The following is a 1,153,433-nucleotide window of genomic DNA, read 5'->3' as shown; positions in this document are numbered from 1 at the left end:
GAGAACATGTAAAAGAATATTCCAGGCAACTTTGAAAAAGGAGTTCTAAAAGAGGGAGTATGCTGTTGTAAATTTCTGAAGTAGCCCAAGAGAAGTTGGGCTTGAAGACAAGTAAGAAGGAAGAAAGTACACACGTTGCATGTCATTGCAACTGACCTTAAAGGATAAGAGACTGTATCACACAGGGGAGCTTGGGGAGCACAGCTTCCTGGATTTACCTTAATTCTACCCCAAGACACAGGCTTGAGCGCTGACCGTCGTCACCCTGCCAGGGGGTAACTGCCAGGTACTGAGAAATAGTAATCAGTGTTTTCTGGAGTTCCTACATTCCGCAGCCACAAATCTCAAAACTCCAGAATGGTTTTGCAAAACCGCTGGATAATGTGGGTAAGCCACATTATCCAGACCTATTATCAGGTTCAATTTCTTGCTATATTGCCATAATGCCATATTGCTGCACCAAACACAGATTAAATGATAATAACTAGGCATCAAACATGTTTGGTTGACCTAAGATAATACAACAGGCCATGTGTGATGCCTGGTTATTATCACTACTCATCCTAAAGCCCATTCTTTGAGGAACTACTGCGAAAATGTAGAAAAGCATGGGCCCTCTTTTCGAACTCCTTTCTCAAAATTTCGGGCAGGCATGTTATTTATCCACTGGGAGAAGCTGAGCAGGTCAAGCCTGGCCATTGCCTATCACAATATCAAAATGTAATATAAAACTATGGGAAATGAAACATTGTGATGTTGGTGAATGTCTGTCTTATTCAGCATTCTTATTCAGCAATCCCTGCAGCATTCTTACAGGGATCCCTGGGCCTCAAACATGGTTAGTCCACAACAATATTTCTTGAATAAATGAATGAAATCTTACCATTTAGAAAGGAAAATAAGGCACACACATGAAAAAGATATAAAAATATAAGTCAGGATATGCTAATTATCAAATAATCCCCACTAAAGTTCAGGAGAATTGGACAGAGGAACTGGGAAAAGCTTCCCAGTGGAGGTGGAAGTAAGCTGGTCCTTAGGGGAATCAAACAAGAGGGAGGAAGATATTTCTGGCAGGATGGAGTCAAGGTGCCAGAAATAGGGAGAGAAGCAGGTAAAACAGAAAGGCTGGATCCAAGGTGTCAAGTGAGGTGAGTGCCAGAGAACATTGGACCAGACTGGAGAGGGACTTGAAGGGTTTGAACTTTTCTTATGTAAGCAAATGGAGTGCCTTAAATATTCTGAGTGGAGCAGTGGCATATACAGAGATAACCTTTTGGCTATTACATCCTGAGAGAGAAAGAGATGGGTTGTAACAGGTAGGATGGGGCCAGGATGACCAATGAGGCCGCTGTTGTGGTACTCTGTGTGTGAGCTGATGGGCGTCTTTGCTTGAGTAATGATTCCTCTCCCATTTTAAACCCATAATTGTAGAATAAAAGCTGTGATTAGTATATACAGCAAATACAAAAGGTGATTTTGAAAAGACTGTGGAAAGAACAAGTCGGGCAGAGAGTATTCCTCACCATGACCCTACAGACAGAAGATCCAGAAATAGACCCAGGAAAAGAAGGAAAGTTTTCCAGGCTACTCCTTTCCCGATAAAAATGATCTCTTTTTAGGTCCTCTGTGTTGGCTGAGGCTAAGAGAAGAAACTTGGTTCATTTCTTGCAAATTCCAGTGTCATTCATGGTTTGTAGGGTTTTCAACTACAAGACAATTTTCCTGCTGTCACTCAGAGCTATAAATTTTCTTCAAACTACAGAGTTAGGGTCAAAACAACACCAAAGTGGGTGAGTATGCTTTTCTCCAGAAACGCCTTTTCAGATGCGATATGAGGAGGGATATTCAAGTAAGATTTTTTCCCCCCATAGCATTTTAATTACACAACAGCTTGAAAATTCTTAACACCTTTCATGTGAGGTGATCAAAAGCAATTTTATTGCACTTGTGGTTTTATTTATATGCAGAAAATCTCTTCAGATTTCAGAAAAGAGTTGATATATATTTGCATCAAAGCTACCCACTCATATAGATGACAATAAGCCATATTTTACCAAAAAATGAAGCCTTAAAATTGTACTGTCATGAGGTTTCCAGTCCCCACGTTGTAACTTAGCATTCCTGCCAAACTTGCCAAGAGAGAAGGTGCCTTGAACTTTTCTGACCCGATTATGTCAAACACATTTCTCATGCTCTTCAGACTTTGTCTCAGTGCTTTTTGACAATCCAGTCTGAGATTTAAGAAATTCTCCACAGGAAAAACCTCAAAACAAGGACCATATCTTCTACTCACATCTGGAGCTATATATCACAACCTGTCCTCACAGGTTCAGTTCAGTTCAGTTCAGTTGCTCAGTCGTGTCCGACTCTGCGACCCCATGAATCGCAGCATGCCAGGCCTCCCTGTCCATCACCAACTTCTGGAGTTCACTCAGACTCACGTCCATTGAGTCAGTGATGCCATCCAGCCACCTCATCCTCTGTTGTCCCCTTTTCCTCCTGCCCCCAATCCCTCCCAGCCTCAGAGACTTTTCCAATGAGTCAACTCTTCGCATGAGGTGGCCAAAGTACTGGAGTTTCAGCTTTAGCATCAGTCCTTCCAAAGAACACCCAGGGCTGATCTCCTTTAGAATGGACTGGTTGGATCTCCTTGCAGTCCAAGGGACTCTCAAGAGTCTTCTCAACACCACAGTTCAAAAGCATCAATTCTTCGGTGCTCAGCTTTCTTCACAGTCCAACTCTCACATCCATACATGACCACTGGAAAAACCATAGCCTTGACTAGACGGACCTTTGTTGGCAAAGTAATGCCTCTGCTTTTGAATATGCTATCTAGGTTGGTCATAACTTTTCTTCCAAGGAGTAAAGCATCTTTTAATTCCATGGCTGCAGTCACCATCTGCAGTGATTTTGGAGCCCCCCAAAATAAAGTCAGACACTGTTTCCACTGTTTCCCCATCTATTTTCCATGAAGTGATGGGACTGGATGCCATGATCTTCATTTTCTGAATGTTGAGCCTTAGGCCAACTTTTTCACTCTCCTTTCACTTTCATCAAGAGGCTTTAAGGTTAGTTGCCAGCTTTTCCTGACAGAAAGGCAAGGCTGTCCATCTTCTGACTGGGAGCTGGCTCTCCTGAGTGCCCTCCCTTTCCGCCTATTCCCTCACATGAACCCTTGTTTCCCATTTAGGAAACGGCTCCCCTCTTGGCACTCTGAGTCCTTGGACTGTCTGCCCCTGATATCCTCAGGGCTCAGCCAGCTTTTGGCCTCAATCTGTGAAGTCAAATTTCTTCACTTCCAAAATATATGCATCCTTTAAAATACTAAAGCCCCACTGAATCAGAACCTTGGGGGTGAGACCCAGACATCAGTTAAATTTTTAAAGCAGCCCGAGTAACATGCAGCCCACATTCACAACCACCATGTTAGACAGTCTCCAAAGCGCTATCATCTTTAACATTCCATGATTCTGGAAGGTGCTAACGGCTCACTAGGATACACCACTCTCCTTTTCCTTTCAAGGACACAGGCCTTGGAAACATAATAACCAATCCTGGAAAGACAAATCATTTCAATTCAAAGCCCTACATACTGGCTTAATAGTTGTCATCTAGAGCTCTTAGGTGAGGGTGAAGGCAATATCTGGGCTGGATGGGAAAAGGTTGTATCAACCAGCAGTGTCTGTCATGAGTGATGGGGAGAGCGAGGCACTCAAGACTTTTCCCAGCCTGTTCTAATTCAAGGAGATCAGTCAGGAAGAGATCTCAGACAAGGAAGTAGATCAGTGTTAGCTCTTATTTCAGGTATGTTATTGCTGTGTAACAGAACATTTCAAATGGAAGTGGCTCAAAGTAACAACCATATGCTCATGGCAATATAATTTGAACAAGGTTTTTGGGAGACAGCTTATTGCTTTTCTGAATGGTGCTAAGGGGGAGAATTTGACTGGGGCTGGAGGAGCCAAGATGGTTTCCCACAGCAAGTCCAGGACCTTGGTTGGGGAGGTTGGAATGGTGGGAGATTGGCTGCTCCCCCCTCTCCTGCAGGGAGATGTTCTTACACGGTGGCTCAAGGCTCTAAGAGAGTGAAAGAGGAAGCTATCAGGCCTCTTAAGAGCCTTTTACAAGGCTCAGAACTGGAACACTATTGTTTCTGCAGGATTCTGTTGGCCAAAGCAAGTCACAAAGCCAGGCTGGGTTCAAGGCGGGGAAAAATATGCTCAGCCCTGTGATGGGAGGCACAACATGTGTATCTAGGGATGGGAGGAATTTTTGGCAGCATCTTTGCAGACAATTTGCCATACTCCTTACTCAGCTCATCAAATGGGTCCTATTGTGTGTCTGAAACCTATATTATAAAGTAGGTGAAGAGAGTATGTTGATATTCCTGATTATCCACCTGTAATTTAAATTGTTTAAATAGTAATATAACCACAAGAACATGCATATTATTAACATAGTCACAAACTCACATATTTAGATCACCATTTTAGTTAATATCTGAATATTGTCAAACATGGTCATTTATTACATTACTATTTTTACCAGTGAGCATTAGAAAGGGATATTGTGGTTGAATATTAACCTGAAAATCCCTTGGAAGGATTTATTTTGTGGTATTTAATATCAAGGAACCAGGGTCTCTTGCATTGCAGGCATGTTCTTTACCAGCTGAGCCACCAGGGAAGCCCATTTAAGAATACACCAGATTCCAGTTTGCAGATAGACAGTCTCTCAGACGTCAGTGTCAGGATATCACACACAGCAACAAGACTAAGAGCAAGAAGTGGAGCCAGTGGATTACAATCCACTTCTAAGAAATTCAACCCAGTCCCACTCTGACCTTTTGCCGCATATCCATATCTCATCTGTCTCCTTTCGGGGACTGTGTTTACTTACTGGGGCTTCCCAGGTGGCTCAGTGGTAAAGAATCTATTGGCCAACATAGGAGATGCAGGAGACGCAGGTTTGATCCCTGGTTTGATCCCTACATTCCTGGGGTCATAGTGAGCATTCATGCCCATTCACTTACTGAAGTCCTTTGAACCCTTTCCCACCATATGATCCCAAAGACTTTGCAGGAGAGCTCCTTTTATTTTAATTAATCTTCAAATACACCCCAGCTCTGGGCTCCGTTCTTGAAATCATGTCAAGAACAGTGTGGCTTGGGACCACAACCCTGAGCAGAAACAGCGATTAACCAATTGAGTTTACTTGCTTCTACGTTGTAGTTTTACTAGTTAAAATTCCAAGACAACCTTCTTTGTTATTTAAACAAAATTGAGACTTGGGGTATTTTTTAAACCACAAGACAATTCATTAGAAAGTCATGGAGACATAGTTGACAGGCTGCTTGTCCCATGAAGTTTACTGGAAAAAATACATAAATAGTATCATAGACAGAGCCACACATGCTATGCCCAATCACTTGCTTAACAAGTGTTCATTGGACACTTACTATGTTCTTGACATGGTGTTAAACACTGAGAAAACAGAGAAAAACAGGACTCTGTTCTGGCTCTAATAGTTGGAGTGGAGGAGGGAGACATATAGTCCCTTACATTGCAAGCAATACATTAAGTATTCTAACAACGACAATGGAAAATATGAAGCACTTACCACGAACCAAGCCCTGTTCTAAATGCTTTAACTTATACTAATCCATTAAATCCTCAGAATAACCCTATAATCTAGATTCTCTTATTATCCCCATTTTACAAGCCCCTAGGAGGTGGTGGAGCTGGAACTTCAGCGCACAGGGTCTGGCTCTGCGATTTCTTCCTTTCACCATCACACAGAGCAGACAGCAGCTAATTGGTCTGGGGGAGTTGGGGATGGTCCTCTGGAGGTAGTGATGCTAATATTTTAAAGGATCGAGGGGCTTCCCCAGGTGAAGAAGCAACTTTTACAAACTTGAGGCCAACTTTGAGGACTGAAGACAAAGCTGTTGAGGCTGTAGAGCTGGGGTGTGGTAAGGAGATGAGGGTAGGGTAGGGGGTGTTTTGATGATGATGAGCCCTGTGTATTGTGGCTGTGAAGGCCAGGGTCCATTTGGGAGGAGCCAGCTTCCCCACATCCCCTGTTTAGAGTCTCACCCCTAATTCAGAACCATGTCCTTCCAAATGACATGTTGGAATCTGACCAAGAGAGGTGGGAAATAATGGCCATAAAAATCTACATGCATCATTTCATTTTCAGAATCAACACACATTCTCTTAACTTCATGTTTTGCAGTTGAAAAAATAAGTGTCACCCAGTAAATTCACCCAAAGCCAGGCCTCAGACCAGCCAGGTCTTTGGACTCCTTATTCAACACCTTTTCCATTGTGACCAACACAGTGCACACCCGTCACTGGACTCCAGAACCTCCAAGGGACCATTCAGATGACCTGGGTCCAGAGAGCGTCTGTCCCACAAAAAGGAGTGCTAGTGACATGCAGCACGCTGAGACTCTCGTGGAGGTGAATGCACCCACAGTGAAAGCGGCATTAGAGTCTTGTCACGATCACAGTCACAATGTGACCCGAAGGTCTTGGCGTCTTCACCTGTAAAGGAAAGGAAGAGTGTTCAAGATGATTTCCAAAGGGCCCGTCCAGACATGCCTTCCTCTGCCTCCATCACCGTCTACACGTAGCTTCATTATTTTAGTCAACTGCTGTTTTTGGCCATCACTGAGTGTCCAGTTCCACTCAAAACAGAGCTGAGTTGACAGATTGTGCCATTAGAGCTAGGGGCTCAGCGTCTGGGATACAGCCTCAGGCGTGTCTGTATCCCAGCCAAGTTCCTCTCTTCAGTTCAAGCTAACCTTGAAGCGCCCAGCATTTCCATGTCCCACTGTGGGATCTGCTTTGTAGGCTGAAATGAGATACGTGTCTCCCTATTAATATCCTCACACTGTCTGAATGCATTTTGAAAAGCTCACTGTGTTCGGCAACCTGTGGGCCTGTTTTTGTTATTGTTGGTTGGAGTTGTGCATACTTGACTTAAAAGTTAGCACCAAATGCAGCTTTATCTGATCAGGGAAGCATGAAATAGAGAAGGAATGGGTAAATTTCCTTTGCAAAGTAGATACCCCAGGATGTGTTTTTCATGCTGGAGATTTGCATCAACTTGAATGAATGACAGTGGCGGTTCTCACCAGGTGAAAAGAATGCCAGTGAGGTCAGGGAGAGAGCAGTACAGTGCACTGCAAAGTTATAACACAGATTGAGTCTACTGGGCCCAATAAAAGGGACATGGGGCAAGGGCCATGCTAGCCTGACCCTCTAATCGTCTCTCCTGTTTATGCAGGGCTCTTTGGTTTTCAAAGCGTCTTTACATTCCTTTTTGCATTTCAATTCATTTGATTGCCATAGCACCTGGGAAGTGTCCGTGGCATAGGTCATTATCTCCAGTGACAGGAAGCTGAGGTTTGGCTAAATGGAAAGGCAGGACCAGAACCCAGGTCTCCCAACACCCCAGTTCAGGGCTCTTTCCTCTGCACCAGGCTGCCACAACCACTGGGATTCAAACTTGAACTTCCTGGGGCTTCCTTGCTAGCTCAGTGGTAAAAAGTCCACCTGTCAATACAGGAGATATGGGTTTGATTCCTGATCCAGGAAGACCCCACATGCCTTGGAAGAGCTAAGCTCATGTGCCACAACTATTGGGCCTGTGCTCTAGAGCCTGGGAGCTGCAACTATTGAGTCCAGGTGCCCCAGCGGCTGAAGCCTTAGAGCTCTAGAGCCCATGCTCCACAGGAGAAGCTACGGCAGTGCAAACCCTGCACACCACAGCTAGAGAGTAGACCCTGCTCTCAGCAACTCGAGAAAAGCCTGTGCGGCGAAGAAGACCCAGCACAACACGAATAAAAATAAAATGCTTTTTAACTTGAAGGCAGAAAATGCCTTACTCATCAATGTATGCCTCAGGACTTGACGTATATATTCAAGAAATTTTTGTTGAATATCTTGAACTCCAGCTTGACTAATGAGAGAGACTGCCTTTTATGAACTTATTTGAGTAGGATTAGAAAAATACAAAGTTACTACAGTACCTGCAAGCTCCTACATAATCTGGTCCCTGTTATCTTTCTGATCTCATCTCCTTCTGCTTCTCCCACTGGTCACATCACTGTGGCCACTGTGGCCTTCTTGCTAGTCTTTACACATGCCAGACATAGTCTGGCCTCAGGGCCTTTGCAATGGCTGGTCCCTCAGCCTATAACACCCTTCCCCAGATACCCTCATGGCTAACTTCCTCACCTTCCTCAGGTCTATGTTCAAACATCACCTTCTCTATAAGGCTTGTCCCAAACACCCTATTTTACATGAACTCTCTCTGACTCCAGTACTTTTAGTCACTCTTACCTTGTTTTGTCTTATTCATTGGCACTATTGTACCCATTTCTTCTTGTTTATCATTTGTCATTTGCTTGCACCTACTAGAATATAAACTCCAGGAGGGCAAGGATTTTTAGTTCGCTAATGTGTATCCTAAGGGCATGGAACAGTGTGAGGCACATAGTAGACTCAATAAATATTACTGAATGAATGGACTTGCAAAGTGACAAACACTTTTATTTCATAGAGAAGCTTTTTTTCTCCAGTCTATCCAAGAGTATATAAGCATAACTGAGGTATAATTGACTCTTTGACACTGCAGGGTGGTCAGGGAGCAAGCAGTTGTGGCCTGAATCACTGATCTGGAAACTTTTCCCACTGAATATGGGCCTTTTGACCTCAGGTGGGGTTCTTGCAAAAAGGGCATAGAGGAGCATATGGAAAAAAAAAAAAATACAGGAAAACACATTCTTCATGATAGATTTTCAGAGGGGTTCTAACATCTCACAATCAGTCAGAATAGCACCAAAAGGGCTACAGAGAGCAGTTCTAGAATTTGAGGAAGGGAGACAGAATGTGGCAACAGGTCCACTGACATTGGAACACACGAATCAAGACAGGGATTCACAGCAGATGGGCAGGCATTGGACTAATAGCTATGGCTTCTTCCAGACCCAGGCCAGCACTGACTAACAGGGTGGGACATTTCCAGGTATGCCAAACCCAGGCACAGATGAGCTAGGGAGCTGGCTTTTAGCGCCCAGACACCTATACGGAGCCTTTGCTGGAGCATTTGCTAGGGTCCTAGGCTGGTCACCTGAGCAAGACCTGAAAGAGACAGGAAGGAGGCTGTGCTGTGCTCAGGCAGGATGGGCAGCTGCTGGTCTGGAGACTTGGGGATCACCTACCTCACCCTAGGCCTGGCTGGAAACTGGGGTCGAGTGGAGCCAAAGGGGAGAACTGGGGAGGGATACGGAGCAGCCCTAGCTGCAAGAGAGGCAGGGAGGCGGGGCAGAGCCAAGCAGGGCTGACCCTGATGCATAAGGCTACATCTCAGAGAGGACCGAAGGATGGGTGCTTTCCAACTGTGGGCTGGAGAAGACTCTGGAGAGTCCTTTGAACGGTAGTAAGATCAAACAAGTCAATCATAAAGGAAATAAACCCTGAATAATCATTGGAAGGGGTGATGCTGAAGCTGAAACTCCAATACTTCTGCCATCTGACATGAAGAGCAAACTCATTGGAAAAGACCCTGATCCTGGAAAAGATTGAAGGCAGGAAGAGAAGGGGGTGACAAAGGATGAGATGGGTGGATGGCATCACTGACTCAATGGACACAAGTTTAAGCAAACTCCGGGAGATGGTGAAGGCCAGGGAAGCCTGACGTGCTGCAGTTCATGGGGTCACAAAGAGTTGGACACGACTTAGCAACTGAACAACAACAGAGAGGACCAGCTCTTTATTTGCTCAGACCTTGTAGAGAGAGAGAGCACAGGCTTTCAGAGTCAAGGTCAATGCCAACATCACTATTTTTAGAGTTAGGCAAGATGTGACCATGTCAGAGCTTCAATTTCCTCACTCTCTTTCCTCACAGGAGTGCTGAAATAACTGATGGAGACAGAGAGCTCAGACAGCTTGTATAGCTCACAGGCTCACTAAGGGCCCCTCTCTGGAAGGAGTGGTGGCCTCTGATTTTTCTACCCTTGCCCAGAGCCAGGCTGGTTGGAGGAGCAGAGGTGGCAGCATGCCCTCCACCCCATTTTCCAACCCTCCCACCCACCCTGTGCCCAGCCAAGAGCAGATTTATTTGAACTAAGAATTTAAATGTAAATATGCAACATCCCTTCCTATCTCCCTCCACTCAGTGGGAGAGAGTGTGTGTCCACCCCTGTAGCTGAAGCAAGAATGCCCTGTGTGCAGAGATCCTATCTTCACCGAAGAGAGCAGAAATATTAGACGCAGCTAAATAAGAAAACACAGATTATTGCCGGAGACCCCTAAGGCCTACTTTGTCTGTGCAATAGTTTGTTTTACTTTTCACAGAATTTATTTTGGCTGCAGCCAGATTGATGGTGATTATATCTGAAATCCCTCCCACATATCTGTCACATAAACACTTCGTTTAATTCAGGTTTGTAAAAGCTACAGGCCAACAGGGAGCGGGGTTTTCCAATTAATTAGCAGATGCTAATACCGGGCATCTTGTCACATGGTCCAACGGCTCAGAGGCTGAGGGTCCAAGGTGGGAGTGGCAGGCAGCCCTGGTCCCTTTCTCAGGAGCCTGATCTCCTGGCCAATAAAGGAAAACCAAGGAAAAGATGGAGGAAGGAAAAGGCCACTCACCGTCTAGCCTGGCTGAGGAGAAGGATTCCAGGCTACAGAGTGGACCAAAGGTGCCCATCCAGGCACAGCCAGAGGTGGGGTATTAGGGGATTCATAGGCGTTTTGCTGTTGCTGCTGCTAAGTCGCTTCAGTCATGTCCAACTCTGTGCGACCCCATAGATGGCAGCCCACCAGGCTCCACTGTCCCTGGGATTCTCCAGGCAAGAACACTGGAGTGGGTTGAAGTAGATACAAAATAAACCCCAGTCTTCCTTGGACTTTCTGTTGATAACATCACTGGATTTGACAACTTTTGCAAAGGCGGAGGGCCCTAGCGGGGCTGAGGAGAGAGGTCTCAGCACAGGCAGCCTAGGCAGGGACACAGAGCCTCCCTGAGACCCCCAGCCGGCCTGCTCCCTAGTGGCCGCTGAGGCCCTGCAGTGCCGGGCAGGATTTCCTTCTGCTGATGGGAGCGTGCCCCTAACAGGCTGCATATGCCTGCCAGCTGTTGCTCTCCTCCTGCCCCCGCAGCTGAGACAAGAAAAGCATTATTTCCTCCGGCCTTCTCATCTCCAGGCCTCCCTAACTTCACAGGCCTTCTTCAGGCATCGTTAACTTGGCGCTGCTTCTCAGGGTGAGTCCCTCTTTGCTCAGAAAAGCCCCCTTTTATTCTCCCCATCCCATTTGCCTTTCAGGTTGACGTGGGGTTCCTCCAGGAAGGGGCTGGGAGTATGCCAAACTTTAACAAGGATATTTGGTTTTCAGAGGCTTTATCTGCATCCTTACTGATTCTGAAGAGGCTGTTCTGTCCACATGCATGATCCCAAGCCTGGAAGAATTCCTGGTAGCCCAAGAACAAACATTTTTTGAGTACGTTAGCCTCTGGTCTTTACATGCACCATCTCATTTTAATACAAAAACCCAACCAAAGAGCTATTTTGAAACTTATTTCACAGATAAGGGATCTGGATGGTGAGAGGGAAAAAGATGAATGGGAGATACCGCCACCAAGAAGAGGCTGAACTAGCCCTGCCTGAATCTATGGGCTAAAATAATCCAGGTCTTTCCACAAAGGACACTGGGGTTGTGCCAAGACTTTCCCATTCTTGCCTTTGCTGTGCCACTATTAAGGATGGCCTGGATCAAGTCCACAGCCCTCCCGAGGCTTTGTTTCCCTCTGTGTCATGGATGGGGGTGGTAGCACATCCCAGGCCCTGCCTTCCAGAGCCTCTGCCTCGATTCCACCTCCGAATAACTGCAAGAACTGGCCCATGCCCAGGCTCAACCTGCAGAGGAACGGGAGGCCAAAACCCAGCTCCAGCCATATCCAGTTACTAACAAAACACTTGTCTTTCTTCCCGACTGAAACTGGATGTGCCTGTCGCTTGAGGCTCTCAAGTTTTTAACCCTTTCATAGCAGCTGATTTTTTTCCCCAAAGTGCATAAAACACAAGGCTCAGATTGGTCACACGTTACTCAGCTCAGATCTCACTCAGAGAGAAAGATCTTTGGGAGCCCAGGCAGGACACATCGTTTTTGACTTAACCAGCGCTAACAGTTCACTTCTGTCCCTTTTTGTAAATGCTGTTTTGGAAGTGTGATTCCTATTTCACTCTCCTTCTTAAAACAAAAGGTACCCTTGTTTAGAAGACTAGAGGTAGGGGGCAGGAATTGGGGTCAAGGATCATGTCTTGGTACAGATGTGCTGTTCCCAAGGTGGATCTGGGGTGTGCAGACTCCTGGGAAATGCCTAACCAATCAGGGCACCCCAAGTCTGCATGGAACTCCCCATTTAACTACTTCAAAGGGTCTTAATTCCTTATTCCTCAGAGCTCTCCTCTCGTGATAAGACTGGGGTTAGAGTTTTGTTCTCCTGCACAGAATCTGATTAGATTCCAAGATTTTTACAGCTCCAACCCCAGTGCCAAAAACCAGACAAACAAACAAAACTGAAACAGAACACAAAGCAACCTCAGGGGACAGTGCTGTAGAAACCAGGAGGATCCAAATTCCAAAAACCCTGCATTCACCTCAGCAGTAAGGATGTGATCATCAGAGCCAGGAAGCAAGCGCGGAGCCTTAATGCTGGCCTCCGGACTCAGAGGCCTAATTGTCAGACTGTGTTTCCAGATGCAAGGTTCTTGTCTTTGGCACGAAAGTTTTCTATAACAAACCCACTTTGGGGTCATTCATCAGTGCATAAATACACACCTGGGAGGTGGGGGACAAGCCCCCAGTTTTCTGGCTTTATAAATACGGAACTCACATTTCTCCCACTGACGTTTGTGGAGAAATGATCGATTAGAGGACCTTGCACCATGGAGCAATTTCAAATAAACGAGAGTCGGCTGTGCGTGCTCCCTCTCTCCGCTCCCTGCAGAGGAAACGAGCCCTCCTTTCAGCCACTTCCTTGTTAGATGAGCAGAAGTAAAGAGCCAAGCCGAGAGGGGGTCCAGCTTCAGGCTTTTGACTCAACAAGATGAGGGGAGGAGGGTGATTCCCATTTCATCCACACGAACTCTCTGTTCCACATGCTGCTCAGCAAATGGGGGAATCGGAATTCCAAAACGCAGGGCATTCAGCCTTTTGGGACCACCTGGGACCAAAGAGATGGAAGTGGATGAGCATCACTGCGGGGTGTGACTTCCCAGTGTCACTAGTTACAGGGACCTTGGGCCACCTCCTGAATGTGGGCCAAGTTGGTAGTTATTCAAATGGAAAGATTTGAGAAATCACTAGCACTGTTGACTGACCCTAAATAGTGCCTGCAGTGACACCATTTGAGATCCATTTCTTTGGGTTGAACATGTTACCAGCTTATAACGTGAGGGTACACTGGGAGGAGCTGGGAGTGGACTGGGGTACCCTGAGAGGAGGTTAGTATACTGGAAGCAGGTAGGAGTGGACTGGGGGTGCATTGGGCGAAGGTGTGCACGCTGGGAGTAGGTGGGGTTGGACCTGGAGGAGGTGTGAGGTGTACTGGGAGGAAGTGGAAGGGCCTTGGAAACTGGTAATAGGAAAAAAAATGCACCAGAGCAAGTGAGGACTCAGAAAGGGCCCTAAGATTAGACCTGGACGTTGATGGTCACCTTAAAGAAGGCAGGTCCAGTCAGTGTGGCCGGGGGGATTGTAAGGCATGAAGTGGAGGCTGAGTGTTGATACCGTCTCTTTTTCACAAGGTTGAGATGGAAGGAAGGATGAGAGGGCTTCAACTAGATAAGCCTAGATAAGACAACTGAATGGAGGGCTTGGGGGCTTAATCTAGACTATAGGAGCTTCCCTGGTGGCTCAGACGGTAAAAAATCTGTCTGCAATGGAAGAGACCTGGGTTGGATCCCTGGATGGAGAAGATCCCCTGGAGAAGGGAATGGCAACCAACTCCAGTATACCGGCGAAGTTCACACAATACACTTTATGTGAAATTCCTTCAAAACAGTAGGGGGCCATGTGGGTGAGAATTTGGGGTTCTAATCAGTAGCTTATAGGAGTAGCAAGTCAGTGGGCAGGAGAGACTGGAGCCTCAGCCGGCCAGCTGTGCCACGCTCTCCTCTTCCACCTCTGTGACCCTCCGCAGCCTCTCGGGGATTCTCTCCAGAACTTCAGGGACTGTGTTTTTTTCCACTTCAGCCATTATACCCAACCCAGGAGATGAAGCCTGAGCCTTGAGTGCCAGGGACAGATGGGTGTGAAGGAGGATTCCTCAAGTCACCTCCTCCTCCTATCAGACCCTCTTTCAATACCAAGCAGGTGTCCAGCACTTGCTGAACTTTTGAGATAAAGACCAGAGTGGTGAGGGGAGGGCTAAGGAAATGGCTTGGGAGGAGAATTAAATTTCCCTCAAGAGGGCTGTCTTCTTGGAATCCCTGAAAGCTTGTGTGACAATATAATTAAGTAGGAGGCCAGGACAGCCTGTCAAATTCGAAGCATGCTTCTGGCTCGCCCGAGGTGGTGGGTGGGTGAGCAGGGCTGGGGGCGTCAGGCCTGCCATCAGCGCAGTAATTCCAGGTATGCACTTCTCTCTGTCAGTTGCTGAGAATCATAAACAAAGTCCACAGAGGCGCTGAGCCAGGAGCCTTTCACAGGTAAGGATGCCAGCTACCCACGGCACCTTTTAGCAGGACAGCGCCACACCTAGGGGAGCTGCTGCCTCCCCAGCCCCACTGGACCTCTTCTTTCTCCGAGATTAGCCTGGTGGTCACCAATGCTAGTTAGCACTTTAGATTGTTTAACTTTCTTGGCCCGTTTGCAGGAGTATTGCCCATAAGTTACCATCACATTTGCCCCTTTGATATGGAAACTGGTGCAGCCAGGAGCAGAGAAGGCAATGGCAACCCACTCCAGTACCCTTGCCTGGAAAATCCCATGGGCAGAGGAGCCTGGTAGGCTGCAGTCCATGGGGTCACTGAGTTGGGCACGACTGAACGACTTTACTTTCACTTTTCACTTTCATGCATCGGAGAAGGAAATGGCAACCCACTCCAGTATTCTTGCCTGGAGAATCCCAGGGATGGGGGAGCCTGGTGGGCTGCTGTCTATGGGGTTGCACAGAGTCAGACATGACTGACGCAACTTAGCAGCAGCAGCTTCAACAGCCAGGAGAGCTTTCGCATCCAGGACAGGGATGCAGAGAGAAGAAAGGGTGGAGGGAGGGGGACCCTCAACTGAGTAACAAAGGGATGTGTGTGTGTTGTGTGCTAGTTGCTCAGTTGTGTCTAATTCTTTGCAACCCCATGGACTGCAGCCCACCAGGCTCCTAAATCCTTGGAATTCTCCAAGCAAGAATACTGGAATAGGTTGCCATTCCCTTCTCCAGGGGATCTTCCGAACCCAGGGATCGAACCCTGGTCTCCTGCATTACAGGCAGATTCTTTATTGTCTGAGCCACCAGGGAAACCCACCTTACTGCTAATTCCATGGCTCAGTTTCCATACCTGTGACTCCACCTCATCCCAGTCCACTCTGCCTTGTCATCCTGGTTCATCACACAGCTGTTTCAACCTGCCTCAGGGTTCCAGTCTGAACCAGTCTTTGGTTGGAAAAACATGCTGAATAACCAACAGTGGCCTCTTAAGCGAACATTATTATCCACTGACAACAGACACTAACACATATGTAGAGATAAATATATATGTGTTCTGTCTCCCAATTGTTTTAAATAAATGTTACCACAACACCTCAGCTATGTAGACTTTTAAAAAAATCAATATTGCCTCAAGCTAGCAAATAAGGAAGGAAATCACTGGGAAATACATTATTCATGAGCTTGCCGGAGTGCTGATGAGTGGCAGTGATAAAAGTCCCAGTGTGAGCAAGTTGCAGTCTGATAGCTCCATATCAAGTCAATCTATCCCGCCTGCTTCCTGTTTTGGGAAGCAGGGATATCAGCTCTCATCACTTTTCTCATCTCTCTCATTTAGGAGAGTGGGGTCTGTGCACCTGTGGGAACTGAACCTGGCTTTTGCTCAGGTCATGACACACGGGGAGCAGGATGGAGCCAGGCAGAGGAGAGGAATGAATTCCCGTCGGGGCAAACCCTGATGAGAACTACTTAAGATTCTGTCCTCTGTAGCGCTTCAGCTCACACCTTCTGGTGGCTGAGAAAAAACCTTTCTCAGCTCTTGAGAATTCTAACTGGCGAGAGGAAATAATCACTGGACATTAGTCAATACAGAGGCCTTGCCTAATGGAATTCTGGGAAAGGTTCCCAGAAGCATGAGCCCAGGGCTAGTTAGGAATGGCTTGACTGTCCCATACACTAGCTTTCCTAGCAGAGACCGGCCAACAAGCCTGGAGAAAGGAGGATAAGGAGAGAGGAAGGGTTTGTGGGGCAGGGACTCCTGGCCCTTACAGATCCTCTGCCAGCCCATCAAGTTGCCTCAGGTGAGATACCCTACTCCACATGGGCTTCTGAGCACCTGCCCCACAGTGTCAGGAAAGAGAGACCCAACTGCTTCTGAAGCGCTGCATGAGCTTGAGTGGGAGAGAGAGGTAAACCTGCAGAGTAAGAAAAAAAGTGTTGTGTTCAAATGAAATTTCAGATGATTAACACAGACTCATGCATAACTTACGGGCACCTGAGAAATGTGTTATGTAAATGAACACAGTTCCAAAGAGCACGAGTTCACATGTGATCATATGTGCAGTGGGTGTGAACCCAGAACAGTAAGCATTGTGCCTGCGCATGGAGATCACTGGAAGAGGGGGTGACGGATCATTTCCAGCCCTGCCAAATCAACCCCAGTCATTTTTGTTAAGCCTCTGGAGGAAAGGAAGAGTCTGTCTGAAGCATTGGTTACAGGCCCCCACTCCTCTCCTTGCCAGACCTCCTAGCACACAGGGAGGCTGGTACTTCCAGATAGCAGAGTCCAAGTCAGAGATCAATGGATGCAGTTCCAAAGGAGGAGGTGGAGGACAGGAGTGGAGTCCTCCTGGGCAAGCTGGCAGGGTGAGCCAGAAGCAGTGCCAGGCAGAGCCCAGGCCTCAGAGCTCAGCTGAGAGCAAGGAGGGAATTACTCAGCACAGCAATGAAAACCATGTTAGAAAAATCACACCATTTTTCATGTGAAAAAGTCAGCCTTACAGACTTGTTTTCTTTTTATGTTACATTGATATTTTCGTGCACACATAGGGCTCTGAAGGAGGTTAAAAAAGTTCAACAAGTAGCAATTTTGTTGGTCCCATTTTACCAAGTAGAGAAGAATCAGCCTTTGTACTCACATGCTTGACTATATTCAAGCACATGTTCCTAAACTGTGTGACAACTGTGCTTTTAACCGAGCTACCTTTGCTCCTGCAGGTTTTTGATTTTGTTTTTAATATGCTGGGACAGGTACCTGAAGGAAATACTTGCAGGAATCTCAGGACAGGACTATCACAATACTCCCTGGGAAGTGGAAGGAATAGCTGAGGAACAGAAAGCTTTCTACTTCACCAAGCCCATACTTTGCACTCTTAGAGGACACATGTCCTCCACCCTCTTGCCCAGATATGGCACCTGAGTGCCAGCGCCCAGGATCAGGAAGCACTGACAGCCGAAGAAATGCAGTGGACACAGCTCCGTGTGTCTGCTTTCTGCGTCATGAAGATCCATTCATTTAATGTGGGGATTGGGAGACACACAATAAAAGCACCTCTCTCCTTTGCTTAATAGTCCCATAGTATGTGCCTGTGCTACAGGACAGCATCAAATAGTAGGACTTGGTGTTAAAAGTCACCCTAAGAGTCACTGGGCTTCCCTTGTGGCTCAGCTGGTAAAGAATGTGCCTGCGATGTGGGAGACCTGTGTTCGATCTGTGGGTTGGGCAGATCCCCTGGAGAAGGGAATGGCTCCCCACTCCAGTATTCTGGCCTGGAGAATTCCATGGACTGTGTAGTCCATGGGGTTGCAAAGAGTTGACACGACTGAGCGACTTTCACTTTCACGAGTCATTAGTCTGTTATTTTCAAAACTGGGGTTTCCCAGAATATTTTTCCTAAGAGATGTTAACAGGTAGCCTGTATGAAAAATGAGTTTGGGAAATATTGAATACTCTGTCCATCTAGTATCACAATGCACCCTGACATATTGAAGGCACTGAGAAGTATCGCGGTAGATAAATCTTCAGTTTGATTTATGCAGCATCTCTCAGATTTATCTAGGAATGGGACACTCTTCTAACAACATATTATGGAATAATGTTATTTTGGTTCAACAGATATCTGTCTTCCTCCTCTCCACCCCCCAGATGGAGCCCTCAGAACACCTGCTTGAATAAGGCAGCTTGTCGTATACGATTGATTCCCTCAATGGCCTCAATTTTCACCCTTCCCTGTATCCACACCCTTTACAACATAACTTTGTGATTCTTCCATGAAAGAGGAGGAGTGTATTCCTCATTCTTGATGCTGAACTGGATCATGTGACTTGGTTTGGCCAATAGAAGTGACTGTGTGCTATTCCCAGCCTATCTGACTCAAGGGGCTGTATGATTCCTCTCGCTATTCCACCTGTGTCACTGCCACGAGGACATGCCTGGGCTAGCCTGCTGGAGGATGAAAGACATGTGGAGCAGAGCCGAGTCACCCCATTTGCCCCAGACAAGGCCAGCCTAGATCAGCCAATAGCCAGTCAACCACAAGACATGTGGCTGAGCCCAGCCAAGAACAGCAGAAGGGCCTGGCTGACTCCCAGCTGACCCCAGAGGGGTGAACAATATGCACGTACTGTTGCATGCCACTGCGGTTTTGTGGTTGCCTGTCATGCATCATGCAGCGTTACTGAAGCAATAGATAATTGGTGTAGCATAGAAGCAAGTACATCGGACATGGAGTCAATTATATCAATATTTATATCCAAATCCTCGCCCCACTCTCTTTCAACTGTGTGAATCTGCGCAAGCCACACAGTATCTCTTAGCTTTAGCTTCCTTGTCTATGAAAACAAAGATAATCACAGAGCATCATTACCAGTCAACAGAGATAACACGAAAACAACTGAAATAGAGTTTGGCACGTGATAGGTGATCAGTAAATGTTGCTTGCTTTGCCTGGAATCCTTTAACTGAACACACAGAACTTTCATCTAAGGCTGAGTACTATCGCATCTTCATGCATTGATTTGAACTGTCTGGAATCAGAACCCAACAGGATTCCCAGGCATAGGGGTCACCCTGATGTATAAAATGTTTAGCAGCCCACTGCATCACTTCAGTTTAGATCAGTCACTCAGTCATGTCCGACTCTTTGCGACCCCATGGACTACAGCATGCCAGGCCTCCCTGTCCATCACCAACTCCCAGAGCTTGCTCAAACTCATGTCCACCAAGTTGGTGATGCCGTCCAACCATCTCATCCTCTGTTATTCCTTTCCCCTCCTGCCTTCAGTCTTTCCCAATGTCAGGGACTTTTCTAACGAGTCGGCTCTTCACGTCAGGTGGCTAAAGTATTGGAGTTTCAGCTTCAGTATCAGTCCTTCCAGTGAATATTCAGGACTGATTTCCTTTAGGATGGACTGTTTGGATCTCCTGGCAGTCCAAGGGACTCTCAACAGTCTTCTCCAACACCATAGTTCAAAAGCATCAATTCTTCAGTGCTCAACTTTCTTTATAGTCCAACTCTCACATCTATACATGACTATTGGAAAAATAATTTTGACTAGATGGACCTTTGTTGGCAAAGTAATGTCTCTGCCTTTTAATATGCTATCTAGGTTGGTCATAACTTTTCTTTCAAGGAGCAAGTGTCTTTTAATTTCATGGCTGCACTCACATCTGCAGTGATTTTGGAGCCCAAGAAAATAAAGTCTCTCTCTGTTTCCATTGTTTCCCCATATATTTGCCATGAAGTGATGGGATCAGATGCCATGATCTTGGTTTTTTAAATGTTGAGTTTCAAGCCAGCTTTTTCTCTCTCCTCTTTCACTTTTATCAAGAGACTCTTTAGTTCTTTGCTTTCTGCCATAAGGGTGGTGTCATCTGTGTATCTGAGGTTATTGGTAATTCTCCCAGCAATCTTGATTCCAGCTTGTGCTTCATCTAGTCCAGCATTTTGCATGATGTACTCTGCATACAAGTTAAATAAGCAGGGTGTGCATCAAGTACAGCCTTGACGTACTCCTTTCCCAATTTGTAACCAGTCTGCTGTTCCATGTCCGGTTCTAACTGTTGCTTCTTAACCTGCATACAGTTTTCTCAGGAAGCAGGTATGGTGGTCTGGTAGTCCCATCTCTTGAAGAATTTTCCGCAGTTTGTTGTGATCCACACAGTCAAAGGCTTTGGCATAATCAATAAAGCAGAGGTAGATTTTTTTCCCCTGGAATTTTTTTGCTTTTTCTATGATCCAGTGGATGTAGGCAGTTTGATCTCTGGTTTGTCTGCCTTTTCTAAATTCAGCTTGAACAGGTGCATCTATATCATTTAGTGATACAGCAAAATTCTTTCCAATATTTTAATTTTTATGTCAATAGTCTTCTACATCCTTTTCAAAGGTCACAGAGTAATCCAGAGAATTAAGACATCATCATTTATTCTGTTATTTGGGATGTTTCCATCATCTTTCCCCACTAAATAAAGAGTAAATGTATATTAAATGATAAGATGGATGAAGTGATATAATTATAAAATAACACATAATGAATAAAACAATAGCAACAAGAAGACAACATCTTCAAAACTGACATTCAAAATAATGGTCCTGAGTCATCAATGAGCACCTAACATCTCTGCAACAATTCTGTTGAAGAAGAGGCACAGGTAATATATTCTTGGAAAGTGTCATGAATAATTAAAATAAAACTGCTCTCTGCAGGAAAAAGCCGCAGTTGCCTGAGAAATGTCACTTCTGAGGTACACCAAAGCTAGACATTCAAATTCACCTGCTGATTCTTAGAACAAAGATGAAGCCCAAACTTTTCAAATTTCAAGGGTTCCAATGGGTGAGATTTGGCTGTTAAAACCATCACGATCTCCACCCTTGTGAACTTATTTTTATTCCTGGTCCTCTCAGTACGTAAACAAGAGCAGCAGCATCGGCCTTTCTCCAAAGCCCTCCATGAGCTCACAGTCCCCTCAAAATGCCATTTCCTCCCTCCCCAAACCTTCCAGTGGAAGCAGTAGGTACATCTGAAAACAGCCAGAGCCAAGTGGTCACCATTAGCCAATCCCGTGCTCTGGGAGGAAGTCATCCTGGCCTACAGCGGAAGTCCATTTCCAGTTATTACCACTAGACAAATGGCTTTTAAATTACATCCTAAAAGCCTAACAGGCCATTTGTCTTTTTAAGTAATGGTACAAAAATACTGTATTACTGCCACCCCAGCCCTGCAAACAGATTCTGACGTGCAAGGGGGAGTTTGAGTGGGTGGATAGGAAAGGGGTCCAGGAGACAGAAACACCTAATGTGAGGTGGCAGGGGGCCAGTGGGTGATCCAGAAAAGCTGGTGGCTTTTCTAGAATGAAATGGGAGGATGCACACTGGCTAGATCTCCAAGAAGGCAAAGCTAGGGCGGTTTTCCCTGGCAGTGTCTAAGATAAATAAAGAAAAGTGTAACTGAGCTTCTGGAATGAGAAAGGTGAGTGAGTATGAAGAGCTTTGGAATGGGGAGAGAGAAAGTCAGGCAATGGCTATGATGGCTGTGACTGGGCCTCAGCCAACAGGCTGCAGTTGAGACTTTATCTTCAGACACACTCCTTTAGGACTTCCCAAGGAAGCGGTCAGGTGCTCTGACTCTGCACTCAGCCTCTGGGCTTCCGGCCTTGCCCTACACTACCCTTGGGAGATCTTAAAAGCCAGGAACTGCTGCCTCCACTGGGCCAGGCGTTAAGTCTCTGACATGTTATGAATAGGGAAACATTAAAGAAAGAATGCCGGCATTCCTTCTGCTGCTGGAAAGCCTTTGTTTACCTTATTAGTCCAGGCCTGTCAGCTCCCCTGTGAGCTGACGGGTCTGGAGGGTGAAGGAAGCTGTCACCGCATGGTTTCCACGCTGACAGTCTGTCTCGCCTCCGTTTCAGCACATAGCCTGCCTCGAGGCACCAAGTCACGCTGCGTCTTTCAGACTGTGGCCTCCCCGGGGCATGGCGGGACCAGAGCCCCCAGTCTGGAGCCCAGAGAATCACACAGAGGGGCCTCTGGGTCTACCCAGAACAAAAAACTGCCAGCTTTCAGGGATGAAGTTATCATCATCTCCTATGGCTGCCCCGCCTCCTTCCCAGGGAGGAGGTGCTATTTCTGTATAACTTTCTCCCTCCTGGTTTCTGCAAGACATCTGAAGTCTCACCTTTCATGGAAACAGTCACTGGCTGTTTAAGATACTCCATATACTAATTTCATGTCCCTCAAACTAGAGTTTCACACTCAGATATGCTCGCTGTACAATAAATAAGCAACACATGTTTAGGAGAGTTGATTTTCATAAAGATAAGGAGCTTGTGGGGGAAACCACTATTTCTATATTGGAACAAACACAAACATTAAGAAATAAAATGCAAGTTTTACATACATTTTTACAGATAACACAAAAGTCCAAGATTCTTATGGAATGGAGTTAAGCCCCTGGATTACTTGGATTTATGTTTCCACTCTTCTCTGATATTAGGTATTCTCTGGTGAAAAGTTTAAGAACCACTTAACTAACATGACAAATTACAAACTAGTTCCCAGTATCCAGTTTCCTGCAAGTCTACAGAATATGTCTGTCTCAAGTTCTTCATTTACAGCAATAATGATAAAACTGTATTTATATGCCAAGCTCTATTAAGCACTTTATGTGAATTATCTCCTTTAATTATGGCCACCAACCAATGACACAAGGACTGTTATACCTATTCAAAGAGGTTAAATGACATATCCAAGGTCATGCAACTTCAAAGTGGTGGGACCAAGATTTAAACCCAGTCAATCAATGCACAGAGTCAGACACAACCAAGCGACTAACATATATGTATATCTATATATGTATGTGTGTATATATATGTGTATATCAATACACATATATATATTTATATATAGTATGACACCAGACCTTCTTTTCTTAGCCATTCATCCATACAGACTTTAAAATAGGGACTAGATCGAGCGATCTCAAAGGCCTCTTTCAGCTTTGCATTTCTCGGGCTAAAGTACGAGAAACACGATCCAGTAAAGAGAAACCCTATCTTACAGAGACAGATCCAAAATGGCCAGGGTATCCTTAGTTTAGTCTCCTTCACTTTTGGTGGGTGGGAATTTCGAGCTGGCTTCACTATCAGAATCAAGTCAGGCAAACTGAAATCAAGACGGCTTCTGGGAGGAAGCCCTTAGCATGGGCTCACAGAGCAAGGACCCCAGAGGCTTTCCAAAGCATACAGAGTGCTGTGGTGAGGCCAACCTCTAGAATGGGAGTGGCTGCTTAGTAGCCGCACTTGCCTACAAAGTAAATGGAGAAGACGGTAGTCAAGTGACAAATGTGTGATATGAGAGGAAGGCGTGTGGCTGAATAGCGTGCTTAAGAGGAAGGCCTGTCTGCCTGTGGGCTCCTGCAGGGTCTGAACAACAGAGCTCTGAAGGATGAGGACATCTGGTACCCACACCCCACCTTCCGTCTCTTTAAAAAAAAAGGCTTTCTGGGCCTGTTCTTACAAAAAGCACAGCAAAGGCAGGCTTAATCCACGAAGTCAAGAGAGGAAGCAGACGACCAGGCAAGAGGTTCAGCAGAAGAGGAGACAAGGGGAGAGGAGCCTCAGTGAGAAGGTGTATGTGAGGGAAGAGACACCCCACCAACCTCATGGCCCAACAACTGCCACACTGGGGACATGGGCTTGATATCTGAGGACATGGAGCTTTTATTAGCACTGATAAGAAGTCTCTCTTTACCCGCTTGTCTCTAAATGTCTCTCGCCCCACTCTAAACAGTCCAGAGAATTCCCCAAAATACTTGGCTCAAAATAACGCTCCCAAAGAAACTGGCACCATGATCCCAAGGATGTGATGCATGGGAGATTTCAAAATATTCGACTCTTGGTACAGCGTGGCTACCAATTGACCAGAACAGGATTCCCATCAGACAACTATATGCTAAGTCCCTTCTACCATCTAGTTTTAACTTTCAGCAATGTCTCCCCATGTGGGGAAGGCAGTCACCCTTAAACTTAGCTTCTTTGGATTTCTCCTGTTGGCAGTGCCTGCCTCTCTGCCCTGAATTCCCCCTCAAGCTTCTCTCAAGTCCTGGGCTCTCTCCAGCAAAGGCCATTAAAGCACATTCATTCCAACCTCCAAGTTGTCACCCAACCCCTGCCCCTGGAAAGTGCCCTCTCCTCCCCTTTCCTGGCCACGTGTCCCAGCCCTGAGCTCTGCCTATGGGCTCCTGACTCCCATAATGCTTCCCTCCATTCCAACCAGTGTTTTTAGTATCTCTTCCAGGACACTTTAGTCTGGACTTGGCATTGGACAATAGGAAGCTCCATCCTCGAGTGAGCATTGCCCTACCATTTCATTTGACTGCTTCATTGATGAGTTCTGCTGCCATACTGAGGCTGTACACTCCTTGGGGGCATGGAGCAGCTTCAGTTTCCTCTTGCAACCCCTTGGAGCCCAGGGCAGGACTGAGCCTCTGCTGGTGTTCAAAACCATCAAGCCACCAAAGTGACCTATGCCTGGATGTGAGTTCTGGCCCAGACACTGGCAGTCACCCCCAACTGGGGGCCTCCATAAACTAAAAGATTGGACTGTGGTTCCCAATCCTGGTATCACATTACAGTCACCTGGGGACTTATAAAAAGTCTCACTAGCCAGGACCTACCCCAGGGCTTTTGCTTGAATTGTGGTGGGTGGGAACAGACATCAGTTTTTGTCCTTTTTAAAAGCATTCCCCAGTGGCTCAGTGGTAAAGAATCTACCTGCAGTACAGGAGACTCGGAAGATGCAAGTTAGATCCCTGCATTGGGAAGATCCCCTGAAGTAGGAAATGTCAACCTGCTCCAGTATTCTTGCCTGGAAAATTCGATGGACAGAGGAGCCTGGTGGGCTGCAGTCCATGGGGTTGCAAAGAGTAGGATATGATTGAGCACACACACACAAAGCATTCCAGATGATTCCAAGTTGCAGCCAAAACTGAGAACCACCTGATTAGATCATCCCAGTCCTGTGAACTCTGTGCTTCCATGAATTGAACTGAGTTGGATGGCAGTCCAGGCGAGGTCATCCCTGAGTGGCTGCTGCTGCTGCTGCTAAGTCACTACAGTCATGTCTGACTCTGTGTGACGCCATAGACGACAGCCCACCAGGCTCCCCCATCCCTGGCATTCTCCAGGCAAGAACACTGGAGTGGGTTGCATTTCCTTCTCCAATGCATGAAACTGAAAAGGGAAAGTGAAGTCACTCAGTTGTGTCCGACTCTTTGCGACCCCATGGACTGCAGCCCACCAGGTTCCTATGTCCATGGGATTTTCCAGGCAAGAGTACTGGAGTGGGGTCCCTGAGTGGGGGTTAGCTTTAAAGCCCTCCGTGACTGACAGGCAGGGAGGCTGCAGGTGGGGCTATAGCAATAGCTGCTGTTGGAACTCAGGATGGGTCATCAACTATTCACATGGCGGGTCCTCCCCTGAAGCTGTTCTTGGGTGAAGTTTACTCCACAGGGCTCTTAGATGCTGAATAAAAGGGTTAAGGCTGCCCCCAAATCTGCCCCCCTTCCCCTCCCTACGTGCTCTTTAGAGTGTCAAGAAAAGTTCAAGATTGCTGTTGGCAGATTGTGCCAAAATTCTTGCCTGAACATATTGGATTATAAAATATGTGGATGTGACAAGCATATCTGACAGATCAGTTTGCTTCACACTAAGACAATGTTTAGAAAAAAGATATGTTTTTTTCACTGTTGTGGTTTAGAGTGTTTTTGGTCATTTCGTGTGTTTCCTGAGCGTTTTCATTCTTTCCTCCTTCTTGAAATATGGTCCTGACTTTGACTTGTGACATCAATTAAAAACTAAGCTAATGAGAAATCAAAACCCATGGGAGTGCATTAAATGCCACTTAGGAAAGTTGATTCCGGCTTTTTTTCCAAGCCTAATCTTGGACACCAAATCATACACAATTACAAACCTTCATTTTTCCTTGGATATAAAAGTCTTTTTGTAACTCTCTCTCTCATTGTGGGGCTGCATAAATGGGGTATATTCATATTCTCTCTCGCCCTCCCTCCCTCCTTCCCTCGCTCTCCCACTTGTTGAAACAAGCACAGTAATTGCATTACCAGATTTCCAGGATTAACTTTTGGTTCAAGGAAAAGAGTTCAGTTTGAGCGTGTATCTGTAATTAGAGGTGGTAGGGTAATTAGCTGCACACAGCTAGACTGTGTCTACAAGGCACCTAGAAGACAGGTCTATTTGTTCTGTTTCATCAAACAATTTAATCAAACAGTGAGTGCCTTGCTCACAGACCTCACAGAACAAATATTTGCTGATTGATTGATTCATCAAACAACTGGTCAATTCAGTTAAACTAGCTCTTTGCTGTCCAGTAATCTAAGGAAAGAAAAATAATTGACCTAAGTCTTTCACTTTTTAAATGGTTGCTTTGCTGCCTTACAGAAACAACGGCAGAACAGCACACGGTAAAGGTGCTGAAATCCACTTCTTTCTTTTCTTTTCATGTCTTTCCAAAATAAATAGCATTTAAAAATTAATAGGCTACGAGATGAAAATCTACAAAAGACTCTCATCACTTGGTCTACCCAAAGGCCCCCTTCTCCGAGCAGCCTGTCTCCTAGCAGTCAAGGTGTCTCCCATCGCTGAGAGGCACTTAAGTCAGTGTACCCCTCGAGGGATGCCTCTCAAGTGACAGGAGAGGATGCAGTCACGTCTCTGGGTATTTTGCTGTGGACACGATGCCAACAACTAGAAGCACAAGAAACACCCAGTCTGGACCCTGGTGTCATGCCCACTTCACAGAGAAACCTCTGATTTCTTTGTTGCTACTAGCAGACAGTAATGACTGGCTAAAAGCCCTGCTCGGTCCTGCTCTGCTGCTACAAATTCCTGGCGGGGAGTGAAGTGTTTCAACACACTTAATTTTCCATTCTGGACCAAGTGACCAGAGGATATTTGTCTCTGTTGGGCCCAGAAGAAAGAAGGTTGCCCCACAGCAAGGCAAGACTCCAGCTGTGCACAGAAATGCCTGGCCGGAGGCTCTCTGCGGAGGCTAAAGAATGGCAGGGAGGCCGTTTTCCATGAAAAGCAATTTAAAATGACATGATGTTAAAGGCCAGAAGTCCAAATAAGGCAAACAGCCCATCACCTGTGAGTGATCCCCTGAGCCCAGTCACATTTTTTAAAAATCCATCTCACAAATTGTTCAGTGTTTAACTTGAAGTCCATTTGTTAATTTGGTAAACACTGGCATGATATTGACAATATGACTCTAATCCAGGCAGGAAGGAAGTATCAGATGTCAGACGACTTCACCCCCATTTCAGTCCCTCCTCACCTGAGGGTCAGGGAGGGGGTAGTGACAGTTCAGACAGCAGGTGGAAGAGCAGGAGAGGCAGGGGCCCCTTAACCCTCTGTGTGCCAGGACACTCTCACTTGGGGTGGAGGGCAGAACCCACAGAGCTTCCCTCTCTCTTGGCAGTATAGAGCAATTTACCACTCATAAAACACTTCTCAGTTAAACCTTCTGTCCTATCCCATGCAGCCAGATGTGACAAATTTTCAAATTAACTTGACTGGGCCATGTTGACCAGCTATTTGATCAAACATTATTCTGGATGTTTCTGTGAAGGTAGTTTATTGGATGAGATTAATATTTGAATCTGTCAACTTGGAGTGAGCAGATTACTCTCCATAATGTGGTGGGCCTCATCCAGTTAGTTAAAGGCCTGAATATAGAACAAAGTCTGACCATCCCTGAGCAAGAAGGAATTGGGCAGCAACTCTTCCCTGAGTTTTCAGCCTGACAGCCTACCCTGCAGATTTTGGACTTGGCAAGCCTCTACAATCACATGGACCAATTCTGTAAAGTCAGTTTCTCTCTCCTCTCCCTTCTGTCAGAAATACAGATATTTCTGTTGGTTCTGTTTCTCTGGATGACCTTAACTAATACACCAGAAATATGATCAACCCCATTTTACAGATGAGGAAACAGCTTCATTGAGAATAGGAACACAAATCAGGCCACTGCAGTGTAAACTGGTCAAAGAGACAGGCATTGAGTCTGTGTTCTCACCTGATGACTTCACCATTTAGTAACATAATAACCCAGGGCTGGAAAAGGACCCAAAAGTCAGGGCTTTAGCCTGATAAGATAAGCATATGTCTTGATCATATCACTTTTGTTCTTAATGATTTCCAGGTATGTAAGCCCACTTCCCACCTCCATCATCCATTGCTTCTTCCTCCACTGCCAATTGGAACAACCTATTCTCCTAACTTAAACCATTTTCTTTGGTGATATCACCACACAGGAGAAAAGTACTGCTTACAAAATTTCTAGCAGGAGCCCTCTGTGAACTAAAATAAACTTTTAAATAGCATGTGACCCATAGCTCAGAACACAATTAATGCACAGAATCAACAAATTAAACAATTGTGTTTATGGTATCCTACAAAGGTGACCTAAGTTTTGTAAACTATAAGGCAAACATACAAATGGAAATCATCGTCATCATTAATGTTCCAGGTTGCAGGACCAGATGAAGTTGAGAAAACATTCAATCTCTCAGGTATAAGGAGCAGACACAAGGTCCGTCTAGTCAAGGCTATGGTTTTTCCAGTGGTCATGTATGGATGTGTGAGTTGGACTGTGAAGAAGGCTGAGCGCCAAAGAATTGATGCTTTTGAACTGTGGTGTTGGAGAAGACTCTTGAGAGTCCCTTGGACTGCAAGGAGATCCAACCAGTCCATCCTAAAGGAAACCAGTCCTAAGTGTTCATTGGAAGGATTGATGTTGAGGCTGAAACTCCAATACTTTGGCCACCTGATGCGCAGAACTGACTATTTGAAAAGACCCTGATGCTGGGAAAGATTGAAGGCAGGAGAAGGGGACGACAAAGGATGAGATGGTTGGATGGCATCACTGACTCAATGGACATGAGTTTGAGTAAACTCGAGGAGTTGGCGATAGACAGGGAGGCCTGGCGTGCCACAGTCCATAGGGTCACAAAGAGTTAGACATGACTGAGCGACTGAACTGAACTGAAGGCACAGATGGTAAACACTTCTGGTTCAAGGTTAAGACTGTGTGTGTGTGTTAGTCACTCAGTCATCTCCGACTCTTTGTGACCTCATGGACTGTAGACCATCCAGCTCCTCTGTCCATGGAAATCTCCAGGCAAGAATATTGGAGTGGGTAGCCATTCCCTTCTTAAGGGGATCTTCCTGACCCAGGGATCGAACTTGGGTCTCTTGCATTGCACGCAGATTCCTTACCATCTGAGCCACCAGGGAAGCCCCAAGGTTGAGACTGCTCCATGAAGTGAGATGACATGAGATTTAATACCCTAAATTTGACTGAATAAATTCTGTACCGCTGGCTCAGACCCTCTTCAAATTATCCAAATCCTTTCCTTTCTTCATAGCAAAATAAATAAGTCCCCTTTTATTAATAGTTCTTTTATTAAAGAGAATTCTTTTGGTTGCAAGAAACAGAAACCACCTTACGTTAAATATACAAGCGTAGGTTCACAGAACCTGAGGGCGAGAGCAATTAAACCTAATGAGCAGACTGGAATCAGAAAATGAAGATCCATGGGGAACCCAGGGGTGATTCCCTTTTTTCTCTCCCAATGACTCCATTATCTCTCTGCTAACTCAGTCCACATCGTGGGGAGAAGCCTCCTTGCTGGTCCAAAATTTGTATTTCTTCTTTGTTTGAAAGTGTTAGCCAAGAATGAAATCTCTTGGTCCTTATTCCAGATTCATGGGTGAGGAATTCTGACTGTGCAGATTTCAGCCAGATGCCTACCCCCTCATCAAACTGATTGGGTCTGGGGTCAGTTAGTACCTTCCACAAGACTGGCAGAGGACCTATGACTATGTACCCCTGTGATCCAAGACAATAGGACGGAGACAGGAAAGTCACCCTTCTAGAGTGTCAACCATACCAGTGTTTCTCAAAGTTGCTCTGCATCCAAACCACCTGGGAAGTTAAGAAAACTGTACATTCTGCAAGCCCAGTCTAGCGCAGAGACCTTGGACCAATACCTTCCAGGTGTCAGCAGCAGTCTACTAGGAAGGGGGAAAGATGAGCAGTACCTTTAGCAATATCCTTCTCTTCTTTTCTTGCCTGGAATCCCATGGACAGAGGAGCCTGGTGGGCTACAGTCCATGGGGTTGCAAAGAGTCGGACACACTGAGCTACGAACACCTAACACTCCTCCCTTTTCCCACCCACCCAAACGATTCTATGCAACTTCCCTTTCTTCCAGAAACCACTGTAAAATATCATCAAGCAGTACAGAGTACGAGACAGAGAACAGTAATCTAATAACCCTATGCCAACCTTTCACCTTGTAGCAAGTGCATCCCACTTAGTAAGTACTCCCTGCTAGCTGGTCATTGAGCAAGGCTGTTTAATAAATATGATCTCGTTCCACCCTCACAATAATCCCACAAGGTACATGCTTCTCATTCTCATCGGACAGGTGAAGAAAGTGAAGTTCAGAGAGGTTAAGTGACTTGTCCAAGGCCACTTAGCTAGTCAGTGACAGACCACTTACCTGTATGCTCATGTTCCATGAGGCCAGGGATGATATGTAGCTGCTTTTGCCCCTCCCAGTACCCATCCATAGCACCTGGTGCCTGACAAAGGACAGTTGATCAGTAGTGTTTAAGGGGCAAATGTAAAATAAACGAATGGCAGTCTGACAGTCTTCAATGAGCCCAATCTGTGTATTCCTATCAGAGCTTCCCAGCCACTTGGTTGGTGCTCTTTGGCAGGTCTTGATTGGTTACAGGTCGACTGAGATAAATAATCCCCCAGGAGCTGAGGCAGCCAGAGCCCCTGGACTAGTAGCCTCCTCTGGCTAGAAGTAGCCGTGTCTACTTTCCTTAGAAATATTCTGTTCAACAATCTTCTGTTCTGCATGTGGTATGACTAGAGAAAGGGTAGGAAGTGCGGCACCAAATCATTTACAGGACTTCCCTGGTGGCCCAGTGGCTGGGAATCGACCTTTCAATGCAGGGGATGTGTATTTGATCCCTGGAGGAAGTCAGATCCCACATGCCACAGAGCGACTAAGGTCACGCACCGCAGCTAAGACTTGATAGAGCCAAATAAATAAATATCTAAAAAAAAAAAACAACTAAATATGTGTCCTGCTCATTAAAAACTTGGAAGACGGGTTATCCTAAATGTCTCTAGTTGTCCTGAGACATTTAGAAAATTGTTCCGCATCCTCTTTCTTGGGAAAGTCCTGGATGACAACCCTCATGACCCAGCAGCCTCCTCCTCCCCAGCAAAAACACCCAAAGCATCCAGAGTAAAACCCAGGCCTATGAAAGACCAGCAGCATCTGGCATTCCTCACGTGAAAGTCAGAGGCCCCAAGCCTGATGCCAGGACTTTGAAATGCCTTTCCTGCCATGGATTATGTTCATTTGCACAGGGTCTGAGACAGAAATTCCAAAGAGATGATACTGGAAACCAAGGCCTCTATCATATTAACAATACAGACAGGAAGGCTCCCTCGGCAGCTGGTAGCAAACATGTCTTACATAAAGATGGGGCCCTCGTCTCAGCCCCAATCCCAGCCAGCCAGCCAGGTCACTTCGGATTGTGAATAGAAACAATGAAAACTTACTAGGTTTATTAGACGCTGTTTAGCCATTAGGTGTCTGCACTTACATGCTAATTTCTGAGTCAAAGAATCAATGATTTCTCCAGGTTAGGTATCAACCACAGCTCAGCAGGCTGCAAAAATCAGGCTGTACTTAACCTTTTTCTTGATCTTCCGTGCCGTACGTGGGTGTAGCTGTGGCTATGGGCAGAGACCAGAGCCAGTGGAAGGCTGGGTCACAAGGCACAGCACGCAGAGCATCAGCTCTACGTTCAGATGCCTTGCTCAGCCAGTCAACAGCTGGGTGCCCTGGCAAGGTAGGACCCACACTGTTAATTGACCATTTTAAACATCAGCCTGCCCAGGCGCCCTTAACCCTCACACACCCCAAACCCTGATTCCAGTTCCCAGATTCCTATACCCATCACTTCTTCAGTCAGCAAGCAAGTTAGCTAAGTGGATGTCAAATGCAGGCAATCACACCTTTAAGTAGTGTGAGTTTAGACATACACAGACAGCCCTTTAGCTTTCCCATCTATAAAATGACAATACTAATAATCCTTGCCAGGATTCTGAACCCTTATGGGTTCATAGTCCTGCTCTGCACCATTAGTTGTGTAACTTGATTTAACCTCTCCTGGCCTCAGTTTCCTCATCCATGAAAGGGAGACTGGACGGTGGAGAGGAGTCATGAGATTTGTATATTTATTCTTTTGCAGATTGCTAAGTTTTAAGTCCATCGACTTTGTATTTTGGAACACTTAACTTATATTGATTTGTAAGAGCGCTTTACATATTACAAACCTTGCCTTTCCTCATCAATGCCACCTTTTTGTGTTAGTGTGTCTTTTATTTATGGCATGTAAAGTGCTCAATGTGGTGACTCTGACATTGGCAGCAATTTTATTATTGAGAAACAGTTTCTAAATGGAAAGTTCCAGAACAAGATGAACTATCATTAGTAATAACCAAGAAGGTAATAACCCAAAGAGAAGCAGCTTCACCTTCCTGGAGAATTGAAGCCAATTTGAGCTTACTGGAAGCAAGGGGTGCTGTAGAAAGAGATGTGGCTGCCTAGGGCTACACAAGAGACCTGAGAGCCTCAGGTGAAAAAGATAAATGTGGAGAGGAACCAAGATCCTAAGAATGAAGGACTTTCCTAGAATCAGACTATATCCGATCCCCACTTAAACCACACATGCACACACATAATACACACACACACAACATACAGACTGCACATCACACACACACATCACACCTCCGCACTTATCACACACACAACTCACGTCTCACATAAACACCCATACACACACATTATACATCGCACACAGATGCACACACGCATCATATATTCTACACACACACCATACTCACATACACATCACACACATGCACATACTCATATCACACACATATACATAACACACACACACGCATACTCATCACACAAACACACATCTCACACCCCTATTTCACACACACACACACACACACACCCTGAAGAGCAGTAAAAAGATTGACAAGAAAGACTGCCCTATACTGTTGCAGCAGTCATGTTCCAGACTGTTCCAGCACTGGAAAGGGGGACTTAAGTTGGGCTTCCCCAGGGCGTCCTTCCCCTCCCCTCTCTTCCTTTCCCCTCTCTTTACTGTTCCAGCACTGGCTGGAACAGAAACCAGGCTGAGAAAGTGCCTTTGTGTGAACAAAGGTCATGGATGCTTAACAAGGGGAGCTTTATCTGGGTGCCTGCATCAAGACCTTGCAGGACATAATGCACATTCTTTGATCCTCAAAGCAGCCCTCAGAGGTGACTGGAATAGGTTATTTACAAGTCCTTTAACAGAAGGGGAAACTGAGGCTCAGAAGTTTCATGTTTTATTTTAAAACACTTAGTTCTCAAATATCAGAACCAGGGCCAGGATCTGGGTCTTTTGATCCCTATTCAAAGTCATTCACTCAACAGATGTTTACTGAGACCCTACTGTGGGCCTGGCTTTAAGCTGTTTTTTTCCTTAACCTCTGGTTATTGAAGCTTTCCGAGTTCCGCAAATCTTTGCATGTTGGCCTAATGCACCCTAGGATTCTCAGAACCAGAGTCTTAGGCTGCAAGGACCCTTGGAAAGGACTCTGGCCAGACTGGCATGTCGCAGGGTTCTGCGAATATTCCTATATCATATGCCTAAGAAAACAGAACATTGCTTTGTTTGCCAGACAGCTGGACCATGGCAGCTCTAATAAAGACCAAGCTCAGGGCCCAAGCAGAATCCTCCAGTTTATTTAACAGCATAAGAGGTTTGTGAGCCTAGGAAATACCTTTGGTCTCACTGCCCCAGTTGGAAACCCTTTTACATTCTAGTTCGTGCTGACTCAGCCAGATGAGCGTGGCTTGGGTTTGGGCTAGAGGGAGAAGATACCTCCTGTCCCTAACCCCAAGTTCCCGGCATGCCAGAACAGCCCCCAGTGGGTTCCATCTCACTTCATTCCTCCAACAAGCACTCCCAACACCACCTGGACTGTTTGGGGGTCTGAGCCGTGATGAGACCACAGAGATCGGAAACATGCCCAGGACAAGCTGCCACAGGGTGCTCACAGCTCTCCTGGCCCCCTCCTCCCCAGTATCCTCACCCTCAAAAACTTCCCCCCTTTCAGGAAAGTCTAATCAACCAGGGCCAGAGCTGTGGTAACTGAGCTTAGACACAGGATCGGATGTCCGGTGGGCCCCCACCATAAACTTCAGGTCACATAATTCAACTCAATCCCTCACTCCATCCTACACTTTATATGCTTCGGGGGACACGGCGGCTGATGGTGAGAGAGATATGTCCCTGTGATGGGGCTGCAAGATGAGGGATTGCTCTCAAATGGAAAAGTTACTTCAGATCCAAAGAGAAGCAACTGGTTCAAGACCCTGAAGTGGGAAGGGGAGGCGAGGTGAAAGAAAGAGAGGGGAGGGGAGGGCCGCCCTGGGGAAGCCCAACTTAAGTCCCCCCTTTCCACTCTGACCTTCATTGGGAAGACTTCTTGCTTGTGACCCAGGCAAACTCAGAACCCTGTTGGGAGGTTTGGGACCCCTCCATTTTCTCATCTGTAACATGGGAAGGAGAAAATCTGCTGAGAAAATGAGATAAAATATCAGTACACATCAGTCCTGGGAGGAAAAACCCTTGAATAGGGCAAGAAGGTTATTTTCCATGCTCACAACCAGATAAACACAGGGTGTATGCTTCATTTTGTTCATAGGCATAGACACAATGGAGTGCGGAAAATGGTGTATGGAGTCGACATCTAAGAAAGCAGTCCTCCAAGGAGCATCAGAAAGAGGCTCTGACTCCCTCCTGTTTTCACAGAACTAGTGCCCCCAGAGCCCAGGAAACCAGGAACAATGGAGCAAGTGGCCCAGGCCCTCTGTCTGCTCACACCCTCCCAGCTCGGGAATCAGACGGGAGGCCCATCCTCCCAGCCAAGGCCTTGCACCTTTGGCTGCTGTATACCCCAGGGTACCATCCACCCTGTCACACTTGAGTCCGGGCTTTTCATCTGCGCAAACCTCTCTCCCCACAGTCGTGGCCAAACAAGCCCAATGGCAGGGCCGCTGTGCAATGTTTAGACACATCGCTAAATATTTCCAGCTGCCCAGAGGCCCCTGTTCTATATGAGGTGAGACTGTGAGGTCTCACCGCACAGGCAAGGACAGCCAAAGGGCATCCCTGACTTCTCTCTACTATCCTCCATTTGATGAAAGACTTGTGGTTAAACCTTTATCTTCCATAAACATTTAAAATGTGGTTACCTTGATTTCCATGTCTCATTTTCGTTTTATTAAAAAAAATGGGTCCCTTGCAGTAAAACATCTGATACTGTGGATGTTCTGCAGAAAACAGATGTTTCTCCCATGTAATAGACATTGGCGGGCCTCCGCATGCCCACCAGGCCTCCCATTCACACTCACACTCACATGCACACATGTGTCTCGTGAAAGGCTGGACGTGGCTGGGTCTCACTGGGGACAGCAAGGCTGGGGTCTCCACGGCCATGGCACCTTTCAGCCCAGAGGCCAGAGAGGCAACAGTGCTGGGACTGTCCCTGGGAGAGCTTCCTGCCTGAGTTCCTGCTCTCCAGGCTCCGCACTCAGCCTCACGCTGCAGAGCTGCTAGGCTCATCTGAGCACTCCAGTTCATTCTGCCTCCAGGGTGCCGGGGCCGAGCGTCACACCGAGCAGGCACCATCTTGATCGAGGGCACACAAAGCAGCCTTGCCAAGTCTCCCCCTAGGGCACTGGGGTGGCCTGGCTCACTCATTCCCCCAGGAATTTACTCTCCATCCCCTCTGGAATTTCCTCTGGAACAGGCTGAGCCAGCTGAGCCTTGCTTCCATCCCAGGGATAGTAGCACTTTCATAGAGACCCTGAAAATTAAAGAGTTATCAAGACCTGAAGAGGTTTCCCTGGTAGCTCAGGTGGTAAAGAATACGCCTGTAATGTAGGAGACCCATGTTCGATTCCTGTGTCAGGAAGGTCCCCTGGAGGAAGGCACGGTGACCCACTCCAGTATTCTTGCCTGGAGAAAGAATCCCCCCCCCAAAAAAAAGAAAGAATTCCAAAGACAGAGAAGCTTAGTGGGGTACAGTCCATGGGGTCACAAAGAGTTGGACATGACTGAAGTGACAGAACATGCACCAAGACCTACTGTTAATGTCTCAGGTGCTCAGAAGCTGTTTCTGGGCAACAGGGGACTTTGTTACGCTGAAGGGGGTCTCTGCCACCTGCACACCATACCCAGAGGACAGTGTTCTAGAACTTGCCCAGCATTGGGATGCCTGGGTTTCCCTTTCAATCTGCCTCTCCTTGTCCCATGACCCCAGCAGCATCACTTCCCCTCCATATACCTCAGGATCACTTAAGGAAGCTGGTTGCAAAGCAAATATCCATGCTGCAAAGTCTCAGTCCTGTACAACTCTTTGCGACCCTGTGGACCACAGCCCGCCAGGATCCTCTGTCCATGGCAGGCAAGAATACTGGAGGGGGTTACCATGCCCTCCTCCAGGGGACTTTCCTGACCCATGAAATGAACCTGGGTCTCCTGAGTTGCAGGCAGATTCTTTACCCACTGAATCACCTGAGAAGCCCCTGTAAAGCAACTGTACCCCAATAAAAAATTAAAAAAGGAAGCTGGACTTTCCTCTCTCTGAGCTCTTATAGTTCCTATGAGCTGAAATTCTGAACCAATGATTCTGTGAAATTACTTTCATAGAATTATATTTATAAATCCAAGTGAGATGTGTAGATACTTACTGAAGTGTGAACAAATTCTTAAAAAGAGAGAGAAAGAGAGAGGAAGACAATGATGATATTATAACAAATGACTGAAAAACAAGGGTAGAAAAAAATGAGAGGAATCCTAGTTACTACACAAAATCTTTGCAAAGGAGGACTGTAAATTTGGGTCTGGGCCTCCTAAATATAGAGCAACGAGGATAATACAGTCAGTTACAAGAAGAATGATATCACTGAGTTGAAAACAGCAAACCATGACTCAGAAGAATCACAGATATTTTTGAGACTTCAAAGCAATTTCTCACAGGGAATTTTGAGGTGTGTAGTAAACCAATTTGTTTTCATCTAGAAAAACAAACGGGTAAGTCTTTTTTTTTTTTTTTTTCCAAATTGAAGTTTATTTTTAAAATGCAAAGAAATGAAACAGACAAAAGAATTCCTCTGGCCAAAGGGGAAAAAATCTGGGGACAAGGACTCCATGCTGTGTGCTGGATGCCAAAGTAACCTCCAGCCTCACTCGGCAAACAGCTCAGCTGGATTGACCGGCCACTGCATGAGTCACAGTTTCCAAACCCTGCTGGAAGGTAGGAGTCCCCTGGAAGGCTCGCTCGGCACACAGAGCCCACAGCCCCACAGCAAACTGACTGCGTTAGAATCTTGAGTGACGAGGGAGATGGGGTGTGATCTGTGGCCCCTGGTGACCTATGTCCAGCAAGCTTTGGAAACACTGCTATAAACCAATATCACAACTATTTGGCTCAATTAGACAGTAAAAGCTTCTTAGTTGGCAAGCCTCATCCCTGCGAATGTGACATCCACTGGAAGGTAAGGCCCCAAAGGGTGAGAGGACGTGGAATAAACTGTCAGGGCCACAGGCTGTGCTGATTTGGGCAGAGAATTTCTCTGCTCCCTCTCTGGAAGCACAGCCCGCATCTCCACACCAGCTGTCCCCTCCATCCTGCACCTCCCTGCTCTCAAGGTGAAGCAGTCTTACTGTCTTCTCCTCCGAGACATGCAAATGTCATGGCAACGGTGCCAGGCAGAGCAGGTGACAAGGCTTCCCTTCTGGGAGGCAGAAGTTGGAAGAGCACAAACTTCAGGAGACCTGATTGGCTGTGGACACATGTTCCATCTTCCTACTCCAGTTCACCCCTCATGAATGAGCCAGACTAGGTTCCCACAAACTTTGCTATCATCAGGGTATCCAGTTTGAAAAGTATTTCCATGGCTTCCCATTGTCCATGACATCTGTGTATGGAATGATATCATGGTAGTTTAGAGCTTGGGCTCTAGAGTTATCAGTTCAGTTCAGTCACTCAGTTGTGTCCGACTCTTTGCAAACCCATGAATCGCAGCACGCCAGGCCTCCCTGTCCATCTCCAACTCCCGGAGCTCACTCAAACTCATGTCCATCGAGTCGGTAATGCCATCCAGCCATCTCATCCTCTGTCATCCCCTTCTCCTCCTGCCCCCAATCCCTCCCAGCATCAGGTCTTTTCCAATGAGTCAACTCTTCGCAGGAGGTGGTCATGGTATTGGAGTTTCAGCTTTAGCATCAGTCCTTCCAAAGAACACCCAGGACTGATCTCCTTCAGAATGGACTGGTTGGATCTCCTTGCAGTCCAAGGGACTCTCGAGAGTCTTCTCCAACATCACAGTTCAAAAGCATCAATTCTTTGGCGCTCAGCTTTCTTCACAGTCCAACTCTCACATCCATACATGACCACTGGAAAAACCATAGCCTTGACTAGATGGACCTTTGTTGGCAAAGTAATGTCTCTGCTTTTCAATATGCTGTCTAGGTTGGTCATAACTTTCATTCCAAGGATTAAGCATCTTTTAATTTCATGGCTGCAATCACGATCTGCAGTGATTTTGGAGCCCCCCAAAATAAAGTCTGACACTGTTTCCACTGTTTTCCCGTCTATTTCCCATGAAGTGATGGGACCCAATGCCATGATCTTTGTTTTCTGAACGTTGAGCTTTAAGCCAACTTTTTGACTCTCCTCTTTCACTTTCATCAAGAGGCTTTTTAGTTCCTCTTCACTTTCTGCCATAAGGGTGGTGTCATCTGCATATCTGAGGTTATTGATATTTCTCCCGGCAATCTTGATTCCAGCTTGTGTTTCTTCCAGCCCAGCGTTTCTCATGATATACTCTGCATACAAGTTAAATAAGCAGGGTGACAATATACAGCCTTGACATACTCCTTTTCCTATTTGGAACCAGTCTGTTGTTCATACCAGGGTTCAGACTCTGGCCTTCTCACTTTTGACTGGTGTGCCCTGGGCAAATTTTTGCCTACTCAGAGCCCAAGTTTCCTCATCTGTAGAATAAGGGTATTCATTAGACAGAATATGCTAGCTTGTGTTGCAGTAACAAACAACCCCCAAATTTTAATGGACTAAAACAACCAAGGCTTATTTTTTATGCAAGCAAAGTTGGCAATGGTTCCAGAGACCTCTGAAAACAATTGCCCCCCTACACAGAAGCTCAATAATCCAGGCTAAATCAACCATGTGCCACTGCTGTCTATCACATGCTTCCACAATTGGAATGGGACTCTGGAGGCCCTTGGAGAGACTATTAAATGCTTCAACCCAGAAGCAATGTACATCACTCCACTCACCAATCGTTGATCAAAACTAGTCATACGGCCCTGCCTCCAGTATGGAGGTATGGAAAGCATAATCAAGCAGTACCTAAGAGAAAAGAAGTAGAAATGAGGAAGCATTAAGCATGGCGGTAATGCATACCAGGGCGGGGCGGGGGTGGGGGGTGGTGAGGCAGGTGACCGTGAGATGCATGGAAAACTTGAGCACACTTTCTGGCACAGCGAAAGGTTTAATAAATGCTCAATATTATCATTATTACCATAGCCTTCCAAAGCCTTGCCTTCTCTTCCATTCCGGCTCTGATCAGTGTCCTAAGGAGCAGTGGCCTATTTCCTAACTTGCAACTTCTTTACCCTCCAGGTTTGGAATTTTGTAGCTCTTCCTTTCCATTAAGCCTAGTATCAGTCATGAGATTTGCATCAGCCATTATAAAAACTCTGGATGGTACAGTGGCAAGAGGCCAAGGATGATTTATCATTTAATACATATACACAGCACGCACATTCTTGGAATGTGTGCATATTACAGAGGTCATTAACTAATGTTTCATTAGCACTATTATCATCAGTGACTACAGCTGGTTCAAGGTCAGGGAGAAGGAGGGGCCCACCAGAGGCAGAGGAAAGAGCATTCCTGAGAAATGAATGAGACCCCCAGGTTCTGAAACCTCAGTGTCCACATCTGTAAAATGTGGCTAAGGATCCTGCCAAGCTCACTGGGGTGTTGAGAATACCCAGCACGAACAAGAAGGCTGGTTCCCTGTGAGGTGTTACCCAAGTTCAGTGCCTAGTGTTGCCTGAAAGGCGCCAAACACTGTGGTGCCTCAGAAGAAAACGTGTACACAAGAGCCCCTTGAAGATCTCTAAAGCTTGTTTTCTGACTCTCAGCATTTGTCTCTCCAGACATCCCTGTCTCCCACTGATTCTTACTCCCTTGATAACCAGCTCATCATCAGATTGCTTAGCCCAGTATCTTTCTCTCTCCAGATGTACAGCGGGTGGGAAGTCAGATCGCATGGGGGAGTGTGTGCAGGTTCCCAGGGCTTTTCCTGCTAGACTTGTGAGCTCTGGGGGACAGCTTATTGCTGCCCTAATCCTAACAAGGCTCACGCCACCATTACACAACTTTAATACCAGTTTTTATGCGGGCATCTGGGGATATTTGTGCTTATGAGCAATTTGTAATGAAAGAAAGCCCAACCTTTAGCAGGCTGGGAGAAGAGGTGCCCAGAGCACCAGGCAAGGCAGGCCCCATCACAGGAGCCGCCCCAGGCTCTGGGGGCAGGGCTGCTGCCCCAGGACATTTAAGGCACTATTTGATCTCTTGTTAAGTCCCACATGGCTTCAATTTCCATGTGTTCTGAAAGAGAATGGAATTAGAGTCAACAGATCCATCATGTCTTTAATAAAGATGTGTTCTTAATCAGGAAGGAGATAGAAGAGGAAAGGAAACTCACATCCATGGAAGGCCTACTATGTGCCAAGACCATGCCAAGAGCCTTATTTCATATGAGCCTCATAATAGCCCACTTAGGTAGGATTTGTTATTAACCTTTGCGGTAGTTCACAAGAAAGAAAAAACAATCCCACAGTATTTTGTACCTCAATCCCCATCAAAAGGTGGAGTCTGTTTCTCCATCCTTTGAATCCGGTATTGGCTATCCTCTGGCTTGGGCCAGTGAGGCCTCTGCAAACACAATGCAAGCAGGGGCTTGAACATGATTGTGTATCAGATGTGCCTTTTCTCTCTGCTTCAAACCATTTCACTGCTATGCGAGCAAGCACAAGTTAGCCTCCTGGAAGATGGGAGACGACAAGGGGATGACCCCAGCTGTCCCAGCTATCCCAGGTAGGGCCACAGACACAGCAGTGAGGCTGTCCTAGGCCACCCAGCCACCGCTGAAGCAGCCCAGACCTGAAACACCCAGCTAATCTAAAGAATCTTAGAAATTACTAAGTTCTTGACGTAATTCTTGACGTAAGCCATTCTGTTTTCAGGTAATTTGTTTTTCAGTAAGAGCTGCCTGATACATCCCTTGTTACAGATGAGGAGTCTGAGGCTCAGAAAGCTTAAATCATGTCTTCCAGATTCCTTACCTGGTTATATGGCTGAGAGGGATTTGAACCCCAGACTTATATTCAGGGCACTGAATTAGCAGGGTGTCCCTACATCATGTTGGCATGTGGAGTGGGACTCCTGAGAGCAAATTCTCCTGCACCACCATCACAAGACCATCACCATCATCATCCACACTCTTTTCATCTTATACAACTGCAGCTCTGTACCCATTAAACATCTCTCCATTCCCTCCTCTCCCAGCCCCTGACAATCACCATTCTACTGTCTCTATGAATTTGAGGACTCTAGGTACCTCATGGAAGTGGAATCATATAGTACTTGTCTTTGTGTGACTGGCTTATTTCACTTACTAGAGCATCCTCAAAGTTCATCCATGTTGTAGCTTATGTCAGAATTTCCTTCCTTTCTAAGGCTGATGAATAAGATAGTGATATTAATTATTGTATAATATATAATATTGTATGCTTATCTATCTACCTGTCAGTAGAGACTTAGATTGCTTCCATGCCTTAGCTATTGTGAATAATGCTGTTATGAACATAAGTATACAAATATTCCAAAGATTAACTAGACCTCTATGGTAGGCCTCCTTTGGCTTAACTACGTCTCAGTTCTCCATTTAGAATCCCACAGATTATCTAGAAGCATCAGTGTTTTTTTCACTTCTCTCTCGCCTGGAAATGACAGTGGAGAGTCTGTTGGTAGCAGCACCAACTAATTCAACAACAATATAAATTGGATTCTAATCAGTCTGGAATTTCACATATAAATCCTCACATCTGTGGTGAGGAAGGAGTTTGTGCTTTGGGATCCTAAGCTACTTAAAAGCTAAAGTCTGAACCTGTTTAAAAATAAAATGCATAAAAAGACATGGAACCTGGAATTTATTTTTGAAAGCAATTGTATGCAGAGGAATTAGGGAGACGCTAATTGATTTCAAGAGAAAATTGCATCACATTACAAACAATTGGATTTTTTTTCCAAATGAGCTCCTTCCCCTGCAGTGAAAACGTCTGGACTCCCAGGGGCCACGCACAGACAAAGTCAAAGCCTCTTGCAGCCCAGGACAGATGACAGGTTTTGCGAGTTGCTGTAGCTTCAAACAAGAAAGGGCACAGGATGGGCAAGTGTGGGATGTTGCTCTTTTTCACCTGGCAAGGCAAATCTAACATGGGGTCATCAGCAGCACGGGATTGTTTAAAATCTCAGCTTCAAGTCCAGACTCCACATGGCATTCAAGGCTCTCCAAAATCAATCCAGTTCCTCGGCAACCTGTAAAACCTGTCCTCTGGAGGCTGGAAGAGGCTCTCCACAGAGCGTGATACTGATGACAGAAGGGAAAATGCTTCCAATGGCGTTGTGGCAATCCACGTGTTCCCCTGCAAGAAAGAAAATTTTAAGAATGGTCACTTGTTAAGTAATCACCAAGAATGACTCAGACACCCATGGTTTGCTCACGGGACACCAGTAACTAGTTATCAAGATACTGCCTATGTAAACATATCAGTTTGGACACACCAGCCAGATGTTTCCCAACAACCAGTAATGGAGCCAAAACTTGATCGTGTCATGTCTGAGTGAGTTGCTACACATTTTTAATTTTTTAATGGTTGTTTTCCCAAAGTAGAATAAGACGACTCACTGGGAATTCTGTGGGAAGCAATGTTTTTGCAGACCATTTTAGCCATAGAATCCTTTCTTCAAATTGAAATGTCACATGGAAGCCCTGTATTTAAAGCTCAAGGTCCACAGGACAGGCGCCTTCCTTTCAGTCCCTTAGGGGCCCATCTCTGGCTCCTTCTTGGGCAGAGGGGTGGGCTTTGGAAGGCTCTGCCCTGCTGTTTCTACAAGCAGATATTCCATGTAAATGGATAGTCCAAAGAGAGGGCCCTCCACACCCATCAAGACCCTAGGAAAGTAGTTGCCCCCAACCTACTCTGGACTCTCGTCCCCTGCCTCCTCCTGCTTGAATCCTCACTGACTCTTTTGAAGGTCCAGAACTCTTCTTTACTGATGAAAGCAGGTAATTAATTCAAAGCTATAAAAAGCTAGGCCATGTGTTGGGGGGTGGGGTGGGCAATACAGTTCTGAGCTTCCCTTGCTCCTATGCTTCACATAAGGGACCACACCCTGCTGTACGGGTGATGAGGATGCTTCCTCCTTCCCCACCCTCTTCTCCCCTCACTTCCCTTTAACCCTTTCCTGCCCACTGGTTGGAAACCCTAAGCATCCATATCCTTTCCTCAGTAGCCCCATCTTTCTCCATTCAATTATCAGTTCCTAACCCCTAAGATCCCTCTCCACATCTTGCAAACTTCACAGACTCTAGCAGTGTCCTCTGACTGTCCTGGCACCTCTTCCCAACCCCGTATCTGCTTTCTATGGAACAAGAGAGGGTGCGCTCTGGTCTTAAGGTTTTCCTGCAACGTGGGGGGAAGATGACAGTGAGACCTCCTTTCCTGGATGTGGCTATCTTCTCAACGGTAACTCACCATCACGAGGATCAATTCCTTAAAACAACAGCAACAGCAACACAACCCCTCAGCTGGTCTTCAAGAGAGATTTATACTCCTTCTTTAATGCAACTTTGACTTATCTGTTGTTGTTGAGTTGCTAAGTCCTGTTCAACTCTTTGCAACCCCATGGACTGCAGCACACCAGGCTCCTCTGTCCTTCACTATCTCCCAGAGTTTGCTCAGATTCATGTCCAGTGAGTTGGTATTGCTGTCTAAACATTTCATCCTCTGCTGCCCTCTTCTCCTTTTGCCATCAATCTTTCCCAGCATCAGGGTCTTTTCCAATGACCTGGCTCTTCACATCAGGTGGCCAAAAGAGTAGAGCTTCAGCTTCAAATCAGTCCTTCCAATGAATACTCAAGGTTGATTTCCTTTAGGATTGACTTATCTGGGGAGAGTTAATAACCCTGGTCATGAATAGCACTATGCCTACATCTCTTCCAGTAACACCCAGGCTTCTTCCTTGCTCACAGAACACAGAGAGAGGAGTTGTTTTGTCTGTCTATTTCAATTAGCTAAAAGCAGAGTTGGTCTTATTAAAATGGTAGAAATCCCTGCCCCTCGAGCCCTCCATTCCTCTGCTGGCATACCTCCTCAATAAGGTTGCCAAATTTAGCAAATAAAAATATGGGATACCCAGTTAAATGTGAATTTCAGATAAACAATGAATAATTTTTAGTATGTTCCAAATATTACAAGGGACAAACCTCCCCCTGCGGCAGCCCCAGGGAGCACGGACTGAACCCACCATGTGGAGACGTTGGCTTCAGTTAGGGGGTCGCAACAGTTGATCTCTAAGATTTCTTCATCCTAAGGACTCTGATTTCTTGTATACCAGCACACCAAGAGTGAGGGGTACACAGAACATGGGTCCTTGTTCCTGGCAGCAGAAGGGCCCCTCCTTCTTGAGCCTCAGGTTCTATTCAGGGCTCTGTCTATGGTACTGTCTGCTCTAGCTCAGGGGTCTCAGACTCTGCCCCTTGCTCTCTCCTCAGCCCCCAAGCTGCCTCCACTTAGCATTTCCAAGCAACCACCAGCGTTCAATAATGGGCTTCAGTTCTGCCTCCAGCAACTCTCTTACCTGCTTTCCTGCCTGGGACTCTCTTCACTAATTTCCTACAGCTATCACACAATACTTCTGATAAGTAGCGTGTGGCCAAGGACTTGGCTAGGAGATCAGGCTCCTCCCAGAGCAGCACAGACCATTCTCTCCTGGCAGCAGAGGGTCCGAGGCTTCCAGAATGAGATCCCTTGTCAGGAAAGTAAACGAGGTGTCCCTTCTTAAAAACAATGAGCCAAGATCACCATACAGGAGAGAGAACCCTGTTTAGTTTGGCTAAAGCCAGCTCTAATGGAGAGTGTGTGATAATCATCTCCAGGCTCAGCTGGGGGATACAGATCGAGGGGGAATGAGAAGCTAGGCAGGGAACTCATGGAATCAGAAGATAACTGAGGGGAAACACAGACTGAAATGCAGGAATGCACCCCACCCTGGTTCACCGGATATGTTGGAGCAAGCTTACAGATCAAAAGATAAAGATGCTGTCAACAGTGCTAGGGTCATCCTCCAAAAACCTCAACTGTCTCTCAAACCAGAAAAGAAACAGAGAGAGAGAGAGAAACCACCTCCATTTCTGTCTCTTTTTAAGATGGGCAAGGGTGATGCCTAGTTAACGTCAGCCCCAGGCATGGAGCCTTCACCCAGAGTAATTAGCTCATGAGCGACAAGTGAGCGGACCAATAAATGAAGGTAGCTGCCCAGGTAGCCCTCCGTCTGCACTCAGAACTGGAACGCTGCTGTGCCTAGTCCCCTCGGTCATGTTCAGTCTTTGCAATCTCATATCTGGGTTTGAATCCTAGCTCTGGTACTAGCTGTGCTATGGCCTTGAGCAACCACTTGATCTCTCCAAAGCCTCAGTTTCCTCATCTATAAAATGGCATTAATAACTGAATCAGCTTCACCAGACAACAGTAAGGATCAAAGGAGGTGACATATGAGGAGAAGGCCTACAAACTCTAAAGCAATTCCCAAGTAGTAAAAGTACTACAAAATGCAATCCCTTCCTTTAAGCAGCTTACAATCTAGACTTGTACAGTCCAATATAGTAGCCACTAGGCACGTGTGCCTACTGAGCATTTGAAATGTGACTGATGGCAGACTGTTTTACACAGGTTGCTAGTATATAATACATGCTAGGGATTGTGCAGGGGGAGGAGGGGTGTGTATTTTAACACAAAAAAAAATAATTTAAAAATATCTTGTTGGTATGTTTTATAATAAACACATGATGAAATGGTACTGTTTTTATACATTAAACTAAATAAAATGGCAGTAGCTTATTAGTAAATAAATACTGGCCAACCAATGTGTCTTGGTTGGCCTCCCAGGTGGCACTAGTGGTAAAGAACCTGCCTGCCAGTGCAGGGAACGAAAGAGACCTGCATTCAATCCTGGGTCAGGAAGATCCCCTGGAGAAGGGCATGGCAACCCACTCCAGTATTTCTGCCTGGAGAATCCCTTGGACAGAGGAGCTTGGCAGGCTAAGGGTTGCAAAGGGTCAGACATGACTGGAGCGACTTAGCATGCACAATGTGTCTTGAATAAGTGTAAGCTGACCATGTGTCTCTCTTCGTCACCTCTGCTGATCAGAAGAGCAAGCATAAATGTTTCGAACTCTAAGTGACCTTCAGGACAATTCAATCCAACACCTTTTTTTTTTTTTTCAAATGAAGAATCTGAGCTCCAGAGAGGTTGGAGACCTAAGCAAGATGACACGGCCCATGAACGACCCAGTGTATTTTCTATTAGACTACAGTGAGGTTTTCAGAGCTTTTCAAATCTTTTTTTTATAAAGATTGCCTAAAATTGAGTCACATGATAATTCTGGGAAATGACAACGTATCCACACTTGGCAGATGAAAAAACTGAGGTTCTGAATGACTAAACAGACACAGTTAATGGCATCTTTGAGGCCAGCACTCTGACCTTTCACCCCATCCTCTCCCTCCCACCGCAGGCTCCCTCTCTAGGCCCGGAAGACGGTCTAATAATATGTAGCATCCCATTCCCCGGTGCCCCTACCACCTCTTGTTCAGGACACGCCTGTGAGCATTCTTCAGCCTAATTAAATAATGGAACCACACTGATCTTTTCTTCCAAGGTCCAGGGGCACTGTTTCCTCTCCACCCCAGTTCTGCTTGGGAATGTTGACTTTGGAAAACGGCACCAAATACACTGACTGCAATTTCCAAATCAGAAACAGCCTCCAAATCCTTATTCAGTGGAGAGTAAAAGATCTCAGAAGGGCAGAGCCTCTTCAGGCCGTGAGACTCTAGAACCTCTTCTGCCCTCAGAGCCTCCAGGGACAAACAGGTCGTTACAAGCCAGCTCAGATCCACACATGGGTACCTGCCGCATGTCCTGGGATTCAGAGATGACTGAAACAAAGCTGCCACCTCTTAATCATTCCAGGCCCAACAGAGAAGATTCACACAAATGGTTAGCTGGACTATGAGGCAGAAGGACATGGGTACCATACTTTGGGGGCCTAGAAATTAAGGAGCCTCAGGTTCGGACTTCCCTGGTGGTCCAGTGGTTAAGAATCTGCCTGCCAATGCAGGCAACAAGGATTTGATTCCTGGTCCGGGAAGATCCCACATTCTGTGAGGCAGCTGAGCCTGTGGGCCACAACTACTGAGCCCGCACCGTAAAGCCCATGTTCCGCAACCAAAGAAGCCGCTGCAGTGAGAACTAGAGACAGCCCTCGCAGCAGTGATGACCCAGCACAGCTTTAAATTACTACATAATGCTTTTAAGAGAAAGAAAATTACCTTTTAGAACAAGGAGCCTCAGACAGGCTTCTTAGCCAGTGGGGTTGGACCCAGTTCTGAGAGGACGAAAAGACATCATAGGCAGAGCAGGGACTGATAAACTTCCCAGGAAGTGAGAGCAGAGATTCAAGAAAAATTTGGTCTTTGAGGACATGTGACACTAGGTTGGCTCATCCTTTCTGGTGCCCTCCAAGGTCACTCTGAGCCAAGCTTTTGCAGCCGCAATACTAATAGTACCTCCTCACCTCTCTGGGATGCTTCATGGCCAATCTCCTTAGATACTCACAAACACCCCAGAAAGCAGGCAGGACAAATGTCACATACCCATTCTCCAACATCAGGGAAGACTTGGGCAAATTAGTGCCCTGACTGGCATCACATAGCAATGAATTGACAGAGCCCAGGCATCACCAAGCATTTCTGGCTTCTTCACCTATGATCTCTCTTCCATACAGTTCAGCACCCAAGAATTGCAAAGCTCCGATTTTCCCCAACCTCCCTTGTCTTAAAGGCTACTCGGTAATTGCCAAGCACCACTTACCTTTGCATGAATGGCCTTGCTGCTGCTATTATCTCAAGGGCTGTGTCTTATCTCCCAAGGTGCTTCTTTTGTCTCTCACAACATCTAGAAAGTGCTCAGACTTGTAGATTCATGGATAGGTAGGCCCAGTTCAGAGATAATATCAAAAGGGAAAGGGCATGTTAGAAAAGGATTTTAAATGTTGCTCTCACTACCTAACCTCATAGACACTTTCTTTGAAGGTCTTTAAAAAACTGGGCTTGCCTCTGTCATCATCTCCTATCCTCATGCCTGTCATGTGCCTACAAACGTCTCTTTAATCGCATTCAACCAACTCACTTCCCTGATATTTTGACTTTCCAGACTGCTAAATAAACACCAATCCATTTAACATCTATACCCTGGGCACCAGTGCACAGGTGTGTGTGTCTATGTGTGTACGTAAGGGGAGGAAGGTGTTGTAAGGAGATACATAGCCATGCAGTGTCCACTAAACCAAGTGTGGCTACTGAGCACTCAAAAGTGGCCAGTCTAAACGAAGCCAAGCTGTAAGTGTAAAATACACCCTGGATTTAAATGATTTAGTGCAGAAAAAAAGAATGAAAAATAACTCATTAAAATTGAATATACATTGAAAAGGAAATCTTTTAGATATGATGGATTAAATATTATTAAAATTAATTCCTTTCTTTTTACTTTTGTTAATGTGGCTAGCAGAAAGTGTTATGATACACCTGTGGCTCACGTTATCTTTCTATTGGACATTACTGACCTTCAGAGGGAGTCTAACCAGGGAAAGGAACAGACTTGTGAACAAGCCACGCAAGTAGGACCCGGAGTGTGGCATCCCTCAAAACCTTAGTCTTATGGGTTTTAATTTCTTCATCCATTTTCTCCACATTTGGTCCTTTAATTTGTCCGACCCGATAACTATTTAAATCTCCGCTCCTCCAACTAATTCAAACACACGCAGTTCAGAATGCATCTCAAAGCCAGCCTCTACCCACACATGCCTCTTGCCCAGTTCCTGCCTTTATCAGCCTCAGGACGAAACACCTGCCACAAGGTAGTCCCTCAACAGTGATGTGAATATGGGGTTGAGAAATGAGTAAACTAATGTAAAGTGCTTAATGCAGACACATGTGTATGCACACACACAGTCCTGTTTGGCTTGCTTGTGTTTACTGTTCCATACACACATCTTGTGTCGTTGACTATGAGAGTTCTGCCTTAAGGTCTTTACTTAAGCTGTAGCCACATCATCTTCACGCTGCTGCTGCCAAGTCGCTTCAGTCGTGTCCAACTCTGTGTGACCCCATAGAAGGCAGCCCACCAGGCTCCCCCGTCCCTGGGATTCTTCAGGCAAGAGCACCAGAGTGGGTTGCCATTTCCTTCTCCAATGCATGAAAGTGAAAAGTGAAAGTGAAGCTGCTCAGTCGTGTCTGACTCTTTGTGACCCCATGGACTGCAGCCTACCAGGCTCCTCCATCCATGGGAGTTTCCAGCAAGAGTACTGGAGTGGGGTGCCATTGCCTTCTCCCATCTTCATGCTAGATCATCAAAATATTCTTGTTGGCTAATAATTCTTTTCTTTTCTAAAGCCAGACAGAAGTCTCACTTCCTTCATGAAGTCTCTGTTATCTCCTTCTACAATGCTCTTCGTCCTGATTCCCATGGAGAGCCTATTCTATACTATGTGGCGATCATGTCTTGTGTTTTCTTTTTGTTTCATAAATGAGTTCTGCATTCCTTTTAGCCTTTCCTCTACCCACACTCCCTGTGAACCATAAACTTCTTTGAAGCCGGAAACTATCTTCTCTTAAAGCTCTTGCACAGAGCCTGAAAAACTGAATTTCCTAAGAGGTGAGAGCTAGGGAAGTGTCTTTTGTTCCATTAATGAGGTAGCTTTTGTAAAGCCCTTAGGTAAACTAAGGATGGGGGTGCCTATTGACAGAGCAACCAACCTTATGATTAGAGGGTAGAACTTTCAGTTTCGCCCCTGACCTCCTGGGATGGGAGAGGGGAGGAGCTGGAGATTGAGTTCAATCAACAATGGCCAATGATTTAATCATCCATGCTTCTGTAAAGCAGCCTCCACAAAAACCTAAAAGAATGGATTTCGATAGCTCCAGGTTGGTGAACATACAGAGGAGATTGGGGAAAGTGGCTCACCTGGAGAGAGCCTGGAAGTTCTGCAGCCCTTCCCATATATCTTGCCCTGTTCATCTCTTCCATCGGGATGTTCCTGAGTTATATTGTTTTATAATCAACCAGCAATCTAGTAAGTAAAATGTTCCTCTGAGTTCTGTAAGCCTCACTAGCAAATTTATCAAACCCAGGGAGGAAGCCACGGGCTCCAGTCTGTGGCCAGTTGACCAGAGGCACGGGTGCCAATCTAGACTTGCAGTCTTCTCTGAAGTCGTTATGTGCTGAGGGGCACGGGGAGCTGGAGACAGTCCTGTCGGACTGAGCCCTTAACCGGTGGGATCTGACTCTATTTTTAGGTGGACGGTGTCAGAATTGAATTAACTGTTAACTTAAGTTAACAGACACACATGGAAAGTCTTGAAAGGAGATGTATTTTGTGAGCTTGGTGCCTGGATCCCTTGGGGCTTGGATCTCTACCGCTAGCATTTACGAAATGTTCATTAAAAATAAAAATAGGCCAAATAAAAACTACCTTGAAGGTAGTTGCAAAGAGTCAGACATGACTGAGTGACTTTCTCTCACTCTGACTGTCCCATAAGATCGTGGAGCCACCAGCAACCCCAGCTGAGACATAAGAGACAGTTTATTCACCATCCTCACTCACTTTTCCTCTGTGCTGTGAGGGGGTGGGTCTTCAGGCTCCCCAGGAAAGCCTATCCCTAAAGCTGCTGTGATGTTTGGGATTGCCCAGCACTGCCCCTGGAGTTCCTAGGGGTCATCCTCCTTCACTACTACCAGGGTCTTATAAAGCCCTGGTGTATGAGAGAGGGCTCTGCACTCAGGAGGGTTTTCATTTTAGCCCCATTTCCAGGAGTAAGGGGAGGAAAGGGAGAAAATAGCCAAACATCTCCCAAGCCTGGGCACTCAGCTTGGTGATTTGCACCCACCTTGGCCTTAGAAGCACTCAGGAGGCCCCTCTCTCCTCGTAGAGCCCCTCCTGGCTCCATGGGAATACTCTTGGGGGTGCTGTGCACACAGTGGGTAAGGCAAGTTTGAGTTCACAGCTTCATTCAAAAGGGCTGTCCACATTCTAAGCTCAGCAAGACTCGGAACAAATTTCTGAGCAGCTCTGGGGCAGCTGAGATTGAGTAATAATTGGTGCATATCCTGAAAAGGTGCGTGATATATGGAAACTTTCTGATCACCAGAACTTACATAGGACTTGGTTTGTTGTACAAGTGTCATGATGCTTCAGAATTTCTTTCCAGGACTTTGCCACTGGTGGTCCAGTGGCGAAGAATCCACCTGCCAATGCATGGGACACAGACTCGATCACTGGTCCAGGAAGATTCCACATGCCTGCAGGGCAGCTAAGCCCATGTGCCACAACTACTGAGCCTGCGCTTCACAATAAGAGAAGCCACCACAATGAGAAACACGTGTATCACAACCAACACTTGGCACAACTACAGAAAGCTCACATGCAGCAACGAAGACCTGATGTAGCCAAAATTAGGTAGACAAATAAATAAATAACTTTAGAAAGAAGAAGAATTTCTTACCAAGGCTCATGCTTGCTTACTCTTGGGGCTAAAGCAAGGCTCTTAGGCCTGGGGAATTGCACACAACCAATGGGTATCTGTATTTCCCACGGACATCACCACCATGTAGAGATGCTGAGAATCACTGGACTGGACTCAGGACTGAAAGCAGGAGAGAATATCTTGGAAACATTACCCTCCACAGGGCCAGCCACATGGTAAATGCTCAACAAAGACTTGCTGATTATAACGCCTTGGTCTCTAAATGGATTTGTCAGCAACCTCAGTACAGGGGACCACAGTCAGGTCTGTCCTGGCCGTGCAACTGGACCACACTGTACCCCCGTGTTCCCCTTCCCAGAGAACAGGCCAAGTCAACAGAGCAGGGAAGGCAATAAAGTGGCTGATAGGAGATCTAGAATGAGGGCTTTCAGACGTCCAGAGGTTGATGTTCATCATGACCTGGAAACCTGATGAATCCATAAAGAGACCCAGGCCGCCAGTGGAGCCAGGGTCAGAGAGGCTGGCAGGCGAAGCAGGTATGGGGACCTTCCTGGGAGCACCACTGGGATCCCAGGGAGGACATGGTGGAGAGCCCAGAGCAGGCTTCAACTCCAGGTGAACTGGGTCCTGAGTCGGGGGGCTGGGCAGAGACTGAAGTTCTGGGGATAGAGAGACACCTCAGAAGAGGTGGCCTGATGCTGGTAGTCCACAGCCCCTGAATCAGCAGCGTGAGCCCCCACATGCAGGGAAGCCTGAGCTGGAGGCTCTGCTCCTGGCCCCTGCAGGAAGGTGACTGGGACACCTTCAGGGCCTCTGCATGTCATTTCCAACAGTGGAAGCCAAAGAACCATACTAACTCACCCTGCGTGTGAGCTGCCCCATGCTCGGTCACTTCCGTTGTGTCTGACTCTTTGTGACCCCATGGAATGTGTAGCCTGCCAGGCTCCTCTGTCCATGGGATTCTCCAGGCAAGAATACTGGAGTGGGTTGCCTTGCCCTCCTCCAGGGGATCTTCCAGACCCAGGGATCAAACTCGTGTCTCTTACATCTGCTGCATTGGCAGGCGGGCTCTTTACTAGTGCCAGCTGGGAAGCCCCAACGCACTCCAAGAGGGGTCAGAAAGTGAATGCACCTGTGCCTTCGGGTATGACCCTGAGAAAGCCCAGGCCAGGCCGGCAGCCTCTCACGCATGTCTCACCATCCCTCAGCCAAACATCCTCCTCATGCCCCTCGCCTTTTCAGGCCAACCGCTTCAGCCCACGTTCTTCAAGTGTGTGTACGTGTGCACACACCCACCTCAGGCATTAGAAGAGCAGGCATTCCTGCTCTTTATTGTCCTCCCAGGCACTTCTATTGAAGTTCCATTTACCTCAACCTTTATTGCAGGTGAAAGAAATGCATAAATGCGCGGTATGGAATTACCGACACGTTTAGGATATACGAGAGGCATTAAAGGCGCTGCTAGGATTTGATGACAGCTGCCAAGAATCTTTTCTACAATCATAAATGAGATAGGCACGAAGCCATGAAGATGACATAAAAATCCCAGTGCGGGCCAGGGCAGGTGCTTCCCTGCTGCAGTTAACGGCCCTGGGGGAGTTTGCTGCAGACCTGGAATGTGCGTGGACACCCCTGGCCCAGGGCTTGGAGGGCTGGGGAGGCACGCATTCTTGATGTCCGTTCTTACCTGCATTTTCCTAGCTGATAGTCCTGCCTGGAAAATATGCCCTCCTGGCATTCATCTGTGGCCACTTCTGCCAGCCTCTGAGTTTCCCAGGCTCAGCTGGACCCTCTTCCTCCGGGGAGAGAATCAGCCTGAGCACCTCCAGTCTGCATTGCTGGCAGAGTAGGGTGTTTCTTCATTCCCTGCAGGGCGCACACTGCTCATCCAGGCCAATATTTCATTGGGCTCTTCTCAGCTCCAGCCTGGAGATATCTCAGTGAACATGGGGGTATCCACTGCCTCTACTGTTCTTTCCTCGCAAACACCTCCTCCCTTCCTTCCCAAAGCACTCTGTTCTGAATTCACATTACGGATGCATCCCACCCTGTTAACAGTTTTTTCCCTACAGAGACCCTTGAGCAGAATCAGTCTCAGAGAATCCGTGAGGTTCACAGAGCTTATCTCAGGGCATGTTTGTCCTTCCCTCTCTCTGCTCCTCTCACCCTGCCCATACCCAGGCCTCTCAAGCCTCTGGGGTCTCACACAACTGGAGAACCCGGAGGCATGGGGAAGGGGTGAGGAGCAGGGCGGGGTGGCTGCCATTTCGGCACTCAACCCGAAAGCAGATTCCTAGCAGTGAGGCAGCAGGGATGAGCCCTCTCTCTGGAGAAGGAACTGTTTGTCATATCCAATGTCTTACTGTTCTAACACACACTGCATGGAATTTTGGTCGAGGAAGCTGAAGAAACTGAGATGATACATAACTTTCCCCTAGTTTACTCTGGAGACAGTGCAGTGCCAGACTGCCTGGGTTCAGATTATGCCTATTTGATCCAGGCAAGTTATTCAAACTCCCTACATCTCATTTTTCTCATCTGTTAAATAAGGATAATAGTACCTGTCTCTTAGATGTGAGAGTTGGTCCATTAAAGAAGGCTGAACACCGAAGAATTGATGCTTTTGAACTTTGGGGCTAGAGAAGACTCATGAGAGTCCCGTGGTCTAGCCAAGGAGATCAAAACAGTAAATTCTATAGGAAATCAACTCTGAATATTCATTGGAAGGATTGATGCTGAAGCTGAAACTCCAATACTTTGGCCATCTGATGTGAAGAACAGACTCATTGGAAAAGACCCTGTTGCTGGGAAAGATTGCAGGCAGGAGGAAAAGGAGGTGACAGGGGATGAGATGTTGGATAGTATCACTGACTCAGTGGACATGAATCTGAGCAAACTCCAGGAGATAGTGAAGGACAGCAGAGCCTGGTGTACTGCAGTCCATGGGGTTGCAAAGAGTCGGACATGACTTAGCAACTGAACAGCAGCACTGAGACACAGGTTTAGCAGACCTTAGAGGATGTGACTCCTAATTGCTGCCTCTATTACATCTAAATCTTCCATTGTGACATAGCTCCATCTTGCATCCCAGTAGGGAAATAACAATCAGCTAAGATGGCAGTGGTCAGGCTCGCTCACCCCACATTCTCTCACTCTTGTCCCACATTCTGTAAACAGTGACTTTGCATGGTTATGTAACTCTGAGATCATTTATAGCACTACGCACACACATCAAACCCATGTAAACATCACCTGAAAAGCCCATGCCGCACCTTGCAGTGGCATCAGCCATCAGAGAACAAACCATGTCTGCCTTGCTACTGCAAATAAAAACTCTGCACTTCTTAGGCTCCTTGCATCTTTTGCCAACGTTTTCTGATCTGCTTCCTAGCTTTCACCTTGCCTACCCTGGGTTCAGCAAACAGCAAGACAATACCAAATGTTAGACTCGCTTGGGCCTCCGTCCACCACATCCTCCATAGCCTTGACTCACTGTTGTGATCAGGGAATAATCTTGCTCTGTCTCCAGGGGGGCATGTACATCACTCTCCTTATTGGAGCAAATCCTTAGGAGAAAATGCCAGTGCAGCAGAATAGAACCATGTCACCTATTCTTTTCTTGGGAAACAAGGTGAAGAAAAGAAGGGCCAGATAAAGACAGGTGGCTTAGGTGACAGAGAAGCGGCTTCTGCTGAGGGTCAGAAGGTTGAGGGGCAAGCCTGGGGTTGCGCCGAGGTGAAGTGACTGCCAAGGGCACTTCAGATGAGCTTCTGCAGGGCCCCTGGGGATCAGTGTGAGAGCCTGGCAAGCAGGAACTACATAAAGGCTGCATGGCCCCATCCCCCCCCCAGAATTAACTGAGAGAACAGGACTGCACTGTGCTGTGAGCCCGTGGGGGTCGGGACGCTTGGAGAGGGGGAGTCCTTCTTCCCTTGACTCCAGGGCTGGGCTCCTGTAACCCCGGAGTGAAAGTGCCCTCTCAGAGCAGTCAGTGATGGCCTTGAGCAGTCAGGGCATGAGCATAAGACTGTCCAAGATTCCTCTCTGAAGGGCAATATACACAAGTATGTGAGTTCTAATGGGGTTCTATTCTTTACTTAAACACCATGCATATGGTCCTATAACCTCGGCATTTCTCGGATTTTTCACCCTAAATTAAAGGGTTTGGGCTTTATGGGCTACACTGAATTCCTATGGTTCATGAGAAACACAGGGGTCTTTTTCAGTTTGTGTTGAATCCCCCATGGACCATTTCAATCATTGTTTGCACCTCTCCATAGTAGCTATACGGATTTCTGCCCACAGTGGGTTTAAATGGATGATGCTCATTGGTCTACTCTTGTGGGTTTACATAATAGCAGTGGGAATGAGATTAACTACCTGGAAGCAGAGGCTGAAACTCAGAGCTGCTGGACACCCCCTCATGGCCACAGGCACCTGTTATACAGGTATGATTTGGCAGGCCATGCTGGGCTGAAATAGGACATTATAAACAGAGGGGTTCAACTCTCTTTTCAATCAAGAAAATGCATTTTTTGTTTGTTGTTGTTAATTTTTTTGGGGGGGTCAACCTCCTATCAGGAAAATGGAAAAGAGAAGGAAAAACAAAAAACAATGTTCCCTTAAGCTTGAGAGTGGCCAGACCTTTTGATAATTCAATTGCATTTTTACAGACCCTTTGGGTGGTTTCCACAAGCAACAGATAATAGGCAGCTTCTCTGTACCTACTTATGATAGCAGCAATAAGTAATAGTGCTTCTGGGATTGTTTGCACTTGGAGAGCCTCTGACATGAATCAGCTCCAGGCTCTGGCTCCCAGCAGGAAGGACCTCAACTCAAAATTGCTCCAGGTTACACACAACACACTCCAGGGAGTTGCCATCTGCACAGCTTCAAGCTTCACACCAAACATCTGTGAGATGGATGGCTGACCCTTCGTACAAGCTGGTATTAGAGGCAGAGATTGAAAGTCTGGTCGGATTCCTAGGAGCCCTTGGCCAGCACTGGGCATCAGATTCACTGATGGTTGTTTCTAAAAGGTGCAATCCCGGGCCTCCCCCCCACAGAGGTTCCTTTTATAGTCCAATCCAAGGCGTCTGTATTCTGCAAAAGCAGCTCAGTGACTCTTGTTTGTCCCCAGAGTCACTATACACGGCTGAACAGTACACAACAGCCCGTGGACCCTCTAGCTCTAACTGTTGGAGTCAGCCCAGCAAGGCGGACAGCTTCCATCCAGAAACAAGCTGGGACAGGATGAAGAAGACTGGCAGGGTGACCCTTTGCTAGCAGTGGGAAGCCCTTGTCAGTTCTGATCCTGAGGAGACTGGCTGGGAGAGTGTCAGGCCACACCCCCTAGAAACAGCTTTAAATTCTGACTCAAAACCTATCAGTCAGCAGGGTCCTGCCCAGGAATGACTAGCCCAGAGGGTGTGGGCTTTTGAGCTCTTTAGAAGAAAACCAGAAAAGAATTTTTTGGTTTAAAGAAAAAAAAAAATACAAGCTTCCAAATATAATGTGCTAAAACTTAGGGGAAAAAGTCAAAAAACCCTGCTGCTTGTTCCCAATAACTGGCCAAAACTTTCCAACAAAGCTGACTACTTTGGTGGTTAAAAGCACTTTGCAGGTGCCAGACTGCTGGGTTCACATCCCAGCACAGCCACTTACTATGTGACCTTGTACAAGTTTCCCTCTCTCTCTCTCTGAGCCTCAATTTTCCCCATAGGGTAGTTATAAAGATTAAGTGAGATAATATTTATAAAGTGCTGAGGACGGGGCCAGGTCCAGAGTGCTGTGTAAATGTTAATCACTTGTTATTACCAGGTGCTGTGTTATCACGACCAATGCCAATCATGCTTAGGCACCAAGACCCCCAAAATAAAGATCTGAGGAACCATCTCAATGCTCCTGATGGCATCAGCAAGATGAAGACTCTCCCCTCTTCCAGACTTTTGGAGAGTAGGGTCTTGGTGAGAAAATGGGTTAGGAAGTATTTAGATGGACTGGTTGAGTCAATGTTGGTACACTCATATGATGGAATGTGATGTGACCATTCAAAAAATGCTGAGTGCATAGGAACAATTATGCAAGACTTGTTTGATACAGTGCTGAGTGAAACACACAGGTAACAGAACAGAATGGCCCCATTTCTGCCTGAAAGTATACATAAGCAGCATGTATGAATCACACACCATAAACTCAGATGTGTAAGAAGGATCACATGTCATTATTTAAATCAACTCAAATCTGACTTTAAGTTTTACCCTGCTGGGCTGGCAGGAAATTCAGTCCTGGTATCACTGGGGTTTCTTCTTCCCCTACCTGGCATCACACAAGAATCTAACATGCTAACATGGTACCCAGAAAGCAGAGGCTGGCATCTAGCCTCCCATCCCTTGACCTCCCCCTGCCATCATGATCAAGCCCAAAGGTCCCTCGTAGGCATGTGGCTGTTCATGAAATGGGGGCATGGGGAGTGCTCCTTAGCAAGGCTGGAGGTTCAGATGCCTTTACCCTGTCCCCTGGAGTGGTCGTTTCCCTCAAGTACCATGTCTCCCTTCAAGTCCTGCCAGGATAGGTTGGGTTCCCTGAAACTTGGGGTCCACCAATCTCCATCCCTGACCAGGATGGGGCTTCAGGAAGCTTGGGCTTTCCTGAGAGAAGAAGAGTGTCAGCATATCCTTCTTCCTCTCCTAGAGGCTCCCCAGGCTAGGAATGCATGGGCTTAGCATAGAGGAGGGAAGGAGCCAGGGAGAACCCACCCCAGTTAGGAGCCCAGGACATTCCTTAACACATTGCATGTGTGTGTAGGGATAAGTCTGCATGTGGGAGCCCAAATGTAGTCTCTCTAGGAGACGGGAAGTTGTGGGCGACTGGAATTTTCTCCTTTTAACTCCTCTGTACTTTATATGATCAATATAAATCATTTGCATAAAAAATTAAAAAGTTTGACGTTGCATTTGGTAAGGAAGCTAGAATTTGTTTAGAAGCCTGGATGACAATTTCTGAAATAGGGGAAACCTAAAAGCAAGGGAATGGAACCAGCCGTGTGAGCAAAACGAATATCATCTGAGTGATTTTACACCCAGTGCATGCTCTGAGCATTAAGTTCTTGTCCACGTGTAAATAACTCCATGTGGTACGAGGCACGCTCAGAACTCTCGGTGGACAAGTCAAGAGCTATTCCCTGGGGACTTCCTCAGTGGTCCAGTGGTTAAGACTCCATTCTTCCAATGCAGTTGGCATGGGTGGGAACTAAGATCCTGCATGCTGGAACATCCAAGAAAAAACAAAAACCAAAAAAGTTACTCCTTGTTCCACCATCCCCTTCACAAGCAACCAGCTTTGCCAAGTGCTTGGACTGGACTGTGCCTGCTAATGTCAAGCAGTGTGTGTGTGTCTGTAAGTTGTCCCCGAGTCTCCTTCCCTTCCGTGCATCTCTCCCTGAGCTGTGCCTCCAGATGTGTGTTTATGCGCACCACCTTCCCTCCCCACAGCCGTCCCCGGCTCAAAACAACACAGAAGAGGAGCGAGAGGGGCTGCGTGCCACTCACTGCCGCTCTGCGGATCTGGGGGACCTAGCTTATTTGTTCTGGTGAGCTGGCCAGCTGTGAACTGTTTGGTTTGGGGCCATAGGATTAGGACTGTTTTCCTTTCTGAGTTTGGTGTAGTCAGGGGTGAGAAGGATCCCAGGTTGAGCACACCAAGGGCCTGGCCTTTCGGCGCTGTGTTCTCAGGGCTGCTGCTGGGAATTCTAGCTCCTGCAATGAGGGTGAGGACACTGCCTTCCCAGGAGGGCAGCTCTTTGGACAGGACAGCTGGTGGTTCCCCATGTCTAAGGGGCCAGCTCCCCTAGCTCCTGGAAGAAAGCCCCTGTGTGAGGGCATCTAGGTAAAATACAGAGGAAACAGGAGGGCCACAGCCCCTCTCTGGGCCACAGGGATTCCCCCTCTCAGACCTATCAAAGGCCATTTCCCCCTCCCCCTCTCAGCAGATTCTCAGCTTCCCCCGGACATGCAATTTGTGGGGAGGATCTTTAGACCCTCAAATCCATTGGAGTGCCAGGACAAAAATACTATGCTACTACCCCGTCACTGGCCCTCGGGAATGACAATGCCTATGCTTTTAATTCTGACTTAGATAACAAATGGCTAGGTTCTATTTAATGATTCCCATACCTGAGATTTTTCCCAAAAATTGATTAGAAGTTCTTTTAGGGTAGACATCATTTTCCCACAGATTAAAGCATAGGGCGAAAAATGACAAGGCACCCAAAACACACTTGTTGATTGACTAGCCTGGATAGGTAGATGGATAGGTGTACAGACAGACAGATGGATAGATGGATGGATGGCAGACATCCATCATGGAAATCTTCCTGTAACAGAAAGTTTTTCTGTGCATTTATCTGAGAAATATTTATTGTGAATGAACTGCATACCAGCCATTGTTTTAAGCCATTGAGTTTCATCAGTGAACAAAAATCAAAAAAAAAAAATCTGTCTTCCTGGAACTTATATTTTATCATGAGTGTTAGTTGCTCAGTGATGTCCAACTCTTGGTGACCCCGTGGACTGTAGCCTCCCAGACTCCTCTGTCCATGGAATTCTCCAGGTAACAATACTGGAGTTGGTAGCCATTCCCTTCTCCAGAGGATATTCCTGACCCAGGAATTAAACCCAGTTCAGTGGTCATGTATGGATGTGAGCGTTGGACTGTGAAGAAAGCTGAGCACCAAAGAATTGATGCTTTTGAACTGTGGTGTTGGAGAAGACTCTTGAGAGTCCCTTGGACTGCAAGGAGATCCAACCAGTCCATCCTAAAGGAAACCAGTCCTGAGTGTTCATTGGAAGGACTGATTTTGAGGCTGAAACTCCAATACTTTGGCCACCTCATGCTAAGAGTTGACTCATTAGAAAAGACCCTGATGCTGGGAGGGATTGGGGGCAGGAGGAGAAGGGGATAACAGAGGATGAGATGGCTGGATGGCATCACTGACTCAATGGTCGTGAGTTTGAGTAAACTCCGGGAGTTGGAGATGGACAGGGAGGCCTGGCGTGCTGCGGTTCATGGGGTCACAAAGAGTTGGACACGACTGAGCAACTGAACTGAACTGAACTGAACTCCTGCATTGCAGGCAGATTCTTTACCATCTGAGCCACCAGGGAAGCCCAGTTTATCAGGAGAAGACCTATAAACAATAAACATTTAAAAACAAGTAATTTCATAGCCTATCAGAAAGTGATAACTACTATGGAAACAAAATAAGTAGCATAGAATAAGGAGTGTTTGGATTTGAGTAGAGGCAGGTTGTAGTGTACACAAGAGTCAGAGTAGTTCTCATTGAGAGGATGACATCTGAGCAAAAATTTGAGGGAATTGAAGGAGTGAGCCGTGTGGCTATTTGGGGAAGGAGCACTCCAGGAGCGTGAACAGATAGGCTATAAAATGGAGCACCCTTGGTGTGTTTGAGGAACTGCCAAGAGGTCGTAGGCTGGAGCGGAGTAAATAAGAATAAAGGCAGCAGGAGAGAGTGCAGAGAGGTAGAGCTGAGATTGGTTGGCAGATCCTATAGAGAGATGGGGAACCACTGAAAAGTTTTGAGAAGAGGAAAGACATGATCTTATTTAAATTTTGAAAGACTCCTTTTAGTTGCTGTTTCAAGAATAGATTGCAAAGAAACATAGGGGGAAGCCATTTGGAGGCTATTATGGTAATCCAGGTGAGACATGATAGCAGCTCTAACCAGGGTGGTAGCCAGGGGGGTGGCAAGCCTAAGCAATTGAAGGATGGGGTTGCTGTGACGATGGAGATGGCTGTGGGCAGAGCGGATTTAAGAGGCAGGAGTGGGCACAGGGCAGATAAGGAGAGCATGCTGAACTTATATCATCCAAGTAGACTTCCAAATACACATCTGAAGCCTGGAGGCATACATTTCAATTCGGACATCAACAGTGATATATGATGTGCAAAGCCATGAGATCAGGTGAGACCACCCCAAAATTAATGTAGATAAAGAAGAGAAGAGAATCAAGGACTGAGCTCTGAGGTATATCAACCAAAAAATATCAAGGGGATGAGGAGGAACCAGCAAAGGAGACCCAGAAGGAGCAACTCACAAGACAGGAGGAAAACAAAAAGTGTGCTGTTCTGAAAGTCAAGTGAAGAATACATAACAGGGTTGAAAAGTGATCAACTTGCGTCAAATGCAACTGAGTGGTTAAGATCAACAAAGTAGTCAAGACAGACCTGCTCACTAAACTCGGCAATATGAAGGTTGTCACTAGTCGTCTGTTGAATACTGAGGCAGGGGGGGGGCAAAGGCTGATTGGAGAGTGTTTAGGAGAGAATGGGAGGAGTCCACACATTTAAGGTCAACGGACCTTCACCAAGTTTGCCAAGAACACACAATGGGGAAAGGTTAATCTCTTCAATAACTGGATATCCACATGCAGAAAAATAAAATTGCATCATTTCATACCACATACAAAATTAACTCAAGATGGATCGCGTGTAAGAAACCAAACTATAACACTGCTAGAAGAAAACATGGCAGGGAGGGGCCTTCTTGACATTGATCTTGGCAATACTTTTTATGGTTACGACACCAAAGTAATAGACAACAAAGGCAAAAATAAAGTGGAACTACATCGAACTAAGCTTCTGTGCAGAATGAAAAGGAGAAAATATCCATAAGCCATATATCTGATAAGGAGTTAATATCTAAAATATATAAGGGACTCCTACAACTCAATATTTTTTTAAATGATTTAAAAATGGGCAAAGGACCTGAATGGGCATTTTTCAAAAGAAGATACACAGAAGACCAATAGGTACATGGAAAGATACCAAACATCACTAATCATTGGGGAAGCGCAAATCAAAACCACAATGAGAGATCACCTCAAACCTGTTAGAACAGCCATTATCAAAAAGACAAAATATAAGTGTTGGTAAGGATGTGGGAAAAAGGGAAAACTTGTGCACTGTTGGTGGGAATGCAAATTGGTAGAGCTAATATGGAAAACAGTATTAAAGTTCCTCAAAAAATTAAAAATAGAACTACCATATGATCCAGCAACCCCACTTCTGGGTATATATCCAAAGAAAATGAAATCAGTATCTCAAAGAGATATATGTACTCACATGCTTATGACAGCCTCATTCACAATAGTCAAGATATGGAAACAAACTAAATGTCCATCAAAGGATGAACAGATAAAGAAGATGTAATTCTATATATACATATTACAATGGAATATTATTCAGTCTTACAAAAATGAAAGAAACCTCCCCTTTTGTGACAGCATGGAGAACATTATGCTAAGTGAAATAAGCCAGACACAGAAAGACAAATACTACATGATCTCATTTATATGTGGAATTTTAAATGGTCAAACTCATATAAACAAAAAGTAGAATAGTGGTTGCCAGGAGCAAGGAGGATGGGAGGCGGAAATGAGGTGTTGGTCAAAGGGAACAAAATTTCAGGAATGAGTTGTGTCGTATGTAGCATGGTGATGGTAATTAACAGTATTGCACTGTATACTTGAAAGTTACTGAGAGGATAGATCTTACAGTTAAATCTGAAATGAAATCTTAAAAGTTAAATCTTCTCAATTACATACACACACACAATGGTAACTATTTAGAGATGATGCAAGAGTTATTGAGCTTGATTGTGGTGATCTTTTCACCATATATCAAAACATCAAATATATCAAAACAATGTATCAAATATACCAAAACATCAAGTTGTATGCCTTAAATATATACAATTTTTACATGTCCCTGATATCTCAAAAAAAGTTGCTTCAAGAGAGATAATGGGAGAAAACTAATTGGAGACAGTGAGTGCAGAGAACCTTCTGGAGATGTTCTGCTACAAATGGGGAGCAAACAAAAAGTTGCAGAAGTGGGTTCAAAAGAAGGATTTTACAAAACGGGAGAAATAATCACAGGCCTGAAAGTTGATGGAGATGATTCAGGAGAACATGAACAACTGAAGATGGAGGAGAGAAGTAGGCAACATGTCTGGAGCAATATCCTTGGTAGGTGAGCAGGGTCCAGAGGGATGAATGGAAAGTTCATCAAGTTACGGCCAAGGAAACAGAGGATATGCGGGAAGACGGAGGCAGGCAGGGAGATGGGGCGGAGGGGTCCACAGAGGTTCTCTTCTGATGACTTCAGCTTTGTCATAAAGAGAGAAACAAAGCTCCATTTTGGGGGTGGGGGGAAGCATTAATGATCTGGAGAAGGAAGTGACAGTGTAGAGCTGTCATCCAGGGTAATGGGGGAGTGAGTGGACTAGCAGAGCAGGGAGGATGGCCTGGCAGCAGCTGAAGGCCGCCCTGAAAACCGTGGGCATAAATTTAAAGTGACACAACTCAACATGGAGGTGCTTTTTCCTTAAACCAGCATGGAGTGAATGGAGAGTTGGAGTCAACCTTGGTTGTGGTTTTGCAAGACAGTACAACCAAATAAGAGGGGCAAGGGAGTGATTAGAATGATTGACCATAGAATTTAAGCTGTAGTCTAGAAAGAAGGGTTTCCATTTTAGTAAATGGGAACATGTGAGGTCTTTCACTTTGCCAAAAGGGAGCTGTGGATGGAAAAAGTCTAAGACTCAGTGCCCTGGAGTCATCATTAACTCAGGGACTCCCTGAGGATTTAATGGAGATGACCTTCTCCTGAACTAGCCCTCACAATTGTCTTGCCAAGAGGTGTGTCAGCACAGGGGTTGGCTGTGGAACAGGGAGGCGAGGCGGTGTCATATTTGTACTAAACTTGTTCTAAGGCTGCCCGAGGAGCACCCCTTTCATCCCAAGACAGAGTCCTCCCTGGACCATCACCAGAATGAGTCCATCAGTCACCTCTGACCTCACGCAGGTCTCTCAGCTCCTCCAGCTGGGCCAAAGTACCCCCACCAGGCATCTGCCTGTCCCTGTCCTCCTTCCTCCCCTCTTGCAGCTGACCTATTCTTGCCCCATTTGTTAGTCCCAGGACAGCAGCTCTCCTCAGCTCATGTCCTTTGAACTTTCAGGGATTTCTGCATTTCTGCTCTGGGCTTATGTGACTAAGTCCTTGGCTGTTCTGCCCGCCATTCCTCCCCACTGAACTGATCCCATCAGACACGCAGACTGGACCTCTGCACACCCACCTCATCAGCCAGATTCATTCTTATGTGCTCAGACCAAATGTGTTTTTGGCTTAGCTTCACCCACCCATTGGCAGACAATCAGTGTCGAGGCCTATTTCCAGAATTATGATGACAATAATAAAGCAACAGCAGTAACAACTGCAGAGTAACTGCTGGGAAGATAAGAACCTGATCTACTTTGCTCACTGCTGTTTCATGTTCTCAGGATTCAGACAGAGCCTTACAACAGTAGGTACTCGGTAAATATCTGAGGAATAAAAGAATCAATGAGTGGCATCTGCCAAGTACACACCAAGCCCCAGGGATGGCACAATATCTTTTTCACACGCGACCTAATTTTAATCCTCCCAACAACCTCCTTCAATGCAGCAGATGGTACTGTACTAATTTTATTAAGGAGGAAAATTAAGACCTAGCTAAGGAACCACATAGCTAAAAAATGGCAGAAACAGAATTAGGACCCAGTTCTGTCCATTTTTTAGCCCACTGTATTATATGGATCCAGCCTGTGTGTCCTCAAGTCACCCTGGTCTTTCCCACCCTTCCCTTAGACAGAGCCAGAGGTTGCAGCTGACAGCACCCAGGCCAGAACCCTCACCAGTCAAACCACATGCTATGATTCGTGGGGTAAGAATGGTAAACCCTTGGCTGCCAGAAGTGTCCTTGGTTCCCCACTCTTGGATTTGGGATGCCAGGCTCCAGTGATGGCCCAGCACCCACGGTTCTGCACAGGGGTACCAGATGATCATCCCGAGTTCTGGCCAAGGACCCCAGAAATTCCTCCCATGGGGACCACCGCTAGTCTCTCCCTCCACATCCAGCCCCCTTGTGCATTCCAGGCCAGTATCTTAGATAAGAGGTGGGACTTCAGTTATTTGGCAATCCAGATGCCCGAAACAGATGCAAAGACTATAAACTGTCAGCAAACATCCATTCTTTATTTATAAGAGAACTCCTAAATTTTAGATGGGTATACAGCTTCCAGTTTTTTATGACCTTATAACTAAATTCTACTCAATAGGATAACACTAGAATTAGTATGTACTTTCACTCAGTCAGTGATTCTCAACCAGAAGTGATTTTTGTCTCCTCTCCACAGACATTTCTGGTTGACACAAATGAAGGGTGCTACTGGTATCTAGTGGGTAGAAGACAGGGATGGTGCTAAACATCCTACAGTGCAAAAAACAATCCCCTGCAAAAAAAGAATTATCTGGCCCCAAATTAACAGTCAACTGTGTCAAGGCTGAGAAATTGTACTCTAGATCATGCCCTTAAAAGAACGTACATGCCCTTCTCCAGTCGTCTCCTCTCTTCCTCCAGGGTATGATTAAGGAAAAACTGAGCCGTGTCCTTGGACCTAGAAACAGAAGCCAGATGTTTGGAGATGGAGAGCCACCGTAGCAGCCCTGGACTTCCTGTCTCCATTATCACCAAGGGAAAGAAATAGTCTCTTTTGCTTAAGTCTTTTATTATAGCAGCTTAGCCCACACCCTAACTGAAACAGTAAATTTTAAGAGGACAGGGACCTGGGTCCCCCAAAACGACTTACACAGTCATCAGTGCTTTGGCCCATACTCCAGACCACTCTCTGTTGCTGTCTGAGATGGTTTCCTCATCCCGGGATAAGTAGGATTTCAATTTAGTATAATTTCATGTTATTCCTTTTCTCCCACATTCATTTTCTCTCTCCCTCTCTGTCTCTTTCTCACCCTTCCTTGCTGCACCTGTTGTTGTTGCTCAGTTGCTCAGTCACGTCTGACTCTTTGTGACCCCATGGACTGCAGCATGCCAGGCTTCCCCATCCTTCACTATCTCCTGAAGTTTGCTCAAACTCATGTCTGTCGAATCAATGATGCCATCCAACCATCTCATCCTCTGCTGCACCAGTCTCCTCATGCCTTCAGTCTTTCTCAACACACCTCCCTAAACACATCTATGGGCTTCCCTGGTGGCTCAGACAGTAAAGAATTTGCCTTCAGTGCAGATCTGGGTTCGATCCCTGGATCAGGAAGATCTCCTGGAGGAAAGCATGGCAACCCACTCCAGTATTCTTGCCTTGAGTATCTCATGGATGGAGGAGCCTGGTGGGCTCTGATCCATAGGGCTGCAGAGTTGGACACGACTGAAGTGACTTAGCATGCACGTATACAAACATGACTATGTCCTAATCTCCAGAACTGTGAATGTTATGTTACAAGGCACAGGGGAATTAAGGTTGCCAATCAGCTGACTAAGGAGAGTATCTTGGATTATTCACATGAGCCCAATATTGTCACAACAATCCTTATCAGTGAAAGCGGAAGGCAAAGAGGCAAAGACGGAGCCATGCAGTATAGGAAGGACTCCACAGCCCAACGCTTACTTTGAAAATGAAGTGGGCGCCGCAAGCAATGGAATATAGCAGCCTCTAGAAGCTGGACTAGGCAAGGAAATGGATTCTCCCCTAGAACCTCCAGAAGGAGAACTGCCCTATTTGATTTTAGCCCAGAGGCCCATTTAGGATATCTGACCCCTAGAACTGTAAGACAGTAAATTTATGGTGTTTAAAGTGTGTGATAATTTACTAAGCAGCCATTGGAAATAAATATTCACCTGTCTTTCTTTCTCCTCTTTTCTCTCTCTTTCCAGCCTCTACTATTCTCTATAAGAGTCTGAGCGAGTGTGGCACATAGACCAAAGGCCAAGGTGGTCAATTTCTGGGGCTTCCTGGAAAGCTCTTACTTGTAAGCTAGAATGAACACCTGGGAGAAGAGTCTGGTCATGCCAACCTGGAGCACAGGATGGGTCCAGCCATTCGTGGTTTTGGGACTAATTCCCTTTATGATTTGCTTTCAGAAACATATACTTCATCTGCCCCCAAGATTCTGCAGTAAGTAGCCCAGTCCTGCTCTTTATGAAATCCAGGTTATCATCAGATTATCTGCAGTTCCAAAGGTGCCTCTGCCCAAAGCCAGAGGGACCACTAGGTGATAGACTGACTGGAGGTAGAATTAGCCAACCCTCTAATTCCAAAGTGTTTAGCTTTGGAGCACAAAAAGTTAAACACCTTCTTGCAACACATTGTAAACATGTCAGTGTGTTTAACATGTTAACCGTCCTCTGTTCTCCTGCCCACGTGTTTAGAAAAGAAACAGGTTATGATGTTTAACTAGTGAATGGATGTATGTGCTCATAGCAGCTAACACTTTTTAAACACTTGTGGATGCTTAAAATTATGATGTGTTTAAGATTTGAACACGTTTGCTTTTCTACACTCTTAATCCAATGAGTGTTGGCTCCATTTTCCCCCCCCTGAACAGCAAGGGTTTGTCCACCTTGCAAAACCCACTCTGCACTAAGTTCCTAGAGCTGCAAATTGCATTGTTTTTGGTATTTTTGTTTGAGCAAGTTTTGTGGGATTTTTTTTTAACATTTTCTTTCATACGTGGATCCCTCGCTTGTTATTATTGTTTAGTGTGTGACTCTTTGCTACCCCATGGACTGTAGCCTGCCAGGCTCCTCTGTCCATGGGATTATTCCAGGCAAGAATACTGGAGCAGGTTGCCATTTCCTCCTCCAGGGGATCTTCCCAACCCAGGGATCAAACTCATATCTCCTGCTTGGCAGATGGATTCTTTACCACTATGCCACCTGGGAAACAATAGTCATTCATTGCAGGATGTCTGGAGTCCCATTCTCTTAGAGAATCTAAAGGGTTTTAGTGGAATCAACTCGAAAGCTTTACCAATTTCGCTATAATTTTAGAAAAGAAAAACCAAAGAGGCTCCTGATTCTGCCCAGGCCTCAAAGAAGTGTGTGGAATACCTCGGGTTAAGCCAGAACTCCAGGTGCCTCCTGGGGCTCCGTCTACTTGTCTTCTCCACTGGCCTGCTCAAACCAGTAGCTGGAAAAGGCATTAAATCCTCCCAGTCCCTTCCAAGCATGGACTCACAGTGTGTAATCATGGAGAGGGTTGTTTGGGGATGGTGGTGGAGCTGCTTTCCTGTTTCACTGTGACCTCTCCACCTGAGGCCTCCATTCTCTCTTGCCTGAGGTCTCTGGTGATCTCTCCACTAATCCTCACCCACTTGCGTCCACTTGGTCCTCTGTGCCCCACTCCCACCACAGTCCCCGTGGACATGGCCTTTGTATGGCCCTTCACTGGAAAAGACCCTGATGCTGGGAGGGATTGGGGGCAGGAGGAGAAGGGGACGACCGAAGATGAGATGGCTGGATGGCATCACCGACTCGATGGACGCGAGTCTGAGTGAACTCCGGGAGTTGGTGATGGACAGGGAGGCCTGGCGTGCTGCGATTCATGGGGTCGCAAAGAGTCGGACACGACTGAGCGACTGAACTGAACTGAGATCCCCTGCCCTGACCAGCCTTGTTTCTTTTTTCTTTTCTTTTTTTTAAAGTTTTTATTTTTACTTTTTTACTTCACAATACTGTATTGGTTTTGCCATACATTGACATGAATCCACCATGGGTGTACATGCGATCCCAAACATGAAACCCCCTCCCACCTCCCTCCCCACAACATCCCTCTGGGTCATCCCTGTGCACCAGCCCCAAGCATGCTGTATCCTGCATCGGACATAGACTGGTGATTCAATTCTTACATGATAGTATACATGTTTCAATGCCATTCTCCCAAATCATCCCACCCTCTCCCTCTCCCTCTGAGTCCAAAAGTCCACTATACACATCTGTGTCTTTTTTGCTGTCTTGCATACAGGGTCATCATTGTCATCTTTCTAAATTCCATATATATGTGTTATACTGTATTGGTGTTTTTCTTTCTGGCTTACTTCACTCTGTATAATTGGCTCCAGTTTCATCCATCTCATCAGAACTGATTCAAATGTATTCTTTTTAACGGCTGAGTAATACTCCATTGTGTACCACATGTACCACATGTACCACAGCTTTCTTATCCATTCATCTGCTGATGGACATCTAGGTTGTTTCCATGTCCTGGCTATTATAAACAGTGCTGCGATGAACATTGGGGTACATGTGTCTCTTTCAATTCTGGTTTCCTCAGTGTGTATGCCCAGCAGTGGGATTGCTGGGTCATATGGCAGTTCTATTTGCAATTTTTTACGGAATCTCCACACTGTTTTCCATAGTGGTTGTACTAGTTTGCATTCCCACCAACAGTGTAGGAGGGTTCCCTTTTCTCCACACCCTCTCCAGCATTTATTGCTTGCAGATTTTTGGATCGCAGAGGTACCACTTCACACCAGCCTTGTTTCTTGCCCGTGTCTCCCTCCTTTGCTATGCTTTGCTGGTCTTCTTTTCGTCCTTGCTACTTTCTGCCCCAGGGCATTTAAACTATTCACGCCCCCTCGAGTTGAGGCAGACCCCTGCGCATAGCGCCCCAGCCATCTGCCCCTTCAGCACCTTGTTGCTGTTCAGTAGCTCAGTCACGTCTAAGGCTTTGCGACCCCAAGGACTGCAGCATGCCAGGCTTCCCTGTCCTTCACCATCTCCCAGAATTTGCTCAGACTCATGTCCATTGAGTCAATGATACCATCCAACCATCTCATCCTCTGTCACCCCCTTCTGCCCTTGATCTTTCCCAGCATCAGGGTCTTTTCCAATGTGTTGGTCTTTGAATCAGATGGCCAAAATACTGGAGCTTCAGTCCTTGCAATGAATATTCAGGGTTGATTTCCTTTAGGATTGACTGGTTTGATCTCCTTGCTGTCCAAGATGCTGGTGCTGTCAAGAATCTTCTCCAGCACCAGAGATCGAAAGCATCAATTCTTCAGTGCTCAGCCCTTTTTATGGTCCAATTCTCACATTCATGTATGACTCCTGTTAAAACTATAGCTTTGACCATATGGACCTTTGTCAGCAACATGATATCTCTGCTTTTTAGCTACCACGTATTTAGGTTTGCCTCCCCCCACAGGACTAAGCCTCCCATGAGGGCAGGGTCTACTGCTGTCTTTTCATCAGTGTATCCCCAGCCACCAAGGCCAGACATAAAGTCAGCACCTAATGAATATTTGTCAAATGGCCAAAAGGACTTCTGGCTCTTCAGCCAATCTTGGGGTCAAGGAAAGAAAGACTGCATTGTGAGTTGGGGGCTGTGAGCATAGCTTCTGACTTGGTGCAAGCTGTTTAATTTTTCTGCTTCTCAGCCTGTCTACACGCTGGATGGGGAACCAGCTCAATTCAGCAAGTGTTTTTGGAGAGGTGCAATATTTAAGGATCCTGATGGGCTTTCTCAGTGCCTGCAGAGATGAAAACCACAAGGGGCTTGCCTTCCTTGTCCTCAAAAAGTTGGTAGTTTAGCATGCGAGATAAAACTTCTACATAAATAACCACTATGAAAGGCAAACTTGATAAAGCTTCCAGATAATTTGAAAGGACTAACGAAAGCATAGAAGAACCCACTTGTAAATGTCAGACTAAGAAAGTCTTGTGGAGGAAAGGACATTTAGGCAGACCTAAGAACAGGTAGGGCTTTAAGAGACCAAAAGGCGGGGAAAATAAGAGGGAGTCTTCTCATCAATTCAATGATATTAAAGGCCCAGAGATGGAGAAGACTGGGACATGCTTGAGAAATGTGTGGGATCTAGCTTAACTGCCAGGTAAGACACAGAGGAGGAGATGAAACTAAAGAGGCAGATCAGAATCAGGTATGACCGAGAGTCGTACATGTCATACATACGTATGAGAGTCATACATATCAGTGTCAGCTCATTTCAAACCAGAGATCATGAAATGCCTCTCAGGCGTTTGGAGCAAGTTCATAAGGCACAGGGAATGCTGCAGGGCTGTGAGCAAGGGAGAGCGCAGTGAGCGGTGCACTTAGGGTAGTTAATCCAGCTGCAAGGATTGGGCTGGGACGATCACTTGGGAGGTAGTGCGGTTATTCAGGAGAGACAGGAGAAGGCAGATGGTGGTGAGGAAGGCAGTGAGAGGAAATAGCTGAAATCAGAGACCAAAGATAGAAGCAGAGGGATTTAGGAGCTGATTACATAAATATGAAGTCAAGGGAGAAAGTGAAGCCCAACAAGGATGCCAAGGTTTCAGGCTGGGACCATCAGGAGCACGATGCTGCAATGAACGAGAACAGAACACAGGAGTAAGAGAGGTGGGTGGGGGTCAGACAGCATGTGTCAGAAATGTTTACTGTGAGTCAGTGATGAAGCTGCCTAGTAAAACACTATAGGCAGTGAGAAATGCAGGGCTTGATACTGGAATGTAGATTAGTATTTTTCTGGCCTGGCTACAGGACTACCGGGAAAATCAAAGGAGATGGTGGGACAGAAGGCATTTGGAAGCATACAAGTCACTCTGGATGTGTATGGCATGATGGCTTGTATTTTTGGTACGAAATACATCTCTAAATATCTCAGAAGTAAAGTTGAGGAAGCTATGTCTGGTCTCACTCCCTGGAGACTCGAAACCTAAAATTATTCCCTAAGTGTTAAAATCAACCCATAAAGCCGCAGCCTGGAGGTCCATGAAAAAGACACAATGGGCTCAGGGCCAGCAGGGAGCGAGAAAAGGACTGAGTTATCCCTGGGGACACAGGAAGGGAGAGAGTGAGGCATCACTGGCCTTCCCCACCCAGGTATCATTTAGGAATGCAGAGGTGGAGCATTTACATCCTCTTGGAAAATCTATCCCTGGCAGCACATGGTTCTCCGACCTAAGTACTCAGTCAATCGATCAATATTGCTGATGCCTGGATTCTGTCACTGGTAAAGCCCATTAATAATTCCCCAGGAAATAAAAATAGAATCTGAGTAATAAAGTCTGGCCAGCCCCCCCCCCCCTTTCCTTTGTACTTAGTCTAGTTTCACTTGCTCACAAGGTGCTGTGGCAGAGGCCTTGTCCCTGGCACCTCAGAACGAGTTCTTGGCGAGAAAGGGCTACATCCGACACCTCAGCTTGGGGACCATGTGCAGAAGCTGTGCTGCTGCTGCTGCTGCTGCTGCTGATAAGTCGCTTTAGTCAGTCCGACTCTGTGTGACCCCATAGACGGCAGCCCACCAGGCTCCCCCGTCCCTGGGATTCTCCAGGCAGGAACACTGGAGTGGGTTGCCATTTCCTTCTCCAATGCATGAAAGTGAAAACTGAAAGTGAAGTCGCTCGGTCGTGTCCGACTCCTAGCGCCCCCATGGACTGCAGCCTACCAGGCTTCTCCACCCATGGGATCTGCCAGGCAAGAGTACTGGAGTGGGGTGCCATTGCCTTCTCCAAGAAGCTGTGTACAACACTCAATTCAAGATGGTAGCAGTATGCCATGTACAGATGCTGCACCTGGCACTGAAGCTGGAGCATGAGCAGCACAGCTCTGCCACCTGTAAGAGCTCCATCTGCTCCCCTCCCAGCTGCCTAGACCACAGCCTTTTATTTAGAAAAGCTATGAAAGTGCTGCACTCAATATGCCAGCAAATTTGGAAAACTCAGCAGTGGCCACAGGACTGGCAAAGGTCAGTTTTCATTCCAATCCCAAAGAAAGGCCATACCAAAGAATGCTCAAACTACTGCACAATTGTACTCATCTCACACGCTAGCAAAGTAATGCTCAAAATTCTCCAAGCCAGGGTTCAGCAATGCATGAACCATGAAATTCCAGATGTTCAAGCTGGTTTTAGAAAAAGCAGAGGAATCAGAGATCAAATTGCCAACATCCACTGATCACTGAAAAAGCAAGAGAATTCCAGAAAAAGATCTATTTCTGCTTGATTGACTATGCCAAAGCCTTTGACTGTGTGGATCACAACAAACTGTGGAAAACTCTTCAAGAGATGGGAATACCAGACCACCTGACCTGCCTCCTGAGAAACCTGTATGCAGGTCAGGAAGCAGCAGATAGAACTGGACATAGAACAGACTGGTTCCAAATAGGAAAAGGAGTCCGTCAAGGCTGTATATTGTCACCCTGCTTATTTAACTTATATGAAGAGTACATCATGAGAAACTCAGGGCTGGATGAAGCACAAGCTGGAATCAAGATTGCTGGGAGAAATATCAATAACCTCAGATATGCAGATGACACCACCTTTATGGCAGAAAGTGAAGAAGAACCAAAGAGCCTCTTGATGAAAGTGAAAGAGGAGAGTGAAAGAGTTGATTTAAAGCTCAACATTCAGAAAACTAAGATCATGGCATCTGGTCCCATCACTTCATGGCAAATAGACAGGGAAACAGTAGAAACAGTGGCTGACTTTAGTTTTTTGGGCTCCAAAATCACTGCAGATAGTGACTGCAGCCATGAAATTAAAAGATGCTTACTTCTTGGAAGGAAAGTTTTGACCAACCTAGACAGCATATTAAAAAGCAGAGACATTACTTTGGCAACAAAGGTCCATCTAGTCAAGGCTATGGTTTTTCCAGTAGTCATGTATGGATGTGAGAGTTGGACTATAAAGAAAACTGAGTGCTGAAGAATTGATGCTTTTGAACTGTGGTGTTGGAGAAGACTCTGGGGAGTCCCTTGGGCTGCAAAGAGATCCAACCAGTCCATCCTAAAGGAGATCAGTCTTGAGTGTTCATTTGAAGGACTGATGTTGAAGCTGAAACTCCAATACTTTGGCCACCTGATGTGAAGAGCTAACTCATTTGAAAAGACCCTGATGCTGGGAGGGATTGGGGGCAGGAGGAGAAGGGGATGACAGAGGATGAGATGGTTGGAAAGCATCACTGAATCAATGGACATGAGCTTGAGCGAACTCCGGGAGATGGTGAAGGACAGGGAAACTTGGTGTGCTGCAGTCCATGGGGTCTTAAAGAGTGGGACATGACTGAGCAAGTGAACAACAACCACCACAGCCTGTGGGGAAAGCCTGTGTTGCAGAGCATGAGCTCGTACTTCTCCATTCTCTGATTCAAGAATAAAGCTTACCTTTGCTTCTGAACCAAGCTTTGTCTCATTCTGTTGGTTCTAATGATACCAGGCAGGAGGATCCTTCCTCAGGTTCTACTGGAAAGGGCTGGTTACAGTTCTATTCCCAGAGATTCAGATTTAATTGACCTGGGGTATGGTCTGGATATTGAGTGTTTTTTTAAGTTTTCTAAATAATTCCAATGTGTAGCAAAGCTTGAAATATATTGTTTAGTGCCTTAAGTGATCTCATATTGTACAATCTTCTCATTTCAACCTCTCTGTGACTTGTCAACAGGGAAAGAATATGTGAGCTAGAAGACCTAGACAGCTTAAACCTCACACCCGTCAGAAGGGATATTATCAAAAAGGCAACAAATAGTAAGTATTGGTGAAGATGTAGAGAAAAGGGAAACTCTGTACACTATTGATGGGACTGCAAATTGGTGCAGCCACTATGAAGATTCCTTTAAAAATTAAAAATAGAACTACCACGCAATCCAACAATTCTACTCCTCAATATTTATCTAAAGAAAATGAAAACACTAATTTGAAAAGATATATGCGCCCCTGTGCTCATTGCAGCATTATTCACAATAGCTAAGATATGGAAGCAACATGGATAGATAAATGGATAAAGAAGATGTGGTGTATATATATTACTTAGCCATAAAAAAAGGATGAAACGTTGCCGTTTGTGACGACATAGATGGACCTAGAGGGTCTTATGCGAAGTAAAGTAAGCCAGGCAGAGAAAGAAAAATATATATTTCTACTTACACGTGGAACCTAAAAAACAAATGAATGACCATAAAATAGAAACAGTCATAGATACAGAGAACAAACAGGTGGTGGCCAGAGGGGAGAGGGATGAGGGCCGAAAAGAAGTTGGAGAGAGAGTAAGAGGTGCACACTTAGAGCTACGCAATAAACGAGTCCTGGGCATGAACTGTACCGTGTGGGGAATATAGTCAGTAGCTGCATAATATTTTAGTGTGGTGACAGATGGTAGCTAGACTTTTCTTGGTGATTGTTTTGAAATGTATAGAAATACTGAATCACTATATTGCGTGCCAGGAACTAACATAGTGTTGTAGGTTAATTATATTTCAAACACCAACCAATCAAAACAAACAAGCAAACTCAGAGAAAAAGAGATCAGTTTTGTGGTTATGAGAGGCAAGGGGGTAGAGAGAGAGAATTGGACGAGGATAGTCAAAGGTGCAAACTTCCAGTTATAAGATACTTAAGCACTAGGGATGTAATGTACATGATAAATATAATTAACACTGCTGTACATTATATATGAAAGTTGCAAAGAGAATAAATCCTAAAAGTTTTCACTGTAAAGAAAAAAATTCATGTTTCTATTTCTTTAATGTTCTACCAGCAAGAGAAGGTGGACATTCACTAAACTGATGGTGCTGATCACTTCCTGATGTATGTAAGTCAGGTCGTTATGACGTACCTTATACAGTACTGTATACCATATATGTCTCAAAACTAAAATAAAAATTTAAACCAGGCTTGGAAAATTTGTTTAAATCAATATAAAATTATTTCAGACATTTTGATGACTTTGGAGCAGTCTCTCACTTCCTGGTTTCTTCATCACTTGCAAATGGATAGTTAGCCCCTCCCACTCACTGATGTCTGAGGTGACTTCCAGATAAAATTATGAACTTGTGTTCCAAACACAATTTAAATGCCTTTCTCCTCTAGCTTTTCTTTTCTTTTTTCTTTTTTTCTGTGATTCCTTTGGAATCTGGTAGTGGAAGGTTGGTTCCCTGCAAGTGGCCTCCCAGATCCCTGCGGTTCCTCTGCAGTTTTCTGAGCCAGGTAACTTTTTGGGAGGTATATTAAAACATTTAAATTTTAGATAATACACTAAATCACTCATATCCTGAGAATAGCACTGCTCAGTGTATCACTCAGTGTCAAAATTTCAGCTGATGCTACCTGCTAGCTTGAGTTAACTGTCCGCTGGCTGGTCCCTGGACTAGTCAGGAGGCCAGGAATTCATGGCATGCAATTCCAAGTTTGAGTCAAGACGTGCTTGATAAATATGGAGTCAGAGCAGCTGAGACTGTTTCCTCTTGCCTCTGGGATGCACAGCCTGGTAGACTTTACTAGTGTCTACTCATGACCAGTTTTCATCCCCTTTCTGGCAACAGGAAGGCTGCACTCTTCAAGCCCCTGGAGGGTGGCAGAGCTCTATGCTCTAAGGGGGGGGTGTTCCAGTATGAAGCACGGAATAGCCCAGGCATGGTTTTCCTTCTCTTCTTCAGCCTCGTTGATCAAGGAGGCTGTGTTTCAGACACAGGGTCCTCATGGATCCCTGAGGACATTTGCTTTGCAGAGTCACTGGGACTGGTGTGAGTGAAAAGTTAATTGTGTGTGTTAAAACATTGAGAAGAATGAATGAGTAGCGAAGACTTCTGCAGAAGGCATAGGCACCCACTGCGTCATCCTGGACAGTGAGGTCCAAGGTTAGAGGTATCAGACTGCTGGTTACCCACAGGCTTCTGTTCAGCTCTGCAAGGATATGATCAGAAGATCGTTAGTGTGAATATGAACAAGTGCACCATTTTCCTGGGTGACCAGAGCCAAGGAGAAACAAACAAATCCAAGCCACAGCTCCTCTGCACAGCAGCAGTGCCGGTCTGAGACCTCATCATCCCCAAGATGAAAATGGATACCAGCCCATGTGGTATGGTCACCTCCCTGGTGGAGACATGTCCATCTTAAAAGACCAAGGCGGCTGGGGTGGGTGAGGAGCAGAGAGAGATGAGCAAGCTGCCTGCATGCAGACATGAGTGCAGGAACCCCAGAATGCTCTCTGCTTTTCAACTCTCTCTTGCTCCTTCAGACTCTGCAGTCTCCTGGTAAGGTTTTCTCTTTTAAATACCTATATCTGAACCATGCAGCTGCTTTTGCTCCTGGCCTCCCTCCCTCCTCATCAGTTTGCCCATTCTCCATGTCCTTATTTCAGCTCCTCCTCCTGGCTACAATTTTCAGATAATGGTTCTCCCTACTCAGCTCATTCCTTGAGACCCTTTCCATTTACCTTCCTTGAGGGAAGTCAAGCCACTCATCACCAAACACTCAGAAGGACTGAATCCCAAGAGAAAGGGGCAGTGCCCTAGAAAACTCTGGGTTGAGGGGTGAGGATGATGCCTCATGGTGCTCATGGCTCCAAGGGCTGCCATAGGGCTCAGCCAGGTTCCCCATCCCTTACCTTCTTTCACCAGGTCCTGAGGCAAAGTCTATTCTCAAGGATGCTGCTTGTCTCAGACTATGAGTGTCTTGTGAAGAGATGGAGCCACTTCCAGCACTTTCCAGCACTGGACGAGACATCACTAGCAGTTTAAAGGTGACCAAGAAAGAAGAGGGAGACAAGGCAAGAGGAAGGGGGGTGGGGGGGTGGGAAGGAGCATGGCCCTTTATCCCAGCCTCCATGCCTCCGTTTATGCTGAAATCTAAGCAGACTGTCCCACGACCACTCCTGCCCTCATTGCCCCCTCCCCCAGCCTTGCCATCACTTAGCAGAGAGACGCCTGTGCCTGCACAGCCAGCCTGGATTCAGCCTGCGGCTGAGTGCTTCCTGTGAGTCAGTCCTGAGTACACACCTCCACTGCCAGCTGCTCCTTGTGGGGGCTCATGGGCCTCAGTGCAGCCCGGATTGGATGATGGGGTGGCCAGCAGCTGAGGCACCCTGGTGGCTCTTGTCGAGGAAAGGGGAGCCCAGGGCACATTCCAGCCCTGTCAGCGCTGGCTCAGCCTGAGCAATGTAAAATCTCACGCCTGGAGCCCCGGGAGCTCCTGGTGCCAGCTGCAATTTTATTGGTGGTCTGTGACTTCAAAGGCCTCTCTTCCTGCATGGCTAAGCCAGGCAGGCTATGGGACAGGAGGCCTTGTGCCCAGGGCACTGGGGAATTCCCCTGGATGGGGCCCTGGACCCAGCTTCTCTCTTGCCTGCCCTGTCGCTTTCTTCTGGATTCATTAAAAATGACTTTCCCAGCTCACTCTGTGACCACAGCAAATGGAGAGAAGCTTCTTGTTTAGGAGATTGATTTCATGGGCCTGTATGTCCCAGTTTGCAGACTAGACACTTGTGACCAAATATCTATTCAATATCCTGGCATTTTTTTCCCTGCGACTTTCCTGGTGGTCCAGTGGTTGAGACCTTACCTTCCAATGCAAGGAGTGTGGGTTTGATCCCTGGTTGCAGTGCTAAGATCCCACATGCTTCGCAGCCAAAAAGCCAAAACAGAAACAAAAAGTCACATAAAGCAAAAGTAATACTGCAATAAATTCAACAAAGACTTTGTTTTTAATTGAGAAAAAAAGAAAACCCCAGTGGTGACAAGTCGGCTGGCTGGGCTGTGGTCTTGGTGACATGGGCACCCACTAGACATCTCTGTGCCTCACCTCATCTATAAAGGGAAGTGACACCCAGCCCCAGCTGCCAACCTCCCTGCACTTGGAGGCTTAGGACAGGTCAAGTGTGGGAGAGCAGGATAAAATCTCTCAGTGAAAGGTAATGCTCACTCCACACTTGCTGGCAATCCCTCTCTGGCAGGCCCAAAACTCAATCAAGTGTTTAAGACGCACTCTGGGCTTGAATCTCAACTCTGACATTTCCCAGCTGTGTTACTTTGGGAAAGTTACCCAACATCTCTGAGCTTCTGTTTCCTCATAGGGATTAGTTAACATTGGGAAACACCTGACCAGTCCCTGGTAGGTACTAGAATAGTGTCTGTGATTGTTACTAGCATCACACACATACCTCGTCTTGCTTGTTAATTCCACACAAATGGGTGTGTCTGACTGTGAGACGAGAAGTTTCCAGTGTTCCTTCCTCCTCCCTGTGACACACACAGGCACACAGGCAGCCCAGCCTGGTATGGCAGCAAGAGCAGCCCCAGGGTCAGATCCTGCTCTGTCATCTGCTTGCTAAATGAGCTTGTGTAAATTATGACACCCCTGCAAAACCAGCTGACTCCTTTATGATGAGGAGCCAAGAACAACCTGCTTCACAGAGCAGTAGAGAATTTACATGAAATTTCAGGAAAGCTAGCAGTGAGTATTCATGAAGCCCAGCGTCTAGCCTGTAGTCAGCATTTTAGTGAATCTTCTAGTCTCAAGGCTGGACATACCATAGCTCCACAAACACCCACAAACACCGCTGGCCTGTGGTCAGTTCTGCACATGTGTTAGACTGGGAGGTCATATCAAGTCACTACCTCCAAGGCTACACCTTCCCTGATGGCCACACTTAGAACTGAAGGGAGTGAAGCCCTTAAGGGCAAGGACTGACTCTTCTCCCTCACACTTGCCAGCAGCTGGTCTAACTCGGCACTTACAATGGGAGACACACCCCCCAGAAGTGACCCTGGCTGCCTAAAATCCTGTCCAGAAGAAAATTATTGAGAGAAAGCTGAAAAAGGAAAAGCTGCCCTCCAACATACCCAGAATCTTGCTGGAGATGGAAACGAACAGGGATGGGAACATGACAGCAGAAAAGTACAGGCCGTTCTGAAGTCTGCCCACCTGGGAGTCAAGCCACATTGAAAATCAATAAGGCATCAAGGCCGGGAGCACGGAAAGCAGACTGGATACCTGCTTAGACCTCCTTTAAAGCAAGGAAGCCTTTGAAGTTGCAGACTACCAATAAAAATACAGCTGGCATTTACAGCTTCTACTCCTCCTGCCTCTGCTTTTCACCAAGTACCTCAAGCTGCAGCCACAGTCACTCCAGGCTGGAATGTTGGCCCAGGACCACAGGGCCCATGCCGTTGACAAGGCCAGCGGCTCCTGGCATGCACTGGCTAGGGACTGGTGATTAACTCTAGGCATGCTGGCACTTTCCCAGGACAGCCCTGGCTGGGGTTCTGCACACCAGACGCGGTGGCTGAGGTCCCCCTGGATTACTTTAGTAAGGTGAGCTCTGTCAGAAGCGGTGAGTCATGGCCAAGTTGAGTCCCGGGGAGGCTGTTGTTTGCATGGGATGCTTTCCATCCATTGCCTTGTTCTGTGCTCTCTCCTGAAGGCCTGTAACACCAGAAGGATGAACCTGCGAGAATGACTCCCTTCCCCCTTACCTCAGAAGATGGAGCCATCCAAACAGAGCAGGTTTAAGCAATTAGCGAAAAAAGCAATGGAAGTTATAACGAAAGCGCCCTAGAACCCAGCTCCCAGCCCAACGCTGAAGACTTAGGGTGCTGCAGTTGGAGGCCCTTCTCACTTCTCTCATTTTAGGGAGCTCCGTAACTTCGCTGTCCTGTCAATAAGCACATAATGAGTTCTCAGAGCTTGAGGCTTATGGTCCAACCCAGGAGACAAAACTAAGAGACAGAAAATACCCCCCCCCCCCAAAAAAAGTGATAAAGGAGTCTTAGAATGAATGGAAGATATTGTACCGTACAAAGTACATGGGCAATGTCAGGCCTAATGACCAAGCTGAGCTAATGTAAATAAACAGAGAACTATTAGGAAATTCATTAATCAAGGTCTTGTTTATACGCCTATTTGTCAACTAAACTATTTGTTTGACTTGTGGCCTCCCTGGTTTATTACGGTCATTTCTGTCATCAGCAGAGCGGGGCTGCTGGAATTTCACACATAGGCAGGGCCTGCAACTGTCTTCCTATGTTGTCTTGGGTGCCTTCTCCAAGAACCAGAGCTCTCATCAGGGGCCAAGATCTGTCTTCAGTTAACAAATAGCTGCTCTTTGTAATCCAATGGCTCACCAGACCTTAATGAATTGATTTGCTAATCACTGTTTCCTGTTTCCAGAAGTTGACCTCTGAAGCACCCTCCAGCTCTTAGGGGAATGTCATCAGGAAGAAACTGCAGGCTGAAAAGCAACAGCAGGGTTGAAGGGGACTAGCAGCTCTCTGAAGACACCTGCGGTCCTGCCCCACCTGGATGTGGTCTTATAAGGTCGTCTCTCACTACCACCTCCCTCTACCCCGTTCATTTCCTTCCTGCCGACTTGGCTCATGCTGCCCACCCCACCCCACCCCCAGCCCAGAGATCAAGCTCCTCTAGAAAGCCTCCCCAAGACCTTGAAAGCCAGAAAGGATTTTGTCCCGCCTCAGGCTTTCAAACTGTGTGTGTGTGTCTGTGTGTGTTAGTTGCTCAGTTGTGTCCGACTGTTTGTGGTCCGATGGATCCCACCAGTCTCCTCTCTCCTTGGAATTCTCCAGGCAAGAATACTGCAGTGGGTAGCCATTCCCTTCTCCAAGGGGTCTTCCTGGCCCAAGGATTAAACCCAAGTCTCCCTCATTGCAGGCAGATTCTTTACCATCTGAGCAACTAGGAAATCTCTCCAGCTACTCAGTCCCAATGATTGTCTCTGCTCTCTTCTGTTGGCTCTGTTCCTATTCAGCTTTGCAAACTGCACTTCAGCTAGTAGCTACTGGGTAAGTTTTTGAGGGCAAGCCAACCTTAAGGGTTTCACAACTTTGCATCCTTTCTCCTTGGCCCCACTACCCAACACATACACACATAAAACGTGGACCTGTGAGAGTACCCTGCTCTGTTATGAAATGTAACTTTCATTAGGGGTTTTACTTCCCCCCAGACCCTAAGGTACCCCTGTGGAAGGCCCTGCCCACAAGCAAACAGAAAATGATAATCACCTTGGCAACCACCTTCTCTATTTTCATCTCCTAAGCTGAACTAATTTCTGGGGTTTCCACCTCCTCTGAGCCAGTGCTTCCTGTTGAGGAAATAAATGTCAAATGATTTCACCATTCAGAGTGATGATCACAGTGGATTTCTGGGTAGCAAGCAGGCAGGGGAGGCCCCCTTTAAAAAGTAGACATCCTTGATTACTTTGAAGGGAAAAGGGTGAAGGGCTTTGAGGGGAGTGGGACGAAGGGTCAGATTTCTCCAGAATGACTCAGAGTAATACCTCCTCTCAGCAGCCACCCTATGAATTCTGACACATCTCAAAAAACAGGAGTCTGGAAAAAGCAGTCAGAATCTCTTACCTTCTGCAAAAAGCTACTGTGCACAGTCTGTCCCTTTGTAGTTTGAGTTTTTTTTTTTTTTTTTAAATCAAACCATCTTGGAAAAATCAAAAAGCAGATGCACCCATAATTGAAGTTGGCAAGAGCAACAGAAACCTTGTTATAGGTGTTACAGGCCCTCACACCTCAATTAACCTGGGGGTGCGGGAGTGGAGGGGCTGTGGGTTTCTCTGCGCAGATGTCTCAGGGGAGAGGCCCTGGTGGGCAGGAGATTTAGGTACCCTGAGATCCTTCTGGAAACTAAGGCCCAGGACCCTCGGCCAGTCCTGATGCAGAAACACTCTCCAGCATTGGGAAAGCCACATCCAGGGGAGTCCTGGCCCCGGGATAGTCTTGGAGAAGCAAGACTGCTGTGCGGCTGCCAGCCCACCCGAGAGAGAGCGGGGAGTACCCGCAGCCACGACCCGGGCCGAATTTGACTACCTGCCGTTTACCATTCTGACGGGAAAACAAATTTGAAACACCTGGGCATTTATGTCTCTGATGGGTCGAGTTGCACTGTTCCATTATATTAAATAATCCAGGCGGTGTGCTTCAAAGGCTGCCATCTCCAGGAGGGCAGGCTCGGGAAGAGCCTTGTGCGGGTTCAGAGGTGGAGGCTTGCAGAGGGCCCAGGGTTTTCACCTGGGACCCATGGCCCCTCCAGGCCACACCCTGGCCCTGCCGACACACCCCTACCCCAGACTTAGTGGCAAAATGGGATTTACTACACATGATCCGGTCACATAGCTCCATAGGTCAAGGTGGGCGCTGAGCAGAGAGGAGGTTGGGGTCAATAGAACACTCAAAAGGCTAAGGCTGGATGGCGAGAGTGGGTCAGAAGAAGCTGCAGAAATGTTTCGGACACATCTGAGACTTGGGGCCCAACAGACCTCTGAGGATGGGGCAGCCAAGAGCAACATGGTGTTGGGGGTGGCGTGGGGGCAGTGCTCTGGCACCCTCCAGAAAGGAGCCCTCAGTATTGACATTGACAGTGGGTGGGGGGTCCAGGGCTTTTCCTGAGCTCAGGAGGTGAAGACCACCTGCCCAGGAACCAGGCAGATGCTTGGAGACTGAAACCAAAAGACTGGTTTATGGGCTCACAAAAAATCCACCTTGGAAACTTCCAGAAAATACCAGAGCAAGGGTAGGGTTGGGCTGTGAGCTGCTCTGGGCCTGGAGTGAGGGCTAAGAAGTTTCTCAGCATTTGTTGTCTGTCTGTGAAATGGAAATAAGGCCTCCTGCTCCCTCTACTCACAGCCCTACTCTGAAGAGCAGAAGGATATTTCTGAAAGCACATTGTAAACCTAGGATGATACAACTGAAGGACTTCCCTGTGGTTTAGAGGTTAAGACTCCACACTCACAATGCAGGGGCACAGGTTCCATCCCTGGTTAGGGAGCTAAGATCCTGCATGCCACACAGTGCAGTCAGAAAAGAAATGATACAGCTGAGTTCCTATTAGCGCAGTTATGGACACAGAGCCTGAAGAACATCTCACAGCTGCAGCAGCAGGAAGAGAAAGGCCGGGAGAAGGGGTCTCACTCCCAACATTTTTGCCGTCCAGCCCCCACCCTGTAGGGCCCACTCCCTCCTCCCTGTACCTTCTCCCAGCATCTCTGCATGTCATGACTCCTTCCCAGTCTCTGGTGCCATCCAACTCAGCCACAGCACCAGGGTGTAGAGAAAACACCACCTTGACGTCTCATCTCTGTACAGCTAAAAGGTTTGCTAGAACAGGCATGCGCTTCAGTTTCACAGCTGCTATGTGGATATAATCAGCCCATACACACGTGCAGCAGAACATTTAGGAAGCTGCCTGCCTTGGACCAGGGCTTCAGAGGCTCAAGTCCCAGACCTGGGTCTGCCTCCATCTAACTGTGGCCTCCAGGGAACACATCACTTCACCTCCTCCATCTTGTTACTTTGCAAGTGAGTTCACAGGGCTGCAGTTCATGAAGCCTCCCAACCCCTTCCATGATTCTTGACTTTGGCAGCACATGTGAGTCATCTGAGGGACTTCGAAACAGATCTATTGCCTGGGCTCCACTCCCAGAAGTCCAGAAGTTTCTATGTAATAGGGCTGGGATGGAACCTCAGGAGACTGCATCGTGTAAGCACAGGTGGGGATACTTGCGTTACTTGCTGGGAGGATTTTATTTAAGCAACAGTCCAGTCTATGTGGAGTGACCAGGGGCCCGAACCTGGAAACCCTAAGAGGGAGCCCCTGGGAGTCTCATTTCCCCTCCTGGAATAAAACTCTTGAGAATTTGGAAGCCCTGAAGGTGATTTCATCTTCCCTGGTGGCTCAGGCAGTAAAGAATTTGCCTGCAATGTGGGAAACCCAGGTTGGATCCTTGGGTCAGGAACATTCCCTGGAGAAGGGAATGGCTTACTCGGGTATTTTTGCCTGGAGAATTCCCGACAGAGAAGCCTAGTAGGCTACAATCTATAGAGTCACAAAGTCAATGGAGTCAGACATGACTGAGTGATGAACACTTTCAAATGACGGTACTAAAGGCTAGGCCACCAGCTGTCCTATGTAGGTCTGTTAAGAGTAGGCCCAGCCATGGCCTCAGTGTTAGTTGAGTTCACTGGACACAGAAATACAGCACTGAACTACCTGGTCTCCTGGGTAGGACAGGTCTGTGCTGGAGAGACCCCCAAGATGAAGGGGCCCTTTGAATCCCCAGGCCATCCAGGCAGCCTCTGTGACCTCTGTGTGGTCAACCATCCCTCTAGGCCTCAAGGGAATCAAAGACCTGGGGGCCATAGTTTGCTCTCCCACCATGTAGAACGTCTTCTGAGTGGACATAAGAGAGACCCCAGAACGTCACTGCTCTGTGGACTAGAAGGGGAAGGACTTGGGGAGCAGCGAAAAGTTCTCCATCAATGAGTTTAAAAGAAATCCTCTATTAATCTTCAAGGATACCGAATGGCAGATGTTGGAGCTCAAAGCGGCCTCAAGGAGCACCTACCTGCTGGCAGGAAGGTTCCTTAGCCCTGTGTTACCTTTGCCATAAAAACCCAGAGGAAGGACTGATGATATGTAGTCCATTGGTCTGCTCTAATGAAATAGAGTCATTTCTAGTTAACCAAACCCCACCTGAATGGATGCAACTGACATGCTTGGAAAGACTTCCTTTCTGAAGTAATAACAGTAATACTTTCCCTTGATTGCATGTTCGATTCTAATGTGCTTGCACAGAATGACACTTCACATCCTCTTTAGATAAGTGAGGCAGGCATTAATATTAATGTCACTGTTTACAGACTAGGCACCTCAAGTCAAAAGTGACAGGGCAAAAGCATTCTGTTAACCGGATCTTCCTGAGTATCTGCCAGGGACTCATCTCCATCTCATGTTGCTGATAGCAGTTCTCTCTCCAGCTACAGCCAAGCTTATACCATTTGCTTGTTCAGGAATTTTATTTTTAATTTAAAGGCATATGTTGTGTCCTCACTTATAAAGCTGTAAAGAATGAATAAAATTCTGTCTAAGGTATGTTCCCAGCTTTGCAAAGATGTGTATGCATGTGTCACTCACATGAAATAAAATAACCAAAATAAGATAATATTATAGATATTAAGATATTATGGTCCATAGTTATCTATAGACAACGAGACTGTGGTTAACTTTCTTCCTTTTCCCTTTCTCTACATTGTAAGCCCTTTAAAACAAGCACATGTTGATTCTGAGTTTTGATACAAGGTATTTTAGAAACAGAATTTTGCTTTAGTGAACTGTGCAAGAGTAAGCTTCAGCTTGGCCCCACCTGCATCATCGTGAATTTCAAGATGGCACCTATCCAGTTGGGAATGACAATCACCAAGGGAGGGCTTGTGGCTTAGCGCCCCAAGCGAAGCCCCACATTTATGGCTGTTAGCCATTACGGTGGCCGATTTCTCAGGGATCACTCCAATTAGGGTCTTCTCCACGGCTTACAACACCGCCCTCTGACTTCAGACAGGGAGCATCTGTGGTACAGCTGGGGCAGCAGGGTTGGAAAATCAATCACTGCCCAACAACTGTGCGGCTGATGGCCCATCAATCAGAAACACAAGGCATGCGCTCCATTTATAAGACACGTACATTCTCCGGCAAATCTGCAAATGCAATAAGCAGCCCCAGTGATGGAGAAACAGCAGCACCAGTCACTTTGGACTCACAAGGATCACAGACCAGCACCACCAATGAAGCACGATTGGCCCTCCGAGCCCCTGCCATCCTCAGGGACCCTGAGTCCTCCTGACACCCACAAGCAGGGCTGGCTTTGAGATTTTTATTGGCCCTGAAAGCTACTTGTGCTATAACTGCGGGAATGCATCCGTACTTGAAGAGTTTCTTTGAGACTTTCTAAAATGCCCATTTCCTCCTTTCTTTCTTTTCCCTTTGCCTTCCCTTTCTCCTTCTTTCCTTCTTTCTAACCTCCAAATGTTAAAGGAGAAATGTTTGTTCCCTAGACTATGGTCAGGTGATGACCAGATCTGTGGGACTTTAATACTCACCCACATATGAGCAGACTTCTGGGGTGAATTTACTTTCTTAGTAGCCAAAAGACTTTGCCACAGGGCCCGTCTGTACAAGATATGATTCACATAGTATTTCTGAGGCCCTGGGTATATAGGTTCTGAATAAATATATAAATAAAACAATCCAAGTTCACGTGGAAAAGCACCAAAGCTGCTTCTCTTCCCCCCAGGCCACCCTGATGCTGCCTGGTGATACCTTCTTCGCTAGCCCCTGGAGGAAGTTGTTGCACTTTGACTAATGTCATGGAGAGATAGTCCAGCTATTATCATTGGTCCCTACCAGGATCACTTAATACATTTCTCTTCGAATAATAATAACGAACATTATATGCTGTTGTGTGCTCTGTAGATGATCTCATTTGATCCTAAAATTCTTGTGAAATAGTCATTGTTATTATTACAGGTGAGGACTTTGAAATGGAACTAAGGGGAAGAATATTTCACGAGGATCTCTCAGTGATGGGCCTGGCACCATGCTAAATGAAAATGAAAGAGTTGCTCAGTCGTGTCCGACTCTTTGAGACTCCATGGACTGTAGCCCACCGGGTTCCTCTGTCCATGGAATTATCCAGGCAAGAATACTGGGATGGGTTGCCATTCCCTTCTCCAGGCGATCTTCCTAACCCTGAGATTGAACCCCAATCTCCTGCATTGCAGGGAGACTCTGTACCATCTGGGCCACCAGAAGCACTTTTCAAATGTGAGATTATATATTTCTTAGGACAACCCTGAGGAGTGTGGCATGTATACATTATTAGCCCCACATTATAAATAAGGAATTAAGGCTTGAAAAAGACAAAGAATCAGAGAGGTTGCAAGACATCCCAAGGTTATAGGACATGTGATGAGGCAAACTAGGATTTAAATCCAGGACTTCTGACTGCAAATCCTCAAAGCTTTCCAACTACAGATTTTGAACTAAAGTATGGTAGAGGTGTGCAGGCTTCCCAGGTGGCTCAGTGGTAAAGAATCCGCCTGCAATACACAAGACACGGGTTCAATCCCTAGATCGGGAAAATCCCCTTGGGAAGGAAATGGCAACCCACTCCAGTATTCTTTATTTTTTTTTAGTAATTGTATTTATTTGGGGCTCTGCTGGGTCTTCACTGCTGCACGGGCTTTTCTCTAGCTGCAGGGAGGGGGCCACTCTAGTTGTGGTGCATGAGCTTCTCATCGCCGTGGCTTCTCTGGTTGGGGAGCACTGTCTAGGATGCTCAGGCTTCAGTAGTTGTGGCTCCCAGGCTCCAGAGCACAGGCTCAAAAGTTGTGGCTTGTGGGCTTAGTAGCTCTGCAGCATGCGGGATCTTCTCGGATCAGGGATCAAATCCATGTCTCCTGCACTGACAGGCGGATTCTTTAACACTGAGCCACCAGAGAAACCCCAACTCCACTGTTCTTGCCTTGGAAATCCCATGAACAGAGGAGCCTGGTGGGTTAAATAGTCCGTGGGGTGGCAGAGAGTCGGACGTGACTTAGCGACTAAACAGCAATGGAAGGGGCATAGCTCTTTAGGTCATCTGAGCTTAAGGAACGGAGGAATTCTTTTTAGCAACAGAGGGTTGGACCAGGAAAACCCGAGTGGTCCAATCTGAAGTCCAAACTCACCCTGAGAAGAGTTCCCCACGACCCACCCTAGTCTATTTCACCATCAGGCTGGAACGTGGCATTCTGGGGATACCATAACTTGCATATGCTACACCAGGCCATGTCCTCTTGGTCCCTGCCCAGAGCCCAGAACTACAGGCTCTACTTGCTCCCCAGAGGATGCTTCCTGAAGCCCCAGGATCCCCTCCCTGCATTGTTTGGGAAAAGAAATGTTGAGCTGCCTTGCCCTCAGCTTTGGGGGCCTTTCTTTCCCTCTGTGAGCCCGGAGCACAGGCCATGGGCAAGAGTGAGTGCTACCGGGACTCCACTCCCCTTCTGAGAATCGTAACTGTCATATTACTACAGGGTCAGAAAACTCCAGGCAGCAGAACCAGACTGCCAAACCACCGTATGCCTTGGGGCAAGCTATGAAACAACAGAGCAGGCAGGGCGCTGGGCGCCTGGCTGGGTTAATGGTGTTCAGAAATAATAATTGTGGTGAGCAGTTATTGAGCATTCACATGTGCCAGGTGGGAGAGTGATTGAACTTTTCAGTATGGTTCCCAGGGGAGGCATGAGGCCCACTGGGAGGAAGATAAAGGGAGACAGATTTCCAGCTACATAACATTCAAAGGGCCGCCTTGAAGGCTCGTGGCTCCTCCTCACTTGAGTTGTTCAGACATAGTGTGGACAGTCCTTTGCTGTGATGTTGGAGACAGGATCATGGAATAAAGGAACACCGAGTAAGATCTCAAGATTTTAACAGGCCTTCCAACAATGAGTTTTCTGCAATTCTGCTTCTGTGTTTTAGCCATGTGCCTCCTCTCTTCCATCCTTCAAACCAAGCACTCATTAATATTCTCCAGCTCTTCTCGGTAAATGCCACATCCCCAAAGCTCCTGGAGAGGCCAGGCCATGAGGCCTTCTTTTCCTGTGTCCCCCTACAAAGGTTTAAGACTGTGCCCCACAGCTTCCCATCATCTTGGCATTAACTAGTTCATGCATGGAGGCCTCCCTGTACTCCAAACCATAGCAATGTTAGATACAACAGGCAATGAAAACATTACAAAGACCTAGTCCTAATAGCTCAAAACCAGATACATACCTCTGAGGACTTGAAAGCAAATAGAAAGACAAGCTAGCAAACAGGCGGCAGCTTAGCTCTTGCAGGATAACAGGGTCCAAGAGTGCTGCAAGTAGGTCGATAGCTGGAGCCAAACTCAAGGTCTGAAACCAGGGGTGGGGGACATGGTGCAGCCTCACAGGCCAACAGGGGCCCAGCTGCCCACTGGCTCAGGACAGGAAAGCTGGGCCACAGACACCAGGCCTGAGCCTAGATGGGATTCCTGGGACACTGTGTGAGGACCCTTCAAAACTGCTAACAGAGGAAAGAGTGCAGAGAGAGATAAAGAGACCTAAATTTCAAACGAGCTTGTGAACAAAACTCCCCAGACCTCAGAAAAAGAGGCTGAAAGACCAACAATCAGGAAATGAACTTACTCCAAATGAAATGAAAATAAAAGAGAAATCTGAAAGCAGATTTTGAATAAGCATGTTTAGGGAAGGAGGTACCAGAAGAAAATGAAGAAAAAGCAATGATATTTTAAAATTTGTGAAACAGAGAAGAAATAAATTAAGAGGGAGAGGAAAATAAGCAAAACTATAACCTTGGAAGTAAAAATAAAGTTGATGAAATAAAAAATGTAAATTCTACATGGGATACAGTTAAAGAGAGAACTAAGAAATTAGAAGATAGCACCAAGTAGGAAATAGCAACCTCACTCCAGTATTCTTGCTGGAAAATTCCATAGACAGAGGAGACTGGTGGGCTACAGTTCATGAAGTAGCAAAGACTGAGACACGACTGCACACACACATTCTGAAAGGTAATTATTCAGAATGCAGCATAGGGAGAAAGAGAAATTTTAGGTATCTGTTATATACAATGTATATATACATATATACTGTTTAAGAGACATAGAGGATAGATTTACACATATATATTTTAATATTTATTTACTTATCTGGCAGCACCAGGTCTCAATTGCAGCAAACAGGATGGGCTCTTTAGTTGCAGCATGTGAGATCTCGTTCCTGACCAGGGATTGAACCAGGGGCCCCCCTGCATTGGGAGTGTGGAGTCTTAGCCCCTGGACCACCAGGGAAGTTCCTCAAACATATATTTAATAGAAGCTCCATTAAAAATAATAATAAAATGAATAAGAGGAGGAACATTCACAGATATGATGCTAGGAATTTCCCAGAATTGAAGAGATAAAACTCCTTGGCTGAGAGTCATTACGGAGAACAGATCAGGATCAAGAAAACCAACTTGACCCATCCCCATGCCCATGCAGATCCTAGGAGAAGAGCGACATCATCAGAAGCTCCCGGAGCCTGCCCCGGTAGAGTTCTGCGTAGGCACACTCAGGGAAGGCCGGGCCTAGGAGTGCTAACTTCTTCCCTGCTCTCTATAACAGGAGCCAGCTTGGTCCTCAACACCAAGCAGGAACGGGCACTGTCCTGCTCTCAGGTCCAGCCTGGTGCCCAGGGAAGCGCCCACAAACCCACGGTCCTGGGGAAAGGTAGTCTGTCAGCTTCCTTCTGGGAAGCTTGTTTCCCAATCCAACAAGCTTTTTTTTTTTTTTTTGAATAAAATTTATCTATTTGTTTATTTGGCTGCACCAGATCTTAGCTACAGTATGCGGGATCTATTCCCTGGCCAGGAATTGGATCCGGGCCCCCAGCATTTGGAAGTATGGGGTCTTAGCCACTGGACCACCAGGGAAGTCCTGAACAATTTTTTTATAAAACCTCTGAGAGTCACAGTTAGCCCTCTCTGACATTTGCAGTGAACATGGAATTCAGAAAATTTCTCTGTCACTGAAATCATGTTTCTTTCCTGGTTCCCAAAGACATGTGTCTTTTGGAAGGCACTGGAGTCCTTCTTTCACTTTTACCAATTGCTGTTTTTCTTTACCTTGTAACTTTTGGTTTTTCCCACAGTATGTCACTCTGGAAGAAAAATGTGGAAATGGGGCTTTCACATGTCGGAGACAGAAAGCAAACTCTTGTTTGGAAAAAAATATCTCCAACCTGGAGCCGCCAAGCCTGAGTCAAACTTTCCACAGAATCAAGATCCCTACTTGCAACTTGAGAGGTAAAATTAAGTTGTAATATTCCAGCAAATAGCTATTGCTACTCAGAATGCTACTCCTGGCTCCCTGGCTGCATCACAAACCGATGAGGAGGCAAATTTAATTACCTGTCAGGAACTAAATAAAAGGTTTGCTTCATCTAATACTCCCAGCGTGCAGGACAGCTATGAAAACAAGCCTGATGCTCAATCGATCTGCTGTTTACAGAGGCCCAAAGAGAAGCCGAGACATACAAGTGGGCTGCTTGAAGCTTCTGGAAATTTAAATATTCCTAATGCATTTGTCTACTGTTCCCTCTTCCTCAGCTATCCTCAAAAAAAAAAAGGGGGGCGGGGGAACAAACCACTGCTCATGCACAAGGACTCTTCAGTTATTCCTTAAAAATATCCCATAACAATCTTTCTTTTTAAATGTCCAAGATGGCTAGTAAGGCAAGCCCTACTCCATTAGCTTATCCACACAAGAAGGCTCATCTCTCTCTGAGAGAAGCTTGTTTTCTGGGGTCTATTGTCTATTCATCAAGACCTTCAGGCTATCTTTTATCACCACCAGCATTGCCCATCAGTTGAGTCATAATAGAAAGAAACTTTGGCACCAGGACACTTTGGTGAGGTAGATTGGCTAAGTTCACATCCATTGCTCTAAACTTCAGTTTCCCCAAACACAACTCGGAGAAAACTGATGCTGAAGCTGAAGCTCCAATACCTTGACCATGTGATGTGAATAGCCAACTCATTTCCCTGATGCTGGGAAAGATTGAGGGCAGGAGGAGAAGAGGGTGGCAGAAGTTAGATAGCGCCACCGACTCAATGGACATGAATCTGAGCAAACTCTGGGAGACAGTGGAGGATAGAGGAGCCTGGCATGCTGCAGTTCGTGGGGTTGCGGAGTTGGACACGACTTAGAGACTGAACAACATCAACAACTCTACTCGCAGGGTTGCAGCAAGCCTACGTGTAATGATGAGGAGAAACCAGGGCCAGCTCTGGAGGTGCTATGATTGTGGTTAATATGGATATTAATCACTGAGAAGTTGGACAACCAGCGGGCAGGGGGAGAGGAGAATCCATTTTCATGGAAGCTGGAGGTGGAGGCTGTGGGTAGCGCCACTGAGAGCAGAAGGAAGGGAATAGACAGGCGCAAGCACAGAGCAGAACCCATGGCATGAGCTGGGCAGGAGACAGCTGGTCCTCGGCTTCACCGGGATGCTCCTCCAAGGCTCTACAGAGAGCAGAGTTGGCCCATTACTGCTGTTTCAGGGGAGATGCCGAAGAGGCACAAAGCAGCAGCTGGTTGGTAATAAAGGGCAACGTCAGGCCTAGGGAGCAAAGTTTCTATTTTTAAAAAACTTTCCTGTCTAGGGCCAAAAGCCAGCTGAGCTGGTTTGTAGGGTCAGACTCTACATTGCCAGTCCCTAAAACACATTACTTTTAACTTCTCAGAGCCTTGACTTCCTGATCTATAAAATAGATTCTGAACCGGTTTATGACCTTCTTAAGTGAAAATCATTCTGGAAACCATGATTGCACTTTGATGGGTTCTAACCCCTCTTCCCTAGGATCCTGGAGGACTTTGACGAGTAAACTGGGTTCGAAGTCCTCACTCTGGCCTTAGGAGGGATGTGAGAGAAAGGGGAGCCTGGAGCTACCCCAGAGGCAGTGCCAACCTGGATCTGGCTCCTAAACCTCAGGTCACTGGTCAAGTGGGCACATTTTTTTTTTCAATTTAAAGGCCCCAGGCTCTCGGCGTGTGTGTCCTAGAACCCATCTGTCCCCAGATCTGACACCCAGGCACTCCCCCGACCTCCAGCAGAGCTCTTGGGACCGGAGAGGCTTCGTGTCCTTTCTCCAGATGCCTTCCCCCTGCTTCCCTTCTTGTCCCAGACAAGTGCCAGGACTGAGGTGTGACTCACCACCTCTGCTGGCACTTCTGTCACTGGAGGGGCCCCTGGGCTCTATCCATAGGGAGCATTTCCTCCAGGAGCAGCTTCTCAGCCTCCGTGACCTCCACTCCTCCACCTGTGCCCCCGCAGCCCCCCACTGCGTCAGCTCTCAGCACCCAACAAGCAGGCGAAGCCTCGCGGCATGTCTTCAGCTGCCACGCTGTTAGAAGTAACTGGAGAGAGAGGCTCGGGTCAGCCCCACAGGCCTGCTGCCGGGCCTCCCTCCCCCACCCCCATCTACACAGGCACATGGGCGCCCGATGGGGGATGGGGCATATGGATGGCACTGGAAGCCCCACAGGCCACCAAAGTAGTGTCTCACCCCCAGAGCCCTCAAAGGGGCTGAGGACAGTCTTAGTCCTGACCTGGCCAAACTCAGGGAGGCCCAGGCTGTCCTAGCACAGCTGACCGTCTAGTTAATGATGGAATAGGTAACTGCTTTTAGAGATCCTCTAATTCCTTTATCCAAGAGCAGGGAAAAGAAAGCTGCTCCTGCCGCAGCTTTAACGATGCATTATCAGGAAGGCACGGCATGTAAAATTTCTCTCCATAGTGTTTTCTTTTCTTTCCTTGCTAATAAAATCTCTAACCCACGTGGCAGCCCCACTGCTCATCAACTATCAGCTGCCCTCAGGCTGCATCAGTCTGTTTATATTATAACTAACGGCTGAGATATGCTTCTTGCTCAATGCAGGCTCCTTGGGGGCCAATGGGGGAGCGTGGCCAGCCCCTCCCTGCTCCCTCCCACCCCAGCTGGGGGAGGCATGGCCCAACAGAGGCCTTGCCTGAAGCCAGCTCCTTTGGACATTAACAAACCACTACAAGGATCTACGATCCATTCCTAGAATCCTGGTTTAATTATTTAGGAAGAGTGCTTTTGCTGCCCCCAAGCTCTGCTCCCTGGAGCCTGAAGAATCATTGTTCAATGCTTATTACAGCTAGGGCCCCCAGGCACCGTGTGCCAGAGACCTCATTTCAATATTTACCACTTAGATCACTTAAGGGCTGTCAGCTTTAATAACATTTTATCAACTGGATACTTATATTATTCACGGCTTCATAAAAGTAACAAGACCTGCCTTGGCATTTCAATCATAGCTGGGCTAATTTCAGTGACTGCTCAGGGATTTTGTTGTTATTAACGTTTAGATCTTACGTGACTGCTTCTCTTCCTGGATGCATAGTGTAAGAGTTGGCCGAGTGGTAGACAGTGGAGAGTGGGCCGCACAGACCTCTGCCCGGGGCATGTGGTCAGCAAAGGTAGGAGCCAACATATCCACAGGTCAGGCTGAGATGTTTTCCCCAGTTATGTGACTCCTGCGTGGTGGGTAGGGTGACCCAGGGCTCTGTCGGTTGGGAACTCTCTGCTTGCCCTTGACTTGACAATTGGGCCCCCAATTCACCTTCTTCCTTCTGGCTCCTAGGCTGCAGACACTGGGGACTGTCCCAAGAGCCCCAGAAAGCAGTGTTCTCTTCCACAAGACTCAGTCTGGAAAGCTTCTGCTCTGTCTTCCACCTGCAGAACACTGAGCATCCTTCCAGTCTCACCTCCAAGATCACCTCCACCATGAAGCCCACCCTGCTCCCCAAAAGCCTGCATCGTGGTGGCTGCTCGGAGGGGCTCTGGAGGCAGCCTGTGCCCATGTGTCCACTGTGCCTCAGTCTGTTCATTTGTAACTTAGGGTTAGTGATACTTCATAGGATCACTATCAGGATTAATAGATGTGAAGTCCTTATAACAGGGCCAGGCACACAGTAAGCCAACTACTATTATTGTAGGTTTAGAGTGGCCTTCTGCACTTTCTACCGAGAAATTTGCCCCCTCTCCTCTGCACACACACACTGCCACTTCTCTCTTCGGTGGCTGGTCGTCATTCACCGCTGAGCCCAGGAAGGTGCACTCAGCAAAGCCGTGACTCCCTTACTTTTGTGCGGTTGTTGTAGCTGACCAAGCAGAACTCACACCTAGGGAGCCAGGCTTTCTTGCAAGAAGATGCTTCTCATTCTTATCTACTGCACGAAGACAGACTCTCTGGATCCCCCAAGAAAAAGCCTGTTCTTTGTAACGGAGACTTACAGGAAGTCAGTTTCTCACAAGTACTCTCAAGAAAAGGTTGTGGCATCAGCAGGCCCCATGGGGCAACCTGTGCCCCTGGAGAGACAGGGAAGGGGAAGCCTGGAGCCAGCTTCTCTGGTCCTTCCACCAGGAAGATCACAGCCCGGCCTGCCACTCTTCCCCTGGCAGCCATTCTCCATACATACACAGGCGTTCCAGAACTGTCAGGTTCTGTTTGTGATCCAGAAACTGTACAGTTTCTGCCGGTAAATTTCTCTATTCCTTGAAGCTTCTATTTCTATTAGAAAGACATTAGATGCCTCCCAAGAAGGGGGAGGGCTCCAGGGTTTCCAGGGTCTCTGGGGCAGTGTGTGTGTGTGTGTGTGTGTGAGGGGAGCTATGTGAAGTAAGACCTGTCCCTTTTGACATCCTGGGCTGCCTGGGTTCTGTCCTTCCAAATGTCCTAAATTGCAGGAGAAATCGCCCTGACAGACCCTCCCACTGACAGACAGAGTCTTTTGTTACAGACAGAGGTGTTGATCCTTCTCTAATCAACAGCTTAATTAGGTCTGCTGAGATGAAAGAGTCATTTTTACTTGGGGAGTTAATATTTATAGACAACCCTCTCCCCAGCCCCGGCACTGGAGGTGTTAACAACTTGAGGGCTAAATCAAATAAAAATTATAAAACTTATTTCTCCACTCTACTAAAATCACTGGCAAACTCAGAACTCTCCAGACTATGGGCTGCCTACAGAGCAGCTTCGTTTGTGGCAGGAGAGCCCAGCAGAGGTTGGTGGCACATGGAAAGCACTTGTTGAATTTTGAAAGAGTAGAGAGCCAGCTGGATGGTTTTCTTCTCTAGTTGGAGTCACTAGGACACTGTGGTTAAAAGTCAGACAGACCTGAAATTGAATGCTCGCAGCCTGGCCACTCAGCTGTATGGTCTTGGACAAGTTGCTTACCATCTCTGAGTTTCAGGTTCCCTGACTGTTAATTGGGACAATGATAATAATACTTAATTTATAGGGTTGTTACTCTGAAAGCCTGTAGCACGATTTTTGACGCATAGAAGCATCTTTGCACTGGCTGCTAGGAGCAGAGATCCGGGGTAGAGGGGGAGGTGACAATTAAACCTTAGAGTCTCTGTTTCTAAGGAAGGTCTCTGGGCAGCTTTTAAGCTCTCTCATTTCATAGACTTCTCAGCTCTGTTAAGAATATATTAGGCTCCCTCACAAGAGAAAAGAAAATCAAAACCACAATGAAACACCATTTTATATCCACTAGGGTGGCAACAATAATTTAAAAAATCCAAAAAAACAGAAAATAGCAACTGTTGGCTACAACATAGAAAAATTTAAGCCCTCATATATTGCTGGTGAGTATGTTTAATGGAGCAACTGCTGTGGAAAACAGTTCGGCATTCCTTAAAAAGTTACACATATAGTCACCATATGACACCATCCAGTAATTTCACTCCTGGACATATACCCAAAATAATTGAAAACAAATTCAAACAGATACTTGTACATCAATGTTCATAGCATCACTATTCACAATAGCCAAAAAGTGGAAACGACCTAAATATCTATCACCTGATGAATGGAAAAACAAAAGGCAGTATGTCCAAACAGTGGAATAGTATTCAGTCATAAAAAAAAGAATGAAATGTAATACATGCTATAGCATGAAACTTAAAAATATTATGCTGAGTGAAAGAGGACAAAAGCTGGACCAAAAAGGCCATGTGTATTGTATGATTCTATTTGTATGAAATAGCCAGAATAGGGAACTCTGTAGAGACAGACAGTAGATTAGTGCTTGCTGAGGTTACCCACCTCCAACTCCCCACACACAGCTGTGGGGTGTAGGTAGAGACTGCTGATGGGTACAGGGTTCCTTTATGGAGTGATGTGAATGTTCTGGAATTGGTGGTGATGGTTGTACATCACAGTATACACTAGGGACTACTGAATGGTGCAGTTTAAAGTAGTCAGTTTCCTATGCTGTGAACTATATCTCAATTAAAAAAATGAAACAGAGACTGCATTGGGCCCCCAGTGGCCTTACTTTCAACACATCCATATGTACATGTCCTGAAGGCAGTCTCCTTCATCACCTAGTTGTCTGAGACCAGAACCAATGACTGTTTTCAAGGTGAAGCCTCTACAGTATAAAACTTTTACGAACACTTTACAATTTGCAAGCCACCTTCCAATTTGATCCTTATGCCAGCCACGAAAAGGGGTATTATTTTCACTATTATAAAGATGTGGAAACTGAAATTCAGAAATATGAAGCAAATTGGCAGATGAATAAGTAGAAAAGTTGGAACTGGAACTCAAGCCTTCAAAGTCCAACACCCTCTCTTTCCCCTACCAATGAAACACAAATTGACAAATGGTTCCCTCAGATCACAACAGTGAGCCAGTTCCCAACAGTGTCTGGATTACCTGTGACTTCAGCCTTTCACCTCATCTATGCGGGCAGCATTCCTGACTCCATTCGTTCCGGGCCCCCACAGTGCAGACTCTGCAGGTCAGAGAGCCTCACACACAGGAGCAGCTCACCCAGTTCCCATCCCACCCGGGCAACGAGTTTGTGACTCATGCAGCTGCCAGTGAGCGAGTGAGTGAAAGTTGCTCAGTCACTCTTTGTGACCACATAGACTATACAACCCATGGAACTCTCCAGGCCAGAACACTGGAGTGGATAGCCTTTCCGTTCTCCACGGGATCTTCCCAACCCAGGGATCACACCCAGGTCTCCCGCATTGCAGGCAGATTCTTTACCAGCTGAGCCACCAGGGAAGCCCAGCTGCCAGGCGCTTCCCCAAATGTCCTGCTGCATTTGACACTGACTGTGCACCGACGGGGCGATGAGGAAGTCCCTGGTTTGGGTCATTCTGTCTCCTCCCTTCCCTACATAAGCCTTACTCTATTTGGAAGAAGCCTTCTCCCGAAGTTCAGAGGCTTTTAGATACAGAGGTGAACCAGGTTTTGAGAGCATCATACCAGGGAGTCAAGAAGAAAAGGACGGATATGAAGGAACTGAGAAGGGTGAGGAAGGCTTTCTGTTCTGCACTATTGGGATGGGAAGTGAGCGAAAGGGAGAGAGGGGAAACCAAAGAACAGAGTGAAAAATGTGTGGAAGGACCCCTGAGGAGCCCAGCCTGCTTGGAGCAGAAAGGGCAGAGATAAGGCTGGACAGCAGAGGGTAGCCGGATTTAATCTACAAACAATAAATGCAGGAGAGGGTGTGGAGAAAAGGGAACCCTCCTACACTCTTGGTGGGAATACATATTGATACAGCCACTATGGAGAACAGTGTGGAAATTCCTTAAAAAACTAGAAATAAAACTACCATATGACCCAACGATCCCACTACTAGGCATACACTCTGAGGACATCATAATTGAAAAAGACACATGCAGCCCAATGTTCATCACTATTTACAATAGCAAGGATGTGGAAATAATCTAGATGTCCATTGACAGGTGAATGGATAAAGACGTTGTGATATGTATACACAATGAAATGTTAGCCATAAAAAGGAACACATTTAACTCAGTTCTAATGGAGTAGATAAATCTAGAGTCTGTTATACACAATGAAGTAAGTCAGAAAGAGAAAGACAAATATTGTATTCAGTTCAGTTCAATCACTCAGTCGTGTCCCACTCTGCGACCTCATGGACTGCAGCACACCAGGCTTTCCTGTCCATCACCAACTCCCGAGCTTGCTCAGACTCATGTCCATTGACTCAGTGATGCCACTCAACACATATGTATGGAATCTAGAAAGATGGTACTGCTGAACTCATCTGCAGGGCAGCAGTGGAGACGCAGACACAGAGAACAGACTCGTGGGCACAGCAGGGGAAGGAGAGGGGGGACAAATGGAGAGAGCAGCGCTGAGACGCACACATCACCACACCCAAACAGATGGCCAGTGGGGAGTTACCGCCCGACTCAGGGACCTCAACCCTGGCGCTCTGTGACCACCTAGAGGGGCGGAACAGCGTGGGAGGTGGGCGAGTGGCTCAAGAGGGAGGGGACATACACAATACCTATGGCTGACTCATGCTGATGTACAGCAGAAACCCACACAATATTGTAAAGTATCCTCCAATTTAAAATAAATGAATAAAGGGCCATGGAGTTTGGGTGGCAAAAAGGCTTTAAAAAACCAAGTTGAATATTACTTCTGGAGGAATGGAACCAATGGTGTATAATACTTTTGAGCAAAACTTCCCAATACCCCCTTCTTTATTTTACCTCCCAGTACCTCATTGGAATAGACACTGACTCCCTTTGGAATCAGTCAGATTTAATAGGTGCAAAGAGAATGGCCTCATCACTTTTTTTCTGTAGTCACAATAAATTATTTCTTCTTAAAGCTGAATGTGACCTTGAAGTCATTGATACTTCCACGTTGATACTTTCAGTTCCATGCTGAAGCTGAAGCTGACGTTCTAAAGTCACATCCTTACTAAACTAGTATAGCCTCTGCCTGCACACCCACAGTGACAGGGCTGTCACTGTCTATTAGGTAACCTTCTCTAGCTTTAGAAATATCTGGCTTTTTAGAAACTATTCTTTGGATAAAGTAAAAACCTGACTTCTTGTGGGCTCCTCTCACTGACCTCATTCCACTTCTCAGGGCCATTTAGAAACACATTTGCTCATCCTTCCACATGATGCCCTTCTATGTTTTAAGCCATCTATTAGATATGCTGATGATACCAATCTAATAGCAGAAAGCAAAGAGGAACCAACAAGCCACCTGATGATGGTAAAAGAGAGTGAAAAAGCTGCCTTAAAAGGCAACATTCAATAAAACTAAGATCATGGCATCCAGTCCCATCACTTCAGGACAAACAGATGGGGGGAAAGTAGAAACAGTGACAGAGTTTATTTTCTTGATCTCCAAAATCACTGCAGATGGTGTCTGCCACTACAAATAAAAGAAGCTTGCCTCTTGGAAGAAAAGCTATGACAAATATAGATAACATTAAAAAGCAGAGACATCACTTTGCTGACAAAGATCTGTATAGTTAAAGCTATGATTTTTCCAGCAGTCAAGTACAGTTGTGAGAGCTGGACCATAAAGAAGTCTGAGCACCAAAGAATTGATGCTTTCAAACTGTGGTGCTGGAGAAGACTCTTAAGCGTCCCTTGGACTGCAAGGAGATCAAACCTGTCAATTGTAAAGGAAATCAACCCTGAATTTGGAAGGGCTGATGCTGATGCTGAAGCTCCAATTCTTTGGCTACCTGAGGTGAAGAGCTGACTCAATTGGAAAAGACTCTGATGCTGGGAAAGATTGAGGCCAAGAGGAGAAGTGCATGACAGAGAATGAGATGGTTGGATGGCATCACCAACTCAATGGACATGAGTTTGAGCAAACTCCAGGAGATAGTGAAGGCCAGGGAAGCCTGGTATGCTGCAGTTCCCTGGGGTTGCAAAGAGTCAGATACGACTTAGCAACTGAACAACAACAATTATATCCTCAGTACCTACTGGATGAGCCTTCTCTTTGTATTTCTTATGTGACACTGATTGGAAGCTCTAAGTCCTAGTTAGCTCACTTTTTTTTTACATTTCACTTTCTAGAGAAGAAAAAATTCATATTTTGCATTTCTTCTGAGATACTTCAGAATTTCCCTTCCATGGCTCAGCATTGCATCGAAAACTTTACAGTAGGCATGGCTTTATCTCCTTCTCATCCTCCAAGTGTTACATCTCAGAGCAAGGCCATGCATGGGTAGAGAGCCACATTGGGACCTGGAAGCAGACCCATCAGCTGGGGTGTAGCAGGTTCTGGGAGGAAGTCAAGTACAACAGCAGAAGGTGATGTTTAAAGGGCATGGAGACAAGGAGCAGCAGCCCTCAAGGAGTCAGTCCAAGAGGGAAGGAAGGTCTCAAGGAAAATGTCCCCACAGATCCAGTGATGGACATTCAGGAGCAAGCGATACCCCAAGAGCCAAGCAATAGTCTGCTCTAGGGAAGTTTTGTAACAAGTGGCCAAGCCTCAGGCCCAGGGCCCCAGTCTGGTGAAAGCCATCAGGACATAGGCACAGAGCCCCAAATCTTGGTGTGAGTGTGGGGCTTGTACTTGGCCAGGTGGTATGCCAGTTCTGATTCATTGGTAGAGAACCCTGGGGCACCATTTTGAACCAGATTCTGGTCCCCTTCTGCTGGTCTAGCCTCTTCTCTGCCCTTTTTGCTCCAGGCAGGCTGAGGTCCTCAGGACCCCCTCTACACACCCTGCACATTCTCCACGCCACTCCTCGTTTTTCTCTTCCTCCCATTCCCTCACTCCCCATCCCAACAACCTGGAATAGGAAGCACCCCCCCCACTAGCTCTTTTCAGCTTCACATCTAGCTTTTCTTCTTGACCCAGATAGCTGGATGCCCCAGTACCTGATTCATCTAGATTCTAAGATAAGATTCTAAGACTGCTTCCAAAAAGTTTCATGGTTGTGTTACTTCAGACATAAGAGGCAAGAGGAGGGTTATTTCCAAACTAGCTACAAGGTCGTCTGCTAGACCTGGGGCCAGGGTAAAATGCGAAGAGCATCAGTTGGTACTTGACACTGTGGATCAGAGATTCTTCAATCCCTCCTGCTGATGAACGGGATCCAGGGAGTAGAGTACAGTATAGCTGAGCCTGCACAGGTCTGGGGAGAGAGAGTCTGCTGAGGCTGGGCGGACAGGCAGTCCTGACAGTCACAATCTTCAGGCCCCCAACACGAGGCTCTGGCTGTATAAATCCCCCAAATCATGCTGATTCTTGACTTTTCTCACTTTAGGTGGTAAAGTTAGGCAATCAGAAAAGCATTCTGCAGAAGCAACTGTTACAGTGAATAAAAGGAGAATTCCTATTTATGTAAAAAAAGGGAGGGAGATGTGGGGTGAAGACAGTGAATGTGAAGGTGGAAATAGTAATAGAGAGATAGACTCCTATCATAGTACTTGGCAAAATATTTGAAACTTACAAATATTTAAAAGTTTCATATCACTACTTGGAAGGTAATCCTGCATGTGAAACCTGTAAAAGAAACTGGCTGGATTTTCTCTGAATGATTTTATTGTAAAAAATCCACATTGCTAATGAGGCACAGGAAAGTCAGAGGAGGCCACCAGGATGGACCATGGCAAAGGAGGACGGGTGGCATATCCTGAGATGTTTGGAACCTGTCAGGACATTTGAGTAGGATTTTATGCAAATCCAATCAGCTCCCAAATCAGATCACAATTATTTAACCCATTATCGCTGGTCCAGAATAGTGGCACACACATTATTCTTACCAGTCCTCACTCTGTCAAGACGAGGAAACACAAATTCAAGTGTTTACTTTGATTATTATGCATCCTGTTATGAGCCCCATCGTCGCTAAGTGCATGGAGCACCTTTAACTAAAGAAACTAATTGCAAGCCACTTTCAATATCTCTCGTTTTTTAATTTAATGCCCTCGGAGAGATATAATTGGGCTGGAGGGAAGAATTTTCACTGAAGTCATGAATTTGCTATATAAATACAAACAAGAAAGAAAGCTAATACAGTAAGGGAATATGGGATTAATTTTGAAATTGTCTGATTAGTGGATTGCTGCCCATCAATAATTGCCTTATATTTTCCCAAGGCCCTCTCTTTATTAGAGTCTGGCACCGCATCTGCCCACAGTCTGTCAATCAGCCTGTGCAGCTGGGAGGGTCTGCAGAGAGACCACAATTGGAAGCCTGCTGGGGCGCCTTGTTAGACAAAGCAATATATCCCAGACGTGAAAACACTGCCATCTCGACTCTGGCTGCTAACGTCTTTACACTCAATCCTCCCATGTTGGAGAAGGGACTCACCGTGATTAGGTTTGATTTTTAAAAAGAATAAGAAAAAGTCACAATTGTTTCTTTACCTGTGGTTTACATGCCTGGGCTCTGATGGAGTTTGAGGTCACAAATGCCTTCCCCCTCACAGTAGTGGCTGAATTGCCTATAATGTCATTAAAAAGAGCTTGGCAACAGCTGGAATTTCTAAAGCAACATTGGTGTCATGGGAGACAACTAAACATGCTTCATACATTCACAAATTATGAAAGATTATCACAAGGGTTACGAGCAAGTGTGCAGATGGTGGGTTTCTAACTTAATTAATGCTTAAAATCTGGAATGTTCCTCAAGCTCCCAGAACCCTTCCTGTCTATCCTCTCCAGGCCTGATGTTCCCAAGTTCTTAAAGACTCTTGATCAGAGAGAGATGAGGCGGGTCTGTTGATTGAACTCACCATAAACATCTTTTCAAACCACACAGACACACACACAAAGTTGCAGCCTGGCTAATGATATGTTTATGTCATGTCCATTTCCAGAAATATTTATGTCTATCTTGCCAGCAATCAGTCAAAATATACAAAAATGGATTTGCATGTAAGGATGCTTCATTTGGAAGACAAAATATGATGATAATAGAGCAAAGATGGTTCAGAGCGTGCTCTTTTCTTGTTTTTTCCTTATCATCTACTGTTTTCCTTTTCTGTTTGGTAAACTGAGCGTTTGTTTTAGATTGGGATTTTGTTCTTGTGAGGTAGAAAATACTGGAGCCAAGACTCCTACAGCACCCAGAAGGGTTTATTAGCTACTGGAGTGCAATTTCCTCTCAAAGTCCAGGTCCCTGCTTTGCCCTGTGGCCAAGACTAGCCTTGGCACCGTCCTCCACTGGGCAATGTGGACCTCTAGGCCTGCCCCTCAGCACGTCGGCAGCCTGTGAGGCTCGGGGGCTGAGGTCTGGAGGACGGAACTGGAGCTCCTCCGGTCTGGCGTGATAGAAACACGGCTGGGACACTGAGGACTTGGAGGGTTTTCATTCGGAAACCTTGTAAATGCATCGATTCTCCTTCCCTCGAGGTTCCATTTGAGTCCTGGCCCGAGGGTTGCTCACACCTCCTTCCCTCATGGCTGTGTCTCCTGCCCTGAAAGACTAGTAGGAGCAGGCTCGCTGGCGCTGGCGCTTGGACGGCCAAAACCATCCCGGTGCGGCTTGCTGCCCAGGTCCACACTGCCCTGAGTTAGCAGGCCCAGGGCCGCTCTCAAGATGTCCATCTCCTGCCAGGTGTGAAGGCGAATTCCTATGGCAAAGTTGTGAGAATTAAGAGATAGAATAGGGTGGAAGCGATTTTTAAGCTGTAGTGTAGAGCTTTCTGCCCAAGTAAGGGGCTATTTTGCTATTAACAATGCTAGCATGGGAATTCCCTGGTGGTCCAGGGATTAGGACCCTGTGCTCTCACTGCTAAGGCCTGGGTTCAATCCCTGGTTGGGAAGCTAAGGCCCCACAAGCTGTGTGGTGAGGCCAAGCAAACGACGGTACTAGCGAACCTCTAATGACTGCCCGTGTGGCAGTACTGAGGCAGCTACCTTGGCCGCTTGCTGGGCTTTGGGGGGCCACCAGCTCAGGCCACAGGGACACGGGGGCCTGGCTCATGCCAGCAAACTTCCTGGGCCCTAGATGCAGCCCCGGAGAGGGTGGAGTGTCTTCTCTGCCTCTGTTCCGCTTTTCCAATCTGCTGCCTCTCCAAGGCCCCTCAGATACTGGACCTCTTCTCACCCTAACCTCGAGGAAATCACAATCCCTTTCCCTTCTGAATCACGAGCCCCCGTAGAGTGAGTAGTGGCAGGCACAGTCTTCCTTTCAGGGCTTCAGCTGGCTTCATGGACCACCACGGTGCTAATGGCTACTCCCCACATGCAGCCGCCTTTTCTCTCAGGTTGATCTCATTGCCCCTTCAGAAGGCCTCAGGCTCTCATTTGTCTACCTTCTTGCCTCACCTATGATACTTCTCTGATGTCCTCCCGTGGCCCAGACCTGTCCCTCTTTAAAGCCCATCCATCACCTCATGGCTTCCAACTTCATCTCGCTCCATTTTTTCCGACCACACCAGCCCTTGACATCTCCTCCTCTGGGACTCTTGTGGCATTTGTGTTGGGTAGTTGCCACTAGACCCACTCCAGTGTTCTTGCCTGGAGAATCCCAGGGACGGGGGAGCCTAGTAGGCTGCCGTCTGTGGGGTCGCACAGAGTCGGACACGACTGAAGCGACTTAGCAGCAGCAGCAGCAGCAGTTGCCACTAGACGATGGTCGGTGGGCTTGTTCCATTCTCAAGTGTTGAGAGTCTCCTAGGTGCTCAGCACAGTGCCAGAGCTGATCCACACCAGAACATATATCCTGATGTCATGTCTCATGTGATGTTTGTGATGTTCACCTGTCGGGCTTGATTTTAAGCTCCTGGAGAGCAGGAACCATATCCTACTCTGTATTTTGCAAATGTGCACAGTTATCTGTAAATAAACTCTGAGGGTCTTTGGAAAAGGCCCTAATGCTGGGAAATATTGAAGGCAGGAGGAGAAGGGGAAGACAGAGGATGAGATGGTTGGATGGCATCACCAACTCGATGGACATGAGTTTGAGCAAGCTCTGGGAGTTGGTGATGGACAGGAAAGCCTGGCGTGCTGCAGTCCATGGGGTCACAAAGAGTCAGACATGACTGAGCAACTGAACTGAACTGAACTGAAACTTTGAGTGAGTGAATCAGGGATAACCAGGTGCTACAGAGGTTGAACCACAGAGAAAACACAAGGGTGAGCTTGAACCACAGAGAAAACAAGGTCTAGAATATCAAAATAATGGTGCTCTAGTTAAAATAACAATGTCCCTTGCCTCATAGATGGCCTGCCCCATAGTCTCCAAGCACATAGCATGTCCGATGAAATTAAAAAGTCACACCATATTTGTATCCTTGATCTAGAACAAAATAATCAATTCTGTGGTTCAGATGCAAAATGGAAATGGGCTGATGCCCTTGGTATCATGGTTCTTGGTCCAAAGGCAGGCTCCTCACTTGCAAATGAGGCCATATAGCCACTTGAGACCTAGGGCTCTGGCCTAGAAGAGGCTGTCAGGACCTGGCTAAATTCATGAGATACTCAAGGTCACTGTGGGACAGGAGCCTTAGTCACCAACACATAAGGCTTAGTTCTGGACTGGGAGGCCCAGGAAACCAAATGGAGACTTTCACAAAACTGCGAGACTGGGGTGATGAGCTCAGCAGCAGCTCTTCTTCCTCTTCCAAATTGATGAGTGCTGGATTGCCCCATGCTCAGTTCTTGGACCTCTGCTCTTCTCCATCTACATAACTCTCTGAGTAACTCTCTCCAGTCCCACGGCCCTGATATGACCATTGTACTGAGGATGCTGTATTTACATCTCCAGGTTTAACCTCTTCCTGAGCTCCAGATACTCAGATTTCTGATAGCATCCCAAAGTTCCCATGTCCAAACATACCTCCTGATTCCCACCCCAAACCAGCTCTGCCTTCTCCCCTATTCTCAGTAAATAGCATCACCATTCACCCAGCTGCTCAGACCCAAATCTAGGAGTTTTTGAGTTCATTTATTCTCACACCTGACATGCCACTCCTCAGCAAGGTCTGTTGGCTTTATCTTCAGAAGAGATGCTGAGTTTGATGAGTTCTCACCACCTCAGCCCCTTGCACAGTACACGAAGCCAGCCAACACTTCTTGCCAGATTGCTGTAGCCATCGAGCTGGTCGTCTTGCTGCTCTCTTGTTCTCTACTCTCTGTTCTCCACACAGCAGTCATGGTGATGTTTTATAATCATAAACCAAAACATGTCGGTTCACTACCCCAAATCTCCTGGCTTTCCCTTAGACTTAAAATAAGATCTCAAATCCCTACCTGATGTGGCCTTATTTCCTATCCAGCCCTTCTTGCACACTGGACTTGAGACATATGGGTTTCTTGCTCTTCCTTGAACTCATCATCCTGTTTCTTGCCCCAGGACATTTCCACCTCCTTAACATCCTTCTCTGGGATCTCTGGATAGCTCCCTGCCCCAATTCACTCTAGCCTCCACCCAAACGTCACCTTCCAAAGAACATCTATCCTGTCTACAGCCCCCATAGCCCCACATCCTTGCTGCTATTCATCTCCTTTCTTGCTTCATCAGTCTTCACATCAACTGTCTGAAACTATGTATTTTGTTGTTGACACTGCCCCATACAAGACCCATGAGGGTAGTGATTTTGCTGCTTTTGTTCAGTTATAACCCCTGTGCCTGCATTGTACTTGGCACATTAAAGGCACTCAGTGAATATCTGTTGAGTAAATAAGTGAATGGATAAATAAATAATAAGCAATAAGCTAACACAACATTGTTACCCTTATTAGCATGTATACAGTAACTCTCAAGGAGTAATTAAAAAAAAAAAAAGGGTTTGTGAGGGGGGAAAATGGTCCCCAAAGAAACAAAAACACAGAGGGTGATGCCTGGACAGATAGATTATACAGAGAGCCTCTAGCTCCCCTAACAGAGTGAAACCCAGATGGCACAGGTTTGGAAAAGGATATCATGGGGAGGTATGACCTCTCTTCCACCAGCACCCCCACTCTTGCCTTAAGAGCTCTGAACCATGACTGCTTTTATCCCAGCTTTCATTTATCAAAGCAGAACGAAGACCAGATTGGAACATCCGAACAAGATGTCACCAAAGGGCCAGGGGGACTGAAGGAAAGGCTTCACCAGGAGCTGTGAGGGCACGCAGAAAAGGAGGAAAGAGCTCCAGTTATGACATTTCGCCAGGGCCAGTCTCGCTTCCAGGATGGCCTCTTTGAAAAAGCTAATGTAAGCTTCGGTTGGTCGCAGAAGGCCTTAGAAATGGATGTGGGAGTGTGCTTCTGCTTTTACTTGTTCACTTCAGTCTCTCTCACCATCCATGCAAGCATTATTTAATCCCAATTTTTCAAAAGCAAACACCGTGCTTAGAGGCAGGAGTTGAAATTAGGTCTGCATGACCAGAAAGCTTTTTGAAACACCTTGGGTTACCTTTCCACCAGAACCCACTGAACCAAGGTCCCTTCTCTTGCTGGCACCTCAAGAACGTTGCATGAGTTCGTTTACATCCCATGGTCTTAAAGAATCTACAAACATGTGTGCTGGCTTGTTTTAAAACAAATGCTATCGCCCTGATTCCCCAATGAGTCACACAAAAATGGGCTGGGGAGGGGGGAGAGGGGAAGGAAAGGGGATGCACAGGGGATGGAAGGCTCTGAAGCAAAGCTACTCACTAACGATAGGCCAAAACCTTGCTGGAAACGTGACTGATGATGTGATAAGAGGGTGCCCATGCCCTACCGTACTAAATGCGAAACAGGAGTTGCAAGGTAACAGATTGCATATAAAGGAATAGGTAATGGACTGCACATTAAGAACACAGTTTCCATTTAGTCACTTGGAACAGAACAATCTGCAGCATAAAAGGAGAGGAAAATTTGGCAGGGCTCACTGGGAGCTGGTAAGGAGGCATGAGTGGAGAGAATTCCTAAAAGAGAACCTAACTTAATCAATCACTGGAAGCAGGAGACCAAAGGCTGCCTTCGGAAATAGATCAAAAGAGTTCTATGGGCCCAGGCGTGCACACACCGTATCAGTCTCTGGCCCAGGCATGCGGGCTCCAGGCATCGCCTCGGAAGCATGCCCAGAGCAGCCTGGTTTCATTTGTAAATGCACAGGAAAAGCTTGAAACAATCCCAGAACAAGACTGGTGGGGCAGCGGCCAGGTGGGGTAGGAGTCAGGACCAATCGGAAATTTCCTCTGGTTCACTTTCTTACTGATTTCATTCCCATGGAACATACACCAAATACATCTTTAACCTGACAATTAGTGGGACTCCATCTAAGAAATGGGAAAGGGCCTGAGGCAAGAAAGACCAGCCAGGCCTGGCTCACACCACAGACAGAGGACCCGCCCCTACTTCCTGAATCCACATGAGCTGGACTCCAGTGACTGAGGCCATGCCTGTGACCCATCTCACAGTTCCAGACTGGGCCCAGTGGCCAGCCTTTGTTCACCTAACATTCTGCACAGATAAGCAACCAGCTAGGTAGCTTTTATGTTTACACAAAAGGGATTAACTATGCACTTCATTGTCCATGTTTTCTTTTTTAAAAAATAGTCTGTTTATTAATATCCATTTATTTGACTGTGTCAGGACTCAGCTGCAGGCTGCAAACACTTAGTTGCATCTTGTGGGATAGAGTTCCCTGACCAGAGATCTATCTCCAGCCCCCTGCATTGGGAGCAAGGAGTCTCAGCCGTTGGACCACAGGGAAGTGCCTGTTGTCTATTTTGTTTTTCTCACTTGAGGCCTGAAGGCCACAAGGTATAATATGTCATGAATGGATGACCCAGGTGAAGAAAGACTGATGGAGTGTTAACACTGTAAGGTGAATTATAACTCACCTAGTCCTGTACTGATGGACAGTTGGGTTGTCCCCTCACCCCACTTTTCCCCCAACTATTACTAATAATGTTGCAGTGAACATTCTTGTAACACAATTTGGTGAACTCTTGCAGGTATATCTGTAGGGTAAATTCTCAGCTCTGAAACTAGTCTTTGTTGCTGTTGTTCAATTGCTCACTCATGTCCAACTCTTTGTGACCAAATAGGCTGCAGCATGCCAGGCTTTTTCCTGTCCTTCACCATCTCCCTGAGTTTGCTCAAACTCATGTCCATTGAGTTCGTGGTGCCATCCAACCACCTCATCCTCTGTCATCCCCTTCTCCTCCTGCCTTCAGTCTTTCTCAGCAACAGGGTCTTTTCTAATGAGTTGGCTCTTCCTCATCAGGTGGCCAAAGTATTGGAGCTTCAGCATCAGTCCTTCCAATGAATATTGAGGATTGATTTCCTTTAGGATGGGCTGGTTGGATCCCCTTGCAGTCCAAGGGACTCTCAAGATTCTTCTCCAACACCACAGTTTTAAAGCATAAATTCTTTGGCGCTCAGCCTTCCTTATGGTCCAACTCTCATATCTGCACATGACTACTGGAAAAACCATAGTTTTGACTAGACGGACCTTTGTTGGCAAAGTAATGTCTCTGCTATTTAACATGCTGTCTAGGTTTGTCATAGCTTTTCTTACAAGGAGCAAGTGTCTTTTAATTTCATGGCTGCAGTCACCATCTTCAGTGATTTTGGAGCCCAAGAAAATAAAGTCTGTCACTGTTTCCATTGTTTACTATTTATTTGCCATGAAGTGATGGGACCGGGTGTCATAATCTTCATTTTTTTTAATGGTAAATTTTATTTTTTTAATATAAATTTATTTTAATTGGAGGCTAATTACAATATTGTATTAGTTTTGCCATACATCAACATGAATCTGCCACGGGTGCACACGTGTTCCCCATCCTGAACCCCCCTCCCTCCTCCCTCCCCATACCATCCCTCTGGGTCATCCCAGTGCACCAGCCCCGAGCATCCTGTCTCATGCATCAAACCTGGACTGGCGACTTGTTTCACATATGATAATTTACATGTTTCAATGCCATTCTCCCAAATCATCCCACCCTCGCCCTCTCCCACAGAGTCCAAAAGACTGTTCTATACATCTGTGTCTCTTTTGCTGTCTCACATACAGGGTTATTGTTACCATCTTTCTAAACTCCAGATATATGCGTTAGTATACTGTATTGGTGTTTTTCTTTCTGGTTTACTTCACTCTGTATAATCGGCTCCAGTTTTATCCATCTCATTAGAACTGATTCAAATGTATTCTTTTTAATGGCTGAGTAATACTCCATTGTGTACATGTACCACAGCTTTCTTATCCATTCGTCTGCTGATGGACATCTAGGTTGTTTCCATGTCCTGGCTATTATAAACAGTGCTGCAATGAACACTGGGGTACACGTGTCTCTTTCATTCTGGTTTCCTTGGTATGTATGCCCAGCAGTGGGATTGCTGGGTCATAAGGCAGTTCTATTTCCAGTTTTTTAAGGAATCTCCACCCTGTTCTCCATAGTGGCTGTACTAGTTTGCATTCCTACCAACAGTGTAAGAGGGTTCCCTTTCCTCCACACCCTCTCCAGCATTTATTGTTTGTAGACTTTTGGATAGCAGCCATTCTGACTGGCATGAGATGGTATCTCATTGTGGTTTTGATTTGCATTTCTCTGATAATGAGTGATGTTGAGCATCTTTTCATGTGCTTGTTAGCCATCTGTATGTCTTCTTTGGAGAAATGTCTTAGTTCTTTGGCCCATTTTTTGATTGGGTCATTTATTTTTCTGGAATTGAGCTGCAGGAGTTGCTTGTATATTTTTGAGATTCTTTGTCAGTTGCTTCATTTGCTATTATTTTCTCTCATTCTGAAGGCTGTCTTTTCACCTTGCTTATAGTTTCCTTTGTTGTGCAGAAGCTTTTCATTTTAATTAGGTCCCATTTGTTTATTTTTGTTTTTATTTCCAATATTCTGGGAGGTGGGTCATAGAGGATCCTGCTGTGATAATCTTCATTTTTTGAATGTTGAGTTTTAAGCAGCTTTTTCACTCCCCTCTTTTACTTTCATCAAGAGGCTCTTTAGCTCCTCTTTGCTTTCTGCCACAAGGATGGTGTCATCTTCATATCTGAGGTTGTTTGATATTTCTCCTGGCAATTTTGATTCCAGCTTGTGCTTCATCCAGTCCAGCATTTCACATGATGTACTCTGCATATAAGTTAAATAAGCAGGGTGACAATATACAGCCTTGATGTACTCCTTTCTCAGTTTGGAACAAGTTTGTTGTTCCATGTCCAGTTCTAACTGTTGCTTCTTGACCTGTATACAGATTTCTCAGGAGGCAGGTAAGGTGGTCTGATATTCCCATCTCTTTAAGAATTTTCCACAGTTTTTTTGTGATCCACATGGTCAAAGGCTTTAGCACAGGCAATGAAGGAGAAGTAGATGTTTTTCTGGAATTTCCTTGCTTTTTCTATGATCCAGTGGATGTTGGCAATTTGATCTCTTGTTCCTCTGTCTGTTCTAAATCCAGCTTGAACATTTGGAATTTCTCAGTTCACACACTGTTGAAGCCTAATTTGGAGAATTATGAGTAATACGTTGCTAGCATGTGAGATGCTTTGGCACTCCTTTGGCACTGCCTTTTTTTGGGATGGGCTTCCCTGGTAGCTCAGACAGTAAAGCATCTGCCTGCAATGTGGGAGACCCGGGTTCGATTCCTGGGTCGGGAAGATCCCCTGGAGAAGGAAATGGCAATCCACTCCAGCACTCTTGCCTGGAAAATCCCATGGACAGAAGAGCCTGACAGGCTACAGTCCATGGGGTCGCAAAGAGTCAGACACAACTGAGCAACTTCACTTTCTTTCACTTTTCTTTGGGATTGGAAATGCAAACTGAACTTTTCCAGTCCTGTGGCCACTGCTGAGTTTTTGAAATTTGTTGGCATATTTAGTGCAGCACTTTCACAGCATCATCTTTTAGGATTTGAAATAGCTCAGCTGGAATTCTATCACCTCCACTAGCTTTGTTTGTAGTGATGCTTCCTAAGGCCTGCTTGAGTTTGCATTCCAAGATGTCTGGCTTTAGGTGAGTGATCACACTATTGTGGTTATCTGGGTCATGGAGATCTTTTTTGTATAGTTCTCCTGTGTATTCTTGCCACCTCTTCTTAATATCTTCTGCTTCTGTTCGGTCCATACCATTTCTGTCCTTTATTGTGTTCATCTTTGCATGAAATGTTCCTTTAGTATCTCTAATTTTCTTGCAAAGATCTCTAGTCTTTCCCATTCTATTGTTTTCCTCTATTTCTTTGCATTGATCACTGAGGAAGGCTTTCTTATCTTTCCTTGCTATTCTTTGGAACTCTGCATTCAGATAGGTATATCTTTCCTTTGCTCTTTTGCCTTTTGTTTCTCTTCATTTCTCAGCTATTTATGAGGCCTCCTCAGACAACCATTTTGCCTTCTTTTTTTCCCTTGGGGATGGTTTTGGTCATCACCTCGTTCAAGCTGGATTTAGAACAGACAGAGGAACGAGAGATCAAGGCATTAGAAACTGAGTATCTTGCTTCTGTTGGCATGTTCTGAATTCATTGTAGCTTGAAGCCATAGGAGAAATGACAATTCTTGTTTAATAATTTCACCCTATAACTATTGTCAAGAATGCAGTGCCTCTAAGAGCAAGGCTTGTGAGAGTACACAAGGGACAAATTTATGAAAAGCTCTGGCTCTTATCTATCTTATCTATACCCACCAGTCTTAAGAATTTTAGTATTAACATTTTTAAATGATGTATCAATCTGCCACAAATCTTTCTGAATTCCCACCTTTCTTGGTGATAGAATTGGGAGAGTATTCCCATTTAAGGCATGAATCATGCCTTAGTCCATTTCAGATGCATTTCTGCATGATTTTGGGGAGGAGAAAGGGAAGCAGTCCACACTAATTTCCAATGTTTCCAGAAGGCTAGTGTTGCATCTAAAAATGAAATATATATCTAAGTTCAGGTCTTATGTTTTCTTGAACACTTATTCAGACTGGTAGGGGAATCATTTTCATTAATTTTGCCAAAAGATGGTGGGATGCTATGAACTAATATTTGTTTGTTTGGGCATATGTCTCCTTCTCATTGTTGCTAGTCAACCACCTGCTAATCAATTATTCTTTTCACCATATAGTTATTAGATTTATATTATTACATATAATAAATATTTTTTATTTATTTTAATTTTTTTACATTCCCAGGACATAACAGGAATGTTATATTCTACTGTAAATAATATGTATAGCAACAATGATTAATAAACTTTTTATAAGTCCTTCACTTATTGATGGTCTAATACTTTTCTTTTGTTATTAATATTACTTTTCACAAAGTAATTTAAATTGTGTTCTTCAAAATAGAATATCTATGAGAATGAAAAGACAAGTCATACTGAGAGAAACATTTGCAAGGCATATCTGATAAAGGACAGCCACCAAAATAAACAAAGAACACTTAAAATTCAGTAAGGAAACAACAACCCATTAAAAAAGGGGCCAAAGACCTTAACTGACACCTCATCAAAGAAAATACACAGATAGCAAATAAGCATATGAAGAGATGCTCCACATAAATGCAAATTTAAAGAACAATGAAATACCACTACACACCACACACAGTCCAAAACACCAACAACACAAAGCGCTGGCCAGGATACTAACAATACCAAATTTTGGCAACAGGAACTCTCATTTATGGCTGATGGAAATACAAAATATCACAGCTGTTTCAAAGACAGTTTACTTCGGTGATTTCAAAACTAAACATACTCTTCCCACGAAATTCAGCAATCTCACTCCCTAGTCTTTACCTCGGAGAAGGCAGTGGCACCCACTCCAGTGCTCTTGCCTGGAGAATCCCAGGGACTGGGGAGCCTGGTGGGCTGCAGTCCATGGGGCCGCTAGGAGTCAGACACGACTGAGCGACTTCCCTGTCACTTTTCACTTTCGTGCGTTGGAGAAGGAAATGGCAACCCACTCCAGTGTTCTTGCCTGGAGAATCCCAGGGACTGGGGAGCCTGGTGGGCTGCCGTATATGGGGTCACACAGAGTTGGACACGACTGAAGCGACTTAGCAGCAGCAGTCTTTACCTAAAAAACCTGAAAACTTAAGTCCACACAAACACCTGAACATGGATATTTATGGTAAACTTAATCATAACTGCCAAAATTCGGAGACAACCAAGATGGTCCTTCAGTAGGTGAATGGATAAATAAACTGACATATCCAGGCAATGGCATATTATTCAGTACAGAAAAAGAAATGAGCTATCAAGCTATGAAAAGACATGGGGTAAACTTAAATGCATATTACCAAGGGAAAGAAGTCAATCTAAAAAGGCTATATATTGTGTTTCCAACACTGTTGCAATCCAGAAAAGGTAAAACCAAGGAAACAATAAAACTGTCAGTGGTTGCCAAGGATTAGAGGTGAGGGTGAGATGAAGTGACATAGCTTTGGTGGATACACGTCATTACACATTTGTCTAAAGCCACAGAATGTACAATACCAAGAGTGAATTCTAATGTAAGCTGCAGACTTTGGGTGATCATGAAGTATCAATGTAGGTTTGACAATTTTAACAAATGTACCACTGTGGTGGGGGATGTTAATATTGGGGGACCTTATGTAAGTTTAAGAGCTGGGGATATATGGGAAGTCTCTGGATCTTCTGCTCAGTTTTGTTGTGAACTTTTTAAGTAATAAAGTCGATTAAAAAAAATAGAACATCTACCATTGTACAGGTGTAGGATAAAATGTTCCCAAAACATAAACTAGAACATAATATCCTGAACTTTACAAAACCAACTTTATTTAATTAGAGGTAATTCCTCCTTCTCATATTTTGATGTGATTTAATAATATCAAACACATAATTATAAACATGTTTCTTTTCAATCATTAAATAAATTACTAACTTCATCTCTAACATCTGTCAAGTATCCAACTCTGTCCACATTTTAAGACATTTTAGGATGTTCTAGAAAACTGAAATTCAGCCTGATTATACTTTGTTCACAAAGGATTTATAATTTCCAATTTTGTCTTTCTTTTTTAAATCTCAGTTTAACAAATTTAAGCTATAAAAATGAGATTTATCTAAAAATTACAAGAATAAGTAACAGAAACTTCAAGTCTTGGAATGGCTCTTTTGGCAAAATTATGAGAAATTGAGAAAAAGAAAGATTTTAAAGGTGAGGAAACAAAGTTTTTTGCAAACTGGGTAGTTTCTAATTCCTGCGTTTCAACAAAATTGAGGGAGGATCTAGTCAACTTATCAGTGATAGACCATTAAAAATAATATTTGATTCTGGCATATAACTTAAAGGATTTCCAAGACCTGGTTGACATTATAAAATAAAACTCCTTGTATCTCCATCTAGTTATTTATGTAAACATGGGTTCTCTGCTCTGATAGCTAAAAAACCTAAAAGGAGGACCAGAATTGATGCCAAGCCTGTCTCAGGCTTGACATTCTGAAAATGTCATACATGAGTATTTACCTGTGGTTACATGAACTAATAGAGAAATGCCTCACCAATATCATTATGTGATACCTTCGAACAACTTTAATTAACATTTAGGAGACATACAGGAATAGGAAGTTAAAACAAATTAAGAAATGTATATTGAGGTATAATTGACATATAACATTATTATTAGTTTCAGGTGTACAACACGACAATTTGGTATCTGTATATATTGTAAAATGATCACCACATAAGTCTTGTTAACATATATGATTTTTATTGCAGAGTAACATGATAGGGTAATCAATAAAAAATTTTCAAAGTAATGATGTTACATTAAGATAAAATTATATGGAAGAAATGGAAAGGAAATGTACGTTGAAGGTAAGAAGGAATGATGTACAGTATTTGACTACTAAAGAGAACTTATTCATGTATTTTGGTGCACATCAAAGCATTATGATGTTTAGATCTGAATGGATAATTGAAAAGCTATGTAGAGCTGGGTTGTAGTTCACTGAATCTTGGTCTACACCTAAGAAAGTGATAGAGAAAATGTAAACAACGCAGATGAAACTTACAAATATGTCCTGTCTGTAGACATTGCATTGTGAATAGCAAAAAAGGAGAAAACAACAAAAAAACCCAAATGAACTATTTTTACAATATTCAAAAACTGTCATCCAGTTCAGTAAAGATGTCACACATGCCACACAATTGATGAATGAATGAAATGCCAACATGTCTTCACTGTTTCCCTTCCATCTCACTTGTTAACATTAACAAAATATATTATTCAACATCCATGTTGAAACTACACTTGCAGAGCCAGTTGTTAAATATCAGCAGCATGCTCTATACTGAACTTAAATATGTGGTTCTTTAGTTCATTTCCTCGCGTTTGTAAAACAAATTTGGTCTTGAGGTAACTTCTGCCACCAGCTTATCCATTTTCCTCTTGTTACTGTGCCCCAAGGATTTAGGTCTTACATTTCTGGGTAAGTCCCTCAAATCTGAGAAACACACTTGGTAGTTTGCTCTGAAACCTGCAGGCACAAATCCTCTGCTTATCTCTGCATGCTCTCCTGCTTGAGCTCCATAGCTTTTTTGTTTCATCCGGACCAAATAACCTCTGCCTTTTAATCAAGATACTTATATTTAAAATAATTATTAATGTATTAGGGTTTACAACCACTATCTTACTATTTGTTTTCTATTTGTCTCATCCATTCTATTTTCTTTCACTCTTCTTTACTGCATTTTTAAAAAAAGTTTAGTCAAATACTTTTAATAATTTTATTTCCTTTTTGATAAGCTTATTAATTTTACATTATTTTACTATTCTTTTCATGGTTAAAGATTATAACATGCATCTTGATTTGCTAGACTCTAACAAATTTGTATTTTTACCAGTGCCAAGACTACAGAACACTTTATTTATGGTTTCAATATCACAGTAATGCTAGCCTCATAGAGGCTGAACCAAAATATCACACAACATTTAATAATTGCAAATATACTTATTATAATTTACAGATTAGTTAACAGTTATATATACAAGATAATTTTATAAAGTCCCAACTAAAACTGGTTACATTTAAATCATTAGATCTGAAGAAGCCAATTTAGAAGTCTTCTAGTCCCCTAACTTTACCTTCCCTAAATTATAAAAAAATAAAATCTGATAGTTTTGATTTCAAGTTAAAAATGATGAGATGGGTGTTATCACATTTCAATACTCAGAAAAGGAAAATTTACTTGTCTGCACAAAGCCTTTCATGTGCTACATTGATATGTAAAGCACCATTCCAAGATTTTAAGTGTGTAAAATGTTCAATTAAAACTTCCAAGGATTTTGTTTTTAAGACTGAAGGTTTAACTTTGTTCTAACAACTAGGATCTGGACAAAACTGATAAGAATTATATTTCCCTTGTCCAGCTTTAAAATGGTCCCTTTGGTCCTTTCTCATTAATGTCTGATCACTTCTTTTAAAGGAGGGTAGTAAACGGAAGAATTCTTCACCAAGCTTTTACGTATTTGGTAGTGAGGTTGGAATCTCAAAGGAACAATTCTCCAAAATCCAGTAAATGTCAAGTGTTAATCGCTCAGTCATGTCTGACTCTTTGCGACCCCATGGACTATAGCCAGGCAGGCTCATCTATCTGGCCATGGAATTCTCCAGGGAGAATACTGGAGTGGGTTGCCATTCCCTTCTCCAGGCAGAACTGGTAAAATTTCTTTCATTAAATGTTTGGTTAAGTTTCCCATTGAAGCAATCTAGTCCTGGAGCTTTCTTTGTAGGAAGGTTTTAAATCGTAAATTCAATGTCTTTAACAGATAAAGCATAATTCAAGTTATCTATTTCTTCTTGAGTGAGCTTTGGTAGTTTGTGCTTTTCAAGGAATTTATCTGTTTTATCTGTTGTTGAACTGATCGGCATAAAGTCATTCTTTCACTCGTATCACTTTTAATATGAGTAGGCTCTATAGTTACATTCCTGCTCTCATTCCTGATAATGGTTAACTTGTATTTTATTGTTGTTTTTGTTTTTCTGATCAGTCTGGGTAGAAGTTTATCCTTTTCTCTCTCAAACAGTCAGTTTCTGGTTTCATTGACTTCATTGTTTTTCTGTTTTCTAATTCATTGATTTTTGCTCTTGTGTACTACTTTCTTTCTTCTGCTTGTTTTCATTTGCTCTTCTGTTTTTTAATTTATAAAGGTTGAAGCTGAGATCACTGACAAGACTCGAAGGGTAAGGATTCCAAAGAGAATGGTGGTATATTCTGCAAAAATTTCCTTTCAATGAATTTGCTGATCTTAGCTTATGTACCACAGGGAAAGGACCAAAAGAAAGAGTGTCAGCTAGGACCCTAGGAAGTCAGTCAGATCCTTTGGCAATCCCTCAGACTGGGTGGCAGAAATTGTAGAGATCAGTGCCCACCAATGAGAAAGGGCCCTCATATTCTGCCCAGACTTCCACTCTAGGTGTATGGCTCAGTAGGAAATAGGGCAGTAGGCACAAAAGACTGAAACCTACCTTCAAACGAGCTCATCCCAGGTTGGCTTAACACGATCTGTGTCTACTCTTACTGACTGCTAAATGGCAGGTTAGTCTTCTCTGATACATTAGCCAGGGCCTCAATTTATATATAGTTTTCCTTTCTCATGTATGGCATTCAATCAAAGAATTACCAGACATGCTATATGTCAGTTCAAATGTGTTATACACAATGTTTGTGGTCTTGGCTGACATTTAGAAGTGAAAGTCACTCAGTCGTGTCCAACTCTTTGCAACCCCATGGACTATACAGTCCATGGAATTCTCCAGGCAGGAATACTGGAGTGGGTAGCCTTTCCCTTCTCCAAGGGATCTTCCCAACCCAGGGACTGAATCTAGGTCTCCCTTATTGCAGGCAGATTCTATACCAGCTGAGCCACAGGGAAGCCCAGTACTGGAGAGCCTATCCTTTCTCCAGTGGATCTTCCTGACCCAGGAATCAAATCAAGGTCTCCTGCATTGCAGTCAGATTCTTTACCAACTGAGCTATCAGGGAAGCCCATTTAAGAAATTGGCTGACATTTAAGAAATTAAAAATAAAACTACTATGTGGCCCAGAAATTTTAGTTCTGAGTATTTATCTGAAAGAAATGAAAACAATAACTCAAAAAGATATATGTACCACCATGTTCATTGCCAGTATTATTTGACTAGAAATAACTGAAGTGTCCATTGATGGATGAATGGATAAAGAAACTGTGGTATGTTCATGTCTATGGAACATTATTGAAAATCTTGCCATTTGCTACAATACTGTTGAAATTAGAAGGCATTATGCTAAGCAGACCGAGAAAGACAAATATTGTATGATCTCACTTGCATGTGATATCTAAAAACAAAAACAAAAAACAAGCTCATAAAAGAAAGTAACTGTCTTATTGGACCCCAGAAAGGTTATCTTCATGAAGAAAATAGATTTTATTGAAAGGTAGCATAGTGAAGAAAATGAATGTTTTAAAGTTATGGTGAGGGACTTCCCTGGCAGTCCAAGGGTTAAGGTTTTGCCTTTCAATGCAAGGGGTGTGGGCTCTATCCCTGGTTAGGGAGCTAAGACCCCACATACTTCTTGGCCAAAAATCAGAACATAAAAAAACAACAGAAGTGATATTAACAAATTCAACAGAAAACTTTAGAAATGGTCCACACTGAAAAGAATCTTGAAAAATTTTAGTGAATGTACATACTGTATATGCTTCCCAGCTGGCTCAGTGGTAAAGAATCTGCCTGAGAATGCAGGAGACCCAGGTTTGATCCCTGGGTCGGGAAGACCCCTGGAGGAGGAAACGGCAACCCTACTCTGGTATTCTTACCAGGAATATCTCATGGATAGAAGGACCTGGCATGCTACAGTCCATAGGGTCACAAAAGAGTCAGACATGACTTAGCAACTGAGCACATTTACTGTATATATCGTATATAATCTTCATAAAATATATATATTGAAAAGAAAAAAGTAATTGAAAGCTTTGGGGGGCACTGTACAAGAAATGTAGAGCAACAAAATCAAGGATACTTTTCTCAGAGGATAAAAAAGACAACTTGTTTGACATGATACTTGGAACATTTTCCTCTATGAGTTAGTGGTATAGGATTATGCGTCTTTCTCTGAGGCTCCAATAACACTATTTTACTCCGTGGCTCACAATATTTATACAGTCCATAATAATTTAACCAATGTCTATTTTTTCCATTTTTAGACTAGCTTACAGACAAAAAAAGTACAGACACTTAATTACAGTTACAGAGAAGAATATAAGTGCCATGAATCTTAGTGTAGTAAAAATAATGGAATACTAGCAGATGTTGCTTGGCAACAGAGAATAGAGAAAAGAAAAACAGAGAAAAAAGGAAAAGGAATTGTAGATATGTTTATTTTCTTAGTTACAAAGAAACGAATCAAAATATATATAGTCTAAAGTTGATGGACAAGAAATAGAGGTTTAAATATGTTTGAAAAATAAAAAGAACTTAATAATAAAATGATCAATCTCTCATTTTAAGATGGAAAAATTAAGAAGTCTCTGACTGTGTTACAAACTGAATGCGCATGTCCCCTGCCTCCAAATTCATGTTGAAACCCCACTTTCCAATGGCCTTTGGGAGGTCATTATTGCTAGAAGAGGTCATATGAGTGGAGCCCTCATGGATGCAATTACTCTTTAAGAGTCATGAGAGCTTTTGCTTCCTATCTCTTTGTACCATGTGAGGACATAAAAAGACAGCAGTTTGCAATCCAGAGAAAGTTCCTCACTAGAACCCAATCATACTGGCACCCTGCTCTCAAAAAAATTTCCAGCCTCTAGAACTGTGAGATATAAATTTCTGTTGTTTATAAGCCATCCAACGTATGCTGTTTCTTATAGAAGCTGGAGTTGACTAAAACTGAATCTGCTTCCTGAAACCAATCTGAAACAATAAGAATAAAAATGGAATAAACACTCCATTTAGGAAGAAATCAGGCAATACTTTTGCCCTAAACTTTAATATATATAAAGAGGAGCTGCTGCCAAGTACGTGAAAATGTGACCAGAGAAAGAACCCCAAAAGACAATACCCGTGGTTGCAGAGCTCAGGTAGAGTCAACAGTTTTCCAAGGCAAAAATCAAGTTCTTTGTTTGGGAAAAAAAGGCTGAGGCTTGCAAAATGGCTCTAGAATTCTCCATGATCTGTTTTGAAATTATACAGGCATGACATTCTGCAAAAGAAAAAATTTTGAGGTAACAGAGAAGCCAAGGCTAATGAGTGACCCTGAAGCTACCAAGTGTAGTCATTAAAATTTTGTGAAGTCTCAATACACACTCACACTCACAATAAAGTCCATTAAACCTTGTATATGCTTTATTTTGAGTTAGGACAATGTCTTGTTGGTCCAGAGGTTGTTCAGAGCCTCTTACATCTCTCTCACATTTTCCTTCTCTCTCTATATATATATAACTGGTCCAGTAAGGAAAAATGAGAACAGAAAAAGGAACCAGGAAAGGTTTCATGACTCTCTGAAAGTACTTAAAAGTACTGAATTATACACTTTAAGTGATAAGTTACATTGCATGTGAATTGCATTTCAATAAAACTTTCGAAGGAACCAGGAGACAAAATCATTGTAAGAAAAAGGCAAAGGAGAAAAGAAAAATTCAGCATTCATCAGATAAAAATTTATGGTGGAATACTTGAAAACTGTGACCAAAACCTTCTTTCAGATTCAAATAATTCCGTGAAAAAGTGGACTACATGAATAAAAATCCAAAGCACTGATAAAAGAACTGAAGAAGGAAATGATAAGGTTGACCTGAGTGAACCTAGGAAAGACATAGAGAAGTAATGGCATACAGAAATGGAAATTGCAGGAAGGAAAAACACTTGTTGTTGAAAACAAGCTAAAGAAATGGAGGATAGGCTCAAGAAAACAGCAAAAGTAAAGGAGGAAAAAAAGAATTTTAAGGAATTACAGGAAAAAATACATTTAAGACAGACTGGATGTTCAGTTATGCATTCAGAAGACAGAACAATCAAGCACACAAAAAATATTCCAAGTATAATTCAAGAAAATTATTCTGAAATAAAGGACTTGAATCTGTACCTTTAAACAAGCACATCATTTTCCAGAAGAACCAACGCTAGAACTAGAACATATCCTAATAAAGTTACTGGACTTCAAAGATAGGATCTTTCAGACAGAAAATCAAATCACCTCAAGGGGAAGAGAGAGAAATCAAGCTGTTTCATACTTCTTTAAAGCAACATTCAACATTGTAGCAATTTACTGCCTCAGTATTCTCAGGGATCCTATGACCTAAGAATTTTAGTTCCAGTCAAAGTATAGTTTAGGCATAAAGATAACCTGCTGCTGCTGCTAAGTTGCTTCAGTCGTGTCCGACTCTGTGCGACCCCAGAGACGGCAGCCCACCAGGCTCCCCCGTTCCTGGGATTCTCCAGGCAAGAACACTGGAGTGGGTAACCTGCAGATGATTTCAAACATATAAATCCTCAAAGAGCATAGTTCCTATGAATCTTTCTTAAAAAAAAACTATGCCAAAAATAGTTTGTCAATTGACAGACAAATGAAAAAAAGTAAATAATTAAGCACTCAAGTTAATGAATTAGAAAAAAGAACACAGTAAGGAGATATTAGCAAAGGTAAAACCAAGAATTGAATAGAAAACTATAGAACAAATAAACATATCTTGAGAAAGTTCTTCAAGGAAAAACAAAACAGTAAAAATTGACCAAAGCTAGTCAAACAATATAAATTAAAAAAGAAGCACATATATAGGTTTGAAAAATGAGTATAGAAAAATAAGCATAGATACTTAAATGTTAAAAATTATATGAATATATTGTTCAGCTTCATGCAAATACCACAAATAGGGAAATATAAACTATTAAAACTGACCCCAATAAAGGAAGAAAGTTGTAGATAGGTCAATTTTTAGAGAATTTTATAAGTGAATTCTATCAAATCTTTATGGAACATGTAATTTTAATATTACTTAATGGTTCCAGAGTATTAAAAGGAAAGTTTCAAAAATCGCTGAGTTGTGTCTGACCAACTCTTTGTCATTCCATGGACTGCAGCATGCCAGGCTTCCCTGTCTTTCTCCATCTCCTAGAGTTTGCTCAAATTCATGTCCATGGAGTTGGTGATGCTATCTAACCATCTTATCTTGTGCTGCCCTTTCCTCCATTTGTCTTCAGTCTTTCCCAGCATTAGGGAATTTTCCAGGGAGTCATCTCTTCGAATCAGATGGCCAAGTATTGCAGCTTCAGCATCAATGAATGAATACCAATGAGTATTCAGGGTTGATTTCCTTTATGATTTCTTTTACAGATTCATTGACGATTTCCTTGCAGTCAAACAGACTCTCAACAGTCTTCTCCAGCACCATAATTCAGAAGCATCAATTCTTTGGTGCTCAGCCCTCTTTATGGTCCAACTCTCACATCCATACATGACTACTGGAAAAACCATAGCTATAACTAGACAGACCCTTCATCATCAAAGTGATGTCTCTGTTTTTGAATATGCTTTCTAGGTTTGTCAAAGCTTTTCTTCCAAGGAGCAAGTGTCTTTCAATTTCATGGCTGCAGTCACTGTTTGCAGTGATTTTGGAACCCAGGAAAATAAAAGCTGCCACTTCTTTCACTTTTTCCCCATCTATCTGCCATGAAGTGATGGAACCAGATACCATGATCTTTGTTTTCTTAATGTTGAGTTTTAACCCAGCTTTTTCATTCTCTTTCACCCTCATCAAGAGGCTCTTTAGTTCCTTGCTTCACTTTCTACCGTTAGAGTGCTATCATCTGCATATCTGAGGTTGTTGACATTTCTCCAGGCAATCTTGATTCTGGTCTGTGTTTCATCCAGCCCAGCATTTCTCATGATGTACTCTGCATATAAGTTAAATAAACAGGGTGACAACATACAGCCTTGTCTTACTCCTTTCCCAATTTGGAACCAATCAGTTGTTCCATGTCTGGTTCTGTTACTTCTTGTCCTGCATACAGGTTTCTCAGAAGACCGATAAGGTGGTATTCCCATCTCTTTAAGAATTTTCCACAGTTTGTTGTGATCCACACAGTCAAAGGCTTTAGCGTAGTCAATGAAGTAGATGGTTTTCTGGAATTCCGTTGCTTTCTCTATGATCCAGTGACTGTTGGCAATTTGATCTCTTGTTCCTCTGTCTTTTCTAAACCCAGCTTGTACATCTGGAAGTTCTCGATTCACATACTGCTGAAGGCTATCTTGAAGAATTGGGAGCATAACCTTACTAGCATGTGAAATGAGCACAACTATACGGTAGTTTGAACATTCTTTGGCATGGTCCTTTTTTGGGACTGGAGTGGAAACTGACCTTTTTCAGTCCTGTGGCCACTGCTGAGTGTTCCAAATTTGCTGACATATTGAGTGCAGCACTTTCACAGCATCATCTTTTAGGACTTGAACTAGCTCAGCTGGAATTCCATCACCTCCACTAGATTTGTAGTAATAGAATCTAGTGGCACATAAATCAAATATATGTCATAATTAAGGAACACTCACACCAAAAATGCAAAGATGGCTCAATATTAATGAATATATTAAGCAATACAGCTTAAACATGTATCAAAAGAGAAATACTATGTGAACATTCTTGCAGATGCTGAAAAGGTATCTAATAACATTTCAATATTCCTTTCAATAAAAAAAACCTTATTAAAAGTAGTAATAGATGAATAGTTAACATGAAAAAATACATATATCATTAGAAATGCCAAAAACTATACAGTGAAACACTAAGTTGTATTAAAATCAGAAACAAAACAAGACTGCACACTATGGCCAGCATTATTTACCTTTGGCCAATACTAGCCAACGTCATTAGAGAAAGAGAGGGAAAATTACAAGGAAAAGGAAAGGGAAGGAAAGGAAAAGGAAGAAAACATTAATTCTTTGCAGGTGAGATAATATTATGGCAGAAAATCAACTTTAAAAATCATTACAAAAAAATAAATAAAAAATAAAAATAAAAATAAAAATCATTACAAGAGTTAGACAATTTAGTAAGGTAGCTGAGAGCAAAATTAAAACATGATCAATAATTTACCAATATATGAACAATCACCTAGAAAAGTATTCAATTTACAAAAACAAGAACTACAAGAGAATACCTAGGAATAAATCTAAGAAATGTACAAGATTCACATGAAGAGAATCCACCAGGGTCATGCACCTGTTGATGTCACTTAGCAGTGCGGTCAAGATGGCTAGTGGAAGCTGAAGCCGCACTTCCTGCATAGCCTGTTCTGCCAGCTGCGTGCCTCAGATGAGAGCAGCACCGAGGTCAGTGCCCATAGCTCAGCCACCAGCAGCGGCTCCCCCGTCTGCCGCTGGTTCCCCTGCGGCTGTTCCCCAGCAGCCAGGTCTGATGGCCCGGATGGCTGTGGGTTCTGCCGTGGGCCACATTCTTCATCACGTCATCACTGGGTACTTCAGTGGGGAAAGCAGTGCTGAGCCCTCAAGCCCTGACATCACTTACCAGGAACCTCAGGGAACCCAGCTGCCACAGCTGCAGCAGAATGGCCCTTGCTTCTATGAGGTGAAACAGTTTTCGGAGTGTGCCCAGAGCCAGGGAGACCTTAAATTTTGTGACGGTTTCAGTGAGGTACTGAAATAGTGCAGATTGGCCAATGCTTAAACAAGAAGTTCGAACTCAAGACATGAAAAATCACCTCTCGTGACCATGTTGATTTAGCATTTAAAATATAATTAATAATGAAGATATTAAAGCTCAACATTCAGAAAACTAAGATCATGACATCTGGTCCCATCACTTCATGGGAAATAGATGGGAAAAGAGTGGAAACAGTGGCAGACTTTATTTTGGGGGGCTCCAAAATCACTGCAGATGGTGACTGCAGCCATGAAATTAAAAGATGCTTACTCCTTGGAAGGAAAGTTATGACCAACCTAGATAGCATATTCAAAAGCAGAGATATCACTTTGCCAACAAAGGTTCATCTAGTCAAGGCTATGGTTTTTCCAGTAGTCATGTATGGATGTGAGAGTTGAACTGTGAAGAAAGCTGAGCGCCGAAGAATTGATGCTTTTGAACTGTGGTACTGGAGAAGACTCTTGCGAGTCCCTCGGACTGCAAGGAGATCCAACCAGTCCATCCTAAAGGAGACCAGTCCTGGGTGTTCATTGGAAGGACTGATGCTGAGGCTGAAACTCCAATACTTTGGCCACCTCATGCAAAGAGTTGACTCATTGGAAAAGACTCTGATGCTGGGATGGATTGGGGGCAGGAGGAGAAGGGGACGACAGGACGAAATGGCTGGATGGCATCACCAACTCAATGCACATGCTGCTGCTACTGCTAAGTCACTTCAGTCGTGTCCGACTCTGTGTGACCCCATAGATGGCAGCCCACCAGGCTCCCCAGTCCCTGGGATTCTCCAGGCAAGAACACTGGAGTGGGTTGCCATCTCCTTCTCCAATGCATGAAAGTGAAAAGTGAAAGGAAGTCACTCAGTCGTGTCCGACTCTTTGCGCCCCCATGGACTGCAGCCTACCAGGCTCCTCCGTCCATGGGATTTGCCAGGCAAGAGTACTGGAGTGGGATGCCATCGCCTTGAGTTTGGGTGAACTCTGGGAACTCATGCCAGGGATGCCTGGCGTGCTGCGATTCATGGGGTCACAAAGAGTTGGACATGACTGAGCGACTGAACTGAACTGAAAGTATGAAAACACCCATTAAACCTCTCCTTAATCATTAATAGCTTTTGTGCTTCAGGACTGTGGTGGAAGAGGATGTTGTCACTAGGCAGAAGTTCATTGTGATGGTATTGAGTTTGGGGTTGGGCAGAAGAGGCGGTTGTGGTCTTGTAAACAGTGCTTTTCTGACGTTATTGTTTGTGAATTAATTAGAATAAAGTGATTTTCTTTCTAAAAAAAAGATTCACATGAAGAAAACTTTGAAGGACTTCAAAAGGTCATTAAAAAGTTCTTGAATAGATGGTAAGACACACTTAAATAATGGAAAATAATGGCAATCCTCTCTAAGTTCAGTTCAGTTCAGTCGCTCAGTCGTGTCCGACTCTTTGCGAACCCACGAATCGCAGCATGCCAGGCCTCCCTGTCCATCACCAACTCCCGGAGTTCACTCAGACTCACATCCATTGAGTCAGTGATGCCATCCAGCCATCTCATCCTCTGTCGTCCCCTTCTTCTCCTGCCCCCAATCCCTCCCAGCATCAGAGTCTTTTCCAATGAGTCAACTCTTCACATGAGGTGGCCAAAGTACTGGAGTTTCAGCTTCAGCATCATTCCTTCCAAAGAAATCCCAGGGCTGACCTCCTTCAGAATGGACTGGTTGGATCTCCTTGCAGTCCAACGGACTCTCAAGAGTTTTCTCCAACACCACAGTTCAAAAGCATCAATTATCCAGCTCTCAGCTTTCTTCACAGTCCAACTCTCACATCCATACATGACTACTGGAAAAACCATAGCCTTGACTAGACGGACCTTTGTTGGCAAAGTAACGTCTCTGCTTTGAAACCTCTCTAAATAAATATATAACTTGAACTTTTTCAAGAAAAATACCAACATTAACATTTTGGGAATAAAGCAAGAAAATAGTAATAATAGAGGACTAGTCCTTACCAGATATTGAAAAAAATCATGAACATTATAGTAATGAAAACAGTTTAGTACCAGCTCATGGAGAGAATAGATATCCCAGGAATAGATGCAAATAAATACTGGGATTAGTTTCTGATAAAGCTGGTATTTCAAATCAGTGGAGTAAAATGATATATTTAATAAACAGTATTAGGATAAGAGGGTAGCCATCTGGAAAATATGAAATTGGATTCAGTCTTTCACTTACACCAAAGTAACTTCTAAATAGAGTATTAAAAAAAATTAAGGTAACAGAAATGATATACCAGAATTTGTAAAAATTTTCATTTTCTGTATGGCATGGCAAAAATTTTTAACTATATTTTTCATTTCCAAACATTCATTCGGTTATCAGACCTATTTGATCACTTTAGAAATTTTCTTTTTCCTTATTCAAATGGTTTATATGTTCAACCTCATCTTTCATTTAACTATATTAAAAGTATTTATTTTATAATCTGTATCTCATAATATTAATATGGGAGGACTCTTTTTTTTCCCCTGTTGTCTTATCACAGTGGTTTCTTATTTTTGTTTGGTTTGGTTTTAAATTTTTGACTGTGACAGCTTATTCCTTGGACTTTTGAGAGAATTCTTCAGTGAAGACTTGCATTTAATTCCATGGATGCCAAGGGGCACAGTCATTTTAAATAATATTAAATGAGTTTGAGACCACTTGGTAGTATGAAACCAGCAGTGCTAAACAGTATTTTTTTTCCTAATTCTCACTTTGATTGCTTCTTTGACAGATGAGTTATTTTTAAACTTCACTGTTTTTTGCTACCCTCGATTATTCTCCATGAGCATTCTGCAAGTGAACCTTTATAAGTACAACCTTACTCAGGTCTTGGTTAATCTCCTGCCTAGTGTACTAGAAAAACCAGTATGTGTGGTCTATAGCACCGATGTCTCTGCACTTAGGGGAGAATGCTGTTTATCCTTTGTATGTGTATGTATGTCTTTAAACTGTATGTAGTGGCATGTCTAATCCAGATCTTACAAAGTTATTCTAGAGGAAAATTTACAGACAAAACCTCCTAAGGAAGACATCAGTGATGAACTGAATCACCTAGTTTCACCTGAAAACAATGGAGTCCATTGAATCAAGGCAGTCAAACATGCCTCCTCCGAGGACACAGAATTGATTTAATTTCTGAAAGGTCATCTGCCCTGGGAAAGGGAAGGGGAATTCTGCATTCTTGTCCACGGTCTGTAACCTCATCCCTGGCAGCTGCAGGGACACGTGCACGGGAGGACTCGCTCCTTTCCCTCCTCCCACCTCCTGCCTTGCATTCACACATAGCTGTGTGGCAATTTTCTTTTATCACCATGGCCTGGGATGGGCTTTACTTGCTAGGCATCATGTTCTCCACAGAGGCTTCCCATGGGAAAGTCTTTCTCAGGCCCCTCAAATCACCAGATCAGGCATTTTTTTCCCATCTTGAGTTCATTCTCGGATTGACCTCAGTGCATCAAGTCTTGATGAGTGTACCTATCCATGCCCAACTCTGTCTGAGTCAGTGCCTTTTCATACTGTCTTAGACATTCCCAGTTCCAGAAGGCAAAATACAAGGCAATAGAGCCCAAATCAAGCCAAAGCCAGGCTCCCTTGAACTTGCACCTTGACTGCTGCGACTGCCTCCTAACTTACCTCCCTGGTTTCCATTCCTGGGACCACTCCAATGCATTTATGCATGTCTGCAAGAGTAACTGTCCTCAAATTTAACTGTACATACTTAAATGACCACCATCCCCTTTCCTCCACCAAGAATTTTCGGAGGATCCTCTTTGCTTAGAAAATCAGGTACAAATGAAGAGTGCCAGGAATGATGGAGAAAAAGGTTACTATAACAAGCTCTATAATTGGAGTTTTTTGCTTTCTTCTTCCTGCCAGCAAATTTGGAAAACTCAGTAGTGGCCACAGGACTGGAAAAGGTCAGTTTTCATTCCAATCACAAAGAAAGGCAGTGCCAAAGAATGCTCAAACTACCACACAATTGCACTCATCTCACACGCTAGTAAAATAATGCTTAAAATTCTCCAAGCCAGGCTTCAGCAATACGTGAACTGTGAACTTCCTGATGTTCAAGCTGGTTTTAGAAAAGGCAGAGGAACCAGAGATCAAATTGCCAACATCCGCTGGATCATGAAAAAAGCAAGAGAGTTCCAGAAAAACATCTATTTCTGCTTTATTGACTATGCCAAAGCCTTTGACTGTGTGGATCACAATAAACTGTGGAAAATTCTGAAAGAGATGGAAATACCAGACCACCTGAACTGCCTCTTGAGAAACCTATATGCAGGTCAGGAAGCAACAGTTAGAACTGGACATGGAAGAACAGACGGGTTCCAAATAGGAAAAGGAGTACGTCAAGGCTGTACATTGTCACCCTGCTTATTTAACTTCTATGCACAGTACATCATGAGAAACGCTGGACTAGAAGAAACACAAGCTGGAATCAAGACTGCCGGGAGAAATATCAATAACCTCAGATATGCAGATGACACCGCCCTGCTGGCAGTAGGTGAAGAAGAACTAAAGAGCTTCTTAATGAAAGTGAAAGAGGAGTGAAAAAGTTGGCTTAAAGCTCAACATTCAGAAAACTAAGATCATGGTATCTGGTCCTATCACTTCATGGCAAATAGATGGGGAAATAATGGAAATAGTGGCTAACTTTATTTTTCTGGGCTCCAAAATCACTGCAGATGGTGATCGCAGCCATGAAACTAAAAGATGCTTATTTCTTGGAAGAAAGTTATGACCAACCTAGACAGCATATTAAAAAGCTGAGACATTACTTTGCCAACAAAGGTCTGTCTAGTCAAGGCTATGGTTTTTCCAGCGGTCATGTATGGATGTGAGAGTTGGACTATAAAGAAAGCTGAGCACCGAAGAATTGATGCTTTTGAACTGTGGTGTTGGAAAAGACTCTTCAGAGTCCCTTGGACTGCAAGGAGATCCAACCAGTCCATCCTAAAGGAGATCAGTCCTGGGTGTTCATTGGAAGGACTGATGTTGAAGCTGAAACTCCAATACTTTGGCCATCTGATGCAAAGAGCTGACTCATTTGAAAAGACTCTGATTCCGGGGAAGATTGAGGGCAAGAGGAGAAGGGGACGACAGAGGATGAGATGGCTGGATGGCATCACCGACTTGATGGACGTGAGTTTGAGTGAACTCCGGGAGATGGTGATGGACGGGGAGGCCTGGTGTGCTGCGATTCATGGGGTCACAAAGAGTCAGACACGACTGAGTGACTGAACTGAACAGTAATATAATATGATAACAAGAATAAGTTCAAAAGTGGGGAGAGACAATAGAGTTATCAGGAGTAATGTTTCTGTCTCACTGGGAGTAAATTCATTTCAAAGCAGGTTCTGATTAGATGTACCTGGTAAGCCTAGAGAAACAATAAGAAAATAGCTCCAAAGAGCTCCAAGTAAAGAAAACTACAGACCAACATCTGTTATGAATACAGATGCAAAAATCCTCAACAAAATACTAGCAAACCAAATCCAAGAATATATAAAAAGGAGAATATATTGTCTAAGTTTGCTAGGGTTGCCATAACAAAGCACCACAAATTGGGTGGCTTAAGCAACAAAAACTTATTCTCTCTCAGTTCTGCAGGCTAGAAGTCTGGATTAATGCATTGGCAGGACTGGTTTCTTCAGATTCCTGAGGTTATCTGTTCGAGGCCTCTCTCCTATTTACTTATAGTTCCACGGTTTGTGGCAGTGTAACTCCAATTTTCAAATGATATTCTCCCCATGTGCATGTCTAGGTCCAAATCTCTTTTTATAAGGACATCCATCACATTAGATTAGGGACCACTGTAATTCAGTATGACCTCATCTTTAATTATATCTACAGCGATCCTATTTGCAAATAAGGTCACATTCTGTGGTCCAGGGAGTTAGGACTTCCACACACACATTCTTCCAGGGACACAAGTCAACCAAAAACAAACACCATGACCAAGTGAAACTTATCCCAGAAAAGCAAGACTGGTTTACCATTTAAAAATTAATTCATGTAATACACTATAATAGAATTCAACAATCTTCATGATAAAAATATTAAAGAAACAAGAATAGAAAGGAACTTCACCAATCACCAAATAACAGAACCCTCACAACTAAATCATACTTAATAATAAAAGACTGAATACTTTCTTTTTCCTTAAGATCAGGAATAAGACAAGAATTCCATTGTCACTACTTCCATTCAACACTGTATTGGAGGTTCTAGTCAGAATACTCAAGCAAGAAAATTAGATAAAAGGAATTCAGATAGAAAAGGAATAGGTAAAACTTATCTACATTCATAGATAGCATGACCTTATAATCGACCATCCTAACAAATTCACTAAAAAAACTATTACAAGTAATGAATGAATTCAGAACGTTTGCAAAATACAAATCAATATAAAAAATCAATTGCATTTCTATACACTTGCAGCAAACCTTCAAAAAATGAATATGTATATGAAAACAATTGCATTTATAATTGCATCAAAAAGAATAAAACAGGAATAAATTTAACAAAAAAAGTACAAAACTTAAACTCTGAAAACAAAACATTGTTGAAAGAACTTTAAAGAATACCTAAATAAATGGAAAGACATCTCTCCCATGTTTCTGAATTGGAAGATGCTATATTGCTAAGATGCAATACTTCCCAAATTGATCTATGGATTCAGTGCAATCCCTATCAAAATCTCAACTGATTTCTCTACAAAACTGGTAAGCTGATCCTAGTATCTTTACCAAATGCAAGACATCCAGAACAGTCAGAACAACTGTGAAAAAGAACAGAGTTGGAAGACTCACAGGAAACAATTTCAAAATTGCTACAAAGCTGCAGTACTCAAGACTGTGTGGTACTGGCATAAGCGCAGACATAAAGATCAATCAAACAGAATTTACCTACATGTCTATAGGACAGAACTCACGGTCAACTGATTATGGATAAGAATGCCAAGATAATTAGATGCGGAAAACAGCCTTTACAACAAACAGTGCTAGGATAACTAGATATTCACATTCAAAAGAATCAATTGGACCTCTGCCTCAGTCCATATACAAATTAACTCAAAATGGATCAAAGACATAATTGTAGGAGCTAAAATTACTAAACTCTTGGAAGAAAACATCGATGTAAATCTTTATGACTCTCAGTTAGAAAATGGTTTCTTTCTTCTTTAAAATTTTATTTGGCTGTGCCAGATTTTAGTTGCAGCATGCGGGATCTTCACTGTGGCATGAAGGCTCTGAGTTGTACCATGCACGATCTGGATCTCCAGTGAGGGATTGAACCTGGGCCCCCTGCTTTGGGAGTGTGGAGTCCCAACCACTGGACCACCAGAGAATTCACTAGCCAATGATTTCTTAAATATGACAGCAAAAGCACAATCAGAGGAAAAAAATAAACTGGATATCATAACAATTTAAAAAAACATTTGTTCTTTCAAGGACACTTTCAGGAAAAATTATTTAAAAGTCCAGAAGTTATGATAAAGTTTTTACAAATCATAGATCTGATAAAGGACTCATAGTGAGAATACATAAAGAACTCCTACACTGTAGAAAAAAATTACCTAATTAAAAAGTGGTCAAAGAGTCTGAACAGATGTTTCTTCAAAAATAGATATACAAATGACTAATAAACACATGAAGAGATGCTCAATATTATTATCCAGGAGGGAAATGCAAATTAAAACCACATTGGGAAACCATCTCATACCCACTAGGATAGATATTATAACCCTTATACATTGCTGGTGAGGATATAAAATGCTAAAGCCAGTTTGGAAAAAGGTTTGCCCCAAAAGTTAAACACAGTTACCATTTGCCCAACAATTCCACTATTAGGTATATACCCAAGAGAAATAACAACAGGTGTACACAAAAAGCTTGTATGTGAATATTCATGGCAAAAAGTGATAAACAATCCAAATGCCCTCCAACTTATGAATGGATAAAGAAAATGTGGTATATCCATACAGTAGAGTATCATTCAGCAATAAAAAAGAAATGAAGTACTGGTACATATTACAACATGTATGAACTTTGAAAACAGTATGCTACATGAAAGAAGCCAGTCACAAAAGGCCACATATTATACTATTCCAATTATATGAAATGTCCAGAAGAAGCAAGTCCATACGGACAGGAGTAGATCAGTGGCTGCCTAGCGCTGAAAGTATGGAGCAAGTGCTAATGGGTACAAGGTTTCTTCTTAGGGTAATGAAGTAAATTCTAAAATTTATTACAGTTATGGTTACACATGAGGAACACATGTACACCCATGGCTGATTCATGTCAATGTATGGCAAAAACCACTACAACATTGTAATTAGCCCCCAATTAAAATTAATTTATACAAAAAAATTTATTACAGTGATGGTTGCAGAACTCTGCGAATATACTCAAAATCATTCATTTGTACCCTTTAAATAATTAATTATATCTCAATTAAGCTGTTACCAAAACCAAAACTCAAACAAGAGCAAGGTAATGTTCCAAGAGACAAATATTTCATTGCAGACTATTTTCCTTGGTCCTGGCTCTAGTCACTGGGGCCAGCAGACTTTATTCGTGAAGAATTGGCCAAAGCCCAAAGAAAGTCTCTTCATCTGTGCTTTGCCTTGAGCAATTTATTTTTAAATAACCCTTTGTCAAATTAGACATACGCAGTCTGGTTTTGCATATCCTCTCCTAGGGTTTTTGATGTTTTTATCTTGGGTGGGGCACTGAGGGTATGTTTTCCTTTTTAAAAGATGTGATGGGTTAAGAGCCAATTAATTGTCAGTTTTAGTTATCTTGGCCCCTGACTCCTGTCCATTTGCAACTCCAACAGCTTCCAGTATCAATCACACAGGAGCCAAACTCTCCATGAGGCAGAGAGATTTTCCCACTGCTTGAATCTCTAATTTCTTCTTTAATAGACCTGCAGCTTCTGCTCAATGTTCTTAGAGATCTAGGTGGGAGGGAAGTAATCTAATGGGACCTTGTAAACCATGAAGGAACAGAGGTTTTTTGCATCTAGGTTACTGGGCGCTGCTATAAATTGTGAAGCCAGGGCTGGGGAGGTTCTGGGGCTGGTTTGCTTGAGAGCTGGTTGGGGAGCCTGGGAGGTGAATTTCATATGTACAGAATAGCAGCAAGGGATGAGAGGGGGAAAAGAAGGGGACAGTGGGTTCATGAGCCAGCGGATCACGTAAGCCAAGTTAGTTTGGAGAAACTTCAGTCCTAATGCTCTACCGGCTGTACTGGACCTGTTTATGAGGCTCCCAGATTCACTCACTTCCTCCTTAGTCAGAAACTCCATCAGAAGCAGTTTGCAATGGTTCATACACTTACCATGAGACACATAAAGGGTACTGATATGGAAAGATGTGTATGCTATATTGTTAAAAAAAAATAGGACAATATATATATAATCTGACCCTGACTTTTAAAAAATCTTTATATATGGAGTGTATGTATAGAAAAAGGTTGAGGATATACATAAATTATAAAAGGTGACTACATCTCGAATGACAGGGGCTTTTTTCAACTTTTATACTTCATTATTTATACTTTTTATACCATATGTATTTCCAACAAGGAAAAGTAGAGATAAAAATAAAGTTATAATGACCAAAAATAACTTCAGATGTTTCCTGTAGGTGTTACTACAGGTAAAGTGACAGTATATCTTACTTAAAGTTGTTTTGGTTATTGAAGTAGCAAATTATACCAAATTTGACTCAGTTGGCCTTTTGACTTTTAGCTTCACAGAATCATTTTAACCCTGTGAAGCAAAGAATATGAACAAATGTTGGGTTTGACTTTGAATGCTTCTCCTTCAAGGCCAAGGGACTTATCCTGGGAAGCAGGCAGGCAGATGTCCAAAGATCAAAGAACCAGCCACTGGGGTGGAGAAAGGCATTCAAAAGCTTGCTCCTTTGAGGAAACTTTCTGAGTTACTGTGGACCTGGCCATAAGGAGATGGAAAGTTTGTCAGAAGTAGGCCATGTTAGGAAGCAGGATGTCAGTCTTCTGTTACCTGACTGCTTTTGCAAAATACTGCAACAAATCTGGAGACATACTTGGCCTAATTGCGTGGATAAAACAAGACTTGAAACTTGAGACAAAACAAAGCTGGGCTATTCCAATGCTTTCTCCCCCTCCTTCACCCCATCTCTCTCTATACCACTCTATCTTTAGCTTTTTCTGTAGGACTGAGCTACGTAACATTTCAGACCTGTCACATTGGATGAGCTATAGAGTTTTGACAAATTCTCTGGTATTTGAGAGGTTTGCCTGTAGTATTGAGATTAATCACTTATTTCCTTTCTTCAGCGTTAGACTCTTTTCTTTAAAAAAACATTTAGTAGGAGCATACTAAATCTTTTAGATTCTTGATATGAGGTCAGAGAATAGCAGATCTTTTCTGGGGGTGGTTTTTAAATTAATTTCTAAAAAGGTAATTTTTACTGCTGACAGGACAAGAGTCTGCTGATCCCACTCTCCCTCTAAATAATAAATGCAGCCATCATGCACAGAATCATCCTCACCATATAAAATGAGTGAGTGGGAAGAAATCTATATCTTTCTTCCTGTGAAATGGACTGCTCTGGCAGTGAGCCCAGTCATTCAGGAGTTCTCCATGATCTGTTATTTAAATCCAACTCATTATGACTGATTTTAGGCAGGAAGCCAAAATAAAAAGATCAACTATATATTTTTTTGGTTTTTCCATCCTATCCTCTTTCCACCTTCAATTTTAATACAAGTGCTAACTCTGAGGTCAGGGTTAGATGTACAGACACCTCAACACAAGCACTCCATTAATCCAAAACCAAGCATTCCAAAAGGGTCTCGTGGCTTCAAATGAGATGGGATGACACTATATTCTGAAATAGACAGCAGCCAAGTTTAACTCCAAAATGCCCATGATATTTAACTTGAAATATTCTTTGCTGCAGCTTAAATTCCAACTCCTCTAGGCTGCAGACATCAAGATACCATGTTCATCTTTCATCCCCAGTACCTGGCACAGGGTCTCAAGCGAAGAACCCAACAAAGTCTTTTGAATGGAAGTTTTAAATCTATAAGGCCATATTTCCTATATTTTTTCTTGCATTCCATAAACATGGCTATTTAACCACTTTTTAAAGACTTTCTGTGTTTGCTTGTTGTTTTTTTAAATTTTTATTTATGTTTAATCCATCTGGAACTATTTTTGTGGTAGTGTGGCAGTATGATTTTGCCCCAACCTGACATGCCACTTTTAACATATATAAATTCCCCTTGATTTTGAATTCTCTGTTTATCCCTCTCTTCTGTTTATCTATTCCTGTGCTAGTACCACACCATTTGAATGAAAGTTTCGGAGTATACTATCTGACAGGACAAATCCCCTGTATCATCCAACTTAATTACTTTTTAAGGATACTGATTTGACCTTTTTCATACTCTTCCAAACAATTTTAATTTTTAAAGCTTAAATAAACAAACATATAAAAAGCAAAGGTAACTGAAATGATGACTGGAATTTTGGCAAAAGTAGATATATCTATCTATCTAGACATGATAATTTTTGAAGGACTGATCTTTCTACAGTATCATGTCTTCTAGTCCAGGGACATAATGTACTTTAATATGTAGTCAAGTTTTATAATTTTTCTGCATATTAATCTTATACATTTTTATTTTTAGATATTTTATAGTGTGGTGTTATATAGGAACTATTTCATCATATTGTTTTACATGCTTAAGGAAAACTAGATTTTTCTGAACACTTATATTAACCATTTTATTGAACTCTCTTATTAGCTATTTATTCATCTAATCAATCAACATTTGGCGAGTACTTATCACAAGCCAGGTGTTTTCCTATGTAGACGGGTAGGGACAGCACAAATCTTATGTCACAGAATGTATTTTGCTGTAAACCTCTGTTCACCCCCCAACAGCTGAAATAAATGTAAGAAGGTTTTGTTTTTCTCACACAGCATTAAGTCCAGAGTAGGCAGTTAGTTCAAGGTTGCTTTAGTAACTCCACAATGACAAGACGGATTCAGGAACTTGCTATCTTTCTGTTTAGCAGTCGCTATCTAGTGCTGGAGATGCACTGTCTAGCCTCCAGCACCTCTACATTCTATGTGCACTCCAAGCAGGAAGGAGGGCCAGGGCAAAGGATAAGGAAAGCATGATAGCTGAGCCTGACCTCCTCACTCTTTCCGGCCTTCTGTAGAACTCCAGTCCACAGCTTTTTCCCATACGCTCTAGCCAGAGTTACCTCACATGGCCACATGCACATTATTAGTCATATTACTGCTCCCCTCAGATGAGAATTCCTTTAGTAAGGAAGAAGGGGAGAATTCTGAATATACATCTAGCAGGCTCTGCCCCTACAGAGACATTCAAATAACTTATAGCTGAGTGTCTTAAGATTTCCAGCAACCCAGCCCTTGATCTCTCTCTGCTCCCTATTATTTCTATTCATTCCATTGGTGATCATATTCAGTCTCATGGCTATAAGTACAGTTATATGCTGGTGACCACCAAATACACATCTCTATCCCAGCCTTCTCTCCTGAACTTCAGACTGAAATAGCCAACTACCTATTTGTTCCCTCCACTTAAATGGCTAATAAGTATCTCAAATTTAACCTGTCCAAAATGAACTTCTTTGCTAAAATTTCCCTCCCATCTTAGTAGATAATACTTTCATCCCTCTGGTTCCTGTCTGCCTCCCATCTTTTATCCAAATACCCCAGGAAACCCTGTCTGACTCAACCTTCACCTTCCAACTGTATTGGGAATCCTACCACTTCTCACCATGTCTAACACTAACATTCTGGTCCAGGTCACCATTATTTCCTACCTGCATTACTGCAAAAATCATTATCCACATATAGAAGACCCTCCTCTTCTCTAATGAGCTTAGCCTTGTTCCCCTGCCTCTGCTACTTACTCCCATGATCATTCCCTATCCATTGTTACAAAACTACCCCCCAAACCTCAATTTTGGAGTGAAACATCCAATTTTTCACAACTACTCTTTCCCAACCATTACACCCTCTATTAATTCCACCATAACATTGCATCAGGACCTATAATCCATCATCAATCCTATTCTTTCTCACTGCTTCTCACTTTCCCCTCATATTCTTACTTTTCTTCCTACTGGGCTTAAATTTCATGGTCAATAATTTCTTTGTTCACATGACTTCAACCTTCTCGCCCTTCTATTGTATTCACTTGGCAACCCCCCAAACCTGATTAGATCCATCTTTCTACCTAACCTGGACCTGTATCACCTAGCTGATATAGCTAAAGAAATACATAAGAAAACTAACTAATCCTACATTCAACTGATCACTAACCCAGTAGACCATCTAATACTGCTTAGAAATCATACTCTATTTCCCTGGGTTTTTTTTCACTTTTTTCTTATCTTTTCTTTTCTTCTCAAACTTTCAACTCCTTTCCCCTCTGAACTTCAGTCTCAGTCTTCTTTTGCATTTCAATGAGAAAATAGAAGCAATACAAAGAGATCTTCCATGAGCATCCACATCATATCTTCCTAACTATATACATCTGTGCCCACATATTCAGTCTTCTCTGTTTTATTATGGATGGACTCTTTATATCCCTATCTTAGACCAATCATGTGTACACTAATCTATTCAATCTCATCCACCCAATGATCCCATTCCAGTAATTCTCCTCTTCATCTTCTGTATCAAATTTTCCTGGATCTTTTCTATTTGTATATATTATTATTTCTTCTGTTTTTTAAAAAAGATATAATTCTCCCTGTACTCCATTTTCCCCTTCCAGCCACTCTTCTATTTCTATTTTTCCTTTACAGCAAAAACCCCCTGAAAAAATTATCTATATTCACTATGTCCAATCTAACTCCTTCTACACTCTCTCAAACCCACTCCAGTAAGGCTTTCATCTCCACCATTTATCAGAAACAACTCTTGCTGAGGTCAACAAAACATCTGCCCCAGTTAACTTCTAGTCATTTTCACATCTCAGTTAAACCTCACTGAAACATTTTCTAACTTTTCTGTAAAGGTCAACTCATCTATTATATGCTGTCACTATTATATTGCTTATCATGCTTGTGATTTTACATTTTCATATGATTCTTAATGAGCCTTTTTTCCTCAATAAACTTCAAGCTCCATAAAGGCAGGGATAATCTCTATTTTTCTGTAACGATTGTATGGTCAGTGTCTAGGACAATGCCTGGCACACAGGAGGCCATCAACACAATTTGAAAAAATGAATGCTTCATTATCATCATCCCCATTTTAAACTTGGGAAAAGAAGGCCCAGAGCAGAAAAGGTACCAGCTTAAATGCACACTGTAGATTATTGGTAGAACAGGAATTAGAACTAGCTGAACATACTGACCACCAAGCATCATGCTACATTATGGAGTTATGAGATAAATGAAACGAGCCCTCTTCTCCCAGAGCACTACCATGTTTGGGCTGAATAGGATAAATCATGAAACCTAGTTCAGTATCAAGTCCTCCTTGGGTCTCCAAGGACTTAGCTACCAGGTCAACAGAGATGAGTTACACTGTTGACTACTCTGGTTCCTGTATTCAAAGTGCCCAGGGAGAAGGCCCTTTCCCTGAAAGCATTTGTTCGACCAAGTATGGTGATAGGTGTTAACCAGACTACTTGTGATCATTTTGCAATATATACAAATATCAGATCATTATGTTGTATGCTTGAAACTAAATATAATGTCATATGACAACTATACCTCAAATTTTTAAAAAAAGCATTTGCTTGAAATTACATTGCAGGCTTCAGAATAAGACTCTTCAGGTGCATATCACTCATCAATGATCTACAAGCTACGAACCAGGAAGAACACAGGGAGGAGTGAGCAGGAAGGCCAACTTAAAGTTACAACATTAAGATCCACTGTTAGTTGAAGACCACTAAGAAAGAGAGAAAAAGCATTTCAGAAATGAAATCGTCAGGCAAACAGGAATTGCATTATATACTTTTAAGGAACCCACGACATTAAAAAGATCTACATAAACCAGCTGGAAGGCTGCCAATTTTGAAAAACATGAACCATGCATAACTATCAATAAACACAGTGTGATTTACCACTTTGTAAGGGACTGTTACTATTAAGGGCTTCCCCGGTAGCTCAGATGGCAAAGAATCTACAAAGATGATCATATGATTCATTATATAGAATGGGGTACTTTGGAAACAAAAAGAAGCACTATTTAAAATTATGCCAGGGTAATGAGGGTTTATCCGGACTGACTGTCCCAGGTAAATAAGCAGGACTGGTCACCCTCTTTAGTAACCATCTACTCATTATGTATTAAAAAAACAAAAACAAAAACCAGGTACTTAATCTGGTATATAAATGACTCCTTCAGGGAAATCAACCACAGCAGCCAGAATGGACAAGATACCAGTCCAGTGTGGGCTCTGTTTAAATCATTTTTACCCTCTATGATCCTGCTAATATTTACCATCTCTACTGAAAAAAAAAAAGGAGAGTTAAGAGTCACTGGCTTTATCTACTTGTTTTTTTGTCCCTTCGCACCTGATATATTCAATCTATAGGAGGGGGCCATTTCTATCCCCATTTGGAGTTTAATATTTATGCTTATGAAGGAATATGCCTTTCTGTGATAAGTCAAACAGAATGTCATTCTTTGGATTTCTAGAGATTTCCATTTTCCCCAAAGGCACAGCTGGCTTATACAAAATTTGTATGAATATGTGCCATATTTACTTCAATCAAGACTGACTCTTAGATAACTCACTGAATTAACACAGCAAAAACAAGATGACTAACCACAACATTTTATTGTAGAGATGAATACATATATTCTGAGAAATAATTTGAGCTATTCACGTGATGGTTATGAACACATCAGGATCTGTTTAATTGGTATATTTTGGTTTGCTAGGCAAGAGAAAAATCACAAGTCAAATCCAAAAGGCCTGATTCTTTTTTTAAGTCTATAAAAAGAGAGGATTAAATACTGCCAGCTCTACTATCAAGAAACATTATACGATTTAAATTACGAAGATAACTCCACGTAAGTCCAGCAAGGAGTGTTGGCAAGTAGAAGTGAAACAATCTATTATACAAAATGCAAAAGGATACAAAGATGGGTTATAAAAAATAAAATTTTGGTCAGAAAACTACATGAGGCCACATAAAGGTGTCTGTGAGCTGCTTTTTTTAAGGGGAAAAGAAATCAAGCCATTAGCTCTCTATTTATTCAAAAGGAAAAATAAGGAAATGTTTGGAAAATACTTCTGATATTAAGTGAGTTCTTTCTCATCTGCCATCCAGAGTTCACAAGCATCTAACTTATTCTTGCCAACCTATAGAAGTGAAGGAATGAAACCACTGTCTGGCCATCAGTGGCACACTCACAGCACCCGAATGAGATCCAGGGTAATCCTAGATCGGGGAATGTCAATGTTGAGTACTCGGACTTCCACTCTTTCTCCAGGGCCCAGTCCAAGACTCCTTCTCTTCTTCGTCTTAGAAAGTTTTGCTTCTGTTACATTTCGTATGGGAATCAGCCCTGATCTCCCCACTCCTATATCCACAAAAATTCCAAACAAGGTGGCATTCTCGACTTTGCCTGTAAGAACGGTCCCAACCTGCAGGTCTTCCAAGCAGACTATGCTTCTTTTGAAATCAGGTTTATCGAAATCTACAACAAAAGGGGAAAATGGACAGTGTGTATAAATAATTGTTAGACACAACATAATTTAATGAGTAAGTACTGAATACATATCAATTGTGTGCCCAGATCAGTATTAAGCATTGAGGGGAGACATAAAAGGAGCTGAAGATATATGCCTGCCTTCAGAGAAAAGGCATCCTAGTTGGAGAAACAGCATGTGCAAAGCAGAAACAATTCAAGACAGTTTACTCAAACACCATCTTCTCAAACTCTATCTTGCTAACCTGTGAACATTAGCACATACATAAGGGACTTAAAAGAGTAGAGTGTCTTATTTTCTTCTTTATGAAGAGGAGACGAGAAAATACATTTGCTCAGTGAATATGCAAGGCTAAATCACAAATACTGAGAAAATAAGACCCTTGTTGACAGAAGAATGGGAGCTTTCCTCCAAGTGACTGAATTCTCAAAATGTTTAAAGTGGGTAGAACGTCCATAAATGTTTATAGTTAAATGTGCTGAAATTTAAATGTTCTTTCTCACTTCTCCCCCCAAATTTTGAACTCAAGGATCAATTCCCATCCACTTTGAATAAATTTATCCAATCAAAAAGAATGGATTCTTGATTATCTATTGCTCAGAAACCCAGATGGGCCAGTACCTTATGTCCTTTCTCCTCTTTCAATTCAATTCATAAAACATTTATTAACTCCTATTAGCACTCTACCAGGTACTCAAGAAACAAAGATGAAGCACAGATCTCTACTCTCGAGTTCTGATAGCCCTCTTTCCCTTGTTTGTGCCAGTGTACCAATACATTTCTCTGTTCATTAACACTACCCCCCACCAAAGACAGGCACAAAGCCTGCTGAGGAATCATGGCTTAAGTTAAAACAAAACAAAAACAACAACAAATGTTTTATGATGGAGAAGGTTACAACTAACAATCGAAACAGGGCTTTTGGATTATCTGTGGATTCCATTTACCCATGCTCCTCTTGGCCTCCTTTCCTAGGATTACTGAATGTTGATTCTAATAACAAAGAACACATTCTATGCTTGGATCTCCTTTTACTAAGACCTCATTTTCCCCTCCACCCATTCCATTTCCTTTTCCTCCACAGCTGTTGGCTTTATCCTGATTACTTGTTAAAACTATCCTTTACATTTGTATTTAGCAACTGGTCACCTCTTGGTTCCCCTCCCCCAGCCTAACCATACTGAAATCAAGGTGTTGTTTTTTAAAAAATCCACTTTTTACCTTTACAACAAAACAAAACCCCTCTTTAAACCTTAAATCTCATTTTCCTCATAAAAAGGAATACGCTAACACTAGAATTGATTGTGTAGAATTCCATCTGATGCGCAGATGTGAATTCCAAAAATAGCCCACTGAATACGCCATTACACTGGGCAAGGACTGTGTCAAAGCAAAGGGAAACCAAGTTGTTGATCATGGTCAGAGGTAGGATGGTCTCTGAGGCCTCACAAGTATTGTTTTTATACTTAGAAACTCTCCCTCTTTCTTACAGAGGTCCAGCAGCTACAATTCCCAAGGGTTTCTGATCAGCTGCTTAATTTTGCATGGAAAATCGGAGTCAAGAACTACTTAACATACCCTGGGCCACTGAGAAATCAGAAAAGCCTCCATGTACCAGGCAAACTCTAACACTTTGATTGCCAAGGCTACATACTCAGTGCCCTGTCACCAGGCTGCTTCTGATGAACACAATTATGGAAACCAACTGGTGACCAGAGTGTTAATAACATAGAGTGGATTATATCACCAGAGAAACAGAAGACAGGATGAGTATAAAGAAAGAATGAGGCAAGAAACGAAGCAATTTTGAGACAATGGAGCAAAGAAAAGAGATATAACATAAATGCAGAAACATTCAAAATACTATCTGCTCCTTTAAACGTATGACTGTCTGCCTTTCTTCCTGATGATGTATTTAGTGTTAAAATGAAAGTTCTCAGACATCTAGAAACCTGTGACTTATGCTAGGGCAAAAGTCAGTTCCAAAGAGATCTACTGGAAATTTCTCTTGAAACAATGCTAAATACTGCAGTAACTGGTAAGCTCAATTCAGAGCCCAGGTGTATGTTTCTGCTCAACTAGAGGCCATCATCAGGTAAAGACCAACTTAGCTGTTGGTTGTCTAACTCAGCTATGTAATCTGAGGGCTGATCTTTGCTCTGAGTCTACAGTGTAACTGAGATCATGGAACAATCAACATCAAGACCAAAAAAACAAAGATGGACAAGAAAAGCCAGAACAGAGCGTATTTGCCAACTTTCTAATGTAGTGGTTTTAGGCATAGTACTCCCACCCTGCTTGAAAGCCACTGCTCACTGCTAGACAACACCTATGGAATTCACACCTAAGAATAACTGCAAAGGGTGAGGGATTTGTCCACGGAAGTACTCACTTTGGACGGACCACCCAGAAGGCTTCTACTACATTTTTGGCATAGGTCTTACTGTATGTTTCATTTTATTTTTCTCTGACCTTAAAATTAATTTCAAATTTACACAGATATTGAGGGAATGGTACATTGAGCTTGACAGATGAACACAAATTCCCCCAGACCTTTTCAAAGAAACCACCTCAACACAGCATAACCCAGGATGAAATGAGCCAAGCCCTAAACATGGTATCATAAAAATGCTGTGAGACAAGCACAGATTCATTTAAATCTCAGAGCTTCCTAGTCAAATTTCCTTGGGAAGTAGGTCATTTGATACCTTAATTCCTTCTCACTGGGGCATTGCTCTCAACAACTATGGCTCTTAAACTTCCTTCACCATCTACCTGTGCTGAAAGCCATGAGACTTTTAATTAGAAGGAAAATCAACAGAGAGATAGTATCTTTTTTCTTCAGTGTTCACTGACATAGAATCCAGGAACCTGGAAGGCTGTAACTTAGAAAGAAGACTCACTTTAATTTGTGAACTGAATGCTTTACCTTGGACTTCCGACTCTTATGAGGTAGAAACAGTTACAAAGGGATTCTGAAAAATGCATGTCTCCATGAACATGGCAGCACATGCAAGATGTTTTTAGTCTAGTGTGATGGGAAATAAGCCTGGGAAGAAGAGTCTAGAGGCCTGGCCTCAACTTTGGCTCTGGATACTTACTAGCTTCAGTGACTCTGAAGGAAGGTCACTGCGCTCTAGTTTTCTCATGGAAAGGCAGAACAGAGGATCCTGTGGCGTAGGACCACTGTGAGCTATTCAAGTGAACGGTATTCACACTCATTGTTTACCTGTTCGAAAGTCAAAGCTCTCGGGCTGGCTAAGACCATCTATGATGACCTGTAAGGTGTGTACTGTTGTTTGCAATCTTTCTGCAGTTTTCTCCATTCCTTCTTTTTCGAGGAATGAATTTATTTTTTGTTGCATTTCTGGTTTTCCAATCTCATATAGTGTCCCTCCAACAAATGACAAAAACCTGCAGAGAAAAAAAGAAAAAAAAAGAACCCCCACCACACATTAATAATATTACTTATTTTCCAGTCTCCTTACATAAATCACTCCTCTTCATCTCAGATCCATACATCAACCAACCAACTGGTCTTTACTGGAAATCTACCGTGCGCCCCATGCCATAAAGGTGATCTGTCTTGGGAGAAAAAAGGAAAGGGATGATCTGAGGTTTTTGAGTTACTTTCCAAAGAAGCTCCTGCTCAGAATCAGCATCAGAAACGTTTTACAGTGCAATGTTCTTAGAGTTCAGTGCCAGATATATTTTCTAAATAAGGACACCTACATCTGTTTCATGTATCTCCAAATTTCAGTTAGGAAAATGTTCTGCATTTAAATTAGCTATTAGGCAAACAATGAATTGCTGCTATCAAAATCCAGCAAAATACCCAACAAGGATTGCCTGCTTTTGACAAACAAATCACTTTATCCATATGCCGTATCTCTTGTTCTTTACTTCTGTGTACCCATGATGACAGTGTAACCTGTGCAAGCATATGCTCAGTCTAAGAATTCTCCATCAATGGTTATGCCTCACATGGATTAAATCATATAAAGTATATTAAGGATTCAGAAGTCAAGAGAAAAAGGATGAGAGGATGATCAAAAAGTGACTTCTTCCTCAAATAGAAGCTCTGCAAGGAAGACCTCTACATAATCTTAAGGTGAATATTACTTTATATACTTTATATATTGCATACCTGTAATATTTAGGAGACTATTTGCCTTTCTCAATTTCCCTTTGCTATGTTTACCATTCCCCGTGTTTGTTTAGTCACCTCTCAATTATTTAGCTTTGCAGTTCAGTAATGAGTTAATCAAGAAAAAAACAAAGGGTTAAAGATGAATTTCCCTTCAAGCTCATCTGAATATTAAGTAAGCTATAGCTTACTTTCTTGATATTCCTTGGCTATGTACCTTTCCACATCATTAAGTTCCATTTCCTATGATTAACGGCTCTTAAAAAATGTCAACACAGTAATCAGATAGATAGCGATACTAATGCCCCCAAATCCTTTCCTCTAAGGATGTCTCTGGAATATAGGTAGGGGAAAAAGAAACTGTTGGAGGCTTGTCTACATTTAGAATTGGGATGTATCCTATTTGTTAGGTTACTGCATGACCACAAAAGGAATGCTTGTTATTTCCAGTCTCCCCCCCTCCCAACTCCCCACTGTTGTGTTCAACTAGAGAGGGCCTCTTCAGTGATAATCTGGTAGTGATAGTTTGTTATCTAGTGGAGAAACTCTCTCATCTCTCATTTAACCAGGGTATCTCTTTGAGCTCAAATGTGTAATCCTTCTACATTTCCAAAGTCATAATTTTGGTCAAAAACAGACTGATGAAAATCCAACCTATTTTCTTTAATATATTTTGGTTAAGGGTCTCACGAAAGACTAAGGAGTTAGTGCCTAGGCTCCTTTTTTTTTCTTTTAAATGAGCTTCCATCCCAACTGGTGGCCAGTGAGTTACACACTTTATGTCTGTGTGTCCATGGCTTCCTGGGCCCACGGACAGGCAGTGGTATCTTTAGTGCTGATAGGTATCTGTTAGTAGCATATAACGGCCCTGGTGACAGGCAACAGCTGCTACAGCTCTGACTGACGGGGCAGATGACACATGGCAACCTCTGTCCGCAGCCAACTTCCTTGCACAACTTCCTAAATAATACCGGCCCTGCTGAGCAGACTTCCCTGGTATTTACCCTCTTGGCTTGATTGGTCTGCAACTGGCTATTCAGCAGAACATCTTTCAAATCCCCAAGATTTTGGCTTACAATCAACAATTAAAAGGCCAAAAAAGTGTATTTGTGGGTTGAAGATTCATAATAAACTTGAATAGCATTTTATAATTAATAAAATAACTAAAAGAAACTTCCCAAAGTACTGCACATGTCTTGGCCTCAGTAGCAAAAACACTGGCTCAGGAGGCCACTTGGAGACTTAAGGTTTTGTGTGCGTGTGTATATAACTAACTGATAGTAAAGTCACTTCCACATAAAGGATTCTGTTTATAGTGGCTGCAGATGCACAAAGATTATTGGTCTGTTTAACCTGGGTGCATATTTCATATATCATTTTCATCCTCACACACACAAGCCTGAGGGCACTGGTAATTAAAATCAATAAAAAAGCACCAAATTGAACTCCTAGCTAATGCTTCATTATTGATCAACCCTATTTTTAAATGACTATGCAACAGAGTCAGATGCTTTTTTTTATTTTGAAAACTTTCTTAAAGTTACAACAGGGTTGCAGAAAATGGAAACTAACAAACAAAAGGGAGACTATAAAATGAACTGGGAATAGCATTGAGTTTGACCTCTCTTTAATTTAATTGCAAAAATATTCAAATGTAAACCATAGGAAACAATGTTTTTTGCTCAGTAGCCACTTAATAAACATGTGTTCTTTAAATACACTAAGAATAACTTATTCTACATTATTCTGAATTTTTACTCTAGAATCAAGTTGATAAATAATATCTAACATACGGCTTCATTTTAGAAATAAGAAATACTCAACACAAAGTATTTTCTGGCTCAGAAGTATCATATAAAAACACAGTGTACTTTATGAAGCTTAGAACTAGAATGTGAGTGAACGTGTTCTGAAAAAATAGTGCTTGATAGATGTTCTCATTTAATCTTGACAATAATCCTAAAAGGTAGGTATCATATCATACAGAAAGGGAAAAACAAGCTTTAGGGAGGTTAAATAACCTGCCCAAGGCCACATAGCTATTTTCACTAACTGGAGTTTCATGCTATACACATCAGTGTATGTCTGTTTATAACTGCAGTTATGTCAAAATTAAAGTGTTATATTTGGTTAAGATATAAAACAATACTTTGGGTAACATTTCACCAACACGATTTAATGGCAGATTAGTTTTAAATATTAGAGAGTTAACATTGATGAATCCAACAGAGAAATTATTACATAAACGTATTTAAGTAGACAATTCTCTCAAAAGTCCATGGGTTATTAAAATCATAGTCTCATTTTCTTTACTGTCTCTGAAAGGCTTTTTCAGTTTGCTAAGGACTGCTGTCTGAGCTGCTGTTTCTATTTAATATGTAATTTCATCCATCTTACTTAAAGTAAGAAAGTAGCATAAATGCAACAAATAAGCACATCATGTTCTTTTAGCACACATCTGCACAAAGTTAAAACACAGACCTTGCAGCAGAGAGAGGCTGCTTGTTTTTCAAACAGAATGCTATATAAAACCTAAAATCGCTGATATCTTCAACAGAAACTTGTTACAAATGCAAGTTCTCCTCCTCAAAGAATAAGTCTTTGTAATATTTTTCTTGAAGAATAAGAAATTCTCAAGATTCATTAGACTTCAGATATAGCCATTCAGTTTTATGTAATCATTTCCAGCATGGAGAGAGAAATTTAGGAGCCCAGGACTCATTACATTAAAGCAACATGATATCCCACAGAGCACAGAAAAATCATGGTGATGCAACTCCATCACTTTAAAAACAACTTAATATTAACATGTGCTTTGTGGGCTAAACACACAAGATTTAAGGCTCCACAAAGAACCATGCTGCTAGGGCAAAGTACTCCTAGCTGTCCATCCACGCTAGATACTTTTAAAAGAGACTTTCATACTTGTTTATTTTTATCCATTGGTTTTACTCAGTCTTAAAGTAATCATATCAATAAACCAATAAAGGCAAGAGCACAGTCATTTTAGAAAAAGTAGTTACAGATAAAGCAGAAAGCATCATCTGTAATACAGGCAGACATTCAACAATTTAAAACAAAAGAGGTAACCTGTCCTTCTTACCTGTGATTGTGATTATAGAGCAAGTGGTAGGACACAAATGAAAAGTTCAGTTTGTTATACTGAAGCCCACACATCTATGTATTTAAAATGTATTGCTTTATATTAAAGACAATGTAAATTCCAACATGGTAAAGGAGGGAAACCCACTACTCCTTTACGCTACCTATGGGAGCTGAACTCACCTAGGTGAGCATGGAGCAGCGCACTTTAGTTTTGCTTAGAGCAGTGTGGCTTTACCACATCTGCTGTTTCAGTAGTCAAATCAAAGGGGTGGCAGTGTGAACTGCACTTTAATCATCATCAAAGAATCTTTTCAAACCTCTATTAAACCAAGAAACTGAACTGGGCCAGAATCCTTCAAAATCTTCACTGATGTAAAATCCACAAATAATGGTAAATTCAAGTAGAGGGCATTTACAGAGAAGCCCACAGAACAACATACTGGGCTCAGAAGCTAGCAGGTATCTAGTGAACGTAATACTGAAGTGGTTTTTGTTAGCATATCATCAACCACAGAAAGTTACAGCAAGTAATTTTTCATAAAAATGTAACAGCTTTTGAAAACTTACACATTGCAGATAAACTTTTGAAAAAATGTAACCCTTTCAGAAAGGGTAACCAAGGTATTTCTAAAACTCTTTGGGTAGCAGGGGGGGCACGTTTAGTGTCATTGCTTGGTACCATTTAGAGTGTCTTTGGAGTACTTCCTCCATCTAAACACACTCTTGGATCTATGAGCAGCAGAAAAAAACACAAGAACCAAAAAGAAACTACCACAGATTAAGGGATGCAGTCTCTCTTCCAAAAGACTTGGTTTATAAGCATCAGACTGTTAATCTGATTCTAACTTCTGAAAAACTTAGTAAATGTTTCCTCCTTTTTCAAAGGTCTATTACACATGCATAGAGGCTGGATACCTGATGCATGCTGCATTAATTGTGGGAGAACATACCCTTAGAAAGCGGTTTTATTTTAGCAGTTTAGTAAAGGGAATGAATTTTGTTAAAAAAAGAAAACAGTTAAAGTGAGCTTATATAGACATGCTCTAAAAATCTGAGATTAGAATGATCTCTTTAGAAATAGCTGAAGAAGACATGCAGTTACAAAATACCTAAGATCAGAGAAATAGTAACCAATACCAAAAGCCTTGATTTTTGTGTAGGTTTTCCTATTTCAGAACCACAGTATGATATACTGTGTGATCATGATATAATTAAAGCTATAATTTAAAAAACCCAATGTATATATACATACATCCAAATGCACATGAAAATACAAAAATCGAAAGGAATCATGTATTGAAAATGTTGTGATTACTGCTCTAAAGATTTCTAAAATCCTGTCTTAGAAATAAATTTATAAGTGACAAAGGAAAATCAGTTTTCTTACACTTGTTAAAACAATAATCTCCTGTCAAAAAAAAAAAAAACCCACAGAAAAAACCCCCAATAACCCAATTGCTCAGTTTGATCATCCTCTTTCCCTTGAGTCTGTGTTGTTTTAAACATACTCATACACACAAACACATCTTCAAATGATAAAGATTTGTTTAAATCAAGGCTCTTCAAAGGCTTGAGACAAAACGCTGAAGTGAATTAATAATAATTTAGAAAATCATTCTGTTTTCCTCAATAAATATTTATTTACTGTGGAAGAAGACTCTGTGAAACATGATAACAGAGACTGCCCTGAATGAGCTTAGTCTAATTTAAGTAATGACAGTATATCAGAATTAATTATCTTCCATTTATATCTGCTGTTTTAGAGGTAGGATTTTACATGCAGACAAATACTTTGAAAGTGCTCAGTAAAGATGACTTCATTTAATTCTCTCATAAATTTATTGTGGATACAGATTTGCAGATAAAGAAATTTAAACTTGTATAGATTAAGTGACCAGCCTAAAGTCACACAGCAGAGACCACAAGGCTGTGGCGAAGGTAAAATTCGTTATATACCACATCTTCATTAGCATTGCTTACTGCTTAACTCCGGGAGATTTTCAATGTAGACAGAAGATTTAGGTCCCAGATAAAATCTGGCACATAGTACCACTGCCTGGGAGTAATTTATTATTATTTTTTAAACCAAATTCAAAAGGAAAAAGTTTGGCTCTTTTTGAGTTACTGAATAAGAGTTGTACAAAATTAAGTTAGTGGTTTCAAAGGCTGCAGACTCGCTACAGCTCAAAAGCACTGTGTTCAGAATTCATATAATTTAATTTACTGTCTGTAAAGCCATAACGTGGATTAGTGCCTGTGAATATTTGAAAGAGGAGGGCAAATTAAAAAGCAGTATTTTAAAAAACATACAGGCTCGTGATAGCAAAGCTGAAATGAAAAAGCTCTGGCACTACTAGGGGATAAACTCCATCTACTGGAATAAAGAATTTTCTTCCTTGGGAAATAGCCTTTATACTATGAAATCCATCCTGTCCAGGAATCCTTCTTTCAAGAAATTTGAAAATGTTCAACACCTGCCCTTTCCATAAATCTCTCCAATTGTCCTCTGAATGGGCAGAGCCATTGTCATTCCATTTAAAGGTTGGGCAATTGAGATCAAAGTAATTTGCTTATGGTCACACATAGTCAGAAGCCACGCTAAGATTAAAATCCACAGTGAGAGTGGGGACAGGAACGAGAGAAGGGAGATAATGGGAGACTAAATCAATACCTGACTGAGTTTCAGGCTCCAGACTGAGCAATCTAAGCCTGAAGAAGAGAGGAGAAGAGGAGAAGGAGAAGGGCAAATATGCTGGAGATAGAACAGACAGAAGCAAGTACTATGGCTGGCTGGCAACTCCCTCTCATTGACTACAAGGTTTCTCCAGATATGCAGGAGAGAAAGCAGTGTTTTTTCAGTTCCAGGACCCAGTGTTAACAGTAATTAACAATGTTAAATTATATTATAATTTAATTATACCTGGATCATATAGTAAAACATTTTTTTCTCCTGGGCAGCCAACAGCTGTAAATCAGCCCCACTCCCCTTTTCTGACTCAACTGGACAGCCCCTTCTTAATCACAACAAAAATAACAGCAATGACTAGAGCAGTAATAACAGCTTACTCTCTCCCAGGTGCTAAGATTTCTATATACATTTAGTCATGCCATCCCAAGTAGTTGTTGTTCAGTCGCTATGTTGTGTTCAACTCTTTGTGACTCCATGGACTGCAGCAAGCCGGGCTCCTCTGTCTTCCACTATCTCCCAGAGTTTGATCAAATTCATGTCTATTTAGTCAGTGATCTAACCGTCTCATCCTCTGTCACCTCCATCTCCTTTTGGCTTCAATCTTTCCCAGCATCACCATCTTTTCCAATGAGTTGGTTCTTGAATCAGATGGCCAAAGTACTGGAGCTTCAGCTGCTGCAAAAGTCCTTCCAGTGAATATTCAGGGTTGATTTCCTTTAGGATTTACTGGTTTGATCTCCTTGCAGTCCAAGGGACTCTCAAGATTCTTCTCCAGCATCACAATTCGAAAGCATCAATTCATCAGTGCTCAACTTTCTTTATGGACCAACTCTCACATCTCTCATCCAAAGAGACAGGTAACATTATCCTCATTTAACAGACAAGAAAAATGACATATAGGGAGGTTGAATAACCTAGGCAGTCTGGCACTGCTCTGCCTCCAGAGTAAGCTAGCAGGAAGTTAGGTACTATCTCAGGTTCTTCAGCTTCCTATTTACCTCTGCCAGCCTTGCCCAAAACGTCATGTGGTGTGTGTTAGAACAGTGAGTAAGACACTAGACATGACAGTCGGTTCCTAAGTATCCCACATCCTGGTCATCTGATTCTCCAGTGGGTAGAGTCTCTTTCATCATCTTTCTCTTGTATGAAAGCATTCTCAAAAATATGATGAATGCTACTTCCTGGGAATTATAGTAAGCTATCTGGGTATTTAACTAGAGTACTAACAAGGAAAAAACAAACACCAAAAATTGCTTTCCGTAATCTGTCCTTTTTATGATCTTTGTATTTTAGGTTTGGTCTCTCTTTTGTGATGTTATGTCTCTTTATGAAAAGGCAATATAATATTGTCTAATCATAGCTCCATAGAAGAAGTTAATGTGCAGTAATTGATATATACCCTAAGACATCACTTATCAAAAGCCAGAAAAGATTCTGCCTTAATTTTCATGTCTGAATGCTGCCAACTCTTGTGAGGCAAGTCCAGAAAAACTTAAGATCTTTCAAACTTACAAATTACTTCTTAGGTCTGTTTACCTAATCTTCATTTATTTTACAGCATTTGTAGCTGGGTTTCTTTTCAGGCAAGTCTCCCACAAGGAAATATGTTTTTATCATTGTAAAAGTTAGTTGGCACGCAAATGCTGAATAAAGCTGTGGTGAATTTTAGATGTGGGAGGTGTGTCAGACATACTCATTAAACTAAGTGACTTACCCTCAGAAAATTACAAATCACCACAAGTCAGGGGCCTTCTGAGTTGCTTACAGTTGAAACTATGAATACCAATGTTCTACCGCTGCCATTTTGTTTTGTTTTTAAATAAAAACAACCTCAACTTCCTGTATTACAGCTGCTTATTAGCTACAAGGCTTCTTGCTGGGCAGAAAGCTGAAGTTGGAAAGAATGTGATAAAACCCCTGAAAGCAAGGCTAAAAAGAAAAAAAAGAAAGAGTTCAGAGGCGCTCAATCCTTGAACAGGAATGGGAAAGAAACAGAGTTTGAGATGTGCTCAGTTATTACAGGTCTTCCGTATGGGCCATCAAGCTCTCTGGTTTGATTTATGTTAGCCCCATGGCAGTGCACAAGGCAGGATCTCCACAGGGACTCTCTAGCTCTTAGGCCCCCAACTGCTTTTAGCTCAGGAGCAATAGTTGGGATCCATTCCTTGCTGAGTTAATTCTACTTCTGTAGGCCTTTCTCTCATCAGCTTCACTGAGATATAATTGACATATAATAGTGTATAAATTTAAGGTGTACAACTTAAACTTATAAGCTAAGGTGTACATCTGATACACTTATAATAGCAAAATGATTACCACCACAGCCTTAGCTTAATACCCTTATCGTGTCACATAATTATCATTCCTTTTTGGGGATGCAACACTTAAGATCTACTCTCTTAGCAACTTTCAAGTTTATAATAGAATATTAACTATAAACCACCATGCTGTACATTATATCCCCAGAACTTGTTCATCTTATAATTGGAAGTCTGTAGACTCTGATCAACTTCTGGTGTTAAAACCCAACACAAGTCTCCCCCACCCCCACCCCCCCATAGATAAAGAATAAACATTGTTTAGCTTTCGTACAGATCTCCTGTCCTCAAGAAAATATTTTGTGAGGTTAAATGATTATTCCTGTTCCAGACCTGAATTTTAAGTTGGTGGTTGTTTACTCTCTGAAAACATACTTCTCACACTGATCCTAAGGGTCAGAAATAGGAATATCAGCAGTAATAAAAGAAATATCACGTTACTAATATAACAGTGCAAATACTGATGTAAATAATCCCTTGATATACGACTTTCCTAGTCCCTCACTCTGGTGCTGTATGCCATATTCCTGCTAGAAACTAACCTTTTAAAAATTTTCCCTGATGACCAAAAGAGAAATAACAATTAACTACTAGCTAAAGCTTTATCAAAATGAGTGCGGAGTGACAATCCTGACATTAAATTTCCTGGCATTTTTCAAGTTAAACCAAGAACGTAACAACTTTCAAGCTTAGCTATTTGGAGTGAATCAAATTCTTAATGCAGCAGATTCTCTGGGAGAGTGCCAGGCCTCAGTATGATGTGTACAAATCAGCATAATCTCAGCACAAAGCACTGCCTCCTGGCACCTTATTTAAGAAAAAGGGGAAATTGGACACTTGCCTTTGGCTCTCCTGACCAACCAGAATGGCAGGACAAAAACTGAGGAGGTGTGGGGAAAGTGGCAACCCCTCTACAGACTGCTTTTGGGCTTCATTCTACTCACAGCAGCAATTTTATTCATGGCCCACAACAGCCAACATGATGAAATCACTCACACATGGAGACATCGTCACAATTTCTGGATGATGGCAGAAAGTGGGAAACAACCCTCTTTCATGGTCAATGAAAAGAAGGAGCGCTGAGACATATGTTCTAGGAGGAAGTAAGATTAAAAGTGGTTGCTTTTTTTTAGCTTTCAGGGAGTGAAGAATGGGAGACCAGAACGTTTCTAGTCTGTAAAATCTAGGAAGTCCTGCACTCCTAGACACAGTACTGTATGGAGGCATGGGATTCAACATGGGAAGGTCATAAAACCCCTTCGATCCACAAAGGATTCTAAAAGAAGCATTTATTCAACACAATGGCAGAAAGGAAGACGGAGACCTTCTGGCAACAGTTTTGCTCACACAACTACACTGACCTCAGTCAGTTTAGACTGAAGAAAAAATATTTAAATTGGAGTAAAGCTAGACACTTCATTTTCCTCTATTAAAATCATCAACTCCTAAATATTAGTTCTGTTTCCTCAATCTTCTCCTATATAGTCATCTTTCATTCTCTTTTTCTATCTTTTATTCTTTTATTAAATAAATAATGCCATGCCAATCTGTGTCCTAAAGCCATAGGATGAGGAGAAATCACTGAGTGGGGGGCCTGCTGATCCAAGTTTAGTTCTTTAACTTATCTCTTTCCCATTCCCCTCCATTACAAGTTTTCACTTCACCTTCCAGTGTCTCTGGTATTCATATTATTTTTTGTCATTCATATTTACAATTACTGTCTTTCATACCCTTCATTCAACCTGTCAGCAAATAGTATTGACTCTTCTTTAAAAACTTCTCATCAACTCTTCCATCATCTTAGTCTCAATCATCACCAGCTTTCACCTGGATTGCTGCACTTAAGTCTAACTGGTCTCCCTGTTTCAACCACAACTTCTCATGTCCTTAATTCAGCAAACAATGTATCCTTTAAATGTATAAATCAGAGCATGCCACTCTTCAGCATAAAACAATGCTGTGGCTCCTGACTTCACAGAATTAAGGCCAAGTCCCTATAATAGCCTCCCAATGCCCTTTTGACCAGATCTCCTATTTTTCTCTCCCTTGCTCACTCTGCAGTAGCCACCCTGGCTTCCATGCTATTCCTTGACCTTGGTGGGCCAGCTCCCACCTTAGGGCCTTTATACCGTCTCGTCCCTCTTCCTGGAACATTCTTCCCTCAGATATCTGCATGCACAGCTAAATCGTTTACTTCCATCAAGACTTTGCTCAAATGTCACCTTCTCAATCTGGTCTACCCTGACTACTCTACTTAAATTTGCAAGTTCTTATCCATAACCCTGGTAATCCTGATCCCCACTGCTCTGCTCTTCCCTTTTCCCCCCACTGTTCTTATCACATTTATCATACGGTTTATTCATCATGCTTATTGTCTACTGTCTGTGACCTTGAGAGCAGGGATCTTTGAATGTAATCAAGATTACAGAACAGTACCTAGAATATGTCAGGCACTCACTTGGAAGGTATATGTTTAATGCATAAATGAATAATTTGTTAATTCTAGCTCTGACTAATGGGAAGACAGTTGTGCCATTAACCATTCATCACGGGACAAGAGGGGAAGACCAAGCCTTTTTGTTATTTGTCTGTCTTGCTTTTGTATAGGGCTAGTGAAGAGGACTGATGGGAGAGGTGGGAGTTATAAATGTAGGGAAAAAGAGGATACAAGTTGTACTTTTAGATATATTGAGTTTGAGTTGTTAAGATATTCCTGAGGAAATCTCTCACAGCCAAATGGAAAGGGAAAGCTAGAATTTAGAAGAAAGGCCTGGACTAATGTGGAAATGCAGGACTGGAATTGGCAGTGGAGGAGTGAGAGATGAAGACAGTCATATGAGTGGATGCATTCAATCAGAGAAAAATAAAGAATAAAGGGAGAAGGTGAATAAGGCAAAAACCTGAAGACTATTTACCTTGAGAAGGCCAGAGGAAGAAGAGAAGTCAGAGAGGATAGACTGTGAAAGCAGTCATGGAAGATCAGTAAGCTAATAGAGTCAAAAGCAGAATAGGTTAAGTAGTTTAAGGACAGAAAGAGGCCACTTTTTGACAGTTAGGAGGTTATTTGTTGAGAGAGTGATTCCAGAGTGGTAAGGACAGAAGCCAATCTATAAAGGCTGGGAGAGAACAAGCAGTGAAAATTAGAGGCAGATAATTCTTCTGAGACGTCTGGCAATGAAAAGGAGCATTGAGACAGAAGTTCTAGGAGGAAGTAAAAAAGTGGTTGCTTCTTTGCGCTTTTAGGGAGTGAAGAATGGGATACCAGATCAGCAATAGGTCTGTGGGGCAAAACAAAAGCAATAAATGATGGAGACATTAAGATACAAGAGACAGTCATAACATTTTACAAAGAGAAATAGAATCAGGAGATGGAAGGGTAGGTCGGGAAAGTGTGGGACAGAATGAGTAAAGATAGGGAGATAATCTCAGGAAAGTGGCTCTGATATGGATTTTCTTACTATGCTTTTAAATCGACATTTATTGAAGACCTTGCATTATTCCTTACTCTTTCTCGCTTACTTAAAAACATTTTCTGGCAGAGGTGAGTACAATGCTAGGATGAATATGCTACTGCTGCTCTTCACCCGCCTCTTCTCTTAAAATGATGATGACCAAACGCTGTCACTATCAAGCTGCTTATTTTGAAATGTACATGTTTCATTCTAAAAAAAAACATAACGAAAGGAATTATTTTGGGTGCAGTACTCAACAAAACATTGTATTTGCAGCATAACAGCATAAAATTCTGCATACTCTACATGAAGAATCCATTTCTTACAGAACCCTTAATAAAATAAAAAAGGCAAAGTTTCCTTTACCGGAGGAATAATGTTTTCCCCAGAGGAAAGACAGTCTAATCTCATGTGATGATACAGAAGAACACCCAAAGACAGCATATTCCAGATACTCTTTTTTTTTTTCCTTAAGAAGCACACAAAACACAAGTCTTGCTACATTTTTGTGCTGAACACAGACTATCTTTAAGGGTATGATTCCCTTAATCTGAAAGACCATTATGATTACATTTAAATCTGGCTCCAAACTAGCTTTTTAATTGTGAGCTCAGGTTTTGGAATGTCATAGATCTGGTTCAAATCTTGGTTTCACCAGTTGAATTATCTTAGGCAATTTACTTCACCCATCTGGGACTTTGTATACTTAAAGGAGTGGTAATATTAATAGCACTAACCTTATACAATTGCTGTGGGGTTTAAACAAGTTGATGCTTCTAAAGTGCCTGGTAATGAGGATATACTCCATGAAAGTTTGTTTTTATTAACTGCTCCTCAAATCTGACCTGAGCTATGTTTTCCTATCTCCATCTCTTTTAAACATCTCTTTTCCTCTTTCTACTGGCTGAAACACCTAGCCCAAATGCCATCTCCTGCATGAAACCTTGTAAGAAATTCCGATCTGGAAATGAAATCTTTCTCCTGTGAACAAGTTTGTGTTTCACACTTAGTGAAAAGGGAACTCTCTTACATTGTTGGTGGGAATGCAAACTAGTACAGCCACTATGGAGAACAGTGTGGAGATTCCTTAAAAAACTGGAAATAGAAATGCCATATGACCCAGCAATCCCACTGCTGGGCATACACACCAAGGAAACCAGAATTGAAAGAGACACGTGTACCCTAATGTTCATCGCAGCACTGTTTATATAACAGCCAGGGCATGGAAGCAACCTAGATGTCCATCAGCAGATGAATGGATAAGAAAACTGTGGTACATATACACAATGGAATATTACTCAGTCATTAAAAAGAATACATTTGAATCAGTTCAAATGAGGTGGATGAAACTGGAGCCTATTATACAGAGTGAAGCAAGCCAAAAAGAAAAACATCAATACAGTATACTAATGCATATATATGGAATTTAGAAAGATAGTAACGATAACCCTATATGTGAGACAGCAAAAGAGACACAGATGTATAGAACAGTCTTTTGGTCTCTGTGGGAGAGGGCAAGGGTGGGATGATTTGGGAGAATGGCATTGAAACATGTATATTATATGTGAAAGGGATTGCAAGTCCAGGTTCGATGCATGGGACAGGGTGCTTGGAGTTGGTGCACTGGGATGACTCTGAGGGATGGGATGGGGAGAGAGGTGGGAGGGGGGTTCAGAATGGGAAACACATGTACACCCGTGGCATATTCATGGCAATGTATGGCAAAACCACTACAATACTGTAAAGTAATTAGCTTCTAATTAAAATGAATAAATTTATATTAAAAAAAAACAAAAGGGCTGTTAGCAATTATTGACTTCTGACATGGGTTATCTGTGACTAAGTTTCATCCTCCTTGTTTTGGTAGGCTCCCTGGGACCATAAACCACCTCTATTCATTTTTATATTCTTTAAGCCCTACCACAGCACTCTCTACATTCAAAGTGATGAATGAAATAATCACCAATAAAATTCATAAGAGTAAAAAAATGAAACTATAAAGAACATGAAGAAAATATGGGGACACTGAATTCATCTTAGAAATCCGGTGTCTTAAGAAAAAGAATACAGTTACTTCATAAAAAATTAAACATTCATATTTTAAAACATATCTGCATTATAAGCAGATACAAAATTAAATTAGAAAAAAATCTCAGTCCATATAAAACACTTTAATATTTAATAGAGAATCCTTACACATAAATACAACTTTTAAGTACTATAAATAATAAAAATAGTTTAAAAAAGTAGACTTTTAAAAACCACTAAATGCCTAACTTAGGTTATAAAATACCATGATCTCAGTTTTCTAAAATATGAATGTGAGAGAGAATATCATAAGTACAAAAGTAAAAAGACTTAATGGCTTCACATTTTGGTGTACTTCTGGCAGTGACATCATGGTAGGGTAGCATTAAAGCCCTTTATGTTTCTACTACTTTCCTAATATAACTAAAAATGAAATTTACTGCAATGGAATTTACTTTTACAGGACTGAAATCAAACCACTGATGACCTAAGTGATTAGGTCCGTAATGGGCTTCTCCTCCCTGGGAAGACCCTTTTGTAACACCGTATGAAAAGTATGACATACCTATGTTGAGTGATGTCTATACTAAGTATAATAGAAAGTTAGAAACCACTATCACAGTTCCAAAGTGGATAACGGGGATGGTAAGCAAATTTAGATAAATTACCATTTTTTCCTCCAGATTTTAAAGGTCAAGAGTGGAATTTCATGTAGAGAAATTTTCCATGAAACAGTCCTCAAGTACTCTGCTTCTGAGAGACAAGGCTACTCCCAAAGAAAGCAGAGAGAAGGATGAAGTCACTGGTAGGGGTTTTCATGCTCCAAGTGCAGAAACTAGCCTGTGTGAAAACTGGCAGAGAAGTCCTGTCTAATAGGAGAAATTAAAGATTTCTCAAGCTTGAACATTGCTGGTGGCATTATAAATCAGTATGTTACTTGGCAATGTATATTGAGAGCCACATAAACTTTCAAACCCTTTGGCAGAGTAATTCCACTTCTAGGAATCCATCATAAGGAACCGCTACTAGTGTGACTATTGGCTTCCCTGGTGGCTTAGTGGTAAGAATCTGCCTGCCAATGCAGGAGCTGTGGGAGACTCAGGTTTGTTCCCTGGGTCGGGAAGATACTCTGGAGAGGAAATGGTAACCCATTCCAGTATTTTTGCCGGGATAATCCCATGGACAGAGGAGCCTGGTGAGTTACAGTCCATGGGGTTGCAAAGAGTCGGACATGACTAGGCGTGCACACACTAGTACTACTATTTCTAAACTACAGTCCAGTCATTAGATGGAATATTATTTAGCCTTTTAAAAAGCAATATGCAGAAACCAAAAATGTGTGCTTATGTTAGAAAGAAACTTGAAGAACATATAAACCACATTTGAACTACATCATGGAACCAAACAAAAGTGTATATTAAAAAAAAGATACTGGCTTGCATACAGCAAAATGCTAATTTGGAGATGGCAACTCTTGCAAAAAGTCTATAAATCCATGTGCATACATGCATCTTTTCAAACAAACACTAAAAATACAATTACTGTGAGACCACAATTTTTTTTAATATTAAAAAAATGAGAACCATGTGCTAGGATTAAGAATGGGACAAGGATGCCCATTCTGACCACTCCTATTCAATACAGTACTGAAAATCCTGGCTGTTGCAATAGGCAAGGAAGAGAAACAAAAAGCATGAAGATTAAAAAAATAAGTAGTCTATTTATTTGCTGATAATGTAATCATTTATATAGGAAGATTTAAAGAATCTACAAACATCTACTAAGAACTAGTAAATGAACTTATCAAGGTCACAGGATACAAAGTTACTATTAAAAATCAATTTTGTCTTCACATATTAGCAGAAAACAATCAGCAACAAATTTTTAAAAATTCTATTTGCAATAGTGTTGAAAAGCATGAAATATATTTAATAAAACATGCACAAGACTGCCACACTAGAAACTAAAGAGAAATGACAGAAGTTATAAATAAATGGAAAGATTAAGTAAGTCCATGAACAAGACTCCATAAATATTATGAAGACATCAGTTGTTCCTAAATTCACCTATGGACTCAATATAAGCCCAATCAGAATCCTACCAGGTTTTTTTTTTTTTCATGTAAATTGACAAGTTCATTCTACAATTTATAAGAAAATCAAATCCTCTAGAATATTCAGAGCACTGTTGGAAAAACAAAGTCGGAGGTCTTACACTATATGACTTCAAAATTTAGCATAAAATTATAGTAATCAAGATAGTGTGGTACAGACAAAAAGATCAATGAAACAGAAGAGAGAGATAGAAATAGATCCATACTTACACAGTCTTCTGATTTTCAACAAACGCACAAAACAATGGGTAAAGAGAAGTTGTGTTTTTGTTATTGTTTTTTAAAACGGTACTGGAATAACTAAATGTTCACAATGAGGAAAGAAAGTGAACCTTGACCCCTACTTCCAATCATACTAACTTCAGATATATCACTGTATGTAAAAGCTAAAATCATCAAGTTTTAAGAAGAAAACACTGAAGAATAGATTCATGACTTGAAGTAGGCAAAAGATTCTTAGCACATACAAAGTAGTAACTTCATATGGAAGAAAAAATGGATAAATTAGACATCACCAAAATTTAAGACTTCTGCACATCAAAAGACATTAATAATAAAATAAAGAAGTAAGCCACAAACTAGGGCAAAATATTTGTGGAACATATATTCGACAAAGGACTAATATACAGAATATGTTTTTAAAATTCTCGTGACTGAATAATAAAAAAAGCAAACAACTCAACTGGAAAATGGCTAAATGATATGAACAGAGGGTTCACAGAAGAAGATATACAAATGGCTAATAAGCACATGAGAAAGTGCTCAATGTCACCAGGGAAATGCAAATTAAAACCACAGATACACTACCACATACACAAATACACGAGAATGGCTAACATTAAAAAGACTAATACCAGATTATGGCAAAGAGAACTGTTAGCATTGTTGATGGAAGTGTGCTAAGTCGCTTCAGTCGTGACCGACTCTGTGTGACCCCAGAGATGGCAGCCCACCAGGCTCCCCCGTCCCTGGGATTCTCCAGGCAAGAACACTGGAGTAGGTTGCCATTGCCTTCTCCAGATGGGAGTGTAAAATGGTACAATTAATTACACTGGAGTATGGTCTAGAAGTTTCTGTAAAAAAACTAAACACTCACCTGATTTATGACCCAGCGAATCCTCTCCTAAGTATTTTTCCAAGATGAGTGCAAACAACACATGTCAACAACAAAAATTATACAAGAATGTTCAAAGTGGCTTTACTCATAATAGCCAACTTGGAAATAGGCAAGGTTCCTTCAAAAAGGAGAATAAACTATGGTATAATCATACAATGGCACATTATTTAGCAATAAAAAGGAACCAGCTATTTGTTTATGTTACAGCATGAATTAAAAAAAATCTCTAAATGTTGAAAGAACCCTTATACAAAAAAGTGCAACTGTATGATGTCATTCATATGAAGTTCAAGAAGAGGGAAACTAATCTTTGGCTGAAAAATGTGAACATGTGGTCAGCTCTGAGAGGCTAGAACAGGGATTATGCTGGAATATGGGATTATATTAATCCCAGGGATTATCTGGGAAGGGGTACAAAGGAACATTTTAGGATGGCGGTAATGTTTTTCATCTTGATAGAGGTTTGGGTTACCAGATGTAGGTAGGTATTTATTTGCCAAAATTCAGCTCTTGTATACCTAATATTTAAATGTATGTGAATTTTACCTCAAAAGACAAAAAGATAAAAAACTACTGAATTCTAGTTAATGATATACATGCCACAGTATTAGCTGAAAGTATGCTGATATCTACAATTTTCTTTAAAATATATATAAAAAAGAAATGGACTAACGGACAAAAAGATGGATGAGTGAAAACACAGGCATAGCAAAATATTAATGATAAAATCTAGGTGACAGTATATTGGGATTCATTGTAAAATTTTTTTTCAACATTTCTCTATGTTTAAATTTTTTTATAATAAAATATTGGGAGAAAAAGATATCACTGCTGATGTTGATAGAATATTCTTTACTTTTTTTCTATTTTCTAAGTTTTCTATAATGTTTATAGAAATTTCTAAAATGTTTACAATCTTAAATATTTTAAAAGAAATTAAATTACATTTCTTAAAATACTCAAACATAAATTATTTTAAAACAAATTAAAAACTTAGATTCAGTGAAAATTAAAATGTCCACTATTTTTAAACTATTTAGTTCACTAGAAGCCTTAAGTATGCAGTTGTGTAGCAAGTCACTATTTTTGAACTAATTAAAAACCGTGAACTGATCAAATGTGGTATTAAATTTTTTTCTTTTAATGTCTAATTTTAAACTTTCCCTTGTACTCAAACCTTTCCCTGTGTTAATTAATGTATTCTCATTAAAAGTATATCACTTCTTAGACTCTATAATAACTAAGCAGGGCAATATTTCTTATGAAATCTGAGAGCTGGCTGTTTACTAAAGGCCTTTATCTTTAGATAAGCACAAGCTTTAAGCCAGGTGCTAGTCATTTGTGTCTTATTAATTTCCAAAACAAACAGAGGAGAGTGCCATGCAATTTCCATTACACACACTTCACCATTAGGACCAGGGTTTATTAGCTTGACACTGCTCCAGGAATAATGGTTTCATTCCTCACTGAAATAAAATAATGTGCCACACAACTCAGCAATGCGGAACTTCTCAAAAATGTTGTCATTTTAAACATGGTCATATTTTTAAAGTCTCCATTATGCCATAACAAAGGCCATTTGCTGTAGAGAACTCATTGTGAGCATAGAGAATTCCCACAGGGGCCCCAGACTTACCTCATTGCTGTGTCATACGATTCCGGGTGAATACAAGTTTGGTCCAAAGGATTTGGCTTTAGTACAACATTCACTGCAGTTTTGCTCCTTTTCTTGCCTTGCTTCTCATTTGTGACCTCAACACCTGCTGAAGCTGTTACAGCAACTCCCTGAGTTTCGCCTGCAGATTCAGTTTGCTGACTACTGTAACCATTTGAAACAGAAAATAACAAAATTCTGTAAAGCAATTATCTTTTAATTAAAAAATAAGATAAAATAATACTATCTGTCATAAAAAAAATAAACAGTATGGGGGGATGTGGGAGGGCTAGAGGGCGGGCAGAGGGTTTTAGAGTCTTTCATTAAAAATGAGCTTATTTCTCTGCCAAACAAATATAAACAAACAGTCACCAGACTTTGACCATGCACTTCACAGAAATTACTACTTATTTGTTTAAACCCATTAATAGGACTTTCTGTTACTTAAAGCCCCAACATTAATTGATCCTGCCTGTGTAATTGGCATTCTAGGAGAGAACAGAGAAAAGCAGATGAAAATAAATTAAATGAGAGGAGAAGGAAAAGGTGATTTCTCAGAGCTGAAAAAAACACAAGCTCCCCAAAGGAATCTACTGAGTATAAAACAGAATGAATGGGAAAAGAATAACTAGAAAAAGACTCACATTTGACTTATGACAGGGAAACTTTAGAATTTTAAAAATTAAGAGATAAAAATAAAACATTACTTTGAAAGGAACTAGAATCAAACTGGCATCAGTTTTCTCACTGACAAACACAGATGCTGGAACACAGTGGAACAGTATTCTAACAGTCTGAGACAAAATGATTTTGAATCTAAAATTATATACCTAGCAACTAGCAGACAAGTTAAAATCACTTTCAGACATGTATGGACTGTGGTACAACCCATATAATATACTCTCTCTGAAAAGAAATTCTTAAGTATAAACTCCAATAGAAACACTGAGTTCAAGAAAAATGGTAACGTGGGCTATAAGAAACAGTGATGAGCACAGAAACCATAAAAATCACTAGGTTAAATAACTGCTCATGAATATTGTAAAATATATATAAAAACAGTCTGAAACTAAAATCCCAGATTATCCCACCATAGGACACAGCATTGACGAGAGGAAGGTTGGGAAGAGACCTTTGGCTCTACTTTTCTCTAGGAGCAGTACAGAGACACCTATTAACTCCAGAGACCAATCCAAATCAAATTTAAAGATAATAACCAGAAGCATAAAAGATACAAAAGCTGGAATCACTAAGAGGAGATAAAGATGAGTAAGGAAGACAATCTGATTTCGGTGTTGGCCATATGGTGATGTTCATGTGTAGTCTTCTCTTGTGTTGTTGAAAGAGGGTGTTTGCTATGACCAGTGAATTTTCTCGGCAAAACTCTATTAGCCTTTGCCCTGCTTCATTCTGTCCTCCAAGGCCAAATTTGCCTATTACTCCAGTGTTTCTTGACTTCCTATTTTTGCATTCCAGTCCCCTGTAATGAAAAGGACATCTTTTTGGGTGTTAGTTCTAAAAGGTCTTGTAGGTCTTCATAGAACTGTTCAACTTCAGCCTCTTCAGTGTTACTGGTTGGGGCATAGACTTGGATTACTGTGATACTGAATGGTTTGCTTCAGAAATGAACAGAGACCATTCTGTCATTTTTTGAGACTGCATCCAAGTACTGCATTTCAGACTCTTTTGTTGACTATGATGGCTACCCCATTTCTTCTAAGGGATTCCTGCCCACAGTAGTAGATATAATGGTCATCTGAGTTAAATTCAACCATTCCGGTCCATTTTAGTTCACCAATTTCTAAAATGTCGATGTTCACTCTTGGCATCTACTGTTTGACCACTTCCAATTTGCTTTGATTCATGGACCTATGCAATACTGCTCTTTACAGCATTGGACCTTGCTTCTATCACCAGTCACACCCACAGCTGGGTGTTGTTTTTCCTTTGGCTCCATCCCTTCATTCTTTCTTGAGTTATTTCTCCACTGATCTCCAGTAGCAGATTGGGCACCTACCGACCTGGGGAGTTCATCTTTCAGTGTCCTATCTTTTTGCCTTTTCATACTATTCATGGGGTTCTCAAGGCAAGAATACTGAAGGGTTTTGGTCATTCCATTCTCCAGTGGATCACATTTTGTGAGAACTCTCCACCATGACCCATCCATCTTGAGTGGCCCTACATGGCATGGCTTAGTTTCATTGAGTTAGACAAGGCTGTGGTCCATACGATCAGATTGTCTAGTCTTCTGTGATTGTAGTTTCAGTCTGTCTGCCCTCTGATGACCTCTCTTAGCACCTACTGTCTTACTGGGGTTTCCAAAGAATAGCAAGAAGAGATAAGAAAGCTTTCCTCAGTGATCAGTGAAAAGAAATAGAGGAAAGTAATAGAATGGGAAAGACTAGAGATCTCTTCAAGAAAATTAGAGACACCAAGGGAACATTTCATGCAAAGATGGGTATGGACCTAACAAAAGCAGAAAATATTAAAAAGAGATGGAAAGAATACACAGAAGAACTATACAAAAAATATCTTCATGACCCAGATAATCATGATGGTGTGACCACTCACCTAGAGCTAGACATCCTGGAATGCAAAGTCAAGTGGGCCTCAGGAAGCACCACTACGAACAAAGCTAGTGGAGGTGATGGAATTCCAGTTGAGCTATTAAAAATCCTGAAAGATGATGCTGTGAAAGTGCTGCACTCAATATGCCAGCAAATTTGGAAAACGCAGCAGTGGCCACAGGACTGGAAAAGGTCAGTTTTCATTCCAATCCCAAAGAAAGGCAATGCCAAAGAATGCTCAAACTACCACACAATTGCACTCATCTCACACGCTAGCAAATGCTCAAAATTCTCCCAGTCAGGCTTCAGCCATACGTGAACCGTGAACTTCCTGATGTTCAAGCTGGATTTAGAAAAGGCAGAGGAACCAGAGTTAAATTGCCAGCAACTGCTGGATCATGGAAAAAGCAAAGAGAGTTCCAGAAAGACATCTATTTCTGCTTTCTTGACTATGCCAAAGCCTTTGACTGTGTAGATCACAATAAACTGTGGAATATTCTGAAAGAGATGGGAATACCAGACCACCTGACCTGTCTCTTGAGAAATCTTATACAGGTCAGGAAGCAACAGTTAGAACTGGACATGGAACAACAGACTAGTTCCAAATAGGAAAAGAAGTACGTCAAGGCTGTATATTGTCACCCTGCTTATTTAACTTACATGCAGAGTACCTCATGAGAAATGCTGGGCTGGAGGAAGCACAAGCTAGAATCAAGACTGCCAGGAGAAATATCAATCACCTCAGATATGCAGATGACACCACCCTTATGGCAGAAAGTGAAGAGGAACTCAAAAGCCTCTTGATGAAAGTGAAAGAGGAGAGTGAAAAAGTTGGCTTAAAGCTCAATATTCAGAAAACTAAGATCATGGCACCTGTTCCCATCACTTCATGGGAAATAGATGGGGAAACAGTGGAAACAGTGACAGACATTATTTTTGGGGGCTCCAAAATCACTGCAGATGGTGATTGCAGCCATGAAATTAAAAGACGCTTACTCCTTGGAAGGAAACTTATGACCAACCTAGACAGCATATTAAAAAGCAGAGACATTACTTTGTCAACAAAGGTTTGTCTAGTCAAGACTATGGTTTTCCCAGTGGTCATGTATGGATGTGAGAGCTGGACTGTAAAGAAAGCTGAGCACCGAAGAATCGATGCTTTTGAACTGTGGTATTGGAGAAGACTCTTGAGAGTCCCTTGGACTGCAAGGAGATCCAACCAGTCCATCCTAAAGGAGATCAGTCCTGGGTGTTCATTGGAAGGAATGATGTTGAAGCTGAAACTCCAATACTTTGGCCACCTGATGGGAAGGGCTGACTCATTGGAAAAGTCCCTGATGCTGGGAAAGATTGAGGGCAGGAGGAAAAGGGGACGACAGAGGATGAGACAATTGGCTGGCATCACTGACTTGAGTTTGGGTAAACTCCAGGAGTTGTTGATGGACAGGGAGGCCTGGCATGCTGCAGTCCATGGGGTTGCAAAGAGTCAGACACGACTGAACAACTGAACTGAACTGAAGGAAGACAAGGAGAAAAACAGGGAGGAGCCCTGTTAACTGATAAATGTAACAAATTGCATGAAGGCATGAAGAGAAAATATATAAGATGGAAGTTCAAACATATCAATATGCATAATAACTGTGAATGGATTAATATTAAGCAAAACCAGAAAATCTATGAGTCATATAAAAAACTAAATGTCATAGAAAGTTTGAAAATAAAACATACCAAGCATATTCTGAAAAGGCAGATATGGCAACAATGCTAGCAAACAAAATAGATTTGAAAATAAAAACACTCAATAAGATAGCAATAGTCATTCTGAATAAAGGCATGACCTATCAAGGAAATATAATAGTCATGAATCTTCAAGTCCTTCATTACCAGTTGAAAAAAACTAAGGCTTTAAAATAACCCAAATGTTCACCAACAGAGCACTGATTGAATTACAGTCCATTTATAAATTAAATACTGTGCTGGCATATATAAAGAATGATATAAATCAATATGTAATACATGGAAAGAGATCCAAGATATATTACTGAAACAAAATAAGTTTCAACTAGTTGTATACCATAAGTTGTTCTGTATGCATTTAAAAATAATAGACACATATATATAAGCTTATATAAGTATAAATTTATTTTTGGAAGCAATATATAAAAAACTATTTTGAAGGGACAAGTTTCACTTTATTCTTTTTTATACTATTTGAATTTACTAACCAAGTGTTTTACTGGTTAATTAATCGATTTTCCCCACTATATGAAATGTCACCTTTATCATAAATTAAATTCCCTCTGTGTTTTAGTGTATTTCAGACTCTGTTCTGTTCTACCTATTTCTACATCAAAACCAAACTGTTTTAATTACTATGGATTTATAATATATTCTGCTTTTCAGAGGGGCTGGTTTTCCCTCAGTCTTTTCCAGAAAAAAAACAAATGATTGTAACTTTCGTGTCAGAAGAAAAAATACACAATGAATGAATCAAGTAGTTCCAAAGAAGCCAAGGCATAAAAGCTAGTCTTTTATGATTACAAAATGCTAAGAAGTTTACCCAATTTCTTTGCTTTTTGTGCTACCAGGATTAGAAAGCAAGAATTTAGCTCTTAATTTACACATCTGATAATTAATGCCTTGGCCAGTTTTCACTGAGGAAGAAGCAGGGAAACTCAATTATGCTGCCCTTTTTTTTTTGGGCGGGGGTGGGGTGGGGTGGGGCACACTTCCATGGCATGTAGAACTTCACTGACCAGGAATGGAACTTGTGGCCCTTGTAGTAGAAGCACATTGTCTTAACCACTGGACCACCAGGGAAGTCCCTCAACTATGCTTAGGGGAACAGCTGTCAATATGAAGTGGTCATTGCAAAGTCTTCTTTGTAGCCTCATGTTGTACCAGTCCTTCCACTTGTGGTGCTCCGATCACATTGGCCTTAGCTTCTTTTCTTAAATACACCAAAGTGGTCCTGCCTTAGGCTGCTGCACACATATTGTTTGCTCTGCTTGAATGCCTTCCTTCTGATCCCTATGTGACTGGCTCCTTCACTTCATTCAAAACTTGGCTCAAATAACTTTTCAGTAAATAACTCATATAAAGCAGTTTATTGCTCCCTAAGATAGTGTCATATTGCTTTGTTTTAATTTTTATAACACTTACCTGAAACTGTTTTACTAGTTTATTTTTTGTCTGTCTCATTTATTAAAACCTAACTCCATGAGGCCAGTGAATTTGTTCATTTGTTCACTGCTGTATTCCCAGTACCTAGTAAAGATTAAGATAGTCTACACATATGGAATGAAGGAATGAAGAAATGAACAGCTAGGATTTATGCCAGTGAGAAGGATGGGTAACAGTACAAGAGGAGGAGGTTAATATTAGAAAAAACAGCATACACTTTAATAATCACCTGCAAAATGTTTGAATATAATCCTGGTTGACTCTGATGAAACCAGCACATTGTTGGAAAGATTTTGGACCCAGCCCTTTCACTTTCTTCAGCTGTTCTCGGTTGATGAATGGCCCATTTTTCTCACGCCATTCAATAATATTTTTGGCTCGGTTGGCATTGAGTCCAGCGATATGCCTAAAAAAATAAACAAAATGAGTAACGTGGCCAATATAATTGTTCTAAGACAACTGAAAGAAAAGATGGCATGTAAAGAAACATAAAAGACTTGTCCTATGTCTCTAAGTTCAGTTAATCAAAGGTGGATTATGTCAAAAAGACAAAGGGGAAACAGTTTTCCAAGAGGAGTGAAGGACAGTAGAAAGCAAAATAGTGACAAACCAGGGCTGTCATAAAGACGCTGGCAAACTGGTTAACAGAGGTCTAAGAAAACTACTTTCCTACAGTATTTCTACACTAGTTACATTACTTATGTTTCTAAATCAAGTAATAATTCTGCCTATTCCCAGTTAGCTTACAAAGTGATTCAGGAGTAGAAATTACCACAGCTACAGCTGGGTTGTACTCTCTTATTTTTTTGTCAGCCAAGACTTAAACGGTGGAAAGGTACTTATCCATGACAAAAAAACTCTGTCATTAGGTAGTTGACTTGATGTTAATTAGAGAATCTGAATTCTATTACAGAATTCCATACATGGAATTATGGAATATTTATTACTATGGTAGAAAGTTGCTGTTGTGTAGTTGCTAAGTTGTATCTGACTCTTTGCGACCTCATGGACTGTGTAGCCTGCCAGGATCCTCTGTCCATGAGATTTCTCAGGCAAGAATTCTAGAGTAGGTTGCTATTTCCTTCTCCAGAGGATCTTCCTGATACAGGGACTGAACCCACCTCTCCTGCTAGGCAGGTGGATTCTTGACCATTGAGCCACCAGGGAGGCAATACCTTAAAATGCAAGGGATTATTTTCTGCTGTTCTAATTTCAAAGCAGAAGAATCTAGATTTTTTTCCCCAGAGGTCCAGAATTTCCGGACTTGTATAATAAATGCAAGATTAGGAACAAAAGAACAGCTCTTCTATAACCCCAGGGGGGAAAAAGAGCATGTAAGATGTGATAATAGTATTAACATGATAAAGATTTTGATATGTAACTTGAGGAATCAAGGTAAAAATATGGTAATCATATACCGTTCCCTCAGAATTTATCTTCTGGTGATGGCCAGCTTTGACGGATGTAAGCAAGAGACTGAACTAGTGAAAAATATCTCCTTATTACGTGATGGGAAATGGCTCTTTTCCATGTTAACCTTATTTAAATTCTATTAGTGACTCAATGGAGAAGGCAATGGCACCCCACTCCAGTACTCTTGCCTGGAAAATCCCATGGATGGAGGAGCCTGGTGGGCTGCAGTTCATGGGGTTGTTAAGAGTCAGACATGACTGAAGTGACTTAGCAGCAGCAGCAGCAGTGACTCAATGGAGAAGGCAATGTCACCCCACTCCAGTACTCTTGCCTGGAAAATCCCATGGGTGGAGAGGCCTGGTGGGCTGCAGTCCATGGGGTTGCTAAGAGTCGGACACAACTGAGTGACTTCATTTTCACCTTTCACTTTCATGCACTGGAGACGGAAATGGCAACCCACTCCAGTGGTCTTGCCTGGAGAATCCCAGGGATGGGGGAGCCTGGTGGGCTGCCGTCTATGGGGTCACATGGAGTCGGACATAACTGAAGCGACTTAGCAGCAGCAGCAGCAGCAGTGACTCAACAGTTATCTTCATTTTAGATTTTCCATATTAAAAATGATAATATATATGAATTCTTATGATTATTTTCTTAAATGATGTCTTCCTCCCTGACTGATTACTTAAAGCAATGTATGAACTGATCGATTTTCTATACTTGGCAACTTCACACATATGTCCCCTTGTTTTAACTGAGTTTGGACAGTCAGTAAAGAAACTCAAGATTCTGTAATCTTTAGCCAGACTTCTTGTCTCACCTTAACAAAACTTCTGAACAGATGTTAATATCCACTCCCACAAAACTGACACATTCTTCTACAACACTGTCCAGTGTTGCCTTGAGCAGGGTCTGAGATACATCGTGCTGAAAAGAAAGATCAAACATCAATCAAAAGTAAAGAACATGGAATTCTTGGACTTCTCCATTACTTTGCCTGTATTACAGATAGCAGGCTCAGTTAAGACACAGCAAGGTCAATTTGTTCATTTCTCTTAAACACGGTTTGCTGATGTAATTGACCTAAACTTTAGGAATCTGTGTTTCATACTCTCTACTTAAACACTTGACTTGAGTACAACAGCACTGGTATTTTTCCCTTAGCTTGCTATAAAAATTACCTCTCGAGTTCGTTAAAACACAGGTTGCTGGGCCCCACACCAAGAGTCTTTGATTCAGTAGGTCTGGGTTGGGGCCTGAGAATTTACATTCCAACAAGCTCCAGAGCAATGCTGCTGCTGGTTCTGGAAGCACACTGAGCCATGCTGGTTACTATCATTTGCACGCTGCTTTGAAGTCTTATCTTCACTTGCATGTGTATTATGACCCTTTGTTCTTAAGAGAAGAGTGAACAGGAAGGAGAACATGAATATTCAGTAAGTTTGACAGTAAACCGAACTCTTATATTTCATGAAATTGAAGAGACTATTGCTTATAAGTCTTTTTTTTTTTTTTTTTTAAAAAGAGATGTCCTTTTCATCATAGGGGACTGGAATGCAAAAGGAGGAAGTCAAGAGATACCTAGAGTAATAGGCAAATTTGGTTATGGAGTACAAAAAGAAGCAGGGCAAAGGCTAACAGAGTTTTGCCAAAAGAACGTACTGGTCATAGCAAACACCCTCTTCCAATAAGATAAGAGAAAACTCTACACATGGACATCACCAGATGGTCAATCCCGAAATCAGATTGATTATATTCTTTGTAGCCGAAGATGGAGAAGCTCTATACAGTTAGCAAAAACAAGATCAGGAGCTGACTGTGCCTCAGATCATGAACTCCGTATTGTAAAATTCAGACTTAAATTGAAGAAAGTACAGAAAACCACTAGACCATTCAGGTATGACCTAAATCAAATCCCTTATGATTATATAGTGGAAGTGACAAATAGATTCAAAGGATTAGACCTGATAGAAAGAGTGCCTGAAGAACTATGGACAGACTATATGTTACAAACAGACTATATGTTACAGACTAATGTTACAAATTATACAGGAGGTGGTGATCCAGACCATCCCCAAGAAAAAGAAATGCAAAAAGGCAAAATGGTTGTCTGACCAGGCCTTACAAATAGCTGAGAAAAGAGAAGAGAAAGGCAAAGAAGAAAAGGAAAGATAAACCCATCAGAATGCAGAGTTGCAAAGAACAGCAAGGAGAGATAAGAAAGCCTTCCTCCATGATCAATGCAAGGAAATAGAGGAAAACAATAGAATGGGAAAGACTAGAGATTTCTTCAAGAAAATGAGAGATACCAAGGGAATATTTCATGCAAAGATAGGTACAATAAAGGACAGAAATGGTATGGACCTAACAGAAGCAGAAGATATTAAGAAGAGGTGGCAACAATACATAGAAAAACTATCCAAAAAAGATCTTTATGACCCAGATAACCACAATAGTGTGATCACTCCCCCAGAGCCAGACTTCCTGGAGTGTGAAGTCAAGTGGGCCTTAGGAAGCATCACTACGAACAAAGCTAGTGGAGATGATGGAATTCCAGTTGAGCTATTTCAAATCCTAAAAGATGATGCTGTGAAAGTGCTGCACTCAATACGCCAGCAAATTTGGAAAGCTCAGCAGTGGCCATAGGACTGGAAAAGGTCAGTTTTCATTCCAATCCCAAAGAAAAGCAATGCCAAAAAATGTTCCAACTATTGCACTCATCTCACATGCTAGCAAAGTGATGCTCAAAATTCTCCAAGCAGACTTCAATAGTACGTGAACTGAGAACTTCCAGATGTTCAAGCTGGATCTAGAAAAGGCAGAGGAACCAGAGATCAAATTGCCAACATCCGTTGGATCAACAAAAAAGCAAGAGAGGTCCAGAAAACCATCTACTTCTGCTTTATTGACTACACCAATGCCTTTGACTGTGTGGATCACAACAAACTGTAGAAAATTCTTCAAGAGATGGGAATACCAGACCACCTTACCTGCCTCCTGAGAAATCTGTATACTCAAACTGAGTTAGTACAAGTTATCTTTCAACTGAAAATTTTAAACTTTGAAGAAAAAAAAAAAAAGAACAATAAAGCAAGTTCAACCACCAGATTTGGTAGTGAAAATGTTGACTCCACTCAGCAATCTTTGACTTTATTTGAACCACATTTTACATATTAAAAAAAAACTTAATTTTTAAAATGATTTTACAAATATGGAAAACAATAACAATGACAGACCTATTATGGTAATAATGTTCTTAAACATCTTCAAAATTAAAGGCCAAATAAAAAGTCCTTATCAGAATAGCTAAAATGAAAAAGATGAAAAATACCAAGCATTGATAGGATGTGAAGCAACCAGAATGCTGAAAATGTCATCATGATAGATGCACGTTAGGTCAGATATACAAGCAAGGCAGTTGTATGGAGGATTTATTTTGTATGGTTTAAATGCAATTTCTCACATAAAGCTGAAATCAGATACTTGCATATAATGTAAAAATGTATTATTGTTCAATATAAATTAAACTAGATAAACTGGAAGGAATAAAAAGCAAAAATTCTTAGAAATAAAAAAAATTGCCAAAACTGACTGAAGAAGAAATAAGAAAAATGAACAGATCTATCAGAAATCTCCCCAAAGAGAAAAATCTAGGATTGGACATCTTCACTAACGAATTCTACCAAATATTTAAAGAATTAACAGTAAATCCTTTTAAAGCTCTTTCAGAAAAACATATGAGGAGGGAGCATGTCTTAACTCATTCTGTGAGGTTAGTTGATATCAAAGATACCACCAGGTAAGAAAGCTATAGACCGATATTCCTTATGAATACAGGTGCAAAAGTCCTCAACAAGACACTAACAAACTGAATCCTACAACGCATTAAAAGGATCTAACATCATGAGGTACAATCATGCACTCAGTGGATGTAAAACTCAAGAAATACATTTTTTTTCAGTTGAAAAACAATTTCCCTCGCCTTTTTAAAACTTAACTGTGGTTCTAATGAGGTGGATGAAACTGGAGCCTATTATACAGAGTGAAGTAAGCCAGAAAGAGAAACACCAATACAGTATACTAATGCATATATATGGAATTTAGAAAGATGGTAACGATAACCCTGTACACGAGACAGCAAAAGAGACACAGGTGTATAGAACAGTCTTTTGGACTCCATGGGAGAGGGCGAGGGTGTGATGATTTGGGAGAATGGCATTGAAACATGTATAATATTATATATGAAATGAATCGCCAGTCCAGGTTCGATGCATGACACAGGATGCCACGGGCTGGTACACTGGGATGACCCAGAGGGATGGGATGGGGAGGGAGGTGGGAGGGGAGTTCAGGGTGGGGAACACATGTATACCCGTGGTGGATTCATGTTGATGTATGGCAAAACCAATATAATATTGTAAAGTAATTAGCCTCCAATTAAAATAATTTATATTTTAAAAATGCCAAAGTAAATGTAGAAATGGAAAAAAAAACTTAACTGTGAAATAACTTCAAGTTTAGAAAAAAAAAAAAAAAAAACCCTGCAGGAGTAGTATAAAGGATCGCCTCATAGCCTTTTTTCAAACAAATACTTTAGTGTGCATTTCCAAATAATAAGGACACTGTATTATATACCACTGTATTAATATGATAAATAAAATCAGGTAAGTCATCAGCAATGTAATATTATCTAATGGGCTTCCCTGGTGGCTCAGTAGTAAAGAATCTGCCTGCAACACAAGAGACTCAGGTTCTATCCCTGGGTTGGGAAGATCCCCTGGAGAAGCAAATGGCAACCCAGTACAGTATTCTTGCCTGGAAAATCCCATGGACAGAAGAGCCTGGCAGGCCACAGTCTACGGGGTCACAAAGAGCTGGACATAACTTAGTGACTAGACAACAACAATACTATCTAATGCAGAGGCCAAACTCAAATTTCATCAAATGTCCCAATTCTACCTAACAGCATTTTCTTCCCAATCCAGAATTGAATCCAGGGCCACACACTGCATTTGAGTTGTCTTATAATTTTATACTCTGTGCTAGGCAGCTTCCGAGATGGTTCCCAGTGATCTCCAACTCCTGGTATTCTTGCACTTGTGTATTCTATCTCTGAGTATAGAATTCACTGATGATTCTTGCCTGTATCAGTGGACACATTCATTACTCTTTGCGACCCCATGGACTACAGCCGACCAGGCTCCTCTGTCTATGGGATTTTCCAGGCAAGAATACTGGAGTGGGTTGCCATTTCCCTCTCCAGGGGATCTTCCCAATCCAGGGATTGAACCCAGGTCTCCTGCACTGCAGGCAGACTCTACCATCTGAGATTATTTTACCACTTCCAAGATTATTTTACCACTCTCAATTACCTCTTTCTGTGAAAAAGTATTTATCTTGACTCAATCAAAATTTATAGGTTCACCGTCTTCATGTGTTCTGGACTGGAACAAATTTATGAACAACTTATACTACCCATGAAATCTTTATGAATGTTTTTATTTGAGGGTTAAAAACCCTTGTATTTAAATATAAATAAAAAACAGTGTTTAATTTTATCATAAGTAGTAAGGATAAGTATTATATTGAGGAGCTATTATTTTGAATTATGTTTTACTGTATAGAGTGACATATACATATATGCAAACATATGTGTGATGAGTATCTTGATCATGGTATAAAATATATTTTCTACTATGTATCATGATCAAAAGGTATAAAAAATAATGCGCTAAGCCAATATCACCAGTCTCATTCCACTTAACCAGTCATAGGAAATAAAATGTGAAGGTATATCTTCTGAGGCTTTCAGAAAGAGATATCCCTCTCAAATATAGACCCATGTCTTTTCTTCTTTTCATTCAAGTATGCCTCCTGCAGCTGAAGTAAGCATTATCTTATGTCACCAGGACTGGCTTGAGGATCAAGTTGACTCCCTGAATATGGCAGGTAACACATATGCAAAGACTCTGGATCTTCCTGAAATCCTGTATTGACCAGTTCTGGATTTCTTGCCCACTCTGCCCCCGTCCCAACACACACAATGACCTTCTAGCAATGACATTTCCTTATTGTTTAGTAAAAGAATAATAAATTTCCTTATTGTTCAAGCCACTTGGAGTTGGGATCTCTGATGTTTTTCTAGTTGAAGCAGTTATTTTATTTAGGAGCTTGATGTCTAGTGGTAAGACTGCTGCTGCTGCTGCTGCTGCTAAGTCGCTTCAGTCGTGTCCAACTCTGTGTGACCCCACAGACGGCAGCCCACCAGGCTCCCCCATCCCTGGGATTCTCTAGGCAAGAATACTGGAGTGGGTTGCCATTTCCTTCTCCAAGTGGCAAGACTAAAGCAACAAAAACAACAATACTACCAAAGTCCTTGAGATTTTACTGTCAGGCACTGTTATAAGGCTTCTATAATATTATCTAATTTAATCCTCACAACAACTGTAAGAAGTTTGTGCATGATTTCATAGAATTTATTCTAAGGAAATAGCAAGACTATTGTTCAAAGGTATGTACGTATGTGTGTGTACAACCTAACAATTCACCCAGAAGGTACTGATACAAATAAATTATGAAATAACCACAACACGAATTACTATGAAGTCATTACAAAGCATAAGGCAGAACAGCTATATTTTAAAAAAGCCCTTTAAAGAAAATTGGGAACACATGTAAGAATTAAAGATTTTAAAATTTAATAAAAAAAAAATAAAAAAAAAAAAAAAAAAAAAAAAGCTAATGCTTAAAAAAAAAAAAAGGGTATGTCCAAGATAACAACATACTAGGTTGAAATACTTTTTAAATCCCTCTAGCAGTTAGACTCATGTAATAAAAATTTTTGCTGTTATCTATAATCCGGGATTTTGCCTATATTCTTCCCCAACTATTTGCTTACAAAAGTACTAAAGAGTTAACAGTATTTTCTAAAGGTAAAAATCATATATGATTAGGGGAGGGAATACTGAACAGAGTTCCACATTGTTCTCATAATAGTGTCTTTGACATTAAATCAGAGGCATTGATATCTGCCATTCTAAAAACATTTTCTAAGCAACTATTATGTACCAGACACTGTGTTAGCTGTGCTCGGTATTGAAAGTATAGTAAAAACCATATGAATTTCAGGTCTTCAAGAAGCTCAGTTTACATCTGCTGAAAGCTGGGCTGTGACATACCACTCTATTGGTAGTCATGAGTATTAGAGGCAAGAGGATCCCAGGAATGATTGTGCTAATCGTCAAGGACTTGATGCCAGGAAAGATGAATTGTTCCTTTTTTTTTTAAGGTTACCTTATTCTGAATTCCAGGGCAAGTTATTTCAATTTTATAAACAGACTGTTTCAAATTCAAGGAAATATTGTTTGGGTTATTAGATTTTTACCTAAAATTTACAGGATTTTTAAAAAGGAATATAAGCAGTCATTTATAATCATCAGCTTTTTTTGAGGTCAGAATCCACATTGTTATTATTGCTCTACCACAAACTTCTAAAGAATTGCTGATCTAAACTGCTCTTTTTTCAAAAAAATTGGTCCTAAGCACTAAAATTATCTCACAATTATTTTAAAAAATCCTCCCAGATGGAATACTGTCTGTAGACTATAGCAACAAAATTTCACTTTGCATATTCCATATAAACTTTAGGTTTATTCCCAAGTGGCTTTCTCATGCAACATTCTTGAGTATTTTCTTTAGCAATTATCATTCACTCATGTCCCTTCCTGTTTCTTATTATTGTCAAAATGCAAAATGCACTTAGAAACTAAAAATGTAAAAACCTTTACAGGAAAAGTCTAGCCAAATTTCTAATAAGGCAAGTTCATTTCCTCATCTTACATCTACTTTTCTTTGGTTGACATGTGACAGTTTAAAAGTCATCCAGAAATGTGTGGGTTGAATGACCCATAAAAGACAGAACTGACAGAAGAATGGAAAACATTTGAGAAAACAGAAAATGTGTATTTAACAGTAGTTCCTCCTACAATTCTTCAAGTCTAGTATACAAGAGGTCTTTATATACTTCTTTTAAAGACTAAGACAATGGTCAGCAGCATAGAAATACTGCATGTAACACTGTTTTACTAAAAGTAAAAATCAGATACATTTAGGGGAGGGAATACTGAACAAAGTTCCATATTTTTCTCATAGTATCTTTTTAAAAACTTATGTGTTCTCTACTGGATCATACACGTTTACAAGTAACAGACAAATACTCTTGAAAAGTCTTGAAAAAGACTTTAAAAATATTTCTTCATAAGCAGATTCTTTTGAAAACAGATACTAACACCAGCAGAACATCTTTGTTTTTTTAAATGAATAAACCATAGATACAATGAACAACTCACTGTGCCTATGGGGCTCTAGATGGCAAAAGGCATTTCAGCACTACTTTTCTAAAAGATATGGAAACAGATTAAAGTATAGCCAGTGGTTGTAATGGGAAAAGATAGTCTAGAAAGACATTCTCTTTGTAAATCTTCCTCCTCTGATAAAGCATATGAAGAGTATGCTGGAGACTCCTTTACTACCAACTCAGTATTTAGGCACCCAATTTGCATAAACTTATACCACTCAATTTAAATCAGTTTATTCGAGTTAACTTGACAGAAAGATCGCTAGGACAATGACTGTTTCTCTGTTCTGCAGAAGACAAATGGAAACTAATTTTTAAACAAATCAACCTTCCACTCTGACTCCAGGGCTAGAGTAGCTCCACTCCTAAGGCTTGGATCTTCTGGGTCTCAAAGGAGTCCCCATACTTGGTCAGTGAGGTCTCCCCACTTCTGGACAACCAGAATTTCTGTTTCCAGGACACTTCAAAATCTCTGAAATCTCCATTCAGCACAAAACTCCAGGACTTTTTATATGCTGGCCTTAAGGAGTCTTGGCCTAAATATGTGCACCTTAGTATCTGGTCAAAGACATTTTTGTGAAAAACAAACAAGACTTCTACTTTTAGCTGTAAGAGAGTAATTGGTACCAGAGTACTTTTCCCACCATTAACAACTATAAAACTGGCTAAATACTTGGCTACATATACCCAGGGCACCAGGAGAAGACTCTACAAACCAGGCAAAAAAAGCAGCTGTCTGGGAGTTTGAGGCTATACGGAGATTTCTGTGACTGCGAAGTCCTGCCTGTCACTGTAGGGAAACCTCACTGATCATCCAGGTATTTTGCTGATACCTCTGAAAGGTCAGGCCTTAGAAATGGGGCTATTGAAGTCCTAGAGTAAAGGTTACTCTACATCCATTTTAACAAACTTTATAATAATCCTTTTCAGACTCATTCATTCTACCAAACATTTAAGGAAGAAATCATACCAGTTCTCTACAATCTCTCCCAGAAGATAAAAATAGTTTTATTCATAATTGCCAAAACTTAGAAGCAACCAAGATGTTCTTCAGCAAGTGGATGAAGAAATAATCATGGTACAATCAGACAATGAAGTATTACTCAATACTGAAAATAAATGTGCTATTAAGCCATAGAAAGACAGGGTGGAAACTTAAATACGTAACATTACATGAAAAGAAGTCAATTTAAAAGGGCTGCATACTGTTTGATTCTAACTCTATCACATTCTGGAGAAAGCAAAACTACAGAGACAATAAAAAGATTAGTGGTTGCCTGGGGTCAGAGAGGAGGGAGGACTCAATCAGCATAGTTCAGACTATCTTTAGGGTAGTAAAACTATTCTGTATGATACTACAATGGTGGATACATGTCGTCATGCGTGTGTGCTCAGTTACCTAGCTGTGAATGACTTTTTGCGACCCCACAGACTGCAGCCCGCCAGGCTCCTCTGTCCATGGGATTTCCTAGGCAAGAATACTGAAGTAGGTGGTCATTTCCTCCTACAGGGGACCTTTCTGTCCGAGGGGTTGAACCCCCATCTCCTGTGTCTCCTGCACTGGCAAGCGCATTCTTTACCACTGTGCCACCTGGGAAGCCCACATGTCATTATACATTTGTGAAAATCCATAGAATGTACAACATATTTCGAGTAATTAGCCTTAATATAAAATAGGGGCTTCCCTGATAGCTCACTTGGTAAAGAATCTGCCTATCATGCAGGAGATCCCAGTTCAATTTTTGGGTTGGGAAGATCCGCTGGAGAAGGTGATAGGCTACCCACTCTAATATTCTTGGGCTTCCCTTGGGGCTCCGCTGATAAAGAATCTGCCTACAATGCGGGAGACCTGGATTCAATCCCTGGGTTGGGAAGATTCCCTCGAATAGGGAAAGGCTACCCACTCTAGTATTCTGGCCTGGAGAATTCCATGGACTGTATAGTCCATGGGGTCACAAAGAGTCAGACACAACTGAGCGACTTTCACTTTAATATAAACGGTGAACTTTGGGTAGTATGATGTGTCAGTATATTCACTGAATGTAACATGTATCACTCTGGTGTGGAATGTTGATAGTGGAGCGAGTGGAGGGGGCAATAGTGCATACATAGGAGCAAGGGGTAATGGAAACTGTCTTTCCACTCAATTCTGTTAAAAAGACATAATAACCTTTATAAGATTCAATCTGATCTGATAATAAATTTACTGATTGCTAGAATAAAATTTTAGACTAGAGATCTCTTCAAGAAAATTAGAGATACCAAGAGAACATTTCATGCAAAGATGAGCACAATAAAGGACAGAAATGGTATGGACCTAACAGAAGCAGAAGATATTAAGAAGAGGTGGCAATAATACACAGAAGAACTATACAAAAAATATCTTCATGACCCAGATAATCACGATGGTGTGATCACTCACCTAGAGCCAGACATCCTGGAATATGAAGTCAAGTGGGTCTCAGGAAGCACCACTATGAACAAAGCTAGTGGAGGAGACGGAATTCCAGTTGAGCTATTTCAAATCCTAAAAGATGATGCTGTGAAAGTGCTACACTCAATATGCCAGCAAATTTGGAAAACTCAGCAGTGGCCACAGGACTGGAAAAGGTCAGTTTTCATTTCAATCTCAAAGAAAGGCAATGCCAAAGAATGTTCAAACTACCTCACGATTGCACTCATCTCACAGGCTAGTAAAGTAATGCTCAAAATTCTCCAAGCCAGACTTCAGCAATACGTGAATCATGAATTTTCAGATGTTCAAGCTGGTATTAGAAATGGCAGAGGAACCAGAGATCACACTGCCAACATCCACTGGATCGTTAAATAAGAGAGTTCCAGAAAAACATCTATTTCTGCTTTATTGACTATGCCAAAGCCCTTGACTGTGTGGATCACAACAAACTGTGGAAAATTCTGAAAGAGATGGGAATACCAGAACACCTAACCTGCCTCTTGAGAAATCTGTATGCAGGTCAGGAAACAACAGTTAGAACTGGACATGGAACAACAGACTGGTTCCAAATAGGAAAAGGAGTATGTCAAGGCTGTATATTGTCACCCTGCTTATTTAACTTGTATGCAGAGTACATCATGAGAAATGCTGGGATGGATGAAGCACAAGCTGGAATCAAGACTGCTGGGAGAAATATCAATAACCTCAGATCTGCAGATGAAACCACCCTTATGGCAGAAAGTGAAGAAGAACTAAAAAGCCTCTTGATGAAAGTGAAAGAGGAGAGTGAAAAAGTTGGCTTAAAGCTCAACATTCTGAAAACTAAGATCATGGCATCCGGTCCCATCACTTCATGGCAAATAGATGGGGAAACAGTGGAAACAGTGGCTGACTTTATTTTTGGGGGCTGTAAAAATCACTGCAGATGGTGACTGCAGCCATGAAATTAAAGGACGCTTGCTCTTTGCAAGAAAAGTTATGACCAACCTAGACAGTATATTAAAAAGCAGAGACGTTACTTTGTCAACAAAGGTCCATCAGTCAAAGCTATAGTTTTTCCAGTTGTCATGTATGGATGTGAGAGCTGGACTGTAAAGAAAGCTGAGCACCGAAGAATCGATGCTTTTGAAATGTGGTGCTGGAGAAGACTCTTGAGAGTCCCTTAGACTACAAGAAGATCTAACCTAAAGGAAATCAGTTCTGAATATTAACTGGAAGGACTGATTTGCTGAAGCTGAAACTCCAATATTTTGGCTACCTGGTGTGAAGAACTGACTCATTTGAAAAGACCCTGATGTTGGGAAAGATTGAAGGTGGGAAAAGAAGGAGATGACAGAGGATGAGATGGGATGGCATCACCAACTCAATGGACATGAGTCTAAGTAAACTCCAGGAGTTTGCCATGGACAGGGTGGCCTGGCATGCTGCAGTTCATGGGGCTGCAAAGAGTCGGACATGACTGAGTGACTGAACAGAACTGAGAATAAAATTCAATACTCTTTAAAAGAAGACAACAAAATCTGCAGTTACAAAAACATAATATCCACGATGTCCACCATACAATAAAAAATAACTCGACACAGGAAGAAGCAGACAAATATGACCCATATCAGAGTGAAAGTGTAGAACAGTCAGTCAATAGAAACCAATTCAGAATAACCCAGATGTTGAATATAGCAGACAAGAACTTTAAAGCAGCTAAAACTTAAAGGAAAACATGATCATAAATGGACTAATGGGAAACAGCAGCAGAGAAATGAAGCTGTAATAAATAACTAAATAGAAATTCCAGATCTGACAATACAGTACCTAAAATGAAAATTTTACTGGAAAGGTTTAACAGCAGCTTAGAGATGAATAGAAGAAAGGGTCAGTGGACATGAAAGTGTATTGGCTGATCAGTCGTGTCTGACTCTTTGAGACCCCATGGCCTGTAGCTCACCAGGCTCCCCTGTCCACAGAATTCTCCAGGCAAGAATACTGGAGTAGGGTGCCGTTCCCTTCTCTAGGGGACCTTCCCATCCCAGGGATTGAACCTAGGTCTCCTGCATTGTAGGCAGATTCTTCACCAACTGAGCCACCAGGCAATCAACCAATAGAAATTATCCTCTGAAGAACAGAGATAAAACAGAGAGGGAGGAAAAAGCAGAGCCTTAGTGACCTGTGAGACAATATCAGAATATCTAAATATATGTATACAGAGAAAAAGAGCAAATAGGGATGATAAATATTTGAAAAAGTAGTGGCTAAAATTTCCTCAATATTTTCAAAATCATAATGTATACATTCAAGAAGCTCAGTGAACCCACTACCAACAGACCTAGACTACAAAAAATGTTAAAAGAAATTCTTCAGGCTAGAAAACACACGTACACATGAGTATATGTGTATTCTAATTTACTTAAAAGACATATGACCATTTAAAGCAAAAATTATAGCACTGTACTTTGGGATATACGTATATGAAAACAATCACACAAATAACAGTAGAAAGCTGGCATAATATTAACTCTAAATAGACTGTGAAAAGGTAAGAATATAAATTGCAATCCCTAGAGTAACCAATAAGTAAAAAATGCAAGAAAGTACAGGTGAAAAGTCCATAAAAGAATTAAAATGGAAAATTAAAAATTATTTGATTTTCTGCCAAAGTAAGGCAGAAAAGAAAAAACAGGATAGAAAAACAGATGGGGCAAATAAAAGAAACAGCAAAACTGTAGACCTTAATTCATCTCTCTTAATACTTACATTAAATGTTAATAAGGTAAATGCTTCAATTAAAAGGCGAAGATTATCAACCAAGATATAGCTATATATTGTCCCAAAGAGACAGAGTAAATATAAACAAATAGGTTGGAATTAAAAGAATGGGAAAAAAATATGCAAACGCTAAGACTGCAAAAACTAAAGTAGCTATATTAATAGCAGACAAAAAGAGATTTCAATGAAAGAAGAATTAACAGAGAAAATATGTCTTTCCTAACTACAAAGCTTCAAAACATCTGCAGCAATTGAACTACTAAACATTTATCTAAGGGAAACTTTTACAATAGGCCTCCCCTCAAACCTTGTGCACAAATGTCTGTAGCATTTTTATTCACCAATAGTCAAGAACGATAAATAGTCTAGGTGGCCATCAATAGGAGAAAGAATTTTTAAAATGCATAATTTCATACAATGGACTACCATTCTGCAACAAAAAAAGAACAAAATGCAAAAACATTGATGAACTGAAAAAACTTGGATGCAATGAAAGATGAATTATATAATGTCATTTACATAAAATTTCAGAACAGACAAAACTAATGTGTGGTAGAAGAAAACAAGAACAGTGCTCTGTGTGTGGGAAGGGGCAGGAGTGAACTTTCTGGAATGACAGAAACATTCTACATGTGAGTTATGCATTTGTCAAAATTCATTGCAGCCATTTTCTATATGTAAATGATACCTTAAAAAAAAAAACTATAAATAAACAAAAACCCCATCTAAGTTTCTGAAACTGTTAGGCCAGATGATCATTTTAGGAGGGATCACTAATGCCCTTCATTACATATCTCTCTCAAGATTTACAACTCTAGGGCAGCTATCCAGGGTTTTTGGTTTTTAGTATCTGATAATAGATATCCTCCCCAGATGGCTCACCTTTTAAACCCAAAAGGTAAGTCTTTTCTATATACAGTAATTTTCAAAGTCAGAATCATTCTCAGCATCACTTTGGTAGATCACATGGAAACTTAATGAAAAAAAGCATGCAGTTAAATGGCACAAGTGTGCTAGTTTGCTTCTTGTTTGGTTCTCCTTCCATAATTATCAATATAAGATACTGATCCTGCCTTAAGAAGTTTCCAATGATGATTAAAATTTAAACAAAATGTATACTTCTTTATGAATCATGAAGCTAAAAAATAAGTCTTTTCATAATCTCAATTGTCCAGTGTTTAAATTTTAATCTAGGCAGGCTTTCATTCTGTCTTTAAGTAGGTGCTCCTATGTCCCCTAGTGGATACAGGTCGACACGGTGTAAGAAAGCCAAGTAATATTGGCTAAGTAAAGGCCCATAAATCCTAAATGTCTGCCTTGCCCACAGACTTTTCCAAACCAGTGCCTCACACCATCTAATTTGCTGTAAACAAAGGAAAACATTAACACATCTAACTTAGGCCACACCTATTTGTTCCATGTGTGGTCACGTCTAGGGCCTGGGCTAGCACATACTCCTGGCTTATGACATATGCATGAACAAATGCATACCAATTAGCTAGACATTTTGACCTAACATAATACGAAGGACTCAACATTTCCACTATAAATCTCTATTTTTAGAAATTTATAGCTTAGTCATAAATGTGAACTTTAGAAAAATTTAGGGTGCAAAGATTAGCCACAAGAGGGAAATTTCCCTTCTAATAAATTAAAACACGGTGTGTAGAAAGTCTGACCTGAAACTATTGTGTATGTGGTGCATATACGAGAGAGGGCGAGAAATCCTTGTGCACAGAACTTTTGACAGCCTGGTGTTTAAACTAGAGGTGAGGTACAGGGGTTAGGGTTAAAAGGAGGTATTACTGCAAAGTAATAAAAAAGGTTTTTTCCTCCCCAAATGGTAGAAACTAGGTTCCTTATGGATATTTCCAGTAGTAAGTTCTAAAGATATATTTTCTTTCCCCAAATACACATACATATACTCATACGTGGCCACACATGCAGCTAGACACAAATTGGCTTCCAGTCCATTAATATTCCAGACAGTAAATTTTCCTCAGTGACACCTGAGGCTGACACCACAAGCACAGCATCCACATTAACAGGTTTCCACAGGGCCTGAATGTTAATATGTGAGGTAACGTTCCCTTTTGTGGGCAGGTCTGCTGCCGCTACGTGACTATGACAGCAGCAGGCTCGGGAGGTCAACGGAAAGTGAGATGATTACTCTATACCTTGCCTCCTGCACTGGTGGGAGTGAAGACAGGGATCCAAAATACTGCCACCCAAAACACTCTTACCCCATTTCCAATTTTATTTTTACCATGATACTTATCATCCACTTCACATAGGTTTGTTGTGTAAGTTAATAAAATATTTACATTTTGTTCGCTGCTACATCTTAGTACATAGTAGGCACTCAACTGATCGCTGTTTTAATGTGTATTTCCTTGAAAACTGGTTTAATTGAGGATCTCGCTGTGTGTTTTCTATCCATTTAGACTTTTCTCTGCACTCCCCCTTACTAACGCTATGCTTCTTAGCACATGGTAGATACTCAATAAATTAGAACTTGACAGGATAAAGGAAGGAACCCCAGAAACAAATCTGTGGCAATTTTGTTTTTGCATTCTTCTTACTGAAGTTGGAAATTTGGTTTAAGAGAAAGAGTTGCCTTAAAATAAAAGGAGGTATTAGTGACACGGAATTGGTTGAGGGTATTATAGTAATACAACTTAAATTCATATTATAGAATTTAAGGAATCAATTAACAGTAAGCTCAGAAGGTGATATTTAAAAATGAAATCTAAGGTACCCTAACACAACATGTTAAGAATGACTATAGCCACAGGCTCTCTCACTTCAAGCCACCAAATACTCTGGCAAATAGTTTCTGGTAGGTTTCTAGGTTAATAAAGAGTACTGGTTAACTCAGACATTACTCAGAGACTAATCTCTGATGTTTCTAATTCGAAAAGCTTAAGTATTTTCCTGGAAATTGAGTTAACCTTAAGCTTCTTTCATTTTGAACATGAGCTAAGTACAAGCATCCTTAAAAGAAGCCAAAGAACCCAGGATATTTGGACCCAGAATGCAAAGAAACCCTCAGGAAGAAAGTCCTGATTTGCCACCTCCCAAGTCAAGACTTGTGAGACTCATTCATCGGACTCCATTTACCACAGACAATCTCACGGTCAACATGATTAGAAAATGATTAGGCACCTCTAGCAGAAAGGGCAAAAAGCAAACCTAGGTATGTACCTTGATACAACCAAACGTTATTTTTAGACAATCTTTTCTTTAAGGCTCAATATAGTATAATGACTCATTTTCCCCAAGTATCTCTATGAGTCATGGTAGAATTGGGGAAAATCAAAAATATTTGATGCATAGAGCAACTACACCATTCATGGACACGGATTAGGTTACAGAGTTCAAGAAAATACAAATTAGAGAATCTGTAAGAGGGATACAGATGTTCCTAACTCCTCTTTACCAAGTAAAGAATTCTAGGGCATAAGAATTAAACACTGGTCCTTATAGGATCAACTATGCAAGCAAGACCCAAGTGCAAATAATTCATCTTATTCATTCCTCAAACCACCAAGGGGAATATTCTGTTAGAGTAAATCTCAGTTTGGAACTGACAGTTTATTTTAAATAAATTTGGGTTTTAGAGTGAATTAGCAACTCATTTCCATTTTAGTATGAAAGGATTTAATTTTTTTTCTGATATTGAGAGGAAATGGGAGGAAAAGGTAGTCTAGCTGCCTTCTTTACATACCTCCCTCTTATAATATTCTAAAAAAACGTCTTTCCTTCTCTTTGAGGCAGGAGTGTCTTTTATTCATAAGAGTAGGTTTGTAATTGGAGAAGGAAATGGCAACCCATTCCAGCGTTCTTGCCTGGAGAATCCCAGGGATGGGGGAGCCTGGTGGGATGCCCTCTATGGGGTCGCACAGAGTTGGACACGACTGAAGCGACTTAGCAGCAGCAGCAGCAGCAACAGGTTTGTAATAAATATCTGCTGTTCTGAATGCAAAACTTCAGAATCAACCAAAGTCCTTCATTCCAACGGGAAGCAGTAGTAAGCTTCACTCCCTTTAATAGTCACTCTGACCCAGGTTACGTTTAAAACCAGCTTGGCTCAGTCATGTGGCTCAGTTGCGTTCGACTCTTTGCGACCCCATGGACTTTGGCCTGCCAGGCTCCTCTATCCATGGGATTTCCCAGGCAAGAACACTGGATCAGGTTGCCCTTTCTTCAGGAGACTCTTCTTGCCTCAGGGATTAAACCCGTGTCTCTTGCGTCTCTGGCACTGGCAGGCAGATTCTCTACCACTGAGCCACCCAGGAAGCCCCAAGAAAACCAGCACTTTTATAATTAACTGCTGTAGCAGACAGACCCTGTGGTGACCCCCATGACAGTCACCTCTTGGTGTTCACTCCTTGTGTAATTCCCTCACCCTGAGTGTGAGTAAGACCTGCCACTTGCTTCTAAGCCGTGGAATACAGCAAAGGTGACAGGCACTCACTTCAGTGATGAGCTGAGGGTGTAGAGGAAAGGCAATTTTCCTAATGTCTTGATGAAGTAAGCAGTCACTCTGAAGAAGCCCATGTGTCAAGGAACTGTGAGTGACCTCCAGAATCTGACAGTGGACTACAGCCAGCAGCTGGTAAAAAGCTGGGGTTCTCAGTCACTCAGTCAGGAAATGAACTCTGCCAATGACCTGAATGAGCTTGGAAGTGTTCTAAAGAGACTCAAAGCAACCTTTCTAATGCTTCTAAGAATTCACTCACTCACTCATTCATTGAGTGTCTACTTTGTACCTGGCCTTATTCTAATTAATGAGAGTACAGCAGCAAACATATAGAATATATCATTAAATAAATGAATAAGAATGACAACTTGTGATAAATGTTATAAAGGAAATAAACAGAGAACCATGATAGATCAAGGAATTAAAGGTGGCTACTGGGGCGACTGGGAATTGATTCTTTGAAAAAAATATATTAAAACTGACACTTGAGGAATGAGAAGGAGCCAGCCGTGGAAAGAGCCGGAGAGATTATTCTAGACTAGAAAAAAAAAAAAAAAGTGCAAGAGCCCTGAGGTGGGAACAAGATACAGTGTTCATGAAACTGAAAAGAGGGCAGTGTGACCAGAGCTCAATGGGGGTGAAAAAGTGGTCAGAAATAAGACTGGAGAAGTAGACAAGGATTGCACAGGTCCCATGGCAAGGAGTTAGAATTTTATTGTTTTATTTTATTCTTCAGCCGGTGCTGAAGGTGAAGTGCCAATACTTCGGCCACCTGATGCGAAGAGCTGACTTACATTTAAAAAAAAGCATGATATAGAAAATGGGTTGAAGAAAGACAGAAATGGAAATAGGGAGTCTTGATAAGAGACTTTTTTAGCAAGTCAAGAGGGAGATGATGGCTGTCTAGAGTAAGGTGGTTGGAATGAAAAGAGGTAGATGAAATTAATAAAGCAAAAAAGGAAGAATCAGGGATTTTCATAAAAGTGATTTTTTTAAAACAAGACTAGGATTTCGTTTTAAACTTGGGGGAGGCAAGGAGCTGAGTAGAGGGAGGTCAAGAGTTCTTTTCTAGATATGTTAAGTTTGAGAGGTCTGTTAGATTTCCAAACTGAAAGTTCAGGTTGGTCAGTAGATAAATGGAGTTTGGAGTTTGGGAGACAGATCTGTGGTGGAGCATTCTAAGTACGAACCCCCTAGCATGCAAATGGGAGGAACATAATAAATACTGAAAACCTTGGGAGGGACGCAGAGCTTAGGGAGAAGAGCTGGCAGCATCAAGGAGCACAAGTGGAAATGGGCATACTGCGATTAGCTAAATAAACAAAAACCTAATGTGATTTTTTTGCAGTCCCCATGTGCAAATAATTCTGAAATGCACCTTTTAAAAAAAGAAGTAACTACCTACTTGTCTTGTAAGGAATGGTGCTGTCTCCAGAATCCTTCTAATGTACACCTAATAACTTTCATTGGATGAGGTGTGTAATCTTTAATGACAGGTATGGCATAAGTCAATGTCTGTGACAGGGTTGAATTTTCATAATTCGGTGCAGTTGATACTACCACAAAGGGGCAAAATATAAAGTATTACAGAGAAGCTGTTAAAGTTCTTCAAAAGCCTTGTAAAAGAAAACTCATTTTATATAATAACACCAGAAAATATTTATATTGGGTGCCAATAGGTATCAGGAATTTTACAATGCTAACTTAATTCATCTTCACAATCCTGTGCTTGTTACGTTATATTGTTATTATTTCCATTTTACAAAAGAGGAAACAGACACAGAGAAGTTAAATATGTCACCCAGTGTCACACAACCAGGGAACAGTTGAAGGCAAAGTCTTGACCTGGAGCTCTGAACACTACGCCCCTCTGTTTCATATAAGTAAAGCGGTATCAGCTGATCTAGCAATGCAAATTCCAGCTCTCCTGAAAAGAAAACCCATTGACTTAAACTATTTTTTAAGGAAAAGTTTCAAAACAATCTGGAACACATTTTTTTTTTGTTTACAAGATAATGCTTTCTCTTCATTTATAAGGCTTACTATGGAGCCTGCAGATCTCTTCCCTTCTGTGGCCATCGCTGAAACGCTAGTGGCCAAAATGAAGTTCAATCCCTTTGTGACTTCTGACCGAAGCAAGAATCGAAAAAGGCATTTCAATGAGCCTTCCCACATTCGCAGGAAAATTATGTCTTCTCCTCTTTCTAAAGAGCTAAGACAGAAGTACAACGTTCAATCCATGCCCATCCGAAAGGATGATGAAGTTCAGGTTGTACGAGGGCACTACAAAGGGTAGCAAATTGGCAAAGCAGTCCAGGTTTACAGGAAGAAATACGTCATCTACATTGAACGAGTGCAGCGGGAGAAGGCTAACCGCACAACTGTCCATGTGGGCATTCACCCCAGCAAGGTGGTTATCACCAGACTAAAACTGGACAAAGACCGCAAAAAGATCCTCAAACGTAAAGCCAAATCTCACCAAGTAGGAAAGGAAAAGGGCAAATATAAGGAAGAAACAATTGAGAAGATGCAAGAATAAAGTCATCTTGTCTACAGCTTTCATTAAAAATTGTTAAAATGAAAAAAAAAAAGGCTTACTATGACTAAAAATAATCTGACAAAATAGACATGTTTTAAAGATTCTGTATCACACTGTTCTTATTACAAATCTTATGTAAATGGTAAGAGTGTCTATGCAATAACAGAAAAAAAAAAAAAAGGAGATTTCTGAAGGAAGTACATGGTACCTTGCTTTGACAGGACACTTGTCTTTTCTATCATGAAACTATAATTTACTTTCTCCTGTTTCCTTTCCCTCTAATTTTTCTATCCCTCTGTCACTAAGTGGCATCCACTGCAGCATTTTACTTGACAGGCTGAAAATAATTATGATTTGCCATGTAACCAGCTCAGTTATGAATGACAGGTGCACTTCTTTCTCAAAGAAAACCTTGAGACATCTCCATTTCTACTTGGTTCCTTTACAGCGGCAGCACAGTAAGTATAGAGACTGGCACAGTAGGCACGTGTCAGAGTCAGAAGAAAAGGATTATGTCCCTTCCACCGGCAGTTCTCTCTCCTTCTCCTGGAGGGGAAAAGCAAAATTTGAAGATTACCCACCTTCCTTCTGTTGGCAAAGAGTGCAGGTGAAAAGAAAGATGTCCAAAGGTCTATTGCAATGTCACAATTTTAGAAATGGAAAGGTTTACAAGAGGTCATATATAGTATAATCAATCAATTCACAGATGAGAAAATCTAAACCCAGATAAGCTTTATCTGTTAATGTGCTTTCTACCATGAAAAAGAACTACAACTTGAGTTTCCTCAGTTTGGTTTTTCAAAAGAGAACATATTTCCCTTTATTCAAGCAAACACTTGAGGACACAAAAGGCGGCAAAATTGAAAGCTACTAATTGCAACACAGTATGATGAAACAGAATGGTTCCCAAAATTCAGTTCATGACAGAGTTTTCAGTGGTCAATAACAAAATGAGAAAAAGAACAATGTGAAAGTTTTTCAACCAGATCAATTTATTCAATCTAAAAACTGTCCCTTACCATAGTATTATGACATTCCTACTATTTTGGTACTAAAATAGTCCTTATAGTACTAAAACAGTCCTTTCCTTATTTGTGACAAGGAAAACATGTGGAAACATGTCAGTTCTCCACAGCTCTACTACACTAGTTATCCACTGATGTTTATCAAATTACACCAATACTTAGCAGCTGAAAGTAATGAACTTTTATTATCTCACAGTTTCTGAGGGTCTGGAGTCTAGCAGCAGCTTAGCTGGGCACTTCTCTCAGTGAGAGTCTCTGATGAGGCTGCAGTCAAGATGTCTGCTGGACTGAAATCATCTGAAGGCCTCAGTGGGTTGAAGGATACGTTTCTAAGATGCTCACTCATTATTACTCTTGGCAGAAGGCCCGATCTCCTTATATACTGTCGGCCAGAGGTCTCAATTCCTCTCTATATGAGTATCTACCAGGGCTGCTCATGACATGGAAGTCAGCTTCCCCTCTTCCCATAGGGAAGTGATCCAAGAGAACAAAAGCATCTAAGACAGAACCACATGTCTTCACAACTCTCAGGAGCGATATACCATTACTTCTGCCATACTGTACTGTCACAAAGGCCAGTACAATGAGGGAGGAGAACACACCAGAGTGTTAGTACCAAGAGGCAGGGATTATTGAGCACCATCCTGGAGACTGGCTGCCAGAACCATAAATGTTCTAAAAAATTATTTTATCAGTCTTTGAAACCAAAAACTGTAGAAAGGACATAAAAGTTAAATGATTATTGTTCTAGTTGTAAGTAAAACACAAGCTAGTGATGGATAAGTCATCTCATTTTTAGGCTGCAGTTTCCTTAGACTTAAGAAGGTTGGGTTTGACAGTCCTTAGCTGCCTTTTGGTGCTTAACATACCACAGTTGTACAACAGGAATGACGATGATGGTGACGATGATGAGTACAACAAACCTGATACGTTGCCCAAGGCCAGCAAGCTAATAAATGGGGAAGCCAAATTTTGAACTCAGGCAGCTGGACTGTGCGGTCTATCCTATCCTAACCTTAGGAAACAAATGACGATGAAAAGTAGTGAGGAAGACCAAGCAAGTCACATAACATATTGCTGCCTTACTTTCATCAACTGTATAAAGGAAAGGATAAATACCATCCTATCCCTATTAAGTACTTCATAAACACTAATTAGCCAAAGCTATGGTTTTTCCAGTAGTCATGTATGGATGTGAGAGTTGGACCATAAAGAAGGCCGAGTGCTGAAGAACTGATGCTTTTGAACTGTGGTGCTGGAGAAGACTCTTGAGAGTTCCTTGGACTGCAAGGAGATCAAATCAATTAATCCTAAAGGAAATCAACCATGAACATTTATTGGAAGGACTGATGCTAAAGCTGAAGCTCCAATAATTTGGCCACCTGATGTGAAGAACTGACTCATCTGAAGAGAACCTGATGCTGGGAAAGACTGGAGGCAGGAGGAGAAGGGGACAACAAAGGATGAGATGCTTGGATGGCATCACTAACTCAATGGACATGAATTTGAGTAAACTCAGGGAGATAGTGAAGGGAAGCCATGTGTGCTACAGTTCATGGGGTTGCAGAGAGTTGGACATGACTTGGTGACTGAACAACAACAACAAAACACTAATCAACTTTGCCATTATTACTGACTGAAGAAGCTGAAGTTGAATGGTTCTATGAAGACCTACAAGAGCTTTTAGAACTGACACCCAAAAAAGATGTCCTTTTCATGATAGGGGACTGGAATGCAAAAGTAGGAAGTCAAGAAACACCTGGAGTAACAGGCAAATTTGGCCTTGGAATGTGGAATGAAGCAGGGCAAAGACTAATAGAGTTTTGCCAAGAGAATGCACTGGTCATAGCAAACACCCTCTTCCAACAACATAAAAGAAGACTCTACACATGGACATCACCAGATGGTCAACACCGAAATCAGATTGATTATATTCTTAGCAGCCAAAGATGGAGAAGCTCTATACAGTCAGCAAAAACAAGATCAGGAGCTGACTGTGCCTCAGATCATGAACTCCTTATTGCCAAATTCAGACTTAAATTGAAGAAAGTAGGGAAAACGACTAGACCATTCAGGTATGACCTAAATCAAATCCCTTATGATTGTACAGTGGAAGTGAGATGTAGATTTAAGGGACTAAATCTGATAGAGTGTCTGATGAACTATAGATGGAGGGTCGTGACATTGTACAGGACAGGGATCAAGACCATCCCCATGGAAAAGAAATGCAAGAAAGCAAAATGGCTGTCTGGGCAGGACTTACAAATAGCTGTGTGAAGAAGAGAAGCAAAAAGCAAAGGAGAAAAGGAAAGATATAAGCATCTGAATGCAGAGTTCCAAAGAATAGCAAGGAGAGATAAGAAAGCCTTCCTAGCAATCAATGCAAAGATATAGAGGAAAACAACAGAATGGGAAAGACTAGAGATCTCTTCAAGAAAATTAGAGATACCAGGAGAACATTTCATGTAAATATGAGCACAATAAAGGACAGAAATGGTATGGACCTAACAGAAGCAGAAGATATTAAGAAGAGGTGGCAAGAATACATAGAAGAACTATACAAAAAGATCTTCATGACCAAGATAATCATGATGGTGTGATCACTCACCTAGAGCTAGACATCCTGGAATGTGAAGTCAAGGGGGCCTTAGAAACCATCACTACAAACAAAGCTAGCGAAGGTGATGGAATTCCAGTTGAAATTTCAAATTTCAAATCCTGGAAGATGATGCTGTAAAAGTGCTGCACTGAATATCCCAGCAAATTTGGAAAACTCAGCAGTGGCCACAGGACTAGAAAAGGTCAGTTTTCATTCCAATCCAAAAGAAAGGCAATGCCAAAGAATGCTCAAACTACCACATAATTGCACTCATCTCACACACTAGTAAAGTAATGCTGAAAATTCTCCAACCCAGGCTTCAGCAATACATGAATCATGAACTTTCAGATGTTCAAGCTGGTTTTAGAAAAGGCAGAGGAACCAGAGATCAAATTGCCAACATCTGCTGGATCATGGAAAACAGCAAGAGAGTTCCAGAAAAACACCTATTTCTGCTTTATTGACTATGCCAAAGCCTTTGACTGTGTGTATCACAATAAACTGTGGAAAATTCTGAGAGAGATGGGAATACCAGACCACCTGACCTGCCTCTTGAGAAACCTGTATGCAGGTCAGGAAGCAACAGTTAGAACTGGACATGGAACAACAGACTGGTTCCAAATAGGAAAAGGAGTACGTCAAGGCTGTATATTCTCACCCTGCTTATTTAACTTATATGCAGAGTACATCATGAGAAATGCTGGGCTGGAAGAAGCACAAGCTGGAATCAAGATTGCCAGGAGAAATATCAATAACCTCAGATCTGCAGATGACATCACCCTTATGGCAGAAAGTGAAGAGGAACTCAAAAGCCTCTTGATGAAAGTGAACGAGGAGAGTCAAAAAGTTGGCTTAAAGCTCAACATTCAGAAAACGAAGATCATGGCATCTGGTCCCATCACTTCATGGGAAATAGATGGAGGAACAGTGGAAACAGTGGTAGACTTTATTTTGGGGGGCTCCAAAATCACTGCAGATGGTGACTGCAGCCATGAAATTAAAAGACGCTTACTCCTTGGAAGGAAAGTTATGACCAACCTAGACAGTATATTCAAAAGCAGAGACATTACTTCGCCAACAAAGGTCTGTCTAGTCAAGGCTATGGTTTTTCCAGTGGTCATGTATGGATGTGAGAGTTGGACTGTGAAGAAAGCTGAGTGCCGAAGAAGTGATGCTTTTGAACTGTGTTGTTGGAGAAGACTCTTGGTGTTGGAGAGTCCCTTGGATTGAATCAACCAGTCCATTCTAAAGGAGATCAGTCCTGGGTATTCTTTGAAATGACTGATGCTAAAGCTGAAACTCCAGTACTTTGGCCACCTCATGCGAAGAGTTGACTCATTGGAAAAGACCCTGATGCTGGGAGGGTTTGGGGGCAGGAGGAGAAGGGGACGACAGAGGATGAGATGGCTGGATGGCATCACCGACTAGATGGACAAGAGTTTGGGTGAACTCCAGGAGTTGGTGATGGACAGGGAGGCCTGGAGTGCTGCAATTCATGGAGTCACAAGAGTTGGACACGACTGAGCGACCGAACTGAACTGAACTGAAGATAAACCTGTCTTATCAACTTGTAATAAAAAAAGAATGCTTCCTGTAATGCAAAATTAACACTGTAAAATCATCATGCTTACTACTGCTGTGGTATTACTCAGATGATTTTGGTAAAGAACACCCAACAGCCAGCAAACCTTGTGTGCAAGCTTAGAATGCAAAGTGGGGTAGATAATTTTTAACCTTGGTATTTTTCTTTCTTTTTCTTAACAACTAGTTTTAATTTCACAGAGAAACTTCATAATAGCTTAGTTTTTGAAATAAATCTTTTATTTTGGTTAATATTTTTTTGAGAAAAACATCAAATACTATGCAAATAAATGGACCAAAGACCAAACTATTCAATGTAATGGTTTTAAGACGTTAAACTACAATGGTTTTAAGCTCTTTATCTTTCTCTTTTCAGTTAATAATAATATACATATGCTACTTGGAATCATATTCAGAATAATTTCAGTTATGTCTTTTCTGTATTTCCTCTGATTGTCCTCAGTTCCCCAAATACTACATTCCCCTGCACTAGAACTAGAAACCACTGGGGGAAATCCTTTGGTACCAATACGAAACAAGGAAAATCTATGACTCTGTAATTGTTTCACGTTCAGTAGAGGCAACTTTCTGGCATGAAAGCAAGGCCAGAAGTCAGTATTTGAGAAACAATGAAGTGAAATTTTTCAAAAACCTCGCCAGAGGATGAACACGAAAAATAGGGCCAAAGGAACATTATCAAATTTGCTCTCCATTTTAGGAACTCAAGGAAGACAAAAGGCAATTCAGGAATAGTAGACAACGTTTCCCTTGCTTTTAACTGTGACAGTAGGAAAAAGCATTTAACGTTTCAGGCATTCAAGAATGACAACTGTCTTTCAGACAGTTGGAAAGAACTTGGAAAAACAGTTGTTGGAATAAATGGAATGTATCTTGGCTTCTGTGGTCAAAATTTCTGGGACTCAGCTGAAACAAGATTCTGGCCTAAGACTTATATGGTTTTCATCACCCTATAAACATTAACATTATTGATGCGAACCTGTCACTTGAAATATTTTACCCATATCCTCAAGAAAAAAAATTTTCTTTTTACTCATTCATCTCTAGTGACAAATTTGTGGCACTTACAAATTTAAAAGGCTGTCAAAATCTAATAATGAAATCTTGGGGGAGTCACGTGGGGACACAGATCAGAAAGAACCAAAATTAATTTCAGAGGATTTACTACATAGGTTAGGGGTCACAATGAGGTGAGTTTCTCCCTACAATGTGAAATACACAGAAGCAATACCTTCCTAGGAGTAAAGAAAAAGTAGAAAAGAAATTAGTGCTAGCCAAGCCATGGCATGAAGTTAGAAACACATTATAGAGACCAACACATAGACAGCGTAGAAAACCACATGTTGTCAGTGACTTAAATCCATGCCCAGACCCATGCTTGTCTTAACAATGGCTATTACTAACAGCCAGATATACCTTTAAATTATTGATAACTCACCTAGGAAGCTTTTCTCATCTCAACAGGGATTGAATTTAAAGGCTTGAGTTCTATAATGCTTTCCCAGGGAAGTGTAACAGATGGAAAGATAGTTCAAAAAGAAACAAAGCCAAGGCTTTTTCCTTTCCTGTGAAATACCTCCTATTAGAGAAAAGTTCAATGGCTAAGAGAACATTATCTTCAAGGTGTCCTCTGGCAGAAGGGGGAAGTCGCAAGCTGATGCATTCACTCAGGAGACACAGTTGAGGGTAACTTACGAGGTGCACTAAGTCGGGGAGAACCTCTAGAGAGGCTCTGTCCTGGGATATGTCAGAGATCACATTGTATAAAGCCTGGGTGGGAAGAGTCAACATGTCATAGACTGATTCCCAGCAGGCTGACTTCACACAAAAGGAGATGGCCTTTAGCACTGAGCATTGTGGGAAAAGTAGCCCAGTGTTTAAGACAATCCTGAAAGAAAGCTGAGGTGGTAAATCAGGCCATGACCTCAAAATGTCCCCAGTGCTGGAAATGCCAAATCTAGAGTGCTCAGTCCTCTTTATCACACTGGGGATGGGCTAATGGTCCCCCAAACACAAATGCCAGCTAGCATAACAAGAGCGGAGACAAAAAGCTCTGCCACACTCCACCATGACTGAGGCTCCCCAGGCCTCATCTATACCAGAGGAAGGGACCATCCATGCCTACTCTTCAAACCTAAAATCTCACAGCCTAGGGATGAGGGATCCTTTTCCCAAGCCTGAGTTTTCAGGTGTTCTGGTCCTTTAGAATTCTTGTGTACAGTCCTCAGATGCAACAGGCTAGGAGGTAACAGATGCTGTTCAAAGGTCTGGTGGGTACGCTGGTCAGGTCATTAAGGTGAGTTTGCTGCACATCTGTTTTGGTTTCATAGGGTTACAGAAAAAAATTACCACAAACTGGGTGGCTTATCCCAATAGAAGTTCATTCTCTCACAGTTGTGGAGCACAAAGGTCCAAAACAAGGTGCTGGCAACTCGCTCCCTCTTGAGACTCTGAGGGACACTGTGCTCCACGCCGCTCTCCTAGTCCCAGCGCTGCTGGCGATCTTTGGCGCTCCTTGGCTTGCAGCTGTATCACTTCACATCCTGTCTCCACCTTCACATGGTATTCTCTCTGTGTGTCTGTTTTCTCCTCTTACACGGACACCGGTCACTGGATTAGGGCCCACCCTAATCCAGTTATGACCTCTTCTTAACCCGTTATACCTACAAGGACCCTATTTCCAAATATGGTCACATTCTGAGGTCCTGGGTAGACATGAATTGTGAGGAGACACTACTCAACCCAGTATACTTTCAAATTCTCCACAAGCTGCATCCAAAATGTTTATTCCACCTTTCCAGCCAAATATTTACTCCATCTTTTCTTGTCAAAAAAGAAAAAATTGTAGGGTTCTTCACTAAAAAAACTAAAAAGTTTGCTCTGAAGAAAAAGTCTTCTGAAATGTGGCAGGTAGACATTCCAAGTTTAAGAATAGCTATCTTCCCTTAAGAGATCTTGATAAAGCAAAACCTGCTAATAAAAGAAACTCTATTGCATATAGCAAAGACAGCATATTAAAAAGCAAAGACATCACTTGCCAACAAAGGTCCATTTAGTCAAAGTTATGGTTTTTCCAGTAGTCATGTACAGATGTGAGAGTTGGACCATTAAGAAGATGGAGTGTAGAACTGATGCTTTTGAACTGTGGTGCTGGAGAAGATTCTTGACAGTCCTTTGGACTGCAAGGAGATCAAACCAGCCAATCCTAAAGGAAATCAACCCTGAATATTCGTTGGAAGGATTGATGTTGAAGCTCAAGTTCCAATACTTTGGCCACCTGATGCAAATAGCCAACTCCTTGGAAAAGATTCTGATGCTAGGAAAGATTGAAGGCAAAAGGAGAAGAGGGCGGCAAAGGATAAGATGCTTAGATGGAATCGCTGACTCAATGGACATGAATTTGAGCAAACTCTGGGAGACAGTGAAGGACACGGAAGCCTGGCATGCTTACATTCCATGGGGTAACAAAGACTCTGACATGACTTAGTGAGAACAGTAACAACAAACTCTTACATAGGAACAGATTACCAAGATTCTCCAAAGAAACAGAGAGATGAAACAAATGAACAACAAAAAAAGCAGGAGAAACAGGGATAGAGGGAAAATCTCTTTGGTCTGTATTTTTAGGAAAAGTAAACACAATATTACACGCCCACAAAAAGAACCAAAAATAAGAAAGTAATATTATATAAAAGGGGAATTAGAGATCAAGAAAACATTTCTTAGAAACGAAAAATGATTACCAAAATAAAATATTTAAAATAAAATGACTAGAAGATAAAATTGAGGGCTTTATCAGAGCAACAGCAATGACAAAAACCAAGAGCTGAAATTTTTAGAAAAGAGAGACAGAGAGGTTCCATTTAAGGGGCTCATTCCTACCTTATGGAACCAGAGAAAACAAAGAACAAGAAATCAAATCAAATCCCTTATGATTATATAGGAGATGACAAATAGATTCAAGGGATTAGATCTGGTAGACAGAGTGCCTGAAGAGTTATGGGTTGAGGTTCGGAACACCGTACATGAGGCAGTAACCAAAACCATCTCAAAGAAAAAGAAATGCAAGAAGGCAAAGTGGTTGTCTGAGGAGGCCTTACAAATAGCTGAGAAAAAAAAGAGAAGCAAAAGACAAAGGAGAAGGGGAAAGATATACCCAAATACAGAGCACAAGATATTTTCCCAAAGTTGAAGGAGACCTTCAGATTATAAAGGTCCAAGAAGCATCCAGCCCACAGAACGAAAAAAACCGAGTCCTATGTATACAAAGGAAGACGCAAAAAATCCTGCAGAGATGTAAAAAACAGGTCACTCTCAAATAAATCAGATTCAGATCACCACCAGCACCAGCAGACGACAGAAGACAATAGAATAGATGCAATATAATCTCTGAAAAAATATTATCTTCAACCACCCAAAATCCTATATCTTGTGAAAATATTACTAAAGTGTCAAACATCTTTTCAACACACACTATTTCAGAACATTTACCTCTTACATACCTCCAGTTATCCATGATTTTAATTACTTCTTTTTCTTTTTTTTCTTCTAACTTTCCATGTACTACTAGCATGATAAATGTATTCATCATCAAAGTTTTTGTAAAATTATAATTATCAAGATATTTATAAATGTTTGTTATCTTTATTATAAAAGTATTTGCTTAATGAACACCCTTTCTCTAAAGAGTTTAAAGCAGAAGTTCCTTCTACAATTTTCTTCCTATTCCTATCACTCTTAAATAATTTTTTAAATTTATTTTTCATTGGAGAATAATTGCTTTACAATGTTGTGTTAGTTTCTGCTGTACAACAATGTGAAATCAACTGTAAGTACATATATATCCACTCCCTTTTGAGCCATGACACAACATATTTCCTAATTGGGATTCAGATATGACAGTTAAGTGACTTAACCCTCATAAGATTATTATACATTCTGGAGATCATATTATTTTTCTTCCATATAGAAACCAATTTTCTACCTCTAATCAGAATCTCTCAAATTGGTTTCTTTTGTCAAAAGAAAATCAAAGGTGAAACAAAATATATCTGAGATAATAGGCATTAAGTATACAGGACTATGAAAGTTGGATATCAAAGTATTTACCAGAAAGCTTTGTTTTTATATACTTAGATAGTGGAGGGGTTATGTTATGTTCCTGAGTATGTTATGTAACAAGAAATGAGCATATCAGAATTACATATTTCTATCAATATAGTTGTACATAAGAAATAGGTATACTATTCCTTAGTACAAAGAATAACATTTGTACCAAGTTTTCATGGTATAACCCCAGTATTTCCTCTCTATATCTTAACACATAGTGTATAATGGCAAACTAAAAATGAATTAATGTGGTTTAATAAATTATCAACAATAATAGTAAAACCCCTTTCTCTTTAGTCTGTAACATGCATAAACAAGAATGGCATTATTACTGTACAGTCCTCTTGTCAATAATATAAGCAGCATGGTTCAAGATTTGCAGTGACACTAAAACATAATTGTGAATACAAGTTAACTATTAAGTTAACTTTAAGAGCACTGAGTTTGACTCTAAGTAGATTTAGCTTCAATTCTCACCTCTACTATGAACAGATTCTTAATCTCTTTCAGCTTCAATTGTTTCATCAATAAGATGGGGGAAAAATAGGACCCACCCCTAGAACAGTGAAGACTAGATTATATGATTAAGTTTTACTCTAAGACTGGCACTAACGAGTCAACAAATGGCAACTGTTAATGATCAACATCATCTCCACTACTGCTATTATCATGTATTGGGTGGGCAAAAACAAAAGCCCAACACTGAAGTGGCCCATTCTCCTAGTGACAGAAGTGCTCAGGATCAGGCACAAAGCTGTACAAACAAAACATCTGCATCTCAGAGGTCTGGAAGATTACATAAATGTATGAATCAGGCCAGGAATGAGAGATGGGTAGAGGCTGGTGGTACATTGGAGAGGTTTGTGCCCTCTCCTAAAGGCATGCAAACAAATTATTTTAAAATTCCAGTGCTAGCCAAGCAAAATCCTCTGCTGGTAGAATATGGCCTATGGGTGACTGCTTTTCACCTCCTGAACTAGGACCATTACTCAAGCTGCCCTGAATGAAATTAGAAAACAGGATTTCTAGATTTCAACATGTCACTACTATTTTTTCCCCTAGTTTCTCGGTTATAAATCTGTTTTTGTCCCAGAGGATAAAAGTTACAGGTTTTAATTATAGCAAATTAGGAAAGTACACAGGTGCATAAAGGAGAAGAAAATAATACACACAATCTTATCATTCAGAAGCAACTCAACTTGTAGGGATTTTTCCTTCAACTTTTGCTCAGCAGATTTTTTTCCATAATACAAGGATGAATCCAGCTTTTCGACAGGATATTTGAACATTTTATTTAAGACTCTTAGAAATTAAATATTAAATAGTTGTAGACTGCTCAATTACATGGACACACTTAATCCAGTCTTTTTTAAAAATTGAACATTTTCTTTTTCTCAGTTCAATTATTACAGGTAGTACTATATAATATGTTTATACATAAAATTTTAAATTAACTTGCTCCCCTGGGACACAATTATTAAAAAAGAATTGGTCAAGACAAAATAGGACATTTTAAGGTCCTTTATACATAGTGTCAGTCTACACACTGACATAGTTACAAAGGTTGACGTGCAACAAAAAGGACAGTAGAATGCCTTTCTGGCTACCTGTTCACTAACTATAGGTCTATGGGTATTCTTAATACATACATCAAATTAAGTTACCAAAATTGTTCCTTTCCCATCATCAAAATAGGGAAAATTGATTTTAACTCTTATTTAAAAAGTGATTCTGAAATTAATGTCACTGTGACTTCAATGTTATATTATTTTTACTAATCATGCATTAAAATGTATTGGCTCTCTGAAATCCTCTATATTGATACAAATGGATATGGTATGATTTTATTTCAGTTATCTAAGTTATTGGGGGAGCAAAACCAGGGTGAGACATTGAAATTTAGGGACAGTATCAAAATTATCATTTTAGCCAATATTTTCCCTGAATATCAACCCTGAATTTCTGTATCAGAGCTATAAGAATAAGTTAAAACACTGAGTCTTGTAACATACTCAGAGGGCATTCTGTCCAGCATTAGCTCACACTCTTGTGTATACGCTACAGAACGTAAAGTCTAGAACTGACCTAAAAGTAAAGCAGCAGCAACATGCCAGCTTCAGTTAATACAAAATGAATAATCATCCTGAGTCAGCTGTTTAATTAAATGTGCAATGGTATGAGTTGAGAATTGTGAAGATCGGTGCTTCAGAAAAGTGGTCAGGATCTACAGTGATTATCTGTCTCAGCTCTCTACCTTAAGACAGGTGAAACCAGGTATCATGTGTAGACGTTCAGGGTTAATACCTCCACATAACACAGTAAGTAGTGCCCTAAACTTCAGAAGTAAAACCGTTGTTTTACATTTCCCAGTAGATAGCACAGGACCACAAAAAACCCACAAGCCAAAGATACTAAGTTTCCTAATTTATCCCATAAAACTGTTATATGGAAACCAAATACAAGAAAAACTAGGCATTTGAAAAACTAAAAATCATTGCCACTAGATGTTAATAAACTGATGCGCTTTGAAGCACTAATAATCAGTTAACTATAATCATATATGGAATTCAAAGTTCCTTAAGGGCAGGGATCATGTATTTTGTGACTCCTATGATTTATAGCATACTGCTCTTGAAACTGAGGGCAGAATATAATTATTTGCTAAGTATATTAATAATATTAATAAGCTATATTTGTATAGTATCATACACATAATATTTTTCATAGTATTTTAACATAATCAATTGAATTGTTAAGTCCTGGTAGCAACATGTTTATAAACATATTAGCTCTTCCATACTGAGAGAAACAATTGCAATATTCCTAAATTTTTTGTGCTCTGTAACATTAATTGCAAAATAAGTTCTTCTCAATTAACATCATAAAGTAAAGCACTGTCCTGGTCCATTAGATGTTCAAGGGAGGGAACAAGGCAATGACTATATATGTCAATTAAAGCAATTACAGAACAGAAAGATGTTGGGATGAATATCCATCAAGTTAGTTTTAGAACATATAAGAAGCATCAGAGTTTTGGAGGGGGAAAAAAGGCAAAAGTGCCCTATCTTGGCTGAGTAGCACTATTAAATTCAGATGCAGGGTTCTATTTAGTTTGGACAGGTCCCAGCCACAGAACAAAGTCAGTCTGTCTTAGTACCATAACTGAATTCTACAAGTTAACAGCTTTTCATGAAAAGCTGCCATTTCAAAATGTCAATCAAATCTGAGCATAAGTGGGAACTCCTGCAGAAATAACCAGCTGCAGGTTTGAAAAACATTTTTCACTGAAAGTGGAAACACAAAAGATGTTTGAATGGGATCTCTTTTCATTCCTGTAACAGTAGACGGCCATTTTCACAACATCAAGGACAGAAAACAGAGGACAAAATTGCAAATAATGTCTTGAAAGGACTGTTTGCAGGGGTGATGACTGATGCAAGTTACAAATGACAGAATTATTGGCAAATGGGAACTCATTAATATGAAACTGTTTGTTTCTCATTAACTGATCACAGTCCCAGATTATTCTTTTAATTGCGCCTAAATGATTATGCCATACAGACTGAAATGTAACCCCAAGTTTTGACATTTATTTCAATTTCTTTACAGAAATTGATGAAGGTATTGCCTGAATTTCTGGGAGGGGGGTGGAAATCCACCAACTGTAGTTTATGAACAAATAAAAAAGAAACATTATTTCACTTTTCAGAAAGTCAAAGATGGTAAAAAATATCACGCATAAATAATGCACATTTCTTCCAAGGAAAATTCCCTTGTAAGCAATGATGCAATAAAGTGAAACTAAATAACAGTGTAGTAAATATGATATACTATCAGAGTTTACGCAGAAAGGAGATGGGACTTACTCAGGGAGACGAACATTAGAAAACAAGACTCTACAGAAGATCTGCCACCATGCTACGTCTCCAGAGGCATAAGACAGCATAAAGATCAATCAGAAAATAACTTTTAAAGATTGTTTCACAACTTGAAGTTATACAATACAAATATCCTCCTTTCTTTTTTACATCACACACTTTAACAAATCATTTTTTTTTTCCGTTTGTTGGCAGCCAAAAGAAGAATTTAAGTTCATAGTAATGATGATTCCTCTTAACACCAATGCAACTGTCTATAACACCAATGCAATCATCTCTCTATGCAGCAGAGATGCTATCAGTGCTGATTTCCTTTTATACAAATGAAAGGTAAAAGTAAAAGTAGTGTAAATGTCTCTATCCATACCTTAAGGTTCTATCAGAATTTGGGGGGCTAATCTCCAAACAGTTGAGATTTAGAGAACTTGTTTGAGCCTTATTTATTGTACCCATGTACCCTTGTTTATTTAATGTAACCTATACTGTCACCTAAATATAAAAACAAAAAAGTAATTGAGAAATTAAGACTTTCCAACCTCAGATAAATGCTAAAAATTGTTCAAATCAAAAAGTGCTTTCATATGGCACAGGATAATTCTTGGACAATAGAATCTGTCTTCTTTTACTTCATAAAAAAAGTTAATTCTCTTTCATTTTCAGAAATTCAGACTTTGTTTTTATTGACACAAAAATTAACACACAACTATCTCAAACGCAGATTTATTTAGTTTTAGTAAGTATGGTCTTATTAACATAATTATCTCTAGCCCAAATTATGATTCTAGCCCAAATTGTGGTTTCACTCATATTTGTATACCTGGAAATTTCTCTTGGGCTCATACTCAACAAGAGCCAAGCCTCCAAATAAGCATCTAATGATATTTGTATAGAAAATTAAGCAGAGATATAAAGTCTCACTAATCTCTCTCAATCTTTCCAAAAGAGCTTCATTCATGTTCAGAATATATTATTCACATTCTCCATTTTAAAGAGAAAATACAAACTTTTATCCTAATTTGAGTAAATGAATTCAATTTTAATATATATATGTGTTTCCAAATACATGATAGTGAAGCCTTGGCTCAACAGTACCTTCTGCTTTAAGAACTTTTCACCTAGTATGATAGCATTTGTAGGTCTTCCTAAGAGAACATTCAATATTTAGTTCCAAATGCTTTTAATGCTTGTGCTCAAACAGCTGTATGAGGTTGTGGCGCTTATTAAAAAAAAAAAAAAACAACTGTTGGGCAGGGGGAGGGCATGAGTTGGTTACCAGTTGTCACCCAAAGATAACAGTTACTTTTATTGGGGTATTACAAATGCAAATGGTTAATGTGGTATAAACTGTATACTAGATTTTAGTTAGAATGTCTAAAGCTATCACACAAGGCATTCATCTGCGTTCCCTGTTTATGGGAATGAAATATGTAGTCATTTGAAGTCCACAATATGTATACTGTGTTTGTAATAACTGCAGATTTTACAAGCACATTATTCTTTCCATTAGGATTAAAACCTCACCGAATAGCAATTTGTGAAAGAATTCTAGCAGGGCCCCGAGCCCAGAACTCTGACCTCTGATGAGATGCTTGGCAGCAACAAACTCTGGGTCTAGGCAAAACATCTGGTTTGAGTTAGACTTCCTGAAAAAATAGCCCCTGTACTGGGGAAACTGGTATTCACTCAGCTTTGTATATATACTTTGACTGACTTCAACACTGCTATAGGAAAAGAGAGAGAGAGAGAAAGAAAAGACTTTACCAGAATGCTTGTCAATCACGACAGACTTCTTGGTGGCCTCTCTAGAATTAAGCTCTTATTAGCTAGAACAGTCTTTCTTTCCATATTTCTTGGGTATCTCCCCCCACATTACAGCCTAACAGAATGTAAAATAACTTCAAAATAAGTTCAGATTTTTGACTAGCAAACACAACAATACATTACTTTTCTTTTAATCACTCAAGAGGAGGAATCTCTGGTTAATTTTTACTTATTCTATTTATATACATGGAGAGGAAAAAGGTAAGACAGTAGTGATTTGAGGGTTCCTATAAATCTGGTAAATATTAAAACTGAAAAAAATTAAATGGCTTCTAATCAAGGTTCCTTTCTTCTAAAATGATAAATGTAGTAAAATGTTTGCCTTCTCTGGTGGTTCAGCAGTAAAAAAAAATCAACCTGCAATGCAGGAGATGTGGAGATGTGGGTTTGATCCCTGGGTTGGGAAGATCCCCTGGAGGAGGAAATGGCAACCTCTCCAGTATTTTTGCCTGGAAAATCTCATGGACAGAGGAGCCTGGCGGGCTATAGTCCAAGGGGTTGCAAAAGAGTCAGACACAACCGAGCGACTAAAACAACAAAGCAGGACAACAACAGTGAGTATTTATTGTGAAGAGGTTCTTTGAATTTTTGCAAATTTAATAAAAACAATTCAAAATGATTCTTCTGATACATATTCTAGAGAAAAATGCTCTGGATTAACATGAAACAACAATTTGACAACAGGGGATTATTTGAAAGTTCTCCAGCAAACTTTCATTTTCTGATCAAATATGGAATGGAAATCCATTCACTGCAATTAACAGTTCACTTAAACTCATTAAAAGGAGACCATTAAATTATTTCACATTCTTATACATACTATCTATTTTTAAAAAAATATAATTGACTTGTAACATTGTGCTAGTTTTGGGTGTACAGAAAAGTATACATCCACTCTTCTTCTAGATTCTTTTCTCATATAGGCCATTACAGAGTATGGCGTAGAGGTTTTTGTGCTGTGCAGTAGGACCTCCTTTCTGATTATATATTTTATATATAGTAGTGTGCACATGTCTTTTGAAGCACTGTTTTTATATATCAGACTGAAACTGACCCCAATCTACGTATGGTGCTAAAAAACAAAAGGCCAGCATCAGGTGAGTTGTTACAGCCAAAGGTTAATGTTTGGACCTAAACATAAAAGCAAGATATTCCAATGCAGTACTCTCTACCTTGACTGTGACTTGATTTGAGTCTCTAGTAAAAGCAAATATATAACCCAATTTATACCATTGCCAATGTATAAGATTAAGGTCATATGGGATTATAATTCAAAGCATGATTTCAACTTTGAAGAGCCTGGGAGAGTTCTGTCAGTCTCAGAGGATGGTAAATTGCCATTTTACCTTTCTATATATCATTTTAATTTAATTATTACCTTTGTGAACAGAACTACAAACTAATTTATATTTAGTCTTTGGGAGAACAGCATGGGACAGAATGCAAATTAATAGTTGTACAAATTTACTTTAGGTACAAATTTACTTTTCTGCCCAGTGGCATTGCTAAGGACACCACTGAACAGGAACACATTGCTTCAACATGTATGAGCAGTCTGCAAACCGTACTTTTACCAAACTTCAGGAAGCTATTCATGAATAACTAAAGGTTATTTATGCCCTGCTTAAACATTAAAAATAAACTCTTATTGATCAAACTCAAACCAGAGTCTGCTCAATGCTCCTCAGGACCGCATGAGACAAATGTACGTGTCTGCTTACTTGTCACAAAGTACATGGTGTTTAATGTATGTCACAGCCATTATTCAGCAAATTATAAACTTGGTACTATCTCCAAATGATACAACTTTTAAAAATTGATATTTCTACCACAAAGTCTAATAAATTCTGTCATAATCAGAATCAACAAAATAATCATGGAAAATAAAAAATTTTGCTTCTCCAAGCTCTGTTTCTTCAATCCATGATTTTTATACATTTTAACATGAAATGTTTCTTTGCCAACTTTGACTAAAATACCATAGAGCTTAACTTCAGCACTTCCTTTCTCTACACCCTTGCAACCTTCTTTTGTACATACACCATATACACAATCCCTCTAATTTCTTAGCTCACTATGAATTGAAATGTTTCTTTGAGATACTCATTTTGATACAAAATAACAGTTAATAATGAACAAAGTGACAAACTTCTCATTTAAATATATTTTTGAGAGAATATGTCATAAAATTAAATATAGATTAATAATAGCAACTTTCTGTAAACACATATTTACTTTTCCACTCAAAGCAAGAATAAACTAAGGCTATAGTGTTCATTTTAGAAAGAAGGAAGAAGCATTTTTAAAACTGTGTAAGCATGCATGCAGAATTAAACATATTTATATACTGCAGGTATACGGTAATAAACTTAAGGATAAAGTTTTTAAATATAATCATTACCTAGGATGCACATATAAATTATTTTTCAAAGTCTGCTTTTCCGTAAACCTGACCATGAAACAATTCATATCTGAGTCAGAGCACAAACGTCAAGGAATATGATTCGACACCTGCAGGGGTTTTGTCTGATGATGATAAAAGAGAGTTATTATCCTAATTCTGAAGGCCACTTTGAGAAACCCTCTGAAGCACAGGGAAGGGGATTCCTCTGTCATCCTCTTTATGACAGAAGTAACAAAGAAAACACTCTCCTCCTGACCAAACTTTGGAATATACGTAGTTCAATCCTGAGAGCAGAGATCTAAAAACTGAGTATGTTAATGAATAGTAACAAAAACTAACACTGGCGATTTTCTATTCTGGTAGTACTTTTATACTGGAATTAACCAGCAATTTTCTTTCCAAAAGGCATAAAGAGCATTTCACTGCTAATCCCCTGCATTTTTTAAAGCTATGACCACAAAGGCACATTTATAAAATAAGCCCCCACTTGTTAAAACTGTAACATTGCCACCATCACTAGAGTTTCACCTTAGTGACTTAAACAAATATAAATAAAGTAATAAACACTATATGTTTTATAGAGTTCTATGAACCAGCAAAAAAAAAAAAAAAAAAAAATCACCTTACAAAATAACCTCTTGGCAAATGCAAAAGAAAAGCTAAATTTGGTTTGCCCATATTTTCTGAGTTCCCAGAATATAAGAAGCAGCTAGGGGAAACTTATTTAACTGAAAGACTTTTGCTTTTTTCATTTTCCACATTAGCCTTTTTGGAAAGCAAGGGGAAAAAGTATTAAATAGGAAGGGATGAAAGAAGTAGAGAAGGGCAATCGATGTGCTAAGAAGTAAATGGGAGTTCAAAACTAGGTATCTTTCATATTTTAGGTTTTAAGATGACCTTGATAGGAATCTTTTTACTGACTGAGGTTAAATGTTGAAAATGAGCTCTGTAAAAATCATACATGATGACTTGCTATGCTGAGTGGTCAAAATGTTCGGTAAGTAAATAACTCATTTTGCTTTCCCATCATATGGTAAAGCTCTTCATGTTACTGCTATCTGATGGCTGTAGTGTACACTGTTTCATTCAGAACTGAGGAATAAAAATTTTAATGGCTACTGTCATATGAACAACTTAAAAAATATATTGTTTCAGACTTGTTAATATACTAATGGAGATTTTATAGAGTTTAAATATAATTTTTGAGTCATCACCTGTATAACAGCAATAACAACAACACTTATTTTATATAACTCCAAATTATATACAGTTGAGTAAATTTTAATTTGTTTTCATTTAAGGTCTTCTAAAGTTGAGGCCAGCACGTTGAAGAAAAATATTAAACTGTCTATAACGCTGTGTCAACATATGATGCTACTGGGAATGGTAAGTGAATTAATTTTCCAAGGAAAATTAATTACTTATGACTTACAGTTGTAAAAGCAAACAACGTAACACTGGATTAGGGCACATTTAATTTCTGTTTGTAGTAGCGATTAAATTAATTTTATATAATTCATGGTATGTAATGGAAAGCAGAACAAAAATGAAATTCTAGACAATGACTGACACAGAAAATGTATATATTTATGAAGCCGATCCAAAAATAAAGGTCATGGATATTAATCACTGGATAATAAAACAGTAATTTTAATAGCTCTATAATAATGGATTTTTAGCAGTTTTTGAGAAAGCTTTACTGAAAAAAGCCTAACAGAGAAACAAAAAACTGTAATAATACCCTGTAACATCTCCTGAATTTCTCCCTCTCCCCCTTAAAAAGGCAGTCAGAATAAGGTTTTGCACATCTTTTATTTATAGTGATAACTTTTGTTCATTTAGATTTTGGCTAAATGAAATATATCAGTTAAAATTAAATATATCAGTAAATAACTGGGGGATGAAGTTCTTAAAATTACAACTAAACTCTCTTCCCCTGATACCCAAAGAGCAAGGTGCTTCTGAAATGGATCATCTGTGATTCATTTAATTGAATTATGTACCTGAGTACTACTAAGATTTTGGCTAATAGGGCCCTAAGAATACATGTACAGCTGTACATATAAAAATATTCATCTTTATACCCCACTACATCCTACCTGTTCCAGTTAAGCTAGACATAACCTTTTAAATTTGGACTCCATAGTACAGTTCATGTATTGAAGAATTAAGTCTTGCCCTGATACTAATTGTAATTAAATAGTTTAAAGTAACTATTAGAGAATGAAATAAAAGAGTATAAACGCATCCAAGTAACAGGAATAAAAACTATACATAAATATATTTTAAATATTTTAAATATATTTTTAATATATATTTAAATATATATAAATATATTTTCCTTAAAATTTTACCTTTTTACAAATTTTAAAGTATTCCCTTTTGTAGTTATACCATCTATCACAAAGACAGTATCCCATATTATTTTTAAACTATATATGTATTTAGAGAAACATTATTATTTATGTAATGCCTTTGAGAATGAAGAGAAAAAATTACTGAAAATATTCTAAATTCCATTTTACTCTTAAATCTATCAAAGGAAGAAGAATTTGTGACATTATTTTAGAGTTAATGAAAATAAAAATTTGTGGCACCATAGTTTTTAAGGGATTTTTTTGGGAAGTAACTCAGTACTGTGAAAAGATTCGTTAAGGAGAGAAATCTGCCATTCACAGAGAAGCTGTGATTTAATCATGATTAGAAAACGTTTTTGCTCTATTCTGAAGAATAAAACTAAATAAAGCAATAGAAACCTCACCTTTCTGGCTTGTCTTCCTAAAACCCAGGGTTACTCTTATTTCAAAATGGACCTCACTCAGCCTAATCCAGATTGAAAGGGGTTCGTTTATAAAATGTTCTCGATATGTTCTCTTTGGGGTAAGAGGCACATTCAGCCTTTTTTTTCCCCAGCTAGTAAAGCTATCCAAGGAGGCTGTAACATCACCTTGGACTCTCAGAAAATTTAACTTTCCTTCCATTCTTGGCTTCCACATTGAAACCGGGTTGTAAGAAGACAGAAGAAGAAAGAAAAAAGGAACAAAAGTGTGTCCTTCTGCACGAAAAAGAAACCTGTTGTGGTGCCCACATCAATCCTGCCTTAACACCACTCAGGAAAAGAGAACAAAGGCAAGAAAGACAAGGAAGAAGACAAGGGAAGGAAAAAAGAAAAGGAAAAGAAGGGAAAGAAAGAAAGGGAAGGAAGGGGGGGGGAGAAGGAGGAAGGAAGAAAAGAATGAGAGAGAGACAGAAAAAAATAAGAGAATACAGAATCCTTTTCTGATTGGCAGTAGAGTCCACAAGACAGGGAAGTTACACTGAAATTCCCTCGTTAGAAGGCACACACAAAACACTCTCGACATTCTCTTAAGTCTGAAATGAATGTCAGAACTCTCCTCGAGCATCCTTCTTTTATTACAACCCACATCCATATTTCAGTAGAATCACTACAAGGGAATCACTAATTTTTTTATCTAAACTATGACGTTTTGGCAAATGCTACACAACCAGCTATTAATCTACAAGCCTCAAATACTAAAGACTTGGTAATTATATGGTGAGAAACAGCTTGATTATGGGTAAGGCAAGGCAGGCTGTCAACAAACAAACAGCTGTTTCTTATTGACAACCCATAACCAAATTGTGCATCCCAACCAATGGAGGAGTTTGTTTCTGTTGTTGCTGTTGTGTTTGTTTTTGACTATTCTCCCTTCTTTTCCTCCCACCTCCAAAACAGAGTCAATTTAAACATTAGATGTGAACCACAACAGAAGAATCAGATACGCAAGGATAACAAGTAAAGCACTACAGACTTAGAAAACATTCTCTAGGTAATAACTAACAGAAGTTTAAAGTGTACTTTCCAATTCAACTTCAAATGCCTATCTGTCCCTGTGCCACACGTCCCATCATTACTATTTATACGAGGCAGCTCAGGCAATGGGCCTGTTTCCTCATTCCTGGATTATGACCACAGCAATGCCGCCACTCCAATTCTTTGTTCTGGAAGCTTTCCCCACAGATTCTTCTGTCCTCCCTTCTAGCAGAGGCCATGAACATGCTTATACCTGCCAGTGTGAAGTAAATGACCTCTAAGGTCTCCTGTGGCTTGAAATGACTCTAGAATACTTGAGAAGATTTGAATAAATAATAGGAATAAACACAACCTTAACATAAAAGGGGCTTCCCTGGTGGCTCAGATGATAAAGCGTCTGCCTGAAATGTGGGAGACCCAGGTTCAATTCCTGGGTCAGGAAGACTCCCTGGAGAAGGAAATAGCAATCCACTCTAGCACTCTTGCCTGGAAAATCCCATGGACGGAGGAGCCTGGCAGGCTACAGTCCACAGGGTCGCAAAGAGTCGGACACGACTGGGCAACTTCACTCACTCACTCACTCACTCACATAAAAGATTTAAAAACAAACCCACCAGCATAAATGGAATCTGCTTACTTTTTATTTTTGGCTGTGTAGCTTGTAGTTCCCTGACCAGGGACTGAACCTATGCCCTCAGCAGTGCAAGTATGGAGTTCTAACCATTGAACCACCAAGGTATTCTCCGGAATCTGTTTGATGGTTCCATCATATGAAATAAAATCACTTTCACATTACACCTTCAGGCATTTTCATATATATATATATATACACACACTCTGTTTAACAGTTATTCAGAAACCATATAGGTAACCTGATTTTATTCTTCAACAAGGCATTAAAAAAAAAAATTACTTTCCCAAGGTCATGAAGCAAATGCAGCTAAACCAAAATAAGACCACAGCTCCCTTTGGTGCCCTGGGGCTTTGTGTTCCACTTCAAAGAGCCACACTGAAATGAGGAAAGGACCAGCAAGAATGTTTATGCAATTTCAGTTTAAGTTCCCTTTAAACACACCCTGAATTATAACTACCCAGCAGAAAGGAGGGGCATATGTCAATGAGCATAGTTACGTGCCCCAGGTATGACTAAGTATTTGAATCTAGAATCCAAATTTCCTTTGCAGACTTAATGATAAACAGCATTTATCTACAAGAAAATAGCTCCTGTCTCCCTCTCAGTATTCAACTTTATTTAAACCATGCCTTTATTCCCTGGTATCTCAGTTGGTAAAGAATCTGCCTGCAATGTGGGAAACCTGGCTTCAATCCCTGGGTCGGGAAGATCCCCTGGAGAAGGAAATGGCAACCCACTCCAGTAATCTTCCCTGGAGAATCCCCATGGACAGAGGAATATGGCAGGCTACAGTCCATATGGTCGCAAGAGTCGGACATGACTTAGCAACTAAACCACCACTACCATCAAGCATAATGGGCTGGATGTCTTCCATGTTCCGCTGCCATCATGGGGTCTATGTGCAGTTAATACTACTCTGGTAGCATGCCCATGAATTCACTGTTTGGAAAACTCATGAAGTTGCTTAAATATATCAACACACATCTGAGTAGGTTTCAAATCATAAACGAGAGCAGAATCTTTTATTTTTTTAGTAATGTCTGGTTGTATTTCACATCATATGAAGAGAGGGGACTTGAATAAGGGACAAGGGAACAGACTACCTCCTCAAAAAGCAGCCCACCGGAGGGTGGAAGGCAGACAAAGAAAGAGCTACAAAAGCAAGAGGACACAGCAGGAGAAAATGCAGAGAAAGGCAGAGAAGAATGGAGGCCACACATTTGGAATCAAGGTTCCGCCATGCTTTTAAAATAACTGGTGTGCTCCACATTGGTTTGAGCAGGACATTTAGGAGGGGAAAAAAAGTCACAGACTTAACGCCAATCCCGAAGAATAATTTTTAAATCTCAATCTTTTAAAAAGTAACCAAACCATGATGAATTCATGTGGTGTCAAATATAATGTCTCTTGGAGTGTCCAAAACATGAATTCATTCTACTAGTGAGGATACCTGGAAGTTTTGAGAAGCCCAACCAATGTCACTAAAATTAGGTTTTGCCTACAATCCAGTTCCTTTTAAAATTAAGTTCCTACCATAGTGTGGGACTGTGGATGGTCATTACTAATCACTGTGGCTGAACCAGTCTCAAAGTGCACACATTCTCACCAGGACTGACAGCGCATGATGACTAACAACATAACCAGGGGTGCCAGGGTCCCCTCCCAGCCCACCCTGTTTACATAAACCACAGGCCTGGACCTCCCTCCTCTACACTGCCTCTAAACTATACAAATAATGCTTCTCCTGGCTTTTGCCAACTCTCTGGGCAAGCACTATGAGGGAATGACATAATTTTTACAGCAAATTTAAGGCTCTGAAGAGATACGTGGTGTGGCATTCCAAAGAAGCAGAGATAAAATATAAAACTGATTGTCACCCTTACTTTCATAGCGTCTTGTAATATGCCAGGTATAAAATGCTTTAATGAATTCTATCAGTTAAGACTGATTTCTGAATTTTTCTGTGTATAAGTGGTTGGTACTTGGCACATCTGGAAAAACGAAGGGGTCTTTCAAAAATACCACCAGGAAGATGACCTATTTTCCACCAAGTTCTCATCACCTGATGATGCTGGATATGGCACAACTCCAGATAAAACAGCCTTTTCTTGGTCTCTCAGTGGCTGTTTATGAGTATACAGCAAGTGCTTTATACCCCTGCAAGCTCATTAGATGGATGGCTCTTCTTCTGGTTCCATTCTATAGTGTGTGCACTTCCAGGTGGCATGACATTCTCACCACTCCTACTTCCAAACAAACATTTGTCAGACACTATTTTACCGCAGATTAATTTTCTTTTCCACTATAGTATACGTTTATAAATGCATCCAACAAAAGGAAAGAACAGGTGCCTCACTTTTCCTTAACTAGCATCTGGTATCAGACAGTCATCCTCATTGTTGGAGGGTTTAGCAGACTGATTTACTCTATGGAGTCCTCCTCTGAAGTATGTGTGGGCTACCTGGAAACCATAAAGATGTTACCCACTTCCCTAGTGCCCTAACACATAAGCTCCTTCTCCCTCCTACCCCCTGCCCTTAACTTTTCAGTAAATACACAAAATAAAGGAAAATTTTTCAAGTTTAAAATTGGGCAAAAACATTAGGTGGGGGGGAGAGGGAGCCATTTTGTAGATAAACTTCATGCTCTGCTGTTGAAAGTTAAGGTCCACAAATCAAAAAGCAGTCATTTCTACAGAGCTAGGCTTTTCCACCACTCTCTCAGTGAATCACGCTGTGGTTAGTTGAAAGTGCTGTTCACATAATAAATTAACCACCTCATTTCCTTCATCACCAAAATATACATAGCACCCCCATACAGATTTGTTTTAATAAAAGTAATAAAGCAAGCCCAGAGGTTATGGCTGTTATGACATAATCACACCTCTGAGATTTAAAAACACTCACTTGCACATCATGCCTCAAAAAGTCTTTGCAAGCACCTCCCTCCAACAAAACTTAACTACACTCATACTCTCTGGCCCCATTTACTTCAAATAAATAATGAAACAAAAGCCTTGTATACACCAGGAGAAAATTCTCCCTTTCAATTAGACATTTGAAAAGAAAATACATCTTTTTAAATAATACTGTATAATAAACAGCTTGGATAGGCTGATCTAGATTATTAAAGAAAATATATCACCAGAGTTAACGGTGCACAAAGAAGGCAACCAACTAGCCTACTGTGTGCATGCTCAGTTATGTCCAACTCTTTGTGACTCCATGGACTGTACAGCACACCTTCTGTCCATGGTGTTTTCCAGGGAAGAATTCTGGAGTGGGTTGCCATTTTCTTCTCCAGGAGATCTTCCAGAGCCAGGGATTGAACCCACATCTCCTGCACTGGCAGACAGATGCTTTACCACTGAGCCACCTGGGAAACTCGACTAGCCTACTTACTATCTCACATCAAACCTAAGATAACTTCTAAAGTTACTTGTTCAAAAAGTAAACAACACATGTATTTCCTTCTATGTAAGTGAGAAAAAAATCTTCATTTTTATACATATCCAGGCAACTTAATTTTTCTTTTCTGTAATATTTAAAATTATGGAGAATAACCCGGGGGGAAAAAACTTCTCATCTATATCTTTTCCTCAAATATAGACATTTCCCCTTAGAATGCCTTTCCACAGTTACCAGAAGAAAGACACTGTAACACAACTGTCCACACCATAAAAGCTTTGGTGGACAAATGTGCCTGCCATGAGTGAACTCATACCATAATTTAACAAGGCCAGTTTTCCTATCTCTGTACTGCATTACAGCCACTTTGTAGGCAGTTCATTTCTGATCTAAATTCTGTCAAACTCACAGCCCTTTCCATAGGATCATGCATTTAATGCACATTATCACTGTGATGATGAAGCGTTCACTTGAATTTAAAATATAATATTACTAGTAATTAATTTTGGAGAAGGCAATGGCAACCCACTCCAGTACTCTTGCCTGGAAAATCCCATGGACAGAGGAGCCTGGTAGGCTGCAGTCCATGGGGTCGCTAAGAGTTGGACTGAGCAACTTCACTTTCACTTTTCCCTTTCATGCATTGGAGAAGGAAATGGCAACCCACTCCAGTGTTCTTGCCTGGAGAATCCCAGGGATGGCAGAGCCTGGTGGGCTGCTATCTATGGGCTCTCACAGGGTCGGCCACGACTGAAGTGACTTAGCAGTAATTAATTTACCAGTGCAATTCTTAAAGCCCATGATCAAAATCTACCCTCAACACACATATTTAGAGGAATGAGTTGATAAACATTCGTGAACAATATCAGATACTCAGAACATAGTTTTTAAATTCTCAGAACTGACCTTCCTAATATTTACACATTTTATTTCTCTTCCCAATCACTATAATTATCTAGTACAATCTAGAATCTGAGTTTTCAGTAATTCTTTTTAATAGGAACATTATTATATTCAGACAGTAGTTTTTCTCCACTGAAAAAGAATTACATCTCAGGTTCTCTTTTTAGTATGCCAAACAATTATCTACACATAATTATATTCAAATATTCAGCAAAATAGATAGTAATATGTACACAAATGCCAGAAGTAAACACTTTTTTGCAACACTTGTATTCCACTATTTTTTGTCTATAAACTATCCATGCACATATAACAATGTCAGATCTACCCAGTATACTAAAAACTTCCTAGACCTCTGTAGAAAATAAAGATGAAATTTTAAAGAATTCCATAAGCTTACATTTTAATAGATAATTTCACTTTAAAAGAAAAAGTCTGTTTCAACAAATTTCATGGCAACAAAGTTTTTTCATAAAGATATTATACTACATTAATCAAAGATCCTCAGAAATACTGTTGTACTAATTTAACCACAAAGAACATTCCTATGTAAGTATGCCCTCTGATCAAAGTATTATTTTCATAGAAAAAGGGATGGTCTGTGTTGTCAAGGGGGAGAAAGGAATGAAGAGATACACACTATAAAGAAACTCTGGTTCTTTCATTCTCAGCAATCCTTTACTTTCCATAGTCATTCTCACTCTAACCACATGGCTATTCTAATGCTTTCTGCTCCTAAATTCTCAAACACTTTTCCAAAAAAGAGATTCATTAAAATACTTGTAACCAGCATTTTTGGTTTACCACACAAAAATTTTAAGTGAGAGGCTATAAAAATTCAAGCTATGTTCACAACAGAGTTAAAAATACAATAAATGAGCAACTATACTGATGATCTACCATTTGTTCATCCATTCAGCAAATACTTATTGAATATCTACTGTGTACTAGGTCCTGGGAGCCGTGGATAGAGGTGGAAACAGCTTGAGAAACACATTCCACTAAAGGAGAGACGGTAAACGAATACTGTGATTTCAGAAATCTTAAAACTTTAAGTTCTTTTTTGGGGCAAGAGTGAGGGGTATAAAACAGGAGGCGCCTACTTCACAGAGAAAATAAAACTAGTCTCTAGGCAGGGGGGCAAGCTCTTCCTATTCTGCTCTCTTCACTTCTTCCCAGATACCCACCATCCCACAAGGTTCTCTCTTCTGAACTCCTGTCAATTTCCTTTCTTAGTCTATTTCTTAGTTTAAACTGTGGGTGTCATCTCAGGCACTGAGGTTCCTTTCTCTCTGACATCTTCCACTTCTCTACTTCTACCTTCTTCCTATAACATCTAAACACTTTTAAATTTCAACCTCCTTTGAAAACTCTCTTTAAAGAACTATACACCTGTTTCTAAGTGCTCACCTTTCATTCAGTCCTACTTCTGATTTCTGCTTCCACCACTCCAGTGAAATCATTCTTGTTATGGTCACCATCAACATTTTTAAAAAACAAAATGTGAAACACATTTTCAACTCTTAACCTACCTTTACTCTTTTCAGTGTTTTACAGTATGTATTTTTGCTTCTCAAATGCTCATCTCCCTTAGATACCGGTGTGTCCTAATTTTCCTTCTATGTTACAAATACTGTAATGTGCATTCAAAACACGTGGAAATCTTGTTAAAGTCAGATTCTGATTCAACCAATCGGGGTTAGGGCCCAAGAGACTTTTAGTAGGGCCTCTTGTTACTCAAACTGTAATTCTCAAACAGCACTGATATCACCTGGGAGATTTGCAGAAACACAGAATCACATGCTCCACCTTAGGCCAGCTGAATCAGAATCTGCATTTTAATGAGACCTCATGAAGGTTTTTTTTTTTAATTGTACATTCAAGCTTGAGAAGCATTAGAGATCAGAGGTTCTCAAGCCTTAACCATTAAAACACAAATTCCAGTGCCCTACCCATTGATTTTGTGATCCAGTATGTCTCAGAGCAGGTTACAAGAATATGCATTTCTAACAAGTTCTTAGATGATATTGATACTGCTGATCCAGGGGCTGTACTTTAAGAACCAATGGTTCTCAATCCGGCCTATACATTAGAATCACCTGTGGAATTTTAAAAAGTTTGTTGATGTCTAGGGCTCACCCCAGACCAATTAAACTAAAATCTCTGGGGACATGGCCTAAAGGCTGGGATTTTTAAAAGCTCCCCTGCCTAATCTTAAGGTTTCTAATTTAGGTAATTTAGGAGCGTGTTGGTTGAGAGGGGTAGTGGTGAAAAGAAAATAGTAAAGGATGAATGCTAGTCATATTATGTAACATTATTACAACACATTATACTATAACTCCTTAAACATCTGTTCTACCCAACTCTGCCCTGTAAATAAACACTAGAAATTATAACAGTCTACAGGTTTGTCCTAGGCCATGTCTCAAATGATCATTTCAAATAATGGAACAAAACAATATTTAATTCTTAAAATTCAGAGAAGAATCCAGTATTTGCGAAGTGAAAAAAAAAATCAGAGATAGTGTTAAAACTCTGCATTAAAAGTATTTGATTTGGTTCAAAATCAAGAGTCTTGAAGATAAAAATTTGAAAGAATAGCATGAAGAGAAATGTAGCCTAATAGGAAAAGTATTTTTTCATTTTCACTGGGAAATGAAAACAGCTGTATTTTTCTGATTATATAAATCCTCACTGTAAAATACACACACACACAAATGTATAAGACAGAAATTAAAACTAACTGAAAGCCAAAGTTGCTGAGATAAAACAACTTTATCATTTGACCCAGCTTTCCTGCATCTTTTTATAAAACTGGACTTATTTAACAAAAGATTGCAGAACATATTATAAGGGACACCATGAGCCTACCAAACAACTTAAGAATAAACACAATATAAACAGAGTAGAAACTCCTGCTGCACCTCTCCCAGTTCTCAATCCCCTCCCATCTCATGCCCCACTCACGGTAACCACTACCTAGAATTCCAGTGCTTATTTCAATGTTCTTACTGTATGTACTGGTACTCACAAACAGTATGTAGTATTGTTTTTCATATTATAAATTTTTATATTGGTCATATACTACTAGACATATTCTGCAACTGCCTTCTCTCCTAATGTATTTTATGAGGTTTATCCAAATCAATGTGGGTAGCTCTAACTGGGCCATCTTTGCTCCTATGTGATATTCTACCATCTGAGTATACTACAGTTTATTTTTGTTTTTCTGAAGAAGGAAATACTGTTTCTAAATTTTTTAGTACTATAAATAGTGCTTCAGTGAATTTCTTGTAAATGTCTTCTTGTGCACATTTAAGATAATTTTTCAAGGCTATGAATACCTAGCAACAAAACTGTTAAGCTGAAGAGAAGCCCCATCTCCCACTTTGCTAGCTTCCAGTTGCTCTTGAAAGAGGTTATCAGTTTATACTTCTACAAATAAAGTGTAAAATTACCAATGCTCCGCATTATTGAAAACATTCAAACTGTCAGATTAATTTTTGAAAACCTGAGAGGTTTTGCATTGAAAACCATGTTGACTAGTAGTTTGCATTTCCCTAACTACTAGAGTAATAATTTTTTTCCTATCTTTATTTTACGTGTGTGTCTCCGCTTGTGTCAATTACCTGTTTGTGTCCCTTGCCTATTTTTCTGTTGAACTGTTAAACTTTTTTCTCTTAATTGTAGATCTTTATAAATTATGGGCTCTTTATAGATTTTAAGTGATGCAAATACCTTCTCCCTGTTTGTGACTTTCTATGTATTATTTTCTGATTCAGAGACATTTTATATTCTAATACAATAGAACTTAAAAATCTTTTTCTTTGTGGTAGTACCTTTAGTGTCTCATGTGTAATTTTCTTTCAGTCATTCATGATAAACCTAGTTTTAAACACTGTGAAAATACTTTAAAGTTTTAGAAATCCTAACAGTGATTTTTGTGCTAATATATGAAACCAGAAAGTGAACTTAAGTAGAAACTGAAATTGATCTAGTTTCACTGTCCGAGGTCAATGACAGACAAAATGTAAGTAAACAAAAGATAAAGGAAATTAGATATTCATTGTTAATAATTCAGGCACTATTTGTAACAGGTTTCTCGAATCACACTAACACCTCACATTTCTTTTAAAGATAAGTAATGGTGTTTTACTAGGGTGTGTGTATATATACCTGGCTTATTACATCGGCAGTGATTTCCAAGAATCTAAGAAAACTATAGTTAGTATTTCAACATAGGGAGGATAATTCTTCCAGAAGTGAAAAAAACACACCCAGAAAAGAAATTTTAAAACTTTAAATTTAGGAATAACTAGAAAATTCTAATATATAAATTCATACTCCCAGAGAAGGTCAATTAATTACTTGTTTTTGTTCAATTATAGAAACAGCTACGTTATGGTAAAGAGTAAATGAAATACCTGAATTGCAAGACTAAATTTGAATTTCATGCATAAATACTTGGTAAATCAGAGATTCAAGCAGAGCTAGTATCCTGGGATCTAAAGTTGAGGGACAGGATTGTGAAAACATTTGGCAAGGAACTCATTTATGTGAATAATGCCTAATTTCTAGAACAATTTCCTCTTATGTTTCTTTCACCTTTGTGTTTTATTGATTTCAAAATATTGATTTAATATTGCATAGAAGGCAAAAATCCAGGTAAAGTCATCTAAGTGGATATGCATGGGACAGAGTTTTTTCTATATACCATGTTAAAGTAACACATCATTAATGAATTAAAATGTTTAAAATGATTTGGACAAATAATACAGGACAGGTGAGAATCCTTTACATATGCAGTAAAACATTTCATAATCCTTACAATATTAACTATAAAATAATTTTTTAACAGAGTAATGACACCACCGAAGAGTGGGTTTTTGGGGGTCTTGTTTCTCTCCAGAACTTATCCTACAGAAGGGGTGGGGAAGTAAAGTACAAATTCCCACCTTTGAGGTTTAACTATGAAAAATTTCAGCTGGGAAGATGATTTTCCTTTTACAATGACTCCTCATTATACATAATAATGAGGAATAAAGATGGCCTGGATACAGAAAATCCACTAAGGATTTCAGAAACTCATTTTGGAAAACCATTTCACTCTCTAATAATGTCAAATGATCTAACAGAGAGGCACAAAGGAGGAAAGGGGACTGCCCTGTCTTTCCTACTTTACTGTGAATGCTCATGAACAAATACAGGTGTTAATGAGCATGAAGCTATCTAAAACACGATCCAAGGAAGAAATAAATAGCAAGTAAATCCGACATACTCAAGGTCTGCTCTCTTGATACGACAAGGCCAAACTAAATCATCATTCCCCATGTCCCACAGAACTCAAACAGAGCCAACCCAGCATCATCGTGCTCTCACCCTGGAGTGTTTTCTTGGGAGTAACACCAAGCCACTTTCCAGCAAAGTCTTTAGGGGTCAGTTAGGGATATGTTGTCATTCGACCACACTGGCTGCCTCTCTCTCCAGAAATAATGACAGGCATGTGTTTTTGAAATCAGCTCTCCCCATTTTCTAAGACAAGGATTGGAGTGCTGCCTTGAGCATTTTAGCTGTTATTAAACCAAAAGTATTTTAGTTTCTATTGAAATAATAATATTACAGTTTCTATTATTTCATATAACTATTTAACATTCTTTCGTTGAATAGCTTTCATTTTTAAAATCGACAGTGTTTGTCCAGCTACTCATAATTTAAATCAGAATAAATACAAGTATTAAATTTACACTAAAAGCACTTATAGGTCCCAGCTAAAAAGAAATACAGTCCCATTTTGGTTGTACTGGAAGTCTATTTTATCAAGGCTTAAAATTAAGTGGCCCATTGACTGGGAAATGGAAATATTTATTTTACAACACAGTTTTCCTAATATGTAATCACTACAGAAAGTTCGAAAAAAGGTAAGAAAAAAAAAAGAGAAAAATCCCTAATCACACCAACAAAGATATAAATATCAGTCAACAACCAGTTACTTTTTTCCTTCAGTGTAAATGCACATCTCTAATTCTAAAACACAAATTGGTTTTATTCTGTATCAACAACTTTTCTGCAATTTAAAGATATTAAGAGCAGTTTCTCATGGTGTTAAGTCTAGCTGGAAAGCCTGAATTTTTAATGGTTGTATAATATTTCAACTGGTAGATGTACCATAACTCATTTAACTCTTTTCCTATTGTAGTTGCTTCCAACATTTGTTGTAATGCAAACTTATATGTGAATCTTAGAAACAGTTTTTATTATTGCAGCAGAAGAGACTCCAAAAGACAGAAATACCAGGTCAAAGCAATGCGTATTTTTAAAATGCATTGGGATAGGTATTAACTATTTACTAGAAATAACAATTTATATAACACCTGCAGTATTTATGAATGTTCCTTTTACTGTATCTTTTTCATTTGCACAGATATTTATCATTTTATTACAACTTTACTCAATTATTAGGTTGAAATAAATATCTCTTTGTCTAATTTGGGTTTTTCTGATAGAGAAAATTTATATATATTTCATCCATATAAATGGTATGTAAAGTCTCTATAAAATTTTGTCAATGTACTTTGGGAACCAATAAATAAATGTATACAAATTATAAGAAAACACCAAATTATAAAAATAAAATATGTAGTTATCATATGTACATATATATTTGTGGCCAATAACTTCCCTACTTCATCATTTGGCTTTAAACTGTAACACAGCAAATCCACTCTAGGTATATATTCAAGAGAAATGAAAATACACATCTTAAAAATTTGTACACAGTTTTACTATAAGTTCATATCTCTCTAGATACAAAGCCAGTAGACTAGATTTGGATGGATCCACTAAACAATGCTATCTCACCTAAGAACTGAATACCTAACAGTAATTTCTTGCTGCCTGCTAACCAATACCTGTTTAGAAGTAAAATAAAAATAAAATAGAAACTTGTACACAAATGTTCATAATAGCATTATTCATAAGAGCCCCAAAGTGGAATTAACCCAAATTTCCGTGGCCTGATAAATGGATAAACAAAATGCGGTATATATACATACAATGAGGTACTGTCACCCACAAAAAGAATGAAGTTCTGATACATGCTATAGCATGGATGAACCTTGAAAATATTATGTGAAAGGAAAGAAGCCAGTCACAAAAGACCACACACTGTATAATTACATTTGTATGACATATCCAGAACAGACAAACCAATAGAAACAGAAAATAAGTTAGTAGTGGCCTAGGGCTGGGGAAGGAGTCGGGGCTGGAGAGTGACTGCTAATGGTTTCTTTCGGGGTAATGAAAATGTTCAAAAATTAGACAGTGCTAACAGTTTCACAACCCTGTGAATATACGAAGCATCTTTGACATGTACACTTTAAGTGGATGAATTTATATATTTATGTAAGGTATATGATTATATCTCAATAAAGGTGTTTTTAAAATATATGTGTCACTATACTGTGGTCTGTTAAAGCCCCCACCAAAAAAAGTGAACTTGTCTCTTGCTCTAATTTTCAGAAGTGTTTAACACTGCCTATTTTTCTGAAGCTATGCTGTTAGCATTCTATAATGCTCAGAGCAATTTTATTTTCTTGGGATACTGTTCCACAATTAATATTAAATAACCCTTTTTGAACTTGACCTTTGATCTTAAATGAATTTTGCCTTAAATTCTATTTCATCTCACATGTTGATGCTGCTGAGTTTTCATTCATGTGGAATATTTTTCTCCACATTTGAAATATCAAGGTTGCTTCTTTCTTGAACACGTGTACACCCATGGCAGATTCATGTTGATGTATGGCAAAACCAATACAATATTGTAAAGTAATTAGCCTCCAATTAAAATAATAAATTTATTAAAAAAAAAAAGAAGTACCTCTTGCACATATAAGCTTCCATGGTGGCTCAGTTGGTAAAGAATCTGTCTGTAATGAAAGAGACTGCTTGCAATGTAAGAGACCAGGTTTGATTTCTAGGTTGGGATGATCCCCTGGAGAAGGAAATGGCAACCCACTCCATTCCTGCCTGGGAAATCCCATAGCCTGATGGTCTACAGTCCATGGGGTCGCAAGAGTCAGACACACACATCTCAGTGCTATATTTCATTTGTAAAAGTCTGAGATTCTATTCACAGGGAAATTTAACACTTTCACTTTTACCTATTAGTACACTTATTTCTGTCATCATATTTTTTTTAACTATACTTTCTTATTTTCTTTCCTCTACCTTTGGTTGGAATGTTAAACTTTATTTATTTATTTTTTTACTCTCATGATTTATATTAATTGTCCTATGTGTGGTTATTATTCATATATTTCAGATTATGTTTTTCTAAAAAATTAAAGAGTTAATCTATATTTGAATCATTTTCCTGAAAAAGAGTCCTAATATTCTATCTCTTCTTTTTCTTCTACTCTCCCATGTTTAGTTGATCTGCTCCTGACTAATTTAAAGATGAACCTTATAGTTAAAAAACTATGACTTAACAATACAAATACACTTTACTGGATATGTGTGTATTGTAAAGCTCTCTGCTGTTTCCTTACTTTGATACCGCTTCCTCAAAACATGACCTCCACTTTTTGGACCTCCAATACCACACCCACCCCTCCCACATTAGGCAGGAGTACTAGCATAAATAATTCTTTCAAAGAAGGTCTGTAACAATCAGAGAAGCTGAATCATTACAGATCCAAAACTATTTTTATTTTATTTTCCTCTCACACTGAATTGCTGGTTTGCCTGCATACAGAATTACAGGTTCAATATAAATTTTTTCTCAACTTCAAAACTACTGCATTTCTATCTTCTATTACCTCTTTTTACCAATAATAGGGCTAATATCTACCTGATTTTTTCCTTTGTTGGTAAACTGTGTTTGCTCTCTGGAAGGTCTTAAGTCAGTTCCTCCTTATTACTAGCATTCTGAAATTTCACAGGAAGGCATCTGAGTGTAGGTCGTTTGTCACTCTTTTATTCAGTATTCAGTAGGCCTTTTTAGATGGAGAAGGCAATGGCACCCCACTCCAGTACACTTGCCTGGAAAACCCCATGGACGGAGGAGCCTGGTAGGCTGCAGTCCATGGGGTCACTAAGAGTCTGACATGACTGAGCGACTTCACTTTCACTTTTATGCATTGGAAAAGGAAATGGCAACCCACTCCAGTGTTCTTGCCTGGAGAATCCCAGGGATCGGGGAGCCTGCTGGGCTGCTGTCTATAGGGTCGCACAGAGTTGGACAAGACTAAAGCGACTTAGCAGCAGTACCAGCAGGCCTTTTTAGAAGACTTGTCTATTTTCAGCTTGGAGAAATTTCATCCTATTATTTCTGGGATTATAACTCCCCTCCACTCTCATTTATTTGAAGTTCTATTAGATGAATGTAGAAGCTTTAGATGGAGAAGGAAATGGCAAACCACTCCTGTATTCTTGCCTGGAGAATCCCATGGACAGAGGAGCCTGGCAGGCCATGGTCCCACAGGGTAGCAGAGGGTCAGACACGACTGAAGCGACTAAGCACAGAAGCTTTAGAAGGTACTCTATAGTGTACGACCTTTTGCTTATGCTTCCTACCTTTTTAAGACTACACCCTGAAGAACCTAACTCCATCTTCTACTTCATTAATTTGCTTCTAGCTGTGTCCACTCTATTTCACCTATGTGTTGTTTTTTCTTTTTTAAAATCTTAACAATTAGATTTTAAAATTCTTAGATTGGTTTAATTTCATTCTATTCCATGTTTGTTTTAGAAATGTAATAACCTTTCCTATGTTACCATGAATGTTAATCTGACTTATTTCAGAGTCTGTTGCCTGTTCATTGTTTCTCTGAGTACTGTTTTTTTCTTAAGGTTGGAGCCTCGTTTTTCTATCATACGTTTTCCTCAAACATTTAGTGACTCTTGGCAGCAAGGTCATTTCAGAGACTCTCTGTGTCTGTCTGTGTATAATGGTTCTGTTCACTACCATGAGCCTCAAGTAAAAAATGTGGGATATGAGGCCAGGTGTCATGTACATGTCAGGAGTTTGTCTTCCTAGGAAGAAACTCCTTGAGCTTTCTGACAATCAAAGGCTACCTGAGGGATCACCAAGCCTCTCTGGCCTCTGTATTATACTCAATTGAGATTCACAGAAAAGTGAGGGAGAGGGGTCACCACAGGCCTAGCCATTCTATATGTAGCTCCTTATCTAATCATACAGACCCCCCACTCTTTGAATATGACTCCGGTTAGCGAACACTACTGGTCTATATATTTGGGGGGTGTGGCTCCACCATGCTTTATTTTTCTGTGGATGTGACTCATCAAGCTTAATATCTTTTAAGAATTCTTATAATTTCGATCCACTGGTGGGACCCTTTCTTGTTTTCCCAGACTATTATCAGCTGATTAACATAGTGAGTATTTATATAGGTACAGACATGTATGCACACTTCTCCTGTCCTCTTATGGAATCTGGAACATGACAGCGGCGGTGGTAATGTAGTTAAAGAATAGCATGAGCTCAGCCTACTGTCTGGATCACTTTCTCAGTGTCACTGTTTGCTCAAGGGTATGTACTCTAGTGTTAACATGGCTGTATCTCTAAATCTCAGACTTGTATATCCAACTCTGAGCTGATATCTCTTCCTGTATTTCTTACAGGCACCTCAAATTTAACATATCCAAAACTAGATTACTCATCTCATCCTCACCAAATCTGCTCAGGCATCCTCATGACCCTTGCAGCAAATTCGTCACAACTCCTTTTCACTCATATCACCAAGTAGTCCCGACAAAATATATTTTATTTCTTTCCATTTCTACTGAGTGCCATTAACTTTGTCCCAGCCATTACCTTTCACCTAGAATAGTCAGTCAACATTCAAAAATACAAATCAAATCATGTCATTCCTCTGCTTAAAACTCTTCCATTACTTCTCATTGCTTTTGGAATGAATTCCACAGTTTTTCCACATTAAACACTACTCTGAATCCAAATCTGGTGACAAGGTCCCTGCTATTTACTTAAAGACCTGATGCCAACAGGTTATTAGCCTCCTGGGTTATATAAGTTTGACTTTCCCTTTCCTTTGTTCCACCATCTTGCTGAAGTATTCCATAACTTCACCTTAATGTAACTTCTCTTAACTATGATGCCTGTATTATAAAACTGCTATAGTAGGGATACTCTTTAGATACTAGGTATTTTATCTATCTGTAACTAGATCAGTCCCTTTAGGAACCATCCTTGTTGAATGAACAAGTCCAGTTAAAGCTTTGGATGCCTCTTGGTTCAACTTACTATAAAATGGGAAAACTCCAGTTAAGTCCCATATATGACAGGTTAGTCCAGGCTTTGATAGTGTGAGCCTGGGTAAAAATCCTAACTACTCTTGGACACGGCTTCTTTTCCTGTCAAATGAGCAGGTAGGGTTGGATGATCTCAAAGGTCTCTCTCTTCCATTTCTAGTGGTCACAGATCCTATGATGTAATATAGTATTTTCTTAGAGAAAGTACAGTACCTATCACTCAAATTTCATGAAAATTATACAGAGGGTAATATTCTCCTTCAGGCCTAAGTGGAACTTTCACCAGAGAGGAAAATAATTCAACTTGAGGTTTCTGGAGACCACTTAAACCAATATGGATTCATTTCATCCAGATTAAGTGTCGCCCTCAACTGCCTAAGGAATACAAACTTAAGAACTGAAAATACAATAGCAACAACAATAAGCACTATTACTACTATTATTGCTACTACTACACAGTAACAAAAATGCGAGCTTTTAGCTCATACTGGGAAATGACAAAAACAAACTATAATAATCTAATAGGAGTGAAAAACAGGAAAAAAAAAATAACAGTAAGTACCAAAGGCTTCTTCCAGAAAGATCAATAAAGATCAATAGTTCATATGGGTTTACCAAAAGAGCCAACATACTCCGCTTTATCCACATCCCCTCCACTTTTATAAAAACATTAAAAGGAGAGGCTCTTCAGACTTGCATCTAACATTTTAATACTGTCTAAACTGATTATAACTAATTCTAAGTCTTGATCAAAATCATAAACACCAGAATAAAAAATTCACTCCTTCCTTAGTAATTTATAATACCTAACTATCGTTCTACAAACTGTATAACTGTTGAAAATGGGAACTTATTCCCACTGACAATTACTATACCAAGGTTTGAGTACTGCTCTCTTTATTGATGGATTTCATAAATTAAATGATCCACATTGCTTTACCTGATACATTCCAACTCCGATGTGCTTTGGCTCGATTTTCACTAGCTCAGCTAATGGATCTTGTACACGCCTTGCTATGGAAACTGAAAAAACAGAATCAGAAAACAAGTATGGCTTAATGTGAAAAGCAGTATCCAGATAATTACTATTTTAGTTTCTTATAATACAAGCAGTTATCCCTCTTTATTCTTCCCCCTAAAAGACCAACAGTTTAACCAAGTTTCAAAGTCTCGCCGACCCATACAAAAAGTGAATGCAAAACTTCAGGATTGATTATGTCACCAAAACTCCTAGGCATTCCTAAGCTCAAATGCATTGAAAGGGTTATATATTTGGAAAAACAAGTAAAACGGTTGCTATATTTACACAATTGCCTGTTCATTCATTAAATACAGTATGCAAGGACACCTCACAATTTAAAAAACAAGTAGATATTGTTTTATTTTTAAATAACCCTGCCTTACTATAAACATGATATACATCTTTGCATTAAATATGCTTATTAAGACTACATCTTGATAATGATGAGTAAATGATAGAATCATATCTTACTGCAATCAGAGATCAAGTTAGCTGGCTAGTGAATATACTTGTATTGCCTTGAATATGACTGCAAGATTAGTCTGGGAAGTGATCTGCATGTTAACTGCTTGGTCCTAACACACGCACAGTCCTAATTACATCCCTTTCCTGACCATCACATCGCATTTTTGAGACTTGAGAGTTAAATTCAAATATTGCTTTACTTGTGTCATGATTTTTACTTAGTCATCATTTATTATCACCTTTTTTTAAACAAAATCTCATAACTAATTTAGCTTATAAGACGAATTTAGTTGGAAAAAAAGAAATTTAATATGAATCTTCAGTTCAGTTCAGCTGCTCAGTCGTGTCTGACTCTTTGCAACCCCATGGACTGCAGCACGCAAGGTTTCCCTGGCCATCACCAACTCCCGGAGCTTGCTCAAATTCACGTCCATCAAGTCGGTGATGCCATCCAACCATCTCATCCTCTGTCATCCCCTTCTCCTCCCGCCTTCAATCCTTCCCAGCATCAGGGTCTTTTCAAATGAGTCAGCTCTTCACATCAAGTGGCCAGAGTATTGGAGTTTCAGCTTCAGCATCAATCCTTTCAATGAATATTCAGGACTGATTTCCTTTAGGATGGCCTGGTTTGATCTCTTTGCAGTCCAAGGGAGTCTCAAGAGTCTTCTCCAACACCACAGTTCAAAAGCATCAATTCTTCATCAATATGAATCTTAAGGATAATTCAGGCAACTCTTTTTTTTCCCCCAAGTAGCATAGATGCACTGAGTGTTTACATATGAACAGGATTCATTTTCTAAACACATGAAAGTTAGTCAATGTCACCTACTCATTTAGAAGGTTGGATGAAATATAAATTCATTAAGTGAAAACATTAAGGATGTTAAAGGAAATTACATGGCTGTTTTTGTGTTAAACTGTTCAAGGACTGGTAAAAGAAGGCACCTCTTAGAAATGACTATCAGATTCTCCTGATGTGTGCCACCTCTCATCAGAGATAAGATCCACTGTAAACATCAAGTTCACTGCACAGTCATTCAAGTTTTTTTTCACATCTTTTACTAGTATTGCTAAGAGATAGTGACAATGGCAACTTGCAAAATAAGCTTAGAGACCAATATGCTGGTATCTTATAATCTGCCTATTTCTCCCACAGAAGAGATGGGAATTCCAAGGACTTCACATACACCTATCTTATCAAATTTCATATAAAGTTAATTAGTGCAAGCATGGAAGTATAAGTGGTTTCTTCTAATAACCACATTTATAGTTACACATTGAAACATATGTCACTAGAGACATACCTAGTATCCTCTAAAAATAAAAAAGTCAGCCCTCCACATCTGTAAGTTTCACATTCACAGATATTGCTATGGATCAAAAATGTTTGAAAAAAAATTCCAGAAAGTTCCAAAAAGTAAAACTTGAATTTTCCGCATTCAGCAACTATTTACATTGGACTTACAACTGTTTACATAACATTTACATTGTATTAGGTACTACAAGTAATCTAGAGATGTTTTAAAGTATACTGGAGGATGTGCATAGCTTATATGTAAATATTACACCATTTTATATAAAGGACAAGAGCATCCTTGTGTTTTGGTACCTGAGAGGTGTTCCTAAAACCAATCTTCTAAGGCTACCAACGGATAACTGTATTATTTCTTTATTCTAGCCTTTATATATATAATACAATAAGAATGAATTTCAAACATATACATACATTGCCAAAATACTTTCAGATTAAAGAAACAACAATTAACTCACAACAGTAAACCAAGTTAAGGTAACAGGCATCAGAACATATGTTGCATAGGAAGGCAATATTAGAAATTCAGTAAAAGTATATCAATAATACATAAATCTTTCAAAAATACACCTTCAGGAAAACCCACATTATGAAAACCTAAAACTCAGAAAGTGGTTACAGCATTGTGTATAATTGGTAAGTATGAGTAGATCCCATATTTTAACATTTCTGAGATACATAAAAGGATTTTCAACTATTTTCTACTGGATTCCCTTCCAACAGTTCACTGCCAGTGTATCATTTGTTCATCCAAATATTGCTAAATATTAGCAATGATGGATTGAAAATGATGGTTTCTAGATGACATTAATTCTACAATAAGTCCCAAGGGCTTCTGGAGTTACAGTGTACCCAGTAAACAACCCTTGACAAAGATCTAATATTTCTAGGATTGGCATTTCACTTTCAGATGCTGTTCATTCTATGAAGTATAAAAACCAAATATGGAAGAGACAGAGGCAGGAGGAGAAAGACAGATGAATACTGTTTAAAGTAGAATTTGAAAAGTAATATGCTCAAGCTTTGAAGAGAAGATGGAGCTGTTTTTCTGCTGGCAGGATAACCAAGAGAAACATTATGCAACAAACAGTAATAATGATCAGGCTAACAACAGATTTCTGCAAGTTAGAGACAGATAAGTAGCTCAGGCAAAAGGAGTCTAGTAGATTGCTGATTAAGAAAACGAAGACAGAGTAAGGGTCATGGCCCCAAACTTGCGGCACACTCACATTTGAGTTAGAAAGGAAAAGGAGGAAATGGTGGCAGAGGCAGAGGAGGAGTGGTGAGGCAAGTATAGTAAAAGGAGTAGAAAAGACTTCTGGAACATGCTGAACAGAGTCATCCTGTGTCCCCGAGTTTTTACTTCTAGGTACATGCTCAAAAGAAATGAAAACATCTGTCCAAATAAAATCTTGTACATGGATGTTCATAGCAGCATTACTCATAGTAGTCGAAAAGGTGAAAACAACCCAAATATTCAACAACTGATAAATGGATTAAAAAAACATGGTACACACCAGTATGGTGGTACATTATTTGGCAATAAAAAGGAATGGGGTACTGACAACACGCTAGAGCATGGGTAAACTTTGAAAACACTATACTAAGTGAAAGAAGCCAGTTGGTCACAAAAGACCTCACATGGTAATGACTCCATTTCTATGATGTATCCAGAATAGACAAATTTATACAGACAGAAAGAAGGTCAGTGTTTTCCAGAGACTGGGAAAAAGAGAGGAAGGGGTACAAACTGCTAATTGGTATGGGGTTTCTATTTGAGGCAATGAAAATGCTCTAAAATCGGATACTGGCAATAGTTACACAACTGACTATACCAAAAAATGATGACATACACTTTAAAAGGGTTAATTCTGTGCTATGTAAACTGTATCTCAATGAAGTTGTTATGTATTTTTTAAACGCAGAATGTCCAAATGTATGGCAAATGTTACCTATTTTTTCCCACATATGATGCCAACGCTTCTCTCTGTCATTGTTACTATTCACCACTGTTCAGGAAATTCTAGTTAACACAACTGGAAAAGAAAGAAGACACGATTACTGAAAAGACAGAAACTAGATTACTTATTTGCAGATGATGACTGTCTTCTTAGAAAACCCAACTAAGTCAACTGAAAAAAATATCAGAACTAATAAGATTCAATCAGTTGGCTGGTTTCAAGATACCCACACAAAAACTGATGCTCCATCATATGCCATCAATAACCAATAAGAAAATATCATGAAGGAGAATCCATTCACTGTTTCTGTGTGTATGTGTGTGTGTACTGCATATAAGAAAAATAAAATGTGCATAACCTGTGGAAGGGAGCCCAGACTGAGTGAAGATTACCATCCTAAAAGGTAAGCAACCAGAGCTACAGCCATGTGCAGTACCACTAAAAGCAGCATTCTCCCCTCATTTATAAGGTGTCTTATATACAAAGCATAAAAGGAATTATATTGGTTTTGGTCTTTAGATCCATGAAACACATAGAATCTTAAAGCTTCCAGAGCAAATAAATGTATTGCTGAAAAGACTGTACTAAACTGTGCTGTCTTTAAAATTTTCTTTATTCTGTTACCTGAGACTATAAAGTGGAAACTTTTCAAGTCCAAAACTCACTTCATTTTTATACTTCTCCTTGCCATCAGACAGCAACAGAGGAAGACAGGTTAATCCCCATGCTGTCTTATTTCATTCAAGAACTCCAAATTAGAATTTTTTCACTAGAAAAAGCTGATTAAAATGTAACTGCAATGCTCTTAATGCACATCTTGATCCTCTAATCAGTAATTGCATGTTTCAAAAAGGAGCTGGCAAATCTGTTGACCTAATATAAATAGTGTGTATCTTGACTGCAGCACTTGTGGTGCCCTGACTAGCATAAGCTTTTAAAAATTCATAGATGGTATACCTAGAAAGGGTGAACTTATTTTATGTAAATATACCCTTAAATGAATGAAGTATCTTTTCTCTAAGGATATCAAGCTTTTTATTTTTCTTCTTTCTACACAGTCTCTATTTCTTCCATGTAGTGTATACACTCCACCCCCTGCCTCATATTTTGGCGTTTAACAGTATAAATTTTCCTTACATGCTAAGTGAATGATGACTTTCCATCAGAGGCAGGGTACTAAAAACCTGACTATAAGTGCTTTGCTCAAAGGTGGGGTTTGTCAGTTGTAGGCTTCACTACAAGGTAATTTGGCCATTTCTCTGTGAAATCTCTGATCTCAGTTTCTATATGTATTTTCTCTTGTGTTGGCTAGAATCCCCTAATTTCCTGCATGGAGGTTTTAGTCCTCTCTAAGGTATCTTAAAGCTCAACATTCAGAAAACTAAGATCATGGCATCTGCTCCCATCACCTCATGGCAAATAGATGGGGAAACAGTGGAAACAGCAGCTGACTTTATTTTTGGGGGCTCCAAAATCATTGCAGATGGTGACTGCAGCCATGAAATTAAGACACTTACTCCTCAGAAGGGAAGTTATGACCAACCTAGACAGCATATTAAAAAGCAGAGACATTACTTTGTCAACAAAGGTCCGTCTAGTCAAAGCTATGGTTTTTCCAGTAGTCATGTATGGATGTGAGAGTTGGACTGTAAAGTAAGCTGAGCGCCGAAGAATTGATGCTTTTGAACTGTGGTGTTGGAGAAGACTCTTGAGAGTCCCTGGGACTGCAAGGAGATCCAACCAGTCCATCCTAAAGGAGATCAGTCCTGGGTGTTCATTGGAAGGACTGATGTCGAAGCTGAAACTCCAATACTTTGGCCTCCTGATGTGAAGAGCTGACTGATTTGAAAAGACCCTGATGCTGAGAAAGACTGAAAGTGGGAGGAGAAGGGGACGACAGAGGATGAGATGGTTGGATGGCATCACCAACTCAATAGACATGAGTTTGGCTAAACTCCAGGAGTTGGTGATAGACAAGGAAGCCTGGCATGCTGCAGTCCACGGGGTTGCAAAGAGTGGGACATGACTGAGAGACTGAACTGAACTGAAATGAAGGTATCTACAACATCAAGTTAATAACTATTTAATCCTTTTTTTAAAAAAAATAGGTATTCCCACTCTTGTGTATAACCCATGTCTTCTGGTGCAGAAACCTTCTATTTAATCCTCTCTAGAGAACAATTTTCCAGTTTTCTGCAAAAGTGGAGGGAGAGTTACTCAGCTTTGTGGACTAGGTCTAATTCATTTTTTTTTACTGATGTGAAATTCACATAACATAAACGTAACCATTTTAAGGTGTAACTCTCACTGGTATTTAGTACACTTACAATATTGTGCAAACCACCACCTCTATCAAGTTCCAAAATATTTTCATCACCCCTTACAGGAAACCCCGAACACATTAAGCAGTCCCTCTTCACTGTCCCCTCTTCCTAGTCTCTGGCAACCACCATCCAGTGCTCTGTGTCTGCAGATTTGCCTATTCTGGACATTTCATATATATATATATAAAATCATACAATATGTGACCATTTGTGCTCAGATTCTTTTGCTTAGCATGTTTTCAAGGCTCATCCATGTCACAGCATGTATCGTTACTTCATTCCTTCTTATGACTGAAAATATTACTTCATCATACGGACAAACCACATTTTATCTATTCACCTGCTGATAGAGATTCAGCTACTGGACCAATGCCAGTTTTTGGGTATTGTAAATAGTGCTGCTATGAATATTTGTGTACAAGTATTTGCTGAGTACCTATTTTCAATTTTTTGGGTATATACCTAGAAATGGGATTGCTGGGTTATATGGTATTCTATATTTAACTTGATCTCATTGTTTTTTTAAAGAGACTTTTAATCCATCTTCTTATTTTAGACCCATTCTCAGCCCTACCAAGATACTTCTAACAGTGCTTGGTGTATTCCCTAAGTCCTCAGGGTTTCTGTGATCTATTTCAGGTTAGTTCTGCTTTCAACAATGCTGTCTCAGTATTCCAATTTCTCAAGCTGGCTAGATCTCAACTGATTTCCAGCTTCAAAACTATTGTTGCTATTTTCTCTTCCCCATTCTCCTTGTTCTAGTAGTTTATGCCTTCATTCTATTAAGTTATTGTCATTTTAATGAGATTTCAGAAGAGAATGAAGGATATTTAAACTTCATATTAAATCAGAAGTCCAAAATAAACATTTTAATACCAACTATCTACCATTCTACTCATCCAATTTAAATCCTGTCCGTATAATGAATTTTTATGAGGGGAATGAAAGTATATATAAGGATAACTTCTATTTTCAATAAGCTGATAAACTGGTCAAAAAGATAGTAAGATAAAGGTCATTTTCTTACATATGTTTAACACTTGTAAGAATGTTGAGGTTCTCTTATATTTGATACAGTAAACTTATGGAGGGTTGAAAGGTAAAACCCATACCCATAGGCAGATCTCAAATGAAGTGTAAAGTCATCCCCAGCATCAATCACTAGGAAAGAGGAAGACTCCCAGTCAGAAAACAGGAATTGAAAAGGAAGTGGGGCCCTAGAAAGTCAAAAGTGGAGACTCAGTTTCAACATTTGATTCCAGGTCCAGACACCATGAAGACTCAAAATGTCTAGGGAGGTATTTTGAGTTGATATGGATCAAACAAAGTTGTTGCCAACATGGAAACAAGTTAGACAAAGAAAGAAGGCACATCTGCAGTGAATCACAAACCGAAGACACAGCTAGGTTTTGAAATCAGAGTAATTAGGACTATATACCAATTCCCTTTTTTATTATTTGCTATTTTCACAGTCTTATTAGAGCATTACAGTTTTGTTCCCTCATAATACTGTGCAGTCATGGATCCACACAGGCCAGTGGTGGAAAGGAAACAGCAGCAAAAGGGAAGTTTGAGGGACTGCCACCACCTATGTAACATTTTTATCAAATGCCCTGTTAGATGACTATCTTTCAGTGCCAACTTGGGAGGGAGGCTCTGAATTTTATTTTCTGTAAAGTATTCCTTTATTTTACAAGTTAATACACAAATATTATGTACACACTTACTTGGCTATGCAGCCTCTTTAAGCCTTGGTTTCCTCATCTGTAAAGGGGGAGTAATAAATGACTCAGGGCAATTGTGAGGATTAAATAAAATAATCCTGGTAATGTATTTACCACAATGTTTCACATATATTAAGTGCTTAAAAAAGATTAGCATTAGTAGGTCCCACTATGATTACCCTAGCTATTCTTCCTCTTAGTATTTTATTACTATTTATTTTTATTTTTATTTTACTAGGCTAAGAATTTTATTTATCTTTGTCTCAAACTTTATTCTTAGGCTTCTTCAGCTTCATTAGCTGCAAAGAATGAATTGTATATAAGCAAAAACTGAAAAGAGCTGCAGTGTCCAGGGGCTTAGGCTTAAAAATATTAGAGATCTAGATTTTATCAGATCCATAAACAAAATTTTAAAAAGCAGTCATAATATAAAATAGCAGCTCCCAGTAACTTCTTCAAGATTTATCTTCTTCAGAAGTTAACTCAATTCAGTTTGCTTCATTCTGGGAAGCCTCATCAAAATTCTCCACAAGATCTGGAACTTCATCATCCTCCTCCTCTCCAGTGGCAAGTGGTGCTTTTCCATCCACAGATTGTTTAGGCAGAGCTTCAGCCAGTCTCCTTAAACTGGTCAGACTGTCGGCAGCAAGCTGGTTTAAGATGCTGGGGAGCATTTCAGTCAGTTGCTTTGTCTCAGTGTGGCCCGTAATGGTGAAAGTGTTTGCTGCCAGAGATGCCTGAACTTTAGGGTTGTTAAAGTGGATCACTGTTCCTTGATTTGTGAACATATTCACCTCTTCAATACCAGAGATATTGTTTACCCCTAACTTCTTTAAAGAGAACTGAAGTTTTTTGTCATCTGCTGTGGCTGTTCTATGAACCACCTTCTTTCTGCGAGCAGTTCCTTTCCCACCAATGCGCACTTGTGCCTGCAGTTTGGCGAGTTTCTCCTGGTTCATGATAGTTTCTTTCATCTTGTTGGAGCGGAAATGGGGCCGCGCGGGGGACTAGGGTTGGCACTCAGACGGTCTCGGGCAGACCAGCTGAGGTTAGGCGCACACACGCGGGGAGGCAAGATGGCCGCTAGAGCTTATTACTATTTATATAAGGCAAGTATCAAAAGAGAACATGGCAAGGAGGCAGAGACCCCATTGAGTTGGTGTGACAGGAAAAAGTTTCACTGAAGAAGCAAGAATTTGAGCTGGGATCTGAGTTTGAAGAGATGATCATTGTAGACAGGTGACTGTATCATAGAATGAACAACTGAAAGGAAACTACAAATTCTTTTGGATTACAAAAAAAGTCTTTAACTTTAGATTAATGCAAAAATCTTCAAATACCTATCTACAGGTATAAATTTCAAGAACAGTCAATGAAATTTGATGAGAATCTTTTAAGGGGAAAAAATTAAACAAGAAGTCTATTTCCCCTAATTTCCCCATTTCCTAAAACTGGGGAGTTATGATACACAAACTACTAAATATAAAATAAACAACAATGATATATTGTACAGCAATGGGAATTATAGTCATTATCTTTTAAGAACTTTTAAGGAGTATAATCTGTAAAAATACTGAATCACAATGCTGTACACCTAACAAATATAACACTGTAAATAAATGATACTTTGATTAAAAAGTAATAAATCAATAAACACACAAGTCCTTTCTAACAAAGCAGTCTAAATATCCACCTATTACACAGAAAAATGCTCTGACCAGATCTAATTACTTTAATTGGATGTCTCAAAATATCTTAATTCCTTCATACACAAGATTTAAACTATTCCACAACACAGAAATCAGAGCAATTTTATACAACTAAAATCAAATAAGGCTGATTGAAACAATACACTAATGGCAATTCATATTAGCAAGACAAGAGAAACTGATCATTCAGCAAATATTTTGCAATGGACTGAAAATCTTTAACTGTTTATGCATTTGCACTTTAAATATTTTTATGTTAACATATTACTTTCCTCCAACAAAAAGCTGTAATATTTCATAATAATAATGAGAGCTGAGAGTGTTTTATTGTACTATTAACTCTCCAGCATTTAGTTTTACTAATAATGTTTTGGGCTAATTTTTCACCATCTCTAGAATACTGTGCAATGTTCCTTAAAAGCAGTTTTCTTCCGCCTCTTTTCCATAATGCCCAGTATTATTCCATTCAAACACTTTCTTTCTAATATGCCCATAATACAGCTTCTAAAATTTCTTAGATATTTAAATATTTTGTTTGCTACAAATTTAAGTCCAAAATACTAAAATCACACGCTTTTGTGATGGTCCATAGTTTCTTACCTGCACTTCTCAAATTAGGGTCCAATCCTGGCATCTCTTTGTTAGCTTCAGGGCTGACACTGTAGACTGATGCTCCTGCTTCACTGACGATACTGAGAAGAAAGAAAAGGGGAATATCATTCGCCAAACTTTCTGCCTGCCCCCAAAAAATGAATGAACGAGAGTAGGTATTATAAGAGAACTGAAGAGCAAAGCATTCTCTTTAAATTTCAGTGGTATCCATACCACTTGATTATTCATTAACATAAGTGATTAAGCAATGTTTTTTTCTTCACATAGGAAATACACAGGCTTAAATCCATAATGAATTCATTCAGTTGTTTTCTGTCAGTAGTAATAAGAGTTTATAAATGAACACAATGGATACTCCTCCATGAGGCCAACAAAATTTTCAGAATACTTAGCTTCCCTTGTGCTTATAATCTTTTATAGACTGACATTTATGACTCTTGTCTGAATTAATCATTCTAAAGCATGTTGGAAAGCACAGACATGTATGTGGATATGTGCATATGTGGATACACACAAAAACTATTTCTATAAATGCTGCCCTGTTGTTGTTGTTTAGTTGCTAAGTCACGTCTGACTCGTGGGTCCATGGACTGTAGCTCACCATGCTCCTCCATCCATGGGATTTCCCATGCAAGATACTGGAGTTGGTGGCCATTTCCTTTTACAGAGGATGTTACCAACCCAGGGATTGAACCTATGTCTCCTGCTTGGCAGGCAGATTCTTTACCACTGAGCCAACTTGGAAGCCTTCACCATTATTATTACTTGGTTATAATTAACAACAACAATGTGAAAAGGAAGAAGGTCAGACACCCCACTTCTTTTCAGGAGGGTTTCAAGTCATCCTTTCAGTAAACTTGAAACATTATCACTTTAGGCAGGTTTTAAACCATTTCTTGTTTCTTTTAATCAAGCCATCATACAACCTCTTTTTTTCTTCTCTGGCTCCATATACTTTACAAACCACACTGGCAGCACTCTCTTACAGATGACAGTTGTATAGAGGTTGACTTCTGTACAGTTTATCTAACATTTTAAAATTATGGGCTTTCTTTATGATATATAAAAAATCATCTACTTTAAGTATTTACAATACCTTTGGTTCTCTACCATGTGACTATCTAGGTGTCAAGATTCAAAAGTAGCACGGTGGTGCTTAATTTTTAATCTACTCTTAGGAACCTCTCCCTTTCTTGCTCTTCAGCAGTTACTTCAATTATGAGACAAGTTGAGCAGATAACTTCTAACATATTGCTCCACTGTAACCACTCAACAATGATAAGTAAATGTGAAACAGTTAGTTTACTACTCCAAAGAGTTCTTTGCAGAACTCCTAATTGAACTTTGATGGTTATAAGCCACTGAAACTTGAGAGGATTACTTGGGGCAACAAGAAGATTTATATATTTTTTGCAAACAAGATCTATTATTCCAAATTTCCTAACAGGGAAAATGAACACTCTTCAATTGGAAAGCGAGGCTGCTCATCTTGTTCCTCATCAAACCCCCATCAAGATACAGTAAGAGGTACATATTATATACAAAGCACAAAGCCAACCCCTTTGTGAAACTGAGGATAAGTAAGAATATTCAGCCACCAGCCATGGAAAATTTAGTTTCAAACACAAATGAACACTCAGCCTAACAAAGTTCTTTTCCAAAAAAGAAAAAAACCCAGAGTATCTGTGACGTGCAGGCAGGACCAATTATTAAGAGAAAAGAGTATTTTAAAAAATCTTACCACAAATTTATTTTCTGTCATGGCCAGAAACCTCCAAAATTACCACTATTTGAGCAAAGGGAACTTAAACGGTAAATAAAAATTCCAATTAACTGTGGGCTTTAGCAATTGGGTACCTGAGAATTTTCTGGGTGATTCACTGTCTCTTGGAAGTTATAATTCTCAAAAGACTGAGGGAAACTGTTGCAAAGAAAAACACTCAGATAATAAATATTCCTCCAAATACCATACTGCCACTTCTTTAAAACAGAGGAATACAAAACAGATGTGACACGCTGCACCCAAAGATTTTAGATTAACATTAATATTAAATCAATACAAAATGTAGTAAATTTCATATGCTTTAGTTACTAGATAGCATGGGTCCAATAAACAGTTCAGAACTAAGCGCAGATCAGGACGCTTAAATAATCTAAACGAACAGAAAAACCTCAACACTGATTACTTCAATATAAAACATATAAGGATCTGAGAAGTGTATGTAGCAAGAATTAAATGAAATAAATCAAGCTGGGAGTGGTGATGATTTTTTCCAGGAGAAGCTGCTAAGAACAAAAGTTACAGCATTTGCCCTCTTCCTTTTTTTTCTTTCATATTTAGAGTTTAAGGATAGATATTATATGTGAGATTTTACAAGGCGCTCTTCTTATTAGGAAGTTTCCCAATAAACTATTAAAAAATTATTCCAATTATCTCTAGTATATTTTAAGGAAAGCAAAAGTAAACTTTGCACAATATCCAGATATCTAACATTTAATATGTATCATATATCACAAAACAAATTTCACTCAGGTGTAAACTAATTAGGCTCATAATCTTAGCAATTTGATTATTTTATTTATTTTGCCATAAAACAGACAAGACTTTGAGTAAAATTTATAATTTTGGGGAAATTTAACTAACACAGTTCTATCTAAACTCAAAAGTTTTAAGATTATTACAGTGCTTAAAATACCTTCAAATTGCTTGTTTTGACAAATGCATAAATAAATAATATGGTATCTCAAACTTCAAATATACAAAACTACATTTCAGAAGCTACCACTGCACTTTTATATTGTCCCGGATCTATAAGTTAATGTGCTAATTCTCTAGAATGAAACTGATCATTCTTAAAGCACTTTATCTAAATCAGCACTATACTAGAGTCTTTCTAGGTCTTTTATTAAAAAATTATATATATATATATATATATATATATATATAAACCACACACTCATAACCTAAAAATCCAAGTGTAATGCCCATAATATAGATGCATTTACTTTTAAATTCATTTAAAATGTTTTAAACAAAAAGTCTGCAAGTGAAAAACACTAATTTTTGTTATTGCAAGTAAAAGTCAATGCTGTTACATAAATCTGTAAAATAAATTTACAAAAATAAATATAATTTATTAAAAAATATATTTAGACCACATAATTTATTTCTACACAGTTTATAAGTCTCTTCTACCAAGAACCGAACTGAGCTGAATTGAACCAAGAAAAATTGTACATTGATGACTCTTTTAGAGCCACACTTGCAAATATTTTTCTTACAGTGACTATTCATTCTGATAGTAAAAGAATGGTAATTCCTTTTGCCAAATTGAGATGAGAGAATTACTTTCATGAGAGAGGAAAATGAGCTGTTTGGTTTTTTTTGTTACTGGGCTAATAGTTTTGACATTAATTTACAAGGTTGCTTGAAGCCTCAGTATGAGTCTCCTCCTCTCTTCTTATTTCCCAGATATGAAAATAGCTTTTCTGTTTTTCTTATTTTAAAATAAACTGCATGCTTCCTATGTTGAAAATTTAATTCAAAGTTAATCTACTTAAATGAAAACACAATTAATATTTAGTAAGACATCAAAAATCACCCAGGACATATTTGCTTAAACTAACAAAAGCTGATGTTTTCAATTTTTACAAAAGTATACTAGAATTTCTTATGTTTTATCAATATCTAGCAGTTTCCTTTTCCTCCCTCCTTCTGCCTACCAAAAACATACGTACTAAAAAGTTCTGATGCTAAATGCATAGCTCATTTCACTAAAGTCTTAGAAATAATTTATCTAAAAGTAGTTCTTCTAAATTTTCAGACTGAGAAACATTTATATGAAAAGCAGGTAGGTAAATGACTTCAATTTCTCAACAAGTAAGACAAAGTGTCTAAAAAAGTTAATCATTTGCTTTGCTATGAGGTAATCTGTTCTGAAGTATGAAAGAATAGTTGTTTGTATTTTGGGGATAGGAGTCAAGGCCAAAAACTAAATCACCATAAATAAGGATTTACTGTTTAAAGAATACTTTTTTTTTTAAAAATCAATTTTAAATTCCTTTATTTAGTGATGAACTGTCATTTCAGGGAGTCTCAAATGAGCAGTATGTAGTCACTTTAAAAACTGAGGCGGGAATGCCCTGTGGGGTCCAGTGGTTAGAGGACTCTGTGCTTCCACTGCAGGCGGGATGGGTTCGATCCCTGGTCGAGGGAACTAAGATCCTTCAAGCCTTGCATGCGGCCAAAAAAATATAAACTAAGGTAATCTGGTGATCCTAAGGATGCCAGGAAACAAGATCCCACACTGTTAAGGATGTTTAAACTGTAAAACTCTTTTGGATGGTAATTTGAAAATAAAGATCAAGTCACAAAAATACCCATTCTTTCTGAACTGGCTAATATATTTTTAGGAACTTATATGAAAGAAATTTTAATTTATACAAAAAAATAAATAGTGCTATGAATCATAGCATGGCTCTGAATGAAAGAATCTGAAATCAGAATGCCCATCATTAAAGGGTTCTTTAATGAAAAACTATACTGTCATCAGAAATTATTGTTGTGAAGCATTAAGTGGAAAGGCTGGTTATAAAACTATGACATAAGACCAATTTTGATATTTTTAAAATATAGGTAAATAAAAAGAAAAAAGAAACATTTATGGTAATGTTAACAGTACTTAACTATCAGTTATTTCTTTAAATGAATTTTTGTTTCTTTAAATTTTTCTGCAATAACTATATTTATTTGTAAAAATAAAAAGTTTATAAAATTCAAGTTTCAAATGACCATTGTTTACCTGGCCAAGAGATCTGATATCACATAATATCCAACATTCGTTTAAACCAAACTTTCTTTGAAAATTATGAAAGTTATTTTGAACTTAAATATGGGTAAACATCATTGGTTAGTAATAACTTCCAAACTTGGCTCCTGTGAGACCTAAAACAATAATATGATATTGTTTTATAACAAGAAAGACACGTGACCAAACAGAAAAGTCAAGAATAGCTCTCAATTTGTACATACAGGTCAAAAAAACAAAGGCATGATGAAAAATTTTACAGTATAGAATATATTTTGTGTCTTTAAGTTATAACTTAGTCTTTGGCCTGTGAATCTATCCACCAAGCGCATCAATCCACCAAGTGAATCACCACAGCAAAATCAATTCACTATCTACCACAGAAAAGATGTGAGGCGACTTGGTTATACACCAGGAAAGTAGTGTGTGGAAAAAACACACACTAAAAGCAAAGTATGGTGAAACAGGAAAGAGCAGAAACACACAATCTCAAAATTACAATGACACCGAAGGAATTTACCTGTAGGTATGTAACACTAGCACCATCTGGTGGAAGACCAGTTAGAAGCAATTCTCCAACTATCACAGTTTTTTTAGAAAAAATTCTGAGTTATCTTTCAAAGAATGAGCATTTTCCAAAGAGAATGAGTCTAGCAACGGTAGAGTAATTACACAGAGGACCCATAATAAGCCTATGAGAACTTAAAATGTCTACCAAACAGAGGGTGAAATGTACACTGGGATGGACATCTCATCATATCCACAAAGCAGAGTTTCAACCATACAGAATTCTCTGGGCTACTTTTCCTTCAGTATCTCATATCATATCAGATGAACACTGTTAACCCACAAAAGAAACCTAAAAAGGACAAACCCAAATTAGCAACTTCCAAACAGAATTGTAATTTGGAATTTGGGGTTCCTCAAAGTACCAGCTACCTACTCTCCTGGCCTATAAACTCAACAACGGTACTCAGGCCACAGGAGAATCTAATTCTGGCTTATGTTTACAATGACACTGAGCTGCTACAATGTACCACAACGTGTCAAAACAATTACATTTAAATCACTTTTACTGTTGTCAGTGGGCTATTCACAGATAAAGATGACAAAAATCACTGGTACCTTCAAATGCCGTCATGGGGAAAGCCAATCAACAGACTGAGGGACAAAGACACAGAGCTTCTCTCCATTTGTAGGTGGTTGGGTCCCTCTACCGAGGCAAAGCAGTTTCTGACAAAGAATAGAACCAGCAGAAATTGTGGCTCTCTACCACTCTCCAGGGTAAGCATTCCTTTCATTTCCTTTCTCCCTTCCCTTCACTGTCTTCTGTTTCCCTTGGAGGCGAGGTGGTGAGGGGGGCGGTGTTGGGGGTGTGGGGGGTGTGGGTGGGAGCCTCCTTTCTGCCCACCTCCCCCATCTACATTTGAGTCCAACATGAAGCTGATACAAGTACTGCACAATATCACTAAAGGAAGCTCATGGAAAAGACAGTCACAGGAGCAACCAAGCAGCAGGCCTGATGCTTAAGTGAGTTTACACTGGGCACATGGAGAAGGGCCCCACTGTACCAGGACAAGAAAAGCAGGCTCAAAGAGTAGAACACTAACGATGGAATAGGCTGTTGTTTGCAGCAACCACGTTCGCTACTAACAAGTTCCCAAAACTAAGAAGCCAAGGAAGAACCATTCATCTAATTTTACAATTAACTGTGCTTTGGTCACCATTTTGAAATGTCCTGATTTTAAAAACATGATGTCAACCTCCCTACCATCCTTACTGCCCAAACATATCAAAAAGCGTGCTTCTCCTGATTCTTGCGGTTAACTTCAAAACTGTCAGATTTTAAGGCATTCGATTTGTATTTACTCATATAATAACAGATTATCTGTTTGGTTATTCTTGTTCAAATATAATTCTACATTTAGATATAAATCTAAGAGTATGAATTAGCGTTTTCTTACAAAGGGAGGTTTACTTTTTCTTTTTTATGCCTTCTATCTTTTTTAAGCTTAAATAGATCTTTGGGAATTTATTCACTAATAAAATATGTGGAATTCAGACTGCTATAGCATAGACTTTTTTCAGAATGTAACTTATGGCAAGATATATTATTCCTTTATTATCCATCCAATAACAGAAGTCAGAATGAGAATTACCAACTTAGAGGGTTATAATATTTTGCTAATAATAATGCTGAATAATACAACTGAACTATTAAAAGTTTAAAGAACAAAAAACAAAAGGAGAGAAGCAAAGAGAAAAAGACAATGAGAAATAAAATAATTAGAGAGAGAGACAGAAACTGAGATATACTTTACCAGCAGCTAACAGCTCAGTTCTTTTTACTTATAGTTGAATAAAGTTTTGGAAAAAAATGATGGTTTGTGCTACATTTCCCAATATTCTCCCAAATGCTATTGCTGACAATCTCAGTGAACTCCACTAATAAATCATACATATTTTATCATTTTTAACACCATTACTCATTCCTCCTTTCCTTCCTTGTCTTATGTTTGTTTCTACCTCAAACCCCCCACCCTGCCAATCCCTCCTTTCCTCTGAAATGAATTTATACCTCTGCAGAAGTCATCCCACCCCCCGTTTAATGGTGACCTTATCTACAAACTTCACCTAACACATTCACCAACAAGCAGTCTCCAGTTTGAATCATCAGACCCTTTTCTGAGACAACCAAAAAACTTCAGAATTTCTTTGGGCCACCCAGATAAAGCTCAGGGCAAAAGAAAGAAAAAACATACAAACCCTGAAAGCACACGCCAAATGTAAGATGACGACTCTAGATTAACTGCTTTTTCTAATCGCGCTTTTCAAAAGTACACTGAACAGACAGAGGGAGAGAAGGAGTTATTCAGTTCAGCAGGCTGCTCCATTTACTTCTTTATCTATGGTCAGATCTTTACTTTTTTGGGATCACTGCATATTTCTGGCTCTGCTATATTATACTGTGTAAATATTTAGGAGAAATAATTCCTTTCAAGGATCTAAACTTCCACTGTCGTTATGGCAAATGAACCTGTTTATGCTATGTTCGTTAAGTAACAGCAAGTCTAAAAGAACACAGGGATTTACTAATATATGTGGTACACAAACATCACAATCATAAAGCTTCTCATAGGGGCATATCAAGAACATGAAAGGCCAGTTTATTTTTACTCCCACTGCCCTGTAATTTTCTTTAACTCTATTACAACAGTCCTTAATTCAAACCTTTCCTACAGTTACAGTAACAGGGTAGACTGAATATATGTAAGCTGTACCCAAACTACCCACATCTCCATTTAACCTTCTTTGATTCTCATGTGGTTCTCAAACTCAATGCTGCATCAGTCTGCGGAAGGTTTTTAAAGCACACATGTCCAGAGTTCTGGCTTTACTGGCGTGGAAAATTTGCATTTCTAACAAGTTCACTGGTGATGCTGATGCTGCTGGGACCATACAGGTTTTAAACCTTTACTGAGGTATAATTTACATTTCATAAAGTTCACCCATCTTAAGTATATAATTCAATGTTGTATGACCATCACCAAAATTCAATTTCAGAATATTTCCATCCCCAAAAGATCCTTTGGTGCCCATTTGCAGTACTCATCTCCAACCCCAGGTATTCACTAATTTACTTTTTGTCTCTAGACATTCACCTGCCTGGACAAATCATATAAATGGAATCATAAAGTATGTGGTCTTTCTGTCTGGCTTCTTCACTTATCATAATGCTTTTGAGATTCATTCATGCTGTAGTATCACTACTTTTTTATTGCTAAATAGTATTCCACTGTTCTAGAAATACTGCATTTTGTTTATCCATTCATCAGTTAAAAGAATTTGGGGTTGGTCCAAGTTTCTGATATTGTAAATAATGTTGCTATAAACATTTATTTACAAGTCTGTGTGGACATACGTTTCATTTCTCTTGGACACATTCCCAGGAGTGGAAATACTGGGTTGTAAATCCATGTTTAATTTTTAAGAAACTGCCTCAGTTCAGTCACTCAGTCGTGTTGGACTCTTTGCGACCCCATGAATCGCAGCACGCCAGGCCTCCCTGTCCATCACCATCTCCCGGAGTTCACTCAGACTCACGTCCATCGAGTCCGTGATGCCATCCAGCCATCAATGAATAAAGACTCCAGTTTGTTCATTTCCTAGACAATACTTGCTGTTGTTGTCTGTCTTTTTGACTACAACTATTCTAATGGTCATGAAGTGCTATCTACTTGTAGCTTGTTTTACATTTATTATTGATGATGCTGAACATTTATTCAATGTCTTTGTTGGCCTTTCCTAATCTTCTCTACTGGAATATCTATTCAAATCTTTGCCCATTTTTAATCGGCTTGTCTCATCCAATTATGTGTTCTTTGCCTATTCTAAGTACAAGTCCACCATCAGATACATAATTTGCAAATAGTTTCTCCCAATCTTTGGCTTATCTTTTCATTTCTCTAACGGTCTTTTAAAACATAAAAGTTTTAAATTCTAATAAAGTCTACGACTTTAAGAACCAGTGTTCTAAAGCCTCAGGGAGGCGCGCCAGGGCAGGTGCTTAGCAGTTGCGCGGAGGAAGGAGGCAGAGCCGCACAACTGCTGCCTGGTCGGCTCGGTCCAGCCCGCCCACCTGTCTGCCCGCCCAGCGGTAGGGCCTCCTCCGCCATGGGAGTGCAGGTAGAGACCATCTCCCCTGGGGACGGGCGCACGTTCCCGCAGCACGGCCAGACCTGCGTGGTGCACTACACGGGGACGCTGCAAGATGGAAAGAAATTTGACTCCTCTCGAGACAGAAACAAACCCTTTAAGTTTGTGCTGGGCAAGAAGCAGGTGATCCGAGGCTGGGAAGAAGGGATTGCCCAAATGAGCGTGGGTCAGAGAGCCAAGCTGACTGTCTCCCCAGACTACGCCTATGGGTCAAGAGGGCACCCAGGCATCATCCCACCAAATGCTACTCTCATCTTTGATGTGGAGCTTCTAAAACTGGAGTGACAGGAATGGCCTCCTCCCTGAAGTCCCTATTCTTCAATGTGCCATGGAAAGATACTGCACCTCCAGCTGCCTACGAGTCTGTACGGAGCTTTTCCTGATGTTCCACTGCTCTTCCTATAACCATCTTCCCTAGTTGAATGTTTTCTGTCGCTAGCTTCACTCTTCCCTCTTTCTCCTCATATGTGTGCTGACCTGAACTAGTTGACATAAACCTCAAGTTACTCATTTTAGTTTGTTTTTGTTTTGGGGTGAAGACTGAGTTTTAGTTCTTTGGCTCTAGGTTTTCAGTTAAGTATTGGTCAGGTATTAACACCCACTCCAATGTTCTTGCCTGGAGAATCCCAGGGATGGGGGAGCCTGGTGGGCTGCCGTCTATGGGGTTGCACAGAGTCGGACACGACTGAAGTGACTTAGCAGCAGCAGCAGCAGCAGCAGCAGGTATTAACAGCACAAGTAATGGAGTAAGTTCAGAGCAGGAACTGGTGTGTGGAGTGGGCGGGACAAGGATATTATTTAATTTTACCTTGGATGAAAGTCTTCTCTATTACATATTAAACATTCTTACTGCTGCATTGCAAAGCCATAGAAGACCTGAGATGCTTTTCAGGGCCAAACTATTCTCCAAGTTGAGAGATGTCCTTGGGCTGAATTAAAAGCCCTACCCAAAACTAAGTGGGAATGGGGAGAGCCTTTGCCTCCACTGCTCTATCCCCCAATCCTCCCCTTAAATCCTCTGCCTTTTGAAAGAAAACTGTTTTCACTGAGATGTTGGACACCACAGGTGTCTGTTCCAAGACCGACAGGGACCTCTGATGCCTTCTTCAGGGCCTGCCTTTTCTCCATCCTGTGCTTTTTTGTAATGGCTATCCAGGACTTTTGTAATCTCATAGTTATCCAAGCTCCACTTCCTAAATTTTAAGAACTTTAATCAAAAGTTAAATTTAAGGTGCTGTTTGTAGACACTTAACACCCATGAAAGCCCAGGCCATCATGACACGGCCATGACAAATCCTTGAATTCTGCCTTAAGAAAATGATGCTGGTCGTCACAGCATCTCTTGTGTTTTGATGGCCAGCTTCCCCTGCTGATCTCAGAGATTCCTGGCTTCTCCCTCTCACCCTTGTACTGTCCTATGTAGTGATTTGGTGAGAGAAATTGCTGCTTACTCCCCTACCCCATCCCTGCACTACATATGAGTTTCAAGCTTTATTACTGCAATAAAAGTGCATGATGCTGCTGCTGCTGTTAAGTCGCTTCAGTCGTGTCCAACTCTGTGCGACCCCATAGATGGCAGCCCACCAGGCTCCGCCATCCCTGGGATTCTCCAGGCAAGAACACTGGAGACGGTCGTCATTGCCTTCTCCAGTGCTTGATGCTGGCTTTTCTTTAAAAAAAAAAAAAAAATAGCCTCAAAAATTCAAAAGAAATAGTAAACCCTTGAAAAATGTGAAAGCTTAACAGCTTCCATTCACATAAACAATATGCAAATATCACTCATAGTATCGGCTTTTCTGTTTTGTTTTAGCAAAGCCTATCACAACTATCATCCTAAACATTTAATCTTTTTAGAAGAAAGAGAATAAGGAACTTGCAACTAGCTGGCTTTAATACATTATAAAATGAATAAATTCAGCTGCAGGTGGGCCTAGCTACCACCTGAGAACAGTGGATGGCATGCTGGCACTAAAGAACATGGACCTCTGTGTCAGGGTTTTCAGAGTCATTCGTCGGTCAGATACCATTCTTAAGAATATAAGTATAACTCAAACAGGGGCTCTGTATCAACCTAGAGGGGTGGGATGGGGAGGGAGATGGGAGGGAGATTCAAGTGGGAGGAGACATATGTATACCTATAGCTAATTCATGCTGAGGTTTGACAGAAATCAAAATTCTGTAAAGCAATTATCCTTCAATTAAAAAATAAACTAAAGAATATAAGAAATATGTCCACCTTACAAACTAGTAGAAATAAAGATAAATAGTGTACCACGGAAGACAGTATAGAAAAAGAGTATATTATTTGAAAGAATACATTTATTTTGATGTTTCTATTTTTATTAGTTTTTCATATCAAGCTTTTAAAATAATTCATATATAAGTACAGCCCTTTCTTTGTTGAATATTTACTGTACCTTAAATGAAGAAGAGATTGCAGATAAAATTCAAATCTTATCTAGGATCATAACTTGCAAATGCATAAAACATACTTCAGGAATATACAGGATATGTTTGATTCAGGTAGAAGCAATTTAAGATGATTCATTTCAAGGGTAAAACCCAAATTACTACATGCTTATTTTATTTTTTTCTTTTTTCTTGATAACTTTAAACTATTTTGTATTGGGGTATAGCCCCAATTAACAATGTTGTGGCAGTTTTCTAGGTGAACAGCGAAGGGACTCAGCCATACATACACGTGTATCCATTCTCCCCCAAACCCCTCTCCCACTGATTATCTGCAAAAACCGAATTGTAAGATAAACTTATATGAATAAGCTTACTATTTCCATAACCATGACCTAACATGCAGATTCTGTGATTTTATGGAAAAACTACAGCAGTAAGAAGGATCCAGTTAAAAGATTAAAACCCATTTAAATTTGCAGAAGAATCCTTCTTTATATAACTCAAGCCAGTCGAGGACTCAAAGCAAGTAGCTTTGTATACTGAAGAACTCCTAGGCCTCTACTATAAAATGTTTTCAAATATTTATGTTCTAATTCATGGACCCTGTTCATAACATAAAAGCCACTAGTCCTCTTTACCTTTCAGTTGCTGGAGATGGATTTTATTATTTTATTACTCTTCATAAATTACAACGAACAAGTCTAATGGCCAATACTCATTCTCCTTTTTGACAGAGCCACCCAGAACCACTTAAGAAGCTGTCCAAACAGATGTCAGAGAATACAGTTTCATAAAAGATCCAAAGTCTCTCAAAATGGTCTGGCTCCTAATAAAAACTTATAAGGCATCTTCTCCAACCACTTTACATTTTCTGTAATTCAAAATAACTAAGAAGTCATTGGAACATCTTTCCCAAATTACACAAAATTAAGATTACCATCTCTGCAACATTACTGAACTTGAGATCCTAGATAAAGATCAAGGCATAAGAAATAAAGAATCAATTAAAAATAAATTTTTAAAAAGAAATAAAGGAAAGAGATTACTCAATAGCCAACAACCAATTATAATTTATCCATAAAATTGAAAGGTAAGAAAAAGCAAAATAATAAAATTTTTAAGCCTTCATTTTATAACAGTGTTCAAGCCCCTTCTTCAACCAGTTAGATTCCAGTTACTAGCAGGAACAAACTCAGCAGGTTACCCTACTTTTCCTCCTGTCCTTACTTACCAATCAGTCTTCTGATCTTAGAACATCAAGGCTCAACGGAAAAAAAAAAAAAAAAGGAAGCAGCAGCAGCAGCAAGGACCTCAAACAGGAGGTCTTACTTTGACAGTTATCTGTGTGTGCATCTGTATGACAATATGATCGTAAGAGAAGCTCATCCTCTGAAATCTACAATTTCCTAGTGAGGTTCTTAATAACAATAAGGTGCAAGGAGAACTGCATCCCTTGCCCCCAACTCTCACCATTTATCCTGTGAAATCCAAAGGATAATCACTAAAACCTTTCCTTATACAAACAGCAAATTAATATCACACATAATAGGTACAAAGGAGAATAAGAACACATAAACACCTTTGATGCTTTTTTTTTTTACAAATCTGGGTGCCTCTCTCCAAACTAACAGAACTGTACTACTATAGCAATTCATCCATCTATGAACAAATGCCCTCAGCCTATTTCTGAGAAAGGGAAGAATGATCAGTTATATCTGTCTTAATCTTGTCTGAAAATCTTGACATTTTTCAGCAAGTAAAGGTTCCAAATGGCAGGTGTCAGAATGTCTTAGCCTCACACGTGGTGCTGGAAGGCAGGAAAAGCAGCAGCAGCATGTGGTCATGTCAGAGCAACACAGAAGCTGCCTAGGGAGCACATTCTGAAAAGAGCAAACCTCAGACTCGGTTAAATCAATCTAGTGCCAGATGCCACTCTCAGAACAAAGCTGCAGTGCCAAGGACTAGCTGCCCAGAGAAACATTCAACTCAAGGCTCTCACAAAAGGGAAAATAGCTGAGTGCAATGGCACCTGTCTATATCCTGTCTGATAATTTGGTCAAACTAGCTCCTTCAATGCAGAGGCAAAAAATGGTCAAAGAATTCTTTGCTTAGTCTACAAGTGAGTATTATTTCCTCAAAGCCATTTTCAGTTGATCTGAAATCAACAACATGAATCTCTTGCAATTCTGTAGTATTTATAGCTTTTTGTAAGTGCTTTAAGATCTAATTCCTATAAGGAAGTCAGAATCTTAAGTATCCTCTTCATTTTACCTGTGGGGTTAGAAAGAACCAGAAGTAAATAAAATTAAATCAAGATCACCTGAAATTCAAACTCAAAAAGGAAAAACTGGTCTCTGGACTGTAAGGCCAGGCTTCTACCAACTTAAATACCACCCTCTGTTCACTTCTCACAGCCCAATCATCTTTTCACAGGTTTTTTCAATAACCAGAAAGCTCTGGGGCCTTTTGAAAGTTTTTTTGTGAAAGTTAATCAGTAAGCATTTTTGTTCCCAGAGGTTCACATATTGGCCTGATGGTCTACTTTATTTCTCCTCCTATCTCAGTCTAAGAAGAAATGATTTGAAGGAAAACTCAAAGCAGGAGATACTGTACATGCATAAGTGTTAGTCAGTCAGTCGTGCCGACTCTTTGCGACCCCATGGACTACAGCCCACCAGGCTCCTCTCTGTCCATGAGATTTTCCAGGTAAGGATACTGGAGTGGGCTGCCATTTCCTTCTCCAGGGGATCTTCCCAACCCAGGGATGCATAAGAATAGGTTATTTGTTTAGAAAGGAGCATTCACTGTCAAGTCATCTGGTTAGATACAAGAGAAACTGAACAAATTGGGATCCATTCAGATGAGTAGATCCATTCAAGGAGCCTGGTGTGCTGTAGACCATGGGGTCGCAGAGAGTCGGACATGACTGGGCAACTGAACAACAGATGAGTGGTACACAGTTAATGGTATAGCCATCCATGGAAAAGAACATTCAGTATCATTTAGGTTTTTATATTCTATTGAAAAATACAAAGGGATCCTTGGGCCAAGGACTGATACCTCAAAACACCTGATTTCTTCCCATGCCTCTGAAGACAAAACACAAATAAGAACCAGGACTTCCTTGGATATTCAAGTTAAGTATTTTAAAATAAAATAGTGTCCAAGTGAGAACCTTTGGAAGCATCCAGAACAAGCATGGTCATCCAATTCTTGCACAAACTGGTTCCTTCCTCAACATTTCACTCCGTGTCTACATCACTGAAATGTATTTATTTGCCGTACCCCTTTAGTGCATATTTTCAAACTAAAATAATTCACCAGAGTCTACATTATATTGTCTTGCCTTTTAAGCAACTGTAGATACTATTCTTCAACTCTGTGCAGCTGGCTCAAGTAATTTCTTTGTAATTTTCAGATCTGAGGCCAATTAACATAAATAGCACAGAAAGGATAAAAGTAAATACGAATTAACACAGACCTACAATCAAATAAGGACTAAGAGTACTCTCAGATACATATTCTACAGTCTGAAAATCAAATGAATAAAATTAATTATTAAATAAATGGAAATTTCCTAAATTAATTTCTTATTCACCACTTAGTGTGCAAAATTTCTATTTCTATAAAAAAGGTCATTTTGATATGGTCATTTTCCATGTCTGCTGTCTTTTTCCTACACACTTTCCTAACTTAATTGATTCCAGACTTTCCAGCATCTCATGTTTTTATGCTTTACTCATTGAAATAAGAAGGATTTGTTTTTTTCATTAACATGGATAAAAACCAATTTGGGTTCATGTTTGGAATAACGATGAGTGTTGGTAAAAACAAAGTGTGATGCTGTTGTCAAGGAATGTTTATTGTTCAAAATCATGCAAATGATAAACAGACACATGAAACGGACAAGCTTTGTGCTGGCATCAAGTTTAGTATATATTTCAACTGAAATAAAAGCAGAACTAGGACAAACCAGAAACAGATATCTCATAATTTTCAACGTCATTGTAAAGAGTCATGCTAAGTCATCGTTTTTTTTCACTCCACCAAAAAGCAAGAATACAAGCTAGGGTACTTAAATGTTAGTTGGTTAATGACACTGACTACAACCTCTTTAATTAAGCCTATGCTTATTAAAGTCCCTGAACATTCTCTTAAAATCTTCTGATCTCTTTTGGTACCCCTGGAAATTTTAAATCTTGTTTTGGGCCTTCTTTTGGGCAAATGTATTTTATCTCTACACTGCTCAAAGCTAAAATGAAATCATAACTGGGGGTGGGGGGGAGGATCCCAAAACTGTGAAAAAATATAACCTCCTGGTCTAATCTTACCTAAAAGTAATGACATCTCCCCTATCCCTTCATAAAGTTTCCTGCTCCAAGTTCTTAAAACCTGGCCAGTAGATATTTATACAATTTTTAAAAAACAGTATACTAAAGAAAACTGGAAGGTTGTTCGGATACTTAGTCCTGCTGTAGCTTAAAGGTATAAATTCTTGAAAATTAAAAACAAATATAAAGATAACACAAATAAAAAGAAAGCTAAAGCTGTGTTCTTGAGATTCCCAAAGGTAAGAAAGGAAAAGAAAGTTACAGCAGTCACTTAATATGTTCTCAACATCATGTGTAAAGAAAATCTCTGATATAATCTGATCCTGAAGAATTTAAACTACAGACTTCCTGATTCCCCAGTGCTGACAATCACATCCAACAGTAACTATGCACAATGGCTGAAATAACTTTTAAAATTATTTCATTTTTTTCCTAAGTTTAACTATGAAGTCTCCATTTCCAAAGTAAATTTTAAATGACTTGATGTTCTGAAAATATATTTTATATCAAAGGGCTCCACTGAATTTTTCCTGTTAATTTCTAGTTTACTAACTCAAGCATAGGACAATTATTAGTAAAATTACAATCTCAACGTAATATTAATGTTTCATATCACACATCTGGCATCATATTTCAACATCATTTTCATCTGAAAGTTAAAAAACAGAAAGATGTTATAATACAAACCCAAGTATATCTGTGTTGGAGTAACTTTGAGTTTTTATTCCTAGAAGAAAACTGAACAGTGTTTGTTCTTTATGAGAAATTACAAACAATGAATTGTTAGATATCATAAGTGATTTTACTAAAATAGATATAAAATCATAAATCTTCAAGAAAGAAATTATTTACAGTCATAGGCATTCTTAAACAATGATATGAAAGATGCTTTTCTTCTTTTTCCCTTATTTAAATGAGAGGGAAAACAAGAGAGAAAAGGAGGGAAGGAAGGAAAGGGAAACAGACAAATATTTTCAGGGAAGTGAGTGAGCAAGCACACACATAAACATTTATGACTGGCAAATCCATGAAAACATTTTTTCTCTCTTAAATATTTTTAACTTAATTAAGTAGGATACAAAGTAATAATGACTTGTAAAGAAGTAACAGAACATAACCAATTGACTCTAAGTAGGCTACTTCTCCAAATTATCCACCCAACCCAATACCAAGGAGATACATTGATCAGTGAAATGAACATATTTTCCTCATCTGGAATAAATAAATCACCTCCATCATGACGGTCTGTCTAGTCAAGGCTATGGTTTTTCCAGTGGTCATGTATGGATGTGAGAGTTGGACTGTGAAGAAAGCTGAGTGCCGAAGAAGTGATGCTTTTGAACTGTGGTGTTGGAGAAGACTCTTGAGAGTCCCTTGGACTGCAAGAAGATCCAACCAGTTCATTCTAAAGAGATCAGTCCTGGGTGTTCTTTGGAAGGACTAATGCTAAAGCTGAAACTCCAATACTCTGTCCACCTGATGTGAAGAGTTGACTCACTGGAAAAGACCCTGATGCTGGGAGCGACTGGGGGCACGAGGAGAAGGAGATGACAGAGGATGAGATGGCTGGATGGCATCACCGACTCAATGGACATGAGTTTGAGTGAACTCCGGGAGTTGGTAATGGACAGGGAGGCCTAGCATGCTGCAATTCATGGGGTCGCAAAGAGTTGGACATGACTGAGTGACTGAACTGAACTGAACCATCATGAGCAAGTTCGAGAGTACCATTTCCAACCTTATCTACTGGTTAAAACACAAGACCGCACATATTAGAAACACACACACAGAAGGAACCAAAAAAGCACTCTTTACTGTTCTATCATCTATTTCCCAGGTTTAGAAAGCAGGCTTCTCTCAGCAGATATTTTTCAAACACCCACTTCAGTTTCAATTTGGTCCTTAAAATATTCTCCAAGATACTTGGAGAAACATAGATTTCTAAGATAATTTTTCAGAAATAAACTACCATGCATGCTTATGTATTGTGTATGCACGATTTGCTTCAAGCTTTAACTTCTCCGATTAAAAACGTAAATTCTCTATCATACAGAAAGAGATACAAACCAAGTAACTCATATCTGAAATTAGTCTCTTCCACTATTTTCAAAGGCCAAGGGAAATTTTTTTAAAGAAACAACACTTCTGAGTTAGAAAGATGTAAACTATGACATAACTAAAAAGGCCAAAAAAACTTACATATTTTATACCTAAATTTATTGTCCCTATGGAATGTTGTTTTGTCACACAGATCAGTATTTATTGCATTACCCCCACATCCTAATATCTATAGAAAGAAGTCTTTCAACCATGTAGGAGTACTTTAGGTGAAGTTCCTATGAAAACACCTGCCAAAGATCTTGAACTATCATATGAAGTGGATCACAGGGTTTACAAAGTGCTGCAGGCGTTCAAAGGCATTCCCTGCCCTGAGTATCACAATCATACTGAGAGACTTCAGGCACATGCCTAAGTCGTTTCCCTGAATTGTTTCTTGTCAAATTAAAATGTCAAAAATTAGGCTATCAAATGCTGTCCCTGAAGACTCTAGCTCAACCCAAAGAGCAGCTACCAATTAGTAAAGTCGGGTCTTTTAAGGGGGAAAATTCTTCTTTTTCTATTGGTATCTGGAATTAGCAGGGCCCCCAACAAAAAGTTTCATCTCAGCAGTCAGTTTAAGTGCTACTGATAGCTATAATCACATGCAGGCTGCAATTTCTTTTGAAAGGCTTTTCAAATGAACAAATACAAAGAAAAAAGAGAAACACAAGTGTTTTCATAGTGAATGACTGCCTAGGATGATAGAGGTATAAAAAGCCAAGGCTAGAGATCCAGATATACATGAGTATTGTGAACTAACAAACCAAAGTCAAATGAAATCCTTGCTCACTCTTTTGACAAGGTCAGTGCACTCATCCCTTAGCACAATATACAATTGAATTTCAGGTTGTAGAAGGTGCTTCAGGAAAATAAAACCCACCACAAATCATTTAATGTTTCTCGATTAAAATACTCTAAGAAAAACATTTCCTGTTCACTTTTTTCCCCCCAAAGCTGCATATCTCTCAGAGACTGCCTTGGTGAAGTGTTCATTTGTTAGTGACATAAATGTACAGATGTGATAGATGTTCTTTAGTAGCCAAATCATACTGTAATTTTTCCACCCAATATCCAGATGAATGTATATAGTGCAAGATGTATAATTTATTCACAGAAGAGAAAATCATATTCATGTGCTAGAAAGAGCTACTGGTTGCCCACGAACTTCCCCCAAAAGGTTCTAAAACTTGATTTCAAAGGACAGAAACACAAGCAACAAGCCAAACATGCTCACAGAACATGACTATTTACATGAGGTATGCATTTAAGTTGCCTAGGCCTACAGTTTGGCAAAAATCATTATATTACCTGTGGCTACTAAAGTAATTAAAAAGGTCAACTTGAACTGTGGCAAGAGACAACATTAAAAGCAAAAATTTAACACTATACAAATATATTCCCATGTATACAATCCTTCTTCACTTTTCACAAAAAGCCTCTTTGATTTCAATTATCAAACATTTCCCAATGTTGTGGCTTTTAAAGCCTTCATTCCCAGACACTACGTTTCTTGGCTTTGTGGCTCAAGCGATGACAAACAGATCATTTCCTATTCTCTCCACTTACCTCATCATCAACAAGACTGTTAGAATCCAGTTACGTTAAGAATTATTTTTAACAGCCACCTTCAATTACAAATGTTTGACATGATCACAGACTTCCAATGCTAATCCCCTTTCAAGTTGAAATACCCACAGAAGGGCCCTTTGAGACACACAGCATGGCTATTTGCTTTGCTTTGCCTTATCCTGCAAAGCTGCTGAAATACATTTGAATCCTTTCTCTCCTCCCCCATCACTATCATACATTTCTTATGCAAAGTTACGTGCAGACCCACATGTTTTTGTCTGACAAAGCAGTTTTCATGGATAAAACGTTTTTCCTGTATACCTCTAAACCCAAAGGCTGTTTTTAAAGAAAAGAAACGTTTCATGCAATTGACTCTCATTTCCCCAAGTTCCCTACCTATAGACTATCCTACCTTAGTTTACATATATTTGTATGACCTGACTATATTTAATTTTCAGAACTTTATTGCTAACCACTCGGTTTAGAAACTTTCTGTCTTGTATATTCAGGAAGAAAGTCTACCACTTAACCCAATGTAAAGAAAACCTGAATCTATAAAGAATAAAACTATCAACAAACTAAATAATACTTATCTTACTTGAGGAGAGATTTTTAAATTTCAAAGAATAATACAATTTTCCAGCACACCAAATTCAGGCATTTATACCAAAGGCACAAATCTAAGTCTCTACTATTTCCAAGTGACAACCAACTGGGGTTTTGAACAGAAATCAATGTGTAAGTGGACTTACTAAAATCTGTTCTTAACTTGAATTTTCATAACTCAAATTCCGTTTTAAATGCAACAAGAGAGCTCATGAGCTAAAGGAACTATGAAGTGAATTTTTCACAGTGCAAAGAATTCACTGGTAAAGCAACTGGTCATCCATTCAATTAGGAACTTTTAACTTTTGATTTTGTGTTTAGAGTTTGCAGAAGTGAGTAATACTTTTCTTTAAGCCTGTATCCTATCTGTGTTAATCATGGAAACAAGGACCTGTATGTTCTACTATTAGAGCAAAGATAGCACTATGCCCTTAACCTACATCTAGTTTATGCTCCCAAGGGAACTGGGAAGAGGTGACCACATCCCACTAAAGACCAAGTGAAAAAAAAAATTTTTAAAGACCAAGCGAGAATACAACAACCATTCACAAATTACCCTTGGAGTATACTCCTCAGTTAACAGGAAGCAAAATTAGAAAGTGGAGGGAATCAGGATATGTTACTCCATGATATGCCACTTTGACAGAGTAATTATTTTAAGCTGAAGGAGTGTGAGAAATGGAAAGACTCTCTGACCTTCCCTTTCTACCCTGAAGCAGGTCATAAGACTCTCAAGTGAGAGGTGTTGTCCTCATACTTGGAGGAAAGAAGCAGCCTTATCTCCAAAGATGGAAGAATGTTGAGAGGAATTTAAAATCACAGACCCTGCTGTTTCCCCCAGTTTACTAACCTTCGCTAAAATCCTTCATGCCTCCTATTATATTTATTTCCCCACAACTTTCTACTCTTCATCAAACCCAGTATAAAAATGCTCAGGCTTAACTGTTTCTTTGGATTTTTTTCCTTATGAAGGTTCCTGTGTCATGTAAAACATAATTAAATACACTTCTATGCTTTCTCTATTAATTTGTCAGTTTAATTTTCAAGCCCAGCTAGGGGCCTTAAGACAGTCAAGTAACCATCCCCTCTTCCCCCATTTGTTTTCTTCACAAAATAATAATTTTAAATTCTTACTAAGAGTCTTATTAACTCCTGTAACTTAATTCTTCACAAATTCCCAGTTGATGAAACTACATTCTATGACTCAGTAACCTACTGATAAAGCATGTAAGCCGGGACAACTGATTGCGGAAAGGCAGCAGTGGGATAACCAGCGGTGCTAACTACAAATATAACTTCACAAGTACATGAGTATGAAACTCAACAAAAATAAATATGAGAAATAAAAGTTATCTGGCAACCCATCCATGAAAGAAAAGGAAAAACGGCTACATGGCCACATATTATTTCCTAAAGTGCAAAAACATTCTTTGAAAACACATCCCAACACAGATAATTTAACTATGACTTATATTTAGCTAACTTTCAAAGTAAAATTAGGCAGAAAAATAGTTTTCTTAGATGTCTGCACAATCCATGACTGAAATGAAAACACAAACATGTCACACTTCTGGACTCTTCTCAGCAAGAATAAAGCGGAATGGGGGAGAGAGAGTGTTGGGACTGAGACCTTCTAGCTCGGTCACTATGGAAATCAAAGAAGAGTCTGATTCTAGGTTTCCAGACGAAGTATCTATTTTCTTCACAGTCTCTCTGGAACAAATGCTTTTCAAAGAGTTCGAATTCTCATTGAAACTGCTTTAATAAGTATTAACAACTTTCTAATACCTTCAAAATTATTAGCACAATTTCAAAGCATTTCAACCAAAATTCCAAGTCTGTCTTAGATTATTAATAGCTATGATGAATCGTATTTTTTAATCAAATATCCTTATTGCTTTAATCACTGCATGTCACTCTTTAATTAAAAAAAAAAAATCTAAATCTCATGAAAAAACATACTTCCAAGCAACGTAACACCTGGAAACCAGGAACTGTGATTTTTTTTAGTAAACTTTGTCTTGTCTTTTTTGTTGCATATCTTCTCTATTCTAAAAAAAATACTCCTAATCAAGTACTCAGCCTTGATTTTAAACACAGGCAAAAGGAAAGGAAGAGAATGAATAAGCTCATTTGAAAGTATCAGAACTTAATGAGTTCAGTTTGTAAAAAAAATTTGAGATAACACTACTAAACACTGGCTAGCTTATAAAAGCTTGCTTAAAACTCAACATTCAAAAAATGAAGATTATGGCATCCAGTCCCATCACTTCATGGCAATCGGTGGGGAAACAATGGAAACAGTGACAGACTTTATTTTCTTGGGCTCCAAAATCACTGCAGACGGTGACTGCAGCCACGAAATTAAGGACACTTACTCTCTGGAAGAAAAGCTAAGACAAACCTAGACACTGGATTAAAAAGCAGAAACATGACTTTGCCTACAAAGGTCCATATAGTCAAAGCTATGGTTTTTCTAGTAGTCATGTATGGATGTGAGAGTTGGACCATAAAGAAGGCTGAGCGACAAAGAATTGATGCTTTTGTATTGTGGTGTTGGAGAAAACTCTTCAGAGTCCCTTGGGCTGCAAGGAGACCAAACCAGTCAATCCTAAAGGAAATCAACCCTGAATATTCATTGCAAGGAGTGATGCTGAAGCTGAAGCTCCAATACTTTGGCCACCTGATGTGAAGAACCAATTCATTGGAAAAGACCCAGATGCTGAGAAAGATTGATAGCAGGAGGAAAAGGGGACAACAGAGGACCAGATGGTTGGATGGCATCACCAACTCAATGGACAGGAGTGTGAGCAAACTCTGGGAGGTGATGAAGGACAGGGAAGCCTGGCGTGCTACAGTCCATGGAGTGGCAAAGAGTCGGACACGACTGAGTGACTGAACAACAACTAAATATACAGACTGTACCAAGAGTCAAAATAAGAATCTTTTACACTTGGGAAGGGAGAAAAGTAGACACTGTAATATAAAAACAAAACTATAAGACAGTACACTATTTTTTTCAAAAATAAGTATTAACACTAGGGGTAACTAGTAGTTAAAGCTGTTTTCACAGGTGGGAGCCATGTGCTTAATAACACCCCTGGAAAGAAAAATCCATATTCTATAAAAGAACCATAAAATATGTACATGCAATAAAATGCCATTCGGTAGTCCTTAAAAATGATAAGGAACCCTCAAAACCTACATTTATCTATAACACATCAAAAAGTAGGGGGAAAGACAGGTATTCATTAATGTTGGATTGTATAACATACACATATACAATACAGAGGTATCTGAGATCATGTTCACCAAAATAATAATCATGACCTTTGGATGGTGGAGTAGAGGTTATTTTCTACACTCTTTAGACTACTTTTTCTGCTCTTTAGACTACTCTGTACTGTTTGAACTGCTTACAGGAGTACATATTTACACAGAAACACAAAAGTGTTCATAATTTGTAAGTATTTAGTGTATAGATATAGAAGACACCTTACAATTTCACCAAAAAAATGGTTAAAAAAAAACTAAAAACAAACAACTTAAGAAAGAAGTTGTACCAATTCTCTATACTCTCTGTTAGAGAACAGAAGAGGGAACACTCCCTAACCCATTCTATGAGGTCAGCATTACCCTACTACCAAAACCAAACAAAACACTACAAGATAGGAAAATAACAGTACCAGGATTTCTCAAGTACATAGATACAATGATCCTGAACAAAATATTAGCAAATAAAATCTAACAATGTATTTACATAATGAATAGGATATATCCCAGGAATGCAAGGCTGTTTAAACATTCAAAAAACAATACAGTCCACCCATCAAGATGCTATAAAATATCATCACAGTAATAGATGCAGAAAAAGCATTCCACAAAAATCGAATACCCATTAATGATATAAAGTCTCAGTAAACTAGGAATAGAAGGGAATGTCCTAAATTTGATAAACATTATCTACCATTAAAAAAAAAAAAGCATAGCTAATATTATACTTCCTGGTGAGAAACTACAGGTTACCCAGTAAGATCAGGAATAAGACAGGGATGTCCCTCTCACCAAGTTTTTTTCAACATCACACTGGAAGTTATATCTTACACAACCTGACAAGAAAAGAAAATGTACACAGGGTGGGAAAGAAGAAATAAAATTATCTTTGTTCACAGATGATATGAATGGGAAAGAAGTAAAACTGCCTTTGTTCACAGATAACATCATTACCTATGTAGAAAATCTGAAGAAAACTAGCAAAAAATAAAATAAAATTCCTGGAACAAATAATGGCCCCAGCGTCCACACTGGGATCCTGCTCCAGGTCCTCCTGCTCCGATGCTATCCCCTATAAGGCAGTCTGCCACTGCCAACAGTAAGCAGTACACATATTTGGAGAGAACAGAGTTGCCTCGAGCCACGGCCATGCTATGACCAGGGCAGAAGCAGTCATTGCTGGTGCACCTGGCCATGTCTGAGCACACACTTGGGAACAGCAGAACCAGCTCAACAGTGCAGCTCCAACCCCTCTACCTTCAACCCAGCCTCTAACCAAAGGCGCGCACACCAGGGAAAAAGTTGAAACAGCTCGGCAGTAAATCCCAAGGCCTCAGGCCCTGGACACCCCTAACTGAGGCAGCATCATACTCCGCCTGGGAGAAACTCAATCCCCTCAGGGCTCCTGCTCCATCCCACTGGGCCTGAAGCCTACCCACCACTGCGAACAGTGGAAGCCCTGGCTTGCACCTGGATCTGTCACTGGCCCCTCCAACTCCAGTCCATGCTCCTAGCAAGGTGATGGCTGCCAGCACATCCCAGGGGAAGATGCAGCTCGTGCTGACTTCAGACCCAGCCTGCCCACTAAAGCCACAGGGCACACATAGGCTGCCAAGGAGAACTCCTGTAACAAGAATACACCTTCCAGACCTGGCTAGGTATCTGCTTCACCTAATTTCATAGAGTCAAGAAAGATAAACAAAATGTGAAGAGAGAGGAGTATGTTCCAAATAAAAGTAGACGAAGGAAAAAAAAAAAAAAACTAAAGAAACAGAGATAATTAACCTGATAAAGAATTCAAAGCAACAGTAGTAAGGATGGTAACTGCACTGGGGAAAAGAATAGTTCGACACGATGAGAATTTTAACCAAGAACTAGAAAATACAAAAAAGAACAAGACAGAGTTTAAGAATACAAAAACTGAAATGAAAGATACACTAAAGGGAATTAACAGCAGATTAGGTGATACAGAAGAACACATAAGCTATCTGAAAGAGAATAATGGACATCACCCAAACAGAAAAGCAAAAAGAAAAACAAATGTTAAAAGATAAGAATAGTTTAAGAAACCTCTAAGACAACATCAAGCATATTAACATTTACATTATAGGGTCCCAGGAGAAGAGAGAGAAGTGTAGAAGACGAGAATTTTAAACTTTCAAAATTTCATGAAATTATGACTGAAAACTTCCCAAATCTGAAGAAGGGAAATGATATCCTGATATAGAAAGCAGAGTCTGAAACAAGATGAATCCAGCGACTCACATCAAAACATGTAACTAAAATGTCAAAAGTTAAAGAGAGAATTCTAAAAGCAGCAAGAAAAAAAAAATAACCATATAAGGTTATCAGCTGATTTTCAGCAGAAACTGTGCAGGCCAGAGCAAGCAGCATAACATATTCAAAGTGATGAAAGAAAAAACCCAACAATCTAGTATAGTCTCTATGCAGCAAGGTTATCAGTGAGCAGGGTGTTAAAATCCTCCACTGTTAACCATATTAATATCAATTTCTCCCTTTCCATTGGTTAACATTTGCTTTACGTATTTAGGTGCTACTATATCAAGTACATATATGTTTATGAATGCTGTATCTTCTTCTTGTATCCATCCCTTTATTATAAAATGCCTTTATTATAGACTCTGTTCTAAAGGTTACTTTGTCTGACATGAGTATTGCTAAACAGCCTTCTTTTTGTTCCCAGTTGCACTGAATATCATTTTCTATCTTCTCACTTTCAATTTGTGTGTCTTTTGCTCTGAAGGGAGTCTCTTGTGGACTGCTTATAGCTGGGTTGTTTTTTTTTTTTTTCTATCCAATCAGCCACCCTTGTATTTTGATTGGACAGACTCACAGATACAGAGAACCAGGTAGTGGTTACCAGGGGTGAGATGGGGATAGGGAAAGGCAAAATAGGGGATGGGGATTAAGAGGTACAAACTACTAGGTAAAAAATAAATTAAAATATAGAGATGTCACATGAAGCACAGAGAAAAGAGCCACAATTTTATAATTTTAAATGGAGTATAATCTATAAAAATATTGAATCATTATTTTGTACAATACTGAAAACAATATTGTAAGATAGATTTTAAAAAATTATATTATCCAAAAACAAAATACTTAAGTAAAAATTTAACAATACACACATAAGATTCATCTATAAGTGAGTAAAACTACAGAACTCTGATGAACAAAATCAATGAACTAAATAAAAAGGCATATAGTCCATGTTCATAGATAAGAAGACTCAATATTGTTAAGGTGTCACTTTTCCCCAAAGTGATGTATAGATTCAATACAATCTCAATTCAAATCTCAGCATGTTATTTTATAGATATGAACAATCTACAGTTTATAGCTGACCCCTGAACAACATGGATTTGAACTGCACAGGTCCACTTACACACAGATTTTTCTTTTAAATAAATATACTGGAAAATATTTTGGAGGTGTGCAAGAATTTTAAAAAACTCAGCCTAGAAATCGTTTAAAAATTAAGAAAAAGATATATCATGAATGCATAAAATATATGTACATGCCAGTCTATTTCATCATTTATTACTATAAGATAAACAGAAGTCTTATGAAAAGTTAAAATCACACTTATAGACTGTATATAGTTTTATTCCTAGTCAAGAGAAATATTAAATCTTAACTGCAGTAATACAGTACTACTGTAATAATTCCAGAGCCACCACTTGTTGCTACTATACTAAGAGAGTACCTGTTTAAAACACTGTGTGATGGTAATCATCACTGTTTGAGTATTTCATCTCTCCAATATATTGTGTATCACAGTGAACAGTGATCTCTTGTGGTTCTTGCATATTTTTCATTGTGTTTAGTGCAATTCCATTAACCTTGAATAACACCACATAAGGTGCAACTAATGATGATGGAAGTGCTCCCAAGAAGCAGAGATGTCATGGCATTACAAGAAAAAGTTGAACTGCTTGATATGTACCATAGACTGAGGTCTGCAACTACGGCTGTCCATCACTTCAAGCAAGGTAAAGGAATCTAACATAAGGACCACTGTAAAAAAAGAAAAGCAAGTTTGTGAACCCATCAATGCAGCCATGCCAGCAAGCACAAAATCCTCACCCTTTTTGCAAAATACCTTTTTCATCTCATACTGGAAATGCAGCTTTTATGTCAGTGTACATACCTATAGACTCTAATACGACTTGAGAAAAAGTGAAGTCATTGTATGACAACTTAATGCAAAGGGGAGGTTAAAGATAGAATTTAATGCTAGCAAAGGATGATTTAATAATTTTAGAAAGAGGTTTGACTTAAAACATATTAAGATAACAGGAGAACTAGCTTCTGCCAACCAAGAAGCAGCAGACAAGCTTCTAAATGCCATTAAGAAAATTATTAAGGAGAAAGGATATCTGCCGGAATAGATTTTTAATACAGACCAAAATGCTCTATTCTGGGGAAAAAAAATGCCACAAAGGACATTTACTAGTAAGGAAGAAAGGCAAGCACAAGATTAAAGGCAGGAAGGAATAGGCTAACTGTATTGTTCTATGCAACAAAACTGCCCTTATCTATAAAGCAGCTAACCCCTGAGCCTTGAAGGGAAAAGATAAACACTAGCTGCCACTCTTTGGGTTCTACAAGAGGGCTGAGGCAACAAGTATCCTTTTTCTGAATTGATTCCATCAATCCTTTGTCCCTGAGGTCAGGAATACCTTGCCAGTAAGGGACTGCCTTTTCAAGTTCTTTTGAAATTGGACAATGCCCCTGGCCACCCAGAACCCCATGAGTTCAACACCAAAGAAGTCAAAGTGGTTTACTTGCCCCTAAATACAACATCTCTAATTCGGCCTCTAGATCAGGGGGTCCATTAGGACCTTTAAGGCTCATTACACACTGTATTCTATGGAAAGGACTGTCAACACTATGCAAGAGATCTCCAATAGAAAGATCATAAAAATCTGGGAAGGAAGATACCACTGAAAATGACTTTGTTACAGAAAAATCCACAAAAACCATCAGGTCTGAAACAGTAAATTCCTGCTGAAAAAAAACTGTCTAGACATTGTGCATGACTTCACAGAATTTACAACACAATCAAGGACATCATGAAAGAAGATTGTGGATAGGGCAAAAAAAAGTCTGGGGGTGAAGGGTTTCAAGATATGGATCTTGGAGAAATTCAAGAACAAACAGACACCATACCAGGGTAATTAACAGAATACTTGATGGAGGTGAGTACTTCTGATCCAGTGCCAAATGAGGAAGAAGATACAGAAGAAAACTAATTGACCTTATACAATCTGACATAAGGGTTCCAATTATTCAAGACTGCTTTGGGCTTCTTGTACAACATGGACCTTCTATGATCAACAGACTCTGAAACTAAAGCAAACAAAGGAAGACGGACTGGTGCCATACAGAAACATTTTTAGAGAAATGAAAAAGCAGAAATTACAATGTGTTTCTATAAAGTGACACCAGTATGCCTGCCTCTCCTGCCTCCCCTTCCATCTCCTCCACCTCTTTGGCCTCTGCCATCCCTGAGAAAGCAAGACCAAGCCCTCCCCTTCTTTCTCTTCCTCCTCCTCCATCTATTCAACATGAAGACGACAAGGCTGAAGACCTTTATGATGATGATCCACTTCCACTTCATGAAGAGTAAATAATAATTATACCATACAGTGAAGAAACTTATCTGTTGTGTATGTGTGTGTCTTTGTGTGAAAATCTACAACTGTACAGCAAAAACTGTTTGTGACATTTTTGGGTCATCATCACCACCTAAGAATCCACAATGTATAAAACACTGTGTGCAAGACTCTGTATTGAAGTGGATAACCTACGCTTAAGGAGAGTGATATTTAATATAAAATTAATAATGTGTTAGTTTTCTTACTTTGCTCTCACAGAATTTCATTACTGTATAGTGTGCCAGTCTTTCTCCTAAGTGGAGAAACTGCATATCAGCCCACAGTTACAGGTACGTGGTTTAAAAAAATAAGTAACAGTATTTCTGATAATGTATCATAAATATAACTGTATTGGTATGATGCAAAAATTTTATAACCATTCATTCATCAGTGTACAGGCCAGGCCACTGTGAAGCAATCATATTGATTACACTAAACTACCATAAAGAAATCATATTGCTACTTCTTTGTTATCAATGCTTGAATCACTATACCTATAGATATGAATTTCTTTTTTACGTGAACTTTTCACTTTTGATGTCTAGTGTTAGTAATACTAATTATATAACATTTATAATATTTTATATCATATAAGATGACATTGATGTAGGTACTGATAGGTGATTCACCTTGGAAACAGATAAACTTAGAGTATCAATACAGTACAGCACTATAAATGTACTTTCTCCTCATTATTTTCTTAGCATTTTCTTTTCTCTAGCTTACTTTATTATAAGAATACAGTGTATAATACATACAGCACAGATGACTGACACATCAATCAACTGTTTATGTTAAGGCTTCTGGTCAACAGTAGGTTATTTAATAGTTAAGTTTGCTGCTGCCGTTGCTAAGTTGCTTCAGTCGTGTTCAACTCTGTGCAACCCCATAGATGGCAGCCCACCAGGCTCCTCTGTCCCTGGAATTCTCCAGGCAAGAATACTGGAGTGGGTTGCCATTTCCTTCTCCAATGCATGCATACATGCTAAGTCACTTCAGTTGTGTCTGACTCTGTGCAACCCTATGGTTAGCAGCCCACCAGGCTCCTCTGTCCACAGGATTCTCTAGGCAAGAATACTGGAGTGGGTTGTTTTCCTTCTCTAATAGTTAAGTTTAGGGGGAGTCAAAGTTATACATGGCTTCCTTTGTGGCTCAGCTGATAAAAAGTCCGCCTGCAATGTGGAAGACCTGGGTTCGGTCCCTGGGTTGGGAAGATCCCCTGGAGGAGGGCATGGCAACCCATTCTAGTATTCCTGATTGGAGAATCCCCATGGACAGAGGAGCCTCGTGGGCTTCAGCCCATGCGGTCAGAAAGATCTGGACACGACTAAGCGACTAAGCATAGCACATAAAAGTTATACATGGATTTTCCACTTTGAGAGTGTGTTTGGTGCCGCTAGCCCCTATGTTATTCCAGGGTCAAGTGTATATGGAGAGGCAACCAACACAATACTGAAAGAGAAGATCACAGTTGGAGGACCGATATTACATGACTTCAAGACTTACTATAAAGCTACAGTAATCAAGACAGTAAGGTGTTAGTGAAGAACAGACAAATAGGTCAATGAAACACAAAAGAGAGCTCAGAAACAGGACCACATTAATACAGTCAACCAATCTTTGACAAAGGAACGGAGGCAATGCTATGGAGTAAGGACAGTCTTTTCAACAAGTAGAGCTAGATAAACTAGACTTCTACATGCAAAAAAGTGAACCTAGACACAGATTCTACACCCTCACAAAATTAATTCAGAGTGGATCATAAACGTAAAACATGAAACTATAAAACTTCTCTAAGGTAATATAGGAGAGATAACCTTGGGTATGGATATATGACTTATTTAGATATAACACCAAAGGCATGATCCATTAAAGAAACAACGGATAAGCTGGATTTCATTAAAATTTAAAATTTCTGCTCTATGAAAAACAACATCAGAGAATGAGAAGACAAGATACAGACTGAGAGAAAATATTTACAAAAACTATCTGATAAAGAACTTTTATCCAAAATAGGCAAAGAATTCTTAAAATCCAACAAGAAAACAAACAACTCTATTTAAAAATGAGCCAAAGAAATTACAGGCACTGTACCAAAGAAGGTACACAAATGGCAACTAAGCATATGAAAAGATGCTCCACATGATATATCATCAGTAAAAGGCAAATTAAAATGAGATTCCACTACATAAATGTAAGAATGGCCAAAATCTAAAATACCAACCACACCAAAAGCTGACAAGGATACAGAGAAATAGAAAACTCTCATTCACTGTTGGGGGGAATGCAAAATGGTACAGCATTCTAGAAGATAGCTTGATGGTTTCTTATAAAACTAAAAATACTGTTACTGTACAATCCAGCCATCACACTTCTTGGTGTTTACCCAAAGCAGTTAAAAATTTATTATCCATAGAAAAACCTACACACAGATGTTTACAGCAGCTTTATTCATAACTGCCCCAAACTTGGTAGCAACCAAGATATCTTTAAACAGGTGAAAACAAATAAACTGTGGTATACCCAGACAATGGAATACTATTCAGCGCTAAAAAGAAATGCACTGTCAAACATAAAAAGATACAAGGAAACTTCATGAGTAAGTGAAAGAATCCAATCTGAAAAAGCTATATACTATGTGATTACAATTAAATGACATTTTGTAAAAGGCAAAATTATGTAGACAGTAAAAAGATCAGTGGTTGTCAGGGGCTGGGGAGAGGCGGGAGAGATGAACAGGGAGAGCAGAGAGAATTTTTAAGGCAGTGAAAACTACTCTGTATGATACCACAAAGATGGATACATGCCATTATGTATTTTATGTATTTGTCTAAATCCACAGACTATATACAACACCAAGAATGAACCATAATGGAAATTCTAGACTTTGGTAATTATGATATATCAATTTAGGTTTATCAATTTTAATACCCTCTTGGGAGATGTTAATAACTGGGGAAGTCTGTCTGGTGTGCAGGGGCAGGGAGAATAAAGGAAATCTCTGTGCCTTCTTCTCATTTTGGTGTGAATTTAAAACTGCTCCCCAAGACAAACAAACAAAAACTAGGTACTTCTACCATATGTCAATATATGTTGTAAGAAATTTTAAAACTGCTCTGTACAGGAAGGCAATTTGTTAATGTAAATGCAAGGCAAGATAAGTTCTGGTTATACAGAATCCATACATTTAGTCAAGAATACACCTGTGCTAGACGCTGTCCTATATCCAGAGAAAACATAAACAACCTCCCCAACATCCATAGAATTATATGTTAGTAAATATTTATTAACTGTTAAATTGAAAGAGTATATAACTCAATACCTAAAAACACATATACTGATACTCAGTTACAGAATACCATAGCAATAAAAAACCACAAAATTTCCACCCCCCAAAATCAATAGCTGTCTATGAGAGTTATACTAATTCATACACACTACATCAAACACAGTATACGAAGATATCTATCTCACTACATACTCATCAGCATTAACTATTTTATTTAAATTTAAAAAATAAATTTAAACATTATCATGGAGAAGACTCTTAAGAGTCCCTTGGACTGCAAGGAGATCCAACCAGTCCATCCTAAAGGAGATCAGTCCTGGGTGTTCATTGGAAGGACTGATGTTGAAGCTGAAACTCCAAAACTTTGGCCACCTGATGCGAAGAGCTGACTCATTTGAAAAGACCCTGATGCTGGGAAAGACTGAGGGCAGGAGGAGAAGAGGATGACAGAGGATGAGACAGTTAGATGGCATCACCGACTCAATGGACATGGGTTTGGGTGGACTCTGGGAGTTGGTGATGGACAGGGAGGCCTGGCGTGCTGTGGTTCATGGGGTCGTAAAGAATCGGACATGACTGAGCAACTGAACTGAACTGAAAACATATTCTTCCTATTGCTTTGCTATGCTTACTTTATCTTTTAAATAGCCTTTTTGGAATTTTCTGTTGTATTCAGTGATCTCAATTCCTATTTTCTGAGTGCTTTGTAATATGTTTACTATCAATATAGCATTTCAATGTAGGAATCAACTTTTACATTAATGAAAGTTGTCATTTTAACAAATTGTGATAACAAGCAAGTCTAAAAAACAAAGTAGGTTTTAGCAGGGCAACTAAAAGCAGGAAAGTGCTAAATCTCTCAGAAGAGATGACAGCTCTTTTAGGGCAAAGAGAAGCTGGTATGACAAGCTTTGAGTAGGTCTAGTGAATTCACTGAGCAATAATTTCTCAGAAATTTCCCACTGACATTACATAAAAGTTAACTCTTGAACTAAGTCTTTGAATGTAGTTTTAAAAATAACTTGATAAGTTTGATATTTTAACTTTTTATGTGTATACAAAAGTAAAATATGGTAAAAAATGTAAGTCAAGGAAATTCAAAAAGCTACTTGTATGTGATGATACAGCACAATGTCATAATTTATCACTTTTTTCCCTAAAGGTACATAAAAAAATGGTGTGTTTTAAAAGTGATTACATCTTAAATTCATTAAAATATAATAATATATTTAGCCCCCACAATAACCCTACGAGTTAAGTATTATTATTGTGAATATCTTTACAGATAGGAAAACTGAAATGCTAAATGCAAGAAACGCCGCAGGAAGAAGGAGCCACCCCTATGGACCGTTCAACAGGGCCTTTTATTGGGCGGTCGCTCTCAGGCAGAACTCCCGGGGGCGGGTAAGCAAGGAAGCAAGGGGTGGGGAGGGTCCACCAGTAGCATTAGGAAGGCCCCTGACATGGGAGCCGACCCAGGGCGAGGTCAGGATGAAGGTCAGGGCAAGGTCAGGCATGCCTGAGCATGCCCGGGCATGTTGGGACATGTCCCAGCAGAGGGCGCTGCAGACACACCCCGGAGACGGGCCGGCAACCAAGCCGACCAATCAGGAGTTTTCTTCCTTATATGGGAGGCCCGGCCCGGGCTATAAAACGCCTTCCCCACCCCTCACACTTCGCAGACTCCTTTTCCCCCGCAGACTCCGCAGATTCCCCCGCAGACTCCGCAGATTCCCCCGCTGACTCCCTTTGCTTCGCAGACCCCCTCTCGCTTCCCTGCTTACCCGCCCCCAGGAGTCCTGCCCGAGAGCGACCGCCCAATAAAAGGCCCTGTTCAACGGTCCATAGGGGTGGCTCCTTCTTCCCGTGGCGTTTCTTACACTAAATAAATCACCCAAGTATATAAAACTAATAAAATATTAAAGTTAACCTGACTCTTCTGTGCAATACTGACCCTTCAAAGAATCTACTGAATATTTAGGTGATTATCCACAACACCTCCCAAGTTACTTTAGTCCTGCTACATGAGATTATTTTGAGCAGAATGAATAGGACAACAGTACTGTGTAGTAATTTCCAAGCAAGACTGGCAGCACTCGTCAACCCAGGTATTTGTGAGCAGAGTGAAAGGGCGAAGAAAGAATGGAGGGACAGGCAGAGGCTTCAAAACCCCAGGCCATGCCTCTCATTACCTTAATCCACAGTACCTTGTTTGGAAAACCACAGCTAAGGATGGGGTAGGTAGTAATCTTCCACTTTACATTTTTACGTGCCCAGGGCTTTCTTAAGAATCAATCAAGGAAACATCTTCTTTACATTTCTGACACTCTATAAAGGAACAGTTTGGAAATGGACAGATTACAGAGTAATGACCCCAAATTTTTCTATACAAAGAACATAGTTGTATTCAAGCAAATAAATCATTTTAAACACAACTCTCATTGACTATTTGTTTACATTAATGAGTCAATTTACAAACTGTCAAAGCGTGTGTTTTTTTTGTTTGTATACCACTGAAAGAACTTATTTCAATTTCATTTTTCCCAAAGAGAAAGGACAGAGTTAGGTTTTCTCTATGATTTTTTCAGTATGACCTCCTGAAAATGAACAAGGTTGAAAAAAGAGGTAAGGAATGGATGGATCCTAGTTAAAGCAGGGCACAGAAAAAGAAAATAAAAATTTTACTTTTCTCAAAAACAGAAAAGTAAAATTATCAGTTGCTCCTAGAAACAACTTTACCAAATTCTCATATTCAAGCGTGCTCAAATCTACAACGTGCATATCCCTCTGCCCTTACTGCAAGCTCACCTCATATTACACCTCTTTCAGACGAAAGCTTGGCTTCCACTGGCCCAGGAAAAGGAATGCCTTTACCAGAGCAAAAGCTGCGCTTCCAAGGATCTAGATGGCCATTTGGGTGTACAAGGTTATCTTTGACTAAGGTTGATTTTCACTGTGCTTTCCCTCCCCCTCCATTATACTTTTATTTCCTTAAATACATTCAACATATGTACACTATATTCTTTATGTGATAATCCCAACAACTGCATGTTTGTTGATTCAAAAGCAAATTTATTACTTCTGCTAACTTAGGCACATACATTATGTGATTTGTGTGTATTAATTTGCTCTGGAATTTTAGCTCTAAAAATCTTTGATGCCTGGGTTTAATGCATTTTCCCTTCAGAGAGGATGAAATCTGCCTTTGCTACATAGCAGAGGATGACCCTTCTAAATACTTAATATTTAATCCCTGGAACAACCTTATAAAGTTGCTCTTCGTGTTTAAAAAAGATATATCTAAAACATAAGACACAGAAAGGACAGAAGTAAAAGAATGGAAAATTACATCCCAGGCAATTGCTAATCAAAAGAAAGCATTTCCAGATGTCAGTTAAGGAGAGCCCAAAAACAGTCAGCAGTGCAGAATCAACAGCGGCAGGTTCCGTGGCACCAGTGGTACTTCTGGGCTATCGCTGGGTTCAGTTAGGCCCATACCTGCAGAAGTGTATTTGCTCAAGTTATGAATCATCTGCAGAAGTGTATTTGCTCAAGTTATGAATCTGGCTTTATTGAAGAGTATCTGGAAGAGATACCCCTGGCAGCCAAGGATACCTTGTGAGAAAGTAGATTCACACCTGTTCATACTGACAAAGAGCAGTTTGCTTTAGGCATCTCTGATGACAGCTACAAGATCTCTACATTCACTACCAGGATGCAGCCAAAAAGCTGAAAGAGCTGGAGAAGCAGTGGAAAAGAGCACAGTTCTAGGATATATAAATAACTCCTACAAGTCAGTAACAAAAGACAGACAAGCTGATTGAAAGCAGTAAGGCACCTGAATAGACTTTTCACCAAAGAAGAGATACAAACAGCCAATAAGCAAATAAAAAGATGCTCAACATCATTAGTCATTATGGAAATGCAAATCAAAACCACAATGAGGTATCACATCACACCCACTAGGAGTGCAATCATCAAAAAAATAAAAGAGAAAAGGAAAATAATGTGTTAGCAGAATCCTTGTGCATTGTTGGTAGGAATGCAAAATGGTGCAGCCACTGTGGAAACCATTTTGGCAGTTTCTCAAAAGTTTAAACATAAAATTACCATACTATCCAAAATACCTGAAGGCAGGGACTTCAGATATTTGTACACTAATGGTCACAGACACCATTATAAACAATAGCCAAAAGGCAGAAACAACCCACATGTTCATAACAGTTGAAAGAATAAGCAAAATGTAGTATATACAAACAAGAGAAAATTATTCAGCCATATAAACGAATTAGGTTTTGACATATGATATGGCAGAAAGTGAAGAAGAACTAAAAAGCCTCTTGATGAAAGTGAAAAAGGAGAGTGAAAAAGTTGGCTTAAAGCTCAACATTCAGAAAACAAAGATCATGGCATCCAGTCCCATCACATCATGGGAAATAGATGGGGAAACAGTAGAAACAGTGTCAGACTTTATTTTTTTGGGCTCCAAAATCACTGCAGATGGTGACTGCAGCCATGAAATTAAAAGACGCTTACTCCTTGGAAGAAAAGTTATGACCAACCTAGATAGTATATTCAAAAGCAGAGATATTACTTTCCCGACTAAGGTCCATCTAGTCAAGGCTATGGTTTTTCCTGTGGTCATGTATGGATGTAAGAGTTGAACTGTGAAGAAGGCTGAGCGCCAAAGAATTGATGCTTTTGAACTGTGGTGTTGGAGAAGACTTTTGAGAGTCCCTTGGACTGCAAGGATTTCCAACCAGTCCATTCTGAAGGAGATCAGCCCTGGGATTTCTTTGGAAGGAATGATGCTAAAGCTGAAACTCCAGTACTTTGGCCACCTCATGCGAAGAGCTGACTCACTGGAAAAGACTCTGATGCTGGGAGGAACTGGGGGCAGGAAGAGAAGGGAATGACAGAGGATGAGATGGCTGGATGGCATCACCGACTCGATGGATGTGAGTCTGAGTGAACTCGGGAGTTGGTAATGGACAGGGAGGCCTGGTGTGCTGCAATTCATGGGGTCACAAAGAGTCGGACACAACTGAGCGACTGAACTGAACTGAACCACATGGATGGAGCCTGAAAATACTATGGTCATGAAAGAAACCAGACAGAGAAGGAAAAATATTGTGAGTCCACTTATTTAAGGTATGTAGAATAAGCACATTCATAGCAGAAAAAAGGTTACTAGGGGTGGGCAAAAAGGTGGTAGGACAAATTCTTACTTAATAGGTACAAAGTTTTGGTTGTATATGATGAAAAAGTCTTGGACACGAATAGTAGTGATTGTTACATGACATTGTGAATATATTTAATACTAATGATTACATACTTATGAGTGATTAAAATGAAAAATAACATGTTATGTATACTTTAGAACAGGTAAAACAAATTTAAAACAGCACTGGTGACAAAATAAAAGTAAATAAATAAAAACTAAAAGGATAGAAAAAACATAAAGTATGTTCTACAATCAAAATAGAATAAAATTAGAAATGATAAAGAAATTTGGGAAATTCAAAAAAATATGGAAACTGAAAAATACACTAGTAATTAACTGATCAAAGAAAAAAATCAAAAAGGGAATTAAAAATAGTCTGAATGAAAATAAAGACAAAACACCAAACTTCATCAGATAAAGCTGAAGGATTGCTTAGAGGAAAAACTACAGCTATAAATGCTTATATTTTTTAAAAATGAAAAAATAAAAATAAAAAAACTTAAATGTCCACCCAAGACACTGGATAAAAAAGAGCAAACTAAACCTGAAACAAGCAGAAGGAAAAACATTAAAAAGAACATAAATCAATGAAACAGAGAAAGAGAAACAATAGAGAAATTCAATGAAATAATAAGTTAGTTTTTAGGAAAACATCAAGAAAATTAACAAACTGTGCGCTATACTAACCAAGGGGAAAAAGATGAATTAAATTAATAAAGTTAGAAAAGAGGACATTACTACCTATGTTAAAAATATGAAAATAACTTTAAAGGAATAGTAAGAAAAATACCAATAAATTAGTTAATTTAGGTGAAATGGACAAAATCCTGAAAAGACAAAAACTACTGAAAATGTATGACTGAATTTGATTATACCAAACACTAAAAAAAAAAAAAAAGAACACCAATCCTCATAAACTTCTCTACATGGAAGAAGGAACACTTCCCAACTCATTCTATGGGGGCTGTAGTTGTACCCTGATACCAAAAGCAGACTAAGACAGCAACAATAAAATACAGACTAATGTCTCTTACAAATGAGGATGTACAAATTCTCAACAAAATACTAGCAAACCAAATTCAGAAACATATAAAAAGAATTATACACCAAGACCAAGTGAGACTTACCCCAAGAATGCAAAATGGGTTCAACACCCAAAAATCAATTAATGTAATGTCATATTAACAGAATAAAAAAAATTCATATGATTACCTCAATAGTTACAGGCAACTAACAAAATCCAACATACATCCATGATAAAAAAAAAAAAAACTAAAAAAAAAAATGAGGATTAGAAGGGAACTTTCTCAACCAGATAAAGGGCACATAAAAAACAAAGCAAAGCAAAAAAACCCTCATAGTCAACATCACAGTTGATGATGAGAGACTGGATGCTTTTTCCTAAGAATGGGAACAAGTTAAGGATTCTACTCTGCCCACTTCTATTCAACACTGAATTGGAGAATCTAGCTCGGGCAATTAGATAAAAATAAGATTCACCCAGGCTGAAAAGAAAAAAATAGTATTATCTTGATTTATAGGTGGTATGATCTTATATACAGAAAATCCTAAGGGATACACTAAAAAACTGTTAGGACCAATTAATATGTTTGGCATGTTTGTAAGATACAAGATTACAAAAATTAGGCCTGTTTCTATACACTTGAACAATCTGAAAATGAAGTAAGAAAATTCCATTTACAATAGCATCAACAAGAATAAAATGTCTAATAATAAATTTAATAAAAGAAGATAAAATTTTACTCTGAAAACTACAAAACACTGTTAAAAGAAATTAAAGAAGATCTAAACAAACAGAAATACACCACATGATTGGAAGACTTATTGTTAAAATAATAAAACCTCAGTAATCTCCAAACTGATGTACTCATTCAATACAGTCTATATCAGAATCTCAACTGATTGCTTTGTAGAAATTGTCAAACTGAACCTGAAATTCATATGGAATTGCAAGGGATCCTGAAGAGCCCAAACAACACTGAAAGAGAAGGACAAAGCAGAGGACTCACATTTCCAGATTTCAAAACTTATTATAAATCAACGATTATCAACATAATGTGACAAGTGGCACTAGGATAGAGAAACAGATCAGTGAAAAAGAAGCCACAAGTAAACTTACACTTTTTTGGTCAACTGATTTTGATAAGGGAGCTAAGATCATCCAATGGGGGCTCTTACCATATATAAAAAGACAGTTAACACATAAAAGTTAACTCAAAATGGATCAAAGATCTGAATGGAAGAGCTAAAACTATAAAATTCTTAGAAAAGAACATATGAGTAAATCTTCATGACCTTAGATTTGGCTAAGGATTCTTATATATGATCTCAAAACATGAGCAACAAAAGAAAAATAAGACAAATTGGATTTCAACAAGATTTAATACTTCTGTGCTTTACATGTGATCATCAAGAAAGTAAAAACACAATCCACAGAATGTATCTAAAATTTATAAAGAAGGCTTTAAATGCAATAATAAAAAATTTTAAAAATGAGCAAGGGATCTGAATAGATGATATGTATTCAAGGAATTTATACAAATGGCCAATATGTATATGAAAAGATGCTTGATGCCATCAGTCATCAAAGAAATGCAAACTGAATCCACAGCAAAACACCACTCCATACCCACGAGAATATCCAGAACCAATGAGTCTAATAAGTGGTGAGGATGTGGAAAAAGTCAGAACCCCCATACATTGCTGGTAGGAATGTAAAATCATACCAACACTTTGGAAAGCATTCTGCAGTGCCTCAATCAGTTAGAGTTACCACAGCAATGCTCCATATGTCTACACAAAAAACTTATACATGAATGTTTATAGCAGCATTATTCATAATAGCCAAAGAGTATAAATAACCTACATATCCATCAACTGATGAATGGATAAACAAATCATAGTGTATTCATACAATGGAATATTATTCAGTCATAAAAAAGAATAACCATGTAAAAGTGAAAGTCACTCAGTCACTCTTTGAGACCCAATGGACTATACAGTCCATGAAATTCTCCAGGCCAGAATACCAGACTGGGTAGCCTTTCCCTTCTCCAGAGGATCTTCTGAACCCAGGGATCAAACCCAGGTCTCCCACACTGCAGGTGGATTCTTTATCAGCTGAGTCACAAGGGAAGCCCAATAACCATCTAATACATGTTACAACACAGATGAACCCTGTACTAAAAAAGCAGACAGTTACCAAAACCGTATATGCTATGATTTCATTCATATGCAATGTTCAAACCAGAGAAATCTATAGACACAAAAAGTAGACCAGTGGTTACTTACAGTTGGGAGGAGAGGGATGGGGACTGATAGCTAAAGGAACAGGGTTCTTTTTGAGATGATGAAATGTTAGTGATGAATTGATAGTGGTAATCACTGTACATATCTGTGAATATACTAAAATCACTGAATTGTACACCTCAAATGGGTAAAGTATACAGTATATAAATTACAGCTCAATAAAGGTGGTATTTAAACAAATGAATTGAGACTGCCAAAAAAAAAAACCTGTTTTTATGTCCACCAACTCTAAAATAGAAAAATATTGTATAATTAATGAATCATAGTTATATATATACATATACATACCAAAATGAATGAGTCTACGAAATAATCCTGAGTAAGAAAAGCTACTCACAGAAGAACAGATGCAATAGGATTCTATTTCTATAAAGGAGCCATTATGCAAAATAGGAAGGGAATTATTAACACAGAGTTCAGCAGAACTACTATTTCTGGAAGGAGTGATGAGAGGTGTACTGAAGAAGGGATAGACAGAGGGCTTCGAAAATACTGATAATGTTATTTGTCTTCCAAGCTGAATGGTGAGGACACAGATCATGTAGTCATTATTTAAATTATATATTTTCTTTTGTTTGTAGGGTGTATTTTCAAAATATTTTTCAATGTATTGATAACACTTTGGTCTAATCTGGAAAACATACCTTTTTTGTATCCTCCTTAGCCCTTATAGAATTATGTATGCACATAAATACACATGTATACATACTCTCCATATACATATCTCCCAGGAGGGAACGGTTACCAGTTTTAAATCAGTTCACACTTTTGAATACCAACACAGGCAAAACACCAGTCAAAGTACTCTTCTAGAAGCATCAACAGCACAGTCTCCCTAGCCACAATTTGCCAAATAACAGTTACACAAGTAGAGCAGTATAAAGAACACTGTGCTTTATGTGTCACAGTAGAAATACATAGAAAGTCTTATGAGAATATGAAGGAAAGCAAGATTAGTTCCAACTGCAGATACTTAAAGGGTTTCATGGAGGATGTGGCATCTCAGACAAGACCTGAGATACAGGCATTTTATCTCAGACATCTCACACTCATCTCAGACAAGCCCTGAATATTGCCCTGAAATTCAAGCAACAACAGAGGATGAGGAAAGGGTATTCCATAGAAAGAAAAAGTATGAATAATAATAATAACTTATTATTATTAAAATATAATTTTTCTTATACATTTAGTAGTTACAATAAAAATGTCATTGGTGTTTAGTCGCTAGGTATTGTCTGCCCCTTTAGAGCACCACAGACTGTAGATCGACAAGCTCCTTTGTGCATGGGATTTCCCAGGTAAGAATACTGGAGTCGACTGCCATGCCCTCCTCCAGGGGATCTTCCCAACCCAGGGATCGAGGCTGTGTCTCTTGCATTGGCAGGCAAGTTCTTTACCACTGAGCCACAAGGGCAGCCCAATAAAAATAGTAGCAACTAATATTTACTGATTGGATACTATGAATCAAGCACTATTTTAAGTATTTTTAAATGTATTACTCCATTTAATCTTAACTGAAATCCTACAGTAGATACTACTGTTATCTCCACTTTAGAGATGAAATAACTTGTCATTGTGGCAGTAAGAAATGAGGCTATAATTTGAATCTGGCTCCACAGCCTGTTCTTCAACTACAAAAGAGGCAGGAAAAAAAAAATCAAACTACACCACACATGTTTAAAGAAAAATATTCCAATTTACTTGGCATTTAAGAATTCTTGATAACTGAGGACACTTAGTAAGAAGAGAAAGGGCACTTAAGTGGAATCCACTGAAAACAGGAACTAAAATATTGTAAACAAAGCAGATCAGAGGACATAAATGAGGCTACCCAGCAAAATAAAATACTGAAAATGGATATATTTTGCTTATATTTAATAAAATATAAATTATAACTATGCTAATTTTTATAATGAATCAACTGTGGATTATAATATTAAATTATATGAGTCCTTAATGAATGGCTGGAGAAGGAAATGGCAACCCACTCCAGTATCCTTGTCTGGAAAATCCCATGGACAGAGAAGCCTGGTGGGCTACAGTTTATGGGGTCGCAAAGAGTCAGGCACGACTGAGTAACACTTACTTAATAAACAGCATCAATGGCATAACAAAAAGATAAACTGTGTAGACTCAGATTACAAATGCTTGAAAGATCATGTCTTGGGTTGAAAGGGAGTATAAGAGATTTACATTGGGAAAGTAGTTTGAAGCCAGTTTATGACAGGCTTAAACTCTCAAAGGAAAAAGACTGGCAAACAGGAGACAATGAAAGGAAGAAATAGGAAAAAACAGACCAGAAAGAACTGACAGGACTTGCTGACAGTCTGAATGGAGTATGTAGCAGAAACATAAATTAAAGATTACCAATTTTGTGACCAAGGAATTGCTAGACCATCAACAAAGGAAGAGCTAACAAAAGAACAACAACAACAACAAAAAACACATGAGGAAAACTGGCATTGGGAGCCAAAGCAAGGAGTTCAATTTGGTTGAAACAGAGGGGAAACTCAGGAGACTGGCAGTCAGCCACTGAAATTTGAGTCCAGATCTCTGGAGAGAACTTGAAACTAAGGATGTAGATTTAAAACCTTCAAATGCAAAAGGAGCCTCATAAGTAGATGGAGAAATTATCAAGGAAAAGATATACAGAAAAGATAAAGGGAATGAAAAAAATAGTTGGGCATTATCTAAGAATAAGAGATACAAAGATGCATAGAAAAGATGACTATCGAAAGCAGAAGTAAGACATTCAAAAGCAGTGGTACAGATAACAGACTATGAGACTGAGGAGTACAGATGAGCTGGATCAAATATTAAATGAAATATTTCACTTCTACGTTATAGCAACAAAAAAAGGGATGCTATTGTATACACCAGATTTTGGAGACAAATTTTCCCTGAAAATACTAAATTCTTAGAAAGAGAAATTAAGAAATCAGTCCCATTCACCACTGCAACAATATCTAGGATCACATATCTAGAAATAAACTTACCTAAGGAGACAAAAGAACTGTACACAGAAAATTATAAGGCACTGATGAAAGAAATCAAAGATAATAGAAACAGATAGACATTCCATGTTCCTGGGTAGGAAGAATCAATATTGTGAAAATGACTATACTGCCAAATACAATCTACAGATTCAATGCAATCCCTATCAAATTACCTATAGCATTCTTCACAAAACTAGAACAAAAAATTTCACAATTCATATGGAAAAACAAAAGACCCCGAATACCCAAAGCACTCTTGAGAAAGAAGAATGGAGCTGGAGGAATCAATCTTCCCAACTTCAGATTATACTACAAAGCTATAGTCATCAAGACAGTATGGTACAGCACAAAAACAGAAATACAGACGAATGGAACAAGACAGAAAGCCCAGAAATAAACCCATGCACCTATGGGTATCTTATTTTTGACAAAGGAAGCAAGAATATATGAGGCAAAGACAGCCTCTTCAATAAATGGTGCTGGGAAAACTGGACAACTACATGTAAAAGAATGAAATTAGAACACTTCCTAACACCATACACAAAGGTAAACTCAAAATGGATTAAAGACCTAAATATAAGACCAGAAACTATAAAACTCTTAGAAGAAAACATAGGCAGAACAATCCATGACATTAATCAAAGCAAGATCCTCTATGACCCACCTCCTAGAGTAATGGAAATAAAAACAAAAGTAAAGAAGTAGGACCTGATTAAACTTAAAAGCTTTTGCACAGCAAAGGAAACTATAAGTAAGGTGAAAAGACAACCCTCGGAATGGGAGAAGACAATAGCAAATGAAACAACTGAAAAAGGATTAATTTCCAAAATATACAAGCAGCTCATACAACTCAATACCAAGAAAACAAACAACCTAATCAAAAAGTAGGGAAAAGACCTAAAAAGACATTTCTCCAAAGAAGGCTAACAAACACATGAAAAGATGCTCAACATCACTCATTAATTAGAAAAATGCAAATCAAAACAATGAAATATCACCTCACACCAGTCAGAATGCTGCTGCTGCTAAGTCACTTCAGTCGTGTCTGACTCTGTGTGACCCCACGGATGGCAGCCCACCAGGCTTCTCTGTTCCTAGGATTCTCTAGGCAAGAATACTGGAGTGGGCTGCCATTTCCTTCTCCAATGCATACATGCATGCTAAGTCACTTCAGTCGTGTCTGACTCTCTGCAATCCTATGGCCAGCAGCCCACCAGGCTCCTCTGTCCACAGGATTCTCTACGTAAGAATATTGGAGTGGGTTGCCATTTCCTTCTCCAACCAGTCAGAATGGCCATCATCAAAAAAGTCTACAAACAATAAATGCTGGAGAGGGTGTGGAGAAAAGGGAATGCTCTTGCACTGTTGGTGGGAATGTAAATTGATACAGCCACTATGGAAGACGGTATGGAGATTCCTTAAAAAACTAGGAATAAAACCACAATATGATCCACAGTCTGACTCCTAGGCATATACCCTGAGGAAACCAGGGTTGAAAAAGACACATGTATCCCATTGCTCATTGCAGCACTATTTACAACGGCTAGAACATGGAAGCAACCTAGATGCCCATCAACAAGTGAATGGATTAAGAAGTTGTGGTACATATACACAATGGAATATTACTCAATCATAAAAAGAAATGCCTTTGAGTCAGTTCTGATGAGGTGGATGGAACCTAGAACCTATTATACAGAGTGAAGTGAGTCAGAAAGAGAAAGATAAATGTCGTATTCTAACACACATACACGGAATCTAGAAGAATGGTACTGAAGAATTTACCTACAGGGCAGCAATGGAGGAACAGACATAGAGACTAGACTCATGGACATGGGGAGAGGGGAGGAGAGGGTAGGATGTATGGAAAGAGTAACGTGGAAACTTACTTTACCATATGTAAAATAGATAGCCAACAGGAATTTGGTGTATGGCTCAGGAAACTCAAACAGGGGCTCTGTATCAACCTAGAGGGGTGGGATGGGGAGAGAGATGGGAGGGAGGTTCAAAAGGGAGGGGATATACGTATACCTATGGCTGATTCATGTTGAGGTTTGACAGAAAACAAAATTCTGTAAAGCAATTATCCTTCAATAAAAAAATAAATTAAAAAAAGATATGAAATTCAACAGAACAAATTCAGTTTACATTTTTCCATCTAATAAAAACCTGTCACTAAGGAAAGGTAGCCAGAAGGAAGACAGGAAAGAAAAACAGCAGTAAGAAAATGAAAGAGGATGAAGAAATCAAACCTGAAAAACCTAAGATACTTCAAAAGTCCAAGACATTCCTAAGAGATTCTCAGGTTAGCTTTCTCTATCTACTTCTCATAACTGCCCACCAAAAACCATGAATGAGAAAAATATCAAGTCTCAAATTGGAAAATCTGAGCTGAAGTTCTTAACATCCTATCTTTCTGCACCCAACAAAATTTTATTAAAACGGAAAAGAAGACCAATTTCCTGGTAAAAACTTTAATTATTAGTCTTTGCACTAAAGGCTAAGCTAACTAAAAGTAGCATTTCGTATTTAGAATCAGACACAGAGTCTCACAAAAGGTTAAGAGGTAAGGGTCCTCTAATAAAGCAATAAAGATAAGAAAGAAAATAGGTTCTTCTTTTATGACCAGTAAATTTTAATTCAAAATAAGTCCTGGGAGACAAGGAAATCACTGAATCCTAGTGGCCTGAAGAGAAAGGAATATCCTCAAAGTATTTCTCATTATACACTGAAGACATATTGTAGAGGCTTCTTCACATTTTTATCTTTCCTCAAAGTTTTTGCATTTTGCCCACACCAACATCTTAATTCTGAGCCAGAGACATCTACAATATATTACGAAGTGTCATTTAAAATAGCAAGTAGAATATGATAATGACAATGATGGCAACATCATGATTTAAACCATGGAACTGTCTGAATTTAAACCTGTTGGGAGTTGGGAATATAGTCTAACTTCTTATGGTCCCTTCTGTGGTTCATGAACCTTGTGTTGAAAGGAAAAATAAAAATACTTTGAAGAATAATAAAAATTTTGGGTAAATGAAGGAAATATAAGAGTCAGTCAAAAATACACTGATCAACTGCTAAGTCTGACTTGCAAGTTCAAACTGTTTATCACTAAGTAACTAATGAATGTCACTTATAACCCTTCACTGTTGGTTCTTACCAATCAAGCTTTACATTAACTTATAGCTAATAAGTTTGAATACTGTGCAGCAATATTTAATAATAAGTACAATAGTAGGGCCAAATCATGTGGTTTTTAACAATACTGTTTATAAATCAGATAGGATGCACAAAAACTCCAAAAAAAGTCAAAAGCATTAGTTACTATGTCAACCAAAGGCCTCCACAACTCTGCCTCAGGAAAGCTAAAATGCTTGCAAAAAAAGATCCTGATAACTTTTTTTTAGGCAGCTGCACTGCTCCCAACTGCCTATGACTATGATGAATCATGTCAAATTATTAAAGGAACCTAGCTTGTATGCTGAAAAAGATGCTGTTAACTGTGAAGGGGGGATGCATCAGAGGTTGAAGAAAGTTGTGCCATGAATAGAAAGCCATACATCTTCCAGCTTTCATTCTATTACCTATTTCCTAATATTCATTTCTCTCCATCCCCAAAGTCACTCTTCCTAATGCCAGGGGTGAGCCATATATGGCTTACAGGAATGGCAGCAAGTTCTGCATTTCTCATATATCAACAAATGGGCAAGATAAACTTCCTCCACCCCATTCCTTAATCACAGATTCAAATGCCATACAAACTAAATACACTGCTTACTTTCAATATACACTTAGTAAACTATCTCCTTTCAGGAGACCTCTGTAGCTTGTTCTATATTGACAAAAATAGAATGTCTGTTTGTCTGTCTCAAGTATCTGCTTTCCTTATAAAGAAAAGGCCATTATCAAACACCTATATGTCAATGGTAGTGCTGGTTTCTTATATTATAGGCAAAATGCTTTAGTACCAAGACCAGGTCTGGACTGAAATTTATCCTCCCACCATAGGAGAATAAAAAGTTAGTTAAGCATGGAAGTGCAAACAAAAGGATTAAAGAATTAATTAAACAAAATTAAAGAATATCCAGAGAATATGCTATTTTTAAAGCATTCTAATACTACACAAATACATTTTGCATGTGCGCTCAGTCATGTCCAACTCTTCTGCAACCCCACAGTCGATAGCCCAGCAGGCTTCTCTGTACATGGAATTTTCTAGGCAAGAATACTGCAGTGGGTTGCTATTTTCTTGTCCAACAAATACATTTTAACAGATACTAATTACAAGAAAAGTTTTTATTACAATGGATTTTAAAAGACTTCCACAAGTCAAGTTTATGTTAGTTAAGTTGAAAATACAAATCTGAAAACAAGTAAATTTCATTTTATAAGACATTCTGTAACTCCTATTCTTTACTATTCAGATTAAGATGTTGTTTAGTTGCTTAGTTATGTCCGACTCTTTTGCAACCCCAAGGACTGTAGTCTGCCAGGCTCTACTATCCATGGGATTTTCCTGGCAGGAATACTGGAGTCGGTTGCTACTTCCTTCTCCAGGGTGAAAATTAAGATAATTCATGGTAAAGATGATAGGAACAGATCCACAGACAATCCTTGTAATTATTTAAAAAGCAAAAAGGTTTTAAATATTTCTTAAGTAGAAGAAACACCCAACAAATATTTGTGAAACAAGGAAGGAATCAGTTTCAAAACTGAGCTATAGGAAGTTCTACCCCATATATTCAGCCTAGAACAGAGACAATAAATAGACTCTAAAACACTGGTTTACAGGAAAATAAATATTCCACAATACCTATGGCAAGCCTCTTCTGAGTCCTATTTCCTTTGTTCTTAAGACTCAGTTTCCCACATTACTATGCTTAAAACCTTTTCTCAGATAACTCAGTAAAGAATAAACAGGCTGTGAAGTTAAACTAGTTAAAACAATCTTCTGAATAAGATACTGACATTGCCTTTTATTCTTGCTTTCACAGAGGTCTGATGAATTCTCTTTGGACACCTTCTTCAGTCTTCTTATAACCCAGATGAGTACCTTATCACTCGGATCATAAGCACCACACTGGACTAAACACTACCCAACCCGAAGGAAAACACAAAAACAAACCATCTTGGGTGGAGCACGGCTGAAAAAGAATATTTCCTTAACTTCTCATTTACTTTCTTCTCTAGCTAACCATTGCCACCCAACCACCACCACAACTGCCACCATAACACACTCCACCCCCATCAAGACTTGAAACAACTGCTTTAAATTTCTTTTAGTGCAGCAAGCAATAGCTTGTAAAAGGATGCAAACCAGCTGAAACATTTGACAGACAGTGTTAAATACCAGGGAATTCCTATCAACCATTTTACTTTAAAAGGTACTTTGATGTTGGCTATCTTTCATGTACCTCTTTCATGGCACATTAATAAAGAAAACGGAGCTGAAGTAAATCAAGTCCCTAGGTCACATCTAGAATTACAGCACTGTAGGTACCTGATGAAATACGGATTAATGCTGCATGAGTAGTGAATAAATAAAAGCTCTTCTACCCACCAATCAGGCAAGTTTTACAAGTGCTTCTGAACTTTATTCTGCAACTAGACCTGAGACATCTTTAATCCCCTATGCCCCTGAAACCTAATTATCATAATGTGAACCCAAATGTTAGGGTCCCTTCAAACTGCAAGTGCTGTGAAGCAGAAAAGTAATAGGAATTAAGCTGGGTGTAACCTTAGAAATGTACAGATGTGGAGAACTTGAAAGTGGTATTTCAATAAGTTAGGAGAGCGTAACACAAAGATTTAGCCATATAAAATACATTAGAATCAAAAGGTGCCCCCCTCAAAAAAAAAAAGTTTAAAACACAAATAAGGTGGATTAAAAAACTACTGTTTACAAATAGCAATTTCTGGTCCCGTAATCTTCAAGTTCTATATAACCAAATGAAAAAGATCTCAACAACAAAGAATTCTAGTACTTTTTTCACCGTTTTAATGCAACTGAAACGTGAAACAGAGCCATAGTATTTCTGCATAACCCAAACAGTTCTAATTTAAAAAATTTAATGTTCCCAAATAATCAACTGAATATATTTTTTCAAGTACTGGTCAAATGTGAGGGACAACAGCAAGCTGTTTAATGCCAAAGAAAAGAAAAACATGAATCAGAATAAGCCAGAGTTGACAATCTCAACATAAAACTTGTTCCATTAGTAACCTGTTGATAAGGCATTCACACATCCAATTTATTCTAGGAACTATGATCAGAAAGAGTTAAAATTACATAATATAAATATATTCTTTTCATATTCACAATACACTGGTGTTCACTATTACACAGAATTCAGCATAAATCGGCTCTAATCACAGAGACAGGTTATTTACAGTCCCAAAAGAGCTATATTACAACACTATAATATGGTTGCTAACTTCAACAAATACATATTTTTTGAAAAATCAATGTAATTATTTTGTCTACCTATTTATAAGCATGAGAATCTTAAAAATATTTTTTCTACTCAACCATGTATTGATGACAAAATAGTGTTTATTTGACGTATGCACTTCAAGAAATAACTGAACCATGTATATATAAAATTGGTGAACTCCACTCTGCTTTCAAGATCACAGTAAAACACGAGCATAGAGGAGGGTATAAGAATATAAGACTACGTACACAAACCAACATGGGCAGAGAAAAAATGTAAAACAATTGCTCAAAATAAGGCATTGTTCCTTCCATTTCTAAAGGTTATCAAAAACAACATTCCAAAGCTCATCAATTCTTACATTAATGTTGAACATATTTAATTTACATTTTTGGTTGTTATAGCAAATACACTTGTCTAAACAGAACATCTGTTTTGGTTATAATACACTGTATCTTTGGCAAGAACCTACAATAAAACTAACAAAAACAATCAAGACTCTTTATTGGATCTGGCAACAAAAGCAGATTTGTAACCAAAAACCTCGAGACATGAAATGACCATCACTGGGCTTGAAGCCAGTTCTAATCTAAGTCAATAAACAAAGATGTGCAAGAGTTAAGGGGAAGAGAGGGAAGCTGGGGTAATTCCTGCAGATACTTAAGTTGGACTTGGGGATAGAGAAACACATGGATTACAAACTGCTAAACCATATTTTATTTTGATCAAAAACTGTCAAACTGAATCTGAAACCTAATAGTATTTTAAAACCACATACACACCATAATTATTCATTCCTCATGCCTCCCTTTCCAACATACCTCACTGAAATGGTCTCTCTATACAGGTATACTAAAAAAAAATATTAGGCATTTCAACAACATGAACATAAATTATACTGGATGTACAACAGTTTTATTTTTAAACTTACTCAATGTCACAAACATCCTAGAAAATAAGCCTTATAAACAACAGTCTAGTATTTATAATAGTCAAAGAATTGGAGGAAGAAATACCAGTAGGTGAAAGACAACAAAACCCTAGAATATCACAGCACATTTTCTCAAGCCATCACTGTACTCTGTCCATGGGATTTCCCAGGCAAGAATACTGCTGTGGGCAGCCATTTCCTTCTCCAGGGGATCTTCCAACCCAAGGATCGAACCTGTATCTCTTGCACTGGCAGGTGGATTCTTTACCACTGAGCCACCAGGGAAGCCTTTCCTGTATCCTATCCTTTTATAGTACACCAGTTGGGCAATTAAACTGTTTTCCTGAGTTCTTTGGGTCACTCTAGCAAATTAATCAAGCCTGAGGAGGGTTTCCAGAGGTTGGGAACTCCAATCTACAGCTAGTCAGTCGGTCATAAATACAGGTGACAATCTGGGGATGGGAGCAGTTTACAGTCACATGGGACTGAGCCACTGGCCTATGGAATCTAAGCTATCTCTAGGTAGATAGTATCAGAACTGAAAGGCAGGGCATCGAGCTGGTGTCAGAGCACTGCCTGTCATACACAGGGGACTATACATGGGGAATTCCCCCAAACTTTGAGATTTGGTGAAGGAATTCAAAAGAACTCAACCCAGTACAAAATACATATATGCCACTAAAACAAATATTCATGAAATCATACTTAGCCTTTTCTACTGTTTCCTATTTAATTTTTTTTAATGCTGCTAGGACCCACTACTGCCTTCACCTTCCACTAATGGGTTGCAATCTACAATTTGAAAAACATGGCCTTACAGAGCCGTATGACATGGAAAAGATGACAATAATGACACAAGTCTGGATAACACAGATAAACAAGGACATAAATTCATCATGCTTTATTTCAGCCTGGGTGGTTTCCTTAAAATATATCTCATACATCACACCACACACAGAATTCCTATCACTAAAAGACAAGAGTATTTGTTATATCTATCTCTACCAAAAATGTCACTTCTTGTCCCTCTCTATCCACTTACCTTGCTTTTAATTCTCTATATAGAATTTATCACTAATTGACATAGTATATAAACACACACACACATGCAGACACACATGTGCCCTTATCTTTTCATCTGTTTTCCTCCCTAGAATAAAGGCTTCAAGAAGGCAGGTACCTTGTCTGTCTTGTTCACTGCTCTTACTCCCAGCACACAGTACTGCACCTGTCATACAGTTTGGGGAGGTACATACTTTGCTGACTGCATGAGAGCACCTCAGGTGGAAGGATCCCACTTGCCCCATGTCAAGTGATGGGGCTTCACTAGACCAACATGTGAATATAAGAAGGAAAATAGATGTAAGAACAAGCATAGGAGAGAAAGAGAATAAAAAGGGGGAGAGCTGCACTCATCTGCTGATCCCCCTTTCAGAGTAAGCAAGGATGTATGAGCCAGATAGGTCTGAAGGAGGAAGTAGGAGGTAAGCCTGAAAGAGATTCTGTTTAAGAGGTGTGTGTGCACTCAGTCATGTCTGACTCTACAAACCCATGGACCATAGCCTGCCAGGCTCCTCTGTCCATAGGATTTCTCCCAGCAGGGATACTGGAGTGGATTGCCATCTCCTCCTCCAGGGGATCTTCCCTACCCAGGGATTGAACCTGTCTGTGCCTCCTGCATCAGCAGGCAGATCCTTTACCACTACGCCACCTGGCAAACTGCTCTGCCCCAGAGGGCTGAGTAGCAAAGGATCCCAGAGAAGAACAGCCTGCCTAAAGCCTGGGTCTAGAGAAGGAGAGTCATAACCAGAGATGTCTGCCAAGTCACAGGGATCGCAGTTCAAGGATCCTATTGGTGAAAATCTCAGAAAACAAAAGCAAAAGTTTTTCAAAAACACCCCATAGAACAAAGGATCAGCAACAGTAAAGGTGCCACTGAGAGGACTCTCTCCTCTAGAGTCTAGAGTCTAGTCTAGAAGGACTAGGCTTCTTTTCCCTATTCTCAACTCTGAGAACTCAACTTGGAGAAAATTCAGCTAGTGAATTAGAGAGGAAGAGAAAAATAGCAAGAAGGGAAAAGGAAGGAAGTTATGGCTCCTGCAAAATCCATTAGTACAGCAGTATTTCCCAGAGTGACATGGAATTTAATTTATCTCAGGTTTGGAGCTTTGATTATTACACTAGAGAAGATATTATGATTGCTAAAATGAGACTACCCTAATGACTAAAAGGAAATGAAGAAGCTGAGATCTCTCCATTATTACAGGCAAGAATGAAAAGAACTACTCCAAACATGATTATGGAGCAAGAGAGAAATAAAAAGTTTTCTTCTTGCACTGTCTTGAGTCTATCTCATTCAATTAATCATCCACATATGATAAATATTTGTTGAATGAATGAATAAATAAAGTAAAATAACTAATAACAGAATAAAATATAATAAAATATTAATATCATTCTCTGAGTGGTGAATTACAAATTATTTTTATTTTCCTTCTCATATTTTCCTGGACTTTCAAAATTCTTCCAAGCATACTTTTTTAAAAAGGTTAGTAAACTGACAAAGAACAATATCATGTACATATTTCATAAGCATTCATACCCAGAGGAAAGAGGAAAAAGAACCAAATAGTTCTTAACCTAAAAGCATAAATTGAGGGAATTCCCTGGCAGTCCAGTGATTAGGGCTCAGCAATTTCACTGCTGCAAGTGGCAAGGTCAAAACAAAGGAAGTATAAATTGAGATGATTTTAAATGATCATCTTCTAAATCTCACACCAAATTTTAAATTTAAAGCAGACTAAGGACAGAAAATTAAGTAGCAACCATGTTGCCAGTAATACGGAAAACTGGTTAGCCGCATCAACAGTTTATTGAAAACAAATACAAATACTAGATATAATACATCTTCTTAATGCATTAGCGAGTTGGCAAAAAAAAAAAAATACTCTAGCAAAAAAAAAAAAAAGGGAAGATGAAGAACACAGGAACCTTGATTTCTGAAGCTTACTTTTACCTGAGGGCATTGCTGAACCAGGTGAATTTTATGGCCTCAGAGAGCTTCACAGAATGAGAGAAGAGCTTCACAGAAGACAAAACCCAGGGTCCACCTGGGTTTTAGATGGTATTAACAAATGATTCCTCCAACAACCCTCCCACATATAAAGCTGACATCAAAAAGTGTTAAATCTGCAGTATATGGGTCAAAGTATACCCTGTACCCTAACCCCAGGACACTGCAATGACAATGGACTCTCTCAGACCTTGTCACAGGAGAAATCTCTGATGCGAACATGGAACCATAAACCATCTCTTTCGTTTGCAGCCGAAATTCACACTCCTGGGTGGCCAGCAAAAATAAAAATCAAGCCGAGAATTTAATTTAAATGATCCCAAACTGGCAGTGTCTACAGGAGCCTGACAGAAGGAAATACAAATCCTCTTTGAAGAGACTCACAATCAATCCAAGCCTCAGTGAATTCCCACAGACAAAGTTCCATGAAAATAAGGAGTTTTCAATAAAAACTAACAGAACAAAAAAAGGAAACAAAGCAGAACCAGCAGTAACAACAGACGGCAGAAACAGACTTGCAAGGATTTTAGATATTAGAATTATCACAAATAACAATGCTAAGTATAATTAAGGAAATAAAAGACAGGTTTAAAAATATATTTAGGAACAAGTGAAAAACTGTAAGATGACCAAGCAGATTTGAAAATAGTTTCTAGATATAAAAAAATAACTGAAATCAAAAATTAAACAGATGGATGTCAAGTCTCTACAAATTACATTATAGAATCAACTCCCATGCAAAATCCCAGCATGCCCATTAGCACAAACTGAAAGGCTGATTCTGCAATTTATGTAGAAGTGCTGTGGACACAGAAAAGCCAAACAATTTTGAAAAAGAAGTATGAAATTGAAGGGCCACACCATCTAATTTCATCACTTATTAAGCTATACAAATCAGCACTAGTAGTGTTAAAGACACAAAGATTAAAGACATATAAGTTAATGAAACAGATTCTAGAAACAGATCCACACATGTATGAGCAGCTGATTTTCAACAAAGATGTCAAAGCAATTCAGTGGGGAAAGGAAAATCTCTCAACAAAAGGTACTGGAATAATCCATAGCTATATAGAAAAAAAAACTCCTTACCATATATAAAAATTAACTTTAAATGAATCACAGACCTAAACAAAAGTTAAAGCTGTTTCTAAAACAAAACACACAGGAAAATCACAGTGACCTTAGTTTTTTTCAAACATTACTTACATAAGACAAAAGACAAGAACCATACAAAACAAGCTGATAAATCCAGCATCATCAAAACTTAAAACGTTTGCTTTTCCAAAGACCACGTTAAAAAACGAAAAGAGTGGAGACTGGAAGAAAATGTTTACAAAACATGTACTTATAGGCTCTGAACTCAGAATAAATATTAAAAAATATAAAATACTCTTAATAATAGGAAGAAAAATAATCCAATTTTTTTAATGGGAAAAAGATCTGGACAGATACTACACGAGGAAAATACATGGATGACAAATAAGCAAATAAAGATGCTCAACATCATTAATTGCTGGGGAATGTCCATTAAAACCACAATGAAATGTCACTACACATCCACTAGGATAGCTAAATTTAAAAGACCTCTGGCCAAAGCAAGTAAATTGATAAGGATATGGATAAGCTGGAACTGATACACTCCTGGTGGGCACGCAAAACAGTAAAAGCACCTCAGAATACATTTTGGCAGTTTTTTAGGTTAAGTTATGCCTACCATACCACATAGCCATTCTACTCCTACTTACATACCCAACATGAATGAAAGCATTTTGTCCACACAAAGACTTGAACAAGAATGTTCATACAATTTTATCTGTAACAGCCAAATACCAGCAACAATTCAAATGTCCATCAACAAGTAAATGAACAAATTATGATTCAACCATACAATAGATTACTCAGTAACAAAAAGAACTATTGACAAATACAACATCATGGATGAACCTCAAAATAATTACACTGTATGACTATATACTATGTGATTCCAATTACATACAAGTCTAAACTGTGCAAACTAATCTATAGCTACATAAAGCAAATCAGAGGTTACCTGGGGGAGGGAGGGTTCAGGGAAGGCAGGACAGATTACAAAGGAATATGAGGAAATTTGGGAGGTGATGGGTATGTTCATTATTTTAATTGTGGTGACAGTTTCATGGGAGAACACATATGTCAAAACCTAGGAAACTGCAAAAAACTAAATATGTGCAGTTTATTATGTCAATTCTGTCTCAATAAAGCTGAATAAGTAACAAATAGGACTTCTAGAAGTGAAAAACTACAGCTTCTAAAAATGAAAATTCAATGGATGGGTCTGAAAGCTAAAGAAAAAGCTAGTGAATTGGAGAAAAGGTCTGAAGAAAGCAACCAAAATGCAGCCCAGAGAAATAAGAAATGGAAAATGAAAAGAGAGAAGTTAAAAAACATGGAGGATAGAGTGAGAAGGGTGAGTAGATGTAAACAGAATTTCAAAGGTAGAAGAGAGGGTAAAATGGGACAGAGGTAATATTTGAAAAGTGATGGCTGAGATTTTGAAGAACCAAAAAATATCACTCTATCTATTTAAGAAGCCTAGGAAATTTTAAGTATTAAAAGAACAAAGAAAGCAGTATAGAATGCTACCTATAGCAAAAAGGAACAATAAAAAATTTGATATTTTATTTCTTATCAACATATATATATCCTTCTGACTGAGTTGTAAATAATAAATTTGAAAACAGAAATGTCCAGAAGAACTCTCATTGGAAAAGACCCTGATGCTGGGAAAGACTGAGGACAGGAGGAGAACAGGGCTACAGAGGACGAGATGATTGGACGGCATCACTGACTCAACGGATGTGAGTTTGAGCAAACTCTGGGAAATGGTGAAGGACAGGGAAACCTGGTGTGCTACAGTCCATGGGATTGCAAAGAGTCTGACACAACTGAGCAACTGAACAACTGTCTCCTCAGCTCATTACAAACACCATACTAAACATGCCTACAAATAAACATTGAAATTGTGGTCAAATATCTATACTGACAGGCTTAAAACTAAAGATACATCAAAGATAGGAAACAATCCAGCTGTCAAATGAAAGGAGATGCCAAAATATGATATGACTAAACAAGAGATTAAGGGAGAGGAAAGTGACAGATATAAGGAGGGAGGGAAAAAGGAGAAGAACGAGGGAAGGAGAAAGTAAAGAGAAAGGGAGGGGACGGGGGAAGCAAAGGAGGAAATCAGGTGGCTCTGCTGTTTACAAAACCGCAGAGTTGGCAAACAGGCCTGAAGGGAAACTGGCATCCTTCCATATTCAAAACTACCCTGAGGTTATTTCACAGCCTTCTACTTTCTATTTCTGTTATCTAAGCTTATTGAAGTTCTCTCATTAATTTTTGGTTTCTTAGAGAATAAAGCTTCAAAGCAACCATACAAGTAACTGAGAGGATAATGAGGTTTTGTGACTTCAAAACAAAAATCAGAAGACAGAAAGAAAAGTTTCAAGCATGATACAAAACTCGTAAGCCATAAAGAAAAAGATAAATAAACTGAAGAAAATAAAATATGAAATTCTACATGAAATAAAGCTCAAATTACAAACACAAAGATGGGGAAGTGATTTGCAAGATTTGCAAAAATTGTTAACAAACTAATCATTAATATAAAGACAATTTACAAATCTGAACAAGATGAGCAATTATGAACAAAATGAAAACTTCCAAAAAAAAACCAAAAATGGACAAAGGATATGAACAAGCCACTCACACATACACAAAAACTACAGAAATAGGAAATGAATATATAAAATTATATTTGACCTCATTAATAATGATGTGCTGTTCTAAGCACATTATACTACATATATAAACTCATTTAACCTTCATGATAACTCTGTAAGATGAGTACTTTTATTAATTCATTTTGTGCATGATCAAACTGAAATAAAGAGATTTATTGGTATGAGAAAAAGAAAATATACGAAGTAGGGGAAAGGTTATAACAAATGTACAGTGATCAAAGTCATTTATAAATTGCAGATTTTAGAATAGGAACACTTAGAGAAGGTGTGAATTAACAGCACTAAATTCTGTTTTCTATTTTCTGCTCCCAGGTTTAAAGGGGCCTCATATAGTGTTCGGAGAAGGCAATGGCACCCCACTCCAGTACTCTTGCCTGGAAAATCCCATGGACGGAGGAGCCTGGTAGGTAGGCTGCAGTCCATGGGGTCGCTACAAGTCGGACACGACTGAGCAACTTCACTTTCACTTTTCACTTTCATGCATTGGAGAAGGAAATGGCAACCCACTCCAGTGTTCTTGCCTGGAGAATCCCAGGGACGGGGAAGCCTGGTGGGCTGCCATCTATTGGGTCACACAGAATCAGACACGACTGAGGTGACTTAGCAGCAGCAGCAGCATATAGTGTTAACATTAATATTCAACAATTCAAGTTAGTAAATATTTATTGAGATGCATCTATAAGTATAGAAATACACAATGTGAAGGAGGCAGAGACAAATAAAACATGGTACCCTGATTTAAGAAGGTATCAATGTAGGAGAAACCAGATACAGTACATAAAAACATAAATGTTTCATAAGAAGCTAGTGATTTCTACATTTCAATAAATTTCACCATTACTATATAAAAGGAAACACTTTTTTTTTTTTTACAAAAGGAGAAACAGGAATTGAAAAAAAAACAGAAAATAATCAAGTATGACATTTTAAAATGAATGGGAACAAATACTCAGATATTCAAAAAATAAAGTGATATCTACTATGGGCCAGAGAATTGATCAAATCATTCTAGCACATACTTAAAACAAATGATACATGTAATACTGTGTAATTCCTTTTCACAAACACTTCCAACTTTAAACATGTGTGACAAACTAAGTTCCAACATGTTATAATCTATAACTTAATCCAGATTTTTTTTTCCTTTGATAACTGAGATTGAAGCTTTGGATGATTTTCTCCATAGAAGGTATAAGTGCCAGAGTTTATTTCAAGAGAAATGACTGAGACAGAAGTTGGATAGATGGGTCAGAATGCATGGGGTTTACAAATTAGCAGATAAATCATGCTGTATGTTAACCTATGGCAGATAAATCAGGGCAAAAGTTGTTAGAAGAAATAGATAAGAAGGAACGTGCTGGTGGATTGTCAGGAAAAGGTTTTTCAGGATAAATAAGTAGCTGACAGAATTATAGGAATGCCCATTAGATTATCTGTTCAGGAGTATTAAAAATGACTGCCAGAGAAAGCTTGGAAATTTCAACTTAAATGTAGCTTGCAATGTCATTTCAAGGCACTGGATGAGAAAATATGGTTTCTTCATAAAGGTATGTTGAACTGGCAAAATGATGATAAAGTGAAATTGAACAGCTGATTTTCCTAAAGCTCACACTGTAAATTCTGATTATGTATTTGCACCATTTGAGGATTTCAAAAGCACATAATAAAATACTAGCAAATATATTCCAAAAGTACATTAAAAGAATGATATAGTATGACAAAGTTCACATTAGAACTGCAAAGATTGTTCAATTGTAGGAAATCTACTACTTTCAGAATTCAGCATATTGATCAAAAGAGAAAAAAATCCTCTTTAGAGAAAATCATGGCAAAATTCTGAAAAAGCATTAATGTTATCTTTTATTTTTGATTTTTTAAGTATAATAGGAATCTGTATTTTTAAAACCCTCATAAATAAAGACTATTTCCTTTAAATGATTTTAAAATATATATACAAAGGCAGTAACATACTTAAGGGAAATACTAGAAGCATTGTAATAAAACTAAAGGAAGGGAAAAAATCCACTATTATTACTATTTAATAGCCTTTCAAAGATACTGCATGATTTAAAGAAGAGAAGAAAATAAAAAGGTTTACAACTAGAAAAAGAATTGATAAATTCAATACCTTTTATAAATGATATGATCATATATTCTCTTGAAATCCAAGAAAATGAATTGAAAAACTAATTATAAACAATGAAAGAATTCTGTACTATGGTTGGGGAACAAAATTAACATCCTTTATAGAGATACAAAGTAACATAGTAAAGCAATTCTTAATATAGCACAAAAAGAAATATTAAAGAAAGTTTTAATATTGAATATGGAAATAATTATAAAGAAAATTTCAAAATGTTACTACTGAAAGCAAAAGCATTCCCTATTTCTTTCCATTTTCTGGTCTATTTACACATTTACTGCATTTTTAGTAGGCCAGGTATTAAAGCATTCCCCATTTTAATGATGAGGGAAAGAGAAGGCCGGAGAGGCAGAGTAAGCCTTCCAAACACGCATAACTAGCACATAATGACAGCAAAAGACAGGCCCAGATTCTTCTGGCTCCAAAGCTCACCCTCCTCCTACCACCACACACTGCTGCAAGTTCAAGACAGGGGAGAGTCTCTAAGCAAATTCAGATAGAATCCAACAAATCTTCAATATTTAATGTCTTTAATAAAGTTCTATTTACAATCACTGTAAATGTATGCAAGATATTTATATCAAATTAATGTGAACAAGTTAAACAGAAATCAGAGAAGTTGCCAGAAAGAAAGTGAATTAGCTATGTCAGGTCCTAGTCTTATGTTCTCAAAAGGACTGAGTGTATGTGTGCAATTCCCAGAATAGGGAAGATTCACAGTACTTCCTAGACTGACCTAACTAACATGGAGAGGGAAAAAAGCTAAGACAGACAATTCAACCTGATTCTATCCTGAATCATGATCCCATATCACCTACAGATTGACCCTACCCTTCTAATCCCCTTTGGTTACCCTGAATTTGCTTTTCTAACATCTTGATTATATTCCTGGCATAGAAAAGTGAAAAAAGAAGTGAAACGGTCACTCAGTCGGTCCAACTCTTTGTGACCCCCATGGACTGTAGTCCACCAGGCTCCTCTGTCTATGGAATTCTCCAGGTAAGAATACTGGAGTAGGTAGCCATTCCCTTCTCCAGGGGATGTTCCCAACCCAGGGATTGAACCCAGGTCTCCTGCAGTACAGGCAGATTCTTTACCATCTGAGCCACCAGGGAAGTCTCTTGGCACAAAGAATATACTACAATACAATTCCACATACCAAGGAATACTACACTAAATAAAAGCCACCATCTTTTGGTCTATCAGAATGGATCCTAGCATTCTTCTTCCTGTACTGGGTTTTGTTTTGTTTTGTTGATCCTGATCACATACTTATTAGCTGAATTACATTTTTCAAAAAGCAAGGGAGATGGCTCTTACATGTTTTCCCCTAGATATCATCCATTGTAACTATCTTCTCTTGAATTAAACTCTAGGATTTAGCATTCAACCGTACTTTGGAAAAGGGAAAGATGGCTATTTGAGGTTTAAAAGGAAAGTGAGGAAACAATGGTGAATGAAAGCAGAATTACTACAGATCCAGGAGCAGAACTACTACAGATCTAGGTCCTGCTAATCCAAAGCTATTTAATTCGCAGACATCAAATTGAAACACACACATTACCATATATAAAATATAATAGCTAGCCAGTGAGAATTTGCTGTATGACATAGGGAGCTTAAATCTGGTGCTCTGTGACAAACTAAACGGGTGGGATGGGGTAGGAAGGAGGTTCAAGAGGGATGGGACGTAAGTATTTATGGCTGATCTATGTTGACATATGGCAGAAGACAATATAATACTGTAAAGCAATTATCCTTTAATTAAAAATACATAAATTAAAAAAAAGAAAAACTTTTGGAGAAGAAGGCTAAGCTATCCACAGTCTACAGCTGCTGGGCCTGGACATCATTCTACTTAGTCACTAGTTAGCTACAGCCCTCACACAATGTACTGCCTGAAAAATCCCATGAATCCAAGCCCTAAGTTGCTGCATCTATAAGCAGTTTCAGGATACTGAAACTCAAATTTCTCCAAGAGACAGACACTTTACATTGTCCTTCAAAGCTCTTAAGAATGGGAAGAGGTGATATATGATGACAAAAAGATATACATCTTAAGAGAAAGAAGAATTTATCACTATCGAACTTCAGAAGTTACTTTGCCTCTCAAAAAAAAAAGAGAAAGAAACATTTCTAACAACCTTACCAGTAAACGACATCCAGTGGTGCAAAGTAGTTGTTCATTATCAGGTCAGCAAAGTAAGCTTCTGTTTCCCGGCAGGCAGTTCCATTTCCAATCACCACTGTGCTGCAGCTTGAAGAAGAAACAAAATGAAAAAAGGGATGAGATCAAGGCATGCTTATAAATCAATCAGGAGAAAATGGACAGAATGCACAAACAATATTATATGATGCTCATATTGTCTCATATATCCAGACTTATGTAGAATAAAAGACAATGCCTCTGCATTTGGTATTATAGGAGGTCAAGGAGAAATGTTTTATGGTCACACAGTCTCAAAAACAGTCAGCTTTCTCCCCACCTAGCGGTAACCAAGTTTAGGCAAGAATAAGTGAACAGTTCAGTTCAGTCACTCAGTCGTGTCCAACTCTTTGCAACCCCATAGGCTGCAGGACACCAGGCTTCCCTGTCCATCACCAACTCCCAGAGTTTGTTCAAATTTATGTCCATTGAGTCAGTGATGACATCCAATCATCTCATCCTCTGTCGTCCCCTTCTCCTGCCTTCAATCTTTCCCAGCATCAGCATCTTTTCCAATGAGTCAGTTCTTTGCATCAGGTGGCCAAAATATTAGAACTTCAACATCAGTCCCTCCAATGAACACCCAGGACTGATCTCCTTTAGGAGGGACTGGTTGGATCTCCTTGCAGTCCAAGGGACTCTCAAGAGTCTTCTCCAACACTGCAGTTCAAAAGCATCAATTCTTTATCTCTCAACTTTCTTTATGGTCTAACTCTCACATCCATACATAAATACTGGAAAAACCACAGCTTTGACTCTACAGACCTTTGTTGGCAAAGTAATGTCTCTGCTTTTTAATATGCTGTCTAGATTGGTCACAGCTTTTCTTCCAAGGAGCAAGTGTCTTTTAATTTCATACGTGCAGTTACCATCTACAGTGATTTCAGAGCCCAAGAAAAATAAAGTCTCTGTTTCCACTGCTTCCCCATCTATTTCCCATGAAGTGATGGGACCAGATGCTATCATCTCAGTTTTTTGAATGTTGAATTTTAAGTCAGCCTGTTTACTCTCCTCTTCGACTTTCATCTAGAGGCTCTTTAGTTCCTCTTCACTTTCTGCCAAAAGGGTGGTGTCCTCTGCATATCTGAGGTTATTGATATTTCTCTCAGAAATCTTGATTCCAGCTTGTGCTTCATCCAGCCTGGATTTCACAAGATGTACTCTACATACAAATTAAATAAGCAGGGTGACAATACACAGCTTTGACATACTCCTTTCCCAGTTTGGAACCAGTCTGTTGTCCACATCTAGTTCTAAACTGTTGCTTCTTGACCTGCATGCAGATTTCTCAGGAGGCACATCAGGTGGTCCTTTAAGAATTTTCCACAGTTTGTTATGATCCACACAGTCAAAGGTTTTGGCATAGTATTTCTGGAATTCTCTTGCTTTATCTATGATCCAACAGACGTTGGCAATTTGATCTCTGGTTCCTCTGCCTTTTCTAAATCCAGCTTGAACATCTGGAAGTTCTTGGTTCACATAATGTTGAAGCCTGGCTTGGAGAATTTTGAGCATTACTTGGCTAGCGTGTGAGATGAGTCAATTTTCAGTACTTTGAACAGTACTGTTGCCTTTCTTTGGGATTGGAATGAAAGCTGAGCTTTACCAATGCTGAGTGTGGCCACTGCTGTGTTTTCCAAATTTGCTGGCATATTGAGCACAGCACTTTCACAGCATCATCTTTTAGGCTTTGTAATAGCTCAGCTGGAATTCCATTATCTCCTCTAGCTTTGTTCATGGTGATCCTTCCTAAGGCCCACTTGACTTCACACTCCAGGATGTCTGGCCCTAGGTGAGTGATCATACCATCAGGGTTATCTGCGTCATTAAGATTTTTTTTTGTACAGTTATTTTGTGTATTTTTGCCATCTCTTGCTAATATCTTTTGCTTCTGATAGGTCCATAATGTTTCTATTGTGCCCATCTTTGCATAAAATGTAATTGAAATGTAATATAACTGAAGTAAGAGAACATTCTAAGCCATAATAAAGAACTATGATTGAATCATGTGGTATGTTTTCAAGTAATTTCTGAAGCTTCCAACTACTGCCAAATCCATTCCTCAGATCTATGAAAAAGAAAGAGAGGGAGGGAGAGAAAAAGGAAGAAAGGGGAGGAGGAAGAAGAGAAAGAGAAAGCCCAAACTGAAGAATTAAATGGTCACTTTTGCTTATACTACCAACTTTGTTTAGGTAATTTTGAAGGCTGCAGAAGCAGGCAGCATTCCTCCAGTCTCCAAATAGCAAAGTTCTCCAGCAATTTGCCCCAACATGGTTTAACACAGCTCCTTTTCTCACACCAAGGCACTTCCCTTAATACCCCCCTCCAAATTAGGAATTTCAAAGGTTATCTCTGATTGGCTGAGCCACTAAAGTACTCAAAAGGTTACTTATTTTCATACTTGAAATTCAGCAAAAGCCTCTTTATTTTCTCTGCCTCTCGGAAGCCTTGTCCACAATGCAAGTATACCACGTCAGTATGAAGTATCTGACCTTAGGAAAAAAATAAAAGGAATAAGCCATTTTGTAAGAAATTACAAAACATAAAACACCACTAATATGATTAAGCAAGTTGAAACTGAAAAGCAAACTGATTTATCTTTTTTTGAAATGCAGTCTGAATCTTTCTTTATATATATATATATTATTTCTTTTTAAAATGTATTTATTTTTAATTGGAAGTTAATTGCTTCACAATATTACGCTGGTTTCTGCCATACATTAACTTGAATCAGCCATAGGTATACATATGTCCCCTCCCTCTTGAACCTTCCCTTCACCTCCCACCCAAACCTACCCCTCTAGGTTGTCCCAGAGCATCAGTGTGAGCTCCCTGCATCATACGGCAAACTCGACTATCTATTTTACATATGGTACATATGATTCCATGCTACTGTCTCAATATTCTTTAATCAGATACCACCATAAGGACTCTGAAATTTTGTTACTTTTAGAGTTACTAGGACTCTATTTTGCTACACAAAATCACTACTAACTAGATAATATGCCATGATACCTAAAAGAGAAATGATTTTTAGTAACACTTAATATCAAAAATAGTAAAAGCTAACATTTCCTGAAAATTTATTATATATCAAAGTGTTATAATACTATTCTACTTCTTCCTTTGGGTTATAGATATGTAAATTTCTTGACCTTGTGTAAATTTTTTAGCTACTTACTTGTGAAATGTGACCTGTTCTGTACTGAACAATATTTCAGCCAGAAATACATTTTAAAATATGAGGGTAACTACCTAAAGAATAGAAGCGATGAGCTAAATGACCAACTTAGGAAGTTAGGAAAAGGACAGGAAAATAATCTCAAAGAAAGTATAAGGAAGAAAATGATAAAAGTTAAAAAAGCAGAAATAAATGAAACAGAAAAGAAGAAAACTCATATAACAGAGAAGATCAATGAAGTTTAAAATTAAAAATCACCTGTTAAGAAAAATACATAAATTTAGCAATACCAACCAAGAAAAATAAAGATGATACAAATAAATTGTATTAGAAATGAATTTAGAAGATGCAGAGAGAGTACTATAAAAACTTTATGTCAATTTAGATTAGAATAAATTCTGGAAAAGTCTTAAAACAGACTGAAAATATATATGTGTATATGCATGTATGTATGTGTGCATAAAATTTTAAAAAGAACTATCCTATAAATAAATACAAATACAGTAAAGGATAAAAGCCATATGAGAGCTCAACAAATGCAGGAAAAAACACTGACAAAATACACTACCCATTTACTATAAAAATGCATAATATAAAAAAAAAGAACTGGGACAGCAAAATTAAAAACCCATGAATATATTTATAAAAAAATTTATCCCCACAAAACCCAAAAGATGAGCAGGTGGGAACAATGAACCAACAACTCCAAGGTGGATGTGTATCAGCATTTCTATCAGATGAGGCAGAGCAAAACATTGGAGAATCTCATGGACCTGAGATCAGAAAAAGCCTCAAAATATCAGAAGGTACTTCCCTGGAACTCAAAACTGGTTCATTTGACACCAGGAAGTAAAACTGAAAAAAACTTTTGCATACTCTAATTTATAGGTCAGTATAAACATTGCATAGTAAGTTCAGAAAGGATTGGAAAACTCTGATCTCTGAACTCTTGAAACTAATCCATAGGATATTCAAGACAAAACGTCACAGTGAGAAAAAAACTGTTCAGAATCGTATCCACACTGGGCTTCCCTAGTGGCTCAGGTAAAGAATCTGCTTACAATGCAAGAGACCTGGGTTTGATCCCTGGGTTGGGAAGATCCTGTGGAGGAAGGCATAGCAATCCAGTCCAGTATTCTTGCCTAGAGAATCCCCATGGACAAAGGAGCCTGGTGGGCTAGTCCTTGGGGTCACAAAGAGTGGGACACGACTGAGCACACAGCAAGGACAGTATGGGTGAAGGGGGCAAAAAAGTCTAGATAAAAGGGAAGAAAGCAAATTTTAACAAGTATAAGGCTATCTCTCTTTCCAAATAGATATAAAAGTTTTTCTTCCGAATAATTTGGAAAAAGTAGAAATGACAGTTCTAGAGATATGCAGCTACCCTAACCTAGCCTTCCATCCTAAAAGTTGAGGAAAACTCATTTTATGTAAAATTAAGCAACAGAAAAGCATCACAGCAAATTTCACACAGAATGATTATTTCTTAAATCAGGAAACAAAAAAGATTAGTAGGATATCCTTACAGAAAGATGTGCCCCCAAACAGAGAAAAACTGTAACCTAATATATAAAAACAAACAAACAAACAAAAGATTATAGAAAATGAGAATAAAATAAATCAGAACTAGAAAACGTCAGAAATAAGATGAAAGAATACAGGAATGAATTAAATGTGAAAGAAAAAGTTATTCCAGAAATGGAAAACTTAAACCAAAAGAAATATGAGAAAAATGTAAATAATCAAAAAAATAAAAGGTGAAGAAGTTCACCATGGAACTATAACCCATTTTTTTATGAAGAAGTTCACCAAAGAACTATAACCCATTTTTTATAAGTATGAAATGGAAATTCACAAACTTAAAAACATAGTACCTTAAATAACTCAATGGATGAATTCAATAGCACATTAGACATAGCAGAATAAAGGATTAGTTACAAAGACAGTCAATGGAAAATAAAAGAATTGGAAATAGAAGAAGAAATTGAATGATCTAAAATACATGTAATTAGAATTTCAGAAAAAAGATTCACGAAGTACTACAAACCTCAAGCACAATTTCTGTTCTCCTCCCCTCAAAACAAACAATACATACACACAAAGAACTAATAAGTATGTACAAAAACTTTTGAAAACCGAAAAGAAAAAATTTTATCAGTTAGAGGAAAAAATTATTACCTTCAAAGAAACAATAATAAGATTTTTGGCTGACTTCTAAACAGAAACTATAGTAGTCAGAAAAGAAAAAAAGACATCTTTAAATTACTGAAAATAACTGCCAATCTTGAATTCTATACCCAGCAAAATATTTTTCAAATCTGAAGGCAAATCAGAAACTTTCAGTCAAGAAAAAAAAAAAATTGACACAATTTTTCACTACCTGATCTACATTAAAAAGTAACAGGCTAGGGTTTTGGGAAGAAAGAAAATGATCTCAAATGGACATAGAAATGTAGAAAGAAATGAAGATAATAGAAAGGGCAAATAAATGAGTAAACAGGAAAAAAATACTGACTGAACAAAACAATAAAAATGTCTTGTGGTATTTAAAATATATACAGTATTAAAATGCGTCATATATAAATGCATCACAACAAAATATTTTTCAAATATTTTGATAGGGGATAAATAAAATTATTAATGTTTGAACCCAGTTAATCCTCAATATCTCCACTGTGACCCAGGGAAGGGCATAAAAGTAAAAGTTGAGTGTTTAGGTCAACAGGACAAATAGGAAGTATGATTCTGATTCCCATATCCCTTTTTGTGAGTAAACCATCTTCTATTCCTTGAAAATTAAGATTATTTCCACATTCTCGTGAAATACATGAAGTGAAATTTACGACCAACCAACTTCTATACCAAAAAAAATGAAAGATATGCTTACTAGTTGGAGAAATTACAGCTAATTTGCAACCGTGTTTATAACCGGGATCCACTCCCATCAAGGTACGCCCTGGGACAGGGCTTGTTAAAAGGAGCTGACGAAGATTCCGTCCAAACATCATTACTGACTCCTTCTCTGCATCTGATGTTAGTTTGGCTCTTTAGAAACAGAAAAGGAGAAGAAAAAAGATAAAGTATTCAGTTTTTAGTTCATTCAAATTTTCTTCCAGAAAAAGAACACAATTTATTTTGTACAATTATTCCTCACTAGTGCATTCATTATAACAAAGTAACTTAAGAGAAAAAAAAAAATCACATACAAAATTGCATTGAGTCTCTTTTTGCTAATTTCAATAATACATGTACCACAAACAACTTTGTGGCATCAAACCTGCAGAGTTTGTCATACTGCCCTTCTTCTCCATCTGCTCTCCCTTATATAAGTAATCTACATGTACACAGATATTTATCTGTGTATATGATAGAGACAGAGTATATCAAGATTTGGACATTACATAGAATGTCAAATTGAAGTTTATCAGCTGATTAAAAATATAAACATATGATTAGTGATAAATTATTGAACCCAAGTAGCCTCCTCCATCAATACTTAGTTTTATACCCTTCACCTAAATATCTCTCAATGCCATGTTCTCATTCTATTCCATCCCCTTTGGCATTCTCACAGTTAAGTGACATGATCACAGATACTAATATCAGTCCAGAACCATACCTCATACAAATAACTCTCCAATTTTATCCAGAGAAGCTTTTAAAAGTCTAATTTTAAAACTTTTTCTAGGATAAAAACATATATGTCTGTACTGGACTTAAGGGCTTCCCCGGTGGCTCAGCAGTAAAGAATCTGCCCGCAATGCAGGAGATCCAGGTTGTATCCCTGGGTCGAGAAGATCCCCTGGAGGAGGGCATGGCAACCCACTCCAGTAGTCTTGCTTGGAGAATCCCATGGACAGAGGAGCCTGGCGGGCTACAGTCAATAGCATCGCAGAGTCAAACACTACTGACTGAAGCTGAAGCGACTGAGCACATTGGACTTAAGAGGCATTTGGAAACCAAGTTTTACATCATTCATCTACTTAACAAAAATTCTTAATGTATTATCTACTGAAATTCAAAAAGAATCTATAAAAAGTATCTCTTCTCTCTTAGACAAGGTTCAAAAAAAAAGTGCATGCCAATGGCCACAAAAACAAAAGCAATTCAGAGCACAGATCAGTGTTGAGATAGAATTATCTACATATCTAAAGGTATACATAGCTAACTAAAGCTAACAAACATTTGTTTTGGGGGCTTAATTCAGTTTCTTAAGGGTTTTCCCTCATTTTGTCTAATATTTCAACATCATTCTCCCTGTTTTCAGCCAAGCAACATGCAAATATCATTATAAGCATTTCTAAATCTTCACTGTTTATTTACTGAGTGAGCATCTGTATTCAGTCTTACATAAGGTACTGTGATCAGTGTGAGAGATACAAAACTAAAAAAAACAAAAACAAAAACAACCCTGCCCTGGAGATCACTGTCGAGAGAAAGAAACAGAAAAATTAAACAGATGAGTACAATATACATGACAGGGATGGTTAAATTAGGAGAACTTCCTAAAAGAAATGTCTTCTCAGGTGAATCAAGAAGGATAAGTAATAGTTAAGCAAACAAAGGTAGGAAGAGTGGCTGAAGAGCACAGGAGAAAATATTACAGGCAACAGAAGCAGCATATATAAAAGTTCATGGCTCATTTACAGAAAAAGCAAGTAATATCACACAAAAAAGTAAAAAGAAATATCAAGACAAAGGGCTACAGAGGAAAGGTTTTTCTAAAGAGCTTGGATTTCATTCTGGAGACAAAGAAGATCCACTGAAGGATTTTAAGTTAGAAGAGTGTGAAATAATCAGATGGGAATTTTAGGACAGCAGTGTAGAGTATGTATTAGGAAATTCAAGGCAGAGATCACCTATGACCCTAGTACAGTTATTCAGATAAGAAACAAGGATATCCTGAACTAACCATGGATATATTTTCTCCTAATAAAGATGGAGATAAAGAGGAGCCAAAATCAAGATACAATAAAAGACAGTATAGAAGACAATATTTGATAATACTGATAATGTAGTCTTGATGAAAGAGGTATGTATAAAAAAAGGAAACGTGGATAACTGATCATGAAGTCAGGGAAACAAAAATGTAGAAGCAGACTATGAATCTCAGTCAGCTGAGTAAAGTAGCTGCAAAATAATATAGTATATATGATCTCTTTTAATATGCACACATGAATGGAGAAAAAGTCTGGCAAACTAAGTAGTGGAACTACGTGCTTTTTTTTTTTTTCTTTATGTTTTACTGATTCTTTCATTTTTCTACATTTGGACAAATTTCTTTTTAATTAAAGAATTAATATAATTTTCTTTAAGAAACAAATCTTAAGGGGTTTTCTCTCTCAACTGCTGTTAAGGTAATTACAAGTGTTTCTACCAAGTGACACATCTGTAGACAATGTCTGCAAACCAGCTTATGGACTGGAATTAAGATATATTTTTTTAACTACAGGCATTTTAGAAAAAGAGAAGGGAAGTGCTCTCGCTTGCCACTGCTAACGAAAGTCAGAGAAGAATTATACATTAAATATCCCACACCAAACGAAATATATTAAATCTCAATGAGATTATTCCACAGGCAATAAAAATACTCACATCAAATATATACAAAAATATCAAAAGCACCACTGGATGTTATATGCAAATAAGAAAATGATAAATATATAGCAAAAAGGGAATTTTTGTAAGATAATTTTCTTTTTTTTTTCTTCATTGAGAACAAAAGCCCTTTTTAAAAACATTATATCCCAGCACTCAAAAGCAAGTTATGTTACTTCACAGACTTGAAATGAGATAGAGTTCCAAAAGAAACAATATTTTTAAGGGATGTCTGGGCTAAAAAGGATGAATCAAAACAATGAACAACCTTGATAAAAAGAAGTTGGACAGAAAGAAGCTATATGTCCTTTTTAAAAGTATCCGCTCACTCCCTACTGTAATGCCTCCAAAGTCAACGGTCAAGTCCAGGAAAGGAAAAAGAGACAAACACAAAGGCTGCTATAAATTCTAGTGAGGCTGAAGAGATGGCTACAATTTCTAGTTTCTGGTGACTCTTGCTAAAACCTTTAAATAAGTCAGAATAAAGAAAATCTATAGCACAAAGGAAAGGATATATGAAGGCATGGCTGGCGTCTAAAGGCTAACTACCAAGATAAAGGTTAGAGAGAGGCAGAAGAGAGGGTTTTTACCTCCCAACATTTCTGTCCATCTCCTCCCCTACAAATAATTCAGTACCTCACCTCTTTTGCAGTTTTTTGTAAACCTTAGTTCTTCTGCTAGTCCATTTAGATGGTCACTTTAAAAGTCTCATAATATTTGCTCATCACTGCTGATAATTATTCCTCCGAACAACTCCCATTTGGAGTTTAAAACATATATATTAGCTTTCTCTCACAGTAACATATTCATCACGCACTCTACTGATTTCCTTATGCCTTTTTTGGCTCTCTTACCTCTGAAACTGCTGCCAACTAACTTCTCTATTAACTGCTTAGTTTGTTTCTCCCAAGCCAAATCTCTCATCAATAAAACCATTTGTTTGGCTTGGTTGTCAAACTGAAAGACTGGTATTGCAGAACTGGAAGGGGTATACATTAAGTGGTCAAGATTTGAAAAGTATACTGTAATTAAGAGCTATGTTTTATGATCTATGCATGTGAATGCCTCTACAGATTGAAATCTAGGCTTTAATTTAAGACTCTGGGATTCTGACTCAGTTCTCTGGCTTGGTTAATGGATCGACAAATATTTACTGCACGCTTTAATGGGCCTATTACCATACATAAAAGTAAACAGTACACAAAGTTAAATAACACAAGATGCATACCTGAACTCTCTACAAAGGAGAGGATAAATAAGGCGTTTAAAGGAATCATCCAGTGAGTTGTATAAGATCTTCATTAACTCTGGCCTTGCAAAGCCACGTGGTCTCCACCTGCAAAAAAGAAAAGCCTATTCTAACACTGATGTAACAAGAATAAGACCATAAAAGGGCTCCTGGAAGAGGAGAGAGGAAGTGGAAAAGAAAAGGGGGAAAGAAACTTTACTGAAGCCAAAGTAACATAATCTGTGAGGAGAGGCTGTGATGTCTGAAAATTATTACTATGACATCTGGAGTTCTTATTTTTAAAAACCTGGTAACCATGGTCACACACAAAACTTAAGGAAGGAAAAATCTATTCTGAGGAGAGTCCCCAAGGCATTATTAATAATGGCCAAAATTGTTAAGCTATAAGAAAGTCACAAAAATTACTGAAGCACTGCTATAGACTGAATTATGTCCCTAAAATTAGTATGTTGAAGCCCTAACCCCTAAGTTGGATGGAGATGGGGCTGTTGAGAGATAATTAGGTTTAGATGAGGTCATGAAGGCAGGGTCTCCATGACGGGATTAGTGCCCACATAAGAAGAAACATCAGATACCCGCCTCTCCACAATGCCAGGTGAGGACATAATGAAAAGGCAACTGTCTACAAGCCAAAAAGAGGGTTCCCATCAAAATCCAAGTCAGCCTGACCTTGATCTTCGACTTCCAGCTTCCAGAACTGGGAGAAAATTTCTGTTGTTTAAGTCACCCAGTCTATGGTATTTTGTTATGGCAGCTGAAGCTAAGACAAGCACTGTATCCTTCTTTTACTATTTCTTAATCTCTTCCTGAGAGTTAAAATAGATTGAATAAAGGAGAAACTCTATTTTATTCATTGCCTCTTGTCATTCTTGAGTAGAACTCATTCTATTCCTGAGGTTGTACTGCTCTATTAGGTAGCATATCTGCATACATACTGATAAATATAAATATCAGAGAACCCATCATTAGTAGAAATTTGCGAAGGAATAGTAAGATAAAAACACATGCTAAAAAGGACGAACAAATTCAGCCCTACCCCTTCTGTGTACTCTACAACGACAGCATTTCTGCCTGCATCCTTCAACAGCTCTTGAATAGAAAAATACTAATATTTTATCAATCATTCTTAATAAACCATTAATATACTTTAGGGACACTGTCATCTCCCTTACTTATCTCAGCTAGGAAATTAACTAAATTTCAGTGAACAAATATTTAAGCATTTATAATATGATTCAAGAGCTTCCCTGGTGGCTCTGCGATAAAGATGCCTGCAATGCAGGAGACCTGGGTTTGGTCCCTGGGTTGGGAAGATCCCTTAGAGAAAGGAATGGCTACCCACCCCAGTATTCTTGCCTGGAAAATTCCATGGACAGAGGAGCCTGGCAGGCTACAGTCCATGGGGTCACAAACAGACACAACTGAGCGTGCATGCAGACAGACACACACACACAAAAGGCTACATAACAACTAACTGAATCCCTTCCATAGAAGGGTATTACTTGAGTAAAATACAGTTTTGCTTTTTAATTTGAATGAATGCAATTTTACATAGAACATATATCCTTCCTTCCATCCAAACCTTGTTTCTCCCTACTGTCACCTATTCCTGATGTCGTAAGAGGTAGAGAGAACTAAGATGTGAATTAAGACACAGTTATTATTTTTATATTCTGTTGCTGTTATAGGCATACCTCAGAGATATTGTCTGTTAGGTAGGTTCTAGACCACCACAATGAAGTATCACAATTAAGTGAGTCACATGACGTTTTTGGTTTCCTAGAGCATACATAAGACTAATGTTTATACTATACTGTAGTCTTTTAAGTGTGTAATACTGTTATGATGATGATTCTTCCTCTAACTCAACAGTTAAACATCTCTGAATAAATACTAAGACAGGCAGCACTTTAATTAAAATCCCACAATACAAAAGATATGGTATATAAGATGTGTACAATGAAGCACACAGATTAAGACAGAGGTCACAAACCTCAAATTCCTACATGGGTCAAGAAAGTACTGTAAAACTGGGGCTCTGTAACAACCTAAAGGGGTAGGCAGGGGTGGGAGGTGGGAGGGAGGTTCAAGAGAAAAGGGACATAAGTACACCTATAGCTAATTCATGCTGCTGTATGGCAGAAATCAAACCAATATTGTAAAGCAATCATCCTTCAATTAAAAATAAAGAAATTAGAATTTAAAAAAATTTTTTAAAGAAAGTACTATAAACAAATGAAAAAGACCCAGGGCTTACATGTGTGTTTTTGACAGAGACATGCTTTGCCTACCCCTTTAGACAAAGAAATATACTCCACTTTGGCAAAGAAATACACTCCCCCTGATTTTGTATCTATAGATAAAGGTAGGCTCTCTCCATCTAGCTTTCATCTTCCCATATTTAAAACAGAAAAGGATATCCCTATATAGCTCCCTTTAAATCTACTACATGACAATCTACTACAGAACCACTCTAGTGTAGCATTTTCTCAAAGTGATGACAAACATCTGGGGACAGAATGATTTGCTATAAGACTATCCCATGCACTGACACTAAAAGCTAATTTTAAAAAATAAAAAAGGGTAGTGGCTAGTCATTCATTCATTCATTACTCATATGCTATCTGATAAAATTTTGTCTCAATTATCCATAATGAACAAAAGACTTCAGATATACTATACACAGTATGTTTCTGTTAATTCATCTTTTTCAAAAAAGAAAAAAACACTCTTTATAAAAGATTTGGAGAAGGCAATGGCAACCTACTCCAGTACTCTTGCCTGGAAAATCCCATGGGTGGAAGAGCCTGGTAGGCTGCAGTCCATGGGGTCACGAGAAGTCAGACACAACTGAGCAACTTCACTTTCACTTTTCACTTTTCTGCACTGGAGAAGGAAATGGCAACCCACTCCAGTGTTCTTGCCTGGAGAATCCCAGGGACAGGGGAGCCTGGTGGGCTGCTGTCTATGGGGTCGCACAGAGTCAGACACAACTGGAGTGACTTAGCAACAGTAGCAGCAGCATAAAAGATTTATATGATACAGATTAAACTGGAGGTCCTTCTTCCCAGAAATAGCCATTATTAATAACTCTTACGTACTTCCCAGATAGTTCCTATTTCAACACACACGTTTTATAAAAATGTAAAAAGGATACACATCTATCCGTTTATTTTTTTAACACAACAGACATCTTTCCATATAGATCTCGATAAAGCATTTTAAAAATGAAAGAAAGAAAATTCTGCAGAAACCTATAAACAGACCTGTTTTGTATGCACCACTTGCAGAACTCTTTCTTTACTCCATCAGGAATGTTAACCTTGACAGTCAGTATCTTCAAATTCTCTCCACGGTTAATTGCCAGAATCTGAGTGCAAACATACAGAGCAAAGAATGATGATCCACAAAATATATAAATGAACAATTTAATCAGTCAACACTTGTGAAACAAATTGGGTGGTTACCCAGGTTAGAGTTCTATCAGTTGTGCATTCATTTATTTACCAAGAATGTATTCAAAAATACTCATTTTTTAATACTTTTTACCAAAATAAAATAGAGCTACAAAGCCTATGACAGTCACAGGAAGAGACTTCGGTGATCTAAAATCTCATTTCAGATTCTACTAACTGAAAGTTTTTGATCACCTAGAGCTCCAAAATCACTGCAGATGGTGACTGCAGCCATGAAAATTAAAAAGACGCTTGCTCCTTGGAAGAAAAGCTACGACCAACCTAGACAGCATATTAAAAAGCAGAGACATAACTTTGCCAACAAAGGTGTGTCTACTCAAAGTTATGGTTTTTTAAGTAGTCATGGATGGATGTGAGAGTTGGACTATAAAGAAAGCTGAGTGCCAAAGAACTGATGCTTTTGAACTGTGGTGTTGGAGAAGACTCTAGAGTCCCTTGGACTGCAAGATCAAACCAGTCCATCCTAAAGGAGATCAGTCCTGAATATTCATTGGAAGGACTGATGCTGAAGCTGAAACTCCAATACCCTGGCCACCTGATGCCAAGAACTGACTCACTGGAAGAGACCCTGATGCTGGGAAAGACTGAAAGTGGGAGGAGAAGGGGACACCAGAGAATGAAATAGTTGGATAGCATCACAGACTCAATGGACATGAGTAAGCTCCAGGAGTTGGTGATGGACAGGGAAACTTGGCGTGCTGCAGTCCATGGGGTTATAAAGAGTTGGACATGACTGAGCGACTGAACTGAACTGAGAGCAGAGGTTCCCAACCTCTGGGATGATCTGCAGTAGAGCTACTGTAATAATAATAGAAATACAGTATACAACAGTGAAGTGAATTTGCTCAGTCGTGTCCGACTCTTTGCAACCCCATGGACTATAGCCTACCAGGCTCCTCCATCCATGGGATTTTCCAGGCAAGAGTACTGGAGTGGGGTGCCATTGCCTTCTCCAACAGTATACAATAAATAGAAATAATAAAACAAAGCAAAGTATACAATAAATAGAAATAATAAAACAAAGCACACTATAAATGTAAAGGGCTTAAATCACCCTGAAACCATCCACTCCACATCCTACCCCATCCCCACACCCCAGGCCTGTGGAAAAATTATCTTCCACAAAACTGGTCCCTGGTGCCAAAAAGTTTGGGGACTGTTCACTAGGCTTAGAAGGATATATTTCCTTTATTTGTTCAAAGACATCACTAAGATAAATACAAATATGCAAAACTCTAAGTGGAATATTTAACAACTACTAATCATTACCATTTATTGAGCAATTACTAATTGTCAGGTCCATCTAAGCACTAAATGTTATCTCATTTATCTTCAAAGCCACCAGTAATGCATGTGCTATCATCTTACTTTTATATGATAATTCTTCTAAAACTAACTTGTCCCAAATCAAAAGGCTAGCAAGGATCAAAGGAGGAATTTAAATTCACATCAAGCTGTGCCTGCTCTTAATTAGTGTATTAAAAGAATAATTATTTTAAAACACATTAAAAACACTCCTCAAAAAAGAGCAAACGAAGCAAACCTAAAGCAACCAGAAGGAAGAAAATAATAAACAATGGAAGGGAACTAAATAAAACAGAGAATAGAAAACAACAAAAAATATCAACAAAACCAGAAGCTAGGTCTTGGAAAATATCAGCAAAATCAACAAGCCTTTCACTAGATGACCAAGGCAAAGAAGGAGACATTCCAGTTATCAAAATCAGGAATGAAAGGAGCCATTAATCTGAATATTACAGAAATAAAAATAAAAGGGATCATAAGAGAATACTATGAACAACTATACGCCAAATTAGGTTAATCAAATGGACAAATTCCTAAAAAGACACCAACTTCCAAAAGAGAACAAAAAAGAAAGAGAAAATCCAAAATGATCCCTAACAAGTAAAAAGATAGAATTAATAATTTTAAATTTCCCACAAGGAAAAACCCAGGCTCCTATGGCTACACTGCTGAATTCCACTAAATATTTAAAGAAGAATCGATACCAATTCATCACAAACTCCTCAAAAAATACAATAGGAACAAAAAAAGCGTCCTGTTTCTGTTTACCCTAATACCAAAACCAGACAAGAACACTGTAAGAAAAATGCAAAGACTGTTACTTCTTATGAATATAGATGTAAACATTCTCAATAAAATACTAGTAAACCAAACTCATAAACATATTTTAAAAAATTATACATGAGGCTCAAAAGGGATTCATTCCAGGAATGCAAGGTTGATTTAACATCCAAAAAGGAGCTAACATAATACATCATTAACAACAGAATAAAAAGCAAAAATTACATGGTCATGTCAATAAATGCAGAAATAATATTTGAAAAAATTCCAGCAGTTGTTCATGATAAAAAATACAGAGTAAACTAGGAACAGACAGCAAACTCTTCAACATGATAAAAGGTACATACAAAAACTCCACAACATAATATTTAATAGCGAAAGACTGGATGTTTTCTCTCTACGATTACAAGGGTGTCTCCTCTTGCACTTCTAGTCAACACTGTATAAAAGGTTCTATCCTGGAAAATTACGCAAGAAATAAAAGGCCTCTAGACTGAAAAGAAAGAAGTAAACCTATCTCTATTTGCAGATAATATACTCTTGCTTACACTAAATCCTAAGAAATTCACTATAAAACTACTTGAACTAATACAGTTCAGCAAGGTTGCAGGATAATCAATTTCTACACACTAGCAATAAACATTATGAAAATAATTTTTAAAAATTCTATTTACCATACCACCAGCAAGAATAAATTACTTAGGAATAAACTTAATAAAATAAGTTCAAAACTTATACTCTTGAAAACTATAAACACTATTTTTTTTTAATTGAACCCAAATAAATGGAAAGACATCCCAGGTCCATGGACCAGAAGGCTTAATATTGCTAAATGGCAATAATCCCCAAATTAATTCACAAATTCAATATAAGCCCTATCAAATCCCAGTCAGTTTTGTTGCAGAAATTGAACAACTAACTCCAAGATTCAAATAGAAATTAAAGGAATCCAGCATAAACAAGTCAATCTTGTTTAAAAAAAGAACAAACCTGGAGGACTGTCACTTCTCAATTATAAACTACAGTAAACAACTGTGTGGCATTAAAGATAAACATACAGATCAACAGAATAGAACTGACAGTCCAGAAGTAAGTCTATACATCTACCATCAAGTGGATGTCAACAAGGCTGCTAAGACAGTTTAATGGGGAAAATAGCCTTTTCAATAAGTGACTCTGGGACAATGGATGGTCACATGCATGGATATGAAGTTGGATTGTTTCCATACAACATACACAAAAATTAGCTCAAAATTGATCACACCTGTTGGTATAAGACACTTTAGAAGAAAATACATGGGAAAATACATAGTCTTAAGTTACATAAAGCCTTAGGTAAAACACCACAAGCATAATCAACACAAGAAAAGAACTACACAGATTACTTCAACAAGATTATACTCTATACCTCAAAGAATACTGTCAAGAAAGTGAGAAGAAAGCCCTTAGCAAAAAAAAATTTTAAAGTTTTGCAAATCATACATCATACAAAGGACTTATACCTGAACATACAACTCATAACTCAACAGTAAAAAGATACAACCTAACTAAAAATATTCAAAAGGGCCACAGACATATTTTTTCAAAGATAATATAGAAATGTTCAATGAGTACATAAAAAGATGCTCAACATCAGTTTTTACTAGAGAAATGCAAATCAAAACCATAATGAGATATGACTTGATAATAAAATGGCCACAATAAAAAAGACAGAGAGTAAGTATGGATTAGGATATAAAGAAACAGAATCCTCATAAACTGTTGGTGGAAAGGTAAAATAGTGTAGCCACTTTGGACAACAGTATGGCAGTTCTTCAAAAGGTTAGAGAGATACTATATAATTCAGCAATTTCACTGCTACATAAAAAAGGAAAAGTATGTATCTTTTTGAAACTTTATATAAATTTTAAAAGCATTTTCAAGTAAAATGTTAAACACAGAACAAATTGTCAAAATTTTTAAAACTATAGATACTTTAAAAATACTTTAAATATATTTGAGACATTTCTAAGGTAAACACTGGCAGAAAAAAATCACTTAAAAATAAATTTTTAATGCAAAATAAACTTTATTTGGGGCTGGACAAAACCTTCAATGTCTGCCAGCTCTCTAAAATAGTGAAAGGAACACTCAACAGTAAATAAAAGTTCTTTATCCAAAGATTTATAGATAATAAATTCATTCATGCAGAATATAATAATAGAGTAGAAGAAGTTATTTAATCTTTATTTATAAAAATATACTACAAGGCCATTCTCACCTTTGCTCCAGAAAAAACACCTAATTCTGCTTTATTGACTATGCCAAAGCATTTATCTGTGTGCATCACAACAAACTGTGGAAAATTCTGAAAGAGACGGGAATACCATATCACCTGACCTACCTCTTGAGAAATCTGTATGCAGGTCAAAAAGCAACAGTTAGAACAGGACATGGAACAGACTGGTTCCAAATCAGGAAAGGAGTACATCAAGGCTGTATATTGTCACCCTGCTTATTTAACTTATATGCAGAGTACATCATGAGAAATGCTGGGCTGGAGGAAGCACAAGTTGGAATCAAGACTGCCGGGAGAAATATCAATAACCTCAGATACGCATATTACACCACCCTTATCACAGAAAGTGAAGAAGAACTAAAGTGCCTCTTGATGAAAGTAAAAGAGGAGAGTGAAAAAGTTGGCTTAAAACTCAACATTTGGAAAACTAAGACCATGGCACCCAGTCCCATCAACTAATGGCAAATAGACAGAGAAACAATGGAAACAGTGAGAGACTTTATTTTGGGGGCTCCAAAATCACTGCAGATGGTGACTGCAGCCATGAAATTAAAAGACGCTTGCTCCCTGGAAGAAAAGCTATGACCATCCTAGACAGCATATTAAAAAGCAGAACTCAAAATGGATTAAAGACATAAATGTAACACCAGAAACTATTAAATTCTTAGAAGAGAACATAGGCAGAACACTCAATGACATGAATCAAAACAAGATCTTCTATGACTCACCTCCTACAGTAATGGAAATAAAAACAAAAATAAACAAGTGGGACCTAATTAAACTTGAAAGCTTTAAAAGGTGAAGACAGCCCTCAGAATGGAGAAAATAATACCAAGGGAAACAACTGATAAAGAATTAATTTCCAAAACATACAAGCAGCTTATACAATTCAATACCAAAAAAACAAACAACCCAATCAAAAAGTGGGAAAGGGACCTGAAGAGATATTCCTCCAAAGAAGACATACAGATGGCTAACAAGCACATGAAAAGAGGCTCAACATCACTCACTATCACATAAATGCAAATCAATAAAACCACCATATAACCCAGCAATACCACTTCTAGGCATATACCCTGAGGAAATAAAAACTGAAAAAGACACAAATACCCCAATGTTCATTGCAGCTCTATTTACAATAGCTAGAACACGGAAGCAACCTAGATGTCGATTGTCAGAAAATGGATAAAGAAGCTGTGGTACATACACACAATGGAATACTACTCAGCCATAAAAAGGAACGCATTTGAATCTGTTCTAATGAGGTGGACAAAACTGGAGCCATTATACTTTGTGAAGTAAGTCAGAAAGAGAAATATAAATATCATATACTGACACATATATATGGAATCTGAAGAGATGGCACTGATGAATATATTTTCAGGGTGGCAATGGAAAAATGGACACAGAGAACAGATCTATGGACAAGGTGGGAGGAGAGGAGGGAGAAGGGGAGATGTATGGGGAGAGTAACAGAAACTTACAATACCATGTGTAAAACAGATAGCCAATAGGAATTTTCTGTAAGACTCAGGGAACTCAAACAGGGGCTCTGTGACAGGCTGAAGGGTGGGGTGGGAAGGGAAATGGGAGGGGGGTCTGGGAGGGAGGGGAAATGGGTATACTTATGGCGGATTCTTGTTGATATGACAGAAAACCACAAAATTCTGTAAAGCAATTATCCTTCAATTAAAAAAATTTTTTTTTTTAAGCAGAGACATTACTTTGCCAACAAAGGTCCATACAGTCAAAGCTATGGCTTCTTCAGTAGCCATGTATTGATGCGAGAGTTGGACTATAAAAAAAGCTGAGTGCCGAAGAATGGATGTTTTTGAACTGTGGTGTTGGAGAAGACTCCTTGGACTGCAAGGAGATCCAACCAGTCCATCCTAAAGGAAATCAGTCCTGGATATTCACTGAAAGGATTGATGCTGAAGCTGAAACTCCAATACTTTGGAAACCTGATGCCAAGAACTGACTCATTTGAAAAGACCCCGATGCTGGGAAAGATTGAAGGCAGGAGGAGAAGGGGAGGACAGAGGATGAGATGGTTGGACAGCATCACCAACTCAATGGACATGAGTTTGAGCAAGCTCCAAGAGTTAGTGATGGATAGGGAAGCCTGGCGTGCTGCAGTCCATGGGATCGCAAAGAGTCGGACACGACTGAGTGGCTGAACAGAACTGAAAGACATACCAGAATTACTGTAGATGACAGCAGCACTGAATGTAAAAGAGGTACTGTTAAAAGACACAGAAAGTGAGACATCAGTGAAAGAAGCTATTATCAAAAAAGAACGGGAAGGCTGAGTTACAAATCCATGTTGTAGAAAGGAGCACACTAAGGACCAATGTACAAAAAAAAGAAAACAAGATGCAGCAAGAATTCATGTAAATTTAGTAGACAGCTACAACAGCTCCTCCCACGGTATTTGGAGGAGTTCCAGCCTCTGTTGTTCCTTTGTCATGGTCTGTCATCACCCTCCCTTGCTGCTGTCTTCTGGGGTGCTATATGCTTGGCTATCTAAGTGGAGGCTGAAAAGCACAGTTTAGAGTTGGGGACATGAGGCCTTAGCATCAGAGGGATTGAAAAATCATCTTTCTGAGCTGTCATATCATCACTCTAGCCTCCAAGATAACTGAAAAGCTCTCAAAACACAGGGCTGTTCTTCAAAACTGACATTCCCAAAATGCTCTACTTTCTCAGGTTTTAGTATTGTCACTTAGAAACATCTGTCAATCACAAACTTCAATGCAACAACAACTAACTCAGAATGTCATATGTGCTACACATACTAGTTAAAATGCAGAAACCAAAATGTTTTTAAGCATTGAAAAAAAAGTATTATTCATATTTATTAACAGAATAAAACTATTTTTTCCAAAGCTGCAATAAAATTAAATCAAATAAAAGGAGACAATATCTAACAGCACAATCATTTCTGCAAAAGGAATTTTAGTAGTAACTGGTTTTACCAAAAATTATTTTTCATTAGGCTCTATCAGTAGACAATAAGTAGGTAAGTAAAATTTCACTCTAACAATTTTTCCAATTATCAGAAGTATGCACTTTACCCCATGTGATACAGTGTACACAAAAGTAAAACAGACAACTTAGACATAACAGTGAAATACTTCAAAAGCTCAAGAGCAGGGACCATGTCACCTATATACCCTAAGAAGGAACCAATGCACAGTTAGTGTTCAAGAATATTTGTAGCATAACTGAAGATTCTTTGTTGTTACACACACACAAAATAAAAATAAACATTTTCACATGTATACCACCATAAGTTTTGAAAAATTTTAGTGATGATAATTAAACATCATTATAAAAAGTAACACATTCTAGTCTTTTTCATTCAGTTCAGTTCAGTTGCTCAATCGTGTCCGACTCTGTGACCCCATGAACCGCAGCACGCCAGGCCTCCCTGTCCATCACCAACTCCCGGAGTCCACCCAAACCCATGTTCACTGTGTTGGTGATGCCACCCAAACATCTCATCCTCTGTTGTCCCCTTCTCCTCCTGCCCTCAATCTTTTCCAGCATCAGTGTCTTTTCAAATGAGTCATCGCTTTGCATCAGGTAGCCAAAGTACTGGAGTTTCAGCTTCAACATCAGTCCCTCCAATGAACACCCAGGACTGATCTCCTTTAGGAGGGAGTGGTTGGATCTCCTTGCAGTCCAAGGGACTCTCAAAAGTCTTCGCCAGCACCACAGTTCAAAAGCATTAATTCTTCAGCACTCAGCTTTCTTTATAGTCCAACTCTCACATCCACACATGACTACTGGAAAAACCATAGCCTTGACTAGATGGACCTTTGTTGGCAAAGTAATGTCTCTGATTTTTAATATGCTGTCTAGGTTGGTCATAACTTTCCTTCCAAGGAGTAGGCATCTTTTAATTTCATGGCTGCAATTACCATCTGCAGTGATTTTAGAGCCCAGAAAAATAAAGTCAGACACTGTTTCCCCATCCATTTCCCATGAAGTGATGGGACCAGATGCCATGATCTTTGTTTCCTGAATGTTGAGCTTTAAGCCAACTTTTTCACTCTCCTCTTTCACTTTCATCAAGAGGCTTTCTAGTTCTTCTTCACTTTCTGCCATAAGAGTGGTGTCATCTGCATATCTGAGGTTATTGATGTCTCTCCCAGCAATCTTGATTCCAGCTTGTGCTTCCTCCAGCCCACCGTTTCTCATGATGTACTCTGCATAGAAGTTAAATAAGCAGGGTGACAATATACAGCCTTGATGTACTCCTTTTCCTATTTCAAACCAGTCTGTTGTTCCATGTCCAGTTCTAGCTGTTGCTTCCTGATCTGTATACAGGTTTCTCAAGAGGCAGGTCAGGTGGTCTGGTATTCCCATCTCTTTCAGAATTTTCCACAGTTTATTGTGATCCACACAGTCAGAGGCTTTGGCATAATCAATAAAGCAGATGTTTTTCTGGAACTCTCTTGCTTTTTCAATGATCCAGCAGATGTTGGCAATTTGATCTCTGGTTTCTCTGCCTTTTCTAAAACCAGCTTGAACATCTGGAATTTTAAGCTTCACATATTGCTGAAGCCTGGCTTGGAGAATTTTGGGCATTACTTTACTAGCATGTGAGATGAGTGCAACTGTGCAGTAGTTTGAGCATTCTTTGGCATTGCCTTTCTTTGGGATTGAAATGAAAACTGACCTTTTCCAGTCCTGTGGCCACTGCTGAGTTTTCCAAATTTGCTGGCATATTGAGTGCACCACTTTCACAGCATCATCTTTTAGGATTTGCAATAGTTCAACTGGAATTCCATCACCTCCACTAGCTTTGTTCATAGTAATGCTTCCTAAAGCCCACCTGACTTCACATTCCAAGATGTCCAGCTCTATGTGAGTGTGAGTGATCACACCTTCATGATAATTTGGGTTGTGAAGATCCTTTTTGTACAGTTCTTCTGTGTTTTCTTGCCACCTCTTCTTAATATCTTCTGCTTCTGTTAGGTCCATACCATTTCTGTCCTTTATTGAGCCCATCCTTGCATGAAATGTTCCCTTGGTATCTCTAATTTTCTTGAAGAGATCTCTAGTCTTTCCCATTCTGTTGTTTTCCTCTATTTCTTTGCATTGATCCCTGAGGAAGGCTTTCTTTTCTCTCCTTGCTATTCTTTGGAACTCTGCAGTCAACTAGGTATATCTTTCCTTTCTCCTTTGCTTTTTGCTTCCCTTCTTTTCACAGCTATTTGTAAGGCCTCCTCAGACAGCCATTTTGCTTTTTTGCATTTCTTTTTCTTGGGGATGGTCTTGCTCCCTGTCTCCTGTACAATGTGTTTTTCATTATCTTCTCCTTATTATAGGAAAATTCAGAAAGGAGGACAAAATAAAATTTTTAAATGATTTCTTGAGGAATTCCAGGTTTAAAGAACATTGTCACTGTCTTGATTCCAAATCTCCCTCATCCTTCTATAACCCAATAAAGTAAAGGAATAAACAACACAGGACCCATATCTTTAGCACTTCTAGAAAACAGAAAATGAGACTGACATCTGATTTCCAAAAACAAAGAAGCAAATAAAAACATGCAAAGCAAAACAACAGAGAAACAGATTTGAGAAACATAAGGAAAGGAAATGCAAGCAAAAAATATTATACTGAGCCAAGCTGTCCTTCAAGTATCAAGGACAAAGGAAACAATTGTGACTGTGTCATAAAGTCAGAGAATACAGGTGAATCTCAGAGATACTGCAAATTCAGTTTCAGACTACTACAATAAAGCAACTATCACAATCAAGCAAGTCATATTTTTTGGTTACCCAGTGCATATAAAAGTTATATTATACTGTAGTCTAGGTAAACAATACAATATGTCTAAAAAAAATGTAATTTAAAAGCAGCTATCATCAAAAAGAACACAAATAACAAATGCCGGCGAGGATATGGAAAAGGGAACCCTGTACACAGCTGCTGGGAATGTAAACTGGTGCAGCCACTGGGGAAAAGAGTATGGAAGTTTCTCAAAAAACTAAGAGTAGAACTGTCATATGACCCCACAATTCCACTCCTGAGTGTATATCCAAAACAAAAACACTAACTCAGAAAGACACGTGCACTGCAATGTTCAAAGCCAAATTATTTACAATTGCCAGGAAATGGAAGCAATTTAAGTGTCCTTCAACAGAAGAATGGATAAAGAAGATGTGGTATATATCAACACCACACACACAGCCATACAAAAGAACAAAATTTTTGTCATATGCAACAACATGGATGAACAGGGAGGGTATTATGCTAAGAAATAAGATAGAGAAGAAAAATATTATATGATATCACTTATATGTGGAAGATAAAAATACAACAAATTACAAAATACAGCAAAAAAAAGATTCGCAGATATAGAGAACAAACTAGTGTACCAGTGGGGTGGTGAGGGAACGGGGGAGAGGAAAAGATAGAGGAAGGGGATTAAGAGGTACAAACTAGGGACTTCCCTGGTGGTCTAGTAGTTAAGAATTCACCTGCCAAAGCAGGGTACGTGGGTTCAACTCCTGGTCCAGGAGGATCCCACGTGCCATGGAGCAACTAAGTCTGTGTGCACAGCTACTGAGCTAGGGCTCTAGAGCCCATCCTCCACAACAAGAGAAGTCACCACAGTGAGAAGTCCTTACACCACAACAAAGAGTAGCTCCTGCTCTCTACTATTAGAGAAAGCCTACATGCCACAACAAAGATCCAGGGCAGTCAAAAAAAATGAAATAAAAATAGACAATTTTTTTTTAAAAAAGGGTTACAAACTACTATGTATAAAATAAGCTACAAGGATATACTGTACAACACAGGGAATATAACCAATATTTTATAATGACTATAAATGGAGCATAAACCTTTAAAATTTGTGAATTGATATATGTAACCTGCAATTTATATAAAATTGTACAACTATACTTCAATAAATATTTTTTAAAAATGTTAAATACTTCATTGCTAAATAATATTAATTCTCATCTGAACCTTCAGCAAGTCATACTCTTTTTGTTAGTGGAGGGTCTTACCTCAGTGTTGATGGCTGCTGAATGATCTGGATGGTGGCTGCAGAAGACTGGGGTGGCTATGGCAATTTCTTAAAATAAGACAACAATGAAGTTTGCCACATCAATTGATCCTTCCTTTCAGGAGCAATTTCTCTGTAACAGGCAAATGCTGACAGCATTTTACCCACAGTAGAACCTGGAATCAATCCCCTCAAAACCTGACACTGCTTTCTCAACAAAGCTGAGGTAACATTCTATTAATAAATCATCTGTTGCCATCTGAACAATCTTTCCAACATCTGTACCAGGAGCAGATTCCATCTCACAGAAACATCTTTCTTTGCTCATCCATAAAAAGTAATTCCTCGTCCATTAGTTAAGTAACAAGATGATAACAATTCTTTCACATCTTTAGGCTCTACTTCTAATTCTAGCTTTCTTGCTATTTCTATCATAGCTTCAGTTATTTCCTTCACTGAAATCTTGAACCCTTAAAAGTCACCCATAAAGACTGAAATCAACTTCTTCCAAATTCCTATTAACATTGATATCATCTCTCTTCCCACGAATCACAAATGGTCTTAATGGCATCTAGAATGGTGAATCCTTTCTTGACGTTCAGTCGCTCAGTTGTGTCCAACTCTTTGAGACCCCATGGACTGCAGCACTTCAGGCTTCCCTGTCCTTCACCATCTCCTGGATCTTGCTCAAACTCATGTCCATCGAGTCAGTGATGCCATCCAACCATCTCATCCTCTGTTTGTTGTCTCCTTCTCCTCCTGCCTTTTATCTTTCTCAGCATCAGGGTCTTTTCCAGCTCTTCACATCAGGTGGCCAAAATAGTACTGAAGCTTCAGCTTCAGCATCAGTCCTTACAATGAATATTCAGGGTTGATTTCCTTAGGATTGACTGGTTTGATCTCCTTGCAGTCCAAGGGACTCTCAAGAGTCTTCTCCAACACCACAATACAAAAGCATCAAGTCTTCAGTGCTCAGCCTTCTTTGCGGTCCAACTCTCACATTCATACATGACTACTGGAAAAACCATAGCTTTGATTAGATGGACCTTTGTCAGCAAAGTGATGTCTCTGCTTTTTAATATGCTATCTAGGTTTGTCATAGCTTTTCTTCCAAGGACCAAGCGTCTTCTAATTTCATGGCTCCAGTCACTGTCTGCAGTGATTTTGGAGCCCCCCAAAATAAAGTCTGTCACTGTTTCCATTGTTTTCCCAACTATTTGCCATGAAGTGATGGGACCAGATGCCATGATCTTCATTTTTTTAATCTTTGCCCAAATCCATTAGAGGATTTTCTATAACACCTATAGTCTTCTGAAATGCATTTCATAAATAACAAGACTTGATAATCAAAATTACTGCTTGCAGAGTGGATGCTGCATTAGCAGGCATGAAAACAACATTAATCTCATTGTACATCTCCATCAGAACTCTTGGGTGACCAGGTGCATTGTGAATGAGCAATAATATTTTGAAAGGCACCTTTATTCCTGAGCAGTAGAACTCAACTGTAGGCTTAAAGTATTCAGCAAACCATGTTGTAAGCAGATGTGCTGTTATCCTGGCTTTCTTTGTTGTTCCATTTATAGAGCATTGGCTTCAATTTCAAGTCACCAGCTGCATTAGTCGCTAACAAGAGAGACCGTATCCTTTGAAGCTTTGAAGCCAGGCATTTTTTCCTCTCTAGCTATGAAAGTCCTAGATGGCATCTTCCTCAAGTATAAGGCTGTTTCTTGTCTATAATGAAAATCTGTTGCTTATTGTAGCTACCTTCATTAATTATCTTAGTTAGAGTTTCTGGATAACTTGTTGCAGCTTCTACATTAGCATGTGCTGTTTCACCTTTTTTTTTTTTCTTTTTTTGGTTGAGTTGAATAGCACACAAGGTCTTATTTCACCAACCAGGGACTGAATCTGTGCCCCCTGCAGTGGAAGCATGGAGTCCTAACCACTGCACCACCAGGGAAGTCCCCACTTTGCACTTTTAAGTTATGAAGATTGCTTCTTTCCTTAAATCTTCTTTTCATGAACCAACCTCTGCTAGTTTCAAACTTATCTTCTGCAGCCTCCTCAACTTTCAGTCTTCACAGAGTTAAAGGTAGCTTGGCCCATGCTCTGGATTAGGCTTTGACTTAAGGAAGTGTTACTGCTGCTTTGATCTTCTATCTAGACTACTGAAAATTTCTTGATATCATCAAAAGGCTGCTTTACTTTCTTATCATTCTTTGTTCCCTAGAGTAGCACTTTCAGTTTCCTTCAAGAATGTATCCTTTGCATTCACAACTTGGCTGCCTATTTGGCACAAGAGGCTAGACAGTGGCCTATCTCAGCTTTTGGCTTGTTTTTCTCACTAAACGTAATCATTTCTAGTTTTTGATTTAAAGTGAGAGATGTGCAACTCCTCCTTTCATTTGAACACTTAGGGGCCACTGTAGAATAATTATAAATGGCCTAATGTCAATATTATTATATCTCAGGAAATAGTGAGGTCCAAGGAAGAGACAGAAAGGGAGACAGCTGATTGGTGGAGCAGTCAGAACACACATGGTACTTATCAGTTCAGTTTTCTGTCTTATACAGGTGTGGTTGTGGCACCCCAAAACAATTACAATAGTAACATCCAAGATCACAGATCACTATAACAACATTTAGATTTTTTTGAAACATTGTGAGAATTATGAAAATGTAACATAAGAGACGTAAAATCAGCAAATGTTGGAAACTGGTGCCAACAGACTTGTATGACACACAGTTGTCACAAACCTTCAATCCATAAACTAGGCAGTATTGGCAAAGCATAATAAAGCAAAGCACTATGGAATAAGGTATGCCTGTACTATACACATAAAATCTTCTTGAGAAAACATTAATGTAAGAGCAGAGGCCAGCAAACTATGGCCCATGGACCAAATCCAATCCAACATCTGTTTTCACATACAGAATTTTGTTTAAAACACACTATGCTCATTCACTTATGTATTATCTATGACTGCTTGCATGCTACAATGGCAGTTGTGAATTTGCAGGAAGAGCCATCTAGCCCACCAAGTCTAAAATATTTTCTCTCCGGTCATTTACAGAAAAGTTTTGCCAACTCCATACTAGACTAGAGAATGAGCTTCAGTCAGCTAAAGGAAGACTAGAAATTTTTAGCAAAAGAACTAAGGGCAAGCATTTCATATAATTGAAAAGTTAATATTAAAACAAGGGTGGAATCAATTTTCATTAAGAAAATACAAGTTGCAATCCTGATGTCAAAGTAGACTTCAAACTAAAAAAATTAAACAAGATAACACTTTATAAGGCTAAAGTCACATGCTGGTTTTAGAACAGAACAGGGGAATACATGCTGTTAAATGTGGTATCACCAAAGTGGCAGAGGAGGAAATTCTAAAATCCAAACCTCTACAGAAGTAACAAGCTAGCATAAAACTGTCAGATTCAATTTTTTCTTAACTCTGAAATCTAATGAAAATCTTACAACAACCAGAGGAACACAAAAAGAAGAAAACTTATAACAAACTGAACTGAACTGAAAAGAAGAAAGAAGCTGCAGAATTTTGGTAAAACAGCACTTTTAACGTACCCACTTACCATCCTCCACTCTCCAGTTCAACAGTGGTGGTACCGATAACAGCCTACTTTTCTGGTGCAGGTTGCTAGTACTAGAGGGAGCAATATGGACCTTATTCTCAAAAAATTGTGATTATGTGTTTTGATCTGTTTCATGCTTCCTGAGGGTTTGGCTCAAGGACTTGCCTTTGTTTCGCCTGTCTCAGAGCTTCCCCAAGACATATGTCATTTCCTGGGTGGTATCTGTCCAAAATATTTAAAGGCAATGTGTTAGCTGCAGTCTCAAAGGTAAAGGAACACTTGGGGATAAGGAATTATAATTAGAGCAACATCAGACAGACCAGAAAACTGGGAAAGGAAGAAGCCAGTAAATGAGACACTTGAGGGAAAGAGGCTTTTTTAAATGTCTGCATATTTTAGGGAATCTTAGAGGTCATGTGTCTTGTCTAGCACTCAGCACCAGACAAGACACTTGGTCTGAGAAGACCTTAAAAAGTTTTCACTTCTGTCTGACCTTAGCGTTCCATGCAAAGAGGAAGTGAAGGCTAAGGTAGAGCTGTAAACACACTCACTAAATGTTGATGAATGTCCCAATGAGAGCAAATATGCAAGACTGGGAGACAGTTATTTGTTTTTGCTCCAGGGCTTAAGTAAATCTCTGTCAAGTAATCAGATGTCAACTAAGCTAAGGGACCAGAGACTTCAGTGTATTCATGATAGAGAATACAGACTACAGAAACAATTTAGAAGTCCCTAAACAAACCACAAAACAATAACAGAAATAACAACAAATGCTGGGGAGAAAGAGAACTTGATTTTCAGTGTTGACAATCAAACTCCAAGTTTTAACAACAAATTACAAGGCAGGCAAACATTCACAGGAAAAAAGAAACTAATAGAAACTGTCTCTGAGGAAGCTCAGACCTTGGCATTAATAGACACACTTTAAATTGTCTAGTCAAGGCTATGGTTTTTCCAGTAGTCATGTATGGATGTAAGAGTTGGACTATAAAGAAAGCTGAGCACTGAAGAATTAATGCTTCTGAACTGGTGGTACTGGAGAAGACTTTTGAAAGTCCCTTGGATTGCCAGGAGATCCAACCAGTCCATTCTAAAGGAGATCAGTCCTGAGTGTTCATTGGAGGGATTGATGTTGAAGCTGAAACTCCAATACTTTGGCCACGTGATGCAAAGAACTGACTTTTTGAAAACACCCTGATGCTGGGAAAGATTGAAGATGGGAGGAGAACGGGACGACAGAGGATGAGATGGTTGGATGGCATCACCGACTCGACGGACATGAATTTGGGTAAACTCTGGGAGTTGGTGATGGACAGGGAGGCCTGGAGTGCTTCAGTCCATGGGGCTGGACACAACTGAGCAAGTGAACTGAACTGAACTGAAACTGCTATAAACATGCTCAGTTAAAGGAAATCATAGACAGAGACCTAAAAGAAACCATGAGAATGTTGTCCCAACAAATACAGAATATCAATATAATCGGGAATCATAAAAAAGAACCAGACAAATTCCTGAGCAAAGAAATATAATGAATAAATGAAAAATTTACTTAAGGGTTTCAATAGTCAATTTGAACAAAGAGAATAATCAACTTGAAGATATGTCAATTGAGATTACAGTCTGAGAAGAAGAAAGAAAAGAAATGAACAGAGCCTAAGAGACTCTAAAGCATGCCAACATACATTTAACAGGAAACTCAGGAGAGAAAAGGGCTCAAAGAATATTTGAAAAAATAATGGCCATAATTTTCCCAATTTTGATGAAAAACATCTATCTATACAACCAAGAATCACAACAAACTTCAAGAAGAATAAACTTGGAGATCCACAGCAAGACAAATTATAATCAAATTGTCAAAAGTTAAAGAGAATCTTGAATGAAGCAAGAAAAGTAATTCATCATATGCAAAGGCTCAGTAAGATTAACAGCTGATTTCTCATCAAAACCATGTATGTCAGAAGATAGTGGGATGACATATTCAAAGTGCTGAAAGAAAAAACTGTCAACCAAGAATTCTACATTCACAAAAGCTGTTTTGCAAGACAAAAAAACAAAAAACCTGGAGATTGGTTGCACAATAATGTCAATATACTTAACATTACTAAACTGTACCCTTAAAAATAGTTAAGATAGTAAAGCTTATGTTATATGTATTTTATCACAACTAAAAATCAAGCTGATTTTAGAAAAGGCAAAGGAACCAGAGATCAAATTGCCAACATCTGCTGGATCATCAAAAAAACAAGAGAGTTCCAGAAAAACATCTATTTCTGCTTTCTTGACTATGCCAAAGCCTTTGACTGTGTGGATCACAATACACTGTGGAAAATTCTGAAAGAGATGGGAATACCAGACCACCTGACCTGCCTCTTGAGAAACCTGTATGCAGGTCAGGAAGCAACAGTTAGAACTGGACATGGAACAACAGACTGGTTCCAAATAGGAAAAGGAGTACATCAAGGTTGTATATTGTCACCCTGCTTATTTAACTTCTATGCAGAGTACATCATGAGAAACACTGGACTGGAAGAAACACAAGCTGGAATCAAGACTGCCGGGAGAAACAGCAATAACCTCAGATATGCAGATGACACCACCCTTATGGCAGAAAGTGAAGAGGAACTGAAAAGCCTCTTGAAGAAAGTGAAAGAGAAGAGTGAAAAAGTTGGCTTAAAGCTCAACATTCAGAAAACGAAGATCATGGCATCTGGTCCCATCACTTCATGGGAAATAGATGGGGAAACAGTAGAAACAGTGTCAGACTTTATTTTTTGGGGCTCCAAAATCACTGCAGATGGTGATTGCAGCCATGAAATTAAAAGACGCTTACTCCTTGGAAGAAAAGTTATGACCAACCTAGACAGTATATTCAAAAGCAGAGACATTACTTTACCACCTGAGGTCCGTCTAGTCAAGGCTATGGTTTTTCCTGTGGTCATGTATGGATGTGAGAGTTGGACTGTGAAGAAGGCTGAGCACCAAAGAATTGATGCGTTTGAACTGGGGTGTTGGAGAAGACTCTTGAGAGTCCCTTGGACTGCAAGGATATCCAACCAGTCCATTCTGAAGGAGATCAACCCTGGGATTTCTTTGGAAGGAATGATGCTAAAGCTGAAGCTCCAGTACTTCGGACACCTCATGCGAAGAGTTGACTCACTGGAAAAGACTCTGATGCTGGGAAGGATTGTGGGCAGGAGGAGAAGGGGACGACCCAGGATGAGATGGCTGGATGGCATCACGGACTCGATGGACATGAGTCTGGGTGAACTCCGGGAGATGATGATGGACAGGGAGGCCTGGCGTGCTGCAATTCATGGGGTCGCAAAGAGTCAGACACGACTGAGCAACTGAACTGAACTGAACTGAAGATTTTTCCAGAAAAACAAAATCTGAGGGGGTTGACCCACCCTACATGAAACATAACAGGAAGTCCTCCAGGCTGAAATAAAATCTAGATAGTAACTCAAAAGCATACAAAGAAGTAAAGAACAGTGGTAAAGATAGCTACACAGGTAAATATAAAAGTTAGTGTTACTGTATTATTGGTTTGTAAAAAAAAAATTTGTTCCACAAGTTAAAGCAACATTCCACATGTAGCTATATAACCTATAACTACAATTAGGATAAGAATTAGTAAAATGAAAAATGAGATTAAAAGATAGATATAATGACTATAATTTATATAACTAGGAGAGATTTCTCATACTTTATTCTAAATCAGGTATCTCTAATTTATATTTCAGATGGAAAGGATCCAGAATTGAGCTCATATCCAGATCAAATCTCTTCCTGGGAAGGAAAGTCTAATAAGAAAGATCACCTGCCACAGAGCCAAGGTACGTAGTGTTATACTGTTAGCTCTGCTAATAATTCTCAGTGTCATTTACTAACTTCTGTGGGTCTTGAGATTCCCGTTTGTGAAATGCAGAGGATATAAGAAAATTAGAAAAATTTATATGAAGGAAAAAAGAAAATAGCTGATTGAAAATTCTTTAAGTCCTTAGTAAAAAAAGTAATAAATGAATCTGAAGAATTATCATTATTACTATTATCAGCATGAATAAGCAGTTTCCTGATTTACCTGATGATGTTGGATGTTTCTTATATTGCATGAGAAGTTTTGATAGAGCTGAAACTTATCAATATCTTTTTCATTTACTTTTTTTGAGGACACTTTTGCCAAAGATGACTGGATATGAATATATCTATCTTGGCACCTGTTCAGATACACAAGTATTCAACCACAAGTAGTTATTAACATGTATTTCAGTAAAGAAACACATTATACAGAGAAATAAGATGAGCAAAAAACTAAACGAGAATTACCAAATAAGATTTTTTTAATATGATGCTCAAGTATAAAAATGATACTGACCCATGAAAAAAGGACTCCTCACTTATTCATGCTAGCATAGGTCTCACATATCTAGCACAGCACAAATCTATTTATGTATCAACCCAGTCCTCCTGTAAAATATCTAAATGAGTTTAGATACTACCTGCAGTTAGCCAAGAGACCAATAACTCTGGCCTAGATATCATCGTTTTCTAATCACTGAGTTAGGGAGTCAGAACCAATTAAAAGCTAAAAAAGGGAAACGATAATATGTCAGGACAGCTTCCAACGACAATTTATGAAATTGAACCAAATTTCAGCAGTATGATTACTTATAAAAACACACTTAAAAACCTGGGCAGTTCTTCTACTTCAGCTCATTTCTGTGAGGGCCACTGAGAAAACAGAAAATTTTTCTCCCTTATATCAACAAAAACCCTGATAAGCAACAGTAGTCAACTGGTTCATCTCCACCTTTGCTCTCCTCTGCACAGTTCACACAGCTAGAGATGTTGAGAGAGAGGAAGAACAGACCTCTGCAAAAACAAATCAAAACTGTCTTTCGATATACAGAAGAAAAGGAAAGACAGAGTACCTAAAAATAGGGTTTTTAAACAATGTCTTTTTTTTAGAAGGCATAAAATCCATAACCCCAAGTAGTGTCTAGGTCAAAAGGTTTTACTTTCTTATAAATTGGTGTGATAATATGGATAAGCTGCTCTCTCCATCACCTAAAATTCATTTTGAGGTCATCACATTTATCCATACCTCATATTACACATTTCCAAGGTAATCCAACCACTGGTAAATACCAGAAATGAGATATTATAAAATGAAGTACATACATCACAATTTGCTTAAAAAGCAATGCCACCCACTCTAAATAGTTATGAATTGCTCTCTAGCATACACTGCACTAGGCAGTGGTTTTTAAACCATGTTCCTCAGAGGCCTCTGCTGAGGTGCTTCAGAATAAGGAGGATGAACAGGCAGAGTTCCAGGATCCATGCCCAGAATTCAATTAAAACAACTTTACTTTTATCTGTTTCATGTACTCGGGTTCTGTTATTTGAACAAAGAATTCTGCTACTAAAAAAATTTTACAAAGTTTTAAAGTCTGAAAGTAAAGTTTTAATGAGCACTGGAATTAGCACTAACTGTGCAACCCTTAACAGCATGTGTCCACAGAGCAGAAAACTCTCCCAAAGTTACTCACAATTTCCGAATGAAGTCAAGTGTGTCTTTGTCTTTAGCAATCATGTCTGCTAAAATATGCTGCACTCCTGTTTCAATATCCTGGAGCGCTGAAAGCCCTTTAGGAGAAGGGTAAGAAGGAAAACAAAAGCAAGAACTAGAGATTGGTTTTTAAATCTATAATTAAATCACAATAAATTTTTTCCAGTCAAAATAAAACCTTAAATCGACAAATTTAAGACAGAAAAGTATCATAGCAGTGACAAGCTTCCCTCAGCATTGAAAACAAGCCTCCAAAAACAGTAATACAGGGCCTTAACATACCATATAACCTAGTGGTAAAAAAATGCAAGTCTGGAGCCAGGTGCCTGATCTAACCCTGGCTCCACCATCCACCAAATGTGTGCTGGGTAAGTTACTTGTCCTCTCTGTGCCTCAGATTCCTATAAAAATGGTAATAATAGTATCTACTTCATGAACTATTTACAAATATTAAGTGTGGTTATAGGAAATACATATTAATAGTAATATCCCAAGGTATACTACTTCATTCCAGTTATAAAAATTCTCCTTTACAAGGAATTTTATTAATATCCCAGTTTTGTTTATGAGGCATTTATTCACATTTTCAGTGACCTATTTGAAATAGGTCTCAAATCTCAAATAAGCACAAGAGTCATTACGTGGCTATTCATCTTTAAGCTGAACTGTCTACGAATGGTATGTTAAGTTCTCTCTGAGTGCTTTCAGTTTGCTAATTTACAGCAGTGTGTCTTGTATATTATGGTCCCTGCAATATCAGCTTATATACCAAGAAATCATTTGCAAGGCATTCCTTTATTTCTTTTGTCTTTATTGTTCCATTTCCATTAAAGCTTTTTCTTGCATTAAAGCTTCAATTACACTAGCACTGAGTATCATGTTTTTCTAAGAGCACAAATTTAATGAGTAACAGGTACAAAAGACAAAGAGAGCAGGAGGACAGACTTACAGAATAATTAATAAAGAGGAAATGTCTTGTTGGGTCGCAGAATGATAACTGATCTTAACTAATGATGTAATTGCATTTATTTCAAGGAAATTTGGTAACTGAAATCAATAGGTATCCTGTTTACATTTTAAGAGAATTTCCCTAGGAGGCAATTTTCAGGAACAATCTGATAGGTGGAAGGCTATGTATATAAGAACTTTGAACAGCTATGGCACATAGTAAGCAGTCAGTAGATGTCTGTTCTGTGTTAGCTTTCTTGCTAGACAGTCTTTATCCTAGAAAACTACTCACTATGCACTCATTCCTGGAGTCCAAAAGTACTTCAGAGTATCATCACTCAAAGTTTAATGAGACTACCAGGGTGAGAAGTCAGTAGTAAAGGGGGAACCTACAATGAGATCAATTAATGAGAGAGAACAGAAAGAGGAAATTATATATTTGGCGATTAAGTTTTTGAAAAGTTCACATCATTGAGGGAGATGCAGTTTGTAAACCTTATGTATTTAATGAACCATATGTAATTAAAATTATTCAAAAGCTCTAGAACAATGGATTGTATAGTCTAAGGACCCTAAAATAAAATTATATTACATACTTGCTAAAAATATAGATTCTAGACTGTGGCATTTTATTGTTTTACAAAGCATCCCAGATGATTCTGATACTCATTAAAGCTTAAAAAAAACCATTGGTAGGGAGGTACACTGAACTACCTCAGAGCCAGAGTGCTTAACAGCAGGTAGAAACATTCAGCCATTTCAAGAGCTCATCCAAATTACAAACCCCCATCTCAGTCCAACTAGGGAGAGAGAATTGGAAGAGAGTCTTGTGTGTTTTAAAAAAAGCACCTTGTCTCATCAGAGAGAATTGTTCATTGGGGCTTAATACAGCCAAGGATAACAAGAGTTCAAAAAGTTTAGCATCTCAGTAAAATCAGGAGAAAATAATGTCCAGAGAACCAGAAAATCATATCCCTTGCCTTGCAGTGCCTTGCAGTGCCACACACTCTTCAAACCTCCAAAATTAAAAAACTGGCCACTTCTCAGCTTATCTGCACTAACACCACCTCATCTTACTTACAAAGGGGTGATTAGCCACTCCTCCTTATAGAGGGATATTCTGGATCTTCTAGGATACAGTCCATTTGCAGCACAGCCTATCTTTCTTTCAGACCAATTCTTGTTGGTCTGTAGTAATTAAAAGTGCCTCCTATGTTGGGGGGGTGGTGATACTGAAATATTTGGTTTCTGAAATACTTCTTTGAGGAATGATGGGAATAAGGAAAATACTTATTTGGAAAAATAGTAAGGAACAGAGAGTGATCAAGAGGATGTATGTAGCGTAAAGAAGGAAAAGACAGAAGGGAAAAACATTCCAAGCAAACTTTGAAAAGCAATTCAAAGTTGTTTAGAATTGATTACAATACTACGTTTGTGATTAGAGTAAAAGAAAAAGGGAGAAAAGCAAACAGAAAAGTTCTGGTATGTGTGCTAGATGGGCTCTGGTATGTGTAACTGTGCTGGGCCTGACCTACCCCATTATCAGAAGTACACCTAGTACTCATCATCAGATAGTGCATGAGCATCACCCCATAGGACAAGTAAAAGATATAAGATTATCAAACATACTGAATAGGAATGTATTCAGTACCAGAGGAGGTGAAGAGTAGAAGGAAAGGAAACAGACCAGAAGATAAAAATAAAACAAACCATAAATCACTGTGCATCTAACATTTTGAAAGCTCCAACATGTATAATAAAACACACCAACACTGGGCTCAGACAGTTTCCACTGTGGCTAACCTCAATGCTTGCTTAAACAGTTGCAGCTAACATTAAAATATTAAAGTTGCAACCATTTGAAAATATAATGGGAAATACACATTAAAAATTAAACTTGAATTTTACTCATTTCAATCCATTTCTAAATTCAAATAATACAAATTTGCTTTTTCTTATTACTGCCCTTTTCAATACAGATATTAAGGTGGGTGTATTTGGGTATGAGCAGATATTCATATTTTCACAGACACACATACTCAATTCTTCCAACTGCAAATCCGTATTTGCCAGATTATTTAAAAAAAAACACAGGTTTCAGTATGCTGCTTCTCTACAGTTTAGTACATCCTGCAGATTTTGTTATCAGAGACTGCCCCCTACAGACAATCTCCCAGCCTGAAGAACAGAAGGTCAAAAAGAACTAGAATGAGAGTAGTGATCACTAGAGCATCAATCTCCCCATTCAATCCTATCAGAGCACTCCCTGAAAAGAGCCATCACTCTTACTTAAAAAGCTCTCACTTCAAGGCTCATTTTGACAATAAAACCAACACACCTTGACATGTATCATTTGTCACTTTTCTTGGGTTTTTCTTAGAAATATCTCTCCTTTACCCCTTTCCTCTTTCATCCTTTCCTGTACATGTACACACACTGAGATAAGAAGATACACTTCAGAAAAAGACAAGCATTTTACTCCTGGAGAGCAGATGTGTGGGAGTAGGACTTTCTTTTACAATTAATGTCTGTCTGAATTGTTGAAATTCTTTCTAAAGAGTAGATATGACTTTTCAATTGTAAAATTTTAATAAGTTTTTAGAAATAGGATAAAGGTTTTAAAAGAATATAGGAGTATCTGTATAATCTTGGATGCAAAGGGAATTCTTTAAAAAGAAAAAAAACCCAATTATCTTAAAAGATTAATAAAATTGAAGATAAATAAATTAACTATGATAAAACTAAGACTCTATTTACCAAAAGATAGCATAAACAAAGTGAAAAGAGAAGATACAAGTTGGGAGAAAAGATCTGTAACACACATAACTCCGAGAGAGAATATCTAAAAAATACTCACAAATTAATAAGAAAAAAGAGAAACAACACAACAGAAAAATGAGCAAAAGATAAGAACAGGCACTTTATCAAAAAAGGAAAGCTAAATGGCTAAGAAAGATATACTGGGATTTGTTTTATTAGAATAATTTTCCCTTTATATGCTATACTATTCTTTTGTGTTACTTAATGAACCAATTTTTTTACCTAAGTTTTTAAATTAGAAAAGAAACAGGAGAGACCTCTTTAAACAATTAAGTACCTTTCACATTGGGTCTAATATAAGAGAGCAGACTCAGCTCCCCCGGATTCTCCAGCAGTGTCCTGGCTGCTCCTTCTAATCCCAGCTGCTTTGCTCTCTGGGCTTTGGTGCCTTTGCTCCCAGTTTTATATGGCGCTGACTAGGGTAAAAAATCAGAAAACATACCAAATCAATCAATTTTAAAAAGAAAAAGTTAAAATTAGGACACAAAATGAGAGGACATGCAAGAATGCTAAAGACATCCTCTTTTCAACTCTTCTTCCTTCAGAGAGGAATAATACTAACAAAGAATACAAGTTGTATAAAAAGTTATTCCTTATCAAATGCTTTATACTTTCCTACATGCTTGCTGCTGCTAAGTCACTTCAGTCGTCTCCGACTCTGTGGGACCCCACAGACAGCAGCCCACCAGGCTCCCCCGTCCCTGGGATTCTCTAGGCAAGAATACTGGAGTGGGTTGCCATTTCCTTCTCCAACGCATGAAAGTGAAAAGTGAAAGTGAAGTCGCTCAGTTGTGTCCGACTCTTAGCGACCCCATGGACTGCAGCCTACCAGGCTCCTCCACCCATGGGATTTTCCAGGCAAGAGTACTGGAGTGGAGTGCCATTGCCTTCTCCCTTCTCCTACATGCTTACAGTTAGCTATTTGCTTGGATTCATTCCCTTTACAAACTCAGTGCTTGGGCTGCAAGGACTACAAGTTCTCAACTCAAGCAAGCTCCTCTAAAACATGTCCACACACAATGCTTCTACTTCTGAGTATATATTCACTACTCAATCCACCTCCACCTGGCTTCTCTTTCCATACACCTTGCTGAAAGTGGTATCACAAAGAGCCATAATGATCCCCTAATTACCAAATAAACATTTTTCAGTCCTTATCTTGCCAAAACTCCCTGCTCTATTTAATTACTTAACCACTGATCATTACCTCCTTCTATCCCGTCCTCTACCCATCTTCAAAAGTTAGTTTTTCTCAATGGTCTACCCTGACCTGCTTACCCTATGATCTTCCCTTGAGTGAAATCTTCCATTTTCATGGCTCCAAATACCAACTATATGCTGAAGACATTCACATTTGTGTCTCCAGCTTAGCACTCTCCCTCAAGCTTCTCACTTCTGTTACCCACTCTTTTTTCTTACCCAACTGGGAATTCCTTGAAGACAAGGACTATATATTAGTCATCTTTGTAAATCCAAGTGCCTAGCACAAAAAGAAAGGCTTAAAAGATGTTTACTGAATGAAGAATATTTTGTTGAATAATGATGGTGGCTGATGACTCTGGGGCTTTTTACTTCTGGCTATTTTTTAACTATAAAAAGACACAAATTATAATATATTCAGGTAGGTATTACATTAAATAAAAAGGGTTCCTTACCACATGTTCTAGTTCTTCAAAAGTCTTACAGTTCAGCAAAGCTTTTAACAGGCACTCAGACATCTTCCCCTCCTTTTTAATTTTTTGGATTGTACTATGAGCCTTCTTTGCAACAGCCCTGAAAATAAAAATTTTTGTAATATATAATAATATCGATATTATGGGCTTCCCTTGTGGCTCAGCTGGTAAAGAATCCACCCACAATGCAGGAGACCTGGGTTTGATATTATATTGATATATTATATTCTAACACTCAGATCTCATTTAAGTTTTACTAATTGTTCCTATAATGTCTTTAATACTGAATTCAGCTAACAATGAGCTTTATGTAATTGCTATGTGTCTACAATCTCCTTCAAGCTGAAATAGTATTTAGTCTCTCCTTGATTTTCAAAATCTTGATATTTTAGAATGTATTATTATTAAAACCTCTCATCCTATTTTATTACCTATTATTATTTATAATCTGTCTAATAATGGTACTGATAAAATGACAGGCAGAAAGTTAGAGAGATGATAATATAAATTAGCAAAAATGATTGATGGAAAAGAAAACTAAATCTGCTTATGAAAAAAAAAAAAAACCCAAAGGCAGAAGATTGTAAGTTAAACCGGAAGAAATATGCAGTCCTTCGATCACATCTCTGTGTCTTTTACATTCCTGATAGCCCAAGATTGCTTTCAGAGACTGAAGTCTACCAGGATCACTTTGACAAAAGGCCAGGAGCCACTGACTTGCATATAAGGGAGAGGCGAGGCATCTTCAGAGGAAGTTTACTGTCTATAACCACAGTCATTTTTTAATTCACTTTTTTAACAGGGACTCTCAGTAAGAAATATATTTTACCCTGCAACCCAATATATACACATATAATTTCATATTCATTAGGTTTGTGCAAAAGTAACTGGGGTTTTCAACCACAAATTTTGAATCATTATAACTAGGCTCAAACACATCTTTATTAATCAAAATAGGAACCATTACAATCAACACATTTTTAACAATGAGAAATAAGCTTGCTCTTTTGTGCAGCATAAAAATCTGTGCTTTGGGATTTGACAAACTCTCAAAAAGCATTTTCTGTCTCCTGCTGGTTGTGGAAGCATTTTCCCTGCAAAAGCTGTCAAGATGCTTAAAGAAGTGGCAGTCAGTTCATGAGAGGTTAGGTGAATATGCTAAATGAGGCAAAACTTCATAGCGAATTCAACTTTTGAAGTGTTGGTTGTGCAACGTGCAGTCAGTTGTTGCTGTAGAGAAGAATGGGGTCCTTTCTGTTGACCAAAGCCAGCTGCAGGCACTGCAGTTTTCGGTGCATCTTACCAACTTGCTGAGCATACTTTGCAGATATAATGGTTTCACCGGGATTCAAAAAGCTGGAGTGGATGAAACACCACCAGACAGTGACCATGGCCATTTTTGGTGCAAGTCTGGCTTTGGGAAGTGCTTTAGAGTTTCTTCTCAGTTCAACCACTGAGCTGGCTGAACAACCACATAAAATCCACTTCTCATCACACATCACAATCTGATCAAGAAATGGGTCACTGTTGTGCACAGTAAGAGAAGAAGAGAAGACAACACTTCAAAACAATGATTTTTTAAATTTTTGGCCACCTAATGAGGTACCCACGTTATCAAGCTTTTTCACCTTTCCAATTTGCTTCAAATGCCGAATGACCATAGAATGGTTGACACTGAGTTCCTCGGCAATTTCTCATGTAGTTTTAAGAGGATCAGCTTTGCTGGTCCTCTCAATTGGTCATCGTCAACTTTCAATGGCTGGTCACCACACATCTCACCTTCAAGGCTCTCATCTCCTTTGCGAAAGTTCTTAACTACCAACGTGCTACACGTTTGTTAGCAGTTCCTGGGCCAAATGCATTCTGATGTTGTAAGTTATCTCCACTGCTTTATGACCCATTTTGAACTCAAATAAGAAAATTGCTCGTTTGCTTTTTTCTAGCATCTTTTCCATAGTCCAAAATAAATATAAAATAAACGGTAAGTAATAAGTCATCAGCAAAAAAACATAAAGCGAGAAATGCACATTAAAAAGATGTATAACCATAACCACATTTATTAAGAATGTATTTCAATATCAAACAGCAAATTTCAACAATGCAAAAACCACAGCTACATTTGCACCAACCTAATAATAAAGTTATATAAACATATGACAGTTTCATCAAACAATATTCACCTTTACTACAGAAACTGCATTCATATTTCCTATTTTCTATTTCATTTTTTGTTAAAGTGGTAATGACCCACTAAATTAGTTTCACTACTCATTGATGAGTAGCAGTTAACACATTGAAAACCATGCTCTAGTCATAGGAAAAGCTTAAGAAAAACAGATACCATACCTATTACCAAAAAGAAATCTCTGTATGACATAAAAAGATCTTCTAAATCACTACTAATCATTACCACACTTACTTAGAGAAATAGTCCTCTACTAATATTTAATGTATTCCTTTATTAATAGATGCCCAGAAATTGAATTCTGTTGCAGCTGAAATGCTTTTTAGAGAAAAAGAAAATAATAATAATAGTAATCTTGACATAAAGCTCCTGTCCCTCACTCAATAAAAAACTAATTGGTAGAATACTTTTAATTTTTTTTAAGTAAACTATTCCTGCTTTTTTGTGACACTCTCCCCAATTTCACACCCCCAAATCCTTAAATTTTCTTCATTACTTTGCCTTCAACCAGAGAGCTTACTTCAGAATTTGTAAACTGCTGAATTTCTAGACATGGCCTGTAGATGATTTTGCTTGACCTACAAAATTTTTTACATCAAAATTCAGATTACTGGTTTTTCAAAAATGGGAAGATCCAGCAATTTGAGTAGAGAAGACTGCATACTATGATCTGTTGGAGATGAGCAGTGGTTGGCCCTCTTAGGACCTGTCATCTCCAATTTGCAGCCCTTTATGCTTGATTATATTAGACTAGCCCTGGAAGATCTGACTCTGAAACCACTTGATTAAACTGTCATTTATATTTCTGGGTTGGCTAATTGATTCTGCTTCTCAATGAACTATAACTTCCAACAAATTAGCATTTGAATCCTCCTGGCACCAAAAGAAATCCCACAAAAGGGACAGAAATGTTAGTGAGATGCAAGTCCCTCCAAAATTATTAGGCTTGTTCTATTAATAAAAATAATCCTTAGCGCTTTTAGAATGGCTTGATGGTAAGATTACATCCAATTTAAATCAGATCCTTGTTAAAGAACACAGGTATCAACAACACAGCACCTGGCAGGTAAGATACATGTAGTAAATAAATGAATGGGGAAGAGTGTTTAAATAAACTCTACTGAATAATATAGTTAGACACTTATAGTCTCTGGTATGCTTATTTCTGAGTTCTTACAATAAGTCCAGAGGAATAATATTTTTAAAGGGTGTTTTCCATTCTATAATCATGAACAAGTTACAATCCACTACCATTAAATTACTATATCCTTTAAAAGAACAGAAAAGGGAAATATACATTATTTCCTAGCAAACTCGATACAGTCAAAGAACTCTCCATTTAATAGGGACTTTAAAGTTATTAAGAGGACAGTTTTACAAAAGCTATTGAAGATTTAGATGAAACTGTATTTTCCTGAGTTTCCTGCTGGTAGTTCTAATTTTGCATTATGCAAAATCACTTCTATGAGAGAAGATGACATTCAAATTCATATTAATAATGCAAACCACCTTGTGCAGATTCATGCCCAAGCTATGCATGAACACACCAGCAGAGGGACTCTGAATACCTCTAAATAAGTAAAATGAAGTTGGCTTCCTCTTTTAGGAGGGGATTGATTATATTCAGATTACAATAAATCAAGAAAACAAAATATCGAAACTGTTAAAATAGACTATCATTCTCTTTCTCACTGTTTCCCCTCATTGGCTCACATGCCCTCTTTCCCCTTACACAAAGCTCACCCCTTCCCAGCTTTCTTACCGTAGCTCCTCTAGAGTTTGTTGAACTTCTCTCAAGGAATCAGCATCAAGATTATTAATAAGCTCTCTTCGATAACGTATAATGAAGGGAATTGTGTTATCATCATTAAAGAGACGAATAATATTGGCACAAACCCAAAGTTCAATATCAGTTCTCTCAGATAAAACCTGAAAATTAAGCACATTTAGTGATTTAAAACCCTGAAAAGTAAACATCTATATTATAACATATGGTTTAAAATATAATATCAAATAATGTTTTCCAGTCACTTAGAAACTAACTGCTGTGGTTTAAAAAAAAGAAAATTGCATGAAATATAGAATATATATTGATAATCACAGAATAGTCATTCCACTAATTCAATAAAACCCAATAAAAACCACTTTGTATCATCCAAATTCTACAGGTCTCAACGAGATAAGCATTTTTAACCTTTCAGATTGACATCAAAGATTAAAAAGTTGGTAACTCATTGTGTTGGCATAAATGATGGGAAAAGGCACTTTCAATTATTGCTAATGAGAAAGTACAATGCTATAACCTCTGGAGGAAGAACAATTTGCAGTATTTATCAAAATTTATAATGCATAAACTCTATGATCCAGCAATTACACTCCTGGGAACTTTGTTCTGACATATTCATACTTCTGGAAAATGATACTTATTTACAGTGATATTTTTTGAAGAACTTTTTATAGTATGGTAGAAGTCAGCAAAAACAGTCTACAATGGGGAACTGGTGAATAAATTATACACCCATGGAGAATACCATGTAACTTACTCTTGCATGAACTGACATGGAATGAATTACAAGAACTTGGAACACGGCTTATTTGGGGGAAAGGTAAATGGTTGACTTAGAGCTAGGGCAAGAAGATCCTTCTGTGTCTTTGGCATTTTCTGATTCCCATTTACCACATACTCAAAATAATTATTTTTTAAAAAAAGTCTATAGGTCTCAGCAAAAGGTACATGTAAGCAGAAAAGTTCAGAGAAGTTAGCCTGGAGAACAGAAAAAATAAAATGCAATTTCAGTCACTGTTCTCAAAAGCTAAGTGGATTTTTGAAGTAAAGCATGAAAGGCATATGTTTTATTATTATTTCAATCCTACTGCTTGAGATATGCCAAAAATTAAAGAAAAATTCAAAACTTATTAAAGAACTGTCATTATCAACTTGTCAACGAAATTAAGGCAATACATAAAACAGACTGAATTTCTAAACAACAGATGAAATAAATGGCTGAACTCCAGAGACTATTGAGGATACTTTCATTCTTCTGTGTACCTGAAATCCTTTAGGCCTACATCTTATTAGGTATTCTGATGAATTAATACCAAGTCTCTGGGGAGAAAGTCAGCTTCATATCTCCAGCTCTTGCTCTCTTCCGCATGAGCTCTGGACTCATTTAAGTAAGCTACCTGATGTATTCTCTTGAAAACCTATTAGGCATCTCAAACTGCAATCATAGAAGTATTACTCTTCATTTCTTCCCCACAGCCCAGATTGTCTTTTACTGTTCTTGCAGGCTTCCCAGGTAGCACAGTGCTAAATAATCCACCTGCCAATGCAGGAGGTGCAAGGGACATGGGTTCAATCCCTGGGTTGGGAAGATCCCCTGGAGTAGGAAACGACAACCTGCTCTAGTATTCTTGCCTGGAAAATTCCATGGACAGAGAAGCCTGGCAGGCTATAGCCCATGGAGTCGCAAAGAGTCGGACACGACTGGGCAACTGAACTAAACTGATTTTCATTTTACAGATATAAAAACTGATGCTCAAAGAAGTCAAGTAAATGGCCAAAAGTCCCACATGCTATTTTACCACTTCAAAAATTTGATTTGTGGGCAAAGCAAGATGATATTCTTCAGACAAAAGTACAAATTAATCAAGTTGTCTCACTTCTCTTCCTGAATCCCACTGCAGAGGAGACATGGTGCCGTCATGGTATCCAAAACCCCTAACAAAATGGCCTTCTCTCCAAGTGGTCTGAGAATCTACTCTTCAAAGTCTATATTCCCATCTTCTCAGTTAAAAAAAGAAAACTTCTGGGTATCAACAACTAAACTATTGCTTTAATAATCCAGGCAGCACCTGCAGTTTAAAATAACTTATATCTAAATTAAATAACACTTAAATGACTAGCACTGAGAGAATTTTTTATTCTTTCAAAAATCAAACCAGCAACTGGACACCTCCCTTCTGAAATGCTCTCTATTACTGCTGTTCTCTTCACCCTAACCTATTTAATTTATTACATCACTTATTTTACCACACAAATAAGTTTCCTAAAGACTGCAAAAGGAAAACTATGTATGATGTTAGAAGTCAGAAGAGTGGTTTTAGGAAAGGGGACACAGGATTAAGAAGGGGTATGAAGAGATTCTAGGCTGCTGTTAACATTCTGTTTCTTGAACTGGAAAGTTATTACATGCTTACATTTTTGAACACTTAGATACCAGACCACCTGACCTGCCTCTTGAGAAATCTGTATGCAGGTCAGGAAGCAACAGTTAGAACTAGACATGGAACAACAGACTGGTTCCAAATAGGAAAAGGAGTACATCAAGGTTGTATATTGTCACCCTGTTTATTTAACTTATATGCAGAGTACATCATGAGAAACGCTGGACTGGAAGAAACACAAGCTGGAATCAAGACTGCCGGGAGAAACAGCAATAACCTCAGATATGCAGATGACACCACCCCTTTGGCAGAGAGTGAAGAGAAACTAAAAAGCCTCTTGGTGAAAGTGAAAGAAGAGAGTGAAAAAGTTGGCTTAAAGCTCAACATTCAGAAAACGAAGATCATGGCATCTGGTCCCATCACTTCATGGGAAATGGATGGGGAAACAGTGTCAGACTTTATTTTTGGGGGCTCCAAAATCACTGCAGATGGTGACTGCAGCCATGAAATTAAAAGACGCTTACTCCTTGGAAGAAAATTATGACCAACCTAGATAGCATATTCAAAAGCAGAGATATTACTTTGCCGACTAAGGTCCATCTAGTCAAGGCTATGGTTTTTCCTGTGGTCATGTATGGATGTGAGAGTTGGACTCTGAAGAAGGCTGAGCGCCGAAGAATTGATGCGTTTGAACTGTGGTGTTGGAGAAGACTCTTTGAGAGTCCCTTGGACTGCAAGGAGATCCAACCAGCCCATTCTGAAGGAGATCAGCCCTGGGATTTCTTTGGAAGGAATGATGCTAAAGCTGAAACTCCAGTACTTCGGTCACCTCATGCGAAGAGTTGACTCATTGGAAAAGACTCTGATGCTGGGAGGGATTGAGGGCAGGAGGAGAAGGGGACAACAGAGGATGAGATGGCTGGATGGCATCACGGACTCGATGGCTGGATGGCATCACGGACTCGATGGACATGAGTCTGAATGAACTCCGGGAGTTGGTGATGAACAGGGAGGCCTGGCGTGCTGCGATTCATGGGGTCGCAAAGAGTTGGAGACGACTGACCGACTGAACTGAACTGAGGTATATGAAGTTGAAGTGAAGTACTTTAGTACAATTTTCTCCATATATTATTTCAGAATGTTTAAGGTCCATCATAAATACCTCCAGCTAAATTATAAAAAAGCAAGGGTCAACCCAACTGTTTCTACTTAATTCCTCCTAACAAGTGACACATGCTTATGTGTAAAAGTGCTGTGAGAAAGTTAACTCAGAGACGTTCGTCTCCTTCCCGTCCCACTTCTTTCCCCTATTCTGTCACCCCGTGGTCTTCCTCACCCACATTATTGCCACATCATCTCTTGCAAGAATGGGGAAAATGGCTAATAAATAGGTTTTGCTCACTCTTCTTCCCTGATTTAGCAAACATTACTAATATATTGCATATGGCTCCTCTACTCCCACCTCCCTCAAAATAGACTACATAATAGCAATCACCACTTCAGGGCATTTAATTTTCTCAAAAACTGCTTGTAGCTAGTCATCTCTTCAAATTCTTATAAAGGTTATGGTATTCACAATGTATTTGCTTAATGATATAACATACTTTAACAAAAACTAATTTCTTAAGGCAACCACACATTTGCAGTTTGCAGAAAAGCAATGAAGTAGGTTGTTTCTCCCTGAGGAGTCTGGTGATCCCAGAACCTCATCAGGAAATAGATACAGAGTGTGTTTATAGGTAAAGTCCCTCCCCAAACAAGACAGTGATGCTCCTGAAAAAGTTATGGAACTTTAGTGTTGAAAAAAAAAAAAAACCACCTTGAAAGGAAAAAGTTAAGAGGATCAAGTTATCATGGTGGGCAGGGTCCATGGTCCTTAAAATGAAGGAAATATAAATAACATTTCCCTTATGTTCAAGACTGAATAATTCCTATACAGTTAATTTCCATCACCCATTCCTTACTAATGAGGTACTTGTCAGAACTTTCCCAAAGAACTTGAGCATACATTTCATTTTGTGGTAGTTAATATGTATACCACATAGTATACACTGAGTCTCACTCAAATGTTCAAAGCCTTCCTAATTGTCTTGCTGATTGACTTGGCATTGCTGACTCTCACTCTGCTTTGCCCGTTTCCCTTTAACACCTGCCACTATTCTCAAAATGATTCTCTCTCCTGCTTATGGAAAATAGTATAGGACAGAAAGTCCATGTATATGACAAGATTTAAAAGTAATTCAAGATTAGACAAGGATGACTGTACCTGGTTAAATCTTTTAAAAACTCAAACAAGTAAGTCACACCTACAGTTCCCCAGGCAATTTTCCTAAACCCATCTAGAAAATGCTGAGCTTACTAGTGGTCCTCAGGATGCTCAGCAAAGGTCGCAGCTGAGGCAACCACTTCTCCCAACTCACATGCAACGGAGTGGCACATTCTGAGAACGGGCTTGTTTGAGCTGCCAAAAATCACTATTAATATAAGGAGAAAAAAATGCTTAGAATTGAAAGGAAAGACAAGCACACTCATACTACCCAGATAATACGGTCAAAGGCCATAAAATAGTTCTAGACCTGAAAGCTTACTTCCATTTGATATTTAAACATCACATGGACATTCCTGCTACCGGTTTACAGATGAAACTTTTACTCTTGGCTGCTCTTCTTCTGCCACTCACCTTTTGGCAGCTGGGGACCTGTTCTCACCTTACACTTTTCCCTCTTCACTAGCTAAAACGAATGGTAAATGAATTGTGGGGCTGTCATCTCCCACCTTTCGTAAAGAAGTAGGGAAATCTGATCTGCTTTCTGATTTGCCAAGAGAAAACAACAACTCAAACACAGAAGGGGTGAAAATGGGTGATCATGAAATCTCTGAAATAGAGAAAATTGAGAAAATGGCTTCCTCAAGTCTTCAGTTTTCCAATTTCTGGTTCAAGGCCTTAGGAAACTTGATCACACTTTGTCCCTTGCATTCTTCGAAAGGCCCCTGCATCCTCTTTTCTGCTTAAGCTCATTAGAAGCATGATTCTATTACCTGTAAACAACTGTCATAGGTAGGGTTATTTTCATTTCTTTCCTTTACACAGATTATGAGATATGGGTGTGAAGCAGAGTTTCATAGAATAACTAACCCGACTTCATTTTGCAAAACTTATTTCCATAGTTCAAGAGACTTCCTGTGCTTTGAAACCTTCCCCCTCCTTCCTACTCAGGGTCAGCTACTAGAGGTAGATCTATGTCAACAGCAGAGAAAGGCTGAGAAGCTAAGGCGAAGAGAAGGGAAGTGGGACACACCCACCTGCCCTTGTAGGTCTGCACTGGAACCAAGGGATCTGCATGTTAAGAAAACCTTCAGGGTGAACCTGATGCAGCCTGTTTTAAATGTCTTTTAAAACATTTCCTTGTAGGTCTAAGTGAAAAAAAGAAAACGAAGGCATAGAAAGGAGCCTAATTATGCTGTTTTTCAATTTTGGACTGTTCAGGGATGAGAAGAAAGCTATGAGGCAACATTCTATTCCTTAATGAGTCAGAGAGAAGAAAAATCATAATTAAAAGTTACTGGCAATGTTCAACTAGTAGGTAATAGAAAAGGCAGCATGGGTAAAAAGAAGTTCCTCTAAAGAGAAAGGTAACACACAAACAATTACAGACTGAGAAGTGGTATTTCCCAGCAGAGGCACTGGACTCTACAGCAGTTTTCTCCCAGCAGAGGAAGGAGCACTCGTCAGAATCACCATGCGTCAGACAATAAGGAGGGAGGCGATCCCCATCCGCCCTGAGGGGGTACTGCTATGATTAAGTCTGAAATGTTCAGAGAGTGTGTGGGGGTGGACAAAACATTGGGAATCACTGTTTAATGAGTCACTCCTCAGGTCTTCTCTACCATCCTCAAAGCTAGTCAAAGAAACTGGAAGAAATACGATTTCTCCTATAGTAAGAAATATAATTATGGGAGCCCAAGTTGGAATTTGGATAGAAATTTCCTTTAAGAAGTTACTAGGCCTGGTTCATAGTATATTACAACATTACACTAAGAGCTAAATAGATGTACTAACATCCAATGACTTAATCACTTGCACTGCTTTTATGGGGCATTACAGTCCAAGTACAAAGCAAAAACTTACCAAGGAACTTAGGAGGGCCCAATCTGTTGAGGTGATCTGTCTACAGAATACATGTTCATGTTCACTAGAACACCATGGAAAGAAATCTGCTTTCCTGAGGTCACAGCTTTTAACTGAAGAATTAATGACAATAAGCTATAATACCGAACAACGTACCCAAGAGCCAAAGCCTACAGGAACCACTGGCAAAAGTGACAAGTGAACTGAAAACTCCCAGGTCTCCCCTCAGTCAAAGAGAATCAAACTGAAGTGACAGAATAAGGCTGTGCATACCTGTACTATGTCCCAATTCATTTCCACCTCCTCAATATTACTGGTATCTGCCAGAAGCCTGACAGGCTGCCCCTGAGGACACGTTTCGGTCTTCACTTTCTTCAAAGGAGACTGACCACATGTGAAGTCGTCTTTGTTCTCCTCCTCCTTGCACCCACCTTCCCACGTGGCGCTAGTGGACGGCATCTCTGTGCTATTATTTCCGCTCTCTAAGCTGCTGGCTTTGTTGGCTTCTTCATCAGTTTTCAGCTTTTTAGTCCTCCGAGCTGAAGGTGACTGAGCTGAATTTTTCCGTTTTGTCTTTGCTGTTTTCAGAGTCTGCCCAGTCTCCAATTTGTTTTTGTCTTCTAAATCAACATCGGCAATAGCGATAGAGTTATTCTAGCAAACCACAAAGAGAACAGATGAGAATTAGAAGATTAAAAAAAAAAATCAATGGCCCTGGAATATTATTTAGCAATGAAAAGGCACAAATTATTCACATAGACAGTAATTTGAAAGAATCTCAAGGAAACTGTTAAGTGGAAAGAAAAAGACAATCTCAAAAAGTTACATACTGTACAGCTGTATTTATAGAATATTCCTGGAAAAAATTAATGGTTACTTGGGGGCAGTCAGAGTTGGGGGTGGAAGTTGGGGGAGAGGTGGGTGTGGCTATAAAAGGTCAATCCTAGGGATCCTTGTGGTGATGGAATTGTTCTGTGGGGTGGATACAGAGACCTACACATAGGGTAATACTGCATAGAACTAAACCCACATATACACATACATGCATACAAATGAATACAAATAAAACCAGAGAAATCTAAGTAAGATCACTGGGATTTTATCAATGTCAGTATCTTGGTTGTGATATTTAAACTATAGTTTTTCAAGATGTTACTATAGGAGGAAATTGGATAAAGGGTACATGATATCTTTCTGTATTGTTTTTTACAACTGCATGTGAAATTACAATTATCTAGAAATAAAAGGTTTCTTTTTTTTTTTTAATGAGTAAAGGAAAGGTATACACCTGGCAGAAAAAACAAGATTTAACATCTGCAATCAAAAATCAACCCTTTATGAGAGAAGAGTTACACAGGCTCATAAAACTCAACAGGCTACACCTGCTACCCGTTTTGCTGAAAGAAAACATGGCAGGACAGCATGGTAGTACCAGGCATTTTTTCTTCGTAGGAGCCTGCAGTGCAGTACACACAGGTGTCCAGGGGTTATTCTCTGGACCACCCACCTGCCGGGTGACAGCTCAGGAGTGAAGCAAGGACATTTGGCACTTGTTTTGACACTAGAGTGGGAAATAAAATACAGACCTTGCCCCATGGAATTTTCAATTTCACAAGCTAGCCTGTTTTCAGTTACCTGAGTGAAGCAGATGGCACAAACTCGAACAAAAGAACTCCCAATTAAATGTCAGTAAACATTCACTTTCCTCTCCTAGCAGATATTTTTTCCCAGCATTACTGACTACTGAAAATACTAGAAACTACAAACCACACCCTCATCCTAACGCCCACCCATCACCACCTAACCTGGAAATTATATACATTAAATAACCCTCTCAGTATTGCATTTGTAATTGGAACAAAATGGATAAGAATAGAGGTACAAAAATAGAATTTCCCCCGAAGTCCATAAGAGCTGATAATAACCTGATCAAATTGACATAGCTAAAGAAGGAATATGTAAATCATACAAGAGTCCTCAGGCCCAGAAGAACAGAAAAAGGAGATCTGTAAAAGGCAAATATGATCAGCATTCTACTGCTGTGCTAAGTCACTTCAGTCATGTCCGACTCTGTGCAACCCCATAGACGGCAGCCCACCAGGCTCCCCCATCCCTGGGATTCTCCAGGCAAGAACACTGGAGTGGGTTGCCATTTCCTTTTCCAATGCATAAAAGTGAAAAGTCAAAGTGAAGTCGCTCAGTCGTGTCTGACTCTCAGCAACCCCATGGACTACAGCCTACCAGGCTCCTCCATCCATGGGATTTTCCAGGCAGGAGTACTGGAGTGGGGTGCCATTCCCTTCTCCTGATCAGCATTCTAAGTAATGCACAAAGAAGAGAAAAAGTCAGAAAACAGATTTTGAATAATTTGATTCCAATGGTAAGACTGGTGTCTTGTGAGATAGATAAATCAGACTACCTTAGATTTATGCAGTTAAAACTAGTGTGACAAGCAGATACCTTGACCACATTAGGTATTCAATGAACCCCCAAAATTTATCTAATTTTCCTAATCTGAGCCCATGCTCATCAAGTAAATTTCTGATTATTATTTCTCTACTTACTTCATCTCTACTTCATCTCTAACTTCATCTCTTACTTCACTTCCATCTCTACTTTCTCTATTTACTTCAATGAGATGAGAGCACTCCGATGAGAGACAGTGCTAGTCACAGGAACTTAACTCCTTGTGATGGTTATATCAAAACTATGCATTATTAAACCATCACTCTGGTCTTATACAGGCTTCCCTGACAGCTCAGTTGGTAAAGAATCCACCTGCAATGAAGGAGACCCTGGTTCAATTCCTGGGTTGGGAAGATCCACTGCTGAAGGGATAGGCTACCCACTCCAGTATTCTTGGGCTTCCTTTATGGCTCAGCTGGTAAAGAATCTACCTGTAATGCGGGAGACCTGGGTTTGATCCCTGGGTTGGGAAGATCCCCTGGAGAAGGAAAGGCTACCCACTCCAGTATTCTGGCTTGGAGAATTCCATGGACTGTATAGTCAATGGGGTCGCAACGACTGAGCGACTTTCACTGGTCTTATACACTATTATGACCATGGCTGGTATAAAAACATCCGAGATAGAATGGTTCCTGAAATGCTGAAAAAATTCATGTTCCTGACTTAGAAACCCAGTTCTATGACTTATTATCTGTGGTTCACGACCAAGTCACTTAACATCTCTTGCCTTGGCTTTCTCGTCTATAAAACCAAGACAATTACAGCATCTGACAACAGGTTGTGAAGAATAAGTAAGATCATGCAAGTGGACTGTTGAGCATGTTGCCTGGCTAAAGATAAGTAATCAAATATCTGCTGATACCACCATCATTATCATGGCTACTACACCCAAACCAATTACCAGGAGAGAGAAAAGGAAGTAACTGAAGAAATAAAGAAAAAGTAAAATGACTTAAAGCTGGGAAGTTCAAAATAAGAGAAAAACGGTATCTTCAAGTACTGGAGTCTTCAAGTAAATTTTATCTAATGTTTATCAGTGTTGCTCACAGACACAAGACCCTTTCAAGAGATCTGCAGGTTCACAACTATTTTCATAATACTGTCAAGGCACTTGACATTTCACTAATCGTACAAGAGCAATGGTAGCAAAAACCAAGACAGTGCACCAAGCCATACTAATAATCACTGTTCCCTTCACTGTCACACACTTGCAATAAAACAACTGTCACTTTCACTTAAGAATGAATCAGTATAAGTTATTAATTTTTAAATTTTCAGTCCCTGAAAACACACCTTTTTTGTATTTATGCTCTGTACTGAAATGTACGTAAAGCACAAATGTTCACATAAAGAACTTCTGCTGCAGGCCAATGCATACTGATGTGCAGCGGTTGTCTCACAGTAAATCTGTGAACCAGTATTTTCCAAATGTTGTTTAGTTGCTAAGTCATATCCAACTCTTTGTGACCCCGTGGACTGTAGCCTACCAGGCTCCTCTGTCCATGGGATTTCCCAGGCAAAAATGCTGGAGTGGGTTGCTATTTCCTTCTCCACAGGATCTTCCCAATGCAGGCACTGAACCCACATCTCCTGCACTGGCAGGCTGATTCTTTACCACTGAGCCACCAGGGAAGCCTCATCATTTGTCTAATGACAACACATGTTACAAGTTCATGCATGGGTAAAAGATCCATTCGAATAACACAGACCAACAGATTTTAATGTAACAGAATATAGTGTCGTTACAGATTCCACAAAGAAACTTTTTAGAAAGTACCACTTACAGAGTTTGGATATAGTATCAAATATACACAATTATCTAAAAAAGCTATTACAACATCAACATCATATTACTTTTCCAAATACATACCTGTGTAGAGGCTGGGATTTCTTTTTTATTTAAATTATCTTCTATCTTCTATATGTCAGACATTAAAGATAATTGCAAAAATGTAAAACAACATCATTCTTTCCATTAATTTTTGGTTGTTTTGAAAATATATACCTATTTTTCATTAAAACATGTTATTTGCATTAACATGAAATAGGTTTAATAATATTTTTAATCAATTATTTTCTCATTTTTAATTTCTAATATGGTATATATTTACAGATATAAACCACATAAGCAAAAGTCCCTTAGGGTCCTTAGTAAGTTCTAAGAGTGTAAAGAAGTCCAACGACCAAAAACTTTGAGAAAAGGTGAATCTAAGCATGTTTAGATCAAAATACAGATCAAAACCGTATGGCAATATTGCTCCATTTTTAAAGCTTCTAAGACTCTACAGCCTTCCCCAGTGACATACTCAAGCTTAACAAGCCATGAAAATATTTTTTCTCCTTATATTTAACCTGAATCTTTGACAGACTGAATAATCATAGTACATTTTCTTTTGCCTTCAGAGGTTTTTAAATCACTCATAACGCTTCAAATGCTAATTAGGTAGCCTATGAGGTAAACCAAAAACTCCAGGAAGAATCTGACCATCCTTCTTTATACTGTCTCTGAAAGTTGTAAACTGTCTAAATCAAAAAAGTGATTCATTATCTTTACCAGTTGAATCAGTCAGTAGGCCTTGGCCTTAACAGCCTTATCTTGTACTGTGTGAGCTTGATAGCTAACTGGAAAGGGATATGGAGTGAAGGGAGCATTTTTATACTCAGAAACAATTGAGGAAGAAAAGCTGACAAGAGAAAAGAAAGGCGATAACAGAGGGAACAGAGACCCTATATGAGAGAGGATGAGATCATAAGCCCAAGAGAAAAACCCATCCTTGGTACGAGGAATGACACTTACTCTGTGGCAACAGGATAGAAGGTGAAAACAAATATGAGCAGATCATTATTTAATTGGTCATTATTATTTAATTGGTCTCAGCTTGGTCATGGGAAAATGAGAAACATCATATATTCTCAAATAAATAAAAGGCAATGGCATCAGCTGAGTGAGAGAAGGGAAAGGAACAAAGGAAGTTTAAGAGAAAAAAGTTGAAAATCAAACTTGGTGGAAAAAAACGGTAAGTCTACCAGGTATTTCTGATGCAAATCAAGGGTCTGAGGTTATGAATCTACTGTAGAACAAATCAAGTCATCAGTGAAGATGTTTTCTGCTCAGTGCAGGCAGAAGCTATGGCTCACCTAGTGCCTCAGTTTAAGTCAGCCACGTAGGATCAAATAAAAGGACTGGAAAAGGTCAGGTTTCATTCCAATCCCAAAGAAAGGCAATGCCAAAGAATGCTCAAACTACCACACAGTTGCACTCACCTCACACGCTAGTAAAGTAATGCTTAAAATTCTCCAAGTCAGGCTTCAGCAATACATGAACCATGAAATTCCAGATGTTTAAGCTGGTTTTAGAAAAGGCAGAGAAACCAGAGATCAAATTGCCAATATCCGCTGGATCATGGAAACGGCAAGAGAGTTCCAGAAAAATATCTATTTCTGCTTTATTGACTATGCCAAAGCCTTTGACTGTGTGGATCACAATAAACTGTGGAAAATTCTGAGAGAGATGGGAATACCAGACCACCTGACCTGCCTCTTGAGAAACTTATATGCAGGTCAGGAAGCAACAGTTAGAACTGGACATGGAACAACAGACTGGTTCCAAATAGGAAAAGGAGTACGTCAAGGCTGTATATTGTCACCCTGATTATTTAACTTGTATGCAGAGTACCTCATGAGAAACACTGGGCTGGAAGAAGCACAAGCTGGAATCAAGATTGCCGGGAGAAACAGCAATAACCTCAGATATGCAGATGACACCACCCTTATGGCAGAAAGTGAAGAGGAACTATAAAGTCTCTTGATAAAAGTGAAAGAGGAGAGTGAAAAGGTTGACTTAAAGCTCAACATTCAGAAAACGAAGATCACGGCATCCAGTCCCATCACTTCATGGGAAATAGATGGGGAAACAGTGGGAACAGTGTCAGATTTTATTTTTGGGGGCTCCAAAATCACTGCAGATGGTGACTGCAGCCATGAAATTAAAAGACGCTTATTCCTTGGAAGGAAAGTTATGACCAATCTAGATAGCATATTCAAAAGCAGAGACATTACTTTGCCAACAAAGGTCCATCTAGTCAAGGCTATGGTTTTTCCAGTGGTCATGTAAGGATATGAGAGTTGAACTGTGAAGAAAGCTGAGTGCCAAAGAATTGATGCTTTTGAACTGTGGTGTTGGAGAAGACTCTTGAGAATCCCTCGGACTGCAAGGAGATCCAACCAGTCCATCCTAAAGGAGATCAGCCCTGGGTGTTCTTTGGAAGGAATGATGCTAAAGCTGAAACTCCACACCTCATGCGAAGAGTTGACTCACTGGAAAAGACTCTGATGCTGGGAGGGACTGGGGGCAGGAGGAGAAGGGGACGACAGAGGATGAGATGGCTGGAGGCATCATCGACTCAATGGACACAAGTTTGAGTGAACTCCGGGAGTTGGTGATGGACAGGGAGGCCTGGCGTGCTGCGATTCATGGGATTGCAAAGAGTCGGACACAACTGAGCAACTGAACTGAACTGAACTGAAATAGTCTTACTATTTACTATTCAATAAAAAGTGATTACGTAATCTAGGCTAGATTAGGTAGGAAAAAATGGGGCTGATGGACAATGACAGAGCTCTAGAGTCAAAGGATTAGGTAGTGGATCTCAACTCTGACTATACATAACAATCACATGAGGTGCTTTAAAAAAGTAATACCACTGGTACCAAGCTCACCTCCAGAATTCTTTGGAAAAGGGGGTCTAGGCATTGGCATTTTTTCCAAGCTCCCTAGGCTGAGAACTGCTAAGAAGTTGTGAAGAAACAGGAAACTTGTGGCAGTGAGGGCATCTGAGCAAGTAGAGTGGTAAGACAGGAAATGGTGAGCTGATGGTACAAAAGTGAGATAGACACAATAGAAATGTCAGAGGTAGCACAGCTTCTGGTCATGACAAGATTCAGGTTGAGACCATGAGACGGAGAGTGAAGGCAGAGAAGAAAAAATCACTGGAGGTGTGGAGGTTAAAGAACCGGGAACACAGGGTACTAGAAGGCTCATCAAGTGGAGAGGGAAAGCAGTGAGAAAAATTACAGAAGATGGCAGAGAGGAAGACATGAAGCTGGAGCTAAATTCTTCAAATGAAGAGGAATGGCCAGTGGATTGGCAAAGTATAGCAATATGAAAAGGAAGAGACTGAATAATGATGGATTTTGTCTATGATGCTTGCTAGCAACAGATTTTAAAATTATTAAGACACTACCAATTCTAGCTCCACCCAAAATAGGATTTTCAATTATTTTGTTCATTGGTGGTTACACCAAGGCAAGATGAAAAACCAATGAAATGAAATCTTCTCAAATGCTCCATGTGTTTTGACTGAGCTAGAAAACTAGCTCAATATCCCTTGAGATGCTTCCCACTGAATTCTCTCTTTCCCTTTAAAAAAAATATACATACATCAAGCATAACGGAAAGGATCAAAAAGTCGCCATGACAAGCGTTCTTAAGTTGTACACTCTTAAACTTTAAAACTTAGAGGATGGGCATGTGCATGTGTTCCTGAAGAGAAAGTTCATAGCTATAATCAAATTCTCAAAGGTTTAGTGACCCCAAGACAAAGAACCACGCAACGAAGATATATTTCCTAATTAGATGGCCAGGCTACTTTTAAGTGTAGCTATGCCACCCTTTATAAAAAACCTCCAAACTCTTCTAACAAGTCAATACTTTCTTCAGTTCAACTCAGTTCAGTTGCTCAGTTGGGTCCGACTCTTTGCGACCCCATGGCCTGAAACACGCCAGGCCTCCCTGTCCATAACCAATACCTGGAGTTTATGCAAACACGTGTCTATTGAGTCGGTGATGCCAACTAACCATCTCATTCTCTGTCTTACCCTTCTCCTCCTGCCTTCAATCTTTCCCAGCATTAGGGCATTTTCAAAAGAGTCAGATCTTCATATCAGGTGGCCAAAGTATTAGTTTCAGCTTTAGCATCAGTCCTTCCAATGAATATATCAGGTGGCCAAAGTATTAGTTTCAGCTTTAGCATCAATTCTTCCAATGAATATTTAGGATTGATTTCCTTTAGGATGGACTGGTTGGATCTCCTTGCTGTCCAAGGGACTCTCAAGAGTCTTCAACACCACAGTTCAAAAGCATCAATTCTTTGGCACGCAGCTTTCTTTATAGTCCAACTCTCACATCCATACATGACTACTGGAAAAACCAAAGCTTTGATAAGATAGACCTTTGTTGGCAAAGTAATGTCTCTGCTTTTTAATAAGCTGTCTAGGTTGGTCATAACTTTTCTTCCAAGGAGCAAGCGTCTTTTCATTTCATGGCTGCAGTCACCATTTGCAGTGATTTTGGAGCCCAAAACAATAAAGTCTGTCACTGTTTCCATTGTTTCCCCATCTATTTGCCATGAAGTGATGTGACCAGATGCCATGATCTTGATTTTCTGAATGCTGAGTTTAAAGCCAACTTTTTCACTCTCCTCTTTCACTTTCATCAAGAGGCTCTTTAGTTCTTCTTCACTTTCTGCCATAAGAGTGGTGTAATCTGCATATCTGAGGTTATTGATATTTCTCCCAGCAATCTTGATTCCAGCTTGTGCTTCTTCCAGCCCAGCGTTTCTCATGATGTACTCTGCATATAAGCTAAATAAGCAGGGTGACAATATACAGCCTTGATGTACTCCTTTTCCTATTTCAAGCCAGTCTGTTGTTCCATGTCCAGTTCTAACTGTTGCTTCTTGACCTGCATACAGATTTCTCAGGAGGCAGGTCAGGTGGTCTGGTATTCCCATCTCTTTCAGAATTTTCCGGTTTATTGTGATCCACACAGTCAAAGGCTTTGGCATAGTCAACAAAGTAGAAATAGATGTTCTTCTGGAACGCTCTTGCTTTTTCAATGATCCAACAGATGTTGGCAATTTGATCTCTGGTTCCTCTGCCTTTTCTAAATCCAGCTTGCACATCTGGAAATTCACAGTTCACGTGCTATTGACACCTGGCTTGGAGAATTTTGAGTATTACTTTGCTACTGTGTAAGATGAGTGCAATTGTGCAGTAGTTTGGGCATTCTTTGGCATTGCCTTTCTTTGGGATTGGAATGAAGACTGACCTTTTCCAGTTGTGGCCACTGCTGAGTTTTCCAAATTTGCTGGCATATTGAGTGCAGCACTTTCACAGCATCATCTTTTAGGTTTTGAAATATCTCAACTGGAATTCCATCACCTCCACTAGCTTTGTTCGTAGTGATGCTTCCTAAGGCCCACTTGACTTTGCATTCCAGGATGTCTGGCTCTAGGTGAGTGATCACACCATCGTGATTATCTGGGTCATGAAGATCTTTTCTGTATAGTTCTTCTGTGTATTCTTGCCATCTCTTCTTAATATCTTCTGCTTTTGTTAGGTCCATACCATTTCTGTCCTTTATTGTGCCCATCTTTGCATGAAAAGTTCCCTTGGTATCTCTAATTTTCTTGAAGAGATCTCTAGTCTTTCCCATTCTATTGTTTTCCTCTATTTCTTTGCATTGATCAATGAGGAAGGCTTTCTTATCTCTCTTTGATATTCTTTAAAATTCTGTATTCAAATGGGTATATCTTTCCTTTTCTCCTTTGCTTTTCACTTCTCTTCTTTTCATGGCTGTTTGTAAGGCCTGGTCAGACAACCATTTTGCCTTTTTCCATTTCTTTTTCTTGGGGATGGTCTTGATCACTGCCTCCTATACAATGTCACAAACCTCTGTCCATACTTCTTCAGGCACTCTGTCTATCAGATCTAATCCCTTGAATCTATTTGTCACTTCCACTGTATAGTTGTTCAGTTCAGTTGCTCAGTCGTGTCTGATTTTTTGCGAACCCATGAATTGCAGCATGCCAGGCCTCCCTGTCCATCACCATCTCCTGGAGTTCACTCAAACTCATGTCCATCGAGTCGGTGATGCCATCCAGCCATCTCATCCTGGGTCGTCCCCTTCTCCTCCTGCCCTCAATCCCTCCCAGCATCAGAGTCTTTTCCAATGAGTCAACTCTTCACATGAGGTGGCCAAAGTACTGGAGTTTCAGCTTTAGCATCAGTCCTTCCAAAGAACACCCAGGACTGATCTCCTTTACAATGGACTGTTGGATCTCCTTGCAGTCCAGGGGACTCTCAAGAGTCTTCTCCAACACCACAGTTCAAAAGCATCAATTCTTTGGCGCTCAGCCTTCCTCATAGTTCAACTCTCACATCCATACATGACCACTGGAAAAACCATAGCCTTGACTAGATGGACCTTTGTTGGCAAAGTAATGTCTCTGCTTTTGAGTATACTATCTAGGTTGGTCATAACTTTTCTTCCAAGGATAGTAGTAAGGGATTTGATTTAGGTCATACCTGAATGGTCTAGTGGTTTTCCCTACTTTCTTCAATTTAAGTCTGAATTTGGCAATAAGGAGTTCATGATCTGAGCCACAGTCAGCTCCAGGTCTTGTTTTTCCTGACTGTATAGAGCATCTCCATCTCTGGCTGCTAATATAATCAATCTGATTTCAGTGTTGACCATCTGGTGATGCCCATGTGTAAAGTCTTCTCTTGTGTTGTCGGAAGAGGGTGTTTGCTATGATCAGTGCGTTCTCTTGGCAAAACTCTGTTAGCCTCTGCCCTGCTTCATTCTGTACTCCAAAGCCAAATTTGCCTGTTACTCCAGGTGTTTCTCAACTTCCTACTTTTGCATTCCAGTCCCCTATAGCAAAAAGGACATTTTTGGGTGTTAGTTCTTGAAGGTCTTGTAGGTTTTCATAGAACTGTTGAACTTTAGCTTCTTCAGCATTATTGGTCGGGGCATAGACTTGGATTACTGTGACACTGAATGGTTTGCCTTGGAAATGAACAGAGATCATTCTGTCATTTTTGAGACTGTATCTAAGTACTGAATTTCAGAGTCTTTTGTTGACCATGATGGCTACTCCATTTCTTCTAAGGGATTCTTGCCCACAGTAGTAGATATCATGGTCATCTGAGTTAAATTCACCCATTCCAATCCATTTTAGTTTGCTGATTCCTAAAATGTCTATGATTACTCTTGCCATCTCCTGTTTGACCTCTTCCAATTTGCCTTGATTCATGTGGGCTGCCGTCTATGGGGTCGCACAGATCGGACACTACTGAAGCAACTTAGCAGCAGCAGTACCATGTACCTAATATTCCAGGTTTCCATACAATATTGCTCTTTACAGCATGGGACTTTACTTCCATCACCAGTCACATTCACAACTGGATGTTGTGTTTGCTTCGGCTCTGTCTCTTCATTCTTTCTGGAGTTAGTTCTCCATCAATCTCAGTAGCATACTGGGCACCTACCGACCTAGGGAGTTCATCTTTCAGTGGCCTATCTTTTTGCCTTTTCAGACTGTTCATGGGGTTCTCAAGGCAAGAATACTGAAGCGCTTTGCCATTCCCTTCTCCAGTGGACCATGTTTTGTCAGAACTCTCCACCATGACCCATCTGTCTTGGGTGGCCCTACACAGCATGGCTCATAGTTTCATTGAGTTAGACAAGGCTGTGGTCCATGTCATCAGACTGGTCAATTTTCTGTGATTGTGGTTTTCTTAGCTATAGGTAAAACCTACTCACCTACCCACTAAAAGTGTGTTAGTGAAAAGTTGGCCTGTAAAGATGAAGAAACAGAGGTACTGGCTCATAGGAGAAAAGATCAATTCAAAAGCCTGATAGAAGGGCACAGCAAGGTGCAATGTAATTCTCCCTCTATCCACAATAAATGAGTCCTGGGGAAGTCAGGCATTCACTGCATATTAAAAGAGTTATTGTTTTAAATGAACTAGGGAAGCTGTTATTTTTAGAAATACCACAGGGAATGATTTTTAGAAATGCATAATTCTTTTGATACTGCAACAAAGCCTATAATTTATTGTTGTTGGTGTCTTTTAATCCAGATTGGTGCAGATACAGTGTTTGCTTATGGCAAGACAGACATATGTGCCAGGTGATAAAATATTCTTCTTCCTCCAATGTGATAGATCTGATGGTAAATACTATTAAGACCCCTGGCAGAGGACACCACTGTTCCGCAGTTTATGCCATTTACCTGGTTTTTCCTAGTCCATATAAGGAGAAAGTAGCATCACTAATTAAGAAGACACTGCAGGGGGCTCAGCCGCAATAAACACATGTCTGCCCTCCAAAAAAAAAAAAGACACTGCAGGGTTCCCTCTATCCAGCTAAAGTACCTACCAGCTCCTCCTTGACAGCCATGTCTTCTGAGCCATCGCTGATCTGCAGCGTGTTCTTCACTCGTGGTACTCTCTTTGGTTTGGATACCTTGGAAACAGGTAGCTTACGGCTTCTGGGGACTTTCTTTTGGGGTTCCCAGGCACTGTCCTCCTTATCATCTTCAGAGGCAGATGATCTGGGAGTAAAACGACAAAAATTTTCAGGAAACGGAAGCCAAATGCTAAAGGTTTCTGAAAAAGAGACATATGCTTCTTGAAAAAAAAAAAGAAGGTAGGAGTTTAAAATAAAATGTAGTGCTGTGAATTCAGACTATGAACTGAACCAAGAAATTTGACCAGAAATACCCTCACAGGTATAAATAAATAAATAAATAAATATAAATAAATAAATCACAGGTCTCCCTTCATTTTCCTCTTACCTAACCAATATACACAACCATATACTCAAGACATAGGAAATCATTTATTACCTTAAGTAGTAAATAGTAAATGGGTCATGTCACACCATAGTCATGGTGAGGTTTTCCATTTTTAAACAATATCTAAAGACATTTTTGATTGTTACTACTCAGGTGGGGGAGGGGGAATATAACCAACTAATGGGTAGAGACCAGGGATGCTGCTAAAGATCCTACAAAGACAGTTCCTGTATCAAAGAATTATCTGGTCAATAGTGCTAAAGTTGAGAAACTGTGCTCTAAATAAACATAAAAAACTCCTCTACTCCCATGGATCGTATATTCTAGTGCAAATATTATATTATATACTTAGTTGGTCACTTTCTCCTTGTTCAACAGTGTATCATCAACACCTAAACAGAGCCTGGAACACAGCTCTGTTCAATAAATACAGTGAGTTCAATAGATATTTGTTGCATGAATGAATGAAAAAACAAAGCTTTCTTCCAAAAAAAATGACTTCTTAAGTTAGTAAATGACAGAATGCATATCCCTAAAATGTACATCATTCTCCCACACCATATAAAACAAGTATGCTTACAATTCAGAGAAGGAAGAGAATTCATCTTTGGATATCACAGTCTGGACCTTTGCTTTTGCTCTTCTTGGCAATGATGACATCTGGAAGAAGAAATATAACATGAAATCACCATGATTTAAATCCCCTGAATGACTGATAACTTATTTTGTCTACAAAATGATGTGCCATTGAAAACTAACACTCCAATAGCTCTTCCGCTAGAAAATGCCATAGGAGGAAAAAAATGACAATCATTCACAAGCCTGAACACTTGTTTTCCCTTCTATGGCTGCCAATTATAAGGGCAACTAACAGCCTTCCAATAACTTCAAAAGCCTGGTGAGTGTGGGCCATCTTTGGAAAAATAAAAGTCCTATAGGGTGAGAACTCTTAATTTTTTTTTTCAGAATTATAGGCTTGCATATACTCGAAGTATTATTTGATAACTTATCAGTCAGCAAATAATAAAGTCCTTTATTAAACTGTATCTCAAAGACAAGAAATGTCTTCCCTCTTCTTTATCTTCTTAAGAGTACAGTTGATGCCGATCTACAAAGCTGACAGTCAATTACATGATGCCGATTGACTAAGCAGCCAGGTTGTTCCCAAAACAAGATAATCTAGTCCCTTATTATAAAATTTCACAATATTTAAGTAGGATAATAAATCACAAATGCCACTAGAAAGTATTTCCGAAATTCAAAGGCCCAGCTCTAAATGGAAAAAAAAAAAAAGAGTCAAACAGCCAGAAATGTCATACAATACACAAATTTTGCTTTAGCTGATAATTTTACTACCTAAAGAACATATATCAAACCTAAAAACTACACTGGACTCTACCATGCTTGTAAATCTTTCAACAAGTTCCTAAACGAAGCCTACATTATAATGCCTCTGTTCTAATTTCTTCTGGGAGAAGGAACACCTCCCATAAATACCAAAGGGGTTGTCACCAAAAAAGGGAACACATCCTCCTGGCAGCTACCCCCCAACTCAGTACAGTGGGTACAGAAATACTGGACAGGAAAGCACCCTGAGGGAACCAGAACAAAAGGAAGTAGACAAAAAATACTCCCATCTTCTCCTTCACCCCCTTTCTGGAATTTTATGTTTCTCAAGGCCATCATTCCTTAAAATAAGTGCTCCTTGATACTGATCACAACGGAATAGATAACTTGTGATTTCTGTGTTGAATGTATTGTACCACAACACAGAAACAGAGGAAGTCAGCGTATGATACGGTGGCATTTCAAACCAGGACAGAAATGAATTATTCAATAAGTAGTATTACGACAACCAGCTATCCTCTGCAGTAAAACAAGTGTTTAATTCTTGCTTCCACACCATGAACTAAAAATATTCCACACTGATGATATAAAGGTACCAAATTAAAAAAAAAAAAAAACTACAGTACTACAAAGAGTAATATTTTCATAACTTTGAGTGGAGATGGGAGAATAAAGCTTTTTCTAGGCATGACTCAAAATTCCAAAAGCCTAAAAGATTAGATTTTACTATGTAAAATTTAAACCCCCAAGTCAGCAGTGGGCGCATTTCAGAACCAAACCAATTTTCTCTCCTGCTGCTAAGTCGCTTCAGTCGTGTCCGACTGTGAGACCCCATAGATGGCAGCCCATCAGGCTCCCCCGTTCCTGGGATTCTCCAGGCAAGAGTACTGGAGTGGGTTGCCATTGCCTTTTCCGAATTTTCTCTGCAGTATCCTCCAAAAAAAGCACAGGACACAGTATCTGATACCTCAGAACTAAGGGTAAAGTGAGTAAGAGCTGGGTGTATGCTGTCTGAGGCAAAGGAATGTCTCCACAATTTCTACTCTGCTTCATGAATTTAACAAACGCCCCAGGAAAGTCTGGAGGTTTCTTCTCCGGAGAAGGTAAAACAGAGTCTCTAAACTAGGGGATACTAAGTACAGCTGTTGGTAGGGGAACCATACAGAGATTCCCGGTCCCCTTCTCCCACTGTGCTCCCAAAAGATCCGCCAGACAGATTCCTACCATCTAGGGAGTAGTGTGTAAAGACTTCCTTGTGAACCTGACCCGCCCAAGAATAAAAAGCTAAAGATACTAAGCTTCCCACAAACAACTTAACCAGATCAGTGTGCCCCTAGGCACAGAGCTGAGGATCCAGCAGGTTCTGCCCGGGACATGATCTGAGAGTCAAAAGAGCGCTTCCTACCCCACCTCCGCTCATTTGAGGTATGAAAACCATCTAGGTCTACCTGGCTTTCCCATAACTGCGCTTATGTACTAAGTGCTGAAATTTGACTGAGAAGACGCGCCAGGTGACACGCAGCAGCTAGGATGGGTTTTCCGAGGGGGTAGGGTATGGGATACTGCAGTAATATGTAATGAAACTCCTCACTTTAAAAACGGATGTTATTCCCCTAGTGATCGCTCAGAACTTTTTTAATGGTCCCAAAAATATCGGAGCCCGGGCACCTGGCTCCAGCGAGCCCGCAGAAAGCCCGCGAAGGCGGACGTTCGGCTCACCTTCCCGCCCGGCGTGTCAGAAGCTCCGTGATTCTGTGTGCTAGACAACATCTTCCGGTTCCCGCCGGAAGTTTTTCAAACGCCGGAAGTCCCGCCTGGCTCCTCCCGGACTCGCCGCTTAGGCGCTCATCTCCCAGAAGGGGGTGGAGCCACGGTGAACGGAGGCGAGGCTAGAACGAGGGTCTCACTGAAGCCCTGGGGTGCACCCCTTTCAGGGCTGGGGGCGGGGCTCGGCTAACCCGAACCCGTCGGAGGTGGGGCCCGAGGTGTTTGGAAAGGCCAACCCACCTCCCTGTCTTTCTTATTTCTCCTTCTCTTAATCCGCTTTGTTTTTATTTTCTTCTCTCCTCTTTTAAATTTTTTTCAATTATGTTTCTGTTTATTGCATTGTCATTTTCAATGGAAAAATGAAAATCAAGTTTTAGTCTTTCTAACGTGAATGTTAAATATCGGTTATTAACTTTTCTAAGGGTGTTTCTTAAACCCGGAGATAAGGGTTTGCTATAACCTTACGGGCATATCCAAATTTTCCCTCTTCTGATAAGCCCTCAAAGGTCCGTCTTTGCCAACAAAGGTCCGTCAAGTCAAAGCCATGGTTTTTCCAGTAGTCATGTAAGGGTGTGAGTTGGACTGTAAACAAAGCTGCGCCCCCAAAGAATTGATGCTTTTAAACTGTGGTGTTGGAGGAGACTTTTGAGAGTCCCTTGGACTGCGAGGAGATCCAACCAGTCCATCCTAAAGGAAATCAGTCCTAAATATTCATTGGAAGGACTGATGCTGAAGCTGAAACTCCAATACTTTGGCCACCTGATGTGAAGAACTAACTTATTTGAAAACACTCTGATTTTGGGAAAGATTGAAGGCGGAAGGAGAAGGGGATGGAAGAAGATGAGGTGGTTGGATGGCAATACCAACTCAATGGACATGAGTTTGAGTAAACTCTGGGAGTTCGTGATGGACAGGAGGCCTGGCGTGTTGCAGTCCACGGGGTCGCAAAGAGTTGGACAAGAGTGAGCAACTGAACTGAACTGAACGGAATGGATAAGCCCTCACAGGGTCCTTGAGGTTTATGGGAGGGTTTAGCCCTGGTGGGGCATTCCTGGTAGCTCAGACGCTGAAGAATCTGCCTGCAATTCAGGAGACCTGGGTTGGATCCCTGGTTTGGGAAGATCCTCTGGAGAAGGGAATGGCTACCCACTCCAGTATTCTTGTGGCGGTCTATAGTCCATAGGCTTGAAAAGAGTCAGACACTACTGAACAACTAACACACTTTAGATCTAGCATCATTACTCTCTTACTTAGGTATCTTAGGCAGCTTAGGGGAGACACCTATCAAGATGGTAGAATGGTCAGTGAGAGCACCTCTTCCCACAAGTACATCAAAAAAACATCAAGGAAAAGAAAAATACATCTAAGATTCCCCTGGTGGTCCACTGGTTAAGAATCTGCCTGAATGCAGCAGACACAGGTTCAATCCCTGACTAGTAAAGATTCCGCATGCAGCTAAGCTGCAGTGCCACAACTACTGAAGCGCTTACACTTTAGAGACTGTGCTCCGCAACAGGAGAAGTCACTGTAATGAGAAGCCTGTGCACATTAACTTGAGAGTAGCCACTGCTGGAGGCAACTAGAGAACCCATGCTCAGCAATAAAGACCCAGCACATCCAAAAATAAATAAGTTAAAAAAAAATTTTTTTAATGTGTGTGCTCAGTCATGTCTGACACTTTGTGACCCCATGGACTATAGCCAGGCTTTTCTGTCCATGGAATTTTCCAGGAAAGAGTACTGGAGTAGATTATCATTTCCTACTCCAGGGGATCTTCCTGACCAAGGGATTGAACCCGCATAGCTGCATTGGCAGATGAATTCTTTACCAGTGCACTACCTGGGAAGCCCAAATACATCTATAGCTGGAATAGTTCTCACAGAATACCTACTGACGCAATAATTCAAACAGCCAAAATTGAAAGAAAGATCTCCACATGACCAGGTAGGACAAAAAGGGGAAAAAAAGAGGAATCCCAGGTACACTGCCAGGCACACCAATTTGGAAACTCAGTTTACTGAAGAACTTTCTAGTGTTCTGGGCAAATGCTTTATGTCTCTGGATTTTTTTTCCCCACAGTCTACCTCTCTATCTCACTCCTTACCTGATAAGGTACCCTGCACATATGAGGGGTGAGTACTCATGAATTAATTTACTCGAAGCAAAGGCAGGTCCTAGTTATGTAACTTTCTTGGGCGAGATAGAAAAATTCCTTTCATTTTTAGATTCTTGAAAAGTGCTGTGTGTTAAGTCCTGATAACCTAGTATCCTAGGTGAGATGTCCTCCAGATCCACCAGCTTCATTCCCTTCCCACAAAACACAAAAACAGCTCCTGCATTTTATTTTGATGAGGCCAAGTATCTTAACCCCACTTCTATACTCTAAGCCCCACTTCTTTTTATTAACTGAATTTAAAAGTTTTTATAAAGGCCTCCCAAGAAATTCTTATTTCATCTTACCTTGAATATATTTTCTCATAATTAGTCCTCATTAGAAATGAAAAATGACGTTTTTGGTTGTTGTTGTTGTTGTATTTTTTTAACTAGGTACATTAAACTCTAAGTGCACAGAAAGAGCCCAAGAACTTAGACTGAAAATTAGGGAAATAAGACTGCTCTTAGTCTAAATTAGAATTAAGCAAATCAAAAGCCCAGGGATTTGTCTTAGAAGACTTTAAGAGTGACCTTCCATGCTACTCACTGATTTCTAGCAATTCTAACATATTGAAGAGCTGAGCAAGCTTCAGATCCTTTGGGTGCTAAGTGAACATAATTTTTATTGGATAATTTTTGCAGTGGGGAGGAAAACAGGACTCTAACATTATTCAGGGCCATTCTTCTATATCTAAGATACTGGGCAGTAAGGATCCATTTCTGAGATTGATTAGGGATTTTTTTTTCTTAATTTGAAGCCCTAGGTTGCCTTTTATAATAGTTCCAGGAGATCTGGAACTCTGCTACAATTACAGTGGGTTCCACAATTTCTAATTTTAAAAGACTACTAGAGCACACATTACAGTTTAGATTTTGGGGAAGTGAAACCAGGTCATAATCAACAACAACAATTTCCTATTTATCATTCACCTAATTTTGATGTTGAATTGTGCTACACAGGTTTAAGGTAAGGGTAAATCAAGCTGAATCAATATTCTACAAAATCTTTTGACATAAGTTCTGCCCTGAAGGAATTTTCAAACAAAGCTGAGGACTAGATATAGTCACAAGAGACTACAGACAAGACAATCTAGATTCAAGGGCTAGGTTGTGCATGGTAGTAGCCACATAATCAGTGAGAACAAAAGTAGGGCTTGGCCCCCACTGTGTTGGACCTTGACTCGCCTCTCCTCCACCAGGGATATTAGTCTTTCAGCTGGGAAAGAAAAAAGATTACTAAGTTAAAGTAAATAACCTGGTAAAGTTTTAGATATCAGACATCAGCCATATGGGGCAAATAAAAGCTAGGGCAGAATCCTCTAAAATTAATGTAGGTGTTGACGTACTCCAAAGGCAAATAAGACAGTCCAGAACATATTTCCCTTGGAATTTTGCAAGAAAGCCACTTACACTAAAAGCTGTCAAGGGAAATTTGTAATCACTAAGTATAAACCAGACTCCACTGCAAAAACTGCTTTTTCTCTCTAAGACCTTGCCCAGTGTGTTGTTTAACTTTGGATCTTAAGTGCTGAATTCCAAGAAATTCGTGGATTTAGTTTCACAGCCTGGAATAATCTGAACACCCACCTGAGAATAATGCAGTAGAGTTTAGGAGTAATTAAAACATGTCTTGGGTTTTCTTGGAGGTTGTTTATTTTCTTGTTCCAAAGCAAATGGCTCATCGTATGATATTCATTGGTATGCATTACTGTAATAATAACAGTAATAACTTACAGTTATTCCTCATCTACCATGTTCCAGGCACTAAGTTTATACTTTTACATTATTTGTGTATTTTATTAATATATCAGCTCAATGAGATGTTGCTATTATCCTCTTTTTATAAAATAAGAAGGCCAAGGTATGGTAAGTTACATAACTTTTCTAAAGTCATGTCAACTATTAAATTGCAGATCTGGAATTCAAAACCAGTGATCTGCCATACTCCTATCCAGTACTCTTCATTAAAGATATCCAAATATTACCACCAACTTGAAGCAAAGGTCTTTTCTTTCTCCATTATGGTGGCCAGTATAAGACTCAGAATCTTTGAGATACTCAAGAACCACTGAATCTCTAAATGCACTAAATGAATTACTATCTTCCCACCTAAAATAGAACAAAGCCAATCTCCCTATTAACTTCAAACTAATTTAAGTTCCATGAGAAAAAAAAATTTTAATATAGATGCAACGGTTTCACCCACTAAATTGTAAGATACCTGGATCTAAGTCCTGGAACTAAGTCTTAGTCATTTTGGTCTCCCTTTCTCCATTTTCTCCCTCCACTGACACAAGATTTAATAATATTGACAAATACTAGGTACTCAATAAAACAGTAGACTAGCTCTTGGTCTCAAGAATGTGCCTGGAATAAATAAAAACCCTTCCTTGTACTAGAAAAGTAGTCTAAAGTTCCTGCAACACTGAAAGTGGGTTACCATTTTAAAAATCAGGTGTACTTTTGGATTTTGTTACTTAGAGCCAGTCACCCAACAAAATCAAAAAAAGGGACTGTTTCAGATTAGAGGATGTACAAATTGAAACTGAGCTTTATTTCATAAATTTGTGTGTTGCTTCCTGCCCATCCACTCTCCCACTGTCAGAAGTTCTCATTTCTAAACACTAAAACTAACCGGATTCAGGACTTTCCTGGTGGTCCAGGGGCTAAGACTCTGCACTCCCAATGCAGGAGACCCAGCTTCCATCTCTAGTCAGGGAACTAGATCCCACATGCTGCAAATAAGAGTTCGTATGCCACAATGTAATCTCACAGGCTGCAACAAAGACCCAGTGCAGTCCAACAAACACCTAAATAAATATTTCAAAAGCAAAACAAAACAGATTGGCTTCAATGAGCTTCTCTCAATAACTCAGTCAGGAACTTAGAAATTTCCTGCAGGATCTAAGAGACTGGGAAGCAGAAAGGAAACTGCCTCTGTTTCCCAGATGAGAAAAGGGTTTCTTGTCAAGTGAGGTAGACTAGGCTGGTAGATAAGTTCCCAAATTTAGACTTTCCTGTTACTCTTTCATTCTTACTGGGAACAGCACCGTAGTTCCAGAGTGCTAGTCTGGTAATGAAGACATTGTTCTAGCCCAGAGTGAGTTTGTTAGCCTTTCTTCTGTGTAAGAGTAAAAGATTTAAGGGATTAAAATCCTGAGTTTTGAAAAAATATTAAATTGATCTTGAGAAGGCATCAGTTAAGCCAGAGGAAATTAATTGTCCAGATTTTTCAAAGAAATTGTTATTCAGGCATCATTCATAAGAATTACATACATTTAAATTTATTTTACATGAAGTAAAATTGTGGGCTTTACTTATTACACTAGAATATAATTTTAATCTTTACCTGAAAACTGAACTTTGCAGTGTTTTGTTCACTTAATCTTTTATAAATCCTCAAAGTAATTTTTGTAATAAATGTAATTAAAAGCAACATTAAGAGGGAAGAAGTCTGAATTATAGATAAAATACTGTATCTATTGCATGGCCCACTGTTCCATCTTCACCTGTCTGGCAAATTCACTAGCTCAATTGCTGACGCTCAATCAGTTGCTTCCATGCACAGACAAATTGCAAATTTTTCTCCTGGTGAGTTTCTCATCCTCTAGTAGTATCCAGAGACCATCTCAAAGACCTAAAATATCCATTGACTAGCCTGAGATCCAAACAGACACCCCAGAGAACTCTTTAGGATCCTAATGATGGCATGGCTGGTTGAGTTGTGGGGAAGGAATGAAAGGCAGTATAGTGGGCCCAGATTTATTTTGTTTTTCACCACAGGAAGCCATGTCTGAAAACTCTATACATCAGAACCAGTACTTGGTTTCCAGTACCGTGAATTCATCCTGCAGCTTAATAAGCTGGAACTATCCTGCAAGGTGCTTATTTGAAACATTCATTCAGAACTCTATAGTCAGAATTTTAATACTGGAAGCTTCATAGATGAACTGAAATTCAAATTTAGAAAAACATCATGTGTCAGACCAGTCTATGTCCAAATTTGTGTCTTTTTTGTTGTTGTTGTTTAGTTGCTAAGTTGTATCTAATGCTTTTTTGACCCCATGGACTATAGCCCACCAGGCTCTTCTGTCCGTGAAATTTCCCAGGTGAGAATACTGGAGTGGCTTGCCATTTTTCTTCTTTTCTTTCTTCTTTCTTTCTCCATCGACCCAGCGATGGGACTGGCATCTCCTGAATTAGCAGGAGGATTCTTTACCAATGAGCCACCAGGGAAGCCCTCTTTTTGTTTTTAAGTCAGATTTATTGAGTATAAGTTACATAGAGTAAAACTCAACTTTTAAATTTTGACAAACATATACATTCATGTAACCACCACTCAGTTCAGTTCAGTTCAGTCGCTCAGTCATGTCCAACTCTTTGCGACCCCATGAATCGCAGCATGCCAGGCCTCCCTGTCCATCACCATCTCCCGGAGTTCACTCAGACTCACATCCATCGAGTCAGTGATGCCATCCAGCCATCTCATCCTCTGTTGTCCCCTTCTCCTCCTGCCCCCAATCCTTCCCAGCATCAGAGTCTTTTCCAATGACTCAACTGTTTGCATGAGGTGGCCAAAGTACTGGAGCTTCAGCTTTAGCATCATTCCTTCCAAAGAGATCCCAGGGTTGATCTCCTTCAGAATGGACTGGTTGGATCTCCTTGCAGTCCAAGGGACTCTCAAGAGTCTTCTCCAACACCCCAGTTCAAAAGCATCAATTCTTCGGCGCTCAGCCTTCTTCACAGTCCAACTCTCACATCCATACATGACCACAGGAAAAACCATAGCTTTGACTAGATGGACCTTAGTTGGCAAAGTAATGTCTCTGCTTTTGAGTATACTATCTAGGTTGGTCATAACTTTTCTTCCAAGGAGTAAGCGTCTTTTAATTTCATGGCTACAATCACCATCTGCAGTGATTTTGGAGCCCAAAAAAATAATGTCTGACACTGTTTCCACTGTTTACCCATCCATTTCCCATGAAGTGATGGGACCGGATGCCATGATCGTTGTTTTCTGAATGTTGAGCTCTAAGCCAACTTTTTCGCTCTCCTCGTTCACTTTCATCAAGAGGCTTTTCAGCTCCTCTTCACTTTCTGCCATAAGGGTGGTGTCATCTGCATATCTGAGGTTATTGATATTTCTCCCGGCAATCTTGATTCCAGCTTGTGTTTCTTCCAGTCCAACGCACTACTATCAAGATATAAAACGTTTCTATCACACACACAAATGTCCCTTGGTAGTTAACCTCCTCCTCCATAGCCAGCCCCCTGGGAACAAATGATTGGTCTCTGTCCCAATAATTTCACCTTGTCAAACTGTTATATAAGCAAATTCACATACTATGTAGTCACTTGAGTCTTTTTTTTTCCACTTACTCGAAAAGTGAAAAAGAACCACTTACTGGGTCCTTGTTGCTGCACGCGGGCTTTCTCTTGAAGCAGCAAGCGGGGGCTACTCTCTAGTTGCAGTGTACAGGCTCTAGAGTGCACAGGCTTAGTTGGTTGCAGCTCACAGGCTCTAGAATGTGGGCTCAGTAGTTGTGGTGCGGGCTTAGCTGCCTCACTGCATGAGTGATATTCCCCAACCAGGGATCGAACCTGTGTCCCCTGCACTGGCAGGAGGATTCTTAATCACTGGATCACCAAGGAAGCCCAATAGAAGGCATTTCAGATTAATCTATATTGTTGCACGTTTCAGTAGTTTGTTTCTTTCTATTGCCAGTGAGCATTCCATTGTGAGAATGTTTGTTTAGCCATTTGGCAACTGATGAAAAGTTAGGTGTTTTCTTTCCACATTTTGGTTCTCATTAACAATGCTGCTATGAATACTCACATACAAGTTTTGTGTGGACACAGTTTTGTGTGGACACAGTTTCCTTGGTAAATAAATACCTAAGGAATAGGATTGCTGAGTCACACAGTGAGTGTTTAGCTTTATAAGAAACTACTAAATTGCTTTCAAAAATGGCTGTGCCATTTTGCTTTCCCACCACCAATGCACCAGAGTTCCAAATGCTCCACATCCTCACAAGGATTTGGTATTGTCAGGTTTGTCTGTTTGGTTGTTTTTTTTTTGCCATTTAATAGGTGTATAGGAGTATCTGATTAGAATTTAAATTTGCATTTCTTTAATGTCTAAATAACACTTATTGGTAATATGTTTATTTGCCACCTACATATCCTCTTTGATGAAATGTCTGTTCAGATATTTTGACATTTTCAAGTTGGATTTTTCATTGTTGAATTATGAGTGTTCTTTACATATTGTGGATGCTAGTCCCTGATTAAATATGACACTTAGCTTTAAGTGCTGTGAGTTATTGTACGCAACTGCCATCATAATGGCACACAGAAAAATGATTCCTTCTCTGATTATGAAGAAAACTCTACCACAGCCAAGTGTTTTTCAAAAGACTAGCTAACAGATGGTATCAAAACCACCAGTCTTTTTACATACATAAAATTTCCTGAATCCACCATTACCACAGCCAGAAAACATTTTTTGTAGAAAAATGGCCTAACTTCACAGTGAAAGATGATCAAAGTATGAGCTTACAATACCCTAAGTATTTGTTACCCTAAAGGAATCCTTTAAAATTGAGAAAGTGCCACCCACAAGCTTTAGCAAATAATGTGAAAGTTAGCTAAACCATAATGTTCATACAACATAAGTGGGTGTTTTGTTTAGACTGGACCATGACCTGAGTATAAGAAAACACAGTTTACTTAGAAACTCCTGTTGGATTCTGAAAGTTAGAGAGTTTAGCAGAAGTAGGTGTTGCATATATAAGGGTCTTTCATAACTTTCTGAGTTTTTTGTTGGTTGGGGAACCCAGATCTATAGTTCCTATAACTTTTAGGCCTGTTTCTAGAAATCATTAGCTAGTATTTCTCAAAATTTTGTGCACATTAGAATCACAAGCAGAACTTCTTTTTAAACAGTGATTCCCAGTCCTTGTGGTGGTGCTGGAGCAGATTCTTGAGAGTCCCTTGTACTGTAAGGAGAGCAGACCAGTCAACCCTAAAGGAAATCAACCCTGAATATTCACTGGGGGGACTGATGCTGAAGCTGAAGTTCCAAAAGTTTGGCCACTAGATGAAAAGAGCTGACACATTGGAAAAGACTTCGAAGCTGGGAAAGACCAAAGGCAAAAAAAGAAGGGGGTGGCAGAGGGTGAGATGGCTAGATGGCATCATCAACTCAATGGACATAAATCTGAGCAAACTCCAGGAGATAGTGAGGACAGAGGAGCCTGGTGTGCTGCAGTCCATGGGGTCACAAAGTGTTAGACACAACTTAGCAACTGAACGACAACAATAGTCTAGCACCCAAGATCCCAACTGAGTGATTGTGCCTGATGAAGGTGTTTATACATTACTGGAAAAACTGACTTAATTCTTAACGTGTACTGAATTTAGAAAACTTAGAGGACTGAGCTATAGCAGTATACTTCCTAAATATAATGTTTTATGGTGCTTAACCTTAAACATTGCCATTCTAAAGATGGACCAAATAGCTCCTGCTAGCCACACTGACTGTTGTGGTGTGTGTGTGACTGTTGTGATGCGTGTGTAACTGTTGTGGTGTGTGTGTGTGTGACTGTTGTGGTGTGTGTGTGTGACTGTTGTGGTGTGTGCTAAGTCACTTCAGTGGTGTCAGACTTTGGGCAACCTCATGGACTGTAGTCTGCCAGGTTCCTCTGTCCATGGAATTCTCCAGGCAAGAATACTGGAGTGAGTTGCCATGCCCTCCTCCAGGGGATCTTCCCTATATAGAGATCGAGCCTACATTTCTTGTCTCCTGCATTGGCAGGTGGGTTCTTTACCACTAGTGCCACCTGGGAAGCCCGACTATTGTGGTATAATTTATTAATTGAAAATAGCTTTCACTTAGGGATTGCTTAATATTTGTGAGATATTGTGGCAATTACTTTATAAACTTTTTCATTTTGTTTTTAAAATTATTTTGAGGCAGTTGGACGATATATTTATTTCCATTTTAAGATGATAAAACTGAAAAATTTAGTTTTATGCAAACTAGCTTTATATCTACAGCTAAACCCTTACATATTAGTTATCTATTGCTGCATAGCAAATTATCCGATAATATTTTTTTCATTCTGTAAATGTTTTAAATAACCTCTTGGTAAATAAACTGGATGAATTGGAGCTCAGAAAGAGAGTCTGGATGAGTAAGAGTGCATATTCAAAGACTATATTTGTCAATCAAATTAAATGACATGTTAAAAATAATGTTCCCAGACTATTTTATAACATAGCAAAAACTTCCAGTTAAAAGACAAGTTCTAGGAATGTAATGGACAACATAATGAATATAGTGAACAATATTATATTGTATATTTTAAAATGATTGAGTAGATATTAAAAGTTCTCATCACAAGGAAATGTTTTATGTCAGTTGCTTGTTAAATAATTAACCTTACTAAAAAGTAAATTTATATAAAAGTAGGTCTGTCCTAATTCAAGCAAGTATTTTTTCTGTACCCCAGCACACAAACCACTGAAAACTGTTCCTTTTACTAAGGGGCCTTTAAACTTTCTTCACCTTGCACCAACCTGTTGATAAGAGGGAACCACAAATGCCAACAAGAACTAGTGGTAATCACCCTGGAATCTGTTGTTATCCATGCCCAGCCAGCACTAGTTGGATCCTATCTACATCAAACGGGAAAGCTTTGGCCCTGAAAATTCTTCCTCTATTCTGTATTGAACTTTTTTAGCTTTTTTTTTTTTAATAGGCCTGACATCTCAGCATAGCTCTGGTAGCTACTATTTGCCATCCAGGATTGCTAGAATTGATTTTGCTTACTTGAGATTTAACACTACTTTTGTGTGTAGAAAACATTCAGAGTGGTGTGGGAAGTGGCTATTTGCATTTCTAAATAACATCATCAATGGGAATGAATCAGCAATGCTGGTTTAGTGACACGGATAACCGCTAGCATCTTAGAGTCATTCATTGCATCTGCCTCCTGGTTTATTTAGCAAACACCATGTATGAGCTATCATGGTAATCTAATGGTTGCCAAGTGCTTTGGTGCCAATTAAAAAAATTTTTTTTTCCTTTCAAGATATATCTCTCCTCCTCTCCCTAGATGCTGCTAGATGATTCTGCTGAAAGTCAACATCTCATAAAAGCAGAGCATCTGATATATTTATGCTTTGCCTTATGGAACAATTTCATCAGTAGAAATGTGAAGGAAGCAATGAGAGGGACAGCTATAGTGAACTCAATTTTAACCAATAAAGATCTGGTTGGTGATTTGAAAGTGACAAAAAACTTGGGGAAAAGGGATGATGTCAGTTGGAGAGTGCCTGGCCAGGCTCAATGCCAAACTTGGGTTGAGAGTGGGGTATATGATGGCACAGTCATGACTAGGAACAAACACAAAACTGTACAAATCTGAACAAATATAATGGTGGCAGGAGGATCCAAGTGCTGTTGCACTTTTAGAATTTGAATTATTGTTCAATTGTTTCATTTATTAACATAATAATGTGATTCAAATAGTGAAGGATACAAAAGGGAATGCAATAGAAATCCTGTCACCTCTGCTCCCCAGTCACTTAGTTTTCCTCCCTTTGAGCAATATTTTTTTACCAGTTTCTTACAAATTCTCCTAGAGAAACTTCTTTGCATATGCAATCAAAAGAAATAATATACTTTACCAAACGTATAATCCCGTTGATCACATAATGTACCATTATTATGCTTATATACTATATGTATATAAAGTATGGAGCTTCCCCGGTGGCATTAGTTGTAAAGAATCTGCCTGCCAATGCAGGAGATACAGGAGATGTGAGTTTGATCCCTGCATCAGGAAGATCCTGTGGAAGAGAATATGGAAACCCACTCCAGTATTCTTGCCTGGAGAATCCCATGAACGAGGAGCCTGGCAGGCTGCAGTCCATGGGGTTGCAGAGTTGGACACAGCTGAGCGACTGAGCATAGCACAGCATACTATATATCAGTCAGTTCAGTTTAGTCGCTCAGTTGTGTCTGACTCTTTGCAACCCCATGAATCGCAGCACTCCAGGCCTCCCTGTCCATCACCAACTCCCGGAGTTCACTCAGACTCACATCCATCGAGTCCGTGATGCCATCCAGCCATCTCATCCTCTGTCGTCCCCTTCTCCTCCTGCCCCCAATCCCTCCCAGCATCAGAGTCTTTTTCAATGAGTCAACTCTTCGCGTGAGGCGGCCAAAGTATTGGAGTTTCAGCTTTAGCATCATTCCCTCCAAAGAAATCCCAGGGCTGATCTCCCTCAGAATGGACTGGTTGATCTCCTTGCAGTCCAAGGGACTCTCAAGAGTCTTCTCCAACACCACAGTTCAAAAGCATCAATTCTTCGGCGCTCAGCCTTCTTTACAGTCCAGCTCTCACAAGTGTATATGTTCTATGGTATGCTATATTATGTGGCATATATTATGCATACACTATAATTATAGTACGTTATACTACTAGAAAAGAAAAAAATTAAAAAGCACTACCAAATAAATTACTATTTGCCATCAATACAATGAATTCTAATTTCAGAGACATCCAAAGTATGAAAATGCATGCATTTTAGAATCAATGAAATATGCCCTATATTCTTTTTTCCAAATTTTACACAAAAGATTGTAGCCTATGTTTATGATTCTGTACTGTCTTGATTCACTCAACAATATATCTTGGAGGTTATTTCATATCAGTACCTAAGGTATTTTCTCCTTTTTTGTGTGGGAGAACTGTGAAAAGAAGACTTTAGCAAATGTATTTTAATACAGAAAGTGAAAAAGAAAGGAATAGGACATTCTTTGGAAAAGACAGTGAATAAAAATAAACTGCAGATGACTGAAATAAAACACATAACCACCCTTATTTTGCTTGTTTCTTCTCCAAGGATAAAGTTATTGGAAAGTTGGATAGGATAAACAAGGATAAACAAATTGGAAAGTTAAATGAAAAAGGACTCATGTTTGCCATAAAAGTTAAAAAAAATAGTAAGACAATGTCTAAATAATTTACAGGAGCTAAGGCATTTGAGCCTGAACAAATGTAAACATAGTACTAAAAGAAACATATAGAGGTGATAAAATCACTTTGGGTAATTCTGTGAAATAATGAATGCAAGAAGAGGTGACTAAAGATGCAGTAATGGATTTTTACAAAAGGGGAAAATGTAAGTTACAGGCAATACAGGCTAGTAAATTTTCCTATTCACAGGTTTTAAAATACACAATTAAAATATGATTTACTAGCACTTAAGAAGTACAAATGTCATGTGTGCTTAATCACTCAGTTGTGTCCGACTCTTTGTGACCCCATGAACTGCAGCCTGCCAGGCTCTTCCATCCGTGGGGCTTCTTCAGGCAAGAATACTGGAGTGGGTTGCCACGCCCTCCTCCAGGGGATCTTCCCAACTCAGGGATCTAACCCAGGTCTCCCACATTGCTGGCAGATTATTTACCATCTGAGCCACCAGGGAAGCCCAAAAATGTCATACTTGTTTTCAAAATTAAAAAAAAAATGAGGTGATTAAAAGGAACCAGAAGAGATTCACTGGAACTGTTATGCCACAGCTAGGTTGTGACTCTGGTGAAGGGGAAAGAACTGAAGAGAAGCTTGCTGTGCAAACAAACTGAACAATTGCCTTGCCAACAGTCAAGTGACTGTGCCCTACACCTCTGCTCCGAGTGACATGAAGAGCAACAAAGTGGGAAATGGAACTGGATTCAAGTCCTGCTGCTGACACTACCTAGTAACCTCGGAAAAGTCACTCATTTTATTTTTACTTATCTAAAATAAGACTTCATTTGTTAATTCCTAAATTTCTTTCTGTGAATTATTTTTTTAACTATTAATCTGGTTATAACTATATTTTTGTTGTCTAATCACTAACTCGTGTCTGACTCTTTGTGACTCCATAGACTATAGCCCACCAGATTCCTCTCTCCATGGGATTTTCCAGGCAAGGATACTAGAGTGAGTGGCCATTCCCTTCTCCAGGGGATCTTCCTGACCCAGGGATCGAACTCATGTCTCCTGAATTGGCAGGCAGATTCTTTACTGCTGCGCTACCAGGGAAGCAATAACTATATTACAAAAAGCTATATACTATCACTATAATCTAAAAAATTTGTAAGATCAAGAGTTTGTTGCTGTAGGCAAAATGTCTGATGTCTTTCATGATACCTTTGGGGAAATGATAAAGAAATATGGGTTAGGTTCCCATCTAGTTCCAACCAAGCTAATGTTTCTACACAATAGGTTGGTTAATAAATCAAATAAAGACATAGGATTTGGAAAACCAGGGTTCAAAATCACCTCAAATTTATGAAAAAGTACCTGAATTCAATAAAGGGAAATTTAATAAAGTTGATCCTGAGCTCCTCTATTTTGTTTTGTCTTTTGCTGTGCCTGTTTGCATGTGGGATCTTAGTTCCCTGCCCAAGGCCTGAACTTGAGCCTCCTGCATTGGAAGCATGTAATTTTAACCACTGGACCACCAGGGAAGTCCCTCCTCTATTTTGATTGTTAAAAAAAAATGTTATTTATAGTGTGGAGAAATTAGAACCTTCATATGTTGCTGGTAGAAATGTAAAAACTGGTGCAGACGCTGTGGAAAACAGTTCCTCAAAAATTTAAACATTAGACCTGCCATATGCTATGCTAAGACACTTCAGTCGTGTCTGACTCTGTGCGACCCCATAGACGGCAGCCCACCAGCCTCCCCCCCGTCCCTGGGATTCTCCAGACAAGAACACTGGAGTGGGTTGCCATTTCCTTCTCCAATGCATGAAAGTGAAAAGTGAAAGTGAAGTCACTCAGTCGTGTCCGACCCTCAGCAACCCCATGGACTGCAGCCCACCAGGCTCCTCCATCCATGGGATTTTCCAGGCAAGAGTACTGGAGTGGGGTGCCATTGCCTTCTCCAAGACCTGCCATATGACCCAGCAATTCCACCCCTAGATTTATACCCATGAGAAATGAAGACGTGTTCATACAAAGACATGTACATTAAAGTTTATAGCAGCATTTATAATAGCAGAAAAGGGAAACAACCCAATTGACTATCATTTGACAAACAGGTGAGTAAAATATAGTATATTCAGACAATGGAATATTAATCAGCCACTAAAAGGAATGAAGTATTGATATATACTACAAGATAGATGAACCTTAAAAACATTGTCCTCAGGGCTGTGTGCTTTATTTCCTAATTGGAGGAATCTATGAATAAATTAGGCAATCACTTAACAATTGATTTAGATCATGCGAATTCCGTTTTACTGCCAGAGAGGGTTAATTAGATCAGATTGTTTTGTGGCCTTTTCTAGACTTCCGTACCACTGACATTTTCTCCCCCTTTGTGTTCTTCTATCTTTTCCTTTCATTATTTTCTTTTTAATCTCAAGAAGTGCATCCCTTTGTCTATATTTTAATTTATAAGAAATTTTTTTCCTTTTGTTGAATTAGAAAAGTTGACAATAAATAATTCTCCAACAACAACAAAAAATTATCCTCAGTGAAAGAAGACAAACACAAAAGGCCACATATTGCATAAATGCATTTATATAAAATATCCAGAATAGGCAAATCCATAGAGACAAAAGGAGATTAAAGATTGTCATGAGTAGGAATAGAGGCAATGAGAAATGACTGCTGAGAGGTATGAGGTTTCTTTGGGTGATAATGAAAGTGTTCTGGAATTAGATCGTAATGATAGTTATGCAATCTTGTGAATAAACTACACACCACTGAGTTGTACATTTGAAAATGATAAATTGTATGGCATGTGAATTTTATCTTAATATAAAAAAATAATTTAAAATGTATTTACAGAAAATCAGTATGGCAGAATAGACTTCATAGTTTAATAAGATGAAAAGAAAACTGTAATTTTGAGTTGGCTATGAGCTCTTAATTGAATTATCAGGCTGAAATAGCTGCTTAAGAAACTATGCCACCTTGAATTTTGTTAACACTTCCTGAGAATGTATTGGGAATTAGCCAAGCATTTCCAGGATCATCAGAACAATTCTGTAAATGGCTGTTGTTATCTTCATTTTACAGAAAATGAACCTGGAGGTTAAGTGACTTGCCAGAGAGCAATCAGGTAGGAAAGAGAGGGGCAGGCTTCCAGGGCCTACATACTTATGTATGTGGCAACTGCACTATACTTGTGTTAAGAAAAGATGAAAACTGAGATCAATAGAGTGATAGCCTGACAGCCAACACACTAATCACACTTCATCTTGGCCATTGTGGCCAGGTCTGAAAACCACGGTTTTAGATTATGTGCACAAGCTCTTTGATGCTGCTCCCTTCAAAAGGTGAAGCCAAACTCCCTCCTTGAATGTGGGCAGTGCTTTGGAACTGGCTTCTATAGAATAAGAAGGAAATAATAGTGTGTGATTCTGATATTAGGACATAAAACCTATTATATCCCTCTTGCTTTCTCTTTTGGATCAGTACCTCTAGAGGAAGCAAACTGCTATATGTTGAGGACACTCAAGCAGTCCTATGGCGAGGTCCACACAGTGAGGAATTGAGCCCTTTAGAAACTCAGGCCTCCTGCCAAAAAGCAGCAATAACTTGCCAACCATGTGAATGGGCCTTCTTAGAAGCAGACCTTCCTGTCCCATTCCAACCTTCAGACGATTGACTCTTGATTGGGACCTTATGAGAGACCTAGAGCCCAGAACCACCCCTAAGCTATTTGTGGATTCCTGACTTTCTTTTTGGAACGATGAAAATGTTCTGGAATTACACTGTAATGATGGTTGCACAACCCTTAGTGAATACATTAAAAATCCCTGAATTATATACTCAGAAGTGGTGTAAAATAATATACAGTTAAAGCTTCAAACAGCTAAGTTTTAGAGTCATTCGTTTCATAGCAATACATAACTTTAAGGGACACTGAAAAACCTAAATGTTTCCTGAAAAGGACAACCAGGAGGTCTCTTGGGTAAAAGCTCTATCATATGTGGAATGCACTCTAGGTATTTTTGTCTGGACTAGGGGAGTCTGATGAGGACTTGGCTTCTGTATGCAAATATCTTCCAGGAGGCTGACACCAGCATCAAGGCTGAATAAGATGCCCCCTCATTATGTCCCCTCAACGGCAACAATTCAGTATCCATCCATGGACAAAAGTGCCTTGTGGGAACTGTCGGATCCAGCATCATGACAAGGGACCTGGGAGGAATTTTGCACACTTGTGCATCAAAGTAATAAGCATATAGACCTCAAAGCCAGGAATGGGCTCAACCTTTCTTGACCATGGATTGAGAGCCCCTGGAAAATATTGTCTTAGACAAACACCTATGGATGAGAGATTCTTTGTGGAAGTCCAGATTTCCAGAGGAGGTGTATCAGCAAGCAGGTGGAACAAAGTAAATGAGTTGGACACACTGGAAGAGGTTAGTAAAGACTGGAGGAGATGAGTGTTACTTCAAAAACCAAAATAACGATGCAAAACTTCACAGAACATGAAAAATCATGGAAACATGACACTACCACAAGCTTATGATAATTTTCCAGTAACTGACCCCAGTGATATGAAGATCTATTCTTTTCCCAACAAAGTATTCAGAATAGCTGTCTTACAGAAGCTCAACAAAACTAAGAGCTGTTTTTCTGAAAAGATAAACAAAATTGACACATCTTTAGCAAGACTAAGAATAAAAGAAGATATTCAAATATATAAATCAAAAATAAAAGAAGAAACATTACAGATGATATCACAGAAACATAAAGAATCATAAGAGACTGAATAATTATACATCACCAAATTGGACAATCTAGAAGAAATGGATAAATTTCTAGAAACACATAACCTACCAAGACTGATTCATGAGGAAATAAGAAAATCAGCACAAACCATCATGAGTAAGGGAATTAGATCAGTAATCAAAAATCTACCAACAAAGAAAAACCAAGGACCAGATGCTATTCCTAGTGAGTTATACCAAACATTAAAGAAGAATTAATGCCAATCCTTGTCAAACTCTTCCAAAAAATTGAAGAGGAAGGACCACTTTCAAACTCATTTTATGAGGCCACCATTACCCTAATACCAAAGCCAGATAAGGACACTACAAGGAAAGAAAACTATAGGCCAGTATCCCTGATGAATATAGATGCAAAAATTCTCAATAAAATATTAACAAACTAAATTCAACAAAACATTAAAGTATCATACGCCATGACCAAATGGAACTTATCGCTGGGATTTAAATAGTTCAATATATGCAAATTAACCATCCGCTGGATCATCAAAAAAGCAAGAGAGTTCCAGAAAAACATCTATTTCTGCTTTATTGACTATGCCAAAGCCTTTGACTGTGTGGATCACAATAAACTGTGGAAAATTCTGAAAGAGATGGGAATACCAGATCACCTGATCTGCCTCTTGAGAAACCTATATGCAGGTCAGGAAGCAGCAGTTAGAACTGGACATGGAACAACAGACTGGTTCCAAATAGGAAAAGGAGCACATCAAGGCTGTATATTGTCACCCTGCTTCTTTAACTTATATGCAGAGTACATCATGAGAAATGCAGGGCTGGAAGAAGCACAAGCTGGAATCAAGATTGCTGGGAGAAACATCAATAACCTCAGATATGCAGATGACACCACCCTTATGGCAGAAAGTGAAGAAGAACTAAAAAGCCTCTTGAAGAAAGTGAAAGAGGAGAGTGAAAAAGTTGGCTTAAAGCTCAACATTCAGAAAACAAAGATCATGGCATCTGGTCCCATCACTTCATGGCAAATAGATGGGGAAACACTGGAAACAGTGTCAGACATCATTGTTTTGGGCTCCAAAATCACTGTACATGGTGATTGTAGCCATGAAATTAAAAGACGCTTACTCCTTGGAAGGAAAGTTATAAACAACCTAGATAGCATATTGAAAAGCAGAGACATTACTTTGCCAACAAAGGTCCATCTAGTCAAGGCTATGGTTTTTCCAGTGGTCATGTATGGATGTGAGAGTTGGACTGTGAAGAAAGCTTAGTACCGAAGAATTGATGCTTTTGAACTGTGTTGTTGGAGAAGACTCTTGAGAGTCCCTTGGATTGCAAGGAGATCCAACCAGTCCATTCTAAAGGAGATCAGTCCTGGGTGTTCTTTGGAAGGACTGATGCTAAAGCTGAAACTCCAGTACTTCGGCCACCTCATGCGAAGAGTTGACTCATTGGAAAAGACCCTGATGCTGGAAGGGATTGGGGGCAGGAGGAGAAGGGGACGACAGAGGATGAGATGGCTGGATGGCATCATTGACTCGATGGACATGAGTTTGAGTGAACTCCTGGAATTGGTGATGGACAGGGAGGCCTGGCGTGGTGCAGTCCATGGGGTCGCAAAGAGTTGGACACGACTGAGCGACTGAACTGAACTGAACTGAACATGTGATATAACACATTAACATAATGAAAGATAAACATTATATGATCATTTCAGTAGATACCGAAGAAAACATTTGACAAAATACAACCTCTTTCATGATAAAAGCTCTCAATAAATTGGGTATAGAAGGGATGTACCTCAACATAATAAAGGCCATGTGTGACAACCTCACAGCTAACACTATACTCAAAGGTAGAAGGCTGAAAGCTTTTCCTCCAAGGTTAGGTAAAAACCAAGGGTTCCCACTCTCACTGCTCCTATTCAACATGGTATTGGAAATCTTAGCCAGGACAGTTAGCCAAGACAAAGAAATAAAAGGCATCCAAATTGAAAAGAAGTAAAATTTTCTCTGCAGATGTTCTGATCTTATGTGTAGAAAACCCTAAAGATGCCATCAAAAACCTGAGAACTAATCAGTGAATTCAGTAAAGTTGTAAGATATAAAGAAATCAGTTGCATTTCTATATACTAACACTGAGAAATCTGGAAGAAAAAAAAAAGAAATTTTTTATCCAGCCTATGAAGGAATGAGCAGCCTTTCTCTATGTGACTCTGGCAGCCAAACAAACAAACAAAAAAAGGTAGATGTGGATTACAATTCTTACTAATGAAGCATTTGTTTACAGTCATAACTGACCCACATGAGCAGGGATCAGAGAGTAAAGTTAGAGAGTTAACAGGAGGGTCCCACAAAATGTTGCTGTGTGGGTTCCCTCATGGGAACCCGGGATATCTCCTTGGGGACATCTGAAAGCACCACCACCACCCCATTGTATAGTATCCTGTTTTAGGATATTCACTTGCAACTCAGAGTGGACCACAGCCCAGCCGTTAGTGTAAATGGGTATAAAGAGCTGTCTTCTGTACATCAAATCATAAGCTATTGGAGTTCAGGATCTCTGACTAGGGCTGAGGGCTGAGCATGAGGAGATGGCTAAGGTGATGTTTCACAATAGTATTATTTACTTCCGCACAGGCTTCTAGAGTTTTCAGTGTGCTTTTACATTGTTTGATCTCTCATTTAACTTCAACACTGCGAGTAGGTGGCAGGGATGACTCGCCTCTTTTGTACAGAGAAGGCACAAAACCATTAAGTGACTCACCCAGAAGCACACAGCTGGTAACTGGTCAGGCAGGGACTCAGAACCTGGATCCCGTCCAAGTTCTAAGAGAACTGTCACAAGGAAAGTTGAACTACAGAGAAACATATCCTGCTGGGCAGTGTTCAGAGGAGATCTGGTAAACTCTAAAGCTAAATAGAGCAAACAGACCAGCGAAAGAGAGACCAGTTTTACTGTGTGTTCCCAGAATGTTTTCAAGAGACTGTCTTCCACCTGCCTCTTCTAAACCAATCAAATTACCTGAAGGAACAAGTGTGTGGTTGCAGGAGTGAAAATCAGATAGTTGAACAGTTTCCTTTCCTGGGAAAGAGCAATTACCTCCTAAGTGAGATGAGTGTGAAAAGGAACCATCATTTCCCAGACCGTGGGGTGCAGGAGGGAAATTGGTGACAATAACCAATAAATTGGAGGGTTTAAAAACGTACACTCTTCATGGTAGGCTTAATCCCTTTTCTCTTAGAAGTGTAGCTGGTGCTTACTGGGAAATTTCTTGTAAGAACTGGAGGGAAATGGAGACTCTGGCTCTGGTCCCAGTGACACTACCTGAAAGTTAAAAGCCCAGTTCAAACAGGGTGAATACACCTCTTCCAGGGCAGCGTGTTCTGCAGGCTGAGGGTAGGTGGATTGGAGCACAGGGGAGGCGGAAGAGGAGAAGTCAACAGAACTGTCTCTTTTTTCAAATAGACTTTTGGTTCATTCTCCTGTTCACCAAACCTGGGTTGAAACAAGCTCCAAAGCCTGAGATAGGCAACTGCCCTTATTGTTTCATTTTTGAGTGATCCATGGTTCTGGGGTTTACTGAGCAGCTCAGGTCTCTAGAGGGCGATGTTAAAGCTCTGTCATTTCATCGTCAATGTGGCATGTCTTCCTTAAGCAATGAGCCCAGCCCCATTTCATCAGAGAGTTCACTGCTCCCTTCTGAACACATTCTGCTCTTACTGTGAAGGAAGTGACCGAGAAGCCGGCATCTAAGGCATCTCACACTCATTCTTTGCCCTCAGTCTTGAGCCTTTCCTGACTTCCACTGGGAGGCAGCATTTTCTTGTATGGAAAACAGGCATTGGAGCCAAACAGACCACCATATCTTGTTTCCGTCACTTAGAAACAGTGTGACATCATCCCCCTCTGAGCATCAATTTCCCCATATGAAACTGGGAAAGATACTACTACTTACCTCATGTAATGCTCATGGGGATTGAATGAGGTCATACATGTAAGGCACCTAGCACAGGCCAAGATCAGAGGACCTGCACAATAAACATGAGTCCCTTTGCTCTCAGCTTCCATTCCCAGCTGCCAGTACCTCCAACTATGTCAGTTAACTGGGAAGGTTCCCCTAGGAGGTAAGGTATGAATCTTCCAAATATGTTCTTGTAGAAGCTGGAAGGCCCTTAGAGAGACAGGGCCCTCTGAGTGGTACCCCTCTTCATGAAGGAGGAAAGTTGGTACTGAATGATCTACCACTACGTAGCTGCCTCTTTTATGCCCAAGGGTGTGTGTGTAAAAGATGAACAGCCAAGGTGAGGAACAACGTCTACAGGCAGGGTAGGAATGAAACATGTGACTAGAAGGAGTTCTGAATTCCTCTTCTTTTTCAAAATTTATCTTATCATTTATTTATTTATCTTGGTTGCACTGGGTCTTCGTTGCTGCATGCGTCCTTTCTCTAGTTGCTACGTGCAGGGTCACTGTCTAGTTGCAGTGTGTGCTCTTCTTATTGCAATGGCTTCACATGTTGCAGAGAGCACAGGCTCTAGTCTCCTGGGCTTCAGCAGATACAGCCTGTGGGCTCTAGAGCTTGGGCTCAGTAGTTGTGGGCATGGGCTTAGTTCCGTGGCATGTGGGCTCCTCTGGACCAGGGATCAAATCCATGTCCCTGCACTGGCAGGCAGATTCCCACCCACTGGACCACCAGAGAAGTCCTGACTTCATCCCTGAATATGGATAAGGGACAGGCTAACTGGCTCACTTAGGGTTGAGGCTGGGACTCTGAAGAAAGGTTGACTCTGGAGAGGCAGTGGATTCCTCTTCATGACCTGCAGGCGTCCCTTCCTGGGTCTTGATTTCATTTAAATGCCCAGGAAGTGTGTGCCACCTAGCTTGCTTTCCTGTGGCTACTGCAACAAATTACCGTAAATCAGGAGGTTTTAAGAACCAGACATTTCACGCTCTCACATTCTGGAGGCCACAAGTATGAAATCAAGATAACCGCAGTCCCTTATTCCCTCCGGAGGCTCTAGGGGCAAAACGCTTCCCCACCTATTCCAGCTTCTAGTGGTGTAGGCATCCTTCAGCTTTCTTGGCTTGTGACTTCATCACTCCAATCTCTGCCTCTGTCTTCACATCACCGTCTCCTCTGTGTCAGTCAATCTCCCTCTGCTTCCCTTATAGAAGGGTATTTGTCATTGGCTTTAGGGTCCACCCAGATAATAGAGGATGGTCTTCTTATCTCAAGATCTTTGACTTAATTACATTGCAATGACCATTCTTCCCCAATAAGGTAACAGTCACAGTTGTAAGAATCAAGTTCCAGAGATTAGGATATTAGGGGGTCACTATGTAACTCATTACTCCACACGAACCCTTTTAGAGAGCTGCCCAACTAACTCACAACAATGTGAGTCCAAGTATTAATCCTTCTCAGGGTCTTTGCATTATAAACATATTAATCTAAAAGAAATGGGCAATGATTAATTCAGAAGGAAAAATAATCACTAACAGTAGTATTTCAGATACTATCAAAGAACTGTTTCTTTTCATCATTTTCTCCTCAGAAAGTGCCCCAGAAGATACCCCTCACTCCCAACTCTGGCTGTATAGTTTTTTGGAACTTTAAAAAAAATAATTTTATTCATTTATTTTTAGCTGTTCAGTGATTACTTTTTCATTAAAAATAATTTTTTTCTCTCTGTTTCATTTTGGGTTATTTCTATTGCTATGTCTTCAAATTCACTCAATCTTTTCTTTTGCAATGTCTTCATTGCCATTAATTCCACCCGATGTGTTTTTCTCCTCAGATACTGTAGGTTATATCTCTAGATGTTTGTCTTGTTCAGTTCAGTCCAGTTCAGTTGCTCCGTCATGTCCAACTCTTTGCAACCCCATGGAATGCAGCACACCAGGCTTCCCTGTCCATCACCAACTCCCGGAGCCTACTCAAACTCATGTCCATCGAGTTGGTGATGCCATCCAACCATCTCATCCTCTGTCGTCCCCTTCTCCTTCCATTTTCAATCTTTCCCAGCATCAGGGTCTTTTCAAATGAGTCAGCTCTTTGCATCAGGTGGCCAAAGTATTGGAGTTTCAGCTTTAGCATCATTCCTTCCAATGAATATTTAGGACTGATTTCCTTTAGGATGGACTGGTTGGATCTCCTCGCAGTCCAAGGGTCTCTCAAGAGTCTTCTCCAACACCACAGTTCAAAAACATCAATTCTTTGGCACTCTGCTTTCTTTACAGTCCAACTCTCACATCCATATATGACTACTGGTAAAATCATAGCTTTGACTAGATGGATCTTTGTTGGCAAAGTAATGTTTCTGCTTTTGAATATGCTATCTAGGTTGGTCATAACTTTCCTTCCAAGGAGTAAGTGTCTTTTAATTTCATGGCTGCAGTCACAATCTGCAGTGATTTTGGAGCCCCAAAATAAAGTCTATCACTGTTTCCATTGTTTCCTCATCTATTGCCATGAACTGATGGGACTAGATGCCATGATCTTAGTTTTCTGAATACTGAGTTTTAAGACAACTTTTTCACTCTCTTCTTTCACTTTCATCAAAAGGCTCTTTAGTTCTTCTCCATAAGTGTAGTGTCACCTGCATATCTGAGGTTATTGATAGTTCTCCCGGCAATATTGATTCCAGCTTGTGCTTCTTTCAGCCCAGCATTTCTCATGATGTACTCAGCATATAAGTTAAATAAGCAGGGTGACAATATACAGCCTTGACATACTCCTTTCCTGATTTGGAACCAGGCTGTTGTCCCATGTCCAATTCTAACTGTTGTTTCTTGACTTGCATAAAGATGTTTGTCTTGGGTCTTTTTAATACTCCTCTCTCTATTTAAGCTTTTGAATATATGGCATTCAGTTATAATAACCATTTTAATGTCTTCATCTGGTAATGTAACATCTTTGCCAGTTCTGGATCAGTTTCAAATGATTTTTCTCCTCATCATGGAACTTATTATTTTTTTTTTTTTTGCTGCTTTGCATACCTGGTAATGTTTTATTGGATGAACAATCAAAATTTCAGCAGAATTTTTGGCAGATATAGGCAAGCTGATTCTAAGATATATGTGGAAAGGCAAAGGACCTTTGAAAAAGAAAAACAAAAGTTAAAGGACTCACATTACTTACTTTTGAAACTTATCCTAAAGCTAAATGATTGAAACAATGTGGTACTGGTGAAAGTTTAGACAGGTAGATCAATGGAACAAAATAACAGTCTTAGATCCTCATGAGTATGATCAATTTTTTTTGTTAAGATTGTTTTGTTAAGATAAAATTCACATATCACAAAATTTACCATTTAAATCATTTTAAAGTTTATAAAATTGATTTTCAACAAAGGTTTGAAGGCAAGTCAGTGGATAAAGGACAGTCCTTTCATCAAATGAAACAAGAAGACATCCACTTACAAAAAAAGGAAAGAACTTCAGTCAAGACATCAGAATATAATCTATAGGAAAATTAATTTCAAATGGATCATAGATCTGAATGTAAACCAAAAAGTATAAATTTTTATTTAAAATTATGTGAGAAAAAAGTTAAGCAAAGAATTCTTGAGAAAGTGAAAGTGTTAGTCCCTTAGGTTCAGTTCAGTTCATTTTAGTTCAGTCGCTCAGTCCTGTTCGACTCTTTGCGACCCCTTGAATTACATCACGCAGGCCTCCCTGTCTATCACCAACTCCTGGAGTTCACTCAGACTCACGTCCATCGAGTCAGTGATGCCATCCAGCCATCTCATCCTCTGTCGTCCCCTTCTCCTCCTGCCCCCAATCCCTCCCAGCATCAAAGTCTTTTCCAATGAGTCAACTCTTCACATGAGGTGGCCAAAGTACTGGAGTTTCAGCTTTAGCATCATTCCTTCCAAAGAAATCCCAGGGCTGATCTCCTTCAGAATGGACTGGTTGGATCTCCTTGCAGTCCAAGGGACTCTCAAGAGTCTTCTCCAACACCACAGTTCAAAAGCATCAATTCTTTGTGCCCAACTCTTTGTGACCCCATGGAATGTAGCCCACCAGACTCCATGGAATTCTCGAGGCAAGAATACTGGAGTGGCTTGCAGTTCCCTTCTCCAGAGGATCTTTCTGACACAGGGATCAAACCTGGGTCTCTCACATTGCAGGTAGATTCTTTACTTATGTCTGACAAAAGAGAAAAAAAAGATCCATAAAATAAATACAAAGGAAAACTGGACATCACCAAATTAAAAGTTTTTGTTTGCAAAAGACATTGTTAAGAGAATTAAAAGGCAAGCTACAAACTGGGAGATAGTATTAACAAATTATATATCCAACAAAGGACTTGCATTCAGAATATGTAAATAACTTTCAAAAATTAACAGTAGGAGAACAACAATCTAGTTTAAAAATAGGCAAAAGTTTTGAACAAACACTTCACCAAAGAAGATATACAGATGGCTGACAAGCACATTGAAAAGATGCTCAACATTGGGGTGGGAGGGATAAATTAGGAGTTTGGGATTAAAATATACATACTACTATATATAGAGTACATAACCAACAAGACTCTACTGTAAAGCACAGGGAACTATGTTCAATATCTTGTAATAACCTGTAATGGAGAATAATCTATCTATATATACATATGAATCATTTTGCTATACATCTGAAACTAACACAACATTGTAAATCAATTATATTTTAATAAAAATTTTAAACAGGAAAAATGCAGCTTCACTGGTCATTACGAAAACATAAATTAAAATCACAGATATTACCATACACCTACTATTATAATGACCAAAGTAAAACAAAAACAAAAACACAACTGGAAATATAAAGTGTTAGTGAGGATGCAGAACAGCTGGAACCTTCGTACACTGCTTATAGGAATGCGAAATGGCACAGACACGCTGAAAACAGTTTGACACTTTCTTCTAAAGTTAAGTATGTATTTACTATATAATCCAGCAAGATCACTCTTAGACATTTACCCTTAAAAAATGAAAACTTATGTTCATACAAAAACCGATACATGAATGTTTATAGCAGCTTTATTCATAATTACCACACACACACACACACACACACACACACCCCCCAAAACTGGAAACACTCTAAATGCCCTTCAGTGAATGAATGGCTAAGTAAAACATAGTCATCTATTCAATGACTCTCTACTCAACAATAAAAAGGAACAAATTATTGATATAGTCAACAACATGGATAAGCTCATTTTTCTAAGAGAATGAAACCAGTCTCCAAAGGGTCATATTATATGGTTCCATTTATACGCTAGTGCTGGTGCTAAGTCACTCTCAGTCATGTCTGACCCTTTGCAACCCCAAGGACTATAGCCCCCCAGGCTCCTCTGTCCATGGGATTCTGCAGGCAAGAATACTGGAGGGGGTTGCCATGCTCTTCTGCAGGGGATCTTCCAGACCCAGGGATCAAATCATGTCTCTTATGTCTCCTGCATTGGCAGGCGGGTTAAGGCAACACTATTAGGATGAAGATCATGGGAAGCAGAATTTCAACAATGTTAAAATAAGGGAATGTTTTTTGGAGGGTGGTGATGATGGAACTGTTCTGTGTTGCTCAGGGTGGTGGTTGTACAAATCTATGCATGTGTTAAACTCATAGAAGCATACACACACACAGAAGTACACCTCACTCTTTTAAAATAAAAAAGAGGTTACAAATATTGAAGATATTGTGCTCACATGTTTAAAATGTTAAAGATGCACCAGCAAAAAAAGTCTGGAACTGGTGCAGGCCCCTCATTTTCCAGCTGGGAAAGCTGAGGCCAGAAGGCAGAAGTAACAGAAGTCCAAATAAAAATCAATTACAGGGGTAGACTTTCTCTTGGGAAATATCTCTGATGCCTATCCCTTACTGCAGGCCCACCCAGGCAGGTTTAAATGGGCCTCTGTTTTCCTTCAAGCAGTTTCTAAATTCAGAGTTTTCTGTGAGAGACATCCCTTTACCGACAAAGGTCCGAATAGTCAAAGCTATGGTTTTTCCAGTAGTCACATATGGATGTGAGAGTTGGACCATAAAGAAGGCTGAGTGCTGAATAACTGATGTTTTCAAACTGTGGTGCTGGAGAAGACTCTTGAGAGTCCTTTGGACAGCAAGGAGATCAAACTGGTCAATCTTAAAGGAAATCAACCTTGAATATTTCTTGAAAGAACCAGAGCTGAAGCCAGAACTCCAATACTTTGGCCACCTGATGCAAACAGCAGGCTCATTGGAAAAGACATTGGTCCAGGAAAAAGTTGAGGGCAGGAGGAGAATGGGGTGACAGAGGATGAGATGATTGTATGGCTTCATTGACTCAATGGACATGAGTTTGAGCAAACTATGGGAGATACTGTAGGAAAGAGAAGCCTAGAGTGCTGCAAAGAGGGGTCCCAAAGAGTCGGACACAACTTAGCAACTGAACAACAACAACAACAAAATTCAGAGTTTCCTGTGGGAGACAGAAAAGAATCATGGTCATATGAAAAGTTAAAACAAAATCAATCTGAATGAAAAATATATATATATATCTTGTCTTACAGAGTATGTGGTCATCATGAGCCTGGTTCCTGGTAGACAGACCTAAGGGGAAATGTTTGCAGGATGCCTGAGGTTGCAAAAACAAACACACAGATAGACTCTGGGCCCCTTGTGTCTGAAACCAGGCTCTGCAACCTACTAGCAGTGGGACCCTGGTTACATTGCTAGTTTTTCTCCAGTTTACTTGCTTCATCTTTAAAATGCACCCTAATTTAATATACTGCATTGCAGGGGGATTCTTCATCAACTGATCTAACAGGGAAGCCCAATTTAAAGTGCTACTATGAGATAAAAAAAACTTTCACTAGCCATTATAGTACAACATAGTATTTTCTTATCATGGATCTTAAAATGTTAAAGTGTAATTTTAAAACCATGTCTTAGAATGGGAGAAAAATGGTAATACCTATTTCATTGGGTTGTTTTAATGATTTAAAGAGTTGTTATATGTTAATGCCTGGCTCAGAGTTTTCACCCAGTAGAAAGAGAACCATTTTTATTATTAATATTGCTGCTATTGTTACTACTACTACCATTACATTAAGAAGTGAATAGTGGGACTCACGATGCAATAAATGGTCACTTGCCCTTCCCATTCCATCCTGCCTTTTCACATGCCCTAGCCTCTTTGCTGTTGAATTTTCAAGTTCTGGCACAAGCAAACTCAGAATGCATGGACTCACCAGAGGACAACATGAGAAACAGTTCCCACTTCTCCATTCTTGCTTGAGAGAAACCACAACGACACGCTCTGTGCTGCGCTGGCAAGGTCAGTTCTTGCACTGGCATGTACCCTGGTTCTTACCAGATGAGGGAGTCAGAGTGGGAGCCTAAACAAATTGAGCAGGGTGTGTAATTGTGCACTGATGGACAGGGGAGGGGAGGCCATGTCCAGGGTGGCAGGAGGAGCATGCATCTGGTCTGCACTTTGAGCTCTGCCACCTGCCCCAGCTCGCCCTGTGTTCCAGAAGCTCAGCTATGCAGGTAGCCCGACTCTGTTTCTCTGAGAGACACAGATAAATAATCACTACTTTCAGCCATCGAGGGTTCGAGTTGGGTCAAATGGCTGGAAAGCTCAACCACAGCTGCAAGTGGAAGCTGGTTAGCCGCATGATTTGTTTCCTTACTATTTGTATTTTTCTTCAAGTTCCTGAATGTTTCCTGAAGTCCTCTGTCTTACTGTGGGGAGGAGCGGTAGATAGAGAAGGGGGACTCCAGATCTGGCCTCAGGGCCATTCTTAGTGGAGTGCTGGACCCAGGGCAAACCTCTTTGTGTGCCTGGACCCTTCATATCAAAACCCCACTATCCAGTGGCCAGGTCTGTCAGTGCTAGAGAGAGAAAAGATTTTTTTTTTTAATATTCCTTAGGGAGTCAGTCTATAAAGTAGTTTCCCGAGACCCACTCAGAGGCAGGCACTGTACCTGGCTGTAACACAATGCCCATTGTCATTCTATAAGGCGGTTGTTACAAACCCCTGTTACCTTTGAATCAAGCAGGGCCCCCTGAAAGGCAGATTACTTGCTCAAGATCCTAGAACCAAGTCCCTGAGCTTCCAAATTGGACTCCACCGCACTCTGTGTGGCTTCCCTTGTGGCTCAGCTGGTAAAGAATCTGCCTACAATGCGGGAGACCTGGGTTCAATCCCTGGGTTGGGAAGATCCCCTGGAGAAGGGAACAGCTACCCACTTTAGTATTCTGGCCCGGATAATTCCATGGACTGCACAGTCCATGGGGTCGCAAAGAGTTGGACACGACTGACGACTTTCATGCTTTTTCTTTCCACTCTGTACTGTGCTGAAAGGACCAGCCAGCCTGTCCAGATTGCCCAGATGACAGGGCTGAGGGCTTTTAATGAGAACCCCTGGTCTTCCAAGCAATAACTAAGGATCTTTTCACTTAACAAACGTTTATTGAGAGCTTAGTCTTGTTCCGGGCCTAGGAATACCACCAGCGAATCTGACACACAGTCCCTGAATCAGGGAGCTAGCTTGCAGAGTAATGGGAAAGATAGATATAAAAGCATCCTTAAAAATTCCAAGTACAGAATAGCCTTACAGCTGATGTTTGTGCCTGGTGACTTGCTCACCACCCCACACTTTCATCCCACACTGCACTGCAGCTCCAAGGTTAACTAGAGGGAAGACCTTGACCAAGTTCACTTGGGGGTTGAGTGGATGCTCCCCGACTAGGAAACAGTAAGTGATGTTTCCCTCCACGCCACAGCATGCACTGAAGTTGAGGGGAACTTGGACTGTTAATGGGCAGGGAGGGGGCCATTATTCTAGAAGGTGATAGCCTCTCTAGACACCAGCACCCTGCTTTCTCCTGTTTCCTCATCTCTACTTTGAGTTGCACTTGCATCTCTTTCCCAAACTGCAGTGTCTCTATAGCTCTTTTTAACACAAAAGAATGAGGCAAATGAAGAATGGATGAAATTTGCACATAGGTTAATCCAAATGGATCCTCCTAATCTCCAGTAAAGCAGGAAGAACCAAGTGGGAAATATAGCTCTTTGCTCACCAAAGGGACACGCTCTCCTCATCCTAGACTGGTTCCCAGACTCCCTTGCAGTTAACAAACACATGGCCACGTGACTAAGTCATAGCCAACGGGATGAGAGCAACCTGGCTTTTCTGGCTCCATGATCCTTCAAGATCTTTTCTCTTTCTGGATGGGTCCATTGGCTACAATCCCCAGAGTGACTGCTGCAGCCTGGGAAGAACAGGGCCACCCCTCGGACCTGTTCTCCTTCTTACTACTGTTGGGTGAACAAAACATAAACGTCTGTTGTATTTGAGTTTTTGTACATTTGAGAGTTTATCTGTGAGAGTAGTTAGCCTACCCTAATTTAAACAGAATTATATAATTATATTCAAACAGAATATAGCCCACAAGTCCTGCCACCTCCTGGAAGCCCATCCTGATTTCTCCCTTCTTTCTACCTCTTAGACCTCTATCAAAGGCTACTTTATGTTGCCTCTTAATCATTTCACAGGAACGTACACTAAAATTTAAACTAGGGACTCATATCTTTCTTCTTTTTCAGTTTTACATCATGTGTCACAAAGAGATGCTTAATAATTTTTGATTAAATTTTTTCTTCCCTCGTGCATTTAGTGGCATATTCCTCCACCAAGAATGCCCTTTCTCTTTGATAATGTACCCCATGTCTGTGCTCACTTTCCATCTCTCTTCCTCCAAGGGGGCTTCCCTTACCACTCTAGGTCACAGTGATCTTTTCCTCTTTCAAGGTTTACAGCACCTTTGGTCACTCACCTGACATTTTCATCAAGAAAATATTTGCATTGTCTTAGCATTCTGCTTCAGATGGTAAAGAATCCGCCTACAATGTGGGAGACCTGGCTTCAATCCCTGGGTTGCGAAGATCCCCTGGAGGAGGGCATGGCAACCCACTCCAGTATTCTTGCTTGGAGAATCCCCACAGACAGAGGAGCCTGGCGGGCTACAGTTCGTGGGATCTCAGAGTCGGACACAGCTGAGCGACTAAGCACAGCACAGCACAACATTCTGCAGGGTAATTATTAAATAATATTTCACTTAAGAGATAAGCAGAGGAAGAGAAGAACAAAAGAAACTGAAGAGGAGAAGCCGTGGAGGTAAGGAGAACATTTTGGAGAGCTCAGCCGTCATGGAAAGAGAGCATTTCCAGGGGAAGGAAGCATTTCAAGGAGGGAGGAGAAAACAGCCTCCTATGCTGCCAAGAGAGTGGCCAAACCAGGTAGATTCCAAAACGAGGCTGGGCAGGGTGGGAATGACTGGAACCCTCCACGAGAGAGGGCCCAGTGACTCTCAGGGCACAGGTTGAGGGAGCGGATTGTAAGGAAGTAGAGAGTGTGAGAGTGTGTCACGCTTAACTTTAGGGAGGGGGCAGAAGAAGTTTGAGAGGTAGCTGGAGAGAGATCTGAGGTTACGAAGAGTGCAACGTATTTTTCAGGATGGGTGAGACTTACTGAGGGGAAAGAATGGTGGAGAAGGCGAGGAGCAAAAGGTGACCAGCAGCAGTCTCTGAAACGGAGGAGTGTGCAATGGATCCAACACAAGTGGGGGCTTGAGCTGGAGGGACCCGTTTCCATGACAACTGGTGGGATGGAGAAATGACACTCCTTCTTTCTCGCTTCCTAAATGGTTTTGGGTTAAGTGGCAAAGTCGAGTCAGCCCCCAGCTGATGACATCTGTGTTTTTTTTCATACAAGGAAACCAAGTTCTGTGCTGGAATGAGGGGAGTAACCTCTGAGGGGACCTCAATGATCTGCTGCTCCCAGTGTGTCCCACTGTGGATGTGACTTTTCCTGTGTGGTTCCCTGGCCATTTCTCATGACCCTCACCTCAGCTTCAGGAACTGACTTGCTGTCTTAAGAAAAAAAGCAGGGCTGGCCTCTGGCCAGTCAGGAGGCCCTTTGAGTTCCTGCTCCTCAAAAATCTGGACCCCCATCTCCTTTATTTCTGTTTTTCCTGGACCTAATATGGGTTTAACTGGCAAACGGATGGCCTATTGCTCTAATGCAGCGATAGGAACAGAATTCTTTACTTTGAGAAGCCTAGTCCTTAAAAAAAAAAAAAAAAAGAGCACAATATTCACAACACTTCATACAGCTAGTGACTGGATCTCGCCCTTGCTCGCGATGGGCATGTGGATAAAGCCAATGGTCACATACCATGTTGTCAGCCCCTTGACCTACCCCTTCAACTTTAAAAGATATCCTAGTGCTCACAACTCTTGGAGCCCCAGCCCCGCGGATTCCGAGGAAGCAGCGGCCATCAAAGCGCCGGAGAACCGGGCTGGGCAAGCTTACTTCCGCCAGAGGGCGCTGTCGGCTCGCGGAGCCCGGCGCCGTAAACGCAGGCTCTGAGTTGCCACCGCGACCCGCCCAGCGTCCCGGGGACTTCATCACTGGTTGCCTTGGCGCAGAGAGACCCAACCATGGCCAAGGACCTTATCTGGGTAAGGAGGGGTGAGGCTAACAAGATTTGTGACACTCTTCTTATTTCAAAAGGCCATCCTTGGGACAAATACTTGCAGAGTGCAAAGTTGTAGCTACTATGTCCAAGATACTGGGGAACAAGTATGGAGATGCTTGCTCCCCAAACTGCATCTCCAAACTTAGAGACTTTTTAGAGAAAGAACAGAGTTAAGACAGATACCAGACAGGAGACTGCAGTGCTGGCCTGGCGATGAGAAGTGAGGAGGAGGGGAAGGGCAGTTCAGGGAGGAGAATTCATAGCATCCGCTGGAGGAATAAGGTCTGAGTTCAGAGAGGGTTTGGGTATTGAAGGGGAGAAGGAATTGCCAATTATGCATTGCACATTAGTTGCAAAAGAACCTGTGAGCTTACCCAGCTCTCATTTTACATTTGTTATACCTATACATTTGCCATCCTTATCAGTGATGAGAGGCAATTTCCCTGCCATGGAGCCCCAAGTCCTTGATCCTGAAAAGTAAATTAGAAATTCAGTTCAATTCAGTTCAGTCGCTCAGTCGTGTCTGACTCTTTGTGACCCCATGGACTGCAGCACGCCAGGCTTTCCTGCCCTTCACCAACTCCCGGAGCTTGCTCAAACTCATGTCCATCATGTCGGTGATGCCATCCAACCATCTCATCCTCTGTCGTCCCCTTCTCCTCCTGCCTTCAATCTTTCCCAGCATCAGGGTCTTTTCCAATGAGTTGGTTCTTCACATCAGGTGGCCAGAGTACTGGAGCTTCAGCTTCATCATCAGTCCTTCCAATGAATATTCAGGACTGATTTCCTTTAGGACTGACTGGTTTGATCTCCCGGCAGTCCAAGGGACTCTCAAGAGTCTTCCCCAGTACCAGGTGGAAATGGCTTAACCAAATGTCCAGAACATGTTAGTGATCTACAACCTAATCTGAGCAGTCAGATCCATCATTCTGCTAATTGATAAAATATCCACCGGGAGCCTCAGGAAACAGCTGTTACACTTGATGCAGGTATCATAAAATCATATGCTGAAAATTCATCTGACTGCTGTTACCAGAGAAGACGTAAAAAAAGAGAAGTTGAGGAATAATAGAGTCCTTTTGTTTTTAAGATGTGTCACCAAAACAACTTCAGGAAGAACTCTATCAATATTATAGTTCTCCGAGAATTCTTGTTGTCTAAATGTTGTATTTCACCAAGGCCAGTTAAACTGCAAGTCAGTACGTGAAAACAAACTTGGATGTTAGGTTTATAGAAATTTTGTTTCCAAGGAATTAAAATGGGATTGGGGTTATTATCACTACATGGCATTGCATTAGTTCCACTATGACAATGTAGAAGAAGAGTGAACTTAAACTAGGAAGTTCAAGCATTTGTTTGGACCTCTAAGTAGTGTTTAGGTTATTACTATTATTTTTTAAAATTTTCTTGTGTGGCAAGGCAGTTAACCTCTCTAGGACTGAGTTTCCTCATTTAATAGAAGAATTTAGTAAGAATTTAGAATATAGGCCAGGTGATCTCCCAAATCCTGCAGAGTAAAGCAAATGAATCTTAGTTCTGTTGAGTCCAAATCCTTCCTTAGTGCTGACTCAGATCTGAAGTCACTTGAAGGACCTGCAGGTTCTGAGAAGTTAGATGTATCAAGGGAAGAACAGGAGCTTAGGAGGTTGCTAGTCTGGTAATTGGATTCTCCAGTTACTGGAAGATTCTGTATGCAGTGACCCAGAGCCATTGGGTTGCAAATAGTCTAATTGTGATGCTCATGTGCCCTTAAATCACCACAGAACTTTCTGACTGTGCCATTTATCTGCCATTTACCATGTGCTACCCTGAACTATCTCTGTGTACCCGTTATTTGAAGAGTGTCTAAGGCAGTCTTCAGTGCTATTTGTCAAATATTCCAGGCTCCTCACCCTGCAGGTGGGAGAACTTCTCAGCTCACTTGCCTATGAGGAAGAGAGGCCATGTGACTGGTTCTAGCCAAAAACTAGTGAGCAGAAATAGAGGTGAGCACTTCGAGTGGGCTATTTAATTGCCTAACACCCTCTTGGGGTTCTTTTGCTCTCTGCCTGCGACCAGCTAGGTTCCAAAAAGTGACTTTTCTGTTGGTCTACATGCAGGAGTGGGAAAGGTGCTGATGTGGACAACCCCGCCATGGACTTACAGCCGTGTGAGAAGAGATCTTTGTTAGTTTTAGACTTTGGGATTTGGGGACTACTTATTACAGCAGCATGAACTGGCCCATCCCAACTAGTAAAGTCATTATGTGCCATCATCTTTGTTTCTCCAGTGGTCTAAACGACATGGTATTCAATACCGACTGCTGAATAAATGAATGACTACCTGAACAGATCTTCCTATCTCCCCAGCCAGAGCAGGAATCATCAAGGAGCGGGAGTATTTATTTGTTCTCCCTAGAGCAGTCATGACATCTTGTCCCATCACTTCATGGGAAATAGATGGGGAAACAGTGAAAATATTGTCAGATTTTATTTTGGGGGGCTCCAAAATCACTGCAGATGGTGACTGCAGCCATGAAATTAAAAGATGCTTACTCCTTGGAAGGAAAGTTATGACCAACCTAGATAGCATATTCAAAAGCAGAGACATTACTTTGCCAACAAAGGTCCGTCTAGTCAAGGCAGTCATGCGTGGATGTGAGAGTTTTCCAGTGGTCATGTGTGGATGTGAGAGTTGGACTGTGAAGAAAGCTGAGCACCGAAGAATTGATGCTTTTGAACTGTGGTGTTGGAGAAGACTCTTGAGAGTCCCTTGGACTGCGAGGAGATCCAACCAGTCCATTCTAAAGGAGATCGGTCCTGGGTGTTCTTTGGAAGGAATGATGCTAAAGCTATAAGCTCCAGTACTTTGGCCACCTCATGCAGAGAGTTGACTCACTGGAAAAGACTGATGCTGGGGGGGATTGGGGGCAGGAGGAGAAGGGGATGACAGAGGATGAGATGGCTGGATGGCATCACCGACTCAGTGGACGTGAATGTGAGTGAGTGAACTCCTGGAGTTGGTGATCGACAGGGAGGCCTGGCATGCTGCAACTCATGGGGTCGCAAAGAGTCAGACACAACTGAGCGACTGAACTGAGAGCAGTCAATCCTAAAGGAAATCAGTCCTGAATATTCATTGGAAGGACTGGTGCTGAAGCTGAAGCTCCAATACTCTGGATGCCTGATGTGAAGAACTGACACATTGGAAAAGACCCTGATGCTGGGAAAGATTGAAGGCAGGAGGAGAAGAGGATGACAGAGGATAAAATGGTTGGATGGCATCACTGACTCGATGGACATGAGTTTGAGTAAGCTCTGGGAGTTGGTGACGGACAGGGAAGCCTGGCGTGCTACATTCCATAGTGTCTCAAAGAGTCAGACAAGACTAAGTGACTGAACTGAACTGAACTGAGAGCACCTGCCCCAGTATTCTGAACATAGCAGTTCTCAATAAAGATGGAGGGATGAATTTATGGATTTCAGAGTCCCAAGGTGCAGCCCAACATCAGAGCCAAAGACAATGTGGCATGTGATATTATCTTCCATATGGCACCTGAGAGAGTAGGGCTCAGGGTCAAGGGTGCTGAGGAGGGAGGGATAGCAGGTCATTTCCTACCCATTATGCACTTTTAAGTTCTATAGAGTTCCCTCCGATCCTTCCATCTCTTTGTAGAGTGTGAGTGAAGCTTGTCTCTGGGTCACTGCAACAGAGTTCAGAGCAGAGACAGGGCCAACATAAGCAGACGGCAGGCCAGACATGGGCCAGCAACAAGAGGGCGGGCCTAGGGTGGGATTAGAAGCTGGGCTGGAACTCAGGTGGGAGTTAGGCCAGGGCAGGGCCAACCAAATTCTACATGGTTTTCGTTTTGTTGTGCTACTGCACGCATGTTCCCATCACAGGGCTCAGATGGTTGAATCTGCTCCAGAGCACATGTGGAATCTAAGAGAGACCCTAACCAGGCAGACCTTTGCAGAAGCCATTAACATCCCGCAAATGGCAACGACCAGCAGAGCAACAAGGCTGTGAATCTGAATGTGCTAGTCTAAGGTTCGGACACTCCTCCTTGATTCCTTCTACTCAGCTCAACAATATCCATAGACTGTTTCTTTTATCAGATGGAGGGTAAAGTGTCCTCAGACTTGGATCTTCTGTCTCCCTGACATCCTGTGTTTGGGGTGAGACTTCTGGAGGAAAATTACAGAAGTACCCATCCCTGAAAAATTGCTTTTTAAGAAGTATTAACTCCAATTATGCTGCTTCTCCACCTTAGAAGGATCAGTGTCTCTCAAGGAGGAAGTTCCAGCTTCCTTTATAGGCTCTACAAGGCCTTAGTTATCCAGTCCAGCCTAGCTCACCTCCTCTCACCTCAAAGGCCAGGTATACCCAGCTCCTTACTCATCCCAAACAGCCATGCTCTTACCTACCTGAGCTTTCTACACTCTGTTCCTGTTGCCTCCAATGCCCTTTTCTCTCCTCTTTGCTTTTGAAGAAACTCCTGTTGAAAAAGCCTAGGCTTGGTGGGTGATGCCTTCTCAGGCAACCTCAGGCGAAGCGCTGACTCTTCTTTCATGCACTCCCAGAGGCTGGTACAGCCCTCTATTTGCAACTTATCATACTGCCCTAGGGACCCTTGCTCCACCAGTCTTTTTTCATGAGCCTTAATTTATCAATTTATTTGTAAAGTTTTACTTTACATTTTTGGCTGTGCCGGGTCTTCATTGCTGTGTGCAGGCTTTCTCTAGATGCGGTGGGTGGGGTTACTCTTCATTGCAGTGTGCAGGCTTCTCATTACGGTAGCTTCTCTTGTTGCAGAGCACAGACACTAGGTGCCCAGCTTCAGTATTTGCGGCAAGCAGGCTCAGTGGTTGTGGTGCATGGGCTTAGTTGCTCTGAGGCATGAGAGATCTTCTCGGACCAGGGATTAAACCCGTTTCCTGCAGTGGCAGGTGGATCCTTAACCATTGCACCACCAGGAAAGTCCCTAAGATCCTTAATTTTAGAAGGAGAGAGTCATCGTCCTTGTCAAACTCTTCTATCATTTTTCTTCTCTTCCTCTTCCCTCTCCCAAAGATAGCAAAACAACCAGGCCATAGTTGGATTCTAAAGGGTGTTTTGTAGTAGGCTCAGTTGCTAAGTTGTATTCGACTCTTGGCAACCCCATGGACTGTAGCCTGTGAAGGATGTTTTTTACTCATGGCTACAGCCAGGGCTGTCCTGTCTTTCAGGACTATACAGGGGCCAAGAGAAGGATGAAGTAGGCAGTAATTATCGATTGGAATTTTACATTCTAAAACCTCTGCCCTGCAAGGGCTTGTTTTTCTTTTCATATGAAATCTGGAGCAGTGGGTTATTTTAGATCCAACCGCCCACCCGCAGGTAAATTTAAAGGTTTTCCCCTAAACAGACTCACATCTGGCATCTCCATGGTGCCCCTAGAGGATATATATTTTCATTTAGCCAAGTTTGAGAGGAGAATGGTGAGAGATTGATTTAGAAATAAGCATGTAATAATTGTCAGGAAATTAGCAATGGTTTTCTATAGACAACCAATATTCTCCCTTTTTATTTAAATATTCTTCCAACAGAAAACAGAAAGTTTGTTTGGCCAAGTCTTTGAGTTACCCTACCTTCGTCCACCTCCAGGCAGAAAGACTTGCAATTGAAAGGAAAGGTTGCCCTGGGGTTGGTCACATCTGAGGATTGCAGTACGATTTATTCGATTTATTCACATGGTGCTACAAGCAGTCTGTTAAGAGGCAGATGCAGTCTTTCTGTATCCCTACCCCGGTCCAGGGAAATGGTATTAGAAGCTTGTAGGTTATTGGTTTTAAGAATGCCTAGTCCCTGAGACAGCAACAGGCCTATTTAATAACACTGGGGTTCTTGCCTGGGGAGGAGGAGGGGAACATAAGATGCTAAAAGTTCAAATTTAGTGTGTCTTTAATTCTAAATATATTTCCTGTTACAAGCATTGAGGAGGAAGGATTTTGACCACTGTCTTCAATCTTTGTACTTGTCTGTTTGCTGGTAAGATAGGACTCAATCAGAAAAGAGTAGAGAAAAGGTATGAAACACTCAAGAATTCCTCCTTCATGAAATCTATGCCGTTCTCTAGTGTCTCACAAAGCTGGGGCTGGGGCAAGGCAAAGGAAGCCCTCTTCTCAGGCACAAAATTTCAGGGGTGCCCAGAAACTCAGCAATACAAATACTATTTTAATGTAATATCTAAAACTATTTTAAAATGTGGATATTGTGTTCATCTTGGAACTCTACATTCATTTTTATTTTTTCAAAATATCATATTAAAATATTATTTATCTTGATGGCCAGTTTGTTGGTAGCCCTTCAATTTTGCCTCTTTTGTCAGGCATCTTATGAATCTTTCTCTAACTCTTGCTTGGCTTCCAAATGCATTTGTAGATCAAGCCCATCATATGGCCCCTGAAGGGGGAAACATGCTTAATAAGAATAGAATGGTGGTAGTAAGAAGCGAGGAGGAAAAAGTTCTGATGATCAAAGAAGTTAACAGCGATGAGATATCCCACCTGTGCTTTGTCAAACTGACAATTTTTAAAATATGCCTCCAGCTGGTGGGAGTGGCCCTGGAAGGCAAAACTTTTACATCCTGACTTTTTCCAAGGGAACGGGACTCTTCTGTCTCTGATTGTATGCTAGCTCTCTCTACCCTGCTGCTCCATCTAACCTGGAGGGCTGCGAGGAATTACTGGTAAGCTCGAGAAAGAGCAGTAGCTGCAGGCCTTCGGAGAGGATCTGCCCGGGACTTTTCTGATCATTTTTGCAACCTGTCTGCGGCACTTGGTACCCTGTCGTTCCAGGGGTCTGTCTCCTTCTGCGCCTTTAAGCCTTTGTAAGCCTCTAAGCCACAGACAATGATAACTTTCCTTTTTTTTTTTTTCCACTGAGAAAAAGTGATCGAGAGGTGGGTTTTAAACTTGGGCTAACCAGAGTCGAAAGATAAACACAGTTTACCACGATTCCTACAAACTCCCTGACTTGACTTGGCACGCGGGCGAGGGCCGAGGTTTTCTTTTTCCGTTTGCACAACAACCCCCCCCGCCCCCCCCGGCTCGCAGGTTGCGGAGACGACCTCTTTCCAGGGCTGTCCTCCTGCAGTTCCAGGCAGGGCCGCGCCCCGGACCTCCGCGCTCTCTGCCCCGCCCTCCCAGGTTCGCGTCCCCAGGCGCCAGGCAGTCCCTCGCCCGGCCGCCTTCCCCGTCCCCGGCTCCCCGCGGAGGAAATTCTTCCCCAGCAGCCCAGGGCCCGCCTCACGTGATCAGCTGCTGCCGCGGCTCCCAGCAAGAGTTTAAAGGTTACGGAGGAAATTAACACGGACACAGCCCACAACCCCCAGTCCCCGCCGGAGGACGCGCCCCGTTTTCGCGCAGCTGGGGCGGCCGCTGTCAGCGCGCTGATCAGAACCCTGTCCTCCGCAAAGGGCACAGACTAGGTCTAGAGTAAATATGAAGTCACTTTGTAAAATATAAACAAACACACGAACCGAGCCGGGGTGTTACTAAGCTTTCGCTTGCCAACAAGTTCTAGCAGCCCGAGAAGTTTGGGACAGACCCCCAAAAGGGAGAGTGCCCCCAAAGAAAGGGAAGAAAGAGTAAGTGTTTTAAAACTCACACAGAGCCTTGCACGCCCCTCCCTTCCCCCCTTCCCCCACCACCGCGGAGCGGAGCGTCTCCGGACAGAATGACAGACAGACCGACCAATACTCCGCAGGCTGCCCTGGCCAGCCACGGTCAGAGTAGGGGTGGGGCCGAGGGAGGGTCTCGAGTCCTCTGCAGCAGCGCGACCCCTGCCACCTCTCCACCCGCTGCTGTAAAAGTGCTGGCCGCAGAGCCTGGAAAGATGCGTGGCCCTCTAGTCTCCTGCGGGAGACCACAGACCAGGTATCCACAGCCAGCGGGCTCGCATCCCCCTGCCCCCAAGGCCGCTACTCCCCCGGGTCCCGTGCGGGGTCCCAGTCCCGCTCCCCCGCCGGCCGCCGCGACCCCGAAAGCCTCGCCAGTTCTCGACAGTCCTCTGCTGGGCTCACTTTTCCCGTATTGCTCCCCCAACCGGCAAAACTTTCTATTTCCCCAAACACCAGGGCGCGCGCGCGCGCGCGTGCACACACACACACACACACACACACACACACACACATACACACTGACGTCTTTTGCGCATTTCCTGCATTAGAGGGAGGGAGACTCGCTCGCACACCGACGGAGGGAGAAGAGACCGAGGGGGAGAGCGGGCGGGCAGCGAACGAGCGGCAGCTGAAAGCCGGGACGCGGGGAGCGCGGCGGGCGGGCGCCGGCGCCCGGGAGGTGGGGCCGCGCCGAGTCGCAGTCCCGGCCCCGCCGCGCTGCGCACCGCCCGGTGCCGGCCTGCGCCCCAGCCGGAGCCGCGGCCACCCCGACTCTCGAGCCCGCGCGGATGTGAGATTCCCGAATCCTGGCGCCTCCCGATCGCCGACTGCGGCGCGGCGCGGCTTCGCCCAGGAGGAGGCGGCCGGGCTGGCCGTGTGGCTTGTGGATTTTTTTTTTTTTTTTAAATTTGGCTCCGAGGAGGACCATTTCCTCTGGACATGCATCCCTCCGGGTAGACTGCACATCCCTGGGTCCATCCCCCGCCCCGCGCGGTCAGAGGCAGGCGCTGGGTGTGCGAAGAGGATCCGGGTGGAAATCTGCGCCCCCGTTCTGGTCCCCGCCCCGTCTCACCGCCCCCTCCCCCTCCTGGAGTCGAAATTTCCCGGGGATTATGTTTCGGAAAGGTAGGTAAGCGCCCGGCGCGGCGCCCACTTCCCCGCAGCCCCGACCCCGAGAGCCAGCGAGGCGACGAGACAGCCCCCGCGGCTTTTGCAGCGGAGCCGACAGCTCGTCTCCTCTTCTGGAGGTGCTGCTGGTGGTGGTGGTGGGGAGAGACTTCTCCAAACACGGACGTCCCCCAGCTCTCCCCCCTCCCTGTTTTCCGTTAGGAACCCGGCGAGGAAATACATGCACTGGCTGAGAATCGCCCGCGCCAGGGCGCAACGCTACAAGGTGTAGGGAGAGTGTGGGGTGGGGCGAGAGGGGACCCAGGAGTCCCGTGCTCGGAGCGCCGCGGCGTCGGTTCTTCGTTCCTGCCCTCTGGGCGGACGGAGTGACCCCGGCCCCCACTCCCCGCCCCGACCATGGTAGTGTTCAATGGCCTTCTTAAGATCAAAATCTGCGAGGCCGTGAGCTTGAAGCCCACAGCCTGGTCGCTGCGCCATGCGGTGGGACCCCGGCCGCAGACTTTCCTTCTCGACCCCTACATCGCCCTCAACGTGGACGACTCGCGCATCGGCCAAACGGCCACCAAGCAGAAGACCAACAGCCCGGCCTGGCACGACGAGTTCGTCACTGATGTGTGCAACGGGCGCAAGATCGAGTTGGCTGTCTTCCACGATGCCCCCATCGGCTACGATGACTTCGTGGCCAACTGCACCATCCAGTTTGAGGAGCTGCTGCAGAACGGGAGCCGTCACTTCGAGGACTGGGTGAGTTGGGCGCCTCCTGGTCCAGCAACTAGGCTTTCGGGTTCCAGGGGCAGAACTCACGACCTTGGCTTTGGTCGTGGGGCTCAGGGATTTAGTGCCATTTGGCGGCTGTGTGTGTGTCTCAATTACCTTGGGGAAGCACATTCCACTTAGTAGTTGGGGAGAAGTAGCCACTGGGGCATGGAAGATGAGTCTTGGGAAGAGAGTAAGGTCCTCTGCCCTGTCCAGACAGCGGGCGCTACAGGGACCTCGAAAGCTGGGAACCCCAAACTGCCGGTGCTGAAGGTTGGCGGAGAAGCCGGCTCCTTCCGCCAGGCGCGTGGTGGGCTGGTTGTGTGTGGGTGGGTTCCTCGGTCCTTGGAGAGGCACGTGGAACCCTACACTGAAGGCTTCTTGCACGTCCTGGCTTTGTCCTGAGTAGCCGAGTGAGGAGCTGTTTTATTTTTCCCTCCGGGATGAAGCTGGCTCATTTCTATTCTGTTGTCTGGCAGTTAGTTCATCTTCTGACATGCGGGGAGAAAAATTTCTTCTCCTCTAGTCCCCTCCAGGGTCCCAGAAACATGGGCCGAGCTAGTTTTGCCCAATGCATTGTCCATCCATCCGGAACTAGCGCTGTATTCTACAAACGGTTCTGCTTGTGATTAATTGGCAGTCAGTGCTTTGAATCCGACTTAAAGTTACATGTTTCCCTGTTTTGATTTTCAAGACACTGTGCAATGAGATACTATTTTTGAGACCAAGTTAATTGATTACACTGTCAAAATATTAGGGACTTGGTAATAGGCCTTCTGCACACACTCTAAACCAAATGCATTCAACCTTGGCACTCAGAGACGCAGGGAGAAGCAACCTTGTTTTAGCTCTGTTTTAGAGGGAAGGTGTTAAATTAGGAAATGGTTTTCTTTATTTTTATATTTGTTACATGTTTCCAGGGAGAGCAGATGTGACTCTGGGTGTATATGGTTTTAGGGTTCTTTGGTCTACACAGAGAATACCTGATCCTCGTGGAGAGATGTTTAATTATTGAAAACAAATAACTTCATGATGTCCTATGGTCAAAGGTTGCACATGAATCACCTTGGCATATCACCTTACATATAAATGCGTACATACATACATACATACATATATATATACCTACCCACACATATGTATATATACACACACTTTTTTTAAGGAGATGGAATTTTAGGGGAAAATAGGAAAAAGCTTTTTGTCTTCCCTTGATGCTCCTGGCTGTGATGTAGTCTGCCCGAAACCATGGTTACAGGGCTTACAAGGAAGCTCCAACAAACCACACCAAGTACAACCGTGGGAGATTTGTGGCTTACACTTTGGGAAGCAGGCAAACCTTTATGGAATCCCAAAGAACACAGTGTCATTCCTTTCCATTCCAGTTCACCAATGGCCCTGGCCACTGCTCCCCTCCCACCACCGGAGTTCCCACTCATTTCCCATTTCCTGTCCACCCGCCTTCAGTCCTTTCACTCATGAAAGTGGTGCATCTCAGAGGGGGAGCTGAAGGGATAACTAATTTCAAAGCCAGATCTTAACAGCAAAACCTGTGGTTTTCAAGTTGTTGTTTTAGGACAGGAAGGGGAAGAAAAAAATATGATTATGGTAGTGAGGAAATGAGGCTTTTTGCTGTGTATTCGATGGAGTTGGACAGTGAGTCGGAGAGCAGGTAGGGTGAACAGCTATCTGCTTTTCTCCACAAAACAGATGCTAGTTGAAGGGAAAGGTGTCTGAGTGTCTCTGATGATGCTTTGCCGGGGCCCACCCAAATCCTGGGTACACTGGCACATGATCCTCACTTTGGAGCATGTCCAGTGAGGTCTGAACTGGACACTAGTCTTGTTTGTCTGTTACTCTCTAAGATATTCAGATTCACATTGGACTTGGCCCTAGACCAGATCATCCAGTGATAGGCAGTTTTCACAGCCAAGGATGCTGAGTCCCAGAGCAGCTAAGTGGGCTCCTGAGGTCACAGGACAAGCAGAAGGGGCAGGGTTGGAAGGAGGGACCACAGCTCCTATTGCTCGCAGCTTGCTCAGTGGAGAACTAGGTCCTCTGGTCTCTCTAAGTCTTCCTGCAGATTCATGTGCTGTGTCCCCGATGTTTTTATTGTACGTGATAATTTAAAGTGCTTTCAGAATCAGCATCTCTTTTGCCTTGTAGCAAGTGTGAATTAGGTGTTGGTAGATTAAAAAACTTGAGATACTGAAAGGCCAGAGTCACAGGATGGATGAATCCAGTAGTGGAGCTGGTTCTGTTGTTCTGGGGTTGTTTTCACGAGGATGATCTGGCCACACTGGTTCTTCCAACTGAGGGTGAGGATGCAGTGCCAGACGTGACCGGACCGTGGAAGCAGACAGGTTGCACCTGGGATGGCTAAGGCCACCTTTCCCATCCCTGTCAGCCAGGGGACACACACAGAATCACACCTTTGGGTAGAATTTCCTGGGCTTCAGCCTCTGCTCTCTTCACCTGGCAGTAATGAAGAGGTGTGGCTGAGAAATCTGGCCTGGAGTAAGGAGATCCAGAGGGCATGCAACAGCCACCTTTCTCATCGCTGTGGAACATTTCATTCAGCTGCGTGATGAATTCCCAGGTATCCACTGAGTTCCTATTTTGCACTCAGATCCAACCAGGAACATTTAGCTCTTTGGGTAATCCAGGAGTGAAAGAGACCATGGGTGACTCTCAGGAGGCTTCATTTCACTAGGGAAATAACACTGAATAGATACTCATGGACACTCAAGTAGCAATTAGGCTCTAAATGAGTGGTGCCTTAAGTATGTTACAGGAGTTCAAGAAGGGAGTATGCTGGGATGGCTGGAAGAATCTAGAGGTTCCTGGAAGGAGGCTTGAATTGGGCGTGAAATGATGGGTAACATTTAAAGAGGTATTTATGGGAGAAGACAGTGTTCCATGGGTGCGGACATGCTGGAGTAAAGACGGAGCGTGCCTGGGTCAGAAATGCGTGGCTGAAACTGAGGGCGCCTGTCAGGAAACGACCAGACAAGGCCAGGCGCCCCAAATTTAAGACTTTCATCTGAGTACTGCCAGTGCTGTGATGCATTTACTTAATATTTTAAAACAGTAACTCTTTGATTTCCCACTTAAGCCTCAGTATTTGTGAAATCACAGGTTTGGATATGGTAGTTACAGTTTTTCGGTATTGACATTAAACTAAACGTTTGTCTCTAAAATGAAAACGAAAAGCTTACCTCAGGTGCCTCTTAAAATCATTAGTGCCATGGGGGCTAATGATTCCACCCTTTGGAAACCGTGGGATAAAGTTTAGAAAATTGAGGTGGATTCTAGAATGTTTAAAACCAAACTGAGATTGTCATTCTCCAGACAATGAGAGGCATACCTGTTATGGTGAGAAAAAGGGCTGCTTTAGAGAAAGCTCATTACATAGAGATGGGAAGATTTCACCTGTACTTGAAGCAGAATACCATGAAACACAATTGCTATAGCTCACTTCCCCAAGACTGTTAGAGGTGATAACTCTCCTCAGACTTTGGTGGGCAAGAGTCACTGGGTGGGGTCATTAAAAATACAGGTCCTCCTGCCCCACTTTCAGAACTTTTCATTCTGTTGTTTAGGACAGAATACTCATTTATAACAAGCTGTTCTGGAGATTCTGACCAGCCCATGCCTTGAGAAACACTGAACTAGAATAGAAATTGCAGGCAGGGAAAGGCTCCAGATAATGAATATACCAATATTTTGTGCATAGAAATGTCCTGAGATTTTTGAATAGATTTGTTTTTTACGTTCGTCTAATTTTTTAAAGTTTATTTTTAATCGGAGGACAATTGTTTTGCGATATTGTATTGACTTCTGCCATACAACCACGTGAATCAGCCACAAGTACACATATGTCCCCTCCCCCTTGAACCTCCTCCCCACCCCTCTAAGCTGTTACAACGCCAGCTTGAGGTCCCTGTGCCCATACAGCAGTTATCTCTTTTACATATGGAAGTGTATACATGTCAGTGCTACTCTCTCAGTTTGTACCCCCCTCTTCTTCGCCCATGAATAGACTTTTATAATTCCTAGTAGCTCAGTTGGTAAAGAATCTGCCTGCAATGAAGGAGATCCAGGTTTGAGTCCTGCACTGGGGAGATCCCCTGGAGAGGGAAACAGCAACCCACTCCAGTATTCTTGCCTGGCCCACCTGGGTAAAGCAAGATTTGTAAGCAGGATTGGGTAAACTAGAAGCATTGGGATTCCTGAATGGATGCTGGTTGGAGCAGCACTCGCATTTAGGACAGATGGTGGGGTGCTAGGGGAGTAGGAGGATGGCAGAGAGGGTGGGTAGAGCGTGTGGGTTACAACTGTCTGGTCCTGTCACACTCTGGAGTCTGCTTGCTATAGCCTTTGCTCAGTTCTCTCCTCCCTGTCCCCAGGCTCTGAAGTTATCTTTGCTGGTGTCGCTCCCATGCTTCATGCTACGGAAGAGGCCCTCATCACAGTGGCAATGACAGAAAGCCATTTTCTCACAGGTGGTTTGGTGGGGCACCTGAGGGCAGAGCTCTGGAGCCCGGCTGCTTGGGCTTGAATTTCTATCACCAACCACTTGCGAGACCTTTAGGGAGCCATTTAACCTGTGTTTCTGTTTCTGCCTCTGTAAGAAGTGGGCAGTGGTACAAGTCCCCACCTATAATGCAACGGGCTTGTCCTGAGGATGGAAGGAACAGGTAAAGCACATCAGCCAAGGGCTCTGTGAATGTTTAACAGCTGTAGCTATTGTTGTTATGTCCCCCTAAACCTACCATGGGTAGGCCCTAGAGAGTGGTCTTTATTGAGCTGAATATTATACAGGATCTAAGGAAGCCAGTTTTTCATAGCCTCCAAAATGTTTTTCATTCGGGGAGTCTCATTTGGCAAGGAATGGGGCACTAGTGTTTCTGTTTCATTTTTCCAAAGTAGCCCATTGACAGGGTCTCTCAAAACTATCCCACCCATGGAATTTCCATGGTGGTCCAGTGTGTAAGACTTCTGCTTCCAATGCAGGGGATGTGGGTTCGATCCCTGGTTGGGGAACTAAGATCTTATATGCCTCATAGCCAGAATACCAGAACATAAACAACAGAAGTGATATTGTAGCAAATTCTGTAAAGGCCGTTAAAAATGGTTCACATGAAAAAAGAATCTTTAAAAATTGAGGGGAGTAGAGAGATGGTGAGATGTATAGAGAGAATAGCATGGAAATTTACCATATGTAAAATAGATAGCCAATGGGAATTTGCTGTATGACTCAGGAAACTCAAACAGGGACTCTGTGACAATCTACAAGGGTGGGATGGGGAGAGAGATGGGTGGGAGGGGACATGGCTCTTGTTGATGTTTGACAGAAAACCACAAAATTCTGTAAAGCAATTATCCTTCAATTAAAAAAATAAAGTGGCAAAAAAAAAAAAGTTATCCCACCCTGCTGACACTGGGAGATAGGCTGATACCCCTTTTGGAGAGGTTGGATTCAGGGGGATGGGGTACCCCCTGGACCCCAAAGACCTTGGGGAGAGTCTTCCAATGTAGAAGCCAAGGAGAGGGTCCTAGTGGCCCAGATGCTATACCCTGGACAGAGCCTGAGGACATACACATGTTCTGCTGAAATTACCCTAGGAAATTACTCAGGTCTGTGCTGGTGGTGGCCTGAGCACGTGTGGATATAAACAGCTTAAAGGCCCGTCTCTGTCTTCAGGGATTTTGTAAGGCAGTCTTTCAGAGGATCTCTGAGACCTCTCTTATCATTTAGACAGAGTGAGGTGGGATTGTCCGGAGAGCAGTGTGGAAGGACTGGGAGGAGTCCACACCCACTTTGTGGGCACCTCTGCCTTGAACTCTCCCAGCACCTGGGGCTCCAGGCATCTCCCTGCTGATTCCCTGCTGACCCCTATGTTGTTGTTGTTGTTGTTTAGTCGCTGATCTTGCCTGACTGTTTGTGACCCCATGGACTGCAGCCCGCCAGGCTTCTCTGTCCATGGGATTTCCCAGGCAAGAATACTGGAGTGGGTTGCTATCCCCTCCACCAGGGGATCTTCCCCACCCAGGGATCGAACCCATTTCCTGTGTTGGCAAGTGGAGTCTTTACCACGGAGTCACTGGGAAAAGCCTATAATACTTAACATCTAAGGAAACATTGCTTCGCATGGTACATAACTGGTTATTTAGCAATGCAATTCTTGCCCCAGAGCTCCCACAGAACACTGACAGTGGGTCCCTGAAGTTAAAGGGCCGCAGGCCTCATATGCTGTCGGGCCTTGGCTGCCTGTCTTGTTCCTCTTTCTCTGTGTCTGACCAGCAGCAGATTTAGTGAATATTTGAGACCCTTAAGCTCCCTAGCTCCTCAGTAGGCCTCTTGCCCTGAATCCATGAGCTCTAATTGCAGGATGCCTGGATCACTCACTAGCTGTATGTCTTTGGGCACCTGACTTACACTCTTGAAATCTGTTTCTCCCTTTGTACAATGGGAGTATAATAGTTCTTACCTCTTAGGGTTGTTGTGAGACATAAGGGAATCTGTGTAAAGTTCTTAGCAAGGGGGTCAGGCTACTGTACGTTCTAACAGTTTTATTAATATTTAATGGGTTGTATTTATGTGTTCATAGTTTTAGAATCTTAAATCAGAACATACGGTCCAGTGAAAGATATTTTTCCCTTTGTATTTATATGAGAAATCTCACATGGTCTAAAAATATACATATAAAATGTACTTATATGAGAAGTCTCACATTGTCTAAAAATAATGTTAACTTAGTTATACTTAACAATTGGATTTTTGGAAATTTAATAGTAGAATTACTTGAAATGAAATTGTTTTGGAAAGTCTAGAACTGTGGCCGCTGGAGTCAAAGGTTAAGTATTTATTGAAGCATATGATTAATTGGAAATAGGGATATTTGGGAGCTGCTGTTTTGGTTTTGCTGTACTGAATAATCTAGTTTCATGAATTTAAATACATTCCCAGTGCTGCTGACTCTTAAGTTCCTAATTCCGTCCCATATCTGCCCTTGAGATTCAGAACTCATATAGGTGACTGCCTTCTTGTCATGGCCATTTGATTGTGTAAAGGGCATCTCAAACTGTATGTTATGCCCCAAATTGTGTATGTGATGTCTCCTCTCCCCATTGTAAGCCTTTCATAATTTTCCTCATCTCAAGAAATAGCAGTTCCACCCTTCCAATTGCCCAGGCCATTCCTGACACCTCGCATTCTCATCCACCCCATATACAATCCCTCAGCAGTGTCTGTTTTCTGGGCCTTCAAAATAAGTCTCAAGTCTGATCATCTTTCCATACCTCTGCTGATGCTGCTCTGGCCTAAGTCCCAGCCGTCTCGCACCAAGATTGTTTCAACAGCCTTCTAACTGACTCCTGTCCCCTACCCCAACTCTATCAGATCATGTCACTCTGCTCACAAACTTCTTGGTAAAAACCCAAGTCCTTATCACCATCAGTAAGGCCACCACGGCCAGGCCTCCTGTTACAACCTCTCTGACCCAGTCACCAGGTATTCCTCACCTGTTCGGTTCTCTCCCAGTCATATTCACCCACTTGTACCCTTACACTTACTGTGTTCTTTGCACCTGCTTTGCACCTGCTATTCCATCTTTCTAGAATATTCCTTCCTCAGATACACTCATAGTTTAAATATTTATTCAAATATTATTGGTACATTCTCAGTAAGGCCTTTTCTGGCAATCTCATCTAAAATTTGACCCTTCTCCTTGGCACTTTACATGCCCTTTTCCTGCTCTATTTTTGCTTTTTAGCTCTTATCTGTCTTATAGAGTATATATTTGCCTATCCTCATTGATCATCTCGAACACAAGAACAGAGGTCAGATAAATGCAGAGGTTTTTGTTCACTCCTCTGATCTTGGTACTCAGTTCCTGGCACATTGTTGAATTAAAGAAAGCTTTTAATCAAACAAAGGTGTATTCCCCTAGCATTGACTGTGGTCTAGTGCTGTGGTAGACACTGGGGGCTTGGGAAGACAAAGTAGTGGACACTGTCATTCCTGACTCTGAAGATCAGGAAATCTAGTTGGGAAGACCAGTAGGATAAGCAGTTGAGTGAATTCCTTAATCAATCTTTCTGTATGGTTGAAAGAAGTAAAGAAACGGTAGAAGAAAGGGATATTTTATTTTATAAAAATCTATGGGATCCTGAAAGGTGTTTTTATGAGAGAATGCTGTATTATTTCCATGAGGCAGTTTGCACCAAGCTGAAGCATCTCCAGCAGGTGTGAGGTTTCTTTTTTCTTTTTTGATTTTTTTCCTCAGCCTACTGAAGTATGTGTGTGTGAAATTTGCTTAGTTGTGTCTGAATCTTTGTGACTCCATGGACTGTAACCCGCCAGGCTCCTCTGTCCATGGGGATTCTCCAGGCTAGAATACTGGAATGGGTTGCCATTCCCTTCTTCAGGGAATCTTCCCAACTCAGGACTCCCGCATTGCAGGCGGATTCTTTACCATCTGAACCACCAGGGAAGCATAATTGACAAATAAAAATTGTATACTTTTAGGGTGTACAATATGATGATTTACTATATATATATATATATATATACATACATTGTAAAAGCTCAAAGCATTATTTATTTATTTGAAGTATAGTTGATTTCCAATGTTGTATTAGTTTCAGGTGTACAGCAGATGTATTCAGTTCTCTGTATATTCTTTTTCAGATTATTTTCCATTATAGGTTATTATAAGATATGGAATATAATTTCTTGTGCTATACAGTAGGTCCTTGTCAAACCATTTTTACAAGTGGGAACTGTCACAAAAAAATAAAGATTCCAAATGCCAAATACCCATTACAGAGCAAAATGATGGTCTGAGGTTTCTGAAGGAGGGAATTGTGTACCCTCTGGGTACTGAGGACCCCTGCAGAGTGCTGTGATAGGGAGAGAAAGAAAAGACCCACTTGTTTTCCCTTTGCAGAGTTTAAAATCAAGTTCAAATTCTCCTAAGGGCTTTAGAGACAACACCTTTTGTAATTGGCAGCAATGAGAAGTAAAATTTCACATTCCCGCACCTGAACTCAGAGCTCACTGAAACACATGCAGACAAAGCTTCCAGAGTCTTCACTTAGAACTCTGGAGCAGGCCTGCAGTATTTTACATAAATAAAAGCTACATTTGGCAAAACATTGTGTTTCTCTCCAAGTCCCTCCGGTATATATGGGCTTGTTAAGTAATTACAATCTATTATAATGCTAATCAGCAGGCTGCACCTGTTTGAAATCTAATTTTCTGGCAGTAACTCATGAAAAGTGGGCAAAAGTCTGCATTGTGCTGGGAGAACAGAGAGGACAGGGACAGGCTATTGTCTTTGAACTTTGCCGACCTCTAAACAGAATGGAAATTCCGGACAGAGTATGATTGATCTCTGTAGTATTTATTGCCTGGGAGGAGGAGGAGGGTCACAAGCCTGTCACCAGATCCAAGTTCAGGAAAGAAGACCTAGGGAGTGCCTCATCTCCCCTCCAGGTCCTGTCAACCTCACCTTGAAGTCTCAGAGAGGTAGTTTTGAAGCTACTGAAAGGTCACCTTCCTTTGCCCACAAGGAATAAACTCATTGAGCTACTGTCCCAGGTTCTGGAAATAATCAGATTCAAGAAGAATTGAAAAAATCATTGTGGGTGCACCTATGATTAATTATTGAGGTAAAAATAGACTTGGAGCTTGCTTATGACCTTCTTGAATAAATGTGTTTGTTTTTTTCAGATGAGAGCACCTCTTGGTGCCCATTGTCTTTCAGATGTAAGTATCTTAAGCAGGTGTCTTCCCCACCAGTCAGAATACGAGCCACTCAGAAGAAGCAGGCTAACGTACTCACTCATCCGTGGGTTGAGTAAAAGGCTGCCTGTTTGGAGTCTCAAATAGACAGCACTCTTTAATCAGACTGACTTTGATTCTGCACCTCTTAGAAACTCATCTTCCAGTCTAGTACTGAAAAGAAAGATGGTGGAACTCACAAAAGATTCTAACCAGTGGACAAAGAGGAGTCTTCTCCATTGTTCCAGCCATCCTTTCAGCCAGTTAGCAAATATTCATTGAATACTTTGAAGCTGATCCCTGATCTCATGGAGTATATGGTCTAGTGGAAGATACAATATCAATCAAAGAATAACATAAATATACTGGTATGGAGAGTTACAACTAAGAAGGAGAGTTGTGCACAAGTCTGGGGACCCCTAAACCTCACCTCTTCAGGGTTGGATTGACTAACACCTTTTTCTTTGCCCAAGAAATTCACTGAATGGTGAGTCAGGTGAATTCTGTTATGCAGTAGCATTGGGCCTTAGATTTCTTATGTGTGAGAGCGGGAGAGCGTAGGCTGGAGACTTTGTAAGGCCTCTGTAAACAATGGTCCTGACTTGGCTTTCTGCATCTGGGGCTTTGACTATGTTCAACTAGTGCAGGATACTATTTTATCTTTATTGTTTTCCATGAAGCTAACTCTCATCTCCTCTGAGAAACTGTCAGTGTCTGATTTTTCCCCTTCTCATCTTTCTTTGTTGTTGTGATCAAAAGCACAAATGTATTTTGAAAGCTCACTTCTTTGCCTAGTGTTCAAGGCCCACAAAAATACATTTATTAATATTTTTAAAATGGAGCCCTCTCTCTGTATCCTTGAGCCATTTGAAAGATATTCTGTAAACAAATAAAGCAAGCAGAATTTATAGAATGCAGGGTCTATGAATCCGTCTCTCTACCTTCCAGACTGATGAGCCTTTAGACCATTTTGGGAAGCTAATAGAATCATCAATCAGCCGGCAAGGATGGAGCATGTGATCGGCCAGTATTTGCTAGCGTGTTTTTCAAAACATTGGAATCTTGTAATGTTTTCAGGTTGCTGTGATCAAAGAATTCGGGAAATGTTACAGAGTCAAATATACATGGATGTATAACTCTGTATATAACCATCTATTCCCCAAATTATTTTGTCACAGAATGCTCTTATTTGTCAAAATTTATTAGCACCATAGAACTAGTGTTTTGTGGACAAATTTGGAAAGCATTATAATTAGAAAAAAGAAGGAGTGGACTTTCTTCAAGTGGGTCATTTGGGGATTCAAAAGTAATACCCTTTTATGAAACAGTGAAGTTGAACTGTGGGACTTGGAAGGAGACAGGGAATCACTGTTGATTCTAATAGATGGCAGGGCTTTCTTGGCAAGATTTGGATCTAGTCCTCATAGAAAATGGAATCTGAATAGATGGACAAGGGAGTCTCTCTAAGTTGAAAGAAGAGCATAAAGAATGTTAGGCCATTTCTAGCATTTTGGGTTATGAGGGAAGTCAGGAAATTAGTGAGATTAAAGTAAGAATGCAATCCAAAAATAATTGCTTCACTAAAAAATATACACACAAAACTCAAACAATAAGATAGCCAAAGAAAGGGAACAGTGCATAGAACCTGGTATTCATTCATTAATCTATCTGTCCATCTAGCCCGCCAGCCAACTAGCCAGCCAGCCATTCAACAAATATTAATATATGTTGAATTCTTTCTATGTTTCAGGAATTTTGCTCAGAGCAAAGTGTTGACAAAATCACTCATGATGTATTGAACTGTTTATTATCAAGGAAATCTATCCAGAGGCCTAACCTCAATCTCTTATGCCATATTTCCAGTTAATTTTCTATTGTTTGTTTCTTGATAGACTTAATAGAGATGAAGAATAGCTTTGTAGCATCCTTCATGTAATTGAGTAGTGGCTTGTCCAAATTCATGAATGTTAAAAACTAGTGTAGTCTTTGGAGTCAGTCCATCCTAGACTGAATTCTAGTTTAATCAGTTTTGGCTGCATGCTATTGGGCAAATTATTTAACCTCTCTGTACCAGTCTCATTATCTATAAAAGGGAAATAACAACTATCTTGTAGAGTTATTGTAATATTAGATGAGCAAATATAGTAGGTTGGCCAATAAGTTCAGCTTTTTTCATAAGATCTTATGGAAAAACCTGACTGAACTTCTTGGCCAAACCAATAAAAGTGCCCAACTTCTAGCAAATTTAAAAACATAATAGTTAATTATTATTGGTAAATATCTGCAATGAATATTTATTACCAGATACAGGTAAAATTATGCTTCTGTCCTAAGATTTTGTTCAGGAATACTCAACTAAGGAGTCTTAAGCAAAACCTTTTTTCAATCCTTACTTCCCTCCCTCTCTGAAATGAGCTAGCAACAGGAATTTGAGGTTTGCTAATTCCAGGTGTGCAGAACTAGAACCCCACTCTTGGCCCTTCTTTAGGCGACCCCCTTGGGGTGGGAGGTGCAGGAACATAGATGACCTGCCCTTGGACTCTCTTTGGTCCTGATGGATGGACCTTCCCAACACATTGCTCCCTCTTGTCTTTTTGTTTTTTTTGGCATGCCACACGGCATGTGGGATTTTAGTTCCCCAACCAGGGATCGAACCCCTATCCCTGCATTGGAAGGGCAGAGTCTTAGCCATTGGACCACCAGAGAAGTCCCTCTCTTACCTTTTTAAAAAGCATAGACAGCATTGCATTTTGATCTGAACATCACCTGCTTTAGCTTGTGGGCCTAATGTAGTAACTGAGTCTTGAAGGTTTTTTAACAGCCAGATTTGCTGTGGTCCAGGGCTCATCTCATAGCTCAGTTGGTAAAGAATCCACCTTCAATGCAGGAGACCTGGGTTCGATCCCTGGGTTGGGAAGATCCCTTGGAGAAAGGAAAGGCCACTTACTCCAGTATTCTGGCCTGGAGAATTCCACGCACTATACAGTCCATGGGGTCGCAAAGAATCCGACATGACTTTCACTTTCAGGTGTACCCCCATTTCTCTGGGCCAAGGCAACTACCTTCATTGCCCTACTGCGTGTCTCTTCTGTAAGCCCAGCCTTCAATGCAGTGCACACCGACTGCTCTGTTGTCCCAGCTTATAGGCAGCACCCAAAGCTACTCCACTTAGAGAGTAGGACATTGCTTTTGATCCAGACATTGGAGTTGCTGGGCTTCCCTGGTAACTCAGCTAGTAAAGAATCCACCTGCAATGCAGGAGACCCTGGTTCAATTCCTGGGTCAGGAATATCCGGTGGAGAAAGGGATAGGCTACCCATTCCAGTATTCTTGGGCTTCCCTGGTGGCTCAGCTGGTAAAGAATCTGCCTGCAATGTGGGAGACCTGGGTTTGATCCCTGGGTTGGGAAGATCCCCTGGAGAAGGGAACGGCTACCCACTCCAATGTTCTGACCTGGAGAATTCTTTGGACTGCATAGTCCATGGAGTCTCAAAGAGTCAGACATGACTGAGTGACTTTCGCTTACTTACTTACCAAGAGTTGAAGAATAGCCAGTCTTTTGAAAAGATTGTATATATACTTATATACTTGTAAGGAACATTGACTTGTTAATTTTCTAAGACCCTGGTCTTTAAGCTCAGATTTCATTTTATATAACTTACATTGAAGTAACAGAAATAAATGAGGCAGATAGCTCATCTTCCCTTCTTTATGGATCAGTTTTCAGAAACTTCCTTTTTCTTCTCGTCAGTCAGAGAAGTTCTTTCCTTCCTTCGAGTTTTTCTTTAGACTTCACCCAGGAGCAGGAGGTAATTTTTGTGGCCTTGTGACTTTGTGAAAATTCACTTAACGGCCTCAACCTTTAGTTTCCTAGTTTATGAAAAGCATTAATATTATTTTTCATCTTAGAGAAGACGATAGCATTTAAGTTCCAGGTGCCTGAGTACTAACTCATGATGATAGCGTTAGAATTGGTTTTGTATCTTTATTAGTCTGGATCTCTGGAATCCAGAGGATTTGTGTGGGAGTTGTACAGTGGTACTAAATCCCCTTTCTGGGTGCTCAGAACCAAGGACAGTCTCCCTCCACCCCAGCAGCTTATAGGATAGAGTCCAGCCCCATTATCCTGCCAGACTTTAAAAGCCCTGCATGGTTCCCTCCCTCTCTCTGCCCCGTTTAATGGATCCCACATCCTCTGTGCTGGGAACTGCCTCCATGAGGGCTTGTTTCTGTCCTTCATGCCCGATGTTTCATGGTGCTTTGATCCCCCAAGTCCGTCTTCTTTGGTTAGTCTCCACCCAGCCAAGTCTTGTCCTTTTTGGACCATTGTTTCTAGAACTCTCCAGGCTACCTTTTGACCTTGGGAATCCTGGTAACATTTTCCACTTGTGCCCCTCAGTTACAAGTATTGCTGTCTAGTGTTGACGATCGCATACTCCCTATGTTCTCTTACAGAGGTAGCAAAGGTCCCAGAGGAGAGGAAAAAATGCCATTTTGTGTTAATGCTTGGCATGTTGCCTTGAATATAATAGATACTTGCTGGGTTGGAACATTTTAACATTAAATACAATAAGATTTACCTAAAAAAATAGATGCTCTTTAGATACTTGTTCTGGAGTATTCTCTTTCCTCCTGTGATAGAAAGGAATGTAATATTTAAAGAATCACACACACACACATCTGCATGTGCTTTAAAAAAGAAAAAAGCAAGAGAGGGTGCTGATACATTGGGAAGACTTTTATCTTTTACTTTTGTTCAGCATTTAAAAAATTAATAAACTTTATTTTTTAGCCAGTTTTGTTGTTGTTGTTTAGTCACTAAGTTGTATCTGACTCTTTGGCGACCCCATGGACTGTAGCCTGCCAGGCTCCGCAGTTCATGAGATTTCCCAGGCAAGAATACTGGAGTTGGTTGCCATTTCCTTCTCCAGAAGATCTTCCCGACCCAAGGATTGAACTCAAGTTTCCTGCTTGGCAGGCTGATTCTTTACTACTGAGCCACCAGGGAAACTCTGGAGCAGTTTTAGGTTGATAGAAAAATTGGAAAGGCAGTACAGAGAGTCCCATAAAACCCCTCTGACCTCCAACCCCAAGTTTACCCTATTATTTTATATATATATTGACTTTAAGAAAAAGGGGAAAGATGCAACATAGCTACTGCACGTTGAAGCAGGTGGTGTCATGGTTAAATGCTGAGGGTTTGCATTAGAGGGAGGTGGGTTCTAATTCTGGTTGTACCATTGAACCAGCTGTGAGACCTTTTGACAGACTGGGTAACCTGTCTGAGCCTTTGATGCTTCATCTATAAAATGAACTCAGTAATATCTATCTAATTGTGTCTTTGGAATAAATCATATAATGAATGGAAGGTGCTTAGAAAATTGCTTGTCACATGATAAGCACTTTAAAATGTTAGCTACTATTGTTATTCTAATTCTATTATTAAAAAAATATTCATTGTAGATTATGTGGCTTGGGACTTAGGATGTTGTCAGAGTCCAGCTGATTTGATTCTGTTTGTTAGAGCGTGGCTTCAATGTGGGATTGCTTTTTATATGAGGGTTATATTCAAATAGATGGTAGTTTTCGTTGTTATGGGTGACGAGGAAAATGACAGTGGTTTGCCAAGTCTGTATTTGCTGTCTGCTTTCAAGCATTTATAGACCAGCATACATTCACAAAATGCTGTATTCACAGTGGCTTATTTGTCCTTTATCAACTCAGCTCCACCGCTAATGAGCTGTGTGACCTTGGGAAAGAAATGTAACCTCTCTGAACTTCAGTTTCCTCTGCTGTCAAATAGGAATAGTCTTATTGCTCTGCTTGCCTTGTGGGGTTGAAAGTCATTTACTCTACCTCTGAAAAGCAAAACATGTCACATATGTGTAAGCAGTGATGAGCCGCTTTAGGATTGGGGGAGGGTTGTGGCCGTTCATGGGAAATTTCCAGATGGGATAACTGAGGATAGAGGTTGTCCCCCGGCAGGGACTAAAGTGGGTCTTATCTCCCCAAGTCCCTGATAACACTGAGTGGTGAGCAGCATTTGAGTTTCTGAGCCAAACAGTCTGCCTCACTCTCAAGTTGTTGGCGCTGAAGATTTAAAATTGATCTGCTGGCTTTGTTTCTAGGAAATGGGCATCTTGGAAGCCCACCCCCACAAGCAAGAGAACACATCTCTCTTTCTTTGCTTCCTTATCCCTTCTTGGCTCTTTAAATTTTTCTTTATCACTGCTTATCATATGACTGGGCACAGACACCAACTATTTTAAGGGGAAAAGGGGAGGAAGACAGATAAGACAGTGATTCAGAAAGGATCAGCAAAGTGGAGTCACGTGGTTGTGACTTACCCGTGTGGGTAAGACGTGCAGCAGTTTTTAAGACTGAGAAGGCCTCCTGAGTGCCTGGAGAATAAATTAGGTGCGTCGAGAGCGCATTTTAAAGCCCTTCCCCGTTAGGAGAGATTCAGAGCCCAGGCAGAGCACACGAACCACACGTGTGTGACCTACTGCCCTGCTCTGTCTCTGTGTGTGCTGGGTGCAGTGGGGACTCCAGAGAGAGGTCTTGGCACCTGCCCCCAGGGAATAGGAAAGGGAGAAGTAATGCCCACTTGAAAAGACTGATCACATAAGTTTCAGAGTGAAAGGAAACTGGGTCTTGTCCTAACCTTTTTGGTAGAGGTATAAATTAGTGAAGTCTTCTTTTTAGAGAGCAGCCTGGCAGGTGGGATCTGTAAAAACAAAAATGTATATTACAAGGTATAATCCCGGTAATGTGTATAATTGACTCCATTGATAGTTATCAGTCATGTGGATACATTACATTGACACTATTTGAGATCCAGATCATAGCTTGTCTCTGATGGCTGAAGGGGTAGCCCTATGGGTGTGCACATATCCTTAAGACTGCTGTAGGTCATCTCTGATGGGATTTGAATTTTAGGCACGTGGGCATCATTTGACCCTTTCGGATCTGTTTGTTTTTAATGGGAAAAGACATGAGATAAGAGGATAACACCTCTTGATGTTGTTGTCTTGTTGAGTTTTTCAAACTAAGGGTCAGGCCCTGTCCATTGAGGTCATGAGATCACTTAGATGGCTCTCAAACAGCGATTTTAGAGTTGGAAAGAGAACAATATCAAACTGATCAGAATGCATCACAGGCAGTAAAGGTAAATATTACTTTAGAAAACCTCTGCTTCCATTTTATGTGAGTTTTATTTATATGATGACCTTAATTCTTACTGTTAGGCTGTGAAAGTTGCTCAGTTGTGTCTGACTCTTTGCAACCCAACGGATTGTAGCTTGCCAGTCTCCTCTGTCCATGGAATTCTCCAGCAAGAATGCTGGAGTTAGTAGCCTATCCCTTTTCCAGGGGATCTTCCCGACCCAGGAATCGAACCCAGGTCTCCTGCACTGTGAGCGGGTTCTTTACCAACTGAGCTACCAGAGAAGCCCAATTCTTACTGTGGGTCCTAGTAAAAAAATCTTTAAAAATTGGGAAACATTGGTCAAGAACACAATTTCTGATTTAATAGGCTTGTGATGAGTACCAGTAAGAGGGAGATGAAAAGGAAAGAAGATAGGGTTCTCTCTATTCAATAAGCTTCCAATTTTCTCACCTCCAAAACTCCATAAAGGTGGTGACTATTGAAGAATGGGATAGACTGCTTCTGAAAATCCTGCTTTACTGGTTCCTCAGTGAACAAAAATTCACAGCTATGTAGGATGCAAACGTGACCTGATGAACCGAAATATCTTGTGTTCTCCAAGAGTTCCCATCTCCTGACACCCCTGCGAATGGCGTTCAGTATTAGATAGTGGTGCATCAGGGTTCATGACTTTGAACCATCTGGAGTTCAAGGTTAGAGAGCTCAGTTTGTGCCCTGTGACACGTGATGGGTTTCTCTAGAACTGGCTTCAGCCAGCACAGGACAGTTTTACACTTTTTGATCAGGAATGTAGGGTCTTGTGTGACACTGCATAAGGTTAATACATTTATTAAAAAACCTGTACTTTTCCTCTTGATTCTCCCATCAAACTTGTAGAGTAGTAAATACATGTTCTCCATCTTAACTTGACATTTGAGGAAAAGACTCAGGGAAGTTAAATGATGAATCGGAGGCTGGGGCAGATGAATGAGTACCTGGGTCTCTTGGTTTTCTGGAGAAGGCTGTTTAGTACACATGTGCAGGTATATTGTCTCCCAAACGCACTGGTCTTGGAGGCCCAGGGCCTGGTTCAGAAGGTATTGATATCAATACCATTATACATTTTATTTATTTATTCATTAATTTACTTATTTGGCATGTGGGATGTTTGATTATTTTTTTGGCACATGGGATCTTTAGTTGTAACATGCGAGGTCTTAGTTGGGGCCTGTGGGATCTAGTTCCCTGACTAGGGGTGGAACCCAGGCCCCTTGCATTGGGAGCTCAGAGTCTTAACCACTGGAGCACCAGGGACGTCACCACCATTATACATTTTATACCATTATGTATTTATACACTGAAGCTCTATTCAAAAGGCACTTGAATGAATGAAAATTCCCTTTTACCTTCCTTTTCCCCCCCTTCTTGCTTCACCACCTCCTCTCTTTCTTAGAAATGAGCAAATGGAGGAAAGGTTCATGGAACATTTTTCCTCTAATTGAAATTTTGCAAAAACTGCTCTTTAATAATAGATACCCACTTAATCCTTATGTATAGATGGAAAACTATAACATAAGTGATTTGATCAAGGTAAAAACTCCAGTAGAGACAGAGAAAATATGAGAAAACAGGTTTCCTGATTACTAGCACAGTGATTGCATAGCTATACCACATTGGATCCAACCATCATCCACTACCAGGCTTCCACCATGTGTCATTATACACCTGTCCTGTTTACTGTCATAAGTTAATGCCAGTACCATGGGTCTCAAACTTTTAGTTAGGGAGGTTGATTAATTTATTTATCTTTTCAATTTGTTCTTCAGCTGTTGACTGAGGTTGGGGTAGATGATCAGACCACCATTGGATCATTGCTTGTTTGGTGAGCTGACCATTTGCCTAGCTCTCTGGAGTTGGTCTTTACATGTCAAGGGGATGTTAAAAACTGCAATGAGGGGTAATTGTAAAGAAAATGAGTTCCCTTTTTCTTCCTCTCACTTCCAGAATTCTCTAGAGTGTCAGGATACATTGACTTTGTAATTCAGCTTGCTGTACTAACAGGATCCTTCCTTTCAAGTTGGAGTAGGTTTTTCCAAAATATGTTCTACAGAATAGGAGAAGTTAATAGAATATGTACATTCAAAAAAGGAATGCCATGTCAAGAAGATTTGGCAAACAACGGATTAAATAAAACTGCAACATTTATTGCAGGACTTTTCAGAGCCTTTAATAGGATGATTTCCATTAATCTTCAGGATGGCAATTGGATGAATAGTGTTCCCAAACTCATTTGATTATGCACCACTCTTTTGGGGACAGTCCTTATATCTCTTGAAGTACTGTCATTTAGGAAGTACTAACTGAAATCTGGCCTCTGTATTTAAAGCAAATATATATTTGGGGCTCTTGACCAAGGGAGACTGATACGGTGAACAGGAAGGGATGGATCCTTATTAGTTTTTGTTGATCTTTTAATAAATAAGTCTAAACCTTTGTTTTTAAAAATGGAATCCCAAGTGTTATTTATAGGCCTCTGACCCTAAAGAAGGGAGAGAAGCTTAGGCCTCTGACCCTAAAGAAGGGAGAGAAGCTGAGGCTGGACAGTTGTTTTTACATGAAAAAAGGAGAGCAAATCGGGGTCTCCTTTGTAGGATTTTCTACATGGTATTCTAATAGTTCATCCTTGCTCTGTCTTTAGACAGTGACATTTATAAAGCAGTCGCCAAGCTAATGTTATGGTTCCTGAGATTGTTCATATAGAGTTACATGGGCTGAGATCAGAGGCCCATGGTTCCTCCTTCCTGACTCAGGTCAGGATGAATAGTAGCCAAGTGCAATTTAACTCTTGCTCCTTCTCTTCAGAAATCATTTGTCACTGGGTTATTGCTCCCAATTAACTCTATGGTGGAGGCATATTTTAATTTTTCATTTTCTTATGTTTATTAGAAGAGATTGGGGGAAAGCTACATGCAAAGATCTGAGTGTGATCCTGGGAGCTGACCTGCAGGTAAAAAACATGAGGGAGGCAAAGATTGTTTCCAGGTTTTCGTGTCTTTGAGGGTCCCTCCAAGGCTGGGGCCCAGTCAGGGTTCCTGGGTTCCTCTTAGCTGACAAAGCCATTTACACTGGGCTGTCCACGCATAATGAGTTATACAGACTGCAGAGGAAGCGATCCTTCACCCAGAGGGTGACATCTTCGCCTCTGGAATTTGCAGATGTCAGTGATAGGTGAAGATGAGCTTTTTTGGCCAAGAGAAATCTTTCAAGCCAGGGACTCACCTGTGACCAGGCTATTACTGAGACTATGTCAAGACTTCATGTAAACCTTCAGCTGTGGGTGAGGACCCAACTCACCTGTGCTGAATGGATGTATTTCTAGATTACTTCACATTTTAAATACTTGTCACCCGCATCTGTGAGGGATTAGTGCTTTTCCACTTTAAAGGAAGAACAGGCCATAAATTACTGAGGAATTTTATGGGACTGTCCAAAGCACAGACTGGAAGCCAAGGGAAAATAAAAATCCAGCTTCTTTATGGAAAATCAAATGGAAAAGAGAGAGTGCTTCCTGAAAAGAAAGAAGCACTGTGGGAGTGGAGGGATAAGAGACTTAGGAACTCCTCTTCTGGTGCCCCTGCGGAGTTTAGCAGAACTCTGGACCTCAAAACGATTTGAAGGCAAAGGGAAGCAGGTATTTGAACTGTTTGGAAAGCGGGTGAGAAGAGTGATTATTTTTGGTAGCAAGATTTTTGTGTTTGGATTGTGCCTGTTAATAGATCCAGTATCTTAATTTACATGTGCCTTAGTAAGGCAAAGAATTCCCCAATTCATTCATACACCTGCTTCTAATTCAAGGTTCATTTAGTATTGGAGAGGGAAAAGAAGGGGTGGCATGGAAGTTTTCTGAGGCTGGCCAACCAGGGACAAAGTGAACAGATCCTGCGGGCTTGACCTCCTTATAAATTACAGACAAACAGAATAGTCTAGAGCACTGTATATTGCAAAGCAAAAGAGGACCAGTACAAGAAAGCACATCATATACATACATAAAGCAGTGTCCTTTCTAGCAACTGTTTCCCAAACCAGGAAGACCCAACAAACCTAAGCCTTCAACGCGTCTCAGCTGAGCTTTTCTGACAGCGGCTACCCATGTCTCTGCTTTCATGCCTTCATCCCATCTCAGAAGAGGTGGGGAGATTGTGACTCGTTTTGGGTGGGGAATGGTAAATACAATCGTTTCACTGTCATTTTTTCGTTTCAGATTTGGAGTGAATCTAAATGAATCATAACAGTCGCATTTAATAAATTCTCTTGGGTATTGGCTAATTTTAAACTGGTCTGACAAGTTTTAAGATCCATGTGGTTTGGGGAAATTCACTGGTGCATTTCCTCATTTGGTCACCCCTTATTTCCCTCCAGCCTCGTTCCTTTTCAGCAAGCTGATCTACTTGGCACGGTTATCTTTGATCATCTGAGGTTGAGAGGAGGGGAGGCTGGGGAGGGGCTGAGCTGAAGCTCATGCAAGAAGCATTCAGGGCTCTCTTGTGAGCCAGCACCCCTGGGAATTGCACGGGGTCTCTGGGAGCTGGCCTTCAGCTCACAGAGGCCACCAGGTGAAAGACCACCACTTACCAGGAGGCTCCCACCTGGCAGATGGGAGCTGGAGAGGGGGCAAAACTCTGATTGGGGAAATGGAAGGATCTCAGCATTTTGCTTTTCATCAAAGTCACTGCCTCCACTCCAGGCATGAGCAGCTTTAGCTGGCCTATCCACAATGACTTTCTGCTTTGGCTCCATTATCATGGTTGTTAGTGGATGCCAGGTGTGTGGTTTGTTTTGTTTTTTTTTTTTTGGTGGGGGTGGTGAGAAACTATTTATTATCAGAGTGAGATCTTCTGGGCTATGGGAAGTTCAGGGAGCCCCGAGACAGCTTCATTGAAGAGGATCATTACCAGAATCATCCCCAATCTCAGGTTGTCCGCCTCTCCCCTCCCTTCTCTGCTGGATGTTCAGCCCTGTGGATGTTTTATAGCTCACCTGGGCAGGTTCCCCCAGTAACCTGGGTTTTGATAATCGTTTGCCTCACAGGGCAAGCAATACAGTGATTGAAATATTCCTGTGACGATTTTTAAAAACCAAAACAAGAACAACAAAACCATTTAAACCACTGAGACAATTTAACAGTGCAGAGCCCTTTCCTTGCTTAACACATACAGTTCAGAATGACATCCATGAAGACCATATTTTTACAGTAAGAGGAGAACTCTGTTCCAGGCCGGAGTGTGGACAGAGAGGATGGTTCTGCTTGAAGTAAATTCTGACCTGCCCACCAGAGGAAAGCCGGGAAGTGGTGCGGGTAGGTGCAGATACCATCACCTTCTGCATTCTCTGTCCGACACCCACATTGTTCTATTGTGATGGAAGATTTGCTTTAATGAGGAGGGCAGTGAAAAGCTCAGTGCAGGTTCTCAGGAGGTTTCGAGTAAAGGCAGCATTTGCCCCTCCTTCTGTGGTCCGTCACTGCTAGCTGTTGAAGGAGGGGGGTGTCAAGCGTCTCTGTTCTTTCCTTTTCTCTTCCTCATTTCTAGATCATTAGAGCGTTCACTTGTTCATTCAATAAATCATTAGAGAGCCCCTGCCCTGGGCCAGGTTTCAAGCTGGGTCCTGGGGGTATCACTAGGGTCATGACTGATCTATGTACGTTGACCTCTGAGGGCTTCTAGTTAGATGGGGAACAGATAAGTCAATGGGCAGTTATATAATATGAAAAGTGCTGTGACGTTGGCCGTGGGGATACTTGAAAGGGACCTCAATCTAGATTGTGGGGTTGGGGAGGCTTTTGGGAGACGGTGACGCTTTAGCAGAGGCCTGAAATGAGAAACTGAAAACATGATTGTGTTGTGAGATGGGGTGGCTGGTGGGAGTGGGTTGGAGGCGTGGGCTAGAGTAATGTTTTTTTTTTGTCAGCTGGTCCCTCCCTCCACCACCCTCCCTCTCTTGCTGTCTCGCTCCCTCCCTTTCTCCCTCTTTCTTTCCCTTCTTTCCTTGAGAGTTAATCTTTGGACCATGAGGAACTGCTTCAGGTGCATAGCAATTTATGAGTTTGGATTCTATTCTGGGGTAACAGGGGAGCGAGGGAAAGGGTTTTAAACTGAGAAATAGCTTGACTAGATTTGATATTTATCACCCTGAAGAATGGACCGGAAAATTAGGGGAGGGGGGTAGTTAGTTAGCAGGTTAGAGATGCTGGTGGTCTGGAGTGGGAACTGGCAGGGCTGCTAATGATTGGAGAAGGCAGAACTGGTGGTGGGTGGACTGTGGGGAGTGAGGGTGTCTAGGATCAAAGATGAACCTCATGTTTCTGACTTGAGCAGTGGGGTGGCTCTGGGTGATCTCTCCTGAGATGGGTAATTCAGAGAACAGGTGTCTTTGTGGGTTTTTGATGGCTGCTTTGGGGAATTTCATTGCGGAATAGATAGGGCCATTTAAGTAGTGAACATGAGGACAACTGAAAGGTCAATTAAGTGATGGAAAGTCTGAAGAGATAGTGGGAACCGAGTTGAGCATATCACTAACTTCTCCTGCCCTTTTCTCTGCCTCTACAATGTGACTATCAACCTGATTTTACAGGAGTCAGAAAAATCTTTTAGAACCAAATCAATCAAGGTGGTGGTTCATCCACTGATCCAGGAGAAAAGCTTTGCATCTTTGTTGTAATGAGGGAATTTCCACTTACCTGACTTTTCTGCCTTCCTTATCTCTTTTTAGTTTTCTTGGATTCTGTGTGTATGTAAATACTTCATATTGAAATTTTGGGTTTTTTATTTTTTTCTGTTTTGCTTAAACTTTTAGTATTCTGGCATCTGGCATGTAATGCTCAGTCATGTCCAACTCTTTGTGACCTCATGGACTGTAGTTCGCCAGGCTTCTTTGTACATGGGCTATTCCAGGCAAGAATACTGGAGTGGATTGCCATTCTCTTCTCCAGAGGATCTTCCCGACCCAGGGATTGAACCAGGGTCTCCTGCTTTGCAGGCAGATTCTTTACCATTCTACCTGTGTTCAAATACATTCGGAATATACAATATAATTCTTTTGAATTATCTAGGGCAAAATGTTCTTAAAATGTCTTTTAAGTTAAAAAATAGAAGAAACCAAAGTTAAGATATTAAATTTTATTTTGGTGTCTGTTAGTAGTATGATGGAAATTTTGGTAGCATTATTGAGAGATCAGGTTTTAAAACTCTCTCCTATGTTATCATGTTCTGCAGATTGCAAATGTGTGCAACTCTTGCCAAATTAAAAAAAATGCACATGTTATTTAAGGGGACCAGTTGTTTCTAAACTTTTCTGGTTTTAAGGGCATAGAATGAACTTGGGTAAATCAAGTGTTAAACAAGCATTAGATGAGGAAATTTTACAGATGTGAAGTTAGAAGGCAAAAAAGTTTATATTGAGGGAAATTTGGAGGGAACTCTTCTTCCAAGATAATTAAATTATTTACCATCCAGAAACTTATTCTGAAGTTATCTGGAAATTTTTTTCATTTCTCTGAGTGTAAGCTCAGGCTCAATGGATTCAGATCTCACAAATACAATGTCTTTTTAAATTTCAGAAGTCGTGTATCTGTGGGCATTTGTGAGACAGTGCAAATAAAATGAATAGATACATATTTCAATTTTTTTCATTCTATTGCTTGTTTCTCCTTCTATTATCTCCTTATCAACAAGATTCATCCTTGATGAAGCCTAGACAAGTGGAAAGTTTCTCATTTTGAAGTTTAGTTGTTTTCTAATTGGTCACGCTAAAGAAAGGCTTACATTGATTTTGAAAGACAAAACATGTCATTGTTTTTTTCACCCATGCCCAACTTCTACATGGCTGACTGGATATTGTTCAAATTTTCCAAAAGAGAAAAAGGAGAGAGAGAAACACCCTCATTTTGGGTCAGAAGCCAGTCATGGAAAATTTCATCCCCAAAGGATAATTTTTCATAAATATGCAAGCAGCAAATGGCAATGTGACTACAACAGAATCCATCCCTGGATTTCCATAGACAGTCTCTTGCTGTAAACACTCAACCTCAGGCACACATATTAGGTCCAAAAAAAGAAAAAAACCCTGCAGTATTGGAAGCCTAATTATCCTTTTCCACTGGGATTGAGACTTCTTCCTCTGGGACCCAAGTTGGGGTAGGCGCAGGCCCCAATTTTGTTTTTATTCCACATTAATTCATACATTTTTAGAGCATGTCTACTATGCAAAAGGTAGTTTTGCTAGGGAAAACTCTGCCCTCAGCATTTGCAATCCAGTTGGGAAAATAAAGTGCACCTATATAAAAATCTAAGTCCATTTGTAGTAAGTGCCAAGCATGTGATTTCTGAGAGGAAGCATTGTCAATTTAAGAAGCTCAAGCTCATGGGTATATGGGCTGTAATAGTCGAGGAAGTCCTCCTGGGAGAAGTGGAACTCAAGTGATAGGTTGAAAGATGGGGTGGATTGAGGCACAAATGCGGTATTTACATGAAGAAGTGGTGTGGGAAGCAGATGACCACCAAGAGCTGGGAGCCTGGAGCCTGCAGATGTACATGAGACGCTGGTATGGGTTTGTTGATTGACTTAAATAGGCACTCTGCCCCCACTTTTATCTGGGTTCCTGCCACCTGAAGCAGAGAGGCCGGCTCAGCTCTGCTCTTTCAGGTCTGACCCAAGGACTGTGCGACATGAAGTTGAAATCCTTACAGAGCAGAAGTCATGAGAAGTCTATTTTGCAAATCCAAGCTCCGCTTGTTTCCTGCACTTTTATTTCATGTTATTAGATCTGGGAAGAGGTTGAGCATCTCTCCACGTTAATAGAGGACTTTAAGAGAGATTGTAATAACTGTTGAGAGAGTGAGGCAAAGAGCAAGAATCACAACAGTGTGTGTTGAGATGAAGAGTGAGCTTACAGATTTGAAGCAAGCATTCACAGATTTGATGATGGCTGTTCTAGAAACAACAAAAGTCACTAGACAAATAAGGAGGGGTGGGTTGATATTGGAGCTGTAAATCTCTAGAAGTTGCCAGCTTTGTTGAGTTTGAATGTGAGTGCTAGACACCGCAGCAGACCTCACTGCAAGATTTGTTCTTTCCAAGTCAGGAAATCCTCGTGTGTTCAGGCTGATATAATAGGCTCTGTATGCCCCTCTCTCCCCTCACTGGGAGGGAGAATGGAAAAGGAGGCTTATACTTCTGATATCCCAGATACGAGCTAATATATGTCAGGGATGTTCACCCTTGCCCTCTAGGCTCAAACCTGTTCCTTTGACTAATAGTTTTATGGTGCCCAGAGTTAACCATTAAAGTCAAGCTATTTACATGCACAGGACATGGAGACACAAACTGGGGAAGTAAAATAAAGCAGGCTGATAAAGCATGGCCCACTTCTGCCATTAGACCAGAACTCATGCACTCTCAGATATATATACACACATCCATAACTAAGGCACCTTGCTGTTGAGTGATTTTTCAGAATAGAAAAACCTTTGTACAAATGGCCATGTTGCAGAGATTTTCCAACAGTCTTCTACATTTCAGCTCATGAAAATAAACAAGATATAGTTGTCTCCAGGTGCTTATAACAAAAATCTGACTAATACATATAAAGCAGAGTCTATATATCATATTTGTTCTTCACTCAACAAACCTTTATTGACTACCTACTGTATTCCAGGCACTATGTTAGAGGTTAGAGATTTTAAACCTCTAGTAACTTAGATACAACCACCTATAAAATGTAATTTAAAGGCAGAGTATTTTCTTCCTATGCTTTTTATAACCACTGTTCATTTGTCTCATGATAGGAAATAATTGTGACTGAATACCTAGGGCTATGTAGTTATTTAAGATTTTAACCAGGTGGTTTTTTAAATTGTCATTTAGAAATGTGTCCTGTTATATTTACCTGTAAACCAAGTCATGGAGTTTTCAGAGTGGCTGAGTGGGCATTTATGTGCCTGACTAGAGGCCAATCAGATCTGTTTTGGTTTTAGTGTTTATACTTAAGGTTAATGCCCCTTTAGACTGGGCAATTTCACCTGTATTATTATATGCCAAAATTTATTGAGTTCTGTTGGTTATCCCTCCATTGGCCTGGGGCAAGACCAGGAATGCCAGAAGCTAGGGTCGTTTCTTGGTGACACACTGCCAGGCCCACGAGTGGACAGGAATGGGTAATGCCTGTGGGAATCCAAACACCAAGACTGTGAAAGGAACGCACAGCCTGTGTTTAAAACAGCTGAGCGGCTGGACTCCCCCTAAGTGAATACAGTCAGCAGTCACTACTCCTATAATGTGTATTGTCTGGGTCACTCATTTGGCACTTACTACATCTTGTCTTGGGTTATTAGTAACTGTTGCATGTATCTGTTTTTTTTTTTCGTCCCCAGTTATACTACCCCATCATTGTGGATACAGGCTTTCCTCCTTATTCAAATTGCTAACCAGCATTCTTTATGGGGAGCAAACTTGATGGGTTGTTTTTATTATGAAATAGAAGTATTTCATTTATTAAAATATAAGTATTTTTTTCAAACAATTACAAATTGACTAACTGGACATCTTTTTAAAAACGAATTTCTTGAGGCATTGTTGACATATAATAAACTACATGTATACAGTTGATATAGAGAAGGCAATGGCACCCCACTCCAGTACTCTTTCCTGGAAAATCCCATGGGTGGAGGAGCCTGGTAGGCTGCAGTCCATGGGGTTGGTAGGAGTTGGACACGACTGAGCAACTTCACTTTCATTTTTCACTTTCATGCATTGGAGAAGGAAATGGCAACCCACTCTAGTATTCTTGCCTGGAGAATCCCAGGGATGGGGGAGCCTGGTGGGCTGCCGTGTATGGGGTCGCACAGAGTCAGACATGACTGAAGTGACGCAGCAGCAGCAGCAGCGTACAGTTGATAAATGTACCACTTGATAAGTTTGGACTCCATAACCTGAATTAAAAAAAAAAAATTCAATGGGCACCGACTTTGTGTAGGTTGCTGATCTACAGGTGTGAGTTAGGAATTTTCAAAGTGACACTTACGTGGTGGTGAAGGGGTGATTTGGCTCCCAGATGACTTTCCTAGTGTAGTTTTCTGCCTTGGTGAGTTGAGCTCCTTGCACTCAGTGGATGTGTGATAAATCTTCCTGATGGTCATGTGTCTATAGTTGTAAAGTCTTTATCCCTGTGCCTGCCCTTTAAAAAGCAATCGTTTCCATCTTTTATTTGCTTACTTTTTAATAGAGGATAGTTAAAAAATTTTTTTTCCCAACTGTATTGAAGTAAATTGACAAACAAAAACAGGACTTCCCAGGTGGCGTTGGTGATAAAAAAAAAAACTTTCCTGCCAATGCAGGAGACCCAGTTTCGATCCCTGAGTCAGGAAGATTCCCTGGCATAGGAGTGGCACCCTACTCCAGCATTCTTGCCTGCAAAATAGCTTGGGCAGAGGCACCTGGTGGGCTACAGTCCATGGGGTCGCAAAGAGTCAGACATGACTGAGTGACTAAGCACACACACACACATATTTAAAGCATACAAATGATGGTTCAATATATATTGTGAAATGATCACCACCATTCATTAATGTAACTGTCACCTCACATAGTTACTTTTTAATTTTTTAATGGAGGATAATTTCCAATGCCCTCAGCATTTTGTCCTCTTGACAAATCCAGCAATGATGTTATTTCCTGAGTGCAGTGATGCTGGCTGGCCATCTTTGTAGGAAGATACAGCCAGAAAGTATGTGGATATTCTTGTGGCTGCAGAATCTCTTACTCTCTGGAGCCCTCTTTGATTTCCATAAGGGCTGAGCGAGTCCTGTAAGAGAATTGAGTGCCAGGGCAGACCAGCTGAGTTTTAATTGATTCTAATTAGCACCCCCATAGACTGTAGCAGTTTTTTCTTTTTTGTTTTCCTTGAAGCAGTCCGCCAAGTAGCGTTAGGAGAGGTGAGATGTCTTTCTGTGGACGCGAGGAAGAGGCAGAACTGTTTTCAGGCTCGGTCTCTGCAGGTCCTGCCTTTCTCAGGAGTAGGGACGAAGTGAGATAAGTAAAAGAAATACCTGAGGAGCAAGATGCCGGGAAATATTCACTCTAAACCTAGCAGTGCGCTTAGTACAGCAGGACGAAGATGCTTCAGGTCTTTGCACTCAAGTACCTTCCAGTTGAGTTGGAAAGAATGAGCGATGAGATGTAATCAAGCCTTAATGTTTCTTGCAAGCTAGGGAAATGGTTCTTGGGAGCAGTATTTATGGACATTTCAGAAAGTGTTTTCTTACCTTGAACGAGTCATTAGAGCTGCTGCCAAAAGAATAAGTATAAGAAAATGAACAGTGCGCAGACAGTCCCCAGTACTCCCTCCCCTCGTAGCTGCACTCAACAGGGACCCAGTGCCTGCCTGTAAGAGTAGGTGCTCCTGTTTTCCCATCTCTTGGCCAGGCATATGGTTTCCATTTATGGGCAGCTCAATTTGCAGCCAGTTGTCAATCCCGTGTGGTGTTCTGGGGACAGAGGTAACGTGGGAAGCTAGAGCCCCCAGTCAACCAGAGGCCTTATAGTCAGAAATTTCAGTCTTCCGTGCTGTGCAACACCATAAATGACTTCAGGGTACAGCTGGCTTGGTCTTTTGGGGCTTGGAGGGATGGAAGGACGAGAAGTTACGCCAGTGCTGGACAACATTGTGAAGTGAGGTGGGATAGCTTCATTTCCCTCCCCTCCTTTCCTTAATGCAGTGATTTTGATGGTCACTTCATCAGAACTTGGTCTTAGACACATCTGCTGTCAACCATTTAGACCTCAGTATGACAGTAAGTCTGTGGGTTCCCATTTTAAGGAAATTTGCCTTTGAAACTGGGTCTTTTTGGTGAACTGAGTCCTGGGCTTCAGGTGAAGGAATCATAAGGAGGTGAGGAATGGGCAGGCCTGCTTCTGAGATTTCACGTGGGAGGACAAGGCCTGCCTCATGTGCACTCAGAAGACCACCACAGGCAAACATCAGCCTGGGGTTTTCAAAGATTTGAGCTGGACCAACAGTAGGAAATACTTTCTGTCTTGTGACACAGGGTACACACATGAGGAGGAATAGATTAATACCTATCTTCACTCTGTGAGAGGTACCTGATCATTTTAATAATCTATGGCTTAATTTAAATAATCTTGATTGGATCTACTAAACTGATTTCACAACCCACATGTGAGTTAATGGGCCAGGCCAGGCTGTGTTTTGGGTTTTCTGTACCAGGGTGCATAGTCAGGGGATTGGTGGGGGCTAAACCTTGACTCTCATTTCTCTTGCCTAGCAGGTGCCCGTACTTAGCACTGGGTCTCCCAGAAGAAGGGGTACATTATAGAATGTATTCATGAAGTGATCCATGTGCCCAAGACTTGTATGCATGGTACCTGTGTGCTCCACCCAGCACCATTTGTAATTCACAAATAAGATCTGTGTGGCTGGTAGTGTCCTGTCAGTAGTCATCTTGCAGAAGAGAGAGAGAGAGAGTAGAAAATTACAGGTCAGGAGAGGCTAGATCCAGAGTGAGAAAGGATGCCAGATGTGGCTTGGGCACTAGTGAGAGAAGAGTTGAGGGGGACTGGCTCCGGGCCCCCCAGAGATACCAAAATTGGCGGGCGCTCAAGCCTCGTATACAAAATGGTCAAGTATTTGCAGTGTGTAATCTACACACATCCTCCTGCATACTTCAAGTCTCTCTAGATTACTTGTAATACCTAATACAATATAAATTATATGTAAATAGTCATTCAGTTCCATTCAGTTCAGTTCAGTCACTCAGTCGTGTCCGACTCTTTGTGACCCCAAGAATCACAGCACGCCAGGCCTCCCTGTCCATCACCAACTCCCAGAGTTCACTCAAACTCACGTCCATCGAGTCTGTGATGCCATCCAGCCATCTCATCCTCTGTCGTCCCCTTCTCTTCCTGACCGCAATCCCTTCCAGCATCAGGGTCTTTTCCAGTGAGTCAACTCTTCACATGAGGTGGCCAAAGTACTGGAGCTTCAGCTTCAGCATCAGTCCTTCAACACAATGTGAATGCTGGGTAGATGCTTTACCAGCATGCAGCAAGTTCATGGTTTTCTTTTTGGAACTTCCTGGGATTTTTTTTTTTTTAATGTTTTCTATCCACGGTTGGTTGAATCCTTAGATGTTGAATTCATGGATATGGAAGTCCCAACTGTATCTGCTCTCAGCTTCTTCCTCTCATCCCCTTCGTTTTGTGATCTGGAAGGTGCCCAAGACAAAGGGGAAGGAACCCATGTAATTTAGACACTGGCCACTGCTTCTTAGATTTCTCTGAAGGGAGGAGCTGAATTTCTGTCTGTGATGGAAAAATTAAATGTGATAAGGAAATAAGGAAAGAGCAATAAGGAAAAAATAAATGTAATTAAAAAATGAAAGTAAACAATACATTCAACAAATGTCTGTTGAAAACTTTCTCTGTACCAGAGACTGAATCAGATACTACATTGTTTAAATAGTTTTTTATATTCACCGTGGATTAACTTTTTAAAAAATGAACCCATCTGCATGAGTGCCCTCATTTGAATTCTGTGATTTTTCTTCACTTCTAGCTAGTCACTAAGCATAAGTTTCCTGAAAATAGAAGAGAGTCAACTACTGTTATTCAAATAATGACCATTTTGCCAGGAGGGAGTGTTGGGGAGTTGATTAAAGGTAACAAAACCATTGCCAGGTTTCCTAGATTAAGAAAAGGTTTTCTTTACCCCTGTGCTCTTGAGAACACTGTGGACAACATAGAAGACTAAGAGGCATTTCTTTTGTGTCACTCAGAGTTTCTCATTCAGGAAATTCTTGTTGAATATGCAGTGTGTCTCAGACACTGACTAGGCGCTTGGCATTATGCAGGATGGAGAAATCCCTGACCTCAGGGAGCAGAGTTGAGGGGAAGGTAAGGCTTACTCATGAGCAAGAAAGGGCCCTGAGATGCCCTTATATGGTGGTCACTAAGGGTCCTACTCAATGCGTACCATTCAGGAATAAGTGTGTCTGCATGTGAAGAAGGCAATGGCACCCCACTCAAGCACTCTGCCTGGAAAACCCCACGGACACAGGAGCCTGGTGGGCTGCAGTCCATGGGGTCGCTAAGAGTCGGACACAACTGAACGACTTCACTTTCAGTTTTCACTTTCATGCATCGGAGAAGGAAATGGAAACCCACTCCAGTGTTCTTGCCTGGAGAATCCCAGGGACGGAGGAGCCTGGTGGGCTGCCGTCTGTGGGGTCACACAGAGTCGGACACGACTGAAGTGACTTAGCAGCAGCAGCAGTAGCAGTGTCTGCATGTGATAGAAAACCTAAAAGTACAGTGGCTTAAAGACACTAGGTTTTACTTTCTCAAAGGTTAGAAGTTTTGATCAGAACTGATGTGGTATTCCATGATGCTTTCCGGGACTTAGGCTCACTCGTCTCACCTCTCCATCATCCCTAGTGTGTGGTCCTCATTCACACGGTCCAGTGTGGCTGCTAGAGCTCCAGCTATCACTTTGTCATTCCAGGAGAAAGAGAAGGAGGGCGTACTTTCTCCCTTTTAAGGATGGTTAGGAAATATATTCTTGATTCTAGCCAGTCATATGCACAGCTAAAATTCAGGAGGTTTATTACTAAAGAAGAAGGGGAGATGGTATTGAGGTAGGCAGCTAATAACATCTCAGGCACGGGGTACAGGGGTGAGGGAAAGCTTTGTAAAGGAGATGGGATGTGACTCAGGCTTTCATGGACTGGGTAGTATTTGAAGATTAGCGGACACTCTGTTCACTGTACACTAGACCCCTCTGCTGTGGCAGATATAGTAGAGCTTGTGAAGGTCCTGCCGTGGCAGCTTGGTTGCTACCTTTCCACTGATAGAGCCCTGACCACCTAGTAGCTCCAAGAGTCAAGTTGTAGCTTAGCAGGTTTTGATTATTATTGTTAGTTAAAATTTTAAGTATAGGAGATTTTGTAGGAAATCATACTTGGAAGTTCTTAGAATGGAATCTCAGTTACTTATTATTTATTTATTTTTTTGTCATCCACAAAACATACACCTGACCCTATAAAGCATGGCAAGTAAAGGGGAGGGAGGAGACTTCCCTGGAGGAACCGAGGTTAAGACTCCAAGCTTCCACTGCAGGAGACAAGGGTTTGGTCCCTGGTTGGGGAACTAAGATCCAACATGCTGTGTGGAGCAGCAAAAGGAAAAAGGTAAACAAAGTTAAAAAATAAATAAATAAAGGGGAGGAGAAGACAAGCTGAAATCCAGAGACACTCAGCAGGGGCAGTGCAGTTGGATGGTCCTAGAGAAAAGCTTTTCCTTCTTCATAATTCCTTTGCTTCTGTTTCACCCACATCCCAGAGCAGAAACTGGCAATTTGATTTTCTCCCTTTTTCTTCTCCTCTAAGGTTTGCAGAATACAGACAAGCAGGATTACATGAGTGTCATGCTGCCAACAAATTAAGGATGTCTACTACCAATTGCCTGTATTAAAAGATTGTTCTGTAGGTACTAGCTGATGCACTTGGACAAGACAAAGTACACATATGGAAAGCAAGAGGTGGAATTATAATTATGTGCATATTATATACTTATATACTAAATGATACTGTTTATTGGGCTTCCCTGATGGCTCAGTGGTAAAGAATCCACCTGCAATGCAGGAGCTGCACAGGAGGTGGGTTTGATCCCTTGGTCAGGAAGATCCCCTGGAGGAGGGTACGGCAACCCACTCCAGTATTCTTGCCTGGAGAATCCCATGGACAGAGGAGCCTGGGAGGCTACAGTCAATAGGGTCACAAAGAGTTGGACGCGACTGAAACAACTTAGCGTGCACACACATGCTATTTATTATAAAAAACAAGAGAATACAGTAAGGTAGTTTGACATGAAATTAATATGCAAAAAAGCTTTAGAGAAGAACAAACTGGTAAAAATAGTAGACAGAATAGAAGCAAACTCCATTCATAGCAAGGATATGTGAGAATAATTAAGATGAATTAGTTTTGTAGGATATTACGTGTTTTAAATATGAATATATTGTACATATTTAAATAGTATAATACTGACAATTGAATGGACAGGAAGATCAATAGTATAGAATAGAATCCAGAACTAGATACCAACATTATATTAAAACTTTGTCTATAAATGAAGGTGGCATTATGGATCAGAAAATAAAATGATAGATTTTTCAATAAAACAGTTTGGGACAACTGGGTAGCCATCTGGAAAAACAAAAATTGGATCAATACTTCACTTCTTATGCCAACATAAATGCCAGATGGATAAAAATTTTAATATTAAAAGTAGTTGAAGACAGAAGTTTTAAACAATCTTGTGGTAACACGGTCTTCCTATGTATAGTACAAATCCTAGAAATCATAAATTAAAAGGTTGATATATTACATTTTAAAAAACTAAAAAAACTCATACCTCATGGAGGCTAGGTCCCTAATAGGTTCATGGACCATCAGAAAGTCAAGAAACAGTGAACAGAGAATTACATATAAAACCCAAGGACTAATATCCTTTATCAAGAGCTGTAATAAATTAATAGAAGATCAATAACATAATAAAAAATGGGGAAAAACAAGAATAGAATATTGACAGAAAAAAGAAATAAAAATGACTCATACAGAAAGATACTCAACCTGAAACAAAGTTGTTTTTTTTTAGACTATCTGAATGGTAGTTAAAATTTTTTAAACTAGCAGAATGATAAAAATTTATCATTGAGGGTGAAGGGAACCAGACATTCATGCATAATAGCTGTGTAAATTGGAACAACTTTCATGGTGGGTGTTTTGATTAATCTTTATCAAAATGAAAAGTACACATTAACTTAATAATTCCATTTCCAGAAATGTTATCCTGCAGAAACATTTTTAGAAGATTCGTCGCTACATCTCAATGTCATCACTGCTCTGTGTTTCGTTTTGCTCATCTTTGAAGTGGCAGTAAGGGCTGCTCAGGTGGCTCAGTAGGTAAAGAATCCGCCTGCAATGCAGGAGATGTGGGTTTGATCCCTGGGTTGGGAAGATTGCCTAGAGGAAGGCATGGCAACCCACTCCAGTATTCTTGCTTGGAGAATCCCATGGACAGAGGAGCCTGGTGGGCTACAGTCCATAGGATCACAGAAAGTGAGACATGACTGAAGAGACTGGGCACACGGGCATGCATGAGGTGGGAATAATAATTCTAGTTTCCTGATGCATGAAATGGCTGGTGTAAGAGTACCTCAGGAACAAGCTAGGCTGCCTGAAAGAAGAAGAAAGGTGGTCTTTAAGACATCATTCTGGTGTTTCAGAAAAGGGGTCCTAATTATAAGGCAATTGCCCTGTGCTTTGCAATACCGGAGCTAACCTTACACCTGCTTTTCTACTCTGGCATCAAGAGTTGTGTTTGGATGCACCTGGAAGGCTTTTGGAGGCCAGTGTGATGGGGGTGGCTGGCAGCCTCTTTGGCACAGGGTCCCTAGAGATGGAGCAGTGGGTCCGAGCACCCCTCACCACATCCAGTCTCGCCTTCTCATATGCCTCAAGATGGAAGATCTCTTAGGACCATCTTCCTGGGTGCAGCATGTGGGGAGCCTTCAGATTTGACATTATTTTAATACCAATGTTAATTTGACTCAGATAATGATGCAACCTGTTACACAGCCTATCTACATAATTTTAGGTAAGGAAATTGCTCAGGGAGGTCCCTGAGTAGTTGGAGGCCAGAAAGAAATATTTTCAAGTAATTAACAGGTGGACAGGTAAAGACTTTTATTATTTAAAAAAATGGAAAAGTCCTAGAATAGCATGTTATAGATCATATCTGTCCAGAAAAGGGTATCAACAAGAAGAAGCTGAAATTCATGGATGCAGAAACTTTGGCTTTAATTCCTTTTCTTCTTTAAAATTGTAAAACTCCCTTGTTATAGTTCCTTGTTTTTTTCCCCCTCAACTCCCAGATAAGGCCTAATAAGATAACCATTCTGAGAGGCTAAAATTTAGCAAAATGAAGAGAATTTAACTTGGATGAATACATTATGCATAAGAAATAGAGCCTCAGTTTGGGCTTTCTTAATGGCAAATGCCTAAACCACGAAATGATTGTGTTGCTTTTGTGGGTTTCTTGAAAGAGATAAAACATTTAACATCTCTCGGACTTGCATAATACTTCAGCTAGTGCATTGGTTAAGTCAAGAAAAATAAGGCAAGCAGAATGGGATTTCCAATAGAGCTTCCTATCTGGGTTGGAAGAATACACTCTAATGATTTGCTATGATCACTTTATAAATTGCACCTATAGCAAATGCACCTTGGGCCTGGGGTCAAGTGCATTAGCTGAAAAGGCTGTCACATCCGAAGGCTTTTGAAATGCCTGCATGAAGTATAATTCATTAGTTGAGCATCAACAACATAAGCGAATTGGTGATGACCTTTTGGGAGCTCATGTTTCAAAGCAGATCATGCTGATGTGGCCAGAACCTAAGAACACAAGAGAAAATGAACCAAATGTTGCAGCACTGATGAGCCATCTGTGTGCTGTTTAAAGTAAACCTCATAAAGGAAAAACAGGGTGAAAGAAACCTAAATTAATTAGGGATCATTGCTTTGCTTTTCACGAAGGGAGAGATTTAAGCACAACTCTTGTAACACCTTGGGAATAGAATTTGATTACAAAAAAATTTAGATGTCAGATTCCCTGTTTTAAGCATGTCTTATGAATGAAATAAAGAACAGTGAGGCCTCATTTACCAGGGAGTAGATTTCAGGTCACTCTGGGAACCGGAACAGGCCCATGAGTATGGAAATGGCTGTTCTCTGGACCTTGGTTTCCTCATTGTTGAAATGAAGGCGTTAGTCAGTTTCAAGATCTCTCTCCCTGTTAAAAATTTTTTTTAAAATGTGCAATCTTTGTTTTATTTGTGTTTATTGTTTGTTGTTGTTTAGTGGCTAAGTTGTATCCAACTCTTTTGTGACCCCATGGACTGTAACCCACCAGGCTCCTCTGTCCATGGGATTTCCAAGGCAAGAATACTGGAGTGAGTTGCCATTTTTTTTCTCTAGAGGATCTTCCCAACTCAGGGATCAAACCCCACATTTCCTGCTTTGGCAGGCGGGTTCTTTACCACTGAGCCACCAGGGAAGCCCATTTATGTTTATGCATTTGTGTATTTATAATATTTAAAAAAGGTTTAAAGAATGTACTTTGTAAAGAATTCAAACAGTAAAAAAGCAGATGGCAAAAAATGACCTTCCTCTTATCCCAGACTCCCATCTCACTCTGCAGAGGCAACCTTTATACTAGCTCCTTGTATATCCTTCCAGAAATATCTTTATAGGCGTATTACGTATGTATCTTTTGAAAGTGAATGAGATAATTGTCATGCACACTGTTCTGCTTCTTCCCTTTTTTGCTTAACAATTTTGAAAACTTTTTACTTTATACTTTTGGAAGTTGTAATTATAAGCTTGATATTTATTTTCTCTTGCAGACTGGGCAGTATGATAATCCGTAGTTCAGTCATTAGTTGAACTAATGTCTTGCTGATGAAGAGTCAGATTATATTCATAGATCTTCAGCTCCCTATAGCTCTACATTTCTATGACTTTCAACTTCTTGGGGAAAGATATCTGGGTAAGAAGAAGTACAGCTGTTACAAATCACATGTGCTGCTCCTCTTGGGAGATAAAAGCCCACCCGTTATCAGTCCTTGACCACAGTCACATATAGAATGAGATGGTGGGTGAAACGCCAGTTCTTACGTCATCGGAGGCAGGAGATGGAGGAAGCAAATGGGATCTCACAGGGTGGGCCTCCTGCACCATCTTTTTTTCTTTTTTCTTTTTTTAATCTTTCTGCAGTGCTCCCTGGCATGTTGGATCTTAGTTCTCCTACCAGGGATGGAACCCAGCCTCCCTGTATTGGCAGAGGGTGTCTTAACCACCGGACCACGAGGGAAGTCCCTGCACCTTCATTTTTACCCAAGTGAGAACCTCTGTTCCTGTTGTGGGCTAGATTATTGGTAAAAGGGTGAATCAGATTGGAGACCAAAACTTCACTACCTTTTAAATGATATATACCTGTTAGAGATTTTGCATATCAGAAAGTTAAAAGAATAATCTGTGGTTGCTGAAGAAGAGGTTCTTTGGCAAAGAGGGTTGAGCAGATAGAGTGGGAGCCGGAAATAAGGGCGTTCAGAGTTAGGGTTGGTGGGGGTGGGGCAGGGTGATTTTTTTCTCTGTGTCTAATGATTAAGTGACAATACCCCTGCCCTCTCAGGGTTGGAGAGGAGACAGTGGAAAGGCAATCTCGGACTGCCCGGGTATTTACCAAGAAGCTTCAAAGTAGTCATTGTGGGAAAAGCCTGAACTATGTTGAACTTCCTTCTCTTATGGCTTGGTACTTGTTTTGTTTAAAATCACACATGAGGGGAGTGCTAAGTTTTTAGGACTGAGGATCTAAAGGCCACACTCAGCCCTAAGAGGGAGCTTTAGGCAAGCAGCAATCCGTGTTCCCCCGCCATGGCCAGGCTGGGCGGTTCTCCTTTCCAAGCTGGACGGTTTGCATTTGTGTGGCAGGATGAGGAGCAGATTCTACAGCTCCCCCCCACCCCCAGACCTGATTTTCTCACAGGAGCAGGACTGCACACACCTGCTGTGTCTCCAGAGAGGTTGTGGGTTTTCACTGTGACTCACGAGTCTTATTTATGACCACCGCGCTGGTGGAGACAGACAGACAGAGTGACGCAGGCTCACAGAGTGATTCCCCTCTTTCCATTCAGAGATTTTTCTGGAACACCCCCAGCATGTTGGTTTTCAGCATGCAAGAAAGAGAAAAGAGGAAAAACTCATTATTGGGCAAATTCAGCCACCTTCTCCCCACCCTGTTTATTCACAAAAGGCCTTTGGTTTAAGGGTCCACTAGTTGAATTCCAAGCATTTCGGTGTCAGCATGGACATCTTGATAATTATGCTCCGCTTCACTTTGTGCGTGAGGAGAGCCAGGGTCCTTATCAGCCTCCAGTCCTCACACCTCTTTTAGTAAATCTTGTCTCTGCTGGCTGGTATTTGAGGTCATTAGCTTAGTGAAACTGGGCTTCTGTGGTGGGTCAGGGTTAAAGAATCTGCCTGCCAGTACAGGAGATGTGGGTTCCATCCCTGGGTTGAGAAGATCCCCGGAGAAGGAAATGACAACCTATTCCAGTATTCTTGCCTGGGAAATCTCATGGACAGAGGAGCCTGGAGGCTACAGTCCATGGGGTTGCAAAAGAGTCAGACACAACTTAGCAACTAAACAATAACAGTTGACAATAAGCTTAGTGGAACAGGACCCTGTGCTAATGAGTCCAAGGTCACAACTTTGCATAGAGGGAAGCTTTGCTCTCCCTTTCAGGGCACCTACCAGCTGCCCATGTTTCCATCAGGTTCAAGGAGGCCATGAAGAGGGTACAGGTGGCTTAAACTCAGTCCATCTCTTTTTCTTTCTGGACACAAAATACAGAGCGAGGTTCTTGTGATTGTAGGTCTGTAATTCTGTCCTAGGAAATGATGGTTTAAGTATGCATTTATATTCAAGTCTCAGGGATTAATGTTTGGAAAAATTTGCACTCATGGCTAGAGTTCCTCAGTGTGCATGGTTCATTTTTGTTCATGAAGTTAATGAGTTTCAAGGACTCTGGATACTGAGACAAGACATAGTTCCCACCTATGTTAGTTTCCCAGGGCTGCTGGAACTAAGTGCCACAAACTGGGTGGCTTACAACCGCAGAAATGTATTCTCTTGCTGTTCTGCAAGCTACAAGTCTGAAGTCAGGGTGTTGGCAGGATCAGGCTTCCTGTGAACCCTGGAGGGGACTCCCTCCTCCTCCAGCTTCTGGTAGCCCTGGGCCTTCCTTGGCTTGTGTCAGCAGAGCTCCAAGCTCTGGCTCTGTCTTTCCAGGGCTATCTCCCTCCTTCTGTTTTCTCTTCTTATAACGACAACAGTTATTGGATAGAGGGCCCACGCTAATGACCTCATTTTCACTTGATTACATCTGCAAAGGCTCTATTTCCAAATAAGGTCACATTCACAGGTGTCAGGGCTTAGGACTTCAATATACCTTTCTGGGGACACAATTCAACCCACGACTCCACTTGTCCATAGGTATCTTTTAATTCATGGGGAAAAGTGTTGGAAAAGGATGGTGACCTTAGTACTAAAAGAGACCTAAGCAACTGTGTTGTAAGAGTCCAAGGAAGGAAACACACACACACACACTCCAGTACCAAACATGCGACTATGGAATGATGCAGAATGGGTAAGTTATAAAGACTCTCTTGGAGAAGTTTTCCTGGGCATGTGGCCTTGAAGGATAGGGTTTAGTACTAGAGAAGCAGGCAGTGAAGGGAATTTCAAACTGAGTGTAAGCAAAGTTCTGAAAGTACCCTTGTTTCAACCTGGGAAGAAAGATACTTCTGGCAGAAATGTGAGGGCAAGATTGGAGATCTGGAGACTAGAAGCCTAATGGGAGATTCTGTAGGAGCCTCAGGCTCACCAGAAGGCCTGAACTTAGAAATAGTTGTGGGGTAAGAAGTCAGGGACAGATTATAAGGACTGGGGTGAGGGTGGGGCATTGGTAGAAGGTAGCAATGGATGGTTACAGGGAGATGTTCAGGGGAGAGATGGCTTTCAGTGTTCTGGTAGGGTCGACTGGAGGGAGGGTGATGCCTTTCAACAGGAGGGGGAGCTTAGGAAGAAAGCACATTAGAAAAGGAAGGTAAATTTGTAAATATGTTGAGTTTGAGGTCCTTGCAGCTCTAGGTGGAGACGCTCAGCACAAATGCTAAAACTTGAGGCATTCTGGAAGAAGAGGTCCAAGTTGGAAGCGAGAATGCCAGCATGCTGATTAGAACCATGGGGGTGGATGCAGTGACCTGGAGAGAGGGCACAGAGGCAGAGGAGCAGTGGGGCACGGCCCATGCCTTGGGGAATGCCCAGGAGACGGACAGGGTTAGGAGACAGTTGACAGGCCGAGAGCGGAGAGTTCAGAGCGGACAGGGAACCCAGCAGGGCTTTGTCGGCCTCACACTAGCCGGGGGGACTGTCAGAGCTGACAGCAGATGTTCTGTCTGAAGACTGATTGGGAGAAAATGCTCTCAGTGAGGTGATTAGGGGCAGGATCCAACTTGTAGGAGGTTGAGGAGATGAACGGGAGATGTGGCAGGGAGGCAGCAAGGGTAGACTGTCACTTCTTGGCAGGATGAATCAAGAAGGCAGGTCACCTGAGGAAGCAGAGTAAAGAGAAGGAATAGTCAGTCAGGAAGACGGAAGAGAGGATCATTATTGGATGAAATGAGTTCTGGAAGAGATAGCAGGCTGTGGGGTGGGTGGCCAGGAAAGAAGTTTAACTGAGATTCTCAAGGGAATCATGTAAGATTCCTTGTATGAATGCAGCATGAATCTTGTGGGGATTTTTAATTCATGAGGATCATTCACAGCCCTCCCTGAAGACTAGAGACTGGACGAGTTGACCTGTGGACACAGAATTTTGTGACTGTTGGCCTCTGCTGTGCCCTACTGGTGTGGAACTGCAAGCTCACACCCAGTTCCGGAAGCTTCCCCTAGAGAATGTATAGATTGATCTTTTTTTGCCACACTGCATGGTATGTAGGATCTTAGTTCATCAGCCAGGGATTGAACCTGCATCCCCTGTACTGGAAGCATGTAGTCTTAACCGCTGGACTGTTAGGAAAGTCCTGAGATTTGTCATTTTCTGGCTGTTTCCAAAACTAAGGGATAGCTCTACCATCCCAGATAGGCTTTCTCTGACCTAAGGATTAAAGTGTCATCTGGGTATATAGAATGGCTATAGGAGGATGGCCTGGAAATAACTATTTCCCCTCTGTTAGTATCCAGGGGAACAATTATGTGTTTTTCCTCACCCTCCCTCTCCCTCGATTTCAGCCTCTGGATCTGGATCTGGATCTAGGGAATGGAGTGAAAGTACAAGAGTTATATGAGAAATGCACGTGTGCTAGTTTTGTGGTTCTGAGGGGAGAGGCAAGGTTGGTGTTGGCTGCAGTGGTTGAGAAAGGCTTCACGGAAACAAGAGTGGGACTTTGAGTGATGGGATGTTTGCACAGATAGATAAGAAATGCAGTAGCATCCTAGGTTGATGGTCAGTGTACTGGAAACAACATGATGTGTCCAGGAGACAAAGAGAAGACTGGCCAGACTAGACAGGATTATATCTGGGCGCAGACGTGATCAGGAGGGAGGCTGGAGTGTGGAGGGCTTTGAAAGAAAGGCTGAAGATTGTGGACTTCATGCTCAGAGTGAGTGGGAGCTACAGAAAGTTATAGAGCAGGGGTCACGTGGGCACGTTGGTGTTTTGGAGGGAGAATTGCCTCTCCTTTCTCCTTCAGTTTGGCTGTAGAGCTAACTTGCTCATGCAGGAGGCTTGGCCGTGTTCCCCGTCCTGGTGGAATTCACCTACAAGAAGGGCACTTCTTCCATTCTGTTTCTTCTTGCTCTGTTAGGAAACATCCCCCTGGAGCTTGGGTTTATTCTTCCAAAGTGCAGAATGCAAGTTACTGTAAAGCTAGAGGGGAAAAACCTGTTTTTCAATTTTTCTCTTCTTCCTCCTCCTCCCCCAACATTGGTCTTTTGCCTTAGCCTTTGAGGATCTTGACACTATTTTTCCTATTCCCATAATGAGTTTTCTAAAATCTTCACTCCTAGAAGAGAACCCCAACCCAGACTGGAGGTGGAGAGGCCGATTGCATTCCAGTCTTTCTCTCCTTTCCTACAGGGAGATGGTATGTGTGTTAGATAAACGCACCTCCACTTAACAAAATAGCTGCCCATCACAGAGCTCCTTGAAGAAATCCTAAAATAACAATAATAGAGCATGTCCCACACTTGTGGGAAGCAAGGGCTTTGTGGGGAAGGGGGTGGGGAGCAGAGAAAAGAAACAGATTTTAATGTCAGGCTGACAAGAGTTTATTATACACATCAGTGGTTAAAATAATTACTTTTTTAAATTATGAAAAAGCCTTTCTGGGGGCCCTGTTAAATATCAGCTGCAGTTCCTCACAGTAGAGTTACTGGGGCCACAGAAGAGACACCTTGCTTTTTCAGATGCCTATGGGAATTTTGGCAGGAGGCAGCGAAGAACACCCACTCTCTTCCTGCCCTCACATTTCGGATTTTGGTTGCAATGCTTTGTGTGTCTTTACTCTCCTGAGGGTGTCTTCAATTTCTCCATCTCCCATCTTGAGTTTGCTACTGCTTCTCCAAGTTCTCCCTGCTCTCAGGAGAGAAGCCAGAGGGCCATAGGGCAGAGGAAGGTGCCACTTGGCATCCTTTTTCCTTTTCTTTGAAAAATTTAGGCCTTTTCTGGAATAACCAGTGTGACAGCACGCTGCTAAGACAGTCAGGGTGAGTGCAGACCTGAGACTCGGATCTCAGTTTTCCCATCCAGCTAGTATCTTCTCACCGGAAGCTGAGAATGCTGATTGTCAGATTGTTCCACGCAGTGAAATCTGGCCACGAAGTGGCTTCTTGTTCAAGTATCAGGCCTTTTGTGACATTTTTAGACTCATCACAAAACTTGAAAGCTCTAAAAATTTAAAATCTTGACTTTGCAGGTAAGGACCAGGAAGTGGTTGCTCAGGACATGGTTTGGTCACATGACTGATCATGTGACCACTGCTCCCTGGTCACAGATCTCCGGCTCTCCCCTTGGAAATCTGAACCCCACTTCCTTTTAATTCTGAGCCTCCTTTCTGCCTTGGCTTCTGTACCTGCCGAAAAGGGCCATGCTTGGTGCACAGCTGGAGGCAAACTCTTTTATGACTGCTCTTCCCTTCATGCCCAGGGTGATACCGAGGATTATCCCCTGAGATCAAAGGTGGATTTTGCTCTAATGCTCAGGAAGATGCCTCTGTATAAAATGAAATGTTCTGGTGTAGCTTACAAGTGATTACTTTCTCCTTTCAAAGCCTGGGAGGTGGGGATGGGAGTGTCACGATTGCCCTGTCCTCCTGGTTGCCCACCTGCTTACATTCCGCTTGGCTTTGATCCTGAGGGTTTTGTTTTGTTTTTATTTTTGAGGTTCAGAAAATTCTGGTCTGGCTCACACTATTGCCCTTTCTGCCTTCTAATGGGGTTCTGATTCTCTGTTGGTCTTGGTATTAATAAAAATATGGGTATAAATCCATTTTCTTCATTTAACCAGGGCAGATAAGGACTTTCACAGTCAAAAACAAAACCATACACCAAAAACAAACAGACAAAATGAAGCCAAACAAACAAAACCAAACCGGAGTGGAAATGACAGCTGGAACCTCCCAACAAAAGCAAAGAGTTTGGGTCCAACATAGGACAGGCTCCTGCTCTTTGCTCCACGTGGCCTGGCTGGCACATGGATGGGGCATCTCCAGCCTCTCTTTTTTTTCACTCCAGTCCTGGTTACATCACACCTTAGGCAGCTTCCTGCAGGTGCCAGCTTCACCTGGAGGTCCTGAGACCTCACCTACCTCCATTCTCAGGAGCTGACCGGAAGGAACTTCCTGTTTCCCAGCCCAGCCCTTCCCTTGAGGGTCCCATTTCCAGACTGAATGAATTTCCAGACCAGCCCAGCTGACCACCCCAATTGCCAGCAAGTTTTTTTTTTTTTTTTTTAATGAACCAGCACCTAGATACTCCTGATGGTTGATAGAATTTGTCCCCAGTTTCTTTTAATTGTATATGTATTTGTTTTCTACATTGAAAGAAGCTGAGAACATTGAAACTCTTGAGCATTTCATTCTCAGCCACTGTGAATGGAGTGCAGGTTTTTGAGAGAAGAAAGAGACCAGTTTCCAAAGAGCTGTGAGCATGTGTCATCTCCCTGTAGACTTATTTTTAATTTCCAGGCAGCTGCAATTAGCGTGGACATCAAGCCTGTGTTGGCTTTATTTTCCGTAGATGCTCCATTGGGTGCCACATGCACACGTGGGCAGCCCACTCTCGTTTTGTGGGCAAGCTTCTGGACAAATGGTTACAATAGGCTTTTGTGTGTGATTATCTACTTCACAGATAGGCAGAAAGGACCTAGACTACGGGTGGATGAATCTGATGGAACCTTTTTTCTATCAGAATCCCAAAATGTTATTTGGATTAAGTAAAGTTAATATAATCTGGCTTGATACAAAACATAAATCTCCAGTTGGAGGCTGGGAGTGAAGGGAAGGGGCTGTTTGGAGGGAGTGTTCTCCCTCTCCTTCCTCCTAAGTTGGCACAGGGATATGGCTCCCTGGAGGTGGGGGAGGGGGGTGACAGCTTTGATTTTGCCCAACATCTCTGCTAACGATGTGGTGCTCAAGTAAACAGCACGTTAATGGACTTCCCAGATATGTGAAATTCAGCAGCTGTTGCAAACAGCAGTGAGCACAGAAAAAAAAAAAAAACTATAGAGGAAGAGAGCAGGGAAGAGGAAAGAGAGGAAAAGGAGGGGAGGGAGGTCAGCAATGTGAGCAGGAAACAACAAGGATGAGGTTCCGTCTTTCAAATCCAAATTCTTGTATCTGGGCATGATTGTAGATGCTTGGAGCTTAGGAACCCATCTGCAAAGTCCATCAATCTGAGAAAGTCCCTGAGGGCAACCAAGGGCAGTTGTGTGGCCGGGAGTCCTCTGGGTTTCTTAGGAACAGGTTGTGCACATAGAGATGAACAGAACAGGCATCATATTGGGAGACATGCTTGCTTATGCCCCTTTTGAAAGAATGAACATCCATGACCTTCAAAATTCACCATTAGTCTTGTGATAAGATTTATGTGTTGTCTAAGGCATGGTAACAAATTATGCCTTGTCAGTTAATTATAAGATCCTTTATAAACTACCCCTCTATTTTATCTTTTTAGCTTCATCTATTTATATTTTTACTGGATACCCTACACCACAGGTGAGTGGTGTGGTTTATTGTTGCCATAACATCTTATTCTTTCCCTTGGAAACTCTACCTTATGACCGCCACCCCTTCCCACCCTCCTCCCTGTCTTATTGGCCTTTGCAAGCGAAAGAGTGAAAGTGAAAGTCGCTCAGTCGTGACCGACTCTTTGCGACCCCGTGGGCAGTACAGTCCATGGAATTCTCCAGGCCAGAATACTGGAGTGGACAGCCTTTCCCTTCTCCAGGGGATCTTCCCAACCCAGGGATCAAACCCAGGTATCCTGTATTGCAGGTGGATTCTTTACCAGCTGAGCCACCAGGGAAGCCCAAGAATACGGCAGTGGGTAGCCTATCCCTTCTCCAGTGGATCTTCCTGACCCAGGAATCGAACCAGGGTCTCCTGCATTGCAAGTGTATTCTTTACTAGCTGAGCTACCAGGGAAACCCTGGTAAGCAAAGGAGGGGCTTCCCCAAAGCCCCAGAGACTCACCCCCATACTCCTTTTGCTCTTACCTCTGTTGGGGCGTTCACTCTGCTGTATTTTCATTATTTGATTCCTTGTCTGTGTCTCTCTAGCATCTCTAAGATGCTGAAATATAGGAACAAGATGGACCTCTGGTTTTTTTTCCCCTCTATCAATCCCATTGTCTTAAATTGTCCTTTGATACTGTAAGAACTGAAAAAGGTTGGCTGAGTCAGGGGTGGGGTGTGAATGGGTTATGAGTTATAGAGTGAAAGAGAGAAGCAACGACCAGGTGGTTTTCCTTAATGGTTCCACACAGAGACCTTTGGGTTGATGGGCTGCTGGTGGGGCTGAAGAACCGGGCCCCAAGCTGGGTTCCTCTAGGCATAGCTCTGCTGTCCTCATCAATACACAGGCCAAGTTTCCTTCAGCCATGGTGACTTTTTGTTTCGATCCATTTTGGGGTGTTGGGTCTTCCTTGCTACCTGCAGGCTTTCTCTAGGTGCAGTGGGCAGGGGTTCCTCTCTACTTATGGTATGCTGGGCTTCTCATTCCGATGGCTTCTCTTGTTGAGGAGCAAGGCTCTAGGGCTCAGAGGCTTCGTAGCTGTGGGGCATGGGCTTAGTTGCCCTGTGGCACATGGAATCTTCCTGGACCAGGAATCCAACCCATGTCCCCTGCATTGACAGGTCGGCTCTTATCCACTAGACCACAAGAGAGGTCCCATGGTGACTTTTAAAAACTGATCTCAGGGAAACCTGCCGTGATTTTGACGGTCCTGGAGAATTTCAGAAGCAGACTGTTGTGTGTAGTGCTCAGGGTTGAACAGGCTGTTAAAAGTATGAAACTGATTCCTCAGAAGGTAGTGGCTTTGAGGAGATGTGTGTGGCTGCCAGCTGATGAGGAAGGTGTGAAGTGGAAACACCCTTTAGGCCTGGAAAGCTCTAGTGCCAATGTCGCCTCGTGTGTCTGGTGGGAGGGAAGACACTTGGTTTTCACACTGATGAGGGCTGAATGCAGGGTAGGGGGAGCTGTGGAGTCAAGAGGGTTGTGCTGGATGAGAGCTCTCTGGTTGTTTTCAGTGGTTGGCAGCCATAGGCTGGGCTGGAGTGGGGAGGCTGTCTGGGCCCAGCCTGTGAAGGAGGAAGGCTTAGGTCACAAGGCTAATGATTGCCCTCAGCTAACCAGGCTGCTTGGGGCTGGAGGTGAAATGGTTAACTGAGGTTTCTTTCCAAGGACAGAGGACTAAGCTCTGAGGCCCCACTAAGAGCCAGGGGCTGTGCTAAGAGTCAGGAGTACAGCTGTGAGTGAAGCAGGGAGGTGCTCCAACTCAGATGGTGGGGAGAGACACCTATCAAATAATCCCCAAAGAAATGGAAAATTGCAACAGCGATGAGGGCAACGAGGAAAGGAGAGATGGTATGAAGACATTTTGAAGTAGGAGATTTTGACTTGGGAGGTCAGAAAAGGCTGTCTGGGGTCAGGTGTTTGAGCTCCTTGGAGCAGTTGAGTCAAGCCAGAAGAGAAGAGGTCTGAAGCTCAGGAGCCGCAGGAGAAGCACGCTGCTGTCATCTTTGATGTGATGGACTTCTTCACGGTATCTGTGCTTCCGCTGCCTGGAGGTAATCTAGGATGTGAAACTGAACCTTGCTTTGACCAGAACCTTGCAGGACCTTGGGGCCATCACTCTCATAGGTGGGTATTATGAGTTGCATTGTGTTCCCCCCACCCCAATAAAGATATGTTGCAGTCCTAACCCCTTGTCTGTCAGAATCTGACCTTGTTTGGAAGTGGGGTCCTCACAGGGGTAATCAACTTATGGTGAGGTTGTTAGAGTGAGTTCCAACCCAATATGATTGGTGTCCTCATAAAAAGAGGACAGTTGGACACAGAGGGAGACCCAGGAAGAAGTGGGCTACATGAGGATAGAGGCAGGGATTGGTGTGATGCTACCACAGCCAGGGAACATCTGGGGCTACCCGAAGCTGGAAGAGGCAGAGAAGGAGGGTGCATGGCTCTGCCAACACTTTTATGTCAGACTTGTAACTTCTAGAACTGCAAGAGAATATATTTTTGTTGTTTTAAGCCACCCAATGTGTGGTTCTTTGTTGTGGCAGCCCTAGGAAAATAATATAGAAAGGGAGAAAGAAAAATGAAGGTTTGTGTTAGAGATTAATATATACTAGTATATATTATTAATATTATTATAATATTAATAAAATATATAATGTAAAAATATTATATTCCAGGAACTATTGTTATCTTACAGGGTGGATTCCATTTTGCTTTCCAGGTTTGTGTGTGTGTGTGTGTGGGTGTGTGCACGTGCACACACGTGCTTTGTGTTTCTTTTTGTAAAAACTGGAAGAACTGAAGTCAAATTGGGCTGCCTTGTAATCCAGTCTTTTTGATCATCAGAAAATTCGCACTGGAGAAAGGCCTTTTGAGTGCAGTGAATGTGAAATCAAATAGTAGCTCAGGTCTGTTTGGGTATCAGAGAGTTCACACTGGAGAAGGGGCCTTATGAGTGCAGCTAAAGAGGAGAGACAGCGCTGGCATTCGTGGAGTCTGCAGTGACCCAAGCGCAATCATCAGGTAGCAAATAGACCATTTCTAGGGAGAAATTTGAGGCACAGAGACGGTGTGTCTTCGAATTGTTACCTCCCAGCAATGGACAGATATTTGGGATTCAGTGTCAGGTTGTCTATTTCAGGACAAAGGCAGTCTGGTCATTGTGATCCTCTTTCCTTTCCAACCCAGCTTTGGGAACTCAAAGAATACCTAGTCCACCCTCTGTCCCTGGCCTGCTCCTCAAGTGTCCTGCTCATACACTGCACTTCATGCTCGGAGGTCACAACTACGCACTAGGAAGCAATATTCCTGGTGTTCCTGTGAATGATCCCATTATCCACCCGGTAAAGCTCTGTTCCCACCCCCTCCATGCCACAGCACTGCAGTGGGTTTAGGGCAGCCAAGAGTGAAGAAGAGACTTGCATGATACTGTATGATATCTCTTATGTGCAATTTTAAAACAATACAAGTGAATACACATGCAAAGCAGGAACAAGCTCAGGTTTAGGGGCTTCCCTGGTGGCTCACTGGTAAAGAACCTGCAGGCCAATGCGGGAGATGTGGGTTCGATCTTGGGTCAGGATGATCCCCTGGAGGAGGAAACGGCAACCCAGTTCAGTATTCTTGCCTGGAGAATCCCATGGACAAGAGATCCTGGCAGGCTATAGTCCATGGGGTCGCAAAGAGTTGGACACGACTTAGCAACTACACAGATATGGATGGTAGCTACTATAGAGAATTTTTCACTTCCTTATGCTAAAAAAAATGCCCCAGTCAGTCCACTTATGGTCAGATCTCCAGCCCTTTATAAAAGGACAGAACTTTAAAATGCATCTGCCCTGGGAAGTAAGTCTCAATGACTTGCAGAGGCATTAAGGGGTAAATAATTCCTCAGATCTCTGGGGGACAGTTTTGATCTAGAGAGGGGAGAGTGCAGAGCTTGCTAGGGCAATAAAGGCCTGCACTGCAGAAGAGGCCATACCAGAAGGGATGACACAGTGAAGAGAGCAAGTGTTGTTCACCTCATTTTGGGTTAACCCAGGCATGGCCCCAGGTGAAGGCGGAATTCTTATTGGTCCAGGCAGCTTCCCATTCCCACTTATATTCCAGGATGATAAAGATGCATCTTTTACATGGGGTTTTATTAAGCACCTGGATTCTTAGAGACATCGATGGGCCTGGATTATTTTCTTCCTTCCTTAGTATCTGAAATTTAGGAATGACCTCACAATATAAAATCACAAAGCAAACACAAAGGTGAGCAAACCTGAAATGGGGAGTTATCCACTGAAGTCTGAATCAACCTGGTTTTGGTAGCTGGCGAGAAGGCTTTGATGTTAGGTGGCCTGGGAGCTCTAGTCCCAGCACTTGGACAAGTTATTTCCTTTTGTCAGTGTTGATGTCCTCATCTGTAACATAAGGATGGTAGTACCTACCCTACATACAGTCCTTGTGCTGCTGATCAAATAAGAACATCTGTAAGGTATCTGTTGGTTGTTGCTATATCTACTCTGAGATGTGGGATTTATGCCTCCTGAAGGCTGATCTCTGGGATCTAGTTTTTCTTTTTTTTTCCTCTACTTTTTTTTTTTTGCAGGTTTGTTAAAGTATAGTTGACAAAAATTGTACATATAGGTATTTCTTGACTTATGATGTGGTTCCATCTGATAAACCCATGCTAAGTTGAAAGTATCAAGTTGAAATGCTTTTAATATACCTCACCTACCAACATTGTAATTAACCTTGCCATCCTTAAAGGTGCTCAGAACACTTACAGTAGCCTGAAGTTGGGCAAAATCATCTAACACAAAGCTTTGTTGCCGTTCAGTCACTAGGTCGTGTCTGACTCTTTGTGACCCCATGGACTACAGCACACCAGGCTTCCCTGTTCTTCTCTTTCTCCAGGAGTTTTCTCAGACTCATGTCCATTGAGTCTGTGATGCTATCCAACCATCTCGTCCTCTGTCTACCCCTTCTCCTCCTGCCCTCAATCTTTCCGAGCATCAGAGTCTTTTCCAATGAGTTTGCTATTTATACCAGGTGCCCAGAATATTGGAGCTTCAGCTTCAGCCTCAGTCTTTCCAGTGAATATTCAGGATTGATTTCCTTTAGGATTGACTCTCATATCATCTGTTGACTACTGTACTGAATGTGAAAAATAGAATGGCTGTCTGGGCAAAGAATGGTTGTAAGTTTATCAGTTTTCTCCCCATGTGATTGAGTGGTTGACCGGGAACTGCCACTTGCTTCCCTGCCCAGGATCATGAGAGAGTATATACTGCATACTGACAGCCTGGAAAAAGATCAAAATTCAAAGTACAGCATCTACTGAGTACATATTTACACCATCATGAAGTTGAAAAATTTTTAAGTCAGGTCTGTCTGTATTTAGGTTATGCAATGTGATTTTTTTAAAGGTGTACAATGTAATGTTTTAATATATGTATACATTGTGATCATTTTGAAATGACTGTGAAATGATTACTGCAATCAAATTAATTAACATATATATCACCTCACATGTGTGTGCGAAGTCGCTTCAGTTGTGTCTGACTCTACGACCCTATAGACTATAGCCTGGTAGGCTCCCCTGTCCATGGGATTTTCAAAGCAAGAATATTGGAGTGAGTTGCTGGAGTGCCCATCTGGAGATGGAGAATGCCCATCTCCAGACCTCACATAGTTAACTTTTTTTTTTTATGGTGAGAACACTTGAGATTTACTCTCTTATCTAATACCAAGTATATGACATAGTGTTATTAACTCTAGTCACCATGTTGTACATTAGATCCCCAGCATTTATTCATCTTATAACTGGGAGTTTGTACCCTTTAACCAACATTCCCCTCTTTCTGCCAACCCACCCCCAGCCCTTGGCACCACAGTTTAACTTTCTGGTTCTATGAGTCTGACTTTTTTAGATTACATATATGAGAGAGACCATACAGTATTTGTCTTTCTGTGGCTTATTTTGTTTAGCATAATGTCTACCAGGTTCATCTGTGTTGTTGCAAATGGCAAGATTTCCTTCTTTTTTGTGTCTGAATAATATTCCATTATGTATAAGTCTTCCTTATATTCAGGGGATATGTCCCAAAACCCCCAGTGGGTGCCCAAAACTTTAGAGAGTATCAAACTGTAGGTATACTGTTTTTTTGATACATACATATCTGTGATAGAGTTCAATTTATAATTAGGCACAGTAAGAGATTAACAACAATAACTAATAATAAAATAGAACAGTTACAGCAATGTGAAGTGAAGTGTCAGTCACTCAGTTGTGTCTGACTCTTTGCAACCCCATGGCAAGCTCCTCTGTCCATGAAATTTTCCAGGCAAGATCTTCCCAGCCCAGAGACTGAACCCATGTCTCCTGCATTGCAGGCCGATTCTTTACCATCTGAGCCAGGAGGGAAGCCCCAATTATAGCAATACACTGTAATAAAAGTTATATGAATGTAGTCTCTTTCTCAAAATTTCTTGAGCAAATTTAAGGCTTTTCTATTGGAAATAAACCATAACACACACTATGGCTATAGTTTTTGCAGTTTGAGGTGTGACAGCAAAACTAACACAAAATTTTTTTTCTTCACAGTTTTGCACAAATGGAAGTTTCATTCCTATCATAGGTCTTAGCAACCTCAGCATACGATGTTTTTTCCTTATTAAGTTGAGAACTCTCACCTTTTTACTTAAAGGAGGGCTTTATGACTTTCTTTGGCATATCTGAATTGTCAGCATCATTATTCTTGCTGGCTTTGGGGCCATTATGAAGTAAAATAAGGGTGAGTTGAACATCAGCACTGAGTTACTGCCACAGTTGATCTGATAACCAAGACGGCTACTCAGTGACTAAGGGGCATGATACACTGGACAAATGGGCAGTATGGAGTGGGATAGCATGAGATTTTGTCATCCTATTCAGAGTAGTGTGCAAATTAAAACTTATGACTTGTTTATTTCCGGAATTTTCCATTTAATATTTTTGGAGCACAGATGACCACAGGTAACTGAAACTGCAGAAAGTGAAACCATGGCTAATGAGAAAATGCTGTTTTTTTAAATACACATATATAGTTGATGGACAGGGAGGCCTGGCGTGCTGCAATTCATGGGGTCGCAAAGAGTCGGACATGACTGAGCGACTGAACTGAACTGAACAATATTATATAAGTTATAGGTGTGCATTATAGTGATTCATAATTTTCAAAGTTATTGTGATCATAAACTGTTAGCCATGTTGCCATGGTGTACACTATATCCTTCTAGTGTATTTTGTGCATAATAGTTTGTGCTTCTTAATCACCTGCCCCTGTCTTTCTTTCACCCCCTCCCCTCTCCCCACTGGTAAACACCAGTGTGTTCTCTGCAGCAGTGAGTCTGCTTCCTTTTTGTTATATGCACTGGTTTGTTGTAATTTTTAGATGCCACATATCAGTGATATCACACAGTATTTGTCTTTCTTTCTTTGACTTATTTCACTAAGCATATAGTAAACTGTGGAAAATTCTTCAAGAGATGGGAATACCAGACCACTTGATCTGCCTCTTGAGAAACCTATATGCAGGTCAGGAAGCAACAGTTAGAACTGGACATGGAAAAACAGACTGGTTCCAAATAGGAAAAGGAGTATGTCAAGGCTGTATATCGTCACCCTGCTTATTTAACTTATATGCAGAGTACATCATGAGAAACGCTGGGCTGGAAGAAGCACAAGCTGGAATCAAGATTGCCAGGAGAAATACCAATAACGTCAGATATGCAGATGACACCACCCTTATGGCAGAGAGTGAAGAGGAACTAAAAAGCCTCTTGATGAAAGTGAAAGAGGAGAGTGAAAATGTTGGCTTAAAGCTCAACATTCAGAAAACGAAGATCATGGCACCTAGTCCCATCACTTCATTGGAAATAGATGGGGAAACAGTGGAGACAGTGACAGACTTTATTTTTTTGGGCTCCAAAATCACTGCAGATGGTGACTGCAGCCATGAAATGAAAAGACGCTTGCTCCTTGAAAGGAAAGTTATGACCAACCTAGATAGCATATTCAAAAGCAGAGACATTACTTTGCCAACAAAGGTCCGTCTAGTCAAGGCTATGGTTTTTCCAGTGGTCATGTATGGATGTGAGAGTTGGACTGTGAAAAAAGTTGAGCACTGAAGAATTGATGCTTTTGAATTGTGGTGTTGGAGAAGACTCTTGAGAGTCCCTTGGACTGCAAGGAGATCCAACCAGTCCATTCTAAAGGAGATCAGCCCTGGGTGTTCTTTGGAAGGAATTATGTTAAAGCTGAAACTCCAATACTTTGGCCACCTCATGCGAAGAGTTGACTCATTGGAAAAGACTCTGATGCTGGGAGGGATTGGGGGCAGGAGGAGAAGGGGACGACAGAGGATGAGATGGCCGGATGGCATCACCGACTCGATGGACATGAATTTGAGTGAACTCCGGGAGATGGTGATGGACAGGGAGGCCTGGTGTGCTGCTATTCAGGGGGTCGCAGAGTCAGACATGACTGAGCAACTGAACTGAATACCCTCTAAGTCCATTTATGTTGCTGAAAATAACAAAGTTTCATTCTTTTTATGGCTAAGTAGTACTCCATATATATATATATATATATATATATATATATATATATGTATATACAGACACACACTACATCTTCTTTCTCCATTCATATGTTGATGGACGCTTGGTTGCTTCCATATCTTGGCAATTGTAAATAATGCTGCTGTGAACGTTGATGTGCACATGTCTTTCCAAATTAGTGTTTTAGTTTTCTTTCATATGTACACCCAGGAGTGGAATTGATGGGTCATATGATAGTTCTATAAGGGACCTTCACACTGTTTTCCATAGTGGTTGCATCAGTTTACATTCCCACCAACAGTGTACAAGGGTTCTGTTTCCTCCACATCCTTGCCAACATTTGTTGTGTTCTTTTTGATGACAACTATTCTGATAGGTGTGAGGTGATATCTAATTGTGGTTTTGAGTTGTATTTCCTTGATGATTAGTGATGTTGAACATCTTTTCATGTGCCTGTTGCCATCTGCCTTGTCTTCTTTGGAGAATTGTCCGTGGAGGTCTTCTTCCCATCTTTTAATCAGGTTGTTGGTTTTTTTGATGTTGAGTTGTATGAGCTGTTTGTGTATTTTAGATATTAACCTCTTATCAATCATTTCATTTACCTGTCATTTTAAAATCAATATCCTTTAATGGGTACTTAGGTTGTTTCCATATCTTGGCTATTTAAAGCACCTAGCTTTGCATCTGGTTCTATAAATATTTATCGAATCACTAATGAATGAGATTTAGCCAACGTTCCACAACAGTGATATCCAAATTATTATTATTTCTTTTTAGTAGTAAGAATCCCCCTCCCCCTTTTTCCTAAGTAAAGCTCTAGGGTAACCCCTGCAGAAACAGTAAATCCAAGAGGAGCTTCTCTTATTGAGCGCAGACAAGGGCTGCCTCTCTCTGTCTCCATTCTTTCCTTTATCCTCCCCTGGAAACACCCTAGAAGGAGCCATCTGAAAACCTTACACTGATGGAAGAATGGAAAGCTCCAGTACAATTGGAAAGGATTTTTGCTTGTTCAGGAAGTCGGTCCTTACTGCTAACTAAAAAATCTTAAAATTTAGCTGTCCTTAGTGAGGCTGGAATGTGTTGCACCTCAGCATCTGTGTCATTCTTTTTTGCATTCCTGGTAATTATTGTTATGTCCCCCTAACTGAGTTAGAGACCACAACACCATTTCCTTTCCCCCTAAGTTGTATTCTCCAGCCTATAAATGAACAATTCAGTTAGAAGCTCCTGGAGGGCAGGGTTCATGTGGAATCTTGTGAGTACCTCCTGCTTGAAGGACACACAGAGACCCGCTGTCTATGGAACTGATTCTTCTTTAGATTTTCTTTTATTGTCCTAAATAGAAAGCTTCATTTGTGCTTGTAAAGATTCTTTCCTAGAACATTTATTTTGTTTTGTTTTTAAAAAGACAATAATTGGGCTTCTGTCACAATCTTTGGAAAACTATCTTTAACTCTGCAGCCTGTTCACTTGCAACAGAACATTCATATTCTTTCCTCCATATGTTCACAGAAGATAAAGCTAAAATAGCTTGACTTATATTACAAGTATTAAAATGACAAATATGTCTCCAAATATCAAATGACTGGAATAGCACAGATTTAAATTCCACTTAGATTGGGAGGCATTATTACTGACAACAGTATTATTCCATCCATTCATCCACCCATCCAGCCAACACTTACTGAGCATTTATTTGGTGCAGGTCCAGAGACTCATGGGTGATACAGACTTGCATTGAAAAAGGCCAAGGAGGCAGTGTTTAATACTTAAGATTATTAGCATTTTATCTCCATTTAATTTATTTTATTGTTTTTAGAATTAAATATAGGAAAACCATCTGTATGTATCTCTTCAGTATAGTATATCTGAAGGCCACTACTGGATTGCTATGTAGGAGATAGTTTTCTGGCTTATAGATGATTCTACATCATTCGTTCCTCATCCCCTGATTATTCTGTACTTTTGGACCATGACTGTCTCTTTTCAGAAACTGGGCTGTTGGAGAAGGATAGGAAAGGAGGGACAAGTCTTTAGATTTTGTTAGCAAATCCTGAAGTGATTTTTCTATGTGAAATGTTACTTGAGGTCTTTGAGTTTTCCTGAGCCTGGCATTCTGATGTGAGGACATGGCCTTTGCTACTTAAAGTACCCACGGGAAGTACTTATTCTGCCAATTACAGGCACACCTTGTTTTATTGCACTTTGCTCTATTGCACTTCCCAGATAAATTTTTCTTTCTTTTTTCTTTTTACAAATTGAAGATTTGTGGCAACCCTGCATTGAGCAAGTCTATGGGTGGCATTTTTCCAGCAGTGTTTGCTCACTTCCTGTCTTTGTGTCACATTTCGGTAACTCTCACAATATTTCAAACTTTTTCATAGTTATTAGTTTGTTACGGTGATCTGTGATCAGTGATCTTTCATGTGACTGCTGTAATTGTTTTGGGGAGCCATAAACCGTGTCCATATAAGACAGTGAACTTTACCAATAAATCTGTGTGTTCTGATTGCTCCACTGACTGGTTCTTCCCTTTGTCTTGCTCTGTCTTTGCAGGCCTTATTCTCTGAGAATTATTCTCTGAGAATCTATTGTCAACAGTATTGACATTAGACCAGTTAATAACCCGACAGTGACCTCCATATGTTCAAATGAAAAGAAGAATTAATCAATATGGCAGATTTCATTATTACCTTATTTTAAGAAATTGCCACAATCTCTCCAGCCTTCAGCCTCTACCACTCTGGTCAGAAGCCAGCAATATGGAGGTGAGATCCTCCACCAGCAAAATAACTATGAACCCCTGAAGGCTCAGATGGTGTTTAGCATTTTTTAATCACTAAAGTGCTTTTAGATTAAAGTATGTCCATTATTGTTTAGACATAATGCTATGCATGATCAATAGTCTGCAATATAGCATGAACATAACTTTCATATGTAGTGGGAAACCAAAAAATTCATGTGACTTTCTTTATTGCAATATTTTCTTTATTGTGATGGGTTGGAACTAAACCTGCAGTATCTCTGAGATCTGCGTGTACGACCTGGGTTATCTCATCCACTTCCTCTAAAGGTGGGTGTCGTGCTTCCAGTGTTGTAGAAGTTTTGTGAAAATGAGATACCTGGTATTGTGTCTGGCAAGTGTGGATGCTCGGTAAATGTCAGTCTCTTCCTACTAATTTGTGAAAATACCAAACAAGATAATCGAGTTTTAAGAAACTTTGTTAACATAGTTCAATGCCATATTTTAAGATTCTGTTGTAACTCCTATTCTTAACGATTAAAAGCTATAAAACTTGGCCTGGGAGGACCAGGGTTCAAGAGGGTGGTCTTGAACTTAACAACAGTAATATAACCTGACCTTTCATCATTCTCTTAGAGAGAATGGTGGCTCAGACGGGAAAGCGTCTGCCTGCAATGCGGGAGACCTGGGTTCGATTCCTGGGTCGGGAAGATCTCCTAGAGAAGGAAATGGCAATCCACTCCAGCACTCTTGCCTGGAAAATCCCATGGACGGAGGAGCCTGATAGGCTACAGTCCATGGGGTCGCAAAGAGTTGGACACGACTGAGCAACTTCACTTTCTTCACTTTCATTCTCAGTCCCTCTTTTACTTCCATTTTACCATCTGTCAGATGGGATCCAGGAGGGCTGGCTCTTTCTTAGCCCCAGGGAAGCCACGTGGTGTGGATGACACTGTGGGATCAAGTATTTTGAGAAGTCTAAAGCTTACAAGTGCCTACAACTTGCTGTCATCACTATTTGGATAGGTTGAAATGAAATTTGAGTCCCTCATTCACTGTTACTTTTGGAGGAGTATCTTTTCACACCACATTTAATGCATACTTTGTCCCTGGATCTCTGGAGATTGGCCCCCTGTAACCCTAAGGACCTGAACTATTATTGCTATATTCACAGGACATAATTTTATGTGGGGTTGGGGGGAGTAGCAGCCTTTCTTTCACCTTCTTAAAACCCTAAGTTGCAAAAAAAATTGGCCCAGACTTTCCAAAATAAATTCACCTTTGGATCAAGTCCAGGAGTGGAAAATTTTAGCTGGAAACGATGGCTTGTCAGAAAACATAGGAGTGACTGCAAGCTTGGGCATATGTGCTCATCAGGGTAGGCTGGGTGTAATCTCATCCATACCATCCTCTGTCCTTCCCCTGAGTCTCACTGTATAGGTTACAGGTTCCATGGAAGGAGGAAGGCAGGGGAAAATCTCAAAAACTGTCTTTTTTCCCCTTTCAGATCAATCCCAAGGCTCTGGCTTCTGGACTGATGGGTGGCTTGCTTTCATTTTGTGGCTTTGATGGCATTTGACTCTAATTATTCCTCTCAGCCGAGTACCCCTGACATGATGGTGGTATTGGTGGCTTTACCAGACATAATTCCTATCCATGGAGTGTCAAAAGAAGGTGCTTATTTTCAGATCAAATGCTGCTGACCTGATTAAGCCTCCTGTCTTGCCTTGAAGCAGAGGATAATCAGTTTGTCTGGCTCAGTGGCTGGTGGGACCTGGGGCTTTTTGAAGATAGTTCTGAGATTGGATGCTGAGCCGGCCTATGTAACCATCAGACGTGTCAAGTTAGATGTACACTTTGGAGCTCTGTGTCTGGCTTCCTATGCTTTGGTCATTCGGTTCCATAGGACATTTTTGCAGATAAAGGAATCTCTGGTCCTCCTTGAATTTGCCATTGTTTGAAGACCAGAAACTGTTTCTTCCAGGGATTTCACCTGGACAGAAATGTGTCAAGATCAAGGTTTGGGGGTGGAGTGGGTTAGGAGAAGAAGAAATGGAAGCCTGGGGACTTAGCGGGTAGGGTTGGGGAGGATTCTGAATTGATGCCAGGGTAGAAATGCCACAGGGCTGGCGGGGAGGCTAGGACTTAACAGCTGCTGTCATAGTTGGCAAGAAAAGTAGGCTATGAAGTGAAATATTACACAGAATTGCCCTAGACTCTCAGTGGAAAACTTTTTCCCCCTTCAAACAGAGGAAATAAGTGCATGGTGATGGTAATGAGAAAATAAGCCGTGGAAAGTGTCCTGTTTTTCTTCATTCTCATCTTTCCCTTCTTTTCCCTCTCTGCCCTTGTTTCAGGTCTCATCCAATCTGTCAACCAGTCTGGAAAGGTATTTGGAAATCTGGGCTCAGCCCTGGCAGGAGTCAGCCTGGAATACAGAATGATCTTTGCTTTTGCTTTGAATGAACAGTTTGCAGGTGTCAGTTGGTTGCTGCCTCACTCCAGCAGTGTCTTCTCTTTTGTTCATTTCAAGATAGCATTTTACACTGGCTGCAGGATAGCTGGGTGCCACCACCATGAATTAAATTCCAGCAGAAGGAGAACAGGGACCCCTGTCTTTTGTGTGTGAGAGGATCTGAGAATGCTGCAGGGAATTCATAGGGAAGAAATTTGATGATCGATAGCAAGAAATACCTTTCATCTGATCTGTATCTTTTAGTTGCCAAAGTGCTTCCCCATTCTGTACTCTTGTGAGGAATAAACAGGCATATCAGGGTGGTTAAATATGCAGAAGATCCCCAACCAAGTAAGTGGTGAGAGGCAGAAACCTGTTTTGCCTTTCATGGGTCAGTGGAAAGTTGAGTCGGTTTTCCACTTTTGCTTGGGAAATAGCTCCTTTCCCCCAAGGACTGGGGTCCAGGCCAAGTGTAGAAGTCTGATTTTTTTGACTGTATATTCCTCACAGTTCAAAGATAAACAGTACCTGAGTCTGTGAGAGTTGGCTTCTATGCAGTGGAAGTGCCTCACGGATCACGGTTCACTCTTTCATGTGCACATATTTCTTGGTTAGAGCATGTGTCCCAGAACACACCAGGCCTATGTCTGGCACAGGTTCCTGCCTCAGGACCCATTTCTTAAATGTGGAGGCTGTTGCACTGCATTGAGATGGAGGCTTCTCCAGATTGTAATTTTTGTCAAACGTCTGAATTTGCTGGAGAGGCAGGACGGGTGAGTGCATAATAACACCTTATATTCCCATGTAAAGTGTTATACTTTCCAGAGCCATTTACACGTTGATTATCTCATTCTAACTTCAGAACAGCTTTTATTATCTCCATTTGACAGATGGGGAAAAAAATGGAGACACAGAGAATCTGTCACTTGCTCAAGGTCATGAAGCCAGCTAATAGCCATGCTTGCTTTTTGATCTTTCCCCTCTGTTGGCCCCTTGGCTTGTGGTGGGGCTTGGTTTCTCCCCTGAAGTCAAGAGTGTTCTCACCGACGTTTTTCTTGGCCCCCTGCTTTTGAAATGCTTCACTGGGCGAGGAAGAATGCATCTCCTGGGGCTTCTCACGTCTGTGGGACACAGTGCATGATGAATATGAAATAAAATGGAAACAGCTCCTGCTTCCTTCCCACACAGATGAGGTGAGAGTCTGCCTCTGACGTGAGAGCTGGGAATGGGGGCGGGAGGTGGGGATGGCTCTGGCTGTCCCCTTCTCCGTGCTCCTCCCGCTCCCCTTGCACAGTGGTTCAGGGAATCCCAGGCGTGAAGCTCTGGTGAGTCAGACCATAGTGCTCCTGCAAGACGGCTGGTGCTTGGCACCCCTGCAGGCCCCAGGCCTCCCTTCACCCAGCCCTGTGCTCAGCAGACACATACATAAGGGAGGTTTGCTCAGTGACAGGCCACACGCGAGGAACGCTGCTGCACAGCCACCACACAGTCCCTGTCCTCGATGAGTTCCTGGCCTGGTACAATCTGTTGCTGTCACGGCTTCCTGCATGTCATAGCCTGGGCATTGAGACCATCGGATTCCCGTTATAGTCACCTGGGCAGAGTAATTCACCACCTTAAGCTGGGGCTCCAGACCAGGACTATCAAGTGCCACAGAACAAAGATGTGCCGATGATGATAGCAGGTGGCCTTTGTGTCCACCAAAGCCAGTTTCTTCCATTCCCTGGGCAAACACCTAGACTGTACCTCTCAGCTTCCCTTATGGATGGTGTGGCCAGGTGGCTGAATTCTGGCCAGTAGAAGATAGATGAAAGGGATAAGTGACTCTTCAAGGCTGGCCTGTGAAACCTCTGGGACCATGCCCCATGTGCCTTCCCCCTCTTTTGGCTTGAATCAGCCAGTTATAGTCATCATCGGGACTGTGGGTTGAAGGTGTCAGAGTCACAAGGAGGAAGGAGCTGTGGTCTCCACACCCCATGTGGATGGGTGCACACGATGGGACTGAAGATTGCCTTGAGCCCCTGAATATCTGGGTTTTCTCTTGTTTTCCTAATAAGGCAGTTTTATGAACAGAGTTTCTGGCTTGAGTCAGGAACACAGAATCAGTCTGGATGAGACAAGTAAGGCTGTGGAATTTCTTGGGCTGCTTCTTCTAGACTCGTGCTCGGGCCTGGAGCCACTACCAGTGTGACTATGTAGGTGGTGAGGACCTGTAGTCCCCACTTCCGAGAGAGAGGAAGTTGAGCCTGAGGCCTCTGAGGACTGCCAGAGCTTGGTGGCAGGTGCTGGTCTGGAATAATCTGGGCTGGGGCCAGTGCATGGCAGACCCTGCCAGGCCTGGGTGGCAGCTGCTTCAGCCTTGCCGAGACCTAGATGCTGGGCTCCCAGCCTCCCTGGGGCATGGCCAGCAGGCTGAGGTGGTCAGAGATGCCCCAGATCCAACATCTCTTGGCTCTTCCTTCTTTCCCACACCAGCCAGCTTGGACAAGGCCCTCCTCTAACCCTCAGCATGATTCTTTTCCTGCCCAGTGGGCTGGGTGTGCACTAGATGATTTTGGATATTTCTGAGTGTGAATTTTGAAAACTTTAGTGTAAACCATACCCCAGGGATTTGAAGAGTTCTTGGGCCATGCCACTCCATCCTGGATTCCAATACCCTGCCTTAGGATAACTGCTGTGGCAGTAGTTGAATAGTGCTGCAACTTTTCCCATGATGCCAGATCAGTAACTGCCAGCTTTTAAAATATCTATACTCTTTTTAAAAGAAATAGAAGCATCTCGTCCCCAGCCCGGGCCTCCATGGACTTGGATATGATCGTGTCCTCAACTGTGAGAGGAGAGATGTCTCATGTTTCCCCAGCCTATTTATCTTAGTTAACAAGCATACACACAGCACTGTCTAGGTGTGATACACTGTTCTCAGAACCCTCTGTGTATTAACTCACTGAATCCTCATAACCTGATGAGACAGGTACTGTCATTATCCTCATATAACTAGGGGGAACGCTGAGGTCTAGGAAGATTGAGGAACATGCCCCAAGTCTCTTAGCTAGTAAGTGGTCAAGCTGGGATTTGAACCCAGGGAGTCTGACTTTGAAGTCCATACCCTGTGACATGCAACCCCTTTTATGCACTCCTTCAAAGTCCCTCAGAACCTGTAACCTGTGCTCGTGGTGGTTTTGCCCTCCTGCTTCAGAATCACTGCCCTAAATGGCCTCGTCTTGGCCAAACCCCACTGAATATATTTTTTAGCTGTTTCCTTCTGTAAAGTTTCCCACATGTTTGCCTCCTTCGGAAGCCTGTACATAGACAAATGGTTACATGGCCAGGCCCCTGGCCAGGACAGCAGAAGGCTCTGGACTCTGCGGCTCCAGCCTGGCCCAGAGTGTGCCCGGGCCCTGGGGCACTGCTGTCACCGGGATTTACAGCTGTTGCTAACTGACATCTTGTTTTTGGCAAGACCAATCAGTGAAGCCCAGGCCTGACTGAGATGTCATTGTTTGCCATCCCCTTACCCTTACCCCCAAGGGAATTGGGGTGCTTTATTGCCCAGCTAACAGGCCTGTCTTGTCTGCCAGGCTGAGCGGGGGTGCTGGGAGAGAGGGGGAAGTGTGTCTTCTCTCTTCTCTGCTTAACATTTGGTGGGAAAACCTACTCCAGCTTCTTGCCCACTGCTCTCGGCGTTCAGCCTTCCTCCAGGTTGCTGCTCCCTTTTTCACACTTTGAGAATGAAGGGAGAGGGGAGAGCAGTTAAAAGCAGTCTCACAGACCAGGATGCAGTTTGCATGTCTGCCATGTACTGTAATAGATGTGTGACTTTGGGCACAGTGCTGGTTCTCTCTGAGTCTCAGTTTCTTTGTCTGCAAAACAGGCACAAAGAGTGCCTACCTCCTAGAGTCATTTTGAGGACCAAAGTAATACACAGTGGCTGTAAGGTAACTTACCACAGGGCTGAGGCATAACAATCAGAAGACAAAGAAGGGACTGGGGTCAGACTGCCTGGATCGAAACCACAGCTCCATTACTTCCTGCCTGTGTGACCTGGGGTAAGTCGTTTAATGTCTCTCTGCCTCAGTTTCCTCATTGGTAAAGTGGGGATAATTAAAATACTTATTTTACAGCATTGTTTTGAGGATTAAATGGACTAGTATTTGTAAAGTACTTAGAACAATGCCTCATACCTATCAAATGCTATCTAAGAATTAAAAAAAAAATTTTTTTTTGGCTGCACCATGCAGCGTTCAGGATCATAGTTACCCGACCAGGGATTGACCCTGTGCCTCTGCAGTGGGAGTGCAGAGTCCTAGCCACTGGACTGCCAGAGAATTCCCTAAGTATTTGTTAAATAAAATATGTAAGTTCTCAATTTATGTTGGCTATCATTTTTATTCTATTTTCATTATTATTAACAACTTTATCATAGCCCCACAAAGGAGGCAGGACAAATACTATTATTTCACTTTGCAGGTGAAAGGTTAAGTGAGAAGGGCAGACCTCCTGTTTAGCTCCCCCTCTGTCACTTGTCTGAACAATTACATGTCCTCACTGAGCTGCGTCCCCAGGCGCTCCTGTTAACTGCTAGCCAAATCTCCTGTTTAATGGTCCAATGGCGGTGGCTCCTGTGAGTGGCCTTCAGAAAAGTCTTCCCTCCTTAGCGACTCCTGTGAGGCCCTTGGCTAGCTGGCCCTCGCTGCTCTCACTTTACGTCCGCAGTCCCTTCATGGTGTGTCTCACTGCCATGGCCTGGGCGCACTGTTCCCTCAGCCCAGAATGACCCTTCACTTCTGCATCCATCGAAGCCCTCCTTCAAATTATAGCTCAAATGCCCCCTCCTCCTTGTTCCTAGACCGTCAGGCTGTCCATCTCTGGGTTCCCAGCTGCATGGCTCCAGAATTCCAAATGCAGTACAGATTTAAGAGACGGTCAACTTGTTCAGGCCACTTTCTTTCCTTGATGGGGAGGAACCATGTGTCGTTTATCTTGGTATCCCCCCTTTCCCACATGCCTGCCTGCTTGAGCCTGGGAGAACAGGTGACGCTCGGTAAATACTCAGAGATCCTGAATGGAGGCACGGTGATGGGAATGGCAGCGCTGTCGCCCTGCATCTCCAGTGTACGGCGTGATTTCAAGGCTCTCACGCCTTTGCATTTCCACCCTAGTCCTAATCTGGTGCTGACTCACAGAGCTGTCTTCAGTAAGCTCACTCATCTCCTGGGCCTCAGTTTTTCCACCTGTAAATGACCTGCTGCTGCTGCTGCTAAGTCGCTTCAGTCGTGTCCGACTCTGTGCGACCCCATAGGTGGCAGCCCACCAGGCTCCCCCATCCCTGGGATTCTCCAGGCAAGAACACTGGAGTGGGGTGCCATTTCCTTCTCCAATGCATGAAAGTGAAAAGTGAAAGTGAAGTCGCTCAGTCGTGTCCGACTCTTAGCGATCCCATGGACTGTAGCCCACCAGGCATCCTTATCCCACGGATCTTACAGGAGTGAGTGCTTGCTTTTTGAAGAATGTGTTTGGAAGGGAGCTCTACACATACAGAGGGCATCATTGTTTTGCACATCTTGCCCTTGGCCTCTGCAGCCCATCGCCTGGCCAGATGGGAGCAGCCTCAGGAGAGCACAAGCCCGGGGGTGACTGATGATGCGTGCCCTACGTGGTTGTGTAATGCATGGTGGAAATGGAGAGCTGTAAAGACTTATTATGTCCTGTGTCGCTGCAGGGAGAAGTGTCCTCTTCCTCCGTTACTGATCACTGATTGCGAGGCTAGGTCCCCCGAGGAGCCATCCAGTACACAGGTAAACCCTGTTGTAAGAAGACTCAGTAACGGAACATCTAAATCAGCACAACAGTGGGGGATCATTACTGTAATAAAAATGATTCTTCAAAAGAAAGGATCCATTGGCATTTCCTTAAGTAGGAACCCATGAATGTTTATGGGCTGAAAAATTAAAACATACATAATAAAGGGCTTGGTAAGGAAAGGGGAAGGCAGAAGACGCTAAAGCTGTGACGTTAGTGTTCCCTGTTGGGGTAATGAGAAGTGAAGATAAAACACCTCTGAGAAAGTGAGTCTTTCTGGAAATTAATCTGAATTTGCACACATTTTGTTTACAGGTACTTGTTTCAGAAGCAGGTCTGTGGTTTTAACAGAGGGACCCCAAACTATGTTCATTTCACAAAATGAGTTATTCTATAAAGCATTGATTTGTAAACGTTTCTTTTAATTTGGTTGCACTGCACAGCATGTATGATCTTAGTTCCCCAGACCAGGGATCGAACCCTGCCCCCGGCATTGGAAGTGTGGAGCTTTAACCAATGGACCACCTGGAAAGTCCTGGTTTGCGAATTTTTGCATTTCTTGAAACAATAAAATGACTCCTCTCTCTCCACCTTTCTCCCCCGCCCCCCAAAGGGGAAAACATCATGCTCAAGTTATGCTCTTTTAATTTTACCAAGCAGTGATTTAAAAAATAAATTTACCATTGTAATTACTTCATAAACAAACAGAGCATTTTCATTCAGTGATTAGATAAGCATTTATTGAGAGCTGGTATGCTCCAAATGCTGTGCTAAGTAGTGGCTGTTTAGTGGCAAATGAGACAGAAATGGCCCCTGATCTAATGGGACTTAAACTTGAGTGGGGGATTGACATAAAAGAATCCAGTAAATAAATAACATGTTCTAAGAAGGGGTTTGAAGAAACACAAGGGGCTAAGATTGAGGTGAAGAGAGGAGGTTGCCTTCCAGTAGTATGTTCTGGGAGGGCCTCCCTGTGGAAGGAACAATGAAACGGAGACACAGAGGGAGAGAAGGAGCTAGAAGTGGAATGGATAATGTGTTCCGGGCAGAGGAAACTGCATGTGCAAAGGCCCTGAGGTAGGAAAGGACTTTGTGGGTTCAAGATAGGAAAAAAAAAAAAAAAGACAGGAGGACTTCCCTGGTGGTCCAGTGGTTAAGAATCCACCTACCAATGCAGGGAACACAGGTTCAATCCCTGGTCCAGGAAGATCCCACATGCACCGGGGCAACTAAGCCCGTGCTCCACAACTGCTGAGCCCATGAGCTCTAGAGCCCTCAGGCTGCAACAAGAGAAACCACCACAATGAGAAGCCCAAGCACAGAAACAAAGAGTAGCCTGCTCGCCACAACTAGAGAAAGGCCTCTCGCAGCTACAAAGATCCAATGTAGCCAAAAATAAATAAGTAAAAAATGAAAAAGTAAGACATATCACAGAATAAAGGATGGCCCTTTAAGTTAAATATATTCAACGTTATGAAAAACTCAAAACCATGTCTGACTGTCTTTGTCCCTCCCTCCCTGCCTAATTTTACTGTGGCCTAGTAAAAACTTTTCTTGGCTAGCCACTGTTAAAGAGGTGATGTGCTTTCCAGGTGGAGAGTGCAGACTGTATGGGGAGGAGCCTGGCAGAATCCAGGTTAAACTTAACAGATGACCTCTCTGACTCTGGGGATGGGCCTTGAGGCTGTTGAGTCTGTCCTAGAATCTCGGGGCATTCTTGGAGTCTAATTTCTGTGTCCCTAAAACCAAGGCAGACCTGAAGCACTGCCACTGGATTGAGTATTAATACCTGTCACATCTGTGAGTCAGCGGGTCGCTGCCTCATGGTCTGTGTGTTTGGGTGGCGCTGACAGACAACCACTGGGCAATTCACCTCTCGGCCTCAGGGTTTCCAGCCCTTTCAGCTTCCTTCCCAGGTTTTGTTGTTTGCCCTGAAACAGATTGGAATTGTTCCCTGGCAGGAAAGGAGACTGGGCTTCGCAGAGCTGTGAATTGAATGAAGAACTCGTTCACTTCAGTTAACAAATATTTTTGAGTGCTGACTGTATGCAGTCGTGTATGTGACTTCATTGGCCTCCCTTGATCTGCACTCTGTCGTCCTTTGCCATGAACTTTCCCCCTGTATGGGCTGCCAGACGTAAGCTCTGCCAGGAGGAAGCTTCTCTTGACCATCTGTTCTGACTTCCTCAGCACCTGGTGCCCTTTGACACCGCCAGGAGGAGTTGGAGAATCTTAAATTATGTCACCTGCTTCCAGATCCTCAGGGAAATCAGTGTCCTTAAGTCCATGGTTGATTTTCTCTCTGATCAATTCCAGGTCTTCCTCTTGGAGGAAAACCCTCACCACCTGCTTTCATCTATCCATTGTCCCTCGCTGTCATGGAGCTTCTGAGGAGTGAGGGCAGCCTGCTGTCTCTCACAAAGACTTGGCATCTTCTGGAATTTTCTAGGAGTGTCAGTCAACTGTCTCCATAGAAACAGACTAGTATATTCTAAGGAGTTGGCATCTCTTTCAGAAATAAAGTCTGAATGGTGAGGGGATGAAGATGGGACGGAGAAGGACCATACATAGATGGATTCTGAGTGCCCCCTGCTTTACTCATACCACCTGGGCTTCACAGCTCTCGAAGGAAGGCCTTGTCACCATCTTGCAAAACAGGAAACTGTGTCTCAGGAAGTGAACCACATCTCCTCAGATCACTCAGCTTCTCTGTGGTGGAACCAGGCTCTGAGCTGGGTCTCTTGGGTTCTGGAGCCCTTGTGTGTACATCACACCAGGGTGCCTCCTTTCCTGAGCTAAGAGCTCTCACTGGTTCCTGATGAATAATGGCAGTGTGTGTGTGTGTGTGTGTGTGTGTGTGTGTGTGTGTTGGGAGTGGAAGAAGGTTGCTTACTGTTCATCAACGTGGCCTAAGCCATCTTGCTCTCCTACTGCTAACTCTTGCCTTCTAGTTCCACTTTCCTTCCTTCTTGCTGTCTTTCCTCACCACATAAACTGCCTTTCTCTGCTGACTCAGTTATTTCCTCTTGCTCCTGTTTTTGAGACAGGATGGGGTCTGATGGTTTGGGACAGGTCGAGCAGTGTTAGCTGAAGGCAAACTGAAGTCCATAAAGCCCATCTTTATTGCCCGTCCTCCCTCTCTGCACTTTGTCCCTGGAGCCTCTCACTTCAAGGCACCCTGAACCCCTCCCTGCTGGGAGGAGGCACATGGGCCTCTCCTTTCAAGGCCATGCCCCACATTCTCAGCAAAGTTCCACCTGTTCAAATCCGGTTTTCCGTTTTTAATCTGGAAAGTGCCTTTTGAAGCCTGCAAACCCTCCTTTCCCCTCCCTCCCTGTTCCTCCTTTCCCCTCCCTCCCTGTTCCTCCTTTCCCCTCCCTCCCTGTTTGCACTCATGTCTTATCCACCTTCAGCTGTTACATAGAGGCAGCATTAGAATTCTCAGGAAGGGTCGTTTCTCCAGTTTTCAAAGGTCAAGGCCAATGCCATGGTGATAGTTCGGCTGTCCCAACCTGTTCAAGGTCCTTGAGGGAACAGATGGGGCTCCCAGTGTGTCCTCCACCCGCCCCTAGTGCAGACTAGACCCAGATGAGGATGACCTTGCTGCTTGAGGGAGGAGGAGCTTAATCCTTTGGTTTGCCATCCAGAGGGCAGCTTCTCTGGCTTCCGGTTGTGGGTGTGTCTGTGTCATTGGGCCCAGTGGTAAAGAATCTGCCTGCAACGAAGGAGTCACAGTAGATGAGGGTTTGATCTCTGGGTCGGGAAGATCCCCTGGAGGAGGGAGGGCATGGCAGCCCACTCCAGTATTCTTGCCTGGAGAATCCCATGGACAGAGGAGCCTGGCAGGCTATAGTCCATGTGGTCACAAGGAATCAGATAGGACTGAAGCAACTTAGCACTTCCAGTGTCATTGGACTGGAAGGAGAGCAGGTCCTATGAGTTAGGGAGCAACCCTTAGACACCAGACACTGGAATCTCAGTCCATTCATCAACCATCTATCTACCTATTTGTCATCTATTTTTTTCTATCTTTCTTCCCATGGCACATATGTGTCAACACAGATGCATCCATAGTTTGGAGCATTTTGCTTGTATAAGAAAAGCAGTGTTGGGTTCCCCTTAAAGTGTAATGGTCTTTGTGCATACCTATAGGTCCCACGGAACACAGTATGTCCCTTCTGTCTGAGATCTTTAATCTGTCTCGACTTCGGGAGGAGGATCCTGAGTCTTATTTCCTACTGTCTTGTGTTTTCAGTGGGAATGACACTGTTCAGTCGGCTGAAGTTGTCTGTGACTGAGAGTCTCATCTTTTGCTTCTTCCTCTGTGATGGGAAAGGAGGCAGCTGAGGGGCTCAGTGCCCACTAGCTTGGCTGCTCCCACAAGCTGGTCATTACTTTTTTGAGCAAATGACATTCCAACTGTGTAAATGTGTCTGTTAACTAAGTAAGTAAGTGGAGGTCAGGGCCGAGATGCCTGTTATCACAGGGTCGCTCTATGGTGACTGGCCTTTGTGCCCAGCTCCAGCTTGTATATCTTGTGGACATTGAAGAAGAGGCTCCTTCTCTGCAGAGCCTGCAGAGGCTGATGGCTGGTTGTTAACAACCCTTTTAGGGCAGCGTTTGTTGTTTTGGCCAATTTACCAAGATTCTCAAACTTGCAAATCAAGGCTGTGGGTTTATAGGGTTCCCAGCTTTAGCACTACTGGCATTTTAGATCAGACAACTCTTTATTGTGGGGGCTGTTCCATGCATTATGGAATGTTTAGTGGGATTCCTGGCCTCTATCCACGAGAAACTAATAAAATCTCATTGCGGGTTGTGACGACTAAAAATGTCTTCAGATGTTACCAGATGCCTCCCACCCCTCGCCTCCAGGGCAGAACACCCCTAGCTGGGACCCACCAGGTTAGAACATGAGAGAAGTTCCAGGCATTTGGGGGAGCTAATGGTATCAGAGTGTTTACGATGGATATATAATGTCAGGATGCCAGTTTATCCTGTTACAAGAATTAGATGTTAGTCCAAAGTTTGAAAAAAGGGTTTATTAGCAACAGGTGGAGAAGACCTGAGATGTCCATTCCCACCAAAGGAAATCCTCACCTGCAGGCAGGCTGAGCTGGGCACTGTCATCATATGCTTTGAGATGTCCCTCTTTCCTTCTCTCTTTGTTGCCTCTCCCAGCCTCTTACTTTTTTGAGCTTATGTTAAAGCATTGAATCTGATTGAAATCTATTCTAAGTGATTGACATTTTTTTAATTGGTGCATAGTTGCTTTACAGTGTTGTGTTATTTTCTGCTGTACAATGAAATGAATTAGCTGTATACACATACATATACAAGTATACATACATATACCCTGTCCCTCTTGGACCTCCCTCCCGCCACATCCCACCCCATCCCACAGTCTAGGTCACCACAGAGCCCTGAGCTGAGCTTTCTGTGCTCAGGTTCCTACTAGCTAAGTGATTGACTTTTAAATTTTTGTGCTGATTCATTACTGTGTTGATCTTACAGTTTCATTGTCAGAGGGTAAACTGTGCTTCTTATTTTAAAGTTTTTCCTTAAGGAGGATATCAGTGGAGGTTGGAGTGCTGACATCACTTTAAGTCATATCCCCAGGGTGTCCTGTGGACCATGGGAAGAGCTGTTTAGGCATCTGCCCGTCTTTGTTTCATCAGATCTTTCCCACTCTTGGGAAAGCAGCACTGGGCACTTGGGAAATGTGTTCTGAGTGGATGGGTAGATGGATGAACTGATGGTGGGTTGCATTTGAAAGATGTCAAATGCATCTTTCAGGGGTCAGACAAAACCCAGGGATCAGGGTTTTGTCTAAAAAATATTTCAAGGTGTGGTACATCTGAAATATATGTGCACAGTACATAGTTGTTATACACATGTAGCATGTGGTGATGGCTTGGAAGAAGTTTCCTCTTTCTCCTTTGCACTTTAGATCAAACAAATCATGGCCCCCTGGAAAACAATTAAAATACTCAAATTGCCTGTCCTGAGTGCACACAGGGCTTATTTGCTGAAGTCCCTTCCCAGGGATCACAGTCCAAGGCAGTGGAATCCGAATTCACACAGTTAACAGCATTCCTTGGCTGCTTCCTGTGTCTCTGATGGCACTGTGGGCTTCCTGCCAGAGAGTGAGAGAGGGAGTGGGGCTGGCGGGCTGAGAACTGTGGCGAGGTGCTCTAGGTGAAGGAGACACACCCCCAAAGCTGGGAGCAGCCGCTTCCTCACTCCTCCAGGAGTTCAGAGTGAGCAAAGTGATGCACCATCATTTCCGTCTGTTGGTTGTTTAGGGAACTAACTACCTGGAAAGCTGGCAGCTGGCATTCCTAGGGATTTAAGGATACCCCTAAGACCCGCTCCCGCCAGGAGTGGCTTGGAAAGAAACACTGGGGAACCTTCTTCTATGAGTGAGTGAGAAGCTTATGAACCTGAGAAGTATCTGAGAAGGATGCTGAGAAAATGAAGTTCACATCTGAGATAGAAATCTGTGGCGTTTGGGTGGATGATGTCTTCGGTAGGGCCCTGCCCACTGAGTGCCAATAATTCACACTCACTAAAAGCCAGTAGCCTTCTTTCCCCTCCCTTGTTTCCCAGTGTCCCTCTGGGAAGGACATACTGTACCCCAATAAGACCTCACCTTTGTGGATTGATTCACGCGTCATTCACTCATTCACTCAGTAAGTGTGGGTGATAGTTCATGCCATTTCTGTCTGTCATGGCAGCGCAGTTACGAAGAAAACTGCTCAGCCTCCTGCACACCAGCATCTTGCATGGAGCTCAGGATTGTTCCAGCTGTTCGTTCTCAGAAAAATCCTAAGCGGTATTGGTAGAGCAGGTAATTGGCTGTGGTTCACAGGAAGTTTGCTTACTCTGCATTTTTGAAATGAGGAAACTGAGGCTTTGTAACTTGCCCCAGGTCAGCCTGCTGGTTAAGAGGAAGAGCTAGGATTGGGACCCATTTTCACAGTTGCACATTGCCTTGGGAAGCAAGACACACCCTCGGGGAAAGTTAAATAACAACAGGAGTTACCTAACCCAGGACAGTAATGCAGGAGATGTCACGGGCAGAGAGTGATGAAATGTGAGATGGCATGGAAAAACTAGTTGTCAGGGGCCATCAGAGGGTGGAATTTTTCTTAGAGGTCTGGGTCATCTGGGAGATTTGGAGGAGGGTATAGGGTTTGAACTAGACCCTGAAGAATGGGTAGGGTCTGAAGGACTGAAAGCAACAGGGTTATGCAGATAGAATGAGAACTTCCTTCTTACGAACTAGTGGTTCTCAAACTTTTAAGTCTCAAGAGTAAAATTTAAATGATTTCAACTTAAATATTTTAAAATTACTGAGGACTCCAGAGAGTTTTTTTGTTTTTGTGGGTTAGATCTGTCAATATTTACCACATGAAAATTAAAACCAATACACTTTAAAATTAATTAAAAAGAAACTCATTACATGGTAACATAAAAGCACATTTTTGTGAAATATTAACTACATTTTCCACAACAAAAATCTTAGCAGCATGACATTGTTTTACAGTTTTGCCAGTCTCTTCAATGACTGGCTTAATAAAAGTCAGCTGGATTCTTCTCTCTGCTTCTACACTGTTGCCATATCACATGTCACATTGTCCCTGGAAACTCCGCTGGACACTCCTGAGAGTACAAGAGTGAAAGAGACCAAAAAGAACGTGTTTGTATTATCCCAAAGATAATTTTGACCTTGCACATCAACTGAAAAAGTCTCAGGAACCCTTGGTGTGTTCGTTGCTAAGTCGTGTCTGACTCTTCTGCTACCTTGTGGACTGTAGCCTGCCAGGCTCCTCTGTCCATGGGATTTCCCAGGCAAGAATACTGGAGTGGGTTGCCCCCATGCCCTCCTCCAGGGGATTTACCAGACCTGGCATTGAACCGCATCTCTTTTATCTCCTGCATTGACAGGTAGGTCCTTTATCACTAATGCCATCTGGGAAGCCCCAGCTACCCTTCAGTTCAGTTCAGTTCAGTCGCTCAGTCATGTCTGACTCTGTGACCCCATGAATCGCAGCACGCCAGGCCTCCCTGTCCATCACCAACTCCCGGAGTTCACTCAGACTCACGTCCATTAAGGATCCCCAGAACACACTTTGGTAACCACTGCCAGGAACCAAGAAAACTTACATGTAGGCAGAAGAGGGTGCTGAACTCAGGATGATGGTCTTGGTGAGTCTGCCCAGGGAGACAGGAAGAGGCCAGAAAGCAGATGGGAAAACATCCTTTCACTTCCTGGAATGATTGCATGGTCTGACTCTTGAGTCTGAGTGTACTAACCAGGTGTGACTCAGTGCTGGTGACAGATTTGGCCTGTTTCCACTTGGAGTTCTAATCTCACCTTTTGTGTATAACAAAGGCACCTCTTGGCTTTCTTCATAGAAGCCCAGGAATGCACTGTCGTTGGTGAGAAGCTAAGTTCACAGCATATCTTCTCCATTTCCTGACAGTGGGAAACAAGCCATGTATGAGAGGTGACTTGTACCCTCCTGGAGCTTTTAGTCCACACGTTTTCACATGTGGTTTCCCACTCCTGGAGATTCTTGGGAGAAAATGCTGTGAATCCTCCCTGTTAAAATATGCAATATGGGGAGAGAGGTCCCTGTGAGCCCAGAACTCAGTTCACATGTGTTTTCATGGTAGTCATCAGAGGGTACCTGCATGAGCTCCAGGAATCTTTCAGGGTCTGAGGTTTAAGTATTAATTTTCAACACAGATGTGCTTCTGGGCTTCTGGGCTCTAGGTGAAGTGTGCGTTGCTTATTGCTATCCTTTGGGAAAGGACTGTCCTTTTTCCTAACTGGTTTGCTCTGTGGTTGGTTACAATTTACCATTCACTTCTGCCCACTGTGGATTTTCTGCTATTCAGGACAGCTTACTGGTTTTGAGCTGAACATTCCAGCACATGTTCTTTCAATTTTCTCATGCTGTGATGACATGGCCTGTTCTTATATTCTTTTAGGAGATCCTGATTTTCGTTTTTGTTTTGTGAGCAGTGTAAACAGTCTAGGATCTCCAGTTACCGCTGCCTGGCTTCAGCTACTGGACAGTGTACTGGGATCTCCACTGCCTAGTTTTGCTTCTCAGATCTATTTAGCCACACAAAATATTACTGATTTAATGAATCAGATACATCCTGGGAGCCTTTGGCTTCTGACAGTGGTGCCTTGTACTTCAGCTCTATTTCCCCAAGTGCCATGGGGAGTCCTTGTAGGGCAGCTGTAGAGCAGTGGAAAGGGAATTGGAACTGGATTCCAATGCTGATTTTCCCGTGTGTTGTCTGGGTAACCTTGGGCAAGTCACTTCACCTTCCTGAGCCTCACTTTCCTCATGGGAGACAGGTTTAAGAATGCATATGAAGGCTTAGTATTGTCAAGCTCTATTCAGTTTAAAATTTGGCCCTATTTCTTATTATTGTTAATGGACCTGCCATTCACTGGGAGAATTTTCTAGGGGACGATGTATGCCTGGATGCATGTCATTGTACAGTTACTTACCTGCCTAAGGCGAAATTCATTTTCTATGACTGGACACGGTTGATCTTTATTAGGCTGGTAGTGCTATCTTCTCCTGAGAAGAGAGTTATGTGTATATTAAAAATGGTTTACTCACACATGTAGGCTCTGGTTATTTATTCAGTGTGTGCCAAGTGCAGGGTGAAATGGGAGATAAAATAAAACCGTTTGGAAGTCCTTTCATGAGCATGAGCTGTGTGTCAAGGACAGAAAACAAACAATGGCAGAATGCTTTGTATGTCCAGTGAAAGCTTGGCAGTCAATGTGAGCCGGTGTCTCTAATGGGAAAGATCACTGGTGCGTTATTACCAGTGGTCTAGGAGGAGGGGGGAGGGGTGTTGAGCCTTGCCTTAGGGGATAAGAGGATTTGGATTGGGAGGGAGGGCATTCCCAGTAGCTTAGAGGATTTAGCCAAGCTTTTGTGCAACATCTGTCAGTCGGTCCAGATGCGTGGGTTGTCAGTTGAGCCGTGATGACGCTGCTTCCTTGCCTTTACAGTGGTCTGTTCTCCTTGGCCCCATGCTTTGAGCATGCATTTTCACACTGTATCAGAACTCTGGGTAGCCAAGAAGGATGCACTATTGATGGTAAATCCCTGATTGGTCTAAACTAGGCTAAGGGAAGTGTATTATGTAAACACCGTGCCTTGTGCTCTAAGTATATTTTTTAAAGTGTGACTTCACATCCTTTCTGAAAGCCTTTTGTAGTCCATCAAGGGAGTGAGATAATGGATGAGAAGCTTTTCTACATAGATAAGGCACTTTGGGTTTTTGCTTCAAAGGGCAAAGAATCAAGGTTAGGGTAGAGAGACATCTCTCCCTCCTGATTTCTGCGGAAACAGTTTTTAACCAGGCCCTAATTGCCTGCTTGGTACCTAGAGGACCAGAAACTTCTCTAGATGCTGGTCTAGAAAACCCAAGAATAACAATGCAAACAGTTTCAGTTGTGGTTAACCAGTGGTACCCCACCCCCGTCACACCCCTCTCTCAACACTCCCACACCAGACACACTCACTCACTCTTCACATGACCCTGTTATGCACGTAGCCACCTTTGATGGTGGCAAGTGAGCTATGGGATGGCATTTTATATTAGAATTGTAACGTTCACATTTTAGTCTCACCTCTTAGTCATAGACTTCTAGAATATTCCCCCTGGAAGAAACCTTAATGATAAGCCCCTTATTTGACAAACAGGGAACTGAAGGGTCCAGATTATCCAACTCCAGTCCAGGTCCCTCTTCACCAGTTCATGGTATTTTTTGCAGTATCTGAGAACGAAATAGCGACAACTATGACTTATCGCGGCCCTATATGAAGTGATTTTCATGCTTCATGTCATTTATTTCTTGGAATGACTGTGTGATGGGGTGTTATTGTCATCCGTCCTTTAAAGTTAGAGAGGCCGAGTAAGTGGTTGGAGACTGATGTTAATGGGTAGCGGTGCAGAGATGTGAACTCAAGATGCAGTCACCCTAGAGCACTAGCTCTTAACCCTCAGGCTGTGCTGCCCTGTTTCCCGGAGGTTCCCCTCTGCTCTCACTTCTCTCCCACTTCTACCCCCTTCTTTCCCCTTCCCACCAGGGACCTCCATCTCTACCATGGTACACAGGTATGTGACTGCCACGATGACTCGGGAGCCTGGGCCCCTTCTTTTTATTTATTTATTTTTGGTTGCACTGGGTCTTTGTTGCTCTATGTGGGCTTTCTCTAGTTGCGGTGAGGTGAAGCTCTCTTCGTTGCGGTGAGCAGGCTTCTCGTGGCGGTGCCTTCTCTTGTTGTGGGTCAGGGGCTCTAGGTGCTTGGGCTTCCACAGTCGCAGCACTCAGGATCAGTAGCTGTGGCTCATGAACCCTAGAGCTCCTGGACTTCAGTAGTTGTGGTGCACAGGCTCAGTTGCTCTGAAGCATGTGGAATTTTCCCAGATCAAGGATCAGACCCAAGGCCCCTGCATTGATAGGCAGGTTCCTATCCATTGCTCCCCTGGGATAGTCCCTCCACTCCATCTTTTAGAGCCATTTCAATGGCTCAGATTCCTCATCCTGGGGCACATAAAGGGACTGACACACATCACTGATACTAGGAATCCTGGTCTGGTTAAGTGAGATAGTTAGGGCAGTGGAGGGCATAATGCAGCCCCTTATTGCCTTGGCTTTTTATTTTTAAAGTAACATTATTTTGAAAAAATTCATTATTTGTCTGTTTATTTTGGCTGCATCGGGTCTTAGCTGTGGCACTCGGGATCTTTTGTTGCAGCTCGCCGTCTTTCTAGTGGTGGTGCACAATCACAGTAGTTGTAGGGTGTGGGCTTAGTTGCCCTGTGGCATGTGGGATCTTAGTTCCCTAACCAGGGATTGAACCCACATTCCCTGCATTGGCAGGCAGATTCTTAACCACTGGAACACCACAGAAGGCCCTGCATTGGCTTGTGAAAGATTGAGCAAAACAGAGCAGAGAGAAAGTGGATGGAAGACTCCATGGAGCTCACCCCCAACTCAAGCACATGCCCTCCTAGCACAAGTCACTTGCATCACTTTTATTGTCAAAGAGCATGTTCCCAACATGGACATAGTGCCATAGGTGTGGTTCCACGCTGGCTGAGGGGCTCCTGCCTGCATTTTCCACCGGATGCATCTGTGGCTCTCCCTCTCATTTTCTTTTCTGTCTTCCTTCTCCCTGTCATATATCAGTAGCCTGACAGATATTGCTCAGACCCCATAAGGTTAGAATCAGTGACCTCTGGCTTATATGAATTTTATACAGTATTGGAGGGACTGGTATACTCAAGAATGCAGCAGGTTTTGAATCTTTACTAGAGATTTGAGGCTGTGCCAGAGGCTTCATCCTCTATGGGGCATATTTTTCAAGGCTGAGCAGAAAATAGTTCAAGGGATATTGGTAGTCTAACAGGTAAGCCTGCATGCTGACTCTGATGCAGAGGTGGGGCTGAAAGATGCTCTGGTCATCCTTCACAGGGATAAGACTGGTACCTTCATCTTTCCCCAAGGTGGGTAGACTTGGCAATGGCTTAGGGATCTACCAAAGTGGAGGCAGGGTTCTAGACCATTCTGGGTTCTTAGGAGAGAAACACATCCCTATGAAGGAGGTATTTGGGTCACAGGTATATTTGGCATTTTTTAAAGAATATAGGGTTATATTTTTATGGTTCAACAATACTGACCAGCACTGATGTTCGTGAGTCCCCTTGTTAGCCTTGGACTAGAAAGGAGGGAGAAAATGGAAACCACGGCACTGGTAGTACAGTCGTGTTGCCCAGGACATCGAACCTAAATTGCCGTTTGGGGCTTTACAAAGCACCACAGTTTTACCTGTCAGTAACTTTCATCACTGCTAGTTTGTTTTCTGTCTTTTAAGAGATACTTCTCCCATGAAAAGGAAATCAACTTTGTATGTATGCCCAACAAATCATGGAAGACAGAGAACTATTATTTGTAAAATGTTTTAAAAATAAAATTTTACATTCGTGGGCCATGAAAATGATGTTCCCCAGATTTTACTCAACCAAATCCCACTGGTGTGAAAACACATACGGAGACTGCTAATGACAATGTTGAGATGAAGGAAATAGTAATGTGGAAAATAGTGAAAGCTTGGGTGCTTTTCAATCAGGAAGAACTCTGAGGCCAAAGATAAGTCCTGGGGATAGTCTAGGGATCGGTGAGGTGTTTCAGGGCCAGTTGATTACTGTGATTAGTTAGCACTATGCTTTGTGTTTTGGGGCTTCCCTGATGGGTCAGATGGTAAAGAATCTGCCTGCAATGCAGGAAACCTGGGTTTGGGAAGATCCCCTGGTGGAGGGCTTGGCAGTCCACTCCAGTATTCTTGCTTGGAGAATTCCATGGACAGAGTAGCGTGGTGGGTTATAGTCCATGGGGTTACAAAGAGTCAGACACAACTGAGCGACTAACATACACATAAATGAAATTTATGTTTTCCCTGGGAATGACTGTCATTGAAGGGAAGGAGATAATATAGGGTTTCTGGTCACCCCAGGGCAGACAACAGGTCCCCCAGGCAGCTGGTAGGTAGGGCTCAGGTCTTAGAGAGATGTGGATTCCAGATGGCTCTGCCGGTCGCCTGTGGTCTCTCTCCATCTGCTGAGTCATGAGCCACCTGAGGCCTGCAGAACCCTGCCTTCTCAGAGCTCTGACTTCATGTGGAGCCAGAGTCTCATGCCGTCCAATGTGTTAATAGTTCTTGGGGTGGTCTCAGTTTTGCAAGAAAATCTCCTTAAAGGCAGTGCTGTCCCCTACTTTTTATGGACTTATACCATGAAACAGAGGAACCAGAGATCAAATTGCCAACATCCATTTGATCATTGAAAAAGCTAGAGAGTTCCAGAAAAACATCTACTTTTGCTTTATTGACTATGCCAAAGCATTTAACTGTGTGGATCACAACAAACTGGTAAATTCTTAAAGAGATGGGAATACCAGACCACCTGACCTGCCTCCTGAGAAATCTATATGCAGGACAAGAAGTAACAGTTAGAACTGGACATGGAACAATAGACTGGTTCCAAATCAGAAAGGAGTATGTCAAGGCTGTATATTGTCACCCTGCCTATTTAACTTCTATGCAGAGTTGCTGCTGCTGCTAAGTCGCTTCAGTCGTGTCCGACTCTGTGTGACCCCATAGACGGCAGCCCACCAGGCTCCCCCATCCCTGGGATTCTCCAGGCAAGAACCCTGGAGTGGGTTGCCATTTCCTTCTCCAATGCATGAAAGTGAAAAGTGAAAGTGAAGTCGCTCAGTCATGTCCAACTCTCAACGCCCCCATGGACTGCAGCCTACCAGGCTTCTCCGTCCATGGGATTTTCCAGGCAAGAGGACTGGAGTGGGGTGCCATTGCCTTCTCCGTACATCATGAGAAATGCTAGGCTGGATGAGGCACAAGCTGGAATCAAGATTGCCGGGAGAAATATCAATCATCTCAGATATGCAGATGACACCACCCTTATGGCAGAATGGGAAGAAGAACTAAAGAGCCTCTTGATGAAAGTGAAAGAGGAAAGTGAAGAATTTGGCTTAAAACTCAACATTCAGAAAACTAAGATCATGGCATCAGATCATAGATGGGAAAACAATAGAAACAGTGTCAGACTTAATTTTGGGGGGCTCCAAAATCACTGCAGTTGGTGACTGCAGCCATGAAATTAAAATACGCTTGTTTCTTGGAAGAAAAGTTATGACCAACCTAGACAGCATATTCAAAAGCAGAGACATTATTTTGCTGACAAAGGTTCATCTACTCAAAGCTATAGTTTTTCCAGTAGTCATGTATGGATGTGAGAGTTGGACTGTGAAGAAAGCTGAGCACCGAAGAATTGATGCTTTTGAACTGTGGTGTTGGAGAAGACTCTTGAGAGTCCCTTGGACAACAAGAAGATACAACCCGTCCATCCTAAAGGAAATCAGTCCTAAATAGTCATTGGAAGGAATGATGCTAAAGCTGAAACTCCAATACTTTGGCCACCTGATGTGAAGAACTAACTGATTTGAAAAGACCCTGATGCTGGGAATAATTGAAGGCAGGAGGAGAAGGGGATGACAGGATGAGATGGTTGGATGGCATCACCGACTCAATGGACATGAGTTTGACTAAGCTCTGGGAGTTTGGTGATAGACAGGGGGTGATAGATAGTCCATGGGGTCACGAAGAGTGGGACACAACTGAGCGACTGAACTGAACTGAACCATAAAGCAGGAGCTTTCATGTGACAGATGGCACAGTGTGGAATGTGCCCTTGAGGCTGGGTAATCATGAATTGGTTAAAAAGCGCCCAGTTTTGGTTGTTTGGGTTGGAAGTACAGGGTGATGGAAAACATTTGACGGAAGCTCAGTTCCACATCGACAGTTGGCCCTCATCTTAGGTAAGGAGTGCCATCCTGAAAGGCAGTGCGTTTCTGTGTGCAAGCGTGCAGTCGCCCAGGTTGCGTGGCTTGGTCTTTGGAAGTGAGTGAGTGTCTGGGGAACAGCCAGCTCTTGGTGCACCTCTGGAGTCAGGCACACGGGAGAGGAGGGAAGTGCCCAGGTCCGTGCTCCCCTCTTCCTGGGAGCAGCAGGATTTTGGCCTGAGCCTTGTGTCAAGATAACCCATGAGCCTCAGCGTTAGTGATGGATCGCAGGTGAACAGACCCCCTGGGCACCTGAAGCATTCATTCTTCCTGCTGCTGGGAGGGATGACTGATGGCTCACAGTCACTATAGTCCCTTTTTCTGCAGGCTGTTGCCCTCAGAGGATAGCCTTCTGGCCTCAGGTCTGCCCCTCCCTGGGAAGTCACAAGGCCCCACCCCCTTTCCCCACTGTGGGACAACTCCGACTCTCTGAGGCCATCCTCCCCGCAGAGCTCCTTGAAGCCTAGCTGAGACCTTTACGGCTGCATCAGGGTCCAGGGGGCCCCATCCCACATCATCACTCCTCGCTCAGTGGTGGATGCTGAGAGTAGGCCCCAGTAAACCTCCTGCACACAAATCTCTATCTCAGAGTCTGCTTCCCGGGGACCCAACCTGTGACACTAGGCCAGGCCAGGCCAGCCTCTGGTAGAAACGATTGCCGCTGGTGTGGACAGATCACTGGACGTACATAACTGCAACACTGTCTGTGCTCTGTCACCCTGTGGGGTGGCCAGGGTCTATGATAAGGCTGTCCACCATCGTACTCTCCACTAGAGGCTGGAATGTCTGAGTTAAATATGCTCCTTGCTGCAGGCTCTCCTGTGGCTCTATACATTCCTTGGGGACTGTCACCTCAACATGAGTTAATATCTCAGAGTGCTTTAGTCCCTACTACGAGCAACCTAAGCTTCCCTAGTGGCTCAGCAGTAAAGAATTCGCCTGCAATGCAGGACACAGAGGTTCAATCCCTGGGTCAGGAAGATCCCCTGGTGAAGGAAATGGCAACCTGCTCCAGTATTCTTGCCTGGGAAATCCCATGGACAGAGAAGCCTGGCAGGCTACAGTGCATGGAGTCACAAAAGAATCGGACATGACTTAGTGGCTAAACGACAACAACAAGAACAACCTAAGGAAACTGTAAGATGCGGAGGCAGTGTGGTTTGGTGCTAAGGACACAGACTTTGGATGGGGACCGTTTGGGTTTGCATTTCAGCCCCCTTCCATATTAGTTTCAGTGACCATGGGCAAGGCCTTTAACCTCTATGTATCCATCTTCATCGTCTAAAAAATGGGGTTAATGATGGTCTTCACCTCGGAGGGTTGTTTTGCAGATTAAGTGAAGTAGTGACTCTAAAGCAGTTATGGAGGTGCTTGGCACACACCTGTGTTAAGTGTTGGCTCTTGGAAGATTCATAGGAAGGGAAAGGAGCTCAGGGGAGGTGGGAGATGATAAAAAAAGTAAAGTGTTCACCAAAGAGAAAAATAACTCTTAGAACATGACCATTTTGTGCATTTTGTCTGAAGATGCACATGGGAATGAATGAAGAAGGCAGGCCATCCCCTTATCCTTGGGAGGATGGGAGCAAGGACAGGAGATGCTTCTTGTGAAAACCAGGGCTCAGATTCTCAAGCTGGGGGAAGGGGGAAGTGGAAAAGGGAAGCAACACTAATTGGGCACCTACTATGCTAAGGCCTTCCATTTATGTCCCATTTAGTCCTTACTGAATCCATTTGACATACGTATGCTCATTCCTGTTTCATAGGTGAGAAACTGAAGTTGTGAAAGATTAAGTTGCTTGCCCCACACCAGAGAGCTGTTATGTGATAGGCAGGTCTGTGTAACAATGGGGCCATGTTCTTGTGACTAGATCACACTGCCTACGGCATTTTGCTTCGGTGCCATCGTTGTGCCAGGAACAGAGGGACATAGGAAGAAATCAGTTACTTACAGATAATTCAATCTGTTAGGCAAATCACACAGAGAAGCCACCTCCTCCAGGGTCCCCTGCCCTGGAGTCTGCCCCTTGCCCTGACTTCTCTGACGCTGCAGGTATCACTCTTCACTCTAAAGCTCCTCTCACTTCCTACAGGGTGTCGCGGTGACTGAGGGGCTGTTCTCAGCCCCGTTTCACAGTCTAGTTTCTAGAGAATGTGAGAGGCTGAACCACTTTCCTGCCATTTCTCCACGCATTGCCTTTCCCCTAGCATCCTCCGTAGTATGCAGCAGTTTCATGGAAAGAATGAATGAGTAGGAACACTAGACAGTGGTGAGAAGTGACTAGGCCTTGCAGCCTCAGGCATTTAGAAATCAGATAGAAATAAGGATGATTTTGGAGACAGAGAGTCAGGAACTTTTCTGAGGAGGTGAGGCTCAAACCCAAGTATTGGAGAATGGAAACAGTGAAGGGTTGGGTAGGGAAGACAGGGAGCTGTTGTCTTTGGGGGATGGGCAGTGGTCAGTTGTGGGTGCCTCTCCTGCTGTGGGCTATCAGGACTGAACCTGGTGAACAGTGTCTCTCCTGCAGCACTGGGGGCTGGAGGTTCCCCCTGGGGCCTGTGGCTATGCCAGTGCTGCCAACCTGAGACCAAACGTTCCTCCTACACAGCTGTCTTCAAGATGAAATCCTGATGGGAGGTGGGTGAGCAAGCGAGCCCTGGCCCACGTCTTGGCTTGCTTATAGACTGCCTGCTGCTTGGTTGAGCTTTCTCTTATCTTTTAGATGAATCAGGAGCCCCCAGACACTCCTCAGAGAGTCATCCCCTCTCTCCCTTCTCGCCTTGTTGAAATTAAGGCCTGCCAGTCCTGGGCCACTATATATTCTTCCTTGGAACACTCATGCACTGCTTACCTGTCTACCTTCCACACGGGTGGGCTGAGAGGCAGGGTGGGAAGAAGTGTGTCTATCCACATGGCTAGAAACTGAGGCCCAAAGTGGAGGCCCGTTTGTCCAGGGCTCACGGCTCGTCTCGGCTGCCTGGCAGTCATGCTCGTTGTCCTCTGGTTTCTCAGCTCCTTTTCTGCCTCTTTCACAGGCACCTTTCCTTTCATCCCGAACATGTAGATGTTCCCCAGCATTTGCCACTACTGGTCCCCTTCTCCCCTGGGGCCATAAGCTGTAGAAAGTCAGAGCTGGGAGAGTCAAGTCCAGCCAGGTGCCCTCTGCTGATTCTCCCCACCATCCTCTCTTGAAGGCTCTCCATGTTCTGCTTAGGGACCCCATCTACCCCACAGCTCTTCCTCTCCTCCCTCTGGGGCCCAAGGCATTTCCCATCTGCTAACTTGTCTGTATTTCCAAATGCTCCTTGGACATCTCAACCCGGGCATTACCCCAGCATCCCAAATTCAACAAATCCAGGAATGCATTTAATAAACATAACCTTCTTTCCTGATGATAACCACACTTCCATTCTTCTGGTCTCCTTGGTTCGTGCCCTTTTTATTCTTCCTCAATAGCTCTTTGAAAGTCCTATCTGTTGGTTCCAGAGCTTCCGGTACCCAAATCCTCTGGTCCACAGTCCTGGGGTGGGCGAATGTGACTTACTGCCTGTACTCCTGGGCTTCCCTCCTAACTGGCCTCCCTGCTGCCAATCTCTCTCATCTCCATCTCAGCCTCCACACTATTACCAGATTTACAGTTTTAATTATGTTAATTAAAATCATTAATTAGCACAGTTTTAATTATGTTATTTTCTTGCTCAAATCTTTCAGGGTTCTCTCTTTGCTTTAGGATTAAATAATGACTTCTTGCCTAGCAACTAGAATCTTCTTTAGTATTTACTCAGTCTTTTTAACTTAATTCCTTTGTACCTATGGATAAACTACACCTCAAGCAAAGGGCACATTTGCTGTTTTCTGAATGAGGTGGGAACTTCCCTCCTCTGTGCGTTCTTTTCAATGGCACCCCACTCCAGTGCTCTTGCCTGGAGAATCCCATGGACGGAGGAGCCTGGTGGGCTGCAGTCCATGGAGTCTCTAGGAGTCGGACACAACTGAGCCACTTCACTTTCACTTTTCACTTTCATGCATTGGAGAAGGAAATGGCAACCCACTCCAGTGTTCTTGCCTGGAGAGTCCCAGGGACGGGGGAGCCTGGTGGGCTGCCGTCTATGGGGCTGCACAGAGTCAGACACGACTGAAGTGACTTAGCAGCAGAAGCAGCAGGGCCTCCTTTTGCTTCTGCCCTTCCTTCTCTTCTCCACTGTTTGAAATCCCATCCCTTCTCAAATTACATGTCTTCAAGGATCTTACTCTACCTTTCCCAACCCAAGCTAATTTCTTTGCTTCCCTTTGAATTGCCCTTGTGATAGAGACTGTGTCTCATTAACCCTTATGTGGTCACAGATCCTAGCCTTGTGCCTTGTTCTCAGGAAGCATTGGCTGAACTCCACTGGATTTGGGCGCTTTAGGAAGAGATAGCCTAAGTCTCTTAGAAGGCCTAATTGATGCTGCGAGGTCTTGGATGTTTGGTTGTCATGTGTATCCTAACAAATGCTTTGCCTTAGGCCTTAGGGTTATTGGGAATTAGGATGTGATAGCTCTTTAAAGGCATAGGATTGGGAATCATGTTTCTGCAATTTAAAATGGATGAATTTTAATGTCATGTGTCTGTGGCCCTGTCTCTGAGCAGGGAGATTGCATATGCATTACTTTTATTAAGCAAATAAAGGAACTGTATTGGTTCAGTCTGGTCCACGATAGATGGGAACAAAGCCAGATGGGGGTACCCACACTGATTTAATCACATTGCTGTCTTGTCCTTCTAGGCTGCGGTCTTCTGGCTGACTCTGTTCGCAGACAAGTTCTTTCTGTGTGGTGGCAGAAATGATTACCTGCAGTCCCAGGCTTAAATTCAATTATTAATATTTTAGGAACCCACAGCATGATAAGAGGAGATGTCTTTCCAGCAGAAGTCCCTGGGAGGGTCTGTCCCTGAGTTCAGTACTGTGGCCAGGGAGATATGGTACTCTGATGGGGTGGGTCTGGGCCTCATTGGACAGAGAAGGACATTGTGACTCTTAGAAAGGCTAAGTGACTTAGCCAAGATCACGCAGTGCCCTGAAGAGTGTGTCTTCTGACCACACTTCCTGTTCCTTGGATTACCCTCCCTTGTTCCGGGGCAGCTAGTGTCTTTTTATGTCTGTGTATGTGAGCTGTTTTTATTTTGGAGAAGAAAATGGCAACCCACCCTTGCCTGGGAAATCCCAAGGACAGAGGAGCCTGGCGGGCTATAGTCCATAGGGTTGCAAAGAGTCAGACACAACTGAGCAACTGCACAACAACAACAGATGGGAGCCCTTTCTATTTAGGGGCAGCCCTTAGCCACCAAGGTCTGTATTTTGATGGCTCCTGCTTTCTTTCGTCTGGACCTTCTGGGGTCTATCTGAGGACTCAGCTAATGCCCAGTTCCTTCTAATTCTTTTTCTTCCTATCTTCTTTAAAAGCCTGATATTGCACTCAAAAGGATTATGTCGAGTGAAAGAAACCAGACTCAAAAGGCTACATACTGTATGATCCTGTGTATCTGGAAAAGGCACAACTACAGATTTGGAAAACAGATGCCGTGAATGGGGTAAGGGTTGGGGATTGACTACAAAGGTGCATTGGGCAGGTTTTTTGAGGTAATAGACTGTTTTATATCTTGACTGTGGTGGTATTTACAAGACTGTATATATTTGTCGAAATTCATTGAACCATACACAAGAAAGGATGAATTTTATAGCATGTAAATGATACTTTAATAAACACAACAAAAAGCTCCTGATCTTAGATCCTGTTCAAGCCTGAGTGGCCGTGAGATCTGCGTCTTAATGAGCACCAAATTTTAGGTTGTGATGAACGACATAGCTTTGAGATACCACCGCAATTGGATAGCAAGAATGAAGACCCACAAAGTACTCAAGCCATTCAAGAACACTTGCTCTCATTCCCTGAGAAGTGAACACGCCTTCTCCGCGATGAGTGGCTCAGTGGCTCTTCTGCTGCCGCCACCATCTGACTGACACAGGGAGTCTGTGTCCCAGCTCCCCTCCCTTTGACCGAGTCAGGGGTGGAGGCTTTCTAGGGAGTGGGGGAAATCTGGGATTGGTGCAGAGGGCCTCAGGCACAGCATGGGTGACAGAGGCTGGTGGGTTGGCAGGAGGGTGGGAAAGTATGAGCATTCACAATGTTTAACGTCTACACCCCACCCCCGCCCCGCTGCTCCTTCATCCTGGTCACTTAATTTTTTCTTTAGGATCCACTCAGATGCCTCCTCCCTGTCTCCACTGTGAGTCCTCCCCACATAGCCTCCCTGTCCTTGGCTCCAGGAGTCTCCCCCAGGGGACTGTCTCATGCCAGTCTCTGTCTTCCTTATTCTCCCAAACTCCTCCCCAGTCCCTTCCATTTCAATACAGTTGGGGCATTTTGCTCTTTCATTCCTGTCTGATTATTCCCTTCTGCACCCCTAAGTGTTTTGATTTCTCCCTGCCCCACCCCAACTCTACCTGGTACCCTCTCACACCACAGTTGTTCAAAGGTGCAGCACCACCAGGATACACTGTAGAATATACAAATGACATAGTGGTTTCTGAAGGTTTGGTAGCCTTCTGCTTCATAGAAGTCTCTACTGACAGGAAGTTGGAAATACATTCAATTATAGAGCCCTATCACATTTTCTGATTGAAAGCATCTCATTAAAGATATACATAAGGTGCAAACATTTTTATTTTTTCTGAAATAATGCTTTTACCAAAAAAAAGTTGCCTACCAATTACAGACTAAAATAGAGAAAGCTCTAATGGTGGAATTGAGGTATAAGGAAGCTGGCTTCAGCCATCCCAGTGGGATCCCTTCTATCTGTGTCTGTCAAGAAGTCACTGGTTCTGGAAGCAGGTTTGTGCTAAGCTGCAGGCAAAAGCAGGGGTCAGAGTAAACCTTTGTGTGTTCAGCCTCTAAAGGATATATATACACACATATGTTTATACTTATATATTTTTAGATGTGCAAGTCCTTTATGGAAAAAATATTGTACAACTTTATTGAACAACGTAAGAGCTATATAAATGGAGAGAAGTACCATGATTTTGAATGGGAAAACTTAAGGATAGAAGTTCTCCCCAAACGAATCTGATAAGGCCAGTAATACAATTTTTTAATCAGACTCTAAACTAGTATTTTTTTACAGCATTAGACAATCTGATTATAAAAGGGACGTGGAAGCATAAAGGGCAAGAGGAACCAAATAATTTTGAAGAACAGTATGGGTGAACTCACCCTACCATATACCAAGATCTATATATACCCTGCTGTGTAAAGCAGTGTTAATTAGCTGGTGTGGTCATGACCCACGTAAACAAATTAATGGAAAGGTCTGCCTTTTCACCCTTGTTTCTAACTCCTCTTTGTGTCCAACTACATGCCAGCCACCTTGAACGATACATGCCAGCACTCATGCCTTGGGTATTCCAGTACTGTAACTAATGGATATTTTTGATGAGTTGGAATCAGATTGAAATACATACTCTGGAAACAAGGTTGAACCTGAGACTCTAGTTGTAATAAAGCTCCTGAGAAACATTTCCTGGCAGTTGTTTATAGTTTTCTTTTAGCTAAACTGGTCTGACACGTCCAGCTTTAAGTTTCACAAAAATAGTCAGTTTTAGGGAGTGGGACAGGAGTTTGAGTCCATTAGGAATGAGTATCAGGGTATTCTTGGGGCAAATAGTGCCAGTTGAATGGGGCCTGGCTTTGGCAGAGAGAGAGCAGGAGCTCCTCTGGGGGAAGCCAGCTCTGCTCTGGTGGAACGAGGCCTGCTCTCCGGCTCTGACACGGTGGGTCCCTGGCAAGTGTCCTCCCGTCAGGTTGGAGATCTTGCCAGCCCAGCCCAGTAGATGGACTTGTGCATGTTTTCGGTTCGTGCCTGGGCTGGATGGCAACGCTGATGGGCTGTGGGCTGTGGTCTCAAAGGGCAGGTTCAGGAGGGAGCTCGATGTTAATACAGCCTGTGCAGGATTAGCCGGGAAGGCTGCCAGCGTGACCGCTACTGCAGCCAGAGAGTGCAGCCAGGCTCTGCGCCTCCAGCACCAAGCTTGAGGCTGTGAGACATGAGGGTCTCCCAGTTAATCCCCCAAATGACTGTTACCTCCTTGGCCTCCGACAGCAGCTGGGGGTGCTCTGTGCTGTAGCAATGTTGGGAAGACAGCCAATGGTCAGAGTGCAGAGGACTTGTGTGGCCCAGCTTCTGGGTACTCCCCACCTCCTCTCAGAGATGGAAACAGGCGTCTTAAGGCCTGTACTGGACCTGTGGCACTGACAGATCTGAGTGAACCTCTGCACCTGCCTCCTTGAAGGAGGTATAAACTCAGGTGCCAGAAGGGGTCTGAGAGGGAGGAGACTGACCGCTGGAACCTGGCGACATAGCCAAGGCTGGTCTCAGAGAGACAGCCTTAGAGTTATCCATGAAAGAGGGTAGAGTTCAACAGTCTAAACATCCTTGTGTTTTTTCCCTTTATTAATGCTTGTTGCTTAGTTGTGTCCAACTCTTTGGTGACCCCATGGACTGTAGCCCACCAGGCTCCTCTGTCCATAGAGTTTTCCAGGCAAGAATACTGGAGTGGGTTGCCATTTCCTTCTCCAGGGGATCCTCCTGACCCAGGGAATTGAACCCATCCATGTCTCCTGCATTGCCAGGCAGATTCTTTACCACTGAGCCACCTGGGAAGTCTGGCCAGGTTAAAATTCTAAGAACTGGGGATAAAGAGTCAGCCAAAGGCAAGTTGATGGAAGTCTTTCTCCTCTCCTGCTCTTTCCCACTCCTCACAGACAGGTCCAGGAGGCTTCCAGACTAGACTTTTCTGCCTTTGAAGTTGCTTTGGAGAAAGCAACCAGGAGAAGCTGATGTCGGAAGTTAGCTCATCCCTTCCTACGGCCAGTTCTGGTTTATCTTTCAGATCCCGCCCTGCCTGGCTGCAACTGTGTGCGTTTACTTATTCCTCACATCCGTATTGTGGGTGTGGGCTTCCCCCCTCCCTTCTCCCACTGTTTCTTTTCAAAACCTTGCCCCAAGCATGAGGTCTTAGATTCTGTTTAGTCCAAATAGTTGGAGCCAGCACACCCACAAGAGCAGATTCTGCAGAGAGCTCGATTCCGGCCCTGGTTCCTACAGATGTTCTCTCAGCTTCTGGGCCATCAAAATAGGAAACTGGCCTGGCCAGAGATGGTCCGAGTGCCAGAATGACCTCATCGCTGGGCCCTGGTGAAGGGTGCGGAGACCTGAATGTACAGGAAGGAGCCTGACTCCTGAGAGCTAAGTTGATTGTGGATTTGGCCGTTGATTTTTTTCAGATAGTGCATCTAATAAATAACGTATGGAAAGAGGCAAATAGTCTTGCACGCAAGTCCTGAACCATCTCAAGCTGGGTAACCTTGGGTTGCTTGCTTAATGTTTCTGAGCTTAGTTTCCTCATCTGTAAAATGGGAATAGAGATACCAACTGTGTTTTTTGATATGAGGAAAAATAGAGTATGATTTGTGATCCTCATGTTGTATCCTAGAAACTATATTTTTCAAAGTTCTCCAGGTGATTTTGATGTGCTTTCTTGTTGAACCAAAGGGAACGAATTGCCCGGAGTAGAGTTTTAGATGTTGCTGCAGGGTGAAGTGTACTTGGCTAAAGAGGGAAGGTTTGCAGGGCAAGGACAACCACTTTCTGGGGCTTCTGAAATCAATCACTTCTTAAAATTGTCCTTGTCCGTTCTTCGAGGGTTTTATAAACCACTCTGTTCTGAGTATTCTGTCCGTTCCTGCAGTGATGGAGGCAGATGCTGGTGGGAGTGTTCGGGCCAGGACAGGGGAGCCCTGGTACCCAGTTGCCCTGTGTCTCACTGTGCTCTGGGGTCTGCTGCCCCTCTCCCCGCCCAGGCCTCAGAACTTGTGCTTAGAACCGCAGTCTTTGAGCCTTCCTTTCCCCATCTGCTCTCGTGTGTTTACCTTTCTCATCCCTGTTCTAAACAATTTTTCTTTCTCATGCCCTATCCACATTCTTCACCCTGCCCTGCGGGTATCTGACCTCTGGATCTTGCTGTAATTTGAGGAAGCTTTCTCATTTACACTAAGAGATGTGAAGGTTTTGTTTTTCTCTGTTTAGGGTCTGTATAGATAACTTCCCCTGAAGAGAAGTGGGTATGGCATTAAGAAAATTCTAATCTCACTTCTAATTCCAGTCAGTTTTGTTTCTGGTGGTTAATAGGATAGCTGAGGGGTGGGCATACCGCCTGATTAGTCTCCCAGGGAGCCCATGGATGTGGACCAGCCCCTTAGAATATTTCCAATATCTGGACATAAGTGAGATGGGGAAACCAGAACAGTATTAGCATTCTGAGAATCAGAATTTAAGTTTCTGTATTTTGGCTTGTTCTGGTTGGCATCGAATTTTTTCATCCACCTTGTCTCAATTCTCTCTAGCCCTGAGTCACTGGGCTAATTTAAGTGGATAGCATAAGAGGTCATTATACCTCAAGCCACAAACCTATGGATTTTTGCTGTACTAAGATGTGTTATGGTTTATCTCTTTTGTAAATTAATATCAATGACTGTGTGCTCACATGTGATCGTTAAGAGAAACCAGGCAGTGGAACGGAAGGAGATTAGGCAGCAATCCCAAGTATGCCTGCCTCTCATTACTGAGAATTTCTCTTTCCAGCCCCTCAACTCTTTCTTTCTCTCAAGCTTTTTTTTGTTTGTAGGGAAAGCTGTCAGCTATATCCAGTTCTATGGCTTCAAATATCTCCTATATACACACAGTTCTTAAAATTTTCCCTCTAAAGCTTAGACTTGTTTCTAAGATTCGTGTATCCATCTGCCTAGGTATCCACTAGGCTTCTCACATTTCAGATGTCCAAACCTGAGCTCCTGGATTTTCTGCCCAAGTCAGCTCCTTCTGTAGTCTTTCCCATCCTCCATGTCAAGAAGAGTGAGTGCCTGGCATGCAGTTGGTGCTCACTAAATACTGATAGATATTTATAGACCAAAGAACAAGAAAATGAAGAGTTCACACCTTTGTGCTTGCAGTCAGGAATGGATGGATTCATTCCAAACTCTGCAGCTAATGAAGTGTGTATCACCAAAGGAGCTGCTCACCTCCCTACTGCAGCTTCTATCCCCTAAAATGTGGATGATGTTACCATCTGTTATGGACGTACTGGAACAGAATGAGAAAGTGGTGCTAGGTAAATGCTAGACATTGTATCACACACCTTCCCCAGAGCATTCGATGCCTCCCTTCGTTTCTCCCTGCAGCATCACATGGGCATTTAACCTGGTTTTTATTCAGGACTGCTTTACACATCTCTTTTGAAACCTGTCTGCCCAAGTGATTTCTCAACACAACTCCTTCTGTCTAAGGAGGCAGATTTCTTCATCGTCTGGGGGAACATGTCATCACGTTGCTGCTCTGAAGTCTCCCCTCCCAATTCTAGATCTGGATGCCCTCCTCTATCTCCAAGCCTTTCCAGACTCTCCCTACCATTTAAGGCTTCAGTTCCCATCGTTTGAGCTCCACCCTGCCTGACTCTGCAGCTGCACTGATTACTAGCTTCTCTGATTTCTCCAAAACTGACCCACATTGGATGGTACCCTGACCCACACTGTATGCGTTTATCTTCTTTCCTTAAGATTGTAACCCCTTGAGGCCAGGACAATTTATTTCTCATTTGCTTTCATCTTTATAGTACACACCATGAAACAACTGTGCACTTTTATTTTCAGCAAGTTAAAAAAAGTAGTAAAATACACATAATATAACACTGACCATCTTAACTATTTTTAAGTGTATAGTTCAGTGGTATTAAATACATTCACATTGTTGGGCAACCATCACCACCTTCCATCTTTGCAGTTCTTTTCATCTTGTAAAGCTGAAACTCTGTACCTGTTAAACAATAACTCTGCATTCTCTTCTATCCCAGCCGCTGACAACCACCATGATACTTTTTATCTTTATGATTTTTTACTGCTCTAAATATCTCGTATAAGTGGAATCATACATTATTTGTCTTTTTGTGACTGGCTATTTCACTGAACATAAAAGGTTCATCCATGCTGTTGCATGTATCAGAATTTCCGACTTTTTTAAGGCTGAGTAATTTTTCATTGTTATGTATGCACCACATTGAGTTTATCCATTCATTTGTCAGAGGATACTTGGGTTGCTTCCACCTTTTGGCTCTTGTGAATAATGCTGCTGTGAACACGGGAGTACAAATATCTCTTTGAGACCCTGCTTTCAGTTCTTGTGTGTATTTACCCAGAAGCCAAAGTGCTGGATCATATGGTAATTCTATGTTTAACTTCCCGAGGAGCCGCCATACTGTTTTCCATAGTGGCTGGATCATTTTACATTACATTTACAACAGTGCACAAGGGTTCCAATTTCTCCACATCCTGGCTAATACTTTGTTATTTTGATAGTAGCCACTGTTTACATTTCCCTAATGACTAGTGGGTCAGAACCCAGATGACACAGTGCTAAATAATCCACCTGCCAATGCAGGAGGCTCTAGAGACACAGGTTCAATCCCTGGGTTGGGAAGATCCCCTGAAGTAGGAAATGGCAACTCGCTCCAGTAGTCTTATCTGATAAATTCCCTGGACAAAGGAGTCTGGCAGGCTACACAGTCCATGGGGTGGCAAAGAATCAGACACAACTGAGCGCGTGTGCGCACACACACACACACACACACACACACACCACAGTGTGACTAGTGATATTGAGTATCTTTTCATGTGCTTATTGGCCATTTGTTTATCTTCTTTGGAGGACTGTCTGTTTACATACTTTGCCTATTTTTTAATCTGGTGATTTCTTTGTTTTTGGTTGTTGAGTCAAAAGAAGAGTTCTTTACATATTCTGGATATTAACCCCTTATCAAATATGTGATTTGCAACAACAGGGTAATTTTCACCAGGAACTCATTGCTAATCGTTCACCCAGTATTCTAGGTGTCTGCATTTCAAGGTCCTAAAATGCCAGCTGGCAGGTAATTTGAAAGAAGTCTTCTGACCTGTGCCAGACATTTCTCATTCTTGATCTCAGGCAGAACTCACAGCCATCCTGTAAGGAATGTAAGATCACTTTCAAGCTATAGATGAAGAGACTGAGGCTCAAAGAGGTCAAATAATTTACTTAAGGTGCTCTAACCTAGTGAGTGGCATAACTAGGTTGTGAAACCATGCCTGCCTGCCTCCCCATACCTCCTGTGCCTTCAGGCAGTGTGTGTGAGAGCATGCGAGAGAGCTTCACACATGTGTTGCTCATCACTCGTGTTCTCTGGATTTCATTAAAGAAACCCCTGTGCCTGGCAAGCAAGCCACTGCCAGCACCCCTGACTCTGCAAAATGTTATTCCTCCTTATGTTTGGGTCTCGGTGTGACTCAAATCCCTGGTGTTCCTTTACCCAGCCTTCATTGGGATGGCAGATCCTCTGGCTTTTCCAATCTGTTATCTCCCCTGTCCTGCTTCTAACCTAGGACTTCTCAGAGTTGCTCACATGCATTAATCAACTCTATTCGACAGGAAGTTAGTGCTGAGCAGGGGAGGCTTTGTGCTGGGACAGGGGGATGGGTGGGAAGACAGTCTCACCTTAGACACTGCAAGGCTGGACTGGACAGCAAATGTAACTCTGGAGGAAGGAGAGATATTGTGTCTTTGGAGGCTGAGTACATGATGCAGTGCACCCTGTCTGGATGCCAAAAACACAGAAGGAACACAGTTTTAATGTGTTCTGGAATCATCTTCCCTGACCCACTGTGGGAATGTGCTCAGAAAAGCCAACCTGTCAATGTCAGACTGAACAAAATATGTTCAGGAAGGAAATATGCTACACACAGATTACACAGCATAGTCCAAAACTGAGAGATGCAATCTTTGGATTATGCAATTTTTAGCTCCCTGGGTCTCAGCTGAGTTGGGATTGAGTGTCTACCACAGAGTGTCATTGGCATGGGACTCAAAGCTTATAGGGTGCAGTTATGCTACAGGACACAGACCAACCACTCAGCGGAACAACTGACAAAAATTAAGGCAAGTCGTTGTTCTAAGAGGGTTTCACCAGTCTCCAAGAGGGATTCCACAGTTCCAGATATGGAATGGCATTCATAAGATGTGAATTGCATATTTTAGCACTTATAAAATTATAACCCACATAATGAGCACTTAACTGCTTTATGAATGCAATCTCACATTATTTTTTTTTTATAAAAGTCCTATGAAATACAGGTACTGTTATTAGTGAGGCAAAGAATTCTCCAGACTCTCACAACTGGTAGATGATAGAACCCAGACTTGAACATGATTCTGCTTCATTTCTAAAGTCTTTGCTTTCAAAGGCTGCACTACACCACCTCTCCATCACATGTGCTCCTGGAAGCTAGGACATCAGTTGAAAAATAGGAAGTCAGTAGAAATGCCTCTTACCTTTGCCCACACTTAACATTCTTCCTGAGATATTTGTAGGTGTCAAAAATCATGTTAAAAAATGAGGACTTTTGCGAAGAGGGGGTAGAATATTTAAACTGTATTAAAAGGAAACTTTGTCTGTAGCCGGAGTTCTTTCAGCATGGCTGATGTTTCTTGGCTAAGTAGTGAATAATGTGTCAACTTCCACAATTTCCTTGTCCCTACACCCCAAGGGTTTTTCTTTCCAGTTAGGGTTCTTTTTTAAAGAACCCTTTTTGTGGTAAAATACACACGATATACAACATCCCATTAGTGACCTTTGGTAAAGTCACAGTGTTGTGCAACCTATGTAGTTCCAGAATATTTTCATCACCCCAGAAAGGAAGCCCTGTAGCCATTAAGCAGTCACTTCTCATTCCTCCCTCTTCCAGCTCCTGGCAAATAATCATCTGTTCTCTATCTCTATAGATTTTCTGATTCTGGATATTTCATATAAATGGGAACATATAATATGTGGCCTTGTGTGTGTCCTGTCACTTTACCACTCAGGGTTCCTCCTTTCCACCCACCATTTGCAGCCCCACTGCCCTAGTGGGGGACTGTATCACAAGGTGGGTACAGCTTTGCAATCAGAGTGATTGAGCTGGGCAAGTTCTTTGACTTCTTTGAGCTGGTCAGGGTTGTCGGATTAAGTGACATGATGCAGAGCTCCTTGTTCTCGATCTTAGACAAGTTATTCAACACTTCTTTGCCTCAGTTTTCTCTCCCTGTAATATGGAGATGTACTAATATCTACATCATGGGGCGATTCTGAGGAATAAGTGAGGTAATACATGGAAGTACATAGGGCGCTTGCATAAGGGAAGGGCTTCATGTGTGTCAGCATCAGTGCTCGGTTGGTGGCATGAGTTAGATCAGGCCTGACTTCATTTGCTGAGAGAATAATGGAGACCCCTCAGTGGCCTGTCTGCCCGCAGACCCAGCCTGGATGTTGTCACCAGAGCCTCACTGGTCACTCACTCTTCATCTCAGGAAACTTCCAAGACTCTCTACTACCTGGAGAGTTCAGATTCCTTAGCTTTGTGTTTAAGACCCTCTCCCCTTGCTTCCTTCCTTTCTGGTTTCTCTTCCCATCCTTTTCCCCATGAACCCTTGCCCTGCCACCGCCCTGGACCATCCTCAGTTCACGTGGGCTCCCTGAGCTTTCCAGCCTCTGTGCCTTTGCTGCTACTCTTCCTCTTCTGAGAATGGCCTTCCATCACCACCATCCGGCCACGCTCCTGTCTTCCTCTCAGCTCTTTCGTGCATCGTAATTGTGTATATGCTGTAGGGTTGTTCTGAGATCATCGGACATGAACACGACCAAGATGACACAAGGTCTGTAATAATGTTAGCTGAGATAAGGAGCACACATGTGTGGGAGACATCTGGGAATTGTTCAGTTTGTGTTAATTAGTTAATTTTCTTTGTATCATATCATTATTCTATGAGGACTGTTTGTATACACCTGCTTTCTAAGAGAGACGGCGCATTCCTTGAGAATAGAGCCATATCTTATGTTTATATCCCCACTGGTGCCTAGATGGAATTCTGCATAGACAGTTTCCATAATCATGTATTTAACTGTATTAAAATGAGAGATCTCTGTGGTTCTTCCCAACCCCTGTTTTCTTTAGTTGACAATGAAGTCAGAGCCAGTTGGGGAAACAGGCTGAGTTTGTTTGCTTTAACCATTCAGACTCCACCCTAGACCTCCTGCATCAGAAACTGCGGGGTGGAGCCCAGCAACCAATGCTTTAACAAGCCTTCAGGTGATTCTGATGCCTTTTTAACCTATGATATGAGGTGGACCCAGCATTACCCTGGTGCCTTTGGTACCCAGTATTCCCATGTTGCCTCTGGGTTTCCAATGACCGCCTTACAGGGCTGCCCCAGCCAGGCCCCCTTTTCCTGATCTAGGCCTTTCACTTCTAACTTCCACACTTCAGAACATACTCATACTGTGTCCCTTTACTCATCCAGGTTTTTGGTAGGTGAATGGTGAGTTAGTCTGACACTGATTAATGTGTCCTTGTTGAAGAGGGGCCAACCGTGCCACAGATTCATTGTGTGATCTTTAGCAAGCCCCTTCATCGTTCTCATCCCAAACTGCTCTCAGGTGCTGCTCCTGGAGCTTCTGCCAGGAAGGAAGCTTGCCCGGTCCTGGGCTTCCTCACACCCTCCGTCTGTGCTTTTGTTTACTTTCCTCCCAGCGTGGAATACTTAATGGAGACATCTGGGTTTTATCATTGTCCTTAATTCTATCTTTTCATGACTCTGTGTGTGTGTGTGTGTGTGTGTGTGTGTATCTACATGTATACATGTACACAGGTGGCTCTTTGTATCTGTGGATTCCACATCCACATATTCAATCAACCAGGATCCTCTACTGTGTTTGCAATCCACCATTGGTTGAATGTGTGGATGCGAAATCAGTGAATATAGAGGGAAGACTATATTAGACCATTTTATACAATGGACTTGACTGTATGGGGTTTGGGTAATTGCTGGGTTCCTGGAAACAGTTTCCTGCAGACACCAAGGGACAACTATGTATGTATGTATATACATACATACCCACAACATATATATATATATGTATACAATATATTTATAAATACATATACACAATATAGGACTTCCCTGGTGGCTCAGATGGTAAAGCGTCTGTCTACAATGTGGGAGACCCAGGTTCGATCCCTGGGTTGGGAAGATCCCCTGGAGAAGGAAATGGCAATCCACTCCAGGACTATTGCCTTGAAAATCGCACGGACAGAGGAGCTTGGTAGGCTACAGTCCATGGGGTCGCAAAGAGTCAGACATGACTAAGCGACTTCATTTCACTATACACAATATATATACATATACATACATAATATTTTGTAGTTCAGTCACTCAGGTGTGTCCGACTCTTTGCGACCCATGGATAGCAGCATGCCAGGCTTCCCTGTCTTTCACCATCTCCCAGAGCTTGCTCAAATTTATGTTCTTTGAGTCAGTGATGCCATCCAACCATCGCATCCTCTGTCATCCCCTTCTCCTCCTCCCTGCCTTCAGTCTTTCCCAGCATCAGGGTCTTTTCCAATGAGTTAGTAGCCAAAGTATTGGAGTTTCAGCGTCAGTCCTTCCAGTGAATATTCAGGGTTGATTTCCTTTAGGATTGACTGGTTTGATTTCCTTGCAGTCCAAGGGACTTTCAAGAGTCTTCTCCAACACCACAGTTCAAAAGCATCAATTTTTCAGTTCTCAGCCTTCTTTATGGTCCAGCTCTCACATCCATACCTGACTACTGGAAAAACCATAGGATTGACTATAAGGACCTTTGTTGGCAAAGTAATGTCTCTCCTTTTTAATATGCTGTCAACATTGGTCATAGCTTTGGTTCCAAGGAGCAAGCATCTTTTAATTTCATAGCTGCATTCACTATCTGCAGTGATTTTGGAGCCCAGGAAAATAGTCTGTCACTGTTTCCATTGTTTCCACATCTGTTTGCCATGAAGTAATGGGACCAGATGCCATGATCTTCGTTTTTTGAATGCTGAGTTTGGCCAGCTTTTTCACTCTTCTTTTTCACCTTCGTTAAGAGGCCCTTTAGTTCCTCTTCACTTTCTGCCATAAGGGTGGTGTCATCTGCATATCTGAGGTTATTGATATTTCTCCTGGCAATCTTGATTCCAGCTTGTGCTTCATCCAGCCCAGCATTTTACATGATGTACTCTGCATATAAGTTAAATAAGCAGGGTGGCAATATACAGCCTTGATGTACTCCTTTCCCAATTTGGAACCAGTCCATTGTTCCATGTCCAGTTCTAACTTTTGCTTCTTGACCTGCATACAGATTTCTCAGAGGCAGGTCAGGTGGTCTGGTATTCCCATTTCTTAAATAATTTTCCACAGTTTGTTGTGATCTACACAGTCAAAGGCTTTGGTGTATTCAATGAGGCAGAAATAGATGTTTTTCTGGAATTTTCTTGCTTTTTCTATGATCCAATGGATGTTGGTAATTTAATCTCTGATTCCTCTGCCTCTTCTAAATCCAACTCGAACATGTGGAGGTTCTGTTGAAACCTAGCTTGAAGAATTTTGAGCATTACTTTGCTAGCATATGAAATGAGTGCAATTGTGTGGTAGTTTGAATGTTCTTTGGCATTGCCCTTCTTTGGAATTGGAATGAAAACTGACCTTTTCCAGTCCTGTGGCCACTGCTGAGTTTTCAAAATTTTCTGGCATATTTATACACAACATGGATACATATATATAATCTTTTATATAAAAATTGTAAGTAATTAGATGTATATAGATGTAAATGTATCTGTTATATATAATCTTCACTTAACATCAAATACTGATTTCGTTCCTCAGCATTTTCTCTTGTTTCTGTAATCACATGTGAGAAATCAGGTCTCTGAAAGAGAGCCTTTGGCGTCTATTCTCTAATCCTCCACAGCATTTAGTACCAGGTTGTGAGACAAAATGAGTTTAATTAACTTTAAAAAAATTAGTGAAGCAACATATATATGCCTTAGAAGTTTTTGAAAACACAAAAAAGAAAGAAGCTGTTCCTGTAATCCCACCCCTAATGCTACCACTGCTACCATTAAAAGAAGTTAATATCATGTGTAATAACTGACATAATTAATGAGTGCTCTTATGTACTGAGTCGTTTGCTAAGTCTCCATCTGATTTAATGCATTTGTTTCCCTTGTGAGGCAGGTGTTATTATTATCCCCATTTTACAGACTAGGAAACTGAGGCACAAATAAGTCAATTATCTGAGGTCACAAGACTTGTAAGTAGAGGAGCTGACTTTGAAACTCAAGCACTTTGGCTTTAGGGTCTATACTAAACTCTGTGTAAAACTGCCCGGCCCCCTCCCCACAGCCTTTGAGGTGTTCCTCCGTCTCCCTTCCTTCATGTTTAATGACACAAATCAGCACTGGGACTCAGGATTTTCCTTCTTCCATGCATTCACTAGTTGTAAGGCCTCGTTGAGCCTCAGTTTCCTCACCTATAAAACTTGGAGCTGGCCTCAGCAATCTCTGTTATTCAGCTGGAACATTCTGTGATTTTATGAATTAAACACTGAAGCTGGGACTTGCTTTTCATGCATGTCCTTCCCCACCTCCTCATCTGCACACCTGCAGGCCTGTTATCTTTCATCCCTGTCCATGCAGGCAGGCAGTCGGGTCACCCTGACCCAGGTACCTCCCCCCACTTCTGTGTGTCTGCAGAAGCTACCAGCCAGCCCCAGTGCTGTCAGTGGGGTTTGCCCAGAGGTTGGGATTTAATGGGTTATGTAAGCCATTTATGATCCATTTTAATAGATTGTGCATCCTTTGAACTGCAGATGGGACGCCTGCTGTTTATGGGGCTTCCTGGAGCACTGACTGGAGGGAGGCTCCTCGGGGTTTATAGGGCTTCCCAGGGTGCAGACATTTAATTGGGGCTGTGTCGTTTCGTTTCTCCCCCACTACCAACTTTCTGGTCCTGGTGGTGGCTGCAGAGCAGGGTTTGTCTGCATGTGCATGCCTCTGCTGACTATATAACGGGTTCAGAGTAATGCTGGGTCGACCTTGTACCACAGGTTAAATCAAAATCACCTGAAGGCTTGTTACAGCGCTGGTTTCTGGGCCCCACCCCAGAGTTTCTGATTCAGGAGGTCTAGGGTGGAGCCTGGTAATGTGCATTTCTAACAAGTTTCCAGGTGATGCTGAAGCTGCTGGTCCTAGGACTACACTTTGATAACCAACTGTACTGGAAGATTGAAACTTTACATGTAAGCACTTACCTGAAACAGAAATATTTCTGTCCATATTTTTATGTAAACATTCTTCACTTATATTCTAGTATACTAAAAAAGTAATTGAATATCTTCTTGATGTTGATAGTCATGGTTATGAGTATTCATTTTTGTAGCTGGCTATCATTTGGGATCTCCAAGACCCTTTGGTGGTTGCTCCAGGCTATTTGAGTTGTTGGTTTGCATTTGACATTTTCCATCTCTTCCCTTGAGGTCTGGTGGTCTGCCTCAGACTGGTGCTGTGCCTGTAGAATTCTTCCCTGCCTGTTTTCTTTTTAAAAAACTTTCTTATTAAAACATTTGCACCTTTAAAAGTTGGGAAAGAAGAACAACAAACTTCCATTTACCCGTCATCTAAATTTTTAGCATTTTTGCTTCATCTTGTTTTTGGTGGAAGTATTCTAAAGCCAAGCCCAGACATCATAACATTTCCCTCCCAGATATTTCCAACTGCATCTCTAAAAAATAAAGACACTTCTTGCATAACCACAAGACCATTATCACAACTCACAAACCCAATAGTAATGCCTCAATATCATCTAATGCTCAAACCATGTTCAGATTTTCCCCAGTTGTTTCAGAAAGTCTTTCCTGTTGAATCAAGATGCAAAAAAGGTCTGTGTCCACATTGCCATTGACTAGTAGGTACTTTTCCCTTGGAATTTGCTATTTTGGGGGGGTCAGGATCTTCAGGGGATTGGGGATAGACAGCTGCTGTTGGTTACCAAAAGCTAATGAAGTACATCTAAAGTCGGGAAAGAGAATTTTGAGTTAGTTTGTGAGAAGAGTGCCTCCTCTTGCAGGGGCTTAGAGACGTCTCTGTCTTAGAAACAGATGCTCTTTTACTTTCCTCTCTTTTCTTTGATCTGCAGAGGCAAGGAGGCCAGGCGTGTGACTTCCAGATCCTTGAGTTGCTTTCATGTGGGAGTATGTATCTGTTAAAAGATGTTTATAAAGCAGCTTAGTTGCCCAGGGTCAGCAAGGGAGTCCTTGGCCCCAAGGCCTCTTGACTGTGGGTGTTCTAGAGTGTCTCGGATGTGTGTTTTATTCTCCACAGGCTTTTCTTTCTCCCTCTCTTAATAATCCAGCCTCCATCCAGGCTTTGCGGGGAGAAGTATTCCTTGGAGTTCCAGGCTCTGGGAGCTCACACACACCTAGTCCCCTTGGGTGGCCTGGTTTCTTGCCAGAGGTATGATGAATAAATATTGATGTGCTGTGCCTGGCTCCCTCTCAGCCCTGCCTCTGTGCTTATTCTTCACGTAGGTGTTTCAAACATGTTACAGTTTCTAATTTAGCTTCCCAATCAAAATCAAAGGTCCCTTGCTACAATTTAAATGCCACAGTGTACCCGTGGCTGGGGCTGACGTGGATTGGAAAGCAGAGCTGTTCTGCGTCACACAGCATCAGCTGTATCACCATATGGGCCACAGCATGGTGCAAAGAGGGGCTGCCAACTTCAAGGAGGGCTGAGGATAGGATCATGAGGCTGCTAGGAGGGGAGGGCCTTTCTGGACAGGGACCTGATTGTCAGGAGCTTCTGGGGGCTTTGGACTACTAGTTCAAGATTCAGGACCAGGCAGCAACACTGTGACCCACAGTGCATGGAGATGCCCTAGGTGATCTACAAGGAGGGCCTGGAAGAGAGAAGAGAGAGCTTGGCTGTTGGCCTCATTTCAGCTCCGCACAGTTTTCTGTGCTGCCTCGCCAATTCCCTGACAGCCCCCTCTGTGCATCTATCCAGCATGCTCCACCAGAACACCTACCACACTGGATTATAAAGGGCTATTGCCTCTTTCTTATCCTCCTCTGAACAGGAAGGTCCTCAGGGCAGTGATGTTCACCTTCTTGCTATTTAGCACACAGTGGCACTCAGTAATTATGCAGCAGATAACGTTACTGTAGCCCAGGAAATGGAGAAAAGGGGGGTGTCTTTGTGGTGGGTTAGGTTAAGCATACAATACAAAAGCTCAGAAATGGTTCTGAAAGTCAGTACATCTAACGTGGCCAAGATAGGGGGCTTCATTCTACCATGACGTCTTCTGGCTGCTGTCTTCCTGGGACACTCTTGTCCACATCTTGTTCCTCACCTTTTCCTGCCTGGTAGACCACCGCGATATTTGGCTTAAATGTCTTATGGCAGTTACCATGCTGCTTAGAAATATTTCAGTTGTAACTATGTCTTATCCCTGACCTGTACTTTATGGTGCTTGAGGATAGCAATTACATTTGGTTTTTCTTTTCCTCCTTAGCCCTGGCACTGTGGTTTACACATACTAACAGGGACTCAAATCTAGTTGCCCAGGGAAATGAGAGACTATGTTTTGGGAGTGCTAAAGGAATGGCTCACACAGTGACTTTTTTTTGAATTAGGGGAGGGAGAGCTCCTTGGGCAGTGGAGTCATCTGGAGAATCCTCCTATAGGGAGTTGGAACTGATTGGCTTGTTGAGAATCGGGAAGGGTAAAGAGGAGCAGGAGGAAAAGGAGGAAGGGAGAGAACAGGTTTGGTGTTAGAAAGATCAGGGGAGACTTCGGATTTCCACTGCTGGGTGGAATAAAAAGGTGTGGCTAATTAGTTTGGAACCATCAGCTTCTGGGTGTTTACTAGACATACAGTGAACTGCCAAGAATTATATAGACGACCACAGGGAAGGGTGGCTTCAAAATTCTTAAAGCATGATGCTCACTTCAAGTTCCAGGTGAGACTGATGGGGATGAGTCAGGTTGAAGCCGAGACATACATTTACTTATCAGATGGAGAGCCACCCTATTATTTAGGTTTTTGGATTTTGAAATAAAAAACATGTCTTCAAATACCAGATAATGGAGCAGGATGAAAGAAGAAAGTAAAGAGGCTCCTGGCCCAGGGCTTTGATGGTTTCACTAGAAAAGAAATACTGAGGTGGGTTTGAGATGATGGAAAGATGTAAAGTTTCAGGCTTAGAAAAGTGATTATACAGTTGCTTTGGAAACCAGTTCAAGAGTTTCTTAAAAAGTTAAACATAAACCTATCATATGATCCAGTCACTCCACTCATAGGCATTTTATTCAAGAGAAATGAAACATATGTGCATACAAGATCTTATACAGGAACATTCATAGCAACTTTATTTGTAATACTCCCAAACTGGAAACAACTCAAACGTCCATCAAGAGATGAAAGGATAAACAGATTGTGGTATGTCCATACAATGGAATACTATTGAGCAGTAAAGAAGAAATGGCTGATTCCCAAAATAATTGTACTGGATGGAAAAAGCTAGATTAAGGAATATGTCTTATAATATCACTCTTACAAAAGTCCTAAAAATGCAAAGTAGTCTATAGCGACAGAAAGCAAGACAGCAGAAGGGGCAAGAGGAAGATATCATAGAGGTAGATGAAGAACCTTTTGGGGCTGCAGGATATCTTCATTATCTTGATTATAGTGATGGTTTTACAGGAATAGATACATATGTCAAAACTTAAAGTTTATACTTCAAAGGTATTCAATTTATTGTCTATTAACTATACCTCAATAAAGTTGCTACAAATAAATTAAAGTGGTGATTGAGAGTTTCATTGCAGTTTAATCAAACAATCCACAATTGCAAGCTTACCCATTCCTGAACTAGAATGGATTCATTTCAGTGAATCAATTATAAAGGAGGTAAATCAATCCGTTTTTCTTTTTAAAGGAAAAAAGGACAATTTCAAACAGGTTAGGGTGGCAAGGAAGGGCCACTGTTGAAATTGAGCACAGTGAAGGGAAGCCCTGATGGAAGTTAATACTGGTGAAAACAAAAGGAACTGCCTTTGAGAGGTGTCAGGGAAAGCTCCGGGTGGGTGTAGGACTGAAGATGGACTTCACTGAAAGGAGAGAATGTTGAAAGCACAGAGGTGCCAAATGAGGAAGCCCTAGGCGATAGAATCCACAAGTTGTGTTGAACTACAAAGGAGAGGCCATGTAGGTAAGGCCGAGGGTGTAGTTTAAGTAGGGCTAATATCAAGAAGTAAGGCTGGATGGGGTGGTGGGCAAGGGCATAGGTGATGGAACCAGACAGCCTGGCTATGTCTCTTGAATACACAACACTTAGAAACTGGGAAACCTTTGGACAAATTACCTAAATTCTCTGTGCCTCAGTTCTCTCATTTGAGAGATAGTCCAGATCTCATAGGATTAAAGTGAACGTGAATGTACACTAGATGTACATTAAATGAATTAATGTACAAGAAGTATCATGCCTGGCATATATTAAGTGCTTAATAATTGTTATTGTTATTGCTGTCATCATCATTATCATTATCTGCTTTTGGGCAGGACTTTGAATACTAACTTTTAGCCAATGGCTTCTTTTACTTAGTACGTTGTTTCTGAGGTTAATTTATGTTGTAGCATGTATCAAGAAAGCTTTTTTCCTTTTTATGGTTGAATACTTTTCCATCATAATGGGTATAATACAATAATACATTCTGTTCATCATTTCAGCAGTTTGTGGACAGTTTGTGGAGTTCTTTCTACCTTTGGGCTATTATGAATAGCACTGCTTTGAACATTTATGTACAAGTTTTTGTCCCCCTCCTTGTCTTTTAAGCTTGTACTTTTTGAGATTTAAGCATCTCCTCTTACATGTTGTTTGAAATGACAAAGTGAATTCAGTCATTTAAAGGAAACTTAGAAAATAACAAACAAGGATTTATTATATAGCACAGGAAACTACTCAGTATTTTGTGATTACCTATAAGGGAAAAGAATCTGAGAAAGAACATATATGAGTGTATATATATGTAAATAACTGGGTTGCTGTATTCTATACTTGAAACTAACATATTGTAAATCAACTATACTTCAATTAAAAAATGGTAAACAACCTAATTTGGATGCTTTTAGTCAGCTTAAAATATACCATTTCAAAATTTAGAGAAAAGTGTTTTTCTAATTAAAAAAATGTGAAATATGTAACAAAATTTAATTTCTAATAAAATATGAAGAAATTAAGAAAATTAAAATATTTGCATAACTATAAAGAAGATTCATATACAACTAATACTGAAACTAATTTGTATAGATAGTATTCTTGTAATAGAATTCACGCGAGTGCAGCCCTTAGCCCACTGCAGTCACTGTGCACCATTCCCCCACACCCCGTTACCAGGCAACAGTTATCCCTGGACCTTTAGTGGTCCCGCTTTGCTGTTGGTTGGTGCTGCAGTGACCCTGCCTTCAAGTAACCAACCGTCAATGAGAGACCGTTAGTGGTCCTGCTCAGCCATTGGTCACTGCCACAGTGGGCCCTGCCTGCAAGAGACCAACTGTCAGTGAGAGACCGTTAGTGGCCCTGCTGAGCCATTGGTTGGTACTGCAGTGGGCCCCGCCCACAAACCACCAGCTGTCAAAGAGCAGCCCTTAATGAGGTAATTCAGCGAACGGTTGGTAGAATGGTGGTCTTCAGGTGGAAAGTGAGGTAAGAGGCGTATCCCGGCCTGCTCTCTGGGGGCCCCTCAGTTTACCTGGTCTTGGGCCAGCGGGTGAGCTGGGGCGTCCAGGTAACGGGCTGGGGGCTGTGTCCTGCAGGGCTCCAGAGCCCTCACCAAGGTCATTCACTGGCTGGGTCCAGACCTCAAAGCAGTGGTGTTGCTCTCCCCCATCTCTGTCTCTGCAGCCTAATAGCAGCGGCAGTCTGCTTGGGTCCTAGACGGCGGGACCTGGCCTCCTCCGTTTGGGTGGCCTGAGGAGCTGGAGGGCTCGTTGGGTTGGGTGGCTGGCTCTCTCAGCGATGATTTCTGGGCAGGATCTGGGGACCTGACCCTGAGGGAGCTGCCAACTGAGATCTGCTTCCTCTCAGCCACGACCTGGACCTCAGACAGTGGCAGCTGTGCCTTGGGACCTGGTCCTTTCTTATCAGAACAGGGAATAACATTTGTTTGGTCAAGATTTACAGGAACATCCTTACCTGACCGTGAGGTGACCTCAAGAACAAAGGATTTGACACCAAGTTTGCAACAGCTAACCACACCCCACCCTCACCTTTCCTACAAAAGGGCTTTACTGAAAGCTTTCAGGGGCATTTGGGGTTTTTATGGCATAAGCCACTCATTGCCTTGCATGGCCCTGTAATAAACATTTCTCTGTTCCAAACTCCAACGTTTTGGTATCATTTCGCCTCACTGTGTCAGGCACATGGACTTGCATTTCGGTAACATTTTCTGGCTCTTAGAAATTCAAGGTATGTTCTTGATGGACTAGAGTTGAGTAAATTGAGCAAGGCATATTGCTACCTTCAATTTTCTTTATAATATCCTGGCAATGAAATCAAAGACACATGTATGGTTCTAGAGATTGCATTATGAAATGATACAAATCTTGCTATCAGTAATATAAAATTATATACTTAAATGATATGTTTTTGAAATAATTTCTGTGAAGTGTTAATTTTTAGTGTTACCGCCATTAAAATGTTTGGACAAAGAAACTTACAGAATTATTCCAACGATTGCATGATAACTTCATAAACAATTTCAGGCCAGTTTTCAAAATTGAAGGTTTTAAAGCAAATAAGCATATTTAAGCACTAAAAAAAAATGATACATAAACAAGGGAAACTTTGTGATTTTCCAAACTCCTTTTCACATTGGATATGGTGCCTTTCCTGCTTGGGCCTCACAGTGAGGGTCCCAGCTCTAGACACATGCAGGAGATGAATATTTTGGAACGAGACAGTTTCAGTTGGTGCCAGCTGAGACGGACTTCCCCAAGTACCTCTTGGGGAGTAAAGCACATCCATTTACTCTGACATGAGCTGTTCCATTTTAAAAGGGAGTGAACTCCTTCTGCAGAAGGAATGCGTTAGGCAGACGGGGCATAGAGATGGAGGGAGGCGCTGACACGTGTGTCAGAAGAGGGGCCAGCCAGATGGCTCTGATTCATCATGTCAGGACTGGGTTGGAAGGAGCCCAGGCTGGCTGGGCGCTCCGTGCCTGGAGGCTTCCACGCTGCTAAGCCCTTGGGAGGCTGGGCCTCTGCCCTCGCACCTGAGCTTCCTGGGGAAGCAGGGGTGGCAGCGGCTGGGAGAAAGCCTGTTGTTCCTCCTCAAGTTCAGCAGTTAGCTCCTGCTCTTTCAGGGCAGGCCTCCTCTTTGCTGTAATCTGAAATGTCAGTTATCACACTCATTTGATTTAAGTATAGAAGCGCCTTGGTTATGCTCTTAGGAGTAAGACAGAAATAGCTAGTCAGTGTGGGTGAGTAATCTCCTAAAAGCATTCGCAGGGATCATCTTTGCCATGGCATCATGTACTCTTCAAAGCCTGAGGTGAATGTCAGGCGTTCAGCATTTTGAGTTAGGGGTGGGGAGGTAGATAATCTTAGGGAAATCCTGGGTTAAACCCCTCAGAGTCTCTGAACTGGATGATCCACCAAGCACTTGATATTTTTTAGTCCTCAGTGTGTGACTCTAGTTGGGTTTTATGGGAGTTGCTAAGAAGTGCAGGACACAGCCCTTGGGTCCTAGCTTAGGTGCCAGTTAAGTGCACAGATAAGAGGCTGCATATTTGAAAGCACTGCATGAAGGGGCTGTGAGAGCTGTTAGAATTTGGGCAGGGAGGTATCCCTGTAGACTGGGATGCTCATGGAATTTTTCCTAGAGAAGGCAGGGTGTGAAAAGGTGAAAATATTAGGGATAGAACATTTTGCTTTTACTTGATCCCCACCCTGCCATTGTCTATTAAGGGTGAAAGCACCTTATACAAGAAAGTTAATGGCACCCCACTCCAGTACTCTTGCCTGGAGAATCCCATGGAGAGAGGAGCCTGGTAGGCTACAGTCCATGGGGTTGCAAAGATTCGGACACGACTGAGCGACTTCACTTCTCTAACAAACATAAATAGAAAAATGAGGCATGAAAAAGAAAGAAGTGGCTAATCTAGTTGCTCTGATGGAGCCCTACATTTGGTTTTGAGCTTCTTGGCAGCCAAGCCAAAATGAAAACCAGGTTAATTACATAGCTCTCTTGATCAAAAAGGGGAAAATCTACCAGCTCCTGAGGGGAGGCAAAATTCTTCCTGGCACATTTTCCCAAAATCATTCTTCATGTAGGAGTTTATACAAAAGATTCAAGGGTATAGTGGACATTGATCCATCAGCCATGAAAACTTTTATGAATTGGGAGGATTGAATGCCAAGTTGTGACATGGTGAAGGTAATCAGGCCAGTGGCTAAGCTGGCAAGATCCAGCTATGTGATTTTTGGGGCTCTGACTCGATGCAAAAGGAACTTAGAATCATTTGCTGGAAGAGTAGACAGGAGAGAAATCCTGATGGAGCCTCTCTAGTGGAAATTCAGAGGGGAAGCTCTTTGGTCTTGGTGAGATTATACCCAGGGAAAGAATGTGGATCCTGTCTCCCCAGGTTCCCACTGTCCAGCATATAATTACCCTGTCTGGGGATCAGATTTGGTGCTGAGTGTCCTGGCAGCCAGAGGCACAAAATGAGACACACGTCTGATTCCAGAGTCTGGAGCTGGTCTTGTCTCTGTCACCAGCAACCCTTTAGTACACTATCCCTTGGTCTATGTTAATGGAGGCTTTAAAGTACCTGTTCTTTACTCTGACCTTTTTTCAAGCAGTTTGAAGTCTAGAAAGGGTAGTTTTACTTTAAAAAATGAATCCAAGATAGGTACAAGTTCAGAAGAGATTGCACACTAGTAGATTAGCTTTATAACTTTCCCTACTATCAAGAGCTACCATTTATTAAGTGTTGACTGTCCCTAGCATTTTACCTACATTCTGTTTATGTCATCCTCAAAACAGTTTCCAGAAGTGTGTGCTGTTATTGTGTCCATTTTATTGGAGAGACTGGAGCTTGTGAAGATTTAGAAGCTTGAGGAAGGTTGAGGAAGATTTCAGCTGGCCTTATTTTGGGATCTGGTGGATTGAGTCTTGGCTGCCTGTCCAATCCCTGGCCACAGATCTCTCCGTCTCCCATATCATGCCTAAGTTTGTCCTGGGCCTCCTGCTAGTCCCTGGCCATTTGTATGAGATAGGTACTTTCCCACCTGATCCCGAAGATTTTTCTTCTGGGCCTCACGCTGCTATGTCTGTCCCTGGAGTTACACCCTTTTCCCCCTTTTCTACCTGAACCAGTTCTATCTCTGTCCCATCAGTCCCATAAAAGCAGTATCCAGATCTCCTTGTTTTTACAGCCTGTATTCCTTTCAGGACCTTCCAGTGAGTTCTTATTACCCATCAGGAATACTGCAGGTAAGGGACTGAGGGAAGGGTCAAGCCAGCTCTTATTTCCATTCCACTCCTTCATCTGAGCTCCCTTGGTTGCCTTTTTGCTCAGCCACTCTCCAGGGGCATAGCTGCCATGTACCATGGCCATTTTATCATATCAAAAATACTTGAAAAACTACACAAAGATTTTCATTCTCATGAATGGAGGAGGAACCCATTTTAATAAACTCTTTTACTTCGGAAAGATTTGGGATTCTTGCTGCCTTTGGACCTCTGGATCAGTGTGTGTTTCTTTCTATGCAAAGTGATTATGTATTTGGGGATGATGCCAAGTTGCTCCCCATGTACAGGGAAAGCTGGTGACCAGCAAAGTTGGATTTCGGCTTAAATTCCTGCCCCTGCTCGGTCTCTCTTCGGCTCCTATTGACCTCTGTCACTGGGAATAGGGTGAGATGAACTGAGTGGCCTCAGACACGTGTCTTTGAAGGCTCAGAGGGAAACTTTTGGAACACCAGGATTGATTTTTATTTTTTGAAGCTTTTGAAGGACAGTATTATCAATGGGATCCACTTGTCCTCTTGTGTTTGGCTGTCTCTGGAAGGGCTGGCCTGGGAAGACAAAGAAGGTGGATGTCTAAAAGATATATTGTATGGCAAAGTTACTTCATTAAATTTGGATAAAATGTTGATTAAATATCCAAGTCTAAATAACCATCATTTGTGTATTGGTTAGTCTTTCAAATAAAGTTCCACTTCCATGAAAATAAATACATAAATAAAAGATATAATCAGCTCTCACCTGGGACTCTATATCTGAAAGTACACTGATGACTTAATTTCTCCATCACTACAATAGCTGCCATTTATTGAGTACTCACTAAGTGCTCTAAGTGTATTACTTCTTTAATTTGCACAGCAACCAAACAGATACCTGTCAGCCCATTTTACAGATGAGATGGGAAGCCCTGTGTTATAGGAGGCTTTCAGGTTGTTAGGCACAGAGTAGTTTTAGAGCCCTTTATGGCGCTTTCTCTCTTTGGCCCCTGGAGATCTTGAATGTGCTTTGGCTTGGGCGTGTGGATGGGAGGGGTGTTTCCTCCTCAGATGAGACTCCCTTGCGGTACAAAACAGCAGAGATCTGTTTGGTAGAAGCTTATGCCAAAGGGTAGGGGCTGAAATGATTTCATATTATCCTTCAACTCCATCATTCGAACCCAGACTCAGTGCTATACAGCCAAGTAAGGGAAATGTCAAGTCTTTGGCCACGTCCCATCTCTCTCCCCTGATGTCCTCTAGAGATGACCATAGCCCTCACTCTGACTCCCCTTAGTCTCTCAAAGTCTGAGCATTTGGATTCTGTAATATCCAACCTAGGGCTTGATTCTCCAGCCTCACTTGGCAGCCCTCCCTAATGTTGCTTCAGTCATTGGGGTCCCCCCAGACTCTTTTGCCACCCTCTGGTCCAGACTCAGTGAACCCCAGAGTCAGGAAGGACCTAAGGGCCATGTATTTTAATCTACTCATTTCATCAGTGAGCAGAAAGGCCAGCTCTAGTGTGTCTTTTATGGCAGAAGGAAGAATTATACCCTCTTGTTGAAAGAATCCCAAACCAAAGTGAAAAGATAGGGAGCTTTGTATATTGTTTCTTTTGATGGATGCTTTCCTGCATGCCTGGTATTTCTCCTCTTAGATCTGAAAATCTTTTACTGAATTGACTGTTCTTCCCCTACTCCTCCATACTGCTTATGTTCTAGATTTGTTTTGATTTTTAGTATCAAATCACAGACCCTCAGAGCTGGGAGGACTCTTTGAGGTCATGAAGTGTGATCCCTTCAGAGCAAATGCTATAGATGATTGTTTACAGAGTTCTCTCTCAAGAGAGGCTTATGGGCACCCACCACTGGACTGAGGCCAGTGCTTCAATTATAATACCCCAGGAGTTCTTGTTATTGGTGACTTTTTGGAGGAACCTCCTCTTTGGAGGAAACGAGGCCTTCCACACCAAGAAGAGTCATCTTTTTATCTTTTTTTTTTTTAAATGCTGACTTTCTTATTTTGAGTTTCTTAAAGTAGAGCCCACCTGTGTGCATGTCAATAAGTGAAACTGTTGACTCATGTAAATTACACTTGTGCAGTATTAGATGGGTTAAATTATAATCTACTTGAGGAAATTTAAGCACATGTTTTACTAAGAGCGTGTAAATGGAGGTAGAAGATTTTAGTTCAAAGAAATAAATGATTATAGTTGACAATGATAGCCAAAATGGGACCTTATTTAAGGAATAATTAAGTGATAAACTAGTTAATGTACCATCAACAGGGTTCATTCTTTAGGCTTGACCTGTATGTATATACATGTATAAAAGTTAATATCTGCAGCTCAGATGAGTGTAGTGTGACAGTCAAGACCCTTAAACAAAGGGAAATTCAGATCTAAAGCTGAGTGAAAGAGGTGGGTGTCAGCAAGTTTAAATTCTCCAAAATTTTAAAATCCATTTTCTGAAAACCTATAAAAATTGAGAACAATTCAGCTGTTCATTTAAAAGCCCACCTAGAAGTAAATTCAAATTATGTCCATGCCAGAGGCTAAAGGAAGGAGTTCTGTTATCTTTGGAGTGGAAAGAAATTGCCATCTGTTCTGTTGGAGATGAATTAGACTACATTAAAAAAAGTTGAAATTGTGTATCAAAAATATCCATAATTCCTTCCTTTATTCTGTGTGATCTTGCCCTTGTATCATGAAGAATGGGTTGACTTGAATACTTTAGAGAAAAAGGAACCTCTGGCATCTCTTGGTTCTCTTGCTGTCAGGAGAAGACATGCTGAAGAACCTGGGCCCCACTTGAGCCCCAGCCTTTTTCCCTGTGACCTTGGCCTGGGGTAGTTCTGGATGCCAGATCCTTAAAACCCACCCACCAACATGGACCTTGTTGTTAGCAAATCCTCAAGCCTGGATGGAGGAATTGTTTCACTCTTAATATGTTGTTAAGCCATGTATAACTTTCTGAGAAATTTAGCCATGTGCTTCTAATTAATTTGTACTTTATTCTTCAGTGGGTTTTTTTCTCTTCATTTTTTTTAAAGAGAAAAAGTCACATGATGAGTAAAGCATGGAGATTAAACTCTGTGAAGAGATTTATTGACAATATAAACAGTATGTTTATAGAGAGAAGTCTATGGGATAGGCAGGTTGGGTTCTCAGGTTTGACCTGGGGATGGAGTTCTGAGGAGATGCTTCATTTGCATCAAATTCACAGGGTACCAAGCTCCAACCTGACCTCATTCTAAAACTCTACCCCTTCCTTACAGACCACTATGCTGTGTAGCAGTACCTTTTACAGTTTGTGGCTAAAGTCTTCATTCAATACCTGGTATTTCTCTCCACCATATTGTGGTCATCCTCTTCTATTTCTTTTTCTCTCCTCTTCTCTCTCCTTTTCATTTGGGTGAAAGGGCTTATGAAAAGAGATCAAATATCTTGGCTGAAATTTTGATGGTGCTGGAAATAGAACTCTGGACCATTGACCCCCACATCCCAGGCCCAAAGATGAGACCACCCAGCAGGATCCTGGGCTGCCCACGGAGCTGCTTCCAAGAACTGGGCTCTTGGCAGACTTTGCCTTTCAGAACACAGAGCGTTACTGCACGGAAGGGGATTTCCCCTTTTTCCTGCCACCCTCCCCCCTTCCACTTACAGCCAAAAGAGCCAGTCTTGACCGAGTTTAGGAAAAGGGAATTACGTTGGGTGAATATAGGAAGCTGAAATAACCAAGAACCTTATTGTAGTGAACTTGCAAGTCCGGAGGTTGGTTCCAACCTAACATCACCACCCACCCACTGCCTTGCCCCCCAACCACCTATTTCCAAGTGGCAACTAGGAAACTTAGATGCTGGAGATGGGAGAAATTCTTTCAGAACTTGGCAAGCATGGTAGTTCCCTTGTGTTGCTGGAAGGTACCCAAGTTTATCCATGTTTATGGGGATTTGCAGTGTTGAGCTGCAGTGGAAAGTGTGTAGTTCTGCAGGCTCCATAGTCAGTTAAATTTCCTGCTCATCCCTAGACTTCCAGCCAAGACAATCAACTGGGAGAAGGAAAGAAGAGGTTGTTTATTAATCTGAAGGATTTACACCAATGTTCTATTACCTTTTGGTTCAGGATGCTGTGTAGATCTCTGTTGATTCTGAAAGAATTGAAAGGTCATTCTAGCACTTTCTCACTTGAGTAAGAGAGAAAGCCCTGTGGCTTCTTTCAGGTTTGTCCCACTCCCTTTTTTTCTGCAGTCTGCACACCTTCTAGTCTACTTTGAATAAAATCAGAGAAATTCCCAGAGAATTAATGGCGATACAGAGAGAGGCAGAGAAAAAGTGTTGAGAGAAGTTTGATAAACAAATCACAGTTAGCCAATAAAAAGCCTGGGGTGTAACTGTTTAACCCCAGATAATGAATCTTAATGGTGGAGTTTTAGATGCCAGGATGGGCTGGTGGATGGGGAAATTTTTTGAATGTCATATCCTGAGCCTCTTATGTCATTCTTCATAGAGGCAGGCGCCTCTTCCACTTACATTCAGGTTCCTAGTGGTGGGACAAAACGGAAGGTCTGACTTCTTGTGAGTAAATTTGTAAAAATAACATGGCCCTGTGGAGGAGGACATAGCAACTTACTTCAGTATTCTTGCCTGGAGAAGCCTATGGACAGAGTATCTTGGCTGGCTATAGTCCATAGGGTCGCAAAGAATCAGACATGACTGAAGTGACTAAGCATGAACACCGCCTACTTTGGTCTTTATGCTTACCTTCCACGGAGATGTAATTTTTACTTGAATAGGATCTGCACAGATAATCACAAGAATAAGATGAAGGCAACAGTTTTCTCAAATACTTCCCTTCTGGAAGTAGTGTGGAATTATCCCTCCTTACTCAATACATTGATTCTCTTTGTTTTTTTAAGAGGGAAGTAAAATGTCTGCCCAACATTGTCCCCTTTTCATTAGCCTCCTAATGGGCCATTTTAAGCACTTTCAGAATTGGGAAGAGTGCTGATGTCATGAATATGTATCATCTCAGCATCCTTGTGTTTATCCCAAAGTCTTAATCTTCCTGCGTCTTCTCATTTATGTAGAAAGAGAGTATGTTATCAACCAAGTACCTATTACAGAGAGTTAATACAGGAAGACTCTAGCATGGCCTTTGTGATACTGAGGGCTATACATACAGAATAGTTTTATAATTCAGCACACTCAAACTACTGGAGCATACTTTTTCTCTAATTATTGCTCTCAGGTTCTATTAAGGATCAAAGAAACTGCCTTAAAGAAAATGTACTTTCATTCTCAGCAGAAGTTCTGTTGACTTGCTAGCCACTTGGCATGGGCATCTGCTGGGAAGGATCCTTGAGTTGGATTCCTTACTGTATGACTTTACTGGACGAGACTTATTTTAGGAGTTAAGAAGATCTCTTATCCTACCCTTCCAGTTGTCACAGGTGTTTGCCTCTCAGAGCTAGAAACACTGAGGGATAGGAAACTTTTTTGGGGGAATAGTGGATTCATGCAGAAATAACCCAAAGAGCAAACTTTAGCATGGTACCAAGCAGAGGAGTTAAAATTCTGAGCGCCAAGCCTCCGAAAGCTTTCTGGAGAGAGGCTATTCCTTGAGCAGCAGTGCCAATGCCCTGGTGAGACTGCAAAAATACTGGCCTGGCCCTGTGGATTGTTACCCAAACCCAGATGTCTAAGGTCATGGATAAGGAAATCTGAGGAAACTGAGCTTTTCACATTCTTTTCACTCAGATGCTTTCTTATGGGTCGAGACCACCTCTGAAGATGTTTGACAATTGTGTTGGTAGCAGGAAGTAGAAACAAGGACAGAACCTCTAAAAGCCATTACATTGCTAAATGTACTTTGTGGGAGTGCTTTTTTCCTTGGTCCTGTCCTGGCGTGATTCTAATTACCTGTAGAGACATCCGATTAACCTCAAATGACATGGTCTATGTGTGAATCCCTTGGGGGATGAGTTTTGGAAGGAGCCATATCGCATTTCATTAGGTGGATCCCTTCTTGCAGGTGCTATCCAACCAACTTGGTTGAGAAATGAAAGATGTTTCAGCATTTCCTTCCCTCTTTTCCTTCCACAAAAGCTTAAGCAACTGATAGCTGGCTGGAAGGATGGGAGAATATGGCAGAGTTTGAAGGGGACAGTTCAGAGTTGAGAGATAATAGTAGATAATTCTTTTCCTTCTTACATGGACCCCCACCTGAATAATGCTCCAAACAGATAAACAAGAGAATGGATATTGAACAAGAGAATGAATACTGTTATCTCTGGATAACAATCTGAATAACTTCCCTCTGTTATCCAAATCCTCTGTGTGTTTCCCATGCCAGTTAAAGGAAAGCCCACTCTTACCTCTAGTTATCTGTCTCTTCTCTGAATATCAGCAGCAATTATGGTCATTACCACAAAGCCTGGCACAAACTTTACACCCACGGACACTGTTTCTTATATCCAAATGGTGTGTGTGTGCCTTGTAGTAGAGTCAGACGGGACTGAGCGACTTCACTTTCAATTTTCACTTTCACACATTGGAGAAGGAAATGGCAACCCACTCCAGCGTTCTTGCCTGGAGAGTCCCAGGGACAGGGAAGCCTGGTTGGCTGCCATCGTGGGGTCGCACAGAGTCAGACATGACTGAAGCGACTTAGCAGCAGCAGCAGGTTATTAGTGGCTTGGAACTCATTGCACATCTTTATACAACCACATTGCCAGGTTAAGGCTTAGCCACCAATATTTATCGATCATCCTTTTATTCTCCTGTGGACACATTCATCTTGTCAAACCCTGGTTTCTGTATCTAGCAGATTGTGGGCAATTTTGGCAGCAGAGCCGTGGGGCAAGATTTAAGCTATTTGTTCCTATTTATCAGTGAACTGGGCAATCCATCCACATTTACAATTCCCTAATCAGATTAGCTCATTTTTAATCATCTGGAGTCTGGCTGGGTTTGTGCTGTGTGGGAGCCAGCAAGCCCCAACTGTTGCACTGACTTCCTTTGTCGCTCCTGATGAAGGTCTTTTTATCCTCGCCCACCTTGTGCCTTCAAAACTATGAGTCAAGCTGCGTTTCGAGGAGTTTTTTTTCTTCTTCCTCCTCACGGGTATTTTTTAGCTGCCATTTTCTGTTCCACCTCATTTGTTAGGTTTTATGGCTGCATATCATGATGCTTCCCCTTTAGCTCAGCTGGAAGGAGTGCGCACGCGCACGCATGTGTGTGTGTCCATCTGCATTTATGTGTATGTCTGTGTGGATTTGTGTGGGTACTCAGGCACATGTATGTATGTATATATGCACGTATATCTGTACATACCTATTGGTACACACACATGTGTGGGTTTTAGTGTGTGCATGTGTCATGTGTGCATATAGTCATGCATATTTGCTGGTGAATAGCCCCTGGCTGACTAACATGGAATGAGTAGGATCTAGGACCCCAACAAAATGAAGAAAAAAATAGCTTTTTTTTTCTTCCAAAGACTAGTTTATCTCTCACTGCCATTAAGTTTCTTTCAGTTCAGTTCAGTTCAGTCACTCAGTCATATTTGACTCTTTGCGACCCCATGAATTACAGCACACCAGGCCTCCCTGTCCATCACCATCTCCCGGAGTTCACTCAAACTCATGTCTATCGAGTCGGTGATGCCATCCAACCATCTCATCCTCTGTCGTCCCCTTCTCCTCCTGCCCCCAATCCCTCCCAGCATCAGAGTCTTTTCCAATGAGTCAACTCTTCACATGAGGTGGCCAAAGTACTCGAGCTTCAGCTTTAGCATCATTCCTTCCAAAGAACACCCAGGGCTGATCTCCTTTAGAATGGACTGGTTGGATCTCCTTGCAATCCAAGGGACTCACAAGAGTCTTCTCCAACACCACAGTTCAGAAGCATCAATTCTTTGGCACTCAGCTTTCTTCACAGTCCAACTCTCACATCCATACATGACCACTGGAAAAACCATAGCCTTGACTAGATGGACCTTTGTTGGCAAAGTGATGTCTCTGCTTTTTAATATGCTATCTAGTTGGTCATAACTATCCTTCCAAGGCGTAAGCATCTTTTAATTTCATGGCTACAGTCACCATTTGCAGTGATTTTGGAGCCCCCAAACATAAAGTCTGACATTGTTTCCAATTTTTCCTCATCTATTTCCCATGAAGTGATGGGACCAGATGCCATGATCTTCGTTTTCTGAATGCTGAGCTTTAAGCCAACTTTTTCACTCTTCTCTTTCACTTTCATCAAGAGGCTTTTTAGTTCTTCTTCACTTTCTGCCATAAGGGTGGTGTCATCTGCATATCTGAGGTTATTGATATTTCTCCCGGCAATCTTGATTCCAGCTTGTGCTTCTTCCAGTCCAGCGTTTCTCATGATGTACTCTTCATATAAGTTAAATAAGCAGGGTGACAGTATACAGCTTTGACGTACTTTCCTATTTGGAACCAGTCTGTTGTTCCATGTCCAGTTCTAACTGTTGCTTCCTGACCTGCATATAGGTTTCTCAAGAGGCAGATCAAGTGGTCTGGTATTCCCGTGTCTTTCAGAATTTTCCACAGTTTATTGTGATCCACACAGTCAAAGGCTTTGGCATAGTCAATAAAGCAGAAATAGATTTTTGTATATATAGTTATGTTATTTATAGTATATATGTATAGTTATATATAGTATATTATAGCATAAGACTTAGAAACAGAAGTTTGTTTAACAGTGCAGAATTGTGGAGGGATTCTGTTTCCTGAGTTTGTAAGTTATTCTCTTTTCTCTGGGCCTAAGCCAGCCTGCCTTTAGCATGAAGTTTGTATTCTGTGCCCATGTATGGTGTGCTTTGGTGTGCTTTGCTCGTTGGGGCCATACGGAGGATCTAGGATCAGTCATATATAGATTACCATGTGGATGGTTAGCCTTTGGTAAGTGCATACTTGTCTCCAAATCCTCAAATTCCAGCACCCTGGATAAAACTGTAGGAGGAAAACGGAAGGACAGATGGACAGAAGCATGTACACAGTCCCAGTCTCCATGGTTCCTTGCTCTCATCAGAGTGCAGCAGGCTTGTGCCTACCTCCTACTCAGTCACATCCTCGCTCCTGGATGTCCGAATAAATACTCACACGTGATCGCCACCAAGGATATGCAATTTTGCAAGAAGGAAGGCTAGGAAACACTGTCCTCTTCTGCTCACAGGACTCCCATCACTTCTAGCTGGTTCTTATATAGGGGACATGAAGCGTTAGCTTCAGAGTGAGTTCCAATTCGTTCTCAGGGACGGCCCTCTTGGGCAGGCGATATTCTGATTTCTGCCCACTTCTCTTCCCTGGGGTCAAGCGCAGAGCAGTCAGGCACAAGCTGGAATTACTATCCAGATGCATCCAGAAGGTGGAAATTCTGCTTCCTCTGTCTGGAAAACACAACCCTGGCTGTGGCTTTTTTATTTTAGGGACATGATGTCGCTCTTCTGTTTCCAAAGTAAGAGTATTGCCCCCAAATTCATGAAGATTGTAGTGTTTGAGTTCTGTTCAGTCACAGAGATGGTAACATTGAAGGTAGAGCCTGAGATGTCAGGTGTATGCTGTCCCTTCTGCAGTGCAGCAAAAGTATGAATTTCTGTTTTCTCAGCAGCCTGAATTTCTTTTTAGCTTTATACCTTCACAGGAGGACCAGGCTGACACAGCCATGGTCCCACCCCCAAACCCACAAAAACACCCTGTGATTTAGGCAGGCGGCGGCTATGGTTATCTTTACTTCATAGGTGGATGATGAAATTGAGACAGTGAGAAGCCCAGGGACCACGATGCCAGCCCTATAACCGCATTCTCCCTCTTGACCTGTGAGTTGCTAGGACTGGCCCCATCCGCAGCCGATTATTTCTTCCTTCCTAAAAATCTGGGCTGCTTCTTGCCATGTGAAGACAATGAAATCCTTAACCACGGGTGAAAAAGACCAATGAAATAAAAACAAACAAGGGCTTTTTTTTTACACTTTTCTTAGGAAGTCATTAAGGAATTATTGAGCTGATTAATGTGGGTGGAAAATATTTAAGTTTGGTCATTGTTTGGGCTGGCCAGTTTGGCTGCATTAGGAATTGACGTCGAAACCACTATACTGCTCTCTCTAGGCAGTCCTCTTAGTTCTGGAGTACTATAGGACTGAATCAGGCCACCCCTGAATTCAGGGATGAGGAGGGGCCACTGCAATGTTTAGGGGGGGCTTGGTGAATAGGGAGCATGGGAATGGGAGAGGATGGTCATTTCAGATTTTCCCAGGCTGACATCCTGTCTTGTCCTGTATTGGCCAAGATGGAGATGACCTAGGAGATCTGAAGTGAAAGGGAAAACAAAGGGAAGGACTCAGGAGGAAGGCCAAGCAAAAGGAACAAGTGGGATCTGTTTATATAGGGCTTGCATTAAGCAGATCCTTTTCCTGGCAGATGCTGCTGTCCACAGTGGGCTGGGGAAGAGCCTCGCAGACAGCAAATGAGAGGTTGTTCTCCCGGTGCTGCCGCCTCCCTGCCCAGCGAGCAGGCAGAGATGGGGAACCTGCCGGCCCCAGGCTGACCTCTCCCTGCAGCTGCCAGCTCCTCTGAGACACAGGCACGATGCTGCTGTGTGTGCTCTGCCGCCCAGGTTTCTCCTCCTTGTGCGAGCTGCCCTTTGTGACATGGACTGAATCCTGGCCATCTTCCTCTTCCTCCTCCTTTGTCTTCTCAGAACTTTTGTTCCGGTTTTGCACTTGCCTGAGACACAGAGGAAGTGGGGTGGTCCTATTGGGGTGATTCTGGAAATGGGTGTGTGGGGGGAGCTGCCCACCACCAGGAACAGGCAGGCTGTGTCCCTTCCTCTCTGGATGCCCCCAGCCTACTTCTGCCCTTGCTGGAAACCTTCCTAAGAGTCTCAGATCTTACACAGGCTGCTGGGGGTGGAGAGGAAGAGAGTGGAGCTAGAACCACATGTATAAAACTCCAGCCGCCTGACTGGGATGCTCGGTCATTGCCTTGAGGGGCCAACCACTGCTCACTCATCTCTGAAAGCGTGCTGTAAAAGGCCAGAGAGGGCAGGAAGGGAGGGCAATCCCTCGATGTCTCATTTCATTCTCCCAACTGTTCTTGGAAATGTGTTTCCATTTGACAGAGGAGGAAACTGAGGCCCAGAGAGACTGAGTGACTTCTTCAACCAGGTAAAGCAGTAGAGTCAGAATTAGCTCCCAGACATGCTGGTGCCTAAGTTAGAGCTTTTGCTTAAAGCTGGAGTGCAAAAGAAAAGCCAGGGCAGTAAAAGTAACTGAAGGAGAAAGGGAAACAAAGAGACTTATGGGAAAGAGAAAAGGGAGCTGGTGGAACCGGGAGCCTGTTAGGACTCTTAACTTAGTGAGTGATGTTCCCCTGTCTGCCTCCGAGGGTCACAGTAAGAAGGAAATGCATTAGACTCATCTCCCAGTAAATGCAGATTTTGTTCACTTGCCCAATTGTTTCTTGACCATTTCCACTTATCAGTTTTTTAAAAAAGCTTATTGACTATCTTCTGGTCACCTGGCCTAGCCCTGGGCCATCTGGGACACTTGCGATAGAGGAGAGACAGGCTCTTCCTTCAAGGAGCTTGCAGCCTGTGCTGGACCAACCTGCCCCAAAGCGCTAAGTGATGGAGCCAAAGGTTGTTGATAGGAAACGTGATTTGAGCATCTGCTGTGTGGTCAGCTCCATTCAGGCCCAAGCTGCGGGTTCTGAGGAACAGACTATGAATGGGAAAGGCCACCAGGGAGGGTGTCTCAGGGGCAGGAGCTTGAGCTGGAGAATGGGCTTTCTCCTGTCCTCACGGGGAAAGGCACTGGAGAAATGTAAAGTGGGCAGTTCTGGGGCCACACCCAAGATGGCCCTCTGTACCTGTGACAGCCTACTGGGTGCCCTATTTGTTGGGTGTTGAGAATCAAGCTTGTTTCAATTTGGGTGGTGATGGCAGGTGGCTGATATGATGTCTGGGCTGAATACCAAGGCTTTCTAGAAACACGGAGCTTTGTCATTCCTGGGAAGGCAAAAGCCCTGCCCAGTGGTCTCCCCTGGCTCTTCTGTCCCCTCCCCTCAGGCTTCCTTGGGTATTGGCTGCCTGGCCCCTGGAAGGGGTTTCCTTTCCAGGCTATCAAAGTCCAAGAAACTACCTTAGCTCCTGTGACCCACAGCCCTCCAGTGCTGCCCACTGGTGGATGAACCAGGCAGAGAGGCTGTGTCACTGTCCCCAGGATGCTCCCAGGAAAAGGGTTGCAGGAGCATGGGGTGAGGTGGGAGTGGTGGGCAAGGGAGACCCAGATCTAGGTTTGCTCCTAGGCAGCTGTGTGGCTTGGCTGAAGATGACAACGATGAAAGTAGCAATAGTCACTACTCCTGTAACCAGACTGTGTAGTACATCACAGACACGACTCAGTTGATCTTCCTAGTGGCTGTGGGAAGGGGGTGCTGTCATCACCCTCCTCCTCCTCCAAATGAGGAAATGGAAGCTCATGGAACTCATAGGCACTGGGAGGCAGAGTTGGGATTAATGCTCTGTCTCCATGACTCCAGAGGTGCTGCCCTAATGATTAGGGCACACCACCTCCTTATCTGTTAGCCCAGGCCTCTCTTTTTTCTCAAGGTAAGGATTTGAATGAGCTCATTGCTTGGGCTCCTCTGGGCACCATCATTCTAGAATTTTTAGGGAAGGATGTCCTCAAGTAGGCAAAGGCAAATGGCCTTAGGAATGATGGTGCTTCTGAAATGATGAGAAGACCCAAGTTGCTGAGCCCCTTTTTGCTCCATAGCAGCCTAAGGCCAATTTCCAGTTCTTTCTCCCCTCATTGCCCTGAGCACTCCTGCCCTGCTGGGAGCACTCACTGACCCAGAGCCACCCATCTCTAGAGAAAGTGCACTGGGGCGGAAGTGCAGTGAGGCACTCCCCCCGCACCTTTCAGGCTGGTCCTTAGTACCATCCCCTCTGGGAGTGCTCCTCACCAGTCAGAGCTGTCTGCTGCTGTCAGCTGCAGCTGCTGCTGACTGCCACATCAGGTTAGAAATAGAAACTCCCTGCTGGGCCCCCAGCCCTCCCCTCCTGCTGCTGCTGCTCATCTGGGGGCCCCCTGTGCTGTCTCAGTTGGTGAGACCTCTCTCAGAGGAGCAAGGAACTGGAAAAAGTGAGGGTTGTGTCAGCCTTGGAGCTCCAGGGCCAGCCCTGCTGGTCCAGGCCTGTGACTGACTCACCACCTCCAGGCCTCCCCTCTCTCAGCAGCTGCTTCTCAACCTTTTGGAAGGTGATTTGATGCTGGCCTGGCAGGGTGGCTCACCCTGCCACCGGCGGCTTCCAGCCTTGTGCTTGTGAAGGGCCTTTCTGAATACGTGTTGAACTTGAGTTATGAACACAGAACCGGGCAGGATCCCAGCAGGGCTACCAAGGCAACCTCAGATTTAGAGGCTGAGTGCTGCGTTTTTTCTCTTTTCACTGAATCCCTTTCCTTCCCATCTCTCCTGTGTTTTTTTCTCCATGATATCCAAGCACGCGGTATTCTGCCTTGGAAGCAGTCGATGTTAGGAGTCAGGTGTGTGTGCTTTGTGTGACCCTCCAGAGCAGGGCAAAGGGAAGAGTGGTGTTCTATCCCAGAGTTGTTCTGGAGCCACAGGTCTTGGGAGACAGACAGGCCTTGGCGTCTGGGACCATCTTCTCTCCATCTTTGCCTGCTGACAGATGATCCAACCTGAAAGGTCTGGTTACCCTGACTTTGACCCGTTCCTGGAGGGCCAAGCCAGTACACTCTTCCCCATGTGCCTCTGAGCAGCAGCCTTGCTCCTCCCATTCTGAAGGCTGTCCCTGAGTCCAGGGTATCATGCTGACCCGAGGAAGCACAGCGACATGGTCCCAGCAGGGTGTGGTGAAGGAAGTTGTTTTTATTCATGGTAAACAGGATAGTAAAATAACAATAGCAGTGTAGATGCTTCTCAGTTATTTACCAGTGGATTCTTCTGCATTCTGGATATCCACACCTTTCTCTTCCCAAGGTGGGATTGGTCCCTAAGGGGGATTAGCAGTAAAGAAGACACTAAGCTTTATTAAGACTGTACTATGTGCCAGACATTGTGACAGGCACCTAAACCACATCTGTTCTTGTCATTGTCCCTTAAGCCTCATATGTCCCTGGTTTATCCCGTTTGCTCTGTTTGCTCGGGAGGAACTAAGTCTTGTGGACTTTAAATAATTTGCTTATGGTCACATGGTTAAAAAGCATCCTAGCTGGTTTCCTGACTTGCTTCAGGGATTTTATCTTCCTACCCTGTGAGTGTGTGTGTGTGTGTGTGTGTGTGTGTGTGTGTGTGTGTGTGTGAGGGCAGACACATGGAAGGATAGACTCCTTGAGGAACCCCCTCCCCACCCATCCTCAGCCTCATGCTTCATGGAATACATTTGAGGCTCCTGAAATCCTTCTACCAGCAAGAATTTGCTCTTCCCACCGTGAGGTTCCAGGGGCATTTTAAATTGAAGTAGCCCTATGAGTCTGAGTGAACTCTGGGAGTTGGTGATGGACAGGGAGGCCTGGCATGCTGTGATCCATGGGGTCGCAAAGAGTCGGACACGACTGAGCGACTGAACCGAACTGAACTGAAACATTTCCAGATAGTTATTGTTTTCTACTTATTTTTATACTTCCCTGGAATATGGAAAGGGGATGCTGAGACTATTTCAGAATGGAAAATTCAAGGTCAAAGAAGGAAAAAAATCCAGGATCTGACCCCTCTTTTGCATTTCCACCCCCTGTTCTGAGCCCCCGCCATCTCCTGCCAAGGTCATCGATTCTAGTGGCCTCTTCACTGATATCTCTGCATCTACCCTTGCTGTTCCAGCCCACATGGTCTTCACATTATGTTATTCCTCTGCTTGGAATTCCATGATGGGTCTTCATCATGGGTGAAAACCCCAATCCTTCTAACAGCCTGTGAGTCTCTGCATGTTCTGTATATAGCTTACCCCTACCTCTCTGGTTTCATTTTATACTTTTCTCTCCCAACTCATTCTACTGGCCTTTGTGCTGGTCCTAGAACAGACCTTTCCTGTTTGCACTGGCCATCACTATGCCTGGATCATTTCTGTTATCAGAACCTGTCCTTTCAATTCTTGGCTCCAATAACTGGGCAAAATGGGGGCAATCCTGAATACCCAACTTAAAACTGCTGCCTCCTTCTCCACCCTGATCCCACTTATCCTACCTTTTTTTTTTATTTTTTGGTCCAGAGTACTTATTGCATTCTAAAATGTCATGCAGTTTACTTTCTTTACTGTTAATACGTAGACTTCCCAAGAGCAATGACTTCTTTCCCTCTTGTATTCACTGATAGATCTTAATCATCTAGAACAGTACCTGGCACATAGTAGGCACTTTAATAAATATTTGATGAATGAATGAAATCACATATCAGGTTAGTCTGGAACTCATGACTAGAGTAAACCTCACCAGTAAAACTGGTGTTTTACTCCCAAGATAAGGATTCCCCAAGTGTTTTGTATTAGAACAATTCTATTTTGGGGGGATAAATAAAAACTCAACCTAGGCATAGAAGGCAGAAGAGCACCAACATGTACCATGCATGAGACATGTGCCAGGTACTGCGTATGTTATTATCTGCCAGGTACTGTGTATACATTATCTCACACATCTGCACATCTCTTCCAGGAGGACAGTGACACTCACAGAAGATAAAAAATGTGCCCATGGCCACAGCTACTCACTGTTTAACCTCAGCTCTGTCTGCCTCAGAGCCTCTTTCCTCTTCTTTCCTGGAGAAAGCAGCACTGATAATCTAGCTGTCTGGGCCTCATGTTCCTGCCAGCTGTGCAGAGAATCAGGCTTGATGCTGAGCCCACCTCCCTGGGTCCTGCCCCTCTCCCCCAATATCCTGTGGACTGCTCCCTGTCTTGCTCTTCCTTTCTTGTGGGGTTGTGGGTAGCCAGGACTGTATCCATATGTAGTCCTGGTCATCATGCAGACCTCGGTCATCAGGTCCTAGTGCTTGGCTATGAGTCAGCTAAAAGCAAGCCAGCAGGTTGCAGAAAAGCAATGGCAGAGTTTGGCTGCTCACTGAAGAGCACATTGGTGGCTGATTTCTAGGGCCTGGGCACCACTGCAGCCCTCTCCTCTCCAGCTGAGCTTGATTGTAGGTTCCCTGAAGGAAGCCTCAGGGAAGTGTGATCTAGACCAACTTGTGACTTGTGACTTGCATTCTTGTCCCCCTGCGGTCTCCTCCCCAGTCCTCCAGGTTTGAAAACCAACTTGGAAAAGGTTTGAAAGCCATCCAGGATGAGCATGCTGTGTCATGCACCTGTCTATTTCAGAAGGACTCACCATCTAGATCATGTTGGGGGCTGAGAAAGATACAGTGAGAAGTGAAGTCATTCTTCTCACTCAAGAAGTTTCTGTTCTACTCATATGAAATATCTAATGTGATAGGTCCACAAATCAGAAATGTAAATATAATCCATAAGTTGTGTGCTGTGAGTACTTCTTCAGTTTGTAGTCTGCAAGTGAAAAACACTGTATAACCTATAACCATAATGTGTTCTTAACATGGAGAATGAAGTGTGGAAATACAGCAAACAGAGAGTTAGTCCCCACACAATGATGGGCACATGTCGCTGTAGGTTTTTGTGACAGAGGTAGCATCATCTTTGAACATGGAAGGGCAGACACCCCAGGCTAGGCCTTGGGTTATAGTAGCTCATATTCATCGGAAAAAGATATCCATTTTGTCCAAAATGGCCATTAAAAATCTTGCTGTTGGCTACTGAGAGGACGATAATTAGGAACACCGAACACACCTTTCAGAACATTGAGTTCCAATGAAGTGAAGGCTTTGGCAGTTTCCATGGAAACAGGAAGGCTTCACTTGGGTTTCATGTGGTAACTTAAGGGCATTTCCTCTCTGCCTACTCTAAGGCACCAAGGGACCCAAGCTACTTCTCTTTCCTCAACCTCAGAATCTCATGGACTGTGGAGAAAGTTTGAAGGGTTATAATAGAGCCTGGTAGGATTGAACTCGTTCTTACAGTTTTTGGATTTCATTTACCACTGGAGTGTTATAGAATTATAATTGTGCTTTCTCATATTTTAGTTAGACAGTGGATTCGGCACTTACTACGGGAGTAAAGAGTGAAACTTCTGAGAAGAGACAATCTGATGATGACCCCACCGCCTGCTTAAGGCCTGGTTCCAACCTCCTCCACTCAACCCTTTTTCTAAAGACATTGTTTCCTGGCCACCAGCTCCGCCATACTTAGACTCTTCTTATTTTCTGAGCCATTCCTTTGGCATTTTCCTTGAGGTCAGGGATCAGACATACGAGGCATTCATCCTCACACACCCTCAATAAATGCCGGCCAACTTGAAAGGAACAAAAACTGCCTTTGCCCACTGAGGAGAATGAATAACCAGGAGCTTGCAGATTGGAGGACAAAGAGCACCTTTCCTCAGGGCATCCCACTAAACTGGCCAAGCCTAGATTTTCATCCACATAATCCGGCTGGATTTTCCTCAGGGGACTTCAGTCTTAACTCCACCACCAGGCCTAATATTTTCCAGTAGGTGGTCTGCTTGCAAACTTATTTACTTTGACTTGAGCCATGCCTGTGTGAGAACACTTAATTCAGATGATCTAATCAAAACCACACATGAGGCTCTAATGATGCTACTCTGTCTGCTGCTCCTCATCCTCCACCCCATCCCCTGTGGCACTCTGATCTTGTTTAAAGAAGTCCAAGGATGGTTCCAGTGCCTTGGAGAAAACTGCTGGAGGAGGCCAGGCTCATGTGGGCTTTTTTCGTAGATGACTGTTTCTGGTTCTTTTCTGGACCAGAATTCTCCTCCCAAGAGCTCAGAATGCTAACCCTTTCCAACCGATCGAGTATCTTGCTTATGAGAAAAATCCAAGCCTTAATATGAAATTGTTTGTTGGGTTAGAAATGTATTAGAAATTAAACTGTCAAGATTAGAAATTGCAATTTCATTTTATTATTTTGTAAGGAGCCCTTAGGAGCAGCATGGCCTAGGGAGAAGTGTGCAGGTCTTGGGACCATGGGGCCTCAGGGGCCTCTGGGTGCTACAGACTCATTCTGTTTCTTAAGCTGGTCACTGGTCACACAGGTGGCATCACCTTGTGCACTTTTCTGTAAATATATTTCTCTTCTTAATCCAAAGTTAGGAAAAGAAAATAAGCAAGAGGACAACAAACACAAATTTAGCATTGTGCCAACTTTGGGTAGGGGATGGCAGGAGGAGGGCAGTGGAGGGCCATGCATGGGCAGCTTTGAGCCTCCTTTCCAGTGTTTACTTTGGATATTAGGTTCCTTAGAATTCTTTGCCATAACTCACACATATAAAGACCCTTTTATAGATATCAAGAATTAAATATTAAACTACATGGGGTTTAGAGAAAAGATCTTACAGGTTTTATGGTGAAACAGACCAGGTTTGACTCTTGTCTTGCCACTTACTGGTTTGGGGGTCTTGAATGAACAGCAAAAGCTTCGAGACTCTCAGTTTGCCCATCTGCAAAATGAGGATTGCAATCCACAACCAAGAATCCAGTTACATTTAGGCTGTGTATTACATAGGGAAGTGTAGGGAGCATAAAACAATAGAAGCTAACCTAGCTAAAACAGAATGGGTTGGGAGTGGGGTTGTCATGGAAGATTTCTGTGAAAAGGTTATGTGTGAGCTAGTCGTTGATACTGGGCTAGTTTTAAGTACACAGAATCAGTACCTGAATTTCTCTCCCCTCATATTCATATGCTAGATATGTCCTGTGGCAAGTGGGGGATAAGGATTCCAGAGAAGCAAGGAACTTCAAACCCACAGTGGATTTCAGAGGACATTACATAACCCTCTGTCTCCTGCCCTCACTCTTCCTTGATTTCGCCAGTGAAGGAAATGAAGTTCAAGAACTAATGTGACTTGCCCAGGCCCCTCAACTGATGAACAGCAGGACCTGGACTGGAACGCACATGTCTTTTGGCTCCATTACTTGCCAGACACAGTTCCCGTGCTTTACACGCTTGATATTTAATCTTTATTAACATCTCTATGTACTAGAGCTGCTTCCCTGGTGGCTTAGATGGTAAAGAGTCTGCCTGCAATGTGGGAGACAGGGGTTCAATCCCTGGGTCGGGAAGATCCCCTGGAGAAGAAAATGGCAACCCACTCCAGTATGCTCGCCTGGGAAATCCCATGGATGGAGGAGCCTGGCAGGACAGTGTCTGTGAGGTTACAAAGGGTCAGACATGACTGAGCGACCAGCACACTATATACTGTCTGTGATATTATTTCTTGTTTACAGATGAGGAAACTGATCGCCAGAGAGTTTAACACCTCCCCCACCCTGGCCCGGCCAGGGTCACACAGCTAGCTCAGGAGAGAGGATTTGAACCTAGCCTGACTGCAGAGCCTACCCCATCTCCACATTCCTAATTACTACCCTACACTCCCTCCTACCAGAACCTCAATTTGCAGTATTTCTGCTACCTTGACATTTGTCCTACCCTCACAGAGCTACTGTCTTTTTGGGGAGAAGAGATGGCTTCAGTACAACACAGATGAGAAAGCCCGGCTGAGGGAAGGGTTGGCTGAGGGAGTAGCCTGTCAGTTCACCTCTTGGGATGCATTTTCTTCATTAGTGAAGTAATGTTCTCTGAAGTGCACTGGCTGGTAGGTCACTGGCTGGACTTCAGACTAATAGCTGATGACTGTCACCAGGCAGAGGAGTTCAGACTTGGTCTTCTCGATCAGTTCGAGGTGGTGGGGGCGGTCAGCATAAGGTTCTAGGCAGTGGGACATGAAGAATGAAGACCCGGGAGGCTCTTTTCTTCCAACCGTGTGTCTCTGGAGACTGATCTCCCAAGAGGACACACCTGGTCACTGAGGTCCACAGGGGAACTTATTGCCTTTGGTTGCATTCAAGTTCCTCTTCAGGTGAGGAAGGTTGAGTCAGGATTTGGACTTCTAGGAAGTTCTCACTCTCAGCTGGAGTTCTGTCTTTGCAACGGTACCTCCACTTCTGCTCATCATGCCCTCTACTGCCCCTCCCCCCAGTATTCCTAACATTCCTACCCACCCCTACCAAGGGATCCTGGATGGGGTTTCATCGTTGGTACTGAGGATATTCTTCTAAGTCGGTGCGTTTTCTTCTGCTAACCTCTGTTTCAGTATTATGGAGACATTCATAGGGAAATGTTCTCCTTAGAGGAATGTTTTCCTCTTCGGATGGCCCTCCTTCTATTTGCATAACAGCAAGAAAACACTACTGCCACCTAGTGGGACTTCAGAGTGTGACCTTCAGCGCTCCTCCTCCTGACCCCAGCACATTATTTCTGTTATTAAAATTTTAAGTAAGGAGCAGTTCTGAATAGTGTTCTTTCCAGTGTATGGATCCAAGTGTATTTACAGGTGCCCTTTCCATTCTCCTAAAGCTTGCAGCTGTGTCTCAGAGGCTTTGTTTTGTTACACAAAATAGAGCCTTTGAAACAGGTGCAGTGGGCTCAATCTGCTTTCCCGTGGCTGATCTTTACAGCAGTCCAGTGAGGTAGGTACCTGAATCCCCACAGACAAATGAGGAAATCAAGGTACAGAAAGGCTAAGTAACTCAGCTGTGTGGTAGGCCTCCTAGGTAGTATGTGCTTTATGGTTTGTTTTCCTAAGTGTGCCATCTATACACACGCGGCAAGTGTTGTCAGGTCCTGGCCATCTTGCAGAGAGGGAGGCCCTTGAGCCCTGAGGTAGTCCAGCTCAGGGCTCGGATTTGAAAGTCTGAATGGGAGGAGAATGTGTGGTGAATGAAGGCACAGGAGGGGCACTGGAAGGGGGCTGCCCGCAGGTGAGGAATGGCAGCCAGTCTAGAGCTGAGCCCTGTGTCCTGGATGGAGGTCCAGGATACAGAGCCCTTGAGAGCTAGGCTGGGGGCTCCCGGGAGTCACTGTGTCTACTCCCACACTGCATTTGTTCATTGAGAAGTAGGACATATTTGATGGAAGAAACTGAAACAGTGTAGAAGTATGTAAAGTAAAAAAATGAGTATCTCCCTCTAGTTCCTTCCTCCCCACAAAACAGAATTGATAAAAGTTTGGTGCATATGATTTCTGGAGATTTCCTATATTTATAAACTTATATAGATAAATATGCCCATTCATATACACATAAATTAATACATGTGTAGGTAGTATGAGTTATTTTAAATTGGATTATTTTAACTACAGTTTTAAAATCTCATTAAAACTCTATATTATCCCATGGGAATATTACTCATTACTGTAACTCATTTTTTAGCACTTTGAAAGCCTTTTACAATGGAAGACTTTAAATGTATATAAAAATAAAGCAGTATAATGAATGCACTCTGCCAGCTTCAATGTTTGTTCGTGTATGGCCAATCTTGTTTTACCTCTACGTCTCTCCAAAGTTTCCTTACAACTGGATTATTTTATTTTATGTTTTAATTTTTGTAGATACTAATAACAGTCTTTTATTACTTATATTCCTATAATAGTAATAGCAACATATTTCTCAAAGAGTCAGACACGACTGAGCGACTGAACTGACCTGTACTTACATATATTTTATTCAAGGACCTCAAAGTCATTGTATCAAACAATGTGGTGTTGGAAGCCCAAGATTCCACAGCATATTAAGTCTACTTAGTTATGGCCCAGGAAATGGACTCCCAGCAACAGACCCAAAGTAAATGGCTCAAAGAGACAAGCCTACTTTTCTTGTGGTTTGTAATTTTTTGAATCTCCAAATTTACCACTTGTATCCCACCATACCTACAACACTGAGTCCAGGTAAAAATGACTTTTACACGTTAGGAATAAGATGAGGACCAAATGGACAATTTATCTTTTTTTAGAGTTTAGCCATCCATCTTTGAAAAGCATGTGGTGGAATGCCAGAAGTGGCTTTTTAATAATGCAACTTTACACATTATTGATTTATGATAATCATGGCCAGGATACCCTTGGGTAGAAGAGAACATTTTACATTGGAATGACATATATTAAATATGATGGAGTCATATCTTTGGGCACACATACATTTAACACAAAAGCAGAAGTGCCTCAACTCACTGAAGGTCAGACTTTTAGTCTTTAAAGGAACAGAGCTTTCTATTTCCTTTCTGTTTCTGTTTCTAAGGTAGAGGGTTTAACTCTATCTTAGAGTTTAACTGAAAGACGCAATTTAATATAGTTTAAAACGAGTTTCTGTGGAATCCACGGGTGTGTCAGTCCCACTGGAGTGGCGCTAAGGTCAGTGTGATAAGCCCACTGTGTGAGAGGAAGGGATCCCTGAGTTGCTCAGCTCTTGACTCAGGACACAAAGCACAGCTTTTCTTGGTCAGGGACCCAGGGTATGTATTCTGAGCATTTTATTTCTTATACAAATTTCCAACACTATTTGAAAAGCAATTTCTTTTTGGATAATGTGGTCAAGGCTTCTATCTTTCAGTCAAATATGGAGCTAAGTTAGCTCTTCTTGTGTCCTTCTTTATTTTGGAGGAGATATAATATACATTTATGTTTGCCAGAAGTTCATTAGCCTGAAAAACATTGATGATATGAGGGTTTTAGTATAATCTTCTGGGTGCAAATGTATAGCTCACTCATAGCCTATTAATGACATTTTATGCCCTTACTGTGCCCACATATAAAGACAGAGACTGAAGCCAGAGAGATGCTGTCTTAGCTTTGGTCAACCTGAATTATTTTGAAGAATTTTCCAGCCATCATACATTTCATCTGTAAATATGTCTGTATCTATCTCAAAAGATAAGAGCACTTTAAAAAAGTAATTAAGATGCCATTACCACATTAAAGAAAATATGAACTCCCTTATATCATCAAATATCTAGTCAATGTTCAAAGTTTTCCAATTGTCTTATAAACTTTTTAGGAGCTAATGTGTTTGCGTCATGATTCAAATAAGGTCCATATATTGCATTTGACTGATTTTTTTTAAGTCTCTTTCCATTCATAGATTTCTATTGTCCTCTTTTCCTTTCTTTGGTTTTTGCTATGTATTTGTTGAAGAAATGGGGCTTCCTTGGTGGCTCAGTGATAAAGAATCCGCCTGCCAATCCAGGAGACACAGGTTGGATCCCTGGGTTTGGGATGATCTCCTGGAGAATGAAATGGATTTGCCCTATAAATTTCCTGCATTCTGAATTCTGCTGATTATATCCCCAAGGTGTCTTTTAACCTGTTCCTCTGTTCCTATATTTCTTTTTTAAAAATTTATTTATTTTAATTGGAGGCTAATTACTTTACAATATTGTGGTGGTTTTTGCTATACATTCACATGAATCTATATTTCTTAACAGATGGTTAGTTTTAGGGGCTGGAGCAGGATCAGATTTGATTTCTTGGCAAAAGGGCTGGAGCTTTTTAGGTAGGGAAATGACCAGGAGCGAGAGTGGTGGCTTTAGAAAAGAAGGGCCTCCCAAACTCAACCCCTTGTTTTGCTCTCCCTAGATGCAGGTGGGAGACAAAGGGCAAGGGTGCCCCTGAACTTCTGTAGGGTTGGCTTCCAGGATGCTCAGTTGCTGGCAGGAGTGTGGTTTGCATTTCATCAGCACCTTCTATGGGGGCATCTGGGGCCATCAGATCCCATCATCTGACTAGCAGCTGGCTCTCAGATGATAGAGTAAACCATCCATCATCTGTGGAAGTTTATGGCTTCTTCCTCCCGTGGTTTTGCCCTGGCTTTCTTCCCTTCTTCCTATATGTAGTAGGTCACCACTTAAATGCACACACACATACACATAAACACATACACACACACCACCATAAATACAAATTTCTTTCCTCTTCTCAACCCGATCAGCAACCTGATCAGTGATCAACTGACACTGCTGAGCCACTGAGGACAGCTTAACTGTCTCAGCACAGAGCTGGGAAAAATCTGGAAGTGTTTGCAGACATTGCTCGTGCTCTTGAAATGCTTTACACATCACATCACAAACTCCTACAGAAGAATAACTTAATTTAGAAATTAAATGACAATCCCTGAATCCTCCTTCCCACCTCATCCCCAGAAGCCCATCTTCAGCCACATTTTTCTTTCTTTTTTTTTGGCAACACCACACAGCATGTGGGATCTTAGTTCTTTGACCAGGAGTTGAACCCCTGCCCCCTGCAGTGGAAGCATGGCCTATTAACCACTGGACTGCCAAGGAAGTCCCTAGCCACATTTTTCTTAAATGATCCTTCCTAGCTTTTTAATACCTTTGATCAGCTTCCCCTCCCTCTACCATTGAAATCAACTCCTTTTCTTAAAGACAGTTTGTCTGCTATTTTCTGTTCATCAAAGGCATGGGACCAGAGCAGCTCACCACCAGCAGTTAATATGGGGCTTTCACAATGACATAGTATTAAAGCAACTAAACTTGACTGGAGAACCCTGGACCAGGTTATATGGTCCAGGGTTCTGCCTGATCCATCCCCTCCCAAGTCCCTTCACTTAAAAGGAAAATATCATCTGAATCTTAGATGGGTTATATTATCCCTCAGAATCAATAGGTAATAAGTAAGATGAGGTTTGGGGCTAGGCTTTGATTACGTCTGTTTGAGCGTTACAAAAAGCCTTATATTTTGTTAGGTTTACCCACAAGGTAAGGGCTTCACAGGTGGTGTTAGTGGTAAAGAATCTGCCTGCAGCACAGGAGACCCGGGTTCGATCCCTGAGTTGAAAAGATCCCCTGGAGGAGGAAATGGCAACCCACTCCAGTATTCTTGCCTGGAGAATCCTGTGGACATAGGAGCCTGGCGGGCTACAGTCCACAGGATTGCAGAGTGGAACGTGACTGCAGTGACTTAGCATAGCATGGGACCCACAAGGTAAAGTCCACAGTAAAGGATACCTTTGATATATGCAGCTTATGAACTGGGGATTATTTAAATGTGCCATAGAAACTTTTTTTTCCCTGACCTCATCACATGGCATGTGGAACCTGAGCGACAACTGGAGAAACACAGCAGCAAAGACCCAGCACACAGAAAAATAAATAGGAAATAAATAAACGATTTTAAAAAAGAAAGAAATCACATGCCAACCTGTGGGTGAAGGTTTGCTGAGTTTTCCCTCTCTGTGTATGTGTGTGTCTGTGTTTGTGTGCGTGAGCATGTGTACACATATTCAATCCCTGTGGCCAGGGACTGAACCCATGTCTCCTGCATTAGAAGCATGGAGTTTTAACCACTGGACTGCCAGGGAAGTCCCACTGTAGAAACTCTTCGAGCTGAGTTAAGGGACGCATGCTTCCTTGAATAGGTTCCCAGTGCTTCACCAGGCCTCTTCTTATTGTCTGTTTGTTCTTATCCTTCTTCTGAGTCTAGTGTGACAACCACTCACAGGCTCAGCTGCCCACTCCCTGGGAATCTGACTGTCTTCACATCCCTGCATGGTGGCAGTGTGTTTTAATGAAACAAGCCCAAGACAGACTTAGGTTCAAGTTCTGAGTCCCTCCTTGGTAGCAGTGTGGTATCTGAGCAAGTCATTTAGGTCATGAACCTCAATTTCTTCATCTCTAAAATGGGCTGACAGTCCCAATCTCAGGACTGGTGTGACCATTCCAGGCTGTACCCCTCCAGTCCTTGTCATATACCACATGCTTAATAAATGGTTGCCATTGTAACTGTGGAGAGGCAGAGATGAATCCAGCCTTCAGGGAAGTGGGGATGAGAGAGAGAAAAGATAGAAGGCCAGTGTTTTCAGGATAATGTACGCTTTTGTCTGACCCTGAGATTTGGGAAAGATGGTTGTTTTTTTATGAACTACCCACTTTTTCCTTCACAGGCTAAAGACTGAATTGAGATAATCAGCTCTTTGTCATATAACCTCTTGAGTTATTTTGTTTGATTACATGTACACACATATGTACACATGCTAACACACACACACACACACAGAGGGAAAACTCAGCAAACCTTTACATGCAGGTTGGCATGTGATTTCATTTTTTTTTTCTTTCTTTCCTTATTTATTTTTCTGTGTGCTGGGTCTTTGTTGCTGTGTGGGCTCTCTCCAATTGTGGCAAGTGGGGGCTACCCTCTAGTTGTGGTACACAGGCTTCTCATTGCTGTGGCTTCTCTTGTTGCAAAGTGCGGGCTCAGTGGTTGTGGCACATGGGCTTAGTTGCCCCGTGGGATGTGGAATCCTCCTGGACCAAAGACTGAACCTATGCCCCCTGCATTGGCAGGTGGATTCTTAACCACTGGACCACCAGGGGAGCCCCTGGCATGTGATTTCTGGCAACTTGTTAGCCATGGTTTTCTCAGGTCTGAATCCAGAAAGCAAACTAGATAGGAAACAGTTCATAAGAAGTATGCCCTCGGTTGACCTACTTGGGTACTTCCTCTTTATTATTTCATTACTTTTTGTCCCGGCAAATTTTGCTCTTACAGTTTCAAGATAATCAATTTATTTTCATGCGCCTTCCCCATCCAAATTGGATTACAAATATAAATAGCCGTATGCTGGCCCTGGCGGCCGGCTTGTGCTCCCAGGCTGGTGGTTGGCAGCCTGGGTCCTCAGACAGCCTGGGCTGTTTGTTTATTTTCAATTGAAACTATAAGTGCTGGAATGTCTTCCCCCTCCTTCACACACAGCCATGTCAACACCCCCTTTGTTCCCTGGTTGCAGAGGACAAATACTTGGGTTTTCAGTAGTTGTGGTAAGAATGCCAGTTTCCTCAGCATCATCCTGCTGGTTTCTGTCCTGTGGTTAGCCTTTTTATTTAAAACATTTTCTAATCATTACATGCATTTTTGCACACATTTGCTGCACCCTGAAATCTGCACCCTGAAGTTTACCCCACTGTTGATTTTCCTTCCAGGCACAGGAAAACAGCACGGTATAATATTATAAGGGAAACAGGACAAGGACCCAGGACAGGAATTGTGGTTTCCTTTCCTGGGGTTCAGCTTGGCCCTCTTTGGGAATCTACTTCTATCTGCATTTATTTCACTTTGTGTCATCTTTGATTGTTTGGAAGTAGTTTTCTTGCTATTTATTCCCACCTCCAGAGACAGGTAGAATTAATAGAACTCAAATTATGCTCTGCCAGCTGGAACACCATTTTCCTTGGTCTTCTAGCCGTAAGGATGTTCAGTAACCCATCCTGTTCTGTACTTACAGATGGTATGTCTCTTGGAGTGGTCCAGAATCAGTGGCATTATCTTCCAGGAGCTTGGGAAGGTACAAACTTGAGCTCTATTCAGACTTGTAAAGTCTGAGCTTCTAAGAATGGGACCCAGGATCTGTGATAAAAATTCACAGAAACAATGTTGGTCTGCATATAAAATGCCATCATTGAAGATACTGGGGCTGCCACCATTTCTTTCTTTCTTTACCTTTAAGGCTATAACTTTGAATAATCTGTGGGCTTCCCTTATAGCTCAGCTGGTAAAGAATCAGCCTGCAATGCAGGAGACCCTGGTTTGATTCCTGGGTCGGGAAGATCCGCTGGAGTAGGGATAGGCTATCCACTCCAGTATTCTTGGGCTTCCCTGGTGGCTCAGCTGGTAAAGAATCTGCCTGCAATGCAGGAGACCTTGGTTCGATCCCTGAGTTGGGAAGATCCCCTGGAGAAGGGAAAGGCTACCCACTCCAGTATTCCTGCCTGGAGAATTCCATGGACTGTATAGTCCATGGGGTTGCAAAGAGTTGGACAAGACTGAGTGACTTGCATTTTCACTTTGAATCTGTAGGCAGGCACTTATACCTTCATCCACATGATTGTATCTCTACTATCTTTTCTTTGATGCCAAGATAATTCTGCCCTTGCCCTTAAGGAGCTTAGGGTCTAGTTGAAGAGATAAGTTGTGTTTGTATTAAAAGATAGGTAACAACAGAAGGCAAGGAAGGCTAAGTGCAAATGTGCAGCATAAACTTGATTTTACAGGAGAGGAGAATTACTGGCCTTGTGTGGGGTCCTGAGGAAGGGTGGTATGGGGCAAGAGGTAGGCGGGAGGTCCCTCAGAAGGAGCCACGTGAACAGCAGACCCACACTGGGGATGAGGGCAGGTGTGGGTGGGAAGGGGCACTGAGCCTGGCCAAAGGAGGTGGAAGAATTGGCTGATTGTGAAGGAATGCTGGTCTAGGAGAAGACTTTCTATGGGGAGCTTAAAAAATAATCAGATTAGTTGAGATTTAGGGGAGAAAATTTGGCAGATCAGTGCTATAATCAGCATCATGTTGGGATTTGCAAAGTCAGAGCCCAATTTCCTAATTTGGCATCTTCCTCTTTTGTTAGTTCAGGGCGCTCTGGAGAAGATTGTAGATAAAGGCAGGGCGTTCCATGATTGAAAAAATTCTTTTTATTATGAAAAGTTTCAAACACATACAAAAGAATAACATTATCTAATAAACTTTTATTTAACAATGAAAAAGCCATCAACATGACGTTCAAGAATAGAAAAAACTAATCTATGAGGATGGAAATGAAAATGGTAGTTGCCTCTGGTCATCAGGAGAGATTGAGTGGAAGGGGCATGAGAGAACTTTCTGGGATAATGATAATGTTTTTTGCCTTAACTGGGCCATTGGTGACACGGTGTATCCATTTGTAAAACAGCCAACTGTACACTTAACACCTGGGCGTTGTACTGCATATAATTCTAACTCCAAAAAATAATTTTTCTTCTTTTCTCCTAATGTTCTTTCAGTCCTTCTGATCATATCAAGGAGACACTCTCAGGTTGGGGCCAATGTGTCAGTGATGTGTGTGTGCTGAGTCATTTCAGTCATGTCTGACTCTGTGCAACCCTGTCCATGGAATTCTCCAGGCAAGAATACTGGAGTGGGCTGCCATGCCCTCCTCCAGGGGATCTTCCAGACCCAGGGATCAAAGCTACATCTCTTGTGTCTCCTGAATTGGCAGGCAGGTTTTTTACCACTGGCGCCACCTGAGAAGCCCCCGGAGTGTCAGTTTAGTTCAGTTTGGTCACTCAGTCGTGTCTGACTCTTTGCAACCCATGGACTGGAGTATACCAGGCCTCCCTGTCCATCACCAACTCCCAGAGTTTACTTAAACTCATGTCCATCATGTCGGTGATCCCATTCGACCATCTCATCCTCTGTCATTCCCTTCTTCACTCGCCTTTAATCTTTCCCAGAATCAGGGTCTTTTCAAATGAGTCAGTTCTTCACCTCAGGTGGCCAAAGTATTGGAGTTTCAGCTTCAGCATCAATCCTTCCAATGAATATTCAGGACTGATTTCCTTCAGGATGGACTAGTTGGATCTGCTTGCTGTTCAAGGGACTCTCAAGAGTCTTCTCCAACACCACAGTTCAGAAGCGTCAGTTGTTTGGTGCTCAGCTTTCTTTGCAGTCCAACTCTCATATCCATACATGACTACTGGAAAAACCAAAGCTTTGACTGGATGGACCTTTGTTGGCAAAGTAATGTCTCTGCTTTTTAATATGCTGTCTAGGCTGGTCATAGCTTTTCTTCCAAAAAGCAAGCGTCTTTTAATTTCATGGCTGCATTCACCGTCTGCAATGATTTTGGAGCCCAAGAAAATAAAGTCTGTCACTGTTTCCATTGTTTCCCCATCCATGTGCCATGAAGTGGTGGGATCTGATACCAGGATCTTAGTTTTCTGAATGTTGAGATTTAAACGAAAATTTTCACTTTCCTCTTTCACTTTCATCAAGAGGCTGTTTAGTTCTTCTTCGCTTTCTGCCATAAGGTTGGTGCCATCTGCATATCTGAGGTTATTGATATTTCTTCCGGCAATCTTGATTCCAGCTTGTGCTTCATCTAGCCTGGTATTTCATGTGATGTACTCTGCATATAAGTGAAATAAGCAGGGTGACAGTGTATAGCTTTGACATACTCCTTTCCTGATTTGGACCAAGTCTGTTGTTTCGTGTCCAGTTCTAACTGTTGCTTCTTGACCTGCATAAAGATTTCTCAGGAGGCAGGTAAGGTGGTCTGGTATTGCCGTCTCTTTCAGAATTTTCCACAGTTTTTTGTGATCCACACAGTCAAAGGTTTAGCATAGTCAATAAAGCAAAAGTAGGTGTTTTTCTGGAAGTCTCTTGCTTTTTCGATGATCCAGTGGATGCTGGCAATTTTATCTCTGGCTCTTCTGCCTTTTCTAAATCTAGCTTGAACATCTGGAAGTTCACAGTTCATGTACTGTTGAAGCCTGGCTTGGAGAATTTTGAGCATTACTTTGCTAGCCTGTGAGATAAGTGCAATTATGCAGTAGTTTGAACATTCTTTGGATTGCCTTTCTTTGGGATTGGAATGAAAACTGACCTTTTCCAGTCCTGTGGCCACTGCTGAGTTTTCCAAATTTGCTGGCATATTGAGTACAGCACTTTCACAACATCATCTTTCAGGATTTGAAATAGCTCAACTGGAATTCCATCACGTCCACTAGCTTTCTTTGTAGTGATGCTTCCTAAAACCCACTTGACTATGCATTCCAGGATGTCTGGCTGTAGGTGAGTGATCACACCATCATGGTTATGTGGGTCATGAAGATCTTTTTTGTATAGTTCTGTGTATTCTTGCCACCTCTTCTTAATATCTTCAGCTTCTGTTAGGTCCATACCATTTCTGTCCTTTATTGTGCCCATCTTTATATGAAATGTTCCCTTGGTATCTCTGATTTTCTTGAAGAGATCTCTAGTCTTTCTCATTCTATTATTTTCCTCCACTTCTTTGAATTGATCACTGAGGAAAGCTTTCTTATTTCTCCTTGCTATTCTTTGGAACTCTGCATTCAGATGGGGCTATCTTTCCTTTTCTCCTTTGCCTTTAGCTTCTCTTCTTTTCTCAGCTATTTGTAAGGCATGGTCAGACAACCATTTTGCCTTTTTGCATTTCTTTTTCTTGGGGATGGTCTTGATCACTGCCTCCTGTACAATGCCATGAACCTCCATCCAAGGTTCTTCAGGCACTCTATCAGATCTAATCCCTTGAATCTATTTATCACTTCCACTTTGTAATCGTAAGGTATTTGATTTAGGTCAAACCTGAATGGTCTAGTGGTTTTCCCTACTTTCTTCAACTTAAGTCTGAATTTGGCAATAAGGAGTTCATGATCTGAGCCACAGTCAGGTCCTGGACTTGTTTTTGCTGACTGTATAGAGCTTCCCCATCTTTGGCTGCAGAGAATATAATCAATCTGATTTCAGTATTGACCCTCTGGTGATGTCCATGTGTAGAGTCTTCTCTTGTGTTGTCGGAAGAGGGTATTTGCTATGACCAGTGCTTTCTCTTGGCAAAACTCTGTTAGTCTTTGACCTGCTTTGTTTTGTTTTCCAAGGCCAAATTTGCCTGTTACTCCAGGTAGCTCTTGACTTCCTACTTTTGCATTCCAGTCTCTTATAATGACAAGGACATCTATTTTGGATGTTAGTTCTAGAAGGTCTTGTAGGTCTTCATAGAACCGTTCAACTTCAGCTTCTTCAGCATTACTGGTTGGGGCATAGACTGGGATTACTGTGATATTGAATGGTTTGCCTTGGAAACGAACAGAGATCATTCTGCTGTTTTTGAGATTGCATCCAAGTATTTTGGACTCCTTTGTTGACTATGATGACTACTCCATTTCTTCTAAGGGATTCTTGTCCACAGTAGTAGATATAATGGTCATCTGAATTAAATTCACCCATTGCAGTCCATTTTAGTTCACTGATTCCTAAAATCTCAATGTTTACTCTTGCCATCTCCTGTTTGACCACTTCCAATTTGCCTTGATTCATGGACCTAACAGCCCAGGTTCCTATGCAATATTGCTCTTTACAGTATTGGACTTTACTTCCATCACCTGTTACATCCGCCCCTGGGTGCTGTTTTTGCTTTGGCTCCTCCTCTTCATTCTTTCTGGAGTTATTTCCCCACTGCATATTGGGCACCTACCGACCTGGGGATTTCATCTTTCAGTGTCATACTTTTTGCCTTTTCATACTGTTCATGGGATTCTCAAAGCAAGAATACTGAAGTGGTTTGCCATTCCCTTCTCCAGTGGACCACGTTTTGCCAGAACTCTTTGCCTATGACCTGTCTGTCTTGGGTGGCCCCACAGGGCATGGCTCATAGTTTCATTGTCAGTAACACCTCTGTAATATTTATCTCCCTTTGAAAACTTAGGAAGTCCTTGGAAGAATATTGTTTTGTGTTCATTGCATAAAAAATAATTATTTATATCCAATGATACTAGTCTTCCTAAGTAGTATGATAATGCTGTTCTTCAGAAATAAAATATTTAAGAAAAAGAGATAAGTGGTAAGGATAGAGAGTGAAAACCATGGGCGGAGGTGACTGGCAGGCATTTGAGGACCACTGATGGGATGGGGAGTCACGGTGTCAGGCCCCCTTGCTGGGCAGATGGGAGGGGTCTTACTGAAAAGTGCTCTATTCTTATTCAGTGTCACTCAGACATTACTTGTTGACTTTGATTTTGTTTTCTGAATTCCAGGTGTTAATTTCCTGCAGAGCCAGTGGCATGGAGAGATAGCCATTGACATCGGGGGGGTTGGGGAATCTGTGGGAAGCTGGAGGAACAGCAGATGTCAGTGGTTCAATCCGAAACAAAACTCTGACCTCTGCTTCACAAGCTGCACCCGGTAGCTGGGAGTAGCTGGGAGTCCTGGCCATGCTGTCTGTTGGAATAATGAATATAGAGACAGGGTCATGAAGTTTCCTTGAACCATCTCCCTGCTCACCTGTGACTGTGCCCAGTACCTTCTAGGGATCGGCTGCAGGGGCAGGAACAGGTTATGGCCTAGCTGCCTTGGTGCTGCCCAGGGACTGAGAGTCTCACAGCCCTGCTGGGTCATCGTAGAGCCAAGTAGGTACCCCTTCTCTCCAGCAAGCTGAGGCCTCCACTGACACCTGCTGGGATCTTTGTTGAAATAAATAATGTACAGGGAACATGGCTTGTGGTCCTCCAGTGACTTATTTATGCCCTGTGCTGCTCCTGTCCTCTGGATTCCAGGGAGTCCAGGCTCACTAGGACTGCCCAGTGTCTCTGTGTATCTGGCCATATGGTAGAATTCATCCCACATCCCTGGAGGTGGGAGGGGGATCACAGTGAAGAAAGAGTTCAAGTGACAGGTGCTGTTTAACCAACTTCCGGGGGTTCCTGGAAAACTGTCACATCAGTGAAGTGTGTGTCCTTGCGACATCTTCTGCTCTGTACACCATCATCACTCCCCACTCTGTCTCTCTCTGCCTACTGCTTGTATCTCCTTCTAGCCATTTTATTTTTAGATTTCATCTGCTCATGACCCACTTCACTGCAGTAAAACTAGGTAGATCCAAGGAGGCTGCTCCCAGGAATGGGACAGGTCTTCAGGGCATGATCTGCATACTCTTGGGTGCTGGAGGTTCAATGTTGAAGGCAGAGTATTTAGTGTGAGAAGTCAGAGGTGGGGGCTGTGGCAAGTGTCTAACTTCATTATTAGTAGCAGCAAACCTTCTTGGGGGGCTACCATGTCCCAGGTGGGCTTGAAGTGTTTTGTGCACCCTCGAGGCCTCCTAATCTTCCAGCAATCCAGCAAGGCAGCCACTGCCATTGCCTGTGCTTTACAGGTGTGGAAACTGGGGGCTCAGGCACTTTAAGTCACCTGAACAAAATGACATTGTGATAGTAGAGTAGGATCCAAGCCCAGGCATTCTGGTTTCTGAGCCTCATAAGTAACCATGAAGCAATTTTACCTCAAACTCATCTGTTCATAGTAATCTCTTGAGACTTTGGTTCACGTGATAAAACCCAGGTGATTTCAACAGGAACTAGGACCTCATGAGTTTTGGAACCTGCACATCCAATAGAGTCAGGCCTTTAGTGAATTACCCACTGATGGGTTTAGAAAATTCTGCATCAGGTCATTTGGAAGTGAGGTGCTGTCCCCCGCTAGCTGGGAGGAGTCCGGCTGTGGTTTGCACACTTTGCTGAGAGCAAAGCTGCTGGCAGGCGCTTCTTGATGTCTGTGTGCTAATAAACCTAGACTTAGGAGCTGATCAAAATGAGAGTCAAGATACAAGAGCTCAATTAGCAGACACAGATAGGCTTGAGGATGGATGTGGGGAACCAATAAAAAGCCTAGTAGAATAAAATGTTAAGAGGGGGTTCTCACCTGTACCAGAATAGCAGCTGGGGGCTCCACACTAGCCATCAACACTGGGCAGTGCTGGCCACAGAGCAGGACTGAGCCTCTGGGTAGGGGTCTGGGGTGGGGGACCTGGAAGGTCCTTTCCAAATGACTTCCTAACTGAGTGTATCATGGAATTTTGATGGGAGGGAGTAGTAACAAGACTTTAGCTACCAAGAGTCCTTCGGTCATGGGTGCCCCATGTATCTTTGTAATATATTTGTGTTCCATATTTCATTGTTGGGGGTGGGGAGGATGTGAAAACCAGGGCCTTACAGTATAAACAGAAGTGGGCTGATGAACTGGCTGAGTGGTTGAGATTCGGGTATTATCCATCCCAGGACTTTTCATTTAAAAGAACTGTCTTTATTGTGGTTAGTGTGGACATTCTCAGCAAGGAATGGCAGGCATGGAGACCCTGTGCATTGGAGTTACATTTAATGGGAGGCCCACCTAGAGCAATCAGGTCCTACCAGCCAGGAAGGATGCCCCAGGGCTCAGCTGTGCCTGTTTTCAGTGAAAGTTCAGAGGACTGTGTCTGTGCCCTGGTACCTAGAAAGCCCGAGCGTCAGGAACATCCATGACCATTTCCCTGTCTTAGATCTCACTGTCTCCTGACTCCCAGAGGGAGGCAGATCTCTTCTTGGTCAAGCTGAAGCTCTTCCTGCTAAAAGGTCTCCTACAGAAGTCTGTGGCTATCTGGGAGCTTCAGGAAATGAGTCATTCTGGGTGGCAGCAATTTCCAAATAGCTTAAGATTTACCCCTTCTATCATACTTGCTGCTTATTATTACTATTTTTGAGGGAAGTCATCACCTATATTTCAGCTTCTATAACCAGGTTATCATGAGCATAGTTTAACTTGTTCTGAGTGACTCTGGACTATTCTTAGGATTATCAGTGATACAGCACCTTGATGTCCACGTGCCCTTTCATTAATGAACCCTGACTTTCATGCTTTTTTGTGTGCTGTGTCTACTGATTTCAGCTTTTCTGTCCCTTCCTTATTAGCAGTCACTTCTCACTGCAGTCAGGGGACCCGCTTCTAATAGTCTCTCTCCTCTTTTCTACCTGCCCCCTCTATCACTTCTAATTTGTGTGATTCTAATCTGCTGATGGTTTAGAAACCAGATAAATGATTTTGTTTCAACAGTGTGTGAAATGAAATGAACAAACTGCCTATGAGGACCCAAGGGATACTCAGCCTGAAAGGGATATATGTGGGCATCAGGACATCAAATTCTGTTGTTCACTCAGATGCCTTTATTACTTATTTCTTATTTAAGGTAGGCAAAACATTGCTGTTCTTTGGATTTTTAGAGCTGGAGAAATGTCTGAAGATAGATTTCCTGAGTTCTCTATCTTTGTGTGTTTAAGGATAACTGAATCAGAGAGGTGCAGTGACTTAGACTAGTGGTCCTCAACCATGACTGAATTCTCAAATAATTTTCAAATGTCAAGGCTCAGCCCCATCCCGTACTAATTTAGGATCATTGCGGAGGTGAGTCCCAGCCATTGATGTTTTAAAATCTTTTCTTCGGATTCTAATATGCAACCAAGATGAAGAACCACTGACTTAAATTTCTGTGAAAGCATCACACCAAAGACCCGTGTTCCCTTAAGATCGATCTGCCCATGAGAACCACCTGGAGGAGGTAGGAACAGTTGAGGGTATCCCTACTGCCAGATATTTCTAATGAGCAGTCAGGGTTAAGAATCACTGCTTTAAGATATTTTGCTAGCAATATTGCTGTTTCTAAATCTGTGTTTTCTAAAATGCTTGGATATCTTTTTTTTTTTTTTAATGTATCAGTGTCTTTCTGAAGGCAGTGACAACCTTTGTCTTTAGCTTTACAAATCGAACACCCAAATGGTAGGATTTGCTTATATTAGAGGGATAGGAAGGAAAGGAGAACTTTGATCAACCACCTGGGATGCCACAAATTTGTCTGTGATCTTGAAAGTGGAAATCCCAAGAGCAGCCATGAATTACAGATCAGGCAGGGCTCCCAAATTGTTTGTGGATCAGCCTTTGTGATGGCCACCTTGTAACTAGGTCTTCAGTGTTTTCTCGTATGTATGTTTATATTTGCAAAAAATACGCATATCCATAAATGATAGCACCGTCCTTCAGGCTTCAGTTCAGATGTGCAGCTGAATGAGGAATGCTAAAGAGATAAATCAATGCAACAAAATTCTCCAGTGTTGCTGGAGAGCAGTGGTTTAAAACCAGGCTTCAGCAGGAAGGATCCTGTGAATCTGTGTGAGGGGGCCAGAATGTGAGAAAACTTGCAGGATGTGCTGAGAAAAAACACACACGTGTGTGTTCCAATCTCACAGTTTTTGATTCTCAAATTCACTATTGAGCTTGTGATATATTTAGCCCTGTTATCAGTGCCTAGAACAGGTTTTCAAGGCTTGTAGGATGTATCTATTAAAATAACCTATGTGACTGAGCAGCTTCTCACTATAACATTGTTGTTCCACTGAAACACAATGAGAGGAAATGGGACTCCAGGAAATGGCCATTATATCAGGGGATCCAAAGCAGCACAGGGCCACTCCAGTATTTACACACATTCTGGCCATTGTGCTTGCAACCTTGGGTAACCTTCTACTTTTTTCTGTTCCTTTTTAATCTTCTGCAGACTTTGAAGGCTGTCATGCTTGAGGAGGGATGTACAAAGCTTTGGGCATTGGGAAATTGATTTGTGCACACACTTTGTATCTCTTTCTGCGCCTTCCTTGGACTTTTTCAAGGTTGCTGATTTTTTAGCCAAGCAGCTGACTTTTGTGGCCCGGATGGTAGTGATGGTGGATGCTTTAATAGTTAAAGCATCTATTAAAAAACAAATATGTATTTGACTATATCCATATAGTGAAAGCTGTGGTTTTTCCAGTAGTCATGTACAGATGTGAGGGTTGGACCATAAAGAAGGCTGAATGCCCAAAGATTTGATGCTTTCAAATTGTGGTGCTGAAGAAGACTCTTGAGAGTCCCTTGGACAGCAAGATCAAACTAGTTAATCCTAAAGGAAATCAACCCTGAATATTCATTGGAAGGACTGATGTTAAAGCTGAAGCTCCAATACCCTGGCCACCTCATGTGAAGAACCAACTCATTGGAAAAGATGTGGATGCTGGGAAAGACTGAAGGCGAAAGGAGAAGAGGGATGCAGAGGCTGAAATGGTTAAATAGCATTGCCGGCTCAATGGACATGAGTCTGAGCAAACTCCAGGAGGCAGTGAAGGACAGGAAAGCCTGGCGTGTTGTAGTCCATGAGGTCAGAAAGAGTTGGGCATGACTTAATGACTGAACAACAGCAACAATAAAAGCATCTGGGCCTTCTGAGGAGGCCAAGTCAACCTCTCTCCGCTTTTGTCATCTACAGTCAGCTCAATTTGTTGACAAGGGGATGTGTATAAATTGGCTTGTAGAAGTGCCCATGGCCTGCTATGGGAATGGCTGGGGTAGGTCATGGCGGCCTGCACTCTGCTGGTCCCCATCCCCCATTCCCTCCAGATCTGTTCCCTCTTTCCATGTTAGTAGATACTGGACTTTCCGATAAAGAGGATCCTGCTACTGAAAGACTGAAACCTACTGCTTGGAATAACTCGCCCTGGATGTGGAAAAGACCCTAGGAGCTATAAGTCTGGCTCTCAGGCTTCCAGTAGGGGAAATGCCACAACCAAGCAGGTGGAGGAACCAGTTCAGAGCCCTTTGCCCAGTGGGGCCCATATAGCAGCTTGTCAGCCCAGTCTTCAGCCCAAGAGGTCTTGCTTCCTTCTTCCAGGCACCCCTTTGGGTCATTAGGATCCACATACACAGTGTTTTTTATAATGCTCTAATTTCTCTAAGTCCTTTATTTCTTTAACTTCTTTCTTGAAGAATGGAGTCAATTAAGTAACCAAATAGAAACCCCCAAAATACCTGCTGAATTAAATCCTGATAGCTAAGTTAACTCCCCATCTTTATGGGTAGCTTTGCAGAGCAGTTGTACTTTCCTTGAAGGCAGCCTGGTCTAGGCGTGAGGTATCTGTGCTCAGGTCTGTCCTTGCTGAGATCAGAGCAGTGCTAAAACTCAGATGCTTGTGGCCAGTGCCAATTCCAGCAGAGCATCCTGGTTGAGAGCATAGACTCCCACCCCAGCTGTATGGATGGGAATCCTGGCTCTCATACAAACCCACTAGAGGACCTTTCCGGGTCTTAGTTTTCTCATCCATAAAATGAAGATAAGGGTGCCTACCCCATAGGGGTTATAAATGACCACACACCTGAAGGGGCTCAGATGACTCACTATAAGGACTCAGTAATGTTATGTGTTATTGTCAGTAGCACTTCCCTTCACTATCCTAAACACAAAGCTAGAGAAACAGTCCCTCACATCTCTTCATCTCTATTTAGCTTATTCCAGCAGAGAGTAGAGTAAACTACCCAAGTACATATCCCACTTCTACCACTTGTTCACTGTGTTACCTTGGGAAATTTCCTTAACCTGTCTGTGCCTAGGCTTTCCACTTGTATAATGGGGTTATCTTCCAATAATTCCATAATTATTTTTAAGATTGCACGAGATAACACTTATTAAAATAGTAGGTGGTATAATTTACCTTTCCTTGTTCCAGAATAGATTTAGAACAGGTCACTGAAGAGGTATGCAATACCTAAAATGTGCTTGAAAGCTCTTTGATGACTGGGAGAGAGCTATGAGAGATCCTTCCTCTTGTTTGGATGAGCAGTGAAGAAGCGCAACTTTGAATCCCATTGGCTCTTGATCTATTTCCTGGGCTGCTGCTCTTCTTTCTCGTTTGATCTCTTTCGTCCATTACGAGCCTGTGTTCTGTGTTTGGTTAGACAGCCCTGGGGAAGGGAAGCAAGCTGAGAGAGGAAGAAGGAAGAAGAAATTTTATCTCAACTTCCCCCAAGCCTTGCTCCTTGGGCACCCTGAGAGCTCACAGGTGTTCTTTCTCTGGTTTCTGTGCCACAGAATTCCTGATCAATAGCTTCAGGCTGTTTTCCTCCAGCAGTGTGGGGTTTGTGTCAAAAAGCAACTCTTACAAGGCCGCCTCCACTTACTGATTTTCTGCCTAATGCTCTTCCTTTTACTTCTGAATAAGTATATGTGGGGCAGCTAGCCAATGCCAGGTGTGTGGTTCTGTTTCCACAGCTCTAATCAACGCCAACGACTGTGCGTTTTGGTCGAGGCCATCAGGAACCATAAATAATAGCAACAATTGTTTAAATTTCCCCACGGATACAGTTGGCCCCCAGTATCCATTGGATTGGTATCTGTGGGTTCTGCATGTACTGATTTAACCAACTGCAGATTGGAAGCACAGTGCACGGCCTACGGTTGATTGAATCTGCAGATGTGGGACCCATGGATGTGCAGCCTGAGGGTACACAGGGCCGATGATGGGGTTCGAGCAGGTGTGAGTTGTACTGTCCCCTGGGTGAGGCAGGGATGGGTCCTGGGACCAACTCCCTTGATGGATACTGAGGGAACACTAGGTTTGCATCCAGGATTTGGGCTCAGCCAAAACCTGTACAGGTACCTGTGAAGGATGAGGACTTGTGAACAGTCTTGCTTAACAGCCAGGCAAAAAGGGTGCTGAGTCATGACTGTAAATCATTGGGTTTTTGCCTGCTTCAGATTGGTTATTGGTGCATTAACAGAAACTGATAGATTTAGGTAAAACCCACAGTAATCCCACATCTCAGTGCCTGAATCCCAAAGAACATGATTCTAACTGTCGCTAAAATTTTGCCTCATTATTGAGGGGCAGCAGCCCTGGAACCCTGGCTGGAGACCCAGGGAGCCGCAGATGTTTCAACTTGCTGCAAATGGAATTGTTGACCAGTCGATGCAGAATGCTTCCTCAAGTGTGGCATCATTGATTTATGAATTATGGCCCTTTTAAACTGTGCTTGCCTTCTCGGATATTGATGTTTTAAAAAGTGATTTCTCATGTGGATCCTTTTCAGAAACATACACAGGAATCCAGATTAGTGCTTATGCCAGAATAAATGGAGTGGAGCACTCTGGGCTGATGTTTCCTTTGAATAATGAATTATTCAGGGAATGGTTTTTGTTTTTGAAAATGGCAGATGCATTGCCAGGATAGACAGGAAGGGATTCCACTCAGGGTTGGGTTTCTTCTTATCTTCTGGGGAAGGGTTAATCAGCCCAAATGAAGTTAGAAGCTCATCTTTCAACCTCCTGCCTTATTCTAGCATAGTCCCTGGTGCAAAGCTTTTCTGTGGTTCAAAGTGCCTGGGGAAGAACCTGGGTCTTGCTGTTACTAGAAATCTTAGGAAGAGTGTGACGATTGCCCAACAACACCGTCCCTGAGGGGAGAAGTGTGACTGATCGCTGATAGTTCACAGCTTTGCTCATTCCCTTCTGCTGTCTCTGACTTCCTGTCTTCCTCATGTGGTGCCAGTTTTGGGTGGCTGGAGAGCCACCATCGTTCTTTGTTTCTAATCGCTTGTGATAGTGACCATAACTAGAGCTGTTGTGTTCTGCTCACGTGCTATGTGCTTGGTCACTGTGCTGGGTGGTGCAGCGTCAGTTAATTCTCATGGAACCATATGGGTGGAGAGGCTGTTATTGCCCTATTTCTTTTTCAAGAAATTGAACCTCAAAGAAGAAATTTCAAGGTTACAGAAGTAATGAGAGCAGAGAAATTCAGATCCAGCTTTTACAGTTGGTTTGTTGTCATTGCTTTCCAAACTCTTCTCTTTATTCTGTGTTCCACCTACCCTTCCAGCACTGCTGCCAGGTGAGGAGCCTGTTTCCACCTTCTTGGGGAGGTGAGGTCAGTCCCTCTCCCTCCCCTCCAGGTCCTACCCCACTGAGGTTTCCAGAGACCTCAGCCCCATGCTTGTGAGCCAGCCAGGCCCCTGGCCTCAGCATTCCTGGTCCTGCTTGGGCAGGTGTGTCTGCCTCAGGGACTAGAGCTTGCACCTGGAGCTTCTACTCTTGAGGCATCTTGGCACTGGCCTTTTCTGACCTCAGGCTTCTTAACCCCAGTCTTCCACCTCTTCCTGCACACCTGTGGCTCTCCCTTGAACCTTGAATGCTTGAACACTTTCAATTTACCCAGCCTGTTATCTGCTACTTGGCCACACTGGGTTCCCTGCCTGGCTTGAACTTCAGAACCACACACTCTGGCTCTTTGGGCTCTGATTCCCTCCCCAAGGGTTTCCTGGCAACCAGCCCCTGTGCTTTGAGCCCTTTCTCACTTTATTGACTGCCAGCACCACCCAGGGGGCCAGGAGCAGAGCAGAGCTGGGCCGCTCCCTTGGACTCCATGCATCTATCCACTGCAGATTTGTGCTTTTCTTTGTTTATGATCTCCACTGATGCATGACAGTGCTTTAAAATTTTTTCTTATTACAAACAATTTCAGCCATTCAGGAAAGTTGAAAAAAATAAGGAAACACACAGTTCATTTTCTCTAAGGAATTCTCCCATCCTCATCTCCCTTCACTCCAGTCTTATTTGCATTTTTTGAATGCCGTTATTCTTCATACCTCTGTGCATTTGCCCCTGATGTTCCTTCAGTGTGGAATGCCTTTCCCTGCTCTACTTGCCTGACTCCAGCTAATTCTTAGACATCTTCTCCAGGGTCTCCATCCAAACCCCTGCCTCACGTTAGTCATCCCTCTCTGTGTTCATAAAATGTCCAGGTGCAGTTAGTGTAATATGCTTGATAACACAGGCTCTGGAACCAGGCTGTGTGGATTCAAATCCTAGCTTGCTTACTAGATGGGATCTTGGGAAGTTAATTCTCTATGCTTATGTCCTGGTGTGTAAACAAGGTGATAAAGAGTTAATATATATTATGCACTGAAAGCAATGTCTGGTATGTATTAAGTGCCACATACATAAGTGTTGGCTAATACTGATTTCTTATGATAGCATTTAATATTTACCAAACTGAAATTATCACTGACCTTGAACTTGAGAGGAGGCATTGCTTTAACTTGGGCAGTCTAATTCCTGGCAAGTCAACTGAACATTTCTGGCCTCAGCTTTTTCATTTGCTAAATGGGGTCACTACAATATCTATTGCACTTGGTGGCTGGGGAGATAAAATGAGTAAATAGTGGTAAAGTGCTGAGAATAGTGCCTGGTGTGCCTAGATCAATAGGCCAAGCCATTGTTATTAGCTGTTGTTGTGTGTTTTGCCCAGGCTCAGGTCAAGAGCTGTAGAGCTGGAAAGGTCATGAGAGTATTTTTTTTTTTCAACTTTACAAATAAAAATAATAAAGTAGCTTAAAAAATTATTCCGGGTCACATAGCTCTATTTGCTATTTATTTGAGATATAACAATGCAGAAGAGAGTGTGCCTAGGAGGGTCCGAGGTGTTTCAGACAACGAAGACTTGCAGAGAGGGGAGAGGGGAGAGAGTGGAGTGTGTGATATTTTCACTGTTAGCTCCTCTGTGAAACAGGTTGGGGTGGCTATTCTTAGCCTCATTGTCCATGTTGAGAAAGCTCCTCTACACCCATGCTAGCCGACATCACACAGCTGGCCACTAGTGAAGGTCAAGACCTAGTCATCTTACTCCTTCTGCCACATTACTCAGTCTTCTTTGAGCCAAACCCAGACCAAAGACAGCTGGCCAGGTGGGTGGGGGAGGGAGAGCCATGGATCCCTACGTCCTTATTGGAGTGACTCAACTCTCCATGACTGGGATGACAGTCCCGTTTACACCTGTGGACGCAGTTAAGTGATGCACAGCACACCTGTTGATTCTCACAAGTGTCTTTTCCAGAGCTTGGGGGCCATATCTTATGCCATATTTGTAACTTCTCAGTAGGCTTCTTCTGGGCCCAGGGCTGAAATCACCGTCCTTCTCAATTTATTCCCTGTGCAAACCAGCTGAGCCTGTTGATGGCTTTAGAAGGTGGTGGGGCCCCTCAGAGAGACCGAGCATTTGAACAGGCCCTGCACCTGGGCCCTTCAGAGGGTATCATATCTGGAGCAGAGCCCTGTTGGAACAGACAGCTGGGACTCTGTACACTCAGGAGGGGCTGCCTTGCAGTTCACTGTCCTGTGGAACTGGAACTGGAACTGTCATGGCATCTTTGATGTTCTGGTTTTAGCATAAGTGCTGCCATACTCTACCTTGGCTGAGGGGGTCTAGGCCTCTGTATGTGGCTTTGGTATTTGGCTGGATTTTAGCTGGAAGGAGAATGCAAATTGTCAAGACAGCAAAACCACGTGCTGGGCTTATTGAGCCCCTTTATTTGTGGGGCAGTGGGGGAAGACAGGGATATAGCCTCATTCCCACTTCCTGATCTTCATTTCCATGAAGTCTCGGAGGTGTATAATGTGGGAGCCAGCTCCTTGGTATCCTTGGTGAGGCCAAGTTTAATGAAGTTTCCAGGGCCATTTCTCTATGTACTCTGTCCCAGCTGGAGATCAAGGAGCAGAGCAGCAAAGTCATTTGTGCGAATGAAGTGCATGACGGAAACTACTGTTGCTCTGGGTTAGGTTAAATAAGATTGTAAAAGGCAGATGGGAAATAGGAATAAAGAATTAAAGACTATGAAAGGGGAATTTAGATTATGAAACATGTAATACAAGCTAGATTTTACCATGTCCATTTTACAGACGTGGAAACTAAGGTTGCCAGAAGTTAAGTCATCTAGCTAGTAAGTATAGAGCCGTGATTTGAACTTGAAGGTCCATGCTCTTACCACTGAGACACGCTGCTTCCTGCTTAGACTCATACACACCACTGCCCCCCAGCCTTACATGGGACCAGCTGCATACCATGTATCTAAATATTTAAACAAATTAACTGTTAAATATAGTCTAGCTTCCTAGCTTGATAAATATACCTGCAGAATAACAAAATTTAAAAATGTGTTAAAGCCAGAGTTTTATATGATTGAAAGTTATTAGTAAAATGTCAAGTTCAGATTGCATGTTTCATGGGAATATTTTTCTGCCTAATTTTCATCATTTTGATCAGTAATTAAGTCTTGAATCTTTACTAAATCAAGAATTTGTAATATTCTGTTTCAAGTTGTATGTAGGCCATGCTCAACAGAAGTATCTTTTCTTTCAGTGTTTTCATTTTTTAAAAATGTAACATTTTCCTTCATTACTGGTTTTCTATTCTTTTTTCTTTTCTCCAAGCTCCACTTTCTTTTCTGTTTCTACTGTGATCTCATACTCTGTGATCTAAAGAATTACAGAGTAGATTATAATAACAGTCAACTTGATTATATTTTTAATATAAAAATAAAACTTGATTATATACTTGATTATAGTATAAAATGATTATATTTTTAATCAGCTATATAAATTGGGATAAAAATAAACATTTTAAAAATTAAATTATTGTTAAAAAATTATTTTTCTTTCAAAATATTCAAATTATCCATGAAATGAAAAGGCAAAAATGTCAGTATAATTAGTGACTATTAAGTGTTAATTTAAAGTACTTAAGTAAGATTAAATTTTTAATTTAACTTTAAAAAGAAATGAAATCACAATAATGTTTTTATAAAAATAATAGTATTCACAATGTTAGGATTCTAATCCATTTAGTTGTCAATATACAGTCAGTGTGACTTTTTTCTTGCTATGTCTAGACCTGAGTCTACACACATTTAAGAGTAATGTCAATTGATACTGCAAAATGTTCCTCAGCTGCCATTGCAACCACCAATTCCACACAAATTCATGAGTATCTTTTGAACTAGGAGTTGGGATGCAAAGAGAAGTGAGAAAGTGATTGCTTAACACTGATGAAAAATATACTTGGTTATGCAAGACTCTATTGCATTCAGTTATGTCATATGAAAGAAAGACCTGTTCAAATTAATTAGTTTGCTACTTCTCTTAGGCATTTAGGTTTCCTGGATCTCCCCCTGTCTCCAAAGCCAGATTGGTCTCCATGTCTGAAGCAGCACAAGCCACACATCCTCCTGGCATTTGGATATAGTCATCTTAGGTTTTGAGGACCTGGGCCAGGAGATGTGAGGGAAACATATCCTTTGGGCCTGAATTATGTTGGTATGAGAGTGAAGTTTAGGGTTATGTGTCACGCTGCTCTGTACTGTTCATTGACTCCTTAGCAATAGGAGCACGCTTAGCAACAGGCACTTTTTAAATAAACTTTTGTATGTTGTGATACACATGGCTCTCTAAGCAGGGCTGGGCCAGGGCTGTCCAGCACAGGCAGTATCGGGAGCTGGTGTTGCATCTCCAGGCTACGGCTGAGGGAGGGAAGCCCTTAGCATCTGGGTATCTGGACTCCTCATTCATAAGGTGAGGAAAGCCAGGGTGGAGTAGTACTGCCCCACTGGTGGCCCTGGGGAGGGGGAGAACAGGTATGTGGGTAGTTCCCTCCAGGCTTGCCAAGCCAGCAGGGATTTCCTACCTAGTTCACCTGGCTATATAATGTTGAAGAGATACAGTTGCAGGAGGTGGGGTGGGGGTGAGAAGAGGCAAATTGCACCAGTCTGGGTGATAAGTTACAGCAAATGTATGAAGCCGTGTTGTAAACTCTGCTCAGTTCAGGCACAGGCCATTAGGTAAGGTGGGGCTTGGGTATTTTCAGGAGACAGGAAAGAACAGAACAGGCAAGTATGAGCACTGTGGGATATCAGCTCTGAGAACATGGGGAAGCCTGGCTTGAATCCCACTGTCCAGGTAGGAGCACTTCCCCAGAGCCCCACCCTGGATGCCCACTCCAGAGAGCAGTCAGGTTGCCTGTGTCTTTAGCCCTGGTCCCAGGCCAGGCCTGGGGTGGCCAGAGTCCCACAAACCCACAGCCCCTGGCTTGTACTTAAGGAGGTTTTAATGGGGAGTTGGCTACTGGTTCTGGCAACAGGCACTGAGGACCTGGTCTTGAACTCAGGTTCAAGAGTAGCCTCCATTGCCCAGGACTAAAGACTGGAGAGAAGGACAAGGGAGAACCACAATTTGGCAGAACTGGCTGCTGGGCAGGGGTCAAGGTCATGCCTTTTAGCCCCATGGGAAGTTTCATCCTATGGAGTTCGAGGCAGAAGAGCAAAACACCCATCATTAAAACTGGGGATGAAGGTTGAAACTTAACTAGTAAATCTGGCTTTCCCCCTGCCTTCTACGAATACTCATTATTTGTCTCCTGTGCACCGTGCACTGCGCTATACATTCACAAGTATGAATGAGCCAGGGTCCCAGCTTCTTCCCACCAAGCGATTCAGATCTACCCTAACAGGCAGACAGAAGAGACAGTACACAGACACCAGTGCTGACTTATGTCAGAGAAGATTCCTCAGCAAGTCTCAGTAGATGGATAAGAATTAGCTGGGAAGGGGATTTCAGGAAGGGAGAACAGCACAAGCAAGGTGGGTGATGTTGTTGGACTGCTCTAGGATCTCCATGGCATGAAAGGGGGGTTGGGTGGAACATTCTAAAGTGTTTCAGCTTCCCTGGAGGGTTTACTCCATTTGGTTAGAATTGTGCCTTAATACATTTTAATTTGTTTGTCATTGTGAAGATTAAGTCAAAAGACAGCCTCAGCCTCAGTGGGAGGTAGGTTGTCAAGGGCCTTGTAACAGTCTTACTCTGTTGAGATTTTCAAAACACACTCACATTAATGGCAGTCGTTCATCTAACCTCATACATCATCATTTTATCTATCATTAAGAAAGAAAGATAATGTTGCCAATTAAAGTATAACAGACATTTGTACAATGTATCTGGAATTCATAGATGCTTACAACAGACTGGTTTCAAATAGGAAAAGGAATACATCAAGGCTGTATATTGTCACCCTGCTTATTTAACTTATATACAGAGTACATCATGAGAAACACTGGACTGGAAGAAACACAAGCTGGAATCAAGATTGCTGGGAGAAATATCAATAACCTCAGATATGCAGATGACACCACCCTTATGGCAGAAAGTGAAGAGGAGCTAAAAGGCCTCTTGATGAAAGTGAAAGTGGAGAGTGAAAAAGTTGGCTTAAAGCTCAACATTCAGAAAACGAAGATCATGGCATCCAGTCCCATCACTTCATGGGAACTAGATGGGGAAACAGTGGAAACAGTGGCAGACTTTATTTTTTTTGGCTCCAAAATCACTGCAGATGGTGATTGCAGCCATGAAATTAAAAGACGCTTACTCCTTGGAAGAAAAGTTATGACCAACCTAGATAGCATGTTCAAAAGCAGAGACATTACTTTGCCGACTAAGGTCCGTCCAGTCAAGGCTATGGTTTTTCCAGTGGTCATGTATGGATGTGAGAGTTGGACTGTGAAGAAGGCTGAGTGCCGAAGAATTGATGCTTTTGAACTGCGGTGTTGGAGAAGACTCTTGAGAGTCCCTTGGACTGCAAGGAGATCCAACCAGTCCATTCTGAAGGAGATCAGCATTGGGTGTTCTTTGGAAGGACTGATGCTAACGCTGAAACTCCAGTACTTTGTCCACCTCATGTGAAGAGTTGACTCATTGGAAAAGACTCTGATGCTGGGAGGGATTGGGGGCAGGAGGAGAAGGGGACAACAGAGGATGAGATGGCTGGATGGCATCACTGACTCGATGGACGTGAGTCTGAGTCAACTCCAGGAGTTGGTGATGGACATGGAGGCCTGGCGTGCTGCAGTTCATGGGGTCACAGAGTCAGATACGACTGAGCGACTGAACTGAACTCAACTGAAGGCACAAAACTGCATCATCTCAGATGCAATAAAACATCATATTGCTTTTAAACCTGAGCCTAGATGGTAGATATTATCATCCACATTTTGCAGAAAAGGCAAGAAGGAGAGGCGCTAGACTGACTCCAGTCCCAGGTCTGGTACCGGCAGCAAAGCTGGGACCCTGACTCAGTTTCCAGACCAGTTCCAAGCACCACCCTAGGACTCACAGTGGCCTCCCCCTCTCATCTTGCCTGGTAACTGCCAAGAGATACAAGGGAAGGATGTCCTCTGTGGGACCTCATTTCCTTTCCTCCAGAATCTCCACTCTCACTATGCCCCCCAGGCCTTCCACAGGCCTTTCTCCAGGAGCTCACAAACGGCGCCCTTCATCTCCCCACCATCAGCCCTGACACCTCTCCATCCCAGTGAGCATGCCCCGCTTCCCATTCTTGCCACCTTTTGCCTGGATTCTAGAAGAGCCCTTGAATTGGTTCCCTCCTCCGGTCTTTCCCTCTCCAAATGCATCCCTGACAAATTCATTTCAAAATCCAAGCTCTGATGAGGCACTAAAAATGGCCACTCTTCAGCTTCAAATCCTTCCATCATGGCCTCTGAGATCAATGAGCAGACACCTGAACCAAGCAAGCTGGGCCCCCAGGTGTGGCTGACCTACTCCAGCCTCCATGATGGTAGGATGATAATACATACCATCTAGGTTCAGGTTTAAAAGCAATATGATGTTTTATTGCATCTGAGATGCAGTTTTGTGCCTTAGCATCTATGAATTCCAGATACATTGTACAAATGTCTGTTATATTTAATTGGCAACATTATTTTTCTTAGTGATAGATAAGATAATGGTTCATCTTAAAAATGATGATGAATGAGGTTAGATGAACGACTGCCATTAATGTGAGTGTGTTTTGAAAATCTCAACAGAGTAAGACTGTTACAAGGCCCTTGACAACCTACCTCCCACTGAGGATGAGGCTGTCTTCTGACTTAATCTTTACAGTGACAAACAAATTAAAATGTATTAAGGCACAATTCTAACCAAATTGAGTAAACCCTCCAGGGAAACTGAAACACTTTAGACTGCTTCACCCAACCCCTTTTCATGGCAGCAGATTTGATAAATCTCTAAAAGCAGAAAGGTTTTTGAATACATAGGGGCTTGCCTTGTGTTCCTTCCATAAAGATCCAGTTCAGTGGTTCTCAAACTTCAAGGTGAATTAAGTTCATTGGACACAGAATCATAGGCATACACAGTATACACACTTTATGGTGTGGGTGATTTAAGATTTTCTAGGACAATTTTGATTTAGGTCATGCCTGAATGGTCTAGTGGTTTTCCCTACTTCCTTCAATTTAAGTCTAAATTTGGCAATAAGGAGTTCATGATCTGAGCCACAATCCGCTTCCAGTCTTGTTTTTGGCTGCTAAGAATATAATCAATCTGATTTCAATATTGACCATCTGGTGATGTCCATGTGTAGAGTCTTCTCTTGTGTTGTTGGAAAGAGGGTGTTTGCTATGACCAGTGCATTCTCTTGGCAGAACTCTATTAACCTTTGCCCTGCTTCATTCTGTAATTCAAGGCCAAATTTGCCTGTTACTCAAGGTAGCTCTTGACTTCCTACTTTTGCATTCCAGTCCCCTGTAATGAAAAGGACATCTTTTTTTGGGTGTTAGTTCTAGGAGGTCTTGTAGGTCTTCATAGAACTGTTCAACTTCTTGCTTAACAAGACCTTGCTTCTAGGTCTTAACAAGACCAGTCACATCCACAACTGGGTGTTGTTTTTGTTTTGGCTCCGTCTCTTCATTCTTTCTGGAGTTATTTTTCCACTCTTCTCCAGTAGCATGTCGGGCACCTACCGACCCGGGGAGTTCATCTTCCAGTGTCCTATATTTTTGCCTTTTCATACTGTTCATGGGGTTCTCAAGGCAAGAATACTGAAGTGGTTTGCAATTCCCTTCTCCAGTGGACCACATTTTGTCAGAACTCTCCATCATGACCTGTCCATCGTGGATGGCCCTACATGGCATGGCTCATAGTTTCATTGAGTTAGACAAGGCTGTGGTCCATGTGATCAGATTGATTAGTTTTCTGTGACTTTGTTTTCCAGTCTGTCTGCCCTCTGATAGAGAAGGATAAGAGGCTTATGGAAGCTTCCTGATGGGAGAGACAGACTGAGGGGGAAACTGAATCTTGTTCTGATGGGTGGGGTCATGCACAGTAAATCTTTAATCCAATTTTCTGTTGATGGGTGGAGCTGTGTTCCCTCCCTGCTGTTTACCTGGGGCCAAACTATGGTGGGCTTCTCTGATAGCTCAGCTGGTTAAGAATCCGCCTGCAATGCAGGAGACCTGGGTTCAATCCCTGGGTTGGGAAGATCCCCTGGAGAAGGCAAAGCCTACCACTCCAGTATTCTGGCCTGCAGAACTCCACGGACTGTATAGTTTATGGGGTCGCAAAGAGTCAGACACGACTGAGCGACTTTCACTCACAAACTGTGGTGGAGGTAATGAAGATAATGGTAACCTCCTTCAAAAGGAGGTGACCTCCCCCATGTATATATTGCTACACTCAGTGCCCCTAACCCTGCAGCAGGCCACCACCGACCCACGCCTCCACTGGAGACTCCTGGACACTCTTGGGCAAGTCTGGGTCAGTCTCCTGTGGGGTCACTGCTCCATTCTCCTCGGTCCTGGTGCACATAAGGTTGTGTTTGTGCCCTTCAAGAGTCTATTTCCCAGTCCTGTGTAAGTTCTGGCAGCGCTATGGTAGGGTTAATGCGACCTCCTCCAAGAGGGCTTTTGCCATACCCAAGTCTGCTGCACCCAGAGCCCCTGTCCCTGCGGCAGTCCACTGCTGACCCGTACCTCCACAGGAGACGCTCAAACACAGTTCTGTCTCAGTCTCTGTGGGGTCTCTGGGTCCTGGTGCACACAAGGTTTGTTTGAGCCCTCTGAGTGTCTCTGGCAGGAATGGGGTTTGATTCGAAACATGAATTTGCCTCTCCTACTGTCTTGCAGGAAGTGAAGTGAAGTTGCTTAGTCGTGTCCAACTCATTGCAACCCCATGGACCGTAGCCTACCAGGCTTCTCCATCCATGAGATTTTCCAAGCAAGAGTACTGCAGTGGGTTGCTATGTCCTTCTCCAGAGGCTCTTCCTGGGATTGAACCCAGGTCTCCCACATTGTAGGCAGACGCTTTACCATCTGAGCCACTAGGGAAGTCCTTACTGTCTTTATGATTATACTGTGGAAGAGATAAATAGATGCAAGGGTTTAGATCTGATAGACAGAATGCCTGAAGAACTATGGATGGAGGTTCATGACATTGTACAGGAGCCAAGGATCAAGACCATCCCCAAGAAAAAGAAATGCAAAAAAGCAAAATGGCTTCCCAAGGACGCCTTACAAATAGCTGTGAAAAGAAGAGAAGTGAAAAGCAAAGGAGAAAAGGAAAGATATACCAGTTTGAATGCAGAGTTCCAAAGAAAAGCAAGGAGAAATAAGAAAGACTTCCTCAGTGATCAGTGCAAAGAAATAGAGGAAAACAATAGAAAGTGACAGACTAGAGATCTCGTCAAGAAAATCAGAGATGCCAAGGGAATATTTCATGCAAAGATGGGCACAATGAAGGACAGAAATGGTATGGACCTAACAGAAACTGAACATTTTAAGAAGAGGTGGCAAGAACACAGAGAAGAGCTATACAAAAAAGATCTTCATGACCCAGATAACGATGATGGTGTGATCACTCACCTAGAGCCAGATATCCTGGAATGCAAAGTCAAGTGGGCCTTAGGAAGCATAAGTACAAACAAAGCCAGTGAAGGTGATGGAATTCCAGTTGAGCTATTTCAAATCCTGAAAGATGATGCTATGAAAGTGCTGCACTCAACATGTCAGCAAATCTGGAAAACTCAGCAGTGGCCGCAGAACTGGAAAAGGTCAATTTTCATTCCAATCCCAAAGAAAGGCAATGAGAAAAAATGCTCAAACTACCGCATAATTGCACTCATCTAGTAAAGTAATGCTCAAAATTCTCCAAGCCAGGCTTCAACAATACGTGAATCGTGAACTTCCAGATGTTCAAGCTGAATTTAGAAAAGGCAGAGGAACCAGACATCAAATTTTCCACATTGAAAAAGCAAGAGAGTTCCAGAAAAACATCTATTTCTGCTTTATCGACTATGCCAAAGCCTTTGACTGTGTGGATCACAACAAACTGTGGAAAATTCTGAGAGAGATGGGAATACCAGACCACCTGACCTACCTCTTGAGAAATCAGAATGCAGGTCAGGAAGCAGCAGTTAGAACTGGACATGGAACAACAGACTGGTTCCAAAGTGGGAAAGGAGTACGTCAAGGCTGTATATTGCCACCCTGCTTATTTAACTTATATCCAGAGTACATCATGAGAAATGCTGGGCTGGATGAAGCAGAAGCTGGAATCAAGATTGCTGGGAGAAATAGCAATAACCTCAGATATGCAGATGACACCACCCTTAGGGCAGAAAGTGAAGAGGAACTAAAGAGCCTCTTGATGAAAGTGAAAGAGGAGAGTGAAAAAATTGGCTTAAAACTCAACAGTCAGCAAACTAAGATCATGGCATCAGGCCCCATCACTTCATGGGAAATAGATGGGGAAACAGTGGAAACAGTGGCTGACTTTATTTTTGGGGGCTCCAAAATCACTGCAGATGGTGACTGCAGCCATGAAATTAAAAAACGCTTACTCCTTGGAAGGAAAGTTATGACCAACCTAGACAGCATATTTAAAAGCAGAGATATCACTTTGCCAACAAAGGTCCATCTAGTCAAGGCTATGGTTTTTCTCACATGTATGGATGTGAGAGTTGGACTATAAAGAAAGCTGAGCACAGATGAATTGATGCTTTTGAACTGTGGTGTTAGAGAAGATTCTTGAGAGTCCCTTGGACTGCAAGGAGGTCCAACCAGTCCATCCTAAAGGAGATCAGTCCTGGGTGTTCATTGGAATGACTGATGCTAAAGCTGAAACTCCAATACTTTGGTCACCTCATGAGAAGAGTTGACTCATTGGAAAAGACCATGATGCTGGGAGGGATTGGGGGCAGGAGGAGAAGGGGACGACAGAGGATGAGATGGCTGGATGGCATCACCGACTTGATGGACATGAATTTGAGTGAACTCCAGGAGTTGGTGATGGACAGGGAGGCCTGGCGTGCTGCGATTCATGGGGTTGCAAAGAGTCAGACACGACTGAGCAACTGAACTGAACTGAACTGATTACAAGTCCTGGAGAAAGGGGAGAGTGTTTAGAAGCAAAAGAACAAGATTTGGTGTAGGCCCAGGTGTCAGAACTGTAAAGATGATGTGGCCCTTTAGCTTGGACCATTTTGCGCTACAAAATAAGTCATCTGAAATGAAATCCCAGGTCAGGAATGTTGGATAGCATTTCGGGATCTGTGCGGGACTGTAGGACCTGAGACTAACCCTGAATTGTCAAGTTTCAGTATGTTTTCCCCACTGGGATTTTGTCCCACGGGCAGTGTGCCTTTGGCCATGAGCCATCATCACAAGGTGGCCTGCGGCTGTGTTTTTGCCACAGGTCAGAGAGAAGGGTTTGCTAGAATCCCTTTGGCCCTGCTTATAACATTTGACTTATGAGAGTAGTCACTGGGAGACTTTAACTTTAATCTCTCTCTGCTTCCAGCTATAAACTGGCCTTTAATATTTGTTGATGGCTTAGATTTGGACAGTCCTGGACTTGTCACCATCCTTAGCAGTTATGAGTGCTGGCTCAGCCACTGTGGGCTACACTGAATTAAGGCCAATAGAATAAATGTTTAGTAAATTGTTTCTGAAGTGTTTTAGTAACGAAGTGCTTCCCCCCAAAATATTGTATACACTATAAATTTAGTTACTTTTAAACAATGTATTTTACTTTTTGGAGGGCAGTCCCATAAAATTATGTCTAAACTTGCGAGATTCTGCAGGGAGTATGTTGTTTAAATGAACAAAGCTTGAAGTCAGTTTTCTTAGTCCTTTTCTTCACCCCATCCTGGGAGAGGGGCTTTGATCACAAGTTTCAGCCCAGCCTCAGATTCACTCGTTTCTCCATTACTGGATGGAGGAGGTGGGAGGAGAGTGGGGCAGGGGGGTCCCAGTGTGCTATCTGTGGCTGATTCATATTTGTTTCTGCTGACATACCATTCACTTCAATGTCTTGCTTGCCATCAGTGCTCAGTGTATGACCCACATGAGAGCTTTATGAAAGAGCTGCATCCAGTACAGCAAGCTTAATGCAGTGTAGCTAAACCGAAGAGCTGTTAGGGAAAACAGCAGAGTGGGTCTCACCCTGGCTAAGCATCAGCATGATCTGGAGCAGCATTACAACCTACAGATGCTCAGGCTCCAACCCAGACCTGCCGACCCGAAGCTGGAGGAAAGGACCTGGGCATATTGCATCCAGGTCAGTTCAGTTCAGTCACTCAGTCGTATCTGACCCTTTGTGACCCCATGGACTGCAGCATGCCAGGCTGCCCTGTCCATCACCAACAACTAGAGTTTGCTCAGACTCATGCCCATCAAGTCATTGATGCCATCCAACCATCTCATCCTCTGTCATCCCCTTCTCCTCCTGCCTTCAATCCTTCCCAGCATCATGGTTTTTCGAAATGAGTCAGTTTTTTTGCACCAGGTGGCCAAAGTATTGGAGTTTCAGCTTCAGCATCTGTCCTTCCAATGACTACTCAGACTGATTTCCTTTAGGATGGACTGGTTGGATCTTCTTGCAGTCCAAGGGCTCTCAAGAGTCTTCTCAACATGACAGTTCAAAAACATCAATTCTTTGGCACTCAGCTTTCTTGATATTGTCCAACTCTCACATCCATACATGACTACTGGAAAACCATAGCTTTGACTAGAAGGACCTTTGTTGGCAAAGTAATGTCTCTGCTTTATTAATATGCTGTCTAGGTTGGTCATAGCTTTTCTTCCAAGGAGTAAGTGTCTTAATTTCATGGCTGCATTCACCATTTGCAATAATTTTGGAGCCCAAGAAAATAAAGTCTGTCACTGTTTCCATTGTTTCCCCATCTATTTGCCATGAAGTGATGGGACCAGATGCCATGATCTTAGTTTTTTGAATGTTTTAAGCCAACTTTTTCACTCTCCTCTTTCACTTTCATCAAGAAGCTCTTTAGTTCCTCTTTACTTTCTGCCGTAAGAATGGTATCATCTGTGTCAGTGAGGTTATTGATATTTCTTTCAACAATCTTGATTCCAACTTGTGCTTCATCCAGCCCAGCATTTCAGATGATGTACTCTTATATAAGTTAAATAAGCAGGGTGGCTATAAATATACAGCCTTGACGTACTCCTTTCCCAATTTGGAACCAGTCTGTTGTTCCACGTCTGGTTCTAACTGTTACTTCTTGACCTGCATACAGATTTCTCAGGAGACAGGTAAGGTGGTCTGGTATTCCCATCTCTTTAAGAATTTTCCACAGTTTGTTGTGATCCACACAGTCAAAAGTTTTAGCCTAGTCAATGAAGCAGAAGTTTTTCTGGAATTCTCTTGCTTTTTCTATGATCCTGGATATTGGCAATTTGATCTCTGGTTCCTCTGCCTTTTCTAAATCCAGCTTGAACATCTGGAAGTTCATTGTTCATGTACTGTTGAAGCCTGGCTTGGAGAATTTTGAGCATTACTTTGCTAGTGTGTGAGATGAGTGCAATTGTGTGGTAGTTTGAACATTCTTTGGCATTGCCTTTCTTTGGGATTGGGAGGAAAATTGACCTTTTCCAGTCCTGTGGCCACTGCTGAGTTTTCCAGATTTGCTGGCATGTTGAGTGCAGCACTTTCACAGTATCACGTTTTAGGATTTGAAACAGCTCAACTGGAATTCCATCACCTCCACTGGCTTTGTTTGTATTTATGCTTCCTAAGGCCCACTTGACTTTGCATTCCAGGATGTCTGGCTCTAGATGAGTGATCACACCATTGTGGTTGTCTGGGTCATGAAGATCTTTTTTGTACAGTTCTTCTGTGTATTCTTGCCACCTTAAAATCTTAAAGTCTTAAATCTTAAAATCTTCAGCTTCTGTTAGGTCCATACCATTTCTGTCCTTTATTGTGCCCATCTTTGTATGAAATGTTCCCTTGGCATCCCTAATTATCTTGACGAGATCTCTAGTCTTTCCCTTTCTATTGTTTTCCTCTATTTCTTTGCATTGATCACTGAGGAAGTCTTTCTTATCTCTCCTTGCTATTCTTTCCAAAGGATTGCATCCAGGTAGCTTCAGGATATTCTAATGGTCTTTCAGTACTTTATCCCGATTAGTAATAACTTCTCCTACACCAGGTTGCTGAAGGCTGTGGGTAGGGGAAGGACCAAGCAATGGGGAAACCTAAAGCTCTATGGACTTTGGAGTTGGTCAATGCAGTGGTGGAGGTGGACAATGGTTCCATTTGGAAAGCAATTCAGCTCTCATATTGAGAGAAAAGATGGCTCTTCTGCCTCCCTATCCACCCAATGAATATGGAGACCCGGGGACTTAAATCTCTGGCAGGAGGCTCCATTGTGTGGGTGTCTGGATGTCAGAAACCAGAGATTAGGGCAAATTAGCTCAGGAAGTCTGACTAGGAATCAGATTTGATTGTTTCAAAAGGTGTCGATATTTGTTTGCTTCATTGGGAGATTTTGTATTAAGCCTTTAAATTCTCTGTTCAGTTAATGTCATCAATTGTTGTGTTTTTTCTTCTTTAATTTTATATTTTTTTGAGTACTTACTGTATGTTCCCAGGTCTGCTGCCTAAATCCTGCTAGAATTAGGTTAAATATTTGGAAGCAAAGAAAAGGATACAAAAGGAAAGTTAAAGACCGACCTACTAATTAGACTAGCTAAGCCATCACTCCATGGGAAATAGACGGGGAAATAGTGGAAACAGTGTCAGACTTTATTTTTGGGGGCTCCAAAATCACTGCAGATGGTGGCTGCAGCCATGAAATTAAAAGACGCTTACTCCTTGGAAGAAAAGTTATGACCAACCTAGATAGTATATTTAAAAGCAGAGACATTACTTTGCCGACTAAGTCCGTCTAGTCAAGGCTATGGTTTTTCCTGTGGTCATGTATGGATGTGAGAGTTGGACTGTGAAGAAGGCTGAGCGCTGAAGAATTGATGCTTTTGAACTGCGGTGTTGGAGAAGACTCTTGAGAGTCCCTTGGACTGCAAGGAGATCCAACCAGTCCATTCTGAAGGAGATCAGCATTGGGTGTTCTTTGGAAGGACTGATGCTAACGCTGAAACTCCAGTACTTTGTCCACCTCATGTGAAGAGTTGACTCATTGGAAAAGACTCTGATGCTGGGAGGGATTGGGGGCAGGAGGAGAAGGGGACAACAGAGGATGAGATGGCTGGATGGCATCACTGACTCGATGGACGTGGGTCTGAGTGAACTCCAGGAGTTGGTGATGGACAGGGAGGCCTGACGTGCTGAGATTCATAGGGTCTCAAAGAGTCGAACACGACTGAGCGACTGAACTGAACTGAAGCTATAAATATCTCTATTTCCTTTTTAGATTTTCTTTTGAGCATTTTGATCATTGATATTTATCCAAATCTTTATAGGAATCCTATGAGTTAGACCTGGTTTTTATGATCACTGTTTTGTAGATGAGAAAAAGGAGGCACAGAGAGGGTGAGTAATTTGCTCAAGATCACACATAGATTCAAATCCAGGCCAGCTGCATGGTTGTGAGATCTTCACCACTGTGCATACGGCCTCTTAATAAGAATTTAGAGCCTGATGGGGAAAAGTGACCCAATTTGAGATGAGTCCTTCTTTCTCGGCTGGGTTCAGTGTCCATGCCGACTCAGCCCACCATGCTGCTGTTTACTTGCCTCTTCCCTTTCCTCATCTGTTTTCCTGGGCCGTGACTTCTGGAGGACAGGACCTGGTCTCAAAAGAACAGACCTTGTAAGTAAAGCTCCTAAGAGAACTTTCACTTATCTAAAACCTGTGCTAAGTTTTTGCATGCACTATCTTCTTGCTCCTATCACAGCATTCCTGTGTCACATGGAAAGAAATGACCCTTAGCAAAGCCGAGGAACTTGCCCAAGGTCACACCACCATCCAGCATGTCCATGCCAATGCCCTTGGGCTCCCATGTCCCACTCCATCAGTATTTCCTAAACTGAGTTCAAGGGCTTTTAGCAGACCATGAAATACGAAGTGAGGCTGGGGCTCTCATTCCACGCTTCATGGGGAAAATTCTTTTACCACATGTACCTCATTGGGAAAGTATATTCTAGAAGTGTTTTGCTCTGGGGACCCTGGCCAGGTCATCAGGTCATCAACCAGACAAGCCTACGTGTGTGAGAAAGCTTGGGGCCTGAAGAGCACCCAACACATATACAGTGGTTATTACTCTGTGATTGGCGCATCAGTGGGACTGCCCCCCCCAACCATGCTCAAGCATGTCCATCTCTCCCTTCGCTCATGTTCACTTCCCCCTCCTGCTGCATTTCTGTGAACAGTATTTGTAGGAAATGTAGGCTAGCTGGCCAAAGAATGCTCAAACTACTGCACAATTGCACTCATCTCACAGGCTAGCAAAGTAATGCTCAAAATTCTCCCAGCCAGGCTTCAACAGTATGTGAACCATGAACTTCCAGATGTTCAAGCTGGATTTAGAAAAGGCAGAGGAACCAGAGATCAAATTGCCAACAGCCATTGGATCATCTAAAACGCAAGAGAATACCAGAAAAGCATCTATTTCTGCTTTATTGGCTATGCCAAAGCCTTTGATTGTGTGAATAACAACAAACTGTGAAAAATTCTTAAAGTGATGGGAATACTAGACCACCTGACCTGCCTCCTGAGAAATCTGTACGCACATCAGGAAGCAGCAGTTAGAACTGGACATAGAACAATGGACTAGTTCCAAATTGGGAAAGGAGTGCGTCAAGGCTGTATATTGTCACCCTGCTTATTTAACTTATATGCAGAGTACATCATGAGAAATGCTGGGCTGGAAGAATCACAAGCTGGAATCAAGCTGGGAGAAATATCAATATCCTCAGCTATGCAGATGACACCACCCTTATGGCAGAAAGTGAAGAACTAAAAAGCCTCTTGGTGAAAATGAAAGAGGAGAGTGAAAAAGTTGGCTTAAAGCTCAACAATTCAGAAAACTAAGATTATGGCATCCGGTCCCATCACTTCATGGCAAATAGATGGGGAAACAGTGGAAACAGTGACAGACTTTACATTTTGGGGCTCCAAAATCAATGCAGTTGGTGACCGAAGCCATGAAATTAAAAGACACTTGCTTCTTGGAAGAAAAGCTATGACCAACCTAGACAGCATATTAAAAAGAAGAGACATTACTTTGCTGACAAAGGTCAATCTAGTCAAAGCTATGGTTTTTCCAGTAATCATGTATGGATGTGAGAGTTAGACTATAAAGAAACCTAAGCCCCAAAGAATTGATGCTTTTGACCTGTGGTGTTGGAGAAGACTCTTGAGAGTCCCTTGGGCTGCAAGGAGGTCCAACCAGGCCATCCTAAAGGAAATCAGTCCTGAATATTCATTGGAAGGGCTGATGCTGAAGCTGAAATTCCAATACTTCAACCATCTGATGGGAAGATCTGACTCATTGGAAAAGACCTTGATGCTGGGAAAGATTGAAGGCAAGAGGAAAAGGGGATGATAGAGGATGAGATAGTTGGATGGCATTACCAGCTTGATGGACGTGAGTCTGAGTAAGCTCCGGGAGTTGGTGATGACAGGGAAGCTTGGCGTGCTGCAGTCCATGGGGTTGCAAAGAGTCGGACACGACTAAGCGACTGATCTGAACTGAACTGAAGGTAGCTGGAGCAGAACTCAGGAGATCTAGTTGTCTTCTATCACTGGATTCTCCATTCACTCATTTATTAAGTTATAGTAAAATACACTCATTTTTTAAGTTATGAAATTTGCTGTCTTAACCATTTTTAAACATACAGTTCAGTGGCATTAAATATGTTCCTATCATTGTACAGTCATCACCACCATCACCTCCAGAACTCTTCATTGTCCCCAAAGGAAACTCTGTACTCATTAAATACTGACTCCCATTCCCCCTCCCTCCAGCGCCTAGAAACCACCATGACTCTATGAATTTGAGTACCCAAGTACCTTGTATAGTTGAAATCACACTGTATTTTTCCTTTTGTGACTGGCTTATTTGACTCAGATGACTTGGTTGTTCTCAGGTTGAGTGCAGATGAGGGATGTACCTGAGGGAGGCAAAGAGAGTGTGCCAGGAGAGACCATGTGTGTATGTCAGGGGGCTAAGGAGAGAGGTTGGTGAAGCCCTGAAACCCCAGGAGCTTTTGCAAAGGGATGGGGGCTTGGCACTCAGAACTTCTGAGAGGCTGGTTTAGAAGTTGAGTCCTTGTGCACATTTTGCCTAGAGATCCCCTGTAGACTGTCCTCACCGAGGCTGATGAGAGGGCTGAAGCAGCATCTCAGAGCTCTCTGCAGGTCTGGGTGGATGGAGCAGGACAGGCCACAGGGTAAGCTTGGCATGGGCTGGGGAGGAGGTACACCTTGGTTCTGCGTACGGACTCCATCTTTTATAAGTTCTGATCTTGAGCCAGCCACTTACCTGGTCTCAGCCTCAGGGTTTTCATCTATAAAATGAGAACAATAATCCCTACCTTGCAATAATGTACGTAAAGTATGAAGCATTGTGTCTGGCATGTAGGTGTTCACAAATAGTAACACTGGAATGATCCCAGCTGGGCTTCTTACACTCACTTGGCATTTTTAAAGAAAGTGAAATCTTCAACCAAACCATGTTTTCTGGTTTCTGCTTATGGTGCAGAATCATGACTGCTAATTTCTGTTTAAAGCAATGTGTTTCACACAGAAATGAGAAGTGGGAGTGTGGTAGAGGTGGTAGGTAGTGGTTGATGTCTACTGATCCCATTTCTATAAAAACAGACAATAGAAAAGGGCAGAAAGCTATTCATAGAAATGGAAAAGAGCAGGGTGCAAATGAAACAAAGCACCACTCCCATTCCATCTCTCCCCTGGGAGACCATCTGGAGCTCCCAGCTGTTCAGGATTCATGGCCCTCTACTGTCTGGTCCAGTGGTTCTCAAAAGTATGGTCCTTGGACCAGCAGCATCAGCATCACCTGATACCTTGTTAGAAGTGCAAATTCTGAGGTTCCACCTCAGAAGTCCTAAATCAGAAACCCTGAGGGTGGAGCCCAGCAAGCTACACTTCAACAAACCCTTTAGTATACATACAAGTTTGAGGACAAATGCTCCAGCCCCCACCCCTGTTTCTGCTTTTTCTTCCCTGTATTTATTTATTATTTATTTAAAAGTTATTTTTAATAGGATTATTTGAGTAGTTAGGTAGATTCTTTTTTTAAATTTATTCAGTTTTAAATTGAAGGATAATTGCTTTACAAAATGTTGTTGTTTTCTATCAAACCTCAACATGAATCAGCCATAGGAATACATATATCCCCTCCCTTTTGAACCTCCCTCCCATCTCTCTCCCCATCCCACCCCTCTAGGTTGAGACATACAGTAAATTCCCATTGACTATCTATTTTACATATGGTAATGTAAGTTTACATGTTACTCTTTCCATGTATCTCAATCTCTCCTCCCCTCTTCCCTGTATTTAATACAAACTTTGCTCCAGCCAGACTAGTCTCCCTTTTGAAAATACAGGGGACATTTCTACTCTCATTCCCTCACTGTAACACCCCCTGCACCCGAAATGTTCTTTCTTTTGCTTAATTGGGGTCTTATCCATCCTACAAGGCCGCCCTCATAACTCAGCTTACCCAGAGTACTCTGGGTCACCCCAACCCATGGTCACTCTCTCTCTGATCATTTATAACTTTTAGGATCCCACCAGCTTACCACAGCTTTTATCACCAGTTAACTTCTCTGGAAGTTGGTCCAGTCCGAAGCTTGAGTTGTAGGTGGTTGGCTGGCAAGGAGTGCGCCTTCCAGTTCTTTCTTTCCCTTTCAACTTTCAATGTGTGCTTTACCCTGATGAGTACCTACTTGATCAAAGGACGTTTGTAGGCTTGGAAGTCTGAGAAAAGGAACTGTAGAAAATTGCCAGGGGAATACTGTTCCTGTCATCTTTGATGGTACATTGATATCAACACTAACCACCATAAGAAAGTGTTATTCCCTGTACGCCTGGCTTTTCACATTAGAGGAACTCAACACAACAGGTGTTGCTGGAGAGCTGATTAAACAATTATCACCTCTCCCAGTTTCCTGTTTGTGTGTAGTCTCTAGACTGTAGAGGACATCAGAGTCACTAGTTCTGCCAGCCCTTCCTCTGCCACTGAGCTGGCAGCCAAGGAACTACCAGGATTGGAAGCCCCCACAGCCTGGGGCTGGGAGTGGGTGTGAAGATTGTCTCTGTACCTGGTGCTGCTGGGCTGAAGATGCTCTCAAGGCTGCTGAGACTGTGCTTTGTTTTAGGCAGAACATTGTGTATACTTTTAGGCCTGGGAATCATCTAGCGGCATCTCTGCTGAGTTATCTGAGACCCAGTGAAGGGGAGCTCACTAGGGGCAGAGCTGGAAGGGGTGCCCCTTCCCTGATCCTAGCTTCGTGCTTGATCTCCAGCTGTATGTGGGATGGGCACGTGTAGAAATGTTGTTTGGGATCTCTTTGTATATCTTGTGTCCTACCCACTGGCAGGCCAGTATTTCTAAATCACTACTGTACCCTGGCTCAGAATCTAGCACCAAATGGTACTCATCCATCCAGGTGACTTGTTCCCTCTGTGACTTTTGTGGGTATGAGATTTTGAGTGAACTTGTTGTGAGGCTGGGACCTCAGGTGTATCCTGGGCTGGTGGCAATGGCTGAGATATTCCCTACCCCCTGTCCTGAAATTCTACAGGCCTTCCCATAGATCCCTATAGTTTTCTGATCTAAATCTTCTCAGGAGTAAGATGGGGTCTAAATCAGTAAGTTTATTAGAATCTGGCCAATTGAGAAAATTGTGCTGATTTGTTATCCTGTAGCAAGAATGGTAATTACATGTCATTCAAAGTTCTTTTTGATACTAATGACCATTTAGATTGTGACCTTAAGAAGCATTTTGAGTAAGGGCTCCGGGGGGATTGATTAATAATGTCTGTCAAGACAGTCTAAAGTAAAATTTGCAGTTGCACAAAGATGAAATCATGACATATTCTATTAGTAAAACTTTCTCTTAGTAAGTCATTTCATTGTTAGGTTTCACTCTAACAGAAAACTCTGAATAATAGTCACTGAAGATAGACATGTGTTTTTCTTGCACATAGAAGTCTAGATGAAGTCTAAAACAGGTGGCGTACTCCCAGGTCTCAGACTTGGGCTCTTTTTGTTTAGGGTTGTTCTTAATATCATTGTCCAAGATGGAACCATCTGTATTCCAAGCAGCAGGATGAAGTAAAGGATTATTAAAAGATAATTTTTAAAGATAAAATCATAGCTGTCATGCAAATGTAAAAATAAAAGCATTGTAAATATTTTGTTTAACTCAATGAGGGGACTAGTAAGATGTCAGAGTTGGTTTAAAGAAGAACTGAACATACACATATATAGGCCACCAAGAGTGCTGAATGAGCTTATAATTAGATGCAAATTGGGTCAATATTTACTGCAATATCAACTTCAATTCTACTGACATAATTTGTATTTTTATGAATGGAAATCATTCATATTATTGACAGTATTCTACCACTCACAGAGTTGTAAAGTGGCTCAAAGACAACCTAAGTCTGATATAATACAGAAGTGGGCCCTGGACAGGACACCAGTAACTGTTTTTGTTCACTTCACAGATTTTCCTGGTGAGATAAAGATGAAGCAAGTATAGGGAGTACATCTGCTTTCTCACAAGAGAAGTTCCTAAAAATTGCCAAATAATGCATTTGCTTACATTCATGGCCAGAATTTGTTCATTTGGCCATACTTATTTGCAAGAGAGGTTGGGAACTGTGGCCTTTATAAAATTCTCTTGTATGGAAGAAAGGGACCACAGATATTGGGGAGACCTAGCAGCCTCTACGCAGCCATGATCTATGGTTATTGCAGCATTGTTCTTAATAGCAGACAGTCGGAGGCAACTAAAGATCCATCAGATAATTTGTGGTATGTCCATACAATGAAATATCACGTAACCATTAAAAGGAAGGAGCTGTGTAAGTACAGATGTAAAGATCTCTAAGATAATTGTTCAGTGAAAAAAACACATGCAGAAAAGTGTGCGTAACAGTCTACACTCTGAGTTGGAAAAATGTATGGATACGCTTGTAAATACATAAATTCTCACTGGAAAGAATAAGGGAAAGAAGTAACAGTTCCTGGGTAACTGAGGGCCAGAGGGAAAAAGGACACTGATTTTTCATTATGATTGTTTTTTCTGGTACTTTCTAAACCTGAACAGTGCTCATGTATTATCTATTGTCAATGAAATAAAAGTCACCATCATGTATGGCTTGAAGAAAAAAATGGCCATCATGTGTGGCTTGTAGGTAAGCTTTACCGAATTGTTACAGTAGGGTCGTCCAAGTATGGAAAAAAGAAGGGCTTGGAGAAAATGGGCCCTGGAATCAAAACCCATGATACAGAGATTTTTAACTGCATAGCCTTTTGTGATTCTTGAATTCTGAATCACTGGGATTTCATATTATTTTAAAATGTTGATACTATTTTTTAAAATAAAAAAATTGTCTTTTGACTGCCGTCAGTGCTATTTAAAACATTTTGAATAACATTTTAAAGTTGTAGTAGCTGGGACTCCCTCATGGCCCAGGGTATGAGTCCATCTTCCCACTGCAGCTGGCACGGGTTTGACCCCTGGCTGGGGAATTAAGATCCCAGTGCTGCTTGGTGTGGCCAAAAAAAAATTAAAAAGGTAGCTGTTACAGATAGCTCCACACTTCTGCACATCCTCTTGTATTTACCTCTTTCTTGATCTCTAGCCCCATCCCCCACCCCCATTCATATCCATAGCCACATTTTCCTGTCTGAGGGATTCCCTTGCAGGGCAAATCTCCCAACAGTGTTTGTAGTCATTTCTTTCCAAGGTGGGAAGAAGAGTGAACCAAGAGGTAGGAAGCCTGGGTTTTAGCCTTAACCTCAGCCTCAGCCAAAGCTATGTGACTTTGGGTGAGTCATGTCACCTCTCTGAGTAAAGGTTCTGCCTCTGTAAAAGTGGCTTGCACGCACTTATTCTACTTACCTTCCAAGAATATCCTCAGATTTGTGTTTGGGGAGAGGTGATCTGTTGACACTTGAAAAAAATGTAAAGCGTTGTTCAAATGCAAAGGATTATAACCCACTGAGAGAAGAAGCCATGGATCTCAGATCTCAGGCAGGAAATTTTATCACAGGCAGCAGAGAGGCTAGCTGAAACATGAATCTGAAGAGTGAACTGAGGAGCTGTCTGCCAGTAAAGCCAGTACTTATGGAGCACTGGTGTGTGCCAGCCCCGTGCCAAGGGCAGCAGGGCATGAGGCAATGCACTGTAATGGTGAAGGGCTCCAACGCCAGGACTGCTGGCTCTCCTCCCACCTGCTGGATAATCTCAGGCTGCTGACTCAGCCTCTCTGTTTCTCAGTGTTCTCTGCTGTACAGTGGGGGTAATATTAGTGCCCATCACGTAGGCTTGTTTTGAGGAGTAAATGAATTAGTAGGTGTAAAACACGTAACAAACATGCCTGGAAAATGGTCAGTGCAGTGAAATGATAGCAGTAGTGCCTCAGCAAGTGATAGTCATGAAATGTTCTGTCTTTTGTAAAGTCCCCAGCACAGGGCCTGGAGCCTGTAGATGGCCTCACAGTAGGTGAGGTGGTGGGAATGAAGACACAGAAGTGTTAGTAGCATTGTTTTCTGCTCTTGTGTGACTTATAATCTAGGGGTGGAAAGATGCATGTGAAACAACACACACTAGCAAAATAACAATATACCAGGTGAGTGTTTCAGTGTCCAGTGGGCATATTAAGGTCGTGGTGCTTTGGCAGGGTGACAAGTACCTTAAGGAGAGTACTTAGTTTGGTTGCAAAAAAACACGGACAATTAGAAGAAAATAGCTATTGAAAATTCCATTTCTGGGTTTCCTGGCTCCACTTGCAGCCCAGGAATGAGCCTTGTTGGGGATGGAGTTAATAAGCTCTGGCATTTAGTTCCAGGCTGCAGAACTTCAGGGAATTTGTTATTATCTCATGCAGCACCATGATCCCCAGCCAGGAGGCCACTGCACCTTCCCTGAGGCATCTCTCTGAGGTCCTCGGCTGGGCTCCCAGGTTTCTCTCTGCCAGAGCCTTAGGGCTGGCCAGTCATGGGTCATTTTTTAAAACGACCTAAAAGGACCCCCTGGCTGCATGAGCAGGAGGAGGTTCACAGGGTTAATGGCTTCAGAGCATGCAGATGGCTCTCACTGGTGACTCTTGGGCACAAAGCAAGTGCAGGTGCTAATGAGGACAGGGTTTGTCCCTAAGCAGGGGGGAGAGGGGGAGGGGCAGTTTTATTCTTTTTTTCCCCTGTGTCCATCTCTCTGCTAAATGGATGTGGGGACCTCAGGAGCCTCTCTTTCTGTTTCATAGAAGAGAAAATTGGGCCTCAGGGAGGTGCGAGGTGGTCATCTGGAAACAGGCCCAGCACTCAAGGCCAGAGCACAGCAAAGGGTGGGGTGGGGACCAGGCAGAGCAGGGTCCAGATTATGGTCTGTCAGGAGCTTTCCTCTGTAAGTAGAAATAACGCTGTAGAGTGTACATTAGAAATCTTTGCGATGGTGTAAAGTACCTGATATGGCACATAGCCCATGCACCCCAGAATGTTTGCATTGGTTCTCTACTGTTAGGGCATAAATAGAGGTGAATTTAAGTGTATATCTGTGAAATCTTAGCCTCCAAGAGCATGTACAATAACTCAAAAATGAGTATAGTTTCGGTGAATTCAACACAAACCGTTTAAATTGACACTTAACAGGAAACAGAGCACCTAGGGTCAGCAGAATAATCAGAAAAGGCCCTTCCCAGCCCCTGTCCCCAGATTAATTTGAGAAACAGATGAGGAATAAGTGAGTCGATTGCAGATTAGCATGGGGTAACAACCCCCACCCCCAGCAATCGGTGACCGGGCTTGTGGTGGGTGGCTGGGAACCCAAGTGTGACTGCTGACAGATTGAGAAGAATCTTGAAGCCAGAGATAGAGATTGAAAATGGAAAACTGGTTGGGTCTGATCAAATTCAACCAGCCAGGAAGGACAGAGCCCGCAGACCAGAGTAACCAGTGGCCTCTGGCCCCCAGCCCTGCAGCCAAGGGTTGCCAGGTAACTCTGCAGAAGTGCTCCCGTGAGGAAGGCAGCCTTTCCAGGGGACAGCTGGGGAGGTCAGAGCTCTGCCTCTGTTCAGATCTCCAGTTTCATTCCTGGCACCGCTGCAGGGGTCTGAGTTTACTCCTCCTCCAGTGGGAATTTAGGTATCTTTCATGCTGGAAACCAGGAAGACAGAACTCATAGACAAAATATGTAGTTGTATGTGCAAAAGGAGAGATGGATAATCCTGCATCCCCACTAGTTTGAAAGGAAATGTCCAGTTCCAATTCTCCTGGGGTCTGGGCTGCTTGAGAGTGAGAGCCAGGCATCTTGATTCTTTCAGACCTCAGGCACATTCAGGAGAGACTTTGGCGCCAAAAATATTTGGTGCGACAGAGTTGCTGAAATATCCTAGCCCTGGACAGTGTCTTGCAGGGCACTTTATACTCTCTGGAGGGAGGAGTGGAGAGGGAGGAGGGAGGAGGGGGTGGAGGGAGGAGAGTTTCAAAGCACCTCAGCCACAGGCCATGCTTGTTTGGATGGCTCCTGAAGAGGAGAAGAGACCCAAGAAGGACTGTGGGGAACACCATCACATGTCCCAGGCTTGGAGGCTGTGGCAGTATGACTTCACCACAAATGAACCTACAAGGGCATTATGTTAAGTTCTAATTTCCTTTCAGGTTTAAAGCTCCATGCTCCTGATTTGAAATGGTTCGATTTGCACCTACTTAGAGCAAGGGATCACAAGTCTGTGCTTCCCTCCTGCTTCATGTACTCAAGAATGCCCCTCTTCCCCAGAGGAGAATTACCCAGTGGTATAATTTAGTTCCCAAGCCAGAACCTCATTACCATTTAAGAAGGCTCTAATCTCGTAAGAGGATTATGCAGGAAATTTGATACAGCAGTTTCCCTCCCCCACTCCCACCCCTTTCTCTTTTACTCTTTGGTGGTTCAGGGTCAAAAATATAATTTGTATACACACACACACACACACACACACAGTGTTTAACAAGAAATGCCTTTGGTAAAGTGCTGATTCTAGAGCCGAAAAGAAGCAGTGTGTTCTTTGAATTGTGACCATAGCAGGTGGGCTGTGATCCCAGGTGTTTTGAATCCTCTGCCCCAGATCCATCCCCTCCCTGGACACAAGGCTTAAGGAATCCTCTTTCATTGCCTCCTTTCAGCTTTCCAACCCTGGATCTCTGTCGTTTTCTTCCTGGGTTCCCTCCATGGGCCAGAAAGCATGTCCTGATTAGTCACTTCAGAGGGGAGGTGGCCTAAGTGAATGAAAATCATCAGGTAAATAACCTGAAGTTTACAGTCAGCATCTCCAACCCCACGCAGGGAGACTGTTTTATTGATAGAGTATTCCTGCAAATATACCACTTTCTCTGTTTCATTTATAAGAAAGAACTAGGAGGTATGGTTAAGGAATGCCATAGAATTAAAGTAGAAAATCAGCACTCCCGGTTGTCACTGCTGTTAGAACTTGTGCCTCTGTCACCTTCTGGTTAGATGATCTTGGGTAAATCATCCTCAGGTTTCAATTTCTCTTCTGAAAAAATGGGAGTGATGGGACCCACCCCACCCGAACGCTCACAGTCTCAGTGGTATAAAAGTGTTAACATGGGCACCTCCATGAGTCTGGCAATTAAGGCAGGACACATCCAGGACACATCTCTCATTTAACCATTTTCTCTTGGCCCATGAGGAGTATTGAAAAGGCACATCTTTATTTATATTTGCATTTATTCATCTATATGCCTATTATTACAACTACTGAAATTCCTGCTACTGTCATTGCCTGACACTGCATATTCTGGAGGTTTGCTATGTGGTCTTCTCTGATGAGTATATGATCTCTGGGTTCTGCTTTCAAGGCCCCATTTCCCTCTTCCCTGAGTCCCAGACTGACCTGTGAATGGGGAAGGACAATTTGCCCTACATGACAAGGCTGAATGGAATTTGCTGACTATCCTCTAGACTTCAGTGAGGTTTAATGTTTTGGGGGTGCCCTGAGGACCTAGGAAATCATTCAGTGATTTTTCCTGGGGATGAGACCAGGTGCACTTTCTCCAGCATGTAGCACATGGGTATAAAACTTGGGACCTCATTATCCCTCACACCTAGAGGCGTACTTGACTTTCTGTGTCAACCAGACAGAAGCAGTTCAGTGCTGGTCTGACTCCAACCTTCTTGCTTTTGATTGTTTTGTTTTCAGTTAATCTTTCTTTTCCTTATTCTTAAGCTCCTGCCATTAAAATTATTTTTTAAGTGCCAGGACTTCGTTTTTGGCATGCTCTTGCTTTCCTCTCTGTCATATCATCCTCAGCCCTGCTCTGGCCCCTGGCTCCTCCCCATGCTGCACTGCCTCCCCATCCCCTGCACCAGATGTCCCCTCCCTGCCTTCTCATGTTCCCCTTGCCTCTCTGGTCCTCCTCTGAGCCTCCATTTCCTAAGTAGTAGAGGGTGAACTGGTCCTAGGTCAGAAGAAGGGGATGAGGGTAATTCACTTCAGAGTTGTTACATTTGAAAATGTTTCTGAGAATGAAATAAGGATACCACCACTGTTGATGAAGATGTAAGAATTTATTCAGATGCTGCAAACAGGAGTGCAGCTGATGAAATCTTTCAGGAGGGCAATATGGCGAAAAATATCAAGGACTTTAAAAACGTGCAGTTCTCTTGATCCAGCAATTCCACTTCTAAGAATGGTAAGAGTGATCATAGAAGGGTGTTCTTTTTAGTGTTATTTAAATTACTGAAATACTAAAAAATAAATATCCCCAGTTGGAGTATTTTGTGGGTACACAGATATTAGTCAAGTTCAACAGCTGATTAAAACTTGGCTTATCTATACCGTGGAAGACTATGTAATCATGATACTAGAAAACATAATGAATAAAATGTAAAGATTTTCAAAATATATAAGTAGCAACATTTGCAGGTTATGTTTTATGTTTGGTTTGGTCACTTAGCAGACTGTGCCTTGGTTTGAACCCAGGCTCTGCTACTTAAAAGCTATGTGACCTTGGGCATGTTTCTTCTCTGAGTTTCAGTTTCCTCATCTGTAAAATGGAGGATGAATGGTACCTACTCAGGGGTTGTTGAGAGGATTATATGACTAAAATCATGTGGTTAATCCCATACCTGGCATATAGTAAGTATTTGTTATGTTTGCTATTATTAAAAAATCACTCATGCATACATATACATACAAACATATGTATAAATACACATGCAAACAGCTATGAAAGGCTGGAAGAAATATATTGCAAATTATTTATGGGTTGTGAGATTATGGTAATTTTTAAAAATTTCTCTCTTTTACAGTTATTACTGTGAACTTTTGTCATAACTATTACTAAAAATCCAGAGTGCAGGAAAATGATTGTTCTGTAAGGAAATTATTCAAGTGACAGAATCTCTGCAGGGTGTGTGTTTGAGTGTATTTGTGTGTGTGTGTGTATTTTGGGTAGGTATATGCCCCAGGAGAGGGACAAGCCTCCCTTTGGCATTTCTCTATGCCAACAGCTGCAACCCTACCCTTTTGAATAATAGCAGTATGTAGCTAACTTCTTATTGGGTGTTGCAGTTTATGTAATAGGACTATACATTTGCAGAGCACCAAATTTCAAATATCTTTATCTTTTAAATTCCTTAAATAACCCTCAAACTGTGCTGCTCTTGAGGCTTAACTTGGTTTAGTGGCTTGTCTGACACCACCCAGTTAACAAAGGAGAAGCCAGGAATGGGGTCCTTGAGTCTTAAGGAAAGGGCAGTGTTTGCTCTACCTGCCCTCTGAGAGCCAGGAGGAGGGGCACCTGATGCCTGCCTGCTCTCAGGGTTCTGGGCAAACAAGAGGCAGGGTTTCATCTATCTGTGGTATGAATCAGGAGAGGCTCTGTTTCCCTGGACTTTTTCCTTGTTAACCGTGAAGTCCTACAGAGTTTAAATGAGTTTGGTCTTTCGAGTACGAAAGGAAAACAGTCAGTCAGGCATTGATTTGGTGCCTTTATTCCTTTGGGTGCAGTAGGAATCTCACAGTCACTTTGCATATCAGTTGGTCCATAAGGTAGCCTTTATTGTCTGCTACATAGAAATTAGGTTCTGTTTTTATTTTTTGGCATTCATGGGACATGTTTTTGTTACATCAAAGTGGTCATTCCAAATGTTTGGGATTAAAGGCGTAAACAAAAATCAATCCTGTGACTTGTAGATTTCTATCTCTTTGGCTTCAGAAGATGGATAGATAGTCTGGCTGCTCCACACCCCCTTTTGGATTTGAGCATTGACTTTCATCTGAGCCTTAAGGATAACATTTATGAGATCAACACCCCAACGGAAGTTTTAGCAAAGAATGAATAAACTACACTGGGTCTCAGTCACCGTAACAGATGTTTGTCAGAAAGGACAGCACTCTGGTAGGCACGTCTCAGAAACTATGTTATGAAATGAATCTAAAGGGTTCATCTCACACTTTGGGGTTCAACTTTTTACCCTGCTTTCATCCTCAATTTTTCCCATCTGCCTTATCTCCTTCTTGGACCAGCTCCTGAAGCCGACAGTTTGAATTCAGGACAGAAGTCTCAACGGGCCTCTGGCTTTGGTGGAGATCCACCATTGAAATTTTAAGACGAGGAGGCGGAGACTTGTTTTTGATCTTTTTAATGCCTTGCTTTCTCCTCTTCCCTGCTTTAGCACTCACATGCCTGTTTCTGAAACACATGTAATGATAAAAACCTGTATAAACATTCTTGAATTTGCCACCAAGTGGACCCAGTAGCTTGTAAGAAATCGGGTGTTGGCTGAGGAAAGGAAGCAAGTGAGAGCAGTTTACTTTGATGGTTTCCATGCTTGAATGGATGTTTAATGTTTGAGATGTAGGAGGTGAAAAAAGGAGGTCGGGGAAGAAAGGATTTGGAGTATAGTGTCCAGTGACAGGAAGATCTGTGCTGAGGGTGAGGCATTTGCTTTCCTGCCTAAATAAAGCAAAGGAGAGGAAGTAATAAAATAACCATAATTATGCTATTGATGATAATAGTAAATGTTTACTCTGTCAGACGTAGTTTCTATGCATTTTATATAAATTAAGAACAATGCTATGAGGTAGGTACTGCTGTTATCCCTAGTCTGCAGATTGAGAAGAGGTATAATTGATTGCCCAAGGTCACTCTGCTGTTTAGTGGAGGTGGTGCTCAGGAAATCTGGCTCCCGGATGCACTTTCTGCACTGTGTAGTATAGCTTTTCCTCTTAAGAACTCACCTGGCCCAGAGCACTATTCTTTCCTCTGGGGTGGTCAGGGAGAACACCACTCATATGAGTCCAGGTAAAAGTTAATTCCAGAGGACACGCTGTCAGTTACAGCCCTGGAGAAGAGTGACAGCTCTGTCCTTCCGAGCCTGCGGTTTCAGGGATGGTTCTTCTCTTCCAGCTCACTGTCTGCCAATCTGGCTGGTTGTTAGCATGTGGTTTTCCCTGTTCCTGGGCTAGGGATGAGAGTCCAGGTGATGGAAAGGCAGCATACGCATAGTATGGATGGGATGTGAGAGCGGGGAGGATGGAGATTAGTTCTGGGTGACACTGTATAGCAAGCTGGTTTGTGAAACTGTTCACCTCAGAGCCTTGAGAGTCACCAGCAAAAGCTTTGAAAACCATATTGGTGAACTGAGAAGTGGGACATATAAAGCAAGTCCTAATTCATTTTTCCTATAAAACTTCAGACCTAGATCTCTGGGTAAATGGAGAACAATAGTAAGACTGCAGGGAAGCGATAGCACAAGGACATAATTGCATCAAGATGGGTGTGGGCCATGTCATTGCACAGCCCACTGTCTTCAGAATGTATGGATCTGGGGTGGCTGCTGCTTTGAAAAGCAATAGGGAGTTTAATGGGAGTTGGAAGTGATCACTGGCCTGGGAAGCGCAGATGGAAGTTGGATGTAGCACTTTTATAGGACTGAGATGAGCTCACCAGCAAAATAAAGGAGGATGTTTTCAGGGGGTTGGACCCAAGGCTGAATCCTCAGTGGGATCCTCCAGCTGAAAGTAATGGAAGCATCAGGGAGTCTCAGTTTTTCTGGATATCACATCATTTAAAATCCAGGTTTACTGAGCACTTTTTTCCCAGTGGGGAGAGGGGACTCAGAATATAGGAGAGGACCTGGGCTTGATGGACCCATGTTGAAAGGGAGAGCAGATTTGGGTGGAGATAGGCCTGAAAGTTTAGGTAGATTTTACTTGGGCTTTTGGCAGGGGGTGGTTTGGAAGGGACAAAGTGTGCTGAAGAAGAGAGGGTAGGATGCAAAAGACCTGGTACAGTAGGAGGACAATATGGCTGAAGCATAAGGGGGTGGGAGAAAGAGCTGGAAATTCCAGTTGGGGCCGAGTTTTAAAGAATATTAAATGCCAGCAAGAGAAGTTGTGACTTGTGGCAATAGGAATTACAGAATTGAGAATTTTAACTTTGTTATTTGAAAGGGAGGTACCTAGGGGTCCTCCTGTCCTTAAGTCTTTTTTCAGAATCTAAAGGCCAAATTTTGGGTTTTCAAACTGAGAGCTTCAGTCTCTTTATTTGTTGAGTTCTTGATTATTCTAAACATTCTGGTTTATGCATGACTGTGGCAGGTCTCTTCCATGCCCCTGTGGGAGTTCACGGTTAAGACAATTAAGGCTCTGAGAGATTGTTCTGGGTCATGTGGATGTTAGTGGCAGAGGCCAGGGTTAGAAACTTGGCCTAGGCTCTTCTCCCCCATGACAAAGAGCTGGAATCCTATGAGGTCTAGCACCCTCACTTTCAGAGAGCTCCTTTAGATCTGGTAACAGATCACCTTACATAGGACTGCACAAAGCTAGTATCTCTGAGCCTCAGGGGTTGGGGGAGCCCAGCTTAGGGTAGGGAAGTCAGGGAGACTCTGTGTTCAGGACTTTTAAAGCTTTTTGAACAAGTTCAGTCGGTAAGTGTATCTGACTCTCTGAGCCCCCATGGACTGAGGCACGCCAGGCTTTCCTGTCCTTCACTATCTCCTGGAGTTTGCTCAAACTCGTGGCCATTGAGTCAGTCATGCTATCCAACCATATCATCCTCTGTCATCCCCTTCTCCTCCTGCCTTTAGTCTTTCCCAGCATCAGGGTCTTTCCAATGAGTCGGCTCTTCGCATCAGGTAGCTGTATCTTCAGCTTCATCATCAGTCTTTCCAATGAGTATTCAGAGTTGATTTCCTTCGGGACTGACTGGTTTGATCTCCTTGCTATCCAAGGGACTCTCAAGAGTCTTCTACAGCACCACAATTTGAATTCATCCATTCTTTGGGCACTCAGCCTTCTTTATGGTCCAACTCTCACATCCATACATGACAACTGGAAAAATCATAGCATGGACCTTTGTCAGTAAAGTCTCTGCTTTTTAACAAACTGTCTAGGTTTGCCGTAGATTTCCTTCCAAGGAGTAAGCATCTTTTAATTTGGGGGCTGCAGTCACCATCCACAGTGATTTTGGAGCCCAAGAAAAGACAATCTGTCACTGTTTCCACTTTTTCCCATTCTTTTTGCCATGAAGTGATAGGACAAGATCCCATGATCTTGAATGTTGAGTTTTAAGCCAGCTTTTTCCTCTTTAACCTTCATCAAGAGGGTCTTTATTAGTTCCTCTTTGCTTTCTGCCATAAGGGTGGTATCATCTTCATATCTGAGGTTATTAATATTTCTCCCCACAGTCTTGATTCTAGCTTGTGATTCATCCAGTCCAGCATTTTGCATGATGTACTCTGCATATGAGTTAAGTAATCTGAGGAACAATATATAGCCTTGATGTACTCCTTTCCCAATTTTGAAACAGTCAGTTGTTCCATGTAAGACTCTAACTGTTGCTTCTTGACCTGGTTGCAGGTTTCTCAGGAGACTGGTGAGGTGATCTGGTATTCCCATCTCTTCAATAAATTTTCCACACTTTGTGATCCACACAAAAACTTTCACATAGTCAACAAAACAGAAGTAGTTGTTTTTCTGGAATTCTCTTGCTTTCTCTATGATCCAATGAATGTTGACAGTTTGGCCTCTGATTTCTCTGCCTTTTGTAAACCTAGCTTGTACATCTGGAAGTTCTCGGTTCATGTATTGTTGACGCCTAGCTTGAAGGATTTTGAGTATTACCTTGTGTGAAATGAGCACAATTTTATGGTAGTTTGAACATTCTTTGGCATTGCCTTTCTTTAGGATTGGAGTGAAAACTGACCTTTTCCAGTCCTGTGGCCACTGCTGTTTTCCAAATTTGCTGGAATATTTAGTGCAGCACTTTAACAGCATCATCTTTTAGGATTTTAAGTACTCAGCTGAAATTCCTTCACCTTCACTAATTTTGTTTGTAATAATGCTTCCTAAGGCCCACTTGACTTCACACTCCAGGATGTCTGGCTCTAGGTGAGTGACAACACCATCATGGTTATCTGGGTCATTAATACCATTCTTGTATAGTTCTTCAATGTATCCTTGCCACCTCTTCTTAATATCTTCTGCTTCCTTGTCCCTTTTTTCTGTCCATCTTTGCATGAAATGTTCCCTTGGTATATCCAATTTTCTTGAAGAGATCTCTAATCTCTCCCATTCTATTGTTTTCCTCTATTTATTTGCATTTTTCATTTAAGAAGGCTTTCTGGGCTAACTCCCCCCTTGAAGCTCCCACCTACCAACCCATGCCCTATGGTAACTTCATAGGCTGTAGGCACACAACCTTTTTGTACTATTTAGAGACTGGTTGACAATGCAATACTGTAAAGCAATTATCCTTCAATTAAAAATAAATCTAAAAAGAAGCTTGTTAATATATGGAAAGGTGGTATAGCTTTTTAAAAACATATTTATTTATTTATTGGCTGCCCTGGGTCTTAGTTGCCGCATGCAGGATCTAATTCCCAAGCCAGGGATTGAACCTGGACCCCCTGTGTTGATAGTTTGGAGTCTTAACCACTAGACCACCAGGGAAGTTCCAGGAGGTATATCATTTAAAAATTATTGTTTGTGTCTAGAGTTATTTTACTCAACATTGAATACCTAGAAATTGAAGTGATTATCTCTGCTAAGTTAGGTTCAGTTCAGTTCTGTCGCTCAGTCGTGTCCGACTCTTTGCAATCCCATGAACCGCAGCACGCCTGGCCTCCCTGTCCATCACCAACTCCCGGAGTCCACCCAAACCCATGTCCATCAAGTCGGTGATGCCATCCAACCATCTCATCCTCTGTTGTCCCCTTTTCCTCCTGCCCTCAATCTTTGCCAGCTCTTCACATCAGGTGGCCAAAGTATTGGAGTTTCAGCTTCAACATCAGTCCTTCCAATGAACACCCAGGACTGATCTCCTTTAGGATGGACTGGTTGGATCTCCTTGCAGTCCCAGGGACTTGCAAGAGTCTTCTCCAACACTACAGTTCAAAAGCATCAATTCTTTGGCACTCAGCTTTCTTTATAGTCCAACTCTCACATCCATACATGACCACTGGAGAAACCATAGCCTTGACTAGACAGACCTTTGTTAGCAAAGTAATGTCTCTGCTTTTTAATATGCTATCTAGATTGGTCATAACTTTCCTTCCAAGGAGTAAGAGTCTTTTAATTTCATGGCTTCAATCACCATCTGCAGTGATTTTGGAGCCCCCCAAAATAAAGTCTGACACTGTTGCCACTGTTTCCCCATCTAGTTCCCATGAAATGATGGGACCAGATGCCATGATCTTTGTTTTCTGAATGTTGAGCTTTAAGCCAACTTTTTCCCTCTCCTCTTTCACTTTCATCAAGAGGCTCTTTAGTTCTTCTTCACTTTCTGCCATAAGGGTGGTGTCATCTGCATATCTGAGGTTATTCATATTCCTCCCAGCAGTCTTGATTCCAGCTTGTGCTTCCTCCAGCCCAGCGTTTCTCATGATGTTCTCTGCATAGAAGTTGAATAAGCAGGGTGACAATATACAGCCTTGACGTACTCCTTTTCCTGTTTAGAACCAGTCTATTGTTCCATGTCCAGTTCTGACTCTTGCTTCCTGACCTGCATACAGATTTCTCAAGAGGCAGGTCAGGTGGTCTGGTATTCCCATCTCTCTCAGAATTTTCCACAGTTTGTTGTGATCCACACAGCCAAAGGCTTTGGCATAGTCGATAAAGCAGAAATAGATGTTTTTCTGGAACTCTCTTGCTTTTTCCATGATCCAACAGACGTTGGCAATTTGATCTCTGGTTCCTCTGCCTTTTCTAAAACCAGCCTGAACATCAGGGAATTCACGGTTCACGTATTGCTGAAGCCTGGCTTAGAGAATTTTAAGCATTAGTTTACTAGCATGTGAGATGAGTGCGATTGTGCGGTAGTTTGAGCATTCTTTGGCATTGCCTTTCTTTGGGATTGGAATGAAAACTGACCTTTTCCAGTCCTGTGGCCACTGCTAAGTTTTCCAAATTTGCTGGCAGATTGCGTGCAGCACTTTCACAGCATCATCTTTCAGGATTTGAAATACCTCAACTGGAATTCTATCACCTTCACTGGCTTTGTTCATAGTGATGCTTCCTAAGGCCCACTTGGCTTTACATTGCAGGATGTCTGGCTCTAGGTGAGTGATCACACCATTGTGATTATCTGGCTCATGAAGATCTTTTTTGTACAGTTCTTCTGTGTATTCTTGCCACCTCTTCTTAATATCTTCTGCTTCTAGTAGGTCCCTACCATTTCTTTCCTTTATTGAGCCCATCTTTGCATGAAATGTTCCCTTGGTATCTCTAATTTTCTTGAAGAGATCTCTAAGTTACAGATGCTAAAGGATAAGATGGAGCATCACAGCATGGGGTGGAAGCAAACAGCAAACACATGTTTATTGAAGAACTTCTTTGTGGGATGTTTTCTAAATGCTAGAAGTTGAGGGATGGGGGTGGGGTTGGGGAAGGAAGAATGTAGGATGAAGTACCTTGAAAAAATACTTTTGAGGACTGGTGATACAAGTGAGAAGACAGTTCCTGGCCATTTAAACAATGCTCATGCCAAAGGAGTGACTCAGATAGAAGATGCTGGAGGAGGCAGGAGGAGACGGACTAGACCCCAGGAAGGGAAGCATTGGACCCCAGTGTAAGGCATGCCTGGGGGATCTTGCAGGATGGTTATGCGAGCCTGGCTGGAGCACTGGGCATTTGCAGTGGGAAAGAAGGACTAGGAGGAACACAGGGACAGTTTAGAAGAAGTGGGCTGCCATCTTGAGGAGTTGAATGTCACCCTGTGGGCAAGGGGCATTTTGGTGAAAATGGCATCATGATGACAACTGTGTTGTAAATGGGTCATGATTCCAGTAGGGTAGATTAGTGCTGAGAATGAGGGAAATCTAGGTTATCAGGCATATTTTATGGGGACTGGCACCAAGCATAGGCATGGAACCAAAGGGTAGGCACAGAAGATTATGAAGAAGGATTCAGGGGCTCAGTGACTGATGAGATTGGAGGGGCAGAGTGTGGGAGGATCTGGGATGGCTCCAAGTGAAGGGCCTGGGAGAACAGGCTGCAGAATAGTCTGGTGGTTGTCCAGGGACCTCTCTTTCCAAGTTCTTCGTATATATCTTTTCAGAAGGTGTTGTGTTAAGTCAGTATATATCAGTTTTCTTCATGTGAAATACGTGTGTATGCGAAGGCACAGGGAGACAGGAAGAACACGTTCCTGTCATCTCCAGAGGGAGAAGAGTGATTTGTAGTTTGGGGAAGGCCGATGGCATTTTAGGGGCTTCCTCGCTGGCTCAGCCAGTAAAGAATCCACCTGCAGTGCAGGAGATGTGGGTTTGATTTCTGAGTCAGGAAGATTCCCTGGAGGAGGGTGTTACAACCCATCCCCAGTATTCTTGCCTGGAGAATCCCCATGGACAGAGGAGCCAGGCAGTCTATGGTCCATGGGGTCACAAAGAGTTGGACACAACTGAAGCGTACATGCACATGTGCGCACACGTGCACATACACACGTGTGCACACACACACACACACACACACACACATGGCATTTTTAGAGCAGCTGGTTTCCAGAGGATGAAACTTGAGCCAACTCTGGAGAGAAATGCTGTGGCTCTTGGGAAGAATGAGAAGGCAGCCAAAATCGTGAACCCACAAGTGGCCCCAGTAGATAAGGTTGTATGTAAGCATTGCTGGAGCGCCCCACCTCCTGCCTGCATGGTGGGGTTGTCTGTGGGCGAGTTTGTTGTTGGAAATGGACAGTAACTGCCAAGGATCCCCAACTTGCATGGCTACTTTCTTCCTTTTTCCTGGGGTTGGACACCTTATAAGGACTCTGGGCAGCAGAGAGCTTTGTGCCAAGGCAGGCTTTGCACCCTCAACTTGGTTAATTCAGGTGGCTTGGCCATTGAGGTGGTAGTAGGGGTGCAGTTGGGGATGCCGTGGGTTTAGAGTTACAAATCAATGTCATTCACTGAATGAGTTGGATAACCAGGGGCTAAATCTTTCTCATAAGACTAACTTCTTTTTTTTTTTTTTTGGCTTGGTTAAGAGCATTTGTTTTTTAATGTTCTCTCTTTGTGAAGAGAGTTGCTTCTTTTAATTTTGGCAGCGATTCCCTTATGCAGAACATAAGCTCATGTTAATAATTATACTATCCCCTATGACAGGGGTTCCCAACCTCTGGGATCTAATGCCTGATAATCTGAGGTGGAGCTGATACAATAATAATAGGAATAAAGTGCACAATAAATGTAATGTGCTTGAATCATCCCAAAACCATCCCCACTGCTCCCATCCATGGAAAAATTGTCTTGCATAAAAGTAGTCCCTGGTGCCAAAAAGGTTGGGGACCTCTGTCCTCTGTGAGGTCCTATGATTGATACTTAATGGCCCAAACAAAGCATAACACCAGGTAAGTGAAGTTTTTCTTCACTCTTCTGATTGAATCCTGGTAGTCACTTTCCTGTAACTGACACCTGTTCCCGCCACCCTACCCGAGTCGCCTGGGAAGACAAAGATGAATGGGAAGCTGTTCTGGAAGAGCCCAGGTTCCTGCTGTGATGGCTCCCAGTCATCAAGCCCGGTACCCCAGGTAGCATGGCAGAGAGTGAAGTGATCTCCATTAGGTCTCTGAGCACTGGAGTGAATTCCCAAATCTTCAGTTCTTAAGGCTTGAGAAGTTGGCCCGACAATCACATCCTTCCCACTGCCTCAGATAACACACCTGGGGATGCCAGGTTTGTCACCTGCTTTTTGGATGAAAAAAAGTGGGAATTTGTTGGAAAATGATTCACTCCAAGTGGCTGAGCTATTGAAAAATCACTTTCTCAGGGAGGCTCTGGCAAGCTTTGGGTCCCCTTGAGTTGAGAAACCTGTGATTCATCCATAGCTTTGTGAACGAAAGAGTCAGAGTAACTTGATTTCAAGAAACAAGTGGTGAATTTTCTCATATTTAGGTAATTGGGTACTAGGGTCTGTGTTACACTCCAGGAGTTTCATTCACAGTGATAAAGTCATAGGGGTGAAGGTGACAAAAAGGCAGCCGTGAGTGGGCCCTGGCAGCACCTCCCCACCCACCCTGCCAACCCCTGCTACTTGGTTTGATGCGCTTTGCAGGCTTCCAAGGAGGGCATCTTCCATCTGTGACAGAGAACTTCAGGTTTTCTATCCCTTCTTCTGGCTGCATTCTGTTTATTTCCCAGTTTGTTCCCTGAGCCCAGTTCTACCTCTGAGGACTCACTCAGCTCTGCTGTCGGCAGTTACAGAGGCATCTGAGATATGTGTGTTCTGGGCAGCTGTTTCTGTTCTTATGCTGGTGGAGTGTTTATACAAGATGCCAGCCAAAGGGTCGCAGCCCCAGGGATGCGTGAGGGTAGAGCATCTGGCCTGGCTGACATGGTATAAGCTTTGCACTACCAGGGTAGATGCCCATCAGATCACTGGCTTTTCCTGGCGCTGCCAAGGGGTTAGCAGGCTTACTTCATACTCTGGAAGCTGCCACAGCTTCAGTCCCTGCAGAAGGCTGACTTTGCACTCTGGCTCACTACCGGGGCACAGCCTAGTGTGGTCATATGAAAGCTTACTGGGTTTGGTGGTGGTGAGGTAATCTTGAGGCAATCAAAGTAAATGAGGGATAATTTGCAGGCTTCAGCAGGACAGTCACATTGTTAACACAATTAGTTCCATTAATGCTGCCTAATCATCTAAGATAAACAGACGGCCTCTGAAGTCGGGGATAATATCTCTATGAAGTAAGGAAAGGATGAAGTGATCAGCTTCTTTTTTCTTCAAAGCACTTATCAATGTGAATCCTGACCAAAACATTAAAAACACCCACCGCCTACCATGTATGCATGAGGGGATCAGGGAAAGGGCTTGGGGAGTCTCTTCAGAGGGGGTGGGGCAAAGACCAGATGGACGGCTATGGCTTGGGTTTAATTATCCTGTGTCTGCAGTAGGGCATTGGGTTAGATTGGTTGGGACAGGAAGTGGGAAAGACTTGGGTTAAATGAGGTACCCTGCTCCCCAGATAAGGTCTTTAAGAAAGGCTAGGATGAGCTGTGGACCACAAGCCCAGGTGGTATATTGCTCTCTACTTCCTCCCTCCCTTCCTCTTTCCCTCTTTTCTTCCTTCTCCTTTTCCTCTTCTTTATCTCTTATTATGGAACATCTCAAACACATATAGAAGTAGACAGCATAGAATAATGGATTCTCTTATATGCACCATCCAGTGTCAACGGCCATAACCAATGACCAATTTTCCGATTAATATTTAGTTATCAGCACCCCCTGCTCTATGGGGGATTTTTCTTATTCATTGAATGTTGCTCATCTGTTTATGAATGATGGGGCTCCTGGAATTTCTGGTAGAGATTTCTTGTCTCTTTTTCTTTTTTTCCTTCCTTAGAAGTTGAATGGGCCAACAATTTAGGTCGATATAGAGGTTTTCCTAGGAAGCTGCATCCAGGGCAAGAAAAGTAGGTGAAGGAGGTTGAGTCATGGGGCCTGCAAAGGCAACGGAACCTGGGTCCATTGGTGGGCTAGATGCAGTGGTGAGTGGAAATGCCTTTTCATTTTTATTTTTAATTGCTGGCAAGTCAGCTCATCTCCAGCTGAGCTGTCCACTCTAGACCATTTATACACAAGAATAAACATGGGAATAAGAGCTTCCGTAACAGTAGCTATGTCGGCCTCAGCTTTACCTGGCTGTGACTCTAAATCTTCTTAACCTTCTCCTGTGTCTTGCCTCAGAACACACGAGAGTTTCCCTGTGGGGATCTTGCTTGTCTGCAGTCCAGGAGAGCACGTGAGAGCACGCTGCTCAGGGGATTCCGGCACCCAGCATCTTGCTCCGTTGTTTTCTTGCAACAGGCCTGGGAGTTGCGGTGCCCCGCTGCAACTCCTCTCCACTGTGCCCTGACTGAATTTGGAGTCAGGGTGTTTAATGGTCGGGGGAGGGATACTCAATCTGCTAGAGAAACAGCAGCAGGCAGAAAGGCTTCCCAGAAACAGGAAATGCCTTTATGCTAACTTCAAGCATTATTTCCATTTCTTCACATATTTTTTCTCACCACATCAACCCCATGCTTGTGTGCCTGCTCAGTCACTCAGTTGCGTCTGACTCTTTTGTGACCCCATGGACTGTAGCCCTCCAGGCTCCTCTGTCCATGGGATTATCTTGGCAAGAATACTGGAGTGGGTTGCCGTTTCCTCCTACAGGGGATCTTCCTGACCCAGGGATTGGACCCTTATCTCCTGTGTCTCCTGCATTGCCAGGTAGGTTCTTTACCACTGAGCCACCTGTGAGGGCCCCCACATGAACCCCACCTCGTAACAGATACAGCAAGTTCAGTGATACATGAAGTCAACATCGCATCAGGTTTTTAAAAATACTACTGTGTATAGGGTGTGGGGGTGGGGCAGGGATGGTGAATAGAAAGAGTTTTGGCCTTCTCTTCTGAAGACACAGAGAAAGCTAAAAATCAAGGCCTAAAAATCTGCCACAAGTCTGGAATGAATGTGCATGTTTGGTGTGGTGGTTTGGAGGAAGGAAGGAATGAAATCAAAGCAGAATCCACCTGGGGTAGGTGAGGCTGGGTCTTTGGAGGTCTTTCAGGCATCTGGGCTGGTCCCTCTCATCTTCCCAATCTCTCTGTTCTTATGGCCCAATCTATAGATCCTCATCCCTTATCCAGCCCTCTCAAGGCCCAGATTTATTTAGAAATTCAGAATTTCGTGTTTTCTAGAATTTATTCTGTATATTCCATAATAACCCCAGCAGATTCTGGGGCAGTCCTTTATGACTGAACAAATTAATATTTCTATAACACAATTGTATAAATATTCACACTAAGTGGAATAAGCAGAGACAATAAATAGCCATATGTCATCTTGGGTCAAGGTTTCTGGCCAAAGGATTTTGACTCAAATTTCAAAAAAGTCTAATTTTTAGAGCATTTTGGATGTCAGGATTGTGGGTCGGGAGTTTTAGCTCTGTATTGCCTCTCTGCTAGGGACTTCTGAATTCAGATCTTAAGCTTGGACTTTCGCTCACCCTTGGCTGTCTCAGAGGTGTCTCCAGCCATACCTGTCCAAACTCTGCTCCTGATGTCCACTCCTGCCCTGCCCCCTTCCTTGTCCTCTCATGCTTGGTCAAGGACAGCTTCATGTTTTGCTCAGGCCCCACAACTCCATGCTAGCCTCAAGCCCTCTCTTTATCTTATGCACTGCATCTAATCCATTAGGAATCCTTTTGGCTCCACCTTCAAAATATGTTCAGAAACTGACCACCTCCCCTCACCTCCACTATCCCACCCCTTCCTAGTCATCTTCCCTGGATTATTATGATAGCCTCCACCTCTCAACTGGATTACCATGATATCCTCTGAGCTGGCCTTCCTGCTTCCCCTCTCACCCCCAAGGTTTATTCTCCACACAGTAGCCAGAGTGATCCTGTCAAAGTGCAAGTCACAGCACGTCACTGCTCTGCTCAGACTTGCCTCTGGCTTCCCATCTCACTCAGCGACAAAGCCCAGTCCTCACCACACCCCGGCCTCTGGGACCTTGTCGCCGGTGACCTTCCTCACTCTGCTCCTGTCTCCCCGTCTCCCACCCTGGCAAAGACCACGTCCTCTCCCACCTCCCAGCCTTTGCACTTGCTCTTCCCTCGGCTTGTTACACTCCTGTTTTCCTCCTAGAAATCTGCAGGCCTGACTCCTTGAATGTCAAGAAGGCCTTTCTTGATGACCTTAGATAAATGGACACTCAGTCACCAAACCCAAACTTTTTACTCGACTTTTGGTAAATAAAACATGAAATACTCTGCAGGGAAACCAACAAAAGGTTTAACAGGTTAGAAAAGATCTATTAACTGAAACTTGTTTTCTGTTACATCTACTCTGGGCAGTGAACAAAGCATTGACTATTCTAAGGATAGACTTAAAATTTTTGAACTTTATTTTCCTTTGATGCCTTTGAAAATCTGAGGACTTTTCTGTGCTTGGACTTTTTGTGTGCTTTCTTCTACTTATTTCAATCCCTGCCTCTGTTAATTAGTGATTGAAGATAGCCCTACACTATCCTCACAAAGTGGATGGAATTGAGAGCCCCTCTCATATGGTCTTTAATACAATATACTTGTGATACAGGTCTTTTCTGTACTTGTCCAAAATATATGGAAATCTTATGTCCATAAGAGAAAGTCACAGGTTCAGAACTATTCCAGCATTCAAAGTTTGGACAACTTTCTGATCCCCTTTGCTAGGAATTTCAGGAAATATCTTTCCTTCTAGTTCAGATGTTGGTGGGACTTCAGCATGTGCATGTCTGATTTGTGAGTCCAACTGTATTTGCCTGTTCATTTTACAAGGCTTGCAACTTCATAAATGTGTAGAAAACAAGCAGAATTTTAAGGAGAGTTGCTCATTTTCAGAGAATAAATAGTCCCTGCTTTCATGTATTCTTTGTATCTGAAAACCAACATAATCATTTATTTATAGAAAAAGCCCAATTGAACATTCACACATGCTTGTTAGGTTACATGTTAAGGTAGGCTTTATTCCAAAAAAACTAGAGATTGTATCAAACTTATTTTATCTTCTTTACTATTTTGGCACAAAATCTAAAAATTTTAAAAATTTAATGTTTTCCTTCAAAATTAAACAGAGTCAACTGATTAATATCTAATTGAAGATAAGATTTTACTGATGTTGACCTGCCTATTAAATTCCATTTTCCCCTGTATTACATGTTTGAGGTCTATGCTTGGTTTTTTTAGAACCAGCATTTTACATTTTTTATAAATTTTCTTTAAAAAATTATAGGACAGTGAGGACAAATGAGAGAATATACTCCTAAGAATGCCTGTAAAAACAAAGATAGTGATACCATGTGGCTAGATGTTAGGCCAGTATGGTTATATCATAGAAGTGTTTGGTCATTACCTGGTTGACAAAGTCTATGCTGGTTGGAAAGTTTGTTACATGGGAGGTAGTTTAAAAGGTAACTGTATATAAGGTGTAAAAATATGGGCCGCATCATCCCACAAAAATGGAGGAATGGTATCATCATCGTACAAAGGAGATTTAATCAAAACAAATGATTTTGAAACTAGTACATTCTATTTGGCTGAGCTACTGAAGCTTCTCTTAAGATGTTCTAACTGTCCCCAAATGAGGAATATGCCTAGCTACTAATCCCTTGTAACTAGTGATTAGGATTGAGTAGTGCTGTGAAACATTGACCAGAAAATTATACTTTTATAGAAGCATGCAGAGTGAACATAATTTGTCCCATTTTTAGCTTGCACCTTAAGGGATTCTGCAGTGAAAATCGGGATAACTGGGTGTCTTTATTTTCAGCTATAGATAATTTATTGATATGTCTGACTGGATTGCTTGACCTTACTGTGCCTCAGTTTCCTTACCTGTAAATGAGGGGACTGAGCCACACAATGTCATTCAAGCAACAAGTTTATTGTCTGACTTTTTAAATCACAAAAGTTATAGTAGAAAGTAGAAGAAAAGACGAAGTTTAGAAAGCTTTGAATATGCCCAAAGAAAAATCACATATTATTTCATTCTCTGTGGATAACATTTTATTTTTTAAAAATTGGGTTGTAGTATACATATTCCTTTGTTATTTCATTTTCTTTCCATTTTTAATACCATATTTTGCATATCTTTCCATGTCATTAAGTATAATTCTACAGGTTTTTTTTTTTTTTTGCAATGGCATGGTATCTAATGATTTGAATATGCTACAATTTATTTAAATAGTTTGCTATTATTGGACAATTAGTTTCTAATTTTATACTCTTCAAAATGTTGTAATAATGATCCTTGTATTTAAATCTTCTTGCACATGTGTGATTTGGGATAAATTCCCAGAAATGGAATTGCTACGTCAAAGGATATAATGGCAAACCGCCCTACAAATTTTGTGCCAATTTGCACTTCATTAGCAGTGTATAAGGGGGTCTATTTCTCCTCTGCTCTTGGATACTATCATTTAAGATGATATGTCTTTGGAATTTTCATTCAAGATGGCCTTGGAGCAAATACGTTGATTGCTTTGCCTTCTCAAGATCCAAATTAAATAGTAGAAAAGTAAAATGACGGGAGATACAATTTTATAACAATAAGTGAGCAGAAAAATTCCATCAACAAACTATTTCAGTGAATTTTGGGGAAAAGAAAGGAGAGGGCAGGTGGCAACCATGGGATGGAATAGAGATACAGAGGAGCCACAGCCCAGAACATGTGTGGAAGGGTACCAGAGCCCCGCCTGGAGCTAGCTGTTCTGCAGAACCCTCAAGGAGCTCAGGCATGGAGACTCAGTCACCCCGGAGGCAGGAGTGAGACGTGCAGCTGAAAGCAAGTGACTGTTTGAAGGCCTATATGTAGAATATGCCAAATAATAGGAATTTCATAGAGAAAATGAAGAAGTCAATAGCAAAGGACACATAGAAGAACCTATCCCACAAATTCAATAAGTCCGAAGAACAAATACAATGAATCAAAAAAAAAAAAGAAAAAGATACCCTGAGGCATATCATGGAATTTCAGAACTCTGAGGATAAAAAAAAGAGATCCTAAAACTTCCACAATGTAGACTACTAACCACATGTTACTAATCATGGCATAAGATCCTAAAACTTCCAGAGAATGAAGACAAAATAATGTCACCTACTAAAGAAAAGCAACCAGGCTGATATTAGAGTCCACTGGCAATATTAATGTTAGAAAAAGTTCTGATAATGATTTTTTTTTTTTTTACCTAGAACTCTATAGCCAACCTCTAAACTATCAATCATGTGTGAAGACAGGCATGCAAGGTCTTAGAAAGCTGGCTTTCTATACATTCTTAATCAATATATCAATCAGAATGTGCTTTACCGGCAAAAACAAGGGAATGACTCGGAACAAGGAAGATGATGGATTCCAGCAACGGTGGCTGCATGCAGTAGAGCAGGTATCACAACTGTGCAGGAGACCAGAGAGCAGCCAGCCCAGACCAGGGAGAAACGGACAGGGAAGGTTACCGGAGGGGCAGACCCTTAAAAAAGGGAACCCAGGGAAACTTAAGGATCTGAGAAAGGCAATTGGTAGAGTGAGAACAAAAAAAAAGCAATCTATTTGAATTTGATGCCAGGTATATTCTTCATTGAGTGGCATATGGGTTGTCACATTGGACTCAAGGAAAAGAAAGTATATGTGATGTCATTTACAAAGTTGTAATTTTACATAAATGTTATTAATTCATTTTCAAGTGTTGAAAGCAACATATACATAAAACACGGGACTCAGCTACAGTTAGGAAAGCATGTCAGTATTGTTAACATTGGTGTGTGCTTACTTAGTGACTCAGTCATGTCCAACTCTCTGTGACTCTGTGGACTGCAGCCCACTTGGCTTCTCTGTCCATGGGATTTTCCAGGCAAGAATACTGGAGTAGATTGCCATTTGCTCTTCCAGGGATCGAACCCGTGTCTCTTGTGTTCGCTTCTTTACTACTGAGCCACCTGGGATGCCTGTCAACACTGATAGTCGAACAGTAAACATGTGAAGGATAGGGGTGGAGCTGGAAGTATTCATGGTCTCCAGTTAGAATGTGGAAGGTCAAGGGATATGGTCTATAGTTGATGAAACAAGAAATTGACATTTAGATTGCTTTTTTGCAGTTGTAGAGAAGAATAGAGAAGGAATTGAGAATTGCAGTATGTAATTATTTTGTGGAGGGAGGAAAGTAAAGTGAGGTGGTGAGTGAACTAAATCCTCATCTATCACAGCAGCAAGGCAAGAGCGAATGTCTAAAATAAGAAATCCGGAAATTGAGGCATAAACATATTATTTAAGGACACTAGAAAAACCCAAATAGAAATTATTAAAATTGGCTCCCTCTGGGGAGTATGGGGCAAGAGACTGCTGCCTCTCATTGTAAGTTCACATGTAGCTTTGATTTTTAAAAACTGAACACATCATGGTACTTAATTTTGTTTATATTTTAATAAACAAATAACTCAAGAATACATAGCCCCAAAAGAAACTTTGCCTAATTTGATAGGCAAAAGAAAAGTCTTACCCTTAGTTAAATTTGCCTTACTTTGCTTATTTGAACCAAGTGTTCTCAAAGTAGCTTATGAATCTTAGCTTTCATGCCTCTATGATTTTTATAAAACCCTTCTTTTCCTCATCAGATGTGATTCCAACTATATAATGCAAGTGAAGTCACTCAGTCATGTCCAGCTCTTTGTGACCCCATGGACTTTAGCCTACCAGGCTTCTCCATCAATGGGATTTTCAGGCAAGAGTACTAGAGCAGGTTGCCCTTTCCTTCCCTGGTGGCTCAGACGGTAAAGCGTCTACCTGCAAAGCGGGAGACCCGGGTTCGATTCCTGGGTCGGGAAGATCCCCTGGAGAAGGAAATGGCAATCCACTCCAGTATTCTTGCCTGGAAGATCCCATGGACAGAGGAGCCTGATAGGCTATACAGTCCATGGGGTTGTAAAGAATCGGACACGGCTGAACGACTTCACTTTCTTTCACTTTCACTTCCTCCAGGGGATCTTCCTGACCCAGTGATCCAATGCAAGCCTCCCACATTGTAGGCAGGCACACACTTTACCCTCTAAGCCACCAGGGAAGTCACTTAATGATGATATGATGCAAAGCAGTGGCAAATAGGACTTGTTATACAGAAAATCTCAATACAGCAATATTTCTAGGAGGGCATTTACTCCCTGAAACTGGGCATCCTGCCCTGTGTTTGTGTCCTATAATCCAAACCTCCTAGTGGTTTTGCTGTGGGATTGGTGTTCCTTCAACTATGAACTCCAAGAGGACAATGAAAAAGCTTTACTTTCATTATTCTTGTTCCCGAGAAGCAACTCTGCCTTCATGCACACAGCATGGGCTCCATGAACAGCTTACAATGTGTTCTTTCTCCAAGATCTCCTTGAGTCCTTACCTTTGATTGGGCCCAAGGTAACAGGAGCATTGGATAGGGAGTTGGAGAGCCCTGCCTTAATGCAGGCTCCCCCTCTTCAAGCTGTGAGGATGTGGGCAAGCCACTGAAATCCCTGAACCTGTTTTCTCGTTCCTGAAATGGTTAAGATAAAACTCTCTCTCATCCAGGTAAGATGTGCGAAGTGCTCAGTTAAGGGTGTCTATTAGACTTGCGATTATTAGCATGAATAAAAGAGTCTCTCTTTTGAGACTCTCAAAGTGTTAAATAACAGTTATAATGTCTTAGGTTTTGAAGGGAGTCAGGAACTGAACACCTTTGTGAGCCATTGGTGAAGGTGCTGCTAAGTCATGATATTACAGAGACAGAAAAGTTCCTGGTCTGGAGATAAATTTTCTGGTTGCACAATCTTGAGCTCCTTACTGGGGCTTGGCTCTGTTCTACGTGGATCCATTGAATTCCACGTGGAGTCTCTACTGATTCCCTGCCATGTGCCCAGTCCTAGATCAAGAACTGTGGACCCCTTCTCCCCCTAAGAGGGACATGTGACTTTCCCCCAGAGGGTCTCAAAGTCTAGGCAGGCAATAACCCTAACGACTTGACAGCTGACATTGAGAGGATTCTAGCAGTGTGTCAGGCCCAGCTCCAAGTGCTTTACCCTCTCATTTGATCCTCACAACACTCTGAAACAGGTCGCACTGACATTCTAAATGTGTAGGTGAAGAAATTGAAGCAGGGGCCACACAGCTTGTGACAGGCAGAGCTGGGGTTAGGCTAGCTTCAGAGCCTTGACACTCGTTCACTGTGATTGGCTTAGTGTAAAAATTAGGAAACATGGATACGAGTATATGCAGTGAGAGAGAACATTGTAAAGCAAAATGCAAAGAAGTGCAGATGGGTAGTGAGTATTTTTCACTTCAAAATACTGGGGGTAAGTGGTTGCATTTCCTACTGTTCGGACTCAGCATCTCCTCATGGCTTACACATATACTGTCATCCTTGACAGAAGAGAGGAAAATGACACCCTGACCTGGTGATACTTTGTAAGCCATTGCACACCTTTGGCATTAGATTTGGCACTTTGGGATGTTTTCTCAGCTCAGGAAAGCATCTATATACACAGACTTATTTGTTTTCAGCCACCTCTGTCATCAGAGGGAGCCAGCTCTCTGGGTCTATTTCTGAGCCTGTTGAAAAGAGGAAGCAGGTGCTAGCTGAGTTGACTCCATCTGCGGCCTGTGGGGAGCTGGAATCTGTAACAGGCCTCCAGTTCAGCCAACAGGGCTTCCACACGGAGATGTTGGCTGCTGCTCCATCTAGGACCTGGTTACGGGGGATGGGCAAGCAATGTGTCAGCCAGTTTTGAGGGGCGTTTATTTAAGATGTGTCTGGGAACGGAAGCAAGCTACTCTCTGGGGGACTGGAGGTTAGAAATAGGTAGTGAAAAAAGGTGTTGACTTAAATATTGTGACAAGTTCACACAAGGACACGATTTTTTTTTCAGTTGGAGTAAAATTGCTTTACAAGGTGGTGTTAGTTTCTGCTGTACAAACTGTGAATCAGCCATGTGTATACATATATCCTGTCCTCCTTAAGCCTCCCTCCTATCCCCGTCTCACCCCTCTAAATCATCACAGAGCCCTGAGCTGCCCTCTGGTGCTGTATAGTCGCTCCCTGCTAGCTAGCTATTTCACACATGGTAGTATCGGAGAAGGCAATGGCACCCCACTCCAGTACTCTTGCCTGGAGAATCCCAGGGACGGGGGAGCCTGCTGGGCTGCCGTCTACGGGGTCGCAGAGTCGGCCACGACTGAAGCGGCTTAGCAGCAGCAGCAGTGTATATATATCAATGCTACTCTCTCAATTGGTCCCACCCTCCCCTTCCCCCACTGTGTCCACAAGTCCGTACTCTAGGTCTGCATCTCTATTCCTGCCCTGCAAACAGGTTAGGAACATGATTTTAAAAGTCAAATGGTTCAAAAGAGCATAGAGTAAGGAATAATGCTCCTTTTCTGATTTCTGGCCCCTCAATACTATAGTTTCTGTTCCTGTTGATTAAGACTCTTTCTAGAGAGAATCTCTGCCCAACGAGTATGAGTGTGTATATGTTTGTATGCCCATATGCGCACCCATTTTATTCACATGATAGCCTGGCATAATATACCCATTACACTATACATTTTTCCCACTTACTATAACCCAGAGATTGTTTCATATAGGTCAATACATTTAGATCTTTTCCTGCTTTTTATCGAGCTTGCATAGTGACCTACTGAATGATTTCCCGTGATTTATCCAAGTGTCTCCTAATCATGGATATTTAGGTCCTTGAGGTCATTAAAAGCCATTCTAGAACATTTGGCCTATTTTTTTGTTTTGTTTTGTTTTGCATATGAGGAAATTGAGATCCACACACAGAAAGACAGGTTTAAATAATTCAGCAGAGAACCTACATTTTGGATGTTTTTCTTGCTATTACTGTATTTTGATCACAGAAAGACAAGAGAAGGTGGCTGTGAGTGTTTTGCACATGTGGGTGGGTGTGTGAATATATGCCTACACAGGTAGGTGTACATTATGTTGGGTGACAGATGTGTTCTTGAAAAACTCTGAATGAACCCTTTTATTTTAAAAAATGGAATATGAAATTTTAAATGCCCTGAGGGTGGGAAGATGATTTATTATTTAAAGAAAAATTGTAGAGCAATCCTTGTGTGAAATGATGTCTTCATTTTTTCCTTTTTTGAAAACGACTTTATTGAGGTATAATTTACATGCAAGAAAACGCATCCATTTTAAGTGTGCGACTTGATGTGGTTTAACAAATGTATGTATTCATGTCACCACCACTTGATCAACATATAGAAAAGTTTCATCTTCCCCAAAAGTTCTTCTGTGCCTCTTTTTTTAAAAAATTGAATATTTACTTTACCATTGTAAAATACAAAACTCAAAATCATTCAGTCATCCTCTACGCCTCGTTGAATCCAGTTCTCATTTCCACCTCCAGGAGATCGCTGATAGTCTTTTTGTCATGATAGATTCGTTTTGCCTATTCCAGGACATTATGTAAATTGAATCGTATAGTATATACTCTTTAGTATATGGCTTCTTTCCCATAGCATTCACTTTGCGGTGTGTACCAGGAGGTCATTCTTTACTGCTGAGTAAAAGTCTATCATATGGACACAGCCTGGTTTACTTATTCATTGATCTGTTCTTGGACATTTGGGTTGTTTCCAGCATTTGATTGTTACGAATGAAGCCACTAGGAACATTCGTGTACAGGTTGATGGTTTCCCAATGCAGAAGACATCAGTTCGATCCATGGGTTGCGAAGATTCCCTGGAGTGGGGAATATTGGAGTGGGAAATGGCCACCCACTCCAAATTCTTGCCTGGAAAATTCCATGGGCAGCAGAGTCTGGCAGGCTACAGTCCATGGGGTCGCAAAGGGTCAGACGTGACAGAGCACTCATGTACATGGTTATGTGATGGCTTCCCAAGTAAATACTCTCCATAATTCAGTTGTACAGATCCTCTTTTCATCCACGGCACCAACATTTATAGATATTATTAAATCCCTCCAGTGTGCTGGACAGGCAGAGTTTTGCCCTGCAGGATATACACGAAAGTCTGCGTAATATCTTTGCACTACCACAGAAGGTGTTTGAGATAGAAGCCATCCTCTTCTCCCCTTATTTCATGAAAGTAAGTGCTGTTGGAAGCCTGTGAACCAAGTGGAACTCTTAAAATATTTAATTACATGTGTACCCTCTGCTTTTTAACCAGCCAGTGCTCTCTACCCATCAAGCTAGCAGCAAACTCCTCTAATGAAGAGTCTTTAGTTTAATTGGCTGCTAACTCCAAAATCAGCACCCAGCAGCTGCTTAAGAGCAGCCATTGCGGTCTCCACATTTACTGCCTTCCAGAAGCAGTGGCTGGGAGGCAGGCCACCTGCTGCATGGAGACCTCCTGCTAGGTCTGGCTTGCCTCTTCCATGCCCAGCGCCTCTGGGGATGGTAGTGTGCCCAGGGGGTCTCCAGCAGAGACGAGCCAGCAATAAAGAGAATGCAGGCCTTGGGAAGTGGGTCCTCTGCCTCGGAAAGAAGCCCCGAGTCTTCTCCCTCCTTCTCCTTCCCACTTCCTCCTCCCTCACTCCCCACCCTCCTCCAGGAAATAAAAGAAACAGTCTATTATCTAGGACTTAATTGGTGTAACAGGGGCGGTGCAGCCTCCTTCTCCTTTCTGGAGTCATCTTTTTCTGACCCACTCTCTCCCTTTTGCTTCTTTCCAGGCCCTAGTGCCTGACAACAGATGGAAAAGGAAGTGAAACTCAGATGGGGCCTCTGTGCCCTTTGTGGGCTGTTCTGAGGAGAGGTTTGCCTCGAGGTCCTCAGTGAAAGTGGAGCCTATAGTTAGTAGGAAGCTTGACTATGAATTTTTTACCTCCTTTGTCTCAAACCCCATTACCCCCAAACACAGGCATGCACAGTGACACACAGCAGCGACAGCTAAACCGGCTGCATGGGTGGGGTGCTAGTCCAGTGGTCAGAGTTCTTGCTGGGCAGGTGTGGTGTGGTGGGAGGAATAGAGGTTGCTGAGAGTCGGGCTCTGAGGGGCAGGTTCTGATTCTGCTGCTCATCCCTGACTCTGAGCTCATCCCCAGCTCTGGGGGACTGGTCCCCAGAGACGACCATGTGAACGCTGCCCCTGCAGTTGTGTGTGCTCTCACTAGCCTGTTTATCTTCCTTAACTTCAGTTTTCTCATCCTTAATGTTGCTAATAATACTTCTTACCTTACAGGTTAATTGTGAGGAATCAATGAATAATGCTTGTGAAGGACTTTGTGAAGGGTCAGGCAACATCCAAAAAAGTGCCTGTAGGTCTTTTTGCTTTTCAGAGGTGGCTTTTTGCTGGTTTCACGGTTTGAGCTCTTTCCCTGTTGCTTTGCACTGAATTTGCAGGAATGGAGATCTTGCTGATGCCCAGACCTTCCCCAAGTGGGGGAAGGGGAGGATAGGTGAGGTATTCAGGGCGTTGCTCTGCCTTAAACTGACCTGGCTGGGGAGCTGGTCAGTTGCGCCTGAGAAGGACAATGAACCCACAGAGGACACAGCCAGGGGCTGCCCATTCTGGGCTGGATGGTGCTTGAGATGGGAACCCTGTCAAAGAAAGTCATCTCTCCTGTGTGCTCGAGGCAGCAGCACTGTGTGGGAATCCCACTGAAAGTTTTCTGAACCCAAGTTTTTCAATCTGAAAAGTGGGGAATATGTATGGGAGATTGTTGTTGTTGTTTAGTTGCTCAACTATGTCTGACTCTTTGCAACCCCATGGACTGTAAGCCTGCCAGGCTCCTCTATCTATGGGATTATTCAGGCAAGAATACTGGAGTGGGTTGTCCTTCCCTCCTCCAGGGGATCTTCCTGACCCAGGGCTCAAGCGTGGGCCTCCTGCACTGCAGGCAGATTCTTTACCATCTGAGCCACTAGGGAAGCCCTCAGAAGAGATTGGGTGAACTAATTCAGGTAAAAAACTCAATACAGTGTCCCAGGCCTAGTAGAGGCAGCACGTGGTCATATTCTGCTTCTTATCTCATAATCACCTCATGACCCTCTGATGAACAGGGGCTATAGCCATTTTTTGCCCCTGGGTTTCCTGCCAGGGGAGGGTGCAACATTCTCACCTTGGTTCTACATCTGATACTCAAAGCAGTGTAAAATCATCAGATGTACTGGAATATATAAAATAACATCAACTTTGGGCAAGAAAATGCTTTGTGGCCGGCAGGGTTGGGGGAGAGTTTGATACAGTGGAAAGAACATCACGTCGGATTAAGTAGCAAATTTAAATGCTTGACTTTTGAATAACAACTGTCATTGGGCTCAGTCACTAAGCTGTGTCTGACTGTTTTGTGACCCCATGGACTCTAGCCCACCAGGCTCCTCTGTCCATGGAATTTCCAAGGCAAGAATAGTGGAGTGGGTTGCCATTTCCTCCTCCAGGGGATCTTCCTGACCCAGGGATGAAACCCGCGTCTCCTGCATCTCTTGCATTGGTAGCTAGATTCTTTACCACTGAGCCACCTGGGAAGCCTTTAATAACAATAGCAGCAACAATTACTGAGTGTTCTGTGCCAAGCACCATGCTATGCACTGTACATAGATTTTGCATTTTACATCAAGACAGCCCCAGTGTCACAGGACCTGTTATTGGTTCCATTTCACTGAGGAGCGTTCTGAAGCTTAGAGGAGATAGTTTCTTGCTTCAGGCTGGAGAGCCAGCAAATTCACTCTTAACCACTATATACTGAGTAGCTCCCAAGTGCCAAGTGCTTTGTATGTGTGTCTTGTGGAATTTTCACAGCAACCTGTTTCACAGATGAAGAGATAGAAGTTGAGATTCAAAGAGAATACATAATTGACTGACCTGTAAGTGACAAAACTGGGATTCAGTCCTGATCTGACTCTAAAGGTTGTGTTTATCTCCCCTACGGTTCTACTGCTTTGCTTCTGGCCTCAGCTGAAGGTTGAAAGAGAGTCATAGTCAGAAACGGAGATAGTATCTGGGAAAGTGTATCAAATAAAGGCATGAGATTCAAGGCGATTTGACAAATGGGGTTGCCTCTGGGAGAATTGGGAGCAACCTGAAGCCTGGGAGAAGGAACTGAGAAGAAACTCTGGGAATGGTTGGGAGGAGGGAGAAGGCCTGCTTTTATGTGGTGCCAGTTGCCTGGTGGTGATGCTGGCTTTCAGGTTGCAGGGGTTTTGCAGGGCTGGGCACCTACATTGCTTCATTATCCGCACCATGTAATTGTGAGCAGAATTTGTGATTAAGCTAATTTGGCCATGAAGTTGCAACGCATTCCACCCCTTTTTGTACCAGATAACCCTTCCAGTCATCCACATCGAAGTCACACCAGTCTGGATGGATTCTCAGAGCCTCCTCACTCAGCTTGCTTGGCGCTCAGCCAGCACTCCGCGGCCATCTGCCCAGGCTGCAAAGTTCTTTGTTGCTCTTGGCATGTTTAATAGCTTAATTTCTATTTTTCTGTTTGGAAATGTAGTTCATCGGCATTGAAGCAGCAGTGGGTGCTAAAATGGTTTCTGATTGCTATCTTGAATGTTAATATCCTAATACATTTTATCATCAATGACCTGTTCCCCCTTGACACAAGCTCTCACTCCCTTTTTGCAAAGATAGGCATGCAGCCTGCCTTCCGATAGGCCACGCGGCCCATCTCATTCCTTTGCTGTCTCCCTCCCTGCTTTTCTCAGATACCATTGTACTTTGCCAATGAAATCCACAGTCGTGGGAAATCTTTGACTTGGAGGATATGAGAAAGTGTTTCATTTTGCCGGCAGGGTTTAATAGGAATGATCTAATCTCTAAGAGGCATACATTATTTAAATTCCATGCTTTTGGACAAGGGGGCCCCTGAGACTTTTGAACTGTAGCAGGGACAGGATTTTGGTTGGATTCTGTTCAGTAGAGTCGACTGATGGTTTTCCTGTTTGTAATTTGGTGCAGGGGCCAGGTTATGCTTGTAGCAGGGGACAGTACTAGTGGTAAGAATGCTGGGGAACATTTTCTTTATCCAAAAACCTAAAATCATGGGCTCTTGGGGCAGAAGGGGTGCAGAGAGTCATCTCCTGGCATCATCAGTGTGTTATTTGGCTCCCATTTGGACCCCAAACTCAAAATCTCAAGCTCAGGTGAGTGGCCCCTGTGGAGCTACCTGAGAGCTTTCTGCCCTCCGTCCCTCCCTGCCCTCAGAGTGTGCCTAAAAGATCACAGGGGCCTCATCTGGGGCGGGGAGGGGCATCAAAGACCCCTGTGGGTGGAACAGAAATTCTGAGGGAAACTGTCAGCCCTCTCAACCACTGAAAGGCTGAGTCAGGAAAGAAAGTGGGGCTCACACGTGGCTCAGGGAGTGTGGATCAGGAGTGGAGCGAGATGTTGGGGGCAGGGACCCAAACAGCATTAGTTCACCGTGAGTTTTTACCTCCTAGAGAGTCTCCAGTGCTCCAGGTATAGCTCCCTCTTCTTCCCCTCGTGCCTCTTTGGAATATCATTTTAGTACAAATTACCTACCTTCCTTCCTGCCTAGGAAAGGGGCTTGAAGGAGTGAATAATTCCAGAATAGGCTCTGGGACACCTCCAGAAGTGGAGACTTTCCCCACTTCTGCATAGGTTTATTGGCTGTGTCTCCTGACCAGCAGACAGTAAGCTAAACACTGGGGGTGCAAATAGGATTGTCAGAGTCTCTGCCAGGCTCACAATAGAGACATACTGACAATGTATTATAGCTTGATAGGGGCCGTGATTGAGATATGTGTGTGTACGATGAGAACACAAGTGAAGAGTAATTCATTCTGACTTGGGAATATCTGGAAAAGCTTCAGAAAGGAGGCAATAACTGATCTTGACCTTGGAGGAGGAGGAGGTGTTCACCAGGCTGACCCTTCCTAAGTAGTACTTGCTAAATATGTGCCTGCTCTTTGCTGGACCATGGACAAAAAAGGGAGGGGCTAGTAGTTCCTTCCCTCAAGAGACTCACAGCTTGTTGAGGAGTCCAGCCTGGCACAACTGAGCCAACTGAAACTCTGCACAGGCAGATGGAAGGCGGGGGTGGGTACCAGGGTTACTTGGTGATCCAGGGTTTCCGGAGTCACTACTCATGGAGAACACACTCTGTAAGGACAGCTCAGACCTCGGAAGGATATTGACCTCAAGAGGCCCAGCTCCTCTGACCTTGCTCATCAGCCTGCTTCTGTATAGAAGTAGCTTGCTGGATTGGGAGGTGGGGAGGGAGGGTATGAGGGTGGGTGGAGAAGGTTGGTGGTGAGAATTTAGTAGGATTGGGTTTGTCAAACACAGGTGCCAGCACACCCTTGAGCATGGGGTCCTTCAGTCCTGCACGAGCACCACTCACATGCCCAGCCTTTGCCTATGATGTTGCTTTCATCTGGAATGCCTTCCTTTTCTTGCCCAGGCTGCTCTTTTATACTGATTTCAGGTTCACCAGAATATTTTATATCAGTTAATTTCTGTTCCTCATCATTAAGCTGGGTTTGGCATTGTTCTCTGTTGTTGTTGTTTTCAACTCCCCAGTGAGATTATAAGCACCTTGAGAGTGGGAATAGTGTCTTTTTCTTTTTTTCTTTTTTTTAATCTCCCATGAGCAATTTGTGTCATATAAAGGATAGGGGCTTCTGGAGACAGTCTTGGCATTGAATCTCAGCATTGCCATTTACCCCGGAATGGTGAGGTCAGTTTTCCTTACCTGTGAAATGAGATAACACACTTTGTTAACCTTGACTTTGGCAGCAAAGGGCTGGATAATCCTTTGTCGTGGGGGCTGTCCTGTCTGCTGCAGGAGGTTTAGTAAGTAGCATCCCTGCCCTCCACCTACTAGATGCCAATAGCACCACTCCCTCTTCAGTCATGACAATCAAAAATGTCTCCAGATATTTTTGTGTCCCCCCCATAAGTGTTCCTTGTGTCAAGTGTCCTGTGCAGTTCCTTGTGTTGTCACGTTTTGCTTGTGCAGCAAAACTGCTTCCAGTTGGGAACCCATGGGATGGCACTGCCTGTTGGGGATGTATCAAACCTCATCGTTAGTGCGTCTGGAACATAGTAGACATTCCATAAATGCTGATTCTCCCTCATCCCTAATTCACCCGGCACTCTCCATGTTGCAGGTTGATGGATTGAATGGAGCTGTGACTCTAGGTTTTAGCAGTTTGGGTTGGAAATGTCATGAACTCTCAGGTTGCCCCCACGACGCACTAACAGAGTTACTATCATTTTCTTAATTGCAGATTGATCTGGAGCCAGAAGGAAGAGTGTATGTGATCATTGATCTCTCGGGGTCGTCGGGTGAAGGTAGGAGAGTGTGACCTCTCGTCCTTGTTCTCGTCCATTGACCCTTTTGTCTTTTAGTCTCTCCCTTCCGTCTTTGGCTGGGACATATTACAGTGACATGTAATTAATTGGCACCGTATAAAGGAAAAGGTTATTTTGAAGATGTTTACGCCTATGTACCGAAAGAGACCAGCCATGCCATCTGTTAGCTATGGTGGAGCAGAGGGAAGATTTTCGTCTTACAGAGTCAGACCAGTAAAGCAGGCATTCCCGGGCGCAGATGCCCAGGCAGGCTTTGGAGGGGTGGCTGCCTCTCCTGGGAAGCTCGCATGGGGTTTGTGCGTGTGCAGTGGGACAGAGGTAAAACCAGTTGGTGTAAGGGTAGTCAGAAATGAAATAAATGAGGTGTCAAATTTCAAAGTCCTATTTCTTTAGAGCTTTAATAGAAATGTTACTTCTATAAAGAGGGATAAATTAGGAGTTTGGGATAAATATATGCACTTGAAAACAGGGAGGTGGTGGCAGACTTGGGCTCTAAGGAGGTTGGGAATTAGGACTGAAACTTAGTTATAGGGACCATCTTTCCTCTCCTCTTCTCTATGAGGGCAGGGGACAGAACTGTTGGCTCGAATGTCACTGCAGAAAGATAGGATGAGCAAGGCAGGTTCCTCTTGGCAATGAGAAAAGATGGAGATTAGAGGTTGTGGTTCAAAGGGAAAGGCACAGCTCCTGGCTGGAAGACTTGAGCCTTTTACAGCATCTCCCTGGAATACTGGGGATTATAAGCCAAAGCCACAACCCCAAAATTTTAGGGATAAAGCTCTAGTTTAAGGTTCTGTAATGGAGGGGGGATTATGCAAGCAAATTCAAAGGAGCTGGTCAAAAGATGCACTTGACAGGTGTGCCTGGTGATTTTTATTTGACTGTTAACACCTGATTTCAACAGGTGTTCAGAATAATTCAGTAATTGTGTGTATATGGAGCTCATAATAGAAGTCAGTCCTCTTATAATAGATCTCAATTATTTGGCATAGGTTTAAAGCTTTAAACATTCTTCCAAAACTGGTCTCTTACATTTTCTGCTCTTTATTGCAATTACATTTTGGCATTTCCAACTTTCCTTCTCTACTCTCAGCTCTGAACAGCCCAGAATAGAAAACTATTGTAGAAGATTTGAAGATTTAACAATATTTAGTATGAAATATTCAAGATGTGCAAAAAAATAATAAAATGGGATTAAGAAATAAAGCACTCAGTAAGGTAAAGCCTTGTGTTACTTTTAACATAATGACTGATCCCAAATTTACCATACTTCACAGTATTACAGTGGTCTCCTGGTTGGAAATATGGGTGAAACAGTTGATGGGAAAAATCAATCCCCCTTTTCCCTTACATAATTCTGCATGCAACAGGATAATTAATTAAATATGTACTTCCTGTGCCAATATGCTGGGCAGTCATTGGGAGGCTTGGTTATTTTTTCCTTTGAAAAAAATTAATGACTTGCAAATTATAGAAGATGTCCTTTTTTTACATTAGCAGGAAAGGATATGGACAAATGAATGAATAAATAAATCAGAGGCAATTGGTTTTTTCCTTCTTGCTTCTACAGCTTATTGCATGTGAATGACCAAAGCAGTTTGCATTGGACTGAATTCTTAGTCTATTTTTCTTTTATCTCTTTCATCTAAAGAAAACAGGGTTTACTTTGGAAATGCTGACACATGCCAGACTCAGTAAAGTGCTAGCATGTGTTGCTCTGAAGAAAACGAGAAGTTTTCTCCTCTTTTTTCTTGCTGTTCCTGGATTCGGAATTATTTCTCTGGATAGTGGGAGAGACTTCCAGCAATCTCTTCCTAGAAGCTGATCTTGGTGCATTCTGTTTGCGTTCTACGCTTCTGTTCTCCCAGTCCTGCTCTGGGATGTTGAGGACTCATGGTCCAAAGGTGGTTTTGTTTTTGGAAAGGTTGGGAGGGTGAAAAGAGGAATGGAGAATAAGCAGCCAAAACATTTGCTACCTTGATTGCATGGTAAGGGTCCAGGGAAAAACAGGTTTGTCACACCCAGACTGTGGACATTCATTGATTCTTATTTAAGTCCTTCTCTTTAGTGAAAATTCCTGACTGTGTATTCTGAGAAAAGGTGAAAAAGAGAGCTGCAATGAGGCACAGCTGACATTTTCACTGCTCTATTATTCTGCCATCAAGCATCCCTTCAGCTTGCCTGTTTCAAGTGCTCCAGTCAGTCCCATCAATGGAAAAAAAAGATATTCATAGCAATTGCACAAACTTTACACCACATGCAAATAGCAAAGAGCTCAGGGAAAGATGTGGGGGTGAGGCTGTGTGAATACACCCCCTTCTTCTGGGATGTGCCAAAGGATTCTTTTTTCTTGCTAACACACTGTGGAAAGCCTGGACATTTACGTCTGCTAGGGCTGGAGTTAATGTGATTTCTAACTGTCTAATAAAATTCCATTGCTTGCATGTCCTGTGTAGTTCATCATAATGGGATTTGACTGATATGAGCTTTAGCTAAACCAGGCGACCTAACCTCAGACGTATGGGGTCAGGCTGGATAACAGTTAAGGTCATTTCTAGTCATGCAGTTTTGATCTTTGGTATAATTTGAATAGACATCTGTCAAAGCTCAAGCTGAAAGCTGGCTAATATCTGTAACCAGTAGAAGGGGTTGACAGGTACTGTGCCAAGGACTTTACCTACATTATCCCATGCAGTAAACCTTCTCAGAATGTTTTATGTGTTGCTCTAGACTTGGGTGCCTCTTGTGCGTTAGTTGCTTAGTCGTGTCCAACTCTTTGCAATCTCATGGACTGTAGCCCATCAGGCTCCTCTGTCCATGGGATTCTCCAGGCGGGAATACTGGAGTGGGTTGCCATTACTTCCTCTAGGAGATCTTCCCAACCCAGGGATCCAACCCACGTCTTCTGCGTCTCCTGTATTGCAGGCAGATTCTTTACCCACTGGATCATTGGAGAAGCACCAGGTGCCTCTTAGTGTTTGAAGGCAATGGCACCCCACTCCAGTCCTCTTGCCTGGAGAATCCCATGGACGGAGGAGCCTGGTAGGCTGCAGTCCATGGGGTTGCTAAGAGTCGGACACGACGGAGAGACTTCACTTTCACTTTTCACTCTCATGCATTGGAGAAGGAAATGGCAACCCATTCCAGTGTTCTTGCCTGGAGAATCCCAGGGATGGGGGAGCCTGGTGGGCTGCCGTCTCTGGGGTCACACAGAGTCGGACACGACTGAAGCGACTTAGCAGCAGCAGCAGCAGCAATGACCATGGGGCTTCCGGTAAGCACAGCACTACAGACTCATCAGATACTTAAATCAGAGCATAATTAGCCTAGGCAACAGAAGCATAAAAAACAATGTATGTAATTCTCAGTTGTGCAAATGATTATTTCCTGTTGTGGACATTTGTTAATATTTTTCCCTTTGTTGTGATGTGATTTGTATATTATTTCTATTCTTTATAGTAATATGATAATGAGCCATCATTTGCAGACTCCCAGAGGAGGGGCAGTCAGGGTCTGACCTAGAGATTTCTAGGCTCTTCTTCTCCCATCTTCCATCCAGGTGTCATGTTCACCCACGAGAGTTTTTCAGAGTTTAGACAATAATATAAAGGACAGGAAGTGGATCTCAGTGGTATGTTTGGGTCCCCAAACTGTTTCTCCAATAAAATGCTGAAGATAAAAGCAATTGGAAAGATTTTTGCAGCACATCTGTCATAAATACTGCAGGTAGATCAGGTTGGGAAATTAATACATATTGTGGAAGTAGAAGATGAAGAGGTGGGTGAAAAAGCAAGCTCTGTCTTCTTTTTTCTGTTGCCACAGGCTTCAGAAAGCATTCAGTCTCCTCTCTGGGAAAGGAGAGGAAAGAGTAAAAAGAGAGAGCCTTAGAAATACATCAGTCAGTGGACCGGTGGACTGCACAGACTGATGGACTCCTAAATCCTAGCTCCAGTGTTTACTAGCTTAGAGCTTCAGATTTCTCAGCCATCAATGGGGCTAATAGGATGTATAGTAGGTTTTGATACTGTGATAGAACTGCTTTAAGGACAGAGTACTCACATGAAGGGGCTGCTCGATAATATCTTCAAGGCCCTGGAGACCTGAAGGCAGAGAGGTGAGCAACACTCTAGTCCAGTGTTCAGGAAGGAGCAGCAGGCCGGATATCTAGGGAAACAGTTTGAGGGCAAGTTTCTGTCTCTGGGGCATGGCAAAAGGTCCAAGAATAGAGCAAGGTGCCAAAGAGGAAATTCATAGAATAATATCTGTATTTTTCAGGGGCTATGAGATTGCTTTTTGCAGAGTTTGGACTTTCCCACAGTTTTGTCCCATTTTCTTTCTCTTTCGTCAGCACCCTTTTCCCACTGAAGTATTCCCCAGAAGGATGTTCATTAGCTTGTCTGTGTCTTGTCTCCCTTAATGCCTCGAATGTCTGTTTTCCTAAGCCTGGGCTTGTACCTTCTCTGCTCAGTGCAGACAGAACATGTGGTCCCCACACTCTCATCAGCCCTGGGTAAAAAGCCCTGCATATATTCGAAGACGGTTATTAAATCTCTCTTCTTCAGGTTGAATCAATCAAATTCCTCAACCTTTCTGAAGAGAGAGTTTAGAAATCTTATCTCATCTTTGCAGCTCTCTTCTAGATTTTTTTTCAAGTTGCACAGACTAGTGGACATGATCAAACATGCTTTGCTTCTTTATAAGATGATAATGTGTGTAGAGCAAGTACACACATCTTCTGGCGGGAGATGGTGACATTGAGAGGTCAAGTGATGTGCCTTAGGCCAGACAGTTGATCACCAGGCCCTGTTGGTTCCTATTCCCGGCTATGATTCAGGGCCCTGCCTGGATTAGGGCCCCAGTAATGAGTCCTCCCATGCCTCTGTGGCAGACACCTCCTCACTGCTTTTAACAGTTTAGTTCTTTTCTTCAGGAAGCTTTTTATAGAAATAGGAAGGTAAAGTTTTTAGTTTTGAATCCATAGATGACCCAAAGAATCCATTTTATTAATAAGCAGATCTTTGCCTGACTGAAATGAAATGAAAACTTACATGGTCCCAGTTTAGAAATGGTTAGCTCCTTTTCAGGCTGTCTGTAAGGTGCATCCATAACTAAGCCTTGGCTGGACTCAAATCCCAGCAGATTAATAATCTTTCTTACCTTGTGTCCATGGCAAGCATTAGAACACTGCCTTCAGAGTTGAAATAGAGAGGCAGGCTTTCCTCTTGACACTCTGCCACTGGTGGTTTTTATCTAGATAACATCTTTCTGATTCCAGAGTCCCACTGAATCTTTAGCTTATAAGGATTCTACTGTTTTTCTTAGAATTTCTTCATTTTTTAATCCATTGCCTTCTGAGGATCAGATCATTAAGCAGAACCATTCATTCAGATGAAGAGTATTCACTAATGCATCTTAGTAAATATGCCAAGTTTGGTGTCCATGCTGAATTTGGGGACTGGGAAGTGGAAAATGAGACACGGCATTTGTAAGAGCACATGCCCTTGCCTTCAAGGGGCTTGCAATTCCATTAGGAATCCGAGACACCTGCAGGACAAAAGCATTAGAGAACATATGCAAGATAATATCACACTGAGTGCTTAACTGGTGTTACCAGGAGTTCTCCAAACGGGAATAATTTGAAGCAGTCGTGTCCGACTCTTTGCGACCCCATGGACTGTAGCCTACCAGGCTCCTCTGTCCATGGGATTTTCCAGGCAATAGTACTGGAGTGGGTTGCCATTGCCTTCTCCACAGAGAAACTCAAGAAAGAAGCAAAGCTTGAAGGCTGAAAAGGAAAAGTTCGGTATAGCAGATTGACAAGGAGGAAGTGGCAAGGCCATTCTGTGTAGAGAGCATCATATCATCATTATCAAAGAAAGCTTTGAAGCTCTTTTTTTTTTTTTTTGGTAAGGCAGGATAGACACTATAAATTAAATAGATGCCATTTGTATTCTCAAGGAGCTTCCAAACAAAGATAGTCATCAATGTGGCAGACAGAAAATTTCAAACAAGGAAATGAAATAAATGATTAAGCTGTGTTTGAAGATTGAGGGCAGTTCTTTCGGGATGTGTCTTCATGGTCAAGGCCTATCACTCACCGTGGCCACTAAGGAGGAGGGATGTTCTAGGCCAAGTATGGTCAAGTCTGGGTTATGGCAGAGAGCACATTTTTAAGCCCGGGACTTAGGTGATTTGAAGGACAAGACCAGTACAGGCATCTCTCTGTGGCCTGCTGTGGTCTTTTCAGCAATCTGATGGAGTCCCATGGAAAGCCTGCTATCACCCTAAAACTTCTCCTTCTCTCCAGCCTGTCTAGCGGGTGTCCCTGCATCAAGCCTGACACTCTCACCCTTTTCAAGTTCTGTTCAGTTTCTAATGAGAAACATTACTTTGTATGTTAAAGGGACCTACCCACCCAAAAAAGGGACTTCAAAGTCAGGCACTGCTCCAAGGAGCTGATGGGTCTCTCTCCTATGAGGTGTCTCTGGCAATAAGGTTGTGATCCTGCTCATCCCACAGGGTCCCCAGACATTCGTGGACAAGCTGGATTCTCCAGTAGCGTATGGAGAACAGAAAGCAGCCTCAGTATCTGATAAGAGTGAATATTAACCAAAGCCAGATGTTCAAAACCATCATTCTTGCAATGTGCACCCCACCCCACCCCCACTCCCACATATTCACTTGCTATTGCAACTCAAGACTCAGGGAATGGGCCTATTAATTTCCAGATTTTTGGCTCCCTCCTTTGTCCTGATGGAATAAATGCTTGTTCCTGGCAGTGGCCATATGCACCAGATGAGACAGGGAGAGTCAGCTTGAAAGCAGTGAGGACCAAACTCCCATTAAGGGGTTTATAATGTCACAAAGAGAGACAATGCTAAAATGCTTGATGAGAAATAAGCCAAGAAACCCTCATTTCCTTCCAAACAGGCTCGAGATGCGCAGCAGTTCCTCTGAAATGAATCATCCATCCACAGTTAACAACACCAAATGCCAACCATTAGCAGATGAAAAACAGAATTGAATCCTGAGTGTGTGGAGAGCAGAGCTCTTTAGGATCACTACCAAAGCCTCCTTCCTCTCGGCCTTTATGGGAGCGTAGATGTGCATTTTCTACTGACTTGTGTGCCTGTTTTACTAATGAAGTAATTGAAGGAGGAATAGTCATGTTGAATAAATAAGTTTAATAGAAAGAATCGGTTTATAATAGATCCTTAGTCAAGAAGCAAGCACCGGGTATCCTGGTGTGGCCTCCTATTCTGTCTTTGTTGTCTTGCTAGACATCAGTTCTGTGTCTTACAAAGAAGATCGTTTCGGGAAATTCATGTTTGCAGCTCAGATCATACTGGGTCAAAGTGGCTTATAATTTAATCATTTACTGCTGTTGATGTCCTTGTGATTTGGCTTAAAACAAAAGGGTATTTCCATTCATCTAACTTAATTTAGAGAGTTGTCTTTCAAGACCAATTACTTTATTCTTTTATCCAGTTGAAATTGGCCAGTGCTGACAGTTTTATTGATTTTTCTTATTACCTAGCTTCATTGAAACATTCACATTCTCACAATCAAATGCATTTACCATCTTATTCAAGCTGCTCACACTGGGCCTTTTATCTTCCTCCTGTATTATAAACCTTTGGTGTGAGCTTTTGGGCGCCTGGGAAGGTGTATTTTTTTGTGCACATGCATATAGCTAAGAACGAATGTCTGTAAATCTCCTATCTCTCCTTCTTCCTCAGTGGCCCTCATTTGAAGCATCTCTTATTTACTTATCTAAGAAGTGCTAGGCCCTAGGAGGATAGAGTTAACGAAGATGGTCCCTGCTCTAGGGCATCTGTGCTCTTAAGCAATAAGGCAAACACTACACCAGTAAGCACCGTGATGTGTTTGATCATTTGGGTAGCTACTGGGAGAACAGAGTATAGTGGGACTGCTCTTTCTGGAGTATGCAGTCAATAAATGATAACCTCCAGTACTTCCACGTGCTCTCGTCAGCTCCATGGCAACCCTAAAAGGCAGGTAATAACAGTTATCCTCTTTTCTTGGTTGAGGAGACAGAGCCACTGTCCACTGAAGGCACATCCAATCAGAAGATATAACAAGTGCAGAGTAGTACTCTTGCCTGGAAAATCCCATGGATGGAGGAGCCTGGTAGGCTGCAGTCCATGGGGTCGCTAGGAGTCGGACATGACTGAAGCGACTTAGCAGCAGCAGTACTTGATTTAGGGCTTCCCAGGCGGTGCTAGTGGTAAAGAACCTGCCTGCCAGTGCAGGAGACATAAGAGATGCGGGTTCAGTCCCTGGGTTGGCAAGATCCCCTGGAGGAGGTCATGGCAACCCACTCCAGTGTTCTTGCTTGGAGAATCCCATGGACAGAGGAGCCTGGTGGGCTACCATCCATAGGGTTGCAAAGAGTCAGACACGACTGAAGCAACTTAGCACACATGCATGCATGAATTGCTTTACCAAAATGTGGAGCTTTCGGGCATACCTATGACCTACACATTAATTCATTCAACATAGAACTATTTGGGCACCTTTGCTGCTGCTGCTGCTAAGTCGCTTCAGCCGTGTCCGACTCTGTGCGGCCCCATAGATGGCAGCCCACCAGGCTCCGCTGTCAATGGGACTCTCCAGGCAAGAACGCTGGAGTGGGTTGCCATTTCTTTCTCCAATGCATGAAAGTGAAAAGTAAAAGTGAAGTCGCTCAGTCGTGTCCGACTCTTCACGACCTCATGGGCTGCAGCCTGCCAGGCTCCTCCGCCCATGGGATTTTCCAGGCAAGAGTACTGGAGAGGGGTGCCATCGCCTTCTCCGTGGGCACCTTTAGCAGTTACTCTTCTCAGTACCAAGGGCTTCCCTGGTGGCTCAGAGGTTAAAGCGGCTGCCTCCAATTTGGGAGACCCGGGTTCAATCCCTGGGTCGGGAAGATCCCTTGGAGAAGAAAATGGCAACCCACTCCAGTATTCTTGCCTGGAGAGTCCCATGGACGGAGGAGCCTGGTAGGCTACAGTCCATGGGGTCGCAAAGAGTCGGACACGACTGAGCGACTTCACCTTCCTTGACCTTCTCAGTACCAGGGACACAGAAAGTGTGTTAGTTGCTCAGTTGTGTCTAGCTCTTTCTGACCCCATGGACTCAGCTCTTCAGGCTCCTCTGTCCATGGAATTCTCCAGGCCAGAATATGAGAGTGGGTTGCTATTCCCTTCTCCAGGGGATCTTCCCAATTCAGGGATCGAGCCCTGGTCTCCCACAGTTCAGGCCGATTTTTTACCCTCTGAGCCACCAGGGAAGCCCTACACCAGGGACCGAGAAGTGAACAGTGAAAACAGAAATCCTTGCCCCCAGGCCCCTTCTCATGGACATGCTTGGGGGTGTGTGGGCTGTCTCTGCATGATATATCACATACTGGGAACCAGAGTTGTCTCTGGGGAAGGGAAAGGGTGAATTTAGAAAAGGGGGAACGATTTTTGTCAATGTCTGTAATCTTGGTTTTCTTTCCCATGTGATGTGCATGAGCTGTTAAAGCAATTAGAAAATTTGAAAAAAAAAAAAAAAGAATTAGGCAGAAATGTTACCATTCCCATATACACAGAGACTGTGGCTTGCCCATGAACACAGGCTGCGGCAGGTTTCAGAAGACCTAGGTAGAGAGGAATGACCTGCTTAATCCACAGCGTGAATGTCTAAGGGCAGCGAGCTCAGAAATAACGCATGACACCCACTTCATGTCACTCAAGACATCTCTGATCTGAAGTGGGATATGCTGAAATTGAGGATGCTGTCAGCGTGTGCCTGTCTCCAAGGACCATGTGCTTCTGACACGTAGAGGCAGGTGGGCCAGGTAGCCAGACTCCGTGGAACAAGTGATGGATGAACGATGCTCACAGAGCGTTCATTGCAGGAAGCTGCTGGCCTGTGCATGCCCACTCCTGCTGCTGAGAGGCTGCACACCTCTGAATGGACAGTCCCATGCAGGTATTTTTTATTAGCACTAGGCAGCGCTCTCCAGAGTTCAGGGCCAGCTGCTGCTTGTTCCAAGTTTAATCATCTCCACGGACTGAGAGACTTCGCTAGCTGAGGTCCCTTCTGCCTAGCTAAGTAGAGCACACTGGCTGCCAGGGGGTTATTCATACTCTACAGACACTCAAGTTTGCCTGTTTCCTGAAAATTAATAGTGATGTTTAGTTCAGAGAACTGTTTTCTGCAGCAGGAACTCATGGCTTCGACGAATAGCCAGGTGTAAGTTCTTTGGCCACTGTCAGAAAGAATGAAGTTAGGGGAAGTTAAGTCCACTTTCAGGTGTATCTGTGTGTTACTGGGACTAGGATTTCACAGACACCTGCGCTTTAGCTTTTGTTCCACAATTGGTTAATTACTGGATATACTGCTGATTCAACAGATGTACATGCAGAGTCGGTTGCCTGCCTGGCACCTTGCCAAGAGCTGGAGCGAACAAGATGTGAAAGACGTAGGTCTTGCCCTCGAGGAGCTCCCAGGCTAGGGTGTGTCTGGCAACAAGGCAGCTGCTTCACTTGGACCTCCGTGGCCTCCTTGGTATACAAAGAGAGAGAGAAATGGGACTGTTGACCCTATGGCCCTCTGCAGGGCTGAATTAAAACCAAGATAAGTTTGCTCAGAGCTGGGCACCTAGAAGGAGGAAGGGAGAGAGGACAAAAATTTTTAAGCCAAATCTCTGTACAGAGATTATTTTAAAGCCTAAATGGATCTGCTATTTCATTATCCCTATTTTACAGATGGAAAAATTGAGGCTTAAGGAGTTTTAATACTGTGAATCCCTTGGATCCTGTGAAGATGCAGATTTGATTCAGTGGGCCTGGGGTGGGGCCTGAGTTGCTGCATTTCTCATTAGGTCCTAGGAGATGCCCTTGCCACGCGTCCTTGGACAACACTTTGAGTAGTGAGAGACTCTTAAGACCTGTGATTTCCTCTCTGAACCAGTTTCTATAGGATTGAAAATTAAGAGAGAAATCTGCTTTTTTCTTCCCCAACTTCCAATCATTTTGTCTTCAAAATCAAGAACTTTTAATCCTTTATTGTTTAGTATCTTTTCCCCCACCTTGTCCTTTCTTCTGGAAAAGGGCTGGAAGGGCACTTGGCATATTCTTAGGGAGGTAGGCAATTCCCTGGGCCCTGGTATTCAAGTCCCAGCTTTAATAACCTGCAGAAGGTCAAAATGGGTAGCATCGGTGTTCTTTAGGTAGGAGAACAGGCACCAATTTATACCACGAAAACAAAAAGCAACCAGTCAGGATATTGGATTTTTTGTTTTTGTGTTTGCTTGTCTATAAATACCCTCAAGTATTGAGTGGTGCTTGAATTTGACCCCACTGTGCTAATTTTCTCCCAGTTCCTGAGGCTTTAATTAAAGTAACTCACCCAGGGACCTTGCTAGAACTTACCTCTCCGTGATCCTCCTCTGAGGCAGGCAGGTTGCACCTGCTTTTAATGGAGGTGGAAATGCAAGGGGAGTTCTGTTAGGTGCTGGGTACACAGTAGGGGCATAATTTTTAACGTCACACAAATGAATGTGTGCCTAAATGAAATAACAGGAGAAAGTGTCACTTTAAAAGGAAACTATGGAGATAAACAAGGTGTTTGGTCTGACCTTGCTTTGGATAATCGGCTGTTTTGTATTCCAGTATACAATCAGTTTCACGGGTGGGAGTGAACCTGCGTGGTTAAACTATGCCTGGTACTTATTAGGGGTGCTCTGAGGCCACCTCAGGGCCTCCACGCACAACAAGTCCCCAATTATAATATCCTGTCCCCTCCCTTTTAATTCAACTACTTCTCTGTTCTTTCAAAATTTGATTTCAAGTTTGCCTCCTTCTGGGGACCTTCCCACACCAGCTGGCCCACTTCAACCCACCGGTTCACACAGTTTTTGCTCCCACACTCTTCTGTGTCTTTCCATACAAGCATGTACTCAGATATTTATATTGTATCTATAACTAGAGTCCTGGTTGTACCCTGCCTACCCCAGTGAGCCACAAATTATCCAAGGGCAGAGACTTCTGGAACACGGGCTTTGAGCTGAGAGCTGGCCCAGAGCACATGAGGTTCCAGGCTGGCCCTGTGATACAGCAGGGCTGAGCCCAGGGCGCTGTCCTGCCGTCGGGACTACACAAAGCCAGACTGGGAACAAGGGCTATCTCTGTAGTTGGACCTTTTTGTCTGCTGGGGACTCAGATCACCCAAAGCCGTTGTGAGACTAGCTATCGTGGCGGCTCCAAGCAAGTCCGCAGGAGTCTTCATCATCACAGGGCCTCTTCATGCTGGGCACATGGCCCGTGGTTAGTTATACTGCATTCAGCATAAACAGCTTTATGATGAAGTGTAGTGTGAGCAACCCCTTTACTGAAATCAGAAGCTTGGATTCTGTTCCTGGCCCTGCTTCTAACCAGTCAGTTGAAGGTGAACGAATTATTACATGTTTCTGGCCCTCAACTGGATTGCATAAGAGGTGTTAAGATGCTGTGATTCAGTGAATGTTTGGGATTTTGGATTCCCAGATTGAAGACTTTCTGAATCCAGGTGTGAGTCATTGACAGTGTTTCCTCATCTCTCTCTATACTTGACACCAAGGAGCAAGATTCAATCATTCCTCAGTGAAGCATGGGATCCTGAGTAGTCAGTGAGACATGATTGGGTTTCTTAAGAAGTTAAAGTGTAGCAAAGAGGAATAGGGGAAAGACTTCTCCTGTGGCTCTTGGGCAGCTCAGGGACCAGAGGGATAGCAGTTACAGGGAGGAACTTTAAGCTTAGTTTAGTAACTACTCATTAGCAGTTAAGTACATTTCAGCAGTAAAGACGGAGCTCTCCATCTCTGTAGGTATTCAAATAGAAACTGAGTGAGCATTTTTTAAAAAATTGTAGAAAAGATTTCTCTCTTTTAAAAAATATCTATTTAGTTTTAATTGATTGATGATTGGTTTACTATCTTGGTTTGATTTCTGTCCTACATCAATATGAATTAACCATAGGGGTACTTATGTCCCCTCTCTCTTGAACCTCTCTCCTACCTCCTGCCCGTTCCCACCCCTCTAGGTTATTACAGAGCCCCAGTTTGAAGATCAGACTATCTGTAACATAACTTCCATTAAATATCTACAAATGGAGGATAATAAAACAACTGTTTATTTTATTTGAAAAAAAATCCAAGGTCTACATGGAAAAAGAGGTAGAGAATAAGAGTGAAATAATGGGAAAAGAGAATAAGCTGGACCTCAACATCGATATACAGAATAGTTCTATTTCTGGAAAATTTAGTCAAAAATGGAAATGTTGAAATTTGAATCTTATTTCCAAAAATCTAAGGAAGGATTCTATTTGATTGGACCCCAAATTGTGTGAACCTATCCTGGAAGCCTTGCGTTTAAGAGGAATAACCTCTTGTAACACCAATTTTGCTCCTTAATTCTCTCTTATATGGAGATGAACATGGAGTTCACTTAAAAAGTGGTCCACTGGTGTGTGTGTCTGTGAGCAGCCCCATCTGGGAGAAGGAAAAAGAGCAACAGAGATCCCTGACTCAAAGGAAAACATCATTTGATCATGCTTGTCATGTCTGCTGAGAAGTAATGGTTTACTCCCCAGACTTATGAAGGTATTACATGCAAGCTACAGAAGTAGAAAGAAATGGAGGTTTCTTTGCCTTCTTAGCCTCTTGCCCCAAGAAAGGGTTTGAGTTTGGGTAGATAGCTTCTCCCTATGGTGGCTGATGATTGCCGTGAGCAGGTTGAACCATTTACTGCCTATGTGAGGTGAGGGCTCTAGGAAGGTGGTTGACTGCCTTCCCCCACCATTGACCTATGTTTTGTCTAATGCTTGAAACTACCTTCAGAGCTTTCACATGGGTGGTGGTTTTGATGCCATCCCATAGCGAGTTCTTTCCTCCCCCCAAAGAAAAGAAAAGATCAACCCTTTTAGAAAGATGAAGTCATAAATGTTATTAATCTTCTCATGCATGAAGGACCAATAGCCAGGTTTGCAGTCCCCTAATTTTGTGCATGATACCTTTCTAAAAAAAAAACAAAAAAAACGCACATGTCTGAAGGGCAAAGAAAGTCTGAATAACTGAGTTAAATCTTATAATAGGAGATTCCATTCCCGGAAAACAAAAGTATATTATAAAATCCTCTCCTCATGTCCCATTGTGTAGGCACAATTTTTTAGTAATAATTCCAGCATCTTATTATTTTTTCTTTTCTCATTTGGTCACCTGGGCAGCCTGTCAACCTCCTTAAATGCTAGAAGGGTACAGCTGAGGCTAAATAGGACCTTTTTCTGCCCCTGAGGACCCTTTGCTGATTTTCTGTATTCTCTAAAGGAGAAAAGATGCATCTTATCACAACAGCCAGTCTTTTCCCTTATTCATCATTCTTACTTAAGAAAAAGGGGCCAGAGCAATAAAATATTCAATAAATGCACAAATGCTTTCTTTAGACTCTAAGCAGGCCAGGACTGTGTCTATTTTGGTCTCTGTTGTTCTTTTGTGGCCTCAGTGCCAGTGAACAGGGGTGCTTAGGAAATACTTGCTCCTGGAATTAGTGAGTGACTGCTGTCCAGGTGTACGTGGCAAATGTGTGGAGGTGGCTCCGGGTCTCTGCAGGCAGAGAGCACTGTTGTGAAATGTCATTGCTGTCTGACGGCAACTGTCTCTGTTTGGCCAGGGCGTTGTTTGAAGGCGAAACATGTGAAAGTTAAGAACTGCCTGTAATGGGGGGTGTGGGGTCATTGGGACCATCGGCAGTGTGCCTGGAGCATGGAAAACAGACTTCACCTGCTTAATTATAGATGGCCATCTAGCTGCCCGACCTCTCCCTGGCTGTAATTATGGCCCTTGTAGCCACTCTACTGCCAGGCCAACTAGAATCACCTAGCTCTGCCTGAAGAGGGACCTATTTTACTTTTATTTTTAATTTTTTAAAGCAGAAATCAAACCAGTGTCCTTCAGATTTAACACTCATTTCCTGTACTGCGTGAGGCCTTCACCAGGCTTCCTTGCCTTAGAAAACCAACCAACAAGTGATAATGTTTTTTCTGGACATAAGAAAAAAATATCCTCTGTCATTGTTTCCCTTGAATCAATCTGTCTTTTGGGATTAATTTAAATCAATCTTACCCTCCCTCCTTTCCTCTATGGTCATATGTACCTATGAGCCAAATTTAAAAAAGAAGAACATTTCCAGTACCTTTGCAGCCTCCGGGGCCCTTCACTGACCTTGTCTTTGCCTTTTTTTCCCCAAAGGTAACTATTTGGTTTTGGCCAAAAAGTTCTTTTGGGTTTTTCTGTAACATCTTTTTGGCCAACCCAATACTATTCTGAATTTTGTGCTAAATTTTTTTTTTTGCATTTTTAGATTTTTACCACCTATATGCTTATTTCCTTAAATAATATATTGTTCTGTCTTCTCTACTTTTTAGTTTTATTTAAATAGTACCATCCTATATATTCTTTATGATTTATCCATATTGATGTGACTGTGAGTATAGTTTATGTTATCCCATTTATTAATAGCAAAATTCCTTTATCCATTCTCCTATTCATGGACATCTGGGTTATTTTCAAATTTTTGCTGTTCTGGAGCACATTGCACCTGTAATTTCTTTTGATTATATGCTTAGGTGTGGAGCTGATAGTTCAAAAGGTCTTTGTATGTCCAATAGGTAATGATAAGTTATTTACTAGGTAATGATGAATTGTTTTCCAAAGTGACTGTAGCAATGGATGCTACCACCAGACATAAATATACTTGTTTGCAATTTCCAGTTACTTTATATCTTCACAAATACTTGGTGTTATCAAACTTCTAAATTTCTGCTAGTGTGGTAGGTGGTATGTCGTTATACTTTAAATTTGTATTTCTCTGATGGTTAATGAAATTGAGAATCTTTTCATGTACCTACAGGTTTTTAATCTTTCCTGAGAAATATCTGTTCATTGCTTTGGTGCATTTTTCTCTTATGCTTTTGGTCTGTTTCTTATTGTTTCAGAGGCAGTTATGTTTGTTGCAAATGTGTGTGTGCCCTGTCACTTCGTTGTGTCTGACTCTTTGCAACACAATGGACTGTATCCTGCCAGGCTCCTCTGTCCACAGGATTCTCTAGGCAAGAATACCGGATTGGGTTCCATTTCCTTCTCCAGAGGATCTTCCTGACCTAGGGGTCAAACATGACTCTTGCATCTCCTGCATTGGCAGGTGGATTCTTTATCATTGCACCACCTGGGAAGCAAATCAGTTCAGTTCAGTCGCTCAGTCGTGTCTGACTCTTTGCGACCCCATGAATCGCAGCACGCCAGGCCTCCCTGTCCATCACCATCTCCCAGAGTTCACTCAGACTCACGTCCATCGAGTCCATGATGCCATCCAGCCATCTCATCCTCTGTCGTCCCCTTCTCCTCCTGCCCCCAATCCTTCCCAGCATCAGAGTCTTTTCCAGTGACTCAACTGTTCGCATGAGGTGGCCAAAGTACTGGAGTTTCAGCTTTAGCATCATTCCTTCCAAAGAAATCCCAGGGTTGATCTCCTTCAGAATGGACTGGTTGGATCTCCTTGCAGTCCAAGGGACTCTCAATAGCCTTCTCCAACACCACAGTTCAAACGCATCAATTCTTCGGCCCTCAGCCTTCTTCACAGTCCAACTCTCACATCCATACATGACCACAGGAAAAACCATAGCCTTGACTAGACGGACGTTAGTCAGCAAAGTATGTCTCTACTTCTGAATATGCTATCTAGGTTGGTCATAACTTTTCTTCCAAGGAGTAAGCGTCTTTTAATTTCATGGCTGCAGTCACCATCTGCAGTGATTTTGGAGCCGAGAAAAATAAAGTCTAACACTATTTCCACTGTTTCCCCATCTATTTGCCATGAAGTGATGGGACCAGATGCCATGATCTTCGTTTTCTGAATGTTGAGCTTTAGGCCAACTTTTTCACTCTCCTCTTTCACTTTCATCAAGAGGCTTTTTAGCTCCTCTTCACTTTCTGCCATAAGGGTGGTGTCATCTGCATATCTGAGGTTATTGATATTTCTCCCAGCAGTCTTGATTCCAGCTTGTGTTTCTTCCAGTCCAGTGTTTCTCATGATGTACTCTGCATACAAGTTAAATAAGCAGGGTGAAAATATACAGCCTTGACGTACTCCTCTTCCTATGTGGAACCAGTCTGTTGTTCCATGTCCAGTTCTAACTGTTGCTTCCTGACCTCCATACAGATTTCTCAAGAGGCAGGTTAGGTGGTCTGGTATTCCCATCTTGTGGCTAATCTTTTCAGTTTCTCTGTGGCCAGCTGATAAATGGAAATCCAAAGAATGAAACTTACTGGACCTTGAAACAACTCATTTTTCACATCTGTGCTTCTGTTTCTGCTTGGGTGAATGAGCACACTGATGCATCCTTACAGTGAGTGATGGCAAAATGCATTGACATTTGTGAAAGCACATTTTGAAAGTAAAACACCATACATGCTTACAGAAAGTCTAGTTTTCTTTTTACATTATCCTAGTGCCTCCATTTTTATACCAAATCTTACTCTCTGGGGATATATATATATATATATATATATATATATATATATATATAGGTTTTGAGTTGTTTTTTAAATTGCACTTGTTGCCTTTTGAAATCATAATTTGTTTGTTCACTTGTTATGTTTGTCCCTCTAGAATGTACACTCCAGAGGGCAAGAATTTTATCTTGTTCATCATTGCATGTCTAACAACTTGGAATAGTACCTGGCACATAGTAGGTGCTCAGAAAATATTTGTTCAGTGAATGACTAAGCCAGTGGTGTTAGTAGTAGTCATGATATCATTGCTATGTAATCATCCAAATTCAAGATTTGCTTCCTATTCAAATAACTTTCAAACTGATGCAGCGTATTGTTCAGTGTATCCCTGGCCTTTTCCTTTCCAGAGAGGGTGGGTGGAGCCTGAGAAAAAGAATTGTGCCCTGGGGATCTGAGAGCTCAGTTTTTAGACTTGTAACTGGGGCCCCCTGATGGGCTGGCACTTCTGTGAGGGCAGATTTCTAGGGTGAGACCAGAATTTCCCAGGCTATTTTTTTTTCCCTCTTTCTGCATGGTCACTGTCAAATTTGCTGCTTTTACAAACCCAACTGGCTTTTGCTTGGTTGCTATGGAAACCAGAGCTGGTAGTTTGGGGGGAATGTGTGTGCTTGAGAGGGCTGGGGGAGGGTGTGTCGTGGAAGTGGTGGAGAACCAGAGCTGGGTGGTGGCCACGGACATGGAGTGAGTGAGGACAGCAGGAACAGTCAGAAAGCTCTGGGAAGGCCCTGCCCACTTGGGCAGTGACTCTCTGCAGAGAGCTCTTGATTTTGCATGGTGCACACTTGGGGAACAGGCGTCTCTTTGTAGATCTGCAGGGCTCCCCGGGCTCCAGTCCAGCCCTTCATTGGAACATCTGGAAAGCCTTGGCCCCTCCCTGTGCCAAAGCCGCTGAGCCCTGGAGACAGAGATCAATGACCTCTTCTTGGCTGCTCCTTAACCCGTGTCCTGGACAAGCGTTTTTTTTTGTTTGTTTTTTTGTTTTTTGAAGGGGGGTGGTCAGGAACCAGTGAGTAATGCAGGTCTTTGATGCCAAGTCTTGTGGGCTGTCGCAGAAGGACTTTCGTTTCTGCTAAAAGAGTGGGAGCAGAGCAAGGGTCTGGGTAGGGAAAGCAATGAGGATATTTGGCTTTTCAGGAAATCAGAGCCCTGCTTCCTACTCACTGGTTTTCTGGTTGAGAAAGCAGCAAGCTGAGCCATTGCCTAATGTTAATGCTGGGAATGATTGAAGGCAGATAGAGAAGGGGACGACAGAGGATGAGATGGTTGGATGGCATCACTGACTCAATGGCCATGAGTTTGAGTAAGCTCTGGGAGTTGGTGATAGACAGGGAAGACTGGCATACTGCAGTCCATGGGGTTGCAAAGAGTCGGACATGACTGAGCAGCTGAACTGAATTGAACTGAATGCTCCTTCGTGATGGGGCTGATATTAGGGTGGATGTGGGCTTGAGGCAAGAGACTGATTTGGTTCTGACTCCCGAAAGCAATCCTTGCAACCTTGGATGGTAATTCTGAAAAAGCACAGGGTGATTTTTTAAAATTAATAAGTATATAATTTATCACTTACTGGGTTATGGCAAAGACAGTGAAAAGAACTTTTGATATATAATAGATTGGGGTAAATATGCCATGTAATTACCTGTTCTGCAGTAATGTTTTATAACCCATGTGTTAGGTTGCACACTTAATATTTATCATAAAAAAATACATGTACACACAACAGAAAAAAATATAGGAAGAGTAGAAATGCCCTCAAACCCATCCCTCAGTAAATGGCCTCTTCCTACTCAAGGTCAGTTTACCTTCAGTGTCATTAAAATAAGAGCTCCTTTATTCTTTTTTTATTGCATATGGTAGGTATTCAGTAAGTGCCACTTAAAGTGTTGATAGGAATGTAATTAGAATTTCCCTTGACCCAGAAATCCAGTTGCAGGTTTATCCCCTTGGCAAACCTGCTCAGGTAATATAGAGAGAAATCAGCAAATCTGGAACAGAGAAATGTAGGAAAACAAGGTAAATGTCTGCAGCTAAGAAGCATTTTGTACCTTCCTATAATGGAATAGTAAGCAACCATTACAAATTTTTAGGCTGATTGTGTATATTAATGGGGAAGTATTTTCAAAATAAATGGTTAAATTAATAAAGTAAGTTGGAATCATATGTGTGATGTCATTTGTGCTACAAGAAACACATATACATATACACATGCTAGGTCTGTGTACACACAAAATTTTACCTCTGAATAATGGGAAGGGGGACCAAAAGACTTTCTGTTCCCTCCATACCTTTTAACTCATTGATGTTTTTGCCTTGAGCTTATAAATATTTTAAATCTGTTCATCTGAATTCCTCATTACGTTGCCTCCTACTATACATAACTACCTCCTCTTTCCCCCAACAGTTTGTTCCTCTCTCTCCCTTCCAGTTCTCAGCACCTGCATAGAACGTCCTGCACCGTCCCTGGCAGAATTTGCTCTCTTCTCTGAAACCCACAGAACTCCCTGGTCATACAACTCAGCCATGCATTAGGCCTCTCTAAGGTTGTTTTCTGCCTTGTTCTGTGGTGTCAACTACCTTCAACCAGACTGTCAGGAGGGAAGACTGTACCGAGTACAAGAAGGCATCAGGTACGACCCCCCTCGGCAGTCTGAGAGGCAGGGTCTTAGCCTGGCTGGTTTGGCTTCCTGTGTCCCTGGAGCTGGACTCTGAGTCGATGACTTTATGGCTCCTTCTCAAGGGCTGCAGTGCTAGGAAACATAGTCCCAGGTCATCCCACTGGTGGTATGAATAAGGGTGCAAGGCTCAGGGCACTGATTGTTGCTCGGACTCACAGCAGGCAGCTTATTAGCAAAGTTAACTCTGTTCTGCCCCAGGCCTGAGTGTGGGCCTGTGCAGCACTAGTACTCATGGGTGTACACGCATGCTCACATACACAAGTGTGATCATAATCACTTGTTTGGTTTCTCCTGGACTCCTGGCTCAATGGATGCTCCATCGGCACTGGAAGCTCAGGTACCCTCCTGCCCTACATCTGAGCATTCTGATTGAGAACCATTCTGAAAAACAAGCTTTCTGGTTCTCTAGTCTAGTCCCTGGTACCACAGGCTCCATAGACCCCTCTCTGGAATTTGTTGGGACCCGCCAGAGGGAAAGGAAGCAGCTGGGGACAGTATATGACTTTGAGGGGCTGTGAAGCTGTGGGAAAAGGCAGCCAGATGCATGGTTTGTTCTATCAATGTGGGTTTGGGGTTCTGGAAAGGAGAGTATACTGAATTAGGTTCCCCATTTCCTGACATCCCAGCCCTCTACTGACTACTTTGTTTGGAAGCACTTGACTCAGAATGGAAGCTCTCAGGGCCACCCACCAAGCTGCCTCTATAATGTGCCTCTTGCTACTTCCTACCTAAAGACAGGACCCCTAAAAGAGCTGTGTTTTGTTCTCCAGGCCTGCTTTCCAGGTCAAGGAAGGTGTCCTCAGCCTCAAGCCTATTGGCTAAGAGGCCTTGAATCCTCTGACACAGAGTGCAGTGTTTTCTGTATTTTCTGGATGTGCATTTTAAGAGCAGAAGGTGTATAGCTTTGCTCCAGTGTCAGAAGAATTTGGGACCTCAAAAAGCTTCACAGTAATCGCTCTGGGGAAGAGTCTTGGGTCCTGCCATGTTCCCTAGTGTAATCTTTCTTCTTGTCTCTGCCCTCATCCTCCAGATACAAATACTTCATGCAAAAGATTGTTCTTAGCAATCATTTTCCCCTTGAAAGAAATGTAAAACATTGTAATAGAAATATTTCTGAAATGTAAACTTAGTTGCCTCCTTAAGGAGAATGTACTGAACACAACTGACATGTTTAGTATTTTGGACATTTTTATGAACACCAATTATTGGCCTGTTTTCTGAGGACCCCAGGTGGCTTTGTTTTTAATTCCTGCCTACCAGTCCCACTTACATGTCCAGTGTCATAGGTTATAAAGAGAGATCTTAATTGATGTGAGAGATCTTACTTGCTTGCATGGGAGCCTGAGGATGGCTTCAGCCTCTCTGTAGAAGTGAATTGCTGTGTATATAATCACTACTTGCTGCTTGGGCAATACAGAGTTGTGTTCTAGACTCCATAGTAGTCGATCTTGAATCTAAGCATGTATCAGTGTTGCCAGACGACTGGTTCGTGTGCAAGCAGCCTGCTGGGCCCTAGCCCTAGTGTCTCTATGTCTGGGGTGAAGCCCAATAATTTACATTCCTAGTAAGTTCTGCACTTTGAGAACCACTATTTAAAGATAGCCCTTATCAACTTTAATGTGCACACTAGTTACCTGGGGAAGCTGGTCAAAATGTAATTTCTGATTCAGAAGGTCTGGGGTGGGCCTGGGATTCTGCTCTTTAAACTGGCTCCCAGGTGATGCTGATACTGCTGATCTGTGGAGCTCTCTTTCTATAGAAAGATATTAAAGCAGTGGATCTCCATTCTGACCACACATTCAAATCACGTGAAGAGCTTGTGCAAGAATGACGGAGGGGGAGGGAAAGAAAAAAGTTTTATCTTCAGACAGAAAACCCTGAATTTCTGGAGGTGAAGCCTGGCCCCGGATCCCCAGGTAACTAGATGTGCACTCAAGGTTGAGAACACTGTTCTCAAGGTTGTGAAGTTGCTGAAAGTCTGTCTTCTAAGTAAATAGTATCATAGTATTGACTATTTGATGGGCTAGTCATTGGCCTCCAACTGTGGTTTCACTTTGGAATCATCTGGAAAGCTTTAAAAGAAATTATCAGTTCATTCGCTCAGTCGTGTCCTACTCTTTGCAACCCCATGAATTGCAGCACGCCAGGCCTCCCTATCCATCACCAACTCCCAGAGTTCACCCAAACTCATGTCCATCAAGTCCGTGATGCCATCCAGCCATCGCATCCTCTGTCGTCCCTTTCTCCTCCTGCCCCTAATCCCTCCCAGCATCTGAGTCTTTTCTAATGAGTCAACTCTTCGCATGAGGTGGCCAAACTATTAGAGTTTCAGCTTTAGCATCATTACTTCCAAAGAAATCCCAGGGCTGATCTCCTTTAGAATGGACTGGTTGGATCTCCTTGCAGTCCAAGGGATTCGATATTGATACATGGATGAAATAATATGATGTTTGGGATTTGCTTCAGAATAACATGGTGGGAAGAGAACTGGCTGAGAATATTGATCTGTGCTCTCCAGCGTGTAGCCATCAGCCACCTGTGGCTGTTTAGATCGAAATTAATTAAAAATTATTAAAAACTGAAAAAGCAGTTCCTCTGTGACCCCAGGCACATTTCAAGTACTCATTAGTCACATGTGGCTAGCAGCTATATTGGACAACGTTGATGTGGAACATTTCCATCACTGCAGAAAATTCTACTGGGCAGGGCTGGTGTATGAGATGAGATTGGCCAGAAAATGGCTGTCTGGGGAGGCCTTACAAATAGCTGTGAAAAGAAGAGAGGTGAAAAGCAAAGGAGAAAAGGAAAGATATAAGCATCTGAATGCAAAGTTCCAGAGAATAGCAAGAAGAGATAAGAAAGCCTTCTTCAGTGATCAATGCAAAGAAATAGAGGAAAAGAACAGAATGGGAAAGACTAGAGATCTCTTCAAGAAAATTAGAGATACCAAAGGAACATTTCATGCAAAGATGAGCTTGATAAAGGACAGAAATGGTATGGACCTAACAGAAGCAGAAGATATTAAGAAGAGGTGGCAAGAATACACTGAAGAACTGTACAAAAAAGATCTTCATGACCCAGATAATCATGATGGTGTGATCAGTAATCTAGAGCCAGACATCCAGGAATGTGAAGTCAAGTGGGCCTTGGAAAGCATCGCTACAAATAAAGCTAGTGGAGGTGATGGAATTCCAGTTGAGCTGTTTCAAATCCTGAAAGATGATGCTGTGAAAGTGCTGCACTCAATATGCCAGCAAATTTGGAAAACTCAGCAGTGGCCACAGGACTGGAAAAGGTCAGTTTTCATTCCAATTCCAAAGAAAGACAATGCCAAAGAATGCTCAAACTACCGCACAATTGCACTCATCTCACACACTGGTAAAGTAATCCTCAAAATTCTCCAAGCCAGGCTTTAGCAATACATGAACCGTGAACTTCCAGATGTTCCAGCTGGTTTTAGAAAAGGCAGAGGAACCAGAGATCAAATTGCCAACATCTGCTGGATCATGGAAAAAGCAAGAGAGTTCCAGAAAAACATCTATTTCTGCTTTCTTGACTATGCCAAAGCCTTTGACTGTGTGGATCACAATAAACTGTGGAACATTCTGAAAGAGATGGGAATACCAGACCACCTGACCTGCCTCTTGAGAAATCTGTATGCAGGTCAGAAAGCAGTTAGAACTGGACATGGAACAACAGACTGGTTCCAAATAAGAAAAGGAGTAAGTCAAGGCTGTATATTGTCACCCTGCCTATTTAACTTATATGCAGAGTACATCATGAGAAACGCTGGGCTGGAAGAAGCACAAGCTGGAATCAAGATTGCCGGGAGAAATATCAATAACCTCAGATATGCAGATGACACCACCCTTATGGGAGAAAGTGAAGAGGAGCTAAAAAGCCTCTTGATGAAAGTGAAAGAGGAGAGTGAAAAAGTTGGCCTAAAGCTCAACATTCAGAAAATGAAGATCATGGCATCTGGTCCCATCACTTCATGGGAACTAGATGGGGAAACAGTGGAAACAGTGGCAGACTTTATTTTTTTGGGCTCCAAAATCACTGCAGATGGTGATTGAAGCCATGAAATTAAAAGACGCTTACTCCTTGGAAGTAAAGTTATGACCAACCTAGATAGCATATTCAAAAGCAGAGACATTGCTTTGCCGACTAACGTCCGTCTAGTCAAGGCTATGGTTTTTCCAGTAATCATGTATGGATGTGAGAGTTGGACTGTGAAGAAAGCTGAGCACTGAAGAATTGATGCTTTTGAACTGTGGTGTTGGAGAAGACTCTTGAGAGTCCCTTGAACTGCAAGGAGATCCAACCAGTCCATTCTGAAGGAGATCAGCCCCGGGATTTCTTTGGAAGGAATGATGCTAAAGCTGAAACTCCAGTACTTTGGCCACCTCTTGCGAGTTGACTCATTGGAAAAGACTCTGATGCTGGGAGGGATTGGGGGCAGGAGGAGAAGGGGACGACAGAGGAGGAGATGGCTGGATGGCATCACTGACTTGATGGACGTGAATGTGAGTGAACTCTGGGAGTTGGTGATGGACAGGGAGGCCTGGCGTGCTGCGATTCATGGGGTCGCAAAGAGTCGGACACGACTGAGCGACTGAACTGAACTGAACTGATATTTGCTGAAGCTGGATGATTGGTCACCTGGGGGTTCACCATCCTTTCTTGTCTACTTTTATATGTCTTTACATTTTTTGGTAAAATGCTTTAAAAAGTTGCCCAGGCGTTAGGAGCACACAAGCATCAGTGGGATTTTGGTGGCTCCCCAGGTGACTCCCAGGTTGAACCAGGGTAAAGTCTCCTGGGCTAATTCAACAGATAGGCTTAAGAATGATTAGAGCCAAGTGTGTTCCTGACCTGCCTGATCGTCTCTCCATTGTTTGCTACCTGCTTTTCTTCCTCTCATCTGAGAAATCTGTATGCAGGTCAGGAAGCAGCAGTTAGAACTGACATGGAACAACAGACTGGTTCCAAATAGGAAAAGGAGTACGTCAAGGCTGTATATTATCACCCTGCCTATTTAACTTATATGCAGAGTACAACATGAGACACGCTGGGCTGGAAGAAGCACAAGCTGGAATCAAGATTGCCGGGAGAAATATCAATAACCTCAGATATGCAGATGACACCACCCTTATGGGAGAAAGTGAAGAGGAACTAAAAAGCCTCATCTGGTTAATGAGGGTGGAGAGATATTTGTCCTTCTTTCCTCTCAGACATAGTAAAATCTAGAGAGAGTATTGAGAAGACTTCGAAAGATGTCAGCCACTGAATATACCTAAGAGGTATGTTGTTTTTCCATGTTCCAAGTCTTGGAGTGGAGTGAGGCCTTGGAGTAGTGTTGCCAGATAATGCAAAGAAAAATAAAGGGTACCTAGTTCAATTTGAATTTTAGTTAAACTACAAACACATTTTAAATTCTTTAGTATGTTCCATGTAATACTTGGGACATAAGTATGCTAAATACTTATTGTATTTTATCTGGAAACTGTATGTTGGCACCTCTTTTCCCACCCACAGTGGATAGAGGCCCTGAGCGTTTATTTGTAGCAGTACATCTGTGGGACTACTATCTTCACTTAGGGGCTTTTTCTGATAACCGTCATTGTGAAGGAAGGTATTATTATTTCTAAACCTCTGACTTGAGACCAGGTTAATAGAGTTGGAGAGTTTGCCTTTAAAAATCAGTGGAGGAATGCCCATTTATTTATAGATTGTTTTGATTTCTTTTCATTAGAGGTTTGTAGTTTTACTGATGAAGATCATGTACCTATGTGGGCTTTTTTTTTTTTTTTTTTTGGTGCTGATGTGGTTTTAAGTTCAAACTCATTGTCATGGCTGGTATATAGCTAAACAATTGACTGTTGTATATTAACCTCGTATTTGGCAACCTTGCTCCAGTTTCTTATTAGATACAGGAATTTTTTGTCAATTATTTGGGATCAGCAGTTGCCAGAGGCTGGGGTTATGGGAGGGGAGAGAGAAAGAAATGAATATGTAGAGCATAGGGGATTTTTACGGCAGTGAAACTGTTCTGTATACAGTAATGATGGATATGTTTCATTATATGTCAGAACTCTTAGAACATATGATCCAGAGTGAATCCTAATATTGACTATGGGTGTTAATATATCAGTATTGGTTCATCAATTGTAACAAACATACCACACTAATACAAGGTGTAGATAATAGAGGAACCCGTGTTTGTCGGAAGCAGGGGGTGTTTGGGAATTTTGTACTTCCTGGTCAATTTTTCTATAAACTTAAAACTGCTCTAAAGTTAATTTAAAAAACCACTGATAGAGGGACCTTGGTGAAAAGAAGATTCCCATGGCATGCTTGCATATTTTGAGTCTTTTCTCAGCTGAGAGAATGACTTGCCTGATGATTTGATTAGGTGATGAACCGAGGTTTTTCTTAGTTTTTTCTTTGTGTTTAGGCTAAACATGACATACTTTTTCCTCTGTGTCCTTGAGGCCCTGAATAGATCTATGCTTCATAAGGTGGTAACCTGTTCCTAGAATAAGAATGAAGTGGGTTCAGGTAATGGTTACAACATTCACACAGTTATATGCCACGGTAGCCTCTGTGTCTCAATGGAGTGTGGCTCTGAAGGGGTGGAAAGGAGTGGAAGCTTCTGTTTCCTCATCTGGGAAATAATGATAATGTCTTCTTCTCCCTGGGCCATGGTGATTCAGTGAGTGAAAGCATGTTGAATACTGGGTGCATAGTAAGATTCAGTGGTTATAAAGACCCTAGATCTTCAAAGAGAATAAACGCAGGGAACCAGTGGCCCTTGGGAGGAGCAGGCTTCCCAGAGGACAATGAGGCTGTGCTCGGTCCCCAGAAGCATTTGGGCAGACAGTGGGGGCTGGCTGTCAGGGACACTCTGGAAGGGACTTCTCAGAGAGTGGCATGCTCCAGGGACCTCCAGATACTTCTCGTCTTCAAAGAATCAGAGGTGTCCTGTTTCTTCAGAGAGACTGCAATTGGATGTGGAACGATAAAGTGGGCACCTCAGTTAGCCACCCGTATGGGAAGAGACCCTCTTCCTCAGACCCCCATGTGGCTGGTCTGGCCTGTGGGCATCACCCCACCCCCTGCTCTGATCCCTGTCAGGAGAACCTTATCTGTGTATGGCTCTGGCTTAAAGAGCATTTTATGCCCTCCCTGGTGGGACAAATGGAAGTTCCAGCAGGTTGACATGTGCACCTGCAGCTGGGACCCAGTATCTTTGTGTGAAGGTGCATTTAAATGGCCCAAATCCTTTACCTGTTAAACTCCCTGTGAGACCTGTGGTTAGATAATCCAGCACTGAGGGGAAAAAAATGACAAATAATTGCTCTGTTGCTTTGTGTTGCTTCTCTTGATAGAAATTGTGTTTTCTCAGCAGCAAGGGTGATAAAACCATTTTAGAGGAGGAGTTGGTTTTTCCCTGACTTTTGGAGAGCAAATGATTGAGAAACAGCTCTATAGGAGGTTAAACGGAATTCAGGTGAACAGCTGAAGGGTTTACATGGGATTAATTAAAACAAAACAAAACCCTTCTAGTGGGTACTTTCTTTTGCAGAGATGAGAGTGCAAAGGCAGGTCAGTGGTGAAGAGCACACTTCTCTATGGTCCCCTCCAGAGATGGGACACAGGCCTCTTCCACACCTGGTGGAATCATCCCCTTAGATGCTGAGATGTTTTCTGTCTGAGTCTGATGACCAAGTGGAGAAGGGGCAACTGGAGGACCTCAGACCAGCCAGACAGTGACCCACAGAACTGCCTCATTCCACAAATGTACTGAACACCTACTGTGTGCCAGGCACTGGGGCAGACACTGAGGCTGCCATATGGACAAAACGCACAAAAACTTGTGCCCTCGTGGCTCTCCTGCTGGCGGAGACAGATCATAGACAAGATAAGTAATTTTTATGTCATTGTCACTGTTATGGAGAAAGTTAAGCAGAAAAAGGGGATATGAACTGTAGGGGTTGAGGACTCTGAGATATTAGGGGACCAGGGATAACTTTGAGTAAAGACCTGAAGGAAATGAGGGAATGAGCCATGCAGAAATGAAAGAACATTCTGGACAGAGAAAACAGCAAGTGCAGAGGTCCTGCTGGGGTGGAAATGTGACTGGAGCTGAGAGGATAGGGAGACAAAGGGCAGAAAGCAGGTCAGAGAGGCGGCAGGGAGCCAGCCCAGACGCGCAGAGCAGGTTACAGATAGGGCACTGGCCTTTGCTCTCAAGAAAGGCGGGGCCCCCAGAGGGTTCTGAGCAGAGGAGCAGCCGGTCTGGGTTTTAGGAGGCTCATTCAGGCTGCTGCCTAAAAGTGGACAGTGGAAGGGTCCATGCCAGGAACCAGGCCAGCAATGAGATGGCAGTGGCCTGAATTGTGGTGGTTGGATAATAAGAAGTTGGATTTTGGATATACCTGAGCAGGTAAGTTGAGAATTTTATTGATTTGTTTGAAGTAAGTTGTGAAATAAAGGGAGAAATCAGGGATGACTTCAAGATCTTTGGTCTGAGCAGTTGGAAGGATGGAGTTGCCATTAACTGATGGGGTGAGCCTGCAAGGGGTGGGGTTTCAGAGCTCTGTGCTGGTCATATTTAATTTGAGATGTCTGGGGGTTGTTGAGGGTGGATGTCAAGCAGGCAGCTGAATGGCTGGCTCTGACTTTGGGGGAGAAGACTAGGCTGGAGACATAAATTGCTGTATTCTAAGCATGTGGATCGTCTATGGAGCTGTGAGTCTGGAGGAGAGCATGGGACCTGGAGAGCTGGAAGGGTCCTTAGTGGCTGCCTGGTTCAAAGTTGTCTTCTTCTCAAAGGAAGCTCAATCACCTGGAAAAATGCAACTCAGAGCAATATTGGGAGGTTAGATAAAATCGTGGTATAAGTGCCTAGTAGAGGAATTGTTGCTAAAGAGATTGTTAATAAAAGTTCTGTCAAATCACACCATGTGGATAACTTCCTTCTTAGGATCCAGACTTGTTCCAATCTTCCATCTCTCAAACTCTTTCCTCTGGGACCCTTCTTTTCCTTTCCCTCCCTTTTCTGCCTATAAGATATTTTGGTCAAAATGCTGGATCCCAAGGTTCTGGACAGGCTGCCATGTAGTATCTTCACCCACAACTCCAGAGGGCTTCCTTCCTGCTGGTGACCAAAGGAGGAAGCTGGAGGGGCTTTGGTGATTGCCTTTTCTTGCCCTGAACTTGTACCTGTCCTCTTGCCTCCCACCCTACTATCTTCAAGGCTGAATGGAGGAAAAGGCTCCTCAGGCTAGAGGGGGCTGTCAGCAATCAGATATGAACTCCCTCCAGTTAGGCAAAGCCTCCTGGAGCTGTCTTTCCCACTTGTCACTTGCCTGTGAGATAGTTGCCAGTTACCACTTTTCCAGGACCCTCCGCTTTCTTTCTTTTAACTCTGATTTGAGTCTTTGGAAGAGACACATTGGACAGGGTGTGGCCACAGGGTGTGTCAAATATCAACCTTGGGGGCCTCACTTGTTTTTAAGTGACAGGTTCTAAATTCCCACTGATTAACATGCAGCTGGTGGCTTATCATTCCCAACACTGCATTCCACTGTTTACAGAGACGAAGGATTCCTGCTTTCTGCTCCCTGCTGGCCCTGGATCTCAGATTGCAGAATATGCCACTGAACAGATGGCAACTGGGGATATTTGGGAATTAAGTGCCTTATTCTGTTTGTCTGGTTCTGGCCCATTTTAATTTGAGGGTATAGCTCAAATCTACTTGGCCTATGTTTCCAGTATCCTGTTTTTCTTATTTCAGCGAGAAGATATATATATTATATATATAATATATATATACATAGATATATGGATTAACTATGAAATATATGTGTGTGTATGGAGAGAGAGAACATATCTCTAACAGGTGCACATGGTCTTTATGGCAACCCACTCCAGTAATCTTGCCTGGAGAACTCCATGGACAGAGGAGCCTGGCAGGCTACAGTCCATGGGGTTGCAAAGAGTCAGGCATGACTGAGCAACTATTACTCACAGAAACTGCAAGATATAGCATGTGGATGACAGAGGCTAGAGGGATGGGAATGTACAGGCCTTTGACCGACTCCTTCAGTTGAGACCTAGAGCAGAAATGGTACAGCAGAGTCTGGGAGGAAAGAAAAAAACAAAAGCAGATTTCCTTATCTGTTGAGTCCAAGGTTCAACCACCAATATTTGTGATACAATTCAACATTTTCATCCATTGCCTCAAAGTGCTATGACTTAAAGCCTGCTGATTCTGTTCACAACTGTGTTAAAGACTCTTCAAGTTGGAGGTTGGTTCTGGTATTGCTTGCTAAGGAGGATGTTGGCACACCGGAGCCCAGCTCTGGAGGAAGGGAGAGAGGTGTCCAGAGGCTCTGATGGAGGAGGGTTGATAAAGAGATACCTTGCATGTATCAAGCCCCCTCAAGTCAGGTGTCTCCATGGGAATGGTGGTTATATAAATATAGGTTCATTGTGTTCTGTATTGATCAGAAAAACAGTAAAGACAAGTAGGGTAAATGTAAGGTCATGATAAAGATTTCCCACAACTAAACTGGCTGCTTTGTGGAGGTGGTAAGCTCTCATCACCCTAAGTGTTCATACAGATGTTGGCTTACATTCTGCCTTAAAGGGATTTCAGCAATCCCTGGGAGGTTGAACTAAATGGGTTTGCAAACTCATTGTGCTGACATTTTTCTTTGTGACCTGTTGTGAAGGTACCTCCCTCCAGTGTTTGCTTCTGCAGGTACCTAGTCTCTCAGTCCAACTTAAGCCACATTTAGGGCTTCAGTCTCTGTCTTAGTCTGTTTGGGCTGCTATAAGAAAATACCATAGGCTTGGTTGCTTATAAACAACAGACATTTATTTTCTTACAGTTCTGGAGGCTGGGAAGTGAAAGATCGAGGTGCTAGCATATTCAGTGTTTGCTAAGAGCCTTCTCCTTGGTTCTTTTGCTGTGTTCTCACATGGTAGAAAGGGCAAGGGATCTCTCTATGAGATCTCTTTTATAAGGGCACTAATCTCATTCATGACAGTTCCACCATTATGACTGAATCACCTCCTAAGTCCTCACCTCCACATGCCATCACTCTGGGCTTAGGATTTAATATTTGAATTCTGGTGGAGCGGGTTCTCCCCAGTTTCATAGATCTATATGGGGATTTATTTCCAGTCATACCTTTATTCTAAGGCTTGGGATCTTTTGGGTCCTAGCATATTGAGGGTGAGAGTCTGTCATTTGAACCTCTTCTTTGAGCATGCCCTAATCTTTTATTTTTGTCCTCCTGATCTTGAAAAATCTTCCAAATTTTCATTTTCCAGGATTCACAAATGCCCAAAGTGCCTCCCTGTGTTCCTATTTTTCTTCTATTTCCCTAGCTATTTACTACTATCTTGTCTACACTTTTGATACTTCAGAGAAGAATTTTAACAATTTTATGCAGCATTTTTGGTTGTTATTTTTAGTGGTACATTTGGTTCAAATAATGTAGTCTGATTGCCAGAACTGGAGATCTCACTTTGAATGCCACATCTTGGGTTGAGACTTGGCTGAGCCCAGTCTTAATTAGGACTCCTTGTTATACACTTTCATAACCCTGGCTTTTTCCTTCATGACATTTATCTCAATTTATAACTTTATTTTTATGATTAAAGACTCTGTTTACTGCCCCTATGGCTATGTGAGGTCAGGAAGTATACGTGGAGAAGTGCCTAGCACAGCCGCTAGTTCTCAGTAGGGGCACAATCAATATCTTGTCCCTTGAAAAATAAATGCAGCAGAGTACTTGTTGATAAGTAGGTAGGTACTGGCTAGATGCAAAGGGCTAGGGTGGTTTAAATGCAGTTTTGCAAAGAAGCACACAACTTGTCCCATTTTTATAGGTCAATACGTATAAACTAGATATTAAGGGCTTACAACAGCTTTTTCAAGATTTCAAGGTGTGTTTGCCTTCACAGACTGCAGCTTCCGTCTTAATGTGTTCACCCCTCCCTGCTCTGTGCTATAATTGTTGGTAGAAGCAGAACAGGAATTTAAGGCAACCATAGGTAAAATGTGCTGTGTTTCAACTTTGTCCTATACGTACTGAAAAACCAAGGATGACGTCAGTGTTGTAATCTAGGTATACCTGTTGAAAAATGTCTAGGTGTGTATATTTTTGATTGATAGAATTCCCAGGCCTTCTTATTCTTCATAATATATAGTACAGATACCCTTTAAGTACCTAAGTCAGAAATTCATGAGTGTAATTATTGTTGTTGCCATTTAAAAATCTTTTAGTCACAGTGCTTAGTCGGTCTTCAGTAAATGTGCATTAAGTAGCTATAATTAATAATAATAGCAACTCTTATATGGCACTTACTGCATTTCTGTAATTATTTTAGCCATGTTACGTATAGCGATTCATGTAATCATTTCAGTAGCACTATATGGTGGGTCCTGTTATCATCCCTGTTTTTTCAGATGAGGACACTGAGGCCTGAAGTGATGGAATAACTAGGTCACACCGTGGGAGGCAGAGCCAAGATTTCAACACAGCCCTCCTGGTTCTGATGTCTGTGTTCTTAGTCTTAAATGCTGTCCTGTTGCAGGAACAAGATTGAGTGATAAGTGATTTTTCCAGGCTACCCAGGGCTACGTGCAGCTGTGCAGGTCAACCAGAAGCTTGGTGTTAGCTTGCAGACCTCTGGGTGGAGGGAGTTCCATGCATCATTCTCCCACAGCCTCCATAGGGACCGTTCTCTGCCTTCTGTTGGATTTATGAATTATTTCTAGAAAGCTGTGTGCCAGATTTGACTGGCGAAGGGGAAACGTGTTTTCATGGAAAGACAAAAAACCAAACATAAGGAAATAGCTTTTAGAGCTTGGAGATGAGATTGCTCTGTTATATCTGTTTCTCCTCTTTGGTGACTTGTCTCACCTACTTTCTTCCTATTTCTTGGTGATATACTTGATAACATGTGGAGAGCAGGCTCTGAATTTCAGGGAGAGACTGTCCTGTCGGTTCACCTCCTTGTGGAAGCTGTGAAGGGGAGCCTCGGGGTTGATGTGACCCCTTACCCGATGCTCTCAGTCACACAGTGGTCTGAGGCATTGACCTCTTGGGAGTGGCTTCATTGGTCAGTTATCTTGTGCTGTCGGGTCAGCTGCTGGATTGAAGAATACAAAGAGATGTTAGGGTCTTGCTTTCAAGGATTCGGGGGAATATGATGTTTGGAACGTTATCATTGCAGAATAACGTGTTGATTGGTCTCCTCCCAGATGCTTTCTCTTCGATATTTGGAGGGTATTTTTCTTTCCAGAATTACCTAGAGAATTGGCCTAATTCTCAGTGACTCCCTGACCCTGAGGACCTGTCCGCAAATGGAGGAGAAGAATGCAGAAGAAAGTGAATAGAAAGAGTTGGCCTGACAAACTGGAATTGTTGATTGCCGCGTGCACCTTTCGGTCTGTGCTGGACTTTTGTTTTTAAATCTTCATGTGGCCCCTCTAAGTCCCCTGATTCCAGGATAAGTCTGGCTTCTGTCATTGAGGCCAGCAGAATGACCCTGTGTGGACACAGGCAGGCTCCATTCAGAAGGGCTTAGAACTTGGAAGTGTAAAGGTTTTCCATTGGTTCATCTGGCAATGCTGGTCTAAAACCACACTTTATAGCAGTGTTTGGTGCAGACCAGTCACTGCTGAAATATTTGGCTCTCTGGGCTTTAAATCTTAGTGGAGTTAAGACAAAAATCCACACATATTCAAATTCATATTTTAATACTCTTCTTGGGTATTTGCCCTCCAGCCAGCGTCATGTGTGTCCATGTGTGTGTCCACTGCACTTGAGCCCTGCCATGTGAGGCTGCCCTCAACAGATTGCTCCTGAACAGAGCCAAGTATGGATTTTGATTTTGTAGAGATTAACTGATCACTGAGTTTGCATTGATTGAAAGCTGCAGAGCATTACAGAGTGGACTCTGAGGGCTCTGCAGGGATGACTGTTGGCTGGCCTCCCGTGGGATGTGGGTGAGTCCCTGAGGCTTGTTACCTCCATCCCTGGCTCCCGTGGGAGCCCTTGGTGGAAGGCTCCTGGGGCAAGGTACCCCCCCGCCCCACCACCCATGCTAGGGCTGTATCTGCTGTTCAGATCAGCTCTTCCTCCCTGCTTGGTCCTGTGGGGTGTGAAGTTTACACTGTGTTTTGTTGTTGTTGTTGTTGTTGTTTTTCACATATTTATAGTTATTCTTGTGTAAGCCCTGAAAGTGAGCTCTTACACCCACAGAGCTACTCCGCTGCCCCAGTGCGGATGGCGTCAGAAGCTCCTGAGAAAGGAGTCGTCCTCTTCTCTGCTGGAAGGAAGGGCAGGCTGGGCTGGCAAGTCCACTTTGCACAGCTAGTGTGGGGACAGGGTGACATCACAGCAGAGCCAGGGGGTGGGCAGGAGATGATCCATGCCAAGCCCTGAGAGGTGCTCAGGCTCAAACTTTGGGGAAAGGGCCTGGGAATCTTTCCTTGAGAGTTGCTTTTCTAGTTGTCAGTGTCTGCAGAGCTGAGGGTTTAGTTTTGTTTTTTAATCTTTTCTGCAGAGCAGCTTGGAATCCGCAAGGCTGCTCAAGGCCTTCTGGGGCACAGGAGCTGTGTTTTGGAAAATGCCTTGAGAATGGGTGGCTCTGTGGACTGCCCATGGGCCCTTGTTCCCACCGCACAGTTTCTTGTACACGTGTTTTTGCAAATTGTCACAAATCAAGACTTCTGTGAACATCTGGAGGCCTGAAACCAGCACTGTATTAGGTGGAGGGGACAGCCTAGAGAGGTGGCCTGGAATAGCAGCCAAGAAGTAGAGTGAGAGGATTTCTGAATTCAAGTCCTGTGTGTCACAGGCAGATTACTTGACCTTTCTGATTTCAGTTTCCTCTTTGGTAAAATAGAATGTTATTTACTCATTTGTTGAAAGGATGCCTGTGATACTGTCTCCTTTTTATTGGTGGAGAGACTCAGAAGTGGCCTGACCAACATTCACAGTATGAAGATAGGATAGTGGTCAAGAAGAAGGCCTGGGATCAAGCCCAGTTGCCTTCGCTGCAGCCCCAGTGGCCCCTGGCAGGACACTTAGCCTCCAGAACCTTTGTGTTATAGAAATAAAATGGAAGTAGCTGCAGTCTCGGGAGTGCCTTGTCTTGATATCTTTGACGATGTTACAGGAATAAAGGGAGGCAGTCCGTGCCTTATAAACTGTAAGCAATCTTACAGCTATGGAACATTTCTACCTTTACAGTTTCTTGGTGATGAGCAGGGCTGACACTGAGCTTTTCAAAGTTCCTGGCCTGTGAGCTCTTGAAGTGATGTATTCATGGCTAGTTTTTCTAATTAAAAAAATAACATTCGTGGTGAAAATTCTACTAGGACAGAAGAGTCTGCAGTGTAGAGTGAAAGACACCCCTCCCCAGTCAGTTCTATTCCCTGGAGATGACTTCTGTTTACTTCTTGTGTAACCTTCCAGTAATTACCTGGACACATGGATACATATAATGGGTACTTATATCCATATATATGCTGCATGTAATCAGTTCTATATGCATCATAATTTCTTTCACCAGGAGCCCAAATGATGAAGATCCAGGTAGTTTCTGGAGTTTCAGTTATAGATGCCATGCCACAGTGAGCAGAGAGATGCTTCTGTCTAGATGCCCCTGGATTTAAAACAAATGTTGAAAGCCAGTGCCTAGCGGCTCAAAGCTTTCAGAATTATCTCTTTTGCACTTGGCAGACTCTCTCCTCAAAAAGAATTATGTTGTTAATACTGTGGTTTTCCACTACTCCACCCAGTTAAATTTAATCACATCATGTGACTTCCAAATAAAATGATGTGTGTGTCTGGAGGGAAGGGTCCTGACAAAGCTTCCCTTTTTTTAGATCCTAGAGAATACAGCAAAGCTCTCTTTCGAAGGCCCTGCTTTCAGAGCCCTCCTGCCTGGGATGTTTGTATCTGCAGCTCACTCTTTACTGTCCATGGGGGAAGCTGTTGCCATTAATTGGGTTTGCAAAGGGTAGCTATGTGTGTTTTCAAATATGTTTTCCTACACACAAAAAAAGGGCAGCCAACTTTATTTTATAAAGCAGCTAACCTACATGAATTCATATATCTCTTTGCTGTTTCGGCAGTGCAACACTATACTATAACCAAATTTTTTTTCCCTGTTGTTGATGACAAATGGGGTTTAGTTCTCTAGTTAAAGCAAGCACTTGAGACATCCTAAAGTGAATGTTTAGGGGTTAAAGCAACTCCTCTGATTTCATGGTGCAGTGTGAAATGGTTTTTCCTATGGCTAAAAGAAAATCTGCAGATCTGTGGGGTTTGGGTGCTTATATTGCCATTTTCCCAAAATGTTATACATCAGATAATTTAGAAAGCTAAATTTTAAATGCATTGCTGCATGCAAAGTCACTTCAGTCGTGTCCGACTCTGTGTGACCCCATAGACGGCAGTCCACGAGGCTCCTCTGTCCCTGGGATTCTCCAGGCAAGAATGCTGGAGTGGGTTGCCATTTCCTTCTCCAATGCATGCATGCATGCTAAGTCGCTTCAATCGTGTCTGACTCTGTGCGACCCCATGGACTAGGGAGCCTTAAATAAATCTTGTAGAGTTAAGTATTTTGTTTTGTTTTAATGAGGGCATTTGTGTTCGATAAATCCGAGAATCAGGTGTGGAAGGGATGTTGACCTCAGCCCTCTTCAGGACCTGAATCCTCCCCTCAGGCCTCCCAGATCAGTGGCCTCTCCCTCCTCCCTCACCCATCCTCTTCTTCCTCCTCTTTGAGAGCCCTGCTTGGGCCTCTTGCGACAGACTCGGCTCTTGCTGACAGGTGTAACCCTTGCTTACATTGCCTGACCCATGGGCTCTGGGCCCCACATGCTGGCAGTCTTCTGTTCTGGGCCCTGGAATACATGGTGTGTTAATTACAGAGCTGTCCACAGTCCCAGGAGCTCTGGCTGTTGGTGACTCTCATTCCCCTCCTGTGCTTATCCCAGTTCCTAACCACTCCTCCTCTGCACGTTGAGAGCTCTGAGCTTCTCCCTCTGGTCTGGCTGCTGCCTTCTTTCCTGCCTGTTTAGACCATTTCTTCCTGAGAACCCCTGCCTTATGGCTGTCTGTTAACTTAGAGCAGCGCTTAGAGATTGTGTCAAGAGGGTTTGCTTCCAAGGGACATGGCGTTTTAAGGCTAGCAGTGAAACTAACCTGACACATTGATTTCCTGTGGTGTCAGAAAACTAAAGAAATAGGAGTGATGCTTGCTTAAAAACAACAACAACAACAGCAACGACAAAAACTCAGGACTATGTGGATAGAGGAAATCTTGGAGTGATGCTTGCTTAAAAACAACAACAACAACAGCAACGACAAAAACTCAGGACTATGTGGATAGAGGAAATCTTCCAGACATTTGCAGGATGGCACAAAAGGACAACTGGCATGAAAACAATAACCCTGCAATGAGTCTTGCTAATCCTGTTGAAGTGAAATGATTTTTAAAAACCTTTTCTGTGCTTGGCTATAACCTAAAGCAAGCATTTCATTTTCAGTGCTCTGATTTTTTTTTTATGAAGCTCATAAAACTTTGTCTGTAAATGCAGTGTGCTAAAATGTTATGTATTAAAAATTTAACAAGTTTCTTTTAAAGTATGGAAAGAAGGGCATTCTTTTCTTGGTTATGATTTCTGGATGCTAGTGGCAATATTAATTAGTAGTGGTAAGTGCCATCCTTTTAATAGAATACATTTTTCTCCCTCAAAGACCTTTCAGGTCTACTCACTTCCTTCTTATGAGCTAAAGGATGTCACTGTCCCCACCTGGCTCACATGAGGGTTGGACTATAAAGAAAGCTGAGTGCTGAAAAATTGATGCTTTTAAACTGTGGTGTTGGAGAAGACTCTTCAGAGTCCCTTGGACTGCAGAGATCCAACCAGTTCATCCTAAAGGAAATCAGTCCCTAATATACATTGGAAGGACTGATGTTGAAGCTGAAACTCCAATACTTTGGCCACCTGATGCGAAGAGCTGATTCATTGCAAAAGACCCTGATTGAAGGCAGGAGGAAAAGGGGATGAGAGGATGAGATGGTTGGATGGCGTCACCAACTCGATGGACATGAGTTTGAGTAAGCTCTGGGAGTTGGTGATGGACAGGGAAGCCTGGCATGCTGCAGCCCATGGGGTCTCAAAGAGCTGGACACGAGTGAGCTACTGAACTGAACTGATATACAGTTGCTGCTCTAGAAGGAGTTTGGCATCCTTATTGCTTGGGAAGCAGACATCTATGTTGACCTGACCCAAGACGCATATGCCTGGCTGCAGAAAGCCAGCTCTGCAGGTTTCCCTTATTGGCTACAGTCTGCCATTCAGGAGGCTCCCACCTGGAATGTGGACAGTGATTCAGTTTGGAATCCCACTGCCTTCAAGATGAGACTGAGAGGTTAGGCCACCCTTGCTGGGACACCACTTGAGTTGGAGAGTAGATCGAGATCCAGTCACAGAAAGCAAAATCCACTCTAGCAAACTTCAGGAGGAAGGGACTCATTATAGAGAATGAAATGTCTTGAAGACTGATGGAGCGTTCCGAAGACACAGCTAGGTCTAATAAAGGCAATACTTTCACAGTCAGCCAGCAGCTTCTCCACAGCCATGTTGGGATGGCCAGGATGGAGAGGCTCCCACGATCAGAACCATGCTGCACTGCTATGATCCAGACCTGCAAGCGGGTGTCCCGGTTCTGCCTCCTGACACCCATGAAGCTGGCACCTTTGCTGAAACTGTCACAGAAGAACCAGGTGCCTCCTGGACTTTGCTTGTTGAGGAAAGAAAAGAGCAGAAACCACAGAAGTATGATCTCTGCCTCATGTTTCTTTCTAAATTTCGCAAAAGTACATTGGAGTGGCCAAACCTAACTCACACCTGGAACCTTCACTGTAAGGAATCTGAGGATGTGCAGGACACACCAGAACTTCTTGAAAACCAATCCTTCATATCCTCTAGGCCCAGTGGTTAGTAGAAGTAGACCTTAGTGTCCAGAGTCAGCTGAAGAGCACAGAACTGAGGTTATAGCAGAGCATGGAATGGTTGGGAATCTTTTTGGGGTTGTATGTTGATGACAGCAGCAAATAATAGTAATAATAAGCAGCAAAGAGTTAAGAGTAGCAAAAGGCCATGGGTTTGCCCTCTGGCTTCTGCTTAGCTCTTTTGGGACTGTTTAGCTGTAGTTGCAGCATCTCAAGGGGGAGTTCTAGAGAACTCCACTCTCACTGGATGTAATTAGGGAAAATGAGATGATAAGAATATACACGTCTCAACTGCAGCGTCTTCACCATGCTCGTGTGTGTGTGCACCTCCCAATGGGGATACAGCATGCAGGGGTTCCTCAAACTTACTTGGCCACAGGGAAGCCCCACTTTTAAAAGATGCGGAAGTACTATTTCTCAACATATGTGAGAAATGCTATTTTAAAGAGGAAGTCGAGGAACACCTATGAGAAAATAGTTTCTTTTACTTCCAAGGAATTGACCTTTCCAATGACCTTCATAGGGCACGTCACAGACCATTGACATGATAGGGCTTTTTAAAGTGAGGATGGCACGCTGCCCTTCAAGAAGGAGCAAAAAACCCTCCCCATGGAAGTGAGCCTGTGTGGACAGAGAGGGTTCACTTAGGAATCCAGATGGCCTGAGAGTCATCCTTAAGGAGACCCCTAAGGAGGAAGCTTTGTAATCACTAGTAGAGGTTACCACAATAATAAAATATTAATCAGTTGTGGACCACATCTCATGTGTGTTGATCTGTTAAAGAAACAGAAAATGAATTGCCTTTAGTTTAAGGAAAACAAGGGCAGCACAGTAGGGAACTCAGAGCTTCAGGTGAGAGTGTCCTGAGTGGAGGAGGGGCCTGTGGGGGGTGTGAGGGCAGGAGACTTCTATGTGAGTGACTTCTGTGTGCAGTGAAGCAGGGCATGAAATGCATGAAGACAGGAGGAGTATTCCTGCCTAGAAGGATTTGCAGCCATGAGGGCAAAGGCCCAGAGATAGTGATGAGAATTGGACCAGTAGTTAACACCGTTCAGAAATCAGATGCTGCAGAAGAAGGAAAAGAAGGCAACTTCAGAGATGAACTTAGAGTTTATAGTGCGTGGTTCGTTGATTTTATTTTGTAAAAACTTTTATTGGAGTTTAGTGATTTGCTATGTTGTGTTAGTTCCAGGTGTACTGCAAAGTGAACCAGTAATGTTGTTGTTCAGTCGCTAAGTTGTGTCCGATTCTTTGTGACCCCATGTACTACAGCATGCCAGGCCTCCCTGTCCCTTACCATCTCCCGGAGTTTGCCCAAGTTCATGTCCATTGAATCAGTGATGCTATCCAGCCATCTCATCCTCTTCTCCTTTTGCCTTCAATCTTTAATATGGTAACGCATATACATATATCTACTCTTTTTTTGGAATTCTTTTCCCAATAAGGCCATTACAGAGTATTGAATAGAATTCTCTGTGCTATACAGTAGGTCCTTATTAGTTATCTATACATTCATCAAATTTAATTTTCTACCTCAACCATCTAACAAAGAATTTGTAGCATGTGTGTGTCATTCTCAAGCAAATCTTTTTGAAGGTTGAGTTTAAGCATTGAAAAAATGCTGGCAGTTTGATAAAGCCTTCAAATCGGGGTGTGCACCTCTTCTTAACACTAGGAAGGCAAACAGACATGCCTTAAGTGGATTTATGTGCAGCCTTCCTGGGAACCAGGAAATGGGAGTTAGACGATTAAATTAGTTTGCTGAAAGGTGGAAGTTATGACTGTACAGAATCACAAGCATGTTTCTGACTCCCTAAGTTTTTCCATGTTCTGATTGACTGAACCTGAAGTTGTGCTCTGGCTAGAACTAAAGAGCTTCTTGATGAAAGTGAAAGAGGAGAGTGAAAATGTTGGCTTAAAGCTCAAAATTCAGAAAATTAAGACCATGGCATCCGGTCCCATCACTTCATGGCAAATAGATGGGGAAACAGTGGAAACAGTGGCTGACTTTATTTTTCTGGTCTCCAAAATCATTGCAGATGGTGATTGCAGCCATGAAATTAAAAGATGCTTACTCCTTGGAAGGAAAGTTATGACCAACCTAGACAGCATATTAAAAAGCAGAGACATCACTTTGTCAACAAAGGTCTATCTAGTCAAGGCTATGGTTTTTCCAGTGGTCATATATGGATGTGAGAGTTGGACTGTGAAGAAAGCTGAGCGGCAAAGAATTTATGTTTTTGAACTGCGGTGTTGGAGAAGACTCTTGAGAGTCCCTTGGACTGTAGGGATATCCAACCAGTCCATCCTAAAGGAGATCAGTCCTGGGTGTTCATTGGAAGGACTGATGTTGAAGTTGAAACTCCAATACTTTGGCCACCTGATGCAAAGAGCTGAATCATTTGAAAAGACCCTGATGCTGGGAAAGATTGAGGGCAGGAGGAGAAGGGGATGACAGAGGATGAGATGGTTGGATGGCATCACCGACTCAATGGACATGGGTTTGGGTGGACTCCAGGAGTCGATGATGGACAGGGAGGCCTTGCATGCTGCAGTTCCTGGGGTCACAAAGAGTCAGACAAGACTAAGCGACTGAACTGAACTCAACTGATCAGTGTCCTGTGTATATGAAGCATTTCATAGTGTCAACCTCTTTTCCTCCAGTTCCCATTTAGAACAGGATAGGGGTGGGAACACAAGAGCTGTGCAGTGGAGGGCATCACCCCACCACCACCACCACTACTGTGCTCTTTGGGTTCAAATCCCTTTGTACTAATTCCCTTACTGAAGTGCCTTTTGTTTTCTCTGTAAATACTTTATTAATTGGAGGTTTCACATCATTAAATGCCAGATTTTTCTAAAAACATGGAGTTCAGTGCTTCCTATTTGTCCTAAGCAATTACCAGAGTCACCAGAGATTTCAATCCCCTCTCCATCAGTTCTTCAGCTCTCAAGGATAATCTTTTGTTTTTGTTCAGTCGCTAAGTTGTGTCTAACTCTTGGTGACCTCATAAACTGCAGTACACCAGGCTTCCCTGTCCTTCACTATCTCCTGGAGTTTGGTCAAACTCATGTCCATAGAGTCAGTGATGCCATCCAACCATCTCATCCTCTGTCATCCCCTTCTCCTCCTGCCCCCAGTCTTTCCCAGCATCAGGGTCTTTTCCAATCAGTCGGCTCTTCACATCAGGTGGCCAAAGTACTGGAGCTTCAGCTTCAGCATCAGTCCTTCCAATGAATATTTAAGGTTTATTTCCTTCAGGATTGACTGATTTGATCTCCTTGCTGTCCAAGGGACTCTCAAAGAGCCTTCTACAGCACCACAGTTTGAAAGCATCAATTCCTTGGTGCTCAGTCTTCTTAATGGTGTAACTCGCACATCCATACATGACCACTGGAAAAGCAATAGATCTGACTATACGGACCTTTGTTGGCAAAGTGATGTCTCTGCTTTTAAATATGCTGTCTAGGTTTGTCAAAGCTTTCCTTCCAAGAAGCAAGCATCTTTTAATTTTGTGGCTCCAGTTACCATTGCAGGGATTTTGGAGCCCAAGAAAAGAAAATCAATAACTGTTTCCACTTTTCCCCCTTCTATTTGCCATGGAGCAATGGGACCAGATGCCATGATCTTAGTTTTGTGAATGTTGAGTTTTAAGCCAGCCTTCTCACTCTCCTCTTTCACCTTCCTCAAGATGCTTTTTAGTTCTTTTTCACTTTCTGCCAGTAGAGTAGTATCATCTGTATATCTGAGGCTGTTATTTCTCCTGCCAACCTTGATTCCAGCTTATGCTTCATCCAGCCTGGCGTTTTGCATGATGTCCTCTGCATATAAGTTAAACAAACAGAGTGACACAATACAAGCTTGTCACACTCCTTTCCCAGTTTTGATCCAGTCTGTTGTTCCACGTCCAGTTCTAAGTGTTGCTTCTTGATCTGTATACAGGTTTCTCAGGCGATAGATAAGGTGGTCTGTTATTCCCATCTCTTTAAGAATTTTCCACAGTTTGTTGTGATCCACACAATCAAAGGCTTTATTAGCCTAGTCAGTGAAGTAGAAGTAGATGTTTTTCTGGAATTCCTTTGCTTTATGATTCAGTGAATGTTGGCAACTTGATATCTGGTTCCTCTGCCTTTTCTAAATCCAGCTTGTGAAGCCTAGCTTGAAGGATTTTGAGCATTATCTTGCTAGCATGTGAAATGAGTACAATTGTACTATAGTTTGAACATTCTTTGGCATTGTCCTTGTTTGGGATTGGAATGAAAACTGATCTTTTCCAAAGATAATCTTAAATGACTATAAAAATTAAATTTTGATAGTTATTATTTAATCTTTAAAGTTTTAATTATGGGAATTTTTAGTATCAAAATAGAATAGTATAATAAATCCCCATGTGCCTCTTCCTAGCTTGAGTTTAATGCTCATGCCTGGCCAGCCTTGTTTCCTCTTCCCCATGATAACAAAAAAATTGTAAAAATATTTTAATGTTATTCTACCCTTTTTATTTCTCTGTTTCCCAATATTTTTACATAATCTTCTAAACACTGCAGCAATAAGGACTTTTAACTCACATGAGGGGCTTTTCAGATTTTGCCTTGAATATGCAAGTTCAGTTCAGTCACTTAGTCATTCTGACTCTGCGCAACCCCATGAACTGCAGCGTGCCAGGCTTCCCCGTCCACCACCAACTCCCAGAGCCTACTCAAACTCATGTCCATTGTGTCGGTGATGCCATCCAGCCATCTCATCCTCTGTCGTCCCCTTCTCCTCCTGCCTTCAATCTTTCCCAGCATCAGGGTCTTGTTCAGCGAATTGGTTCTTTGCATCAGGTGACCAAAGTATTGGCCATGAACCCCATGAACAGTATGAAAAGGCAAAAAGGTAGAATATGCAAAATGCAATCCAGATGGATCTATAGGCATAAACAGAGCCGCTCCCCTGCCCAAGGTGGTGTGATTGGTATGGGAACAGGTCAGGTTTTGCTGGATGGGTCAGGGGTGGCAGTGAGGTGGCAAATGTGCCCATATTCCGGAGAAGCTGTGGGCTCTGCTCTGATAACCCTTGTAGTCCAGTCCTCGGAATGTGGGCTAACAGAGTAACAACACAGGTTATGTGCCTGATGAGCATCTCTGTTCAGACATGCTAGCGTGGCTTAGCAGAGCAAGGGGCTGTGTGGTCTGAAGGTTCAGGGTGGTCACCATCAAGTTTCAAAGTCCCCGTGGGACTGTCTGATTGGTGGAGTAGGTCACATACCAGAACAGTGGCTACCCAGGGAGGGAGAGGCAAGAACCGGGGATCTGGCTCCTTTAGCTTCTCTGGAAGACATGGGATCTGCCTTATAGCAAGAAGCATGTCATGGGGGGATGTGGTCTTCCCAGATATAAAGGGGTTTTAAATGCTAAGCACCCAAAAAAGATAAGGGTTCACTTTGAACATCCCCATCATCTTGGACTATTTCCTCTCCATTGTTTCCAGTCTTCTTTTTCCTTGAAAAAGCCCTTTGCATCTGTTGCTCCCGGCTTCCTATCCCCATGGCAACTGCGAGCGCCCAGGTGCCACAGAGCATCTTCTGTGCAGGTTTCCAGCTTTTAGTCACTCCCACCTCCAGTTCTTCCTACACAGGCTGCTGCCACTGCTTTCATCACCACTGAAACAGCACGGGGGCTCAGAAAACCTTTCATATCCTCCTGCTGCCTGGAAGACAAAGGCTAACTTTTTACATTGGTCCTGGCTTCCACAAGTAGACATCTGGTCTCCATTTCCAGCCTTATCTGTCGTTCCAGAAACTCTCCTCTCTGGCTGAGCAGGTCCCCAGGCACACGCTGGGCCTCGCCAGCTCCATGCATTGCTCATTGGTAGTTCTGTTGTCCGGAGGCCTTCCCCTCTGCTTACAGAATGCCTGTTCTGCTCACATTCTGCTGACCTTCCTGGAGAGAGGTGACTGCTCTCTTTCACTCCTGTGGCATGTGTATGCTTTGCTCCAAGGCCCTTTCAGCCCTCACATCTGTCCATGTAGGCCCTTGAACTCACTGTGCAGCAAACTGCACCTGAATGCTTCTCTCTGGTGCTAGCACAGGGCTGGGCATACAGGAGCTCACTGGATATTTGAGGTTTTCCTTTTCCATAGGAGGAGAGAACAGGGAGGAAAATTAGAAATAGGGAAAGTTAAATGCAAAATGCTGCACTTAGTCGCTCAGCCATGTCTGACTCTGTGACCCCATGGACTGTGGCCTGCCAGGCAAGAATACTGGAGTGGGTTGCTATGTCCTCCTCTAGGGGATCTTCCCAACCCAGGGATTGAATCCAGGTCTCCCACATTGTGGGCGGATTCTTTACCATCTGAGTCACCAGGGAAACACTAAATGCAAATACAGAGAGAAATGCTTATGTTAGAAGTTTAGGTCAGCAGGCTGAGGACTTGAGAATGGAGGGCAGCCAGTGTGGGAGGCTAGTTTGGGAAGATGGGGTGGTTGGTTAGGTATTTGCTCTGCGATATAAACCAGATGGAGACTCTTTGGTTCTAGTCTCCTGGGTGTATGAGTGCCCACCTGGTTTAAAAGGATGGTCTGGAGATGCTAACAGCCCAACAGCAAGGATTTCTGGAGACTAAAGCATGTATCTGTATAAATAGAAGTAAGAGTACAGGAGCACCCTTGGCTGCTGATGAGGTATGGATTTCCTAGCACTCATGGATGGCAGATGGATTGTCCTCACAGTTTGCTCTGCATGGTACTTTGATGTATATCCTTGTGCTCTTTGCAGGAAGAGGGAGCAGAAATGCATAACAGTCAATGATGTACCCCTTGGGGCTTCTCTTGGTCGATGACTTCTCGAGGGCAGCATTCCAAGGTGGCTCAGGGCATCACCGTGAAAGTCAGCCCAGGCCTCCTGCCCATTAACACCATCAGCCTTGCTCAGCTGTTCAGAGAAATGTTGCAAGGGGCCCCCAATTTGGGCTGACTGTTTGCCTCTCTGCAGAGTTCATAGAACCCTGATTGCTGTGCCTATAGATTCAACTACAATGAGAAGAGAAAGTTGGCAAGGTGAACTGCCCAGCTGAACACCTGGAGGTAGTTTGGTGGAAACAAAGAAGGAAGTGACCTGTGCCTTGAGAAGCTGTATGGAGAGTTGCTGAGAGAAGGAAATGCCCATGGAGATGACTGCTGTCTGGTGCGATCAGCATGTAGGGTCCTTGGAGGAGAGGCTGGTCATTGGGATCAGCCTCTCTCTTTCTTACCACAGCCTGACTCATGTCCCACTGGGAGTTTCCCCAAGTGCCACCACCTCCCACTGCAAGTGCCACCACCTCCCACTGCAAGTGCCACCCTTGCTCAGACACACATTGATCCTGCTGCAAACACTCGCTTGAAGTGTAAGTTGTTTTCCTTTGAACAGCTAGGCTGGCTCTCCGAGCCCAGGGCTTGTTCATTCTCTGTAGGCCCTAGGGTCCTTAGCAGTGCCCCCACCAGTAGTGGGAGACCTCCAGAGGGTCTGGGGCTGTAAGGCCATAATCCTTCCTTCCTGTGTCTTGGTGAAAGACTTCTAATCTAAGTCTGCTCATTCGTAAAATGGATACAAACATATCTCAGATTAAAAGTAACATGTGATGTCCCTGGACATAGCTGGCCTTCAGTATACAGCAAGCTCTGTGTGGATGACCACCCTCCCACACCCTGCAGCCCATCCATATTGCCACACAAGATCGGTATGTAATAGTTGTTTCGTTAACACACGTCTGTGGATTAAAGATGATGAGAGTTGTCATATCAGTTCTGAAGGTCGCTTTTAGAGCTCTGCTTTTAACCTGCAAGCACTTACAACTAGAGCTACTGAGGGAAAGCCTGGAACTTGTCTTCTTTAGAGTGATTAAGGAAACAGGCTGTTTGATAAAGAAAGATTAAGGCAACTAATTACTTTGCTGAGCAGTGAATATCTGGCTAATGCCTGATAGAGACATCTTAACAGAGAGGAAGTAAGCATCCAATAACAGTAACAGTAAAAATGAAGAGGGGAAACTTAAGGGGAAAAAAATAGAGGAATGCCATGGAGTGAGAAAGTGTTGTAATAATACTGAAAGATCTTCTAAGTGGAGGCAGCCTGGCAGTATGTCAGGGAGGGCAGATTTCTGCAAGTTACTTAGTATGTTTGAGTTTCACAGAGTTGATGTCAAGATGGGATTAAAAAATTCTTTAATCAGTTTTATTGCAGTATACTGTACATATAATAAAATTTAGCAATTTTAGGTGTAAACTGAGTTTTGACAAATGTATACAATCCTCTAGCCCCCACCACAAATATGATATGAACATTGCCATCATTCTCAAAGTTTCACCTCTGGCCAATGACAGTTACTTATCTGCTTGATGAATCTAACGCTTTACATTTTCTAAGATTTCATAAAAATGGTATCATAGAGAACATATTCTCTTGTGGCTGGTTTTTGTCACTTATGAAGTCTTTTAAGAATCATTCTTGTTGGACGTAATCTCCATTTGATGAAGATTGGACTTGACAGTGTATATGAAACATTTTGTGTTGCCTGGTACACAGTAGTCCCCTTCCATTTCCCTCTAAAGTAGAAAAAATGTTCATTTAAAAAAAGTAATCTCAGTGTCATCTTTTCTTCCACTTCTACCTGGGTAAACTAGGGACTTAGGCAGACAGAGGTGCTTGTTGAGGATGTTAGTTGTAAGGATTTCGCTACATGCCAAACAGATAGTTGGCTGAGAAATAAGTTTTTTCCAGAATGAATGGTGTTGATCAGGTACGTTTTCACAGACTGATTTCTGTTTTTTGTTTTCACTCATGGTCACTAGATGTGCTTCCCTAGAACATAGACAGCTGTAATAACAGTATCTCCCAGCAGTGGTGAGCCTGACACTCATAAACTATTAACTTTTCAATGAATAGAAGAGGGACTTTCTCAAAAGAAAAAAAAAAAAAAGGCCTCTGGTGTGCAGAGGTCTGGTTGTCACTTTGCATCCCAATGTCCCTTGTATGGACTCTGGATCGTGGGGATAAATGGTTCAGCCAACTAAAGCAAGACAGCCATGTGATGATTTTAAAGGGACTAACAGGATGCCAGGAGACGCCTAATTCATTCTTTAGTTCTCTAATTTGGCTAGGGGGAAAATGCTCCTAGGAGTTTATGCAAAGCAATCACGTTTTATTCATTTGGTTGGAGTCACTCTTGAGGTATTCGGGGTTGATGATGCCAGCTTCTCATGTCAGCTGAGTCGAATTTGATCAAGCCCTTCTGTATGCTGGGTTAGGGACTGCGGACATCAAGAGGAAGAGGGCATAGTGCCCAAACCAGTTTGTTAGGAACGCAAGGGTCATCTTAGCAAGGTGAGATCTCGCAGGTGTAGAGGAAGGAGACCCTCTAGGGGCCAAGAGGGAGGAGACACTAATATAGAAGGGTGAGGCATGGATCAGGGGATCCAAAGGAGTGGGGGTGTGGGCTGCAGCTCACTGAGGAAGGTGAAGGAGGGTGCTTCAGGTGGAATCCCAGCTCTTTATAATTCTTGTCCTGGACGTGCCTAAACCAGGGTGGTCATCCACAGAGGGGCATGGGTGTGGGAGGATCTGGGTTCTGAGTCTCACTTTCAACCTGGTTTTGCTACCTTGTCCAAGTCACTTAACCTCTTTGAGGGACACACAGCTCTTTGTAGATTGGTTCAATGGTCCTGGCCATCCCCACTCTGCTTATAGGTGGTCTACACAGGCTCCAGGGGAGCCTGACTTTAAGGGGCCACGAGAGAAAGAGCTTTTTGCTCCACCCTGTCTTGTATCTCTCAGTCCTTCTATAAGGACAATATGACTACCTCTGTGCACTGTATCAGGAGATGGTGCCACATTTTCCACAACTGCATTTGATGCCTTTCATGGCAAAGCCAATCTCTGTCTTCTTTTCCTGGTTTGTCAGGCTGAAGAAAGAGGAGTCAAAGTCAGTTCTGTGGTGACTTAGATGGAGGGAACTTCGCAAGATGGTGCATAGCTTGAGAGAAAAGCTCCCTCACCCACCCAAGTATCTTTCTGTTGATCTGCCAGCTGCTGGCAACTCCATCACTAAAGAGTCAATTCTTTGAGTTAAGAATCGGTTTTTAGTTGGTTGGCCAGAGTTTATCAGAGAGGGACAATACATAGTAAACTGTTGGGAAGATATAAATTTTCCCAGTCTTTGGTATAATCTGTTAGTGTGCCTGGCACTCATTTAAGAAGTATATACCTTTTTTTATTCAGCAGTTCCACATGTATCAATTTATGCTAAGGACACAGCCAACAAGCCCACAGAAGACACATGGACAGTTTCCCACTGCAGCCTCATTCATGCTAATTGGTAATAGCTAAATCACTTATTAAAAAAAATTGGTTAAATATATTTTGATATAATTAATATAATACAATGTGACTATTCAAAATACTGTTGTAATTTTAACTTTAATGACTTGAAATAGAATTCAGTATTGTTGAATGACAAAAAGATTCTAAGTAATATGAGCTCATTTTTGTAAGAAAAATAAAGACAACCAATACACACACACACACACACGTATACACACACAAGTAGGAAACATGAAAAGTTATATCAAAATGATAAAAATTAGTTATGTAAATAAGACTGTGAGTAATTTAAAAAGTTTTTTCTTATATATATTTAAAATTTTAATTAAGCATAGAGTAGTGGTATAAAAATAAGTTTTTTAAAGGTAAACTTTCTTTAATTATATATATTTCCTAAGTGGTAGAAAACTGTCTTAGGTTCCTGTTGAGGCATAACAGATTACCCCACAAATTTAGTTGCTTTAGAAAATAAATGTTTGCTTCCAGTTTCTGTGGGTCAAGAATTCAGAAGCTTGACTTTGTGGTTCTGACTCAAGGACTCTCATGAGACTCCAGTCAGTCTTCTGACTGGTACTGAAGTTATCCAAAGGTTTCACTGAAGCTGGAAGACCTGCTTCCAAAATGATTCTCTCATACAACTGTTGGCAGGTGGCCTCAGTCTTGCTACCTGAGTCTTTCCATAGAGCTATTGAGTGTCCTCACATTATGTCAGCTGGCTTCCTCCCCAGTGATTGCGGAGAGCAAGGAAGATGCCACAGGGACCACTAGCTCATATAAACTAGTCTCTGAAATTACACACCAACACTTCACCTTTTTCATTACTTAGTGCAGTCCAAGCTCAAACGGAGGTGAATTAAGCTTCACGTCTTGAAGAGAGGAGTATGCATGAATTTGTAGACATTTTAATATAACCACAAACACATGAAATCACTTGCAATCATTAACATATCAGCATGATTAGAATCTGTCCATTAGGAGCCATCTTTCCTCTCAGTGGGTAATTGAGAACAGCCCTAAAGGGGTAAGAGTTTTGGTTTTGAGATTAATATGTACTTGGTAATGTTTAAGGAACAGAAAGATATTCACAGAAAGAGAACTGGGTTTTTGGAACCTGGAGACTTGATTCTGCGGCATATTGCCCACATACCTTTGGTAAATCAGATGACTGAAAACCGCTCTCCTTGGTTTTCCCATTAGATTGTGCTGGGGGTCAAATAAACTAATGCAGTTGAGAGCCCCCATGGGAATGGTAAAGCAGTAAACAAAGCCAACTCTTGCTGACCCTATCACCTCCACTGTGGTTGTTGAAAAGGGGCACCCATTGGGAGTCGGAAGAGTAGGACACAAACAAGGGTTAGCAGTGGTCCCCAACCTTTTAGGCACCAGGGACCACTTCTGTGGAACAGTTTTTCCAAGGACTGAGGGAGTTTCTGGATGATTCAAACATATTACCTTTATTGTGGACTTTATTTCTGTTATTATTACATCAGCTCTACCTCAGATCATCAGGCATTAGATCCCGGCATTAGATTGGGAACCCTTGGGTTAGGGAATAGAGAAAGGGAATTGGAAGCCATTCTACCCAGATTATTATTCCCTAGGACTGGCTCCAGGGCCGGGTAGAGAAAGCTTATTTTACACATGAACCCACATGATGATTGTAGGGATTTCTGTGAAGGACTGCTCTCTTGGGTCTTCACAGGACACAAAGCCTAGTCCATGAGATCTTGTCAGGGCTAGAATGTATCAGGAAGACAACTTTCTCCCATCTCTGGGATCAGAAAATCCTCACGCTTCTAGATTGGTGTCGTGTGTTCATTTATTGTTCTAAGAACTATGTATTCATTCCCAGCTGGGTGACAATCCCTGTGCTAAGGGCCAGGAGATACAGTTAAATTGGCCACATCTTTTTTCTCCCCAGTATCCAAAAGGCTGATGTGCAAACATTTTAAAAAGTGAAAGACTGAGCCTTGGCTGGTGGCCTCATTCCTCAAGCCTGGATTTGAGTTTCAGGAAATAGTTTTCTCAGATGGCCTTATTCTTTCAGAGGTCACATAGCTCTGAAAATTTTATGTCTTTGGAGATTAAACCCTTTTCCCTCCACTGATGTTTATAGGCTCTTGGAGTGTTGGGCAAAGATAAAGCCAGGCAATTGCATTCAGATGGCTGTAATTTCCACTCCTCCTTCCTTCCAAGTCTTAATGGCCAATACCACACAGTTTCCAAAGTCCCTTTTATGCACTTCCAGAAGTGGCAGGGCCTATAGTCAGTGCTGCACAGAGCAGTTCCTGCCTGAGATTCCACTTGCTGTCAGCTGGGGCTGTTTGCAGAAAATGTTCATACCAGTATGGGGAGAAAGCTACCTAGCAGTTGGTTCTCTTTACTTGTTTATATTTCTAGTGGGAGGTGGCTTCCAAATATTCAGAAATAATCCTTGTGCTGTTAGCCCAGGCTGAGCTGTGAAAGGTAAATTATTTAGCTGTTCATGACCTCTGTGCATTGGGTAGTAACCCAAGTCAAAAGTTTTTTCTCATTAGATCCATTCATCTATAACAGACATAAATGGGAACTGTTGCTTCAGATAAAATGTCATTAGCAAAGAGAAACAAAAAAACACAACCCAAAGAAACAAACAAACAAACAAAAATAACAAATGTTGAAGAAGACGTGGAGAAATTGGAACCTTGTTCTCTATTGGCAGGGATGTACAATAATGCAGCCATTGTGGAAAACAGTACGGCAGGTCCTCAAAAAATTAAACATAGAATTACCATATGATTAAGAAATTCTACTATTGGGTATATACTCCAAAAATCTGAAAGCAAGGACTCAAATATTTGTATACCAATGTTCAGTGAAACATTATTTTTGATAGCCAAAAGGTGGAAACAACTCAGATGCCCATTGATAGATGAATGGATTAACAAAATGTGGTGTATTCATGCAATGGAATTCTGACACATGAAACAACATGGTCAACTCACATGATTCCACTTATATGAGGTGCTAGAGTAGTCAGACTCATAGAGAAAAAGTAGAATAACAATTGCTAGAAGATTGCCGGGAGAAACAGCAATAACCTCAGATATGCAGATGACACCACCCTTATGGCAGAAAGTGAAGAGGAACTCAAAAGCCTCTTGATGAAAGTGAACGAGGAGAGTGAACAAGTTAGCTTAAGGCTCAACATTCAGAAAACGAAGATCATGCCATCTGGTCCCATCACTTCATGGGAAATAGATGGGGAACCAGTGGAAACAGTGTCAGACTTTATTTTTCTATGCTCCAAAATCACTGCAAATGGTGATTACAGCCTGAAATTAAAAAACACTTACTCCTTGGAAGGAAAGTTATGACGAACCTAGATAGTGCATTCAAAAGCAGAGACATTACTTTGCCAACAAATGTCTGTCTAGTCAAGGCTATGGTTTTTCCAGTAATCATGTATGAATGTGAAAGTTGGACTGTGAAGAAAGCTGAGCACTGAAGAATTGATGCATTTGAACTGTGGTGTTGGAGAAGACTCTTGAGAGTCCCTTGGACTGCAAGGAAATCCAACCAGTCCATTCTAAAGGAGATCAGTCCTGGGTGTTCTTTGGAAGGAATGATGCTAAAGCTGAAACTCCAATAGTTTGGCCACCTCATGCGAAGAGTTGACTCATTGGAAAAGACTCTGATGCTGGGAGGGATTGGGGGCAGGAGGAGGAGGGGACGACAGAGGATGAGATAGCTGGATGGCATCACCGACTCGATGGATAAGAGTTTGGGTGAACTCTGGGAGTTGGTGATGGACAGGGAGGCCTGGCGTGCTGCGATTCATGGAGTTGCAAAGAGTCGGACACGACTGAGCGACTGAACTGAACTGAACTGAGGAGGTTGCAGGGTGGAGAGGCTGAGGAGGGGGTCAGGGCTTAATGGCACAGAATTTCAGTTTGGGAATATGAAAGTCCTGGAAATGGATGGTAGTGAGTTGAACAGCCATCACCAGCCCTGAAAGAGGCTCCAGGGATTTAGCATTGGGCCAGGCAGAGGACCTGAGTACAAAGGTCATCTCTTACATTGTTTTCTACTGATGAGGGACGGACAGTAAACATTAAACTGATGAAGAAGGTGATACAGGTACTATAAGGACTTTGGGAAATGTAAAATCAGGAATGTGGTAGAAAACTGTATTATCCCTGTGCACGGGGTGGGATGTGCTTTAGCTGGTGTGGCCCAGGAAGGACTCTGAGGAGTTGACACTTTGAGTAAGTTCTGAATGATGAGAAATGATTTGATCAAATCTTAACTGAATATGTTTGGACCCCATTTTACCTGAAATCTCATTGAAATTTCCAAGATATAGAAATGTCTACAAAATCCAAATCTTATTAATTGTGCTTGCAAAGCATGAGTGTCTGTGTTGTGTATTCTTAATTGATTGCTTGGGGACCGAGAGGGGGACAAACAAGGCATTAGCAGACTAGAATGTTAAAGTGTTTCTTACTGACTACCAAGTGCTCAGACCTGGCAGTATTTTCACCCAGGAAATGTTAGCCGGTTGCATATTTTTCCAGGAACTGAATCCAATGAAGTTTGCCATGAGCCTTCTTGGAAAGCCCTTTAGGCATTTTAGAAAATAATTGATTTACAAAAATTGGTTTATAACTGATATTTTTATCACTTGTTATCATTCAAAAGGAGATTCTATTTCACCTTGGAAACTAGGGCTATTTATTTAAAGCTGTGTGTGTGGAATATTTTTTTTTTTTTGTAATTGGCTTGAGATGGAAAGAAATATGCTTCTGGGCCAATGAAGTGTGTGTAGAGTTGATTTGTACGATGTGTTTAGATTTCCAATTGTGTGTTTTAGAGACTCCTCTGTTGTTGCCCAGATTTTTCTTTTTAAATCAGAATCTCAGGGTAAAGATGAAAGCTCCCTGAAGACTATGGAAATACAGTGGAATTGTTAGAAGTCTGCATCACACAGGCCTTGATTTGTGATGGAGCTCACAGCACAATGTCTGTAAAACCCTGAAGCCCCTCCCGGCCCATTAAATAAAAGAGTCCTGTGACTTCAGCATTAGAGAGCAGGTCATTTTGCAATCTGTTCTTTATCAGAGTACATGGCTATCTTTGCCTTAGGATAATGAAATAGTATTCCCCAGGACAGAAGAAGTGAAATCATTTGAATATCAAGGCTGTAGATGACGTATCATTCTTGGAAATTTTGACCTATGAAATTTTCCCTAACTGGGAAATTATTTCAGGGTCATGGAGATCTCTGGTCTTCTCAGGTCTTTCCCTCCTCCACTGGTTTGGGTTGGGTTGTTTGCTGGGCAGTGGTGACTGATGCCAGGGGATGCACAATGCATGGCTCAGAAGGCAACTCTGGGATTAAGTTTTCATCTTTGGTGCCTGAGAGAAATCAGCTCCTGATTCTTTTAGGAGAGCTATCCTTTGTTTTTGAAATCAGCAATGATTAGAACATGGGTACATGAATAGACACGCTTCTGTCAAAAAGAATTTAACAAAGACCTATTGGGTGCTTGGCCCATCTTGAAACAGGGGCTGTTGTGAAGCAGGAGACATGTTAGCCCAAGTAGCTTCAAGCCTGGTTGAGGAGCCAACAAATAAACAGAATCAGAAAACAATAGCAGAAGAATCAAATCAGCATACCTGGATTAATGTCTTGAGGACATGGGCTGTGTGAATTGATGTGCTGGGATTCGTTGCTGAACAAAAAGTCAGAGAAACGAAGAAGGAAGCGGTCAGTGTGCCTGGAGAGACCAGGAGGTCAAGGAGGCTTTGTTGAGCAGGTGGAGCTTTGGTGGGCTTTGAAAGAAGACCGTGATAGAACAGTCTGGGATCAGGGCCAGGAACACTTCTGAAGAACTCAGAAACCCAGACCCAAACCAGGGCATAGGAAGAAATCACGTCTAAAGGGTTAGTTGTGTTTGAGACACATTCATCAGTTTCTAGCATCCCAAGTGTTATCTGTAGGGTTAATAGGGATTAGATGGAGGAGGTGGCAGCCTTTGTGATCTGTGGTCAGATGAGTTTGGTTCATGTTGGAATAAGCAGCTCAGAATCTCCCCCACAAGATTCCTCAAGCCTTTCATATGCTGATGTTCACAGTGACTTTCCCAGGTGGGCATAGGCAGTGTGCAGTTTCCTGCTTATTCAACCACAGAACCATTTTTTTTTTTTCCCCAGGAGGATCCTACAGGAATAGAATTCCAAAGAATATAATTGAGTTGGGGAAATACTAGCCTAAATGATTTTATTTCAGTATGTTTTTTAGTGCAAGTCACTAGCAATAGAGTCACGTTTTCAGTGGTCTGAAAGCCCAAGGGTGTTGACTGGAAAGAAGTTAGAAGGACTTCATTTAAAGAAACCAGTGAATGAGGGGTCCTCCAAGAGAGCCCAGCCTACAATAAAATACCACGGGGCTCTCTAAATTCAGAAGGTATTTGATATATTGAGACACTTAACATAAGCTTTAAAAACTACTGTTTTTGTTAACATCATTCCTTTTCTTCTCTTGCAATATGAGAAATGATTTTGCATCAGCAATGCAACCCCACCATGGGGATAGAACCTTGGGTCGTGGTAGTTGGGGCTGTGAGTGAAGAGAAAACTCCAAGAGCTGGCAGGATTGGGGTTGTAGAAAAAGTACAGGCTGTCTAGTCACATTGAACTTCACACTAGCTCTGCATAATTTTAAAGGTAAGTATATCCCAAATATTGTATTGGACATACTAAAACAAAAAAGTATTCATTGTTTATCTGAAATTGAAATTTAACTGGACATCCTGTGTTTTTGTTTTCTAAATCTGACACCCTTGCACGGGATGTCTGGGAAATCTAGACATGTGGACCAGAAAGTGACTTAAAATGTAAAGGCAAGGTAGCAAGAATCTACGCCAAGTTTTGGAGACCTTGGAGCCTCCTCCTGGGAGATGGATTACTGCATCCTCAAGCTCCCTCTCTCCTGCTCCCTTTTATTACATCTCCCACAGTTTGGGAGATTTTATACATGAGAGGTTGCAGCCTGGAAGGTATTTTATTTGGCTCACACACTTTTAAAAACAAACAAATGTAAGGTCCAAAACTTTTCCTTTGGGTAAAAAAAAAAAAAAAAGCGTAGATATTAAGCTTCCTTGGAAAATGCAAAGTATATAGTTTTGTAGAATGAAGCAAGTTGTGTCTGAACCTCATACTCTTGAAACCACAAAGACTATAAATTCCCTGCCTGCAATGAACATGGTAGGGGTGGGCCCAGTGTAGTCCAGGGCAAACCTCGGGGTAGAAGAGTAGAGAAGACAGGGTTACTGAATGCACCTATCCTCCAGTTGTGGAATTTTAAATGTAATTGAGGACACTGAATTCTCACATGTGAAAATAAAGCAATGGTATGGAAATGTGTTTTTGTATTGACTCTAGATGAGATGAAGGTTTTGTGAGGGAGAGATGGGCTTATTTGGTGTACGGGAGGCTCTGTGTGTTCATTTCTCTGCCAAGAAGTGAAATGTCTTAGCTCCACACTCGGTGATGATTACTAAATGGTCAGGGCTTACCAGCAGACTCTGCTTGGGATCTTATCAGGAGGAAAAAGAATCTAGCTAATCTCTTTGTGGAAAAAGTCTCCCCATGACCCACTGGGAGGCCAGACTGCCTGTCCCATCAGCATTCTTCTTTTCTGTGACTCAGCCCCCTGCTCTGTGCCTCAGAAGCTCACCTTTCCCCCAGCCCTGCACATGCTTCTGAGAGCAGGGACTTGGGAGGAACAATGGGGTGGCCCTGTGCTGTGAATAGGTGTCCCCAGGCCCAGAGGAGGAGTCAGAGATGCTGTGGAGCTGGGCTGTGGGGGCTGTGTTTGAGGGCCAGGGCTTGGTGCTGCTGCTGATCATTGTACAGACGCTGGCAGGGACTCTAGGGTGCCTCTGCTAGCATTTGTGACCGAGAGGATTGCTGGCTGCCGCCAAAGTAAATCATGCCATGGGTGCTTGCTGTATCCTATGGCAACAGTAGCTCCTTGTTAATTCAGTGATGCTGGGGGCTGACAGTATTACAGGCTACTTCACATTGGCTGGGCAAAACCCCAGGTCATGAGCATACTTGATTTATGGCCAAACCCCAGCAACCTCTTTGCTTCCTCTCCATCATCCCTGCTACCCTTCCCCCACCCCCCATTTGGAATTTGGTAGTGAGTGGAGAGGGAAGCTCCAATAAAATGTTCTTCCAGGGGTCAAGCAGAACCCTGAATAATGAGTCCATTAGACTCCACAATCAATATCCAGCTTCTAAACATTATGTATATTGATGAGCTGATTGCTAGGAGACTAGTGCTGAGGGAATTGGAATCCATTTTACTGGGGCCAAATTGGTTGTTGATGGGCTATAGTAGACTGTGACTTTAACAATCAGCTAAAAATGTCCTGTCATCCAGTAAAACACAGCTTCAGCACATTGGAACCCCTGAGTACTTTCCTGAAAGCTCTGAAAGCTAGGCAAGGCCGGGCCTTCACTGGGCCCTGCATCATGGCCCTGCAGGCTCTTCCTAAGAGATAGATAGGATGACCGGGGCTCCCGAGGAAGCCCCCACTGGTGCTGGGATGAATAGAGGGAGACAGGCAGGTAGGGTGGAGGCAAGAGGGTAAACCTCTCAGCTGTGATACGAAAGCACCTACCTGTTCCGAAGGGTGCATGAGGCCTGGCTCTTGGCCCTTGTGGTCCATGTTTACACAGCCTGACCTGCACTGCTGACCCAGCTCTGTTCTTGGGACATGCAGGCCACAGAGTGAGATGCAGTTCCCACAATGGGAAGGAGTTCCCTTTATAGTCTTTTTGTCCAGGAGGCGCAGTGTTGGAAGGCTGTGTTTGTGAACAGTGTGATGCGCAAGTGTGCATGTACCTAGGGATGTGTTTGTTGGGGGGTGGGGGGGAGGGCTGCTTTCACTGAAGCAATTCAGCCTTCCTTCCCCACCCACACATCCCAGGTATGGTATATTACATGGTTTCCTGGAACATGCTGGAATCTAATATAAATTCTCCTTGTAATGAGCTGGGCTAAAGAGGAACCAGAGATCAAATTGCCAACATTTTGTTGGATCATAGAAAAAGCAAGAGAATTCCAGAAAAACATCTACTTCTGCTTCATTGACTAGGCTAAAACCTTTGACTGTGTGGATCACAACTAACTGGAAAATTCTTAAAATGATAGTAATACCAGACCACCTTACTTGCCTCCTGAGAAACCTGTTTGCAGGTCAAGAAGCAACAGTTAGAATGGGACATGAAACAAAGGACCAGATCAAAGTCGGGAAAGGAATACATGAAGACTGTATATTGTCACCCTGCTTACTTAACTTTGGAGAAGGAAATGGCAACCCACTCCAGTAATCTTGCCTGGAGAATTCCATGGACAGAGGAGTCCATGGGGTTGCAAAGAGTCAGGAATGACTGAGCAACTATCACTTATTTAACTTATATGCAGAGTACATCATGCAGAATGCCAGGCTGGATGGAGCACAAACTGGAATCAAGATTGCTGGGAGAAATATCAATAACCTCAGATATGCAGATGACACCACTCTTATGGCAGAAAATGAAGAGGAACTAAAGAGTCTCTTGATGAAGGTGAAAGAGGAGAGTGAAAAAGCTGGCTTAAAACTCGACATTCAAAAAACGAAGATCATGGCATCCGGTCCCATCACTTCATGGCAAATAGATGGGGAAACAACAGAAACAGGGAGAGACCTTATTTCTTGAGCTCCAAAATCACTGCAGATGGTAACTGCAGCCATAAAATTAAAAGGCACTTGTTCCTTGGAAGAAAAGCTATGACAAACCTAGACAGCATATTAAAAAGCAGAGACATTACTTTGCCTACAAAGGTCTGTATAGTCGAAGCTATGGCTTTTCCAATAGTCATGTGTGGATGTGAGAGCTGGACCATAAAGAAGGCTGAGCATCAAAGAATTGATGCTTTTGAACTGTGGTGTTGGAGAAGACTCTTGAGAGTCCCTTGGACTGCAAGGAGATCCAACCAGTCCATCCTAAAGGAGATCAGTCTGAATATTCATTGGAAAGGACTGATGCTAAAGTTGAAACTCCAATACTTTGGCCACCTGATGTGAAGAACTGACTTACTGGAAAAGGCCCTGATGCTGGGAAAGACGGCAGGAGGAGAAGGGGACAACAGAGGATGAGACGGTTGGATGGCCTCACCTACTTGATGGACATGAGTTTGAGCAAGCTCCAGGAGATGGTGAAGGACAGGGAATCCTGGCGTGCTGCAGTCCATGTGGTCGCAGAGTTGGACACAACTGAGCAACTAAACAATGAAAACTGGTCACTAAGTCCAAGTTGAAGAGTCTTGAACTCCTGGTCTGTTGAGCATCCTTCCCGCTCATTTGGGCCACTCCTGGGCATAGAAATGCCGAGTCTGGGGTTCTAGTGCTGTTCAACAGACATAACCTGGGCCATGTCACTGCCAAGTTTTGGAGAACAGGTTTTTGGAGGCAGGAAGTCACAGGTATTTAAGTTAATTAAACCCTTACAGCTCTCCAGCTGGAGAACTGCTCTGAGATACTCTGGAGATTTGCAATTGTGCATTTATTAAAGCAAAGCCTAAACACACCCAAAATTAAAACAAGTTGAGCCTCTTCTCCCTGTGGTGCAGTGCTTGGCTTGGCGCAGTTTACTTTGGGTCGGGGGAAGGTTAGTGTTTCCTGTATTCCCTCTGAATATCTGTCATCTGATTCTGAACACAGGCCTGGCTGGTGTGACCCTGGATCATTCCTGGTTATGTGTGGGGCCGTTTCCTCTGACTCTGCACGGTGCTGCATCCCTCCACCTGTTCCCCGGTTAAGGGGCAGCAGGAGCAGAGGCTGTGATTTGCTGCTTTTGGCCCTCTACCTTCTCTCAGGTGGGAGCTCTGGGTATCTGTGCTCCAGCAGTTTCTGAGATTCCTGACTGAGTGAGCAAGGCCTGCTGAGACCGGGGCAGGGGGGCAGCACTGTTGGAGATTGGTCCCATGCCACCCCACTCCAACTTGGCTGAGCCAATGTTTGTCATGGGGGTCTGCCTGCAAGGCAGCACTGGGCTTTTACTCATCAGTCCAGGCCCAGAGGTCCTGGTTGGGGCCCTGGGTGAATAAGGGGCACAGATGGCATCCTTCTTACAGCCCCTGCAGGCATTGCTGTGGGTGGTGCCCCTAGTGGGCTCCAGAATAAGGGAGGGGAGGGTTAAGTGTGGTGAAGAGGGTAGAAAGAGGGTTAGCAGGGTCTGAAGAGCAAAGGTTAAAATCCTTGAAGTGATTGGGTCAGCAATGGAGGAGAGAGCCTGGAAGAGAGGAAAATTGAGTCTTAAATATCATGGAGCATCTGACTGGGAGTGAGTGAATGGGTTTTAAGTGCACTGGCAGTTGGCAAGGGGAGAAATCAATTGGCCCCCTGTTGAACGACTTTCAGAAATTAGAGGCAGGCCAATTGGATACTGAGGAAATAATTTGAAGGCACTGGATGATGTTTGGGTCCAGAGGCTAAGAATGTCTTCGAGGCCCTTTTGTGTTTTCTGAAGAGCTTCAGGGGCTACTCTCCTGCAGAATTAGTAAAGAATTGGACTAGATTGGGTTTATCCCTGGCGGGAAGGTAGCCACGTTAGAACGCATTCCCCTGAGGGCCTCCCCAATTGTCTTGCTGGGTGTTTTCCTGCTGTGGAGGTGGCCCTCGAGGGTGTGGCTGACGTGTCACGCACACAGCTCCTGTTTTCCTCCACAGTCAGTCTGCAAGACCTTGATTGCTCCACGGACTGTTCTATCCTGAAGAAAGAGGAATAGCCTAGAGCCAGTGGGAGGCTTGGTTCCAAGGCCCAGAGCTGCCCTGGGCCTCCTCTCCCAAGCCAAGCAGAGCAGATCCGAGCCTGCTCTTGTTCCGGCATCCCTTTTGCACTTACCCACAGGGGTCACCATCAGCAAACTCTTCGCCTCTCTGGGTCCCTGTGCCTTGTCCTAAACCGGACACACCAGTAGTATATGCTTCTAGCCTTGTGCTGGTTAGGTGGGTTAGGATTTATAAAGTGCTGAGATCAGTGCCTGGCATCTATATTAGTAAAGAAAACCTTGTCCAGAATGATCTTCATGTCACTCCGTTTTCCCTTCTTATAATTCTGTTTCATGTTCTCAAACCTTTAAGTGAGGAGGGTAACTATAACCTTATTTGGGAGATAGGAAAAGCACAGAGAGACTTTGGGTACATTTCCTGAGTGCAGGTGGTTGGTTAATGGATGGAAAAACCAAGAACTCAAGAACTTGGTTCAGGAGGGGAAAGAATTGCATTCAAGTTGAGTGGCCCTGACTATCTCTCCATGTCCCTTCAGTTTCCCCTCCACTTTCCAGTGTCCTTGGCCACAGGGGCCTGCTTCCCAGACACAGGACGAAGATAGTAAAGCAAATCCTAGGCATTGGGAAGAAACAAGTCCTGAGGAGGCAGCCGGGCCCCGGGCTGTGGGAGCAGGCTGGCAGGCTGGCTGCTGTGCAGCCTGTAGGGAGGAGGACCGGGGAGGGCTCGAGGGTCTCGGCTTGAAGGCTCAGAATGTAGCCTGCTTCTGAGTGCTAAGGAAGTGTGACCGGAAGTGGCCACTCCAGCCATTCAGTGCCCTTTGAACAAAGGCCTAGCAACTGGAAAGACGCATTTCCCATAGCGCCGAAGGGGCTGACCCGCAGGTTGGCCTGCATGGAGAAAAGGAGAAAGCTGTCCTCTGAAGGGGCTCCTCTAGCCTGTCGGTTTCTTGCTGAAAACCGACATGGTCTGCGTGGGGATCCTACTCCTTACCAGACAATGTGGGGCCTCATCAGGATTAAGGCAGATGGAAGCAGTTCACCAGATACCCCGCCAGGGGGTCTCACCCTTGTCACCACCACCCCGCTTCCTGGCTTGTGGGTACCAGAACAGCACTTCCTCAAATGCTAAGTGCACAAAAGTAACCTGGGCATCGCAGACCGATGCAGATTCTGACTCAGCGGGTCAGGGCATGACTGCGATTCCGTGTGTCTACTCAGTGGCCAGTCTTGCCGAGGCTGCTACTCAGGGACCCTGTGTGAGAAGTGAGGATTTAGACGGCATGCTGCTGGGCCTGGATGTCTTTCCTGTTGAGAGCACTGTGCACAGGCTCTATTTTCCTTCTCATGCTCACAGGTTTCTCAGCACCAGCCAGATGGGAGCAAGCCTGAGGGAGGCTAATGAGGCCCCACCTGGGCAATGTGGCGGACCTCCCTGAGCGAGCGTTGCTCTGCTTTCCTGTGAGGAATGAACTATCCTCCACGGTCAGCAAAACCCTGGAGAGAGGGGAGCAGGCAGGCTGTGGCTCCTTCCTCCCTCCTCTGAGCCTGCGGTCATCTGTTCAGGCAGCTTTCTACTTAACACTCTGATTTCTGTGTCTAATCGATTGGCTCCTCTTTGTGCCCCATGAAAATGCATGACTGAGTTTTGACCTTGAAGCTGGCAGGCCGTGCAGGCAGGCTTCTGTCTCTCACTGGCTCTTTGAACTTAGAAAAAGGTGAGGGAAGAAAAACAGCAAACTGCTTTGCCAAAAAATTGTTGTCATTAGTAATGCAACCTCTTTGCATTAAATCCTATAATTATTAATAATATAATAACACCACTCCCTTCCATTTGTAGATTATATTATGTTTTACAAAGCATGTTCACGGTCATTATCTTAGTTGATAGTCAAACTGCCATTATGAGATGAAAGAAGATTATTGTCCCCAGGAAACTGAGGCTCACATTGGCTTAGGAGCTTGCTGAAGGTCACAGTAGCAGTGGCTAACAGAACTGGGATGCGCTCACATCTTATTGGAGTAATATTGACAGTTCCATAGACTTGCTGACATTGTAGGTCATAATTTTGCCTCATACAAAACATTGTGATTCCATATTAAGGAAGACTGTCAAGGTGTCATCAACCTGTAGCTGGGTGTTAAGACTTTTCCTAAAATGAACCTAAAGTGCATAGCTGAGAAGGCTCTGAAGTTTAAAAAGTATTAAAATAGAAACTAGAGCAAATAAAGTCAGCAAAAACAAATAAAACCATAGGGAAATAAGCTAGAAAACATGTTTTAAATTATTCAGCCTCTCCTTCCCTCCTCCTTTCTCTCGCTTTCTCTCTCTGTCTTCACACACACACACACACACACACACACACACACACTTGCGCGCGCGCACACACACACACACACACACACACACACACACACACACGTGTGCTTAGCTTTCCGGGCAGGGTTAACCGTCCACAGTGAAGCATTTAGAAAAACCACCCAGGTAGGAAGGAGTCAGTCAGTCGTGCAGTGCTTGTTGGAGTCATTCCTGGAATGTCCCCTCTGTATCACCATACCTGTGTCCTTCCTTCAGGCAGGCATTCCAAGCCACTGCCCGCGACAAGGCCAAACACGTCGACAACCTCAACTTAATTTCCCCCAAACCTTCTTTAGGTCCTTATTCCTCCAGGGTTGCCATAGAGACAGCCTACTGCCCCCTCCCTCAAATAGAAGTGGAATCTCACTTCTGCTTCTGTGCAAGGTAGAAGCGATAGGGCGGCATTTCTGTCAACGACCCTTTCCAGTAAATTCCCCCCACCTGCCTCCACCTAGTTAAGTGCCCAGGAATGTGTGAGCAGGGCACCCAAACTCATGCTGAAGGGCACTTAAAAAATAAAATGCCCGAGATTAATCACTTCTAAGTTCCATGTGTAGTTAATGATTCTAGGAATGCCACTGCTAAGCTGCTGTTTTTAAAAAAATATAGCCATGCACAACTGGAGCCTCCCCACAAAGTAGTCTCTGAAGGCTGTTGTCATCATGGACTGGTTGTTCTGGAGTCTCGGGGGCTGTGTGCTTAGTCCTTGTCTGGGAACAACTGGGAAGTGGGAGGAGGTGGCAGTGAGGAATCTGGAGAGCGCGGAAGCAGGGGTCCCAATGTGCCCTCAGGTCCTAGTGCTGCCTTGGGGTTCTGGTCACTGGGCAGGCAGGGACACAGGCTACTGGGCTGCAGGTCAGATCTTAACTCTCCCACTTACCAGCTCAGGGTCTTTGGGGGAGTTTCTTAATATCTCAGAGCCCCAACTTCTTCCTCCTTCCTCAGGAAGGCAGTTACAAGCATCACATGACCCAGTGTGTGTTGAAGAGCCTAGCATGAAGCAGGTGCTCCGTGGATACTAGGTCAGTCCTCTTCTCATCACTACCCCTACTAATGAGGATGGGCCAGGGTGGAGGAGCTGGGGAGGAACATCCTGAGCTGGGCAAGAGCAAAGTCAGTACTTGGGGGTCAGAGCTGTGAGTGTGGACGGGGCAGTGAGCAGATGCTGGACAGAGCCCCGAGCTGCACGCCCAGCACAACAGCAGGCCATGTGGGGAGTGTGTACTGAAGGCAGCTTGTTGAGGGTCACGCTGTGAAGGGAAATGAAGGTCAGGGATGGAGACTAAGGCAAGAAGCGATGTCACAAAATGAAAAAAAAACTGAAACTGCTCTTCACAGGTGAACATTCTCTGGGTTGGAGAGCTGGGCTGACGACTGTAGGCTGCTCACATCTGTGTGCCATGGCTCAGACTTAAGGAAAGGCTTGCATCTTCCACCTCAGTGTCCCAAGAGATATTGACCACTGGCATTTTCAGCCTAAAGGAGTTTTTCTTTATGAATTTGCTTGGACTGGAATCCAAGGAAAATGCTTCTCAATCAACGTGAAGAAGGCATGGGTCATTTAAAGCCAACAAGTAAGCAAAAGCTGCCTTTTCCCATAAACGCCATCTCCAGCCCCCAACTATGCAACCTTCCCCAACATTTCTCAGAACATGACTGGTTGAGGAAAGGAGCTGTAGAGTGGCCGATGCCTGCCCACCACTGGAGGCGAGTATCGCCTGTCCATAGGTACCATGTTGTGCGCCCGGAGTGTGGACATCTCTCAGGATGATGGGTCAGCAGATCCCAAATGTGGCCTGAGGGACTGGGACTCTCCATGTCTAAGAGGCCATGCCCCTGTGCTGCACATGGTCTCATTTCCTCTAAACCCTGGAGACCTGAAGAGAAGTTGCTTAGCAGGAGTATTCTTTGCAAGCTCTGCCTGGAGGCAAAGAATGGATTAATGAGATGACCACTTAGAGTCTCTGTCAGCCTGTTTCCCGAGACTTCAGAAATCCTCCAGGCCAAAGGATGACTGAAACAACGTGGTGCAGTAGTTACAGATGAGAGTGTTGACAGACTGGAGAAAAACAGAGAATTTCTGGTTTGCCAGGCAGCCAGGAGTGTCCTGCCCGAGCCTTTCAGTAACTGGGTTTAAGGGCGTGAGCATGCCTGGGGGGCTTTCTCTCTCCACCAGAGCGAGCTTCCGGGGGGGAGAGGGAGGTCCCCATATTGGCTGTTGTGGTTTACTTGAGCAGTCGCTTAGTTGTGTCCAAGTTGTGTCTTTTGCAACCCATGGACTGTAGCCCTCCAGGCTTCTTTGTCCATGGGATTTTCCAGGCAAGATACTGGAAGGGATTGCCATTTCCTTCTCCAGGGGATCTTCCTGACCCTGGGATCCTGAACTCTGTGTCTCTCGCATTGCAGACTAAGCCACCTGGGAAGTCCCACATATTGGTCATAGTATTAGAATAATAGTAGTAATAAAACCTTGCATTTTCCAAAGTACTTTTGTATTGTTGGGTATTTACAGTACTCTGAAAGATAGGGAGGGTGCGATCCTGGATCAGAGAGCAGATGACAGGTCAGTGTCCTGCCGGGAGCCATACAACTAGCTCGTGACAGATGGAGGGCCTGTAATCCATGCCTCCTCAGTTTCAGGGCAATGATACTTCCTTCTGAGTGAGCTCCAGGTGGTGGAGGAGAAGGGAGAAACAGGAAAGATGTCACACAGGCCATCTCCCTGGACCTGCTCTGCTTCAGCTGTGTGGAGGAGGGGCTCCACCTTAGGAGTGTAGACGGTGCCTGGTGGACGGGTGCCACATGGTGCAGGACCCTGACTTCAAAGGGTGAGTCTAAGCCATTGTTAAGGAGAAGGTGTGTGACAGCTCCTGGGAGTAGGGATAATTCAGGAGGCCGAGGGCAGCCTCTCTGGGGCAGAGGCTTTGCAAGCGGCACGGAGTGGCCTCAGAAATGCAGCTTAGAGGAATCTCTTGGCAGAAATCACCACTTGAGCAGCCAGGATCGTTTCTTGGCCCCTGGCTTCAGCCAGATAGAACTTGAAGGCTTCTAACACAGAGTAGATTTCAAAGAGAAAGCTTTGAAGGGAAAAGAGTCTGTGAGAGGAACGGTTTGGAAGTGACAGAATAGGGTTTGGAAATAACAGAATAGGCTGACTTTGCTGAGGAATCTGGAAAGGACCCCTATGGACGTCTGCGGTCTGCTTCCCAGGAGTCTTCTGGGGGCCACCAGTCGACCTGGGCCAGAGCCCGGAATGAGTGTCCTGAAGAAGTTCAAGCCCACATTTCGCTGGGCCACCCTGGGGATACAGCAGTGACATGAGGGCATTGTTGAAATGTACAGGATTGGTGTTTAGGAGCCGCTTACCTCAATGAGACAGCTAGCTATGTCGCTTCATCATAGTTGTCTTGTCTGACCCCCAGATGCAGGCAGAAGAAGTAAACAGAGCCTGTGGACACATTGTGTACGTGGAGGTCCGGTCAGAAACCAACAGGGGTGCTGCTGAGATGGAGTTCCTTTTATTCAATGAGGCAAAGGTCTTGGCTCCTGCTCCAGACTCAGTAGAACATTGGAGTTCCGGTGTTCCTTGGATGAAGTGATTCTTGTTGAGGCCTGCTTATAGTCTTTGAGGACCAACCTATTCTCACCAGTCCCAGTTTTCAGGACTTGTGGCTGAAAGACCTACTTCAGCATCACTATTTTTTTTCTATCTACCTATCCATTTCCTCACTCATTCACCTACTCTCTCACTCGACAGCTCAAATGTTTTGAGTGAGCACAGCCCGACTTCTAGGGGTATAACCTGCAGGCATTACCCGTGCCATCCAGGCATTCTGTGTATAGTCAAGGAGACGAACCAGATGTATAAAGGTTATAGTGTCATTCAGTGTGTATCTCTCATCCATGATGGTTCCAGGACTTTGCTCATACTGCCAGCCAGCCAAAACTTGAGTATCTATTCTTCAAGTCCTAGAAAAACAAGGATTTCTCCCCTCACCCCATTTTTTTGGGAGGGGGGGTGCAGAATTTGTGGAGATTTAATTTGCAGCCTACCAACTTAATGGAAGTACTTTTCTTCTTGAGTGGAAACCGTTAACAATGCCAAGAACTGTTAGTGGACACAGTTTTCTCTGCATGTGTAGCAAAACGTAATTCACATTCTGATTCCTGAAATAACTTATTGGTGACTTAAATTATAGATATGTATATTGCATCATGCTCAATGCTGTAAGGACATTAAGGCATTTGCTACATAATGTTAGGGAGATAATACATTCATATGTGAATTCGAAAAATAATGGTGCTAGCCCAGTGGAGGGTAAGTACCCGAGTGCCTAGACTGGCTAATAAGATGAGTGGATGGCAGAGCCTGGAGCTACCTATGGGAACACAGGAGGAAGTGACAAGTTCTGTTTGGACACATGGAGTTGGATGTGTCTTGGAGACATTGTAATCAGAGGGCTGAGGGCTGTCTGGATCTGGGGCTGGGAGGAGTGCTCCAGGCTGTAGATCTTGATTTGGGGATTAGCATTTGGAGGATACAATGCTATCGTGGTCAAGGGAGAATGTGTAGAAAGAATCCAACAGAAAGCCAAGCCCAGGACAGGGACCTGAAGAAACCCCAAGTGCATGGAATGGACAGAGGGAGACTGACCGGAGGAGTGAGTGTGAGATGGTAGAATGAGGTGGGGGCTGGTCCCCAAACCAAAGAGCATTTTGAGAACAGAGAGGGTTGTTTACAGTTTCATGTATTCAAGAGTGATTAAAGTGAACAGTGGTTGTTGGATCCTTGGGGAGAACCGTCTCAAGAGGAAGTCAAGGGTAGAGGTCAGAGTGCACTAGAAAAGAGGGGCAGTGAAGGAGTGGAAAGTGCAGGGAGACTCTACTTTCAGGTCTGTAAGGGCAGCAGAGAGCATGGGTGAGAGCTTTCACTATCCCCCCAGCCCCAGCCCAAAGGTAGCAGTTGTTATTTTCTGTTTACAGAGGAGACTGAGTTCAAAGAAGTAAAATAACTTGCCCTTTTCTACGTTACTATTATAAACAGAACCCCCCCCCCAACAAAAGTTATTATTTAAAAATGTTTCCAAAACATTTGCAAAAAAGAAAGTGGCAGGGTAGGGTTGCAGATCCTAATATACCTGACTCCAAAATCTAGGTCTTTGCTAGTCAAAGTGGTGGTTCAGGGGCCAGTAACATGGGCATCACCTGGGACCTAGTTAGAAATGCAGATTCTCAGATTGCACCCAGACCAACTCAGACTCTGCCTCTTAACAAGATCCAGGTGGTACCCATGCACACGTGAGAAGCACCCCTAGGGCTTTCTGCTATACCATGTTCAATAATCTAGGTATCGGGTAGGGAGGATCCAAGTTATCAAGTTGACATAAAAGCAAAGAAATGGGTGGGAGAGACACGCAACTCCCATCTTTCCCTGTAGTGGCACAAGACATCTGCATGTCCTTCGCTGAGCTCAAGTGTTCATCTTCACCGTGAAGGGTAGCCACTGGCCAGTAAGGCCTTCCAGTGAGCCTGGGAGGGGCCTCCTTCACCATAGGATGATAGAGCACACTGGACTCTGGGCAAGCTTTGCTACATTTTTAATTAACAGCCATTTTCTTCACATAATGCAAATGCAAAGGAAGAAAACATCTTTCCAGTCACTAACATAATTAAGCTGCATAGATCAGCTTGATCTTTGCTGCCTCTCCAAAGCTCTCCAAGGGAAGATAACTCATGTACATGGAGATTTGCTCAGATGTTTTTGCTTCTCAAGGATTTGGTAACTGCCTACCTGTGATGTGTTTTAATTACAGTAACCACCTCTTTGACTACTTGTTTTTGAATGAGTGCTGCCTTCAAGGTTCTCTTTGGTCCCTCCTCATCTGTACCTAAAACAACCAAACCACATGCCAAATACCAAGAGAATCTAAACCCATGTTTTCTTCTTCCTGTGGGCACACTTTCTTTTTCTCACCTTTACTTTCTGTTTCTTGAAAGCTATATAGTGTTTTCCTGAGTTGATCATAAAATGAATTAGGCGAATCTTAACCCACATTTTACAAAAATATACAAAATGAAATAGAAAATATCAAAGTGCCTCCTGTGTAATAGGGGCAACAATTGTTTGTGAAACTTCTGTTTTCGTTATATAAATGTGCATATCCACAGTTTCTGTGCAAAGATGACTTACATACTATGAGTTATGGTTGAAAGGTATGAGAGCCACTGATCCATTTCAGTGGTTCCCTATTTAGAGAATCACTGAAACATAGAATGTTTTTTAAATTACCCATTTCCAGGCCTGTTTCCACCCATTGATTTCAGGAATCTATTTGAAAGCATTTTTAGAGATTGCAACCGTCAATAATATTTTAGATCTGCTGGCCTAGTTCAAACTCCTACCCCAAGGAGGATTCCCATTAATATTATTTCTGGCAGGTGATACCCAAACCTCTGGGTGCCCTTTTCACACCAATCATATGTATGAGGACCTTCGTTTGTGAGCACACCTCCCCACAGAATAGCACGTAGCCCAGGCCTTGTGGGATTTGGCTTCTCATAAGAAGCGTCTCCTGGAAGCGGACCCAGACCCTGCTTGTGCACAGCTTTCACCCTTGCCGGCTTTGGTCAATCCCCTGGAGCTCTACAGAGCACATCTCTCATGTCCTCCACACTGACAGCCTTCAGAGACGAAAGAGCAGCTTTTACTTTCTTCTACAACTTCTTTCTCTCAAACGAAGCAATTCTAGGGTCTTAAAGCGTCCTTTGTCAGTTATGGTGGCAACTCTGTTCCTCATCCAACTTTAGTATCTCTGAACTACTCTTTTGTCGAAAGGAGAACACAGTTCACTGAACACAGTGTAAACAGTGCTGTGAGCCAGGAGTTCCACTGCTCTGAGAACCAGTGACATGACCCTGGGCAAGCCATCTCGCCTCTCCAGTCCTGGGTTTCTTGTTTGTCTAGTGAGGCTGCTTGATTAAATGACCCACTTTCTAAAGTTCTGGTTGTAGCCTGCACTGGGAAGAACTGGGAGGAGAGCACGCGGCTCTTAACAGCAAATACGATGTTCATTTCACATTGAAGTTGACGAGCCATAATCTGATTAGAAATCTTTTGAGAGTCCGTACAGTCTCTCATTGATGGTGAATTAATTGTGTGTTGCTTTTATTGGCTTGGGATATATGGAAAGGAATGAATACCATGCATTTCTCTCCAGAAGCACCCAGCTTTTGGGGATTACACATGTATACCCAACAGAGAACCCTGTCTTGGGCTTCCCGCCCCAAATTCCTATTTTCCCTTATTATCAACCCCTGAAAAAGTATCCTTTTGCTAGAATTTGCCATAGTGTGCTTTAGACTGAAGAGATTATTGTCTTTTCCTTGCCCCAAAGTTTTGGGCAAAATAATTTAAAGTATCGGAGGAGTTGGGCAGCTTGTCCTTTCAGCCTAGTGAGAGTCTTCATTTTTTTTTTTTTAATAATTAGATTTTTTTTTAAAATGTCCAGCCAGAGCATCTGTTGTTGTTGGCCTCTAAGCACATCTTAGAGATCCATGGCATGAATTTGCAAGAAGGAAGGCTTTAAATATTAATAAGATTGGGAATTGGCTCTTTTGTATGAGCATTTTAGAATTCACTAAAGTGCCAGTGAACCCTGAAGAACTTGGCTTCTTGTCATTAGAGAGTGAGGTTCCCAGGGGGCCTTTCTAGGAGCAAGTACTTGCCACCTGAAGAGTGAACAAAGGGCAAATGAAAGGCATTTGAGCCTCCTAGGGATGGATATAGACTTTCAAGCCTCCCTGAAGTTTCACCAAACCCATATAATCTTTTCTGAGTTTGCAGATTAGCAAGTGGTGGCTTTGTCTTGGTGTGACTCAGTTCTGTCTGACCTTGGTCTCAATAGGAAATGACAATAGATGTGAGTGGACTACAGAAATCTGAGAGCACCCAGAGGGTATGGCCACCACACCCCACCCACCATGGTAACTTCTATAGCGTCTAAACCCCCTTAAACAGAATTGTCATCAGCCAGGAAGAAGCAGGGACAATTTCTGAATTTGTCTGCGCGAGCTTACCGCTTACAGCGAAGAGGGAAGAATTTGGAAGGCATAGTTCTGGGACTTATGTGAGAGAACATGGTTATGTTGAGAAGGAGCTCTGCAGATGTCAAGGACAAACGTGGGAATCAGGCAGTTTTTGTGTTGGTCTTGGCTATCGATACTTATTTTTCCCTTAAAGTTGTCTAGGGTGTAGAGTTCTTAGGACAAGAGAGAGCAATAGATTCCTTTGTATTGAAGAAATTTCCTACTTTAGAAAGGTAAGTCTGGAGGAATATTGTTTTATTTGGGCAATTTTCACATCCTCTCACACTGAGGATTCTTTTAGCCAAATAGAGAATCTTAGATGCTCTATTCTTTTAAAGAAGCTTTATATTCAAACACAGTAAAGCCTCATTAAAAAGTGTCTATTATTCATAAATTGACTTAATATTACAGAAAAATTTCACATGCTAGATGTAAAAGGGGTAGGTGGTGCATCTCCTCTGTCATGAGTGGAAAGTTTCTGAGGGTGGCTTTAGATTTATCTCTGAATGTCTAGTCTCTAACAGGGCTTTACTCTTAACTTTTTCAAAATTATAACTCACTTATTTTTAGTTAAACTTTGATCTTTGTATCAGTGATTATCAACAACACACTTTTGAGGTTAAGTCTCTACTATTCAACTAACATTTTTCAAGGACAGTGGAAGAAAATAGGACCAGAATCGAGAAGCACCGAAACATAAGGGTCAAGGTCAAGGTAACTGTTATTGTTGATGTTATTAAGGCTTATGCTTGCAAAACTCAGACTTGGATGACAGTCATAAAAGACCACGTAGGATTAAAGACCAGCAAAGGGCTCAGACAATAAATGCAATTGGAGGAGGGAAAAGTCACCGTATATATCATTTTAAGGTTTCTATAGTTCCTTTCAAACCAGATGATTCAAATTCAGCTCAAATCCCTAAAGCTTTCATGGCAGTGTATAGTAAACCAATCTGTCCACCAGCTGGAAAGTCACAGTACTTGTAGGAATCATTTTCCATGGACCAGGCTTATTGCCAGCTCGAGTGCTTCGTGGTGGGCAGGGGAAACTGGGGGGAGAGGTGAGCACAGGAGGGTGGCAGGGGCTGAGGTTGACAAGGGGGCAGGAGAGGAGAAGCCAAGACCTCAGAGCCTGGCCATGAGCTCATCTGTGTTTTGCAGACTGTCATACTAAACATCTTGGAGGTTGACGTTTTCACAACTCATTTTACGGCTCAAGTTATGTTCCCTTTTCTTGTCAGTCATTGTCTTCCAGGGGTTTCCCATTTAAATGAGAATATGGTGAGGGAGGCAGAGCTGAAAAGCTGAACAACAAGGCAAGATGTATGATATGAGCACACACACACCCCCACCCCACCCACCAGAGGAAATACTTCAGAATACATAGTGTTCTGTTTGGATGGTGGAGTTTTGAATAATTTTTCTTTCATTCCGGTTCAATTTGCTAGATTTTCTTTAATAATCTTTTATAGTGTTTATGATGAAAAGACTATTAAAAGGTAGCTATTCAAGAGATGTCACAACAGATGAAAACAAATTTCAGGGGAGGTGACATGGACAGTGTGTGGACCAAGGTTACTGGGAGGCAGCTGTGCATGGGAAGTGCAGGCTGGGCAGAAAGTGTGGAGGGCGGAGAGCAGAGCTGCTTCAGCGGTGTGGAGGTGCCCACCCGGGCAGAACTGCAGGATATGGCAGTGGCCAGAGAGTCACAGCTGGGCTGGACAGCCACCCAAAGAGCGTGTCGGAACAGTTAGGCCTGGAGCCAGCCCATTTTGGCTTGATAAGGCAGTTTGTGTAAATCAAGGTTGTTACACGGAAACAGCTGGTTTCACTTTAGTTTAATGGAAAACAAGAGGACATCAAGGGTGGGGAGACCAGAGGGGAGGTGGGTGGACAGAGAGAGGATGAGTTGGGCCCATGGGATGAGGCGGTGCAGGCAGGCAGCCTGACCAGGGAGTGAAGGCAGGTGGACAGGTGTCAGCATCAGTTTAGCTGAGAGGTCCCGGTCGGGGGCAGGCTGAGCTGGATCCTTCAGGCCTGGCTTGGCCTGAGAGATCCCCTTCCTTTCCAAAGCTCATGATCTGCACATTACATGGCCATGGAGACCACAGGAAAGCCCGTGTTTGTGAAGGTGTTTGCCTCTACCCTCCTGTCTCGCTTGATTTGATACTTTTCCACTGAAGTGTGTATGGATGCCCCATTTCTGGCTTAAAATGGGGGACCCTCCTCCTCTGGGGAGCCCACGCCTCTCCTTCTGTCCCTGTTTCCTGGGTAAGCCGGCACCCAGGGGTACTCAGTGAGGTCGGGTTCATGCTTTGGATAATGCTGGGAAAATCTGGGGTGGGCAAGGCCACGAGGAGACACAGGCCATGGAAGAGTAAGGAGGCAGCTCAAGCGAACGTAGGCTGTTGTCAGGAGCCACCTTTGTTTTTCCAAACCCAGGCCTTCTGAGACTAGAGTGGGGAGAAAAGCTCACAGTAAACAGCCTGCAGACATTTGTCTCGGTATGCGTGGGGGCCTTCTGACAAAGGAAAGCAGGGGAAATAAATGAGAGAACTTCTCCAAATGAGGTAAACAAACACATGTGTGGAGTTCTCACTGCTCAGGCGAGCATAAGTGCTCCCAGTAGATGTGGAAAGGAGGCGAAGGGAGGACCCTGTGCAGTGGAAGAGGAAGGACTCAGACTCAGGACCTGGCTCTGTGCATCCTGACCCTGCTGGGTGCCAAGTGGCCTCGGGCTGGCCGGTGCATCTCCTGTGTCTTTGTTTCCAGGTGCAGGCACAGTGGACCCAGCCAGTGCAGATACAACCCTGCCATGTTAATCTCCTGCAGCCCTGAGGCTGCTAGGACAAGAACTAGTAGTTCCCCTGGAAGGTAAGGACACAGCTTTACTCTTCAATGGTCAAGCAGGACAGAGCAACCTCACAGTCAAGTTTCTCTTTGACAAGAGAAAAACTTTGCTCCTGAGATCTCATGGAGGAGAATGAAGTGACATTCATTTGAGGCTAAACGTTTAGAAGATGAGTATACACTAAGGCCTCAGCTTGAGACTTTCTAACTGTTTAATAATTAACCAAAGAGGGGAATGTAAAATGGTGCAGCTGTTTTGGAAAACATTCTCAAACGATTATACGTAGAGTTACCATGTGACCCAGCAGTTCCACTCCTAGGTATAATCCCAAGAGAAATGAGAATGTACATTCACATAAAAACTTCACAGTAACATTCTTCATAATAGTAAGAAGAGAAAAGAAAAACAACAGATTACTCAAATGTTCCAACAACTGAATAGAGAGATAAAATGTGAAATAGTCATCCGAGAGAATATTATGGAGCTGTAACAAGGAATGAAGTACTGATACACACAACACCATGGATGAACCTTGAAAATAATGTGTGTAAATAAAAGAAACCAGACACAGAAGACCATATGCTACATGATTTTGCTCACATGGAATGTCCTGAGTAAGGAGGTCTATAGATACAGAAAGCAGACTGGTGGTTGCCTGGGATAGAGGTGGGGAGGGTTAAGGGGGAAATTGCCACGGTAGCCCTAGTGGCCAGAACCCCTGGACCCATTGTGAGCAGCTCCATTCAGTTACCTCTGTGTGCTGATCAGATATCATCACTTTTCACACACCTTGTTCTATAAGAAAGGAGGACTTACAGAACACCACCAGGCCACAGCCCTTCTGTGAGACCTTTGTGGGGAGACCTAGCGTTGTCTTCATCCTGATATCTTCTTCTGGTGTGATGTCCACAGGCTTACAGAAAGCACTCGACACATATTTATTGCCTGGGGAATGAGTTAATTTGCATATATAATAAATGGAGCAGTTAACTTATGTCTGTATTGTTTTGATATTTGGTTTGGTAGTGGGCATAGAATTATCATAAAATATTTATCCAACTATGCCCTTACATGGAGGAAATGACTAAGATTCAAATGAGATTAGAGGTGGGAAGTTGCTCTGAGATCTCTAAAACAAACTCTTTCTACATCGGGGACTTCTTCCTCTTTGGGACTTGATTTTCTTCAGGGTACCCCATGGTGTGAATGCGGTTGCTAATGAGCTGATGTTCCCTTGGGAGATCAAGTTGAAAGATCTGGGGTGGAGATGGCATGAGTGTCTCTCTGTTGACATCAGTTTGAGGTTGTGTCTGATCCTGGGGGATTGCTGTGGCCTGAATAATAAAAATCCATGGAATTGCTTCAGGATGCAGACCAGTTATGACCTACTGCAAAGCTGCTGTCCCTGAGGAACCCTCGGATCAGTGTGAATTGCTTTTCCTGTACTTTCCATTGCCCAGCTTTCAGGCTGGAGGTGAGTAGACTGGGCAAGAAGAGAAAGAGAGTCTCACCTGTCAGTTCCCTTGCCCTGCAGCTTCCCTGCACCTGCTTACTGCTTTGTGGTGATATTGACCTCTCTCTCTGCCCAGTGTAGCACCTTCCTAGGATAGCTGTATTAATATACTGGCCCCATGGAATGGCAAAAATTCCTCCAGACATACAATTTTCTCATCTGTTGTTCACAACAGCCCAAGGATAAGCAGGGCAAGTACAATTATCCCTCCTTTATGGCTGAGGCTTGTGAAGCACTTTATTTATTTATTTTTCTCCTGTTCTTGAGTTGGTTAGTGGTAGAACCGCTCACCAGCCCATGTATCTAGGTCTGAAATTACCACATGTTCTCTGATCCTGGATGCTTATTTCTGTCCCTCAGAGCATCTGGTAGAGCTCAAGCTCCATAAAAACCTGTCAAATCATGATTTTAAGAATCCCTGTTAGCTTTCCTATTATATTTAGTGTGATTCAGTGGAAAAGAGCTGGGCTAGAGGTCCCCAAATTCTTTGTATTGGCTGAGCTACTAGCTGACCATGAACCTTTCTGAGGCCAAGCCCCCTCAGACCCTTAAGGGGCATAGCATCTAGAGAGGAAAATAGGATGCTTCAGCCCCCCACCACCCAGGGGGTTAACTGCCCTCTCTGTGCCTCATTTTTAATTGCCCCTCTTATGTCTGGACACCGTGCCTCCAACTCCCTTCTCATCAACCATCTTCATTAAACTCCTTCCTCCTGGGCTGCCCTCACGCCAAGCCCATGTGGCTGGTCTCTCCCTGACAGCTGGCTGCCCAGGGTGACTCCACTCATATCCGTGCTTCCCACCAGGCCATAGCCGCTCTTTAATAGAGACGTGCAGGCTGATCCTCTTGCTTGTGTCGCTAAGCAGCTGACTTTTGGTTGCCTGGAGATTATCATGGAGCCAAGACCGCGCAGTGGAAATGTGTGTCTCATTCTGCACTAGGATGTTCTTGGGCACCTAAGAAACACCAATCCTTTCTTTTGCAACTCTGATTTTACATTAAATCTCTGGAACTTGAGGCTACATCCTTCACGTGTTAGTTATGGAAATAATAAGCACACAGATGATCATGCTCTGATATCCCCGGTTTATAGGGATTGGCAATTCTTTAGGATGCAAGAGGCTGGAAAGTATCACACACCTTCTGTAAAGCAGGATAAAGAGAAAGAACAGACCTGAGCCTTTGTGTTTATAATGGGGGGAGGGGAACGGTGTTTTTGAACTTTCCCTTTTATTTGTATGGGGAGCAATAATTGGAGGAGTAGGCCTTGCTGAGAGGAGACCATTTCAGAAAGTCCCTGGGGGAGAGACTTTGGCACTAAAGTTTTTTAGGAAACGCAGAGATTATAGGTGCCTGGATCCCTGGACTGATGGTATGACACAGTTTACCTCTTGAGGTTTTTTTCAGTGTTCAGATTCGGAGATAGGCGTGCTGGATGAATTGGGAGGATTTAACCTGTAGTGTGTGCACGTGCCCAGAACAGTGGCCAGGAGGAGCCACTGAGAGCCCTCCACCCCACCCCAGGCTTGCAGCATGGCGTCTCTGGAGGTCTGGGGAGAAGATGCCATGGGGGAGCGGGGGTTGGTAGGATCTATGACTCTGGCCTGCAATTAGTCATTTTTGACACTGGCCTTGGAGGTAGAGCAGCTGAAGCCCAGAGCCTCCTCCAGCTCTATTTTGTTTTGAGCTGCACTGGGTCTTCATTGCTCCTGCAGCTTTTCTCTAGTTGTGGCGAGCAGGGGCTACTCTTTCAGTTGTGGTGCTCAGGCGTCTCACTGCAGTGGCTTCTCTTGTTGCGGAGCACGGGCTCCAGGGGCTTCAGCAGTTGTGGCACAAGGGCTTGGTTGTGCCAAGGTTGTCCCACATCCTCGGCATGTGGGATCTTCCCAGACCAGGGATGGAACCCATGTCTCCTGCATTGGCAGGCCGATTCTTTACCACTGAGCCACCAGGGAAGCCCCCTCATCCAGTTTTCATCAGCCAGCCAAGTGTGTTCATCACCAGTGTGTATTCCCAGCCCCATTTCAGAGTCAGTGGTAGATGTAGGAGCACAAGACACGTGCTTTCTGCTCCCAGACTAGTTGAGAAGACATGTGAAATACCCCGTGATGGCGTAGTTAAGCACTGACTTTCGGAGCACAGACTTTATGAGGTAGGCGCACAGAGCAGGGAGCTCACCCTCAGGATTTGAGGGGTTCAGGAGGCTCCATGAGACATGGGAGCTGGCCACGAAGGATGGATATGTATGATCAGAGGGGAATGAGGGAGGAAATTCCAGGCAGGAGGAACCTGGTAAGCAAAGGTACAGTGGTTGGAATGAGCTTGGAATGAGGTAGGGATGTGTGGGAACTAGCTCACCTGAGCTGAATGTTCTCAGGGCAGTGGAAGGGAGGTTATTGGAAGCATCGAGAAGAGTAGTATGAATAAATTAACATGTAAACATGAGTTTGCTACATCCTGGCTCCTTGGAGATGCTGAGGGGGGTGTGAACATTCCCTCCACAAGCCTTGACTCCCGATAAACAAAGGGACTCCAACCCACTGGACCGCATTCTCCCTTCTCTCCTGGGACTTAAGTCTACAGAAACTTCCATGGAGCCTCTCCTTGTAGGTGGAAAAAGGCAGTGGAGTTGACTTTCATGCCTGGCCATTTAGTTGGTAAGTAATTGGTTTCTTGATCATTGTAGCAAAAGGAAAACAAATATACTTCTGTTTGGGGAGAGCTAAAGCAGATATGTCCACTGCCAGAAGAAAGACATCCTCATGCCAAATTTGAGGTTTTCTTCACCAGACCAATTGTTTTTGAATAGGAAGGACTGAAAGCAGGGGAGACATTAAGGAAACCGTGATTGCTGGGGTCAGTTGGAAGGAAGCATTCTTCCCTGTAATGGGTGTTCTATAGAGACAGAATGGCAGAGAGGCTGGGAGTGCAGCCTCCCGCCCAGATTGGACTGGGCTGTGCCACTTCCCAGCATCAGGGGACCTTGGGCTGGTTGTTTAACTCACTAGGGAAAAATGCTAGTATTCACCCCAACCCCCTTCATAGAGTAGTTGTAATACAGGGTTGAACACACATATGGAGTGTTGGGATGCGTGCTTGGCAAATAGTATGCACTCAAGTAAATGTTAGTTAGAAATGCCATTTTATTACTGACCTCAAACACAGCACTGAGAAAAATGGGTGTTTCATTCTGTATCAGTTGCAGCAAAGAGTTCCACAGAAATTGATTGATGGGAGATGGGAGGCTGAATGCAGAGCGACCAAAGCCAGGCCTGGCGTGGGCTGTGCAGAAACCAGCAGAGCCAGCTGGGGTGTAGACAGCTCTGAGCACAGAGGGTAAAGAACCAACCTGAGAGCCCATGGCAGCCAGGGCTGAGCAGCCAGAGTTCTTGGGTTGCCCAGTAAACTGAAACTGAGAACACTGAAGAGGATTAAGACAGACAGTGCTGGGCAGGGTGTCTCTAGGGTGTGCAACCTTGCCTCAAGGGTAAGCTTGCTAAAATCCTGAAGGACAAAAGACTATGTGGAGCCTGATATCAGGCAACCAGGACCTCAGGGCTATTCTTTAAGATGTCCAGTTTCTCATTTTTGAGACATCTGACTTGTACTGAAGGATGGGGTTTTTATCCTTTCTTGTAGACAAATTGTCCTGCTAACTTATTTCACCTGACCTTGTTAAGCATGGGGCCTCCCCTGGAGCTCAGTTGGTAAAGACTCTGCCTGAAATGTAGGAGATCTGGGTTCGATTCCTGGGGTGTAGACACCCCAGGAAGATCCCCTGGAAAAGGAAATGGCAACCCACTCTAGTATTCTTGCCTGGAGAATCCCATGGACAGAGGAGCCTGGCAGGCTACTGTCCATGGGGTCGCAAGAGTTGGACATGACTGAGCGACTTTCACTTCACGTCACTTGTTAAGCATCCTACCTTTCTGTCATCTGTTATTATCAGCAAGTATTCACTGTGTTCCTTAGATACAGCCAGCTCAGCAATGAACCCAAGAAATAATTCTGGAGCACAAGCTCAGGGAACTCACAGGCTGGTCAAGGATCACTTAGTCTGAGGTTAGTTTTCTCAAGAGCTAAGATCTGTGATGTTGATGAGAGAAAGCTGCTGTCAATCATTGAGGACTGGAAAAACCTGTGCCAACTTCCAGCCAAGATGGGACTTCAGCATGGATGTCAGGGTCTTCATAAGCAGACAGAATGATGGGGTAGACATTCTTGACCCCCAAGTAGGGGTACCTTGAGAGTGGGGTTCAGTCGGGAGGGTAGTCAAGGCTAATTTAAGTGAGTAGGATCAGATTAGGAGCATTCAGTGGGCGGAATATTAGATACCTCATTGCCATCCACTTTGGGCTGGAAATTTCTAGAAGAGCATTTTACCAGTTTCTCCTACATCCCAGGGGCTTCCCCGATGACTCAGTGGGTAAAGAATCGGCCTGCAATGCAAGAGACACAGGAGATGTGGGTTCAACCCCTGGGTTGGGAAGATCCTTGGAGAAGAAAATGGCAACCCACTCCGGTGTTCTTGCTTGAAAAAATCCCATGGACAAAGGAGCCTTGCAGGCCATAGTCCAAAGAGTCACAGAGAGTCGGACACAACTGAGCAACTGGGCACACCTACACCCCAAGAATCTAGGGACCTGAATCTCACAGACTGGTACAGTATAAATAACTCAGAAATTGTGAGAAATGTCAGGGTTGACAGGCATGAATTTTCAGTCGACTGCTCAGCAAGCAGCCAACTAAGTTGCTGGGGCTTGCAATGATATGCATGGGAACCCAGGTGGCTAATTTTGAATTCTCCTTTCTCCAGAGCCCTGGCCAAGGATATGTGGGGAAGAAGTGTTTCTCCTTGTTTCAGGGCAACTGATGTACAGAACCACTTTCTTCAGAGCCTGACACACATTTCTACTGCATATTAAGTCAGGAAGGAGTTAGTGAATTCAACGAGTTAAATGAGCACCTACATCCTAAGGATCGTTTGTGTGTCATGATGATGGTGATGGGAGCTGCGGTGATGTTGGCAGTGGTGATAACGGTGGTAGTGATGGCGAGAGCAGTAATGTGGTGATGATGGTGATCATGGCAGGAGTGATGATGATGAAGGTGGTGATAATGATAGTAATGATGATGGCGCTGGTGATGGCGATGCTGGGGATGGTGACAGTCATGCTGGTGGTAATGCTTATGACGGTAGCTGTTGGAGAGGTGGTGACAGTCCTGGGGATGAAGAGGTGGAAACCTTGTACTTACGTAGTTATGGCAGATTAGATAGCTCTTTTGTACAGGTAATTTTGCTGGCTGCTGCTAAGTCACTTCAGTCGTGTCCGACTCTGTGCGACCCCATAGATGGCAGCCCACCAAGCTCCCCCATCCCTGGGATTCTCCAGGCAAGAACACTGGAGTGGGTTGCCATTTCCTTCTCCTTGAGCCTAAGGCAAAACTGTGAGGTAGGCAGAACAGGTGTTGTTGTACCAGTTGAAAGACCCAGGCTGGGATTCAGAGAGTTATTTAAAGTCAGGGTTGTTTTGTCTATTTTACGTCACTATGTCTCTTTACAATGAGTGTCAGTGAGTTGTGTTGACAGTTACAGACAGAAGTGTTAAAGAAGGCTTTCTGTTCGCCAGAGCCACTAGAAAGGGTTACTGGAAACAGAATTTGAACTTAGAAGTTTCAGCTGAAAAGTAGGACACAGGAGAGTCATAGGTGTTACAAAGTTTATATGTGCACATGTGAGTGTATACATCCAAGAAAAAGGAGATTAGAGAGTAAAGATATAATTGGTTGAGCTAACAAGTCTTGTTGGATTTCTCTGGGATTGGAACCTGGAGAAGAGAAAGAAGTTCATATTCATTGACTGCTGTTCAGTGTGCCAGGCCCCAAGCTTTTAATCTGTCTTTTCAAAAATGTGTTTCTTTTATATACATTATTTAAATTTAATCCTCATGTGAAGCAGATATTGTTTCCATGTTACACATTGAAAACTGATGGGTAAACAAAATAAATACTTTCCCCAATGTCACCAAGAAAAGCCACATGAATTCAGACCTCTCTGACCCAAGGATCCTAACTTTCTACATGGTGTGTAGCTGCTGGTCCAAAGGTATGTTACTGATTCTACACTCCAGACTGAGGGGCATTGGAGAAGGGGTTTCATTTCCAGAACCTCGAATCAGCAGGAGGTCACTTGTTTTTCACAGATGCTGATATTCTTTCCTGCATTGGATTTGAATATATATATGTTTACCTATTTAATATATTCTCATTAAATAGGTAAACGTATAACTGCCAACTGTTGGTGTAGGCTGAAGAAGAACACAGCTTAACTTTTCTTTAGCTCTGGGGAGACTTCTGTATAGTGACTCTGGAAAGTCTTTGATCCAAGGCTTCATTCAGATGTGCGACTTTCATGATACCTATCGCCCACTGCATGTCCTGAAGGAGGAGGATGGATGGATGAGCTGAAAGATCTCAGTGGACGTGGAGACTTACCTTTGAGCCAGGACCTGTCTAGCTTTTCTGTGTTTTCTGGGGACACTAAAGTCATACCCCAGCACCACACCCCTTGACTTCTAGGGTATCCTGTCTTCTCCTCTCCAGGCTCTGGTTTCTAGAGGAGCTTGTCCTCTACTGTGATCCCTGGGAGGAGATGGCTTAGCCCTAGTGCCTTCTGCAAATTTAACTCAGGGTGTGTAATCATGGGTTACATGTCAGACTCATAGCAATAATGCTTTACGTTTGAATGTAACCTTTTACTTTTCTGTACATGTTCATTGTTCCATTTTAGTCCTTCCATAACCTCATGTATAAAAGCGATGTGGATATTTTTAGCACCTGATCCTGACCCCAAGAGAGGTGAAGCACCTTCCCTAGAATGACAAGAGTCGAGGGCAGGGTTTTCTCAGGCCCACTTCATGCTTTTTCCTGCCACCCACTGACAGTGCTGATGAGCTTTTATTTTTCCTAGAAAGGCCTGCAAGCCATGCATAGAATTATAGAGGATTATTCTGCATATTATTATTCGGACAGAGCCCTCGCTGCACTCCGGACCTGCGGCCGGCCTCCTCTAAGCCTGGTTTAGAGGCAGTCGAGGAGACCTGTCTGTGAGATCCTGGCCCCATCTGTCTGAGCCAGGCTTCTTCATGCTTGTTGTAGGCGGAGCAGCCCTTTCTAACGTGTTGCCGTTTAGTTCAGAATTGTGCGTTCTTGCTGCTTCCCCTTTTAGAAGGGCTGGATTTAGCCCTGGCATGCCAAATACAAACCCTCACTTCATCTCCAGAGCTCTTTCCGTCCACCCCTCCTCGGGCAGGCTATTTACAGACTTGTCATCCCACCACGCGGGTCAATCCACCAGTGAAATGAAAGGAAGGAGAGGCCCTGAGCCAACGAATTCGGGCAGATGAGACTTATATAACACGTGCTAAAAATATGCAGCTAATTGGAATGGAAAAGTGAAAAATGAGTCGTGCCTGAGTCTGAGACACCAAAGAGTGATGGGGAAGCAGTTTCTCCCAGCGGAAGATGCACATATAGAAACCTTTTTACTCTGTGCATACGTACTCTCCTTGCGGTTTTTCAACCATGTTCAATTCCCACTCATACCCCCATGGAACTAAATTCGGGCAGGTGATACCAAGACTAAGGGAGCATCAAGCCAAAAAAAAAAAAAAAAGATACAGAGAGCTTCTGCCCCTGCAGAGCAGAAGGAGGTGGTGTCTGGGGGTGTGGCCAGATGTTAAGATGGTAAGTAGAGCTCCCACTTCTGACTGCTTCTAAAACCAAACAGAAGACTCATCTTATCAAAGGATTCTTTCTGCCCTGAAAATTGTTTAACATTAGTGATTTTTCTAGAACTGAAGCAAATACTGCTTTCTTCCAGCTCCATCCTCATCTGCCTCCTCCTAGCCTCCAGGTCCTCTGTCAATTATCTCCTCTTTCTCTTGCAATGTTCTTTGCTTTTTCTCTTGGCTTCTTCCCCTCTACCTACAATACGCTCTGTTCTCTCTTATCGTGCCTTGTGTGTGTGACTGGGGCTTCTCTGGTAGCCCAGCTGGTAAAGAATCTGCCTGCAATGCAGGAAACCTCAGTTCGATTCCTGGGTTGGGAAGATCCCCTGGAGAAGGGAAAGGCTACCCACTCCAGTATTCTGGCCTGGAGAATTCCATGGACTGTTCAGTCCTGGGATTGCAAAGAGTTGGGCAAGACTGAGCAACCTTCACTTTCACTTTCATTATGTGTGTGATTAGTGATTCGGCTGCACATTTCATATAGAGCACAAGCACCCTGAGGGAAGGGTCTTGGTCTAACCCATGCCTGGGTTTGGGTGGACTCCAGGAGTTGGTGATGGACAGGGAGGTCTGGTGTGTTACGGTTCGTGGGGTCACAAAGAGTCGGACACGACTGAGCAACTGAACTGAGCTCTAAGTCTGGTCCAAAGTGAGCACCAAGTAATTTGTTGAGTAAATCAGTCATTCAGTGGATCAATGAATGGACAAACCAAAGGAGACATGTTACGGTTTCTGAAAAGTACCATGCGAAAGATACGAACCCTGCTCTTCCTATTCTGGTATGATAATGGTCTCTTTGGCAGTCAGACTACACTTCTCTGCAGCTCATCATTCACCTCATGACTGTTCTGTGTGACACTCCACAGTGAGGACATGAGGACTCTAAAGATAGCTGAGTAAGATGTAGTGTTTAGAGAGCACATGGTTGATAAGAGATGTGGAGGTGACCGGGTACTACTCATCAGTTTTAAAATGAGGGAATGGAGGCTTAGTGAGTTCAGAAAATTTGGCCCAAAGAACACAGTTTGTGAGTGGCAGATCCAGGCCAGTGCCTGCTGGCTCATGTTGGATGCTCAATAAATCTTACAAATAAGCATAGAGTTAGTCTTTAGAACCTGATTTCAACTTCTTCCCCAGACACCACCATGCCCCTTACTGGGGAGAACGGGAACATTCATTGAACCACATGCCCAGCGGCCTCCCCGCTACACAGGCAGATCCAGGGAAGACTCTCGCTGCCCACCTTCCAATCTGAATGCCTATCTTCTCTCTGCAGAGGCCACACAAGTTACTCTGTAATGAGCTCTGCTGCCTTGTCATTGGGAGCCAATCACCATCACTCACCTAATTTATCCCACCTAGAATCTACTTCATCTATCTTTGGTTGATTCAAAAATGTGTTCCTGCCTAGGTCTGAGTCATGTTGAGAGGGCAACCCCATAGACTCCCATTGTTGGGGTGTCCTGGGCAGCCCTGCTTTCTTCATCCTATGGCTTGGGATTCAGGTCCTCCTTGGAGTCTGTGAGATGGTCCAGGGTCTTCCCAATAAATTCCCCTTTGTGCAGAAGCAGCTTCTTTTAGTCTCTGTTACTTGTGAATGAAAGAACCTGAACTGATCCAGTATTGGAGCAGGAAGGAAGCAGGGTATCCAGTTCCTTTTTCACTTTTTAGGTAGGAGAACTGAGGTCCAAAGAGGGGAGCTCGGTGGTCCCCCCATCTCACAGGCAGAGGATGGCAGACACTGGATAGGATCTTTGTCCCTGGACTCCCCACGCCCCAGTCCACGGTGTCCACCTCTGTGGGATCCCAGCACCTGCTCCTCCAACAGTAGGGGGCTCTCAGTGGGTGCTGGGTCAGGAAAAGGAAAGAGCCTGATGGAGGGAGACCTGGGAAAAAGATAACACTAAGTGTGGCATCAGTACGTTTGTACTCAGAAATTTGTAAGGCTTTTTGTAACCAACCCCTGCCCTAACTAGTGTATCAGATTATTCACGAGTTATGGGCCTTGCGACTTCCCTGGTAGCTCAGACAGTAAAGCGTCTGTCTACAATGTGGGAGACGTGGGTTCGATCCCTGGGTCGGGAAGATCCGCTGGCGAAGGAAATGGCAATCCACTCCAGTACTATTGCCTGGAAAATCCCATGGACGGAGGAGCCTGATAGGTTACAGTCCATGGGGTCGCAAAGAGTCGGACACGACTGAGCAACTTCACTTTCACTTTTCCTGGGCCTTCATCAAGACTGGAAGTGTAAAATCATAAAAGTGGCATCTGATTCATAAAAAAAATGTGTAGCTGCAAAAGGGATTCCTGGAGATAGGTCAGAAAGGCGCGATATAGAGTGCCCCTACCCCAGGAGCCACCTTCTGGAAGATTTGAGGAAATTTAGGACGAGGAAGGATCCAGATTCCACCTTCTTTTCTGCTTAAGATCAGAAGTCTACACAGACTTTGGGAGAAGATAACTAGCGTGCTTGCGTGTATGCTGCTAGGCACATAGTTGTGTCCTAGATCCCCCACTTCCTCAGCTTTATCTCATACAATTTATCTCATCCTTATACCAACATCATAAGGGGACAACTCTCCTCACTTGGAGGTTGCAAAGCAGAGGTCAAGGATATTATATAAACCTGCCCAAGATCTGTCATGCTTCAAAGCCAAAGCTCTTTGTTTATTATGAAGTTGCCCCTGGATAGATAATCTAACATTTCTAGCTCCCTGCATTAGCAGACAACACATTTAATTTATTATATCATTGTTACATAATTCTAGTGTTGTATATTAATACTGAACAAGTGGTCTTCATTCTTGTGGGATGCCTAACCCTGTGCTAGGTTCTGGTTTATTTTAGACAAACAGCACCAGAGTCTCTGCTTTCAGGGAGCTTATAGTTAAGGTGAACACTCACCAGACCTTCGCATAACAAAATGAGACGCCATGTGATTAGATGCTAAGATGAATGACACGGGTGGTAAGCGCCATAACAGCACCTTCTGGTGCCATCAGCTTGTTGACCTAAATTTTCCCCGCTCCTGAATGACTCCCTGATGGTGAATTGCATTCTAGTTGAAGCCTGGTACATTATTTTGCTCCACCAGTGTTCCATTAGGTCTTGACTTTCCCACATTCTTGTGTCCTAAATATTCCATAATTGAATACTTTCAGTTCAGTCACTTAGTCGTGTCCGACTCTTTGCAACCCCACAGACTGCAGCATCGACTCCATGATGCCATCCAACCGTCTCATCCTCTGCCGTCCCCTTCTCCTCCTGCCTTCAGTCTTTCCCAATATCAGAGTCTTTTCCAGTGAGTCAGTTCTTCACATCAGGTGGCCAAAGTATTGGAGTTTCAGCTTCAGCATCAGTCCTTCCAACGAATATTCAGGACTGATTTCCTTTAGGATGGACTGGTTTGCTCTCCTTGCAGTCCAAGGGACTCTCAAGAGTCTTCTCTAACACTACAGTTCAAAAGCATCAGTTCTTTGGTGCTCAGCTTTCTTTACAGTCCAACTCTCACATCCATACTTGACTACTGGAAAAACCATAGCTTTGACTAGATGGACATTTGTCAGCAAAATAATGTCTCTGCTTTTTAATATGCTGTCTAGGTTAGTCATAGCTTTTCTTCCAAGGAGCAAGCGTCTTTTAATTTCATGGCTGCAATCACCATCTGTAGTGATTTTGGAGCCCAAGAAAATAAAACTCTGTCACTGTTTCCACTGTTCCCCTGTCTATTGGCCATGAAGTGATGGGACCAGATGCCATGATCTTCGTGTTTTGAATGTTGTTGTAAGCCAACATTTTTACTCTTCTCTTTCACTCTCATCAAGAGGCTCTTTAGTTCTTCACTTTCTGCATTAAGGATGGTGTCATCTGCATATCTGAGGTTATTGATATTTCTCCCAGCAATCTTGATTCCAGCTTGTGTTTCATCCAGCCCAGCATTTCACATGATGTACTCTGCATAGAAGTTAAATAAGTAGGGTGACAATATACAACCCTGACGTATTCCTTTCCCAATTTGGAACCAGTCTGTTGTTCCATGTCCTGTTCTAACTGTTGCTTGTTGACCTGCATACAGGTTTCTCAGGAGGCAGGTCAGGTGGTCTGGTATTCCCATCTCTTTAAGAATTTTCCACAGTTTGTTGTGGTCCTCACAGTCAAAGGTTTGGCATAGTCAATGAAGCAAAAGTAGGTGTTTTTTTCTGGAACTCTCTTGCTTTTTCTATGATCCAACGGATGTTGGCAATTTGATTTCTGGCTCCTCTGCCTTTTCTGAATCCAGCTTGAACATCTGGAAGTTCACAGTTCATGTACTGTTGAAGCCTGGCTTGGAGAATTTTGAGCATTACTTTGCTAGCGTGTGAGATGAGTGCAATTGTGCTGTAGTTTGAACATCCTTTGGCATTGCTTTTCTTTGGGATTGGAAGGAAACTGAACTTTTCTAGTCCTGTGGCCACTGCTGAGTTTTCCAAATTTGCTGGTGTATTGAGTGCAGCACTTTAACAGCCCCATCTTTTAGGATTTGAATTGAATGCTTCATTATATGCAACGCTACATGTGTCTGATTTTGTTATTTTATGTCAACTTTTAAAGTGACATATACACACTGAAAAATGCCTAGCGCATAAGTGTACAGCTCAGTGAATTTTCACAAAGTGAATACACCAAGTGATCAGCATCCAGATGAAGAAACAGAATATGACCAGCCTCCTGATGCCTCTTCCTGTCATTGTCCCCCTTCTCCCCCCATCTAGACTTCCAAGGGCATAGAATAGTTTTACTTGGTTTTGAACTTTAAAAAGGTGGATTCATATGATATGAAGTTAACCCTTAAACAACATGGTTTTGTACTTCATGGGTCCACTTATATGTGTTTTTTATTTTTTTTCCAATAAATACTACAGTACTACTGATCTACTGGGCTTCCCTGGTAGCTCAGCTGGTAAAGAATTAGCCTGCAGTGCAGGAGACCCTGGTTTGATTCCTGGGTAAGGAAGATCCTCTGGAGAAAGGAAAGACTACCCACTCCAGTATTATAGTATAGTATTATAGTATTAATACTCCAGTACTATACTGTATAGTCCATGGGGTCACAAAGAGTCGGACACAACTGAGCAACTTTCACTTTCACTGATCTACAGTTGGTTAAACTTGTGAATGTGGAACCATGGGTAACAGAAGGTTTTGAGCATCCTCAGATTCTGGTATCTGCCTTCGTCCTGGAACCAGTCACCTCTGCTGATACCAAATGATGACTGTACACTCTTGTATCTGGTTTCTTTCATTCAACATTCTGTTTATGAGATTCATCCCTGCTGTTGTGTATTGTTGTTTAGTCATGAAGTTGTGTCTGACTCTTTACAACCCATGGATTGCAGCACGCTAGGCTTCCCTGTCCTTCCCTGTCTCCCTGAGTTTGCTCAAACTCATGTCCATTGAGTCGGTGATGCTGCCTAACCATCTCATCCTCTGCCGCCCTCTTCCCCTTTTGCCTTCAATCTTTCTGAGCATCAGGATCTTTTCCAATGAGTCGGCTCTTCACATCAGGTGGCCAAAGCATTGAAGCTTCAGCATCAGTCCTACCAATGAATATTCGGGGTTGATTTCCCTCAGGATTGACTGGTTTGATCTCTTGCAGCTCAAGGGTCTCTCAAAAGTCTTCTCTAGCACCACAATTCAAAAGTATCAATTCTTCAGTGCTCAGACTTCTTTGTGGTTTATCTGTTGTGTGTAGTTTGTTCATTTTCATTGCCATGAAATTGTGGGAATATCTATCTGTTCTACCATTGATGGGCACGTGGTCATTTCCAGTTTAGAAGCAATATAAATAATGTTGCTGTGAACATTCTAGTTTGCATCTTTTGGTGAACAAGTGTACACAGTAGTGTTGCGTGCATACCTAGGAGTAGGATTTTTGAGTCATGAGGTGGCCACTGTCAGTGTCCCCAAATGGCTGTACCAACTTACTCTCCCACCAACAGTGTATGAAGAGTTCCGGTTGCTCCGTGACTGCCAAAAGTTGGCATTGTTAACACATCCCTAACCCACTTTCAGCACTTCCAGTGGATGTGTTTCATTGTAATTTTTCTTCTTTTTTTATTGTGGTAAAACATACATACGTAACATTCAGATTTACTGTTTTTGACCATTTTATACTGTACAGTTCATCAGCATTAAGAACATTTATGCTTTTGTGCAATCATCACTATTCAACTCCAGAACTTTCCTCGTTTTACAGATTGGCACTTTGTACCCGTTAAACACCAAGTCTTCATTTCCCGGGCCTTCACGGCTGACAAACACCATTCTCTCTCTCTGAATCTGACTACTATAAGTACCTCATGTAAGTGAAATTGTATAATATTTATCCCTCTGTGACAGGTATATTTTACTTGCATAATGTTCTCAAGCTCATCCACGTTATAGCATGTGTCAGAAATTCCTTTATTTTTAAGACTTGAATGGTATTCCACTGTATATATGTACCATATCTGTTGATCCATTCATCTTTTGATTTTATTCTGATTTTAGCTTATATTTCTTACAATTTTGTGTTTCTCTTGAGCACCTTTTATGTGATCAGTAGCTGTTTGGATATCCTCCTTTAGAAGTACCTACTCAAGTCTTTTGCCCGTTTTTCTATTGGATTGTCGGCCTTTTTCTTTTTAATTTGTGGGAGATCTCTATATATTCCAGAGCTGACTCTTTGTTGAATGTATGAATTCCAAGTCCCTTCTTCTAATCTGTTGCTTGCCTTTTCAGTCCTTAGGCATATATTTTGGTGAATAGAAGCCCGCAATGAGGCAGTCCAATTTGTCCAATGTTTTTCCTTGGTTTTTCTTTTTCTTTATGGGTAACACGTTTTTGTGTGTGTTCCATTCAAGAAACTGCTGTCTACCTGAAGACTATGGTATATCCATCTTTGTTTTCTTCCAAAAACCTTATTGTTTTCCTTTTCATGTAATGTGTCTGCCTTTTCAGTTAGTAGTAATTTTCAGTCCTAGGGAAACAAGGATTTGCGAGTACTCCTAGGATGTGGGCAGCACTATAGTGAAACTGAATTAACCTGGGCAAGTGGTAGCCAGCTCAGTGACTGATAAAAGCCTACACTGGTGAAGGTATTCCTTGCTTGGACATCAGATGTGCTTCTGAAGTGTTGCATGTCTGTCTAGCAAATTTGGCCATGTTATAAATGCCGAGTCTGCAGCTTTTCAGATCTTTTCACCAAAGGTTAGGAGGTATTCTCTTAAACCACTTCCCCTCTACAGACTTGCCAAACTCATTCTGCTTCCCGTTCCTTCTGACACCCAAGAGCACACTTGAAGACTCTCATTAGTGGCTCAGGGGCCTGTCTCCATCCTTTCAGTTGTATACTTATCAAAAGTCACTTGTGTTTGTGGTTTTTCTTCTAATTACCTAATTTTGATCCAATCACAGTTAATCTAATGAAATTAGAGCATGAAAAGAAAACGTTTCTATGAAAACTAAGTTGAATGTATTGGAAAGAGCCACTGAAGATAAATCGCTAATAAAATCTGTTGAATTATGCGTGGGAGGGAAAAACAGTAGGATCCTGAAGTGGGGAAAGGGACAGATAATAAAGCTTTAAAAAGATTCTCAGTTCATATTGACAGTCTGTTGTTCCACACCCCACTCCCACCCGCAGCGCCCTCCACCCCAAAGACTCTCCTTTGCGGGTATTCATCTACTCCCTCCGGTGGCGCGTCAGGTGGTTATTTTATGACTGGATTTCATTTATAAATTCAATCCTTCCCACCCCGCCCCGCTCCTGGGGTGTAACAACAATAACCAGTGCCCCAGGCCACGGTGCTGGGAAAGTGCCTTGAAGACGGGGGAAACCTTTTGTGTAGGCACCCACACGGTTCTGAAACACCCGGGGGCAATCAGCCTGAGTCACTGCCTCGGCGGAAGTGGGCCAAGCAAGGAATTAGCCAGTAGGTTTCTCTGCTCACCGATGTCCTCCTCCTCCAACGTTGTTTCTTTCCGGAGAGGAAGCCTGTCGGAAGCCCAGATCATTCGTTGACTAGCGCGCCCCCGTGTGGCTATGGTGGGCGGTTGGAAAAATGCGACCAGATTTTCCTTTGCCCAAGGCCAGAGAAGGCAGCAGGCAGCCTCTGATCCACCTTGAAACAAATATTTTCCATAATCTTCAACTGTTTATTTCTGTTATTTTTTCAAAAAATTATTTGTAGTTAATTTAGTGAACATGTTGATTCTTATGGAAAATTATGTGATTTTATTATAATCATGACTTGGTCATAGTATTGTCAAGGTGAGCTTTGTTTTTTAGAGCTTTTTAATTGAAGTATAGTTGATTTACAATGTTGTGTTAGTTTCAGGCTACTATTGTTGTTATTTTTAAACGTTATTTTTATTGCTGTTATAAACAGTTAAACATCCTATAGTCTTATTCAACTCAAGTTAACAAGGCATGGTTTATGGAGCCCACAGATTTTCTGCAGGTATAATCAGTGCCCCCTCCCAGTTCTTGGAGACTTCCTCTAACCCACAGCCTCTTACTGGTACATGTTTTTTATCAAAAGGAATAGAAACAAAAGCTATAGCTCTGACTGTCCTTTTTCTACTTTCAGGCTATTAATCAATCAGTGGGGCTGAGCTAGCGAATCTCCAGCATGGAGGCCAGGGCCTAGTACAGGTACAAGGCTTCTGGTGCTTATATTTTGAGTCCTACAGGTGCTTGGACTTTCTTTTATGGATCCTTTGGGCAGTGATACAAAAGAGGAGATGTGCTCCCTACAGCAGGGTTCTCCAACCCCCAGGATCTGATATCTGAGGTGGAGCTGATGGAATAATAATAGAAATAAAGTGCTCAATAAATGTAATGCACTTGAATCATCCCGAAACCATCAGCCACCCTACTCCGCCCTGCCCCTAGTCCATGGAAAAATTGTCTTCCATGAAATTGATCCCTGGTGACAAAAAGATTGGGGACTGATGCCCTAAGGGATGATTCCCTTTGGGAAGAAAACATCCAAATTCCATTCACTTTTTAAAATCTGCCTTAATTTTTTTTTCTTTTTTGTGTATAAGTTTATAGTAGTGATTCAATAAAAATAGCTGGGGGTGGGCAGTAGATGCTCTTGGTGCCCCAGCACAGCCCTATTCCTTGGTCCACCGCTGAGGTCATCTGCAGAATACCCAGAAACATCCCACATGTCTCTGCCTGAGGTGATCTAAGCCACAGTCTTATGGAATAGGGGCTAACACTCGATGGTCCCCTGTTTTAGGTGGTTTGATTTTAGGAAAAATGCTCTTAGGTACACATCATTCCTTGAGTGCCTACTGTGTGCCTGATGCTTTAAAATGATTATTTTGTAAAGGTCGCATGGACTTTGGAAATAGATGTTACTAACTCTTACTTGGAGATGAGAAAACAGCCTTAGCAAAAGGCTGCAGGATCTGGAGCAGAAAACAGGTCTCACTGGTCCCTGTCCTCCCCCAGCCCTTGCCAGCTTCCCCATGGTGACAGTGAGCTCCAGCCATGTCCCTCCTAGGGCTCCAGCCCCCAGATTCTCACTGTCTCCATCCCTTCTCACCTCTACTCTCTCTCCTCCTCACCTCCCTCCCCCCATCTCCGCCTTATTCCTCTAGTGTCATCAGGAGCCAGTGTGGCCCCAGGAGTGAAGAGTTGGAACCGCATATGATAACCATCCGCTCAGAAGGAAACAGGAGCTTTGCCTACCCCAGGGCAGGCTGCAAGGGAGATTTTCAGCCCCTTGGAGAGGATTACAAAGGTAGACACCAAGCCACCAGGTGGCTTGGCCAAAGAAGGTGCTGTCTGGCAATTCAGTACATCCTGTGGGCTCTTGAGAACCAGGATGGGTAGTTTATCCTCCAAGAAAGGACACAGTTGAGAGTGAGAGGTGGTGCGATTCACAATGACTCTGGGAAAACAGGCAAATTCCAGGACTCTCGTGGGTGAAGTGGAACCTGTGTTCTCCCTTTCTGCTCCATATACCTCTCCTGACTTTCCCATGTTTTTATGACTGACCTCTGCATCTCTTTTTAATATTTTGGTACCTACCCTTCTCATCGTTGTCAGTCCTTACAAAAGCCATTTATTCAGCGAGCAAACTCTTTCTGGCCTTCAGTTTTCGTTTTTTTCTAACTTAGGACCCCCTTCTCTTTTGCCTAAACTTGGCCGTTTCTTGATTATTTGACCATAAATTCATTGTGCCGTGCTTTATTCAGCAACTTTTGGAACAAAAGGAACAAATGTACACATTTGCTTAAAATGTTTAAATGTGTATATATAATCATGACACTTTTCTTTCTCACTCGTTTGCTGTCTCAGAAACATCAGCCCCATGCATGATATATGATGTTGTAAACCTCCAGGGCAGAGGCTGGTCCTCTTTCCAGCTAGGCGTGGTGGGCACTGCGTGGACCGCTGCTTGTGGCTCTGCTCCTGGAGTTCTGTGGCTGAGTCAGCACTCAGGAATCCAGCGCAGCAGGCTAATTCCCCACTGGCTCCAACCTCATCCAACCCCAGGGAGATCCAGCCCAGAGCATCCTGCCAGGGCAGAGGAGGTGCCAGCCTGTCACTTACCGAGTGATTTCTTCTCCTGGAAAATGTCAAAAAAAAAGAAAAAGAAAGCAAGCGAAAACAGCCCTCTATACATCATACTCCTCTGAGCCTCCTTCTTACGGTCACTGTGGGTCCTTAGTAAAAGAAATGACTATTAGTCTGAAGAAAGAGCAATTTGATGGCAATGTGAAATGTTATTATTAAACATCCTAAGGTTTATCTTGGTAGCACCCCAGTAGTGACAGACAGGAGACAGGCTTGTTAAAGCCAGCACCACTGCCTTCCTCAGGACTCACCATTTACATTCCCTCATAAGCAGCCCTATTATCAGGTGGTCAGGCGCTGGAGCTGACCTTTTTGCTGCTCTGTCATCATTTTATACCCTACTGTCCTGGAGACTAGCATCTGAGCACTCTTTCATTAGATTACTAAGGCTTGCAGAGACATTTCCAACTCTGTGTCATTAAGAGAAAAATGCATTGACTTAAAAAAAAAAAGTGTTTTACTTAAGTGATCCCAGCAGCCGTTAGCTAATGCACTGTTAAGTCATGCCTGCTGTAAATTGTTGTGGGAATCCGCTGTCATTTCTGAGATGTGGGTGTAACGCATCCCCTCACCATGCTGGGCTGGCAAGCACATTCAGAAAACAGGCACCCACACCCCCACTTGCCCCCGTATAACCTCGAAGAGTCTTCTTGCTCAGTTGATTTCCTGTTCGAGAGCTCACCTCTGCGTCTTCTGGCTGCTGCCTTTCGTCCCTCTCGTAATGGCTCCTAGAAACTGGCATCAGCAGTGCAAACTGGAGGCTGCCTCCGTGTGCAGATGAACATAGACTCCACTTCCGGCCCAGCTCCTGGCGTTCGCTTTGAATAATCCAATGGTGACCCTCATCAGGAGGTATGTGAGAGTGTGAGTGTGTGCGTGGATGTGTGTGTATCTAGGGGAGAGGTAAGAAGTCGGACTGGGGTCATATGGTTTAGGGGCACGGCGTCTGAAGTAGAACAGCTCACGCTCGGACCACGTGCGCCGCTAGGAAATAGGAAACAAACGAGAGCACTTCCATTTGCATCTATTTTCTCACCTAAGAAACAAAAGAATGATTGCATTTTAATACTCAGCATATAGACTGCCAGCACTACATGTTCATAATCTATGAGAAAATAAGCCTATATGTCAGAAAGGTTTTACCTATACTTACAGTCAGAAATACTTGGAAACCTTTGGCTTTGTCGATCCAAATAGATCCAAGGAATGGAAGCAGCAGAGAGCATGTTAATCAGAGCGAAAGTGAAGGTGGTTACTTGTGTCCAGGGCCATGTACAAACACTTGTGCATGCACACTCATGCACTCACCCAAGATATACACATAGTGTACCTGTGTACACTCACACATGTAATCACACTCACCTGACACCTGATTGTATCAACACACACACATTACTCATATTTACTACACCAGCATACCACATGCATATCATACATACACACCTACCTTCACTTACTGCTCACTCCTGCACACACTCACTACCAATTGCATTCATTCACAAACACAGACACTCCCATGCTTCCCCCCAACTCACATGCACATGCAAACACACCACATGGTCTCAAACACAACCCACCTTTTGGCTAATAAACTTTAATAGACACCTATTCCCAAGGGGAAGCAGTAGCATGATTCATCCCTTGAAAATGCACTACTGGCCACTTGCTGTCTAACTTAACCCCTTTTGATGGCTGGCATCAGAACTGAACCTTAGGAAGTTAGTGTCCAGTGTGTACACACTGAAACTTTGTGACCAGGATATCTTCTGCACACTCAACACCATCAGTGTAGTCATCTGCAGATCAGGTGACATGAGGGCAGGTGAGAGGCAAAGACATGGTCTCCAGCCTTGAGACACTTAATATCTGGATTGGGAGATAATACAGACCTTTGTCAACTAGGCACTGACAGGTGTTTGTCATGGAGCAGCATTTGAGGGAACGGAGGGACAGAGGTCAGTGGGAGGAGTTTGAGGAAGACGTAGGACTTCTGCTGGGCCTTGAAGGGTGGTTGAATTAAAAAGGGAGAGAGAAGGGAAGATTCAGCCAGCACAGTTCTGTCTGTAAGGGGCTGAGGATCAGGGGAGATTAAGTCACTTATTCTGGAGCAGCCCTCTGGTCATCAGGCAGTTCAAGCATGCACTGGGGGAGCCTAGAGGGATTTCAAGTGATGGAAAGTTACTGAGCTAGACAACTTTAAGATTCACTTGAGCCCTGGGCCTTTATGATATGACAGCCTTTCCTGGCACACTCTGGCTAAGAAAGTGATAAATTTACTGATTATGGGGAGATTAATCTTGGGGATGAAAGACCCCCCCCCCCATTGCTGGAGGGGTTGAAACCTCTTCTACAGTGATTAAAACAAGAGGTTCAGGCAAGAGGCTGCTGTGGTTAGCTGGAAGTTCTGGCTCAGTGGGGTCTGTCTTTCCAAATAGCTATCAAAGCAAACTCTTAGAAACCAAACCAAATTGCTGTTTTGAATTTGTCACTTCTTCTTGTGGCATGACACCCTAGCTTAGTCCGTGGAGTGTGAGCACTCTTGCTTAGAGAGAGAAATATAGAAGCCAGGCATTGAAAACAAATATTTTTTACTTTTTCTTTTCATCTGAGGCAAATCCAGTAAGGATTCTATTTCTATCTGTTAAACATTGACAGAATGAATTGTTGTGTTAGTTAAGTTCCAAAGACACCAATTAAAGAAACATTTGGCCAAAGACATTGCCTATCTGAGTATATCCTGAGATGCCTGGAAAAGATCAACATGTGGTGGGATGATAACCATGATAACATCATTTGGTTGATGGTTTCCAAATTGTACAGGTGAGAATAAAAATAACAACTTAGGCAACATTTCCTTCTTAGAATCCATTTAGGTGCTGTAACTGAATGGGTCTTATGTACATTTTATGTATATGTCATAAACGGAGGAACAGGCAGCCTTTGTGATGTGAAAGCTCCTGATACAGTCTCAGGAGGGGACTGATGGGGACTGGCACAGGCCATGCGCTTAGTAAATTATATTGGCCTGATGATGAGGTCCTCATAGAAAGGCTTAGAACGTGAGTAGATTATGAATTCCCTCCTTCCCTGTGCTTTGTTACAGAAGCACGCTGTTTTCTGATTCTACAATTAATTCTTGGGCAAGTCATTCAATCTCCTTGAGATTCAATTTTTTGACAATAAAATGCATTGTATGTATTATAATACACACATAATTAAATGAGTGTATTGATGTCAAAACTCTCTGTCAACTTCAGTCTTGATTAAACATTATTTAAATAATAAATACTGCATGTGCTTATAGGAAAAGACTGAATAATATGGAGGAATGCTTTAGAGAGTGAAATAAAAGTTGCCTGACCTCTCAGTTCCCCTCCCTGGAAGCCTGCTGCTGTCCCTTTCTGTTTTTATAGATGTCGGTCATGTCTGATTCTTTATGACCCCATGGACTGTAGCCCACCGGGTTCCTCTGTCCACGGAATTCTCCAGGCAAGAGTACTGGAGTAGGTAGTGATCAAAGTGCTATACAAATACTTGCAATGATTTATTTCAGATAATCTTTCACCTTTTGTAGTATTTTGTAAATTGACAAATCATTTTAGCCAAAGAGAATAATTGCATCCCATGAGCTAGGACACAGCAATGAAGATTCAGGAGGATTTAAGAGCTCATTGTAGGTAATTTTCTACTTGTCTACTTTTATTATAGGAGGACAATTCCTTTGTTAAAGGACATCATTCAGTTTCTCCTAAATTTTACGCTCCTTTATTTATTCCTTCATTTTTTTAAAAAAAGAGAATTTTTGCACTTACCATGTAGAAAGTACTTAACCAGCCTATGAAGGATTAAAAGGACCATAATCATATATATATATATATATATATATATATAACAGGGTATATGGGCATTAAGAGGGCTGTGAGTAGAAGTCGCAGGAATTGTCCGTGGACCCTGCTAGCCAGGGGTTTCCCAGGAGGACGTGGCATTTGACCTGGGGCTTGCAGATGAGTTACAACTGAGACATACAAGATGAGAACTAGTTTTTCTATAAAAACTGGAAATCTGTGAAGTTCCACAGACCAGAATTTCTTCTTCCCAGAGTTCTTTTTTTTTTTCTTAAATGCTTTTGAGTTCCACTGTCCCAAATACTCTTGAAGAGGACCCAGGAAGATAAAGTTCTCATCAGATGACAAGAGTATGAAAATGTGTCAGCTGAGTTGCACTCTTTCGGCATAGACCCAGCCTCCACACCTGCTTTCCTGGGTCCTCTTCATGAAGAGTCCCTGTTTGCAGAGGGCACCAGATAGCTGCCCAAGAGGCTGTGTCTGTGTTAAGTCAGCAAGGGAGAATTTGGAGTCCCCATGCAATGAAACTGCCCTGTCTAGATCACTGACACAGAACTAAGTTGCTGGAGCCAGAAAAGACATAAAAGAGCATTCAGTCCACAAGCGCATCATTTTACAGAGTTTGGAGACTCAGGCATGGAGCAGTGATGTGATTTGCTCCAAGGCAGTGAGATGGTGGGGAGAAAACTGAGTCTCGAGTGTGGGAAGAACCTAGGTGTCATGAGTCAGTTCCAAGGCTCAGTGGCTGTGACCCCCCCCCCCAACACCCCTCAGAGGGCCGTTGCTTGTAGATTCTTGCCCAGATTCATTGACACCACAGCCTTTAGAATTGAATCACTGAGTTGGTGATTCAGTTCTACCCACCCCCATTCTGCCTCACTGTTCTAGTTCCATTTACTCCTTTTAGGCTTCTTGGTCGCTATTTTATTTGTATCTTATGGATGGCCACAGGCATCAGGCTGTAGGGGAAGGACGTCTCCCCAGTGAGCATTCCTGATGTGTGAGCTGTGTGCGGGATTCCTTGCAACCAGTACAGAAAACACAGCTCAGCTCGGGGTGGTGGCTGCACTGGTGCATAAGTTTGTAAGAACTCGCTGACTTGACACTTAGGATCTCTGCATTCTAGTTTACGTAAATGAATACTTAATTACAAAAGAAAAAAGCCACTCAAATGACTTCACTTGTAAATCCTTGGATATTAGGTGGATAAATTCTGCCTAAGAAGCCACTTTGGGGTGGATACAGAAGTGGCACTCGGTAAAGTGAGGATGCTGATCTTCTGCTTCCAGCCATCCCTCTCATTGCCCTTTCCCTCTCCAGGAATGGTTTTTCCATTTCCTGCTGCACTTCCAACCCCCTATATACTTCCCATGGGCCTCCAGCTGCCCTAGGTTGGTCCCATCGGGCAGGGAAATGACTACCACACCCATGGAGTTCCAGCTGCCCTAAGTTAGTCCCATCAGGCAGGGAAATGACTACCACACCAGAGCCCTAAGTGTAGGATGTGTTCTGGGAGAACTGTAGTCCCAGGGAAGGACCCAAGAGGCCCACACTGTACACCTGTCACTGGTTGAGCATGTACTGTGTGCCAGGCCCTGAGCTCAAAAGAATGACTTGCTCACAGTAGGTCATAAGGTACTGATATGGTGAAGGGCTTTTTCTTCTTCAAGGAGACCACATGAATGGCCACTTATACCTATGAGTGTGGCCAACTGGATGGCAGTGATGATAAGCCCAGAAATGAACTGAATTAAGTACTCTGCACATGTAAGTCATTAATAAACACAAAACAACTAGGGCTGCTGTTAACCCCCCATCTACATGGCCAAGATGGATTGTGAAGTTGACAGAGGCCCTCCTGGAGTATAGGATGTGGACTGAATATCAACCAAAGTGACCCGAGTTTGCAGAACCCTTCTGAAAAGGAGCCCCAAGGAGCCCTGTGTCTCTCACATCCTTGCCCACCCCTGGGCTCCACACCCTCAGGACCCTTGATCAGATCATCTCTGGCTATAAGTCATACACAGTCACTCTCTGGCTGACCATGCAGTAAGGCCACTTGGCCTAGTTGTCTTCTGGCTCGCTTTACCTGAATCTATTTTCCATTTAAATTTTATGGAAATGAATTGAATTGTAAGTTACCCAACTCAGAATCCTGGGACATGCTGGCTCAGCTCTTCACAGGGTTTGCAGGGACAGCTGTGACGTCTGTTCACTTGAGTGGAGAGAAGGCGAGGGATTGGAGAACAGAGCTGTCTAATCCCAGAAACAGCAGCCTCAAGCTCTTGTTAAAAGAAGGAGGTCAACAATGCTGAGAGACGGGAGTCATCTTGCGAGCTCACTGCCCGCCTCTTAATCTTTTTGAGATCCACGCCAGTGCCCTGGGAAATAACCAGTCATAGTAGTAAGAGGTTCTTACTGGAGTGCTGTGGAGGGGATGATGGGTTAAAGGTCAGTAGAACAGTCTGTGATAAAGGTACCAGTGTGATTTGTGGGATTCATCCTCCTTTGCTTGCTGCATGGAATTTCCCAGGAGAGAAAGTCCAAATGCAGGAGGGTGTGTGACCACCCTCTTGAGTAGTTCAGAATGCTGCCCCGGGCACACCTTGGCTCTCACCACCCTCCGGGGGCAACATCCATACACCATGGATGACAAAGTGAACTTGTGTCGATTATGTGGTGGCCAAGTGCTCCAGGACCTTTTCTCTGCTGTGGATTCAGCAAATAGTCAGTGCCACCCTCAGAACTGGAGAGGTAGGCTTTGGAATCAGACTTGGGTTCTCAGCCTGCTTTGTCACTTTCTGTTGTATCATGGTTGTGCCTGTATAAGTTTTGGTCTTCTCATCTGAAAATTAGGGTAGCAGTGTACTTTCCTTGTAAGTGGTTGCAAGGATTACTGATAATATACACAACCACCTATCGCCATGCCTGGTGCATAATCGATGGTGCCTGCTCTTATGACGATGACTGCATTATTTCCTTCCTCCTAGCTATTTGCATTGCCTGACTTCTGTAGTCCCTAAGTCAGGTTCAGTCTATAGGATCCAAGGGACAGCATCCTCTTAGTTCTGCTTCCCCCTGTCCTTCTCTGGCCTCAAATTCCTGGTTGAGTAGCCCCAGCTCTACCTTGACTGGGCTTTCTGCAGTGGAGAGCTGCTCTGACTCCATAGTCAAGTCCGTGGTCTGGCCTCCTGCTCCGTGTCCCAGGACTTTCCATGTACCCGGACCTGCCCTCGAGCCTAGGCCTGTGCTTGGGCCACTCCTCCTGTGGCTGGATCTTCCTTGGGAAGCTGGTTGCCTGTAAGCCCCTCTGCCTATCCTCTGTCCTGCAATCTCCTTCCTAACGTCCTCCTGTCCAGCACCTCCTACCTGTGCTAAGCCCCTCCCTCCTTGCCCCCCTGCCCCACACCCCGCTTCCTTTTCTCTTTTCCCAGATTGCACAGATTGTCAACTCTCCCCTCTAGAGACTCTGGTCCCTGGATCCAGACCTCCAGTCTGGCCTGTCCTACCCAACAGTCAAGTCCCAGTTATAACCCAGGAGACCTAGACTCTATAAGACATTCACTTCCCCCAAGGTCATCAATCAGCCCCCAAAGTAATTCATGTTAGAATAGGGTAGAAGGAAGACTCTCCAAATCTCTCTCCATTGTTCTTATTGTAAAGATGTGTATGCCTGCTGAGTCGCTTCAGTCGTGTCTGACTCTTTGTGACCCCATGGACTGTAGCCCGCCAGGCTCCTCTGTCCATGAGATTCTCCAGGCAAGAATACTGGAGTGGGTTGCCATGCTCTCCTCCAGGGTATTGTAAAGATAGGACCACAGAAATAAAGTATGGTATATCCATTCAATGGAAAATTATTTGGCAATAAAAAGAAATAAGGTACCGATACATGCTATGATATGGATGAACCTTAAAAATATTATGCTAAGTGAAAGCACCCAGACACAAAAGGCCACATATAGTATGATTCCATTTATATGACATGTCCAGAAGAGGCAAATCCATAGAGACAGAAATGTCATTAGTGATTGCCAGGGGAAGAGGGAGGGAAATGCAAAATGCCTGCTAAAGGGTATGGTTTACCCTTCCAATGTCTGTAAAGGTTCTGTGTACCTGTGTGCCAGCAAGCATTCATTCTGAATGTGACATTATCACATGGGGTTTCTTTTTGTCATGATGAGAATGTCCTAAGATTATCTGTAGAGATGGTAGCACACCTGTGAATATACTAAAGACCCTTGATGACCTGCTCCAAGTAGGTCAGTGGTATCAGTTTAGTTCAGTCACTCAGTCGTGTCCAACTCTTTGCGACCCCATGAATCGCAGCACGCCAGGCTTCCCTGTCCATCACCAACTCCCAGAGTTCACTCAGACTCACATCCATCAAGTCCGTGATGCCATCCAGCCATCTCATCCTCTGTCGTCCCCTTCTCCTCCTGCCTCCAGTCCCTCCCAGTATCAGAGTCTTTTCCAATGAGTCAACTCTTTCCATGAGGTGGCCAAAGTACTGGAGTTTCAGCGAATAGTGACCCACAATATGGAGACATTCTGTCTCCATAAAGCTGTTTCCAAAAAAGATAGTTAAGGAATAAATATTAAAAGGTTGAAGTAATGTTGATAATACAATGCTAGCATAGCCGTTCTAATTTTTATCTATCTTTGCTTCTTCAGCTGCTTGAAAACATCTTTTTATGTGATTATAGCTTCAGTGTACTTTTTCCATGTTCTTTTTAGCAAACATTTGTCCATTTTATTATGTAGTCTTTATAATTATTATTTGCATTCTATCAGTTTGAAATCTCATTTAATTATTTTCCAGTTGGTGGGCATTTATGTTTCTAGATTTGTTGTGGCAGTGGTGGCATTCATAATTCTAGAGTTGTTGTGCAGTAGTGATTGTGATAGTGTTTCTATAGAGCTAAAAATGTCTTTAGGATTATTTCTTTGGAGATGGACTATTCAGTCAACATTCCTTTCAATGAGATTTCTGTTCCTTTTCTAGTCTGTTTTACCCAATAAAACTTGGAGATATAAAAATGGCTGAGAAGCAGGGGAAAGTCAGAGCACAGTGGACAGGTGAGGTCAGCAGTGTTCTCTCCGAGCAGTAATGAAACTCCCTTTCCCACTCCCATCCTAGACACCGTTCAGGCATTGCTCACATGTCAGTGTCTGTTGTGTACATCCTAATCCCAGGCTAGTAACTCCAGCTTGGGCAACAGTTCATCTGTCAATTGTATCTGGTTTAAATTTGCGCTGTGCAGGACAGACACAAGCGTTCCTGTGTTACATCTCCAAATTCAGTGGACTGAGTTCAAGTCCTTGAGGTATGATAATGTCACGTTCAGAATGAATGCTTGCTGGCACAAGGGCACACAGAACCTTTACAGATATTGGAGGTACTTCAATCACACATGAAAAAGCAGGAATAATTTAGTGGCCACCTTACTACCTCTAGTTTGCAAGTATGAAAATGTAATATTTTCTTCAGATCTTTTTCCCTGTTAGAAACAAGAGATACAGTTGGAATTCCCTTGAGAAGAGATTTCTGCTCCTCCTCTTTTGCAGAGGTAACCACTGGGATGAAGTTGGTGTGTAGCCCATTCATGTGTGTGTCCATAAATGTTTTGTAAATTTGATTTTATATAAATGGTATCATTCTGTACATTTTCTTTTGTAATATTTTTAAGGGAATATGTTTTTAATATTTGTGTTAACATATCTAGTTCACTCATTTTAACTACCAGATGATAGTTCTTGTATGACAGTATCAAAGTTTTTATTCATTCACTTACTAGTAAGACATTCAAGCTGTTTTTAGTTGTGGGTTTTTTTTTTTTTAACTACCACACTGTTCCAGTGACCATCTTTGTGTGAATTTCTTTGACATATGTGTTCAAATTTCCCTAGGGGTGTATACTGTGGCTTCCTAGGTGGCTCAGTGGTAAAGAACCTGCCTGCCGATGCAGGAGATGCGGGAGACACAGATTCGATCCCTGGATCATGAAGATCCCCTGGAGAAGGGAATGGCAACCCACTCTAGTATTCTTCCCTGAAAAATCCCATGGACAGAGGAGACTGGTGGACTGCAGTCCATGGGGTCACAAAGAGCTGGACATGACTGAGCACACACATGTACTTAGGAAAGAACTGCTGAGTTGTAGGATATGTATATCATCAGCTTAGCTCATTATTGCCAGATGATTCTTCAACATGGTTATAGTAATTTGCACCACCTTGGGACAGTATATGAGTTTGCTTCTTTACCTCTTCTTCAAAACTTAGGAATGTCAGATTTTTAATTTTAGCCAACCAATAAATAAAACATGGTACCTGATTGTTGTTTTAATCTGAATTTCCCTGATTATCTGTAAAGTTAAGGATTCTGTACAGACTTCCCTAGTGGCTCAGATGGTAAAGCATCTGCCTACAGTGCAGGAGACCTGGGTTCGATCCCTGGGTTGGGAAGATCTTCTGGAGAAGGAAATGGCAACCCACTCCAATACCCTTGCCTGGAAAATCCCGTGGATGGAGGAGCATGGTAGGCTACAGTCCATGGGGTCGCAAAGAGTCGGACACGACTGAGCGACTTTACTTTCTTACTTAAGGATTCTGTAATGGACAGCTGTATGTCTCCTGAGAAGAAACTGTTCATATCCTTTGCTATTATTTTTTTCTGACTGTTGGTCATCTTTTTCTTGATGGTAGAAGTTTTTGATGCATACTCAGCTACCAAATCTGAGTCTATTCTGTGTGGCAAATATCTTCTCAACGTGTCTCTAGCTTGTCATTATAATTTATTTCTGATGTCTTCTTGCAGTTTTATGTTTTAATATGATTATATTTTTATCATAAGTTTGTGCTTTTTGCATTATGAATAAATCCTTCTCTATCTAAATGACAGAAATATTTTCCTATGTTTTAAGATTAAAAAATATATATATGTATGTGTGTGTATATATATATATATATACATACATACATACATACATATATATATATATTTGGCTGTGCTGGGCCTTAGTTGTGGCACTCAGGATCTTTAGTTGCACTGAGGGACCTAGCTACATGACCCTGACTTCCTCGCTGAAACTGGGTGATATGTATGTGCATATGATCTCCACACTTGAGCACACCTCCCGTGGGCCCAGAAGGGTAGATAGCCTTTTGGTCATGGGACGGCACCACCCCTGCCCCGCCCCGACTTTGATTTTAACCACAAGATTTGTGCTTTCTTGCCCTTAGGTTTAAAGGGCCAGCCTAGACCGTGCAGCGCCTAACACAGTGGGGTTGGGGAGGCGGCTGGGGTAACACAACCCTGTGCTGGGGGCAGGTGCAGCCAAGGCCGAACACTTTGTGTAGTCTACAGCCTGCGTGATGGCACACAGTGCGCTTGGCTCTCCTGCAGCCCATCCTCCACGTTTGTGCCAAGCTGAATCAAAGTACTACCTGAGTGGTTCTAAGACCTTAAAATTTGATAACCTCAGATGCCCCAGACTCTTCAAAGAAGCCCCAAATCCTAAAATGCCAGAGCTGAAGAGAACTTTAGAAACCAGCTAGTCCAATATTTCTGACATAGCAATAAGCAAGCTAAAGCCCAGAAAAGGAAAGAGACTCTATCAGTGGCACACAGCTGGCTGGTGGTGAGCAGAAGAAAGGACCTCAGTGCCCAGCCCACAGTGATATTCATTTCATGGCACCGTGCAGCTCCTGGGCCTTTGTAAGCACAGGCAAGTCATCACTGTTCTGTTCTGAGTAGGCAAGTGGCTCAACACACAGAAGCGCAGTCAAGTTTAAACCAATATAACACCCCTCCTTTTGCTGCACATATTCTGAAGGAGTATAGGCTACAGCAGAATTTATTATAACACACCCCAAACCCCTTAAGGGTTCAGATTAAGGGTACATAAAACAACCTCTATTTTATTATCAAGGTTGCTATGTTAAAATTTAGCTTTACCAAACAGTTGAATTAAGTACAATTATTAGCATTACCCAAGAAATTAAGTCACTCTTCAAAGGCACTCGCCACAGGAGCACTTAATGTACATTTAAAATTGGGTTTGATTGATGGAAATTCCGCTGATACACAGCTTCCCAGGAACACGACTGTTGTAGAAAAAGTAAGAACACTGAAAGTGCTTTGTTTAAGCCATGCCCCTCAACATGAAGGTTCTGTTAGATAACCAGTTCCTGCTTCAAGGAGCTTATAAACTAACAGGGCAAAACACAGTAGCCAAATAAACCTGTCGATTTCAGGATGCGCATTTGGTTTACTTGGGAAGCTGAGTTCACCCTGAAAACTGGACAGGAGGATCAAGTCAGCTGCCTTTTTTTTTTTTTTTTTTTTTTGACATCTCTGAATGATGTTTGAGAGGATGAAATTCTCAAATAATTGAGGACTCCAAAATAACCCTCCGCCACCTCTTCTCAAACTTAAATATTTGCGTTCAGTTGCCTGGGAGAGACTCAGCTCTGATGCCTCTTTTTCCCCTTTGCCATGGGGTCCAACCTCATGTCTATTGAACACTCAGGTGATGTTGTTACAACACCTGGAAAAATCTCAGAAGCTGAAGGGACCTGAAAACACACAGCTATCCATGTAACATGGGAGAATCTGAGGCCAAGGCTAGTGAAATGACTCACCTGGAGTCACGTATATGTTTAGTGTCAGAACGAAGACTTTATTTTTTTATTATTTATTTTTACTTGGCTGTGCCAGGTCTTAGTTGTGGCATGCTGGAGCTCCAGTCTTTGTTGTGGCATGCCAACACTTGGTTGTGGCATGCAGGATCTAGTTTCTTGACCAGAGATCAAACCCGGGCCCCCTGCATTTGGAGCATGGAGTCTTAGCCACTGGCCACCAGGAAAGTCCCCAGCACCAAGACTTTATCCTCCATCTGCCAGGCTTTCAGTTCAGGGCACTTTTCAATTAGGGTGTAACATCTTCCCCTCTCCCTCCCTCCCCTGCCCTCTCTCTTCCTCTTGGAATACCTCCCTTCAATATCCAATTCTGAGTCATGGCCCCAAAATAAACATTGACCCCAAACGCTCATTCAGTGTCGCTGGCAGCTGCTGAGTCACATGCCTCTGGCTTGATCAGTGCCATGTCCCCCTGGGCCTCCCCTGATTTTTCATGGCCCCACCACCTCCCCTTACTATCAGTGCTTCTTCACTCTGGCTGCACATTAGAATCCCCTGGTGGCTTTAAAGTGCCAGTGCCTGGGCCCCACCCGCAGAGACTGTGAATCAGTTGTCTGGGGTAAGCTGCGAGCCCCAGCAAATCTCAGGCCTCTCCGGGTGAGTCTGAGGGTACGTGTCATTCAGGATTAGGTCTAGTTATTTTTGTGTACCTGCTGACCGTTATTTGCCAGCCGATGGAACAGCATATTTAGGTAGGTGAATGGATTCCCCGTAGCTTTCTACTTTCCTAAGAAGGCACAGAAGCTGTACCCCTCCTCCCTTGCAATCTTACCTAGTGCCTTTGCCTTTTTGGAAAAATGAAAGGGACGTATGGAAATGCCATTTTCTGTACTTTTGGTATGGGGAATAAAACAAATCTCTTGGTTGTGGAAATGCTCTCATCACCAGTTGCAGGTCAAGGAAAGGAATAACACAGGCTTCCTTTGGGCCAAGAAGCCCAGATCTGGTTCACCAGTGGTTCTCAGCTTTGATTCCCAGTTATGATCACCTGGGAAACTTAAAAAAAACCCCTGTGGAGTGCCAGTCCCCATTTAGATGGGAGTCTCTGAGGGTGGGGCCAAGGCCTCTGTGTTTTAAAGGTGAAGGGCCCCAGGGTCTCTCTGGAAGAATATAGGAAGAAGCTAATCATATGGACTTCCCTGTATCTTAGATGGTAAAGCATCTGCGTGCAATGCAGGAGACCCAGGTTCAATCTGTGGGTCAGGAAGATCCCCTGGCAAAGGAAGTGGCAACTCACTCCAATATTTTTGCCTGGAGAATTCCATGGACAGAGGAGCTTAGCGGGCTACAGTCCGTGGGGTCGCTAAGAGCTGGACTCACCTGAGCAACTAACATAGTCATACATGAGGGCTTCTCCGAGGTCTTCAGCGCCCTCTCCTGGGGGTGAGGTGCATTGCCCACAGCCCCTCCTTCAGCTCCTGGAAGAGCAGGGCTCGGTCCTTGGCACAGTGGGTGCTCCACGGGCGGATGTGGAATTGCAGTGCCATTCTCCCTTTTGAATTTACAGCCTTCACATGACCATTCACCCTCCATTTACTCATTGGCCAATCTCATCCCCAGTGTTAGTCACCTACTCACAGGAGATACTTCCATGCTGACCCAGTGGTTCTGCCCTTAAAACTTTCTATCAGAGCCCCAGGAGGTGTGAAGGCTGCAGACTCCCTGGGAACGCTCTAAAGACAGCTTATGAGAACGCCTTGGCATTTATTATTTGTGGACTTTTTGATGGCCATTCTGAGATATTACTTATAGGTGGAATCAAAAAAATAACACAAATGAACCGATATACAAAACAGAGACAGACTCAGACGTAGAAACCAAACTTATGCTTACCAAAGGGGAGAGGGAAGGAGAGATTAGGAGGATGGATTTAAAAGATACAAACTACATCATGTAAGTAGACAACAAGGATTTACTCTACAGCACGGGGAATTATACTCAGTATCTTGTAGTTGCCTATAGTGGAATACAATCTGCCCCCTAAAATCACTATGCTGTATACCTGAAACTAACATTGTAAGTCAATAATACTTCAATCACAAAATCGCCTTGGGAGCCTCCCTCCCTGGAGCCACCTGAGGCTGTCTTGATGAAAGGATGGTTCAGAGCACTGATGGATTAAAGAGGTCTCTGCTGCTCCTCTTTTCTCTGGGGCTATTTCCTGCGTCTCAGTCCAGAATTCTCGGCCGATTCTGGTGGCTCACAGAACCATAGATAGATTCAGGTAGTCTTTGATTCTTAAAGTGCCCTCTCCTGATGGCCCAGCAGCATCAGCGTCACCTGGGAGTTTGTTAGAAATGCATGGTCTCAGGTCTCAACCCAGAGCTCCTGAATAGAAACCCAGGTGGGGCCCAGAAACCTGTGCTTTAACAAACCTCCCAGAATTCTGAGGCAGGCTATAGCTTGAGAACCACTGGCCTAGTGGTTTTGTTTTATATTCGCTGGTATAGTAGCATTTACGTGTCTATTTTATGTTGTCTACGGGCGCATAATACCTAAACGTGTACCTTTAGGCTATAACTAGAAAGGGCTGGACTTGGGCAAAATCGTGAGCTTGGATGATGATCTTGTCAACTTTCTGAAACTTTTCAATGCTCCCTTCACTTTGAAGGGGGCCTCAGAGGGTCACAGGGTCTTCCTGCAGCCCCAGTGATTCTGAGCAGGGATGAAAACAATTCTTCAACTCACCCACACACATAACTGTGATATTATTGAATAGAGTCTATATATCCAAATGAAATGAAGGCTGATGGTGTCCTTATCACTAAAAATTCAATACAGAGTCAAAAGAACTTAACTGTCGGTTGGAATATTTCTGAAGAAAAAAATAATTTTCTTATCAATATTGCATTTTCCACTTGTGGTTTACCATAAACTAAGCAAAGAACAAATAATGAAATGTAACTTGAGACTCGGAATATGATGGCAGTAACCCAGCATGGTGCTCTTCTTGCATCACTGTTCTGCAGGATTAAAAGACTAATTAAATTGGCCTATCTAATTTAAACACAAGCATGCATGAAAACTGGAAACATCTGTGGAGGGGGTCTATTAACTCAAGATGCTTGGCCAAAGACCTTTAGAAGAAAACAATGTATAGAATTCATTTCATTATTGTCAAAACAAAATGAAAAGAATGCGATTCTCATTTTAATGTGCTGTTATGAAAGGAATTGAGTACAGTGGAAACACTTACACATCAGGAAATGCAGGTACTTACTGTGCTATTGTGGGTCCTTTAGGGATTGTTAAATTGTCTAGAACCAGGGATGGATTTTATTTTATGAAAAGACATTTTAATCACCTTGTATGCAAAGGAAGAATTTACAAGGATTTTGAGCTATGAGCAGATGAATTGCAATGTGTTTAATACCACATCGCTTCTCTTGCCTGCTGTGGTTGATACCTCAGCATTTCATTCAATTAGATAGTTTGAACTGGGCAGTAGAGGTATTGGAGGTGATGGTTGGGGAGATGAATTCAAGAGAAATCTGAAGAGCTTCTACTTCTAAAGTAGCTAGCAATGTAGTTGAGGGAACAATGAAAACACTACATCAAACACTCAAAGTGTAATTAAATGTTTAATGGATGAATATCAAATTGAATGGTAAAAACCCCAAGTCCTAAGATGCTGCTCTGGCAAGGAAAGTTTCATGGAAGATTTAGGTCTATAAGGGTGGGAAAGATTGAGATTAGAAGAGGGGAGAAAGCTCTGTCCTAGGCAGGAGGGCTGATGAAATTAGAAGCTTGGGAGGAATAAGTGTGACTTCTGTGGGGGGCAGTCAGGAGATCCACCTGGTTCGCGTAGTCAGAGCAGGGAAGGCAGAGACAGAGAGGACCTGGTTTGTACTTGACCCCCCAGCTTTCTTTAGACTCGGGTTTGCAATCTGTTCTGCTCCCTTGAGGTCTCAGTTGTAAAGGCTGGTTAAATGCTTCAGGCAGATGTGCACTAAACCATCCTCAAGGCAGTTCTCCGTAGCTCTAGTAGCTGTTGACACAGGGCTGAAGCTTCCATAAATCTTTCCTAATTACTCCCCTCTGCCCCGCCACATTTTTTATAAATTAAGGTATTGCGTGGGTATGTGCTAAGTCGCTTCAGTCATGTCCGACTATTTGCGACCCCTTGGACTCTACCCTGCCAGTATCCTCTGTCCGTGGGATTTTCCAGGCAGAAATACTGGAGTGGGTTGCCATTATGTACAGTAAAATTTGCTTGTTCTATTGTATAATTTTGTGGGTTTTGACAAATACATAAGTCGGCTAACCTCTACTGTGATCAAAATACAGGACAGTTTCACCACCTTTCAAAGTTCTCACATTATCTTTCCATTTCATAGTGAAACTTTTTGCTCACCACCCTGCCCACCCCCCACCCCCCACAGCACCTGGCAACCACTGATCCCTTTTCAGCACATATAGTTTTGCCGTTTCTGGAATGTCATTTGGATGGAACATACAGTATTTAGCCTTTTGGGCTTGACTTTTTTTTTTTCCTTTAGTGTGTTATGTTTGACATTCATTCATGTTGATGAGTGCATCAGTAATTCCTTCCTTTGCTGAATAGAATTCCACCGTATGGATGTAAACCAATTTGTTTATTCGTCCCCCAGTTCAAGTACTTATGGATTATTTCCAGTTTTTGACGCTTACAGATAAAGCTGCTAAGATATTTGAATATAGGTTTTTGTGTGAGTATGAGTTTTCATTTCATTTGAGTAGATACCTAGGGATGGGACCGCTGGATCGTGCATATATTTGATTTTAGAAGAAACTGAAGTGTTTTCCGAAGTGGAGAAACTATTTTTTTTTCACACCAGTAATGAAAGTTCCAGTTAGTTTGCATCCTCAGCAGCTCTTGATATTTTCAAGTTTTATGTTATTGTTGTTGTTATTTTAATGTTTTGTCATTCTAACAGGAATATCATGGTTTCACTGTGGTTTTAATTTCCATTTTCCTAAAACTAATGTTCAGCATCTTTTCATGCATAATTACTATCCATATATCTTTTTTTGGTGAGCTGTCTTTCAAATATTTAGCTCATTTTAAAAAATTGGTTTGTTTCCTTATAAATGAGTTTTGAGAGTTCTATAAATTCTAAATATTAGTGCTTTACCAGCTATGTATTTTGCAAATATTTTCCCTCATTTTGTGTCTTATCTTTTTATTCTACTAACAATGTCTTTTAAATAGCAGTTATTAATCTTGATGTTCAGTTTATCCATCTTTTATGAATTGTACTTTCAGTTGTAGCCAATAAAGCTCTAACTTTGAGGTCATGAAAACTTTCTCCAATGTTTAGGTTTCACATGTTTTTCTATTACCTATTCCGAGGTAATTTTTGTACAAGATGCAAGGTATGAAGTGTGTTAAGTCACTAAGTTGTGTCCGACTCTTTGAGACTCCATGGACTATAGCCCACCAGACTCCTCTGTCCATGGAATTCTCTAGGCAAGAAAACTGGAGTGGGTAGCCATTCTCTTCTGCAGGGGATCTTCCCAACCCAAACTTGGGTCTCCTGTATTGCAGGCACATTCTTTACCATCTGAGCCACCTGGGAAGCCCCAGACTTATTTTTTGCATATGGATATTCAATTTTTCCAGCATCACGTGTTGAAAAGACTATAATTTTTCCTTTGAATTGCCTTTCTCCCTTGTTGAAAATCAATTTTAGATATATAAGTGGGCTGATTTCTGGATTCTGTTCTGGTCCATTGATCTAGTTGTCTGTTTTTTTGTTGTAATGGTGGAAGTGATGGTCTTTCTAATTTTTTCTACATCCTAAGCCAGGCCCTAATTTACTTTGAAAAAATAAGTGTATCACTCTTAGTTGATTCAGGTAAGGGATAATGTGGTCCAGACTGTTCTCAGAATTTGGTCCTGGATCAGCAACATTAGGATCACCTGTGAACTTGTTAGAAATGAAATTCTCAGCCCCTCTCCAAACTTGCTGAATTAGAAACTGGAAATGGGTCCAGTAGTGTATGTTTCATCAAGCCCTCCAAACATTTCTGGTGCAAGGTGGAGTTTGAGACTATGCAAAGGTGAAGACTTCAACATTTCGGTTGTTTAGAAGAAAATAGTGATGGAATTGTGTTAATGAACTTAATTTAGGGTCTTCTGTTTTCTAATTCAGATTTGATAAGAAACTGTGGCTATTTTCCGACTGACCATTGACTGGCTCTTATCTGAAAGAGAGAAGGACCTTTGTTCCATTTATTCTGGCCTTTAAAACATTTTTCTGAACTCCTTTGCCATCATACTCCAACATCATACTCCTCCCCTTGAGGAGTGAGAAACCATTTCTGATACCTAGAGAGCCTTCTCTGGTAGCTCAGCTGGTAAATAATCCACCTGCCATGCAGGAGACTCCTGTTCAATTCCTGAGTCAGAAAGATCCCCTGGAGAAGGGATAGGCTACCTACTCCGGTATTCATGGGCTTTCTAGGTGGCTCAGATGGTAAAGAATCCACCTGCAATATGGGAGACCTGGGTTCGATCCTTGAGTTGGGAAGACCCCCTGGAGGAGGGATAGCAACTTACTCCAGTATTCTTGTCTGGAGAATCCCTATGGACAGAGGAACCTGGCGGGCTACAGCCCATGGCATTGTAAAGAGTTGGACACAACTGAGTGGCTAAGCACAGAGAGGATTTCAAGGAGAGCATCAGCGTGAGAAAGAGCCAAGTCAGGAGTCTAATAGGTGTACAATTCAGGTTGATAGGTTGAGAATCAACCAGAAGTTCTAGTTAATGATTTACCACTGGGTAAATCCCTGCAGAAGGGAATTTCTGGGTCACTGTCACCCAGAAATCAAATGGCTATCCTCTTGAGCTGCAAATAAGGGGCAGGGGAGGATATTGTAAGAGCTTATAAGAAGCCCCAAGTTTCCCAAGTACCAGAAGAAAATTGTTGTCCTGTTCTACTCATTCAGCAGTGAATGCAATAGGAGCTCTCCTTTTCAATAAATTATCTGGGCCAGGCTGCTCAGCAGAGAGACCAGAGTAGCTCCAGAATAAAGGAAGGATGCCTTGTCTCTTCAACACTGCAGTCTTTTTTTCTCAGGAAGGTGATTTGAAGGAGCCAAAGGTATAATGTTCTAGCATCATTTTAATCCTTCTACCTTAAACACACACACTATTTTAGCTTCTCACTTCTAATTTTCTAGGTTTGGTCTGGGCGTTTGCTTACTGATCTCTTTGGAGACAGAGGATAATGTTTATTAAAAAAAAAAAAAAAACAGCAGCATTAACTTTCATCTTTGTAGCTTCAGGAGTGAAGAGGGAACTGACCTGAAGAAGAGGAAAAAGTGACTTTTCCTTCAAGGCCCAGTGTTCCTGCCGACGACCATAAGCTGACTTGGGGCAGGTTTAGGGAACACCTTGACCTAAAGCTTTCTTCCCTGCTTGGCTTGCGCAGATAGAAACTTTTTTGTTCTGGGAGGTTGTGGCCTATGTGATGGATATATCTGTTGCCGCATCGTACCTCGTGTCTCCTCCTGCCTTTCACGGTTCTGTAGGAAATGCCTGGAAGTGGTGCACACCAGCAAAGTGTGGGTTACGGTTGCATTTCTACCCCTCCCCTGGGCTCCCCCAGCGTGTGTGCTGTGTGATGAGAGCGCCCCATCTTTATGAGTTTTCATCTTCCGCTGCTTTGCCAGACGTCTGGTTTCCAGAACAACTTTCAGAACTTCTCATCAAACCCTACATTCACGTGAAAGAAATGGGCCTCTCTCCTTCCAGTCTGCTATTAATTTTTTCACACAAGTTTTTTCATTTACAGCATTAGAGGAGCAAAGTTCATTTTTTAGAAAATCTATAAACTACTTGTTAGAATAATAGAAACAGCATGCTTGAATTTCTTGAGTGGTTTTTTTTTTTTTTTTCCAGTTTCTATATAGGAAGAAAAGGGTAGAAAATGGTCATTTTGTGTTCTTTAACGTATGTAGTATGGTCGGGAAGCAGTGAACTTTGGAGGAAGACAATCCTTGTACAAAATCAGGTTCTACCACTTAGTAAGGTGTATCCCTGGGTGAGTCACCTAGATTTATTTAGCCCCAGTTTCCTCATTTGCATAATGGGGAGAATAATACTGATCTTGTAGGCTCTCTTCAAGAAACAAAGATATGTTTTAATCACACACTGTATGGTAAATGGTACCTATTATTTCTATTACTAGATTTGTTTACAAATGGAATTTGTCTCTTACTTTAGAATGTAAAATTTCCAAAATTTATCTCCTAACACCACTCTCCCTGCAGGTTCTACATGATTTTTTTCTACCTTCCCAGTACAACCTCTAAAAAAGAATCTGAAATTCATCCACACTGAACTCATAATGGCCCTCCCAGAGGATCTGTGTTTCAACAGGGCTTAAAGCCTCAAGCTTAAGATAAAAGCTGACACAGTGGAGCTCAAAGTAACAGGGATCATTTGCTTTTTAGGACGCCACTATGTCTGAATTCCCAGCTCTCAGGAGCCAGGTCAGCCTAACTCACTTTTTCATAGGCACTGGGATCCATGTGATCATGCTTTTAATATAACCAGTGTTTGTTTTCCTTTGTCCCTCTCCAGAGGAGGGATAAATGTATAATTCAGAGGCCTGGTACCTAGCACCCTGGAGGTGCTCAGTAAATATCGGCTAAGTGAATGAACAATTGTCACAGTGAAAACATTTTTCTTCCAATGTTTACCCTAAGTCTCTTCCTGCTTGGTTTATCAATTACCTCCTGAATTATAGATATCTATTGCTGAGTAACAAATTATCATAAATTTATCAGCTTAAGACAATAAGAAAGAGTATTATCCCATACTGTTCTGTGGGTTAGGAATTCAGGAGCAGCTTTAGCTGGATGGTTCTAACCCATAGTCTCTCGTGAGGTTGCAGTCAGGATTGTTGGCTAGGGCTCTGGCTGACCAAAAAAGCTCAACTGGGGCTGGAGGATCCAGTTCCAAGACAGCTGACACTCATGGCTCATGAGTCAGTGTTGACTGACAGAGGAGGTCTCTCCCAGTCAGTTTCCACCAAAATGGACCTCTGCATAAGGCTGCTTGTGTGCCAGGACACAGAAACTGGCTTTCCAAGAGAGAGCCAAGAGTGAGCAAGGTGGAAGCTGCAGTGTCTTTCATGACCTAGCTTCAGCAGTCCCCTTTGTCATTTCTGCAAAGTCTCTTTGGTTCCATGAGTCAGCAGGGCAACTCTAGTCATTGTAGGAGGGGCCTGCACAGAGGTGTGAGTCCCAGGAGGCACGGATCCCTGAGGGTCATCTTGGAGATTGGCCACCACACCTCTCATTCAATCCTGTCTTTTTTTTTCTCCCAGAAAATGAAGTTTCAAATCTTTCCTCTAGAAGCATTTCACTTCTCTTCCCTTGGACATCTCACACATGCTAGGGATAGGCCAGTCTCACAAGCACGGCTAAGATGTGGCAGAGGTATGCTTTGGCTGGAGCAGTGCTCATCCACTACTCAGGATTCTTGAGACTCTTAAGACTGTGGTAGATCTTAACCTTAGCTTAACCTTTGTTGACTAGCCCTGTTAACGCTTAAACCAAGACCTCCTGAAAGGGCAGGCAGGTGACTACACTGTGTTCAGGGCCCAGATTTCCAGATTAGGAAAGTGTCCTCTTTTGTAAGTAAAGACATGGCTCTGGGCTGCCCTGAGTTCGTAAGGTCTAGGACTTGAGCTGGGTTTTTCAGAGAGAAATTGATTTATAGTAGCTGTAAGTATCAATACTTCTTCCCGAGAGTCCTGGTGACCAAGAATGTATATCTTCAAGAAGCTTGCTGAGATTCAAGGCAGGGTCTGTGACTGGTAATATTTTCCCTCTGGACAGAGAAAACTTACTCACTTGGGGAATTTGATCTCCTCTTGTACTTCGTTAGCACTAAGACCCAAGCTGACTGGATCTCCCTTAAGCATTTGAGGCCTTCGAATATTTCCTTAGTCTCATTAAACTGGAAATTAAAAAAAAATTTCCCTTGCCCCTACCCCCATCTTTTATTTTTGATGGTTTAAATTTTCTGTGTATAGGAGTTTCTGGATATGAGACTCCAAATTTAGCAGATGTCTCTGTTGTTTTGTAGGGCTACTAGAAATACATTTTCTTTCTCACATAGTGGCTGTTCTTTCCACAACGTTCTCCTATCACTATGGATGACAAATTATGGAGAGACAGGAGTTTCCAAGGCCCTAAGAAGCAATCCTGGGAATGTCATTGGTTTTTCCAGACTGCAGTGTCCCCTGTATTTAAAGAGATGCCAGCAGCAGGGGGTGGATCACACCGTGTGTGTGTGTGTGTAATCAGAGCCTGTGAGCCTTGAAGGGGCACAGGGCTGGATTCTGGCTTTGTTTTCAGTTATTAAAAGCATTATTGTTTTTGACCTCCTTATCCTTCTTTCTACATACAGAGTTGTGATCACTATCTCAGTGGAACATAAAACTTATCAGAAAAAGTTTAAGCAAGTTTTTGAAGCCAAGGGGAAAGATATAAGTTCTATGGGCACTATGCTCTTGATTGTTGTTCACTCGCTAAGTCGTGTCTGACTCTACAACCCCATGGACTGCAGAACGCCAGGCTTCCCTGCCCTTCACTATCTCCTGGAGTTTTCTCAAACTCATGTCCATTGAGTCAATGATGCCATCCAACCATCTTATCCTCTGTCATCCCCTTCTCCTCCTGCCCTCAATCTTTTGCAGCATGAGGGTTTTTCCAGTGAGTTAGCTCTTTGCATCAGGTGGCCAAAGTATTGGAGCTTCAGCTTCAGCATCAGCCCTTTCAATGACTATTCAGAGTTGATTTTATTTAGGATTGATTGGTTTGATCTTGTGGCTTCCCAAGGCCTGATAGCCCTGATAGCTGTTTCTATAGGATGATCTAGGGTTTTTTTAACCTCTGGTAAGCTTCCTAAGGAAGGTCCATCCCCCCAATACCCTGCTCTGGAAACTAGCTGGGAAGGAGGGTAGAAGGAAGGTCAGTGTGGAGGAAGGGATGCAGAGAGTAAGACAAACTCATCTGCTTTCTGGGAAGGTATGGGGTTCATTTGGCCAATCACCAGCCTGGACTTCATGACTTAATAATCATCCTTACTTCTTTTTATCTTCTTTCACCAGCTCCTTTGTCTTACAAGTCTTTCATTGCCTGTTATTTTTTTGCTTTTATCTTCTGACTCCCTGAAACTTGGCTTCTGTCTCAGGTAGTCTGATAAAGACCCACCTGGCCTTCTTTTTTGGAATCCTGCTCAGGACTTAAGATCTCTCTGGGAAAGGCTATGGTTTTTCTTTTTAATTTTAACTTTAAAGTATTAGCAACAGGATGGAAGTACCTTAGCAAACAGAGGAGTTTGGGGAAATAAACAGGTGAGTCTGTCGTGGTAATTTGGGTGACTGTGCACATACTTAGTTTTGAGGAGGTCTATGGAGGCTGGGAGGAGGTCTGCGGAGGCTGGGATGAGACGGTAAAGGGACCACTTGATATTAAAGGGTGTGATTTCTAGCTCACTCTTCTTGAACCTTTCTGAATCCTGCCTGCCACTGACTGGATGTTGTGGAACAGCTGATAGCAACAGTACTGATGGATGTGGGTTTTTCAGTAAATAATCCCATAACCCTTTTGGCCTGCCTGCCTTGGCATTAAGAGGCCTGTAATGTATCTGGAAAGGGGGTTGCCACCCTTCACTCAGCATTGGCACTCCCCCTCTTCATGCTGGGAATGGACAGACGTCCTGCTAAGACTTCTGCCACTGCTCCCCCACAGGCGTTTGTTAATAGAGCATTTTAGAAACACGAACCATGGACATGAGATCATGGACATGAGGTCCTCGGGGCTCAGATGCCCAGTAATTCAGCAACAGCTCAGTTTCCTGTGATATGAATCACAGGACCGTCACTGGCACCAGCGAGGACTCTGGCCCCACCCTTGGCTGGTGTCCCACTTGGCTGAATTCCTGGGATGAGAAGGCTCTTTGAGCATTTAGCAGGTCTGCCTGAAGGGATTTTGCTCTGCGGTTTTTCTCCTGGCAAGCAGTGACTTTTCCTGGGTCCCAGAAGCATGTGGTAGTTCCAGTGTAACTCCAGTGTTTAATTTTGAATGGATGGAGGAGGGAGGGAATGAATAAATGCTGATAGGCAGGAAGCAAGGAGACTTCCTACTTAAGGATGATCATTGTTCTCCAGTGGTTCTCCATGTCCCCATGTACACCAGAGCCCGGGTGGTGGGACTGGGGGGCTGCCCCTTTTCTCCCTGAGGCGCCTTCCCTCAGTGACCGTCCAATTGTCCTGCCACCACTGTGTTTGACCTCAGTTCACCCCAGTGCTACTCTCTCTACCCTGTCAAGTGTCCAAATGTTTCACTTTTTTTTTTTTTCCTAACAAAGCACAAACTAGCTTAAGCTTTATTTTGATTAAGTGGACAAGAGCTTATGCCCTGCCATGAATACAGAACAGGTCATTCGGAAAGGAAAGATGAGAAAGAAGAGCATGATTTGTAATAAATTTGAGATGCTAATCTTGAAATGCCACCAGTGCTCTTCTGATTAGATTACGCAAAGAATAACACATGTGGACAATTCCAAACCTCTCTTCCTAGACTTTTCTGCTGCACATCGTGTGGCTCTCTGGGAAGACATAGATAGTTCAGGCTAATCTCTCTCGGGGAATTAATTGCTGTTTCCTCTTTCCTGTTTTGAACAGAAATTTTCTTTAATGTATTGTGTGAGTACAACATGTAGAACATAGCCTTTGGTATCACATAAATATTTACTTAATCGTTAAAACTCACTGTCATGTAGCATTTATTTCAACTTGAAAATATTATAAGCTATTTTCCTCATGGAAAATAAATTGGAAAGGCACTGCTCCTTTGATTTTCAGTGCCTAGGTTTTTTTCATTTTGTTTTGTTTCCGTTGGTCTTGCATTTTCACATTAAGTCCATAAAGTTAAGCCAGAGATTTATTGAGTAAACTCCTCAGATACTGAGTGGGAAAAATTCCATCTAGTCTCTTCAGGGGCATTCCCCACCCCCAGTCATAACCACTGTTGTCTGGACAATGACGGCAATTCCTTGCTTTGTTTGTGGAGACCCACCTATTAAGGATCAAATCCAAAATATCTGAGAAGAATAATTTAGAGAGTGGCTATGGACCATCCATTATGGCTAAGAGTCTGTGCCAAGAATACTACCTGGCATCCAATATCCACCTAATAAACATTTTTGAGAATGTGCAATTTTTAACCCTTCAGAAAGTCTCGATGTGTTTTTCTGTTTATGTTGTTTGAGGATATTTATCCTTTTCTCTTTCTCATTTTATATCAATATAAACTATAGACATGTTTCTTAGTTCTCTTTTTCTACATATTGTTTCTTGGTGGGACTTGGCGTGTCTGCTTTTTGAAGCCACTGCATTAAATTCCATTATGTGTGTGCCTGTGAATTAATCAGTCCCTTTTGACTTTCTAAGTGTCTAGTTGAAGGCCGGATGAGTGTGTGGAGAGGTGAATGGGCAGCAGCCAGCAAGAGACTTCCGTACACAAAGTTGGGTACTGGGGACGCAAGCACTTCTGCCCTCCTTGTAAAATATGGGTGGATGGGTCAGGGTGGGAATTCTTGAACTTGACACTCACTGTTAGCTATGTGACCTTGAACAAATTACTTAACCTCTTGAGCCCTTGGTTTCTTCATTTGTAAGTTGAGGATAATAGCACCTCATGATGTTAGATGTAAGTTGCTTATAGTATCTTGAGTATATGTAATAATACCTCATGTATTTTTAATTGCGCTTTATGGATGTGTAACAGTATCTTACACATAAAGTAGCCCCTCGTGGATACAAAATACTTAGAATGGTGCTCACCACATGACAGGGGCCCATACATGGTAGCTGTTAAATTTCAGCTTCTGAATCATCCAAGATTTGACAGTTATTTAGATAAAATTATCAGGATGTTTGAGTTGTTTTCTTTGTGTTGTGAAATAATCTGCCTTGAAAACTGGATTCACTCTTTGCTTGGCTTCCGAGACAAGCCTTCTGAGGACGTTCCCAGCCTTTTCTCTAACTGGTCACATTTCTTACTGGTCTTATCCCAGAGCTGAGTTAGTGTTTTTACCCAGCCCAGTCTTCCCAGGACTACTCCACCCTGGAGGTGGAGTGTGCTCCTCCAAAGCCGCTGATGCATGGGGTGGGAGAAGATGGAGCCGACCCCCTTTTATTCACAGTGGCAGGGCTGAACTATCTGGAGGCAGTCGGACCCCAGCCAGGGGAGGTTTTGTAGTGGGGTGGATGAGAGTATTCCACTTTCCCTCAATCAGGAGATGTCACGTTGGCACCTGGGGCAGAGAACATGCCAGCCTGGTGTTTAGACAGAGCCATTGCAGTGCTATTCCTGATGGATAAGAAAACAGACGCCTGAAAAGATTAAATGACTTGTTCTAGGTTATAACGCAAGTCTGAGGTAAAGGCAACATTTGTCCAATCTCCCAGCACCTAGTTCAACCATGGTGGTAGAAAGAGAAGGTCAAAAGAAGGAGGTGAGAAGAGATCAAGAAGACCACCCATGGCACACTTGCTTGTGGAGAAGACCCCTGCCCTGTGTGCACTCAAAATCAAGAGTAAGTAATTGATTGAGAGATCACCTGCAGTGAGGAATGACAGTGGTGCCCAGAGGTGGCCAGTCAGGCATATTGGTCCTTCTGACTGGTCCAGGCTCCAAGGTCAGGGGTCTTGGGCGAGCTGGAACTTTGGGCTTGGCAGTCCTTATTACACATGCCCTCGAAGGAAGTGCCAGCATATGGGGATTCATAACCATCAGCCTATTAGGAATTCCCTGCTAGATATTCTTTCACTGAGAGGCATTCAAAGAGCACTGAGTTTAAGGATGCCAGTTCAGTCCTGTCATTTGAGCCCGCTTTTTATGCAGGAGAACATGAGATGAGGTGAGGGAGGTGTTGATGAAGCAATGGGACCTTCAATAATCAGACAGACCCGAAGAGGTAGCAGAGGGTTTGGTGCCAGGGGCTGCCTCTCCCTGTGACTGTGAGTGCCCTTCTGGCCTAGACTGAGAAGTCTCAGCCCCAGGAAAAGGGGCCAGGTGAGGCTGATCAACAAAGCAAGAACTGTGAGGTGTGGGTTCTTTGTGCTTCTTCTGCCCCTTGCCTGCAGCCTGTCAGAGATTCTTCTGAGCTTTGGGGCTGTAAGATACTCATTGGTCTAGAAGACCCTAGGAATTTGAGATTATAGGCAAATCAAAGCCAGCAGAAAACATTCTTGTTAGAGATTAAGGTTACCGAAGATCTCATAGCTGCTTCACAGGGTGTCTCCTTAGCTTCATGCCTTTGTGAATTCTTGTTGTTATATCCGGGCAGCCAAGATCTTCATTTACAATGAAAGTTTCACAAGAGTTATCCAACTTTGTGTTGGCCTCTCCCTGACTTGGGTCATCCCTTCTGCTGTGTGGTAGATGCAGCCATAAAGCAAAAGATATGTGTAGGCAGAAAGGAAAGGAGAGGAAGGAAAGAAAGGAAAACCAGCACTGGTTTTGCCTTGTGGGCTGTGGCAAATGAGCCATCAGCCTAGGTGGGGATGTCTGAGTACATCCAGTGAAGTGATGTGAAGAGCATGCTTCAGAGCAAGTCACAGATGTCGGGGCAAGTGGGGTGACCCAGCTCAGAACCACAGGTGACTGGGGAAGCTGATAAAATGTATCTTGTCTCTCCTGATCTCCAGGCCAACATCTGGTGTCCTTTCCTCCTCATTCATGCCATGTAGTCCCCCACTCCTGCAAATGAGTGACCCTTCCATTGCCTAATGCTTTAGGTGGAAAGAACTGCTATTAAAAATCATTAAAGGACTTCTCTGGGAGTCTAGTTGTTAAGACTCCAAGCTTCCGATATAGGGGGTGTGGTTTGATCCCTGGTTGGGGAACTAAGATCCAGTATGCTGTGCACTGCAGCCAAAAAGAAACAATGTGTTAAAAGTGTCATTAAAGAGCATTCAGTCGGTTCAGTTCAGTGGCTAAGTCATGTCAGATTCTTTGCGACCCCATGAATTGCAGCACGCCAGGCCTCCCTGCCCATCACCAACTGCCAGAATTCACTCAAACTCAATGTCCATCGAGTCGGTGATGCCATCCAGCCATCTCATCTTCTGTCATCCCCCTTTCCTCCTGCCCCCAATCCCTCCCAGCCTCAGAGTCTTTTCCAATGAGTCAACTTTTCGCATGAGGTAGCCAAAGTACTGGATTTTCAGCTTTAGCATCATTCCTTCCAAAAAACACCCAGGACTGATCTCCTTTAGAATGGACTGGTTGGATCTCCTTGCAGTCCGAGGGACTCTCAAGAGTCTTCTCCAGCACCACAGTTCAAAAGCATCAATTCTTCGGCCCTCAGCAAGCATTAGAGAACATTTTTCAAATATACAAATACATAATCCCATCATCCTAGTTTAACACAATAATTCTTTTATGTTACCTTCAGCCTGTAGATATGTTTTGTGTTTCTGTGCCTCCTGTTTTCACAGTTTTAGATCATGTTTCCGCATGTTCCTGCATAGTCTTCTCTCAGCATTTTAAAATTGATGTAGATGTAGTATAATTCATTAGACCATTCTGCTAATGTGAGACTATCAAGTTACTTCTGTTTGAAGGCTGATTAGACATGCCTTGGGGAACATGTATAAGTTATAAGTGTATAACTTTTAGTTTATGTTGAATTATTGACTTAGAGTTACTTACTAAGAAATTGCCTAATCAGAGGATATGAATCTCTTTGTGATGTTTGCCATGTACTGTAATATTGCTTCTGAAAATATGCAACATTGCCTCTAGCAGTGAATGAATAAATCAGTTTAATAGCAGCCTTCCAAACAGCTGATAATACCATTTTAAAACAAATTTGTTTCTTTATTAGGCATTAAATGGTATGTCAATGATAGGTCAAGAGAGCTCTGTATTTTAAGAATTCCTAGTAAGAATGAATATTTTATATTTTTCCTCCTATAAATTTTATATTTATTTCATTTATACACTTATCTATAGCTAAAGATTTATTGATATGTACACCTCCGTGGTATGTTTGCCATTGAGTTGGAAACTAATCAAACGGGAACAAACAAATCCAGGCTGTAGAATGTTCCATAAGACAGCATGCTGTATTTTCCATAACTTTGTCATAAGAATGATGTAAGTCAAGAAAATTGTTCTTTATTAGGAGATTAAAGAGACATGGCAAGCAGATAACTTCCTTGAGCTCTAACTAGCTCCTGGATTAAACATTTAAAAACAACAGCAACGATAAAGGACATTTAGGGGACAATTGGGTTTTCCAGGTGGTGCTAGTGGTAAAGAACGCACCTGCCAATGCAGGAGATATGAGACATGGGTTCGATCCTTGGGTCTGGAAGACCCCCTGGAGGAGGGCATGGCAACCCACTCCAGTATTCTTGCCTGGAGAGTCCCATGGCCAGAGGAGCCTGGCAGCTTACAGCCCAGAGGGTTGCAAAGAGTTGGACACAACTGAAGCGACTTAGCACACACACGTACAGGGGACAATCAGGGAGATTTAAATATGAACTGTCTATTGGAAGTTATAGCAATGTTAAATTTCTTGACTTTGGTATTGTGATTATGTCAGAGAATGTTTTTATTCTTAGGAGATAAACCCTGAAGTATTTAGGGGTGAAGCATTGCTTCAGACAGTTCAGAAAAACTAGATATTATATATTGGTCTTATATAATAATATATTGCTATGAATATAATTATAATTATGTCATAATATAATTATGTAAATGACACTAATATATCATGCTGTATCATATATGAATGTATAATGAATTATGCGTGATATTTGATATATATTGCTATTATATTGCACACATGCTTGTACACATATGCTTGCATTTATAGTCTATTCTTTCACTGTCACGCCGCGCACCCTCTCTTACCCATACAGGTGTCTGTGCTCCTGCAGGCATGCGCCATGCATTAGCCCCTGCCCCATGGAAGCTGCATTTTAATAGAGAGAGACCCTTCACACCAGGGGAAATGCTGAAGGTGATCCATTTCTAGCAGTTTCTCTAGGCCCAGCAAGGAGATTCTATGGGGCTGAGGAGCCCTGTGGCTCCCCTGTCCAGAGGTGTGTGGAAGGCAGGTGTTATCATCAGCCAGGAGTCCCATCCCCTTTCTCCTGCAGCCTCGTGTGCAAACCTCCTTGGAACACAAAGTTTACTTGCCTGTTCTTTCTGTTGCCTTTAGTCTCCCCACATATTGAACATAGAAGCTGACTTCAGGCCATGCACAATGTGCTCTGGGGCAGGATAACAGAACATTTTAGAGAAGTTAGATCAGACAGACCCCGCCTTAGCATGGGGTTATCCTTGGCTCTCCTTCTAACCTGCACCCAAGACCCTCCCATCCCCCCCCACCTCCCACCCCCTACAAATTTTATACAGCTTTTCTCACAGCATCAGTGCACCCCACAAACTGGTTTTCGAAAGTAAGTGGGGTTTGGCAGAAACCAACATAATTCTGTAAAGCAATTATTCTTCAATTAAAGAATAAGTAAATTTTTAAAAAGCAAGTGAAGTTAAATTAACTGGCTGCTGCATTTATCTATTAAATCAGTTAAACACAGTTTAGAACGTCCAGTTTGGTTACTGTGGTCATTTCTATAAAAAGTTGAGAAATAAGGCCCCCGGGGACCCCCATAACCCCCCATATGGCAGCACTTCTTTGAGAAAACTGGATTAAACTCCTCACCATTTTGACTGAGAACACAATTTCCAGAATCAAGATGACTAGAAAATCTGAGGAATTTGTAAATCAAATTGCATTTTAAATGCATTAGAGCATACTGTTGATATATATTCCATGGTAACACCTTCTGTGAAAGAATTTGATGGATGCATTTGTACAAAGAGAATTCCCATCCCCTGGCCTGAGCTACCCCAAGGCTGAGTTTGGAGGGGTTGGATTTTTTGTCAATCAGTTTTGTAGCAACTAAGCACTATTGAAAATATTTGTTTTTTAAAATACCACATTTTTCCAGCTTATAAAAATAGAATTTTCTAAATATACTGAAAAGTATGAAGCAGAAATGAAAGTCACCTCTAATTTCACAACTGAGTGATGATTGTCGTATTTATGCATGCATGTGCATATGTAGACATCTCTAGTTAGAAGCAGGACCTTTCCTTGTGAATTTGCTCAGCTGGGTCTTACCCCCTAGGTTGTAGAAAGTAGGAGGTGGTGTGGGCTTTCTATACCCAGAAGGTAATTGGTGTCAGAGACTTTGTGAAACAATAGGCACCAGTTAAAAAGGAAACCCCTGCAGGTTGTGGGGTATGAAGCAGGAGGTCCACAGGCAGACCCCCTTCTGGGTCATTAAGGGGCAGTCCTGAGAACACAGCCTGGGAGCCCAGCGAGCCGCCTCCACTCAGCAGTTCTGCACATTTGCTTGGAGGCTGCTCCCCTCTCAAAGCACATGCTGGACGTCTGCTCCCCATTGTTCTTTTCCTCCTTCAGTTTGATGTTCTGTTCACCCCTACCCTCTCTGGACTGACAAGATGCTCTTGGATTAAACAGATGTTTGACCGACACACATGACCACCACTGCAGAGAACCTTGTGTTCAGAGAGGTCCATGAGGGGCAAAGCTTATTCCCCTCAGGACCGACACTGTTAGGCTGGGGTGATGGGCACTGGCTGGTGCAAGAGGGCTGTGGGGGAGATGTAGCCTTCCCAGCGTATTTTTACCCACCTTCCAGGGCTGCTTGAGAGTGTCAAGAGCCTGGCAGGAGACCCATAGCCTGCCTTCTCTGTGCTAGGGGAAGCCTCAGGCAGCCCAGCTCTTCCCTAATGAGAGCCACCAGGTGAGAGCTTTGGAGACTTGCTGTAGGGAGAGTGGGCTGTCCCTCAGAGCAGCAGGTGGCCAGTGGAACAGGGCCCTCTCTCTCCCTCTCTGGTTTGGAATCTGGGCTCTACCACTGTGTGTGTGTTAGTCACTCAGTAATGTCCGACTCTTTGCAACTCCACGAACTATAGCCTGCCAGGCTTCTCTGTCCATGGAATTCTCCAGGCAAGAACACTGGAGTGGATTGCCATTCCCCTCTCTAGGGCTCTACCACTAGATAGCTATGTTAATAGAAAAGGTTACTTGAACACTTCATTCTTCAGTTTGCAAATCCAAGAAATGGGGGTAATAGCGGTACCCTTCAGCTGGGGTTGTGATGCTTTAATGAGTTATCACACATAATGCGTTTAGCATGGCACCTACCAGAGTGCATAGCTAAGGTGGCTCAGATGGTAAAGAATCTGCCCGCAGTGCGGGAAACCCAGGTTTGATCCCTGGGTCAGGAAGATCCCCTGGAGAAGGAAATAGCAACCCCCTCCAGTATTCTTGCCTGGAGAATCCCATGGGCTAAGGAGGCTGGTGGGCTACAGTCTGTGGGGTCACAAAGAGTTGGACCCAAGTGAGCGACTAACACTTAGCAGAGTGTAAGCCCTTGCCAGCCGATAGCTAGCATTGTCACTGTGTTAGTCTGCTCAGGCTTTAACAGAATACCATAGACTACAGGCTTAGACAGCAGAAAGTTACTTTTCACAGTTCTGGAGGCTGAAAGTTTGAAATCAAGATCTTTGTGTTCTGGTGAGGATTTCTGCTTGGCTGGCTTACAACCCCTTTCTCGTATCCTCTCATCGCAGAGAGCAGGCGGGCTCAGGTCTTTTCCTTTTCTTATAAGAGCACTAATCCCATTATGCGGGTACACCCTCATGCCTACATTTAATCTTTATTACCTCCTAAAGGCCCCCCCAACTATCACACTGGGGATTAGGGCATTGATGTATGTATTGGGATGTGTGGTGGCACATTCAGTACTTAATGGCCATTATTATTTTTATTGTCCCTTTGCAGGGTGTTCTTAGGTTTGGGACAGTCTTTGAAAGGGAGGGAAGGAAGAAGTGGGGAAGATCTTTCTGTCTCCAGTAGGTCTTAAAGCCCGTGGTGGTGGGTCGTGAACCTTTTAGAAACTATCTGCTTTCACAGTGTTCTGTTTCCCTCTCCTTTTAACCTTTAGGGAAAGGCTCTTTTTTGCTTTACTCTAGGTAAGAGGGAAGAGGAAGAAAAGTCAAGTTTATTCGGCAGCTACTTCTCTGAGCTTGGCGTCTGGGTGGGGAGGGAAGTCACACCATTGACTCCAAGCCACACCCCTTAGGGCCATCACCATCATCCCCCTGACAGAGGACAAGGCCTGCAGAGGCTCCAGATGAGGAGCACAAGCAGTCCTAGGTCACTCCTCAGAAGTTTCGGTAAGATTTGAACCTGAGCCTCTGACCCCACACCCTTGCACCGTGTAGCTGGTGTGGGGAGGAGTGAAGCGGCCACACCTGGCGCAGGAGTAGGCTTGGGATGGATGCTGAGTGCAGCTGTTGTGGGAAAGTGCACAGTCTGGGCCTTGCAGTCACATGGTGCGTACTCGCTGGAGCTAAGTAGTGAGGCTCTTTAGACCCCTGAATCAGCAGCCACCAGTAGAGGCTGCCCCCCACAACCTCCAGATCTCCCAGGCCGGAGTAACTCTCCCGCAGAAGCTTATTTTCAAGGGATGCTAACCCAAACTGTATTTTCTTCTGTGCTCTTGTCCCTCCTCAGCCCCTAAAGACAATGAAGAACGTGTGTTTCGGGAGCGCATGCGGCCCAGGAAGCGGCAGGGGGCTGTCAGGCGCAGGGTCCACCAGGTCAACGGCCACAAATTCATGGCCACCTACCTTCGGCAGCCCACCTACTGTTCCCACTGCCGAGACTTTATCTGGTAAGGTCCTCTTTTCTGGAAACCTCTCAGTTAGACCTTTTGGCAGCAAGAGGTGGGGGGAATGGGTCAGGAGATTGGACACTTTATGTAAAAGCTTATGTGCTTTAATTCTTTGACTACAGAAGACTTTTCTGAAAGGCTGAGTGGTGCTTGGGGGGCTAGATGGGAAGAAGAAACTATGATTCCTGGTTCCTACATATGGAGATATGTAGGATCATATCATATCTCATATTTGAGGAGTTAAGATTTTATAACCAATGATGGCATTGTGGTTTGTGGTTTTTTTTAAAAAGAACTCTTTAACTTTTAAAGAGGGAATCTGAATTATTTACCAACATAATGATGGATTTCTTAGATTTGTTTTAAAAAAATAACTGGAAGGAGGGGTGAGGGGCTAGGGGTAGAGATGAAACAAGGCTGGCCATGAACTTATCATTGTTGGAGCTACTCACAGATACCTGAGGGTCTACTATATTCATCTCTCTATTTTTTTATACATTTAAATGTTTGCGTAGAAAGCTTAAAAATATTTCATTGCTGATATTTATAATACAAAGAAGTTCTTAGTAACTGTCACAACACTGGTGCTGATAGGATGCTGAGATTTCAGAAAAGAGAGAAGCATTGGCTGGAGTGCTCAGGGAAGGCTTCCTGGAGGAGGTGGCAATTCTCTTTTTATGATGACTAGGATTTTGATAGCAGAAACAGGTAAGTAGTAGGCCTTTTTGGGAGGTGGAGAAAGACAAGGAATACTGGCCTTGGGGGTTAGAGGGGAACTTTTGATGAATACCTACCTTGTGTCAGGGTTTCTCTTTGGCTCTGGAAATCTCTAAATCTTCCCGGCATCCTGTGAGCTATATATTATGAATACCATTCCACTAACAACAATACTGAGGCTCAGAAATGAGACCAGCCTATGGCCCTGCAGCTAGGATGTGTCAGAGACCTGATTCCACCCTGGTGAGCACAACTAATAGCTCATGCTCAGCCTTCCTAGCCACCTCTCTTAGCTCTCTGGAACTGATGTGGAGTTCGCATGTTGGCAATACCATGGAGGAGAGTGAGCAAGGCCATACTGCAGTATGAATGCAGAAGGGGAATGCTCAAATTGCACTCTGAGGACCCCCTGGATTCCCATGGTGTCCAGGAACACCTCGTCTCATCCTTGTGGTGTTCTGGAACTAGTCACAGAGGTTGGCATGGACATCCAAGGTGACACAGTTTAGAGCAAAGTCAATCTGATTAAAGCAGAAATAACACCCAGCTCCATCCACAGACACGTCTTATTCCTGGGACTGACAGCCGTCTGACCTGTATCTCTATATTTTGGTCAAGAATTGGGGAACAGGTTCTGAAAGCTTAGCCTTAGAGATTCAGGTCTCCTCTAAGCCCATGGCCAGTATGACCGAACTCTGGGTTCCCTTAGCTGTAGCCCCAGTGACTTCTGGCTCCTCTCACTGGACTGGACACTGCAAAGAGCTGACCAGTTGGTGGTGGCGTCCTGAGCACAGGGCTCAGGCCAGGTTGTCTGGATTGTCCTGTGTCCAGGCTGACCCTAAGTCTGCCCTAGGGGACCCATGCTGGTGATGGAAGGAATCTGTGATGTTGGCCTTTACCCCAATGGTAGATTGAAATCCCAGTCCTGGCCACACTCTGCCCCATAAATCTTGACTACTCCTGGAATGCTCAGGGAATATGCTTGCCAGTGAGAACCTTTCTCCACAACTGTCTGCAAAGAAGGGCATACTCAATGACTTGAGGCCCATGGAGAGCAAGCAGGGTCTCTGGGGCTTTCCAGAACACAGCTGGGCCCCTGGAGTGGCTGTTTGTATAGGAAACTGAGCCCTAACACTGACCAAACCTTGCACCCATTCCAAGAACTGGGGCTGTTCTTGATGGCCTTCAGAAGAAGTCATTTTAAGGCACCCTTCAAGTGGGAGCGAGATTACTACCCCACTGCTGAGTGGACTCCACTCAGCATTTGGTACGCTATGGGCAGTGGCCAGAATGGGGTGGCTTTGTGTGGCTTTTGACCTCCTGGAATTCATTTTCTTAAAGAGCTGTCTTCTTCTTTTCAGGGGTGTCATAGGAAAGCAGGGATACCAATGTCAAGGTAAGAGCGTGTTGTATGAAGTAAATCCCTGGGAACCACAGGTCAGTTCAGATCATGACTGCCTGTGGAAACAGGGGCTGGGTTGGATGAGACTCAGAGCTCTGTAGGCCCTGCATGGTCACGCTCTCTCTCTGCAAAGCGAGACCCCGATTTTCTTTTGTCCCTGCCTGGCCATCGCTCCACTGTATCTATGTGGGAGTAGATGTATAGGAGTGCCTGTGGGGACCACCATCTGCACGTGCCCCAGGGGGCTCAGCCTTTTGGTGCAGTGTTTTCGGTGCACCTTCTTCTTTCCCCATGAGATGGAAAGCTTCAGGAAGATGCCCTTTGGAGGCCCCCTGTGTCCTGAACCAGGTTCTGTGTGTTCTGTTAGCTCCTCACTCTCCAGCCCCCTAAAGAAGCTTCCTGCCCTGCTTGTTTTATTCTGTCTCACTCATGGTCCTTGCTGTTTCTTTCTCTCTCCCTCTCTCTCTCTCTCTCTCTTTTTTTCTGGTCTCTTCTGTATCATCATTAGCTCTTAAACATTTAACAGTTGCTTGAAAGTATGAGAGGGTTTGTTTATTCCCCAGTTAATTGACTACAAATGCAAGGTTAAGTTATGTAGAACTGGAGGGTGGTATGTAATGAGGTCATGCTGAGGCTTCTCTGTGGTTGGAACTGGGAGACCAGCCACTAGTTGACTTGAGTCTCACCCCTGGGCCTGGGGTAGCTTCTGTGGGACGCGGCTGTGTCCTGGAGGTAATGTGTGAACAAACAATCACACATGTGACAGTTCTTAGATTCCTTGCATCACCTACTGCCCACACTGGCCCATGACACTACAGAGTGTCAGCCATTTCTTGGGGAAGTATTACATACAATGAAAAATTTTAGATTTGGCTCAAAAGGTATATCCAGATCAAGGAGCTAGAGAACTTCTGCGTCACAGAACAGCCACTCACATGCTGCTGGCCTCCCTCCCACCCCAGCCAGCCCTGGTGGGACCTTGAATGGAACGCAGGGAGTTGACAGTGCTTCACGACTGGGCGATTGCTTCCTGACGCTGGAATAGAGAAGCAAGGAAATTGATTGGTAGTCCTGGAACTAGAGACAACTGCTGATGCCCTTTGGATATAAATGGTCCATTCTTCTCCAGAGCATTTAGGAAACCCTAATGGCTCTGATGGCAGAGTGCTTTGAAGTGATTGCATAAAGGGCTTCAGGTAGGGCATTACCATAAGACTCTGCGTTGGAGACAGAAGGGGCAGGGCTCCCCTCGCTCCTCCACAGAGACCTCACTGATTCCCGGGACGGAACCTTTCTTCCCCTGCTTGTCGCTCAGCTCTCTCATGTTTTGCTGTTTGCAGTCTGCACTTGCGTGGTCCACAAGAGATGCCATGAGCTCATAATTACGAAGTGTGCTGGATTAAAGAAACAGGAAACTCCCGACGAGGTAAATATTTATAACATTGAAATTCTGGGCTTTCTTCCCTGCCATCCCCACCCTCCACTGCCTCCTCTGTGGTCCTCAAGAAAAACCTTATCTCTCTGAGGCCCTGTTGCTTTCTTCATTGTGTTGATCAAAAATGAAGGGAGTTGTCCACAGCCTTCCGGCATGAGGTACAATCTACAGAATGAGTGCAGCTCAAAGTCAGGCTTGTGTGTGTGTGTGTGTGGATATGATGCCAAGGGTTGTATGGTCCCCAGAAGAAAGCCCAGAGGAAAATTTGAGTTATTTTATGTCATTATCTCATCGAAACAGTGAAAGGACTCACTGACATGTCAAGGGCTCCACACAGCTCATAAACAGTGAGAGACAGAACACATAAGCAGGAGCCTTATCTTTATGAGGTGATGGAGGAATGGAGTGGGATTAGCGAATCTAAGAAACACTTAAAAGGCTGGAAGAACCACAGTAATAACAATAGCTGACATTCACTGGGTACTTGCTGTGCCCTGATTTAAGCACTTTATCATATATTATTTAAAGCCATAACAACCTTAATGAGGTCTATGTTCAGTTTCCAACAGAGAGACTAGAAGCATAGAGAGGTCATATTAACTTGCCTTAAGCCTCACACCCCAGTATGTGAAAACGCCAGCCAGTCTGTTCCAGAGTCTGAGCCCTTGACCACTGTGCTATGTTCTCCTCATCTTAGAAACTAGTGTCAGACTGACTGTTACTAAAGTTGTTAGGAGTAAAGAAGTAAGAAAATTTGACTTGAAGCCAGGTTTCTCTTAACTGAGTAATTGAGAGAAGAGTGGATCCACGAACAGAAGTAAAAAAAAAAAAGCCTCTTCGAGAAAATGACAGGTGTGAATGTGAGTCGAGGAGTTATCTGTGTTCACAACAGTTGATTCCAAAGACATACTTTTAATTCTTGGTGAAATAAATAAATATCGTACAATCATAGGCCATTAGTGTGAGATAGACCCTGGGTGGGATTACAATCAGATAGGTTTATAATTAGGCTTCCAAAAGGAGTCCCTTCTATTTTTAAGAAGCAGGGTCTTCTACCTGCTTCTTAAAAACAATTCAACAAAGTAACACCTTGACACCCAAAGCATCTTTATGGAAAGCTCTTCCATCTCCTTCTGATTTCACACCATCTCTGGAAAGCAGGAAGGGACGAGGCTTAGACTGAGCATCCCACGTCCCTGGAAAGCAGGCAGCCCAAAGCACCAAAGTCGTTTACTGAGGTTCTACAGTCATGGTAGGAAATCGCAAGGCACTGTCACCTGGCTGTCCTGATTCCTGTTCTAGGATCGTAACCATAAGTACGCTGTTACTCTCATTAGCTTTTTAAGTAAATGAAAGAAAAAAATAATTTCCTTGCTGTGTGTCTGTCTTTCTTCTTAGGGACGTTTTATTGAGCATTTATTGAGCACTTCCTGTATGCCAGATGATTGCTCCATGACCCACAGAAACAAAGAGGATACATGATTCCTGCTCTTAAGGAGCTCATAAGTCTCAATAAGGTTTTAAAAAATGATCTCATAAGTTTTATCAATTGTGAACCTCTGCAGATGTTTAAACCTCTCTCAAACCTTCTTGGAAGGAAACCCTATGACTTCACGCCATGCAGGCTAGAGGGTTGAGATTTGAAATGCACAGAACCCAGCTTAATCTGTGACCTAGTTTTTCTGATTGTATTTTCTGGCATATTGAGCACTGAAAAAGAAGTTACCAATGAGGCGAGTTCCCAAACTTGGTACCTGTCCCAGTGGAGACTAATTGCCAGGGATTGATTGGGGTTCTTAGTGTAGTGGGATTGGTTGCCTGTCCTGCTGCTCCCTGAGCCCAGTCTCTTTTAGTTATTATATTCCTGGCCCATCGGGGTAATGCCTGTGCCCTCTGCCGGGCACAGGCCTCGGGGGACGAACCTTCAATTTCACTCTTTTGCGAAGTGTGAGGCATGTACACACTCATCATACATATACACCCCACACCCACATGGCTCTAAACACCAAGCATCTAATGCCCTCCCGTTAAAAGGGGCCTCTGCCAGTGGGCTCCCCGGAACTTTGGCCACAAGCGCTTGGCCGATGCCCTCATCCTGTCTTGTGTCTCTGTGCTCACACTTAGGATTCTTGCCATTCCCCAGCTAACCAAGAATGCTCTCTCTCTGTGTTATCTTCCTTCCATCTCTTCCTCTTTGGCTTTTAATCTTCCGATTCTCTCTCTCTCGCTTTTCTCCCTCCCTGAGTCCTTTCTGTTGGGCTTGCTCACCCCTCTGTTGCTCTGTTTCCCTCTGAGTGCTGTGTGCGTCTGAACTATACCTGTGCCGCCTTCCTGGATGCTCGCAGGCCCTCTGATCCTGCAGCACAGTCTTGTGTGTGTGTGTCATCATTCTCACTCACCATCGTCTGATACTTTAGAGTCCTTAGTGGCTGCAGCTGAGGGTCACACAGCTCTCCCGCCCCCACAGACCTCCTAGCCACCTGGGATGCCTCCCTACCTCTTTACCTTGGTTGTCACCTCATCCCTCTGGGGCCAGTCCTGGGAGACCATGACTCTCCCCTTAGTATCGACCCAGCATGTCTGCAGTACCTACAATAATATGTGTCCTGCCTCTTCTGCCCCCGAGGTCTCATTGATCCCACAACCCTGTCTCCTAATGGCAACTCTTCAAGGCCAAAATGTGAGGTCCAGATTGCGGGCTATGTGCCAGGGGATTTGGAGGTCTGGAGTCCTGGATAGGACTGGTAGGGGATCAGAGTCCACAGAGAAAGTGGGGTCAGGGCCCTGGGAGGAAGGCTGTCTTCACCATGTTCCCAGGGAAGCTTCAGAGCAAGGAGCTTGGCTTTGACCCTATGATTTGCCGTCCCTGCAGGTGGGCTCCCAGCGGTTCAGTGTCAACATGCCTCACAAGTTCGGGATCCACAACTACAAGGTCCCTACCTTCTGCGACCACTGTGGCTCCTTGCTCTGGGGCCTCTTGCGGCAGGGTCTGCAGTGCAAAGGTAAGGCGCTGGGTCCTGCTGCTCCTACCCCCTGCACCTGAGCCCCTGCTGTCCCTCCACTTAAAGACTCTTTCTTCTTGGAGCCTTGAGAGTGCTCTCCAGGGCTGACCAAAGGACTGGGCCCAAGCCCTTGCTAAGCCGTTGTTAGTTACTCTGAGCATTTGCCAGGCAGTCTCTGTGCAGAGGCCTTCCAGCGGACTCCATAGAGGGAATCAGAAGAGAGAAAGTGTGACTCCACCTTTTAAGACAGTGAACAAGCTGGGACCGCAAGATGAGTCTGAAAAAGTACAGGAAAAAATTAAGGAAAAGATACACTGGAGTAGAAGGGAAGAAAAGTGTTTAGAGTTAGACTGAAATAAGTCATAGACGTTTTTTCTGTCACCATCCGTGGTTCATAGCTTACTTTCAGAAAAACCCCTGCTAAAATGCTGTCACGTAAGACAGATTGCTCCTTCATAGACCTGTGATGGATGTTATATTATCCTTCTGGCCCCCGTGAGGAAATAGGCTCAGAGACTAATTTGACCTCTCCATGTAGCTCGTGAGCAGAAGTGGGGTTTGAACCTTGACCTCTGGGTCTGAGTTTCCTCCTTTATTTCCTGCTGTTCTGCCTTTGAATTGACTTCTGCTCAAATGAGTGTCCTAAGTGACACAGGGAACACCACATAATATGGGGTCTGATAGAAGTCCAGGGTCACAAGCTAGGCCAGCTTGCTCACAGAGTTGGACAACCATGAACTATTGGCCAGGAATACCTCACAGACAGTATTTACAAACAAGTTTTTATTATTTTATTAAATATTAAAATTTTAAATTTTATTAAGTAAGTTTAAGCTTAAAAATGAAAAGGTATTAAACTATAAAATTAGTTTGTTATTAAAAACAGTATTTTATTATTAGTGCATGCATCATTAATAAATTCCCGTTGTGGAAATATTAGAGAAAGAGCTAAAGAAGGAAATTGAAGCTGTGAACCAATTGGTCACTGAAAGGATCCCAGTGAGAAATTATGAAGATTGGAAATAAGGTATTGGCTGTACTGGGAACAGAGAAGGGAAATAACCTAAGAGGTGTTGATGAGTGATTTATTGTCTGTAGTGATCAGATTCAACTGGGAGGATGGTGGAAACCCATGAGGGAGGGCAGGGCTGGAGGCAGAGATGGTGGAGTTGAGCTGGGGACGTGTTAACTTTGAGGCACCAGTGGAAAGTATATGAAGCTGTCTGACTGTTGGAAATTCTCACTGAAACTCAGGAAAGACGTCTAGATGGAGCACTTAGATTTGGATTTGTCAATGTTTGAGTAGTAGTTAACTTATAAAGTAGATGTCATCCCCAGGATAAGTACCTTGAGTGAAGAAAGAAGACACCTTGGGAATCTGGGGACGAGGTAGGGTATCAGCATCCTAGGATGAGTGTGCAAAGGAGCTGCCCGCTCTGAGGGAAGGGCTTCAGAGATAGGAGGGAAAGTGGCAAGGAGTGGAATCATAGAAGCCAAAATAACTGAGAGTACTTTTTAAAAAATTTAAACAGGGAGTGATGGATAGTGCCAAATGCTTCCAAAAAGTTATTTAAAGTAAAAAGTACAACATGGGAAAATAGAACTACCATATGATCCGGCAACTCCACTTCTGGCTATTTTCCTGAAGAAATAGAAACACGACTTTGAAAAGATACACATACCCTCTGTGTTCATTGCAATATATTTACAATAGCCAAGATATGGAAGCAACCTAAGTATCCATCAACAGATGGATGGGTAAAGAAGAGGTGTTGTGCGCATGCACACACACACAGGCGTGTGCGCAGTGGAATAGTACTCAGCCATAAAGATTAATTAAATCTTGACATTTATGACAGCATGAGTAGACCTAGAGGTATTATGCTTAGTTAAATAAGTCAGATTGGGAAAGACAAATAGTGCATAGAATCTTCTTGTTATTGTTGTTCAGCTGCTAAGTTGCATCCAACTCTTTGTGACCCCATGAACTGCTGCACGCTGGGTTTCCCTGTCCTTAACTATCTCCCTGAGCTTGCTCAAATTCATGTCCACTGAGTCAGTGATGCTATCTAACCATCTCATCCTCTGCCGCCCTCTTCTCCTTTTGGCTTTAATCTTTTCCAGCATCAAGGTCTTTTCCAGGGAGTCGGCTCTTCACATCGGGTGGCCAAAGTATAGGAGCTTCAGCTTTAGCATCAGTCCTTCCAATGAATATTTAGGGTTGATTTCCTTTAGGATTGACTGGTTTGATCTCCTTGCAGTCCAAGGGACTTTCAAGAGTCTTCTCCAGCACCACAACACATAAAACAGAAACAGACTCATAGATATAGAGAACAAACAGGTGGTTGCTGGAGGGGAGGTGGATGGGGGATGAGGGAGATTAAGATACAAAATAAAAGTTACAGAGATGAAATGCACAACATGGGGCATAGACTGACTAATACTGTAGCATCTCTGTATGGTGACAGATGGTAACTAGACTTACTGTGGTGCTCATTTTTTAATGTACAGAAATATTGAATCATTATGTTTGTGCACCTGTAACCAGCATGGTACTGTAGGTCAGTTATGCTTCAGTAAAACTGAAAAAAAAAAAAAAGGTGGAACATGGGGTTGGATTTAACCATAAGGAGATCACTAGTGCACTCAGCAGGAGCTGTCTTGGTGGGGATGGTCACCCAAGTGCAGAGGCTGGAGTGAAAACAGAAGGTGAAGTATTTTCAGGATATTTTATATAATCAGAAAAAAGACAGTGGCAAAAGAGACCATTAAAGATCCAGGAGAGACAGGGGATTGTTGATAGAACAGGGATAGAGAGATGGACACCCCTCTTCCTGGTGAAGGGAAAGACTCAAAGCCAGGCCTGCGTATAGATACATGTCCTGTGTCAGGGAAGGGAGTCTAGGAGGAGATGACTGGCAGAATGGTCATTTAAGTTCTGAATCTTTTGAGGGCAGTGCAGTTAAAAATAAGTTCCTTTTTTAATTAAGTTTTTAAAGGAAACTCCTTACTGTTCTCCATAGTGGCTGTATTAATTTACTTTCCTACTTCCCTGGTGGCTCAGATGGTAAAGCGTCTGCCTACAATGTGGGAGACCCGGGTTCAATCCCTGGGTCGGGAAGATCTCCCGGAGAAGGAAATGGCAACCCACTCCAGTATTCTTGCCTGGAAAATCCCATGGACAGAGGAGCCTGTAGGCTACAGTCCATGGGGTCGCAAAGAGTCGGACACGACTGAGCTACTTCACTTTCTTTCACCTACAGTGTAAGAGGATTCCCTGCTCTCACACCCTCTCCAGCATTTATGTATAAAATAGATCACTAAGGAGAACTACTTTATAGCGCAGGGAAACTTGAAACTCTGTGGTGACCTAAATGGGAAGGAAATCCAAAAAAAGAGGGGATGTATGTATACAGCTTCCCAGGTGGCTCAGACTGTAAAGACTCTGCCTGCAATGCAGGAGACTCAGGTTCGATCCCTGGGTTGGGAAGATCCCCTGGAGAAGGGAATGGCCACCCACTCCAGTATTCTTGCCTGGGAAATCCCATGGACAGAGGAGCCTGGCAGGCTACAGTCCATGGGTTTGCAAAGAGTTGGACACGACTGAGCAACTAACACACACGTATATGTATGGCTACTTCACTTTGCTGTACTACATTGCAAGCAGGACATTGTAAAGCAACTATGCTCCAACAATTAAAAAATAAATAAATAAAAGGTCAGCAGATAAAAGACAACCCCAGACTGCAGCTCTTCTAACTTGAGAGCAGAAAAGTCTTTTTAATTACTCTGTTTCTGATGTTGATAATAAAGAAGATTAGGTAGTGATGGCATTAATTAGAGTGTTATCAGTGATGAAAGACAATAAATAGCACACCATTTCATCTTATTAGCTAATCCTTGTTAATTTCCCCAACTTTGATCAATACAGACATTGGCCAGACTTCTGAGTTACAGTGTGGGGCAGCGGGGGAGAGAGAGTTCCCTTACTTCTGAAATAGGAGATCCTTTTCAGAGTTGAGGTGAGAAGTAAGCGGGGGTGTGGAAGGCACAAGGAGGGTTGGAAATAGCTGTCATAAGAAGTGAGGACGAACAGGACAGGAGGAAGTGCTGGCCACTGGCACATCTTATGTTCTGTGTGAGCTTTCCAGATGTCCTTTCCCTTTCTAGAATTTCAGCAGTGACCTGAAAGAAACAGGGCCTGTCCAGAATCCTTTTTGCCATTAGGGAACATGGAAACAAAAAGAAGAGAAATAAAGCAGAGCAGCAGGAGTCTCGAATGCTCTCAGCAGAGGAGTGATGCGCTTTTGGAGAGTGGAGCAGTGGTTGCCAGGAAGCAGAGCGCCTGCTTTGGATGGGACTCTGATGAGGCCATGTCTGGTTTTAAGTAACTCTATTAATTATTGATCTGTCTAGGGACTCTAAATGAAGACACCATCATCTCATAAATATTGATGACTTAGAGGCAGCCCAGACACCCAGATGTGGCTGCCAGGGCTGTGGGTCCCTGAATGACCCCGGGAGAAGGCAAGGTTGGGGAACAGTGTGTTCAGCTCTGTTTTGGCAGGAAGCACCCCAAGCCTGCTCAAGTAAAGGATGGGGAGAATGAGGCTGCCTCAAGTGAGGATTCCTGGTCACTGGAGCCCAGCGGGACATGAGAGGAACAGGCTACACAGAGATGAGAGGGTAGAGGCAATTCAGAACTTAGGGCCCCAACAAAGGTTTACAGATACTCCTGTCCTACCCTCTGTTACCATGACTTGGCCTTTTCCCTCTTGCTCCTTTTCTCCTCCTGCTGCGCTTTTCTCCCTCTCTCAATTTATTTTTTCACAGTAAAACTGAGCAGAAGATACAGAGATTTCCTGTATATAGCCTGCCCCCACATATACCCAGCCTCTCCCACCGTCAACATCCCCCACCAGAGAGATGCATTTGTTAAACAGTTGCTGAGCTTACACTGACATATCACAATCACCCAATATCCATAATTTACATTAATTTCACTCTTGGTGTTGGACACTCTGTGGGTTTTGACAGATGTTTAATGACAGGTATCTGCCCTTACAGTATCATACAGAGTAGTTTCACTGCCCCCCAATCCCCTGTGTTTTCTTCTCGCTTTTTATCGTTTTTCAGCCTCAAGTCTTTTTGTCCCTGCAGGCCCCTTATCCTGTGGAGAGGGCGATGGCCAGAAGAGGCTGGGAGGGTCCTAGGCAGGGGCCCCTCTTACCTGGGTCTAAGTCTGGTTCCACTCCTTTGATTGCTAAGAAAAAGAAATCATAAATTCCTGACCTGCCTGGGGGGCTCAGAGCAAGTCCCCAGGGAGCTGGAGTTAAACCCAGGCAGCTGGCTCCTGTACTGCCTCTGGTCTGTGATCCACACCCTCTCCTATCTATGGAGACTCCTTCAGGTCTTCACCTTTGTTGAATCAGGCTGGCTTGGCCTCCTGGGCTGGAGCCCCCATCCCCTGGTCATGGTGGGATACAAGCCACTTGACCTGCTGGTCTGTGGCTTCAGCTTTGTTGCCCATCCCACTCCTGAGGATAAAACGCTTAGGTGTTTTCAATGAAATGGGTTTTTCTCAAGCTTGCATCTATAGTGAAGAATCCATGAGATGGTCCTGGTCACTCTCCCTTCAGCCTGAAGTTGCCTGAGCCACATGGGTTCAAGGGTGGTGGATGTACTCTTCCAGAGACTGTCCCTCTGTCAGCCAGGGAGAGAGAGCATCACTACCTCCTTTTACTGGCGGGGATGGAGAACAGTGCGCACAGAGGGGTAAGACCAGTGACCCGTGGGAACCCACCACCACCCTCGAGGCTGCCTCCTCCCTCCCGCAGCCCACAAGGGCCAGACGCTTGGAGAGTGCTCACAGGCTGTGTTTGAGAAACAGCTCCTTTATCAGGGTAGAAAGACACCAGCACTAGGCAGGATATTTCATTGCTGTCTTTTTTTTTTTTTTTTTGGTCACCTAGCAGGGTCCTAGCTTCTCAACCAGGGATTGAACCTGTGCCTTTGGCAGTGAAAGTGCAGAGTCCTAACCACTGGACCACCAGGGGACTTCCTTCTGTCCTTTATCTTATGATTTAAGTGCTGGCACGGTTGCGCTGTACCTCTATAGACTCACTGAGGGTCTGTCTGAGCACCTCAGCCACTATTAGCCTGTGCAAAAATTAGCTTCAGATGTTCAAATACTAGCGTCACTGAGGCACTTGAACTCTTTGTTCTTTTCATTTTAAGCCTGCTGCTTCCTTAACCCGACCTTCACCTGCACAGTGAGTGCCTCTAGGGTCCTCTCACATGTGCTTTATTTCTCCGTTGACTTGTGGAGTCAGTTTCCCCAAAGGTAAAGACTCCCAATACCTTATGATTTTTGTTTCCTTCTCTAAAGAAGATGTGGGGTTCTCACCTGCCGCGGCCACCGCCCCCCCCCCCCCCCGCTCCCCACTTCTCTTCTGCCTGTTAGCTCACATGTCTCCAGCACAGCTGCCTTGACATCACCCAGCATCTGGGTCAGTTTAACAGAGAGCCAGACCTCTTTACACAATTTAGTCTGCCCTGCAGCACCTGCAGCAGCCCTGGCTTTCCTGTTCTCCTCTGGGGTGAGCCCCCTCCTCCTGCCTGTCCACCCTGACTGCAGCTCTGTGCCAAGGTAGGGAATGAGGTACAGTTGGAAAAGGTCTGGTCTGGAGAGTCCTGAAGAGTCTCCTTCCTGGTTTCTTGACTCTCTCTGAGATCCTATCCTAATAGCAGCTGTGAGCCAAGGCTGCTTTTGTGGACTAAGGGGGAGAGAGTCACTCCCGTTCCTGCAGGTAATAAAGAACAGGCCATCTATTTGGGGGAAAACCCCCTAGGCAGAGAGCTGGAAGCAGTGAAGATCCCAGATTAGGAGTCTAGGGAACTGATCTGTGCTGGTTCTGCCACTGCTTGGGCTGGGTAGTTGCAGGGAGGCCCCCTGGTTAGGCGACCCTGGGCTTCCTTTTAACTCCAACTGCATACCCACCTTCTGAGAATTATAATGAAAGTAATGAAAAGTGGCCATAGGAGCCACAAAGATAGGAGGAAGGGAAGGTTTTCTCGCTCCCTTCCCTTCCCTTCCTTTCTTTCTTCCTTCCATTAAAAAAAAGTGGATATTAAAAAAATAAAACACTAAAGTTAAGAAAAAGGATTTTTATTCTCAACACTTTTGAAAATATCAGCCCTTTACTATTATTTTTTAACAAACAGTTTCCTTGTCATAGGGTTTCCCTGGTGGCTCAGCTGGTAAAGAATCCGCCTGCAATGCGGGAGACCTGGGTTCAATCCCTGGGTTGGGAAGATCCCCTGGAGAAGGGAAATGCTACCCACTCCAGTATTCTGGCCTGGAGCATTCCATGGACTGTATAGCCCATGGGGTCACAAAGAGTTGGACACAACTGGGCAACTTTCACTTTTCCTTGTCATATCTTCAACTTTTATTTGTATTTTTAGAATTTAAAAAAAAAACACAAATAATACACAAATAATTCTCACTATGAAAGATTCTAGCAAGACTTAAGTATATGTATAAAAATGTTACAGTCTGTTATATTCTCTTACCTTGTCTGTTTCCAGCCCTAACCTCTACTAACAATTTGCTGGCTCCTTTTGAGCCCTTTTGTGTACATCTGCTACTCCCATTCTTGTCTCCTGCCCAGGACTCTGCATCAAGCACTCTCCCACCCCGCCAGCCTCCATGACACAAGCACACAACTTCCTGCTCACAGTTGTGTGTGTTTTGCCCCTGAGCGTGGTGTGGCTGGCTGTAACCTGCTATGCTATCAAACCACTGCTCTGGCTCACCTACAAGGGCCAGATGACCCTCATGTAAAGAGATTTCTGGAGGACACTTAGGCCTTCCCGGCTCCCTTTGTCACTTTCTCTCACAAGGTCTTCTGCCTGCTTTGGGAGGATTCCCAACAGCGTAACCCACCCCACTGCAACACCAGCTTTAATCTCAGCTATGGAAAGGGTGGAAACATGGAAACGAGAATGAAGGTCAGCGTGCCCCAGCCCCCGTCTGTCCTGAGGACAGCACCGCCTGTAGCGCAGAGTAGGAGCTCAGCAAATGTGTGATGAGACACTGGGCAGAAGCAGAATAATGATCTTCCTTTTTGAAGAGCCCCAGCAGTGCAGCTCATCCCGGTGAAGCGGTTGAAACATGAACAAATATGAAGCAGCCTAGAATGGGAATCCTCAGGGGACTGGCGTCTGGGTGCTCACCAGTCTGGATGAGGGAGAGAAGGGGGTGATTCAACTGGTTTGTCTGCCTTGCATTATTATAAATGAGCTTCACGTTTCTTTGCTTCTAGCACTTACTTTCTCTTCCTGACCTGCGGCCTCCAGATGTTACTTCCAGCTTCCAGGAACCGCACTGTGGCTGCTTAAATTATGTCAAGTTCTCTTCTCTCAGCCAGCTTTGCCCTCGTGTTTCCAGACTTTTCAAAGCTCTTTCAAAGTCTCTTTTTCATGTGGTTCATGTTAACTGACACGTCACTGGGGTTTTTTTTTAACCTTACATATTAAGACAACTACACAGTTCTCCCAAATAAATAACAGAATTTTTTTAATGAAAAATGAAGTCCCCAAATATCTTTCTTGTTTTGCTGACCAGTCAACCTGACCGAATTTGTTTCATTAGGATGGACAGGTTGGTGTTACACACCAGAGGGCGCCAGCGGCTAAATCACATAGATAAACTAGCCGTGCAACGAAATTCTGTTTCTTCATTTGGTTGCTTCATGCTTGTCTATTCTGTCACCCCAAGAAGAGACGGAAGAGAACTTGTATGCGATGGGATGGGTGAACAGGTGCAGATGAGCCGAGCTGAGTATCAGAGGGTAGCTTTGCCAAGGGCAGTGGGACAGAGAATTCAGAGTGCTGTTGCCTGGAGTCTGGCATGGGTCTGAGGATTTTTGAGCATTTTTAGTAATAACTCAATTAATGCAGGCAGCACCATGGGCAGGCTGTGGTGGAGCTTTCTGTTTGTTTATATTGCCTGAGAAAGCTCCCCTCCCATCAGCACACGTGCTTCCCCACCCCCATATTCCTGCCTTTGGCTCTGTGGGCATCTTCAGCCGCATAATTCACTTGAGCTCTTCAAGCCTGGGTTGGATGCAGGAGAGTAGGATCAGGGCTGTCCCTCCTCCAGGTCAGTGGTCAGGTAGTGCAGAACCCTGAGGTCTGGTCATCCTGCCTGATTTTATTCCAGAAAGTGTGTGTGTGTATGTATGTGTGTTAAAACAGACTTTAGCTTTTGGAGTAGTTTTAGGTTCAGAGCAAACTTGAGGAGCAAGTACAAAGATTTCTGGCATACCCTCCTACCCTCGCCCACAGACAGCCTTCCTCACTATCAGTATCCACACCAGAGTGATACGTTTGTTAAATCAATGAACTTGCATTGACGCATCATTATCCCTCCGTTTACATTAGGGATCGCTCTTTGTACTAGACATCCTGTGGGTTTGGACAAATGTACAACATGGTGTATCCATCCTTATAGTATTTATACACAGTAGTTTCACTGCCCTGAAAATCCTCTGTGCTTTGGCTATTTACTCTTCCCTGCCTCCCCTGCAGCCACTGACAGTCCCTGATCCTTTTACGACTCCACAGTTGTGCCTTTCTGTCATGGAGGAGGACGTCATGTAGTAAGAGCTATATGCAATGTATAGTTTTTTTTTTCAGCTTGGCTTCTTTCACTTAGTAATATGCAATTAAGGTTCTTTTATGTCTTTTCGTGGTTTAATAGCTAATGTATTTTTCGTACTGACAAATATTCAGTTATATGCGTATACCGCAGTTTAGCTGTTCAGCTACTGAAGGACATCTTAGTTGCTCTGAAGTTTTCATAATTATGAATAAAGTTGTTGTACACATCCATGTGCTGGTTTTTGTGTAGACCTACATTTTCAACTCATTTGAGTAAGTACCAGGAGTGTGATTTTAATGTCTTATTGGAGAATTGTTCCCTTGTTGTGCCCTTTGATATCTCTGATAACTCTCCTTGCTCGGAGTCTACTCTGTTAGAAATTAATGTAGCTATTCCTGCGTTCTTTTAATTAACATTAGCATGACGTATCTGTCTCCATACATTAATTTTAATCTATATGTATCTTACATATTTAAAGTGTGTTTATTCTAGATAATATGTACTAGGTTTTCTTTTTTGATCCACCCTGACAATCTCTGTCTTCTACTCAATGTATTTAGACCATTGACATTTAACGTGGTTTTCAATATATTTGGATTAATAACCATCTTTTTTGTTACTGTTTTCCATTTGATGCCCTTGCCCTTTTTTTCTATTTTTGTCTTTCACATTTTTCCACCTTTCGTGGTTTTAATTGAACAATTTATAAGATTCCATTTTTTCTCTTGGCATATCCATTCTTCTGTTGTTTTTTAAAACTAATTTTCCTGGTTGCCCTAGAGTTTGCAATATACGCTTACAACTAATCCAAGTCCACTTTCAAATAATGCTCTAATACTTCACAGATAGTGCAAGGATTGCATGTGTGCTAAGTTGCTTTAGTCATGTCCGACTCTTTGCAACCCCATGGACTGTACCCCGCCAGGTTCCTCTGTTCATGGGGTTCTCCAGGTAAGAACAGTGGAGTGGGTTGCCATTTCCTCCTTCAGGGGATCTACCTGACCCAGGGATCGAAGCAGCATCTCTTATGTCTCCTGCACTGGCAGGCAGGTTCCTTACTGCTAGTGCCACCTGGGAAGCCCCAGGTGCAAGTATTAATACCTTATGATAATAAAGTAATTCTTATTCATCTGTCCTACTCCTCATATCATTGTTGTCATTCATTTCACTTATACATAAGCATATATTTTCTATACATATCATATATATAAGCATAATAATTGAAAACCTCGTTGCTATTGTTGTCTTAAAAAATTATCTGTTAGATCAAGTAAGAATTTAAAAAATAAAAGTTTGTATTTTACCATCACTTATTCCTTCTCTGATGCTCTTCCTTTCTTTATGTAGATCTGAGTTTCTGATGACTGAAGGAAGGAAAATGACTGATAGCATTTTCCTTCTTTCTGAAGAGCTTCTTTTAACACTTCTTGCAAGGCAGGTCTATTGGCAATAAAGTTCCTCAATTTTTGTTTGTCTGAGGAAGTCTTTATTTCTCCTTCACTTTTGAAGGATAATTTCACAGGGTACAGAATTCTGCATCTTCTCCCCCTGTCAATACAGTAAGTCCCCTACGTATGAACCTTGAGGTTGCTAACTTTAAAAAATGTGAAGGTGTGTACACATGACCAGTCATGTAAGTTAGTCACATGCCTGGTATGTATTGTCACGTGTGTGCTTCCTCTCTAAGTGTGGTGCTTTTGTGTACTGTATAGAGTACAGTATACAGTAACTTTATGTCAAGCCCAGGATGTCTAGGAGCAAGGGTGAAGGCAATGTTGATGTGACTGTCACTGCTAAGAACCACCAGCTATTGTACTTCACTATTATACTTTTCAAGGTACTATAGCGCTACGAGAGTACAAGGTACTGCACGATAAGATTAAAAACGTTTTCTTTATTTTTATATTTGTTTTTTATAAGCAAATATTATACATCTATTACAGTACAGTGTTACATAGCCAGTTGTGCTAGTTGAGTACCTAGGCTAACTTTATTGGACTTAATTGGATTTATGAACATGCTTTTGGAACAGAGCTAGTTTATGTGAAGGGGATTTATTGTACTTTAAATATTTCACACTACTCTCGTCTTGCTTATGTGGCTCCTGAGAAGTCAGATGTAATGCTTGTCTTTGCTTCCCTTTGGGTAAGGTGTTATTTCCTTCTGACTTCTTTCAAGATTATTTTTCTTTATGTTTGATTTTCTGCAGCTTGTATATGATATGCCTAGATGTAGCTTGATCCTGGTTTTGTTCTTTTTCATTTATCCTGTTCTTTCTTGTTATTTGTTGGTGTTCTCTAAGCTTCCTGGGTCTGTAGTTTGGTATCTGAATTTATTTTGAGGGCATTCTCAGTCATTTTTACTTCAAATATTTTTCTGTTCATTTTTCCCTTTTTTTTCCTCCTGCTAGTATTCCCATACACATGTTACACCTTTTGCAACTGTTCTGTATTTCTCAGATATTCTATATATTTTTTCCAGTATTTCTCCTTTTGTTTTTCTGTTTTAAAAATTTCTATTGACACACACCCTTAGCATATTAATCATAGTTGTTTTAAATTCCTGGCCTAGTTATTCCAGCAACTCTGCCATGTCTGAATCTGGTTCTGCTTCTTGCCCTGTCTCTTCAAACTGGTTTTTTAACTTTTAAGATGCCTCATATTTGTGTGTATGAGAGAGGGATAGTCACACGTGACATGTCAAGTAACAGGACCAGCAGTAATAGGCCTTTAGTAACATGGTGCTAAGGTGTTGGGGGAGCAGAAGCATTCTGTAGTCCTGAGATTGGATCTCAGTCTTTCTGTGAACCTGTTTCTCTGAGCTATGAGCTGTATACATGCTTCTCAGGGTTTCCCCCACCTTATATAGGACAAGATAGCTAACACAGGTCGGAGTTGGGCATTTTCCTTCCCCTAGGTTGCTTAGGATCTGATAAAGCTACAGTAGTTTAATCTCTGATGAAATAGCTTCTTCTAAGAGCCAGCATTGTTAAGAACAGGGAGCTCTGCCGTATTTCAAAATTCCTTCCCTGTCTCCCTGTGATCAGCATGTGGGATTTCTTTCTCCAATATTCCCTGTGAGAACATGGTCAAACAACTAGAGGTAAAAGTCACAAAACTTGGGGGGACCCTATGACGGGGTCAGCCTAGAGTCTCTGACAGATCGTCCACTCTGGGACCCCAGCGGCTCACCATTTAGTGCAGGCTTCCCTGCCCTCTGCTGCTTTTCCTCTGGGTTGCTGCTTGGGAGTTTCTGTTCCACCAAGTTAAGATTCATATCTGTCTCTCCCACAGGGCAGCAGTTTGCCCTGTGATGTTACTCCGCTGTTAAATCTTAAGAAGACTTGTTGATTTTCCAGTTTGTTCAGCTTTTTACTCATTAGGACAGAGTAACAACTTCCAAGCTCCTCACATACTGGACTGGAGACCAAAACAGTTAATGTTTTCACCTTGGGTGTCCTGCACCAAGGTCAGCTTAAGTGATCCAGATGAAGCAAAAGACAAAATTCAAGCATGGTCTTTGTTCCTTCGAATCCAGATTTTGGATTTGAAGGGGACCTTGGAGGTCACCTTACTCAGGCTCCTCATTTTTAGAGATGAGTTTCTTTAGAGGCTGTCTGCTGTGAGTGTGCTTCTCTTGGGAACATTCCCACATTACGGCGGAGTAATATAGTGCACTGTATACAGGGGACCCATTTAGGTTCAGCATCCAAATGAACTTTCTTCAGAGAAACCAATTAAATTCTATAGTCAGTGTTCTGCTCCCTGAAAGGAAATTTCATTGTGATTTTTATTCATCCATAACCTGATTATCTTCATGAGGTGGTTGATTTTAGATCTGTGTGAGGGGATGATGGGTGATTTTTTTATTTTTCTTTTTTTGTCTTCCTGCATTTTCCAAATTCTAACAAATGAACGTGTGTTCCTTTTACAATCAGAGCACAATAAGGTAACATTTTAGGCCATGACCCTTTGGAAGCCTCTCCTCCGTGTCTCCTTACAGTCTGCAAGATGAATGTTCACCGGCGCTGTGAGACCAACGTGGCTCCCAACTGTGGCGTGGATGCCAGGGGTATCGCTAAAGTGTTGGCTGACCTGGGTGTTACTCCAGACAAGATCACCAATAGTGGCCAGAGGAGGAAAAAGGTAAGTGGATCTTGGGTGATATGTCTGGAGCTCCATATGAGCCAGCATCTCTGTGCTGACTTCCTGAGAGTCCCTTGGAGTATAGTTCTGAGACTGCTGGGCTGAGACGCTGGACTTGAAACAACATGTACTTAAAGAAAACAAAGAAGAAAGAGTCATGCAGGGAACGCAGAAGTCTCGTTCGTCGATTCCAGAGGTGAGGAAAAGCCAAGCAAGTCTCAAGTGTTGTGTTTCCTAGGGCTACATCATCACCTTCGAGGTGAGGATTCTGGAATTCCCTCCAGAAAATATTCAATTCTAGACAGGGAAGTAGCCTTATCTGCCTCCAAACCTGGCATGAGAGCAATGTCCACATTTGAACTTTGCCTCTGGTATCACTATAATGAGGATAAATGGATGAAGAGCTAGAGACACATTCCTTTCTAGGGAGCAAGCCAAGAAGATTTGTGATAGTGCTGGCACTTGGCTACCCGAGGAATATTGTTAATGTCCCACGACATGAAACATCTGGGCCTGTCTTTGGTGACCAAAGCCCTGTCTCTATCTGTATGACATTCCGAATGTCAGTAGGAAAAGATCCATTTGCTATAATGTTATGTTGGTGAATCAGGCCCCACAGATGTAAACAGAGCTAAAGATATCTCTAGCATTTTGTTTGAAGACTCGTCCTAGCCTTGGCTCCTAGCCTAAAAAATGTAAGAGGGCTCTGAAAGAGTAAGTTAATGAAAAAATGGGAACCATGTTAACTGGGCAAGAAATCCTGGTAGGTTGGTATGGGCAAGTGGCTCTCATTGCCCAGTGTGTGTGTGTGTATATATATATATATATTTTTTTTTTTTTTTTAACTAAAAAACAAGCCTGACTCTGGTTGCCTCGACAGTATTAGCTCCTAAATGTTGTCCCTAAATTTTCCCTTGAAATACTTTCTGAAGGACTTTGTGTTTCCCTTCTTGTTCTAGAAGCTGCCCATACCTTTTCCCTGCTGCCTCTCAGAGGAGGCTTTTCCCTTGAATGGGAAGGTTTGGGTTGTTTCCATCTTTTTAAGCATTTTCTTCTTTACTTTTTCAATAAACGAAGCTATTTTGTAAGGTTTAGAGTAAAAAACACCCTCTCCTCCTGACTAACGTGAGATTTGGTGCTTCTGGTGGCCCTTCTCAGCTCTTGACAGTCCCACTGGTGGAAGCAGGACTTCAGTTATTGACCCAGGACATCGAAGCTACAAGCAGAATGTCAGCACCCCTAATGCTGAGGCCCCACCCAGAAGGCAGGTTAGACAAACACCCTGTGATGGCAGTGCTGAACATACGCATGCACGGCCCCACAGAGAGTCCTGTTCAGCAGACATGAGTTTGTTCCTTGCCTGAAGTAAGCTGGCTTTAGAAAAGGCAGAGGAACCAGAGATCAAATTGCCAACATCCGCTGGATCATGGAAAAAGCAAAGAGAGTTCCAGAAAAACATCTATTTCTTCTTGATTGACTATGCCAAAACCTTTGACTGTGTGGATCACAATAAACTGTGGGAAATTCTGAAAGAGATGGGAATACCAGACCACCTGACCTGCCTCTTGAGAAACCTGTATGCAGGTCAGGAAGCAACAGTTAGAACTGGATGTGGAACAACAGACTGGTTCCAAATACAAAAAGGAGTATGTCAAGGCTGTATATTGTCACCCTGCTTATTTAAGTTATATGCAGAGTACATCATAAGAAATGCTGGGCTGGAGGAAGCACAAGCTGGAATCAAGATTGCCAGGAGAAATATCAATAACCTCAGATATGCAGATGATACCACCCTTATGGCAGAAAGCAAAGAAGAACTAAAGAGCCTCTTGATGAAAGTGAAAGAGGAGAGTGAAAAAGTTGGCTTAAGCTCAACATTCAGAAAACTAGGATCATGGCATCCAGTCCCATCACTTCATCGGAAATAGATGGGGAAACTGTGGAAACAGTGGCAGACTTTATTTTGGGGGGCTCCAAAATCACTGCAGATGGTGATTGCAGCAATGAAATTAAAAGACGCTTACTCCTTGGAAGGAAAGTTATGACCAACCTAGACAGCATATTAAAAAGCAGAGAAATTACTTTGTCAACAAAGGTTTGTCTAGTCAAGGCTATGGTTTTTCCAGTAGTCATGTATGGATGTGAGAGTTGGACTATAAAGAAAGCTGAGCGCTGAAGAATGGATGCCTTTGAACTGTGCTGTTGGAGAAGACTCATGAGAGTCCCTTGGACAGCAAGGAGATCCAACCAGTCCATCCTAAAGGAGATCAGTCCTGGGTGTTCATTGGAAGGACTGATGTTGAAGCTGAAACTCCAATACTCTGGCCACCTGATGCGAAGAGCTGACTCATGTGAAAAGACCCTGATGCTGGGAAAGATTGCAGGCAGGAGAAGAAGGGGACGATAGAGGATGAGATGGTTGGATGGCATCATTGACTCAATGGACATGAGTTTGGGTGGACTCCAGGAGTTGGTGATGGACAGGGAGGCCTGGCGTGCTACAGTTCACGGGGTAGCAAGGAGTTGGACACGACTGAGCAACTGAACTGAGAAGTAAACTGAGTTGGAATCTTTATTGTCATGGAACATTTCAGAGAAAACTCAATACCTGCCCCCTCCCCTGTATTTATATGGCCTGTAATGAGAGTAACCAGGCATTGTCTGTCTGTCTTGGATTTGGGAGATCCTGCTGCTAAGAAGCCAACATGGAGAACATAAGGAAGGAGCAGAGTCAGAGACTAAGAGACTTCAGTCCTGACAGTTTTATTGCTGTGTTGCTTCTGATGCAAAAGCTGGAAAAAGTCAAGCAAACCAAGTAGTACCTTGAGTTAGTACGAGAGGATGGGAGACCAGTGCCCTTGGCCAGAAGCTGAGGGAGCTTCTATGTGGGAGCATCAGGCTTTCTGGAGCCTGAGTTACCTTCATAGTGTCCTTTGCAAGCAGCCGATCATCCAGGAATGACGTGTGTGCACAGTGAGTAGATCAAGAGTAAAGGGGAACAGAAGTGCTTGTGATCTCTTGAGTGCAAACTTCTGCCCTTAATCGGAACTTAGTATGAATATACCAGCCTCTATGCTGAGAAATAGACTTCATGGAGGACATCCTGCTAGAAATTTCCTGATTGCCGACAAATATCGATACATCTGAAGATGCTGATTGAGCTTCTGTTATGTGTATCACTCTGTGCAATCCCCAGGGGCAATACAAATACTAGATAGGCTCTTAGCCTTCAGAGAACCTACAGGCTACCTGAGTAGAGATCCCAAATTAAATAAAGCTGGACAAGGTAGGGAATAAATACCAAGCAGCTGTCAAGCTTGCTCTGGATGAGATAACTGTCATTGCTTGGGTAGGCAAGAGAAGTTTCATGAAAGGGATAAGGTTGAGCTTTGCTTGGAAAGGTCAGTTGTATTTGCATAGAATAAAAATTAAACAAGCTGACATCACTTGTTTTCTTTCCTTTAACTGACAACCTTGAGTCTCTGCTTTTGGATGATCAATTCAGCAAGAGCTACTGTGCACCAGGGACTGCTACAGCCCCTGGCGTCGTATCTTGATGCTTTTGACTTTAGGGAAACTCCCCATCTCCTTTCTGACTCTTTTCTCCCCTCGTTCTCTCCCTCTCTCTAGCTCATTGCTGGTGCTGAGTCCCCGCAGCCTGCTTCTGGAAGCTCACCGTCTGAGGAAGATCGATCCAAGTCTGCCCCCACCTCTCCCTGTGACCAAGGTGAGACCCTCAGATTTGCTTCTTTACCTCTGAGCTCCGTCCTTGGAAGGGCCAAGGAGTCCAAGGCTTGAGAGTGTGGCACTGAATGGCTCTTCCATCCTGACATCACTCCCAGGCAGGGTAAAAGTGAGAGAGATGAGGAGCTGTGGTTCTTTTCTTTCACCTATCTTCCAGCTTCCACGTGCAGGAGAGGCAGAGAGCACAGCCCTTCTCTCACCACACTGCCAAGCTCTGCTCCCAGCCCCCTCAGCACCACTCAGTTGAGTTGAATCTGACTTCCTTCCTCCCTGAACTTCACCATCATACCCAAAAGTTGCGATCAGGGCAGGAGTCTGGAGATGGGTGGGTGGGGATAGTAAGGTGAAGCTGGCAAAGCCTGCGAGAAGCCAGCTCCGCACCTGACTCCCGTCTAGTGCTCAGCTCAGGATGTCTCCTTCTCCATCAAAATATGCTGGAAGTTATCAAAGGTTTCTGAATTCTGCAAGTATCCAAGGATGCCAAGACTGAGGAGGGATATATACACTTTAGAACTTCCCCTCTGGTAACCAGAACCAGATCTCACTGGCAAGGGATGTTTGCATCTGCGGAACAGGGATAATTATTAACAAGTCAGAACAATAGTGCCTTGATGTTCTATAGCCCCTTTTGTCTTCCTTATCCTCATTCTACACTCAAGCCAACTCTCTGTCTATGCTCCCTTACTGTCCCCAGGTTACAGGGTGAGAAGTGTAAGGCAGAGAGTTAAAAAGTTTTGCCCAAAGGTCAGGAACTAAGTCAGTAGTAAGGGCAAGTCGTCACCCCTTATGGCCTAGGGACCCCATTCTCAGAAACCTTGCCATAGAACCCTCTGTGGAGGTCATCACTGCAACCCAGCCCTTCTTCCCTAGAAGTAAATAAAACAACTGCAGGGGGTATGCCAGTCCTGAAGTCACAAAACAATTGATCTGAGTCCCTCTTCATGCTTCTCTGATTAACTTTCTGCACCTTTATACTCTGCTTCCTTTCAAAAGAGGCTTGAGCCCTTCGTAAATAATCCAGTGGTTCCCCGGAGCCTCCAAACAAGCAGATGCTGTCCCTGTTCAATGTGGGCATTTTCAGGTTTTGCTTTTTTAAGACTGAGAGCTCCTTTGAGAGCTTCAAGGGGACAGAGTCATATGATAAAGAAACCCCAGGCAAGCATGAGGCAACTAGGTTTGTAGGCCTGGTTCCTGCCCAGCCTGCTGTCCAGCCTCGGCAGGACACCATGCCCCTCAGGACCTCTCTTTGTCCCCCGTCCGTGAAGGTACAGTATTTCCCAGCCGTATTGTGAGGACAGATAGATGTGAAAACCTTCTTAGCAAGACAGTGCATTATTGCCACACTGAAATAAGGCACAATTCCTCTTCTCTCTGTTGTAAGAACACATAGAAAGATACTTTCTTCAAGTTTTAATATCTCCAGCATCCAAGTTCTGTTTTCCAAAATTCACTTAATAACTTGCTTGCAAGTTATGAGTAGAAGCTCTATGCTGAGAGCAAAAGTTATACTTAGTTAAGAGTAAGTGATAGAAAACTGCGGTGCTGGCACGGGCATGTCTGTAGACTTGGAAGCTGTCCTCACCTCTCCCCTGCACTCTGGCCCAGCACATCTCAGAGAAGTCAAGCCTGCAGACCATGGAGCCTTCACAGGCCTCCGTCCTTCTGTAAAGGAGCCGAAGCTGTCTTTATGTCAAGTGGCAGCTAATCACTCCTGCTTGATTCTGATTCCCAAAGGTTAATAGTTTGTGTTTCCCTCCTGTGATCCCAGTTATTCACAAGCATCTTTTAAAATTGGATTACGCTCGAGATGTCCACTTCTACACAAAGGAGCCTATGTCTTGGTGAATGTATAGCTAACAACAGTTTTCTCAAATAGAAAAGGTCAAAGGGTCACCCAGCGTTATCATCCCCAGGTTAATTCAGGTCACATACTCTGCAGCAGCACAAGGCTGTGTCATAGTTATGAAACTGCTGAGGAATTCCTGCCCCATCTGAGATAAATTTGCAACATGTCACTCTTGGGACATAATTCTTTTGTTAACGATAAGCCCACTGCTCATTTGGTTAAATAACCTTATGGAAGATGGGTATTTAGAATAAACCCAGCAATAAAGCCAAGTAAAGTCCCTTAGAAGGTAAAGGCTTCTTAGTCCCAGTTACTGAAATAATTACCTCACCAATAATTATTGTGACAGTGGTTTTCCATTAGTCATTGTTTTAATTTTCAAAGGAAACTTGAAGGATCCCTATTGCCTTTGGGAGGCCAGGATTCCTGCACTACACCTAGAACCATGCAACAGGCTACCAGCTGAAGGGGGCTTTCAGAGAGGTGGCCCCATCCCAGAACAAAAGGCAGATCTGAAGGAGAGAATTGGCGGGGACCGTGTTGTTCTCTTTGTGTTCCTAGGCCTTGCTGTGCATTAATTAGGTGCCAGTGAAAGTGTGCAGAGCAAATGAAGGAACGTACAGGAATGCGTCGCTGCGTCTGTTGCTGTGAAGAACCAGAGGGAGGGTTGAGAGTCATGGTGCAGGGGGAACATTTTGAATATCAGATCCTGACAGGAAGGGCTTGTGAGGTGCGCACTAATGCAATATCTTGTCACCCTTGGTCCTAGAAATAAAAGAACTTGAAAACAACATCCGGAAGGCCTTGTCATTTGACAATCGAGGGGAGGAGCACAGGGCGGCATCATCCACCGATGGTCAGCTGGCAAGCCTGGGTGAAAATGGTGAAGTCCGGCAAGGCCAGGCCAAGCGCTTGGGCCTGGATGAGTTCAACTTCATCAAGGTGTTGGGCAAAGGCAGCTTCGGCAAGGTCTGTGGCACGCAAGGGCAGAACTGCTGGTCTGATCCAAAATGTGGTGAACATTTCATCCTGGTCTGGTTATGTTTTCCTTCCTGGTTGAGTGAGAATGGCCTGAGGCCAAGGAGACAGGAACCAGGCTTGTGCTGCTCATGGGCTGCAGGACTACAGGACAGTCATTCCACCTCTCTGGGATTCAGTTGTTCTCATTTGTCAAACAGGAGCAGGAACCAAGTGAGAGAGCGGGCGAGAAAGCACTCTGAGCAGTTTAAATTGCTTTATGTGTGCTTGGCCTCCCATTGTCAATAATAGTCATGAGAGCTTTCTTCCTTTCAGAGATCCATCTGAAATTCTGTTTTCTTAATTCATTACAAAAATTTTGGAAATTGATTCTAGCATCTCTGCCCTGAGTGAACGTGAGGCTCAAAGGAAATCTTAGAGTGTATTACTTTGTAAATTGAGTGTTATTTTAAGTGGCTTTTCTGGCACTGACTAAGTGTCTTTTTCATCCTGCGCCTGTGGCGAGAGAATGAGCACAGGCACCTCAGGTCTTTGATCAGGGGCCGCTTCCCCCGGAGCCCTCCTCCTCTCCTGCTCCCCTGAGCCCAACACAGTGATCTGGGGCATGGGTGCAGAGTGTGCCCATTAAAGCCTTCATGGTGACCAGCCAGCATTCTGAAGGTGGGATGAGATGGACAAAATAACCCCAGTTTATTTTAGAAGATGGAAGAGCAGGGAACCTAGGAAACTGGTGAACATGTCAGCTCAGACCCCTGCTTATTCCCTGCTTATCACAAAGCCATGCCTGGGATCAATGGGCGTCACCTTTCTAGGACCTCCTAGAGTAAGGTGGCCATGCTCTGGAGCCAGGTGCCTGGCTCTGGGAACTCCCAGGGATCTCATGCCTTTATGCATCGTGGACTTTTGCAGGCTAAGCTATAGACCTGCTCCACTTCTCTCCAAAGGTAGTGGCTTTCTGGAGCCCCCAGAGGATGACACCTGGTTCCCAGCCATCTTACCTGCCACAGTTCATCCTGAGACTATGGGTGGCATTGACTTAATAGCAAAAGTCACTGGTGGGATTGACTCTAATAGCAAAGGCTGAAGCAATCAAATTCTTCAGAGACTGGTTATGTACGAAGCAGACCCCAGTCCTCTGATGGCATAACTCTGGAATGTAAGCAGGACCTGGTTTAATTCTGAGCAAGATTCAAGAGGAAAGAAGCAGGTTCAGAGGCTCCAGGTTTCCACAGGATGTAAGCAGGATGTGAACCTTGATGACTTGGGAGCATTTGGGTTGCTTCTTCAGAAAAGTTGCTGCCAAAGTTTGAGCCAGTTTTAAAACTTTATATTGTATGTGGGTGACAAACATCTTCAAGGTAACATCCTGAATGCCCTCATTAAGCTTCTGAGTTACTGCTCTTTAGCTCTGATGACTGAAATACTGTATTTACGAGTTATTTAATGGGAGAAAATCTTGTCACATCTGTAGGGAAATGAGTGCAAAAATATCAAATGATAGGAAAACTTTAAGAAAATAGAGCTATTAATTCACTCTCTGGAGAAGGAATCACATTCCAGCTTTAAAGCTGTAGAAGAAATCATAAAGGTAAACAAGGACAGATTCAACTACAAAAAATAGAGGACCTTGTTCAATAGAAAAAATAGCAGAAAATCATATGGCAGGCTTAGAAAAATCTTTGCAGAAATTAAAGTGGTAGTAACTTTATATACCAAGCTCATAAGGATTCCTAAAGAATATAGTGGTATAAAACAGTAGATAACTGGACAGAGGACAATAATTCGCACAAAAAGAAATAGAAAACAAAGATTTTTAGTTTCATTACAAGTTAAAACAGCATTGAGGGAACATTTCACACTCATTACATAAGCAAAGCTTTTTATGTGAAAGTACCAACATTAGTGAATGTACATGAAACTAAAGCACTTCTACATTACTAGTGGCAGATTATATAGTATATCCTTTTTGAAAGTCAGAAAATGTACACATTTAACTCTATAATTCACTTTGAAGGCTATGATCTCAAAGAAAGAAAAGTTGTATGTATAAACCACCTGAAGCAATTTATTCATATAATACTTAATAATTGGATGAAACTAGTTTGAAGTACATGGTTAAATAAACTGTTATACTTGAACTATCAGCAACCATGATATGATGGAGACTATATAGAAAAATGCTTATGAAATAATGTTCAATTAAAAAATCGATGCTATACTTGTTACTCATTGCAAGCATGACAAATTATATGAACATATGAAATAATTATTAATATGTTCATATAATTTGTTTAACAAATGTGCATTGAACTTTTCTTTGCCTGGACACAGTGCTAGAGATTAAGAGCAAATAAATTATAGTAGCTGTATCGGGATGGATAGTCTTTACATTTTAAATACTACAATACTATTTAAAATTAAAGATAAAATGAGTTAGTTTTTAAAGCACTTGGTATTGACTTGGGTTTCTTTTCATTTCCTATATATATAGACTTATGGGGTGGTTTTGGGTAATTACAGGTCATGCTGGCGGAGCTCAAAGGCAAAGATGAAGTCTATGCCGTGAAGGTCCTAAAGAAGGATGTCATCCTTCAGGATGATGATGTGGACTGCACGATGACAGAGAAGCGGATTTTGGCTCTGGCTCGAAAACATCCGTACCTAACCCAGCTCTATTGCTGCTTCCAGACCAAGGTATGCTTAAGAGGAAGCTGGTGGATGCCATCTGAGGGTTGTGCTGGAGGATGCTATAGTATTTTGACTGTCAGATAAAATTGTAAAAATCAATCACAGATCCCCTACATTCTTTTATCAGAGACCTTGTAAAATGGAATGGATTTTACCCTTGAAAAGATCAGGGAGTCTTTGAACAGCATTCTCTTTTTTAAGAGTAAGGGATTTTCCACTCAAGGCTGTACTTGTGAAGGAATGAGAGAGTTATAGAAGTCTTTATGAATGTAGCTGGACAAAGGAAGTCAAATGAATAACCCTGGTGTTTGCTCCTTGGAGAAATCAGCAGGCATGGTCTATCCTTGCTCTGCTCCTAACTTTTTGTCTCTTGGCAAATCACTTAAATTTGTTGTTGCCCTCAGATCAAATGAAAATAGAATAAAGGCCACCTGAACTATGTCTACTCTGTGTACCATTGTATGAGGTAAAGGGTGTGAACAAGTACTAAAAATGCCATATGGGGATTTCTCTGGGGGTCCAGTGGTTAGGACTTGGCTCTTTCACCACCATGGCCAGGGGTTCAATCCCTGGTCAGGGAATTAAGATCCTGCAAGCCATGTGGCATGGTCAAAAAAAAAAAAAAAAATCCATCATGAATCACAAATTTAAGGTAGCATTTTAAAATTACCATGTAGGTGCCTAGAGACCAGAAGGTGGCAGTAATGAAATGAAAATAATCTGTAAGCACATTATGGAGTCAGTCATGAGGTCAGCTTTCCTCTTTTCTCTGCCTGAGAATAATTCTGAATTAATGAGAAACTTATCCTGTATTTCTTTATCTTCCATGGTGCCTATCAAGGGCCTCATACATAGTAGCTGGTTGCTCTCAGAGATGGAGGGGTGGGAGATTTTTTTAAAATTCTCTCCTCTGCTCTGCTTTTTGCACCAATGTGAAAATCAGATTTCAGACAAGTAAGTCTTTGACCCCAGACACTTGGTATTGGCAGCCGAGCTACCATCTCACCTCTGGGACTTCCAGTTTAGTGGGGACTGCTCTGATACCATGTTGTGTTACCCCATTTTCCCCTACCCGTAGCAGCTGCACCTTATCTCTTACTATCTGAGCTGGTTTCCTAGCAGGGCTCCACACTAGCTTGCTTTCTTTGGACACATTGCCAAGAGGTCCAACATCCCAAGAGAGGTCCAGTCCAGCTGTAGGGACCTTGTGTAGGGACCTGTACGTGGTAGACCCAGGGAGCCAGCGGAGGCTTTGCTTCCTTGCAGTGCTGGTGAATGAGGAGTGGGATTGATGTCTTTAGGGTCAGCAGTTTTCTCCTCTGTGCATTTAGAATATCAAGGCTAGGGTCCTCATTATGTGACTGCTCTTGAAGCAGAAAATGGTATCTAATGATACCGTGGGTTTCCTTTGTGGCAGAACAGTGACCAAATGACATGGAAATTGGTGTCTGAGTGGCCAGAGGGTAAGGTTGGGGAGAGAAGGGGCTTACCTCTGTAGGTCAGAGGTTTTTCCTAGGCCAATGTCAGGTGGCCACAGTTACAGGAGCAATTCCCAGACCATGCAGTTGACCATGGCACATCTCACTTAACATGACAGATAGTGTGTTCATCTAATTTTTCCAAAGCAAATCATAGTTTAATCTTTCCAAAGGACCTTAGCTTACTAGTGAAAAAAATCCTAGGAGGAATCATTGAATAACCTCCCAGCTTAATGGTTAGAAAATGTGGCTTTTCCTATGGCAACCAGTCATCATGATTTTAAAGAATAACTGATGTTCACCTGACTCTGAGGTAGGTTCTGGATGTGGAGTTATCAGCAAAAAGAAAGATGATTCTCAAGTGGAGGACTTTACTCAATAAGGCATGAGGGGGTTGTACTACCTTCTACAGCAAACAGCCTTGAGTAGTTACATTCTGGGTGGAGGTGTTCAAGCCAGGAGAACTCAGAAGAGGGGGTGATCCTCAGAGTCCAGAGGTGAGGAAGGAGTTGGATCCAGGCCCTGCAGTGGGGAGGGCGGGAGCAGGACTTGGGTGGGAATGGAACTGACTTCAGTGGCCATAGTACAGCACAGCTTTAGTTTCGCTTTTCCCGAAAAGAAAAGATGGTGTTTCTGAGCCTTCGTAAACTTGTTTTTGACTAAGTCTCTAACACATGATTAAAGAACACAAGACCTGTTTACAATCCTATTAAGATTTCTTTCATTCTTGCTTAATTATGATACAGAGAGCAGAAATGGTGTTAAGCAGGGTTTTAATTATTTTTAGGTGAGCCTTTATTGTTTGGTATGTAGAAGAACAGCCCCTACAAAAGCATTCCTTTGAGAACCTCCTGAGAGACTGCACATGACTTCAGGCCATGCACTACGCAGATTGCCTGAAAGGACTTGGAAGTGCGTAGGGTCCCCGGTCTGGTATGGTGACCAATGGCAATGATTGTGTAAACCCTCTGGCGCCAATTGTGATGTCAGGTCTGGTTACAACAGCCCACTAAATGACCAAGTTACAGGTAAAGACTGTTGTGGCCTTTTCTGTGCCAAGCCCACCTGTCCTTGACTCCTGTGCTCTGATCATTCTCCATGGGATCTAGAAGGAAAAAGCAAATGAAATGGCTCTAGTGCTTGTGAGAAAAGGCACAAGGCCCTCAAATTAAGCCAGTAACTTCAGTTTCAATCAAATTCAATCAATTCACACCAGTGTGTTTGACTGGAATTCTCCCTATGCTCTTTGGGATGCTAGAATCACCTGAAACAGCTGGAAAAATCTACAAAACTGTATTTAATTGTGTAGCAAACATATAGTATGAGAAGGAGGTAAAAAGACTTCCTACTCCAGTTGAGAGAGAGTAGCCTCATTTCTCTCAGGCCCTCCTTCTTACAAATAAAAAAAAGAAAATCCCTGGGCACAATTCTTACTTTATAAAGGCATTATGCTCTTCAAGATTGACATCAGTTCAGTTCAGTCGCTCAGTCATGTCTGACTCTTTGCAACCCCATGGACTGCAGCATGCCAGGCTTCCCTGGCCATCACCCACTCCTGAAGCCTGCTCAAACTCATGTCCATTGAGTCAGTGATGTCATCCAACCATCTCATCCTCTGTTATCCCCTTCTCCTCCTGCCTTTATCAGGGTCTTTTCAAATGAGTCAGTTCTTCACATCAGCTGGCCAAAGTATTGGAGCTTCAGCTTCAGCATTAGTCCTTCCAATGAATATTCAGGACTGATTTCCTTTAGAATTGACTGGTTTGATTTCCTTGCAGTCCAAGGGACTCTCCAGGGTCTTCTCTAACACTACAGTTCAAAAGTATCAATTCTTCAGTGCTCAGCTTTCTTTATGGTCCAACTCTCACATCCATACATGACTAATGGAAAAACCATAGCTTTGTCAGCAAAGTAATGTCTCTGCTTTTTAGTATGCTGTCTAGGTTTGCCATAGCTTCTCTTCCAAGGAGCATGCGTCTTTTAATTTCATGGCTACAGTCGCCATCTGCAGAGATTTTGGAGCCCAAGAAAATAAAATCTGTCACTGTTTCCATTGTTTCCCCATCTATTTCCCATGAAGTGATGGGACCAGATGCCATGATCTTAGTTTTCTGCATGTTGAGTTTTAAGCCAGCTTTTTCACTGTTTCACTTTCATTAAGAGGTTGTTTAGTTCCTCTTCGCTTTGCCATAAGGGTGGTGTCATCTGCATATCTGAGGTTATTGGTATTTCTCCCGGCAATCTTGATTCCAGCTTGTGCTTCATCCAGTCTGGTATTTCACATGATGTACTTTGCATATAAGTTAAATAAGCAGGGTGACAATATACTCCTTTTCTTATTTGGAACCAGTCTGTTGTTCCATGTTCAGTTCTAACTGTTGCTTCCTGACCTGCATACAGATTTCTCAGGAGGCAGGTCAGGTGGTCTGGTATTCCCATCTCTTTCAAAATTTTCCACAGTTTATTGTGATCCACATAATCAAAGTCTTTGGCATAGTCAATAAAGCAGAAGTAGATGTTTTTCTGGAACTCTTGCTTTTTTGATGATCCAACAGATGTTGGCAATTTGATCTCTGGTTCCTCTGCCTTTTCTAAAACCAGCTTGAACATCTGGAAGTTCTTGGTTCATGTACTGTTAAAACCTCGCTCGGAGAATTTTGAACATTACTTTGCTAGCATGTGAGATGAGTGCAATTGTGCAGTAGTTTGAGCATTTTTTGGCATTTCCTTTCTTTGGGATTGGAATGAAAACTGGCCTTTTCCAGGCCTGTAGCCACTGCTGAGTTTTCCAAATTTGCTAGCATATTGAGTGCAGCACTTTCACAGCATCATCTTTCAGGATTTGAAATAGCGCAACTGGAATTCCACACCGCCACTAGCTTTGTTCGTAGTGATGCTTCCTAAAGCCACTTGACTTCAGACTCCAGGACATCTGGCTCTAGGTAAGTGATCACAGCATCCTCGTTATCTGGGTCATTAAGATCTTTTGTGTATCATTCTTCCGTGTATTCTTGCCACATCTTCTTAATATCTTCTGCTCCTGTTAAGTCCATACTTTTCCTGTCCTTTATTGTGCCCATCTTTGCATGAAATGTTCTCTTGGTATCTCTAATTTTCTTGAAGAGATCTCTGGTCTTTCCCGTTCTGTTGTTTTCCTCTGTCTCTTTGCACTGATCAGTGAGGAAGGCTTTCTTATCTCTCATTGTTGTTCTTTGGAATTCTGCTTTCAAGTGAGTATATCTTCCCTTTTCTCCTTTGCCTTTAGCTTCTCTTCTTTTCTCAGCTATTTGTAAGGCCTCCTCACACAACCATTTTGCCTTTTTGCATTTGTTTGACATAGCCATAAAGAATTATAAGCATTGTACTAGCTGTTGGTATGGATGAGAAACTAAATTTTTCATATTCTAAACTTATTTTTAATGGTTGATATTAGATTAACAGCACATTTAATATTTTCATACACACAATAATTTCTTGCTTAAAAAATATATGGCTTCCCTGGTGGCTCAGTCAATAAAGAATCTGCCAGCAACGCAGGAGACCTGGGTTCAGTCCCTCAGTTGGGAAGATCCCCTGGAGGGGGCATAGCAACCCACTGCAGTAAAGCCTATAATTAATTCAGTGAATATACAAGTATTTATTGGGCATCTGTTGTATGCTAGACATTACTGAGGCTACATAACTCAAAACATACTAACTCTGAATGCATAAAGATTGCTGTTTAGTGGGGAGATAGATAAGCAGCAAGTGATACTCTATAGCACAGTAACTCTTCTAGTGGAGCTCTGTAGGTGATTCATTTGAAGCTCTGCCAAAGGCTATTGGGAAGGCTTCCTGGAAGAGGTGGCACCTAACTTGGACCTTTAAGCAGGGGTAGCATTTGTAAAGAGGATGATGGAAAAGAGATGCTTATGAAGACTAGAACTGATCTCCTACTCTCATTTTCATTGTGATTGTTCCAGCACTGGAACTCCTACCTCGGTGTGTGTCCTGCTTTTCCCAAGGAAATGTTGATGGCTTAACAACTGCAGTGAAGGGGAGGAAGAAAGGGAGGATGTTGCGGAAATGAAGAGGGAGGTTCCTGCATCTGCAGAATCAGATGTTCATTGGTAGAGGGGGGAAGGCAATACTGGGAGCCTGCTTCTTTGGGCTCTAAAAGTTATGGGCTACTTAATGTCAGGGCTTAGGAGGAGGCATGATTTCAGAAATTGCCTCTTCCGCCTTTCCTCATCCATGGAAGGCTGAGGATGGGAGAGCCACTGAGGGGTAGGCTTGTTTTTGCTTTTGTTTTTCTGGTTATTAGAAAGAAAATTCTCAGGCATTTTGAGCTGCTGAGTATGATCTCCCTTGTGAAATCATCCCTTCCAACAAAACCTGACTTGAGTAAATTTGTCATGATTTTTTTTCTCATTCAGAATAAGAGTCTCTACGTAATTGTCCCCATCCCTGATCCTTTGGCATTTCCCGCCAGGCCTGGGAAGAAGATTCATGGAGGGCTTGGTCAGTGTGAGTTGCTAAGGAGGAAACAGAGAGTGAACTAAAGAGTCTCCCTCATCCAACCTTCCTTGCTGCCCTGGGGGAAATGCAGGATGGAAAAATCCTTAAAAAGCAACCGGAGATATTTTTCAAATGAGTTTTAATAAGCTGTGTGAGCAGGGGGTGAAAACTGCCGGGAAAGGAGTGTTGATGATGCAGGGGGGAAAATTGTGGTTTCAAGGAACTCGGATGTCTCTTATGACTGTCAATTCTGAAGAGCAGCAAACACTAAAGCAAAAAGCAGAGTAAGAATTAGGCCACTGGTAGATTTTCTTTTTAAAGAGGTAACTATGTCAAATAAAATCTAAAAGAGCTGAGAATGAAGTATGGGTCTCTTTTGTACTAGAGCATGCCTTCCCAGGCAGTGTGGTATCGGAGTGCATGAAGAGGCTTTGATAGGATTGACAAGTGTCTGGCAAGAGTATGTTGAGAGGTTCAGTACCATGAAATGGTCTGTGGGTCAGGCAGACACCTGGGAATCAATATATTTGCCAATAAAAGAGATAGCCTCAATAGTTTCTAACAGATTTCAGTGAAATGAGGTCTGTGGTAGAGGGTACAGGCTCAGCGTTGACAGAGACCATTGCCAAATTGATGAGACTCCAGCAAACTCTCTTTACTTCTAAAGACCATCCTGTCCTAGAGCAAGCTGGTCAATGGAGCCATGGCTTTTAATCAGCCAACCAAACATCTTCAGTGAGGGCCTGCAGTGTACACATCACTATGGGGCCTTACAAGACTTTGTGATAGGTCTTCTGTCAGAATAGTGGGGTTATAGTTGGCTGTTCACTTGAAGCCTGTGGAGGGCTGGTGGGGACTGAGATGGAGGAGGTGGTGGGGAGGAAGGAGAGAGGAGAGAAAGAATGTGTGTGTGTGTGTGATGGGGAGGGGTGTGTCTGTGTGCAGCAGACCAGGGGTGCCCATCGCAGGTAGGGAGAGATCACAGTTTTCATAAGCAAGGCTTCACAGAGGTGACATAACAGGATGCATTCTGCATGATGAAAGGAAAGGCTGTAGAGTTCCTTATGGCTCCTGTACCCCCTGGGGCACAGAGATACCTGTGTGTGTGTATGTGTGAATGTAATGTAACGTACAGGTAATCCAAGATGCTGCTGCCTCAGGCAACTTCCTTGTTCCAAGGAAACTTTGCATTTAAATGGGACAGTCACTTTTGCCTTCATTTCATTTAGCTCAGCCATCCTACACATTTGTGATGACATCTCTGTGAGATAAGTAAGGTCACTTCCTTCTATGGATGAGAAAACTGAGGCGCAGAGAAGTCGCCCAAGTCTGTTTTGGAACCCAGCTTGGCATCAAGGTGTCCTGTTGACCCTTGTTGTTACTCTGTCTCCATCACCTCCCTCCTCTCCAAGTTCCCTACCTCACATATCCTCACCTCCGAACCCCCTCCCCAGTCCCCGTACGCTGTCACACACATGAGAAAGGGTCTCAGAGTGACAGCTCTGTTTTGCCTAGATTCAGTGAGATTGGAATTAAAAAAAAAAAAATGCCCCTTAAGCTGGTGAGAGTAGCTGAATCTTGCAGCCTGTTTCTGGAAGCGTTTCTGTTTTCTGAAACTGTGAGAGAGGAGAGAGAAGGAATAGGGGATGGGTGCAGGGAATATATACAAAATGGCCTGGAGCAGGATGTGCCCCTCACACCTGCCCATTCAGTCACTGTTTATTGAGCATCTACTAGGTACCCTGTGTATCATGCTGTGGGCATCATGGGGCACCTTGCCACCTGCCCAGAGATTTAGTAGTAAATTCATTGCTTTGTTCTCCTGCGAAAACCACTGGCCTTAGCCTTTAAACAATGATAGTATGGTATTTCCCTGGCGGTCCAGGGAAGACTCCATGCTTCCACTTCAGGCTGCTCAGGTTCGATCCCTGGTCAGGGAACTAACATGCTACGTACTGTGTGGTGTTTGCTAAATAATAATAATAATTATTATTATTATTTATGACAAAGAATATTTGTTAATTGTAGAAATTTTGATAAATTTATAGAAGAACAGAAAGAATTGTTCTAATGACTACTAACATTTTGGTGTATATATTTCCAGTTTAAAAGTGCATATCTGTTTAAACGTATATTTTTAAAATTGAAATCATATTTTCAGTTGTCTCACCAAATGGTATTTTGAAGCTATTTCTGTTGTCACTAAATATTCTTTAACCAAATGATTTCTAAAGTTCACAGTATCCGAGGGCTTCCCGTAGAGAAATCCTGAATCTGGGGGCTTGCAGGTCACCAGAAAATGCTTGGCTTCCCGTGGAGCTGATGTTAGTGGTAAGTGAACCAGAAAACACTGCCCAGCGATGCCCAGAGAGAGCATTCACCTCCATGCAGCAGAACGGCCTCCTTCTGTTTGTGTTTCTCTCTTTCTGTAACATAAATTGAGTACAACTTGCAGAACCTCTGACATTGGCATCTTGTAGAACGGGATTTAAATTCCTCTGACGTCATATGCTTGTATATATGTTTGTTTAGTAGGTGTTTTTTCACTAGTGTGGAGTATGTTTACCCACCTCCTACACGATTTGCTTATTCTGCCAAGCTGTAGTTTCTGACTTAGGTTTCGTGGACGTGCCTGAGGAGTTTCTGTGTATGTGTATGTGCGCATCCACACATGCACACACACACTCTGAACACACAGACGCTGGTGTGCTGTGAAGACAGGGCCTACACATTCCTCCTCCTGTCCACCCAGAGAAGTCGTACCTTCAGCTGCTTCTCATGTTAGTATTCCAAGTAAGATACCATTTGAAGAAAGGATTATACTTTGGGGGAAAAAAAAAGTATAACGCCACTGCAACTTCTGCTGACAGTTTGGAGTAAGTCTTGATGATTCTTACCTATCTATGTAGAATCAGGTATATATACACAGATATCATTTCTTGAAGATTTCCATTATATATGTCCTTACATAATTAAAATGGGCATGTTCCTGGAACTTAGGCAGAGATAGAATTATGGAAGTAGATTCAAAGCTTATACATTTCCTTTATTCTCCATGAGTGCTGTCTCTAGTTTAGTTGGATCATTAATAGAAACCACTTTGACTCGCTGAGGAAGGTTTTCCACCATAGAAAGAGTAAGATAGAGGGAATGTAGCTGGGTTATAACATTACTCCAATGACACGCAAGTTGACCTTGAAAATCTGCTCTGTACTAGAACCTCATTAGGTGCCATTGGGAGATAACAGGAACTAGGACTCTTACGTTCAAGGACAGATGATAAAGTAGACATAAGCAGTAAGGAAATGGCAACCCACTCCAGTGTTATTGCTTGGAGAATCCCAGGGATGGGGGAGCCTGGTGAGCTGCCGTCTATGGGGTCGCACAGAGTCGGACATGACTGAAGCAACTTAGCAGCAGAATAGAGGTAGTATGTGATAAAGAGAAAAGAAAAACTTACTGAGCACCTATTAAGTGGCAAGGCTTGTGCGAGAACCAACTTCTTTAATTTTACCCAAGTCTCATGGAGTATAGGTATTGTCCTTTCTCTGGGGAGGGAAAGAAGCTGAGACTAGGGGAGCCTTAGCCATTTGGCCAGGGTCATAGTTTAGTGATGGAGCTGGAATTCAGACCAACCATCCCCACCCTTGCCTCCTATGGGAGAGAAGGACTACTATGGATGAGGAATGTGCTCTGTGGGGAGTTAGCAGGAATTACTTCAGGGAGCTTGAGGAGCAGGACACAGCAAGTTTGAGGGAGGGAGGACTTTGACTCCAAATTTAGGGTGAGTGATGATGTGCTGTGTTGGAAAAACGGGCTCACTTTAGGAAGGTATGAGAAAGACCACTTCATAAGGAGAGTTTGGCTAAGCTCTGGAGTTCTTAAAGTGTGAAACAAGGAGCTTGAACTTATTCTGAAAGTAAAGGATTCTTTGAAGGTTGTATAGGCAGTGATGACTTAAGAAGCAAAGCGGGGCAGCTCTGTGTGGTTTGGATTAAAGGGGAAAATAAAAAGTATCTACCTGTGTGGAGGTTGCTTCAACAGCCCGCATGTCAGGAGGTGGAGGAGAACTTCCAAAGGAAGAGTTGCTATAGGCTGTTCAGTTCAGAAGGTGGGCCTGCTTGAGAAGGAAGTGGAGCCCTGCATTTAATCCTCTGGAAAATATCAATTGTACAACCCCAGGCTGGTTAGCAATAAGAACTTAGGTTGCAGGCAGCTGGGTTAAGTGACCTAAGGTGTCATTTGCCCACAGTTCAATGGGTTCATAATGTTTGAATTTAAATTAAAAGTTTCAGCTTGAAATCTAAAACCAGAGGTATAATTTATCTAACCCGTTCACCAAACAAAGCTAGTTTCCTCATTGGTTGATGTCAGAACTCCCATCTCGCCTCATCTATTGGATTTCAGAATTTATTATTATTATTTGTGTGTGTGTGCCTATTTTTAGATCCAAGTTGAATTTTGATAGTGGACTGTTGTTTTCTATGTGGGGCATTTTGTGGAGAAGCTTCTACCCAGGCTATCTGAGATTACTCAGCTTAAGCAATGGGGTTTCTTTATATATATAATTTCTATTTATTTTTGCTGTGCTGGGTCTTTGTTGCTGCTTGGGCTTTCTGTAACTGCAGGAAGCCGTTACATGGGCTTCTCATTGTGGTGGCTCTCTTGCTGTGTGTGATCTAGTTGCATGAGCTTCAGCAGTTATGGCGTGTGGGCTCAGTAGTTGTAGTTCCTGGGCTACAGAGCACGGGCTCAGTAGTGGTGATGCACAGGCTTACTTGCTCTGTGCCGCGGGATCTTCCTGGATCAGGGATCAAACCCTTATCTCCTGCATTGGCAGGCAGATTCTTTACCACTGGTCCACTAGGGAAACCCAGCAATAGGATTTTCTCATTTAACCTGAACTTTTTCTTCCAATGGTCTCAGGTACTTCAGATAACCCTGCTGGCCCTTGATTCTTTGAAGGTTTTACCAGCGGGTGGCTATGTCCCATTTGGCTATTTGTGTTCATGTGTGCCCTCTTCATTGGTAAGGAACATGGGTTCCAGGAAAGAGGGCTTTGTGAGGAAAGACACTCTGGTTCTAGCTCCGGCTCCTGCTGCTGATGCTTGACTGAGATGTTTCTCTGGACATTGACTTCCTCGCTCATAATAAAAGATTGGGGAAGGACACAAAGAGAGGAGATGACATTATCTTCAGTATAAGATTCCTAAATCTGATTCTGAAGATCTGTGAAAATTCAACTCATTGGCAACCATACATGGGACCATTACTAACTTGCTGATGCATGAGCTAGAAAAGAACAGCAATAAAATCATATGAAAAGTGCTCTATTTAGTGTTCATTTTTCAAAGTTCAATTCAGTAAATGATCCTCCCTTGATCAATGCCTTTATGTTCACAAGACTATTGTTTTGCATCACGGTTCCGAATTCAAACCCACTTTCAATGACTAATGGTCCCACATCAGGAGATCTACCATGAGGTGTTACAATTGTCTTATAAAAGCACAGCAGTTTCTAGCACACAGCAGGCAGTATAAATTTTAGCCTCTGTCTTATCCACTTCTGTCTTGTTCAGTTAGCAGTTTCAATATGCTTTATATAGGTAAGTCTTCCACCCCCAAGCTGGACTGAGAGCTTTGCCACATTTCTGTTAGCCTGTTAGTCACTCAGTCATGTCCAACTCTTGCTACCCCATAGACAGTAACCCACAGGCTCTCCAGACAAGTTAGCCTATAGGGAAGACCTTTTCTGAACAGCTGGCTAAATGTTCACAAAACAGAATTGAGAAACCATTGTTGGTAGATCTGAACCCCCTTATGAACCTAGCTTCATAAAGAGGAAATATGCATTACCTGTCTCCTAAGCTGAGTCCGGATGTCCTTAACTATGGCTATGGCCCAACCTCTTAACCTGACTAGTCAGTCTCACAAGTGTTTCAGGAGGGTATCGAGCAAAAGATTACCAAGAGCCATCTCTTCTCCCAAATGTCTATGCCCAACTAGAGGATGAAAGCTTTGTTATATTACTTTTATTTCTCAGTTGTAAAATCTAGTCAATTTAGAAGTGTGACTACTTAGCATGAAGAACACATCTTCGATTGTGTGTCCCTAGAAGTCAGGTAGCTTGTCCTTCTGACTGTCTGACCCGTGGCTTGAGCTGTGGTAGTACAAGTGGGTCACCTTGACATTGGCTTCCATGTGGTTTCTCTGAGTGCTTTTATTTATCCAAAAGAGTCCAGTGAATTCTTGCTGTATCTTGTGTCTCCTTCATGCCACTGGGACAGAGTGGGAGATGTATGTCACATATTAGGGCTGACTCCCCAATATGAAAAGAAAAGATTCCTGGTTCCAGTAAAGAACATCTTAGAACTGCTCCCTTGGTGGTTTCACTTTGGAGGCTGCCATCCTAATTCAAGAAATGAGAGAAAGAGAGAGATGGGTCATCCTTGGATCAATAATAATATCACCTTCCATTTCAGGGTCATCCTTGGATCAATAATAACAAAAAGAACAACAATTTATATTATTGTTGCTGTTGTTTAGTAGTACTTGTTAAATGCCAGGTTTAATGTCAAGCATTTTACATGTATTAACTTGTTTAATCTTCACATCAAGCTTCTAGGTAGGAGGTCCTAGAGAGGTCCCAAAGAGAGGTCACACAGCTGGAACTGGCAGACCCAGGCAGTTGGCTTCCAGAAACTTCATTTTGTCCTAGTTCCCAGGGGATAGTAGGCTCCTGAGGATTAATGATCACAAACCAAAATCTCAAGAGACCAATGTATAAATAAAACAGCAGTCAGTTATCGTATAGTGAAGTGATCAGACTATTTATGTCTATTACCCAGGGTCTCTGGAGTAACTCTTGCTGGGAGGGGTATTATTTTAGGCAATCCAAATTGTATTCAGAAAGCAAGAAGAGGAAAAACAGGCCCTCTTCTTCCTATTATGAGAACTCTCTTCTTTCAGAGGCAATTGGAAGTTGAACCATCCACTTTTTGAATCCTTCAGAGCATTTTATTTTACCGTGACAATCCAAAGAGAATGCCAGGAGAGATCATAGACAAAAAGAATTCTCTTAGTTGACTCCTCTAGTGTGGCAGAAGGTACAAATTAACTCCTTTGTTGGGTCAATAGGATATTCACTTGGAATTCATCAGCAGTATGTAATCCATTTTGTCTGGAACACTTGTGTGCAGGTTGCTAGGGAACTAAGCTCTTTACCCAGCCCTGGCTCTTAGAGCTGAAGCCTTCTGGCTCTACAGATAGGTTGGGGCCAGACCCACTGATAGTGAATTGGGTAGTGACGGACTGTGGCCTTAGCTCATCTTGCAAAAGACACAGCGTAGTAACAGTCTGAGGATGAGAGTGGTTGGAGAAGCTGATGTCTTTGTTCTCTGTGTTTCTTTCACCATTTATCCAACCCATGCCAGTTTTGTTTTTCAAGTAATAACTTAAATTCAACTTCCTTTATCAAGCACTAATTTATGAAGGCTTTCTGGATGTACCAGCATTAACACTAAAGCCACACAAATGCAACCAAATGAAACACATTGCCATCCGTTTTGAAATAGTCCCGTGATCTCATTCACCTGGAGTTTTGTACTTTTCAGGGAGTTGATTGGAGATTTCTTGATGTATATAAATTGAAAGGGAATGTAACAAAGAAGTACAAGTAGGTTCACTAGAAGAAAACTTGAAAATAAACTATGGCTTTAAAAAGTAATCATTATAAATGCAGGTGTGATTTGTTCATCTTGCAAAAGCCAATGACTTTTATAAAATGTTTTTGAAATAATTCACTAGGAAAAAACCTTGGGTTGGCAAGATGCTCTTGGTTTGCTGGGTGGAATGGCTGAGGGGTAGAGGTATTGGGCAGTCACTGAGACCTGAAGTGTTGAAAATGGTAGTACAGGAGGAGCCGTACAGGGGGAGGAAGACTCAGGGAACATATCCCATCAGTCAGGGAACAAGTGTCCTGCTTTAGGAAACAGTAGACAGCCAGTATTTCCCCAGTACCTGGTATGTCTTTTGCTTCTTACTGGGTTCACCAGTGATGGAAAAAGACACAGCCTTTATCCCAAGAATTTCTTGTCTATCTAGGAAGGTAAGACGAGCACAGAGGAGCCAGAAAATAATGAAATATTCTGTGTAAAACTGAGTGGTGCAGAAATCAGCTTAGAATGTCAGAGGAAGAAGTGCTGTGAGTGGGCTGGAGGAGTGCACATACTCCTGCAGATGGGAGGGACACTCACATATGAAGGACTTTGTCACAGGAGTAAGAACCCTGGATCCCATCCATCTTTGAGGAGCACAGTGGTGAGAGTCTGTTAACACCTTTGGGATTGGCTCCATGTGGTCTCATTATTTTGTGTCAAGGAGCAAGACCTGTCTGAAGCAGTTGTGCTTGTTTACTTCGTTTGGATCCTTCCCTCTAGTCGCCTGTCCCAGTGCTGATCTCTGCAGCTTTAAACCACATTAGCCTCTGGAGGGACAGGAGGGGGATGGGATCCGCCCATCACCGTGGGAACTGAAGAGAGCCCAATGTCCTCAGCACTGGGTAAACACAGGAAGTCAGCATCTCGTGGATGCCATGGGCAGAAACAAACAGGGTCCTCCTAAAACTTAAAATGATAGATGGATGCTTCCAGCCCCAAAACCATGTGATTCCTGCGCATCCACATCCCCTGAAAGGCAGCTTCTCTTTAGCTCTTTGAGCTACTCCTTAATTCCTGGATCTTGAAGACATTAAGTTCAGCCCCAAATGCATACATTCAGATGCTCCTTCCTCATCTGTAGGAAATGGCCCTAATACTTTGCAGGATTATGAGTAAAAATCCCATTTGATCCAAATAGACATTTTTGTGGGAGCAAAAAGTATTAAGTTGGAGGGCTTTGTCAAAATCTACATAAATTGTTCAAAGGTTAAGGTAATGATGTGAAACTTAAAATCCCAGTTCCCATAAAAATGGACATTTAGGCTTCATAGGTAAGGAAAGACAAGAGTAGAGAAGAGTGTGAGCAGTTGGACAAAACTGGAAGAAACATGGAAAATTGCAAAAAATATGAAGAATATGGAACTTAAGGGGAAAAGACCTCCTTTTGGAGGATGGTTATCATTTGGAAGGTTTGAATGCATTTCTCCCATCTTTAAATCTACCAAAAATGTCACTCTGATGTATGGAAATAATATTTGAATACAGAAGGTGAGGGACTGGCCACAGATTGCTAAAATATGGCAGACAGTCCACATCCAAGGGAACAGAATGAATCAGTTCAGTTGCTGTCATGATATTTTAGGGAGACTAAAGGGATGTCTTTTAAAAGAAAGGGTGCTTTTAAAAACTAAGATCTCAACGAGAAGAGCTGGTGACGACAAAGAAGGAAACACAGACCAAAGATGCAAGTCAGTCCCAGAAAGAGCTATGCAGCATAACTGCATTTATATAAAGTCCCCAAATAGGAAACATTAAACAATGTATTGTTTAGAGATAAATGCAGAGATGATGAAACTATAAAGAAAAACAGTTTAAGGCAATAATTACCAGGAAGGACTACCTGGTGATTACTCCTGGTGGGAAGTGGAGGAGGGGATGCGATCAGAGACGGTTAAAACAGCTTCTGAAGACCAGCAACCACCTCCTATCCCTGACGGCTCAGTGGGTAAAGTATCTGCCTGCAATGCAGGAGACACAGTTTCGACCCCTGGGTGGGGAAAATCCCCTGGAGAAGGAAATGGCAATGCCTCTAGCTTTCTTGCCTGAAAAATCCCATGGACAGAGGAGCCTGGTGGGCTACAATCCATGGGGTCCCAAAGAGTTAGACATGACTGAGCACCTCATGACTAAAGGAAGTTTGTTTTGATTATTCTTTGAAATATATATTTTATATATTCTTCTGTAGGTATATAATAAAAGGAAAGAGCAGAACAAGATCATGAAAAAGATCTTAACGGCTATAGATATTAGCATTTTAAATGATATCGCCTCAAAAAAATTCTCACTGTAGTAAAAAATGAGCTTAAGGACAGTGTCTACATATCATTATTTTGCCAACAAAGTCTCGTTTTTCCTGTTGTCTTTGGCAGTGAGGTCTGTCTCAAGGACAGGAAGTGTAGCCACTAGTCCCATGGTCTGTTTAATTCAAAGGATAAAGCATAGACCCTATCTCCTTCCCAAGACCAAGGCCAAGAGGGGGCTGAAGTCTCGAGGTTATCTGCAGAAACACTGGCCCATCTTCAACCCAGGCTAGGACCTCCCCTTCACAGGTTGAGCTTTCTTAGGGAATAACCCAACCCAGCCTCACCTTTTCAGCACGCAGCTCTGCTTAGGGAGAAATCTCTCCTAGTCTCCACTACCTTGGTGTTTTTCAACATTCTAAAATCTTTTATAGCCAAGAAGATGTCATCAAACATTTCATTGGTGAGTTATGAAAACCATAGAAATCTTTATTCTCTCTCTACAAAATTATATTATAAATGAACTGCTTTGCAGTTATATGAATCAAACATGTTCTCTCCAGATCCTGACATATGCTCTGTGGGGGACAAGCCCCTTCCCGTGCCTCCTTCCCCCATACCCTCCACTGGTGGAAAATAGCTTTCCTTGCTGCCATCACCAGCACCGAAGATTAATAGAATGTTTTCTGTAAGCCCAAAATAATAGCAGCTGACATTTTTACAGCATTTACTATGTACCATTTTTAAAGCTCTTGACATATTTTGATTAATATAATCCTTGCAAGGGCCTTATAAGGTAGACGTATCCTGAGAAACAGAGAGGTAAACTACCTTCTCCAAAAATCGCACGGCTAATAAGTCGCTGAACTGGGACCTGTACCCAAGCAGTGTCCACCCTGTTGTGCTAGAGCTCACCGTGCTGTGCTGCCTCAGCTAACACGTTAACCACTTTCAGGTGTGACTGGCTCACCACATTTCCTGCAGTTTCATCATCCCCCCTCATTTTATGGATAGGCATACTGAGGCTTGGAATTTAATTTCACAAAGGGTTGGTAGTGCAACCAATGAAGAGCTTCTTTATTCACTGTCCCCACACCCACTCCTTCACCTGCACCCCTCACACCAACCCCCACCCATCTCCCTGTGAAATGGAAAGTCTTCCCTTTTCCCCAGTCCCAGGGTGCGTGGCCGCTGCAGCAGGAGGAAAGAGCAGATCCTGGAGTGAGAGCATGAGCAAGCCAGTTCATGTGTTGCTAATTGCTTAAACATCATGGAGTTTGTCTTATTATGGTTATTTATTTATTTTTTTTGTGGGAAAGCTTTTTATACAATGCTGGCTGACTCCTGAGCCTTAAAGTAAACAACTACATCATCCTGTACAGAGAGTCAGGAAAAAGGAAATTGTAAGAAAATATCAAACTCCTCCAGCTCACTCTCCTTTTTAAAAAATGTAAGTGAAGGAAATAATGTTTAGGGGGATTTACTGGGGTCCTTGAAACAGAAGGCTCTGTGATTAACGGCCCCCTTCCCAAACTACATATTTGAGTAAATGCTTCCCATACCATGCTTTTTTTCTCAATGCCCTTGCTGTGATGTAAGGAAGACAGTCCACCCAGAAACCATGGCTCAAAGACTTTATAAACTCATTAGAAAGTTAAACTACCTCCCATCAGGGAGTGGTGAAAAGTCCTCACTGTAAAGCTGCTGGGTGGCTGAGTGGGTTGATGGGGCTGACAGCTCTTTGTGGTCCTTGAATCCTGGGGATGGAACATGTATGTTTACTTGTCTCCATCATTTAAGAACGTGGACACTGTGCTTCCCACTAAGATTACAGCACTCAAGAACCTTCCAGATAAGAATACAGTCAGAGGCACAGCAGACTCAAAGAGAAAACACTGGTGCTCCAGCCATAAACCTCCTTGTCAGTGGCTGAATCCTTTAAACCCACACTGGGCCTCTCTGGAGGGTCTTCCTGGTTGCCTGTCTGACTTCAGCTTTTCGTGTCACCCCAGAATCACTCAGGGCAGTGATATGTGACAGTGAGGGTTACTAGAAGGGCAGAAGATACATTTACCCAAGTCACCCATGGGCTTTTCTGACCATGTGTCCATGCCAAAGGTTGTGAAGGGCTGTCCCTTCTCTTCCATCACTGTTACTGCTCAAAAGTGGTTGCATCTTTCAGAGGTGATTGGAGGATGTAGAAAATCTAAAGCTGCTGCCTTTAGGATTGCCAGAATGAATGTTTCCTAGGGTTGCTGCTATAGTAACACTTTTCTGTAGCACACTGTAATTATGTCCCAGCAAAAAGGAATTGCCCACTTAAATGAATTTGCCCCTTTTCACCTCCCAGTCCACCCCTGGTTTCTGCTGGTCCTGCATGATGTGGGATAGTCCCTGTCTTCCTGCTCTCCAAACCCTAGGATCCCTGCTGTCTTTGTCTTCCATAGATCAAGTGAGTTTCTTTTCCCTGAGAGTAGTAGTTTTCATTTTGTGTTTCCTTTTATGCTAGGTAGGAACTTCCTGGGGTGTGTATCTTGCACTTGTCCTCCCATTCATTACCTGTAGAGCATCCTGTTGTTGTGCAGCTTTTCTTGTGATGTAGCAAGCTCCGTGTGTGTAGGAATGGACATTTCAGCAGACCTGCCGTAAACACTATTTGGAGTAGTAACAGGAACAACAGATTTTAGTGGGGTAGCCATTCTTATTTTTATTAGAAATGGACCGCTCCTGGAAGAAGTTTTATAAACACAAGGAAGGAGCTTCCCCACTTTGCCACCCTCTTCTGGGACTTTGGGCCCTGCCAGTGGCCTGTAGCGTAAAATGCCCTCTGTTGGATCTCAATCAGCTCCTAAGTTTCACTGTCCACTTTCTGGATGCTGCCGGGCAGATCCCTGCTTTCCACCTGTTCTCCTAGCTTGGGGTGGCGAAGCCCCACTTCTCTGGTTAACCGGATCTCCAGCTGCTGCACTCACATCCCATGTCCTCTGTGAATCCTTTGGTTCATTCAAACCCCTTTAGTGTTTATTAATGACTCTTCTCACTTGGCACCCAGAATATACAGCGTGACTAGCTCGACTAACCTCTCCAAGCCAATTATAAATATCTGAAGGCCAACACAAAGGCGCTTTTCTACCGGTGTGTGCTCATTTGCATGTGTGTGTGTGCATGCGTGTGTGTGTGCATGAGTGTGCATGCATGCATATGTACGTATAGGAGAAGCCCACTTAGGGAGAGTAAGTGCTCAGTAAAGGCATGCTGTGGCAAGGATGGTAGTGACAGCTAGTGTGATTAAGCTCAGCAGGAATCATTTGGGGAATTAAAATCAGCTGATTTAACAGTGTCTTGCAGCTAATCCATCATTCTCCCCCTTTCAGCATATGGCTGTAGAATCCTGAATAGGACTCTGTTATATTCCAGTCACATTGCTCCTCACAGCTTCTACTAATTGACTGCAATTAGCACGGGAGAGAATCCAAACTTTTTTGTTTTTTTAACTACCTCTCACCTTAGACACACTCATCTCTCAGCCTATTAGAGACAGGGTATCTCACAACAACCATTTAGTTTTCAGAGACCTATTATTTTGTCTGATTTTTAAAAAACTTACACCAGATATAGAGAAAGCTCACAAATCTTGGTTTCCTCCTCCACAAAGCAGAAGTACCTCCACATCCTTGGGTTCCACATACATGGATTCAGCCAACCACAGATGGAAAATATTTGGAAAAAATTTCCAAAAAGGAAAACTTGAATTTGCAATGTGCATAAAGATTTACATAGCATTTACATCATATTAGGTATCATAAGTAATCTAGAGATGATCTTCCCTGAAGGTCGAGTGGTTAAGAACCACCTTTCAATGCTGGGGAGCGGGGTTAGATCCCTGCTTGGGAAACTAAGATCCCACATGCTTAGGAGCAACCAAGCCTGAACACCACAGCTGCCAAGATTGCTCACTGTTGTGCCGTAACCAGAGTCCTTGTACCACAGCAAAAAATCCCAATGACGCAGCAAATATCCTGTGTGCCCAACTAAGACCAGACTCAGCCAAGTAAATCAATGTTTTAAGAGTGCAGGAGTTTGTGTGTAGGTCATATGTAAATACTTCACTGTTTTATATAAGGGACTTGAGCATTGGCAGGTTTTGGTATCTCTGTGGTCCTAGAACCAGTCCCCTTTGGATGCCAAGGGACAACTATAGTAGTGCTCCCCTCCACGGGCTGCCAGGAGAGCTTAGTGATAACACGCATGCCTCTAGCACAGTGCCTGGAAGGCAGCACACACGTAATCTCACATTACTTCCTGGGGTCCTTTGTGCGTCATTGCCTCACTTTATCTTCACAGAACCTACTAGATAGGCTGGGTGCTGGTGTATTTTCCTTTGATAGATGAGGAAACAGGCGCAGGTCAATGAGAGAAATCGCCCAGGGCCTGTGATTCATGAAGAGCCAGGACTGGATCTGAGGGCTTGCCCAGCCCCCTTCGCTCCAGTGCTCCTCCTCCTGGCATTGTTCCTTGTGGGGGTGGCAGGAGAGAGGACGGCCTTTGCCTATGGAAGGAACTCCCACCCTTGGCTTGTGCTGAGGAAACTACTATTTGTCTCAGAAAGTGAGCCTGAGTGTGTCTGGGGGACTCACTCTTGTTAAGGTCAGGCTACCTCCTTACCTCCAGGCTTCCTGAACTTTCGCCTCTACTTGTGGCCAGCAGTAGGATTCATTAAAGGTTAAAATATTGTGTATTTGTCTTGCATCCCAGTTATCCTGGAAAGTTCCAGATGACTTGGGAGATTTTATAGGCTCCATTGAAAAACACCCAGGCTGTGACGGGCGTTGATGCTCAGAGGCCAACTGACTAAGCAAGGGGTGATTTTTGAAAAAGCCCTGTAACCCTAGAAGCTCCTAATCAGGAGGCTAAGAGAAAAGGATGAAGCGTTTTAATCCTCTCTATAGTCTCCTCATTAAATGACTCTCATTAGTCACGAGTAAAGTTTCTCTCCCAAGGTGTGTGCTTTTTGCAATATTAATGAAATTTCAGGTTTCCCAGCTCAGGCTTTCACAGCTGTGGCCTGCCAGAGCTTTCGGCGGTGAGAAAGAAACCCTTTGCCAAGAATTCATCATGTAATGAAAACAGGAAAGTATGGAAAATGAAGCAGTTATCATCAGTGCTTCTGCTAAAGGTCACAGTTTCATTTACAGAACTGGCGTTATCCAGCTGGAAGAGAAAGGCCCATTCTCGTCTGCAGGCAGCATGAAGGGTATAGAAGCAAGGATCAGATGGCTTCCACTGACGGCGCGATGTAGCGGCCCACATGTATTTACAGAGATCAGTCATTTCTGGGAAGATTATAGAGGAGAAAAGGTGAACCAGACATTAGTTATGGACTTAGGCAGGTCACTTTTAGTGACAGGAATGACAACACATTACCACATAGGCATTTGGAAGCAAGACAGAGATCAGGGAGCCATTGCTCCTCATTATTTTCATTAGGCATGCTGGTGGGAAGTCCCCCCAGAGTAAGAGGTCTCCTTGGTCTCCCCAGCAGAACTCCACGCCCTGTGTTATGAGTGCTGTCAGACATAGACCTTGCTGTGTGAGTGGATTAGTGCACCACCCTCATGGCAGAGGTCTCAGTGCTAAGGTGTATGCATCTCCCAGGGAGCTGGTTAAATGGCAGATGGTAGAGCCCCCTACCTGGAGATCTAGATTACTTGGATCAGCATTTTTTTAATGCAGAGTGGTTGCTGACAGCACTTGAAGAAACACTGCCTGGTAGTGGCATGGCTACCTATTTTTAGAGAACTGGCTTTATTATTTTTTTCCCATTTGCATTTTATTTTATTAATATAAATTTATTTATTTTAATTGGAGGTTACTTTACAATATTGTATTAGTTTTGCCATACATCAACATGAACCCACCAAAGGTATACACATGTTCCCCATCCTGAACCCCCCTCCCTCCTCCCTCCCCGTACCATCCCTCTGGGTCGTCCCAGTGCACCAGCCCCAAGCATCCAGTATCATGTATCGAACCTGGACTGGCGATTCATTTCATATATGATATTATACATGTTTCAATGCCATTCTCCCAAATCATCCTACCCTCTCCCTCTCCCACAGAGTCCAAAAGACTGTTCTATACATCTGTGTCTCTTTTGCTGTCTTGCATACAGGGTTATCATTACCATCTTTATAAATTCCATATATATGCATTAGTATACCGTATTGGTGTTTTTCTTTCTGGCTTACTTCACTCTGTATAATAGGCTCCACTTTCATCCACCCCATTAGAACTAATTCAAATGTATTCTTTTTAATGGCTGAGTAATACTCCATTGTGTATATGTACCACAGCTTTCTTATCCATTCATCTCCTGATGGATATCTAGGTTGCTTCCATGTCCTGCCTATTATAAACAGTGCTGCGATGAACATTGGGGTACATGTGTCTCTTTCAATTCTGGTTTCCTCGGTGTGTATGCCCAGCGGTGGGATTGCTGAGTCATAATGTAGTTCTATTTCCAGTTTTTTAAGGAATCTCCACCCTGTTCTCCATAGTGGCTGTACTAGTTTGCATTCCCACCAACAGTGTAAGAGGGTTCCCTTTTCTCCACACCCTCTCCAGCATTTATTGCTTGTAGACTTTTGGATCACAGCCATTCTGACTGGCATGAAATGGTACCTCACTGTGGTTTTGATTTGCATTTCTCTGATAATGAGTGATGTTGAGCATCTTTTCATGTGTTGGTTAGTCATCTGTATGTCTTCTTTGGAGAAGAATCAATATAGTGAAAATGAGTATACTACCCAAAGCAATCTATAGATTCAATGCAATCCCTATCAAGCTACCAACGATATATTTCACAGAGCTAGAAAAAATAATTTCACAATTTGTATGGAAATACAAAAAACCTCGAATAGCCAAAGCAATCTTGAGAAAGAAGAATGGAACTGGAGGAATCAACCTGCCTGACTTCAAGCTCTACTACAAAGCCACAGTCATCAAGACAGTATGGTACTAGCACAAAGACAGAAATATAGATCAGTGGAACAAAATAGAAAGCCAAGAGATAAATCCACACACCTATGGACACCTTATCTTCGACAAAGGAGGCAAGAATATACAATGGATTAAAGACTATCTCTTTAACAAGTAGTGCTGGGAAAATTGGTCAACCACTTGTAAAAGAATGAAACTAGAACACTTTCTAACACCATACACAAAAATAAACTCAAAATGGATTTAAGATCTAAATGTAAGACCAGAAACTATAAAACTCCTAGAGGAGAACATAGGCAAAACACTCTCCGACATAAATCACAGCAGGATCCTCTATGACCCACCTCCAAGAATATTGGAAATAAAAGCAAAAATAAACAAATGGGACCTAATTAAACTTAAAAGCTTCTGTACAACAAAGGAAACTATAAGCAAGGTGAAAGGCAGCCTTCAGAATGGGAGAAAATAATAGCAAATGAAGCAACTGACAAACAACCAATCTCCAAAATATACAAGCAACTCCTACAGCTCAATTCCAGAAAAATAAATGACCCAATCAAAAAATGGGCCAGAGAACTGGCTTTAAAATTAATCACTAAGTGACTGCCCCAGGCACTGTCCTAGGCCTGTTGGGATTTGCAGAAGATTCATACACTGTGAGTCTTATCCTTCAGAAGAGTATATTGGGAATGGAGTGGGCAGGGCAGGATTGGCCAGAATTAGATGCTGGACCATTGTTGGGGTTCCAGGAGGGCTGGAGAGTCAGGGTCTGCTGGGCAGAGCTGATGGGGGTCTGCTGGGCAGAGCTGATGGGGCTCTGCTGGGCCTGGAGGACTGGAGCATTTGCACAGATGGCTCAGAGGGAAAGAGAGCATTTCTGATGAGGGGCTACCAGTGTATAGGCACCTTGAGCTTGTTACGTTACCAGCCTGAAAGCCTGTGTCTCCATTTCAAGAAAGTCATAGGTTCAGTGGGCATTGGTCAAGGCTTCCTGAAATCTGGTGTTAGTGAGCCTGGAACAGGCACCAGGTCTGAGCAGCAGCCCAGCCCACCATCAGCAGGTGAGGACTTAGTCCAAACCACGCTGGACAACACTCTAAGGTTTTTAAGACTTTGCTCAGAAATAGAGGGTATTTGGGTCACCATAAACTGTGCTCTATGGGAGTTCAGAGCCTGAGTATTTATACCTTGATGTTTGTGTGGAAAGTGTGTTCTGGATTTCAAAGCACTCAATTCTATGTGATCCTGTGGTGGGACTTACGGAACTGTCACATCTCTTAAAGGATAAGAAAACAGGTGGGTTATTCTTGAAATTCTCACAGAGATATGGGGTGGAATTGAGTCTCTTGTCCAGGCCCTGTGACCTTCCCCCACTCCCCAGCTGAGTTTATCCTGCTGCCAAACTGAGAAAAGTTGCACGAGAGGACCTAGAGCTCTTAGAGGCATTTTTCAGTTGCTGTCTCTTTAAAATATATGTGTGTGTGTGTGTGTGTATAATTTCCTGTCTTATTAGCCTTCAAGATCCATCTAAAATGTCTCTTTCTGCACAAATAGCTGTGTTATCTGGGACACCCCCGCCCCCACTCAAATCCTATCCTTCTGAACATAGTCCAAATTTCTTCATCCTTTCACTTATTGATTGTTAAACTATAGTACTATGTCCCCTCTGCTGCTTTATATGGTTATTATGTCTGTGATAGGGTTTCCCATTATGCTAGACTATAAAAACCTTGAGGTAAGGAGTTAGGTAATAGTCATACTTTTTTCTTTTTTCCCCTGCTTTAGCTCTTAGGGTCATAATGGATAAAAAATACTTGTCTCACATTTATTAACCCTTCATTGTGAACTTGCTGATTGATTTCAGTTTGCCTAATCATAAGAATTCAGTTCAGTTCAGTAGCTCAGTTGTGTCTGATTCTTTGCGACCCCATGAACCGCAGCATGCCAGGCCTCCCTGTCCGACACCAAATCCCAGAGTTTACCCAAATTCATGTCCATTGAGTCGGTGATGCCATCCAACCATCTCATCCTCTGTCATCCCCTTCTCCTCCTGCCCACAATCTTACCCATCATCAGGGTCTTTTCAAATGAGTCAGCTCTTCGCATCAGGTGGCCAAAGTATTGGAGTTTCAGCTTCAACATCAGTCCTTCCAATGAACACCCAGGACTGATCTCCTTTAGGATGGACTGGTTGGATCTCCTTGCAGTCCAAGGGACTCTTAAGAGACTTCTCCAACACCACAGTTCAAAAGCATCAATTCTTCGGCACTCAGCTATCTTTATAGTCCAACTCTCACATCCATATATGACTGCTGGAAAAACCATAGCCTTGACTAGACGGACCTTTGTTGACAAAGTAATGTCTCTGCTTTTTAATATGCTGTCTAGGTTGGCCATAAGTTTCCTTCCAAGGAGTAAGCATCTTTTAATTTCATGGCTGTAATCACCATCTGCAGTGATTTTGGAGCCCCCCCAAATAAAGTCAGCCACTGTTTCCACTGTTTCCCCGTCTGTTTGCCATAAAGTGATGGGACCAGGTGCCATGGTCTTAGTTTTCTGAATGTTGAACTTTAAACCAACTTTTTCACTCTCCTCTTTCACTTTCATCAAGAGGCTCTTTAGTTCTTCATTTTCTGACGTAGGGTGGTGTCATCTGCATGTCTGAGGTTATTGATATTTCCCACTGTAATCTTGATTCCAGCTTGTGCTTCCTCCAGCCCAGGCGTTTCTCATGATGTACTCTGCATATAAGTTAAATAAGCAAGGTGACAATATACAGCCTTCACATTATCCTTTCCCTATTTGGAACCAGTCTGTTGTTCCACATCCAGTTCTAACTGTTGCTTCCTGACCTGCATATAGGTTTCTCAAGAGGCAGGTCAGGTGGTCTGGTCTTCCCATCTGTTTCAGAATTTTCCACAGTTTATTGTGATCCACACAGTCAAAAGCTTTGGCATAGTCAATCAAGGAGAAATAGATGTTTTTCTGAAACTCTCTTGCTTTTTCAATGATCCAGCAGATGTTGGCAATTTGATCTCTGGTTCCTCTGCCTTTTCTAAAACCAGCTTGAACATCTGGAAGTTCACGTATTGCTGAAGCCTGGCTTGGAGAATTTTGAGCATTGAATTACAATATTTATATTGGTTGATTCAGTTTTCTAAGGCTATGCAACAAATCACCCCAAAACTTAGTGGCTTTTAAAAATAAATTATTCCTCTTATTCTATGGGCCAGAAACTTGGGAAACTGGACTAGGCGGCTTTTCTGCTCCAAGTGGCATCATTTGGTGTCCCTTGTTTGGCTGTGTTTGGCTGTATTCAGGTGGTGGCTGGGCTGGGTTGGAAGGTGCCAGGAGGCATCACCCATATATCTGGTGCTCATCCTCCAGTGGCTGAGCCCAGGCTTCTTTCCAGCATGGTGGCTGGCTGCCCCCAGAGAGTTCCAGAGGCTGCCTGGTAGACCCTGAACTGGCATAGTTAGTATCACTTCTTTGTATCCAGTTGTCCAAAGTAAGCCACAAGGCCAGCCCAGGCTCAAGGGGAGGGAAGCAGATTCTGTCTTTTGATAGAAGGAGCATGCCCATCAGGGAAGGAGTACTAATGGGGCCATCTTTGGAGACTATCTTCCACAGTCATAAGGGCAATTAATATTGAGCTTTCATTCTTGTCAGGTACTGTGCCAAGTATCTTTATGCTTTTTGTCATTTAATCCTCACACAGTTCTAGAAGAAGGTGCTATTACCATTTCCTTTTTATATTAAATAAAGAAACTGAAGCTTGAAAAAATTCCCAAAGTGACACAGCTCTTCTTTGAGAGGAGTGGACTTGAGACAAGATAATCTAATTTAGAACCTCTTCTTGGCAAAGAGAAACCTTGATGAAACTTCTTGACAAACTGAATTCTTTTACGTGCATGTCTTTACATTACTTGCTGTGGGAAATCAAAAAGAATAAGCCACATCTGGGAAATAAGACTGAAATATAAAAGATAATATATGTATTGAGTAATAATATAAGCTAATAAGTAATATGTTAAACAGGATGGGCCCTTCAGTAAATGATGGAGGAGTTTGGAAAAATGGAAAGTGCAGCTGTCTTGAAGGAGGTAGGAGATGGGTCCTTTGGATGAGCTGCTGATCCTTAGGAATATTCATGGGACTAGGAATTAGCATGAGCCCTAGCAGGAAGGCCAGGAGAGACTGGTGCTCACCAATGGAGCCAGCAGATGGAGAGTAGACTGGGTCCTGACCCCACAGAGCTGGGAGGGCCAGTCAAAGAGGTTAGACTTCCTAAGGCAGCCTAGAAGAGTCCTCTTGTTATGAATAATCAGATATTCTGGCTGGAGAGAATCCCTCCAGGCTGCTCCTTGACAGCTAGGACTGTGGTTGTCCATTTCTGCTTACCCTAGAGGAGCCCAGTGCCAGTCAGAGAAGTTATAACCAGTGCCACTCGGTTAATATACATAAAAGAATATACCTCAGAGATCTTCCATCCAACTTCCATGTTCAGAGATGGGGAAATCCAAGTTCAGAGACCAAGTGATTTGCCCCATGTGACAGCTAAGACCGCAACAGAAGTCCTCTGCATTCCAGGGTGTTTGGCAGCCTACATGGAGTTTAAGATTTTGGCCTCTGGACTCAGACCCTCTTTCTGATTAGGTAAATACCCTTGAGCAAGTTTCTTCACCTCTCCACGCTGGAGTTTCTTCATTTGAAAAGTGGAGATATTAATACCTACTGCATAGAGGTGTAGATGAAGTACCTTGGATAAAGCACTGAGAACAGCGCCAGTCTATAGTGAGTATCAGTGAATGATAGTAACTATAAGAAAGGCTTCCTCGGTGATCAGTGCAAAGAAATAGAGGAAAACAATAGAATGGGAAAGAGTAGAGAGATCTCTGAGAAAATTAGAGAGTAGACTGGGTCCTGGGAACATATGCAGGTCCTGGGAACTGGGTCCTGGTTCCCTGGGAACCAAGGGAACATTTCAAAGATGGGCACAATAAAAGACAGAAAAAGTATGGACCTAACAGAAGCAGAAAAGATTAAGAACAGGTGGCGAGAATGCATAGAAGAACTATACAAAAAAGATATTAATGACCCAGATAACAACCATAGTGGGATCACTCACCTAAAGCGAGACATCCTGGAGTGTGAAGTCAAGTGGGCCTTAGGAAGTATCACTACGAACAAAGCTAGTGGAGGTGATGGAATTCCAGCTGAACTATTTCAAATCCTAAAAAACACAATGCTGTGAAAGTGCTGCACTCAATATGCCAGCAAATTTGGAAAACTCAGCAGTGGCCACAGGACTGGAAAAAGTCAGTTTTCATTACAATTCCAAAGAGAGGCAATGCCAAAGAATGCTCAAACTACCACACAATTGTACTCATCTCACATGCTAGCAAAATAATGCTCAAAATTCTCCAAGCTAGGCTTCAACAATCCACGAACCAAGAACTTCTAGATATTAAGCTGGGTTTAGAAAGGCAGAGGAACCAGAGAGCAAATTGCCAACATCTGCTGGATCATCGAAAAAGCAAGAGAGTTCCAGAAGAATGTCTACTTCTACTTCATTGACTATGCTAAAGTCTTTGACTGTGTGGATCACAACAAACTGTGGAAAATTCTTCAAGAGATGGCAATACCAGACCACCTGACCTGCCTCTTGAGAAATCTGTATGCAGGTCAAGAAGTAGCAGTTAGAACTGGACATGGAACAACAGACTGGTTCCAAATAGGAAAAGGAGTATGTCAAGGCTGTATACTGTCACCCTGCTTATTTAACTTATATGCGGAGTACATTATGTGAAATGCCAGACTGGATTAAGCACAAGCTGGAATCAAGATTACAGGGAGAAATATCAATAACCTCAGATATGCAGATGGTACCACCCTTATGACAGAAAGCAAAGAGGAACTAAAAAGCCTCTTGATGAAAGTGAAAGAGGAGAGTGAAAAAACTGGCTTAAAACTCAACATTCAGAAAACTAAGATTATGGCATCCGGCCCCTTCACTCCATGGCATATAGATGGGAAAACAATGGAAACAGTGAGAGACTTTATTTTCTTGGGCTCCAAAATCACTGCAGGTTTTGACTGCAGCCATGAAATTAAAAGACACTTACTCCTTGGAAGAAAAGCTGTGACCAACCTAGACAGCATATTAAAAAGCAGAAACATTACTGACAAAGGTCTGTATAGTCAAAGCTGTAGTTTTTCCATTAGTCATGTATGGATGTGAGAGTTAGACCATAAGGAAAGCTGAGCACCCAAGAATTGATGCTTTTGAACTGTGGTGTTGGAGAAGACTCTTGAGAGTCCCTTGGACTGCAAGGAGATCCAACCAGTCCATCTTAAAGGAAATCAGTCCTGAATATTCATTGGAAGGACTGATGCTGAAGCTGAAACTTCAATACTTTGGCCACCTGATGCGAAGAACTGACTCATTGGAAAAGACCCTGATGCTGGGAAAGATTGAAGGCAGGTAGAGAATGGGATGCGGAGAAGGCAATGGCACCCCACTCCAGTACTCTTGCCTGGAAAATCCCATGGACAGAGGAGCCTGGTGGGCTGCAGTCCATGGGGTCACTAAGAGTCAGACGGGACTGAGTGACTTCACTTTCACTTTTCACTTTCATGCACTGGAGAAGGAAATGGCAAACCACTCCGGTGTTCTTACCTAGAGAATCCCAGGGATGGGGGAGCCGTCTATGGGGTCGCACAGAGTCAGATACGACTGAAGTGACTTAGCAGCAGCAGTAGCAGCAGAGAACAGGATGATAAAGGATGAGATGGTTGGATGGCCTCACCAACTTGATGGACATGAGTTTGAGCAGACTCCAGAAATTAATGATGGATAGGGAAGCCTGGCATGCTTCAGTCCATGGGGTTGCAAAGAGTTGGACACGACTGAGTGACTGAAAACTGATTGGAGGCTTTCCCTGCTTCTTAAAGGAGGGATCTGTGTTTATGTATGTGGTATTATGTTCTTCCTTGGTCAGTGTATCTCACATCACCGGCCTTAGTTCTGAGCGCATTATCTATAGGTTTCTGGGAACTGCTCCATCAAATGTTAAGAAATAGCAGCTGCTTCCTCTCCACAGACCTCCCTTGGTCCTTCTCACATCTGGAGCGGCTCCACCACAGCTTAGTCTCATAACCTGCACCCGCACCCCCTCCCCGATGGTCTTGGGAGAACTCTGAGGCCATGGGCTGAGAGAGGCAGCCTGGCTGGAACCCAGACCAAGATTCCCATCCAGACTCAGCTGCCTAACTGCAGGGGGTCCTTAGGCATGTAAACTGCTCTGACTTACCTTAGAGCATTTTTTGGAAGATTAGAGACATTGTTCTAGCATAGTGCCAGGCACATATTAGAAACTCATAGTCACTTTATTAATTCCTGGTGGCTTCGGGGGCTACTGTCTCATTGGCACACACACTGCCTGGACATTGGAGTGACCACATAATGGCATCACTACATGTCTCTGCAGGTCTTGGTTCTGGGAAGGGGACCATGAATCTGGATTTTATCCAGAGAGCTAGTCTCAGAAGCAGCCTGTGATCACCTGAGTTGTCCTTCTAGAGCCAAGGCTCTCACCTATCCTCTTGTCTCAGACAGGGTTTCCTTTCCTCTGACTCAACAAAATCAGGACCGCAAACTCAGGGGTCACAGCAGAGAGTGCCTCCATTGGTCACCCCTTCCAGGACCCACCCACACCTCACAAGCCCACACTTGAGGGCTTCTTTTTAGTACCTCTGTAGAAACATCAGAATTGAAGCTGAACTGAAAGCCCAGAGACTTCTCTGTGGCCCTAAGGACCTGAGCTCCTTTCTCATGGAGAGCAAATGAGGTCCAAATCTCCCAGGTGGCAGGAAGCACAGAGGTACCAAGTGCCAGGGCTCAGTATGACTGTCCACGCCTCTTACTGAGGCTCCCTTTATAGAAAGATGCAGACTAGCCTGAGAAGTTCCCTCTTGACTTTTCAGGGCTGCCAGGCAGGAATTCATCCTTGAACCAGGTGTCAAGTGGATGATTCTATGGTTCTCTTATGAGTACAAGCTCAACCTGGGTGCAAGACTGTAATGTTGGAGGTGTAATAACAGGACACTTGGTCTTTGTTCACTCTCCTCCTCCAGTACCTCCCTTCTTCAGACCACGTTGTGCCCTCCCAGCCTTGGGGAAGGAGCATTTGAAATGAATAGACCAACAGGGGTCTGAGCACAAGGACAGAATAATATTGTCATTTATAACAAATATCTGTTGAGCGTTATGCTGGTATATATATAAAGGGTAAAGGGTAAATGTAAATTGCATGTATATGATCTGTCTGTATATGATATATACCATATATATATGATAAATACACAGAACAAATGGCCTGGCACTATGCTAAGGAAAAGGGCTACAATACTATAAATTCATTCATTCATTTAGCACCTGTTTCTTATGTCACTACTACATACAAGGCACTGAGTGTTGGGAATCCAGCAGTGAACAAAACAGCTGGAAATCTGTGCCCTCATAGAACTTATATTCAAGGGGGTAGGGGGGGACGGCAATAAACAGGTTAAAAAACCCACAATGTCAGGTGGTGATAAGACAAAACAAAGCAGGAAACAAAAGCAAGGGCAGGTGAAGCAGGGTTCTGAGAAAGGGTATTTGTTTGTCTGTTGTAATCTGGGATATTCACAGAAGCCTTTTCATAAATTACAGTAACATTTGAGCAGGGCTGTTAAAGTGTGAGCCATTTACCTGGGGGAGGAGTGGTCTAAACAGAGGGAGTGGCCAGTGCAAACACCTGAGCAGGACTGTGCCTGGCATTCCCGAAGAACACTGAGGAAGCCATCATGGCTGAAGCAGAGTGAGCTAAGGACAGGATAGGAGGAGATGGGCCAGAGGGAAGGCAGGCACTCCCCTGACCATCCTAGAGAAGAAAGAACATAGCCTTGTAAAAGCTTAGATAATGGGACAAGGTAGAATGTGGTAAGGACAGACTAAGGGGCCCGGTGATTTTAAAACAGAAGAGTGTCCTCTGTGGGACGGGGGCAGTCAAGGAAGGCCCCTGACGGGAGCCAGGACTTGAACTGATAAGAGGAAGGACAGTGCAACCAGGTGGAGGCTGATTCTGGCAGGAGAAATGTGAGAGATGCTCAGAGAGTTTGCATAGGGACCTAGTGAAGATAAGCCCAGACACGAAGGTGAAGGCTGTGTTTAGAGGGCCTTGGATGGCTGACGGGAATGTTGTGAAAAATCAGTAGAAGCCTGCCTGTCCCACATTCCATACCCTGATGCAGACAGCCTGGCCCAGGCCAATGGTGGTGCCGGCTCTCAAAAGCTTCCCAAACCCAGCCTGTTCTTGTCTCCCTGCCTGGGGTTCATCCCTTCCCTGCTGACTCATACTTTCCTGTATCCCTTCCAGTGATGACTATGGCTCTGCCAGGGGCACAAACCAGGTCCCCTCCCACCCACAGTCACCCTGCCTGGACATCAGTCTTTGAATTCTGCCGGAATTCTCTTTCTGTCTTGCTGGAACTGCTGGATTCCCACAGGCAGCGGGGGTGGATAGCTATTCCTATGAAAAGTGTTGCTCAGTTTCTGAATGAAAAAGGCATGTGAGAGCTGAAGATAAGGATTCCCCCATTCCCTCCAAGTCAGGCTTAACCGTGAGCAAACCCTGAGCCTTACTCACCTCTTTCCATCCATCACTAATGACCTGGGTATGAGAAAAGCGGGAAGGTGTTGTCACCATATGACATGGCAAAAAGGGATTAGCTGCTAATGCCATTTGGTTTAGAGATGCATTGTTGCATAAAATACTCTGAAGGAGTTCAAATGTCCCCCAGGCTAATGCTTACATCCTCAGATTGGTAACACTATAGCTGAGTATTGTTTTACTTGCCATTTTTCAAAAGAGGGAGAAAAATACTCAAGCCATTATTCAGTTGAATAATAACACATTTGAAGGAAACAACCACAACTCTCAAACCCTACTTCTGTGGGCAGGATGTGGTGGGGCTATTGTTCCCTCTGAGGCCACCTTTCCACCTACAGAAACTGGTCTGGGTCATGATCAGATTATAGGGAGTATTAGGAGGCTTTGAGGATTTGGAGAGAAAGTCTTAAAGATGGCAGCCTAGCTCTAGCAAAAAGGATACGATCACTGTCTTCAAAGCCAGACACACGTGACCTCTATTTTTGGTGCTGGTTGACTCTGAGCACATTGTTGAAACTCCTTGAACCTTAGTGTTCTCATCTTAAAAATTAAAAAAAAAAAAAATAAGTGGGCAGGTGTTAGCAACGCTGTGGAGGTAATCATCTTGTAGTGTGGAAGTATATTTAATCAACAGGTAGTATGCACTGCTTTGAGGTAATTACATCTCAGTAAAGCTGGCAAATAAATGAGGTTAGGGTGGTAATGACCATCTCCTAGAGTTGTTTCAAGGTTTGGGTGTGAAAAAGTCTGGGAAAGTGCCTACCACAGTGACTGAATAATTCAGCTGGGACTCAGGAAGAAGGGCAGTTGGGTGTGGGACTGATTGGCTAGAGGCCCTTCCTCCATATTGATCTTCTTTATACGCCAATTATACTTTTGATATAATTTTGAGGAAAAAAGTTGAGGCTACATAGCATTTAAAATTCTTTAAAAAAAAAAAAAAAAAGCATACTGGCAGTGATTGCCAAATTATTGAAGTTCCCAGATGAAGGAGTGAATGTTGGGTCTTGGCAAAGTGGTTTGGGGAATTTCTGAGTGTGAAATTTGAATAAAGAAATCTAAACTAGCGGGAAGAAACGTTTCTCCAGACCTTATCACTGTATAATGAAGAGTCGTATAAAAGCTATTTGTCCCTACTGCGTGTTTACTTACCAATGAGCAGGATATCTTGCAGGCCAGAAGTTCAAACTACTGTTAGCTCCCAAGTGTTGTGTGAACTTAAAATGAACCAGCTTCAAACGTGGCTCAAAAAATACTCTGACCCACAGATGTTCCCCCCTCCCACATGTTCCCCGACATTTGCCATGGTCCTGGGGAGCTGGGTGTTAAATACCTGGAAAGATGAAATGAAGGCCTGGTGATAATGCTCTCCCTCCTCAGTACAGCCTCTACTCTCAACATTTCTTCCAGATACTTCCTTGGAAGTAAAGTTCTTGTTCCATTACATCAAGCTTCCAGGCTTAGCCATAGTTTATAAGGATAAACAAAGCTCTGCCAACTCCAAACAGTGAATTGATAAAAATAGATTTATTTTGATTTATGTTTTAAATGCTAGCATAGTTTTTGAATTTTCATACTTTTTGCCATTGTGACTATGATGTATGTCTTCAAGTTAGGACACAGTCTTACTGATGGGCATTTGAAGTGTTAGCATGATTCCTTGCTTACAGTACAGATTCCATGTGTAATTTTTGTAGTTGCTTAGGCATCATATATACTGTTAACATGCAGTTTAGTGATAGTAAGATCGATCATGGCCATGTCCCATCTCTGTTTTAACTGGCTGTGTGATTTTGGTCAAATGACTTAACTTCTCTGTGCTTCAATTTCTTCATCAGCAACATGAAGATAGCAGAAACTAATAAGGCTACTTTTGAGGATTCAATGGATGGATAATGTGAAATCTTCAGTAAACTATATAACACAGATAATTGGCTGGGATGCTTATTATGGTTCGCTTCAGCTCTACCATTTCTTGCTCTCCTACCTTCCACCAGCTTCTGTGTGCCTCTCATACCTCCCTTCTCTGAGAGTTCCAGGGAGCTTGGAAACCAGTTGTCAGTTTTGCCACCGTTTTCTTTTCACAATGCACTTGCCTCATCAGAGCCTTATGTCCTCACACAGATGTTCCTAAAAACTGTTGTTAAATAAGCAACAGTCTTGCTAATCACAGTGAATGAAAAGCTAGAAAGAGAACTGAGATCTCCGAGTTCTTCCATTGGGCTTACAGCACTTCTTAGAAGCTAACAGACATTACAGATGTCCCAAGGGGAATTTGACCCCCGCCAAGATACCCACAAACCCAGAGATACCCACAAACCCAGAAATGACACCCATGCTCTCCCCAGACTGCTTAGCTAAGGCAATAGGAAAAAAGTCCTTCTCTTCAAATAAACCTCAACCTAGACCATCCCTTTTATCTTTACTGACCATGTTTCTCTGACTGCATTATGGGTTTATGTTATTAATTTAAAAAAAAAATCTAATTTTGCTCCTGGAGTCTAAGCTGAACCTTTGGATTAGTTCAGCCTTCCTTTTCCAGAAGACTGCTCTGCCTAGTATTCCTTAAAGTGTCTCTTTTCTTATTTATTCAAGAAATAGTTAAGGATGACAATGCTGACGTTTGATAAAGCTGCCTTGATTAGGCCCCGAGTCTCCGCTTGCTAATTCACCACTGTTCTAGGAGAAAGATGTCTGGGGTTTCTACCGCCCTCTCCTCTCATTGAGGTGGTTCTGTGGGTCTCCATGGCGACTTAAATTCATCCTCCATTGGAACTGGTTGTGCTTCCCAGCTGTTATGCTTGCAGGCCTGTTCTGTTTCTGGAATTGCCATTTTTTACCTACTAAGGGTAGGACATTTGATCTTAGCTGGTATGTCAGAATTAAGTTTGACTTCTTAGCCATGGCTGGAAGCTCCCTGAAGGCAAGTCCTGTGTCTTGGGCATCTGAGCCGTACACAGGGTCTGGCTTCAGTGGGTGACCAGGGAACATTCACTAAATTGAACTGAACCAGGCCTTGAAGGATGATGAGAATTTAGCTGGAAGGACTGGAGAGCTGGGGCCTTCTAGGGAGAGGTTTCTACAGGAAAGAACAGACAGATGGGAAGCAGGAATTACAAGGGGGTAAACTGTAATTGGATTGCAATTTAGTTACATATGAGAGTAATTGGAGGGCAGATAAATGGCCATTTGCTTTGAATACCTTAGAAGAGTGTTGTCTAGTCTGGCTTCAGGTTAGAATCACATGGGCTACATTAGAGCCATACACCCACCTGGCCTCACCCTAGTTCAGTTAAAATTGAATCCCTGTGGGTGAGGCCTGGGGATGCTGAGAACCACTGACTCTGACTTAGGGCTCCTAGGGACACTTTGCAGGCTGTGGTGAGAGTCCCACACCAGGAGGCTTCTGCTACTATAAATTGCTAGTGGTCGTGGGGAAATGCCAGAATCGGTCTCTAAGTCTTCCAAGCTGGAGTTCAGAATTCTAGAGTGACTCTAAAAAGAATTGGGTAAAAAATCAGTGAAAGAGATCCGTTGATGACACAGAAAAATGATCGATAGCGACTAGTTACAGTCAGGGCAGCCAGTGCTACAGACTTCTGAAGACCCCGCTGCCCCTGCTCTGCTGTCATCATAACCCTTGCACTCTGAACGTGATTGGTTTCTGAATGCTTGCGAACTGACGAATCTCAAGTTTAAGCATAGTTCAAATGTCACCCTATATCTAGGTCACAGCAAAAGTCACTATAAGTCCCAGGAATGAGAAGTTTTCAAGATAATTAGGGTGCTGTTTATATTTGCAGTATTCAAAATAAATCATTCTGTTTGTCATATCCTGACTTTTCGAAAATCATTTCTGTTCATGAGTAAGTGACAGAAGGTGTTCATTTCCTAAGTAAGTGTAGGTTTTCCAGGTGTTCAAGTTCACGGCAAGAACTCAGTCTCAAGTGTGTCTTATATTGGCACCAGTCATTGAGCCATGAAGGGAAGTGAAGTGAAGAAGTGAAGAGAAGTCGCTCAGGCGTGTCCAACTCTTTGCAACCCCGTGGACTGTAGCCCACCAGGCTCCTCGGTCCATGGGATTTTCCAGGCATGAATACTGGAGTGGGTTGCCATTTCCTGCTCCAGGGGATCTTCCCAACCCGGGGATCTTCCCAACCCAGGGATCGAACCCGGGTCTCCCGCATTGTAGGCAGACACTTTACCGTTCAAATAGCCATAGGACTAGCAAATAATCACCCTTGATTATGGAGTCCTGGGTACACCTATGTCCTGTGTGAGAATGTTAAAGCAATATTGAAACAAAATGCTTCTCATGGAAGGATGCACTCATCTGTCTTTTATTCCATAAGTTATCTCCTGATGCTTGGGCTTTTATTAAGTCGCATAGATTTAATAGAGCACACATGCCCCTTTGGGAAGAGCATACTGGATTTTAAAAGAAAATCACATAAGCATGTTTCTCCTTACACTTGTCCAAATTCAGGTCACATCCACCCTGGCTTCTAGAAGAAAGGCTGAAAACTACAATGAGAAAGTTGCAGCATTTGCAGGAATTATAGGAATCTTGACACATAGTCTTGGACAAGCAAATACTAGCCTGAGTAACCATGAAGGCAGTGACTTTTTTACCGAGCTAATTGGCAAGTCACAAATAAGAGCTTTTCTGCTTAAAGAGAAACAACAGAGTACCCAAGTGTTTCCTTGTGAATACTTTTCCATGTGCATCATAGCAAAGTAGAGATCAGTTTACATTACATTGTTTAAATTCAGAATTCTTTGAGCTGGAGGAATTTCGCTTAAAACTGCACCACACTCCCAACACTTTCATGTTGGAAAAGCAAGGTTCCGTTTTTTCTTTTCTTTTTGTAAATTTATGTTTTAATTGGAGGAAAATTGCTTTACAGTGTTGTGTTAGTTTCTGCTGTTCAGCAAAGCAAATCCGCCATAATTATACATACATCCCTCCATCCTGAGCCTCTCTCCCCTCCCCCAGCCCACCACTCTAGGTCATCAAGAGCACCAGGCTGGGTTCCCTGTGTTGTATAGCAACTTCCCACCCGCTGTCTGTTTACGCATGATGGTGTATACGCATCCCACCCTCTCCTTCCCATCCCTGCATCCACAAGTCCAGTCTCTACATTTGTGTCTCCATTTTTAACACTTTAGCTTGAAGACTCTTATTTTCTACACTGAAGACATTGTAAGTCATTGAACTTCTCTGTGCTGGTTGTTACTATGACTTCTATAGTATAGGTTGTGTGTGATACAGTTTGATGTGACAGTCCCCTTTCTAGGAATTCTATTTTTGTTTATTTATTAATATATGAGCTATAGCTAAACTCCAAAAGTTGACTGCTGGGAATGCCAGCCAGTTAACATTAACATTATTGAAAATAGTAGGTTAGTGTGAAAGGAGAGTCCAAATTGATCGATTTGCTGTTTGTTAAGGGCCTATGCCTGCTGGTTTTTTACAGCGTGTGGATCTCATTGATTCCCCAGCTAAGAAGCTTCCGTGGCTGACCTACATTCTGTTTCTTTGAATTTCCCATTCCTGTTCATATTTTCCCTCCAATGTCCTAGCCACAAAAGCATAATGTTGCCCCTTTTTATTGTTACTAAGGTGAGAAAAAAAGTTTTTCCCATTCATTTACTACCCAGATGAGTGGAATTTTTTCAGAAGGAACATTGGTAAGAAGAGCAAACAAAAGTAAATGGGAGAGGTTAGAGTCCAAGATTCTGTTCCAAATTTAAATACGGTCTAGCCACAGAGTAGAATAGCCAGCCAGGCTTAAGTGGTACAAATGCCAGTCTGTGATCCTTCTCCCCTTTGCCTCTGGAGAACCAGGGCCAAAGCTTCCCTGTCCCCTTGAAGCCCATGGTATGTTCACCTCTTGGTCCTGTTTCATTTCAACCAGTGGCCTGAGCCCTGAGCACTGTAGAGTCAAGTAACCAGTGGGAGGAGCAATCTCCTCCAGGCCTTTCCATGGGAGTCTTCTCTCCGTCTTATAAAATCCCCAGAGGCAAGGGCAGGGGCTCATTTCCCACAGCCCAGCTATAAGACCCTCTCCTGGTTCTCCCAGATAAATCAGTCTGGTGACTTCAGCCTGACTCTGGGCCTCTTCATGTATATTCCTATTCATAGGCACTGCCCTGCTCAGCATTTTGATTTTCAGACATCATTCTATCCATGCTGTTGTTTTGTGCATAGAATTTTTAATAGAAGGAGAGCATAGAAAACTTTCAGAAACCATATTGTCCTGTCTGTAGTTCCTACCTTTTCAAGCCTTTTAAAATCATGGTGATTTCCTGAAAGAGACTCTTTGTTTTATAATTTCATTCTAAACTCACAACTTTCCATCCAGCTTAAACACTTGAAGTGGGAAAACTCTGTGGTGGGGCCTTTGGGAAAACAGTTTTTGAAAGGTGTTGTGTAAATATGGGATTATTACTCCTCCTTGTGCCAAAATCATGTCAAATAAAACAGTTTCAGATCTGTACTTTTACTGACCCAAAGCCCTCTTTCATCACAATTATGTCCTTAATCTGTTCTAGGATCACTGCCATAATCTTATCACTCTAATTATAGCCCCCAAAAATGTGAAATATGTTATATAACTCAGAGCTTGTTTGGACTTCTTATAGCCATGCTTATACAGCAACAAAACAAAACAAAACAACTTTCAGTTCAGCTGTGAAGGGGAAGAGTGAGGTAATTATTCCAATTTTTTAAAAGTAATGTTAGAAATGTCCAATTGACATCTTTTTGTATTGCCTTAAAATTTTTTAAATCAATGGGCGGTTACATAGTGCACTCCTAGAGATGTGTGGGTCTGAAGGCAATTGCTGCCTCTAATTATTATGGTAAATAATCCACAAGACAGTGAAGATGGGCACCTCTCCAGTTGATGGGGAACAGAAGGAAGAATTTGGGTAGACTGATTGGGACCACGGAGAGGCCAACCTCCATGGAGACGATGGTGAGCAGAGGCTGCGCTGCTGGATGACAAAGCAGAAATGTCTTTGCTCCATCTGCTTCCCCTGGCTGGAGGAGCAGGTGTGAACCCATCAACGGGTCCAGAGTGCCATCTCTGAGTGGTTGCTCCGCAGCTGTGTGTGTGTCTTCGTGGGTGTATGGCACAATGTACTGGTTTTGTCATTCTCATGGAGGGGTTGCAGCATCTTTCCTTACAAAATACTCAGGCCAATGGCTGTGCTAGTTTTTCCCCCAACACCCTCCCCCAGCATCTGCTCGTCCCTAGACTGTAGTTACATCTCAGAGAAGGCCAGCAATGGTCTTAACCAATCTCACATGGTTCTGCAGGGCTCTGATTCCAGAGGGACAGCTTAATTTTTGGCTGGAGCCATTCCATATAATAAATGCTATTGTATAAGCTATGACACAGTGCCGTTTTGTTTTGGCCATGCGTCATGACTTGGGGGTTCTTAGCTCCCCAAGCAAGTATTGAACCCCGAGCCCTCGGCAGTGAAAGTACAAAGTCCAAACCACTGGACCACAGGGAATTAATTCCCTGTCGTAGTCCCTTATCTGATGCCAGCCAGTGCTCAGAATTTTCTCTTCACAGTCTTTCTCTGGAGCAGAGGGGGTCGCTGATTTAGCATGTAGTTATTCAGTTTAGGGGCTTCTTCGGTGGCTCAGAGGGTAAAGCGCCTGCCGGCAATGCGGGAGACCTGGGTTCGATCCCTGGGTTGGGAAGTTCCCCTGGAGAAGGAAATGGCAACCCACTCCAGTGTCCTTGCCTGGAGAATCCCATGGATGGGGTCGCAAAGAGTCGGACACGACTGAACGAGCTCACTTCTCTTCACTATTCAGTTTAGTGTTTGTGTCTTTCAGTGTTTTTAGTGCAAAGTCCTGTAGAAACCTGGAATGCCCAGCAGCTCCTGACAGCAATAGGAACGCCGTGGAGTCATCATATACAAAAACTTCCGTTTGTGCTCATTCGTTGATTATGAATGTGATTGGCAAATAAATTAGGACAAATGAGCCATGGAGCTGCTCACACTTAGGGGTTCTCAGCTCCTCTCTGCCTCAAACAAGGGCATCTCCGGAGGGGGTGGGGGGGAGTCATGGCTCTACACTGAGCAGTTCTAGTGGATGTTAGGTCCTGTGCTTGTATTTGGTTATCCTATGGTGTACTGTTCTGTGTATGTTGTATATTTGTACTGTTTTATTTTACCGAACAGTATACACAAAATCACATTTCCTGTATACTGCTGCTACTGCTGCTAAGTCGCTTCAGTCATGTCCAACTCTGTGCGACCCCAGAGACGGCAGCTCACCAGGCTTCCCCGTCCCTGGGGTTCTCCAGGCAAGAACACTGGAGTGGGTTGCCATTTCCTTCTCCAATGTATGAAAGTGAAAAGTGAAAGTGAAGTCACTCAGCCGTGTCCGACTCTTAGTGACCCCATGGACTGAAGCCTGCCAGGCTCCTCTGTCCATGGGATTTGCCAGGCAAGAGTACTGGAGCGGGTTGCCATTGCCTTCCTGTATACTACAGGCTAGTTAAAGCAGCATTTTTTTCAAACTCCAGGTTATGTTTTTGACTAGTGGGTCATGAAATTCACTTAGTGTGTTTCTATGAGCATTTTTTCTTTAACGGAAAAAAATAGGATAGAAAATAGGAGAGTACAGCCATATCTTCTACAGGTAGTAAAGATAAGAGTTGTACTGGGAAACAATTTCACTTACTGGTTTCTATGTATACGTGGGTTTTGACCTACAGTGTGGGGCCCTGCCAGGGGGAACTGAGTCAGCAGGTGAGAGACCAAAATAGCATACCTAGAGGGCAAAGGCAACTCCTGGAAGGAGGTCTGACTCACAGAGGGTTCCCCCGCTGTCATGGGAAGATGGTATCTGATGGTAAATCCCAGCCTAGCAAGCGGTAGCTGGGATTCCATCCTGGTGGAGTTCATGGGGTGAGGGCCCAGGGCAGATGCTATTCCTAAAAGATCAGCTGCCATCCTTTGTCCCAAGAAAATTGGCTGCTCAAAGGTTGGCGAATAGCCAGACTCCCATCTCCAGGCTGGCTTGGCATTCTCCAGCACCCCTGTGTGGGCTCTGGGCCTTGTCTGGCCTCCAGGGCTAAATGTGACTGTTTGCCAGCAATATGTGGTGACACTGAGCTCCACAGGGCAGTGTTTCTCAAAAAACACCCCAAAGAACTTTGGCTTCACATCATTGTCATCTGCTGAAGCAGAACCTCTGGGCTGAGTCCCAGGTGATTTTGTTAATAACAAATCTTCCAGAAGACTCTCTTGCACTTGAAAGTTTGAGAATCTCAGCTTTAGGATTTCTTTAATATACATATCACATTGAAAGATGGAAAATCCTAAGCCTGGAGAGTTATTTTTTAATATGGCTTAATTTGGGGTTCTTCTTCTTGGTCAGGGTTTTTACATACCTGGTTGAAAACTTAAAAGGGGGCAAAAAAGTCAACTGTTTATCTAACAGCAGCCACAGGATAGCTCTTCTCTGAAGGCCAATATCTTGGGCACAACCCCTTCAGGAATCCTCCTGAAAATACCCTCTGATAAACACGGAGTTGGATGGGATTCAAGAGGTATTCCACATTCTCTGTTTATTTATTTCTATGATGAGTGAACATGATTGGAAGAGCCCTATATCCATTTTCATCTGTTAATCACCAAGCAGCTCTTAAAAACTCTTCCTGGGTCTGACACTGAGCATTCTGCCTCTTTCCTCAACTCAACATGGAAGGGCCATGCTCAGCCTTGTTCTCTCGTCCCTTCTCCTGTAGTGAATTCTTCCTAGGTCAGGAGAGATGTATCTGATATCCAAGGACTATTTGAAGGAGAGCTCCTGTGGCTTTTTTTTTTTTTTCCCCTGGACACTCGGCCTTCCTGGCCATATTTATCCCCAGTTAGAGAAGTTTAAAGGCACAGGATTAAGAGGAGGCCAGGACAGGCAAGCCATGGGCTCTCCCTGAGCTGGGCCACATCTGATAACTCTTTGCTGAGCTGTTTTCTAAAAACTCATCAGAGAAAGAGTGCAAAAATCTCATTTCCAGTTGGCCAAGGGAACCCAGGGCACTTGACTTTGATGAGATCTCATTCATTTCAGTTCAGTTGCTCAGTCATGTCCGACTCTTTGTGACCCCATGAACTGCAGCACGCCAGGCCTCCCTGTCCATCACCAACTGCCAGTCTACCCAAACCCATGTCTGTTGAGTCAGTGATGCCATCCAGCCATCTCATCCTCTGTCATCCCCTTCTCCTCCTGCCCTCAATCTTACCCAGTATCAGGGTCTTTTCAAATGAGTCAGCTCTTTGCATCAGGTGGCCAAAGTATTGGAGTTTCAGCTGCAGCATCAGTCCTTCCAGTGAACACCCAGGACTGATCTCCTTTAGGATGGACTGGTTGGATCTCCTTGCTATCCAAGGGACTCTCAAGAGTCTTCTCCAACACCACAGTTCAAAAGCATCAATTCTTCGGTGCTCAGATATCTTTATAGTCCAATTCTCACATCCATATATGACTACTGGAAAAACCATAGCCTTGACTAGATGGACCTTTGTTGACAAAGTGATGTCTCTGCTTTTTAATATGCTGTCTAGGTTGGTCATAAGTTTCCTTCCAAGGAGTAAGCGTCTTTTAATTTCATGGCTGCAGTCACCATCTGCAGTGATTTTGGAGCCCAAAAAAATAAAGTTTGCCACTGTTTCCACTGTTTCCCCATCTATTTGCCATGAAGTGATGAGACTGGATGCCATGATCTTAGTTTTCTGAATGTTGAGCTTTAAACCAACTTTTTCACTCTCCTCCTTCACTTTCATCAAGAGGCTCTTTAGTTCTTCACTTTCTGCCATAAGGGTGGTGTCATCTGCATATCTGAGGTTATTGATGTTTCTCCCTGCAATCTTGATTCCAGCTTGTGCTTCTTCCAGCCCAGCCTTTCTCATGATGTACTCTGCATATAACTTAAATAAGCAGGGTGACAATATACAGCCTTCACATTATCCTTTTCCTATTTGGAACCAGTCTGTTGTTCCATGTCCAGTTCTAACTGTTGCTTCCTGACCTGCATATAGGTTTCTCAAGAGGCAGGTCAGGTGGTCTGATATTCCCATATCCTTCAGAATTTTCCAGTTTATTGTGATCCACACAGTCAAAGGCTTTGGCGTAGTCAATAAAGCAGAAATAGATGTTTTTCTGGAACTCTCTTGCTTTTTCAATGATCCAGCAGATGTTGGCAATTTGATCTCTGGTTCCTCTGCCTTTTCTAAAACCAGCTTGAACATCTGGAAGTTCACGGTTCATGTATTGCTGAAGCCTGGCTTGGAGAATTTTGAGCATTACTTTGCTAGCATGTGAGATGAGTGCAATTGTGCAGTAGTTTGAGCCTTCTTTGCCATTGCCTTTCTTTGGGATTGGAATGAAAACTGACCTTGTCCAGTCCTGTGGCCACTGCTGAGTTTTCCAAATTTGCTGGCATATTGAGTGCAGCACTTTCACAGCATCATCTTTCAGAATTTGAAACAGCTCAACTGGAATTCCATCACCTCCGCTAGCTTTGTTCGTAATGATGCTTTCCAAGGCCCACTTGACTTCACATTCCAGGATGTCTGGCAAGAGGCCGATAAATACAATTAACCTGGTGATGCAGGTGGACTTTTATAGAGCAGTGAAGACTCGTGGCTGGAACAAGAAGGTAAAATACATGTCTGAGAAGATGTGGTCCTGGGAGGCCAACCTCCCCATCTGCAAGCCCCAGAGGTCACAGTGCTGTGCCACCCACACATGGAGGGCTTTTGTGGGCTGCGTTACGGATAATGTACTGAGTTAGGGATCGTGTAGAGCTCAAGCCACTAATCCCATTTTAGATGTTAGATACTGGAGAAGCTGTGCGTTTCAAAACACTGAAGTGGCTCAGGACAAAACCTCAGCAGTGTCTGTTGTTTCACTTGTTTAGAGCTTCAAATCAAAGCAGTTCCCTTTCTCTCTTTCTCTTCCTACTTAATTAATTAGCTCATTTATTTTTAAGTGAGAAAGCTGAATAACTCAAAAGCAAAAACTTGGGGGAAATTTTTTATCAGAGACTCTATCGTGGCCTAAAAAAGAAATCTCATCAGAATATCTCCATTTCGACTGCTGACATTTGACCTGCATACAGGATGTCTTCTCTCAAATACCAAACAAATCCTAGACAATTTAATCTGAAAAGTGAATATTAAAATGCAGTTCTCTCTTTGGTTGCACCCAGACCAGCAAGGTGGCTCATTAAATGTAAAAAGTGTTTTGAAAATTAGAAGGCCAGCATACTTATGTTAACTATTATTAGCTGTCATAAAATCAATGTCTCTTAATTTAAGTCTTATTTCTACAGAGTGTGCAAGAATTCCGCAGATAAGCCCACCTGCCCACTACAGCAGGGTTTACTGACTTGCTTAAGGGCACATGGGGACAGTGAGGAAGAGGAAGATTAAGTTCTGTGTTCTGTTTTTTCTGACTAGCTGTAGGATAGCTAGATGATGATACTTTTGTACCTCAGTTCCCTCATCTGTGGAATGGGTTCAACATTCCTCGCCTATTCCATTCAAGGCTGTCCCAAGGTTTAAAGAGCAGCATTTTGAAAAGCCCTATGGGTATTCATGAAATGGAAAGCTCCCACCTTGTGTTCTCTTCATATTTTACAGTCTCCCATCCACTTTTTCACGTCCTCATCTTCAACAGGGACCCACATGGGGCTCACTGCACTGTGTCCCACCAGCACCACTCTCCTTGAACCTCCCCCCAGACAGCTGGCTTTCTGAGCAAGGAGCACAGAGGGATGGGCAGGTTTGCCCAGCACAGACATCTGCCCAGTCATCCTTGAGCACTTTTTTCCTAATGCTTGGCCTTTTCCAGGGAGAGTCGGGTGATTGGCCCTGCATGGGCGTTTTGGTATCAGTGAAGGAAACCAGTGTCTGACAGGTGAGCTTTTCCATTTGATAGGAAATACGTCGTGCTTTCCCCACCTGGGCAAATTCTGCCAATCCTGCAAGACCCAACTCAGTATGACTCTTGCCCTCTTTCTCCTCCTTCCAGGGAGAATGCACTCTCCCTTTCCATACCTCCACATGGCAAAGACCAGACCTATGGCCATGGGTATTATGACTTTCCAAAGATGCTTCATGTATGAGTTTAGGAGGAGGAATTCAACAGAGGTTCTAAAAACTGTTTAGTTGGCTTGTCCCTGTAGTCTATCATCCCAGGACTTTCCGTGGAATCCCCTGGTGGAGATGACTTGACCTTTATGTCAGAGTCAGACAGACAGAAGGACACAACAAGGCTCTTTCTTCCTCCTCTGGATCTAGCTTGGGCCAGAGTTGTCTCTCTAAGCCCATCTTTCCTGGAGTTTAACTGACCCCACCCCTTGCTCTGTTTAGTGGTCTCCAGGACCACTGAGTTTCTACTGAGAAGCTTCCCAAGCAGTCACTAGTTCCCAACGAGGGAAGAGTGTGATGGAAGCCCCCACCCCTGGATCATACTGCTCTGGTTTCCTTCCAATCTTGCCAGTGCACACAGCCCAGCTCTCTCTCAGGATTCCAGATCCTTTAAGCTTCTATTGACTCAGAGTGGTCTGAGATAGAGTGAAATGGGAGAGCATGCACCAGATTGGGGCAGAGCCCTTTACACACACATTTTGCAATAAACTGTAAGCCCAGATCAGAGTCCAGGCCGTGAGGAGCCAGGCTGGTTTAAGCCTGAGTGGTTTCCAAGAAGCCCTCTGGTCAGTGGGAGCATCGGTGAGTTTTATGCCTGCTGCAGGGAATACCTTCTGGTCTCCTTGTCACTGTTGGGGCAGTACCCTCACCTGATTCCATGTAGGTCACCAAGGGTGCAGGGGCCTTGCCTCCACTTTTCTGTGAGCTCTTATAAATCCTACCTATTCTAGAACATCTGTCTTGATCTCCTCTCATTGGTTTCCCTCTTGCCTTGTGCCATTTAGCTCTTGAGGATGTAGCATTTTATGTTCCATGAGTTCTGATTCCCCATCATGCCTAGAAGACCTCCGGGGCAGACCCAGGCCCTGGTGTCTGCTGACTCCAGCACAGAGCTGGCTCCCATGAAAGGGGCCATGAAGCGCAGTTCTCAGGGCCGGAGCTGGAGGCTAGAGGGTTAAAATGAAGCCCCTGCCTGATGGGGAAATGCTGAGCCCTTGCAGTGGGGTCCTTGGGGCCTGGCAGTTTCTCCACTGACCTCCCCGTGCCTCCTCTGCCGCCCTGTTCCTGAGTTGGCTCAGGTGAGCTCACGGCCAGGGATGCACAGCCCGAAATCCACCACACCGCTGCCCTTCCATCGTGTTTACCTTTCACAAGAAAAGACTCAAAGCAGGAAGGCTTAACACAAGCACCGCCACCAGGACTCTGGCACTGGCCACTTCTCATGCCTTTTGTGATTGTCTAGTTTACGAAACCTAAGTCACCAGTCCTCCTTCTAATCCCCGAGCCGTGAGAAGCTATTGGAGTGTTTGCTGTCCCTGCATGCCTGTCCCAGGGCACACCTCAGCTCTGGTGTCCCACCCATCAAAAGGTATCTAATTTCTGTAATCATCTCCGAGTCTAATGGCTTTCAACCACATGAGTTGCAGCCGAGAGAAAACATCATTTCTGGTCATTTCGTTTCCTTTCCTGCCTTCCCCACCTCCTCTGTCTCTCCCTGCCCCTCCTGTGTGAGCTGATGGATTATAAAATGTTAGGTGTGACCTTGGGGTTGGGGGAGGAACAAAGGCTTCAGCTTCCCCCTCCCTCCCACTTCCCCAGCGAGGGCCCCTTGATGAGGTTCTAAAGGTTATGGGGCAATTTCAGGACACAGCCACCAGGGCCTGGAAAAAACATAACTTGGTACATATTTGGTTTTTTCCAGCCATGTCCCAGGAGTAATTTGGAGGCACACTGGCATATTTTGTGTGTGTCTTCTCCCTTTCTCTTTATATCAAAGCTTCACTATTTTCTAGGAAAAAGCAAAAAACAAAACCAACCAACAAAAAAAAACACAATGATTTTTCTCAGTGCCCACCACAGACAGAAGCATCTCCTGTGCTGTCCTCTGAGAAGTCCCACAAAGGCCCCGATTCTTAATTATCCTCTTCTCCCTTCCCTGCACTTCTGTCTGGTGCCCACAAGGAGAGGAAGGGAGGGAAGAGCTTGTGTGTCATGTCGGGTTGGATGTTATCGTCTGAGGCGAGCCCACAAATACATGTGGAGATGATTTCAAGTCCTCCCACCAGAACTATGCTGGTGAAAGTTTCTCTTTGTTACTGCAGTTCTCGAAACACTTCCAGCTCATGTCATTTGATCCTCAGATCTGACCTTCCCAGCTAGGCAACCAGGAGTGGATTGGAGACAGGCTGTGACATGGCTCTGCCTGCCAGCTCTGGGGACAGCACTGGGGCAGCCCTGGGTGGTGCGACCCTGGGCTGCTGATTCCTGGTGGTGGGGAGCTGTCCACATTCCCCAGTGTGTCACACACGTGCTATCACGGCCTCTCTGAGCCGAGATCAGATTGGTTGGGAAGCCGCAAGCAGGACAGGAGTCGTCATCTCACTTTTACAGATGAGAAAACTGAAGTCCAGAGATGTTACGTGTCACAGCTAATCCCCTGAGTGTGAGGCACTGTCCTTGCCATTCTTCCCACCAGCCATGGATTTTAAGGTGGCTCTGATATTTGAAGTCATGCTACATATCAGTGTCTTAGGGGCTGTTCTGTCTCTTTGGTGCTTTAACACTTGTAGGCATTGTGTTCTTTTTTTTTTTTTTTTTCCAGGCATCACTGAAGTAAAGTGAGAGACAAATACTCAGGGATGATTTCCAGTGCAGAAAGGGAGAGAAAAGAGAATAGCTATATAATCTAAGGAGCTATCATGATCCCCTCTTCCCTTTGGTCATTGAGTATATCTAAGGTTTGAGCCTCTTTTGAAAAGGCAGTGTGTACAGATAACATGATCCTGTATGTAGAAAATGTTAATGAACACGCACACACACACACATACGCAAAGAACCTACTAGAACTAATAAATGACTAGAAGAGGGCCATAGGATGTGAGATCAATATATAAAAAACAGTTGTCTTTCTATATACTAGCAGTGAGCAATCCACCAGTGAAATTTAAGAAAAGAGTTCCATTCACAGTGACATCAGAGAGAATTAAATGCTCAGGAATAAATTTAACCAAAGGAGCTGGGACTTATATACTAAAAAATACAAAACATTATTGAGAGAAATTAAGGAAAATATAAATAAATATAGAAACAGTTCATGTCCATGAATTAAAAGACTCAGCATTGTTAAAATGGCATTTCTTCCCAAATTGGTCTACATATCCAACACACTTCCTATCAAAATCCCAGCAGACCTCTTTGCAGATACTGACAGTCTGAACTTAAAATTTGTATGAAAATACAAAGGACTTCAAATAGCCAAAGCAATCTTGAAAAAGAAGAGTAAAATTGGAAGATACATGTTTCCTGTTTTCAAAAGTTCCTCTAAAGCTACCGTAATCAAAACAGTGTGGTACTAGCATAAAAACAGACACACATGTCAAGGCAGCAGAACAGAGAACTCAGAAATAAGCCTTTACATTTATGGCCAATTGGTTTTCGACAGTAGTGACGAGACCATTGAATGGAGAAAAGAAAATGTTGTCTTTCCAACAGATGATGAACATTTAGATTGTTTTCCAACACCATACTCGAAAATTAAGTCAAAGTGAACCCTTAAACAAGAGCTTCTCATACAACAACTTCCTGTGAAGTTACAAGGATGAGAATGTCAAAGGCTGGGAGCACCAGCAGAAGAGACATCGGTAGGAATGTAAGATTATATTTTTGTCAAGAGCTTCAGTGATTTCAAAGAAGTAACTGCATGTGGGAGAAAAAAAAAAAAAGACAGTGACAGCATGGTGAGAAGCAAGTCCTGCTCTGAGGAGGAGGAGCCTTTCTGTCACTTTTCAGACTCCACTAATCATCTGCAGCCTAAGACCTTTGGACTCAATAAGGGGCCTCACCAGGTTCTAAGGGAGCTTACTTTTTAGTATAAAATAGCTACTTTTTATTTCAAGTTCTTCTTATTTCCTATGTGTAGGTCTCCTCATCCCCTACCCAACGTCATGGTGAAGTTGGAAAAGAGTTACCATTATCTTCATTTTAGTTCTCTCAGGCTTGCCATGTTGCCAAGCTCAGCTCCCAGCACTTCATAGATTATTAAGACACTGAATTCTCACAACAGCCCTAGGAGGTGAATCCTGTTATCATCCCTAGTTTTCAGATGAGGAAATTGAGGCCAAAGTGGTTTTGTGACTCACAGCTAGCCAGATGCAGACCTGGGAGACAGATTCGGGCAGTGTGATTCCACACCCAGTGCCGCCTCTTATCACTCGAGTTTGATAATTGAGGGAATTGTAGTGCAGGAACGGTAAGTGGTTGTTTGGGATTGAACAGCAAGCGCTATGTCGCTTTATCTAGAGCTTTCTTCTGCATCATGTGCTCACCCTATCCTCCACTAAGAACACAGAGCCCCCAGAGGCAAGGTGTAGGTAGACAGGAATTACAGAATAAAAAATCTTCATTCATTCGTTCAACCTTTAGGGCAACTCCTGTCCTAATTTAGAATCTCTGCATTTTCAACCATGCACAGAATCCTGGGGTTCAAAGACTTCTCTTAGAAATCCTCTAGTTTGGTCTCTCCATCAGGGCTAAAACTTCATCAACAGCTCTCCTGCAGCTGCTGCTTGTGCGTTTTCTACAGTAGGAAACCCATTACCTTGTAACTAACTGTCAGTCATTTTGATATACCTACTAGCTAGAAAATTCTTTTTGGAGCCCTGGTTGGTATTGGCATTGCTGTGACTTGCATTCTCAGTTTTGGTTCTGCCCTCTGGAACAATGCTCAGTGTGTCTAATTTTACATGCCAGTCCTTTGTACCGTTAAAAGCAGGACTCAGGAGTCTGATCACCTGGGTTTGAATCCTAACTCTAACACAAACATGCTCTGTAACCTTAGGCCTTAGTTTCTTCATCTGTAAGATGGAAACAAGCTGTTTAGAGGAGGCATCAGATAAGCCTCATCAGTAGGAGTTCAATAGATTGTTCAATATTACTATATTTAGAAACAATAATTACATCCTTTCTCAGTCTTATTCTTCACTATCAGTATCCTGATTCTTTAACCTATTCTTAAACTTTATCTCTTGACTTTCAGGCCAATCACTTTTAGGTCTTGCTCTTCTGGGTATACTTTATCTTCAAATATCTGTCCCCAAAGACTGAAGCCAGAACCAAGCCCAGTGACCCCTGAGCCCCCTGACCATACCCACTTGTGAGCAGAGCATAGAGTCCCTTTTGGATGGGGCTAGTTTGTCTTCTGATAAAGCTGTGTTTCATGAGTAGTATCTGGAGGGATTGCATCCTGCCTTCCTCAAATCATCTCTTTCCTTTTTCAAAAGGTATTGTATTAAGATAGAAATTGGCAGCAATTAGTAAATTTAGGTGTTTCCAGGTTTTAGATCCTTCCCTTTTGAATTACTATTCATTACAAACTTTACTATGCATTATGAGTAACTATCTCTTTACCTAAAAATAAATATTGGATACTAGTCAAGCCTGGAGTTAGATTCTGTCCTCATCATACCATCCTTTCAGTGGGTGGTGACCAGGCTGAAATCACTCCTCACATGCTTAAAGGTGGCTTTCGACCTTTTCAGTTGTAGTGGTGGAATCACAATGAGAAAACCACATATATAAAACACATGAAAGCACTTCTGCTCTGGCTGAAACTTGGGACTTGGAGCTGTTTTGATTACTGTCGCTACAAGGGATCACCTCGAAACTTGGAGGCTTGGCTGCTTGGTTCTGGCTTAGGGAAGTCAGGAGGTGGTTGGAACAGTGGGGGTGACAGAGAGCTGAAGTACCTGGGGGCCCTGAGAATCAGAAGAGCAATGGCTTATCAAAAGATCTGAGGACACATATCTGTGTTAGGAGCGTTCGTGGTGCTCTTGTTGTAGTAGCTGAAACACAGGAGAAGCGAAAGGCTACTCACCAGCTGACTGACAGATGAATGTAATAGATTCAGACTTCAGGAGTTGCCTCCGAACTGTTTCCTTTCCTCTGTTCCTTCTTTGCCCTCGCTTAGAGCCTTGCAACAGCCAAATAATGAGTGAATTCTTTTTTTTTTTTTTTCAGTACTTTGCAGTTCCAGCTAGAAGGAACTTCAGATGCCATGTAGTTCAATTCCTTTGAGGTTTAGTGGCCTTCTCGAGCTCATACAGATGGGAGACGTGGCTGGAGGGAGGGCCAGGTTTTGCAGCTTCTGCAGGAAGCAGGTGACTTCAACTTTCTCTTCTGACAGGACACAAATGTCCTGGGCTAAGTGGCCTTCAGTGGGTCAAGAGAAGAGGAGGAGTCTCTGGAAAGCTGGACCGGGACTGGCTGGGGTCCAGGCACTCATTGTGTGGGGATGCAATGAAATGTTTCCAGAGGAACTAGCTCATTGTTTAGGATGCTAAATATTTGTTTGATCAAATCAATTTTCAACTGAAGAAGCCAAAAGATCTGAATTTTAAGTCCCACAAACCTGACTTGGAGGGAGTAGGGAAGAGGGGGTAAGAGTTGTTTCTAGTCCGAAAACTGGGAAAGATACTAATGCAGAACACTGTCTGCATGTCACGTGGTGAAAGGGGATTGTGCCCCCACCGCAGCAAGGCAGACAGAGGCACTGCCAGTTTTCCAGATGTTCCAACAGCTTTACCACTTGCTGTGAGTTCAGTCACATGGAAGGAGTCTTTCTTCCATTATTTGAAATGATACCTTTAAATGAAACAAAATAGTATTGATGCCTATTTTCCTGCACTTTGTTTCCCTTTGGCCACTAAAGTTCTCTTTTACAACTTTTTGGGCATAGTGACCTCCGTCTGTAGATCATTCCATCAACCAGGGTGATCCTTGTCATTCAGCTTCTTCAAGGAAGCACGGCTGTAAGTGATCAGTTGGTTCTTATGGAGTGACTGATGCAGAATCTGATTCATAAAAAATACCATCTTCAAGACTGTTGGGATTCATCTTGCTTCTGCGTGGATTAGTGATTTTGCTAATGGTTCTTGGTCAGTGGGAGAGGCATTTCATCATTTCGGTTATTCTCTGCTGTGCCTCTACGTCTTACTATTCTCTAAGCCCAGTGTCTGGTTTGGGCCATCTGCTCACCACTTGTGATGTGATCCTTTAAGACAGTATCTGAATTACTTTCTAAATAAACTAAAATTCAAGAGATGTTGGACATTTCAGAGATTAGCCAGCAAGTATTTCTTGTTGCTAACCTGATGTTTCCATATCACTTTATGCCAAGGCCATGTGTTTGCACTATTACCACATATATGGTAAAAATGAAGACTAAATAAAATTGAAAACTTTGAAGGACTAAGGAAAATAGGAATTGAATTAATTGAACTTGAATTATTCTGTATTTTACTAACTTCAGAGAATATTTTTGGCTTTGAATTGTGTGCTTTTAAAAGGAGGAGAGAGATTTTGCTGTGTATCATTTCTCTAAAGAACACTACATCTTTCAATTTAGGAATGCATTTTCAGCCCCCAACCCTCCCAGAATTGGGCTTAACAAAATGAATGACCGAGGAAGCAAGTTCATGTATGATCATTACACATAAAATCAGACAGCCCTTCCCTTCCATGCATACTGCCTGGACTGTCCAAGAACCTGCATGACTCTGTCTATGGTTTCATGATCCCTGCTGTAGATGAGACTTTGGGTGCCAAGCAGCAAAGGGTAAGTCTCAGAGCTCTTCCACCCCTCCACAGCCCACAGACACACACAGACAGAGAGAGCCAGCATCCTGGGGAAATGGGCCAGACCAGTGAAGGCAAACAGTACCCACACTGTGCAGCACAAGCTGTGCAAAGCCATCCTTCCCTCCAGTGAGTGAGTTACAGGGGGCCAGTGGGAGCCGGGCTCTGGAAAAGTGCTGTATGCTTTTAAGATGTTCAGCTCTGCTCACATCGAAGGTGTCTGCATCTGTGTGTCCAGCTCAGTGTCCAAAAGAATAAGCAGTCTAGTCCTGTCCATCTTGGGTTCAGATTTTAGTTTTTTCTGTAATTGTGTCCTATCTGTTCTAATTTTTTCTATAAATGTTTTGGCATTATTCTCTGGTTCAGATAATCAGTTCTCTCTGGTACATTGTCCTGCTGAGGTCAGTGTCCTGGGGCTGTGGTTTCAGGCTGTTTATAATAAGGGAATGGAACCTGCAGAGCAGAGGACTCTATAAAACTATGCAAGAAGAAGCCCCTTTTATTCAAGGGTGCCATGGGATTTGGCTGCTGGTGGCTGGCCCCTAGTGAACCTCCTTGACATCTAAAATTCCTGGAGGAGAGTTTTAAATCCTCTCTTTTAGTTGTTGGGGGAAATTGGGACTGGAAGTCAGAGTTTCCTGGATATTAGTATCACACTTGCTTTCTCGAGCACTTTTTCAGTATCTTCCTCTCATTCATGCATGAACAAAATATTTCTCACTCTTCTGCTAGGTATAAAGCACTGTGTCAGGTGCTGTGAGATAGACACAGCTCCTGCCCTCAGCAAGAGGGCAGGGTTTTAGAATTTCAGGAACAAAATCTGACCCAATGTGCCACTAGTTGATGTGTTGTGGTGACAGGCATCCCTGTAGGTGCTGCCTCATGGAATGTGTCTTGCCTGATCTGGTCAGCCTCCTCAAGCAAAGTGTTTCCCTTAGGAAGCCGCAAGAAGCCCAGCAAGGCAAGAAAGTCTTGCTGTGACTCTCAAACTCTCCCTGGCAAGTAGGGACTGGACACAAACTATGAGGAATAAGAGGTAAATTAGAAAATTGGACAGAATGAGGGCTGAGGTTCTCTGTATTATAATAGCGTTCAGTTTTCTTTATTTTGGATTGACTACCTCTTCCCTCACTTTAATACTCATATTCTTTTAGCTAGGAGTTGAAGAATAAAAATTCGGTTCATTAATGAAAGTTTTCCTACATTTAAAACAATGGCATACAATCCTTCAAACATGTGTCTCATTTAACTAATATTTTCTTGGAAATCAGAAAGCAGAGAGGTAAAACTCATTTTTCCCTCCCCGGCCCTCTCTCTATGATCCAGTTGCCGAGTAGCTTGCAGTTAACAGCTTTTGCCACTAGAGAGTGATCATAGTCAGAAAAGTAGAGCTGAGACGTCAATACTGAACCAGGGGAAATTGATGAAATAGCAACTGGTTATTATGTTTGATAGATCCAGGGCCAGAAAGAGCAGACTGAAGACATAAAATGCTTTCAGCTTAGCTGAATGAGAGAATTTCTGATATTCCGGAAGAAGAGATTTTGGAATTGCCATATACTTTTTTTATGGGCAAGATCCTGAAGTTAGGCGGTAAAGAATGGACAGAAAGTCAGGGACAGAGCTGTGCTTTTCTTTTAAAAATAGATACATAGAAGCATGTGTTTGTTTGTTCCTACTTGGTGTTTTTGTTTTACTTCTAAATTGAGAACAGCTGAAATAATTTCTAAATTGTTCTGGACTTTTGAGCACAGACTCCCAGACAGTTTCTGTGGTCTGGGCCTTCAAAAACCCATCTGATGAGAGATGAAGCCCCATCTTCCAAAAGAGCTATTTGAGGCTCTGTGAAGCAGCTAAAGCCTGTTTGTTTTCCCTTGCATTTGAAAATGGAAGTCAAGCATGCTCCCGGGACACAGGATTCTGCCACTGTAACTGTCTTGAAAGGGGCAGGAAAGGATTTGCACAGTTTTGCCAGACAAAGCAGTAACAATCTCTATTCCTAGTGACTTCTAAATTGGAGTGGCATTTTCCTATCAAACTCATTTGAGAAACAAATTATCCAATAACTCAGGAAGATTTATTTCTGATGACTTCCAATAACTCAGGAAGATTCATTTCTGATGACTTCAAAGAATCCTAGTTTCTCCCTGAACCCCAAGAGTCATTGACTGGAATGGGGTTTTAGTCCTCAAACTTGTTAATTTTTATGTATGTAAGAATGGCTAACTGCCTTTAAGATACAGTGTTATTCCTCTGATATTCCTAAATTGTCTAAATGTATTTATAAAAGAAGTTCACATGAATTTCAGTTAATGATGTGTTTCTTAATACTGACTGATAGGTAACCCAAGTTAATTGGATTTCCTGACACTGATGGTTTCTTTAAAACATGGTATTAAATGATAATGGAAAGGACAGTCTTGGCAACAAGTGCTTAACCAGTTGCCTAAGGGATTTAGATGATCAGCAGCAGCCTGCAACAATTAGATAGAAAGAAGAACTAGGGAGGTTCAAGGAAACATTTTCCAAGGCTGATTATATTCTGATTGGGGTGACAAACTGTGGGAACTAGAAAGTGCCTCATGGGTCAGAACCTGGGAGCACCTAAACTACTACAAGGGGCATTTATTTTTTTAATTCTCTTGGGTTCTCTCTTTGGGCTCCTTAGTATAAAAATTGTGGGGGATAGAGATGGGGGAGCAGGCTGTGGCTGACAGCATGCAGATGTCATTCTTCATTATTAACCAGAGTGTGGAGGAGAAGGTGTTGACTTTCTAACTTGCAAGGTCATGCTCTTAACTGATTTTTACCCTTGCATGTTCTTGACCCTTCAAAATAGTTTTACTTCCTCCACACTTCAGAGCTAGGATCATAGAGGGTCTGATAATAGTTCCCCAAGCTTCTTGTATTCAGATGGGCAAAGGAGTGGGAGGTTGATATAATTTACCATTTATTTAAACCTAAAAGCCTACTATTAAGAGGGGAAAAGGAAAGAGGGAAGCACCTGTTTAAGACCTGTGCCTTCAAAGAATGCTGTTTATCTAGTATCGACAGAGCAAGGAATGTGTCTACAGGTGAACTAAACTCCTCCAAGAATCTCAATAAGAAACAGTGTTTGGGGTTTGTCATAGTTTCTCACATACTCTTGAAATAGTCTCTTTCCCAACAAGCAAAAGTAGACATCATATCACGCACAGACTTTCTCTGATTCCATCAACAGTCCTATCTTACTGTCTGTCCAGTTAAGCGTCACAATCCAAAAAAAAAAAGAGAGAGAGATGGCACAGCAGTTTTGGTGAATAATTTGTTATTATTCCCATCTAGATAGCCGCCTCTTATTGGTGGGTGAGGACCATAGTTCAGATAAGATCTGTTGTAATCTGAAGAAATTACTGTCCAGATGTTAGAAGAACCCTTTTTAACCTTCTTATTCTATAATTAGCTACTCTGACATGCGTTGGCTTTATCTTAATGATCAAGAGCTGATGTCACTAGAGGTTAGAAACACATATGAAAAAAAATTTTTAATATTTTCCAATGGGAAAATTATCCTGAAATATTTGCATTATATTTCCAAGCCATAAATGATCATAGGTGCTTTGAGTCATGGTGCTGATTCCAAGAAAGTGTTTGCGCAATTTTAGAAAATAGAACAGACCAGTTGATTCATGCTTTAGCTGATGGTATTGTCTCCTGGGAAGCTGAAGCACCCTTGCCTTATGCACAAGGGGCTGGTGGAGTGTTGCTGCTTAATTTGTCTTAGCTCTCTTTTGAGGCTGTGTTGCATGGCCCTCCTCCACCCCAGAACCCATTTGCAAAGATCCAGCAGCAATCCTCCAGAGATTACTGTTTCCCAGACATTCCAAAGGGCTAGATGGCACTAGCTCAGCCATTTTAACCTTGGCATTTCCCTTAAGAGAATATATCAGTAACAGACTGTGATCTAGAGGAAGAAGGTGGAAGTGGTAAGGGGCTTCAGGGGTCTTCAGGGAGAAGAGATAGCCCAGTGCCATACTGAGTGAAGGGGAAGCATTCATCAACTTCCTTTCCTGTGTCTTGCTGTTTCCCCTGATTCTGCCAGCATGCCCACCTGAGTGCTGGCTTGGTTTAAGTCAGCCCAAACAAAATGTTATAGTAATAAGAGTCACCTACCTTTATTTAGATCTTGCTTTCCTGCCCTTCCATTCTTTTCCCCCAAATTTATGAATGAAAACAAATAAGGCGAGGTTGAAATGGCCAAGGCTGTAGGCTGCATCTTGATTTTGAGGTCTCTGGGAAAGAAGAGAGGGAACCATCTATTCCAATTGAAAATCCTAGGCTTATATTCATTTAACAACTCTATGATACCCAGTACAATTTGTTCAAATAAATTGTGAAAATAAGTTATATCTAGTGCTCAGGGCATAGTTTGTGAACCGGTTTGTCATCTCTCGTAAACTTTCCATTTGGATGATCAGAACAGGGCAGAAGTTTCTCTCTGTGCTGTTAGGCTACAGGCAACTGTTGTCGTTGGTTGACCCTGGGTGGTAGGTACATGGGAACTTGGTTGAAGGCTTCACAGAGAAGAGGAGAGCTAGTCCTGTGGTGAGGTCTGCCTGTGGGTTGGTGGAGTAAAAGTGAAAGTTGCTCAGTTGTGTTTGACTCTTTGCAGTTGAACAGTCAGACTCTATACAGTCGTGTCTCTTTGTGACCTCATGGACAGTACAGTCCATGGAATTCTCCAGGCCAGAATACTGGAGTGGGTAGCCTTTCCCTTCTCCAGGGGATCTTCCCAACCCAGGGATCAAACCCGGGTCTCCCGCATTGCAAGTGAATTCTTTACCAGGTGAGCCATAAGGGAAGCCCAAGAATACTGGAGCGGGTAGCCCATTCCTTCTCCAGCAAATCTTCCTGACCCAGGAATCAAACTGGGGTCTCCTGCATTGCAGGTGGATTCTTTACCAGCTGAGCTACCAGGGAAGCCCATGGGTTTGTGGAGAGCTCTTGCTAATGAATATTTTGTCAGTGCTTCTGTTTTAAACAAGTTGGCGGCGTTTTATATTATCCACACAGATGCACTGCAAAAGAAAACTAATATGGGCAATTAGAATTGGTAGTAAATCTGAAATATACAGAATGTATTCAAAAAGATGACAGGAGTTAGAACTGCTCACAGGTGGTTGCCAGGCAGAGTTTCCTCAGAACCTTCCATGATAAAGTGATAAGGTTAATTGTAATCAGCACACTTCCCAAATGGATGGGTACTATCAATGTGCTTAAAAATGTGCTCTTAAATTAATCAGAAAAGTTTGTACATTTGAGCATTTGACTTGGCTATGAATTGGCTAAGCAATGTATTTCTTTATAAAAATATATTTCCAGTTTGTTCCTGTTCAAACTATCAGTCTCATATTTGAGCAAATGCCAGACTGATGACATGTACTAGATAGTGAGTCCTTGTCCATCAAAATATTTTGGTGCAGTGGTTTCACGAGAAAAGAATGGTATTAAAGTAGTGATTTGGAGCCTGAGAAACAGTTTCAGCCATGCCTGGGAGGCAGAGGTGAGAGGTAGCTCTCAGCCCAAGGGAGCAAACTCTGTGCTGTTTTAAAGTCTTTTTCACTTTACCTACATGTTCAGGTACTCAGACGTCGACCCAGCCTACGTGGTACAAAATGGAATCGCATGTTTAATTTCAAGGGTAGACACCATCTTGGAATTTGGAACAATTTATGTGTTGGGCTGTCTTGCATCTACTGCTGCTGCTGCTAAGTCGCTTCAGTCGTGTCCGACTCTGTGCGACCCCAGAGATGGCAGCCCACCAGGCTCCCCCGTCCCTGGGATTCTCCAGGCAAGAACACTGGACTGGGTTGCCATTTCCTTCTCCAATGCATGAAGGTGAAAAGTGAAAGTGAAGACGCTCAGTCGTGTCCGACTCTTAGCATCTAGTAAGTGCTAAAAAAATTATCTGCCAGAGGTTAGTTGTTTTTACGAAATGAATGTACCAAACTTCCAGTTAGTTTAGCAGAGCCTGGAAGCCCAAAGTTGCAGGATTGCCCATCCTTATAGAGGCAGTTCACTTTAAAATAGTCCCTTAGCTCTCCTCCCACTTAGTAAACCAAGAATCTGATGCAACAGAGAGGAACAGTAAAAGCCATGCGAATCTGGAAATATACCCCTTTTCCAAGCATTTGTTTAGAGTTTCCTGGCATTGGATTGTTTATAAGTCAGTATTGCAAGAGAATGCACATTTTCACATAATTCTGTGGTTGAAAGCAGTTTCCTCACCAGCTGACTGATTATTTCTCTAAGGAATTAGTCAGAAGGCAATTGAAAAAAACTTTTTTTTGTTGTCCATGTGAGACTCTGGTGGTTTGCTTGTACTTTACATCATTGGGGGTGGATTTCCCCTAAGGACTTCTTAAAAGCAGGGTCATGAGTGGGTATAAACCTAGGCTGGCTTGTATCCAGGATGGAGAGAAGTATTGGGGTGAGCCACTTAGTTAATCAGCCATCTAACTCCTGAGCATGCCTGCTCTGTTAGGTCCAATAAAGGATTTAAGAAAAGACCTTAGGGGCCACTCTGAGAAGCAAGACTATGAAATGGTTTTGAATTGGCTTGTCTAGAGTAATGCCACTGACCCATTTTAGTAATTTGGACAATCTTACCTAAGTAGAACCCAAATTAACTACATTGATTGGTAAATCTAACCAGTCATTATTAATCAAATGACTGTTATATGAAAGGTATAATTGCTGCTCTCAAGGACTGAGAAAGCCCAGTTTAAGAAGTAGGATTTTTTAAAAAATAACTGAGTTAAATAACCCTCTTTGCCTTAACAATGTAAATCTATGGTATAAGGTTATAATGTACAGGGTAAGATTAGTCATCACATGGGTGGTTTAAATACTGCCATGAATTCACAGGAGGAAGAGTTTTCTAATACTGTCTTCCCTGGAAAAGGCATCACCAAGGAAGAAGAGGATAGAAAGTATTTGACAGGTGGAGAGGAGGAACTTGGAGCAGAGTTGCCAGGATTGTTCAGAATGAATAGGAAAAATGAGTGGTTGCCATATGAAAAAAAATGAGCTCAAGTAGGAAGCAGTACTGTGTACGTGTGACTCTTACAACCCCATGAACTGTAGCCTGCCAGGCTTCTCCATCCATGGGATTTTTCGGGCAAGAATACTGGAGTGGGTTGCCATTTCCTCCTCCAGGAGATCTTCCTGACCCAGGGATCAAACCCACATCTCCTGTGTCTCCTGCATTGCAGGCAGATTCTTTATCCACTAAGCCATCAGGGACACCCAGGGAGCAGTGAGATAGGCTGAAATTTAGATCACCACCAGACTACTGGCAGTTCTAACCTGAATTAATCAAAGTGGGATCAGTCAAAGTGGGATTCCTAGACTAGCAACACTGCATCTCCTGGGAACTTGTTAGAAACACAGAATCTCATGTCCCAACCTAGACCTACAGACTCAGTACTTTTGGGTGTGTGGTTCAGGAATTTGGGTTCGGTTTTTTTTTTTTTTTTAAGTGTTCAGTTGACTCTTGTGCATACTAAAGTTTGAAAAGCACAACTACTGGCAATTTGAGTTTTGTCCCAAATGACTGAAGGCTCTTGAATGGAGAAGCATGTTTTTCAGTGGGGAAGCAAGTCAGTGCCTTTGGGATACTGTCTTTTACGTGGAAGACATCCTCCCTTATAATCCTCCCTTACCTACTGCTTACCAAGATGAAATCTTTCCAAATCCTAGTCACATAACTGGTACAGTCATGTAACTGTTCTTTGGAGTAGTTTCTGAAGGCTGAGTCTAGATCTTGTCTATGTAATGGTATGATATGCACCTGTTGTATTTTATATAAGTTGGGATTTTTTAAAGTGTGTGCTTTGCAAGAACTGTATGAATCAGCAACAATAACAAATTTATATGGTGCTTTATAGTTTAAAACATAATACTCATTCATATATTTCTGACCGTTTAAAAAATTCCCACTATTTTGAATCAGGTTGTTTATCTGGCATTTATCAGGAAATTCAGATTTCCATGTTACAAAGGTAATATGAGCTCTTACAAATCAGTAAACCTTTTTGATAGAAAATTTTTTCCAGACTTTATATTATCATTAATACTAGTAGGAATACTATATAATAATAAAATCAGCATGTATTTTTAAGTGTTGGTAGAGTTTTGAATGTTTCTTTTACTTGGTGACTTTGATATAATAATACTTTCAGGGCTGTAAGAAGTTAGGACTGTTATTCCCACTTTAAATAGCCCCAGGCTGGCAATTTTTTGATCAATTCTACCAGTCTCTTTTATCTTTATTTCCCACCCTGAGAAGACTCTTGAGAGTCCCTTGGACTGCAAGGAGATCCAACCAGTTCATCCTAAAGGAGATCAATCCTGAATATCCATTGGAAGGACTAATGCTGAAGTTCAAACTCCAATACTTTGGCCACCTGATGTGAAGAACTGACTCCTTGGGAAAAAAAAACCCTGATGCTGGGAAAGATTGAAGGCAGGAGGAAAAGGGGACGACAGAGAATGAGATGGTTGGATGGCATCACTGACTCTGTGGACATGAGCTTGAGTAAGCTCCAGGAGTTAGTGATGGACAGGGAAGGCTGGAGTGCTGTGGTCCATGGGGTCGCAAAGAGCCGGACACTACTTAGTGACTGAACTAACTGACTGACTGATATGCGACTCCAATAAGCTAGGAAGAATGGAGTTTTCTTAAGGTTAAAATCCTAACCTTAATTTTGCCAGCAGTGTCATGGAGTAGCCTTTGGCCCATGGACTTGAGGGTGGTGTTAGCTTCTATTGTCATGAATACTGTGGGTCTTGACACCAGTGTTTTCCCTTGCCCACTCAAGGGACATTTTCCCCCTGCAGTTTCACAGGTGGAGTTTGTGGTGGTATTTGTCAGATGGTGGAGTTTGTCAGAGAGCAGACCATTGCATAGAAGGCTTGACGCTGTATTCACTTAGATTTCATGTTGACTCTAAAGATGTCTAGGATCCCAAAGAGAGGAACAGATCCCTGTCATGCTCCTTCAAAAATCAGCAGTTTGTGTCCTAGAGATTCAAGACCACCTCTGTAAACACACAATGAGCAAAGGCTTAAGGTGCAGACCTTAACACAGTCTCTAACCCTAGCCCCATATTTCTGATATATAAAATGGGAGCTCTACTGTCAGCTTTAATGAATGATGCTGAGGGTTACTCCTGGTGTAACAGAAAGAGCCCAAGCTTTGGGACAGACAGATCTGGGTTCGAATTCTAGCTGTACTACTTACGAGCTCTGTGGCCTCAGGCAAGTCAACTTACTCCTCTGAGCCTCTGTATCTTTGTGGAAAATGGAGGTGTTAACACCAGCTTTCAAGACTGCTGTGTCAGTGGAAAAGTAGCTTCATATATAGTAGGTACTCATTATAGCCCTTGTCACTTTCCACTTGTTCGTTGTGTCCTCACATTAACCTGAGATTGTAGTTTTCTAAGAAAAACAAAAAGCCCAGGATAGCTTTGATGCTTCAAACAGCTAGACTTCCTCAGCGTTCCTTAAGTCTTCCAGACACATCCCACCTCTGTGCCTTCGTGGTTCTCCTGCACCTGGAAAGCCCGAACTCTGCTTGGTTTGATTCCCTTCCCCTTTTAAGTCCCAGTTCTTCCATGGAGATTTCCTTCACTGTTTTCTTCATCACAAATCCACAAATAATAAAATATCCTCCTGTGGTGTTAACCCTTATTTCATTAGAGTTTCTCATTCTTCCAACTAGATTGTAGCCTTTTTGAAAACCTTCTATACCTACAGATGAATGGACTGATTTGAAATAACATTCATCACCAAGCCATATGCCGCTGCTGAATCGAGTCTTATGAATGAAAAATTGAAACTAATGTTTTCCTCAGCAGTTTTTTGGGGGCCAAGAACCCATGCTACAGATAATCTATTATAATTTTCCAAGAAGTAGCTGCTATTGAACCTTGATTTTTTAGATGGGGAAACCCACACTCCTGATTGTCCGAGTTCTTATAGCCAGTGAGTAGAGGAGCTAGGATTTAAACACAAGCAGTCTGGGTCCAGAGACTGAGTTTGGACCACAGCACCATGCAGGTGAGACTGTGGGTGGAGAAGGCTATCAGAACATTCAAAAACACCCACGGACAGAGTTCTACAAATGGGGACCAACTACAGCCAAGTTATAAACCTCTCAGTTGAGGTTCTCTATGTCATTTTTTCTCATTTGTGTCATTTAACAAATCATTTAGATTATGACTTTCTACAGTTATAGAAACCAGCCTCCTCTCTGAATTGTCAGCCCTTGGTTCGTGTAAGAGCTGTGACTCAGTCCTGAAACTCACTTGCTTTGTTTGTTTCACCACCTTTTCAGGTCATTAAGAACAAAAGGTCTGTGAACAGATTAAACACAGGCTGTTTTTGTTCTGCTTCTACAAGCACCTATGCCTGTTGAACGCAGACTGCACAGTGTTGATTGCAGTCTGCTCATAGATTTTTTAAAAAAACAACACATGCCAGAATCCCACACCTTCTCACAATAGCATAGCTGAGGTTAAACAGTTCCTTGGAGAGGCCCCTGTGCTATTACACTAAATACTTACAAGTTTATTTCACCACACTGCCTGGGGTTCAGAGTAAACCTGGGTGGAAGTACGGAGATCAAAGAATTTAACAATCAAAAACCTCTATTCACGCTCATCTGTCATCTAATGAAAGTATTAGTGAAGTCATATGGAAATCCTCTCCAGCCTGCCTACAGCCACCAGCCTTGCCACTTAATATTTAAAACAATGTGACCAAGTGTTCAGAATCCACAGGATTGAGTTGTATGTAACGTTAGTGTATTATTTCCAAGTTGCCAATTTTCCCCAGCTTAGCACATTTTCATTTCAGCTTTATTAAAGAAGTCAGAACATGAAAGGAGATTTAGCACAGTGGTGATGTCAGCAGCGCTTCCTTGCCATTGTGACATGGTTTATTTGGTTGAGGGCAGCCATGCATATGAATCCAACAAGGTGTCTGTAGGACTGAAAGTCAAACCAAGTGGGACTGATAAAAAGGAAAAGACAAGAAATACAATTCTGTGGTGAAACCACAGCTCTAACTGTGGGTGGGAATTTCAGGCCCTCGATTTGATTTCATATGGCCCCATAGTTACAAAACCATGGTATAGCATGGTATCAGCTATGTAGTAAGTGCTTTATTATGACATTAGTGGAGTAGGTGGATGAGCCCAGCATGGTGTGGAGCATTGTAAGAACACAGCCAGATGCAGGAGACATGACCCCAGTCATTCCAGAAGATTCCTCCTGTTGTGGAAAGCCATGGTTTTCTTAAGAGTACCTGTCTGTCAGAGTCCTGGGCTGGAGGAAGACTAGAAGCCACTGGTCCAAGAATTTATACTCTGGTTGGACTTACCAGTACATAAAATTCTCACAAAAAGGTACAGAACCAAATGCAGTGAAATCACTTAATCTTGATGTCACAAGCCAGGGCAGTTGTCCAATCCAGTGGTTCCCAAACCTCACTGAGCATTAGGAGCTACCTGGGGAATTTAAAATGAAGTGGACATTCCCAGGGCCCAGCCAGAATTAGAAACTCTGATCAAGGGTCCTGGAAATATGGATGCTTTAAAATGCTCTCACGGGATTCTGTGGCTCGGCCAGCTCACTTGACCAGTCCCCTCAATGAACAAAGAGGGTTTCTGTTAACAACCCTGCAAAGTGATGATCCACCCAAGGCTGACATCCTCAGGTTGGAAGGAACTTGCTGCAGAACAAGGCAGCAGAACCCAGGCAGAAGATGGGGGTTCTCTAAAGCATTTCCTCAAAGTGAAAGTCGCTCAGTTGTGTCTCTTTGTGACCTCATGGACTTACAGTCCATGGAATTCTCCAGGGCAGAATACTGGAGTGGGTAGCCTTTCCCACTTCTCCAAGGGATCTTCCCAACCCAGGGGTCGAATCCAGGTCTCCTGCATTGCAGGTGGATTCTTTAGCAGCTGAGCCACAAGGGAAGCCCAAGAATACTGGAGTGGGTAGCCTATCCCTTCTCCCGTGGATCTTCCTGACTCGGGAATCGAACCAGGGTCTCCTGCATTGCAGGCTGATTCTTCACCAACAGAGCTGTCCTAGACTTTGATAACAGGCCTTTGTTTATCTTCTGCCCATTTTCTTAGTCAGTCTGCAGTATCACAGGTTGTCATTACCAAGATGGCGGTCCTGCAGTTGGTTACCAACATGTCAATCCTTCAGGTGTTTGAAGAGGGTTCCTCTTCAGTTTACTCCTTTGTCTGATACCTGATTCATTTGTTCATTCATTCATTCAGTTCAGACTGTCAGCATCCTCTAAGAGCGGGTTTCTTGAGGCTGACCATTGCCACCTCCTTCAGCTACTTCTTACAGATCTCGGCTTCTTCACCCTGTCCTGTTTGCCTTCCCCTGGATGAACTCTAGTTGTCAGTGTCAAATATGGTGCTCAGATTGGGCCACCACACTGACCATGTGATCTGATGAGCGGAGTCCAGCAGGAGCCACAGGAGCAGTTGCTACTTGTGCCCTGCTTCTCCTAAATAGTGTTGTTTGAGAATAACCAAAAACTCAAACGGATGCAGACAGAAGGATCTGGAGCCCAGATCAGGAAGGGAAAAGGTCAGTGTGGGCTGACCACGTCCTAGTGAATGGGTAAGCTTTGGAATGAAAGAGAGTGCCATCCTTCCGGTGTTCCAAGTGGAGAAATAATGTTTCATTGGGAACCCGGATATTTGCTGCATCGACCACACTGTGCATGTATTAACGGGTCTGCAGGCTAAGTGGAGGCTCTCACCACATCATTGCCCCCTATGTGTAGGATCAGCTGTGACTGCTACACCGAGCTAGAGGTGCAAGGGGCAGCTTTCCTTTCTTCTCTGTTTGGTGGGCTCAACCTAAATATTTCCATCTAAGCAGGCTATGGTTCCTTTCCACAACTGAAGAGAAATAGTGATGTACCTTCTCTCCTTAGGGTCAGCTACCTGGTATTTGCTTATGTTTAAAACTGTCACATGAACTTTGCATATTCTTTGGGAAACAAAAAGAAAAGAGAAACTGTTGTGACAGCTGGTTGTAACATTAACTGGTCAGTTGTTTCATGCAGGTAAAATTGGAATAACATTTCTTTGATTACTTTTTTGCTGAATAGACTGGTCATCTAATCCCCTGATCGGTTAGCAGGATTTCATTCTAAATAGAATTAAGCAAGTAAGATAAGAAACAAAAAACAATGGGAAAGAAAATAGCAACACCAATTGCAGCCGTAATACGATTTGAGGCTTGGCCTTACCCAGGACTGGAGACTTATTGACAATAGTAGACGCATGAGCCTCCTGGAAATCAGACCTCAAATGTGACCTCTGTAGGCGCTTCTTTTTGTATTGGACACAGGAAGTAATAAGGTGACATCTGAAGCTTCCAAAATCAGAGTAACAGCTATATTTGTTGTTATTGTTGTTTAGTCGCTAAGTTGTGTCCAACTCTTTGTGACCCTATAGATCGTACTGCACCAGGCCCCTCTGCCCAAGGGATTTCCCCAGCAAGAATACTGGAGTGGGTTGCCATTTCCTTCTCTGGGTGATCTTCCTGACCTAGGGATCAAACTTGTGTCTCCTGCATTAGCAGGTGGCTTCTTTACCACTGAGCCGCCAGGGAAGCGCAGCAGCTACATGAGCTGCTTCAGTTCTGCCTGGGCTCCATCTCTAGCATGTGAGCTGGAGGCCAGAGACACTCATTTAGTTCTTCTCTACCAGCTAGACATACATCGAGCCTAGAGAGGGTGTGGAGACACCAGAAAAGGGCATCTTGAGCCCCAGCTGTTGGGCCTTACGTCCTGCTGGAGACACAGGAAGGTATATTCTGAGGCAGTCAGAGTTTGACGCAATCACATACCAGATCGGGAAGAGAAGCCTGAGTTCATGAGAAGAGCATTGATAAAGGACAAGACTACATGTGGGCCTTGGCTGGATGGGAAGATGGGTCTACAACAAGAATACTTTCATTCCTGTGCTTAAAAATACAAAGAGTATTCTTTCAGTTCTTAACTTCAGCTGCTGACTGCTGGTGACACTGGTGAAAATGGACTCCAGTGAGCAACCAATGTTTTCTTTCTTTTTGAACGGACTCTTGGTATCATTAAAGAGAGATCTAGCCTGCCCAGAATGGGCAGACCAGACTCTAGGTGGGTAGCAGGGACATGTGAAATCTCTGCAAGATGACCAGGCTGCTAAGTTGGGCGAATGAGTCAGGGGAGAGTTTCCTGATGCTTTGCTGCTTTCCTGGAGTCCAGGTCAACAACCAGTGGCAGAGGGTGACAGCCGGAAGCCATACCCCAGGAGCAGCGCTTCATGGAGAAAGCAGTTCTTGGGTGAAGAACCAGGAGAAAGCCTGGTGCTATGAGGTGATGCTGACACTCTGGTGATGCGATGAAATGAAAGGAAGAGCCTCAGGAAAACCACACCATTGTCCATTTTATTGCCGTGTTCCCCATCTAAACCCCTCCGACTCTGTCATTTTCAAAGAGAAAAATTAACAGCAAGTCATTATTCCTACTCACCTTCAGATGTTGCTCTTATTCATAGCACAAGGTCACTCTAGTGTCATCATCGTTGAGATGTAGCCTATTTGGGGGCTGTCCTGTGTGTCCTGTCACGTCATGTGATAGAAACTTCATTTTCCTAAGATGTTGACAACTCTCTGAAAGCGACCCTATGAAAGGCAAGTGTTCTCTGACATACTGATCCCAAAGCCCTCCTCTTTTCCTGGCTTTCACACACAGATGAGAGTGCCTGGGGCAGGATGACAGTAACTTGAAGTTGTTCCCTGGCCTAAGTGTAATAATCCCTCTAATCAGATGCAGAAAATGTTTATTTTGAGCTTAATTGAATGAGTCCATTTGGTATAGCTTTTAGGTCACTTTAAACTTGGGGTGTCCTATGTACTTCAAATAAGTAGAGTTTAAAGCAGTTGGAAACAAGTATCAGATGGACATGAATGAAGTTTATACCTCTAAACTATCAGGCTTCTGTGTGGAAGTTTTGCTGTTTGACTAATTCTGATTAGGTTAATGCTTTCCCCCAAGAAAATACTGCTCCCTTTTTATCCAAAGAAGGGTGGACTCTACCCCTCTGTGGCCTATAGAAGATTCCTATCAGAAACAGCAATGTGAAAACCCATTCTGTATTTTCTGTACCACTCTTGGCATTGATGGAATTGACCATGGCTGTAGGAATTTAGTTGAGATAAATCTAAATTTGGGGAAAGACTACAACAGGGTTGTTATTCTAGAGTAAGGCCTTGCACAATGGGAGAAAGCTGAGAAGTACTGAGAAAGTGTGAAAATTAATTTTGCAAACATGTTTCCGGTGATATTATTGTTACATAAGAAAGTTTGCATAATCAATCATAATTAGCATTCAGATAAGATTGTCTTTCTCTGTTAGTTGGCAGGTAAACCTTCAGTGAGAGGAAAGATCCGTTCTTTTTGTTCTCCATACCTCTCTTTCACCTAACTCAGTGGAAGGTCTATGGCACCACTGAAACAAGGCTCTGCCTCTAGTCTGCATATGGTATGCCTGCCTGAGAGCTGTAGAATCCCACTCATGAGTGTCTGTTTTTAGTTTATTGTAATGATGGCTGTGCTTTCTTGATGAGGAAATAAAATTGATTTATAGTTGAGTTTAATAGTTAAGTTTCCCAAAGTGATTGGATCTTTCCTTTCTTTTGACCCAAGAAGTATAATAGAGAAGAAGAACGGTCGCTTGCTGTTCTTTCTCAAAGATAATAGAACAGTTTACACAGTGGAAATAGAGAAGAGATGGGATAATGACTTCAAGCAATCGTCCATCAATCCATCATGAACTCTACCTTTAGAAGTTTTTAAATCAGCTTTAATTATGCCATTTTATAACTCAGAAGATGTCTAGAGTTCTTTATTTCTCACCTGTGTTTTCAGAACCATCTCTCTTTCTGCCCCCACCTTGTCTGTCTCCTTCATACCCATATCCAAGTTTTTCACTGCCTCATTCCTCCCCTCCTCATCCCCACATGCAGTGATCACTTTTGCTTACCTCTGCCCTTCATGTGTGTGCTTCTAACTTGCCGGGCCCTCTACTCCTCCCACCTTCTGCTGTTCAAGACCTTAACTGTGGTCTTTCGTGTAATTTAGATTTGTCTCAACCAAATCCCAAGGCAATGGCCATTTCCATCAATACCAGTTGTGTTATGGAAAATAAAATACAGAAAGAGTTTTCTTATGGCCTTTTCTTATAATGATCTTTTGTAAGTGCTGAGGCCTGGATGATAGACATTTCTTCTCTAAGGGTCTAAGAAGCTAAGGGCACAGATACATAGGTTTCACATCTGATTTGATATAAGACGTTTAGCGCATAATGACAGAGCATTTTATGTTGCTTTGTATGATTTCCTGTGTTCAGTTCCTAGTGCCTAGAAACCAAACCCATGGCTTGTATCATCTTCCATATTCCCCAGTCACCTACCCTAGGTCTGGGCACCCAGGACAGACCTGCTGAGTTGATAGGTTATCAGATGGAGACATGGAGAGGAAAAGGAGTTGCTACAAGTGAGAGGTCACTGGTGCATCAAAGGTAGACTGTTCCAAGTCCAGTCTTTTGTTGGGCAGTCATGTGAAATTGATTTAAAAGCGATAGAATCTTTGCACATGTAAACAGCTAACAAACTATGGTGAATGTGTGTCCAAACAAATCCAGTTGGCAGGACATGCAGTGCTGCTGAGAGGAAGCCTCTGGCTATCCATCACACCTTGAAAGATGAACAGGACGGGCCAGATTTTCCCTTCTAAGTTAGGAAAGGTTAGCACTCTGGGAAAATAGAGCCCAAAGGGAATTTCAAACACATGGTGTGGCCCTTCCATCTTGCAGGTCGTTATTACCTATTCTTACCCTAAATGGCCATGACATATAATCTCTTTCCTAATTTTATTAGTTTACTTACTATCACAAGACCATAACTTTTTAGACATTCAGGTGTGTCTAAGGGAGGAGGAGATAGAATAAGGCTTTTAAAATCTTTGATTACCTCAGAAAACGTATTTGCTTACTTTACCAGGAAGTTGGGTTTTTTGTTTTGTTGTGTTTTCTACCCATGCCAAGAGGGGATTAATGAATGAGTAGCTGCTGGGTTTGCCAGCTTTCTTTTGATTTCAGTTTATGTAATTAAGCAGTTCCCAGAATGACTTCAGGTTCTCACTCTGCATCAAAACATGCTTCTCAAATGGGTTAGGTGTGGAGACCAGAAATAATCCAGACTCACTGAATGGAGGGAGGAGGAGTGGAAAACTTCTCTTGCTTTAAAAGCAGTCCCTCCTGTGTCAAAAGGGCTGACCATGCTTTGGGGCCATGCACATTGAGCTGTATTGAGTAGAAAAGTAAGTTAAAACTGAAGTTCAAATGGGCTAAAGTTAGAATAACTCGAAATGAGGTTAACAATAGAAATAACATGGGGAAATCAACTCTGTTTACAATTGAATTTCTAGCAACCAGAATCTTCTCTATGGTGGGCATTCAAGACTTCATGCATTCAACAAAGACACACTAGGAACCCACTGTGTTTCAGGCTCCATTCTAGTTGCTGGGGATACAGTGAGAAGCTAATGAGAACCCCTCCCTTAAGGTGCTAACATGGAGTGAATGTTGGATGAGCAGATTTTTATTGAGCACTTCTGAGCTAGTAGTGGCCATGGCATTGCTGGGAAGTCTAAGGTTATGTTCCTCAAGGAACTGGCCATCTCATGGGGAGGTGAAATCATCTGTCCAAGGAACCAAAGAACTGTTCAAAGCTGTCCCAAATACTGGGTGCTGAGACAGACCCCTTAAGGGTGAAATGGTCAGATCGGGCACTCATGGGCACTTTCTATAGGCAGGAGGCTCACTGCAGTAGCCTGACTCATCTTGAAGCCTTTAATTCCCTAAGCAGTAAGAGACTGCCGATACAAATATCAGAGCATCTGTTGATTTTGTTTCTCTTGTAGCCCCCTGAGCTGTTTAGTCATTCTATCCACATGATGCTTGTTTTAAAGGAAATTAGAGGCACTTTTCTTTGAGGTTAGGCTAATTCCCTTAAAAACCAACAGGGTAGAGTTACCAACAGTTTTTATCCTCATGAAGTATGCAGACTACTGAGAGAGAAAGACATAAATCAGTGACTCAAATCAACCCCCAGCGGAGAGTGTAGCATGTAAGAGGAGGTTTTGACCTGGTCAGAAAAGTCAAGGACAGCTTCCTAGAAGAAAAGATGGCTGCACTGAAATCTGAAGGATGAGGAGGAATTAACTAGGTGAAAGGTCAGGGAGACACAGGCCACGCAGAGGGAGCAGCAGGAGCAAAGGCCCTGTGGCAGGAGGGGGTTTCCTGCTGAGGCGAAGGAGTGAGATGACTGAGAATTAGATAGGGCCAGCTTACTCCTTGGAAGGAAAGTGATGACCAATCTAGACAGCATATTCAAAAGCAGAGACATGACTTTGCCAACAAAGGTCCGTCTAGTCAAGGCTGTGGTTTTTCCAGTGGTCATGTATGGATGTGAGAGTTGGACTGTGAAGAAGGCTGAGCACCGAAGCACTGATGCTTTTGAACTGTGGTGTTGGCGAAGACTCTTGAGAGTCCCTTGGACTGCAAGGAGATCCAACCGGTCCATTCTGAAGGAGATCAGCCCTGGGATTTCTTTGGAAGGAATGATGCTAAAGCTGAAGCTCCAGTACTTTGGCCACCTCATGTGGAGAGTTGACTCATTGGAAAAGACTCTGATGCTAGGAGGGATTGGGGGCAGGAGGAGAAGGGGACAACAGAGGATGAGACGGCTGGATGGCATCACTGACTCGATGGACGTGAGTCTGAGTGAACTCCAGGAGTTGGTGATGGACAGGGAGGCCTGGCGTGCTGCGATTCATGGGGTCGCAAAGAGTCGGACACGACTGAGTGACTGAACTGAACTGAAGTGAGATCACACTGGCCAGGAGGCATATTAGGGAGTGTTCTATTTATTCCAAGAGTAATATGAAACCCTTGAAACAATCAGTAGAATGAGGAAAGGAAGGTGCATACGCTGTAATAAGATTTTCATTTCAGCACGGTAACTCTGCCCACAGTGTGGTCAGTGTTTGGTGTGGGGACTGGAATCAATGTAGGGAGCATTTCAACCAGAGATGATAACTGCTTGGGCCAGAATGGTGGTCACAACGGTGGCAGCAGCAGAAGGAAGTAGGCAAATGTAACAGGTACAAAGGTAATAAGTGCAAAGGTACGAAAGGTAAAAGCAATAGGACTTGGTGATGGATAAGAGGGATAAAGAGGAGGCGGGTATTGAGAATGGCTTTTCAGGTTCCTGACTTATACACTTGGCTGGATGGTGAAGCCCTGCCCTGAGACAGGCACCCTGGATGAGGACCAGTTTTGCCAGGGGAAGATTATGAAGCAGTTTTGAACATGTTGGGATTGAGTGCCTCTGAGGCATCAGAGAGAGATGACAGAAACACAGCTGGGTAAATGGGTTCCCAGATTGGACGAGAGGTCTAGGATGGAGGGAGATGTTTGTGAGTCATCAGTGTCAAGGTGCATTAGACACCGTGGGTGTGGATGAGATCACTCAGCAAGTACAGAAAGGGGAGGAGAGAGGAGGGCGTCCAACCCCGCCTTATGGGATTCCAACACCTAATGGCTGGGGAAAGGAGAAGCCTACCAAAGCAGGCAGAACAAACCTGCCAGAACCACAGGAAGAATAGCAGGTGAAAGCCGAGGAAAGCAAGCATTTGTTGGGAGAGGAGGTCATCAGGGAAAAATAATGCTGAAAGGATAGGGAAAATGAAGACTCAATAATGACAATAATAACTGTCATACCACTAGCTATAATACTATAGTAATAATCATTATTGACAGTCTTTATGGAGCCCCAGTTATGAGCCAGGCACTTTAACATATAATTTAATCCTCATAGGAATTTTGTAAGGCAGGTCCTGTTATCAGCCTCATTTTCACAGTACAGAACACTGAGCACAGAGAGCTGAAGTCATTTGTTTGAGGTCACACAGCCAGTGAGTGAAGAAATCAAGGGGGAAGCTCTTCTTTCTCACTCCATGGCCCCTGTCCTTAAATGCCTTGCGGGGAATAAAAAGCAGCCAGGGAGGCAGGGTGGGGAGGGGAGATTTAGAAATTTGGATTCTTTCAAGCAAAGGCAAGAAAATGTTCCATGGTTGCTAAAGCCCAAGTTCAAGCTGGTGACCAGGAACTGGTATTGCAGCAGCTGTTTCTGATGATGGTTCAGCTAGATTAGGGTAGTGTTGAATGCATGACAAGGCTATATTTTCCATGGGAAAAAGCCTTGCTCCAAGTGCTCTAGGGCATCGGTTCTCAAAGTGAGAGCCCCAGGCCAGCAGCCTAGCATCACCTGGGAACTAAGAGATGCAGATTCTCAGGCTCCAGTCGAGACCTTCTGAATTAGAAACCCTGTAGGGCAGAAGCGGAGAAGGCAATGGCACCCAGTCCAGTACTCTTGCCTGGAAAACCCCATGGACGGAAGAGCCTGGTGGGCTGCAGTCCATGGGGTCACTAAGAGTCGGATACGACAGAGCGACTTCACTTTCACTTTTCACTTTCATGCATTAGAGAAGGAAATGGCAACCCACTCCAGTGTTCTTGCCTAGAGAATCCCAGGGACAGGGAAGCCTGGTGGGCTGCTGCACAGAGTCGGACACGACTGAAGTGACTTAGCAGCAGCAGCAGTAGGGCAGAAGGTGCGGAGGAGGAATCCATGCTCTAATAAACCTCTGTGAGATTCTGATGCACAAGTTTGAGAACCTTGTTCTTGGGAGACCCTTGAAAAAGAGGAAAACCCTAATAACATAATCCATATATCTCACCTTGGCAGCAACCAGATGGGAGAGTGTTTCTTAACCCTGGCTGCCCACTGTAATCACATGAGGAGCTTTGAGAACTACGATAGCTGGAGTCCACCCTCAGAAATTCTGGTTGCATTGGGTTGGCACTGGCCTGATCATTTGAAATAAGGATTTGAATGGGGAATAGATGATCAAATGAACACTGATCATCGGATGATCATTGAATAGATGATTGAATAGATGATCTGAACACTTCTGAGTACCCGGTTGGACCTGGGGGAGAAAACAAGGCAGGCTTTCAAGGGGAAGGTCAAGACAAACGGAAGAGAAGCTAGATCTTAGGCACTTTGTGAATAGCAGTAAAGCTTGAATAATTCTGGAGGTTGTGGTGGGGAGAGAAGGTAGTCTGAATTTATAATAATTCTTAAGGGTGACTTAGTTTGAAAGAGATGCCAGTTATAAAGTAAATATGTGGTCAAGGCTGCTCCATGAGTAAAATATTATTGTGATTTTTCAGTTCAGTTCAGTCACTCAGTCGTGTCTGACTCTTTGCAACCCCATGGACTGGAGCACACCAGGATTCCCTGTCCATTACCCACTCCCAGAGTTTACTCAAACTCATGTCCATTGAGTCAGTGATGCCATCCAACCATCTCATCCTCTGTCTTCCCCTTATCCTCCCACCTTCAATCTTTCCCAGTATCAGGGTCTTTTCAAATGAGTCAGTTCTTCGCATCAGCTGGCCAAAGTATTGGAGTTTCAGCTTCAGCATCAATCCTTCCAATGAATATCTAGGACTGATTTCCTTTAGGATGGACTGGTTGGATCTCCTTGCAGTCCAAGGGACTCTCAAGAGTCTTCTCCAACACCACAGTTCAAAAGCATCAATTCTTCAACGCTCAGCTTTCTTTATAGTCCAACTCTCACATCCATACATGACTACTGGAAACACCATAGCTTTGACTAGATGGATCTTTGTTGCAAAGTAATGTCTGCTTTTTAATAAGGGGTCCAGGTTGGTCATAACTTTTCTTCCAAGGAGCAAGCATCTTTTAATAATGTCATGGCTGCAGTCACCATCTGCAGTGATTTTGGAGCCCCCAAAAAGAAAGTCTGTCACTGTTTCCACTGCTTCCCCATCTATTTGCCATGAAGTGATGCAACTGGATGCCATGATCTTAGTTTTCTAAATGCTGAGTTTTAAGCCAACTTTGACTCTCCTCTTTCACTTTCATCGAGAGACTCTTTAGTTCCTCTTCACTTTCTCCCATAAGTGTGGTGTCATCTGCATATCTGAGGTTATTGATATTTCTCCCAGAAATCTTGATTCCAGCTTGTACTTCATCCAGTCCAGCATTTCTCATGATGTACTCTGCATATAAGTTAAATAAGCAGGGTGACAATATACAGCCTTGACGTACTCCTTTTCATATCTGGAACCAGTCTGTTGTTCCACGTCCAGTTCTAACTGTTGCTTCTTGACCTGCATACAGATTTCTCAGGAGGCAGGTCAGGTGGTCTGGTATTCCTATCTCATGAAGAATTTTCCACAGTCTGTTGTGATCCACACAGTCAAAGGCTTTGGTGTAGTCAATAAAGCAGAAGTAGATGTTTTTCTGGAATTCTCCTGCTTTTTTGATGAGCCAATTGATGCTGGCAATTTGATCTCTGGTCCTCTGCTTTTTCTAAAACCAGCTTGAACATCTGGAATTTCACAGTTCACGTACTGTTGAAGCCTAGCTTGGAGAATTTTGAGCATCACTTTGCTAGCGTGTGAGATGAGTGCAGTTGTGCAGTAGTTTGAGCATTCTTTGGCATTGCCTTTCTTTGCAATTGGAATGAAAACGGACCTTTTCCAGTCCTGTGGCCACTGCTGAGTTTTCCAAATTTGCTGGCATATTGAGTACAGCACTTTGACAGGATCATCTTTTAGGATTTGAAATCCCTCAACTGGAATTCTATCATCTCTACTAGCTTTGTTTGTAGCAAGGCTGCCTAAGGCCCACTTGACTATGCATTCCAGGTTGTCTGGCTGTAGGTGAGTGATCACACCATCATGATTATCTGGGTCATAAAGATCTTTTTTGTATAGTTCTTCTGTGTATTCTTGCCACTGCTTCTTAATATTTTCTACTTCTGTTAGGTCCATACCATTTCTGTCCTTTACTGTGCCCATCTTTGCATGGAAAGTTCCCTTGGTATCTCTAATTTTCTTGAAGAGATCTCTAGTCTTTCCGATTCTGTTGTTTTCCTGTATTTCTTTGCATTGATCACCAAGGAACGTTTTTTTTATCTCTCCTTGCTAGTCTTTGGAACTCTGCATTCAAATGGGTGTATCTCCCCTTTCCTCCTTTGCCTTCACTTCTCTTTTCACAGCTATTTGTAAGGCCTCCTTAGACAACCATTTTGCCTTTTTGCATTTCTTTTTCTTGGGCATGGTCCTGATCGCTGCCTCCTATACAATGTCATGAACCTCTGTCCATAGTTCTTCAGGTACTCTGTCTATCAGATCTAATCCCTTGAATCTATTTTTCACTTCCACTGTGTAATCATAAGGGATTTGATTTAGGTCATACCTGCATGGTCTAGTGGTTTTCCCTACCTTCTTCAATTTAAGTTTGAATTTGGCAATAAGGAGTTCATGATCTGAGCCACAGTCAGCTCCTGGTCTTGTTTTTGCTGACTGAATAGAGCTTCTCCATCTCTGGCTGCAAAGAATATAATCAATCTGATTTCGGTGTTTACCAGCTGGTGATGTCCATGTGCAGAGTCTTCTCTTGTGTTTTTGGAAGAGGATGTTCTGCATATAGAAACCTGTATGCAGGTCAAGAAGCAACAGTTAGAACTGGACATGGAACAACAGACTGGTTCCAGATATGAAAAGGAGTACATCAAGGCTGTATATTGTCACCCTGCTTATTTAACTTATATGCAGAGTACATCAGTGCATTTTCTTGGCAAAACTCTATTAGCCTTTGCTAATTGTGATTTTTATTCAGTCTTAATTGAAATGATTCTACTAATTTTAATCCAAGATAATATGCTGACATCCGCCTAGCAGCTTTGCTGAGACTGTGTCTATATGTTCAGAATGTACTCTGACCCTCTGCCCTCCCCAGCCTCACTGCTTCCTCTTTGCTCCATGGACCTTCCTCCCTGGCTGACCTGGTCAGTTTACTGGTCCCCAAGCGCTGTCACTCTGTTCCCATGCCCTGGTATTTATTGGTGCCTCCCCCTATCTCCTCCTCCTCTCAGGGAGGACCTATCTCCTTCTAGAATCCTCCATGGACCCCCAGTTCAGAGAGTCCCCCTTTCTCCTAATCCTTTTAGCACCAAATGTCTTTAAGGCACTCTGGTCCTATTTAGTTTTCATCATTCTACACATTTCCCATCTCTGCCCCTGGATCATAAGCCTTATGTTTAAGGCTTATAACCCCACCCCGCAACATTCAGGACAGTGATGGCTTACAACTTTTTGCCTCCTGCCCAGCACAGCACCACATACTCTACAGGCTCAGGAAATAGTAGTCAAGAAGCTGTACGAAAAGTGAATTTCAGTCCCTCTTCTTCCCACATCATCATGATGTGCAGAAAAGAAGGCACCAACCCCAGTGAGATGTGATTATGGTTTGACCATTCTTGAGGGCAAAATCCATAGGAAGCACATCAAGGTGGAGATCCTAGAGGGAGCATCCTCCAAAGTGGATGTGGCCCCCTCCACGGGAGGGGCTCTCACCATCTTATTAGTCCATGTTGTTTTGTATTAGGTTCCAGTACTACCTTAGCAAATCACCACAAACTTGGTGTTTTAAAATAATAGAAATCTCTCCTCTCACATTTCTGGAGGTCAGACGTCTGAGACCAGTGTCACTGAGCCAGAGTCCAAGTGCTGATGGAGCCATGCTCCCTCCAGAAGCTCTAGGACAGACCCTTCCCTGCCTCTTCCAGCTTCTGACGGCTCCAGCTTCTGGCAGCACCACCTTCCTTGGCTTGTGGCCACTTCGTTCTAATCTCTGCTTCCTTGGTCACACTGCTTTCTCCTCCCTTCTCAAATCTCCCTCTACTTCCCTCTTATAAGGACATTTGTGACTGCATTTAAGGCCCACCTTGGTGATCCAAAATAGTCTCCCCAACTCAAGATCCTTAACTTCATCACAACTCTTAAGTTCTTTTTTGCCATCTCAGGTAACATTTACACATTAAGGGGTTAGGACTGGGATATCTTTGGGGCAGCCGTGATGTAACCTACCACACAGACAAAAGTAACTGGAGCCTCCAAAGGGACAGAGACTTGTCCAAGGTCACACTTCAAGGTTGTAACAGAAATTAGGCAGAGATCCAGGTCTTCTTTCTATCAATCTTAGACTCCTCCCACTAGAGCATGCTGGTTCCTGTGAAAGTAAGACAAAGATATTAGAATAACACTTCATACCCTGATTCCTTGTCTTCTCTCTGGAACACGTGCTACTAGAATTCCCCCACCTGTGCACTCTGCCCCTGCTTGAGTCCTCGTTCTGTTACTTCAGACTCACTGTACATTCGCTGGCCTGTGTGGGCAGCTGCAGTGGACTCACTAAGTGACATTTTCTCCTCTCCCTTCAGGACCGCCTCTTTTTCGTCATGGAGTATGTGAATGGTGGGGACCTCATGTTCCAGATTCAGCGCTCCCGGAAATTCGATGAGCCTCGTTCCCGGTTCTATGCTGCAGAGGTTACATCAGCGCTCATGTTCCTCCACCAACATGGAGTCATCTACAGGTACCTCTCCTCACCTCCTCTCTTCCCCAAAAGTGAAAAAATAGAGAGTTTTCTGGATGCTTGAACTGAGTTTGGCTTCCACCCAAATGGTCTCTTAGAACTCGCTTTAAATTAGTTGTTTGTTTCAATTTGCTTACAGAGGGCTTTTTTGGGGGCTGTTTATCACTGTAAATGTTAATATTTGAATAGCCCCGGGAGATCTGATCCACTGTTTCTGCCAGTTTTGATTGAAAGCTTAAGCAGGACGTTTTAAAGGCCCAGTGCCAAGTAACCTTGGGGTGACCTTCATTTCTGTCTCCCCCCCGCCACCCCAGCCCTCTTCCTTGAACATCAGGGCATTCTCTGTACTTTTTCCTTCTGTGCCATGAACTTCCTCCCCTTCCCAACCTCTTGCCACTTCCTGAGTTTGTTTGGCTTACTTGTCTCCAGCAGATAGAATCAGAGAAGGAGGAGTTCCTTGGGGGGTCTCAGGGTTTATGATCTAGGGGGGAAGAGGGGAGGGGAACTAGACAGTATCTAACAGGAAGTGACTCTCTGCAGATCATCCAGTCCCTTGTTACTGCCTTGTCCCCCTTCCCAGAAAACATGGAACACACACACACACACACACACACACACACACACACACAAATTTTCCAGTAAGAGAGCAGTACAACTTACGCAGGCTCTTCTGTGAGGTCAGGAATTCTGGGAGGAGTAAATATTTATAATTAGCAACAAGGACACTAAAGTTCCTTCGGGTTTTTTCAATGATTGTCCATTTCTTTGCTTAGATTTTGCTTCCTCCTTTTTCCTTCAATTGGGTTGAAGAATAGCTGGCTTGATTCAACCCAAAACTAATCCCTCACCAGAACTTCACTGGCCCCACTCCTGGGAGCAATGCCCTCACTAAAAAAAAAAAAAAAAGAAATGTTCTCCAAGGGGTTCTGAAACCAACCCTCAGCTTCCTTAATTCCCTCTGCTCAAAAATAGTTAGTGGCTCCCGATGGCCTGCATAACAAAGCCCACACTCTCTAGCCTGCTGTTGTGGTCCTCCACGTCACAACCACACGTTTGCTTCCTATCACTGCATAACAAATTACCACAAATGCAGTGGCTTAAAGCATTGGCTGCTTCACAGTTCCCACAGGGCAGCAGTCTAGGCACAGCGTACCTGGGTCTCTCTGCTGTGATCAATGAAAGCCAGGCTGCTTTCTTGTTGAAGTTTGAGCTCCTTTTCCAGGCTCACATGATTATGGGCAGAATTCATTTCCTTGCAAATGGAGAATACATGTGGCTTCCTCATGGTCAGCAGGAATGAAAGCCTTTCCTGCTTTGAATCTCTAACTTCAGGGAGGCCTGGACCCTCTTTGAAAAGGATCACTTGATTAGATTGGGCCCACCCAGACTGATCTCTCTTTTAACTCAAAGTCAAATCATTTGGGGAGCTTAATTATGCCTGTAAATCCCTTGGCCCTTGCCCTATGATGTCTTATAATTGTGAGTGATATCATATCCCTTTCCACATTGTTTTGGTTGAAGAAGTCACAATTTCTCCACCATAAACAAGGGGAAGGGGTTATGGGATTATACCAGTGTGTTAAACATTGGAGGTCACCTTAGGTTATATCTACTACAGCCCAGTACACCTCACTTCCTATGATCTCTTGAACCTACCAAGGTTCTTGCATGTGTGTGTGCTAAGTCATTCAATCGTGGCTGATTCTGTGCGATGCTATGGGCTGCAGCCTGTCAGGCTCCTCTCTCCATGGGATTCTCCAGGCAAGAATACTGGAGTGGGTTGCCATGCCCTACTCCAGGGGATCTTCCTGACCCAGGAATCGAACCTGAATCTCTTACATATCCTGCACTGGCAGGCAGGTTCTTTACCACTAGCACCACCTGGGAACCCAAGGTTCTTAGCTTGCCTCAAGCTCATCTGACAATTCCCTACTTTCTTGTTCTTCTGTCCTCCTCTTTCCAGCCCAGAAGCCTGATGCAATACTGCCTGCCTGCTAGAAGCCTGGTCCCACCAGCCAGAGCAAGTCTCTCCCTCCCCCGCTTTATTTGTAATTTGGGAATGTCACACCCTCTACCTTAGGACCGTGGCTGCTTCTTTATTAACTCTTTGACCTTCTTATTTTACATCCTCTTATTATCTTGCACATAGTAAATGAACAAGAAATGACCCTTGGCTTCAGTTCAAATTCCTAATCTCTGCCTCCAAAGCAGCTTGCCGACTAGTTAGAGATATTGGCATTAGATATGTGAAAATATCACCCATATTACACGGCAGTGAACTCTTAGGGAGCCAGTGACTAGAAGAATTGTCATTCACTGAGATATCATCCCTACCCACTCCCTATCAGAGTGGGTATAATCACCCACAGTTTACCAGCAGAGATTCAGAGATTCCCCTTAAATAGTGGGTGGGCCAAAAGGTTTGTTCCAGTTTTTCCATAACATCTTACAGAAAAACCCGAACAAGCTTTTTGGCCAACCCAATAATTTGCCCAAGGCCATATTTGGTAAGTGACAGACTGAGGAGGTGTAACTGACATGATACTTGTCATGCGCCTGTCAAGTCCAAGTCCATACTCTTTACTAGTCATTCCTGATACTCCAAAACTTGACTTTTCCTTACATTTCTAGTTTCTTTTCCTTTCTGCTTCCCTAGATGAATACTTGCCTCTCACCTATGTTTGTTCTAGTGACTTTTGTGAGCCATACTTGTCCCCTCTCTTTCTCTCCTTTCCACTTCCCTGGCCACTTCTCCTTAATCTCTATATAACGTGGCCTGATCCTTCTCCCCTCCAAGCCCCATCCTCTAAATACTGGTTTTTCCCGGAGCCTTCATCCCTAAATTCTCTTCCTGAGCAATTTCAGCAGTTGCCTGTCTCCAGATGACACCTGTGTGCCAGAGACTCCCATATCACTGTCTCCAGCCCCCAGTTCTCTCCAGATCCCTGCACAAGACTACTCTCTCAAGATGATCTCCAAGGCTTTCTACCTTCTTTCCCAGGTAGTTTGCAGGAGTTTACTGACCTGAGTCCTCACTGCCTCTTGCTCTTCTCCCCCCTATCTTGTCTACCTCCCTCTCCATCGCAGCCCAGTGTTCTTTCAAAGTACAGGCTGATGGTCACATGGTGCCCTCCTTAGCATCCTTCTACCTTTGCTAGATAAAGCACAGCCTCTTTTGCTGGCCATCAGAATCCTTCAGCCCTGGCCCTGGGGCGGCCTGTGCACAGCTACGTGACTTGGGCGTGGCACAGGAGGGATGGGCCCAGGCGGTGAGTGGGAGCTGACACCCAGGTCTGCTCTGCTAGTGCATCTGGCTTCAGCCCAAGGAAGAGATGCGTTTTCTACCTAGAGGAGACCCTTTTTTTTGTTTCTCACAAAGACACCATGCATGCTAAAAGGGCCCTGGTCGCCCCCAATGATCTTTTGATCCTTATCACTAATCTCCCAACTGTGTAGCCCACCCTCTATGCCCTCCAGATGAGACCATTCTCCCCCAAATGCCTTTCTCTTTCATTTCTCCAAGTCTGTCTTCACCGTCCCTAGAATTCCCTTGTTCCCAATCTGTATCTTGCTCAGTGAGGGGCTCCTAGGTCACATCCATGTTCTGACTGTCTAAGGGTCCTTGGTTTTTTGTTTTTTTTTTAAAAAAGGTAGATTCCAGAATACTAAATGAGGGGACTACATCAGGATATAGATGGGGAAAGAATGGCCATGAGTTGATGATTGCTGAGACTGGGTGTTGAGTACACGGAGGTTCACTATTATGTCTGCTTTTGTGAATGTTTTAAATTTGCCGTAATAATCATAACTTTTTTTCTTAAAGAATAGCAATTCCAAGGTAGCATTCTTAGAGTCTTTGTTTCATTAGGTCTGGTATGGGATTCAGGAATCTGTACTTTCTTAAAGAATTTCTCAGGTGACTGGACACCACAGGTATAGAAAAGTTCTGTTCTGCCTGCAGGACTATGTAAGATGCCCCTGCTCTGGGAGGCTACCCTGACCACTCAGCCTGTCATGGGGATCATGCCTCCCTTGGGTGACAGCATCTCTCTGTTTCAAGCCAGTTCCCTTTGTCAGCCTTGTATTTTACCTATTCTGTGATTGAGAACTCCATGCAGATGTGCTTACCTGGCCAGCCTAGCTTATTATGCTGCTTGTAGTAAGTGTTCACTAAATACTTGTTTTCCTCTCTAATGCTCCAGAACCCTACAGTCCAGCTGGGTTGCTACCTCATCAGTTCAGTTCAGTTTAGTCCCTCAGTTTTGTCCAATGCTTTGCAACCCCATGGACTGCAGCACACCAGGCCTCCCTGTCCATCACTCACTCGCAGAGTTTACCCAAACTCATGTCCATTGAGTCAGTGATGCCATCAAACCATCTCATCCTCTGTCATCCCTTTTTCCTCCCACCTTCAATCTTTCCCAGCATCAGGGTCTTTTAAAATGAGTCAGCTCTTCACATCAGGTGGCCAAAGTATTGGATCTTGTCAGAAACTTATCTTTTTTACATGTTCTGTCAGATAATCAGCTTTAGGTTTTCCTGATCAGTTGCCCCCCCATTCTTTTCTTCTACTTAATTCCTATCCCTCCTCTCTGTCTTCCAGTGCCCAAGACTTCACTCTGCTCTTTTTCTAATTTTTGGGAGTGGATGCTTATTTTGTGTTCAGTATTTCCCAGCATCAGGGTCTTTTCAGATGAGTCAGTTCTTTGCATCAGGTGGCCAAAGTATTGGAGTTTCAGCTTCAACATCAGTCCTTCCAATGAACACCCAGGACTGATCTCCTTTAGGATGGACTGGTTGGATCTCCTTTCAGTCCAAGGGACTCTCAAGAGTCTTCTCCAACACCACAGTTCAAAAGCATCGATTCTTCAGGACTCAGCTTTCTTTATAGTCCAACTCTCACATCCATACACGACTTCTGGAAAAACCATAGCCTTGACTAGACGGACCTTCCTTGGCAAAGTAATGTCTCTGCTTTTTAATATGCTGTCTAAGTTGGTCATAACTTTCCTTCCAAGGAGTAAGCGTCTTTTAATTTCATGGCTGCAATCACTATTTGCTACCTCGTACCTGTGCACTTTTGAAAGTCTGTGTTGGAAGCATCTGTTGGAACACACAGTTTTTCTTCCTTGACCCTGAATTGCCCCATTCTTGCATGTTTCTCATTCCATAGATGAGTTAGGACCACGTGATCTCTCTTCCCCATGCTCCTTTGTTTGAAGCTGCCGGCACAAGGGCTGTATGATACATGTCTCTGCCTGTTCGCCTGTGAAGCCCAGATGGCAACCATATTTTGAGTGGTGCAAGGGTTTGTCTGGGAGGTTGGCAAGACTAAATTTTGCAGGAGGGGCCTCATTGCCAAGGTTGAGATAGAATTTTCCAGCCTTCCTGCTGGAAGTTATACACAAACTAATTAGTGACTAATTGGCCAGAGTTCCGGAACTAAGGGAAGAAGTTGTTCCTCTGGCCAAGGGCTCACACTAGAAGGTGAGTCCAGGCTGACAGGCAGGCTACTTTCCTCTGGGTCTCTCTAGTCAGGTTCCCCACGTGGGTGGCACAGGGCACTGTCTCTGTTTTCTCTGCTCAGCATTCCTAGGAATCCTCTGTGTGCTGCGGTAGGAGCAGGTGTTAGCTCACTGTGGGTCCACACTTCCTAACTATGGCTTTTAAACATTTTCTTCTCCTCCCTCATGCCTTCACACACACCATGATGGGGGAAGTTTTGAGGGGTGGACTTTCTTCTAAAATTTGATGTAGGGAACTTTCTCCTGCTGTGCACCATGCTCGGGGCTTATCTGTTTTCCTCTGAGCTGCTCAGGACAGCAGATGAGTCTCAGGATACTCCTCTGTTCATGGGACAAGGAAGCGAGAGGATGGGATCCACCTCAGACACAGAGAGCAGTGGGGTCCCTGGGAAGAGAACCAGAGGCTTGGCAGACAGAAAGGCATCTTCTTCCATAGTCATAGTTACTGCAGCAGAGGGTGGTAAAGAACATGGCTTCTGCCCCTCTGGCCAAGTGTCTTAACACTAGAAGAATGAATTCTTTCCTTTGTTTTTATAAAACTAAATTCCTGTGTTTTTAAATAACAGAAGTAATAGTCATAGGAAAAATCAAAATTTAAACAGAAAAGTAAAATCAGTTTTCTCTTCACCAACCTTCATAACCATCCAGGGAAAAACAGATGAAGAGTTGCTAGAGAATCCTTCAAAAAATCTTGAGCAAGTGATTGGATTTCTTTATGAGTGGCTTCCATGTGCGGTTCAGATAATACCTGCCTTGTCTCCTCTCTAAGGTGGTTGAGTGTGGTCATGACAAGTTGAACTGTACAACTAAAAGTGAAGGATATGAAAAGAAGGGGAAATGATGAGGAATTTATGTCAGGTATCATTGATGATTAACTTTTGTCACACTGAGAACTAAAATTTGGTCTTTAACCAGAAGGAGAGGAAATTGTAAGTTATAAAGCTCTCCTGCTCCTTTAATTCTCCAAGATTGTCAATCCTCAATGAGTCATCACCATCACCCCATAAGAGTTGATCTATGCCTGATGCCAGAACTGAGAGGCCATAGCGGACAGGAGGAGAGAAAAGGGCGTTTCTGCTTTGGCCCTGTCTAGGCCGCTCTACTCAAGAGGTGCTTAGAAAAGGTTTTCGTGTTGATGATGATGTTTATAAGTCAGTGAAGAGTTACGAGCAGGGAACAAAGATTTAATTCAGACTCAGATAAGCCTGAGTGTGAAATGTCTAGTTCTCTCCAGGGCTGGGGGATGAAGCCCAAAGGGAGGAACTTGGGAAGAATTTCCCTAGAAAGAGCTGGAGACCGAGGTCTCTGACTATGCCCTCCAATCCAGGCCTACCCAGGAAATGCATGCAGAGTTGTGATGTGCTCCACAGTCTTGCCTTCCTGGTGGTCTGTGGGGGAGATTGTGGGCCTAGTTTGGGGACTGACAGCCTGCCTTGATCCTTGGAAACCTCTCCTGCCATGGCCACAGGTAGGTGTTCCCTGAGATGAAGGTCTCTGGTTAAAGGCTACGTTAATAACTGGAAGGTCTAATATTTAGAGTTTCATCTGCTTTCAGTGTGTTTCCAATGTAGCTAATGCTCATACAAAACAGAGGATGGGGAGGGATTGGGGAGATCCCTTCTTCTTTCCTTCTCAGTCTTCCAAGACCTGGCCCTTGGAAAATCTCATGGGGATCTTTGTCCCCACTGAGCACTGTTCTCAGCTGTCAACATTCTCCCACCCATTGTAGAAAATGATACTTTATTTATTTAACTTTATTTTACTTTACAGTACTGTATTGGTTTTGCCATACATCAACATGAATCCGATACTTTAATGCTTTAGTGTAAAACTACTAAGGATCTAAGGGTTGAGTATGTAATGAGATGATATCAGTTCCCATGGCAGGAATTGTGGTGTGAATGTTAGATCAAGGGGGACCTCAGAGGCTATCTCATCCAACTCCATTTTATAGATACAGAACTTGGAAACCAAAGCCAGGCAGTAACTTACTCAAGTTTACACAGTGAGGTGTTATAAAGCTTAGATGTTATTTTAATCAGAGATATACATAAAGATTCAAATAGTTCTACCAGGCACTTAAAGAAATGAAAATCTGTTTTCTGCCCTTCCTCTGCAATAATTTCCCCTTCCACAAAGATACCTGCTTGCAATTCTTTTAGCTTATGCTTCTAGTATTTCTAAATAAAAGGGTTTTTTCCTTTCTTATAGCTGATTGGATTCTGGTATATGCAAAGTGATTCAAAGTGACCAAATGTATATATTTGGCCTTTTCCATATTCTTTTCTATCATGCTTTTTACAGGATATTAAATATACTTCCCTGTGCTTTACAGTAGGACCTTATTGTTTATATATTTTAAATATAGTAGTTTGTATCTGCTAATCCCAAACTCCTGATTTATCCTATCTTCAACCCTTTTCCCCTTTGGTAACCATAAGTTTGTTTTCTGTCTGTGAGTCGACTTCTGTTTTGTAAATGAATTCATTTGTATCATAATTTAGATTTCACATATAAGTGATGTCATGTGATATTCGTCTTTCTCTGTCTGGCTTACTTCACTTAGCCTGATAATCTGTAGGCCATCCATGTTGCTGCAAATGGCATGACTTCATTCTTTTTTATGACTGAGTAATATTCTTGTGTGTGTGTGTGTGTGTGTGTGTGTGTGTGTGTGACATGTACCACAAGGTCTTTATCTATTTATCTGTTGATGGAATTTAAGTTGCTTCCATGCCTTGGCTATTATAAATTGTGTTGTTATGAACGTTGGAGTTTATGTATCTTTTTGAATCAGACTTTTCTCCGTACATGTGCCCAAGAGTGGAATTGTTAGAGCATATGGTAACTCTATTTATAGTTTTTAAAGAACCTCTGTACAGTGTGCCTCTATTTCTTTGCATTGATCACTGAGGAAGGCTTTCTTATCTCTCCTTGCTGTTCTTTGGAACTCTGCATTCAAATGGGTGTATCTTTCCTTTTCTCCTTTGCCTTTAGCTTTTCTTCTTTCTCACCTATTTGTAAGGCCTCCTCAGACAACCATTTTCCCTTTTTGTATTTCTTTTTCTTGGGTATGGTCTTGATCACTGCCTCCTGTACAATGTTACAAACCTCATTCCATAGTTCTCTTCAGGCACTCTGTCTATCAGATCTAATCCCTTGAATCTATTTTTCACTTCCACTGTATAATCATAAGAGATTTAGGTCATACCTGAATTGTCCAGTGATTTTTCCCTACTTTCTTCAATTTAAGTCTGAATTTGGCATTAAGGAGTTCATGATCTGAGCCACAGTCAGCTCCCGGTCTTGTTTTGCTGACTGTATAGAGCTTCCCCATCTCTGGCTGCAAAGAATATAATCAATCTGATTTGAATATTGACAATTTGGTGGTGTCCATGTGTAGAGTCATCTCTTGTGTTGTTCGAAGAGCATGTTTGCTATGACCAGCGTGTTCTCTTGGCAAAACTCTGTTAGCTTTTACCCTGCTTCATTTTGTACTCCAAGGCCAATTTGCCTGTTACTCCAGGTATCTCTTGACTTCCTACTTTTGCATTCCAGTCCCCTATGATGAGAAGGACATCTTTTTTCAATGTTAGTTCTAGAAGGTCTTGTAGGTCTTCATAGAACCATTCAACTTCAGCTTTCAGCATTACTGGTCAGGGCATAGCCTTGGATTACTGTGATACTGAATGGTTTGCCTTGGAAACAAACAGAGATCATTCTGTCATTTTTGAGAGTGCACCCAAGTACTGCATTTCAGACTCTTTTGTTGATTATGAGGGCTATTCCATTTCTTCTAAGGGATTCCTGTCCACGGTAGTATCTAAGGGATTCTTGCCCAAAGAATAGCAAGGAGAGATAAGAAAGCTTTCCTCAGTGATCAATGCAAAGAAATAGAGGAAAACAATAGAACAGAAAGACTAGAGATCTCTTCAAGAAAACTGGAGATACCAAGGGAATATTTCATGCAAGTTCCAGTTCAATCACTCAGTCGTGTCCAACTCTTTGTAACCACATGGACTGCAGCATGCCAGGCTTCCCTGTCCATCACCAACTCCCAGAGCTACTCAAACTCATGTCCATCAAGTCAGTGATGCCATCCAACTTTCTTATCCTCTGTCGTTCCCTTCTCCTCCAACCTTCAATCTTTGCCAGCATCAGGGTCTTTTCTAGTGAGTCATTTCATGGAAAGATGGGCACAATAAAAGACAGAAGTGGTATGGACCTAACAGAAGCAGAAGATATTAAGTAGAGGTGGCAAGAATACACAGAGAACTATATTTAAAAGATCTTCATGACCCAGATAACCATGATGGTGTGATCACTCACCTAGAGCCAGACAACCTGGAATGCATAGTCAAGTGGGCCTTAGGAAGCATCACTACAAACAAAGCTAGTGGAGGTGATGGAATTCCAGTTGAGCTATTTCAAATCCTAAAAGTTGATCCTGTGAAAGTGCTGTACTCAATATGCCAGCAAATTTGGAAAACTCAGCAGTGGCCACAGGACTGGAAAAGGTCCGTTTTCATTCCAATTGCAAAGAAAGGCAATGCCAAGGAATGCTCAAACTACTGCACAATTGCACTCATCTCACACACTAGCAAAGTGATGCTCAAAATTCTCCAAGCCAGGCTTCAACAGTACGTGAACTGTGAAATTCCAGATGTTCAAGCTCGTTTTAGAAAAAACAGAGGAACCAGAGATCAAATTGCCAACATCTATTGGATCATCAAAAAAGCAAGAGAATTCCAGAAAAACATCTACTTCTGCTTTATTGACTACACCAAAGCCTTTGACTGTGTGGATCACAACAAACTGTGGAAAATTCTTCAAGAGACAGAAATACCAGACCACCTGACCTGCCTCCTGAGAAATCTGTATGCAGGTCAAGAAGCTATAGTTAGAACCAGGCATGGAACAACAGACTGGTTTGAAGTCAGGAAAGGAGTATGTCAAGGCTGTATATTGTCACCCTGCTTATTTAACTTATATGCATAGTATATTATGCAAAATTCCAGACTGGATAAAGCACAAGCTGGAATCAAGATTGCCAGGAGAAATATCAATAACTTCAGATACACAAATGATGCTACCTTTATGGCATAAAGCGAAGAAGAACTAAAGAACCTCTTGAGGAAAGTGAAAGAGGAGAGTGAAAAAGTTAGCTTAAAACTCAATATTCGAAAACCTAAGCATCATGGCATCTGATCCCATCACTTCATAGCAAATAGATGAGGAAACAATGGAAACAGTGAGAGATTTTATTTTGAGGGGATCCAAAATCACTGCATTTGGTGACTGCAGCCATGAAATTAAAAGACACTTGCTCCTTGGAAGAAAAGCTATGACCAACCTAGACAGCATATTAAAAAGCAAAGACATTACTTTGCTGAGAAAGGTCCTTCTAGTCAAAGCTATGGTTTTTCCAGTAGTCATATATGGATGTGAGAGTTGAACTGTCAAGAAAGCTGAGTGCCAAAGAATTGATGCTTTTCAAATATGGTGTTGAAGAAGACTCTTGAGAGTCCCCTGGACTGCAAAGAGAACCAACCAGTCAATCCTAAAGGATATCAGTCCTGAATATTCATTGAAAGGACTGATGCTGAAGCTTAAACTCCAATACTTTGGCCACCTGATGCAAAGCACTGACTCTTTGGAGAAGACCTTGATGCTGGGAAAGATTGAAAGCAGGAGTAGAAGGGGATGACAGAGGATGAGATGGTTGGATGGCACCACCAACTCGACAGACACAAGTTTGAGCAGGCTATAGGAGTTGCTGATGGACAGGGAAGCCTGGTGTGCTGCAGTCCATGGGGTCACAAAGAGTTGGACATGACTGAGCAACTGAACTGACTGTATAGTTTTCCAGGAATGCAGCACTTTGCATTCCTACCAACAATGTAGGAGGGTTCCCTTTTCTCCACATCATTTCTATTCATTATTTATAGACTTTTTAATGATGGCTGTTTTAGCCGTATGAAGTGAAACCTCATTGTACTAAATAGCACGGTTCAATGTTATTTTTTGAATTTTATTTTAGGCATTGTCTAGTGACTTTCCACGAGGCAAGGGAGAATTTAGTTCTCTGCACTACCTACTATCTACCTTCCACCCCATCGCACCGACATAACCTTACAAACCCCCCATCTTCTCGACAGAGATTACTATAATTTTGGTTACATGAATGTACATTGTATACATTGTTATGACTGTGAAAAGCCATAATTGCGTTTCCTTTCCAACACATTCTCTTTGTTTTCCCTGGAGTGAACACGGATGCTCTCGTGTCCGCATCTCCCTCCAAGATGGTGAGGGGCAACAATCATTCTGTCAGTATTCTTGGATGCGCTTCTCCTGAGCCTTCTAAACGGCTCCAGTCCTAACACTTGTCCTCAGTCCCTGCTGCAGAGCTGTCGTTCTGGGGTCCCCCTGCACTGTTGGCTGGGTGTCTTCGCCTCCCCCATGTGAGAGCTCCTCTCTTGGGTCGCATTGTCTCTTCCCTGATACACTTTCTTGAGATGGTGGTGTGCCTCCCAAGAAAAAGTATGGGAAGTAAACTTTTGAGACCTTCCTTCTTTCCCTAAAGCCATCTTTATCACACTCTCAAACTTGACAACGAGTTTGGCTAGGTAGAGAATTCCAGACTGAAAAGTGTTTTCACTCAAAACGTGAAGGTGTTGCCATTGCCTTTCAGCTCCTAGTGCTGCTGTTAAGAAGTCCACTGTTTTATCCTTGATCCTTCTTATGGACCTGTTTCTTTTTTCTGGAATCTTGTTTAATTGTTTGTTAATGGTGTGTCATAGACCTATTTTCATGCATTGTACTAGGCCCTGGGTGAACCTTTTTAACTTAGAAAATCATGTTCAGGAAAATGTCTTATTTCTTTCTGGAACTGTCATTCAGATTCTGGAGTAGTCAACTTGGGCATCACTACAATGAATCATCTGACTTGCCACTTATTTGGGGAACTTTTGACTATCAGTATTTTTAGAGTTTTTTTCTCTTGGAGGCCTCAGTTTACCTTGGAAAGACTCTTCCAGAGTCCTTCCTGTAGAGACAGAGCTTGGCAGCAAGATGAGCCAAATGAGAGAAGAGCATTGGAGGGCCCAGCTCCCAAAATACATATATCCACCCAATTGCCCTATTTTTAGTTCTCTACCCTGGTGCCTGCACTCTCCCTGATTCCACCCTGGACCTTGAGACTTTCTGTTTCTCTTCTCCAGAGAGTAAGCCTCTGAGGCAGAGAAGGGGGTGTGCAGAGTAAGAAGAGAATCTGAGTGTATAGTTGCTTTTCAACCAGATCTTTATCTATATCACCCTCATCTCCAGCAGTAATGGTTATTATAAATTCCTGAGCTTTGTTAGAGCAGGAAACGGGAGATTCCACAGCATAAATTTGATTGTCCTTTACTTATCCCATTGCTGGCTCAGGATGCTGCTCTTTCTCAGGTCTCCTGAGCCATTCCCACTCACCCCTTTGCTTTCCTGCTTCCAAAATTACATTGCTGTTCTTTCTTCTGTTGTTTCCCCCATCTTTGTGTGTTTAGGCCTTTGTGTGTAATTTGGGGAAGGAGAAAAAAATAATTTGTGAGCATTCAAGCTACCTATTTATCTAGAAGTCAAAAATAATAACAGAAATAATAACTACCGCAGCAGTAGCAGCAGCAACAACAACAACGATAGCAAGACACTCATTTTAGGCTTCGTGACCAGCCAAACTCTATTCTGAGCACTTTGCACCCATTTACTCATTTAGTCATCACACAGTAACCCTATGTGGTAGATACACATAATAGCTACACCCTATGTGGTAGCTGTTATTCATGGGATTTATGATATTTCCAAAGAAGGAGATCCTGCCAGATCCCACGCTGCTGCCAACTGTCAGGTCAACCTGTCCCATTGCTGCCTCGTGTGGGAGCAAAGTTGTGTGTTGGAGACAGCACTGAGTTGGAGTCAGGGAGCTGGGGCTGGATCCCACGTATGCTGGATCTTTGTTGGGCTTTCCTGAGCAGAATACTTAAACTGTTTGAAGTGTATTTTCTTCACTGTACCATGGGAACTGGAATGAGAACTTCCCTGGACTGTTTGGAGAATTACATCAGAAAACATTTTTCAGAAGTGCTGAGCACAGTCCTTGGCACCTAGGAAGCTCTATAAATATTGGTTGGATGAATGGGAGAGTGGAGGGTTATGGAGTCAGAGGATGTTATGGACTGAATTGTGTCCCCTCCAAATTCATGCATTCAAGTCCCAATTCCTAGTACCTCAGAATGTGGCTGTATTTGGAGATAGGGTCTTTAAAGTGGTAAAAGGTAAAATAAGGTCATAAGGGTAACCCCTAATCCAGTATGACCAGTAATTTAATAAGATTAGGACACAGAAATGTACGGAGGGAGACCATGAAGACCCTAGAAGGAAATCCATTTATAGGCTGAAGAGAGATCTCAGAAGAAACCAGTCCTCAATCTGGGGCCTCCAGAACTGGAAGAAATATGTTTCTGTTGTTCCCAACAGAGTGTGTGCTTGGCTCTGGCAGCCCTAGCAAACCAATGCAAAGATCCCAGGGTGCAGTCCAAGCACTGACACTTGCTAACCGTGTAGTCCTGGGCAAATGGCCACAGTTTCCTGTAAAATGTGGAGCTGATACAAATGGAGCTCCTAATAAATATCAAAATAAGACGGCCAGGCCTGCCGTTCTGGCATAAATTGAAAGGTTTAAATAAACTGATAGACCTAGAAAGGACTCTGTAAGTTGTTTGGGACCCAGTGAGGCATGGGGAGGTGCCAGTATCCCAGCAGTGATGACACCCTGTCATCAGGGTGGTGGACATGTGAGGCTTTGCCCCTGTGCAGAGCCCAACTAAGGGCCCAACAGGACAGGGCTTAGGTCTCAGAGTCAGGCAGTATTTCAGGGGAGGGAGCCTTTCCTTGGCATTATTTCAATACTACGAGCACCTAGGGACCATAGGGCAGGATGAGTGAGTGCTGAGAAATGCATGAGAAAGTGACCAACAGGGCTGCAACACCCGAGGTATGCCTGCATTGGAATGCTACAGAGTCTAATTTCTGTACCTCAGCCTCCTTGATGGCTCCCGTGGCACCTACCATCTTCACAAGCTCCTACACCCACTCCCTGTTCCTTACATGATCTGCTTCAGCAAAAAAGCTGATTTCAAAAATGTGCATCTTGGTAATGAGACTTATTTCACCCCTCTACTGTGTTGTATAATTGAAGGGCTTGTCCTCTTGATAAAGGAGTATTAAATATTATTGTGGAGTTTTCAGGGATAGTCACTTTTTGGTGAGTCTGGGTTTACTTAGAGATGGGACTGTCTTCACCCCGAACTCCTTTCATGCAGTGTCACCTGCTGATGTCCATGTGGGGTGAAGTCGTTATGACATGATAAAGGAGAGAGGAAGAGTGAATGGAGACAGAGCTGGTTGGGACAAAAGCGAAGTTTACATTCCTCTGAGGAAGCCACGTTATTGCTGACCAGATCAGAAGTAGAATTCTGACTCCATTGACATTGGACGTTCAGAGCAAACAGGAAGTTTGGAACCAGAGGGAAATTCCTGATTAAATGTGTCTGAGTTCCCAAGGAGAGAAAATGACTGGGGCACTATCAACTACTTTTGTGTCTCTCACGATACTCACCACAGAGCTGAGGGCCCAATGTAGTGGTTAAGGACTCCTGGCTCAAATTCTGTCTCCATTGCTTATTAGATATATGGTCTTAGGCAGCTAACTTCTCTAACTCTCAGTTTCTTCATCTGTAAAATGGAGATATTACCTCCCACAAAGAGAGATTGTGAGACTCAAATACATGTTAATAGGTGTAAAGTCATTATGATTGTGTGATTGTGTCAGTTACAGTGTAAACACTGAGTACTCGCTGCTGGTATTGGCATTGTTATTCTATTTCACAAGTGGTTGAGTAGACAATTGGTAAGTTTCACCTTGTATCTTGCTAGCTGGTAAACTGACGAAAACATCTTGCCAGGTTAGAGTCTCCCAAACAAAGGCTACTTTGAGGACCATATCTGTCTTATGAAGCACAATTCAGTATCTGTAGCTTTTAAGGCCATGCAGTGGTCTTTAGAATGTAGACATCCTTGAACATGTATTATCAATGTATTCAACATTGAATTCAACTTGAATTCTCTTGAATTCTCCTAGGCTTAGTTTGATGACTTTGTTTCTTCAATGCCTTTGGCTAATGATTGCACTGCAAAACAAAGGAATTGTTTTAGCAAACAATGGGTAGTTCTGCCACGTGGTACATAGAGTCTATGCAGACATTTGAGTGGATCCCAAGGTCTCAGTGGGCCCTGGATGAGTCCAAGATGACTCAAGCCAGTGGAGGAGAGGGGGGGTTTCTTCAGCCCTTGGAAGCATTAGGGGCCACATTTAATTAGCTTTGCTTCTCATTTTGGTTTTGTGGTGACAGGCTAATGGATTAATCCTGGTGGTTGTGGCCGTCTTCTCTCTCCTTGCTTCTGGTTCTCTTCTCCCACCATTCCTGCAGATTAATTGTGGTAAAACAAGGAGTTGGGGCATCTTCTTGCTCAGAAGTCTGCAGTGACTCCGTGTTATCTCAGAATAATGCCCCGGACACTTCTGCCTCTTACCTGAAACCATCCCCAAGCTGACCCTTTCACTAGCTCCTTCTCCAGGCTTTGCACGCAGTTCTGTTCCGACCTACCCTGCCTTCTCAAGTTTTTCTCCCACCAGACTCCCCTGTGGAGCTCTGCTTGAACCTGGCAGGTGTCCTCACCAACACAGCCACACATACTGTACATTTATCACCCAGATCCCAAACATCGACTCCTCTCGTTACCTAGGAACACCGTAACTTTTCCTAGAACACCAGATTTTCTTCTTCCCTTGTTCCCTTTTTCTCTTTCCCATCCTTTTAGATTCAGCTTCAGTTTATTTGCCCCTGGCCCTTTCCAACAAAGTTAGTCCTCTCTCCCTCTCGTTAACCCTGCGTCCATTCCATTCTATCCTAGTTTTTCTCGCATTGTACTGGAACTATTTCTTGATTGAACGATCTTATAGAATTTCTGCAGGTTATTCTGAACTTATGATTTAGCCCAATTGCCCGTGAGTTCATGGCTCCACCTATTCAAATATATCAAGCAAAACACCTCCTGGGAGGTGGGGTGGCTTTCTAAACATATTTGGTCACAGGGAGGCACCTTCTAACAGACTTCTCGCTAGACCCACATCTCCCTGGGTTTCCTCTCTGTGTGCACTGCCCCATTCCATGGTCTTTTTGTTTTTCACAATGTCTGGTCAATGAAGTGCTACGGTAGAAAGAACATGAGGCCAGGAACTGGGCCAGAACTCTGATAAAGCTTTGCCTCAGTTGGGTGACCTCAGGCAAATTACTGCCTCTCTCTGAACCTCAGCTCCCTACACAGTGTCTGCTTTGGAGGGTCTTGCTCTGTGCGCCTAGATCCTAAGGTTGTTGTTCTGGGAATTCCAACAGATTCTGAAAATAAATCTCTGAAAATGGCATCTACAGATTACCTCAGTGAGTCTCCAGAGGTGACTGAATTTAAGTAGCAAGAGTGTCTGGTGCCTGCTGGAGAGGTTAGAGGTCCTAGAACATGAGATTTCATACACAGGTAGTCCTGTGCTTTGCACTCTGAGTATCAGATGACAATCTGCGGATCTACCTGCTAATGTATCCGTAGTTCCCCCCTCTTAAACCAAGTAGCTCCAGAGGCAGTAACCACTATACGGGTAGGAGTTCAGTCTGAGAATCAGGGCTGCTTGCTTAGAAAGTCACGGTCATACCAGGATTGAACGTCTCACACCCCATGACTCCAAACCCTCTCTGAAATGGGACATCTCTCAGATGAAATTTGCTCCATTGTTGGAAGTCTGCTGATGCAAAAGCATTCTTCCAAAAGGGATTTTGGGTTGAGTTTGTACCTTTTCTTGAAGAGTACTGCTTTGTTGTTAAGAGAGCTGTGTCCTACTCATTTATTCAGTCAACAATGATTGTGAAGCCTCCTCAGTGTATCAGGAGGTGTATTGGTGTATTCATGCAGATACCATGAAAAGAAAAAGACACACATTCTCTGTCCTCCTAGCCCTTAAGTTTGGGTGGGGATGCCAGACAATAAAATGGACAAAAACAATTTTTAAAAAACTGATGAGGACGGTGATCAGATAGGGTGCCAGAAACTACATGGCAGAGATAGCTTGGCGGGATGAAGAAAACCAAGGAAGGTTTTCTGGGGGTAGTGATCTCTTCCAGGAGGGCCCCTGTAGAGTCAATAGGAGTTGGCCTGAGTAAGAGGTCATAGGAGAGTGGACCACAGAGTGGGAACAGGATGTGTGAAGGCTTGGGTGGGCAGAGCACCAGAAGGGTCTGTGGGTCTAAAGAATTTCTACAGGCCTGCTTCTCAAAACACAAAGGGAATCTTGGTGAACAGTGAGACCTGAGGGGACGGCATGGACCCACCCTGTCCTGAGGGGAATAGAATGACTGTCCGAAGCCACATGAATTCACGCTAATGTGCTGTTTGGTTGTGTTATATGTGGGAATTATGGAAGAGGGGCTGACTGTATAATAGAATTTCAGAGGTGTGAGTAAACTTGAAGGTCAGCTACTCCAGCTCCATCTTTTATAGATGAACAAACTGAAAGTCAGGGAGGTGGTGTGACTTGTCCAAAGTCATTCAATCTCTTGGTAATGTAGGAAGAACCATGAGTGGGAACTCTGGGGTTTTTTGATAGTATGGGCTGATAAACTGACTCCAAATAGACAAGCAGAAACACCTGATTTGCAGTTGATTTCCATAGTGTAAATATTCCCTCTGGGGTGGGGTGAATTTCAAGCTACCCATATTTCACAATCAGGTCACAAAACTCCTGAAAATTTAGCAATCTGATTTGTGAACTGGCACCAAAGGGGAAAGGGACTTCCATGGGGGCTCAACAGGAAAGAATCTGCCTGCCAGTGCAGGAGACTCAAGTTCAGTCTCTGGGTCTGAAAGATCCCCTGGAGAAGGAAATGGCAGCTCACTCCAGTATTCTTGTCTGGAAAACTCTATGGACAGAGGAGCCTGGTGGGCTACAGTACAGGGGGGTCACAAAGAGTCGGACAAGACTTAGCAACTAAACCACCAAAGAGAGAGAGCTATGAGCATCTCTTCCCAACCAACTCCATGGTCAGTGACATTTTGTTGGTAGGTTGATATCAGCCATGGTGGGAGTATTTGTACCATGGAAATCGTCAGTGCTACAGATGAAAGCTTATTTCCTCTGGAGAACTGTTTCTACATATTTGTCAGTACACTGCTGTAAAATGAAATCTATAGATTAAGTTGGGCAGCACTGTTCAAGTCAACTATATCCTTGTTGGTTTTCTGTCTGCTTGATCTATCACTAAAAGAGGGTATGTGTGCATTTCTCCTTTCAGTTCAATCTTTTTTCTAACAGTTTTGTTGCAATTTAATTTACATACCATACAGTTCACCCACTGAAAGTATACAAATAAGTTTTTAATATATTCACACAGTTGTGCAACTCTCAACAAAGTATTTTCATTCCTCCAAAAAGAGGCTCCATGTTTTTTACCCATCATCCCCCAGTCCTCCCCTATCCTCTCCCCCAGCCCTAGGCAGTCTACTTTGTAGATTTTCCTACTCTGGACATTACATATAAATGGAATCATACAGTATGCAGTGTTTTGTAACTGGCTTTTTTTTTTAATATAGCATATTTCAAGGTTTATCCACATTGTAGCATGTATCAGTCCTTCATTCCTTTTTATGGCTGAATAATGTTATGTTGTATTGGTATAACCACATTTTGTTTATTCATTTATCAATTGGTGGGCCCTTGGGTTGTCCACCTGCTGCTGCTAATACTGCTATCCAAGTCATTGAGTGGACATATGTTTCCATTTATCTAAGCTAGGAATAGAATTGCTGGGTCAAATGGCTTAAGTTTTTGAGGAACTGTCGCACTGTTTCCAAAGTGTCTGCACCATTTTGCATTCCCACCAGCAACAAGTGAAGGTTCTAGTTTCTTCCCATCCTCACCAACACTTACCATTGTCTCTCTTTTTTGATGATATATCCCACTGGGTATGGTGTATATCTAATTGTGGTTCTGAGTTCTATCAGTTTTTACCTCTATCTATTTAGACATTCTGTTGTTAGCGACCCCATGGACTGCAGCCCACCAGGCTCCTCCATCCATGGCATTTTCCAGGCAAGAGGACTGGAGTGGGGTGCCATTGCCTTCTCCATTTAGATATTCTGTTGTTCAGTACATTCATGTTTAGGATTTTTAGGTCATCTTGAAGAATTGATGCCATCATTATATAATGTACCTTATTCCTGATAATTTCTCATATTGTGAAGTCTGCTTTGTCTGAAATCAATATAGATAGTGCGGCTTTCTTATGATTAATGTCAGCATGGTATTGCTTTCTCCATCCTTTCACTTTTAATCTATCTGAATCTTTATTATTTAATGTGTGTTTCTTATAGACAACATATAGTTGGGTCCTGTTTGTTGTTTCTTAATCCACTCTGACAATCTGTCTTTTAATTGATATATTTAGACCATTCACACGTGAAGTGATTATTGATAGAGTAGGATTAATATCTATCATTTTTAATGATTTTTTATTAATTACATTTGTTTTTTGTTTCCCCTTACCCCTGCTGTTGCTTTTTTTAATTAAAAAGAAAAATTGCCAATTGTAATTGTAAGATGCACCTTAAATTCAAAATTTTTAAAATGTGCAAAAAAAAAAAGTGTGTTCTAGAATTTATGAACCATAGTCATAGTACTGCTCCCCCCATAAGAAGGTTGTGGGGCTTATATAGGGCTGTGCCTCAAAGTACTTAGTGCAGTGTTTGGTATGGCAGTGTGTAGTAAATATTAACCGTTATCATAATTACTATATTAGTCCTATCCAGTTACTCTATGGATCTCAAAGCTGACCTGGACACCCCAGTTCTATCACTGCATCACAGTTGAGAATAACTACCCTAAATACATGAGCATATGGTCCTGGATTGAGTTTTTTTGTGGTCACTTACTGTAAACATGTTCTCTTGGCCAGTTTGTTCTGTAGTCCATATTTAAATACAAAACTCTGAGATCAGATAGTGCTATATTTGAATCCCAGATTCATCACTTACAGAGAAATGACCTTGAGAAATTTACTAACCTCTCTAAGTCTCAGTTTTCTTATGTGTAAAATGTTTATATCAATACCTTCCTTGCAGAATATGGTTAGGACACAGCAAGTGCCCAAATCATAGCTATTATTTTTAACAGTTGTCATCCTGTCAATTTCTCTAAATTAGAGTTTACTGTGATTACTGTGCCTCAGTATCCCTTTCTGGGCTGAAAACTCTAGGCAGGACCTGATGGGTACCGAGAAATTAAACACTGGCAGGGGAAATGCCTTGAACCATAGGGACCAATCTCTCCAGGTAGATTTGGCTATGAGGAAAGGGGCTACTTCCTAACATTTCTCACATGCAGGGTTCCCTCTTAGCCCTGGAGAGGGTCTGCTCTAGGGCTAAAAGAGGTCCTGATTGATCCAGGCAGCAGGGGCCACATGAGGGCAGCCATCCTGCTCCCAGCCGTTGTAAAGCAGTGACTCCTGGTAGAACACCAGCTGCAAGCCATCCTTCTCCCAGCCATCGTAAAGCAGTGACTCCTGATGGAACACCAGCTGCATACTCATTGGTTCTGTGGTGGGGGCCCAGAGAGGTGATTGTGCTTAAACTCTGCAGCTTTCTCCTCAGGAATATTCTAGATAATGCTAATAATTCATTTTCCTTTACTTCCTTATTCATTTGTCTCCTGTGTTTTTGTTTCCTGAATCCACAGTTTGGGTTTAATGGGAATGAATTGACGCCTCTCTCTTCAGTCCTCAGTTCAATTCAGTTCAGTCGCTCAGTCATGTCTGACTCTTTGCAACCCCACGGACTGCAGCACGCCAGGCTACCCTGTCCATCACCAACTCCCGGAGCTTGCTCAAACTCATGTCCATTGAGTTGGTGATGCCATCCAACCATCTCATCCTCTGTCATCCCCTGCTCCTCCTGCCTTCAGTCTTTCCCAGCATCAGGGTCTTTTCCAATGAGTCGGTTCTTTACATCAGGTGGCCAAAGTATTGGCACTTCAGCACCAGTCCTTCCAATGAATGTTCAGGACTGATTTCCTTTAGGATTAACTGGTTTGATCTCCTTGCAGTCCAAGGGACTCTCAAGAGTCTTCTTCACACCACAGTTCAAAAGCATCAATTCTTCTGCGCTCAGGCTTCTTTATGGTCCAACTCTCACATCCATACATGACTACTGGAAAAACCACAGCTTTGAGTAGACAGACCTTTTACATCTTTAGAGTCTGAATAACACCAGGCTGGGCCTTTGGACCCACATGAGCAGGGGACATCCATTGACAGAAGAATCCTACAGTTTTTGGCTCTGTTTCATGGTTGTGGAGAATATGTCAGCATTGAATTAAACATGAGAAGAGCTAGGTCTGCCTAGAGGAAATTTCTCTGTTTATATAGTTTTCTGTAGTTGGGGACTTTTGTTCACGACTTTTCTGAGTCAAGGCTGCAACCTTTCCAGAGGCTGGGCATCACTTGGCCAATACAGCGTGAAACAACAGTATCCTTTCTAGAGTTACGATTTTTAGAAAAATCTAAAATTCTTAACCTCGAGAGAGGTTAAGCTATACTTAACAGCTTAAGTTTTGTACTTTGCTGTACTTTATGATTCAGTGGGAATTTTGTGATATACTGACATGAATTAAAAAAAAAAATGGGGAATTAGAGCAATTATCTGGATCACCCAAACCAAGAGAAGGGCAGGATTTGGAGAAAAAGGATTTCAGGCCTCAATAATATACATTTGGGTATCCCTTTTCCCAAGAGATAGACGATTCCAGGAAATCCTGTCCTACTGCCAGGAGCTGCTGAGGAAAGGCAGGGGCAGTTCCACAAAGTTTCCAACATTTCGTGACTTTGCCTCCATATGAATGGCACCCCTGGAGTGCCATTTCTCCATCCTATGTCCCTTCTGGACCACAGCAGAACTCAAGCATCAGTCCTAAGCCCTGGAAGGGGTCAGGGGAACTTATTTCACAAGTTATCCACTACCCAAAGCAGAACAAAGTTTTCAGCCAGTCACCTTGGACTTTGCAAGCTTCCACAAATAGGACCTGTGCCCAGACTCTGCTTTCTGTCTTTTTCAGGTTCCTGTGAGATAGTGGAAGTGTGTCCTATTGGTGAGAGTCTGAAAACCTAACCTATTTTTTGCACAAAAAAATCCACATCTCATTAGACCCCCAAGCCCCAGTGAAAAATGTCCACCCAGTGTGTCTTATCCAGAAAACTTAGCTGCTGAGCACATGGCTGGAAGAATAAATCAAGGGGTATAAGGAATCCAGAAGCCCCACTTTCCTACAGATGTCATAGAATTCTCCAGTGGGGACCTTTTATTGTCAAAGGTGCATTTGTGTGCATACAACAGGGTACCAGCCATCAGAGATGCACCTTTGCCTGCAGGAGGCCAGATTTAGGAGCTGTCTGTATGTGCATCAGTGCTTGCTTCATAGCTGCTGAGTTCTATCTGTGTGTTTATCTGAATTATAAATCAGTGTTTCGGGTTGACGCAAGATGCAGAGCTATATTTAGAACCCACTTAGAATCAGACACAGGCTCCTTTGCCCCTCTGTAATTAGCACCTCATTATAGACTGTACCCTAGGGAATGCAGCTTAGAGAGAGCCTTCCCATCATTTGCCTTCTTTTCATTTATCTTTGTGTATATTGTTGTTCAGTCACCCTGTCATGTCGGACTCTTTGCAACCCGGTGGACTGCAGTGCGTCAGGCCTCCCTGTCCCTCACTGTCTCCCGAAGTTTGCCCAAGGTCATGTCCATTGCATCAGTGATGTCACCCAGCCATCTTTGGGTATAAGTCTCCATTTTTGTTTTGTTTTTCATTATAAGACTAAAATTTTCTCACAGTGGGGAACCAAAGGCCTAAAGTTACAGAAAGAAAAAACTTGCTTTATAATATTACAGGGTCAGGAAGATTAGGGTAAGATTTCCCAAAGGTGAATGAGCATTTATTTGTACAGTGGCTTATGGGATTTCAGACTGTGGCTAAGGAGGTAGCGCTTGCTCAGTCTAGAAAGGTTTCACTTTTGTTCATATGTCTCCAAATTTAAATTGTTAGCAATTGGAGGTCTGGGATCATGACCTCTCCTCCTTTTGGGTCCTCCAAGCTGCCCAGAAAGGGCTGTATATGAGGTAAGCCAGTTTAAGAAGGTTATCTCTGTTATGCAGGTGAGCACGTTCCTGCACATAGAAATTGTCAAATGAGAGGTGCCTTTTAGAACTTCTCAGAGAACAGTGTGCCCACATGGATATGAATTGCAACCACAACCCACAGGAGAAGTCTCGAATTCTAATCTAAAACATCCAGAGTAATAAGCAATTCAGTAACTGTTGCCTGGATGCTTTCATCCTAGTTTCAAATAAAATAAGATGATGATGAAAACTGTGAGACCAGACTGGTGAGCTGTTGGTGACCCAGTACTGTTGACACCTTGGAACAATATTATAAAAGAAAGTTGGGATATTCTGATGGTTTTCTCCCCACCCGCATCTGCTCTTAGTAGAAACCAATGGAAGAAAACAAAAACAGTCATTCAAAAAGATACACGCACCCCAGGGTTCATAGCAGCATTATTTTCCATAGAACTTCCAGATGTTCAAGCTGGTTTTAGAAAAGGCAGAGGAACCAGAGATCAATTTGCCAACATCTGCTGGATCATCGAAAAAGCAAGAGAGTTCCAGAAAAACATCTATCTATGCCAAAGCCTTTGACTGTGTGGATCACAATAAACTGTGGAAAATTCTGAAAGAGATGGGAATACCAGACCACCTGACCTGCCTCTTGAGAAATCTGTATGCAGGTCAGGAAGCAACAGTTAGAACTGGACATGGAACAACAGACTGGTTTGAAATAGGAAAAGGAGTGCATCCAGGCTGTATATTGTCACCCTGCTTATTTAAGTTATATGCAGAGTACATCATGAGAAACGCTGGGCTGGAGGAAGCACAAGCTGGAATCAAGATTTCCGGGACAAATATCAATCACCTCATATATGCAGATGACACCACCCTTGTGGCAGAAAGTGAAGAGGAACTAAAAAGCCTGTTGATGAAAGTGAAAGAGGAGAGTGAAAACTTAGCTAAAAGCTCAACATTCAGAAAACTAAGATCATAGCATCTGGTCCCATCACTTTGTGGGAACTAGATGGGGAAACAGTGGAAACAGTGTCAGACTTTATGTTTTGGTCTCTAAAACCACTGTAGATGGTAATTGCAGCCATGAAATTAAAAGATGCTTACTCCTTGGAAGGAAAGTTATGACCAACCTAGATAACATATTCAAAAGCAGAGACATTACTTTGCCAACAAAGGTCCATCTAGTCAAGACTATGGTTTTTCCAGTGGTCATGTATGGATTTAAGAGTTGGACTGTGAAGAAAGCTGAGCGCCAAAGAATTGATGCTTTTGAACTGTGGTGTTGGAGAAGACTCTTGAGAGTCCCTTGGACCACAAGGAGATCCAACCAGTCCATCCTAAAGGAGATCAGTCCTGGGTGTTCATTGGAAGGACTGATGCTGAAGCTGAAACTCCAATACTTTGGCCACCTCATATGAAGAGTTGACTCATTGGAAAAGACCCTGATGCTGGGAGGGATTGGGGGCAGGAGGAGAAGGGGACGACGAAGGATGAGATGGCTGGATGGCATCACCAACTCGATGGACATGAGTTTGGACTCTGGGAGTTGGTGATGGAGAGGGAGGCTTGGTGTGCTGCGATTCATGAGGTCGCAGAGTTGGACAAGACTGAGTGACTGAACTGAACTGAACTGAAGATATGGAAGCAACCTAAGTGTCCATTGACAGAGAATGGATAAAGAAGATATGGTATATATATACAATGGAATACTACTCTATTTTCGCTATAGAAAATACTGAAATTTTGCCATTGGCAACAATGTGGGTGAACCTGGAGAGGATTATGCTTAGTGAAATAAGTCAGACAGAGAAAGACATACTGTGTGTTACCACTTGTATGTGGGATCTAAAAAATAAATGAATACATATAACAAAAGAGAAATCAAGTGAACTGTTTTACTGATGGTCTGTGCTAATAATAATGACCCTAACCTAACCCACACCCTTCACGTGCCTACCAGGTTTATAGGCCATGTGTTTGTCCCCACTCTGCCCTGTGGTTGGCCAGTGACCATAATTTAACCATCAAGACCAACAATTTAATAAACATGAACATCCTATACTAAAATTAGAGGAAGAAAAACAAGTAGCAAAAGAGGATGTACTTTGGCAGTTAGATTTGGAGAGGGGAAAACACAACTGTGGGCAGCAGAAAGACCTTTCACTTAAAGAATCTAAAGAATTTCTGGTGGTTTTTCTTGCTATTGCTTAAAAGGAAGCCAGCAGTAAAGAAAATTATAGGTCAAATTTCATAGAAGAAGGAACATGAAACAAAGGATTTTATCTTTATTAGCTAAGAACCCAATTTAATGTTTGAAGGAAAGTGGAAAAATAAAAAAAAAACAATGGACTATCCAAAGGGGCTATAGAACCCTGGCAAATTAGCTCCTCCAGAAAGCATGTGAGGGCATCAGGGGCTGGGAGTTTCTCAATTCTGCCATAAGGAAACAGACTGATTTTTTTCTAAGCAAACAGAGCAGAGTTTACACATCCAAATGAGTGTTATCATCTGCTTTAAAAGAGTCCTCCTGGGAGACTTTATTCTCAGGGCAAAAATATTGCTTTTCCTCTGAATATTTTTATACCCCTCTCTAGATTTTACTTTGAATATCTCTTTTGTGTCTAATAGTCCTCCTTTGGAAGTAAATCTGGTTTCTGAACATCATTTTGTAGCAAAAATAATGTGTGCCTATGACAGAAAAGCCTTGATTTTTCTGATTGGCTGTGAAATGATGGCTTCTGACAGACCTTCTACATAAGATCCAGAAAGCAAGGGGACAGCAGCAGCAAGTTCACCAGTCCTTTCCCAGTAGCCTCCAGGGACCCCAATGTGCATCAGCTGGCTGGGTGATAATATATACCTGTGAACCAGACACATCTGGGGTTATAAGATCCTGGCTCTACATGCTGGCCAATTCTTTTTCCCTTCTGACCTTCACTATCCTCATTGAAATCCTGGGATGTGTTGTTTTAATTGCTAAGTTGTGTCCGACTCTTGAAACCCCATGGACTGTAGCCCGCCAGGCTCCTCTGTCCATGGGATTTCCCAGGCAAGAATACTGGAGTGGGAATCCTGGGTGTGATTATTGCGTATGATTATTGTGACTATGAAGTGAAGTAATGCTGGAAAAACACACAAGAAGGGCTTTATAATTATTTATTGTTATTATTATTCGCTTCTAATACCTTAATGTGGAGCCAAGTACATGGTAAGTAATCACTAAATATTAGTTAGTTGATTACAAGGTTGAGTCTAAATGTGTCAAGTTTTGACTTGAAAGTACACTTGTACTTTCAAGTGTGGGGTCATCTAAGGTAACTGCAGGAAGGCTAGGAGAACATCTCTAATCCTTAATCCCATGAAAGTATTCCAGAATGGCTTTTATTTACCTTGAAGGTCCACCCCAGCTCGAACAGTCTGTGAAATTGACTATTACATCAGATAATGGAATTAATATGAACAATAAGAAAAAGTGTTAAATAGCATGGATAATTGAAGAATAAACTGTCAGGGAGTCAAGTAACTTTATAGGTACAGCCTAGGGGAAAATATCTTGAATAACCGCCTTAGCCCACTTTTGTGGAATTGTCAATGGGAAAGACTCCTCTGTGGCCTCACTGCTCTGTGGCCTCGTCACTTAAGACGATGAAGTAATTTGTTTAACCTGGGCAGGAGAGGCATTGCCAAGAAGAAAACCTACCTGAAACTCCACAAACAAAGAAGAGTGGGCACTTGGGGCGTTGTGGGACAGGATGGGGAAAGAGTGCCAAGGTTGGCCAGAGAGCTTTTCGCCTTTTTATAATGCTTTCAGGTTGGTAAAGAAGGTTTTCATAGCTTTTCAGAAGATTTGAAAGAGAGAATAGATACTGGCCATTATGTTGCCATGTTGACTGCATGTTAACTGTAAAACCCGGTGTATGCATGGTATTATAAGTAAGATATTAAAATTATGGCAGGAAAGGCAGAGTCACAGTAAAGTACCCCATTCATAGAAATCCTTGAAGTAACAAAAAAGAAAAATGGTGATGAGACTGTTTAATTATTACTACATTATAACAGATTTCACTAAGGAAGCTCCTAATACAATCTTGTAACCACAAAACACAAATCAGGAAGAAAGTGACTTAAAACCAAAGAGATGTAAGGTGACGCATGTAAAGGAAGACATTTTTGACCTTCTTGAGGATAAAACATGAGAATGAAAATCCTAGTGATGGACATGAGTGATGGGCCTGGAGGTTTAGGCATTGGCCTGTCCAAAGGTAGGCCTGGAGCATGGGCCCCAGGGAACCTGGTAACTTCTGAAAAAGCAGGTTTGTGACCCAGGACCCTCTCATTTTAACAACCTGATTGAACCCCAGTCTGGGACAGGTGCTTTTTGGGATGCTGGAAACTACCTGGAATGGAACTGGAGGAGGAGAGTGAATAGGGCTTTTTCTTTCACCAGGCCCCATGGAGTTAACACAATAAAATTAACAGGGTTAAGTAGGCAGATTTGCGGGTTTGGAGGCATAATTGGTCCTATTTTTCTCTAGTCTTGACCTAACTGGAGTTCACTGGGTATGTAATGGAAAAAAAACAACCAGCTTGATATAAAAATACAGGAAATGCCTGCAATCACTGCTGATTACAGTAGCAGCTTTCCTTCTGTTATTTTTGTGAAGGAAAAAAAAAAACAGGATTTGTTAGGTTTGGTTTGGTTTTGCATTTTTTTTCCCTTTCCTAAATGGTAGAAACAATTTAGCCTATTCTTTTAGGGCATTCTTTACTCTTGCTAAATGATGTCATTTAATCTTTATAAATAAGGGATGGGATGGGTCAAGGAAAACATTCAAATTCTATCTTTAATATAACTTCTGTAAATATAAAATATATTCAAATAGTTCCAAATATGGCTTATTGGTCCTGGGGGCTCATATTTTCTGAATTTCCTCCAATTCCTAATCTCTCTAGGCTGAACAGGATGAACAAAGTTTTTAGCATAGTGCCTGGTTTTACAGTGTGGTTTATGTTAGCTCTGCTCCTGCTGCTGCTGCTAAGTCAGAGGTAATACTGTATCCAGTGATTTCTTTTCCCAGAAACCATCACTTTTTAGCAAGTTGAAGACTCCTGCAATGAGGCCTTCTGAGCCAGTGGACTGAGAGACACACAATGTCCCATCAGCAGAGAGAGCGCTAGGCTCTCATCAACCGGGGGCTATCAGGCAGCATCCCACCCAGTGTGTTAGTGGAAGTCAGTTAGCAAATCTTGATTTTGGCTTCAGGGTTCTCAATTTCTGTTGCTGGAATTTGGATCAAATAGATGAAATCTGTAGTTACAGTGTGTTTTAAAGCACCACCAAGAAATTTGTGCATTCCCTGTCCTTCAGCTGGGAGGACTCTGGGAGCTTGCAGATGGGAAACTCACTGGGCACTGCACAGAACATGCTGTAATCTGCAGGTAGAGCCATGAGGCCCTTCTGTTCCTGAGGCTCCAAGAAATGTTGTCATTCTAGATAATGGAGCAAGAAACTCGATTCCTTATTATGCAGAGTACATCATGAGAAACGCTGGGCTGGAAGAAGCACAAGCTGGAATCAAGATTGCCGGGAGAAATATCAATAACCTCAGATATGCAGATGACACCATCCTTATGGCAGAAAGTGAAGAGGAACTAAAAAGCCTCTTGAGGAAAGTGAAAGAGGAGAGTGAAAAGGTTGGCTTAAAGCTCAACATTCAGAAAACAAAGATCATGGCATCTGGTCCCATCACTTCATGGGAAATAGATGGGGAAACAGTGGAAACAGTGTATGACTTTATGTTTTTGGGCTCCAAAATCACTGCACATGGTGATTGCAGCCATGAAATTAAAAGATGCTTACTCCTTGGAAGAAAAGTTATGACCAACCTAGATAGCGTATTCAAAAGCAGAAACATTACTTTGCCAACAAAGGTCCGTCTAGTCAAGGCTATGGTTTTTCCTGTGGTCATGTATGGATGTAAGAGTTGGACTGTGAAGAAAGCTGAGCACCGAAGAATTGATGCTTTTGAAATGTGGTGTTGGAGAAGACTCTTGAGAGTCCCTTGGACTGCAAGGAGATCCAACCAGTCCATTCTGAAGGAGGTCAGCCCTGGGATTTCTTTGGAAGGAATGATGCTAAAGCTGAAACTCCAGTACTTTGGCCACCTCATGTGAAGAGTTGACTCATTGGAAAAGACTCTGATGCTGGAAGGGATTGGGGGCAGGAGGAGAAGGGGAAGACAGAAGATGAGATGGCTGGATGGCATCACGGACTCGATGGACATGAATCTGAGTGAACTCCGGGAGTTGGTGATGCACAGGGAGGCCTGGTGTGCTGCGATTCATGGGTTCGCATAGAGTAGGACACGACTGAGCGACTGAACTGAACTGAAGAAGGATTTCATTCTACTTAAAAAGAAGGACTTGACTCTTACAGAGAAGCCCTGTTTGGGGAAAAGACAATGAAATCAGGCTGGGAACACTGTCATTGGCTATAGTTTCTTCACCCCTGATGAGATTAGAGTGGGTGATTCCTGATGCTCCTCTGGCACAAAGACTCTCAGCTGGTACTGACATTTGACAGAGTCTGGAGTTAGTTTTGGTTGTGCAGCTGGAAAGTGGGTGCTGTTGCTGGCGTGGCTAGAGGCCAAGTCTGCTGCTAAACGTCCTGCGATGCACGCACAGGGCTGCCCCCACAGCAAACTGTCCAGCCCGAGATGTGAGTAGCACGAGGAAGATAAACCCTGCCCCAGCTCCAGAGCTCTGTGATTATGCAACCCTAAAGCTTGGAGAGGTCGTGAGTTAACAGAACCCTTGTTTTGGCTGCTAAGGCTTATGCAGTTTAGGTGGCTTATGCAGCCAGAATTGCAGACTTTTCAGACCTTGAAGAAACCAGATCAGGCTCTTTGAATCCTTTTGAAGACAAAGGAAGACATTTCCTCTCCTTTTTTCCGCTCAGCAAGGTTCTACAATTTAACGTCTTAGACTGTATTGGATATTCTTTCAAATATTCCCATGTTAGAAAAACCAAAGGTTGTTGGGTTGGGGCTGTTTTTCTTTGTTTGTTTTTCTTTTTTGGTAAATATCAAATCAAGACATAGTTAATCTATCCATATTATAAAAACTAGAATAGCCTAAATATGATCTTCTCTTCTTATTAATTTCCCACCTCTGTAATCCTTCTATATGTTTCCCATAAACATGTGGCAATATCCATTTCCAGACGAAAACCACTCCTCTCCAGATAAATTTTATTTCAAACAAAACACACTTTTTCGAAAGTCATTTTGCCATCACAACTCGATCTAACCGGAGCACCTTCATCTTACCCCACCCTTTCAGTGTCTTTTATGGGGAAGTTTATGCCAGTAATGGTTTAGTGTTCTAGGGATTAAAAGGATTAAGAATACACAGACAGACAATTTTCATTTCCACTTCGGTGCACCCATCGTAAAGTAAACATTGCATTGTTTATGGCCTCTTGGGACCAGACTGTCTTAAACATTTTATGGCATGAGGGGGGCCCCACCCTACATGCTGAAAGAAGTCTCCCAGGTCTGTTCTCTCTGACCCCAAGGTGCCCAGGGCATGCTCTCCCCATCTTTGACACCCACTTGTGGATGCCTGCAAACACCTGCCCAGTCTGTACCACACAGCACGATGGACTCTGAGATAGTATAGGTGCCCATGGGGAATTTATAGGACCTGAAATTGTGTCAGGCTTGTAGGGGATGGCTAGAGAATGTCAATCAATTTGTTGATGTAAAATTCTGGGATGATGGTCAGGCTTATCAATTTCAGTACAAGGATCATATAGCAGCAGGTGCTTGGCACACGTCAGGAGGCATATTCAAACTAAAGTCAGACCAGCATGCAATCTCTGAACACATACAACCTGTCCTCATACACATGATCACATACCAAAAATGGTGCTTGTAGATGCCTCAGAACCGGAGTTAGGCTCTGATCATAGAGGAAAGAGCACAGTTCTTTCTGATCAGTCAGCTCATTCATTGAATAGGCCTCTCCCAAACTGGGCTTGTGGATTACTTAAGAGCAAAGTAGACCAGAGAAACATTTATGCCTGCCCCCATTGTATTCCCCCTCTTCTTTCCTCCTTCCGTCCCTGTTTGCCTCCCTTCCTCCCACCTCCCTCCTTCCCTTCCTAGTTCTTTTTTCTTATTGAGGTATAATAGGCCTATAGTAAAATATGCATTTCCCAGATGTTAACAAATTTTTACATGATCGTACACCTATGTTACCCAGACTGAGATAGAGACTGTTTCCTGCAGCCCAGCAGGCTAATGCCTCCTCAGTCAGTACCATCCTCACCCCAGGGGTTACCACCATTCTGACCATAAGTAAGTTTTATATTTAGGTCTCTTTAAAACTGACCTTAGTGCTAAAACAATCTAAATAGCCCTCATTGTCTCCCTCTGATATTGCCCAAGTCTGGGTTGATCTTGCCCAAGTCTGGGTTGGTACGTGAAGCTCCTCATATTGAAAATTACTAATAATAATTATTGAGAAATTAAATCATGCCTAGCAATAAGTGTTTTTCCATCTGTTCTTTCATTTAACCCCTGGGAACACAGCCTGTGAGGTAGATAGTATTGTCCCTATTTTACAGATGAAGAAGCTGAGACTTCAAGTTGTAACAGGAAGTAAGAGGTTCCAGAACCAGGAAGTGGGGGTGCAGCATTGGAACCTGGCTCCGTGGACAGCACAGTCTGTATTCCTTAGCACTATGCCAACAAGCATGTTCTTCCATTATACTTAGAAAAGCTAGCAAAGCCAAATTATTTTTCTTATAAAATTGAGTTCAATACTCCCTAGTAAAACTGGAGGAGAGATTCTAGAAAACCTTACCAGACCACCTTGCTGTTGGTCATTGTGGCAATATTTACTGCCCAGTGGTCATAGCCTGAAACCTCTCTTGTAATGTATGTTTAAGTTTAAGAAATACGTTTACTCAAGTTCACTAGCAAAAATGTGTAAATACAAGGAAAGGAAAAGCTTTACAAAGAAAAACACTTGAGCCCCCACCCTCTTTGGTTTGCTCATAGGAAACTCAGAGTAAAAAGATAAGCAAGTCATACCCTTTAATGTCTCAAACTATTACCTCTCAATTGTGGAAGTTACTGGAGAGTAGTGAGACTAAAATAAGGTTCAATGAGAGAATGAAGATAAAAGATTTGGGGAGAGTCAAAAGCAAGACCCAAAAAGCAAAGAATTACTTCTCTTGGGGGAATAAACAATATCTCGCTTATTTACTATTTGGCCACCTGATGCAAAGAACTGACTCATTGGAAAAGACTCTGATGCTGGGAAAGATTGAAGGCAGGAGGAGAAGAGGATGACAGAGGATGAGATGGTTAGATAGCATCACCGACTCAATAGACTTGAGTTTGAGCAAGCTCCGGGAGTTGGTGATGGACAGGGAAGCCTGGCATGCTGCAGTCTATGGGGTCGCAAAGAATCAGACACGACTGACGAACTGAACTGAACTTACTATTTAGGATCCTGAAGAGTTCTGTTTTGTATCACAGAGATCAAAAGCACATATATTGGTTTTACATTGCATTATGTTTCCCCTTAGGTGGTGAGGATTAGCACCTTTTCAAGCACAGAGTAATGAGGTTCCCAGTAATGAATGAAGAGACTTGTGAGGTACATACTGATGCAAGGGGAAGCAAACTCAAGGCATGGCTGATTTCAAGCAACTGACAGTGGTCAAGTGATTTCTGGGTCTCCTAGTTAGAAACGTGATTTTTAAATGCTGTGTGCACGGTCATTCAGTCATGTCCAAATTTTTGCAACCCCATGGACTACATGCAGCCAGTCAGGCTCCTCTGTCCTTGGGCAGTCTCCAAGCAAGAATGCTTGGGTGGGTTGCCATGCCCTTCTCCAGGGGATCTTCCCAACCCAGGGAGCAAACCCACGTCTCCCGTATTGCAGGCAGATTCTTTATGGACTGAGCCACCAGGGAAGCCTGATTTTTAAATGTTTGCTTGTAAACGAAGATATGAGGGCACTAGTTTTATTTCTAGTTAAAATGGTGTTCCTGCCACGAGGAATATGAATAGACAGTCATCTGGGAAGAATTTCCTCTTAAGCAATGTGCTGTTTCTTCAGTCATGTCCAACTCTTTGCAACCCCATGGACTGTAGCCCACCAGGCTCCTCTGTCCATAGGATTCTCCAGGCAAGAATACTGGAGTGGGTTGCCATTGCCTGCTCCACCTCTTAAGGAATAGTTCAATTTAATCAGCTGATATTAATAGACTCAAGTCCCTCCTCCTCTGTGAAACCTTATTTGACCAGTACCCTTGACACTACCCTATAATTCTATGTTCACTCCCCAACTGGATGTCCCTATTTGTGTTTAAAAAAAAAAAAGACTATGTAAATCCATGGCTCTGCATTTATGTTAAGGCCTCTGGGTAGAGGAAAGAGGGCATATTCTGAGTCCTTAGTACCTCATTCCTTGATCTAACTTTGATAGACTTAAACACTTTAAAGACTGGGAACAAGTCTTATATCTCTCTGATCTTCCATTATATCTAACAAAGATCTTTACATAGTCCTTGTGGTGAATGATAATGATAATTGTGTTATATGTTTATATAATGTCAAATGACCCTGAACAATTAAAAATATTTCTCCACTAGCAGCCTCCACGTAATTTGTAAATATGGTGAGTCTCAAAAAGAACTCCTTACACACAGTTAAATCTTTTCTAGAAAAAATATCACACTTGGATTCTCTCACTGGGGCACAAATAAGACACTCTGGTAATGATTTGTTTTGCCCACTTTAGCAAAATACTGTCTCTCCGTAGCGATTTCTGAAATTGTACTTCACTGACTTTAGTCATATATATGTATACAAACTTTAGAAAATTCGAATTCAGTTGATTTGCATTTATATTTATCTAAATATTAGTAAAAATGTCTTTGGAAAATGAATTGATGTTCTGTACACAGTTCACACATTCCATAGAACTCAGTGATCCATATTCTAACAGAAAGGAAAAATTAGCATGGTCCTCAGTGACTTTGGGGTTGCATTTTAGGTAGCAATGATTGGGTTTACTAGTTTGAGTTAATGAGAATTTATCTGGAAGAGAGGAATCTTTTCTGAAGTTGGTATATTGGACCAGAGTTTGGCTTTTATCATGCAGAACTTAAAGAGGGTAGGAGAGACAGAAGTCAGTTTCCTGGGTAGGGTTAACTATATCATCAGGAGGGAAGTGAATTAGTCATTCACTTCATCTAGCCAAAGTAACTGGTGAAATTTTTCAACTTTTTAGTCTCTTTAAGTAATTTCCTTCTACTAAGTTCACACATGCCGATAAACACATACCAAAAATAAAAAAATTAACGTGAAGGTACTTAGTAGGTACATAAGTAAGCACCCTCTGAGAAAAACAAATGTTTCAGCCTATGACAATGAGTCATTCCTAATTCACATTAGGATTAAATAAGCATGAAAATCAACGTCCATTCCATATATAATTACTGCCTTAATAAACTGGAGTGTGAATCAAAATCCAGTTGTATGTGTCTCCATTGTATCTAAGTGAAGTGCTTGTTTAAAATGATTAAAAATTATTCAAGGCAAGTTAATCTGTACAAACATCAGGGCAAATGTAAGCAACAGGATTGGGACTGCCAAGCCATGGTACTCATAGCCCGACAGGTTGGTTCTTGTAGAGTGTGTCTATTAGGCAGTGTTATTTTACCAGCGTAGCATCCAAGCTGTGGCCCAGACAACACTAAGTTTCCAGAAGAAAGTTACTTCATGGATCTTTCTTTAGTAAGTACTCTCAAGTGTTGCCTGTCTTGGAAGCTGACCCCCTTCAGCCCACAGAGTTCTCTCTGGATTTCCTCTGAGCACCTCTGTTCATTTTTAAGAAGTCAGCCATTACACTTTTAGTAGGTGCCAAATATATATATCCCAGACACTGTGAGAGGTCCTGTGGGGATCAAGTGGCGAACTCGACTGGGTCACTTCGTCCCCTCCTTGTGCCCAGTGGGGGAGATAGACAAACAGGCGTTCACATTTCATTGTCACGAATAGTATGGTGGGGGAAGTCCAAATACCTTGGCACTTCTTAAGAGGAGCACTGAACCTAATTGGAAGAGCTCATAAAAGTTTCTTGCAGGAAATACTGGGAGGTGACCAGTGAGGAGTGGGAAAGAGTGTTCTAGGCAGAGAGGATAGTTTCTGCAAAAACCTAAACATGAGCACTTATCATTTATACCTTTTATTTCATGCTTCTTGATACTTGAATCTGTATTTCCCATTGTAGTGTTGGAGTAGAAGCTTTCTTTCCCAGCAGAAACTTTCTTTAGTATCCTTGGGTCTCCCCAAGAGTTTGGCAATTGTGTTTCCTTCCCACTTGCCTGGAGGGTGAATGGTGGTGCCCCAGGTTCTCAGGGAAGCTGGGAGGGAAGAGCGGGGGGAGCACAGGGGAAGCAGACCCTGTGCCTAGGGGTCAGGCAGCACTGAGGACAGACAGGGGTGAGACAAGGAGCCCTGGGTGGTGAAGACACGCCTCACTCAGTGCCATTTTCCTTAAGGCCCAGCATTAATAGGCTTACCTGAGATGAGCTCTTTTGAAACATGAGTGTTGTCCTTGAGCTTTAAAAACTAGTCTATTTGTGCTATTTTAAGCTTCCAGACCCTTAGCCTAGGAGTTGAAGGGCAAAGTATGGAAAAAAGCAAGGCTTTGGGGCCAGAAAAACCTACAGATTTGGGCCTTGCCAGTAGCTCTGCTGCTTTAGTTTCGATTCTTTATTTAGCTTTCAGGTTTGTTCAGTTCAAACTCGTTGATCCTTGCCCTTAAAACAATTCATCATTGATATTTTCTTCACAGATTGCTAAAACTCTGGATTCCTCATCTCTTAATACAGTGTCCTACGGGAGGATTCCTCTAGGTTTTTATAATATGCTTAATGTTTTTTCTTATTTTGAAGATGGAGTAGAAACAGCTGTATAGACCTTTTTTTTTTTTTTTTTTTTTTAAGGGAGAGAGCCTTAAACCAGCATCTGATCCTAACCTCTAAGCTGCTGGGTCATGTCAACATACACTGAGTAGCTGTTATTTGCCTCAGCCTGCTCTTAGAGCATGAAGACCAATGCAGTTGGTATTGCTGGTCCTCACTGTTCTCAATATCGGTTTCAGCTCCCAACCAGCACTGTGCACAGAGTAAGTGGTCAAAAGGTATTTGTGAATGTACGGTGACTAGCAGGGCCTCTCCACTCTCAAAATCATTGGCCTGGCTCCTGAGATAGTTCCAAGTTTGTAAGCCTTTGACAATGAGCAGCTGTCATCACGAGCAACCCGTGTGAGTGAGGGGTATTTAGATTGGCCTGGGACTGGGAGGGGGTTAGTCAAGGGTCTTAATAGTAAGCACAGCTCTGGCTAACTTGTACAGAAAAGGAATTTGTTGGACAGAGATAGAGTAGATCATAGACACAACAGGCAAGCTGGAAAATCAAGGGGAAAATGGACAGGGATCAAGGAGACTGGACACAGCCATGTCTCTTAAACTTCACCATGGCACACCGCAGTCTAAACAGCTCACAGGTCCTTCATGCCTCATGCCTCAAAAGTCCTAGAAGTATCAAAATGGACATGTCTGAGTGTCCCATGCCCTTCCACAACTCACACCCAAGGTACCCACACCCTCCTCCCATAACAAAGTCAACTAGAGTGGGAAATTAAGGCAAAATCTAAGCAATATAGCCCACATTCTACAATTCCTATTTATATTTCCTCATTCTGGTTTTCCCTTCTGTTGGTGGTGGTGGTGGTTTGCCACTGTGTTGCTCCCTTACAGTGTCACTTAAAATGTAGTCTGTCTAAAAAATCCAACAGACTTTCAAATCTGTTTCTCTGGCAGATAGTCATTTTTCGGTTGGTTAGAGAAGAGTAAGAAACTAGTGGTTTGAATGATCATGTTTGGAAATTGCTCATGAAAGGGAATTAAAACTGATCTTTGTCAAGTACCCACTCTGTGCCAGGAACTGTAATGAATTCTTCACATATGATCTCATTTAGGCATCACAGTAAGCCTTTGGCATGAGTATTGTTACCCCCATTTTACAGGTGAGGGGCCTGTGGCTCTGTGAGCATCAGTCACTGTCTTTACATTATCCTTGATAATAATTCAGTCAGAGTAATCTTTAAGCTCACATCTGTGAAACATTACTGTCTCCTGCTTGGTCTCTGGTTCTCTGCCTGACTAATCCTCCCATGGGATCACAGAGAGTCCCTGCCTTGGTGAACATCCCCTAATCCTTATGTCATTGACCTTTAACCAGTTTTCCAAGGGCCCCAAATCTAGACTGCTTTTGACCATTAAAAATAAGATTGACAAGACAATGAAGTGTCATTATTTAGAAATCAGGGCTGGATGACCACACAGCAAAAGACCTTCTGGTCTGAAGATTTGGGTGGGTGATCTTGGAGTGACAGCATCAGACAACAACCAGGCTGTCAGGGTTAATGACCTCTCTTGGCATTTGCACTGGGGCAGGCACTGTGGGCCTGGGGAGGATGTGGATGGTGGAGCAGATGTGGCTCCTGCTTTGGGCAGCTTATAGCTTCTCAGGAAGTCCTTCAGTGCCAGTGTCTCTACCATCCAGTGTAGACACACGTGCACTGTATGGTTAGGAGCTCGCTCTGCAAGGAGCAGGCCTTCGTTCAGACCTCGACACTGACCATAGGCTTCTAGACAAGCTGTTTACCCTCTCACGTTTTGCCATCCATAAAACAGGAGTGATATTAATCCCATCTCAGAGAATTTGATGAGATCTTCTACATGAGGTGCAGCATGGTGACTTTAGGATTTTCTCCTGGCTCCACCTACAAGTGGCAGAAGCCAAATCTTAGAATTCTGTCTCTTGAAAGTTATCTCACAAAGGCCCAAGCACTTAGAAGGTGCTCAATAAATGCTTGTCACTTAGTGGAAAAGAAACAAGGACATGGACCAGAGTTCATCCCAGGCAAAATATTGATAGCACGTTCATTTCTTAACATATTATTTATTGTTATGTTAATTGATTATCAATTTCCATATTAGAATGTAAACTCCATGAGGGCAGGGAATTTGTTTCATCCACGATGGTACTAGTCACACAGTAGCTGTTCAGTAAATATTTAAATGCATGAATAAATGGTCTTTCCTATGAAAGGGAAATAAGTTGGCTAGAAACCTGTGGGCAGTCTCTGCCCTGTAACCTCCTAGCCCTAGGCAGACCGTCCCACTGTCCCACGGAGACTCCAGCCAACTTGGGTTCCTGCTGGCAGCCATCCACAGGAAGCTGCCTGTGCCTGCCCCTGGCCCCAGCCAGCCAGCTCACCTGTGGGGCCCAGGGCAGAGCTTTTCAGATTGGCAACTGCTTAGTCTGATGTCATAAAACTCACTGAGAATTGCTGCCATTTGGATTTATGATTTTCATTGTTTTATAGTTTATACTTGTGCCCTGCAGTGATTTTCCATTAAATCAGAACATTTATGTTTCAAAAAAGAGCTGATGTGGTTGTGAATATATATATATATCTTAAAAGCTGATCGCTGGCAATTAAAAACTGACAGTTATGAGCAGATTACGAAATTAGCATTTGTTTAATAAAGTTCTATTTGAAGCTCTTAGTGCCTGAAATTTTTTTTAGCCTGATAAGGTGGCAGATTTTACATTGGTATACACTGAAGCCTTCAAGTGTAATTGTTGTTTCTACCCCTGTTAGCATAAACCAGTAGGTAAAAATAAGTTGCAAAATTGGGAAGGGACCAATGACAGAGTATAGTCTAAGAAGTTACTAAAACTTCTATTGATTTTAGGTAAAACATATCCTATAGGTACATGTATTATACTATATATACATACAATAATTATATAGAATATGAATATATATATACAAATTATTATACTAAATATCATTATGTATATTAACCATAATAGATGCTTTGTTACAGACATACTTTGTGTAATAGGCAACATACAACTCCCAACATCTCTCTATATTTGGTATGTATTAATCCTACTGTATATTATCTATATGTACAGTTCAGTTGACCCTTGAACAGCACAGGGATTAGAGGAACCAAGCAAAAAGTTACATGCAAGCTTCATGTATAAACTTCATGCACACTTCATGTAAAAACTTCATGTATAAGTTAGAATCAGCCCTTCATACTCATGGTTCCATATTCATGGATTTAACCAACTATGGAGTGTTCAGTACGTATTTATAGGAAATAAAACCACCAGATTGACTTGGTTTGATCTCCTTGCAGTCCAAGGGACTCTTAAAAGTCTTCTCCAACACCACAGTTCAAAGCATCAATTCTTCGGCACTCAGCCTTCTTTATGGTCTAACTCTCACATCCATACATGACTATTGGAAAAACCATAGCCTTGACTAGATAGATAGACCTTTGTCGGCAAAGTAATGCCTCTGATTTTTAATATGCTGTCTACATTGGTCATAGCTTTTCTTCCAAGGAGCAAGCATCTTTTAATTTCATGGCTGAAGTCACCACCTGCAGTGATTTTGGAGCCCAAGAAAAGAAAGTCTGTCACTGTTTCCATTGTTTCCCCATCTATTTGCCCTGAAGTGATGGGACCAGATGCCATGATCTTAGTTTTTTGAATGCTGAGTTTTAAGCCACCTTTTCCACTCTCCTTTCACTTTAATCAAGAGGCTCCTCAATTCCTTTTTACTTTCTGCTATAAGGGTGGTGTCATCTGCATATCTGAGGTTATTGACATTTCTCCCAGCAGTCTTGATTCCAGCTTGTTCTTCATCCAGCCTCGCATTTCACATCATGTACTCTGCATGTAAGTTGAATAACTAAGGTGACAATGTACAGTCTTGACATATTCCCCCAGTTTGGAACCAGTCCATTGTTCCATGTCCAGTTTTAACTGTTGCTTCTTGGCATGCATACAGATTTCTCAGGAGGAGGTAAGGTGGTCTGGTATTCCCATCTCTTAAAGAATTTTCCACAGTTCATTGTGATCCACACAGTCAAAGGCTTTGGCATAGTCAATGAAGCAGAAGTAAATGTTTTTTTGGAACTCTCTTGCTTTTTCTATGATTCAGCGGATGTTGGCAATTTGATCTCTGGTTCCTCTGCCTTTTCTAAATCCAGCTTGAACATCTGGAAGTTCAAGGTTCCCATACTGTTGAAGCCTCACTTGGAGAATTTTGAGCATTACTTTGCTAGCATGTGAGATGAGTGCAATTGTGCAGTAGTTTGAACATTCTTTGGCATTGCCTTTCTCTGGGATTGGAATGAAAACTGACTTTTTCCAGTCCTGTGGCCACTGCTGAGTTTTCCAAATTTGCTGGCATATTGAGTACAGCACTTTCACAGCATCATCTTTTAAGACTTGAAATGGCTCAGCTGGAATTCCATCACGTCCACTAGCTTTGTTTGTAGTGATGCTTCGTAAGGCCCAGTTGACTTGGGATTCCAGGATGTCTGGCTCTAAGTGAGTGATCACACCATCGCGGTGTTCTGGGTCATTAAGATCTTTTGTTTTTAATAGTTCTTTCATGTATTCTTGCTACCTTTTCTTAATATGTTCTGCTTCTATTAGGTCTATACCATTTCTGTTCTTTTTATGTGCCCATCTTTGCACAAAATGTTCCCTTGGTAGCTCTAATTTTCTTGAAGAGATCTTTAGTTTTTCCCATTCAGTTGTTTCCCTCTATTTCTTAGCATTGACCATTTAGGAAGGCTTTCTTACCTCTCCTTGCTGTTCTTTGGAACTCTGTATTCAGATGGGCCTCATCCATATCTATGCCCAAACAACCTGCTCTACTGTGAGGATATGTTCAGCTGGTGATTGCCAGCCAAGTCACTCTGAATTTTAGCTGAATGACATCACGAAAATCCAAATTCTGCTTCAAGAATGGTCCTATGGTTTAAAAAAGAAAAAAAAAAAAGCCAGCTGACTCCGGCTGGATTTAGAGGTGGGATAAAGAGGCGGCCACTAGGAGAGTCCTAGAGGGAACCTCCGCCCCCTCCAGGCAGAATTTGGAAAGTGGTATCGCACCATCTCCTCCACTAACTCTCCAGTCTTCTGACAAGTCTATGGAGGTTCCTGAGGGAAGTTGTATATATCAAGCTGCAAATGCCCATCTTAGCTTAATGACACTTAACAGATTTGCAAGTCATCAGAAGGACTTGTCGTTTAGGGGAGAGTAATTTTTCAAGGTAAGGGAGTGAAAAATATATCCTGAGTGCAGTTGCCCTGTCCAGTGGAGCAGTAGGTAGGGAGTGCCAGGGAGGGCAGCCACAGGGCCGTGAGGCTGGTGGAGTAGAGAGAGGGACCCAGGAAACTGGACTGATGTTGGGCTGGGGGCACCCACTCACGAGGAGGAGGAGAGGAGGAAGCTGCTAGGTCCTTTTCAGTTAGAGCCTGGAAGCCTCCTGGAGAACATGGAGCTCCAGTGTGTTTTCTCTGAGTGAAAGTTCTTCCAATGTGGACACTAGGTTGTCTTATGCAGGGACATATCTCCCAGTGTCACTTGCAGAACTGTTACGTTTTTTTTCCTGAGTGAAATTTTGAAAATTCCTTCTCTTTTTCCCATTGACAAGTTTGACATTTTCTTTTCTTTATTAACACTATTCACCAGGCCACCCCTGGCACGTGATACCTCTGTTGATTTGGCAAGTCATTCTTAAAATGTATAATTTATTATTAGTGCGTACTAAGTTACTTTAGTCATGTTCAACCCTTTGTGACCCTATGCACTATCGCCTGCCAGGCCCCTCTGTCCATGAGATTCTCTAGGCAAGAGTACTGGAGAGGGTTAGAATACTAGAGTAGGTTATTGTTAGTAGTATTATCATTACTGTTATTATTATTTCTAAATTTTAGTCACAAAGCATAAAGAGAAAATATCATAAATATAAATAAAGGTAAGCAGTGTATCTCCCTGGGCCTAAGTTGGATAGAAAGAACTTGGAGCTGCTGGATCACCAAACTTGAGGCCCCCAGCAGCATGGCAATGACTGCCCAGGCCCTTTGGTAGACTATTCCTCCTCCTTGGGCTTCCTGGACATTGAACCTCCTGAGCTTCCTCTCTGGTTGTTTGATTGCAAGTCCCACCCGTTAAATGCTGGGCTTGCTCACAGACCAATTTTAGCTTTCTTCTCTTCTCACAGTGTACCATCTGTCTTCTCAGAAAATCCCACCCACACTCATTCATTCTCCATCCCAAACCTTCCTATGTCACCACCTGGTCAGTATGTTCAGTTAGGTGTTGCCAAGGCATCTCACACTTGGGCTATGCGAGTTGAGCTACTGTCAACCCCTGCCCTCGCTCCACAACCTGGACCTCCCCAGTATATATATAGTAGGTGCCTCATAAATATCTATCAAGTGGAGCACTCTTCAGTGCTCCAGCACTCCCAGCTCTAACTGTCCTTGTTTCATAAACGCTGCCAGATTATGTCCTCCCTGATAAAAGAGAGGAAACTTTTTGACCTGCCTCGTCCTCATGGACCTGTGCATCCCCCTTAGCCCAAGCCCACCAACACACGTGTGGCATGAACACAGCACGTACCCGTCCCTAGCAGCATGTATGCCTACGCATGAGCATACACCTACACCTCTAATCAGCTGAAAAGCACCACTCGGTCTCAAAGCAAATACCTTCTGTGGCCAAATTAAACAAATATAAATATACAACTTCTTTTTTTAAGAATAATAAAATCTGTTTTCTGTCCCTTCAGAGGTCAGTCCGTTTTCAGCTCCCTGGCCTTGCCGGAGGCCTCTGACATCCTCCAAGTAACTTGAGTGACCCCCACTTTGCAGGAAGACGTGCTTGCCCTACATCCTCCTCAACTTGTTGGAGTTGCATTTGCGTTTTCTCAGCTCTTTATCTGGGCTGGGCTGACCTGTGAGGGACTGACCACTCTCTGAGCACATGGCTCCTTGCGTGGCTGGACAGGGAAGCCATACGCTCACAATATGGCAATTTCCCATCCTGACAAAAGAGTCCGAAGAGTGGTTTTCTGGCCTTCCTGTCTGGGAATTCTGGGCCCTGACTAGGGTTCCATAGTCCACTTCCGCCAGACTCAAGGCACGCCCCCTGGAGGATACTCAATAGGGTACTCTTGGTCCTTTAGCTGGAATAGCCCTTTATATGATGACAGTGCTGGCTGGGTTCTGAGCTGCAAATCGCTGGGCCCAAAAAAGACAAGACCAGCAGCCCTTGCCTTCTAAGGACAGTGACGGTATCCTGTTTGCCCTCTGGTATAGAACTTACCATCCCGAGTGTTCTGGACTCATGTCCACTTATGTCTTGAAGACAGAGAGCTTTCCTTGAGGAGAGGGACTGTGTCCTCTCTTAGTAGCCTCAGGGCCCAGCTCTAAAGCAGACCCTGAGCAGCATCTCAGTAAACAGTCTGAAGCATTATTTAGCAGGGCCAAGTAGGCAATGGATGTATTAGGAGTTGTTGTCGTGCCACTAAGTAGACTGTCCTTACAATGGGCTTAATATGGATCCCGCCCGTTATATGGATCCAGACACTCACAAACATGAAGGCCAGGCATTTTGAAGGCTCTAGGGACCAAGATGCAGACACAAAGACATAGTTCTCGTGGAGCTCATGTGAGGGAAACTGTAAACTCAAGGACGTAAGCAAGCAAAGTAATTGCAAGTTGTAATCATTGCTGCATAGGAAACGACCAGGGTGACTGAAAATAAAGGAAGGGGAGGGGCAAGAGGTGATGGCATGCTTTAGACAGGGTGGCCAAGAAAGGCATCTTTGAGAAAAGGGGATGGAGACCAGAATGCCAGGGAGCCTGTTCTCTAGGGAGAGGAAACAGCCATGTGGGAAAGGTCTCAAAGCAGGAAAGTGCTCAGTGAGCTTGAGGAGCTGTCACACAAACCCTGTGGCTGGACAGAGGGGAAATGGGCACCAAATGAGACAGGGAAGGGCCAGCCCCAAGGCCAGAGTAAGGCTCTTAGGTGCCAATCTGACTGCCATGGAAGTTGCTGGCGTCAACAAAGGGTTCTTCCTGCGTGAAACCAGAGCATGGACTGGAAGGTGCGAGAGAACCTTAGAGTCAGCTGCCTCTGGGGGTTTGGCCTTAGTTTTAGTATTGTTTTAAAGAACAATGTATCTTAGTAGTTGCATATGTTATCTGAAAATAGGATCATCTGACTGGAGGAGCCATGATCCACAAAACTCACTTCTCTATTCATTCCTTTCTTCATTCCTCTGACCAACAGGTATGGAGAAGCTAGGGTGCTTCCGACACTGGAGGATTCCCAGACCCTGCCCCAATGGAGTTGGGCACTGTGGAAGACAGGTACTCCTAGTGGGGCCTGTGCCAAGATATGGAGGCAGGAGGCAGTCTCAAACATCTAGGAAACCACCTACAGGCCCCACGTTTGGATATTGAGGGGGTATGTTGAGGGATGAGGCTGAAAGGCCAGGCTGGTGGACACCACACAGCATCTCACATACCATGTTAGAAAGCGAGTTCATGGGGTGCCCTTGAATAAGGCAAATAGTAGGAGAGAGTGGTCAGATTTACATTTTGTATCAAAATGTCTGCTGGCAAAGGTTTGCTCAGGAGTAGAAAGGGAAACATTTGGTATCCGACAGCCAGGATTGCAAGTTCAAGCTTGGTGTGTTCCAGCTGCCTTAGCTTCCCAGGATATTAGAGGAAGGGTCCTGGGGGATTATAAGCTCACAAAAGCAGCTTGCTTGAAGTCACCATTGTCCTTGGTCCTGGTCTATACACTGAACCCCAGATAGCCATTTCAAAGCCGAGTTGATTGATGACCTGGAGAGGAATGAGAGGACTAGGTGTTAAGTGTCCGGTCAGGGCAGCCCATCCTCCTTGCTGAGGACACAAGTCAAGGCCTATTTCCCACCAGTGGAGGTCAGGATATTATCCGTGAGTATTAAGGATAAGAATTTGCTTTCATTACCGTGAGTGGAAAAAAAAAAGTAATTGGAGAATCATGCGATCAGACAAGTGATTCGACAGTGATTCCAAGTCTTAATGCCCAGGTACAGCCCCAGGCTGTTTATTTTGGCCATGAACAGGGATGCTCTTTCATACCTCAGGTTTCCAGTTGTCTGCTGCCTTCAGACAGGGGGTCTTCTATTTGGTCCAAACTGCAGTGTGTAGCTTATCAGTTACATCTTATAACCATGTTGCCATGAGACAAGAGCAACCACCACCCCAAAAGCAAAAATTGGGTTTTCAATCCCACAAAAGGGCAAAAGCGTGGTACAGCATTTTTTTCCTCCCCAAATGACACAGCAAAATGGGATTGAGAACATGAGAGTTGATATCAGACAGCCCAGGTCAGTGACATCTGAGACCCTTCTTCCTCCTCTTTAAGAAGGAGAGAATAATAATCTGACCAGATTCATAGACTATTTGTGAGATTAAATGAGATAATGTGTGTAAAAGATGTACCGCTGAGCCTGGGCATACAAAAGCATCTGAAAAAAAAATGGTGGTTATGACTTGGTTCCTAAATGAAGGAACTTTTCCCTATGACTTGGAGAAAGATTTCTCTGCAGATTTTTTTTAAAATCATTTACCTTGGTTCTGAGAGCAAATTATGCTTTTCTGTTTGATGGACAGGCAGGAGGTGCAGTCTCCTAGGCAGGCTTCTCACGTGCCATCCCGTCTGGCATAGGGTCGTACTTGAGTGACATGGCCTCCCTGGGAGAAATGGGAGGTGGCTGCAACAGAGAAAGCCGGGAGAAAGGATGACAGCTGGTCACCAGCATCTGCTGCCATCTTGAGGGTAGTCTGCATTGAAGGGGCAAATGGTCTTTCTGTTGAACTTATTATTAAGTTTATGAAAGTGTTTGACGTCATCTGCCAGAAGAGCCTGGATTCCCATCTGATTAACCACAGTCATTTGCAAGTCTCCACTGCTTGCCCAAGAACAAGCAGAGTTTCTTCATAACCTCCCCCTGAGGGCCTGTTCTCTGGTGATCCAAATACTTGGCATCCCAAGAAGTAATCTTTTGCATCTCTTATCTTCACATAAATGGAAGAATTTACTGTTGTTTCTGTGGCACTCAGGCCTGAACTTTGTGGAATTAGCCTGCTGGTGGGGAGCGCATACCAGGAAGTGAGGGCACTGAGAATGGAGCCAGGGTGAAGAAGACAGGCACATATGGGTCTCTTCCTTTAGGGCATGTTTTCAAGTCAAGAAAAACAATTTTTTTTTTTTTTTTTACTTTTTTCTTCTGAGTCTCATGGGTGCCAACCCTTTGCTAAACGCTCTGTGGTTTACAGAAGAGTTTCTTGGCCTTTATTCTTGGGAAATCTAACCATCAAATTGGGGCACTATAATTTTACAAATGGCAAAGAATGAAATTTTCAGTCGAGATGGTGCTATGGGAGGAAAAGAGGGCTGTACCCAACTTCTGAAGTGCCAACCCCAACTCACGTCACTAAGCTTTGTGTTCCCCAGGTTCTTTATCTGTAAATTGGGGGTGGTGCTACCCACTGCCCAGGGCTGTTGTGGTGAGTAAGAAAGATAAGGCGTGTGGTAGCCTTAAGGATGTGTAAGCCCAGAGCTTAGGAACAGGTTACAGCGGTGAACCACAACCACCCTGTGGGCCCCACTCCCAGCTGTGGAGATCCCAGGTCCCGAGCAGTTTGCTAACTAAGGGTCTGGGAGCTGTCACGGCAGTCCTGATTAGAAACACCTGTGTTGCCCCACCCCACACCGCCCCCCTCAGTCCCTACCTGCTTCCCATTGTTTTCTCCCCTGGGGCTGTAGGTGTTCCCATCAGGTGTCATTCCTCAGGCCCAGGGGAAAGGAATCTGTGATTTTTCTCGCTGGGCTAGACTGAACGTTTCAGTCTCTGTCCCCTTTAAGTGTCAATTGTCGCTTTCTCTCATATGTTACAGTTGCACAGGCTTCCATTTTTCAGCCCGTAGTGTCTCTCTCTGTGGCTTATAAACAGTAGGATGTGCTTGTTAGTTGCTTTGTCATGTCCGACTTTTTGCGACCCCGTGGACTGCGGCCCATCAGGCTCCTCTAGACACAATACGAAGTAATAAGTATTTTTCAAAAGTTCTAGTGACTTGCCCTCACATGGCAAGTGGGTTTGAAGCAATGACTGTTAGAGACCCCTGCAGAGTACTGGGGTAGCTACAGTGTCTCAGGCATTGTGCCTGAGCTTTCACCTTGGTTACATCATTCAGTCATGGCAGTGTTCTGCTTATTTTACAGATAAGAGCGCCGAGTCCTAAAGATACTAGTCCAACACCATCCAACTAAAAAGCAGCCTAGTTAGCCTTTAGATACAGAACGGTCTCACTGTCCATCAGGAAGAGACAAGTAGGGGTACCTCCCCAGCATCTCAGGTCACAACACAGAGGCATCCACAATTTCTTTGGCCTTTAGGTGCATAAACAGCCATGGGGAGGGCGGGTAGGGGTGTACAATTCTAAGAAGCCAAATTATGTATTTTAAACTATCGTGGATACATTTCTAGAGATATCAACAGTTGATTCCATGTCATGCTAAAAGTATACTTTTGTTAAAAGTTAAAAGTATAATTCGACCTAGTGCTATTCTTGCCCCATCTCTAACAGATGTGGTAGAAAGACCTCACTTCTCCTCAGCATAAGAGCATTTCTTCCCCAGCTCACAGCAAATTCATTGTAGGGACCTTTGCTTTCACTCAAAGGCCCCTTTCCCTTTTTTCAACACAAAAAACTAGTATAGTTGATCAGAGAAGAAAAGTTAGGGTTTTTTTCCCCTCCTTAAAACCAACTGCTAGGCCTCCCTGCCATCCCCATAGGTTTTATAGAATTTTTTAAGGTATCTTGTTTAGAGAATTTCCTTTCTTGCTGTCTTTGGAATTTTTGGAAGAGAGCTATGCTCCTTCCCCAAGGGAGCCTTGGTCATACCATCCTGCCTCTAAATCAGCCCACCCCTGTCAGCCACTGTGACCTCTCAGACTCTGTAGTCCCCTTCTCACCACAAAGCCTTCCTTTCCCAGCCCAAAGGATCTGGGCCCAAGCAGCAGATAGAGATTTTCAGCTCAAAGGTGGGTCTTGTATTTGGCATAAGGTGGTCATGGGCAGCTGTGTGGAATTAGCATAGCATTGCTTCTCACCAACCTGAGGCCTTGGGCAAGTAACTCGCCTTTTCTAAGCATTCATTTCTTCATACATTTAAAAAGGTGGTTGTTGATGCCAGATGTCAGAAGGGTTGTTGTGGTCAGGGTTCTTGGCTCCCAGGATGAAATGGCAGAGGATACCATAGGCAGATGCACCCTTTCCTGGTAGCAGAGCATGGCTCCCAAATCCCTCTTTGGCTTCATGATCTGGGTCAGGCCATCTTGGAGCTTTTGATCACTGTTTAAGACTTAAATTTGAGAAGCAGTTGTCCACCAGAGGCGCTGCAAGGAGATGTTTAACAATGTCTAGAGCCATTTTTCTTGCCTGGAGAATCCCAGGGACAGAGGAGCCTGTTGGGTGCTGTCTATGGGGTCGCACAGAGTCGGACACGACTGATGCGACTTAGCAGCAGCAGCAGCAGTGCCATTTTTGGTTGTTACGAATTGGTGGGTGGGGGTCACTAAGAGCATCTAATGTGTAGAGACCGGAGATGCTACCAAACATCCTACAACGCACAGGACAGCCCTCCCACAACAAAGAATTATCCAGCATCGAATATCAATCCAATGTGCCAAAGGTGAGAAACCCTGGACCGGAGGGACGGCATGTGACCTGCTCCCTAACTCTTTCCCTCCAGTCCCCACACACCCCATTTTGACCTCTAGCAGCTGGGGGACTAATAGAGCCTCCATGGACGTTCTCACCAGTCCTCCGTCTAGTAGAGAAATACAGGAAGGTAGCCTTCATCCAGGTGCCACGTGACAAGTGTGTTCTGCCTGAGGAAGAAATTCTAGGAGCACCCCCCCCCCAAAATCAGGGACTACTAAAAGTGCTCACTATCACGATTATTCTTTAGCATTGTTCTCAAGGTTCTAGTCAATACAACCAGATGGAAGAAATGGGTTAGAAATATAATCACTGAAAAGGAAGAGATAAAAATAATCACTAATACAGATGATTTGGAAAAGCCAGGAGAATCAACTGGAGAACTCCTTTACAAAAACAAAGGTTCAGCATAGCATCAGAGCACAGAATGGCCAGCAGAAATCAATAGTTAGCGCGAACATGTGTAACTTGATGGCAAGTATAATGGAAGACAAGACTGTAGACAAGAGGAATGTGAAATATAAAATAGTGACTTGGGTTATTTAGAAGTAGATTCAGTTTGCAGTTAACATGTAAAATCCAGACAACAGTGCCTTAAATAAAATACAAATTTTTCTTTTTCATGTGAATGTTATCTGGAAGTATAGGTAGTCCAGTGACCATTCCTGGGGCAGGGTCCTTATCTTCAGGGTTGAAGGTGGCTGCTAGGACTCCAGGCATTACAGCCGCATTCAAGTAATAGGCTAGAGGAAGAAATGAAAAAGAAGAGTAAGGCTCTTCCTTTCAAGGAGACTTTCACACATCTGATTGGCTAGAACCTAGTCACATAACCATGCCCAGCTCTAAAGAAGGCTATAAATCCTAGTTTATAGCTGCATCACTGTGTGCTTGGCTTAAAAGAAATCAACATTCTCTCACTATGGCAGAAAGTGAGAATGAATATAGGGACCACGGGCAGACTGCCATGAAATGTAACAAAAAGGCAAAAGATGTATGAGAGAGAACTTTAAAATGCTCCGACAGGACACAGACGAGACTTGAACAAATGGAAAGACAAACAATGATATTGAATTGGAAGACTCAACATCACAGAAGGATCAATTCTCCCTGAGTTAATTTATAACTTTAACCATGTTTCCAATAAAAACATCCACTAAGAATTTTTTTTAACTAGACAGATGATTCTAAAGTTCAAATGGAAAAATAAATAAGCAAGAGTAGCCAGGAACTTTTGAAAAGGGAGAAGGAGGGGACCAGCCCTACTGTCAATTAAAATATATTTTAAACCTACAATAATTTAAAAAGTGTGGTACAGATCAATGTTATAGAGTGAAGAGTAAAGGAATAAATCCAAATATATATGAACATTTAATACCAGTATTTGATAAAGGTAGTTTTTCAATCAATGAGGAAAAGACGAACTATTTAACATATGGGATTGGGACACTTTACTAAAAGTCTGAAAACAAAGTTGGATCTGTATTCCCCACGTTTTATCAAGATAAATTCCAAGCATATCACAGGCTTATCTGTATATAATGAAAGCATAAAAGTACTAGTGAAAAACCTTGGGAGAATGCTTTTATAACTTTGAAATAGGTAGGACAAAGCCTTTCAAATGAAAACATAAACTCTAAAACCTATAAACTTAAACATCAATTCACTTACATCAAAAATAATATTGGCCTGGCAAGAGCTGGCATAAGCAGTGTCCAAGTCAAAGAGTAGACTGACACAAGCATTTGCAATTCTCAGCCCACACAAAGGTTGTTTCCTGATATAGAAAGAGCTCCTGACAGTCAACAAAAACACACACCACAGAAGGAAAATGGGTAACAGACAATTCACAGAGAAAAAAAAATACAGAGCACTTTCAGACATGGGAAAATTGCTCAAACTTACAGAGAAAGCTAAGGATACATACTGAAGTACTGCTTTTACCTACCAGACACCAGAAACCTGGTAACACAGCAGGGTAGCAAGCAGGGACTATCACCTGCGCTTCTGGAAGTATAAATTGTTCAGCCTCCAAGGAGAGCAGTTTGACAACATTCATCAAAATCTACATGTTTGTACTATTAGACTCAAATTTCTAGGATATATGCACAAGTACCTTCATATATGTAAAGATTTCATAGGTACAAGCTAAGTCACAGCAGCACTATTTATAATAGCACAATATTAGAAGCATCTTAAACAGGCCCCCCAAAATTATGATGGAGTATTATGCAACCATAGAAAAGAATCTGGAGGCTCTTCATGTACCAAGACAGAAAGATGTCCAATATATCCAGTAAATAAGTAAAAGATACAAGGTACAAATGAGTGCATATAACAAGCTCCCAGTTAGTTAAAGGAGGGAAATGAATGTGTATTCACATTTTCTTATTTACATCTAAAGTGTGACCAAGAGGATGCACAAAGAATAAGTTAAGAGCAATTGCCTGTAGCGGGGAAGGGACAGAGGCAGAGGGGAGAGTATTTCCTGTATGCCCTTTACACTGTGAGTTTTATACATGAATGTATTACCAACTGGAAAAGATTGAGTGAAACTATTAATAGATCAGCTTAATAAAGGCCAGTCACATTGGCTCATATATAGGGAAAGGGATGTTGCTGTATTTGTTTCCATTATTAAAAAAAAGAAAAAAAAAAACCTACTCCTTAAACCAAAGGATTAATGATTTCAAAATGTGGTGTCGGAAAAGACTCTTGAGAGTCCCTTAGACTGCAAGGAGATCAAACCAGTCCATCCTACAAGAAATCAACCCTGAATACTCATTGGAAGGACTGATGTTGAAGCTCCAATACTTTGGTCCCCTGATGCAAAGAGCTGGCTCATTGGAAAAGACCCTGATTCTGGGAAAGATTGAAGGCAGAAGGAGAAGAGGGTGACAAAGGATGAGATGGTTGGATGGCATCACCAATTCAATGGACATGAACTTGGGCAAACTCTGGGAGACTGAAAGAGGGAGGCCTGGCATGCTGCAGTACCTAGGGTGGCAAAGAGTTAGACATAACTTAGCAACTGAACAACAACTGCATAAACAGTGTTCCAGTCCTCAAAAGTGCCCTGACCTTGTATTTGGGGACTGAATAGAGAAAGATTGATGTCTAGGCAGGAGCCCCTCTTTGCAAAGCTGTCAGCCCCCAAGTTTGGCAAGTACCTACTCCTCGCTCAGCCATGACCCAAGGGCCAGGAGAAGTTCCTCTCAAAAGGAAAAGTCCAGTCACTCTGCCATGCAAACTGGACTGCAGAGAAGGCAAGGCTGGGAAAGGACTGTTTCTGACCCCACTACTTGGGGAAGCTTAGAGATCCCTAGAAAGAGGCAGCACTAGAAGCCCAGAGGAGAGAAATCCTGGGGCAGGAAGAGCAAGTAGAAAGGCAGGGAACAGCAATGCTGGTTGGAGAAGGGAGGGAGACCACGAGGGGACCACAGTCTTCAGCCGGCTGCACAGCAAGCAGAATTTCAAGGCTACCCCCTTCCCCGGGCAGCCTTCATCCCCTCCCCTCCTCTCTCTTTCTCCACCTGAGCAACCCTGGGCCCTGGGCTTTCCTGAGCACTGCCATCCCCTGAAACCCCACCTGGGAACTCACTGAGAGCCTGAGACAGGACATGTTTGGTCCCTGTGGTATTTTTCTTTTTAATGAGACTAGAAGACCCCCCAGAGAAAGAGTTCCACTAAGGGCCTTTCAGGCACCCAGGGGTCTTTCAAGCTATGCTAATCTTTCCTGTTACAAGGAAAGGAACATAAATCATGAAGTCTTCCCTGGGACTTGGTTTCGTGTGGGGAGTTGAAGTTTAGATAAATACAGATGGTAGAGGGGCAATCTGAAGAATATGTCAGGCACAAGTGACAAGACAGCAGGAAGAAATGCTTTGGCCTGGGTCCTCCCTTCGCCGCAGCGGAGGGGCAGCTGCCAGCAAAATGTGCTCCGTCCTGGTGGCCGCCCTGGCCTTCCTTCATCAGGATTGGCTTCTCTCTCCTAGAAGCAGAGGGGCAGAGAGCCCAGGGAAGATGTGCGCCTGGGCCAGGGCAAGGGAGGGCAGAGAAGAATGGGAGACAGGGAGGAACTGAAGGTTCACCTTCTCTTACTCTGAGTAGGAGCCCCAAGCAGAAGGAAAGGCTGAGCTTGATGGACCGGAAATGCTGAGTCTCGATTTTCAGAATGAGGGCAAGGTTCAGGCTGGCTCAGAATCTACTGAATCTATTCCATTCACACAGAAGCAAACGAGTCTTTCCTGTGACATAATGAACATTTTCAAAGAGAGTGCTTTGAGCAATGGCATGCGGGGCTCCTTTTAAATTTGGGGTTGGTGGCTGGCATTGAAAATCTGTCACTGAGAAGGCCAGAAGGTGAGGGAGTGTCATACCCAGAGGCAGTGGTGCCCAGCTTCAGGTTCTAGATGCATCAGCACCCTGTCACCTTACAGAAATCACTTACCTCTTCCGTCTTCCCTTGGTTGGTTTCTGCCACTGTCATGCAGAGTGCTCTTCCTAACGGTCAGTTGTTCGGAATACGACTGTGGTTTGTCGATGACCAGGCGCGCTTCCCGCAGGCTTTGGTTATTAGCAGCCTGAGTGTTGCCATGCTGATCGTGGTGGGCAGGGGTGGGTCTTGGAAAAGCAACTCCAGTCTAGAGAGCAAGTAGGGGCCCTAACTCGGTGGGGCCCTGAGTCAGCCTCAGCCACTCGCATGTTTGCAGGACGTCCTTCCCAGCTCCCTCTCTGTTGCCTCATGTGTAAAGGTGTTAAAGATGGGCTACTTTGACACACTCACCACAGTAGTCCTTCCCACCAGCGCATGAGATTACAGACCTGCACAGGACCTAACCCCTGTAGTGATTGTCCCCCAGGCTACCTGAGCCCAGGCCGTGTTCCTCTCGTCATTTCCCACCCTCATCGCCCCAGCTAGAACCCAGCCTTGACCACACACAGAGGCCAAAGAGGGGACTTGGTGAGCCCTGGTCCCAGGGGCTCGGCTGATCGGATGCACTCTTCTTTCTATAGTTCCCAGGCATTTGCTTAGAGCAGCACATTTTATGTGCTTTCTTTTTTCTCAAGAAGTCCCAGCTGTACGAGGAAATGGGGCCACGGGTGCAAGACAGGCCAGCCTTAGAGTGCTTCCTGCTGCACCTTTGCACTCAGGCCTGGATTCCTGACCGTGGCTGGAGTTCAAGTCCAGACGCCAGCAGGCCTGTGAGAAAGGTCCCTCTGGCTCTGTGTGCTGTGGAATCAGCTGTCTTTGCAAGACCCCCCACCCCCACCCCAGAGTGACTGCTGAGAGAGACCCAGGGTGAGGACCTCCATCTGGATCTTTCTATGAGATGGGTCTAGAATCTGCAGGCTTGCCTGGTAGGGGATTTATCATCCAGAATCTTAGGTTATATGTGAGATCTTATGTGGAACCCCAAACTGTAGAACTGGCCGTGTGGGAGCCGCACTGCCTGAGGCCTGAGAACCACCCAGCTTTAAGAGTCCTGGGAATTGCAGCTAGTGTGCCTTCTTTCCTGCACTCAGACCCTGCCCCCACGCGGCCTGCTTGCCCCCAGGAGACTGAGCTTGCAAATGCTTCCTGCTAGTGCAGGCTGGGCTTCAGTTATCCTCAGCCCCTCAGCATGAATTTCAGCTTCCTTCTTCCTGGTGTTCTAGGCTCTTCATGGCTGTTTTCAGCATGCCTGTCCTAGCTCACTCTATCCTGGGACCCAGTGCTCTGGCCTCCTCGTTGCCTTTTGCATCTATCATGTTGGCCCTCCCCTCCCTCCCGCCTTTTCTCTTCATGTTCTATCCTTTCTCTTGAGAGTCAGTTTTCTGGAAGCCCCCCTGCCTACACCAGCCATCAATGATCTCCCCACTGGAAACAATAGCTCACATAGTGCCTTGTAAAGTAGCACTTGGTTCTTATGTGTTTTATCTGCTTCCCTGGTTTCAATATGTCAGTCTTGTCCTTCCAGCTGATTCCTATGATTAACTCATGATCTGAATAATACAAATTTCCACATATAGTAAGTGTTTCAATGAATAGCTGCTGACTTTTTTAAACCAAAGCAGGGTTTAGACATTCCTGAGGTTACAGAAATTCCTCCCTCGTGTTGGAGTGAATGGGGGTCATCTTTGAGGGGATGGCCATGTGGGTGAGAGCCCTGTGGGTGAGAGGTCGGTTGTTGGCAGGTAAAGCCTCCTTGAAGACTTCCCTTTCTGTAGCAGACTTCCCTGAGATGTGCATATCTCTCCAACTAGAAAGGTCATATTGGGATAAGTGAAGCACTAATCATGTGGTTCTGCCCTGTCTTATAGGGATTTGAAACTGGACAATATCCTTCTGGATGCAGAAGGTCATTGCAAGCTGGCTGACTTTGGGATGTGCAAGGAAGGGATTCTGAACGGTGTGACGACCACCACTTTCTGCGGCACACCCGACTACATTGCTCCCGAGGTAAGACCATGAAGATAAGGGGCTACCTCCTCCCACTGGCAGGGCTGAGGCCTGAGTTCATCCTCATGTGTTGGGGCATCTAGCAGTGCTGGGTGAAGGCTGTGGAAAACCAGGATGAATTCCAGGGAGGAGGGAAAAAAGGAAAGGTACAAGGCATATCGATTTCTCCATAAGGAAGTGGTGGTGAGGAGGAGAGAACGGTGAACTGCTTGTGCAGGCTGGGCTTCAGAATAACAGGCCATTCAATGAAGCTAGCCAGGCCCTCACTGAGCATCCCATCTCATCCCAGTCCAGAACCATCACAAAGCTAGGACCAAGCAATGTTTGTTGACTTGTATTATTGTTTTTACTTTTCTTAAGGTAGTACTGGGTTTTACTTTTTAATTATTTATTTAGTTTGGCTGTCCTGGATCTTGGTGGCTGCACAGGCTTTCTTCTGGTTGCAGGGAGCAGGGGCTCTCTCTAGCTGTGATGTGTGCCCCCTCGTTGCGATGGCTTCCTCATCGCAGAGCACGGGCTCTAGGGCACGTGGCCTTCAGTAGCTGCAGTTCCTGGGCTCTAGAGCGCAGGCTCAGTAGTTGCGGCACATAAGCTTAGTTGCTTCATGGCATGTGGGGTCCTCCCCAGTCAGGGATTTAACCTGTGTCTCCTGCATTTATAGGAGGACTCTTTACCACTGATCCACCAGGAAAGCTCTGTTTTCACTTTTTAATAACCAGACTAAAGGAGCACCATTGATAAAGGCAGAGCTAAGCTATACAGCTTTAATTGCCTACAGCAAACCCAAAAATTAGCTGCCATTTCTAAGGTATCATGGATTCTGCATAGCAGGCACACAAGGTTGAGCAGGAAGAGGAGAGCATCTAAGCCTCATTTTAATGGTGATCAGAGATGTTCACTGTGAGCCTCACCAATGGGTTGCCTTTTATGGAAGTCTATTACAGATACTTAATAAAAATGGTCTCAAGGGTTCTGAAACATGTGAGGTAAGGAGGAGGTACTAGTCCCCTTTAAGCATTGTCCATGGTGAGTAGGAGTTAGTGCAGCCAGATTTCATTTCTTTCCAGTGGGCACTGTTTGAGCACCTGCTAGACACAACGTGGTGCGAGGATGAAGAATTACTGAGGCCCTGGTGGCTCTCCTAAAAGGCCTTTGTGTCTCGAGAGAGTGACAGCTAGTTAAGCAGAATAAATAGGTACACAAGATGGTAACCTCAGGACTCAGGGAAGGTTTCTTAGGGCAGCTGGTGGATGAATTGAGTTGCAGAGAGTCAGCAGGATTTCCTTTGGTGGTATGCAGTGGCGGGGGGAGAGGGGGGCATTCCCGAAAACAACAGGAAGGGTTGGGGTGGGTGTGGGGCAGTGGAGGAGATTCAGTATCCCTGGGCTCTGAATCCTTTAAGGCAGAGACTTTGTTTCTAATCTCTGGCACACAAATCAGTCTCTTAGTAATGGTTTGTTGAATGAATAAATAAATAAATAAGGACTTGTAATACTCCAACATGAGCAAAGCCTGGGGGATGAGAACATTCTTGGCCTTTTTTAGAAAGGAAGATAGTATGGCCAGAACAGAGGGTTTCTTAGTGCTCTTAGTAATGAACAAGATTAAGAAAAAGGACCGAGGAAAGTGGCCTTTATTCTATAGGATCTGTGGACCCCCTGAAGGTTTCCCAGTGGAGGGAGGGGCATCATCAGACCTGTCCCAGAAAGAAGACAGGCAACAGGAATGTAGATCAGAAGCCAGAGGGCCAGAGAAGATTGGCTGAGAGTTTTTTACAGCCCAGATAAGACGCAAGGAGGCCTGAGGAGGTTCGCAGAGTGAGGATGGTAATAGGTAAAGTCTCACTGGACCCTCTATCTTCTAAAAGATCTGAAGAATAGAAATTTCAGACTGCCTCTACTAGTAAGTTCTTTTAGCGGAAACATTAGGAGTTTAACCTTCAAGGAGAAATTGAAAGCGAGGGCTCTCAGTTGAGACCTGATTTTCCACCACCTTCCTCATTCACTCTTTATCATCAGAATGGTTGGTTCTAGGCCCTCTGTGAATTGATGTCAGAGTCAAAGGCTTGACAGCCTAGTGTAGCAGTCAAGGACCCAGCCCAAGACAAACATTCACTTTATGATGAACAGAACACCCACACAACTTTGATGAAAAGCAATCCATTGGCGAAACTCCCAGTGGATAACTGTGGTTTCTGTTTTATAGGGACCCAGACACTGTGCCTTCTCGCCCTGCACTTGTGTCAACTACGCAGCATCACCACTCTGTGTGAAATGCCAAGCGATTCCTGGCCTTACTGTAGGCAAATTCTAGCTGATAGGGGCATTGCTACCTTTATCAAAGGGTCACTGAGAAGGTTAAATGAAATTATGCTGCTAAGGCATTTAGCCCAGTGCCCAGACCACAGTAAGTACTGGGTCAACAGTGGCTCCATCACAATCATCATGGTTGTTGGGTCACGCAGTGGGGTGGGCAAAGCACAGTACTAAGAGTTGAGAATCCAGGCTGGACTTAACCACGAAAGCCCTCATGTGACCTTGACCAAGTCTCAAAATGTTTTTGACCCTCAGATTGCTCATCTTTCAAATGGCAATGATAATTCCTGCCCTAGCCGCCTCATCAAGCATTTTGAGAATCTAATGCAATTAGAGCATGGAAATGCTTCAGAAAGCATAAGCCTATATCCAAATAGGACGGGTTGTGAGGTGCCCGGCTAACCCTGAAACCAGAGACACCTTCTGAGGCACTGGCTCTACCCTGAGGCTTCTCTTTCCACCACATGCCCTTGGCTGACCTCCATGGCAACCCCTCCCCTATCTCCTCACCTGCTCCCCAGACAATGGTGGCCAGCCCTGGGAAGTGCCTGGCATCTTTAGGCCCAATGCCTGCTCTTCTTCCCCAGCTCTGACCCATCTAGGGGTTGGCTGCCGTGCCAGGTACCCTCCCATGGCATGTGAAGACTTGCCTTCTCACCAGCTCCATCCATGACAAGGTGATTTAGAAGCAGATAATTAGGGTCAAACCTGAGAAGGATTTTATTAAAAATGCCACCCCAAACAGGAAGCCTCTGGAGGGGAAAGGCGGGCAGTGCAGCTCTGGTAGTTTCCCTAGCACCATCCTGTCTGAGCACACACAGGGTCACCTGGAAGCTACCTCCCCACCACACCCAGCTGTACCAGCCCTGCCCTGAGGTTAGCAGGTAGCTACCTTAGCACCAGGGTCCCCAGAGCCCAGGAGAGCAGGGAGCATGCCCTGGAAGATACGCACAGTGGACACAGCTGGCAGCCAGTCTCCCTGAGTGCTGGAAACAGTCACGAGTAGATCCAGAGAACTGGTAAAGCCCCTGTCCTCTGGTGGCTTATGGGTGCCCTGGGAGATAGTTGACCATGAAAAAACAATAGCTAAAATCATGATGGTATGTGGAAAGTGCCTGTCAAATCTTAAGGCCAGAGGTCTTACGGTGCCAGAGACTAGGAGAAAGGTTGGAGAAATCCAGGAAATCTTTTTGGAGGAAAGCTTTTGGTGATAACCATGACCTTGAAGGTGGTACCACAGTGAGCCAGGCTGGGGCTCTGGGTCTTTCAAGGTTGAGGGAGGCTCAGACTTTGGCTTTAGCACCGAGCAGCTTTACTGGCTTCTCAGTGGAGCCTGTATCTTTGACCTTTCAGATACCCTGGACTGACCACTGGACTAAGAGATCAAAGGTCCTAACCAAGCAGATTACCACCCCCAAATAAATTAAAGTTGGCTGCATTTCCTCACATTTCTTTTCATTCTAAGTTCTAAAGAGTCCTAAAATGTGCTTTTTTTTTTTCTTTACTATTGTCAAAATGCTTCTCCCACCTTTTGATTTAATCCCAAGCAGTCTGCAACCTTGGGAAGGGCATTTTGAGCAGACCCCAGACAGTCCAGATACCTGAGTTCAACCTCGTCTTCTGTCTGGTAATCTGAGAACTGAGCTGAGAATGTTACCTGCCTGGGGTGCCCCACAGGCTGGAGTAACCGTTGCCATCTGGGGAGGTGTCTTCAGAATATATCCCCTTTGAGGATGTGCACTCCAGTCGTGCTCCTGCTCCCTTCGCTTTTTGGAATTCTTTATAGAATGATAGCACTGAGAGCAATCAGAGATGACCTCTCACCTGCCCCGCTGTCTCTGGGCAGCACCACGCCTGGTCCTGCTGACTGATAAGAAGAAAATATCACTGTGGAGTGGGAACATCGCTTCCTTAGCAGTGGGGACAACCCAGCATTCTTTCTGCTTGGAGCCAACTACACATCACTGACATGCTACATACCACACACACATGGAGATGAAGTCTTATAGAAGTAAAATTAGATTTAGTACCACCTTCCAATTATATTGGGCTTCCCTAGTGGCTCAGAGGTTAAAGCGTCTGCCCACAATGCGGGAGACCTGGGTTCGATCCCTGGGTCGGGAAGATCCCCTGGAGAAGGAAATGGCAACCCACTCCAGTATTCTTGCCTGGAGAATCCCATGGATGAAGGAGCCTGGTGGGCTACAGTCCACGGGGTCGCAAAGAGTCGAACACGACTGAGCGACTTCACTCACTCACTCACTCATTCCGATTATATAGAGCTTTGTATCTGCAGTAGGCTTTTGGAATCTTCCATCTTAATTAATCTTGTGAGGTTAAGCTGAGGATCTGAGCCTCATATGATAAATGAGGAAGTCAACTGTCTGGCTTGAGATCACCCAGAAATGTAATGCCAAACTTGCGGTGAAATTAGGTACCTCCTGGTTGATCTTCTATCTCTAGCACCTGGCCGGCACTGCAGAAAAATTAGGAGGGGGAATTTACTTGCTTTTCCAAAAGTTCTGAAGCTTCTCGACTCAGAGTTCCCCTCCTGCACTGACATTCTGATTCCATCTGTAAAACTTCAGTCCTCACACACCATTCTGCAGGAAGCTGATGTCAGCATGTCTTCAGCATCATGTACTAAGTGCATGTAACCTGAGTGACTCTGACTCCATATACTTGGAGGAAGAGGCAAAGAGAACATAGATAAGAGAAGTGACAAGTCCTTATTTGGAGGATTTGTCAAAGAAAAATGCAAAGACAAAATGCACCAGACAACCAGGATTTGACTAGGCTCTTGGAATAGGGAGAATTTTATGGAATGCCTGAAATAAAAAGGAGAGCGGCTGCTGCTGCTAAGTCACTTTAGTCGTGTCCGACTCTGTGCGACCCCATGAACGGCAGCCCACCAGGCTCCCCCGTCCCTGGGATTCTCCAGGCAAGAACACTGGACTGGGTTGCCATTTCCTTCTCCAGTGCATAAAAATGAAAAGTGAAAGTGAAGTCTCTTAGTTGTGTCCAACTCTTAGCCACCCCGTGGACTGCATCCTACCAGGCTCCTCCATCTAAGGGGTTTTCCAGGCAAGAGTACTGGAGTGAGGTGCCATTGCCTTCTCTGAAAAAGGAGGGAATCCACTCAATATGCAAGGATCACTGACAAAACAAACCTGCATGTTAAGCTAATTAAAATCTATACCTCTTTAGTTTTCTCAGTGTGAAACTAACAAGCAATAAGTGAAATAATATGGTAAGAAATTGATGGAGTTTATTATATGTTTGAGCACAAAATTGTGAGCTAATTATAATGAATATACCACAAAGCAGATTAGTGTCATGTTTAACAATATTTAGTATGGATAAAACATAAACTTTGAACTTAGTCAAATCTGAAGTAAGATTGAAACGAGTGCATAAATCTGGCTTTATTTCCTGCAAGTCACTTAATTAAATGTTTAATTTTTTCACCAGTAAATTAGGAAAAAGAAAATAATCTGTGTGAAAACTGTTGTAAAGGTAAAATAGCACTCAATCATTTTTTAAAGGGGTTCTGGGGCTTCATAAAGGAAGGAAAATGATTTGTCAGCAGGCCTTAGGAAAGTCATGAAGAATAATAGAAATGGGTCTTTTCTCAGAATATGCAAGAGCATAGAGTGGTCCTTTATGATTAGAACACAAACAGATGGGGAGATTTATTAACTGTAGTTTCTTTTCCAAGAGCCCAGGGCTCCGTGAATTCAGCGTTGTCACTATCTAAAGAGGACTGAGGTTCTGATCACCCTTGTTTAGTGAGGGGAGACCTAAATTTGCTGTACTCACTCACTGTGATTTTAGTGCCGAGAATATGCACAATTTTTTCACATGGCCCTCCATGCAAGTGAGGAACTTCATCTGGTACTCAAGCAAAGAAGCTGTAATTTGTTCCCACTGCAAGGCAGACTGTGGGTGTTGACTCTGGAAACCTGGCCCCTACACTGTGCCTCCCAAACTCAATTTTCACTAAACTAGTTGATTTAGAACCCAAATTTTTATAAGGCAGCCCTACTCTCTGGAAGAACAAGCTGGAAATAGAAACCCAGGTCTTTGCAAGGCCGCTTGTAGTGCAGGCGTGGCCTGGGGGGGGCAGCTTGCAGGGGGGCCCTGATGTTGCCCATCTCCCGAACAGATCCTGCAGGAGTTGGAGTATGGCCCCTCAGTGGACTGGTGGGCCCTGGGGGTACTCATGTACGAGATGATGGCCGGGCAGCCCCCCTTCGAGGCTGACAACGAGGACGATCTGTTTGAGTCCATCCTCCACGACGACGTGCTCTACCCGGTCTGGCTCAGCAAGGAGGCGGTCAGCATCCTGAAAGCTGTGAGTCATTGGCCCCTGCCCTCTTTCTGCCCCCCCCCCCCGCCTTCCCCCCGCCCCCACCCCTTTCCCCATCCCACCTCTGCTCACTGCCCAACAGAAGGGGTGGAGGGCAGTCACCACTGGGAGTTCAGGTCCACTACAGGGGCTGCTGTTGAGAAACTGAGCCCAGGGACACCACATCTGCATTCCCAGAGGAAAGCTCTGTGCACTTGTGTGTCCTCCAGAGCTGCAGAGGGGAGAACCAACCCCGCTGGTGCTGGGGTCACCCCTACTGCTCACATTCTGGGGGCAGTACCCCCTTTCCTGATCTGCCACCCATGCCTGTCTACCTCTGGGGCTTGCAACGGGGAAGAGAGAAAGGTGAGGAGGGGGAGACGCTGTATACCTGTGTCGTCAACAGTGACACTGATCAGAAAAGATGTGTCCTCTCAAGACCCCTGAGACCACAATGGATTCAGATGTAATAGCCTTTCCCATGCCGCAAAATAGTCCCTTACAGATGATAATGCTTAGCACTTGCTCAGTACAACCATGGCTACATCACTGAGACACTTGTGCTACGGCAAGTAAATGAAGTTATCTGTCCCCCTGGGAATGCTCGGGGAGGTGAGGTGCAGGGCATGTAAACAGACCAGTTTACCTGGGGAGGGTCACCCCACTGGGTTGAGGCCATGACAGCCCAGGAACCCTGACTTCTGTTCCTGGCTCCTCTCACCCATCACAACGCCCCAAAGCTCAGAGTCAGCATGCCACAGTCCCAACATTCACTGTACCAAAATACCTGCTCTACCATGGTTTATTTTTCTTGTTTTCCAAGTCAAGTCCCAATATTTACCTAATTGTATATATACAGAAATATTATATCACTATCATAAATGGAAAATCAGTATTGCTTGCCATAATTGATTAACATAAATCATCCTATAAAAATAGTAAAAAGGCCTAAAATCATCTCACAGGCGTCTGGAGGTGACTTGTACCATGTTTTGGAAAATGCTGCATCCGAACACGTTGCTTCTTTCTGCAGTTCATTGTTTCCTTCCTCTTCCCTTCTTTCTCTCGTCTTCCTTCCTTCCCTCCCTCCCACATCCATTTCTCTTCATCTCCCTCCCTCCAGCTCCTTGATTCAGTGAACAACTATCTGTTGAGTATTTTCCTCTAGCATTGTGCTAGATGCTGCATGAGTGTAACAGCCATCATTCTTGCCTTGTGGAGCCTGTGATCCAGCAGGAGAAGGTGGGAAATAAGTTAAAAAACACATCCATAGGTGGTCACCATTGGGCTACGAGCAGTGAAGGAAGCAAAGAGAATATGTTTACTCACTCATTTATTCAACACCTATTTATTGGGCATTTGGATGTGCCAGACACTATGCCAGGAGCTGGCAAAAGAAGACCCTGTAGCACCTGAGGCAGCTAGGATGCCCTCAGCAGAGCTGATCGCTCACCCTGGGCCTCAGACACCAACCTGACACACCTTCCAGTAAGCACCCTGCCACTGCCCTGGATGGGCCGTTTCATCATGAATGATCAGAGCAGTGGTCTTCACCTAGGGATGGTTCTGACCTCCCAGCCCCCCCCCCCCACTTCCATCATCCCCCGGAGACATCTGGCAATGTCTGGAGATGTTTTAGTTGTCTCAGCTTGGAGGGGAGGGGTACTATTGGCATCTAGTGGGTGAAGGCAGGGATGCAGCTAAACACCCTGCACTGTACAGCCCCCACAGCTAAGAAGTATCCAGTCCAAACTGCCATCAGCACAGAGGAAACTTCAACCTGCAGAGACTGAGAAGAAGGAGGTTGCGCCTGTGTCAGCTGGTTGGTGAGGGCGAAATGTCTGGGAAAAGACGAGACTCTGGCTCGGGCTCAGCTTCCTGAGACGCTTAAACCTGTGTGCTTATCCATGGCGCTGATACTTCCCCTCCCAGAAGTGGGAGGGCAGGAAGAGCTGAGGGAGCAAGGAGAAGTCTTCTGCTCCCTCGGCCTTGGAACACTTCACTTCCTCACATTGTCGCTTGACGCTAGGGCCAGGCCAGGTTTTCCATGACTCTGGCCACTGAGCCGTGTCTCTTGAGGGCTGCTGCCTACGTGCAGAACTCTCCAGAAGCCTTTTGCACCATAGAGTTATGCAGTGCACCACCTGTGCAGCAGTGCACCACCTGTGCAACAGTGCGTAGCGGTCCTGCTTCCTCCCTTCCTCAGCCCTGTGCCCTGAGGCCCAGCCTTCAACCCGCTGTTCACTCACCTCAATGTACTGAGTGCATACTGGGAGCCAGGCACTGAGCCAGATGCTGGGAAGATAGGACTGATGCCTATATTGTAGCGCTCACAATGGAGAAAAAAAATTTAGACAAATTATAATTTAAGTAAACGAGAAGCATCTACCCAGGACCCCTTCACCCTCTTATCTCTGCCCAGGTAAGATTCTTTGGTTTCAGCAGTGCCAGGCAGGAGTCAGTAGGAAGTTCTTGCTACCCAGGAAACCCTCCCTTCCTGAAGCCCGAAATGCCATCATTATAGATTTATCCCTCTGAATTTAATTTATACTTTGTCCTCTTAAGGTCCTTTGTTTAAACTCTCAGTCTTCACCCCATGAGATATAACACTCAGCCTCTGACACCATGCAGACACACACCACTACCTTTATTTTGGTTGGCTGTCAGAAATGTTTCCACCTACCAGCACTGATTTTTTTTCAAGGTTATATTTTTATACATCTACTCAATTAAATCCACATTTGCCATCAGGACTGACTCATTTAGTAGGAATAGTAATTTCACTTGGGTGTATGAGTTCACAAGACACCAGCCAAAAAGTACAGAACACATCAATGTGGTTTTTACAGACAAGCATTGAGAAGCAATAAGCCTTTCTTTTTCCTGTTTTTTATCTGTTAATCTACATTGGGTTTTGTGCTAGCAATTACAAATTCAAAAAAAAAATTTTTTTTTAAGTAGGAGGGCCTACATCCAGGAAAAGGAAAGGGGAGGAGGTGCCTTTGAAAACTGACCTTAATATGAATATCTGGTCTTCTTTCCTTACCTCCAAAAGGGCTGTTGACCTCTTAGTATGAGGTTATCATACTTCAGTCTCCCTGATGAGAAGAGTTAAGAATCTGAGGGGAAATCAGAGGGTTAGAAAAAGTCTAAGTTCCTAATCTTGACTTGATACCTCACTGACTGTTTGACTTTAGCCAAGTTAATTAACTTCTCTGAGCCTTAACTACCTCACTTATAAAGTAGGGATTGTGTTAGTCCCTCAGAAGGCTGCATTGCATGGAATGAGTCAGTATATGTATATGGTATGTGTAGAGCGGTGGCCGGTGCATAGTAAGTCCTACTTAAGAATGAAAGAGTACCCTGAGGGGCGAAGCTCTTGAAAGTACAGAAAATGGGCTTGGGAGGTGACAAAGATTCTGCCTTGGCTGAACTCCACCTTCCCCTCAGTGTCTGTGCCTGCCGGGCCTCTGTTCCTGATTCTCTTTCTGTCTTCATCCCCCCAGTTCATGACCAAGAACCCCCACAAGCGCCTGGGCTGCGTGGTGGCACAGAACGGTGAGGATGCCATCAAGCAGCACCCGTTCTTCAAGGAGATTGACTGGCTGCTCCTGGAGCAGAAGAAGATCAAGCCGCCTTTCAAACCTCGCATTGTAAGTAGGCCTGTAGCTTGTGCACACCGAGGGTGGGCGTGGCATCTGTGCACAGAGATGAGGGTCTGGGCACATTTCACAACCAAGATGACAAGGGCAGAAGGTCACCAAGAGACGCCCTAAAAGAGTCTCGTTGACCCTGGAGGTTTACTGTCAAAGATACATAACCGATAGCCGTAACCAAGATGATGACTTACATGGGACACAGAGGAACCTTTTGTACTTTAATCAAATTTTATTTATCTTGACCAAAATTGTAGGTAATACTGATTTTCTATGTGTGGTAGAGATACAAAGTTTCTTTATAAATAAACTTTTTTTGATGAGTCAATTTAAAGAAAAATATTAACTCAGTGATAGTCGCAGTCATTGTTTGGAGCTAGCCCAGAGCCTGAGGCTGAGACTCAGAGGGGGACATTTGAAGAGGACTATCCCCAGGGCAGCCCGTGGAGCCCGGCTCTGTGAGATGCCATTTCTTTAGACCTCGTCTCTGCCTTCTTTGACCCATTCTCCCTTCTGCCTTCTCTTCAGCCTCAGCACACACTTCTTCCAGGTCCTTTTGCCTGTTGTGACCATGCCAGTCAGAGGAAGGTGCAATCATTGTGTTTGAAGCTCTGAGGTTAGAAAGAGGAATAGGCCTGTCGAGTCCAGGCTTAACTCAGAGAGCAGAGGCCACATTGTGGCAGTGACCTGCCTCTGGAAGGGAAAAGGGTCAGAGGTGCTTTCCTTAAAGTTAGAGAGTGGGTGTGTAAGCATGCGTGTGCATGTGTATGCACACATATCCGTGTGTGTGTGTGTGTGTGTGTGTGTGTGTGTATAAGGGGAAACTCTTAGTTCTTTTGCATCCTAGCCTGATGAAGCAATCATTTAGATGAAATTTTGGGTAACCAGCTAGCTAGTGTTCTGGGAGTGAAGGGGGGCTGTGTAATGAAGTTACAGGGCAGAGCCCCGGAGTGGTGGGGCTGGGGTCTTGGGCAGCGAAGGCTTGTGATTATCCAGTCAGCCCTCAGTCACCGCACATTCTGTCAGAGGACTCCTTCTCCATCACTTCCATATATAAAAAAGACCCTCCTGTGCCTTGGGAATCATCAGAGAGGAAATCCAGTATATTCCAGGAGGTTTTCTGGGGGGGAATGGTTGACAGTGCAGGGATCTTAGAAATATTTCATGTTGGGGTAAGATTCAGCTGAAGGGTGTGATCCAGGCCTCGGCCAGACAAGAGCATGCAGGTGGATGGTCCCTGGACATAGTCCCATCACCATTCTTTGTTTGCTTCCTTTTGAGTTCTTATGATTTTCTCTGGCTGACACACAGCCTGGAACAGGCTAAGTTCAGGTTTACCTTCTTTCTTTGATAACATCACCCACAGCTCTGGGGCCTGCTGTTCTAAGCCTGTGATGTGAGCTCAGAACAGGGCTTATGGCACATGCTAGCCTGCTTCAAGGCTGCCCCACCTCATCCCTAGGGTCTCTGCAGGTGGTCTTTTAGAACAAGACAAACTGACAAGTTTCCCCAGACAAAATGAGGCGGTCAGGAGACCACAGGCCAGGCAGAGGAGGAGAAACTTATTTTAGGTTTAATCTAAGTTGATCAAACCCAAAGAAAATTGGGAAATAGACCTGAGTAAGGAATCTAGGCCCAACAAAGAGGAACCCAGGATGAGCACAGGGCCCAGTCAGATAGTGCAGGTCTGCAGAATGACTTGAACTCCAATCTAGAGGCCAGGTCAACAAAAAGACTTCCTGCTAGGCTTGCAAAGGGGCATGGCTGGAGGAGCAGCCCCTCCTAGGGGTACAGGCTGGAGGGGACAAGCCCCATGGGACCATCATCAGCAAGGGGTATGAAAGGAACCGGGGTCTGGGTGGGACAAAGGCAGACAGGGAATCTTTGCAGAGAGCCCACAGGGGAGCACGGAATTCAGGAAGCTCTTTGTGGTAAAAGGCACAAGGAAGCTTTAAAGGATGAATCCATGGAGCAGAATCTTTCTCTGGAGTGGTCTGGTGGCCGACTGTCACTCGGATCCAGTGGAGGCAATTACTCTGAGATAGCCAAAGAAGCCCCAAGAAGTGCTGGTCTCCAGGATCTCTTCCCAAAGCCCCAGCAATTCCTGGGGCTTCCACCCTCCAGTCTGAACTCTGAGCGCAGTGAAAGGGCACACCTGAGAGCAGGGACACTTGGAGCAGTCCCTGGCTTCCCCAGAGAGAGGTGAGGGCAGGAAGGACAGATGTGCAGTTTCTATGGCCCACAGGATGGACAAGGATACAGACGAGGGGGCAGTGGGGGGACATGAACCAGAAGGCTGAGCTGTAGCCTTCTGCTAGCTGTAGCCCTGGCCCTGGCCAGGGGTGTGGGTGCTGGGTACTCCTGTGGACAGGGGGTGATGGCTCCCCAGGAATCAGCAGTAGAAGTCCATCCTGGGTCAGGGGTTCTTTCTGTCCATGCAGAATGCAAGAGCCCGGTGCTTCCCTTCCCTGGGCCTCTCGACAGCCCCAACCTGGGACCAGAGGGCAGGACTCTACTTGCTTCCTTTGCTGAGGGGCTCAAGTAGGCTTCTGGGGGCCATCCAGGAGCTCCCAGCACGTTCCCACTGTTTAGCATTCCTAGAGACTGAGTCGTCATTGCCTTGGAAATGACCCTCTGGGCATGTTCCTGCTCGCCCCCCACAGGCCTCCAGAGACACTCTCAGCACTGGGGGGGGGGGGGGGGGGTGGTCAGGAGAGAGGGCATTTATTTGGTTGGTTTGAATTCAGTTTGAAGGAAGAAATTAGAACATCGTCTGAAGAAAGGATAAAAAAGGAAACTTACATTGTACGAGAGGTGTTGCTGGTCACATTTGGAGCTGAGTGATGCTGACCCTTACTAAGTTCTCAGCTATAGGGCAGTCAAGATATATTCAAGTTATTTAGATCTCTGATCACAATTATATCCTTGTGACAAGAGATTTCTCTCCAGAGAAATATTAAAATCGGGAAAGAACAGTCTTCATCTGGTTAGCATGTTGAAAAGATGTCCCAGATCTGTCCCTTGATTGAAAACTCTTCTCTGAAAAATGTTAATGGCATCATCCTGAGTCATCTGTGGGCTATGTGTAATAGAAACAAGTTTTAAGTTGAATTAAAGCCCACTGCAATGACGGATATACTGTATCTTATCTCTGAAAGCCCTAGTTGGACCAGTGTGGATCATACAGGTGTTTATAAGCCATCACCTCCCCTAATCATCTCAGGATTCTCCCTGGGGGTGTGGAGGCCTGCCTGGCTCAGATGCCAGCAGTGAGCAGGGCTCTGTGTTCCAAAAGCTACATCAGTATAAGCCACAGACAGAGCCACACATGACAAGTCATTGGAGAGACCCTGGGAAGCTGAAGTGTGTCCCCATAGACGTCATCCTTTGCTCATGGGACAGGGAGTTCCAACACAGGACAAGCTCTCCCTGGGCTTCAGGTGTCACATAACTTAAGGACACACCAGATGCCTTCTGAGGAGAACCACAGAAGAATGGTTTTGACAGAGAAAGGAAGAAAAACTGGATTGACGTTGGGAACAAGTGGCCAAGATGGTGGATCACAAGCAGCGAAGGACAGTGGGAGTTTTTTAGATCTTAGGGACAGACTCCAAGTCAAAGGGAAAAAGCCACTGTGAGAAGGGAGGAGACAAGTCTGTGATCAAGCATCTCCAGCTATGCACCTTGGTGGTGGCCTAAAGAAGACATTGGGCATGTGTTCCAGAAGCAAGGAAAGCTATGCACGGACTCCTCATTTCATCAGGCTGAAGATCTCTAGGGTGTTCAGTCAAGAGCCTGGGGCTCCAGAGGGGAACTCTGGGGCTCCTCTGTTCTGGGCTTGCTCTACTTGCTCCTTGCCCATGCCCTGCTGATGTCTCACCAGGATGCCACCAGTCCCCAGGAGCCTGCTGAAGAGCTGCTTTCCACTGCTCTGCTGGCCCTACTGAATCTGAGCCCCCTGGGCAGTTGGCGGAGGGCGAAGAGGGCAGGGCAGGCATCTTGCCTGTCTGATTCAGGAAGGAATTGGTTTTGTCTGGTAGTGGGTGCTGGGGAAACAGACTGAGTGAGGTCCTATCATCCAGTCTAGGAGTTATGCAGAGACAAAACGTAGTGGCCTGTGTTCCAGAGTTCCTAACCATCCCCACTCCCCCACACAGACAGAGGCCCTATGCACGGGTGGGCGCAGCAAACTGCACTCTGCCCATGCTGGCTCAGCTGGAGGCTGGGGTCCCTGGATCACCCACACAAGGGCTGAGGATATGGCAGGAGAACAGCTTCCAGAACTGGTTTCCATCCCCTCCACAGGAAGCCTCGCCCCTCTAAAGATATCACTGAGGAGATTGTCCAGATTCGTAGCTGGAATTTGGCCTCTGGTCAGGTTCCATCACATACTTCGATTGGCTGCTATTCCCTCCAGGCCTTTGCCTTCCTGAGATGTTTGCTGAGCTGAGATTTCTGCTCCCTGGCGCCTGAACCTCCCTGTCTAAACCCTGCCCTGACTCACCAGCTGTCAGTATTTCCTGGGTTCCCTCCCTTCAGGTTTTCACCCCTTTGTGCTAACCCCTCCCTAGGACATTTTTCAGTGGCCTTTGCTTCTGCCTGGAACTTTCCTTCTCATCTTTCCTCCCAGCTATCTTATCTTGTATATCCTCCCTCCTCCACTTTCCTTTTTATGCTCCTCCCGTCCACCCTTTCCCCACTCCCATACTCTACTGATGTACAAGCGATGTGCCATTAACACCGAACTGGAGACTTGGTGCCATCATGCACTCAAATCAGTTCTTCTGGGGCGGCTTGCTTCCAACCAAGGGCATACAGCAGTGGGTGGGTGGGGGGATAGAAAAACCAGCAAAGCTGGATCTCTGACCTTTGATGCTGGAAAAACTCTCCAATATGGAATTCACCATCTGTCTTACTGGGGATTTGGTTCCAAGACAGTGGCATCATTTGCTGCCATTAAAAGCAGCCTATTTAGCTTTTGTGTTCCTAGTGGGCTTGCCTTCCTTGGGGACCACAGGGGACAGCAGTGATGTGTTTGGTGTGGTTGAAGGGCATCATCTGACCTTTAGATCTTGGAGGTCTTTTGCTCACTAGCACTCCTCCTGCATACTCCCACCCTGCCCCCCAGAAGCAGGAGGCTCAGAGATTATGGCTTCAGCACTGAAATGGGGGAAAGCCAGTGGAGGAGGGAAAGATCTGCCTTCCCAACAGCCCACCTGTCCTCAGTGAAAGCCAAAACCAATGAGGGAAATGCCAGCCAAGTAAACTTCTCTTTGTGTACATGTTCTCTCTTTTCAAGTTTGCTTCAGTGTGAATGTCCCTCTTTAAGGTAAGGCCTCCAGAGTGGGGAGTCTCTCCAGGTAGGTGAGCCCTCAGGCCTGGTGACACGGAGGCCCCTTTCAACCTCATGATCTGTTCCATCCAGCCATCCACACTGCATGGCGGGACCCTCAAGGGAGGCCCTTCCTGCATGCTCCTGCATGACCAGGCTGTGCTGGGAGAAAACTGGGAAGTGGGCCTGAGACCCTCACACCCTCACCAACGCAGCGGCCAGAGGAGGAGCCCTGCTGAACAGGCAACCCTTTCCACTAGAGCCAGCCCACCAGCTGAAGACCTCCTGAAAGTGTGAATCTTGAAGACAGAGCCCCAGAGACCATGAGAGGCTGGCCCCATCTTCCATGTGGCAGGCAGGAGTGGGGCCCAGTCAGTCCCACAGACATATGAGGACAGCCGACTGGCCTATGTCCATGCCAGAGTGACAACTCTTAGCCTCCAAGAAGCTGCAGAGTCCCTCCAAGAGCCAGGGTGCTGGCCCAGGGTTGAGGGTGTGGGAAAAGTCCAGGAACCTGTTTCTGGTAGTTGGCCCAGGGGGTGGCATGGTGCAGTGGACAGGTCACTGGCTGTCACCCCAGAGGGGCTTGGTGGGAATAAAATTGCTCTCATAGGACAGCCATATGAACCTAGGAATTCACCTCTAGCCTTCTTGAACCCTGACCTCCTTATCTGTATAATGGGCTTGAGAATACCCGCTCGCAGAGTTACTACAGGATTAGCCTACAAACCTCAGATGCTTTGCGTACTACAGATTCTCGATAAATTTTAGTTGCTGTCTCTTTCCATTCACTACCCCCAACCCAGCCTGTTATAGCCCTTCTTCCTCTTATCCCAAGATTCCAAGAATTGAGAGTTCAGGATTGCAGGAGGTGGTGTGATGTTAATATTTGAAGGCTGAGACGTGGAATCAGATACAACCAGGTTCCAGGTGGGGCTGTCACATCTTGAGAAAATCATCTCATTTCTCTGAACTTTTGCTCATCCATGAAACAGGGATGATAAAATCTGCCATACTGGATTGCTGTCAGGAGGGAAAAACCTGGTGATGTGAAGTGATTAGGACAATCCTTGATATGCAGGGGTGCTGGGGCTGGTGCTGATGCTGATGGTGGTGGGGACAGTGGGGGTCTAAGCTGAGGGAGGCAGTTCTGGACCAGATTTCTGATCTAAACTGGTGGAGGAACCAGGCATTCAGATAAAGGGTAACACCTTGTGTGCAGGGGAGCAGCCATCCATCGCAAGCAGAAAGCCATCTAAAGACTAGCAGAGAACACACTTTAGACTCTGCCAGAGAGCCTCCTGGGGCTTAATGCTGGCATAGCCACTGGTCTGAGCTGGGGGACTTCTCGGCAGGAGGAGCTGCAAGACAGTGATCCACCCTGGACACCAGTATTCAAGCCCTTTGTCCCTTGGAATATCCCAAGGTTCCCCACCTTTTATTCAGTGAATTTGCCCGTGACCTTTACTGTTCCTGCCATCATCCAACCTTTACTGTCCCTTTGCTGAGCACGGCTGTGTGACATTCAGTGTCCCAGCCCTGAAATGGTAGCAGTCACAGCTTCCCAAGTATTTCTAAGCTAAACAGCCTCAGGGGGGTTTCTTTGACTCTGCACAGTAAATTTCTCTCAGAGAATTCTGACTGCAGGAGCATCCCTGTATCGAGGGACTGGAGGGCCCATGTGTGTATCACTCTGGTCCTCCCAGCCCCCCACCCCAGGGGAGGGCATTTCCATAAGCTCTAAAGTTTTTATTTATGATTGATAGCTGTTATATTGGGATTCATCTTCGTAGTTTCACCAAACTAGTGCATATTGAATTTAATCTCCTTTCCACCCCATGAGCACTTAAGATAACACACACACATCCTATCTGGGAGCATGGGACCTAGTAGGCTGTTCCTGACTGAAGTGGGGAAGGGCAGGAGCATCAGGGAAGGTTCTTGAGAGTTGCTGGATCTTGGCAGAGAACGCCAGGAAGGGTTAGGAAGAGCGCTACCTGGGAAAAGGCATGACAGGAAAAAGACAAGGGCAGGATTCAGAGCGGCTCTTTCTAGCCAGTGTTTAGTGAGCGTGTGCTTTGTGTCCTGTGGGATGCCCCGGGTGCAGGGAATGTAAACATAGAAGGAAAGAACCCCCTAGGAACAGAGAACAATTTCATGTCACCATGTGACGGAAGGAGCTGAGCTGGCAGGAGGAGATACTGAACATGTAAACCCCGAGGACTATGAAAAGTGAAAACAGTGACAGTGAAGTCGTTCAGTCGTGTCTGATTCTCTGCGACCCCGTGGACTCTAGCCTACCAGGCTCCTCCGTCCATGGGATTCTCCAGGCAAGAGTACTGGAGTGGGGTGCCATTTCCTTCTCCAGAGGATCTTCCCAACCCAGGGATCCAACCCTGGTCTCCTGCACTGTAGGCAGACACTTTACCGTTTGAGCCACCACAACAGGAAAAAATCCAGGATTTAACTTTGGGAGCGGAGTCTTGAGGTTTAGAAGACAGCCTCCTCCCCGATCAGGCCTGTGTGGGTCACGGGAGCCACTTCCCACCACCATCCTGTGGATGGTCCCATCCGGGGTGGCACATAGGTGGATGAGCAGTGCCCACCTGCCCACCTCTGCAGACAAGGCTTCAGGTCGTCCTGCAGCCAGGGGTGGAGGCACAGTGGTCAGAGGCTGGGTAACATGCATCTAAGTAACAGCAGAACATTAAGCTTTTCTCATGGGTGGACTCTGTCTTCCAGCCCTCAAGCTGGCATTTGCTAAAACATTGTCCTAGAGTTCTGGGGCCTAGCAAACACACATTGGGTTTGTAAAGGTTTGTTAAGTTTGCACATCAACCTCAGTCTCTTTAAAGAGAGAAAGTGAGAAGGCCTGGATCACTGGCCTGCATCCTTCCGAGCCTGCGTGTTATCTGGGCTCCTCCTTTCTGGGACCTACTCCACCTCTAAAGAAGTTTTCTTGGAGCACAGAGCTTGGGTGTCAGTGGAGTATTTCAGGTGTGTGAGCCCAGCTAGGTGTGGAGGAGGGGCCAAAATAATGGGGACAGTGAGATATGATCATTGCCTGAAGCAGGGAGATGGACAGATAAGCCTGGAGTGGGGATTGTCAGCTGAGGTGACCTGGAAAATAAACCAGACCTTGACTGGGCACTTCAGCCACTCCTTCCTCCTCCCCATAAGTAGCTGGCGCCTCACTATTGCTGGAAACAACAGGATTGCTGGTCCTCCTAGGGAGACATTACGGATTCAGGCTACAGGTACCCAGGCGCCTGGGATGTGGGTGTTCCACCAGATGACTCAGAATACCATCAGCCCCAAAGCAGGGCATTCCAGAACTTAGCCCCTGCTGTATGTCACAGGCAGTGAGCTAAAGAGAAATCACTGGACAGGGCTGGGTCCAGGTCCCCACTGTGAGAGTCTGTGAGACCCTGCACAAGACAGAGTCTCTCTGCTCCTTTCTTTAAAGTGAGAGACTTGTGTGGTCCCTCAGATTTCTCCTGCTATTCCATGTAAACATGCTCTATGCCGGCAGGGATCTGTGTGATTTTTAAATTTTATTATAACTGCATTTACAGAGCCTAAAAGTTACCTGTTAAAAGTGTCCATTTTGGTGTGTTTTAACAAATGGATGCACCCATGTAACCGCTGTACATGAATGTATGAGCACCTCTATGTCCGAGCAGTTCCCAGATGCCTTTGCCACCAGCAGCCCTTGATCTGCTTTCTGTCCCTGGAGAGGAGACTTCTCTTTTTCCTTGAGTCTCACGTACATGGAGTCATGTTGTATGTACTCTCTTATGTCTGGCTGCTTTCACCCAGCATCAAGTGTGTGAGATTCATATGTTTAACTCTTCGTTATGGAAAATTCCAAGCGTGCACAAAAGTAGCAAGAAAAGTAGAATCCCCATGTGCCCATCACCCTACAGCGACGATTAGCAAGCTCTGGTTCAGGTGTTAGAGGAGCGATGTGCTTCCCTTTCTTTCACAGCTGTGTTCTTAGCAAAAACTCCTGGCACAGAGTAGGGATTCAGTATGCCTGTGTGGGATGAATGAACGAAGCTCTACCAGTGTTTTTTCTGGGGAATGTTTCTCTCCCAGTTCCATCTCTAAGTTCTCGTCTCACTTTTTATGGCCTAAGATCTGTTCCGGTGTGCACCTAGGAATTTGGGGTGATAAGATCCTGCATTAGGAAACCTGAAATTTGTGAATGGTAAGAGAAGGTGGGTGACCTCATCTTGACTTGAGAGGCATCTATTAGAGTGTTTACAGTTGCTGTTTTAAAGCCAGTAGGCAGAGCCATAATACCATCTCTTCCCCCTGGGCCAAGAGAACTTGATCTCCATCCAGGGCATCTTCATAAATATGGGGAGAAAAGACAGGTCAGTGGAGGACCAGGGTTTTTGCCAGGACCTATTGGAAAGTTTCTCCTTTGTGTATCAAAAAGCATCCCTAGGGTAGCTAAACTCAACAGCTGTCAATGATGACACTGCTTTGAAAAGTTAATGATGAATGAAAAAGGGCCCCACGGTTAGTGGCAGAGAGGGGCTGGCTTTGCCACTGTGTCTGCCCACTTGCAGTGGGAGCGGCCACGGGCCCTGCTGCTGCACGCCCTGCCGCATGGGGCCAGCTCACTGCAGAGCCCGGCCCGGGGCCTCAGGCTTAGGGCAGGTAGCATGCTGTCTCCTCCTAAGACTTTTTATTCCTGGGTATCAACCTTGTATTTCCTACACGTTTTCAGTTCCAGACACCCTGCTGGGTGCCCCTTTACCTGACTTTTGGATCTTCCCCTCAGTGGGTTGTAAAATCAATTTAGAAGGTTAAGGCAGAAAACATTTTTAATGAAGACTAGGATCAGGTTGACTAGGATCAGGTTGACTAGGGTGGGTACAGTAGAAAAGAACTAAGTAGAGAGACTAGAACCCAGACTGAGTCACGCAGAGTGAAGGTAAAGAGTAGCGAGCTGCATCTTTACTTGGGGGTGGTGGAGTGAGGTGATGTTCACTAGGTTACACAGAAAATGTATGTCTATTCTTGGTCATAATGAAGAATTTCAAAGGACCGTGCTCCTCTTCACCCTTCATGTCGAAGAAATGACCCCAAAGGGTCTAGTGGGGATGGCAGCCTCATGCACTATGAGAGACTCAGAGCAGAAGGCAATTTTTGCTTATTGATCAGTTGGTTGGTTTTAAATGCAGCAACAACACTATTGGTAAGAGATAGTGACTGCCCACCGGGCTGGGCTCAGAGCCTCAGCCTCTTGTACAGGTGACCACAGTGATACCTCTCAGTGGGAGGCAGGATGACACACTCCAGGGACACAGCCCGGAGTCAGAACAGGCTGAACCTAATCCTGGCTCCCCCACCTGGCACACGTTGGGCAAGCTGTGTGCTGGTCTCCAGTGGCCGCTGTGGCAGCACTGCCTCCCCGTAGGGTAGGTGTGAGGTTAAACACATCAGACAGGTAAGCTTTGTAATACAGCCTAGAGAAGGCTCCGTTGCTGTGCTTTATTATGTTGTCCACGTGGAGGGACTGGGCCATGCCAAGCCCTGTGCTGGTGCTGGCGATGCATGACAGACACCCAAGCCCAATGTCCAGCCTGTGGAGGAGACAGTTAACAAATAAGTCATTTCTTAGCCCTGGTTACAAGGAGGACTGGGAAAGAGGGGCACAGGGAGGTGTCAGGTATGTGAGGGGGACCAGCCTGGGTTGGGCACAGTTCCCTAGGAAGGGACATTTCTTTCCCACATTAGCAGCTCATAGACCCTTCTTGTTAGCAGCAGAATGGAAGCCTCCTGGGCTCAGCAATGGTTTCAAGCCCCTTTGCAGTATTTGAGAGGGAAACAGGCACTCCTTTCCTCTCATGTCCAGTCTTGGAGAGGGGCAGGCTCCCCAGTGTGAGAAGAGCTCTCCCTCTGGGCCATCACCTGGGCACTCAGCAGGGTCCACTGGTTGTGAGCCGGGTACCACTAGTGACGGATGGTGTAGGTGTCCCACCCTGCCCCGAGACCCTGCCTGCCTCGCCAGGGAGCCAAGATTCTTGGGGCACCTGGAGACACCTCTAGGCCACTTAAAACTCCAATCTGAATCTCGTCAAGGGCCAGTGAGCTCTGTACAGACAATGCAGACATGAGCAGCATATAACTACATGGGCCAAAATGAATCCTGGCTGAAATGTATGCTCTGTATTTTCACTACCAAGTTTTAAAGGCAAATAGTCACAGCCAACAGTGTGCCCACGTGTGGACCTGGGCAAACCTGTGAGGCTGGAAGGCTGTGAATGTTTCAGGAGGCAGGTGCCAACACCACCCCCAGAATTGCCCAGGAATGTCTCCTTCCCTAAAAGAAATAGAGAAATACAGTGACTGTGGTTCCACCTGGTCTTGGAACAGCCTTGGCTACATAGTCTGTGTCAGGACTTTTCCCAGCTGTTTTCATAGGGAGCCTTCGCGTGGAGCTCCAAGAGGCCAAAGGCGACACTCTGTGTTGGAACCTCCATGGTGCAAGGGCCTAGACCAAGGGGAGACATTTCCAGTCCTGAAACTGCTTCTCAGGGTTTTCTTCTCTCCGTGGTTCCTCAGGGAGTTATTCCACAGAGAATTTCAGGCCTTGTATGAGGGGAAGCTTTTCAATCTGTGGTTCTTAACTTAGCAGTGAAGTCAGCATCCCTTCCAGAACCTGCTACAATGAACTCCTCCAGGAAAACCCAAATATGCCCGTCTACACAACATGCATCACTGTATTTTAGGAGGTTCAAGGAAGCCCTGAAGTCCCTTCTGTAGTACAGCAGTCGGCAAACTCTGGCCCACTGGCCAAGTCCGACCACTGACTCTTTCTGTACAACCCTCAGACTGTGAATGGGTTTTACATTTTTCTTCAGTGGTTGAGGAAGAATGCTGGGTGACGCTTGACCATTATAAGAAGTTCAAATGTCTGTGTCCATAAATAAAGTGTTCCTGGGACTCAGCCACGCCCAGTCACTGGCACCTTGTCTAGGGCTACTTCTGAGACACACAGCAGGGGTGGGTAGGTGTGACCGAGGCCCCATGGCCCGCAAAGCCTAAAATATTCACTAACTGGCCCCTCACAGAAAATGTGCCACCCATGCCCTGGCAGTGGGAACCCAGGTCAAGAAGTCTTGCTTGAAATACCTTACTTTTACTTTAAATGATTGAGCCATGGAATTTACAGGTAGAAGCAGCTTTGAAAGTCACCTCAACAAACTCCCCACTTGATCAAGGACCACGTTCCCTGCTTCTGTGGGAGCAAGGGGTACAGGGAGTTGTGTCTTGGGGTCCCCTTTCAAGCTTCTGTAGGTTTCTAAACTGGCCCCGACTTCCAAATAACCTTCAAGTAGTTGTCCCAAAATTTTGTTTTAAAAGCACCGTAGCAAGTGTTCCAAGTTTGGTAACAACTTCTTTATAACAGGGATAACTGCCCTTCCCTGTAAAGGAGATCACAGAGAATTGAGTCTATTGTTGTTCAGTTGCCAAGTCATGTCCCCGCTTTGTGACCCCGTGGACTGCAGCACGCCAGGCTTCCCTCTCCTTCACTATCTCCCGGAGTTTGCTCAAATTCGTGTCCGTTGGGTTAGTGATGCTATCTAACCATCTCATCCTCTGCCACCTTCTTCTCCTTTTTAACTTCAGTCTTTCCTAGCATCAGGGTCCTTTCCAATGAATCAACTCTTCACATAAGATGGCCAAAGTATTTGAACTTCAGCATTAGTCTATAGAATGAGTCTATACACCCCTATAAACCCCCAGTTTACAGACAAATTGTGGTTGGCTAAACTCCTTTGGTCACTGAGGTATTAGCTAGGTGTGAGGGAGGAGGTTAGTGGTAGCTGATAGGAGTTTCCCATGCAACTCTTCAAATAGAATTTGTAAAAACCGTGGATTTTTTTTATTGGCAAACAGTAATGAGAGGGGGAAATGGTTGAATTCCATCATGCAGTGGATTTGATAGAATTCAAATGTAGTTGGTTGTTCAGAGTGCCTGATGGTCTGAGAGACTTCGTCCATTTAAAAAAAAAACCAATACATTTATATATTTAAAATCGATACTCAACAAGGACCTACTGTGTAACACAGGGAACTCTGCTCAATGTTAGGTGGCAGCCTGGATGGGAGAGGAGTTTGGGGGAGGTTGGATATGTGTATCAGTATGGCTGAGTTGCTCTGCTGCTCACCTGAAACTATCACAACATTGTTATTTGACTATACTCCAATATAGAATAAAAAATTTAAATAAATAAAAAAGTAAAAAATGCATTTAAATATGCATTTAAATTTAAATTCACTTGGGAGTGAAGCCACTTCCCCTCAGACAAAGTTTAGATGAGGCTGTGGACCAGATTATGGGGGTGGAGGCATTTGCCCTGGCACTTGAGTGGCTCCTCATTTCTGTGTGCCAGCAACAGAGGTCAGGGTGCTGCCATGACTGTCTCCAGTGGACCAGAGAGTGGCCGGGGGCCAAGTGGCTTCCCACTTTTAAATGCCATGAAGCCAATTGTTTGTGCTTTAAAAGCAAATGGGTCTTGATCTTCTTTTCCCCTAAAACGTGGAAGCAACTTTACTAAATAGAGGTCACAAACTGGAGGACTGTTCGACCCATTCAGCCAGGCTACTCTATTTTTTAATTGACTTAGTTGGCAAAAATTAGGAAATCTAGCATTATAATGTATCTGGGGCATTTGCTGGGAATTCAGAAGGCCTGGAAAGGGAGGGTCTGTGTCCTTGAAGGCAGCGTCAGCAGGTGAGGCACGCACTGCACCCCTTCCCCTGTCTCTACAGCTCCCCGTGGACACGCACACCCCTGCCCATTACAGAGAAAAGGATGAATGATGTCACAGCCAGGAGTGCTGGAAGTAAAATTCATCTTCTTTCTCCTTTTTGTTTTTCTTATCTTACTTTATTCCAGAAAGTTTAAAGATAGCCCACCAGGATGTATAAAAGCACATACTGTAAATGCGAATACAGTGAAAATGAGGAAAAACCAACAAGGGTCGGAAGGCAATAAAAGATTCAGGAAGGTCCTTTTGGGTGGGCCACACTTCCAGCTCTTAGCTTTTGAGAGTAGGCTGGTGAGTTCTAGTGTTTGGATTATGCAGGAAATGAACGCACACGGTTGCCCTGGTGAAACGACGACTATTCTATGACCTGAGACCAAGGGCCATCCAAAAGATGATGCTCTTTGCTCTCATCATACTGTTGGGTCAATACTGGCAAAGAAGCATTACTAACAATTTATAGTTACTCTCTGCTGGGTACCGTTCTCATCGCTTAAATGCATTATTTTACTTATACTTATAACAAGTATATGAGGACTACTAATATCCCCATTTTACAGATGAGGAAACGGAGGCACAAGGGAGGCGGCATGATTTACCCAAGACCATAAAGTTTAACATGCATGCTAAATCACTAGGTTATTCTGCCTCTCAGAGGGCAATATCTAAAGAAACTAGTGTGGCTTGCCAGTAGACTCTTGTGTGCCCAGATTTTATAAAGACCAATCAATATAAACTAAGTGAAGAATGGCATGGAATTGAGAAGGAATGCTAGTATATTGTGTGACCTTGAGGGAAAGCTGAATCCAGAACAGTTAGGCCCCTAAACAGGCTTTCAGACAACAAAGTAGCCTTTTGAAACTAAGAAAAAGAAGGAAGAAAGATCCACTGATCTTTATACAGAGGGGCTTGGCCAGGATGCACATCAGAATCATTCACAGAGCTTAAAAAAAGAAAAATGAAAAAACCAGATCTGGGCCCCAGCCTGGACATTCCAGTTCACGAGATAGGGGTTGAAACCCAGGTGTCCATACAGATGCGTGTTTGTTTCTGATGCACCGGCAGGGTGGAGAAAACAAGGACAAGTAACAAGGCTGTTATTTTGCCTCTAATTTTTTTCCCAAAGAGAAATATCTTCATTGTACAAAGATTAGGGCAGAAACCACTGTTAGGTGAACTGAAACCCATGTGAAGTACATTAATGAATTATATCTAATGAAGTCAGATGGGAGCTATAACTCACCCAGGCCAGATCCTAGAGCAGTTACACTGAATCTCTGGGATAGGGGTAGCATCACTTTCATTTAAAGTTCCCTGGTGGTTCTGTTATGCAGCTGAGGTTAAAAGCCATCTCAGAGGCCCAGGTGAGTTACCTCTCAGGTTGGCAAAGAATTAACCAGGTCCACTGTTCGGTGGTTGGGATTTGACGGAATAGAGCAGTGGTACCAGAGATCAAATTGCCAACATCCGCTGGATCATCGAAAAAGCAAGAGAGTTCCAGAAAAACATCTATTTCTGCTTTATTGACTACGCCAAAGCCTTTGACTGTGTGGATCACAATAAACTGTGGAAAATTCTGAAAGAGATGGGAAGACCAGAGCACCTGACCTGCCTCTTGAGAAATCTGTATGCAGGTCAGGAAGCAACAGTTAGAACTGGACATGGAACAACAGACTGGTTCCAAATAGGAAAAGGAGTACGTCAAGGCTGTATATTGTCACCCTGCTTATTTAGCTTATATGCAGAGTACATCATGAGAAACGCTGGGCTGGAAGAAGCACAAGCTGGAATCAAGATGGCTGGGAGAAATATCAATCACCTCAGATATGCAGATGACACCACCCTTATGGCAGAAAGTGAAGAGGAACTAAAAAGCCTCTTGATGAAAGTGAAAATGGAGAGTGAAAAAGTTGGCTTAAAGCTCAACATTCAGAAAATGAAGATCATGGCATCCAGTCCGATCACTTGATGGGAAATAGATGGGGAAACAGTGGAAACAGTGTCAGACTTTATTTTTGGGAGCTCCAAAATCACTGCAGATGGTGATTGCAGCCATGAAATTAAAAGACGCTTACTCCTTGGAAGAAAAGTTATGACCAACCTAGATAGTATATTCAAAAGCAGAGACATTACTTTGCCGACTAAGGTCCATCTAGTCAAGGCTATGGTTTTTCCTGTGGTTACGTATGGATGTGAGAGTTGGACTGTGAAGAAGGCTGAGTGCCGAAGAATTGATGCTTTTGAACTGTGGTGTTGGAGAAGACTTTTGAGAGTCCGTTGGACTGCAAGGACATCCAACCAGTCCATTCTGAAGGAGATCAGCCCTGGAATTTCTTTGGAAGGAATGATGCTAAAGCTGAAACTCCAGTACTTTGGCCACCTCATGTGAGGAGTTGACTCATTAGAAAAGACCCTGATGCTGGGAGGGATGGGGGCAGGAGGAGAAGGGGACGACCCAGGATGAGATGGCTGGATGGCATCACGGACTCGATGGACGTGAGTCTGAGTGAACCCCGGGAGCTGGTGATGGACAGGGAGGCCTGGCATGCTGCGATTCATGGGGTCGCAAAGAGTCGGACACAACTGAGCGACTGAACTGAACTGAACCAAATGATGGGAGATGGGCAAACAGGCTCCCAGTATTCAAAAAGAGAGAAAATGACGTTTGGGATACTCTGAGATGGATGTGATTAAAGCAGATTTCTAGAAGGTTTTATGAGAAGATGGTTTGTGGACACTTAGGGGGAAATGATAATTGCTGGGAGCCAGTTAACTTCATTTCTAGACTAATAGATCAGAGAAATGCTGCAGGCATTGTGTATCTCTATTCCAGCAAGACAGTTGAAAGTCTCTGATATCATCTTCCTGAACCAGATGGAAAAAGTGACCATGGCTGGTTGATTAACAATGAATTTAACAACCATACCCGCAAAGTGTGTTGGTGAGACTGGTTCTGTCAGCTTTATGAGAGGGCTGTTTGTAGAGGGCAGGTCAGAGGGTTCTGAGCCTGAACTTGCCTTATGCAATATTTGTATATGCATCTTGATAGAGAGAGGGGAGGCATGGCAGTCAAATTTTAGAATGACAAAAAGCTGAAGGAGGGGGCTTCCCTGGCAGTCCAGTGGTTAAGACTTCACCTTCTAGGGGTAGCAGGTGGGGGTTCGATCCCTGGTGGAGGAGCTAAGATCCCACAGGCCTTGCAGCCAAAACAAAAAACAAAACATGGAACAGAAACAATATTGCAACAAATTCAGTAAAGACTTTAAAAATGGTCCTGATCAAAACAACTTAAAACAAAGCTGAAGGATATGGCAGATGAGCTAGATGACATTCATATAGTACTTTCTCAAGTAAACTCTAGTTTACATGAGGTTTACTATTATGCTGTCATGCAATCAGCAAGCTTGGTAGATTTATTATCCCCACTTTCTTGGTAAAGAAACTGAGATCCAGAAAGGTAAATCACAGAATCGTTATTATGGTAATCTTGACAGGCTAGAAATAAGTCCCACCATCAGAGGAAATCAAGGTTAAATGTCAAGGGTGACATTCGGATGCGAAAAGTCCATTTCAGAAGATTGGGGTTTGTGTTAGTTTCCAGGGGCTACCGTGAAGTACCACACACTGGTGGCTTACAGCAACAGAAATGTGATCATTCTGGGTGAGAAGTCTTTGATCTAGGTGCCTGCAGATCAGGTTTCCCCCTGAAACCTGAAGACTTCCTTGCCTCTGCCAGCTTCTGGTGGTGCCAGATGTCCCTTGGTTTGTGGCTGCAGCCCTCCACTCTTCACATACGTTCTCCCTGTGTCTCTTGATCAGGTCCTCCCGCTGTACATGTCTGAGCTCTGTGTCCAAATTTCCCCTTCGTATAAGGACACCAGTCATGCTGAGTTAGGCCCCACCCTGCTGACCTCATCTCAATTGGATTACACTTTCAAAGACTTTATTTCCAAATAAGGCTGAGGTGCTGGTGCTTAGAATTTCAACATAGCTTTTGAGGGAGACACAGGTCAACTCATTCAAGGTTAAACTGGATTGGTAAAGCTATAAGAGCATCACTGTGTTATCACAGTTACTCCATAAATGATAAAACACTGACACCATCTTAGACAATGGTTTGAGGGTTTCCACCAAGTAGAAACTGGCTGCCCTTAGCATTGCCCAGAACAGAGTCAAGGATCAAGCCATCAGTTCTGGCCACCACATTCTAAGAAGGAAATGGATTAAAGAATGGTAGAACACCTCCCTGGCAAGATGGGTGCTGTGAAAGGTTCCACTGGCAGCCCTCTGTGTGTCTTACTCTGTTTTCTATAAGGAAAATTGGGAAAGGGATAGAAGAACATGTTGAGAAATTTCTAGGCAAACAATAGTTAACTTGAAGTTGTGTCCCAACTCTATTTTTGTCAGGCAAGACACTATGCAGTTTCACATTCCTAGTTCATCTAACTTCACAGGTGGACATGTGTATAAAGATGTACATATGTACTCTGAAAATATATGGGTTTAATTAATACTGACTCAGTGGACATGGGTTTGAGTGGACTCTGGGAGTTGGTGATGGACAGGGAGGCCTGGCGTGCTGCGGTTCATGGGGTCGCAGAGAGTCAGACACTCGAGCGACTGAACTGAACTGAATGAATACATATATCTGTCTAAAGATCTAGTTAATTGATATTGAGCAAGCATTCTAATTATTTTCATGTTTCCTTTTCCTTAGAGGATATTTAAAAGAAGAAAATAGAGCTTAGATAAGCATATTGACATTTCAAAGAAAATAGAGCTTAGATAAGCATACTGGGACATTTCAAAGCTAGGAGGCATTTTGAGTTTGACTTTTATGGTGAGTAAAAGGATTTTGAGCAAATGAATATGAAGGGATTGCTGTGTGCCCTGCTTTGCAACAGGTACCTTGAGGAATATGAGAGGAAAATGTGACGCACATAAAAATACTAGGAGGTGGGGGATGCATGTTCCAGGAAGTGCTGCGGGGACTGGGAAAGGAGGGTGAGCTGGAGGGAGGCTGGAGGCCGGGAGACTCAAGAGCGAGCTGGAACCTGAAAGCTGGGTTCTTGGACACCGCATCAAGACAGCGTGTCCCCCCAGGAACAGTTTGTCTCCCAGGTTCTTGTCACACTCATGGGGCCAGGACCCCGGCTTGTGGTCACTCTGTTGCCTATGTGTCCTTGCTGTCATGCCAGGCACAGATGAAGAGGTGGTCTGGAACCAGCACGGAGACTATATCCCCATGCCCCAACCTGTAAGACCAGGGAGTTTTCTCGGCACTTTAGAACAAAGTCATCTGTTATCTCCTCATAATCAGATGAAGACAGAAGCAGAAATCACTGGCTTCTCTGAAAGCTTGTGTGTATGATTTCAGTTCAGTGAGGGCTCTGAAAACTCTGCCAGCCAGACAGGAAGCAAGCATGCAGGCAGCCTGCCCCTGTCCGCACTGGAGTCCAAACATGGCCACAGCTGGCTGAGGCTCCAGCCCTCCACGGCCTCAGGGTGATTTAACAGACAGGTCCACAGCTTCGCCTCTTAGATGCAATTTCTCAAAAGACTCTAGAGTGACCTATAACTCTGTCTCCATAAGCACTGCCTCACTCCCCCACTGCAGATGCCAGAAGTGTGCCCTCCCCCAGGTCAGCCCTAGACCTCTCAGATCTAAGACCTGACTTCTGAAGGAAGCCAAAGGGAAGAGGAGTGTTGTTTTCCCCTGACACCAATAGCAGGGGTTAGGGACATACCCACAAAATCCCCAAACTTCTCTTAGCCTATCTGTCTCAATGGGATTTGCCCAAACCCTGGTTTGTTCCATTTCTGTCTCATACCAGCAACTGAAGAACTTTAGTGGCCCAGGCTGACTGCGGATGGCAGAAGACACCCTATTAACCAGGCTGCCATGGGCTAGGGCACCCTGCTCTGGGCTTTTTGTGAGTCAGTCCTCAGCCTTCTCTAAACAAAAATACCTATTGGCCCAAGATTGCCTCAGGTCCAGATCACTTCAGTGGCTTTAGATAAAGTGGTAGCAAGAGACACACACTCAATCTTTTTTCTCGGTTATTTATTGAGCACTCACTATGTGCCAGGCAGTGCACCAGCCTGGGGATGGAACATTGAGTTCAACCTGGTCCCTGCCCCCAGGAGCTCACAGATTAATCACAAATGGAGGTGGACACCCCAGGTGGCAAGTGCTGTGATAAAAGTAGAGGAGATGACAGGACCCCAAGAAGAGACCTGGAGAGACAGAGAAGTTTTCCTGAAGGCAGGATAGCTAAGCCAAGATGGAAAAGGTGAGCAGAAGTCAGCTAGGTAACGAGGACATGGGGCAGAAGTCAAAGAGGGGAGAGGGTGCTCCAGGCAGAGGATTGGCTGATCAAAGGCTCAGCTGTAGGAAGAAGCCAGTGCGTCCAAAGAACTTCATGGTTCCATAGGGCCTAGGAGATAAAGCTGGATAAGTGGGCAGGGACCAGATCCCAAAGGGCCTTAGAAGTGATTAAGAAACTGGTGCTTTTTCTGAGAGCAGTAGGGCACTGTTGGAAGAATCTCAGTGGCTAGAGGAAGACCAGGATGTCCAGGTAGGCCCTGGCTCAGCACTAGTTCAGAATTTGAAAGCACACAGAGAAGTGTGAGCTCAGGCCCTGCACGCCAAAGCTCATGGCGTCCATGGACTGAGCTGGAGATCCAGCCAAGCTGAGTGTGAGGCATGCCCAACGCACATGGTGCTAAGACTAAGAGGGTGGGAGCTCGCATTTATTGGGTGCCCACTATGTGTCAGGATTTGCACTGAGGCACTGCACATCTGGCATCTAACTCAGTCCTCAAGGCTATCGTAGGGCTCCTGGGACCACCCCCATTTTACAGATGCAAAGACCAAGGCTCAAAGAGGTTTCCTTCACAATGTCATCCAACCAGGAAGGGGACGGTACCAAGACGGGAGGTCAGCCAGTGCTCTTTCTCCTCCTCCATGTGGTGTCCACTCTATGCGGGTCAGAGGGTGTGAGAAGGGCTTCCTGGGGGAGACAAGGTGTGAAGAGTTAGAAGGCTGTTCCCTGTGTCCCAGTGTCACCTCTCAGGCTGTGTGGTGGGGGCTGAGTCAGGTGTGTAGGCATGAAGGGAGGCAAAGGGGATGACTGAAGATCCAGGTAAACAGGGACTTTGTCTGTCAGAACCTTGGACATGAGTCCCGTACCTGCTGTTTAAGGGAAACAGCCGCTTTCCAGTGAGTGAAACCAGTGAGTAAAGAATATAGTCCCCAGTCCTCTAAACGTGAGGATGTGAGGCTGCCTACATGCTATTAACGTGGGATGGGTTTCCTCAGAGATACTTGCTCTGGAAAGCCTCCCAAGCCTCGAAGGTTAATTGATAGTCAGGAACTGTCAGTTGTACGAATGGAAATGAATAACTGACAAGGATCTAAGATGTCTCCAAGGGAAAAAAGGCCTGGACCAGGTAGCATAAGGGGTGCATGAGCTAAGTAGGTTCTTCTATAGAGTTCTTGAAGAATGGCACCCTCGCTTGCATGCCACCAATGATTCTGGGACCCCTGGAAGGCCCAGAGCTGAGCTTTATTGCTCCCCAAGCCAGCTCATCATGCACCTGGAGAAAGATGTCCCTAGCTGTGTTGACTGAGCCTGGTTCCCTGATAGGCAGTCAGCAAGTTGGGACATTCAGACATGCTATGAAACCTAGCTCCATCACTATCCTCAGTTGACCTCAGGAAATGAAACCAGTTTCCATGACTAGTGGACTCAAATGATTAAAAGGTAAAGCACAAAAAGTTAAGCAGGGGAGTCAATGCCAAAGCCTTTACAAATTTCCCGAGGTTCCCTTTACACCAGCCCCCGTCCCCTGTTAATGACCAGTGCAGAGGAGGCTGGAAGGAGGGGGTCCTGCCCCTGAAAGGTCCTGGATATAGCCCACCATCAGTGGTGCTCAAACTGAGTTTCCCTTCTGCCCTATTCTCTGCCAGTCTTCTTCACCAACTCCCTCTCCTCCTGCCCCCACTGGGATGATACTTGGTGCTTCCCATGCTGCCGTCGCCTTCTTCCTCATCCTGCTCCTTCCCCAGCACCATGGGCCACATGCTGTTACCCCTCTTTAATCAAAGTGAACCCCTTGCTCCTGTGAGAGAGATCTTCAGGAGAGGAGTCTTCACACCCTCTCCCCAGGCAGCTGCCCTCCCGTGCCCCACATGCATCACTGTGGAGATGGACTTTGTGGTTCCCCTCTGAAGTCTCTCTCCATGCAGGGCCCACCTTTTCCTTTTGCTCTGTGCACACTGTTGGTGGAGAACGTGTCCTCTTTGGCCTGGAGCCTGCTCTCTTGTAGGAATGGCTGAGCCACTCCTCAGTTTTCTCGCCTCAGGGGCGGCACACAGCCCCTTCTGCTGCGAGTACTGTTTCCGTCCCTGCGGCTTTCCTCTGTCCCCTTTCTGTCCGCACCACCCGCCTACAAGGTCTCTGAGCCCTACTGAGCTCTGGTGGCTTGAGGCCGGAGAGAAGGTGCCAAGCAGGATGGATGGGGGCTGCAGTATGGGAAAGATTAGCTCATCTCTTCTGCGTGGTGTCTGTCTGATTCAGACCTCAATCTGGGACAGTTTGAAAACAGACTCCCCTGTCAAGTTCACTTCACCGTGTACCACTCTCTCCCTGATCCACAGTCCTCTCCCACCATGCTGGCTTACTAGCAAGCCTTTCTGGCTTTACTTCAGCCTAGTAGCTTGACCTAAAGGTCTCCTGGTTGCATTTGAGCCTGGCCACATCTTCTCATGTCTCCAGTGTCCAGCTCTCCAAATATTCTGCACCATGAGACGCATCACGCTGAGAGCTGAACTTGAGTCTGGCCTCACTCTGAACACAGTTGGGTGACTCTGGGCAAGTGATCAAACCTCTGTGAGCCACAGTTTCCACATCTGTAAAATCAGGATAATAACACCTGCCTGTTCCAAGGATCAATAAGCAAACGAACATGAAGATGCTCTGTAAAGTGGCACTTCCCAAACCACGTTCTGCAGAACTTTGCTCCCAGGACAGATATTGAGAGAATATTTAGGAAAAAAAAAAAAAAGGACTTCCTTGGCAGTCCACGGTTAAGACTTCACCTTCCAATACAGGGGGTGTGGGTTCAACCCCTGGTCTGGGAGCCAGAATCCCACATGCCTCATGGCCAAAAAACCAAAACATAAAACAAAAACGATATGGTAACAAATTCAATAAAGACTTTAAAAATGGTCCACAGCAAAGAAGAATCTAAGAGAATCTTTAAATAAAATGGTCCACATATATGTATATATATATATATATATTTTTTTTAAGGAAAAAAAAAAAAGTTTTATGTCAAGCCTGAGGAAGACTGGCCTTAATCAAATCAGCCAGGTTTTCTTGACTGCAGGGTGTCCCACATCCTTTCATTTGCTGACATGCATGATGACTCTCCCAGAGCAGAGTGCAAAATATAGCTTTGTCTCAAGACTACTTTTTCACACAGACTATCACTAACCTTTTAGGTAACTGATTTCCATAGAACATAGTGTATGTTAATATTTATTCTACAAATAATAATGGTCACCACAAAAATTATTCCATCATCCAGGGCACTAATCCTGGATAATGCCGATTAATCAGTGTCTGAAAAAATATTGCCGGAACTCCTTCAGTCATCTCAGTGTTGTGCTGTGATGGCAGGGGAGAAGGAACTTGGTACTGAAGGCCTCTCAGTTGGACTCCACCCTTATTTCCCGCCATCCCCACACTGCACTCTGTCACAAACAGCTTGACCAACCCATTGTCCTGTATACACATGTTTCGTGTTCCCAATCTCCTGCCTTTTCCCATCTTTCTCTCTGCCAAGGTGCCTTCTTCCCATCTCTACAACATGATGGTAATTCATTCTTCAAGTCTCAGCCAGGTCCCACTATTCTGTGAAAGTTTTCCTCACCATTGCAGTGTGTGCTAGAAAGGAATACTGACCCCAGCCCAGGAGGGAGCCCCCAAAGGCAGAGAGAATTATTCTTACTTCCTGATTTTCTCCAAAACCCAGAGTTTGTTTGATCACTGCCCTCTCCCCGCCACCCCACACACAGACCACAAGCGCAATTTTGGCAACTTGAACTTCCAACTAGGTATGGGTCCTTCTGACCTAGAGAGTCAGTGGTGGGCTTGCTGATGTATTCATTCATTCAGTAGATGCTTAGTTTAGTGGACTGCTAGGAACCCAGGGTTGAGTCAGACAAGGATTCTGCCTTTAAGGAGCTCATGGACAGGACAGAAGCATTAACAATTCACTGCAAGTCAGTGTCTTGAGTGTAATAATAGAAATAATGTCAGAGCACAAAATAGGATTCAGGATGATAGCGGGTGAGGATCAAGGCAGGCTTCCCAGAAGATGGTCCCAACCCCCACTCCATGCATCCCCCTACGTATAGAGAAGATGTCATCTAGAAAAGACATGGTAAGGTGATGGGGGTGGTGATGGTTACCTTTATGGAAGAAAGACCACTGGAGAGCTCATAGGAGGGCAATTCATGTTCACTCCCTGGATCACAGGAAGGGAGGACTCAGTGGAGCCAGAGGGTTGGGGCAGATGCTGAAAGGGAAAATGTCCGAACATGGACACACACACAGTCTATGGGAATCCCACTTCCTTGCTTTTCCATCATACCTCTCACCCCTTCTTCCTTCTCACTGGACCTCATTCTTCCTTTCCAAGTCCTCCGTCACCTCGCGGTCCTGGGGCCATTCATTGTTACGTCATTGAAACAGCTCAATGTCTGCTCTCAGTAGCTAGAGGTCTGCTTTGGCAAGAGGCTGGTCAGTGCAATGCCCACTCCCTGTGGGGGGGGCCTTGGGTAGGAAGGTCAGCCTAGAATCAGTGCTTTCTCTTATCTCCCCACAGAAAACCAAAAGAGACGTCAATAATTTTGACCAAGACTTTACCCGGGAAGAGCCAGTACTCACACTCGTGGACGAAGCGATTGTGAAGCAGATCAACCAGGAGGAATTCAAAGGCTTCTCCTACTTTGGTGAAGACCTGATGCCCTGAGCAACCGCTCCCGGTGAAGTTTGGTGATGCTGCAAGCAGGGGCGCCGGGAAGACTGCTATTTTCCCATCAGATGGTCTTGAACTACTTCTCCCCGGAGCCCAGTCCCTTGTCCACCCTCTATTTATTGCATTCCCTCACCCCGGGGCCAGCTCCTCCCCACTTCCACCTGATGACCGGAAGGCACTCTTGATTCTCGTCTCACCAGTACTGCAGAATTGTGCAGGCTCAGCAGTTCACTGGACCACTGCCGAGTTTGGTCTGTTGGCAAGCCTGGCTTTGCTCCTTGGGGGCTTCGGTAAGGAAGGAACTTCAGGTCTTTTACTGCAAAGAAAAGAAGGAAAGAAAAAAGCAAGCAAGACTCGGGCTCTGTTTTTGAACATAGAGTCCTGACAATTCTTGCTTCTCCTCACTCCAGTCCCCCACCCACCACCTGCCACCCTCTGCCATTCTATCCAGAAGAGAAGAAGAGACTGGTGCTTCTTCAGCCCAAGGGTGAGCGCCCTCTAGGCGTGCCCAGGAAGGAGTGAGGTCGGAAGACACCCTGATCGGCTCCCTGTGTTGATTTGCTCTGGAATGGCTCATTGTCATTTGCTTTGGTTTTAGATTTGGGGCATGCCGAAGTTGTATAAGCATGTATCTTGTGGAAGAAATCGCTCTCCATAGAAAAAGAAATTTGATTTGAACTCTATTAACATTTCAAAAATAGATTATCAAATTTGCTTTCTAATTGGCCAAAAGAAATAAATTCCAGTGTTAATACAGGTAGATATTAAAGGGCTAATATACAATGAGAGAATCACCATCCATGGTGTGTGCTCTTAATGCTTTTGTGGCACCTGGGGGCTCTGAATTGAGAGAAAAGGAAACTAGTAGAGCTCTTTGTTGTTCACGTTCTGCCTGAACTCCATTGCTACCCTGCAGAGTGGTCAAGACCCTGGGTTCTAGCAAAACTCAGCTCCCAGATTCTCTCTCCAGTTTCATCCTGAATCCCCAGCATCAACTCTATTTATTTTCTGCAGCAGTGTGTGATTTTTGCACACTTCTACCAAATGATAGTACTACTGTGTTGTGGTTTTTAAACATTAAACGTGTAAAGTTAAATATAAAATATCTGCTTTTGGAACAAGCAGCCTGAGGCTAAACATGGGTTATGTAGAGGGTATCAGGAGATTGAAGAGTGACTTATTGGAACACTGACAGGGTGGCAAGATGTTCTGAGCGTTGTTTCTGTGTGACATGCAAGGGCCATTCCTGTGGCCACGTTCGATGGGTGTGATGTTACCTCCCACAGATACGCTACCAGTGTTACGTTCTCTGATTTCCAAGGGTTCTCTGTGGCTTTGTGTGTTATGTTTCCCGGAGGTCGTTGGATTATCTATTTCACTGAACTGACTTAGCAGGGAATGGAATCCATTCCAACGATTGCACGTGGATTTCCCAGCTGCCCCTAAATATCTATACTTGTGAGTGGCAAAGTGGCACTAATGAAGCTTTTTGCCTTTTGTACATTTGAGATTTTTTGTATATAGTGTTTGCTGCAAGGCCTGTGGAATTAATTCATTGAATTTAGAGGTATCAACTGCTGCATGTTCAGGCATATTATAAACTTTAGTCTATGAAAGAATAATTATAATAATGTCCAGGTGCAATACTCTGTAAGCGTATTGGTTCAAGTTACCGAGAGATAAGGTGTGTTTCCTTCTTTCTTTCTTTTTCTGGGAGGCAGGGGGGCGGGAGGAGGGGTGTTCTTCATATTGTTTATTTCATTTTGGTTTATTTTAAAAGATGTAAACATGTATTAAGCTATATTAAATCTCACATATAGTTCTCCTGTGCTCTATTATGTCCTGGTAGAGATGGGGAAGAGAAAGGAATGTTCTGGATGGTTGTTTCAAAGTCTGGACAGTGACTAGCTCAAGCCCGTACAGAGCTGGTGTCTGTATTTGCATCTGGCTGGTCGTGGCCTTGGCTACTAGTGATGACGTTCACTTCTCTTTTGTTTTGATTTTTGAAAAAACTCAGGTGTAATTATTATCTGTTCTTGTTATAATTTCAAATATTATGCTATATCAACTTGTGTGTTCAGCATACCAGTGAAGAGATGAAGAACAGTAGATTAATTTAATTTATCTTCGGTAACTTGACATAGTAAGGGGAGACTCTCTTCCGGAGTTGAGGACAAGCACAGAAACATCTTCATGGTGGCGTCATCTCATTTTTTAGGAAAACATGACAATACTGCCCATCTTACTCACGAGTCCCTACTGCTCTCTGCTTTCTTCTCTGCTTCCTTCACCCTGATGATCGAACGACCAAGCAAGCTCTTAAACTGTCATGCCAAACGGCCTTGTCCAAAATATTCCCATGTCAGCAGGCATTGGGCCCTTCCTACAGAGCAACTGGCATTTTTGTTGGAAGACAAATAATAATACATTCTACCCAGCAGCTCCAAGCAGTCACTCAAGCAGGTTGCCTGGCTCAGAGATGCCCCCTTCCAGCCCCCAGAGCTGGGCTGACTGGGATGCCTCCTGCTTGAAAGCTGGTCAAGTTCTCACACAGGCAGACTCAAATCCTATTTAGTCTATAGAATAGAGCTTGTATGTTCCTTGAATATTCATTGTTTCATTTCAGTTTTCACAAGAGTTTGGAAGCAGACGTACTATTACATTTCTGCTAGTTCTTTCTAATCTTTCCAACTAGCTTGCTCACTCTTTTTTATTTTTTTGAGACAAAAAAAGGAGGGGAGTGTAAAAAAAAAATGCCAAAAAAATATATGAAGGATAGCTGTTCTCCTGTGTTCTCTCATTATGGACGTTGTGAAGTGGAAATAATTTTTTTTTTCCTCCAAAGGTGAAAAAAAAATGCATTCTTACATTAAAAAAAAAAGAAGGCTAAAAATTACCTCTTTTTAAATTATGTGCAAAGTAATTCTGGCTAAATATAAAATGTATTCAACTTTAGGGATTTTTTTTTTTGTATTGTGATGCTTTATTTGTACATTTTTTTCTTTTAGGGATGTAATTTTAATCTCTTGCCATTCATTAGTGTTATTTCATTGTAAACATTATTGTGCCAAATGTACTGTATTCAAAAGGATGTGAATGTGTATTGTTTCAGAACCTAATAAATACAATGACGTTAAATCTTATTTCTGGGTCCTATTGAGCATTTTATCTCCTGGGCTCCGTTTTATCTCCTTGGTGAATGACAAGGTGGCACTAATGAAGCTTATTGCCTTTTGGACATTAGAGATTCCAAATTCCCAAACCTAGACAAGGTTTCCACTTTTCTCTTATCCTTGGAAGATGCACAAAGATACAAATGACCGTATGTGCATCCTCCCCTTGCCCACCCCTGTCTGGCCTCTGCATTTCAGGGACTGCCCACCAGAAGCGTGGAGGGGCCCTGAGCACACCGGATGGGCCCTGGGCTGCCTGGGCGTGAAGCTGCCTTGGAGTGCTGGGAGATAGCCAAGCAACACTGAAAGCACTTCATTTTCAGCTTTCTAGAGCAGAAAAGACTGGATCTTCTTGCAACCCATTCAGGCCTCTTCAAGACTCAGTTTCTGACCAGCTGCTCAGAACTTTAGGCCTTAGGAATCCAAGAAGCTCCTACGAGGCTGGAAACCTCCCATGACTTAGGTATATTATCCTGAAGGTACTCACCTCTCAGTCCCTTCCCCCTCCCCGACCAGCAACCTCATCTGCCTACCTGAAGATGTAAGCATGGACCTCCAGACCCACACCAAGAGGAAGGTTGTTCAGTTCAGTCGCTCAGTCATGTCCGACTCTTTGCAATGCCATGGACTGCAGCATGCCAGGCTTCCCTATCCATTGCTAACTCTCAGAGTTTACTCAAACTCATGTCTATTGAGTCAGTGATGCCACCCAACCATCTCATCTTCTGTTGTCCCCTTCTCCTCCTGCCTTCAGTCTTTCCCAGAATTGGGGTCTTTTCTGATGGGTCAGTTCTTCCCATCAGGTGGCCAAAGTACTGGAGTTTCAGCTTCAGCATCAGTCCTTCCTATGAATATTCAGGACTCATTTCCTTTAGAATGGACTGGTTGGATCTCCTTGCAGTCCAAGGGACTCTCAAAAGTCTTCTCCAACACCACAGTTCAAAAGCATCAATTCTTTGGCACTCAGCTTTCTTCACAGTCCAACTCTCATATCCATACATGACTACTGGAAAAACCATAGCTTTAACTAGACGGACCTTCGTTGGCAAAGTAATGTCTCTGCTTTTTAATATACTGTCTAGGTTGGTCATAACTTTTCTTCCAAGGAGCAAGCCAAGCAAGGAGAATGTTGTATTTATCACCATTTTCCTCTCTGATTCAGACAGCTGTTTCTAGGTAAATGACCGTCCTAGGAGAAACAAGCTTCCCACCAGCATGTCTGAGTTTAAATAAAAAGAAAATTGAATTAAAAGATGTTGTTCTTAGAAGGTCAGAAGACATCTCCAAACATTTTACTGAATGAAATATGACCAGTCTACACATCCCTTGCCTAGTGGTCCAGAAGAGACCGCTCCAGGGTCCTGGAGATGAGGAAGTTCATTCTCCCCAAATCCATGTGCTTGATAAATCACCTTGAAGCTATAAAAAAGGTCAATTGCTGATCGGAGTACTTGGTTTAGAACCTCTTCCCTCAACTCCAACTATGTTCTAGAAGAGGAAGTCAAGCAATGCCATGCCTATTCCAGGAAAACCATGGCCACTGGTCCCTGGCAAGAGCTAGGTGGCTCCAGAGCAGCTTCAAGAAAGCCTATCTGTGTGGCTTTGCCCCTGAACTGAGAAACAACAGGTCTAACAGATTTCTCGCAGAGGAAATCTATGGGAAGACTAGTCCTTCTCTATTTCCATGGACCTGAGTACAGTCCAGTGCTTGGATTACCAGGAGCCTGAAGATCTCCATGCAATAAAATTACTAAACCACAAAGCGCGTGTTGTCATAGTGCCTACAGTAGCAGAGAGATGGAGTGGGAAAACAGGACAGAAGCCACATCATGAAGTCGGGTTTTCAGTTTAAAGTTCTTTAGCCTAGATAATGATACGACTTGGATGGTATGGACCTGAAGGATGAGGAGCTGTCCTAATCAGGAATACACCCTCTAGGGACCAGCTGATTGGATAAATAGGCAGTGTTTATTTAGAAGGTACCACAAGTGCTTCTTTACTATGGACAGAGGAGCCTGGCAAGCTACAGTCCATGGGGTCACAAGAGTTGAACAGGACTTAGCAACTAAACCACCACCACTACAAGTGCTTCAGCTCTTTTTCGTCTCCCACCAACTCCTGGGGGTTTCGTTGTTAGCATAAAGAATTCTAGAAAAAGATTCTCAAGGAAACCAGTAGCTTATTAATTAGCATGAAGGGTGTCAGAAAGATGACATCAGTGGTGTTTGAGATAAGTACATTGGCAAATATATTTTAAGACAAATATCCATTTTTTTAAAAAAAATCAGGATATAAGAAACTAGAGGGTCTTTAGTTTCCTTAGTGGTTAGGGAAATGCAAATTTAAATCAAACTGAAATACCACTTCACACCCACCAGAAAGACTAACCTAAAAAGGCAGACTTAAGTTTTACTAAGGATGTGGAGCAACTGGAGCTTTTAGTGTCTCAGATTTGAGTATAAAGTGGTACAACTACCTTGAAAAACTTTGGCTGTATCTATTCAAGCAACCTTGGCTTCACAGAAAATTTACCAGCTGGATAAATAAATTGTGGAATTTTACATTAACGCAATAGAACACTAGACAGACATGAGAATGAATGATTTACAACTACAGACAACAACCTAGAGGAACCTCACAACATAGTGTTGGGTTTGAGAAGTCAGGGCTGGTGCAGACTGTGATTCCAGTTACATAAAGTACAAAATAGTCTGTGCAGCTAGAAGCCAAGCTAGTGGTTGCCCTTAGGGGAGGAGAGGCAAAGACTAGGAGGCAGCATGAAAGGGCTTCTGGAGAGATGGTTTCATTTTGTTTTCATTTTTGTTTTATTTATTTAATTGGAGTATAGTTGCTTTCCAATTTTGTGTTGGTTTCTGCTGTACAGCGAAGTGAATCAGCTTTATGTATACATATATCGCCTCCCTCTTGGACCTCCCTCCTACCCACCAACCCCCTCCATCATCCTACCCCTCTAGACGATCAGAGAGCTGAGCTCCCTGAGCTGTGCAGCAGGTTCCCACTATCTGCTGCACACTTGGTAGTGTATATAAGTCAGTCCCAGTCTCCCATTTCATCCCATCCCCTCTTCCTTGTCCCCCGTGTCCAAATGTCTGCATCTCTATTCCTACCCTGCAAATCGGTTCATCTGTACCCTTTTTCTAGATTCCATATATCTGCATCAATATGTGATGTTTCTCTCTTTCTGACTCCTTCACTCTGTATGACAGTCTCTAGATACATCCACATCCCTACAAATGGCACAGTTCTGTTCCTCTTTATGGCTGAGTAATAATCCATTGTATCTATGTACTACATCGTCTTTATCCATTCATCTGTCGATGGACATATAGTTTGTTCCCATGTCCTGGCTATCGGACGTGGGGTGCATGCATCTTTTTGAATTATGGTTTTCTCAGGGTATATGCCCAGGAGTGGAATTGCTGGGTAATAGCGTAGTTCTATTTTTCGTTTCTTTTAAGGTATCTCTATACTGTTCTCCACCACAGCTATATTAATATACATTCCCACCAACAGTGCAAGAGAGTTCCCTTTTCTCCACACCCTCTCCAGCATTTATTGTTGGTCGATTTTTTGATGATGGCCATTCTGACCAGTGTGAGGTGATACCTCACTGTGGTTTTGATCTGCATTTCTCTGATAATTAGCAATGTTGAGCATCTTTTTATATGCCTCTTGGCCATCTGTATGTCTTCCTTGCAGAAATGTCTGTTTAGGTCTTCTGCCCGTTTTTTAATTGGGTCATTTGGGTTTTTTTTTTTTTTCCTGATATTGAGCTGCATGAGCTGTTTGTATATTTGGAGATTAATCCCTTGTCGTTTGCTTCATTTGCAAATATTCTCTCCCATCCTGTGGGTCTTTCTGTCTTGTTTATGGTTTCCTTTGCTGGGCAAAAACTTTTAAGTTTAATTAGGTCCCATTTGTTTATTTCTGTTTTTATTTTCATTACCCTAGGAGGTGAGTCAAAAAAGATCTTGCTTTGATTTCTGTCAAAGAATGTTCTTCCTATGTTTCCTTCTAAGAGCTTTATAGTGTGTGGTCTTACGTTTAGGTCTTTAAATCCATTTTGAGTTTATTTTTGTATATGGTGTTTGGAAGTATTCTAATTTAATTCTTTTACATGTAACTGTCCAGTTCTGCCAGCACTACTTATTGAGGAATGTGTCTTTTCTCCATTGTATATTCTTGCCTCCTTTGTCATAGATTAGGTGCCCATACATGCATAGGTTTACCTCTGGGCTTTCTACCCTGTTCCATTGACCTATGTTTCTGTTTCTGTTCCAATATCATACAGTCTTGATTACTGTAGCTTGGTAATATAGTCTAAAGTTAAGGAGCCTGATTCCTCCAGCTCCATTTTTCTTTCTCAAGTTTACTTTGGCTATTTAGAGTCTTTTGTGTTTCCATACAAACTGTAAAATTTTTGTTCTAATTCTGTGGAAGAAAAAATGCCATTGATAATTTGATAGGGATTGCAATGAATCTGTAGATTGCTTTGGTTAGTATAGACAGTTTCACAATAATGATTCTTCCAATCCAAGAACATGATATATCTATCTCCATCTGTTTGTGTCATCTTTAATTTCTTTCATCATTATCTATGGTCAACTTCTGATGGCCAGCCACTACACCCATCTTCAAGGCTCTCTTGTCTCCTTTTTCAAAACTTCTTAAATCACCACTGCACTGTACATTTGATAGCAGTTCCTGGGGTAAATGCGTTGTTGATGTTGAGAGTTGTTTCCATTGCTTTACGACCCATTTTGAACTCAAATAAATTGCTTAAATTTGATTTTTATCTAAATTATTTCTATAGTCTAAAATAAATTTAAAATAAGCAGCAAGTAATGTCATTAGCAAAAAAAAAAAATGAAGTGAGAAATGCACGTTAAAATGATGTATAACGTCACCACATTTATTTAAGAATGTATTCCAATACCAAAAGGCAAATTTTAACGATGCAAAACTGTAATTACTTTTGCACCAACCTAATATTACAGTGAGCATATAATGAGGCTCAAGATCTACTGGAAGCTGAATCTTCTGCCATCTTGGACCCAGTTACGTCTCACCAGTTTAAGTCATGTCCTTGATGGCTAGATTATTCTTTTCAAGGTTGTGCCCTGCCTCCTTCCCTCCTGTCTCGTTGCTACCACTACCTTCTTCTACCCACATCTTCCTATTCCTTCAGTGCCCTCTCATCACTGCCTCTTCATGGCTTCGGGATGTGTCAGATGCCCCAGGAGTGCTGAGGGCCAAGATGTTGTGATAATGCGGGGAACACAAATCAGAGAGAAGAAGGAAAGGTGGGTCCTGTCTGTGCCAAGTTGCCCTTCCCCAGGATGCAGGAGAAGTGCAGTAGCCCTCACGTTATTTCTCAGCAGAAGACTGTCAAGCTCATGGAATCCTTTAAAGTGTGATGCTCTCCGCAGGCGGCACTGTCTCTGAGAGGGCCCAGCCCTCACCTTGAATAAAGGCTCCTTGTCTTTGTGTAGGATGAAGGAGTTCAGCTTTCACTGTCTGCTCTCTCTTGAGGTCAGGTAGACACTGCCTGAGGGTTGAGATCAGGCCAGCCTCAGTTCTAGGACCCAAATGCTGAGGAAACAATTGTAAACCTCACTACTTCTCAGCCCTTCTGCACTTTAGGGCAGCCTCCCTGGTGGCTTAGCGGTAAAGAATCTGCCTGCAATGCAGGAGACCGCCTGCATTCCAGGAGACATGGGTTAGATGTCTGGTTCAGGAAGATTCCCTGGAGAATGAAATGGCAATCCACTCCAGTATTCTGGCTTGAGAAATCCCATGGACAGGGGAACCTGGCAGGCTACAGTCCTCGGGGTTGCAAGAGTCAGACTTAGCGACTAAGCCACCAGCACTGTCACCCCCTTGGGCTGTTGTGAGGGGCTCTGAAAGGTCCCTTTCTAGGCACAAATTGTAGATTCTCATTCTTCATGCTTTCTTCTTTAGGTTATTAATCGTTTAAGTGTAACATGTATTATCTTCTTTGTTTTGGGACATTCTGCCAAGTATTTCACACAAGTCATCTATTTAAAGCTCACAAAAATCACATGGAATAGATATTCCAGTTATCCCCATTTTATACACGAGGAAACTGAGGCTCATAAATTATATGAAAGTCTTTAGTCCTTAAAACTCCATGAAAATGTTGTATTCTTATGCCCATTCTACATAAAATCAATGGCCCAGATTCTCAGTTCCAGTAAAAGCTGCTTGAACAGGATGTAGTGTTAACACACAGGACAGATGACAGAAATATTCACTCATTTATTCCATAAATTTATTCCTCAGTTGTTCATCGAATTCCTACTATATGCCAGCCATTCATCTAGACAGCAGTAAACAGACAAAACTCTTCACCCTTACCGAGTTTATGTAGAGGTGGGGTATTGGCAGACCATAAGCAATAAACATGACCATTAAGTGAATTATATAATGTGTTAGAAGATCCAGGCCACCCCTAAGATTTGAAGCAAGGGTACAAATGGCGGTCCAGACCAGGGGGCTAAAGATTTTTTGTTATAAATCAAGCTATTGTTAAAGAATATAATCTAGCCTTATCCCTTGACAAAGACACCATCATAACAACCTGGAAGGCCAGCTGGAGAGCGGGAGGGGAGAATGAACAGGCAGACAGACTCATAAAGGAAGAGAAAGACCAGGACGGGAGAGAGGGCAGTGGCCAGGGTGAGGCAGCTCACTGCTCAGGTGAGTGGTAGACCAGCATGGCCCTCGCCCTGGCAACGTAAGTCAGTGACTCCATGCCCCCAGCCATGTCAGCTATGTAAGGAGGTCCCACCCCTGAGGGCCCATCCCAGTGGGCACTGTTCACTAAAAGACGATGTCCATGAACTATCACAGCACATGGACAAGGGCTGGACTGGGTAGTCCACCTTGTAGCCCTCCCACTTAATCAACACTAGTTCCTCCCCCGAAGCTCAGTCCCACCATGGGGGTGGGATCAAAGGACCTTGTCCTGGCCAATACTTCCTTCAGAATCATGGTCCATACTAATGTCCTTCCTTGCTGGCCCTGCTTTGCACTCCACCCATCGCAGCTGTGCTTGGGGGTGTTTAATCTGCCCCTCATGTGGATGTTGGGGTGAGGTGGGGGCTCAAGCTTGATCCCTGGCAGAGGAAGGACAGAGTCCCCCAGCCTGGTGAGGATAAATGCTGCCACAGGCAAAGGGAGGTGCAGCCAAGCAGGAGAATCTGTTCTCCCAAATCACCCAACCAGTACCCAACAGACAATGAAAGAACCAAGAGTGGTGCGAGTAACTAGAGACCGGGATGTGCCTGCAGTAGAAGGGCAGAGAGACCCTGGGGCGGAGTCAGCAGCAGCCGCTGGGTGCACTGTTATGGCAGAAACGGAGCTGATGAGATTGCTGTGGGCACAGATTGTACCTCTGTTCTCTTGCCCAGGTACCCCTCTGCCCTCTGTGCTCTGATGGAGGGAAGAAGGCTGGATGCCAGTGTGCCTGCCTTGGGCCAGCTGGGCACCATTCCACTGGAGAGGTGGTCATTTGGTTCCCTGTCTGAGAAATAAGGGCTCTGAGGTGCTGCAAAGTCAAGAAATTCTCCAAGCTGCACAGGCAGCCCCTAGCAGATCTAGGATGCAAGCCTGTCGTTTACATCTGCACCCAGTCGGGGACAAAGACGTCTCTCCCCACTGTGCTCCTGGTCCTGGTCCCGACACAGGTCCTGCATGCTTTTGGCTTCCTTTTTCTGGAGAAATTTCACATCCTTGTGAAATGATACAATTTGTCTGATATAATTAGACTGCGTTGCCCACTCTAAAGACTATGAATGTGAGCACCGAGGAAGGCATGGCTAGGGCATCAGGCAGAGGCACCTGGGGACTCTTACCGCTCTCCTTTCCCACCTTCCTGCCTGTGCCGCCTCCTAGCAGAGTCCTGAGAGCTGGTCCTCAAGCCCAGCAAAGCCTGCATCCTCCACCCTCAGACACCCCTCCCACCACCAAAAAAAGAACCATCCCCATGGACTATTCTAAGCAGGAAGCCGAGTTTTCAGTTCACTGGAAAACAGGAAATGCCTCCAAGGGCCTGAAGTCTTTTTATTCCCTGCGCCCTTCATGCAGGGTCTACGTCCCAAGCCAGCTGCTGAGGACGATGCCCTAGAAGTAAAGTTAGTTGCTCAGTCATGTCCAGCTCTTTGCGACCCCATGGACTACAGCCTGCCAGGCTTCTCTATCCGTGGGATTCTCCAGGCAAGAATACTGGAGTGGGTTGCCATTCCCTTCTGCAGGGATTGAACCTGAGTCTCCTGCATTGCAGGCAGATTCTTGGCCATCTGAGCCACCAGGGAAGCCCTCAAAGCAAGGTCACCTTAAGCCCCATCCCCAAGAATGCGATCCTCGGTGCTACTCGGAAGCTCTCTCTACTCCTGGAGCCAGAGCTGACTTCACCCGTTGCTCAGGACAGTGGACATTCTGAGTCAGGTGATAGAGATGTTGTGGGAAGCACCACGGAGACACATCAGCTTTGCAAGGGGCAAATACTGACCAGGGATGGTGTTCTCAGCTCAGCCAAAGACTGACCTCTCACACCCACCAGATGGAACTCTAAACCCCATCAGAGATAAGCTGACCCCCAACAAAGCCTGACTTCTTAGCCCTTCCTAAGTTGACTTGCCCATCCTGCTTCAGATTGACTCTCTAACCTTGATTTATCAGAAACTAGCCTTTATACTCACCACAGCCAAGCTTTCTAACCCCGAACACAGGCCTATCTCAAAATGTTTGCCCACCTCCTCATCCATTCACAGTCATCACTGAGCTTCTGTGGATTGCCATGTGCTGTGAGCCCAGCCCAGTCCTCACAAACGTACAGCCTGGGGGAGGGATGCACCCCACAAAAACTTTAATCAGGTTGTGGGTGGGGGAGAAGGGAGGCTTATCTGAAACCCCAGCACTGTCTCCAATTTGCTGGATCTTCTGCCTTCCTCTGCAGTGGGCCAATGTGCCTGGATGGTGTTGGAGATCCCAGTCCTCAGAGCGCATGCCCATGGTGGAAGCCTAGACCACCCTGGGTGTCCAGGATGTGAGGCATCATCAGTAGCGTTAGTGTTACTCTTGGGAATGGGAAAGTCAGCCTCAGGAACATGTCAGCTATCAGGCACTTTCCCTTCTACCTGCTAGAGGAGAGCTCAAGGAATCCCTCCTCCATTTGAACATCTGCTTCCACTATAGACTGTGTGGCCCTGATTGGATGCCTGCCTCAGCTTTTCTGTCTGTAAAACAAGCTTTGATACTAGCAGAAACTTTGGAGGCAGACTGATGGGCCTATATGAACATGTGGTGATTCAGATAGCAGCCTTTTCACTGATTGGAAAACAAGGATTCCGGCCATCTGTGTTAACCTAAATGTTAATAGGAAATAGAATGATTTGTGAGTAGGAACCCAGGGCCTGGCACAGTTTGATTTCCCCAAAGGGCACTGGGTTGGGGGAGGGGGTAGAATGTGGCTGCTTATAGAGGGAACAGACTGTTACCTAGAAACATCTCCCCACCTGCCAGCAGACCCCTCATGCAGTGCTCTCTGCCTGAAAGTCTGCTATGAAGGAGCAACATCAAGAACAGACACCATGCACCCATCACTTGCACATCACCTGTCCCTGGTCACCTGCACGGGGCCCACCTCCTTTACCAGCCCTCTTCCTTACATCAGCGGAGAGCAGGAGCCTGTAAGAAGAGCAGACGCTGACTGGGAGGGTCAAGCCAGAGCAGCTGAAGGGATCGGGCCTAGAGTAGCAGTGCCGAAGGGAGGGCTGTGGACCCCTGGGGGTCTCCAAGACTGTTCTGTGGAAGTTGTTAGTTGCTTGTCAGAATTCCCCTAAATCTCAGCAGCTTAAAACAACAAACATTTATTACCTCACAGTAGCTCACAATAAGTCAGGGATCTGGGCATGACTTAGCTGGATGCCTCCTATCCAGGTCTCACAGGCTCTGGTCGAGGTGGCAGCTGGGGCTGCAGTCTCATCTGACAGCCCAGCTGGGGGTGGACCCACCTCCAAGCTCAAGGCCATGGTTGTTGGAAGGATTTAGTTTGTTATTAGGGGCCTCAGTTCTTCACTGAATTTTGTCCGTAGGTCTCTCTCTGTTCCTTGCCAGATGGGGCTTTCTATCCTGCAGCTTAGAGCTGACTTCCCTGAGAGCAAGCGAGCAAGAGAGGCCTCCTTAGGATAGAAACCACCGTCCTTCTGTGTCTTAATCTTCCGAGTGAGGTGCCATCACATTTTGCCATACCTCTTGTACCACTCACTTCCTTGGAGGTGATTCATCAGATCTAGCCCACACCCAAGGGGAGGGATTGCACAAGGTATGAAGATCAGGATGTGGGGAGGATGCCCTGGGAGACACTTCAGAGGCTGCCAAACACAGGGCATCCACGAAAAATCTCTTTCCAACTATCTGTCTCTGGGATACTTGGCTTTCTTCTTATGCTTCAACCAAAACGTGTCATAAGAGATTTCATGCAGGAGCACATATCAGCTGTCCCATATTAAGCTCACAATGGAGAGACTCGTGGGGCTTCCCTGGTGGCTCAGTGGTTAAAAAGCTGCCTGCCCATGCAGGAGACAAGGGTTCAATCTCTGTGTCAGAAAGATCCCCTGGAGAAGGAAATGGCAACCCACTCCAGTGTTCTTGCCTAGGAAATCCCATGGACAGAGGAGCCTGGCAAGCTACAGTCAATGGGGTTACAAAGAGCTGGATACAACTACGTCACTAAAACAACAACAACAGAGAGATTTGTACAAACAGAAAACAATGCCACTATATTGACAGATATAAGACACATTAATAAAAGGTCTTTGGGGTCCTTATAATTTGTAAGAGTATAAAAAGGATATGAGATCAAAAAGTTTGAGAACTACAGCGCTAGGATATTTCTCAAGGAGGCTGCCCTGGGTGGGGAGGGCGTGGAGGACGCACTGTGAAAAGCCATTCAGCCAAACACCATCAGAGGCCTGGACACCTGAAAGAGGGGTGGTTATAAAGACAGCAAGTGAGAGGAAGGGCCTACCGTCTCACTTTCACTTTCTTTACAGTTCTGCACACAATGCATCTCTGAGAGTTTGCCCTTTCTGCCTCTGTGTGCAGAGACAGGTCCCCCATGTACAAGCATTAGTCCACATGAGCACACGTATGTGTGTGCGTGCACACGGGCAGATCTGGGGGAACATGTGTAAAAGTTGCTGCGTGTGTGCATATAGCTGCATGCATGGGCCTGTTTAAGCAGAGGTGTTCCTGGGCCCCTGGGAGCGGACAGGGCCTGGCCAGCAGGCCTGAGGTCACCCTGCGAAAGGAGAAGGGTGGGCAGAAGGTTGGGGGGCACGACCACCACCACCGCGGCTGTATGTCCCTGGAAGGCCCTCTGCCCTCAGCCCCTGCTCTCAGCACGACTCTCAAATATTTTCTTCTTCTATGGGAACTTCCTGATCAGCTTCCTGTTGTTCTTGGAATTTTCTTTTTCAGTTTTTTTTTTTTTTAACATCGTAATTCTTTAATCTGCCTTTTTACTTTGCTTTGAGAGGACTTGTGGCCCTCAGTTACCTCTGAGAATGGGAGAAAATATCCTGCTAGGGCAGAGGAGGTGCTTGGCTGAAGTTAGAGGTGCCCAGGAATTGGGCCTGGGGAATCAGCTTCTCTTTCCATCAAGATAAATGGATCCTTCTAACCCTCCCCTCACCCCTGTTAGTTTTGTAGAAGGTGTTCAGGGCGAGGGGCAGTGGGAGGGAAGGAGGCCTGAGGGGAGTGGAATCAGCCTCCCCTAGATTTGCTTCTTGGGCACAAGGATCAAGTTGAGCTAATTATTTTGACTCTTTGCAACCACATGGACTGTAACCCACCAGGCTCCTCTGTCCATGGGGACTCTCCAGGCAAGAATACTGGAGTGGGTTGCCATGCCCTCCTCCAGGGGATCTTCCCAACCCAGGAATCAAAGCGGGGTCTCCTGCATTGCAGGCTGATGCTTTACCAGCTGAGCTACCAGGGAAGCTCTAAGAAACAGACGTGAGAGAAGCTCTAAAAACAGAACAGAGGTAACTGTTTTGTGGGGAGGTTTACATTTGCAAAGAAAAGCTGCCTTTGTGAGGATGTCCCTCTTAGGACTCAGAAGAGAGCTTCTGCAGAGAAAAGTTTCACCACCAGAGAAACAGACTTAGTTTTCCCTACATTTCCCCTCTCACCCTCCGGGGCTGCCTCCACCCCCTAGCAGCCCCAGGTCCCTATCCCTGGCCTTAACTCGGGGTGGTATATAAGCCTCTCGCAGTTTTGTGGGGCACCTTGAGTCGGAACCAGCATACTTAAAGCTGTGTTTTTTCTCCTGTTAATCTGTCTTATGTCAATGTCATTCTTAGACGAGTCACAGAGCCCAGAAGGGTAGAGGGGAGAAGATTCCCTCCCCTGCAGCCTCGGGGCAGACTTCTCTGGGGGCCAGGGAGGGCCCAGCTAAGGCAGGGTTCCCAGTGACTCAGCAGTTCTGCCTTCCACCTGCCTATCCCACCACCTCCGAAGCTGCAGAAGGGAATTCAGCTGACAGGGAATTCAGACGGCTGCCAAGGCAACCTCAGCTTGGCCCAGCAAGGCCCCAGCCTCATGCCCGGGTGGCCCCCTCCCCCAGTGGAGGGGCCTCTATACAGACTGGTGCCTGCGCCCTGGCTGGCCCTCTGCTCATGCCCGTCATTTCCCAGCCACCCTCCACTGCATCAGGGTCTTGTTTTAAGTTGCCCTCAAAGGGCCCCTGGGAAGCCTTCCCTGGCACTCCTAGGCCAAGGGAGGAGCTTTGTCCACAAGGCACCTGTTCCTCAGGGACCCCCTCCTCGGGACTCCCATTACCTGCCCCAGGAGCCAGTCCAGGGGTTGAGCTATTGTGCTCTGACCCCCTGGATCTCCTGTGTGCTCCGTCAGGTCTCCAGAGGCCCAACAGCCCTCCCCAGGCCTGCTCCTCCACTACAGCGCCCTGGCTTCTGAGCCTATTCCTTTTATCTCCCTACTTTTCCTCTAGATGTTCCCAGGGCAGGTTCCAGCCTGGTTTTCTCGCTGTTACTTGCCCAAGCTGTAACTTGCCAAGTTGTGAGCTGGCACAACTGGTCCTGACTAAGGATTTGTTTTTCTTTTTGTTATTTACTCTCCCATTGCATTGATTCAACAAACTCGCCTGTATTTAACTGATAATAGCTGATGTAGTCCCCCCTACAACCCCAAACAGACAGATGACTGTTTTAGCTGAAGATAAAACCTAACTGAAAGGAATACACCTGACTGTGGGATTTCGGGCACGTTGGAGGAGAGGGGGTGGTGTGCAGGGGCTGCCTCTTTCACCCCTGCTTAACTATGAGAGATCAAAGCCAGGCCACTCCACTTTTCTTGCCTACCTAGAAAGGGAAACCTGCCTTCTCCACCAGTTAGGGACCCAAGAGGATCCCACACAGACTGTCGTTTCCAAGTATCATTCAAATAAAAACGTCGATTCTCAGGTTTCACCCCTCAACCTGTGAAGTCAGGGCTGAGGGTTTTCATGGTGATCTGGTGCACAACCAGGGCTGTGAAACTGCCCTCCTGTGGACAGGGTGTCCTGGTTTCTACCTGGGTGGCTGCTGTGGAAGTCACCCCATAAATGCTCAAAGAACTGAACGAGAGGCAGGGAGGTACAGTGCAAGCGGTGTGTGTTCTGAGCTCTGCACCTTCCTATGGGACACTGGGCGTGTGTCTTACATTGGCCAAGTAGAGACACCCCTGCCTCGCAGGACTGCTGGGAGGGCAGAGATGCCAAACGTTCCTAGGATGGTCCCTCACAGGACACAGTTGAGTCCCCGAGGACAGTGTGCAAAGAGAAACCTCTTGGCCTGCCTTCAGGACCTAGGGAGGACCAGCATCTGCCGTTTCTTAGCGCCTCCCCTCCCCAACTCTGGCCTGAGAGAGATCCTCAGAACTGTTATTTATGTAACCCACCAAGACTGTTCCTCTCGGCCCATCCCCAACAAGCAGCTTTCCTGGAATCTATTGTTTGTGCGCAGGGATAAGAGGACAGGACCCCACTTGCTGGGGAAACCATCCCCTCTAGAGCTTGTCTCTGCCCAGGATGTCCAAAAACAGCCAGCCCAGACACTTTTGCCCCCGAGGCTGCTGCCCTCTGAAGCCACTGCAGCCTGTAGAGGTGGTTTGGGCTGTGAGCCTATGACCCACACCCACTTCAAGGGACTTTCCCTTCCTCCCTGCTGTCCCCTTCTGGACCCACTGAGGGATGGGTCCCCGCAAACCAGCTCAACTTCTGTCATCTACCTTCATTTGTATGGATAAAGCTCCCATCACCTCAGGCTTCCAACCTCCCAAGCCAAGGAGCCAAGATAGAAGTCTAAAATGCTTTTTCTTAGGAATTCCCTCGTGGTCCAACAGTTAAGACTCCATGCTTCCACCGCATGGGACATGGGTTCAATCCTTGCTCGATAATTAAGATCCTGCAGGCCACATGGTGATGCCAGGTAAACTAAATAAATTAATTAACAGGTATACTGAAAGTGAAAGTCGCTCAGTTGTGTCCGACTCTTTGCGACCCCATAGACTATACAGTCCATGGAATTCTCCAGGCCAGGATACTGAAGAGGGTAGCCTGTCCCTTCTCTAGGGGATCTTCCCAACTCAGGGATTGAACCCAGGTCTCCCATATTGCAGGTGGATTCTTTACCAGCTGAGCCACAAGGGAAGCCCAAGAATACTGGAGTGAGTAGCCTATCCCTTCTCCATACTAAAACTATTTAAAAAAAATAAAATGCTTTCTTTCCTCCTAGTCCTCCCTAAGACTGACTAATCCCTGCTTACCTCAGCCATCACCGGAGTCCTCAAACCTTCCTTCTTTATTTACAACTGGGCCCAGTTTCATCCAATCCTCTGCTAATCCTTCCTTCTGCAGCCTACCCATTGGACCCCCACCATCTCAACCCCACCTTTAGAAACCTCCACTGCGCTTTCAACCTCTGTACCTTCAGTCCTTCCCAGAATGCTGCCTGGCCCCTGCAGCCCTCTCAGGTGGACGCAGCCTTCCTCCAGTCTAGAACGGGGGTAGGTGTTTTCCTTGCCCTCCACTGACATTCCCAAGCCTTTTTATTCCTTCCTTCAAAATCTCAGCTTCTCTGACAGTGAATTCATCTTAACATATTATCTGCCACCATTGTCCTTCTGCAGACCGCCCAGCTCTTCCCCTCATTCACTGAAGATTCTTATTCCTGGCTGTTTCTCATACCTGCCCTCATTCTAAGAGGTTTTAACATCCATGTGGCCACCACATCTAACATGCTGACCTCCCCATTCCCTGTCCCCCTTGCCTCCAACTCCAACTTGCTTCCACTCCAGCTCAGCCACTACCCCTACCGTATGGTCACCCCATTCCTATGCAATACCAGCAACTACAGTGCTTCTGAAACAACTGCAAGCCTCACACCCTCACCACAACCTTCTAGCCCTAAGTCCACCTACTCTTATGTCCCTTCAAGGAGTCTTTGACTCCCAATCCACTGACCCCATCATTTCTCCATTATTATTCTTCTGTTGTCTTCACATCCCTCTCTACCTGGCTTAGATTCTTGTCTAGCAAAATCCCAAACTTGGCTAAATTCAACAGTGTTACTGAGCTTACCCCTGGGCAGGTAAAAATTGGTTGAGAAAAATCACACTTTCAAAGAAAAAGTGAAAGTGTTAGTTGCTCAGTCATGTCTGACTCTTTGTGACCCCATGGACTGTAGCCCATCAGGCCCCTCTGTCCATGGAATTCCCCAGGCAAGAATACTGGAGTAGGTAGTCATTCCTTTCTCTAGGGGATCTTTCCTTCTCCAAAGGATCTTCCCAACAACCTAGGTCTCCTGCATTGCATGTGGATTCTTTACTGTCTCAGCCACCAGGGAAGCCTCACAGATTTCTCTTTATTTCATGACCGCAAACACAGTAGACATTTAACTCTTCCTGGACATCTTTGGATGGTGTGCTCTCTCACTCCAGAAAATGATTCCCCTCTCACCAAACCCCTGACAACTTCTTCCCATTCCACCACTTACTTTGCCTTATGCTCCGTGGAGAATATAAAAGCCTTCAGTCACAGAATCCCTTATCTTCCCACCTTCAAATCCACCATGGGAGAAGAGAACTAGGCCAGTTTGTATAGAATTCATTTTGGGGACAGTCTGGATTTGTTCCTGGTTTAACAACAAGCCTATAGCTTCCATATTAAAAATAATGATTGCCATAGGTTTTTGAAAGCTGTCTCTATTCATATTACTTTTCATTAGCTGTTTGTTATGAGGTCTAGGTTGTTTGTTTTCCCAGGAGTGAGTGTTGAATTTAGTTAAATATGTTTCCTATACTGACTGATAGAACTATGGTATATAGGGACCATAGACAAATGAATAAGAAATAACTGTAGATCACTGGGACTTGAGTAATTTGTTGCACAGCACTATCACAGCAAAATCTGACTAATGTCTTGGTAAAATAGATCGGGTAGTTTTTCTTTTCTTTCTGTTGTCTGAAACAAGTTGTATGTTTTCTTATCTTTGAAACAAAGCTTCCTTATAAAGCCACCTTAGGCTGGTATCTTTTGAGAGAAGGAGGCTTTGGTTACTGATTTACCTTCTTTAAGTCTCATTGGCTTATTTATTTATTTTTAAACTGTTCTTCATGAATCAATTATTACCATTTATATTGTTTTAGAAATGTATTCAAGTTTTCAAATTTTAGCATTTTCTAGTCTTTCTAATACGGGCATTCAGTACTATAAATTTCCCCCAAAGCAATGTTTTCACTTCATCACAGATTTTGATATCTGGGTTTCTATTTTCTTTGAGTTGAAAATATTTTAAAATTTCCCTTGAGACTTCTCCTTTCACTCCTGTGTTATTTAAAGGTGTGTTGTTTAATCTCTATGTATTTGGGGATTTTCCAGTTTTCTTTCTGTTGCTGATTTCTAGTTTAATTCCATTGTGGTATGAGAATAGACATTACATGATTTCCGTTCTTTTCAATTTGGTGGTGGCGGTTTAGTTGCTAAGTCGTGTCCAACTCTTGCGACCCCATGGACTGTAGCCTGCCAGGCTCTTCTGTCCTTGGGGATTCTCCAGGCAAGAATACTGGAGTGGGTTCCCATTTCCTTCTCCAGGGGATCTTCCCTACCCAGGAATTGAACCCATGTCTCCTGCTTTGCAGGCAGATTCTGAACGGTAGTTGCTGAGCCATGAAAAATGCCTTTCAATTTGTTAAGTTGTGCTTTATGATGCAGAATATGGTCCACTCATGTGAGCTTGAAAAGACTGTACATTCTATTGTTGGATAAAGTACTCTATAGATGTCCGTTAACATCCAGTTAATTGATGGTGTTGTTGAGATTAATTACATTCTTACTGATTTTCTGCCTGCTGGTTCTGTCCATTTCTGATAGAGGGATGTCAAAATCTTCAACTACAGTAGAGGGGTCCCCCATTTCTCTTTTACATTCTATTCATTTTTGCCTCACATCATTTGTTGCTCTGTTTTTAGATGCATACATAATAAGGATTGTTATTTATGTTTTCTTAGAGAGCTGACCACTTTATCGTTATGTAATGCGTTTCCTTATCCCTGATAACTTTCCTTGCTTTGACGTGTGCTCTGTCTGAACTTACTACAGCTACTCCTGCTTGCTTCTGATTAGTATTAACATCGTATATTTTTCTCCATTCGTTTATTATTCATCTATATATATCGTTGTATTTTTAAATGGATTTCTTTTGGACAACATAGAATTGATTCATATTGTTTTGATCCACTCTGACAATCTGTTTTAATTGATGCATTTATATCATTAATGTTCGAAGTGAATACTGATTAGTTGCCTTAATAGCGATCATATTTGTTACTATTTTCTATTTGTTGCCTTTGCTCCCATTTTTGTCTGCTATTCATTTTCTACCTTTTGTGGTTTTAATTGAGCGTTTTATATTATTTTATTTTCTCTCCTTTTTTACCATGTCCTTTTGTGTATGTGTGCTTTTTTTTTTACTGGTTACCCTAGAGTTTGCAATATATTAATACATTTAAATAGTTGTCCACTTTTTAAATAACACTATACTGCTCCAGAAGTAATGAGAACCATATTTTAACAAAGTAATCCTATTTCCTCCTCCCCATCCCTTGTATCATTGCTGTTATTCATTTCATATATTAATATATATATTACACGTGCATGCTAAGTCACTTCAGTCCTGTCTGACTCTTTGCAACTCTCTGGACCAGAGCCCACCAGGCTTCCTGTCCATGGGATTTTCTAGGCAGGAATACTGGAGTGTGTCCCCACACCCTACCTTAGGATATTATACATCTGTTGTTGTTTAGTCGCTCAGTGGTGTCCAACTGTTTGCAACCCCATGGACTGCAGCATGCCAGGCTTCCCTGTCCACCATCTCCCAGATGCTCAGACTCATGTCCATTGAATCGGTGATGCCATCCAACCATCTCACCCTCTGTCATCCCCTTCTCCTCCTGCCCTCAATCTTTCCCAGCATCAGAGTAATTTTCCAATGAGCTGGCTCTTCGCATCAGGTGGCCAGAATACTGGAGCTTCAACTTCAGCATCAGTCCTTCCAATGAATATTCAGGGTTCATTTCCTTTTAGATTGGTTGGTTTGATCTCCTTGCAGTCTAAGGGACTCTCAAGAGTCTTCTCCAGAACCACAGTTCAGTATTACACATATGTATATATATAATTGCTTTTATTTTTAACAAAGTGTTATCTGTTAGTTTAGTTAAGAATGAAAAAAAATAGAAGCTTTTAAATATTTTACTTTCACTTATCCCTTCTTCAGTGTACTTCCATTATGTGAATCAGAGTTTCTAGTCTTTACATTTTTCTCTGTTATTTACAATGAAAACCTGGTTGAACTCTTGGAGGTAAAATTTATAAAACCGTGAGCCCATCCCATGACTGAGTGCCCCTGGATTTTTTAGCCCTCACATCTGTCTGGAGCCTCTAGCAATTTGTTAGCTACAGTTTTCCTACTCCAGTGTTGGGTCTCAGAGTGTCGGCTCTCTATTCTTAAGTCTTTATTCCGGTCAGCAGAGATGCCCTGTATTCACCTGTCCATCCCTAATCTGTTGGCAGTGGTTTTCCCTGTGTCCTCATCTCTCTTGTGAATCTAATAATTGGTTTTTCAGTTTTTTTCAGCTTTTTATTTGTTGTTAGCATTCAGCGGCAGTTTCCAAGCCCCTTACATGCAGAATAGGACACCAGAAGTGGCCATCTCTATTTTTAAAAGATTTTTTTGTGCAGATGAGACATTTATAAAGCTTACAAGTCAAAAGGTATAAGAGTTGCAAAATAAGAATTCCCCTCTGATAATGGAGTAGGTGTCTCCAATCTACCCTCCTGCTGAGAACAGCTGAAGAAGCAAGATAATATTTTTTTTAAAACTATCTTAGAAACAACATCAAAGAATTTGACAAATACTAAAGAATTGTTGGGAGACAAGGACAACCCAGGGAGTTAAGACAAGCTACTTTAAGCTGTGTTTGCCTTGAGATAATATACCTGGGTAAATAGCTATAGAGACAACCCAAACTCCTAGTTGCTTCATGGACTCAGGAGAAGGGGACAAAAGTCAGAGCCAAGAGCTTATCAGAAGTTATCAGATGCTCTGGTTAAAGCAGTGCTCACTATTTCTTCAGAGTGGAATAAACCAGAAATAAATCAGCTCTGGCACCAAGTTGCAGCCTCCTTCCCCATCGTCTGGAGGATAGGGAATCTCAGGTCTTTAACTTGGATTAAGGTGGTCCTTGACAGGCGCAACAAGCAAAGATCCCTTGTAGCGGAGGGGAGCATTATTCTAGGAGTAAAACTATTTCCTCAAAATAATTTTTACATGTAGTCTACCAGTGTTTGATAAAAAATAACAAGGTGTACAAGGAAACAAGTGAGTGAAAACTTACAGACAACAGACAACAGAAGTAGCTATCTCAAGAAGTTAGGGGGGAAGTATGGTAAAATAACACAATAAATGTAGAAGAGAGAGAATCACATCAGTTGTTGTGTAGTTGCTAGGTGTGACTGACTCGTTTGTGACTGACTGGTTTGTGACCCCATGGACTGCAGCCCCCAGGCGCCTCTGTCCATGGAATTTCCCAGGCAAGAATACTGCCATTTGCTTCTCCCGGGGATCTTACCAACCCAGGGATCAAACTCACATCTCTTGCATGGGCAGGCAGTTTCTTTACCAGTGAGCCGCCAAGGAATCAGAGCAGAAATTAATGAGATAGAAAAAAAATCACGCAAAAGAGAAGAATTAAGAACTTAAAAGTGGTTTTTTGGAAAGATAATAAAGTTAGTAAATCTCTAGCTAGGCCAACCCACTCCAGTGTTCTTGCCTGGAGAATCCCAGGGACGGGGGAGCCTGGTGGGCTGCCGTCTATGGGGTCGCACAGAGTTGGACACAATTGAAGCGACTTAGTAGTAGTAGTAGTAGTAGGCCAATCAAGAGGAAAAGAAAAAAGCATACATAACAAACATTATAAATTAAAAAGGGCCCATTATTACATATTCTGTAGACGTTATAAAGGCTTCCAAGGTGGTGCTAGTGGTAGAGAAGCAGCCTGCCAGTACAGGAGATGTAAGAGACATGGGTTTGATCCCTGAATTGGGAAGATTCCCCTGGCATAGGAAATGGCAACCCACTCCAGTATTCTTGCCTGAAGATCCCATGAACAGAAGAGCATGATGGGGATCGCAAAGTCAGACATGACTGAAGCGGCTTAGCACATAGCACATATAATAAAGCATATATCAAATATATATATAAAATAACAAGCAATTCAGGTTATGCTAGTAATGTGAGATCAATTTAACAGAGTTTCTTAACCTGGGCACTATTGCCATTTGGAGCTGGATAAATCTTTGTTGTGGAGTACCAACCTGTTCACCGTAGAATGTTTAGCAGCATCATTGGCCTATAGTCACTACTACATACTAGCAGCAGCAGCAGCACCCACATTTCTGACAAGCAAAAGTGGCTTCAGACATTGCCAAATGTGCCCTGTAAAGTTGTCCATGGTTGAGAAAATTACAGAATTAATATAATTCATAATATTAATAATTATAAGCCAAACATAATTTTGAAAGATGCAGAAAAATACTTGTTAAAAATAAACATCAGTTAAGATTTAAAAAAAAAACACTTAAATGAGGCAGGAAAGAGGCAGATACAGCGCTGAAAGACATAGATCTCCTTCTGTCTGTTTCTTTTATTTATTTATTTATTTTAAATTTATTTATTTATTTATTTTTTATTTTTTTTTTAAAAATTTTAAAATCTTTAATTCTTACATGTGTTCTTAAACAAAAATAAACAAACACAGTGGTTCAGGTACCTGGGAGGTTCGAGAGCTGATGTAACATTAGTATGCAAAAGAGTTAGACACAACATGGCGACTGAACAGAAATGACAACAAATACAATGCTAGATTCCACACTTCCAGCAGTTCAGTAAGACACTGCCTCTCTCCTGACTCTTCTTTGTTCTATTGACTTCATTTTCAAGCAGGCTCTCTCCACAGTTTGGGGTGAATACCAGCAACTCCAAGCTTTAACCTTCTATGGGTTGAGTCATCATTCACTATGCAATAGTTCTAGCAAAGTCCTGGCCATGAGTCTCATTGATCAGATCTGACTCATCTTTTGAGCTGGGATCAGGGGAGGGGGAAAGGCCTCCAACCCCTACAGATGATTCCCCAGAGAATCTTTCTTTCATCAGAAGAGGAAATGCTGAACAAGTGAAATAATCAGTTCAGTTCAGTTCAGTTCAGTCACTCAGTCATGTCCAACTCCTTGCTACCCCATGAACCACAGCACACCAGGCCTCCCTGTCCATCACCAACTCCTGGAGTCCACCCAAACCCATGTCGAGTTGATGATGCCATCCAACCATCTCATCCTCTGTTGTCCCCTTCTCCTCCTGCCCTCAATCTTTCCCAGCATAGGGGTCTTTTCAAATGAGTCAGCTCTTTGCATCAAGTGGCCAAAGTGTTGGAGTTTCAGCTTCAACATCAGTCTTCCAATGAACACCCTGGACTGGTCTCCTTTAGGATGGACTAGTTGGATCTCCTTGCAGTCCAAGGGACTCTCAAGAGTCTTCTCCAACACCACAGTCCAAAAGCATCAATTCTTCAGTGCTCAGCTTTCTTTGTAGTCCAACTCTCACACCCATACATGACCACTGGAAAAACCATAGCCTTGACTAGACGGACCTTTGTTGACAAAGTAATGTCTCTGCTTTTTAATATGCTGTCTAGTTTGGTCATAACTTTCCTTCCAAAGAGTGTCTTTTAATTTCATGACTGCAATCACCATCTGCAGTGATTTTGGAGCCCCCAAAATAAAGTCAGCCACTGTTTCCACTGTTTCCCAACCTATTTCCCATGAAGTGATGGAACCAGATGCCATGATCTTAGATTTCTGAATGTTGAGCTTTAAGCCAACTTTTTCACTCTCCTTTTTTACTTTCATCAAGTGGCTCTTTAGTTCTTCTTCACTTTCTGCCCTAAGGGTGGTGTCATCTGCATATCTGAGGTTATTGATATTTCTCCCAGCAATCTGGATTCCAGCTCGTGCTTCTTCCAGCCCAGCGTTTCTCATGATGTACTCTGCATATAAGTTAAAGAAGCAGGTTGACAATAAACAGCCTTGACGTACTCCTTTCCCAATTTCGAACCAGTCTGTTGTTCCATGTCCAGTTCTAACTGTTGCTTCCTGACCTGCATATAGGTTTCTCAAGAGACAGGTCAGGTGGTCTGGTATTCCCATCTCTTTCAGAATTTTCCACAGTTGATTGTGATCCACACAGTCAAAGGCTTTGACATAGTCAATAAAGCAGAAATAGATGTTTTTCTGGAACTCTTTTGCTTTTTCGATGATCCAGTGGATGTTGGCAATTTGATTTCTGGTTCCTCTGCCTTTTCTAAAACCATGTGGAGCATTAGATATCCAATATAGACAATTTTCAGACTTTATATCATGAATGATAACTGCCTAGTTTACATGGTCATGAGTTCAGGAACTGAATGGTTCTTACTCTGGGTTTCTCATGAGGTTCAGCTGAATGTTGCCCAGGGTCATGGTTTTCATAAGGTTTGACTAAAGCTGGAGAATCTGTTTCCAAGGTAGCTCCCTGATAGAATGGATAAGCAAGCTTGTAATCTTTGTTGGTTGAAGATTTAAGTTCCTCACCATGTGAGCCTCTCCATAGGTTAGCTTGAGTCTCCTCTTGAGATGATTTTCACTAAGCAAGTAATCCAAGATATCAAGGAAAACATCTCTCATGATCAGCTCTGGATATCATCTATCATCGCTTTTCTAACATCCGGCAGGTCACATATGTCATCCTTTTCAGTTTTGGAGGGACTACGCAAGAGCATGAATACCAAGAGATGATGATCAATGAGAAAGGGCAAAAAATAATCAAATAAAGAATAGAAGAAAATTCCAAAGATGAGAAACTCATGAGAGTCTAGATTAAAGGGCTCTTCAAGTTTGTAACACTTTGGCTTAAAAGAGACCCTCTTCAATGCTTGTCATGAAATTTCTAACCACAACATCAAAGAGAAAATCTCACAAGATTCTGGAAAGAAAGAAAAAAATATGTCACATATAAACATTTAGAAACAGAATGACTTCAAAATCCACAAACTTAAGTTTGTTAGACAAATTATAATGATATCATGTTTTAAAATTCTATTAAATCATTTTAAGCATAGAATTTTATATCCAAGACAAACCATCAATCAAGTTTTTATGTAGAACAGAGACATTTTTAGATATCCAAGCTTAAAAAAATTGTCTCCCACACACCATTTCTCAGAAACTTTGGGAAAACAGAAGATCCAGGAAACAAGGGATTCAATACAAGGAAGAGAAGAAGGAAATCCCCAAAATGATGGAGAAAGAAATTCCAAGAACAACAGCTATGTGCCAAGCCCAGAGGGCAAAGAGAACTTCTGACTTGAACAGATCAGAAAACTTAGAATATTATTCCATGAAAATATTAAGTCTATAGACCTCAAAATGTGTTTGAACACAGTAATAAGAGATTTACACAGCTGGGAGAGAGTTTGAAGTTGAGTTTGTAAAAAAGTAAAATAATAGAAAAAAAAAAAAAAAGAGGTATTAATTCCAGAGAAGAGAAAATACTATGTAAGGAAAGGTAAAGCCATCAAAGTTTACTATATGTCTCAACTGGAACTGGCATTTAAAAATCACAGAGAATGTAAACACAGAATAGTAAGCAAATTATGATCTAAACAAATTATGATGTAACTGTATTGGGAGGGGAAAAGAATGAAAAGTGTGATGATCAGGCAGGCCAGGGGTTAAAAAAAAAAAAGCTAAATCCTCATCTTCCATTGTGGGAAATCAATAGATAATACCTAGAACTGGAAAATCAATAAACAGCAGTATTAGAAATGTGGGAGTAAATACCAAATGAATCAACTAAATTTGTTTGAGACTAGTTGCCCCTAGGGAGCAGCAATTTGTGGAAGGTATGGGGTATAGGTGCTAATTTTCATAATAAATTTTGTATAACTAGTGTAATCTTCCAAATATGTTCATGTAAACTTAGTCAAAATAAAACTAAATAGAAAGGATTCTGAGAAGATGGCAGAGTAGGGAGCATCAGGAATCTGTCTCCCCACCTGGACAATAATTGTACAGGCAGAATCTGCCTAAGGTAACTATTTTGGAACTCTGGAGTTTATTGAAGGCATACAACTTCCAGGAAAAGGTTGAACATTAAATTGCTGTTATCCCTAGGCTTGGAAGATCCCCTGTAGTAGTGTATGGCAACCCACTCCAGTATTCTTGCCTGGAGAATCCGACGGACAGAGGAGGCTGGTGGGCCATGGTCCATAGGGTCACAAAGAGTCAAACACAACTGAAGTAACTTAGCACAGCATGCATAAATTGTTGTTAATTTCAGTCAAGTTCAACTCTTAAGGCCGGTGCAGTGACCTGTCCCCCACCCTCAGCCCTAAGGCAGGCAGCAGAGCACGTATTCCAGGAGAGGCCTACATACAGTTTGTGAGAACCAGAGTAAGAAAAAAAGGCTCTGTCCTCCAAGTATCACAGTTCTGTGTCCCATAGTTGACTGCTGCTTCTGATCATAGAGGTGCAGACGACGAGGCTGCCAACCATTGTTGCTGCATCTCCTCCATAAGTTGCAAGTCTGTCTTCCTCTTACTGAAGACTTCCAAAAAATTTAAAGGGCTGATGTATTTTACCTCCCTTCCATTTTTCTCTTTTCCCCTTTTGTAAGCCAGCGATATTAAAGATTAGTATATTAAAAAGCAACTTTGTAAATGGGGAAATTTAGACAGTGACCACACATGCTCAGATGAAGGTGAAGGCTTAAAAGAGAACTGAAAGGACCTTAAGCTTATACCTCAGGCAGATCCCTGGCACATAGGCAGCCTTTAGTAGTTAAAAAAATAATAGTAATAAAATAAATAATGATAATAATAAACAGCAAACTCTAGGGAAGAGAGAGAATCTGATTTCCAGACTTATCACACTATTAGATTCAAATGTCCAATTTTCAGCAACAACAACAAAAGCACAAGACATACAAAGAAACAGAAAAATATAGCCTGTTCAAAGGGAAAACATTAAATCAACAGACACCATACCTGAAAAAGACTTGAAGGCAGATCTACTAGACAAAGACTTTAAAACAACCAACTTAAAGATCCTTAAGGAACTGAAGGAATATTTGAAGAAAGTCAAGAAAACAATGTATGAGCAAAATGGAAATATCAATAAAGAGAGAGAGAAAACCTAAAAAGGGTTTCTTTAAAATTTGGACTTAGTTGCTGGTATTGAGATGAAGTCTTAGGACACAAAATGTTTAAGACACCGTTATTGGGGCATAAGATTAGATTCACCTCTGGGTATAAGGACCTTAAGGTAAGCTAAGTCTTTGAAGACTAGTCCTGAGGCACCTGTGCCTGGGTCCCTACCCTTAAAGCTGTTGCAAAAGGTTCCAGGGGATGAGTTGCAGTGCATGAAATCATAGAAGCCACCACAGGTGTATTCCTCCATCTGCCGACAGCAGGACTCCCTGAAGTCAGTGACAGGAGACAGCTGGTATGCCCAGTCTCTCCACTGACCCAGTGGTTATTGAGTTCAGCCACTGCCCAACTTGTTGCATCCGTCTTGTGCCAGAATTTGACATAGATATTTCTTGCAAGATGGTCCCTCACATTGTCACTGAACTTCCTTAGCTTTTGTTTATCTAGAAATGTCTTGATTTCTCCTTCACTTTTGAAGGTCAGTTTTGTTGGATATAGGAGTCTTGGTTGACAGGATGGATGGAAACACCCTTAATATTCAAAGAGATATGTAAATATAAAAGGGAGAAAAGATAAAACTAAGAAAGTAAAACAGACAAAGGGTATGAATAGACAATGCAGAAAAAAGAAATGTAACCCTCAACAGATATATGAAGAAATGGTCTATCCCATCCATAATTTAAATAAATGCAAACTAAAGCAATGCTTGCTGATTTTTGCAGCATATTAGTTCAGACCTTTCAAAAATGTACTAATCATTGTTGAAGGTGGGGGCAGATTAGCACAGTAGGTGGGAAGGAAAATTGGGGCAGATTTTGTTGAAGGCCAACTTGGAAATATCTATAAAAATGTACAATGCATCCCCTCTTTGAGCATCTCCTCTCTTAGGAGTTTATTCTTCATATATGGACATAAGTACACATTCTATATTCAGAAGTCTTCATTGGAAATCATGCAAATGTCTCTCAGAATAGGACTAGTATGGCAAATAATGATACATCCTTCTCGTGGTGTCTTAGTCTATTCGAGCTGCCTAAGAGAATACCATGGACTGGACAGCTTATGAGAAACAAATTTATTTTAACAAGTTTGAAGACTAGGCAGTCCAACATCAAGGCACTGGCAGATTTGGAGTCTGGTGAGAGCCTACTTCCTGGTTCCTAGACAGCTGTCTTCTCTCTGGGTCTTCACATAGTGGAAGGGACAAGGGACCTCTCTGGGGGTCTCTTTCATAAAGACATTTGTCCCATTCAAGTTTCCACTCTCACTACCTGATCACCTCACACAGGCCCCACGTCCAAATATCATCACATTGGGGATTAGGTCTCAACATGTGAGTTTTTGGAGGGTCATAGACATTCAGTTTATATAAGCACATGCAATACTCTGCACCATTAAAAAGAGAGACTGCTCTGTGTGTGTTCATACCAAAGAGGGCAGGATACCTTAATATAACAAGTGTTTCTAAGATTATTTATAATGTGAGTCTATTGTATGACAAATGGAGAGAAGTAATGTTGGTGATGATCTGGCACCTACTTGACAGTCATTAGAAAGTACTTAGCTACTTTCCCTAATGTAAACTATCAAATTAAACAATGATTGTGATTCAAAACAAAACACAAAATTTGTTTGATAATGAGGCGCAATGGCCTGCAGAGGTCATGTCTACTCTTGACTTTACATTTTTCTGTGATTTACAACAGCTTTGTTGTTCTCATTCATCAACTTAATAATGATTAAATAGGATGTACTTGAACTTAAAAAAAATTAATTCCTGTAATCTTCTCATGTGCTTTTAGATGTTATACATGTTGTACCTACTAGGCTTTTTTTTTTTTTAACATGCTTTCTTTTTAAAAAGTATATAATCCTTAACAACAACAATTTAAAAAGCCCTAGAAATTAATATCCCTCATTTCTTTCCCCAGCTGGCATGGATTTCCCTGACCCAATAAGACCTCAGCAGATTTATCCTGGACTAGAATTCAGGAGACCTGGGTGCCAGTCCTGGCTCAGCCACTCACTAGTTGGATGACCTTGAGTAAATCCTTTGCCTTTCTTAGATCTTTTCCTCAGCAGTCACAAGGGGCACAGCACCTTTCCTATCTACCGCATGGGATTATTTTGAGGAGTAAATGAAGTAATCAGTGTATAACTCAAAATCTGTAAAGTCTACAAAAGTGAAAGGGCTTTTATTTTTATAATGAGGAGGATCTTTTTAGAAGTTAAGTATTTCTGTTCTCTGGTTTTCTCAGAAAGAAGGGAAGCCTGGGTATTTATTCAGTAAACCTTGAATGCCTTTCTGGACTGGGTAATATGCCAGGGGCTGGTGATCCAAAGTCGAATGTGATGCAATTCTTGCTCTCAAAGAATTCAGAGTTTGGTAGAGGACACAGCTAATAATTGCAATAAAATGTGAGAAATGCAATAGAATGGTTGTAGATGAGGAATGATGGTACAGCTATCTCTGATTGGGAAGGCATCACTGAAAAGGTGATATTTGGTTCGAATCTTAACATGTGTGTGTGCTAAGTCACTTCAGTCATGTCTAACTCTTTGCCACCTTATAGACTGTAGCCCACCAGGCTCTTCTGTCCATTGGATTCTCCAGACAAGAATACTGGAGTGGGTTGCCATGCCCTTCTCCAGGGGATCTTCCTGACCCAGGGATCAAACCCACATCTCTTATATCTCCTGCATTGGCAGGAGGGTTCTTTACCACTGGCGCCAGCTGGGAAGCCCCAGTGAACACAGTCTGTCAATTGAACAATTGACCTGTTGCCCGGTTGAACCCAGGCAATTACCAACCTTGGACCAATTTCTCACCAATATTTACCAAATTTTTCCTGTGCTGTTATAGTACACATTTCTGCCACATTAGGTACATTGAATACCTCACAGTTTACAGAATTCTGAAATGCTGTGGGTATAAAACCAGAGATTATGTGTATGCTCAAACTAGTCATACAATTATTAATGAATTCAATATTCTGTTTACTACTTAGGGTTTGTTGGGCTTTTTGGATAACACAATTAATTTACCAGTCAATACAGATAATCACTACCAAGTTGATATTTTATGATTATTTTCATTCTCCCCACCATCCACCCCACCCCCCAACAAATCAGAAACTTGCTCTCATCTGCCCATCCTATTGGAAAATATTTGTGAAAAGATACTAACCATGGGTTTGGTGTGTTTCCCTCAAAGGAATACATGCCCTGGGGTTCCAGAAGGTGGTATGAGTACCTACACACAAACGAATCACAACAATGTTTTAGATTCAGAGCTTACATTAGGAGAAGTACTGAAGGACCTCTTATTGGCCACCAAGTCTTGCCAGATCATTACAAGTTACTTTTCCTCATTGTCATAACAGCCCTGTTTCCCCTCTTACTATCGGTGAGAGAACAGAATCACCTGACTAGTTAGTGGCAGAATCAAATTCAAACTCCAGGCTATGATCTTGTACACTCATTCACAGCTCGGTTTTCACAGCAATGCTGGGAAGTGGGCAAGAAGGAACATTATCCCTAGTTAGGATGGGAAACTGGGACTTGGAAAACTTTGCCAGGTACCCCACAGCTAGACTTCCGGGCTCTGGCTCTGTTAGGGGCTGTTACCTGAAGGTCAGGGTCAAAGCCCTCACTGGCAGCAGAGGAATTTCTCTGGGGTAGGGCTCTCTCCCTGGCATTCTCAAATCTCATCTCGGGAAGCAGCTGCCCACTGGGCCTTGGTGTCAGGTCTGCCCTGGCTGGGCCGGGGACCCTGGCTGTGTTGGAAAGTTCTTGGGAAGGAGATACCTCTCCTTGTCTGAGTGTCTTAAGGGGGTCTGGGGGCTGTTTACCAGAGTCTTCCCCAGGTTAACATTCTTCCAGCCTTTGTTCATGAAACGACAGGGATACTGGAGAAGAGTGTGTGCTTTTGGCCTGAGATGTATCTGGGATGATAGAGAATAGCTTCCTCTGTGATGGGCTGCTTGGGTTCATTCACTGAGAATGGACCCTTTGTGGGGTTGCAGAGAGGAGTAGCTGAGGAGCTAGAGCAGTGCTTAGCCAGGATGATGTTGCCTCTGAACACACATCACCTCATGACCTCCTTCAATGTGCTACTCAGACCCACTGATTCTTTCGTCCTCTCTCCAGCTGTCTTTCTTCATCTCTGCCTCTTTCCTTCTCTCTGCACATCTGTCTGTCCTGGCTTTTTCTTCCTCCTTCCCTCCATGCATACCCCACACCATCCTTCTCCCTCCCCTTCCACTGCCTTCTTCGCTTTCTATCCTCAACCCTTTTGCCTTGTCTCCTGCTTTGCCTGCCTCACGCAGACCTACACACATTCAGGATTCCTTGTTCTCCCCGAGCAGGCTCTTTAATCACTTCTGTTAAAAAGTAGGTGAGTTGCACTCTTCAGACATTAAGGAAGAAGAAAAAAAAAACCAGTCATCTTAATTTAACCTTTTTTTCGGCCCACTGGCCTGTGGCTGGAGCAAAAATAGGTCTCCCCGCTTCTGGCACATACACACCCAAGCTGTAAGCCAGCCCAGTTGGCAGATACACTGCGGGGGCCAGAATCCTGTTACCCAACTAAGGGCCGGTGCCAGAGCTCCAAGCCCAGTCAGGCCTCCCAGCCAAGGGTGTGCATCCGTCTAAGGCCTGAGGGGGGTTGGGGGCACCAGGGTTCTTGCCCATCTGGCCCTCAGGTTGTGGCGGGTGCTGGTCAGCTGCCTCCTGCCCTTCCTCAGGGGCTGCAGGAGGGGTTCGGCTGGAACCTAGCCCTGCCTGAGTTTGTCACCATGCTGGGTGACACCTCACAGCCGGGGCCAAGCTGTCCGATTAGTGCCCAGCCTAGCACCGTTAAATTTATTGGACTAACATTTGAATGAGGATTTAGACTTACATAATGTTCTTACCTCATAACGACCTAGTAAAGGAGGTTTTATTGAGTCTTTATAATGACCAAACTGAGGCTCATAGAGGTTAAGTTATTCAGTTAAGGATGTAGCTGGTACTTGGGACTCTGGAATTTCTTATCCCAGTGTCTCCAGAACAGGTTCCAGAGCCTAAACGGGCAACTTTCCCAGGCTCTTCTCCTTGGGGGCACTATCCCAGGGGTGGATACGATCTCTAGTCTCAAGGCTGGTCACAGGGCAGAAGTTTGCTGGCTGTGGTGGACTGTGGACATGTAGGCCAGAGTGTACCCACACGAGTGTGAGGTCCTCTGCAATGCAAGACGTTGCTAGGAGTGGGGAAAAGATGAGAGTGGACTAGGGGGCCGGGACTGGGGCCTCATCTGTCAGAATTACCACCTTCACTCAGGCCTCAGCTCCCAGGAATCTGAAAGTTGTCAGTTGGAACCTGGCATTCCAGATCACTGTGAATGTGTGGGGTTAGGAGGATGGAATAGATTTCACTTAACAGTGTGCTGACTCAATTTATATCTGAAATATTGAGATTTATATTAACTAGGCTGACACTAGACTTAGAGGCTCTGGGCCCCATAAATGTTGAAGATGAGTCTGGTGAGCACATCTTATATGTTTATTGCTGGCTGGGATGTCCTCTTGTGTGAAGTTCCTGTTCAAGCCTGTTGCCCACTTTTTCATGGGGTCCTCTCAATCACATTTGGATGTCTTGGTGCCTCTACCCTTCAGGAAATTCCTTATCTAGACCCAGGAGGAAGGCAGAGTTCTAGACAGCATCACTCAGCTTATGGCTTCATCTCATCCCACAAGAGGCTGGCCATGCTTTGTAGCTGAAAAGATGCTTGTCGCACCTGCCTGTTTTCAGGGTCCTGACCCAAATCTCCACCCTGAGCTCACCTGAATGTCATAGAAGCTCCTTCAGCTTTACCCAGTCTCTCTCCCAACCCGTTCCTCCCCATGTTTCTATACCCAGGGGTCTTTGACTGTATTCTCTCACCCCTAAACCCCATCTACCTATCACCAAATCAGATCAGTTTCACCTCTGTAAGGTCTCTGAAGACCATTCATGGTGCTCTGCCCCACAGCCACCACTCCCGTCCTGTTTCAGCTCCTCTCTCCTGGATCCAGAGAGAGCCTCCCAACCTCCGTTCCCTCCTCCAGCCTTTCCCTGCTCTATCCCACTCTCCATACTGCTTCCTAAACAGCTCAAAATATATTCCATGTGCCCCACTGCCTGTAAACTAGAACTCCAGCTTCTCAGCCTGCCCTCCAAGGAGACTGATTCCTTACCGAGTTAGGTGCACAGAGTAGGTGGTCTCCTGCAGCAGGTGTGGGGAGGCAGGTGAGGATGGCAATGCAAACCTCAACCGTGTGGCTAGACCTGGAAAAAGCCAGGAAGAGCCTCCAAGAAAGACCACAGTGGACAGCAGCCAGGGCTTAGAGGCTGGAGTGCAGTCTAGGGGCTCAGAACTTGGGCAACCCGTTCAGCTCTTGCACTCAGTGTCTTGCCACAGAAGGAGATGCACTCTTTCTCTTCCCTCTCTGCCCTTTTCCTTTTACTCTCACCACAAACTAATAATCTTTCTTTCTCTTTCTCTCCTTTAACATCCACCACCACCTGGCATAGGACAAGGATCTATTGACCCCATCAGTCCCAATATTCTTTGGGCAGAGAGTTCTTGCCAGACTACTGTGTGGACAGGACTTGGAGCAGGTACCTGGCCTGATCCAATCAACTGAGAGCAGGGAGATGGGCGTCCCAAGGTGAACTGTTTCCTCATTGTGGGGTGGACCGGTGGGCTTCCTGAGGTCTGGCCTGGCCCATTCATCAGTCAGACCCAGACCTACCATCTTCAGAGGTTCAGATATTTGAGATCTCATGGTGCCCTTCCAACCTTTCTCATCTTTGCTCGCTCTGGTGCCCTCCCTAGGTACACTCAGCTTTCGTGACTCCAATCCTTGCTACTCAGCCCTACCTTCCCATCTCTGCTTTCGCTAAACCCCTTAGGCCCAAAAGGACACCCTATAGTGGGCCTCTGTTGCTAGTTGCTTATAACATCTTGACTTCCTTCTTTCTTTTATTATTGTGAGCTGTAACCTGTCTGCCTCTTAGTTTGGTTATAAACACCTTGAAAATGAAGATTCTATTATCCATCTTTGTGTACAGTCCAAGTGCTTACAGTAAGCTTCCACTTAAACACTTTGTTGGATAAATAAATGACTAAACAGTGTGGATAAGCCAGCATAGCAGATGATCCCCCATATTTTTTCCCATGATGCATCTCACAAATTTTTTGAAATACCAAGAACAGATATTAAAATCCTGAGGGCTCAACCCCTACCACACCTCTGCCTGCAGTATTTGACCCTGCCCCAGCTCCTCCTCAGCCAGACCCAGAGTCCTTCCCTCTGTCCACACAGTGGGCAGGCTGCGGTGAGGGCAGCATGGGCCACCCAGGAGCCTGTGTGGTCATGGGCCCTGCGTGGAGGGCCTGCCAGGGCAGCCCGGGATGTGGCTAGACGGCTGCTGGGCCCGGGCGGGCTGGGAGGCGTGGACAGCACCAGCGTGCTCTCCCTCACGTCCTTGAAGCTTCCCCTGTCCTCTGACTCAGCTCCAGCCTCTCAATTCGTGGATGAATGCCCTGGTCCTAGACAGAGAGCCGATTCAGCCCAGCAGGTTTCTGGAGGGCTCCCAGGAGGGGGAGGCCCAGAAAATGGCTGGGGGGCAGTGAAGTTAGAGTGACGGCCAGTTCACTCCAGCTGCAGCTCAGGGCATGTTCTTTTCTGCCCCACTCCCACCCCACATTCTTCTGGTGCCCTCATAGGTGCCCAGCTCTGCGGGGCAAACAGGAGCCTGGAGCAGACCATTTGAGGCTAGCTTCCAGTGTCCAGCACTCTCCTGACCTGTCCCGTCACTTTCCCCACATCTGGGTTTGTGTATGTATGTGAAGGCATGCTTGTGTATGCTTTCTGCCAGCAGGTGACATCTCAACTTGGGCAGGGGTCTGTCCGCCCTCCCCCGAGGCTGCCACATAGAGAATAGCACAAGTTGGGCCCCTTATTGGACTCAAACAGCCCCTGTATCAAAACTTGATATCATCTGATAAATTAACATGCAATAAAATGCATATCTCAGTTTGACAATTTGGGTGCAACTACCATCCAAATTATCCAATATTTCCATCTCTTTCAACCACTTTCTGATTTCTGTCACCATAAATCAGCTTGTAGTTTTAATTCCTTTTACATCTGCATCAGAGGAGATCTCACCAGACTCTGTGCTGTGTGAATGTAGAACTGGGTGCTAAGCAGCACCCAGTTCTAAGGCTAAGGGGCCCTGGGCTCCTCCCACCCTCCTTCCCGGCATTCCCCACTCCACACCTGCCCTGGGTATGACAGGATGGCAGGATCAAGAAACAGTGCAAGGAAAGAAAGCAGGACTTGGAACCAGAGGATCTGGGCAAAGGCCCTGGGTTTTTGCGATGTGATTGGGGCAGGCAATCACTCTTTTGGAGTCTTGGAATCTTTAGCTATACAATGGGGACAGTCATGGTTACCCCCACCCCCGACCCCCACGACCAACCCAACATCCCCAGGGCCTCTGGGAGGACTGAAGCCAATATTGTAGTCAACTTTATAGATGGAAGCAGGGCATCCATCAGCTAGTTGCCTGACCCCAAAACTAACGTGTACTGAACTCTCTTGAGTGCCATACACAACGCTAACATCTTCCTTTAACTCTCAAGCAGGGGTGGGTACTACTTATTATCCCCATTCTACAAACAGGAAAACTGGGGCTCAGAGGAATTCAAATACCAGCTCTAAGCCAAGATGTTCTCTCATCTTGTGAGAACAAGATGGAGTTACATTTGTCTGTAGGCAGCTGCTGTAGGCTCTTGATCCTCTCTGCCAGTCTTCCTCCCAGATAAACCCATTAATTGACAAAAAAAAATGAGCTACAGCTGACAGTAGTTTGTAAATAAAGATGGGCAATGCAAATGCTACTCATTATCTTTCCTATCAACAGGTTTAGAGAGCCAGAGAATCAGATGGCCATCCTCAGGCCTCACTCCACCCCGACTTCAACCTGGTTGGTCTGTCCTCATAAATTTCAGAATCTTGACTCCTGCCTCTTCTCCTTGGACCCACAGATTATTGCATTTCTGCTTCAGAGACAGAAAGTCCTTCTTCACATCTAACTTCAGTCTTGGCTGCTGTAGCATAGCCAGCATCAAGTTCAGCTGACCTTATGCAAACAGTGTGCTTTCTGCCCTGTAGGGCACCCCAGAGTGCTAAGGCCTGAGGTGGGCAGGTGGCCACAGTTCTCTCCAGTCCTAAGCATGCGAGTCCTAGGGCTTTTGTGGGGGTGAAGGAGTAAATAGGAGGGATAGAGGGATCTAGGGGGTTTCTGAGCTGTGTCCTCGTCTGCTCTTGTCAGCTCCCGCAGAGGCCCATGTCTGGCTCCTTCTTTGGGGAATCCTTAGCTTTGCCCTGTATCCTTGTGGCATTTCTGTAAGGCTTGTCAGAGGAGGGGTTTGGGAGATAGGAGAGCAGAGGGTCCGGTGGAGTCCTTTGGGAAAAAGGACTTGCACTCGAGAGTTTAGTTCAGGGATACAGGCCTGCTGGTTCACCGCTTGACCTTGGTTGGGCTGAGGCCTGTCTTCTCTGCAGCCAGGGTAGATAATATTACTGCCTCCCAGGGTTTCTCTGAGGCTCAGATGATACCAAGATGCGGAAAGGACTTGGCAAAGCAGAAGCTGAAGTTCAGCCCAAGGGATTGTTTGAGGCTCACTATGTTGCAGGGAAGGGACTGGACTCACTCAAGGGAGCTCAAGGCCAAGGGCTTGGCTTGCAGACTGCCTCGTAAGCTTCCCATGGACCTCTCTGAGACAGAAGGACAGTCAACCTGCGCCCTTTCCCCCACCCACCCAAACCAGATGACCCCAGGCTATGCTGTCCATGGGCTTCTGTGGGTGCCCATGAGTGCTTGTTTGTACTCTGGGGTGAGGCAGAGGCCTCTCTGCGATGGTAAGGAGGTTCTGTGTGATAGCCTGGATGTCTGGGAGTCTCCGTATGTGTGTCCCTCCATGTGGGCTCGTGTGGATCGGTGTCTGTGTATATGTCCACGTCATAGGGCATCTGTTTCTTAGAGAGTTGTCTAGGATTTACTGTGCCTGTTACATGGAAATGGGGTCCCTTGGTCTCTAGGCATCTGGAGACACAGGGGTTGTGTTGTGAGTTGGGGGAATGGTGTCCACGGGGCCCCAAAGCCACCCATGGCTCCCTGTTCCTCAATACAAATGTTAGCCTGGTGTTCAAGATCCTCCACACCTCACACAGAGAGGCCTCTCGGGAACAATTGTCCGCTCTTACTGGGCACAGATGTGAGAGACTGATTTGGGGCTTGTCTCTTCCCCTCTGAGCCTCATGCTCACAAATGTAATGCAAGTCATCTTCAAACTACAAAGCGTGACACATAAGCAAGAGATTGTCTCCTGTGGCTCCCTGGATTCGGGGAGCATAGCTCACTCAGGCCTCTCCTCCGGCTGTCCCCAAATTTCCACTTTCTGGCTGCCCCTCTCTTCTCTTGTCTGCCCATGCTTCCTCACTCGACACCCCTCTGCTTGTAACTCTCCTTCTCTGTTCCTGCGTCTGTGAGGATCCTTGTCTGTACGTCTGCCTGTGTGTTGTGTGTGCCCTGTATATGCACCTGGTTTGCCCTCCTAATGTACCTTCTGTTCATTCAATAAGTATTATTGAACACCTACTACCTGCCAGGCATCACGCTGGGTCCTGGGGATTCAGCCATGAACAAGGCAGACACAGGACCATCACTAGCCCATCGGGCCTCTTGTGCAAATAAGAAAAAGCTATCCCCAGCACTTGATGCAATCCCAGGAGTATGTGACTTGGTGAAAAAAAATGATGTCTGTACACAAAGGAAAAGGAGCCTTTTCTTCCTGGTGGACACAGCCCCAAATTAAGGTCCTCAGCTTGGGAAGTGGAGGTAGGGGCTGGACTTCAGCCTCATACCCCTCCCTTGGCTAAGCCAGCCACTTATGCATTGAATAAAACACACCTCTCAAGACAGCAGCCCAGGAAGGCCCTTCCTACCCTTGAAGGTAGTGCTGACACTCCAGAGATGTGTGTGCATCTCTGCACTGCTTGGGTGCACATGTGACACCAACATGGCCCTCTGCAGCCTTGTGGACCTCTCTGCAGCTGTGTCTGGGAGGGAGGGATATGTATGTGGAGTATCAGCCTGGATTCATGTGTACCCACAGCACCCACAGCCCTGACAGCCATTTCCTCACCATCCTGCAAGTCCCCCTGGGTGGCTTTCTCTGCTGACCTGATTGTTCACCTTCCCAACTGGACCCTACGCTCTGTTAAGTCTTTCCTCAGCAGAACAGGGTGGAGCTGAGCCTCAGGAGTGAGTGAGCCAATGCTGGGCCCAGCCTTCCTCCTAATCTTCTGCTTTTCTCTTCTCTGGAAGGAAGAACTGGGCCCCTCTGGCATCAACATGGACCAGGGGAGTGGGTACAGCTGTTACATGGAAGGTCTAGGCTCCCTCTGCCTAGGAGTCTCTGGGAGACCCCAGCCAGATCCCTAACCCTTCCTGAAGACTTACCCACATGGAACACGATGGACTTGTTTGTTCTTTACTAGGTGAGTCCTGCCTCTGCACTTTTGCTCAGACCACTCTGGTGATGTGCTTTCCCATCCTTCAAGACCGAGGGCCACCTGTGTTATAAATAGCAGCAGCAGTGGCCTGCTATGGAGCTCTCACCTGGCACCACCATGGAGGAAGTGTGAATCGCATTCATTGTGGACCTTGGAATTTAGATACTTGTCGTTATACATAATCTCACTAAAGCCTCACAATGGTATGGTGAAGCAGGCATTAGTAACATCCCAGCTTTTAATATAAGGAAACCAAGGTTTCAGAAATGAAACCCAAGGTCACACTGCCTCCCCAGCTAACGGAGACTGTCAGATTGGACCCTCAGACTCCCATGCTCATAACCTCAGGTCAGCCTCTGACCTCTGCAGTCCACTGTTAGTCCTCCCTACTCTGAGCTCCTGGTGTCCTAGTGGGCACAGTGGCCATCTGAACTTATACCCTCAGCTGTTGTCTTTAAAATATATCCTTTTTTTTTTTTAACATTGCACCTACCTCCCTGACTAGATTGTATGTTTCTGAGGACACAGATTGTGTCTTTTTATCCCTGTGTTTCTCCAGCTCCTCATGCCTACAAGATGCTGTTGATGGTGGTCGTGATGATAATGGTGATGGTGAGTGATCCTTCCAGCCTGTCTCCTGGACCGGAGCCTCTCCCACACTCAGGGTCATAGTGACGGTTTTGTGATTTCCTCCTTTGTGTGACGTGGAAGAACTGTGTTCCTCATAGGAGCATTTTTTGCTTTGAAAGGAGAAGCTCGGGGCATCTGGTGCCTCTGGCCTGGGTATCTCAAAGGGCTCTTACAGCCCTGGGGACAGTGGCAGAGACAGCATCTTGCTCCCTCCCCCGGGAGCCTGCATTCTGGCTAGTCCCCCACCATTGACACCCCCTCCCCCCAACCCCAGGGGCTCTGCAGGCTTGGGTGGGGAGGAAGTAGGAAGGAAGAGGGCCTCCTCTCCTTCCCCTGCCCCTCTGCCTCTGCAGCTCTCCTGGAAAACTATGTGGTCCTTCCAGTAGGTTCAGAAATCCCGTCCCCACAGAGGCATGGACTAGGTGGAGCTGATCCCCTGCAGGCAACCTAGCCAGATGGTCTGGACCTGGCAGCTGCCTTGGAGGTGGCTGTGATGTCTCAGCTCATGTGAAATCAGAGTCCTACCTTCTGAGAAGACCAGGGGTGGGGGCTGTGTGGCTGTGTTATCCAATGGCCAATGACACAGGAAGTACTTGCCCCTGGAGGGGAAATCTCGGAGATGCATTTCCAGGTCCGTGGATAGAAAGGCAACACATACCCAGTCTGCTCACACAAGGAAAGGGGTTATATGTTCAGAAAGCAGTGCTGGCCACCCCTGGTGCTGTATTGCATTCAGGAGAGAAGAGGGGGTCTGGGAAGGCAGTGTGGTAAGAGGAGAGGGATGGCAGTTTAGGAGGGAGAGGCTCAGAGGAGCTGGCAGGTTCTCCTTGGTGGGAGGGACAACCCGGCCAGTGGGATGATACTGCACACACTAGTCTATAACTGGGGGGCTCAACTGCCCCCAACATGTAGAGAGGATGCCAATACTCAGAATTAACTCCAATACCGATACTGCCATTTTCTCTGTGTGCAAACTTGGGATAGTTAGTTACTTCTCTGAGGCTCTGTTTCCTTATTTGTAAGACAGCAATGAAAACACTAACCTTTGAAGGTTGTTGACTTTTTGTTTCGTCATTCTTTGGACTGAGGCAGTATTCTCAAGGGGATGTCTATTCTTTCTCTAATTTGAATGAGGTGGAGAACAGTACTGTTTGGATTCCCTGACTTCTGTCAAAAAATATTTATTCCCATGGGCTCCACCCAGCGTTGGATGTCCTGAAGGAAGCAGGGCCTTCAGAATGGTCAGGCCTACCTAGAAATACAAAGGTTGGCTCTGGGAAGATAAGATTGTACCTTGGCACAGTCCAGGCCATGTGGACTAACTGCATGGCCCAGATAGCAGGGGCTGCAGCATCTTGTCACAGGGGCACCATCAAGGTCTAGATCAGCCAGGAGATACTTGCTGTAGAAGTTGGCACTTGAATGGAAGTTTTGATTGGTTAAAATTCTAACCATGTTTCAATAGGTGACTTTTTCTGCTTATCTTTTGATTTTTATGTTAGTATATTAGTTATCTATTGTTTAACAAGCATTGCCAAAATCTAGTGGCTTGAATTCTACTGTGGTTTAGCTGGGTCATTCTGGCTCTGAGTTCCCATGAAATTGACATGGACTGCACTCTGATCTGAAGGTCTGATGGGGCTGGAGGATCCACTTCCAAGTTCACTGCCATGGCTATTGGCAGGAGGACTCCATTCTGCATCTGATATTAGCCTGAGGCCTCAGTTCCTTACTATGTGTGCCTTTGAGGGTCCTCACAGTGTGGTGGCTGGCTTCCCACAGAGAGAGTGGTCCAAGGAGGAGAGAGCAAGGAGGAAACTGCACTGCCATTGGTCTCTGACATTACACACCTTCATGTCCACTGTTCTATTCATCGGAAGCCAATCACTAGGTGCAGCCAGCATTTAAGGGAAAGGGGAATTAGACCTCACCTAGGGAAGGGAGGAATATCAAAGAATTTGTAAAAAATACTTTAAATCTACCACACTTGTGGGCATTTTTCTTTTTTTGGTTTTATCTTTTTAAAATTTATTCATTTTAATTGGAGGATAATTACTTTCCAATATTGTGATGGTATTTGCCATACATCAGTATGAATCAGCCATAGGCATACATCTGTCCTCTGATCCTGTACTCCCCTCCCATCTCCCTGCCCATCCCATCCCTCCAGGTTGTCACGGAGCACTGGCTTTGGGTGCTCGGTATCTTACGTCAAACTCCCAACGGCTATCTATTTTAATATGGTAATGTATATATTTCAATGCTACTCTCTCAAATCATCATCTCACCCTCTCCTTCTCCCACTGAGTCCAAAAGTCTGCTCTTTCAAATATTCAATTCCATGGATTTTATATATTCACAAAGTTGTGCAACTATCACTACTACCTAATTCCAGAACATTTCATTGCCAAAAAAAAGAAATCCTATATGCGTTAACAATCATCCTGGTCCCTCCCCATCCCCCCAGGTCCCTAGGGAGCCCTGATCTACTTCTGTCTCTGTGAATTTACGTCTAATGATATGGTTGCTTCTAACAAATAACCTTCCTTTCCTTCCCCCCGCATTAGGTAATCGTCCTAACAAGTAACCTTTCTTTCCTTACCCCCACAGTAAATAATAGTCCTGAATCCTACATTCTTCATTCCTTTGTAGTCTTTCATAAGAGTCTTACTGTATCTATTTAATTCCTAAGATGGCACTGTTTTTTTAATTGTAACTTTATGAAAAGTCATGCTGCATGTGATTTGGAGGAACTTACTTCTTTTATTTGATATCATATTGCTGATTTTTATTCATATCATTGTCTGTCACTGCAGTTTCTTTATTTTAATCCCTATGTGAAAATATACTACAATATAATCTTCTCTGAGTAGATGGACATTTGGGTTGTTTCCAAGTTTTTGCTATTGTGAATAGAGCTGCTATGAATACTCTTGCACATGTTTCCTGAGTACATGTTGAGTGAGTGAAAATCTAGGGCATAGGTTATGTCAGTTTTCAACCTGAGGAAATAACGCAAGACTGTTTTTAAAAATGGGTTCACCAGTATGTTGCCAGTTGATTAGGTGCAAAATGGAGTTACACTATAGTCTTTATTTGTGCTTTCCCAACCACCAGTGATGTTGAGCATCTCTTCATGAGTTTATTGGCCATTTATACTTCTTTTCTACAAAATCTCTGTTCATGTGTTTTACCCAACTTTATTTGAGGTTTACTGGGCCCATCATCTTATTTTAAATGGTTGTGTTGTATGTATATAAATATATTCTTAATATAATACTAATGCTTGTCAGTTGTGTATATGGCAGATACCTTCTCCCAGTTTACAACTTGTCTTTTTACTCTCTCCAGGTCATCTCTTGAAAAACAGAAATTCTTAATTTTACTATAATCAAACTGATTCATTTCGCATATTTTGGCCTATGTTTTTTGTGTTTTGAGAATCCTTCCCTACCCAAGGTATAAAACAGACTCACATATATTTTCTGCTAAGCATTTAAAGTCTTCATTCCACATGAGTTATAAAGAAGGATCTGATTTCATCTATTCTGATTATAGTACATGTTTTTCCAGTTCATTAATTGATGAGCCCTCTTTCCCTATCATTTGGATGTACGAGCTCTATCATTTACCAGAGTCCCACACTGCATGGATCTGTTTCTGAGCTCTCTGTTCTATCTCCTTCGTCAGTCTCTCCAACCCTGGACCACAGATGAACTGTACTATCCTGGCTCAACTGGTAAAGAATCCACCTGCAATGCGGGAGACATGGGTCCAATCCCTGGGTTGGGAAGATTGCCTGGAGAAGGGAAAGGCTACCCACTCCAGTATTCTGGCCTAGAGAATTCCATGGACTGTATAGGCCATGGAGTCACAAACAGTCGGACGCAACTGAGCGACTTTCACACACATCCACAATAGCTTCGAAATAAGTCCTGATGTTCAGTAAAGTAATTCTCTCCCTGATTATCTTCCTCAACATATCTCTGGCTATTCTTGGCCCTATAGTTTCCAAATAAATTCCAAATAGAATTATGTTGTCAAGTTCCACAAAAATCTACAAATGGACTTTCAATGAAATTATATTTAATTTATAGATCAAATTGGAAGAATTGACATCTTTATGTTAATCAGCTTTCCTGTCAATAAATAGTATTTTTCCATTCATTTATGGTTTTTAAATATATCTTAATATTATTTCCCTGGTCTTCAATATTATTTTAACCAGCACTTTATGAGGATCTTTATTTTGACAAATAAGTATGCAGTATTATTTTTAGATTTATTCCTGAATACTTGATAATTTTTAATGCTATTATGAATGATACCTTCCCTTCAATTGAATTTTCTAGTTATTTGCTGTTAGTATATAGAAATGCAACTGACTTTTGAGTATTACTTTTATATCTAGGCACCTTGATTGACTTTCTAGGCTTTCGTAATTTTTGTCTTTAATAATCTTAAACTTGCTGCTCTTGAATAGATTTAAGCCTTTCCATTTTTTTTTTTTTCTATTTGACCCTCTCTAGGTCCTTTTAATCTGAGGTTTCTCAGTTCTTCTTTTGTTATTTTAAATTTCATGTTATGTATTTCTATTATTTTACAAAGTATTTTCCTATTTATACCTACTTATCCTTATTTATACCTCTGTCTTTCTGATAACTTTTATTATTCAGTGCTTAGAATTTTCACCTCTAAAATTTCTATCTCCTAACTTGCTTTGCATATTTTCTATTTCTTTCCTTTTCCTGTTTGGGCCTTTTTATTTTTAATTTCATTTTCTAGTTTGTGAAGTCATTTCTTGATTGTAACCATCCTGTTATTTATCCATCTATTGTGTTCTTTAGTTTAAACATTGTATGTTCATGACTAATATTTCTACTTGGTTCCTTTTTAATGAGATCTTTAAATGGCCAGCTATTTTGGCTGGGGTTCATTTTTTCCTTGGGGTATTGGCTTCTATGTCAGGCAATAATTATGAGGGTGGGCCAGACACTAGACTAGGAAAATTCCAAAAGGCTCAGGGGATGGCCAGTGAATAAACCTTAAGGTGGAGAGAGCTTCAGGCACCAGGAAACCACAATTCCCTATCCATTAGCTATAGAAGACCTGATGCCTATGGTCCATTATACTTTTGAGGGCCCACAAAAACGCGTTATTTCTAATGTGGCTCAGGTGGTAAAGAATCTGCCTGCAATGTGGGAGACCTGAGTTCAATCCCTGGATCAGGAAGATCCCCTGGAGAAGGGCATGGCAACCCATTCCAGTATTCTTCCCTGGGAAATCCCAGGACAAAGAAGCCTGACAGGCTACAGTCCATGGGGTCACAAAGAGTCAGACATGACTGAGTGACTAACACTTTCACACACTTTAATATAAAGAAAAAAATGAATACAATAATAATCACTGTAATATTGAATCTGGTCTGGATTATATTCATCTTTATATTAATGTGGTCATCAAATAATTTTTACTATATTTTATGAAGGAAGGGTACCCAGGACCCAAAAGTCTTAATGCAGCTCTGCCTCCAATCTGTAAAACATAGTTAATCACTGTTTATTCTACAAAACAATTCTCAGGTGAGGTCTGACTTTCACTGTCTCCTCCAGCCCCAGAGCCAGAAATGCATTAGGGAGAGACACATTAGGAGGAGACCAGCTCTGGGCTGGAAGGAGATGTGAGGAGAAAGAAGGCCAGCTGGTCGACACCTGGTTTTGTCAGCTCCTTCCAGCCTGTGGATCCTGCATTGCCCTGATTTCCCCCCTGAGGTACAGGGACAGGGATAGACCCTGTCTGACTCAAGGAAATGGTGGTGGAGAAGCCATAGCAAACAGCCAACCGTTCTGGTTCTGTTTGGTCCTCCCAGGGAGTGCTAGAAGCCAGAGTGCGTGTAGCCTCAGGCCTAAGTCACCACCAGACACAACAAATAAAAATAGCTCCTATCATCCCAGGGGGTTGTCACTGTTTTCTGTCTCACAGTTCCTCCTGGGTTGATCTTGGAGGAAGAGAATCAGCAGTGGTAACATACAAATATTACTTTGTCACTCATCTGGCCGAAGATCACTCAGTGGTTTCTCATTGGGCTTCTGGATTCCTAACTTGACTCCTTTAGGAGAAGGGAGAATTAATTACAACCTCCATGTCTACCCTCTGCCTAGCTCTCCTCTGAGAAGAGTTACCGATCTGAATGCCTAAAGTGGAGAACTACTGATTTAGCTGCATAGAGAAGAGGGCAGAGGTGCTGTGCATTCATGGGTTGTGTGTGCCTGCTTTGGGGTCTTTTCCCCATCCAGCTGGGTAGGGACGTTGACTTCCAATTTGCCATACCTTACTCCACAGATCTGGGTGATTTGGTCCCCTGGGTCCCTGACTTCAACCATACAGCCCCAGAAGACAGAGTTGGTGAGCTTACAAACTTTGGATTTGGGTGTGGGGAGAAGTAAAAAGTCTTTTTCAGTTTAGAGTCTAAGTTTCACACTTCAACCCAGTTTTTTTGGTTTGTTTTTCCAGCACTATTGATGATTACGAGTTGTACATATTTAAAGTGTACAATTTGATGGTTTTATATACATATACTTAGTGAAATATCCACAACAATCAAACTAATTAACATACCCATCACCCATTTGGCTACCCTTTTTTGTGGTGAGAACCCTTAAAATTTACCCTCTGTAATTCCAAGTATACAGCACAATGTTAACTATAGTCACAATGTTGTACATTAGAGCTCTAGAATTTACTCGTCTTGCATAACTAAATTTTGTACCCCTTGACCAGCATCTCCGCATTTCCTTTGTTCCCTAGCCCCTCTGGCCACCATTCTACTCGTTCTATGACTCGGACGATTTAGATTCCACACGTAAGTGAGATCATGCAATATTTGTCTTTTTGCATCTGGTTTGTTTCACTTGAGAGCTTCCCTGGTAGCTCAGATGGTAGAGCATCTGCCCGCAATGCGGGAGACCCGGGTTCATTCCCTGGGTGGGGAAGATCCTGTGGAGAAGGAAATGGTAACCCACTCCAGTACTCTTGCCTGGAAAAGTCCATGGACTGAGGAGCCTGATAGGCTACAGTCCATTGCGTCGCAAAGAGTCGGACACGACTGAGCGACTTCACTTCACTTTCACTGTTTCACTTAGCATAATGTCCCCAGGGCCATTCATGTTGTTGCAAATGGCAGGATTTCATTCTTTTTTAAGACTGAATACCATTCCATCATATATATATATGTATATATGTATACAAAGTATATATATATACACTTTGCTTTCTTTGTCCATTCATCAATTAGTGTACTTTCAAGTTGTTTCCATATCTGGGTTACTGAAAATAATGCTTCAGTGAACTTGGGGATGCAGGTATCTCTGAGATCCTGAGTCCATTTCATTTGGATATATATTTCTGGGTATACTCCAGAAGTGGAATTGCTGGATCACATGGTTGTTCCATTTTTAATTTTTTTAGGAACTTCCACACTGTTTTTCATAGTGGCTGCACCAGTTTATAGTCGCCAGATTTGTGTGCCAGGGTTTCCTTTTCTCCACCTCATCACCAACACTTGTCATCTTTCATCTTTGATAACAGTCATCCTAACAGGAGTGAGGTGATCTCGCCTATGGTTTTGATTTGCGTTTCCTCCTGGGATTTCTTTGGAAGGAATGATGCTAAAGCTGAAACTCCAGTACTTTGGACACCTCATGCGAAGAGCTGACTCATTGGAAAAGACTCTGATGCTGGAAGGGATTGGGGGCAGGAGGAGAAGGGGACAACAGAGGGTGAGATGGCTGGATGGCATCACTGATTCGATGGACGTGAGTCTGAGTGAACTCCGGGAGTCGGTGATGGACAGGGAGGCCTGGCGTGCTGCGATTCATGGGGTTGCAAAGAGTCGGACATGACTGAGCGACTGAACTGAACTGAACTGAACTGAATGATTAGTGAAGTTGTACACTTTTTCAAATACCTGTTGGCCATCTGATGTATGTCATCTTTGGAAAAGTCTGTTCAGACTCTTTGCCTACTTGTTCTCAGTGTCTTAGAATATGCTGCATTTTATAACTTCTCTAGGAGAAACCATTTATGGATTATATTAAGTAGCTTTAATTAAATGAACTTTCAAAAAATTCAACTGAGCCTTTGTTCTTCACTGGTATGGCTTATAATTGTCATTTTAATTCTTGTTTGGCTCTTGTTCTTTCCAATGGGAACTTTCTGGAGCTAAAAGGAGGAGAGGAGAAATGATAAACAGGGTCGAATTCTGATTTTCCAGGATTCCTGACCACAGTGTCATCAGATGCCAATAGCACCTCTTTGCTCTTGATTGTGAAGGTTGACCAGCCCATCTGTGAGTTGGATCCTGCTCTGCTGTGGCAGTCTGCTCCCTATTTCACTACAGCTTGTGGTGTTCCTAACATACTGCGCCTATCGAGTATCCCTCAAATTTAGCAGGGTGCCTGACACTTGGCATATATGTGGAATGTGTGTGTGTGTGTGTGTGTGTGCGCGCGCGTATGCGTGCATGTTAGTGGCTCAGTCTTGCCCAACATTTTGCGATCCCATGGACTGTAGCCCACCAGGATCCACTGTCCATGGGATTCTCCAGGCAAGAATACTAGAGTAGATTGCCATTCCCTTCTCCAAGGGATCTTCCCAACCCAGAGATCAAACCTGGGTCTTCCCCACTGCAGACAGATTCTTTAACATCTGAGCCACCAGGGAAGCCAACAGATAAAAATTAAACATGTATTGTCACCCCCATTTCCTGGATGTAACTCAAGAGAAGCTAAGTGATTTACCCAAAGTCACGCAGATGTCAGATGACATCAGGTTGGCCTGATTCCCAGTCCCTCCTCTCTACAGGAACAGGCAGAGAGCTGCCTCCCTTGGCACGGCCCCATTTGCATCCCAAGAAGGAAACTTAGGCTCATGGAGGTTACTCACCCCAGCGCTGACAGCTTGCTCAGCTCGTCCACTTATCTGTCATCTATCTTCCTTACCAGTGGAGATACTGGGGGCATAGTTCTTCTTAAATTAAGCATAAGATGAAATCATTTATTTAAAGCCTTTTACCTGTCCATTTCCCCAGGGCAGTTTTTTATGAAGTGATTTCTCACATTTTCCAAGTGACGCAGTTAGTTTGATGGGTGATGTGCCAGGGAAAGTTTGAGAAAGGGGAGAGAGAGAGAGACATAGTGCTCAGAAAGGGCAACCGGGTAACTGAAAAGGAGAGCCCAGTACACAAGGCTTGTGGGTAGAGAGAGTGTCCCAGCCTATGGTGAAGGCCTTCTGTCCCCGAAGAGCCCCTGGGAGCTAGCCAATGTGCCCTCATTAGAAAGTATGCCCTTTGAGCTTTTCCCTTTTGAGCACTGATTTCCCAGAAGAGAAAAAGCAGCTGCTCTTTGCTATGGCAGGAGGGCCTCAGGGCACAAGGCAGGTCCTGAATTCTCAGAGTCCTGGGAAGCGAGCTGGAAAAGCCTAGAAAGGAGAAGGAAGATGAAGGTAACACCAGAGGCCAGACTGCATTCATCAGAGTGTTAAGGAGGCTGGGTCCCTGTGAGGGAGAAAGCCTCCCCAGAGTGGGATTCAAGGCCTGAGATAGTGACAGGGCCCAAAGAACCAAAAAAGAAATGGCCAAGACCTCAGTACCACTGCTATCAAAACTTTGAGAAACCGCACAGAAGAGCAAGGAGGATTTGTGAACAGAGGCAAGGGGGTTGGAATGAAGAACTGGGCTGGCTATCACTGTACTCTCTGGCCTCAGAGTTCCCCTGTGTCAGATGCGGTTTTGATCTGACTGCTCTCAGGCTCTTCTGGTCCTGGGTAGGATCTTCTTCCTGGGTTGAGGCTTCCTGATGATGACTGACTTGACCCCCAACAATACCCATTATACTACCAGGCATGGATCATACACAGAGTCCCTGAGGCCCAGACTCTGCCAGGGTCTCAGTGTAGACAAGACTTTTTCTTTCACACCCCAGAGTTTGGAGTAGGCTGGCCACTCCAGCAAGATCAAGATCATTAGCTTTGAATTAGGACACCTGGGCCCTAATACCAGCTTCCTGTGTGACCTCGGTCAAGTCAACATTTCTGGGCCTTAACTGTAAAATGAGGAAAATAGTATTTACCTTTTCAACCCCATGGAAGTGAAGTGAAGTGAAATGAAGTTGCTCAGTCGTGTCCGACGCTTTGCGACCCCGTGGACTGTAGCCTACCAAGTTCCACCATCCATGGGATTTTTCCAGCAAGAATACTGGAGTGGGTTGCCATTTCCTTCTCCAGGAGATCTTCCCGACCCAGGGATTGAACCCAGGTCTCCCATACTATAGGCAGACTCTTTACCGTCTGAGCCATGGAGGTTGAGATATTTGAATAGCATGTAACCGTGAAGGGACTTGGAAGACTAAAATGAGAAGGCATTGTGATCAGTACTGATATGACTATACAGCTGTGAAGAAAAGACCAGATTACCTCAGAAGAACAGGCACTCACTTTTGTGAATGAAGAGGTGTTTTCTGTATATTAATTTAACAGTATACCATTTCCTTTCAAGAAAGAGATCATTGCAGACTGGCCATACAAGGTACTGGTCAGAAATACTGTCCACTGCAAGGAAGCCTAGGTACTCATCCTGAGAGTTTCCCATCTAAGGGGTCATTGGGCTTGGTGCCATGTGATAATCCATGTAGCAACCCTAGGCTGGCATAACAGTAAGTATAAATTTCTGCCCCACAGAGGTGCAGTGCACAACACATGTAAGTCTATCTCCCATCTTTAAAATCTTCCCTCCAGCCCACAACCCTGCTCAGCCATGGCCTCATTCTTCTGCTCTACTTTATTTCAAAACACCTTGAAAGAGCTGTCTAAACTTGCTGTCTCCTGTAAGGAGGAGATCTTGTCCTCTCATCAAAATAGGTATACAGAATACATATCTCAACCTAATAAAGGCCATTTGTGACAAACCCATGGCTAACATCATATTCAATGATGAAAAACCGAGAGGTTTTCCTTCAAAATCAAGACAGAGGGGCCCACTCTTGCCACTTCTAGTTAACATAATATTGGAAGTCCTAGCTATAAAAATCAGATAAGAAAGAGAAATGAAAGGCATCCAAAATGGGAAGAAGCAAACCTGTAATAATTTGCTGATGATATGATAGTTTATATAGAAAACCCTGAAGTCTCCACCAAAAACAAAGACAAACAAACAATTAGAATTAATAAATGAAATCAGGAAAGATGCAGGAACAAGATTAATATACAGATATCTGTTGCTTTTCTATACACTAATAATGAACTACCAGAGAAAGAAAGCAGAAAACAATCTCATTTAAAATCACATAAAAAAGAGTAAAATACCTAGGAATAAACTCCTTGTTTCTTAAACTCATTCCAGTTAGACTGTCGCTTCCCTCTCTTGAAGAAACCACCAGCAGCCACTGTGTTGCAAAATGGACGGTCAGTTCGCAGTCCTCCACCTCCCAACAGCTTGTGACACAGTGGGTCATTCTTCCTGAGGTATTTCTCCTTTTGATGTCCAAAACCACTCTTTCTTGGTTCATCTCCAACTTCACTGGTTGCTCCTTCTTGATCTCTTTAGTAGGATCTGCTTCATTTTCTTTATCTTTGAATGTTGAAAGATTCTAGGGTTTAACTCTTAGTGTTTCCTCTTCATCCGCTATATTTGCTGTCTAGCTGAGCTCTTTCAGTCCCATAATCAACCATGAATATACTGATAATCCCAAATATATACTTCAGTCCACACCTTCCCCCTAAAGTAAAAGTGAACATCGCTCAGTCACATCCAACTCTTTGCAACCCCATGGACTGCATAGTCCATGGACTTTTCCAGGCCAGAATACTGGAGTGGGTAGCCTTTCCCTTCTCCAGGGGATCTTCCCAACCCAGGGATCGAACCCTGGTTTGCTGCATTGCAGTTGGATTCTTTACCAACTGAGCCACCAGGGAAGCCCATCCCCCTAAATGCTACTCATGTGTTCAATCCCCATCCAAAATATCCACTTGGATAGCATCCAAACTAAATATGTTCAAAACCAAACTTCTGACATTCCTTCATTCCCTCTCGAATATTTTTCGATCCTAGCAACTTTGTTCTTTCAGTTACTCAAGTTAAAACCTTGCAATCATCCTTGGTTCTTCTCACCATCTCATCTGTACCTATAATCCATCAGCAACTCTTGACAACTCTACCTGGCCACATTGTACCCATCACAGCCAGAACCCTGACCTAGGTCACTCAGAGACCTGCAGCAGCCACCCCATCGCTCTCCTTGCTGCATCCGGGTCCCTTGCAAACACACTTCACTGTCTCCCCAGTCCAGGAACTTTGTATTGTAACTACTCTTTCCATTGCCTGGAAAACTCTTCTCTTGCTGTCTTCAGATCTCACCTTGAAGTTCACCTTGTCAGAGAGGTCCTCCCTTACTGCTCTATGAAACTTGGCACCACCTCCCACTCTCTCTCCCTTTAAGTGCTTTATTCGCCTCTGCACGTAGCACTATCTGACATTTGATACATATATATGTGTATGTGTTGTGGGAATGTGTGTTTAATTTTTTTTTTTTGTCTTCCTCTACTAAAATGTAAACACCCTGAACACAGGGACTTTGTGTATTTTGCCTACTGCTATATCTCTGGTGCCTAGAAAGAGTCTGGTACAAAGTAGGTATTTAATAAATATTTGTCAAATTAATGAGTTAGAAAAGGGTTAGAACCAATTAGATTCCTTCCTGGAAGTCTGCCCTGGAAAGGCTGGGAAAGTCAATACAGTCAGTGGATAGAGAATGGTCCAATCACTGTCATGATGGAGTTTGACAGGAGGAGCTTCAGCATCCTTGCTAAGTAGATGGTTAAATGACCATGTCACTACAGCTGTGTTGTATCCTAAACAATGAAATATTTTCCAATGGATGGTTCAGGCTCCTGAGATTTGACTGTTTTGTACATTTGAGGTCGTTTCCTGCTAGGTTTTTTGAAAAGCCTAAATGTGTCTCCTCTCTTTGCAAATAGAAGGAACTAACATACAAAGAAGGAAATGGCAACCCACTCCAGTGTTCTTACCTGGAGAATCCCAGGGATGGGAGAGCCTGGTGGGCTGCTGTCTATGGGGTCGCACAGAGTCAGACATGACTAAAGCGACTTAGCAGCAGCAGCAGCAACATACAGAGGGGGCTTCCCTGGTGGTTCGGTGTTAAAGAATCTACCTGCAATGCAAGAGAATTGGTTCAATCCCTGGGTCAGGCAGATCCCTTGGAGAAGGAAATGGCTCCCCTTTCCAGTATTCTTGCCTGGGAAATCCCATGGACAGAGGAGCCTGGCGGGCTATAGTCCACGGGGTCACAAAAGAGTTGAACATGACTTAGTGACTAAACAACAGAAGACACAGAGAGGTATAGACCCATCCTCATGACAAGTCTAAAAATTCAGTATTAAGTTTAAAATTACTTGCCTGCTTGATTTCTTGACCAACCTCAAATTATACCAGGTTTCAAGGAATCAGAAACATGATAATGTTGTCTCAAAATGTTTATGTTACAGATAGCATCATTTCAAATACATTTTTCTTTGCATCTCTGATCATATCCTATGGCTTTTGCCCTAACAACGGAATGATTGAGTCCTAAGACTATGAATCCCGATTATGCCCAAGTGCAAAACAGATGTTTGGGTTTTTTTCCCCCATCTTGAAATATTCCTCAGAAAATAAGGTATCGCTTATTGTCAGGTGCTTATGAATACTTTTATTAGCAGCACTCTTTAAATTATTTTTAACAGCAAACAGTCATTGGAAGAAGATCCCTAAGTCTCCTGCTTCTCAAGCCTGGTTGGAGACTTCATGGAGTTTAACAAAATCCTGATGATCGGTCCCACCTGAGACCGATCATAACAGAATCTTGGGAGGGGGTGGTGCTGGGCATTGGTCTTTTTTAAAGCTTCCCAGTTGTTTCTGTGAACAGCTAGGGCTGAGTGTCTTTGCCCTTGAAATGACCTCAATCCTTGCTAATTTTGTATACTTATGAACGTCACCACTCAGAGTCAGTGTCCAAGGAGCTAAAAAAACTGAAGTTGGCTTTTGTCATTTTTCTTGGGGGCATGTCTCTTCTTATCCACCCATGCTCAGGAAACTAGCAACTTCAGTCACACTGAGGTGTCATTGACTGATAGCAATCAAGTGTTAGTTAGCCTGTCAACAGGACAGCCCTTGTGAGTTGCGGGCCTTCTGTATCCACCCAGGTAGTGGTTGCCTCTTGTAAGTCTGGATTACTGAGAAGTACTCGAGGCCCTCCAGCCAGAAAAACAGGGCATTTCAGGGCCATAACCAGCTTTGGGCCTGGGAGCAGGGCAGTGTCCCTTTAATTTGCTGCTGGAATTGGGCAGCAGCTGAGATCAGGACCTTTTGAAATATTTATCTGCTTGTTATTTATCTGGGCAGTATGCGGGGGAGAGGAGAGGTCCTGGGAACTATGCCCAGAGCCAGAAAGAGTACAGGGAAAACTTCACTAAATTTATTTTAATAACTTTTACTGTACTTTTTTAAATTATAAAAGTAACAAATGCTTACTAAAGGAAACTTGGATATGCAATAAAGTATAGAGAAGAAAATAAATAACCCATAACCCCAGAGCTATGCAGAGTTAAGAGTTTGGCGTATGTCCATCTAGACCTCTTTTTTAAGCACATACACGTGCACTGTGTGTAATTATATATAGTGTTGCATCCTGTTCTCTTTCCTTTAACATTATATCATGAGCACATTTCTGTGTCATCAAAAATTCTTTCAAGACAAAATTTGGAATAGATCCATAACATTCCTTCATTGGCTGTCCACAATTTATTTAACTGATGTCCCATTGTTGGATACTTAGGTTATTTCCAAGTTTTCATCTTAATGAAGAATAATGAGGCTAGCAACTGTCCACAGATTTGCACACATTTCTGATAAATTTTTAGTGTTATCTTTGACCAGGAAGTCAACACGGTATGGAGAAAAGCACAGGATTTTTTTCTTTTCTTTTTCTTTATTATTGAAGACAAATTTACATAACATAAAAGTACTTTTATGGAGTACTCTACACATAGGAGTACTAAACACAAATTTTAATTCTTGTATGCCTAGAGTACATAAACACAAATTTACATAGCCATTTTAACCATTTCAAAGTGTGGAATTCAGTGGTTTTTAGTACAGGCACATATTGTGTGGCTATCACTGCTACCTAATTCCAGAATATTCTCAACCCTCTGTACCCATTACTCAGCCACTTCCCATCCCCACTCCTCCCAATCTCTACAACCACTAATTTGCTTTCTGCCCGTATGGATTAAAGCACACTATCCTAGTACTCAGGAATGCCATGATTCAAACCCTGATTCACCCACTGACTAGCCTTGAGACTGTAAGGAGTTTACTTACTCTTGTTCATCCTCAGAATCAGGCCTCAGACCAGGCATCTGATTACAGCTGTACCACTGTCTCTTTTTGTATTCCCAAGATACCTGCAGAAGTGCTAAATAAACCAAAGACGGCATTCTCAAAATTATCCCTCCACAGATTGCCTATTAGTTACAAGGGGAAAAGGTAACCTTACAGTGGAGAAACCTGGCTGAAACCACCTTAACTACATGGTCAAGCTTGGCATCACTAAGCGTGGGGCAGACTGACATCATGTGCCTGTTGATGTGATACAGTGAAAAGGGCATCCAGTGGCATCCAGGTAGGATTCTTGCCCAAAATGTCTGACCTTCCACTCGCAGGATACATAATCAGACAAACCCAGAGACAATCTCCAAACAGCTGACCTTGGATCCTTCTACACTGTCCTGTCATGAACAGAGAAGGCAGGGGACTTGTTGACTAAAGGACACTAAAAATGTGTGTGAGTCTGGATTAGACTGTGGATTAAAAAAAAAGAGTCATAAAGGATATTATGATAACTGGGGAAGTTTGAATATGGACCATATGTTAGATAATATTATATCATATGTAATTTCTTGAATGTGAAATCATATTATGGTTATATAGGAATATATCCTGTTCTTAGAAGATTCCTGCTGTAGTATTTAGGGTTGAAGGATCATATGGTTGCAATTTACTCTCAAACATTTAGTAAATCAGAAAGTGTGAATGTATGTAAAGTGAAAGAAAGCAAAATAAAACAAATGTTAAGTGCTAGCAACAGGTGGGTCTACACACTTGGTGGGTCTTGGTGAAGTATTCATCTTATTCTTCTCTTGGCTTTCCTGGATTTAGAATTTTTCTTTCTTTTTTTTTCTATTTAAAATTTTTATTTTTACTTTATTTTGCTTTACAATACTGTATTGGTTTTGCCATACATTGACATGAATCCACCACGGGTGTACATGAGTTCCCAATCCTGAACCTGCCTCCCACCTCCCACCCCATATCATCTCTCTGGATCTTCCCCGCGCACCAACCCCAAGCATCCTGTATCCTGTATCGAACATGACTGGCGATTTGTTTCTTACATGATAGTATACATGTTTCAATGCCATTCTCCCAAATCATCCCACCCTCTCCCTCCCCCACAGAGTCCAAAAGTCCGTTCTATACATTTGTGTCTCTTTTGCTGTCTCGCATACAGGGTTATCATTACCATCTTTCTAAATTCCATACATATGCATTAGTATACTCTATTGGTGTTTTTCTTTCTCGCTTACTTCACTCTGTATAATCGGCTCCAGTTTCATCCACCTCATTAGAACTGATTCAAATGTATTGTTTTTAATGGCTGAGTAATACTCCATTGTGTATATGTAGCACAGCTTTCTTATCCATTCATCTGCTGAAGGACATCTAGGTTCCTTCCATGTCCTGGCTATTATAAACAGTGCTGCGATGAACATTGGGGTACACGTGTCTCTTTCAATTCTGGTTTCCTCGGTGTGTATGCCCAGCAGTGGGATTGCTGGGTCATAAGGCAGTTCTATTTGCAATTTTTTAAGGAATCTCCACACTTTTCTCCATAGTGGCTGTACTAGTTTGCATTCCCACCAACAATGTAAGAGGGTTTCCTTTTCTCTTACACCCTCTCCAGCATTTATTGCTTGTAGACTTTTGGATCGCAGCCATTCTGACTGGTGTGAAATGATACCTCATTGTGGTCTTGATTTGCATTTCTCCGATAATGAGTGATGTTGAGCATCTTTTCATGTGTTTGTTAGCCATCCATATGTCTTCTTTGGAGAAATGTCTATTTAGTTCTTTGGCCCATTTTTTGATTGGGTCGTTTATTTTTCTGGAATTAAGCTGCAGAAGTTGCTCGTATATTTTTGAGATTAGTTGTTTGTCAGTTGCTTCATTTGCTTTTATTTTCTCCCATTCAGAAGGCTGTCTTTTCACCTTGCTTATAGTTTCCTTTGTTGTGCAGAAGCTTTTAATTTTAATTAGATCCCATTTGTTTATTTTTGCTTTTATTTCCAGTGTTCTGGGAGGTGGATCATAGAGGATCCTGCTGTGATTTATGTCAGAAAGTGTTTTGCCTATGTTCTCCTCTAGGAGTTTTATAGTTTCTGGTCTTATGTTTAGATCTTTAATCCATTTTGAGTTTATTTTTGTGTATGGTGTTAGAAAGTGATCTAGTTTCATTCTTTTACAAGTGGTTGACCAGTTTTCCCAGCACCACTTGTTAAAGAGATTGTCTTTAATCCATTGTATATTCTTGCCTCCTTTGTCGAAGATAAGGTGTCCATAGGTGTGTGGATTTATCTCTGGGCTTTCTATTTTGTTCCATTGATCTATATTTCTGTCTCTGTGCCAGTACCATACTGTCTTGATGACTGTGGCTTTGTAGTAGAGCTTGAAGTCAGGCAGGTTGATTCCTCCAGTTCCATTCTTCTTTCTCAAGATTGCTTTGGCTATTCAAGGTTTTTAGTATTTCCATACAAATTGTGAAATTATTTGTTCTAGCTCTGTGAAAAATACTGCTGGTAGCTTGATAGGGATTGCATTGAATTTGTAGATTGCTTTGGGTAGTATACTCATTTTCAGTATATTGATTCTTCCAATCCATGAACATGGTATATTTCTCCATCTGTTAGTGTCCCTTTGATTTCTTTCACCAGTGTTTTATAGTTTTCCATATATAGGTCTTTTGTTTCTTTAGGTAGATATATTCCTAAGTATTTTATTCTTTTCATTGCAATGGTGAATGGAATTGTTTCCTTAATTTATTTTTCTGCTTTCTCATTATTAGTGTATAGGAATGCAAGGGATTTCTGTGTGTTGATTTTATATCCTGCAACTTTACTATATTCATTGATTAGCTCTAGTAATTTTCTGGTGGAGTCTTTGGTGTTTTCTATGTAGAGGATCATGTCATCTGCAAACAGTGAGTTTTACTTCTTCTTTTCCAATTTGGATTCCTTTTATTTCTTTTTCTGCTCTGATTGCTATGGCCAAAACTTCCAGAACTATGTTGAATAGTAGCGGTGAAAGTGGGCACCCTTGTCTTGTTCCTGACTTTAGGGGAAATGCTTTCAATTTTTCACCATTGAGGATAATGTTTGCTGTGGGTTTGTCATATATAGCTTTTATTATGTTGAGGTATATTCCTTCTATTCCTGCTTTCTGGAGGGTTTTTATCATAAATGGATGTTGAATTTTGTTAAAGGCCTTCTCTGCATCTATTGAGATAATCATATGGCTTTTATTTTTCAATTTGTTAATGTGGTGAATTACATTGATTGGTTTGCAGATATTGAAGAATCCTTGCATCCCTGGGATAAAGCCCACTTGGTCATGTTGTATGATCTTTTTAATGTGTTGTTGGAATTTTTCAACATAGTAAAATTAGGAAAAATAGAAAATAATTGAGTCTACCCCACAGAAATGTACATTAATGAACTTTACAGTGTTTTTAAAAAATTTAGCTAGTATTTATTTTATTTTAAAATATTTATTTATTTGGCTGAGCTGGGTCTTAGTTGCATCATGCAAAATCTTAGTTGCAGCTTGTAGTAGTTCCCTGACCAGGGATGGAACCAGGGCATCCTGCAATGGGAGCACAGAATCTTAGCCACTGGACCACCAGGGAAATTCCTGGAGCCAGTATTTAAATATTGAGGAATTTCACTAAAATTTTTACTTCCAGTTTCTTTTAGAAAACTATCAAATCCGGTCACACTAAACCCATATTCTCAACAAGGCAGCAACTGGTGCTGCTGAGTGGCTTCTTTCTACTTTAAAGGACCTCCCCACTCCATGGATGCAAGCCTGGCCTCTCACACTCCCTGGCATTGACCAGGAAAGCCTCAATGATGGGGAATTTGCCCACCAAGCTATATAAGGAGGAAGGAAACGGTTCTGAACAAGAAACCCTCAGAAACTTATAGAGCTGTTTGGGTTGCCAACACAACCAGTCAAACCAGGAGGCCCCTAACAGCATAACTATGGCCCTCCTCCCAAATAAATGGTTCATGGAAGATGGGGACTGACCCTCCTCTTCAGACTGGAGGCCCTCTCAGGACTCTGTCTTCATCAGATGAGGAGATTTCATGACAGCAGAGACATAGGCTTCTGCCTTATATTATTTCTAGAATAATGAGATGGTTGGATGGCATCACCGACTCAATGGATGTGAATTTGAGTAAACTCTGGGCGTTGGTGGTGGACAGGGAGGCTTGGAGTGCTACAGGCCATGGGGTCACAAACAGTCCGACACGACTGAGCGACTGAACTGAACTGAGAAAAACAAGGGCTTGTAACCATGACGGCAGGCACCCAACTAACATTTTAGGAATCTCAACCATACCAACATCCATAATGACTACACCTAATAAAAATCTTGCTCAGAAGTCTGTGAATTATTGGTAGCCAACCTATCGCCCTGGTGCCCATCGTCTTGGCCAACCAATCATAGATCAAAGCAGGCTAAGGCAAGAGCTACACCTCATGTCCCCACAGATGATTATGATACTTAATTGGTTAAAATGAATCTAATTAGGAGACATATGCATGCCTCCCACGACATCATCATAATAGGATAATGTCCTTGACACTGGTGGAAGAGAAAGAAAACCCCAATGCCAGTCTCAGCTTCACCACTGACTCACTCTACAAGGTCGGGTGAGGCTCTTACCCCTCTGAGCCTCACATGCCTCATCGATCAATTGGAGATAATTACACCTGCCTTGCCTATTTCACAAAGGTGTTGTGACAAGAGAACTAGAGAATAGGTAGGATGGTTTTGAAAAATACAGAGGACTACTGAAATGTATTAATTTACTATTTGGAGAATATTTTGTAAACATTTCCCCCTAGAGACATTGTCCCCACTCCAAGATCATCTCATTCTTTTTCTCTTTTTACCCCCATTCTCTCCTTACTCCAAACTTTTATTTGCCCCAAACTGGAGGTTCCTAAAACTTTCAGGAATTCCAGCTTTCTTTTAAGGCCCCAAGATATGTACAGATGAGGCCAAGATGCTTGAGAATCAGGCCTTCCACAGGAGCAGGGATGGGCCTGCCAGCACTCTCCCATGGACTGGACACCAAGTAGGAGAATAATACGTTTGTTGACTGAATGAGTGAGTGACTCAGGGATGTAGGTGGGCCCTGCCTGAGATAAGGAAGGAAGGAGACAAAAGAAACCAGCAGTCACACTCTGCATAGCAGAATGGCATAGAGAGCAGAGAGGAAGGATCTGGATTTGGGGCTGACAGAGAGACTTTCCACTCTGTTGTGTGGAGAAGCCTCTGGTTTGAGCAACTTCCCTCTCTCACACCTGCTGACCTGGGAGCCAGCTGGGCATTGTAGAGTGGGTTCATTATGGTCTGTAATCAGGCTGTTAAGCCTCACACCTGCCCTGTGGCCTGATAGGTGGGGCCTCTGCAGCCGCCACTCTTGAATTCCCTGGGTGCCATAAAAAGAAGTTTCACCTTAAAGGTACCCAATTTCACTCTTGGAGTTTGTTTGAAATTTCTTTGGCAAGGGAAAGATGTGGACAGGAGAAAAGGCTGCCAAAGCCCTCAAAGCACTCCAGGGACAAGAAAAGGGAAGAGAAACAGATGAGACCATGAGTGGCTAGCATGGGGCTGGGGTGGCACCAGGCACTGTGGATGCTGAAAGAGGCCCTCCTAACCCAGCTGCCCACCTTGCTCCCAGGTACACGGGGTTTCCTGCAGCAGCAGAGAAGGGGGATAGAACATTAGACAGTGGTTGTTTGACATCAGCTTTTTTAAGAAAGTTTTTGCTTGTGTGTAAGCACACAGCTGTGATGAGAGTAATTTTACTTTTAAGTTGTTATTCCTAAATCCTAGTCTTTTTTAATTTTTTAAGAATTTTAGTGAAGCATAGTTGATTTACAATGTTGTGTTATTTCCTACTGTATAGCAACGTAGACTCACTTACACATATATATATTCTTTTTCATATTCTTTTCTATATGGCTTATCACATGATACTGAATATAGTTTCCTGTGCTATACCGTAGGGCTTTGTTGTTTATCTATTGTATGTATAATATTTTACGTCTGCTAATCCTAAATACCCAATATTTCTCTCCCCCACTGCCCCTCCCTCTTGGCAACCACAAGTCGCTTCTCTATGTCAGTGAATCTGTTTTTGTTTCGTAGATACGTTAATTTGTGTCGTACTTTAAATTCCACATGTCTAAATCTTAAGTGCTTCAAAACAAGTAAAGAATTGGGAAGACATAGTAGAAAATGCAGGCTATGTTGGTAAGCATGCAGAATTACAAAATAAGTCCTTTACTCCTCAAATAGTTACCATTCTCCCTTCTCCACCTGACCGCTTCTGATGGAATCACGTCTCTGAGGCAACACTATAGCACCTATTCCGCTGTTCATGTGTGACAAGGATCTCTTTCTTCTTGTATCAGTTATTACCTTCATTTGACAAGTGTTTGTTTACTGAGGACTTACCATTTGCCAGGCACTGTTCTGCTGCCTAGGGATACATTATGAACAAAACAGATATAGCTTATATTCTAGTGGGAAAGGACCAGGCAAAGAAAGAAAGAAGGAAAGAAAGCATCCTATACTTATAACATGTGTCAGATGGTGGTATGTACCCTGGAGAAATGCAAAGTTGGAAAGAGGAGTAAAAATATATGTGCATGGAGGACAGGGGCCAGGGCTAGGGGCCTCAGTGAGGATGGGTTCGAGAAAGCCCTGAGGAGATTGCAGAGGGAGCCACATGGCCATTAGGAGAAAGAATAGTCCAGGCAAAGGCAACCACAAGTACGAAGCCTCCAAAGCAGGAAAAGCCAGTAGGAATACTGGGGTCCAGCGTGACTGGAGTGGAGTGGGGTAGGTTAGTAAGAGATGAGGCCAGCGTGGCCAAAGGGAACCACATTGTGCAGAGCTCCAGAGGCCATTGTAGGAACATTGGCTTTTATTTTTTAGAGGGGAAGTGGCTATATCTGACTCCATTTTAACAAGGTCCTCTGTGCCCAAGAGAGACTGTAGAGCATAAAAGGAGAGATGACAGCCATTTGGACCAAAGTAGTTGTGTTGTAGCTGATGAGGCAAGGTCAGCTGCTGGAGAAGTTCCAAAGTAAAGCCCTCAGATCTTGAGGATGAACATGGATTTGTTTTGTTTTGTTTTGTTTTGTTTTAAAAAAAAGAGAAGAAGAAGAAGAATGAAGTTGAGGATGATTCCAAAGCTTTAGGACTGGGCGACTGGAAAAAGTCCTCATCATGAAGTGAGGGGAAAGACAAGAAGGGCTGGTAAGAGTTGAGAAAGAGGAGGCATTTGGCTTCCAACCTTTAGACATCCAGGTGGGGATGTCAGGTAGGCAGTTGGATATGTGAGTGCAGTTTTGGGAAGTGGTCCAGGCCAAAGACTTAAATTTGAGACTCATCAAATTTGTATGTGTTTGGGTAGGTCCATCAGGGCCAGAACTACATCTTATTAATGTTTGAACCCCCATCTAACCTAGGAGTGGCTTGCCTACCTGTAGTAGAGACCCAGTATATATTTATATTAATAGACTATGCGGTTGTATTTGTCTATGAAAATAAAGTCAAGATTAACTGAATTGTGAAAACAGTGGGACCCCATCCTGCACATTTAATGGCAAAAGCCCAAGATCTAGAAGGAGCTGATCCAGACTTGAGTCCTGGTAATCTTAGCCAAGTGACTTAGTCTCTCCAAGCCAGTTTTCTCATTTGTAAAATGGAGGCAATCCTAGTGGCTAGTTACTCTGAAGGGTGGTTATGAAGATTAAAGCTCATGAGTATGAAATGCATAAGCATGGTACAGATGGGAGTCAGTTGCGAAAATCAGACAGGGATTGATAAAGATTGATAAAACAGGTTTGTTGCTATTTCCCTGTTTACCTGAAGGACTTTGAATAGGGATCCCAGAAACTGAGGTTCAGAATGCAGTGGGCTGGTCTCTGCCTGGCACCATAATCCTCACTGCTGAAATTCATTTCAACACCATTAAATTAAAACCATTATGAGATACCACCACACATTAGGCTAAAACAAGACAAAAACAGAACGTGTAAACACCCATAAACCCTGATTCATGCTAAGTACTGGTGAAACCTTGGAACAATTGAAACCCTCACGTATTTCTAGTGGGAATGCAAATGGCACAACCACTTTGAAAAACAGTCTGGCAGTCTCTTATAAAGTTAAACATATACTTATATGATGCAAATATCCTTCTCCTGGGCATTTACTCAAGAGAAACGAAAACTTATCACATAAAAAAATCCGTCTGTGGATACTCATAGCAGCTTTATTCATAATTGCCCCAAACTGGAAAAACCCAGATATCCTGGTGAATGGACAAACTATAAAAAGAACAAAGTATTGATTCAAACAATAATATGGATGAATCTTAAATGTATTTTATAAGTGAAAGAAGCCAGAACCAAGAGGCTCCATATGGTATGATTCTGTTTACATGACATTCCAGAAAAGGCAAAATGACAGGGGCAGAGAAAAAATCAGTGGCTTCCAGAGTTTGGGAGGAGTTGATGGCAGAAGTTGATGAGAGAATTTGGAGATGATGGGATTGTTCTGTATCATGCGTTTGTTGTCATGGATACACTGTTCTAAGCATTTTTCAAAACCCACAGCAGAGAATGTTATAAAAAATGAATTTTACAGCATCTAAATTAAGAAGAAACCAACCAGGATGTAGGGCAAACTCAAAATGAAATACAAATTGTAACAAGTGATGTAGCAATATTCCAAATGAATGACATCAGCACACTGAAGGGAGTGGAGAAGAAAAGAACTAACCTACATAATTTTGGAAGATAGTACTTTGGCTATCGTAAGCCTGAAGAAGAAATAAACTACACAAAGTAATGTGGTTAGCACATTTGTTTCTCACGGGGGTCTGTATTAGCAGTCCTGAAAATGGATATCCTTGGGTCGAACAAGTAAGTAAACACATTATAGATAAGGAAAGCCTGTGCTCTCACTGCCAAAGAAGAAGTTACAAACAAGGCAGGGAAAGGCCCAAATGAACTCTGTGGTATTGGACTGGATTCAGAGGTATCAGCACAAACTCTTGTTTATTTTTGTGGTATAATACATATGACATAACATTTACCATCTTTATCATTTTTAAGTGTAAGATTCAGTGACATTAACTACATTTATAATGTCGTGCAACCATAACCACTATCCATTTCCAGAACTTTTGCTTCATCCCAAACAGAAACGATGTAACATGAAATAATTCTCCATCCCCCACTCCCTCCAGTCCCTGTTAATCTTGATTATATGGATAAGACTGTTCTAGGTGCCTCATGTTAGTGGAATCATACAGAATTTCTTCTCTGGGTCTTGTTTATTTCACTCAGCATATTGCTTTTTGAGTTCATCCTTGTTGTAGCATTTATCAGAATTTCATTTCTTTTCAAGGCTGAATCATGTTCCATCATCTGTTTATATCACATCTTGTTGATCCATTCATTTGTTGGTGGGCACTCGTGTTTTTTAAATACATGTACAAATAGATACAGAAAAAACAGAGGACAATGTGTACCCCTATATTAGTATATATACATTTATTTCCAGTCTCTCAGCTGAGAGGGCCTAGAAGTGAGGACGCTCTAGCAGCAGGGAACATACCTGATGCCCATTCTCCAGTCAAAGGAGTCAGGCCTCTTTGAAGAAATGGTTGACTCCAGGCCTGGGGCAGGGAAAATGCAAGATGAGCCTGAAGCATCTTGTGGAGTCAGAGAGCAAGGAAATGCTTTCCAAATGTTGGGAGCCTGTCTGTTTTTGGTTCTGCTTTTTAAGGGTGGAGCACGTAGGACTTCAGGTAGTACCTGAAGGAACTACCAGTAGCCAGAGCCGAGTAATTTGGGAAATTAAATAAATAAATAAATAATGCTAGATTATCACCACATGCTAGGCATGAATTTTCTCTGATTGAAATAAATAATCAAATATAAATAAATGGAAATGAAAAGATAGCCCCTCCTTTTGGAAGAATTCCAAATAATAAATGTAGGAAGAATGAAGGAAAGAGAAAAGTCACCATTAGAAAATCACAGTAATAACTACTGCAGGTAGGATCCACACAGATGCTAACATCAGTGGGCAAAAGTTTCAGGAGAAAGTGGATATTTGCATAAAGCATCTGCCTGTAGTGTAGGAGACCCAGGTTTGATCCCTGGGTCGGGAAGATCCCCTGGAGAAGGAAATGACAACCCACTCCAGTATTCTTGCCTGGAGAATTCTGTGGATTGAGGAGCCTGATAGGCTACAGTCCATGGGGTTGCAAAGAGTCAGACACAACTGAGCAACTTCACTTCGCTTCAGAGTGTCTCTCCCAAGATATTTATCATTTACAGAGGGAAAAATCACAGCTTGACAGTGGGACAACCCCACCTAAGTAACTGGTCAATGTGAACATTACCAGGAGTAAGATGTATGGATCTGACAGAGCCCCTTGACAGGTCACGTGGAAAAGGGCATATTGGTGTCTCTGCCAAAAATGTGTAACTAACCTAAACATCAAAAGATCTCACGCAAACTCAAATTGTGGGAAATTCTACAAAATGTCCCTGTCACGAAAGACAAAGACAGACAGAAACTGTCACAGAATGGACCAGGAGATGAAGGAATCAGGATGAGTAAGTGCAATGTGAGGTCCTACTAGATCCCAGGAGAGAAAAAGCATTTTAGTGGAAAAAGCTAGTGAAAATCCAAATAAAGTCTATAGTTCAGCTATGGGTATTGTACCCCTGTTGCTATTTTAGTTTTGATAGCTCCTGGGATTGTGTGAAATAGTAGCATTAGGAGAAACTGAGAGAAGGGAATATGGGAACTCTCTGTACTATTTTTGCAACTTTTCTGTCAGTCTGAATTTTTTTCAATGTAAAATATTTTCTTAGAAAGAAAAACTTAAAGTTCTACTGCTTTCTATATGTTTAAAAATATACCTAATGCATTAGTTCAGTTCAGTTCAGTTCAGTTGCTCAGTCGTGTCCGACTCTTTGAGACCCCATGAATGGCAGCACGCCAGGCCTCCCTGTCCATCACCAACTCCCGGAGTTCACTCAGACTCACGTCCATCGAGTCCGTGATGCCATCCAGCCATCTCATCCTCTGTCGTCCCCTTCTCCTCCTGCCCCCAATCTCTCCCAGCATCAGAGTCTTTTCCAATGAGTCAACTCTTCACTTGAGGTGTCCAAAGTACTGGAGTTTCAGCTTTAGCATCATTCCTTCCAAAGAAATCCCAGGGTTGATCTTCTTCAGAATGGACTGGTTGGATCTCCTTGCAGTCCAAGGGACCCTCAAGAGTCTTCTCCAACACCACAGTTCAAAAGCATCAATTCTTCAGCGCTCAGCCTTCTTCACAGTCTAACTCTCACATCCATACATGACTACTGGAAAAACCATAGCCTTGACTAGGCAGACCTTAGTCGGCAAAGTAATGTCTCTGCTCTTGAATATACTATCTAGGTTGGTCAGAACTTTCCTTCCAAGGACTAAGTGTCTTTTAATTTCACAGCTGCAATCACCATCTGCAGTGATTTGGAGCCCCAAAAAATAAAGTCTGACACTGTTTCCACTGTTTCCCCATCTATTTTCCATGAAGTGATGGGGCCAGATGCCATGATCTTCGTTTTCTGAATGTTGAGCTTTAAGCCAACTTTTTCACTCTTCTCTTTCACTTTCATCAAGAGGCTTTTTAGCTCCTCTTCACTTTCTGCCATAAGGGTGGTATCATCTGCATCTGAGGTTATTGATATTTCTCCCTGCAATCTTGATTCCAGCTTGTGTTTCTTCCAGTCCAGCATTCCTCATGATGTACTCTGCATATAAGTTAAATAAGCATTAGTAGAGTGATACAAATGTATTAGTATAAATGAATGATGATAGACAATAGGTGTGTATGCCAACCTATTTAACTGATTGGAATTTGTGGTTAAAGAGATATGAAGACGACTGTTCTTCAACCTGAGGCAAAGAGATGGCGGATACCTAGAGTAGTCAAAACCACAGAGAGAAAGTAGAATGGTGGTTGCCAGGGGTAGAAGGAGGGAGACGGGGAGTTTAATGGGTTCAGAGGTTCCGTTATGCAAAATGAAAAGAGTTCCGGAAATGATGGTATGATTATGATGATGCTGATGGTTACACAAAAACCTGAATGAACTTCACTCCACCAAACCAGATGCTTAAAAATGGTAAAGATAGTACATTTTACATAATGTATATCTTGCCACACTCAAAACCAAAACAAGGACTGCAGAGTTTATCATTCGGTTCTGCAATGTCTTGCTCCTACATATTTCTTGCAAGTTAGGCTCCTCTTCCCAGCAGGGCTTCACGTGATCAGCATCTGGAACACAGCTTGTTTTGAGAGACAGAACCACGGGACTGGGTATTAGTTCATTCTTAATCCACAGATAGGGATGGACGGCTGGGAAAGGTCAGAGTGCAGAAAGGAAAATTCTGTTCACTTGGGGAGAACTATTAACAAGGTTCCATTGAACGTTATCTTAATCTCTCAGAGACGAGACAAGCCTGCCCTCATATCCCTGAGGCCTGGTTCCTCGGGGCTCAGGAGTAACTTGGGATATGCACACTCATCTTCCATCCCCACCTCCCTGAGGGGCTGGCCCAGTTACTCGTGTCCCTTGGTTCTATGGAATCTTCTCACAGGGTTCATGTTCACCCCATCTGTATCTACATACACACCTATCTGTATAGGCAAGGTTACGCTGTGGTAATAAACAGTGGTTTATTAAACCTCAGTGGTTTAAGACATCAGATGTTTATTTCTTGCTCATTCTGTGAATTTAGCACAGGTTGACTGGGGCTCTTCTCTGTGTCATGGGCCCTCTGGGATCCAGGCTGATACCACAGTCACTATTGGGAACTCTATGGTGACCACGGATGCTGACTCTTACAGCCTTTGTCTGGAAATGATCCAGGTCACTTCTGCTCATTTCTTTGTCTAAAGCATGTGGGATGGCCCAGCATTACTTTAAAATCCTCCTTCAGGGAAGAATAATTTAGTTTATCACACTCACCGAGCCCCCCAGTACTTCCCTCACCTCTAGAGGAAGAGAACCCCATCCCAGCTCTATACACTGTACCTCACTGAAAGAACCCTTAGTGCTTCTACTTTCTGCAGCTGAGACCACAAAGACCAATTAAAGGAGCTTGTTTGGGGCTCGAGATTGGTCCCCTCCATGCCTGTTCATTTCCTATTCCATTCCCACAATCCAGGCTGCGTCTGTCCAGATGCTTGCAAGGGTCCCACCCTCTCCTTTTGAGAGCAGATTCATGGTCATTGATGAGGAGTACATATGACTTGCCTACAGGGGCCACAGTGTGACTCACTGGCTTCCCAGAAGCTAATCAGCCAACTGGTGATCGGTGATGTACCAGCCTATTTTCCCCTCTTCCCCTACTGGGAATCAGTGGCCATAATCCTGGAAGATAAGGTGAATTCCTATCACTTGTTTGTACTTTAAAGAGTTTACAAAAAACTCAGTCCCACTGAGTTTTGTAATGTAATGCAATTTTGTAATAATGTAATGCAATTTTTATTTAAGATTGGTCCCTTAGGAACAGATAAAGAAAGATGTGGGAGGGTGTAGTGAGAGTGCATCCATGTGTGTACCTGGCTTCTGTGGCTTAGCTTGATTTCACCTTAAGATAATTTAACATTACTTTCTATACAAATTCACAGCATTCCTAAAATAGCCAATTCCCACTGTGCGTTTAAACTACTTATTGTTTTCCAAAAATCTGATTTAACACTCAACTTTTGGGAGCATTGTCTCTTTATAAAGCAAAGCTTTGCTGTGCTTGTTTCTCAGCAAATTCCTAGAACTAGAGACAATATGGAAATGGAGGGTCCTGGATACAACAATCGGAATATTTGTGACTCACCCAAAACTTGTTTCCCTTTCCAGATGGGGAATTTCTAGTAGGGAGGAAACAGATTTGTTCATTTGTTTAACAAATACTGTTTCACTGAGTAGCTTCTAAGAGCTGAATACTCTAAGTAGTGTAGAAGATGCAAGGAGAGGTTAGCACCTTTTACTCCCTGTCAAGAGTTTACAATGCGGCCATAAGATCATATTCATTTGCTTGACATTCTCTGGTGTATCTTTCTGCCCAAAGACCAGAGAAGACATTTCTCCCCACAGAGGTCAGGCCTCTGGCCCTGCCCCACATGCCCCTGGCTAAAACCGCCTCATGGCCAACTTCAGACTTACTCTAGCAGACAAATCCCTGGGTGCATAAAAGCTGCAGTTGCTGCTCCAGCCCCGCAAACAATCCCTTCTCCTTCCCTCCCTGGCACACCTCCCCACAGAAGTCATCCTTAAAAGATACAACTCCCTTAACCTACCCTGTGGCCTCTGGGACCCAGCCCTGGCCCCAGAGGAGGCAAATCCATCTGACACATGGCGCATTGGAGCCTGTGGGCTTCTCTATTTGCTTAAGTTAACCCTTTGTTATTGTTTGGCATTAATGTCTTATTAAATCAAGATGGACCGTAATTGGCCTGTGAGTGCTGGTGAAGGTAACGTCTTTGCAGAGCTGAGCAGAATCATGTTCTGGGTACACAAGCCAGCACCTTGGTTTGCCTGGGCATGGTGGTGGCCGTGGTAGCTCCGAGCAGCTGTCAGGACCTGGGAGCTGTGATCAGATGTGCTGTCAGGCAGGTGGGACTATTGTGATGAAGGAAAGCTACTACAAAGGACAGTCCCCTCTCAAAGGTGAAAGCACTTGTTGCCCCAAAGGGCAGACAATTCTAATTCTCACAGGGAAGATCAATACTCCAGAATTTCTCTAAACCTGACCTGCCAATTGGTTTCAAGACCATGTGTGTCAAACAGTTTTGCAAAGGGGTTGGGAAAACTACCGTGACTTCTTGGAGGTTGACATAAGGGCCAAAGCTCTTGCAAGGACCCTTGGGGAGAAGGTTATCTTAGAATGCTAGTGGCAGTGTGCACACGAGCAGGGTCTGGTCCAGCAGAAAGCAGTTGTGACAGGGCCAGAGGTGCAGGTGAGGCAAATTAGCCAACTTGGGACTTTTCTAAGATTGTTATTTTCTCTCCCTAGTAGATTATTCCTCCCAGCATAAACACGCCTGTGGTTCATTTGGAATTTTAAGGGGTGCTCTAACTAGTGTAGTCTCCTGCCTCTGCAATAGGAGGTCATTCATTCTGTATGAGCTTTTTGTTTGTTTGTTTCCATGCTTTTCCATTGATCAGGGCCACCCTTTATTTGCTCACCTTCTTTAGACTGTTCCCCTGCAGAAATGTTACTCCTTCCTCCATTTCTGCACCTTGTTTGTGTCTGAATTCCAACAGACAGCATAGTATGGTAGTGCGGAGCATAGAAGGCAGGACCTTGAACCCCTTGTCTGTCCCGGACCCAAGCATGGTGCCTGTTATAAGTGGATGCTCACAAAACGCGGCAGAATTAAATCAAATGCTCTGACCCTGTTCTGCTCAGGAGACTTTTTGGCCTCCCTCAACTCCTTTCCAACTTCTTCAGCCAATTCTTAACCAAAATGTTTTATCCTGCATCTCAACCCTCTTTCCTTAGAAATAAATGACTAGTTCTCTGCATCCTCCTGGCTTTCATGGAGAGTAATTTGATGAATACTCCTGTAAATAAGTCCTGAAATTTCTGAGCCCAGTGTGGGTCGCAAATTAAATAATTCTAGGAGGTTACTCTATCTTTAACCAACCCAGCTGACTAGGAAATAAATAGCTCTGAATGATTTAATAGCTTGGTTTATCTTAAGCCGTCATTTCCATGGCTAGTGGATTGATCACTTAACAATCTTTTGGAATTTCAGAGTACTCTGAGAGCATCACTCACATTGCATAGACCTGATCAGTCAGAGAATAGGAGACTGTATGGGAGGAACCAGGGTATTTAACCTAGAGAAAGTAAGACTGGGTCTATAAATATGGGAATGGATGCCTTGTGGATAAGGGCCAGATTTAGTACACCCCAGAGAGCAGAATTTTGTCTGGTGGATGGAGGTAGTGAGTGTCCAGCCATTGGGGAAGTTTGAAGGAAGGCTACATATGCATCAGTCAGATGAGGCTTTTATGTCCTCATGAGGGCTGGCTACCAAGTCACTTCCCATCTGTTATGGACTGAATGTTTATGTCCCCGCAAATTCATATGTGGATGCCCTAATTTCCAATGTGATAGGAGGTAAGGCCTTTGGCAGGTAATTAGGTTTAGAGCAGTCATGATGGTACAGCCCCCATAATAGGATCAGTGCCATTATTAGTGACATTTTTAGTGCCATTATAGCCAAGCAGGGGATACCAGAGCTGCTTCTGTCTGCCATAAAGCAAGAAAGTGGCTGTTCACCAGCCAGAAAGCGGGCCTCAGTCAGGAACTGAATCAGCCAGCACCTTGGTCTTAGACTTCCCAGCCTCCAGAACTATGAGAGATCCACTTCTGTTGTTTAAGCCACACTCTCCATGGTATTGTGCTACAGCGGCCCAAACCGACACAGACACCACCAGAGAGGCATTGCCCTCACGGAGATTCAAGAGATGGGGTTGGCTATGGCTGATTCGTGTTGATGTATGGCAAAAACCAATACAATATCGTAAAGCAATTGTCCTTCAGGTAAAGATAAATAAATCTGTAAAAAAAAGAGAGATGGGATTAAGTCTACACCAACCTTATGAGATCCTATGAGATGCTCAGAACATGATTAAAAAAAAAAGAAAGAAAAGATTTCTCCCTCACAAAAGCAGGAAAAAACCTATGGTTTATACTTTCATTGGATGGTGGATAAACAGGAATCTGCAAATTTTTCATGTGTTTTCTTGGGACCCGGAGGGTGCTATTTAGGGGTGCTGGGATTCAGTGTGTCCTAGGAGTCCATGAGCACCCTCGTAAATCCCCCCTCAGAGATTCCAGCAACAGCAACAGACCTGAGTTACCAGGTGACTCTGGCTGGACCCCTCCTGGCAGAGTCTGCCTCTGAGGTGGCATTTTCTGTTCAGCCAACTCCTCTGTCCTCTAATTCATGTGGCAACAATTGACCTCTAGCTCAGAGGCAGAAAATAAAACATGCAAGAACCCAAGAAAGTAAGCCTGCCCTTTCTGTGGGAACAGGACAGTTCCCTGTGTGGGGAGACTTGGGAGACCGCAGGAGAGTGCCTTGGCCTCCCACCCTCCACCCTTCCTATACCTTAGGCCCCTCACAACTCTTTTCTACCCACAAAACTGTCTGAGGCAAGGTGGGAGGGGATGGGGGTGGGGGCACGACCTTGATCTCCGAATTGGTGAAACAGCCGTGCCAAGGCTGGAATCCAGGACATTCATTAATTTAGCGAACCTCCAAGGAGTCGTCAGGGAAAAGAAAATATGCATCTTGTTGCTCTTCTTTATGTTTACTTTATTTTGAATCTTGAGATATTTTAAAGTTACAGAAAATTGAAAAGAATTATATAAGCAGCTCCCATATTAAGCTAATATTTTTTTCACTTTTGCATCCAATCATTTTATTCTGTAAAGAATATCATTTCAGATAGAGCTGAGTGCCCTTGTATTCACACCCCAAGTCTCTTCTTACATTTCTGCTTAATTTATGAAGATTTTAATTTACCTAAATTAAAACAATGTAATTCTAAAGTTACAAAAGGGGACCGGACCGGAACACGGCGATATTTCCAGGGCTTGGGGCCCTATGTAAGAGGTCCCTGGGGTCCGGAAGAGACCTGCGGAAGGGTGTCCCCAGCTGTTGAGGAGGCGGTGTGGGCGCCCCAAGTTCATTCTCTTCTCTGGGCGGGATCAGGAGGAGGCCCCGAGGCGGGGTCCCCTTCCTTGAAAGCCCCGCCCAGGCTTCTGCAGCCGCGGCCTTCCTGCGAGCCATTGTGCCCGAGCTTGGACCCGCTGGGCCAGCATGTCGGGGGTGGAGGGGCTTTTCCGGGACGCAAGACTGGGCAGCCTGGCAGGGCGGCCCCGCCAAGGAAGCCTTGATTCTCCTAGTGGCACGTTCTCCTCGTGCCCTGCCAAGTGCCCCGCTGGGCCGGGGTGGGGGTCGGCGCCACGCTGGGGTGCAAACCCCGCCTTGGGGGCTTGCCTTGGAAACCCGGGTGCACTCACTTCTTGGCCCCTTCCTTCCTTACATCTTTCTCCTAATCATCACAGCTGTTCTTATTGCCAAGTTCTGTGTTCCACATTGGGATTACATAGTTTCTGCCTTCATTCATTCGTTCTCTCATTCACTGATTCCACATACAGTTATGGAGCAGGGGAGTCTGCCGGCACTGTTCTAGGTACTGTACTGGGATAAGCCTGGGAACGAAGGAAGTAAAGATCTTTGCCTCCTGGAGCTTGTATTCTAGCAAACAGACAACAACAACAACAAAATAGATGTGATAGACAAGTATATTGTGGGAACGATGATGAGTGTTGTAAAAGAGTAGAGGGGGTGGGGAAATCAGTAATAGGGGAGGGGCCCTCCCTGTCTTCCCTTGAGCGGTTCCTGCCCTCCTCTCCCTCCCACGTACACAGTTCTAATCCACATCCCTGAATTCACACTTTGGCCTGGGATGTCTTCTGACTCATCACCTTGTCTCCACCTCCTATCAGGTTCCTACCCTCTCCTGCTAGTGTTAGCATCATGTTTTCTTAGAAACTTCTGTTTTCCAAGTCACTTCACTGGCAGAAGAACATTCTAAGTGGAGGAAGCAGACAGTACAAAGTCTGCAGTGGGAGTCTGCCTGGCAGGACAGGAGTTATACAGAGAGAGTTTTGTCCCTCCGCCACCTGGGCCTTCCCTGGACTCCAGAGCTCAGCTGGAGTGGGGCGAAATCTCCCAGAGGCAGGACCAAGAACAGGTGGCCACATCTGTGCTCCAGTTGCTTCCCTGGATCTGCAGAATAACTCTGATGTACTTGTTGGGATGCCTGGGGTTATTCTCTATTCCTGAAACTTATTCCTCTCTCTATCCCTTATACTTTCACTGCGGCCTGCGGCTGACCCAGGACTGGCAGTTCCCCAGATGCACTGTCCTGGCTGCTTCCGGTCTGGGCACATGGGCATCTCCTGGAATGTGATCCACTTTCCTCCTACCTATGTCCACCTGACAAGCCCTTCCCCTTCCTTCAAGAATCTGTTCAACATCACCTACTCCATGATGGTGCCTTTTCTTAAACTTCCCATTGACTGTTCCAGCCCCATCTTCAGCTTATGTGACACCTGGCACAGACCTTGATGGGCAGGTGTCTGGCTGCCTTCCAGTTATAGCCTGTCTCACTCACCTCCATATCCTCAGCATTCAGCACCTGCCTGGCACGGAGTGGGTGCTCATGAACCATGTTGACTGGTTGAATGAGCAGTGCGTGGCTGCCGTGGTCGTCTCCTGAGAGGCCCCAGGGGGCCTGAATTAAATATGCCCTTGGATATTGAACAGACTGTAGTCACAGCTGCAGGCTTCTGAGGGACTCAGATTTCCTGTGGGTGAGGGACTGGCAGCAGAAAGGCCCTCATTTCAATCATAGAAAATGGCTGGCTGAAGAGTATTGTTGTTCCAGAGAATAGAAGAGGCCACCCCTCTCCTTGACTCCATCCCTGCCCTGGGTACCAGTCTATGGCTAGCCACACAACTCCTGGAAACCCTGGTCAAAAATGTGCTTCCTCTCCAGCCCCTGGGGACTCTGAGTCTTCCCGGGGCAGTAGCATTTACAAAGGGTGCAGTGGACTGGCTGTCCTGCCATCCCTCAGCCCTAAAGGCCTGCCAGCCTGCCCTTGAACGCCTCTGTCCTTCTTGTCTCCCTCCCACATCCACAGTCCTAATCCACACTCCTGTCTTCACACGTTGGCCTGGGATGTCTTCTGGCTCATTGCCTTGTCTCCACCTTCTATTAGTTCCTACCCTCTGCCTCCAGTGTTAGAATCATCTGCAGAAATTTCTGCTTTGCAAGTCACCCCTCACTGTACAAGGACAAAGTCCGGACACCCACACCTGGTGTCCGGGGCCCTCTGAAAATTGACCCCAACGCCCCTGTGCACACTTCTTCCTCTTCCTCTTCACCAACCTCCAGCTGACAGTCTGCTCACAGCCCCTCCTCTCAAGAGTGTCCCAGCTCTGGGCCTTCTTGTCCTGAAGGCCCAGTCTCTCCTCCCATCCAGTGCTATACACATCCTTCCAGCTTACTCAACCCATCTCTGAGCCCTGTATCACTTATGCTCTCTACCTCTAGTCACTTAGTAACCAATTAGACAGTTGACCTTGAGAGCTTTGAGGGTCCTGTCAGTTGTGCAGTTCAATTCTGACCATGTGTTTTTGCTGATATTCCGTAAGTTTGTCTCATTAGTTCTTCATTTTTAGAGTAACAGATCTGAAGACCAGTCCTTTGCCTTTATCAGTGTGTATCTTCTAGGATATAGTAGTCCCTGGCACATGGCAGGAAATTCATTATGGGCAAAGATGGGCTCAATAAAGGACAGAAATGGTATGGATCTAACAGAAGCAGAAGATATTAAGAAGAGGTGGCAAGAATACACAGAAGAACTGTACAAAAAAGATCTTCATGACCAAGATAATCATGATGATGTGATCACTCACCTAGAGCCAGACGTCCTGGAATGTGAAGTCAAGTGGGCCTTAGAAAGCATCACTACGAACAAAGCTAGAGGAGGTGATGGAATTCCAGTTGAGCTGTTTCAAATCCTGAAAGATGATGCTATGAAAGTGCTGCATTCAATATGCCAGCAAATTTGGAAAACTCAGCAGTGGCCACAGGACTGGAAAAGATCAGTTTTCATTCCAATCCCAAAGAAAGGCAATGCCAAAGAATACTCAAACTACCGCACAATTGCACTCATTTCACATGCTAGTAAAGTAACGCTCAAAATTCTCCAAGCCAGGCTTCAGCAATACATGAACCGTGAACTTCCAGATGTTCAAGCTGGTTTTAGAAAAGGCAGAGGAACCAGAGGTCAAATTGCCAACATCTGCTGGATCATCGAAAAAACAAGAGAGTTCCAGAAAAACATCTATTTCTGCTTCACTGACTATGCCAAAGCATTTGACTGTGTGGATCACAAAAAACTGGAAAATTCTGAAAGAGATGGGAATACCAGACCACTTGACCTGCCTCCTGAGAAACCTATATGCAGGTCAGGAAGCAGCAGTTAGAACTGGACATGGAACAGACTGGTTCCAAATAGGAAAAGGAGTACGTCAAGGCTGTATCTTGTCACCCTGCTTATTTAACTTATATGCAGAGTACATCATGAGAAACGCTGGGCTGGAAGAAGCACAAGCTGGAATCCAGATTGCCAGGAGAAATATCAATAACCTCAGATATGCAGATGATACCACCCTTATGGCAGAAAGTGAAGAGGAACTAAAAAGCTTCTTGATGAAAGTGTAAGAGGAGAGTGAAAAAGTTGGCTTAAAGCTCAGCATTCAGAAAACTAGGATCATGGTATCTGGTCCCATCACTTCTTTGGAAATAGATGGGGAAACAGTGGAAACAGTGTCAGACTTTATTTTTTGGGCTCCAAAATCACTGCAGATGGTGATTGCAGCCATGAAATTAAAAGACACTTACTCCTTGGAAGGAAAGTTATGACCAACCTAGATAGCATATTCAAGAGCAGAGACATTACTTTGCCAACAAAGGTCCGTCTAGTCAAGCCTATGGTTATTCCTGTGGTCATGTATGGATGTGAGAGTTAGACTGTGAAGAAAGCTGAGCGCCGAAGAATTGATGCTTTTGAACTGTGGTGTTGGAGAAGACTCTTGAGAGTCCCTTGGACTGCAAGGAGATCCAACCAGTCCATTCTAAAGTAGATTGGTCCTGGGTGTTCTTTGGAAGGAATGATGCTAAAGCTGAAACTCCAGTACTTCGGTCACCTCATGTGAAGAGTTGACTCATTGGAAAAGACTCTGATGCTGGGAGGGATTGGGGGCAGGAGGAGAAGGGGACGACAGAGCATGAGATGGCTGGATGGCATCACCGACTTGATGGACGTGAGTCTGAGTAAACTCTGGGAGTTGGTGATGGACAGGGAGGCCTGGCATGCTGCGATTCATGGGGTCGCAAAGAGTCGGACACGACTGAGCAACTAAACTGAACTGAACTGAACTGATGGCAAGTTTCCAGACCCGTACCCCCAGATATGCCTGTCTTCAGTAGTTTCCTGCTCAACTGCCATATGGGGTGGCTGTCATACATATGCCTTCTGAAGGGAAGCTGATAAATATATGCCTCTTGGGGGATTAGAGACTTAACATATTTGTCCCCCAGAGGGATCTGTATTGTAAGAGGTACCTGCAAGGAGCACTACTGGGCCGTTGTCTGGCTCTACTGATGGAACACCATTATCAGCGAGAGGAAGGTTGGCATGGGAACCTGTCTTAGAGCCATTTGACCATACCCTTTTCCCCTTAGCTTCTTTACCTGGGTGTTCTGCCAGTTCTAGACTGGAGAGTCGAAAGAGGGGAAAGGAACTATCTGTTTTCAAGGAAATTCCCCTCTCACACCTTGACTCCATGCAAATCTAACCTCGCTAGATGTTATCCCTGAGAAGAGACCTCATGTGTGGGTCATGAGGCTGGAGGGAAGCAGGTGTTATTCCTCTTCCTCTGTCTCTGGTCTGCAAGGCTGCCTGGAGCTCCTTGCAAGGCAAGAAGAGCTGGGCCAGCAAACTACTGGGGAGACAAATGTTACTCAAGCAAAAGAGATGAGATAGGCTGCCAAAGGCACATAGGGTGCAGAATGAGAAAGATGGGTGTGGGCATATGGGGAGAAGGAGGGATGAACTTGCATTGATGAGGACCTATTGTGTGCAAGGCACTGTGCTAGTCAGTCACATTCATGCCCATTACCTCATCTAATCTTCCCAGAAATCTTGTAAAATAATTGTCAGTAGCTGCATTCTCCAACACAGGAGTTTATTTCCTCTCACACCCTTTCTCCATTGTTAGTTTCCCTTTTTGTTTTTTCTTTTTTGGTCATAAAGTAATTAGTGTTCATTATAGACCTGGTATATGAAAATAATAAAGTACAAGAAAGGAAAAAATCATCTATCATCTAATAATAAAAATATAATTATTAGCATGTATGTGTGTATATTTCAGTTTTTAAAATTCATTTTAAACATGTGACATCACATATATATAATATTTTCTATTCTTTTTTAATAACCTATATAGCAAAAAATTTTCATGTCATTAAAATTCTTTAAAAGCATCTATATTGCCCTCACAGTGCTCCATTATAAGGATAAACAGCAAGACTAGCTTTTTAGCTTTTCCCCAACTGCTGGACATCTGTTGTTCTATCTTTTGAAATTACAAATAATAGTCCTATAACATCATGTACCAATATCTTTCTCTGATTTCTGTTTATTTTTTAGGATAGTTTGAAGAAGAGAAGTTACTGGGACAAACTGCATAATTGTGACTTTAAATAATAGTTTTACTTTCTGATTTTAAAAGTAACAGTTGCTTATGGTAAAAAATATAGAACACACTAAGAAAAAGAAAATAATATCATCCAAAGCCTTTCAAATTGCTATTATAACATTTTGGTGTGATTGTTTCTCGGTCTTTTTTTCCAGTGACATACATACATAAGTGTAAATAAATATAGCTGCATACAATTGGTACTGCACAGCTTATACAATGCTATATTTTACTTATGAGCAAGTATTATATAATAATATTATATTATATTATATTATTATTAATCATTATAATTATTGTTTAAAATACTATTTTTAATAGCTGTGCAATTCCACTTTAAGAATGTGCTATACAAATGTAAGCATTCTTTTACAAATGGCCATTTAGATTTCTGTTTTCAAAAACTTCCTATTAATAACTCTGAGATGAATATCTAAACATCTGTGAATATTCATCTTTGACCTCATTTCCGGTTATGTCCTCCAAATAGATTCCTAGAAGTGAAATTACTAGATCAAAATGTACCAGCCTTGTCAAAGCTGTTTGTATGTATTGCCAAACTGTATTCCAAAAGCATTGCTAATAACCAGGCAGAGAGTGTCCATCTTCACATGTCCTTGCAATATTAATTTAGATTAAAACTGCAGCAGCTTTTCATGAGCAAAATATGCTTCACTTCTTTAATTTTCACATTTATAATTAATGATATTTAACATATTTTGAAATGTTTGTTAGCTACTCGTAATTCATTTTTTTGAGAATCATCTGCTCATGAGCCTATCTGCTTATTGTTTTTGTCTTTGCATATTTCTTGTTGTTTTAGATGAAATCTTTATATTTTCAGGATATTAGTTGTATGTCCATTATATTCATTCATAAAGAATTTTCCAAATAAAGAAAAATATATATCCATTTTTACAGATGAGTATACCAAAACTCAACAAGGAAAATGAATTATCCAATGTCCTTCAACCAGCAGGTGGTCAAGTTGGGATTCAAACACAGGTCTTTCTGACTCCACAACTCTTGATCAGAAAAACAAAAAAGAAGAAGAGGAAAGGAAATGGTACCAGTACGTGTGGAAGCCTTAGCGGTGGAACTTGAGTGTGTTCTGAGGGATGAGTAGAAGTCAGTTGTTGAAGGGGCTGGGGACACATATGGAGCAGGAGGAATGAAGTGCCAGGGGAACTGGAAGCCAGGAAGGACCCTGGCCTGGTGCCAGCTGTGCATTTTTCCTTTCATTGCCTCCAAGTTGAGGGACGTGTGCCTCGCATCCCTTCTTCCTTCATAACCCTTCAGAGGACTCCTCCAGTGTTTACCTATATCCTCTTCAAATCCATGCACGTCAGCATAGCCTTTGGTTTGTCCTTACCTGTACATTCCCAAAGCTCTGAGGGGCCCCTTGTTATCTCTTTAAATGATATTTAGAGATGGATATTTAGATGGCCTTGGAGGCAACATCCTCAGCAGAGACCAGAATCTGAGGACTTCTTTGATCCTCTTTTCCCACCTAGTTGCATTTATCCCAACCCACATTTTTATTGATGTTGGCTGATTGGCAGGAAAAGAAAGGGAAAGAGGAGGAAAAAGAAGGAAAAAGAAAGAAGACTGGATTGTTGGTCTCCTTAGGATGGGTGCTCATGGACTCCCATCCCCTGGGAGGGAACAGATATAAAAACAATAAACATAGTAGTTGAATCTTGCATCCTGGGATCAGACAGATGCCCTATAGAGTGAGGTCAAAGCAGAGAAGGAGGAGGTGAAGAAGGAAGAAGAAAGAGGAGGGGCCCCTTGTTACTTGCCTTCTCTCATGGCTCCATCTGGACCCATCTTTAGGGAGTTTGAAATGCTTAAAATTTTATCTTGGCAGTCAACCACACTCTGGGAACTGGATAGAAGCTTGAAGATTTTGAAGCCTTTGTGAAGCCAAGGGTGGAAGGGTAGAGAGGTCACAGTATCTCTGCTGGTGGGGAGAGAATTGTGAAGTTCTGTAAGACCTATGGAAAAGGATGAAGAGCACCAGAAACTATTATTATACAGGATAGGTACTTTAAGAGAACAATCTTCCAGTTCTCAATTCCTTTAAAAGACAGTTGTCTAAAGCAACGACAAGAATGTATCATGGGGCTTATAACAATATCCTCAAGGAATAAAATATATGAGAGCAGTAGAACAGGGAAAGAGGGTGGTAAAGAGAATGATACTGGTTTAAATTCTTATATGTGATAAGGAGGGACTTCCCTATAGCTCAGATGGTAGAGAATCTGCCTGCAACGCAGGTAACCTGGGTTTGATCCCTGGGTCAGGAAGATTCCCTGAGGAAGGAAATGGTAACCCATTCCAGTATTCTTGCCTGGGAAATCCCATGGACAGAGGAGCCTGGCAGGCCACAGTTCATGGGGTTGCCAGGAGTCAGACATGACGAAGCAACTAACACACACACACATGATAAGGATGCATATGGCAATCCCTAGATACTTCAAGAATAAAAGAAGGTTAGCTAAAAAGCCAAAAAAGGGATAAGATGGATTATTAAGTAATAGTTGATCTGAAAGAGAACAAGGAAAATGAAAAAGAAACCAAGAGGCCAAGTAGAAAATAAATGGCAGCACATATTAATTGTAATATATTATCCAGAAAGGGAAGAAATTAAATGATCTCTAAGGTCCTTCCCAGTTTTTGGAGTCTCTGATTTTAGTTGATATCTCCGTGTCAGCATCCAGTTATGCTGGATCTTTGGCATAGTTAGTTAAGGTTACTTATATTCAGGTGATGATTAGGGGCAGGGTTACATTTAGAGATGTTACTTCTACAAGGTAGGCCTGGGCTTAAGGCTGATTTAGAGTTGGAGTCTGCTTGGAGTTACTGCTGGATTTGGTTTGTTGGTCAGACCTGTAGGGTGGGAGAGGATTGGGGTTCAGGAAGATTAGATTGGGTGGGGAAGGGCTGATCCAGCAAGCCTCCTGCAAAGTCTCACAGCAGATCTTCATGTTATTCAAAGCATTATACTTTCTCATAGTTAATAACCTCTTTCTTCCAGAACTTTTTTTCTCTAGGACTTTTTCCTCTCTTTCTTTTATGAATGCAGTATAACGTCTATTGATTCAAAACGCCTTTCTTGATTACCTTCTGTGTATCAGGCACCATATTAGGTGCTGGGAAGGCAGTGTGAACAAGACAAAGCCCCTGACTCCACCAAGCTGATATTCTGCTGGTGGGAGACAAGAAACAAACTTGACTTCAGTCAGAAGGTCAGAGTGGTCTGGAAGTCTGGAAAGATCCTGTGATGGATGGGGAGAAGGGGCAGCAGGGGCAGAGCTCTGGACATGGGCAGAGAGAAGGCAGTGCGGTGCGAGAGGTGGGCAGGAAAGGAGCTTGGAGCAGCAGCAGCAGCTCTTCCTAGTACGCTCTCAGGTTGTATTCTACTTCTGATGGAAGCCCCTGGAGGTTGGAAACCAGGGATTGAGTGGTCTTGTTTGAGATCTAAAAGATAACACGGGCTGCTGGGTGAAGAATAGCCTGGAGCAGAGACAAGTGAAAACCAAACAAAATGAAACAAAGGACCAAGAGATAGGAGCCCTGGATTCCCCAACGTGCTGTGCTCGATGCTGGCCACTCCACTTAGTCTCTCTCCCCTGCTGTCTCTGAAATGCCAGTAGTGATATCTATGCTATTTATGCCATCGTGACATAAAGATGGTGCTAGATCGTTTTAAAAGTTACTTTTATGACCAGGAGTGGATTGCTGGGCTATATACTAGTTTTATTTTTTTTAATTTTTTAAGGAACCTCCATTCGGTTCTCCATAGTGGCTGTATCAATTTACTGTTCCCACCAACAGTATTCCCTTTTCTCCACACCCTCTCCAGCATTTATTATATGTAGATTTTTTTGGTGATGATCATTCTGGTGGGTGCGAAGGGATACCTTATTGTAGTTTTGATGTGCATTCCAGAGAAAACCATAATTCCCCCCAAAAATACATGCACCCAATGTTCACTGCAGTGCTATTTACCATAGCCAAGAAAAGAAGCAACCTAAATATCCATCAGCAGAGGAATGGGTACAGAAGATTTGGTACACACATACAATGGACTATCACTCAGCCATATAGAACAAAAGTATGCCATTTGCAGAGATGTGGATACACCTATAGACTGTTACACAGAGTGAAGTCAGAAAGAGAAAAACAAACATCATATATTAACACATATTTTTGGAACCTAGAAAAATGGTACAGGTGAACCTATTTGCAAAGCCGAAACAGAGACGCTGACACCGAGAAAAACCTGTGGACACCAAGTGGGGAAAAGCCAGGTGGGGAATGAACCGGGAGACTGGGACTGATATAAATACGCTACTATGTAAAGAGTAGAGAGCTAACGAGGACTAACTGTATGGCAGAGGGAACTCGGTGCTCTGTGGTAACCTAAATGGGGAGGAAATCCAAAAGAAAGTGGGGATATATAGATATTCGTATAGATCTGATTCATTTACCGTACAGTAGAAACTAACACACTTGGGACTGGTGATCAGCCTGCAGTCACTGCTGAAGCGCTTCATTTTTAGCTCCAAGGCAATTTCCCCTTAAAGAGAAGAGGGATAAGAATCTGGTACTGGCTTCCTCATCGCGAAGTAGAAGCAACAGAAACCCCTTAGGAAGTGCTCGTAGTCTTGTTGCTTTTACTGAAGAGTTACTTCTGTTGTCAGTGGATTGGGAAAAGACCTGTGACACATCAAGAAAGATCTTAGTGCTCCTCCGGTGTGTCACCAGCCCTGCAGGCTGAGTTTGAATAAAAGAGCATTTAAACACACACACACACACAAGTGCACAAAGTGAAAAACAAACAAATGCAAGAAGCCAGCCTCTATCTGCACGTACACTTTGGGTAATAGGTAGGTAGTTTTTGTGCCTAAGCATTGTCTATGTATTAAAGTTCATTTGATCTTCAAACATCCCTCCCAGTGGGTATCATCATCTCAGTTTTACACATGAGGAAACTGGTAATGGATTTGTCCAAGGATATCAGGTGAGTTGCAGAGCTGGGAGTCTGCCCAGGTCAGCCTGATTCCAAGGCCCTGTGTGCCCCAGTCCTAGGGCCTGCCACCCTAAAGCATCAGTGTCTTGCTCTCCATCAGTCTTTCCATGACAGCCAGTGATCCAGACATCCTGGGAACCTGTCAGGCCATAGATGATTGAGGACAAGGTCAGACCCCTTGCGACTGGTTTGTCATTCAATCCACCAAGAGGCAAATCATCAGCCAGCAAGTATTAATTGAGGGCCTGGGTGAGAAGCCTGGCAGGGGAGGCAGAAGGTGTGCAAGCCTGAGAATAATTCAAGAATAATTCAAGAGCATAGACCACATCTATGCCCAGTGGAGGGGCTGTGCCACCCATCGAGGAAGGCACTGACCAGAGGCTGAGGGTGAGGCAGGGTGCCACTGTTGGGAAGCCAGAGGCCCTGATGGCTTCCCTTCCAGGGCCTGGGACTCCCTCTGGGGCATAGAAAGGAGTGCCTGGCACCCACCTCTCAGCTTTGCCCAAGTGAGCCAGACCCAGACCCCGGACCCATTGTCCATTTTCCCTACAGAGCCATCCTCTGCATTTCCAGCTCCCAGCTGATAACTGGCTGAGGGACTGAGGCTGCCCTCTGCCTAGATGCAGGAACTGAACTAGGAGAAGGGATTCCTTTCTGTATGAGGGGAGGTCCCCCAGGAACAGAGAAACTCAGTGGGAAGGCTGTGTGGGGCCAGTGTAGGGCCCTTGAATGTGTGGGGCTGGACTAGTGGCTGCTCTGGGGTGACAAGGTGACAGGGCGTGGGGCTAGCTGAGACCGAAGGCGGGGAGGGAGGCAGAAAAACCTGCCCTTCCTGTCAGGTGGGCCTCCCTGCCTGGCTCCCTCCCTCTCTCTCAACACTATTTTAAAAATGTAACCAGAGGCTTCCCTTGTCCCTACCCACCTGCTCCTGACAGGTGCAGGGAATTCACCTAAACACCCCTACATTAATGAGTGGGGAGGGGGACAGTGGGCACCCCCCTCCCGAAGTAGGCCACTTTAGCAAGCAAAGGGCAGGGGAGAGGTGTCTTTCCTGACTCTTAAAAGCAAATGCCTCTTCATTTTAATGGAAACTGATTTTAAGTAATCTGATTTTAAATGATATCAAATAGAAAAAATGCCTCTTCATTGTAATTTTCTAGTAAAAATTTAAGACAATCTGATTTTTTAAAAAACGATATCAAATAGAAACTACATTTTTAAATGTACAGGATGTGTATGTGCAAGACTTAGGTTTTGTCTGAACTGAATACTTAAATTACAAGTTGTGTTACTTTCAGGTGTACAGCAAAGTGATTCAGTTTGGGATCCATTTGTTCTGACAGCTTCTCTTAAATTCAATAGAAACTTCTGGAGAAAAAAGATATATTCACTAGGAAAGAAAAACAGGGAAAGAGAAAGGGAGGCGTGGAAAGAAGAAGCGAAGGAGCCGGCACACAGGGCAGGTGGGGGATGGGATTGCCCCAGGCAAGAAATTTAGTGAAAATTTGCAGGGCCGGGGACTCCCTCTAAATCCACTCTTCCCAGCTCTAGGGATTTCCTCATGCTACTTTCACCTAAATAACTGGACTGTGGGGAAGCATTCGATTTGCTTCAACCCTATTTAATCCCCAAGATGCTATGACCTTCACAGCCACCCATCTGTACTTTCAAGGACACACCGACAGACCAAGATCCCCTCCAACATCAAGGCTGTAATAGTTGGCTCCTTATTTAGAGGGTGAATAGGCAGGAGATTCTAAAATCCACAGGAATTTTGCTCTGATGCTAATGCCGATTGTACAAAGTTTCAGTATAAAGACAGCATGAAGGTTTTGTAAAACTTGAGCTGAACAAGAAAGGTAAACTGTTCTTACGATGCACTGGGAGAAAGTACTTAGCAACCTGAGCCAGGGGCTGCCCAGGTCAAGGCACCCATGTTCTGTTCCACACATGCTCCTAGAATTTGCAGAGAAATACTCACCACTGTACATTGTACAGGTAAAGTCAGTGTGGAATTGTCTTTGGGTCTTTCCAGTACAAGCCTTATTCTGGCCTTAATTATTACACTTCAGGCAGATGAACTTCTCTTTGTAATGCTCTCATATACAATGAACTCTGGGCTCTCTGCCTTGGAGTCATTTACTTAGAACTTTACTATCAGCACATTTCTAGGTCAGAAGGCATCTCTCTACCATAAATTACTGTCTGATGGAGAGACTCTTTAATTTAGCCTAAGATAGAATAAATAAGAGGGCTAATCTGCTATGATAAAAAATGAACAATTAAGATAGAGCATGCCAAGCGCCATTGTCTAAAAGTTTTGAAACATCCATGCCTCCTCTTCATTCTATTGAAGTAGATCATTGAGCATGTTGATCATAGCTGGGCTTGTGACCCCAACTCATGCACCAGAGACTACTATCCTCTGAGCGAAACCAAGAGAAATCCTCAGAGTTTAAAATCTTAAGTATTTACAGGCACATTCTCAGCATTACATCCCTGGTTTTCTTCAAAGGGCAAAGACAGAGGTATGCAGTAGAGAAAAATAAAATGTTAAAAATGAGGTTTGTGTGGAAACTTATATCTTGGCTTGGCACCTGGGGAGGTACGTGTGCATGTATATGTGGGTATGTGTGAGCACATTTAGGGACACATTCATGAGTGCTTCAGAAGGTGCCCCTGAAACCCTCCTCTCTAACACCAACTCTGCAGAAGAATGCAGCTCCAGACCCTAGAATTATACAGGTAGAAAAGGTCTTTGCACAGCCACTGCAAATCATAAAGGGGCAAACATTCCCCCCATTCTTTGTATATTAATATGTTTCATAATCAAACTCCTGCAGTATCCAGATCCTTTCAGTGCCATATGTGCAAGCTAAGTTGCTTTAGTCATGTCTGACTCTGTTCTGTCCATGGGATTCTCTAGGCAAGAATACTAGGGTGGGTTGCCATGCCTTTCTCCAGGGAATCTTCCCAACCCAGGTATCAAACCCAGGTCTCCTGCATTGCAGTCAGATTCTTTACCATCTGAGCCACTAGGGAAGCCCCTTCAGTACCATGGAACTATCCTCACTTAGCTTAGGCCCAAGCCTTGATTGTCTCTTGCTATCTCTGACCACTTCTTAAATCTGCAGGGAGTTTGCTGGGGACACGTGATGACAACTTGGAAGGAAAGCCATTTCTGAGGTTGTGCGGCCCTTCCCTCCCATTTCCTTTTCTGAGACTGAAGCCTAGAGTGTGGGCCAGATGTGACTAGAATTTCCCTCCATTTCTAAGCTCCCTCGTTGATATTGCTGGGTGCCCTGTTGTCTGCCACAGGAGTGCATTGAGGATGGCAGAAAGACAAGGAGATCAAGCGGAGGGGAGACATGAAGATGCTGGAGACCAACTCCTGTCTAACCGCACTTCCGCAGAGCACCTGCCTAGACAAGAGGCCCCAAGCAGTTCTCTTCCCATGTAGGAAACGGAAGCCCTAAAAGTATAGTCTATGGCTGGACCCTAAGCAGCCCAGAGATAGTCTCACACCTCTGCCAGCCTAGGCTAATGAGTCAGAAACCATCATGTAATTCAGTGATGCACAGAGTATTCAAACAGCAGAGCTTAAAGGAACTCTAAATATCTAGCCCTCTCGCTTTAAAGAAAAGGGAACTGAGGCCCAGAGATAGGAAACCAATCTGTTCGGTTTTCTCTGGCCATCGCAGCTGCTTCTGTCTTCGCTGTCTTTGCGCATTTGCTGGATGCTCCCCTAATCGTGCCCTCCGCTTGCAGCCCTCGTGGCTTCTTCAGCTGACCACTCGTGATCTTCTCATAGTTTCTTCCTCCAGCAGCACCTTCACTTTTTCTGCTGGGATCTCCTTGAAGAAGTATATTTGGACAGGATCCTCTCTAAAATCCTAGACAGGTAAGCCTATGGATTCCAATCTGGTAAATATTGTACAATATCTGTAAACATTGTACAGACCTAGTGATCACTGCCCAGATCCCCCTTAGAAATGAAGGGCATCCTCCCCCAGGCACTGGTGCCCATGATCAGATATCTTCCCCAGGAGTGGCCAGAACCAATGGTTGATCAGCACAGAGGTACACAGGCCTGTCGCCTCCAACGCAACCCTGAAGGGCTGTTCCAGCTTCAGAACTTCCTGGGGGGATTCACTGGGTGAGGTCTCTGTTGAGATTCCACTTCTTCTTCTGCCCAATCCAGCTTAATTCCTGTTCCTCACACTGGTGCTAATTCCAAGAGTGCTCCTTATTAAACCTCCCTGCACACTCATCTCCCCCTCAAGTTGGCTTCCGGGGAATCCAACCTGCAACAGGCACCATCATCATGATGTAGGCAAGAGGGAGTAACTTCAGAACCTCGTCCTCCCCCTGACAGCATCACGCCACTTCAGCCAGCCTCTTACCCATAGGTGTTCCTCAAGCTCCAGGGGACAGGCATCAACCTCAGGACATGGTCGCTAGTAAGCCCCAGTCACCAGACCTGGAGAGAGTGGTTGGGAGGGTCCTCCCTTCCTCCATGGCCTGGGAAGGGGGAACTCCATGACTTTGACAACTCTGCCCTCAAGACCAAATGTCTAGTCCTTGCCCATATCTATCCACACACTCCCTGAGGCAAGCACTAGCTAAAGCCTGCAAAACCATCTTCAAAAATCTCTTTTTCCAGTTCTGTATCTTGGAGAAAAGGGTAGTTGGTTCCTCTTGTCTTGGGACTGAACTCAGTTGACACTGAACTAGAAAAAGTCCCACTTTAACGCCTGGTTACAGACCTTAATTTTTAACAAACCAAACCCACACTAAAGGAGTCAGGAGGGTATCTCTGACCCCTATTCTGTGTCCTTCTTAGTTGTCCAGGCTCCAGGGTAGTGCTGTTTAGGGCCCAGTATCATCATTTTTAGTGACATTAGCACCTTCACTTCTGCTTGTGCCTTTTTCTCTCTAAGGTGGGGCTGGTGTGTCCTTTCTATGGACCATTCTTCTCACATGTGTGTGTTTTTACCACCTTGCAATGGCACCCACCAGCCTGGCAGATGGGCCAATCTAAGCGGTGCTTCTCAGGGCCCTAGCTTTCCTATTAATACACAGCTGGGACTCTAGCTTCTCCTACTTTCTCACTCACTCTTTGCACTGTCTCACCCTCCATCACCAAACTCTCTTAACACTCATTGTTTAGACTCTGATTTTTCTCTCAATTCTGATATTAAAAAATTTTAAGAATATATATGTTGTATATATTAATTTAAAAACAGTTTAGGGGAGAAAATAGGAACATTACCATATTAAACGATTCTTACTGGTTTCAGAAGTCTTAAAAAGAGAGTAAATGTGTGTCATTATCTGGAAATGTGGGGTATAGACAAATAGAAGCTGGATACATGGTAGCCATGGGCCAAAGACTCCTTCACTGCTAGTTGAAGGACTAATAAGCATGATGGATAGACAAGACCTTTCATGGGCAAAAACCTCATCCCTAGACCTAAAAATGGAAGCCATTAGTCTCAATAGTCATTGATTATCCAGGTTGAGGCATAGGGGAAGCTGGGAAGCTGGGATTCTTGATTATATTTTTTTAGATTTTTTTTTTTAAACCATGCTATACGGCAGATGGGAATCTTAGTTCTCTGACAAGAGATCAAACCCACATCCCCTGCACTGGAAGCACAGAGTTTTGACCACTGGACTGTCAGGGAAGTCCCAAGGCTGTGGTTCTTTAAAACTGGATACTTCTCATCAATAAGCACTTAGGAATTCAAAAAAGCTTGATCCTTTCCTCAATAAAAATTACAGGACTCTTTGAAAGATGACAAATTCTGGATTAAGGGTGTCAAGAATCACAACATTTAATAGTAGATACAGCATATGTCTGTGTGAACCATCCCACAGCTTTGGCCTGAATCCAGATGCGGGGGATGGGGGGTATGGTTTACTGGTGTTGAAGTTCAGTGACGGGAAGTGTGAGAATAGATTTTGTAAAGTCACAACTTAAGAGCTGGTTTCTTTTGGAGGGAGTAACGTGCAAGTGTTCCTTGTTATTTCAAGTGTTATTTCCATAGGGAAGGAGTTGTGGCCTCCATGATTGCCCTTCCTCCCATCTCTGCTCCCGAATCTGCAGCCTCTCCCACCCCTAAAACAACTAAATGTCCAGACAAGGGCCAGATGGGTCATCCTTGAGATAACATGCCTGGTAGCACCAGGCTTCATGCAGGGACTTGCTTGACTCTGACAGCCTCTCTTACCTCACTCTAGTTTCAGCCCTGATGTGTGATAATGCGCTGAAAGTCATAAAACACAAAAGAAACAGCCCTGCCTTCCAATATCTCTTCTTCTGGGAAGAGATATTCCAACATAATTTCCAACCACATCCTAGACCATACTGTTAGTTTAACAGATTACTGAGGTCTTATTTCTGCCATCCGCACACAGCATCCCAGGTGCCAGCTAACTACCAAGGTTGTAACTTAACTCTTTTTCTCTATCCCATCCTCCTAAGGCTGTGCTCTATAGAGGAGAGGAAGCCAGAGACCCAGTCTTGGAACTTGTTAAAACAAGATGGGTGTTTCCCTGCTGCTGCAGCCTTTGCCACCAAGCAGTTCCATCTGGAGTAAAGAGAAGGTGGCAAGATTTGTTGGGAGCTGGGCAGTTTTGCTCCCATTTTAAGCAGCTTGGGAGCTTTGCCTAGTAGTGCCCTCTGCTGCCCTCTGTGGCCAAAGCTTCAAGGCCTCTAGAGACACTGAATCTGGGGCTCTCTCTCTCTCTCTTCCTGCCATCATCTTATGAAGCTTTTCTCCTTTAGTTCTCCATAGGCTTTACAAGTAAAATGGGACACTCTAGCCACAAGCCTGCTTCTGGTTTACATTCTCAGCTCCTTCCTGCAAAGGTTGTTGAACTGAATCCTGGAAGAAATCTTAAGAGGTCATTGAGTCTGTCAGCTCTGCTTTAAGCAAGACTGGCTGCAACTCTTCTGGGAATTATATAGGCTTTGGCAAATCTCCTACTCCAAAATCCTAGGTTCTTCAGTGTTACTCACTGGGATTTCCACAAAATCTGCATAATTGTTTATTTTAGCTTGGGACCTTTCACTTAGAGGGCAAAAATCCTGATTAGAAAGATGGGCAGGCTGGCCATGAGAAGGATCTGTTAATATGGTTGATGTGTTCTTGTCTGATGCTTTATCTTTCTTCTTTCTTTTAACACAAGTTAATTTCATAAGCTCAACCTTGTTGAAATGTTCTCTTTGGGTTGGAGGTGTCAGTTTGCTACTGGCAAGCACAGCTGAGGACCTAGAGATTTCTCCTTGCTCTGGGAATGCAAGGTTTTGGGCACCTGAAAGTTGTCAAAGTACATTTTTTTTTTTTCCCACTCCAGTCCCAAGTGAGGTGAATAAGCTTAATGCTAATTAATGGAGAACTGTCTCACCAATCGTTTGGCTGGAGAAACCCAACATGAAATTAACTCGTTCCTAAAACCCACCGAAGAATTGATGCTTTTGAACTGTGGTGTTGGAGAAAACTCTTGAGAGTCCCTTGGACTGCAAGGAGATCCAACCAGTCCATCCTAAAGGAAATCAGTCCTGGGTATTCATTGGAAGGACTGATGTTAAAGCTGAAACTCCAGTATTTTGGCCACCTGATGCGAAGAGCTGACTCATTTGAAAAGACCCTGATATTGGGAAAGCCTGAAGGCAGGAGGAGAAGGGGACGACAGAGGATGATATGGTTGGATGGCATCACCAACTCAATGGACATGGGTTTGGGTAAACTCCGGAAGTTGGTGATGGACAGGGAGGCCTGCCGAGTAGCAAAGAGTCAGACATGACTGCGTGACTGAACTGAACTGAAAACCCACCAACACCAAGAAAAGGTTCCCTAGAGGGACTTGCAATTTTTTGTTTGAATTTCCTAACTTCGGGCCTGATATTTGATTTCAAAGTCTGTGTGCACAGTGCTCAGCAACCCTAGAGAAATGAGAAAATATGCCTGTTTCCCCAGTTCTCTGCTGGTTTTTTCACCTATTCCTATTCTGCTTTCCAGTGCCTTCCAAAGGCTCCTGAAAAGTACTCCCACCCCTCTTACAGCTTGCAAGGGGGCAAACACATGTTTATTTTGTATTTTGGTGGTGACAAAAACTTATACCAAACTCTTCTGTATCTTATTTCTTGATATTTCCTTTTGTATTATGTTTTAAAAAACATAAACACCCCCTTGACCATTTTAAGCATACAATTCAGTATTGTTAATACGTTCACATTGTTCATCGTCTAGAACTTTTTCATCCTGCAAAACTAAAACTCTATACATACTAAACATGAATCCCTCACACCACCCCCTTCTGGTTTGTTTCTTCTATGAATCTGACTAGAAACGTCGAGTGGAATCACACAGCGTTTACCTTTTTGTGACTGGCTTTTTTCACTTAACCTAACAGTACTGAAGGTGCCTTACAGCAGATTATTTTTGTATAAAATGTGGGGAAACTAAGGGGCGGGGAAGGAACAGCAAGGCTTAGGGTCCCAGGGTGGACGAGTTCCACCACCCTTGCTTTCTCTTCTCTTCAGCTCACACCTGTGAAGCCCGTGCCCTTTTCAAATGAGCTTCAAAGATCCCTTCCAGAAATATCCCTGCTGGATCGCTGCCATGTAGGTAGGGAATAGGGTGGGATTCTTGGGAGAATTCTTGGGAGAGCAGTCAGGGGCAGCACAGAGCAGAGGATCCCCAGAGGGTGCGGGTCCCTGTTAGTGTTAGTCGCTTAGTCGAGCCCAACCCTTTGCGACCCCATGGACTGCAGCTCTCTGTCCATGAGATTTTGCAGGCAAGGATACTCGAGTGGGTTGCCACTTCCTTCTCCAGGGGATCTTCCCAACCCAGGAATCGAACCCAGGTCTCATGCACCGCAGGCAGATTCTTTACCAACTGAGCTACAAGGGAAGCCCAAAAGCTGCGGCGTCAAAAGAGCAGCTGGAAAACTCTGACGGCCCCTGGACCTCTGATCTCCCTACACCTGCAGTCTTTTCGTTACCAGGGCTTCAACTGGACCGCGGAGATACATTGGGCAGCCCTGAAATTATGCGATTTGAGGACACGCTGTCAACTATTATCCCGAGATCACGCTGTAAAGCCAGACTCCTTCTCCAATTCTGAACTGGCTCGGACCCGCGCGGTGGTGGCCAGGTGTTGGGAGCTGGGCAAGGCAAGCCAGAGCGTCCGAAGGACCTTCGAACAGGCATCCCCTCCAGCTCGGCGCAACCCCGCAGGCAACCGACGTGCCAGGTGAAAGAAGAGAACAGCAAAGACAGCAGTAACTCAGTCTCACTGCACTGCTTCCCCGGATCCGACAGGCACAAGGGATCGGTCTCCCTGCCTCTCTCTTTCGGGGCTGCTAAGCTAGCTGCGTTCTGCCGGAAAAACACATCGCCCAAACCGAGCGCAGCGTTTGGGGACCTCGGAATTACCCCCCGACCCGATGGCACAGGCAGCGGGGCTAGGGACGCGGGAGCGCGGCATCGCCGAGTGGCTCTATGAAGCGCGGGGCCCTGGGCGCTCGCGGTTGAGCCGGGGTCCCAAGGACAGGGCAGAGGTGGGAGGACCCGGGCTTACGCGAGCACAGGCGCTCCTGCAAGCACCCCCCGGAAGCCCAGTCCTCGCTGCCGCTTAGCCCCACCAAGGTGCGCCTCCTCGGTGCGGAGTCCCACCTACCTCCCGCCACCCCGCCGACCTCATAAACAACTTCGCTAACCGCGTAGGGCGGAGGCGGGGCGCGCGGGCCGCGGCCGAGCCGCGCGCGGGGGCCGCGGGGCGGGCCGGGGTCAGGGCCCAGGCTGCGGCCGCGCCTCCCGATTGGCCGGGACGCCGTGGGCTGCCCCGGCGCGCGGCGCGGGGGGGCGGGGCCTGCCTGCCTGCGCGAGCCCGCCCCCGGCCCCCGCCCGCGGCGCCCGCGCCCCTCGCGCCCTCCCCACCCCCGCTGGCCGCCGGAGTTTTTAAAGTGGGCTGACCGGCCCGCGAGCCCGACATTCGGGAGCGGCCCGACGCACAGCTCCGGCGCCCGCCGCCTCCCGCCCCAGCTTTCCTGAGGCGGCCGTACAATCCTCGGCAGTGTCCTGAGACTGTATGGTCATCTCAGCCTCCGCGTCTGCCCGGCCCCGGACTCTGCCAACTCCCGTCGTTTTCAAGCCGCTTCTTGTATTTTGAAAACCCAGAAAAGCGACTCCTGACTTCTTTTCGAAGGAAAAAGAAACTTCAGCCCCCTGCTCGGTGCCCACCGCCCCCCACTTTTTTTTTGCGTTTGACAGCGTCCTTCCACTCCTTTCCCGACCCCGCCTCCCGGTACAGGTTCCTCCCCGTCACCGTTCTCCACCCCCCTCCCGCGCACCGAGCCTGCCGCCCGCAACTTCCACCTGACCGTGCGGACGCTCGGGACCTGCGAGCACCTGGCACCTTTCACATCGGCGTGGGCCTCGAGGAGTGGGCTAGGGTCACAGCGAAAGTAGCGGCTGCAGCCCCCGCCGGCCCTGGAGCTCAGGTGTTCGGAGCCTCAAAGGGCCCCAGCGACGATGACAGCTGACAAGGAGAAGAAAAGGTAAGCGGGCGTCCGAGCCGGCAGGGGAGTTGGTCCGGGGTGGGGGTGGCGGGGCCCCGCGGGACCGCCGCTGGGAGAGGAGCGCGGAGGGGATTTTGAGGACCCAGGGATCGATTTGGAAGGTTTGGCAGGGGAGCGCAAGTGTCCAGTTTGGGGACGCGCCGCTCCGGCTTCGCGGTCGAGAGTTCTGTGGCCCGAAGGAGTCGGGAATCTGCGCGGACAACGAAGCCAGGAAATGGCCCTAGAGGTCGGAGGTGCTCCCGAGGTACCTTCCAAAATCCATCCCCCTCCAAACCCCGCACCAAACTCACGCCGCCAACTTGTTGAAACGTTTGTTGGTTGACTCGCTCAAGTCAACTTTCTCACGGCCCGCTTGAGGGGCAGCATCCACTCTTCCTCGGGACCCGTGGGGTCCTTCTAAATGAGCTCTGCCCGCGCTGCCTCCCGGAACTGGCAAGGGGCCGGAGGCAGAATACAGCGCTGGGACGGGCCCCGGCAGAGCTGCCAGAGAGCAGCGAAGGGACCCACTCCAGGGCTCCAGACCCCACGGAAGCTGGAAGAAGTCCCTTTCCTCATCCCGCAGCTTGCCTCGGCGGGAGAGTGGGTAGTGGGCCCGGCTGCCTCGCGGAAGCAGCTGTCTTCGCGTGTGGGGAGGGGATGGCGACACCGGGCACTCCGGCAGGTCCCGGTGTCTCTCTCTCAAGAGGACAGAGAAGGGCAGCCACGATATGTCCGCCTGCCCTCGCCAGCCTCTCGGCACTGGGTGAGAGGCAACGCGGGCCAACTCTCACTGCCCTCCTGCCCTCTCCCGGCGAGGGTAAGAGCGCACGGCGTGGCGCGCAGACGTGGGAACCACCTTGCCTCCTGCAATCGTGCGCGGCTTGCAGCCTGGCTCCCCTTTCCTCTCAACCTCACTCGTGCCGCCCCAGCGAGCTGGAGCTCTCCGCCCAGTATTCGACAGTGGCTGGCGGGGCTGGGGTGCGGGGAACTGTAATCGAACGCGTGGTGGGCCGGCTGAAGGATCTGAGCCTCTGGAAATCAGCTGCTGGGTGGTTGTACGGTGGTTCGGAGATGAGGAACCCAGCTGCGATGGGCGGGCGTGACTGGCCTCGAACTGGGGAGCCCAAAGAGCTCAGTGCTTGGGTCGATTTACTCGTGTTCCGACTTCGGGACCGGAGCCAGAAACCGTGTATCCTCTGGTCGAAAGCGGCGGTTCCCATCTCGGGGCACCGATAAGGATTTGATAAACAGGAGCAAATCGCGCCCTTTCTGGCAGAGCGCCCGGACCCTTCGCTCCCGGATTGCCGGGGGTGGAAGGGAGAAGGGGAGGGGATTGAGCCTAACTCTGAGTTTACGGCCGCACCTGCCCCTCCCGCGTCACTGCGGCACCCCCAGGCCTGAGATGGCTAACGGAGTCTTGCCCCGGCCGATCTGGGCCCCCGGAGATCGCAGTGGGCGCGCGCCCCCGGAGGCCTCGGAGCAGCCCTGGAGTCTTCTGTCTTTGAAGGGCAGCGAAGCAGGGAAGGGACTTTAAGATTCCAACGCATTTTGCAAGCCCAGTATAGTCTGCCAATAACAATGATTGAACAATCAAAAAACAGTTATAGTCAGCTCCGAGGCCCGTGAGGGAACTTATTGTACATTTTACAACTGTGATGCCAATCGGCGAATGTTGCAATCGCGGAGGTGGGGCCTGACAGCAGTCTTGACAGATGTGTGAAGCGTCAGTTTCTCCCGCGCGGCTTCTGTGCTGTTACATATGTTAATCATTTCAAGAAACTTTGGAGCAGGGGAGAAATTATTTCGACATACCTGACTGTGGTGCCTCTTTTGTTAGAGATAGAGGGAGCCAGAATCGGAGCTGGAAGAAAGTCGGGTAATCAGGCTCTGAATTATTCGCGAGAGCAGCAGGTTTAAGAACCACTGTGGGGATTGCCTGTGATATGTCTAGGAGGCCAGAGCCGGTGGCCCTGCCTGTCTGCTTTGCGACTTCCCTTGGTTTTTATGTCGCAGACCGGCAGGGCAAACATTTGTGTACCTCACCACCCGGAGCCCTGTGAGAGGCTGTCCAATTCATGTTGGGCTGTTTTGAGACATATTTACTTTTCTAGTCTGGCTCTGTTTGCTGGGGGCAGGCTCCTTGAAGCACCAACGTATAATTAAAATACGTGAACCAGCGCATTGGAAGTTTTGGTATGTCATGTAAGTGGTGATCCTTAGCTTTGACAGAGTGCTTCACAAGTTCCGTATGAGGCTTTCAGGTTAGGATTCTGTGTATAGATTCTTAAGATGTGATTCTTCTGGTTCAGCAGAGTCTCTTCCTCCCCCAAATGCAAGATGCACGGAACATTCGCAGTGTTCTTCTATCAACAGGCGTTCAAGAAGTGGGCACGATTGTTTTGTTCCAGAACATTCATGCGTCGATGGAGATATTAATGTTTAATAATAAAAAGTTTACTTTCTAAACGTTTGGCTGGCCTTGACAGAGGGTTTCAAAGTGTGCTCTTTTAGTGGTAGTGGGCATTCCTGCTGATATCAGAGATGGCCAGAAGCTTGCTAAGGGTGCTGCACTCACTTTCTGCATTCACCTGTCAGGAGTGAAGTAAAGGTCTCTTTAATCAGGTTTCTTGGACTGTGAAGAGCTACAAAATGTCTGGGCTACTCACTTCCTGATCAGACAATTTTTGAGTCCCTTCCCTGAAAGAGGAAACAGTCTGGAAGTTCTCAGGTACATGGGGATTGGAGAGTGGTTTGGATAAATGTAAAGCAGATCCTTGGATGCTCAGGGATCAAAGTCTTTTCCTAAAGCTAGACAGCTCAGAGCTCCTTCCCAGAAGGCTTCTATTGCTTAGTGTGGGGCCTCCATGGAAAGAGGATCAGAAATCTCTCCTGCCAAAGTAAAATCGAAGTCCACCTCTTATTCAAATCTAAAGGCAAAAATATTGCTGTGCAGTTTTTCTCAATGTAAATATATTTTCTATAAACATTCCTTTAACATTTGATCTCTCTTTCCAGTTGCATTACTGGATGTAGTAAATTGATGTAACACAATACAGGTTCAGGTGAATAAAATTTAACTCACACAGCTTTTGTGAAGTTCAAAAGAATGCTCTGACTACAGGTTTTTTCAGTATTGCTGATGGGAATCTTACAGTTTTATGCAAGGACTGTTCCCCCAGGGGAGAAGATTGCTTTGTGAAGTAGAGAACTACCTGTCAGTGGAGACATCCAAGAGGCTATTAGGTTGACTCCTGTACTGAATATGCTGGCAGTTTCACTGGGAGTGAAAACCATGAGACAAAACTGTTTAATTCACTTCAAACGTAAATCAGTCGGTCTGTCTCTCTCTCCCTGTGTAGGGTGATCCTCAGTGTTCTAGGAATCTAGTCTGTAAAATGTTTACGAATAAAACAGAACCAATTAGGTAATTCTTAGTACTTCAGGATTTTAGCCCAATACATTTGAAAATATTTGCTGTCATTAGTTATCTTAAGATTTAGGCTTTTCCACCTCTCAGGAAATCTCTCCAGTAGTGCTGTTTCTCGCCCCCTCAGTTCTGGCCCATAGCAACATGACTTTTTGTTTTAGCCTAATGAATCTTCCCTTTTGCTTTTGGTGCTGACCTTCATTTGTAGTTCATAGCAGGTAGGGCTTTTGCCAATATTGTGAAGTTAACAGTGTTTGCTCCCAGGATTCGCAGTACCCTTTATCCTCACTCTCCCAGTACTAATATCTAGTGTCATGATGAAATTAGCTCTGCTATTCATACCATGATATAAACCAATATGAAAGCGAATGTGTATGGAACACCTACTCCCTCTCTGGATAAAATGTTGAGGAGACATGGAGGAATAAGGGGTGTAGTCTTGGTCTTTAAGTTGTTTAGTTTGTTCAGGGGGAGGGAAGAACACACAAGGAAGCTTACCTAAAAATATGGGTAGCTGGCAACTTACTTGTCACTTTTCTATTGAGATAAAATCTTTTGAAGCTAAATAAGTTCTTAATCACATATAAGCATAATTATTGAAAAGTATTGTGTGTTTGGAGTGGGAGAATGGGTTCCTAGTTTTCCCTGGAATCACACAGGAGAGGCTCTGATACCAGCATAAAGACTGGCTCTAAGTGAAGGTCAGTTAGTGTCAGGAGTGATGAGAAGTAGAGGGTTCAAGAGCATCCCTGGGGTATTCTCTGACACCATAGACAGAAGGGCCCCCAGAGTTGAATGTTTGCTATTCTTTGCACACTTGCTTTGGTGAGGGGCATGAAGGCAGACACCTAGTAGGGGTCTGGGAGTGATGGGGTGGAGACTTCGGTCCTATTATGGGTAATCGTGGAGACAGCCTAGACTCTAGGAAGACCAAGAAGGGAGAGGGAGCTTCTTAATCTGGGCTTTGTGAGTGGGGTTCAGAGGGTGGTCTGTGAGTCTCTGAATGGCTGCTAGTGTTAGGGATATAAGTATTGTTCCCTGCAAGGGAAGTCAGTTCAGCGCTGATAGCCTTTCATAGGTTCTGTGATCTGAAGAAGGTGAGCCCTTGCTCTTGGATGTCTGATTTGGTGATTGCCCTACCTTTCAGGATCTTACTGTTCAGGTCTCAAAGAGGTCCACATTTCACCGCCAGTATTTCTCCCTGTCTTGGAGATGGGGGAGGAGGTTGGTGTGTGCATCTAGTTAAAATCCTGTAGTGTGGCTTAACCTTACCTGTACCCACCTGTCTGTCCACCCACACGTCTGCCTTCGGTAATGGGGGGTGGGGAGCCCAGTGCCCTGCACAGGCTTAGTTCTCACGTAGCTCATTTTGTTACTGCTTCTTAAAATGGCCATGAAATTTTATCTTTACATTTTCTACCATCCTCAAACAGTTATTGGAGGTCTTTTTACATACTAGGAATGTGTGTGTCCTTAATATTAATTATATCTGCAGTAGGACAAAACAAACAAAAAAAACCCTCAGTCTTGTTTGTGTAGGTGCCGTCCTCAGAACTTTCCATGCATGAGCTCTTTTAATCCTCATAACCACCCATAAGATAAGCCCTGTTATTATCCCCATTTCCCTGATGGGAAAGCTGAAGCATAGAAAGGCGAGATGCCAATGGTCAAATAGGTAGTATGGCCTATGGCCGAGGCTCAGATTCAAATGGGGCAAAATGCCTTCGGCGCCTTTACTCTTAACCAGCGATGCACACCACCTTGCCTTACCTAAGATGTCTATAAATACCATTCTGGACCTGTGGCAAGTACTCTATAAATTATAACTGCTTTTGCTATTGTATTTATAATTATTATAATTACTTTTCTCTTTTGTGACTCATCACTTGTTTTGACCCTGTCATGCAGACAAGGGTTGAAGATCTGAAGGGCAGGCTTGGAAGCCCTGGAAGCTCTTTAGTTTTCATTGGTTTTCCTCGATGCTGTGTGGGCTTTTCTCCAGTTGCGAGGACCGGGAGCTGCTCTCTACTTGCAGTGCACAGGCTTATCACTGCTTCTCTTGTTGTGGAGCACAGGCTCTAGGGAACGCGGGTTTCGCTAGTTGCAGCGGGCAGGCTCAGTAGTTTTGGCTTCCGGGTTCTAAAACACAGGCTCAATAGTTGTGGCACACAGGCCCAGGCTGCTCTAGGGCACGTGGGATCTTCCTGGACCAGAGATTGAACCGTGTCCCCTGCATTGGCAGGCAGATTCTTAACCACTAGACCACCAGGGAAGCCCTCCACTTCCCACTCTTAACTGCTGTAGCAGTAATTCAGGAATTACTGTAACCTTTGGACTCCATTGTGCAGAAGAACCTGTTAGAAGCTCTTCCTCCATAACTTTTGAAGAGCCACCTCCAAATCAAGATGCACAAAACAGCCTCTGGCTCTACTGATCTTTTGAAATTGTAATCACGGGAAGGAGAGAATGGAGGGGAGACTAAAGAATAGCTATGATCATTGCAATACTAGTACGGTAGATTTTTATAGGGCCCTTTCTCTGATGAGTCCTAAGCTTTCACAGTCATCACACCATTGGTCTCTGCCCTGTGAACTTAGAAGGGCTTCTTGAGTTTTCCCAGTGCTCTAAAACACAATTGCATGAACGTGTATCATTAAGGAGAGAAGCAAGCCACGTTGGCGGTTGCACATCGTTGTGTGTATGGTGGCCGTGCATGGCGTGCCATTTGCAGCATCTGTGATTTTCAGGTGGAAATGAAATGAAATGTTAGTCACTCAGTCATGTCCAACTCTTGTGACTCCATGGACTGTAGCCCACTAGGCTCCTCTGTCCATGGGATTCTCCAGACAAGAATACTGGAATGCAGTGCCAAGTACCGTGTCCTTCTCTAGGGATTTTCCCCACCCAGGGATCGAACTCAGGTCTCCTGCATTGCAGGCAAGTTCTTTACCATCTGAGCCACCAGGGAAGCTCTTTCAGGTAGAGATTGGGTGCAATCTGTCACCCAGTGGTCTGGTCTCAAGAAGAGTGGCAGGGCCCTGTGAGCCCTCTGGAGTCAAGACAGGTGTGGAACGGACCAGAATGTTACCTACTTCTAAGTGGTCTTTTTTAATTCCCCCTAAATTTTTAAGACTACCGGTTAGCTTGACCACCTTAGACTGTTTCCAGAGATCACTTGCACATCAGCAAAACTTATCTGTCTTGACTATCGGAACCTTTGCATGTTCCTAGGAGGCACGTTCCGCGCCCCTCCCCCCGCCCCCGCCGCGCACTTGGAAAAATTCTTCGGGTTTTAAAGTCACAAGTAACTTCTATGCGAGATAATGACTCTGGGAAGCAGTTCCTTTTCTCACATGGAAAGCTATTTCAGAAAAGATGGTATGTCAGTAAGGAAAACAACTTTATTAAAAATGTGTATATATTGATTTGCCATGCCCCTGTCTGGTTTACTTTCCCAATTCTACAAAACCAAGGAAGTGGATTGTTAGAAATCTCTCCTTATATTCCTCCAGTGACTTTCTGCATCCCATCTCCATGGTACCCTCCAATAAAAAAAAAAAATTCAAACCTGAGAGGTTAGTGCTAGGAATCATAACAGATTAATGATTTTATTGGATGAGACTATGTACTAAAATACATGAGTGAGGAAATGGGTCCATTTTCTGCAGTCACAGTTGTAATGTTGGAGGTTAACGAACGCTGCTTGTGGTGTTGGTTGCTCTCAATTGCTGGGGATACAGCCAATATGAGAGTCTTTTAGAAGTTCATCAATTCTGTAACAGCTCTAGTTGACAGTTTTGGTCTCATTTTCAGTCTGAGTCTCCTTGCTTATGACCTATCACTGTGGGGAGTCAGTGGTTCCCTATGAATAAGGGGACACATGGCCTCAATCTATTTAGAAGCATTTTATATATACTTTAAAAATACATCAAAGTGTATGTTTGGTTTTGGTGGGAGGTTTTTATGTAATAATCATTGAAATCACTGTGCTGGATATCTAGTTGGACAGTTCTCTCTCAATGTTGTATTTGTATTAACAAACGTGTGTTTTTGCCTCTTTTCTCAGCTATTGGTAAGGCATCCTCAGACAACCACTTTGAATTGTTGCATTGCTTTTTCTTGGGGATGGTTTTGGTCACCACCTCCTGTACAATGTTACAAACTTCCATCCATAGTTCTTCAGGTACTCTGTCTACCAGATATAATCCTTTAAATCGATTTGTCACCGCCACTGTATAATCATAATGGATTTGATTTAGATCATATCTGAATGGCCTAGTAGTTTTCCCTACTTTCATCAATTTAAGATGTGTATTTTACTCTTGATAAAAAAAAAATTTCATATTGTTAGCCCTTCGAATAAGATTTGTTCTGACTGCCTCTGTATAGAGGGCAGAAGGAAGGGCAACACATTATCCTAATTTTGTGTTTGACAAATTTGAGCTGTGAAAAGAAGAAAGCCACACCACCTGCAGTGAAAGCTAGAGCTGGACCTGGGTGTCCCCTTGGGCTCCTGTTACAAAGTAGTTAAGCATGAGCACAAAGGGGGCGACTGAAACTTCAGGGCTAACTACTCTCATTACTAATAAGTAATTATAGCAAATATTTACAGGCCTCCTTCCTACCTTTACGACTTCCTGTTTCTGAAACACTTTGGAGTATTGAGAAAGATCCCGGAAAGTACGTCATACCCAGTTGCAGGAAAGAATGGCTTTAACTTTAAGTGCATGCACTCTGTTTATGAATTCCATGTGGAAACAACAGAAAATTGTGCTTGGGAGGGTCTGTTCAAGGGCCCATTCTTCAGAACTTGAAAACAAAATTTGAAAAATCAATTCCGGATGGTCAAATGTATGGGGAGTGGGACACGTGATGTTTCTGCAGAATGTTCGAGGAATTATAGGACTGTGCAAGCAAAGCACAGGTCGCTTGATAACTACTTTTTAAAGACCATATGACCTCTGCACTGTTTTTCTGGATGAAGATAATCAAGCTTAATTAAGTCTATCACAGTATGTAAAGTATGCCATGTGGGAAATTCAGGGAGCTAGAAGAATCTAGATTCAGAATAAACAATAATGCTTCCTTCCTCTGTACTTGGTTTAAGAAGCACTCCAGTGAAATTGCTCTCTTCAGTGTCTGTAAACTACACACCCTTGTGTTTCTCTCCTGTGTTTCTCTCCTGTGTTTCCAAGAGTTCTCAGATGCTATTTTAGAATGGCAGCCTTCACTCCAGCACTGGCTGAGGTTGATGAAGCTAATTTTGGTGCCCAGGGTAGAGAGAGAGAAGTCCTCTCTGGAACTGAAAGGGCTTTCTGGTGCCTGGGTTCAAGAGCTGTGTGGTGTTACCGGACACACCACATTTCACCTTTAGAACCTTTATTTATGTGCTTGCACAACACGTGTTTATCCAGATATTAAGATAAGAGAAGTATGAAGGTCGCATTTCGCGGGTGACAAGGAAAATTCTATAAAAGTAACCGTACCGCCATGCTGCAGGAGTCTGTCTTGTCTTTTGTACCAAGGATTTAGGGGAATTAGTGGTGGGTGGAGCCTGGGAGCCAGCCCCTTCACAGCATTCTGACTTCCCTGCTGTGCTCTGCATGTCCTGGCGCTGCTGACATGCCCCTTCCATTTGGCGAGGCCCTTTGAGGTGGTCAGGATGTCAGGGGGAAATCTTGGTCCACTGTGTGGCTGCCCCACTTTCCCGAACTTTCTGGTAGTCTCTGGAAATTAGCCCCCGCCCCCATGCATTTCCCTGCTATGTGACTGGCTGGGAGGGAGTCTGGCTGCTCAGATACAATAGCTTTCCTAGCCTCTCAGAACAAGTTTGCGTGGTGCTGCTACTGCCCCTATTTTAGGCAGGGTTGTCATGTCCTTGGAGCACAGAGTCTTTAGGGGGGCAGGGGAGTTCCTTTTGTGGATTTGTGTGTTTCTCTTAGAGATTTCCAAGGATTAGCCGACACACTCAAAGCTTGAATGTGGACATGGATCCTTGGTCCAGTTTTCTTCCCAAGGGCAGTCCACACAGCATCGGGAGTTCATCTCACTGACAGTAAGGGACCCCGCTTCAGCCCCGGCACCCCATTCACCATCACCCAGTGAGCCTCCTGAACCCCAAATATGCCAGTCTCCTCCTTGTACCCTAAGGGCTTTCTCCCCCCACATCATGGGTCTCCCTCCCTCCTCTGCTCCCTCAGCCCAGTCTCTCCATCTCAGATGTTCTCCCCGTTTCTCTCTCTACTCGAATATCTTCCTCTTTCCCAGTGTGAGGCCGAGTCCCCCAGGTCCTACAGAACCTTCTATAGGGCACCTCCCCCTCCACTCCTTTCTAGCTCTTGGTTGCTTTCGCCAGAGAGCCTGCCTGATTATATTTCCTTGTTATCTAATGACATTTCATGTGGTCTTGTCTTTCCAGCAACATTGCATGTTGCTCAAGGGCAAGGATGTCTAATTTTCTTATGTGCCTTGTAAACATCTTGCACATTTTGAGTCCCTAAAATCATGCTTAATTAAAAAAAAACATACAGTTGCTTTATCGATGTCTCTTGGGTCACTTGGAAAGCCTGCCTCTTGGACTGTGCTTTTCTTGTTCATGTAGATTTGAGCCCTTTTTAAATTTTCCTTGACAAGAGAAAAAAGAGAAAGGGGAAAAAAAAAAAAAAAAAAACAACCAGAAGACCATAGACAGATGTGGTTGACTCATGGTTTTACATCAAATGCAAGCATTAGGCAAGTATTGTGAAGTCAGGGCTTCACTTTAAGAATGCCCAATACACCAAGGCAAGTGCAAGCCAAACAGCAAAGTACTTACTCCAGGTGAAAGTTTAAAATGGCCAGGCAGGAAAGGGCGTGTAGGGGAGTACCCCCTCTCTGTTAGAAATCCTCTTCCCTAGGAGCCTTCCTGATTTGCAGCACGTTGGTTCCCCCTGCATTTACGTGCCCTTTAGTCTGTATCGTGCTACTAGGATGCTGCTGTTACAGTTTGCTTTTCTCTGTGTGTGTGTGTGTCTGTCTGTCTATCTCTGATCACCACTTAGGGAGTAAGCCCTTCAGGAACAGAAGCCCTGTTAACTTTTTTTGTTCTCAGCACCCAAAACAGAAGCCCACACTTGGTGCTCAGTAATTACTTGTAGACTGAGTAACTTGATCTTATGTCATGAACTTTGGGCTTAGTGCAGAGGGTTAGCGATTTGGGCAGAAACCTTTGTTCGGATCAACCTACCCATCCTCCTGGATCCCCCACCATGCATGTAGTGAAGTTTGGGGGGCTACTGCCATCATCACTGTGTACAAACATTCTAGGTTACCTACTAAATTCAGGTGCCGTGCCACGCAGTGAGGTTCCAGAGAGGCTTTAGATGGACCTTGCACTCAGGGGGCTTAGAGTCTAGTTGGTGTGTCAAAGAATTCCTAAACTGATTTGTTTAAAATCATGCAAGATGGTTGATGTTAAAGGTTGTCCTCACCCCATCTTTATGATGTTGCTGTCTTGTTAGGAAGTCAAAAAGAGCTCAGACAAAACACTGAGCAAATTGGAAGATTGATAGTAATTGAGTGTGAAGAAGAGTAAGTAGATCTTGTGTACTGTGAGTAGTTAGAGGTTTAATGGAGGAGCATTAAGAGCTCGATCTTGAGGATTAGGTAGAATTTAGATAGGCAGATGGGTTTGGGGCATTCCAGTGGGGTGAACAGCTGGAGTTAAACAAGAAGGTAGGAATATTTAGGGTGTACAGACCAGTACTGGTGAATCAGCTCCTTCCAGAGCTGAATGTGGAGCTGTATAAACGTATGGGAGAAAGGGGTCAGGCCCAGGCTGGTGCTGAGAAGTTGAGGACACCATGATATCTTAGTTATGAGGTGATGGAACCTTAGGACTGCCTTGGGGCCACAAGAGCAGTGCCTGCTTCTCTTGGGTTATTTGAACCTAAGGGAGATGCCCAGGGCACACCTATTATCTTCCAGTTGACTCTAGCATAAGCACCAAAGGGTGGGTGGAGGGTACCATGGTTATCCTTTGTAAGAATGACCTCAGAGACTGAAAATGCCCTCTGCATCTCAGGAAATCAAGTCATCTGCAAATGTGCCCAGCTTGCTGTAGAATATATTTCTTTTCAGACTATACCATGCCTGAGGGTAAGAAATGCCTCCTGGGGTCTAGAGTGGGAGACCAGAAGGGGACAACTTGCTGTGTTCTAAATAGCTTCCATCAGGCTCTGTGGAGGAGTGTGTGATGCTCATCTCATCTTCTCATTTTGATGGTGAAGCCTGCTTCCCCCTAATAATTTGATGGGGGCTTTCATCCTCTCCCTTCTTGCCCTTTGTCATCATAGAGTCTAGGTTTCTGAGTCTGGCCACTGTGAAAGGATATTCAGTGCTCCACTGTTTGTAGAGACAGAGGTATCCATGCTTTTTGGCAGTTTGTACCAATGACTGAATTGTGTCCCTTGCACAAAGAGGCAGCTGAGCTGTTCCTTGGCCTACTCCTTTCCTGTTATGTGGCTACACAATTCCCTAAAGCCTGAACCCTGGTGTTCTTGGACAGGTGTAGTCAAAGAACATCTTTTGGAGTCACCTGGTGGGGTAGCTGGGGTTCTTCCCCCCCCCTCCCCCAGCAGGTATGACCTTCTCCCAAAGATATTTAGAAGCACTTGAGGTCAGGGTTGGCCATTTGTGAGCAGAGCCTTGGCCAGAGATCCCAAGTCTCTGGGAAAGTTCCACACTAGGGACCAGCAAAGGCCAAGCATGTCACTTTACTGTGCCATGTCCAGGGGTACCTTGAGGGAGGCCACTGCTCCTGAAAGCCCTTGGGTTGGAATTTAATCTCATTATGACAACTGTGTGTCTCGTCTTTTCTTCCTCTCCCAGCCCCTCGGTCATCCGTAAGTGGTTGTTGGACAGGGACCCATCCCAGGGAGGACTGCTTTATTCAGTGCTGTGCTCACATTTGATAACCTCCTCTGTGTGGGCTGCTGAGCTGTGGGTCTGAGCAGCCCAGGAAGGGCCCCCTCTGGAGCCGGGTGGACAGAGCCTTAGTCCTCCAGGCCCGCAGGTGGCAGAGAGCCCCGGACCCCAGGGCAGGCAGCCCAGACACAGGGGCTGTCTGTGGGCTTGGGCAGTCCCTGGGAACTGGCCTCAAGGAACACCCAAAGACACCCCACAGCCCAGGAGGTGGCATTCACCCTAATCTAGCTAGAGCTAGAATCTGAGTCTAGCCTCTGCCTCCCATAGCTCCATACAGGCCTCTGGAGGAGAAAGGAGGGAGATCTAAGCTGGCTAATCTGCAATGACACTGTCACCATGCCTACTCCTCTCTGGGGTTTTTTTTTTTTTTTTTCTTTCCAAAGTAAAATTACCTTTGAAAATGACAATTTTGCCACTGTTGAACTCCAAGCTGTTTTCCCACCTGGGTCATTTTGGTGATGAGTCATGGGCACACGTGGTTCTAGTGTGGACATGGCGGCTGCTGGCCAGCGTGGGGCCTTGGAAAATCCTGGTGACCACAGCGCCTGGCAGCAAGCAGTCTGAGATGACCACGAAAGTCGATTCTTTATTTCCCAGGCCATCCACTCGTGCACATTTGAACCATTTTCCATGCTCAGATAAACCCAAGCCTTGAGATTCTGGGTCACCTGTATGGATCCAGATGTTACGAGGGGAATGACGTCACTTAATTCTCCTGGAGTTAGATCTTCTGGGTCCAGGCAGAGGACGTGTTTATTTTGGAAAGGGACAAACTTTCACCCACTTGAATTCCTTTGCCTCCAAAATTAGTGTCAGGGGACAACCACAAGCGTTCCATATTTCTTACCCTTCGTCTTGCCAAGCAGATTGTAAATGCCCCCAGGGCTGCCTTTGACTTCTTCTGTGTCCCTGGCAAAGCCGGCCTCCACAGGAGGTTCAGAGGACCTCTCAGAAACCTCTAGGACTGAGGCTGTTCTAGATCTTTTCTGACTTGTGTGACCTAGGAAGGTAATTTAACCTCGTGTATGTTTCCCATTCCTAAATGGGGGTTACACACACTACCTGCTTTCTAAGAGTACTATTATAAGTTTGAAATGAGCTAGGATTTCAGTAAAACCACGCCTTTTATTTTTTAATTTTTAAAAAAAGTATTTTTTTTTGGTCTGTGCTGCACAGCTTGCAGGATCTTAATTCGCCAAGCAGGGATCAAACCCATCCTCCCTGCAGTGGAAGTGCAGTCTTAACCGCTAGACCTCCAGGGAATTCCCTAAAACCATGCATTTTAAAAATGTTTTAAAAAGCACGTGCAAAAATAGATAGCTGGTGAGAAATTGCTACATAACACAGCCTGGTGCTCTGTGCTGACCCAGAGGAGTAGGATGGGGGTGGAGAGGGAAGCGGAAGAGGAAGGTGATGTCGGTATAATTATGGCTGATTTGTGTTGTTGTACAGCAGAAACCAACACAACATCGCAAAGCAATTTTCCCTCGATAAAAAATACTTTAAAAAAAGACAAAAAAAAGCATATTTTTTATGCTTTGAAAGTCATTTTTGCAATGATTATCTCAATAGAAAGACCTTTGAAAAGTATAAAGTACAGACCATTAAGGCATCATTATTAACAAGCACAGCATTATAATCACTTGGCACATCACTGCCTGTTGGAGTGATTTGACTGCAACTGAGAGGGAATCTTAGCCGACTCTAAATGGAGATATCTCACTTGCTCTCAAGCCTATCAAGGGCTTTTAACTGCCCTCACCCCCAGCTGTCCCCAAGATTATGGGCTCTTGCCAAGAGTGATTTCCACATTTGAGTTGTATTTCTCCCATGTCCTGAGATGTGAGAAAATCTGATAGCATCAAGAGACTAAGGAACCTTCCAGGACTCCTGAAAAACGGTCTGACCCTGGGTATGCCTCTTTCCCTGCCTGGCCTATTCGCCCTGTGAAGATGAGGGTCCAGGGCCGCTGCCATGCTGATACAGAGGGAATTTGCCCTTTGATTCCACACCCCCAGATCTCTCGACCTGCAGGGCTGTGTCCGCACCACCTCTGCCTGGGTCCCACTTGTTGCTCTGTGTCTTACAGGTAATACCTAATTGTAGGCCCACGGTGGCTCAGACAGTAAAGAATCCACTTGCAATGCAGGAGACCTGAGTTCCATCCCTGGGTCGGGAAGATCCCCTGGAGAAGGGAATGGCAACCCACTCCAGCATTCTTGCCTGGAGAATCCCATGGACAGAGGAGCCTGGTGGGCTACAGTCCATGGGGGCACAAAGAGTCGGACACGAATGAGGGACTAAGCACACCACAGCACTGAAGGGACTAAGTGCTGCAGCCAAGGTGTTTAAAAGGCCAGTCAGCTTGCTGGGAGAGAGACAGAAACAGGGACACATTGATGCCTTGGGATGCCTATGCTTTCTGGTCTTACTGGTAGTGGGAAGAGGCTTTGGATGGGAAGAGTCTGGCTCTGCCACACAGTGACCATGAAATTTGGCAGGGTATTCGCTCCAGCCTCAGGTCTGTCACCTGCCGCATCCCTGACACGTCTCGTGCCTGAGCTGGCCCTTCCTTCAGCCCCGTTTTGAGGTGGACTGCTGTCAGGGCCTTAGGGCTCAGCTGATTCATCACGTCCTCAGGGGAGCCTCCCCTGACCCCCTCAGCTGACCTCCAGCCCTCTTCTCTCTCTCTCTTTTTCTGAAAGACAGCACTCCCTGCATGCTGTCTTGCACTTGTCTGTCTATTCTCTGTTGCCCCCCACTAGTTTGCAAGGTCCATGAGGGCAGGGCCGTTCTGTCTTTTTTGCCACCATATCCTTAGTGTTTGGGGGCAGTGCTGGACACCTATAAGGTGCTCCTTAAACATTTGTTGAGTGAAATAATTACTTCAGGGTTGCTGGGGCTTTGTCCTCAATCTGGCATCCTTTCTTACATTTGTTCAGTGCTCAGTTTTTTTCCCCAAAGCTCATGATGAAATAGTTGTCATTCTCATCATACAGGTGAAACAACAGAGGCGCAAAAATGTGACTGCCAAGCCAGACTGCAGAGGAGCCCATGTGAGCAGAGCCTTCTCTCCCCTGGCTGGTGCTGCCTCTCCGGGCACCTCATTTTTCTGTCATGGTGATGTTATTGTTTGTCTTATTTGGCAATGTTTACACCAGAGAAGTAGGGGCCATTGTGTGTTGGTGGCGACTGGAAATACACAGGAGAGTCCCAGGAGAATGCCACTGTCGGTCCTCACCACAATTAGCAGTTGTCGGGCCAGGGGCAGTGACTGGGTGGGTGGTGTTCCCTGTGTGGCTGGTTTAATGTGTTAAAATACCACTGTCTGCTTCTGACAGAGGCAAGGGAGAGTAGGGGAGTGGGGATCAGAGAGACTAGGAGGAGCCTAGGGCTTCAGTCCCATTTCTCTCCAGTCTTGTCTATCCTACCACTTACATCTAGGCCCTTTCTGCTTGGGAAATGTCCTGTTGTATGTCTGGTGAAATTCCTATGGCCTGGTGGAAAGAGGAGTGCTAACCAGCTGGGTGACCTCTGAGCCTCAGTTTCTCCATCTTTAAAATGGGCCAGTAGGTGGGACCCAGTTCCATTGTGAAGTGAAATCCAGGTGGAGCCTGGTCCCAACTCCTGTTTCCAGGTGCTTCGTGAAGCGAGGAAGATGGGAGGTTAAAGGTGATCAGAGAGGGTTTTGAAGAAAGCCTCTCCAGTTCCCTTGTAATTTCGCCCTCTCCAAGAGGAGGTTCTGTTAAAGTGGAGAGGGCCAGAGCCTTGAGAGTCAGTCCTGGGCATGGCATGATGCCAGAGAGCAGGTTCTGGACTCACGTCATTGGCAGCAACAGGGCCCTCCTCCTTCAGGAGGAAGTGGGTTGAGATGGGACAGAGTGTCTCTACATTCTATCCCACAGTTTCTACAAAAGGGAGCAGTCATGCTACCAGGTGAGGCCATGTCTCATCTCCTAATCCCAGGGAAGAGGGGGGCAGGCTTCTGGGGTGAATGAGAGCACCTGTAACCAGAGACGCAGCATTCCTACACCCTCTCTGAGCCCCGGTTTCTTCATCTGTCAGATAGCTGCTATAACCCCTGCTCTGCTGATTGGATTGGGGCTTGGAAAATATAAACTACTGCAAAAGAAGGGGTTTTTACTTCTGTGATTTGTGTGTGTATCTGTGTGTCTAAACGCATCTGGGGTACTCAGGGTTGGTACTGACGTGAGATGAGGGACGTAGGCTACCTGAAAGCTCTGAGTCCCTTAGCCTGAGGCAGTGAGGGAGAGGACTGAGTCGGAAAGCGGGTGGCCCTGAGAGGAACGGGCCTGGAAATTGCTGAATGGAGTCGTGCTGTATTTGGGGGGAGCAGTGGGGAGAGTGATGTGGGACAGAAGTGAGTCATGCTGCATGAGTGAGGCTGGGGAGTCACCTTGAACTTGGGCCAAGAAGTAGAAATATGGGGACTTAGCTTTATCTGCCTTACATCAGGTACATCAAGTTCTGGATGGCCGCCCACTGGCTGGAGACCTGAGGTGGACGGCTCTCCCTTGCCGCCCTGGGAAGGCTTTCTGCTGGCTTCAGCCCCGCTGAGCAAAGTCCGCTTGTTCGCTGGAGTTCACACAGACTCCTTGCCAGGCCTGCCCAGAATCCTGTCTCCTCTGACTTCCTGTGCTCTTGCATAATATTTCCTTGCTTCTTGAATGGCTGCCCCCAGTGCGGGGGCAGCTCCCTGACACTGCTGGATGGGCAGCAGGATGTGGAGGGAGGATGGGGATGTGCAGACATCACCCAGGGGTGCCTGGGCCCCAAGGGAGGAAGCCAGTGCTCCCCAAAATGTTTAGAAGGAGATTTTAGCATTAGGGTAGTTAAGGACACTGGGACACACATACATACACCTCAGACCCTAAAAGTTGTTTCTTCTGTAAAATTATTATTAAACTAGTTGTTTCCTTCTGATTATAAAAAGTACATATGTTCCCTGTAAAAAGTTATAGTACAGGAAGGCATCAAGATGAAAATAAAAATCACCTAAATTCTACCTTCCAGAGATAACGACTGTAAACACTTTGGTGAACATATTTTCTTCAATACAGTAACTATGGACATGTAATTGCAAATATGAACATACTATATACACGGTTGTAGAAAATGGATTTCTCATACAGCAAAGTATCAATATTCTCTCTTGCTATCACAGAACATAGATTTAATACAGCTATATTTAGTTCCACTTACAGATGTATCATAACACAACACCGATTCATTGACATGTCCAGGTTCAGAAAACAAGCTCTAACCAGCCCAGAGATGTTCACAGACTTGGAAAGCAGCATCTCTTGTATACGCCTGACAAATGTGTTAGCTCTAGTGTCCCAGAAATAACTACAAATTAAAAGGTTTTGTATCCATGTAGGCCTTTCTCTAGGCTTAGAATAATTCCTATGATTACATAGAAGAGGCTGGGGCGATGAGGGCTGTCAGGGCTGGGCTGGGTGTCCCTTGGGTAAAATCATCTCCCCGTGTGGCCTGTATATCTGCCCTACACCAGGAACCACTAGCTAGAATAACAAGTTTTTCTTCAGTGGTGTTATTCCTGTGCCCAAGATGTCAAATAAATGTCATTTAAAATTTTAATTGTTTATTGCCCTCCTGAAATTTTGTAACACTGTATCTTTTTTACAAGATACCCTTCCTTCTTTACACAGTAGTGTGTTCATAATATTAAACTTCAATACATTTACAGTATCTTTCAGATTTGTGACAACTAGAAGATAAAAGTAAAACATTTTTTGGCTGAAGTAGAGACTATCAATACAATGTTTCTGTCTCATGCCTAAAAGCCATACAGTACATAGGAACCTTCAAGTTGCAAAGTTTCAAAGATGCAAACGTCAGGCATGAGTGAGATTGCAGCGTACCCTCCATCTCCTGCTGCCGACGGTCCTTCAGCTATATCCTCTCCCAACTCCTACCCTCCTCTAGTCAGTGACTCTTCATGCCCATTCACTCAATGCCAGGCCCCGTGCGCCAAATGTTCTACTGTCCTACTGTGCTTTTCAAGGTACTGTACTGTAGGATCAAAAGTGTTTTATTTTTTATGTGTTTTTTATGTATTTGTGAAAAAAGTTTCATAAACCTTTTACAATACAGTCCTATGTAGCCAATTGTATCATTAATAGTTGGGTCAGTCAGTCAGTTCAGTTTAGTCGCTCAGTCGTGTCCGACTCTTTGCGACCCCATGAATCGTACCTAGGCTAAACTTGGTTGGTCTTATGAACAAATTGAATTTAGCAATACACTCTCAGAATGGAACTCATTTGTATTGGAGGGAGCTTACTGTATATGTTTAAGAGTTGTAATGAGCTTTTTCTTTTCCATTGCTGATTGTGGTTGAAAATGTGGCATAGATTTATAGCGGACTTCAACATAAAATGACTCGTGTTCATATGGGGATCCGTTGTCTGTACAGCATTTGCTTGTTTCCTGTGAATCATTTTTAAACTGGATTGGATACTTCTTTGATTTACTAATGAGTTTTTAGTATGAGGCTAGGTTCATTGACTGTGGTTGGTAATTGCTTGTTAGATTTACTTTTGAGTCAAGACAAATTGTTTCCTAGAGCTCTGTTTCAGACCTGTCTTCTAAATCAAAAGGCTTGATACTGCTAGTCAATTTAAACACATTTACTTAAAAGTTTTCAGGCCTTCTTGAAAACAAAGTTTGCAACAAAATTTAGCACCAGTAGAATCCAAGTCTCTTACCTGATTTTGTTTATAATTGTCCACTCTTCAGGAGCAGTCTATTACAACAATTTGCATAATTATAATCTTGCCTTCAGTTCATTCGCCCTTTTTCAAGAATTACATCTGAACTGTTATTACATCAAATTCTTTGTCTGTACTTCTTTAGGATGGGGATAAGAGTTAGAGGAAATAATATGTTGGTCTGCCTTGCAACATTTTCAGTATGTGGACATTTAGCAAACTGATTTGGTCATGGCTCCCTTTCTCGGTTCCCTGATTTGGTGGGGCAGGGAGGAGGGGGTCTTTGTCATGTGTGCACGTTTGGGAAGTGGTCAGGGACAACAGGATGGAACTAGTCCTCAGAATTATGAAACAGGACTTTGTTGAAGTTGACACTCCTGTACAATGAACATGGAGCAGCCGTTGGCATGGCAACCCCTACGTGGAAAAGAGCACGACGCTTGCAGATGACTTTTGCAGTACTCAGTGTTAATCTGATAAATGGCTTTTTTAATAGTAGTTTGTGGGCTAATGGAAAGGTTGAATCAAACCTTCATTAATGGGAAGAAGGATGGGCATTTTGAAGCCTCTGAGTGAACACATCGGAAAGCCACAGCCAAAAACCCATTTTCAGCTGTGTCTCTTTTTTACATCAAATATTCTCGTAGCATAGCAAGCCAAAGTAAATTGAGAATTCTATTTGTCTTGAAAGGGTGTTGCTGCCATGGTCAGTTTAGATTTTCAAGTGTGCAGAGGTTTTGGAGTCCTTTTTATTTAGGGCATTTATTTTAATCAGAGTTTAGGAGGACTGTAAAAGGTTTGTATCGTGATGTTCCTTTTGTGGTCATGACGGGATAAAGCTGGTTAAGTACTCTTTTTTGTTGTAAAAATTTACCATTTTAACCATTTCTTAAGCGTACAATTCACTGACATCAAGCATACTCGCATTGTTGGGCAGCCATCACCCCTCTCTTCATCTCTTGAACTTTTCTATCATCCCAAGTTGAAAAGTCTCTACCCATTAAACAAGAACTCCCATTTCTCCCTCTCTCAAGTCACTAGTAACCACCATTCTATTTTTATCTATGAATTTGATTACAATAGGTATCTCATAAGTGGAATCATTCAATATTTATCCTTTTTTGTCTTGCTTATTTCACTTAGCCTGTATAGTGTTTTCCAATTTCATTCATGTTGTTGCATGTGTCAGAATTTCATTGCTTTTTAAGGCTGAATAATATTACATTATATATGAGTGAGTGAGGGAAGTCGCTCAGTCGTGTCTGACTCTTTGCGACCCCATGGACAGTAGCCTACCAGGCTTCTCCATCCATGGGATTTTCCAGGTAAGAGTACTAGAGTGGGTTGCCATTTCCTTCTCCAGGGGATCTTCCTGACCCAGGGATCGAACCAGGGTCCCCTGCATTGCTTGCCTGGAGAATCCCAGGGATGGGGGAGCCTGGTGGGCTGCCATCTATGGGGTCGCACAGAGTCGGTCACAACTGAAGTGACTTAGCAGCAGCAGCATATATACACACACACACGTACACATATATATGCATTTATATTTACATATACATATTTAGTGAACTAAAATGGACTGGAATGGGCAAACTTAATTTAGATGACCATTATATCTACTACTGTGGGCAAGAATCCCTTAGAAGAAATGGAGTAGCCCTCATAGTCAACAAAAGAGTCCGAAATTCAGTACTTAGGTGCAATCTCAAAAATGACAGAATGACTCAAAATGGTTGTCTGAGGAGGCCTTACAGATAGCTGAGAAAAGTAGAGAAGCGAGAAAGGCAAAGGAGAAAAGGAAAGATAAACCCATCTGAATGCAGAGTTCCAAACAGTAGCAAGGAGAGATAAGAAAGCCTTCCTCAGTGATCAATGCAAAGAAATAGAGGAAAACAATAGAATGGGTAAGACTAGAGATCTCTTCGAGAAAATTAGAGATACCAAGGGAACATTTCATGCAAAGATGGTCAATAAAGGACAGAAATGGTATGGACCTAACAGAAGCAGAAGATATTAAGAAGAGATGGCAAGAATACACAGAAAAACTATACAAAAAATATCTTAATGACCCAGAAAACCCAATGGTGTGATCACTCACCTAGAGCCAGACATCCTGGAATGTGAAGTCAAGTGGGCCTTAGGAAGCACCATTACGAACAAAGCTAGTGGAGGTCTTGGAATTCCAGTTGAGCTATTTCAAATCCTAAAAAATGATGCTGTTAAAGTGCTGCACTCAGTATGCCAGCAAATGTGTAAAACTCAGCAGTGGCCACAGGACTGGAAAAGGTCAGTTTTCATTCCAATTGCAAAGAAAGGCAATGCCAAAAAATGTTCAAACTACCGCACAATGCACTCATCTCACACGTTAGCAAAGTAATGCTCAAAATTCTCCAAACCAGCCTTCAACAATACATGAACTATGAACTTTCAGATGTTCAAGCTCGATTTCAGAAAGGCAGAGGAACCAGAGGTCAAATTGCCAACATCCTTTGGATTATCGAAAAAGCAAGAGAGTTCCAGAAAAACACCTACTTCTGCGTCATTGCCTATCCCAAAGCCTTTGACTGTGTGGATCACAACAAACTGTGGAAAATTCAAGAGATGGGAATACCAGACCACCTTATCTGCCTCCTGAGAAATCTGTATGCAGGTCAGGAAGCAGCAGTTAGAACTGGACATGGAACAACAGACTGGTTCCAAATAGGAAAAGGAGTACATCAAGGCTGTATACTGTCACCCTGCTTATTTAACTTATATGCAGAGTACATCATGAGAAACGCTGGGCTGGAAGAAACACAAGCTGGAATCAAGATTGCCGGGAGAAATATCAATAACCTCAGATATGCAGATGACACCACCCTTATGGCAGAAAGTGAAGAGAACTAAAGAGCCTGTTGATGAAAGTGAAAGAGGAGAGTGAAAAATTTGGCTTAAAACTCAACATTCAAAAAATTAAGATCATGGTATCTGGTCCCATCATTGCATGGCAAATAGATGGAGAAACAACGGAAACAGTGACAGACTTTCTTTTCTTGGGCTCCAAGATCACTGCAGGTAGTGACTGCAGACTGAAACTAAAAGACGCTTCCTCCTTGGAAAAAAACTGTGACCAACCTAGACAGGATATTAAAAAGCAGAGACATTACTTTGCTGACAAAGGTCCCATCTAGTCAAAGCTATGGTTTTTCCAGTAGTCATGTATGGATGTGAGACTTGGACTCTAAAGAAAGCTGAGCACCAAAGAATTGATGCTTTTGAACTGTGTGGTACTAGAGAAGACTCTTGAGAGTCCCTTGGACTGCAAGGAAATCAAACCAGTCCATCCTAAAGGAAATCAGTCCTGAATATTCATTGGAAGGACTGATGCTAAAGCTGAAACTCCAATACTCTGGCCAGCTAATGTGAAGAACTGACTCATTGGAAAAGACCCTGATGCTGGGAAAGATTGAAGGCAGGAGGAGAAGGGGACGACACAGGATGAGATGGTTGGATTGCACCACCAACTGAATGGACATGAGTTTGAGCAAGCTCTGGGAGTTGGTGATGGACAGGGAAGACTGGCGTGCTGTAGTCCATGGGGTCGCAAAGAGTCAGACACAACTGAGCAACTTAACTGAACTGATATATATTTATATATATATATAAACACACACACACCACATTTAGTTTATTCTTCTGTAAGTGGACATTTGTTTTTGGTTTTTTTTTTTTCTGTCTTCAGCTCTTGTGAGTAATGCTGCTAGGAACATGAGCATACAAATATCTGTTTGAGTCCCTGCTTTCAGTTCTTTAGGGTATACACCTTGGAGTGCAGTTGCTGGATTGTGTGGTCTTCCCCAGTGGTGCTTGTGGTAAAGAACCCACCTCCCAATGCAGGAGTCACGAGAGATGCGGGTTCGATCCCTGGGTCGGGAAGATCCCCTGGAGTAGGAAATGGCAACCCACTCCGGTATTCTTGCCTGGAGAATCCCATAGACAGAAAGGCTGGTGGACTACAGTCCATAGGGTCACAAAATGTCAAACAGGACTGAAGCAACTTAGCACGCACACACATGGCAATTTTATGTTTAATATTTTACAGAACTGCCTTAGTGTCTTCCATAACAGCTGTATCATTTTACATTCCCGCCAGCAAAATACAAGGGTTCCAACATTTCCACACCCTCACCATTTTTTGTTTTTGTTGTTGTTTTCAAGAGGTGGTATTTCACTGTGGTTCTAATCTGCATTTCCCTAATGATTTACAGTTTGTCTTTATAAATGCATTGCCTCACACACAATGGACTATGGGGGTGGAAATCACCACACCATAGTTTATACCTGTGAGGCAAGTGAGACTGTCAGTGTGGTAATGCTTGTTGGGAGTGAGAGGTGAGAGGGAGGGGAGCGTTGTGCGATTATTACACACAGTACAGCCGCCTCAGTAGACCTGTTGTCCAAGTCTGTACTGGGGAACAAGTGAAGCAATTTTAAAATAGAGGCCCTTGACACCTGAAACTGATTAAAAAAAAATTGTAAGTCACTTACACTTCAGAAAAACAAAAACAAAAACAGAGGGCTTTGGGGTGAAGTAATGTCATCTCTTTGGATGAGGTTTAACTAAGACAAGCCTGCTGTGTGATCTTTCCTGCTTTAGTGTGTTGTATAGATATAAGTAGCCCTCATCCCTGAGAATAATAATTGTTGTCATCAGCTCCAGAGACCTAGGCCCATCCTCCTTCCTCTCCCTGGGGAGGAAATCCCCCAGACTTCTTGCCACAGGCTTGCTTAGTTCTTTGAACCACCCCACTGTCTAATTTCTCCACCTGAAACAACATACACACCCCCTGCTCTTCCCTACCCACTAAGTTCTTGTGTTGGCAGCTTATATTTTGACAAGAAAGGGAAAGGACTTAGAATGTACTGAGTACCTGTGGTAAGCTGGGCACTTTGCTGGTCAGTGCGTAAGATGAAAGATCTGACTTCTATCCTTAAAAGAGTATTATAGGTCTTATAATTTAATATGGACTTCTACAACAGGGCTTCCAAACTTTTAACAGGCATCAGAACCACTAGGAGGGCTCATTAAAATTCAGATTGCTTCATCCCCAGAATTTCTTATTCAGGAGGGCTGGGTAGGGCCTGAGATTCTGCCTTGCTAACACACTTCCAGATGATACTGATGCTGCTAGCCAGAGGACCACACTTTGAGGATAACCGCTTTACGTGGACCCTGAGATAGGAATTATTCCCATTTACAGATGAAGAGGTGAGCTGTAGAGAGGCAAAGTGACTGGCCTCAGGTCCTACAGGCAGAGTGCCAAAGCCTAGATTTGAAGCAGGGGGCCCTCACTCCAAAGCCTCTGCTGTATTGATTTAATTCCCATTATATCAAGAGTGGTAGATGCACAGCCCTTGAGCATCCCTCATTTAATCTACCCCTGGGGATAGGCAGTATTAATCGATCACAGGACCTCTGAGCCCAGAGGTGGCTTCGGAATCCTTCCTACTCTGCTCCTGATAGCTAGGCCTACCCATTTCACTGGGAACTGAAATGAGTCATTCTTGTACCAATGAATGCATCCTCCCTAAAAGAGAAACAGTACCCAAAAGTGGTCTGTTTATGTTGAAAAAGAGCCCTTACCTGAGCTCAAGTCTGCTCTGCCTAGGAGGGAAGTGGTTGGTGGATTGGGAGCGATGGGAAGTATAGCTGCCCCAGAGTATTCCGGGACCTGTGGGCCATTAGCTAGTCTTTGTTTGGCACCCAGGCAAGGCACGATCCTTGACTAGGGGCCCTTACCAAGTTTAAAACCTAGATGAAGTCAATAAGGAGATTTTTTAAGCTGCCGTTATTTGTCTAATTTACATCTACTACTCGTTATTCTAAAAATGAGTTATTCCAGTATTTGGCAGTAAGTTTAGTGGTGAATAGAAAACAGTGCTCAATAAGTAAGAAAGGCAAAGTAGGTGCCAGAGGCAGTTGCATCCTTGCTTGATGAGATCTTTTAGTAAATGGACAGGAGGAATGAATAAGGTTGAACAGGATAACATCTTGAATTTACATAGCTCCTCTAGGGCTTTCAAAGTCATCCACAGACTTCTATCTTCCCGTATTTGTGTGAAATGAGAGAATGGTGGAAAACTGATTAAACTGATCAATCAAGGGAATAGTTAATTTTCTCTCTAAAAATTGTGAATTATTTGAGGCATTGCCATTGTTATAGCCCTTGGATATGTTTTTTTCCAAAGGGAGTCAATGGACGCCAAAGAAGAGTTATAAAGGTCAGGAGTCTTCTAAACTTTATATGTGAGTGACCAAAGGAAGCTGCTTGTTTGAGGTGGGATTCCTGTCTTCTAGAATAATCTATCACTATCTTTCCTGTTTCTGCCAGCCCAGACAATGTCTGACCCGCATCACTACCAACATCAAATATTTATCTGTTGCTAGTGTGTGTACAGGGAGATCTCTTGTCTCACCTGCTGTCTTTTAAAAGTAAGGGTGAGATTAATTATGTTTTTATGTGTTTTGAATATGCTACAGTACTTAGCAAGACCTATATATAGCAGATATTCAACACACATTCATCATTTAAAACTACTACAGATCTTCTTCCAAAAATCTTTTGGGAAAAGAACATAATGTTCACAAGTGTACATATAACATGTGCTTATATGTGCATCTACCCTCTATATCTGAAACAGAGGAAGCAGGTGTCTGGGCATTTGTGTGTGTGCATTTTTAAGTGATTTGCATTTCACATCTGAATTGGGCACATGATGGTGTTAAGAGGTGGATTAGAGAAGAAGTGGCAGGGCTGAAAAGTACATCAGTAGGGAAGGTGTATGTTGGAAATGGGGAAAAATAACCCTGAGAACAGATTTGTCCAGGGCTGTCTCTGGCCAAACCAGTATGCAGTGACAGGGAGCATTTATATTTATTGCCTTGAAGGGTGTTCCTAAGTCTTGCCTTCTGGATTGTTCTGAGAGGAAAGACTTTATGGTTTTTAGCATCCACACCTTTGTATAGAAAACTCAACTCTCTCTGCACATTCCTGATACCTGTGTTTCTACATGAGCATGCTTATAGTCATGCTCTTTTTATTTTTCTTTTTTAATGATACTTTCTATATCATTATCCATAGCCCAACTGGTGAAAGGAAGAAGGAATATTTCATCCAACATTGTGTTGGAAAGAACCCTTTCCAAGATGCTCTATGTGTATTTTTTAACTTTATTTACTTATCTGACTGCCGCGGATCTTAGCCGTGGCGTGTGAGATCTCTCGTTGCAGCCGCGGATCTTAGCTGTGGCGTGTGAGATCTCTCGTTGCAGCCACATGGACTCTCTAGCTGTAGCATGTGGAATCAGTAGTTGTGGTGCATGGGTTTAGTTGCTCCACAGCATATGGGATCTTAGTTTCCCAACCAGGTATTGAACCCACATCCCTTGCACTGGAAGATGAAGTCTTAACCACTGGACCACAGAGAAGTCCCTCTGTGGGTCTCTGATGAAACCATTAATGGGATTGAAAGTTAGTCTCATGTATCACCCAAGGATCACTCAATTGGCCACTGAAAGCCGTGACCGTGGCCAAGCAGATCAAATCAAATAGATTAGTAAGTACAGGTTTTTTACTGGTTAAAAAACTTAAGCATAGGGCCTCCAGAGGGAAAGGAGGGGTTCTCTCATGATGTCTGTCTGCTGTCCTGGCTGAATAGTATACACACCCTGAGAAATCCACCTTGGTTGGAGAATAACATCATAGACATTGTGCTCAAAAAAAGATATGGCATCATCTCTGCCCACTGTGGTTGTGATGATGCCTGTGGTGGGCAAGACTGGGGTTGGTTAGAATGAAAAATGTCTATCTTTGGGAAGCTTCTTAATGCCAATGGGGCTTCCTGTGTAGTTCAGTCAGTAATGCATCTGCCCTCCGTGTGGGAGACCTGGGTTCAGTTCCTGGGTTGAGAAGTTCCCCTGAAGAAGGAAATGGCAGCCCACTCTTGTATTCTTGCTTGGAGAATCCCGTGGACAGAAGAGCCTAGCAGGCTACAGTTAATGGGATCGCAAGAGTCGGACACGACTTCACTATCTTTCTTGCTTGCTTAATGCCAAGGTTTTCCCAGAGTAAATTTTTAAAGCTGTGTATTAAATCCAATTACATAAGTGGGGAACTAACTGCACCTTATAAAAGGCTTAACATGCAGGCAGAGCCCTCTTTTGGAGGCTTTTTTGTTAGATATCAAGGGTGAAAGTGAAGTCGTGTCCAACTCTTTGTGACCCCATGGACTGTAGCCTACCAGGCTCCTCCGTCCATGGGATTTTCCAGACAGGAATACTGGAGTGGGTTGCCATTTCCTTCTCCAAGAGATCTTTCCCACCCAGGGATCGACCCCGGGTCTCCCGCATTGTAGACAGATGCTTTACCGTCTGAGCCACCAGGGAAATCTAAAACTCATTATTTCTGCTCTGCTCTGGAAATGGATTTAACTGGAGCCAAGCCAGTCTCACAGTCTGCATGAGCCACACTTCCATCCTGTTAGAGTGGGTAGAGACTTTAGCTGTAGTGTTGGATTGGAAAATTCCCGTTGATAGAGAAGTTGTTTAATATTTTAGGTATGTTCTGTAGCTTTTTTGACATTGAAAGAGAAGACGAATGATCCAATTAATCCTTAGGGTCAATGAACCCTTCCAGATGGAGCAGAGAAGCCCCCTAAGGACAGGCCCCTGGGAAGAGCCTGCTTCCCTACCAGAAAGCAGAGAGAAGGTGGCTTCTTTGACCCACTGCTGCCCAGTGATCAGTGCCTCTGGATGTTGTAAGTCAGAGTCTTAAATGAAAAAGGTTTTTAAAAATAAGCTTCGTGTTGGGTTGGCCAAGAAGTTCATATGGAAAAACCCAGGTGAACTTCTTGGCCAACCCAATATTATATTAGAATATTGCTGTTTTTTGACATTTTTAGATAGTTACTTGAGGAGAAGTCCTGTTTTTTCCATCCATTGGAGGTGTTTTTTTGTGGCAAGCAACTGGGAGAGGCACCAAGGGTGTGCTTCCTTCATGGTAATGCGCTCATAGTCTCGATGTAAGAATGTCTGATAGGCAGGTGAAGGATGACATGATTCACTTGGGTGGTACCCTCCTGGTAGTCCATCTAAGAATCCAGGTGAATCAGGTCAGTCGGGGGTGACTGTGTAGTCACTGGTCAGCCTCTCCATCTCTCAGCAAGAGCATCCTGGTCTGTGGACCAGTGGCATCAGGAAGGTGTTGGAGGATAAGTTCCATAACCATTTTCTCTGTTTGGCCTCCTACTACAGAAAAACTCCATCAGGATGTGCACCCTCACTTCCAGAATGTCTTACTTACAGTTATCCATAGCCACTGCATGGGTGAAAAGCAAAATACTATTAGCATCATCGTTTTCAGAATTTGTGTTAGGGCCTTTGACTTTTAAAACAAGGACACCAAATATAGAAGAAACAGAAAACGCTCTGTACAAGGTTAATGAAAGCCTCTCATCTCCACCCCATTTTAATCCTGAAGAGAGAAAATAGCTGAGCTGTAGTGATTATTTCCATCTAAGAAAATTATAAAATTGGGGCTCAGTTAGTCTTCATAAGGGGCAGCCTTGGAATAGCACAGATGCTATTTTGAATATTTGAGAAAAGAGTGACATTCAATGAGAAATGGGAATGACTCTGCACTGCTAGGATAGGGGCAGCTCCCTCCAGGCATTGGTGGCCCCTGGGGATAGCCCAGTTTCCTCTCCTGTGTGGGTTTGGGAAACCCTTGAATCCAGTAGTCATTGCTGGATTGACTTCCACCCGCAGCTCCCAGGAGAAGCTCAGAGGACTGGAAAGAGCCCAAAAGTGGTGAATATGCTTTTCACATTGGCTTCCAGTCCCAACTGCCTAATATCAGGGAAATAAGACTTCTTGGAGAGGTTTAACTTCAGTCATGGGCCAGGATGAACTTTTCTGTACAGAGTTAAAAGGATAAGGGAATAAAAACCATGAATAGGCTGCAGAAAGGAGTGGCTGGGTCACCTGCCTGGGGGCGGGGGGTGGTATAAACCTCCCACAGGACTTCATAGTTGTGCAAGAATTGGGCAACATTTGGCCAGGGTGGAGAGGGCTTGGCAAAGGTATTTGCACTCCTAATAGATTCCTATCTTCTCCATGAAAACAAGTATTAAAGTTCTGCTAAGCATTTTAAGAGGAAGAAATCAATTGCTTTATCTAGTCTAGCACACTGTAGTTGCATTTTCTTAGAGTTTTAGTCAACAAACATCCACTGTAGCGAAGGCACAGGGCTGGAGACCCCAGAGGATCAAGGATCAAGGGAGAAGGAGACATCTCTGTTTCCACCCATAGGAGCTGCAGTCTAGTGGGGACTGAGAATGGGGAGGACAAGCATACAGAGGACTGCAGCCACGGCAGGAGATGGTGGATGCCGTGACGGGGAAGTGGGGGGAGTGGCTTTAGGGCTTCTGCAGAGGAGAAGCGGGGTAGAGTGCTGTCAACACAGTAGTCCCGGAGCCACATAGCCTGCATTCAAGCCCTGGTCTGCCCTTATTTAACGAGACATTTGGGATAAGTTCTTAAACACTCTGTGCCTCTGTTTCCTTGACTGCAAACTGAGAGTCATTCTAGTACTATGTCAGAGGGTATGTTTTAATGTTCATAAAGTTGGTTTTAGCTCCAAGACCAGAAATGGAGGGACTGTGCTGACCTTGAGTTAGTGACTGACAACCTCCAGGCCTCAGTTTCCTCATTTGAACTGGATCAGACTGAATAAATGCTAATATTTTAGTTATTCTAAAATTCTATTATTCTATGATTTTATATGAAGAGCTTTCTAGGTATCCAGTACTGTGCTAAGCATGGTGGGAAAGAGAAAAGGTAATAACCCTCAAGAAGCCATAATCTATGTGAGGAGAGGACATTAATGTTCAGGATAGTACTGGAGAATTACAGAATATTAGAAATTAAAAACTTGGTTATATGGGTGTAACAGAATAGAAATAGAGAGTTTAGAGCAGACCAAAATAGTCAAGAGATTCCACAGCAACCATCAATTCAATCTGTAGAACCACAGAGACTACAGCCTTGTTTATCAAATCCCAGAATTCTGAAGCTTGAAACATTGCTTCATATTTAAGTTAAATAAACAATTAAGTAAACAATTAAGTTAAATTGCTTAATATTTAAGTTAAAGTTGAACTGTAGAAAAACAACAGTTGGGACTTCCCTGGCGATCTAGTGATTAAGATTTCTTCCAATGCAAGGGGGTGCAGATTCAGTCTCTGGTTGGGGAGCTAAGATGCCACATGCATCATGGGCAAAAAACCAAAACTTAAAACAGAAACAGTATTGCAACAAATTCAGTAAAGACTTTAAAAATGGTTCACATAAAAAAAAAAATTACCTATTTAGGATTTAGAGGGAGTAAGATCTGTAAAACTCCTTGCTCAAAGAAAAAATTTGTTCTAAAACTGTAAAGAGGCTCACACTGATTTTCCATGTGCTCCTGGCTGGTCATTGTGGTAGAACATAGTTCTGGTAGAACATTGTGTCGGTTCATCTGACTCCTCAGCTCTTAACAGCCGGGGCATCCCAATGGTGTTCTCAGCCCCTCCTCTAGAGGGCAGCACACAAAGGTGGCCCTGCAGAGCTCTCCAGCCACAGCTTTGGTAAAGCGTAGTATTCCTCAAGCTTCCTTATCAAAGATGAGTTCTGCTCCTAAGGTTCCTCACTCCATGCCTTGGAGACTCTAGGTCCACTCTCTCCAACAGTGTTTAAACTTAGGTTTTGAGGAAACTGCCTCCTGCAGCCCTACTATCTCATAGTTTCTTAAGGTGGATATGCAGACCAGACCGTTAGTGACCCTGGCCTACACAGGCGACAGGAAACTTAAAATACTTGGCATATTGATGGTGCCAAAAGACTGATATAGACAGCAAGGTTACCCTGGCCAGGAAACTAGGGGCACCTCCTGCTGGAAGGGTTGAGCTGAGGGCTTGAGTGGGCCTGGGAGGATGAGTGGAGGCCAGGTCAGGTCAGCAGATAAGATGGGCAGAGATACCAGGTACATCCATTCCCCCACAGTGACCCCTTCCCCCACTGCTCCTCGCTAAGCAAACATGGGAGGTGGCAAAGCCAGTTAGAAGCGCGGAAAGGAAGCGAGATAGAAAGGACAGGTGAAACACAAACATGAACACCCCCCCCCCACCCCCCGCCGGCCAACAACTAGTCACTGAGAATTCCTGCTCATCACCCAAGTGGTCAGTGATGGCTTGGCTTGATAGGCCAGTTCAGGGCATCCTGGCTTCAGAGGAGCAGACCACAAGCCCTCACAACACATCAGTACATTTCATTTATATAGCACCCTCTGTGAAGGCACAAGGATGTATCGTATTTGCCATCAAAACACACCTCAACATAGGCACCCACCAAGGTAGAGAGGACAGATGGGGTCAGGAGGTCTAGAAGGGTGGAAGGGGCGGTGACTTGCTGTTATAACCCTTCAGAGAAAACCAGAGGTGAAAACGGTTCAGAAGCCGGGTCTGCCTTCCAGGCTGTACTCCAGGCACCTTTCTTCTCTCCCCAGTTGTACCCTTGTCTCATTCCCCATTCCCACCCCCTCCTTTCCTTTCATAAAAAAGTTACTTTTTTCCCCAAATAAGCAAGATGGAATCAAACTTTGCAACCTCCAAATGTATGAAATAAACATTATTCCTAATGAGCCTCTGGGAAAGTGCTCACCTTTGAACTTGGCCAAGGATTATGGGGGGAAGAAAATGTCTTAAGAACTCGATAGAGTGTTGGAGTTTCCTGGATTTTTTTCAGTCAAGTTACATATTACATTTCTTTTCCTTAATAAGGGCAGTTCCAGAAATCCTTCCTGAATGATTCAGTTCAGTTCAGTCGCTCAGTCGTGTCCGACTCTTTGCGACCCCATGAATCGCAGCACGCCAGGCCTCCCTGTCCATCACCAACTCCGGAGTTCACTCAGATTCACGTCCATCGAGTCAGTGATGCCTTTTTCGGCCATGTCCAAAAGCGGAGACCTACAGTTGGCTACTGACGCTGGTTTGGGGATTGTCATCTGGGTGCTAGACAACAGCAGCAGGGGAGACATGGTTTCCAGAATGTGCTGACTGTCCTAGGACTCAGCCTCCACTCTGGGTCCTTTCCAGGTAGGAGCAGAGCATGTAGGCTGTCCCAGGGTGAGGAAAGGGGAGGCCTGGAGAAGAACAGGAAGATAATCAAGAGAACCTGGTGGCCGAAAGGTAATAGGGCCAAGGAGGCCTCCTACTAAGATGAGCTTTTTCCCCGAGGCCTTGCCTGTTCACTGGCCTGTGCTCCTCTCTATTTTTGTTTCCAAGAAAGAATAATAAAGTGTCTGTTAAACTTTCCCAAAGAGAAAACACTACTGGCTATCTCTATAACCTCTATTGCCTCACATGGATTATCGGATATTTTCATTTCCTTAGCTCTCCTTTCCTCACAGCCAAGAAGCTCATCACTAGACATCAAGAGGAATCATTCACAGGAGGACTTAAATCCAACTAGGAATGTGTAACTGCTTAACACATTCTGCTTGAGGTCCTGGAACGTTTGTGATGCCTGGGTTTGTTGTAACATGTAGAAGACTCGGTGACGTTGTGTTTCCTTGAAACTTTTCCTCCAAGTTTCCACCTTCAGGCTTTAATCATGACAGAGGCCATCAGCTCTGTGCTCCCCTCTCCTTGTGATGGGAGGAAGTGCCCTGCACACCCCCAGTCCCCCAGAGGACCTGCGGGACCAGGGCTTCGCGGCACCCAGCAGCGTGGATGTCGGCTGCTGATTCATGGGGAGGCTGCCTTTCTCTGACCCCTCACCAGCCCCTCCGCGTGGGGAGGTTTAGTACACAGCCCTTTGAATTGAAAGTGCCTCAGGTACAGGCTGCCTCCTGTCCTGCACCTGCTTACTGCAGCTTGTCTTTTAAAATAAGCCATCCTGCCAAGAGCAGATTCCCCTGGTGGCTTTGAGGTTTGTCGAGGTTCTCTAGAATCGACAACTTAGCAGTGACCTCACAAGTCTTGGCTCTGGCGAGGCAAGGTCTTTGCGCCAGAACAGGGTCAGCACCCATGGAGATAATCACCTCTTGTAATATCCACACAATCATCTCATTGTCAAAGCACTAGGAATGTGAAAATAGAAATGCCACAACAGGGTTGCCCCATGGTTCTGCTAACCCAGGCTTCTGCTTCTTACTGAGGGCACTTTGGGACACCTCGGGAGGGACAATCCCCCTGTTCTGGGTCGACCCCAATTGGTTAAGGCCTGTGCTCCCAAACCTGAGTTGAGCCCTCTTTACCAGGCCTGGTTCTGGCCCATCTTGTCAGGAACCCCTTCACCCCTTCTTTGACCTGGCTCACTCCTGTCTGTCCTAACTGTCTCCTTGAGAAGCCTTCCATAGGTCTCCCTTTCTCCTCGCCTAGGTCAGGGCACCCTCTGTGCTCCCAGAGCTCTGTTTATTGACTTCAGCAGCAACAGAGTCAACCCTACATGTCAGGCATGATTCTAAGCGTGCTGCACATATGTAACACTTATTCTGCACAAGAGCCCAGGAGGCAGAGACTTTGAGACCAACTGTTTTTATAAGACACAGGTTTAGAGAAACCTCAGTGACTTGCCCCGGTGTCACAGAGGAAACATCTGCGCCCCCAAGCCCAGGCTGTCTGTCTGGCCCCAGGCCCTGACCTACTTGTCCGTCTCCCTCACAAGATCATCAGCTCACTGTGGGCAGGGACCCATATTTCCTCCTGTATCCCCTAAGGCTGGCGCTGAGCCGGCACTCAGTAAATGTTGACTCAGTGAAAACAAAAGCTCACCAAACAGAAACGCCAGATGGGATTTAAATTCCAAAGAGCCACACTTCTTGACAGAAGGCTAAAATGCAAAGGAGTCCTTGCTCTCTGAGCTCAGTGATGGTGCTTTTTAGAACCCTGGGTGCTCCAGGACTTCTCCTACGTGCCAGAGTTGTACAGTTTGGTGGCTTTAGGGCAAGCAGGTTTCTCACAATCTCGAAGGCGATCAGAAGTCACTCCAATGAAACCAGAGCTGCATCTGGCATTTTTAAATAATTAGGAAAAACTAGTAAGCAGAAACGGAGAAGGCAATGGCACCCCACTCCAGTGTTCTTGCCTGGAAAATCCCATGGACGGGGGAGCCTGGTAGGCTGCAGTCCATGGGGTCGCTAAGAGTCTGACAAGGCTGAGCAACTTCACTTTCACTTTTCACTTTCATGTATTGGAGAAGGAAATGGCAACCCACTCCAGTGTTCTTGCCTGGAGAATCCCAGGGATGGGGGAGCCTGGTAGGCTGCCGTCTACGGGGGCGCACAGAATTGGACACGACTGAAGTGACTTAGCAGCAGCAGCCGTAAGCAGAGACCCAGCAAAGAGCATTTCTTACCTGATTCTGGAGAAACAAATCTTCTCCTCCAATGTGGCAGCAGGATTTGAAATGTCCCAGGCCTGCAATGCAGGAGACCCTGGTTCAATTTCTGGGTCAGTAAGACCCCACCCCGGCCCAGAGAAGGGATATGCTACCCACTCCAGTATTCTTGGGCTTCCCTGGTGGCTCAGACTGTAAAGACTCTGCCTGCAATGCGGGAGACCTGGGTTCAGTCCCTAGGTTGGGAAGATTCCCCCAGAGGAGGAAATGGCAACCCGCTCCAGTGTTCTTGCCCAGAGAATTCCCATGGACAGAGGAGCCTGGCGGACTGCAGTCCATGGGGTCACAAAGAGTCGGACATGACTGAGGGAGTCAGCACGGGCACAGCTGAGAGGATCCATGAGAGCTACCAGGACTACATAGCCACTCGGGCCTCCCACACACAGCTAATCTTCAAATGGTTTAATCAAACCCAGTGTGGCCTCTGAGGCTACAGGGACTTGGGGCTGTTTTTCCCTTGGGCTTAAAGTCTTTTCTCGGCTGCTGACTCACATGTTAATGATTGCTTCCCACAAAGTGGAGGTAGCAGTGTGCTGCCCCACTCGCTTGCCCGGGCGTTACACGGTGCTGCAGTCAGGGGGCCCTCGTCCCAGACACAGAAACCAGCCTTTGCTTTAGAGTCTCTGGAGTAAAGGCTGCTGGGGGTGCTCTGCTTGGCCCAGGATACCAAGGGTTAACCTCCCAGTCTTTTGACCAAAATCTCCTGAAAAGTGGTGTAGGCAGGAGTTTCGGTTCCCTGTCACCTGTCAGCATTAAAGGGCAGAACTGGTGTTTCACAGAAATAATATTGACTTGTTTCTCTTTGACTGCTAGGCTGGATAATGAAGTAAAAATGACATTATCTCTAATTAAAGTGATTTGCAGAAATCACTTGTAGAATCTCAGTACCAGAGGTTTGCCATTAGCAGGCTAGCCAGATAAGAGAGCAGCTGGGTTCTGTTAAACCCTGCTAGTCCGGGGGGTGTGTGTGTACGTTGGGGTGGGTATGTTAGGGGGCAGGGTTGAGGTTAGGGGACGAGATTTTTAAAGACTGAAGTGTGGGCTAGTGGTTTATTCCAAGGTGTAGGTCATTCTCCAACCCTTCTTGCTTGCCTTTAAGATTGTATTGGGTTTTTAATGGGGTTTCCGCCCCTTAGGGTTTTTGTGTTTAGTAGCGCTTTTTTTCCTTTTTTTTTTTTTTTGGTTTGGCCAATATTCTCACCTCTATTTTACATCACCGAAGGGGTGGAACCCTGGCCAAGCTCCAGCATCCTCCCTGCCAGAAATCTGACTCCCGAAAGGGCATGTCCACATGTGACACGAGGACTTTGGGTGATGGTGGTGTTGGCAACAGATCACTCTGTTGTCTCTGGGAGGTGGGGTCAGAGGCAGAAGCCTCCTTGGGCTCATCTGGAGGGTAGGGAAGAGGAGGGAGGGGAGGGGCAGGGGGGCGAGGAAGGAGCGGGCCGCTCTGTCCAGGCTTGTTCACCGGTGTTAGTGAAAGCTGCCTGGCGTCTGGCACACTGAACACGATGTGGACACGGGCACAGCCAGCAGCTCCATATGAAAACGTCCCGAGGGTATGAGGATCTGGTCCCTGGGAACAACGGGGAGTCATTGGATGTTAAGTAACCCGGTGATGAATGCAGCCACCCTCACGCCTCTTTATTAACCCACTTTCTACCCGGAAAGCAGCAGAGCACTGTAGCTCTGCCGTCCTAATCCCACTGCGGGGGATCACACCGGTTTAGCCTTCACTCCAGCTCGCCATACCGTATCTGAAAGAGCTGGACGAAGCTGTTGTTGGGGTAAGAGGCAGCCCCAGCCTCTGATACATGAACTCTTGACATTTTGCATCTGCCCTCAGAGAAGATCCTTAAGACAGGGAATACTAAGGTGATGCTCGCTTGTAGTTAAGTGAAACAACTCAACTCTCTGGTTGCTCAGGGCCGGCAGGAGAGGGAAGATCAGTGCAGACTGGGTAGTGTGGCCAGGAAAACCTCTGTGGAGCTGCTGGGCCTGTGTTGGTTCTGAAAGTACAGGGTTTGGAATGTAGGAAAGGAGGGATCGCATTTCAGGTAAGGAAAAAAGAACTGGGCAGCAGGCAGGGAGCTGAGTTGTGGGCAGTGGTGCAGAGTGCAGTCTGGTTGGAGCAGAGGGGTTTGCTGCACAGACCTTGAGGGGCATCCCCGGCTTGAACGTCACGGTGAGGGCAGTAGGGAGCTGCCCCTGTTTTTTTAAACAGGGGAATGACATGCTGAAATAGCTTGGGGAAAGCAGGGGTGGGCTGCTGTGCTGGTCCTCTCTCTGAGATCTGGTTGGAAGCGTATTCTTCTTGACCCGTGATCAAGGAGGTAAGAGGCAAGGGAAAGCGGCTCGAGGATAGGGGCTAAAGTCTGAAAACAAATGCAACACCACTGGAGCCCGAGGAGGCATGCAACCTTGCTCAAGTTTGTTTTCTGTCCCATGGGCAGTGTCTGACTAACTGTTCAGCAAGAATGCCTGCCGAAGTCTCTGCGGGCTGGACCGAGGCGCCCGCTCATGGTGGCCCAACGGTTGCTGCCATTTTTAGAGCTCTTAACAAAGGGGCTTGTTTCCCCTGGCTCTGCTCCCAAGGAAGAAGGGTTCTCATATTTGCTGTCCACTGTGGCAGAAGCACAACCAGCAGAAGAGGGGTCCAGGCCGGGTTCTACACTGCCCACCACCTGCTAGGTCAACCACTAACTGGTCAGTCGGGCAGGTGGTTACCGACTCAGCAGCTTTATTGTCGTTGACAGCCCTCCCCTGTGCTTGGCCGCTCAGCCCTGTGTGCTGAGTGAAGTTATCCCCCATTTGGACTTTTCCGGCCTTGCACGCACCTCCAGTATGTCTCCTGACCCCTGGCGCCCCTGTTCACTCCCCAGCAGTATCTTTGTTCTCACCCCTCCTGCCCTCATGATTACCTCCCTGTTATCTGCTCCTCCTTCGAATTCTGCCTTCAGTGACAGGCTCTCCCCGTGTGGTCCAGCTTTACAGACTTTCTCCACGCAAAGTCCCATGGCATCTGCTGACCCCCAGGCCGTTCCTTCAGGACTTGACTCTTCACTTCTCTGCAGGCTCCCTGAGGTCAGGTGTGGTCATTCCATCTTTCATTCTATTGCTCACAGCCCCGGCACATGAAAAGGGATCCACAAATTCTTACTGAATGAGTGGAGAGAAAAAGTGGTGGCTGGGGGGAAAAAAACACAATGTATTTCCCAAATTACTCAATATTATCACTTGAGAGCACGATAGCAATGTTAGGAAGACTGTTTGGCATTTCCCATGGTTTTTGATGATTTTTGTACAAAAAAATGCAACATAGCTTTCTAAACGTGCATGGATATCTATCTCACGTCACACCATAGTAGAGGAGGCAGAAATGAACAAAGCAGGGACTTAACATGACCATGTAAACAGGCTGAAAATTGTGGTTCTAAAGAGAAAGGATCTTGAGTTCTCTCTGGGTTCCTTTCTCTGTCTTTCCGTTTTTTTTTTTTTTTTTTTGTCTTTGCTTTCTCCGTTCTATCAACAGGGAGGCTAGAAGGGGTATGGAATCAGAGGAGGAATGACAGAACCTGTGCCTCCCCCCACCCCACCCTTGCTGTTCTGAAATACTTTAAATACCAGGCACCACAAGTTCTGGTGTCAAATTGGGATTAGTAAGGCAAATCCTATGGATATTTCACTATTAACTGATCAGGCATCAGTTCTGATTAGAAGTCTGGACAAATGTTATTTTCTTTGAAATTGAAGTGTCTAAAATAAAGAGGAAAGAACCAACCCTTAAAATCATGTTCTGTACTTGAGTTCACCCTGACCGCTGTCTGTTCCAGTCTGGGGCTTTTTAAATTTTTTTTTTTCAGCCAGAATGTCTGACGACACTGCCAGGGGAATTTCTGCCCCCTCCTTCCTGAATATACCCAGCCTGGCCCCCGAGGCGGCCCAGTTCTGCTTTCTCATGACACAGTGATTATTTTTGGCATTGTGCATATTTTCTCTAATGTTATTACCTCCCCCGCTGCCCCTACGCTCCCCCCTCCTTGGTTGCCTTTTGAGGAGCAATCATTTGGGCAACTCGCTGTAGAGCAGGGGGTTGATTTTAGTTCTGTGTAGTGAGAGGGGAAGTAGAGGGGCAAGAGGGCTTCTTTGCTTCCTCTGCAGCACCCCAGCCGCACGCCCCCACCCCCGCCACCATGGTGTCAGTGCAGAGGTCCTGCCCCCCCCCGCTCATGAAAGAGCCTGCTTTTCGCAGGCTCTGGGCTCCCCATTCATCCCCTCTGCCAGCAAGATTTGAGGGACTATCTTGAGGTGACGCTGGGGGCTGCACCTCAGGGATGGCATCTTAATGACTTGACTTGGCGGGCGTTAGAGCAGCCCCATTCAGGGCGCGTTCACTCCCTGTGCAGTTGGCTCGCTCAGCCTCTGATCATAGATGTTCTCTTGTTCACACTGCATGAGGAAATGGAGATTTCCAAGTGGGAAGCAGCCTTCCCAGTGCTTTAACTCTTCCCTTAAGGGGAGAGGAGCCTCGGAGAACAAAACACAGTCTAGGCTTGCCCAGCTGCAGCTCCCGGGAGAGAAGCAAGGCCCAGGACTGGGGATGGAGGCCAAGACAGCCGGGATCACTTTCTTTTCCTCCCTGAGAGGGAAAGGAGATGAGTAAAGGGCACACTTGAATTGTCCTTAAAGTCGAGTAGCAGATATTTACTTGTCTGCCGTGGTCCAAGGTTCCCTGAAGGATACACTGAAGTAGACGATGTTGTGTCTGTGCCCACCCCCAAGGCACTTTCTTACAGTCTCCTTATAGCAGCAGGAGATTTGTGTAGAAAAGCCAGCAAGACTGGGAAACCTTTAAGGAGGGCCAGTGAGAAATGTGGGCGGGAGGTGCCTTGCAGGAGGGAGTGAGAGTGGCCGGGGAAGTGTCTGGGGAAGTAGGGCTGGAACTGCACCCCAAGGGATGGAGTTTTAAGAGACAAGAAGGGATGAGATGATAGTGGTGAAGATGTGAAGGAGGAGAGGGTCTCCAAAGTAGGGCTTGATGAAATCCTATCAAGAAACAGAAAAAGTCAGATGCTTCCTGGCAGAAGAGGAGAGCTGACTTGTTAGACTTCAGATGACTGCGGATGGATAAGGACGGCATCTCTGGGTAGCACTGACCCAGCCAGACGTTGGTATCTCCCTCATGTCCTTGGTCTCCAGGTCTCATGTGTCCCTGGGTCTCTTTCTATTTAAATTGTGGACGTGGACAGTAGAATTAGCATCGTCTGGGAGGTGGTTATAAATGTAGAACCTCAGACCCCAGCCCAGACCTGCGAGTCAGAAACTGCATTGTAACAGGATCCTGGGGTGCTTTGTGGGCAGAGTCGGGTTTGAGAAGTGCTGCTCTATGTGACTCCACGGGCAGCTGTCAGCAGTACTAGTTCAGACCTCAACTCTGATTCAAAGAGTTGGGGAAACACACAAACATCTTGAAGGGTCTCTGCACTAGGGCTCTTCTTAGATGGAAATCTTTTATTCTAATTAAGAATTGGATTAGAGTTTTCATGAATGATATAGAACAGTGAGCAATTTTGAAGAATTCACAGAATGGAAATCATTTAAGCGGTTTTTATCTAATGTCTCCAGTTCCTACTATCCTGTACAGTTTATGCTTTGGAGCACACCAGAGGAGCAGATGGTGGGGTCCTTTCCCTCCAGAATGGTGGTTCCAGTGAAGAGACAAAGGTTACGGAAGTGAAGTGAGTGGACCACAACCCAGGGCCTGATGATGCGACGCAGGGTCTCTGAACTGGGAGGCGGAGAGGTCAGCGTAAGTGAGGCCTTCCTGGAGAAACTGGCCCTGGGGAGGTCCTGCAGGATGAGAGCGATTAGACAAACCGAGGGGTGAAGAGCACGTCCTCCAGGAAAGGTGTGGGGAGTAGAGCAGAAGGGCCAGGTCTTAGGCTCTGTGGGGACAGTAAGCTGCCTGCCACTACCTCCAGGGTAAGTGCTTGCCTCCTGCTGGGGAAGGAGGAGGCAAATGATCTGGGGAAATGCTGGGGAAGGAGAAGGCAAGACTGGTTTCCCAGTCTTGCTGGCTTTTCTATACAAATGTAAAATGATCCAGGATCATTTTACATCTAGGGCAGGGCTTCTTTTTTTCTTTATCCCTCTGCCGTGCAATGTCTCTATCAGTTCTCTTAGTTGAAGGCAGTGTTGTAGGAACAGGATGGCTGCCTAGGCAGAATGGCTGGAGCCAAACCACAGATTGTGCTGTTGGAAGCTTGTGGGATTCAGAGGAAGTAGGCTGCTGACAGAGAGAAGCCCTAGGGAAAACCCTTGATCAGATCTGGTACCAGCTTGGGTGTGGGCAAGCGGCACCAAGGAAAAGCATGTAGCAAGAGTGGAATGTGTAACCTGTGTGTGTGTAGAAAGCCAGGGAAAGTGTTAGTTGCTCAGTTGTGTTTGACTCTTGCAACCCCGTGGGCTGTAGCCTACGAGGCTTCTCTGTCCATGGGATTTCCCAGGCAAGAATATTGGAGTGGGTTGCCATTTCCTTCTCCAAAGGGATCTATCTTTCCGACCCAGGGATCGAACCCAGGGCTCTCACATTACAGGCAGATAAGATTCTTTACCATCTGAGCCACCAGGGAAACCCTAGTCTTTTCTGGTGTCTGTAGATGCTGATGGCAAAGTAGGAAGTTTTTGTCTTTGTGAAACAGACATCTCCAAGCAGAGAAAGGGGATCCTCCTGGGCCTGGATGGTTATTGTGGGACTGGTGAGACTGGCCTAAAACGAGAGGGTGAGCATGATGTTCCCTCTGCTGCATCCCAGCCAAGACTCATCACATTAAGCATCCGTAGAGGCTTCACCCCGACACAGCTAAACCTTCTGAACCCGTGCGAGAGATCTGCCCGTGGGCATTTTGGGGAAGGTTGCCCGATTGCCACCAACAGTACAGTATGGGATTTGGGGTCAGATGGTAGGCTTGAGTGCTGGCTCCATTGCTGGGCGACACAGGGCACATCACGAACATCCTTGGAGTCTGTTTCCTCATGTGTGAAATGGGGCTGATACAGGCCTACCTCCTCAGGTTGTTTCAGGATTAAATCAGAGGCGGTGCGGTGAGAGTTCTTCAGCAAGGGGCAAGTGTTGCATGTAGTCCTTTCTTAGCTGCAGCAGCAGCAGCAGCCCCTCAGCTTGCTGGGATTAATTAGTCCCCCAGCTGGAGTCTGCACGGTGCAGTAGGGCAGGCACAAGTGGACATCGGAGGCCGGAGAGACCAGTAGGGAGCCAGGCAGCTGCTCTGTGGCTGCTCACTTTCCTCCCTCTTTATGGGGAGTCTTCTCTCTCGGTGCACGGGACATGATGCAATCAGGGCAGATAGAAATAACACCTTATTTTCACACTGGGGCTGAGTTCCTACTGACCAGCAGGAGTGGCCATCTTTGCAGAACTGGATTCTCCAGTTCCAGTTCAATTAGTCACCTCTCTTCAGATGTTTTAAACTGGGCATGGCATGAGGGAAAGAGGAAGCCTCAGAGAGCCGGTCAGAGGACAGGGAAAGCTGCTGAGACAGTGCACACCCTGCTGTGCTTCTCCAGCTGTCTCCCTGTGGCAGCACCTCTTCTGGGGCTCTGCATTCAGTAATGGCAGCCGTGGTCTCGAAGATGCTGCTCCCAAACTCATCTCTTCAACTTCCACAGGTGATCATGGTGAGAAAGTCATGGGGAGCTGGCAGCAAGCTGGGTATGTGTCACCTTATATCATAAAAAAATATATAAATTAAAAGGCAACACCTGATAGAAAGGTAGTTATGATAGTGTTATTTATAACAGCTAGAAATTAGAAGCCATACTCTGATCTACAGTCCAGCACATTGTGATCCACCCAGACAGTATGACATTGCTGGCTGTTAGGAGTATCTTTAGAGAGTTCTCCAAAATGTGATAAATATTAAGTAACAAGCCATGTGTCCAATGAGATCTCAATTTTTTTCTCTGTACTGTTTGTGTTTTCAAAATTGCCTGCACTAAATGTGCAATACCCTTACTTCCACCGAAGCCTTTTTTAAAAGTGTTATCTTAAACTAGGTTATGTGATGGTAATGCATAATGAAAGTCTGTTTCCAGTCGTGTGAACCATCAAGTGCTTCTTGGCAGTGGACTCTGTTATGTGTCCTGGAAACAGAGCTCAGGGGTTTGGTTCCAGCTCCACACATTCCAGTACCTTTCTGAGCCTCTATTTTCCTCATCTCTAAAACGGGAATAACAGCACCTGGTCTTTGTGCCCTGCTGGGTGAGATTTACAGGTTAATGTGTAAAGTGCGCTGTAAGCTGTGATGAGTGATGCAAATACAATGTGTTGAGCAGAGAACGACGCTAAGTCTTGGGCTTTGTGAAGCTCAGCATAGAGCCAGCTTGTCACTGCTACTCCTGTGCACGCATACTTTTCCCAGCTGGGCTGAGGACTGCACGTATCCTCAGATGACGTGAGGAGCTGGGTTATCTGGAGCCCCAGATGGGCTGTGCCTACGGAGCTGCTTGGTAATTGGGTCTGCTGCTCGCTTCCCCAAGGCTGCCTGGGGCCTAGGAGGCCACCAGATAAGCATCTCCAGTGGGCCCTGAGCAGGTCTGACCGTTAGAGGGCCATGTTGGGAGGGCCCCAGGCATTACTGTCAGTGCTGAATGCAGTCCAGGCCCTGTCTCCCCGGGCATAGACCATCGGAGGGGTCAGGCAGCCTGGGGGCTTAGCCTCAAGACAGGGGTGGTGGGGAGGCTGAGAAGTGAGACGCTTCCAGGATCCCTCCTGAGGGGCAGGGCTCTGTTGCCTCTGCAGCCCTCCTCTCTTCTTTGTATCCCTTCTTTCAGGGCTTTTGATGCCCCAGTCTGGAGTATTAGTCTTACCTCCCAGTTGGCCTGTGCTCTCTTTCAGGGCAGAGGCCAGTCCTCTCCCTGAAGCATGCATATTGCTGGGTGAATAGTGCCTTCCACCCTTGTCAAGTTCTGTCTGATCTGCCCAGTTTCTACTGAATTTGCTTGTTTAATTTCTTCTGTGTCACCTGGATAATTTTGATGCCTTTTCCTCTCCTATATAATATATAACTTATGTCAGAGTCCCCTATACTTCACTACTGCCTCTAGGCAAACATCAGAACACATCCAGAAAGTTGGCCACACCACCCTCTTCTAAAGCATTTTTGCCACTCCTTTGGAATTGCCTTCAGAGCCAAAGGCCGTTCTTTTCAATACCTTCAATTGTGGCAAGGCCTTATCTTTGAGGGCATATTTTATTCTTTCAAACAACTGAGATCCATCTACAGCCAAGTCTGGTGGCTAAAAGGGGTGGTTAAACAGGATAATACTGTTTGCAGTTTGAAATGAAGTTAGTTCTCTGAAGTATTATGATGGATTTGTGTGGCTCTGAGGTCCTTTCTAAAGGTGAAGTCGCTCAGTCGTGTCCAACTCTTTGCAACCCCGTGGACTGTAGCCTACCAGGCTCTTCCGTCCAGGGGATTCTCCAGACAAGAATACTGGAGTGGGTTGCCATTAAAGACCTCCTGAAACACTTAGTGTGGTGGTCATTTAGGGCTTTCTAGGTAGCTCAATGATAAATAATTCACCTTCCAATGCAGGAGATGTGGGCTCGATCCTTGGATTGGGAAGACCCCCTGGAGTAGGAAATGGCAACCCACTCCAGTATTCTTGCCCAGAAAATCCCATGGACAGAGGAGTCTGGTGGGCTACAGTCCATGGGGTCACAAAGAGTTGGACATGACTTAGCAACTAAACAACAACAACAAATGGCCATTTCACTAGAGTAAAGTTTGTGCCTTCTCCTCAGGTGGCTGTATTGGAGGGTTGCTGCCTTGTATGTAGCCTCGATTCAAATCTGTCTCCTTGTTTTCACCTCCCTCTTTAGGTCAGTTATACCTCTGGGGCACTGATGGTCACATGAGCTCCTCGATAAAATAACTTTGGTTTACGATGGTTACCTGAGATTTGTTGTACATAATGAGTGTGGACACAGTCCATGATAGGAGAAGAGATGTGGTTAGGTTTGAGTACACCTGCATTTATTTCAGTCCTCCAAAAACCCATGATCACAGGCTCAGAAAATCTGTTAACAGGCCCCCCAAGTGATTCTCCTGCAGGCTAAAGTTGAGATCCACTGCTCTACAAAATTGGGACCAGTACTGCTACATAATGTAAGGATCAGAGGAGAATGTTTATGAAATGCACCTAGCCCCCATGCTCAATAAATATCAGTTTCCTTTTTTCTTCCACCAAAAAAAAAAAAAGCCTTTTTATTTTTAAAGGCACTGCTTTGCAGTGGTGGTTCCCAGCCCTAGCTGCAGAGGAGAATCACAGGGCAAGCTTTAAAACCCCTGGTGCCAGGTCAGGCATCCATTTTTTGAGGCTTCTCTGGTGATTGCCATGAGCAGCCGAGATTGAGTAGCACCAGCTTTGGTTCTGCTCTGATTTAATCCATGAAGCCGTCAACCGCTCTGTGTAGGGCAGCCACTCCTGGGTGGGATCCTGATTGCTGGGATCTGGAGCGCATTCCTCCCTTCAGGCACCCCTCATGCAGCATCAGTGCAGCCTCAGTGAAGGGACACCCTCCCTGTTGCATTTGACCTTTGTTTCATCCATTTACAGCCTCCTGCAAATTGGTACCAGCTTAGAATTTCACCACCAGCCAATAGACTGATTCAAGCCGGCTCAATTAGTTTCAGTCTCTCTCTCCCTAACCTGCTAAAAATTCATTCTGCTTCTAAGCCATTTAATCTTACATGGGAACCCTAATCACGCTAAAGGTCAGGAGACTATGGCTAACTAAACCACCAGCCCCCTTGGTGTAGAGGGTGACATCTCAGGGGCCCCAGGCCAGGCTAATAATGGTTCCATTACTGACTTAAGTAGGGATCCCTAAGCCAGGCTTAGAGCAATGTCTCCAAAGTTAGAGACTTTTTAAGATAATGAAGCTCTGGGCAAAGAGCTTTCTCCCTGTTTAACCTGTAGCATGCACCCGCTGAAGCTCTAGGACAGTCATTTTTGTTTTATCTTTTGACTGGCTGCCTGGTTTCCCTTAGTTGAGGTCGAATGTTTCAGAATTTGAGATTTGAGCTTGGAAAGAGTATACATTTGTGTATATGAAAATGTCTCCCCAAAGTGGGAGACGCTGCTTGGTCTCCAGCTGCAGCGTGCAGAGAGACAATCATATAGGCTGAACCTGCGGCTTCTACGGAGCAGGACGGAGCCGCTTCTGATGGCCCTGCACCAGACTCTCAGCCCTGAGTGATGCAGCCTGCATCCTGCCCCAATTCCCCTTCTTCCTACTCACACTCATTTTGAGCTCTGGCCACCTGAAGAGTTGACTCACTGGAGAAGACCCTGAGGCTGGGAAAGATTAAAGACGGGAGGAGAAAGAGGAGCCGGAGAATGAGATGGTTGGATGGCGTCACTGACTCAATGGACATGAATTTAAGAAAACTATGGGAGATAGTGAAGGACAAGGAAGCCTGGTGTGCTGCAGTCCAAGGGTCTCAATGAGTCAGAACAACAATTGGTTCTTAATCCTACTCCTAAGGTTCCAGGTCTTTTCCCAAGGTGAGTGGGATGCTCACCTAAGGCAGCCTCTCCTCCCACCCCACCAAGGAATCTTTATGTCACTGTCTCTTTTCCATATCGCCCCCCTCTCTCCTTCCTGTAGTATACATGGACATCCAGTTGGTGGGAAAATACCTAACACAGCCTGGTCCATATTGAAAGTGAAAGTGAAAGTGAAGTCGCTCAATCGGGTCCGACTCTTTGCGACCCGTGGACTGTAGCCCACCAAGCTCCTCCATCCATGGGATTCTCCAGGCAAGAATACTGGAGTGGGTTGCCATTTCCTTCTCCAAAAGTAGACAGCAAATAACAGCTTCCTTGCTGCCAGTGGAAAAACGTTGACCTTGAACCCAGAACTAGGTTTGAGACCATGTTTTTAGCAAGTCACTTCATCTGTCTACATTTCCACTTCATCTATTAAATGGGGATGGTGATTTCTATTTCTCAGGGATTTTATGAGACTCACATGAGATAACATGTAAAAAAAAAAAAAAGTGCTCTCTACACCCCTCAAATACTGTGAGGGTACTGCCATTTGTCCTGGGATCAGCTGGACTCCTGCCTCCCTGGGGAGCCTGCCTTGACCTTGCTTGTGGCCACCAGCTTGTCTCTCGTCGTAACCACCTGTTGTGCTTTTTGTCTGTACTTATTTGTCTGGTTAACAGGGATGTTTCAAGTTGGCACCCCGATCAGACTGCGTATTCCTTGAGAACAAGAAATGTGCATCTCAGCCACAGGGTCCAGAAGGGAGCTCAGTAAATACTTCTGGGTCTGCATGAGGACACAGTCAACCAGGGCCATGTTCAAATTATATATTCCATATACCACATATTATACAGGACCACCCCATGGTCACAGGAAGGCCACCAAGAAGGATAAGAGCAGGGACTTTGTAGAAAGAGAAACTGGAGTGAGAAATACATTTCTGATGATCTGATGATCTGGAAAACTTAGATAAAATACATTTTTACCAAAAAATAAATAAACCAGAGAATTGTAACATGGCATGTCTAGAATTATCATTAAAAAAAAATTCTGGTCTTTGTGGTGAATTCTAGGACCCATCTAGGGAGAGAAAATAAGGCATATGCACCTTAGGACATGAAGCCTCATTGATCTAAGAAGGACCAGCAACATGACCCAACAAACTGGTCAAAATCAGCCTGACCAACAAATGGAACTGCAGCCCTGACACAGTGGTGACTTGGCGACCAGCAGCTGTAGGGCCGAAGTCTGACTGCGACTAGTGCTCAGATTAGCCTGGCAGTGGGATCATTAATATCCCATGGAGAGCTTTCTAGTACTCCCATCCCTTCTATACTTGTCTCACTTGATCCTGACAAAGAAGACAGGAGAAGGCTCCCATTTCACAGATGAGGCCATCAGGGCACTGAGAATGCATTTCCTTGTTCAACATCAGATAGCAAGATAATGGGTTGCCAGTGTATTAAAACCAGTATTAATACAAGTGTATTAACCGGTGTATTAAAACCAGTCCTCCTAACTTCCCGTTCCTTGGTCTGTTGGCTTGAGAGGCCCAAACGGTGGTTGATGGGGTGAGGTCAGCTGGGTGCATCATTTGGGTCAAGGCAGGTCTTACCTTCACATTTAACTGTAATTCTTCATGTTGCTAATCCAATGATGGCAGTGCTACACATATTTGTCTGTTCTTCCAAGAGTCAACATTAGACAGATATCTCTGGGCTGTGTCAAGGTTAACTAGATAATCCAATTAAAGTCATGCTGGTCCCCAAGCACTACTATAAAAACAAGGTACCTGAAGTGGAGCTCAGACATTTAAACTAAGAGTCTGTGTGAGATTCTCAACCTTTCTTTTTCTCAATGTTAAGACTTTGCTGTTTATTTTTGCTAAAGCCACTATCTCCTACCATTAAGAAATAGAAAGAGTGTGTTTTAGCCTGAGAAGAGATGGGCTCTAGTCCTAGCCCTGCTGCTAATTAGCTGAACTGTCCTAGGTTAGTAACTTAACCTGGCAGGGCCTCAGTTTCCAGATCTGTGAAATGGGAACAACAGCAGTGCCTGCCTTGCCCATCTCACATGTCCCGTTAAGAGGATTATAATGAGGTACTGTGTGTAGGGTTCTCAGTGCAGCATCCAACATAAAAGTGTCAGTAAACATTTGTGCAGCCAAGGGAACATAGTAGGAGCCAAATCTCAAAGGCCGTTGCCGGACAGAGCACCAACTCCAGACAGCCTTTTCCTTCCCTGGCTCTTCCTCTCTGTCTGCTCTTCCACTTCAAGGAAAGGGTGATGGCAAAGGGAAGCACTGTGTGCGGATCTTGGCTTGAAGGTCACAGCCTGTGCTGGTGTCTGTCTCACTCAGGGGGCCTTCTCTTGTTGCTGTTGTTGTTTAGTCGCTAAGGAGTGTCCAGTGCTTTTTGCGACCCCATGGACTTTAGCCCACCAGGTCCCTCTGTCCATGGGATTTTCCAGGCAAGAATGCTGGAGTGGGTTGCCATTTCCTTCTCCAGGGGATCTTCCCAACCCAGGGATCAAACTTGCATCTCCTACATTGGCAGGTGGATTGTTTACCACTAAGCCACCAGGAAAGCCCAGGCTTTCCCTAGAGGCTTCGAATGGCTGATCATGTGTTGATGATGCTTTTTTCAGAAAGCGTGAATGTAGGTGCTAGAGAGTGGAGTCAATGTCCTAAAGACACCGGCTGTCCTTTACCTGCTGTCACGACACGCAGGTGCTGTGGGTACAGTGACAGCATCCTGCCTCTTTCCCACCCTCCCTTCCTGGGCCAGGACTCCTGCAAACCTTGACCAACCGCTTGTGCTCCACAGTCAGAGGTCAGGATTTAAAGGCAACTGGGAGGGAGTAGTGTACAAACTGCCACTACCGGCTGGAAGTAGAGCAGAATGATCCTACGGGCAGGCTCTGAGGGATGGGTGTGAGGATGGGCGGGGTGCTAGGCCCAGAGCTGTAACAGCTGAAAGTCAGCAGGGAGGGGGCGGGGGGGAGCGGCGGGGCACGGAGGAAGCAGGTTTGGTAAAGGAAACAGAAAAGAGAGATAGGGCAAGAAAAACAATCCCACCCATTTCACAATTTTTCAGAAGCTTCTTCCAGAACATCAAGAGGTGTTGGAGTTTCTTCTTGCATTCTGGATCTATGATGCTTAATCCATCCAAGGAGCTGGATGTTCTGTTTTTTTAAAATAAAGCATGTTGTAAAGTCAAAACAGTGCCTCTGCCCCAGATCTTGAGGGGTTTGAGAGACGGCATCCCCAAATCTTGAGGGATTTGAGAGATGGCATGTCAACATTTGGGGAATCTCCAAAATACTGATTTTTTTTTTTTTTTTCTGTCCAGATTTCAGTCTGCAAAGCCAAACAAAAAGAGAAGTAACCTTTGGTTTTAGAACTCTCAGGAGAAAGGATAGACAGAGCAAGCCGGAGCTGGTAGGGTGAGGCCTTGAGAGCTATGAGCATCATTGGACACTTGTTTATTAAACAAGCAATATAGGTATTTTATAGAAACACAAGAAAATATGGATAAGCACTTAAAAAAAAATCTCCTCCTCACCTCACTGACCTGACACTGTGAACATTTTTGAAGATAGGGAGGCAGGACATTGTTAGTGGGTAAGAGTCTACAGTTTGGGGCCCAGATGCCTGGTGTAGAGTCCCACTTCCCTACCCAGAGGCTGTCTTAGAGGCTGCAGGTGAATTAACGGCTGTCCCCCCTTATCTGTGGTTTCACTTTCTGCGATTTCAGTTCTGCACAGTCAACCCCAGGATGAAAATATTGAATGGAAAATTCTAGAAATGAACAATTCTTAAATTTTCCGTCTCATGCCATTCTAAGTAGCATGATGAAATCTCCTGCCGTCCCACCCAGGACGTGAATCACTCCTTTGTCCTGGGTGTTTGTGCCATATATGCTACCTGCCCATTAGTCTAGGGCAAAACAGTACATGCAGGGCTCCTGGACGGTTGGTGCTTTCAGGCATCCTCTGGGACTCCTGGAATGAACCCCCGTGAATAAAGGAGGGACTACGATACTTAGCCTCTGTCGACCCATTTCCTCATCTGTAAATTAGGGATAATAATAACCACTTCCAAGGTTAGTTGTGAGAATTAGAGGAGCCAGTGCAGTGGTGCTTAACACAATCCCTGGAATGTAGTAGGCACCATAAACAGGGTAGCTGTAAGAGCAATAGTCATTAGTATTTTAGTATATTTTATTATATTTCTAGATTTTTCCTATATAAGAAGTGTTATGTATAATACATATATTTCCATGAAAATAGGATTCTGCTGTACTCTTTTGTAATGTTTTTGCTCTCATGCTCATCTCTTCATGGACAAATTTGTTATTACTATTAGCTAACACTGCTTTACCATCGGGAGAGCCCTGGCACTAAAGATTTTCCATGTGTTATCACATTCAGTCCTCAACATTAACTCTGTGGGGCAAGTACTGTATTATCATTTTACCGATGAGAAAACTGAGGCTAATCAGTTTAAATAATATAAATGTACAGCGCTGGCAAGTGGACCTCTCTCCTGCAAGAAGGGAGATGCGACTGACTGGAAGCCTATGCTGGTAGATCAGAGAGGAAGCGTGTCTGTGCTTGGTCCTTTTGAACCCTTGACAGGTGTGTGCTTTGGGACATCAGACAGATAGGTGTCCGTCTGGTTGACTGCTCCTCGGCTCTAGTGGCGTTTTCAATTTTTGTGATGGAAATCACTGATAGGAAATGGAATCTAAGGGCCACTACTGGGCTTAGTTGTTCAAGCATTTTATCCAGAAGCAGTTCTTCATCTTGTTCTCCAGAGGCTTTGACACAGCCATCTAAGCCACTGGCCACAGCTTCCTCCCACTTCCCTCTTTGTCCTGGGCACTCACCTCAGTCCCCAAAAACCCCCGGGCATTGTCAGTGGATTGACTTAACCAGCAAGTCTTTGCTCAGACTTCACCCTCTGGAAGCCCTGGTGTGGACTCCATGGCGTGCGGGACGGGAGGGCAGCTGAGCAGACACGAGATGCACAAAGGCAGAGCTCTTTGTCACCTGTGGCTCAGGTGACCGATGGGAGCCGACATCAGCTCAGCGGGAGAGTCTAGCCATGCCTTGGATGGGGGGAGTCCTGAGGGTGTCATGACCGGGGGTGTGATGGGATGGCAGTGATGTTCTGGAGACTAACCCTTGTCTCTCAACTTAGGAGCAGCTCAGAGAGGAGGAAGGAGAAGTCCCGAGATGCAGCCAGGTGCCGGCGGAGCAAGGAAACAGAGGTCTTCTATGAGCTGGCGCACGAGCTGCCCCTGCCGCACAGCGTGAGCTCACACCTGGACAAGGCCTCCATCATGCGGCTGGCCATCAGCTTCCTGCGCACGCACAAGCTCCTGTCCTCCGGTGAGGCCGCGAACCCTGGGCCCCCTCCCTCTGTCCCGCCCCGACCCCCGTGTTCTCACACGCAGGAGCCAGAGCTGACAGGCCACCCAGGAACCCCCACTCTGCACACCTTCCACCCACAGCAACGCTGTCATAGCGTTTAGTTCTCTTCTGCTGCACCTCTTTCCAGCAGTGGCCTTGGCGGTGATTACAATCATGGGCTGAAGCCTTGGCAGCTGAGGGGACACAGAGGGCTGGGAGAGTGAGAGCTGCTGGCGCTGGCTCCCGGTTGCCATGCCCTCGGCTGGCAGATCCACACTCCAGTCCAGGTTGGATGAATCCTTCAGGGAACATCTTAGTGTTTGTCCGCCGGCCACCTTCTCCAGAAGGCAGAGCTGTGCCCATGTGACCCTTCCCTCTTACTAGCCAGGATGCCGGGCAGATTATTCAGCGTCTGTGCCCCTAGTTTCCTTATCCGTAAAAGGAGTTAGAATACTTATTGCTCGGGGCATCTTTAAGAATAAACTGAGATAATGTCTGTGAAGCACAGGCCCAGCCATGCTGGGGAGCCCCGGACAGATAACCATCTCCCCTCAGAACCCACGAGTTCTCACCTTCCCTGCTATCTCTGCAAGTCTCAAGGTCACGAAACCTTTTCCCGCCTGAGTTCATCTTCTTCAGAATACCATTTCCTGTTAGTCCAGACCAGAAGGAGGAGGCCTGGGGCTTCTGCCAATATCAGATCTAACCGATAGATAGTCAGTCCTTTCTAGTCTGCCAGTTTTGTAAGGGAACTGGGCAGGGGGCTGCGCCCCTCTGCGCCCACCGCCCCCACCCAGCTGTGGCACCGTCAGTAGCCACGTCCGAGGTGGTGAGCAGAGCGGGGCGGCAGGGGGAGTTCTCTCATGCTTGGTTTTTAGTTTTCCCGAGTGAGCCATGTGCCTTGGAGCGGGGTGGACTCTGCCATCCTGTTATGCAGTGGCTCTTCTGGGAAGGAAACCCAGAACAGAGGGAATCCACTGTGAGGCTGGGAAGCCGGAGCGCCATGTGCTATTCTGGGCCCGGGAGCGCAGGAAGGATATGGGGGGAAGACTTGCAGAAAATAGGATGACAGCACGGTGGGTCCAGGGGTTGGAGGGCTAACCCTGGCCTGAAAATCTAAAGCATCTCAGAAAAGAGCAGACAGGAGGGAGAGAACCCAGGGTGAAACCTTGCTCTCAAAATACTTTGAAAGAAGCAGTGCAAGGTGATGGCAGGCGTGGTGTCTTAGATGCTACAGAGAAAGGGAACCGTGGACTGAAGTGCAAGGCCTGGAGATGCCATCGCAGGGCATGGGTGTACCTGTGTCCTTTAAAGAAGCATGTCCTCTAGGACAGGTGAGGGCAGTGTCTGCCTGTGTTGGAATCATCTTTCCATCTGCACAGAACAGGGAGTGGAGGACTTAAGGACTAAACGGAGACCCCTTCCCCACACCCAGAAGCATCTCATCTTCCCTGTTCCAGTACTTGAAATTCCACTCTGAGACACGAAATGAAATTCTACTTTTAGACACTGATTTCTTTGGGTTCATCACTACTTCCTTTCACCACCATCACCCCTGTTCCTCCACCAACAGGGGTCCCCAAAAGGAGTAATACGTTAATCCTGAGACAGCTCTCTGATTGAATTTCGGCTTGGAGGATGTTTCTGCTCATCTCACAGATGATTAGAAGTGAGGCACAGAAAAGTTAACTTTGCTGCAAAGGCACACATTTAGTACCTGGAGTTCAAGTCCTTTTGAATCCAGTGGAACAGAGACACAGAGGGCAGGAGCATTCTGCAGACTTGGTCGTTATCGCCTGAAGATGTGGATGGGGCCTGGTGATTGGGGAGAAAGGGGGTCTTCCTTGGTGGGGAACCAAAGTTAAAGGGAGGCATTGGGGGCTGGCCCTGAGCAGTGGGGTCTGTAGCAGGTCCTTACACACTTGGTGGCTGTTTCTACCCTTGTTCTCGGTGCACGGCCTTGGGTTTCCAAGCTCTCCCGTGCATAGCCACCCCCCTTTCAGTGGTTCAGGGTGGCTTGGACAGGACACGTGTCAGAGGCTCTGAGCATGTCTGCCTGCAAGTGTGCTGGCGAGAGCCCCCTGTGGGCCAGACACACCTGGGGAGATGGGACCAGAGTGGCCACAGCAAGACCTCACATATCCCTGCCCAGGGCCTGTTGCAAGTTGTGGACACAAAGTGCCTGCCCTCTGGCTGGGCTTTTCCCAGGACCTACTGGAGCACTCAGCATGTTGGCTCTGGTCCTCTCAGTCCAGAGGAAAGAAATGACAGAAAAGGATAAAAAGTGTCCACATTTGGTCATCTGATCCGGGTGTCCTTGAAGGAACAGTTCTCATAAAACATGCCTCACCCGAGGGAGGAGGTGACGGATGGCTCTCTGTGCCCCCTCTTCCACGTTGCTGCCACACACTCTTTAGACCAGTTATTGATGATGTTTTTAGGAATTGAGTACGAGACGATCTTAATCATATTTTGCTTGTTTAAAACATGCAGTGCAATGAAAAGATGTACAGGATTTGTGGGCAGTTAGACCTTCCCTAGAACCTCAGTCAGGCTGCCTTTCTTCTCTGCAGCCTTGTGAAAACCTCCTTACCACCCTTCCAGCTCACTTTCTCAGCTGCACAAAGTGGCTGCCAGTACTCACTTGCAGTGCTGTCCAAGGATGTTGGATATAAAAATCCTTATCCTCTTGCTGCCATGTATTAGGCTCTCAATAAGTTACAGCCTAGAGATAAAACCAACTATGATCAAGAAAATAGATTTATAAGTATAGACTTTTGGGGGAAAATGATGTAAATGAAAACCCAGTGTAAACCCTTACTGTCCTCTTACTACCTTCTAGCAATTTCTAGCAAAATGCAGAGTCGCCAAGCCTTCCTAAGTCAAAATAAACCACAGATCCATGATGGAAGCATTTCTAACAAAGGTGAGCGTCGATGTTGGCTCCCTTTATGATAGGAAATAGCTGGTTGCATACCTCAGAGTTCAAAAGGCTAAAAAAGACCAGGTTTTGCTTTAGAGAAGTTTCTTCTTTACTTAGTAACACGTTTCCCTTTGATTTTCACAGTAGGCTGTTCTGTGTGGGAATGTTGGAGAGGAAACCTCAGCGCTGAGAAATTCAGGCTGGGAGTCTCGGCGGCCGATTGAGATTTGTATCACAGGAAGCAAACTGAAACAATAGCTTTATGATATTAGCTTCCACGCTGGGCTGAGAACAGAACACATTCTGACGGGAACATCAGTGGAAATGCCACTTGATTGTCTTAAATCCTCTTTCAAGAGGAGCCCCACAAACTGTACCCAAATGAGGGTCACTCCTGCATTTGAAGGGCCTTCGACAGCAGTAAATATGCAAAATTGGCTTTTCACTATGAAATTGATTTTTGGCTCCCCACACACACACTCGTGAGGGAAAAATCAAATTCATTTGACACAAGAGCTAGAGATCAATGGGAAGCAAGATTTCTAAGACAAATGTCAGGTTTATGATTAATTCATTGGCAGTTGCATAGTGAAGACATCGCTCTTAATAAGAGACGATGATTTCCTCCTCTCTAGACTGCCAAGGGAAAGGCATTAAAATGTGGGACAAGTGATTTTAGCTTTTTACCATGACCTTTCCATGCAGGAAAAAGTGAGAGCAGAGGTGAAACTGGGGAGGCAGCTATGGTTTCTGGTGTCTTCTTATGCCCCTCTTTCAGACTTCTTTTCCCAGGCTTTCACCCCTACTTTCTTTCTGTCTCACCCCCTTGTCCCAACCACCCTCCAAACCAAGGCCTCTTTCTGTCCTGTTGGAGAAGAGCTGAAAGGTTGACTCATGCTGGGATCTTGATCGCTGACAGCCCCTGGTGTACAGTCTCTTCTGGAGACACTTTGTTCAGATCGTTCCCTTAGCTTAAATTTGCTAAGTCTGGCCCATCAGCAGGTGTTTGCTGCCCCGGCCCTGTGCCATATGTCATGAGGGGTCATATAGAAAGGTAAGACAGGACAGTAAGTCATGTACAGGACAAAGAAATGCACTTCTAATGGTGAACTTTCAAGGCCCTTTGGGAGGCCCACAGGTCAGATAAGACGCAGTGCCCTCTGCCAAAGATGTGAGAGTAACCCCAGCCTACTACCTGGTGATGGTGGCGTTTAAAGGTGGGGCTGATGGCCAGATAAACCATTCAAAAATAGTTTCCTCATGGCTTGACGGGGCTGCTTTTGCAGTCAGCACATCCAGGGCCCAGCGGTGTCATGGGTCTCTGGGCCCAGCAGAGCCCGAGGAGAAGAATCAGTGTAAAAGGGAAGCCCCTTCAATGATAACTACGGGGTGACTGCCTGCGAAGCACATATGCCCCAGGAGGATCACATCAGAGTGGTGTGGAGACCAGTCAGAATACCCGGAACTTCTCAGAGTAGGAACAGAGGGAAAATAACCTTGGCACCCTGCGCAGCAGCACCTGTGATGGCCTGCCTGGCCCCAGGGGCCCGGTCAGGAGCATCTGCCCCACCACTGCCTGCTCACCCCAGATGCCCAGCTCCTGCTGCCCTCCCCCGCCGCCCCACCTCAGGTCCAACCCCACCCAGGCGGTGCTGCCTGAAGGAAATGCGCGGTGCTCCGGAAAAAGTGCTCCGAAACCTCAGCCCGCGCATATCCTGGCTGTGGGGAGTCATCAAAGCCTGTTTACCGGGGCTATTTTTAGCTTGAAAGAATCTTGTTGTGCTCTCGGGTGCAGTGTACTGAGTCTCTGCAGAGTGCCTCTGATCTGCATGACCCGCTTCTCTTCTTGGGGGTCAGACCCTGAAGGGTCCTGGGAAGCAAGTAACTGGGACCCAGAGCCCAGGGCTATTTAAAGAGTCCACTGAGGGTTTATCAAGCACCTACTGTGTGCTCCTCTTCATTGGGCACTGAGGGTTTCTTTCGGATTGTTGTGCAACTTTACGGCAGCTTATCTGTCTCTTCCCCACTGGTCTGTAGATTCCTCTGGGGAAAGGATGCTCTTACACCTGACTTTCCCGAGGACAGGGCTGAGCACCCAGTAAGTGACACTTGCTGACAGATGGCCTGACTTCGTGCCCAGCATGGGGCAGACATGTGGCAGGAGTGTGATAGCTGCATTGTGGGCAAGTGAACTGCCTGTGTGCCCAGCACTGAGTCACAGATTAGTGATCCCCTCAGGAGACCTGATGCTCCCATGAGAGAGGAAAAGGGGAAAGGCAGGACCGTCTTCAGCCAGGTGATGTGCCTGGAGCCCTAGCCCCTTGGGTAAAGTGCTGCCTCCGGCCCCATAGCTTCAACCCTCAGCTCCAAGCTGACAGCAAGCTGGCCAGGTTCCGTCCAAAGTCCCCAGGAGGATAGGCAGGTGCTGCGGGAGCAAATGATTCCACAGAGGAAAGAGGCCCCGTTGTTTCCAGGTCCTCAGGGGGCTGGCCTGCTGGCTTCCTGGTCCCCCAGCCATTGTGACTTCAGTCCCGAGATGCTCTGTTTCCCTTCGTGGGCTCTGTGTGCCCCTCTCCCTCCCTCCCGGAGTCCAGCTGGCCAGCTGTTGCAGCCAATTTCACCACCTCCTGGAAGCAAGTGTACTGGGCACGGATGGAAACCAGTTTGGCTGTGCTGGAACTGTTAAAAACAGGAAACTTTAAGCGGAACTATTTCCTCTGGGCCTAGCTAACCCAAATCAGGTTGTCTTGGGATGACTCCAGATTTTGAAGTCAGTGTTGCCACTGAGATCAAAGAAATTGAAGAGAAGAAAAATCTTTTCACTAGGCCAGGAATCACAGGACTGGCCTCTGCTGTCTGGAGAAGGCGCTCACCTGTCTGGTGTGATTTTTAACAGTGCTGAAAATCTCTCCTTATGTCCCCCAAATAGGTCACCACTTGCCAAAACATGTTGATTTTCCCAGCATTGGTAAGTCACTTCAGTCATGTCTGACTCTATGCGACCCCATAGACGGCAGCCCACCAGGCTCCCCAGTCCCTGGGATTCTCCAGGCAAGAACACTGGAGTGGGTTGCCATTTACTTCTCCAGTGCCATTTACTTCTCCAAAGTGAAAAGTGAAAGTGAAGTTGCTCAGTGTGTCTGACTCTTAGCAACCCCATGGACCACAGCCTACCAGGCTCCTCTATCCATGGGATTTTCCAGGCAAGAGTACTAGAGTGGGGTGCTATTGCCTTCTCCGTTTCCCAGCATTAGGGTGGCTTATAGGACTTTCAGTTAAGGCAGTGATGGTCTCTACCTGTGGTCACCAGCATTCACATCATATGAGAATTTGTTAGAAAAGCAGATTCTCAGCCCCCAACCTGCATGCGCGCATGCTCACTCAGTCGTGTGACTCTGTGACCCCATTGACTGTAGCCCACTGGACTCCTCTGTCCATGGGATTTCCCAGGCAAGAATGGGTTGCCATTTCCACCTTCAGGGGATCTTCCCAACTCAGGGACTGACCTGTGTCTCCTGCATTGGCAGGTGGATTCTTTACCACTGAGCCACCCGGGAAGCCCTGCCCCCAACCTGAGACCTGAATCAGGAACGCTGGGCACAGGGCCCATCACAGGCTGGCTCTATGGCTCTCTGTGACTCTGCAGTCCCATGGGGACTTCCACCATTAGAAGGGCCCTGGGCATGGTTTGATGTTTCAGTGAGAGATCGCACATTTTTACTTTGCTCTGGTCTCAGAAATCCTTGTTTTAGCAAGTCCTACAGTGGTCCTGGTGCTTGCTCCACCTTGAAAGCACTAGGTAATGTCGTGGCCTCTTCTGAAGCCCTTGTTTAAATTTAGGTGTTAACCAGGAGTGTGAATATAGGCCATGGCACCACCCACACCTAGAACTCTGGTTCATTATCATCAGTTTGGCTAACCAGTTGGTTGGCAAGGACCCTAAGCAGGGAACAGGTATGGGCATGTGTATGGTAAAAGGCCATTCCCAGTCTCCCATCCCATAGGCTAGCTGCCTGAATCAGGGTATGAAGAGGAAAGAATTTCCTTCATTTTGTTCTACCATTTTAGCAAAACACAGGGAAGTCACTAGGATAACACTCTGCATGGCCCAGCTTTTGGCTCTGAAGGGTGGCCTGTCCCTGGACAGCATCAGTGACCCCAGCCCATTCACTGATGCTGTGTCCTGAAGGTGGCCGGTCCCCAGGGATGCCACTGAAGCCCCTTGGTAGGAACATCTCCTAATTTGGATTTGTTCTGGAGGAATAACAGTGTATGGCCCAGAGCTTAAATTTAGGGGCTCAAGGGAAAAGAGAACCAAATAAATCCAGTGCCCTTGCAGGAAGGCCCTTGAACCTTATTGCACAGCATCCACATGTCTCTTGCCAAGTGGCCCATAAATTCAGTTGCATTTTACATTCCCTCCAATAGTCTCAGTTCGAACGACTTCTTTTTTAGTTAAGTGAATATTAACTCTCATAAGTGACAAGTTATTCTATGAGTCTCTCGTTCTGCAAATTAAGGTAAGCATACTTGGCTTGATGTTTGTAGTGGATGAATACAAGTTTTTATAAGTAAATGTATGTTTGGAGTTAAATAATGAGCTAGGAGAAGCAGGGCTGAACTAAAGTCTGTGGTCTGAGCAGTAACAACCAAGGTTCTGGGGCCTGAGAGCTTTATTCGCTGGGGCCAGAACTGAGGCTACATTTTGCAGACAGCAGAGGTCTACTTGATAGGCCAGGGCCCCCCAGAGTGGTTGGGGAGTGGATGCCTTCCTCAGTTGCCCCTAGCAACCACCTCCACAGCCTGCCATTAACACAGCAGCCTCCTCCTGTGGCTTCACACCTCTGATCCTCACTCTCTCCAAATCATCTCGCATGCCATTGCCGGACGAATCTCCCCAAAGCAATGGTCTGAGATGCCATTCCTCTAGGCCGCTGGACTCACGAGCCCAGTCAAAGAGCCTGGGGCACAGACCCTCTTTCTTCCGCCGGGTGGACCTGTTCTCATCCCTGCAGAGTTCCTTCCAGGCTCTGCCTCCTCCATGCTTTCCAGCGTCTGCCCACGCCAGTAGGCCCAGAAAGCCCTACTTTCATTTAACAGAGTGAGATTCTTGCTTTTCATGAGTCTCTTCTAATGCCTTTCTTTGAACAGTTGTCTCTGACCACCTCAAAGCAACCCCCTCTTCCTGTGAACCCTTCAGCACTGACTGTCTATATTCCTCTTGGGCACCCACCTCTGTCACGCTGAATTTTTTACTTAGATTTGTGGCTTAGTGTACCACCTAGCCCCGATTTGGGGTCTGAGCAATTTGAAGACAGTGACAGTGTTGTAGAAGGAGCCAGAAAGGGAGAGAATTCATGCTAATTGGTATGTTTTAGGCATTCTCCATACTTCTCTAATCCTTACAAGAGATGGGCATTATTATCTCCATTTAGCTAACGAGGAAACTGATATTCAAAGAGGTTTTCACTTACTCTTTGTCATGTCAGTTAGAGCCATAACCTAACAAGAGGAATAGAGTCAGTGGTTATTTGACTCCAAAGCTGATGAATGGTTAGGAGTGTGGCTTCTGGATTCATCTGCCTGAGTCCACAACCTTTATAACCTTGGGCAAATGACTTAATCTCTCTGGGCCTCATCTGTAAGATAAGACAAAAAAAAAAAAAATAGGACCTACCCCACAGGTGTTTTGAAGATTACATAGCATTCTCAGTGATAGGCTGATATGCCGTCATTGCTCAACATCCATTAGGGAAAATGACCATCCTGACTACTCCTGTAACTGCCTTGACATCAGTGACCCCACTGCCGCCAGTACCACAGGTACAGTGCCGCAACTGTACTGCCTGTGAAGCCCCCAGCAGGGTGTCCTCCGTGCAGTGGTGCTCATCAGATGCCTGCTCCTTGGGCATGTGACGGACACTTAGGTGGTTGGCAGTGTGTGTTTAGAAAAATCCATCTGATGCCTTTGAGCCATCCCTGGAAGACATCCATCCACAGCAGTCACATCTGCTTTAACCCCACATTGATGCAAACTGTTCAACCCCACCCCCTGTCTTTCCAGTTTGCTCTGAAAATGAATCTGAAGCTGATGCTGACCAGCAGATGGACAACTTGTATCTGAAAGCCTTGGAGGGTTTTATTGCCGTGGTGACCCAAGATGGTGACATGATCTTTCTGTCGGAGAACATCAGCAAGTTCATGGGACTCACACAGGTGACACCCTCCTCGGGCTCCTTCAAAAAGGGAAAATGTTTCCATTTAGGGGTAGAAATTAGTGGGAGATTCTGCTCACCTCCCTCCTGACCTTTCCCTGCATGCACCCACCCTCCTCCTCTCTGATCTCAAGCCTCAAACCTTAGAAATGACTTAGAGCCCCTGGCACTGGGCTAGCACTGCCGGTGGCCAGCCTGGCAGACAGCTCTGCCAGCTGGACTGCAGGCCCCCCTTGTCAGCCATGTCTGTCGTGACCTCTGGTACACCTGTGCGTCTGTGGATCTGCCGAGTGGAATATGAGAAGGTCTGACTCGGCCTCCTCCCTCTCTCCAAACCTGAAAGGGGACCCAGCTTCCTCCTGGAGACTTTTTCAGTGTCAGGAATAATGAGCCCAACCTTGTTTTTTGAAACAGGTAGAGTTAACAGGACACAGTATCTTTGACTTCACTCATCCCTGTGACCATGAGGAGATCCGTGAGAACTTGAGTCTCAAAAATGGTAAGGTGTTTTTCGGTGTGTTTCTTTCCTACTTAACACCACGTGGGGAAGGGACCTGCCTCCCCTTGGTGTACTAATGTAGGATTGATAAATCATGGCCATCATGATCCAGAAAAAACAGACACCCACAGAAAATCCAACAGGACTTTGGAGATGAGATCAAGGGCCCTGAAAGGACCTAGTACTCAGAATTATCTTTTGCTGGCTCTTGTGGTGCCTGCGATCACACTCCTAGGGCACTCCTGTGGGTTAGGACACCATCTCTAGGAGGTTTCATCACCTGAGTGTCCAGCATCTTTTCCGAATGACACCATCCAAACCAATCAGCTTGTCTGTGCCAAAATGTTCATGGGAACTGTTGCAGCTGTCCGTGTGCTGGTTGTGTAACAGACTGCCCAAACATAGTGGGTTAAACAGTCCTTTTATAGTCTCTCATGATTCGGTGGGTTCTATGGGTGGTTATGCTCCATGTGATGTCAGGGGGCTCAACTCGATGCGATAAGCAGAGGGCTCACCCACACCTCTGGGACCTTGTGGCGTAGCCAGAGGCTGGAGCTCTCTCTCACTCCATAACGTATCAGAGCCTCTTCCTCTCCACATGGTCTCTCCAGGGTAGCCAAACTTCTTATACTTATATTCTTAGCTCCCTTTTGGGGAGCTCAGGACTCCCCAAAAGTGCAAAAGTAGAAGCTGCCAGGCCCTCTGAAGGCTTAGTCCTGAAACTGGTACAGCACCACTCTTTGGTTAAAGTGAGTTACAGACCTGGCCCATTCACTGTGGGAGGGGGCTATACCAGGCCCTGATACTGTGAGATGTGGCTCCCTGGGACCACCTTTAGAGACTAGCTACCACCGGAGCCAAGGAAGGAGTCTGGTCCCTGAGTGATAAAAAATGGAACAGGCGGTTTTGAGGGAGAAAGTTTGAAAGGTGTTGTGCACTGCACTCTACCTGTGGGGGCTCCAGCAGGTGCCAGTGGAAGGAAGGGCCCATACAAGCAAAAAGCACTTTTCAGGGACCCTCGGAGCTGGCTGCTTCATCTCTTATAACTGGGGACAGTTGCGCAAAAGCTCTAATGGACATATTGTCAAGTGGACTGAAGCTTTAAGAAAAACGGAATTCAGTGTCTTTCAAGGTCCCTTCTGAACCTGAGAGTCAGTCTCTGCCCTGAACAGATTGTACCGAGTCTAACATCCCTTTTTATAGCTCTCACCTGTCACTGACATGGAGCGTGTACTTATCCAACCTGAATGACAGAGGCAAGGTGGCAGTATCAAGCCTACAAGGTTTTGCTCTTATTATCACACATGCTGAAAAAGCATACATTTCATTAGCCTACTTCTACCCTTGTCACCACCTGAGCCTGCAGAGTGCAGGATTCCCACCACCTGCCCCGACCCCCACCCCCGCCTCCTCCCCCAGCCCCTCTGCTCTCCCTCCTGAAGGCCACCTGGCCCTGGTCAGGCACAGGCTGGGGAGCTCTCAGGGCAGTTCACTGTCTGCTCTGTGTTGCTGAGAAAGTCTTGTTTAGTTCTGTGAGAAAAAGGCTGCCAGACCTTCTGAATCCCTTTCTAAAACAGGCACTGGAAGCCTGAGAAAACCCCAAAGTCTCTTATTTCTTCTCTACTCTGGAAACCCTTGGGTTCTCGGTCAGTTCAACCTCTGACCTAGTCTCTGTCTGATCATACAACTTGAACCCAGTCCCTTCATCGCTCTGTTCCCGGGAATCATTCTCTTCAGAGTGACAGTGTTGGGCCAGGCAAAGTCTAGGACCTTTCGCTCTCAAGTGCTGTGACTCAGCATGACTCTACTCTGTTGATCTGAGTAGAATGTTAGGTCTCTCGGTCCCTGTGTTGACGACTTGGGATCAAAATCAGTGAATCAGCAAAGGCTTTGAAGGTGCCGACCTGAGTGGACTCGTGATCTGTAAGCAAAGGGCTAGTGTGAGCACCCAGAGGCAGATAAGGCTGTGAGGCTGCTTGTGGAAAGCTTTGAAGGCCGGCAATTGAGCCTTGAACTTCATCCTGTAGACAGAGGGGACTGTTGGAAGTTTTTGAACAGAGATGGGGTAATCTGATTGGAGCTGTGTTCAGAGAGATTAACCAAATGACAGGTTGGGGAAAATCCCGATGTTAACAGGTTAGGAAGCTACAACCATAACCCATGCCACAGCCACAAATGAGTCCCTCCCGCCCACTACTGCACAGCACCTGAGCTGGTCCTGGTAGTGTGTCCAGACCCCAAAATACAAGAACATCTCATGATGTGCAAATGCCACCTATGGAAGCTAGAATTGTGAAAAACATCACTGAGTATGGGAGAGATGATTTTGTGATTGTGATGGGGAGGAATACCCTCTCATAAGAAAAAGAAAAAGATTCACTGTCTGGCCTGTTACTTGGTGGCCTCTCTTTTGATGTTTATGACAGATTAAAAAGCACCACAATTCATTTGACACAGCCACTTGAGGATGTGTCACTCAAGTCACTGACCCCTGGGGGTTTCAGTCCGGAGGCTATGCCCAGAGGGGAGTTGTGACTATTAGAAACAAGGCTCTGGGTTGTTCTGAGATGCTGGGCAGCAGGGCGGGAGTGTACCTTGGAAGGTCCAGAATGGCAGGATTTAGACACAGATGGGGGACACCTCTGGGGTTTACTGTAGTCGTCACTGTTTTTCTCCCCAGTGGGAGAAGTTTTGAGTGGGCAGGTGATTTGGAGACCATAAGGAAGGAAGCAATCTTGTTTGTCTTGATGATTTATTTAATTCTGGCTGAGAAGGGGTATGATCCATACTGAGTTAATCCTCAAGGTGAACTTGCTCACTACAGGAGATTTGGACCAGCAGTGTTCCATGAGCCTTGACCTGTGTCACTTTGGAAAGGGGGCACATGGTGTGGGATCCTGAACACAGCCACTGTGGGTTAACAGTAGGGCACTGGAGGGACAGGAATGGGGGAAAGACAGGGGCATCTAAGGGAAATTTCCTGCCTGAGAAGCTTATCCCCTTGAGCGACTGTGATTTTGCTTAGATGGTCCCTTTGGAATTCCTTCTATGGGGCCCACTCAGGGGAGAGGTTTGTTGAGATCATGGCCAACGGTCACGCATCACCTGACTACTCTGCAGAGTAGAGGTGCAGTGGGGAATAAAACCGTGGAATAGCCCCGACCCTTCAGGAGCCCACCCTACAGGGGAGACAGGCTGGAGATGAGGGAGCCTTGATCCACAGCTCAGAGCAGCTCCTCAGGGATCACACACACACACAGACACACACACAGATACACAGACCACACACATGGACACACGCACACACACACACACACACACACATAGATACACAGACCACACACACAGACACACACACACAGACCACACACACGAACACACACACAGATACACCACACACGGACACACATACACAGATACACAAACCACACACACACATACACAGATACACAGACCACACACACGGACACACACACACATACACAGATACACAGACCACACACACGGACACACACATACACATACACACATACACATACACACACACACACCCCTGAAAAACGGCCCTGCTTCTGACTACAAACAGAACTAACTTCAGCTGGCTCCACTACCCTTCTCCATCCAGGCTCTGGTTTTGGGAAGAAAAGCAAAGACATGTCGACAGAGCGGGACTTCTTCATGAGGATGAAGTGCACAGTCACCAACAGAGGCCGCACGGTCAACCTCAAGTCAGCCACCTGGAAGGTAGGGCGTCAGGCCTGGGTCTGGAGTCCCGGGGTGCCCCCCCCCCCCGCCCCTCCCCCGGCCCTCCCCCGCCCCCCCGCCCCTCCCCCGGCCCTCCCCCGCCCCCCCGCCCCTCCCCCGCCCCTCCCCCGCCCCTCCCCCGCCCCTCCCCCGGCCCCATGTCTGACCCTCCGCGGCTGGTCTCTAGGTCTTGCACTGCACGGGCCAGGTGAAGGTCTACAACAGCTGCCCCCCTCACAGTAGTCTCTGCGGCTGCAAGGAGCCGCTGCTGTCCTGCCTCATCATCATGTGCGAGCCGATCCAGCACCCGTCCCACATGGACATCCCACTGGACAGCAAGACCTTCCTGAGCCGCCACAGTATGGACATGAAGTTCACCTACTGCGACGACAGGTGGGGCCCGGCGGGGAGCGTGGGTGCGCATGCGCCTGTGGTTGTGCCTGTGGTCAGGAGGCGGGCCCGCGGCAGACATGTTGTATTGTTGGGGGCAGGTCACAGTTTCATCCCACCAGGGCTGCCAAGGGTCATACTGGACTGTCCCCTGTTGTCAGCCCAGAGCTGTTCTAGAGTGCAGCTGTCATCATGGTGGATGGAGGTGGTGTGTACATCTTCCTCCACACGTGTGTGTGTGTGTGTGTGTGAGAGAGAGAGAGAGAGAGAGAGAGAGAGACTCCGTGTGTGTGTGTGAGAGAGAGAGAGAGACTCCTAGATCTCCAAGCCTCTCTCCACTCCGCTCTCCAGGAAAAAAGGGTCTGGAGGTCTCCATCAGCACACCTAGGGCCGAGGCCAGCTGGGAGCCTGGAAGGGGCTCTGCAGTCACGTGACTCCTGTGTGTTCTCTTCCATTAGTGAGCTCTTTCCTCAGCCTCTGCTCCTGCGCCACCTCCATTCCAGCCAGTGTCCAGCCCCGGGTGGAAGGCTTTTTGATGAAGGGAACCAAGTCAGACTCCAATCCCCGAAGCCAGGCCCAACTGGAAAATTCTCTCATGGGAGATTGTAGTGGTTAAGAGCCTTAAGGCAGTGAGATGGCCTAAGTTCTAGTCCGATAGGAAGTGTTCAGTTTTAGCTGTGATTCCCACCCTAAATTATTTCTTTATTAAAGCAGTTGAAAGAGTACCCAAGGCCACACATATAATCCATGTCATTCTAGTTTTACCTTGCGGTAAAGATCGAAACAGGTAGGGAAAAGGTTTGAGTTGTCATGGGAGGGGCAGGAAGAACAGCTCTGACTCCTCCCCACTGCCTGGCCTGTGCCCTCCCCTCTGTGCCTGGACATTGGACACATGGGTGGATCAGGAGGTGGAAGAAGCAAGGATGCCATGGGCAATGGCTGCCATCAGGGAGGGAGGGACAGGCCAGGGGTTGGGCTGGGCCAGGCAGGCCCGTCTCAAGGAGATGCCACTGCCGCCCGCCATCTAGTGCGTGATGGAATGTGCCCTTGGGGATCTCCTCACCTGACTCCAGCTTTCAGCAGTGTCCAGAATCACCACGTTTGTCCAGAGTCATAGTTCCTGGGGCAACTCTCTGCTGCTCCAGCCATTCCACTCTCACCTTCTAGCTTTCTCCAGAAACCCCAAGATTGTGGCTTCCCCTTCTATAAAATCCACACTTACCCCCACCTGTTTCACAGAATCACTGTAAGATAAGTGATGACATGGAAGCACTTTGAAAAGCAGAAACCCCCTAACTGATGAGAGGCCTTTTGTTCCTGCTGCTGTCTTGCTCCCTGTCCTTGTCCTCCCCTGAAGCTTGTCTCCCTGCTAAACTCAAGGGGCTGAACCCACTTCTGAAGATATGCAGAGGCTGGGGGCCTGGAAGGATAGCCTACCGGCAGGAAACTGCCTCACCTTCCCAGCCAGCAGGAAGCCACAGACCCCAGGAGGGAGCTCCTGCTCAGCAACCCCCAGGCCCACCCACCTTTCTCTCCCTCTGCTGGATGCCCCAGGGGTGCAGGTTTCTTCATGGATGGGGCTCTACTTTCCAAGCTCTGCTGAGTCTCTGCCCTGATTCTGGACTGACCTGGTGTTTGCTGCTACCACTCCTTAGAACTGGACTCCAGGACAGATTTAAGAACTCTGGTGAAAGTGCCCTTGAGTCATTCCTGTCCCCTAGTTCTGACCACCATAGTGCTGGATTCAAGGCTGTTGCAGGTAATGGGTGGTTCGAGATGTAGAGAGAAGTGCTCTAACCTCACAGGGAGAAAATATCCCATATGAAGACTGTCCTGGCACTCTGGCTCAGCCAGCAGTTGTTATGGTTATTCATGTTGTCATAATTGTGATATGAGGATAATTAGAGAGAAAGACTATTGCAAAGGCAGGCACCCGAGAAATCCATGCTGTGTAAGGTTATTTATCAGATGCAGTCTTTGTATTCAAAGGACCATTCTGGGCAGAAGATACAGTTTTGTAACACACACAGCCCTAATGTGACCCCAGAAGCACTGGGAAAACCCTACTGTCCTAGAAAATAACTTCTCATCCCTAGATAACAGGAAAGAAGAAATTTTTAAGTGTTAAGACTTTGATCCTTGTTAAAGGGAAGGGAAAATTCCTCTGGAAAGAGTAATTTGAAGTTATTCCTCACTCTTTACCATGTTTTGAATGAATTTCAGGTCATTTCCTGAAAGCATCTAATCTTTGGGTGAAAGGAGGAAGGGGCAATAACATGAGGAATTGAGGGACTAAAAGTGTGGAAGACTCTCCTCCCAGAAAAGAGAGGGACCCTGCACTGACTTCTTAGTTTGCTTCAGGTCTGGTAGGCAGAGTTGATCCTGACTTGAAGGAACCTGTGATTTAGGGCTTTGTGACTCAGAGTGTGGAGGGGGGATATCACTTGTAAGGTTTGCTGGATATAGTGCACTTTCAGCAAAATCTTGTCTTTCAAAAACCTAATTACATGGCCCAAACTCTGAATTCAATGGTGCTGGGGAGATGGATGCAGAGGCATTTCAAGACACAAAAGGCTGTGCCACACAGAAGTTGTGTTTAATGGATTAGGAGATTAGTTCACAAGGGCACAGACATGGCTTAGACAGTTTATAAAGTGACTATTTTAAGTCCTTAACACCTATGTGTTACTTCTCAATTGCTTTGATGAGGACTAGGATTTTTTGGTTTTGGTAGCTTATCTTGTTTTTACTTTTTGTATTGGGATGGGGAAAGGTATACACACATTCATGTTTGCTCTCTCACAGGTATGCACGCATGCGCACACACACACAGACACATACACACACACACTACTCTTTCAAGATCAGTGCTTCAAAAACCAACACTTACGTATCATAGTAAGAGGACCATTTCATTTTAATCAGGGAATTCACTAGATTTAATGACATCTGGCACACATGAGAGGCTGTGATTTCCCACAAAGGGATTCTTTTTCCAGTGGGAAAGTTAGAAAGAATCTGGTGAAAATATAAGGCAATTAGAACCCACAAAATCACTTTTGAGGTTGTTTGGTACTTTTTCTTAGTTGTATTGAGACCACAGACATAAACAAACAAACAAACAAAAAAAGGATCATGGAGAAAAAGAGAAGGAAGAAGAAAGGAAGCAGGGGGGTGAGAAGTAAAATAGAAAAAAGAGTAATCTTGTACTTAACGCTCAGATTTCCAAAATCAGTTGAAACAGAAGCAACTTGTCCTGAAAGATCTGAAATTAAATAAAGGAATGCAGATGGTTCAAAATGCATTCATCCTGCTCCTCTTAATAAAGAGTCAAGACCATACCAAGTCCTGTATTATCTGAAACAGCAAATATTGTTAGAATTCTATAACAGTTTATGTCAGTCACATTTATTTGTATATACAATCAATTGCTCTCAATGGAGGCAGTAAAACTGAGCAGAAAGTTTAAAGAATATCCTGATTATCAGTGTAATGAACTTGTCTCCATTCACAATTCAAGTAGTTTCCTAAAATGAGCAGCCAATCAATGAAGTGTTACTTATTGAACATCTACTATGTATCTAACTCAGTGCCATAGACCGATTCTGTCAAAGAAGGAAAGAGGTGATTCTTGATCTCTGAGGGTCTGGAGTTGGAGACATGAGCACCCTAATGAACCATTCACCCAAAAGGAAAACAAAAGTTGTTCCCACGTAATTTAACTTCAAGACGGGGTAGTTCTTAAATTCACGTGGAGGCGCCATCTAGTGGAAAAAGAAAGTAACTGTGAAAGAAGCCAAGTCAGGGAGAGCAGGGCAAATCTGTAATACACAAAATCCCACTGTGACTTTGTGTTTTATGAGTCTTTTCGTATCTTAGAAATAAATTATAAAAGCAAATTATGTGGATAAGAGAAGAATCGGCGGGGGGGGAGTTATAACAGTAAAATTTTCAGATTAACAAAGAGGGTCATGTAATTTTAAAAAATAAAGAATCTGAGGGCAACCCCTTCTTGTCACTGAATTAGGGCAACATAGGTTGTAATAATATCAGAAGTTACAGTTTACTGAATTAAGATGCCTACATTTCAAATTCTGTGGGTCAGATTTATGATTAACTCTTTTTCTACGATGAAGTTGGAAATGGTAATGATGATAAAAGTGAGGGATAGTTGAGAATCTTTAAGACACTGTCAGTAAAACTAGAGAGAGCCATGAGATGTAAAACACACACACATCAAAACACCTGAAAAGTGATAGTATTAATGCCCAAGAAGAAAATAGACTGACTTTGGGCAAATTAATAATAAAAGAGTATATACTTTCATTGCATACTTAGATACATTTAACAAATTATTTTACTTCTTTTTTTTAGAGGATAGGTAGCATCTTTAAATGCAAAGTGATATGTAGCATCTTTAAGTGCAAAGTGATCTTTTAGCTTAATGTGTTACATATCATTTTTAGTTTCATAGTCTGTTCTAAATATTTTTGCAAACATACTAGTCTTTCTCTGCCGATCTTATGTGGCAGGGTGCATATAATGTGTTTTTGAAGTCCCTGAGTTTAGAAGACACTTGCAATGTTCTCCTCGTGCATCCATGTCTCTTCCAAACAATGTTCTGAAATCAGTCCTAAGAAAGACTGAGCATGTTTATGAGAAATGCTTGTATATCATCCTGTCTGATCTGTTCAAAATATTCCTTGGAAGAAGCAGCTCTTTGGAATTGGTTTCAAGTGTGATAGACCTCACAATTCAAAAATTATTCATCTGCGTGATTTGCCTCTCTCTTGCTACAATTCAAGGCAACTTCCCCCTTCCTGCTTGTGGGTTTCAAGGTAACGAAAGGCAGTTGCGGCATTTGGTGGCAGTGCCGTCTATGGGGTCACACAGAGTCAGACATGACTGAAGCGACTTAGCAGCAGCAGCAGCAGCAGAGTCGGTCCAGGATTGAACCAGGGCTACCCTTCTATGCACACTGTGTATATATCCACCCCACCTGTAACACATAACACTGACAGGATGCAAATTAATTACCTATTAACTGCAGAGCCAGCTGGATATTCACTTAACCATGTACTATTGGAGGGAAACACAAGGCGAAAGTGTTGTTTAAAGCAAAGAAAATCTGGATTGAAATACATTAAAACAAATGACGTTGAAATCTGTGGTAGTGAATAGTCTGGTTATTATTAAGGAAATGCAGTTTCAAAACTAAAAAAAAAAAAAAAAGCACATACGGAAACCAAAATGAGGTGAGCCCACTGTTACTGTGGAGAGGCCATAGCCAGAGGAGGGAAGGAAAGAAAGCAGGCCTGAATAGAAGGATGGTTTTATTAGCAAAGGCATTCTTTCAAAAACAAATAGGTGGTTATGAAGTACTTAAAACTTTCATCCTCTCAAATAGTTTAAATACTCTTCTAACCATCTTGTTTACATGATTAATTTACTGAGCAAATTCTGTGCCCGTGTAGGGAATGAGTAAAGACTGCAGCCAGACCTTGTCTGACTCCAGGCGTGTGAAGCAGGGAGCTCGCTGCCCCGTTACTCGTGGGCGGCCGAGCTGGCTCAGGCCTGCGCTGAGTTTCTTCTGCCTACGAGCCCACACGGCCCTGACCCTGCTGCCGCGGGAGAGTCCGCATCTTCCGAGCGCTCAGCCACGGCTGGTCCACGGGGAAAGGGCCTCACAGCATGAAGGGTAGCAAGCAATGAGTGACCAGTGACTGTCATTTTATGTTGTGAGGCAAACCCGACTCTGAAATCCAGAGAGCCCAGCCTTCTGACCCACATATTAACTTGGGGCGACACTAACTTCAGATTTTAACTGCCTTTCTTTCCCTCTCCATTTTCGGGTTTCTTTTTCTCTCTCTCCCTCCTGCCTCTGCCTCCTGTGGCTGCCTGTCAATGTCTATGTCTCTCTCCTGGCCTCATCCTTGATCCTGTTCTCTTCCTACTTTATTATTAAAAAGGAACCTCTGTGCTTTTTTACTTCTGAAGTCTGGTGAATTAAGCCCCTTTGCATGTCCCTCTTCTCTACAAACAGAACAGCCATACTGAATTGACCTTTGAAATTTATGGGTGACCCCAAAATGACTTTTCTCCCCTCTCCAGAGAGTCAGGGACCCTTAATTAGAAAAAATAATAATAGTTCCCCTGCCTCTGGTGAAGAGAGCAGATGAAATTATGTTATCACAGCCCAGCTCTGGAGACTTCCCTGGGACAGAGGGAAATGAGCAGGCAGGGCCCTTGTGTGCCACGGAGGCCGACCCTATAAACAAACCGGGTTCGTTAGCCTCCCCGCTGGCGTCGGCGTGCCTGCCGAAGGAGGGCAACGACCATTAGCTTTGAGTTGGGGTTTCCTGGTTTTGTGAAGTTCAACCACTCGAATGTTCTTCAATTGTGTTTGGGGTATGTGTATTTCCCAGTTTTTATAGTCGTCTGTTTAAAGGCATAAAGAAAGAGACGTTAAATATTTATTTTAGTTGACAAGATAAATGAAGGCTGCTACTGGGAAGAGAGCTGGCAATCCTGAAGCTGAGCCCTTGTTTGTCCACTTCCAAAACATACCCATTGTGTCGTCTGAATGGATAGTATACTAATTAGATCAGAAAATATTTTATTTGAGGTTGATTACAATAAACATTTACTTTAAGCATTTTAAAGATTCTAATCTTGAAAGAAAGTGTAGTCTCTTTACAGAGGAGAATCAGACTTGCCCAGAACAGCCTCATTTCTGAGGGTCTCTAGGAAATTTACAACTAGTGCAGGCGTGAAGTAGTTTTTGTGGCAGACTGGTGGCCAGCCCATTGTCAGCACAGCCTACCGGTGCAATTCTGACTCCCAGGCTAAGCCTGAAAGACATGGAACCCACTGGAAAAGCTACTTGCGTGTAGGAAAGGAAGCACCAGCTCTGTTCAACCATCTCCTTGTTCTCCCTGAATCCCCACTCCGGCTAAAGTGCCATTGGCAGAGTTGGGCCGCTGAGGAACATGTCTGTTGCTGATGACTTCAAAGATCTCTCTGCTCAGGGCCAAGTGAGGGGACAGGTCTTCCCCATCTGGAACCAGTTGGCTGGTGCAAGTGAACTGCTGAAATCTCACCGGAGAAATCTCTGCCGGCCTAAATCAGCTGAGACCTAAGCATCTCAGCTCTGCTGTGTTGCCCATTGTTTGACAAAGCCTTTCACCCCCAGTCTCACTTAGGCAGAGAATTTGCCTCTTCTCTGCTCACTTCAACACCAGACACACCTTAGGGAATGGAGGAAGGATGGACCGAATACCATGAGGGCTGCGCTGAAGGCTGTGTGTGTGCACCGTCGTGCACTGAGATAGGTGATTGTGTTCTGGGAAGAAAAGTGGATTGTTAGTGCTCGGGATCCTTAGCAGTGCTGAGTTAGACAGGGCTCTGATTGTACCTTAGGCCCCCAAAGAAAATCAGTCCATTGGTCGGCTACTCTGGCATTTACCGAGCACCCGTTGTCGCGGAGGCCAAAGGAGAATGTGGTTCCTGAATTCAGGGTTGGCAGCCTAGGATGTGGACAGAATAATACATAATTCCTTGTGACACTGTATTCGCTGATTAGGCTTAAGAAGGGGGACTTGGAGGCAGCTCGGTGAACAAGATGCAGTCTTGAACTGGCCCTGTCATCATCAGGGCTCAGAGAAAGAAGGCCCTGAGGCTCTGCAGCAAGCCTAGCTTTGCCAGCAATGGAAACTGGGAGGAAGGGGATATACCAGGGCAGGAGACATGGCATGCTGCCCATCAGCTGCAAATTAAACTGCTCGGAAGGTGGAGATAAGACTCTGGGGGAACTTGGAAGTTAGGCAGAGTTTATTTCCTCTGGATATGGCTGGTGATAGGTAAGCGGGAGATGCTTATAGAGGGGAGTGACAGAACAGAAATAATATTCTAGGATGATTTAGTCTGACCTATCTAAAACCCACATGGAGAGGGAGAGAGGAGTAGAGACAAGGGGCCAAGGAGTCACAGCTTCTGTTTTCATCTCCAGCGTGGACAGGTGACCGGGCCAGGCCCCAGAAGCCATGTGTTCCAAAACAGCTTGTAATGATGAGGAGATAGCATCGCTTCTAGCTCGTGATAGGCTAAGTAAACAAGACAGCAAGCCCATTAGAAAAAATGTAAGAGAACAAAGATTATGAGAAATATGTTTAGGTATGACGTGGGGAAGCAGCTTATCTGGTGGTTCTTGGGTAGGGCCTTGTTTATTTTAATGATTCCTGTGCAGAGCAGAGTGTTCTTAGAAAGATACCTGATTCTTCACGATTCTTCACATCTGCCTTTTCTCTGCCCACTTCCCATCAAAAGCAGACGCTGTACAGGGCCCAGCCAAGCCCTGTCATTTCAGAGCTGCCTATTTATCAGAGTGTTAATGAAGGAGCGCATTTCTAGAGCTATGATTTTGTATTTGTTCCTCTCAGCACCTTATGCCCTCCCTCCTTTCCTTGAGGTAGGGAGGGACAAATTGGAGAACCCATAATGACACCCCTGCTGTCTAAGAGGCATCAGGTCACCAGGCAGGACCTGAGGGGTGAAGACTTGAGCACAGACCAGCCTCTGCTGCCCGGCTTCCTCTTGTCCCATGGATGAGTGAAAGTGAAATCACTCAGTTGTGTCCGACTCTTTGTGACCACATGGACTGTAGCCTGCCAGGCTCCTCCATCCATGGTATTTTCTAGGCAAGAATACTGGAGTGGATTGCCATTTCCTTCTCCAGGGGATCTTCCCAACCCAGGGATCAAACCTGGGTCTCCCGCATTGCAGGCAGACGCTTTACCATCTGAGCCACCAGGGAAGCCAGTGGTTAACACACGTGGAAAGGCCACCTCTGGGCTTTTCTAACTCAGGATCACATAATTTTCACTTTTCATTTATAATGACTTCTACTAGAATAAGCTTGAATAACCAGGAGGTCCCCATTTTTATTCTTTCTCTGTCCCCAGACACTTGTGTAGACATCAAGTAAATTATCTGCCGTCTCTGCATCTCTGCTCACTTGTCTACAAAAACTAGGAGTTGGGGGCTGATGAGAGCCCCTTCCAGTGGTCACTGGAGAATATGCATGTGTGCTTGTCTGGGGGTGAGAGTTAGGGAACCCTTAGATAGGTGCTTTTCCTTCTTCTCCAAACACAATTCAGGAAAGGCAGGAAGAGTGAGGTTCAGTAGACACATAGTTGCAAGTTGATCACCATATTTTTGTTTGTTTGGATGAATGGTATGACCAGGAAGTTTGGAGTATGTTTCATTGAATGTGTGCATTTGACTTACATTCTGGATATAGGTCCTTGCACCCCATTCATATTCATATGATCTCCCCACCTTGCTTTTTTTTTTTTTTTTCCAATTTAGAATCACAGAACTGGTTGGTTACCACCCTGAAGAGCTGCTTGGCCGCTCAGCCTATGAGTTCTACCATGCGCTGGACTCAGAGAACATGACCAAAAGCCACCAGAACTGTAAGTTCCAGGAGTACCCCCAGACATCTGTGGAATCTGGCCTTGAGTGAAATGTGACTGGTGAGAAGGAAGAAAATCCAATCACTTTCATCACAGGGCCCACCATCTTGTGTGGCAGACAAGACTCATGTCCTCAGGAAAGTTAGAAAACCAAAATTGCCACCAGCTTATGTGGCATGTTGATGCAAACAGGATAAGGGTACACACCAAGGCATATAGCCTAGAGAATGGAGGGTGGGCTGAATCTCATTTCCCCCTTACCACCTCCACTGGGCACATTTCTGCAGTTAACAGACTGAAAAAGCTTATGGAACAGCCCCATAGAGCATGATCAACTTGGGTAATATGCTTTAGATGCAAGTACATCCATTCAGAGAAGAAGAGGGCTGGGACAGTTCAGGCAAAGAGAGGACAGGGCACTTTAGTTGAACCTTGAAGGATGGGGGAACATTGGGCTAAACAGAGGTGGAGGTTGTACAGTACCAACTTACTAGATTAGTTGAGGTAAGCCATGGTTTTCCAAGAGCTTGCTTGCTGAATCAAGAGAACTCAATTGGATGAGAATGTCCAGGCAACCGAATAATGGCATGTGGAAATTGTGCCTTTCAGCTTACAAAAAAACAAACAAACAAACAAAACAACCCTGAATTATGAAAGGATTCTAGAGCAGGGTTGTCCAAAAGAACTTTTTGGAGTGGAAATGTTCTTCCTCTGCAGAGTCATGGGTGACCTTTGCTGTATTTGAAATATGTGTAATGCAACTGAATTTTTAAATTATAGTTTTAATTAACTTTAGCCACACTTGGCTTATGGCTACCATATTAGAGCTGTTCTACTGAATTTCAGTCGACTTTAATCCCAGTTAAGCCTTCTCATTTGTAAATGATCCAAGACAATTTTCTTGAATCCATACAGCCCCTCAACATGCGAGAACGATGGGTCTATAACCCTGTTCTTGGCCTGTGCTGTGCTAGGCTTAGTCGCTCAGTCATGTCCAACTCTTGGTGACGCTATGGACTATAGCCTGCCAGGCTCCTCTGTCCATGAGGATTCTCCAGGCAAGAATACTGGAGTGAGTTGCCATACCCTCCTCACTTGGCCTACTGGGGGAAATAGAAATTTATAGGATTGATCCCTACCCTAAAGAATCTCATATCTGAGGGAGAAGGAGGGCTATGTGTTCCCTGGGAGCCAGTTGACTGGTACCTTCAGCCTCAGTATCTAGTGTAGTGTTTGGTACTGTATAGGCACTAAGTGAATGATAAACTCAAGGGCAAAAACTACATTTTGGAAAGAATGCTTCAAAAAAGTGCCCCCAGTGCAGATGGAGGTGCTGAGAGGATTACAGAAGGACTTAAAATGGGTTAATCTGAGAAGATTCCCAGTGGTCCTGCTGGTCTTGGACTCCAGGGATTAGAGTGGCTTGAAGTAGCAATGAAGAAAATGGAAATGTAGCTATTTCCCCATTGTTCCTAAATCCACCCATCTATCCCAAGGTTAGGACAGCTGAGGTTCAGAGCAGCTAACAGATCAGCAGCCCATAAACTGCACAGAAGCACAGCTACTGTTCTCTCAGGCAGTAAGATCTTCTCTGATTGGTTTCTTTGCTTCATCCTCACGGCTTTAGGGTTCAGTCTGACAGTGCAGCAGGGCCCCTAATGATATCTCAAAGATGTTTCTCACTGTGGTCTCTGTCAAAAAAAATAAAATCCAAAATCCAGATTCCACATTCAGGGACACAGGGATGGGGGCGGGAGGTGGATGTGCCATGGACGTGACCCAGCCCTAAGCTGGCCCAGCTTTGAAACTGTAGGATGTGGCACCAGCCTCCTCTCTGGGATTCCCCATGCTTTTCAGATCCATAGCGGTTCCAGCTCCCTAAGTCGTCCTGATACTGGGCCTGGGAGACCTGGCTCTGGCTCAGCTTACCCACTGATTCCCCAGGGCCTGGCTTTCTGGGGTTTCCCTCCTTTAGATGTAAAACTGGGGAAGAGCCTAACTTTCCTTCTCAGCCAAGGATGCATCAAAGTAGGGACACTAGCAAATGTTTCTGAGAATTCTTGCAGGACAGCATTGGACTGAAGCTTCCGGGGTGGGAAAGGTGAGGAAGCTACTGTCAAAAAGAACAAAAAATGATGACTTCTCAGTAGGCCTATTAAAGGGTTTTTTCCTTTCTCTTAGAAAATCTTTGATCTTTAAAAAAGATCTGGGGTAAAATATTGTCATACTAATTTAGTTTTCTGCTGAATCCAAGGGCAATATGGTGCTTTTTATTGACTCTGTGTTTTTAAGCAATAGGCACACTTAAAGATAATTCACAGACCAAATATAAATCACAGGTTCCCTTCTTTCCCTGATGGAGCCAAGCAAAGCAGCTCTGAGTTTGGAGGCCTCTACCTAGTCAGCCTGAACCCACATAAGGAAGGAAATTGGGTTAATGCCAGCTAAACAGAAGCAACTATTTCTGTCTCTCTTTCCCCCTCTCTTTTTTAAAACTTTTTTTATATTGGAGTATAGCCAATTAATAATGTTGTGATAGTTTCAGGTGGACAGCAAAGAGACTCAGCCATACATATACATGTATCCATTCTCCCCCCAAACTCCCCTCCATCCAGGATGCCACATAACTGAGTAGAGTTCCATGTGCTATACAGTTCTTTTTCTCTCTTTCAATCTTTCTGTCTATCTCAATCGGTTTCTCTCTGTTTGTCTGACTCTGTCTCTCTCTCTCTCATTGAGTTTATGCAGATAAAGTTGCACCACAGACCCATGCTCATACTATGGAATAGTTGGGGGCTGAGGCTGGTCTAGGGTTACACACCAGTATCCCGAATTTAGGCATGTATGTGTATCTTAGTCTGTGAAGGTTTACCATTGAAATTGCTGGGGAAGTTCAGGCCTCAGACCAGATTTAGATAATTGAAAGCCATCATTTGCAAATGGATTAGTAATTTATACGTTTGTTACCCTTGGAGGGTAAGGGTTTGGGGGAGGGGGGCTGATTTCTCTTTGTTGTGTGAGGACAGTATGTGCTCTTAGGAAAACAAGATTAAGGCCATAAAAAGCCTATCTGCCAAGTAGCAGGCCCCTCACCCAGGCTGGCATTAATGAGCAGATGATTAGAAAGCTGGTGTAATTACATGCTACTGACAGAGCAGGCCCTCGCCTGCAGTCGCTAGAAATGCAGTTAAAAACCTTTGCTCACTGCACTGTTTAATCAAAAAGAATAAGAGCCCGGAATCTTGTCTGCATTAAGAACAAGTTAATAAGTTAATAAATAAGTTCACTCCAGGCACTTGAAATTGTGCGAGAATCATGTCGCTGGAGCAAGGGAGCCTCAGTGGGGCAGATAAAGGGAGATGAGGGAAGACAGAGTCATTTCTTTGGCCAAGGGGTCCATGATGATTTGGGACAGCAGCAACCACCAGTTCAGTCTTCCCAGTGAAGTGTCGCCCATGGGAATGTAGTAGGAGGGCACCATACTGCGGGCCACAAGGCTGTCTCACAGCCCAGACGATTGTCCTGTGTGATGTAAAGCAGGTCACAATCCCTCTGGCCTTAGTTTCCTCATGTTAAAAAAAAAAAAAAGAAAATGATATCTGTCTTCCCTACAGCACAGGATTTTATTTAAAAGATTAGACAATGCTGATATAACCACTTTGGAAAATAACTTGGCAGTATCTAATAAAGGAAAGGTGTACTTACCATATGACCCACCCACTGCACCCCTAAGCTACACCCACACTGTATGTCCATACAAAGATTTGTACATAAATGTTTATAGCACCTTTATTCATCATAACCAAAAACTGAAAACAACTCAAACATCCACTGAAAGGTGAATGGATAAATAACGGTTATCTCTGTGCAGTGGAACATTACTCAGCAATTAAAGGGGGCAAGCCAGAAATATCTACAACAACATGAGGGTTCTGGGAAACACGCTACGTAAAAAGAAGGCAGATGCAAAAGAGCACGTGCTCTTGTATGATTCCACTTCCATGCAAATGGAGAGAAGATGATTTCAATATATCGTTAACAGAAAACAGGTCAGTGGTTGCCTGGGACTGGGGTGGAGCAATGGGGATTCTGTTAAGAGCTATAAGAAATTCGGGAGGTTGGATAAGGGAAAGTTCTTTGATTGTAGTGACTGTTACAAGGGTCTGTACATTCATCAAAACATGTATGCTTAAAATGGGTGCACTTTCTATTGGTGGTGATGGCATAAGCGGTAAAAAACCTGCCTGCGAATGCCGAAGACATGGGACTCAGGTTTGATCCCTGGGTCATGAAGATCCCCTGGAGGAGGGCATGGCAACCCACTCCAGTGTTCTTGTCTAGAGAACCCCATGGACAGAGGAGTCTGGCAGGCTACGGTCTATAGGGTCTCAAAGAATCAAACACAACTGAAGCAACTTAGCACACAAAGTTGATTTTTTTTTTAAGTACGAACCAAACCAAAAAATACTTAGGAGTCTTCAGTTTGGACTACAGTCCTGTACTAGTTCCACTGATAGGGCCTTTCAGCAAATCACTCAGTATTTCTAAGCCTCAGTTTCTTCAGATGAAAACCAGGAATATTAATAATAAGCAGTTTATGGTATTACTGTACAGTAAGTTAGGTAATGCTGACACTAATCCTGTGGATGCTTTAGTGGTCAAGCACTGTTCTAATTCCTTTGCAGAAATGAATTTATCTTATGAGATGGTTTTCAACCCTGCAAAGCACTATACACATCCAAGTTATAGTGCTTCCTATACCTTGGAAGTGCTTATTAGATTTCTGAACAGGGTGACATGTGCCAAGAAAAACATAAATGTAAAAGGATTACAAGCAGCATTAGTATGAACCAAGCTGTATTCCTCAATCACACAGGAGTGGTGAACGGGGAGTGGTTCAGGAGCCTACAAGGAAAACTGGAGAGATTCTCTGTGTTTACAGAATGTCCACATGTTCTCACATAAGGCCCCTCAGGACATTATCTGCAGATGTGTCCTGCAGATGTGGCAGGGCCTGAGCACTGTACATGTTAGTAACTGTGGGGCAGAGGGGCTTATTCCTTTACAGCATTTGTCAGTGACATTCAGCCAGCATTTTTATACCTGATTAGCCAGGTGGGCAGATGTGGTCCTCAGTACAAACAGCTGTGGGATACTGGGTACTAATAATAACTATTATCATTCAGTTCAGTTCAGTCTTTCAGTCGTGTCTGACTCTCTGCAACCCCATGAGCCGCAGCACGCCAGGCTTCCCTGTCCATCACCAATTCCTGGAGTCCACCCAAACCCTTGTCCATCAAGTTGATGATGCCATCCACCCATCTCATCTTCTGTCGTCCCCTTCTCCTCCTGCCCTCAATCTTTCCCAGCATCAGGGTCTTTTCAAATGAGTCAGCTCTTCATATCAGGTGGCCAAAGATTTGGAGTTTCAGCCTCAACATCAGTCCTTCCAATGAACACCCAGGACTGATCTCCCTTAGGATGGACTGGTTGGATCTCCTTGCAGTCCAAGGGACTCTCAAGAGTCTTCTCCAACATCAGTTCAAAAGCATCAATTCTTTGGCGCTCAGCTTTCTTTATAGTCCAACTCTTATATCCATACATGACCACAGGAAAAACCATAGCCTTGACTAGATGGACCTTTGTTGCCAAGGTAATGTCTCTGCTTTTTAATATGCTGTCTAGGTTGGTCATAACTTTCCTTCCAAGGAGTAAGTGTCTTTTAATTTCATGGCTGCAATCACCATCTGCAGTGATTTTGAAGCCCAGAAAAATAAAGTCAGCCACTATTTCCACTGTTTCCCCATCTATCTGCCATGAAGTGATGGGACCAGATGCCATGATCTTAGTTTTCTGAATGTTGAGCTTTAAGCCAACCTTTTCACTCTCCTCTTTCACTTTCATCAAGAGGCTTTTTAGTTCCTCTTCACTTTCTGCCATAAGGGTGGTGTCATCTGCATATCTGAGATTATTGATATTTCTCCCAGCCATCTTGATTCCAGCTTGTACTTCCTCCAGCCCAGCGTTTCTCATGATGTACTCTGCATATAAGTTAAATAAGCAGGGTGACAAGATACAGCCTTGACATACTCCTTTTCCTATTTGGAACCAGTCTGTTGTTCCATGTCCAGTTCTAACTGTTGCTTCCTGACCTGCATACAGGTTTCTCAAGAGGCAGGTCAGGTGGTCTGGTATTCCCATTTCTTTCAGAATTTTCCACAGTTTCTTGTGATTCACACAATCAAAGGCTTTGGTATAGTCAATAAAGCAGAAATAGATGTTTTTCTGGAACTCTCTTGTTTTTTCGATGATCCAGCGGATGTTGGCAATTTCATCTCTGGTTCCTCTGCCTTTTCATTACTGTTAATTATTATCAGTACCCCATTTTGCAGATGAAAAAACCAAAACCAAGATTTTATAATCCTGCTGGCATGCCTCTTTTTAGTTCTCTGTGATTTGGGGGTTTCTGAGCTGGGATTCAAAAGAATGAATTCCCAAGGAATGAAAGTAAGTGGGCAGTTCAGAAAACTATCAGAAATCCTAACATTAGTAAACTTTCATTTGAAGGGACTTGTTGATTCCTTTTTAAGGGGAACAGTCAGAGCATTCTAGACTGGGGAAGAGAACTATATTGGGATGCAGGGTTCTTTCTCCAGTGTTTTTATAGAGAAAAGCAAATGTTAAATGAACATTTAGAACATTCTGGGAGAGGAAAGAAGTCATATGCAGGTAGCCTAGCTGAGCAGCTGGGAGGCCAAGTGCAGAGGACTCACAGGCTTTGAAGAGGCTCTGTGTGGAGGTGGCTGGGGGCCCAGTACTGCCTCAGCCCCCACTGGGAGTGGGAGGCTTGCTTATGCCTTTGCTCTGGGTCCCAAACCTTTTGTGGCCCTAAAGGTGGCGGGTCTGACCAATGACTTGAAACAATCAGGATATCTTTTTTTTTTTTAATTTTTATTTATTTTTTTTTTATTTATTTTTTTTTATTTTTTTTTATTAAATTTTAAAATCTTTAATTCTTACATGTGTTCCCAAACATGAAACCCCCTTCCACCTCCCTCCCCATAACATCTCTGTGGGTGATCCCCATGCACCAGCCCCAAGCATGCTGTATCCTGCGTCAGACATAGACTGGCGATTCAATTCTTACATGATAGTATACATGATAGAATGCCATTCTCCCAAATCATCCCGCCCTCTCCCTCTCTCTCTGAGTCCAAAAGTCCGTTATACACAGCTGTGTCTTTTTTCCTGTCTTGCATACAGGGTCGTCATTGCCATCTTTCTAAATTCCATATATATGTGTTAGTATACTGTATTGGTGTTTTTCTTTCTGGCTTACTTCACTCTGTATAATCGGCTCCAGTTTCATCCATCTCATGTTTTGTTTTTTTTTAAACTGCCTTTATTCACAAGCAGAGTGTTGATGGTGGGTCTGCTACCAGCAGCTGCCGAGAACAGGCATTCTCCACGCTGCCTGCAGGTTCCCCCCACCTGCAGTGCGGGGCAGAGGAGGTGCTCTTGCACCCTGGGTGCACGCATGGATCCGGCTGGTGCCCCGTGGAGCGGCTTCCTCTCGTTGACCTTGAGGGGAAAGAAGGGCAGGTGCTGTTCTTGGTTTCTGCTCACAGCTGAGCCGGTGTGAGCTGACCTGTCAAGGGTTGGCCATGGCCGCTCCCTCACAGCCAGCCTAGGGACGTCAGCTAACCTCTCTGGACCGCCTTCCCCATGTTTAACATGAGGTGTTGGGCAAGACGCTCTCAGCGCCCTTCCAGCTCATCCCCCCACATCTTTTCCCATACACTGCCCTCGCCTCCCTGACCTCAGGCCCCGTTTCTCCTCCCCTAGTGTGCACCAAGGGTCAGGTGGTGAGCGGCCAGTACCGGATGCTTGCCAAGCATGGGGGCTACGTGTGGCTGGAGACACAGGGGACAGTGATCTACAACCCTCGCAACCTGCAGCCCCAGTGCATCATGTGTGTGAACTATGTCCTGAGGTGAGCGCGTGAGGGCTGGGGGCCACAAGGCTGGGGCTGGGGCTGGGGTGTTCCTGAGACTGACAGTGCGACCCAGGGACACCAGGCTCCTCAGAACCCGGGCACCACATCTTAGAGTCCTTGGCGGTGGGCATCCTGGGAACAATGGGACATTGGGATTTCCCTTTGACGGCACTTTTTCTGCCCCTTGCCTCTCGTCTGTCATCTGTCATGCCTCCACCCTATGTGAGGGAGGCAACTAGAACATAGATGAAGCCTAACCTGTTTTCTGAATGAGGATCAAGGGAAGAGAACTGCTCATACTTTTGGGGAGCAGACGTAACACCCTAGCTATGTAGAACTTGGGAAGACAGCTGGAGAAAGGCAGTGCTGGGGTGAAACAAAAGCAGAAGCCTTCATGTCTATGCACACCACTCAGTCCATGTACAATATAAAAACAGCATCCAAGACACATACATATTGTGAGGCACTCTTGGCATCGCTAGGCTCCAGGACTCCAAACTACCATCGTGCAGTTCTTTACAAAATGCTAACACACTGTCCATACCCATGGTTTTATCTGAGAGGCTTAGCTGTCAGGGCTTCAGTGTGTCTGGGAGAGCCAAAGGGTTTTGATGGGAAATGTGGAGGGTCTGAAGCTCCCTCTCATCTCAACAGTGAAATTGAGAAGAACGACGTGGTGTTCTCCATGGACCAGACAGAGTCACCGTTTAAGCCACACCTGCTGACCATGAACAGCATCTTTGATAACAGTGGCAAGGTGGCTGTGTCTGAGAAGAGCAACTTCCTATTCACCAAGCTGAAGGAGGAGCCTGAGGAGCTGGCCCAGCTGGCACCTACCGCGGGAGACACCATCATTTCTCTGGATTTCGGTGGGTGCACCTTAGCTAGGCCGGGGCAATCAAACCCTCTTGGGGTGGGGGGAGGCCTCCCTGGCACAGATTTCCCTTAAGCAGAGCTGCCGTGTACCTTCTCTGAGTCTTGCTAATCCTCCATTAGTGTGGCCAAACCCCGTGCTGTGCACACACACTCACCATGCTCGGGACTGCCCCATGTCTGACCTCTCAAGGCACCGATCCGGGTGGGGTCCGGTTGATTCTGCATCATGGGCAATGGGAGTCTGAGAGGAGAGGTCTCGGGGATCTGCTCTGAGGCCATGGGCATATTTTCACAGGGTGGGCAGATCTCCACCTTGAAAGACAGATTGTGTGTTTAGGCAGAAGGCTGCTAGGTTGAAATAATGTTGGGAGAAATCATCCCAGAAACATGGATGGAGAAACAGATTCGGGCCCAGCAGTAAGTCCTTACATGCACGTCTTTAAACGTTTACCTGTCCCCTGGGGATGCGAGTCCTGGTGGCGCCAGCAGGGTTTCCAGCTCTTAACCCTTGCTGTGTACCTGCAAAGCCCCTTCCTCTCCATGTGGCAACTGACCACCATCACCCCCAGCCTTACTGTGGCCACTCAAGGAGTAGCTATAACTCCCTGAACTTGCTCTGAACTGGCTTGGCCTTGCTAGACGTGTTCTTGAGAAGCCACAGGGGAGTCGTGACTGCAGAGGGTCACAGAGGGCAAACCTGGGCCAAGGAGTCATGCAGCGTCCCAGTTTTGTGGCAATAACGAGGTAACTTGCCTAGTTCTCATAACCTTCTCCTCTGCATTCTAGATTGTCCTTCAGGGAAGAGAGGCAATTGATACATTTAATCTCTGAAAGTTAGCGGCTCCAAGAGGGTGTTCCCATTAAACAGAGTCTGTCCATTGAAGCAAAGCCCTGGTTGAAGGCCTCTTTAACCCAACCAAGCCTCAGTGCACCAGGGCCTAGCCCCAGGCACGCTGCAGACCCTTTTAGGAACTCTTGTGCATCCTTCGGGCTTCCTCTGTCCTAGGGGTGAGCCCAGTGGTTGTGGGTGCTAACCAAGCCAGGCCCTGTCTCCACAGGGACCCCAAACTTTGAGGAGTCCTCAGCCTATGGCAAGGGCATCCTGCCCCCAGGCCAGCAATGGACCGGAGAGGTGAAAAGCCATGGCACCCACAGCGAGGCCGGGAGCCTGCCCGCCTTCACCGTGCCCCAGGCGGCCGCCCTGGGGAACAGCACCCCCAGTGCCAGCAGCAGCAGCAGCTGCTCCACGGTGAGCCCCCTCACCTTGGGTTGAGGTCATGGAGAGAGTGAGCTCCTCTGGCTGCTGCCGGATGGCTGAGTGGACAGGCCAGGCCCCAGTGCTGCGCTCCTCTTCCTTGGGTTTCCTGCAGATCCCAAAGGTGGCCGTGAGACTTGCCTGCCACATATTAGATGCTTGTTGTTGGCTCTCCACCCCCATCTACAGAATAAGCTCCTTGAAGACAGGGGCTAAGTCACTCACGGCTGTGAGCCCTGCACTCAGTCTCCATGCAGGACAGTAACCATCCTGCGGGGCGCAAAGGGCCTGGCCAGCCATGCTTCTGTCTGGCTTGTTCTTCAAGACGGCCTCATTTTATGGTGAGGAGACTGAGCTCAGAGAGGTTCACACAGCTCATATGGAGTGGCCTCTCTACAAATCCTGTTCCATGGAATGGAACTGACTCTGAGATGTATTTCTCCTTCCACCTTGGACTTCTGGGGAAAGCAGTGCCATAGCCTTGACTTGGTCACCTTCCTTCCTGGCCCCTAGCCCAGTAGCCCTGGAGACTATTACACATCTCTAGATGGCAATCTGAAGATTGAAGCAATCGAGAAGCTCTTTGCCATGGACACGGAGGCAAAGGACCAGTGTGGCACCCAGGTATGTAGCCCTGGAGAAGATCGGGATGGTGCACCAGGCCTGCCTGCTAATGCTGTGAAGGCTTATGCCCATTCTTGCAGCCTCGGCCCGTTGTTGCAAAGACTAGTGGGAAAGCTTGGCCAATGCCATAGTCCCTTAACTGGGTGAGAGTGCAAGGAAATGGAGCCTGTGGTCGCCTGCTTCTCCCACGTCTGCCTTCTGCTTTACCCGTGTCAAATGCAGCTCTTTTCAACTCTCCATATATTTATGTCCACTAACTTGGCTATTTATTAGTGCTCAGAAAGCCAAAACTACAACTGAACCTTTCTTTAAGGAGCCCTGCATTTAAAAAGCATCCCCAGATGTCCAGATGTGTAAGACTTTTCTAAGCACAGGGAACAATTCCCTTTATATACATTTTCATTTTAGGATTCTTTGAAATAACTTATGTTAAATGCATTTTAAAATGACATCTGACTGACAAATTTTTATTTACACATAACTTTTCAGAAACATATTACATAAGGCCAAACAGTCTTGTAAAACCTGTGTAAACAGGCTAAGGTGTGGGTGGATGGTACGTGTGTCACAAAACCCAAAGGAAATGTATTAATCCCTATTTGTCTTACTCTGGGTTATTCATCCAAATTTCTACCTTGCCTCCTCAGTTTGTGTCTTTATTCTGCGATCTTTCCCTACTTCAGCCCTGCACTTTCTTCTCTGAACTCTAAGATTTATTCCTTGAAAAGAGAAAGTGTGTGACCGGCTGCTGCTTCTCTTTAACCGTTTCATGCAGTTGTAGCCATTAATAAGCTACCTCCCCCCAGGGAGGGTTGCAATGTCTGTTTTGCTGCGTCTGCTTGTGAGGATTCGCTATGGTGCCCATACTGGGAACGTGGGGGCCACCGCTGAGTCCTTGTTGATCTGAATGAAAGTCCCACAGAGAGCACTGGGCCACGGTTACCCTACGAGCTGTCCACAGATACACCCTGGGCACGGGCGGGAGATGAGGACAAAGCTGCCCTTGGCCCCCAGGAGCCACCGTGCTCATCAGAGTAGGCAGGAATGAAGAGGTGGGGCCGACACCAGTGGGGTGTGTGGAAGAATGACTGAGTGGAAGGCTGGTAACGTGTGTCAGAAAACCTTCCACACTTTGAGGACACATGTGTGCTTTCCTCTCTGGGGCCCCCAGCTTCCAGGCTGTGCAGGAGGAATGCCTCGGGTGGGGGCGGGGGAACGAGGGACTACCATGAGGCAGCGCCCACTGCTGAGCTGCTTTGCCCCTGCTCTGTGTCTTCTAGACTGACTTTAATGAGCTGGACTTGGAGACCCTGGCGCCTTACATCCCCATGGACGGAGAGGACTTCCAGCTTAGCCCCATCTGCCCCGAGGACAGCCTCCTGCCGGAGACCCCCCGGTCGACCCCCCAGCACTGCTTCAGCACCATGTCAAACATCTTCCAGCCACTGGCTCCGACGGCCTCTCACAGCACCTTCCTCCTGGACAAGTATCAGCAGCAGCTGGAAAGCAAGACGGAGCCTGAGCAGCGGCGCGTGTCCTTCACCTTCTTTGACGGTGGCAGCAAGGTGTCCCTGCTGCAGTGCTGTGGCCCGACCTACACCCCTCTCTCCTCCATGGGAGGCATATCCAGCACACAGTGGCCCCCTGACCCGCCATTACAGCTGGGGCCCATGCAGTGGCCTGGCGAAGATCAGCACGCAGAGGCCTTGGGGACAGCGCCCCTGGGGACCCCCATTGCCACACCCCATCTCGCCACGTTCAAGAAGAGGTCAGTGACAGAGACGCTGGGCTGCTTCAGCTAAGGCTGTGCTGTATGGGGGAGGAGGTACAGACAGGTGCCCACTAGGGGCAGGTATGGGGCTCCAAAAGGCCCCTTGCCCCATCACCAGTTTCCATTCGACAGCGGTCCGATATGCTGCATAGCCCTTCTCTAAACTCTGAGAGCTTGGGCTTTAGGGGACTCGCCCTAAGATACGTGAGGCCTTGAGTGGGACATGTTTTATCAGAGCTGGAGGAGACCAAGAGAGGCCTGCAGACAGGAAAAGGGAAAGAAGTGGCTTGTCCTGGGCCCTGCATACCAGTGGCTTCCTGAACTACCCCTTCCTTTTCTTATTCAGAGTTCATGATCTGAGCCACAGACCACCCACACACACAACATGGAGGGACGTTTCCTCAGTTCAAGTGTGGAAGCCTAGTTGAGAAAAGTGAAAAGATGCCCCTGCCTTCCCCCCGACTTCGGTTGCCAGAGTCCAGCATCGCCCTCCCCATCCTGCCGCCTCCCAGCATCTGCCAGTATCCACCACCCCCCCAAGGCTCTTCCAACCCCTGGGAGCTTCCCTGGCTGTCCCATGGTTGGAATAGACTTCATGTTCCCAGGGCCCACTGGTTAGGCTTCCCTGAGGCCCTTGCCTTTTACAGGGCATCCTCCTTTGTCCCTGGTGGGGAGCAGTCCAAGCAGAGCAGGGGAGATGGGGCAGAAGTGGCCCTTGCAAAGACAGCTGTCACTGAGCTGGGCGGCCACAAACCAGGCCAGGACCAAAGGCCGCCAGGGGCCAGCCAGGCAGATGGACACGTGTGGAGGGAGGTGCAGACAGCTGAGCCATCAGTGTCTACCAGGCAGGGCACACTGAGGACAGGGAGAGCTCCAGCCCAGGCCCTCGCCCCCTCCTCCAGGACTCTTCCCTGGGGCTCCAGAGCCACCATTGTCAGGGTCCTCCTCCTGGGAGGACCCTGGGCACATGGCGCCCCAGACTCTCTCACGCCCACTCTCTCTGGCTTGGCAGGTCTGCCAAGGGCTTCGGGCCTCAGGGTCCGGATGTGATGAGCCCAGCCATGATTGCCCTCTCCAACAAGCTGAAGCTGAAGCGACAGCTGGAGTACGAGGAGCAAGCCTTCCAAGACCTGAGTGGGGTGAGCTGGCTCCTGGGGGCATTGCTACAGGTTCCCTCCACAGCCCTGGGGAAGGCTGGGTGGGAGCCGGGGCTGAATGTAGAGACCCAGGCTGACAGGGTCTCAGAACAAGCAGGGCCTGCCTCATCCCAGCGCAGTTTGGGACTGGGTTCTCTGGCCTCTCCCTCTATGTCTGCACTTCCACATGCAGGGGGATCCGCCAGGCAGCAGCACCTCACACTTGATGTGGAAAAGAATGAAGAGTCTCAGGGGTGGTGGGACCTGCTCTTTGATGCCGGACAAGCTGCCTAATGCAGACGTCCCTAACGGTGAGTGCAGTCCTGGGCCATGGCAGGCTGGGGTTGGGAGAGGGCATTTGCCGGTGGAGCCAGGGGCTTAGATCCGGGCCCACCCTGGTTCCTCTCTCCCTCACCACCTGAGGGTGACGTGGTCAGAAATCTCTGGGCTCCTCCCGTGGAGGAAGAGGGATGCTGGGGGTGTCACAGTCTGTCCCCTCACTCTGACATCGGCCTTTTCAGATGAGTTCATCCAGAATCCCGTGAGGGGTGGGAGCCAGCCCCTGAGACACTTACCACCACCACAGCCACCGTCTGCCACAAGCCCGGGGGAGCCCACCAAGAGTGGGTTCCCCCCCCAGTGTTATGCCCCCCAGTACCAGGACTACAGCCTACCAGCGGCTCACAAGATGTCAGGTGGGTGCACTCGGGAACAGGCGTGCTGTGCCAGGGCCCAGGGGTTGTGGGAGCCAGGGGATGGAGAAGGTGGCAGATCTTAGCACAAGGATGAGTTTGCTCATGCAAGGCAGCTGCCTTGAGAGGGGTGAGCCCTCCTCTCCCCAGGGGACCACAGCAGAGACTGGAAGGCCACCTGTCCACAGGGCTGTAGAAGGAGCCCTCCAGTGACTAGGTGACACCCAGGGCTATACCACTATAAGAGCCCCAGAGCCTAGGCCTTTTGCTCAGTTCTTCGTGTTACTGTAATGCCTGATGCAGTGACCTACTGGGGCATCACGCTGAGATGAGGACGCACTGCTGGGAGGATGGGCAGGCTTGCCCTTGGAGGGGATCCTGCTTTCTAGGAGGACTGGCCACCCGATGCCTGCCTCTTACCCACCTTAGTCTGTCAGCATCCTATGTAGTATGTTATCACAAAAAGGTTGCTATGTAAACAGGAATGTAATTCATACTTTGGGTGAAACATACCAAACTCCTGCCCTAAAAGAGAGTCATTTCCTCAGCACTATGGTTTGAGACAGACTGCTGTTCAGTGCTTCAGAGTCCAGGTTTTAGTCCTGGCCCAAGATAGTCCTGGGCTTCCATTCCAGCTTTGCTCCTTACCTACCTTAGGCTGGAGTAGTAGCCTGCACGTTTAATTTAGTGGCTTGCATGCAAAGCGTGGGCTTCCCTGGTGGTTTTGCGGGTAAAGAACCCACCTGCTAATGCAGGAGACTCGGGTCTGATCCATGGGTCAGGAAGATCCCCTGAAGAAAGGAATGTCAAACTATTCCAGTATTCTTGCCTGGGAAATCCCACGGACAGAGGAGCCTGGCGGGCTACAGTCCATGGGTTTGCAAAGACTTACCATGCCCGCACCTGTGCAAAGTGTATATGTTTGTGTATATGTTTGCATGAAGTGGTAGTTAGCATTATTATGCCTGCTGTGAACCCATGAGTTTCCGTGAATGGAAACTCATTCTTTTCAGGGGAAAATAATTTTTAATTTAGGTCAGTTCTGAAGATGAGTAAAAGAAGAGGGGATTAGAAAAGGATGATGAGCAAGTACCCCTTTCTACTGTGGGGCTGCAGACAGCCATGAGACACACCCAGTCCACAGGAAAGCAAGGATGAGTTGGGGAGGCAGGCATGGACCCTAGGTAGTGGCTGAGATGCGGGCTGAAGAAGAGAGGGCCCGGGGCTGAGATGCTTCATGTAAGTCAGGAAGGGAAGCAGGGACTCACATCACTGGGGCCAGTGAAGGGCTTCTGGGTCTGCCTCCAGGCACCCAGGCCCTCTCTTCCCTGGAAGTGGGAGGTGGGGACTGGGCTGGGAATGTCCCCTTATCTTCCTTCTCAGCAGGAGAGGAGCAGCCGAGGGTGAGGATCCTGAAAGTGGAAGTCAGGCCTTTGAAGGACCCGTGTGTGTGTGTGTGTGTGTACATGCATGTATGTATGTGTGCACATATGTATGTACGTGTCCATGTGCTTGTGGCACATGGGTATGATATGAGTGCATGTAAATGTGTGTGCAAGTGCGTACAGGCGCCAGCTGGTTCAGAATTCCATTTCTCTGCTCGGCCTTCCCTCCAGCTGCCAGTGCACAGGGGGCAGGGCTCAGTCGGTAACTCCGAGCCTTGCCCAGGCACTGCCTCATGCCTCCACCTCCCAGGCCAGGAAGCCTTCGTGGGAACCACCCACCCTCCCCATCCTCTGAACCCTTCCCCGTCCTATCTGCCTTGCACACTCTTGTCCCCGCCTTGGGTCTCAGCCTCTCAGCTGATGAGCGAGGCAGACGTGTATCTGCTGGGTCCCTGCTCCGAGCAGGGGGTAGGTCACTAGGGAAAGACAATGCTGAAGAGTGGAATGAGGGCTGCCCCACTGTGCCCCGGAGTCAGGAAAGCCGGAAGTGCCTCTTGCTCTGTGAACCCGCTGCATCCCTGCCAGCCTTTTAGAGAACAGACCCCACCCCCCACACACGGTTGATTCAGGGTTTTTAAACGACAGCACTCACTCTCTGTTCAGGCATGGCAAGCCGGCTGCTCGGACCCTCGTTTGAGCCCTACCTGCTGCCGGAATTGACCAGATATGACTGTGAGGTGAACGTTCCTGTTCCGGGAACCTCCACGCTCCTCCAAGGAGGGGATCTCCTCCAAGCCCTGGACCAGGCCACCTGAGCCAGGACCGCCACCGACAGGCACCCTTCCCACGCCGTCCCACCAGCTTCATGTTCTCCGTCTGTTTTTTGCAACTAGGTATTTCTAACACCACCACACTTTTTACAAGATACACTCACCTGGCAAACTTGTCCAGGTCACCGAGTAGTGGCCTTTTTCCGAAGATGCTCACTTTATTATCCATATTTTTAAAATATAATTGTTTTACCTGCTATGTTTTGCTCTGTCAATGGAAATGTTCTTAAATTTTATAAGAGTTTTCTTTCCCCAAATCCTAATTTATAATATTCACGGGTCTCTCTCACACACACACACAAACAATATTCATATTAACAAGTTTGGTGTACATTTGTTCTCCTTTCGGGAAAGCTTTGGCTTCATTTAACTAAAAAAAGATTTTGTTGTTGCCAAAGAGAAACAAAATAATCTTGCTTTCTAAGCTTGATTTTTGGCCTCGCTCAGCCCTTTCTTTTCTAAAACTAATCACTGTATTGTAAATTTCCATCTTTTTTTTTTTTTAAGCCACTTCTTTGCTCTAATTTTGATACGACTTTTGGGGGTGAAAAAAGAAATGAAATGTGAAGAGTAAACTCCATTGTGTGTGGTTATCTATGAAAGTTGCACAGTATGGCTTTTCTTAAACTGGTGTTTTTCCCCTGCATTTGGTGGATTTTTTAAAAATATTATTCAAAAGCATAACTGAGTTTTTTAAGAAAGAAAATTTATATCTGGGTTAAGTGTTTATCATATATATGGGTACTTTGTAATATCAGAAACGGAAATGGAATCCTGCTCACAAAATCACTTTAAAATCTTTTCTAAGCTGTTTGATCTTTTTCCTGATGTTGCTGACACTGCAGAATTGTACAGAACTCCCACGGGCCTGTACTAACCTTGCTCAAGGTCTCTCGCTGTTGGCTCTTTGCTTTCGGGACATGCCATAGGCGTGACAGATAAGCCAGAAAGTGGAATCATTAAGTGGGAGCATTGCGAGCTGTCTTCTCCTCGTGTTCTATATGGATTTTGTATGTATGTATGTATGTATTATTATTACTGCCGAGAGGCTCTGATGGCACGTCAGGGGTGGGGGTGGGATGATCTAAGGGAGGGGAAGTGCTTTAACTCTTAAGATTTTGTTGCCAGCCCTTCAAGTGCACTGAGCTATGCGACTCTAATGGTCTTTCATGTGGCACATCTGGATACTTCCAGAACTACCATGAGGTGGTTTAGATGGGAATTCATGACACAGTGCAGATTCAGAAACAGTACAGTGATCCAGTGCACGTCCAGCTCACCACCTTGGAGCCCATGGAGTTGAACCGGGGGTGGGGTGAAGGTGCAGAAAGGGGGCCCTTGGTTCTGACCAGCCTCATCCTCATGCCCCTTCCCCATGGGGCCAGGCCCTCAGATCACCCTACAATGTCAAGGTGCAGCAAGCAGACCTCCGGGGATGGCCCCTGGGCCTCCTTGAGGTCTGTCTGTTCCCAGAAGGGACGTATATAGGTAGGAAGCACTGAAAACAGTCTCCTAAAAGTGCCTTGTAATTCACCAGGTAAGAGGGACAATATCACTTGTTTTCAGAATACTAGCCACATGGAGGAGAAGGCAATGGCACCCCACTCCAGTACTCTTGCCTGGAAAATCCCATGGACGGAGGAGCCTGGTAGGCTGCAGTCCATGGGGTCGCTAAGAGTCAGACACGACTGAGCGACTTCACTTTCACTTTCATGCACTGGAGAAGGAAATGGCAACCCACTCCAGTGTTCTTGCCTGGAGAATCCCAGGGATGGTAGGCTGCCGTCTGTGGGGTTGCACAGAATCAGACACGACTAAGGTGACTTAGCAGCAGCAGCAGCCACATGGAACTTTTCCATCATGGGTACAATGACGAAGTTTCTAGAAACACGCAAAGCAAAGCCCAGCAAACCGAGAATCTGGTAAGGCTGGATGAACTTATTGCCCAAAACAAAAGTTAAGTTTCAAAAGAAAAATTACCTAGTCACTGTGTCGCCCAAATCATATTTGTGTTGCTCAAATTGTACTTTAGCACTGCAGCCCTGCCTCACGCACAGTGGGCGGCACAACCTGAAGGGCTACTGACGTGTAAGCGCTGGTGTTTGATTTTCTGTGTTTGCCTCAGCATTAAGGGCATTTTACCCTTGCAGTTTTACTAAAACACTGAAAAAATATTCCAAGCTTCATATTAACCTTATCTATCAACATAATGATTTTGTGAACATTATTATTTTGTCAAATTCCTACTGACAACGTTATTACTATATGGGAGCTTAACTTTATAAGGAAATGTATTTTGACACTGATATCTTATTAAAGTATTCTGATCCTACCACTGCTGGTGGCTCTTGTTTCTGGTGGATTGATCATGGGCTACACCAATATCAAGTGAACTATTGAGTAGTTTACAGAAAATGAACATGGGCACTGATCTTTGTGAGACAACTGACAGGAAGCTGGATGAAGGGAAAAAAGGCTATCATTAAACCTTTCCAACTGTCTAAGACCAGGAAGCCATGCTACATCATCCATATTTCTGCAGGTGGTGTTTTCTCTGCCACAGGCCCCTTTTTCTGTATTCTGGGAGGGCACCAAGAAAAGAAGTCATGGTCCCTGCCTTCAGAAAATTATGGGAAGCATTTTGAGAAATAAAAAAAAATTTTTAAATGCAGGTGGCTTAGGAGTAGGTGGCTTCCCTGCTAAAGAATCTGCCTGCAATGCAGGAGACCTGGGTTTGATCCCTGGGTCAAGAAGATCCCCTGGACAAGAAAATGATAATCCACTCTATTATTCCTGCCTGGAAAATCCCACAGAGGAGCCTGACAGGCTACAGTCAGCACACACACACTCATTTCAGTCGTGTCCGACTGTTTGCAACCCTGTGGACTGTAGCCCACCAGGCTCCTCTGTCCATGGGATTCTCCAGGCAAGAATACTGGAGTGGGTTGCCATTTCCTACTCCAAGGGAGCTTCCCGACCCAGGGATCTAACCTGCATCTCATGTCTCCTGCATTGGCAGGTGGGTTCTTTACTGTTATGGGGTCGCAGAGAGACACAACTGAGCGACTAACACTTAGGAGTAGGTGTGTGCCTACATGGCCAGGTGTGCAGGGGCAGCAGCCTGCAAGAATTAACAGTAGATCAGCCACTGGAGTTCCTCCTGACTCAACATACATTCTCTTCCAGGCATGCAAAACTCACCTTCCCAGAGCTTACCTTGCCTAACAGCCTCCAGATGAGAAGTCCCTCTTTTGAGGGGTGGGGACATGCAGACCCAAAGCTGAGGAGGGAGGCAGCCCCACTTGGTAAAGAAGGGCCAGCCCTGGCTCCCTGTGATCCGAGTAGGGCAGAATTTACCCTCTCCTGAAGCATGGTCTCTAATGAAGATTTCAAACTGGAGTTGAGGGGTGAAGTGTGGGTTTCACTAGAGGTACAGTGCAGGCCCATTTCCTTCACAACATACAAGATTCAACCCTCTGTAGCCCTGTTCTCCTCGGTCCCTGCTCACCCTCTGCTTTATGTAAAAAAGAACTTTTTATTCTTTTGGGCCACACTGCAAGACACATGGGATCTTAGTTTCCCAACCAGGGATTGAACCCATGCCTCCAGCACTGGAAGCACAGGATCTTTTTTTTTGGGGGGGGGGGGGGAGGGGGGCGGTTGCTGCAGGTTAACCAGGTTCTTCTTGTCTTGAGGCAGCGGTGTCCCCAGTAAGACAGCAGTTACTGGATGTACTAGTCCCAGATGGACTCAAGGTGCTAAAATACACCTGGCAATGACGTAGCCCAAACTTGTCATCTATTTTTTCAACCTCTTCATTCTAGAGATGAGAACACTGAGGCCCAGAGAGACAAAGGGGACTTGCCTTGTCACATGTGAGTGAACAGCAGGGCTGGGAGCAGAACCCAGGCCAGTGTCACAGGGACTGAGGCCAACTTCACCACATGCGAAAGGGACCACGTCCTTGCCCCATGACATCAGGTCTTAATTTCTCAGCCAGTGCACAGGCCCTTCCCACCCACAGCCCTTCTCTCTGCCATCTCACAGTCCCCAGCCTCTGTCTCCCCCGCAGGGCACTTTCAGTTCCTCTAAAATGATCACTATCACAGCATCACCCCATTTCTTCAAATTATTCCTTTGAGCTCAGTGGCCCTTGGAGGAACTGCTTGGCCTCTTTTTGACCTCAGTGAAAACTAAACCACCTCCTTCATTTCTAGACTGAAGCTTCCTTGGCCTCCCAGACCTCAGGAAAAAAGGGTTTTGAGGTACATCTCTACCCACACCCTACCACACACACAGCAGAGTTTTTTGTTGTTGTTTTTAATGATACTTAGTTGGTAAAGTCATGGTCTCTCCAAGAGTTTACCAGCTAGTAGAGGAAACCACCCTGGCTAACTCAGACTCCTGTGTGCCTGTGTATGAGGAAGCCCATGGCCCACATTTTCCCAGGCAGTCCTAGTCACAGACATCATGTCTCAATATCCTCCCCCCCAGTGTGCTTGTACACACTGAACCCCCATCTTGGGTTCAGAAAACAAGAATCTTATAGATACAAATGAGCCTTCAGTTGCTTTAGGGTGAACCCCCAGTCCTAGGGAAGTTCAGAGGAAGCCAGGACAGATCAGTGTGGACCTGAGAATTGGAGAATCCCCCCAATCAGACCTGGGAAGAAAGAGGATGCAGAGGAAGGTGGGGGATCATTCCAGGAGATGTGGATGGACAAGGGGGACAAAGGCACAAAGTCAGAATGAGCAGTACATGCAGGAAACCCTGGGAGCAGGTGGGACCAGGAACTGCGATGGAAGGAGGGTAGGAAGTGGGGGTGGGGGGCAGCCTGGCCACTCCCAGCACCGGTCTGGAGTCAGACGGACCTGGATTCCAATCCTGCCTCTGCTGCTTCTAGCCGAGTAACCTTGGGGAAGCCCCTTCATGTCCGAGAGCCTGTGTCTCCTTTCCTATGAAAGGAGTGTGGTGACAGTTCCTACCTTGTAGGGTGAGGCTGGAGATATGGATTCGGGTCTCGCCTGAAGGGTAACTGCACTTAAATCCCTGAGACTGGATGCACTATACCTAGGAGGTAAGAGCCCAGAGAAACAGTAGAGCCTTCAGATAGGGCCCTAACCACGGCAGTGCTGGCAGAAGTCCAGGAGGGGAGGAGACAGCAGGCAGGCGGGTGGAGTAGCAGCAGCCAGGAGAAAAAAAATAATAAGATTTCAGGGACTCCCTGGTGGCTCAGCAGTATAGAATCCATGTGTCAGTGCAGGAGACACAGGTTCAATCCCTGGTCCAAGAGGATCCCACATGCAGCGGAGCAACTAAGCCCGTATGCCACAACTACTGAACCCACGTACTGCAACTACAGAAGCCCGATCACCCTGGAAGCCCACGCTCCACAGCAAGAGAAGCCACCGCAGTAAGAAGCCAGCACCTTGCAGCTAGAGAGTAACCCGCACTCACCACAACTAGAGGAAAGCCCACACAGCAACAAAGACCCAGTACAGCCAAAAGTGAATTAATTAATTAAAAAAAAAAAACAGGATTCCAGTATTCCAAATGCCAAGAGAAGACAGTTTTTTTCAACAAGTAGGAATAGTTAACTGGGTTGCATACTTAACTGAAAGGTAAAATGAGAAGGAAAAACATGACTCTGGGGTTTGGCAATATGGAGATCATCGACCTTGACCTACTGTATAGCACAGTATTAATATACTAGGGAACTCTACCCAATATTCTGTGATAGCCTATATGAGAAAAGAATCTAAAAAAGGAATGGATATATGTAAATGTATAAAATGAATCACTTTGCTATACACTTGAAACTAACACAACATTGTAAATCAACTATACTCCAATAAAATTAAAGTATAAAAAATAAAATAGATAAACAAAGGCCTACTGTACAGCACAGAGAACTATTTTCAATACCCTTTGATAAACCATCATGGAAAAGAATATGAAAAAGAATGTATATATATATATATGTATAACTGAATACTTTGCTGTACAGCAGAAATTAGTACATTGTAAATCAACTATACATCAGTAAAATAAATTTTTTAAAAAATTTCCCTGTGAAGGGAAGCAGAGAAATGGAGTGGAGTTGGCAGAAGGGGTCAGGGGAAGTTTTTCTTAAATACTTAATGAACTTTTATTTTAGAATCATTTTAGATTTACAGAAAAATTGCAAGAATATTAGAGTTCCTGTACTGAGTTACCTCTGTCGCTAAATTTTCTATGGCACTTTTATTACAGCTAAGGAACCAATATTGGTATTATGTTTTTTATTATATAGAATCTGTATCTTATTAGACTTCTTTAGTTTTTACCTTTGATTCCTATTCCAGGATCCCATCCAAGAGACCACGTTATATCTAATTGCTGTGCGTCCTTCAGCTTCCCTAGACTGACAGTTTCATGGTGGTGGTGGTTTAGTCGCTAAGTCATGTCCAACTCTTGCGACCCCATGGGCTGTAGCCCACCAGGCTCCTCTGTCCATGAGATTTTCCAGGCAAGAATACTGGAGTGGATTGCCATTTCCTTCTCCAGGGGATCTTCCCAACCCAGGAATCCAACCCAGGTCTCCTGCATTACAGACAGATTCTTTACCAACTGAGCTATGAGGGAAGTCCTCATATGAGGACTCATATCAGCTTTGAGGGAAGCCAGTTTCATGGTCCATCGTAGGTCCATCATAAGTCCACAGTCCATTATTCAGACCTTCTGCGTTGTTGATGACCTTGACAGTTTCGAGGAGTGCTAGTGAGATATTCTTAGAGAATAGCATCCTTCATTTTGGATTTGTCTGATGCTTTTCTCATGGTTAGAGAGAGGTTGTGGGTTTGAGGGAGGAAGCCCACAAGGGTGCCATTGTCATCACCTCATATCAAGAGTAACATATTCTCAGTGTGACTTATCACTGTTGGTGTTAATCTCGATCACTCAGCTGAGATCACGTTTGTCGGAGTGCTCCACTGCAAAATTACTGATTTTTTAGGGGCAGTGTTTTAAAGATGAGTTATATTAGGGAATGTTTGTGTTGTGATGGCAGAAAGGAATGTTTCTAAGAGAGTGACTATTATGATAGACCATGAAAATGAAACTGTGTGAGAAGGGAAGAAAAAACATGAAGAGGTTGATGGCCAGTGAAAAACAATGCAGGCTCGGTGAATTAGAGGTCCTAATGAGGTCAAAGAGAGGTCAGAGTGAGGTGTAGAGAGAAGGGATCATGCAGATAGTCATTGTCAGAGGAGGGGAAACTTAAAATTGGGGCATCATATATACTTACACATGACCCAGTAGTACTGCTTCTAAGTATTTATCTTAAATGAAATTTTTAAATTCACACACACAAAAAAATCTGCCCACAAATATTTAGAGCAGTATTATTTGTATTTACCACAAACTGGAAACAACCGAAATGTCCTTCAACAGAAGTATGGATTTAAAAAAAAAAAAAAACTGTACTTCATTGATAGCATTGAATACCACTCAGTGATCAAAGTTAACACATTTGATTCAGGTAGCAACATGCATGAATTGCAAAAGTATCATGTTGAGTAAAAGAAGCCAGTTTCAAAAGATTCATTCTATGTAATTCCATTTATATGACATTCTGGAAAAGGCAAAAATATAGGAACAGAGAAGAGATCACTGGTTGCCAGGGGCTAAGGGTGGGAGAAGTCTGAATATAAAGTGAGAGCACAGGGATTCTTTGGAGTATTGGAACTGTTCCATATCCTGTCCATAGTGATCATTACAAGAATTCATGCATGTGCAAAAACCATAGAACTGTACATCAGAAAAAAAAATTTTACTGTATGTAAATTTCTTCTTAAAATAAAAGCAAAATTTGAGATTTCAGAGGCAGCTGAAATAACACAGCAGAGAAGGTCAGAGGAAGTAGGGAGACAGGATGTTGTCAGGGTCATGAGGTGGGTGTTACGGAGACTCTGCTCCTAAAGGTAAAGGGGAGACAGGCACTGAGAACTGAAGCCGCTGGAGGCCGAGGTTGACAGCTGTGAGAAGCAAGCGTCCAGTCACATGAGCAGAGGGAAAGGGAGGGGAAGGGGTTGTGGGAGGGGGACAGGGTTAGGATTAGCTGAGAGCCAGGCTCCAGTTCAAGAGGAAACTAATGATATGTTCAGAGAAGAAGTGGGACCCAGGTGGTGGTTAATGTCAGACAGAGCTGAGAGGAGCAGAGTGGGAGGGTGGGAGACGGGGAAAATGAAAGATGTGCAGAAACCCCAGGGACAAGAGCCTGGGGTGGCACGTAGCCTGGAAGCCTTGGTCGGCCACTGGTGACTGAGGTTCAGGGAGTGGGAGAGATTGTGTATCCTTCTGAGGCCTCTTGGAGAGTCATGCGGGCAGGCTGGGGGTCGACCCCTCCTGCAGCCTTGGGGAGGCACACAGCTTCTCCACCACGTCCATGGAGGTTTCTAGGCTCTACTTATCTCCTGCACCACCCAGGGACCATGATATGAGTGCATTTACTGAATGTTAAGGTGGGCTTGCTGCTTTCTAAGTCAGCTGTGAGGGTGCAGGGGGCAGCTCCCTCCCTCCCTGCCTGTTGGGACCTTGGCTTTGAACCCTGTGGGTGTGCCCAGCACTTGCAGGAACAAAGGAAGACAGTGCGGTCGGAGGACCCAGTGGCCTGAAACAAAGTGATGTTTTCCCGTCCTCATTAGCCTGGTGGAGGCGAGGGCAGCTGAGCATGAACATTGACATCATTTGGGGGCCTTGCTTAAAGGCCAAGGCAGGGCTCCAGCTAAAGATTCAAATCTGGACGAGAGCAATCAGACTGGGGCAGGCAGGTTGGCCAGGATGGGTGTGGGGAAGCCAGGACACGTGCGTCCACTCCTGCTGTGGCTTCGGACATGAAGTGGCTGCTGTGCTAACCAAGGTGGCCTCTGCCGTGGGGAGATTATGCCCACCATCCCACTCACCAAGGAGCTGCGGCTGAGGCACCAGCATTGCTGAGCTGATAGTTCTATGATAGCGTGAGCTAGATGCAACCCTAATAGATTCTGTCCCCCTCTAGGCACCGTACCCTAATAGAGATACACATAAACAAGAATTTGTTCAGAGGAGGACCACTGAAATAGTGATGGGGCTTGCAACCACAGCACAGCTGCCTGGAGAAGTTGGGACAGTTTGTCCTAGAGACTTTGAGAGAGCTCAGATGACTACCTTCAAGCATCTGGAGAAGAGTTTTTCTGCATGGCCCTCTAGTATCATTATTAAAGTATACACTTTATTCAAATTTCCTTGATTTTTACCTAATGTCCTTTTTTCCCCATCCAAGAAACGGCATTATATTTAATCATTGTATCTGCTTAGGCTCCCCTGGCCTGTGACAATTTCTCCAGCGGACTTATTTTTGATGACCTTGACAGTTCTGAGCAATACTGGTTTTTCAGCAATAGAGAACTAGGCCCGTAGATTCAGAAAAACAGCAGCTCAATGCAAGTATACTCAAGAGTAAACCTCACTCCTCTTATAATGTGTCAGCTTTTGTTTGCTCAGTATAACAGGAAGTACCATTTGCTTCGCTCACCCAAGAGAGCTATTTAGAGGATAACGCCATCTAAGGATATCTGGTGAAGATGAAGAAAACTCTTAATTTCACATCTTTGTTCAGGTCTGGCCATCAGATCACGAAGGTGGCGCATGAAACCTAGGACAGGCAGAGGGGGACCAGCACTGCACCTTAAGTCTTATCTTCTGTCTGTGCAGAAGGAAGTGCAAATTATGTTGAACTTCAATATTTAAAACATTTTTCTTCATATGGATTTATAGCGTATGGTCTCTTAAGAAGCACTGCTTCTCTTTGGGAGATACTGGGGAGTCACATCTGAAGTCAGTGACTAAAAACCACCGGAGTCGAAATTACCCTCAAGAACCCCTATGGAAACCAGCACCCCACCTCTGACCCAGCACAGCCCGTTTCCCCTCCAGGGTCAGTCGGAACAAGTGTGGTTTCTCTGGATGAGCACCAGATGAAATAGCTGGCTTCCAGCTCAGGGCCACGTTGTAAAAAAAAGACACATCTTTAAATGAAGCGCACACTTTGAGAAGGGTGTAGAGACAGACTCCTTGAGGAAACATCCAATCCACAGCTCCCTCCTCACCCTATCCTAGGGGCACATGGTCATTTCTTGGGATTGGTCAGTGGGCATAGTTACCCACCTTCGGGGGCAGATTCAGAGTTTGAGAGACCTGTTAATTGTAGGTAACCTTGACATATGATAAAAATGACACTTTATCTTTGTGGTTCTTTCTCTCAAAAATTTACAGCACCAATCTAATCACATGGGAACATCAGACAAATTGAGGG

General features: G+C 43.2%; 4 protein-coding genes and 3 pseudogenes across 5 annotated transcripts; 5 read left to right on the top strand and 2 right to left on the bottom strand.

Moving 5' to 3' along the window:
- Positions 1-127,396: 127,396 nt before the first annotated feature.
- On the top strand, positions 127,397-127,747 carry LOC138072924 (coiled-coil-helix-coiled-coil-helix domain-containing protein 2 pseudogene; annotated as a pseudogene).
- A 15,936-nt stretch (positions 127,748-143,683) lies between these two features.
- Positions 143,684-373,582, bottom strand: SRBD1 (S1 RNA binding domain 1). Its single transcript, XM_068970186.1, has 21 exons — positions 373,546-373,582; positions 371,060-371,139; positions 370,062-370,236; positions 357,644-358,024; positions 350,837-351,003; positions 346,872-346,989; positions 345,494-345,632; positions 341,429-341,525; positions 339,958-340,093; positions 320,686-320,789; positions 317,399-317,506; positions 313,460-313,617; positions 309,793-309,883; positions 307,335-307,442; positions 244,470-244,561; positions 234,294-234,376; positions 175,096-175,202; positions 173,095-173,271; positions 167,098-167,277; positions 147,722-147,906; positions 143,684-144,479 (listed from the first exon to the last, which is right to left on the bottom strand). The coding sequence occupies exons 2-21, from the start codon at positions 371,137-371,139 to the stop codon at positions 144,190-144,192; spliced, it is 2,976 nt and encodes a 991-aa protein (XP_068826287.1). The 5' UTR covers positions 373,546-373,582; the 3' UTR covers positions 143,684-144,189.
- LOC138084729 (large ribosomal subunit protein uL24-like) lies at positions 194,423-194,868 on the top strand (annotated as a pseudogene).
- Positions 242,649-245,586, bottom strand: LOC138077867 (transcription factor BTF3-like). Of its 2 annotated transcripts, none has more exons than XM_068970207.1 (2): positions 245,578-245,586; positions 242,649-243,134 (listed from the first exon to the last, which is right to left on the bottom strand). In XM_068970207.1, the coding sequence occupies exon 2, from the start codon at positions 243,132-243,134 to the stop codon at positions 242,649-242,651; it is 486 nt and encodes a 161-aa protein (XP_068826308.1). In that variant the 5' UTR covers positions 245,578-245,586. The 2 variants fall into 2 exon arrangements, with proteins under 2 accessions (XP_068826308.1, XP_068826299.1); XM_068970198.1 differs by lacking the exon at positions 245,578-245,586 and having other exon boundaries at positions 242,649-242,695; positions 242,753-243,134.
- On the top strand, positions 253,964-254,290 carry LOC138087119 (peptidyl-prolyl cis-trans isomerase FKBP1A pseudogene; annotated as a pseudogene).
- Positions 373,583-416,193: 42,611 nt separating the features above from the next.
- Positions 416,194-955,851, top strand: PRKCE (protein kinase C epsilon). The gene is made up of 15 exons (XM_068986689.1): positions 416,194-416,541; positions 626,460-626,523; positions 755,430-755,589; positions 757,668-757,702; positions 759,049-759,134; positions 762,016-762,145; positions 775,815-775,957; positions 779,588-779,684; positions 782,317-782,516; positions 785,046-785,219; positions 864,179-864,333; positions 920,230-920,368; positions 926,849-927,037; positions 930,538-930,684; positions 955,705-955,851. Exons 1-15 carry the CDS (start codon positions 416,194-416,196, stop codon positions 955,849-955,851), a joined length of 2,214 nt encoding a protein of 737 aa, XP_068842790.1.
- Positions 955,852-1,051,141: 95,290 nt separating this feature from the next.
- On the top strand, positions 1,051,142-1,144,159 carry EPAS1 (endothelial PAS domain protein 1). The gene is made up of 16 exons (XM_068985803.1): positions 1,051,142-1,051,682; positions 1,103,080-1,103,270; positions 1,112,279-1,112,430; positions 1,112,844-1,112,928; positions 1,116,554-1,116,672; positions 1,116,860-1,117,065; positions 1,126,429-1,126,535; positions 1,134,381-1,134,528; positions 1,135,186-1,135,400; positions 1,136,466-1,136,656; positions 1,137,176-1,137,286; positions 1,138,567-1,139,054; positions 1,140,070-1,140,196; positions 1,140,387-1,140,504; positions 1,140,715-1,140,888; positions 1,142,934-1,144,159. Exons 1-16 carry the CDS (start codon positions 1,051,657-1,051,659, stop codon positions 1,143,083-1,143,085), a joined length of 2,610 nt encoding a protein of 869 aa, XP_068841904.1. The 5' UTR covers positions 1,051,142-1,051,656; the 3' UTR covers positions 1,143,086-1,144,159.
- Positions 1,144,160-1,153,433: the final 9,274 nt, after the last annotated feature.

Source organism: Capricornis sumatraensis, chromosome 1, assembly GCF_032405125.1.
Source record: "Capricornis sumatraensis isolate serow.1 chromosome 1, serow.2, whole genome shotgun sequence".
NCBI classification, from domain to species: domain Eukaryota; kingdom Metazoa; phylum Chordata; class Mammalia; order Artiodactyla; family Bovidae; genus Capricornis; species Capricornis sumatraensis.
Note: the sequence above shows the minus strand (reverse complement) of the source record. Positions and strands in the feature narration are given on the sequence as shown.

What these genes read in the sequence shown, in the direction of transcription:
- PRKCE (XM_068986689.1), top strand. Translation starts at nt 416,194, where the DNA reads ATGGTAGTGTTCAATGGCCTTCTTAAGATCAAAATCTGCGAGGCCGTG. An exon ending in GCCGTCACTTCGAGGACTGG is followed by an intron (nt 416,542 to 626,459) that starts GTGAGTTGGGCG and finishes TCTTAATTGCAG; the next exon opens with ATTGATCTGGAGCCAGAAGG. An exon ending in CTCGGGGTCGTCGGGTGAAG is followed by an intron (nt 626,524 to 755,429) that starts GTAGGAGAGTGT and finishes GTCCCTCCTCAG; the next exon opens with CCCCTAAAGACAATGAAGAA.
- SRBD1 (XM_068970186.1), bottom strand. Translation starts at nt 371,139, where the DNA reads ATGTCATCATTGCCAAGAAGAGCAAAAGCAAAGGTCCAGACTGTGATA. An exon ending in TGGCTGTCAAGGAGGAGCTG is followed by an intron (nt 358,025 to 370,061) that starts GTAGGTACTTTA and finishes GTGGTTTGCTAG; the next exon opens with AATAACTCTATCGCTATTGC. An exon ending in GAAACATCCAACATCATCAG is followed by an intron (nt 320,790 to 339,957) that starts GTAAATCAGGAA and finishes GTTTGCACTCAG; the next exon opens with ATTCTGGCAATTAACCGTGG.
- LOC138077867 (XM_068970207.1), bottom strand. Translation starts at nt 243,134, where the DNA reads ATGAAAGAAACTATCATGAACCAGGAGAAACTCGCCAAACTGCAGGCA.
- EPAS1 (XM_068985803.1), top strand. Translation starts at nt 1,051,657, where the DNA reads ATGACAGCTGACAAGGAGAAGAAAAG. An exon ending in GCTGACAAGGAGAAGAAAAG is followed by an intron (nt 1,051,683 to 1,103,079) that starts GTAAGCGGGCGT and finishes CTCTCAACTTAG; the next exon opens with GAGCAGCTCAGAGAGGAGGA. An exon ending in CTCGCCACGTTCAAGAAGAG is followed by an intron (nt 1,139,055 to 1,140,069) that starts GTCAGTGACAGA and finishes CTGGCTTGGCAG; the next exon opens with GTCTGCCAAGGGCTTCGGGC.